At 38.7% G+C, this 1,153,433-nt stretch overlaps 4 protein-coding genes and 5 long non-coding RNA genes across 19 annotated transcripts in view; 5 read left to right on the top strand and 4 right to left on the bottom strand.

The window, feature by feature from the left end:
- Window positions 1-111,985, bottom strand: part of rptor (regulatory associated protein of MTOR, complex 1) — a 292,822-nt gene extending 180,837 nt beyond the window's left edge. For 6 of the 7 annotated variants that reach the window (XM_067459440.1, XM_067459442.1, XM_067459443.1 and 3 more), the window contains exons 1-5: window positions 111,563-111,985; window positions 67,698-67,872; window positions 45,682-45,784; window positions 45,010-45,092; window positions 29-187 (exon numbers count right to left, since the gene is read on the bottom strand). In XM_067459440.1, coding sequence (XP_067315541.1) covers window positions 29-187; window positions 45,010-45,092; window positions 45,682-45,784; window positions 67,698-67,865 — 513 coding nt within the window. In that variant the 5' untranslated portion in view covers window positions 67,866-67,872; window positions 111,563-111,985. Of the gene's footprint in view, window positions 1-28; window positions 188-43,731; window positions 43,841-45,009; window positions 45,093-45,681; window positions 45,785-67,697; window positions 67,873-111,562 lie in introns of those variants that run through there. The other variant, XM_067459446.1, reaches the window with a different exon arrangement.
- Window positions 111,986-156,268: 44,283 nt separating this feature from the next.
- LOC137094174 (uncharacterized) lies at window positions 156,269-158,646 on the top strand. Of its 2 annotated transcripts, XR_010908614.1 has the most exons (5): window positions 156,269-156,314; window positions 156,984-157,086; window positions 157,210-157,290; window positions 157,397-157,448; window positions 158,392-158,646. It is a non-coding gene; the product is annotated as an uncharacterized lncRNA (long non-coding RNA). The 2 variants fall into 2 exon arrangements; XR_010908613.1 differs by lacking the exon at window positions 156,269-156,314 and having other exon boundaries at window positions 156,575-157,086.
- A 56,331-nt stretch (window positions 158,647-214,977) lies between these two features.
- On the top strand, window positions 214,978-219,217 carry LOC137094157 (neuronal pentraxin-1-like). The gene is made up of 5 exons (XM_067459486.1): window positions 214,978-215,488; window positions 215,808-216,015; window positions 216,645-216,889; window positions 217,063-217,242; window positions 218,082-219,217. Exons 1-5 carry the CDS (start codon window positions 215,072-215,074, stop codon window positions 218,301-218,303), a joined length of 1,272 nt encoding a protein of 423 aa, XP_067315587.1. The 5' UTR covers window positions 214,978-215,071; the 3' UTR covers window positions 218,304-219,217.
- Window positions 219,218-224,470: 5,253 nt separating this feature from the next.
- Window positions 224,471-227,893, top strand: LOC137094172 (uncharacterized). Of its 3 annotated transcripts, none has more exons than XR_010908612.1 (4): window positions 224,471-224,781; window positions 224,944-225,053; window positions 226,757-226,826; window positions 227,785-227,893. It is a non-coding gene; the product is annotated as an uncharacterized lncRNA (long non-coding RNA). The 3 variants fall into 3 exon arrangements; XR_010908610.1 differs by having other exon boundaries at window positions 224,944-225,069; XR_010908611.1 differs by having other exon boundaries at window positions 224,471-224,787; window positions 224,944-225,069.
- Window positions 227,894-230,603: 2,710 nt separating this feature from the next.
- LOC137094175 (uncharacterized) lies at window positions 230,604-232,104 on the bottom strand. Its single transcript, XR_010908615.1, has 3 exons — window positions 231,911-232,104; window positions 231,461-231,520; window positions 230,604-231,100 (listed from the first exon to the last, which is right to left on the bottom strand). It is a non-coding gene; the product is annotated as an uncharacterized lncRNA (long non-coding RNA).
- A 27,020-nt stretch (window positions 232,105-259,124) lies between these two features.
- Window positions 259,125-540,298, bottom strand: LOC137094161 (endonuclease V-like). Its single transcript, XM_067459490.1, has 8 exons — window positions 540,125-540,298; window positions 486,991-487,162; window positions 371,302-371,436; window positions 367,422-367,461; window positions 366,434-366,546; window positions 321,833-321,901; window positions 295,858-295,986; window positions 259,125-259,397 (listed from the first exon to the last, which is right to left on the bottom strand). Exons 1-8 carry the CDS (start codon window positions 540,163-540,165, stop codon window positions 259,155-259,157), a joined length of 942 nt encoding a protein of 313 aa, XP_067315591.1. The 5' UTR covers window positions 540,166-540,298; the 3' UTR covers window positions 259,125-259,154.
- Window positions 540,299-544,304: 4,006 nt separating this feature from the next.
- On the bottom strand, window positions 544,305-789,083 carry si:dkey-237i9.1 (SEC14-like protein 1). 2 transcript variants are annotated; one of them, XM_067459467.1, is made up of 17 exons: window positions 788,779-789,083; window positions 788,050-788,139; window positions 762,200-762,349; window positions 750,577-750,708; window positions 709,146-709,274; window positions 706,793-707,039; window positions 706,440-706,549; window positions 676,159-676,348; window positions 669,888-669,976; window positions 657,816-657,886; window positions 657,247-657,418; window positions 621,035-621,169; window positions 618,421-618,555; window positions 617,970-618,221; window positions 578,597-578,775; window positions 567,681-567,707; window positions 544,305-547,123 (listed from the first exon to the last, which is right to left on the bottom strand). In XM_067459467.1, the coding sequence occupies exons 2-17, from the start codon at window positions 788,110-788,112 to the stop codon at window positions 547,018-547,020; spliced, it is 2,187 nt and encodes a 728-aa protein (XP_067315568.1). In that variant the 5' UTR covers window positions 788,113-788,139; window positions 788,779-789,083; the 3' UTR covers window positions 544,305-547,017. The 2 variants fall into 2 exon arrangements, with proteins under 2 accessions (XP_067315568.1, XP_067315569.1); XM_067459468.1 differs by lacking the exon at window positions 567,681-567,707 and having other exon boundaries at window positions 788,779-789,081.
- On the top strand, window positions 553,555-554,616 carry LOC137093553 (uncharacterized). The gene is made up of 4 exons (XR_010908493.1): window positions 553,555-553,654; window positions 554,089-554,181; window positions 554,256-554,371; window positions 554,507-554,616. It is a non-coding gene; the product is annotated as an uncharacterized lncRNA (long non-coding RNA).
- Window positions 789,084-798,652: 9,569 nt separating the features above from the next.
- LOC137094169 (uncharacterized) lies at window positions 798,653-802,111 on the top strand. Its single transcript, XR_010908606.1, has 5 exons — window positions 798,653-799,386; window positions 799,873-799,907; window positions 800,245-800,418; window positions 800,556-800,648; window positions 800,868-802,111. It is a non-coding gene; the product is annotated as an uncharacterized lncRNA (long non-coding RNA).
- Window positions 802,112-1,153,433: the final 351,322 nt, after the last annotated feature.

The raw sequence follows: 1,153,433 nt of genomic DNA, 5'->3' as shown, positions 1-1,153,433 counted from the left end.
TCAACTTTTCCTGATACTGTTGTCTTACCTTGTTGAAGACCCAAATCTCTCCATTGACGGTGGGTCTGGGCACCCCATGGCCATTATAGTGAAAGAGAACACGCTCCTCTTTAGCATTTCTCCGTAATGAAGTGCACAACTTCTTCACCTCATCAACTGTAGGGTCCAAACTCTGCTTATAGCGGGCCTGGAAAAGAGAGGATATTAGATGACATGTCATGTCACGTCATGTTGTAAGCGCTGCTTCAAAATGCCAAAAGAAGAAACAGGAGCAAGAGACAAAAAATAGAGAGTATGTGTATATATATACATACATACATACATACATATATAGCCTGGCATGGTCATACTGAATTATAGTCAGAATATGAGTCTGAAACTGTTCCATTGGGCTGTGATTATGGGGCGTGTTTCAACCAAACCAGGAAAGACCTCAATTGGACAGACCTACAACCAATCAGAGCAACGAAGCGACGCATAACGTTAGTTGTCAAATGTCAACAGAGCTCAACTGCACTGTGTTGCCAAGTCCGCGCTTTTTTCCGCAGGGTGGTTTTTATGTCCACGGGTTGTTTTCTATGTCCGCGGGTTAAAGCGACTATTATGTGTCCCCCATATATATATACATTAGGGCTGGGCAAGTTAACGCGTTATTATCGAGTTAACACATTAATTAATTAACGCCGAAAATTATTTCATCGTGCATTAACGTAGTTATTTATTATTATATTGAAAGGCCGTTGCTCACTGCCTCTGAATACACATACAGACAAACCATTGGTCACGGGAGAATACAGGGCTGTCTGTAGCCTAAGCCAAGGCTTGACAGCTTTGTCTGGGACAAATAAAATATAAAAATAACCAGAAACACGAGAATGATTCCGATTTTTTTGTTGTTTTTATTATACTCAATGTAAACAGCGATTGAGTATCTTGGCCTCTGGTATGTTAACAAGTTGCGCTGAGGCTCGCACTGCCTGTCTGTTTGTGGGAGACATTCATAGAGAAATCAAAACAATTGAGAAGCAATATAAACTCACAGAAGAAACATACTGAGTTTTATGTAGTTGTTGATATTTATGATTTATGATATTGTAACAAGTCGACTTTGCAATCGTGAATTGTGTAGCATGAATGGTGTAGCCTAGTTCAATAAACAAGTAGCTTAATTAATATTAAGTTACCTAAATTTTAGATCCAAACAACCTTTTTTGTTCCATTTCACCCATGACTTCACAGATGAAAAGAGTTTCAAAAGAAAGCAACACTCAGCGCAGTGTTTTGTTACTAAATGATTCAGCGTTTTGAATGAATCATTTGAATAAACGACTCAATGACTCACTTATGAAGACGATCACTTGCTGCCCCCTATTGGCGGTTATGTTTAAAAGTATGATCGCATGTTTTATTTAGAACATCAATCTTATAACATTATTTATTGCAGCTGTATTTTTTGCAGTTTAAATTATTTAATTTGATTGGTAACAGCCTATAGTGTTTTTACTATTATATCTGAATTTATTAATCAAATGTAAGAATTTAACATGAAAGATGATGCATAGATTTAATAAGATTTTAAAAAATGGCCTTTATAAAATTAAATAACGCCCTGGGGTGAATTTCACAAGTATGCAGCTATAAGTAGGCCTATGTAAAAGCTGACAGAACACTGATGAGAATATTACTACAGAATCAATATATGTATACCACCAATTTAATTTAATTTGATTAAATTAATGTTTAAGTTGATATTTACAAGAAATATTGTAACTGTTACTAACTTTTAACTGCTGTAAAAAGCACCTTATTTGTTTAAAGTGTTTGCAAACCATGTTATTGCACTGTTGTTCATTTAGCAGCACTTTTGTGTTTATTATTGAATTTTGCGCATACTGTGATTGATCGCGATTAATCACAGAAAATCATGCGAATAATCGTGATTAAACATTTTAATCGTTGCCCAGCACTAATATATCACTATTTTATATCATTCCTTATTATGCTTTCTTTTCTAATTTTGCCCCAAATCAATTCTTTAATATGACATTTACACTTTACTGGCCTAGTTTTATAATTATGTAATAAAACAATGGAAATCTGATAGGAGGCAAGAAAAATATCTGTAATAATGCAGCGTGAAACACGCCTTTCACTGTCCTCTCTAACAGGTGTAAGTATGTGTATGTGTATGGTATTACATAACTCTTGACTGAGTGAGAGGATGGTGTTTGGGAGAGTGTGAAGAAACTGTGGTTAGAGCTGTTTGTAATAGCCTAATGTCCCTGACATACACTACAGGTCAGTGGAATTGTATGTGTGTAGATTTTGCTTACATTGCGAGGACCAAATGGAAGGACAAGAACAGCAATTTGTGAAAATCACATATATTGTTGGAACCAGCAAGAAAAACAGTCCTACAATAATGTCCTAAAAAAAATATAAAAAGATCTGTGTATGGGCTAGGTAAGAATAGGTTAGGGCAGGGGTTGGGAACCTGTCTTTTGACCAAAGAGCTTATTTTATTTTTGGTTAATGATTTGTCCAAAAGAACAACAGCAAAAAAAATAATATAAAATTATTATTCATTTTTTTTTTTTTAATTTCAACAGTAGTAATTATTAGGTCCATAACTAAAAACAAACAAATATGCAGCAAACAATAAATAAATTATATGGAATGAACTGTGCAGGGCTTTCACTGTGAGGTTGAGTTATAAATCCTCTTTGTGTGTGTGAACACGCATAGTGCTTACATCTACTGTGTTTATGTGAATACTCGGCTTGTGATTTTGATATATTTATATTTCTCTGTTTATTTTGCATTTAGGCGTGCAACCGAAGACAAAGGCTATTATGCTTATCTGTATTGCGTTTTGTCAGTAATTCAGTTGTCTTTCAGGACATACTGTGCTTTTATTATTTATTTTTGACAACTGAAATCTGCGAGGATTATCATAAATATGACATTTATCACAACAGTCTCGGTGGCAAAAGCGAAAGTACCAGCAGATTAAATGTTTCGAAATATCTCTTTGCACAGGACGTAACTGCAATTCCTCAACTGGCCACTAGGAATAGAAGGGAGCAGAATCTCATTGAGCCCTATGTTAAAATGGCCAACTTTACAACAGAAAAAAAAAACATGTTTATAGCCTGGTACAAATTGTGGTTGGTCTATACAGCACATTATGCCCTTCATGACAACTGTGAGGGGGTGAATTTTCTATATAACTTATTTGTTTTACATTATATATAGCCTTAAATTTCTGCATAATTAAGAGAGTGGCCACTTTGATAGGAGGATAGCCATTTATCCGCTGTCTGTTAGTCATCCAGTCACCTCAGCTCCACTCATGTCCTCCGAGATGGCAACGGCCAGTTTGTCTCAACTTTACGCTTCACAATTGCTCTTCAGAATCCTATGGGTGACGTCACAGATCATACAGATCTTTGAATCTCATTCAGCAAAATTGACTTTTTTTCATGTCATTTCATTCATTTCCGCAGAATATGATTAAAATATCACGTCGAATTTCCCAACACATCTAGTACTTATGCAAACGATGATCACATTTGAAAAAAAAATTAATAAAAAAATAAGCTAATAAACTTTAAGAAATGATTAATGAATTGCTCAGCTGGGTCTTCAGGCTATGCAGTCTGTTTAGTTAACCTCACCTCTGAATCAGAGATGTTCTTTCTTTTGTCAATTCACATTTAATCACATCTGTTCCCTGGAAAGATTAGTACACCTCTCCTGTCTTCAGGTTTGAGTCGTTAATTCTGTCATCAGTGTCTGATCTGGTCCGTTGCAACCCTATAAGCAAAGCATGCAGTCCCGAAAACAGAATTGATTAGTTCACCTCTCGAGTCTTCGGGGTTCCAGTCAGTCGTTCTCACAGCCCAATACGCAAAGGATCCTGTACAGGACCGATGGCCTGTAGCGAATGCACGGTCAACACAAAATGAACAAATTACTCTGAGACAACTTGTTGTTCCCGAGTCATATTTAAAGGTCCCATTCTTCGCGATTCCATTTTCCAAACTTTAGTTAGTGTGTAATGTTGCTGTTAGAGCATAAATAATGCCTGTAAAGTTATAAAGCTCAAAGTTCAAGGCCAAGCGAGACATTTTATTTAACAGAAGTTCCCTTTCAAAGCCTACAGCGAACGGCCGGTTTGGACTACAGCAGGAAGTGCAGGGATGTAATGACGTCACTAGAACCATTTGTTGATTAACCCTCCGCTCACAAGAACATGCAAAATAGGGGGCGTGGTCTTGTAGCTCTCCCACGTGGAGAAGAGCGCGCATTAAGCGCTTAAATCTCCCCGTTATGGTAAGAGGCGGGACCTTTCCGGGCAAAGTGCGCTAAGCTGCTGTCCAATCACAACACGGGAAGCGCTGGCCCAATCAGAATCGTTACGTGTTACTGAAGGAGGGACTTCATAGAACAAGGAAATCATCAGGCCATTTTTAGGACAGAGGAAACAGCGCTGTACAGATAAGTAAATTGTGTGAAAAATACAGTTTTTTTTACACGCGAAACGAACTCATGTTCTCAAAGTAGGGTTTATATATTTACTTATAATCTAGTTTATTTTATTTGTTTTTTACTAAAGAGAATAAAAATACTTCCTCTTTACTTAAGATTTATCAGTTTTTATATAACAAAATATTTTAAATAAAACCATTACAATTTATTTGGGTAGTTATTTGTATGTGGTTGTTGTGTACAAGAAATGCTATAAAAGTGAGTTGATATACACTATTTGAGCTGCGCTGTCGATGTGGTAGGTGTGTTCATCAAACGTAAATATTTAAAATTTTATAAGTTGCCATTATCCCTTTTTCACTGGCGCGAGGGGATTTGCCCAGGCATATGCAGTATCTTCCTCGGCACTTCAACGTGTGAACGTGTTTAAAAATACAGATAGGTAGGTAATAATTCTTTGCACAAATGCCCTTAGTTATATTTTTATATTGCACAAATTCAATTTCGGGATCATATGCAATCGAAACAGTAGCAATTTCAAGACAATAGTTCAATAGTTGTGCAGGCAAATAAGGGAAAGTAAGATGCAGGACTCTGGAATCAGTGATCATGTTAGTATACTTTTGCATTACTAATTCAGATGCAAAGTTTAAATTTTATAGATGTATGCTTAGTAGACTGTCTGTTTTTAGAGATTTTATCCACTTTTTTAATGCTGTATAGTCGATTATTGACAGATTTGTGGTTGAAAAAACTTCTAACCCATAAATAAGTTGCATTTAACACTGATTTTTAACCTTATTCTAACATGCATTTTCCTGGTCTTTAGATACCCAAGCGCTTTTGTTACATGGGGTCTTCAAGCTTCACACCCAGGTAAGAAACACTTAAAATAGATACACGGCTATAACTCATCACACGGCTAAAGAATACAGTGCAGTATGCAGTAAGTCAACAGTATCTTTTTCGTTCTATCTTTTTTTGTCTCCACCAATAGAGTCGTGATGAAACCGAGGTACATATTGAGCTTGGCAGTTTTAGCCCACTGAAAATGTACATGTGCCATCAACCCGACACAATTTGTATGATCATAGAAGGACAGCCCGTGGTCAGAGGTGTGCCAAACCTGTCGAAAGCATGCTGCCTTCTGTTTGGACTTACCTATGCCCTTGACCTTAAGTATCCCTAAAAACTGATATATACATTTGAGATATATCAGAGGCTCTTTGTGGGACTGATACTTAATCTGGACTTTGGACTGTGTTCTTTTTTCTCATTACCTCATGAGGTATATACTCAATAGCGTAGTGTATGTGTAATTTAATGGCTTACATTTACCTTTATCTAAACATTGCAGATTGGGCAGTTTGGATATTTTACTTTACTCTTCAGAACAGGTTAAAAATACACATATACAGTGTTTGTTTTATATTATTGTCTACATGTGCAGCCACATTTATTGGCTGTTTTGTAGTCACTGTTAAAAGTGACACTGGTTGACATTAAATAAATATTATTGTCTTCAGTCTATCTTCCCATCTTTATTTTCAATTGAATGTGTAATTGTTATTTTATAAAAAGTCGGATTATGTAAAGTTAATCACTGTAGTGCTTAGAATACTTTTAGATGTATTTTCTGAGATTATATAGGGCTCAATTAAAATGTTTATTCACATGTGATTAGGTTAATTTTACTAAGAAAATACATTCCATAAAACCTAATTAAAACGAGTACAGGTTACTTGTAACAACCCACAAACAAGTTACCTGTACCAAGAAAAGTAGGTTTATCTAACTGATTAATACTAGTTTTATTGGTTAACTCAACTTGATTTTGTTGCGTTTGCATTAAGTAATGTCACAGTGTTTATTATACTTAAAAAATGCTGCAAGTTGACTCAACTTAAAACATCCAATGCAGCCACTTGCCTCACTTTTTATGAGTTATATATAGGTAGTACTTTTTACAGTGTGTAAACATAATCAAAGCTTCTAAAACACGCGAAGAACGGAACCTTTAAGATTAGTTCAAAAAGAATGATTGTTCATGAATGACGCATCACTAACGCATAACTTTGTCGTCAACAGAACTCAACTGCACGCACACTGGAAGAAGTATCAAAGATCAAAGACAATCAATACGGATCAAATGCTCTGAGGTAAAAAGTAAAAGATGGATACCCAACACGTACATAACAGAAGACACTCAGCATTACTAGGCTGAGCTGAGTAAAGGGACCTGATTGGACCTTACCCTCCTGCAACATCCCTTAAATACTCAGACCAAAACAGAAACTTCTTTCAAATGTGAACATGAGTTCACAATGCGAATTTACATTAGTCAAGTCCTGTAGACCTGTAATTTACACCTTATTGAGGACAGGAGGTAATATGCAAGAAAGACCAATTGACAGAGGACACCCACAACAAGCAGCAAAATCTCTCTAAACTCTTAAAACATTTGTTACCTTTTAGTTTATTTTTGTGGGATGAGATCTTTGTACCAGTCGCACTGAAACATTTCAAATTATTCCAAACATGTATTATACTGTATAGTATTTGTTCTCAATAACCCATACGGATTTTGGGTGAATTTCAACATGTGGAGAGGAGAGATGAGGGTGAGGGTGATTCAATGTAAATGAAGGTGATTACCTTTGTGTGGAAGAGCCTCAGGTGAGTATGTCACTTTCACAAGAGAGAGTTCAAATTTGAATTTCCTGAAACATTTTCTCGGGAGAAGTTGTTTCTTAGTCCAGACGTTCTGGCATCTTACAGGCATCCAAAATATTTTCGATTATTCTGACATTTTTTTCAACATTGTAGAAGTGCAGCAGTACAAGTGTGGGAAGCGAGCAGTAACTGCCTAGTATCCATCTTAGTATCCATCTATTGAAACTCCGCTGGCTGTGTTTCATGAAAACATGGCTGAATGAAACCATTCTCGACAGCATGTTACATCTGCCAGATTGCCAGCTGTTCAGAGTGAATCACAATGCAGAATCAATGGGGGGAACCACATGGTGAGATTCCTACCCTGATTTTATCCCTCTTATTTAAATGCTTTGTTTTAAGTGGTGTCTGCTGTGAGTCTTCAAATGTAAACACCCACTGCTGTGAGAAAAAACACCTTTGCATATGAAACAGCTAAAGGTTTCATGTCCAACTCAAAAACTTTACTATTACAGCTCAAGGCTAATTAATAATGAAAGTGATAATTATAGGATTATATTTAGATCTATTAGGGCTGGGCGATATGGCCCCCCAAAAAAATCCCCGAATTTTTTCACTAAAAATTTCGATTTACGATTTAAAACGATTTTTTCCCCCTCCTACTTAAAATCAATCTGCAGATGACAAAGAAATTGTTCAAAACAAGTTTTAACTTTATTTTGTTTAGGTAAAATTAAATATTTGCGGCTTGGTAGAAGTGCCTACCTGAGGTGCAAAACTTTCAGCATGTGAATAACCCCCGACTATTCCACAGTATAAATGGGCACCATTTATTTATCTTTTGCAATATACAGTATACATATCAAAGGTTTATGAATTGATATGCAGATAAAATTAACTTTTATTAACAACAGTAATGTGCAAAAAAAGTATAGGGAAAATTTAAATGTTATGCTCTTATTAAATATAGATTAGCATTGTTTTTCAATAGTCTCACACTGAACTGATCGCCAGCTTCAGTGATTATTAAAGGAGCTCTTTACTGTAATTTAGTCACAATTTGAAGAAAAGTTTAGTTTTTCCTGAGACTGTGACTTCGTACTTTTCTCCATACATTAGGGAGTGGACATCGCTAATAAATCAATAAGTGCTCTTCTGCTGGTTATAGTGGTGGGCATTTCATATCTTTTTTTAAATAAAAATGCTACAAAATGGATTACACATTTTAAAAAAATAAACTAAAAAAAAACATTCCACTATTTCTTTCACAAGACCCCCTTTAAACTTTTAGTTTTACAAACCATCACATTAAAAATAACATCACAATCGGATATTTAGAGCTTTAAAGTGCTGGAAATAAGTGTGAAGCTCTTGAAAATCATTGGAAAGTGCTTGAATTTTGATCTCAAAAGGTTGTACGAATCCTGGGATAAATAAAGACAACAACAACATTAAATCCATGTGGTTTTACAGTAAATCATGGTGAATGTTGGTGATTTGTGACTGAAACCCCTGACCTTCGCTCAGCTCTGTTTGATCTGATATCTGTGGTTTATAACAGAATTGTGCGCCGACCGCTTCCACTAGATCACAGTAGCAATGGTGTGTTGATTTAAACGGTCTCTCACTGGATCACCAGCGCTGTGTATCGTGTCTGTCACGAGATTGGCCCGTGTGTGAGCTCGTGCTGCGTTCGTGTCAGCGCAGCTTTAAATGAGTATAGCGCCTAGCGCGGTTCCGTTCAGACTTCAAACACACTTTGCAGCGGGTATTGTTAACTGTTCTGTGAAAAACTGAACCAATTACGAATGACACTGTATGTTGACGCTATCCTTGTTGTTTGTGTGTACCTCTGTGGCAAACGCGCGCGGGGAGTGCTGAGCCATTACGGGAGCCCAGAGGGGAGCGTCGGCGGATTTTAAAGAGAAAACCGATTTTCATTCACAAAAATCGTCGTAAACTAAAAACTCGAATTAATCCATAAAATCGATTTATCGCCCAGCCCTAAGATCTATGTCATTATTTATATTTAGTGGCATGAAAGGTTGCAGTGATGACCATCATAGCCGATTGCAGATATGTTGCGCGCATAAATACAACACTCATCATTACAACGATTTCTACACACTAAAGAATGCTTTCATCATAACTAACAGTGCAAACAAAATGTATATACGATATTTGTTGATTATAATGATAGTTCTGGAGAGTTCAGAACTGATAAACTTGTGCAGCTCCAGGCAGCAATTGTAAAAGAAGTGTTCTTTGATGGCTTTATAAAATTTAAACAGTTTAAATGACATATTGTTTTCATCCTACACTCTTAAAAATAAAGGTACCAGGAAGAACCAAAAATGGGGTTTCACAGTGATGCCATAGAATAACCATTTGTGGTTCCCCAAAGAACCATTTTTTTCCAATGCAGATCAAATAATAATTGAAAAAGTCACCCGTTCAATCACAAAAACACAAACCGTTCTCATGAACAATTCGATAGTAACGTTACACAAGCATGACAGTCCAGTTAACGACATATTACGATTATGACCGATTAAGGATTATATGGATCATGAAAAGAGAAAATAAACATATATCAGGAGTATAGTATCGGACACATTTTGTGAGCTGACGCTTGAAACAAACAGTGAGGAGATTTAGATGGTCCACACGGTGTGGAAATGAACAGGTCTTTATCATCACTGTAGTAAGCGACAATACGATCACAAATGGACAAACAATCAAACATGACACACAAGCATATTCAAGCAAAAGCCAGCATTATTAGCTCTCGGCTAATGTCTGTTATGTGCATTGTGTGTTTTGAATAATGACATACACAGAGCGCTTTTCTCATCATCAATAGTAGACATGCCCCTTGCCGGCTGATTTTGTAAAACAGTTTTGAAACATTTATCCCACCTTTAAAGGGATAGTTCACCCAAAAATGGAAATTCTGTCCTCATTTACTCACCCTCAAGTTGTTTTAAACCTGTATCTGTTTCTTTGTTCTGCTGAACAGAAAATATGATATTTTGAAGAATGTTTGTAAACAAGCAGATAGAGCAACCATCGACTACCATAGTAGGGGGAAAAAATACTACAACAGACAATGGTTGCTCTGTCTGCTTTGTTACAAACATTCTTCAAAATATAATTTGTGCTCAGCAGAACAAAGAAACTTGAGGGGTTAGTAAATGATAACAGAATTTTTCATTTTTGGGTGAACTATCCCTTTAATGTCAAGTCCATAGTGTAAAAAGTCTGTTTGCAAAGCCTGCGTTGAAATTGTGACTGATTTACCAAAGAATCCACAGCAAAATATACTGAATACAAATAAACAAAAAACCCTGGGGCCTTATCCTGGCATCGCAATATTGATGCTAAATATTGCAATATTGCAGCTCTATTAATAGTAATCAACTATTACCATTAATAGAGTGAACAAAAAAATTGAATAAAAAAAAACATCACCGTTAAAATATTTTGTCAAATTCGATTATGAATTACACTGTAAATATGAGTGTAGTACTAGTCAGAGCAACAACCACAAAAAAAAAGATGTAGCCACTCCATTTCAATTGTGTAAATGTTCAAAGATCACTGTGGGTTAAAATGCACCAATCAAATCACTCTCATTAAAGCACTTAAGCGGGATTGTGAGCATGATGCCACTCCACAAGGCGTGTAATTGGCCAAACAGTTAGTTCAAGTGTGTGAGAGTGAGTCAGAAGCAGGTTTGAACCAGATGAGGGTCTCGATTGAGAGACACGTCACCTCTTGTCCTCCTGTCCAAATCTGTGAGGAGTCACACTTCCTCACACATGCACAGGCAAGAGCTGTATCTTTGGAAGCTAAATAATGTGTCTGTGACTAAGTGGCATTATTATGCAACTGGATGGAGTCAAAGCAATCAGTGTGTGTGCGGTGATGAGAGGCAGATAAATGAAAGTGATTCACAAAACGAGAGAGAGAGAGAGAGAGAGAGAGAGAGAGAGAGAGAGAGAGAGAGAGAGAGAGAGAGAGAGAGAGAGAGAGAGAGAGAGAGAGAGAGAGAGAGAGAGAGAATGAGAGAGAGAATGAGAGAGAGAGAGAGAGAATGAGAGAGAATGAGAGAGAGAGAGAGAGAGAGAGAATGAGAGAGAGAGAGAGAGAATGAGAGAGAGAATGAGAGAGAGAGAGAGAGAGAATGAGAGAGAGAGAGAGAGAGAGAGAGAGAGAGAGAGAGAGAGAGAGAGAGAGAGAGAGAGAGAGAGAGAGAGAGAGAGAGAGAGAGAGAGAGAGAGAGAGAGAGAGAGAGAGAGAGAGAGAGAGCTTATCAGATGATTGTGTAACACCACAGCAGGACGGATGCTCAACTGAAGAGGATGTGATATGAACATGAGCTTTCTACAACAGGAAGAGATTTTAAATATGAAAACTCAGAGATGTGAACTGCAAATTCACTGTGCATAGGCGCACATCCTATAAAGAACAATTCTAGTAAAGGTAATAACATTTTTTTTATTTTTTTTAAGTGTCACTTCTCTTGGTAATTTTGAAAGCTTACTGGTTATTAAAAAACGCCATACATTTTTATTTACTTTCAACATATTTTCAAAACATTTTAGGGGTCAAGAGAAGCACTTCCAATGAAATCTGCAGGGCTGAATTAGGCTTATACCCGCTGAACATTGAGATCCAGTAGAGATGTGTTCAATTCTGACCTCAATCAGTCTGATTTGCCAAAGCCCTTGTCACTGAGACCTCACCATAGTTCATGCTCTAAACACATACGTTCTTCAACTAGTTTATGAAATTCAATTCCTGACTGACTACAGCTACAAAGCTAAAACCATTATTAAAGAAATTGATTAAAATAAAATAAAAAACGTGATGAATCAATAAAATTATGAATAAAAAATATATTTGTGCGCTAAAATAAACTCCAATTTTAGTTAACCATAAACAAACTACTAAATTGGTAAAACTCATAGATTTTGTTACCATTCACATGCATTATACAACTGTCAGACTGCAAAATATTCGTTTGTGTTCTACTGAAGAAATAGTCACCTATATCTTGGATGCCCCAAGGGTAAGCAGATAAACATACATTTTTCATTTTTTGGGTGATCTATCCTTTTAAGAAACCATGATCTACAAATAGAGGTGAAGACGTAAACAAACATGGACAGAGAGAGCAGAGAATCAGAATGAATCATGTCCTAATCATAATGCAAGAGAAACATTTCTTCCCATATTTGAAGCACTGTTTCTATAATTTTATCAGAACTTAGTGATACTGACAAAATGCCCTTTATAACTGAAGAGAATGATTGAACAGCTGCACTAACTGCTATTTATTTTTATTTTTTTTCTAGATGGATTTTATTTATGCATTCATTTGTTATGCTATACAATATCTATGTTTTTCTTATTATTATTATTATTATTATTATTATTATTATTATTATTATTATTATTATTATTATTATTATTATTACTTATAAAACTAGTTTGAAACTGAAAAGTGAAATTGAAAAAAATGTAAACTAATTAATACAAAATTTATACAACAGAGATTTACTATAGAATGTGTGTTCATGTGTATGTCTTTTTACAATGGCTCAAAATTTTACGTTAGGAACTGTGTTTAAATCATTTTGGACAATATATTTATATTCAATACTATTAATCCTAAGATTAATAATGTGATGTACAGCAGTATTATATTGAGCACACACAAGAAGATGTGCCCATCAACACAAACCTTCAAAAACACTTGCTGTAAGATGCCACTTGACAATTAGAAGAACAGCTCTGCTTCAGCAGAAAAAAGAACAAGAAAAAAAAAAAAAACAGTTACAATTGCATCTCCTCTTTGTGCTGCCACCACCACTCTTGCATAGAGATGGCAACCCACTACATGTTTCTATTGATATCGGCAGGTTGAAGTCTATAAACAGCTAAGAACCAATGATTATCTGTATGGTCACATCAATATCTCCGTAAATCTATGAATATATTCTGCAGTTTTTGTGTTATTTGGATCTGTGTGTGGGTGTTTGTGTGTGGGTGTTTGTGTGTGGGTGTTTGTGTGTGGGTGTTTGTGTGTGTGTTTGTGTGTGTGTTTGTGTGTTTGTGTGTTTGTGTGTTTGTGTGTTTGTGTGTTTGTGTGTGTGTTTGTGTGTTTGTGTGTTTTTGTGTGTTTGTGTGTTTTTGTGTTTGTGTGTTTTTGTGTTTGTGTGTTTTTGTGTGTGTGTGTGTGTGTGTGTGTGTGTGTGTGTGTGTGTGTGTGTGTGTGTGTGTGTGTGTGTGTGTGTGTGTGTGTGTGTGTGTGTGTGTGTCATCTGAATATACTGTTAAGTATATTTTTGTATGTAACTGTATTCAAATAATTTTTAAATCGGTTGTATTTGTATTATTAAAATAAGAAGAGTGTATGTAAGAAATGCATTTCAAATAATAAGAAATCATGTTAATTTAAAATACTTATATAACTGACAACAGTAGTCTAATAAACAGGAGTCTAATAAAAGTTAAGCAGAAAATATGGTAGCTTATAAAGGCTGCACTATGTTAACTGCACTTGTCTCAGACTAATGTTATTGTTAACCCCACCACCCCCGTCTAGGATTGGAGAAGATCTGCATATTTAATGAGCTTAGGCTCCCCTCTCAGTTCACTTAACCTCTTAAGATATAGGACAATTTTTGAGAATTTGGCCTACCCAAATTGAAAAGCTTCCCATATATACACACAGTGGTCCAAGTTTAAAATCTTGGTGTAATTTTAGAGGAAACCCTTTGATGTTACAGCAGACACTGCTTAAAGTGATAAACATGTAAGTATATGTTGTCTAAGCTCAAATACCCCCCCCCCCCCCAAACACACACATACATCTCCTGAGCAGCCTGAGTCATCTTCAAAGGCATGTCGTTGAGAGCACACAATGCAGCTAATATTTACTGTGTGTATATAACTGTATATTATGTGATCCCCATATGGTTTAATTAGGAAACTCTCAAATTCATCTCTTTTGACAAATGATCTTCCCTATATTCCCTCAGCACTGCAATGTGTGTGAAAAATATATGTAAAATAATGAGTTGATAAGAAAGGTGTGCATCACTAGAGGCGTGCGTGTTTGGGTAATAATGCTGTTAAAACTGCTTGTTTGGTGACACACAGTGTAATGTGTGATTTGTGTTTGGGTTATGTGTGCTTGTAGCCATTTAGAGAGCAAGTTAATAGACAAGTATTGTGTTCTGGACTAAAACACTGGCACATCGCAATCCCAAAAGACCTGGGCAGGTTATGAGTCTTTAGAAACATTGTGACAGTGAACAAACTTGAAAAAAGTGGCGTATTCAACTGTGCCCCCTTAAAGCTATGAATAATGACTCGAAAAAAGAGTTTATTAAAATGTTAAGTGGCTGAAAGACTATTTGAAATCAGAACTATAACGGAAATTCTTCAAAATTCTACAAGGAAAAGTGTAAATAAAAAGGATGATGTATGGAGCCATCATGGAACCAACATTTTATGCTGTTTAGATGTGCAGTACATTACAAAAGAACATACAAAATTTATTCACACAAAGTTCGGATTGGTTGGACTAGTTTTATTGCATTGCACAGCATTTTGGCTTTAAGTGTAGACAGAAAAATAGCTTGATGCTGGAATCTTATCATGTTTTCTCCATTCTGGCCCTGAATGAGTTTGGTTCCTTGCCACCATTGCCTTTGGCTTTTGGCTTGCTCATTTGGGGACACCTAAATTTCAACTATATTACCGATCTGCCTGCATTGGTACTATATGATAATTGAAATTGGCTGGATAACATTGCAGTTTTCACCAGAACGGCCGTACAGCAAAATTGTGTTGCATTATCTTCCTGTTAACACTGCGAAGCTGCTTTAAAACAATTGGACTTGTAAAAAGAGCTATATAAATAAAGGTGATTTGATTTGATGTTGCACCTGCTTAGGACACTGGCTTGCTCAGTTGGGGACACTAAATATTGAACTATATTACTGATCTGCCAGCATTGACACTATATGATAATTGAAATAAGCTGGATGATATCACTGTTGTTCTATTGCATTATTTTCCTGTTTAAAACTACACTGTAATGATACAATCTGCATTGTAGAAAGCACTATAGAAATAAAGGTGACTTGACAACAAGTGCGACAGTGAACCCATTATTTATTGGAACGACGAAAAAACTGCTTGTGTATTGATATTAAAACGGTCCTGCTGTCCTGTTCAAGCAAAGCTTAATGCAAAGTTCATTCAGAGTGCTCTGCAGGATTGCTCACTCTGCTTTCAAATGTTATCATCCTTAGTGACCAATGCTCTAACACTGAAAGAAAACAAAGTCTGGGTCGGTTCAAAGAATGAACAACATGCAAAAGAAATGAAGGATACAGCTTAAAGGAACCAAGCCCAGTGCATGTTGACTTTTTGACACAATAATATAAAAGGGTTAGTTAACCAAAAACAAACATAACAAAAAAAACAGGTTATTCCAAACCCGTAAGACTTTCATTTATCTTCGTAACACAAATTAAGATATTTCAGATAAAATCTGAGAGCTTTCTGTCCCTCCATTGACAGCTATGCAACTGAAAAGTTTACAATTGAAAAAGTTCATAAAAAGATTGTAAAACTAATCCATATGAATAGAGCAGTTTAGTCCAAAATTTTCTGAAGAGACATGACCATATATATGATGTGAAGTCAAGTCACCTTTATTTATATTGCGCTTTTTACAATGCCAATTCCTTTAAAGCAGCTTTACAGTGTTAACAGGAAAATAATGTAACAGTAATGTTTTCTTGCTAATTTCAAGTGTCATAGAGCAAAAATGCGGGCAGATCAGTAATTAAGGGGGGGGGGGGACACTCAGTTTCAGTCAATCTCTTGCGTTCATTTCTGCGTTCAAATCGGTTCAAATGCAGCGCTGCCGGAATGCTATGCGGACACGTTGAAGTCGCTTGACGCCACCCATAGGAATAAAGTGGAGCGCGGCGCGACAGAAGTGTTGCACGGACGAGTTGATCTGCACCATGAGAGCAGTGTTTATAGGCGTGGATTTGCTCTCTCGCCTTAGAGCAAATCCACGAGAGGATTTGCTCTCTCGCACCCTTCCGGGAGAAGAGCCCGTACAGCCCATACAAGGACATTCCGCTCTGTCGACGTCAAGCAAACCCATACTCGAAAAAAACCTCTCCAAAACTTGTGAGAAACCGGAAGGAGTATTTTTGACACAGAAATACTCCATCAAATGTCCAACATTAGTTTTTGAAACTTTGTCTATGTTTAGGATGGGAATCCAAGTCTTTAACAGTGTAAAAAGCTCAGTATGCATGAAACAGCATTTCACCCCCACTTTAAGTTGATATAGTTATTTTAGTTTAGTAATTCAATTTGTTTGGATATTTAGTTGAAAATGTAGTGTTCCCAACTGAGAAGACCAAGCCAAAAGTGACAGTGGCAAGGAACCAAAACTCCATCAGGTGGCATAATGAAAAAAAAAGAAAGAAAAAAAAACAAGGCCCAGTTGAGGTGCCTCTGGCCAATTAACAAACCGTGTAGGATTATTTTTCTGGCAACCTTAAGCCTAGTTCAGACTGCACGATTTCACGATCGCACGTGCGTCAGACTGGAGTTCTCGCGTGAGACTTGGAATTGTTATTAAAAATTATAAACTGCACAAACTTTGCTTCAAATTGTATGTGCGGTGATTTGCAGAGAAAAAGAAAAAAGATTATGGCGGAAATAATTGTTGGAGAGACAGGGGGAGCAAGGATTGTGTTCTGCAAAGGGAGTTTGAGATAAATAAATAATTTTGTAATGTGCTACTGCTGCGGCTGGATGTGCAAATGTTTAGGCTTTGTTTCAGTTTGATAAAATTGTAAATATATCTATTAAAATATGGATAATCTGCTCTATAACTCCTCCCTGAATCTCCGCTGACCTGTATCTCACTCTTTCATTGGCTATCGGTCATTGCCGATGTCATTTTCAGTCAGAACTCATTGCACACAGCAGGAGTTTCAATCACCGACAGTTCCGACTCGTCGGTGATTCTCTCTGATCACATCTTTGATCCTTCACACTGCATGATTGTCACTCGCGTGGACATGCACCAATTTGCCTACGATTTCAGGCATTTTGTCGCCGATTTCACAAAACCTGTCGGCGAGTCAAAATCTGGGCAAAAATCGGGCAGTGTGAACTAGGCTTTACAGGTCAGAAGTCATTTTAGATCTAAATATTGGAAAGATCAGAGGCATCACACAGGACGGGTTTATTGAGAATGTCGTGTCGAATAAACAATTATTAAATAGGAATATTGGAAAGATCAGTCATCACGCAGGAGACAGGTTTATTGAGGATGCCGTGTATAGGGATATTCGAAAGACATGAGTCATCATTCCAGTTTAGTGAGGATGCCGTGTCGGTGAAGTAATTTCAAGGTGGAGTCTAATGACACAGTCTCTGCAGACACTTCAGGGATGCATTGGTCATGTCTGGACACAGGCCCACCTGATGAACACCATGATGAACAGACTCCAGTCAGACTCTGGACACTAAGTATTTGTGTCAAGTTATCATAAGCTATTCATTTTAAAAATGCATACAATACTTACCTTACTTAATGTTATAAATTTATTTTTTTAAGTGTTACCATTTCATATAAATCCAAACAGCCATGCTTTTTATAGAACACATTTTACGATTATCTAATTAAAATAATCCAACATATTGCATGCATGTCTGATTTGTTTATATTTCTGTCGGCTGCATGATAATACAGTTTGCTTTCTAACATCACTAGTTGTTACATTGTTTTAACTGCTCGAGGTACTGCTAGAATCAAATAATTAATCAATATCCTTCCTCCTTATTATGATGAATTATAATTATTCTTTTCCAATTATGTTGTTACTAATTCAATAGGACCAATGAATGTTGTTTCTTCCTTAATGTTTTCTAAAGTTTGTATTTGGTCTCTGAGTGGTGACTAAGGGTCTGCCATAGGGATGTGTGATGTATCACACACCCTTAACCTGACAGGAGTGCAGTACCAGTGCTTGCTCACTTAGATGGCTTCCAGAGATGAAATATGGATAGGTCTTTCATGATTTTATTCCTTTCATATTTCCTTTTACTGAAACACTAAAGAATTGTATGAATATTGCCTGTAATATTGTCTGTACATCTCTGTGTATCTGTGTATGTGCACAATATTACGTGTTACAGATCAGTAACTTTGAGGTGGATTAAGGGCATCCTAAGAGATGGGTGGACTTCTTGTTCTGGACAAGCTGGCGCTTACTCCAGACCCAGATGGTCACTACATGGCTAATTCTGAGGTAAAAGCATCGACAAATGATGTATTGACACATGACTCTGATTAACTGACAATGTGTGGAAATTTAGCATGACTGTCTATTTTCTCTTAGCCAATCAGAATCATTCAACTTGCAGTAATGACTTGACTAGACCTTGAAAAGTAAATTTTTCTTTAGTTAATTGCACTTTTGACTCTTGGTCTTCATTTTTCATTGCTGGTCTTGCTTCCTAAACTGTTATCCCCTAAAATTGTTGTTTTTGAAGCGCTGATCATTGTAGTCAATCACAGACATATTTGATGAGTGTGTGAGCACAATGGGCAATCAGAGGTGTTCTCAACAATCATGTTGGGCAACGTGACCATCGAGAGTGGGATTTCTCTAAGAGAGAGACGCTCGTATTCTCTTTTTCTTCTCCCTCGCAGCTACGACACATGCTGTGCCTGTGGGCTTCTGCAAATCAATGTGTACAAATCGATGTGTAGTTAGTAAAAAAAAAAACTGTAAACTCCTTTGCTCTGATAAAGGGATGGTTCTCCCAGGTTTTAGAGTCTTTGCATAACTTCATCCATCTGTACTGACCTGGTTCTTCTAACCACTTACCACTCTTGTCATGTATGTTTTGTTTATGTATGTTTGATGTCTGTTTAACCTTGTCCGTGATTTAGTTATTAAAGTTTGTGCATGAATGGGTGAATGTCAGGCAATATGTAAATCGCTTTGGATGGTCATAGGTCTATTGAAAGCGCTATATAAATGCAGTCCATTTACCATATATACACTCTAAAAAATGCTGGGTTAAAAACAACCCAAGTTGGGTTGAAAATGCACCGACCCAACAATTGAGTTGTTTTAACCCAATGGTTGAGTTGTTTTAACCCAGTGGTTGAGTTGTTTTAACCCAGTGGTTGGGTTAAATGTTGCTTAAGACAACCCAATTGCTGGGTAAGAACAACTCAACCATTGGGTTAAAACAACCCAATTGTTGGGTCGGTGCATTTTCAACCCAACTTGGGTTGTTTTTAACCCAGCATTTTTTAGAGTGTATGTTTGGTTTTGACTCCCTGCTGCAAACAATTTGACACTTAATTGATCGATCTTGTTATGCGCTCTAAGAGCTTATGTAAATACAAAGGAAGAATATTTGTTTTCTGTGTCCATGAAAAATATCATGTTCTTAAAATTAATTAATGAATATAACGTTAACAGGATTAACTGATTAATTGACTGTAATGTTAATGTAGCCACATCAAGTTAATATATTTACCTGATTAAAGATTCATAATTAATCATAATGAGTTTTGAATAATTACTAATTTGCTACTTATTGGTGATTTTATTACACGGAATGTAAACTGCCAGCCACCATAGACACACGTCTCAAAAAAGCTTTGAATAATCTTACTACTTAGACTAAATGTGATATGGTGATTTAAATTATGTTTGCTCTTGCACTATAAGGAGTGCCGCATTAAATTATGTTCGCACTTCCACTTTGAGGAGTGTCATTCCAGCAATGGGTGGGCTTCAGATTATCAGTGCAATCAATCAGTGCTAATCACAAGAAAGTGTGTCAAAATGACTATTCCCAAACTATAAATGGTTAGTTCCGCACGCCAAATCACATTTTAATGTCCGATTCTACAGTATGCGTCATTGTTAATCTGTTCATCATATAAAGCCAATGTCTCTCTTCAGCAGACTTGGATTTGGATTAGACCCCTCTTTATTGACCATTATTTATCATTACAATGCTTATGCCATTTTTTTTAATCTTTTAAGTTTGAGAGGAATGGACTTTAAATGTATGTACAGAAAACTCTTTTTTGTTTGAAAAATATCTTCATTTGTGTTAAATAACATTTTTAAAAAAGTTTAAATAATTGTATAAATTAAATAAAAATTGTATAGGTTTGAAATGATATGAGGGTGAGTACATGATGACATTATTGAGTGAATTATACCTTATAAATACAGTAAGCTGAGCTTTGGATAAAACTAACTATATCGCAAATAATATAGTTTACATCAATGATATATAACGTTTCATTTTTATACCGAGATATCTCGATATACAATGTATCGTTATATCCCTAATGAAAGGGAAAACATTTGGATTTCCCCATCATCCTGTAATTACCACAAGGACCCGTCATTAACAATCTGTCCCCACGAACTGCGTGAAAAGTTTTGGTCAGCTAAGTCTTTTCTAGTTGACTAACGATTGGTCAACTATTAGGGGGCAGCCTAAGAAAGTAGTGAAAGGTTTCACAACCTTTACAACACAGTGCTAAAGGAAATTATATGAATTAAAGTATGACTTAATTCTCTGAAGGGAACTGCCTTGAGAATGTTTTGATGGCATTTAACAGAACATAACAGAGATTATGGGAATACCATTTGACATGTATGACACTTCATCCTGTCCCTACTCTTTGGAACTTCAGTGCCCAAATCCTCTCCATATACATTTATCAGATCTGGTCCTTGTCAGTGATATAACATTGTAATTCATCTCCGGCATTTACTTAATAACTAAATGTGTTACCGGTATATGTTTCACCTTATTGACTTTAAACGTGTAACTTTTGCTGGTCCCTTCTCTTAGATCCTTTAAGGATGCTTGTTTTGGCAGAGATTCAAGCACTGCCGCTCCAGAGAGGAGAGAGGGGAGGAAATGAGGAGTGACAGCCTGTTGAGTTGGCAGCATAACACGTTACAGGGCCAAAACAACAACTAAACACCTGCTGTTTCTCTACAGCCCAAAGTGAAACAAGAAGAAACAAGTATGACCACAGCTAATTAACTATAACTCTATAGATTTTATACACATTGCAGCTTTTTGTAAGTGTATTCAAACACAAAGAAACAGTCGTAAAACGATTCCTCAACATTTTAAAGCCACAATGTACAACCCGTTTCCTGAAAAGTTGTGACTTTTTTAAATTGTAACCAATTGTATCCACTAAATGAGCTTATTTCAAATTTGAGGCCTGCTACAGGTCACATAAAAGTTGGGATAGGGGAATGTGTAGCATCATCTCTTCTTTTTTAAAACAGTTTGGAGAGTCTGGGCCAGATTATTATTTTCTGGAGTGTTGGTGTTTGAATTTAGTCCCATTCTTGCCTGACATAGGTTTCCAGCTACTTAAGAGTTTTTGGGTCATCTTTGACGTTTCTTTTTCAATTATGCACTAAATGTTCTCTATAGGTAGCCTGATAAGCCAGACCCACATCAAGATGTTTGGTCTGGAAACTCACCATTGACAGGGCTCAATCCGAGGGGCGGGATAAACGGTGGTCTTTCAAACTCCCTCTGCACAGCGTGCACGCAACTGGATAGCGCTACAACCAACCAGAGCAACGAAGGTGAAGCAGAACTCGTTGAAAGTTTAAATTTTTGCCGTATTCGGTCGGCAAAACTCAGAACACATCTTCCCTTCTTAAGAATAACTTCAGTGCCGTTCTTTGTTCTTTTCTCAGAGAAAAGCTTAACTCCAAGTCTTCCAGAGTCGCGGTCAAAGCTGATTCGTTAGACCGCCGTTCGCCAGTTTCTGTGTTTACTAAAAGCACGCAAGCGCAACTCTGCCATTATTATGTTAAGCCTCGCCCACCGACTCTATACACGATGTGACTGGCCCGACCAGAGTTTGGCGTTTACAGCTCAGAAGTGTATTGAGAGTTGCTAGACGACACTCGTGGCAAATTAGATTTGCTGCCTCTAGGGTGTGTCTAGATTTCTAGGCTACTCTATAGGTGAAAGATCAAGCCAATTTAGCACCCGGACTATTCTACGATGAAGCCATGCTGTTGTTATAGCTGCAGTATGTGGTTTTGCATGTTTCTGCAGGTTACAAATGTAAGGTAAGACCAACTGCATGTTTTTTTATTTTTTCATTTTTTTATTTTATTTTATTTTTTTATTTTTTGTGTGTGTTTATTAGTACATTGTATAGCTAGTTTAATTTACGGGTTGAACGACTTCAGATTTTTTTTCTGAATTTCGAGTCGTTATTTATGTAATAAAGTCGAGTAGATATCAACTAGCCGCTGATGACGTCATTAATTACCAAATAACTCTGAACCTTGGGCTGAGACTAAAATGCAGGTTCTCTTATGCATAAGACACAGCTATGGCATATGACACAGAACTGCCAAAAGGGTTATTGCTCCTACACGGGTGTAGCTTATGGGAGAATAGGTGAAGATAAAATGAAAAGAAGAGGTGCACAGCGGGCTATATTTAACTGCTGGTCAGAGAGGGATACAAAAAATAAAGTACTGAGAATGAATGAGGTATGAGAAAATTGTGTAATAGCCAAGTACACACCAGACACCACATATATTTTAGCTAGCTAATCCATTGCATGTCCTACACAACAGCTTTATTGTGAGTTATTTTGTCTTTGGGCTGTTATATTTCTCAGAGATTCCTGCTAGTTCTGAATCAGATACAGATAAAGTAGTCTTAAATATTATATTTATAGTAAAAGAGTGATTGTGTGTGAATTAATTCTACCTGGCAGTGTCTCTCTACTAATAGTGAAGCTGTGAGTTTTAGTTACTAAGAAATATATACTATAACTTTTTCTGACTGCTTGCGCATGCGGTGTAAAGCCGACGTTGTACGACACTGGCACATCCTCCAACTCCGACCACCTTCCTTATCTCTCCCACCTGCCATTTCTACACATGACATGACCTGCAGCACTCCACTTTTACTGTCTTTTACTTATTTTGCTGTATGTCCCCACACACACACACACCTCTTATTTTGCGCAAAAAGGACACCCACTGTCTGAGGTAACACGAGCCGGGGCTCATGTTATGCGTTAAACCGTGCGACCGTTGTCTCGGTTCGGAGCGTGCGTGTCGCACGATTTGACACATGCACAATGTAACCTCATGCCCCTGCCCGTGATTTTTTTGAACAAATAAATCACTTTCTGGAGAGTTTTGTGCAAAGAAATGGAGAAATTGAGTCTTACATGATATGTGAAAAACTGCAAGGTTAAGAGCATATAATTTGCAAGTTTGCATTGTTGTAGTATCAACAGGTAGCATATTAGGACATCTAGTATTTCCATTAGGCTACTGTTAATCAGTCATCACTTGATTACACATTGGTTTGCCTTATGTTATAGTGACCCATACAATGTGCCAAACATAATATGCCACACGAAGAGACAGTGCAGCATATGACCGTAGCAACAAGTGAGAAGATTTGAATTATATTTAACACTTATAAGACAGGAGTATACTTTCGTTATACAAATATATATATATATATATATATATATATATATATATATATATATATATATATATATATATATATATATATATATATATATATATATATATATATATTTTTTTTTTTTTTTTTTTTTTTTTTTTTTTTTTGCATTACTTGCACTAGCTATATCACACATCCACCTTTGTAACTAACATTTATGTTGAATTGTTTTCCTTGATTCGTGTTTATTTTATTGCAGAAGTAAAATGATAACATCAGCATACAAAAAATACACAATACAAAAAAAATTATAAAAGAAAGATGCAAATGAACTAAACTGCTTTAAATTTTGCAGGTAAAGTATAGATATGCCTAAAAGCAGCATTCAAGTAAGAAATTGAATAATCCCATAAAAAAATAAAGCTGCATATTCTTCACTGTATGACTCCATTTTTTTAATTTATTATTTTATTAGGCTAGTAATGCAGATGTTTACATTCACTTAAGACAAAAACCACCTGTTTATGTGAAACTCGTGTGTTTTTGACTCTTTAAAATAAATGCAATAAGACGCTAAAGATTCCGTTTATTTCACGCGCTGTGACAGCTGGCTTCTGCATGCGCTTTAGGCCCTCGTTATCGCGTCTCAGTTTGGAGACGTTTGAAATTGCAATAAACAAGTGTATGTTCTAAGTGTAATCTAACAAAATTTAATATTATGTTGCATTTTACATAGTTCTGAATTTGATTTTTTTAATGTTGAAAATAGAACATTTGAAATTGAACATCTGAAATGTTTTTATGTCGAAATTGTATAGACATGAATTTTCAAAAAGCAGATATTTTGTTCTAAATTAATATACTGGAAAAATTCAGTTTTTGAAAAAAACAGATTCAAGATTTCAGATTATGGCTTGTACGGCCCCTCATATACATACATACATACATACATACATATACACACACAGTGTTGAGCAGTAGCGTCGCTACAAGTAGTAATGCTTCTAGCTTAACTACATTTTTCAGTAGCGTGATGGTAGTGCCGCTGTTTTCTTAATCAAATAGCTTTTCAGTAGCGAAGCTCTTTTGTTGATCAAGTAGCGCGGTGGTGTCCACACAAGTTAATGTTACATTTTCCCAAGCATTTCTGAAGATCAAGCTCAAATTGTAGTTGCAATTGTTTCCGAGTGCTCAATTCGCTGTTGTACGCGCATCGTCCGCGTGGTGACACAAGAGAAACCGTCTTTTCAGTGCAAAGTTTGAAAATAAACTAGTCATTGAATAAACACATCTTGTTAAAAGCATCCGGGTCCAGCCTGGCCACTTCTTAATATTAATGCATCTTGGTTCCATGGGGATGGATGGATGGATGGATGGATGGATGGATGGATGGATGGATGGATGGATGGATGGATGGATGGATGGATGGATGGATGGATGGATGGATGGATGGATGGATGGATGGATGGATGGATGGATGGATGGATGGATGGATGGATGGATGGATGGATGGATGGATGGATGGATGACTCACTCACTCACTCACTCACTCACTCACTCACACACTCACTCACTCACACACTCACTCACACACTCACTCACTCACACACTCACTCACTCACACACTCACACACTCACACACTCACACACTCACACACTCACACACTCACTCACACACTCACTCACTCACTCACACACTCACACACTCACACACACACACACACACACACACACACACACACACTACATGTTTTGTTTTTTGCCATGTTGGTACTGTTTGAAGCAGGTCTTAATTATTTTGCTACTGTACTTTCGGAGTTGACCTCAGAGGCTTGCAGTTGTGCATAAATCTACTATTCGGCCACCCTTAACCAATGCTCACAAGCAGAAACGGTTGCATTGGGCCCAGACATACATGAAGACTCATTTTTAAGTCTTGTTTACTGATGAGTGTCGTGCAACCCTGGATGGTCCAGATGGATGGAGTAGTGGATGGCCACTATGTCCCAACAATGCTGCGACATCAACAAGGAGGTGGTGGAGTCATATTTTGAGCCGGAATCATGGGAAGAGAGCTGGTAGGCCCCTTTTGGGTCCCGGAAGGTGTAAAAATGACCTCTGCAAAGTATGTAGAGTGTCTGACCACTTTCTTCCATGGTACAAAAAGGAGAACTGTGCCTTCCATAGCAAAATCATTTTCATGTATGACAATGCACCATCTCATGCTGCAAAGAATACTTATGTGCCATTGGCTGCCACACTGTAAAAAATTATATGTTCAATAAGTTATGACAACATATGATATTACATTGTTTTAACTCATCAATATAAGTTAAGAAATGTTAAACTTGTTTTTATTAGTTATACAATATGTAACTCATTTATAAAAGTCAGTTTAACATAATTTAAGTTGAAATAACTTAAACATCCAAGTCGATTGTACTGCAAAAGTTCAAAATTTGCCTTTTTTTTTTTTTTTTACAGTGTATGGGCATAAAAGATGAGAAACTCATGGTGTGGCCACCATCTTTCCCTGACCTCAACCCTATTGAGAACCTTTGGAGCATCCTCAAGCAAAAGATCTATGAGGGTGGGAGGCAGTTTGCCACAAAAAAAAGCAGCTCTGGGAGGCTATTCTGACATCTTGCAAACCAATTCAAGCAGAAACTCTCCAAAAACTCACAAGTTCAATGGATGCAAGAATATGATAAGATGTAACTTGCCCTGTTAGGATGTTTTTTTAGCTATTGATTTCATATATATATATATATATATATATATATATATATATATATATATATATATATATATATATATATGAAATATATATATATATGAAATATATATATATATTGAAAATATATATATATATATGAAATTATATATATATATATATATATATATATATATATATATATATATATATATATATATATATATATATATATATATATATATATATATATATATATATATATATATATATATAAAATCTCAGCGTCAGATGCAGCTGTAACCAAAACGTTTTATTTGTGTAGCCTATATTTAGCAAAACTTTTTTTTAGTTCCTTGCATTAATCTAAACTAAACAAAAAAAGTATAAAAGGGACATTTGATCTTCTCTTTATTCCATTACAAATAGGAAATGATCAGATGGTGCTCCGTTTGACTTTTCTGACATCCTTTACTCTTCCCTGATGATGACCTCTGGCCTACTTTATGTAAGATCTGAATTTCTGCGGTTTGAATTTTAGAATATTGAATTTGATGTTCTGAATTTCTTCTTCATCTGAAATCTTGAATCTGTATTTTCAACAACTGAATTTTTCCAGTCTATTAATTCAGAACAAAATATCTGCTGTTTGAAAATACATGTCTATACGATTTCGACATAAAAACATTTCAGATGTGTTCAATTTCAAATGTTCTTTATTCAACAGTTAAAAATTCAAATTCAGAACTATGTAAAATGCAACATAATATTAAATTTTGATTACACTTGTCAATAATTCAGGTTTATACCATTCAAATTCAGATCATTTTGTCATATTTCTAGCTCCATAAGGAAGCCGCATTTAGATTAAAACTGTTTGCTGGGTACATCACGTAGTGTATGCATGCACTAGGTATGTGTGAGGGATATACTCGATGTCAGATCGCAACATCGTTAAAACAACAATTAAGATATTATCACAGACGATATATACACATCACACACGAATTAGTAGTTAATGTGTTCATGTATGTAAGAAAGACAAAAAAATCACGTGCACACAAAAAATTTAAAGTCGTGATTTGGGGGTCCCCTGGCCTGGGCCCATGTGCATGACATACAATTATGCTATAATAATGCTCTCGTATCATTAGACAAAAGGAGGATCCAGAAATTATTCTTTAGACAAACTCACAGCAAGATAAAAAGCATGTTAAAATCATTGAGCTATTGTTATCTATGTTATCTATAGTTATCTAATTTTGTTATTGTTAACATTACTGTGTTGCCTAATTAAGTTAAGTTGCCTAATTTCATACTACTAGTAAAACGTTGTGAAAGTGTTGTGAATATATTAATATTAATACTGTCCAGCTCTTATATGAACAGGGAAGGACAAAGTTGTCGCCTTTGGCTTGGCTTGCTCAGTTGGGGACACTAAAAATATGATTAAAGTTATTCAACTTATTATACAAATAAAATGTATGAATTAGGTCTTATTTAATTCTGTAAACTATAATACTGATCTGCCAACATTGTCGCTATATGATAAATTAAAATAAGCTGATAACATCACTGTTTTCTCCATTACGACTGTACAGCCAAATCTAATTTTGTCGCAATATTATCCTGTTTGACACTGTGAAGCTGCTTTGACACAATCGTGATTGTAAAAGAGCTATATAAATAAAGTTGATTGATTGATTGATTGATTGATTGATTGATTGATTGATTGATTGATTGATTGATTGACAAAGGTAATCTAATTTAAAAATATTAAAAAATCTGTCAAACCCATTGGCATACATATTGTATGTGTGGCACTAAACAAGTTGACCGCAAACCCATAAGAGGTAACAAATTAAAAAAATAAAAATAGCAGCATTTTTTTTATTTTATTTTTTCTCTCATGTGTATACAGTGTGGAATGAGAACTTCTTTAAACTGAACTGTCACAGACTCTGCTGAAAACTGCAAACACAGATAAAGCCATCATTCATGAAGACAGCTTTGAGAGCGTTTTGCTTCTGAAGGAGCAACTAACAGAAAGGAAGAGTGCAAAACAGGGAAATGTATGAGGGAGCAACATCAAATATTGAAGAGTAGCACATTAGTTGAATGAGTGGAGAGCATACAGCTTACTGCACATTTTACACTATACTTATGGTCCTTACATTGTTAAAGCTAGTCTATATATACACATACTGGTGTAAACATAGAAATATATCAGTACAACATGCATCACAACTTGGGCTGCACGATTAATCGAAATAGAACCGCAATCATGATTTGGCTTGTGTGCATTATGGAAGCTCAAATGCTGCGATTTTAAATAAATAAATAAATAAATGCCCAGTGTGTTAGCGAAGAACGCCTCTGTGATCAGGAGTAAACGCTGCTCTGTCTGAAAGACTGCAAATGAGTCGCTTATAACGTGCGTTTGAAAAAGCAACAATATTTTCAAGAAGTCAAAGAAGTCAAATATCTCCACATACTAGTGAAGCGTTCATAAACCTGTTCAACAAAATACGTTTAATAACATGTTTTACCTCACTTCATATAGTCAGTCGAGTGTTTGTGAGCTGATGTGGCTTCTCATCACAGAACGAGGCAGATGATGCATTATTTTATAGTTTTCTATATTGTGATGAAGTCTGTGTCAATCAGCACTGCATTATAATATACTTTATTATTACGAAAATACCCTTAACAGCTTGAAGAACTCAAATACACCATATTTTGCTGCAGTCGTGTTTATTGTCGCCATGTTTAATCAAAGCGTTTCTATCTTCTGTTTACAACGTGTTAGCTTAACATCAGGGATTTCCTGATAACTAACGGCATTACTGTAAATGTAGCTTTTCCGCTCAGTATAAATTCAAAACTTTTGGGTAATAAATAATAAGAAAATAATACATAATACATTTTTAAACTTAAAAAAATGTAAAAAATTATACATTTATAGGACAATCCATGTTTTTCTTCAATGTAGAGGGGTTTTTTTTTCACCACAGTGGATGTACAAGAAGTTCATATTTCATAGAAATTGATATCACAGATAAACAACACAATTTTTATAATAATATTTTATTACAATAACTCCTTAGATTTTTACAATAACTCCTTAGGCTTAGACCTTTCTATTTGTATTTAGTCATAGGCTGTCTGCATATTAATAGGTAAACCCAGCAGTTTTTTTTTTTTTTGTAAAATAAGTTTTCTGTAAAATATTTCAAAAATAATTATAATAATTAATAATAATAATAATTAGTATTAGTATTTTGTTGTTATATTTTTTCTATTCTTTATTTGTAATTATTAAAATTTTATTGTAATGGTAATATTTGTATTTGTAAAAATATTTTTAGCAGTAATAATAATCATAATTATTATTATTAGTCATAATAATATATAAACACAAAATGTTATATACACATACTTTTCATTTGTAAAAAAAAAAAAAACAATCACATTTTAAATCGCAATCGCAATTTTACCCAGAATAATTGCAATTATATATTTTTCCCAAATCGTGCAGCACTAATCACAACTGTGTTATCATTTTCCAATAACTGTTTTCGCAGTCCATACTACCTTTCAAAAATCCATTTAAAATCCATTTACTTATTTTCTTAATTTCTTTGATAGCAATCTTTCATTTGAAAGCCATGTTTCTAGCATCTGTAAAACTACATTCTACCATCTTCAAAATATATCTAAATTACAGCACATGCTTTCAATACAAAATGCTTAACAGTTAGTTTATGACGTCAAGGCTAGATTATTGTAATGCTCTCCTGGGTGGTTGCCCTGCGTGCTTAATGAACAAACTACAGCTGGTCCCAAAAGCAGCTTGAGTTCACTGTAAAAAAATGTGCTGTAAAATAACGGTAATCTACTGGCAGCTGTGGTTGCCAGCAATGTACTGTTAATTTACAGCCCTCTGTTTATATACAGCTCTCATTTTTTACAGTATGTTACCATAATAATACCATGAAAGGTAACTTTTCATTTGGAAAACTGATCACTTCAAACAGTTCTCATTTTAAAACTAGCATTTATATTGTGTTTGTTCTGTAAACTTGTTTAATTTGAGTCATGTCACACGTGTAAGGTGTAGTTGTGAAATAATTTAGAAACATTACTTTAACTTCAATCTTTGTAGTTCATTGTGAGCAATAATACACATGTATGTGATATTACTCAACAAACGGCTCATAACTGCATCAGCAAACACAGTCACTGCCATAAAATAAAGCATTAGGCAGCATATCATCAGTGTTTCTCTACCCATCTTGGACTGAAGCACAGGCTCTACTCTTCAGCACAATGGTAACCCACAAAACTAATTAAAGGTAGGGTAGATAGGAATGATCTAAACACTTTTGTCCAAATTTGTTTAAACTTTCTTTATATGGCAATACATAATAAAAATGTAAGTATTTTGAAAAAGAGAGTATAAAAATCAAGTGACTCCAGACTTTTTAATCTGCAATAAACGCTGCTCATTATTTTCGTTCGGGACAAAACAAATGATTGGCTTAGGCGACTGTCACTCTCTCTCGCTACCATGGCAACCACTGCTTTCGCTACAGGTTCTGCCCACACGTGCGCACCCATAGGAAGAGCAAAAGCATTCATAACGCACGGTGCCGGGTTTTGCAGTCAGTGAAGGCAAACAATGCAAAAAAAGAAAGACAGTAGGCCTACATGTACAGGCAATGCACAAAAAGTCTTTGGATAAACAAAGAAATTAAACGTGAGTAAATATCAGTATGGCTTTCCAACGATGTCGAGAACTAAGGGACCTCAAGGGGCTGAAAAATGACTCATTGCTGGCTGTATTTCTGTTGGACAGGTAATCTTTCATTTTGATTATAAATTTTTTCGGTTTATGTTTTCATGAAGCATGTATCACTAGCACATGTAGCTGCTAGGGATGCACGATATTATCGGCACGACATCGGTATCGGCCGATAAACGCTTAAAATATACAAATCGGCATCGGCCGATATGAAAACATTATGCCGATATGCCTTGCCGATATGATAACGTGTTGATATGCGCCTGCAATAACTCACGTGTGCAAGGAGTGCTACAGCAATAAGACCATGTCAGCACTGCGGTCATTCTTCAAGTGAAAACAAGAAAATACATTGCATGTACAGTGATTTATATTGACTGTTTTTAAATGCTGCCTTGAATTTCGGAATGCACGTACAGAAGGACGTGAACGTCAGCAGCAGATTTGCCACGTTTTCACAACAAAACTAGTCCAAAACAAGCCCAATCGCGTCTCCCCACTCTCTAGCGCGTGCGGCAGCCTCCACAGCAGCAGAAGCTCCTCCAGGTCCTAGTGCCCGCTCACCAGACCGCTATATATTTATACATGTAGTGGGGGCGCTGTTGTTACAGTAATACAATGAAAAGTAGAATACACAAATAAATTGAAGTTACTTCTTGTTCTGAATAAACAAATCAGTAATGATGTCATAAATCACAAGCATGACACTTGTAAATTAAATACTTTAATATACAGTGTATTAATCTGTAATAAAATTTTACGAAATGGATGATGAAAAATAATCCAAGGAGCTCTACAATAATTGTAGAATTAAAAGACAGCATCAACGGATGTCATGCCACCCCCACTTCATGTGCACAAACGTTAAATCCAAAAATACAATATTTAGGTTACAGCTGCATCTGGGGTGAAAAATTACTGACTTTATTATTGTTATTTTCAGAGCTTTTAATATACTCTTATCATAAAAATAACTTTATTAACATTTATTTATCTTCAACAAGAGTCCTTTTAGTAAGGATACCTCAGAAATCTGAAACCAGAATGAAAAAAAATAGTTTTTGCTCAAAATGGTGTTGTTTCCAAACAAAGGGAAAAAATAAACATATATCGGCATCGGTATCGGCATCGGCCAAAATGAGCTGAAAAATATCGGCAAAAATCCAATATCGTGCATCCCTAGTAGCTGCCTAATATAGCATAACATTACTTAGCATAAAGTTACAATGTTATACACTTAGCCATTAGTAGAGATGATAAATACTCAATATGTTTAGCTCAAGTTGATGACTGTCGTGTTGAACTTCGCAAAATTTAACTTTAGATAACAAAATGCATGTGTAAAAGATAGTAAACCGCATCCAGGAACTTTTTTTTTAGAACTAAGTTAGCTTTAGCTACTAATAATCAACAATGCTTTCATCATGGAAACGCTTAAATGCAAAACACAGTATATGTTATGAATCTTATACGAAATTCATCTTCATGACAGTATAACTGATGTTATTGGGGGAAAAAAATGCTACCCGTTTTTTCTTTCTGTCAGACGACTACAGAAGCTCTTATTGAGTATTAACAGATCTTTAGATGTTGATGATTAATTGAAAATATTTGGTCACCATTATGGTGATCAGTATTTGGTTCAGTTGGGCTCTTGACCCTTGACTTTGTAACTAGTTTTTCTTTGTCTGCTATAACCTTGTGTTTTTTAAACACATTGTAGCGGGAGGGGGAAAAAAGCCAAGAAAAAAAATAGATCAAAAGTTATTGGTTGTTTTGCTTATGACAATCATAATGGGATGCTTAGTTTGTTAAATCTCATCCAGTGTCTCTTCCCTAAACAAACCCATATACAAATTTACCCTTATTTTATGTTACCAAACCAGGACACATCTGAAAATATTAAGCAGTGATTATGAATCAGTTACAAAGGATTTTTAAACTCATGATTTGCAAAAAATAGTTTGTACTCTGGTATCATTTAGACTCACAAAGACATGAAGAATCAGCATATGAATCTCAAAAATGGTGACAATCAACAAACAAGATGAACAGGTCGACTCTGAACATCGCAAAACACTACTGAAAGTCAACACAAAAACAACACCTTTATTTTACCTTTAAAATAAAAGTAAATAGTAAGAATTAAAGAAAATAACCAGGCTATTCAGCAGCATAATTTATTCATGCCACAATGCAAGCTGGTAGTCACGGACGATTTTTGAACAATGCCGGTACCCAGCACGCATTGCAGAATGAAGCTTTTGAGTGTCACCATTTTTGAGATTCAATAATAAAAATGAAGCATCATCTATATCACTATAGATAAAACAAGTAAATCATTAGTGAATCGTGATTAGTAAACTAGACCATTAATAATTAGTCAACATAATCTGTTGCTAAATAAGCTTTGCTTGCTATAACAAAGGGATTACAAACACACCACTACAGAAGCAAGAGAAAAACTAATGTTACTGCGTCAAGGTTCAAGAGCCCAACTAAAGCAAACACTGATCACCATTATGGTAACATCAGAAGAAACAGTTAAGCAACATCTGTTAATTCTCAATAAGAGCTTCTGTAGTCGTCTGATAGAAATAAAGTCAGTTCGGTTAGTAATGTGTGAAGCTGGTAATGCTATTTGTGGAGTTGTTTATTCCTCATCTGCTGAGATCTTCAGAGATTAAATGTCTTTTATCTTCAGTTGATGAAATATTTTATTTATTTTTTCTCTTTCCTTCAGTGATGATAGCAGGTGTTCATCAGTGTCTGAATTTACTCACTTCTTTTCGCTCACTCTGTCAAGTGGTCTTTATCAGTAAACTAGTGTAGAGAGGGAATAGTGAATAAGGGCATGTCGACTTTGAGCGCTGTTAATTCACAGTATATTCCTGTTGGCTATTTTCTCAAAAATGACAGATATTACCCAGAATACATTGTTTTCTACAGTATATTACTGTTTTAATGGAAAACAGCATGTTACTGTCAAAATTTGGCCTTTTTTTATTTTTATTTTTTTACAGCATTTGTTTACAGTGTAGAACCAGGAAGTATGACCATATTAACCCAGTTCTGTCTATAACATTGCACTGGCTCCCTATTAAACATCACATACATATTAAAATCTTACAAAGCACTACATGGCTTAGCTCCCCAGTACTTGAGCAAGCTCTTCATCATACTGGCACCCCGACTGAGCCGGGTTTCGCCCAAGGTTTATTCTCCGTTCTGGCCCTGAGGGAGTTTTGGTTCCTTGCCACCATCACCTTTGGCTTTTGTCTTGCTCAGTTGGGGACACTAAAATTAAAACCGTATTACTGATCTGCCTGCATTGACACTACATGATAATTGAAATTAGCTGAAGGACATCACTGTTTTCTCCAGAGCGGCTATACAGCCAAATCAAATTATGTTGCATTATTTTACTGTTAACACTGTGAAGCTGCTTTGAAACAGTTGTCATTGTATAAATCTATACTCTCTAAAATCAAAAATTAAAAAAAAAAAAAATTAAATCTAAAAGCAAAATTCACTCTATAAGGGTGACTTAACATGACTTAAGGCTTGAATTTGGTCTGTTCCTCAAAATTGTACAGATTCCAAAGATTTGGATTACAGCGCACAAGTAAAATTACTTTTTTGAATTTATGTCTCTATCGTGCATTTCACGGTTATACTGTCAGTCACAGCAGACTACACTACAAAACATATTCTGCCTTCCACGGCAAACAAAATACCACATGATAAATAAATGGTTAAACAAATGCAGAAATTACATTCATTTTAAGGTTTTAAAGTGTAGAAAATTGTGTAATCCTAAACGAGTTTGCAGCAAAAGTCACTTAGAACTGACTGAAATGTTATCAATAATGATAACATTATGAGATAAAATGATGAGATGTTCATTATACATTAAGTGCACATATTTCTACCTGTTAATAAAATGAACAAGAAGAGCAGTGATCACACCTTCCCAGCTCATGAATATGATAATTCTTTCTTGCAGCTCTAAGACTGCCAGAGTCTAGAAGCCCCTGCAGCAAACCCTGCCTCATATACACAACTGCTTTCTGGCTCACAGAGCCCTGGATCCAGCCACCTCTTTGACACCTTAAAGCTCTGCACCTTGCTAAGAGCATTTACCAACGGTGGGAGAGGGTCAAACACAGCATCCTGTTGGAGTAAATGGAATAAATGTAAGCAGATGTCCTGAACAGCTGCAAACCTGAGCCCCTGCTGCAGCTCGCTGCTAAAACCTTTGCTCAGAGGCTGTACTGGACTGATCAAAATATTTGTAAAATAAGTGATATAAAACAACACTTTGCTTCTGAAGTCAGTGTGGATTAGCTCTCATGTGAGGATTTATAGTTTAGGCCAGAGCCACCTGGACAGGGAAATTTAATTATTTTTTTTCATTTTACACAAAGTTGCTCTGTGGTGGCTGCTGTACACCCGTAGTACTATAACTGTGCCTAAATATGCAGCTCTTACCCATCTCATCTCTAGTATCAGTGAATCTTATGTTGCAATGCAACGTGGTAATACAAAGTTTTTTGTTTTTTTTCATTCATTGAATTTTAGTGTTGCATGGTACTAGAAACATATAATACCCTACTCTAAAATATGGTACTATTCCTCATTTTATTGGTATTGATACTTTAAGAATGATAGTGTTTGAAAAAGAGCTAGACGAGCTGTGTGAGAGTTTCTTTGATGTGCAACACACTATGCAGTGCTCTGTTTCTGTTCCTGCTGCAACATTGGGTGTGCCAAAATTTTCATTCCTATAATATGCACTGTTAAAGGTCACAGTGGGGCCACTACTGCCCAACTCTCTTTGATTAAATAGTAATTTCTGTTGGTGTATGGAAACTGGGATTGGGTGTTACTTGTCAAAACCATGCCACACAAATTCTTTATCAGCACTACCCAGCAAACTCAGAGCAGGTGTGTTTACTCACTGATTGATCTCAGTCACACTACATCATAAACTTTGCTGCTAGATCCAGTAAGAAGTGTTTGAATTTGTTACAGAATTCTGTAACTAGCTTAAAGGGTTAGCTCACCCAAAATGTTTTATTATGTCATTAATTACTCACCCTCATACCATTCAAACACGTAAGCCTTTTATTCTTCTTCAAATTTGTTCATCTTACAAATTAAGATATTTTTGATGAAATCCAAGAGCTTTCTGACCCCACATGGACCACTTTGAAGGCCCTGACAGATAGTAAAGACATAGTTAAAATAGTAATTTCTAGGCCTTGAAACTGATAATAACATTGCAGTCTATAGGTGATCAGAAAGCTCTCCAATATCATCAAAAATATCATAATTTGTGCTCTGAAGATGGTTTGTGCCCAAGACAAAGGTTTTGAATGAGTATTATAGATGAGTGTTATATATTTCTATGAGATTGTTACAAGTCGCTGGAAACAACCTAAACTTCCCTCCATGAACCAGATAATTATGTGTTAAAGCATCTACGTTCACAAACCACAGTTAATTTTAACAGAAAAGCAAGCATACTGTATACAAATGATTTAGAATGTCAGCCAATACAAAAAATAAATAACAACTGCCTTACCTAATGCAGCAAAATCCTGTTTCCACACCCTTTGCTATATAGCTATCACTGTGTCAGTCATTGCAATTTTTAGAGTGAACCCTGCATTTATATGTGTATAGGCCTATGTTGAAGCGTATACATGGCCACTTGGCCATGGAAAACCAAAAATTATTTAAATTTTGGTTATATTAATTATTATATATCTACTAGACAATGTGCAGTGTGCTCCCTTTATAATCAATAAAAAGCTGTCAGACATTGTGATATCACAAAGTTCCATTATAATCAATGAAGCTGACTACACAATGTATCTCATTTAAATAATATCTATACTTGCTAGAAAGGATTTGCGAGCACGCAGAACACAGCACTGGACACAATCCTGAGTGGTGAATTTTGACTTAAACACTCAACACTGTTATTGGGCATTGCATTCAATAAATCAATAAACATGTCTGTGACTAGCAACATTACTCACCGCTGCAAAAACACATTGTAAATGGAATAATTTCAATGGCACGGGGATTAAAGGTCCTGGTCTTCGTGATCCCATCTTTCAAACTTTATTTAGTGTGAAATGTGGCTGTTGGAGCATAAATAATACCTGTAAAATTATAAAGCTCAAAGTTCAATGCCAAGCGAGATATTTTATTTAACAGAAGTTCCCTTTCAAAGCCTAAAGCGATCGGCCAGGTTTGGACTACACCCCTGCACTTCCTTGCTTGAATGACATCACTAGAACCGTTTGTTGACTAACCCTTCGCCCACAAGTACATGCAAAATAGGGGGCGTGGTCTTGTTGCTCTCTCACGTGGAGAAGAGCGCGCATTCAGTGCTTGCATCTCCCAGTTATGGTCAACTAAAGACCAATCCGTGCAGCTTGTTTATTTCTTCAACAGTTCTGTGCAACAGAATACTAGTCCTCCACTGCTGTAATTGGACAGATTCAAAGTGTTTATTAAAAATAAACTTTCTCTCATCAAACAACCAGACTAATGAATGCTTTGGCCTAGAATGGATTTGACAACCTGAATGACAGAAATATTCATGTAGAATGGATTTGACAACCTGAATGACAGAAATATTCATGTAGGCTAATAATAATAAAAATAATTAATTATTATTATTATTATTATTATTATTATTTAAATTATAACCATGCAGCCGTCTACTACAGTATCACATCAGACAGAGCATTGTAGTGTCACTGAGGGAAAATTACACTCATTCACTGCTATAGGAGGAGAAGAATTGGCTAAACTTGTTAAATCATCAAAATCAACATGTATCCTTTATCCTATACCGAGTAAACTATTAAACGAGATGCTTCCAGAGGTCATAGATCCTCTTCTTAATATCATTAATTCATCCTTGACATTAGGATATGTACTTAAAACTTAAGTTGGCTATAATTAAACTACTTCTAAAAAACGCTACTTGATCCTACAGAATTAGTCAATTACAGGCCAATCTCAAATCTACTCTTTCTGTCAGAAATACTAGAAAAGGCTGTCTCTTTACAATTATGTTCCTTTTTAAAATGTATTGGTATCTGTGAGAATTTCCAGTCAGGATTTAGACCATATCATAGTACTGAGACTGCTCCCAACAAGAGTTACAAATGATTTACTATTATCATCTGATCGTGGTTGTATCTCTCTATTAGCCAGCAGCCATATCACCCTGTAGCCCAAGACTAGTTTCCCACTGAAGCTAAGCAGGGCTGAGCCTGGTGAGTACCTGGATGGTAGCTGCTAGTAAAGGTTTAAGTGAGGCCAGCAGGGGGTGCTCACCCTGTGGTCTGTGTGGGTCCTAACACCCCAGTATAGTGATGGGGACTTCCATATTTTGGATGAGACGTTAAACTGAGGTCCCGTCTCTCTGTGGTCGTTAAAAATCCCAGGGTGTCCTTCAATAAAGAGTAGGGGTGTAACCCCTAGATCCTGGCCAAATTTGCCCATTGGCCTCTGTCCATCATGGCCTCCTAATAATCCCCATATAATGGCCTAATCACTCTGTCTCCTCTCCAATCAGCTGGTGTGTGGTGAGCGTTCTGGCACAATATGGCTGCCGTCGCATCATCCAGGTGGATGCTGCACATTGGTGGTGGCTGAGGAGATTCCCCCCTTCTCTATGTAAAGCGCTTTGGATGTCTAGAAAAGCGCTATATAAATGTAATGAATTATTATTATTATTATTAGTGTTATTCGATCTTAGCGCTGCATTCGATACTATCGACCACAACATTCCTTTAAATAGACTCGAAAATTATGTTGGCATTAGTGGAATTGCATTTGCATGGTTAAACCATACTTATCTGACAATTAATAATTTGAAGCAGGAAATGAAGAGATGTCACACCGATCACAAGTTCAGTATGGAGTACTGCAAGGCTCAGTGTTAGGACTGTTGCTTTTCACTCTGTATATGCTACGTGTCGAAATGGTACTTTTATGGTATCGAACAAAAAACTCAGATACTATGAGTATTGAACAATTATTTATCTTCCGGTGCCAAATTTCAGTTCCAAAAGCCAAGCGGCATACTTGCATGTAAGGACCTAAAGCACCGATAATTGGCTGTCCACCACCATGTGACGGGGAGGATTTCTGAAGATACTCGCAGTCACACAACACAAGTCTAGTTGTTTTTATCAAGTGTTCTACTGTGTCGTTTTACAATGCCAAAGAGGTCTAAAGCGTGGCTACAGTTTATAAAAGTGAATGCCTAGTCTATAAGTGAGACAAGAGTATTGCAACCAAAGGCGACGGAGTACTCACACTAGGCACTCTGAACTGTGCCCAAGCGTGTTTGAATCCCAAAGCCCGGTTCGTTTGACAAGAGTGAGTGCTCCGTTCCGTGCCCTGGCACAGTTTGTTTGGCCGGCCCTGGCCAGCTTGGAAGAGATTGGGCCAGCTTGGGCCAGAGCATGGTTCAGTTGGGCTCCAGCGCGGTTTGAATGCAATCTGAGTGCTAACCGCGGCAGAGCACGGAACAGCTGTGCTCTACTGTCATCATTATGGCAGAAAACACCAAATTATTACTACTTGGATAAACTTTTCGATTAAATCAAGTATAGGTTTATAACGATCCTGGTTATCACCTTATTGATTAACATGAATTTTAGTTTGTGAGTAAAGCTGTAAATTCCTCCAATAAAGTCAGCTGCCTCTGTAATAATCTTCTAATACGTGCAGTGCAGTCAAGTAAAAATCGCTGCGCGGCATAAATGATAAATCTTATAGGCAATCTATTAGTGAAACCGCTTTTCTTCTGTTCTTTAAATCAAAATGAATGAATGTTGCAAGCGTGTGGCAAGTGATGTGTGAGTGCAGGCCAGTGAGGGAGAAGGGAGAGGGGACAATCGTGCTCAGGGAAATACTTGACAGATAAGTGTAATTTCTAGGGGTGACCCCGAATAGTCGAAGATTCGATGCATCGATATGCGGAGCCTGATTCGGCCACCGATGTCACGGTCGAATCTTCAGGGGTGTTATGAAACGAGGATCATACCATTTTGGCAATATGGGGGTGCTCAATATTTTAAAGACGCGTCGCGGCGCTGAGCTTAGCTGAGCACCGGTGTGCGACCCCTTTAAGGACGCTGAGCTTCGCACCGCGCCATTAGAACACGTTCAATGAGTGTACACACACTGGCGGCAGCATTCGGCGCCTGTCCGCGGCCACTCGGGAAGTTGTTTAAAATCCTGCCGCACCACAGAGCGCTTTTGTGCAGCTCATCTGTCAGTGAATTCAAAATTGAGCTCGCGTGTATGTGCGAGTCAGGTGTCGGTGTGAGTGAGATCCTGAGGCGCACGGGGCTGAGCTTCGCGTCCTTCACCCGCTTTAGGCACAATCGGCTTCGGAACGTGCATGTAAACGTACTCAAAGTGTTCTTTTCCTCTCTAGGCAAGTATTTCTTTAGGTTTATTTATCAAAATGTTCTTTTATATATTTGTATGATGTTCTGCATTTCGATCGCGGCTTTAACATGTTATGAGAAAACAGTTTATTAATGTTTATCCACCACATTAACTTTTAGGCTATTTAAACCTAAATAAGAAAGCCATTGTCAGTTCGTCTGTAAGTTGGCAGGCAGTTTTGGTCGCTTTATTAAAAGTTGTTGCTGTGTGCAATGTGTAAAGGAAAATAAAAATAGTTTTACCCTTCTGCTGACAGTGTCGTGCCCTTCCCAACCCATTCACACACACACATAGATGATTCGACTATCATTCGACCATAGAGATTCGACAATTCTGATTCGATTGTCGAAATCCTTAGTCAAGGACAGCCCTAGTAATTTCACTACTTAAACAGAATACATCCCCATAACATTGACTACCATGTTATGTATGTTAGCTTGTGCTGCTAGTCGGTTGAATATGGTATAGAAAAAAAGTATCGTTAGGAACCGGTATCGAAAGATTTTGAACAATACCCAGCCCTACTCAGCACTCTCCATCTCGAGCTCATAGCAGACTAGCGGTTGGAGGGGAGTGGTTAAGCATTTTCAAACCTAAGCCGTCAAACTGCCGTCATCTGAGAAGGAACTTCGTTTCCAAACTGTAAGTTACTTATCAGATTTCGATTAAAGATTACTGAAACAAACAAAAAAATCTGTGTATTAACTTGCACAGATTAATTGTTCACCCTAAGACCTATAATGTGCGCTAACAAAGTAAAAAGGGTAAATTTTGATTTCGAGGACTTTAATTTTAGTTTACTCAGGTTTGCTAGCTGCTCTAACGAAAACATGAAGTCAACATATAAAGTTAATAAAGATAAAGTTAATAAGTTAAATTGTTGTTGTTGTTAAGTTAAAAGTAAATCTAGTGTTATTATTGCTGGTGCCCTGCCATGAACCCAGTGGCAGTGTTTCACAAAAACCTATAGGGTATGGCATGAGTCTATAATATCTAAACAAAATGTGGACAAACATCCACTAAAAGAACTTAACAACAGACTTAACAACAATACAAAAAAGATATGCAAATATTGAAACTAAATAAGCCTTTACTGTATCCTAGCCACATTAGAAAAAGTATCCTTTCCATGTTAATCATAAGTTTTGTTGTACTAACCAGCCACAACAGTGATTCATAACGATTTTATTTTATAAACAGTTTTTTTTATTTATTTCTGCAGCATTGTGGCTGGAACATCATAGGTAGGGCTGCACGTTTTCAAGTTTTTTATTAACCGTTATCCGAGGCCCTTAGCGGTTAATACTCGGTTAACCATAGTGTGCGTCAGGGTTATTTTTAGCGTATTAATTTGACGACCGCCATCTCCGTAGTGAACGCTCCTATAGAGAGAAATGCACATCATGGATTACATAATCAGAGAGTAGCCCATTTCTTTTCGTTTTAAATTGTTAAAAGACATTTCAAGCTTTCTTAAGATATATTTCATGTCTGCGAGGCGCTGAGTTTCATTAAATTAGGATGAGACGCGCTCCAGTTCACGAGCAATGCAAGTGGCCGCGAGGGCGCTTGCATGATTAGGGCATGTCGTAAAATATGCAGCCGAGAATGATTCACACAGACAGCGTTTGACTCGCGCGGCTGAGCCTCTCCCGGCAGAGAGTTCAAGCATCTGTGGACTCGTCCCTTCAGCTCTGACCATCTTGCTATCAGTCCGCGATTAGCTTTTTTGTTTTCTTCATTACAGTTAAAGTAACGTCGGCTTTTCTCTAGTCATTCACAAGTCTCTCACTTCAAACTTTCTTTCTTCTGATCCGTTATGCACAGCGCGCGCGGCTCGCGCTCTGCTTCTGCCCTAATGCGACTTATAGTCCAGTACGACTTATGTTATTTTCCTCTTCATGACGCATTTTTTGACTGATGCGACTCATACTCCGGAGCAACTTATAGCCTGAAAAATGCGGTAAGCACTGCATTGCAATACTTGCATTTTGCCCCGTCACTCTCATTTTTAAAGTGTTCCCACGCTTTCTTTGCCCGCTTCATTGCCCGCTTAGAAAGCTGGTCATGACTTCTTCTTGTGGATATTACAAATGTCTGGGAGCGATCTGGCGGTCTCTAGGGGTGCAAAAATATATTACAACTAAATTCAAAGCACGTCATTGTGCTTTGTGCATTGTGCATAATGCACTAGTGTTCATTCGGTTACACAATTTTTAACGGTTAATCGGTCAATCGGTTAACCATGGACACCCCTAATCATAGGCCTACAAATTATGAACATTGTAGATTATGTGCTTTATTTATTGTAAAAAGAATTTAAAGTGAGTTTGAAAAGCCTATCATTTTTGTGACCTTTTATAGACATCACCTTATACTGAAAGCAACAATGGATAGTTAATTCACCTCAGATCTTGAAAATAAATTAAACTAAACAATAATGTTCAAACTGTCGACTCAAGGTGGGCAAACAAGTGTATTTATGATTTTAAAAAATTATTTTGTTTTTTTTAAAGAACCCAATCTCGTGCCTAATCTTGTGAGCTAAGTGTCTCTTCACACCCCAAATGCATTGTGTAACCGGCAGGCAATTATCAGGGCATGGACAACAATCTGTAGTTAGTCCAGATGCATGGAAGTGCATCAGGTTTAGAGCGAAAGGTTCTCTTACAGACCTGTGTTTTGAGTGGTGTGTGTGTATTGTGGGAGAACCCCTAGCCAGGCATTCATAAGTCAAAGAAGCATGACGCAGGTGGCAGTTTAAGGCCCTTAGTTTAGATAATAAATATCTTATATCAGTTACATGAGACGAAAAAATTAGGCAAAAAATTAAAACCTTTGCCCGAGGCATGTTGGTACTGAACAAACAAGATCATTAACAAGCAAAAACCATGCTAGCTAGACCCCGTAATTTAACGTCACCAAAAATAGAAAACAATTTGAGACAGCGTACCCAGATAGCAAGCTGTAAACAAACCTGAGCAAGCACCTGAGAGAGTGGTAACTTCCCATCAGATCAGCTGAATGTAGTGGAGACATAACAGGGTATAGAGAGCTTACAGCAGCCCAATGGCGAATTTGCAAACAGCAAAGATTGCTAGTGACAACAGTCCAGAGATCAGTAGTGAGAAATTGAGTAATCCAAACAAAATGTCCGATAAAACTAATCAGAACAGAACTGTGGAAAGCACGCTAAAAAAAAAAAAAAAAAAAAAAAAAACAGTCCAGGGGCAAAGCGGGAGGACAGCATTCTCAACCCGGACACAGAAAAATACAAGGAGAGGCAACCTCGCATCTGCACCCAAATTAACCATCAGGCCACTTCTTTGGCACACCACTGGTTTTAATAAGCAAATCTGTGTCCCACTGGACAGCACAGATGCATTTACATTGTAAAAATGAAAGAACACAACATACACAGACCCACCATATTGGTTAATGAGTACTGCTGATACAAATATTAAGAATTAATTACAAATATGTCCAACTTTAAGCTAAATTCTACAATGGTCAGGGAAAATTTGATTTCTCAATGCATGACTTTAAATTGTGTTATTGGGTAAAATATTATTATTATGAATTATAGATTTTAAAAAAAAAACTTGCATAACTTTACACAAAATAAGAAATTATTAGAAATGTCTTTTATTGTGTTCCTTTAGTGTTTTATTGTCCATAAATTGGAAGTCAATGGAAACCAAACCTGTTTGGTTTCAGAATATATTCTTTGTTTTTCTTCAGAAAATATAAAGTCATATAGGTTAGGGAACGACAGGTTGTGTAAATGCTGACAGAATTTTCATTTTTGGATAAACTGTCACTTTTTTATCCCTATTTTGCTGTAACATCAGAGTTGCTGGACTGTGTATCAGCATGTAATTGTAACAGATCAGTTTGTATTGTAGTGTGGGTGTGGTTCATTATGCCAATGTGGCAGTTTTTCCACTCACCATTACTTACCATGTCCCACCAAAATGTGCAAATGATGATGCCATCAACAGATTAACATGTTAGTTCTTTAGTCACCCTCAAACAGCAGGGGTACAACCATATGTCCTAAATATTTACTGCTATATATTCTTCTCTGAATATGATGTACAAGTAGCAACATTAGATCCACTGTGATACAAATGTGCATACCAGACTATGGGTTGATTTTGCTTATTAATATTATTTATTTATTTTTTAACAGGACTAATTTCAGCTCTAGTGAGTGTGGTGTATATGATGTAACAGCAGGGTGGACAGCTCTTACCCTGGGCTGCCAATTCTCATACTGTTTCTGCAAGTTGGCCCCTATTGTCTCCAGAGCTTTCTGTGGACTCATGGACAGAGGGTCTAGAAAATAAAAAGAGAAAATACACATTACAGTATTACTATAAATTCAGACACTACAATATACTATCATATACACTAATGCACTAAAATGCAAGATCATATACATTTTATCTAAGGAATCTTCTAGAAGTACCCCAGAATAAAAACCTGGCTGAAACACAAGTGAAATACAGAAAATGTGAAAGCGCTTAAGCTGGAAGCTAAACCACAAACACAAAAAAGTCAATTCTGTATGGATTATGAAATGTATGTCTGCACTTCTCACACGTCATTACTACTCAAATACAAAATAGTGCTGTTGAATAAGTTTTCTCCAAGAAAAGTGTTTATTAAATTGGTTTATAGCTGAAATCATAGAGGAAAAGGACTAAAAACCAATGTTTTTTTAAATAAAACTGGCTTACATAGAAATCAAAGCCCACTGTGATGTAAACATTTATTCACTGCCTTACATTCAGCTTATTCAATTTTTCAGACATATGTACAAAGTAATGTCCTTCTTTATTACACACAGACAAGGGGTAATGGTGGAAGAGAGTTACAACTGAGGGGGAAACCATTGGATTGGTAGATGCATGGGGAAACTCACCTATCCAGCACTCTAGTCTGGCACAGGGTGAAGTCTTGACTACATCAGGAGGGTCCACACCAACATTGAGACATAAAACTAGCGCCACACTTACAGTTTTCATCTGTAGGAACAAATAAGGGGGGAAAGAAAACTGTAAAGTAATTGAAATTACTCTAAAACCTACTGAAATGAAAAAGGTAAAAGTCAAAATGGAGAGAAAAGAAAATCAGCATGCAATCAATAGTACAGCTGCAAATGCAAATTCTGTATTATATAATAGTAGCACTACCAGGTAGAATGAAGGCAAATTAATTTAGATTTAGAATGTGGTTGATATAATGGGGTTGATATAAGTGCAATAATTCCAAATGAATGCCCAAAAGAAAAATAAATAATTAAATTTCTCACCCTGACTGTGCTGCCGCTAGTTTGCCTATATACCTTATGCGCCAGAGAAACGTGCACACAGCCATATTTAGAATTTTGTCTGTGAACTTACTGTTTTTGCGATATCTCTGTATATTTCAGTGGCATCACTGTTGAAGAATAATTACCTGGTAAAGTGGATTAACTTATTTCAGAGTTAATGAAAGTTATCATTAGCATTTTAATGTTTAAAAGTAGATGTCTTAATGTCAGTAAACTGGGAAGATATTAAAACTGATCGCTGTGGAAATACAAAATGGTAGTCAAAAGACAATGGCCCTCATTTATCAAAAGTGCGTACACCAAATTTCCAGCGTACACCTTGCGTACACCCAAACCCACGGTGACTTTGAGATTTATCAATATGGACGTTGGCGTACGGCACGCTCAAATCCTACGCCAGCTCAGGAGGTGGTGTACGCACGTTTGAGTTAGTGCGAAAATGCGCAGAAAAACAATTCCTAACACCACAAAACGCACTGACAAGATATGCTATATGACCCACTGTTAAAAACCACAACAACAACATTTAGTGTTTATTTTTGTGTAACATGAACGTCAATGTTTAATTTGTGTGACTTTACCAAAGTGTTTGATCTGTAGGCATATGTATTCCTCCAGTCGCGAGCCTGTGCGCTTTATCTGACGTTTCAGGCCCGCGCCTGGCCCAGCAGCTGCGCACGGACTGGGACTAAAATAATTCAGACTGACAAAATAATAAAAATGGCCTTCTTCTTTTAAATAATAATAAAATCAATAAAAACGGCATTTTCTTCTAAATAACAAGCGTCATTAAGAATAATAATCATAATAATAAGAAGAAGAATCTTACAAATTGTCATGTAATTATTAATGTGAATGAATCTTACTCCACATCACATCATCATCACTATTGTACACCCCAATACATGTGCCGTGACACGAAATTAAATGCTAATTGTTTCAAAACGTGCTGTAAAATAATGCAGTGATGGTAATTTATCATCCAAACAGCTATTTAAACTGCTGGAGTGCGCTTCTCAACCCCCACACTAACAGTAGCTACTCGTAATTTGGGTCCATATTTTGTTTTTGTGAGCGCCTTTAATCCCACCCTTTAAACTCCCAAATAAAACAATTTCGTTTTTTTTTCCACTTCCCTGGTGATGGTCTCGATGGGCGCATCTCAATCATCTCAATAGTTCAGTAGTCAGAGCACTGATCAGGGAGTCAGCCCGTTGACTTATGTCCTAGTCAGTGCCCTGACTAGTGGACTAAAGAGATGATTGAGCGCACCCGATCTCCACGTCAGAGAAGTTTAGTTTCTTTGCCGTCTTCTGTTTGTCCATGGCGTAAAATGAGGGCGTGCGGGAGGCAGAGACTTGAATATATAGGGGCGTGTTATTCTAATGACGATCGTTTTCAGCCGCGGGATTTATCAAGGGCAAGTATTGCGTACACCTGAATTGCAGAGGTGCGCACAGTTTCATAAATCAGGCGGTGAGAGGAGTGTAAGCATAATCTTACGCCAACATATACACCCGTTTCTATGCAAGATTGATAAATGAGGGCCAATGAGAGCAGCGGTGAAAGGGGCGGGGCTACATAAGGTCCAGACTTGACCATAGCAAGTGTTATGTACTATAAGCAAACTGTCTTGTATACACGTACGAAATATAAAGAAAGCTCTACAAATTATATGTAACGTTTATAAGTGATAAATAGTTTACACTTCAGATCAGGGGATGCAGAAAGCTTTGAAAATTATTTATGCATGCATTTACACGTCATTTATAACAGGTGTTGAACACTGTAGTGTAAGTGATGACTGGTGAGGATTAGACCGCTGTCACATGGACACACATGGACACACAAGGACACACATGGAGTCTTTAAACACTGTGCACCTGATGTGAGCTTCAGTGGAAGATGAAACCGGTTCACAAAATAACCGGTAACTAAATTCCACACATAACCCAAGTCTGTGCTGATGAGTGAAATGATTTATCATAATCCACTGCAATCTCTTGACAGCAATTCATATATAAATGTTTATCCCATTGGGGATTTTTTTTTACTTTTCCTACTGTTTAGCACCCTGCATGTTTGTGCTTTTGAACACAGACCAGCTTACGATTTAAAGATACATCAATAAATTACATACTATAAATTACAAATAAATTACTAATGATTTGTTCATAATTTGTTCAAGATTAATCATTGTTTATTGAGACTATACTAAAACAATTCTGGCATATACTTTAATGATTTATAAGTGATGATAAATAATGTAGTCAAACTAAAATATATTCAGACAACTTCAACAATTCTCACATTATCACAGTTAGAGTTTTGTTATATTTTAGAAAATAATATGACAAGAACTCAGAGTTAAACTGTGTCAGAGAGCTGTACACAGTCTGCAGCATTCAAGTAAGAAATGTTTTCTTAAAAAAGCTACTAAAGTTCATTCAGTCAAGAGCAGCGAGTATTTTTTAGTTTTTCGTCTGTTCTTTGATTCGTATTACCAGTAGATATAGCAGTAGGTACTGTATATTACACTTCTCTCACTTTAATACACATATCTAATATACACACAGGATTTCTGTACTTCTTGCATACGTGCATATACATAACCAACTGTTTTAATGTGAACTTTTTGTGTTTCTGACATAACCTTGGGAACATTTGACAGTTTAATCGCAATAACACATGAAAGAGAACTGTCTAATTTAATAGCCTACTCACTGACGCACCGACATCCAGCTCACTGTGAGCATACGTCGGGTGTAAGTGTGCACAAGTTGAGTGATAAGGCTTTAAAAACGCATGCAGATGGTAATATTTCATAATGATGAAGAACTGCCATTTGAATTTTCAAATAGTTAATGTAACAAGTGGTGAAGAAATGACACCATATACCTTTCAAGATAAATGTCAATAGGGTAAAATGTCTGGTCTTCTCCAACACCACATATGCAAATACTCAAACATGGAAATAAACTTCCTGTATGGAGGGAGGTAATGATCTCCTGCGGTCAGGGAAAGATCAGTGAGTCATGGGGACACAGCAGGGACCCCACTGACCTGATCCACCACAGCGCAAAGAGCACAAACAGGAAAAAAAACAGATGCGTGTCTGTATATGTGCCACCTCGTGCAGTTGAACCACTAAAAACACTCCAAATAGAGAAGGAGGGGAAAAAAAAAACTATTTATATAGTGCTTATATAGTATAGAAGTGCATGGCCGTTATATATACATAGCCCTGCTATACTTTCTTGTCTGGAACAAAATTTTAGAAATTTTAAGAAATGTCTAATGAACTGGAAGGGCAAACGCTGGTAAATTAACGGCCAATGAATGTAGGTGCATATGTACCAATAGGCCAAGCACTTATTGTAATCTTTAGTGTTCTAATAATTAGGGGCCAAGCACTGAAGGTGTGAAAGAAATACGGTCAGAAATATGATTTCTGATCTGTAAAGTTGCCAGAATAATAATCATACATACACTGATGAACTAATTGTCTTACTTGTGCTTAGTTAAGAAGACATTATATTTTAAATCTGCAGAAATATATTTGAAAAACATTAAAAGTCCCATGGCATGGATTGTTTTATTATTTTATAATGTTTCCTGAGGTGTACTTATATTGTTAGTATGGTTTTTACATCAAAAAAATGTCAATTTAGAAATAAAGGGCATTTTTTCTATACTGATATTAACTCTCTGGCTGGAATGCTCTGTTTCAAGGGGCGTGTCTGCTGTGTCTCTTCAGTGGAAACACCCACTGTTGTGATTGGCTGACATCTTTGCATTTGAAATGAGATTACGTGCGGAGGGGGCGTGGTTTAGTCAGGCACGAGCAGCAGCAGCACTCACTGCCAGTCAAGAGAGAGAGACGGAGAGAGCTGGGGAAAGATTGCTGAGGAAGTGTTATTGTACCAAGTTTTTGAGAGCGCAAGATTATTTTGTTTGTATCTGAAAGCTCTGAATAAATACGAGTGAACTTTGCAACGTTATTTCTCTCGCAAAATGCTTTCACCACAGCTAACAGCAAGCACATGACATAAATACAGTAAGAGCTTCTGTTGAGCATAATGAGCAGCATCATTCAAACGACAGTTTGGGCAAATGTGCACTGCAGATAAATGTGTGATTGACAGATCCGAACATTATAAAGAGTGTTCTTTGATTGCTCTCTGTAGTTTAATAATTTAAATAACAGGTTTGTTTTATGCTACTAACAGAAATTGCGTGAAGTTGATCGTTTTAGTCACTGGCTTGATTTACTGATGCATCAAGACAGCCAGTGGCAGGACTGACAGTATTAAACGATTTAAAAAGAAAGTCTGTGTGAACTTGAATGATTAGCTACACATCAGAACTCACTGTATTTGTGCTTGAAGTTTAGCTGTTTTTAAACTAGGTATATAATGGTTGTTTTGAGTATATGTTATGTTTGACACATTTCAGGGTTTTGTACTGCAATATCCTGCCTTGTCAAACCTTAAATAAACCTAAACCTAAACTGAACCCAGATCAGGCATTAATGAACACTGTTACTCACTGTTTGCGGGGGTGCTGTAGTATCCATATGGTAAAGCCTGTGCTGCTGACATCGCAACTGATTCTCTGGGCGGGCAAAGCAGAGGAAGGGGAGGAAACCTTTCCTGTTATGACGTCATAACAGGAGAATTCAAGATCAACTCGTCTGAGCTCTCATTCTCTCAAAGGCAGAGAAAGACAGCTAGAACTCGGTTTACACCGATCAACATTTCTATCCACTTGGAGACAACATTCAGGCTAGGGGAACTCATATTAATGTTGAAAAACCTCATAAAATAACAATTTCATGCCATGGGACCTTTAAATGAATTGATATTTTTAAATCCAGTTATTATTTAGAATTGCAAATGTTGACTGGACTAAAAAACGCAAATCCAGTCAATATTTTAAGGCCAACACAATATTTTACTAAGGCAAATAGATTTTTGTTTGTTCTGTTGAAATGGGCTGTTAGAAACATTTGATAATAGCCTATATCAGAACAACATTTGTGAAATTAGATGTATTTTCAATGTTTTGTTTATGATGGTATCTGCATTATGATGAGAAGGTGGATCCTATAACACTTCTATACATATTACATATTTAATATAAATATATAAATCATGAACATATGTAGTTAATTGTTGCATTTAATCTGCCTAATTTTAATGAATACGTTCAAGAGCTCATTTGACTTTGTAGAAGGATCTGTATTGCTTGTTTGATTTCGCGGAAGGATCTGTATTGCTTGTTTGACTTCGCGGAAAGATCTGTATTGCTCGTTTGACTTTGCGGAAAGATGTGTATTGCTCGTTTGACTCTGCGGAAGGATTGTTACAGATCAAAGGACTTTGCGAGTTTCACCAGACACGTAGCATGACAGTAGCAATTTTGAGGGTGCATGTAGGAGCCATAGTTACTAGTTTATTTAATTTTTTATCAATTCGTTCATTTAAATATAATTTTGTTGTCGTATTATTGATTGTTTATTTCTTTGAGTGTGAGGTGAGATAAATATTTAAAAGGATATGCCAACCCAGACAAGAAGTGGGTGCTGGTGCAAGAGCACACAGTTTTTTGACCATGCGTGCACATGGAGAAAGCCTGAAAGCGGCCTTGGAGTTGTTTGTTTGTTTTATGCTACAATGCATCTTTATTTTTGAATTAATAAACTTCAGTTATCATTAAGAAACATCAACAAGCCTCTTTGGTTCTATTCAGGCTACTTTGCACGTGTCTGAAACACTGCATCATCGCCTCTCACAGTGGCCAAGAAACAAGGGACATAACTAGAAATTTAAAGCTTGTTTTGTCACAACAAAATTTCAAAAAACTTGCTTTGAAAATGGAATAGGTTTGTGAAGAAGAGGATTATCAGGATTATCCTTAAAATTGAACAGGAATGAAGATTTGGAATGTTTGAGACCACAAGGCATTAGAAGCAGCAAACAAAGGAAACTTTTCAAAGAGGTACGTGCTTGTGGAAAAAAATGTGCTGAGTTAAATTTGAATGTTATTGGAAATACTTTTTTAAGTTTGCTGAAAACTGTGGATGAAAGGATTAATTTGATGGAAGAGTTCAAAGGTCTTAATTAATGTGATTTTAAAGTGAAATCAAAGGAAATTTGAAAAGTGTGTCTTTGGAAAGGGGAGATTTGCTTGTTTAAGACAAAATGGATGAGTCTGATCTAGAACAATCACCAAGCTCAGATCAAAGAGACTTGAATGAGGTTGCTGTTCGTTTGAAAGCCTCCAGAGCAGGCAAGATTGCACACCTTACAAGACGAATGAATAGTGTTAACTCTTTGATGACTGATGCTGAATATCTTGAAGAAGTAAAGGGAAACATGATGAAGTTCAATGAGAGTTTTGTTTAATTCAAATCTCTTCGAGAATAATGTACAAGTGTTAAGTGAAGAGGATAAAGTTGAAGACCTGAAAACCTGGTATGAACCAAGAATAAACCAAGTTGATATGTTTGTTTCTACTGTTGAGAAGTGGATGTCTACTATTCAAGAACCTGACTCTCAAACTAGTACTCAAATTTATTTTGCTCTAAAAGTGACTGACTATAGCTAACTGATGAAGATACAACGTAAGTTGTTGCGTATGTGCATAGCAGTAGATCTGCAAGATCTAGCAGATCGGGCCGCTCTAGATTGAGCAGATCAAGTGTGTCAACATCAGCTTCAGCGCGCATCTGTGCAGAGGCAGAGAGCAGCTTTACGTGCCAAAGCCAATGCATTGCAAAAAAAAACATGCTATAGATAAAAAAGAAGGGGAACTTAGAAAAATGAAGGAGATGTGGGAAGTTCAAGCTGAAATTGAACAGTGAACAGCAAAAATTGAGTATCTCAAGAATGCTGAAAACTCTGAAATCAATGAAAATGCAGTCACAAAAGATGCAATAAATGTGTATTGTGATTAGGTGATGAATGAGACTCCATCCAGTGCAACAAGCACACAAGGTGCGTCAAAAAGAGTCTGCTGTTCATGCACAACTCTCACCAAGACATTCCAATCCTCAGAATAGCAAAGCAATTCATCAACCCACCTCTATGATTGCTGATTCAAAATCATCTGCACAAATCTCTCATACAGCTCAAACAAGAACACTACAACAAGACTCAATGGCATCTAATGTCACACAAGGGCCTGATCTTTCTACAGTTCTTCAAAGACAAAACAACTTGACTGACATGCTTGTGAAGCAACAATTTCTTTCCACCTTACCATGAGGAGAAATGCCAATCTTTAATGGAGATATCATGCAGTACAGGTCATTCCTTCATTCTTTTGAACATATCATTAAGAAAAAAACTGATGATAATGCAGACATGCTGCACTCTCAAATTCAGTACACTAGGGGGCTACCGGCTACCGAACACGTTACCAGAGCAGAGGTTACCAAAAGGCAAAGCAGCTATTGAAAGAACACTTTGATAATGCATATAGGATTTCATGTGCTTATATTGAGAAAGCACTCTCCTGGCCTTCAATAAAATCAGAAGATCCAAAAGCTTTACAGGTATTCACACTGTTTCTTAGAAGCTGCTGCAATGGTATGGAAGACTTGGAGTTCATGGAAGAATTAGACCAATATGAGGAGTATAGCCCTAAAGATCTCATACAAGCTCAGAGAGTGGTGACGCACGAAGGCATTTGAGTTACAAGAACAGATGAGGTAAAGATGGTAGATCATGTCAGTTTAATTGAAAAACAAGCTAACATTGTCTCCGACCCAATATTTGGGGATATCCAAGACTCAAGCCCAAGTAAAGCCCAAAATCTTAGTGAAGCCCAAATCCAAAGGCAGTTTTGCGACCAATGTGCATGTGAACTCATCACAGACCATTTCTAAAGATTCACAGCCATCATCATGTTGTCTCTTCTGTAACAATCGACATGAGTTGATGTCATGCTTGCAGTTTGGAAAGCATGTTAAAAGTTAAACTTCATAAGGCAGAATGGAATCAGTTTCGGGTGCCTAGCCAAAGAGGGACATGTGAGTAAACACTGCACAAAACAGCTTACCTGCACCTTTAGCAACAAACAGCATCCAAGTGTGTTACACATCACACCATTGACATCATCTAAACAAGTGAAGAAAACACCTGTGAGTAGCACACGGGTGTCACTTCAAGATGGTAAGCATAATAGAGTAAGAAACTCTCATTTGCACAGTGTTTATTTTCAATTGTACCAGTACAGGCTAAAAGTTCTAAAGTAAATTAAATACTCCACACATATGACTTTCTTGATCCTGGCAGGTCAGCAAGCTTCTGCACAGAGGATCTTAAGTGGAAACTCAACATTATTGGAATACAGACCAATATTCTTCTTCGAACAATGAGCCACGATAAGTCTGTCCCCTTGTATGTCGTCAGTGGGTTGGAAGTCTCTTCACTGGAAGAAAATAACTTTATTCCATTACCAGAAGTCTACACACAACAGAGCATGCCCGTTGACACCTGTAACATTCCCACAAGGGAAGAGCTGTCTAAATGGCCTTACCTGAGTCAGGTACAGTTTCCTAGGATTCCATCCAAGGTAGAGTTGTTGATAGGGAGCAATTCTCCCAAAGCCATTGAACCTTGGAAAGTCTTTAATAGCCAAGGGGATGGACCATATGCAGTTAAACACCCTGCTAGGATGGGTTATTAATGGTCCTCTACAATGCAAAGGCACAGCAAACAAGGGTAGCTGTGACACTGTTGTTGTTAACAGAATTTCGGTCTCAAACTTGAAAGAAATATTGATGCAACAATACAAACATGATTTTAATGAGCGGTCAAGAGAAGACCAGGCTGAAATGTCTGTTGAAGACAAAAGATTCATCAAGATTGCAGAAGAGTCAATCAAGTTGAAAGATGGATATTACACTCTTGATCTACCCTTCAGGAAATATGACAAAGCGCTGCCTAATAATTTTCAAGTGGCAGAACAGAGACTTAAAGGTTAAGAAAGAAAATTCAAAGGGAGTGAACAATTCAGAGCAGACTATACTGAAATTCTAACAGAAGTCATAAATAAGGGCTTTGCTGAAGTGGTGCTGCAACAAGAGCTAAAAAGATCAGATGGTAAATTGTGGTACATCCCACATCATGGTGTATACCATCTGCAAAAGCAGACCATAAGAGTACTCTTTGACTGTGGTGCTACCTTTCAAGGTAAATCCCTCAACTCAGAACTTCTTCAGGGTCCTGATTTGACCAGCACTTTTCAATTTCCTAACCAGATTTCACCAAGAGCCTGTAGCGGTAATGACAGATATCAAGGCCATGTTCTACCAGGTCAGTGTATCAAGATCAGATTTGACTTCCTGCGATTCCTCTGGTGGCTAGCTGATGTCGTCAGTATGCCTGCTGTGGAACATCGGATGCTGGTACATCTATTTGGAGCAGTCTCATCCCCCAGTTGTGCTCTAAGGCAAATAGCCAAAGATAACAAAAACTGTTTTTGAACTGAGGTCATAAGCACTGTTGAGAACAACTTCTATGTAGATAGTTGCTTGAAGTCACTAACAACAGAGCATGAAGCAGTAGAGCTGGTAAAAGACCTTACATCTCTCTCTGTCAAATAGGAGGATTCCATCTCACAAAGTGGGTGAGAAACAGTCGCACTGTTCTTGCACACATTCCAAAGGAAGACAGAACTCTGAATGTAAAGGCATTGGATCTCAACAGGGAAAAGCTTCCCACTGAAAGAGCTCTTGGATTATTGTGGTGCGTGAAGAAGAGAATGATGTGTTTAAGTTCAACATCACTGTAAAGTGCAGATCCCACACCCGAAGAAACTTACTATCAGTTGTGAGTTCGATATCCACTTGGATTTTTGAGTCCCTTTACTCTACCTGCCAAATTACTTCTCCATGACCTCTGTAGGAGTAAATGTGGTTGGGATGAGGAAATACCACAGGCTACAGTAGATAAAGAATCTTGATGAGATACAAGATTTCAGATTGGCACGTTGTGCAAAACCAACTGGGTTTGGAAGGTTGAAACAAGCAGAGCTGCATCATTTCTTCGATGCCAGTGAACAAGGTTACGGCATAGTGAGATATTTGAGACTGACCAATGAGATGTGCGCTGTAAATGTTTCATGAAGGGGAAAGCCAGAGTGGCCCCACTTAAGCAAGTCACAATTCCACGTCTAGAACTTATAGCCACAGTGCTAGCAGTCAGAGTGGACATCATGGTAAGGAAGGCATTGGAGCTAGATCTGAAAACCTCAACGTTTTGGACTGATAGTTAGTCAGTGCTGGAATATGTTGCAAATGAGAATGCAAGATTTCACACATTTGTAGCTAATAGGATCTCTCTTATTAGAGAAAACACAGAGGTAACACAGTGGAAATTAATCAGAACAAAGCAGAATACTACTGACATAGCATCAAGGGGGGTTAGTGCCAGCACATTGGTGAAGTGCAAAGAATGGATCCACGGACCAGACTTTCTATGGAAGAAAGAAGAGGAATGGCCTAAAGAGTCCATGGGTCCAATGTTTCTCTCTCTAGATGATCTTGAAGTTAAAAGGAACACCACTGTGTATAGTACTGTCATCAAAGGTGCCCTAGAATGATTTTAAACCATGTTAAATTGTTCTTTGATATCCACATAGAGGGTATGTGGCTTATTTAAGGGAAAGAATTGTCCAGATACGTTTTACAGGTCCATTTACAACCCTAAAAATTGTCCCTAGGATGTAATGTTCTGTTTTTGCCTTATTTGGAAGAGTCATGAATATTAATGTCGAGCTCTGCTCTGATTGGCTTATTTCAGCAGCTCACAGCAGTTCAGTAAAGCAGCTCGTGATTCCTGACCATCCTGGCAGAACACAGACCAACTAAATTAAACTTTAGGCAAAACATCTCAAATGGAGATTGATAAAATGCAGCTTACTTGTTTATTTTGTGTTTTCAGATCATTCGCACGAGAAAGAGCTCTCGTTCGTGCGGTTGCCAGATTTCAGTAATTAAATGCCACGAAAAGAGCTTTTCTGTGAAAAGAAACCTGTATACTCTCCGGTTTTTACCTAAACATGTCCAATCTAGCAACCATATGCACGCAAGCTCTCTCTTGCGCACGGATGATCTGAAAACACCAATAAACAAGTAAGCTCCATTTTATTAATCTCCATTTGAGATGTTCTGCTTAAAATGTGTCATTCAGCCTACATTTTAGACTTGTCTTTTTCCGTCAACGATATTGCATGTTTAATATAACGTTAGTCACAATGTAGGCTAACGTTACGCAGTGACTGTGATGTAGCCTAATCTGAAATACAAATAGGCAAAAATATCATAGAAAACACCATACTTCTGTTCTCAAAAATATAAATATATAACTTATGCTTTTACAAAATGAATAGCCTTGTCAAACGACTATCGTTTTATCTTATATGGTGGAAAAGCTGACGTTTGCTAGAAGGATCGAGTGAACGATCTAAGCAAAGTATCTACGGTTGCATTTTGTAATACAAAATAATATTACCCTTTATAAATAGACACACTATTTAGTTGTGTATGGTACTTGGTGTTTCCTATTGTTACTGTACTAGCATCTTGCGTTATCTAGAGTAGGGGTGCACCGATCTGACTTTTTCAGTCCCGATACTGATACGTATGCATGGTCTTTGTGTATCTGTCGATACCTGATACCGATCCGATACTATTGTTAAATTAATAATAAACTGTATACCTTTCACCTTATACCTTCCTTGAAGAGACTAAATGCACCAGACTTTACTAAATAAAGATAATAAGACAAAATAACAGATGTATGCAAAGTGTTGAATTCTTATTTATTTAAAAAACAATTGTGCATTCAAATCTAAAATAGAATGCAATCAAACTTCTTTAAATAAATCAAGTGTAGAAGTGGAAACAAAACAGTGTAATGGTCAAACATATAATAGTAATCTGACAGTTACCAAACATTGCAAACATGTAAAAAAAAATGTAATTCTTATAAATTTGTAGGGCTGAACTAGAATAATCGAATATTCGTTCGGTGAGGTGGCATTCGATTTTCAGTTGAGATTCAAATATTCGTTTTTTTTTTTTCAACACGTGACTTCCGTCGCGGACTTATTCTCACTCATGCTTGAAATAATAATAATAAATTTAAAAAAACACCGCAACATGCTTTCAATAAAAGCATCGCACATTTTAAAGATTTAAATTAACAAAAAGTCAGAATAAGACAAAATAAATCACTTATATAGAATAAAACTAATTGTAATAGATATTACATTTTGTGTCATTTTAAAAACAATTCATTTATTCTTATTCAACTGTTTATAAGCATGCTACCGTGTTCTTTATTTGTTACAGTTCATTGAAATCACTGTGTGTTACTAATTTAATTTCTGTTTTGGGATTCATTTGTTTTAAAGAAAGGTTCGTTATTAATACCTTATTAAAGTTCTTGCTCTCAACAGACTTTGTGTTTTGTATCACTTGTGCACTGTCCGTTTTCGGAGCATAAACCTGCCCGTGTAATGCGTACCGGAAACTGTTCTATTTAAAAGATTATTAAATGTTTATTAATATTTAAAGAATGTGTGCCACCTGATCATATTGCACCAAATGCAACACTGCACTCCACTGGGTCTGCCGCAACACATTTACGATGCCGAGGAGTGAAACGTGAAGTCGTGAAAGATGATACAAATGCAAACCGACACTATTATTATATATTTAGCCCCACCCACCGAAGCTTCGAATATTCGATATTGATTGCCACCTAAGCTTCGAAGCTCAAAAAATGGCATTCGAAACAGCCCTATAAATTTGTTATATAACAATTGTTCATTCAAATCTAAAACATAATTTAGGGCTCAACATTAAGCATGCTCATGTGCTTCTCCTTCGGATAAGTAAATCTGTCATTCACCTGTCAGAGCAAAAAATGTGCTTGTCCGGAAAAAAGTGGTGTGTGTGTGTGTGTGTGTGTGTGTGTGTGTGTGTGTGTGTGTGTGTGTGTGTGTGTGTGTGTGTGTGTGTGTGTGTGTGTGTGTGTGTGTGTGTGTGTGTGTGTGTGTGTGTGTGTGTGTGTGTTGTAAATATAACTTACTCTGAAGCAATATTTTCAGTGTTCAATCAGCTTTGACATATTTTAAATCTGACTTGTGTCCTTGGTAGTTCAAACTTGCCAAGTTCGACTTGGGAGAACGAACTCCAGAGGACGGGAGGAATCGTCATTAATCTCTATTGTGAATCGTCATCAGTCGCTGGTCAAGTACTGTTCCATTTCAAAGTTCACATCTAGCCAAGTACAGTTATAATCCCCAAATGCTTCCTTGATCCTCCCCTTTTATCGAGGATGCATCGAGAGGTGACTTGTGGACTTCAGACAGACCGGTATCCCAGAATGTATCTCGCACTGCACAGCAAGCACAAGAGCGGACGAGAAAACCCGCACAATTAAAAAATACTACAGTTAAGGTGTCACAAAATGTAGTTTTAAAGGACAACTCCGGTGAGAAATGAACCTATGTGTAATTAACAGATGGTTACAGACTAGATCGTTCTCTTAGTCAGTGGGACAATTCTGAAAAGGGCTTCCGTTAAGACTTTTGCGGACATGTTTTGGTACAAGCTGTCACCCTATTTTTTTTGTTAGAAGACATCCATAGGTAAGATATTCGGGTGGTTGTCAAGATGTTTTTTTTTTTTTTGGGACTTGTACAAGCAATTTCAGGCCAGTTTTTTGGTTTCCTGCTCAACTCGACATACCAACGGTAAATGTTGAATATCTTCACAACCACAAGGACCATATACATAAAAATGGTATTAAATAAAAGCTAACACACATGGGATGTCTGCTAAAGTAAGCAGATGAACATTTATTGTACAGTATAAGAGAAAACAGAACTAGAACATGAAAAAAACTATCTCCGCCTAAAGAGAACCAGTTTTCAAAGTGAATATCAGCTTGGAAACATAACATAGTATCCCAAAACCTCTATCAATCAGTACCCCTATCTATGGGAATGATTCAAGCCAAGTTTAAAGCTTGTAGGAAGAGACACAAGTTGCACAAGTTTTAATACTTTCATGTCTAAGCGGAAATGTAGAAGTGTAGATAGTGATCTATGGTGCTATTTGACTTCATTAATGTACAATGATGTAAAACAAATTATATTTAATTGACATATCACTGTAGTTATTAATTCCATCCTAAAAAAAACTGCTCTCTCACTTCTTTGGGGTTAGGGGTTAGTAACTAGTTAGTAGTAATAACTATGAAATAGTCAGGAGGCCAAAACTGATATTAAAACTTTGTCAGACACTTTTTGGTACAAGCATAGAACCTATCCAGTATTAATATTTAACCCCCTAACATGTGTTTTAGCCAGGTTGTCAGCTTAGATTTTTTTTTTTTTTTTTGTCCATTTTAACACTATAATCTTAAAAGTGGTAAAAGCGGATTTTCCCCTCCAAAGTGCTTCCAATGTGCAATATAATCAATTTATGTGCAAGCATGATAATTAAAATAAAATAATAAAATCAATAAATACCACAAGTGTAACACACCACAAAGGGGACTGTTGTGTCAGCACAGCTGTGATTTGGCATGAGGCAGCAGATCCCTAGGCTAATGGATCTGCTGGAAGGCTAATGAAAACAAACCAACATTTACCTTCTGGCGACAATATGTATCTTGTGTCTATTCTTTTGGCATTCACACGGGCACAGAGATCCACTTTTAAGATTATAGTGTTAAAATGGACGAAAAAAAAAAATTCTAAGCTGACAACCTGGCTAAAACACATGTTGGGCTTGGGGGGTTAGATATTAATACTGGATAGGTTGTATGCTTGTACCAAAAAGTGTCCAACAAATTTTTAATATAATATATAATAAAGAACTTTGTAAGTGTACAAACAGTTAAATAAGAAGATACTATATAAACACAGCACATTACGCGTTCACGGACAGGCGCCATCTTGGAAAACAGTCTCAACTTGTCGAGCCAAGAGCGCTGTTCTAAGTTATGAACTGTGAATTGGAATATCATGTGGTCCATTGTTTCCGGAAGAAAACACTGAATGCAACAGAGAAAAAAAAATAATAATAAATAAATAAAAATGTCCATGTTATTACATTTCACCAACTTAATTCCTATCGACCAGCTCACTTTCGAACAGTGCTCGTGGATCGATTCGTCGAGACTGTTTTCCAAGATGGCGCCTGTCCGTGAACGCATAATGCACTGTCTTTATAAAGTATCTACTTATTAAACTGTTTGTACACTTACAACATTCTCAATGCTTCGGTTTGCATGTAGGAACCCTCATTATGCTACCTTGTTAGTGTGAGGCTATTGTAGCCTTGTTAGTGGTATTAACTAGCGATTTCATTTCACTACCCTGTGCCTACCCTGTGCCCCATAGACAAGCGCTATAAGCTAATCTGTTTTTAGAGATAAAACTCTTTACATTCGATTTTCATGAAAACGCATCTCAGAGATCGATCTACTCAGTAACCATCTGTTAATTACCCCTAGGTTCCTTTCTCACTGGAGTTGTCCTTTAAGATTTTTTCAGGCGAGAATGCAGTTGTTTAAAGCAACACTGGGTAACTTTTGCTCTCGCGGTCCCCCTACAGTTGGGAAAAAATAATGTCCTCAACTACTGTCGTAAGCTGTCATCCTACAACAGGGGATGCCATCGCGTGCATTTGTTGACATGACAACCCTGATAGCCCTGAAATAATAATGCGCGGGTCGTCTCATAACCCGCGGACCCCGTATGTCTATTTAATGGTCGCGGGTGCGGGGCGGGTTGTAAAAATATATACAGTGGTGCGGGGCAGGCCAAATAACTTCATAAAAGCTGCCCAGCGGGGGTTGGTGCAGCACTAACAGACCCTGAACACTGCAGGAGGAGTTCACATGCAGGTGTTCTTCTGGCGTCGCGTGTGAAAAGTCTTCATCCCAGGTACAATCAGTGGCATATGTTTCAGCATGTCATATGAATATAATTTCATGGGTTTTATTTTTTCCAAACGCCAAATAATAGCGATGCTCACGTTTACAAGCCAGTGTCATTATAGTAGTCTATTGGTTACCATTTTACAGAATCTATACGATACTTCAATTCAATGTTTGAATGGTAGGTAATCACCATAACAATCATGACAGCATCGGTCGGGCATGCCGCCTCCTCCTTCAGCTCTTGCAACGAGCAAACGCTGGTCCAATGTTGATCCTCGTCCTGCCTTTAATCCGATGACTTTTTCGTTTCCTCTTATTGCTTTCCTCCAACAAAACCTTTTCTTTCTTATTTGTCTGTCCTGCTTCGGACATGACTATATAATCCAACAAACAAAGTTGGGCTTGCATGTCCGAATTTAGGGAAGTGTGGGTGTTGTTGGAAGTGACGTATATGCCGCAAAGCAGTCAAAAAAAAAGTTCTTTTTGTTCTCGGGTTACCAACCCGAAACCCGAAGTTTAAAAGTATGATTAAAAACTATACAGACCCCATCAAGCTATGGCAGACGTGTCATTTAACCTATTGTAAGTCGATGTATCATCACAACAGTCTTGAAAATATATTATGAAGGTTGAAAAGTTACCTGGTGCTGCTTTAAAGCTCAAATATGTGGTTTATTTATAAAGAGACCGCCTATTTGGCAATTTGATCTGGCGTTTTCGGAGTTGTGAGATCCAGTCGGTCCAGCGGGTGATCAGCGCTCGTTAACCTGCCGAGAGCAGCCTTTTCTCGGTTAGACCTTCTGACGTTTGCCGCTGGCTCTGATGTCTTTGGTGGTTAAACATGAAATATAATTTGTCTTGTTTAGATCTAACGAGCGATCTTTGGTCTCATTAATCTGTAATTTATTCCCTGACAGATCGTTTTGGCTGATGGCAGAGTGAAGTTTTATTTTTATTTGTTTAAGCTATTAACTTAACCGTTGTAGATAGCACTAACTTTTTTTTGACTGGATTGTTCGCTTTATTTCTTGTATAGCTTCTTGTACCATACCTTTTATTTATACTCTTATATCATTGATCACACATAAACTGACATTTAACAAAAAGAGACTGGGCTGTGTTTTGTCATATTTACATTGCCTACACTACATTTGTGTGGCTATATCATCATATTTTTTTAATGAAAATGAAAAGAGGCAGAGTGGTGTTTTATCATATATTTCGTTTTATTGTAGCCTAAAATATACATATAGCATATAGGCCTACACTTTCAGTGACTCAATGAAGAACTAGCAGATCAGCCTGACTTGTGTCCTTCCGTCCTCAGGAGTTCGTTCTCCAGTCGAACTTGACAAGTCTAAATTACATGGACGCAAGCCGTTCGCATACTTGGTATTGAAAAACGTATATTCTATGCTACAATAAAACAAAATAGGTCATAAAACACAAGCTGCCTCTTTTTTTCTTTTCATTAAAAAAAAAAAAAAGGTAATCATTTTAGGCTACAATGAAAACGTGTCATAAACCGCCACTCTTCCTTTTTCCATTAAAAAAACTTAAATATTTTAGGCTACATTAAAACGAAATATCCCATAAAATGCTGCCTCTTTTCTCCATAAAAAAATCTTATTATAGCCACACAAATGTGGTTCAGGCAACACATAACTTGATTATGCATGTATATTTATAACAAAACGAAATATAAAACACAACCCTGCCTCTTTTCTCATGTTTCTGATATCTGATGTTTAACCACACCAGAGTCAGCAGGAGACGTCAGAAGTTCTAGCCGTGAAAAGGCTGCTCTCGGCGGGTTAACGAGCGCAGAGCCACCCGCGGATCGATCTCACAAAACGGCAGATAAAATTGTCAAACATGCACTCTCTTTATAAATAAACCACATATTTAATCATTAAACAAGTATATTCTTGGCTGAAAAAGTCTTAAAACTACATTTGACACATGAACAGTAGTATTTTTAATTAAGCCGGGTTTCTCATCCGCTATTGACGCTTTGCTGGTCGGTACGAGATGCATTCTGGGATGTCTCCTCTCGATGCAGCCTTGATAAAAGGGGCGGATCAAGGACACATCCAGGGATTTTAACCGTAGCCTGCTTGGCTAGATGTGAACTTTGAATTGGAATAGTACTTGGGTAGCGACTGAAGATGTTGTCCATGAGAACACAAGTACAGACAAGTACACATATTGAGAAACGGCCATTGAGTCAATAATTCAAACAATTAATTTAAACGACTGATTCCTTTAAAAATATGAGCGGCGTTTTTTTGATTTCTCCTAAAGATGTGTGAGCGTCAACAGCGTGTTGTTAACGTCAGTTCATTACATATTAGCCTTTATCTATATCCACTATCAGTCACCACTTAATTAATCCTTTTATAGTTTTTTAGTTATAGTTGCTGGGCTGTTTTGTCCACTCCTTTAGTTTTGCTGAGCTGCATGAATTCAGCATGCACCTTAACATGGTGTTTCTGAATTAAATTGGCAGTAGCCTATTGCCGACAGACAAACTAGTTGCCGTGGTAGCACAAAAAAATCTCTACACATTGCTTCGAGCATGCCATACACATGAAGCTGCCGAATGACGTAGGTTCTGCTGCGACAAAAAAAAATCGGATACCTAATATCGGATCGGTGCACCCCTAATCTAGACAATGCTGTCTCTCTAAGAAACTTTCAATTTAATCAGAAATTGTTTAAACAGTCAATAAGTGGATAAATCGCTACTTACTGCCTGCAAGAACACTTTCTTTCTTGAAATGGGCCGAATAAACGAACAATCTTGAATTAAATTGTTGTGGTATCGAATTATAAACATCAACCATGACTGTTTGTTTTATCTGTGGGAAGGGTAAAAAAATCCTCAGGTCTCCTGAACAGCCTGGAACATGAAGTGTGTCCATGCGAGCAGCTTGTTTACCTGCAGTCCCGATGATTCGCTCCATTTCCGCCTGACAATGAACATATGTTTGAGACTCACAGTATGTGATGTCCATGTACTGAACTCTTATTATTTTGCCATGGCAAGGTTATTTAATTTTTTTAATTTTTTTAATTTTAAAAATGTATTTTTTTTTTACGTTTTACGTTTTATTTTTCCCCCAAATTCCGTTTTTTACGTTTTAATTTTTGCAAATTCCATTTTTTCTGTTTTATTTTTTTCAGATTCCTGCAAAATACTGTTATTTTGGTGAAAACAGGAGTGTGTTAATGTTAATATAATAGAACATAAAACAAAAAATAGGAATTACCTTAAATTTATTGGTAACAAACATCACATTTACTTTTTAGGACAAATACTGCATGATGCACCACACTTTAAGTACTTCAAATATTAAAGGTTATTAGCTTTAAACTTTCCAGTAAAATACAGTATATTAGTTTATATAAGTTAAAATTAAAGTGCTCCATTAGCTTTTTCTTTCAAGTATTTTTTTTTAAAAAGAACTAAAAAAAATCATAAGAATCATCTTTTACATACAGTACTATTAAGTAAAACATTTAAAGCTGAAAATTAACATGAAAAAATAACATTTCACCAGGAAATCATATAGTGAATTGTTCTGTGTGTTTAACAATAACCATTAGGCTATGATATCCAGAGCTGTGAAAAATGAAAATAAAATACAAGAAAACACAACATTGCCAGAAGTTTTTTTCCCCAACTTCAAAGGTCCCTTTAAAATATTAAAACTAGATGCTTATCTTAACTTTAAGGTTACTTGTATCATGTAAACTACCCATATACAGCATGTTATATGCATATGTGTTTGGAACAGAGGGGAAAACAGTCGCATTTGCAAGAGATATGCTCCCTATTGTGCCTATCATAAATACGAGAATGACGGGTCGAGCAGAAAACCAGAAAATCTGACAGAATGGACAATATTTGTCTGTATTTGCAATACATAAGCCGCGGTTCAGCTGCGCGCGACCAATGCTGCCTGTGTAAAGCACAACGAGCGCGTGGCTCCCACTCTCCATACACAAAGCTTCTGCGCTGTCTGCGCGTGCAGTGTGAACCCAGCGTTAGCGTCGAGTTTCTTAACTTTTCACTGACAAAAGCAGAGCCGTGGAGACCAACTTTGCCATATTTTCATTGCTTTGAAGGGGTAGCTGAAATGACGGGAGGGGTTGTGTCATGAAGATTTGCTATCCCCGGTCTGCATTTTCCTCAGACATACGTTCTCCTCCCACACAAAACAGAATTTCATTACAAATATGTAAAATTCCGGGAAAATCTGCGTTAACACTAGATTCCGCATTAATATGCAGATTCCGCGATTCAGTCCGCGATTCCGTGATCGCGGAAAATATAGGGCCCTAGATGTCAATTTACACAAATTCCCATGACCGATCGTTGTTTAAATTAATGACCAATGAATTGAGTAATCGTTAGTCTTAAAGGTGCACTATGCAACTTTCCGTCCACTAAAGGGCGCCTATTCAAAACAAAGTAGTTTGATGATGCCAAGTTTGGGCGCAGCATCTTGGGACATGTGGTCTTCACCTCACAGCCAGGGGAAAAAAGGACTCGGGCAGAAATCATGTTGATGGATGCGGTTATTAACGTTACTCTAGTATGAAGCAGGGCAGGGCCGAGTGTTTTGGAGCTGAGCATGGCTGCTGGAGTGATTGTTACACAAATACGCTGCGCGAGCACCGGGACTTTTATTATGATGGTACGGGACACAGTCGACAGGAGCCCACACTATTTCTGCTTTCCCGGTCATGAGTATATAAGGTAATGCAGGTCTGTTTATCGTATCAGATACATTTAAGTGTGTTTAAAATAATGTTATGAGGTTACTCTGTGCATTAGCTCGGCATCTGCTGTGAAACTTGTTGCACACTGCTAAGAGAAAAACGCCTTTTACCAAAAAAAAAAACGGAAACTGAGTGTAGGCTACTGAACATGGCTTGTCATCATTGCAATTCTCTTATTGTATACATTTTTTCATAGATGACACTTTTAAAAGCACTAATATAAACAATGTTCTATTCAATTCCTTTATTCTATCCTATTACTTTATATAGCCTTTCGATTTAAATATTACGTTGCTCATGCAATGCAAGTGGCAAAACATTTAAACATATGTTATAGTCAATGTTAAAATCACAAACATTACAAATAAAAAATAAATCTAGTCTTTTTTTATTATTATTTTACAAGGAATCTGTGTCCGCATGTAGTGTGAAAGCTGTAATCCGTTAACATGGATACGTAAAAAAAAATACACATCGCATATGCACTGCAAACAGAGTATGTGTGAAATGGGCTTCACTTGCATCATCTTGATAGCACAACGACTCTTTGCCTACTTCTGTCCAACTTCCAACTTTTCAGCTATTTTTGGTAGCTGGATATATATAATTTGTTGCGTCTAAATATGAATGAGAATACGGTTATTGATAAATCAAAGTGTTATTGTTGTTCTTATCATCATTTATGGGGGCTTAGGAACATTCTGGGGTAGATTCAGCCCCCCTAACAAAAGCCTAACGACGTCCCCGAGCACACATCCACACTGAAAGTAGATAATCAATGTTCAATAAAGCTGAATGGTCTGACATTCAAATGACTAAAGATGAATTGAAAAGACTCTCTCTCACCCTGTCTTTCATTCTCCAGCTCTGAGCCAAAGCTTTGGATCCCTCAATCTTCTCTGTGTGGCGTTTCTTCATGAAGGCCAGTGGAAGGTTCCAGTCAGTCATGTCCACCTCCTCCTCCTCCACCAGACCCACCACAGGGGAGTGAAGCAGCTCCGCATCCATTTTCATAAAGAATCTGGAAAAAGAAAATATGGAAAAAATACAATTATGACATTTTTAGGTCCAAAATATAGAAGAAAGACGTGGATTATTATTGAAATGGTTCAATTGAATGATTCTGAATTAACAATTAAGTATCAGAAGTAAAAGATAGGCTGGAACTCCACCAGACTATATCAATGTAACATTATTTAATGACAGTTCTCATTCTTATAAAATCAGATTCCAAGAACAGCTACATCAGGTCAAAACCCTACTCTCCAATCATAATTAATGAGAACCGAATTTGAGTGAAATTGAATTCATCAGGCTATCCATTGGTCTTAAAGGGTTAGTTCACCCCAAAAAAATAGATTCTGTCATTACTTACTAACCCTCATGTCGTTCATGTCCAAAGATGAACAAAGGTATCTAGTGATTTAAAAGCCCAGGCGGTGATACCGGTATTACCGATGTCACACATCGATTAACTGGTGGGAAAATTTCCTCACCTTCACATCCCTATGCTATACATTTTTAACACTTTCTCAGTCAATGGTAAATATTTTGCAGCAGAATTACCTGTTCATTACACAATGACGAGCGAATGAACAGGTTGCAAATTTGGTGCTGCAGAAAAAATTGCAACTGGTAAATCACTGCAGCCAGGGATGTCGCTAGTGGGGGGAAAGGTGGTTACAATTATAGGGCCCCTTTCACCCTACAGTAAATTCATTATTTGAATTATTTGTATCTGTGTTATTTGTGTTATTTTGGCAAGGTTGCCTGCTAAAATTCACACTCATGGTTCTTAATATCACATAATAGTTGCTTCAACCCACGGACATAGAAAACAACCCGCGGAAAAAAGGCGGACTTGGCAACACAGTGCAGTTGAGCTCTGTTGACATTTGACAATGCGTCGCTTCGTTGCTCCGATTGGTTGTAGGTCTATGCAATTGAGGTCTTTCCTGGTCCGGTTGAAATATGCCCCCTAATTACAGCCCAATGGAGCAGTTTCAGACTCATATTCTGACTAGAATTGAGTCTGACCACATCAGGCTAATATATCCCCCTACTTGTATTAATCATTATAGTATATTACAGCATCCACTTGTATGTTGGAGAGTTTAATGAAAACCACAAAAACATGCAATTTTGTTAAACAAGCTTTCCAAACATCTCCTCTCTTTCCCCTTCATAAACATTTTTTGCCCGATGGTTAATTATTTCCGCTTAATTAGCGACAAACAGCAGAGGGACCCAATAAAATCCCAAATTCCATCCCAGCTAGTGAACAGAACCAATCAGAGTGGAGGCTGCTCCAAAAACAGTTGAAGTTAGAAGTAAAGTTACAGTGGAAGGGAAATTGACAGAAAAAAAATCTGGGTACCAGTAATGTCATGAAAAAGAGAGGGAGGCCAGGAGAACTGCTTAGTATATCAAATGATTTTTAACAAGACAGGTTAGAGCACTGTATAGATGTCAATGTGATGGGATGCTGTGCTCTGACCATTTTGCTTTCTGATTTACTAAGACACTTAACAATAGCTGCCATCTCCACCCTCCTACTGTTATCACATAGGCCTGTCACTTTACGTTCGAAAATCATTTGCACAATCGATCGTACCAACCAACACAAGTTTTCGAAAACAAAAATAGCTAATCGATTTGAACCAAATGTACACTATTAATATTAAATGAATTAAACAAATAAAAAATTTAGATGTAACAACAAGCAAGCAGAAAAAGAAAAAAGAATTACAAAAGTGCAGCAGGCGTTGCGAAAGCTAAAAAGAAAATTCCCACTAGTTTTACACCTCTATAATTTAAAGGGATAGTTCATCTAAAAATGAAAATTTTATGTTTATCTGCTTACCCCCAGTGCAGTGCATCCAACATGTAGGTGTCTTTGTTTCTTCAGTAGAACACAAATGAAGATGCACACTCCGGGTATAGGAGCCAAAGCATGTATATTGACCTTACCGGAAGTGAAGCATATTAAGGCTCGTATACCCAGTGTATGCATATTGACCTTACCGGAAGTGAAGCGCGTGAAGGCTCGTATACCCAGATCGTGCATATTGACCTTACCGGAAGTGAAGCGTGTTCCAGGCTGTTGGATATAGCGTTGTATTTGAGGAAAAAAATTATATAAATATGGCTCAATTTCTCGCACAATCTGATTGTTTTGTGTCTTAAAGGGGCACTTCAGCACTGGGAAGATGAATCTGTATTTAAACTGTGTCATTAATGTAGTAGAAATGTGAAATTATTTTTGAATTTGGTGCTTTCTAGTCTGAGAAAAGACAGAAAATTATTATTTTCTATATACTATTATTTTATAATACTAAAATTATTAGTATGTTTGTCTCATGGGGATTAAAGACAACAATTCCCAGAATTCTTCTTTGCCCTACGAGGCCACTACCAAAGCCACCGCTACTGAATCACTGGATCACTTTGCCACCGCGTTCATTTTCATGAAATCAGTTTAGTTAAAGGATGGACACTACAATTAAAAACTGAATGTGTCTGTTCTATATAATGTGATTTAGCCGCTGGGGGAGTGTCATGGCACAAACACTGCAGGAATCAGAATACATTCATCGTGATGAATGAGCTCTTGTGATGAGAGCTGAGGTAAACACGCCCGCGTCCGCGCTCGCAGCAGTCATTCACAGCGCGTGTTCAGTCTTGCACATTTTTAGTTCATGCCTTTGGAAGCTTAAATTTCATAGGAATTAATTTGAGAAGTTGAAACACTCACTTTGCTCCGCACCGCTCCATTTACATGAATGCCCACGGCTGCCTGAGCTGAGTGCTGTGAGTGCGATCCCATCCCCCATGCGCGGGTTGAAAACATGCGGAAATAGCTCACTCTGCTGGCTGTAGTCTTTAGCCTCTGGCCCAAAATTCCTCTGATGACACAAACTGACGATATTTGCCCCAACGGAGGATTTTTTTTTCCATAAATAAAATGCAAAAATCTTGTCTCAGGGGGATATAAGGGGGGTTGGGAGGAGCACGATCATTCAAATATACTCCAGGGTTTCCACTGATACAAAGCTTAATGCTAATCGGTGAAGTAACCCTTTAGATATCAATGTGTCATAATAAGCCACAAGGCTCTTTGTGCATGTTGTCTAAGCATGTTTTTGTTTTTTTGCTCTCATAGAATTGTTACCCATTCACATGATTATATGACTCACACAGCAACGATTGGAATTAAAAATCTTCCTTTGAAAAAAAGCTTCGTTCAATACGAATACGTGTATCGTTACACCCCTAATATATATATAATACTGTATATATACACATACAGTAGGTGCCTCTATAGCCCCTTTCACACTGCACGTCGGACCCGCAATATTCCCGGAACATTGCCGGGTCGCCTTCTGTGTGAAAGCAACCACGTCCCGGGATTGATTACCGAATTCGACCCGGGTCGGGGACCTAGTAATATTGCGGGATTCGACCCGGGACAAGCGCTGTGTGAACAAAAGCCGAAACTAATGCCGCAACGGGTACGTAGTTATTGTGCGACTCCTAGAGCTTGTTTTTTTCAATAATACAACCCTGCAGTGCCAGAAGAGCTAGTCTGTGTTTTAAACGCAGAGAGTGTTCGTGTACAAAAGAAACTAAAATCAAACAAGCAGAAATGTGTGCAAACTGGACACAAGTCGAGACCACGGAGCTCCTTACTATCCACGCTGAAGCGGAGATCGCTCGCCATTATACGTCACATCCGGATGTCACGTGTCAACTCGACCCGGGACCGTTAAGCGTTGTGTGTGAAAGCGCACATATTACGGTATTTCGCTGGCAGTGTGAATGGGCCAAATTATCCGGGTCGCATTATCGTGTATTTGCCAGAATCGCAGTGTGAAAGGGGTTTATAACATTTTTAAAAAATACTGTTCCCCTTTTTGGTTAATAACACACAAACATGAACGTGAAAAATGTACTTTGAGACAATCACTTCTACTGCCACCTGCTGGATAAAATATAATTGTTGTTCTATAATTCTAATTTAGACTTTATAAAGTCACTATTATAACATTTAAAATCACATTTTGTCAGTTCATCAATTAATTTCACCTGCGCTCATTTTAATTATTTAATGTTTAAAGGCCTTCAAAGGCCCAAAAAGCGTTAAATGCTTGAATGTCTTAAATGCTTGAACCCTGATAAATGCTGAGCCCTATTGTTTTCTTTAGAGTTCTTTTTTTTTTTTTTTAGGGCCCAAGCCCTGAAAGGGCGCAGAGCCCTATTGTTCTTCTAAGGACAATTTAGCTTTTTCGACTATTCGGGCACGGGCACTTTCGGGGCCCTTATCATGCTCGAAAACTCTTGAAACTTTGCACACACATCGGAATCTGCGGCCATCAGGGCCGGACCAAAGCTGGTACCTGGGCGTGGCAGGGGGGCTCGACAGCGCCCCCGAAAGTGGGGTCTGAAAACATGGTCTATAAATCAAACACACTTGCACGTACATGTATGAAACTCGGTACACATATAGAGCTCATCGGACCGAACAACTTTCGTGCTCTAAGTTATGTGTCAGCCCAACAGGAAGTGAGCTATTATGGGTTGTTCGGAAAACGCATGCTCTGGAATTTGCGATACTCCTCCTGGACGATTCACCCGATCAGGACCAAACTCGGTCAGCATGAAGTCAAGACATTGAGGATGCTAAATTGCGAGCAACTTTTTGATATCTCAAACGGTTAGGCTGTGGTGAGGAGACAAATTTATGGCGAGAAAAGGGAAACAGGAAGTGTGTTATAACTTCTGCATTCATTAATTCATTTTGATTAAACTTCAGCTGTGTGTTCGTTGTAAGAGGCCGATCACATGGATATGACTTTTGTGAGTCAAAGTTATAGTGCCACCAACTGGCAGCAGGAAGTGTGTCACTTTCAAAATGCTTTGAAATCACCATCTTATTTTTACCCGATTTACTTCAAACTTCATCAGTATAATGTCAAAACATAGCAGATATAAAGCTGGTAAGCACTTCCTGATATTGTATATACTGTTGCCACGGCAACACATCAAACTATAACGTTCTTTTTTGCTCCTATTGAGACTCTTAAAATGCTTCAAATTAATTGAAACTCAACACACACATCAGACATGCTGTCCAGTAGATATGGGCAAAGACTTAAAAACGGGCATGGTGGAGGAGCTCAGTAGCGCCATCAATTGACAAAAGTAATGCAATCTTTTGTCTAAAGTGGGGGTGTTAGTTTTATCATCATTCACCAAACTCTGTATATATATTGTTCTCTTTGAGCCGAACAACTTTCTAATTTACAGTCATTAGCTCCGACGAACAGGAACTCAGATATTTAGGGCTTAAGGTGTGAGGACCTTATTGTAATTGCTCAAACCATCATTTTTCTTTTCCCAAATGAATTACATTTTTGAGGGCTTAAACACGCATGAAAACTCATGAAACTTTGCACACGCATCAGAAGTGGTGAAAACATAATTCTGATATGGGTTTCAGAATTAGGTGTGGCAAAATGGTTCAATAGCGCCACCTACAAAATTTAAATTAAGCGGCATTCGTTTCATGTATGAGTATGAAAATTCAGTAGACGCATTCAACAGCCCAATACCTACAAAAAAGACCCGAGGCGCCAAACCTGAAAAACCAACAGGAAGTGAGATATTTTGAATTTTCTTTGGTAAATTGGTGCAGTTTTTGCCATTGCCAGACGTTGTACTTTAACAAACTCCTCCTAGAGATTGAATCATATCAACATCGTATTTGCACAGTCTAATCTAAAGGCCTTTGTGGTGTTAAATTGGGAAGATCTTGAGTTTTCTCTGAAGGGTGTGTCCGTGGCGGCCTCACAAATCACAAACCTCAGGCATACAATGTCCGATCTGCCTCAAACTTCACATGTTTGACAAGAGTCCTGGCCTGAAGACATCTACATTCCAATATTCAGTCAAAGTTATAGCGCCACCAACTGGCAGCAGGATGTGTCACTTTTTTAATTTTTTTTTAATCACTGTCTTACTTTCACCCGATTTACTTCAAACTTCATCAGTATAATGTGAAAACATGACAGATATAGACATACGAATGGATTCCATTTATAGATCTCATCGGGCCAAACAACTTCCGCACTTATAGTCATAAGCTTCGCCCAACAGGAAGTGAGCTATAATGGGTTGTTCGGAAAATGCATGCTCTGGAATTTGCGATACTCCTCCTAGACGATTCACCCGATCAGCACCAAACTCGGTCAGCCTGAAGTCAAGACACTGAGGATGCTAAATTGCGAGCAACTTTTTGATATCTCAAACGGTTTGGCCGTGGCGAAGAGATGAATTTATGGCGAGAAAAGGGAAAAAGGGAGTGTGTTATAACTTTTGCATACATTAATTCATTAATGAAACAGCCCCTCCTAACTTTACTTTTATGAGTGTCTGCTGAGCTGTTAATAGAGGTGGAGGTGTTGCTGCTCTTTTAAAAGATTTCAATCATTGTAAGTAAGTAACATATGGTGACTATTTGTCTCTCGAATATCTGGGTATTGTGATCTTTTGATTGCTCCTGGCTGATTGATTGTTCCTGATCCATTGCTCCTGTCTACCTGCTGCTGCTGCCTGCCTCCGTATTTGTAGCTCTGTATAGCTGCATTTGAATCTCTATTTGATATATTTTCTGTTACCTATACTGCTAAATATAGCTTAATCATCACCATATATTATCTAATATAGCCTATCAAGTTAAATTTGACATCAATAGCTTTTAATCTAAATCACTACCACGTGTTAGCTTTTCGCTAGCCTGGTAGCTTTCAATGCTGGCACCCGGGTCTCCTGTTTTCTGAGTTCTTTAGACAACTGTGGTGAGTTGGATTATTAAATAGACTCAATTAAACAACTGTGGTAAGTTTTGGATTCATCAACAAATACGGTAAGCCATGTCTTCTCCTGTCATTGTCACTTGCACTGCATGCTACATGTTTAACATATCTATCTCCATTGGCGAACAGGGCTTCACATGTGATAAATGTAAGGAAATAGTCAGGCTGACGGAAAAGATTTCAGAATTAGAGACACGCATCCAGACTTTATGTGAGAGTAGTGAGAATGTAACAGCTTTAGATACTGCTTTGGATGCGACTAGTTTAGTGAACGCTCATTGTTTGGTTCCGGCTGAGCCCGCCAGCAGGGCTGGGTAACTGGGAGACGGCATAGTCGCGGATCTTAAAACCAATCTTCCGTTCTGATTTGAACATCGAACAGGTTCTCCCCACTCAGTGACGCACCCACTGATGATCCTGTTGAAACTGCCCTAGTTATGGGCGATTCTATTACACAGAACGTGAAAATAGAGACACCAGCCACCATAGTCACATGTTTACCGGGAGCCAGAGCGCCTGACATCAAAGCAAATTTAAAAGTGCTGGCTAAAGCTAATCGTAAATTCTCTAAGATTATTATTCACGTCGGCACAAATGATGTTCGACTTCGCCAGCCGGAGATCACCAAAATTAACATTAAAGAGGTGTGTAAACTCGCAAGTATGATGTCAAAGGCAGTCTGTTTCTCTGGTCCCCTCCCTGTTAAAAGGAGTGATGAAATAATTAGCAGATTATATCACTCAATGGCTGGTTGTCTAAGTGGTGTCAGCAAAATAAAATAGGGTTCATAGACAATTGGAAAAGTTTTTGGGGCAGACCTGACCTGTTGAAGATAGACGGCATTCATCCCCCTGGGCTGGTGCTGCTCTTCTCTCTAGTAATTTGGCACAGTCTTAGAGCTAAACCTTGACTCACTGGTGGCGCAGGTCAGGAAGCAGGCAAACTGGCTAAACCTATCCCAGCACAGAGAATCTTTCACGTAGATATTATCACATAGAGACTGTGTCTGTTCCACGAATTAGTAAATACAAAAAAAAACATCAAAACCATATAACAGTAAAAATGTAATTAATGTCCAGCAATATAATACAGATTAACAATTGATAAAGCTCGAGTTGCTGAATATTTGATCCCTTTCGCCAAAAAAGCTTATTGTTGTGCTGTGTTTGACAGAAACCTGGCTAAAACCTGACAACTACATTACTTTAAATGACCCCCCCCCAAGATTATTGTTTAAACACGAGCCACGTCTGAAAGGTAAAGGGGGAGGTGTTTCTGTAATTTATAATAATATCTTCAGTGTTACTCAGAAGTCTTAGCCTGGATGCCAGCCGAACTTAGCCCCGGCCACAACATTTTTAGGTCTGGCAGTTCAGTCTGGCCTCAATCCATAGAGGAGTAATTGTCTCCTAACAGAAACTGTTCGGACCAATGAAATCATCAGGGCGGCCTTTAGACGATGACGGACAGATGATCAACAGTAATGTAATCATGCACGTCATCAAAGGGGCTTGGATTATATTTGTTCGAATCCTAAACGGAGAGCTTGTTTGTATATGCATTCACCTTCACAATTTCCCTCAAAAATGATTATCATGTTGGGTAAGTACTCCTTGTATCATAAAATTATTTTATTTCTTTACAACACCGGCAAAGATCATTTATTCCAGCGCGTGCAGACAGGGTTGCCAAGATTTTACAACAAAATCAGCCAACTACTAGCACTAAACAATAGCTTCTCGGGTGGGGGTTCTCCGGAAAAATAAATGGTGTTTAGGGGGTAAAATGTGCGTCATTTTGGCAAGGTTGCCAGCTAAAATTCACACTCATGGGTCTTAATATAACATAATAGTCGCTTCAACCCGCAGACATAGAAAACAGCTGCGGAAAAAAATGCGGACTTGACAACACAGTGCAGTTGAGCTATGTTGACATTTGACAATGCTTCGCTTCGTTTCTCTGATTGGTTGTAGGTCTATCCAATTGAGGTCTTTCCTGGTTCGGTTAAAACACGCCCCATAATCACAGCCCAATGGAGCAGTTTCAGACTCATATTCTGACTAGAATTGAGTATGACCACGTCTGGCTACAGAAGTCTAGTTTCAAATATAATTCCTTTGAAATTTTGGTGCTTTATGTAAAGTTGTGTAGTGTAAATGATAAATCCCGTTTGACATTTGTGTTGGCTACTGTATACAGGCCACCAGGACACAATACAGACTTTATCAAAGAATTTGCTGGCTTTCTATCAGAGTTAGTTCTTGCTGCAGATAAAGTACTAATTGTTGGTGATTTTAATATCCATGCAGACAATGAAAAAGACGCATTGGGATTGGCATTTAGAGCAGTGGTTTTCAAACCCTGGGTCGCAACCCCCGGGTAATGGGTCGCCAGGACAATTAAGAAAAATGGAGTTAGCTTACATTAAAAATTTAAAAATATATATATTTTCATAAAATCATTCTATAGGCCTATATAAAAGTAATAAATACATGAAATATATATTGACTTAAATAATTAACAGATTAACAAACAAAAACAAAAAAGCAAAAGAAATGTGCGACAGTTGCTGTTGACTGGATCATTATCGTGAGGCGTGACGCTCCTTCAAACAAGCTCACGGAAAGGAAACCCAGAAGACAGAAAGCAAATCTTGTTTTCTTTAGGCTATTTTATAGCAAAATGTAAGTAAACACTTTTGCTATTTTAAATAATGTCCTTCTCTTATGTATAACTATTACAGATTTTATTTGTTTCCTCTGCTCTTAAGCACGGGCACCTCGATCACGCGCACACAACATGCGAACTGTGATGGCATTGCAAACTTGACATCGCAGCCAGTTCATTATCAAAATAAAATAGCCAACCTAATATATAAAAAGTTACACAGCTCAGTTTAAATAGCCAGTAGTAGCCAACACTTCGTGCCATTCAGCGTGAGCACTGTTCCTGAGGTGTTTCCAAGTAGAGACCCGCTCGCAACATGCATGTTTTGTCCCGCTCCTGGCCGCATACAAGTAAAATAGTTTTTTTTTTCTGTTGGGCGTGGCAGAATACGCGCAAAGTGCGCTCATTATTCCAAAAAAGCTCTCATCTCAGTTCAACGCGATCTCACAAAGCTCTGTTATCAATAAAAATGACTGCAAAATGAACCTTTTTTTATAATGTCTAAACTTTCTTTGTTATTATCAGAGGATTTGTCAGCATACAGAATTTAGCACTGCACAAAAACTCTTTTGAGCGGTGAGGGGATTTTTCTCTTTAATGCGTCTGTTTGGCCACTGCGTTCTAGAAATAAACATTTGTTGTATCGGCTTTGTTTAACCAATATATTGGTTACATTGCACAACGCGGCAAAAACGTGTTATACTCTGCCTCCACCTGTAATTTGTTTTTATTTTATTTTATAACATTTTATTTGTTTCTAGATGTTTTCTTTTTAGATTTTTTTATTTTGCTGTGGTCATGCAAACAGTTTTATTCTCCCGAAATCCGCACACACACGAGTAGCCTACCTTACCGCCCGCACTCAGCCATCAAATCAGTCTCGCGCCGCACTCTATATGCGTTGGGTTCCGTGAGTCCCGCACCGCACTCTATATGCGTTGGGTTCTGCGAGTCCCGCGCTGCACTCTATATGCGTTGGGTTCCGCGAGTCCCGCGCCACACTCTATATGCGTTGGGTTCCGCGAGTCCCGCGGGAGTGCAATTCTCAAGCACATTTTTGCGCATGTGAAGAGGATGATTTTTTTTCCATCAATATTGGGACGCGAGTTAAGTAGCCACAGCCTATAATAAATAATGGTTTAGCACCAATGTATCACCAATATGGAAACATTTGGACTCGAATGAGGGAGTTAGGCTGCGTGAGTCTAACGCTGGTTACTTTCAGTTCCTCATTAAATTATTTCGTTTTGACTTTATATAGTTATAGCCTTCTGTTCTGAATACCGTTACATTTGAAGGATTTGTTGTGGAGTGAGGGGAACTAAAATAACCTATGTTTGTAGTACAATATTTCGCTTTATTTAGCCTACTGGTATTATTCGGAATGCAATCAAATGCGACTTATACGTGACTTACCTGTTTTTCTCTCTCTTCTTAAAAGTCTTGTTGGTTAACAATTAACCAGTTAATTAACGTCCCATAGATATGCCTAGCTATCAAATTAGTGCAGAATCAACTTTGTGTTGCAAACGAGGATCAAAAGCAGTTGCGTGGAAAAGTGCTGAGCTGAATATTTGTGCCATCTAGTGGCTGAATGGAGAATACAGTCAAATGGCCCATTGTATACAAGTATTGTTATGCTTGGCTAGACTTATTTGAATGTAAATGGTTGTAGGCCTATATATGGGTCGCGACAACAACAACAACAAAAAAGAGGGTCGCTTTAAAAAAAGTTTGAAAATACGTACCGGGACCCACTCATCGCCTTAATCAAACTTTAAATCTAATAATGTCACATGGAATAAATGTTGATACCGTTAAAATTCAGCAGCAGAGCGATGACATCTCAGATCATTACCTAATATCGTGTATACTTGATTCAGCTAAGGTTGCAAAGCCATCCCCTCGCTTCAAATATGGCAGGACTATAACGACTGCGACTAAAGATTGCTTTGTACATAATCTTCCTCATCAGTTACATCTCCTCAGCATTACAGATAGCCAAGAGGAACTTGATGTTGCAAAAGAAACTATTGACTCTCTCTTTACCAGAACTTTAGACATAGTTGCTCCCCGGGGCTTAAAGAAGATTAAAGCAAATTAAAGCTGCGAGCAGCGATGACAGGCCCAAGCCGGTGGCACCACCACCCCGGTGGCTTCAGGCAAATTGTGCAAGACAGGCAATATGCATTTAAACAGGAGAGTATTTTAAAATCGCTCAAATATGCCACATTTACCGCAGCAGCTGGTGCCGCTATGACCACAAGCCACACCCATGATGTAATTTAAATATAGAATAATTATAATGTAATATGATAGGTAATTTTCAAATATGTGCAAAGTTATCTTTTGCAGCTCAAAATTTTGTAAGTCCAGAAGGCCAGTATTTAATTCATGGTCTTTTTATTTTATTAACACAATTATTAAACTAATTATATAAAACTATATTGTTAGTGCCCTACAAATGAAGTTGGATTCACCACATTAACTGCAGCAGATGGTGCTGCTATGACTACGAACCACAACAGTCACATCTATGAGATCAATTAAATTTAATTAATCAATTTCATGTCAGATGATGTCACATCAATTTCAAATGAGCGCAGAATACCGCCCGAATGGTCATATTGTATTATCCTAACACTTCTCTTGATGTGTTTTTGACCTACGTTAGCTATTTACAATCTTATGCAATTAAGCATGCTTTCATTTCAATATTTGTAGCATCCAATAAAACATTTTAATTACAAAATTACCAATTGGAGCCAAATCACAGAAACTGCAGCAATGATTTTAATATTAGTGTCAGGTAAGAGTAAGATGCGAATCTAAATTTTATGGAAGTTTATTATAAACTTTATTATAAAATTTACTTAGACTGACTGGGTAAACCCAGCGTGATCTGCCAGCGATTTGACTTCGCCCTGCAACAAAGTCTGAAAACCTGTACATTCATTTCTACTACTTCTGTTACACTTTTGCGGGAACAAATCACAGACTAACTTATTACCCTGGCACGCTATTGGCGAGTTTTGTAGTCTGTTTAGTTGACTATCCAATTGCATACAGTCATTCAAATAATGCTCAATGATCAATCTTAAATTGAGCTTGGTCTGGTGATACCCAGACAACTTATAAACTAGAAAATCATGTGAAATTTACTTTTTAAATCAATTAGATTTTTATCAGTAAATAATTAATTTTAAGACATGGGTCTTTTCAAAAACAGCAAATGACCTTCTGTAAAGCCCATGTATAGAAAACACACACACATACACACACACACACACACACACACACAATTTCAAGCATGCTAAGTCTCAAAAACACCCAAAAAGATAATTAAACTGACACTTTGCCATAGCAACAGTATATAAAATATCAGGAATCCATTTGTATGTCTATATCTGTCATGTTTTAACATTATACTGATGAAGTTTGAAGAAAATCGAGTGAAAGTAAGACAGTGATTCAAAAAAAATACAAAAAGTGACACACATCCTGCTGCCAGTTGGTGGCGCTATAACTTTGACTGAATATTGGAATTTAGATGTCTTCAGGCCAGGACTCTTGTCAAACATGTGAAGTTTGAGGCAGATCGGACATTGTATGCTAGAGGTACAACAAATTCCTGTGTCATGGCGAAACATCAACATTTGTGAGGCCGCCACGGACACACCCTTCAGGGAAAACTCAAGATCTTCCCAATTTAACTCCGCAAAGGCCTTTAGATTAGACTGTGCAAATACGATGTTGATATGATTCAATCTCTAGGAGGAGTTTGTTAAAGTACAACGTCTGGCAATGGCAAAAACTGCACCAATTTACCAAAGAAAATTCAAAATATCTCCTGTTGGTTCCTGTTGGTTTTTCAGATTTGGCGCCCTGGGTCTTTTTTGTAGGTATTGGGCTGTTGAATGCGTCTACCGAATTTTCATACTCATACATGAAACGTAGCGCGAATGACGCTTAATTAAAATTTTGTAGGTGGCGCTATCGAACCATTTTGCCACACCTAATTCTGAAACCCATATCAGATGTATGTTTTCACCACTTCTGATGCGTGTGCAAAGTTTCATGAGTTTTCATGCGTGTTTAGGCCATCAAAAATGTAATGTAGAAAAATGATGGTTTGAGCAATTACAATAAGGTCCTCACACCTTAAGCCCTAAATATCTGAGTTCCTGTTCGTCGGAGCTAATGACTGTAAATTAGAAAGTTGTTCGGCTAAAAGAGAACAATATATATACAGAGTTTGGTGACTGAAGATAAAACTAACACCCCCACTTTTGACAAAAGATTGCATTACTTTTGTCAAAAGATGGCGCTACTGAGCTCCTCCACCATGCCCGTTTTTAAGTCTTTGCCCATATCTACTGGACAGCATGTCTGATGTGTGTGTTGAGTTTCATGTAATTTGAAGCATTTTAAGAGTCTCAAAAGCAGCGAAAAAGAATGTTATAGTTTGATGTGTTGCCGTGGCAACAGTATATACAATATCAGGAAGTGCTTACCAGCTTTATATCTGCTATGTTTTGACATTATACTGATAAAGTTTGAAGTAAATCGGGTAAAAATAAGATGGTGATTTCAAAGCATTTTGAAAGTGACACACTTCCTGCTGCCAGTTGGTGGCACTATAACTTTGACTCACAAAAGTCATATCCATGTGATCGTCCTCTTACAACGAACACACGGCTGAAGTTTAATCAAAATTAATTAATGAATACAGAAGTTATAACACACTTCCTGTTTCTCTTTTCTCGCCATAAATTCGTCTCCTCACCACAGCCTAACCGTTTGAGATATCAAAAAGTTGCTTGCAATTTAGCATCCTCAATGTGTTGACTTCATGCTGACCGAGTTTGGTGCTGATTGGATGAATCGTCTAGGAGGAGTATCGCAAATTCCAGAGCATGCGTTTTCCGAACAACCCATAATAGCTCACTTCCTGTTGGGCTGACGCATAACTTAGAGCACGAAATTTGTTTGGCCCGATGAGCTCTATATGTGTACCGAGTTTCGTACATGTACGTGCAAGTGTGTTTGATTTATAGACCATGTTTTCAGACCCCACTTTAGGGGGCGCTGTCGCGCCCCCCTGCCACGCCCAGGTACCAGCTTTGGTCCGACCCTGATGGCCGCAGATTCCGATGTGTGTGCAAAGTTTCAAGAGTTTTCGAGCATGATAAGGGCCCCGAAAGTGCCCGAATAGTCGAAAAAGCTAAATTGTCCTTAGAAGAACAATAGGGCTCTGCGCCCTTTCAGGGCTTGGGCCCTAATAATCCAACGCCCTGGTACAATGACCACACTTGGGCCCTTAAAATAGTAGCTAGAAAAATGGAGCGCCGCTGGAAGAAAACAAAACTGGAGATTTTTTCACAATTTGTGAAAAGAGAGCATGATTGCATACAGAAAAGCCATAAAAACTGTTAGATCTGCTTTAGTGTTGTCAAAAGTACCGACCGCGATACCAAATCGGTACTGAAATGTTAAAAATGTGACGCTTCGAGCGCTGTTGAGCTGTAATCATAAACACCTCTGACTGGTCATTGTGCTCACGCGCTCATCGGATGTGCCTGTGATTGGCTACAATGATCGACTCACGGCAGCGGTTTGAAACAACACGGAAGTGTTTGAAAAGTGTTTTGAAAGCGGGAGCGGGAGCGGGAGCGTTTGAAAGCACAAGCAGGCGTCGACCAGCAGACCGGTAGGCTGATAGACACCGTGAAAAGCGTCATTGATGTATTTTTACAACATGTTTGTGAAGCGCTGATCAAAGTAGCCAATCATAGACCTATTTGATGAGCGCGTGAGCACAATGGCCAGTAAGAGGTGTTTACGATTCCGCTCAACAGCGCTCAAAGCGTCATATTTTTAACATTTCAGTACCGAATTGGTATCGCGGTCGGTACTTTTGACAACACTAATCTGCTTATTTCTCAACACTTTTAGAAGAAAGCAAACACAACCCTAGGTATTTATTCGATACAGTGGCTAAATTAACAAAAAATAAAGCTTCAACTTCTGACATTTGTAAACAACATAGCAGTGATGACTTTATGAACTTCTTTACTAGTAAGATTGATAACATTAGGAATAAAATTATAACTATGCAGCCGTCTACTACAGTATCACTTCAGACAGACATTGTAGTGTCACTGAGGAAAAATTACACTCATTCACTGCTATAGGAGGAGAAGAAATGGCTAAACTTGTTAAATCATCAAAATCAACACCATGTATGCTTGACCCTATACCAACTAGGCTATTAAAAGAGATACTTCCAGAGGTCATAGATCCTCTGCTTAATATTATTAATTCATCCTTGACATTAGGATATGTACTGAAAACCTTTAAAGGTCCCATGGCATGACATTTTTATTTTATGAGGTTTTTCAACATTAATAGTTCCCCTGGCCTGAATATTGTCCCAAAGTCGCTAGAAATTTTGATCAGTATAAAACGAGTTCAGGCTGTCTTTCTCTGCCTTTGAGAAACTGAGAGCTCAGATGAGCTGATTTTGAATTCTCCCGTTATGACATCATACCAGGAAAGGTTACCGCCCCTTCCTCTGCTTTGCCTGCCCAGAGAATTAGTAGAGAAAGGAGTCCGTTTTATCAGTGGATGTAAGCAGCACAGGCTTTACCATACGGATTCATGCCTGATCTGTGATCAATGAGTTCTGATGTGTAGCTAATCATTCAAGTTCACACAGACTTTCTTTCTAAATCGTTTAAAACTGTCAGTCCTGCAGCTGGCCATCTTGATGCATCAGTGAATCAAGTCGGTGACTAAAACCATCAACTTAACGTTGTTTCTGTTAGCAGCATGAGACAAATCTGTTATTTAAATGACTAAACTAGAGAGAGCATTCAAAGAACCCTTTATAATGTTCGGATTGGTTAATCACACGTTTGAATGACGCTGCTCATTATGCTCAACAGAAGCTCTTACTGTATTCATGTCGTGTTTGTTGTTAGCTGTGGTGAAAGCATTTTGTGAGAGAAATAACGTTTCTAAGTTCACTCGTGTTTATTCAGAGCTCTAAGATACAAACAAAATAAGCGCGCGCACTCAAAAACTCGGTAGAATAACACTTCCTCAGCAATCTTTCCCCAGCTCCGTTTCTCTCTGTCTCTCTTGACTGGCAGTGAGTGCTGCTGCTGCTCGTGCCTGACTAAACCATGCCCCCATCCGCATGTTATCTAATTTTAAATGCAAAGATGTCAGCCAATCACAACAGTGGGTGTTTTCACTGAAGACTCACAGCAGACACGCCTCTTGAAACTAATATCTAGACTAATATGAAAGGGCTAATATCAGTATAGAAAAAATGCCTTTTATTTCTAAATTATGACATTTATTTACGTAAAAACCATACTATCAATATAAGTACACCCCAGGAAACATTATAAAACAATAAAACAACCCATGCCATGGGACCTTTAAGTTGGCTATAATTAAACCACTTATTGAAAAGCTGCAACTTGATCCTAAAGAATTAGTCAATTACAGGCCAATCTCAAATCTATAGTTTCTATCAAAAATACTAGAAAAGGCTGTCTCCTCACAATTATGTTCCTTTTTAGAAAGAAATGGTATATGTGAGGATTTCCAGTCAGGATTTAGACCGTATCATAGTACTAACACTACTCTACTGAGAGTTACAAATTATTTACTCTTATCATCTGATCGTGGTAGTATCTCTCTATTAGTGTTACTCGATCTTAGCGCAGCATTCGATACTATCGATCACAATATTCTTTTGAATAGAATCGAAAATTATGTTGGCATTAGTGGAACTGCATTGGCATGGTTTAAATCGTACTTATCTAACCGTTATCAGTTTGTAGCAGTAAAATGTCACACCGATCACAAGTTCATTATGGAGTACCGCAAGGCTCAGTGTTAGGACCGCTGCTCTTCACCCTGTATATGCTTACCACTGGGAGATATCATTAGGAAGCATGGCGTTAGTTTTCTTTGTTATGCTGATGATACTCAGCTCTAGGGATGGCTCGATACCACAATTTCGGCTTCGGTACGGTACCACAATCTAATACCGAAGTACCGATATTAAATCGATACCACACGGTCTGATATTAGCATGGGTATATTGCACAATAATGAGTACAATTATGCAAGTTTTGAGTATATGGTTTGAGTTTATGAGTTTATGGTAAATGGACTGCATTTATATAGCGCTTTTATCCAAAGCGCTTTACATTTTTTTGCCTCACATTCACCCATTCATACACCGACGGCGATGTCAGCCATGTAAGGCGACATCCAGCTCATCGGGAGCAGCTGGGGTTAGGTGTCTTGCTCATGGACACTTCGACACTTGGTCAGGTGGAACCGGGGATCGAACCACCAACCTTCTGGTTTGTAGACAACCTACATGAACCACTGAGCCACTGCCGCCCCTTGTTTATAAAGTGGAAAATCACCAGAAATGTTTATTAGTAAATTAATTAGCAAAGCTTATCACATCAAATCCGTCGTTTGAAAACTTTCTTGTGAGAAATAATTGCAGCAAAAATCTCTCAAAATTAGCAAATTGCTTCTGGGTTCAAAAGAAATCGCACCTACACTAAAGCAATCTGCTTAATCCGATTCAACATTTCACGCTCGTCTCGGGATGGAGAACGGAAATCATTTGAACATGCAAGCAATTTTATAGCATTTCGTAATAACAGTTACAGGAGACATGAGCTCATAACAACAACACACACTCCTGTAACGTAGAGCTGGCACATTACAAATTAAATTTCCTAAAACAGTCAAATACACAGAATTATGTAAAAATGTCCATCTTTAGTGAGTATTCACATAAACAGTCGGTTGTGTCTAACGCGAATGTAAATAGTGCAATAGTACGCATGCAAATATTATGAGATCTAAATGTCATTGGTTGAAACGAAACCTGGTGATTTTGGGATATTCGATCTTATGTTAGGCTATGTATGTGCATTGATCAGTGTAAAAAGAAAATAAATGTCTAAATGAGATGGTTTGAATGATCCACTGACCTGTCGATCTCTTCAGAAGTCAGGATAGTGACAGATGCTTCTTGGCTAGGTTTGATGGTTCTTCATCAGTTTTAAAGGGGGGGTGAAATGCTGTTTCATGCATACTGATCTTTTTACACTGTTAAAGACTTGGAATCCCATACTAAACATAGACAAAGTTTCAAAAGTTAAGGTGGACGTTTGATGGGAGTATTTCTTTGTCAAAAATACTACTTCCGGTTAGTCATAAGTTTCGACAAGTTTTTTGAGATCATGCGTCCCCTTTGACGTTAACGGGGGCGGAATTTCCTTGTATGGGCCGTACGGACAATTCTACCGGAAGCGCGTGAGAGAGAGCGAGGGAGAGAGCGAAAGCAACAGGCTACGCCCATCAAAGCGCTGGCTTGTAGGATGCTAAACAGGTGATGTGCACATAACAATGTCACCAAAAAAGTACGTTTTTGGTTGCCAGACCAAGACAGTCCTGCACAGATTCCCCAAAACCCCGCGTTAAGGCAACAGTGGATGTAATTTGCTTTTCCGGATCAGCAACTGAGTTGCGCGAATGTTTATATCTGTTCGCTGCATTTCGGTGCCGACTGTTTCATAAACAAGGCCCAGCTCGACACAGGATTTTCCCGATCGCCTAATGCTGAAGGATGGAGCAGTCCCAACGTTAGAACCGCAGGCGGTGAGTGAGACTGCTTCAAATGTCTGTGTCTTTGCCTATGCTCATCAAGTAGCCCAAACATGATCACGTATAGTTAATTGATCAATGGAGCATGCGATGTGTAGTGCGTGTACATTTGTTTAGCTGGCCACTATATGTGTAACTTTCTGTTTGTGTATTGTAAAAGCACTCCAAACAACAATACACAAAGAGGGGGGAAATATGTTGAACTAAATAAGCGCGCTTCTTCATTCAAATGCGCTACTATTCCGTGTCTTTCTATGTAAACACTAACTAATCCTGCTGTGCAAAACCGGTCCGCTTACTGTCTACACAAACCACGCGTAAACACACAAACACACGTGCACAACTGCACTTCCCACATGTACACCTTCAAAGACAAAAATACGACGATATAATTCAAGTATAAATATGTAAATAACACAAGTCGCTAAGCATATTATATAGTTAGTGTATAACTTGTACCACATATAGACGTCCTGCTCTAGTCGTTTTTGCTGCTGCTCCTGTTCAACTGCAGCCTCTGGGTCTGATTCCGGATCATAGATGTATGGCTGTATCTGATTAAAAGCCATATTTTTATTTTGAATAAAGTTTTTTTCCCGCTGTTAGGGATGACGCACTCGACTCAACACAATAGCAGCGCGCTGCTGCACACGTCATTATTTAGCTCCGCTCACAAGACACGCCCCCACCCGCTCGGCTTTTTTCGGAAAGACTCGGAACAGCGCATCTTTCTTATATAATTATAAAAAAAATAAAGAGAGATATGCAGGATGCAATGCTACTCTATAGGTACTCAAGATTGACATGACACTGACTGAAACTGAGTGTTTCACCCCCCCTTTAAGCAAAGTAATTACAAATTCCACTTCTAATCCTCTCTTTATTAATTCGTTGTGGGATTCTTGAGTGAGATTCAACTGCTTTATCCATTTTGTTCGTCTATGTTGTTGTCATATTTGCTGGTTGTTTCGGGTCAGTTTGGGTAGCGTGCTGCCATCTAGCGGTGAACTTTGGAAAAGCAGCATATACCGAAATGTGCCAAATCATGATATCGTACCGTTTGAAATAAAATATATACCGGTATTTTTCCAGTACCGGTATACCACGCATCCCTACTCAGCTCTATATTTTCCTCCCGCCCTGATGAAACTTACCAATTCACAAGATTAACGGAATGCATAGCTGAAATAAAAAAAACTGGATGAATAGTAATTTCCTGCAACTGAATTTTTAATTATTGTACAGAAAAGCTCCACAAGTAGTAACCTAGAATACTGTCTAACACTTGATGACTGCTCTGTCAAGCCCTCATTGTCAGTCAGGAACCTGGGTTTGCTCTTTGATACCAATCTTTCATTTGAAAGCCACGTTTCTAGCATCTGTAAAACTGCATTTTACCATCTTAAAAATATATCTAAATTACGGCACATGCTTTCAATGCAAAATGCTGAACAGTTAGTACATGCGTTCATGAGCTCAAGGCTAAATTATTGTAATGCTTTACTGGGTGGTTGCCCTGCTCGCTTAATAAACAAACTCCAACTAGACCAAAACGCAGCAGCTCGAGTTCTTACTTGAACCAGGAAGTACGATCATATTAGTCCAGTTCTGTGAACACTGCACTGGCACCCTATTAAACATCGCATACATTTAAAAAATTTGCTTATTACTTACAAAGGACTAAATGGTTTAGCTCCCCAGTACTTAAGCGAGCTAACACATTATACTCCATCATGTCTATTGCGGTTTCAAAACTCTGGCCAGTTGATAATACCTAGAATATGTAAATCAACTGCTGGCAGTCGATCGTTTTCCTATTTAGCTCCTAAACTCTGGAACAGTCTTCCTAGCATTGTTCGGGAGGCAGACACACTCTGTCAGTTTAAATCAAGACTAAAATCGCATCTCTTTACTATGGCATAAACCTAGAATATTTTTTTTTTTACTTTCATTATTCAAATCAATTGACTAATTGTTAGGCTGCATTAACTAGGTCAGCTGGAACCGGGAACACTTCCCATAACACCTGATGTACTCGTTACATCATAAAGAGAGTGGCATCCACGCTAATGTTGGTCTCTCTGTTTGTCCCGAGGTTTACTGCAGTCGGCCAGATCCAGGACGTGTCCGAATTGGATGGTGGACCTGCGTCTGGACATGACCAGCTTATCCTGGAGTGTCTGCTGAGTCCGTGTCAATTGGTGTCTCCTCTGAATTTGCCTCACTGTAAAATCAGAGGAGACACCAATTGACACGGACTCAGCAGACACTCCAGGATAAGCTGGTCATGTCCAGACGCAGGTCATCCTCAATAAACCTGTTTCCGGAGCAATAACTCCGATCTTTGAAGTATTCATATTCTTGTGTAATCGACGCGCCATCTCTTGCGTGATACCCAAAATGTTGAATATTCCTATCTAATATGATTTATGACTTGCAGGGTTGGCAGAATAATAATTATACACTGTTTAATATTAGGCCAGAGGAGAACTGGCACCCCGACTGAGTCTGGTTTCTCCCAAGGTTTAATTTTCTCCATCATGCCCTGATGGAGTTATGGTTCCTTGCCACTGTCGCCTTTGGCTTGGCTTGCTCAGTTGGGGACACTAAAATTAAGATCTGAGTTATTCAACTAAATATACAAATTAAATTGATTAATTAGGTCATATTTAATTCTATAAACTAGCCAAATCAAACTTTGTTGCAATATTGTCCTGTTTAACACTGTGAAGCTGCTTTGAAACAATCGTCATTGTAAAAGCACTATATAAATAAAGTTGATTGATTGATTGATAAAAGGTGCTCCACGCATCCTGCTTATCATTATTTCCAGGCTTTACTGAGGACTTTACAGAACTGTTATCAACAATTTCATCAGAGTTTGACTGTTTTGCTATTGCTGGGAATTTTAACATTCAGACAATATTGAATCCAGTACAACAAAAGAGCTCATGACTGTTCTTAATACTTTTGACACAGCATGTACATAGACCCACACACAATCGTGGACACACTCTAGATTTACTTATCAGTAAGGGTCTAAACATTTCATCGATTGTTATTAAGGATGTGGCACTGTCTGATCATTTCTGTGTTTTCTTTGATATATCAATCTCTCCTGCCATTGAAGCTAGATCTGTCTCTGTCAAAAAGAGATGCTTAAATGAGAACACTAATGTGCTGTTTATGAAGGCTATATCGCTAACACCTATATCGCAAGCATATCTGCACTCTGTTGATTTTCTCCTTGTCTCTTTTAACTCAAAAATAAAGAGTTTAATTGATGATATTGCTCCACTGAAAGTCAGGAAAAAGAGTAACAAACAAAAATCACATATGTACATAATGAAAAGACTGCAGGAAATCTGAACGCATGTGGCGGAAGAAAACACTTGTAGTCCATAATAACATCTATAAAGACACCCTACATGCTTTCAATGTTGAACTAGGCAAAGCTAGACAGACCTTTTCTTAAATATTATAAACAGAAACAGAAACAACACACGCACTCTTTTTGTTACTGTCGAGAGACTAACAAACAAAAAAATCAAGTCAGGAATCTTGGAGTCAGACCTGCGTGTCAGTAGTCAAAAGACCATTAGACAGCTGCAGCTCATACAGAACGCTGCTGCCAGGATTCTGAGCAGAAACAGAAAGTATGACCATATCACACCAGTCCTCAGGTCTTTACACTGGCTTCCAGTTACATTTAGGATTACATTTAGGATTTTAAAGTTCTACTACTTGTTTATAAATCACTCAATGACCTAGGACCTCAATACATTGCAGATATGCTTACAAACACAACAGATCACTCAGATCATCAGGATCAAGTCAGTTAGAAATACCAAGAGTTCACTCAAACTGCTGAAAACTTAAAGACGTTTTATGTTTATTTTAGACCACTATTGTGGATCTGACCATTTTATTTTATTTTATTTTTATATTTTTTAATTATCTTTATAACTGTTTTAACCATCCTTGTGTTTAATTTTTAATTCGTACACATGGTATTCTTTTTTTCTCATGCATATGTTACCACTATTTTAATACATTTCTATGCAAAGCACTTTGAATTGCCATTGGGTATGAAATGTGCTTATATATGTATTATATATATATATATATATATATATATATATATATATATATATATATATATAGGCCAACAAATGACAAATTTGCCAGGATTCTGAGCAGAAACAGAAAGTATGACCATATCACACCAGTCCTCAGGTCTTTACACTGGCTTCCAGTTACATTTAGTTTAATGTAGTTACATTTAGTTTAGTTTAACTACATAGTTTAATGTAGTTACATTTAGTTTAGTTTAATGTTAATCCAGTTACATCCAGTAAAAATTAACCTTGACTCACTGGGGCCCAGGTCAGGAAGCAGACAAACTGGCTAAACCAACCGTCTGCTAGCTGTCTCACGTCACCAAAGTCAGCTAAATCCCAGCACATAGAGACTCTTTCACCTAGATATTATCACATAGAGACTGTGTCTGTTCCCCGAATTAGTAAATACAAAAAACCATCAAAACCATTCAACAGTAAAAATTTAATTGATGTCCAACAAATAAACAACAGATATAATACGGATGAACAATTGATAAAGCTTGGGTTGCTGAATATTCGATCCCTTTCGCCAAAAACGCTTGTTGTCAATGATATGATTATAGATCATAACTTAGATGTGCTGTGTTTGACAGAAACCTGGCTAAAACCTGATGATTACATTACTTTAAATGAGTGCACCCCCCGAGATTATTGTTACAAACATGAGCCACGTCTGAAAGGTAAAGGGGGAGGTGTGGCTGTAATTTATAATAATATTTTCAGTATTACTCAGAAGTCTAGTTTCAAATATAATTCCTTTGAAGTTTTGGTGCTTTATGTAACACTTTGTAGTGTAAATGATAAATCCCTTCTGACATTTGTGTTGGCTACTGTATACAGGCCACCAGGGCACAATACAGACTTTATCAAAGAATTTGCTGGTTTTGTATCGGAGTTAGTATTAGCTGTAGATAAAGTACTAATTGTTGGGGATTTTAATATCCACGTAGACAATGAAAAAGACGCATTGGGATTGGCATTTAGAGACATTCTAAACTCTATTGGAGTTAGACAACACGTATCGGGACCCACTCATCGCCTTAATCATACTTTAGATCTAATAATGTCACATGGAATAAATGTTGATACTGTTAAAATTCTGCAGCAGAGCGATGACATCTCAGATCATTACCTAATATCATGTATACTTAATTTACCTAAGGCTGCAAAGCCATCCCCTCGCTTCAAATATGGCAGGACGATAACCGCTGCAACTAAAGATTGCTTTGTACATAATCTTCCTCATCAGTTCCATCTCCTCAGCATTACAGATAGCCAAGAGGAACTTGATGCTGCAACAGAAACTATTGACTCTCTCTTTACTAGCACTTTAGATATAGTTGCTCCCCGGTGCTTAAAGAAGATTAAAGCAAATAATCCAACGCCGTGGTACAACGAGCACACTCAGGCCCTTAAAACAGCAGCCAGAAAAATGGAGCGCAGCTGGAAGAAAACAAAACTAGAGGTTTTTCGCAATTTGTGGAAAGAGAGCATGACTGCATACAGAAAGGCCATAAAACTGCTAGATCTGCTTATTTCTCATCTCTTTTAGAAGAAAACAAACACAACCCTAAGTATTTATTCGATACAGTGGCTAAATTATCAAAAAATAAAGCTTCAGCTTCTGATGTTTGTAAACAACACAGCAGTAATGACTTTATGAACTTCTTTACTAGTAAGATTGATAATATTAGGAATAAAATTATAACCATGCAGCCGTCTATTACAGTATCACTTCAGACAGAGCACTGCAGGGTCACTGAGGAAAAATTACACTCATTCACTGCTATAGGAGGAGAAGAACTGGCTAAACTTGTAAAATCATCAAAATCAACAACATGTATGCTTGACCCTATACCGACTAGGCTATTAAAAGAGATACTTCCAGAGGTCATAGATCCTCTGCTTAATATCATTAATTCATCTTTGACATTAGGATATGTACCGAAAACTTTTAAGTTGGCTATAATTAAACCACTTATTAAAAAAAACGCAACTTGATCCTAAAGAATTAGTCAATTACAGGCCAATCTCGAATCTACCGTTTCTATCAAAAATACTAGAAAAGGCAGTGTCTTCACAATTATGTTCTTTTTTAGAAAGAAATGGTATATGTGAGGATTTCCAGTCAGGATTTAGACCGTATCATAGTACTGAGACTGCTCTAATTAGAGTTACAAATGATTTACTCTTATCATCTGATCGTGGTTGTATCTCTCTATTAGTGTTACTCGATCTTAGCGCTGCATTCGATACTATCGATCACAATATTCTTCTGAATAGAATCGAAAATTATGTTGGCGTTAGTGGAACTGCTTTGGCATGGTTTAAATCGTACTTATCTGACCGTTATCAGTTTGTAGCAGTAAATGAAGAGATGTCACACCGATCACAAGTTCAGTATGGGGTACCGCAAGGCTCAGTGTTAGGACCGTTGCTTTTCACCCTGTATATGCTACCACTGGGAGATATCATTAGGAAACATGGCGTTAGTTTTCATTGTTATGCTGACGATACTCAGCTCTATATTTCCTCACGCCCTGATGAAACCTACCAATTCACAAGATTAACAGAATGCATAGCTGATATAAAAAATTGGATGAATAGTAATTTTCTGCAACTTAATTCAGATAAAACTGAATTTTTAATTATTGGACAGAAAAGCTCCACAAGTAGTAACCGAGAATACTGTCTAACACTTGATGACTGCTCTGTCAAGCCCTCGCCGTCAGTGAGGAACCTGGGTGTGCTCTTTGATACCAATCTTTCATTTGAAAGCCACGTTTCTAGCATCTGTAAAACCGCATTCTATCATCTTAAAAATATATCTAAATTACGGCACATGCTTTCAATGCAAAATGCTGAACAGTTAGTACATGCGTTCATGAGCTCAAGGCTAGATTATTGTAATGCTTTACTGGGTGGTTGCCCTGCTCGCTTAATAAACAAACTCCAGCTAGTCCAAAATGCAGCAGCTAGAGTTCTTACTAGAACCAGGAAGTATGATCATATTAGTCCAGTTCTGTCAAGACTGCACTGGCTCCCTATTAAACATCGCATACATTTTAAAATCTTGCTTATTACTTACAAAGCACTAAATAGTTTAGCTCCCCGGTACTTAAGCGAGCTCTTAACGCATTATACCCCATCACGTCGATTGCGGTCTCAAAACTCTGGCCAGTTGATAATACCTAGAATATCTAAATCAACTGCAGGCGGTCGATCATTTTCCTATTTAGCTCCTAAATTGTGGAATAGTCTTCCTAGCATTGTTCGGGAAGCAGACACACTCTGTCAGTTTAAATCTAGACTAAAAACACATCTCTTTACTTTGGCATACACATAGAACATTTTTTTTTCATTATTCAATTCAATTGACTGATTGTTAGGCTGCATTAACTAGGTCAGCCGGAACCGGGAACACTTCCCATAACACCTGATGTACTCGTTACATCATAAAAAGAGTGACATCTACGCTAATGTTAGTCTCTCTGTTAATCCCGAGGTTTATCCCGGATCTGGGCCCTGTCCGGATCGGATGGTGGACCTGCCTGGACATGACCAACGCATCCTGGAGTGTCTGCTGAGACGTGTCAAATGGTGTCTCCTCCGAATTTGCCTCACTGGCACGACATGCTCAAAACCCGTCTTCGGCGCAATAATTCCGATCTTTCATGTATTCATACTCTTGTGTAATTGACGCCCCATCCTAAATAAATCTGTCTCTTCCGTGATACCCTGAAAATTTTGAATAATCCGATCTAATATGATTTCCGACCTGTAAGGTTGCCAGATTAATTATCTTACACGGTGTGTTAATAGGCCAGAGGAGAACTGGCACCCCGACTGAGTCTGGTTTCTCCCAAGGTTTATTTTTCTCCATCATGCCCCGATGGAGTTTTGGTTCCTTGCCACTGTCGCCTTTGGCTTGGCTTGCTCAGTTGGGGACACTAAAAATATGATTAAAGTTATTCAACTTATTATACAAATAAAATATATGAATTAGGTCTTATTTAATTCTATAAACTATAATACTGATCTGCCAACATTGTCGCTATATGATAAATTAAAATAAGCTGATAACATCACTGTTTTCTCCAGTACGACTGTACAGCCAAATCTAATTTTGTCGCAATATTATCCTGTTTGAAACTGTGAAGCTGCTTTGACACAATCGTGATTGTAAAAGCGCTATATAAATAAAGTTGATTGATTGATTGATTGATTGATTGATTGACAAATTAGACATTCTTATAATAAACAATAAAAAATACAATCAATCATTTACACTTTCAAAATAACAGAAAACAAAAAAAAATGGTGTCTGCAAAAGTTTGGGCACCCTGCAGAGTTAATACCTTCTATTTCCTCTTTTGGCAAGTATCACGGCTTGTAAATGCTTTTTGCAGCTAGCCAAGAGTCTTTCAATTCTTGTTTGAGTTATCTACGCCCATTCTTTCTTACAAAAGTCTTCCAGTTCTTTAGGATTTCTGGACTGTCTGTCACACACTGCTCTTTTAAGGTCTAACCATAGATTTTCAATTATGTTGAGGTCAGAAGATTGTGAAGGCCATGGCAAAAACTTCAGTTTATGCCTCTTGATGTAAATCACAGTGGATTTTGAGGTCTGTTTAGGATCATTATCCTTTTGTAGAAGCCATCCTTTCTTCAGCTTCAGCTTCAGCTTTTTCACAGATGGGATCAAGTTAGTATCCAAAATTTGCCGACATTTTATTGTATCCATTTTTCTTCTACTCGTGAAATGTTCAATGTGCCACTGGCTGCAATACAACCCCAAAACATAATCGATCCACCCCCCATGCTTAACAGTTGGACAGAGGTTCTTTTAATGAAATTCTGTTCCAAACGTACCTTTGCTCATTCTGGCCAAAGAATTTTCCAAAACGTATCAGGCTTGTCTATATCAGGGTTTCTCCTACATTGAACATTTTTTGGCGGGCGCCAAAGCAAATTTGTATCCCGCCAAAGCCTTATTTGATGAGTTATTGTGATTTATAAATTGATGTAGAGTACTAATGCGCGTGACTCTCTGCTCTAACTAACACAACTAACTGTTAACGTGCGCCCTCGTTAACCGAGTGAAGGAGAACGAGCAGAGAGCCGCACGCTCTCTCTGTCTTCAAAACCATCACCGTTCTCTCTTTCTCACTCGTCCATATCAAAATCAACAGAACTGACAAAATGATAAAAGGTCTGAAGACTGAATCCGTGTGCCACGTGGCGCGTTCGCACAATATTTTCTCTGAATTACTGCTGGATATGAATTGTGCTCAAAAATCACACCTCTTTTAAAAGATGTTTTGCACACGCAGCTGACATGAACCATAATTTCAAATAAACGGGAAAATATCCTTATGAAGTGTTTTCTGTGATCAATCTTTTGCATTGTTTTAAGAGTCTAGGTTCACACATAACGTGTCCGCTTTTGTCCAATTCGCGAACTAATGACTCATTTGAACCGATTCATTTTAATGAACTGATCTGTCCAACACTGAACTCACGAATCGGTGTGTAATAATTTACTCAACACCTCTGAAATGAGAATTAAGTGTGTTTACCCCATTAAACAAGAGGGGTTAGTAAGAATTAGTCTTAATAATCCACAGTATTTTCATGTATTTATTTTGAGTATTTATATTGATAATGTGTAGTAAATTAGCTACCACAAAAAAAAATAGTTTAGACTGAAATAGGGTGAAAGCAGAACAACGCAAGTTAAATTGTTTATGGCAGAGAATTAGACTATTTGTTATTAAATTTTTAATGCTGCTTTTTAACAATTGTTGCCAAAATAATGAATCAGTAAACCATGCAAACTGTGTAAAAATGAGGAACTAAAGAAACAAACATCAAGACATCATACATAATGAGATATCAAAATTAGATGAGCAACAAAAAGCAAAAAAAAAAAAAAAGTTTGCATTTATTTTACATTTATTGTAAGTATTGGGCTCACAGATCACGCGGGTAGGTACTTTTACTGTTGGGGTGTGTGTGAGCGTGCATGCGTGTGTGGATAACTATGACCACCAGCCACCACGAAGACCATTTCTGACACAGGAAAAACCCTGCTATATGATCATTTGCAAACTTCAAACACTGATTTTTGTGTTGAGGACGTAGAAGAGGTTTTCTTCTGATGACTCTCCCATGAAGACCATATTTGTACAAGTATCTCTTTATAGTGGAATAGTGCACCACAACTCCAGTGTCTGCCAGATCTTTCTGGAGGGATCGTCCAGCCAAAAGTTGGTTTTGACTTGCTTTTCTCACAATCCTGCGTGCTGTTCTGTCTGATATTTTTCTTGGTCTTCCAGATCTTGCTGTAACTTCCACTGTTCCTGATGACTGCCATTTCTTAATTACATTCCGAACAGAGGATTCTGGCAACTGAAAAGGCTTTGCTATCTTTTTATAGCCATCTCCTGCTTTGTGAGCATCAACTATTTTCAGTTTTCTAGACAACTGCTTAGAAGAACCCATGGTGCTGATTGTTGGGGTGTCAGATGAGTCTGGGTTAGGGATGCGCGATATACCGGTACTGGAAAAATACCGGTATATATTTTATTTAAAACGGTACGATCTCATATTTTGGCACATTTCGGTATATGCTGCTTTTCCGAAGTTCACCGCTATATGGCAGCGCTCTACCCAAACTGACCCGAAACAACCGGCAAATGTGACAACAACATAGACGGACAAAATGGATAAAGCAGTTGAATCTCACTCAAGATGCCCAAAACGAATTAATAAAGAGAGGAGTAGAAGTGACATTTGTAATGACTTTGCTTATAAAACTGATGAAGAACCATCAAACCTAGCCAAGAAGCATCTGTCACTAGAGATCGACAGGTCAGTGAATCATTCAAACCATCTCATTTAGACATTTATTTTCTTTTAACACTGATCAACGCACACACATAGCCTAACATAAGATCGACTATCACAATCTCCAGCGTTCCTTTCAACCAATGACATTTAGATCTCATTATATTTGCACACGTACTATTGCACTATTTACATTCGCGTTAGACACAACCGCCTGTGTTTATGTGAATACTCACTAAAGACGGACATTTGTACATAATTCTGTGTATTTGACTGTTTAAGGAAACTTAATGTGTAACGTGCGAGCGTGACTAAGTGACAAGCGTGTGTGTGTGTGTGTGTGTCGTATGAGCTCATATCTCCTGTAACTGTTATTACGAAATGCTATAAAATCTCTTGCGTGTTCAAATGATTTCCGTTCTCCATCCCGAGACGAGCGTGAAATGTTGAATCGGATTAAGCAGATTGCTTTAGTGTAGTGCGATGTCTTTTGAAACCAGAAGCAATTTGCTAATTTTGAGAGATTTTTGCTGAAATTATTTCTCACAAGAAAGTTTTCAAATGACTGATTTGATGTGATAAGCTTTGCTGATTAATTTAGTAATAAACATTTGTGGTAATTTCCCAGTTTATAAACTCAAAACTTGCATAATGGTTCTCATTCGCGTGCAATATACCCGTGCTAATATCAGACCTTGTGGTATCGATTTAATATCGGTACTTCGGTATTAGATTGTGGTACCATACCGAAGCCAAAATTGTGGTATCGAGCCATCCCTAGTCTGGGTATTGAGAAACTTTTGAGACTGACATCACCTGGTCTATCCAGATGATCATTGAGAACAATCCATTACACACTCAGGTCTCAGCTTGCCAAAGGTGGCAGTACAAGGTATTAACTCTGCAGGGTGCCCAAACTTTTACAGACCCCATTTTTTGTTTTGGACTGCATTTATATAGCGCTTTTAACAGACCCTATGGCCATCCAAAGCGCTTTACATCTTGCCTCACATTCACCCATTCACTCTCTCATTCATACACCGACGGTGGTATCTGCCATGTAAGGCACCATCCAGCTCGTCGGGAGCAGTTGGGGTTAGGTGTCTTGCTCATGGAAACCTCGACACTTGGTCAGGTGGAACTGGGGATCGAACCACCAACCTTCAGGTTTGTAGACAATCTACATGAACCACTGGGAATGTGTACAAGTGTTTTTTAGGTAAAGTTTCAAGTTTAAGTAAGAGTTTTCAAGTCTTTTAAGTAAAATAAAGAAAGAGTATTGCAATAAAAACATTTTCTCCTTAACTTTTTCTGTTCCTGTCACCTAATAATAGAATAGCAAAAAACAAATCGAACTGAAAAACCGCGGTTAAAAACCAAGGTATGTATTGAACCATGGACTAACTGTAACTGTTGTTGCATCCCTAATATATGTGTGTGTGTGTGTGTGTGTGTGTGTGTGTGTGTGTGTGTGTGTGTGTGTGTGTGTGTGTGTGTGTGTGTGTGTATTTTAGGAATGAAAAGTGCGTTATAAATAAAATCTATTTTTATTATTATTATTATTATTATTATTATTATATATATTATAGTACAGGCCAAAAGTTTGGACACATTGCTATTTGTAATGTTTCTGAAAGAAGTTTCTTCCTTCTTCAAACTGGGCATGTTCCACGTGGTGATGGAGTTAAGTGTCTAATTAGTTTTGTCAAGTTTCACAAATGGCATAATTAGTGTCTTCTTCGCTCACAGCAAAAAAATCCCATGCCAACGACATGGTCGTCAACATCGCGAGTGTGTGACGTCAACATTGCAGCCGCGCTCGTGCTCACAGCCATGTAGGATCAGCTCAAAATCGGAGGCACATGAGACTGATCGGCTCACCGATCAGGGCCGTTCAGGCAGAAAATCTGCTAATTCCGATCCTTGGCCGATCAATCGGTGCATCTCTAATCCTGATATAACTTTGTTAATAAAATAAAAATTGAAAGAAATCTTCATAATCATTTTTAATATGGCAATACTGCCAAACAGATATTCTAACTATAAACAAAAAGCATAGTAACTCCAATTTTGGTTATAATGTAAAGTTAATGTATTTGCACAGCAGGATATTTAGTTTCCAAAAAAAGCATGTTAAGAATTGTTTTGGGAATCGAATCGTTACTCCCAGAATCGGAATCGGATCGGATCTTTAAGTGTCTTAAGATTCCCACCCCTAACTGTAACATTACATTTTTCCCAATTTAATTGTCACTGTTTGCAGAATGCACATTCGCAACCTATAAGGCGAAGATCCGTGTTGCATTTGTTGAAATGTATCCCTGAAGGTTTGATCATGGCAGATTTAGTCAAATAAATAGTACAAGTGGCTTGTAAAGAAACAAAGACTGGCTGTATGTGAGGCAGAATTCCGCTGTGGATATCGCTAAACTCCAGCACATATGTTTGTTTTCAGATCATCAGTGCTCTTTCCGCATTTAGAGGGAGCGTGCATAGAGTTGCCAGATTGCAGAGATTAAGTAAAACACCGGGAAGAAAGTATATCCTTTTAAGGGAAAGGCTCTGTTTGGGGGATTTAAGATTTTTGCATCTGGCAACCACAAGCATGACTACTAATGATGGCTCGATACCATTGCAATTTAACACAAATCCCAAGAGAAAAAAAACATGTTTTAAGTAGTGCTGGGCAACGTTTAATTTTTTTTTAATCACGATTAATCACAAATTAATGGCATATCTATCTCCGTTGGCGAACAGGGCTTCACATGTGATAAATGTAAGGAATTAATCAGGCTGACGGAGAAGATTTCAGATTTAGAGACACGCATCCAAGCTTTATGTGAGAGTAGTGAGAATGTAACAGCTTTAGATACTGCTTTGGATGCGACTAGCATAGTCGCGGATCAAAAAAACGCTCTTCCGTTCCGATTAGAACATCAAACAGGTTCTCCCCACTCAGTGACGCACCCACTGAGGATCCTGTTGAAAGTGCCCTAGTTATTGGCGATTCTATTACACGGAATGTGAAAATAGAGACACCAGCCACCATAGTCACATGTTTACCGGGAGCCAGAGCGCCTGACATCAAAGCAAATTTAAAAGTGCTGGCTAAAGCTAATCGTAAATTCTCTAAGATTATTATTCACGTTGGCACTAATGATGATCGACTTCGCCAGTCGGAGATCACCAAAATTAACATTAAAGAGGTGTGTAAACTCGCAAGTACGATGTCAAAAGCCGTATTTTTCTCTGGTCCTCTCCCTGCGAAAAGGAGTGATGAAATAGTTAGCAGATTAACATCACTCAATGGCTGGTTGTCTAAGTGGTGTCTGCAAAATAACATAGGTTTCATAGACAATTGGAAAAGTTTTTGGGGCAGACCTGACCTGTTGAAGATAGACGGCATTCATCCCTCCTGGGCTGGTGCTGCTCTTCTCTCTAGTAATTTGGCACATAGTCTTAGAGCTAAACCTTGACTCAATGGGGCCCAGGTCAGGAAGCAGACAAACTGGCTAAACCAACCGTCTGCTAGCTGTCTCACATCACCAAAGTCAGCTAAATCCCAGCACATAGAGACTCTTTCACCTAGATATTATCACATAGAGACTGTGTCTGTTCCCCGAATTAGTAAATACAAAAAACCATCAAAACCATTCAACAGTAAAAATTTAATTGATGTCCAACAAATAAACAACAGATAAAATACGGATGAACAATTGATAAAGCTTGGGTTGCTGAATATTCGATCCCTTTCGCCAAAAACGCTTGTTGTCAATGATATGATTATCGATCATAACTTAGATGTGCTGTGCTTGACAGAAACCTGGCTAAAACCTGACGATTACATTACTTTAAATGAGTGCACCCCCCGAGATTATTGTTACAAACATGAGCCACGTCTGAAAGGTAAAGGGGGAGGTATTGCTATAATTTATAATAATATTTTCAGTATTACTCAGAAGTCTAGTTTCAAATATAATTCCTTTGAAGTTTTGGTGCTTTATGTAACGCTCTGTAGCGTAAATAATAAATCCCGTCTGACATTTGTGTTGGCTACTGTATACAGGCCACCAGGGCACAATACAGACTTTATCAAAGAATTTGCTGGTTTTGTATCGGAGTTAGTATTAGCTGTAGATAAAGTACTAATTGTTGGGGATTTTAATATCCACATAGACAATGAAAAAGACGCATTGGGATTGGCATTTAGAGACATTCTAAACTCTATTGGAGTTAGACAACACGTATCGGGACCCACTCATCGCCTTAATCATACTTTAGATCTAATAATGTCACATGGAATTAGTGTTGGGCGATATGCCTAATTTTCCAATCGTCATATCGTCAGCCTGTGAGATCGCCGATACACGATCTTATCGCGTCGGGGCGGAGCATTCAGTGGCGTAACTTTGTTTTAAAAAGTGGGTGGGACAGTCACACGAAAATGCGTATAAATTGTGTGTGCAATCTCGTGGAATGTATACGTCCAAATGAGCTTTGGCTTACAAATGGTAGGCTACGCAGTTTTTTGTGTGCATATGATACACACTTTATGGCGTATTATTAGGGGATGCATTTAAACACAATATAGCGTTAGTGACCAGATTTTTCACGTGAATAAAGGCATAGATTTGCACACTTTAAATCCTCGTATTTTTTTCTCATTAAAACCGAATATCATCAGTGATTTACATCAAGAGCAGGGACAGTTTTTGTGCATTTTGTTTCGTGATTTTACCGGAACGAATAAAAAAATTAGATTAAAGTGCTCTGCACATGCACGAGCCACGAGAGAAATCTCCACCACAGAAAACAGCGGCAATTGCGCCAGATCGCCTCTTATTTAACAAACGAAATGATGCTCTTCTAGTTAACCAGATGTGTTGTGTTTGTATTATGTTCATCCGAGAAGCAATCCGTGTGCAACTGGTCCGCTGTTGCATACCACAAACAGCATTTATTCATTATTTTTTATTTAAAATCCAAAAGTTTTTACTGAACATGGCTCGTCAGAATTGCAATTCTCTTTGTTTACTCTTCTAAGTCAGGTTAACGTACTAGCCTACATAAACAGCATTTTATTCAATTAATTTATTCATATTTAGATTTAGCTCACACAAGTGGCAAAACATTTAAACATAGGTTAGGCCTATAGCCTAAATCACAAACATTTTGAATTAGAAACTTACAATAGGCTATTCAAAAACAGCCGACTCTCGTCTTTTCTTTCGTTTTTAAACCTTTTAAAGGAAATCCTGCAGTCTCGTTTCCTTGCTTAACTTGAGAAAAAAATCCATTTGTTGACTTTGAAACAAGAGTAGGCCTATATTTTAAATTATATGCATCTGTGGTTAAATTACTAGATTTTCGCGTCAGTACATGTTTATTTTAATGCGAACAATGTGCTGTTCTTTAATGCAGCAGCGCAGCGCAGCAAAGAATAGACTCGGTACGAAAACGATCCGTGCACTGCTGCAGATGCAACGCTCCTGGAACGGACTAACGGACAGCATTCGCGTGCAGTGTGAAAACGGTCATCCGTTAACATGGGTACGGAAAAAAATACGCGCCGCACGCACTGCAGACGGAGTATGTGTGAAACGGGCTCCATCGGAATGCGTGTTCAGTGCAGCGGGCAACATAACTCCCCACCGCAACCTTCTCAAACCTGAGAGAGTAAACCAGCTGGTTTTCTTTATACAAAACATTTTTGGGAATAGATACCTGAATTGCATAACAATAATTGTTGTCTTAATTGTTTGTGGCCTTGTGTTTGTTTTAGCAATAAGTTCATTCGAGTAGCTTAGGTGATTTAATTGTTTTGCCGATTTATTTGAGTTCTTTCATTGTGTTTTTTATTTATTAAAGCCTATTTCGTTATTTATTATTTTTAGGCTACCGTCAACCTGGTGTCGCAGCCTGTCTATTTTAATGGACTATTTATTTCTGTAGCCCATACAGCGGGCAAGGGCTAAAACACATTATTAGAAAATACATTGTCTGCTGACATTTAAGTATTTCATTGCACTTTAACAAGAAATCTTAGCTTAACGGCCAGTGCAATATTTTTTGTTCATTGTTGTTCAGTCGTTAAGTCATTTGAAATCAAGCTGCTTTTACTTTTTGACTGCTCTGTTCAAATGTATAGGCTATAGCCTATAATTATAATATAGCAATTTGTTATTGTATTATTATAAGTATAAAATAAATGTACATTTATGAAAAAAAATGCTTTAGCCTGATGATGATGATGATGATGATGCCGTTTTCGCCGTGGCTTATGTGAATTTGTGAATATATGGCTAGGTTGATCACCTTGCAATTAAATTCTGAAACTACGTAGTTTTTTAGTCTTTAAAAAAACATTTTTTCACTGAAGAGTAACTAATTTTTACATTTTAAAAGCGTGTGGTGTTGCACTCGCAGTAGGATATATGCGGCACATAGCCTAGCTGTGAGTGCAACACCACGCGCTTTGATGTTGATGTGAAAAGCAGAATAAGGACAATTAATGTAATGATGATGATAATAATAATAACTATTATCATAATATTTTCATTTAATAATGATTTTTATTTATTTATTATATTCATGGGGAGCGAGCCAAATATCGCCTTGAAATCGCCAACAGCTTCCGCTTTCGGCGATCTCTCTGCCTATCGTCGATACACGATACTATCGTCTATCGGCACAACCCTACATGGAATAAATGTTGATACTGTTAAAATTCTGCAGCAGAGCGATGACATCTCAGATCATTACCTAATATCATGTATACTTAATTTACCTAAGGCTGCAAAGCCATCCCCTCGCTTCAAATATGGCAGGACGATAACCGCTGCGACTAAAGATTGCTTTGTACATAATCTTCCTCATCAGTTCCATCTCCTCAGCATTACAGATAGCCAAGAGGAACTTGATGCTGCAACAGAACGCACTTGATGCTGCACTTGATGACTGCTCTGTCAAGTCCTCGTCGTCAGTGAGGAACCTGGGTGTGCTCTTTGATACCAATCTTTCATTTGAAAGCCACGTTTCTAGCATCTGTAAAACCGCATTCTATCATCTTAAAAATATATCTAAATTACGGCACATGCTTTCAATGCAAAATGCTGAACAGTTAGTACATGCGTTCATGAGCTCAAGGCTAGATTATTGTAATGCTCTACTGGGTGGTTGCCCTGCTCGCTTAATAAACAAACTCCAGCTAGTCCAAAATGCAGCAGCTCGAGTTCTTACTAGAACCAGGAAGTATGATCATATTAGTCCAGTTCTGTCAACACTGCACTGGCTCCCTATTAAACATCACATACATTTTAAAATCTTGCTTATTACTTACAAAGCACTAAATAGTTTAGCTCCCCGGTACTTAAGCGAGCTCTTAACACATTATACTCCATCTCCACCCCATCCATTATACTCGATTGCGGTCTCAAAACTCTGGCCAGTTGATCATACCTAGAATATCTAAATCAACTGCAGGTGGTCGATCATTTTCCTATTTAGCTCCTAAATTGTGGAATAGTCTTCCTAGCATTGTTCGGGAAGCAGACACACTCTGTCAGTTTAAATCTAGACTAAAAACACATCTCTTTACTATGGCATACACATAGAACATTTTTAACTTTCATTATTCAATTCAATTGACTGATTGTTAGGCTGCATTAACTAGGTCAGCCGGAACCGGGAACACTTCCCATAACACCTGATGTACTCGTTACATCATAAAAAGAGTGACATCTACGCTAATGTTAGTCTCTCTGTTTATCCCGAGGTTTATCCCGGATCTGGGCCCTGTCCGGATCGGATGGTGGACCTGCCTGGACATGACCAACACATCCTGGAGTGTCTGCTGAGCCGTGTCAAATGGTGTCTCCTCCGAATTTGCCTCACTTGCACGACATGCTCAAAACCCGTCTTCGGCGCAATAATTTCGATCTTTCATGTATTCATACTCTTGTGTAATCGACGCCCCATCATAAATAAATCTGTCTCTTCCGTGATACCCTGAAAATTTTGAATAATCCGATCTAATATGATTTCCGAACTGTAAGGTTGCCAGAATAATAATCTTACACGGTGTGTTAATAGGCCAGAGGAGAACTGGCACCCTGACTGAGTCTGGTTTCTCCCAAGGTTTATTTTTCTCCATCACGCCCCTGATGGAGTTTTGGTTCCTTGCCACTGTCGCCTTTGGCTTGGCTTGCTCAGTTGAGGACACTAAAAAAATATGATTAAATTTATTCAACTTATTATACAAATAAAATGTATGAATTAGGTCTTATTTAATTCTATAAACTATAATACTGATCTGCCAACATTGTCGCTATATGATAAATTAAAATAAGCTGATAACATCACTGTTTTCTCCAGTACGATTGTACAGCCAAATCTAATTTTGTCGCAATATTATCCTGTTTGACACTGTGAAGCTGCTTTGACACAATTGTGATTGTAAAAGCGCTATATAAATAAAGTTGATTGATTGATTGATTGAATCACATGATTTTTCTGTGATTAATCACGATTAATCGCAGTATGCACAAAATTCAATAATGAATACAAAAGTGCTGCTAAATGAACAAAAGTGCAATAACATATGGTTTGCAAACACTTTAAACAAATAAGGTGTTTTTACAGCAGTTAAAAGTTAGTAAGTTACAACATTTCTTGTAAATATAAACTTAAACATTAATTTAATCAAAATAAATTTAATTGTTGGTATATTGATTCTGTAATAATATTCTCATTAGTGTGAATTTAAATCATATTTGTGATATTCACCCCAGGGCGTAATTTTATAAAGGCCATTTTTTAAAATCTTATTAAATGTATGCATCATCTTTAATGTTAAATTCTTACATTTGATTAATAAATTTAGTTATAATAGTAAAAACACTATAGATTGTTACCAATCAAATTTAATAATTTAAACTGCAAAAAATACAGCTGCAATAAATAATGTTATTACACGGCTCTGTGAAATACTTGATTCTGATTGGTCAATCGCGCATTCCAGCGGTATGTTATTTCCAGATAACACCCGCTCATACGGGTACTACGAGTTATCTTGACCGGTACTACTTCTATGCTTAACGCTGGCGCCATCTTGTGGCTTAAACAGCCGTGGGTTACAATCAAGGGGGTAATCTAGCGCTCGGAAAGCGTTCCACCCCTAGGGGCTAACATTGCTAACCAAGCCATCACCTACTGTTAGCATCCCATTGACTCCCATTCCTTTTTGAGTCACTTTGACAGTGAATAACTTTACATCTGAGACGTTTAAAGACTCCATTTGTCCATTGTTTATTTCTAAAGAAACACGACAATGTATAAAAGGCTCCATTACCTTGTACAGTCTTGTTCAAAATAATAGCAGTACAATGTGACTAACCAGAATAATCAAGGTTTTTAGTATATTTTTTATTGCTACGTGGCAAACAAGTTACCAGTAGGTTCAGTAGATTGTCAGAAAACAAACAAGACCCAGCATTCATGATATGCACGCTCTTAAGGCTGTGCAATTGGGCAATTAGTTGAAAGGGGTGTGTTCAAAAAAATAGCAGTGTCTACCTTTGACTGTACAAACTCAAAACTATTTTGTACAAACTTTTTTTTCTGGGATTTAGCAATCCTGTGAATCACTAAACTAATATTTAGTTGTATGACCACAGTTTTTTAAAACTGCTTGACATCTGTGTGGCATGGAGTCAACCAACTTGTGGCACCTCTCAACTGTTATTCCACTCCATGATTCTTTAACAACATTCCACAATTCATTCACATTTCTTGGTTTTGCTTCAGAAACAGCATTTTTGATATCACCCCACAAGTTCTCAATTGGATTAAGGTCTGGAGATTGGGCTGGCCACTCCATAACATTAATTTTGTTGGTTTGGAACCAAGACTTTGCCCGTTTACTAGTGTGTTTTGGGTCATTGTCTTGTTGAAACAACCGTTTCAAGGGCATGTCCTCTTCAGCATAGGGCAACATGACCTCTTCAAGTATTTTAACATATGCAAACTGATCCATGATCCCTGGTATGCGATAAATAGGCCCAACACCATAGTAGGAGAAACATGCCCGTATCATGATGCTTGCACCTCCATGCTTCACTGTCTTCACTGTGTACTGTGGCTTGAATTCAGAGTTTGGGGGTCGTCTCACAAACTGCCTGTGGCCCTTGGACCCAAAAAGAAAAATTTTACTCTCATCAGTCCACAAAATGTTCCTCCATTTCTCTTTAGGCCAGTTGATGTGTTCTTTGGCAAATTGTAACCTCTTCTGCACATGCCTTTAACAGAGGGACTTTGCGGGGGATTCTTGAAAATAGATTAGCTTCACACAGACGTCTTCTAACTGTCACAGTACTTACAGGTAACTCCAAACTGTCTTTGATCATCCTGGAGGTGATCATTGGCTGAGCCTTTGCCATTCTGGTTATTCTTTTATCCATGTTGATGGTTGTCTTCCGTTTTCTTCCACGTCTCTCTGGTTTTGCTCTCCATTTTAAGGCATTGGAGATCATTTTAGCTGAACAGCCTATCATTTTTTGCACCTCTTTATAGGTTTTCCCCTCTCTAATCGACTTTTTAATCAAAGTACGCTGTTCTTCTGAACAATGTCTTGAACGACCCATTTTCCTCAGCTTTCAAATGCATGTTCAACAAGTGTTGGCTTCATCCTTAAATAGGGGCCACCTGATTCACACCTGTTTCTTCACAAAATTGATGACCTCAGTGATTGAATGCCACACTGCTATTTTTTTGAACACACCCCTTTCAACTAATTCAACTAATTGCCCAATTGCACAGCCTTAAGAGCGTGCATATCATGAATGCTGGGTCTCATTTGTTTTCTGAGAATCTACTGAACCTACTGGTAACTTGTTTGCCACGTAGCAATAAAAAAATATACGAAAAACCTTGATTATTCTGGTTAGTCACATTGTACTGCTATTATTTTGAACTAGGCATGTGCCGATATCAATTTTTCATGTTGCGATTAATTGATGAAGTTTTATCACGATATACGATATTATCACGATATTGAAATAAGTTGCAAAAAAAAAGTGTTGCCATAGCATAACAGCTTTAAGAACTATTTTTGTAAGAACAAAAATAACTGAATGTTTAAATACAATAATGCACCAAAAATATATACAGCCCAGGAAAAAAATCAAGAGACCCCTCATTGAGAAATCAATGTTATGTGGTCTCTTGATATTTTTCAGAGCTGTAAAAGTACAATTTTCAAACAGATTACAGGGCAAAAGAATTAGGCTATAAAGAACAACAGGTAGGCTTACAAATTACAATAATGTCTCATTATTTAATGCATTAACTAAGTTTGAGCAAAAGCTACATTTGGTACAGAAAGTATAATGTTTTTGTTAATGTTAGTTAAGAAATACTGATCATTGTTAGTTTTATCTTAGGTCCATTAACAAAGTTATTTTGATTGTAATGTTATTAAACAGTAACTAAGAAATTAACATTACTTAGAATGATTCATTCTTTATAAGTATTTTTCATTGTCAGTTTGGTAATAATGAATTAACATGTTAACTAATGAAGTTATGTCTTGGATTAACGTTAGCCTGGACTTTTTAAATATAACTCCGATTGTATTTGTCTTAAAGAATAATGTCATACACATATGATAACTTGAGGGTGAGTAAATCATAGGCTTGGTTTCATTTTTGGGTGAACTAACCCTTTCAGCATTCATTTTCAACATTTAGCAAGGGCATATGGCAAATCTTCAGCAATAGATAAAGGCTTAAAGCAGGTTGGAACTGTTTTTCTTCACGGAAGCTCTGCGTAAGAGCTAATCAAATATTTTATCTCAAGACAATATTTTGTGTCTAATAATTATTTTATTCAATCATACTTTTAAACATAACCGCCAATAGGGGGCAGCAAGTGATCGTCTTCATAAGTGAGTCATTGGGTCGTTTATTCAAATGATTCATTTAAAACACTGAATCATTTAGTTACAAAACACTGCGCAGAGTGTTGCTTTCCTCTGGAACTATTTTCGTCGGTGAAATCATGGGTGAAATAGAACTAAAAAGGTTGTTTGGATCTAAAATGTAAGCAACTTAATATTAATTAGGCTACTTGTTTATTGAATTAGGCTACACCATTCATGCTACACAATTCACGATTGCAAAGTCGACTTGTTTTATTAACAATATCATAAATCATAAATATCAACAACTACAAAAAAAACAAAAAAAACAGAGTTTTACCCCAGTATGTTTCTTCGTTGAGTTTATATTGCTGCTCGCTTGTTTTGATTTCTCCACGAATATCTCTCACAAAGAGACAGGCAGCGCGAGCCTCAACGCAACTTGTTAACGTACCAGAGGCAGAGATACACTCATCAATCGCTGTTTACATTGAATATATATATATTCTATAAGTGTTGTGTGAGTTTTTGCAGACTTGTGTTGTCAAACTAATGAAGATGTTTTCTAAATTTGCTGGTGTTTTTGTTCTATTTGCATGTGTTTTGTTTGGTTGAGCTCTCTCAGCTACCGTACAATATGGTCCTCACACCATCTGTGCTCAGGCCCTAAAGACTGAGCAAACCAGCCACTGAAACTTTGCATTACTAGCACTTCTTGTGTTTATTGACTGTTAAAGATGAATCATTTGTTTTATTCCTCATTTGTATTGGACAAAATCATCTTCTTTAATGAATTAATGCATAGTCATTTTTCTGGACTACTTAGTAACTGTGCCAACCTTTTTCTTAATTGAGATAACTTGCAAGGGACCAGGGAAACAACACTGAATTCAAAAACCTTAAAGAAGACTTTTTATTTAAAGGCACAAAAACTGACAGATCTGAAACTGAATTGAACTTAAACCTAACACACTGAGAGACCAGAAAGATTTTAAATAACAACAGAATTAAAGGAGTACTGCTGAATAAGGCTGTGTTGCAATACAACTGAGTTACCTACAAGGCAGCAATTAAATACATTTAGCATTTTATTCAAATTGTATGCTGTTTAACCAACTTTAACAGTTAATGCTACATCTAGGCAGATACCTAGGTTGAGACAACGTTAATCTATGATTGTCATTTGTCTAACCACTACAACTTAGCCTAAAACAGACAGTATAGCTACACTACAGCAGTGCATTTGGTAGTTAGGCTAATGCATGACACAATTCGTGCTTTGCAAAAATGTGCTGCTTCACACAGTAATCATACAAAAAGAAAACAACATGGTAATAATTTCAGCTTAAATATCATAATTAATGCTGTTAAATTTGTAAACAGCACAGAAAACATGGGATGTCCTGTAACGTTACATTAAAGCGGTTTAAAAAAAACGTTTCTTCAATGATGGAAGTAACGGATAATAAAGTAACGTTACAATGGTTGTTCTTATAGTAAGCTTTGACATTTCTGCATCATGGTGAATTATTTATGGTAAATTGGGTGGTTTTGTGAATAATAGGCTACTCTCACCTCTGGTCAGCAGAGTTCTCTAAAGCTCGAGCTGGAGATCCGCTGCGCCTACGGACGATGACACAAATCAGTCCCGTCAGCAGCTTAAACGGCAGTGTCCACAGCCTGTGGAGGATCTGAAAGCGCTGGATCAAGACGTTTTTGCAGGGGGATCTGTGCTGGCACTGCTTTTGGTTCTGGGTCAGGCGCAGCGGCCCATCATCATTCTCACACACACACACTGCGTGAGCCACGGCAGGCGCTCGATGCCTTAATCCTGCGGTCTCTTTCCGTGCACTTTCTGTTGTCCTCGATGATGGAGTAACACTGTGAAACTGTGGATAATTTTAACAAGACTTCCAGGTGAGATTGTTTCTCAACACTTGCGCAAGGGCGCCGCCATCTTGGGGTGGACCCAGAATGCACCACGCACATCGGGGGCGAGGCTACATCTGAGGACGTCAACGAACACGTCACCGCTCGTTATGAATGGTGGACCTCACCTAAAATATTTCAAAAAGTATTTTAATACTTTTAATTGCTAATGGCATCCTGGGCTTCCCCAGCTTTAATTTTTTTTTATAATAATGCAAAAAATTTCATAGCAATGCAGTTTCTTCATAATGTTTATAACAGACTATAGAAAATGTGTTCTTTGTGCATAAAGGCATAATACTAAATGAATGTCTGTTTGAGTACCGTTTACAACCAACAATTTAATTATTCTTAAATATTTATAATTAATTCGTGTACACTATTGTTCCCACAAAACATACTTGTGCTCAAAGGGAGAACAGAACAGGAAAACTTAAATTAAGTAAACAGAAAACAAGCAATTGTTTCAAGGCAACACATTCAGGCTTATTTGTTACATTTCACTAGAAATCACATTTATAAGCTAAAAGGATATTTACAAGGCTTTTCATATATCAGACTGTGCCCTTGTATCAGATTTGGGGAACAGTGAACAGGTGCAAAGTCTGTTCATTCCAAATGCTGCCTGGCTCAGCCCCTGTCCACACGAAGCCAGCGCTATCCCAATCCGATCTTTTTTTTTCCTCATTTCAAGAAATATCTGCGTCCACACGAGATTACAAAAACGGACTAAAAACGATGTAGTTTGCATGCCAGGCCAGTGTGTGGCGCTGTAATTCTGCCACAGAAATACACTAAAAACGGAAAAGAAGAGTTGTGGCTAGGCAGGGGCGGAGGTGAGGCAAAATCTCACAATAAAATAACAATAAATACATTTGCTACTTAACAGATGTGTGCCTACACCTACCCCAACCCAAAACATACCCTTACAGGTATGCAGATGCGTTAATTAAATGACGCGATATTGATGTGCGCATGCCCAGTGCCCGTAGTTGTATCCCTTACCTCTTTCACCGTGCTTGACGTAGTGTGATGACATCACCGTTTCAGAAAATATACGGATTCGCTGTACACACGAAGACGGAAGATGATCGTTTTCAGATTTATCCACTTTGGGACCCGGTTTCGAAAAATATCGGATGCATGCTTCTAAAACGCCGGATCCGTGTGGACGAAACGCTGATACGGTACAAAATGTATACGCATGCTAAACGCGTCTCCGTGTGGACGGGGCCTCAGTTTCAATTTCTTGAATTGTATGAGGTGGAGCAGTCCTCCTGGAAAAGGAGAAACAAAAAAAGTAACAGAACTAGCACTTCTCTGTTTTAACAATTTGCGTATTTTTACATTTTCCTTGTTTACCGGCACTTCTCACATGTTGCTGCCCACACCAAAACATGGAATCAGGCTATTAATTAATGATAGCCTATAAATCATGTGTTCTGAGCTTTTATAAGCTGTACGAACTGAACAGATCAATTATAAGACTGTGGTTTAATTTTGAGTGGTGCATGCACCAAAAAAAGAAAAAAGGGACCCACTTTATATTAGGTGGCCTTAACTACTATGTAATAACATTTTAATTAATCATTTGATACGATGGACTTATTGTGTACATACACGTTTTTACATTGTACTTAAACATTTTTTAAATACCTGCATGTAATTACATCTGTAATTAAGTTCTTGTAGTTACATTTATAAACTTCCCTTAGCCTCTACCCTTAAACTTACCCACCCCCCCCCAAAAAAAAAAAAACGTACCCACAAACCAAACCTGTCCCACCACTTTCCCACCTAGATATCAGCAAGTTTTTTGCAATACAATATGAACACAATAAGTACATTGTACTTATTTTTTAATGTAAGTACATAGTAGGTAAGGCCACCTATATAAAGTGGGGCTGAAAAAAGTTAACATTGGCCTTAGCAAAATGAGGAGCTAGGCTATATTTGGTCTTACCTTTAATTATATCCTTATTGTAACAAATGCTGTAGTTAAGCAACTGGGCCCGTCTTTATCAAACATCTTAGAATTACTCACAAGAACACTGCTAAGAATAGACTTACACTGTAAAAAAAAAATAAAAAAAAATTGTTGGTTTTTGTTGGTTTAACTTAAAAAAGTAAGTAACCTGGTTGCCTTAACATTTTGAGTTTATTGAAATTAAAAATTTGAGTTGATACAATGAAGGAAATATGTTTAATTAATAGAAACTCAAAATATTATATTATTTTATTATAATAGTATTATTATTGTATCTGAACCACATTAAACAATTTTAATTTCAATGAACTCAAAATTGTAAGGCAACCAGGTAACATTTTTTCTAAATAATTTTTTACAGTGTAAGAGTAAAAAAAAATCTTGGCTCAAAGTTAGTTATCAAGCATCTCAAAAGTAAAGTGTATGATTAAATCTTAAAGGTGCCCTAAAAAGAAAAATGGAATTAACCTTCACTCTAAAAACGCCCATTAATAAAATGTTGGAAGAGCAAAAACATATATGTTGAGCTAATTTTCTTACTTGTGGCTAGTTAAGAAGACATATTAAGTCTGCACAAATATATTTGAAAAACACTAAATTAATTGATATTTTCAAATCCAAGTAACTTTTAGAATGGCAAATGTTGACTGGACTAAAAAACGCAAATCTAGTCAATGTTTTATAAAAGTAGGCTATTAAGGCCAAAACAATATTTTACACACAATAGTTTACTACGGTAAATAGATATTTGTTTCTGCTGTTGAAATGGGCTGTAAGAAACATTTGTAGCCTATATCAGAACAACATTTGTAAAATTAGATGTAGGCCTATTTTCCATGTTTTTTTTATGATGGTATCTGCATTAAGATGGATCCTACAACACTTCTATTACATATTTAATATAAATATATAATTCATGAACATATGTAGCTAGTTTGTTGCATTTAATCTGCCTAATTTTAATGAATACATACAAGAGCTCGTCTGACTTCTCCAATATCATGCGGAAGGATCTGTATTGCTCGTTTGATTTCGCGGAAGGATCTGTATTCGCGGAAGGATTGTTACAGATCAAAGGACTTTGCGCAGTTCGCGGATTTCACCAGGAGACAGCAGCAGCAATTTTGAGGGTGCAGTTCACGCGTCAGGTAAATGGTAATGATTAAATTGCAGACAAATGTGTCGAACATACTTGTGTGGATATTTAGTTAGAAGTTAGAAGTGAAGTAAGTAAGTTAAAAGTAAATATATCCAAGGGAAATAGGGATTAGCTATTTAAGTGAGTAGTCTGTGTCAAGTTCACTAGTCATTCGTCAAAGAATTAATGCTCATATGAAACTAATGTCTTTCTAACATCTAATGCAGGGCTCTATTTAGGGTTACGTGGTTGTGTTGAACGTGATTTTTCGTGTTCCAACTTGTGAAATTGTCCCGTAAATTTAAAGATCCAATGGCATGGATTGTTTTATTATTTTATGTTTCCTGGGGTGTACTTATATTGTTAGTATGGTTTTTACATCCAAAAATGTCATATTTTAGAAATAAAAGGCATTTTTTCTATACTGATATTATCCCTCAGGCATGAATGCTCTGTTTCAAGGGGCGTGTCTTCTGTGAATCTTCAGTGAAAACACCCATTGTTGTGATTTGCTGACATCTTTGCATTTGAAATGAGATTACATGTAGAGGGGGCGTGGTTTAGTCAGGTGCGAGCAGGCAGCTGCAGCTGCCAGTCGAGAGTAGTAATGGGAAGTTCGGTTCTTTTCCGCGAACCGGTTCTTTCGGACAGTACGTTTCAATGATCCGGTTAAAAAAAACGGATCACCGGTTCTTTTACGTCTTTACCTAATGACGTCATTTCTATCCCATACGTAATGACGTCATTTATATACATTTATGATCCCGGATCATAAAGTATTTCTAATCAAAACTTAGTATAGTAATAATTATTATTGATATCATCATCATCTTGGATACATTTTTTCATTTATGTTTTGCAACAGCTGATGTTTTACACGGATTAAATAAACTTACATTGACATAAAATACTTACACAAATCCTCAGTTCATCCGTGCTCATGTTTTATCAGCATCAGCTGTCCCAGTCCAAGAGAAACTGTTCGGTTACGACGCTATCACGCATGCTCAGTATCTCAGCTCACCGGTTCTCATGTCCGAAAGATCGAACGTGTCCGATAGAAACGTTTCTTGATTCTTTACTGGTGATCCGAGAACTGTTGCCACCCGGTCAATCTGACTCGAGAAACGCTGTATCAGTGTGTGTGTGTGCTGAGCATAGGGTGCTGAGCTGCGAACTGCTGCAAGCTGAATAAGTCTGTATCAACCCTACTGTTTTGATTACATTTTAAAATGTGTATCGACTTAGAAATTAAATAAGAAAAAAAGCTGTTCCTGAAAATATCATGCATTATTGATAAAACAAATAAATGTTTAATTTGACCGTTTTACAATCCATTGTTTCCAAACTCAGTGTTGTACCTGAACGAGTTCATTGAACGATAGTTCATGAACTCGTTCATATTTTGGGCGAACGTGAACTGAACGTGCTGTATTACTGCCTGATGAACGTTACTGTGAACTCGTTCATTCTGGTGTCTGTGAACGGCACGCTCTCTCAGGTTAACTTCGTTCAATAGGGTGCCAGATTTCTATAGAGCCTTCCAGGCGAAATCCCGGCTAAAACACACCGTAAACGGGTCTTAATATGTAGCGGAAAGACACCCAATCTGGCAACACCAGCCACCAGTGTCGCACCGCCGTCCGCCGCATGCGTGACGCCTCATCAAAACAAACAAAAAAAGTTATGGAGGCGACAGCAGCATGTTGCAAGGAGTATGATCATTTAAAAGAATTTTATGACAAGGTCAGTGAGAATGGGAGAAATCTCACTTTTCTGTGCAAACTTTGCCAGCCGGCTTTCAAAAAGAAAATCCGCACTTCAGTTACATCCACAGCAAACCTGAAACGGCACATTGAACTGAAGCACCCAGCTAGCCTTTCAAGGTATGTGAAAGCAAATAAAAAATCAAAAGACAGTCAGGACTGTAGCCGCTCCGTTGTCATCTCCCAGCCGCAGCTGGACAACCTGGTGGTGCAGTATATTGTCGGAGATCTACAGCCTTTGAGTAAAGTCGATAACCCAGCTTTCATAAACTTAATTAAGGGGTTGCAGCCATCCAAAAAGGTGCCATCAAGTAAAAAAGTACAGACACTGTTAAACAAGAAATTTAAAGAAAACATATGTGAACTTAAGACTGAACTGTCTGAGATCGATACTGTGTGCACAACAGCAGATTGCTGGTTGGCTGTGAACAAGGCATTTATGGGCATCACTGTCCACTGGCTAAACAAAACTGATGTTTCTAAGAGATACTCTGCTGTACTGGCATGCCGACGGATTAAAGGAGCACATACACATGATGTGTTGGCAAAATTATTGTCAGATGTAAACAAAGAATTCAAAATCCACAATAAGGTTGCATGTACAGTAACAGATAATGCTTCAAATTTTGTCAAGGCGTTCAACTGTTTTGGGATGGATGTTGTTTCTATTGATACTGAAATGCCAGAGACAGTGGTCCACTTTGATGAAACTGAAAGTGAAGATGACAATGAACCAGAGTCTGCCTTTGCTGCCGTCAGTGAGAGCTCAGATGAAGATGACCAGATGGAGCCTGAGCCTCTCTCAGATCTGGATCATCCGTCTCTCCCCCCTCATATAAGGTGCATGGCTCACACCTTGAATCTAGTGGCCAAAGATACGGAAAAGGTAACTGAAAAACGTTACAAAACAATGTCGAGGGCTGTTTTTGCAAAAGCATCTGCTCTGTGGAACCTGGTTAAGCGAAGTACAAAGGCTTCTGATGCTGGGGAGAAAAAGCTTGGGATTGGCTTTGTTGTGCCAAATGACACAAGATGGAATTCAGTATTTCTTGCCATGGAGCGACTGTCTCGCATAGTAACACTAACTACCAAGGCAGAAATTAACGTGGCTGAGGTCCCCCCTCAAAATGATGTCACTCCCCTAGTACATGACGACCTGATTTTGCACACTGTGAGTGATGAGTTTGGCTTTCGCCGATTCTCTCCAGAGGAAGTCAACTTCATACATAAGTTTGTGGATGTGATGAGGCCTTTAACACTTGCACTAAACATCCTCCAAGCAGAGAAGAACATCTTTCTTGGCTACCTGGCTCCAACCATTGTGCAACTGCAATGTCATATGAATGACCTGTTGGATGAGAGCATGAAGCCCACTGCAGCAAAGGGTCTCATTACATGCCGACCCCTCATAAAGAGTATCTTGGAGTCACTGAGCACTAGGCTTGCAGGTCTTCTGGAGAAGAGGGACAACATACTCTTCGCTAGGCTGGTGCCAAGATTCAAGCTAGACTGGGTCCAAGATGAGGAGAAATGTATGCGGTACAGATTGATGCTGAAAAGAGAATTTCAAACCCTCAACTCTGATGACTCAGCTGCAAGAGACTCAGGTCCAGCCCAGTTCAGAGGTGAAAGTGACAAGTTAGATCCTGCTGCATCATTTGTCACGGTTCATCAATCCATTGTCTCACTCACTTTGTGTTGTGTGGTTGTGTTGGGGGCGTGGTTTCTGATTATTGCCTGAGCACTATCACCTGCTGCACTCATCACCGCTGCCTTTATACACGTGTCACTGACTGCACACATTGTCAGATCGTTGCAGGCTTCTGTGGTCCCTGGTGTGTGCTGTGCTTCTCCCGGGAGATCGCCTCTGTTCCGGATCCCAGGATTCCTTCGGTTCATCTGCCCACTGCTTCCCCTGCGTCACGAGCCCCTGACCAGCTCACCGCCTTCTCCGTCTTCTGGACCTGCCTGACTGTTCTGTACACTGCCTGCCCGTTCTGAGTTTCAGTGGTCTTCGGACTTTATGGACAACTGTTTGTAAATCGGCTGTACACTCGTTATTGCGGTGCGACGTGAGACTGAATGACTGCACTCGAACATGTCCACTATGGTGTCGGACAACATTACAAATGGCCGTCCCTTCATATAATGCCCTATTTCAGGGTATAGGGGTCGGTTTCAGATTCAGCCCCTGTCGTGGAGACTGAGCAACCCAACACCTCGATTGAGACAGCGCAGTCTCTCAAGTGTGTGTGCCCGCCCGCCGATCTGTTTGTGACTTGTGTAGGTGAGTTTGTGTGCACATGTATGTTTGAGTGTGTTTCAAGTACAATTACAAAGCAATTCATTGGTTTTGTTTAACTCTGAAACTATTTTCGAGTTGCGTTGTGGTAAAAATAGCTACGGGTAGCGCCAGCTGATTGAGTAGTGCAACCACGCTACGTCATCAACCTAGAACGCAAACAAAATGGCGCCGCCCATGGTCCAAATATAAAATCGATTTTTTTTAAATAATGTAGATCTTTCATGGGTTTTCTACTACATATTTCAGTAAGAGACATTGTTTATGTTATATTAAGCCATACAAGTCTCAACACCATGGGATCCCTTTAAACATTCACCGTATCAGGTCGGCAAAACTCAGAACACATCTTCCCTTTTTAAGAATGACTTCAGTGCCGTTCTTTGTCCTTTTCTCAGAAAAAAGCTTAACTCCAAGTCTTCCAGAGTCGCGGTCAGAGCTGATTCGAAAGACCGCCGTTTGCCAGTTTCTATGTCTACTAGAAGCACGCAAACGCAACTCGGCCGTCGTCATTATGGCCCCACCCACCGACTCTATACACGATGTGATTTGGCGCGGCAAGAGTTAGGGGAATACAGCTCAGATGGGTATTGAGAGTTGCTAGACGACACTTGCGGGCAGATTAAATTTGCTGCCGCTAGGGTGCGTCTAGATTTCTAGGCTAGGAAAAAACAGTATGGTAGTGAATAGTTGCTCTATCTGCTTTGTTACAAACATTCTTCCAAAAAAAATTTGTGTTCAGCAGAACAAAGAAAATCATACAGGACTGGAACAACATGAGGGTGAGTAAGTGATGACAGAATTTTAATGGTGAACTATCCCTTTACCATCTGAAACACTGACGAGAAGCAAGAATGCTCCACTGTATCTACTTTGACTGTGTGTGTAGTTTTCAAACTAAAGGTGCATTAAAGACATTAAAGAAAAGTTACAAGGGCTTTGGTCATTTTTTTATTTTAAAGAAATTTGAAATTAATTGTTATGAAAATGTATGTTTGTATGACAAATGTTATAAATGCAGATGATACAATGTGTTCTCATTTGTTTTTATCCTCACTATAACATTTTATTGCATAACTATTGCATTTTAGTTCCACTGCAATTTCTAGAAATGATTAAAACCATTTAAAAATGAAACCCCTAATTAAAACGTTTTCATTGAATTAATTATAAAAGAGGTTGAATAAACGTTGAAGTCAAGTTTGAGCCAACAAAAATTATTAATTCAGGTAACAATTTCTAGAACGAAATTGAGTGAACGTAAAAAATCTGTTGAACTAGTTACTAAATAATAATTAGTTGAAAGCACTTGAAATTTTTTACAGTGTTGTCATGGTGAAATAATAAGAGTTCAGTACATGGACATTGCATACTGTGAATCTCAAACATCATTGCCTCCTACTTCTTTTGTAAATCTCGTGAATCCAAAACACCACAGAAAAAAGTGCTTCTCAACATAAACCCAACTGTGACGCAAGCGTTGGGGATCCTTTATATGCACGCCCCCAACATTTGCATCTGTCCAAACATGTTCATTGTCAGGCGGAAATGACAGAGCGAATCATCAGGTAAACAAGGTGCTCGCATGGACACACTTCATCTTCCAGGCTGTGCAGGAGACTTTTCTACCCTACCCACAGATAAAAAATGTCAACAGTCATGGTTGATGTTTATAATCTGATACCACAACAATTTAATCCAAGATTGTTCGTTTGTTCGGCCCATTTCAAGCAAACTTCGCTCAGCATCTTAAACTCAAGAAAGTGGCAATTACAACTGTATTCCTGCAAGCAGTAAGTAGCGATTTATCCACTTATTGTTACGTTCGCTGGTGGAAAAGACACAGAGAATCCAGGTGCGAGAATTAAACAGTTTATTATACTCAAGTTCAGGAAGAACACAAACAGTTCGCTGTAAGACGCGAGACGAATACTCAGGAACACAATAGGATAGGCAGGCTGAAGATCAGGCATCAGCAGAGTTGGCAGGTGGATGGAGCACGCCGGGGTCTTACAGCAAACTGTTTGTGTTCTTCCTGAACTTGAGTATACAGTAATAAACTGTTTAATTCTCGCACCTGGATTCTCTGTGTCTTTTCCACCAGCGAACATAACAGAATAATCTGACCATCGTAATGGATCCAGTGAGAATGGCAGAGCTTCAGGAATATTTGACTGTCAGCAGTCAACGCATGGATCAGCAAGAGGGACAGGTCTCCGCTACTGCTCAGGCGGTTCAGGCTCTTGTGATGCAGGTGGCCGAGCTCTTTACCCAGATCCAACAGCTAAGATCGCCCGCTGCGCCCGCCACACCGTCTGTTCACCTCAACCCGAGTAACGGGTTTCATCAGCACGAGCCCAGAATTCCCACGCCAGAGAGATACTCGGGTGAGCCAGAGATGTGTCGATCTTTCTTGACAAGATGCTCTTTGTTTTTCTCACTCCAACCAGTAACATTTTCCACGGAAAGTTCCAGAGTGGCGTTAGTGCTTAACCTTCTGTCTGGACGTGCGGCTCGGTGGGGAGCAGCGGTGTGGGAAAACAAGGATCCATGCTGTTCCTCGTTCAAGGCACTCGAGGAGGAGATGAGACGGGTGTTTGACCGGGCAGTGGCGGGTTGCGAGGCGGCCCGGAAACTGTCCGATCTCCATCAAGGCAAGCATTCCGTCTCTGACTACATGATCCAGTTCCGCACCTTGGCTGCCGAGTGCCGCTGGAACGAGAAGGCGCAGTGGGACAGATTCCTGCATGGGCTGGCTGACCGCATCCAAAGAGAGATCTACGCGCTTGACCTTCCCAAGAACCTCAATGGATTAATGGAGTTGGCGCTACGGGTCGACTCCAGGCTGGAGCGACATGATCGCGGCCAAAGGCAACCTGAGACAAGGGATTTCATCGTGGGGGATGCGGACAGTCCACTCAACGATCCCGAGCCCATGCAGGTGGGTAGAGCTTGGCTCTCTCGGGAGGAGAGGGAGCGTCGTAGAGCAGAAGGATTATGCCTCTACTGTGGTGCGGCGGGGCATTTCCTCAATCGCTGCCCGTTTAAAGGATCAAGCCCGACAGGAAAGCGGGGGTTACTGTTGGGTAAAGCAGCACTGGGGAAATCATCGTCCGCCACTCTCCTTCCGGGTAGACTGCAATGGGCTACCGGATCCCAAGTCTGCGACACCCTGGTGGATTCCGGAGCGGAGGGTAATTTTATGGACTTTAAGTTTGCCAGTTACCTCCGCATCCCCACCACCACCCTCCACAAACCCATTGCTGTTCACGCACTCAATGGTCAGACACTTCCCACGATCACACACACCACGGACACCATCACTTTGACTGTTGCGGGCAATCACACAGAGACACTTAAGTTTTTTATCACTGATTCCCCCCTCAACCCCATCGTCCTTGGTCCCCCCTGGTTAATGAAGCACAATCCCAGAGTGGACTGGGGTCAAGGATCGATTTCCACTTGGAGTAGTCAGTGCTATGCCTCTTGTCTTGTGTCTGCTTGTTCATCTGTGTCTAGTTCTGTGTTTCAGGAGGAGACAGTGGATTTATCTAACGTGCCGGCGGAGTACCTTGACTTGAAGGAAGTGTTCTGTAAGTCCCGGGCTGCTTCTCTTCCTCCGCATCGTCCCTATGACTGTGCTATAGATCTTATACCAGGTACGTATCCGCCTAAGGGCAAGTTATACTCTCTTTCTAATCCTGAGAGGGAGGCCATGGAGAAATATATTTCTGATTCGTTGGCTTCCGGACTCATTCGTCATTCCTCGTCCCCAGCGGGGGCGGGGTTCTTTTTTGTGAGTAAGAAGGATGGATCTCTGCGACCTTGCATTGATTACCGAGGGTTGAACAACATCACGGTGAAGAATACCCTGCAAACAAGCCTGCACTGGTCCTTTAAGGGCCCACTTAGGGCTAGTCTAAGGGCCCCCAGGAGGCTGCCCATGCAGCGCCCCAGAGAATTTGCTCACTGGCAAAACGTTGGCCCCTTAGCGCTGGCCCTGCGCGGACAGCCCTCACTTAGCCCCCAGAAAGCCCTCACTAGGCCCGCACTATTAAACGCTGGTCCTGCGCGGGCAGCCCCCACTTAGCCCCACAGGAAGCCCTAACTAGGCCCACACAGAGCCTGCACTATATTATCTACAACAATAAAACTGTTTCACTATATATACTTATATTATACACCTGAAATGGTTGCATAAACCATATTACTAATGTCTGTTTTGTCAAAAATGTACAGTAGTCAAAGGGATTTCAAATCAATGGATTTATTAAATACAAAAATAGCTCATAAAATCATTAGAAAAGTTCAATTCATGTCAATACAGCAAATGTAACACTCTGACAGGGAACGTTATATACACAAATATAAAAATAATACAAATAAACAACAGCAAAATTATGACTTTGATCTCAGCTGAAAATGTGCTTTTCAAACTTGCCATGGACCCCCAAATATGAACACACTCATGTGAGGGACCCCCATCCTGAGAGTTAAGACATCTTTCTTTTACAACGTAACACCCCATTAATACACTAAAAATGTACTATTACTATTATATATCTAACATAAGTTTATATCAAGTTACGTTATTATTATTATTATGATTCTACTCATTATAAGAATATACTTTTAATTGCATAATTTATTTGTATATTTAAGTCCAATTTTTATTCATTTACATTCATCATTAATTTAATAGAATAATAATAAAAGTAATCATGTATTTTTATCTAATTTATTTATTCAATTTAATGTTTTTAATTAAATTTAATTAAACTTGCAGGTTTTTTAAGCTAATTTATTTATTAATTGTATTATTATTATTTTAATATTCAGATTTACTTTAGGTTTTCCACATATTTAATTTCATTTATTTATTTTATTTACAGTCAGTCATTTATGTATTTTATTATTTTAATATACACAGAGATTTTTTCACGTATATTTTGATCTCATTTATTTACAATCATTTATTTATTTAATTATTATTACTTTAAAATATATGTGGAAAAACCTGTGAATATTAAATAAAAATTAAATAAATGATTGTAAATAAATGAGATTAAAATATATGAAGAAAAACCTCTGTGAATATTAAAGTAATAATAATTAAATAAATGATTGTAAATAAATGAGATTAAAATATATGTGGAAAAACTCTGTGAATATTAATCTCATTTATTTACAATCATTAATTTATTTTATTATTACTTTAATATTCACAGGCTTTTCCGCATATATTTTATTCTCATTTATTTACTTTATTTGCAATCATTTTTTTATTTAAAGGTCCCTTTCTTCGCGATCCCATCTTTCAAACTTTAGTTAGTTTGTAATGTTGCTGTTGGAGCATAAATAATACCTGAAAAATTATAAAGCTCAAAGTTTAATGCCAAGCGAGATATTTTATTTTACAGAAGTTCCCTTTCAAAGCCTACAGCGAGCGGCCGGTTTGGACTACAGCAGGAAGTGCAGGGATGTAATGACATCACTAGAACCGTTTGCTGACTAACCCTCCGCTGGCCCAATTAGAACTCGTTACGTGTTTCTGAAGGAGGAACTTCATAGAAAAAGGAAATCATCAGGCCGGTTTTAGGACAGAGGAAACAGCGCTGTACAGATAAGTAAATTGTGTGAAAATTACTTTTTTACTTATTTTTTACATGCGAAACATGAACTCATGTTATATTGCACACTGTAAACATAATCAAAGCTTCAAATACACGCGAAGAACAGGACCTTTAAATCGTATTTTTTTAATGTCTTTTCTCTATACTTACAAGGGGGTACAAGAAATTAAAAAAATCCCTCATTTGAACAAAATAAGGAATTCTATGTATCTTTTTAGATTAGAAAATAATAAACTAAACTTTAATATTTGTGGAGTTTTTAATATTGTAATAATTTCAGTTACTCTCCAAATTAATGTAGAAACAATTTAAAGACAGCATATTTTAAATGTGTTGTAATGGCATCTTTTTATGAATGAAGGCCAGTATAACTGACACCAATGTCTCTATGAAACATTAATGACGTTACATTACAGTATAAATGAAAGCTTCCCAATTTCAACATTTATTAGGTTTAAAAAAAAAAAAATAATAATTAGTTGGCTTCCCTGTTAGACATATACAGAAATGTAATAGTTATCAAACAGCTTTCTTAACTGCATAAATAATACATTAAATAGATTAATCATCTTTTCTCTGTTCCCGTTATTTCTTTGTTCATCAGTGTCGCTGTCACTTTAAAATCGGCCACCGCCGAACATGATGCGGATCTAACGCGCATCTCATTTTTTCCACGTTCATTTAAGACGTTATTTAACTATTTTAAGAATCCTACTATGAGAATACTCAACAAAACTGACATTTTGACAGCATTCCATTCCCTGTGTTTCTGTTGTTTGTTCAAGAGCGACAGAGAACTCTGAGTGCACGAGACTGGCGCAACTAACTTAGGGATCTGATTGAGACGCAGACAGGACAGCGACATGATCTCCTCTGTCTTGTAGCGCGCGCGTGTGTGTGTGTGTGTGTGTGTGTGTGTGTCAGGACATCGACATAAAGGGCGTTCTTTTCTTTCGTGTGTGTGTGTGTGTGTGTGTGTGGTGTGTGTCAGGACATCGACATAAAGAGCGTTCTTTTCTTTCGTGTGTGTGTGTGTGTGTGTGTATGTATGTGTCAGGACACTTGACATACAGCGCGTTCTCTTCCGTCTTGTGCATGTGTGTCAGGACATCGACATATAGCTTAGATTGATAGAATGCTGTATTAGATATTTCTTCAAAAGCAAATCGTGGAGACATTTTAATAGTCCACAAACAAAAATCGTGATATATCCCAGCTTCGTATATTTCTAACTGTCTTTCTCCTCTGCACTTGCTAGGGCGCGTGCTCTGAGCACAGCCGTTATGATAAGTTATATAACAAACTTTTTCATCAGACTTGAGCAGTTTACTGTGGCAAACCGACGTATAACATACAGAATAGGGGAAACGAGTGAAAAGGAATAACCAATATTTAGCCTATTTATTTATACTAAATCGAGTTTAAGCTAAGCAACGTTAAACAAAACATAACTAATGATCTGGATTAACAAAAACATACTAAAATACAATCCCAGACGAACACACACTGTGGAAAATAGGCAATAACGTTACTGTTAAATACCAAATATAATACAATTTACAATTAAAACTCACCTCAGAGTCAGGAGAAATCCGTCAGATGAAGGCAGATCCAATTCGACCGTTGGCGCGTGAGTCACTCTCAGGTGCGCACTGCGCAGTGATATGATTCTTCCGCAAGAAATAGTTCCAAGCAAAATATGACGCAGAGCTCTGTACCGCCAATAACACTTTCATTTTGAGCTTCACAAATAAATTAAAAGCCTATGATTTTATTCATTATATGCAGGATTCGAAATTAACTAGGTTGATAGATTGTTTGTTTTATATTATTATATAGCCAGCCAAATTTTTACCACCAACTGGTACTGTTAATTTAAGGCCAAACATCGATATTCAGTAAAAAATAAAAGGCTTTTGAAAGTACGATTTGTTTTTTGAATTTTTAAGGGATCGCGTTGTTAAAAAAATGCAAATCATAGTGTTTTTTTTTAGATCTTATGTGCAGTAAAAAAAAAAAAAAAAAAAAAATCTACGTTTGGGCTGCCTACACAAAACCTGCATGGGACCAAGGGTACAAAAGTTGCTCTGGGTCCGAACGGGCTGGCACACACTGGGCCATCACAGGCTAAATGTGGGCAGCCCGCTAGAGTGGGCTGCTCACAGAGAGCGCGCGTTGAGCCCAAAGCTGTGGGCCTCGCCTGGGCAAGCCCGCAGTGGGCCTGTTTAGGTTTGGTGTGGGCTGGCCCTAGCCCACTCTGCCCACAAAAAGCCAGCAGAGGCCCCGCAGGGGCATGTTTGCAGGGTACCTATCCTTTGCCGTGTCTCCAGCTTTCAAGAGGTTGCAGGGAGTGTCCATCTTCACAAAATTGGACTTGCGCAATGCTTATCATTTGGTCCGCATAAGGGAGGGCGATGAGTGGAAAACGGCATTTAATACCCCCAGGGGTCACTTTGAATATTTAGTCATGCACTTTGGGCTTTCTAACTCCCCAGCCGTTTTCCAAGCACTGGTTAATTACGTGCTGAGAGACATAGTAGATCAGTTCATTTATGTCTACCTGGATGACATATTGATATTTTTCTCTTCTCTCCAGGAACATGTTCAGCACGTCAGGCTAGTGCTCCAGAGGTTGTTGGCGAATGGGCTTTTTGTCAAGGCGGAGAAATGTTCGTTTCATGCACAGTCGGTCCCTTTTCTGGGTTTCATCGTGTCGTCCGAGGGGGTGCGCATGGACCCCGATAAGATTAAGGCTGTGGTGGATTGGCCAACCCCAGATTCCCGTAAGGCCCTGCAGAGGTTTTCAGGTGGTCTGGTGTAGCCGAAGCTACATTTTCCAAACTTAAGAGCCGCTTCGTTTCGGCTCCCATTCTTGTGGCCCCTGATCCTTCACGTCAGTTTGTGGTGGAGGTGGACGCGTCAGAGGTGGGGGTAGGAGCGGTGCTGTCTCAGCGCTCTGCTTCGGACGATAAGATGCATCCTTGCGCGTTTTTTTTCTCATCGCTTATCGCCAGCCGAGAGTAACTACGACATTGGTAACAAGGAATTGTTGGCAGTCAAGCTTGCATTGGAGGAGTGGCGCCACTGTTTAGAAGGTTCGGGGGTTCCTTTTATCGTATGGACCGATCATAAGAATCTGGAGTACATCAGATCTGCCAAAAGACTTAACTTTAGGCAGGCTCGTGGGCACTTTTTTTCGGACGTTTTGACTTTTCTCTTTCGTATCGTCTGGGTTCTAAGAACATCAAACCCGATGCTTTATCACGCGTTTTTGATCGTTCCCGAACGCCCGTCTACTCCCGAGTGTATTTTTCTCAACACTCACATGGGAGATTGAGTCGAAGGTCAAGACGGCCTTAGAAGGGGTAATGCCTCCGCCCAGTTGTCCACCGAGTCGTTTGTTTGTGCCGGAGGGGTCCGGTCCGATGTTATTCGGTGGGGTCATTGTTCCAATGTAGCTTGTCACCCAGGGGTTAATAGAATTAGATTTCTAGTCAAGCAACGGTTCTGGTGGCCGGGGATGGCTCGCGATATTCAGGAATTTGTTTTGGCGTGCTCGGTGTGTGCTGTGGGTAAGACTTCCAATCGCTTTCCAGATGGATTACTCCAGCCGCTGTCTGTCCCTTCGAGACCCTGGTCCCATATCGCTCTAGATTTTATTATCGCCCTCCCACCCTCCCAGGGCAAGACGGTGATTTTAACCGTCGTGGACCGGTTTTCGAAAATGGTTCATTTCATTCCCTTGGCCAAATTACCTTCTGCCAAGGAGACAGCGGTGGCTGTCGTAGATCACGTCTTTCATTTACATGGCCTTCCGACAGACGTGGTTTCCGACAGGGGGCCCCAATTTGTGTCCAAATTTTGGCTGGAGTTTTGTAGACTACTGGGGGCCACTGTGAGTCTGTCTTCGGGTTTCCATCCCCAAAGCAATGGTCAGACCGAGCGCGCCAACCAGGATCTTGAGAGAGTGTTGCGATGTTTGGTCTCCAAGAACCCTTCCTCCTGGAGCCAAGAGATTTCTTGGGTTGAGTACGCACATAACTCGTTACCAGTGTCGGCCACGGGCCTATTTCCGTTTAAGTGTAGTTTAGGGTACCAGCCACCTATTTTTCCCTGTCTGGAATCCGAGGTTGCGGTCCCCTCCGCTCACGCATTTGTCCAGAGGGGTCGCCAGACCTGGAGTAGAGCCCGTGAGACTCTACTCCGGGTGGGAGAGCGCGCCAAGGCCCAAGCCGATCGCCACCGGTCTAAGCCTCCTGTCTACGGGGTCAAAAAGTGTGGCTTTCTACCAAGAACATTCCTTTGCGGTCCATGAGTAATAAATTAGCCCCCAAATTTATTGGCCCGTTTACAGTCACCAAGATCATTAGTCTGGTGACTGTCCGCCTAAAACTGCCTCCTGCGTACAGGAGGATACACCCCGCATTTCATGTTTCCAAATTAAAGCCCGTTTTTTATTCCCGTATTAACCCGCCTGTCCCGGTTCCCCCACCGCCGCGTCTCGTAGATGGGGAACCCACCTATTTGGTAAATCGGATACTGGACTCTAGACGGAGGGGACGCGGATTTCAGTACTTGGTGGACTGGGAAGGTTACGGTCCGGAGGAGAGAAGTTGGGTTCCTGCCAGGGACATACTGGATCACTCTCTCATCGATGATTACAATCGACAGGTAGGTTCTTCTGGGAGCGCCAAGAGGCGCTCCTAGAGGGAGGGGTACTGTCACGTTGGGTGAATGCATCGTCTCACCTTTTCTGTGTGTGTGGGTTTGTTGGAGGCATGGTTTCTGATTACTCTCACTCTGATCACGGACACCTGCTGCACTCATCACCGGGGCTATTTATATGAGGTTCTCACTCTCCCTTGCTGTTAGATTATTGCAGTTACAGTCAATAAGTGTCAACGTGACACTTATTGACTGTTTAAACAATTTCTGATTAAATTGAAAGTTTCTTAAAGAGACAACATTGTCTAGATAATGCAAGATGCTAGTAGGCCTACAGTAACAATAGGAAACACCAAGTACCATACAAAACTAAATGTGTTTAATGACAAAGGGTAATATTATTTTGTATTACAAAATACAACCGTAGATACTTTGCTTAGATCGTTTACTTGATCCTTCTAGCAAACGTCACCTTCTCCACTATATAAGTTAAAATGATAGTCATTTGACAAGGCTATTCATTTTGTAAATATAAGTTATATATTTATATTTTTGAGAACTGAAGTATGGTGTTTCCTATGATGTTTTTGCCTATTTGTATTTCAGATCTGTGCAGACAGTGCTACATCACAGTCACTGCGTAAAGTTAGCCTACATTGTGACTAACGTTATATTAAACATGCAATATCGTTGACGAAAAAAAGACAAGTCTAAAATGTAGGCTGAATGACACACTTTAAGCAGAATATCTCAAATGGAGATTGATAAAATGCAGCCTTCTTGTTTATTGGTGTTTTCAGATCATCTGCGCACGAGAGAAAGCTTGCGTGCATATTGCTGCCAGATTGGACATGTTTAGGTAAAAAAACGGATAGCATACAGGTTTTTTCTAATTACTGAAATCTGGCAACTGCACAAATGTGAGCTCTTTCTCGCGCTCGGATGATCTGAAAACACCAATAAACAAGTAAGCTGCATTTTATCAATCTCCATTTGAGATGTTTTGCTTAAAGTGTCATTTAGTCGGCCTGTGTTCTGTCAGGACTCACAAGCTGAACTGCTGTGAGCTGTGAGCTGTGGAAATAAGCCAATCAGAGCAGAGCTCAACATTAATATTCATGACCCTTCCAAATAAGGCAAAAACAGAGCATTACATCCTAGGGACAATTTATAGGGTTGTAAATGGACCTGTAAAACTGTATCTGGACAATTTTTGCCCTTAAATAAGCCACATATCCTCTATGTAGATATCAGAGAACAATTTAACAACAGAGAAAAATACTGATTTTTCAAATCATTCTAGGGCACCTTTAAGGGTGCTTTCACATCTCTAGTTCGTTTCATTTGGTCCGAACCAAGGGCAAACAATTATACATTGTTGCATTTTTCAGAATTTTTTGGTTCCTTTTCACACCACACTGATTGCTTTGGTCCGAACCAGTTGAAACGAACCAAAACGCAGGCACGTGACAACATCCACATCACTCATTGGCCATGGCGTATTTCCTAAACTGCTTTTCGATTGGTCAGAATTTACGTGTGGGAAAATTCCAACAGGAGAGGCAAAGCCAGCAAACTATAACCCTATGGAGAGATGACTGCGGGCTGCTTTTGTCCCTGGCCATAATCTACTACACTGTGTGTATTTACCACAGTATGCAAACAAAACATTTCTATAATGAAGCGCGGATGCGACATGAAAACACCGCTCTAATGCACTGCAGACGGCGAGCGCGCATCGCTCATCACTTTAAGAGGAGACGTGCATTAATTATTAACTCTTGACATGCTTCCATTTTCCGAAAATATTGCCAACGATCTATCAGGTAATAATATCATGCACACAATGTCAGCGCAGCCGACTACGGCAGCTGGTTCAGTCCAAAAATGATCAGTACTTTTGCAGTTGGTTCTGTTCGAGGTCGGATCACGTTCTCACCACAAACCAACCGCTCCAGAGTTCGTTTGTAATCGTACCGAGACCAGCTCTTCAAGGAAGTCTCGGTACGCTTGTTTGGTCCGCTTTTGGTGCGCACCCGAGTGCGATTGCTGCTTTCAGACCTGACCAAACGAACCGCACCAAAGAGGGAAACGAACTCTAGTACGATTCAACCGAACTAAATGAGGCAGGTGTGAAAGCACCCTAAGTGTCAGTCTTAGAGTCAATTCACGACACTTTGCTGTGCCACAAACAGTATTTTGGATGATCTCATAGGCATGAACCAATGGATGTCCATATTTAAGAATATTCTCAGATAAATTCACATTGAATGGTGAAATTCCTAAGAGGAGTTTACATTCATCACACATTTGACAATAAAGAGTTTTCAAGAGAATACATTATAATATACACTGTTACGTCCAGAGCCGTAAGGTTCTTTTGTTGGGCCAAACTCGGCTCTTATTGTTTCTCTTCCTGTCTCTCTCCCTGCGTCCCAATTCGCATTAATCTGAATGTGGAGGATTTGAACTGTGATGAAACTGACAATGATTGACAGGGCAGTTAAACGGTGACTGGATGCACGTAACTATGCGACAGAGTCCGTTAAAGATGTCGAAGTAGTATGTCCGGAAGCTTGCATACTTTTCTGCTACACACTCAAAAGTATATACTTTTTCTTTACAAAAAGAGTACATACTTTTAGACGTAGTATAAGTAGACAAATTGGGACGCAGCATCTGTCTCCCTGCAGAACCATTATCACCACCTGATGCTACTAATTGGAGATTTGCTATGATTGGATGATGGAAGAGATGAGAGCATATTTAAATGGCAGCTACCTACAGAACAGTGTTGGTGGTGGCCTGATGGTGTCTTATTGTTTACATCTATGATTGTGATTTCAAAGAGAAAAGTGACCCTTAATTTGAGTTGTCTAAGGTAACTACTGATAGCCTTATTATAGGATGTCTCTGTTTTCTTTTCCTTTGTTGGGGTTAGTAGGAAGGTGGGTGCCATTTTGTCTTGTATTCCCTCTTTTCTCCTGGTTATGTTAGATAGGGAGTTAGTTTAGCCTTCTGTATTTTTTTTTCTTCATTTTGTAACAGTTGGATGATTTTTAGGTAGGAGTTAGCTTTATGTTTGTTATTTTGGCCTTGCCCCTTTCTGAAGCTGATACTTTTTTTTTTTTTTTTTGCTTGTTTAATTATGTAAATTAATTTCTCTTATGTTACATCTGATTGGTTGTTGGGCTTAGTCATTCTGGGCCAGGAGATGAGGTTTCCTCTGCTGTTGCACATTCATTTACCACCAACCATATCTATTTCAGCTGCAATCCGCCCCTAGACCTATTGGGTTCGTAACAGAAATTGGGGGCTCGTCTGTGACTTGACCCTTGTAGATTACATAAGCGGAACAGGAAAGTGAAGTCTCATCCATTTGTTAGTTCCTTGTTAATTGTGTTTAGGTCTGTCAAGGAAATCTCAGGGCTCGTGTCCCTTGTTAATTGAAGCGTGTCTACTTCGTTGTATGACAACGGTTTGAGGTAAGTGCTTTCACTTTTTACATTTCACATTTATTTGCCTGGCTGTTTCACTTTTTGATGAGGGAGGAATAGTGCGAATATGAGATGGGATTTGATCTAACTTTGTTCACATTATGTCCTTCGTTAGAAATAAATAATCGTTGCAGAAAAAAGGATTTAATTGAGGAGGCTGTTGTTGGAACGGAGTCTGTGGTGAAGGCTGCAGTTTCGGGCTCTGATCTTAACATAGAGGCCACAAATCCTTGTTTTGAGCCATCGATAGCTCTTAAGTTAAAGAAGATAGACTGGCATTTGAAAAAAGAAGAATGTGAGGCTCAGCGTATCAAGTTGTGTACGATAAAAGTGGAGAAAGATCAGGATATTGAACTGCGCAAACTAGAGCTGGAAGCTAAAGTTGCACAAACCCACTCCATTGCCTTGTTCCAGGCCATCTTCTGCTTCATTTGTAAAAAAGCCAGGGGTGGATTCTGCTTGAAACTCAAGGTGTAACTCCTCTGATTCCCCGCTTGACTCTCCTTCTGATTTTGATGTGAGTAAATTTATTCGTTTAGTCATTTAAAGAAACCGAAGTTGACTCTTATTTTACTGCATTTGAGCATGTACCTGGCAAGCTAAAATGGCCTAAAGATATGTGGGCCTTACTTCTGCAAAGTAACTTTGTAGGGAAGGCGCAAGAGGTCTCTGCTGCATTACCAATCGAGTAAACACTCGATTATGATGTGGATAAGACCACAGTGCTTAGAGCATATGAATTAGTGCCAGAGGCGTATCGCCAACAATTTCGATCTCATGTGAAATCAGCCAGTCAGACATATGTGGAATTTGGAATTGGAAATACCACTGCTGTCTGGAGAAGCCCAGGCGGCTGCCCAACAACTGCTGGTGGCGAACCTCCTGGTCTATGAAGACCTGAAGAGGGCCATCATCCAGCGAGACCGGCCGGCCCTTCGCGAATGGCCCAGCAGCTCCGGTTCCTCCCTCTATCCACGTCCATTGTCCAACCCACTCCCCACCACTGGGGCGGAGGGTAGGCCTGGGCTGGCATGTTGGCGTTGCGGGGACCCGGATCATTTACATTTAATCATTTAGCAGACGCTTTTATCCAAAGCGACTTACAAAAAAGGGGATCATTTTGTGGACCGGTGTCCGATGATGGACATCGGAACAATGATCCGGGTTCCGGACGTCCCGCAGGCCACTCCCGATCAGGCAGGAGAGTACCAAATACCTGTGAGTATCAAGGGGGGTACATATCAGGCCTTGGTGGATTCAGGATGTAACCAAACCTCTATCCATCAAAGCCTGATGCAGCCGGGGCCATTGGATACAAGCTGCGTGGTTAAGGTGCGGTGTGTGCACGGGGATGTGGTGGAGTATCCGGTTGTCCCAATCACGATTCAGTTCAGGGGAGAAAAACAGTGTAGAGGTGGCGGTTAGTCCTCACCTCCGGCATCCGCTAATTCTAGGGACGAATTGGCCCGCATTTGCGGTTTTATTGGGGTCGTTATGTGCGGATGCCGCTTGGGGAAAAAAGACTAGGATAGGGACGGCGCGAGTGCAGCTTGGGGAGACTGAGACGGGACCACTGGAGACGGATCCAGAGGAACCAAACGGGATCGAGAGACTGATTCTCTCGGACCGTGATGACTTTCCTCTGGAGCAGTCACAGGATGAGACCCTCAAACATGCCTTCCAACAGGTCCGCTCTATCGACGGCCACCCCACTCTCCAACCCGCCTTGCCCGTCACCTATCCCTATTTCGCCATACTAAAAGACCGGTTGTATCGAGTGACCCAAGACACTCAGACAAAGGTAGATACAACCCAGTTATTAGTTCCTAAGAGCCGCCAGGAAATGCTTTCCGATGGCGGGCCACTTGGGACAGGCGGCCACACTGAATCGCCTCATGACCCGATTTTTTTGGCCAGGCATTCATGACAACGTGCGCAGGTGGTGCGCGTCTTGTCCGGAATGTCAGTTGGTAAACCCACTGGCCGCTCCAAAAGCGCCATTGCGCCCCCTCCCATTAATGCAGGCCCCCTTCGAAAGAGTTGGGATGGACCTCATCGGGCCATTAGAGCGATCCGCACGCGAACATTGTTTTTCGTTAGTCATCGTGGACTACGCAACACGATATCCAGAAGCAGTGCCTCTCCGCAACATTTCGGCGAAGAGTGTTGCGGACGCACTGTTTCGACTTATCTCCCGGGTGGGGGTTCCGAAAGAAATCCTCACTGACCAAGGCACGGCGTTTATGTCACGTACATTAGGCGAACTGTACAGGTTACAGAGCATTAAATCCATTCGAACAAGCGTCTATCACCCACAAACGGATGGCTTGGTCGAACGGTTTAATCGCACGCTTAAAACCATGTTCCGTAAGTTCGTACAGGAGGACGGCAAAAATTGGGACAAGTGGTTAGAACCCCTCTTATTCGCCGTGCAGGAGGTCCCGCAAGCCTCCACGGGGTTTTCCCCCTTTGAACTTCTCTACGGACGCCAGCCTCAGGGGGTGCTGGATGTCCTGCGAGAAACTTGGGAGGAGGGACCTTCTTTGGCGAAAAATAAAAATTCAATATGTGCTGGACTTGCGAACAAAACTCCACACACTGGGGCGGCTATCCAGGGAAAATTTGTTGCAAGCCCAGGACCGCCAGAGCCGGTCGTATAACAGGGGAGCTAAACTACGCAAATTCACACCGGGAGAGAAAGTGCTTGTATTACTCCCCACGTCGAGCTCAAAATTAATGTCTAAGTGGCAGGGGTCGTTTGAGGTCGCACGACAAGTCGGGGATCTCGATTATCAAGTGAAACGGTCTGATAGGAACGGGGCTCGTCAAATTTACCACCTCAATCTCCTAAAAAAAAGTAATGAGGTCGAATCAGTGTTGTTGGCAACGGTGATCGGGGGGGAGGATGATCTCGGGCCAGAGGCGAGCATCAAGGCACAATCAGTTGCGCTGGCCCCTGGTGGAGATCACCTCTCACCGTCCCAACTCGCTGATTTATCTAAGTTACAGGCTGAGTTTGCCGATGTGTTCTCGCCCCTACCGGGACGTCCCGACTTGATTCAGCACCATATTGAGACCGAGCTGGGCGTGGTAGTTCGCAGCCGGCCGTAACGATTACCTGAACACAAGAAAAAGGTGGTTCAGGAAGAATTAGGTGCAATGCTCGACATGGGAGTAATAGAGGAGTCCAACAGTGACTGGGCGAGCCCGATAGTTTTGGTTCCTAAAACCGACGGCTCAGTCCGGTTCTGCGTGGACTATCGCAAGGTGAATGCTGTGTCGAAATTCGACGCCTATCCAATGCCGCGGGTTGACGAGTTGCTTGATCGCCTGGGCACGGCTCGATTTTATTCGACATTGGACTTAACAAAGGGCTATTGGCAGATCCCCTTGTCTCCATTGTCCAAAGAAAAGACAGCTTTCACCACGCCGTTTGGATTGCACCAATTTGTCACGCTTCCATTCGGTTTGTTCGGGGCTCCCGCTAACTTTCAGCGTCTCATCGACAGGATTTTGCGTCCCCATGCTGCATATGCTGCTGCCTACTATGATATCGTGATTTACAGTCACGATTGGCAGCGGCATATGCAGCATGTCAGGGCGGTCCTGAGGTCGCTGAGGGGAGCGGGGCTCACGGCCAATCCGAAGAAGTGTGCAATTGGGCGGGTGGAAGTAAGGTATCTGGGCTTCCACTTGGGCCATGGGCAGGTGCGTCCCCAAATTGATAAGACTGCCGTGATTGCGACCTGTCCGAGACCCAAGACCAAAAAGGAGGTAAGGCAGTTCTTGGGGCTGGCGGGATATTATAGGCGGTTTATACCCAATTATTCGGACCTCACCAGCCCTCTGACTGACCTTAATAGAAAGGGGCTACCAGATACGGTCCAGTGGATGGAGCCGTGCCAGCAATCCTTCACCCGAGGCTGCTCTGTGTGGGGGGCCGCTTTTACACTCCCCTAACTTTTCTCTCCCTTTTTTGTTGCAGACTGACGCGTCGGACAGAGGGTTGGGCACAGTCCTGGCCCAGGAGGTGGAGGGGGGAGAGCGGCCGGTGCTGTACATTAGCCGCAAGCTCTGCAAGAGAGAGGCTAAGTACAGCACCATCGAAAAGGAATGCCTTGCCATCAGGTGGGCTGTTCTCACCCTCCGCTACTACCTCCTGGGGTGGGAGTTCACCCTCTGTTCGGACCACGCTCCTCTCCAATGGCTCCACGGCATGAAGGATACCAACACGCGGATACGGTTGGTATCTAGCTCTTTAGCCTTTGGGGGGGGTATGTGGCAAGGGGGGCTTGGTTCAGCGAGGTCTGCAGCGGGAGAGAGAGCCGCGGGACGAGCAGTAAGTGAGTGGGTTGGATGCAGATTGATAACACCTGTATCTTGCTCCAGTAATGGGCGTGGGGAGAGGATAAAACGCCTTTGGAATCGGAAGCAGGGCAGAGAGAGAGGGACTGCTGACGCGACACCCACATGGCCCTGAGTAAACCCGGAAACGGAAGTGAGACCGGAACCCGGAAGTGATCTGAGACTGAGAAAGATACACGCTGATGTGTACATTTGTTTTGAGTTTATTGAATAATAAAGAGAAAGCGTCAGCAGTCACGCCGACCCCTTGTCCTCTTCCTTCCTTACCTAAAGAACTTGTTACACACCCCACTATTACTTTATCTGGACAAACTCAGTATCATCAGAAAGATTAAAGACTGCAGCTTCGATATTTGAACACTGTTTATGATAAAACTGGGTTGCAGTGATATTAATTTCTTAATTTATGTCAGGAATGCATTATAATCAATCGGTTATGAACAATATTTTGAATAGATTATTACACGCACGTTCATTTTTTCTCATCTGCAGCAGCTCGTTTGTGTTCACACAGATCGCAAAGAACAGCTTTCAGTTTAGCTCTTAGTTCAAAAGTGTTCATTTTTGGAGAATTACTGATATATTACCACATGTTTGCTAAATATTTTGTTATACACCATTTATATTAATTTCTCACTGAATTATTTGATATAAAAGAGCTAAAGCATGCACAGAGCTCTCTCTGGATATCCTCTTAACAGTGATTTGTACTCGAGACTCGGACTCTGTCTTGAGACCATATTTTAATGGTCTCGGTCTCGTCATGGACTCGTGTCCATTTGGACTCGGAATTGACTCGTACTCGAACATGTTAGGACTCGTGTTAGGACTTATTTCTGAGTCCACTCGAGTCCCGTTCAAAATAGTGATGTTACGTTCGTGAATGAATCATTCTTTTTGAACGAATCTTTTAGGTGAACAAATCGTTCTCGTTCACGTAGTCTATTGACTCATGTTTCTCGTTCACTGAAATTCCTCCCTCCACCGCAGTGTGGCGCTATTAGCAGCGAGCGCACGCGCAGCTCTGTCGACTGTTTCATTCTGTCAAAGAATGACAAAACCTCAAGCCAATAGCGTTCGAGTATGAGATGTGACGGAGCATGTGATTTGTTGAATTCAGTGAACGAATACGCCATTTACTGACTGAGAGGCTTTGAGTCTGACTCTGAACGAGAAATGTCGTTCGTGAACAAATTGGTAGGCTACATGTCGTTCGTTCGTGAACGAAATGAACCGGTTGTTGAAGGATACTGATAGCGAACAGCTCGGCTTGTGTAGGTGGCATATTTGCAGCAAAGAAAGAAATGTACACTTTACCACTGTAATGAAAACAGTGTAATAATGCAGGTTGATGGTTAAATTATTACTACAGAGTAAAGTGTGTTTGTATTTTATTTTATGTTTGAACCGTTTTCTTCATTACGTTTGAGTCATGTCATGCACTTCTCTAAAAACTATAAAACAAATAAAAAATGTGACAGTGGCCTGTTTAAAAGATCTCGTGTGTTACGTCAGTAAACAGCATTCTGAGCTACTGAACGAACTTCGCTGCTTTGAGTCTGAATGAGAGAGAGATCTCATTCGTGAACGAACTGGTACTTCTCGTTCGTGAACGAAATGAACCAGCTCTGAACGAGAGAGAGAGAGAGATCTAGTTCGTGAACGAACTAGGCTACCTCGGTCATTTAGCATGCGTGTCAATTTCATTCAGCAATCAGCAGAAAGCGGATGCAAAGCACAGTTATAGACAAACCTCATGTTTATAACCCCATGTTTACCATAATCCCAGATATATGAATGTCTAAATGTCTGACCAAACAATTAAATGTTAATCATGCAAGAAAACATGCTTTGGTCATCTGAACCACTTATTTAAACTTATTTTATTTAATGAGTAGATTATGTACATTTTAATAAATCCAAATCAGTTTTTTTGTAAGTAAATACTTACGTTGACTTAAGACATTACACATAAAACACTCTCTTTCGTCACCTGCGGTCATATTTTTGTAATATTTAAAAAAAAAAAAAATGTTACTGAACGAATCAATGAACGAATCAGAACGAATCATTTTGGTGAACAAACTGAAAATGAACGACTCTCTTAAAAGAATCAAAATTTCCAACACTAGTTGAAAATATTAATGATTATTACTCTATGTTAATATTTCTACGTAATAATTGATGTTTGACACTTCCAATGATGTGTGGTTTTCTTAAGCGCAACTACACGTGACTCAGGGGCGTAGTTTATGGGGGGGATGTAACCAAATCCCATTCAAATCCCTCAGCAACCCCCCTAATATTTCAACATGAAAATCACAGTAGATCAAAATAAAAATATGTAGAATTCATTTGTTTGGAAACAATAATTTTGTTCCTAATCAAATATGAGTTTGTCATAATAAAAGGACAAAAAATACTCCCCCTCCATTGAACCGATTGGTAACGCTCAACCAATGAGTCGCACTTTCACCAAAACGCGAGTGGTGTTTGAATGGGAGAGCAAACGTTAGCGCCAAAAATGAAGACAAGCGCTTCACAGCGGACTATATTTAACTGCTGGTCAGAGAGGGATGCAAAAAATAAATAAAGCATATACTGAGAATGAGGTATGAGAATATTGCGTAATAGCTAGTACACATATATTTAGCTAGCTAATCCATTGCAATGTATTTAGCTATAACTATCAGTATAACAAGTTACCAAAGCAGCCGTCTGTTTTGCTATTTCATTTTTCAATAGTGTCTGTAATTGTCATTGACAAAAGTATTCACATCGGTTTTTGTTTTCTTCCTAAATTAATCTGACTTTTGAACGAATTGGATGAATGAACGATTTACGTGGCTCACTCATTTAAACACTGAATAGCTGCTGCCTACTGGCGGTTTCAATACTTAATTTCTTTCTTTTTATAATCTCTACTATGTTAGAATTTTATGAATGATTATACACAAATTTCAAAACGTTATGAGGTGTATAATCTCTTAACATGTTTTTATAACAGATTCGAGGAAAATATACCAGCAGGGTAGAAAAGTCAGCAGAGGGAGAGGAGGAGCAGGTGATCAGGTAAAGAAGAACAGCAGCTCTGTAAAGATAGATAGATAGATAGATAGATAGATAGATAGATAGATAGATAGATAGATAGATAGATAGATAGATAGATAGATAGATAGATAGATAGATAGATAGATAGATAGATAGATAGATAGATAGATAGATAGATAGATAGATCCATCCTAGCGCAATATATATATATATATATTCCTTTGATTGCACCGGCTCTCTCTGGTCTCGGTCTTGACTCGGACTCTACCCTTTTTGAACTCGGACTCGACCCTCTCTGAACTCGGACTCGAATGAGCTGGTCTCGACTACAACACTGCCTTTTAATGATGTGCATCAATTATCAGTCATCAGGTGTTCATTTGCTCACTGAGCTGCCAATAATATAACATGCTCAACAATGCCCTCCGCATGACGCGCTCCTCCTGTGTGGACACTTCTTCATTCTGGCTCTGTGAAGAACAAGCCTATTCTACATTTCTACGTGTGAAATAAGAAGCTAATAAACACACAATAACTATGGAATAAGGTTTTGTGTGATTTTTTTTTCCATGTGATTTCAGCTATTTTATATCAATAATGAATGTTTACATTATGACTGCTAACAGGTGTAGTGATTAGCTCCATATCAAGATTCGGGGCTTCGTCCCGTCTTTTAGTCTTTGTGTCGCTGTGTTCTTCAATCCGCAGCGGCGCCGAGTGACATGGTTTTCAAGCTATTGTTATCTAATTTTTTGGCCTTCAGAACATCTTAAAATACACATATGTAGATCATAGAAATCAACATTTTCTCGGGGGAGCATGCCCCCCAAACCCCCAACATCTGTGATCTCAGTGATAATAAACCAAAGCTACATTATTCGATTAATGCATGTACAATATGCCCATGAAATAAGAAAGTCATATTTACTTAATAAGTTGTAGTTTGGGGGGGGGGGGGGGGGGGGCAACATATGAATCTCGCCTAGGGTGCCAGAAAGGCTAGAAACGGCCCTGCTTCAAAGCCTGCGACGATGGAAGACTGGACCGTAAATCTGTAGCCGGTTAAATATTGCAAATATTAGTTAACAGTTTATTTCTTATGTTAAATGTAACGACAATATATTTTAAACATTTAGCCTATATATAGCCTACGTCCATGTTTTTTTAAAGTAGGCCTACTTATTTTTATTCAACTCATCATCTCAGATGCATTGTCTACTTTTTATGACATGCCAGCCGTCGACCGATTCAGCCCCGCAAACCTGCGGACAGTGGAAATATGCCCTGCTCATCCCAGAAGATGATGTCCGGCTCAGGCCTTACCAGAGTCTCTATTGTGCATTATTCCCCATCCCGGTCCAGCTCCAGCTTCTCCCGCTCAGCACAATGAAAGTGTAGAAAAGTGTTTTCTTCTGGTTTGGCTGATAATTAACATTTCTGTTGTTTCTGATGTTAAACTTAAGTTATTGGTCTATAAATAGGCTATAGTTGTAAAAAGCCTACTTTAGGTAGGGTAATGTATAGACCAATTTATTTTCATTTACACATTTTAAATTACATGACAAGAAAATACCAAAATATATAAATGTGTTTAATGTAGCTACAAATTATAACGTGCATTACGGAAATAAACAATGTAGGCTAGAACAACCACTTCTCTTTAATTAAGCCTACGTTTGAAGTTAATGAAAATTAACAATAGACAGTAGTTTCTTTGTTTAATTTACAAATAACTTGCATAAAAAATAATAATTAATTAATAATATAGCCTAGCCATTTAAATTGTTCTGTGTCGGCCACGCATTCAGCCTTTCGAGGATCGATCTTTCGTTGACCGTCGTCAGTGAACATTAATTCATACATATAAAAAAAACCTTATTTTAGCATCTAAGTCAGCAGTTTTCGTTTATTTGCATTTTTTCTTATAATTCTGAGTGACAGATGTCACATTTGATTTAGCCTATTTTTCTGTGATATTTGTTTTAGCTACGGTGTTGACAGGAGCCTAGGCTATGAGAAAAATAAATGATTGCACGGACAATTCCTATCCCCAGTGTCTCTCTTTCTGTAAGGGAAATTTAAAAGATAGATTCTGGAAACAAAATCTAAATTTAGCTGGATCAGTCGGGTCGGGAATAAAATAATTTATAGCGGGTGAGCACGGAGTGAATTTTAGGCGCGAGCGGAATGGTGCGGTGCGGAATAGCGGGAGCGGGACGAAAATACAGCCCCGCGCAGATTATATTTTGAAGGCTATTTAAAGAAAGTGTATTTAAAAAAGAAAGAAACAGCGGAAAGGGCAATAATGGACTGATTCCTCTTCTTGAGAGAATGGTTGAGAAATAAATAGCATTTAAAAATTGGGAAATTAAAGTTCATCTTGCTTGCTCAGGGCAGGGAACTGGGAACTGTGCAAATGCACTAAACGTTTTATTTACTTCAAGCGCTTGCGCTGTTGTGTTCAATAGTATCCAGGCTACACTTGAGTTACCGACAACTATACCGTCTTTAACTAGGAAATCTGATCGAGTGCCGAGGGAATGCAGACGGACCACCAGTGTGCTATGAATTCTGGGATAGGGAAGGCTGCGTAGTTGTGGGAAGGTTCCATCTGCTGTACCCTTCCTTTGCCTGAGAACGGAAGGGCGCATTTTGAAGTCGCTCATGAATTGCAGCAGCCCTCGTCGCACCGCTGTGACTCAATGGCACTTTAAATGTGGCCTTCAGAGGTGCAGCCTTCACTTTGGGACAGCCTTCGTAGTGCCGGTGCGACGTAATCGCACTTCAAATGCGGCCTTCAGAGGGTGCAGCTTTCACATTGGGACAGCCATCGTAGTGCCGCCATGATGTAATCGCACTTTAAATGCGGCCTTCGAAGTGCGCGCACTTCACTTTGGGACACAGCTATTGAGTGTCTGAAGACACCATGTGCAGATGTGCTTGATTAGGGTTGGGGCTGGACTCTGCAGCGCATTGGCCCTCCAGGGAAGGGCAAATCCATGATTTGAATAACGCTGCCGTAAATTTTCCAATATCTTCTGTAGCCACAATGACGGTGTCTGTTCATCTGGCAAACGGCCAGATGTCTTTCGCCTCTCGTGAGGTGCGTTATCAGATCATGTTAATACGATTGATCACCGAAATGGCACCATGATGTCTGAAAGACCACTCTTTGATCTCCCTTGGGAGATAACAAGCAGGCTCCATAGTGACTTTTATTGCCCCCAAATGGCCCTGCACGATATCTGACACCTCACAAACATCTAGACAACCACACCCACATAGAGTCCCACCAGTATCAGAGGAATGTATGATTAAAAGCCACCCCAAAAACGTATTAAATGTATGCTTTTCAGCTTGAAGTGTTTTTATATGTGTCTGAAATAATTAGGAGAATTATACGAATATAACTCAAGCTGTGTAGGCCAACAGACAGTGGAAAGCCTGTATTTGTGTATTCCCAGATCTCAGACTTATGATCCATGGTATCCTTGTAATCAGAAAAATGCGATCGTACCGAATCTTGTAAAATAATTTACAGAACATGCATTATTACAAAATTACCAGCGTTGTAAAGAAAAATGCATTAAGCATATCTTCCCCGGACAAGAACCAAAAGGAGGGACTAAGCCGAACAAAGAACTTTGTTTCGCGCCGAAAACCCTCTGATCTATTGTACCATCCAGGAAATGGGCGTCGCTCTACCTGATCTACAAATGCCAATGTGACCCTCACCCTTGCCCTTTTTTTACATCGCATCAAACGCTGCAGGGCCATCTGCCACCAACTTTCTAAGCCCCCGAGGGCATTCTTCAGAGAGGAGAATTCAGCACACTCCAAGAGACCCGCCGCTCCACACCGACCCCGGAAAGAACCGCCGGACACGCAGGACATTTGAACTCAGAATACACGCACACACGCGAGAAGCCAAAACCAAAGCAAGTATTCTTATTTCTAAAATCCAAACTGCTGTTAAAAGGTTGTGTTATTTCCCGTTTGGGACAAGTTAACTCTGTGAGGGCTCTGTGTAACGAACTGAAGTGAACGCTGTCTCTCTCTCTCTCTCTATTCATTCTTTTCGTTTATGTACCATATTCTTTTCATTTACTATCTATTTTTCTACTCTCTTTATGCATATTTAGTATGTACTTTCTGTGTGAGTTGTAGTGTTATTTTTAGTCTGTGTTTATTAAACTTCCAAAATACATTTTTGAATTGAATCTGTTACTCTTCCACATACACAAAGTCAATGAAACTTACGATCCTAACGTTACCTAAACTGCTTATGCTACTGTTTTAGTAAAGTAAACTGTACGAACATTTGAAATATTGATTTGTCCTGATCAGTAAAGTTAATGTTTCTTATGTGCTCGTAAAGCAGTAATCCCTTATTGAGAATTGATTTGAAAGTCTAAAAATAATTTGCAGGACAAACTTAGTAAGATAATTTCAAGCAATTCCGTAAAGGGTTACTTGTATTTAATTAAACATTTTTCCTTATCGGAAAATTTAAATACGTAATGAACGACTAGCAAATTATATTCATAAATTCATGAATATTGAATATTGAATCCCTTTTGAGTTAATTATTCCCCGAGACATTAAACTCATAGTCATTTTTATTACACTTCGATGGTCTTGGACTTTACACTGACGCCTACTTTGTTCAATAATCAAGCTTTGTTCACGTTTTGTTTTTTTCCTTTTCATCAATGCATTAATAATAATACACATCTACTAATACTTGAAGATTTTCAACACTTCTCAACTCAAGGCTCACGTAAGCTTGGTAACACAGACACAGTGAGTACTACCATCTTGCTAGTATTTTCAACTAAGGGCATTTTCACACCTGAAAGTCTGCCCCAACGTCCGAACCGAAGTTCATGTTTGATTTGATACATTTGGTAAGTGTTTTGGTTTCACATTGCAATCATGTGAGCTGCTAGGCTAGCTCACTAAAATATTTTACATGGATACTTGCGTCCAGTAAGTTATATTCATCTACCTGGGCTGCATTTTGACATTGATTGGCTTAACTAACCTGCGTCTGATGTCAGCGTGTTGTCATTCGGCGGATAACTTTGACGAGACTGAAAGAACAGACACATATTTGGTGCCACTAATGCACGTGGCACATTGCTTCCCCATTAAATTCTTATCGTTTAAATTAGAAGTGGACATTTAAGCTTCTATACAATTTCTCATGTTGTAAGCCTGCGGAATCTCGGTTCATTCATGAGACATATTAAGAGCAATGTAAAAATTAAACATTGACATAAACAGGAACTGCCTGTAAATGGTCTGAAAGTCACTTCGTTCTTGAACGAATCTTCTAGGTGATCGAATCACTCATTCGTGTGGTCTATTGTCTCATATAGTTCACCAAAAACAAATCCTCCCTCCACAAACAGCGTGGAGCTATAGGCAACGAGCGCATGCGCAGCCCCAGATGCTTTCATTCTGCCAAAGAATGACAAACCTCGAGCCAATAGTGTTCAAGCATGATATGTGACGGATCATGTGATTTGTTGAATCAATGAACAAATACGCCCTTTACTGACTGAGATGCTTTGAGTCTGACTCTGAACAGGAGTTCTTAGCAAACAAATTGAACAAACTGGTGCATGTTGTTCGTGAAATGAGTGACGTAAACGAAGTGAACCAGTTGTTGAACATACCGATAGCGAAAAGGTGGAGCTCTGCTCGTGTAGGTAGCATACTGCAGCAAAGAGCGAAATATACACCATACCATTGTAATGAAAACAGTGTAACAACACAGACTGATGGTTAAATGATTACCTCACACATTGAAGTGAGTCTGTCTTATTTTATTTTTATGTTTGAACAGTTTCTTCTTTTAAATTCAACGACCTCATTACGTTTTAGTCATGTCATGCTCTTCTCGAATGTCAGAAATCCGGACCAAACTGTAAAATGAATTTTAGAGAACCTGTTTTTAAATATAACATCAATACCTTACAGTAAGCTGCACTGTTTCAAGCCATTTCATATTCTGGGGAGAGAACGTATATCATGATTCTGTAAACCTCAAGGCCATGATTTCATTAAATAAATGTGAGCTTCACGTTTCAGAGGATTTTACAGCCTGCACACTACAATGCTTAAGAATGTTTAAGTTCAGAGCAGTGTGCAGTCAATGAATACCGTGCATTATAATGCTAGGCAAATTCTTATGATCAATGTGTAATGCTTTGACCCAGATAACTCTCGTTGAATCATGAAAATAAAGAGCATGAAGGTGAAAAGTCCGTATTTCACACGTTTAATGATAGGTACACGCACTGCCTCATGAGGGATTCACTCTTTCACAGCGTCTCAAATAAAAGTAATCAAATATTATCACAAGAAGGTAGAGCAAGACGTATCATCTACAGTTACTGCCATCACACTGAAGATACTGCTATTGTACATCATCAACACGTAGTGCATGTCATAATTCAAATGATCAATTTCTTAAAGGGGCCACTACACAATAATATGATGTACGCAAAAACATAGGTTTTGGCCATTCCAAATGACAGTCTTCACGTTTGGCCAATAGCTTTAAATGCGTCATTATATTTAAACCGCAAACACATGAGACGAGTCTCTGCATTAAAGACCCACACATGGCAATCAACGTGCAGCTATCCGATGCGGTAGGAAATTAAACTAAATGTGTAGGATTTTAACTTTGACAAATCTGACGACGATTGTCAGGGCAGTTAAATGGTGATAATGGAATACATGTAACTAAGCGACAGAGTTATTTAAAAAATGAAGAATGTCCAAAAGCTTGCGCACTTTTCTGCTACACACTTGAAAGGATGTAATTTTCTTCACAAAAAGATTACATACTTTTAGGTCGTAGTAAAAGTAGGCGAATTGGGACGCAGGCAGTATCTCCCTCATTTGGATCTGAAGGAGCATCCCGCAATAATCAAACAGACATTTCAAAATAAGAGTCCCAGTTGGATACACAATTTGTTTCTCCATTTGTTCATCTAACCTTTTCTCTTCTGTTTCAGAAGTGTCGTTCCTTCCGTTACGGGGATGCTGAATTTCTCTGGCTTAATTTCTCCCCTGCCGCAGCAGTGCTGTTCCCTCTGCTCCTGCAGGAGCTCAGCTTCTCTGACTAATTTCTCCACAGCCGCAGCAGTGCTGCTTCCTCTGCTCCCGCTGGAGCTCAGCCTTTCTAGCTAATTTCTCCACAGCCGCAACAGTACTGTTTCCTCTGCTCCCACTGGAGCTCAGCCTATCTGGCTAATTCCTCCACTGCCGCAGCAGTGCTGTTCTCTCTGCTCCCGCTGGAGCTCAGCCTCTCTGGCTAATTTCTCCACTGCCACAGCAGTGCTGTTCTCTCTGCTCCCGCTGGAGCTCAGCCTTTCTAGCTGATTTCTCCGCAGCAGTGCTGCTTCCTCTGCTCCCGCTGGAGCTCAGCCTTTCTAGCTAATTTCTCCACAGCCGCAGCAGTACTGTTTCTTCTGCTCCCGCTGGAGCTCAGCCTCTCTGGCTAATTCCTCCACTGCCGCAGCAATGCTGTTCTCTCTTCTCCCGCTGGAGCTCAGCCTCTCTGGCTAATTTCTCCACTGCCACAGCAGTGCTGTTCTCTCTGCTCCCGCTGGAGCTCAGCCTTTCTAGCTAATTTCTCCACAGCCGCAGCAGTGCTGTTTCCTCTGGAGCTCAGCCTCTCTGGCTAAATGCTCTTCCCTCCCAGAACCTTCCGATCCTACGCAACCACTTGGAAATATTCAAAGCATTCCACTTTCTCTTATGCTGTACATATTTTCCCCTTCTTTGAATCATCTCACTTAATTCCTATCTTAATACTGTAAAAGGCCTCCAAGTTGTTTCTATCAAAGGCTACTTGAGCAGTGTCCAATTTTTTCACAACTGATTTACCGCCCTCCCTCCCCAGAGAATTCACAAACCTTTCTCCTGATCAGAAGGTTTCAGCAATCACAGCCCATCCACTCTGACAGCAGATAACCCATAACACTACATATACTCACAAATGCATACATACCTTTCGTTACAGGCTATCAGCCCCTTTACACAGCCTATACACTCGATACGATGTCTATCTTAAGCCCTATTCGGACGGGATTAGATTAACATGGGAACATGGGGGTAAAGTCATTTTACCTCAGGACGTCTGTAATATTAATGGCCAATTCGCACGGGATAAGACATCTCAGTAAAACTAGCAGAAGTGGGAGGAGTAACTCCTTGACGTCATGTGCGTATGACGTTACCGTTATAACGTGAGCAAACACACAACCTGAGCGCCAGTCTGAACTCCGTCTCCAATATCTATGTGTGTTTTAATAAACAGTTAGGTCCAGTCTAACGATTCTGATTGGATTATGTTGGTAATAGACACTTTCCTAGAGCTAAAATGTGTTGTGCCTCTAAAAAGTGCTTTTGATCTTCTTTTTGCTTTAAATGATATGCGGAAAATACTGGACATTTTCCACAGATTTGTCCCACCACCTACAACGCAACCGAATGCTTCAAGCGCCTCCAAGGTCGCAAAATGCGCTTTTTTTTACTTTTAAACAGGAAATGACAGAATTTTACCATACATTTTTACAGCAGGTCTATTCGAACGAGATTAGTATTACTCGAGGTCATTTTTCCAGACCTTTTTACAGAAGGTAAAAGTCTCTGTAATCTTTACTAACATTAGCCCTATTCGGACGTGATTAGATTAACATGGGGACATGGGGGTAAAGTCATTTTACCTCAGGACGTCTGTAATATTAATGGCCAATTCGCACGGGATAAGACATCTCAGTAAAACTAGCAGAAGTGGGAGGAGTAACTCGCTTTACGCACCTCCTTGACATCATGTGAGTATGACGTTACCGTTATCACGTGAGCAAACACACAACCTGAGTGCCAGTCTGAACTCCGTCTCCTATATATGTGTGTTTTAATAAACAGTTAGGTCCAGTCTAACGATTCTGATTGGATTGTGTTGGTAATAGACACTTTCCTAGAGCTAAAATGTGTTGTGCCTCTGCTTTTTGCTTTTAATGATATGCGGAAAATACTGGACATTTTCCACAGATTTGTCCCACCACCTACAACGCAACCGAATGCTTCAAGCGCCCAAGGTCGCAAAATGCGCTTTTTTAAAACTTTTAAACAGGAAATGACAGAATTTTACCATACATTTTGACAGCAGGTCTATTCGAACGGGATTAGTATTACCCCAGGTCATTTTTCCAGACCTTTTTACAGAAGGTAAAAGTCTCTGTAATCTTTACTGACATTGTCCGTAATGATTACCGAGATGGACGGGACTAAAATCACCGAGAACCTCTGGTAATAATTACTTTACCCCCACGTCCCCATGTTAAACTAATCCAGTCCGAATAGGGCTATTGTCCGTAATGATTACCGAGATGGCACATTCGGACGGGATTAAAATCACAGAGAACCTCTGGTTATAATTACTTTACCCCCACGTCCCCACGTTAAAATAATCCAGTCCGAATAGGGCTATTGTCCGTAATGATTACCGAGATGGCACATTTGGATGGGACTAAAATCACCGAGAACCTCTGGTAATAATTACTTTACCCCCACGTCCCCATGTTAAACTAATCCAGTCCGAATAGGGCTTTAGCCTTTTTTCGGCTTCCCTAGATGCTCAGAAATCATGATCACCTCCAAATTCGACCATAAAGTCCACCCCACCATCTCAGACCTATCAGTATTCGATGATGAAACCATATCATAATTTAAAAAAAAAAAAAAATTCTCTATCTATTCTCTTTTTTCCCTCCAGCGAAGCTCAGCCTTTCAATACAGCGAGTTTGATCTCCTGTTGCATTCCGCAAGAGCTCTCCTGGATAATGGCTAATGCCCCTTTCTTTCCCCTCCTCCTTCGCCTGGCGAGGCCCACTCATCCGGCGCCTTAAGCTTGCTCTCCCGTCCGATGCTGTGAAACCCTCTAGGCCAGTACTCTTCCTTCTCTTTCTCTGACCGGTAAAGGATTCCCTTTCCGTTGCCTTGAGAATTGTTCTCCCATCGGATGCCGCGAGGGCCCTCTAGGTTGCTATCAATCTTTTTCTTTTTCCATCCAGCGAGGCTCGCTCGTCCGATACAGTGAGTCTTGATCTCATTTCGGACACCACAGACCTCTCCAGATCTATGCCTATCCCTTCTCTTTTCGCTGTCCAGCGAGGCTTACCCGATACCGTGAGCATTGATCTCCTTTCGGATGCTTGCAAGACCTCTCCTGGATGATCATTTAAGCTTTACCTTCCACCTGTCTGCCAGCGAAGCTTACCCATCAGATACAGCGAGTATTGACCTCCCATCAGATGTCGGCGAGAGCTTCCTGGCCGGGTGTTCAACATCTCCTTCACCGTACCGTTGGCCGATTAGGACCCACTCACCCACTCCTCTCTTCCAGGCAGAGGCTGGGTGGGCCCCCTCGGTCAGTCGTTTCTTTTAATTGCGTCGCCCCGTCTATCGGTCGGTAGGACTCACCCACCTGACATCACGGGTATTGATCTCCTCTCAGATGAGGGCTGAGCCTTCCCGATCGGCCGTTCCAAACAGTGCGCCCCCTGTCCACCAGCCGGGACGCTCCCGGCTGAGCTGGATGGACTAAATCATGTGCTCCCCTTTCTGTCGACCGGTAGGGTTTTTTCCATCTGATACAGTGAGCATTGGCCTCCCATCGGATGTTGAAAAAGGCCTTCCCAATCAGTCACCCTAAATTCTGACCACTCCATATTTACCAGCCAGTAGGGCCCGTCCCGCCAGGCGCTGTGAACTCCCGCCAGAGGCAACACGGGTCCTCCCGGCCAGTTAGTTCCAAACCACCCTGCTTCTCAGTTATAGGCTGTTAGGGTTTTTCCATCTGATACAGTGAGCATTGGCCTCCCATCGTATGTTGAAAGAGCCCTCCCGGCCAGGTGTTCTAAGACTGCTTCCAACTTTTCAGCCAGTAGGGCTTGTCCGCCGATGCCATGACCGGCTCCCATCAAAGGCAACACAGGCCCTCCTGGCCAGGTAACCAGGCAACCCACCATTTCTATGCGTATTTGGGGGGTCTCTGGTGGCTGTCCTTGTCTCTTTGCTTTTTGGGGGGATACTCTGGGTTCGGGCAAAATTTCCGAGCCCGGAGCCCTCCCCAGACAGCAGGCCAAATACGCATAATCTTTACTCTATTTAATTGATGTAAGTGTGAACTCGTGAATTGAAGTTTCATAAACTAATTTCGTGAGAAGCACGCGCAGACAATTAAATCTAACTAAACACAGGTGGAGCAGGCTCAGATAATTAAACCTAATTGAAACACAAGAGGAGTACTTTAAACTAATCAGGTAATCAATGATAGGAGGTGTATATAGACAGCCGATTTACCTTCCTGTCATTGACAGTTTCTCAGCATCCCACCACCACTCCTTCTCCGCACTTACTTAAATCAACTGCTATAAATATCAAAACAATCACAAACTGCAATCTAGTTCTAAACTATCTTTGTTACGGGGGGATACTCTGGGTTCGGGCAAAATTGCCGAGCCCGGAGCCCTCCCCGGACAGCACGCCAAATATGCATAATCTTTACTCTATTTAATACATGTAAGTGTGAACTTGTGAAAAATCTAATAATACACATCCATATTTGGATAAAAAAAGTTATTATTATATAATATTGCTCTCCTCATTTGTTAGTCTCTTTGGATAAAAGTGTCTTCTAAATGATTAAATGTAAATGTAAAAACAAGACTATTCTTATTTTTTAACTGTGTAATTTGATTCCCATAACACCTCCCTACACCTACACTTCCCATAACACCTGATGTACTCATTACATCATAAAAATAGTGGCATCTACGCTAATGTTAGTCTCTCTGTTTATCCCGAGGTTTATCCCGGATCCGGGCCGTGTCCGGATCGGATGGTGGACCTGCGCCTGGACATGACCAACGCATCCTGGAGTGTCTGCTGAGCCGTGTCAATTGGTGTTTCCTTCGAATTTGCCTCACTGGCACGTCATGCTCAAACCCGTCTCAGGCGCAAAATTCCGATCTTTCATGTATTCATTCACTTGTTTAATCGACGCACCATCCTAAATAAACCCGTATCTTCCGTGATACCCTGAAATTTTGAATATTCCGATCTAATATGATTTCTGACCTGTAAGGTTGTCAGAATAATAATCATACACGGTGTGTTAATAGGCCAGAGGAGAACTGGCACCCCGACTGAGTCTGGTTTCTCCCAAGGTTTATTTTTCTCCATCATGTCCTGATGGAGTTTTGGTTCCTTTGCCGCTGTTGCCTTTGGCTTGGCTTGCTCAGTAGGGGGACACTAAAATTATGATAAAAGTTATTTAATACGGATATGCCAACATTGTCGCTATATGATAAATTAAAATAAGCTGATAACATCACAGTTTTCTCCAGAACGACTGTACAGCCAAATCTAATTTTGTTGCAATATTATCCTGTTTAACACCGTGAAGCTGCTTTGACACAATCGTGATTGTAAAAGCGCTATATAAATAAAGTTAATTGATTGATATTAAAGGGATAGTACACCCAAATATGAAAATGTGATGTTTATCTGCTTACCCCCAGGGCATCCAAGATGTCAATCAATCAATCAAAAATATTATATATATATATATATATATATATATATATATATATATATATATATATATATATATATATATATAATTTTTTTTTTTTTTTGCACAGTTTTAGTAGCCTATATATTGATTTAACATAAATACCTTGTGTGTGTGTATATTCATTGCACCTATCTGTTCTGTTCAATATTACTTTCATATTGAAGTCCATGGTTATAATTATTCATAAGTATGTAGTGTCATAACTACATCTCTGACGTTTATAACAAACGAAACAGTTTGAAAATCGGTTGAAATTTGAGCACATTATGGTTATTTTAAAGTACATGCACCATTAAAACACACTGTTACGAGTGAGCGAGCTGCCTGTGACAAGATGGCCGCCAGTTGCAGACGGCGACCTCCATTGGCCAACAGCGCACACGAGACATCTAGCCTTTATTATGGAAATCTATGGAGACATGTATGCACAAACAAACGCAACAAACCAGCACAGACATCTTCTTCTTTTTTGTTTTTAACGGCGTTTGGCAACCAGCTTTTGGTGCATTATCGCCCCCTTCTGCTCCGGAGAGTGAATCAAACAATAGGTTTACAATCTAGTTTCCACATAAAAAAAAAAGAAAATAATTGTACAACTCACATTCATTCATTACCCAACACACTTTCCCGTCTCCCTGTTTTATCCTCATAACCTATGAAACAAACCAGTTTCCCTTAAGCAAGTTAACAATATTCGAACCTGTGCTCTGTCACCTATGTTCAACACTCCTTTTAATGTTAACTCCTGCCACCCTAAATCCCTCAAATTATTCCTCATTATCACACTCTGTACCTCATACTTCATCATATCCCCACTCCACCACCTCATCAATTGCTCCTTGTACTTTCCTGATTGCATGCTCTATGTGCTTCTGATTGCATGCTCCTTCACCTCAGCACAGACATGAGGGAAGGTAGCATAATATAAAGGGACCAGAGCACATGAGGAACAGGTGAGCACAATTAGTTAAAGGAGGGCTAGACCAGACTAAACAAGGGGGTGTGGTAACAGCAAACAAGGAGGCAGGACAAGAGGAACACATGACAACACAAAAGGTGTGTTCGACATCGGCTGCGGCTGGATGCATGCGATCGGCGAGAGTAGCCGAGTGCAGGCGGGGAGGAGCTGCAAACGGAGACGTGAAGTCGGACGCTTTCTACCTCCCGTGGTGACGCTTGCACTGCGTTTGAAAACTTTATCACAGTTGAAGTTAAATAAATGCAATATTTCTCAAATATACAGATGTTTCAAATGACATTTTCATTCAATATTTTATGTACTGTTTAATACAGCATCTATTTAGACAAGATTAATGTTCAACATAATACATACACTATCAATGAAGTGTTGTCAACGGTTTTTATCAGTTTTAGTTTGATAAACATGATGATATAACATCGCGGCTACATGAAAAGCAGTTTTACTGTTATAAATAAATGATTTGTGAGCATTAGCATAACGTAAGGTTTTAGAATAAACAGGAAACGCACGTGTTCGCTGTCATGCAGTGAATCGGCCAATCGTGGATCAGCTGTGTCGTCATCAGAGCTCTTGCATCCACCTGCAGTCCTCCTTGAGCTGCAGCGGCTGCATCAGCCGACTGCTCTCGAATCGCTCTCGCGGTACTTTGTTGACATACGTCACAGTCACGTGCTGTCGGCGCTGTGTCTCAAGTCGGACAACATTTCTAACCGGCATGCACTGCTTCAAGTCAGCCGCTGATCGGTCTGCGCATAGCTAGGTGAAGTCGAACAAGCCTAAAGAGAGACAGATCCAAGTGCTAAGACACAACACAAACATAGAAACATTAAACAAAGACAAAACAGACAGAGCTATGAGGGCAGAACCCTGACACAGTCCTCTTTGACACTATGAATCGTCAGATTCTTTTGTCCACACTCTCATCACTGGGCATCACAGGGACTGTGTGTTTTGGGTTTGAGTCCTATCTCACAGGAAGGTCTATCAAGATTGCCTGGAGAGGGGAGGTATCCAATGAACATCAACTGACCACGGGACTTTCTCAGAGCTCAGTGCTTGGACATCTCCTCTTCTCCGTTTAAACTACATCACTGGCACATGGCCTCTCATACAATTGCTATGCTGATGACACACAGCTCTACCTCTTATTTCAACCAGATGTAATGCGCTTTTGGCTGGACTTCCATTGTGTGTAATCAAAATGCTTCAAATGATTTAGAACACTGTGGCACGTCTTGTCTTCAACAAACCCATAAGGGCATATGTCACACCACTCTTCATCTCTCTGCATTGGTAACACTCGCTGCCTGAATCAAGTTCAAAGCTTTGACTCTTGCTTACGGATCCACCACAAGCTCAGCACCCACAAACTTCGACTCCCTCCTACGAGTCTAAACCCACCAGAAGCCTTCGCTCAACTAAGGAGCGGAGACTTGTGGTACCATCACAGAAAGGCATGAAATTCCTCTCCAGAACTTTTTCATTCACCTTTCCCAGTTGGTGGAATGATCTTCTGACCTCCATCCGCATTGGCAGGATCACTCACTTCATTCAAAAAACAGGTTCAAACTCATCTCTTCCATGAGCACTTAATCTTATCATCATAAAAAAATTAGATTCTTCCTCTATTTTTTTCTCTCTCCCATTCTAGCTTTCGCTACTCTGAGTAATATCCAAAACTTTGAATTTAAGGCACTTTTTGTGTTTCTCCGCCTCTTCATGACAGATCGCTGCCTGTACTCCTCAGTTGTAAGTCGCTTTGGATAAAAGCATCTGCTGTGTATAAAATATAAATCTTAACTGTGTGTTTTGGGTCGTTGTCCTGTTGGACAATTAAGTTTGCCCCTGTCTGAGGTCCAGATCTCTCTGGAGCAGGTTTTTATCAATGATGTCTCTGTACATTGCTGCATTCTTATTTCCCTTGATCCTGATAGCCTTCCAGTTCCTGCCACTGAAAAACATCCCCCCAACATAATGCTGCCACTACCATGTTTCACTGTTCACTATTGGTCAGGTGATGAGCAGTGCCTGATGCTTGCTATTCAGGCCAAAAAGTTCAATCTCTGTTTCATCAGACCAGAGAATTTTGTTTCTCATGGTCTGAGAGTCCTTCAGGTGCCTTTTGGCAAACTCCAGTTGGGCTGTTATGTCTGGTCACTCTACCATACAGGCCTGATTGGAGTGCTGCAGAGATGGTTGTTCTTCTGGAAGTTTCTCCTTTCTTCGTAGAGAAACACTGGAGCTCTGTCAGAGTGACCATCAGGTTCTTGCAACATTGATTTTTGACCACCCCCCTGGACTGAAACCAAGGCTGACAGATGACCATGCTTTCTGTTCTGCAGCAAAAGGTATGTTTAAGGTATAGAAAACTGTAGTGCTTTTCTTGGCAGATTATTGGTAAATATCTTTAAGCACAGATATTGATCAATAATATTTATTTACAATAAAGGGCAACTATGGCAAAAAGTGCATTCATCCATCATAAAAGTGCATCCGTCCATGGATGCTGGTTCTTATACACTAGAGATCAACAGTGTGAGAAAGAAAAAGATCAATGTAAATGTCTATGGTGATGCATTTTATGATGATAATGAACTTTTATAATGGATGGCTGCACTTTTATGATGATAGATGCACTTTTATGATAGATAGATGCACTTTTATGATGATAGATGCACTTTTATGATGGATAGATGCACTTTTATGATGATAGATGCACTTTTATGATGGATAGATGCACTTTTATGATGATAGATGCACTTTTATAATGGATGGCTGCACTTTTATGATGATAGATGCACTTTTATGATGGATAGATGCACTTTTATGATGATAGATGCACTTTTATGATGGATAGATGCACTTTTATGATGGTAGATGCACTTTTATGATGGATAGATGCACTTTTATAATGGATAGATGCACTAGCGTCTGTGTTTAAAACAAATGAAACATGTATACTTTAAGACTGTTTAAAGTATTTCTTCATCCTCAAACTATATTTTGCTCGTTGCCAGCACACCTACCATATGACTGAAAAACAGAAGAACAACTCCACAAACTGCAGACCAATACCCTTGAAAGTGTCACTATTATTGGAGGACCAATGCTTTTAGAATGGTTAAGTCATTCTTTCAGACTAAATATTTATGCAAAATGTAGGCTAATTATCACTAACTTTTGGTTAACGTTTGGATATGCCTTCATGTTTAAATGTATTGTTTTTGCTGTTTGTGTTTTTAGGAGAATTTCTATGATGCATCAGGTAAAGGGTACCTGGCTTGGTGTTTGAAGACTGTACAGACTAGAACCTGTCTGGAGATGGTAAGATTTAACATATAACATGAGAGAATCATGACCACAAACATCACATTTGTTGGTATTTGGCTAATAGAATTGAGTCAAACTAATTGTTTTCATGATTTGACAGGTAGATACAAAGTCAGGAAGAAGGGAACAAAAATCATTCCAGCAGATGACTAGTAAGTGAGATTTCTTAAGTGTTGAAATCCGATGGCTCAAAAAGGCCTTCATTGACACCAATGTCATTTCCTCTCTCAAGACCCATTAAGGCACTAAAGATGTCGTTACAGAGCCCATCTCACTACAGTGGCTCTACAATAATTTTCTGAGGCGACGAGAATAGTTTTTGTGCGTAAAAAAACGAAATAACGGCATGGCAGATTTCAAAACACCGCTTCATGAAGCCTCATGCATTTTGAATCATTGTCCCTCCATAGACAGTCCATGCAACTACCACTTTCAAGACACATAAAGGTATAAAGGTACATCATTAAAGTACTCCATGCAACTCCAGTGGTTTAACATACATTTTCATGAAACTATGCAAATGCTGTTTGCAAAAAAAAAAAAAAAAAAAAAAAAATATATATATATATATATATATATATATATATATATATATATATATATATATATATATATATATATATATATATATATATATATTATAAATGGAGTTTAGATTTTTTGCAAATAAAGCACTTGCTTCATAAAAATCAGGTTAAACCACTGGAGTCACATAGATCACTTATGGTTTCCTTTGTACCTTTCTAGGCTTTGGAAGTGGAGGCTGAATAGGCTGTAAATGAAATGACAGAAATTTCTAAGATATTATTAAAAATATCTTCATTAAGTGTTCTGAAGATGAAAAAAAGTCTTACGGGTTAAGAACAACATGAGGGTGAGTAATTAATAACAGAAGTAACATTTTTGAATGAAGTAAGCCTTTAATGTAATGTACATTTAAGTAATGTACTTGGAAATCAGTCAATTCTAACCAAAATAGTTTATTGTTTGAGTCACCAAAGTCCAAGATGATTTAACTTTTTGCACCATAAACTTGCTGTATTTATAAAATACAAATAGTATTAATTGTAATTGGTCTGGCATTGTGTTGTTTAGGGAACCAGGATTCCAGAGAGTTGGATCTACACAGCCTTTCCTGCTCTGCATATGAAACCACAACTGAACTGCACTGTTAGCAACTGGACACAACTGATCCACAGATATCCTGCGACTGTTTTTTCATCTGCTGAATGTTGTGTTGACTCAAGTACTGCTGTTCTGTTGCAAAGTTGAAGGTACTGAACCAACTTGACTGACACAGGACATATGCAGGACTTGAAGTATTACACACTTATAAGCAGCTTTAATAGCTTATGAAAGAAATGCACATATTATGCCTTCATCATTTATTTTAAAAGTTAACCTTCTGTGATGGAAATAGACTTGCTCGTAAATAAAGAACTAGTTTAAAACAACTTTTTGCATTCTTTATTTTTTTACTTTACAATGAACAGTGTGTGTGTGTGTGTGTGTATATGTATGCATGTATGTGTGTATATATATATATATATATATATATATATATATATATATATATATATATATATATATATATATATATATATATATACATACATGCATACATACACACACACACACACACACTCTGTTCATTGTTCATTATATAGATAGATAGATAGATAGATAGATAGATAGATAGATAGATAGATAGATAGATAGATAGATAGATAGATAGATAGATAGATAGATAGATAGATAGATAGATAGATAGATAGATAGATAGATAGTTGAGTAGATTGATTTCCATTTTTCTGAAGTGTTAGGTCAACACCAGAACAGTGTAGAATTTTAACTCTGCCAGTGTTTTCTACAAAGCTGCACTTAACTCTGTAACAGTGTTGTTGTTATCTGCATTGGTGTTAATATTTTACTCTATTAGAGTTTATTGTAACACTGAGTTGGGTGTTGTGAGAGGCAACACTTTTAAAAGTGTTGAATTAACACTTTGCGGGTGGTTCCCATATATACACTTTTAAAGTGTTAAAATTAACTCTATTGGTGTTGATTTACGGATTTCAAATTTACTGTGCACTTCTCTGATTTAGGCCCCTCTTCCCTGATCGCTCAGTTTGGCCAGGCAGCCAGCTCTAGGAAGAGTCCTGGTGGTTCCATTCTTCCATTTATGGATGATGGAGGCTAATGTGCTCATTGGGACCTTCAATGCAGCAAAACATTTTCTGTACCCTTCCCCAGATCTGTGCCTTGATACAATCCTATTGTAGCGCGGCCACGTAATAAGGGAATATTTATACTGCTGTATCTTATTATGAATATAAGATAGCTGTTTTGTATATGTATTTTCCCTCTTGTATATTGCCTGGGTTTTATACTCAAGCAAGACTTCTGTCGGGAGCTCCAGGGAATCCCCGTGACGTCATGGGGGCAGAAAGCTGATTGTCACATTCGATAAAAGAAGCCAGCTTACTGGTGTTCGAGAGAGGATGCTCTCTTTTCCTTGTGGATTATGCGATCGATCGCTCTACACTACCTTGTCATCATCTGTGACTGGTTATCTTTTTAAGGAAATACACTGACTGGATTATTTCACCTTTGGGAGCCTGAACAGGACAGTGCTGTAACCCACTACTTCGTGCTCCCAGACTTTTTACACTTTACTGGTAAGGCCGATTCAACACACACCCTTTTGGTGTAAGTTGACGTGTATGGTCGTCTGCCGGAAGTGTGTTATATAGCTATTTTTCTTACTAAAAATGCATGGTTGTGGGCAAGAGTATCTGGGTATAATGTGTAATCAGCTGTAAAAAATGAATAAACACTAGACCTACAACATGAGAACACTGAAATTAGATTTTCTTTTTTTTTCTCCTCTTGAAAATTAATCATCACACATGGTTTGAGAAAATCTCTGAGTCACAGCAATCTTGTGCAGAGAGGCTTTGATCTCAGAACAAAGGAGCAGTAACTGCTGTCAGGGAAAATTAAAGGATTGTTCTTTTGTTGTTGCTCCTATTATTGGTTCTAAAAACAAAAACAAAACAAATACATAATTTGCCGAAGTGATTTGAAATGTCATGAAACCTCTGTTTTAGCCTAGTCATTCACATCTCAGAGCTGGAAAAAGTCTCAAAAAATGGGCATGAAAGCTGTGGAAAAGTGGAAGAGTAGAGGGGAGACAAACAACAAATAACACAAAACACAGCACTGCAACACACTCATTATGCATTCATGAATATAAAAATATAATACTGGTAGTCGAGGGCATCTTGATGCATTTATAAAATCTAACCCTATATAATAAAACAAAATAAGTGAGAATCAGTGAAGAACGTTTTAAAGGTCTAATAATATTTTAATACATTTAAGGTCACTATAAATCTCTGAAAAAGCGTTACATGTCACATGGTGAGGATAGTTAAATTCATCACGCCATTCCACACAGAAAGCACTCTCATGCGTGCTTTGCATGTTTGTAAATAGAGGATATGCATGTATACACACCCACTAAGTGTGTGAATGTTTCTGCATGAATTCAACGAAAAACACACAAAACCAGACCCCATGCTAGATCGACCCCATGGACATTCCTGTGCCCCCCTCCAGACTGAGGAAGACACTTGATAATAGCTGTTAATTTTCTCATTCAAACCACTACCACCTGCTGCTTCTGCTACTTATTGCTCTTAGAGGGAAAAGCTGTCAATACTGCTAGTCAATACTGCTAATATCTGTTTTCACAATAATAGCATTTCATTAGCAAAAATGATTTGGCGAAAAAAATGAAATGATATGTGTTTGCACTTGTCAAATAATCACATTTCCAATGTGTTTTATCCTTGGTGAGTAATGCAGCCAATCACAGACATGTTATTTGATTTTTTGAATGCAATGGCCAATCAAAGATGTGGCGGGAACGTGAATATGGCGCAAACAACAAGAGCTTCGGTTCCCCCAGAGGGACTTTTTATTGCAGAGTGGACAGTGACAAAAAGGTCCAATGTGCAAATATGATGAGTGAAAAGTCCCGTTTTCTGTGCTCAGTGTGAAAAAGTGGCTTGAGACATCATAATGGTGGCTCAATCCATATCTGTGGGAAAGGAGAGACAGAGAAAGGATTAGTCTTTTCCTTCTTGGGGTGTCTCTCCTCCTGTGTTTGTAGCATGGCATCATTTAACAGGTGGTTCCTCATTTGCGGTTCCTCATTCTCAAGATGTGCATGACTGGGGTTGCCAGGGGTGACGCTGATACTGGCATGGACAGCTCCTCACACAGGTTTTAAAAATCCACTCACAGCTCGAGTTTTTGTCCAGTGCTGAGTTCTGCATGCGCACAAACCCTCTCTAACAAAGTGTAGACATTATGGTAATAAGAGATTTATTGTGTAGAGGAAAAACTATTTGCTCATTGGTTGCTTTTTCAAAGCTCAGGAGACATAGTTGTGATTCTCCCATGTTTCTTGATTAAGTATCAGCAATGTCTCAGATGTTTCTTCTAAAATCCATTAGGAGAAATAAGAGTAGACACAACTGAGACATGAGAAATATCTGAGACTTAATTGATATTCTTATTTAGCTCTTTAGTATCAGCAATGTCTCAGATGTTTCTCCTAAAATCCATTAGGAGACATTAGAGTATTTCAACAGGTCTTGATTAAATGCAATAAAAGATTAACTAGCATATAATAATTGATATAGTTTAGTATTGTTTTTGTTAATTACATCATCCTACTTTGTCATGTCCAGTCAACTTGTCAGCTAGGAAACTGGACTGTCAATTAAGTTACCATTATGTTTTTTTTTTTTTTTTTTTTTAAGTATTTTAATGGTTCCCTAATCTCCAAGTAAATATTTAGAAACTGAGTAGCTGTCAAATATATACCTCAGCATAATTTAATCAAGAAAATTATAAATCAAGTTTGGAAAAAAAAATATATACAGACCGGTTACTTCAGTACTTGAAATATGGGGTTTTAATTGAACAAACTGTGTATTTTCTAAATTAATAGGGTATTTTAATTGAAAAGGTTGGTAAATAGACACATATTCTTCCAGGAGTAATAATTTTTTTTAAATGTCTGCCATTTATTTAAAGGTAAAACTTATAGGTTTTGTCCGTAACATAGTTGACCCAATAATGAGTAAACTTCTTATTTTTAATACTAAATATCTGAAATCCATTATGCCTGAGCTTGGCAATGACTAAAAACAAAATATTTCAGGGATGATTTATCAGGGAAGATAATAATATGTTGTAAATAAATATATATTATTCCCAGAATTATTCAACCTCAGATGTCTTACATTTCATTTTAGGATAAACTTGTTACATTTTAAATTTGTACTAATATTGCAAATACTGAAACTATCATCCAAAAAGCGTTATGTGTTTCAGAATATCAAGGTTTATTCATTAAAATTCTTCAGTTCCCAGAAATTAATATAAAGTACTTATTCAAAACAAGGATTAGACAAGTATATGGTGTTTAGTCTAGATAAATTATTTCTTTATAACAAATGTAATATTATAGTGTACCAGTACTTCATGGTTGCTTCTTAACCTTTTTGTTCTTCATTTAACATAAAGTTTATCTTGTACAACCCATTTTCCATGCATGAAAACATAGGTTGTTTTATCCATTCCATTTGTGCTTGTTTGAAATGGCATGGATGAATCACATATAAGCTACCCAGAGGAGAAAAAAAAAGCTTTAACAATTCAAATGTTTCTGCGAGACATAAATGAGGATACATTAACATTAATTGGAGAATTTGCTTAAGTCTCCTGTTTCTCACACTTGTCTCCTGAGACAAAAACTCTAACATTCTCATATTTTAATCCTTTAAAGATTTAGAAGAGATCTCAGCAACATAACATACCGTGCTCAGATTTTTCTCCTAGCGAGAAACACACTGGCGCTCTCAAACCTGTCTTCTCTGAAGATTTATAAGAGAGCTCAACATCATCACATACTGTGCTCAGACTTTTTTTTCCCCTCAGCTAGAGACTCTGAAGCTCTCACATTTGTCTCTTCTAAAGTTTAGAAGAGATCTCAACAACACACTGTGCTCAGACTTTTCATAAACTAAAGACTTTGAACCCCTCACATTTATCTCCTCTATAGTTTTAGAAGAGACCTCAGTATATAAGGTTAATTGTTGATACAATAAGAAAGCTGTACAGTTTATGTGCATAGGGCACATCATTTGTTTGACAAGAGTGCCAGAGTCTTTTACTAAGGAGAATATTTTGAGCACAATGTATGATGTATCTGAGATCTTTTATGAAACTTTAGAGGTGACAAAAGTGAGAGTTCCAGAGTATCTAGCTGAGGAGAAAAGTCTGAGCACAGCCTGTGATACTGTTGAGATTACTTTTGAATCTTTAGAGGAGACAAATTTGAGCAATCCAGTCTCTCTAGCCAAGGAGACAAATCAGAGCACTGTATGTGATGTTGTTGAGATCTCTTCTGAAACTTTAGAGGAGACAAATATGCGCCATCCAGTCTCCCTAGCCAAGGAGACAAATCCGAGCACAGTGAGCGATGTTAAAGGGGTCATATAATGGTACATGCACTTTTACAAGCTGATCATATGGAAATGTGTGTTGGCAGTGCCTGTACACAACCGTCCTATAATGATAAAAATCCATCAAGTGTTTTTTTTTTTTTTTTTTTTAAATCTCCTTATATGTTTTCCCCTATCTCAAATCGAGCCGTTCGATGTGTGATGTCACACGATCGGACACCCCTCCCACGACTGTTGATTGACAAGCAGCGTTTCATCTCTGATCCGCCCTGAGTGAGCTCAAACTGTCGTCGTCACCATAGACATCATATAGGTTTCAAATCTATATGATGTCTATGGTTGTTACAGTCCGCCATTGTATAAGTAGAGTCGCTGGGTGATTTTAGTGTTCTGCACTGTCAGAAAAAAAGGTACATTTCTGTCACTGGGGCGGTACCCTAAGGTACAAAACCGAAACGGTACTAATATGTACCTTTAAGGTTCTACTATGTACCTTTAAGGTACTCATTTGCACTCTTAAAGTACTGATATGTACCTTTTAAGGTACTAATATGTACCTTTTAGAGGTGGGTAAGGTACAAAGATGTACCTTTTCACTTTTGTACCTTAGGGTACCGCCCCAGTGACAGCACTGTACCTTTTTTTCTGAGAGTGTTTTGGGTGTAATAATGAACACAGCAGTCATTCTGATGTTCCTAAATCCGAACATTTAATTCAGTTGCTCCTGAATAAAGATCTGTACCAGCTCTTCGTGTTTATGCTGCCCCCCCACAAGAAGTTAAAACACTTCACGATGAACTGCAGCTAAAGTTTACCAGGTAACGTTAAATTACGCCATGCTTTCTATGTATGATGTTCTCAATATAATTCATAATCTTACGTTTATAATGAACAACATGTTATGGTTATTGTGTTATTACAAATTGTGTATGCTGGTTTTAAAGTTAATGTGGATGTGGTAAGTTAACACTAAGCTTAATTATGTAGATGGTTTATAATGGTGTCTGTTACTGTCTAAAAATAAATTGCGTTGTAACAGTTATTACAATGCATAGATAACATTACGCATCACTGACAAACCGACATTAACAGAAAAAATGTTTTTATTAGCATTAGGTGTAACATCAATCTATCAATGAACTAACGTATACATCAGTAAACACATAGCATTCGTGCTAACATTACCCTGCCAGTACATAAAGATAGATCAAAGTGACATTACGTTAACCAACCATTCAGAAATATCCTGTTTAGCCTTAAATGTCGAATTTCGTTGGAGCTGTCGTCTTGTCCCCGGTCAAGAATATTCGGTATTCGGCTCAGAATGACACAGTTTCAGAGATCTCCTCAGAAGAGACTCATGTCACTATTCTTTAGCCTCTACTGTTGTCTAGGGCAACGACTCCATGCTGCCCCAAAGAACAGAGGGGCGGGTCATTTATCACCTAAAGCCATATGCACCGAAATGGCTTGGTGAAAACAGAGCTGTTTTTTTCCAGGTAAAATTAGTGTTTTCTTACAATACTAATGAGAATTTTTAATTAAAGTATATTAAAAGGTTTTCATTTAGACACTAAAGAATCATATTAACTTGTATAAAAAAGGAAATTATATGACACCTTTAAAACAGGCAGGTCCAAGGCACTCAGTCAGATGTAAATGAAGGATAAGGAAATAATTAAAAAGCCTTTATTAGCTATGGCTTAAGTAATTTTAAAACACAAGAGCCAACATGTTTTGACCAACAATGGTCTTCATCAGGGCAAAGCAACACAATGAATGAGAATGATACCAGCTTATCCCCACCCATAAACCAACAACATTTCAGTAGCCTAATAAGGCCTAATATTATTAATTAACCCAATTGCAAGGCAATCAGGTCTACAGGATTGGGGATAACAACGTAATGGGCAAAATAAAAAATAAAAAAATAAAACTCCCCTTTATTGTAGACTACCTGGAGGGAAAACAAAGCAAGTATCAAAAATTAGAAAGAAACAAAACCCAAAGACAGAATTTTTTTTCCAAACCTCTATCCAAAGGTCTCACATGCTCCAAAACCTCTATTTTTAGTAGGGAATCATAAATGCATATATAAAAAGTGTTGGATCAGGATTACTGGTACGAATAGCATACTTATGCTCCACCAATCGATCACGCAGGTGTCTTTTAGTACGACCTACATAAAAATCCTTACATGGGCAAGATAAGCGATAAATGACAAATGTGGTGTTACAATGAATTCATTTAGCTTGAATGTTTTGTTAGATTAAAAATCCACAAAGGTTTTCGAGGGGATGACAAAACTGCCGAATTATCTTACCATGATCAACTGTTTTCTATTCGCCAAGGCAAACGAGAGACAATGAGTTCCTATTCACTGCGTTTCGCACACTGGCCTGTATGAGCGGATGGAATGAATAAGACCTCATCACCGCCTTCCGCCACGGCCTCCTCGCTGAAATCAAGCAATTCATTGTGGTCTACGAGGATGTAATGGGCTTGGAAGCCCTCATCCAGAAAACCATCAACGGTTGTCTGCCTGTGGCCTCTCCTCACCCCCTGCCGATCCTCAGCCTGCTCAAACATCTGTCGCACCTCCAGCACCTGAACCCATGCAAATCGACTCATACCATCTAACCACCACCGAACGCCAACGCAGGATCTCACTACATCTGTGCCTGTATTGCGGGGGAGATGGACATGGCATGACGACCTGCCCCGTGTGACCTATTCGGCCAGCGGTGAGTACCATCCAGTTACCTCCTTTAACGGCAAACCTTACCAAGAAGCCAGTATTCGTTTGTAATTCCCACTCATCTGTTGCAGCACAAGCCCTCATCGACTCCGGGTCGGCGGGAAACTTCATCAGTCAGCAAACCCTCGAAAAGCTAACCGCCCTACGTCAACATTGTTCCGTCGACTTCTGAATCACCACCATTCAGGGAAAACCGCTGGGCCGAGGTCGTGTCCGCCATTTCTCCCCCACACTTACACTACGCGTTGGTCATCTGTATGAGGAAACCATCACATTCATGGTGCTGGAGGAGTCAACTGCGGACATCATCCTGCGAAGCCCCTGTTTCATCTTGCACCGGCCACATATCCACTGGTCCACCGGAGAGATCCTGCAATGGGGTGAGAACTGCTTTGATCGTTTTATTCATCATCCTCGCGGAAAAAGGTCCATTATCATCGTCAGTTCCTTCAACATTACCTGTCCAGTCCACCTCAGTAGAGCGTCCTGAAACTCAAGTCAACGTGGCCATCCCCCCAGATTACCGGGTGTTCCAGGATGCCTTCAGTAAGCGGTTGGCAACCAAACTACCACCCCATCGGCCATGGGACTGCGGCATCGACCTCCTGCCTGGGGCTACTCTACCCAAGGGCCGCGACTATCCTCTGTCCATCCAGGAACAGAAGGCCATAGAGGGGTACGTGCACGAAGCGCTACAACAAGGGTTCATCCGTCCATCGACCTCCCCTGCAGCTTCAAGCTTTTTCTTCATGGCCAAGAAGGACGGAGGCTTGCGGCCGTGTATCGACTACCGTTACCTTAATTCTCAAACTGTCAAGTTCAGTTATCCTCTTCCTCTGGTCCCATCTGTGCTGGAACAGCTCCGTGGGGCCACCATCTTTTTCAAGCTCGATATCAGAAGTGCCTACAACCTCATTCACATTCGCAAGGGAGACGAGTGGAAGACAGCCTTCACCACTCCCTCAGGTCACTATGAATATCGGGTGATGCCATATGGGCTGTCCAACTCACCCTCCGTCTTCCAAAATTACATGAATGAGGTATTTTGTGAATTCTTAAACAAGTTCGTCATCGTCTATATCAACGATATCCTCATCTATTCTAGCGACCTGAGGAAGCATGAGGAGCATGTCCGTCAAGTCCTGTAAAAGCTCAGAGACCATCACTTTTATCTCAAGTTCGAGAAGTGCGAGTTCCATGTCTCCACTGTCTAGTTTTTTGGGTACATCATAGACAACTACAGAGTCAAGATGGACCAGAGGAAGGTGGACACCATCACCCACTGGCATCAGCCCACTACCATCAAAGAGCTGCAGCGCTTCCTGGGATTCGCCAACTTCTACTGCCGCTTCATAAAGAATTACAGCCTGCTCAGCTCCTCACTCAACTCTTTACTCCAGAACCGGCCCAAGTCTCTGTCCTGGACTCCATCGGCCACGGAGGCCTTCCAGCTGAAGAACGCCTTCCAGTCCGCTACGATCCTGGTCCACCCCAATCCTCATCTTCCTTTTATCGCCGAAGTGGATGCCTCATCGACCGGGGTCAGAGTGGTTCTGTCTCAGCGGCAGGGGACACCCTGACGACTCCATCCATGCGCCTTCTTCTCCAAGAAGCTATCACTAACTCACCAACCATCAAAACCTTGAGTACCTTCGAGATGCCAAATTGCTGAATCATCGTCAGGCCCGCTGGGCCCTCTTCTTCACTAGATTCAATCTAAAGGTGACGTACCATCCAGGGAACCAGAACAACCGGGCGGATGCCTTTTCTCGTCTTCACCAAGCCGACCCTGAGCCAGAGCACCTTGAAACCATCCTCCCTCCACCCATGGTCGCCAGCCCTATCCAGTGGGCGCTTCACGAGCAGATCATCCAACAGGAGAATGCCCAACATCGCCCGCCTCGACCATCGCCTCGCCCCTTCTGGATTTGGCTCATTTTTCACCGGGCTCTGGTCCCTCTTCTGATCCCTGAGAGACCCTGGAGCCATCTGGGGATCAACTTCATGAGCGACCATCATCCCAAGTTTTCACCTGTATCCTAGTCGTTGTCGACCAATTTTCTAAATTCTGCAAACTCATCCCCTTCAAAGGCTTACCTACCGCGTTGGAAACCGCGGAGGCACTCTTCACCCAAGTCTTCCAACAAGTCTTCCTGGATCTCCAGGAACGATGTGCTGGACCCCAATCTCCTCACTCAGTTTCACCAAGACTACCCTGAGCGTCGCCGCCCGTCCCAGTCAGGAGCCGCCCGTGGAGGAGGGGGTACTGTCACGCCCTCACTATCATCGGTCACTGCCACGCCCACTCGTTCCCCATCATCATCATTCTAAACACCTGGGCACCATCACCAGTCACCACTATATAAACCCGGCTCACCATCACTCCCATTGTCTGGTCTCGCACCGAACCCATCTTTGACTACCTGTCCTGCCTAGAAACCTTCATCTGTATTCCGTCTTCATCTTCATCATCATCATCATCATCATCATCATCATCATCATCATCATCATCATCATCTTCGTCTTCACCTTTATCGTCTTCACCTTCATCGTCCTTCGTTTGAGTGTCACCATTCCATTAAGTATCACCTGTGTCTGAAACCTCTGTTAATAAACCTTGCACTTGCACTAATCCATCTGTGTCCTCGTCTGTGTCTGACATAAACAGTATGCAATGGTATATGGTATTTGAAGAAAATACCTAATATTCATATACGAATCACATAAAGTTCTTATACTGAATCACATGCTAGTCAAATTAAAGTCATATAGGATTTATTTACATTTTGTGTCATTTGTTTATATGCTTTTCATACAGATTTCATATTTTTTTAATAGGGAAATGGTGTGTTAGCTAATATAAACTAGTTTATATGTATAGCTGGTCATACATATAAACTACATATAATTATCATACATAATTTCAGTCAATATTACAACATACATTAACCATATATGATTTCAATCAATGACATACACAAATTTACAAACACTTTTATTTCAACACAAAATTAAACACTCAAATTATACTTGACATTGTGTATATTGGGGGAATAAAGGGGTAACTATCAGGAAATGTAACAAATTATTTATACTATATGTATTTTTTAATTAGGGGGTAATTATCTGTGTAGTTACGGGGTAAGTATGAATCTGCGGGCTGTAATTAAAGTGGCTCTTTTTCCCCTCTTGTATCATGTAATTACAGGGTAAGTACAATAAATATAATTTCACTTGGAAACATTTATTTAAAAAAATGAAAAATAAAAAATAAAAACGCTTTTAGAACAGATTGTCACAGACACGCCAGCGCACGCTTTCACCAGAGTACTAATCACGCACACCTGCAACCCATCATCACCACAATCACCAGGAGCACAAAAGGCACACGCACGCTCACTGTCAAGTCTCATTTGAGAAAGGTACTAACCTCTTCTGCTTACCTTAAGGACTCCCTCGATGTTACCTACCCGTCTCCAGTGTCTTCTACCCAGTCTCTAGCGATCTCCAGTGTCCAGCGTGTGTGTGTTGAGTGTTCTCCTTTGTTCTTCTCCTGCGAATCCTCCTACGATCTCCAAATGCACCCTGAGAATCACAGGCCAGAACCATCACCAGCATATCTGCACTCCGTCAAGTTATTATCTCTACTGGTTGCTCAATAAACCTGATAGCTCACCATCTTGTCTCCGTAGACCCTGTACCGTAACACAGATTTAGAACACATTTATTTCTCTTGCTTGGCTTCATCCTCCTCTTGTTCCTGTTCTTTTTCTTCCTTGCCACAGATGAATCTTAAGGAGGATCCCACATGTCTCTAGCTAGTATTCTGTAACTGTTACACTGAAAATACAGAAATGTCATGCCGTCCGAGATGTATACGACTTTATTTCCTCAGATGAACACAAAACTCACTTGGGTTTCTAAGCGTTAAGGCATCAAACAACACATACAGCAATAACTACAGTAATCCATACAATCCCAATGGATGAATCAATGTCTTCCGAAGTTAAACGATAAGTGTTTGTAAATAATAATAAAAAATGTCAAAAAAACATGGGACATTACATGGGCAACATGGGCAAGATTCAGTTCAATTCAGCATACTCACTTAAATAATTTCCTCCTAACATCCATCAATGGAAATAACGAAAATGAAGAAGTGGAACAAGAAAAGAAAAGAAAGAGAAAGGGACAAAACGTGCCTCTTTCTGTCAGGACGTTATCATTTGAAAAGAAAAGTTTATTTAAAAAAAAACGAATAAGTGTTATAAATCTGTTTTGAATTAAGTTGTTTTTCAAATAAATATTTATGAGTGATATCAGATCGTGTATGTGTTTTTATTCTATTTACCCTATAACTACATGAAACAAGAGGGGAACAAGAGCCACTTTAATTTACAGCCCGCACATTCATACTTACCCCGTAACTATACAGAGAATTACCCCTTAATTAAAAAATACTTACAGTATAATTACCCCTTAATGAAAAAATACTTACAGTATAAATAATTTGTTATTTTTACTGATAGTACCCCTTTATTCCCCAAATATTACATATTGTTCCCTTGTACCTACACATACTTACTTAATAGTTACACTATAATTACCGAAAGTAATGCTGTAAATTTACTTTAATTATGCAGTACTTTCCGGGCCATAATCTAAAGCATTACCAATATTTTTATAAAGACTTTCTGAAGAGAAGCTATTAATTTTTTATTAGAAAAATATCCATATTTTTGACTTTATAGACTAAAATATCTATCTTCTGGCAGTCAAACGTGCACTTCTACTTCCGCCAAAAGAGTGACCTCTGACCTGAAGCATGATGTATTGACGAATGTGGATATGCAGAGAATAGAGGAAAAAAAAACACTGGTCATGAATTTGAATTTAAAGAGGATTCGATATAAGAGAAGAGCTTGATTTTGTTGCCCAGAGAGACATCGAAGCTTACGCTACTTCTAAATCGCATCACTTAGGTCACTCTTTTGTCACAAGTTGTCTGCCATGAGCTGGTTATTTTAGTCAACAAAATTATAAATATAGAAATCTATATCAGTATCTATATCAATTACTATATTAACTGTTTATTAGTACTTATTTCACATAGTAATTATAGTACACATATTAAAGCTTTATTTGTTGTGCTCTGAAAATGAATGAATGTCTTATGGGTTTGGAACGACATGAGAGTCATTTTAAGAACTTACATTTTTGGGTGAACTAAACTTTAAAAAATACTGATGTTTTATTAACAAAATTTGGGGAGGAGATAATTAAACCTAATTAAACACAAGTGGAGCACGTCATACTAATCAACAATAAGAGGTGTGTAGATAGCAGATTTACCTTCTTTCGCTGACCATTTTCATTTTAGCATGCATGGCTTTTCCGGCTGGTCGCCTCGCCTGCCTACGCTGTATAGATCGCTCTAACAGCTCGAAGCAATTCTACAATGCTAAAAAAAAAATCCTTACAGAGTTCTAAGCCATTTCGGCCGCTTCCATCAGTATTCACGGTAAAACCAAATCTGCTTTTTCTGAATTTGATTGTGTTTGCTACGATTCACAATTGCAATTCTGTCTTCTAAAGTCTAATCATTGTTCTAAGTTATGTTAACAGCGGGGTTGTTTTAGAAAATAAATAAATAAATGAATCAAAAATGACGACAGAGTCATGCTCGGACAGTGTAAAAAGTGCACACTGCAGACTTGCAACAGGGGAAACTACAACAGAAATAGAAAATTATCTTAAATAATTTGTTACAGGCAAACATTAATCTTTCTTGCGATTGCCGCCTCTGCGTATTACAGACAGATACTTTTCACACACGACAATTGTGTTCATCATGGACCCCCACAAGGCTGCTGTGGTGATGAACTATTAATATAATTTTACTTGCTGGTAAAGCTAAATCACTAAAAGATGCCAATACAAAGCGCATTACGCCAAACGATCAGCCACTAGTTGGAACCAGCTGATAATGTGGGCCTCACATTTCAGATTCTGAGAGTTCTACGGGTTGCTCACCAATGCTTCAGTTCAGAGCAGTTCACAATAAATTGCATAAATTCATGCCAAAGCAAATTCTTATTAAAAATGACAATGTTTTCTTTATTGTGCTTAATATTGTATGTTGTATTATACGCTTCACACAGAGAGGCCGATTAGCTGGCCTGAATGGTTGCAGCCAAGTGAAGCAAACTCACATATCAGACCTTTCAAAGGGGGTTTATTATCACCGTAAATCCCTCACACTCATGGGGCAGTTAAACACTCCACAGCAAAGAGCAACAGAAATTTAGAACGCATCCATGCAACATTTACAGCTCGCTCTTCCGCCTTAAAGGAGCAGTACCTAATTTAGCGAGGTAAAGTATCCGCTTAGACTGCTTTAGGGACTGTCTGCAAATTCACAGTAAAGCATCAAAAGGCTTTTTACGTTCCAAAGTTTGTAGTACATTCCTACTGGCCAGACGTACTTACTACAGGTGAAATTAACTGGAGTAAAGCTGGCTTGACATGGTCATTCGATATCTGCAGATCTAGGGGCCATCTCTAAAGTTACATAAACAAAAACAAGGGGCAAGATGGCGCCGGTGTATGTGGCATGCCGTCTACCTGTTGCATTGTCTATCTATGTTTTAGTGTTTATGTCACCAAACGAGTCATTGATTGATGATTTAAAACTCCGGACTTGTTTTCTTGCGTGCGTCTGTTTTTTAACACACCTCGACTATCGTACAGTCTGACATTTATGACAATCTTAATCTTGCACTGCACTGATTATGTTTGTACAGCCTGACAAGGAACAATCGTGAATGACCATAATAAATCTGACAGTGTGCACCCGGGTTTAGTTTTGTTGCGGCCATGACATATAGTAACTTTTGGGAAGCGAGTGTGTTGTGGCCATGAGATCTTTTGAGGGGAACGACATCTTTTTGTTCGCGTCTATAACCTAAAAGTACGGAAGCCCTGAACGGCCATGGATAATATTTTTTTTCTGTCTTGTTATGTCGTGATTACAAGTTAATTATCTTGTGATCTCAAGATAACAAAAGTTGTTTTCTCGTGATCTAATTATCCTTTGATCAGATGCCCGTGAAAGTTGTGTTCCCTTTCGAGAGAGGTTCCTCGTATTACGTATGGGAAAAACTCCTTTTCTCGAGAATGTGAAGCAAAACTTTATTAATAAAGGTATCTATGTAAAGCGCAGTGAGCTGCATGCCCATAGCCCAGCGCAAGGAGCGCTCTGATTGGCCGGGCCGCGGTAACTGCAGGAACCTATGGTGAGGCGGCTGAGAGGAACGAACCAATGGGGGGCGTTCCAGAAGCCCGCCGAAAAAGGTGCTTATATTTGCATACAGGAGGCTATATAAGACCCTAATTCGCCATAGGTGTCAGATTTTATCTCCTTCAGCGACACCTTCGCTGACCTCCGGAATCAAGCAAACCGCCGTCGAAAAGGCAACCAGCGGAACATTCCTGCAGCCCTGAAGATGCCGGATTCCCTCCGAGTCTCCGCCTTCAGCCACCTGCGTTCCAGCTGCGCCATCCGGCGTTATATATCCTTTATACTGTGTCTATGTTGAGTGTTGTATGTGTTTGTGTGTGTGTTGCCGCTGCAACGCCACTTCTAGAGCTTACAGGCTTGTTCTATTCGAGGACTCTCTCGTTCCGCCGCGTCGTTTAGCGCCGCGGAAAGACGGATCTCTTCTCACTCTCCCTCTGCTCTCGTTCTGTCGCGCTGAATAGCGCCGCGGAAAGAGAGAATGTTAGAGGACATGAGCACACTCAAGCCGAAGCTCTCTTCACTCTGCCGCCGCCGCGGCTCTTCTTCCGCCGCTGCCACAGAGTTGTCCTCACTCTTCTCTCGTTCCGTCGTGCTACAGCCGCGGACAGAGAATACTAGAGTGAATAGGCGAACTCGAGCCGAAGCTCTCGTCACTATACCGTCGCGCTGAGGAGGCGCCGCGGACAGACGGAGTTTTTCCTCACTCTCCCTCTTCTCTAGTTCAGTCGCGCTGTCGCCGCGGGCAGAGAATACTAGAGTGAATAAACTAACTCGAGCCGAAGCTCTCGCCATGCTGAAGAAGCGCCGCGGACAGAGTTTTTCCTCACGCTTCCAATTCTCTCATTCAGTCGCGCTGTCGCCGCGGACAGAGAATACTAGAGTGAATAAACAAACTCGAGCCGAAGCTCTCGCTGTGCTATAAGCGCCGCGGACAGAGTTTTTCCTCACGCTTCCAATTCTCTCGTTCAGTTGCGCTGTCGCCGCGGACAGAGAATACTAGAGTGAATAAACAAACTCGAGCTGAAGCTCTCGCCGTGCTAGAAGCGCCGCGGACAGAGTTTTTCCTCACGCTTCCAATTCTCTCGTTCTGTCGCTCTATCGCCGCGGACAGAGAATACTAGAGTGAATAAACTAACTCGAGCCGAAGCTCTCGCCGTGCTAGAAGCGCCGCGGACAGAGTTTTTCCTCACGCTTCCAATTCTCTCGTTCTGTCGCTCTATCGCCGCGGACAGAGAATACTAGAGTGAATAAACTAACTCGAGCCGAAGCTCTCGCCGTGCTAGAAGCGCTGCGGACAGAGTTTTTCCTCACGCTTCCAATTCTCTCGTTCAGTCGCGCTGTCGCCGCGGACAGAGAATACTAGAGTGAATAAACAAACTCGAGCCGAAGCTCTCGCCGTGCTAGAAGCGCTGCGGACAGAGTTTATCCTCACGCTTCCTATTCTCTCGTTCAGTCACTATCGCCGCAGACAGAGAATACTAGAGTGAATAAACTAACTCGAGCTGAAGCTCTCGCCGTGCTCATTCTATTGCCGCCGTGCTGAAGCGCTGAGGACAGAGAATACTAGAGTAAGTTAGACGAGCGAGCTCGGGCTGTTGAGTATGTCAAGAACAATGTCGCTGCAGCGCGCGCTTACTCCCAAGGAAGTTGTAATGGCTGCCTTGTCATGATAGCGCGCGCCCCTTCCACAGCGCGTTGCTGACTAGAGCGCGACTTACGTCATAGCACGCGCTCACTGTCAGAGCATAAGGGCGTCGGAAAATGGCTGCCAAGCCAAGCCCTTTTTTCACTCTATCACTTCCAGTCCCCTTTATTCAGGCTGCTGGATAGGTTTTTACACTGTAGACAAAGTGTCCACTACACAGTGTGCACCCCTACATAAGCACTGTTAATTCAGCCTCACAAAATCACAAATAAATCCCGCCGCGGCCGGATTACACCATATAAAGTCAACTAGCCTTATTGCAGTCAACTAGCCTGTGGTCAAACACGCTTGTCTGCATGCGCGCTTTCAGTCTAGACTAGAGCATAACGGCATTGTGGAATGGCTCACATACCACCCGCACTTCCTTACATTCTCCCAGTTCCCTTAAGTTAAGTGACTGGAGATGAAATATTGCAGTCAACTAGCCTGTGTTAAACACGCTCGTCTGCAACCTGATGCTGTGTGCGTTTACCCCTGTGGATTTGCTCACTGGTTTGCACCGTGGGTATTCTACGTAGGTTGTGCGCCACTGCACATTGTTTACACTACACACAAAAGAGCTTTCTATGTAGGAAATGTGCCCACTTTACAGTCTGCACTCCTGCACCCAAGCACTTTTCACAAAGTTCACTCTCGCACACACAATATAAATGTGAGGCGCGCGCCCACTGCAAAGCCTGCACCGCTAAAACTAACACTATCCCCATAGTGTTACAAGCAGTGTTACAGCACAAGCAACCCGGCTAACAGGCCCCTATTACTAAGCGGCCAGCCCCCGAATCTAATTCAACCCCTGGCTTCACGAGCCCAGGCCTGGCAGGCCATTCCTGGTATATAATATTGGGTGTTGAACAGATAAAACGAGGTTCTCGCTACAGTTTTGCTCGCAGACCCCGCGATTCAAGCCATGGTCGAGCCCTCAGTAAGAAGCAGCGTCAGTCACGTGCTTCTCGCTGAGGCATTGAAACTGTTAAAGGAGAGAGAGGCGGAAACAGTACACCCGACGCTAGCGAGTCAGGTTTTTACTGTCGCTAATTCCTCATGCCGAAAATGGATGGCGGTCTCAGGCCCATTTTCCAGGCATCTGAACAAAGCACTTATGACACGCTCGTTTCAAGGTGCTGACGGTGAAACAAATCCTCGCGCACATTCGCCCCGGGGATTGGGTTTTTCTCAATAGATCTGAAAAATGCATACTTCACGTTACGATAACCCCCCACCCCCACTACAGGCCATTCTTAGATTCGCCTTCGAGGGGCAGGCTTATCAGTACAGTCATTGTCATAGACTCAAGACTCTACGAGCGTCTTACGGCATAAGAACCACCACGTCTTGATAACGTACATAGAATCGCTAGGGCAGCCGAGATCAGACTCTCTTCACTGCATGGCTAAGCATCTCCTTTTATGGGCAGAGCACAATCTGAGCTCCCTAAGGGCGGCTTACGTGCCAGGTATTCTGAATCAGGGTCCGGACATGTTATCCAGAGGACCCATGTCCCCAGGGGGATGGTCCCTTTACCCGCAAACAATTCAGCTCGCACAGCACACGCTGCCCAATATTTTTTCTGCAAATGCAGGGATGCCCTGGCCCATGTTGGCCCAGACTCCCTCTATATGCTCCCTCCGATCGCGATCCAGCTGCAAGCCTGTGCTTTTTAATAGCCCCACTTTGGAAGAACCGCACTTGGTTCTCCAAACTGTTTCAGCTGTCAGACACAGCCCCATGGCCTATTCCGCCAACAAAAGGGAAGATCTGGCATCCCAATCCCGAGCTGTGGGCCCTCCACGTATGGCCCATCAACGGTATCCGGGAACCTCTCTGACAAGTTATGAACACTATTTCGGAAGCTAGAGCCCCTGCTATCTGGCAGCTCTGCTTTGAAGTGGTCAGTGGTTTTCTAACCAGTGTGCTACGCGAAACATCGACGCACACTCATGCGAACTGGGGGAACTGCTCGCTTTCTCAAAGAGCTAATGGACGCGGGTCGTCCCCCCTCCAAACTCGGGGTGTGTGTCTCCACCATAGCAGCTAGCCACGCTCCGATCACGGCACATTCACTAGGGAAAAGTGATCTTATTGTGTGTTTTCTTAAAGGGGCCAGGAGATTCAGCCCGCCTTGCCCCTACCTCGGTCCCTATTTGGGACCTCGCCATGGTTTTGGAGGCCGTGAAGGGTTCCCCCTCCTAACCACGTCAGACCACGAGCTTGAAGCACATATCACTCAAAACCGTTTTACTGCTGGCTGTGGCCTCGGTTAAGCGAGTGGGTGGCTTACCTGCACTCTCCGTGAGCCCTTCCTGTCTTGAGTTTGGGTCCAGCAACTTCAAGGTTGTGCTCAAACCGAGGCATGGTTTTATGCTGAAAGTGCTATCAACCCCTTCAGTATGCAGGTCTTTTCACTGCTTAACCCGCGTCTCAAAAAGAATAAGACGCAAACCTATTCTGCCCAGTCATTGCATTGAGATTGTATCTAGAGCGCTCCGCCCCCTTCAGGCAGTCGGATCAGCTCTTCATTGCTTCGGTGGCCGCACTAAAGTTTGTGCTGTCATGAAACAGACTCTCACACTGGATAGTGGATGCAGTCCCACTAGCATATAGGTCTAGGACCTAACCTGTCCTACAGGCATTTAAGCCCACTCCTCTAGGCATGGCCTCATCTTGGGCTTGGTCGTGTGGCATTTCTTGGAAGATATCTGTGCGGCGGCAGGCTGGGCCTCTCCGTCCACTTTTATCAGATTCTACAAGTTGGAGGTTCCAGCTCTACAAGCAGGGCTTCTCTCCATCTAGGCTCTATCTTGACCCTGGCAAACAGATTTCCTTACGTTTTGGCCTGTACACATTAGTCCTTAAGCACTATTCATTCATCATAAGATCCGACTATGTCCGATCAGCTGTTCAAACGAACCGACTCTTCCGGTTCTTCATTCCCCTTATAAGCCGCCTGTGTCGGTGTCTCGGGGGTTTATTACATGTGCTTTGGGTATACTGGGTCAGTCAGCACACACGGCGCTTTACATTGTGTTCCCATACGTAATACGAGGAACCTCTCTCGAAAGGGAACGTACTCGGTTACTTTCGTAACCTCGGTTCCCTGAGAGAGAGGAACGAGTATTACGTTCCGTGCCGTGTTTATGCTTCTCAGGTATCGCTTCAGTCGATCTTAAAACCTGACAGCTATGGCGAATTAGGGTCTTATATAGCCTCCTGTATGCAAATATAAGCACCTTTTTCAGCGGGCTTCTGGAACGCCCCCCATTGGTTCGTTCCTCTCAGCCGCCTCACCATAGGTTCCTGCAGTTGCCGCGGCCCGGCCAATCAGAGCGCTCCTCGCGCTGGGCTATGGCCGTGCAGCTCACTGCGCTTTACATAGATACCTTTATTAATAAAGTTTTGCTTCACATTCTCGAGAAAAGGAGTTTTTCCCATACGTAATACTCGTTCCTCTCTCTCAGGGAACCGAGGTTACGAAAGTAACCGAGTACGTTCGTTGCTACAGCAACAGTAGACTCTGGGTGCAGTGCAGTATTTCAGAATGAAACTCGTGATCACGAGAAAACAACTTTTGTTATCTCGAGATCACGAGAAAATTATGTCGTTATCACGAGAAAACAACTTTTGTTATCTCGAGATCACGAGAAAATTATGTCGTTATCACGAGAAAACAACTTTTGTTATCTTGAGATCACAAGATAATTAACTCGTGATCCCGACATAACACAGAAAAAAAAATATTATCCATGGCCGTTCAGGGCTTCCGTATAAAAGGGATGTTTAACCCAAAAATGTATATTCTGTTATTTACTCGCCCTCATGCTGCTCTTCAGGATTTATTGTGTGTGTGTGTGTATGTATGTATGTATGTATGTATGTATGTATGTATGTATTTATATATATATATATATATATATATATATATATATATATATATATATATATATATATATATATATATATATATATATATATACATACATGTTTTTTGTGTGTGTGTGTGTGTGTGTGCAAGAAATAAATTAATAAATCAATAAAATCTAATCTTAACCTGGCTAGTGATGCATTACATTGATTAAAAAAGTGACAATAAATGACAGAATTGTATTTTTGGTTGAACTATCCCTTTAGTTTAACATTTATTTTAATCATAATTATGCAGACATAGCTTCCAGGTTGTATTGCTGTTAATATTATTTAAATGTAACTTTTTATTGCAGGTGCAGTCAGTTGAAACAATGCGAATCCCAGCAACACACTTCCAACACTGATTAGTGTCACAATTCTCCAGTGTGAGTGCCCGTGCTCACCACCAGGGGGCACTCCAATCCGGACTGTCATTCTATCATAAACTACATTACCCATTATCCTTTGCCCGGACTCATTATCACTCACTGTTTTCACCTGTGTCTCATTATCCTGTTTTCCGCCTGGTTATCTCTGTTATTTACTGCAATGTCTTGTTTTGTGTACACTGCATTTCTGAGCATTTTCCTCAGTTTCATGTCACTTGGTTTGTTGGATTTCTTGCCAGTTTCCCAGATTACCCGTTTGTCTGTCTCACCTGTCTTTTTTGCCTTTTTGGACTGTTTGCTTGTGAATGACCTTTTGCCTGTTTTTGACTATGATTGTGGATTACCCTCTTAATAAATACTGCATTTGGATCTCCTACCTTCTGTCTCAGAGCGGTTCTTTACAATTAGAGACTTTATTTACCTTGTGAAGTTGTTGTTTGTTATCTTTAGTAAGTTACTGTGATTCCCCCCTACCTTCTACTTTAACTCTCATTGCTAGTTAAGCATAATACACACTTGAAATTTGGTGTAAAATTAAGTCTAGACTCTTTGAATGTTATCTATATTAATATAAATGGTTTCTGAGTGACTGTAAACATTTGTCAAAAGTAAATTATTGAACACATTTTTGTTGTGTTGTATTTACCATGGAGTTAATAAGACTATTACATAATGCTCAAAGTTGCATGTGGGCCACATAAGGGCCGTTAGATTTTAACAAAACTCAACCATACTAAAAGGGCCACATACAATTGTATTGTTTGGTGGAATTATGGCACTGCTTTGGCTGAGCTGTGGTAAAGAAAAAGTGGGCCAGACCTTGGCCGGCAAACACAAACTAATCTGGGCCACATCTAAGCTGTTTATCTGGGCCAGATCTGGGCCAAAGGAAATTTGCTGACTGGGATGTCTTCGTGAGGGAATGGGTATCGCTGGAGAGAATCAATGGTGAGTCCGCTGGACACACACACTGGACTAGAAACACAGGGAGACTTGACAAGAGACGTTGGAGATCAATGCGGGAGTCCTGAGGTAAAACAGAGAGCATTAGTACCTTCTCTATAGACGAGACCAGACCGTGACTGAGAGTGTGTGTGTTCCCTTTCGAAAGGGAACTCGCGCTGCGTCAGCTGACGCTACGGGGAATGCCTTCAGCGTGACAGGTGTCTGAAATCGCTATCAAATCACAATCCTACTGACCGTCGGCAGCTGGTGATGTCATCACCGTGCGACCAGGAAGTATAAAAAGGCACCGTGCCAACATGACAACATCCTTTCGTCTTCAGGGACTGTTTTGTCTGGTTCGCTAGAAAGTCTTTCTAAAGTGAAATGAAGTGCACACGTAAATCCAAGGGAGCGTACAGGAAGTGCGCTGATCCGTGTCCCAGGTTTCTCACGCCTGGGGACACGCACACCCTTTGTGTGCTCTGCCTGGGGAAAGAGCACGCGCGGGAGGTTCTCGAGGGGGCTTCCTGCGCAAACTGCGAGCGTTTTTCCGACTGAGGACGCTCCGCTCTCGCTTGGCCTTCTTCTCGAGGGAAGAAGAGCCAGCATTTGGGAGGGGTCCCGCTCATGTAGGTAAACCATGCTGTAGGCTAGCCAGTCCCTGTCCTGAAGGGACTGCGCAGCAGAAACGGAGTCTCGTTGTGCTGTTGTGTCCGTTACCTCTGAATAAATACTTTGCACTTGCACTAATCCATCTGTGTCCTTGTCTGTGTATGACAGAAGACCAGACCAAATGCAGAACTCTTCGGACACAGGCGGGAACCGCACTGCAGACCACTTCACCGCGGTGGTTCACACTGTATGGTCCTCACTGGTTCACGACACTCCCTCAACTGCTACTCAAGTTAGCGTGTCATCACCTGCACCACCGGCAACCGTTACTTCATCAACAGCCTGCGTAAGTCCCATGGCCCGACCAGTGACCTACAGTGGCGCGGCGGAGAATTGCAGCGGGTTACTCTTGCAATGTTGCCTGTATATGGAAGCAAACTCCCATCTGTTTCACAGTGAGAGAGGCTGGGTGGCATTTATCATCTCATTACTTTCAGGCTGAGCCCTGCGGAATACCCCCGTCATCGACTCAGCCACTGCCTTCTGCACTCATCTAAGTGAAGTTTTATTAACTAATTTCGGGAGGAGCACTAACAGATAATTAAACAACGGAGCCGTCAGCTAATCAAACCTAATTAACAAGAGGAGCACGTCAGATAATTAAACCTAATTAAACACAGGTGGAGCATGGTAAGCTAATCAATCTGATCAACGATAGGAGGTGTACTTATACTACAGATTTACCTCCTCTCGTTGACCATTTTCATTTTGGCATGGATGGCTTCAGGCAGGTCGCCCCACCTGCACACTCACGCTGCTAGGCTAACTCCAAATGCACAAGAAACAAGAATTTTCCTAACAAAAGTTTAAGCTATTTATAAACTCAACTCATACCGCTTCATCAGCATTCATGGTAAAAGATTTCTGCTTTTCCCTACGAAACACAATTGGCATTTTGTCTTCTAACAATTCTAATCGATGAACAACTTCAATAATCAATGTCCTAAAAGCATGTTAATAACGTTGCATTTTTGGAACCACGACAACAGAGTCAACTGCAAAAGCAGCACTCGTTCATCAAAGAATGCACACTGCAGAGACTTGCAACATTAAACTACAACAGTTTCTGACTTAAGAAATAGAAAACGATCTTAAATAATGAATGTATTACTGGCACACCTCAAGCTTGCAATCGCTGTGTACTTTGCCTACATTACTTTTAATCCACGAGAATACGTACATCATGGACGCGCACGCGGTGACCGTGGCGATAAACAAATAATTATACTTCTGGGAAAGTGAATGTACAGATATTTTGAGGCTACATCACTCAGATAATGACAATGCTACAGCGTACATCACAAAAAAGACAAGCCACTAGTCGGAACCAGCTCTCCCTTGATTCAATGCGTCTCAACTTGACGCCCATATGAGCTCGGTCACACAGGGACACAGTGAGTACAACCTTCTTACAAGCATTTGCGACTCATGGCATTTCCACACCTTAAAGTCCGCACCGGGGTCTGAACTGAAGCTCATGTTTTGATTCATTTTTACATGTTGGGTTAGTTTTGTTTGCTTTCACATTGCAAATTGTGCGAGTGCACTAAAGAACTTACATGACATACTGCGTCCTGCTGTAGTGATGCTGTGTACGAACGATTCATTCATTGTATGAATCTTTAATCCGAATCTTTTGAACAACGAGTTTTCTCAGAGAGCGATTCGTTCATTTGTTTACCGAGCACGCGCATATGTTCTGTACAGGGAAGTACTAAACGTGCTGGAAAATGTAACATGTAACATTTTAATTAGATTCTGCTTAAATTAACGGGATCACTTAGAAAAGATTCGTCCATTTTGCTGAACAAGATTCAAAGATCCGTATCAGTAAAAAGGATCCGAACTTCCCATTACTATTGTAGTGTGCTGCTTCTTGACATTGATCGGCTCGTAAACGAACGTGCGTCTGACGTCAGCGCATTGTCACTCGGGCGAGTAACTCCCAAAAACTTAGCCAGCTGACTCTTTGCCTCACTGCCTTACGAGACATGGCTTGTAAAGCAGCGTTTTGTCAATGATTTTGGACAGACTTCTAAGGCAGTGTAACAGTTTAATGATCTGCAGCAAACAGAGAGAGCTTTTGTGAAAACTAAGCACATCTAATTACTTCACTAGTACTACATTTATAATGACACCAGAAGTGGAAATATTGGTGGTTGCGTGTAAAAGTAAATAAATAAATAAAAAAAATAAAAAAATAAAATAAAAAATAAATAAAATAAAAAATCTTTAGAAGTTGTAGCCATTCATACAAACAAAATTCACCTAAAGAAGGCTTTCTATAAGGCTTTTAACATTACATCAACATAAAAAGGAACCTCCTGTAAATGGTCAGATAATTCAAACCATACAGAACGCTTTCGCACAAGAAACGAACCTAACCTTCATTCAGTTTGATCTGGACAGAGACTTTGCAAACTGAAAGTCAGAATCCGGACGAAGCAAGACGAGCTGCATTTCATGAAATACAATCCAATTTGGAGCTCCTGTTTTCCTAAATATAACACAAATTTCTTACAGTAGGCTATATTGTATAGCATAATAATTATTATTTTAAGCCATCTTATATTTTGGGGAAAGAAAACGTATATCACGATTACGCAAACCTCAAAGGACATGATTTCATTAAATAAACGTGAGCTTCACATTCAGAATCTGTGCGTTCTACAGCCTTCACAACAACAACGCTTTATTTCAGAGCAGTTCACAATTATGATTAGTTCTCGTTTATGCCAAGTAAATGCATACAATGACAAGGCTTCTGTACTACGATTATATCGTAATTTGTTGCACACAATTGTGAGGGAGTATATGTTATTTCCTTCATACTAGTTAAAAGGAGCATTCTGCAATAATCAAGCAGTAATTTCAAAAGTCTCAGTTGGTTATACAAACATGTTTCTCCATTTGTCTGTTCAACCATTTTTTTTCTTCTGCCGCAGCAGTGCCGTTCCTTCAGTTCCCGCAGGAGCTGAGTTTCTCCGTCTAATTTTCTCCACAGCAGCAGCAGTGCTGTTCCCTCTGCTCCCACAGGAGCTGAGTTTCTCCAGCTAATTTTCTCCACAGCAGCAGCAGTGCCGTTCCCTCTGCTCCCACAGGAGCTCTGTTTCTCCGGCTAATTTTCTCCACAGCAGCAGCAGTGCTGCTCCCTCTGCTCACACGGAGCTCAGTTACTCTGGCTAAACTTTCTCCACTGCCGCAGCAGTGCCGTTCCCTCTACTCCCACAGGAGCTCAGTTTCTCTGGCTAATTTTCTTCACTGCCGCAGCAGTGCTGTTTCCTCTGCTCCCGCAGGAGCTCAGTTTCTCTGGCTAATTTCACCACTGCCGCAGCAGTGCTGTTTCCTCTGCTCCCGCAGGAGCTCAGTTTCTCTGACTAATTTTCTCCACAGCAGTGCTGTTTCCTCTGCTCCCGCAGGAGCTCAGTTTCTCTGACTAATTTTCTCCACTGCCGCAGCAGTGCTGTTTCCTCTGCTCCCGCAGGAGCTCAGTTTCTCTGGCTAATTTCACCACTGCCGCAGCAGTGCTGTTTCCTCTGCTCCCGCAGGAGCTCAGTTTCTCTGGCTAATTTTCTCCACTGCCGCAGCAGTGCTGTTTCCTCTGCTCCCGCAAGAGCTCAGTTTCTCTGACTAATTTTCTCCACTGCCACAGCAGTGCTGTTTCCTCTGCTCCCGCAGGAGCTCAGTTTCTCTGACTAATTTTCACCACTGCCACAGCAGTGCTGTTCCCTCTGCTCCCACAGGAGCTCAGTTTCTCTGGCTAATTTTCTCCCTTATCCATCTGGCGAGGCTCCCCTATTGGGAGCAATGAGTCTTAATCTCCCATCGGATGCCGTCAGAGCCTCTCAGTCACTATCCATCTTTTCTTTTCCGTCCGGTGAAGCTTCCCTTTCCGATTGCAGTGAGCATTGATCTCCCGTCGAATGCAGTGAAAGCTCTCCTGGCGGGTGTTTCCCCATCTCTTTCTCCGTACCGTCGGCCGATAGTACCCACTCATCTGATGCCAGGAATCTGCTCCTGGCGGAAGCTGGGTGGGCCCCCTCGGTCAGTCTTTCTTTTTAATTTCGACGCCCCATTTATCAATTTGGTAGGGCTCACTCATCTGACGCTGTGATTCTAATCTCCCGTCAGATGCGGCTTGAGCCCCCGATCGACGGTTTTCAAACTTCGCGCATGTCGAATCTCGTTGTGCGCTCTTTCTCCGACGGTAAGGTTTTTTCGTTTGTTGCAGTGAGCCGGGCCCCCCTCAGACATTGCAAGAGCTTTCCCGATTGGTCATCTTAATTTGAGGAAGCTCCTCATTTATCGGCCATTAGGGTTAGTTTCTCGTCTGTTGCAGTGAGCCCGGCCCCCCTCAGACGTTGCAAGAACCTTCCCGATCGGTCTTTCCAATTTGAGGATGCTCCTCATTTATTGGTCGGTGGGGTTTGTATCTCGTTGTGCGCTCTTTCTCCGGACGGTAAGGTTTTTTCGTTTGTTGCAGTGAGCCGGGCCCCCCTCAGACATTGCAAGAGCTTTCCCGATTGGTCATCTTAATTTGAGGAAGCTCCTCATTTATCGGCCATTAGGGTTAGTTTCTCGTCTGTTGCAGTGAGCCCGGCCCCCCTCAGACGTTGCAAGAACCTTCCCGATCGGTCTTTCCAATTTGAGGATGCTCCTCATTTATTGGTCGGTGGGGTTTGTATCTCGTTGTGCGCTCTTTCTCCGGACGGTAAGGTTTTTTCGTTTGTTGCAGTGAGCCGGGCCCCCCTCAGACATTGCAAGAGCTTTCCCGATTGGTCATCTTAATTTGAGGAAGCTCCTCATTTATCGGCCATTAGGGTTAGTTTCTCGTCTGTTGCAGTGAGCCCGGCCCCCCTCAGACGTTGCAAGAACCTTCCCGATCGGTCTTTCCAATTTGAGGATGCTCCTCATTTATTGGTCGGTGGGGGTTTGTTTCTCGTCTGTTGCAGTGAGCCGGGCCCCCCTCAGACATTGCAAGAGCCTTCCCGATCGGTCACTCTAATTTTAGGATGCTCCTCATTTATCGGCCGTTAGGGTTTGTTTCTCGTCTGTTGCAGTGAGCTCGGCCCCCCTCAGACGTTGCAAGAACCTCCCCGATCAGTCTGTCAAATTCAAGGTTGCTCCTCATTTATTGGCCGGCAGGGTTTTTCTCGTCTGTTGCAGTGAGCCAGGCCCCCCTCAGACGTTGCAAGAGCCTTCCTAATCGGTCCTTCTGATTTGAGGATGCTCCTCATTATCAGCTGGTACAGCTTGTTTCTCGTCTGTTGCAGTGAGCCTGGCCCCCCTCAGACGTTGCAAGAGCCTTTCCGATTGGTAATTTTATTCAAGACCGCTCCTAATTTAATCGGCCGGTAGGGTTTTTTCCCATCTGTTGCAGTGAGCCTGGCCCCCCTCAGACGCCGTAAGAAGCCTTCCCAATCTACCCTGCTGATTTTGAGGATGCTCCTCATTTATCAGCTGGAAGAGCTCATCTTACATCTGTTGCAGTGAGCCAGGCCCCCCTCAGACTTGGTAGAGAGCCTTCCCGATCGGTACGCCAAATTCTAGGCTGCTCCTCCTCTATCGTTCAGTAGGGTCTTCTTTTTCATCTGTTGCAGTGAGCCTGACCCCCCTCAGATGCTGTAAGAAGCCTTCCCAATCTGCCCCCCTGATTTTGAGGATGCTCCTCATTTATCAGCCGGAAGAGCTCGTCTTACGTCTGTTGCAGTGAGCCAGGCCCCCCTCAGACTCGATAAAGAGCCTTCCTGATCGGTACGCCAAATTCTAGGCCGCTCCTCATTTATCGTCTGGTAGGGTTTTTCTCGTCTGTTGCAGTGAGCCCGGCCCCCCTCAGATGTTGTAAGAGCCTTCCCATCGGCCTCTCTGATTTTGAGGATGTTCCTCATTTATCAGCCGGAAGAGCTCGCTTCTCGTCTGTTGCAGTGAGCCGGACCCCCCTCAGACGTTGCAAGGGGCCCTCCCGATCGGTAATTTTACAAAAATTCTCCTCATCCATCGTCCGGTAGGGTTCTTTCCCGTCTGTTGCAGTGAGCCTGGCCCCCCTCAGACGCGGCAAGAGCTTTCCCGATCGATCTTCCAACGCCCAGTTTCCTTTAGCCAGTAGAACCCGTCCGCCCGAAGCAGCGAGGCAACACGGGCTCTCCTGGTCTAGCAGCCAGGCCTCTCAAATTATCAGCCCACCAATTTTTCTGCGTATTTGGGGTTTTTTCTGGTGGCTGTCCTCCACTCCTTGCATTTTGGGGGATACTCTGGGTTCGGGCAAAAATCCGAGCCCGGAGCCCTCCCCTGGACAGCACGCCAAATACGCATAATCTTTACTCTATTTAATTTGATGTAAGTGGGAACTCGTGAAGTGAAGTTTTATTAACTAATTTCGGGAGGAGCACTAACAGATAATTAAACAACGGAGCCGTCAGCTAATCAAACCTAATTAACAAGAGGAGCACGTCAGATAATTAAACCTAATTAAACACAGGTGGAGCATGGTAAGCTAATCAATCTGATCAACGATAGGAGGTGTACTTATACTACAGATTTACCTCCTCTCGTTGACCATTTTCATTTTGGCATCCCTCCACCACCCCATCTCCTCACTTCAATTTAATAAACCCTCATTAGATGCTATCACAATCCATAAAACATTACAGTCTAGTTATAGAGTATCTTTACCACGGGGGGGGGGGGGGGGGGGTACTCTGGGTTCGGGCAAAAATCCGAGCCCGGAGCCCTCCCCTGGACAGCACGCCAAATACGCATAATCTTTACTCTATTTAATTTGATGTAAGTGGGAACTCGTGAAAATAGGTATTTGGTCAACAAACTGCCGAATTATCTGTCCATGATCAACTGTTTTCTATTCTCCAAGGCAAACGAGAGACAACAAGTTCCTATGCATTGCGTTTCCGCACGCTGGCCTGTATGAACCGATGGAATGAATCAGCCCTCGTCACCGACTTTCGCCACAGCCTCCTCACTGAAATCAAGCAACTCATTGTGGTCTACGAGGACGCCATTGGCTTGGAGGCCCTCATCCAGAAAACCATCTGCGTACCTCAACGGTTATCTGCTTGTGGCCTCTCCTTACCCGCTGCCGATCCTCTGCTTGCTCAAACATCTGTCACACCTCCAGCACCTGAAACCATGCTGATCGACTCATACCATCTCACCAACACTGAATGCCAATGCAGGATATCACAACATCTGTGCCTGTATTGTGGGGAAGATGGACATGGCATCACAACCTGCCCCGTGCGACCCACTCGGCCAGCGGTGAGTACCATCCAATTACCTCCTTTAACGGCAAACCTTACCAAGACGCCAGTATTCGTTTGTAATTCCCACTCATCTGTTGCAGCACAAGCCCTCATTGACTCCGGGGAGGCGGGAAACTTCATCAGTCAGCAAACCCTCGAAAAGCTAACCGCCCAACGTCAACATTGTCCTGTCGACCTCAGAATCACCACCATTCAGGGAAAACCGCTGGGCCGAGGTCATGTCTGCCATTTCTCCCCCACACTTACATTACGTGTTGGTCATCTGCATGAGAGAACCATCACGCTCATGGTGCTGGAGGAGTCAAACGCGGACATCATCCTGAGACGCCCCTGGTTAATATTACACCAGCCGCATATCCACTGGTCCACCGGAGAGATCCTGCAATGGGGTGAGAACTGCTTTGATCGTTGTATTCATCGTCCTCGCCGAAAAGGTCCATTATCATCAGTTCCTTTATCATTACCTGTCCAGTCCACCTCAGTAGAGAGTCCTGAAACTCGTCAATGTGGCCATCCACCCAGCTGACCGGGCATTCCAGGATGCCTTCAGTAAGCGGTTGGCTACCAAACTACCACCCCATCGGCCATGGGACTGGGCCCTCGACCTCCTGCCCGGGGCTACTCTACCCAAGGGTACCCCGTCTATCCTCTGTCCATCCTGGAACAGAAGGCCATGGAGGAGTACGTGAACGAAGCGCTACAACAAGGGTTCATCCGTCCATCGACCTCCCCTGCCGCTTCAAGCTTTTTCTTTGTGGCCAAGAAGGACAGGGGCTTGCGGCAGTGTATTGACTACTGTCACCTGAATTCTCAGACTGTCAAGTTTAGTTATCACCTTCCTCTGGTCCCATCCGGTCTAGAACAACTCTGTGAGGCCACCATCTTCTCCAAGCTCGATCTCAAAAGTGCCTACAAACCTCATTCGCAAAGGAGACAAGTGTAAGACAGCCTTCATCACTCCCTCAGGTCACTATGAATATCGGGTGATGCCGGATGAGCTGTCCAACTCAACCTGTCTTCCAAAATCACATGAATGAGGTATTGCGTGAATTCTTAAATGTTTGTCATTGTCTATATCGACAATATCTTCATCTATTCAAGGGAGCATGTCTGTCAAGTCCTGCAGAAGCTCCGAGACCATCACCTTTATCTCAAGCTTGAGAAGTGCGAGTTCCACGTCTCCACTGTCCAGTTTCTTGGGTACATCTTATGGACAACCATGGAGTAAAGATGGACCAGAGGAAGGTGGACACCATCACCCATTGGCCACAGCCCAACACCAATTAGAGCTGCAGCGCTTACTGGGATTCGCCAACTTCTACCGCCGCTTCATAAAGAATTACAGCCTGCTCAGCTCCTCACTCACCTCTCTGCTCCAAAACCGGCCCAAGTCTCTGTCCTGGACTCCATCGGCCACTCCATCGGCCTTCCACCAGCTGAAGAACGCTTTCCAGTCCGCTCAGATCCTGGTCAATCCCAATCCTCATCTTCCGTTTATCGTCAAAGTGGATGCCTCATCGACCGAGGTCGGATTGGTTCTGTCTCAGTGGCAGGGGACACCCTTACGACTCCATCCATGTGCCTTCTCCAAGAAGCTATCCCCGCCAGAGCAGAACTATGACATTGGCAACCGGGAGCTCCTGGTGATCAAGCTCGCCCTGGAGGAATGGAGACACTGGCTGGAGGGAGCAGAACATTTGAAGTCATCACCGACCATCTTAACCTTGAATACCTTCGTGACGCCAAGAGGCTGATTCATTGTCAGGCCTCTTCTTCACCAGATTTAATTTTAAGGTGATGTACTGGCCAGGGAACCAGAACAACCGGGCGGATGCCCTTTCTCGGCTCCACCAAGCCGACCCTGAGCCCCGAGCACCTTGAAACCATCCTGCTTCCAGCCATGGTTGTCAGCCCGATCCAGTGGGCGCTCCACAAACAGATTCAACAGGAGAACGCCCAGCAGCCTGCTCCGCTGGGAGGTCCAGAAGGGCACCTCTATGTCCCGCCTCGCCATCGCCTGCCCCTTCTGGACTTGGCTCATTCGTCACCGGGCTCTGGACACCCAGGCAGGAGAAGGACCCTCTCGCTCCTTCGCCACCATTACTGGTGGCCCGCCATGCCTTGGGACTTCTCCCGATTCGTCAAGGGATGTTCAGTCTGCGCCATTGCCAACACCCCTAGGAGACTCCCCGAGGGCAAGCTGGTCCCTCCTCCAATCCTCGAGTGTCCCTGGAGCCATCTGGGGATTGACTTCATGACTGACCTGCCATCATCCAAAGGATTCACCTGTATCCTCGTCGTTGTTGACCGATTTTCAAAATCCTGTAAACTCATCCCCTTCAAAGGTTTACCTACCGCATTGGAAACCATGGAAGCACTCTTCACCAAGCACTCTTGTTTCCGACCGAGGACCCCAATTCATCTCTAGAGTGTGGACCGCCTTCTTCCGTCTCCTAGGGGTATCCGTCAGCCTCTCATCAGGTTACGTTCCGCAGACCAATGGCCAGACTGAACGGAAGATCCAGGAGATCGGGAGATTCCTGAGGGTATACTGCCACCAGAATCAGGAGAGCTGGAGCCAGTATCTGCCCTGGGCCGAATATGCCCAGAATTCACTCTAGCAGTCCACCACAGGGTTCACTTCGTTCCAATGTGTCCTCGGCTACCAACCACCGCTCTTCCCCTGGACTGGTGAGCCCTCGGAGGTCCCAATGGTGGATTACTGGTTCCGTCAGAGCGAGAGGGTCTGGGAGTCAGTGTACGTGCAACTCCAGCAGGCTGTCCGGAGACATAAGCACCACGCTGATGCCAAACGCGAACCCACGCCGCGGTACCAGCCAGGCCAAAGGGTCTGGCTTTCCATGAGGGACGTCCGTCTCCGGCTGCCCTGCCATAAGCTGAGTCCCCGGTACAGCAAACTGTTCACGGTAGACAGGCAGCCGAACGAGGTCACCTTCACCTTCCTCCCACCTACAGAATATCACCTTCATTTCATGTTTCACTGCTCAAGCCCTTCACTGAACATGTCCCTTCTTCACCCACAGATCCTGGTGATGGTGCTGTACCCCCTCCTCTTACACCTACACATAAGCACTCCTCACCTTCACACTCACGGTCTGGTCTTGCACCGATCCCATCATCGACTACCTGTCCTTCCTAGAAGCCCTCACCTGTAACCATCTTCGTCTTCACCTCCTTCGTCTGAGTGTCAACATCCATCTAAGTATCACCTGTTTCCGTTACCTCTAAATAAATACTTTGCATTTGCACTAATCCATCTGTGTCTGACATATATAACATATTATCCATCTGTGTCTGACATATATACACACTTCTCAATAGAGAAAATAAAATACAGTTGATTCAAAATTAGTAATAGTCTATTTGAATTTGTGATGTTAGACTTGAATAGTCAATATATTTGTATATGTCTGATATGAACTGAGAATTATATAAAAAAAGAACTTGTTACTAAAAAGGTTGTAAACTAGTGTTCAATACGGTGACAGGTAACGAGACAAAAGAACGAATGACTCAAACTCGAAAGAGCTAATCTTTTCTGTTTTTGTTACTGACAGCATAGACTCCATGGGACTGACAGGAAGAATGAAAGACTCAAACCCGAGACTCAAAACAACTAATCTTTTCTTTTTCCGTAACTGACAGCATAGACTCTATGGGACTGACAGAAAGAACAAAAAACTCAAATCCAAAAGACTCGTAAGCAGGGGCGTAGTTTATGGGGGGGAGGTAACCCCCCCCCAATATTCAAGTCCATCAGTCCATACAACCCCCCCCCCCCCCCCCCAATATTTCAATATGAAAATCATAGTAGATCAAATGAAAAATATGTAGAATTAAAAAAAAATGAAACAATTGTGTTCCTAATCAAATGACTGTCATAAATCAGACAAAAATACTCCCCCTCCATTGAACCGATTGGTAACGCCCAACCAGCGAGTCGCACTTTCACCAAAACAACGCAAGTGGCGTTTGAATGGGAGAGACACGGTTAACGTTAGCGGCAAAAATGAAGAGAAGCGCTGCACAACGGACTATAATTGCTGGTCAGAGAGGGCTGCAAAAAAATTAAGCTTGTAGCCTACTGAGAATGAGGTATGAGAATATTGTGTATCTAACAACACATGACATCATATATTTCGCTAGCTCATCCATTTTAATGTATTTAGCTATAACTATCAGCAAAAGTTACCAAAACTGCTGTCTGTTTTTCTAGTTCATTTTTCAATAGTGTCTGTAATTATCACTGACAAAAGTATTCACATTGGTGTTTTTCTTCCTAAATCAATCTGACTTTTGAACTAATTGGATGAATGAACGATTTTAGTTGCTCACTTATTTAAACAGTGAATCGCTGCCCCCTACTGGCGGTTTTAATACTTAGCCTAATTTCTTTCTTCTTATAATCTCTACTATGTTAGAATTTTATGAGTGCTTAAACACAATTTTCATATGATTACGAGGTCTATAATCTCTTAACATGTTTTTATAACAGATTCAGGGTAAATATACCAGCAGGGTAGAAAAGTCAGCAGAGGAAGAGGAGCAGGTGATCAGGTAAAGAAAAACAGCAGCTTTGTAAAGTTAGGCTATATATATATATATATATATATATATATATATATATATATATATATATATATATATATATATACAGTCCCTGACAAAAGTCTTGTCGCTTGTGTACAAATTGACCTAAAGTGCCACTGAAATATATTTCTAATCAAGATTTTTTTTTTTTTACAAGAAATGGCTCATTTTAATCCCAACAGCTTTTGTGATAATGTTTCAGTAAAACTAAACTTTCAAAAAGTATTCTAATATTCACAGCTTGGTAAAGCCCATTGAGTCAATTTTTGCAAAGACATAAGTGTTGTCACCTTGTCATATATGAGCTTCACCTGTGACTAATTATGGATCAATTAGGTCTCAAGTGTGAATAAAAAGCCCAGTACGCTAGACCTTCACATCAACTGCAACTAGACCTCTGCAAACATGCCTAAGATTCACCCTGAGACTTAAGTTTTGATTATCAAGAGGCTGAAGACCAGATCCACTGCTGATGTGGCAGACACCTTCAATGTGTCTCAGCGTCAAGTACAGAGGATAAAAAAAAGATTTGAAGAGACTGGAGACGTTTTTGACAAGCCCAGGTCAGGCAGACCCCGCAAGACAACTGCTCGAGAGGACCGTTTGTTGGCTCGAAAATCCAAGGCCAGCCCATTTTCCACTGCAGCAGAGCTCCACGAGACCTGGTCACCTGAAGTCCCTGTGTCAACCAGAACAGTTTGTCGGATTCTGTCTCGAAATGGCCTCCATGGTCGAATCAGTGCCCAGAAGCCAGCACTAAACAATTGAAAAACCGTGTGGCATTTGCCAAGGCCCACAGCCTGCTAAAAGGATGGATGCTGGAAAAGTGGCAGAAGGTGGATTTTTCAGATGGATCTTCTGTTGAATTACACCACAGTCGCCGCAAATATTGCAGGAGACCTACTGGAGCCAGAATGGATCCGAGATTCACCCAGAAAACAGTGAAGTTTGGTGGCGGAAAATTCAGGGTCTGGGGTCACATCCAGTATGGTGGTGTGCGAGAGATCTGCAGGGTGGAAGGCAACATCAATAGTCTAAAATACCAAGAAATCTTAGCTACCTCTTATATTCCCAACCATAAAAGAGGCCAAATTCTGCAGCAGGACGGTGCTCCATCGCATACTTCCATCTCCACATCAAAGTTCCTCAAGGCGAAGAAGATCAAGATGCTCCAGGATTGGCCAGCCTAGTCACCAGACATGAACATCATTGAGCATGTGGGGTAGGATGAAAGAGGACGCATGGAAGACGAAACCAAAGAATATTGATGAACTCTGGGAGGCATGCAAGACTGCTTTCTTAGCTATTCCTGATGACTTCATCAATAAATTGTATGAATCCTTGCCAAACCGCATGGATGCAGTCCTTCAAGCTCATGGAAGTCATACAAGATATTAAATTTGAATCTCACAGCACCACAACTTAATTTGCTCTACATATTTTTGTATTTGCAGTAAATTTGTTCAATTTCTGTATAGGCAACAAATCTTTTGTCTTGCCAAAATTTGACCTTTCTGTCTTGATTAAATGATAAATATTTTTTCTGTGAACATTATTTATTTCAGTGCATTAAACATCATCTGGGGGGGGTTTAGCTTTTTATATGAGCTATTTCTAACACCAATTAATTAGTTAAAAGTCAGGTTAATATCAGGTATTTCTAGAAAATAGATAACCGACAAGACTTTTGTCAGGGACTGTATATATATATATATATATATATATATAGAGAGAGAGAGAGAGAGAGAGAGAGAGAGAGAGAGAGATAGAGAGAGAGAGAGAGAGAGAGATAGAGAGAGAGAGAGAGAGAGAGAGAGAGAGAGAAATTATCCAATAACAATACACATAAAAAAGATATATCTTTTTTATTATATATATATATATATATATATATATATATATATATATATATCTATATATATATATATATATATATATATATATATATATACACGCAGCACACCAACGTTCAACCCCCCAATGTTCGAACCAAATGTACGCCCTTGCTCATAAGAACTAATAATTTTTGTTTTTTGGACCTGTCACACGGTTTGGTCGGCCCAGCCCCAGATCTGATCAGAGCCAGACACAGACGAGTCGACAACTAATGTCTCGAGGGGTTCGAAGACATGAGAAGCAGAGAACAAACGTGATGAATATGAAGTTGCAAAAGAAAGAATGTCTCGGATCAGGAGGTGAGCTAACAGAGTTAGACTGCAATAGCCTGACCCAAACAACTAATCAATTAATTAAACATTTCAGTTTCTTATAATTTGGCTTTGGTTGCAGTACCCTATAGTTTATTTTTATTTAGTTTTACAAATGTAATCAACATTTTCATAAGTACTAGATGTGTTGGGCTATTTAACATGTAATTTTAATTATATTTTGCTGAAATGAACGAAATGACTCGAAAAAAGATTTGTTCATTTTGCTAAACGAGACTCAAAGATCCGAGTCAGTAAAATGATCCAAACTTCCCACTATTAGAACCATCGCGAAACTGTACTGGCGAATGTGCAGCACCGCACCTCAATATAACGTACGTGCATACAAGTGATGCAACAGCCAATGGCGAGTTTTCCCAATTTGTGCATGAATTATTTAAACCCTGTTACATATATTTAATTCATTGCTAAAAGTTAGCAAAAGTTAGCCCAACTACGACAACTTCCACTCTGAGAAGCCTGTTTATGGGATCAAATTCCCGCCAACTGAATTGCAGTAAAGCATTAAAAAAATAAGCGTGAATCAAATTTTTAAAAACACGTGAAAATATAACGCACAAAACTGAAAAATCAATGCAAAGTTACCCAGAATGACAAACAATGCGGTCATAGAAATACAAATAATAAGCGTGAGTCAAACATTAAAACAAGTTTAACATTATATTTAAAATGATCTGAATCGCACACAAAATCATGTTTTCTGTTCTTATTTTCATTTTTTGTATGTCTGTGCTTTTTTCTCCATTGTTCTTGTTTCCACATTCTGCGTTTGCGTTTCCAAATGTTGCAGTTCGAGTCTCATGTAAATCAGGGGTGGGTCTTAATACCACCATTGGTCCACTAGTTCTAGATTGACAGCTCATCCCGTAGCCAATCAATCGAAGAGGGAAGTTGACGTCACAGAGACCAGTGTTGCCAACTTAGCATCTTTGTCGCTGTATTTAGTGAGTATTCAGACCCCTCTAGCGACACATTTTCAAAAAAGTGACAAGCGACAAATCTAACAACTTTTTCTGGAGTTATTGGAGACTTTTGGAGACTCTCTAAAGTGAATGCACATATCGTTCTTACTTTTCTCAATGAGAAGCGGGTGCTGCCGTGGGCCCCACCCCCAAAGCACTCACAAGCAGCCCAGTCCACGCACAGCAGCCGCTCCCAGCAGCAGTCAGAGCAGAAGTTTATACTCCCCCTCCACGTCCAGACTGCAAATGAAACGCGCATGCTCGTGAACTTGGCAAGCCGCGGCTGGTGGATCCCGCCCTGGCTTACATTCAGCACGCGAAAATGTAAAATGTTCTTTGTCGAAAAAAATAATTAAATCACAGCACAAAAATAAATCACTGCATTTTATTTGACTCACACAACCTCAGTCACTCACAACTCTGGTCCACTGTGTGTACACCTCTCTGTGAATAAAGCTAAGCTTGCTAGCATATCATGTTGCAATCTAAACTGTATAGTCAGAAATACAGAAAGGAGTGAGAATCAAACCCTGAATTCCAGAACAACTGGAACTGTTAACTGTTGGTTAAAGCTGTTTATCAGCGATAATACAAGGGCATATTGTCTGTATTGTAAGGCTGATTTATATGCCCAAATTAGTGATATTAAAAAACACAAGGCAACTCAAAAACACACTCAAAAGGCAAAGCCTTATAGTTCCACCCAAAAAAAACCTGCCATGTATAATTAAATAAAAAAAATTACTCTACTAAAAAGGCTGAGGCCACCATTAGCTATTGCTGAACCATGCTGATATGTGATCATATTGGAGAAGCATGTAGAGCTGCTTTCTCAGACTCAGACCTGCCCATTTCAAAATGCACAGGCTAAAGTTCACAGAAATGATTATTGGTGTTCTAGCACCATACTTTTAAAAAGTTGGTCACAGATGTGGGTGATCAGTGTTTAGCCTCCTCCTCGATGAGCCCACGGATGTCAGTGTTTCTAAATACCTGGGGGTTGTGATAGTTACTTAAATGTGACACCAAGCAGACAATTGTCTCAACATTTCTGGGGCTTGTTGAATTGGAGGGAGGAGATGCCAGATCCATAGCCTGTGCTGTTGTGGGTTTCCTCGAGAAGTGTGGTCTTAAAAAAGAGAAACTCCTGGGGATAGGGACTGACAATGCCTCTGTTATGACGGGGATTAACAATGGGGTCCATAAAGTCCTGAAGGAGTATGGCCTCAAATATCTGGTTCTTATTCACTGTGTGTGCCACTCTCTGCAGCTTGCTGTAAGTCAAGCTTCCAATGACACCATCCCCCGTAGTGTAGAATAATAGTAATGAGACGTATAAATGGTTTTCAGTGTCTCAAAAGCGCAGGGAGGCCTACAAGGCCATATATGAGAATATTAACTGTGGGGAAAACCCTTTGCAGATAACCAAGGTGTGTGCCACACATTGGCTCTCTATTGAGCCTGCGGTTTTACACATTTTGGACCAGTGGGGGGAGCTTAGACTGCATTTCTCAGTCACCAAGTCCAGTGAACACTGCTACATCACTGAGGTTTTATATTCAATGTACAGTGATCCTCAAAACATTTTGTATAGGACTTTTTTGAAGTCAGTGCTGGGAGAGGTACAGTTGGCCATCAAGGCTTTTGAGGAAGAGCAAGTGGATCCTCTTAAGCTACTTGACAGCTTGGTAAGCCTGATCAAGTCAGTGAGCAGCAGGGTGATGTATCCTCTGGAAAATGTTGATGTGCTCAAAGGATCAATAGATGGATACATCAGTCCCAAACCATACCTTGGTTACCTTTTTGAGTCAAAGGCAGCTGAGTTCCATGTCGTGCCTGATGATTTAAGCAATGTTCGTAAGCGGTGTGTAGCCTTCGCTATCTCTCACACTAACGAGTTCAGGGTGAGACTGCCAGACAACATCGAAGCATTGCAGGACATGTCAGTTTTTAATATGGAGGAAACTTTAAAGCACAATAAGAGCCCTGGAGAAATAGAAAAAATAGCCAAGCTCATCGGCTACTCCCCTGAAGAGATAGACAAGATTGTCCATGTAATGGCGTGCCCTCATTTATTGTTTTAATATTGATGATTTTGGCATACAGCTCATGAAAAACCAAAAGTCCTATCTCAAAAAGTTAGCATATCATGAAAAGGTTATCTAAACGAGCTATTAACCTAATCATCTGAATCAACTAATTAACTCTAAACACCTGCAAAATATTCCTGAGGCTTTTAAAAACTCCCAGCCTGGTTCATTACTCAAAACTGCAATCATGGTTAAGACTGCCGACCTGACTGCTGTCCAGAAGGCCATCATTGACACCCTCAAGCGAGAGGGTAAGACACAGAAATAATTTTTTGAACGAAAAGGCTGTTCCCAGAGTGCTGTATCAAGGCACCTCAGTGGGAAGTCTGTGGGAAGGAAAAAGTGTGGCAAAAAAAACGCTGCACAACGAGAAGAGGTGACCGGACCCTGAGGAAGATTGTGGAGAAGGACCGATTCCAGACCTTTGGGGACCTGCGGAAGCAGTGGACTGAGTCTAGAGTAGAAACATCCAGAGCCACCGTGCACAGGTGTGGGCAGGAAATGGGCTACAGGTGCCGCATTCCCCAGGTCAAGCCACTTTTGGGCTACAGAGAAGCAGTACTGGACTGTTGCTCATTGGTCCAAAGTACTTTTTTCGGATGAAAGCAAATTTTGCATGTCATAAAGAAACTGAAGAGGTATGCCGCTATTGCGGCAGCATATACCTTGAGGGTGAAGGGAGACAGCCTTTCGCTCCAACCCATCTCGCAGGAAGGAAAGCACGACACTCATTGAACACCTTCGGGGGTCTTCCCGGCGGGAAGCGCACCACTCAACGAACAGGTTCCACTTCAGAGCATAGAGGCGCCTCGTAGAGGGGGCTCTAGCTGAAGCGATGGTATCTACGACAGCTTGTGGTTGTCCATCTAGAACCTCTGCGTCCTGTCCAGGGACCAGACATGAAGATTTCAGAGGTCTGGACGCGGGTGCCATAGAGTGCCCCGTCCCTGAGAAAGAAGGTCCTTCCTTAGGGGAATGGGCCAAGGAGGGGCTGTCGCGAGGAGTGTAAGTTCTGGGAACCAGGTCCGGTTGGGCCAATACGGCGCAACTAGCAAGACCTGCTCCTCGTCCTCCCTGACTTTGCACAGTGTCTGTGCCAGAAGGCTCACTGGGGGAAACGCATACTTGCGTAGGTCCCTGGGCCAGCTGTGCGCCAGTGCATCTGTGCCGAGGGTACCCCCAGTCAGGTAATAGTACCACTGGCAATGGGTCGAGTCCGGAGAGGCAAACAGATCTACCTGTGCGGCTCCGAACTGGTCACAAATCAGCTGGACCGCCTGGGGGTGGAGTCGCCACTCTCCCGGAGGTGTCCGCTGAAGTGAGAGCTCGTCGGCTGTCTGGTTCAGCGCACCAGGGACATGAATGGCCCAAAGCGACCTCAGCTGCTTCTGACTCCACAGGAGGAGGTGGCGGGCGAGTTGGAACAGACGACGGGAGCGTAGACCACCCTGACGGTTGATGTACGCAACGGTCGTGGTGCTGTCTGTACGGACCAGTACATGCTTGCCACGCAGCGGCCCCTTGAGGCAGCGGAGTGCCAAGTGTACTGCCAGTAACTCGAGGCAATTGATATGCCAATGCAATTGCGGCCCCGTCCACAGACCTGCAACTGCATGCCCGTTGTACGTGGCCCCCCAGCCGGTGGCCGAGGCATCCGTGAACAGCACAGCATGCCTGGACACTTGTTCTAGGGGCACCGGGGCCCAGAGAAACGAAGTGCTGGACCATGGGCGGAAGGTTTGGCGGCAGTAAGGAGTCACTGGACCCGGTACTGACCGCTCTGCCACGCCCACCTCGGGACTCGGCCATTGAGCCAGCGTTGAAGCGATCTCATATGAAGCAATCCGAGCGGCGTTACCGCGGCTGCAGATGCCATATGCCCCAGGAGCCTCTGAAAGAATTTCAGTGGGACCGCTCTTCTGCCCTTGAACATATTCAAGCAGTTCAACACCGACTGGACTCACTCCTCAGTGAGGCGCGCAGTCCGGTTGACCGAGTCCAACTCCATACCGAGATAAGAGATCCTCTGTGTAGGACAGAGTTTGCTCTTCTCTCGGTTGACCCGAAGGCCCAACCGGCTGAGGTGACTGAGCACCAGGTCCCTGTGTTCGCACAACTGGTCCTTCAACTGGGCTAGAATCAGCCAATCATCGAGGTAGTTGAGGATACGAACGCCGCGTTCTCTGAGCGGAACAAGGCTGCCTCCGCGACCTTCATAAAGACGCGGGGCGACAGGGACAGCCGGAAGGGCAGGACCTTGTACTGATATGTTTTCCCCTCGAACGCAAAACGTAGGTACGGTCTTTGTCGAGGGAGAATAGACACATGGAAGTACGCGTCCTTCAGGTCGATCGCTGCAACCCAAACGGGAGCTTGTGCAGGGCCCGGTTCAGGACACACAGGTCCAGGATTGGTTGTAACCCACCCCCTTTCTTGGGCACAATGAAGTAGGGGCTGTAGAACCCGTCTTCATATTGGCTTGAGGAACTGGCTCGATCGCGTCCTTCGCCAATAGGACCTCGATCTCTGACCTCAAGACATGAGCATCGCTGCTTCGCACGGAGGTGAAGAGGATGCCCCTGTACTTGGGCGACCGGCGTGCGAACTGAATCGCGTAGCCGAGTCTGATGGTACGGATGATCCAGCGGGACGGCCTGGGAAGACCTAGCCAGGCCCCCAGAGACCGTGCAAGCGGGACCAACGGCACCACAGACGTGCCCGGGGTGGGTCAGCAAAGCGGAGTGCTCTGGCCCGACCCGGGAGGCCCAGAGGCGGCCCGAAGTGTTGCCTGAACACTCCTGGTTTGGACAGAGGGTAGGTGAGAAGGCCCGGAAGCGTCCTCGAAGCCTACTCTGCTGCCCACTGCCCAAAGGCAGGGAGGTGGAGTACTCAGCCCCGACTCGGGAGGCCCGGGGCGGCCCGGAGCTTTGACTGTGTACTCCAGTGTGAGGCAGTGTGTGCGTGAGAAGGCCCGGAGGCGTCCTCAGAGCCCACTCTGCTGCCTGCTGCCTGCTGCCTGCTGCTCGGAGGCAGGGAGGTGAAGCACTCAGACCCGACTCGGGAGGCCCAAAGGCGGCCCGGAGTGTTGTCTGAGTATTCCAGGTTGGGGTAGAGTGCGGGTGAGAAGGCCCGAAGGTGGTCTCGGTGCCCACACTACTGCCCGCTGGCGAGGGGAGGGGAGGAAAGAAGCGTCAAGGCCCAGGGGCGTCGCACACTACCAACCTGACCCTCTTGGGGCCCAGAGAGAGAGGAAACTGCTCTTGAACATGTGGGTACCGCTGGACTCCGGAGAGCCAGTGGCAGAACTTTTAACCAGTCAGGGCCCCCTGGTCCTCCTCCGGGGGGGTGGGGGAGGGATGCGAACATCGTCTCCCCCGAGCAGCTCCTGTTCTCCCTAGCCGGCCTGTCTCAGGGCCGCTACCCTATGCACTTGCCTGCAGGTTAGTGGGCCCTGGACGGGTTGGGCGCCTCCCTCGAGGCGGACACAGGAGGGGATGCCCTCGGCGACAAGCCGGCAGAGGCACTGTGACCGACGACCGAGCAGCTGGTCGTTGGCACCCTGGTGCAACGCCTCTGTCTGCTGCTGGGCCACCAAGAACTGCTGGGCAAAGTTCTCGATGGCGTCGCCGAGGAGGCCAGCCCGACAGACATGCTTTTCTCACGCATATCTGCCAGTTTAGCCCCCTGTTCCTGGACCACTAGTGTGGACATCGCCTGACCCAGGGAGCGTGCAGTGATTTTCGTCAACCCTAGGGCGAGGTCCAACACCGCACGCAGTTCCTGCACAACCCCTGGGCTGGGACTACCCCCGTGGGTGCAGGACAGAGGGCAGTGAGAGAGGGAAAACAAAATTCAAAAAAAAAAAAATGTATGGCCCTTATGGCGCTCCATATTCCCCTCTCTCCGATGCAGCAATTGACATCTGTCCTCTGCCAGAAAATGAAACGCTAAGACCTTTTCTCTTTAGGATCAGCGATTCCATCTTCAACTACCAGCAGGCATGCGAGACAGTGAACGTGGCCATCAGAACGGCACACAGCGCTCAAGCATAGAGCGCTCAAGCCTCTATGAAGAAGGCAAGGCGAACAATGCCCTGACGTGGTCGTGTTCTCATGAGAGAATCCGTACCACCCATGAACAAAGTCTCAGCATGCTTTTGATGCGATAGAGAAGTGGGGGCCCGAAGGGATTTACCCGGCGGGGAATCCCCACTGTAATCCTCAGGCCACCAGCGCTTATCAGCCAAAGTAGCCCTTTTCCAGTAACACTAGAAATGAACTAGATCGGGGGATAGGCGAAGGGACTTGACCCCATCTGAGGTTTCATAGTCTCGACCGCGCATCTAGAGCGCCAGCTGACGCGCGCCGGTTGTTGTGACAACCACCGCTGTCAGCCGGCCGCTCGACAGCACACGGCGCGCTGAACACTCAAGCCCTTTATGAGAAGGGGGAGACAAACAACGCGCCGATGTGACCATGTTCTTTTTCGAGAACATGAATCACCCACGATCACAATCTCACATGCGGTCGTGGCCGTCAACGAGGACAGGAAACAGTTGCATACCAGGAATACACGGTTGAATGACATCTCGAAAAAGACGCAGGGTCAAACCGTGTTGCTCTTTTGTGAATGGAAAACTACTCTTTTAGCGTGCTGAAGCACTCAGGGAGATGACCGCGGCTACACACAGTTCGATCGTGCAAGCCTGTGTGAGCTCTCAGTGTGTGTATATGTACAACGCCCAGCGAACCAACAGCTCTTTTTGTTTGAATGGCAAACCGCCCACTGAACCAACAAGCTCTTTTAGTTTCACTTTCGTCGATCACTCGCTGATGCGCCGTATCACCTGCACTGGCAGTTTTCTCTCACAAGACTCGAAATTCACACTCTCCGTAGAAACAGCAATACAACTGTTCGGCTCCGAAGTAGAAAGCGCTGATCTACCATTCCACTTCCTGTTTTATACTCGCACTGCGGGGAGGAGTGTGGAATGCGTGGATCGCATGCCAAATTTCATTGGCTCGTTTTTAAACACTCGAAGTAGGATTGGTCTCTAAAGTCAGATCCAATTCGTCGGTTCAGTTCTGACGTACGTTGAACGTGACAGACTGAAAGGGAACTAACAAATTTCTTCTTGGTCTTTTGTTTGCAGATGCCTCATTGGAATTTAATGTGGCTGTTTATGCACTGACCTTAGATATCATTCATTAAACTACATTTATGAATTGAATCTGTCCTCCTTCTTCTTCCTGTCTGCACTAAACTGTGAAAATGTGTGAAGTGCCGTGTATTTCCATGTAGGCTATTTCCTATCTTGTTTGATTCTTGTTGTTTGCGGTTCATTACCATTTGTTTGTTTTTTGTTTGTTTTTTTACTTTTCACTGCCTCTTCTACTCAAGACCTTTTTTTTTTTAGGACAAATCAATTCGAGTAACCATTCAAATGTATTTTAAATATACATCGAGAAAAGTTCAGAGATGGTTTAACTATTTGTGCAGCACTGTTTTAAGCTTGAATATTAAGATGTAGAAACTTTATTTTAACTTTGTTTTGAGTCCTTGTGCCAGATCAAAATTAAAGAAAAGATGCACGTACGACTGTTGTTGCATTTATGTATTGATTAATTTGAATATGCTTAAATCCAATTTTATTTTCAATGCACTGACATTAGGTTAACAATAGTATTTTACTTTAAATAAAAGTACAGCAAATATATTTACATTTATGATCTAAATCAGTAGGCCACTTTTACCACCACTGTGTGTGTGTGTGTGTGTGTGTGTGTGTGTGTGTGTGTGTGTGTGTGTGTGTGTGTGTGTGTGTGTGTGTGTGTGTGTGAGAGAGAGAGAGAGAGAGAGAGAGAGAGAGAGAGAGAGAGAGAGAGAGAGAGTGAGAGAGAGAGAGAGAGAGAGCTGGCCCAGATCTGTTATGATACTGGACCAGAGCTGGAACAGATTTGGCCCACACTTGGGCCAAATCGCAATAAAGGAATCCGGAGCTGGCCCAGTGCTGGTCCGGATGAGTAAAAACGGATCTGTGCCGGTATTGGCCCGTTGTGCCAATGACACCGGCCCAGGTCTGATACACGGATCTGGCCCAGAACTTATGAATGGTGTGGGCCAAATCCGGGCCAGATGTTTTTTGCTGTCGGCTAGACCTTCTGACGTTTGCCGCTGGCTCTGATGTCTTTGGTGGTTAAACATGAAATATAATTTGTCTTTTTTAGATCTAACGAGCGATCTTTGGTCTCTCTCATTAATCTATAATTTATTCCCTGACAGATCGTTTTGGCTGATGGCAGAGTGAAGTTTTTTTTTTTTTTTTAGGCTATTAACTTAACCGTTGTAGATAGCACTAACTTTTTTTGACTGGATTGTTCGCTTTATTTCTTGTAGCTTCTTATACCATACCTTTTATTTATACTCTTATATCATTGATCACACACAAACTAACATTTAACAAAAAGAGACTGGGCTGTGTTTTATGTAATATTTCATTTTATTAGAGTGAAAATCATATGCACACTTGTCTGAACCACATATTATTATTATTATTATTATTATTATTATTATTATTATTATTATTATTATTATTATTATTATTATTATTGCTTTTAGCTGTGTTAATCACCATAGTAACTTAAGCTCCACAGCTAACCTGCTCTGGAGCAGGTTATGTTCTGGGTTAGAGATCTCAATCTGAAATTGGACCAATCAGCTGTGAGTAAAGTGACACACCTCTGATGCAATAAAGTCACTCCCCCTGTTTGTACTCCAAATTAAAGGTCACTGCATAGTAAATGGTTTTTAAAGACTAAAGCGTCTGGCTTTTAACAATGCTTATTTATAAAAAATAATAATTTTGAATAATTTATGTAATTATTATACCTTTAATTAATTACACATTTATCATTTTAGTTAATCAATCATTAATAGGCACTTTGTTAAAATTAATACATAAGTCATATAAATAACATCACCTGCATAAAGTCATATGGATAAGCTTTAAAATCAATAAATAAACCTAGCCTATTAAAAAAAAGAAGCTTGCTGAGCTTAAATGTTAAATTTTCTCTATATCAACTAAACTAACTTCATAACTTTTACTTGCATTGACGTATACTATTTTTTCTTAAAGTTGTCCTCTTTCATAGACAGCTTTTCTTCTTGCTGTGTATTTTTTATTTATTTGAATTCTTAATATTTTTCAATCATGCAATATTCTGCAGAGGAGAGAAATTAATCTCACTGATTGTCTCGCGAGAAGTTCATCTCAGTTCCACAGCAAGTGATTGGCTGTTCAGTACTAATGTCACATGTAAACTCCTGAACTCAGGATCAAAGCCTGAGTTGACAAAGAAAGTTGATGATTAGCATCATGGGACCAACAAAGCCTTAATACAATGGTTTGGTTTTGTCAACTCAAAACTAATCATTTAACCCTGAGTTTGTTAAACTACCATCATGGTACAGGCCCCTGTTTTCCTACTCATTGTTTGCATGTTTTGTTTGTCTTGAGCACATGGGCTTATTGACGAGTGCCAGGTGATCGCTATCTTGGTATTTCCCCCTCCCCTTCATTATCCTTAATTCCCGGTTGGGCTCTTTGTTCACCGGTTGCTGATTCTCCCTCGCTATTTTCCCCTATATTAGAGCCTCTTACTCTCAATCTTTTGTCAGACCGTTGTGCTATATGGCGCAACACTTTCGCTCGTGACAGACTCGCTCCTGGCCTGGCCTGCTTTCTCAGTCTCTCAGTGCTGTTTTATTTTATTTTTTACTATTTGCTCTCTCTTTCTCTTATCCGCCAGAACTTTTCTGCTTGCTAAGGCCCCTGGTGGTGCTCATTCCATTGAAGTTCGGAGGCTTCGCTCCAGTCGGGCCTTTGCACTCTCGCCACTCTCATCGGGGAACCCTCTCTCTGCGGCATCCCCGCTCTCTTCGGGGAATTCCCTTACTGCGCGCCCATTACATGCATCCGTGTACTCAGCGGGTCTTCGACCTTGCGTCACTGGTGACGCTTGGGACCTGCCATTGGTTAATGTTGCTCACCGGACCAGTGGACATTTGATTTAGACTAGGGGTGTCCATGATTAACCGATTAACCGTTAAAAATTGCGTAACCGAGTGAAACATTTTGCTCGGTTAAGTGGAGTCAATGACGTGCTTTGAATTTAGTTGTAATATATTTTTGCACCCCTAGAGACCGCCAGAGCGCGCCCAGACATTTGTAATATCCACAAGAAGAAGTCATGACCAGCTTTCTAAGCGGGCAATGAAGTGGGCAAAAAAAGCGTGGGAGCACTTTAAAATTGAGAGTGACGGGGCAAAATGCAAGTATTGCAATGCAGTGCTTACCGCATTTTTCAGGGTATAAGTCGCTCCGGAGTATGAGTCGCATCAGTCAAAAAATGCGTCATGAAGAGACATAAGTCATAAGTCGTAAGTAAAATAACATAAGTTGCACTGGACTGCGGATAAGTCACATTAGGGCAGAAGCAGAGCGGGAGCCGCGCGCCGAAACTCAGTGTACGCCTCACAGACATGAAATATATCTTAAGAAAGCTTGAAATGTCTTTTAACAATTTAAAACGAAAAGAAATAGGCTACTCTCTGATTATGTAATCCATGATGTGCATTTCTCTCAATAGGCACGTTCACTACGGAGATTACGGTCGTCAAAATAATAAACTAAAAATAATAACCCTGATGCACACTATGGTTAACCGAGTATTAACCGCTAAGGGCCTCGGTTAACGGTTAATGAACAACTAATTTGGACAGTTTACATACCTTTTGTGTTCATGCTATTTTTTTCTTCTTCCTGTGTCCGTCTTGAGCTTAATAAATTCTGCTACCTGCAACTGAATCCACACTTTTTCCTGACAATTTTTTTTTTAATGAAAATGAAGAGGCAGAGTGGTGTTTTATCATTCATTTCGTTTTATTGTAGCCTAAAATATACATATAGCATATAGGCCTACACTTTCAGTGACTCTATGAAGAACGCTGCTGTTAGCAGATCAGCCTGACTTGTCCTGTCATCCTCAGGAGTTCGTTCTCCAGTCGAACTTGACAAGTCTGAATTAAGGCTTCAACATACTCCGCAAGAACAGAGAAAAAAGTTCTCGCTCCCAGGGCTGCGAGAACAAAATGACGTCATTTTGTTCTTGCAGCCCCGGTTTGGGAGTTCTCGCAGCTTGTTCTCGACACATCGCCCGAGCAGAACTTTTTTCTTGCAGGTGTCCAAGAACTATTGTGTGATTGGTCATATATTTAAAAAGGGCGTGGTTAATACGGAGAAACGCAGATGATCAGCCATTTGCGTACTGGTATTGAGAAACGTATATTCTATGCTACAATAAAACGAAATATGTCATAAAACACAAGCTGCCTCTTTTTTTCTTTTCATAAAAAAAAAAAAAAAAACGTAATCATTTTAAGCTACGATAAAACGTGTCATAAACCTCCACTCTTCCTTTTTTCAATTAAAATAAAAACTTAAATATTATAGGCTACATTAAAACTAAATATCCCATTAAACGCTGGCTCTTTTCTCCATTAAAAAAAATCTTATTGACGCTTGCTTGCTGGTCGGTGCGAGAGCGTGAGGCATTCTGGGATACCAGTCTGTCTGAAGTACACAAGTCACCTCTCGATGTATCCTCGATAAAAGGGGAGGATCAAGGACACATCCAGGGATTTAAACCATAGGTATCCATAATAAAGGATGTCTTGTGTGCGCTGTTGGCCAATGGAGGTCGCCGTCCGCAACTGGCGGCCATTTTGTCACAAGCAGCTCGCTCACTTGTAACAGTGTGTCTTGTAACAAGTGCATGTACTTTTAACCCTTGTGTGGTGTTCATATTTTTGTTACTCAGCCAGTGTTCGTGGGTCTGGTGGACCCGCTGCATTTTTGGGTTTTTAATTCAACTCAATCTAAAATGTTATGTTAAAATACTCAACAGATATTTACTTCATCCCAGTTACAAGCAATATAAACAGCATATATGGTTAATATTTTCTCTTGACCTTTGTTAGATCACATATAAGAATTGCAACCTCGTGTGGGAACGGCAGGGGTAGAAACAAAATTCACTCTTGTAGCTACTCTCTCACACTTACACACAATCTCTCTCTCACACACCCATAACACACACACACACACACACACGCACGCACGCACGCACGCACGCACACACACACACACACACACACACACACACACACACACACACAGTGGTGGTAAAAGTGGCCTACTGATTTAGATCATAAATGTAAATATATTTGCTGTACTTTTATTTAAAGTAAAATACTATTGTTAACCTAACCCTAACCCTAACCCTAACCCCCCCCCCCCCCCCCCCCCCCACACACACACACACACACTTGGATATGTGGTGTATGGTTACTCTCCATAAGCATACTGGCTTTTCTAATGTACAAACTGTATAATATATCCCCCTACACTAACCCTACCCCTAAACCTACCCATCACAGAAAACCTTTATTTAGTATGTTTTAGTATGAGGACACAGATGTCGTCATAAACCATGTTTACGTTGTAATACCCATGTCATTATACACATTTGTGTCCTCATAAACCATATACAAGAACACACACAGACTAACAGCAGGCCCTGACAGGAGGAGGACAGAGTAAAGGTACGAAGGACCTACAATTTCCACACTTTTATTAGCCCTGGGAATTTTTCTTTCGATAAAAAATGAAAACGGATCCAACAGACCCGAACACCATACAAGGAATAACCATAACTTGCTCAAATTTCAACGGATTTTCAGACTGTTTCGTTTCTTATAAACATCAGAGATGTAGTTATGCCAGCCACTACATACTTATGAATAATTGTAACCATGGACTTCAATATGAAAGCAACATTGAACAGAACAGATAGGTGCACACACACAAGGTATTTATGTTAAATCAATGTATAGGCTACTAAAACTGTGCAAAAATATTATATATATATATATATATATATATATATATATATATACAGGGCTTGACATTAACTTTTTTGCTCACCAGCCACCTTGGCTAGTGGTTTTCCAAAGTTACTAGCCACTCAGCATTTTCACTGGCCACAATTTTGCGGTTTGGAAATTACATTTTATATGATTAAAGGTGACTTTGGCATGTTTAAATTACTTGATTTTGAGTCATTTTACTTGATTTTGAAGATTTAAAAACCCTTTCAAACTTTCGCATGCAGAGTGACCACCCAAATCATGACTACATTGTATATCATCTGGGATGTCTAGGTGGGCAAGGGCTAGACAATAACAGCAAATGGGACGTGTGCACATGTATTTAATTATTCAGGCACAAGGAGCAGGGTTGGGCAAGCTACTTGGAAAATGTAGTGAGCAAACATACCAGTTACTCTACATTAAATTAAGCTTCACTATACACTGAAGCTGGGGGTAGCTAGGAAATGTAGCAAGCTAAGCTACAGCAACTTGGCAAAAGTAGTTTACTACATCTAAGCTATTTTTTATTTATTTCATTTTATATTGAACCACCTTAATTTTAATCAATGCTATCTTTGTGATCAATATAATTCAAGAGAGACATGCATTCTTTTTCAGTTATTAAAAAATTGTCCGAAATCAATTTGGCAACAAAAACATGTGACCCATAAACATGTGTGTGTGTGTGTGTGTGTGTGTGTGTATCTCCATGGAAAAAAGTTTCATTCATCAAGAGGTGGCCATACTGGACCCCTATATAAGAGGTGTTTATTCAACAGACACAATAGATTCTTTTAAAACTTTGCACTGAAGACGATTTCTCTTTTGTCACCGCGCGGATGACGCACGTGCAACAGCGAACTGAGCGCTCGAAAACAAACGTCAACTAGATAGTGCGCGTATCCAGTGCGCGCGCCGAATCCGTCTTTCCGCGCTCACTGCCAAAGGAGTCCTTTGGAAGGCTCACACGCATATGTGCGCGTCTGCGCGAGGCAGAAAGGAACATGATATATGTGGAGTATATCAGCGACTTGGCAGTTGTGTTTACAATTTGAGCTTGATCTTCAGAAATGCTTGGGAAAGTGCAAACGAAAAATTTAGTAAAGCTAGTAGCGTCACTACTTGTAGCGACGCTATGCCCAACACTGGAGAACTGATTGCGCGTGTGACAGAGAGAGAGCACGCTTCTGTTGTGTGTCCTTCAGCGCTATTACGCCTATCCCGCCTTCACTTACTGCAAGTTATCGATAAAGAATTATAATAAAATTGTAATTTTGTGATACAACGGTCTTGGCATTTCATTTGGCTGTTGGCTGAAATTATATTCAACCCGCCAAAGTGGCTAGTGGGAGTGGCTGCCGTACCCGCAACAGCCGAAATCTACCCGCATTTGGCGGGTTGGCGGGTGTTAATGTCAAGCCCTGTATATATATATATATATATATATATATATATATATATATATATATATATATATATATATATATATTGCGGCTAGAATATTTTTTTTAATTTTTTTTTACACAAGCTGCACAATGAAGTCGTTTATCGAAACGAAAGGCTGCAATTTCAACGTGTTAAAGCATCCAAATTTGTAGCCATGTTAATAACGTTTGTAAGAAACCAAACCATTTGTAAATCCCTCAAGATTTCAGCGAGATAAGTTTTTATGTTTGTACATATCACTCATCATCAGGTTCCACAGAGCCCGACAGAAAGCTTGCCTGTGACAAGATGGCCGCCGGTGATGACGATAGTGACTCAGCCATAAGACATCTAGCCTTTATTATGGATATCTATGATTTAAACTGTACTTGGCTAGATATAAACTTTGAATTGCAACAGGACTCGACCAGCGACTGATGACATTTGAGATTGATGACGATTGATGACATTTGATGACAATTGAGATTGATGACGATTCCTCCTGTCCTCTGGAGTTCGTTCTCCCGAGTCGAACTTGGCAAGTTTAAACTACCAAGGACACAAGTCACAAGTTTGCATACTTGGTATTGAGAAACGGCCTTTGAATTGGAACAGTACTTGGGCAGCGACTGATGACGTTTCACAAGTCCAAGAGAACACAAGTACAGACAAGTACGCATATTGAGAAACGGCCTCAGTAAAGTCAACTTCCCTCTTAGATTAAATGGCTACGGGATGAGCTGTCAATCTAGAACTAGTGGACCAATGGACCCAATGGACACTAAGACCTGCCCCTGATTTACATGAAACTCGAACTGCAACATTTGGAAACGCAAGCACAGAATGTGGAAACAAGAACAAAGGAGAAAAAAGCACAGACATACAAAAAATGAAAATAAGTACATTTTAAGTACAAATACAAATGACAAACTATTTTCAACTACACACAATATCAATAAAATAGTTTCATGATTACACACAAGTTAGTTTTAAGCCTGCCAAATATCTTCAACTTCCAAATATCAAATATCCCTAAACTTATGCCTCAGCCCCCCTAAAAAATATGTGATTAACCTTTAAAACATATGAAACTGGCGGCAGGCTTCGGCTTCGTCCCGTTTTTTAGTCAGTCTCTCAAATCCGCAGCGGCTCTGAGCAGAGCGCAGCGCACGTCAGAAGTAGAGGTGTGTGTGTGTGTGTGTGTGTGTGTGTGTGTGTGTGTGTGTGTGTGTGTGTGTGTGTGTGTGTGTGTGTGTGTGTGTGTGTGTGTGTGTGTAAATCTGAGCGTCAGTGGTCTGTCACCGCTCGTCAATGTCAAAATATTTGATAAAACCAATCAAATCAGAGTAGGCGGGCTTTATGGTCACACAGAAACTGCTGAGGCTGAGCGCAAATTTTAGCAGCGCAACTCGACGTCAAGTAAGATAAATGTAAGCAGCTAAACTAAACATTCACGTTTGACAGCTGCTGCTTTAAGTCAGAGATGTTAATCAAAAGAAAAAAATATTTAGGCAAATGAATAAACTTGTGTCTAATTTTTAGACATTTTTAACTGGAAATATGTGATTCATAATGTAGGCCTAATTAACGAACAAGACATGAACAAAGCCATTTTCATCAGATTAGGCATAAGATTAATAATGAATGTGTATAATTGTAAATTAATATAATTCTATTTGTAACATTCAGTAAATAAAAAAACTCAGCTTTTTTCAGTCTGTATTGGGCATAAGATTAGGCTAATAGCCTAATGAATGTGTTCATATTGTGAATTTAATAAACTTAAAACTTTAATAAACAGTAAATGAACTTGTCTAATAGAAAAATATTAATGAAATCAGTATGTTAATATGTAAACCATATGTTTACTTTATTCACTGACGAAAACGGAAAAAACAGTCAAAGCTCAGCGTTATGAAGAGACAGGGCAAGATAAAAACAGAGAAAAAGAGAGATATGGAGATAAGAAAGACAAATAATCTACTACCCAGTGACATGGTTTTCAAGCTATTGTTATCTAATTTTTTGGCCTTCAGAACATCTTAAAATGCACATATGTAGATCATAGAAATCAAAATTTTCTCGGGGGACCATAACCCCCCTAACATTTGGGATCTCTGTGATTATAAACCTGCCTACATTATTGGGTTTAATTAATACATGTACAGTATGGCCATGCAGTAAGGTATTAATATTTGCTTTATAAATAATGATAAACAGTCAATATCTTAGGGGTATGCATGTTTGTAAGATATAGCCTAGTTAATAGCACAATTTAGACCCTAAACTAATAGTGTTACCATTTTTTCTACAGGCCTACCCTCACAGAGGGCTGAGCCCTAAAATGAAAATCCTAGAAACGCCCCTGATGGAGCCCATAGGGCCCATGTGGAACCGATGAAGAAAAATTCTGGGCCCCATTTGAGTTGCCCATGCCAAAGTGACAGCTCAAGTGGGATCAAAAACCCACATGAGGCCCACATGGAAATGTTGGCTGGATTATTAGTACTAATATATGCTTAGTGATGAAAAACATATTAAACTCATAAAACCATAAAAATAACATCTACAAAAGTGGCTTAGGCCACATGCCTATTGCCCTTATAGCCTAGGCTATATTATCCAATATTTAATATAGGCCTATTGCCAATAATAGTAACATTAATAATAAATATAATAATGCCATATAGGCTACAGCGTTAGTAACAGCAGATCAACTATCTAGGTTCACTACAAAGTCTTTAATATTCTTTATGTAATATTCATGTGCTTGAATCGAATTCAAATCAGTCAAGTGATTTGCGTTTTTATCGCATCAATAGAGTGGCAAAGGCGTCGAGCAAGTTCGTCAGCTCTGTGCGCGGGGACACCGTGACCGGTCCAGCTCTCGCGTTGTGGCTACTGATGCGCGCGCAGTATCATGTGCCGCCGTTTTATCGCTTGGCCTTTAGGTGTTTGTTTCCCATGCGCTCCACGGTGTTTAATATGTGGGGTCGCGGTGGGGTTTTTATCGATCGGCCAATCGGGGAAAATTCAGATGTCCCTGATGGACTGGTAATCTACTTTTTCTTCCCTCCACAGCCAGTCACGGCAACCTTTCTCTGGCACTGGTGTTTCCTCCCCACCTAGCCAAAATGTTAATCCGGACCTAACTGCACACACTAACCGGTAATAAGATTAGATTATTGTCATGACAGGAGACGTGTGTTTTCATTTTTGCTATGGAAGAATTGCTGTCCATGCGATGAGCGGGTAAGACCCAACCCTTGCACCGCAGAGCCACCACTCGGGCACTGGACCAACCCAATGGAAACAAGTAGACACAGCCTTAAGGTGGTACCCGTAAAGTGGGAAAATACACTAAAAATATCCTATGGTTAACGTTAAGGCGTTAATAAACCTAAATATTTATGCTGTTCCATTAGGTGATTAAGGATGCAAATAGGTGTTTTTTTTTAATGTTTTTTTTTATACATGTTATTCGTACAACTGTGCATTAAAAAAGGGCAACAAAATTAAGTAATTAGTGAATGCTCTTTAAACATGTGATCAGATGGTAAGAAACCATTCGTTTTTAGGATATAACTTAACTAAAATAGTACATTTCAGAAATATAAAAACATTGTATATTGGTCATAAACAATATCAGTATTCGTAAATAACAAGCGAGTAAAACGATATTAGTCATAACACATTATCAGTAGATTGCGAAATAAGTAAAACTACTTCTAAATGTAAGTACAGTTACTTCTTAAATCTAAATAGTCGTACAAACACATCTGATTTACCATCTCTCAGTTCCACCTTAAGAAATACGCTTGATATGATTGGAGGGTGCGAGCGCGCTGCAGCGGATCTGCGGTGCGCCTCTGCTGTCCTATATAAACCCACACGCGCTGCATAGATTCAGCGGACAGCTCCGTGGTGGTAAAACAACACGTTACTCACACTTCAAACACTGGCATTAAGGAAATTCGCAATGGAGAGAATCTCATGGACACTTTTTCTATTTTCTCTTACATATTTGGAGGGATCTTCGCAAGATTTCGGACAGACACAGTTTATCTGCACGTCTGTGCCAAAGGATATGGACCTGTGCGCAGCCACCATGCAGAACAGCGGACCAGCGGAGGATCTGAAGACTACAGTAATGCAGTTAAGAGAAACGGTCCTACAGCAGAAGGAAACTATCATGAATCAAAAGGAGACGATCAGGGAACTAACTTCCAAGTTGAGCCGCTGTGAGGGTCAGAGTGCTCTGGAGCCCGTGATTGGAGGTCGTAGAAAAGAACCTGGCAAAAACACGATGGGAGACGTATCCCGTGGGCCGTCCGATACTCTAACACATCTCGGACAGACGTTAGCCACCCTTAAACAGAGATTGGAAAACTTGGAGGTATGATGACGATTTGGACTTTTCCTCTGTGACTCCATAGGCTAGTGAAGGTTATTTCATAATTGTCATACCCCGCCGTTCTTTCAACACATGCACTCAATGCATGATAAATTACAACAAGTTAAAATATTTTAAGCCACATTAAGTAATCTTAATGGTGTCGAAATTCTTAAGTGGAGGTCGGCAGATTTAGTCAATGTGTCACTGGTTCACGGCAGGTTACGCTAAGCCTGAAATTGGCTTATAGTCTCATATAAGTTTCCGTTTGAAAGTACTCATTTGAATAAACACCAACAAAATATCTCCTGTTTTCCCGTAGCAGTACAGCAGGAACAACGGTTCTGTCCAGGCGAACAGCCTTAAAGATCTGCTTCAAAATAAGATAGATGATATGGAGAAGCAGGTGCTGTCCCGGGTCAATATTGTGGAGGAGAGCAAACCCGGGCAGAGGAACGACACGGATCAGCGCAATAAAGTGGAGTCAACTCTCACCTCCTTACACCAGAGAATTAACGACCTGGAGAAAGGTAAGATATCTCATTCCAACAGAAATTTTACTAATTTTTGATACAGATAATACATCTGAATGCTGCTACAATAATTATGTTTGCGAAGCATGGCTAGTAGTTATAGTAAACAATGTCTTGGCGGTGTAATATCGCCGATGCAGAGGCTGTTTGTGGAGGGTGAGCTGCATTACTTAGCACATTGAGCCAATAAACCGTGATATAGTCTAATATTATGACTTATAATTAGCCTTGGTCATTCTCAGAGGAAGAAGGTCTTCTCTGCAGAGCTGTGTAAAGTTTGCCATTCAAAGCATAGCCAGCTCAGTGCAGCATGCAAGAGTCAAAGCAGTGCCATTTCTCAAAATTTGTAATATTATTACCAGTTTCACAAATGTTACAAAAATAATAAAATGGTATATTGATTGATTGATTGATTGATTAAATGAGTTTGGTTGGGACCCTTAAGTAGTCGGCTTGATTTAAGTACAACCACTTAATTTACAGTGTATGGGGTTCAGTGTAAAATAACAATACACAGTATTTACAATAGTGCAATGAATAGCCCATTAATTACAGTAACTTAAGCATAAGGGGAATAGAAGAGAGCGAGATAATGATCTTAACAGTCATTACTTTTTACTCTGCAGATTCAAAAAGTAACAGGCCACTGGACAAGTTTCAAATAACATTCCCCTTAAGAACAAATTACATGTATGCCAAAGTGAAGAAAAGTCTACCAGAAATGTATGCCTTCTCTTTCTGCTTGTGGATAAAGTCCAACGCATCACCCGGGGTGGGAACACCCTTCTCCTATGCTGTTCCTGGACAAGCCAATGAGCTTGTTCTGATAGAATGGGGGAACAATCCAATGGAGATTCTCATAAATGATAAGGTACAGTTTCAGAACCAATACTGAAATTATATAATGCATGTTATTGATTGTTAGGTGCTGCATTAGAGATGTATCTCAATAGGTATCTCTGGGTTTGATTAGATGAATGCTGAAGTCTTTTAGCACTTGTAAACAGAAGAGCAATACAAGTAATCCACAGTGTATCTTTACAGGTTGCAAAATTACCTTTCATCATCAATGATGGTAAATGGCACCACATCTGCATAACATGGACGACTCGTGATGGAGTATGGGAAGCATTTCAGGATGGTGTTCTCCGTGGAACTGGAGAAAATCTTGCACCCTACCACCCAATCAAACCCAACGGTGTGCTGGTCTTAGGTCAGGAGCAGGTAAGACTCAAAAGTATGCCTATTAGGACTATATTAACACGACAGCGATGTACAAAAAATAGATGACAACTTTGTCAAACCGATCTCCATTCACATGGACCTGCATGCCAGGCCAACTTTGGCGATTTCACAGACATGTAATACGCAAATTCGTATTTTTTTTATTTACATGTAAACGGTAAAGGTATTTTTCACCTTGCACTTTGAAACACGTTTTTAAAAGCTTGCGTTTTCAGGACCCCAAAATGCTTCATCCTGTAAATTATTGGCCATAACACATACAAAGTTTTCAGTTTTCAGTTAAAAAATGGTTCCATATAAATTTACCCTGAGTCCAATTACAATGACCAGGAACACAGGACAACAGAAACAGAACAGAACCAAACAAGAAACAGAATATACACGTTACAGCCTGACAGGTTTGTTAAAAAATTAAATGTCTAAAATTTACCTATAAACATATTTTTGAGTTTTGAAACAAAAAGAAAAGAGTGAGTAGTAGCATTTGGTATTACCATGTACAAGCTTTGAGCGAGGCATTCTTCTGTCCATGAAACATTCACATGCGCGTGACGTCAACTTTTTTTTTTACAAATTCATATATTTGTTGTTTACATGGAGACGGTAAAGGTATCCTTTTCAGACCCGTTTTCAAAAGCTTGCATTTTCAGAATGGCCAAACCATATAAAAAGGTTTGTTAACTTGTAAGCATACCCTACATTTTTGTAGAAAATGTCAGCTATTATTAAAAAAAATATTTAACTATAGATCATGCTTACTTAGACTTAACAAATTTTGCAACCTGATATTGAATTTGGATGTTTGTTTTTTCTTGCAGGACACACTTGGTGGAGGTTTTGATGCAACCCAAGCTTTTGTAGGTGAACTGGCAAACTTCATTATATGGGATAGAAAATTGACAGCTGGCGAAATTTACAACCTGGCGACCTGCAACAACAGAGCACAAACTGGCAATGTGTTTTCTTGGTCAGAGAGTAATATCGATGTGTTTGGTGGAGCCACTAAATGGACTTTTGAGCCCTGCCGTCAGCTCAACTGAACTGAACTGGCCAGATCCATGTTTCTAGTTTTTGTCTTTCTTGTCCTCGGTTTGTAAAAAAAATTAAAAAAAATAAAAAAAATACCTTCTTGACAAATCGATTTAAAGGTAAGTATAAACCTCGGGTTTCTATGAATGCCTACATATTTCTGTGCAAAACTATAATATTTTTTGTCTTGATGAAACAGTTTCCTGTTGGTTGTCTTGAGATGTTGACACAGTTTGCTTATTTTTTCATTCATATATTTATTTGAATGGGCCAACAATTGACAACAGCAACTTTGCAGCATTTTGGGCAGTAAAGCACTCTGTTTTGTTTTTTCCTCCAATGAACACACTTTGCTGGTAACCCAATCATAAATTGTCTGCATTTTTTAATATTTGCCCATAACAGTACCCCATTCCCACCGGATCTTGCACTGTGATGGACTTGAAAATAGGATGGGAGAAAATTATTTATTTATTAATTTGGAAAAAGATGGATGGCACTTCCTGTATTTGATTCCAGTGATCTCACTGATGTTTCTGTAAGAATATTGTTTAGTTGCCAGCATGCTTACAGCCTTAGTGCCTTGAGCTGATGTATCAGTTCAGCACACACTTTTAGTTTGCTTACTCATTGTCCGCAATAACATTTTGCTTTTATTGATTAATTATTGTTTTTAAGAAATGTGTTCAACAGCATTTGTTAAGGCTGTAGTGTGTTTTGGATCTGGTGTGTTTTACTCTGTTTTAAGAATGTAATTCGTACAGTAACAGCATGACTTATCAAATGCTGCAACATCAATACTGACATTTGCTTCTATTGTTTTGGGTTGGGTTTTTTACTGTATTGATATATGCTAAAAGCATGGCACTACTGAAAGATGATAAAGATCTAATTTTTGTAATAAAATTGTGATATATAAATAGCATTTTACCTCTGCAGTCATTCTTAGTCAAATACTGTTTAGTAGAGGGTTACATAGATAAAGTATAAATCAATAGATAAACAGATATGTTTATCTATTGACAAACACATCCTGGAGTGTCTGTTGAGACCGTATCAATTAGTGTCTCTAAATTTACCTCACCGGCACATCCTCAATAAACCCGTCTCGACGACTTAAACATTTTCATATTCTTTTGTAATTGACGCGCCATCCTCATTGAAACTGTCTCTAGCGTGATACCCAGAAATTTTGAATATTCTGATCTAATATATATATATATAATGCTAATCCCAACACTGCACTTGCTCCCTATCAACCATCACACACATTTTAAAATCTTACTAATTACTTACAAAACACTAAATGCTTCAGCTCCCCATTACTTGAGCGAGCTCTTAACACATTATACTCCATCATGTCTATTGCGGTATCAAAACTGGCCAGTTGATAATACCTAGAATATCAAAATCAACTGCAGGCGGTCAATCTTTTTCCTATTTAACACCTGGAATAGTCTTCCTGGCATTGTTCGGGAAGCAGACACACTCTGTCAGTTTCAATCTAGACTAAAAACGCATCTCTTTACTATGGCATGCCCATAGAACATTTTTAACTTACATTATTCAAATCAATTGACTGATTGTTAGACTGCATTAACTAGGTCAGCCAGAACCGGAACACTTCCCATAACACCTGATGTACTCGTTACATCATAAAAATAATGGCATCTATGCTCATATTAGTTTCTCTGTTTATCCCGAGGTTTACTGCAGTCGGGCTGGATCCAGGCCGTGTCCGGATCAGATGGTGGACCTGTGCCTGGACATGATCAATGCATCCTGGAATGTCTGTTGAGACTGTGTCAATTGGTGTCTCCTCTGAATTTTCCTCACCGGTACGTCATCCTCAATAAACCCGTCTCCGGCGCGACAACTCCGATCTTTCAAAAATGTATATTTTTGTGTAATCGACACACCATCCTAAATAAACCTCTTGCGTGATACCCAAAAATTTCGATCTAATATGATTTCTGACTTGTAAGGTTGTCAGAATAATAATCATACACTGTTTGTTAATAGGCCAGAGGAGAACTGACCTCCGGACTGAGCCTGGTTTCTCCCAAGGTTTATTTTTCTCCATCATGTCCTGATGGGAGTTTTGGTTCCTTGCCACTTGTTGCCTTTGGTTGGCTTGCTCAGTTGGGGACACTAAAATGATGATCACAGTTATTCAACTAAATATACAAATACAATTAATTAATTAGTTCTTATTTAATTCTATAAACTATAATACTGATCTGCCAACATTGTCGATAAATTAAAATAAGCTGATAACATCACTGTTTTCTCTAGAACGGCTGTACAGCCAAATCAAATTTTGTTGCAATATTGTTCTGTTTGTGAAGCTGCTTTGTAACAATCATCATTGTAAAAGCACTATATAAAGAAAGTTGATTGATTGATTGATATGTCTAACTTGCATATACAGTCTTACCTAAATGAATTCAGACAGCTTCAACATTGTCTTACAATATCACAGTTTATTTGTTATAGTTTAGAAAATGGTAATAACAACTCAGAGCTAAACTTAGTCAGATTAACAAATTAATAAAGTCAGATAACTAATAAAAAGGTAATAAAATGGATTACAATCAACCAATCAGCTGTCAAGCTTTCTTAAGTACACAATAAGAAAGGTCAACCAAGTCTTACTTAAAGGTGCACTATGCAAATTTCCATCCACTGGAGGGCGCCAATTCAAAACAAATGTGTAGTTTGATGACGCAAAGAAGGGACATGTGGTCTTCACCTCACAGGCGGTGGAAAATAGGACTCGGGCAGAAATCACATTCATGCATGCGGCTATTAACGTTACTGTAGTGTGAAGCAGAGCAGGACCGAGTGTTGTGGAGCTGAGAATGGCCGCTGGAGCAACTGATACACAAATACCGGCCTCGCAAACACCGGGACTTTTATTATGACGGAACGGGACTCATTCACCGCGGGGCGCCTGCACTGATCCTCTCTTCCGGTTATGATTATGAGGTAATGCAGCTCTGTTTATGATATTAGATACATTTAAGTGTGTTGAAAATGATGTTATGACGTTACTCCATGTGTTCACTGGTTCACACTGAGTAAAGCGCTCCTGCCAAATAAAACCCGAAACCGAGGGAAGCGCAGATATGCCGCAATTGACAGGCAACTTCCTCAGACACTATGCTGAAACGTCCCAGTCCTTAGTTAAAATAACAATTTTCTCACAATTTACAAATAGTTGGAAACATTTGGGATATTGTAGGTACTCAACTGAACAACATATACTGGCCTAGTGGTTTTTGGATATTTTACTGCAAAAATACTACAGTGCACCTTTAATTTTGTTCAGTCTGTGGTGTAAAAGTTTGCATTATCAATTAAAGACGTAAACACTTAAGCCAAATATGGTCAGGTCAAGGTGTCTGAATAATCCTGGTCACAAATGTTTTATCAATTTTACTGGTTTGAAAAATATTTGGGTATAATATGTCACAGTTTACCTATAAACATATTTTTGAGTTTTGAAACAAAAAGAAAAGAGTGAGTAGTAGCCTCTTGTATTACCTTGTTACGATTGATAGATTTTGCTATCCTCACTTACATAAATGAACGTGTTCTGCACCTACTAGTAAAAAATTATATCTGGTGTCTGGATAATTTTTGGGTTGACTGTAAATGTGCTTGAATGTACCCTAAAATCCAACATTCTCTCATCATCTCAATCACTCTATGTTTGTGAAAAAGCGGCATGTTTCCTTGCATGTAACTTAATACAAACTTGTATTTAAAAGTTTACTGAAAAGTTATAAGAGGTAAAGTCTGAATAATATTGTGAGTGAAACAAATATTAGATTTACGTGTAGCGACTGGCATTTCAATGTTTAATGTATGTTGGGTTCACATTTGAATTTTGAAAAAAGCTGACAACACACATGGTTGGAGACAGGGACAGGGTTCATATTTTTACCAATACATTTCCATGACTTTTCCATGGCTTTAGACAAATATTCATAACCCAAGCTTCCATGAAACATCTGTGTATACATTTAAAATAAGAAAAATCCATGTTCAAATACCCATACCCATACCTCAAATACCCAGAGCGTGTATATTGACCTTACCGAAAGTGAAGGCTGTTGGATATAGCGTTGTGTTTGAGGTTAAAAATTATATAAATACGGCTTGATTTCTCACACAAACTGATTGTTTTGTGTCTTAAGATATCAATATGTCGTCATGAGCCACAGGGCTCTTTGTGCATGTTGTCTAAGCATGTTTTTTTTTTGTTGCTCTCATAGAATTTTTACCCATTCACATGATTATATATCCTACACACAGCAACGGTTGAGTTAAAAATCTTCATTTGTGTTCTACTGAAGAAACAAACACGCCTACATGTTGGATGCACTGGGGGTAAGCAGATAAACATTGCATTTTCATTTTTGGGTGAACTATCCCTTTAACACGCATCAATAGGAGGAAACCATGTTAAATAAGTGTCGAATAACACTGATAGTGTACGCACCCTGTGTACGCAGGTAATACGCAGAATGATGTGCTTGAAGCAGCATGGAGTCATATCGCGCACACGTGCAGAGGTAGCGCTTCCGCTTCACAACATTAAACCATAGACAGTGAAAGAAACACACAAAGGAAAGAGATATTGATGCTTACTGTAGGCTTAATATAGAATATCTATCCAATAGTTTGTTAAGCCTTTTCTGTAAACTATTTTAAGTATAATAACAGGAATATTAAATCATCATCGTGTTGACTGTCATAACGGAATGCCACAGCAGAGGGAGGAAGAGTTTACGTGAACTTGAATTTATCGACTTCAATATTCATCTGTACCTTACATTAAACTATGAAAAAGCTTACGATAACTGTGTGTAAAGGCTTGAACTTTCATGTACATATCCATGTTATTTCACAATGCCATCATTAATAACACATCATCATTGTTTCAAAGGACCATGTCACCACTTTAGTTGAGGGGCCACAAACATGATGAAGTCATGAGAAGCTAATGCTTAGTTAATGATGACTACTGTATTATAATGTCAACATAATTCATGTGCTATGTGCTGAGCCTGTGGCCAGTTTTGGGGTCTGACCATTTATGTCTGAATGTCCTCCTCCCGATAAATATAATAAGACATCATTTAAAGTAGCAGCCTGTCCTCCTCCGAAACACGACCATATAGGTCGTTTATGCATGCAGCGTATTACGACCTATAGTCACGTTTTAAAATGAAGCGCCCTCTAGCTGTCTGATTAATAATGACAGTCTCGTTTGTTGGGTGTGTCGTCATCAAATGAACTTTGACCGTCGTTGTCAATAAAAAAATGAGATGAGAGGAAGGAGTCACCCTGAACTTTGTAATCCAGGTGGGTTTTATTTTGTTCTTTTTAAATTATCATTCTGATTGTCTGCAATTCATGTGTAAGTGCAGTATGATGTTTACAAATCAGTTGCAAATGCCACCGAACGAACGCGATTTTACCATAGTAACGTTAACTGTTGCTCAATCCTGTTAGTAAAAGCCAGGTGACCACAAAGCTTACCATGTTTTTACCACAGCAACTGTGGTTTCACTGTGTACTATTTGAAAAGCATAACACAACTATTGTTTTACCTCAGTATCCATAGTTTTACTGTAACGTTAGTATTTGTAGTTAAAACATGGTACCATACTATGATTTTAACACAGTAACTGTTTTTACTGTGTACTATTTGTATTTAAGCACTATGACTACAACACTTACCATGGTTTCACTACAGTAAATGTAGTTGTACTGTGGTACGTGTAGCTAAAGCACAGTAACCATGGATCTTACCACGGTTTTTCCTCAGTAATCATAGTTTTGCTGTGGTGTTTGTAGTTAAACAGTAACCAAAACATATACCATCGTTTTTACCACAATAACCAGAGTTTTACTGTGGTATTTGTCATTAAAGCACTGTGACCACGACACTTACCATGCTTTTAAAGCAATAACCATAGTTTTTTTCTGTGGTAGCTGTAGTAAAAAAGCATAGTAACACAAAACCTTACCATAGTTTCACAACAATGACTACAACACTTGCCATGCCTTTAATGCTTTTTTGTTATTCAATATTTATGTTATTGTATTGTTATTGTTAATATTTTTCTGTCTTGCAGTTTCTTCAGATTACCTGCTCCTCCAACTCCATCTCCCACAACAACCTTAAATCCAACAGTTATTTTAAGAAGCCATTTCTTGCAAAAGCTCACTAACTGTCTGTCTGTCAGCTTTTTTTCTGAACTGTATTTTGTAAATCATCTACACATATCTTGGCATATTTTTGTTATTTTCATATTTTCTACACATTCTTGGCAAAACTGGTCAAAATAAGATTTTGAGTTATGTCAGAAAGCTGCTAGTATTAACAGGGAACTTGAACTCAAAGCTCCCAATGCTGATCTTGAAGAAGCTGCAATGGAGGATGAACAAGTCCTTTAAAGGTTCAGCCCTTCACAGGTAAAGGTGAATACATTTAGCTTTAACAGATTTGTTTTTAAGGAATGTATCTTTATTATGTTATGTGTTATTAACTTTCCTTAAAGTCCTTCCTCTTATATATATTGGTCACAGATAATTTTTAACACTGCCTCAACATGTATATATTTCTCTTTGTTTCAGCTGAAAAGGAAGTGATGTCAAGGGCTTGTTTAACCTGTCTTGTTCGTGGAGTGGGATGAATTTGGCAGTTTATGGAGAAGACGAAAAGAAAAGAAGAAAAAGCTGCAACGGTAAATATTTCCAGTGGTATGTCTGTTTTTGTCGTAACCCTTGATTGAACATCACTGCATTTACATTTCGCACAGCATTGGAGGTTTCTTAGGCCCTGTCCACATGAAGCCAGCGCTTTCCTAATCCGATCTTTTTTTCCCCTCGTTTCAAGAAATATCTGCGTCCACACAAGATGAAGAAAACGGACTAAAAACGATGTAGTTTGCATGCCAGGCCAGTGTGTGGCGCTGTAATTCTGCCACAGAAATACACTAATAACGGAGAAGAAGAGTTGTGGCTAGAGGGGGTATAGCAGTGGTCGGAGGTGAGGCAAAATCTCACAATAAAATAATAAATACATTTGCTACTTAACAGATGTGTTTTATTAATGCCTACACTTACCCCATTCCAAAACATACCCTTACAATAATGCAGATACGTTAATTAAATGACGCGATATTGATGTACGCGTGCCCAGTGCCCGTAGTTGTATCCCTTTAACTCTTCACCGTGCTGGACGTAGTGTGATGACATCACCGTTTCAGAAAATATACGGATTGGCTGTACACACGAAGACGGAAGATGATCGTTTTCAGATTTACCCACTTTGGGACCCGGTTTCGAAAAATATCGGATTCATGCTTCTAAAACGCCGGATCCGTGTGGACGAAATGCTGATACGGTACAAAATTTATACGTATACAGCTAAACGCGTCTCCGTGTGGACCGGGCCTTAAACTTTACATATCACACTGCTCCATCAGTAAGAACCTAATAAAGCACGGTTAGTCAAACTCGGTCCTGGGGGGCCACTGTCCTGCAGAGTTTAGCTCCAACCCTAATCAAACACACCTTCCTGTGATTTTCTAGTGATCCTGAATCTAGCTTGCTCAGGTGTGTTGGATCAGGGCTAGAGCTAAACTCTGCAGGACAGTGGTCCTCCAGGACAGAGTTTGAGGAACCCTGTAAAAAGTGTCATGTCGACGTAGTAGTAGTTCACACAGATTGTTTATATATGTAAATACGCACTACACCTTACGTCTTTTGCAATGTCTCGTGCATGACATAACATTATAAAAAGTCGGGGCTCAAGTTAAAATCAGTTCAACTTCTCATCTCGAGACTTTGCGGGTTATTTTTCCATTCCACTGCCCGTGACTCGCGTTTTTCAAAGCAAACACATTTTCTGTGTGAAAAAGGCCATGATTCATTGTCTCGCTATCACCAGATCAATCTCAATTTAAGATTGAACATTGGTCTGGGGAGTCTGCTTAGTATTTTCTACTGCACAAGAGGCATGATCAATGGGCCTAATTCAAATGACTTTGTTTGCAATTGATAGTCCATCAAACAATCAGACCACAAGAGGCGTGAGCAATAAGCATCAACCTATCGCTTCTCTATCCGTCATCGTGTTAAATCCACCAATAGCTCACCTGGTGGATAAGCCAGTCTGTGATTGGTTCCCCCACAAGTGAGTCACAGAAGCAGTAGAAATGAATGTGCAGGTTTCCAGTCTGAGCTGCAGGGTGAAATCAAATCGCTGGCAGATCGGGCTGGGTTTATCCAGTCTACATACTTCATACAACCGCAATAGGGATATTAGAAAATGTCTGCAATTTTAAGTGATAAAGCTTTATAAAGTCAGGATTCTGATTCATTGTCAATGTTTTTATTGTTTCTCATTTATTTTAATAAAATTATCTTTCATCCTGTCTTGCAGGTTTTCTCATGGATTGTTCATTCTCTATCAGCTCTCTGCATTATCAAACCCAATGGCCCCTTTGCTAACAGTACTCACTCACTCACTCACTCACTCACTCACTCACTCACTCACTCACTCACTCACTCACATACACACACACACACACACTCACTCACTCACTCACTCACTCACTCACTCACTCACTCACTCACTCACACACACACACACACACACACACGCTCATACACTCACTCACTCACTCACTCACTCACTCACTCACTCACTCACTCACTCACTCACTCACTCACACAAACACACACACACGCTCATACACTCACTCACTCACTCACACACACACACACTCAATCACACACATACTCATACACTCGCTCACTCGCTCACTCACACACACTCACTCGCTCACACACACTCGCTCACTCACACACACACACACTCGCTCGCTCACACACACACACACACGCTCACTCACACACTCACTCACACACTCGCTCATACACTCACTCACTCACACACTCGCTCATACAATCACTCACTCACACACTCGCTCATAGACTCACTCACTCACTCGCTCACACAAACACACACTCACTCACTCACACACTCGCTCTTACACTCACTCACACACTCGCTCATACACTCACTCACTTACACACTCGCTCATACACTCACACGCTCACTCACTCACTCATTCCCTCACTCGCTCATACACACACTTGCTCATACACTCACTCACACACTCGCTCATAGACTCACTCACTCACTCGCTCATACACACACTCGCTCACTCACTCACTCACTCACTCACTCACACACACACACACACACACACACACACACACACACACACACACACACACACACACACACACACACACACACACACACACACACACACACAAAAAAACACTTTCTGCCAACTTCTGCTTATAGCATCTCTACTTGTATTAATGTCTCCTCTACAGTGAACAGTCCCAAATTATAAGCAACTTTTGTTGTTTTTTCTTTTTTTCTTCTTTTCTTTATAGTGGCACAATCTGGAGAAGTACCTGGGTGACAGAGGATGCTGTGCTGGGCACTTATGTTTGTCTTTAAACAGTTTGACATATCAATAAACATTGTGAAATGACTACAAAATGTGTGCATTCATTGTTTTTTTTTTTTTTTTTTTTTCTTTTAACTTTTTTATTATTCATATAGTTAAACTAGTATTCTATAGTTAAACTAGTAGAGTTAAGAATGGCAAAAGGTTTTCAGGAAACACAGTGATTAAATGTATACTGTAAATACACTATAAATACACTGTAAATATTACATAAGCACTTTATTTAAATATTAGCTGCACTTATCTTAGGTCTTATCTTTAGATTAGTATTTTTTTTTGTAAAACAAAGGACATTTTTTTATTTTTATTTTAATGTTTATTTGTCATACAGTATACAACTGCAGAATGTTTGAAATTAAAAGTTGTGCATTAATTAATAGTTGGGTAATGTATACAATGGAAACCATTAGGCCCTTGCTTGGGGTGAATAAAATCACTATAATCAACAAATCTATTGCTGCATCAGGTCAACCCCCCAAATGCAATCTGTCATTTTAGTTGTATTATATTTAATGGGGACAAATACATGTTTAACTGATAATCTGTTAATTCATCACAAGCCCCTGAAAGAACCTGTCATAAAATACCATATATGGGCAAGGAAGTGTGACGCATCTCCTCAACTGAGTTGTTGTCATTGGCTTTGACTTTTTCCGGCACCGACAGGACTGTGGTTGGACAATCTTTTAACCCGTATTAAAAAAAGGTTAATGTTGCCAAGTACGTTTTGTTGTTATTATTACGCCAGTAATGCATTCAGTTAACAATGCGGTGTTGCTATGTTGTGAGAAATTACCTCTTTACCAAGATCCTAACCCTAACCCTAAGTGTAACTTCACTGAACTACAAACTAAGACGATGGCGTTCCATCGATATAGTGACAGAGGCTTATGGGTAATGCAGTTTAAAACGTGTAAGAAAGAGATTGGAAACATTACTATCTTTAATGAGCAAAGGGATATCTAATCATGTTCATTGTGTAAACCTCTATGAGATATTTGAGAGGCAGGCTGAATTTGGTATTTTACTTGAGCATTTAAAAAAAAAAACCTTTATATCACCTTTATATCAGAGATGATAGATAGATAGATAGATAGATAGATAGATAGATAGATAGATAGATAGATAGATAGATAGATAGATAGATAGATGGATGGATGGATGGATGGATGGATGGATAGATGGATGGATTTGAAAACGGTGACCAACATTATTTAGTTGTCATACAAATTTTCTTTTTGAATATATCATCAGACTTTGATGCTCTTCTAGGGGACTATACTTGGCCCCTGGGGATGGCAGGGCAGTAAAACACACACAGATGTATACTTATCATGGACATGTGTGAAGTGTCACATTTATATTGTCTTTTAAACGACTTTCAATCTTTAATTCAGTCATAGTTAACAACAGAACGAGAATATACCCCCAAAGTTATCAAATGCTCATATAGAACATGCTTCTCAATGTATTTAATTAGAACAAGAATACAGTGTTAACAATAAACGAATACATCTATTTAAACAACCAATACACATTGTGACACTTCATTGTACTATGTGCATGCTCATCTTGCTTGTATTACAGGGTCCATGTTCTTTCTCTGGTGCATCACCCTCGGTGTGTATGAAGTGTCTGTAACAATATAGCCGATACAATCTCTTCAAATGCATCTTTCAACCTTCCCTTCACTGTAATTTGTCATATTTACTGTATTCGACTCAGCATCTATATGCAGTGGTTACATTCTAGCAAATTATTGTCCTAAATGTCATTAATATGACTAAATGTTCATGTCTCAATTAAAACAATCATGGTCATTTTATGTATTATTTATTTTAAATTGTGTATTTAATAAACACCATGCTTAATACAGAATATCAAGCATATTTTATCCAAAACTTTACTTGACAATACAGCTAATGTTACATATAAAGACATGTAATTTAAGAGAAATAAAAATGGGTTATGTTAAAACCATATGATGTTTATTAGTTCACAAATGAAGCATTGTTCAAATTCATGCATTGTGAAATTACATCCAGTTTCCTTTTCATTATCAGAGCTATACTGGTTTTATTCCTCTTGCTTGGCTGTCCATATCTCTAAACAATTTGCAATTGTTATCCATCATTGTACAGAACAAATGTTGAACAAAAGACGTGACCAATTCAAATAAAATCCCTTTATTGTCACAATACCATGAACACAAGTGTACAGTTGATGAAATTATTTTGTGCAAACTCCGCAGCATGACAGTATGGATGACAAGTAAAGAACACATATACAGTATTAACAATGTACACATAAGGGACTCGATACAGGTAGAGAGAGAACAATATACGGTACAATATTATACTATACAGAGAGCACTAAATGAAAACAATAATAAACACAATAATTACAGTATAAATATACCACTGTCACCTTTTTCAACTAAATATTCAAATAAATTTTCAACTAAATTACTGATCTGCCTGCATTGTCACTATATGATAATTAGTTTTCTTCAGAGCGGCTGTATAACCAAATCAAATTCTGTAGCATAATTTTGTGTTAACACTGTGAAGCTGCTTTGAAACAATCAGCATTGTAAAAAGCGATATATAAATAAAGGTGACTTGACCATTGCAATGCAGCATGAATTAGTGCAAATATATTGTTAGGGTGCCGTATAATACTGAGTCAGAGTCCAGTCAGTGTAACTGATGGAGAGCAGTGCATATGAGGTGTGCTGTGTTACTGGTACGAGTTCAGTAGTCCGATTGCCTGTGAAAAGAACTCGTCTCGCAGTCTGCTGGTGCAGGTTCTGCAAGAACGTCTGCCTGATGGTGATGGTGAGAGCAGGCCATGGCTCGGGTGGCTGGAGTCTGATGATCCTCTGTGCTTTCCTCACAAACCACCTGGTGTAGCTGTCCTGGAGGGAGGGAAGCTCACCTCCAACAATGTTCTGTGCAGTTCGTAACACTCTCTGCAGAGCTTTGCAGTTGAGGGTGGTGCAGTTCCTGCCAGGATGCTTTCCACAGTGCATGTGTAACTGATTTTAGGGTTTTGGGGCTCACACTGAACTTCCTCAGCTATCTGAGGAAGAAAAGACACTGATGAGCCTTCTTTAGCACAGCATCAGTGTAGATGGGCCATGTGTGGTCACTGATCACTGGAGATATGAACACAGAGCTCAAATAGTTCCTCAGCTCTACTGATGCAGTGTAGCTTTTTCTCAACCAGGGGATGAAGACCTAACATAAAAAAAACATGTATTTAGGAGGTGGTAAATAAATAAACAATATATTGTATTATTTATACACATTTTATTATTTATATATATATATATATATATATATATATATATATATATATATATATATATATATATATATATATATATATATATATATATATATATATATATATATATAGGAGGTTGTTGGAGGTATGGGCAAAAATTATCCTTTCACAACTGTCTCTAACTGATGATTTAACTGATGACTTGGTGCCTACAGATTCCCCCGGTCAACAAAGACTACACCATATCTGGCCTCAAAGCCACTTCTCTTTAGTCTGGGCCATACAAACTGACCAACTGTGTAAAGACTGACCTGACCATTGTGTGTGTTCAATGCCAGGTAGCAGCTCCTCTACTTCTTGATATACTATTTCTGTACAAGTAGAAAATGAGAACATAATACAAGCAGTCATAACAAATCAGTAATCTATTGAAAACTCTTTAGTACATATGTACAAAATGCATATTTCTTTATCAACTGGCTTTATCCTCCTTCAAACAATCAGAGAAAATAATAAGTCAATAATAATTCTAGAAAAAAAAAGAGTTTTGGTGAATAACTTTGGTGACTGTGAATAACAGGTGTCTCACAATATTAAGTAATTTCCTGCCAAATTACAAAGATAATGGCACAGCTGATTTGCTCATTCTATAAAAAAGATTTATAAGTGAAAAATGATAACTGCTGACTTGAACAGTCCTTTGAGAGATCAACATCAAATGCTGTACTACATATAATTGCATTGCTTGAATACAGACATACCAATGGAAATGTGGACCTTTTCGTCATTCTGTCTTTTCTCTTCGGGCACAAGATGGCCATGTTCATTCTTCATCCCCAACAGGACTGGTTTGGATTGCTGTAAGCAGTTTAAAGGCCTTTTTACACCAAGGAACAAGTCCACACAGCAGCTATATAACATTTAATGACACAGAGGAACAATATCGTTGGAATCATTTAAAAATATTTTTCCAGCTGATGAAAAATAAAAACCTTGACAGCTAATTAGATCACTTAAAATGGCAGACAACATAACCACAGCACGTGCTTATAATAAACAGAAATGTATTGTCCGTTGGTGTTGATGTTAAAATAGTTATCATTATAGTTATTGGTCTTTGTGTGAACAAACTTAAATGATCTGATGTGTCATGTGACATGTTAAACTATTATTTCTAGACTCTTGCTTCTTTAACAGATGTGTTCAATAAAAAAAAAACATTGAGAAAAAAAGGCAGACTATGAGGTGTGTGCAGATATCATGTACTGTTGGAACGGAAGAAACATTTCCCATTTGTAAAGGTTAATATAGAATAAAATGGACTTAATAGAAAATGTCTGATATAAACTGTCTGACTACTTACAAGGGGCACAATCGGCACGAGACTTGAGACAATAGCCAATGACAGCAGCAGGAATAAAGCCATAGAATTTTGTACAAGTTTGCTTGTCCAATATCTTATGAATTTGCTGACTTGGTAAATTGTATGAAGTATGTAGACTGGATAAACCCAGCTCGATCTGCCAGCGATTTGATTTCACCCTGCAGCTCAGACTGGAAACCTGCACATTCATTTCTACTGCTTCTGTGACTCACTTGTGGGGGAACCAATCACAGACTGGCTTATCCACCAGGTGAGCTATTGGTGGATTTAACACGATGACGGATAGAGAAGCGATAGGTTGATGCTTATTGCTCACGCCTCTTGTGGTCTGATTGTTTGATGGACTATCAATTGCAAACAAAGTCATTTGAATTAGGCCCATTGATCATGCCTCTTGTGCAGTAGAAAATACTGAGCAGACTCCCCAGACCAATGTTCAATCTTAAATTGAGATTGATCTGGTGATAGCGAGACAATGAATCATGGCCTTTTTCACACAGAAAGCGTGTTTGCTTTGAAAAACGCGAGTCGCGGGCAGTGGAATGGGAAAATAACCCGCAAAGTCTCGAGATGAGAAGTTGAACTGATTTTAACTTGAGCCCCGACTTTTTATAATGTTATGTCATGCACGAGACATTGCAAAAGACGTAAGGTGTAGTGCGTATTTACATATATAAACAATTTGTGTGAACTACTACTACGTCGACATGACATCCCCATCTTACTGATGGAGCAGTGTGATATGTAAAGTTTAAGAAACCTCCAATGCTGTGCGAAATGTGAATGCAGTGATGTTCAATCAAGGGTTACGACAAAAACAGACATACCACTGGAAATATGTACCGTTGCAGCTTTTTTTCTTTTCTTCAGTCTTTTCCATAAACCGCCAAATTCATCCCACTCCACGAACAAGACAGGTTAAACAAGCCCTTGACATCACTTCCTTTTCAGCTGAAACAAAGAGAAATATATACATGTTGAGGCAGTGTTAAAAATTATCTGTGACCAATATATATAAGAGGAAGGACTTTAAGGAAAGTTAATAACACATAACATAATAAAGATACATTCCTTAAAAACAAATCTGTTAAAGCTAAATGTATTCACCTTTACCTGTGAAGGGCTGAACCTTTAAAGGACTTGTTCATCCTCCATTGCAGCTTCTTCAAGATCAGCATTGGGAGCTTTGAGTTCAAGTTCCCTGTTAATACTAGCAGCTTTCTGACATAACTGGTCAAAATAAGATTTTGAGTTTTAAAAATATGCCAAGATATGTGTAGATGAATTACAAAATACAGTTCAGAAAAAAGCTGAGAGACAGAGAAAGACAGACAGACAGAAAGATAGACAGACAGATAGTAAGTTAGCTTTTGCAAGAGATGGCTTCTTAAAATAACTGTTGGATTTAAGGTTGTTGTTGGAGATGGAGGAGCAGGTGATCTGAAGACACTGCAAGACAGAAAAATATTAAATTACAATAACATAAATATTGAATTAGAAAAAAACAAAACATTAAAGGCATGGCAAGTGTTGGGGTTATTGTGGTAGAACCATGGTATGCAGTGCTTTAACTACTAATAGAACACAGTAAAAGTACAGTTACTGAGGTAAAACCATGGTACGTGTCATGGTTACTGTGCTTTAACTACAAATACAAAAGTAAAACTATGCTTACTGTGGTGAAACCATGGAAAGTATTGTGTTTACCGTGCTTTAACAACAAAATACCACAGCAAAACTATGGTTACTGAGGTAAAACCATGAAATCGTTTTTTATTGAGCTTTAACAACAAATACCACAGTACAAATATGGGTACTACTACTGTGGTAACTTTAATAGATTAGCAAGTGTTGTGGTTATCGTGCTTTAACAACAGATACCACAGTAAAACTATGGTTACTGTGGTAAAAGCATTGTAAGTGTTGTGGTTACCTACTTTAACAACAAATACCACAGTAAAACTATGGTTACTGAGGTAAAAGCATTGTAAGTGTTGTGGTTACCTACTTTAACAACAAATACCACAGTAAAACTATGGTTACTGAGGTAAAAGCATTGTAAGTGTTGTGGTTACCTACTTTAACAACAAATACCACAGTAAAACTATGTTACTGTGGTAAAAACATTGTGACTGTTGTGGTTATCATGGTTTAACAACAGATACCACAGTAAAACTATGGTTACTGTGGTAAAAGCATTGTAAGTGTTGTGGTTACCATGCTTTAACAACAGATACCACAGTAAAACTATGGTTACTGAGGTAAAAGCATTGTAAGTGTTGTGGTTACCTACTTTAACAACAAATACCACAGTAAAACTATGTTACTGTGGTAAAAACATTGTGACTGTTGTGGTTATCATGGTTTAACAACAGATACCACAGTAAAACTATGGTTACTGTGGTAAAAGCATTGTAAGTGTTGTGGTTACCATGCTTTAACAACAGATACCACAGTAAAACTATGGTTACTGAGGTAAAAGCATTGTAAGTGTTGTGGTTACCTACTTTAACAACAAATACCACAGTAAAACTATGGTTACTGAGGTAAAAGCATTGTAAGTGTTGTGGTTACCATGCTTTAACAACAGATACCACAGTAAAACTATGGTTACTGTGGTAAAAGCATTGTAAGTGTTGTGGTTACCATGCTTTAACAACAGATACCACAGTAAAACTATGGTTACTGAGGTAAAAGCATTGTAAGTGTTGTGGTTACCTACTTTAACAACACATACCACAGTAAAACTATGTTACTGTGGTAAAAGCACTGTAAGTGTTGTGGATACCATGCTTTAACAACAGATACCACAGTAAAACTATGGTTCCCTTTCGAGAGAGGTTCCTCGTATTACGTATGGGAAAAACTCCTTTTCTCGAGAATGTGAAGCAAAACTTTTAATAAAGGTATCTATGTAAAGCGCAGTGAGCTGCACGGCCATAGCCCAGCGCGAGGAGCGCTCTGATTGGCCGGGCTGCGGCAACTGCAGGAACCTATGGTGAGGCGGCTGAGAGGAACGAACCAATGGGGGGCGTTCCAGAAGCCCGCCGAAAAAGGTGCTTATATTTGCATACAGGAGGCTATATAAGACCCTAATTCGCCATAGGTGTCAGATTTTATCTCCTTCAGCGATACCTTCGCTGGTCTCCGGAAGAAGCACCGCCGTTGAAAAGGCACCAGCGGAACCTGCAGCTGAGGACGACGGACTCCCTCTCCGCCTTCTCTGCCGTTCCAGCTACGCCATCCGGCGTTATATATCCTTTAAACTGTGTCTATGTTGAGTGTTATATGTGTTTGTGTGTGTGTTGCCGCTGCAACGCCACTTCTAGAGCTTACAGGCTTGTTCTACTCGAGGACTCTCGTTCCGCCGCGTCGTTAAGCGCCGCGGAAAGACGGAGCTCTTCTCACTCTCCCTCTGCTCTCGTCCCGTCGCGCTGAATAGCGCCGCGGAAAGAGAGAATGTTAGAGGACATGAGCACACTCAAGCCGAAGCTCTCTTCACTCTGCCGCCGCCGCGGCTCTTCTTCCGCCGCTGCCACAGAGTTGTTCTCACTCTTCTCTCATTCCGTCGCGCTACAGCCGCGGACAGAGAATACTAGAGTGAATAGGCGAACTCGAGCCGAAGCTCTCGTCACTATACCGTCGCGCTGAGGAGGCGCCGCGGACAGACGGAGTTTTTCCTCAGTCTTCCTCTTCTCTGGTTCAGTCGCGATATCGCCGCGGACAGAGAATACTAGAGTGAATAAACAAACTCGAGCCGAAGCTCTCGCCGTGCTAGAAGCGCCGCGGACAGAGTTTTACCTCACGCTTCCAATTCTCTCGTCCTGTCGCTCTATCGCCGCGGACAGAGAATACTAGAGTGAATAAACAAACTCGAGCCGAAGCTCTCGCCGTGCTAGAAGCGCCGCGGACAGAGTTTTACCTCACGCTTCCAATTCTCTCGTCCTGTCGCTCTATCGCCGCGGACGGAGAATACTAGAGTGAATAAACAAACTCGAGCCGAAGCTCTCGCCGTGCTAGAAGCGCCGCGGACAGAGTTTTACCTCACGCTTCCAATTCTCTCGTCCTGTCGCTCTATCGCCGCGGACAGAGAATACTAGAGTGAATAAACAAACTCGAGCCGAAGCTCTCGCCGTGCTAGAAGCGTCGCGGACAGAGTTTTACCTCACGCTTCCAATTCTCTCGTCCTGTCGCTCTATCGCCGCGGACAGAGAATACTAGAGTGAATAAACAAACTCGAGCCGAAGCTCTCGCCGTGCTAGAAGCGCCGCGGACAGAGTTTTACCTCACGCTTCCAATTCTCTCGTCCTGTCGCTCTATCGCCGCGGACGGAGAATACTAGAGTGAATAAACAAACTCGAGCCGAAGCTCTCGCCGTGCTAGAAGCGCCGCGGACAGAGTTTTACCTCACGCTTCCAATTCTCTCGTCCTGTCGCTCTATCGCCGCGGACAGAGAATACTAGAGTGAATAAACAAACTCGAGCCGAAGCTCTCGCCGTGCTAGAAGCGCCGCGGACAGAGTTTTACCTCACGCTTCCAATTCTCTCGTCCTGTCGCTCTATCGCCGCGGACAGAGAATACTAGAGTGAATAAACAAACTCGAGCCGAAGCTCTCGCCGTGCTAGAAGCGCCGCGGACAGAGTTTTACCTCACGCTTCCAATTCTCTCGTCCTGTCGCTCTATCGCCGCGGACAGAGAATACTAGAGTGAATTAACTAACTCGAGCCGAAGCTCTCGCCGTGCTAGAAGCGCCGCGGACAGAGTTTTACCTCACGCTTCCAATTCTCTCGTCCTGTCGCTCTATCGCCGCGGACAGAGAATACTAGAGTGAATAAACAAACTCGAGCCGAAGCTCTCGCCGTGCTCATTCTACCGCCGCCGTGCTGAAGCGCTGCGGACAGAGAATACTAGAGTAAGTTAGACGAGCGAGCTCGGGCTGTTGGGTATGTCAAGAACAATGTCGCTGCAGCGCGCGCTTACTGCCAAGGAAGTTGTAATGGCTGCCTTGTCATGATAGCGCGCGCCCCTTCCACAGCGCGTTGCTGACTAGAGCGCGGCTTACGTCATAGCACGCGCTCACTGTCAGAGCATAAGGGCGTCGGAAAATGGCTGCCAAGCTAAGCCCTTTTTTCACTCTATCACTTCCAGTCCCCTTTATTCAGGCGGCTGGAAAGGTTTTTACACTGTAGACAAAGTGTCCACTACACAGTGTGCACCCCTACATAAGCACTGTTAATTCAGCCTCACAAAATCACAAATAAATCCCGCCGCGGCCGGATTACACCATATAAAGTCAACTAGCCTTATTGCAGTCAACTAGCCTGTGGTCAAACACGCTTGTCTGCATGCGCGCTTTCAGTCTAGACTAGAGCATAACGGCATTGTGGAATGGCTCACATACCACCCGCACTTCCTTACATTCTCCCAGTTCCCTTAAGTTAAGTGACTGGAGATGAAATATTGCAGTCAACTAGCCTGTGTTAAACACGCTCGTCTGCACACTAATGCTGTGTGCGTTTACCCCTGTGGATTTGCTCACTGGTTTGCACCGTGGGTATTCTACGTAGGTTGTGCGCCACTGCACATTGTTTACACTACACACAAAAGAGCTTTCTATGTAGGAAATGTGCCCACTTTACAGTCTGCACTCCTGCACCCAAGCACTTTTCACAAAGTTCACTCTCGCACACACAATATAAATGTGAGGCGTGCGCCCACTGCAAAGCCTGCACCGCCAAAACTAACACTATCCCCACAGTGTTACAAGCAGTGTTACAGCACAAGCAACCCGGCTAACAGGCCCCTATTACTAAGCGGCCAGCCCCCGAATCTAATTCAACCCCTGGCTTTACGAGCCCAGGCCTGGCAGGCCATTCCTGGTATATAATATTGGGTGTTGAACATATAAAACGAGGTTCTCGCTACAGTTTTGCTCGCAGACCCCGCGATTCAAGCCGTGGTCGAGCCCTCTGTAAGAAGCAGTGTCAGTCACGTGCTTCTCGCTGAGGCATTGAGACTGTTAAAGGAGAGAGCGGCGAAAACAGTACACCCGACGCTAGCGAGTCAGGTTTTTACTGTCGCTAATTCCTCATGCCGAAAATGGGTGGCGGTCTCAGGCCCATTTTCCAGGCATCTGAACAAAGCACTTATGACACGCTCGTTTCAAGGTGCTGACGGTGAAACAAATCCTCGCGCACATTCGCCCCGGGGATTGGGTTTTCTCAATAGATCTGAAAAACGCATACTTCACGTTACGATAACCCCCCACCCCCACTACAGGCCATTCTTGAGATTCGCCTTCGAGGGGCAGGCTTATCAGTACAGTCATTGTCATAGACTCAAGACTTACGGCATAAGAACCACCACGTCTTGATAATGTACATAAAATCGCTAGGGCAGCCGAGATCAGACTCTGTTCACTGCATGGCTAAGCATCTCATTTTATGGGCAGAGCACAATCTGAGCTCCCTAAGGGCGGCTTACGTGCCAGGTATTCTGAATCAGGGTCTGGACATGTTATCCAGAGGACCCATGTCCCCAGGGGGATGGTCCCTTTACCCGCAAACAATTCAGCTCGCACAGCACACGCTGCCCAATATTTTTTCTGCAAACGCAGGGATGCCCTGGCCCATGTTGGCCCAGACTCCCTCTATATGTTCCCTCCGATCGCGATCCAGCTGCAGCCTGTGCTTTTTAATAGCCCCACTTTGGAAGAACCGCACATGGTTCTCCATACTGTTTCAGCTGTCAGACACAGCCCCATGCCTATTCTGCCAATGAAAGGGAAGGTCTGGCATCCCAATCCCGAGCTGTGGGCCCTCCACGTATGGCCCATCAACGGTATCCGGGAACCTCTCTGACAAGTTATGAACACTATTTCGGAAGCTAGAGCCCCTGCTATCTGGCAGCTCTGCTTTGAAGTGGTCAGTGGTTTTCTAACCAATGTGCCACGCGAAACATCGACGCACACTCATGCGAACTGGCGGAACCGCTCGCTTTCTCCAAGAGCTAATGGATGCGGGCCGTCCCCCCTCCATACTCGGGGTGTGTGTCTCCGCCATAGCAGCTAGCCACGCTCCGATCGCGGCACATTCACTAGGGAAAAGTGATCTTATTGTGTGTTTTCTTAAAGGGGCCAGGAGATTCAGCCCGCCTTGCCCCTACCTCGGTCCCTATTTGGGACCTCGCCATGGTTTTGGAGGCCGTGAAGGGTTCCCCCTCCTAACCACTTCAGAACACGAGCTTGAAGCACATATCACTCAAAACCGTTTTTCTGCTGGCTGTGGCCTCGGTTAACCGAGTGGGTGGCTTACCTGCACTCTCCATGAGCCCTTCCTGTCTTGAGTTTGGGTCCAGCAACTTCAAGGTTGTGCTCAAACCGAGGCATGGTTTTATGCTGAAAGTGCTATCAACCCCTTCAGTATGCAGGTCTTTGCACTGCTTAACCCGCGTCTCAGAGAGAATAAGACGCAAACCTATTCTGCCCAGTCAGAGCATTGAGATTGTATTTAGAGCGCTCCGCCCCCTTCAGGCAGTCGGATCAGCTCTTCATTGCTTCGGTGGCCGCACTAAAGTTTGTGCTGTCATGAAACAGTCTCTCATACTGGATAGTGGATGCAGTCCCACTAGCATATAGGTCCAGGACCTAACCTGTCCTACAGGCATTTAAGCCCACTCCTCTAGAGGCATGGCCTCATCTTGGGCTTGGTCGTGTGACATTTCTTTGGAAGATATCTGTGCGGCGGCAGGCTGGGCCTCTCCGTCCACTTTTATCAGATTCTACAAGTTGGAGGTTCCAGCTCTACAAGCAGGGCTTCTCTCCATCTAGGCTCTATCTTGACCCTGGCAAACAGATTGCCTTACATTTTGGCCTGTACACATTAGTCCTTAAGCACTATTCATTCATCATAAGATCCGACTATGTCCGATCAGCTGTTCAAACGAACCGACTCTTCCGGTTCTTCATTCCCCTTATAAGCCGCCTCTGTCGGTGTCTCGGGGGTTTATAACATGTGCTTTGGGTATACTGGGTCAGTCAGCACACACGGCGCTTTACATTGTGTTCCCATACGTAATACGAGGAACCTCTCTCGAAAGGGAACGTACTCGGTTACTTTCGTAACCTCGGTTCCCTGAGAGAGAGGAACGAGTATTACGTTCCGTGCCGTGTTTATGCTTCTCAGGTATCGCTTCAGTCGATCTTAAAACCTGACACCTATGGCGAATTAGGGTCTTATATAGCCTCCTGTATGCAAATATAAGCACCTTTTTCGGCGGGCTTCTGGAACGCCCCCCATTGGTTCGTTCCTCTCAGCCGCCTCACCATAGGTTCCTGCAGTTGCCGCAGCCCGGCCAATCAGAGCGCTCCTCGCGCTGGGCTATGGCCGTGCAGCTCACTGCGCTTTACATAGATACCTTTATTAAAAGTTTTGCTTCACATTCTCGAGAAAAGGAGTTTTTCCCATACGTAATACTCGTTCCTCTCTCTCAGGGAACCGAGGTTACGAAAGTAACCGAGTACGTTACTGTGGTAAAAGCATTGCAAGTGTTCTGGTTACCGTGCTTTACAAATACCACAGTAAAACTATGTTACTGTGGTAAAAACATTGCAAGTGTTCTGGTTACCGTGCTTTACAAATACCACAGTAAAACTATGTTACTGTGGTAAAAACATTGTGAGTGTTGTGGTTACCGTGCTTTACCTACAAATACCACAGTAAAACCATGGCTACTGTGGTAAAAGCATTGCAAGTGTTCTGGTTACCGACATGATCGATATGGTAAAAACATGGTAACATCGTGTGCACTTTTAACATGATCCCTTTCCCATCACTGGAGAATTTCAAATGAATATTACAATGAAAACTTACTATGCTTGCGTCCGTATTAATGATTTGAACGTCACCGTGCTTGAAAAATCGGACAAAATGTCCCATATTTAAACACGACACATGATTTCATTCATAAATACGTGACGATCGACTACTTTACGGGATGTATGGAACCCCTACCTGTACGTGTCTCGAAGTCATCTAAAATCCATATTTTTATAGGAATAAACAAACCACTTCGAATAGCTGCAAGAGTTTAACAAAAGAGCAAGTAAATAGAAAAGCCACAATGAATTGAGGCGAGAGTTTCTTAAAGTGACATATCTCCAGCTGCCGGTAGGGGCACTATTATAGGAAACGCTTGTATTGGTCGTATTTAAAGGTATGGATACACGACTTATATGGTCGTAGGTCCTTGTATGGGCCGTACGGGCTCTTCTCCCGGTAGGGTGCGCGCGCGCGTCACTAGAGGGAGAGAGAGGAAATGCACAGCCGTAAACACTCTCTCAGCTGCAGATCCAGTCGTCCGTGAACACTAATGTCGGTTATAGTCCGCGCCGCGCTCCACTTCATTCCTCCACTTTGACATTAAGCGACTTCAACACTTCAGCACAACATTCCGGGAAGGCAGCGCTGCATTTGAACCGATTTGAATGCAGAAATGCTTCAGTCGCATCGCTAAGTGGATCTCCACACTCCAAGAAGTGTGTTTTTGACGGAGCCGTCCCAGCGATAAAGGTTCGGTCCTGCTTTGGAAGCAGCCGGTAAGTAAAACTGCTTCAAATGTCTGTGCTGTTGCTTATCGTCGCGTATGTAAACATCAGTAAACGACACGATCGCGTGCTTCGTCATTCAAATGCACTAACGGACTTCATTGCTGTTCTATGTAACTTGTTACACTATTCTGACGTGCAAAACCGTTTTGCTTGCTACTAAGGTTTGGTCGCATACAATAGTCCATAAACCGAATCATGTCATGTTGACAGGCCTCTAAATACAGTACATACCACAGAGACGGACGTCCTGCTGTTGCTGTTTCTATTTCAGCCTCCGAATTAGATTCTGGATCATATCTATTAGCTGAGATAGCGATGGGTTTCTATTTTTTTACAGTCTATGGTTTCGCAACGCTTGAGGACGTCACCGCTTTGCGCATATGTCATTCTTTAGCTCCGCCCACACGATACGCCTCCAGGCGCTCGGTTTTTTCCGGAAAGACTCGGTACAGCCCATATTTCTTTTACAAATATAATAAAACGAAAGACTTTTCGGAGATATGAAGGATGCAATACTACTCTATAGGTACTCAAGATTGACATGAGATTGACTGAAACTGAGTGTTTCACCCCCCCTTTAACACTGAAAACATCAGGATCATGTGTAATAAACCATAATTCATCATGATGTACTCACCTTAGTTAATGTTTTAATTAAGGTGTTGTTCATCCATGACGTCATGAATGAAAGACTTTGAATTCCTGTTAGTTCCTGATGATTCATGAGACATTAATGCATGTAGTAATGCATAAGTCATGCATGAATTAATGCATGAATTCATGATAATTCCTGTACCGAGCCTGTTTGATTTAGTTTACCCATACATGTTAATTAATGCATTAATTACCAAACATGTACTAACAGGTACTAATGCTGCTGTATTTATGCACGAATCATTATGACTCATGTCTTAATTCAGGATAGCTCCTTATTTGTTCATGATCAGTTCATATCTTAACTAAACACGAGTTTATGTTGAATTAACTATTAATTCATGTATTAATACATGAATTAACTATTAATTCATGTATTAATACATGATTATTCATGTCCTGTTATTGTAAAATGTTACCATTACTTGTTTATTTTAAGAGAATTAGCTCAATCATGCAGTTTTATAGAGACACCATTGCTAGTTCCCAGGATGCTTTGCATGTGGCTGGAAATGGAGATTAATATTGAAATTAAGTGTTGTTTAATGTGTTTTTGAGTGAAGGGAAACATCTGTTAATGCTTAATGTTCATTTATGTTTGACATTTGAAAGAATTTATGTTATGTTGAAGTTTTGACCTTTACCATTGTGCAGAAGAGTAGAGCTTACCCAGATAGCATTGTGACATTGAGTCAATGTTGAAATTCTATCAGAATCATCATTTTGGTTGAGGTTGAAATTTCAATGCTAAGTAATATTGGATCAATGCTGAAAATTCAATGCTAAAAACATATTGGACGAATGTTGAAAATTCACTGCTAAATAATATTGGATCAATGTTGATAATACCATGCTTTTCAGTGTTGAAAAGACAAACACTGAATCAATGATGAGGCGTCTACGTATATTATGTCTATAGTTGTCCCCATAGATATCCATAATAAAGGCTAGTTGTCTCGTGTGCGCTGTTGGCCAATGGAGGTCGCCGTCCGCAACTGGCGGCCATCTTGTCACAGGCAGCTCGCTCACTCGTAACAGTGTGTTTTAATGCTGCATGTACTTTTAAATAACCATAACTTGCTAAAATTTCAACCGATTTTCAACTTGTATCGTTTGTTATAAACGTCAGAGATGTAGTTATAACACTACATACTTATGAATAATTATAACCATGGACTTCAATATGAAAGTAACATTGAACAGAACAGATAGGTGCAATGAATATACACACACACGGTAATAGCCTTTATAATGGATATGGATATATACACACTTTATAATAAGAAAATAAGAATATCACTATTATAATAAAATAATTTATATAAAAATAAAAATAAAAAAATCATGCAAACTAAGTTTATTTTAACTTCAAAAACTAAATTTACGATTTCCCCCTCTACATTGCACTGTGCCTTCTTCAGAGATCACTTTTCCCACCTAATTGTGCCTACCATCAAATGCCTTACCTCTTTAGAAAGCTGAGACCCTGTAGTTTCATAGGAAACGATATAAACGTTATAGCGGCTAGAATATTGTTTTTTTTTTTTTTATAAGCTGCACGATTAAGTCATTTATCTACACGAAAAGCTGTAATTTCAACTTCCAGATTTCAAAGCATCCAGATTTGAAGCCATGTTAATAATGTTTATAAGAAACCAAACCATTTGTAAATCCGTCAAGATTTCAGCAAGATAAAAGTATTTATGTTCGTACAGATCAATCACCTTACACCAGGTTCCACAGAGCCCGACAGAAAGCTTGCCTGTGACAAGATGGCTGCCAGTGATGACGATGGTGACTCCGCCGTAAGACATCTAGCCTTTATTATGGATATCTATGGTTGTCCCTACCTATCGAATGCGCCACAATCCAATCCAGTAGAGGTGGCGGTAATACACCTTCAGGACAACCACCAATCAGATCAAAGCAAGCGCAGCTGAACAGACTTCAATTGCGAAGAGAGGCCGGGCAAGATGGTGGACCGGGTGCACTTCATGTTTTGAGATCTCTAGGCTTGTCCCAGATTTTTGCAATTATTTTGCTATCCAAGCTACCATTTTTTTCATGTGGAAGGATAAATAAAAGGGAATAAAAAAAACAGAAAAAACCGAATGAAAATAACTTGCACCATGACGACGAAGAAAACTCTTGCTGTATCCCGATGCATTGACACAACCGATGACCATGATTACACCGAAAAGATGATAACAGACCCCAGCGAGAAAACTAAAAGAAAAGACCCTTTCTCGCCGTTGAAGAACACACCAACAGCTAAAAAGAAGGACTTGGGGACCGAAGGGAAAGAAGGTATGAACGCAGTCTTAGAAGCAATAAAGCAGCTATCATCAAAGGTAGATACATTAAGTACCCAGCTGCAGCATAACTCCAACATGTTGACTAGCATAGCCAAGGCAGTGGAGTTCAACGCGGCAGAAATTAAAGACTGCAAAACTCAGTTGCAATCTTCTGTTTGTGAAGTGTCGGCTTTGAAGAAGGACTACGCGGAGCTAATGGAACGCGTCTTAGACCTCGAGTATTACAAACACCGATGGAATCTCAGGATTAGAAGTCTCTAACTTTGTTAAAAGACTCTACTTTAATACTTTAATTTATTAAATTATTTTGTTTTGCTATACTTTTTATGCCAGCTTACCCTAGCATCCCCTCGCAGCACCCAGGGGTCCCTGTCCCCACTTTGAAAACCACTGCTATAAAGCATATGACTTCACTTTCTTGAGGGAAAGGGCTTTCTTATGACTTTTGAAGCAGTGAAAATATTCTTAATATTGCATACACTTAAACTGAAATATTATTATTATACATAATGTGAGGCTATACGGGATTTTCTGACATCTGTTTCATATTCTTCTCAGGTATGAAGAATACCTAGAGGTATTTGGGCTGGGGGGCCCAAAACAAGCCCAATATTATTATATTATTTATTATCATCAGAATAATTTATGATCAATAATTTATCAATAAATGAGCCTGCAACATATTCAATTGAAATCTCTTGGAGTTTAAAAAGCAAATACAGATGGGATTTTACAAAATTCTTCAAGTTGGAGATGGAAAAAGAGAAAAAGTGACGTGAAGGTCAATTATGGTAACTCCAGTCGGAGTTATTGCACACATAAAAGGAGCAGTGGTGAACATGCACACTAAAAACTGTAAAAAGGATAAGCCCTGCATCTCAATGTGCAATTTGCTCTAAATAGTATTGAACATGACTAGTCACATAGCTACTATTTAGGATTAATATGCACTTTTTTACAGTCTATGATTGGGAGTTGGTGCACAGGAAAACACTAAGGGAGCGCTGCAATATAGAGACATATTTATAATAAAATACATTCGAACAATACCTACTGTTATTTTTAGTAGCCTATACTTTATATATATATATATATATATATATATATATATATATATATATATATATATATATATATATATATATATATATATATATATATATATAATAGCATGTCATAATAAATAGCCTACATTATAAAAAATATTTTTATAATGTAAAGAAATGAAGTTGCTTGTCATATATTCCTGACAAGCAACCACATTTTTTCAAATAAGCCCAAAAAACGCGACCCGAATGTGGTTGCACGAAACGCGAAAATGTGGTTGCAACTTGAGATTTTTTACCGCGACTTGCCAAAAAAAGAAGCCCAAAGTCATGTGTTATACGCAGACTTGGTAGCTATGCCTTGCGTCCCAATTCGCATACTATCCATCCTAAAAGTATTTAGGATGGATAGTATGCGAATTTGAATTCTATTCAAAAATAGAATTAGTATGTCTCAAATCGTAGTATGTTGAAAAGAGTATTCCAAAGATTCCCGGATGGTTTACTTTTTCCTGTCCGAATACGAAGTATGGATCGATGGGCACTCTAACGGCTGATATTGCCCACAACCCATTGCGAGTTGGACGAGGATTCGATTAGAACCACAAATGCGTTAAAAAACTACAAACATGACGGATGTGTAAGTTCGACAGTTAAGTAGAGAAGTTTAGATAAAGGGGTTTGAGTGACCAACTATCAATATTGAACCTGACAAAAATATATTTATTCAGTGTTGTCCAGATGATATTTCAACTGCAGCAGCATTGTGACTTTTTTAATGACACGCTTGGCCATTAACTTTTAAATGCATCATTATATTTAAACTGCAAAAACATGAGGAGAGTCTCTCACCCACAAAGACCCACACATGGCAGATCAACGAGCGGCTACATTTCTCTCCAATACGGTAGGGGATTAAACTGAATGTGGAGGATTTGAACTGTGACGAATCTGACGATGACTGACAGGGCAGATAAACGGTGACGGGATGCACGTAACTAAGCGACAGAGTCCGTTAAAGATGGCGAAGTAGTATGTCCCGAAGCTTGCATACTTTTCTGCTACACACTCAAAAGTATATACCTTTTCTTCACAAAAAGAGTACATACTTTTAGGACGTAGTATAAGTAGGCGAATTGGGACACAGCAATGGATACTGTCGAATCAAACCAATGTGGGACTACAGTGATTGGATGTCGTGCAGACAGCGCGTGTGCTCTCTGCGTGCATACAGGTGCACATTTTTTTCACAGATGCAGATACACTGAGAGTGGCGCGGCCGTATAAAAAAAAAAGTGCCCCAGGTGTACATGGGAAGTAGCAAGTCTTCTCGAGTCATAAGGCTCAAGTCCAAGTGAAGTCACAAGTCATTGATGTTAAAGTCCAAGTCGAGTTGCAAGTCTTTGTACATTTTGTCGAGTCCAAAGTCATCAAATTCATGACTTGAGTCTGGCTCGAGTCCAAGTCACATGACTCGAGTCCACACCTCTGTTAACTTCAGTTTCAGTTTTAAATTTTTAAAATATAACATCACCTTTGGATTGTGATAAACAGAAACTACAAAATCTTATACACAAACTTGATGATATCTCCGTAAAGCTGAAGGGGCCTTTATTAGGTCCAGGGCAAAATGGATTGAGGAAGGGGAAAGAAGTACTACCTATTTCTGTCGACTAGAAAAAGAAGGCAAGAGAGACTTTCAATTAAAGCCTTGATGATCCAGGGTCAGGAAATTACAGATCAAGCTTTAATAACCAAGGAAGTTGTCTCCTCCTACAAAAACTTGTATTTCTCAACCTTTTCCTTGAATGATGCAAAATTCTTTTTTTAATCATATTAAAGATCTCATTCCCCATATAGATAATGATTTTGCAGTTTTGTGTGATGCTGATATTACTTCTGAAGAGTTAGATAAAGCAGTAGTTAGTTTGTCTTCAGACAAATCGCCAGGGTGTGACGGCCTTACTGCCAATTTTTATAAACACTTTTGGTTTTTACTGAAAAAACTATTTTTACTTATGTTAAAAGAAGCAACTGAGAATATGACTTTCCCTCACACTATGAAACAAGGTGAAATAACTTTAATTCCCAAACCTAATAAGGACCCCAACATTTTAGATAACTTTAGACCAATTACATGATTAAATATGGATATAAAATTGTAACCCTTATATATGCTAATAGATTAAAAACATTTTTACACAAAATATTAAGTGACTCCCAATCCGGTTTTATAAAAAGGAAATCCATACACAACAACATCCGTCTAGTGCAGGATCTTTTAGATTACAGACACCTATTAAAGGACGACGGCTTTATTCTATTCATTGACTTCTACAAGGCATTTGATTTAATTGAACACCCCTTTATTTTTGATTGTATAAAGTTGTTTGGTTTTGGAAATAAATTTAGGAATATTATAAAATCCCTTTATGATAATTCCACGTTCAGTTTCCTTATCAGGAGGTTCATCGCCTAGATTTCCCATCAATCGTGGCATAAAACAGGGTTGACCTATTTCCCCCTTTCTTTTTATTATAATCACAGAAATGCTTTCTATCTTTATTAAGAATTCAAACACAGCTCCATTAGATGTTTTTGACCAGCAGGTAATCATCAGTCAGTTCGCAGATGATACGACCATCTTTATGAAGCAGCTAGCAGAGGTCCCCAAAATATTACAAAAAATTCACATCTTCTCTAAAGCCTCTGGTTTGAAAATAAATTTGAACAAATGTGAACTCATGCCAATTCATCAGTGTCACTTAACTGATGCTTATAATATCCTTATAAAATCTCAAGTTAAATATTTAGGAATGTTTATCTCAAAGGATTCCTTTGAGAATGAAGATACGAATGTGTGGAAAGTTATGATAAATTTACTTGATAAATGTCAAGTTAAACTTAACTCTTGGTTCCCATTCAGTCGGTCACTCTCGACGCCACGTCGGAGTACCGACGAATAGGAATCTCGCTAGCGAGAGCCAGTCTACTTCGAGTGTAACTAAACGAGCCAATGCACATTGGCATGCAATGATTGCACCAGCTGCTCATGCCACGCAGCGCGGGTATAAATGAGGCACAGGTGCTTGCAACAAATTAGCCTTTTGCTTCGGAGCCGAGTGGTGAATGGATTGTCCTGAAATCACTCTCTACAAGCGTGTGTTAAAATAACGAGTCAATCTCTTTGGTGGATCTCTCTTCGTTTGGTGTTGGAGTGACAGCATTGCAGCGGGGTCGAATTCTCTCTTCTCTTTCTTTTTTGTTTTATTGAGCAAAAACAAAAGGCTGTTCTCACAGCTGGTTCGGTGCACTGTTTAGAGCGCTAAAAAGCCGGTTTTATGGCTTGTAAGAGATCGCCTTCTATGAGAAACAGAGTGCGCTCCACAGGCTGCACACATTCCCTGTCTGTGTGGCCGTGACTATCCCCTGTGTGCTTCGGCACCCCAGAGAGCATTTTTCCCTAAAAGAGCTACACAGATAGAGCTTGCGTATTTATAAAGATGACAATCTACCTGTGTGTTTCTGGCTGCGGTTGTTCCCTGTCATCACTGACGGCCACGAGCACTGTTTCACATGTCTGGGCAGCATGCTGAGACTGCGTTCGTGGGTGGTTCATGTTTTCAAATGAGAACATGACCACGTCGGCACGCCGGTAGTGACTCTTCTTTCTCTGGGAAGCTTGAGTCCCCTTTGTTGTTGGCCAGCCGCGGCTCAGGTTGAAAAACACAGCCGCGGGTCTGCGAGACACTCTGGCAGACCGTGGAGATCAGCGAGAGCTGCCGCCGGGGGAAACCCGGACGGTCTTCTCGCTTCTCTGTGTGTGGTGTGCCGTCGAGCGGCTAAGCTGCAGCGCGGGTTGTCACGGCAACCCAGCGCTCGCTCGCCGCACTATGTGCGCTCTCTCCTGGTCTATTTCCCTCTATTTCAGAGTCAACAGCCATGCTTTCCTGGGATCAACCCCAGATGTGCATGTAACACTTGTCAGTATGGAACTACTTTGTATATGGAATGCCAAAGGGGCCAGAACTGCATAAGTTTTTCCTCCCTCACTACCCTCCTCGGTGGGGTGGCTGTGCGCAGACCACCTCCGCCCTGCACTCTTAATGCATGAGGGTAGTTCTGAGTCGGGGTTGAGCTGCGCATGTTGACTAACCATGATCAGGTCATGGCGCAGGCCCTCGGCCAGACGATGTCCACCTCTGTGGTCCAGAAATGCCCCCTGGCTTGCCTTGTTGAGAGGTGAGTGGTCGTCAAAGTACGCTTCACAATGCTCCCATCTCACAAGGTAGCCATTTCGGCGACACTGTTGAGAACTGAGCCCAGCAGTTCTTAGCAGTTGGTAGCGGGCTGGGCAGCGCCTCAGTCTGCTTGTCGCCAAGGGCGTCGCCCCTGCAAAAAAAAAAAAAAAACCTTGGCACAGTCTGCTGTCTGTGTTCGCTGCAGGGAGATGACGCCACCTGTCTCTACTGCTATTTAAGCAGTCGGTGAAACATCACCTCCGAGACAGGTGACCTGGAGATGGGCAGGGCTGCTTTTCCCCGGAAGAGGGCCGGGTGGAGAAGGTTTGAGTCTAAATTCTGTTCTGCCGCTGGTCACAACCAGTGATACCCAAACTCTCAAATTTAAATAAGAGCGGTTCCTCTATCTCTGGGTCCTCAGGTGGCTTGGAGAGTTGTGGCCAGTCAAACGCTGGACCACACTCATCCTCCTCCTCTTTTGCCAGCAGGCAGCAGCGGATGACGAAGGGACGCACCACAGCCTCCTTGCGGACCCTCTGCCCTCCGTGGAATCAGGTATGTGTTGCACAGCTCACACCCCACTGTGGGCCGCCTCCACGAGACAGCCGCCCCAGGTCGGTGCCTGTATTCCACCTCGCTGCCCCACAGTGGGTATGCTGGTGGTCCTGATGAGCCCACTTGAGTCTAGAGCTCTCAGTCCGTCCCGTGGGTTCATTCGGGCCATCAGGCTCGGCTATGCGATTTAATTCGCCCGGCGTCCCCCCAGGTTTAGAGGGGTTCGCTTCACCTCGGTGAAAGCTGTAGACGCCCATGTCCTGTGTGCGGCGGTTGGAGTCCTACTGGTGAAGGACGCGATAGAGCCGGTCCCTCCAGCTGATATGAAGACAGGCTTCTACAGCCCGTCTTCATTGTACCCAAGAAAACCAGTGGGTTATGGCCAGTCTTGGACCTGCGAGTTCTGAATCGGAGCCTTCACAGGTTACCATTCAAGATGCTCACGCAGAAAGGCATTTTTAAATGCATCCGTCCCCAAGATTGGTTTGCAGCGATTGACCTGAAGGACGCGTACTTTCATGTCTCGATTCTCCCCCGACATAGGCCATTCCGGCGCTTTGTGTACGAGGGGCGAGCATATAGTACAAAGTCCTGCCCTTCGGGCTGGCCCTGTCCCCCCGTGTCTTTTTGAAAGTCGTAGAGGGGACCCTTGTGCCCATGAGAGAACAGGGCGTTCGCATTCTCAACTATCTTGCGACTGGCTCATACTAGCACAGTAGGCCCCGTGCAGAGGATCTTTTTTCTCGGTATGGAGTTGGATTTGGTCGAGCGGACAGTGCCCCTCACAGAGGAGCGTGTCCAGTTGATGCTGAACTGCCTGAACACGTTTCGAGGCAGGATGGCAGTTCCACTCAAGAAATTTCAGAGGCTCCTGGGGCATATGGTGGCAGTAACACCGTTCGGCCTGCTTCATATATACGTGGGGGAGAGGACGCTGGCGTTGTCTGTTCGCCGCTTCTCCACCCACAACAAATCATGTTAATGTACTATTAGATTTACATTTTATTTTATTTCCTTATGTTTGTGACTAGTCTAACAGTCAGAGCTACAATTGGGACTGTTGCTGATTGCTGGCAGCCACTGAGAGGTCGTTGTTCGTCGTTTCGCCATTTTCAACCGCTTCTCTAATGTTTACGTTTGAATTGCAGCAGTTGGTTTCTGGTTTGGAGGACATTTGATGTTTCTCGCCGCGGGTGCTCACTGGTGGTCTCCCTTGGGCTTGGGCTGCATGGTGGCTGAAGTTTGCACCGGGCTAGCGTCATCCGGGCTCTCGTCGTCGGCGTCCGGCATGATGTTGGGATGTTCTGCTTCTCGGCTGCGCCGCTATTCCGTCCTGCATTGCGACCGTGGAGCGGCTTGGACATCTGCGCCGGCCCCGGTGTGTCCACAGAAGTGCCCGGAGGAATGTTCTGCCTCCTGCATGGTGCTGCAGCGATCCCCATCGTTTGAATCATCATGAAGAAGACCCACCATCTGGTCTTCAGCTGTCGTGCCTCGGCGATGTCATCGGGACACTGCCGCTGGGAGAAATCTGAAACATGGAGTGGACCACAGTGTGCTGCGGAGCTAACAGAGACTTCCACCATCAGCTGTTTTCTGTCCACCATCAGCTCTGTTTCTGTTCACCATCAGCTCTGTTTCTGTTCACCATCAGATCTGTTTCTGTTCACCATCAGCTCTGTTTCTGTTCTGTTTTCTGTGTTGGTTGATTGTTTGTAGTATTCTATATTTTTACTTGTTATTCATTTTTTTTTGTTATCCCCCCCCCCTGTTGCACTTTGAGATTCTTCGGAATGAAAAGTGCATTATAAATAAAATCTATTATTATATGAGACTGCTTCAGCATTGGCTTCTCGGCCAAGTCCCGAGATGGGCGTGGCAACGCGGCACTCAATGAGTGAGGATCAACCAGCCTGCCGCCATACCTTCAGCCCGTGGTCGGACCCCTCGTTCCTGGGGCCGGAGTGCCTCTGGAAAAGGTGTCCAGGCATGCTGTGGTCTTCACAAATGCTTCGACCATGGGCTGGGGTGCCACGTAAAACGGGCATGCAGTGTCAGGGGTTGGACGGGCCCGCACCTGCATTGGCACATCAATTGCCTTGAGTTGCTAGCAATACATCATGCACCGAGCCACATCAAAGGTCGGTTACGGAGCAAAGATGTATTGGTCCGTACGGACAACACTGCGACCGTTGCGTACATCAACTGCCAAGGTGGTCTATGCTCCTGTCGCAACTCGCCCCCCATCTCCTCCTCTCTGGAGTCAGAAGTGTCTGAGGCGCTTCAGGCCATTCATGTTCCTGGTGGGCGCAACCGTGTGGCCGACAAGCGGTCATGAGCTGCGCTCCCGGGAGAGTGGCGACTCCACCAGTGGTTTAATTCGCTGACCGAGGGTACACTCGGCACGGATGCACTTGCGCACAGCTGGCTCTGGGCCTGCACAAATATGCTTTTTCCCCCAGTGAGCCTACTTGCACAGACAGGGTGGGGGAGCCTGACAAGGATGAGGAGCAGGCCCTGTTGGTGGCCCTGTATTGGCCCCACCGGACCTGGTTCCCAGAATTCATGCTCCTCACAACAGCCCCTCCTTGACTGATTCCTCTGAGGAACGATCTTCTAACTCAGAGATAGGGCACCCTCTGGCAACCGTGTCCAGACCTCTGGAAACTTCATGTCTGGTCCCTGGACGGGACGCGGAGGTTCTAGGTGACTTACCCCAGGAGGTAGTTAACACCATCACTTCGACTAGAGCACCGTCTACAAGACCTGGTTGTCAGGTTCCTTAGGGGGGCGAGACGGTTAAATCCTCCTCGACCTCCCTCCATACTCTCTTGGGATCTTGCTGGTGCTCTGAGCACTTCAGATTTTCCTATTTGAGCCCTTACAGTCAGCAGAGCTAAAGATTCTGTCCATGAAGACTTTGCTGTTGGCTGCATTGGCCTCCATCAAAAGGGTAGGGGACCTGCAGGCACTTCGGTCGACGAATCGTACCAGGAGTTCAGACGCCCACGTGGTACTGAGACCCCGGCCTGGCTACGTGCCCAAGGTTCCCACCACTCCCTTCAGGGATCAGGTGGTGAACCTGCAAGCGCTGCCCCTGGAGGAGGCAGACCCAGCCCTAGTTTTTGCTCTGTCCTGTCTGCTCTGTGGACCTACGTGGACAGAACTCAAAGCTTCACAACCTCAGATCAGCTCTTGTCTGTCACGGAGGCCAGCAGAAGGGGAAGGTTGTCTCCAAGCTGAGGATGGCCCACTGGATAGTGGATGCCAGCAACTTGGTTTACCAAACACAAGGTGTGCCCTGTCCGCTCAGGGTGCGAGCAACCTCTACTACAAGTGTTGCATCCTCCTGGGTGCTTGCACGTGGCACCTCGCTGTCAGACATCTGTAGAAACGTGGGGTGGGCGACACAACACTTTCGCTAGATTCTATAGCCTACCTGTGGAGCCGGTCTCCTCCTGTGTTCTCACCTCAAATGGGTAGAAGCACTGAGAGCCCCCGGCTCCTATCGGCTTGCTGCGCCTTGGCGCTTACATTCTTCAGAGATGAAACTCTGTCTCCTCCACCGCCCTCAGTGCCGGGCGTGGCGGAGCGTCCGGCATCAGGCCTCTTGCCGCTGAATCCTTGAGAACCGGTATTGGCTTGGGCCATGTGAGCGACCCTGTGGGGATCCCACATATTGTCCACGGTTGCTCCTCCCAGAAGCCAGTGTTTTCCCTTGGGAGAACCCTCCCTTATTGGGGATGTAGCCTCCTCACAGCGGCGGGCTAAGGCTCAGCTCTGTCTCCACATAACTCTTCTCGGTATGATGTGGTTCCGCAGCGGCCCCCCCATTGGGCAACGCTTCCCAGTGTTATCCAATAGTCACTGAGCGGGTCATGCAGAACAGCAGTGATGGACAGGGCACTGGAGGGGGGCACAGGCCATGGCGCTTTGGTAGGGATTCCTATTCGTCGGTACTCCGACGTGGCGTCGAGAGTGACCGACTGAATGGGAACGTCTCGGTTACATATGTAACCCTTGTTCCCTGAAGGAGGGAACGGAGATGCCACGTTCCGTCGCCATGTCCTCTGTACCCTGCTGGGGTGCCAATTCACCTACTCGGCTCCTCAGCAAAAGACTAATTTGTTGCAAGCACCTGTGCCTCATTTATACCCGCGCTGCGTGGCATGAGCAGCTGGTGCAATCATTGCATGCCAATGTGCATTGGCTCGTTTAGTTGCACTCGAAGTAGATTGGCTCTCGCTAGCGAGATTCCTATTCGTCGGTACTCCGACGTGGCGTCTCCGTTCCCTCCTTCAGGGAACGAGGGTTACATACGTAACCGAGATGTTATTGCGAGATATAAGCCTACTAGGTAGAATTTTTTTGACCAAGATGGAAAGCATTTCTAGATTAATCTATCCTAAATACACTATTGCTATTTCAAATAGTGCTATTGAAAAATCAATCAGGTTAACTTTGGTTACATTTGGAGAAAGAATTACATAAAAAGTGTAGAGATGATAAAAGAGGGAGGTTTACAAGCCATTGATTTTGATTCTATAAATGGGACCCTTAAAATTAATTGGCTGAAATCTTTTTTAAGCAACAATGATTTTTGGTTTCATATTCCCAGAGAATTGTTCAAGAAATTAGGAGGAATAGAATTTTTGTTAAGTTGTGGTTTCACCGTTCAACATCTCCCAATTAAACTGTCTAATTTTCACCAACAGGTTTTGCTATACTGGAAGATACTTTATAGCCATAACTTTACACCACACAACACACCACTGTGGAATAATATTACAGTTAGGAAGAAATCACTGTATGACAAGGACTGGATGGAGAAAGGTATTTGGTCAGTGTCCCATTTAATAGATAAAAATAGTGGTATTATATCTTATGAGAATTTTTGTACTAAATATAATTTAATTTGCAACCGGCCAGATTTGATTCTATTACTAAGGCTATCCCCAACTCTATTATTTTTCTACTTAAAGAAATTCTCTCTTATTCAATCCCTAGGGCCCCGAATTTTACATCTCTCTTAATTGAAGGTTGTGACTTTAGAACAAAATGATTAAAAATAGATTTAACAACATTTTTTCTATGCTTTAATTTCCTATAGAAATTCAATTGCAAAAAAATTCTCAAAACAAACCATTCCCATACTTAGAACTAAATATTTAAAATTTCCTTTACCCCCCAAAATAAAAGAAATTCATTTTAAAATTTTAAATGGGATATACCCATCCAAGAATACCTTCGACTTAGATTTGGTTTTGACTGTAATAATTGTTTATTTTGTGACGACATTGAAACCACAGATCATCTAGTTTTTCATTGTATTTTTGTGGAGGCTTTGTGGTTGGATGTTTATGACTGGCTTTTTCCAAAGGTATCTCACCTTGAAGATTTCACTGTAAAGGACATTATTTTTGGAATTGTAACGGACAATAACAAACACAACTTCCTAGTGAACAACATCATCATGCTGGGAAAATGTTATATACACAAATGCAAGTTCTTAAAGGTGAAACCAAGGTTTTACTCATTTCATAATGAGTTCAACTTGTATACAAAAGCCCTAAAAATTATGAAAAAGAAAAATGCAATCAATCTTTATTCCATTATAGAAGAATATGATCTACAAAAAAAGCCCCATTTATTTTATTTTAATTAATTAAATATTTTCTTTTAATTCTTATGGATGTATTTTATTTATTTTAAGCACCTGATCTGTATTTTCTATTACAAAATTTTTGTTATTGCCATGCTGTTTGTACATGATTTCTGTTCAAAAAAAAAAAAAAACTTCAATCACGAAAAAGAGACACAGGACAACAACCGTGTTTTTTAGAGGTAAGTAGGCCTACAGAAATATATTTATAAACCTCATCTCAATTTTAATTAAGTGTTTTTATCTATTTTTATGTTGTTTTACAACTTGTGTGCTTCTCGAGTCAGAGTGAACTGATGTTAATACTAGTCACGTGAACGCCCTTGTAGCTACACAACCAACGAGGATGATCTTAATACATTGAGTTTCAGTTTGTTTTTTACCAAAACGTATCTTATTTGTATTCATCTTTTTTTCTTAAAATTGGCATACACTGTGAATTGTGTCTGATTTTGATTCGATTTCTGACTCGTGCAACTCTTTTTTATTTATTTTTTTGTCGTGCGTTGTTTGTTGTGAGGTGTTCGTCTTCTTAATGAGATGATTTTAGTATTAAGATGATTAAGCTGTGCATGCAACGAGTTAAATGTGCATTTGTAGAAACCGTGCTGCGCATGCATTCATTGACTTGATTCTATTGAATTAATTTGGATTTTGAGACCATATAGGATTGGTTTACAAAGTCAATGAATGCATGCGCGGCGGGGATCCACAAACATATCTTACTCGTTGCATGCACAGATGAATCATTTTGAATCATCCCATATTCATCCAGTGTAGAAACGAGAGGCGATCGGAAGGTTAGATTAATTTCTGGCTTTTTCAGTAATTCTGTTCGCCACTCGTGAGTAGGGATGGGTACCGAAAACCGGTATTAAACGGGCCCCGGGGCTGAATTTTGAAAGACCGTTGTATCGATAAGCTTTGACGTTATCGGTTCTGCTGTCGGTACTTTTGAAAATACACGTGACGAGAGAGAGAGAGAGAGAGAGAGAGAGAGAGAGAGAGAGAGAGAGAGAGAGAGAGAGAGAGAGAGAGAGAGAGAGAGAGAGAGAGAGAGAGCTCCGCAAACGACAGCCGAGGACAGAACCAAACATTCAAACATAGCCTGGTTACACTTTAGATCTGTGATAGTCTGCTTTTATTTTAGATTTTGTCTTCCAAATATTATAATAATAATATTTATGTCTAGCCCAACTTGATTCCCTTTGCAGCAGTAGCCTACGTACGCTGTCATTTCTCCATAAAACTAAAACGTAATGACAGAATCAGCACGATCAGGGATTGTTGTAAAATACAGTCTAGCTACTGTTGGTAAATTATGGGACGCGTTTTATAATAAAAAGAGCGATTAAATGCACAAAAATGTGCGCAAGAGATTGTTCCCAAGTCGACGCGCGCGCTCTGAAACAGCCGCAACGAGACGAGCACATTACACTTTCGGTTTCACACTCGCGTCTAAACGATCAAATGTACTCAAATATCTATGTCAAAATGACCGGCTTGGAGAGTCTCTTAAACACAACACAGTTTGTGTCTAAAATGGACGTAGTTATTATGGATATAGTCGGGAGAAAGTGTAGTGCATCTGCCTATTATCAGTCGCCTATAGAGCTGCACATCTGTCTTAAAGAGGCAGCAGTGTAAATAAACATGCTGACGAATTACTGCGAATTACACAACCAAATGCAAAGAGAAAATCCCTCACAGCTCTTGCATGAATAACTTCAGCTTTAATAAGCATTAATTTGGCTATTTATGATGAACAGTGTTATTTTACATTTGATTAGTAGAATTCTTCCTGAAATGAAAGCACTGCATGTGTAGGCTGTGTATTTTTGTTAATTGTGTGTGTGTGTGTGTGTGTGTGTGTGTGTGTGTGTATGTGTATGTGTATGTATATATATATATAATCTCAAAAAGTACCGATAAGAATACCGTTAAAGTACCGGACCGATAAGCAGTATCGGTAAGAGTAGTAATACCGTTAAAACCTTAACGATACCCATCCCTACTCGTGAGAATATCTCACAGCTGAACTAGAATTGAGAACTGATTGACCTGTTAGCCCGATGAGGGGAAATACAATCAGTTCGTAGCTCTGCTTCAGCTGTGTGATATCATCACGAGAGCAGATCACAATTACATTGTTACAATTTCATCTTTAATGCAGCAAGAAAGAAAACGAAAAGTGTAGATCTTTAAGTTCTGTAGGCAGCTATATCAAACTGCAGAAATGTAGCAAACTGTTGTGCCTCCAGTTCCTGTTGTAAATGGAAAAAAATCTCTTCCAAACCACAATATCCTATACAGCTCCTCTTTTATTACTTAATTTAGCTGTTTGGTCATTAATTCACTTGTTTCATTTTCACACTTATTTATTTACTATAAAATACAATAGTATTATTAGATAAAACACCGGATATATTCACTTTGCTTTTTCATTCATTGTGTGTCTGCAGGTCCTTTATGTTATGTTCGCTGGTGGAAAAGAGACAGAGAATCCAAGTGTAAGAATAACTCAGTTTATTATACTCAAGTTCAGTAAGAACAAACAGTTCGCTGGAAGACGCAAGATGAATACTCAGGAACACAATAGGGTAGGCAGGCTGAAGATAAGGCACCAGCAGAGCGGGCAGGCAGAGATGGCACGCCGGGGTGTGACGCAGGGCTGAATGGGCTATCCGAATCAGCGGGAGACGGGACTCCGGAGCGACGAGTAGAACATCTAAGACGCACGGGAAACAGGACCACCACGCAGACAGGACCCAGACAAACTGCAAACTGCAAAGGAGAGTGAGAACCTCGTATAAATAGCCCCTGTGATGAGTGCAGCAGGTGTCCGTGATCAGAGTGAGAGTAATCAGAAACCATGCCTCCAACAAACCCACACACACAGAAAAGGTGAAACGATGCATTCACCCAGCGTGACACTTTAAAGTTTATACTAAAATGCATTAAATAGTTCTGAATTTAATGTTACCGTGTTTTAACTGGGATATCAAGATTTTGATAAAATTTCAAGTTTCACTTCATTTTGTAGTAGGCTATATTTTAATCACATTTCCACATTTTTACTAACTTCTTGTTGTTTTGGATGCCGTGAATGCTGATAAAAAGGAGGCATCAGAGTTTATATTTGCTGTGACGGTGCAAAACTGGCTTCATTACAACCTGAAAGGCTTGGGGACATTGCTCATGGTGGAAACCCCTGAGTTTGGAGTATTTCATTCTTTCTTCTACCTTCCTTCTAGAGGGTTAGGTACTGTCTCATTTCTGTATTTATTGGCAAGTTTACATTTGTATTTACTTCCATTTTGCAGATGAAAGTTGTCATGTTTTTCCAGGCTCTTTTCATTTGTGTTATAAATTCAGATGTTTTAAGTCAATGTGAGATTTCCTTTTGTAACTGTGGGGCATAAATAAATACATTTGCATGTAAACTGAAGGAGGCTGGTTTACTTTGAGTGACTTTTTGATGCAAAATCATATCGATTGCAGCCATACAAGGTTTCTGATTGAAAGGAATAAAATAAAGAGACAAATTAACTGGCATAGAATCCTGCTGTACATAAAGCAAGATTGATCTATTTTTCATTGTTGAAATAACATTATTTCACGGTGCAAAACTGATGAAAAATCAATGTTATATTTCAACATTGATTCAATGATATTTTAGTTGATGCATTAACATTGATTCAACGCTGATTCACTGTTTGACTGCTATCTGAGTATATTTCTGCCATTGTGGGTGTGTCTGGGGGTTTTAATCAGTGCTTGTGATTTTTATAATAAAGTCTATTTTATTGTATTGCTACTTGCGTCTCTTAATTCCTTGCCTTCAGTTGGTAAAACTTATCTGTGTGTCTTTTACTGTGAGTTATTTTCCCTGGCCTCCGACCAGGGTGGCATATATATATGTGACATATTGACATGAGTGGAAATTTACCATGACTGTGCATTGTCTCTGAGCCAATCAGAACCATCCACATTGCATTAATGACGTAGATAAGACCTTGAAAACGGTATAACTGTTGGGACAATTGTATGTACGATAGGGCAAGGCAACGAGACAGTGAGAGCGGGAGCGCAGCCTACGAACTCCTTGTGAGACTTGAAGCTGGCTTCTGCTTTTGAAACTGCAAACTATTCTTAAGTAAATTTTTATTTTAATTAATTGCAATCCTGAATCTTTGTCTTAATTTCTTCACTACTGGTCCTGGGTCATAAGCTGTTAACCCCTAACACTATGTTCAGGGAAAAAAGGACTACTGTCAAATAAAAATAAAGAAAATAAGAACTGATAATTTAAATACAAGCAACAGCACAAATCAATACTATTGCGCAGTGCCGTTTCTAGGCATAGGCAAACTAGGCGGTCGCCTAGGGCGCCAAAAGCTGGGGGGCGCCAGTGAGCCCCCGCCCCAACAAGATTTTTTAGTTATTTCATATATATTTTATTATTCATATTTCGTACTTTTGCTATTTCAAGGCATTATGATTAGTTGCGATTATTGGAGTTTAGTCGCCATGGTGATAGTGGCGCTGCTGTAATGAAATGAGATCATGTAGAGAGCGGCAGGGAACGTCGTCATCCGTGGCGTTGTAACGCTTGTGTCCGAGTGAAAAATGCGGATAGCTCACCTAATGTAACTGGAGTGGATGCAAACACGGAGGCGATTAACATCAAACAGATCGCACTTTATTCCCCGCTGAACTCTCATCACAAACTCCCTTTCCGTCCACAGCATTAATAAAACAAAATAACTGACTGTTAGCAAAAGAAAACAGAAAGCTCAAGACTCAGTGCGCACATACACAAAATGCAGACTTCGTTTGCAAGGAACGCGCGCAACTCTTAAAGCGGCCACACTATATTTCTACTCGTTACAGCGTGCTTTATTCCTGTTGTTGACCAAATACTGATGACCCTCATGAAACTGAAACTGAACCTTGTGTTAGGGGATGTGGCAAAGCGCTTTGAAGTGTCTAAAGGTGAAGTAAGTAAGGTGATTGCTCACTGGATTGATACATTGGGTGAGCAGCTTGAACCCATGGTTGCCTGGCTGCTAAGAAGTGTCATACGTGCTAACATGCCACCATCCTTTAAAAAGAACCACCCCAAGACCACTTGCATCATCGATTGTGCTGAAACGGCTATTCAGAGAGCACACATGACAATAAACAAATTGATTTGAGAAGAAATGAATTAATTTTTATTGATCCTATTCCATGACAAAGGGACAATTTCATTAAATCCTTAATGGATGATTTTTTATATATAATTAAATAAAAACAAAGTAAATACAGGGGAAAAAACCTCACAATATCACAAAAAGAAAAATACTGGAATAAAATATTAAATTACAAAAATTAATTAATAAAGAAAGAAATAAGTGACTGATATAAAAATAAATAAGAGTAAGTAAAAGAAAATAAATCAGTTTGATAAAAATAAATAAAAGCTAGAAAGGATTTCTCACAAATTTGTGACAACAGGGGACAAGGGGTTAAAAAAGGAATGGCTAATCACCCCAGTACACATAAGCAGGTCATGCTGATTTTACAACATCCATGTATCTGGTCACCGACAACTTTTGGCAATGTGGGTGAAATAGAAGGAGTGTAGCCTTGAGATATGTCCCTCAACAAAAGTTTGGTCATAGAACACGTTGAGCTGCAGACATTCAGTGTTACTCCAAATCACCAACAAGGCTTGCCGTAGCCCTGTGCACAGTGCATGCCCAGTTTTGGCCCATTGAAGTACAGATGGAATTCCCCTGTAGGCATGCGTTTGATCTCACTGCTTTTAGCAGCAAGTGCTTCAGTAAGGGACTGTTTTTTGACTAAGACAGGGTACTTGATCTCCAGTAGTGTGTCTCTGTTCATGACACCATCCGGACTCGCAGCAAGCTATGGCTCACTCGGGCAAACCACCAAACCTTTCAGATTGATGTCATGACCTTGGTCTTTCAGGTATTGCCTGGCGTGCTCTTCACCCTCTGCTCCTTGCCGGGTTGCTGCGTTACTGTAAAAGGTAGGATGGAGGTGTTCAGACAAGAATTTGTCTGGTTCTGTGGTAGCCTGAACTGGCACATTCTTGGCTGTGCTTGCTGTTATCCGTACACGTCGCATGTCATGCCACAGTTGTTCCATGCTCTGTTCTTTTGTGTGCTGCTCAATGTACATAAATTGGGTTGTGGTCATGTCAATGTATGTGGTGTAGAATGCCCTACATTTCACATTCAAGTTGTGTGTTTTGATCACCATGATGTAGGGGCAGTGGAGCTTTTGATGTCTCGGCAGACTGAGCAGGGAAGCTGGTGTTAAAAGTGAGCTGTATTAGTCCACTGCCAGGTGCAGTAAAAAGTGCTGCTATTGGTGTGGAGAGACAGTAATTTTGCCATTCTTCCAGTGTCTCATGGACTTTTACCTTGCGACTAGGTGTAGAAACTATGCTGGAGGAGGATGCCTGTGATGCTGGTTGGTATAGGTTATTTCTGCTGTGTCTTCGGAAAAACACATCTCTGATTTTTTGCTGCCCAGTATTGCTTTTTGTCCCGGCATTCCAGCAATTCTGCACATCAGTGCAAGCAAGCCCTGCCCTCCCTTGCCTCACAGCATTTTCTACCTGCAGACAAATAGAAACAAAATCAAACACTTTTTAAATAATGGTTTGAGCATCACAGCACAATTTACTTCTTTTAGAGAAAACATTTTGTAAATCAAGGGTATGATGAAGGTAGAGCGTTTTTGTTACTTTTCAAAACAATTAATGAGCTGGGCCTGCAGCCATTGACATCAGTGTTTAACCACTTTATGCCTGAGTTTATTTAGACTTATATAAAAAATCTGGAAAAATATGAAAAGAATAATAAAAGAAAATATCCGCTGCATTTCTTGGTTTTTAATTCAACATAATCAAACAATTTATGTTAAAAAACTCAACAGATGTTTGCTTCATCCCAAGTACAAGCAATATAAACAGTTTTTATGGTTAATATTTTAATATAACGGCAGAGGTAGTTCACACTCTCACACTCAGACACAGTCTCTCTCTCACATGCATATATATGCATAACAACACACACACACACACACACACACACACACACACACACACACACACACACACACACACACACACACACACACATTTGTATTACTCGTTGTGTTCTGTTATAGATTAACACATGGATAACGTTACATACAAACATCTTAATACAAGCATAAGATGGACTAGTACCTTCCAAAGCACAGCGTCTGCATGGCTACAGGAACGTCCGGGTCCGGCGATACAGGTACAGCCTGCAGTCTCCACATCTCCCGTCTTGGTAACCAAAACCCAGGCGTTATGCGCTGAATTGTTAACGGAGTGGCTTGGTTGGTTGGTTGGTTGGTTGGTCGCCCAAATTAAACTACCCATATCGTATAAGAGTACACAGCCCACTTTGTTTGAATGGAGGTACTGAAACACCTCAGAGCTTTTCAGGTTATTAATTGCATTCCCATCCACCGCCATGGAATCAATAAAATAAGAAAAGTTCTTGGATGTTGTTATGCTGGGCCATATCGACATGTTGTCCGCCCATGATGTTACCTTACTTGGATGCGGAATGGTCAAAACACCATTTTTAACAAGCTTTTCGGTCGAATGTTGCCATTCAAACGCCATTTTTACAACACTACTCAGCCTGCGACAGAATTTCTTGGGAGAAACAGGAAGTAAACCGGAAGTGCCCGGGAAACTCGTCTATAAAGCGCTATATAAATAAAGATGGCTTGACTACAGTTTCATGAAAAAGTATACTACAAATACTCTAGGAGGGTAAATTGTAATGTGCCTTTTTTCTTCAAGAATAACTGTTTAATTAGAAATCATCAGTGATAATAATTACAAAAACACTCTCTCCTCACCCCATCAGTTTGTCTAGTCCATGTCAGAGGTCAGGACATGGCAACGCAAGTATTCTCTTGAACGGATGTCCGCCTGTACAAAAACAGAAAGAGATTGAATAATGTGAACCCCATGGAATCTATTCCTGCAAAATGTAGAAGATTTCCACAAACTATAATTTCTACACTTCTGCACATCCCCAATAGTTCTTGGTTTCAAATTCCATAGACTTCTGCAGATTTACCCCAAAAATGAGTGCAAAAACTGTGGAAAGATTTTGGTCCTAATAATTTTTGTACTATTACACTGTAAACAAATAATCATGAGTCTAGTAATTTTCACAAAATAAACTGTGTATATGTTATTAATAAAATTGTGGTTCAGTGTTGTATAGAAAATCTTGAGAACATTTCACTAATAATCCCAAGACATTTTCGTTCTTCTTTTTTGTAATTAAAAAAAAAAAAAAATTAAGGAAATAAAAAAAAAAAAAGTATTAAGGCTTGAATTAAGGAACTGGTTAAGCTGTAAAAAATAAGTGAAATGTTAATTAATGAAAAATGAATGAAAAATGTATTTTAAGAGAATCAGCTCAATTATGTTGTTTTATTTAGAGACCCCATTGTTAGTTCCCAACATGCCTTGCATATGGCTGGAAATTGAGAGTCAATATTGTAATTAAGTGATATTTTATGTATATTTGAGTGAAAGGAAACATCTGTTAAAGGCACACTATGCAACTTTTCGTCCACTGGAGGGCACCTATTCTAAACGGCTTGCGAGTACCGGATTTTTATTATGACGGGGCGGGACACAGTCGCTGGGCGCCTGCACTTCCGCTTTTTCCGGTCAGGTAAAAACAGCTATTTTTATCATATCAGATACATTTAAGGGGCCAAGGGCTTCGGTCATCAGTCCACTATCTTCCCTGAACTGAAATTAAGTAGTGGGCTGTACTTTCCACACGATTGACATCAGGTTCAAGTACGCCAGGTTGGCTGGTGGTTATGTTGCCCGCATACCGCCTCCCATGGCCGAGACTGGTATTGCGATACCTGTCGGGCCGGGGCTAGTAATGCTACTGCTAATTAAGGTTGATATATCTGCAGCACTATAACTTGACATTTTTTAATGACATCATCGCCCTTATTTCTTCTCATTCTTTTGATGCGTGTAGGTCATATTTGGGATATTTTTACCTCAATTTTTACAGATGGCACATTTAATGTTTAATGTTCAGTTATGTTTGACATTTGAAAAAATGTATTTATGTTGAAGTTTTGACCATTACCATTGTGCAGAAGAGAAGAGCTTAAGGTTAGGTGGTGGATAACTGCATGTACTAATAATATAGCGCATGTTACTTTGTTCAATGAGGAATAACTTTGCTAATGGCATTACAGTTTGTTTCGGCTTGTGTTAGCAACATGTAGTGTATTAATTGTATAATGTAACTCAAAGTCAAATATAAACAGGCAATTTCCATTCACTCTAATTTATGCCTTTTTAATAGTGATGGGAAGTTCGGTTCTTTTTCGCGAACCGGTTCTTTCGGACAGTTCGTTTCAATGATCCGGTACAAAAAAAACAGATCACCGTTTTTTTTTTTTTACGTCTTTACGTAATGATGTCATTTCTATCATCCTGGCGGATGAAAATACATTCAAACACATTCATATAAAGTATTTGTAATCAAAACGTAGTATAGTGGATAACGTGACGCTTTCATGGGCCCAGACGCACATTAGCCAAGCTCCGCACTTGTAATCCTTAATTTCTTCTGTTTAACTTTCTTTCTTACATTTGGGGTAGTTTTTTTTAGTTTTTCTTTAGTTCATAGATGTCACACAGTCGGAAACTCACTTATCTTTCACCATCATCATATCCAATAAAGAAGAAAAATAAATCAGCAGCCGCGGCAGGCCGAGCGGACATGGAAGACAACATGGCAATCAATACAGTATAAAGCAATTTGAAGACATTCTGAAAACGGAACTAGCAGCAATGCGCACCGAATTCGCATCACACATGACAACAATCCAGAATATGTGCTCTAAAATTGACTTTTTAACCGGTGAACAAAGAGAGCAGAAAAGATTGGTCAATGATCACACTAGGCGTCTGGATGCCCTCGAGCAACTGATCTACAAGATCGCAGCAGAAGCAGTAATCTCCGGCTGCTAGGGTTACCTGAAGGGGCAGAGAAAGATGACCCAATTGGTTTTCTGAAGCGGTCACTGCCGACCTGGATTCCATCACTAGCGGGCAAAGATATCGAAATTGAACGTGCGCATCAAATTTATTCCAGAGCTTCAACTGATCACACCAAACCGCGAGTATTTATCTTCAAGCTGTTACGCTACAATGACAGGAATCTGATTCTGAATGAAGCTAGATGCCAAGGTTCCAATAAAGTCAAACGACGGTGCAATGCTGAGTTTCTTCTCCGAATTTTCTCCTGCGACGACAAAGAAGCGGAGCTCCTTCTCTATAATATGGAAGGAACTGAAAGAGGCAGATCTGCAGACCTTTCTTCAGTATCCAGCTACGCTGAAGGTTGACATGAAACACGGTGAGACTAAACTACTATACTTCCTGAACTCGATTACCGGATCTCATTCTCCGAGGATGGACGTTGCACAATAAGGGATTATTGATACTGAGTGATTTGACTCCTGACTTGATACTCCAAAACTAACTTGGCATGCGATGGTTGTCTGCTGCGGTCTCTTTTCCCTCTCTCTCTTGGAAGCTAGGAGACAAGATATCACTAAAATATAGGTTTCAATACATATGACGTAATTATTCATTACTATTTCAATTCATTACCGTTTCAAATTCAAATTCAAAGTTATTCTGTCCTCTTACACTAGGGCTAACAGCGGCGTACTAATGTTATACAGGCTGTCATGTTGCTGTCACTGATAATGACAGGGAACGTCGACAGACAGGGGTTTGTTCTTACTCCATTCTGTAACAGTTCTATAGGGTGGGTTTTCTTTAAGTTAAAGGGTTTTTTGGGGGGTGTGGGATGGGTTAAAGGTAGACTCGAGATAATTCACTTGCAGTGGTTTTACTTTTTCTCATTTGTGCAACTCTCATTTGTAGATACTATGACTAAGTTGAATATACTAAGTTGTAATGTAAATGGTTTAAATGGCCCCCATAAACGTACAAGTTTTTTAGATTTACTGTGTCAAAGAAAGGTGGACATTGCTTTAATCCAGGAATCTAATTTGCAGAAGGAGGATGTTCATTGATGCAACAATAAATATTATGAGGTGGTCTCTTTTACTGCGACGGAAAATAAAACTAAAGGTGTATTAATAATTGTTAGAAGAAATTTTAACATCTCCATTCTAGACAAAATTGGTGATATTGCTGGCAGAATAACTTGTATAAAAATGGTGGTTGAGAACAAGAAAATAACTTTTCTCTCAGTTTATGCACCATGTAGTCCAGATCCAACTTTTTTTCAGAATTATCCACCTGATCTAACAGACTTTGAGATAGTAATGGGTGCAGATATGAATGCTTTAATGTCCCATGACCTTGATAGGTCTGGTAACAATTTTTCTTATTCTCAGACTGCTTCTACTGAGCAACTTAAACAATGTATAGTCTTTTTTCATTAGTAGACGCGTGGCGGTTATTTAAACCTTCCCAAAAATCAAAAAAAAAAATTCTCAGCCAGATACAAATCGTATTCACAGACTGACTACATTTATGTTTCCTCTTCATTGACTTCAATGATACTTGAAGGCGACATTTCTCCCCTCTCTCTGTCAAACCATAGTAGCAATTTTTGAAGCTTTCAATTACCCAGAGACCTCTGCGAGGTTTCTATTAAAAGATGTATTATAAGATCTATTAAAATATGAGTTTTTTTGTGATCAATTCAGGTCTAAATTTTGTGAATTTATGGACATCAACAAAGGCTCAGTAGATGACCCACGAATACCGTGGGAGGCGACAAAGGGTTTTATAAGGAATTTCTCAATGTCATATGCTTCTTTTCGCACTCATGTAAAAAACTCACCGTAAGAAAATCTATGACTTAGAATCTGAACTCCGATCACTAGAACAGGCAAACCAACTCTTTTTTTTTTTTTCTGATATCCCTGCAGCCAAAATTGAAACTGTTAGGAAATAACTTAATTTATTATATAGATGGGTGGTTCTTCAACTACAGGCACTTTTGGCCTTGTGAACTTGAGGGGGAAAAAAGTGTTCAAATCAAAATTGTCGGTAACACTATACATTAAGCTTCCCTTTGTAAAGGGTTTATAGAGGTGTTTGTTAAATAACGAATAACTTATTTACAAATGCATTATCAATCATTTGGTAATTGGAATGGACTGCATTTATATAGCGTTTTTATCCAAAGCGCTTTACATTTTGCCTCACATTCACCCATTCATACACCGACGGCGATGTCAACCATGTAAGGCGCCATCCAGCTCGTCGGGAGCAGCTGGGGTTAGGTGTCTTGCTCATGGACACTTCGACACTTGGTCAGGTGGAACCGGGGATTGAACCACCAACCTTCTGGTTTGTAGACAACCTACATGAACCACTGAGCCACTGCCGCCCCAACATTTATAAGCAGTTATAACTGCATGAATTAAAGGACGACTTTCACGCAATGCCTGCCAAACAGTGATCCTTTTTTAACTAACATGTTATAAATGCTTAATAAATGTATTTATTAACACTTATTTAACTCAAAACAATATTCCTGATTTATTTAATGATGCAGCAAAATAGACTTTCATAGTAAGACTGGGGGGTGTTGTATGTGGTTCTCTCATTAATATCTCATATCTCACCACTTGTTAATATGATGTAATATTACAGAATATATATCTCATGCCTGCCTTTTTTTAATGAGTTACAAACATTAATAACCTATGAAAATGAACCTTAATGTAAAGTGAACACCTGTGAACCCTTTATTAATGAGTTACAAACATTAATAAACTGTGAAAGTGAACCTTAATGTAAAGTAATCACATGTGAACCATTTATTAATGAGTTACAAACATTAATAATCTGTGAAAGTGAACCGTAATGTAAAGTGATCACATGTGAACCATTTATTAATGAGTTATTAACATTGATAACCTGTGAAAGTGAACCTTAATGTAACACCTGTGAACCATTCATAACATGAATTGTTATGAACGCACACTTACTTTATTTCTGATTAAATTTTTTATTGTTGATGCATTGTATCAGTAAAGCATTGTTTCAGTATCGCGGTGGATGAAAGCACCGATATGACAGATGTTGCTCAGTTGTGTGTTTGGGTGAGGTTCCCAAAAGAAAAGACCTTCCGAGAAGAAATGTTGTGTTTGCTTCCAATTGTTGGCCAAACGAGAGGTGAGGACATTCTGAATGCACTTCTGACATTTTTTGATGAAAAAAATCTCAGTTGGTCAGGTCTAGCAAGTGTGTGCACAGATGGCGCCCCTAGCATGCGAGGAAAGGAGAAGGGGCTTGTTGGGCTTATGAAAAAAAGAGAAGAAATATCCAACTTTATCAGTTTCCACTGCATCATACACCAGGAGTCACTGGTATCAAAACTGAAAAATAATACATTTCAAAACGTGATGCAAACAGTTGTCCGTGTGGTTAACTTCATCGTCTCCAGAGCGCTGAACCACAGACAGTTCCGACAGTTCATTGAGGACTATGACACGGAGTATGGTGATTTACTGATGCACATTGAAGTGAGATGGTTGTCCCGTGGAAAAGTGCTTGAAAGGTTTCTGAGTCTCCGCCCTGAGATTTTTGCTTTCCTGGGCAGCAAAGGAAAAGGGGAGTCAGAGCTGGAAGACCCATGCTGGATCACACAGCTGGCCTTTCTGACTGGCATCACCTGTCACCTGAACACTCTCAACTTGCAGCTTCAAGGAAGAGATAAGCTTCCAAGCAACATGCTGAATGCAATCAGAGCATTTCAGAACAAAATAACTGTCCTTTATATACCTGACCGAGAATTTATTCACTTCCCCAAACTCAGAGCTGTCATCACAAATGACCCATCTCTGCAACAGCACTTCAGCCACAGAGGATTCGTGAATGTTTTGGAAGAGCTGAGGGGGGGAATTTGAATCCAGATTCAAGGATGTGAATGAGCACAAGGAGATTTTCAACTTTATTGAAAACCCCTTCCACATGGATGTCATCTCTCACTCCAACTATCATTCTGCTCTGCCCTACTCAGCGTGCTGCTGTAGAAAGTGAAATGGTAGAACTGCAGACAAAAGACATTCTCAAAGCTGAACTCGGAGCAGGTGTTGGTCACTTCTGGAGTTTGTTGTCTGAAGAAGATATTCCCACTTTGAAGCCACTTGTGCAAAAAGTTATGTCCTTCTTTGTGAGCACATACACTTGTGAGTCAACATTCTCAACCATGAATTTGATAAAGAGGAAACAGAGAAACCGCCTCACCAATGAACATCTTGCATGCCTCAAAAGGATTGCAATGACAAGCTACAAATACAACATGAAGAAAGTCAAGGAAATGCATGCATGCTTCCGCTCATCCCAGCATTAATGTAATCCTGCTTTTTTGGATGGCGGAAGTCTTCGGCTTCGTCCCGTCTTTTTTAGTCTACGTGCTCTTCAATCCGCAGCGGCACGGAGCAGAGCGCACGTGAGAAGCAGAGGTGTGTGTGTGTGTGTGTGTGTATGTGTGTGTGTGTGTGTGTGCATGTGTGTGTGTGTGTGTGTGTGTGTGTGTGTGTGTGTGTGTATCTGAGCCTCTGTAGCAGATATATTCACCTTTTGTAAAAATGAAAGTTAACACATCTGTCATTTATTTTTCTCTTATATTGTAGGCCTATCTTCAATTTTCTTTTTGCGGCCAAGTTTTATTTTCACAAACAAAGGTTTCTTAAGAAAATTTCGACTGTTATTGATTTCTTGGGCTATGTGAAGTACAATATTTAACCAAATCTCTAAGATTAATTGATAAAAGAAAATGTACTTATTTTTTGAAGAAATATGATGAGATCTTTCATATAACATGATTATTATTGTTGTTATTATTATTAATTATATTATTATTATTATTATTATTATTTTCTTTTTTAAATTATTATTATTATTATTATTATTATTATTATTATTATTATTATTATTATTATTATTATTATTATTTTCTCTCTCTTTTGTTACGTTCTTTCCATTTCTGTCCTATGACTGCGAAATGAGTTTACTTGTTTAATATGTACATTGTTGGAAATGTTATTTCTAAGAGATGTTTGCAATAAAAAAAAATCTGAGCCTCATTGGTCTGTCACCACTCGTCAATGTCAAAATATTTGATAAAACCAATCAAATCAGAATAGACGGGCTTTATGTTCACACAGAAACTGCTGAGGCTGAGCGCGAATATTAGCAGCGCAACTCGACGTCAAGTAAGATAAATGTAAGCAGCTAAACTTAACATTCATGTTCAGTTTGACAGCTGCTGCTTTAAGTCAGAAATGTTAAACAAAAGACAAAAATATTCAGGCAAATTAATAAATTAATAAACTTTTGTCTACTCTAATTTTACAATTTTTTATTGAAAATATGCCTATGTGAGTCATAATGTAGGCCTAATAAACGAACAAGAAATATTAACAAAGCCATTTTCATCAGAAAAGGCATTTTTAGTGCTATTGTTATCAAATTTTTTGGTCTTCAGAACATCTTAAAATGCACATATGTAGATCATAGAAATCTAAATTTTCTCGGGGGAGCATACCCCCCCAACCCCCCTAACATTTTGGATCTCTGTAATTATAAACATTATTGGATACAATTATTACATGTAAAGTATGAACATGCAGTAAGGAGGTAATATTTGCTTTTTTAAGTAATAAACAGCCAATATCATATGGGTATGCATGTTTGTAAGCTACTAGTTAATGGCGCAATTTGGACACTGTACTATGTTACCATTTTTTCCATAGGCTACCCTCACTGGGGGCTTAGCTTCCCTAAAACGAAAATCCTAGAAACGCCCCTGCTTTGCAATAAAAGTGGCTCTCCTTTTGATTTTGTGCTATCAGTGTGGCTCTCATGAAAAAAATAGTGAAGACCACTGTGTTACATGGTAACTAATAACACAGCAAATACACAATTAATATAAAAACTTGAAAAACATAGTCAGCAATGTCACCTCAGTTAGCTTACCCATCAAATCAATAACACCTAAAATTTCTCTACAGAGCATGATGGAACAATGTGATTTCTCATGAAAAGTGAGTTTATCTTTATTGGATGCTCACTAGCGCCAACTCTTGTTACACACCAGAACATGCATGCTTTAGTGATGCAAAAAAGAATACATTGCATATTAAACATATTTATGCATATTTTAAATGATATAAAAATAAGAATCTATAAGTACACCAGAAAACTAGAGAATTATTAGACTATATTTTATTATACTCTTTCATGCTCGCATCCATAGACGCGTTCTGGAGTTTAACAGGAGTTGGTGTTTTCATGAGTGAGGAAGACGAATGTTGTTCATACTGTTTGTGCTCTCAGGAGAAATTTTAATCTAACAAAGTGTTTAATTTGATTGGTAAGCTGACTGAGTTTTTCAAGTTTTCATGTTAATTGTGTATTCGCTGTGTTATCAGTTACAAGCCTGCAGCACCCCTCTGTCACGGTTCATCGATCCATCGTCTCATTCTCTTTGTGTTGTGGGCTTGGTTTCTGATTATTGTCTGAGCACCATCACCTGCTGCACTCATCACCGCTGCCTTCATATACGTGTCACTGACAATATTCATTGTCAGATCATTGTAGGCTTCTGTGGTCCTTGGTGTCGGCCTTGTTTCTCCTGGGAGATTGCCTCTGTTCTGGATTCCTGGATTCCTGACATTCATCTGCCCACTGCTTCCCTGCGTCACGAGCCCGCTGACCAGCTCACCGCCCGTTCACCGTCTCCTTGGACTGCCTGATCGCTCTGCACTTTTCCTGCCTCTGTTCTTGAGTATTCCCTGTGGTCTTCGGACTTTCTGTGAACATTGTGCAATTCTGTCGAATAAATAAGTTTATTGCATTTGCATCTCTCAGTTTCCTTCTAGTATCTGACAGAACAATCTGACCGTGAAATGGATCCAGCGAGAGTCGCAGAGCTGCAAGATTATCTCACAACCAGTAACAAGAGAATGGATCGCCAGGATGAACAGGTGACAGTGACCACCCAGGCGGTACAGGCTCTCGTGGCGCAGGTGTCCGAGCTCTCCAACCAGATACAACAGCTAAGACAACCCACTGTGCCAGCCCCACCGCTGGTTCCCCAAAACCCAGCGAACATCAGTGGCCAGCACGAGCCTCACATCCCCACGCCAGAACGCTATGCAGGCGAGCCTAATCTGTGTAGATCCTTTTTAACCAGATGCTCCCTGTTTTTCTCTTTACAGCCAATGACATTTGCCAAGGAGAATTCTAGAGTGGCACTGGTGCTAAATTTGCTGGCGGGCCGTGCTGCTCTGTAGGGAACGGCGGTTTGGGAAAACCAACATCCGTGCTGCTCCTCGTTCCGGGCACTCTCGGAGGAGATGAGACGGGTCTTCGACCGTGCCGTGGTGGGTCGCGAGGCGGCCCAGAGACTCACAGAGGTTTGCCAAGGCAATCGACCCGTCTCCGATTACATCATCCACTTTGACCGCAGAGTGCAAATGGAACAAGGAGGCGCAGGGGGTTCGTTTCCTGCATGGGCTGGCTGACCGTGTCCAACGGGAGATCTTCGCGCTGGAGTTGGCTGTGCGAGTGGATTCACGCCTAGAGTACCGTGACCACCGTTTTCAGACAAGGAGATCACCAGAATGCCGGGAGTTTCTGGTCGATGACACGGTCAGCCCACCCAACGATCACGAGCCCATGCAGGTGGGGAGAGCTTGGCTTTCCCAGGAGGAGAGAGAATGCCGGAGGACGGGAGGTCTATGTCTATATTGTGGCCGGCGGGGCATTTCCTCAACCAGTGTCCGTTAAAAGATTGAGCCTGACAGTAGAACGGGGGTTAATGTCGGGTGGAGCTGCGTTGGGGAAATCCTCGTCCGCGACTCTTCTTCCGGGAAGGATCTCATCACTGCCAGGCGTTGGTGGACTCCGGGGCAGAGGGTAGTTTTCTGGACCGTAGACTGGCTTCACAGCTCCAGATCCCCCTCACCCCCCTTCCCAACCCCATTGCTGTGCACGCCCTTAACGGACAGACTCTCCCCACCATCACTCACACCACTGACACTATCACACTGGTCATATCGGGCAACCACACTGAAACCATTACATTTTTCATCACGGACTCCCCTCTCATCCCCATTGTCCTCGGTCATCCCTGGTTATTGAAGCACAATTTGAATATTTGAATATTTGGTCATGCCCTTTGGGCTTTCCAAATCCCCCGCAGTCTTCCAAGCACTGGTCAATGACGTGTTGGGAGACATGGTCGATCAGATTCTGTATGTCTACCTGGATGACATATTGATTCTTTCTTCGTCTCTCCAGGAGCATGTCCGACATGTCAGACTAGTGCTTCAGAGGTTGCTAGAGAATGGGCTTTTTGTCAAGGCGGAGAAATGCGCATTTCATGCACAGTCTGTTTCTTTCCTGGGTTATATTGTCTCATCCGAGGGAATGCGCATGGATCCTGACAAAGTTATGGCTGTGATAGATTGGCCAAGTCCAGATTCCTGTAAGGCCCTACAGAGGTTTCTGGGATTCGCCAATTTCTATCAGCGTTTTATTCGCAATTTCAGCCAACTAGCTGCGCCTTTGACGGCGTTAACCTCTTCCAGAACTGTCTTCAGGTGGTCTGATGCAGCCGAGGAGGCATTTTCCAAACTCAAGAGCCGCTTGTTTCGGCTCCCATTCTGGCGACCCCTGATCCATCTAGACAGCTCGTGGTGGAGGTTGACGCGTCAGAGACGGGGGTAGGTGCAGTTCTTTCCCAGCGCTCTTCCTCAGATGACAAGATGCATCCGTGCACGTTTTTTTCTCATCGTTTATCCCCAGCTGAACGCAATTACGACATTGGTAACAGAGAATTGTTGGCAGTCAAACTTGCATTGGAAGAATGGCGCCATTGGTTAGAGGGGTCAGGGGTACCTTTCATCGTATGGACCGATCATAAGAATCTAGAGTACATCAGATCTGCTAAAAGACTCAACTCTAGGCAGGCTGGCCCTTTTTTTCGGACTTTTAAATTTTTCTCTATCGTACTGCCCGGGTTCCAAAAACATCAAACCCGATGCTTTGTTGCACGTTTTTGACTGCTCCGAACACCCAGCTACTCCTGAGTGTATTTTACCTGAGAGACTGGTGGTCTCCACATTCATATGGGAGGTCGAATCGAGGGTCAAGTCGGCCTTAGAAGGGGTAACGCCTCCGCCCGGTGGGCCACCGAGTCGGTTATTTGTGCCGGAGGGGGTTCGGTCCGACGTGATACGATGGGGACATTGTTGCAATGTAGCTTGTCATCCAGGGGTAAATAGAACTCAATTTTTGTTCAAGCAACGATTCTGGTGGCCGGTATGGCTTGCGACGTCCGGGAATTTGTTTTGGCTTGTTCAGTTTGTGTCATGGGTAAGACGTCTAATCGCCCTCCGGATGGGTTACTCCAACCGCTGTGTGTTCCTTCGAGACCCTGGTCCCACATCGCACTAGATTTCATCACCGCCCTTCCGCCCTCACAGGGCAAGACAGTTGTTTTAACCGTTGTGGACCGATTCTCGAAAATGGTTCATTTTATCCCCTTAGCTAAACTACCTTCGGCTAAGGAGACAGCGGTAGCTGTCGTTGACCACATCTTTTGTTTACATGGCCTTCCGATGGACGTGGTTTCCGACAGGGGGCCCCAATTTATTTCTTAATTTTGGAGTGAATTCTGTAGGTTACTGGGGGTAACGGTTAGCCTGTCTTCGGGGTTTCACCCCCAGAGTAATGGTCAGACTGAACGGGCCAACCAAGATCTTGAGAGAGGGTTGTGATGATTAGCCTCCTAAAATCCTTCGTCCTGGAGCCAGCAGATCTCTTAGATTGAGTACGCTCATAATTCGTTACCAGTGTCTGGTACGGGCCTCTCTCCGTTTGAGTGTAGCTTAGGGTACCAGCCACCACTTTTTCCCAGTCTGGACTCTGAAGTCGCGGTCCCCTCCGCCCACGTTTTCGTCCAGAGGTGTCGCCACACATGGAGTAGAGCCCGTGAGACTCTGTTCCAGGTGTGTGCGCGCACCAAGGCCCAAGCCGACTGCCACCGGTCTAAGCCTCCTGTCTACGTCGTGGGTCAAAAAGTGCACTGCAAAAAATGCTTTTCTTACTTCGTATTTTTGTCTTGTTTCTAGTCCAAACATCTGGAAATTCTTAAAACAAGAAGTATTTACTAGACAAGCAAAAGTAATTGTCTTGTTTTGGGGAAAATAACTCAAAATGAAGAGAGTTTTTGCTTAAAATAAGATAAATAATCTGCCAATGGGGTGAGAAAAATAATCTTCATTCAAACAGAAAACAAGATTATTTTTCTCACCCCATTGGCAGATTATTAATCTTATTTTAAGCAAAAACTTTTTTTTCCCAAAACAAGACAATAATTTTTACTTGACTAGTAAATGTTTCGTAATGTAAGAATTTTTAGATATTTTGACTAAAAACAAGACAAAAATACTAAGTAAGAAAAGCATTTTTTGCAGTGTGTGGCTTTCATCCAGAAACATTCCTCTCAGCTCCGTGAGTAATAAACTGCCTCCTAAATTTATAGGCCCGTTTCCTGTCACCAAGATCCTTAGTTCGGTGACAGTACGCCTCAAACGATCTCCTGCGTACGGGAGGATACACCCCGTGTTCCATGTTTCCAAATTAAAGCCTGTGTTTTATTCCCACATTAATCCGCCAGCCCCGGTTCCCCCTCCGCTGCATCTCGTAGATGGGGAACTATGATTAGTTACCATGTAACGTTACACAAATAACTGCTCTGGAGCTCCTTCAGATGGTTCTGTCACACGCAGGTAACATTACTGTAACTAAAGTGTGGATGATCAGATGTTTAGGTTACATTGGTCTTTATCATGATATCAAAATCATTATTGATTGTGTATTATATTATATATATATTATATATGTTAATATTCAAGTTTAAAGTTGTGTTAACTCAATAATAAAAGGTTCACTGGTGATAACTTTACATTAAGGTTCACTTTACAGGTTATTCATGTTTGTAACTCATTAATAAATGGTTCACTTGTGTTCACTTTACATTAAGGTTCACTTTCACAGGTTATTAATGTTTGTAACCCACTAGAAAATTCACGAGTTTGTGTGCCCATATAATCTTAGTGAAAGTGGTAAACAGATTTGGCTTGCTGTCTGCTATAGAGGGGCTCAGAGAGGATATTCTACCCGAGCTCCGATTGCCCCCCTATAACAGGCAAATTGAATGAATAAAATAATGAATGAATGAGTTATTTATATAGCGCTTTCATATGTACTACTGCACACCCAAAGCGCTTTACACTCGTGTCAGGGATCTCTCCTCAACCAACACCAATGTGGTATACAAAATTGTACAAAAGGGAGGAGCAGGGGAGGAGGAGGGATGCTTCAGGAACTAAAAAGGGGAAGAGGTAAGCTGCTGGTTTTATACCTTGGTATTAATTGAAAGATTAGATGGGCGTACTCCTCCCGAAATTACGTTTATTAACTTCACTTCACGAGTTTGTGTGCCCATATAATCTTAGTGAAAGTGGTAAACAGATTTGGCTTGCTGTCTGCTATAGAGGGGCTCGGAGAAATAGGTGAGGTGTTGCAGCAGCAGTCAGGCATTGAGCGGGACACTGCAGCAGCATAAAGCAAAGCACTGCAGCAACATTCTCGAATTGGCGGGGCACTGCAGCAGCAGTCTCAAAATGGCAGGGCACAGCAGCAGCATTCTCAAACTGGCGGTGCACTGCAGCAGCATCAAGCAAAGCACTGCAGCAGCAGTTTCAAAATGGTGGGGCACTGCAGCAGCAGAGTAAACACTGCAACAGCAGTCTCAAATTGGCAGGGCACTGCAGCATTCTCAAACTGGCGGGGCACTGCAGCAGCCTCCAGCATTCTCGAATCGGTGGGGCACTGCAGCAGCATTCTCAAACTGCCGGGGAACTGCAGCAGCCTCCAGCATTCTCAACTTGGCGGGGCACTGCAGCGGCAGTCTCAAAATGGTGGGGCAATGCAGCAGCATTGAGCAAAACACTGCAGCGGCAGTCTCAAGATGGCGGGGCACTGCAGTGGCAGTCTCAAAATGGCGGGGCACTGCAGCGGCAGTCTCAAGATGGCGGGGCACTGCAGCGGCAGTCTCAAGATGGCGGGCACTGCAGCGGCAGTCTCAAGATGGCGGGCACTGCAGCGGCAGTCTCAAGATGGCAGGGCACTGCGGCGGCAGTCTCAAAATGGCTTGGCACTGCTGCGGAAGTCTCAAAATGGCATGGCACTGCTGCGGCAGTCTCAAATTGGCAGGGCACTGTAGCAGCAGTCTCAAATTAGCGGGGCACTGCAGCGGCAGTATCAAGCAAAGCATGGCAATGGCAGTCACAAAATAACGAAGCACTGCAGTGGCAGTATCAAACTGAGAAGCACTTCAGCGGCTGCATCAAATTGGAGGAGCGCTACAGCGGCAATATTAAATTGTGGAGCACTGGGCACTGCAGCGGCAGTAACAAGCAAAGGATTGCAGTGGCAGTCACGAATTAACGAAGCACTGCAGTGTCAGCATGAAATAGGAGAAGCACTGCAGCATCAAATTGGCGGAGTACTGCAGTGGCAGCATCAAAAGGAGAAGCACGTCGCATAAAATTGGTGCAGCACTGCAGTGGCAGAATCAAATTGCGGAGCTCTGCAGCATCAAATTGCGAAGTGCAGCGGCTGCATCAAATGGCGGAGTACTGCAGTGGCAGCATCAAAAGGAGAAGCACGTCGCATAAAATTGGTGCAGCACTGCAGTGGCAGAATCAAATTGCGGAGCTCTGCAGCATCACATTGCGAAGTGCAGCGGCTGCATCAAATGGTGGAGCACTGCAGTGGCAGCATCAAATAGGAGGAGCACTGCAGAGGCAGCATTAAATAGGAGGAGCACTGCAGCTGCAGCATTAAATAGGAGGAGCACTGCAGTGGCAGTATTAAATAGGAGGTGCACTGCAGTGGCAGCATTAAACTGGAGGAGCACTGCAGCATCAAATTGGTGGAGCACAGCAGCAGCGTCAAATTGCGGAGCACTGCAGCGCTTGCTTCAAAATGGCGGAGCACTGCAGTGGCAGCATCAAATAGAAGGAGCACTGCAGCGGCAACATTAAAAAGGAGGAGCCCTGCAGTGGCAGCATCAAATAGGAGGAGAACTGCAGTGGCAGTATCAAATAGGAGGAGCACTGCAGCGGCAGCATCAAATAGGAGGAGATCTGCAGTGGCAGTATCAAATAGGAGGAGAACTGCAATGGCAGTGTCAAAATGGCGGAGCACTGCAGTGGCAGCATCAAATAGAAGGAGCACTGCAGCGGCAACATTAAAAAGGAGGAGCCCTGCAGTGGCAGCATCAAATAGGAGGAGAACTGCAGTGGCAGTATCAAATAGGAGGAGCACTGCAGCGGCAGCATCAAATAGGAGGAGATCTGCAGTGGCAGTATCAAATAGGAGGAGAACTGCAATGGCAGTGTCAAAATGGCGGAGCACTGCAGCGGCAGTATCAAAATGGCGGAGCACAGCATTAAATAGGAAGAGCACTGCAGCGACAGCATTAAATAGGAGGTGCACTGCATCAATCAATCAATCAATCAATAATTTATTTATATAGCGCCTTACAGCAGCCAAAAGGTGCACAAGGCGCTTTCCAGAACAAACATCAAACAACAACATAAAGACAAATACAAACAAACAAGAACAAGACTAAAAGTCAAAAGCTTGATTAAAAAAGTGTGTTTTCAGATGTGCTTTGAAAATACTCAGCACCGTGATGTTTCGAAGGTGCACAGGGAGTGCATTCCACAACTTAGGTCCTAGAACACTAAATGATCGGCCTCCAAACTTTTTATACCTGTATGTTGTGGTAACCAGAGAAATTTGATCAGAGGAACGGAGTGTCCTGGCTGGCTGATATATTTTTACTAGTTCAGTGAGGTATACTGGGGCCAATCCATGGATGGCCTTAAACACAAACAATAGGATTTTATACTCCACCCTAAACTGCACTGGGAGCCAGTGAAGCGAGCGGAGGACAGGGGTGATGTGTGACCGTTTAGATGTGTTAGAGAGAAGACGTGCGGCAGCGTTTTGTACCAGTTGAAGGCGACTGATAAGAGATGTATTTAGTCCAGTGTAGAGGGCATTACAGTAGTCGATCCTCGAGCTGATGAAGGCATGAATTGCTTTTTCAAGGTCGGCTCTGGACAAAAAATATTTGACCTTACTAAGAAGTCTTAGCTGGTAAAAACTCGCCTTCACTACTGCACCAATCTGTTTATCATACAGCATGTTTTTGTCCAAAATAACGCCCAGGTTACGTACAGACGGAGCAAACTGAGGTGTCGTAGGTCCAAAGGTAAAAGCACTGCTGGATGAATCCGGGCTGAACAGGATGTACTCAGTCTTTTCTTCATTTAAATGAAGGAAATTCTGGGAAAGCCACTGTTTGATGTCCTGAAGACAATTATAGAGAGGATCCAGTGCCGACCGATTACTCAGTATCACAGGAAGGTAGATCTGGAGGTCGTCGGCATAGAAATGAAAATGAACGTTGTGTCTGGAGATGAGTTGACCAAGTGGCAGAATGTAGAGAGAAAACAGAATAGGACCGAGAATGGAACCCTGTGGTACTCCAGATGACATAGGGGCAGCTGAGGAGGAAAAGTCATTGAGCATTACTGAAAAGGTTCTATTAGTGAGGTATGAGGTGAACCAATTCAGCACCACTTTCTGCAGACCAGCAACATGTTGAAGACGAGAAATGAGAATTGTATGATCCACAGTGTCAAATGCAGCGGTAAGGTCCAGTAAAACTAGAACCATAGAGTTTTTTCTATCAAGTGCTTCAAGAATGTCATTATGCACCCTCAGTAACGCAGATTCAGTACTATGTCTGGTCCTGAAACCAGATTGGAACGTATCCCCAATGCCGTGTAATTGCAGATGAGCCTGGAGCTGGGAGTAAACAAGCTTCTCCATCAACTTTGACAGAAATGAAAGGTGAGAAATAGGGCGGAAGTTTGATAGAATGGAGGGGTCAAGGTTGGGTTTCTTAAGCAACGGTCTAATGATGGCATGTTTGAGGACGGTAGGAACAATACCCAAAGTAAGACAGCTGTTTATGAAGGAGACAAGACAGGGACCAATGATGTCAACAGCCTCCTTCAGAATCCTTGCAGGAACAGTGTCTAAAGGGCAGGTGGTAGGTTTCAGTTCAAGGACAGCTTTTTTGAGCTCCCCAAGAGTAACTCCCTCAAAGCATCTCCCTCGGCATCGGCAGCATCAAATTGGTGGAGCACTGCAGCAGCATCGTTAAATTGCGGAGCACTGCAGCGGTTGCGTCAAAATGGCGGAGCACTGCAGTGACAGCATCAAATAGGAGGAGCACTGCAGCGGCAGCATTAAAAAGGAGGAGCCCTGCAATTGGCAGCATTAAACTGGAGGAGCACTATAGCGGCAGCATCAAATAGGAGGAGCGCGGCAGCGGCAAAATGACGGATCACTGCAGTGGCAGCATTAAATAGTAGGGGCACTGCAGTGGCAGCAATAAACTGGAGGAGCACTGCAGTGGAAGCATCAAATAAGAGGAGCACTGCAGTGGAAGCATCAAATAAGAGGAGCACTGCAGTGGCAGCATCAAAATGACGGAGCACTGCAGTGGCAGCATTAAATAATAAGGGCACTGCAGTGGCAGCATTAAACTGAAGGAGCACTGTAGTGGCAAGCGAAGCCCTGGAGCATCAAGCGAGGGACAGTGGCATTAAGTGAAGGACTACAACGGTGATATCTAGTAAAGCCAAGTACTGCAGCGGCAGTATCAAATTGGCAGAGCAGTGCAGCATCAAGCGAAGATGGCTTGTTTGATGAGGCTGAGGTCCGAACAGAGTAAAATCGAAAGGCCTCTGAGGACCACCAACCCAGAAGTTTTATTGATGGTGTGGCAGTCCTTTTTTGGCCTGCGGTGGTGTCTGCTCCATTGCGGAAGAAGTGAGGTGAATATAAGTAAGCCTAAATACCAGAGTGGGTGGGGATTTGCTGAAGCTTTTTAAATGAACTGCACTGCCTGGTGACAGGAAGGTTGTTCTCATCAGAAAACAGCGGGTCGAGATGTGAGGAGATCTGCACCTCCATGTGGCGAGGGAGAAGGAAAGATATTTATATTGCCTGATGGGTGTCAGGAGATTGAAGATAGGAATGAAAAGGCAGTTTTTTAAATTGATCCGTTCATTGCTTTTGATGAGGAAACGGATGGTGTTCTTGTTTAAAACTTAGAGATCATAGATGGTTGGATGGATAGTTGTAGATTAGAAATTGAAAGCAGCAGAGCTAGACTTTAATGGTACTAGATTGGGTGGACATCTCATATGACATCAAAAAATGAAAAAAAGAGGGAGAATTTGGGAAAACAAGTTGGTTGTAGGAATTGTTTGAAAGCTCTCCAAGTTGTCCAGTAGCATTGCAATGTTGGGGTTGGAACGGTGTCCACCTTCGGGCTAATGCTCTTAATATTTATGCCAAAATCTGGGAAATATAGAAATTAAGATAAAAACTCCACTCTTCTCCTGAAAAAGTCTGCTGGTTCCTCAGTGACTACTTTTATAGCGTCAAACAACTAACTAAGCTAAACTTATTTAAAACAAATACTTGAAATAAAATCATAGTGATAAAACTGCCTTAAAAGACAGAAAACATCTTGTAAAATATAAAGTGTAATTTGATTGTTTAGTTTAACTCCATATCCATTAGAATATTATCCATTAGAAACCACGGAGGGGCGGGGCTTATGAGCTATACAGGGACCAACCACCTGGGGCGATTGAGGTGCGGAGGCTTGGTAGAGACAGGTGATGGATCCATAGTAATGATGTAGTAGGAACTGTAAGAGCAATGCAGTTGAGAAGGAGGCAATGAACTGTAGAGGAAGCAGAAGCTGGATGGAATAAGGTTGGAGAATAGAAAGCTTGGGGAGCAACCCCATGCTTGGATCGGCTCCAATGGCGGCGGAGAAAGGAAAGAGAGGGAGGGGCATGACCAGCTGCGGAGGCAGCCTCACGCTTGGGTCTGCTCTGATAGTAGAGGCAAAAATTAGTGGGGGTGGGGTGGGGCAGGACCATTTGCAGAGGCAGCCTTACTCTTGGGTCTGCGCTGATAGCAGAGGAGAAATTATAGGGGGTGGGGGGGCAGGACCGTTTGCGGAGGCAGCCTCACGCTTGGGTCTGCACCTTGGGTCTGCGCCTATAGCAGAGAAGAAATTATAGGGGGGGCAGGACCGTTTGCGGAGGCAGCCTCACTCTTTGGGTCTGCACCTATAGCAGAGGAGAAATTAAGGGGGGGGGGAGAGGGCAGAAACGTTTGCGGAGGCAGCCTCACGCTTGGGTCTGTACCTATAGCAGAGGAGAAATTAGGGGGGGGGGGCAGGACCATTTGTGGAGGCAGCCTCACGCTTTGGGTCTGCACCTATAGCAGAGAAGAAATTAAGGGAGGGGGGGCAGGACCGCTTGCGGAGGCAGCCTCACGCTTTGGGCCTGCTCCAATAGCAGAGGAGAAATGTATTATACAGCTTTTCTCGATTTAACAGAGAATAAAAGCCAGAAAGCACAGAAATATTGGAAGCATGGAAAGAAGAACAGAAGAAGCTATACTTACCTGTGGGAGGGTGGAAGGTAACAGTCACTGTCGAAGAGGCCATGGAACTATTGCGAGCAGACGCGGAACTAATGTGCGGCCGCGATAGTGCCGGCCGAATTAAGGGGCGGACGTGAAAGCGTCGGCAGCTGCGGCTGCTGGCTGAAACTGAAACGGACTGTATAGATCGTGCAGTTGTTTGTGTTGATGTTTGCGTGTTGCTGCGAGAACGCTGAATGCGGCGTGAGAGTGAGAGTTTTTGGTGAAAACACACGAGCAGATCGTGAAGTTGCGCTTTTGAATTCCTCTGGGTGAAATGGAAAACCCGCACTGGATAACGCTTGCCTGAGCGCGTTGACGGACCATTTCTCAGCAGGAGGTACGAGGCTTAACGTTACTGCTGAAGAGGATGATGTTGATGATGATGAAGGCCTCGATGCATCACGATGAGGATCGACCGAGCCCTGTGATGATTCTAGATGGAAGAAGAGAGAGGTTTTCTTGAGCGAGGTGTTATGTGGAGCGGAGAGACCGGCGATCTGGAGATCAACAGGTGAAATGAGCAGCGCAGCCAGTCAAGCAGAGTTGGGCAGGCCAAATGCTTCAGGAACTAAAAAGGGGAAGAGGTAAGCTGCTGGTTTTATACCTTGGTATTAATTGAAAGATTAGATGGGCATACTCCTCCCGAAATTACGTTTATTAACTTCACATGGTTCACTTGTGTTCACTTCACATTAAGGTTTACTTTCACAGGTTATTAATGTTTGTAGCTCATTAATAAATGGTTCACATGTGATCACTTTACATTAAGGTTCACTTTCACAGGTTATTGTTTATAACTCATTAATAAATGGTTCACTTGTGTTCATTTTATATTAAGGTTTACTTTCACAGGTTATTAATGTTTGTAGCCCATTAATAAATGGTTCACATGTGATCACTACATTAAGGTTCACTTTCAAAAGTTATTAATGTTTGTAACTCATTAATAAATGTTTCACTTGTGTTCACTTTACATTAAGGTTTACTTTCAAAGGTTATTAATGTTTGTAGCTCATTAATAAATGGTTCACATGTGATCACTACATTAAGGTTCACTTTCACAGGTTATTAATGTGTGTAACTCATTAATAAATGGCTCACAGGTGTTCACTTTACATTAAGATTCACTTTCACAGGTTGTTATTGTTTTTAACTCATTAACCCTCTGGTGCTCTTCGTTTAGGGGTTGCATTGGTTGTCTTCAATTGTCTTCAATAATATTTTTTTTTCTTTTTAGTTTTGTATTTTGAGATGATTTGATGGTATTTATAATATTTATGCAATAATTATGTCTATTTTTGCCATTTAAAATTATTTAAAAAAATAATTTTAATTTTATTTACTTTTTGCAGTATTTTAGGTTAAAATAGAGAATACTTTACCTAATGTAAATTAGGTTTACATACCTAATATAAGTAAAGCCACCAAGTTTCATTCTGATGAAGATGTGATTTTTAATAATTCAAAATGTGGTTCATAGGTTCAGTTTTTCATGGGTGTGTGTGTATAAGTGTGCGTGTGTGAGTGGATGTGTCAATATCACACTCCTGATGTTTTGAATGAGTGTCATCCCTATACTGCTGTGTACTTTTTTCTGCATTGTGGCCGATTTGTAGATTGTACACACAAATATTCTGCAAATATTTGTGTTTTTGCAGCTTTCCCATTCATTTCCTATGGGGGTAATTTTTGACCGAAGAGCACAAGTGGAAGTATTTTTTTTATGACCACTTAGCCAGCCCCGAATCATGCCCTCATTTTTTGTGTGTGTGTTTACATACCTAATGCTAGAAAAGTCACCAAGTTTTATAATATTTAGAGGAAGCTGTGATTTTTAAAAATTCAAAATTTGGTTCATAGGTTCAATTTTTCATAGGTGTGTGTGTGTGTGTGTGTGTGTGTGTGTGTGTGTGTGTGTGTGTGTGTGTGTGTGTGTGTGAGCCTGTTTATGTGGTTTATGAGGACACAAATTTGTATAACTACATGGGTATTACACTGGTATTACACTATAAATGTGGTTTATGAGGACATATCAAATGTCCCCATAATTCAAATGGCCTTAAAAACATACTAAATGATGTTTTTTTGAGAAAGTAAAAATGCAGAATGTTTCCTGTGATGGGTAGGTTTAGGGGCAGGGGCAGTGTAAGGGGATAGAAAATACGGTTTGTACAGTATAAAACCTATTACGCCTATGGAGAGTCCCTGTAAACCACATAGACCAACATGTGTGTGTGTGTGTGTGTGTGTGTGTGTGTGTGTGAGTGGATCACTATCACACTTTTGATGTTTTAGAGTGTCACCCCTTTACTGCTGTGGACTTTTTTTCAGCAATGTGGCCGATTTGTAGATTGTACACACAAATATTCAGAGAATTTTTGTGTCTTTGCCGATTTCCCATTAATTTCCTATGGTCGGTCATTTATGACCGAAGACAATGAACGTTGCTTTTTTTTTTTTACGACCAATTAGCTTGCTCGAATCATGACCCCAATTTTTCTGTGTGTTTAAATACCTAATGCTAAAAAAGTCACCACGTTTCATATCATTCCGATGAAGCTGTGATTTTAAAAAATTTAAAACATAATTTTTTTCGGTCAGAAATGACCGAAGAGCACCTAAGGTATTTTATATTTTAGTCCCAGAGCATATGCTGTCTATGCACGCTGTACTGTCCATGTCCAGAAAGCTAATAAAAACATCATCAAAATCAAGAATCTCTTGAAGCATCGAAAATACATTTTGGTCCAAAAATAACAAAAACTATGCTTTTATATAGCATCAGTCTTCTGTTCCGTGTTTGTTTTCAAACCTTAAAAAAAGATTGAAATGGCTATGAATCAGTGAATCGATCAATGATTCGGATTGCCAATGTCACGTAATTTCAGCAGTTTGACACGTGATCCAAACTGCTGAAATCACGTGACATTGACATCTTTGTCATTAGTAAAATAAGTGCATTTGGTAACACTTTATTTTAAGGGTCCAGAGTAATGCATTAGTTAAGCATTAATTAACGATTAACTTGTTCACAATTAAGCATCAGTTAAGCACGAACACACACATAATTAATGATTAATTTAAAATTAATTATGCATTAGTTAAACTAGTAATTAATTATTTGTTTGTTCACAATTATGCACTAGTTAAGCATGGACACAATAGTAATTATTGATTAACTTAACATAATAGAAAGGGCATATTAGCCATTATTTACAACTTAATAAGCCATATATTATTTTTGTGTAGTGATGTAATTATATTTCTGTGCCATTCTGTTAAGTTAACTGAACAATAAGCTAGTATGTTTAATTACTTCTGATTTTGCCATTATAAATGGCTAAAATAGTGTAATAAAGCAAATTTGACCCCCTATTCTAAAGTGAAAGTTTTATCCTCCTCAATTATGGCACTTATTGAGTGATATTCAAGTTTACTAACCAGAATAAGCCAATAATTAAGCCTACCATCTGTCTCTCTCTCTCTCCCCTCCCCTTCTTCTCTCTCTCCCTCTCCATACAGGCCAGTACCGGCTCTGCGCACCAGGGGGAGTTTCCTGCCTAGGGGGGCGAGCCAGGGAAGACCAGGGGGTCTCCCAGACCAATTATGGGGTCCCCGAGCGCCGCCTAGATGGGCAGAGCGGGCCGACAGGGAGCCGTCCTCCCATCCTATAACCCCTCTCTCTCCATGCCAATTCCTTGACCCCCTTAGAGCCATTGGGGCGGCGGGGAAGTCTGGGCAAGCCTGTTGGCGGTGCAGGGATCCGGGTCATTTTGTAGATCGGTGTCCGGTCATGGAGGTGGGGACACTGATCCGGATCCCCGATACGCCACGGGCTGCCCCTGATCGAGCCGGGCTGTACCAGATACCAGTGAGTATCCAGGAAGGCACCTATCCGGCTTTGGTGGATTCAGGGTGTAACCAAACCTCAATTCATCAAAGCCTGATACAGCCGTTGGCATTGGATAAGAGCCGCTTGGTTAAGGTACAGTGTGTGCATGGGGATGTGGTAAATTACCCCTTAGTGACTGCTGTCATTCAATTTCGGGGACAAAATCATAGTGTAGAGGTGGCGGTTAGCCCACACCTCAGACATCCGCTGATTTTGGGAACAAATTGGCCAGCGTTTGGTAATTTATTGGGGTATCTATGTGCGGATGTCTCTTGGGAGAAAACACGGTGGGGAGAGAGGGCGGTTGTGCAGGTAGGAGAAACCACTGGGGACTGATGCAGAGGAAGCGAGTGTTGTGGAGAGGCTGAACCTCACTGAACGCAATGACTTTCCTCTGGAACAGTCCCAGGAGGAGTCATTAAAAAATGCTTTTGCTCAGGTCCGCTCGATCGACGGACAGTTTCTCTGCCCTGATCAATGATCAATGATGATTTCTTATCCTAATTTTGCCATAATAAAATATAGGTTGTATCGAGTGAGCCAAGACACTCAAACAAAGCAGGATACAACCCAGTTATTAGTTCCGAAAAGTTACTCATTGTAATCTGATGGCAGGGCATTTAGGGCAAGCAGCAACACTTAATCATCTAATGGTCCGGTTCTTTTGGCTGGGCATTCACGAGAATGTGCGCAGATGGTGTGCGGCTTGTCGTGAATGTCAGCTGGTAAACCCACCGGCCTCTTCAGAAGCGCCTGTGCGCCCTCTACTGCTTATGCAGGCCCCCTTCGAAAGAATTAGAATGGACCTCATTGGATCATTAGAGCGATCAGCCAGAGGGCATTGTTTTGCATTAGTCCTGGTGGATTATGCAACACGATACCCCAAAGCAATTGCCCTCCGCAGCATTTCGGCAAAAAGTGTTGCGGACGCATTGTTTCAGTTAATCTCCCGAGTGGGGATCCCGAAAGAGATCCTCACTGATCAGGGCACGGCGTTTATGTCACGTACATTATGCAAACTCTACGAATTGTTGGGCATTAAATCAATTCGCACCAGCGTCTACCACCCACAAACAGATGGCTTGGTGGAACGATTTAATCGCACTTTGAAAACAATGATTTGGAAGTTCGTACAAGAAGACGCCAAAAATTGGGATAAATGGTTGGAACCCCTCTTGTTTGCTGTACGTGAGGTCCCACAAGCCTCCACCGGGTTTTCCCCATTCGAGCTTGTCTACGATCGTCAACCCCGTGGGGTGTTAGACGTTCTGAGAGAAGCTTGGGAGGACGGACCTTCGCAAGGCACAAACGAAATTCAGTATGTCATGGACCTGAGAACAAAACTCCACACCTTGGGGCGGCTATCTATGGAGAATTTGTTACAGGCTCAGGACAAACAAAGCCGGCTTTACAACAGGGGAACTAAACTGCGCAAACTAAACTGCGGTGAGTGGAACTAAACTGCGGTGAGTGGAGAGGAGGATCGCAAAAAGTACATCTTTCACTCTGGGCCCAGGAGGAGATCACCTCTCGCGTTGCAGCTCAGTGACATAGCCCAGTTGCAAGAGGTTTTTTCAGATGTGTTCTCGCCCCTACCCGGTCGAACGAAGCTCATTCAGCACCATATCGAGACAGAGCCCGGGGTGGTAGACCGCAGTCGGCCGTATAGATTACCTGAACACAAAAAAAGTGGTCCAGGAAGAATTAGAGGCGATGCTAGATATAGGAGTAATAGAAGAATCCTATAGTGACTGGGCCAGCCCAATAGTTTTAGTCCCTAAATGGACGGCTCGGTCCGGTTCTGTGTGGATTATCGCAAGGTGAACACTGTGTCGAAATTCGACGCATATCCAATGCCAAGGGTTGACGAGTTACTCGATCGGCTGGGCACAGCTCGTTTTTATGCGACACTGGATTTAACAATGGGATATTGGCAGATCCCCTTAACGCCTTTATTCCAAGAGAAAACAGCCTTTACGATGCCGTTTGGATTGCACCAATTTGTTACGCTTCCATTCGGGTTGTTCGGAGCTCCGGCCACGTTTCAACACCTCATGGATAAAATTCTTCAGCCGCACACTGCATATGCCGCTACTTAGATGATATTATCATCTATAGCAATGACTGTCAGCGGCATATGGAGCATGTACGCGCCATCCTGAGGTTGCTGAGGGTGGCCGGGCTGACGGCCAACCCAAAGAAGTGTGCGATTGGGCACGTAGAGGTCAGGTATCTGGGCTTCCACTTGGGTCATGGACAGGTGCGTCCGCAAATTGACAAGACAGCAGCAGTTGCAACCTGCCCGAGACCCAAGACCAAAAAGGAGGTGAGGCAGTTCCTGGGGCTGGCGGGATATTATAGGAGATTTGTTCCTAATTATTCAGACCTCACCAGCCCGCTGACTGACCTCACTAAAAAGGGAGCACCAGATCCGGTCCAGTGGTCAGAGCGGGGCCAGCAGGCTTTTACCCAGGTGAAGGCTGCTCTATGTGGCGGGCCGCTGTTACAATCACCTGATTTTTCTCTCCCTTTTTTGTTACAGACGGACGCGTCGGACAGGGGGCTGGGCGCGGTCCTGACCCAGGAGAGGGAGGGGGAGGAGCGGCCGGTGCTGTACATCAGTCGCAAGCTCTCTAAGAGAGAGACGATGTACAGCACCATAGAAAAGGAGTGCTTGGCAATCCGGTGGGCTGTTCTTACCCTCCGTTACTATCTTTTGGGGAGGGAGTTTACCCTCTGTTCGGACCACGCCCCTCTGCAGTGGCTCAACCGCATGAAGGATACCAACGCGCGGATCACCCGTTAGTATCTAGCTTTACAGCCATTTAAATTCAAGGTGGTCTACAGGCCGGGTGCTCAGATGGCTGTGGCTGGCTTCCTTTCCAGAAATGGGGGGGGGGGGGTGCAGGCCGGATGGCTCCGGAGTCGGGCGGTGGGGTATGTGGCGAGGGGGGCGTGGTTTAGCGAAGTCTGTGACGGGAGAGAGACTCAGAGGATGAGCAATAAGTAAGTAGGTCAAGTACAAATGACGAACACCTGTTTCTTGTTGCAGTAATTGGCGTGGAAAGACAGGATAAAAGCCTGCAGGAAAGGAGGATCAGGAGAGAGAGAACCATTACGGCTCTGGGACTCGTGGACGCACAAGCAGAGAGGAACTGCCAAAAACCGACGATTCAACTTGAGAAGAGCCTGTTTATGATTTATGTTTAGGTGCGATGTGCACCCTGTTTTGTTGACCGAAAGAATAATAAAAAAGTTACTCACGAGTCCCAGACACGCCGACCCCTCGTCTTCTTCCTCACCTCACTCTGAACTGTGTTACAGTGTTCTTTTTAAAAGTACAAATTAATTAGATATTATTACAAAGTGCACGTATTAAAAGGGCACTAAAGTGTATTAATAAATATTGTCATGAAAGTATACTTTTTTAAAGTACAAATTAATTAGATATTATTACAAAGTGAATTAAAAAAAGTGTACTTAGGTGTGTTTGAAAATATTGTCATTAAAGTGTATTCTCTTTAAGTACGCTCAAAGTGGCACTTAATTTTAATTATATCATAATATCTGCAAGTGCACTTTTAAAAAAATATACTTTAAATGTTTTAAGTACACAAAAAAATACACTTTCAATACAATTAAGCACACTACTTTTTCACAAGGGGATGCATGGCGGTTATTTAACCCTTCCAAAAAATCATACATTTTTCTCAGCCAGACACAAATCGTATTCACGAAGCGACTACATTTTTGTTTCCTCTTCATTGACTTCAATGATACTTGAAGTTGACATTTCTCCCCTCTCTCTGTCAGACCATAGTAGCAATTTTTGAAGCTTTAAATTACCTGGAGACCTCCGCGAGCCCCCAGGTGGCATTTTAATACAAATTTATTAAAAGATGATCAGATCTAAATTTTGTGAATTTATTCACATCAACAAAGGCTCGGTAGATGACCGGTTTATAAGAAATTTATCAATTTCATATGCTTCTTTTATCCAGAAAATTCACCGTAACAAAATTTATGACTCACAATCTGAACTCTGATCACTAGACCAGGCAAACCAAGACTTTTTTTCTGATAGTACTGCAGCCAAAATTGAAACTGTTAGGAAAGAACATAATTTATTATATAGATACAAAGCGGAATTTCTTATTCAAAGATTCAAACAAGACTATTATTGGTAGTAGAACTAGCCATCTGTTGGCTTTAAGACTTCATAAAAATTTGCTAATATTACAGCAGTGAAATTAGCGAACAGTGAAGTTCTGACTGACCAGAAGTGACACTTTTCATGACGCTTTTCATTCCTTCTACTGTGAACTTTACAGCTCCTTCTCTAAATGTAAATCTACCTCTTATACTTCTTTTTTATCTACTCTTAATCTCCCACATCTGTCAGATTCAGGCTCTGAGTTTTTAGCTAGACCTATATTACTTGTCAAATTAGAATCATCGGTCAAATGAATGAGCAAAGGGAAATCCCCAGGCCTAGATGGCATACCAGTTGAGCTATATTTGACCTTCTGGTCCAGTTTGGGTCCACTTATGCTGGATATGATGATATTTAATTGATCAAGGATCCTTTCCACAAAATATGAACATAGTTATTATATATCTACTGTTAAAAAAGATACCAATCTCTCATTTCAAAGGCACGTTTATAGCATCTGTAAAACCGCATTCAACCATCTTAAAAATATATCTAAATTACGGCACATGCTTTCAATGCAAAATGCTTAACAGTTAGTACATGCGTTCATGAGCTCAAGGCTAGATTATTGTAATGCTCTACTGGGCGGTTGCCCTGCTCGCTTAATAAACAAACTCCAGCTAGTCCAAAATGCAGCAGCTCGAGTTCTTACTAGAACCAGGAAGTATGATCATATTAGTCCAGTTCTGTCAACACTGCACTGGCTCCCTATTAAACATCGTATATATTTTAAAATCTTGCTTATTACTTACAAAGCACTAAATGGTTAAGCTCCCCAGTACTTAAGCGAGCTCTTAACACATTATACTTCATCACGTCTATTGTGGTCTCAAAACTCTGGCCAGTTGATAATACCTAGAATATCTAAATCAACTGCAGGCGGTCGATCCTTTTCCTATTTAGGAAAAGGATTCCTATTTTCCAACTAATGTTAGTCTCTCTGTTTATCCCGAGGTTTATCCCGGATCCAGGCCGTGTCCGGATCGGATGGTGGACCTGTGCCTGGACATGACCAATGCATCCTGGAGTGTCTGCTGAGACTGTGTCAATTGGTGTCTCCTCTGAATATGCCTCACCGGCACGTCATGCTCAAAAAACCTGTCTCTGGCGCAATAATTCCGATCTTTCATGTATTCATACTCTTGTGTAATCAACGCACCATCCTAAATAAACCGTGATACCCTGAAATTTTGAATAATCTGATATGATTTCTGACCTGTAAGGTTGCCAGAATAATAATCATACACGGTGTGTTAATAGGCCAGAGGAGAACTGGCATCCCGACTGAGTCTGGTTTCTCCCAAGGTTTATTTTTCTCCATCATGCCCCGATGGAGTTTTGGTTTCTTGCCACTGTCGCCTTTGGCTTGCTCAGTTGGGGACAGTTGTTGAAAGTTTTTCAACTAGTTATACAGATAAAATTTATGAATTAGGTTTTAATTAATTCTATAAACTATAATACTGATATGCCAACATTGTCGCTATATGATAAATTAAAATAAGCTGATAACATCACTGTTTTCCCCAGAACGACTGTACAGCCAAATCTAATTTTGCTGCAATATTATCCTGTTTGACACTGTGAAGCTGCTTTGACACAATCGTGATTGTAAAAGCGCTATATAAATAAAGTTGATTGATTGATTGATTGATTGATTGATTGCATAGGTTCCACCAGTAGTGGGCACTCATACAATTTAAGCAATGATGCACATCCGAGGGAAAGAGACGGAGGGAAGTTAGCGACTGAAGGGCATAATAAAAATGAACTGGAACGCCGGCTCACATTGAAAATTAATGACTTCCTGATGCTATTTTGCTGTTCCATTAAACAGTTGCGCCACTGACCAGAAAAAACCTGGTCTAAAGTCAGTGGCGCGTTGCACGTTTTTCATTATGCTATTTTAAGGGCGCATGCTTGACCATAATGTATAGCGGGCACAACGCGCATACACTTTGCTCATGTAATCTACACAGATGCAACAGTTATTTTTGCAAATCATAAATTGTTACACTAAAAAAAATATTAACACATTGTGGTGTGCTACGAAGATGTGAAAAAATAGGCATAAATCTAGCTTACAAATTATTCAGGCTTAATGTAGTAATTAAGGATCAGACCTGTTTGCCCAATAGTGGCAAGACATATATGTATATAAGGACATCTAACAAATAAAACTGTTTAACCGACGCCTGTTTAACCGACGCTATTTTGGGTGGGTTTCTCCCATCCCCATAGGCTACAACACAACTTCTCTGTCTTTCACTCCCTTACGAAAGGAAAATATATTTACCAATATATTACTTGAAATATATTTTAATATATTGTACATATATGGAATAATATATTGATGGTATTATAATATATATTATATATTCATGTAATATATTGCAAACTATACAAATGATTGCCGCTTTCAATATATTGCAAAATATTGAAAGATATAAATATTAATTCCCACATATGTCAATATATTGCCTAATGTATTGCATTAAATTTTCCAATATACTGCAATATATTTTTGTTTTGTAAGGGCTGCTCTTACAAGAACGTGCGCCTGGTAAATACACCATAATAATAGCAATCCATAATGGAACTTGCGCACCTGCTTTTAAAGGGAATGTTGGATGCCGCTCTGATTGGTTTATTTACGTTACGCCCAAACCACACCTATGAATAATGAAGCTACTTCAGACCAACCCATTTTAGATTTGCGCCGGGCGCAAGAGCCATTTATCCCGCCGGGAAAATAGCAACAGTGCCGAGACCCGCCCACAAAGTTACTTGCGCTTTGACACTTGCGTTTCAGATCGTTAAACTAGGGCCCAATATGTTTTATTGTAGCCTAAAATATACATGCAAGAGTGAGAGCAAGCAGAGTGACATTATCAAGAACGTTGTTGTTCTGTTAGCAGAGTATTGGACTTGTGTCCTCCCATTCTCGGGATTTCGTTCTCCCGAGTCGAACTTGTCAATTCTGAAGTACCAAGTATGCAAGTCAGAAGTTTGCGTAATTGGTACTAAAAAACGTCCAATATCTCCTTTTTTGTAAATAGATATTTAAATAGTCAAAAAATAATTCTATTGATAAATCTAAAAATAATGATATTATAAAAGTATAGAAGTTTGATATATAAAAATAATAATGTTTTTACAGCTTACAATTATGTGACTGACCATGTTTGTAAGATCATGCATAAATAGCAATCCTAATGCTTGAGTTATAAATAAACAATGCAAATTTATTTTTACAGGCGCTCACATGAGAAACAATAACCACCCGAACAAGGATTTAGTATGAATTTTTTGTCATTAGTTTTGCTTAATGCTTGTAGAAGTGATATTAAGTGTGTGTTACCTGTCGTATTGGTTCCGGTACTCTGTAGCGGCAGCAGAAGTGTGTGAGTTTGACTGCTGTATCTAGAGTGATTCGATGACCCACAGAAACATACACAGGTTTGGTGCTGCTTTGAGAACTGCGGAGAGCCTAAAGGAACACAACAAAAATATCAATCCTAATATCTATTCTGAATTTACTTATTACAAAATAAAATAAAATAAAATAAAATATATAACGATTCTGATGACTTTGAATTTGATTCTGGACTTTGAATCAAAAAATATTTTTTAACAGATCTGTAGACTAGGACTGGCCAACCTGGGGTGCGTTTCCCAAAAGCATCGTTAGCCAACTATGGTCGCAAGTTCCGTCGTTACCAACGTAGTTCAACGATTCAGTGTTTCCTGAAACCATAGTTTTAACGAACATTCGCAAACTGCATCGCAAATTTGTGTCGTTGGAACGACAGCTCTCCACCTGTGGTTAGAGTCATAGTTCGTCGTTATTTTGCTGTGTCGACGTCATTGATTGTGCCGCACCTGGGCTGTGTTCTATTCAGAGTTATCGACCCTGTGCCCTATTCCTTTAGAAGATTTCACCATCCACTTTGAGTGGTTTAAAAGACTTAGGGCCCTATTTTGCACCCGCGAAAAACGCGCTTTTCCCTCCACAGAAGCACGTCGCTAAACTAGTGAATGAACTTGCGCTCCCTGGGCGGTTCAGCGCAAAAAAGGAGGCGTGTTCCGGCGCAAACAATCCCTGGTGCTATTTTGCTGTTCCATTAAACAGTTTCGCCACTGACCAGAAAAAACCTGGTCTAAAGTCAGTGGCGCGTTGCGCGTTGTTCATTATGCTATTTTAAGGGCGCATGCTTGACCATAATGTATAGCGTGCACAACGCACATACACTTTGCTCATGAAATCTACACAGATGCCCCATAACGAAACAAAAATATATTGCAGTATATTGGAAAATATCATATAATACATTAGGCAATATATTCACATATATGGGATTTAATATTTATATTCACCAATATATTGCAATATATGAAAGCGGCAATCATTTGTATATTTTGCAATATATTACAGGAATATATAATATGTATAATACCATCAATATATTATTCCATGTATTTACAATATATTATAATATATTTTGAAGTAATATATTGGTAAATATATTTTTCTTTGATAAGGGGCAACAGTTATTTTTGCAAACCATAAATTGTTACACTAAAAAAAATATTAACACATTGTGGTGTGCCACGAAGATGTGAAAAAATAGGCATACATCTACCTTACAAATTATTCAGGCTTATTGTAGTAATTAAGGATCAGACCTGTTTGCCCAATAGTGTCAAGACATATATGTATAAAAGGGCATCTGACAAATTGGTTTGTCTGTCAAGAACCAGGAAAAAAAATCGACTGAAAAACTGTTTAACCGACGCCTGTTTAACCGTCGCTATTTTGGGTGGGTTTCTCCCATCCCCATACATCACAACTTCTCTGTCTTTCACTCCCTTATGAAAGGAAAATATATTTACCAATATATTACTTGAAATATATTTTAATATATTGTACATATATGGAATAATATATTGATGGTATTATAAAATATATTATATATTCATGTAATATATTGCAAAATATACAAATGATTGCCACTTTCAATATATTGCAATATATTGAAAAATATAAAAATTAATTCCCATATATGTGAATATTTTGCCTAATGTATTGCATGAAAGTTTCTAATATACTGCAATATATTTTTGTTTCGTAAGGGCTACTCTTACAAGAACGTGCGCCTGGTAAGTAAATACGCCATAATAATAGCAATCCATAATGGAACTTGAGCACCTGCTTTTAAAGGGAATGTTGGATGCCGCTCTGATTGGTTTATTCACGTTACGCCCAAACCACACATATGAATAATGAAGCTACTTCAGACCAACCCATTTTAGATTTGCGCCGGGCACAAGAGCCATTTATCCCGCCGGGAAAATAGCAACAGCGCCGAGACCCGCCCACAAAGTTACTTGCGCTTCGCGCTTTGACACTTGCGTTTCAGAACGTTAAAATAGGGCCCTTAAAGTTCAATCCATCAAACTTCTCCATATGTTGAAGCTGAAGACACAAACAATCCTTTATTTCTTCCAGCAATCCTTTAAGAACTCGAAGAGACCGTATGTCTGTTTTAAGATGCAACTCTTCCGCTGTTATCCATTTATTGTCAATCTTTAAATGTCAAATTTTTGAAATGCCAGCATTAATCAGATTGTTAAGGAAAGTGCCTGAATTCAGTAGCTCAACAGACAAAAATCCATTAAAAAACAAAGGTTCTTCCAAAGTCCAAACGTTAACTCTTTCCACGGAAAAAATCTGCCATACTTGCATCGCTGAAGCATAGAAAGATGTAAGTCCATTAAGGTCGATTTACTTCACGTTCATTAAAAACAAGTGTCTGTCAAGACCCAAACGACCCACCCTCCTCAAGAGGGCACATGCCACTTCCATCCAATTCTGATCTTGGTGATAAAAGAGCCTTTGGACAGTCTTTAGACGAAAAGCCGCATACCTGGACTTCAAATCAATTAGGCCTTGTCCTCCCTCATGAACTGGAAGATATAACACTGCTTCTTTCACCCACTGCTTCTTTCACCCAAATACTCATGATCAACGCGATCAAAAGCCTTCTCTTGATCTAATGATAGAAGACCTAAATTAATCCCATTTAATTTACAATACTCCAGTAAATCTCTAACTAGAAAAATGTTATCATAAATAGTTCTATCTGGAATACAGTATGATTGGTCTTTATGAATAATATCCCCCAAAACACACTTCAGCCTGTTGACCAAAAGTTTTGCCAGAATTTTATAGTCTGTAGTGAGTATGGAAACTGGTCTCCAGTTCTTTATGAGACTTATGTCTCCTTTTTTAGGAATAAGAACAAGAACAGCCCTCTGACAGCTCCTGGGAAGATTTTGTTCCTCATAACATTTCTTGACAACCTCATGAAAGTCTTTGCCTATAATTCCCCACATGACTTTATAGAATTCCACCGGCAGGCCATCAATACCTGGTGCACGCCCGGGTTTCATCTGTTGTACCGCTTCAGTCAGTTCTTAAAAAGAAACAACACTGTCCAAGTCTGCACGTTGTTTTCCATTAATTGTAGTTAGTTGATCTAACAAGTCCGAAGAGCTCTGTGCATCACACTTCAGCTCTAAAAAGTTCTGTATAAAAGTCCACAGCAATTTTCCTCATCTTTTTTGGGTTGGATGTTTTAGACCCATCAGGAAATTTCAGACAATGCATTACACTCTGTTTTTGTGAAACTTTTTCAAGATTAAAAAAATATGCAGTTGGTGCATCCATATCCTGTACAGACAAAAAGCGTGACCTTATAAGTGCTCCCTTAGCTTGTACTTGTAGGAGAGAATTAAGAGTATTCTTTTTCTCACACAAATTCTCAGCCATCACAGTATCTGGTTGCAGCACCACCTCAGATGTAATCTGTGTTATTTATTTCTCTAATTCACTGATTCTTTTCTTAATCTTTGTTGTAGAGAAAGAAGAAAACTGTTGACAAAATATTCTAATTTGTGTTTTTCCCAACTCCCACCACTGAATTAGGTTTTCATATTCCCCTTTCTGAGAAACCCAAGACTCCCAAAAATATTTGAATCCTTCAATAAAATCTTTCTCCTCTAACAACCGGACATTCAATTTCCAGTAAGGACTCTCACACTGGGTTTGTGACAGAGTCAGATTACAAGAAACAAAGTGATGGTCTGAAAAACTACATAGTACAATGTTCACCGCTACAATCCTAATATTAGTCCTCTTGCAAACATAGATCCTATCCAACCTAGCTGCACTTATTCTCTCCTGTGAAATCTTTATCCAGGTGTATTGTTTAACTTTTAGATTCCTCTCTCGCCATACATCCAACAACTCATTTTGAATCAGAACATTTTTTAAAACAACAGATGACTCAAAATCTGGTTCGGTATTATTTCTACCCAGAGTAAAGTCAACTGTACAATTCCATTCCCTGCCTATTAATAGAAAGTCATCTGAAATTATATTTTCCAAATATTCACTCAGTTTTTTAAATAGAATTAATCTATCTGCACTTCTATTTGGGGCATAAATATTAACAAATATAAAGTTATAGCTATCTATCCTTGCCTTAACAACAAGAAGCCGCCCTTTTTCCAATTCTTCTTTTAATAATTTATCTACATTAAGGTAAGATGAAAAAAGTATGGCCACTCCAGCACTTAAATTTGTGCCATGACTTAAAGAATAACTGCCCTCCCAACACAATCCCCAGTCTACCTCATTACTCTCATCACTGTGAGTTTCTTGTAAAAACGTTACATGTGAGTCTTTAAGTTTAAGAAACTCGGTTAATAACCCTCTTTTTTCTCTATTCCTCACACCATTTACATTTAAAGAACTAACTCTTAAAGTTTGCATGCTAATACAGGGGAAAAGAAACAAGAATGAAAAAAGACAGAGAAGGAAATGGATAAGAGCAGCACCCATAGCCATGTGAACCTATTTATTCTTTTTCTTTCCTTTTAAACTTTTACGAACTACTGTAGCCATTTTTTTCAAACGAAATCTTTTTTGTTTTGATATAACATCACAACCAACACTTTTCTGAACACTCATTACTGACTTCAAGAATTTTCCTGCATCAGGAAAGGACTTCAAAACATTTACTTTCTGCCCTTTTGTCTGATCCAAAAATACATTAATCTCTTCTGCTGTGTACAAATCTCCAGACGATTGGCTCATCTCAAAATCCGAAACCTCTGACAGACTGTCACTATCACATCTAGATTCATCCACACACACATCATCAACACTCTCAACACACTGTACACCACTTCCAATAGCCTTTTCCATGTCATTATCATCACAGCATAACATGCTCAGTTCAGCTCCATCTGACACACCAAGCACTGACGGAATAGAAGAAGCACTCACCTCAGCTCTTGACTTTGACTCCTCATCTAACTCCGCCTGTCCTTCTGAATCCTGCATGTTCTCAAGGGAACGTGTGCATCCACTGTCCGTTGTACTTTTATCCTGAAACTCCTCACTTGTTGTCTCATTTTGCAATTTTTGTTTTTTATTTTCCGGTTGAACAAACTTTTCTCTTAAAAGCGTAGGCCTTTTTTCGATTTTATCACTAGTTATTTCGCGATCCGACTGATTTCGTGTTTCATTGTTTTCAGACTCGTCACTTTTCTCCTCATTTTGTTTTCTATGAGGACAAAATAATTTCTTGTGACCCAAGTCACCACATTCCAAACATTGCATACTTTCAGTTGTAGCGAAAATCATGAAGGAGCTCTCACCGTGTTGTATACGGAAAGATACTTCTAAATACTTGGTCGGTGCGTTTAAGAACATGAAAACCTGTTTTCGAAAAGACATTACGTGCTTCAGTGCTTCATTTTTGCAGCCAAGCGGAACTGTTTTAATTGAACTCGCGAATTTTCCAAAGCGACTCAGTTCCTTTGTGATCGCTTCGTTTGTTTTGAACGGGGGAGCGATTATGACGCACGTTGCAGGTGAGCGCAAAGGTGACACCTGCACAAAAGTTTCCGCTATTTCAATTCCACTCTCTACAAGCACGTTCATATAGCCATATAGCCATATAGCCATTTTTGCTGTCCCTATTAAATAATTCAATAAAACTACTCTCTTCCTTAAAACAAAACTATACTTCAACCCTCCAATAAAGACCTGATCATTAAAATCCCCTGTAAAACCATTAAACCAAATTTTTAGTAACTGAAAAAGATTATTTAATCTACCACATTTTAAAAACAGATGTTCTAAATCTTCTCCCTCACCACAAAACCTGCACTGCCCCCCCACCGCTGGATTCAGGTGTGCCACGTGTCTGTCCGTAGCTATGGCCCCGTGGATAATCCTCCACTGCAGATCAGCAGTACGCTTCTCTACAGGGGGTTTATACAGGGTCCTCCACCTGTCTCGCACAAGGAATTCTGGTCCCAACAAACCTGGCCATCTGGAGGCTTTCTGTCGCTTTAGTGACCGCTGATGCATCACTTTAACCGTAGAGTGATAGAGCGCCTTCTTTGAAACATTGTCCAAATACTCCAGTTGAGGTGTCCGAGAGTTCAGGATTGAATTGGCGACTTCACCCTCGTCCTCATCACTCATTAGCAGTGAAATGTCAATTCTTGGAAATTCTGGTTTGCCACTATGGTTATCCATTTGTCCTCTTGCCATGTTCTCTCCATACATGTTTTTTACCACCATGGAAATTTCTTCTATCAGCTTAGATGCAAGTCTCTGTGACTGTAGGCCTGTAATTCCTTGAATAACTCCCACCGCTTTCCATCCATCTTTATCCATGAGTTGACCCAGCTTTACAATCCCTTTCCCAATGAGACAGGTTTTGACAGTCACTGATGATAAAAGTCTTGTCTGGATCATATTGTTAAAAAATAAAGGTTCCTCCGGAGCCCATTGAGCAGAACTGCTCCAATCTCTGTCCATTTTAAAAACACTCCTCCACACATAAAACATTGTCTGATAAAAAGGTGTAATTCCAGAAAGATTCATTTCTTCCAACCTCATTAAAAACAGGTGTTTGTCCAGTCCGAGACCCCCTGCCCTCTGTAAAATGGCACACGCAGTGTGGGTCCACAACAACTCTTTGTGATACAAGAGTCTCTTTGCTGCTTGCAGTCTAAAAGCATTGATCCTGCTCTTGACATCCACCAGTCCATGTCCTCCCTCACAGACTGGCAAGTAGATCCCCGATGCCCGGATCCAATGCTCACCACTCCAGAAGAAGTTTACCAGCTTTCTTTGTATTTCACATATAACTTCTTCCGGTGGATCCAGGACTGCACACCTGTGCCACAGGACAGAAGCTGCCAGGTTGGTGGCAACCAGAACTCGACCTCTGTAGGACAACTGTGGTAATAGCCGTTCCCACTTAGACAACCGGCCAGACACCTTCTCCAGCAAACCCTCCCAGTTCTTCATCTGATACTGCGCACTACCAATAAAAACCCCTAAAACCTTTAACCCTTCTCTTCTCCACCTTAAGCCACCTGGAAGTGTTGGACATTCCGTCTCTTCCCACCTGCCTATAATATACCCCTCACTTTTCTCCCAGTTCACTTTGGCTGTAGATGCCTTTTCATATAAAATAATGTTTTTATTTAATCTTCTAATGTCTTCCTGCCTTGTAATAAAAACAGTGATGTCATCTGCATAAGCTGATAATACCAAATTCGCACTTTGACCCCCATTTTGAATCTCTACACCTTTTAGGCCTTTTTTCAGTCTGTGTAACAACGGTTCAATCATCAGACTGTATAACTGACCAGATAACGGACAGCCCTGTCGAATCCCTCGACCAATAGGAACGGGAGCGCTTAGACCCCCACCAGCCTTAACCATAATACATACATCAGAATATAACAACTTTACATATGATAACATAATTTCACCAAACCCAAAGTTTTTTAAAACATTGAAAAGATACCCATGATCGACCCTATCAAATGCCTTTTCCTGATCTAATGATAAAATACCCAGATTAATATTATTAAGATGGCCAAAATCAACTAAATCCCTTAACAGATATATATTATCTAAAATTGACCTCTCTGGGACACAGTACGTTTGCTCTTTCTCAATTAAAAACTGTAAACAATGTTTGATTCTGTTAGAAAGACATTTGGATAAAATCTTATAGTCCAAGCATAAAAGAGACACCGGTCTCCAGTTCTTCAGGCAGCATAAATCCCCTTTTTTTGGAAGCAAAGATAAAACTGCACGGCGACAGCTTACAGGTAGTGACTTTTCTTTAAAACAACTTAAAAATACTTCATGTAAATCCTCTCCTATAATAGTCCAAAACTGTTTATAAAACTCCACAGGCAGTCCATCTATTCCCGGAGAGCGTCCCGAGGACAGTTGCTGCATCGCCTCCGTTAGCTCCTCAAAACTGATCTCATTGTCCAGCCATTCCTTCTGTTCATCAGGTAACTTTGGCAAGTCTTGGAGTAATTCCGCAGCACTGTTAGAATCACAAGGTTCTTTGCTGTATAGCTTCCCATAAAAGTCAACTGCCATTCTTTTTATTTCCACTGGGTCAGTTGTTATGGATCCATCAGTACGTCGCAGGTGAAACATGTGTTTTTGTTGTACATTTTTCTTCTCTAAATTAAAAAAAATAGGAGGTGGGAGCATCCATGTCTTTGATGGAGCAGTATCTTGCTCTGATCAGTGCCCCCTTCGTCTGTTCCTGTAGAAAAGATCCAAGCTCCATTCTTTTCTTTTCCAGAAAGTCCTTCTGCACCGCTCCAGGATCATCCATAAGGCTTTTTTTCTAATTTCATAATGTCTTTCTCCAGTCCTTTTATTGTTGTTTTAATACGTGATGAAGAGTGCAGGGTATAGTTCTGACAAAAGACTCGTATTTGAGCTTTACCCACGTCCCACCACTGACTCAGACTCTCAAAAGAACTCTTCTTCACTCGCCATTCATCCCAAAACAATCTAAATCTTTCAGTAAACAAAACATCTTGTAAAAGTTTGGTGTTAAAATGCCAATAATAAGTTTTTTTTGACAGTTCTTTCAGATTTAAAACTAGACTAACCATATGATGGTCTGAAAAGCCATTGGGCGAATGAAAAACATTTGCTACTCTATTATTCCATGTTTTTGTAAGATAAAAACGGTCCAATCGAGCCCCACAAATCACATTATCAGTCACTTTAACCCATGTGTACTGCCTTTCCTTCTTATTCCTCATTCTCCATACATCCATCAAAAAAATTTTTCCCATTATTTTAGAAAGTACTAAGCTGGATTGGTGATGTGGTTCCACTCCATTCCTATCAACAGTAAAATCCGTTGTACAGTTCCAATCTCCCCCCAAAACAACACACACACCATCATTAATCGTCTTTAACGCTTCATTTAGTTTTATAAAAACCTTCACCCTTTCCGACCCGTTATTTGGGGCATAAACATTAACAAAAGCAAACAAAAAACCACAAAACTCTATCTTTGTTAATAAAATCCTCCCTTTCTCAATTTCCTCCACAGCTAAAATGTTAAAATTCATATTCTTTGAGAATAAAATAGCAACCCCAGCACTATTGCTTGAGCCATGACTTAAAACTAGCTTCCCCCCCCCACCACATACCCCACTCCACCTCATTATTAACGTCAGTGTGTGTTTCCTGTAGGAAAGCAACATTAATTTGTTTTATCTTTAAAAACTCTGAGACTACTGCTAATTTCTTCCTATCTCTACCCCCGTTTATATTTAAGGAGCCAACCTTCAGACACCCCATAGAGAAGAGAAAAAGAGAAAAAAGGGACAGAAACAGAAGAAACCATAGTGAAAAAGACACTCTTTGTAACTTATCCATTTTTTTAATTATTCGAAGCACTAGACCTGCCTTGACGTAACTTCGTTAAAATTTTCTTTAGACGAAATCTCTTTTTCTTGCTTAGCTCATCAAAGCTTACTGTTCTTTGCAACAAAGTGGCTGAAGCAATAAATTTATCCAAATCCGGGAAAAAATCACTGACTTCCACCACTTTCCCAAAAGTAACATCCAAAAATTCATTTATTTCTTGCAGTGTGTAGACATTTTCCACAACCTGGGAACCAACTTCAGAAACATCTGAAAGAGCATCATCGTTGTCATTACTCATTATAGAACCCTGTGATGTTTCTAATTGAGTCTCAATTCCATTTCCACCATCCTCAACAAACACCACTTCTCCACTTACTCCCGCCGTAACCTCATCTTCGTTTGTCATTACCATTTCCTCAGCAATAACTGTTTCTCCACTTAGTCCCGCCGTAACCTCACCTTCATCTGCCATCACCAAATCCTCACCAATCACTGTTTCTCCACTTCCTCCCGCCGTAACCTCACCTTCATCTGTCATCCCCCTTTCCTCAGTATTTCTGTTTTGGTCCACAGTAACAGTAGACCTCACCTTACCTACAACACCAGCAGCACCACCACCATCATCATCATCCTCATGCACCTCACTCTCCACCTGAGGCTGTTCTTCCCCTTCCTTTGATCCCTCACCTGCAGCATCAGCACCCTGCTGTGTATTCTCCCTGACCTGACTTTTGTGTGGACACACCACCCTTTTATGCCCAACGTCTCCACATTCAAAGCATTTCATGCTTCCACTACTCGCATACACCTGATAAGATTTCCCTTCATGCCACAGTCTAAAAGAAACATTCAAATCCGGTTTCGCTCAGAAACATAAAAACTTGTCGCCTGAATGACAATACATGCTTTAAAGCCGCATTTTTACAACCAAGTGAAACCATTTTGATCGGGCTAGCGAACTTCCCGTAGCTCGCCAGAGATCGTTCAATCTCGCTGTTTTTAATGAAAGGTGGGACATTTGAGATTGTAACTCTCGTCGTCGGTGTAACCAGCGGTGAAACGGTAATAAAAGCGCCACTTACCACAACACCGCTGCTTATCAGCCGACTGACCAAGACTTCCTCCTTCACAAAGATCACTACTGCCTTGCTCATACGGGAGGCCGAGCAGATGTTTTCGTACCCGATCTGCTCGCCCACTGCCAGTAAAACATCCTCCACCATGACGCCAGGTTCAACCATACACCTGACGCCATGACGGAGCGAGAGAGACGCCGCTCCACTCTCAGGGAGGGACGCCATCCCGACTCCGCCACACCTTACACCAACACTATAACTTACTTTTCCTAAAATAAATCAATAAACTAATCCGTTATAACTTCAAAGTAAAGAGAAAAGAAAAGGAAAAAATAAACCATTAGACGCACTCTCCCCGTGTTGACCCTCACGCGCACTCACACACTCCCAGCATGCAGAGAGAGAGAGAGAGAGAGAGAGAGAGAGAGAGAGAGAGAGAGAGAGAGAGAGAGAGAGAGAGAGAGAGAGAGAGAGAGAGAGAGAGTGTATGTATATCTGCATGTTAAAAAAAGTTTTTTTTTTAAATGTTTTTAAGTGTTCATTTAATACATATCGGCAAAGAAACCAAATATTTAACCGAAATTGTCACATTAAACAAATGGTTTAAACTGCAGTGGTGGCTGGATGCTGCACAGGTGACAGGACGTATGGGCGAAGAGGACATGTCTCCAGCAGCCAGCTATAACCAAAGCCATGACCCTCTTCAGCAACCTGCAAACTGCAGAAGTGGCCCATACAAAAGAGTCATGTGTACTTCTATCACCCACCCATTAGGCCACCACCTCCATACATTTCCAACAGCATAATAATGCAGTGTACCTAACAACTGAATTTAAAGCATTGTTTCTTCTTATTGCCCTCTGAAGATGTGAAGCCTGATGTTGAAGGGCCAGACTGGAGAGGGCCTAATGTTGGAGGCCTGGACTTTGAAGGCAAAGGCCTGGTTGATGCACATGAATCCATATCTCCAAGGATCCTTCCATTGCAGCAGACCCTAGGATGGCCAAAACTGTGTCTACCTCTGTAGGGACAGGAGGAACTGAACTGATACCCCATCAGTCTTGTTTGCTTCCCTCTTACGTGCCACAGCCCTCTGTTTTGTCACACTTGCAAAGTCCTTCCACTTATTCCTGACTTTGTCTGGGCTTTGTCCATATCCATAGCTAGCATTGTTTATTTTTTAAGTGATTTCTGGCCAGATTTTATTTTTTTCAGCATTTGTAATGCTATTTTTCAGCTTTGAAAATAGCTGGACTTTACTATATTCCACAACCTTCTCGAAAAGAACTGCAATTTTAAGCATTGAAAATTGGGGTTTTCGTGTCATTTTCATTAACACGTCAGAATGGCAAGAAGACAAAAATGGGAAAGATTGAGCAAAATAAGCAATCCACAACTGTACATCACAGTTTTTCAAAACCCCTCTTTTTTCAATTGTGGTTAAGTAGCCTATCAATATTACATAAGAAATAGTATTTATCTGAAATTGTGAAATTATTGACATTGGGGTCAGAAAAGAGCACATTTTTAACTCTGTGTGTGTATAATGTATTGCAGAACAAACAAATCATTCAATACAAGACTCCTACGTAACGTCATTTCAAAAGCGTAATTCGAGTCGAATTACTGTAGGTGGCGGTATGTGCTCATGTCTCCTGTCAGCCATTAGATCGAAGAAGAAGAAGAACGACGGCTCATACCAACGTAGTTTGAACTATGGATCTGTACCATGGTTTCGGGAAACAGTCGTGACTAGGTCGTTCGTTTTCACAAAGATGCATCGTACTATGGTGGTTAATCTGCGAGCTACGTCGTTGTACGGGAAACGCACCCCTGGTCTCACAGAATTCCGTGAAATGAACACGGACCCTTAACTCAAAAATCTGTGGTAGTTTCACGGAATTGCTGAATATTCCGTGATGGGTTCACGGAAATGATGCCTATGTAAGTCAATGACAGGCATTGACTGAAAATGAAGAGTGAAAAGATTGAAAAGTTTCATCCTTAACGAGAGGCTTTGAATTGACAATCTTGATGGTTCTGACGTGACTGTGCTGGTGATAGGCAGCTCTGATGTGACTGTACTGGTGGCAGGTGGCTCTGACATGACTACACAGATGAGCGTTGTAAGTTAAATAATTGAAAATATTTAAAGATATTTGATATTTGAAATTGAACAAAGACATTTTGTGTACTGGTTTCAACCCCCTCTCTCTTATCAGAAGGCCCATTTGAAATTCCTAAAGATGATGAGATTCTGAAGGCCTGTAGGACAAATGGGGCCACACCTGTAGAACAGTGCGGGAAGTTTGGTCTCATTGGTTAGTTTAAATGTCTCACATTAGAGTTTCAGTCAAATGGTCAAGGAATAGATAAAAGAAGATTGTTACTGTTGCTCTGTCTCTTTTATTCTCTTTTATTCTCCGTCTCTCTCTTATCTTGAGGGCCTTCTCTTTGGTCTCTTCTTCTCTTTGTCTTTTTGTCTCTCTCTCTGTCTCTCTCTTTCTCTCTCTCAGGTAACATTCTATACATGCTGGGTACGATTAATGGTGTACATTTTTATCATCTCATACATCTATTTTGTAACTATTTTAAGTGTAACCATAACCCGATTTTGTCATTAAATTATTTCAATTACAAATGATTTGCTAACTAGTTTTAATTTGATATTGATTTTAAAGTGTTACCTATTGTAGTATAAAGTCACCTTACAACAACGCTCTCCCACATATTTTGCTATAACTGTGCATATTTCCGTTGTTGGTATAATAGCAGTGGGTGGTTAAGACAAGAAATGTTTTCTACCAGCTTGCTAATAATTTTTCTTTAGTCTTTCGACAACCCGGCAGCCTGAACCACTGTAGGTGGTCCACCCTTATATGAGCACTGAGGTTGTTAGCAATGGAAATAGACAATTCATGCCATGCTCTGTGGGCATCAGCACTTCTCTCACGTAGCCCCCTACCAAAAATTGTTTAGGCGAAGAATCCCCATCTACCACTCCCACGGTGAATGGGGACTCACTTAAAACATAATCCATACGCATAAACCGTATGTGCCATAATGGCACATATGGACAAGTTCAACTGCTGGATCCATGATGATGAAGTCTTCTGTAATAATTTGGTGTTGTTAACAAAGCATTCAGCAGAAGGAGGGTCAAGCACATATCATCAGTCCAAATACACATACACTCAAGAGACATAAAGACTCAGGCAGCAATAAAAAAAACATAATAAACTGCTCAAAATGCCAACGGAGAATATAAACCAAAACAAACAAGACTTCATAAAGAATGCAGGGTAAACAGCATTCAAATAGAGAGGGTAATTACCTAAAAACAAGACACAGGTTAACTAATAATGAGCAGAGGATACTGGGAAATGAAGTCGGGATATATCTATGGGGAGACTACCTTCTAAACGAGACTACCATCTGCTGATACATAAGGGTACCGTAGCTGAAAGATGTTACAACAGTACATTACCGTAAGTGTTTTTCTATATCATTGTAAAGTAATTACTTTGATGACTTGATGTTGCATTAATGGAGAACAGCAGAATGTTTGCTGTCGAGGCTGAGAGGACATTAACATGAAAGTTAAAACAATGTGACAAAAATACATTCAAGTCTGACCCACATGTTTAATCTAATTGTTAGCATCTAGGGTTGTAACGACTTCCTTGATTAAATTTGAGTAGCTTGATTTAAAAAAATCCTTGAATGCATATGACCTGTGTTGAGTAACCGGAAAAATACTGGAAGTGACGCATTCCATGGACGAGAATCCATAAACCGTATTATTAGACACCTTTCTAAAGCTGCATAATATATTAACAGTGTTAGGGGTTGACAGTTTTGACCCATAGACCAGATATGCGAAAATGAAGACCAGGAGTCAGGATGTTCAATCATCGGAGATAATTTTACTGAAGAATAGTTTGTAGTTTCATCGGTAGAGTCAGCTTCAGAGTCTCTCAGGGCGGTGTCAGGCCAGACTCTACTTTACCTTACACAAAATTACCACACCAGTGATACCAATTTCAAGGGCATGACCATATCATTATGGACACGTGGAATATTACTTATTGGCATAAAGTCTAAAAAATGTGTCACGTGAGAATAGATAAGAGATGTTGTTGTTGTTAATCAGGATGTATACATAAGACAAACCCAAGATTGGGGTAGTGTTGACTTCAGGGGAGTCCTAGAAAGATGCCAAGAGGTCTAGGGTGTGAGAAAAGCGGTCCAATCCAGTCGGAAGACCCGCACAGAACATGTAAAACACTCAAGACTCTAGGGTACATTTCTCCTCCAAGGTTAGTGCGTTCTGTGAGTTTATCAACAGGACAAGATATCAACACCACATGACAAACGAATCTCCAGAAAGAAAAGTATGACTAATGTCATCTACCTCATTCTATAAAGAAATATAAAGACAAAAATGTACTTCTATCAATGGGAAAAAATACACTATATAAATGGGAAGAAATAACAATTGGGAGACTCAAATCCTCCCACCCCTTCCTGTCCTAATTTTCAGGACCCAGAGATAGAGGTCAGGCTATCTCGGTCAGACTGTCTTTGTCAGACCGTCTCTAGAAAAAAAAAATTAGAAACCATAAGGCAGACTCAGGGCCCTATCTTGCACCCAGCGGAATTGACTTTGTACACCGATGCATGTGTCATTCCTATTTTGCACCCGCGCAAAGCGTGCTTTTCCCTCCACAGAAGCACGTCACTAAACTAGTGAATGAACTTGCGCTCCCTGGGCGGTTCAGCGCAAAAAAGGAGGCGTGTTCCGGCACAAACAATCCCTGGAGCTATTTTGCTGTTCCATTAAACAGTTGCGCCACTGACCAGAAAAAACCTAGTCTTAAGTCAGTGGCGTGTTGCGCGTTGTTCATTATACTATTTTAAGGGCGCATGCTTGACCATAATGTATAGCGTGCACAACGCGCATACACTTTGCTCATGTAATCTTCACAGATGCAACAGTTATTTTTGCAAATCATAAATTGTTACACTAAAAAAATATTAACACATGAGATGACAGAAATCATTGTGGTGTGCCACGAAGATGTAAAAAAATAGGCATAAATCTAGTGCAATAGTGGCAAGACATATATGTATATAAGGACATCTGACAAATTGGTTTGTCCGTCAAGAACCAGGAAAAAAATATCGACTGAAAAACTGAAAAACTGTTTAACCGACGCCTGTTTAACCGACGCTATTTTGGGTGGGTATCTCCCATCCCCAAACAACACAACTTCTCTGTCTTTCACTGCTCTTACAAGAACATCAGTCTCCTCGGCTGTGAACCGCTCCTGGCATGCGCCTGGTAAATACGCCATAATAATAGCAATACATAATGGAACTTGCGCATCTGCTTTTAAAGGGAATGTTGGATGACGCTCTGATTGGTTTATTCACGGTACGCCCAAACCACACCTATGAATAATGAAGCTACTTCAGACCAACCCATTTTAGATTTGCGCCGGGCGCAAGAGCCATTTATCCCGCCGGGAAAATAGCAACAGCACCGAGACCCGCCCACAAAGTTACTTGCGGTTCGCGCTTTGACACTTGTGTTTCAGATCATTAAAATAGGGCCCATAAAGTCAAAATCATATTAAATAATAGTTAAATGTATTAATGATCAAATAAAATTGATTGTCAATAATTATTCATTTTGAAAGGATAATAACTGATTATTTAATTCATGAGGTTATTAAAAATCATTCAAAAGGATAAGATGCATATGATGAAGAGGCAAGGGTGTCGGCCCACTCCCCCCTTCAACAGCATTTAAAAAAAACATGCTGTAGATGTACAGCATAGATAATTCTATTAAGCGCTTTAATTATTTACATAATAGGAAATGCGTTGTTAAAATCATCCATGTGACTTCAGTGGTTCAACATTATGTAATGAAGCGATGAGAATATGCTTTGTGTGCAAAAACAAACATCGCTTCATTACATTAAGGTTGAACCACTGGAGTCAAATGGATGGTTTTAACAACACATTTCCTACCTTTAGGGCCTTTGAAGTGTTAACTGTTTGGTACCATAGTGAATGAACTGGGCTTAGTGGGCTAAGCTAAATGCTATCAGATCGTCACAGCGTGTCAGAGATTAAGTGCACGCACTCAGACGAGAGAGGTATGTATCAACTCGTTTTAGTTAAGGGAATAAGATAGTTTAATATGAAAAAGCGATGAAGTATCCCTTTAATTAAATAGCTGTCTATGGAGGGGTCAGAGAGCTCTCGTATTTCATCAGAAATATTTTAATTTGTGCTCTGAAGATGTAAGGTCTGACGGGTTTAGAACGACATGAGGGAAAGGAAACAATGACAGAATTAAAAATTTTGGGTGAACTAACCCTTTAAAATGATAGTTCACCCGAAAATGCAAATTTGATGTTTGTCTGCTGACCCCCAGTGCATCCAAGATGTAGGTGTGTTTGTTTTTTCAGTAGAACACAAATGAAGATTTTTAACTCCAACCGTTGCTCGTATAATGCATGTCAATTGGATGTTTTCTATGAGAGTAAAAAACACCGACATATGAATCCATATTAAACCCTGTGGCTCGTTGAGACACATTGATGACTTAAGAGACATCACAAAGAAACCATCGCTTTCTGCCAGAAACACAACAGTATTTGTGTAATAACAAGTTTGCCTTATATCAGATGAATCTCATTTAGTATTCCCAAAGCCATTACTTCCTCCGAGTAAGGTCAAAGTCCCGGCGCGATCATAGGATATTTACATAGATGCCTCATTCGACCGATCCGCACAGGCACAAACGGGTACTAATGAGGAATCTAATATATATAGTCGCGCCTGGACTTTGAACTTACTCGGCAGAAGTAATGGTGTTGGGAATACTAGATGAGATTCGTCTGATATGAGGTAAAAAAGGATATAAATACCTGTGGGTTTCTCGCAGAAACCAATCCTTTTGTGTCTTAAAACATCAATGTGTCGCCACGAGCCACAGGGTTTAATATGGATTTGTATGTATGTGTGTTTTTTACTGTCATAGAAATATACCCCATTGACATGCATTATACGAGCAACGGTTAGAGTTAAAAATCTTCGCTTGTGTTCTATTGAAGCAACAAAGACACTTACATCTCGGACACCCTGGGGTCAGCAGATAAACACAGTAGCAGTATTAACATTAAGTGACACACATCTGACGCACAGAAGTCAATGGCACGTCACTATGTGTATTGGCACATCAGGTCTTCGTTGGCATGCGCCAGTGGATAGTGTCATTGAAGTGAACAGTTGGAAATGGCTGTATATATATATTAATATATATATATATATTCAAATATATTAATCAGAATCATCATCTTGGTTGAGGTTGAAATTTCAATGCTAAGTAATATAGGACCAATGTTGAAAATTCAATGCTAAATAATATTGGATCAATGTTGATAATTCCATTAGCCTGACAAGTCAGACCCACATCAAGATGTTTGGTCTGGAAACTCACAATTGACAGCGCACAATCCGAGGGGCGGGATAAACGGTTGTCTTTCAAACTCTCTCTGCATGGCGTGCACGCATTTGGATAGCGCTACAACCAACCAGAGCATTGAAGGTGAAGCAGAACTTGTTGACGGATTAAACTTTCGCCGTATCCGGTCGGAAAAACTCAGAACACATCTTCCCTTCTTAAGAATGACTTCAGTGCCGTTCTTTGTTCTTTTATCAGAGAAATGCTTAACTCCATCGTCTCTTTCGATTTCTAGGCTATAATTCCATGCTTTTTAGTGTGAAAAGATGTTTGATGCTGATGTTAATTCTCTACTGGTGAGGCTTACGGTCAATCTATCTGTACATTTGGGTACATTTGCGTGAATGTGAGCACAATCATTATCCTAAAATACGACGAGTCTGCCAACGAGTTTGTGGATTAACAAAGAACTACCAAAAACTGATTTATAAAAAAATAATCAGTTTTAAATAAATAAAAACGTAGCCTATTATTATTTAAATCATGCAGAATTTACATGCATTTCATTATTTATCTAAAGAATACATGATAAATAAAGAATTTAGAATATGTGTCTATGGATAGAATATAGAGTGTGTATGGAGGTAGATCACTGTATGTGACAGATGTATTTTTTTTTCTATGTGTAATAAACAGTTGTGTTAGGTGTATTTTTTATCCTTTTTTAGTGATTCAACAGTGATGAAACTTCAGATGATGACTGGGTACCAGAGGCCTCTGGACAACAGAGAAAATGCCCCTGCCTAGCTGCAAAATCTTTAGCTGCCTCCAGAAGTACACGGTACACAGATTACAACAGTAATGTATACACTAAAACTCCCACACTGTCTCCAAGTTGCTCTGTCTGACCTGAATGTCCCTTTCTGTATTTTGTGCCACTGCATTCAATATGTAAAGTAATTGTATGTGAATATAATGTTATGAACAGCATCTTCTAATATAATTTCTGAAATTGTTTGAAACTTGACAGTCAACTCTGATAACATAATGACAGTAAGGTTCTCCTGACTTGAAAAGCACTGCCAAAATACGTTTTAAATAGTACATTTGTGTGGGGGTTTGTTTTGGGAAATTTTTATCACTGTGTGTTGAACAAAGGAACAGTTGTTTGTAGCTGTATACAATATATAAATACAACTTTTTATTTGCTAAATAATGTATGTCATTATTCTAAACCTTTAAATGAATTGAAGAGTACAAAGACTTTGGGAAATGTCTTATACATTACCAAGTGTCACTTTGGTGTTCTTTTGGAGCTCTTTAAATGACAAATTTATGAAGAAAGTGGTTCCTGTTCCTCTAACTCTTGAAAAATTCGGATAATGTTAATTTGTCTGAATGTTGGTAAAAACACTGTTTGAAGATGAATTGGTGTTAATATGTTAAAAACGTCTCAGTTATGTATGGTAACCCTCGTTCCCTGAAGGAGGGAACAGGAGGAAAATGATAGGGGCTCCCAGAAGTGATCAGTCCGACGAATTGGGATCACTTCTAGGAGCCTCTATCAGCTTCGAGATGTAGAGAACGGGCCAATGAATATTGGAGTGCATGTTTCGGATATCGCACCCCGCCACGCAGGGCGGGCATAAAGCGGAAGCAATCGAAACGCACTATTGTTTTTCACTGAGGAGCTGAACTAGTGACTCGGCCTACAGTGATGGTACAGCAATTGTGGCGTCAGGACGTACACCTCCGTTCCCTTATACGTAACCGAGACGTTCCCTTTCAGTCAGTCACGTTCGACGTACGTTGGACTGACCAACGAATTGGGATCCCTTTGGAAAACGCCACGGTTACTACCACTTCCAGCGCCCTGCTAGAGCCCCTCAGACCCTGTCTGTACCGGGTGGGGAAATTCATGCAGGGAAAGTCACGCTGCTGTTCTGCAAGACCCATTCAGCAGACTATTGGATAACGCTGGGAAAGCATGCCCGAGGGGCTGCTGCGGAAGCCACATCATGCCCAGAGGGAGTTACCATGTGGAGAATACATGAATGGACTGGCCGTGGGCAGTACAACATACGAAAGTCCCAGGGGTGGCCCCGGCTGTCTGCAGGCGGGGGAGCAACAACAAACTGCTCTGCCGAGGGAAAGACACAGGCTCACAGTAGGGAGCCGTACCATGGAAGAATACACATATGGGACCGCCGTGGGGGTCACAACATATGGAACCCAGCCTAACACAAGTTCCACAGATGCATACGAGTGTTAGACCTGGCATCAGACGATCCGCCACGTCTGAATGCTGTGGGTTGCGGAGGACTCAACAGGGTTCGCCAATCTGGGGGACTCGACTGGAGCATATAAGCGCATGTATCCGTTGCATGGTGAAGGGAGTGGTGCAGCAAGCCGACACTAGAACAGGCACTTCGGTGTTACCGACTATGGGAAGTGAGTACACGGGAAAATACCGGCTCTCTAGCCTGTGGTAGATCACCTAGAACCTCCGCGTCCCGTCCAGGGACCAGACATGGAGTTTCCAGAGGTCCGGACGCGGGTGCCAGAGGGTGCCCCGTCTCTGAGTCAGGAGGTCCTTCCTCAGAAAAATGGGCCAAGGAGGTGCTGTCGCGAGGAGCACTAGTTCCGAGAACCAAGTCCTGTTGGGCCAATACGGAGCTACCAACCGGACCTGCTCCTCGTCCTCCCTGACCTTGCACAGTGTCTGTGCAAAAAGGCTCACTGGGGGAAACAAATATTTGCGTAGGCCCCGGGGCCAGCTGTGTGCCAGGGCATCCGTGCCGAGGGTCCCCTCGGTCAGGGAATAAAACTACTGGCAATGGGCCGATTCCAGGACGGCAAACTGGTCTACCTGTGCGGTCCCGAAGTGGCTCCATATCAGCTGGACCACCTGGGGATGGATTCTCCACTCTCCCGGGAGCACTGGCTGTCATGAGAGCTCGTCGGCCGCACAATTGAGCAGGCCCAGAATGTGAGTGGCACGAAGCGACCTCAGATGCTTCTGACTCCATAGCAGGAGGTGGCAGGCGAGTTGTGACATACAACGGGAGAGTAAACCACCTTGATTGTTTATGTACGCAACAGCCGCAGTGCTGTCAGTACGGACCAGAACGTGCTTGCCCTGAAGCGGCGACTTGAAGCGGCCCAGGGCAATACGAACTGCTAACAACTCTAGGCAGTTGATGTGCCATTGCAGTTGAGGCCCCGTCCACAGACCTAAAACTCCAAGCCCGTTGTACTTGGCACCTCAACCGGTGGATGAGGCATCCGTGGAGACAATCGCATGCCTGGAAACCTGTTCTAGGGGGACCCCCGCCGGTAGAAATACAGGGTCCGACCACTGGCTGAAGGTTTGGCGGCTGTCCTGTGTTTGAACAAATTCAAGCAGTTCAACGCCGACTGAACTCGGTGAGGCACACTGTGAGGGCGACAGAATCCAGCTCCATCCCGAGAAAAGAGATCCTCTGCGTGGGGCAGAGTTTGCTCTTTTCCGAGTTGACCCAAAGCCCCAACTAGCTGAGGTGCCTGAGCACCATGTCCCTGTGTTCGCACAACTGCTCTCACGACTGGGCAAGTATAAGCCAGTCATCGAGGTAGTTGAGGATGCGAACACCACACTCTCTCATGGGTGCAATGGCCACCTACGTGACTTTCGTGAAGACACAGGGTGACAGGGACAGCCCGAAGGGTAGGACTTTGTACTGATACACTCGTCCGTCGAATGCAAAGCGTAGAAACGGTCTGTGTCAAGGGAGAATCGCGAAAGTATGCGTCCTTCAGGTCGATCGCTGCAAACCAATCTTGGGGATGGATGCACCTGAAGATGCGTTTCTGTGTTAGCATTCTAAATGGCAGCCTGTGAAGGGACCAGTTCAAGAATCGCAGATCCAAGATTGGCCGTAACCCGCCGCTTTTCTTGGGTACAATGAAGTACGGGCTGTAAAAGCCGGTCTTCATATCGGCTGGAGGGACCAGATCGATCGCATCCTTCAACAGTAGGACCTCCGCCTGAAGCACCGGGGCACCCCTGAAGCTCCGCCTGAAGCACCGGGGCGCCCTCCTTCGACACGGAGGTGAAGTAAATGCCCCTGAACTTGGGGGGACGCAGGGCGAACTGAATCGCATAGCCGAGTCTGATGGTGCGGATGAGCCAGCGGGACGGGCTGAGGAGATAGGCCCCCAGCGACCGAACCAGTTGGACCAATGGCACCAAAGACGTACCCACAGTGGGGCAGTTCAGCGGCATGCAGGGACCCGTCCGGCCGGGCGGCGTGGTGGTGCGGGCCCTGCTGGCGATTGGAGAGGCGCTTGAGAGTGACAAGGCATGGGAGCGTCGAACACCGCCAAGTGGGCTCTCTTGGAACCCAGAGATTTTGGAAACTGCTCTTTTTGTGAAGTTTTGGGTACCACTGGCGCTGGGGCCAGTGTCGAAAACAGATGTTAGACACACAAAAAATTCCCCCGGGTCTCCTCCGGGGGGAGGAAGTGATGCTGCTGCCACTTCCTGTAGAACAGACTCCTCCAGCTCTGTGTGACCCATCATCACAGTCTCTTATGACGGTGCTTGCCACCTGGCTTGGCAGCAGCCTGAGTGGGCTGGACGTCCTTCCCACGGCCGGCTCCACGCCTATGCCCGGGTGGCGGCTGCTGCTGGGCTGGGGCGGGAGCGGGGGTAGTGGCGGGCGGGCGTCCTCGGCGACAGGCAGGCGGAGGTGCTGCAACCAGCGGCGGGTGGATGTAGCAGCGGACCGCTGGGGCAGGATGTGCCAGATAGCCTTCGTGTGCTTCTGGGCGGCTGAGAACTGCTGGGCAAAGCTCTCAACCACGTTGCTGAACAACCCGGCCGATGAAAAAGAGGAGTCCAGGAACCAGGTCTTTTCGGTCTCCCTCATATCGGCCAGGTTGAGCCAGAGATGCCGCTCCTGGACCACCAAGGTGGACATCGCCTGGCCAATAGCACGGGTGGTGATTTTCGTCGCCCAAAGGGCGAGGTCTGTTGTTGTCCGGAGCTCCCGGAGGAGCTCTGGGCCAGGACTACCCTTGTGCATGTCCATGAGTGCCTAGGCCTGGTGCACCTGCAGGACGCAGCCTGGCCACAAGACCTGTAGGCCTTCGCGGTCAGACTGGAAGAGAACCTACAGGCCTTGGACAGGAGCTTCGGGTCCCCACGCCAGTTGTAAGCGGTCGCCAGACACAGTTGCATCGCGACGGCCCGCTCCACCGGCGGGAGACCTTCATACCCCCTGGCTTACCCACCGTCAAAGGTAGTGAGGAGGGAGGAGCCACCAGGTCACCCTTGGGTGCTAAACGGTGTTTTCCACGACCTAGTAAGCTCCTCATGAACCTCCGGGAAGAAAGGCACCGGGGCGGGATGCTGAGAACCAGCGCAACCCACCAAGAGAAACCAATCATCCAACCTAGAAGGTTCGGGACATGGTGGAGGGTTCCACTCAAGCCCGACCTTTTCGGTGGCCCGGAAATGCGTAGCCGTCAACTCAGGGTCCAACGCGACCATTGCCACTCTCCCAGAGGGAGGCAGTACAGCTGAATCTTCATCCCCCAAGAACTGAAACTCCCCCTTCGATGCAGCGATTGACATCTGTTCGTCCACAGATGCCCTAAAGGACACCATCGGACGCCCATGAGAGGGGCCGACGGAATCCTCCGGGAAGCACCACTGGTTGCGGCACTTGTGAGGGAATAGGATCCCGCGGAGGATCGCTCTGCGGGTTTGCCCTAAACGTAATCCTCAGGTCACCCCGCCCACCCTTCGAAGTAGGCCTATTCTGCTGGGCAGGAATAGACTTAAATCGAGCTATGGGTAGGGGGACTCCACCCTCCCGAAGGTAGGTGAGTCTCGACCTAAGCGCCGAGATAGTCATGTTCACGCAGTTGGAACATGAACTATCCACAAACGCCGCCTCAGCGTGCTCTAAGCCCAGACACGTGATACAGCATTTGTGACCGCCAGCGGGCGACAGGGAACGACCGCATCCAGAAATGCATGTGTGAAATGCCATCTTGAAAAAGACGCAACATCATCCGTGTAGCTCTTTTTGTGAGGAAATCTGCTCTTTTAGTGCTGAAGCACCCAGGGATCGACCGCGGCAGAAATACAGGTTTGTAGTGCAGGCTGTATTTTAGCTCACCAAAAGGAACATGCCCTCTGAACCAACTGTGTGTGTGTGTGTGTGTGTGTGTGTGTGTGTGTGTGTGTGTGTGTGTGTGTGTGTGTGTGTGTGTGTGTGTGTGTGTGTGTGTGTGTGTGTGTGTGTGTAGCAATTTGCTCAGTTTCTCTGTTTTGCAGTTAGAACAGCAGCTCTCTCAGCAGCAGTGAGATTGCGGTCACACTGTTTTGTACCGTCTTGCCAACACAAGAGCGACTTCCCCCGGCACACGCTTTCTCTCTCTCTCTCTCTCTCTCTCACTGTAGGTAGGCAGTCAGATGCTTCATCAACGCCGTTCGGCTCCGAAGTGAATGACAACAGTGCGTGGCGATCGCTTCCGCTTTATACCTGTGCCGCGGGGACGGGATGCGGTATGCAAAGCACGCACGCCAATGTTCATTGGCCCGTTTTCTATATCTCGAAGCTGATAGGGGCTCCCAGAAGTGATCCCAATTCGTTGGACCTTCCGACGTACGTCGAAGTGACCGACTGAAAGGGAACTGTGTACCTGTGTATGTGCGCAATATTCTATGTTACAGATCAGTATTGAGAATGGTGTACAATGAGCACCTTAAGAGATGGGTGAACTTGTTCTTCTGGGCAAGCTGGTGCCTGCTCCAGATCTGGAAGGTCACTACGGGCCTAATTCTGGGGTGAAAGCGTCAACAAGTGACACGTCTATGGAAACGTGCATCAGATTAACTGACATGAGTGGAAATTTACCATGACTGTGCATTGTCTCTGAGCCAATCAGAACCATCCACATTGCAGTAATGACGTGGATAAAACCTTGAAAAATTTATAACTGTTGGGACAATTGTATGTACGATAGGGCGAGGCAACGAGATGGTGAGAAACGAAGTGCAGCCTACGAACTCCTTATGAGACTTGAAGCTGGCTTCTGCTTTTAAAACTGCAAACTATCCTTAAGTAATTTTTCTTTTAATTAATTATAATTACATTGGCTACCAGCTAGGTCCCAGATTGATTTTTAAATTTTGCTTTTTGTTTTTAAAGCCCTGCATGGGCTTGCACTTTAGTACATTAGTGATCTTCTTGTTATGCACAATGCCTCAAGATCCCTACGCCCTTCTAATAAACTTCTTCTTTCTATTCCTTGATCTTCTTATAAAACTAAAGGTGACCGGGCTTTCTCTGTAGCGGCTCCTCAACTCTGGAACTGTCTTCCACTAAGTATTACAGGTCCTTCTCAAAAAATAAGCATATTGTGATAAAGTTCATTATTGTCCATAATGTAATGATAAAAATTAAACTTTCAAATATTTTAGATTCATTGCACACCAACTGAAATATTTCAGGTCTTTTATTGTTTTAATACTGATGATTTTGGCATACAGCTCATGAAAACCTCAAAAAAAATTAGCATATTTCATCCGACCAATAAAAGAAAAGTGTTTTTAATACAAAAAAAGTCAACCTTCAAATAATTATGTTCAGTTATGCACTCAATACTTGGTCAGGAATCCTTTTGCAGAAATGATTGCTTCAATGCGGCGTGGCATGGAGGCAATCAGCCTGTGACACTGCTGAGGTGTTATGGAGGCCCAGGATGTTTTAGATGTGCTATATAAATCAATAAACTAAACTAAACTAAACTAAACTAATTAAACTTCTTCACTATAAAATCAGAACCATACATTTAGGAGGGGGAGGTTGTATAGCTGTAGGTTGTATACAGCTATAGTCTATAGTTGTATAAAATAGGGATCATCTGAATTGTCATCCATTGTAGCTAACCTAGAATCAGTTTTATAATTCCTCTTTCCTTATTGCTTACTTACCTTGCCTAGAACTCTCCCTGAGGCTGTAGCCAGAGGAAAACTATCCCCACTCTTCTGTAGAGCATGGATCTGTGTGAGTGGTGAGAGAGAGAGAGAGAGAGAGAGAGAGAGAGAGAGAGAGAGAGAGAGAGAGAGAGAGAGAGAGAGAGAGAGAGAGAGAGAGAGAGAGAGAGAGAGAGAGAGAGAGAAAGAGAGAGAGAGAGAATTTTTTTATTTTTAACAAACTTTTATTACAAATACATTTCACAATATATTTAACTCACAATATCAATAAATATTAAGAGTAACCCCGACTCACAAAAAATGTGTAAAAACCAAATCACCTTCAACTACAGAGCATAAAGCCTCATTACAGCACAAAATACCTTCAAAAGTTATCAGATCATCTATATGCTTGTAATATGCAAAATCGATCAATATTCTTGCTTTCAACATATTTGAAAATATAACAACTATATTCTGCTCCAAGTTTTGGTCAACTTTCTTTTTCCTAGTTATATAAATAGCCATTTTTGCTTGGCCTAGCAGAAAATTCAACAATTGACAGACAAATCTTCTTTTCCAAACATATTTAAAACCCAAAATAAATAACACTGTAGAAAAAGTTTCACTAAACCTCTGAAAAATATTTTCTAAAGACAGAAAAAGAGGCTCTAATCTTGCACAATTTACAAATGCATGAAAAATAGTTTCCCTTTCAGTGCAAAAAGGACATAAATCATCAATTTCAGGATTTAAAATTGAAATAAAAGCATTGACGGCGACAGCGCCATGGAGAACAGTGGAGACACTGTAAATCACCTGTCTTTTTCGTCAACGGTGGTTTATAAAGTGCTCTCCACTCAGGTTTGTTATCCACATTCAATTTTAAAAAATCACGCCATGGAGTATCAGTTTTCTTATTTAACATTTTTTTTTGTTAAAAATAACAACACAATACTTATACAACATTTTCCCAGTACAAGAAAAAAAGTCTACAGACAAAGATTCAGCAATTTTTAAAAACACTCCAGAAACCTCTTCTAGGTTCACTGAAAGAAATAAACCCGGAAAAGAGTCTTCAGGATTTGGTTCACAGAGTCCATCACAATACTCCGTCAACAAAGTTCTTTCCGTTGTATTAAGAACCATCTGCCATTTCTCCAACAGCTGTGCAACTACACGGGTTGATCGAATTCCCAGATGTTGAGCCATTGCTTCTTTATTTTTAAAAACAGGTCCTGATACTTTCAATAATTGTCTCAAAGTGATGACTTTCCTGTTAATGAGTGTCTTGTTAAGTCCTGGGAAAAGTCCACTGGCAGACAAATCCAGACGTTCTCCACGAACTAGAGGCTCTTCTAACAGCCAATGAAGTGACTTTGGGCTCTCTGTTTCTTTAAAAACAAAAAGACTCCACACCTTAAAGAGGTTCTTATAAAAAACTGGTAGACCAGAAATGTTCAACTTCATTGGGTTCAGTAAAAAAAGTGTTTTGTCCAGTCCCAGATTTTCAAGACTTTGCAAAATCACATATGCAACAGAGCACCATTTAAATTCATCTGAACCAGCTAGTAATCTTTGTATAAATTGCAACCGAAACGTTGCTATTCTGCTGTGAAGATGTATTAGGCCATGCCCACCCTCATCCTTAGGCAAGAATAACACACTCAGTGGGACCCAATGCAATTTATCCCAGAAGAAGTCTACTAAAATGGCCTGGATTTTTACTAACAACTGTGAGGGTGGATGAATACATGCAACCCTATGCCATAGCGAAGAAGCAACTAAATTATTTATAATTAATATACGCCCTCTATATGACATCTTTGGGATTAACCATCTCAATTTATCCAGGCGACCTTTAACTTTTTCAATGACTCCTTCCCATTTTTTTGCATTGTAAAATCATCACCAAGATACACCCCTAAATATTTAAAACCTAATTTTCCCCAACCTAGGCCTTCAGGGAGATCTGGTTTCCCACCGGTCCACTTACCTAATAATAACGTTTCGCTTTTACTCCAGTTTATACTCGCTGAAGATAAACCTTTAAAAGTTTTAAGTAAACCTAACAAAACCTGTATGTCACTTTGCCTACTAATCATGACAATAATATCGTCGGCATAAGCTGACAATATAAAATTATTTTTACAGTTTGGAAAACATATACCATGAAGTTTGACTCTTATCTGTTGTAAAAGTGGCTCTATTGCCAAAGAATAGAGCATACAATGAGCAGCCCTGTCTTACACCTCTATAAGCTTTAAAAGGAGCACATAAACCACCGTTCACCTTCAGGATACTCTCAACGCCACTGTAAAGAACTTTAATACAATTTATAAAATTTTGACAAAACCCAAAAGCCTCTAAAACTCTCCACAAATAGCAATGTTCAATGCGGTCAAATGCTTTCTCCTGGTCTAATGAGATTAACCCACAATCCAAATTTAACATCTTGGAGACCTCTACAACATCACGAACCAAAGACACATTGTCAAATATTGACCTGCTAGGAACACAGTAGGTCTGGTCAGGATGAATGACCCCATCCATCACTCCTGCTAGCCTATTCGCCAGGGTTTTCGAAAGCAGTTTATAATCGCTACAGAGCAGTGATACAGGTCGCCAGCACTTTATGTCTGTAAGGTTGCCTTTCTTGGGCAGGAGGGTTAAAACTGCTCTACGGCAGCTCAGAGGCAGCTGGCCTTCAGCCAAGCTCTCATTCAACACCTCCAGTAGGTCCTCTCTCAGCTCTGACCAGAACGACTTGTAAAAGTCTACTGGCAGGCCGTCGATGCCCGGCGCCTTTCCAGACTCCATTCCTTGGAGGGCCTTGTACAGTTCACCCATATTCAAAGCACCAGAGATAACAGCATTGACTTCCTCAGACACCTGGGGTATGTCATTGAAAAATTCACTGTCACTCCTGTATTCCACCCCAAGTTCATTTTTATACAGGTTTTCATAAAACACAACTGCTCTCTTACGAATGTCTTCAGGGTCTGTCAATAATCCTCCAGACTCAGAACGCAGAGCATGGATGACTCTGCTCTGGCCGTTCTTCCTCTCCAAATTAAAAAAGAACCTGGATGGAGCATCCATCTGGTCCACACTCTGGAACCTGGACCTGACCAGAGCCCCCTGTGTTTTAATACCCAGCAAATCAGCCAATTGTGACCTTTTAGTTGACAAGGAATCCAAATAACCTTGGCCACCAGTTGACTCAACTAAATCTTGAAGTTTTAAAATGTCTTTCTGCAAGGTGTTCATACTCAATGTTGTCTCTCTAGTGACGTTTTGAGTATACTGCAAACAGAATTGTTTTATTTGGGCTTTCCCAAAATCCCACCACTGTCGTAGAGACTTAAAAGATCCCTTTGTGGTCTTAAAATCATTCCAAAACAGTTTAACCATGTTTTTAAAATACCTGTCATTTAACAAAGTAGTGTTTAACTGCCAGTAAACACTCCTTGGCTTAATGGAGTTTTAAAAAAAACAGAACACTGCAGCATACTGTGATCTGAAAAACTCAGTGGGGTAATTAAACATTTTCGTACAATGTTACAATGATGCTTGAACAAGTAGAACCTGTCCAATCTTGCCAACGAAATCACACTGTCTCGAACATGAGTCCAAGTATATTGTTTCTGTGTCTCATATAACTGCCTCCAAACATCACATAACTCATGCATTTTAACAATCTGGATTAACCGATTACGAGAGGGCAAGTGTGGTTCAATGTGATTTCTGTCTAAATTCGACAATGTACAATTAAAATCCCCAGCCAAGATTAAATATTCTTCTACACAGCATTTTTGTAGAACAGAAGACAAAGTATTTAAAAACAACATTCTTTCTATTGGTGCAGTTGGAATGTACACACAAATAAAAACAAAAATAAAATTCCCAAAATTGGTTCTTACTTTTAAAAGCCTCCCTTTAACTACTTCATCAATCTGATAAGAAGTCGGAGTTAAACTCTTAGCAAAAAGAATGGCAACCCCTCCACTAAGTGATGTGTTGTGGCTCAACACAGAGAACCCATCCCACTCCTCAGCCCAATCAGCAGCATTCCTTAAGTCACTATGCGTTTCCTGTAACATAACAACATCAATACTTTTTTGTTTAACCAACTCAAAAATTCCTGCTCCTGAAGCGCCTGTAGAACCATTCCATTGGAAAAAAGATCGATCGTCGGAGTGATGACGTCATCGACCGGAAGCTATAAAGCGTCCGTGAAAACAAACAGGAACTAGCTTCTGAGCCTTCAGCAAGCGATCTGTGTGAACCTGTCTGTCTATTTGGTGTTTTTGTCTGTCTATTTGAAGAATTTTCCCACCCTTTTTGTTAAATATCCCTATTTATTAACAAAATAAAGAGAAAAAAGAATAGATAGAGATTATGGCGAGTGAAGGCAGTTTTAAGAAGTGTGTTCATCCCTGCCCACGCTACATCACGGGTGGGGATACACACTCTCTTTGTGTTGCCTGCCTGGGAGCGCAGCATGCCCAGGCAGCCCTCGAGGGGGCTGCTTGTGAGCATTGCGAGAAGTTACCGCTGAGAACACTACGCTCCCGCCGGGCACTCTTTGAGGAGGGATGCAGTCGTGGGGATCACAATTGGATGTTGCAGAGGGGTTAGAGACGGGCGCTGCCTTATCTCTGCCCTCACCTGCACCATCCAGCGGCTCTTCTCGGGGCATGGAAGCACGCATGGCGGTTTCTTCCCCCCCGAGAGAGTCGCCAGTGCTTCAACTGTCCAGCTCTGAGGAGGTGGACGCTGAAAGCTTCGAGACTGAAGACTCGCCACTTCACTCCCCTGCTAGTGAGGAGCTCGTTGAGGTTCTGACGCGAGCAGTGGCCAGATTGAACATCGACTGGCCCACTGAAAGATCTGAGGCAGGAAGAAAGCGTTTCAGTAAATTAGACGAAAGATTCCTGCCGTCTCGCGCCTCAGAGCCTCAGCGACGGGGCCTGCCGTTCTTACTTGCACACCGAGGTGGCAAGATCATGGAGGAGACCGGCATCATATAGAGTTTTCAGCCCGCAGACTTCGGTCTACAGCAACATCGCCGGGCTGAAACAATATGGTTATGGGGCGATGCCAAAGGTAGAAGAGACGCTCGCGAGTCATCTCTCGCCTTCCTCGGCATCGTCCCTTAAGGCCCCGACTTTGCCCACCAGACCATTAAAAACCACGTCGGCATTGGTGGGCAAAGCGTACTCGGCAGCGGGTCAGGCCGCCGCATGCCTGCACACTATGGCTATCGTGCAGGCGTATCAGGCTGACCTGCTGAGGGACCTGGATAGTAGTGATGTTGTGGGGGGAGATATTATCACTGAGCTTAGAACATCGGCTGATTTAGCTCTCCGGGCCACCAAGGAGACGGCCAGATGTGTTGGCCGCACTATGGCACCACGGAGAGGCATCTTTGGCTCAACCCCACAGACATGAAGGAGAGGGAGAAGCTTTCTGCTTGACGCGCCGCTTTCTCCTGGTGGCCTCTTCGGTGACGCAGTCCATACTGTCACCGAGAGGTTCCAGGAGTCGAAAAAGCAAGCTGCGGCGCTGAAGCAGTTTCTCCCTCTCCGGGTCCAGGTCCCTGGGGCTGCTGCTGACACCAAGCAGCCCAAACCGAGTACGAGCTCCTCACACAGGGCTCAACAAAAGCAGAGCGTCGCCACCCGAACTCCCCCTCAGTGCGGGGACGAGGGGCGGCGCTCTCAGACGAGGCCTTCGAGGGGCAGGGCTGATCTGAGGACAGTCCTGATTGCCAAGAAGGCCTCGTCGAAGCGTTCCTGACGCCAGAAGCGTCAGGACGCTGAGGGTGGTTCCCCCCGTAGGGAAACGGTGTTTACCCCTGCCAACGGTACCCGTTTCCCTGCGGCACCCTCTAGGGGCTGTGCTGCCAACCCCGCCGCAATGCCGGGGCGCAGTCGGTCTCCGCGGGCCACCCGAGGGTGGTCCGCGCCCCCCTCGGGGGGCCCCCGAGCAGTCAAGTCAGTCGTTCCCTGCCGGTCTGCCGCTTCAGGGCACTGTGCTTGCTGCTCAAAGTACACCAGAGGCCAGCCTCGAGAGGCTGGTTCCCTTAGTAGATTTTCTAGACGAGTGGAAACGTCTATCAAACATATCTCGTTGGGTCCTGCAGATAATCGAAAGGGGGTACACCATTCAATTCAAAAGGCGGCCACCTCCTTTCAGCGGTGTCCTACCTACAGAGGTGGGCCCGGAGCAGGCTCTGGTAATGGCACAGGAAGTAGAGACACTCCTGCAAAAGGGGGCTATAGAAAGGGTTCCTCCTCCCGGCAGGGAGTCTGGGTTTTACAGCCGTTACTTCATCGTGCCAAAGAAGGATGGGGGCTTACGCCCGATATTAGATCTGCGTCTATTAAATCGCTCAGTGGCCAAGCTCAAGTTCAAGATGCTCACACTCAGACAGATTGTGTCGCAGATCAAACTGGAGGATTGGTTTGTCACCATAGACCTCAAAGATGCGTATTTTCATGTCTCCATCCTTCCACATCACAGGAAGTTCCTCAGGTTTGCCTTCGGGGGAGAGGCGTACCAATATTGAGTACTTCCTTTTGGTCTAGCACTGTCACCCCGCACATTCACCAAGTGTGTGGATGCAGCTCTGGCGCCGTTGCGTCTGCAGGGCATCCGCATACTGAATTATATCGACGACTGGCTGATTCTAGCGAATACAGAGCAGATGGCGGTTCAGCATCGAGATGCTGTTCTCGCGCACATGTCGAAGTTGGGGTTGAGGCTGAATGCCAAGAAGAGTGTGCTTTCTCCGGCTCAGAGAACCACTTTTCTAGGTGTGAACTGGGATTCGGTAATTATGCGGGCGCAATTATCGCCAACACGCATAGCATCGATCCAGAAAGAACAGAAGCTAGACCGGGCCGTTACTGTGAAACAGTTCCAGAAACTGTTAGGTCTCATTGCAGCAGCGTCCAACGTAATACCTCTTGGCCTACTGTACATGAGGCCACTGCAGTGGTGGCTCAAAACAAAGGGATTCTCCCCGAGGGGAAATCCGCTCCGCACGATCAAAGTCACATGGCGATGCCTACGTGCTCTGGTCATGTGAAAAAACCCTGTGGTTTCTATCTCAGGGTCCCGTGTTAGGGGCTCATGTTCGTCGCGTAACGCTAACGACAAATGCCTCTCTCACGGGCTGGGGGGCGACCATGGGTGGTCGCTCATCCCAGGGTCTATGGCAGGAACATCAGCGGCACTGGCACATAAATCGGCTAGAGATGCTCGCAGTGTTTCTTGCATTGAAACAGTTTCTGCCCGACCTCAGGGGCCACCATGTGTTAGTCAGGTCAGACAACACATCGGTGGTCGCCTATATAAATCATCAGGGGGGTCTGAGGTCCCGTCCGCTGGACAAATTGGCGCATCGGATCCTCCTGTGGGCCCAAGGGAAATTGCTGTCAATCAAGGCAGTATATATCCCGGGGGTCCTGAATCAGGAAGCAGACAGCCTGTCGAGGCATGGGCCGAGGCCCGGGGAGTGGAGACTCCACCCAGAGGTGGTGGAGCTCCTATGGAAGGTATATGGGAAGGCAGAGATAGATCTTTTTGCTTCGGCGGAGAATTCCCATTGCCCGCAGAGGTTTTCTCTGTCCCATCCAGACCCGCTAGGGTTGGATGCCATGGTACAGGAGTGGCAGAGGCTACCCCTGTACGCCTTCCCCCCGATTGTCTTGCTTCCAGGAGTTCTGGAGAGGGTACACCGGGACAGGGCCCAAGTACTTCTGGTGGCTCCGTACTGGCAGACCAGAGTATGGTTTTCGGACCTGGTATCTCTCCTGGAAGGCTCTCCGATGGAGATTCCGACCAGGAGGGATCTACTCTCTCAGGCGGGCGGGAGATTCCTGCACCCATGCCTGGAGATGTGGAAACTATGGGCTTGGCCTCTGAGGGGGCCAGGCTCATAGAGGAAGGTCTCTCGGCCGAGGTCGTTGAGACCATCCTTCACTCCAGAGCTCCGTCCACGAGGAAGCTGTACGCTTTGAAATGGAAACTTTTCTCAGCATGGTGCAGAGAACGCCAGTGGGACCCAGTTAACTGCCCGGTTGGTACAGTGCTGGAGTTTCTGCAGGCAAGGTTCTCGGCAGGGTTGACCCCCTCCACAATAAAGGTGTACGTTGTGGCCTTGGGTGCCTTCCACGTCCCTTTGGGTGGAGTGTCTTTGGGAAGGTACCCTTTGATTACACGTTTCCTCCGTGGTACTTTAAGGTTGAGGCCGGCTATGCACTCGAGGGTCCCAGCATGGAACTTGGCCATTGTCTTGAGGGGCTTGTCCGGGCCGCCGTTCGAACCCTTAGAGGAGGTTTCGGACAAGTTCCTCACCCTAAAAACTATCTTTCTTTTGGCCATTTCGTCTCTCAAGAGAATAGGAGATATTCAGTCCCTGTCAGTAGGGCCCTCATGTCTAGAGTTTGCGCCAGGGATGGTGAAGGCCTTTCTTCATCCCAGGCCGGGTTACGTCCCCAAGGTTCCTACGAGCCCACGGGGCCCCATTACTCTCCAAGCCTTCTGTCCTCCTCCGTTCACGACGTCAGACCAGGAAAGATTAAATCTGCTGTGCCCTGTTAGGGCATTAGATACATAAGTCCACAGAGCTGCCCTGTGGAGAAAGACCGATCAGTTATTCGTCTGTTTCGGAGCCCCTAAGAAAGGGGCTCCAGTATCGAACAAGAGATTGAGCAAGTGGGTGGTCGAGGCCATCTCACTTGCTTACGAGGCGGCCGGGCAGCCGTCTCCACTGGCTGTCCGGGGGCATTCTACCAGGGGTATGGCTGCTTCTAAAGCACTTTTGTCGGGGGCTTCCCTCCATGATATCTGCAATGCGGCCAGCTGGTCGTCTCTGCTAACCTTCGTCAGGTTCTACGAGTTAGATCTGGCATCTACTGTTGGGGCGCAGGTACTCTCGTAACCGTGTGTGCTTCGGCTTCACACATACGAGACACTTGGTCCTATGGCGATGTGGGTATAAGCGTTCTCACAGCGTTTCGACGCAGCTCGAGTTCCCCAAAAGGGAACGTCTCGGTTAGGTATGTAACCCTAGTTCCCTGAGGGAACGAGACGCTGCGTCGCTCTGCCATACTCCCGGCGTGTCCGTGATCACTTACTTCAGGCTTTATCAGAAGTTAGTTCCTGTTTGTTTTCACGGACGCTTTATAGCTTCCGGTCGATGACGTCATCACGCCGACGATCGATCTTTTTTCCGATGGAATGGTTCTACAGGCGCTTCACGACGCATTAACGCAGAGGCGTTCTCACAGCGTTTCGACGCAGCGTCTCGTTCCCTCAGGGAACTAGGGTTACATACGTAACCGAGACGTTTTCTTCTTTAATCTATATATTTCCTTGTTTGTAAACAAACGTTCCGACATAAAAAGCCTGGTTTTCTCAACAAACTGCTTTGTATCAGAAAAATAATCACTTACACTGACCCCTCTCCTGTTTTTTGTAGCTTTCAGAAAAAGTTTAATGTCCTCTGCTTCACAACCACGGCTAGAGAAGTCACTCTGAGAGAGACTGACGCTAGAATCAGAAGACTCGCTATCACTTTCACCATATAAATCCTCCACGTCAGCTTTCTTAGCTCTTACCATTTGAAACTTGTCAGATTTTTTCCTTTTTGATGGAACTTTGAAATCGCTCTGTTCTGTCTCCATTTCAATGCCATCACAAAACAAATCAGGCAGCAAAACATTAGGTGCGCTATCACTTATTTGCATGTTCAATTTGCAAGATGGAATGTTTGATGTATCAGCATCACCCGGTCTAGTTACTTCAACCACATTTTTGGGGTCATTTACCTGAATCACCGCACTCTCAGCCACAGGCGGATTCTCCACAGCCCTGTCCTCCGCCGCACCTGTCTCCGTCACAGGTAGAGCCGCGTTTGACGGACCAGGGACCGGTTCACTAACATTGTCATCTATGCCATCAGCCGCCGAACCATTGTCTGTATTCATACCAGGACACGCGCGAATTAAATGACCCACCTCGCCACATTTAAAACACTTCATCTTGTCCGTAGTAGCATAAATAACATAGTCAAACTCGTCAACTTTGAGATGCAGAGAAAGATCCAAATCCTCATCGTCCTTTAGGACCATATAAACAAATCGCCTGAATGAAACGACATGTTTTAGAAGTGGAGATCCACTACCAATTGGTATCATTTTTATAGGTGACACCAATTTTCAATAACGTGACAAAATTCGTACTAAAGTTTCGTCACTTATGAAGGGCGGAATATTGAACAACAGCACTTTTTTGGACGGCATAGAAAGTGGGAGAACATGCGTAAAAAGATTATCAATAACAATTCCGGTCTCAACTAACGCATTTGCCTTTTCAACCGAGCTAAGAAAGATGACAGTGGCACTGTTCATTCTGGAGGCTGACATGATATGTCCATGCCCAACAACCTCTCCTGCCGCCAGGCAGCAGTCCTCAACGCTCACCGCAGACGCAACTTTCACCCCATGGCGCCGCGTGAGTTTACTCAAACCGTGCATACGTGGGGCCGTCATGCTGCCCGCAAAAGTAAACGGTAGCACGCAGCCCAAACAACCAAATGAACCAACACTTTTAACAATAACCCAAAACAAGGAAGAAAAGCCAGAAAAAAAGAAAAAGTGAAAGATTCACTCACAAGCTCTGATTCACTCAAAATCGCTCCACTCACACTCAGTCACACGTCACACCAGAAGCGAGAGAGAGAGAGAGAGAGAGAGAGAGAGAGAGAGAGAGAGAGAGACTCTTTATTTAACATTTACTAAACCACTAAAATTTTATATATTCTATTCCTTCGAACACAATGCTACAGTATGCATATGCAAAAAAAATCTCAAAATCAAAGAAAATAAATAAATAAATAAATAATAAAATAAACATAAATAATATTTAGAAATTACCCATCGAACATCACCAGTTAAACACAATAGTCTCATCTTCACATATTGACAATAAAGCATCATTCACAGACCATTTAGATTCAAATTCAAGTAAATTCTTTGTCATTTGATAAAACTTGTGTTCTACTCTGATTCTCGATTCAAGCAAAGCAGTAAAAATTTGCAGTACACTCCTGGTTTTCCCATCAACAGCCATTCTACAGGTCTTCCAAACAGCTAATTTAGCTTGGCCAATTATAAAATTTGCCAGAGTACACTGTTGTTTGTGTGTCTTCAAGTACCTGCATCCATAAACAAAAAGCGTCTTGTCGAAACAAAACCCTAAATTTCCAAGTATTCTTTCCAATACAGTAAACAGTGGTACTAGCCTGGAACATTCTGCAAAAACATGAAACACAGTCTCTGGTTTGGTACAAAAATTACAAGATGGTAAAACAGTGGTATTGAACTTCGAAACAAACTTATTTGTAGGCAATGCACAATGCAATATTCTCCACTGCAAATCCCCTGAACGTTTTGGGAGGGGGCCTTTGTACATGAGCCTCCAAGAAGGAGCAAGATCATCAGAAACCATAAGATACTCTTTCCATTTTGTATCACACCTGTGATTAATTTCATCAAAATAATCAATCTTAACACATATATGATAAAACTCTCTTTTTCCAACTGCTTGAAAATCCAGCTCTTGTAGTCCCTTAAATTTCAACAACTTCCCTTCTTGGTCATCTTCTGTGCAGACCCTTGGAGACACAATTAACTTAGGAAAAGAACATTGCATCGAGTCACCAGTCAGGAAACAATTAAAAAAATGTAGGAAATGAGAAGGAAAAGAAGCTTGCAGGTGGTTTACAAAATGTTCCACCATTCTCACCGATCTAATTCCCACTTGTTCACAAATTTCAACAGCTGGTCTCCATTTTCTGGAAACATGATCAATCAAATGTGCAACTTTGGTCAAACCCCTCTCTATAAATGTTTTCAAAACAGAATGAGATGTACACACATTGGCCCTCATTTATCAAAAGTGCGTACACCAAATTTCCAGCGTACACCTTGCGTACACCCAAACCCACGGTGACTTTGAGATTTATCAATATGGACGTTGGCGTACGGCACGCTCAAATCCTAGGCCAGCTCAGGAGGTGGTGTACGCACGTTTGGAGTTAGTGGGAAAATGCGCAGAAAACAATTCCTAACACCACAAAACGCACTGACAAGATATGCTATATGACCCACTGTTAAAAACCACAACAACAACATTCAGTGTTTATTTTTGTGCAACATGAACGTCAATGTTTAATTTGTGTGACTTTACCAAAGCGTTTGATTTGTAGGCATATGTATTTCTCCAGTCGCGAGCCTGTGCGCTTTATCTGACGTTTCAGGCCCGCCTGGCCCGGCAGCTGCGCACGGACTGGGACTAAACTAATTCAGACTGACAAAATAATAAAAATGACCTTCTTCTTTTAAATGATAATAAAATCAATAAAAACTACATTCTTCTTCTGAATAACAAGCGTCGTTAAGAATAATAATCATAATAATAATAATAAGAATCTTACAAATTGTCATGTAATTATTAATGTGAATGAATGGTAGTACTCCACATCATCATCATCACTATTGTACACCCCAATACATGTGCCGTGATACGAAATTAAATGCTAATTGTTTCAAAACGTGCTGTAAAATAATGCATTGTGATGGTAATTTATCATCCAAACAGCTATTTAAACTGCTGGAGTGCGCTTCTCAACCTCCACATTATTAAGAGTACTCGTAATTTGGGTCCATGTTTTGTTTTTGTAGGTGCCTTTAATCCCACTCTTTAAACTCCCAAATAAAACAATTTCGTTTTTTTTTTTTTTCACTTCCCTGGTGATGGTCTCGATGGGTGCGTCTCAATCATCTCAATAGTTCAGTAGTCAGGGCACTGATCAGGGAGTCAGCCCATTGACTTATGTCCTAATCAGTGCCCTGACTAGTGGACTAGTGAGATGATTGAGCGCGCCCGATCTCCACGTCGGAGAAGTTTCGCTTCTTTGCCGTCTTCTGTTTGTCCATGACGTAAAATGAGGGCGTGGGAGAGGCGGAGACTTGAATATTTAGGGGCGTGTTATTCTAATGACGATCGGTTTCAGCCGCCGCATTTATCAAGGGCAAGTATTGCTTACACCTGGATTGCAGAGGTGCGCACAGTTTCATAAATCAGGCGGTGAGAGGAGTGTAAGCATAATCTTACGCCAACATATACACCAGAATCAACGCAAGATTGATAAATGAGGGCCATTGCCCCCAAGAAAGGGATTATAAAACAGTGGTTCATTCAGGCCAAAATGGTCATTTTCCAGTCTAAATTCCTTAAAAACAGCCCAGGAATTTAAAACTGAAACATAGAACTTTACATCAGATATAAAATTTCCATTAAACAATGACATCAAGAACAATTGCTTGTCAAGGTAAAAACCACCAAAAGTTCTAAGCAAAGCCAGGCCAAAAGACACCCATGGTGTAGTATGCTCCTTAACATATAGTAAGGTCTGAGCAACTTTTAGCCTCATAGCTTTAACTTTGGCTGCCAAATCAATTAACCCTTGACCTCCTTCATTAACTGGCAAGTAAAGAATAGTAGGGGGAAGCCAGTGATGACCATCCCAAAAAAAATCTACAAAAAGTTTCTGTAGACGTTGTAAAACAATCTTTGGTGGATTAAGTACATTTAACCGATGCCATAGCATAGATTCAGCCAAGTTATTAATAATAAGCACTCTACCCCTATATAACAATTGGGGGAGAATCCACCTCCACTTCTGTAGACGGCCAGACACTTTATCAAAAAGACCTTCCCAATTCTTTTCCATATATTGATCTTCCCCCAAAAAAACTCCAAGCACTTTAAATCCTTCCAAACTCCAAGAGCAATGCTGAGGGAGTACTGGAGGACCTCCGTTCTCCCATTTGCCCAATGAAAAGGATACGCTCTTTTGCCAATTTATTCTTGAGGAAGAAGCTCTCTGATAGACATCAAGAGAAGCTACCATTTTCTTAACATCTTCATCTGACCTTATTACCACAGTAACATCATCAGCGTATGCGCTTAGTTTAACTGTTACTAAATCTGTACTATAAGAACACACTGTCGAGATCCCACTTAACCGACGTCTCAGATCTGTCAAAAGTAGTTCAATAGCAATACCATATAAAATACCCGAGAGACCGCACCCTTGTCGTATACCTCTGCCAACTAAAAAGGGTCTCAAAAGGGTACCATTTATTTTTAATAAACTGTATACATCGGTGTACAATAGCTTAACATAAGAAATAAATGCTGGACCAAAACCAAAAGCATTAAGACATTTAAAAAGAAAGCCATGATCAATTTGATCGAAGGCTTTCTCCTGATCCAATGAAACAAAACCCACATCCAGTTTATACACCTTTGCAAAGGAGATCAAATCTCGAACCAGTAAAAGATTGTCAAAAATGGATCGGTTCGGAATACAGTAAGATTGGTCTCTGTGAATCACTGAAGATATACAAATTTTAAGTCTATTAGTTAGAGCTTTGGAAAATATTTTGTAGTCAACTCCGAGCAATGACACAGGGCGCCAGTTTTTGATGTCTCCCAAGTCACCCTTCTTAGGTAGTAAAGTTATCACGGCCCTCCGAAGGCTCACAGGCAATGTTCCTCTTTCTAGACACTCCAAAAAGACAGAAAACAAGTCCATTCCAATCACCGACCAAAACTGTTTGTAGAATTCCGCATTCAGTCCATCCAATCCTGGCACTTTGCCTGAAGAGAGTTCCTGAACAGCTACAGTCAGCTCATCAAAAGTCAAAGGTTGATCAAGTCTAGATTTCTCCTCTTTCGTGAGTTGAGGTAAATCCTGAAGAAGAAAGTCAGCCATTTCATCCTCACAGGGTTCGGCCTTATAAAGATCTTCATAAAAGGATAAAGCATGGGACATTATTTCACGCTCATCAGTCACTTCTCCTCCTCCTGGAAGCTTCAAATGACATAAAATCTTCTTATTTACAGGTTTTTTTTCCAGACTAAAAAAATAAGATGTTGGAGCATCCATGTTGTTAAAGGAGGTAAACCTTGCACGGATAAGTGTCTCTTGGGCTCTTTCTTCTAGAAGATTCCGCATCAGAAGTCTATTTTGCTTAAGGGTTTCAGCAGGGTCCGTTTGATCTTCAATGTAAAGGATATCTTGCTCAAGCTGTTTCATTGTACTTTCCAAAATGCTTTTATTATAGGCAATGTAACTCTGACAAAAGAGTTTAATTTGTGTTTTGCCAATATCCCACCATTGACTTAGGGACTTATATAGCTCTTTTCTCTCGCTCCAAGTCTCCCAAAAAAAGGTGAAAGAGTGCACAAAATTGTGATCTTGCAACAACTTACTATTAAATTTCCAAAGCGAGGGCTTAAATGTGCTCTGTGCAATAAAACTTCAACAGACATATAATGATGATCAGTAGGAAGTAGGAATAATACAACTATTAAAAAATTTACCCCTAGCACTTTTCTGCACATAAATTCTATCGAGTCTGGCTCCAGATATCATTTTAGAGTTTACTTTTAACCAAGTATATTGCTTAGTCTGAGGAAAAGCTTCTCTCCACACATTCACAAAACAGTGATAATTTATCAAATTTTTAAGTTCATCTGCTGACTGACTATGTGGTTCTTCATGGTTCCTATCTAAAGTGTGGTTTATAGTACAATTAAAATCTCCAGCCAGAACAACAATTCTATCATGCAAAACATCACTTAAAGCATTCTTCAGCTTTTTAAAAAAGGGAATTCGCTCTGAACCAATATTTGGAACATACACATTAAATAGTGAGAAATGAAGTCCATTAACTGTTACATCCACACGCAACATTCGACCAGGAACCAATTCAAAAACACTAACAGGTTGCTGCTTATATTCTGACGCCAAGAGAATCGCAACCCCTGCACTAACACTTGAACCATGACTTAGTATAGCCTGCCCCTTCCATTCACTCAGCCATTGTACTTGATTATTCGAGTCTGTATGAGTTTCTTGAAGAAAAACTATACTAGCCCTCTTTATAGTAACATAATTAAAAAGACTAAACCTTTTGACAGCATCACGACACCCATTGATATTTAAAGTACCAAGTCTCAAGGATGCCATGAAAAAAGGAAAAAAGTACCAAAACTGCATCCAAGCCATCTCACTTTTTGCCTTGCAAATGCAAAGTACTTCTTACATTAGAGAGAAGCTTCTTAAGGCAGTACCGTTTAGGTCTATCAAGCTCATCAAAGCTTGCCTTCCCATCCCGTCATTTTCATCATATATTTCCTCGTCATCTTTATCAAAGTCCTCCGTCTGTTTTAAGTCCATCGACTCTTGCAAAACGACAGGTCCTTGACTCTGATCAATCGATTCATCAGTAACGTTACTTATTTTAAAAACGCTTACTTCAGGTTGCGTTTGTTTTTCTTCCTCAGGTGAGTCAACCTCATGCGCGTCTTTTGCATGCACCTGCTCCGAACTCAACTCTGGGGGCGTGACTACTACGGGCATATCATTTGGGTCAGCCACTACCTCAACTATCTCTGTGGCACTATGGTTAGCCGGCTGGGATATTCCCTCGTGTGGCTCGTGTGAGCTACTCAGCGTGGCTTCCACTTCGGCCTGCTGAAGCTGTACTGGCGCAGCGTCCACAACATCAAAACCTCGCGCCCTACCCTCAGCCAAATCTCCGTTTGCGCCATTTCCATTGCGATTCGGGCAAGTCTGCCTAACGTGTCCACCCATATGAAAAAAAACCTATATGGTTCATATATAGCGACCATATATGTTCCTTACTTAAATCAGTCAGAATTGTCTTATATGTTTAATATAAGTCCCATATATGTCATACACAAAATCAGACCGTTTATGGCCCATTTCATACTAAAAAGCACACAGAAAACTTTTGGGTCATGTATGAATACTGCAAAAATCTTACATGAGTTTTACATGTAAACAGTATGCAATGGTATATGGTATTAGTAGAAAATACATGATATTCATATACAAATCATATAAAGTTCTTATAATGAATCATATGCTAGTCATATAGGGTTTATATATATTTTGTGTAATTTGTTTATATGCTTTTTATACAGATTTCATATTTTTTTAATAGGGAAATTGTGTGTTAGCTCTTCAAGTTTATATAATATACATATAAACTACATATAATAATCATACATGATTTCAGTCAATATTACAACATCTCTGCATATACTAACCATATATGATTTCAATCAATGACATACACACATTTGTGATGGAAACACTTTTATTTCAACACAAAATGAAATAATCAAATTATACTCCACATGAGTAATTTACAATTCCAACTTGATAGCAAACTGAACTTTGCTCAGGAAAAAACAAAACCCAAAAAACAACAACAAAATACATTGAATGCAGTGTCATGGCCATCAATCAAAGAGAATGAACGGATTAGTTCACCCCAAAATGAAAATTGACTGATAATTTACTCACCCCCATCTCATCCAAGATGTTGATGTCTTTATTTCTTCAGTGGAAAAGAAATTAAGTTTCTTGAAGAAAACATTCCAGGATTGTTCATCATATAATGCTTTTCAGTTGCAACCAAAATGTTGAAGGTCCAAATCAACGCCGTTTCAAAGTTCATAGCCTCTGCGTGATCCCAGATGAGGAATAGGGTCTTATCTAGTCAAACGATCAGTCATTTAAAAAAATGAATATACATTTCAACCTTAATTGTTCAACTTGCTCAGATCTGCGCGGTGCCAAGGATGACGTAATCACGTGTAAATGGTCACATAGACGTAGGCAGAAGTCCCGCCCTCGTGTTTACAAAGCGCTCATGTGAAGACTAATAAACGCCCTTTAGCAAAAACACTCAATTTTCAACTTCAAAATCATCCAATATCGTTGTTTTATCTTTTTTTTATTTGCTCGAGGGCATTTGTATTAGTCTTCACATGAGCTCTTTGTAAACACGGAGGTGGAACTGCATTGATTTGGACTTTCAGTATTTTGGTTGCAACTGAAAACCATTATATGATGAAAAATCCTGGAATATTTTCTTTAAAAAAAACTGAATTTCTTTTCAACTGAAGAAAGAAAGACATGAACATCTTGGATGACATGGGGGTGAGTAAATTATCAGGACATTTTAAAAAATCATTTAAAAAAGGCCTTCTGAAGAGAAGCTATACACTTTTTATTAGAAAAATATCCATATTTTTGACTTTAGACTAAAATATCTATCTTCCGGCAGTCAACCGTGCGTGTCTACTTACGCCAAAAGAGTGACCTCTGACCTGAAGCATGATGTATTGATGAATGCGGTTATGCAGAGAATAGAGGAAAACAAAACACTGGTCACGAATTTGAATTTAAAGAGGATTTGATAAAAGAGAAGCACTTGATTTTGTTGCCCAGAAAGACGTTGAAGCTTACGCTGCTCCTACATCGCATCACTCAGGTCACTCTCTGGTCGCAAGTCATCTGACATGAGCTGGATATTTTAGTCAATAAGGTTATAAATATGGATATCTATATCAGTATCTATATCAATTACTATATTAACTTATTTCACATAGTAATTATAGTACACATATTAAAGGTTTATTTGTTGTGTTCTGAAAATAAATGAACGTCTTGTTGGTTTGGAACGACATGAGGGTCATTTTAACAACATATATTTTTGGGTGAACTAAACGTTAAAAATTGACAAAGTTGAATAAATACTGTAATAATGTATTGCTCATTGGGGACACTAAAAATATGATTAAAGTTATTCAACTTATTATACAAATAAAATATATGAATTAGGTCTTATTTAATTCTATAAACTATAATACTGATCTGCCAACATTGTCGCTATATGATAAATTAAAATAAGCTGATAACATCACTGTTTTCTCCAGTACCACTGTACAGCCAAATCAAATTTTGTCGCAATATTACCCTGTTTGACACTGTGAAGCTGCTTTGACACAATCATGATTGTAAAAGCGCTATATAAATAAAGTTGATTGATTGATTGATTGATTGTTAGTTCATGTTAGTTAATACATTACAATAAAGTCTCATTTGTTAACATTAGTTCAAGTCTTACAACTCAGATTACATAAACTTCTTCAACACTTCACCTTCAGAACTGAACCAGTCCTCATGGGATGAAACAGTCTGTGGCTGAACCTGTTCTTCTTGCGTGGTCTTCAAATGTTTTCATGAAGATCTTTCTGTGGAAGAAAAAGAAAATCTTCTTGACCAGCCATTTACATACAGGAATATTAGAAACATGTTTCAATATAATGTTTTTTTCAGTATAACAATATATTTTTATACCGTTACTTACTTTCTATTACAAAATTGTAATATTGTACATCATTTAAATTCATATATGTTGCAGTTACATGAATGCAAATTATAGAAGTTTATATTTTAGCTATATGTTAACTACATTAGAGCAATTTGCAAACTCAAGTTCACTAAAACATTAACTCTTTTAAAGTGAATTGGCACAAAATAGACTATTAATGATGACAAAAGGAACATACAAACAAATCACATTACATTTATTCTAACTTTTATTCTAACATTTATTCTAACGGAGGACTCCAAATTACATAGTTAAACAACTAGAATATATATTTTTTTTTTTTACATTTGATCATTTAGCAGACGTTTTTATTCAAAGGGACTAACAAATGAGGAGACCAATCATATAGTTTAATAACTTTAATACAAATATAAGCATTTTTCACTTGTTTTTGCACATTAAATACTTGTAATTAAATTTTTGCACGTGCGCAGCATAATTAGGCTTAACGTTACCCGTACGTTACCTAACACTAAGGCTGTGGCACCGACATGATAACAGAAACAAACAATTTACAAATCTTTTAGCAAATCTTGCCATTAAATAAGTTAACATTTGCATTGAGAACGACATGACAAACAAATCTTACCTGGAGCTCGACACTTCGCGGTCCCGCTGGGAGGCAATCATATCCAAGGGGGTAATCTAGCACTCAGAAAGCGTTCCACCCCTAGGGGCTGCCATTGCTAACCAAGCCATCACCTGCTGTTAGCATCCCATTGACTCCCATTCATTTTTTAGTCACTTTGACAGTGAATAACTTTACATCTGAGGCGTTTAAAGACTCCATTTATCTACTGTTTATTTCTAAAGAAACACGACAATGCATAAAAGGCTCCATTACCTTGTATCTTACACTATCGCCCCGCAGAAGCTGTTTTTGTAAAAATAGGCTAACTATTGCATCATAACCAACGCGACTCTGTCGCACAGTTGAGAAATTACCGTATAGACCTGAGGAGACGCTCGCAGGCAATCTTTTACTGTCTATGAGACAGTCGGGGGGACGTGGAGACATAAAGTCTGATAAAGTCAAGGGAGAAGAATGGGGAGAAGCCCATGGTGAGCCAAAAGCAACGGGAGAAAATATTTAAACAACGGGATTCAGATTTCACTTTGCACAACTACTAGAAGACATACAGCTGTCCGACAGGAGGCTCACGTCACATCTACGTCGTCAAGCTCAGTCTGAGTCTGCGCAGTTCGCTCAGCCATCAGGAAGTGAGTGCTCCTATACTGACATCACTTAACGCCATAGAAGGCAATGGGATAGCTCGGTCCATTTCTTTTACTGTCTATGATCATATCACGGAGACAACAAGAACCCGCGATTGATTTCCGCCTGGCCGCGGCGCGTTGACGCATGCGCAGTTTGCGATGACAAAACTAAGGCTATTTTTGAGTGTTTAATTATTATTATTTTTTAAATATTGCTGATATTACTGTTAACAAATAGTTTGTATGGGTAGAACATTACGAAACAAATATATGGGAATATACTGCAATTATATGCAAAATAGCCTATATTAAAGGAAATATAAAGGAATAAAGGAAACTAAAGCCTTTTTTAATATAGCTACTGCAATGTATGCATATTGACTATATTTATAAAATATGGCTATATTTTAACACATACAATATTTAGTAATTAAGATATAAATAGTATTACATGTAATATCCATTAAGTTGTATCCTTTATTGTGTAGCCTTACTGTATATTGAATTTCCCATATTAATGTGAATGCATGTACACACACATATAAACACTTTTACAGAATGAGTTACAACAAATTTCTACTTCCCATCATGCTTTACTTCTGATTTAAAGGAGGTTAAATGTTAAAATTAATTGTTATTTAATGTGTTTTTGCTCAATTTAATAGAGGGAGATAGGTTGAAATAGTGGAGATAGTGAGGTTGACTTTTGGCCAAAAAACAATAAAACTGTTACTTTTATTAAAAATAATGTCGGTGCACTTTTCAGCAGTTATAGCTCTTTGCTAAATATTTAGGAACATGCCGGTGTGCTTGACTTGTGTTAAGCGTTAAGGGGTGGAAACAAATATATGGGAATATACTGCAATTATATGCAAAATAGCCTATATTAAAGGAAATATAAAGGAATAAAGGAAACTAAAGCCTTTTTTAATATAGCTACTGCAATGTATGCATATTGACTATATTTATAAAATATGGCTATATTTTAACACATACAATATTTAGTAATTAAGATATAAATAGTATTACATGTAATATCCATTAAGTTGTATCCTTTATTGTGTAGCCTTACTGTATATTGAATTTCCCATATTAATGTGAATGCATGTACACACACATATAAACACTTTTACAGAATGAGTTACAACAAATTTCTACTTCCCATCATGCTTTACTTCTGATTTAAAGGAGGTTAAATGTTAAAATTAATTGTTATTTAATGTGTTTTTGCTCAATTTAATAGAGGGAGATAGGTTGAAATAGTGGAGATAGTGAGGTTGACTTTTGGCCAAAAAACAATAAAACTGTTACTTTTATTAAAAATAATGTCGGTGCACTTTTCAGCAGTTATAGCTCTTTGCTAAATATTTAGGAACATGCCGGTGTGCTTGACTTGTGTTATTGTTAACTGTATGTGTGTATATATATATATATATATATAAAACCCTTTGTAATTGTTAACATTGTAATATAATAGCACTTTCTCAGTAACTGTAACGGACTACAGTTCCTTTTATTTTGTAATATATATATTATTTTGTTCAATATATTTTTGGGTATATCATCACATGCACGTCAAATAAAATGACATACATTATGACATATAAGTAAATATATTGTCACATATTTTTCTAATTGAAAGCAGCAATTCCTCATGTATTATTAAATATTGTAATATATTTATCCTGTATATTTTTAATATGCAGTTAAATAATTTAATATATTTATCATTCACATATATAAGGAAATATTTTCTTTGTGTTAGGGTTACCCATTTTTATTCGTTTTACTTGCTAATTAATTTACTAAAGTAAAATCTCACTGATTTGCAGGGGTTGTATTTAACACAATCCAGCATATATTTTTTTTACAGTGTAGGACATATATGATTGAAAATACATGAATATTGTACAATTTGTATATGTGGTTGTTGCAGCATATATGATCCTTATAGTTTTCTGTTGGAACATATAAGAATCACACATGTTTTTAGCAAGACTTTTCCATATGGACAAATTCGCTGCAAATAAAACATTTCATAGACTCAGAACTAATAAAAATAGTATAATCCTTGTTCTCAATGGTTAATTTCGCCGACAGGTTCAAAGGATCACTCTGTGAATTCAAAATCATGAAAACCTGTCGTCGAAAAGACATTACATGTTTTAGTTCGGGATTTTTGCATCCAAGCGTAATCATCTTAATGGGACTCACTAATTTAGCATATCGCTGCAATATTTCTTCTAGTTTCTCATTTTTCACAAATGGAGTTACGTTTGACAAGACAATCTTCTTTGATGGGCTCGATAGAGGCAACACGGGCACAAACATTTCATTGATCCTTAATCCGCTCTCACTGGCACTGGCTCAGGAAAATAACTATCGCCTTATTCATACGAGGGGCAGATCTGATATTAACTCCGCCGACTGCAGCACTCACGGCCACCAGGCAATCCTCTAATGACACTTTAATGAGTCTTTAACACACTTTATTTAAATTATTACAAAATCTGCAGAATAACAAATCACATCAAAAATGAGGTGCAAAAGACCAAAAAGTATTGTAACATGGTAGTAAAGATCAACATTTATTTTACAACTGTGCAAATAGATTTATTAAAACAATTTCTGCATTAAAAAAATTCTTAACCTCTTAAGCCCTGAGGGTATTTTTTGAGGTTTTTTTTCCTGAATGACATATACACCTTTAAAGACTCATAACTCAAACAATAGTGTTTTGTTCATTCAAGATGCTGATGGTGAAACAAATCCTTATGCACATTCGCTTGGAGGACTGGTTTTTTACAATCGACCTGAAAGATGCCTACTTTCACATTCAGATAGCCCCCCACCACAGGCCATTCTTGAGATTCGCCTTCGAGGGGCAGGCCTATCAGTACATAGTCCTGCAATTCGGGTTATCCCTGGCACCCCGCACTTTCACAAAGGCTTTAGCCCCACTCAGACTGAGAGGGATGCGTATACTCAACTACCTCAACGACTGGCTTGTAATAGCCCAGTAAGAGACACAGTTGTTAACCCAAAGATCCTGGCTCCTCAACCATCTAGACTGTTTAGGTCTCACAATCAATACCACCAAGAGCTCACTGTTCCGCACCCAAAGGGTTTCTTTTCTGGGTACAGTCAGACTCAAGACTCATGAGAGTGCGGTTTACGTCACAGCGCAAGCTCTCTGTCCGGAGTATGGCGGCGTTATTCAAAGCCAGGACTTTCAATCCCCTAAAGTGTTTTCAGAGGATAGTGGGCCTTATGGCCTCTGCATTTTGCGTAAAATGGACCTTTACGAAAACTCTCCTCCAGATTCACAGACACTTTGTATACCACAGATTCGTTAGTTAAACGTGTGTATATTAGTGAATTCCAAACATGCGTAAATAGGATGCGCGTGCACACTCATTAATAATTATCATAATCCCCGCCCATGAGTTACAACTGCAAATGACGTGACCAGGAATGCTGTGGACCCTTCTGGACTTCTTTCTCAGGTTTGGCTTCAGGATTTTGCATATATTTTGAAGAGACTAATTGGCCATATGACTAGCAATGAACATTAAATTATCGTGTGTCCACCAAAGCATGTTTTAGCCAGCTAAACACTCTGCTGAAAAGTGGGTGATTTACAAACACTATCCGCAAGTCCTTCCTGTCTCGAGTTCGGGCCTTACGACTCCAAGGTCGTCCTTAAGCCGAGACAAGGTTATATACCCAAAGTGCTCTCCACTCCTTTCAGAGCGCAAGTTATTTCACTGATGTCATTGCACAGGGGTACACAGGGAGAAAAAGACGAGAGTCTGCTCTGCACAGTCAGAGCAAATGAGAATATACCTGGAGCGCTCCACCCCGTTCAGGCAATCGGATCAGCTCTTCGTATGCTTCGGTGGCCGCACCAAAGGTTGTGCCGTCACAAAACAAAGACTGTCACACTGGATAGTAGACGCTATCTCACTTGCATATAACACTTTACAAGCAGGACTTTTCTCTATCTAGAGGCTCTATCACTGCCCTAGGTGATATTACTTAGAGTGTAACACAATATTACTCCCTATTGTGTTAAAATTCCTGCACAATTATTTCATAAGCACTGCATTAACATAAGGCCCGACTATGTCCGGTCAAGTATTCAGACGAACCGACTCTTCCGGTTCTAATTCATCCTTTAACCCTTTAAGCATCAGTTTTTCAGAGTTTTTCAGAGTTTTTTTTTCCCTAAAAGTCACCATAACACAGGAAAAATTAAGGGAAATTAGATGCCCAAAGCATTTCCTTGGTAGACTGCTGACAGCAGCATCAGCTCTCGGCTCACTCTGATCAATTGGTACTTCAACAGTTAACAGCATTACCATATCCACATAAAAAAATAAAAATAAAAAATAAAAACATGTAGAAGGGTGAAAGGGGAAGAGAAATGCCTGAGATAAAAGAGAAAATATATGTTCAGCAGAGGCAGCTGTTGCAGTTAGAACATTGGAGGGCACAATCCTTGCCCTGAATTAAAAATCAGCCCCTTTGAATTATACAATACGTAGTATAGGAAGGATAGTGTATGTCATACAAGATAAAAGAAGTCAACTCTGCTGTTGACAGTTCAGCATTAATTCGGATCCCTTCATACTTGGAACCGGTGGACCTAGTGAAGAATATCTTGAATCTGGTATTGCAGGCTAGCCTGTCAGAGCAGAAAAGGGTAAGACTTATGGATCCTGCACACTGTGCGATTTTTCAAAATCCTTTGCAAAATGTTGCTTGTCAGACTGTACGAACAAGATCCTATATGTAAGATATGTCACACTGTAAGATCTCAGCGGTCATTAATGTCAGACTGTACGTTAGTCAAGGCGTGCTAAAAATGGATGAACGCAAGAAAACTCATCCGGTGTTTTATATCATCAACGAATGATGCGTTAGGTGACAATGAGCTGCATTACACGCAGGACTGAAATGCTGACTACAAAAAAATCTTTAGCTCTCGTTTTGGTCATAGTTTGTCTTATGAGATATTTGACGATCGTCGTAAGAGAAGTCACACTACAGGACACTGCCAGAATTTTGTCTGTGGTAAAATTTGATAGCAGTGGTCATTAATCGGCTGCTGGTGAACATGTCAGACTAACAATCAAAGACGTCAGATTTTAGCCTAGGATCAGAGGAACCTTTTAGAAGTTGCAAAATTGGTCTCAGACGCACATATCATGGGCAAGATCGCACAGTGTGCACCCGGCTTTAGCGAAAATGTTGTGCTCATATCTAATATGTGTAAAATATACCCTGAACTTTCTCCTGCTATATACAAGCAACTCGACTAGACAGAAGAAGCAAGAGATTGCTTTATTCTGTAGACACCACTCACAGGATAGTCTTTATAATTTGTTTGACTATCCATAGTTTTTCTTTGCTTACATGTAGGATCATGTTTCACCTATTTAGTAGTATGTATACAGAATAACATTAGTATATTCTAGGGCTGAACGATATTCTGTTTTAACATCGACATCGCGATGTGCGCGTGTGCGATAGCCACATCGCCGGAACATGCGATGTGAAGGGTAGTAGTATTTTTATACGGTCTATAGTAGCCCATGGTGTATTAAGGAAGCACACAGTAAACACGAGTTTGTTGCTGGAGTGACACGCGCGCACGTTCCTCATGCCTGCACAGTGATTGGTTCGCTGTGCCGCTGCTCACAGCTCACGGCCAAACATTCACTGCAAAAATGCACACCGAAGAGGATCTGAAGAGGGAAAAAAAGGTTCGTACCAGAAATCATCTTTTTGGGAGTATTTCGCCTACATAAAGGAGGATGTTTTACAAAAAGAGGTACTTTGCGTGTCTTGTGGCCACAAAACAAGAAAACACCACCAATTTGTCTGATCACTTAAAACCAGGGATGTAGTGGAGGCTAAACGCACGTAAACACCTCCCAAAATTCAGAAAAAACGTTTACCCACCTCCAAAGTGCGTTTATCCACCTCTAAATAGAGTTTATCCACTTCTAAATAGCCTTCTAAATAGGTTGTCTTTCATATCGTGCTGCAACTGTCAGTGAGAGTAGTGCAGTATGGGTAAAATCTTTCCGTGGCAGGGGCAGCTGCCAATGATACCTGTCACTGCTTTACGTGCCTGACACTCAGCCTGACACTGTTTTACGTGCCTGGCACTAAATCTGTCGCTGTTTTACGTGCCTGGCACTGGATCAGCCAGTGTTTTACGTGCCTGACATCCGACCGGTCACCGCTAGTAGCAGCTGCCTCGCGACCTGTCAGCTTTATTCGCGTCTGTTATTCCACCGGTCCCGGTTAGATGGGCCTGTCACGCGATTCGTCAGCGTTATTCGCGTCTGTTACTCCATCGGTCACGGTTAGATGAGGCTGTCACGCGTTTCGTCAGCGTTATTCGCGCCGGTTAGATGAGCCTGTCACGCGCTTCGTCAGCGTTATTCGCGCCTGTCACTCCACCGGTCACGGTTAGATGAGCCTGTCACGCGTTCTGTCACCTCTATATGCTCCTGTCACGCGTTCTGTCACCTCTATATGCTCCTGTCACGCGTTCTGTCACCTCTATATGCTCCTGTCACGCATTCTGTCACTTCTATATGCTCCTGTCACGCGTTCTGTCACCTCTATATGCTCCTGTCACGCATTCTGTCACTTCTATATGCTCCTGTCACGCGTTCTGTCACCTCTATATGCTTCTGTCACGCGTTCTGTCACCTCTATATGTACCTGTCACGCGTTCTGTCACCTCTATGTGCTCCCGTCACGCGTTCTGTCACCTCTATATGTACCTGTCACGCGTTCTGTCACCTCTATATGCTCCTGTCACGCGTTCTGTCACCTCTATATGTACCTGTCACGCGTTCTGTCACCTCTATATGCTCCTGTCACGCGTTCTGTCACCTCTATATGCTCCTGTCACGCGTTCTGTCACCTCTGTATGTACCTGTCACGCGTTCTGTCACCTCTATATGCTCCTGTCACGCGTTCTGTCACCTCTGTATGTACCTGTCACGCATTCTGTCACCTCTATATGCTCCTGTCACGCGTTCTGTCACCTCTATATGCTCCTATCACGCGTTCTGTCACCTCTATATGCTCCTGTCACGCGTTCTGTCACCTCTATATGCACCTGTCACGCGTTCTGTCACCTCTATATGCTCCTATCACGCGTTCTGTCACCTCTATATGCTCCTGTCACGCGTTCTGTCACCTCTATATGCTCCTATCACGCGTTCTGTCACCTCTATATGCACCTGTCACGCGTTCTGTCACCTCTATATGCTCCTATCACGCGTTCTGTCACCTCTATATGCACCTGTCACGCGTTCTGTCACCTCTATATGCACCTGTCACGCGTTCTGTCACCTCTATATGCTCCTATCACGCGTTCTGTCACCTCTATATGCACCTGTCACGCGTTCTGTCACCTCTATATGCTCCTGTCACGCATTCTGTCACCTATATATGCTCCTCTCACGCGTTCTGTCACCTCTAGATGCTCCTGTCACGCGTTCTGTCACCTCTATATGCACCTGTCACGCGTTCTGTCACCTCTATATGCTCCTATCACGCGTTCTGTCACCTCTATATGCACCTGTCACGCGTTCTGTCACCTCTATATGCTCCTGTCACGCGTTCTGTCACCTCTATATGCTCCTGTCACGCGTTCTGTCACCTCTATATGCTCCTCTCACGCGTTCTGTCACCTCTATATGCTCCTGTCACGCGTTCTGTCACCTCTATATGATCCTGTCACGCGTTCTGTCACCTCTATATGATCCAGTCACGCGTTCTGTCACCTCTATATGCTCCTATCACGCGTTCTGTCACCTCTATATGCTCCTCTCACACATATGGGGGTGGTTTATATATTTACTTTGCTAACGAAGCAATACATCAAATACAAAATATGCATTTATCCACATTAGATAATTAATATAGGGAAGCGTGGGGAACCTAACGCTTTTCGACTTACAGTCATTTATTTAGTTTCAGTAAATCCACTTTGGGTTCATTTCACAGGTAGCCTATAATACAAGTATGTGGTTTTGTTTCATTAGGTGTAGCCTATGCTTTTTTCTTGACATACCCCAAAAGAATGGAAGTGAAATGTGACAACGTACCCCTAGGTAAGGTACATTGTAACACGTCCAAATAACAGCTTAAAATGTTATCATCAATCAAAAAATATACAAGACAAACTAAAATATTTTGTTAACAAAAAACACAATTTTTAACATTTTATAATAAAATAATGGCATTTTTACTCATTAAAAATACACATTTTTGAGTTTGACAACAAACACATTGCTATATACAGCACATCATAGTTAAAAACATAATGAATCTTTTTTAATAAATTGACTCTGAGTCTTTATTCACCCTTGTTTCTTGGCTCAAAAGAGTAAAAAATATATAGAATATAATATCTAGGGGCGTTTTTTTAACCGTGATTTTTATTTTATTTTAATTTTGGCATTGTTTTTTCTCTAAATAATATTGATATGGCAACTAGTAAACACAATAAGTTTCATCATCCTGTGGCCTATACCATGAAGCTGGTTTAGCTGGCTGGCCAGATATGTTTAAGCTTAGTTTGTGTGGGTTTTAGTTTTAAACCTGGGTTTTAGGTACATTAATGTGGTTTGGCTTTTAGCTGTGTTCATCTCCATAGTAACTTATGATCCATAGCTAACCTGCTCCAGGGCAACTTATGTTCTGGATAAGAGATCTCAACCTGAAATTGGACCAATCCGCTGTGAGTAAAGTGACACACCTCTGATGCAATAAAGCCACTCCCCTGTTTCTGCTCCAAATTAAAGGTCATTAGCAAATGGTTTTTAAAGACTAAAGCATCTGGCTTTTAACAATGCTTATTTATAATTATAATTATTATTATTATTATTTGTAGTAAGTTATATATAATTTAGGTAATTATTATACCCGTAATCAATTACACATTTATCATTTTAGTTAATCAATCATTAATAGGCAGTTTGTTAAAATTAATATAAATAGCCTATATAAAAGTAATGCAAATAAGCTTTAAAATAAATAAATAAAGCTATTTAAAAAAAAGATTTAATGAGTTTAAATGTTCAGTTCTCTCTCTATATAAACTAAAATAACTTCATAACTTTTACTTGCATTGACATATAATATTTTTTTCTTTACGTTGTCCTCTTTCCGCAGAAGAGAGAAATGAATCTCACTCAATCTGGTGAGAAGTGAATCTCTGTTCAACAGCATGTGATTGGCTGTTCACTACGAATGTCACATCATTGATCCACAGCATGTGATTGGCTGTTCCCTACGGATGTCACCCACTGATCCACAGCATGTGATTGGCTGTTCACTATGGATGTCACCCACTGATCCACAGCATGTGATTGGCTGTTCACTACGGATGTCACCCACTGATCCACAGCATGTGATTGGCTGTTCACTACGGATGTCACCCACTGATCCACAGCATGTGATTGGCTGTTCACTACGGATGTCACCCACTGATCCACAGCATGTGATTAGCTGTTCACTACAGATGTCACCCACTGATCCACAGCATGTGATTGGCCGTTCACTATGGATGTCACCCACTGATCCACAGCATGTGATAGGCTGTTCACTACCGATATCACATCACTGATCCACTGATCCACATTGGCTGTTGACTGCTGATGTCATAGCTAACAAAGCCTGAGTTGACAGAGAAAGCTGATGATCAGCATCATGGGACCAACAAAGCCTGAATAGATTGGTTTGGTTTTGTCAACTCAAAACTAATCCTGTAACCCTGAGTTTGTTAAACCACCATCATAGTACAGGCCCCTGGCATGTGTAGAAAGTGTTAAAACATACAACTAACCTCAACACTAGGTTTTGCTCCGCGCTCCCTATAGGCTCTCTTCCTTTGTCACACTAAATCGTATATGTGCATAGTTAAGAACATTTCGTTTTTTTAGCCTACCATTACATAAAGGTTGCATTTGCATGGTGGTAACTCAAATTTTATTTTTTTTGGCTTGGAATTTCGTTTGTTGTAAATATGAACTGAATTTAGAAATGCTTTTGAAATTAAAAACTGGAACGCTGACATGGAACAAGATTGGCAAAACAATGATCCACGAGTCCACGGCCTTTGTTGTGAATATACACAAATAAAAGTAGACAGTTTATAGTGTATAATAATGTCTTGCATTTTTCTGTATGGATAAAAATGACGGAGTAGGCTACTGTGAGTTGTTTCCGTTGTCATTAAGGGGAAAACGTGCCTGCGTTCATCGGGCAGAGGGTTAAAGATAGCCTAGGCCTACATTTATAATGCAAAAGCTTTACATTCAAGATCAATAAAAATGTAAAGCTTTTGCAAAATTATAAATGTGTATACTGTCACTTCATACATTTAATGCGTCCTGGTTGAATACGTTTTCCAAAAATGGGAAGTGTTTTTTACTTTCTATTCATTACATAATCCTAAATAAAAATGTAGGCTACTCAACTGTTTTCACCATTAATGATAATAATACATGTTTATTGAGCTCAAATCCTCATATCAAAGTGATTTGAGAAGGATCATGTGACACTGAAGACTAAAATGATGATAAATTCCGCTTTGATCACAGGAATAAATTATACTTTACTAGGCCTATACATTTACATAGAGAAAAAAAAAGTTATTTTAAATTGTAAAAATATTTCCCAATATTGTTTTTGCTGTATTTTGGATCAAATAAATGCACCCTCCTTTTAAAGCAGAAGAGACTTCTTACAAAAACTATCAAAATAGTAGGCTATAGCAGTGTTTCCCAACCTTTTTTCATTCATGGCACCCTTTGACAATTTTCAAAATGTTGTGGCACCCCCTGTAACATACGTTACACTAGGAGTGTAATGGTACAGATTGCTCACGGTTCGGTTTGTATCACGGTTTTATGTTCACGGTTTCGGTACGGTTCTGTATTTGCTATCTTCAGGGAAAAAAGGACTAATAAAAATAAAGAAAATAAGAACAAATAACTTAAATACAAGCAGCAGCACAAATAAATACTACTGAGCAAAGATACTAATAAAATAAACTATGCATTTTAGGTTTTCCAGGTAGGTCTAACATTAGTTTTTAGGTAGAGAAATTGAATAAATAATCAGATGTAAAATAACTGCATATTTAACTGTTTAAATTAAAGAGTAATCCTTATCAAACTTACAAAAGCTATCCAATCAAGAGCAGGGAGTGATGTCCTTATCGTTTGTTTGACAGACAGCAGTAAAGGCTACTGCCCCTTTAACACCTAATGCAAGGATAATTGTCGTCTTTCTCGACTGTATAATGTTCACCTAAGGCATACAGAATATGTCTGCTTGGATACTCATCAAGATGGACATGTTGACATACTTTTAGAGTTTGTCTGTTCAAGCACAAGACTTGAAAGAGAACACAATTTTTTGCGCGCTGTGAGACGTGTGCGCGCTTTCGAATGAGCGCACAGAGACAGAACTTCTCACAGTGCGCGCGAGTTCTCATTCGCAAATAACGCTGTCGGAAAGCGTGACAGGCACATCAAACCGTGACCGGAGGAGTGACAGGCGCTAATAACGCAGACGGAAAACGCGTGACAGGCACATCAAACCGTGGCCGGAGGAGTGACAGGCGCAAATAACGCGGACGGAAAGCGTGACAGGTGCATCTAACCGTGACCGGAGGAGTGACAGGCGTAAATAACGCGGACGGAATGCGTGACAGGCTCATCAAACCGTGACCGGAGGAGTGACAGGCGCAAATAACGCAGACGGAGCGCGTGACAGGTGCATCTAACTGTGACCGGCGTAAATAACGCGGACGGAATGCGTGACAGGCTCATCAAACCGTGACCGGAGGAGTGACAGGCGCAAATAACGCAGACGGAGCGCGTGACAGGTGCATCTAACTGTGACCGGAGGAGTGACAGGCGCAAATAAAGCGGACGGAAAACGCGTGACAGGCCCATCTAACCGGGACCGGAGGAGTGACAGGCGCAAATAATGCGGACGGATCGCGTGACAGGTGCATCTAACTGTGACCGGTGGAGTGACAGGCGCAAATAACGCGGACGGAAAGCGTGACAGGTGCATCTAACTGTGACCGGAGGAGTGACAGGCGAAAATAAAGCGGACGGAAAACGCGTGACAGGCCCATCTAACCGGGACCGGAGGAGTGACAGGCGCAAATAAAGCGGACGGAAAGTGCGTGACAGCCTCATCTAACCGTGACCGATGGAGTGACAGACGCGAATAACGCTGACGAAACGCGTGACAGCCTCATCTAACCGTGACCGATGGAGTGACAGACGCGAATAACGCTGACGAATCGCGTGACAGGCCCATCTAACCGGGACCGGTGGAATAACAGACGCGAATAAAGCTGACAGGTCGCGAGGCAGCTGCTACTAGCGGTGACCGGTCGGATGTCAGGCACGTAAAACACTGGCTGATCCAGTGCCAGGCACGTAAAACAGCGACAGATTTAGTGCCAGGCACGTAAAACAGTGTCAGGCTGAGTGTCAGGCACGTAAAGCAGTGACAGGTATCATTGGCAGCTGCCCCTGCCACGGAAAGATTTTACCCCCTCTCCAGTAGTGGAAAGTTCGGATCATTTTACTGACTCGGATCTTTGAGTCTCGTTCAGCAAAATGAACCAATCTTTTCTCTTCCGGTCTCTATGGGACTGACAGGAAGAACAAAAGACTCGGATCTCACCTGTCGATTCAGAATCAGAACGATCAGAACCCATATGTTGCGTAATGCGCACGTGCAGTCAAAACAAAGTGAACGCATCACTCTCTGAGACAACTCGGTAGTCCCGAGTCATATTAAAGATTCGTTCAAAATGAACGAATCATTCATGAACGACATGCAACCAAGATTCAAAAATGGATATCCAGAAATTTTCAAAATGACAATTATCCATTTGTAGTATATTTAATCAGCTTGTGACACTTTTCAATCACTTTTCAAGTGGACAAAGAGGCACTCTGGACATTGTTGTGATATTAATTAATCACAAGCAGCTGGTTTATAGAGAGCATGTCGAAACCCTGTAATAAAGCTGTAATGATGCAGTGTATTTTGTGTTCAAATAGAACATTTTTGGTTTTATTGTTTTTATAGTTTAGCAAAATCGTCTGTTAATGTCGGCAGCCATTAGGCTACACTTGTGGAAACTACAGTCCAACTTATATTGTCTTTCTTCTGTTGATTACAGAAACTGAGTTTTCTTTAAATTAAAATATTTGGCACCAAATTCATCCTTCTGTCGTTAATCTGCACCTGCCTTATTAGCAATTGGCAAAAACTGAAATTGACAACAATTTTGATAATCGATTAGTCGGCTTAAGTAATTTTTTAAGACAACAGTCAAATTCTTTGATTCCAGCTTGTTTAATGTGAATATCTTCTTGTGTGTTCTCTCATATGTGCTCATATTAGTCACCTCGTATTAGTATGAATTGCCGTGAGATCGGGCTGCATACACCGGTAGGCAGTGGCCCACCTTACCGTGACCACGATGCAGTCACCAAGAATTTATAGTTTACCCACCTCTTTTTTTACCACTACACCTCTGCTTAAAACGGCACCACAAAGATCTTTACGACGAATACAAAGCAGGGCTCGACATTAACGCTTGTCCGGGAAATGTGGGTGTTTTGAAGGGACAAGTGAAAGAGAATTTTACTTGACTGACGGACAACAGCCTGATTAAAACAAAAAATAACTAGCGAATCACCAAAATGCAAGAATGTTTGTGCATTAATTTAGTGTAAGTGGCGATCGATTGTGGATAATATATAATGAACTGATGATAATAAGCGCTGTTCAAGCTCATGCAGCCTCTCAAGGAGAAATCACAACACTAGAGCGTTTTCCTGAATACCATCACGACTAAAAATGACACTGATTTCATATGACAGTTCCATAAACAACTAATTAACATACACTTAGTCACTTACATTTTAGATGCAATATTTAGTGTTTTTGTTCTATTTCAGCAGTGAAAATCAGCCATAACAGACCGTAACACGTATCACTCACAGCAACAAGTGTGAACGATTCAGCGTTCGAATGAATCGTTTGAATGAACGACTCAGTGACTCACTCATTAAGACGGTCACCTGCTGCCACCTACTGGAGGTTTAGTTTCATGTTTACACATACTTTCCAACATTTATTTTTGTCACTTGTAATGAAGCTTGCTTATTAGTGAAATTATTAATATCACGGAATGGTAATTATTAACTTTAGCCTGGATTGATGGCTCTCAATATCGCAATATATATCGTTGGGGAAAAAAATATCGCAATGTAATTTTTTTTCCAATATCGTGCAGGCCTAGTATATTCACTAAATTTAGTTTATGAAGTACTGAATTATAGTTACTCAGACTGCCAGTGGTCAAAGAATGAGTTGAGGTTTGTTTTGTCCTGCTGTTCCCCGCCATTAAGGAGAGGACTTCTCATTGGTTTACAAGTTGATAAAAGTTTTTAAAAAATCCTTCAGGGCCTCCTGGATCCAGCAGCAAAAGAGAGGCCACAGAGATCTATCTAAGTCCATTCATACACATGTTTGGAGACCTTTTTATATAAATTTATATAAACTGCAACACATCCACTTCATCTTCATACAAAGCAGTTTATATTAATGGTTATTGACTGTTAACACAACAGTTCCCTTTCTTTCAGTCACTCCGACGTAACGTCAGTGACTGACGAATGGGGGTTTCGCTTAGAAGCCTATCATCTCCGAGACAGAAAGTGCCCAATGGCAGTGGGCATGCGAGATTTGCATGCGTAACTCCACCTACCTACGTGGGTATATAAAGAAGTAGCTGGCATAATCGCATTATGTTTTAATGCTTCGGAGCCAAGGGTTACATACCTTTCACTCCTATAAGCCTTCTGAGTTAAGTCAGTTCTTCGAGACGATCAGGATCTTCCAGTCGGTGTTGGTGTTCGGCACGTTCCAGCAGTCACATACTTCCTGCCTGCTGGTCAGACGATTGGTTTCCAGTTGGTGTGTGGTCGCTAAACACCAGGCTAAGCGGCGCTCCAGACGCGGACACCTCAGAGATGGGCAGTTCTTTCCAGGAGACGGCAGCAGGGCCGCTCCTTCCCCCGGTGGAGGGGGGGGGAAGATCTTTCGTTCCGCTACCGCTCCCCGGGGTGGCAGCACCCTATTGTGGTTAAAGAAAGAACTGACATACCCATCTCTGAGCACCCTGAGACCGGTGACGGCAGTGTGCGCCGACCCCGGGCCACGCCGCTCTCGTCCCTCTCTGTCGCCAGCCCCCTCTCAGAGCAGACCCCAGTGGAACGCGAGTCCTTCCCTGGTCTCCTCTGTCAGGGCGCAGCCGTTACCGCCGCCCCGACACCGGGCCGCTATGCCACCCGAGTCCGGGCCGGTAACGTTGCCTCGCTGCCCCACCGAGGGTACGCCGGTGCTCCGCATGACCCCATTGGTACACTCCCTGGGAGCATGGCTACAGCTGCCGGGACTGTCCCGCTGGGTCACACGGACCATCCGGCTCGGCTATGCGATTCAGTTCGCGCGAGCTCCTCCCCGCTTCCGGGGTTTTCGGTACACCATGGTGGGGTCCAATGCCCCAGTCATGCGTGCGGAGATCGAAAGAAATTCGGTGGGTTACGACCGATCCTGGACCTTCGCGTCCTGAACCGATCCCTGTACAGGCTTCCGTTCAGGATATTGACTGCGAAACGCCTTTTCGAATGCGTTCGTCCATGCGATTGGTTTGCAGCGATCGACCTGAAGGACGCGTACTTCCATGTGTCCATCCTTCCGCGACACAGACCGTTCCTACGGTTTGTGTTCGAAGGGCGGGCATATCAGTATGCCGTACTACCATTCGGGCTAGCTCTGTCCCCTCACGTCTTCTCGAAGATTGTCGAGGCAGCCCTTGCGCCACTCAGGCAACAAGGGGTTCGCATCCTGAACTATCTCGACGACTGGCTCATACTGGGCTACTCCCGGGACCGGATGTGCGAACACAGAGACCTGGTTCTCCACCACTTAGCTCGTCTGGGCCTTCGGGTCAACTGGGAGAAGAGCAAACTCTGCCCAGTGCAGAGGATCTCTTTTCTCGGTATGGAGATCGACTCGGTCGCCATGTGTGCGCAGCTTACCGGCGTGCGCGCGCAGTCACTGCTGACTTGCCTCCGTCAGATAGAGAGCAAGAGTGCGGTTCCACTGAAACTGTTTCAGAGGCTCCTGGGGCATATGGCATCCGCAGCCGCGGTGACGCCGCTCGGATTGCTTCATATGAGACCGCTTCAGCACTGGCTTCGCGATCGAGTCCCGAGATGGGCATGGCAATCTGGCACGCTCCGGGTCCCAGTGACTCGGGCCTGCAGACAGACACTCACCCAGTTGTCGAACCTCAGCTTTCTACGGGCAGGTGTGCTCTTAGAACGAGTTTCCCGGCATGTTGTTGTGTCAACAGATGCGTCAACCACGGGCTGGGGTGCCATGTGCAATGGACATGCAGCCGCCGGCTCTTGGTCGGAGAGCCAGAGCCACCTGCATATCAATTGCCTCGAGTTGCTGGCAGTACGGTTCGCCCTGCACCGCTTCCTAGCGTTGCTGAAGGGTCAACACGTTCTAGTCAGATCGGACAACAAGGCCGTAGTAGCGTACATCAACCACCAGGGCGGTCTACGCTCCCGCCGCATGTCTCAACTCGCCCGCCATCTCGTTCTATGGAGTCAGAAGCGCCTGAGGTCCCTTCGTGCTGTCCATATCCCAGGGATCCTGAACCGTGCAGCCGACAAGCTCTCACGGGTTCAGCCAATCCCTGGGGAGTGGAGACTCCATCTCCAGTCGGTCCAGCTGATCTGGGATCAGTTCGGGGACGCACAGGTAGATCTGTTTGCCTCCCACGACTCGTCCCATTGCAGCCTGTACTATTCCCTGACCGAGGGGACGCTCGGCACGGATGCACTGGCGCACAGCTGGCCGCAGGGCCTACACAAGTATGCGTTTCCCCCAGTGAGCCTTCTTGCACGTGTGTTGTGCAAGGTCAGGGAGGACAAGGAGCAGGTCATTTTGGTCGCCCCGTACTGGCACGGCCGGACCTGGTTCCCAGAACTAGTTCTCCTTGCGACAGCCCCTCCCTGGCCGATTCCTCTGAGACAGGATCTCCTCTCTCAGAGACGGGGCACCCTGTGGCACCCGCGTCCCGATCTTTGGAACCTCCACGTGTGGCTCCTGGACGGGACGCGGCAGGTTTGAGTACCCTACCACCTACGGTGGTGGCTACCATCACTTCCGCTCGGGCCGAGTCCACGAGACAGGCCTATGCGTTGAAGTGGAACCTCTTCGTCAATTGGTGCTCTTCTCGCCAAGAAGACCCCTGGAAATGCCCGATCAGATCTGTGCTCTCTTTCCTCCAAGAAGGGTTGGATTCGAAGGCTGTCTCCATCCACCCTGAAGGTTTATGTGGCAGACACTCGTGTCTGGCCAGGTGCCCCATGTGCATGGTTCCCCTCCGGCGACCCCCACATGTGTATTTCCACCGTAAGCCTCCCGGAGCGGGTGTATTCCCTTGGCAACCTTGCCACCCCTGGGGTTAAAAATCCACCTGCGGCTGGTACCCCAGTGATCTTCCGTATGCAGCCCCCCGGGGTCATATGTGTATTCTTAAGTCCTCCCTACGGGTAGGCATCTTGGCGCATATCTCCTCCTGGAATATGCCTCCCAGTGTACCTTGGTATTCCTGCGTTAAGTAGAGGCCTTTGACCGTCCTAACTTGCATCAGGGCTCTCACGCTTGCGCAGGGCACTAGAAGACAGCCGAGTGGCGTTATTTCATTGAGACCCCCATTCGTCAGTCACTGACGTTACGTTGGAGTGACTGAACGAAAGGGAACGTCTCGGCTACGTATGTAACCCTCTTTCCCTGAGGAGGGAACGGAGACGTAACGTCCCGTTGCCACATCCGCTGTACCGCTGGAACGGAGTTCAACTTGGCTCCTCATCAGGTAAAACATAATGCGATTATGCCAGCTACTTCCTTATATACCCACGTGGGTAGGCGGAGTTACGCATGCAAATCTCGCATGCCCATGGCATTGGCACTGCCATTGGGCTCTTTCTAGTCTCGGAGATGATAGGCTTCTAAGCGAAACCCCCATTTGTCAGTCACTGACGTTACGTCTCCGTTCCCTCCTCAGGGAACGAGGGTTACATACGTAACCGAGACGTTCACTGGACAGATCCATTAACAGATAGACAAATGCATGGATGATGACATAACCATTTCTTATCATGTTTGGTCGCTATCTTTTCTATACAATGCCTTTTACATTTTAAAAGAGGGTTGGTGGAGGATCACGTGTCTTTTCTCAGTCTTATTTTTTCGATAATCTTTTAACATACTTCAAATACTTCGACATCCATCTCATCATGAATTCTCCCCCAAACAAAGAAACATGAAAAAGGGAAAATGAACAGTCGCCTTTAAAGAAAAAAATCAAGGATTCTGCCATTTCCAAGGAAGAACTTGATGCAGCTATTGCTAATGACATAAAGTTAGCCCTCCAAGAAAAACGCGGTTTAGATATTTCCATAGCCTCCGCTGTCAGGGAAGCAATGGATTCCATTCTGGTCCCAGCACTACGTGACTTCTGAACCACCAAAGATTTTATCAACTCACTTCCGCGGAGGTCCACCTTTACCCCGTTTAAGGTATCAGTCTCGACTGTGCATCTAGACGGTACACAGCGCACGAAACATTCAAGCCCTCACGAGAAAGGTGAGACGAACAACACACCAATGTGACCACATTCTCCAGAGAGAGCATGGACCACCCACAAAACCAATCTCACATGTTTACAAGTGAGAGAGATCATGGCCCTCAAATGAGGACAGGAAACAACCGCAACCAGAAACACACGTTTTGAATGACATCTTGAAAAAGATCCAGGGTGAAACTGCTTTTTTGTTGCTTTTTTGACGAAAATGCTCTTTTAGTAGTGCTGAAGCACTCAGGGAGATAGCCATGGCTTACAGCAGTCCAATTGCAAGCCTGCGTGTGAGCACTCAAAGATCGGAAACACCCAGCCAACCAACACAGGAACAAGTGTATGTTGCAGCGGCCACTCGCTGACTCGGGCCGTCACACCAGCACCCAGGTAAGAGAGCGATCCTCCTCGAGGCTCGTCTAAACACCCTTTGTAGAAACAGCTTGATTAAGCAAACCATTCGGCTCTGAAAGAATCCAAAATAATCAAAGATATTTGATATTTTTCTTTGAACAAAGACATTTGTTTTACTGTGTTTCACCCCCCTCTCTCTTATCAGTGGGGCTGTTTGGGATTCCTAAAGACAAAGAGATGTTGAGGGCCTGTAGGCCAAATGGTGCCACACCTGTAGTACAGTGGGGGAAGTCTGGTCTGACTGGTCAGTTTGAATGTCTCAGGGTTTCAGTCACATGGTCAAGGGATGTATAAAAGAAGATTGCAACTGTTGCTCGAGGTCTTTTTCTCTGGGTCTTCTTCCTCTGACGCTGTCTTTTTCTCTGGCTGTCTCTTCTAGGGCCTTCTATGGCTCTTCTCTTTTCTCTCTCTTTCTATCTTTCGATCTCTCTCTATCTCTCCCTATCTCTCAGGTAACATTCTACACATGCTGGGTACGATTAATGGTATAAGTTTTATCATCTCATTCATTTATTTTGTAACTATTTTAAGTGTAACCATAACCGGATTTTGTCATTAAATTCTTTCAATTATAAATGATTTGCTAACTAGTTTTTGGTTTGGTATTGACTTTGAAGTGCTCCCTATTGCAATACAATATAGTCACATTAAAGCAACGCTCTCCCACATATTTTGCTATTGTAACTGCGCTTATTTCCGTCGTTGGTATAAGTTGCAGTGGGTGGTTATAGACAAGAAATGTACAGTTTTCTACCATCACGCTGATAACGTTTCTTTAGTCGTTCGGCAACCCTGCAGTCAGAACCACTGTAGGCGATCCACCCTTACAGATGGTGCCGAAAACCCGGGATCCCTTGCAGTGAATTTTCTGAAATTCATCAGAATGAGGACATTTTTCCACAATTGATCTTGTGTTTGGATTAAAGCTGGCCTTCTGACTAAGGATTGGGCAAGTCTGTTTTCATTGTTTATGAATTGCATGAAACAGAACTTCATCCAAGAAGAAGGTTTTAAACAGCTTCAATAGTCCCATTACTGTACAATACGAGAATATTCAGAATATCACCTCGGGATGGAAGGGAACATTTTTGATAAAAGTGAGATATTGTTTGCTATATGGAGCGAAAAAGTTGAGCCTACCTTGTCCAAACTTAAGAAAGAGGATATTGGAATCAACAGTTCAGATGATGAAATGCTTAGATGGTGGGACATAATTGGCAAACACAAAAAGAAATCAAAATATGGTGAAATAATTGAGGCTTTAAACTTCATAAGTTGTAAAAGGCTACATAATGTTGTGACACCATTTCTATTATCAAGTCTAGAGGCTAAATGTAAAGCAATTGATTCTAAAAATGCTGAAGCAGAAAAGTCTGAGGCAAAGATTCAATATCTTCAAGCACAGCTAGATAAATTACTAGCTGATCAGTTAGCCCTGACTGAGAAGTGTAAAAATCACAAGGAGACCATTGCAGATCTCAAGGCTAAGCTAATAGCTAAAAAGTCCATGCATCCCAAAATGCTTAACAGCGATGGGACTCAAACGCATGTTCAATCTAATGAATCTGAAACGTTTAGTTCAGAAAATGCATGTGCAACTCAAAGAAGTGTGCCTATTTCAGTTCTTAAGGTGATGCAGCACCGCAATAGCGCAGAGTCATGTACCAGTACGCTTCGTGTTCAAGCATTAGAGAGTCATAAAAATCCTCCAACTCCAGGAGAACATAGCAGACAAACCTATGGCAAAGAGAACAGGTTTTGCAGTTCCTGTCAGAAAATAGGCCATTCAGAGGTAAAATGCTGGTCACTGGGCCGAGGTCGACCTCCACCTTACTTTCAGAAAGATAGGAAATTCCTTTCTAAGGGCAAAGATTATCGCTCATTTGCAGGTAAAACTCTCAGTGAGTTAACTGCATTGTTCATGCAAGGCCTTCAACTATTAACCTCACTGGCTAGTGGGCTAGCAGCCTAACAGCAGTGAGTTTAATAGTTAAACATCTAAATTGCAATGATCCTGTTTGTATTTTCAAATTTGTAATTGTACCAACGCATTGTGCGCATTGAACACACATTATAGTTGTTTGTGTTAATAAATACACATAGACTGGTTAAGTTTATTCTTTAAAACACATGATTGCTTTACTGTAAGTGTTGTATGAAACACTTAGGATAAAGGTTGTAGATGCTATGCATTCTAGACCAGGTATCTTGTGAAAATTGGAATAACGTTAATACTTGAATTGTAAAGCAATTTCAAGTTTCATGTGTTTCTATGTTGAATTTGTTTGTCTCCTACGTGGAAAACTCTGCTATTTTTCATATAGCTGAAGTAAAACCATGTACAGGAGCATAGAATTGCCATTTTGGCTACAGTGTAATTTACAATTGCATTAACCATGAAAATGTTTTCATCACAGCAGGATTCAGTCACTCTGCACTTTATCATGCCCTCTAACTCAAACATTGGTGGGAGGAGATGTTGAGCCAACCACACCTCACTCACATTCTCAGCTGGCTGCCTGTTCAACAGGACCAAATTTACATCACAATTGTAAACCCTCCTCACCATGTTTGGGGCATGATTCACACATAGCCACAGCTAAATGCATTCGCATAGATTTGATCTTCACACACAAAGTCAAATCTATATCTGCCTCATAAAAAATTATTTACATCTAGACTGTATTATAACTGTGAATTTCTTCCAGTTATTGTTTGTTTTGTTTTTCTTTGATTTACTAATTCAGTTAGTTATTATTTGTCTCACCAAGTTAAATATCAAAATTTACGTTAGTATTTCTCATTCTTACCTAAGTGCAAACATTTATTTTATCATTGTATTGTAACAATGAATTTGATTTGAAACATTTCTGAAACGTATTTGATTATTTGTATTTCGTCCATTTGACTTGCAACAATGTTTTTGATTTTGAACTTATAATTTTGTCCACTTGATTTGGAACAATGTTTTTGGACATCCATTCAATTGAATCTCTGTATTTGGTTACACTGAATACTTTGTTGATACTCTTCAAGAAAGAAGGGTTTAAAACCAGCAATGATTGTTGTTTTGTTATAATGCAAGTTATTTTTAATGTTTCCAGAAACAATGTAAGAGCTTGTGAGATCTTCTTTTATTCTCAACCTTGACCACTTTATTAAGTATATCGATTTAATGGCTTATTGCCAGAGACCATTTGAATCTGACCACATCAAACTTCTGACCAATGACAAATGCCATGTATGCTTTTGCTCTTTGTGGTGCTATATGTTCTTTTAATCACAGGATCCCTGCTGGACAAGTTCACATCCTGTGTCCTCAGGAAGAGGGACAAGCGTTTGCTCTAACCTTCAATGACTGTTCTCTCGAGGTGTGAGGTATTCAATGGACGTTTTGCATATCAAAGAAGGATGCAACACCATTTGATGGAGCCTTCCCTTTGCAGGACTGCAATGAGAACAAAGACTGAACTGGCAAACTGCTTTTGAAACATTTCTGGACGACAAGTCTGAAGATGACATCTACACACAACTGGAAGAATGTCTTTGTGTTCTGTGTCACCTCTGGACACTTTATGAGCGTGGCCAAAGATGCCATGGGAGGACTGAAAGAATCCAAAATAATCAAAGATATTTGATATTTTTCTTTGAACAAAGACATTTGTTTTACTGTGTTTCACCCCCCTCTCTCTTATCAGTGGGGCTGTTTGGGATTCCTAAAGACAAAGAGATGTTGAGGGCCTGTAGGCCAAATGGTGCCACACCTGTAGTACAGTGGGGGAAGTCTGGTCTGACTGGTCAGTTTGAATGTCTCAGGGTTTCAGTCACATGGTCAAGGGATGTATAAAAGAAGATTGCAACTGTTGCTCGAGGTCTTTTTCTCTGGGTCTTCTTCCTCTGAGGTTCTCTCTTTTTCTCTGGGGGTCTCTTTCCTCTGACGCTGTCTTTTTCTCTGGCTGTCTCTTCTAGGGCCTTCTATGGCTCTTCTCTTTTCTCTCTCTTTCTATCTTTCGATCTCTCTCTATCTCTCCCTATCTCTCAGGTAACATTCTACACATGCTGGGTACGATTAATGGTATAAGTTTTATCATCTCATTCATTTATTTTGTAACTATTTTAAGTGTAACCATAACCGGATTTTGTCATTAAATTCTTTCAATTATAAATGATTTGCTAACTAGTTTTTGGTTTGGTATTGACTTTGAAGTGCTCCCTATTGCAATACAATATAGTCACATTAAAGCAACGCTCTCCCACATATTTTGCTATTGTAACTGCGCTTATTTCCATCGTTGGTATAAGTTGCAGTGGGTGGTTATAGACAAGAAATGTACAGTTTTCTACCATCACGCTGATAACGTTTCTTTAGTCGTTCGGCAACCCTGCAGTCAGAACCACTGTAGGCGATCCACCCTTACAGCTCCGAAGTAAAAAGTAATGATGCGGTATTGCACTTGTGATACCCGCGCTGCGGGGCGGTGCATGGAATGCATGAACTGCATGCCAATTACCATTGGCTCATTTTTAATCACTCAAAGTAGATTGGTCTCTGAAAACAGATCCCAATTCGTTGGTCAGTTCCGACATACGTCGAACGTGACCAACTGAAAGGGAACTACAGATAAGTGTGCTGGAGCAGGTGAACTCTTTACGACTGTGGACTTCCAGGAACCAACTTTTGCAACCCTTCTGTTACTATAAGCTTTCTTTTTGTCTCATGCACTGACACAAAAGGATTGCTTGTGCAGCCACGTTTCTCACACACAATTTGGAACTAAACTGTTTGGATAGTAGATGCATTGTTCCCTGGCATTCAGGTGTGATTCTGACCTGCAAATGGTGCTCCTCACTTCTCAGCACTCCCTCTACATGCAGAAGGTTCTTGGCAACACCCACACAGGGCAGATCTGACAGAACACCAAGATGACAGGCCAAACCAAACTCTAGGAAAATTACAAAAAGAAAGGGTGAGAGAGAGATAGAGAGGACTGGCTTTTAAAATTCAAACACGTTTTAAATGAGTGTACACACACTGGTGGTGGCATTTGCCGCCTTTCCGCAGTGACTCAGGAAGTTATTTTAATTCCTGCCACGCCGCAGAGCCCCATTTCAAGGTTTTATATAAAATTTATATTTCCCTCAGATCGTCAATGTACATACTGATTTCACCCTGTGCTACAAGATACACCCATCGTGCAGCTCTTCTGTCAGAAGTCAATTCAAAAATTGAGCTTGCACGTATATAATGTGCACGTCCATTGTGAGATACCTGAGACACAACACGGTACGACCCCCTTTAGGCATAATCAGCTTAAGAACGTACATTTAAACACACTCAAAGTGTTCTTTTCCTCTCTAGGCAGTTTTTTTTGTAGGTTTATTTATCAAAATGTTCTTGTATAAATATGTGTGTGATGTTCTGTATTTCCATCGCAGCTTTCAAATGTTATGAGAAAACTTTTTACAAATCCACCACATTACCTTTTATTTAAACCTAAATAAGAAAGTCATTGTCAGTTCGTCTGTCAGTTGGCAGGTAGTTTTGGTTGCTTTATTAAAATGTGTTGCTGTGTGTAAAGGATAATAAAAATAGTTTTACCCTGCTGACTAGTGTTGTGCCCCTCGCAACCCAATCACACACACATAGATGATTTGACTATCAGTCAACCATAGAAAGATTCGACAATTCTGATTCGAATGTGTAAATCCTTAGTCGGGGACACCCCTTGTAACAACTTTTGGTTTAAAATTCTTTAAAACAGACAAAACCATTAACTGTAATTTGAATAACTTATTGAGTCAGAAGAGTTTCACCTACCCCGATAGTGGAACAGTCCATTCCCGTCTACAAATAGAACCTGCATAGAAAAAAAAAATTCTGTCATTATTTTCCCACCCAAATGTTGTTTCATACTCATTACTGTATAGTACTACTACTCAGTAAGTTTGTATTACTCTTTTATTTAGTAGTTTCATCAGTTGAACAATCATGTTGTTAAACAACAGTACAATCAATTAGACCAGCGGTTCCCAAACTTTTTTACCTGCGCACCCCCTTCTATGTCCCGAACGGGTTTGTGCACCCCCAATACCCACTTAAAAAAACAAAAAAAACAAAAAAAAAGCTTTGTTTTATCGCCATATAAAGAGTTTAATCGTGGGCAAATAACCAGGGCTGCGTTTCCCAAAAGCATCGTAAGCCTAAGTTGATCGTAAAAACGATTGTACGAGTGATCTTAATATTAAGGTCTGTTTCCCAAAAGCATCGTAACTTAAGTAGCACTTGAAAATGATCATAGATCTACGAGTGCTCTGGAGTAATCGTAAAGCTCTAAGTGTATCGTAAGAAGAGAGAGTTATGAGGTCACCTACAGGACAATCGCCAGATTACACCTTTAACTTTATTCAAGTGCATTGTGATAATACTATATTTTTTTTGTTGTTGTTGTTATTGTTTTATGAGGGCAGGTATCAAACAAAAAAAGAAAAATACACATCTGAATTAAATGACAGAAAAAAAAGAAAAAAGAATAAAATAAGTAATGTAGAAAACATACTTCAAAAACTGGGAAAAATAGAAATAAACTTATATGACTTGCTGACGTGCACGAAGACCAGCCATGTATTGGACATTCCTCTGCAGTGCCCTCTTCCTTTTTGTCAGGCTTGCAAAATCCTGCCATTTCTTGCAGACCGCTTTATCCGATCTTTTAACTAATAATTTAACTTATAACTTTTAATTTGGTAGCAATGTCCTCCCAGATGTTTTGTTTCTCTTTGTTTGTACGATGCCCTTTAAATCTGTTGAAAATAATATCTTTTCCCGCTCCACCTCTAGAAGGATATTGATTTCGTCTTTTTGAAAGGTATCTTTTCTTTTTTTTTCTTTTTTTTCCAGCCATTTTGTCATTGATATAAGGTTATATATAACCTTATAAGGTTATATTTCAGTACTTCGCAAATGGACAGCGACTCTTAAGTAGCACTTGGAGCGCGTTCTCGCGCGTTCATGTTAAGTACTTTTTGGGAAACGCACGTGGAATTGCTGTGAGTGACCGTAACTTCGCTTGTAGAAAGTGCTCTTTATAGCTAAGATACATCGTTATTGGGAAACCCGGCCTAGAACATGAATGACAATAACAACATCAAAAAAGTTTCTATATAATGCAACAAAGCTATGCACAAGCTTCCACCTTTAAGAGGATGTGACAGACACAGTAACAGAAAGCTTGTTTATTTTCAGCTGCATAAAAGAAACATTGCAGCAATAGGCCACTAGGCCTATTCGATGACTGTGGAGCTAGCGTCATCATCATCATAACACAACGGTAAATTAGAACGACAGTACATTGAAATAAATTGTAATGAAGTTACAAACGAAGACGATCCACAACATTAAAGAGAATAAGGTCCGATATAGATAAAATAAATAAACACGAGGATCAATCTGAAACTTTTCAAGTGCAACACATTTGGAATGAATGAAACGAATTGGCACGCATAGAGATGTGACGTGTGGAAATTTTCCCACTGGTTAATCAACGTGTGTTTACACCGGTATCACCGACTGGGCTTTTAAATCACTAATTCTATCTAACATTAATATTACTAAGGTCTATTGTAAATTGACACTAAAAGTTTCACACAAATTTTCAGCACTGATCAAAATTCTGTCTAAAGCCCTATTCAGGCAGTAATTGTTTCTCATGCTGACATCCGTAAAAATAAATTTGCATGCCACCTCAGTAATAAAACTCATGGATTCAGATGGCGATTTATTATTTCTCACTCTCCTTTGCTGTCAGATTATTGCAGTTCATCTGGGTCCTGTCTGCGTGGTGTTCCTGTTTCCCGTGTGTCTTGGATGTTCTACTCGTCGCTCCAGAGTCCCTTCTCCCGCTGATTCGAATAGCCCATTCAGCCCTGCATCACACCCTGGCGTTCTGCTGGTGCCTGATCTTCAGCCTGCCTTTCCTATTGTGTTCTATTCTAGCCTGCCTATTCCTATTGCCGCGCCATCCTCAATAAACCCATCTCTTGCGTGATACCCAGAAATTTTGAATATTCCAATCTAATATGATTTCTGACCTGTAAGGTTGCCAGAATAATAATAAGCTTACACTGTTTGTTAATAGGCCAGAGGAGAACTGGCACCCTGACTGAGCCTGGTTTCTCCTAAGGTTTATTTTTCTCCATCATGCCCTGATAGAGTTTTGGTTCCTTGCCACTGTCACCTTTGGCTTGGCTTGCTCATTTGGGGACACTAAAATTATGATCCAAGTTATTCAAATAAATATACAAATAAAATTAATTAATTAGGTCTCATTTAATTCTATAAACTATAATGCTGATCTGCTAACATTGTCGCCATATGATCAATTAAAATAAGCTGATGACATCACTGTTTTCTCCAGAACGACTACAGCCAAATCAAATTTTGTTGTAATATTGTCATTTAACACTGTGAAGCTGCTTTGAAACAATTGTCACTGTAAAATCGCCATATAATAAAGTTGATTGATTGATTGAATGAATAATAATAAAATCATATTTAATTTAATAATATTAAATTAATCTTTATTGAATAATTTAAATCCGTTTTTTTTTTAAAAAGGAAGATGTAATTTTAAAAATTTGGAAATAAGTTAATGCTGCAAATTTAACCTATACAATGTTAATTACGGCCGTAATAACGGCTCATTTCAAATGTTTACATTTTGGTGTTTTTTATTTCTCTTTTGAGCTGTGATAAAAGCTTATTCTTGTAAATACTTTCCAGCATATAAGTAATAAAAGTGTAGGCTACATCTTTTAAATGCATCGAAATTACAGTGCTCCCCTTTGGTTAAAAATTATATTAACAGTTAATTTTGAAGCAATATTTTCTTGAAAACTCAGAGATGTGGATTCGGGCAGCAATCAAATCAAATCACCACACAACCCTGGTTTTTGTCAAAAAACAGTAGGCAATTTGGCCGGGGATTTTTATTTGGGTGGACTTTAGTTTCTCATGGGATTGTAAGGTATTTACATCATTTACTATTGTCAATAGTTAGTCGGTGATTTTATTGTCAGTGTTTTTCTCCCACCAACCGTGTAAAAATCCCCAGCCGAATTACCTACTGTTTTTAGACAAACACCATGGATTGTAGAGCACCATATCGTTGCGCTTTGCTGTATTTCGATGCATTTTAAAGCTCTAGCCTACACTTTTATTACTAAAATTCTGAAAAGTATTTTTAAAAATAATCTTTCATTGCCGCAAAAGAAGAAAAATACATAAACATTTAAAATGGGCCATTATTACGGCAGTAATTAATATTTAAACATTTAATTATCAGCATTATGTTTACCTTATTTAAATAAGAGGTTGTATTATCTTATTTCCACTCATTTCCGCATTTTTTAATTACATCCTATCTTCCTATTTTTTAAACAGGAATTTAAAAAATTTCCTCTGATTAAATAAAATATACCATTTTTCTTATTATTCCAAGCCAAAATTTTATTTACAGCAGACAATCATGCAGCTGACCACGTGAGCAGCGTTCCCAGGTTTTTATGATCACAAAACTCGCTCCAAGGTGGCATGGCATGCAAATGTATTTTCACAGATATCCACATAAGAAACAATTCCCATCCAAAAAGGGCTTATATCAGGTTTAAGCTGAGGCAAGAGACCTGATCATTACACTAACCTGTGGCATAAGATTTGGCTGTTCCTTCTTTAGTTTCTCCAGGGCCTGCAGCAGAGGTGGGGCTTCTCTGAAACCGAGGAAACCAGCCACATAGGGGGCATCAAGAGTCACCATCCTACAATCCTCATACAGAAGCTATGGGAAATATTCATAATATAATCACTTTTAAAATAGCTTGGGGGGTCCTCCAAAAAAGTGATTATTTATAATAGGCATTATTTACTTTTTTAGAACAGCTGCAACATAAAAGTAATTTGCATCATGCAGTCGATCATAGAAGTCGGGAGGAGTTTATCAATCACACTGAGCATCTGCACCTGTAACCCTGGTAGGAGGAAATTGTCATTCTAACTATTTAACCTGATTCTCTGTTTGTGTGTTTAACCATTAAACTCTGGGAAACTGTTCAGTGATCCAGTAATCTAATTCATCCAAAGAGTGCTAATGTAAGGCCAGGCTCATAAACCAGAGAGAATAGAGACTCACAGCGTGTTTTAATGATTTGTTCATTCCAGTGTTTGCTTTGCTTTAAAACACAAGCTCGGTTGTATTCTGCGATTTTGAAGAGTGCAGTTGTGGTGTCGAACAGTAATCGCGTGAGAATCTGTTGATGAACAGAGAATGTGTGCTCGCAATCTCACATAGCATTCATTCAGAACATTTGTGTTGTATCCACACACTCATGAATGATAATGTTTGATTTGTCATGTGTGAACGTTAGTGATGACCGTTTCGCAAACAAATCGTTCGTTTGAACTGGTTCTTTTTAATGAATCAGTTCACCAAATCGGAATGAACCGTTTCAAACAGTTATCTGTTATCTGTAGCGTCTCTAGTAAGCACTGATCAACACATTTCTAAAGTTATTCACTTTTTGACGTGTCTGACTCTCTCTCTCTCTCTCTCTCTCTCTCTCTCTCTCTCTCTCTCTCTCTCTCTCTCTCTCTCTCTCTCTCTCGAAATAAACCAACATCCCGAAGTTATTCAGTTAACAGTACACTGACTAAGAAAGAACTGATGATGATAATGAGCACAGAGGAAAAAAAAGGTGTTTGGGCGGAAAATGTGTTATTTTGGCAAGGTTGCCTGCTAAAATTCGCACTCATGGGTCTATATATCACATAATAGTCGCTTTAACAAGCGGACATAGAAAACAACCCGCGAAAAAAAAACGCAGACTTGGCAACACAGTACAGTTGAGCAACTTTGTTGCTCTGATTGGTTGTAGCTCTATCCAATTTGAGGTCTTTCCTGGTTCGGTTGAAACACGCCCCATAATCACAGCCTAATGGAGCAGATTCAGACTCATATTCTGACTAGAATTGAGTATGACCACATAAGGCTACATAACATGTCTAAAATTAAAACAATCTCGTTGTTGTTGCTCTGTACACATACTGTACTATACATTATTTTTTTTATTTTTTTTTTTTTTTTGGACAAACAAACTAAATTTAATGGATAGTTAAGTGCTATTCTTTATTGGTCAGGTGCAATTGGAAAAGATGTGTCTTAAGATGTTTTTTAAAAATGGCTACAGATTCGGCGAATTGACGAATTGAGATCGGCAGGTCATTCCACCAGGTAAGAAAGGTCCAGGAAAATGTCCGTGAGAGTGATTTCATGCCTCTTTGGTATGGAACCATGAGGCGTCGCTCACTCGCAGAACGCAAGCTTCTGGAGGGTGTGTAAGTCTGAACAAGCGAGTTTAGGTATATTGGTGCAGAGCCAGTGGTTGTTTTGTAGGCGAGAACCAGTGCCTTGAAATTGATGCGAGCAGCCATTGACAAACAGTGCAGTCTGATGAAGAGAGGCGTGACATTCTGTAAAGGTTCTTTAGTAATGTTTTTTTTCATGGGTGCTTAGGTGTGTACAAATTTATTATATAATAGAATTATATGGACTCCTTATATTTGGTTATTTGGTTTCCTTTTGGAGTCTCCAATGATCCTTGAAGCTTGCAGAAAATACAGTTTTTTTGTAATGTTTACTTTAGTTATAGCAAATTATGACAAAATTAATGTGTTTAATAAGATAAATGGCGACTATTTAATTTCACAATAAGCATGCAATTAATTGCACAAAACAGGTGCGATCCTGTATTCCTGTAGTGATCGCGTTTTCCGGAAAGTCACATTGCTGCTGCATTATGTCTCAACTATTATTTTTGATATAGTTACTGTTTACAAAATAGGATAAAAGTGTCACAGAGAAATCCAAACCTTGTTTAATTAATAATAAAATGAGCATCTCCATCAAAAATGTCTAATGTCCTCTTCCTACGGCATACTTCTCAAACACACAGACATACAAATCCCTATTAAACCCGTTTCCGTCAAAATCCTGGCGCGATCATATATATATGATTTTGGCCACAGCCGTAGCCGATTTTGGCCATGGATTTTGGCCACAGCCGAAATCTACCCGCATTTGGCGGGTGTTAATGTCAAGCCCTGTATGTATATATATAGACTATATAATGTCAAGCCCTGTATGTATATATATATATAGACAATCACAATAGATTGTTGACAACAATTGCAGGCTATACAGCAGGCTCTTGTCTGCCTGCTGTTGCTGCCTGCCTGCCTGCCTGCCTCAGCGTTTGTTGCTCTGTATAGCTGCGTTTGAATCTCTATTTGATATATTTTCTTTGTTATCTACACAGCTAAATATAACTTACTCATCACAACATAGTGCTTAATATAGCCTATCAAGTTAAATTTGACATCACTAGCTTTTAATCTAAATCACTACCACGCGTTAGCTTTTCGCTAGCCTGGTAGCTTTCCATCCCGGCATCCCGGTCTCCTGTTTTCTGAGTTCATTAGACAACTGTGGTGAGTTAGATTATTAAATAGACTCCATCAAACAACTGTGGTAAGTTTTGGATTGATCAACAAATACGGTAAGCCATGTCTTCTTCTCCTGTCATTGTCACTTGCACTGCATGCTACATGTTTAGCATATCTATCTCCGTTGGCGAACAGGGCTTCACATGTGATAAATGTAAGGAATTAATCAGGCTGACGGAAAAGATTTCAGAATTAGAGACACGCATCCAAGCTTTATGTGAGAGTAGTGAGGATGTAACAGCTTTAGATACTGCTTTGGATGCGACTAGCTTAGTGAACACTCATTGTTTGGTTCCGGCTGAGCCCGCCAGCAGGGCTGGGTGACGATGAGAAAGCATAGTCGCGGATCAAAAAAACACTCTTCCGTTACGATTAGAACATCAAAAAGGTTCTCCACACTCAGTGATGCACCCACTTAGGATCCTGTTGAAAGTGCCCAAGTTATTGGCGATTCTATTACACAGAACGTGAAAATAGAGACACCAGCCACCATAGTCACATGTTTACCGGGAGCCAGAGCGCCTGACATCAACGCAAATTTAAAAGTGCTGGCTAAAGCTAATCGTAGATTCTCTAAGATTATTATTCACATTGGCACTAATGATGTTCGACTTCACTAATCGGAGATCACCAAAATTAACAGCAGATTATCATCACTCAATGGCTGGTTGTCTAAGTGGTGTCTGCAAAATAACATAGGGTTCTTAGACAATTGGAAAAGTTTTTGGGGCAGACCTGACCTGTTGAAGATAGACGGCATTCATCCCTCCTGGGCCGGTGCTGCTCTTCCCTCTAGTAATTTGGCACAGTCTTAGAGCTAAACCTTGACTCACTGGGGCCCAGGTCAGGAAGCAGACAAACTGGCTAAACCTAGCTAGTCTGCTAGCTGTCTCACGTCACCAAAGTCAGCTAAATCCCAGCACATAGAGACTCTTTCACCTAGATATTATCACATAGAGACTGTCTGTTCCCCGAAAAAAATGTAATTGATTTCCAAAAAATAAACAACAGATATAATACAGATGGATAAAACTTGGGTTGCTGAATATTCGATCCCTTTCTCCAAAAACGCTTATTGTTAATGATATGATTATAGATCATAACTTAGATGTGCTGTGTTTGACAGAAACCTGGCTAAAAGCTGACGATTACATTACTTTAAATGCACCCCCCAAGATTATTGTTATAAACATGAGCCACGTCTGAAAGGCAAAGGAGGAGGTGTTGCTGTAATTTATAATAATATTTTCAGTATTACTCAGAAGTCTAGTTTCAAATATAATTCCTTTGAAGTTTTGGTGCTTTATGTAACATTGTGTAGTGTAAATGATAAATCCCATTTGACATTTGTGTTGGCTACTGTATACAGGCCACCAGGGCACAACACAGACTTTATCAAAGAATTTGCTGGTTTTGTATCAGAGTTAGTATTAGCTGTAGATAAAGTACTAATTGTTAGTGATTTTAATATCCATGTAGACAATGAAAAAGACGCATTGGGATTGGCATTTAGAGACATTCTAAACTAGAGTTAGACAACACATATCGGGTCCCACTCATCACCTTAATCATACTTTAGATTTAATAATGTCACATGGAATAAATGTTGATACTGTAAAAATTCTGCAGCAAAGCGATAACATCTCAGATCATTACCTAATATCATGTATACTTAATTTACCTAAGGCTGCAAAGCCATCCCCTCACTTCAAATATGACAGGACGATAACCGCTGCGACTAAAGATTGCTTTGTACATAATCTTTCTCATCAGCTCCATCTCCGCAGCATTACAGATAGCCAAAAGGAACTTGATGTTGCAACAGAAACTATTGACTCTCTCTTTACTAGCACTTTAGACATAGTTGCTCCCCGGCGCTTAACGAAGATTAAAGCAAATAATCCAACGCCGTGGTACAACGAGCACACTCGGGCCCTTAAAACAGCAGACAGAAAAATGGAGCGCATCTGGAAGAAAACAAAACTGGAGGATTTTTTGCAATTTGTGGAAAGAGAGCATGATTGCATATAGAAAGGCCATAAAAACTGCTTGATCTGCTTATTTCTCAACTCTTTTAGAAGAAAACAAACACAACCCTAGGTATTTATTCGATACAGTGGCTAAATTAACAAAAAATAAAGTTTCAACTTCTGACGTTTGTAAACAACAAAGCAGTGATGACTTTATGAACTTCTTTACTAGTAAGATTGATAATATTAGGAATAAAATTATAACCATGCAGCCGTCTACTACAGTATCACTTCAGACAGAGCATTGTAGTGTCACTGAGGAAAAATACACTCATTCACTGCTATAGGAGGAGAAGAATTGGCTAAACTTGTTAAATCATCAAAATCAACAACATGTATGCTTGACCCTATACCGACTAGGCTACTAACAGAGATGCTTCCAGAGGTCATAGATCCTCTGCTTATTATTATTAATTCATCCTTGACATTAGAATATGTCCAGAAAACTTTTAAGTTGGCTATATTAAACCACTTATTAAAAAAACGCAACTTGATCCTAAAGAATTAGTCAATTACAGGCCTATCTCGAATCTACCATTTCTAACAAAAATACTAGAAAAGGCTGTGTCTTCACAATTATGTTCCTTTTTAGAAAGAAATGGTATATATGAGGATTTCCAGTCAGGATTTAGACCGTATCATAGTACTGAGACTGCTCTAATTAGAGTTACAAATGATTTACTCTTATCATCTGATCGTGGTTGTATCTCTCTTTTAGTGTTACTCGATCTTAGCGCTGCATTCGATACTATCGATCACAATATTCTTCTGAATAGAATCGAAAATTATGTTGGCATTAGTGGCATTGGCATGGTTTAAATCGTACTTATCTGACCGTTATCAGTTTGTAGCAGTAAGTGAAGAGATGTCACACCGATCACAAGTTCAGTATGGAGTACCGCAAGGCTCAGTGTTAGGACCGCTGCTCTTCACCCTGTATATGCTACCACTGGGAGATATCATTAGGAAGCATGGCGTTAGTTTTCATTGTTATGCTGACGATACTCAGCTCTATATTTCCTCAAGCCCTGACGAAACTTACAGATTCACAAGATTAACGGAATGCATAGCTGATATAAAAAATTTGATGAATAGTGTAGCGACTCAGGCGAATCAAACACACAATCGCCAGTTACATTTAACAAATATGTTTTGAATGCTTTGTGCTTAGTAACAGACCTTCCCCCAACACAACAGAGAAAGATTCTCCGTTACCCGGGAAACCATCTGATAAGACGTTTTACGGCCCAAAAGAATTTGGCCACATGAAAAGTCCACAGTTAAAGACACAAAGCTTGTAAAACACACGCTTTTGCCTCAAATTATAGACAAACCATCTATAAATGAACATGCACCCCAGGACATTGTATGTAAACACATATAACTGTCTTGTAAAATGTTTCTTCTGTATGGTATTTTGCATCTTTTTGTCTTTGTCTTATCAACTTACTAGTTCAGGTAACCTCATATATGTCATGTCTCCTATCAAATTAATGCTCACTTCACGACTTACACTTCCATGTATGTCACTTATTCAGAGAATGCAGTGTGTGTTTGTTGCATTAATTAGAGTATGAATGGGCAGAGACCCATTGATTCAAGCTTGAAACAACGAGCCATAAAATCTCCAGAGGAATTTCCCGCTTGGAAATCCCAACAATCACATTGGTCAAGTCTAACCCAGGAGGGTGTGACTACTCCCAGACCTTATAAAGAGAGGTGCTTGGATGCCCTCCCTCTCTCTTCTCTCTCTGGCTGAACCAAACACATCATCGTGGCTGGCCCTTGAGCCAGGCCACCAATGCAGGCCCTCCAAGCAGGGAGAGCCTCCATACACAGAGCCATGTGCTGTGTGGGACCAGAAACCCGAGGCCCACACACGACTATTGGGCCAGCAGGCCCCAACACTTCATGTGGACCTTCTTCGACCATCAGAGACTCTGCAAGTTCACCATCGTTCCTTCACTCACCACGGAAGGAATCATGCGTGGTAAAACCCATCAGACCAAACCATCAAACTTTCTTCTGCGATTTCCACCTGGACGGTCTTCTACGGCTCAAGCCATATGCAAGTATCGTACGCAAAACAAATTGTGTAGTGAGTAAAACTGTAAACCCCTTTGTTCAGACAAAGGGGCTTGTAGTCACCGATGGTTTCTCTCAAGGTTTTAGACCCTTTAGACTTCATCCCTCTGTACTGACCCGGTTCTTCTAACCACTTTCACTTCAACTCTTGCTATGTATGTTTTGTGTATGTATGTGTGTCATGTCTCGTTCGTGATTTATAGATATTAAATTTTGTGCACAATATATGTTTGGTTCTGACTCCCTGCCTGCAAACAAATTGTCCCTTAAATGATCGAACTGGTTATGCGCTCTAAGCGCTTATATAAATACAAAGGAAGAATATTTTTTCTGTAGCCATAAAAAAATATCCTTTTCTTATGATTAATTATGAATATTTGAATCATTTAAATAGATTAACTTTATGTAGCTACATTAATATTGCAATCAATCAGTCAGTTCATTTGTGAACATTTAGTATTGATTATTACTTAATTCTAATGAGTTATGAATAATTATTAATATTTCCCTTAAGAGCTAATCCGCTACAATAGAAATTTCCTGCAACTTAATTCAGATAAAGCTGAATTTTTAATTATTGGACAGAAAAGCTCCACAAGTAGTAACCTAGAATACTGTCTAACAGTTGATGACTGCTCTGTCAAGCCCTCGTCGTCAGTGAGGAACCTGGGTGTACTCTTTGATACCAATCTTTCATTTGAAATCCACGTTTCTAGCAACTGTAAAATCGCATTCTACCATCTTAAAAATATATCTAAATTACGGCACATGCTTTCAATGCAAAATGCTGAACAGTTAGTACATGCGTTCATGAGCTCAAGGCTAGATTATTGTAATGCTCTACTGGGTGTTTGCCCTGCTCGCTTAATAAACAAACTCCATCTAGTCCAAAATGCAGCAGCTCGAGTTCTTACTAGAACCGGGAAGTATGATCCTATTAGTCCAGTTCTGTCAACACTGCACTGGCTCCCTATTAAACATCGCATACATTTTAAAATCTTGCTTATTACTTACAAAGCACTAAATGGTTTAGCTCCCCAGTACTTAAGCAACCTCTTAACACATTATACTCCATCACGTCTGTTGCGGTCTCAAAACTCTGGCCAGTTGATAATACCTAGAATATCTAAATCAACCGCAGGTGGTCGATCCTTTTCCTATTTAGCACCTAAACTCTGGAACAGTCTTCCTAGCATTGTTCGGGAAGCAGACACACTCTGTCAGTTTAAATCTAGACTAAAAACACATCTCTTTACTTTGGCATATACATAGAACATTTTTAACTTTCATTATTCAAATCAAGTGACTGATTGTTAGGCTGCATAAACTAGGTCAGCCGGAACCGGAAACACTTCCCATAACACCTGATGAACTCGATCTTTCAAATATTCATACTCTTGTGTAATCGACGCACCATCCTAAATAAACCCGTCTCTTCCATGATACCCTGAAATTTTGAATATTCCGATCTAACGATGATTTCTGTTACAGGTCAGAAATCAGGTTGCCAGAATAAAAATCTCTCATATCTCGGTCTCGACTCGGACTCGACCCTTTTTGAACTCGGTCTCGACTCGGACTCGACCGTCTCTGAACTCGGACTCAACTCGGACTCGACCCTCTATGAACTCGGACTCAACTTGGACTCGAGCCTCTCTGAAGTCGGACTCGACTCAGACTCGAATGAGCTGGTCTTGACTATAACACTGCCTGTAAGGTTGCCAGAATAATAATTATACGCTGTTTAATAATAGGCCAGAGGAGAACTGGTACCCCAACTGAGTCTGGTTTCTCCCAAGGTTTATTTTTCTCCATCATGCCCTGATAGAGTTTTGGTTCCTTGCCACTGTCGCCTTTGACTTGGCTTGCTCAGCTGGGGACACAAAAATTTCCAAATCAAACTAGCTAAATCAAATTTTGTTTAACACTGTCATGTTTAACACTGTGAAGCTGCTTTGAAACAATCTCCATTGTAAAAGTTGATTGATTGATGATTGATTGATTGCATTCTACCATCTTAAAAATATACCTAATTTACGGCACATGCTTTCAGTGACAAATTCTGAACAGTTCATGACATCAAGGCTAAAAGACTGTAATGCTCTACTGGGTGGTTTCCCTGCTTGCTTAATAACTAAACTGCAGCTGGTCCAAAATGCAGCAGCTCAAGTTCTTACTAGAACTAAGAAAAAAGACCATATTAGCCTGGTTCTATCAAAACTGCACTGGCTTCCTATTATACATTGCATACATTTTAAAATCTTGCGAATTACTTACAAAGAACTAAACGGTTTAGCTCCCCAGTACTTGAGCAAGCTCTTAACACATTATATTCCATCACGTCTATTGCGGTCTCAATTATGGCATTCACATAATTACATTCACATAGTTATCACAGTTGATAATACCTAGAATATTAAAATCAACTGCAGCAGGTCGATCCTTTTCCTATTTGGCAACTAAACTCTGGAACAGTCTTCCTAGCATTATTCAAGAAGCATACACACTATGTCAGTTTAAATCTTTATTATTATAAATATTATATTTATTTTTATAAAACACGGATGAATAGTAATTTCCTGCAACTTAATTCAGATGAAACAAACATTTTAATTATTGGACAGAAAAGCTCTACAAGTAGTGGAGCCACAAGTAGTGAAACCTTGAATATTGTCTAACACTTGATGGCTTGCGGGAAGATGGCGCCGATGTCTTTGGCATGCCGTCTGCAGACTGCCTTATTGCTATATCTTGTACCTGCCATGTTTTTATATATGTCTCATCTAGTTTTATATTGTAATGCTATATTGGTCTATGACCGTTCATCACTTTTAAACATTCGTAGCACGGTCGCCTGGCCTAACGTTAGGTGCGATGTTTGTGGATGTTTAGGTGCTTAGTTAACCCCATTGTCATACCTCTAATTTATCGTCCTCCTCAGCAAAATAAGGACTTTCTAAGTGAGCTTGCTGCTCTAATGGGGGATCTAGTTATCAAATATGACAAAATTTTACTGCTGGGTGATTTCAACATTCATGTTTGCTGTGCTTCGAAACCATTTTCAGCTGAATTTCTAAATATGATTGAGTCTTTCGACTTTATTCAGTGGGTTTCTGGTCCAACACATATCCATGGCCACACCCTTGATTTGATTTTAACCCATGGTTTCTCTATTTCAAATATAGAAATAAACAGTGCATCTTTCTCTGACCACATGCCTGTACTTTTTACTGTTCCTCTCACTGGACGCACACTTAAGAATCCATCGCTGGCACGTTTAACTCGTTGTCTTACCCAACGCTCTAGTGAAGTTTTTTCCACAGCCTATCACGATGTACGTAACTGCCTGGAATCTGTCTCTTCCCTCCATAACCTGGATGCTGATGCACATCTTAATCTTTTTAATTCCACCTGCGCAGATATCATGAATTATATTGCACCTTTGAGGTACAAAAACCACAAGCCTGCACCAGTGCCCTGGCACACTGACACTACACGTACCCTTAGACGGGCATGTAGACAGGCGGAGCGCCAATGGAAAAAGGACCGTCTGTAGGTTTCGTATGAAACCATGCAAAATGCCTATAAGGTGTTTCAGAAAGCTGCAAAGTCTGCAAAATGCAAACATTTTTCTGAACTTATTTCTAATAATTCCCATAAACCTCAAGTTCTCTTTGCTACTATCAACTCTGTTTTAAATCCCTCTGTGCATCCCATCTTAGAGCCCTCTACTGCTCTCTGCGACAATTTTGCAAAGTTATTTGTTGATAAGATCACAATTTTACGATCTCAATTGTCCAACTCAGTGTATACACATGATGTTCCATTATGTTCATCTATCTGGTCTGAGTTTGAGTTGATTGATCTGAACACATGTAATGAAATTGTTGGTCACTTAAAACCCACTATCTGTCCACAGGATGTTATTCCACCTTTTTTCCTTAGGCAAATTATGGACACAGTTGGACCGGGTCTGTTACTTTTAATTAACAAATGCCTGTCAACGGGTTCCTTCCCTAACAGTCTGAAAGTTGCTGTGGTGACGCCATATCTTAAAAAAACTAATCTCGATCCTTCCACTCTTTCTAACTATCGTCCTATTTCTAATCTACCTTTTATTTCAAAGATCCTGGAGCGAGTTGTACTGATTCAACTACAATCATACTTATCCGCAAATTCTCTCCATGAAACATTTCAATCTGGTTTTAAAGCTCTACACAGTACTGAATCTGCTCTTTTAAGAGTGTCAAGTGATATTTTCACTGAAACTGACTCTGGGAAATCAATGGCCTTAGTCTTACTAGATTTGAGTTCTGCATTTGACTTAGTTGACCATGAGGTCCTGTTGCGACGCCTGGAGACATCTTTGGGTTTTCGAGGCGTTGTCTTGCAGTGGTTCCGCTCTTATCTGAACAATAGATGTTTTAGTGTCCGTATTGGTCATCAATCCTCCACTAGTGTACCTCTGAACTGCGGAGTCCCACAGGGATCAATCCTCGGCCCCATATTGTTTATTCTGTATCTGTTACCGCTGGCTTCCATCTTTAATAAATATGATGTATCCTTCCATTTGTATGCTGACGATACTCAGATTTATTTTCCTTTAAAACATAATGATAAAAATGGTCTACAACCCTTGTTTGCCTGTTTAAGTGATCTTAAACTTTGGCTTTCAAGTAACTTTCTAAACCTAAACGAAAATAAAACCGAAATAATTATCTTTGGGCCTAAGGATAACTGTGTGTTTGATGCTGAGCGTGGTTCTCTCGCACCGTATGAAACCAAATGCGCAAGAAATCTGGGCTTTCTGTTTGACCACAACTTAAAATTTGAGAAGCAGATCAGTGCTGTTGTAAAGTCATGCTTTTTTCAGCTCCGCCAAATCTCTAAAGTGAAACCGTTTTTAACTAAGAGCAATCGTCAAATAGTGACTCACGCATTCGTAACATCACGACTAGACTACTGTAATTCACTTTATATTCACTTTGGTCTATCTCAGTCTTCTCTCTCTCGCCTATAATTAGTGCAAAATGCAGCAGCTAGACTCCTCACTGGGACACGGAAGTATGAGTCGATCACCCCTATTTTAATCAAACTTCATTGGCTACCTGTTAAATTCAGAATTGATTTTAAAAATTTTACTTTTTGTGTATAAAGCTCTTAACAATTTGGCCCCTCAATACCTGACTGATCTGCTCTGTCCATACACTCCTTCTCGTACTTTGAGATCCAGCGATCACTGTCTCCTCATTGTACCTAGATCCAGGCTTAAAAAACGAGGTGACCGTGCTTTTGCGACTGCAGGCCCAAAACTTTGGAACAGTCTGCCTCTCTATATCAGACTGGCTCTGTCAGTTTCCATCTTTAAATCTTCTTTAAAGACTTTTTTGTTTTCTCTTGCTTTTGATGCTCATTGCCTCTGATATGATTACTGCTTTTTATTTTTATTTTTGTTTTATTTTTTCAGTTGTTTCTTTTGTCCTGTACTGCTCTGCATTTTATTCTCTCCTATGTACAGCACTTTGGTCAGCCTTGGTTGTATTTAAATGTGCTTTACAAATAAATATTGTATTGTATTGTATTGCTCTGTCAAGCCCTCAGGAACCTGGGTGTGCTCTTTGATACCAATCTTTCATTTGAAAGTCATGTTTCTAGCATCTGTAAAACTGCATTCTACCATCTTAAAAATATATCTAAATTACGGCACATGCTTTCAAGGCAAAATGCTAACAAGTTAGTACATGCGTTCATGAGCTCAAGGCTAGATTACTGTAATGCTCTGCTGGGTGGTTGCCCTGCTCGCTTAATAAACAAACTCCAACTAGTGCAAAACGCAGCAGCTCGAGTTCTTACTAGATCCAGGAAGTATGATCATATTAGCCCAGTTCTGTCAACACTGCACTGGCTCCCTACTAAACATTGCATACATTTTAAAATCTTGCTTATTACTTACAAAACACTAAATGGTTTAGCTCCCCAGTACTTAAAAGGGGAATTCAGCGCTGGAAAGATGAACCTGTATTTAAACTGGGTCATTAATGTAGTAGAAATGTGAAATTATTTTTGAACTTGGTGCCTTCTAGACTGAGAAAAGACAGAATATGCATTTTTGTCTCATGGGGATGAAAGACTGCAATTCCCAGAATGCTTCGCTGCCCTGTGAGGCCATTCCCAAAGCCACCGCTACTGGATTACTGTGACTGAGTTTGAGTACAGACTCTACAAATAAATACTGAATTTGTCTGTTCAATATAATGATGGAGTCGCCATGTGAGTCTCATAGCACTGATCTCCCATCCCCCATGAGCGGGTTGAAAACGTGGAAATGGCTGCCTCTGCTGGCTGTAGTCTTTAGCCTTTGGCTAAACATTCCAAAGCTGATGCAAATATCATCAATTTGCGTCATGGGAGGAATTTTTTTAGAAATAAAAGGCATAAATCTCTTGTCTCAGGGGGATATGAGGGGGGAAAGCACAACAATTTGAATATACTCCAGGGTTTCTACTGATACAAAGTCATATGCTAATTGCTGAAGTAACCCTTTAAGCGAGCTCTTAACACATTATACTCCATCACGTCTATTGTGGTCTCAAAACTCTGGCCAGCGGATAATACCTAGAATATCTAAATCAACTACAGGCGGTCGATCCTTTTCCTATTTAGCACCTAAACTCTGGAATAGTCTTCCTAGCATTGTTTTGGGAAGCTGAAACACTCTGTCAGTTTAAATCTAGACTAAAAACGCATCTCTTTACTATTGCATACACGTAGAACATTGTATGAATATTAAAATTGAACATTAAAACTTTCATTATTCAAATAAATTGACTGATTGTTAGGCTGCATTAACTAGGCTAGCCGGACCTGGGAACACTTCCCCTGATGTACACCTGAAGTACTTGTTACACCATAAAAAGAGTGGCATCTACACTAATGTTAGTGTCTCCCTTTATCTCAAGGTTTACTGCAGTCGGCCGGATCCAGGTCGTGTCCGGATCGGATGGTGGACCTGCGTCTGGATATGACCAACACATCCTGGAGTGTCTGCTGAGCCGTGTCAATCAGTGTCTACTCTGAATTTGCCTCACCGGCACGTCCTCCTCAATAAACCAGTCTTCGACAAATAACTCCGATCTTTCAAGTATTCATACTCTTGTGTAATCGACGCGCCATCCTAAATAAACCCGTCTCTTGCGTGATACCCATAAATTTAGAATATTCCAATCTAATATGATTTCTGAGCTGTAAGGTTGACAGAATAATAATCATACACTGTTTGATAATAGGCCAGAGGAGAACTGGTACTCCAACTGAGCCTGGTTTCTCACAAGGTTTATTTTTCTCCATCATGCCCTGATTAGAGTGTTGGTTCCTTGCCACTGTCGCCTTTGGCTTGGCTTGCTCAGTTGGGGACACTAAAATTATGATCAAAGTTATTCAACTAAAAATACCAATAAAATGAATTAAATAGGTCTTATTTAATTCTATAAACTATAATACTGATCTGCCAACATTGTCACTATATGATAAATTAAAATAAGCTGCTAACATCACTGTTTTCTCCAAAACGACTGTACAGCCAAACAAAATTTTGTTGCAATATTGTCCTGTTTAACACTGTGAAGCTTCTTGTTTCTTTGAAACAATCATCATTGTAAAAGCGCTATATAAATAAAGTTGTTTGATTGATCCTTTGATTATTCCTATTTAATAAAAATCTATTAAATAAAATTGTTCAATCAACATGTTATCCTCAAAAAACCCATCTAAGGACTGATGCCTCCGATCTTTTGAATATTCAGATCTAATATAACTTCTGACCTGTAAGGTTGCCAGAATAATAATCATACACTGTATGTTAATTGGACAGAGGAGAACTAGCACCCCAACTGAGCATGGTTTCTCCCAAGATTTATTTTTCTCCATTATGCCACCTGAGTTTTGGTTCCTTGCTACTGTGGCTTTTGGCTTGGCTTGCTCAGTTGAGGACACTAAAGTTTAAATGAAATATCAAAAAAATGTAATTATTCAACTAAATTAACTATATCAGCTATATTACTGATCTGCCCACATTGTCGCTATATGACAATTTAAATGATCAAAATTACATCACCATTACATCACTTCTATTGCTCTCCCCTTTTTGTAAATCACTTTGGATAAAAGCGTCTGCTAAATGATTAAATTTAAATATAAATGTCTTAGATCAAAGTTGTTTAAATTAAGAAATATTTCCAAAGTTGATTATTTAAGTACTAAGTTTGTAGAATGCAATGCATATTGTAGACAAAAATTGAAGATTATTTATAAAACATGCTGATGATACAATAAAAAGATATAGTTAACATTAAATATAAAATTCATTGTGTGTTCCGATTATTCCTCTAGCAGTAAGTTACGTTAACTTAAGCAGCATGCAGCTCTTCATTTAGATCTCATGACTGATTTACACTAGCAGTGCAGTGACAATGACATTTAGATATTGTTGCAAAATTAAAATAAAAGATGGCACAGAGTATATCATTTATGTGTTAATGACCAGTTTTAAATTATTGTCAAGGTGAAATACATTTAAATTCTTGTCAAAACTGCATCTGTCCATTATTTAAATAACCTGCTCCTCAACACCACCAAAAAGAAGGAGCTCATTGTGGACTTCAGGAAAGAGTCAAGAGGCACACACACCACCATTAACATCAATGGAATGGCTGTTGAGCATGTCTCCAGTTTCAAGTTCCTGGGGATCCACATCTCAGTGGACATGTCCTGGACAACCAACATCTCCAGCCTGGTCAAGAAGGCTCACTAGCGCCTCTTCTTCCTGAGGACACTGAGGAAGAACCAGCTCTCCTCAGCTATCCTGGTGAACTTCTATCGCTGTGCAATATAAAGTATCCTGACCAACTGTATTACAGTATGATATGGGAGCTGCTCTACTGCAGAGCGCAAGGCACTGCAACGGGTGGTGAAAACTGCCCAACGCATCACAGGGACTTCACTACCTGTCTGCATGAATCAATCAATCAATCAATCAACTTTATTTATATAGCGCTTCTACAATGACGATTGTTTCAAAGCAGCTTCACAGTGTTAAACAGGACAATATTGCAACAAAATTTTAATTGGCTAGTTTGAGTTGGATAGTTTATAGAATTAAATAAGCTCACAGCATCCTTAAAGACTCCTCTCACCCTGCCTACAGACTGTTTACTCTCCTGCCCTCTGGCAGACGTTTCAGGTGCCTCCTGACCAGGACCAGCAGACTAAAAAACTTTTGTCTTTTTTTCCAAAAGATGTCTCTTTACTGAACTCTAACCCTCGTTGACCCAACTCCCCTCATACACAGCTAACTCTCTCCTCTCACATCTGTCTTTACTTCATTTGCACTATTGGAATGCTCATTTGCACACCAGACTGTTTAATACAGCAACATCTGTTTACATATGCATCTTGCACTACTCCAGCTTAACTTGAATATGCTCATTTGCACTATATCATCATATCATGTGGACAACAACCGGATATAGGTCGCATCTTAATGCCAAGTTTAAACACAGACTCAGTAAAACAAAAATGCCGTACAGCCATGTTTGCAAATGTCGACAATGGCAATTGCTAAGAATTTTACAGTTGAATATTGTTATGGGAAAATTAGAATCACTGATGAAGAATATTGAGGGACTTCCTGTTAGTGGCCAATGGCGTAAAGACGTGACTCTGGGGGCTCTTGCAGAAACTTTTTATAAAGACTATCAGGGTATTTTTTAACCGACGCGGTGTGTACATATTCCGGCACAGAGAATGCGACCTAATGCAGGGGCTACATCCCCGGCCCAGCGTGATCCTGTCGGACCGCCCCCTCATGACGGAGATGCCGTTAGTACCGACGACACCGTCACCGTTCCAAGTTTGGCTTTTGTTTGCTTTAAAGCCGAACTTCTTATTGCTCTCCGAGAAGAGATGGTAGGCATTTTCAAGTCTGAGTTACAGATAGCTATGACTTAACACTTATCCCAAATAAAGTCAGAATTGCAAAATGTGGAAACATGGTTGACGGCTAACCTAGCCGCTACAAAGTCTGAATTGGGGGATAAGGGGGATCGTGCTCATCGGTCCTTAAACCCTAAGCCCAAATCCGGCCACGTCCCATAATATCACGTTTACATTATTACGCCGATTGTGCCGACATCCTTCAACATGCCAGGACCCAGCAGCAGATCAAGATTGGGGACTCTACAATCTCTATCTTCTAGATGGAACCCGGATCACACAGCCCGGACAGCGAGAGCACGCACTGCCTTTAACGATGTTAGGAGGCAACTCAGGGACATTCCAGGTTTACGGTATGGACTGATATATCCTGCTGTCCTCCGGATCACAACGAGTGGAGGTGTTACAAAGGATTTCACATCCCTTGGAGAGGCTGCTGTTTTTATCAAAACCCTTAAATAGGTATAGCTGATTTTGAGTGCCATCTGCCTAAAAAATTACTTTAAACGTTCATGTAACATCAAAGCGAATCTGACTTTGAGACATAAGGAACAGTGGCACCAACATTTTATTGTCTTGATAAGCAAATATCTTTCTCAGGATCAATCTAGTTATATTGTTCTAGTTGAATGTACACCCTGTAATTTATGTTAGTTTTTTTTGCACTATTGTGCAGGAGCTCCTGTTGAGTTTGGAGAAGTATGAAGAGGACTGATAGGTCTAATACACAGAGTTTAGCTGTTCTGCTATTGACTCCTAGTGGAGTCTGCACCGGTATCCTATCATTTAGGGATGGGGTAATAGTAGGTGCGGGGGGAGGGGGGTTTAGGTTTATCTACTATTTCTGCCTTGTTCTTGTTCCCTCGTTTTTTTTGTTGTTGTTTTTTCTTCTTTCCTTTTCTTTCTTTTTTTCTCTCCTCTGTTTTGGAGGTCAAATTGTGGTTGCAATTCCGGTTGTGATATAAACTTGTAACGGATTCACAGAGGCAGGATTCAATTGCAAGTAACTAGTTTATTGACAGAAGTGTCACAGAAGCCAAAACTCAGAACACAGAAGAAGTCCGGATAAGACGGAGCAGTGAGAGAGACTCTGTTGGCGACACGGGCAGGCTGTGAGCAGCAGTGACTCGGGAGCGCGGTTGAGGTAATCCGGGAAGGGATCCAGCGTTTCACGGAAGGGGGAAACGACAACCAACACGGAGACACAAGGGGAAACATCCAACAACGCTCTGACAAAGACAAGAGAGAAACAGAGAGACTAAATAGGGTGAAGGTGATGAGTTGCAGCTGGTGCAGGTGATCAGCCACAGGTGCGTGATGAGCCAATCCCAGGCTCCGCCCTCACCTACATTCAACACGCACCCAAGAGTGAGACAGGGAATCCATGAACCGTGACAGTACCCCTCCCCCTAGGAGCGTCCCCTGACGCTCCCAGCCGACCTTACCTGTTGATTGTAATCATCAATAAGGGAGTGATCCAGAATGTCCCTAGCAGGAACCCAACTTCTCTCCTCCGGACCGTAACCTTCCCAGTCCACCAAGTACTGGAAACCGCGTCCCCTCCGTCTAGAATCCAGAATGCGATTAACCGAATAAGTTGGTTCCCCATCTACGAGTCGCGGCGGTGGGGGAACCGGGACTGGCGGATTAAGGTGGGAGTGAAAAACAGGTTTGATTTTGGATACATGGAAGGCGGGATGAATCCTCCTGTACGCCGGAGGGAGTTTGAGGCGGACTGTCACCGGACTAATGATCTTGGTGACAGTGAACGGGCCGATAAATTTGGGAGCAAGTTTATTAGATACGGAGCGGAGAGGAATGTTCTTGGTAGAAAGCCACACTTTTTGACCGACGACGTAAACGGGAGGCTTAGACCGGTGGCGATCGGCTTTAGCCTTGGTGCGCGCTCCCACCTGGAGCAGAGTCTCACGGGCTCTGGTCCATGTGCGATGACACCTCTGGATAAAGGCGTGAACAGAGGGGACCGCGACCTCGGAATCCAGACTAGGAAAAATAGGTGGCTGGTAACCTACACTACACTCAAATGGCGAAAGGCCCGTAGATGACACTGGTAACGAGTTATGAGCGTACTCAACCATAGAGAGTTGCTGGCTCCAGGATGAAGGATTCTTGGATACCAAACATCGCAACACTCTCTCCAGATCCTGATTGGCTCTCTCGGTCTGACCGTTGCTTTGGGGGTGATAACCCGAAGACAGACTAACCGTGGCTCCTAGTAATTTACAAAACTCCTGCCAAAATTTGGACACAAATTGGGAACCTCTGTCGGAGACCACGTCCATCGGGAGGCCATGTAACCGAAAGACGTGATCTACTACAGATACCGCTCTAGATAGTCTCCTTGGCTGAGGGTAATTTGGGCAAGGGAATGAAATGTGCTGCCTTCGAGAATCGGTCCACGACGGTCAAAACGACCGTCTTGCCCTGGGAGGGCGGGAGGGCGGTAACAAAATCTAGAGCGATGTGGGACCAGGGTCTCGAAGGAACAGACAGCGGCTGAAGTAACCCCTGGGGAGGTTGGTTAGATGTCTTACCAACCGCACAGACCGAGCAAGCCAAAACAAAACTGCGAACGTCGCGAGCCATAAGTGGCCACCAAAATCGTTGCTTTATTAAACTGCAAGTGCGGTTTACCCCTGGATGACAGGCAATGTTGGAGCAGTGACCCCATTTGAGGACCTCGGATCTTAACCCCTCCGGAACGAACAAACAACTCGGTGGGCCGCCGGGCGGGGGCGTTACCCCTTCTAAGGCCACTTTGACCTTCGATTCGATCTCCCATGTGAGTGTAGAGATAACTATCTTCTCTGGCAAAATACACTCGGGAGTAACCGGGCGTTCGGAAGCATCAAAAATACGAGATAAAGAGTCGGGTTTGATGTTTTTAGACCCGGGGCGGTACGAGAGAACAAAGTCAAAACGTCCGAAAAAAAGTGCCCACCGAGCCTGCCTGGAGTTGAGTCTTTTAGCAGATCTAATATATTCAAGGTTCTTATGATCCGTCCATACAATAAAAGGTACCCCCGACCCTTCAAGCCAATGACGCCACTCCTCCAACGCTAACTTGACGGCCAACAACTCTCTGTTACCAATGTCATAATTGCGTTCGGCAGGAGAAAGACGATGGGAGAAAAACGCGCACGGGTGCATCTTGTCATCTGAGGGAGAGCGCTGTGAGAGAACCGCTCCTACCCCCACCTCTGACGCGTCGACCTCTACCACGAACTGACGTGTGGGATCAGGGGCGACTAAGATGGGAGCCGAAACAAAGCGGCTTTTCAGTTTGGCGAATACAGCCTCGGCTGTATCGGACCACCTGAACGTCATTCGGGGAGAGGTCAAGGCAGTCAGAGGTGCGGCTAGTTGGCTGAAATTGCGAATAAAACGCCGATAGAAATTGGCGAACCCCAGAAACCTCTGTAGGGCCTTACGGGAATCTGGACTTGGCCAATCCATCACAGCCTTAACCTTGTCGGGATCCATGCGCATTCCCTCCGATGACACGATGTACCCTAAAAAAGGAACAGACTGTGCATGAAAAGCGCATTTCTCCGCCTTGACAAAAAGCCCATTCTCTAGCAACCTCTGAAGCACTCGTCTGACGTGTCGAACATGTTCCTGGAGAGACGAAGAAAAAATCAAAATGTCATCCAGGTAGACATATATGAATTGGTCGACCATGTCTCTCAACACATCATTGACGAGTGCCTGGAAAACCGCTGGGGAGTTGGAAAGGCCGAAAGGCATGACCAAGTATTCAAAATGCCCCCTGGGGGTATTAAATGCGGTTTTCCATTCATCCCCCTCCCTGATGCGAACCAAATGATAAGCGTTACGTAAGTCCAACTTGGAAGACGGATGCTCCCTGTAACCTCTCGAAAGCTGAAGACATCAACGGCAAAGGATAGGTATTCTTTACCGTGATGTTATTCAGCCCTCGGTAATCAATGCAAGGTCGCAGAGAACCATCCTTCTTCCCCACGAAGAAGAACCCCGCCCCCGCTGGAGAAGAGGAAGGGCGGATGAATTTGGAGGCTAGAGAATCAGAAATATATTTCTCCATGGCCTCCCTCTCTGGAATAGAAAGAGAGTATAGTTTGCCCTTAGGCGGAGACTTACCTGGGAGTAAATCTATAGCACAGTCATAGGGACGATGCGGAGGGAGAGAAGCAGCTCGGGACTTACTGAACACTTCCTTCAGGTCGAGGTACTCCGGAGGCACGTTAGACAGATTCACCGTCTCACTCTGAAAAACAGAACGAGAAACAGACGAACAAGCAGACACCAAACAAGACTCATAACATCTATCACTCCACGCAGACACAGAGTTTTGTCCCCAGTCAACCCTTGGATTGTGTAACTCCAGCCAAGGGTGACCGAGGACAACGGGAGCCAAAGGGGAGTCCAGGATGAAAAATGAAATGCGTTCTGTGTGGTTGCCGGAAGTGATCAGTGTAAGTGGTTCAGTGGTGAATGAAATGTCAGGGAGAACTTGTCCGTTGAGTGCGTTGACAGAAATGGTGTTCTTGAGTGCAATGGTGGGTATGTTAAGTTTGTGAGCAAGGGCAGAGTCAATGAAGTTACCTTCCGCTCCCGAGTCGAGGAGGGCGAGGCTGGAAAAATCCTGAGCTGCCCACAGCAATCTCACCGGGAGGAGAGTGGAGGATGAGGTCTTTTCCACGGAGATCCCGCCCGACAGTAGCCTTCCTTTTACCGCCGGGCGTGGTCTTTTACCGGGCAGGAGTCTAGCAGGTGTCCGTTCCCGCCGCAGTACAGGCAAAGACCACGGGATCTCCGTCTCGCCTTCTCCTCCCGGGAGAGCCGAGCTCGACCCACCTGCATGGGCTCCGGGTCGAAGGTGTAGCTGACCGCATCCGTAGCGCTGGCCTGAGGGCATTCGACACTCCCATGCTGAGGCTCCATCCTGGACCTCAGCCGACTCAGACGAGCGTCCACCCTCAAAGCAAGGTCAATGAGACCGTCAATCTTCTCCGGAAGGTCGATGGCGAATATCTCCTTCTGGATGCGGTCAGCCAGCCCATGCAGGAACATGTCCCACTGTGCCTCCTCGTTCCACTTGCACTCGGCGGCCAGGGTGCGGAACTCGATGGAATAATCCGAGACCGAGCGGTTACCTTGGCGGAGCTCTGCGAGTTGACGTGCCGCTTCTCTTCCGGTCACCGCTCGGTCAAACACCCTTCTCATCTCTGCCGCCAGCGTCTGGAACGAGGAGCAGCAAGGATGTTGGTTCTCCCACACCGCCGTTCCCCAAAGTGCGGCTCGTCCGGAGAGCAGGGTGAGGACGAATGCCACCTTGGATCTTCCCGTGTTGAAAGTCTGCGGTTGAAGAGCGAAAAACAAGGAACACTTGGTAAGGAAGGCTCTGCAATAATTGCTCTCACCGGCATAACTCTCGGGGGTAGGCAGACGTGGTTCCGGTTGCCGTGATGCAGATGGTGTGTGGGGAATCGGCGGTGGGTCGGGCACAGTGGGACCGACGAGTTGTTGCATCTGTTGGGTCAGCTCGGCCACCCGTGCCACCAAGGTGTGTACTGCCTGTCCTGTGGCAGTTAAGTTCGCCTCCTGCTGGTCCAGTCTCTCGTTGCTGCTGGTCAGTAGGGCGTTGATACTCGCTGAATCCATGGTTGGTCAGAGCGTTCTGTAACGGATTCACAGAGGCAGGATTCAATTGCAAGTAACTAGTTTATTGACAGAAGTGTCACAGAAGCCAAAACTCAGAACACAGAAGAAGTCCGGATAAGACGGAGCAGTGAGAGAGACTCTGTTGGCGACACGGGCAGGCTGTGAGCAGCAGTGACTCGGGAGCGCGGTTGAGGTAATCCGGGAAGGGATCCAGCGTTTCACGGAAGGGGGAAACGACAACCAACACGGAGACACAAGGGGAAACATCCAACAACGCTCTGACAAAGACAAGAGAGAAACAGAGAGACTAAATAGGGTGAAGGTGATGAGTTGCAGCTGGTGCAGGTGATCAGCCACAGGTGCGTGATGAGCCAATCCCAGGCTCCGCCCTCACCTACATTCAACACGCACCCAAGAGTGAGACAGGGAATCCATGAACCGTGACAAAACTAAACATGACAAGTGTTAAAGCTTTAAATACGAGATTTGTCAGTTGGAATATCAAGGGTCTAGGGAGTGCTGTCAAACACTCAAAGGTCTTCTCTCATTTAAAACGCTTAAAGCCTGATATTGTTTTTTTTTTTTTGCAGGAAACACACATGCGAAATAATGACCGGACACGGTTGAGATGTCCCTGGGTTGCAGAGGTATTCCATTCCAGCTTTAATTCTAAGGCCAGAGGGGTTGCCATTCTGATTAGCAAATCAGTTCCATTTACACAGACCAAAATCATTTCTGACAAGGACTGCAGGTATTTGATCATTTTAGGGACTATATACCATGTTACAGTTCTATTTATCAACGTATATGCACCAAATTTTGACAATCCTGTTTTATTTAATAATCTGTTTAAGAAACTACTATCATTAAATTATGTATTTATTATATTTGGCATGGACATGAATTGTGTTGTGAATTCTCAGCTAGACCGTTCTAAAGTCAGCTTGAATCAGTTATTCTCAGGCTAGAACTCTCTGTAGTTTTATGTCCAACAATGGCTACATTGACCCCTGTATGCCATTGTTGGACATAAAACTACAATACAATACTCCTTTTATTCACATGTGCACCAGATATTCTCCCATATTGATTATTTTTTTATTGATACCAGACTAATGCCCAAAGTGACAGATCATCCTATCATTATTTCAGACCACTCGCCTTTAACCTTGGACATTCAGTTCTCGTCTGAGATTATAATCTCATCGTTCTACTACACCCACTGGAGATTTAACATATCTCTTTTGTCTGATGTCAAATTCCATAAATTTTTCATAAGTACTATTGAGGATTTTACATCTCTCAACCAATCTGAATCGGAACCCATATCTAATAGCCTGACAAGCCAGCCCCACATCAAAATGTTTGGTCTGGAAACTCACCATTGACAGCTCAATACGAGGGGCGGGATAAACGGTTGTCTTTCAAACTCCCTCTGCATGGCGTGCACGCAATTGGATAGTGCTACATCCAACAAGAGCAACGAAGGTGAAGCAGAGCTCGTTGAAAGATTAAACTGTATCCGTTCGGCAAAACTCTGAACACATCTTCCCTTCTTAAGAATGACTTTGGTGCCGTTCTTTTCTTAGAGAAAAGCTTAACTCCAAGTCTTCCAGAAGCTCAGAAGTGTATTGAGAGTTGCTAAACGACACTCGCGGCAAATTAGATTTGCTGCCGCTAGGGTGCGTCTAGATTTCTAGGCTACATTTCTAAGACACTCCTCTGGGAATCTTTAAAGGCTTACTTACGGGATCAGATTATTTCATATTCTGCTCTGTCAGAAAAGATCTCGGAGTCAAATGCAAGGTCACAAAGTTTATTTAGAAGAGATAGCGATAGGGTCAGATAGAGTACTAAAGTCACAGTCCACAGCAGAGAGACCACCCGCGGCGTCCAACGCTGTAATCCACTCTGGTCGGTGACCGGAGAGAAATCCTCACACACAGATGACTGACGATACCATCCATGCACAACACAGAAGGCAGGACAAAGCCCGACAGGAAGAGAAGCTCACTGGAACCTGGAAAAGACTGGATCTCGCCTAAAAACAAAGCGCACCAGTCACCTCGGGAAAACAGGACAGAGTTCACTCGAGGACAAGTTCACGTACATCCACAGGCGAGTGAATACTGGCCTTGACAAGTATCCAGATGCCTGCGACATGATCAGAGGAAGACTGAAGAGAGACAGCGTAATGCCTTTGACTGGACTGGACAAACTGACAGAAACCAACCAAAGCAATGAGTGCGCAACGAGAGACAGAACAGCGTGCTATTAAAAGAGAACGGTTTATCTCGGGACGGAACCCAGCACCTCTCCTCCGGACCGTAACCCTCCCAGTCCACTAAATACTGAAAACCTCTGCCCCTGCGACGAGAATCTAGTAATCGCCTAACAGTATAGGCAGGAGCACCATCCGCTAGACGGGGGGTGGGGGGTCTTGGGGCAGAGACGGGGGAATTGTTCTGAGCAAAAATCACAGGTTTAACCCTGGATACATGAAAAACTGGGTGAACCCGACCAAGAATAGGAGGTAACTTAAGCTTAAACGCTACCGGACTAATGACCTTAAAAATACTGTATGGCCCAATGAAACGGGGAGCCAGCTTATGAGAAGGCTCACGGAGAGGCAAATCTTTGGTAGAAAGCCATACCTTTTGTCCACACATATAACGAGGTGGAGGTCGCCGGTGACGATCAGCCGCAGCTTTAGTTCGTCTGGAGCTTCGTAATAAAAGTGTTTTAGCTCTCCTCCAAGTGCGTCTGCACCTGCGCACGAAAGCTAAAGCAGACGGAACCGCTGCGCCGGGCTCCTGTGATGGGAAAATGCGAGGTTGATAACCGATGGATAATTCAAACGGGGACAAATTAGTAGATGCGACGGGAAGAGAATTATGAGAATACTCGACCCATGGGAGCTGTTGGCACCAAGAATTTGGATATTGTGATGACAGACAGCGAAGCGTTCGACCGAGATCCTGATTAGCCCGTTCGCATTGCCCATTGGTCTGCAGATGATAACCAGAAGACAAGCTGGCTGTAGCGCCGATCTGTCTACAAAACTCCTGCCAAAAACGAGAGATGAACTGAAGACCCCTATCTGACACTACATCAGTCGGTGTAACCGAAAGACATGACGTGTAACCGAAAGACGTGATTAAACAAAACCTGAGCCATCTCTTTGGCAGAAGGGAGTTTAGGCAGGGGAATAAAATGAACCACTTTGGAAAAACGATCCACCACAGTCAATACGACAGTGTTACCATTGGACGCCGGTAAACCAGTGACAAAATCAAGGGCTACATGAGACCAGGGGCAGGAGGGCACGGGCAAAGATTTTAGCAGACCAGAGGGAGGTTGATTAGATGCTTTATTACAAGCACAGACTGAACAGGCTAATACAAACTGTCTGACGTCCGTAGCCATGGAAGGCCACCAAAAACGTTGGCGGATGGCAGCCAACGTTCTCTGAATTCCCGGTTGGCCGACAAACTTGGATTCGTGACCCCACTGGATGACATCGGAACGTTAATGCTCAGGAACCCATAGACGACCCGCCGGACACCCCTCCGGAGCTTCCCCCTCTCGACCGGCCTCTCTCACCTGCTGTTCGACCCCCCACACAAGGCGCCGACCACCCTCCCCTCCGGGAGAATAGTTTCGGTCCACTCAGCCCCGGGACCCTCGAACAGACGGGACAGAGCGCCAGGTTTGATGTTTTTAGACCCTGGCCGGTACGAGAGTGTGAAGTTAAAACGATCGAAGAAGAGTGCCCAGCGAGCCTGTCTAGATGTTAACCTTCTGGCTGAACAGATATATTCCAAATTCTTATGATCCATCCAGAAAGGGCTCCGAGGTTCCCTCCAACCAGTGACGCCACTCACCCAGCGCGAGTCTAACCACCAGCAGCTCCCGATTGCCTATGTCATAATTTCGTTCCGCTGGGTTTAACCAATGAGAGAAAAAAGCGCACGGATGCACTCTCCCACCAACGGAAGATCGCTGAGATAAAACGGCGCCTACCCCGACATCCGATGCATCCACTTCCACTATAAATTGCTTAACTGAATCGGGAATAGAAAGAACAGGCGCAGAGATGAAACGGGACTTTAATTCATCAAAGGCTTCCTGAGCTTCCTTATTCCAACGATAAGACACTATAGAGGAAGTGAGAGCGGTAAGAGGTTTAGCGATCTGACCAAAATTTCTGATGAAACGCCGGTAAAAGTTGGCGAAACCCAGAAATCGCTGTAGCTCCTTACGCGTGTCGGGTACTGGCCATTCGGCGACCTCTTTAACTTTAGCAGGATCGGGACGAATCTCTCCCTCGGCTATACGAAACCCAGAAACGAAACTGACTCCTTGTGGAACTCGCACTTCTCCGCCTTAACAAAGAGCTGATTCTCTAACAGCCGTTGTAAAACCTGGCGAACATGCTGAGTGTGTATCTGCATGGAGGGAGAAAAGACGAGAATCTCATCGAGATACACAAAGACAAACTTGTTAATCATGTCACCCAGCACTTCATTGGCCATGGTTTGGAAGACAGCCGGTGCGTTACAAAGGCCCGAACGGAAGAACGCAGTATTCCCAGTGCCCTGATGGTGTATTAAAGGCTGTCTTCCACTCATCGCCCTCTTTAATACGTACCAAGTGATAAGCATTGCGCAGATCTAACTTGGTAAACACGTGCGCTCCCTGTACAACTCGAACGCTGACGACATTAAAGGCAAGGGGTATTTATTCTTAACAGCAATGTCATTCAGCCCTCTATAGTCAATGCACGGACGAAGAGACCTGTCTTTCTTTTTGACAAAAAAAAATCCAGCGCCAGCTGGAGACGAGGAGCGGCGAATGAGACCGGCACTTAGAAATCCGTTAATGTACTTGCCATAGCCTCTTTCTCTGGGTTAGAAAGGGAAAATATATGACCCCGAAGGATCCCCAACTTTGTACTTCTTATAGACCTATCTCTTTGATGAATGTAGATACCAAGGTTCTCGCGAAAGCTGTGGCACGTTGTCTAGAGAAGCTGCTTCCAACAAATAATCTCAAGAGCAGACAGGCTTCATAAAAGGATGTCAGCTTTTTTTTAATGTCTGTACTTTATTAAATGTTATCTATACAAAAGGAACCGCTGCCACTCCAGAAGTTGTAATCTCTGCTGATGCAGAAAAGGCATTCAACAGAGTGGAATGGAGTTACTTGTTTGCAGGTTTGATGAAATTTGGTTTTGGTAATATTTTTATATCATGGATACGCCTTCTCTATACATTACCTTCTATCAGTATCACAACTAATTACTTTCAATCTAGTTTTTTTTCCCTTTAAATCATGGCTGTAGACAAGGTTACCCTCTTTCTCCCCTTCTCTTTGCCCTTGCTATAGAACCTTTGTCCATTTATTTGAGATCCGTCCCCATTTTTAATGGCATTACGCGTTCCCTTGTCGAATTCAAACTTTCTTTATATGCTGATGGTCTGCTACTATATGTCACAAATCCTTTAGGGTCGTGCCTTGTTATTCTTTCTTTTTTTATATAGATTCGGTTCGTTTTCAGGATACAGGATCAATGTCTCGAAGAGCGAATGCTACCCGGTCAATGACCTAGCAATGCAGCTTTCTCAATCTGATATTCCCTTCAAACATTTCTCCCTTATTGACTGAGATTAAGGCCGATTTCCAAAGATGGGGGCCCCTACCTCTTTCCCTGATTGGTAGAATTAACGTGGTAAAAATGAATGTCCTCCCAAAACTACTGTTTCTTTTCCAGTGCATACCTATATTTTTATCTAAAAGTTTTTTCAAAAGCATTGATTCAACTATATCTAAATTTCTTTGGAATAGTAAGACACCTAGAGTTAGGCTAAAACTACTTCAGAATTGTAAATTTAATGGCGGCCTCTCTACCAAATTTAAAAGTGTTTTATTGGGCTACAAATATAAGTAAAACTTTATTTTAGCTAGAATTGGTCAACATACCTTGGTTTCAGCTGTAAACATAATCATGTCCTTCATCCTCTTTACTGGCGATACTGGCTGGCGTGGCCTCAGTCAACCCGGCTTTACTAGCATCCCAGTGGTCATTTCCACATTAAAGATATGGTTTCAGCCTACCACCTTCGCATCTTTGTAAAATCTTTATTTTCTAACTTTCCACAACTTCCTCCTGAGCAGACATGGGAAAGTCTTTTACGATTGAATTGTTCACAAAGCTCTTTAATTTCAAAAGTCAATGGTATTATCCAGTCCTATGATGATCATCTAACTACTAGGACGAAGGAGGCATGGGAGAAAGAATTTGGTTTGGCCTTTGAGGTTGACTGGTAGGACTGTGTTTTAAACGGAATTCACAAATTCTCAATCTGTGCCCGCTTGACCTTAATACAATTTGAAGTGGTGTTCAGATGTCACTATTCTAAAACCTGACTTTCACAAATTTTGCCTAATATAGTTGATGTCTGTGACAAATGCTGTGGTTCGCCCTGTAATCTTGCACAAAGTTATTTTGACACCATGTCTAAAGTGCTCCTTAAGACTATTGATATCTCTCCGCATATAGCCATTTTTGCTACTCCTCAAGAATACCCCCGCTTTTCATCAGTGCAGTTAGAGGTCCTGGCTATCACTTCCTTGATAGTGAGGCGCCATCTCCTTCTTAACTGGAAAGCAACAAATCGTCCAACACACTTTGGATCACTGATGTCATGTCATTTTTTCTAAAACTGGAAAAAATAAGATACTCCGAACAAGGGAATCTCGCCAAATTTTACAATAAGTGGCAACCATTTATGCAATTTTTCCAGACTAACTAGGCCTAACTCCAACACCCCCCCCCCTTATTATTTTTAATTATTAAAACAAAACTATTATTATTATTTTTTATTATTATTATTATTTTTTTATCTTCTTTTTATCATTTAAAAAAAGAAAAAAAGTTGTACGCAAGTATGTTTGTTATTGTTATCCAAGTGCTGTCATTGTTCTTTGTGTGCATACCAATAAATATATGAAACAGAAGAATATTGATTATTTAGAGTGTGTTTACATTCATACAGGAGCTAATATGTGTCTGCCATGCAGGACACTTCTGTGCTGTGTTTAACACTCTTACCATGTGTGGAAAACTACTGAGAGGGATTGTTTTGACAGTGGGGGTATAAGAGATTGTGACTTCTGTTATGTCTTCAGTTCACACTCAATGCAGTCACTGATGAAGTCTTTCTTGCAAGAAATCAACCTTTAGAATTATAATTGGCTAATGTTTGTCTCTTATTCAGTGAAGCGACGAAGTTAATTATTTTGACGTTACAATTTGGTGTCAGAAGTGGGATTCCTTGGATGTGCCGTCTGGACCCCGTGAGCGGACAGTGACTGATCATCCTAGACGTTAGAGTCACAGCCTTACCCCAACATGATTGAGGGAGAAGGGCTGACCGCTCAGGGGGGTCTGGAGGGTCCGAACACTTGAATCAGAGAAAACTATCCGAGGTGGCAACAGGACGCTTCTGGTAAGAGACACACAAAATTAAGGGGAATTTTCATGTGTTCAAATGAGAGTTTAATTTGAGAATTTTGGGTTAAGAGATTTGAGAAAACCTTTATGGTAACAGAGATAACCATAGTGGGAGTCTGTGATCATCGTGACTAAGATATTCTGGGAAAACTGAGAACGTGATCAAGAATTTTGGGAGAATTGAGGTTACGTGGGTGATTAAAATATTCTGGGAGAATTGAGACCACGCAAGTGGTTAAGAAATTTGGGAGAAATTGAAATCATGCCAGTGGTTAAGATATTTCTGGGAGGATTGAGACTACATTAGTTGGGGACAATTGATATCCAAGGAAGAGGGGTTAAAGGTGCCCTAGAATGAAAAATTGAATTAACCTTGCCATAGTGAAATAATAAGAGTTCAGTACATGGACATCACATACTGTGAGTCTCAAACACCATTGCCTCCTACTTCTTATGTAAATCTTGTTTGTGAAAAACACCACGGAAAAAAAAGTGCTTCTCAACATAAACCCAACCATGACGCAAGCATTGGGATCATTTATATGCATGCCCTCAACATTTGCATCTGTCCAAACATGTGCATTGTCAGGCGGAACTGACGAAGCCGAATCTACTGATGGTAAACAAGTCACTCGAAGATAGCAAAAATGGCAGCTTTCATGACACGTCATGTTTAGGCTGTCCAGGGGACTGTTGTCATATGTAAACAGTCATAGTTGAGGTTTATTATAATCAGATATCAAATACAAAAGTGATTTATCCACTTACTGACTAGCTGTTTAAACTATTTCTGATTAAATTGAAAGTTTCTAACAATAGGAAACACCAAGTACCATACAAAACTAAATGTGTGTCTAATGACAAAGGTTAATATTATTTTGTATAAAAAATATACAACTGTAGATACGTTGTTTGCAGATCGTTCACTCAATCCTTCTAGCAAACGCCACCTTTCCCACCATATAAGTTAAAATGACGGTCATTTGACAAGGCTATTCATTTTGTAAAAATATAAGTTATATATTTATATTTTTGAGAACTGAAGTAGGCCTATGATGTTTTTGCATGCTTGTTCAGAGTACGTCACTGCATAGCCTACATTGTGACTAACGTTATATAAACATGCAATATCGTTGACGAAAAAGTCTAAAATGTAGACTAAATTACACTTTAAGTGAACATTAAGAACATTGCAAATGTAGATTTCTTAAATGCAGCTTACTTGTTTATTGGTGTTTTTAGATCACCCGCATGCGAGAGAGAGCGAGAGCTTGCGTGCATATAGTTGCCAGATTGGACATGTTTGGGGTAAAACACCGGATGTGTTCTTTTCACAGAAAAGCTCTGTTTGGGGGATTTACATTACTGAAAAACAATAAACAAGTAGGCTACCTTTTATAAAATCTCCATTTGAGATGTTTTGCTTAAAGTGTCATTCAGTCGGTCTGTGTTCTGTCAGGACTCACGAGCCGCTTCACTCAACAGCTGAACTGCTGTGAGCTGCTGAAATAAGCCAATCAGAGCAGAGCTCAACATTAATATTCATGATTCTTCCAAATAAGGCAAAAACAGAGCATTACATCCTAGGGACAATATATAGGGTTGTAAATGGACCTGTAAACTATATCTGGACAATTTTTGCCCTTAAAGGGATAGTTCACTTTAAAATGAAAAATCTGTCATCCTTTACACAGCCTCAAGTTGTTTCAAACCTGTATGAATTTCTTTCTTCAGCTAAACACAAGGGAAGATTTTCTGAACAATGTCAGTAACCAAACAGTTAACTGGAGCCATTGACTTCCATAGTATTTTTTTTTTCCTACTATGGAAGTCAATGGCTCCAGTTAACTGTTTGGTTACTGACATCCTGACTACTTGAGGGTGAGTAAAGGATGACAGAATTTTCATTTTAAAGTGAACTATCCCTTTAAATAAGCCACATACCCTCTATGTAGATATCAGAGAAAACATTTACATATTTTTTCAAATCATTCTAGGGCACCTTTAAGACATCCGGGAGAAAATGAGATCACATAGAGGGCGCTTGAAAAGGGTCCCGACCCTTCTGTCCTGGGTGAAGGATCAGATCTGCACGAGACGTTCTACAGATTAAAAGCGTGCAGGTGAAAGATCACAGAGACAGACTGCCAATATGGGGAAATCTCAATAATGGGACATGTGTGTGAGAAATGTGAAATGTGCTATGTGAAGCAGGTACAGGGAAAGTGAAAGCGTTGTCTCGCCACACAGAAGCCACAGCTGTTTAAAGATCGGTGGTGAGTATGAACTTTGATTAAGCTATGGATAACATTGTGTTAACTAAATTAGAGCTAACAATTTGTGTGACATGATCAGTAACGTGATCAGTCCGGAAAAAGATTGAGACTAGAGAGAGCAAATGCTGTAAATAGCTCTGTTCTGAAGCCCACAATTTAAAGAAATAAGCAGAACTTATCAAGGAAATGGGCAGCAATGTTTTAATTCTTTTTAAGAAAAGTAAACAGCAACTTAACAGGCTACAAATAAATTGAGAACAAGAGAAATTCAAATTTCTAGATGTTAGTGCTTATACATGGATTTTAAAAATGGCTGGGGTGTGATTAAACCCCGGAGGAAAAATCCCAGTAACTGAGGGAATTGTATAATTGGATAACCAAATGTGATGTTTGTTTTGAAAAAGCAGATGCAAGATACAATTAAATGCAAGGCATTGTATGTTTTATTGGACCAGAGCTCTCTTCTCTGACTGTCCGAGCAATCACCACTTTAGGCACTGCCTTAAAGACCGGAAACCAGACTGAAAAGGTTCCTGAAGAACAGAGAGTGTTTTAATTGTGGTCAGTAGGGCCATTTTACACGTAATTGTGTACACGCACCCATAAGGTGTTGAAAATGTGGCAAATGAAGCCACCAGACTAAATTCTGTAAACGAAACCCAGCAAAGAGAAAGTAACAGAGATGAGATTTACACTGTCTAAGAAAATAATGAGATAACAATAAGTTTAATCAAATTAATTATTTTCGGAAGGAAGGAGCTGTGATAATTTTAATTTTAATCATAAGGTAAAATTAAAGATGATAAAACATGTTGTAAGGATATGATTTTGTAGAGAGTTTAAATAAAATAAATGTAAAAAAAGATAATAAATATGTTCTTGCTCTTCTCACTTTTGCAAGACTCTGATAATGCTTATTTGGAATACTAGTTGTTGTTGTAAGAAATAACTATAGGTTAATAATTGTTGTTATATAGAAATAACTATAGGTAGGTTAATATGTTGGAAACCAGAGAAGCTGAAGTTTGTCAAACTTTTGTGAAACTCTCTCTCTCTCTCTCTTTCTCTCTGTGTGTGAGTTGCATGCTGGGAGTGAGTGAACGGAGTTTGGCGTGGTTGAGAGTTGTTGTGTTGGAGTTTATTTATTTATTTCGTTATTTTCCCTTTCCTGAAGTGTGGTTTGTAAAGTGGTGAAACTTTTTGGGCTGACTTTGGTCAGCGAGTGGGGAAAATGGGGACAAATGTGGGCGATCTCTCGCAACTGACTATTAGACATGGGTGCAAATGTATGCCTGACGCGTCTGTGTCAGTAGAGGATTGCCTGGTGGCCGTGAGTGCTGCAGTCGGCGGAATTAATATCAGATCTGCCTCTCGTATGAATAAGGCGATAGTTATTTTCCTGAGCCAGTGCCAAATGGCAAACGATTTAATAGAGAGCGGATTAATGATCAATAAAATTTTTGTGCCCGTGTTGCCTCTATGGAGCCCATCAAAGAAGATTGTCTTGTCAAACGTACCTCCATTTGTGAAAAATGAGAAACTAGAAGAAATATTGCAGCGATATGGAAAATTAGTGAGTCCCATTAAGATGATTACGCTTGGATGCAAAAATCCCGAACTAAAACATGTAATGTCTTTTCGACGACAGGTTTTCATGATTTTGAATTCACAGAGTGATCCTTTGAACCTGTCGGCAAAATTAACCATTGAGAACAAGGATTATACTATTTTTCTTAGTTCTGAGTCTATGAAATGTTTTATTTGCAGCGAATTTGGACACGTTAGGCAGACTTGCCCGAATCGCAATGGAAATAATGGCGCAAACGGAGATTTGGCTGCGGGTAGGGCGCGAGGTTTTGATGTTGTGGACGCTGCGCCAGTACAGCTTCAGCAGGCCGAAGTGGAAGCCACGCCGAGTAGCTCACATGAGCCACATGAAGGAATATCCCAGCCGGCTAACCATAGTGCCGCGGAGATAGTTGAGGTAGCGGCTGACCCAAATGATATGCCCGTAGTAGTCACGCCGCCAGAGTTGAGTTCGGAGCAGGTGCATGCAAAAGACGCGCATGAAGTTGACTCACCTGAGGAAGAAAAACAAACGCAATCTGAAGTAAGCGATTTTAAAATAAGTAACGTTACTGATGAATCGATTGATCAGAGTCAAGGAGCTGTCGTTTCGCAAGAGTCGATGGACTTAAAACAAACGGAGGACTCCGATAAGGATGACGAGGAAATATATGATGAAAATGACGGGATGGACTGTGAGAACACTTCTGAAGGTAGGATTAAACTTTATTCCGTAGAACAGATTAATACCTTTCTTGATGGTACAAAAGGATCTCGTAAGCCCAGTATTGAGTTGCACTTTCCCGATTTAAAGTTATTCTTGATATCGTGTACTGTGGCTATGCGGAAGGCAAGCTTTGATGAGCTTGATAGACCTAAACGGTACCGCCTTAAGAAGCTTCTCTCTAATGTAAGAAGTACTTTGCATTTGCAAGGCAAAAAGTGAGATGGCTTGGATGCAGTTTTGGTATTTTTTTCCTTTTTTCATGGCATCCTTGAGACTTGGTACTTTAAATATCAATGGGTGTCGTGATGCTGTCAAAAGGTTTAGTCTTTTTAATTATGTTACTATAAAGAGGGCTAGTATAGTTTTTCTTCAAGAAACTCATACAGACTCGAATAATCAAGTACAATGGCTGAGTGAATGGAAGGGGCAGGCTATACTAAGTCATGGTTCACGTGTTAGTGCAGGGGTTGCGATTCTCTTGGCGTCAGAATATAAGCAGCAACCTGTTAGTGTTTTTGAATTGGTTCCTGGTCGAATGTTGCATGTGGATGTAACAGTTAATGGACTTCATTTCTCACTATTTAATGTGTATGTTCCAAATATTGGTTCAGAGCGAATTCCCTTTTTTAGAAAGCTGAAGAATGCTTTAAGTGATGTTTTGCATGATAGAATTGTTGTTCTGGCTGGAGATTTTAATTGTACTATAAACCACACTTTAGATAGGAACCATGAAGAACCACATAGTCAGTCAGCAGATGAACTTAAAAATTTGATAAATTATCACTGTTTTGTGGATGTGTGGAGAGAAGCTTTCCCTCAGACTAAGCAATATACTTGGTAAAAAGTAAACTCTAAAATGATATCTGGAGCCAGACTCGATAGAATTTATGTGCAGAAAAGTGCTAGGGGTAAATTTTTTAATAGTTGTATTATTCCTACTTCTTTATCTGATCATCATTATATGTTTGTTGAAGTTTCTATTGCACAGAGCACATTTAAGCCCTCACTTTGGAAATTTAATAGTAAGTTGTTGCAAGATCACAATTTTGTGCACTCTTTCACCTTTTTTTGGGAGACTTGGAGAGAGAGAAAAGAGCTATATAAGTCCCTAAGTCAATGGTGGGATATTGGCAAAACACAAATTAGACTCTTTTGTCAGAGTTACATTGCCTATAATAAAAGCATTTTGGAAAGTACAGTGAAACAGCTTGAGCAAGATATCCTTAACATTGAAGATCAAATGGACCCTGCTGAAACCCTTAAGCAAAATAGACTTCTGATGCGGAATCTTCTAGAAGAAAGAGCCCAAGAGACACTTATCCGTGCAAGGTTTACCTCCTTTAACAACATGGATGCTCCAACATCTTATTTTTTTAGTCTGGAAAAAAAACCTGTAAATAAGAAGATTTTATGTCATTTGAAGCTTCCAGGAGGAGGAGAAGTGACTGATGAGCGTGAAATAATGTCCCATGCTTTATCCTTTTATGAAGATCTTTATAAGGCCGAACCCTGTGAGGATGAAATGGCTGACTTTCTTCTTCAGGATTTACCTCAACTCACGAAAGAGGAGAAATCTAGACTTGATCAACCTTTGACTTTTGATGAGCTGACTGTAGCTGTTCAGGAACTCTCTTCAGGCAAAGTGCCAGGATTGGATGGACTGAATGCGGAATTCTACAAACAGTTTTGGTCGGTGATTGGAATGGACTTGTTTTCTGTCTTTTTGGAGTGTCTAGAAAGAGGAACATTGCCTGTGAGCCTTCGGAGGGCCGTGATAACTTTACTACCTAAGAAGGGTGACTTGGGAGACATCAAAAACTGGCGCCCTGTGTCATTGCTCGGAGTTGACTACAAAATATTTTCCAAAGCTCTAACTAATAGACTTAAAATTTGTATATCTTCAGTGATTCACGCAGACCAATCTTACTGTATTCCGAACCGATCCATTTTTGACAATCTTTTACTGGTTCGAGATTTAATCTCCTTTGCCAAGGTGTATAAACTGGACGTGGGTTTTGTTTCATTGGATCAGGAGAAAGCCTTCGATCGAATTGATCATGGCTTTCTTTTTAAATGTCTTAATGCTTTTGGTTTTGGTCCAGCATTTATTTCTTATGTTAAGCTGTTGTACACCGATGGCATTTTAATACATCACTCTTGAAAGATCCAAAATTTGACAGCTACTTCAAGAAAGAGTGGACATCCTTCCTTGAAATAAATGACTCTCTAAAGTCATCAGCATCACTTCTCTGGGAAACATGGAAAGTAGTATTACGGGGGAAAATTATATCATATTCAGTCCATAAAAAAAAGAAGGAAAAAGAAAAAGAAGTCCAACTAGAAGAAAAAATTAAAAAATTAGAAATTTTACATGCAAACAACCCATCAGAAACCATCCATAAAGAATTAAGAGAAAATAAATATTTGCTTAATGAAATAATAAACAAAAGAAACCAGTTTCTTATTCACAGACTTCGTCATGAGACTTTTCACCATGGCAACAAATCCGGTAAATATCTAGCCAGTCAAATCAAAAGAAATAAAGAAAAAACAGCTATAACCTCTATTAGAAACTCAGCAGGGAAGCTAACCAACTCACCAGTTGAGATAAACAAAATATTTGAAGAATACTACACACAATTATACTCATCGGATCTGGACCCAAACCAAGAAGACATAAACCAATTCCTTGATAACACCCTTCTACCAAAACTCAACCCGGAACAAATGAACTCTCTAGAATTACCAATCACTGAAAAAGAACTCCACTCTGCGCTCAATCACATGCAAAATAATAAAGCACCAGGACCGGATGGCTTCCCTGCTGAGTTCTACATTCATTTTTGGTCAACCTTATTCCCACTATTCAGTAGAACAATAACAGAAATAAAACAAAATGCTAAATTCCCATCCCACATGAACACAGGGCTTATATCACTCATCCCTAAACCTAACAAAGACCACACCCTCACATCTAACTACCGTCCTGTATCACTTATAAATGTTGACATAAAAATTATCAGCAAAGCATTATCCTACAGAATTGAAAAAATAATACCACATATCATCCATCCTGATCAGACCGGCTTTATAAAGGGTAGACACGCATCCAACAATACTCGCAGATTATACAATTTAATGCATTACTCATCAGTACAACAGAAAGATACTCTCATTGCCACCTTAGATGCAGAAAAAGCTTTTGATAGGGTCAACTGGAAATTTTTATTCACCACACTACAAAAAATTGGCTTTGGAGAGTCATTTATTAACTGGATCAAGATTTTATACACATCACCGTCTGCCACAGTCACAACCAATGGACTAACATCACAAAGCTTTGCACTGCACAGGGGGACGAGGCAAGGATGTCCACTCTCTCCATCTCTATTGACCTCACTCTACCATTTTTATTGAACCTCTAGCAGCAGCCATCCGCCAAAACCCATCAATCAAAGGCATTGAAACACCACAACAAACACATAAAATCTCACTTTATGCAGATGATATTCTACTATTTATACAAGAACCTCTAGTGTCTTCACAAGAAATAATTAAAACAATCCAGTCTTTTTCAAAAATCTCAGATTACGCAATAAATTGGAACAAATCATCCATCCTCCCTTTACATAAAACCAAATGGGACGTGGCACCCCACCAATCACCCATACCTATATGTCATGATCACATCACTTACTTAGGCATCAAGATTTCCTCCAGACTGTCAGAGTTGGTAACACTTAACTTCACACCACTACTAAAAAAAATAGAAGATGACTTGCTTCGATGGCTCAACCTTCCAATCTCCATAATTGGCAGAATAGCAGCAATTAAGATGACAATTTTACCAAAAATCAACTATCTATTCTCAATGATTCCAAGCCACCCCACACTCACCTGGTTTAAATCATTAGACTCCATTATCACTCGCTTTTACTGGAAAAATAAAACGCCAAGGATAAAACTCACCACACTACAAAAAAACAAGGCTCAAGGAGGACTAGAAGCACCAAATTTTTATTATTACTCGATAGCTAACCAACTGCAATACATATACAAATGGACCCACCCCACCCAATCCGATATTATATGGCTAGATATAGAACAATCACTCTGCAAAGAATTAAATATAGCTGACATACCATTCCTCACAAAAACAATCAAACAACACACATGTTTTAAGGCTGTAACTATAGCTTCCACTCTGACAGCCTGGTGGAAATTTCACCAAATCACAAATTCTGTACTAGCTCCATCTATCCGCACCCCATTGTGGAACAACCGTGACTTCATTAGCAATAAAAAAATACTGAACTTTCGCACATGGGCTGAAAAGGGTATCACTCATATTAACCATATTTTCAAATCCAACACATTAACAACATTTCCGCATTTGGCCCAGGAGTTTGGCATCAGGAGCAATGAATTTTTAAAATACCTGCAACTCAAATCTTCTGTTCTGGCAAAAATAAACATCCGAGCCACAAATTTAGAACTTCCACCAGCAATATCAGACTTGGTTAACATTTCATCTCCAAAGAAACTTCTCTCCAAAATATACAAAATCATTTCAAATCAATTTCAGACCATATACTTACCAACAATAAAATGGGAAAACGATCTCTCAATAGTTCCTGATGCCAACTTCTGGACCCAAATCTGTAAAAACATCTATTTCATGTCCAAAAATGCTAATCTTCAATTGATACAATACAAAACACTTCACAGAACACACTACACGGCCAATAGATTAGCTAAAATGGGTTTCACATCAGAAATTTGCACACATTGCAGTCAGAAATCTACAGATACATACATCCATGCAACCTGGCACTGCACTCCAATCAAACACTTCTGGGAAGAGGTCACACAGTCACTATCCACTATAGTGGGCTGCCACATCCCACTATCGCCCTCTCTTTGCTTGCTTGGGGACCTCACAATAATTACAGATAAAACTATAAACTTTAAAACTCTCCTCATAGCCCTAACCATTGCCAAGAAAACTATCCTCATGAACTGGAAAACTCGTAACAAAATACACATTAACCACTGGAAGAATCTTCTCACCGACTTTATTACAATGGAATACACATCTCTCCCCTATAATCCCTCATCTGAAAGCGACCTCTGCCATCCAACACTTTCTGACCTCTTACAACTCTGAATCCTCTCTCTCTCCGTAACTCCGTCTCCTCCGATCTCTTAATCAATCCACAGGCATTACTGCATAACTCCAATTATTGTCAATATTGTTTCATTGTTTCATTATTGTTATTGTTATGATTGCTATTATTTATTATTATTATTTTTATTATTGTTGTTGTTTCCATTGTTGTCTTTGCTTTCATCATTGTCGTCATCATCATCATCATCATCATCATCATCATCATCATCATCATCATCATCATCATCAACTATTATTATTGTTGATTTGGAATTTCAAACCTGGTTTTCATTGTCACCACTACTACTATAGTAAAATCGATTGATTATTTCTAATTTTCCCCCTAATCTTTTCATGTGTTTTTAATGCACCACAATGTAGAAGAGAAATGTGTGTATGTATGTATATTTAAATTGGAAAACCTCATAAACACTATGGCAGGTAGGACAGGCGAGAAATGGTTTCTCTAGGACAGCATCTCTGTCCTAAGTTGAGACACTCGCACAATGTCCCCCTTCTTTTAATGCACCTTAGACACTACACACAACATAAAAATAAAATAAAAAATAAAATAAAAAGTATAGGGACTGAAAAGATGTGGGGGGAGGATTATCTTATATTATTATTATACTATGTGAAACTTATTGACCCATTGAAAGTGGTGACAATGATAAATATTACATAGGAAAAAAAAAAAAAAAAGGGACACTGATTATTACAATGATGATGATGATGGTATGATGATGATAGGTGGTAGTGATAATATAATAAATAATAAATGTGTAATTTTGCTTTTGAATACACACCCACACCTACACTCACCCACACACACCTTATACATTAACACACTTGTATTTCACTTCTAGAATTATGTAATTACTCGATTGTCAATTACTGCACTATTGTGGTTTGTATGTCTGTATGTCAATAAAAAAAAAAAAAAAAAAAAAAAAAGCTGTTGTACACCGATGTATACAGTTTATTAAAAATAAATGGTACCCTTTTGAGACCCTTTTTAGTTGGCAGAGGTATACGACAAGGGTGCGGTCTCTCGGGTATTTTATATGGTATTGCTATTGAACCACTTTTGACAGATCTGAGACGTCGGTTAAGTGGGATCTCGACAGTGTGTTCTTATAGTACAGATTTGGTAACAGTTAAACTAAGCGCAAACGCTGATGATGTTACTGTGGTAATAAGGTCAGATGAAGATGTTAAGAAAATGGTAGCTTCTCTTGATGTCTATCAGAGAGCTTCTTCCTCAAGAATAAATTGGCAAAAGAGCGTATCCTTTTCATTGGGCAAATGGGAGAACGGAGGTCCTCCAGTACTCCCTCAGCATTGCTCTTGGAGTTTGGAAGGATTTAAAGTGCTTGGAGTTTTTTTGGGGGAAGATCAATATATGGAAAAGAATTGGGAAGGTCTTTTTGATAAAGTGTCTGGCCGTCTACAGAAGTGGAGGTGGATTCTCCCCCAATTGTCATATAGGGGTAGAGTGCTTATTATAAATAACTTGGCTGCATCTATGCTATGGCATCGGTTAAATGTACTTAATCCACCAAAGATTGTTTTACAACGGCTACAGAAACTTTTTGTAGATTTTTTTTGGGATGGTCATCACTGGCTTCCCCCTGCTATTCTTTACTTGCCAGTTAATGAAGGAGGTCAAGGGTTAATTGATTTGGCAGCCAAAGTTAAAGCTATGAGGCTAAAAGTTGCTCAGACCTTACTATATGTTAAGGAGCATACTACACCATGGGTGTCTTTTGGCCTGGCTTTGCTTAGAACTTTTGGTGGTTTTTCCCTTGACAAGCAATTGTTATTGATGTCATTGTTTAATGGAAATTTTATATCTGATGTAAAGTTCTATGTTTCAGTTTTAAATTCCTGGGCTGTTTTTAAGGAATTTAGACTGGAAAATGACCATTTTGGCCTGAATGAACCACTGTTTTATAATCCCTTTCTTGGGGGCAATGTGTGTACATCTCATTCTGTTTTGAAAACATTTATAGAGAGGGGTTTGACCAAAGTTGCACATTTGGTTGATCATGTTTCCAGAAAATGGAGACCAGCTGTTGAAATTTGTGAACAAGTGGGAATTAGATCGGTGAGAATGGTGGAACATTTTGTAAACCACCTGCAAGTTTCTTTTCCTTCTCATTTCCTACATTTTGTAAATTGTTTCCTGACTGGTGACTCGACGCAATGTTCTTTTCCTAAGTTAATTGGGTCTCCAAGGGTCTGTACAGAAGATGACCAAGAAGGGAAGTTGTTGAAATTTAAGGGACTACAAGAGCTGGATTTTCAAGCGGTTGGAAAAAGAGAGTTTTATCAGATATGTGTTAAGACTGATTATTTTGATGAAATTAATCACAGGTGTGATACAAAATGGAAAGAGTATCTTATGGTTTCTGATGATCTTGCTCCTTCTTGGAGGCTCATGTACAAAGGCCCCCTCCCAAAACGTTCGGGGGATTTGCAGTGGAGAATATTGCATTGTGCATTGCCTACAAATAAGTTTGTTTCGAAGTTCAATACCACTGTTTTACCATCTTGTAATTTTTGTACCAAACCAGAGACTGTGTTTCATGTTTTTGCAGAATGTTCCAGGTTGGTACCACTGTTTACTGTATTGGAAAGAATACTTGGAAATTTAGGGTTTTGTTTCGACAAGACGCTTTTTGTTTATGGATGCAGGTACTTGAAGACACACAAACAACAGTGTACTCTGGCAAATTTTATAATTGGCCAAGCTAAATTAGCTGTTTGGAAGACCTGTAGAATGGCTGTTGATGGGAAAACCAGGAGTGTACTGCAAATTTTTACTGCTTTGGTTGAATCGAGAATCAGAGTAGAAAACAAGTTTTATCAAATGACAAAGAATTTACTTGAATTTGAATCTAAATGGTGTGTGAATGATGCTTTATTGTCAATATGTGAAGGTGAGACTATTGTGTTTAACTGGTGATGTTCGATGGGCAATTTTAAATATTATTTATGTTTATTTTATTATTTATTTATTTATTTTGTTTGATTTTGAGATTTTTTTTTGTTTGTTTTTTTTTTTTTTTGCATATGCATACTGTAGCATTGTGTTTGAAGGAATAGAATATATAAAATTTTAGTGGTTTAGTAAATGTTAAATAAAGAGTTGTAAAAGTCAAAAAAAGTCTCTTTCTCTCTCTCTCTCTCTCTCTCTCTCTCTCTCTCTCTCTCTCTCTCTCTCTCTCTCTCTCTCTCTCTGTTGCATGCTGGCAACGCACGGCCTCAGATTTTTTTCTGGTTTAACCGTTTCCCCCTCCCTGTTTTTTTCTATTTCTCTTTTTTTTCTGGGCACTAAAAAAGAAAAGAAATTGTTAGGTCTCTTTGAAGTTTGAGGTTACAATGACGTCTACCCCGGAGAGGGGAGCCTCGCCTCTCTCTCTCTGGAATGGATTCAGGTATGTGCCAGAATTAGGCTCAACAATCGAAGATGTGTTACTAGCAGTTGCTGAAATAATTGGCCACGAAAATATAAACTCTGCCTCGAGGATGAATAAAGCGATTGTTGTATTCTTAAAAAATGAAAATTTAGTAAAGACGATGATTGAAAACGGAATTTGGGGTAACGAAACTTACATGCCTGTAACACCATTGTCTGCCCCGGCTACGAAAGTTACTATCTCAAATGTACCGCCGTTTATCTGCAACGATGTAATCGTAAAAGAGATATCTAGGTTTGGAAAAATTGAAAACAATTCCGCTCGGATGTAAGAACACAGCGTTAAAACATGTACTGTCCTTTAGAAGGCAAGTTTATATGTTTTTAACATCTCCTGACAAAACGCTTGATGTATCATGTCGCGTGTCTCATGGAGAGAGTTCTTACATGGTGTATGCAAGCACGGATAATTTACGTTGCTTTGAATGTGGAGACATGGGACACAAGCGGTTTAACTGTCCGCATAAACAATGCGTTGACGAAGATCAAGGCCTTCAGAGAGTTGTGGAAAATAATGTGGCGACGGAGAACGTTTTGCTGGCAGATGTGGTCAATGTGGAATCTGAGGTGGTGAACATTCAGAAAGAGATCAACACTGAGGTAAGACAAGCGGTTCATGTTGTAAATGACGATGAAAAGCCAAGTGGCAGTGGTATAAGTGCTGGAAGTGCTAAACAGAATAGCGATAGTCCGGTTTGTGGAATGATTTTGAATAAAAGGAATGTTGCGAGTAGCGATGATGAAATAGATGGAATGTCTGAAGTCACCGAGGGTAGCTTTAGAGATGATGAATCGTGCATTGATGGTGATATGGATAAGGACTATGAAGGAGACTTATATACTGTTGAACAGATTAATGTTTTCTTAGATGAAACAAAAGGAAAAAGTGTTGAACTTGCTGAGTTTTTTCCTGATCCGAATAAGTTTGTAGAATCAGTGAAACAAATGCGTAGAGAGTGTAGTATTGAAGTATTATCACAACAGAAGAGATTTAGGTTAAAGAAATATTTAACAGCAATAAGGAAAAACTCAAGGAATGTTCGGACTAGAGGTCGGAATAAGAGAGGTAAATTAGAATAGGAGCCACATGGGTGTCTGTATCCTTGACTTTTTTTTCATCTCTGGTTTTGTTTAATTTTTTTACCCTGGTTTCTTCTTATGGATATCCTAAGAGTAGGGTCTTTGAATGTGAATGGGGCTAGGGATGGAAATAAGATAGCTTTGTTGAAGGAACATATTGAACCTAAAGAAATTAATGTTATGTTTTTACAAGAAACACATAGTGACGAAAGAAATGAAACTGACTGGGGTTTGTGGTGGGATGGAGAATGTATTTTAAGTCATGGCACTAATGTAAGTGCAGGGGTGGCAATACTTTTTTCATCAAAGTTAAAGATCAATATTTTATCTAAACATGAAATAGAAAAAGGACGTCTCCTTGTTCTAAAAGTAGAGATAAAAAGTACAGTTTTTGTTTTTATTAATATTTATGCTTCTACAGTAGGAAGTAATAGAATTAATTTATTTCAGAAACTTAAGAATGTTATTTGTGATTGTGATCAGGATGATGTTTTAATTGTGGGAGGAGATTGGAACTGCACTATAGATTTTATTAGTGACATGAATGGAGAAGAGCCTCACCCTTTATCTGCCTTTTCTTTAAAAAATGTTATGATGCAATCGGAACTTGTTGATATTTGGAGAGAGAAAAACGAAGCAGTATACTTGGGTTAGAGTTACAGAGAATAAGATTAGTGCTGCGTGTTTAGACAGATTTTACGTGAAGAAAGAGATGTGTAATAGAGTTGTGAACACACAAATAATTCCAAATGTTATTTCGGATCATCATCTTGTTACTTTACATATATCATTGTCAAAAACAACTCCTCAGTTTTATTATTGGAGATTTAACACCAAACTCCTGTTAGATCATGATTTTTGTGAACATTTAAAAAATAATTGGAATATTTGGGTTACTCAGAAAAGTGATTTTGAAAATCTGCTTCAGTGGTGGGAAGTGGGAAAAGTTCAGATCAAACTTTTATGTCAGAATTTTTTGTTGCAAACACAATTCAAACATGGATTGGCTTTTTTGGAACAAGAAATTTGGGAAATTCAAAATAGTATGATAAATAAAAATAAAAAATGTTTCTGCTTTGCAAGAAAGATTAAATGTTAAAAAACAAGAATTAAGGGAAATGTTACAAGAGAGAGTAAAAGCAGCCTTAGTTAGATCACGTTTTGTATCAGTGCAAGATATGGATGCTCCAACAACCTTTTTCTTTAATTTGGAGAAAAAACATATTCATCCGAACTTTATGCATGGTCTTGTTAAACCAAATGGGACAATTACTTCAGATCCTCAAGAGATGAGAAGACTTGCAGTGGACTTTTATACAAATTTATATGCAAAAGAAGAGACTGTTATTTGCCCTTCAAGCGAACTTTTTTCGGATCTGCCAGTTTTGGATAAACAAGATGCACAAATTTTAGAATGTGATTTTTCCTTCGGAGAAGTGACTGAACCAGTTAATAAACTTGGTACAGGAAAAGCACCAGGTATTGATGGACTACCGGCAGAGTTTTATTTATTTTTTTGGAAAGAAATTGGTCAAGATTTTTTTAGTGTGTTAAAGGAAAGTTATAATTTGAAGAGACTCCCTAAAAGTTGTCAGCGGGCTGTTCTCTCTCTAATTCCAAAAAAAGGAGATCTGGGTATGCTAAAAAATTGGAGGCCTGTGTCTGTTCTTACCACTGATTATAAGATATTCTCTAAGTGTATTGTCAATAGACTTAAAAATGTGTTGGAGAAATTAATATTTGAGGATCAATCCTATTGTATACCTAAGAGATCTATTTATGACAATTTGTTTTTAAAGAGAGATATTTTAAAATATGCTAAGGTGTATAATGTTGATTTTGGTATTGTTTCCCTAGATCAAGAGAAGGCTTTTGATCGTGTAGATCATCAATACTTGTACCATGTTCTTAAGTGTTATGGTTTTGGAGAACATTTTTTGTCTTGGGTAAAAGTGTTGTATTATGATGCTACATGTTTGATAAAAGTCGGAGGTGGTTTGAGTGTTCCAGTAAAAATGGAAAAAGGCATTAGACAAGGATGCCCAATGTCTGGACAACTTTATAGTTTGGCAATCGAACCATTACTGTGTTTGATGCGGAAAAAAGGGTATAGTTATAACAGGAGCTTTAAGGAAAGAATCTATTATACTCTCTGCATATGCAGATGATATTTCTGTGATAATCCAAAATACAGAAGATGTCAAATATTTAGAAGAAAGTTTGGAAGTGTATGGAAAACTTTCTTCAGCCAAACTTAACTGGGGGAAAACAGAAGCCTTATGGTTTGGATCTAACAAAAACATTTCTTTGCCTAAACTCCCAAAAAATGTTCAATGGAATAAAACAGGCTTTAAATATTTAGGGGTATATATGGGCAGTGATGATTTTGAAAAGAAAAATTGGGAAGGGTTAGTGGAAAAAGTCCGTGCTAAGTTGTCTAAATTGAAATGGTTGCTACCCCAGTTGTCGTATAGGGGAAGAGTACTGATTTCCAACAATTTAATCGCCTCAACACTCTGGCATAAGTTTATGGTTCTTGATCCACCTTTCAATCTGATCAGAGAAATACAGAAAATGCTGGTGGATTTTTTTTTGTGGTCAGGACAGCATTGGCTAAAGCCTGCTATCCTTTTTTTGCCAGTGCATGAAGGTGGACAGGGACTTATTGATATAAAGTCCAGATTGGCAACTTTTCGGTTAATGGCTGTTCAACGCCTTCTTTATCATCAGCCTCATGTTTGGATGGATGTTGCATGTGCCCTTTTACGTAAAGCTGGAAGAATGGGACTGGATAAACAATTATTCACAATGGAATTAAAAGGAACTTTGCTTGGAGGACTTACACCTTTTTATATTGGTGTTTTAGAATTATGGCGGACTTTTACTCTCTCTAGGGAATGGAAGAGTCCTGATGTATGGATTTTTGAAGAACCTTTGTTTTTTAATGATCTTCTATCTACTGGTCTTTTGTTATCTGATTCTATCAGAGTTGCACTGACTTCGGCTGGAATATCTAAGTTAAGTGATCTCAGAAGAGGATGTGGATGGATAGAGGCAAGAGAACTGGCTGACAAAGTGGGGTTCAGATCTGTACGTACCACTCAACGAGTGATTGATGAACTAGAATCGGTACTCCCAAGATCAGTAAGAGACTTTATAAATGTTACCACCGTCAAGACATGTAAAGAGCCATATGTTTTCCCTGATTTCAAAATTGATTTAAAGACGATTGGGAGGAAGTTCCTGGAAATATATTGTCATTAAGAATTCCAGAAGTGGATTTTTTCAGAACTATACCAAGAAAGACCATGTACAGGATATGTGTGAAAAGTTGTAACTATAAAAGTTTAAAAGACTTGAAAGAAAGTAAATGGACTTTGGTGTTGGAGTCAGGCTCTTCCCCGAAAGGAAGCTGGCGGTCCCTGTACAAAAGACCCATTGAAAAACGAGTAGGAGGCCTTCAGTGGCGGATTGTACATGGGATATTAGCTACAAACAGACACATAGCATGGCTGGATCCTTTGATAGGGGAGGGCTGCCCTTTTTGTGGTGAATCTGAGACTATTTTCCATGTTTTTATGCAATGTTCTCGTTTAAAAAATATTTTGGAGCTTGTGAAATGTTGGAGTTTGAAGATGTTAGTTTTTTTTGGTCTCAATTTGTTCATTTTTGGTCCAAAATATTCTGTTGAAAAAAAGCATAAATTGATTATTTTAAATTTTTTGTATGGTATTACCAAATTAGCAATTTGGTGTACCAGGAAGAACAGAGTAGAAGCAAAGGGGGGTGAAATAGATCGGGTTATTATGGTTAATTGTTTTGTTAAAAAAAGATTAACGTTGGAATATGCTTTTTATAATCTAACAAACAATGTGATGTATTTTTATCATTTTTGGGGGGTGGAAGGGTTTTTATGTTAACCTGATGTTTTGGGGGGTTTTAAAGTAAATATCCTTTGAGGAGGGTTGTTGGTGAATGGTAAATGTTTTGGTGTTTGGATGTGGACATTTAAAATTTTGTGGAATGTTCTCGTTTTAATTTTTTTTAGTAATGTATAAATAAAAGACTTTCTAAAGTCAAAGTCTCTCTCTCTCTCTCTCTCTCTCTCTGTGCGCATGTGCGGGTGAGTGGGCGGAGCGAGTGTGAGTGAGCGTTTGGCTGCTGTGTGAGGTACGAGTGGGCTATATTTCTCTATCTTTTTTCTGTTTCTTTTGTTGTTGTTTGTTTTTGTTAGTTGTTTATAGTTCTTCTATTTTGTAGAGTTAATTTGTGAAATAGGGAAGTGAGTGGTGTGTCAGACGGGGTGTCGGCTCTCACGAGCATGGCCACCCCAGGCAGCGGGAGTTTCAATTCTCTGACAAGGCGTCATGGTGTAAAAATAGATTCAGTCGCTGGTGTGGAGGGATGCAGTTTAGCGGTGGGAGAAGCGGTCGGATACGACAACATTGTATTAGCGTCCCGTATGAATAGCGCTGTTGTTGTATTTGTGAAAACAGTGGATTTAGCAAATCAGTTAGTACAAAGCGGCGTAGTGATTAACGGTATCTTTACACAGGTGCTTCCTTTGTCTACACCTTCTAAAAAGGTGACGTTATCAAATGTGCCACCATTTATCCCAAATGAAGTGTTAATCGGAGTGCTTGCCCGTTATGGTAAAACAGTTTCACCTATAAAGATGATTCCGATTGGCACTAAGTCTCCTCTCTTGAAACATGTAGTGTCTTTCAGGCGCTATGTTTACATGATCCTGCAAGATAATATTGATGAACTGGATTTGTCCTTAAATTTTCGGCACGAGGATTTTAATTATGTAATTTTTGCCACTACAAATAACATGAAGTGCTTTAATTGTGGTGAAGTGGGGCATATGATCCGTGCGTGTCCAGGTAGACAGGATAAGTCAAATGAGAGACCGTTACAGGCTTTAGAGGATGGAAACATTGTAAATGTAAATCGGAATGTCGCTGGGATAGTCGCGGTTGATGAGGTGCCTGGACTGGTTTCGGCGCAGACAGCGGCGCCGGTGGCGGCTGTCGCAGTGACAGTGGCTGTAGAGCGGGCAGATCGCTCTGAGGAAGATGAAGGTATGGCGGTTACTGTGGGTGAAGATAATGAGGTGGAGAATAGAGACTGTATTGTGGACATTGTAGACAAACCGTCCGTTAATCTTGAAAGTGTGATGGAGACTGAGTTAGACGATTGTGCTTTTAAAACGCCATTGAAGTGAAGGTTAGAACAACGTCCTTCAGATCAGCCAGCAAAAAAAGGGTTGGGTTACGATTTAAGTCAAACGGACATAGAAAGTGAAAGTGATTTTTCGGAATGCAGTGTGGCGTGCAGTTTGCCGCTAAGTGGTTTTTCGAATAAGAACTATAGTTCAGATGACATTAAATCCTTTTTGAAGGTAACTAAGAATGCGAGAAAAGTTCGTATTGAAGAGCATTTTCCTGATGTGATGCAGTTCATTGATAAAGCAAGAGTATATAGGAGTGAAGGGTGTTTTAGCAATCAAGAAATATATTGTCTAAAGAAAATACTTGCCAAGCTTAATGCCCAACCAGAGTCCAATAGTTGCAATGAAAAATGAAAAGCACATGTATTTGGGTTTTGTGTTTGTTGAGTCTAATTTGCTTTTTTCTTTCCTCATTTATGGGAGAAATATGTATTGCTTCTCTGAACATGAATTGGGCGAGGGGAGCGAAAAAGCGGTTTCATCTTTTCGAAACAATTAGACAGAAAAAAATGCATGTTTTATTTGCTCAAGAGACTCATAGTGTTGAGATAAATGCGAGTGATTGGGCAAGAGAGTTTGATGGATTGTCTATTTTAAGTCATTTGAGTTCTACCAGTGGAGGTGTTGCTATTTTATTTTCTAAGAGTTTCATTCCTTGTTCATTTCAAGTGGAAGAGATTTTAAAGGGCAGACTGTTAAAAGTCAGAGCCCAGTTTGAGAGTAGTTTTTTTGTATTCATTTCTGTGTATGTTCCTACCAGAGCAATCGAAAGAATGTGTTTTTTAGATACTTTGAGTAATGTATTAGCAAATTGTAGCACAGAGGATGTTTTAATTTGGGGGGGGGGGGGGGGGGGGATTTTAATTGTACAGAACACTTAACAGACAGAAATCATGTTGAGCCTCACATGCCATCACGAAAGAGACTCATTGAATTGATGAATTCAAGTGAGATTGCTGATGTGTGGAAAAATTTCCATTTTATGCAAAGGCAGTATACTTGGATGCATGTTCAAGATAATTTGGTATCTCTAGCGAGGTTGGATAGGTTCTATGGATATAAACACCAACTTAATCTTTTTAGGGGATGTTCTATCATCCCAGTTGTTTTTTCTGACCATAGTCTAGTTAAATGTAATGTGACTGTAGGTTCAATTAAGCCAAAAAGTGCTTATTGGCACTTGAATAACAATCTGTTATGTGATCGTTCTTTTAAATATATTTTTAAAGAGTTTTGGATTGATTTTAGATCTAAAAAATCTTCCTTTCAGTCCGTACAACAGTGGTAGGACTTTGCAAAAACACAAGTTAGACAGCTGTGCCAACATTATACTTTTAATGCCACACGAGAAAGAAAAGATGCAATTGAAATGTTAGAGAGAGAATTAAAAGAATTGCAAGAACTTGCTGATGTCGCTGGAGATTTGACGGCTATCAAGAGTTTTAAAGAGAAAAATAATTTTTTTAATGACCTGTTAGATGTGACTGCACAAGGAGCTCTCGTCAGGTCGAGATTTCAGAACATAGAGTTGATGGACGCACCTTCTAAATTCTTCTTTAATTTAGAGAAGAAAAATGGGCAAAAAAGACTTATACACACTTTACGTTCTGAGACTGGAGATGTGTTGTCGGATCCTTTTGAAATCAGAAACAGGGCAGTTCATTTTTATGGAAAATTATATGAGAGTGAAGTAACACATGATGATATGCAGGATGAGAGTTTTTTTGAAAATTTGCCCCAAGTAGACGTTGAACTTAGTAAAGCTGTCACCTTAGAGGAATTAGAAAAGGCACTTCAAAGTATGGAAGGTGGTAAAGTACCTGGAATAGACGGGCTACCAGTCGAGTTCTATAAGACGTTTTGGACAGAAGTGAGCCCAGACTTATTGCATGTAATAAATGAAAGCTTGGTCAATGGACAACTACCTTTAAGTTGTAGAAGAAGTGTCCTTACATTATTGCCAAAGAAAGGTGACCTAAATGAGATAAAAAATTGGAGACCTGTGAGCTTGCTGTGTACGGATTATAAACTACTCTCCAAAGTTCTGGCTAGTAGATTGAGTGAAGTTATAAGTCAAATTATTCATCCCGATCAGACGTATTGTGTTCCAGGGAGACACATTTTTCATAATATTTCCTATATTAGGGATATTATAGATATAGGTAAAAACCTAAAACTGGACTTTGGCCTTGTGTCCATCGACCAAGAAAAAGCCTTCGACAGAGTGGAGCACGTGTATTTATGGAATGTTTTAACAGCTTTTGGTTTTAGCAATGATTTTATTTCCTTGATAAAAGTGTTGTACAATGATGTCGAAAGCATTTTAAAAAATTAATGGAAATTTGTGTGCCCCTTTCAAAGTTTTTAGAGGTATCAGACAAGGCTGCGCGTTGTCTGGAATGCTGTATACTTTGGCTATAGAGCCCCTCTTACATAAATTAAGAGCAAAAGTGTCTGGTTTACATGTCCCATGCTGTACGAATGTTTTTAAGTTATCGGCATATGCTGACGATGTCGTTATTTTAATTAATGGACAGAGAGATATAAATGTACTGTTGGAGATCCTGGAAAATTTCAAAAAAATATCTGCCACAAAAGTAAACTGGTCCAAGAGTGAAGCAATATTGGTTGGAAGCTGGGGCAATATGGAACCAAAACTTCCAGAAGGTTTATCCTGGACCAAGGAAGGCATACAATATTTGGGAGTGTTTTTAGGGGATGAAACTTTTATGAAAAAGAAGTTTGAAGGGATTGTGGAGAAGTTTAAAGGTGGCCTTAATAAATGGAAATTTTTGCCATATGGAAATTTTTGCATCAGTTGTCATATAAAGGTCGAATACTGATCATAAACAGTTTAGTTTCATCTGCTTTATGGCATCGATTTAATTGTGTGGATCCTCCACGAGATTTACTGCCAAGGTTACAATCTATTTTAGTAGATTTTTTTTGGGACAGGATGCATTGGGTGTTGAAAGCTGTTCTGTATTTACCCAAAGAAGAGGGAGGGCATGGGTTAATGCATATACAGAGCAGAATAGCAGCCTTTAGGCTTCAATTTGCTCAAAGACTGTTGACTGGACCAGTGGACTCAAGCTGGAAATATGCTGCTTGTATTATGTTGCGAGATTTCAGAGGACTGGATTTTAGAGATCTTTGTTTTGGTTGAATCCGCAAAAGTTGGACTTGTCTACGTTGCCCACTTTTTATCGAAACCTATTTAAAGTTTGGTCATTGTTTAAGGTGCAGAGACCCAGCTCTATCACCTCTCTGCATTGGTTGCTACAAGAACCTCTGGTTTATGGATCTCGTTTGGACCTATCGAAGGAAAAAGCACTCCCCGCTTTTTGTGATCTGCTTCTTAACGCTGGAGTATTAACGCTTGGACAATTATTTAAACTGGCTGGACTGGACTTTGAGAATGTTGATGCGGTCGCCAGACATTTGGGGTTAAATTCTAAACGCATAACGGCCAAACTACTTCAAAAATGGAAGTCAGCACTTACGTCAGAAGAAATCAAATTGCTGGAAGATTACACTGAAGGGTTAATTACTCCAGATTATGTTAGTACAAATGTTAGTACAAGAACTGTCACGTTTTGGAAAGGTAGTAAGTCCTATGAAAAAGATCGCTCTCGGTAGTAAATCAGGTTTGATTAAACATGTAGTGTCTTTCAGGAGATTTATTTATATGATTCTGAAGGATAATCGTTCTGAACTTAATCTGAATTTGAAATTCAGGATTGATGAATTTGATTACACCGTCTTTGTGTCTACAGATGTAATGAAGTGCTTTGCGTGCGGCAAAACTGGCCATTTAGTGCGTGCGTGTCCAGACAGTAACGGCACAAACACGCAGGGGGTCTCAGCTGAGAACGGTGTGCAAGTCGTGGGTGGAGGAACAGATAATGTTCTGGAACATTCTCAAACTGAACCTGGGCCATCCACTAGTGACTTATCTGATGTATTTCTTGATTTACAGACAGAAAAGGTAAATCAGACCATGTCTGGAAGTAATGGGCAGATTGAGGTAGCTGTCCCTGTCAGTGTTAGAGACGAGTCCAGGCCTGAGGAGGGTATGGATGTTTTACATGTCCCAGTAGTGTCGGACACACAGTCTCCTTCAGAGAGTGTTTGTCTAAGTAATAATTTGACGATGGATCTAGAGCCGGCCGTTTTTAAAACACCATTAAAGAGAAAAAAGAAGGACAAAGTTTCAGAATCAAAACAAGCTAGAAAAACAGAAAATGAAAAGGAGTCTGATATGGATGATATTGGCAATGACAGTGATTTTTCTGACTCTGGGGCGTCTAGTTCTTCTCAAAATGAATGGACATGTCAAGATTATGACACTGAGGAAATCAAGAAGTTTTTAAAACTGACAAAAAACCTGAGGGGTGTACAAGTAGCTGAATACTTCCCAGACATTAAACGCTTTGTAGAAAACAGTAGGACTTTCATGAGTGAGGGATGCTTTTCAAACAAAGAAGTGTATCGTTTGAAAAAAATTGCCACCAAACTTCAACAACAACTGAATGTTTTATGGCAGTAAACTGGCCAAAATTACTAGCCCTTATTGGCTGCTTTTTTCTTTATGGTTTATTTATTTTATTTTATTTTCATATGGGTGACATTCGCATAGCATCTCTAAATGTAAATGGAGCCAGAGATTGTATAAAACGTGCTGCTCTATATGAAACCATGAATCAGAAGAAAATTGATGTTTTATTTGTGCAGGAGACACACAGTGATATAACAAATTCAATTGAATGGACTAAAGAATTTAAAGGGCTCTCTTTTTAAGTCATAAAAGCTCACTTAGTGGAGGTGTTGCCATTTTATTTGCAAGTAGTTTTACTCCTTTTTCTTGTGATATGGAAGAGGTTGTAAAAGGTAGACTGCTAAAGATTCGAGCCCAGTTTGAGAACCATATCTTTGTTTTTATTTGTGTGTATACGCCAACTCTAGCAGCAGAACGAATGTTTTTTCTGGATACTCTGTGTGAAACATTGTTAAAATGTAAGTCTGAAGAACATTTATTTTTAGGTGGAGATTTTAATTGTGTTGAAAGTGATTTGGACAGAAATCATGTAGAACCACATTTACTTTCTCGTAAACGACTTATTCAAATGATTGGAACAAATGATTTATGTGATGTATGGAGGAGTTTAAATGGGAATCTAAAGCAGTACACATGGGCACATGCCCGTGATAACACATTGTCTTTGGCAAGACTGGATCGTTTCTATTGTTTTAAACATCAGCTAAGTATTTTTAAGAATTGTTTCATAACCCCAATTGGGTTTTCTGATCATAGTCTTGTTATATGTACAGTAACTTTAAACTCTGTAAAGCCAAAAAGTGCTTATTGGCATTTTAATACAAATTTACTAAGTGACGCACATTTTAAAGATACTTTTAATTTTTTTTGGGACAACTTTAAGAATGAAAAAGATCAGTTTCAGTCTTTACAAAAGTGGTGGGAGTTTGGTAAAGTACAAATAAAGCAATTATGTCAACAGTACACTTACAATGTCACAAAAGATATGATTAAATCTATAACAATTTTAGAAGATGAAATTTTGAATTTTCAAGAAGTGGCACAGTCAAGTGGAAATCAAACACATATTGAATCCCTTTTTTTTTTTTTAAATCTGTGTTGTCTGACATACAAAGAGTGAAAGCACAGGGTGCACTAGTTCGATCTCGTTTTAAAGATATAGACCAGATGGATATTCCATCAAAATTCTTCTTTAGTCTAGAAAAAAAAAAAACGGTCAAAAACGCTTTATTCATTCTTTATTTTCTGAGACCGGTTCTCTTGTATCAGATCCTACTGGAATTCGGAAAAGAGCAATCCGTTTTTATGAAGAGCTGTATAGTTGTGAGCACAAGGAAGAACAGGTTGTTGAGCAGGTTTTTTTTATGAAGGGCTACCAAAAGTCTCTGAAAACGCTAATGCAACACTCAAGAGAGCTATAGGCCTGAGTGAACTGCATGAAGCTCTCCAAAGTATGGAGAATGGCAAGGCTCCTGGGATAGATGGAATCCCAGTAGAGTTTTATAAAGCCTTTTGGCCTGTGTTAGGGGAGGATCTGCTAGCAGTTCTCAGTGACAGTCTAGTCGGAGGACTTCTGCCGCTGAGCTGTAGGAGAGCGGTCCTCACCCTTTTGCCAAAAAAAGGTGACGTGAGAGACATAAAAAACTGGCGACCTGTGTCCTTATTGTGCTGTGACTACAAAGTGCTATCAAAAGTGTTAGCTACTAGACTAGGAAGAGTTTTGGAGGAAGTAATTCACCCCGGTCAGTCGTACTGTGTACCCGGCAGATCAATCTTTGACAACATTCATTTAATAAGAGATTTGTTTAATGTTTCTAAATTAATGGGTGTAGATATGGGTTTGATCTCCTTAGATCAGGAGAAAGCGTTTGACCGCGTAGAACATGGCTATTTGTGGAAGACCTTAGATGCTTTTGGTTTTAATTCTGATTTTATAGGTTATGTTAAAACGCTATATAATGATATTGAAAGTGTACTGAAAATTAACGGTGGCTTATGTGCTCCTTTTAAAGTATGTCGTGGTGTGAGACAGGGGTGTTCCCTTTCGTTCAGTCACTCCGACGTAACGTCAGTGACTGACGAATGGGGGTTTCGCTTAGAAGCCTGTCATCTCCGAGACTAGAAAGCGCCCAATGGCAGTGCCAATGCCATGGGCATGCGAGATTTGCATGCGTAACTCCGCCTACCCACGTGGGTATATAAGGAAGTAGCTGGCATCATCGCATTATGTTTTAATGCTTCGGAGCCAAGGGTTACATACCTTTCACTCCTATAAGCCTTCTGAGTTAAGTCAGTTCTTCGAGACGATCAGGATCTTCCAGTCGGTGTTGGTGTTCGGCGCATTCCAGCGGTCACATACTTCCTGCCTGCTGGTCAGACGATTGGTTTCCAGTTGGTGTGTGGTCCCCTGGGCGCTTCGGCATCGACTGCGAGGTTAATCCTCTCACAAAAGAGCTCACACGTGGCATGTCCTTTTCAGGATGTCTCGCCCGTGTGCTTCTGGGTGTGGCCGGTCTCTGCACTCTTCTGATGGGCACTCGCACTGTCTGGCATGTTTGGGCTTTCAGCATGCTCAGGCGGCGCTTGTGGATGAGTCATGTTCTCACTGCGGGAACATGGCCATCTCCGTGTTGCGGTCGAGACTCAATGATCTCCGTGCGGCCGCCGGAGTGAGAGTCCCCTCCGTCACCCCCCGATCTGACGTGTCCGCGGCCTCGGTCTCATCCGGTCCGCGGGGCGTCTCTTCGGATGGTGGCCAGGGTGACCTGAGGGTGATGGTGTGGAACACAGCTCAGACGCTCATGCCTCGGCCCACACCCCCCTCTGTTGCACCGGTACCCGCGAGCGTTGTGATGGAGCCCGCGGCCTCGGTCTCAGCCGGTCCGCGGGTTTCGTTCGGCACTCCAGAGGAGGACGAGATGTCGGTGACCGCATCACAAGGTGGGCTAGAGTCCTCCGAGGATGATGATTCGGCTGTGCTGCCGCCTCCGGGCGTGCAAGCATTGTCCGAGTCGGACCCGGAGCTGACAGCCATGCTTGCCCGGGCGGCCGCGGCGCTCGGTCTGGAGTGGAACCCTCCACCCCGGCCGGAGCGTTCGCGGCTTGACGATTGGTTTTTGGGTGCACCACGTCAGGACAGCCGTCCTGCCGTGCCCCCAATTCCTTTCTTCCCGGAAGTGCATGAGGAGGTTGCGCACTCGTGGAGGGCCCCCGTGTCTTCTCGCGAGCGTTTGGAAACCTCTTCCGCCTTCTCCGCCCTCGATGGGGCGGCGGCTAGAGGGTACACTGGGGTCCCCCCGGTGGAGCGTTCTGTGGCGATGCAACTCTGTCCCCAGAGCGCCTCCTCCTGGCGTGGCAATCCTAAGCACCCCTCCAAGGCCTGTAGATTCACATCTTCCATGGTGTCGAAGACCTACAGAGCTGCGGGGCAGGCCGCCGCTTCTTTGCATGCCATGGCAACCCTCCAGGCCTACCAGGCCAAGTTGCTGTGCGACATGCACGAGGGTGGAGCCGACCCAGGGCTCAGAGATGAGCTGCGTGCCGCGACCAACCTCGCTCTCCGAGCGACGAACGTTACCGCATGCTCCCTGGGCCGGGTGATGTCCACATGTGTGGTCCAGGAGAGACATCTATGGCTCAACCTGGCCGATATGCGGGACGACGAGCGGACTCGTTTCCTCGACGCCCCCATATCCCAGGCTGGGCTATTCGGCGGTGCGGTCGAGAGCTTCGCCCAACAGTTCTCGGCCGCCAAGAAGCAGACTGAGGCTATTAAGCACATACTGCCCCGGCGGCCCGCTGCTGCACCCCAAGCGCCGCGGCACAGTCGCCTCAGCTGCCTCGCCGCCGAGGGCGGCCTCCTGCGGTCCCCCCCGCTCCCGCGCGGCCACAGCAGCAGCCTTCACTCGGGCCGCGCCGCGGAGCGCGCCGCAAGAAGCCGCCCCAGTCCGCGCCAGCCCCGCGGCCCGCTAAACGCCAGGCCAAGCGGTGCTCCTGACGCGGACAGCTCAGAGATGGGCAGTTCTTTCCAGGAGACGGCAGCAGGGCCGCTCCTTCCCCCGGTGGAGGGCCGGGGGAGAATCTTTCGTTCCGCTGCCGCCCCCTGGGGTGGCAGCACCCTAATGTGGTTAAAGAAAGAACTGACAAACCCATCTCTGAGCACCCAGAGACCGGTGACGGCAGTGTGCGCCGCCCCCGGCCCACGCCGCTCTCGTCCCTCTCTGTCGCCAGCCCCCTCTCAGAGCAGACCCCAGTGGAACGCGAGTCCTTCCCTGGTCTCCTCTGTCAGGGCGCAGCTGTTACCGCCGCCCCGACACCGGGCCGCTACGCCACCCGAGTCCGGGCCAGTAACGCTGCCTCGCTGCCCCACCGAGGGTACGCCGGTGCTCCGCATGACCCCGTTGGTACACTCCCTGGGAGCGTGGCTACAGCTGCCGGGACTGTCCCGCTGGGTCGCACGGACCATCCGGCTCGGCTACGCGATTCAGTTCGCGCGAGCTCCTCCCCGCTTCCGGGGTGTCCGGTACACCATGGTGGGGTCCAATGCCCCAGTCATGCGTGCGGAGATCGCGACCCTACTGGCGAAGGGTGCGGTCGAGCTCGTCCCTCCAGCCGAGATGAAGTCCGGCTTCTACAGCCCTTACTTCATTGTACCGAAGAAATCCGGTGGGTTACGACCGATCCTGGACCTTCGCGTCCTGAAATGATCCATGTACAGGCTTCCGTTCAGGATGTTGACTGCGAAAAGCCTTTTCGAATGCGTTCGTCCATGCGATTGGTTTGCAGCGATCAACCTGAAGGACGCGTACTTCCATGTGTCCATCCTTCCGCGACACAGACCGTCCTACGGTTTGCGTTCGAAGGGCGGGCATATCAGTATGCTGTACTACCATTCGGGCTAGCTCTGTCCCCTCGCGTCTTCACGAAGATTGTTGAGGCAGCCCTTGCGCCACTCAGGCAACAAGGGGTTCGCATCCTGAACTATCTCGACGACTGGCTCATACTGGGCCACTCTCAGGACCGGGTGTGCGAACACAGAGACCTGGTTCTCCACCACTTAGCTCGTTTGGGCCTTCGGGTCAACTGGGAGAAGAGCAAACTCTGCCCCGTGCAGAGGATCTCTTTTCTCGGTATGGAGATCGACTCGGTCGCCATGTGCGCGCAGCTTACCGGCTTGCGCGCGCAGTCGCTGCTGACTTGCCTCAGGCAGATAGAGAGCAAGAGTGCGGTTCCACTGAAACTGTTTCAGAGGCTCCTGGGGCATATGGCATCTGCAGCCGCGGTGACGCCGCTCGGATTGCTTCATATGAGACCGCTTCAGCACTGGCTTCGCGATCGAGTCCCGAGATGGGCATGGCTGTCTGGCACGCTCCGGGTCCCAGTGACTCAGGCCTGCAGACAGACACTCACCCAGTGGTCGAACCTCAGCTTTCTACGGGCAGGAGTGCCCTTAGAACGAGTTTCCCGGCATGTTGTTGTGTCAACAGATGCGTCCACCACGAGTTGGGGTGCCATGTGCAATGGACATGCAGCCGCCGGCTCTTGGTCGGAGAGCCAGAGTCGCCTGCATATCAATTGCCTCGAGTTGCTGGCAGTACGGTTCGCCCTGCACCGCTTCCGAGCGTTGCTGAAGGGTCAACACGTACTAGTCAGATCGGACAACACGGCCGTAGTAGCGTACATCAACCACCAGGGCGGTCTACGCTCCCGCCGCATGTCTCAACTCGCCCGCCATCTCATTTTATGGAGTCAGAAGCGCCTGAGGTCCCTTCGTGCTGTCCATATCCCGGGGATCCTGAACCGTGCAGCCGACGAGCTCTCACGGGTTCAGCCAATCCCTGGGGAGTGGAGACTCCATCTCCAGTCGGTCCAGCTGATTTGGGATCAGTTCGGGGACGCACAGGTAGATCTGTTTGCCTCCCACGACTCGTCCCACTGCAGCCTGTACTATTCCCTGACCGAGGGCACGCTCGGCACGGATGCACTGGTGCACAGCTGACCGCGGGGCCTACGCAAGTATGCGTTTCCCCCAGTGAGCCTTCTTGCACGTGTTCTATGCAAGGTCAGGGAGGACAAGGAGCAGGTCATTTTGGTCGCCCCGTACTGGCACGGCCGGTCCTGGTTCCCAGAACTAGTGCTCCTTGCGACAGCCCCTCCCTGGCCAATTCCTCTGAGACAAGACCTACTCTCTCAGAGACGGGGCACCCTGTGGCACCCGCGTCCCGATCTTTGGAACCTCCACGTGTGGCTCCTGGACAGGACACGGCAGGTTTGAGTACCCTACCACCTCCGGTGGTGGCTACCATCACTTCCGCTCGGGCCGAGTCCACGAGACAGGCCTATGCGTTGAAGTGGAACTTCTTCGTCAATTGGTGCTCTTCTCGCCAAGAAGACCCCTGGAAGTGCCCGATCGGGTCCGTGCTCTCTTTCCTCCAGGAAGGGTTGGATCGAAGGCTGTCTCCATCCACCCTGAAGGTTTATGTGGCCGCTATCGCCGCCTACCATGACCTCCTGGACGGGAAAACGGTAAGTAAGCACGACCTGGTCATCAGGTTCCTGAGGGGTGCGAGGAGACTACATCCTCCTCGTGCTCCTCTCATACCCTCTTGGGACCTCTCAGTAGTTCTAAGTGCTCTGCAGAGGGCCCCATTTGAGCCTTTGCAGTTAGTAGATGTTAAGTTCTTGACTATGAAGACAGCGCTCCTGACCGCACTGGCCTCCATCAAGAGGGTAGGGGACCTGCAGGCATTTTCGGTTGACGAAGCGTGCCTGGAATTCGGGCCGGCCGACTCTCACGTGATCCTGAGACCCCGGCCTGGATATGTGCCCAAGGTTCCCACCACTCCGTTCAGAGACCAGGTGGTGAACCTGCAAGCACTGCCTTTGGAGGAGGCAGACCCAGCCTTGGCATTGCTCTGTCCAGTACGCGCCCTTCGCGCTTACATAGACAGGACGCAGTGTTTCAGGACCTCAGACCAGCTCTTTGTCTGTTATGGTGGGAAGCTGAAAGGGAAGGCTCTCTCAAAGCAAAGGCTGTCTCACTGGATAGTGGACACCATTGTTTTGGCTTACCAGCAGCAGGGTAAGTCCCCTTGGGGTCATGGCCCATTCCACCCGGAGTGTGGCCTCCTCTTGGGCTTTAGCACATGGCGCTCCGCTGACAGACATCTGCAGAGCTGCAGGCTGGGCGACACCAAACACATTCGCCAGGTTTTATAACCTCCGAGTGGAGCCTGTATCCGACTATGTACTCGCCTCTACAAGTGGCCGGTAATGGATTGGCTCAGGTGTCTTTGCTTGCTCGCCATTCCACTCCACGGACTGGATACGTGCGATATTCTTCTCAGGTGAGTTCCCCGAGAGCCCTGAGCTCCTCCAGCACTGACGACGCCGACGCCAGTAAGTCTGCCCTTAGCAGACACTCGTGTCCGGCCAGGTGCCCCATGTGCATGGTTCCCCTCCGGCGACCCCCACATGTGTATTTCCACCGTAAGCCTCCCTGAGTGGGTGTATTCCCTTGGCAACCTTGCCACCCCTGTGGTTAAAAATCCACCTGCGGCTGGTACCCCAGTGATCTTGCGTATGCAGCCCCCCGGGGTCATACGTGTATTCCTAAGTCCGCCCTACGGGTAGGCATCTTGGCGCATATCTCCTCCTGGAATATGCCTCCCAGTGTACCTTGGTATTCCTGCGTTAAGTAGAGGCCTTTGACCGTCCTAACTTGCATCAGGGTTCTCACGCTTGCGCAGGGCACTGGAAGACAGCCGAGTGGCGTTATTGCATTGGGACCCCCATTCGTCAGTCACTGACGTTACGTCGGAGTGACTGAACGAAAGGGAACGTCTCGGTTACGTATGTAACCCTCGTTCCCTGAGGAGGGAACGGAGACGTAACGTCCCGTTGCCACATCCGCTGTACCGCTGGAACGGAGTTCAACTTGGCTCCTCAGCAGGTAAAACATAATGCGATGATGCCAGCTACTTCCTTATATACCCACGTGGGTAGGCGGAGTTACGCATGCAAATCTCGCATGCCCATGGCATTGGCACTGCCATTGGGCGCTTTCTAGTCTCGGAGATGACAGGCTTCTAAGCGAAACCCCCATTCGTCAGTCACTGACGTTACGTCTCCGTTCCCTCCTCAGGGAACGAGGGTTACATACGTAACCGAGACGTTCTTTATCAGGTATACTTTATACATTGTCAATAGAACCACTTTTAAATAATTTAAGAAGAGTTTTAGAAGGGGTATCCTTACAAGCCAGTCATTTTTGTTTATCAGCCTACGCGGACGACGTTATTATAATACTTAAAAAACAAAATGATGTGCATTTATTATCAAAGACATTGAGTGACTTCGAAATTATTTCTTCAGCAAGAATTAACCGGGGTAAAAGTGAAGCAGTGCTGGTTGGAAAATGGGAAAAAGAAATACCATTACTCCCAAATGGCTTAAGTTGGAAAAGAGAGGGTTTAAAATATTTGGGAGTGTTTTTAGGGGAAGAAACAACTGTTCAAAAAAACTGGGAAGGACTAATTGAAAAAGTTAAAAGTCGTCTCTTGAAGTGGAAATGGATTGTAAAAAGTCTATCATATAGAGGACGTACTTTGATTACTAATAACTTAGTAGCCTCTTTACTGTGGCATCGATTGGCTTGTATGGATCCGCCTGTTTGGTTAATTTCAAAAATTCAGTCTCTTTTAGTTGATTTTTTTTTGGGAAAAAATGCATTGGATTCCTCATAATGTCTTGTATTTGCCTAAAGAAGAAGGAGGGCAAGGGCTTATACATTTGCAAAGTCGGACTGCTGCTTTTAGATTGCATTTTATCCAACGTTTTATTGTTGGACCGGACAATTTATTTTGGAGGCCCTTGGCTTGTATGATTTTGAGGACTGCTGAAGGACTATGTTTGGACAAATCATTGTTCTTGTTGGATCCCGGAAAGTTAAATACATCCAGGATGCCAGACTTCTACAGAAATCTTTTTAAAATATGGAACCTTTTTGACGTGAAAAGAGATGACACTGAAATCTCTCTATTCTGATTTTTGAAAGAGCCTTTGATCTATGTCTCACGTTTGGACATTCTGGGCGAATGCGGAGCAATGACTGCAACATTTATTAAAGCCAAAATTGTAACATTTGAATGTTTAATGAAAGTGGCTGGACCAAGTTTTGTAAATGTCAATGATGTTGCTAATGGTTTAAATGTTAAATTGTGTCGAGTTGTTGCACAGGTACTTCAAAAATTACAGTCGTTTTTTACAACAGAGGAAAAAATCATGCTTCAAAGTTTTTGGAAAGGGGAGTTAATCCCAGATGAAAAAGACTCTTTTCCAAACTTGCTTCTTTCACCCAGGTTGGAGGAAACAATGGGGGGTTTTTTGGACATTGAAAAATTGACAGATATGGAGCTGTGTGAAAATAATGGTAAAAAATGGTATAAAGCTTGTGTAAAATCTTTTAATAAAAAGGGCTTACATGGAAGAGTTGATTCACCTTGGCGTGATGTTTTTAAAATGAGTAAAGATGTTAAACCAGAGTGGAGAGCACTTTATAAGCCACCGTTAGCCAAACGAGTTGGAGATTTACAGTGGCGAATTCTTCATGGTATTATTGCGGTTAATGCTTTTATTTCTGTTTTAAATCCAAATGTTAGCCAAGAGTGTCCTTTTTGTTTTGAAAGAGAGACTGTTTTTCACGCTTTTATGCAATGTTCAAGACTGAAGCCTCTGTTTTATGTTTTACAAAGTCTGTTAAATTGTTTTAATGAGGAATTTTCTGTACAAACTTTTATTTTGGGTTTTAAATATGTACAAAAAAGAAAGCAAGAATGTCAGGAGATTCATTTTATTTTAGGTCAAGCCAAAATGTCTATTTATGTCAGTAGAAGAGATAAAATTGAGCACAATAGAGAATGTAATGTGGAAAAGGTATTTGCCGCTTTGATTAAAGCAAGACTGTCAATTGATTTTCTTTTTTACAAAACTATGAATTCAGTAGCAGTGTTTGAAGAAATATGGTGCCATAGAGGTGCTTTATGTTCTGTTGTAGAAAATGAACTGCACTTTGCACTTTATATATAAAATAGATTTTTTAGGATGTTTGTGTAAAAAGATGTTTGTTGTTTTGATTTGATGTAAATAAAGATTTTTGAAAAATCGAAAAATCTCTCTCTCTCTCTCTCTCTCTCTCTCTCTCTCTCTCTCTCTCTCTCTCTCTCTCTCTCTCTCTCTCTCTCTCTCTCTCTCTCTCTCTCTCTCTCTCTCTCTCTCTCTCTCTCTCTCTCTCTCTCTCTCTCTCTCTCTCTCTCTCTCTCTCTCTCCTGCACGTCTCGTGCAGATCTGATCCTTCACCCAGGACAGAAGGGTCGGACCCTTTTCAAGCGCCCTCTATGTGATCTCAATTTCTCCCGGATGTCTTAAAGGTGCCCTAGAATGATTTGAGACAATATGTAAATGTTTTCTCTGATATCTACATAGAGGGTATGTGGCTTATTTAAAGGGATAGTTCACTTTAAAAGGAAAATTCTCTCTCTCTCTCTCTCTCTCTCTCTCTCTCTCTCTCTCTCTCTCTCTCTCTCTCTCTCTCTCTCTCTCTCTCTCTCTCGGTGCATGCTGGGAATTGGGTGGGGAACGCATGGGAGAGTGCTTAGGTGAGAGGTAATTTACAGAAAAGAACGTCACTGTTTTTTTTGTTTTTTTCTCTTTCTTTCTTTATCTTATTGTATTAAAAAAAAAAAAAAAAAAAAAAAAAAAAACGTGCAAGAGTTTTCTCGTGTTAGAGGCAGGGATGGCGTCTCACGCGAGTGTGCAGGCGTCAGCCCTGTCGCTTCGGCACGGGATTAGGTGTGTTACCCAAACAGGTGTACCGGTTGAGGACGTGCTACTGGATGTGGCAGAGCGCGTGGGGCATGACAATATAATTTCGGCGTCGCGAATAAATAGGGCCGTTGTAGTGTTTTTGAAGGAAGAAAATCTTGTCCATAGTTTGATCGAGAGCGGGATTTCGGTAAGTGGCACTTTTATTCCGGTTCAACCATTAGTTTCAATCACGACGAAGGTGGTTGTTTCTAATGTTCCAACGTTCATACCTGACGCTGATATTGAACGAGAGCTTTCTCGTTTTGGTAAACTCGCCAGTGGAATTAGAACGGTTCCACTCGGATGTAAACATGCCGCTTTAAAACATGTTATGTCGTTCAGGCAGCAGGTGTTCATGTTTTTAAATACACCAACGCTGAATATCTCATTTAGATGTGTTTTTGAGGGCAAATCGTATATGATGTACGCGAGCACAGGAGAGATGCGCTGCTTTGACTGTGGGGGTATTGGACATGTTCGGCTGTCTTGTCCTCATAGAGTTGAACCTGAGAATGAAGCAGGCCCTAGTAATATTTCAAGTGAGAGGAAGGAAAATGATGTGCAAAAGACAATCGAATCAAATGAAACCGCAATGGTGATTAATGAAGATAAGAATGTGGTTTCAACTGGGGAGGAAAATAATACAGAGGAAAGTCTTGATACTAAGACAAAACAGGAAAAAATGAAGAAAGTTGATGTCGGAACTGATGTTACTGTTGCTTCTGATGGGAGAAGCATTATGGTACAAGTGTCTGAGCAGGTTGAGGCTGTGGCGAGTCCAGAGGAAATAGGCCAGAAGAATGAAGATGCAAACGCTTTGAAAGGTGATGTTTTGGAAAGAGGAAGGATCGTATCTTTGACTAAGAAAGTGCAATCAGAAATTGTTGATGAGGAAATGGATGCTGATGATGATGATGGTGATGGTGATGTATTGTCTGATTTCTCAGACGTGTCAGATGGGATCTGAGCAGGTTTATTCACTGGATGAAATAAATAAATTCTTGGATGAAACGTTTGGAAAATCTGTTGATGTGCGTAATTATTTTTCTGATCTGAAGAGGTTTGAGACCTCTGTTCTTTATTGGCAGAGAAAGGTTGGAGAAGATAGACTCAGTCAAAGAAAGAGGTTTCGTTTAAAGAAGTTTCTTGTGAAACTGCGAAAGGGTAAAATCCCCACAAAACGTAAATTTAAATAATTGGATCAATGTTTTATAAATCACTCAGGGTGACTTTACTATACTCTTTATTTCTTTTTTTCTCTCTTTTCTATCGCTTTACATTTTCTATGGAGATGATAAGGGTAGCCTCTTTTAACATTAATGGGGGGAGAGACAGGAGCAAGAGAGCAATGGTGGCAGAATTAATCAACTTTAAGAATGTAAATGTTTCTTTTTTGCAAGAAACGCATACAGATTGTAACAATGAATTAGAATGGCGTAGATGGTGGGAGGGTGGGAGTGTTTTTAGTCATGGGTCAAATATGAGTACTGGGGTAGCTATTCTTTTTTTAAAAAATTTGAATATGAAAATTATATCAACTGAAGAAATAGAAAAGGGCAGAGTTTTAATGGTTACAGGAGAAGTTAATGAGTTAAAGTTTTCCTTTATAAATGTTTATGCTCCAAACAATGGATCAGATCGTGTGATATTATTTAGGAAGTTGCAGAGTGCATTAAGAAAATGTGAAAATAATTCTTGCATAATAATGGGCGGTGATTGGAATTGCACCACAAATTTTCTTTTAGATAGAAACAGGGAGGAATCCCATCCACTGTCAAGTAACGCTCTTCTTGATATTATTAAGGAGTTTGAGCTAATGGATGTGTGGAGGAATATGAATCCAACAATTAGACAATATACATGGGTTAAAATATTAGACTCTAATGTTACTGGAGCAAGACTAGATAGAATATATATAAGTAAAGCATCTATGAATAGAGTATCTAATGCAAACATTTTCCCTAATGGTTTTTCTGATCATCACATTGTGACCATGGATTTTAATATTATTGCTTCAGCACGCCCCAGGTTTTATTGGCATTTTAATACTAAACTGCTGCAGGATGGGTCTTTTTGTGAGAAATTCCGTGACTTTTGGAAAAGGTGGAAATTGAATAAAGGTAATTTTGAAAAAAAGATACAGTGGTGGGAGGTGGGGAAAACGCAGATTAAGATTTTTTGTCAGAATTTTTCCTATAACAATACTGTGTGTGTAAAAGAGAAAATTGAGCAGTTGGAGAAGGAAATAAAAGGTATAGAAAGTGCGATGGATGTAAATGTCCTTGGTTTGCCAAATGTTTTAAGGAATAAGAAACTTGAATTAATCTTAGAGGAAAGAGCAAAGGGTGCTCTAATTAGAGCCAGAATTTCTTCTATCAAGGACATTGACTCTCCCACTTCTTATTTTTTTAATCTGGAGCGGAAAGTAGCACAACAAAAGCGAATGTTTCATCTGCGCAAGGAAAATGGTACATTAACATCAAATCCAACAGAGATGAGGAAAATGGCAATGGATTTTTATGCTAATTTGTATGGACACATTGACTGTGACTCTGAGAATATGACACATTATTACAAGGACTACCAAAGTTGCAACCTGAGGACAAGAAAAATCTCGATATCATGATCAACTTTAATGAACTTTCAGATGCAGTCCAACAGCTTTCCACTGGACGTGCACCAGGAATAGATGGTTTACCTGCTGAATTTTATAAGACTTTCTGGAATGTTTTAGGTGAAGATTTGTATGAAGTTTGTTGTGAGTGTTTTGAAAAGGGTACATTACCAACTAGTTGTCAGAGAGCTGTGATCTCTCTTATACCAAAAAATGGAGATCTGGGTTTATTAAAAAATTGGAGACCTGTGTCTTTGATGTGCTCCGACTATAAAATATTGGCTAAAGTTTTAGCCAATAGGTTAAACAAATATTTACATATTGTAGTCAGGAAAGACCAAACAAACTGCATTCCGGGGCGCACAATCATGGACAATCTATTTTTAATAAGAGATGTTATGGATATGTCTCTTAATGAAAATATAGATGTGGGTTTTTTATCTATCGATCAGGAGAAAGCTTTTGACAGGGTGGGTCATGAGTACATTTTCAAGGTCTTGGAATCTTTTGGATTTGGGAATGTTTTTATTTCATGGATACGTTTGTTATATAATGGTGCTTCAATAATGCTCAAGTTGGGGACTGGTCTGACTTATCCAGTGCCTGTAGGAAGAGGTATTCGGCAGGGGTGTCCTCTCTCGGGGCAACTTTACAGTTTAGCAATTGAGCCCCTTTTATGTAAATTAAGGAATAATTTAAAGGGTTTTATGGTTCCAGGTGCCCCAAGGGTTTCAAGATACTTTTTGTCTGCTTATGCCGATGATGTAACTGTCTTTGTTACCAGCCAAAAATATGTAAATGTACTATGTGAGTGTTTAGATGTTTACGAGAAAGCGTCTTCGGCTAAAGTAAATTGGGAAAAAAGTAATGGTTTTATTGTTGGTCAGTGGGAGAATGGTGGGCCACCTCCACTTCCTGGGGGATTATTCTGGGGAAGAGAAGGTATAAAGATTCTTGGAGTATTTTTAGGAGTAGAAAGCTATAGGGCTAAGAACTGGGAGGGTTTGCTGGAGAAGGTGTCTGCTAAGTTGTCTAAATGGAAATGGCTATTGCCAGAGCTATCCTACAGGGGTAGAGTTTTGGTTACAAATAACCTGGCTGCTTCCATGTTATGGCACCGATTGAGCGTCTTAGAGCCACCAGAGGACCTTGTAAAAAGTATCCAGAGAAAGTTGGTGGATTTTTTTGGGACAGGGCAGCACTGGATTCCTGCGTCAGTTTTGTATCTTCCAACTCATGAGGGCGGACAAAGTCTGATTGACATCAGAAGCAGGATTTGCACCTTCCGATTACAAGCAGCGCAGAGACTATTATATGAAGAGGACGTGGAGTGGACTAATGTGGCATGCGCTCTGTTAAGGAGAACATCAAACCTGGGATATGACAGACAGCTGTTCTTACTGAAAGTGAAGGAACTGGATTTGAACCTTTTGACCTCTTTTTACCAATCCATGCTCAAAGTGTGGAATATGACTTTTATTGTGACCAGAGACATGTTGCGACCACAGGACTGGCTTTTGGGAGAACCATTGTTCCATAACTCTCTGATACAAACAAAAATGTTGTCTTCACGCAGTGTGAGGAACTGCCTGGTCAGAGCTGGATGCATAAAAATTGAACATCTAAGAGACGGTAACGAGTGGAGGACAGCAGTTTCGATCCAAATCAAGACAGGAATACGCTCTTTACGTCTGCTGGACCAGATGTTAATGGAAGTGCGTGCAGCGCTGCCTGGAGCATACAGAGAAGCATTAGGAATTCCTTTGGAAGAATGGGGCCACAGTTTTCCACCCATGCGAGTCTCTGCTGCACAGGAAATTCAGGATGAAGATACTTTTTTATCCTTTAAAACTCCTGAGTTAGGATCATTTCAAGACATTGGCAAAAAGGCTCTATTCGTTGTGTGTGTTAAAGTGTCTCATCAGACTGTTTTGAGAAGAGTCAAAACATGGAGGTGGCCAGAAGTGTTTGGGCCAGACTTTAGAGGATGCTGGAGATCGCTGTACAAGCCTCCTATAGAGAAACGGACAGCAGATTTACAGTGGAGACTCATCTATGGCATAATAGCAACAAACAGACACGTGGCGCACCTGAATCCGGAAGTAGGGAGGGAATGTCTCTTTTGTGGGATGGATGAAACGGTTGATCATTTGTTTATTCAGTGTGGCAGGTTAAGAGGTCTTTTTTATTTTTTAAAGGACTGTTTTGAAAGTATGGGTGAGGAATTTTCCTATCAAGTTTTTAACAGTGGTCCTAAGTATAAAGTCAGTGAACGAAATAAATTGGTTTTGTTAAATTACCTTTTAGGATCATCCAAAATGGCAATTTGGAGAACTATTTTGTTTTGATTTTTTTTTTGTATTTTTGTCTTCTTTTTATTATTATTTTATTTTATTCTCTGATGGTTTTGTAGTTCTTTGAATGATATTGGAATGAAATATGATAAAGGATAAAAATAAAGATGTGTAAACCTCTCTCTCTCTCTCTCTCTCTCTCTCTCTCTCTCTCTCTCTCTCTCTCTCTCTCACTCTCTCTCTCTCTCTCGCGTGCATGCTGGGAGTGTGTGGGCGGAGCGTAGTGAGTGTGGGTGAGAGTGGTAGCCGTCTGTGGCTGGTAAGAGTGAGTTCTCAAACTTTTTTTCTTTGTAAGTGTTTTGTTTGTGTTTGTTTGTTTTTTGTTGGTTAAACCTTGTGAGGATAGTCTGCTTCCCGCTTTTTGCTGGGAAGCATGACGACTCCAAACATAATGGGTTTTGAACATTTAACTCGGCGTCATGGAGTGAAAATAGATTCTAATGCCAACGTGGAAGATGTTTGTTTGGCCGTAGGGGACGTTGTGGGTCATGAAGCTATCGTGTCAGCTTCGCGAATGAACAATGCGCTTGTGCTTTTTTTTAGCACGATCGAGAAGGCCAATGAAATAGTACAACATGGTGTTGTAATCAAAGGTTCACTCACGCCGGTGTTTCCTCTGAGTACTCCAGCCAAGAAAATAATACTTTCAAACGTTCCTCCTTTTGTAAAAGATGAGATTATCGTGCAGGAATTGTCACGATATGGAAAGATTGTTTCCCCTATCAAAAAAATTCCGCTCGGGTGTAAATCGCCTTTGGTAAAACATCTCGTGTCTTTTAGGAGACAGGTGTTTATGATTTTAAAAAATGGCGAAGATGAACTTGAGCTGGTTTTTAAATTCAGAATAGATGGGTTTGATTATGCCGTTTTTGCATCATCTGATACGACGATCAAATGTTTTGGCTGTGGAAAGATCGGGCACCTCATTCGTAGCTGCCCTGATAAAGTTAACAAAAACACAGGGCAGGTTGACGCAGATAAAGCGGGGAGCGCTGTCGGTGAGACTAGCGCATCCGCGGCCGCTCCACTGGAGGTCGAAGCTAGCGCAGCTATACCGTTAGACGAGCCGCTCGCGGGAGCGAGTAATGCGGGGTCGCCGCCGGTGTCTGCTGCTGCTGCTGCTGCTGCGGTTGATGGAGGTGTGGTGGTTGAGTCCGAGTGTGTGGCGGCAGAGATCGCGTTGGGCTTGAGTAATGCGGTATCTGTACTTGAAGAACAAGACAGTGAAGTTATAACTGCAGACTTCAGATTGAATGACTGTGAACTGGACATGGAAGTTGAATCGACTTTTAAAACTCCTATTAAAAGGAAAAAAGGTCGAAATGATAAAAACAGTAAACAAGTAAAAAAATGTGGTAATGATCATAGTTCGGTTGATGATGATTCGGACTCTAGTGCTTCTGTTTGTTCAGAGTTTTCTGCTTTTTCTCAAACTAAAAATGTGACCCTTTTGTATAAAGCTGAAGATATTAGTGCTTTTCTTCAGGAAACGAAGGGGCTAAAAGGTGTACAGGTTGAGGATTATTTTCCTAACCGTGCTCAGTTTGTGAAGGACACCAGATATTTGATTAAAGGGGGGGTGAAACACTCAGTTTCAGTCAATCTCATGTCAATCTTGAGTACCTATAGAGTAGTATTGCATCCTTCATATCTGCGAAAAGTCTTTAGTTTTATCATATTTATAAAAGAAATATAGGCTGTACCGAGTCTTTCCGGAAAAAACCGAGCGCCTAGAGGCGTATCGTGTGGGCGGAGCTAAATAATGACAAGCGCACAAAGCGGTGACGTCCTCAAGCGTGGAGAAACCCATGTATGCTATCTCAGCTAATACAGATAATGATCCAGAATCAAATCTGAGGGAGAAATAAATTGAACAGGAGAAACGGCAACATCAGGACGTCCGTCTCTGTGGTATGTAAGTTACTGTATTTAGTGGCCTCTCCACATTTCTGTGTGTTTACTCGCAGTGTATGAGGACATGATTCGGTTTATGGACTATTGTATGCAACTAGACCTTAGAAGTAGCAAGCAAAACGGTTTTGCACGTCAGAATACTGTAACGTTATACAGAGAACAACAATGGAGTAACCGTTAGCGCATTTGAATGACGAAGCACGCGATCGTGTCGTTTACTGATGTTTACTCATGCGTCCGTAGCCAAAAGCAGAGACATTTGAAGCAGTTTAAGTTAACTCACCGGCTGTTTCCAAAGCAGCACCGAAGCTTTATCGCTGGGACTGCTCCGTCAAAAACACACTTCTTTGGTATGATTTGGTAAAGTACTGACAGCAGTGGCGTGTAAATCCATTTTGAGACGCAGCTGAAACGATGTTGTGAAGCTTCCCGTCATTTCTGCGTTCAAATCGGTTCAAATGCAGCGCTGCCTTCCCGGAATGCTGTGCTGAAGCGTTGAAGTCGCTCGACGTCACCCATAGGAATAAAGAGAAGCGCGGCGCCACATAAGTGTTCACGGACGACTGGATCTGCATCTGAGAGACTGTTTACAGCGTGCTTTAGTCACGCGCGCGCGCACCCTACCGGGAGAAGAGCCCGTACAGCCCATACAAGGACCTTCCGCTCTTATTAACGTCAAGTAGACCCATACTCGAAAAAAACTCGCCGAAACTTGTGAGAAACCGGAAGGAGTATTTTTGACACAGAAATACTCCATCAAACGTCCAACATTAGTTTTTGAAACTTTGTCTATGTTTAGGATGGGAATCCAAGTCTTTAAAAGTGTAAAAAGCTCAGTATGCATGAAACAGCATTTCACCCCCCCTTTAAAGAAGGGGTTTTTTCTGATCTTGAAGTGTATCGTTTAAGAAATTTTGTAAACAAGGTAAAAAAAAACAAATTTTTAGAGATGAGAAGAACGCTATGGTTTAATTTCCCGATGGTGTTTTTGATCTCAGCTCTTTTCCCTCTTAGCTTCTTGTTGAACTTTAATAATACAATGAGTGAGCTAAGAATGGGAACTTTAAATATAAATGGAGCTAGAGATGTTCGGAAAAGGATGATGATGTATGAGTTTATCAACCAGAAGTCTGTTGATATTATGTTCATACAGGAAACGCATAGCGATCAAAGAAATGAGGTGGACTGGAAAAGAGAGTGGGGAGGTCAACTTTTCCTTAGTCATAAATCCTCTATTAGTGGAGGCGTGGCAATTTTATTTTCTAAAAATGTGACTCCAGTTTCTTATGATTTTGAGGAAATTGAAAAAGGTCGTTTTTTAAAAGTTGTTGTTAAATTTGAAAAGATTGTTATGGTGTTTTTAAATATTTATGCTCCTAATAGTGGAGCAGAAAGAGTTTTGTTTTTAAATTTAATCAACACTACTCTGAAAAACCTGAATACAGATGAGTTCTTAGTTTTAGGTGGAGATTTTAATTGTACGGAGAACGATAAAGTAGATCGAAATCATTTGGAACCACATGTTGCATCTCAAAGGGTTCACTGTAAGGATAACTTATTGTCTTTGGCACGTCTTGATCACTTTTATACCTTCAAGCACCAGTATAATATTTTTAAATCTTGTAAGATTAATCCTGTCGATTTTCAGACCATAGTGCGGTTCTTTCCTCTGTATTAGTGAGAAATGTTAAGTCAAATAGTGCCTATTGGCATTTTAACACATCTTTGCTTGATGATAAAAATTTTAAAGATTATTTTATTTATTTTTGGGATATATAGCTCTCTACAACAGTGGTGGGATTGTGGGAAAATACAAATTAAAAGTTTTTGCCAGCAATACACTCTTAATGTTACAAGAGAAATAACACGATCATTAAATACGTTGGAGGCTGAGATAGTTGATCTCTACAGTTTGTCTGCATCTACAGGCAAAAAAGAATATATTGAAGCTCTGACAGTAAAGAAAACTTTATTGTCAAACTTGTTGGACATTAAGGCACAGGGAGCGTTAGTTCGCTCACGCTTCCAGAAAGTCACACAAATGGATGCACCTTCCAAATTTTTCTTCAGTATGGAGAAAAAAAAATAGTCAAAGCAGAATAATTCATTCTTTGTTTTCTGACACAGGACAGGAAGTGACTGAAACTTCAGAGATAAGAGAGGTTGCTGTGCAGTTTTATGAAAAATTATATACAGCTGATTTAACAAATGAACAAATGACTGTTAGTTTTTTTGAAGGTCTGCCAAAACTTGATGAAGAGAGCAACGAAAGTTTGAAATTACCTTTGACGGTACAAGAACTTTATACAGCAATGATAAGCATGGAGAATGGGAAATCTCCTGGAATTTATGGTTTACCCATTGAATTCTATAAAACTTTCTGGCCCATCATAGGTGCAGATCGTTTAACAGTGTTTGATGAAAGCCTGAGTAAAGGTTTTCTTCCTCTAAGTTGCAGAAGGGCAGTTATCACTCTATTGCCCAAAAAAGGTGATCTCCAGAATATAAAAAATTGGAGGCCTGTTTCTCTCTTGTGCTCGGAGTACAAAATCCTGTCTAAAACTTTGGCTACAAGACTAAGTAAAATAATTGGGAAGGTGATACAATACGATCAAACATATTGCATACCAAATAGATCAATTTTTGATAACATAACTCTAATCAGAGATGTAATAGAGGTTTCAAAACTTTTTGGAATTAATATTGGCCTTATATCTTTGGATCAAGAGAAGGCTTTTGATCGCGTTGAACACTTTTATTTGTGGCATACATTACAAGCCTTTGGTTTTAATTCAAATTTTACTGATATGATCAGAACAATGTACTGTGACATTGAGAGTGTGATCAAAATCAATGGTGGTCTGTGTACCCCTTTTAAAGTACAGAGAGGGGTCAGACAAGGTTGTGCCATGTCTGGGCTATTATATGTGCTGGCTATAGAACCCCTGCTTTTTATGTTATGAAGCAAGTTAAAGGGTTTGACATTGCCACTGTGTAACACTGCTTTTTACTTGTCTGCATATGCTGATGATGTTATTGTTTTTATAAATGACAGTGATGATGTTCGAATTTTACAACAAACTGTTAATGATTTTAAAGATATTTCATCAGCAAGTGAAGTTTTATTAACTAATTTCGGGAGGAGCACTAACAGATAATTAAACAACGGAGCCGTCAGCTAATCAAACCTAATTAACAAGGGGAGCACGTCAGATAATTAAACCTAATTAAACACAGGTGGAGCATGGTAAGCTAATCAATCTGATCAACGATAGGAGGTGTACTTATACTACAGATTTACCTCCTCTCGTTGACCATTTTCATTTTGGCATGGATGGCTTCAGGCAGGTCGCCCCACCTGCACACTCACGCTGCTAGGCTAACTCCAAATGCTCAAGAAACAAGTATTTTCCTAACAAAAGTTTAAGCTATTTATAAACTCAACTCATACCGCTTCATCAGCACTCAAGGTAAAAGATTTCTGCTTTTCCCTACGAAACACAATTGGCATTTTGTCTTCTAACAATTCTAATCGATGAACAACTTCAATAATCAATGTCCTAAAAGCATGTTAATAACGTTGCGTTTTTGGAACCACGACAACAGAGTCAACTGCGAAAGCAGCACTCGTTCATCAAAGAATGCACACTGCTGAGACTTGCAACATTAAACTACAACAGTTTCTGACTTAAGAAATAGAAAACGATCTTAAATAATGAATGAATGAGTATTGAATGAATGAATGTATTACTGGCACACCTCAAGCTTTCGATCGCTGTGTACTATGCCTACGTTACTTTTAATCCACGAGAATACGTTCATCATGCACGCGCACGCGGCGACCGTGGCGATGAACAAATAATTATACTTCTGGGAAAGTGAATGTACAGATATTTTGAGGCTACATCACTCAGATAATGACAATGCTACAGCGTGCATCACAAAAAAAAAAAAAAAAAAAAGACAAGCCACTAGTCGGAACCAGCTCTCCCTTGATCCAATACGTCTCAACTTGACTTCCAAATGAGCTCGGTCACACAGGGACACAGTGAGTACAACCTTCTTACAAGCATTTGCGACTCAGGGCATTTCCACACCTTAAAGTCCGCACTGGGGTCTGAACTGAAGCTCATGTTTTGATTCATTTTTACATGTTGGATTAGTTTTGTTTGCTTTCACATTGCAAATTGTGCGAGTGCACTAAAGAACTTACATGACGTGCGTCCTGCTGTAGTGATGTCGTTTACGAACGATTCGTTCATTTTGTATGAATCTTTAATCCGAATCTTTTGAACAACGAGTTTTCTCAGAGAGCGATTCGTTCATTTGTTTACCGAGCACGAGCATATGTTCTGTACAGGGAAGTACTAAACGTGCTGGAAAATGTAACATGTAACATTTTAATTAGATTCAGCTTAAATTAACGGGATCACTTTAGAAAAGATTCGTCCATTTTGCTGAACAAGATTCAAAGATCCGTATCAGTAAAAAGGATCCGAACTTCCCACTACTATTGCAGTGTGCTGCTTCTTGACATTGATTGGCTCGTAAACGAACGTGCGTCTGACGTCAGCGCATCGTCACTCGGGCGAGTAACTCCCAAAAACTTAGCCAGCTGACTCTTTGCCTCACTGCCTTACGAGACATGGCTTGTAAAGCGGCGTTTTGTCAATGATTTTGGACAGACTTCTAAGGCAGTGTAACAGTTTAATGATCTGCAGCAAACAGAGAGAGCTTTTGTGAAAACTAAGCACATCTAATTACTTCACTAGTACTACATTTATAATGACACCAGAAGTGGAAATATTGGTGGTTGCGTGTTTAAAAAAAAAAAAAAAAAAAAAAAACTAGAAATTCCTTTTGAAATATCTTTAGAAGTTGTAGCCATTCATACAAACAAAATTCACCTAAAGAAGGCTTTCTATAAGGCTTTTAACATTACATCAACATAAAAAGGAACTTCCCGTAAATGGTCAGATAATTCAAACCATACAGAACGCTTTCGCACAAGAAACAAACCTAATCTTCGTTCAGTTTGATCCGGACAGAGACTTTGCAAACTGAAAGTCAGAATCCGGACGAAGCAAGACGAGCTGCATTTCACGAAATACAATCCAATTTGGAGCTCCTGTTTTCCTAAATATAACACAAATTTCTTACAGTAGGCTATATTGTATAGCATAATAATTATTATTTTAAGCCATCTTATATTTTGGGGAAAGAAAACGTATATCACGATGACGCAAACCTCAAAGGCCATGATTTCATTAAATAAACGTGAGCTTCACATTCAGAATCTGTGCGTTCTACAGCCTTCACAACAACAACGCTCCATTTCAGAGCAGTTCACAATCATGATTAGTTCTCGTTTATGCCAAGTAAATGCATACAATGACAAGGTTTCTGTACTACGATTATATCGTAATTTGTGGCACACAATTGTGAGGGAGTATATGTTATTTCCTTCATACTAGTTAAAAGGAGCATTCTACAATAATCAAGCAGTAATTTCAAAAGTCTCAGTTGGTTATACAAACACGTTTCTCCATTTGTCTGTTCAACCATTTTTTCTTCTGCCGCAGCAGTGCCGTTCCTTCAGTTCCCGCAGGAGCTGAGTTTCTCCGGCTAATTTTCTCCACAGCAGCAGCAGTGCTGTTCCCTCTGCTCCCACAGGAGCCGAGTTTCTCCAGCTAATTTTCTCCACAGCAGCAGCAGTGCCGTTCCCTCTGCTCCCACAGGAGCTCTGTTTCTCCGGCTAATTTTCTCCACAGCAGCAGCAGTGTTGTTCCCTCTGCTCACACGGAGCTCAGTTACTCTGGCTAAACTTTCTCCACTGCCGCAGCAGTGCCGTTCCCTCTACTCCCACAGGAGCTCAGTTTCTCTGGCTAATTTTCTCCACTGCCGCAGCAGTGCTGTTTCCTCTGCTCCCGCAGGAGCTCAGTTTCTCTGGCTAATTTCACCACTGCCGCAGCAGTGCTGTTTCCTCTGCTCCCGCAGGAGCTCAGTTTCTCTGACTATTTTTCTCCACTGCCGCAGCAGCGCTGTTTCCTCTGCTCCCGCAGGAGCTCAGTTTCTCTGGCTAATTTCACCACTGCCGCAGCAGTGCCGTTTCCTCTGCTCCCGCAGGAGCTCAGTTTCTCTGACTAATTTTCACCACTGCCGCAGCAGTGCTGTTCCCTCTGCTCCCACAGGAGCTCAGTTTCTCTGGCTAATTTTCTCCACTGCCACAGCAGTGCTGTTTCCTCTGCTCCCGCAGGAGCTCAGTTTCTCTGGCTAATTTTCACCACTACCACAGCAGTGCTGTTCCCTCTGCTCTCACAGGAGCTCAGTTTCTCTGGCTAATTTTCTCCCTTATCCATCTGGCGAGGCTCCCCCATTGGAAGCAATGAGTCTTAATCTCCCATCGGATGTCGTCAGAGCCTCTCAGTCACTATCCATCTTTTCTTTTTCCGTCCGGTGAAGCTTCCCTTTCCGATTGCAGCGAGCATTGATCTCCCGTCGACTGCTGCGAAAGCTCTCCTGGCGTGCGTTTCCCCATCTCTTTCTCCGTACCGTCGGCCGATAGTACCCACTCATCTGATGCCAGGAATCTGCTCCTGGCGGAAGCTGGGTGGGCCCCCTCGGTCAGTCTTTCTTTTTAATTTCGACGCCCCATTTATCAATTTGGTAGGGCTCACTCATCTGACGCTGTGACTCTAATCTCCCGTCAGATGCGGCTTGAGCCCCCGATCGACGGTTTTTCAAACTTCGCGCATGTCGAATCCCGTTGTGCGCTCTTTCTCCGGACGGTAAGGTTTTTTCGTTTGTTGCAGTGAGCCGGGCCCCCCTCAGACATTGCAAGAGCTTTCCCGATTGGTCATCTTAATTTGAGGAAGCTCCTCATTTATCGGCCATTAGGGTTAGTTTCTCGTCTGTTGCAGTGAGCCCGGCCCCCCTCAGACGTTGCAAGAACCTTCCCGATCGGTCTTTCCAATTTGAGGATGCTCCTCATTTATTGGTCGGTGGGGGTTTGTTTCTCGTCTGTTGCAGTGAGCCGGGCCCCCCTCAGACATTGCAAGAGCTTTCCCGATTGGTCATCTTAATTTGAGGAAGCTCCTCATTTATCGGCCATTAGGGTTAGTTTCTCGTCTGTTGCAGTGAGCCCGGCCCCCCTCAGACGTTGCAAGAACCTTCCCGATCGGTCTTTCCAATTTGAGGATGCTCCTCATTTATTGGTCGGTGGGGTTTGTTTCTCGTCTGTTGCAGTGAGCCGGGCCCCCCTCAGACATTGCAAGAGCCTTCCCGATCGGTCACTCTAATTTGAGGATGCTCCTCATTTATCGGCCGTTAGGGTTTGTTTCTCGTCTGTTGCAGTGAGCTCGGCCCCCCTCAGACGTTGCAAGAACCTCCCCGATCAGTCTGTCAAATTCAAGGTTGCTCCTCATTTATTGGCCGGCAGGGTTTTTCTCGTCTGTTGCAGTGAGCCAGGCCCCCCTCAGACGTTGCAAGAGCCTTCCTAATCGGTCCTTCTGATTTGAGGATGCTCCTCATTATCAGCTGGTACAGCTTGTTTCTCGTCTGTTGCAGTGAGCCTGGCCCCCCTCAGACGTTGCAAGAGCCTTTCCGATCGGTAATTTTATTCAAGACCGCTCCTAATTTAATCGGCCGGTAGGGTTTTTTCCCATCTGTTGCAGTGAGCCTGGCCCCCCTCAGACGCCGTAAGAAGCCTTCCCAATCTACCCCGCTGATTTTGAGGATGCTCCTCATTTATCAGCCGGAAGAGCTCATCTTACATCTGTTGCAGTGAGCCAGGCCCCCCTCAGACTTGGTAGAGAGCCTTCCCGATCGGTACGCCAAATTCTAGGCTGCTCCTCCTCTATCGTTCAGTAGGGTCTTCTTTTTCATCTGTTGCAGTGAGCCTGACCCCCCTCAGATGCTGTAAGAAGCCTTCCCAATCTGCCCCCCTGATTTTGAGGATGCTCCTCATTTATCAGCCGGAAGAGCTCGTCTTACGTCTGTTGCAGTGAGCCAGGCCCCCCTCAGACTCGATAAAGAGCCTTCCCGATCGGTACGCCAAATTCTAGGCCGCTCCTCATTTATCGTCCGGTAGGGTTTTTCTCGTCTGTTGCAGTGAGCCCGGCCCCCCTCAGATGTTGTAAGAGCCTTCCCATCGGCCTCTCTGATTTTGAGGATGTTCCTCATTTATCAGCCGGAAGAGCTCGCTTCTCGTCTGTTGCAGTGAGCCGGACCCCCCTCAGACGTTGCAAAGGGCCCTCCCGATCGGTAATTTTACAAAAATTCTCCTCATCCATCGTCCGGTAGGGTTCTTTCCCGTCTGTTGCAGTGAGCCTGGCCCCCCTCAGACGCGGCAAGAGCTTTCCCGATCGATCTTCCAACGCCCAGTTTCCTTCAGCCAGTAGAACCCGTCCGCCCGAAGCAGCGAGGCAACACGGGCTCTCCTGGTCTAGCAGCCAGGCCTCTCAAATTATCAGCCCACCAATTTTTCTGCGTATTTGGGGGTTTTTCTGGTGGCTGTCCTCCACTCCTTGCATTTTGGGGGATACTCTGGGTTCGGGCAAAAATCCGAGCCCGGAGCCCTCCCCTGGACAGCACGCCAAATACGCATAATCTTTACTCTATTTAATTTGATGTAAGTGGGAACTCGTGAAGTGAAGTTTTATTAACTAATTTCGGGAGGAGCACTAACAGATAATTAAACAACGGAGCCGTCAGCTAATCAAACCTAATTAACAAGGGGAGCACGTCAGATAATTAAACCTAATTAAACACAGGTGGAGCATGGTAAGCTAATCAATCTGATCAACGATAGGAGGTGTACTTATACTACAGATTTACCTCCTCTCGTTGACCATTTTCATTTTGGCATCCCTCCACCACCCCATCTCCTCACTTCAATTTAATAAACCCTCATTAGATGCTATCACAATCCATAAAACATTACAGTCTAGTTATAGAGTATCTTTACCACAGGGGGGGGATACTCTGGGTTCGGGCAAAAATCCGAGCCCGGAGCCCTCCCCTGGACAGCACGCCAAATACGCATAATCTTTACTCTATTTAATTTGATGTAAGTGGGAACTCGTGAATTGTAAATTGGGGAAAAAGCGATGCTTTATTGCTTGGGAATTGGGAGGGAGGAAATCCCATTCTACCTGGAGGTTTAATATGGCGAAAAGATGGGTTAAAATACCTTGGTGTTTTCTTAGGCAATGACTCTTTCATACAGAAGAACTGGGAAGGGATGGCAGATAAAGTAACAGGACGTTTGAAAAAATGGAAATGGCTGCTTCCTCAATTGTCTTTTAAAGGACGCACACTTGTTATCAACAATCTTGCGGCTTCCTCCCTATGGCATAGACTTGCATGCGTTGACCCTCCTGTTGGTTTTTTATCTAAAATTCAAGCAGAAATGGTGGACTTCTTTTGGGACAATTTACATTGGATCCCTCAAAGTGTCTTGTTCCTTGCTAAAGAAGATGGAGGCCAAGGTTTAGTACATTTGACAAGTAGATGTGCTGCTTATCGTCTTCAGTTTCTGCAGAAGTTTCTGCTGGGATCTGAAAGACTGGTATGGAGACCAGTGGCTCAATGCATTTTACGCAGAATAAGTGGACTTGGCCTGGACACTGCTTTGTTTTTAATGGATTCCAAAAAACTTGATTTTAGAGGAGTTCCTGTGTTTTATCGAAGTCTCTTTAAAGTATGGAGTCTGTTTAAACATCAGTGGATGGAACCTTTAACGTCCCTATACTGGCTACTTGAAGAGCCTATTGTGTGTGGAGCACGGCTCGATGTATCTGGTGAAGAAATACCTGGTCTTAAAGATTTGCTGCACAGAAATGGATCTTTACAACTGAAACACATCATAAATAATGCAGGTCCTGATTTTAAAGATGTAGATGCAGTTTCAGCCTTTTTAAAGGTAAAATCTGCACGTTTTATTAAACGCTTTTTAGATAAACTGCAGGGGGCCTTGAATGTACAAGAAAGATCTTTACTTGAGGAGTATAATAAGAAATGTATATTTCCAGACTGTGAAGATTTTTTCCCAGATATAAGTATTGTACCTGATTTTATTTCATCAAATTACACAAATCCCTTGTTAAAGGAATTTGATGAGCAAATAGACTTTTTTGCAGCTAAAGGCAAAATATTGTACAGAAGTATTGTGAAGGTGATAAATATTAAGTGGTTAAAGAACAGAAGTGATACTGTATGGAGAGACATGTTAGAAATGACTGAAACAACAAAACCAGTGTGGAGGGTTCTTTACAAACCTCCCTTACCTAAAAGAGTTGGTGATCTTCAATGGAGGACACTCCATGGAGCTGTAGCGGTTAATTCTTTTGTGTCAATGTTGAACCCAAATGTAAGTGTGAATTGTCCTTTTTGCAATGAAAGGTTGACTGTGTTTCATTGTTTTGTGTTTTGTAAGAGACTTCCTGTTTTGTTTAACCTTTTAGAGCTTCTTTTTGAATCTTTTGAAGTATGTTTTACAAAGCAGGATTTTATTCTTGGTTGTAGGTATAGTATGAAGGAAAAAATGAAATGTCAATTGCTAAATTTTATTGTTGGTATTGCAAAATTAGCCATCTATATAACTAGGAGGAAAATAATTGAACAGAAAGGGGACAAAGAACTTTTACCAGTTTTTAAAAAAATGGTAAAATCCCGACTTGTAATTGAGTTTAACTTTTATAAATTAATGGGTGCGTTGAATGTTTTTGAAATTGAGTGGTGCTGTGAAAATGTGCTATGTGCATTAGTTGATAATGAAATTGCCATTTCAGACGTGTTGATGTAATTATTTATTTATTATTTTTTAATCTTATTTTTAATTGTATTTTCTTTATATATTTGATTTTGTGACTGGAGTTTGAGAATTTTGTAATAAATGGATTGCCAAATTCAAAAATTCTCTCTCTCTCTCTCTCTCTGTGTGTGTGTGTGTGCGCATGCGTTGAGTGAGCGTGGAGTGTGGATGGAGAGCGTGTGACGGCGGTGTGAGGTGTAAGTGTTTTGAAAACTCTTTTCTAACTTTTCTATCCCTTTTTTTTGGTTTTTGGTAGTGGTTTTGAGGTTTAGGGTTTTTTGGTGCGTGGGGTTTTTTGGGGGGTGGGGAGTTTTATACTCCTAGTCGGTGTGCTGGGAGAATGACAGCTCCGGGTGCGGAGAGTTTGGAGTTTTTAACGAGGCGCCATGGTGTGAAAATCGATGTTACTGCCAGTATAGAGGACTGTAGTTTGGCGGTGAGTGCAGTAGTTGGACATGAAAATGTTTTATCGGCGTCGCGAATGAACAACGCGATTGTTTTGTTTGTTAAGACGATCGAATTGGCGAACTTGTTAGTGGAAAGCGGTGTAGAGATTGGAGGCGTGTTTACTTCGGTGTTACCTCTTTCTACACCTTCGAAGAGAGTAACTTTATCTAATGTACTGCCGTTTATTAAAAACGAAGTTTTAGTTGGCATGCTCTCTTGGTATGGTAAACTGGTCTCTTCAATAAAGATGATTCCAATTGGAAGTAAGTCTTCTTTGTTGAAACATGTGGTTTCCTTTAGGCGTTATGTGTACATGGTTTTAAAAGATAACGTAGAGGAGCTTGATTTGACTCTGAATTTTCGTCATGAGGATTTCAATTATGTGATCTATGCTACAACTAACACTATGAAGTGCTTTGGTTGCGGTGAAAATGGACACCTTATCCGGGGTTGTCCAAAAAGAGAGGATAATGCAAATAAGACTGCATCTTTTGTTGCTTCAGAAAATGTAGTTGGAGTGCAGGATGTTATCATCACAACTGTCGAGGAGATGTCGGGTCCTAGTGGGGCGCCGGTTGGTTCAAGAATTGTGGAGAATAGTTCTGGTCTTCGGGAAAGAGAAATTGTTGAAAAGGATAGTATAGCAGCAGCTGGGGAAGAAGAGGCTAGTTTTTCTCAGATGATAGAACAAGCAGTGGAATCTGATGAATCGGAAGGTGGTAACAGCGAAGATGAGGTTATGGCAAATCCAGCAGATGAGAGTTCTGTGTTGGGAGAAGAAGAATGTTTTTTTAAAATCCCCCAAAAAAGGAAGTTGTTGCGATATCATGCTGATAAAAAAGCAAAAAGAATAGATGGTTTTCCAGTAAACCAGACTGACACAGAGAGCGAAAGTGACATTTCAGAATGTAGTGTCACTGCAAGCTTGCCCCAAAGTGGTTTCTCCAGTCGAACATATACCGTGGATGACATTAAGTCCTTTTTGAAAATGACAAAAAATGTAAAAAAGGTTAAAATAGAGGAGTATTTTCCAGACGTAGTACAGTTCATTGAAAAAGTTAAAATTTTCAGAGGTGAAAGCAATTTCACCAATCCAGAGGTGTACCGTCTTAAGAAGATTCTTACAAAGCTAAGTAGTCAGTCAGGTGGTTCCAGTGAAAACAGCCAGAATGGATAAGTTGGTGCATATTTTATGGCTTGGTTGCTTTTTTTGGTCTTTTCTTTTATCCATGATGGGGGAAATATGTCTTGCTTCCTTAAATGTTAATGGAGCGAGGGATTTTAAGAAGAGAGCACAAATATTTGAATTAATGAAACACAAAAAAATTGATTTGTTGTTTCTACAAGAGACTCACAGTGATGCATCAAATGCTGTAGAATGGGTTAGGGAATTTGATGGTTTGGTGATTTTAAGCCATTATACCTCTTTGAGTGGTGGAGTTGCTCTTTTGTTTTCTAAGAATTTTTCTCCATATTCTTATAATGTAGAGGAAATAATTAAAGGACGAATATTGAAGGTTAATGCTGTATTTGAAAATAGCTCTCTTGTTTTTGTATGTGTATATGCTCCAACTATGGCAATTGAAAGAATTATTTTTTTGAACACTCTGGATAATGTTTTAAAGGATTGTAACACTGATGATTTTTTAATTGTAGGTGGAGATTTTAATTGCACTGAAAATGCCATAGATAGAAACCATGTTGAACCACACATGCAATCAAGAAAGAGGTTAATTCAAATTATAAAGTCTCATAGTATTAATGACATATGGAGAAATTTCCATGGTACACAGAGACAGTACACTTGGGCTCATGCTCATGATAATCAGATATCGCTGGCAAGACTTGATAGATTTTATGCTTTTAAGCATCATTTAAGTATGTTCAGAGAATGTTTTTCTGATCATAATATGATAAAATGTGTTGTGGTAAAAAATCATGTGAAATATAAAAGTGCCTATTGGCATTTTAACAATAACTTATTGTGTAATTCTCTTTTTAGAGAAGTTTTTAAAGAGTTTTGGACAAACGCTAAAGCTATGAAATCCTCTTTTTTAACGTTGCAGCAGTGGTGGGATTTTGTAAAGGTACAAATGAAACAATTGTGCCAGCAATATACTCACAACGCCACAAAAGACATACACAATTCAATGAATTTGTTAGAGGAAGATTTAATGAAATTACAAGAGCTGGCGGAGTCCACAAAAGATGGCACTTATATGGAGCACATAAAAAAGAAAAAGAATTTACTAGCTGATATGCTAGGTTTGACAACACAAGGTGCAATAATTAGATCTCGCTTTCAAAGTGTAGAATTAATGGATGCTCCCTCAAAGTTCTTTTTTAGTTTAGAGAAAAAGAATGGTCAGAAAAAGTTTATTCATGCCTTGCGATCTGAAAAAGGTGTTTTGTTGACAAATCCTTTAGATATTAGAGAAAGAGCTATACAATTCTATAAGGATTTGTACAAAAGTGAACTCTCAGAAGAACAAGATGGTATTTTTGGTTTTTTGGAAAATTTACCTCAGATAACTAGAAATTCCAATGAGGAAATAAGCACAATTTTGAGTTTAGGTGAGCTTGAAAATGCCCTTAATAAAATGGAAAATGGAAGAGCACCAGGCATTGATGGCCTCTCGATTGAATTTTATAAATCTTTTTGGGGAGAAGTGGGTCCAGAATTGGTAAAGGTATTTAATGAGAGTCTGGTTAATGGACAACTGCCACAAAGCTGCCGAAGGGCAATTATTACTCTACTGCCAAAAAAAGGAGATTTAAATGATATAAAAAATTGGAGACCGGTTAGTTTATTATGTAATGATTATAAAATATTGTCTAAAGCCTTAGCAATTAGATTAGGTGAAGTTATTGGAACTATTGTTCATCCAGATCAGTCATATTGTGTGCCAGGAAGAAAAATCTTTGATAATGTCTCTTTTATTAGGGACATTTTAGATTGTGGAAAACTTTTTGAGTTAGAGTTTGGTTTGATATCGATTGATCAAGAGAAGGCTTTCGACAGAGTCGAACATATTTATTTATGGACTGTTTTAAAAGCTTTTGGTTTTAGTTCCGATTTTATTTCAATGATTAAAACAATGTACTGTGGCGTTGAGAGTTTATTAAAGATTAATGGTGACTTATGCTCTCCGTTTAGGGTTTATAGGGGTGTCAGGCAAGGCTGTGCACTGTCAGGCATGTTATATACCTTAGCCATAGAACCCCTGTTATATAAACTAAGAAATCATTTGTGTGGGTTATGTATGCCAAATTGTACCAATATTTTTAAGGTATCAGCTTACGCTGATGATGTTATTATCATAATCAATGAACCTAATGATGTCAATGTGATGATGAAGATTTTGGATGATTTTAAATCTCTTTCTTCAGCAAAAGTGAACTGGAAAAAAAGCGAAGCCATTTTGGTGGGAAAATGGCAAAAATGTCAACCGAGACTTCCTGATGGTCTAAAATGGACCAGAGATGGTTTTAAGTATTTAGGAGTCTTTTTAGGAAATGAAAATGTCATAATGAAGAATTTTGATGGCACTGTTGAAGCAGTCAAAGGGCGACTGGACAAGTGAAGGTTTTTACTCCCTAAAATGTCCTATAAAGGACGAATCTTGATTATTAATAATCTGGTAGCCTCTGCACTTTGGCACCGTTTAGCCTGTATAGATCCCCCAGTAGATGTGTTAATAAAAATTCAGTCTATTTTAATAGATTTTTTCTGGGACAGAATGCACTGGGTACCAAAAAGTGTGTTGTATTTATCAAAAGAAGAAGGAGGACTTGGCTTGATACACCTGCAGAGCAGAACGGCTGCGTTTCGCCTACAATATGTACAAAGACTTTTAAGGAGCTCTACAGAGTTAAGCTGGGTGGGTGCTGCCTGTGCAATCCTACGAAGTGTTGAAGACTTGGGATTAGACAAAGCTTTGTTCTGGTTGGACTCTCAGAGATTAAAACTATGCAACTCTCCAGTCTTTTACCGGAGTCTGTTTAGAGTCTGGTCCTTATTCAAGATAAAAAGGGAAGACAATGTTGCCTCCCTGTTTTGGTTACTTCAAGAACCATTGGTCCTTGGCTCACGTTTGGATTTATCGCACAACATGACTTTTTGTATTCCAGAAAGGACCTTGCGAAATGCCAAGTTGACAGTAGTTGGTCACTTACATCAAGTAGCGGGATCTGGCTTTAAGGAAGTGACTGCGATTGCTGAACATTTAGGACTCAAATCACACCGAATAGTGGCAAAAGCGCTTGAAAAATGGAGATCGACCCTTACGGGGGAAGAAACAGAACTGTTGGATCAGTACTCAATGGGGTCAATTAATCCTGATTGTAAAGACCCTTTTCCGATCTTGAGTATATCTCCTATTTTGGGAGAATACAACAGTATGCTTTTAGATTGTAAAGAAGTGATGATTGTGGGTTCAAATGTTTCATATGGTAAAGATTTATACAAGTGCTGTGTAAAAGCTTTTAATAAGAGAGATCAATGAAAAACCAGAGTGGAGAGCATTGTATAAGTCACCATTAGTCAAAAAAACTGGCGATTTACAGTGGCGAGTGCTACATGGTGCTATTGCAGTTAATGCGTTTGTCTCTTTGATTAATTCTGATGTTACAGAGGGATGTCCTTTTTGTTTGCAAAAAGAGACTATTTTTCATGCATTCATACACTGTGAGAGGTTAAAACCTTTATTTGATATTTTGGAGAGTTTTTTTGCCTCCTTTGATGTGGTTTTTTCAATGAAAGTGTTTATTTGTGGGTCTAAATATGTGAAAAAATATCGTCATAAGTCCCAATTGTTAAATTTCTTGTTGGGCCAAGCAAAATTGGCGATTTATACCACAAGAAAAGAAAAAATTGAGCAAAATGTTTGCAACAGTTTGAAAGCAATTTTCTTAAACTTAGTAAAATCTAGGATTTTAATTGATTATCACTATTATAGATTAATGCATGATGTTTCATCGTTTAAAGAAATTTGGTGTTTAAATAAGACTCTTTGTGATGTTGTTGAAGAGGAGTTGTACTTTTCTTTCTTTTAGGAAATAATGATTTTTATTGGTTTTAATGGTGTTGTTTGGTAGTGTGTGAGATGTAACTAGCTTTTGTGAATTGTAATAAAAGGGGTTTTGAAAATCAAATCAAATCTCTCTCTCTCTCTCTCTCGCTCTCTCTCTCTCTCTCTCTCTCTCTCTCTCTCTCTCTCTCTCTCTCTCTCGTGCGCATACGTGAGCTGACTGAGGCTGTGAGTGCGGAGAGCGCGTGGTGAGTGCTGAGTGTTGTTTGAGTGCAAGTGTTTTCTTTTCGTGGCTGCTGTGCCAACTAATATTTCACCCTCGTTTATTCTTTCTCTTTCTTCTTTTCTTTTTCTTTCCCTTTTCTCTCTTTGTTTTTTGCGGTTTGGTCGCTAATAATAGTTTTCTGGTGCGTTGATCCGGGCCGAGTGCTACCTTTAGGGAAGCATGGCGGTCCCGGAGTCACGAGTCTTGTTTACACTCACGCGGCGCCACGCAGTGAAAGTGGCGGCTGCAGTGAGTGTAGAGGACTGTTGTTTGGCTATAGGAGAAGTTGTGGGCCATGAGTGCATTCTGTCAGCCTCAAAAATGAATAACGCTAATGTTATATTTTTAAACAGTGTAGACAAAGCAAATGAACTAGTTGAGAGTGGGATTTTTATTGATGGTTTGTTTACACCTGTTCTTCCATTGTCAATGCCATCTAAAAAAGTGACATTGTCCAATGTGACCAGTTATTAAATCAATCTCTTTCCCGTTATGGAAAAGTGGTGTCGGCGATTAAAAGAATACCAATTGGAAGCGGATCTCTGTTGTTGAAGCACGTAGTTTCTTTTAGGCGATTAGCCTACATGATCGTGAAGGATGACGCTGAACTAGACCTTAAGCCTCGTTCACACCGCCAGCGATTTTGTCGCTGCATGTCGCCAGCGCCAGAGATTCATGTCGCTAGTGGGCGTTCCCACTACGGGTTCCCTTTAACGTCATTAGCAGGGAACACCCTCCTACATTATTGACATCATTTTGCCGCTTAAAACAAACATTTTGGAGGGAAATTACTTATTATAAATAAAATCGGTGCATTGAAACTGTCATTCTTATCAACAATGAACGAGGAACAACGCCTGCTTTTTGCCATTGCGGCTACATATCTGCGGCGAAAGCGCAAACGCCGGTCTGTCTGGGTTCACGTAACCATTCGGGCTCGGAGTCAGAACGGCGAGTACCACCGGCTGGTGCAGGAACTGCGTCTGGATGAAGTCCGGTTCCAGCAGTACTTCAGGCTGGACAAGACTCAGTTTGATGTGCTGCTGCGGAGAGTTGGCCCCTTGATTGCAAAGGAGAACACAAACTACCGCCGAGCCATTTCACCTGGTGAACGGCTGGCAATTTGTTTACGGTGAGTAATCTATTTACTAAGCTTTAAGAAATTAGGTTTAATTGTAACACCTACATATATTATATATTTATTAATGGGTGTGTATTATATGAATTATATCCAGATTAAATGTGATGTGTGTGTGTGTGTGTATAAATATATATATATATATATATATATATATATATATATATATATATATATATATATATATACACACACACACATATATATATATATATATATATATATATATATATACACACACACACATATATATATATATATATATATATATATATATATATACACACATATATATATATATATATATACACACACACATTGTGTCATCCAGATTAAATGTGATGTATATATATATATATATATATATATAAACATTTTTCTCTCTAGAGCGGTTTCTTCTATGTTTAATTCAGTTTTTTTTTTAAATAGCTCAACATGCTATACATATGAATTTCTCCTTTGACAATTGCGTATTTCAATTTTTTTACAGATTCCTTGCAACAGGGGACTCTTACCGCAGTATTGCCTTCAGCTACCGGGTTGGACACAGCACTGTGGCTGGTATTGTGGCAGAAGTGGCAAAGGCCATTTGGGACTCCCTGGTGGAGAAGTACATGCCTGTTCCAACCACAGAAGATTGGCGAGATATTGCAGCAGAGTTCCACCATCGCTGGAATTTTCCAAACTGTGTAGGATCTATTGATGGGAAGCATGTAGTGATCCAGGCTCCCAACAACTCTGGGTCACTATTCTACAACTACAAAGGGACATATTCTATTGTTCTTTTGGTAGTTGTAGATGCCAAATACTGCTTCCGCATCATAGATGTTGGCAGTTATGGAAAGACCAGTGATGGTGGGACTCTGGCCAATAGTCCTTTTGGGATTGCTCTTCGCCGTGTCACCCTTGGCTTACCAGAGGACACGCTGCTGCCAGGAGCAGAGCACCCAGCCTTTCGTCTTTGTGGCAGATGAAGCCTTCCCTCTCCGTAGAGACCTCATGAGACCCTTCCCAGGTACCACCCTTCCCAGTAGACACAGGGTGTTTAACTACAGGCTTTCGCGGGCAAGACTAACCGTGGAGAATGCGTTTGGCATACTCGCAGCGCAGTGGCGAATGTACCGTCGTGTCATTGGCATCAGTCCTTCCAATGCAGAAACCTGTGTAAAGGCCACCTGTGTTCTACACAACTTCTTGCGGAGGACAACGTGGACGGGTTCCTATGTTGGTGACGGAGAAGCCTCTGGACTGCAAGACATCAGCCAAGTAGGGAGCAACAATGCTGCACGGGAAGCAATGCGTGTGAGGGAGACACTGGTGAACTACTTCAGTGCTGAGGGTGCAGTTCCTTGGCAGCCACAGGCATAAATTATGCACAGAACCAAACCAAAGGCTCTTTTTAGAGCCACCCACATTTGAATAAAAGAGTAATTTTTTCCATGTGTCATTGTTTCAAATATGTGTTTATTGATCAAAACTGACCTTAAATGTTACTAGAGATGATACTGAAAATCAAACAGTTTTTTTTTTCTTGAGGCACAAGCTATAGGCTCAGCTCTCCTTAACCAAATATACATTAATTATTATATACATTATAATTATTAAATACTATGAACACACTGCACAAGATACAGCTGACAGGACCATGAGGGTCAATAAGCTTACTAACACCCCTCAAGGCCTTGTCAGCTGTACCCCGCTCTCCTCAAACATATGTACATTAATTATTTTGATTAACAATACTTCACAGTTCTTTTACAAGGAACAACAAAAGGTGTAAATACTATGAACACACTGCACAAGGTACAGCTGACAGGACCATGAGGGTCAATAAGCTTACTAACACCCCTCATGGCCTTGTCAGCTGTACCCCGCTCTCCTCAAACATATATACATTAATTATTTTGATTAACAATACTTCACAGTTGTTCTTTTAACAGGAACAACAAAAGGTGTAAATACTATGAACACACTGCACAAGGTACAGCTGACAGGACCATGAGGGTCAATAAGCTTACTAACACCCCTCATGGCCTTGTCAGCTGTACCCCGCTCTCCTCAAACATATATACATTAATTATTTTGATTAACAATACTTCACAGTTGTTCTTTTAACAGGAACAACAAAAGGTGTAAATACTATGAACACACTGCACAAGGTACAGCTGACAGGACCATGAGGGTCAATAAGCTTACTAACACCCCTCATGGCCTTGTCAGCTGTACCCTGCTCTCTTCCTCTTCCTGACTAAACTGGGCCTCATAAACTAATCTGTGTATGTCCAGTTTCAGCCTCTCTTTTCTTCCTGGTCTTAGCTGTTTAATTTGGGGCAACAAGCTTCGAATGAATAGTTCATCTGGGTCCTCTGACGGTACACATTGTGGTCTAGATGATGACTCTGCCCTATGTAATGCAGCCATAAGTTGTTTCTCAAATACTGTCATTGCACCCTTGTGTTTTTTCGAGCGCTCTCCTACTTGCCTCAATACGTTATCTGGTTGGCTGCTCGCTACGTGTGCCTGGCTAAATGCTGGGGCTGCCTGCTCTTGGTCTGTCTGGCTGAACACTGGACCATCCTGGCTGAACACCGGGCCTTCCTGGCTGACCACCGGACCTTCCTGGCTGACCACCGGACCATCCTGGCTGAACACCGGACCTTCCTGGCTGAACACCGGACCTTCCTGGCTGAACACCGGACCTTCCTGGCTAAACACCGGACCTTCCTGGCTAAACACCGGACCTTCCTGGCTGAACACTGGACCTTCCTGGATGCTCAGAACAGACTGGCCGACTTGCTTTGCCTTCGTTCGTGTGTCTCTCTGTTCAGTGGCCATCATGGGCTCTCTAACCCTTTCCAGCATGTTTCCACTGCTGGGTCTAGCCTCCATGAAAGGGTTGAGAAAGCCCATGATGGCACTGTACTTCCATGGTTTGTGAACCTCTGCTGCTGACCCACTTCTCTTTTGATCTTTTGTTTTATTAACATCCCTCCTATAAGCATCACGGAGGTTCTTCCACTTTTTTCTACACTCCTCCACTAAAAATACAAAACAAACATACACATCACACACACATAATCATTAAGTATAATGATAGCTGCATCATCTGTTTTTATATATATATATATATATATATATATATATATATATATATATATATATATATATATATATATATATATATATATATACATATAAATATATATACATATATATATATATACATATATATATATATATATATATATATATATATATATATATATATATATATATATATATATACTAAACTGCACTGCACACGTGTGGTTTTTTTTTTGTTTTGTTACATATGCATGTAATTGTACACACCCAATATTTGTAATAGTAATTATATTATAATTAAATAGTACCGTTTTTAATACTAGTGTTTTGCAGAACACTGCAAGTTATTAGAATACATACACACTGTACTGTAATAGACCATATTGCCAAAGTCAAAACTTACTTGATATCCCCACAATCCCAGACACGTTTTTCCATGCATCATTTTTTTTTAATGTGTCTCTGTATGTACACAGAGACATATCATAAAGTACGGGGAAATTGCTCACAGCTAAAATTAACTTCTCCTCCATTTTGACACGATGCCGCAGGAGCAGAACAGACTGATCACATGCACTCCACTGACTTCACTCCTATTGGTTGTCGCTCGCGATAATCGCTTCTCATTTGCATAAAGTTGAAATTTCTGAACTTTTGTCGCGCGTCTCGTGTCGCTTGACACGCCCACATTCTGTCGCCAACGGTCACTGTCGCTCGTGTCGCCGGATGTCGCCAGCGCTCCATTGAAATGAATGGGATCGTGTCGCTTTGTCGCTGCGTGTCGCTGGCAGTGTGAACGAGGCTTCACGTTCAAATTCCGGATCGATGATTTTGATTACGTTGTATTTGCAACAACAGGGAAGATGAAATGTTTCGGTTGCAATAAAGTGGGACATTTAGTATGTGATTGCCCTGATAAAAGAGAAACATCTGTAACAGAGCAAAATATAAATGATGCAAATGTTCCACTCGCGACACGTCAACCTATAGACAGCACAGACGCGATCGCGGCAGAGCGAGCTGAACCTGAGACGATTGCAACAGAGCTGCAAGAGGTAAATCAGGCCTCTTCCGCGATTACTGTAATAAAGTCGCCTAACAGAAAGGAAGATGATGCGGAGTCCATCGGGTCTTTTGATGACGGACGTTCTTTAAAGGATCAAATAGGACTCACTTGCCCGGACAGGGACACCTTAAATAAGGTGTCAGGTCTCCCAGCGCGAGGGGGAAAAACAGCCTCCGATCGAGCACAGAAGTGAGAACGATGGCATTGACAAAGAGATAGAACACGCTCTGTTTAAAGTACCGCTAAAACGGAGGAAAAGTGAGAATACTTGTGAGTCGGGACCTGTAAAGAAAACAAATGTAAATGTAGCTGATAGTGAGGACCAGGGTGAAACCGAGAGTGATTGTGAATCTGATTCTAGCCTTCCTTTTTCTCAGAGTGAATGTGTGAGTCGAAATGGAAGATATGGAAGATATAAGACTCTTTCTTAAAGCAACAAAAAATAGAAGAGGAGTACGAGTGAATGAATATTTTCCTGACCTTAAGCAGTTCATTGAAAAAACAAGGTGTCTGATGGCTGAAGGATGTTTTACTAATAAGGAAATTTACAGGTTAAAAAAAATATTGAGAAAACTCAATACTGCAGTTAGTAATGATGGTGATGAAAAAAGCTAATTTAATGATAATCAGTGGTTTGTTTTTTTCTGTTTTGTTTTTTATTCATTATGGGTGAAGTTAGTGTTGCTTCAGTGAATGTAAATGGAGCAAGAGATGTGAAAAAAGAGTAGCATTATATGAAATGTCTAAAGAGAAAAAAATAGATATTATTTTACTTCAAGAAACTCACAGTGATTTAAAGAACGCTGCAGATTGGGAAAGGGAATGGGATGGCATCTCTATTTTAAGTCATAACACTGCTGTTAGTGGCGGAGTCGCCATTTTATTTTCTAAAAACTTTAAACCAATTTCTTATGATGTTGAAGAGATTATAAAGGGCAGATTTTTAAAGGTTCGAGCTTTATTTGAAAATCATGTTTTTTTTTTTATTTGTGTTTATGTCCCTACCTCAGTAGTCAAAAGAATGCTGTTTTTAAATACCCTCAATTCAACCCTGCAAAATTGTAATAGTGAAGAGTTTTTGTTTCTGGGAGGTGATTTTAACTGTACAGAACAAAATATTGATAGAAATCACACGGAGCCCCATGATAATAATCTTACACGGTGTGTTAATAGGCCAGAGGAGAACTGGCACCCCGACTGAGTCTGGTTTCTCCCAAGGTTTATTTTTCTCCATCATGCCCCGATGGAGTTTTGGTTCCTTGCCACTGTCGCCTTTGGCTTGGCTTGCTCAGTTGGGGACACTAAAAATATGATTAAAGTTATTCAACTTACTATACAAATAAAATATATGAATTAGGTCTTATTTAATTCTATAAACTATAATACTGATCTGCCAACATTGTCGCTATATGATAAATTAAAATAAGCTGATAACATCACTGTTTTCTCCAGAACGACTGTACAGCCAAATCTAATTTTGTCGCAATATTACCCTGTTTGACACTGTGAAGCTGCTTTGACACAATCGTGATTGTAAAAGCGCTATATAAATAAAGTTGATTGATTGATTGATTGATGAGCCATCCCGTAAGAGACTCATTCAAGTCATTAAAACACATGAATTGTGTGATATATGGAGACATGTCAATGGTAGTCTAAGGCAATATACTTGGGCTCATACCCGTGGGAGGGTTTTTTCTTTAGCTAGGTTGGATAGATTTTATGGTTTTAAACATCAATGTGGTATTTTTAGAAAATGTTTGATTGTTCCTGTTAGTTTCTCTGACCATAGTATGGTGGTGTGTTCTTTTATTTTGAGATCTACAAGACCAAATAGTGCTTATTGGCATTTTAATAGTTCACTATTAAATGATAAACATTTTAAGGATACTTTTAAATATTTTGGGGGAAATTTTAGAGCCACAAAGAACTCTTACCAGTCTTTAAATCATTGGTGGGATTTTGGTAAAGTGCAAATTAATTGAAATACTTAAAGAGGACGAAGCAGTATTTAAAATGCCATCAGTGAAAAGGAAGTCGAATTCTTGTGAGACACCAAGTACATCGAAGAAAAAGGCACAAGATGAGTCTGTCAGTAAAAGTTCTGATGAGGTTTTGAACGCAAGTGATTTTTCTGGCTCAGAAAGTGAGCGAGAATGTTCGGATGTTCAAGCTGAGGAACAAGATTATAGTGGTTACAGTTTGGAAAGAATGAAAAACTTCCTGCAGCGTACTAAAGGAATGAGGAATGTTGAAGCTGTAGACTTTTTTCCTGATCTTTCTTTATTCATTGACTCAGCAAAAGTTTAATGAAGCAAAAAGGTGAAAGATGTTTGTCAAATCCTGAGGTCTATCGTTTAAAAAAGATTGTGCAAAAAGTGCGTCCCCAAACAATGCATAATGATATGTCACAGGAATAACGGAGTTAAATGGACCTGGCTTTTTTTGGTGCTTTTATCCCTCATAATGAGTAATTTTAAAATATCTTCCCTGAATGTAAATGGGGCGAGGGATGCAGGCAAAAGAGCGCAGGTTTATGAGTTAATGAAATTAAAGAATATAGACGTCATGTTTTTGCAAGAAACTCATAGCACAAAGGACAATTAAGTTGAGTGGATGAAGGAGTGGAAAGGAAGGATTGTGCTGAGCCATAAGACTTCTCTTAGTGCTGGAGTGGCTGTTCTTTTTTCAAAGACTTGTCTACCAATATCGTATGACATTTTAGAAATAATACAAGGTAGATTAATTAAGGTAACAGCAAAGTTTGAAAATGTTACTATGGAACTAATAAATGTTTATGCTCCTGTAAAATCAATGGAAAGAATGTTGTTCCTTGAAACTCTATGTGATAATTTAAAACAATGTAATATGGAAAGTTTTTTAGTATTGGGTGGTGACTTTAATTGTACAGGTAATGATTTAGATAGGAATCATATTGAGCCATATATGGCTTCAAGAAGTAAATTATTAAATATGATTAAAACCTGTCAGCTTTGTGATGTGTGGAGGAATTTTCATTGTAATGACAGGCAGTATACATGGGCACATGTGAAAAAAAAGTGTATTTCTTTAGCAAGATTAGATCGCTTTTATTGTTTTAAATATCAGAAACAATTTTTTAAGTCCTGTGAAATTTGTCCTGTTGGTTTCTCTGACCACTCAATGGTAGTCGCATGTGTTTTTATTAAATCTGTTAAAAATAAGAGTGCATACTGGCATTTTAATAGCGCTTTACTTGAAGACACTCATTTTTGTAAATGTTTTTCTGTTTTTTGGTTGGGGTGGAAATCTAAAAAGTCTTCCTTTATATCAATACAGCAATGGTGGGATATTGGGAAAGTGCAGATACAAAAATTTTGTAATCAGTACACTTTTAATGTAACTAGAGATATGGTTCAGTCTATAAGAAGTCTAGAGATGGATATCATAGAACTTCAGGCTTTAAATTTGACTTTTATAAAGCTTTTTGGCATCTGTTGGGAGAAGATCTACTGGCAGTTTTAAGTGAAAGTTTGGAGAAAGGAAAAATGCCACTGAGCTGCAGAAGAGCTGTTTTAACTTTGCTGCCCAAGAAAGGAGATCTCAAGGAGATAAAAAACTGGACGCCAGTTTCTTTATTATGCACTGATTATAAGATTTTATCAAAATCTTTGGCAAACAGACTGAAGAAGGTAATTGGACAAGCTATACACTCAGATCAATCTTATTGTGTGCCTAATAGATCAATAGTAGACAATATTTCCCTGATTCGAGATGTTTTAGAAATCTCTAGACTGTTTGGGAAAAAATGTGGCCTAATTTCCCTAGATCAAGAAAAGGCTTTTGACCGGGTGGATCATACCTTTTTATGGTATACGTTTGAAACCTTTGGTTTTCCACCTGTGTTCACTGCCTTGATTAAAGTGCTCTATGAAGACATCGAAAGTGTACTGAAAGTTAATGGTGGTTTGAGTAGCCCTTTTAAAATACAAAGGGGAATTAGACAGGGATGTGCCTTGTCAGGCATGCTTTACTCAATCGCAATTGAACCCATGCTAAATAAAATTAGGACTCTTTTAGATGGTTTTACATATGGGAGTTCTTTTCCACCTATAAAACTGTCTGCATATGCAGATGACGTTTTAGTTTTAACCAGTGGACAGAATGATATTGATAAGCTGGTTAATATTGTTAATAATTATGCAAATATTTCATCTTCAAAAGTTAACTGGGCTAAAATTTCAGCATATAGTGTTGGAAAATGGAATAAAGGAGAACTGGTTTTACCAGGTGAAATGGTGTGGTCACAGAGAGGCCTCAAATATCTTGGAGTTTTTCTGGGTGATGAAATAATAATGCAAAGAAACTGGGAAAATATTCTTGAAAATGTAGAAGGAAGATTGGGAAGGTGGAAATGGCTTTTACCCAAAATGTCATTTAGAGGGCGAGCTTTGATTATTAATTATATAGTAGCCTCCTCTTTATGGCACAGGTTAGCAGTTTTAGAACCCCCTGTAGGGGTTTTGGGAAAAATACAGGTCAAGTTGAATAATTTCTTTTGGGATCGATTACATTGGTTACCACAAAGTGTTCTTTATCTTCCAAAGGAAGAAGGTGGTCAAGGAGTTGTTGACCTGATAAGCAGGAAAGTAGCTTTTAGACTTCAGTTTGTTCAAAAGTTTTTATACAGTCCAAGTATATCATGGTTTGGACCAACATGTTGCCTTTTAAGTAAAGTTGGAGGGTGGAATTTAAAAAGAAATATCTTTTGGACAGATTGTCGTAGTTTTAATTTGAAGTTTATTTCTTCCTTTTATGAGAGTGTAAGAAAAGCATGGTGTACTATACAGGTTAAAAGATCATTGTCATATAAATCACTGTTTTGGTTTCTGGAAGAAGCGTTGGTTAATGGTGCTCGACTGGATTTATGTGGAAATACAAATTTATGGTTGTTGCAACTTTTAACAAAAGCCAAAATTGTTCAAATGAAAGACTTGATAGAAGTGGCTGGTATTGCGTTGGACAATGTTGATGCACTTGCACAGACTTGAAATAAAATCAACAAGGAGAGTCCATTTTATATTGAACTTCAGAGGAAATTTAATTGAAGAAGACTGGAATTTTTTATCAAGTAAGACACTTCCTGATAATACGGATCTTTTTCCTTGTATGGTGATCTCTAAAAGTGCAATAGAAAATGAAAATGTTTTTATGAACTCTGACGATTTGAGAGACATAAGTTTTGATACAATAGGAGGAAACAGTTTATACAAAGTTTGTGTAAAGGTGTTAAATAAAGAGAAATTGAAACGAATGGATACACCGTGGAAAGATCATTTAAGTGTTGATTGTGAAGTTAAACCTGTTTGGGCCTCTTGTTACAAACCACCATTGACTAAAAATGAGGGTGATCTTCAGTGGCGCATTTTACATGGAATTGTTGCTATAAATGCTTTTATTTCAGTGTTGAACCCAAGTGTGCAAGATCAATGTCCTTTTTGTGGTGAAAGAGAAACCATTTTTCATTGTTTTATGCATTGTGAGAGATTAAGACCTTTGTTTGTTTTGGAGATTTTATTCTCAAAAGGTAATGAAATGTTTACAATGATTGTGTTTATTTTTGGTTTTAAGGATTGTAAAGAAAAAAGGAAGAAAGGACGGTTGTTAAATTTCCTCTTAGGTCAAGCCAAAATGGCAGTTTATATTAGTAGGAAATATAAAATTGCTCATGGTAATAGTAAAAATATTGAATTGTTGTTTAAGGGGCTTATAAAAGCAAGGATAAAGCATGATTTTATCTTTTACTCGCACGTGAAAAAATTGGAACTTTTTGAAGAGGTTTGGAGTGTAGAAAGAATGTTGTGTTGGATTGAAAATGAAGCATTGCACTTTGTTGAAGAATTTGACTAATTTAAATATGCCTAAGATGTGAATTATGTATTTCTGTTTTTTATGTGATGATGTCTTTTGTATTTGATGAGGTTGTGTAGTAAATAAAAGTGTTGTTAAATCTCAATCTCTCTCTCTCTCTCTCTCTCTCTCTCTCTCTCTCTCTCTCTCTCTCTCTCTCTCTCTCTCTCTCTCTCTCTGCCTGGAAAACTACAAATTAAACTATCCAGATTTCATCAGCAAGTGTTATTAGCTTGGAAAATTGGTTACCACCACAATTTTTCTCCACACAAAATGCTTCTCTGGAACAATTGTCTAATTACCTCTAGAAATAAATCCTTATTTATACACAAATGGTTTGAAAAAAATATCTGCCTGGAAAACTACAAATTAAACTATCCAGATTCCATCAGCAAGTGTTATTAGCTTGGAAAATTGGTTACCACCACAATTTTTCTCCACACAAAATGCTTCTCTGGAACAATTGTCTAATTACCTCTAGAAATAAGTCCTTATTTATACACAAATGGTTTGAAAAAAATATATACTTTGTGATGGATTTGTTTGATGAAAATGGAAATGTTTTGTCTTATGAAGATTTTATGTTTACCTACAATTTCCCCATTCCATTTAAACAGTTTCAGCAAGTTGTGAAAGCTATTCCAAATGGGTTGAAACATTTAATGAAAAGTCACCTTACTTTTGGAAGTAACGAAAGGAAACTTCTCGAGTTAATAGTTGATGGTACCAAACTATTTTCTCATTCCTGTAATAACAAACATATCAGATTAATTTTTCAATCTAACCATAAAATCTCTCCTAGAGGGAAATTTTTTTGGAATGCACAAATCGCCGATATTAATTGGAAAGAGGCAAGGCTAAATCCGTATAAATTTTGTATGCTGAATAAGGTTAAAGAGGTAGGCCTACATTTTAAAATACTTCATAAAATCTACCCATGTAAAGTTTCATTATCAAAATTCATGGACATCGACAGCAAATGCTCTTTTTGTACTGTACACGAGGAAGACCTGGCTCATTTGTTTTACAACTGTGATTTATCTTTAAAATTTTGGTCTGATGTGAGCTCTTTTCTTTTTGCCCCAAGAAATGTGAATTATAAATTATCTCTAAAATACTTTATATGCTCTTTCTCAAACAAAAGCAAAATGATTGAACTTGTGGTGAACTTCTACATCTTGCATGGTAAATACTATATTCATAAACAAAAATTTGCCAAATGCATCCCTAAATGTAGTTTATTTTTAAAAGAGATGGAATCGCTGAACAAAGCTTAACAATTAATTAAAAACAAAAAGAATGACACTTTGTTAAACTTTATGGATGAATTCTTTATAATCTAATGTCCCCACTATGCTCAACAATTTATATGAATATTGAATTTGTCAGTAAGAAAAAGGAAGAAATACTTGTCTTTATTATTTTTATCATTTGTTTATTTTTAAATTTTTTATTAAATCTTTTACTTTTACTTTTTTTTTTAGTTTAGTTTTTTGTTTTTCATGTTAACCTTGTTGAAAACATGTGGCTACTGTCCTGCGAAACTTTTTTGTTGTATGTTGGATTCAATGTTGTAATTCATAAGTTCTCTTAATAATAATAAAAAAAAAAATGTCTCATGTCACTTAATGTTGCCATAGATATGTAACGTTATACGTATAGACATATCTGTGGCTGATACTGCAGTCTGCCACTGTCACTCTGTTTGCAAGCGTAACTGTGTTAGTATGGTTACCAGTATTTATACTGGCGGATTAATTTCGAACTGTATAGACGGTTTCATCGAACGCACGCGCGTTGCTACGGTTACGCGCCTGGCCCGAAGTTAACTTCCGGTCTGTGTCTGTTTATCGGTCTGGCTAATGGATAGTATGGCGCACTACTCAGTAGAAATACATTTTGACGTACTATTCTTGGTTAACATGATATAAATATTAAAAATCAAGCAGACAGCACATGACACAAGATTCCCAACATTAATCTTATATTATGAAACAAAGAAACATGTTATTCCGACGCATTGCATAATTGAAAGGCGAGTGCGCACACATTTATATAGACTACTGTACAGAAAATGGCATATGGTCCTTAAAGGGTTAGGTCACACAAACATGTTAATTCTGTCATTATTACTCACCCTTATGTTGTTCCAAACCCGTAAAACCTTCGTTCATTGTCGGAACACAATTTAAGATAGGCTACTTACGGGTTAGGGATCAAGTCCAGGGTTTCCGTTGTCCGGTAATTACTGGACATTGGCCGGGAAAAATATTAAATGTCCGACAAAATGAAATATTTTCGGTCAAATTGTCAGATTAAAACTGCCTCTTATCGATACCGTAAGCCTGCGACGTGATGCCCTTGCTGTCATGACAGCGCTCCGTGGCTATGGAGGATTGCAATTCTCCACAGCCTGCGAAGCAGAGTAGGCCTATGTGAGCGGAGTGGAGTGAGGAGTGGAGCGGCAAGATTTTGAATGGAGTGAGGAGCGATTTTTTTAAAAGTCGGAGCGTTGTGGTTTTTACTCGCTCCGAGAGAGCTCCACTACCGCTCCATCACGAGAACAATTTATGACAACAGGCCGGCACAGGCACAGCACTACATTTTTCGCCAGAACTAGAGCGTAGATCGGCTCAAAAAAATAAAGCCCAACCCTACCCGAGCCCATGCACCCAAGAGACCGGCCCTGCCCGTGTAACGAGAACGAGCCTGTAATGACTAATTAGCGGAGCAGAGCCGGTGTGATCAGCTCAATAATCCGCAGGCGCGCGCTCATGAACCCACCGGTAAAATGATGTTCGTTCAAATCCAGCTCAGACATGACATAAATCTGTAGCTTACTATACTTGTTGTAGCCATTAAACAATGTTTTTTTTCTTCATATTTATGTTTAAATATTGTTTTTAGATTTCATCTGATTAGGCTATAAGTGCAAAGATGCAAGTGGGTCAGAAATGATTTTGGTGGTTATATTTAGATTAAGTTTTGTTTTGTAAAAAGCCTTTCTTTCGTTTTGTACAAATAGTCTCTTAATTTTAATAAAGGTTTCTTCGGTTAATTGCATGTATTTAATAAATAAGAAATAAGTAGACTAGGTCGCGGAAGCCATCGCTTTCATTGCTCATGAACTGAAGCGCGTCTCAAATAAACTGAAACTCGGCTTGCCTCACAGACATGAGGAATAGCCTAATATGTGTAGAAACGAAAAGATTTAAATAAGCACATGGTGCAGTGTTCAGAACTCACATTAAACAACCAGCTGGATACAGATGATTACGGCGATGGGCATGAGCGGGATGTTAAAGTTTAAGGGATTGTTTTTTTTTTACCTTCTACTGAATATGATCGGGTGCAAGCACATTTTAAACAGGTAGCACTTATTCACACACGTAGTTTTGTGAATAAGTAATTTTGTCGTTTTCTCTAATGATTTCAAAAACATCTTGTAGTGCTTATCTGCTTACAGTTATCAGTATACTAACCGTTATATTCTATTATATGATTTTGTCATTTCACACGGTGGCCAATTTAAATGTTACCAACTAAATGAGACATACTGAGTTTATAATTAAATTTATTAATTGCGTTTAATTATTGCATCTAAACACAATAGTGTTGTGCCAAGATTTTTCACGTGAATAAAGGCAAATAGATTTGCACACTTTGCTTGATCACTGGTCTAGTCTGTTAAACTTGTCAGAAGTTCTCGTTTCTAATATGCCCTCGTAGCCTATTTTTTCTCTCATCAAAACCGAATACCATCAGTGGTTGTACATCAAGAGCAGGAACAGTTTTTGTGCATTTTGTTTCGCGATCTGACCGGAACAAACAGAAAGTCTCTGCAACGGCGTTAAGCGTTAGATTAAAGCGCTCGTCTGTGTGACTGCATGAGCTGCGAGAGAAATCTGCAGCACTGATAACAGCGGCAACGAGCGATCGCCTCTTATTTAACAAACGAATGAAATGATACTCTTCTAGTTAACCAGAGATGTTTTGTTTGTATTAGTTAGGTTAATCCGTGAAGCAAGATGTTTTAAAAAAGTGGTGGGGACATGTCCCACCTGTCCCACCCTTTTTTTCTAGCGGAAACTCTGGGATCAACGTGACGGTGAGTAATGAATGACAGGATTTTTAGTTTTGGGTGACCTACCCTTTAAGTGGGGCGTTTTCCCACACTATATTAAAGACATAAATGGGAGATTATTTATAATAAACATGCTGAAAAAATATATATACACATTAAGATAATGGTGCACAATTAAAATTAAAGATGCTAATGCATAAGAAAGATAAAGCATCCTCTGGTGTTATTGATGTCTACCGGAAGTTTGGGCCACAAAAGCACGCATGCGCAGTAGGGTTTGTTTATGTTGTTGCCGTTGAAACCGTCTATAGTAGGGAGGTTAAGCCCAAAAAATAGGCCTTTGACTTCAAGTCATGATGCAAAGGTCCCCTTTGGTATTGGAAGTACCTTAGGGTCATACAAATACATTTATCCTAAGACACAAGTGAGATCACACTTTTTATCAGAAATAAACAGGTTTTTTCAAAAAATGCCCGCCAATGTGCCGAAAATACTCTAAAGCTCATATCTTTGCTTCTGTTATCGCTATAATGACAAATTTGGTGTCAAAGTGTACATTTTTGGGGTCAGGGAATCCAATAAAATTGGTTTCAGGTTTAAAAAAAACTAAATATTGCCCCATACTATGAAAGCTGGGGGTAAAATGCACATTTCACATAAAAATGATGTCATCAGAGTGACTTTTTAATTATATTTTCCTTCAAAAACTTTAATTTAGTATTTAGGCAAGGCAGCCAGGGCCGTACCCAGGATTTTCTAAATACAGAGGTCCAAATATGAACTTTGGAGGGTTTGAAAAAAAAACATTTCCCTCCTTTACATATGCATTTTCTATTCTGAGCACAGTGGGCTACCTGCTCTTTCTGTCTCATCGCCATCATCATCTCTTTTTCTTTTTCCCCCAGTCTCCTTCTTTTGCCCTGTATCTTTTCTCTTATCAAAGCTGAGCTTTGTTTGAAGCAGTCTTTTCATTTTTGTCTGTTCGGTAAAAACAAAGTTGTAAATGTAAATTACTGAAGGCTTCCTAGAAAACCAGGTAAAGAAAACGTTATTAGTTTGCATCCCTGATTATTAAGCGCTCTCGCGGTGTTGTGATGTTAAACATCAGTCGTTGTTCGAAGCGCCGGTTGGTGCTTGTGGCATTTGTCCCAACTCTTCTCCACTGTGATTGGACATTGATGTTTACCCAAAGTTGAATTGTGGGCGCTAAACGCGTAAAAATGGACAAAACCTGCCAGCTGTTGGCGCTATTGAAAAATGCGGCGCATCCATTGGAAACAATTGAAAACATACGCCGGGCGAGGTGAGAACACCTGTTTGTACACGCCGCCTTAATAGGCTATTATTTTGCAACTTCTATTATGTAGCCTAGCCTACACCTCGGAGAATTAACTTACCGAGGTCCGGACCACGGGGACCTCAATGGTGGGTACGGCCCTGAGTGCAGCTACTTCTGTACATTACATTTGTCCTAAGTAGCATGAGATTTCGACCAGTCAGGAGTAGCTTATAGCAAATCAGTTCCAAATCCCATCTACACCTGGAGCTGTGACAGCTGTTAAAGGTCAGAGGTGACAGGTTAACACTTTGAGGTTCGAATGACTTTCTTATTAAATAGAAACATGTTTATAATGTTAGCTCACTAATAACTAGCTAGCTAGTAACTAGTTAGCTTCATTATAACTAGGTTGCTAGTAACTAGTTAGCTTCATCATAACTGTATTAATTTTTATTGAAGAAAGCACATAGCCTACTAGTCCAGGCGTTTTAGGAAAAAAGGGTGAACAATTTGCAACAGAATCAAACTCAACTGATTTTGTATCCTCAAAATGTCCTGAGTAAGAAAAAAAAAAGCCCAGAAGAGTCCCATTAGGGGAAATTTCTGAAAAAGACCCAAATATATCCTATTCATATGCCTATTCATTATTTTTCTCACATGAATAGGGTAAAACGTTTAAACTTTAGATATCACCATGAAAATTACTGAATTTATTACTTATATCAAGACAAACAAAAAAATGTATTACAAGGTGTTTTTTTTTTTTTTTTTTTTTTGTTAAAATGGACAAACGGTGTATAATCTAATTACAGATGTGGTAATTTGAATAAATACCACAACAGATCTAAACATTGGGTGCAGCGTTTTTAAAACATTCAGAGATTCAGTCAGTCATGGAGGGGGTCTTGAATCAGCCTGAAGGGGTTAATATTTGCTATAACAACTGCCTCGCTATACATTATCCGTTACTTGAGATTAATGACTTGAATTAAATAGCCTACATGGCTGTGTAATTCCTACAATAAACCATGTATCCATATCTTAAGACAGCTAACAAGTTATTTGCTGCTGCTTGCCGTGTTAGCTATCTAATGAAACTATTCTCTAATCCTAAACTTGACATGGTTTCACCAAAAATAGTTTTACAACAGCTCAACACACACCCAGATGTTCCCAATAAATTTTTGTTGATCACCAGGTATGTTTTATTAATGAATAATCAAATGTATCTCATCCGAAAGTTGACAGTTGAGTGGACCTTGAATTAATGACTGACTGAATCTCTGAATGTTTTAAAAACGCTGTACCCAATGTTTAGATCTGTTGGCAAATTAGTACATCTGTAGACAAGGCAAGGCAGTTTATTAGTAATCAAACTGACTGGAACTACCTGTGCATTAAACGGTTTTACTGCACACCTTCCAATCAGAATCGAGTATTAAAACAGACCATGGTGTATATATTGTCACGGGGTGAAGAATCACTCGACAAGAGGTATGTGAAAATCAAAGCCCCGGAGGGTGGTTTTATTGAGGAGGGTGAGGTGCCTGGTGAAAGTGTGCTGCTCCGGGTTCAGGTGGCCTGTGCTTCCGGTGTGCTCGTCGTGCTCTCCGCTTCTGGGGGAAGTGAAAGTGGGTGCCCAGACGTGCTCCAAAGTGGTTGGGCTGTCGGTCACTCGCTGCTTTCTGTGAAGAGATGAGAGAGAGATTAGCACAGCGTTGCATTTGCTTCAAGCGCCCCTTCTCAGTGCAACGTGTGCTCCTTAAGAGCATGCGGGCTGATGGGGAGCAGCTGTGACCGATCAGCCGGTGACGAGGACGTGCAGGTGTTCTCCGTTGGTTGCCAGGGCGACGCTGATTCCTCTGGGAGTGCTCGTCACATTCCCCCCCCCCCCTAAGCGTCGTTCTGGTCCTGTGAAGACATGTAGAGAGTAGGGGTGAAAGTCGGGGAGGGTGGGGAATGACCCCTGACAGACCTGCGTAAGCTGTCCAGATCCAGGAGAGGCCATCGGCGTTCGCGTTGGCGGCCCCGGCTCGATGGCGAACTTCAAAGTGGAAGTCCTGGAGTGCTAGGAACCAGCGAGTCACCCTGGCGTTGGTGTCCTTGGCCCGGGCCATCCACTGTAGGGGCGCGTGGTCGGTTACCAGGGTGAACTTGCGGCCTAGGAGGTAGTACCGGAGCTCCAGGACTGCCCACCTGATGGCCAGGGCTTCTTTCTCCACGGCGGCGTACTTCCTCTCGGCCGGGGACAGCTTCCTGCTGATGTAAATTATCGGATGCTCCTCACCTTCTTGAATTTGGGAGAGGACCGCTCCCAGTCCTGTGTCGGAGGCATCCGTCTGCAGCAGGAAGGGGCAGCTAAAATCCGGGGCGCGGAGAACCGGCGAGGACGTAAGTGCTGCTTTGACCTGGGAGAAGGCCTCTTCCGCCGACGGGGTCCAGCATACTTTCTCCGGCTGCCCCTTCCTGGTCAGGTCTGTCAGGGGGGCGGCTAAAGAGGAGAAGTTGGGGATAAAACATCGGTAATAACCCGCCAACCCCAAGAAGGCTCGTACCTGGGTCTTTGTCCGGGGTTTTGGGGCAGCGTGGATGGCCTCAACTTTCTTTTCTTGCGGCCGGATCAGTCCTCGTCCGACCTGGAAACCCAGGTACTTGGCCTCAGAGAGGGCTAGGTGGCATTTTCGGGGGTTGGCGGTAAGTCCAGCCCGCCGGAGCTCCGAGAGCACCCTCCGCAGACGATCCAGATGTTCGTCCCATGCCTCGGAGTGGACCACGACGTCATCTAGATAGGCCGCCGCGTAGGCCTGGTGGGGCCGCAGGAGGATGTCCATCATCCGCTGGAACGTTGCGGGGGCCCCGTGCAGGCCGAAGGGAAGGGTCCGGTACTGCCAATGGCCACTGGGGGTGGAAAAGGCGGTCTTCGGTTTGGCGGCCTCGGAGAGCGGTACCTGCCAATAACCCTTGGTGAGGTCCAGCGTGCTGATGTACCGGGCCCTCCCCAGGCGGTCCAGCAGTTCATCCACTCGAGGCATGGGGTACCCGTCGAATTCGGAGACTTCGTTCAGGCGGCGGAAGTCGTTACAAAAGCGGAGGGTGCCATCCGGTTTTGGGACCATCACGATGGGGCTGGACCACGGACTCCGGGATGGTTCTATTACCCCCAACTTTAGCATTTGTTGGACCTCTTCCTCAATAGCCTGCCGACGAGCCTCGGGGACTCGGTAGGGCCGTTGCCTAACGACGACCCCGGGGGCCGTCCGGATGTGGTGTTGAAGCACGTTGGTCTGCCCGGGCTGGGAGGAGAACACATCCTGGAACTGACTGACCAGGTGCTGCAGCTCCGTCTTCTGGGCAGCCGACAGGTGGGGGTTGACATCCACAACCACGGGCTCGGTGAGGCTTAGGGCAGCTACCTGGTCCCGGGTCCCCACCCATTTCTTCAGGAGGTTGATGTGGTAGAGTTGCTCTGCCTGCCGTCGTCCCGGCTGTCTCAGGCGGTATGTGACTGGCCCAATCCTCTCCACCACCGAGTAGGGTCCTTGCCAGGAGGCCAGAAATTTGCAGGCGGAGCTGGGGACCAGGACCATGACGCGGTCTCCCGGTTGGAACTCCCGTGGTTGTGCTGCCCGGTCGTAGAGACGTTGCTGCGCCTGTTGGGCCCTGGTGAGGTGTTCCCGGACTAACGGCATCACTCGGTCGATCCGTTCCCTCATTTGCCGGACATGTTCAACGATGGTCCGATGAGGGGCCGGCTGCTGCACCCACGCTTCCCGGGCCACGTCCAAGAGGCCCCGAGGTTGACGGCCAAACAGGAGTTTCGAAGGGGGTGAAGCCAGTTGAGGCCTGGGGCACTTCGCGGATCCCGAAAAGCACGTAGGGGATCATGAGGTCCCAATCCCGCTTGTCCTCTGCAGCCACGCGCCGGAGCATTTGCTTGAGGGTCTGGTTAAATCTCTCTACGAGCCCATCGGTTTGGGGATGGTAGACGGTGGTCCTCAACTGCTTCACCCGCAGCAGCCGGCAGAGGTTTGCCATTAGCCGGGACATGAAGGGGGTTCCCTGGTCAGTCAGGATTTCCGAAGGAAGGCCGACTCGGCTGGCCAGCAGAAACAGCTCCTGGGCGATGGACTTCGCGGTGGCCTTCCGTAGGGGAACTGCTTCTGGGTACCGGGTGGCATAGTCGACGATGACCAGGATGTGCTCGTGCCCTCGGGCAGACTTAGGCAACGGCCCCACGATGTCCATTCCAATCCGCTCGAAGGGCACCTCGATAATCGGCAGCGGGATGAGTGGGCTGGGGGGAGGAGTCCTGGGCGACGTGGCCTGACAGGTCGGGCAGGCTTGGCAAAACCGCTTTACTTCGGCGTCCAGGCCCGGCCAATGGAAGCGATCGCGGATGCGTTGAGCGGTATTGGCTGCCGCGAAGTGGCCTGCCATGGGGTGGGAATGGGCCAGTTCCAGGATTGTCTCGGTCTTGGCCCGAGGTACAACTAGTAATTTTTTCTCCTCCCCCCTTCGCTGGGCGACACAATACAGCAGGCCATTCTTGACAACAAAATGTGGGAGAGGGTGAGGCCGGGGGAGGACGTCTTCTCCATCTACTACTCGCACCTGGCCCCAACAGTGCTTGAGTCGGTCGTCCTCCCGCTGTTCCTTGGCGAAAGAGCCCCCTCCAGCAGCCTGTTGGTACACATCATAAAACAGATTAGTAGATTGGGAGGGGGTCTCACCTTCTCTCCCACTGTCGGAGACGAGCAAGGCGGGTTGGCGGCGGGGTCCAGACGGCCGCCTCGGTCTTCGACGATTCCCCTTTTGGCTGGCAGGCTGCGTAGAGGCAGACAGTAGCTTCTCGAAGCCGGGCCAGTCCCTTCCAAGCAGCACGGCCACCGGCAGGTCCTTCACCAGGCCTACTTCCACCGGCCAGGTCCCCTGGGGGGACGAAATGACCATCTCCCGGGCCGGTACTTGGCGAGTGTCTCCGTGCACACATGTGATCGGTAGGAAATTTTCCGGGCCGCTTCGACGGGCACACAGACGCGACTGCATGAGGGTGACCGCGCTGCCTGAGTCCAACAGCGCCCGGAGCCGCTTCCCATCAACCTTCACCTCTGCTTCGGGGGCTCCCGCCGGCACTCGTTGATGGAGGATGCAGCCTGCCAGCCAGGCTCGCGGAGGTGATGGTGTATCTGCACTTGGCATGGGCTCGTCTCGTGGCGGGGGAACCGTCGGCCTGCTGATTGGTCGCGCGGTGCCTTCGAGCGGGCGTCGCTCCTGGACCACCCTCCGGGGAAATGGCGGCAGGCGGTCCCCGGCCCCGCTGGAATGGACAGCATCCGCCAGCTCGATCGCGTCCACTAGTTCCTGGACGCCACGTGGGTTCCTCATGCCGACGGCTTGTCGTTGGGCGCGAGGCAGGGCGCGCAGGAGGCGATCGACGACCACCCGTTCCGCTACTTGCGCTGCGGTGGGACTTCCTTCTAACAGCCAGTGCTGAGCGATGCGGCTGAGTTCGGCAGCCTGGGCACGGGCTGGCACCCGGGGCTTGTATTCCCACTCATGGAACTGTTGGGCCGCGCACACCGGGGAGAGGCCCAGCCTCGCCAGGATCTCTCGCTTAACGGTGACATGACTGTCGGCGCTCGTCAGGGGGAGCGAAAAGTAAGTTCTCTGTGCTTCACCGGTGAGGAGGGGGGCCAGCGCGCGTGCCCACTCGCCCGCGGGCCATCCCTCTCGGTGGGCGGTGTTTTCGAAGACCTGGAGGAAGGCCTCTACGTCGTCATCAGCTGTCATCTTGGGTAACAGGCGGATGGCCTGCGCCCGAGGCTCTGGCAGCGGAGCCCGCTGTGCTGCAGTCGCCCGGATGGCGGCGAGTTCATCCTCCGTCCGACCCAGGCGAGTGGCGAGATGTTCAGCTATTTGCTGCTGGCGGATGCTTACTTCAGCGAGGCGTTGTAAGACGTCCTCCATCGCGGGGACGCGCGCGCCGCCTTCGGTGGTGCTGGTGAAATAAACAGAGAGAAAGAGGGGAATTTTTTTTTTTTTTTTTTTTGGTGTTGGAGCGGTGATCTCGTCGGTGATTCTTCACTGACTTGCCCGCATTCTCCACCACTGTCACGGGGTGAAGAATCACTCGACAAGAGGTATGTGAAAATCAAAGCCCCGGAGGGTGGTTTTATTGAGGAGGGTGAGGTGCCTGGTGAAAGTGTGCTGCTCCGGGTTCAGGTGGCCTGTGCTTCCGGTGTGCTCGTCGTGCTCTCCGCTTCTGGGGGAAGTGAAAGTGGGTGCCCAGACGTGCTCTAAAGTGGTTGGGCTGTCGGTCACTCGCTGCTTTCTGTGAAGAGATGATAGAGAGATTAGCACAGCGTTGCATTTACTTCAAGCGCCCCTTCTCAGTGCAACGTGTGCTCCTTAAGAGCATGCGGGCTGATGGGGAGCAGCTGTGACCGATCAGCCGGTGACGAGGACGTGCAGGTGTTCTCCGTTGGTTGCAAGGGCGACGCTGATTCCTCTGGGAGTGCTCGTCACAATATATATATATATATATATATATATATATATATATATATATATATATATATATATATATATATATATATATATATATACACATACATACACACACACACACACACACACACACACACACACACACACACACAGCATACAGCATGGGACTAACAGGAAGAACGAAAGACTCAAACTCGAGACTCAAAAGAACGAATCTTTTCTGCTTCCGTTACTGACAGCATAGACTCTATGGGACTAACAGGAAGAACGAAAGACTCAAACCCGAAAGACTCGTAAGAACTAATAATCATATGGAGATTCAAAGCTGATTCAGAGCCCATATGTTGCGTAATGCGCATGCGCGGTCAACACAAAATGAACGAATAACTCTCTGAGACAACTCGGTAGTCCAGAGTCATATTAAAGATTTGTTAAAAATGAACAAATCGTTCATGAACGACACATCACTACCCACTAGCTTTAAAAATCACCAGCTAATGAATGCATAAAAGCGACCAGTTGGATAACTAACTAAAGTCGATTTACTAGTTTTTAAATTATGATTGTATATGCCAATTATGAAATCTTAAATGTCTGTGTGAGTATGGAGCAAATGTACTTTCCCTACGGGGATAAATAAACTGACTAACTAACTAACTAATGCAAATAGATTACATTAAACATTTGGGTCGGACTTGCGTTTATTTTTGTTGCATTGTTTTAACAGCTTGAGACACTAATAGCGTCATCTCAGCCTCAACAGCAACAAACATAATGCTGTTATTTCTCTATTACTGCAGCATCTACTCAACAAATTAATTATTTTATAATGATATAACATGTACTGTACTCTAGTGTTGTGTATACATACCTTTTCGCTGTCTGTGATTTAAATGTGCATCTGATGTTTCAGCAGTCCTAGTGACTTGTGTGCTCTCCGCAGCATCATGTGTCAAAACAAATAAAAAACGAGGCACCAGTGATGATTTTCACTCCGCCTCTAGAGGCCGCTATCGTACTGTATAACGCCAGCAGACCCTTCTCAACGCTCTCATACTGTGTAAGGGCAGCACACTCTTCTCAGCCACTCCAGCAATGCACGCAACCCGGAAAAACTATCGGTGTGGATTTTTGCCGATAGCCGATTGTTCCACCAATCAACTATCGGCAGCTGATACCAGTAATAGGCGCAGTACTACGGGATACTGTGTGAGACTTAGTCAGAACAGCTCTCTAGTCTCATGGAAGACTAGAAAGCAGCCAACTGTTGCACCATCAACATGCGAAGCGGAGTATATGGCGCTGGCTTCAACCATACAAGAGTGTTTATACCTAGAGCATTTACTGGGAGGTATAGATAACTACAAATACACACAAACTGTAGTACATGAGGACAATCAGGGAACAATCGCTCTTGCCAAAAAAAAACGTAAACAGACGAAGATGCAAGCACATAGACATAAAGTATCATTTCATCAGGTCTACTGTGAATGAGGAAAGAGTGATGTATTGTTCTACTGATAACATGATTGCTGATGTAATGACCAAACCTGTAAATAAGTTGAAACTGATTAGGTTTGCAGGTGCTCTTTTCGGAGAAAAGAGCACCTGAAAGTTTCGTCTGACTTGTAAATAAGTTGAAACTGATTAGGTTTGCAGGTGCTCTTTTTGGAGATTGATATGTGTATGACAGAGGTCCACATTCATTCTACTTTTTGTTTTTGTCTGTATAGCAACCTGAGTACAAGTGGGGGTGTTAAAATATGTTCATTATGTCCTCAGTTGTATAAAATGTAATGTTATACTGTTCTCTGTTATGCATATGTGTATGCCACAAGGGGGCACTGAAAGTGTATGCTGAAAGAAAAGAAAAAAGACGCGTTTGCGTAATGAGGATATTTGTCCCAATTGATTTATGGTAGTCTCTGACTAAAAGCTGTCTGACCGTGAGACTGATGTGTCGTCAGCTAGAGAAAAATAAATATGCCGTGAACGGCTAAAGATGATCCATATCTCGTCTACATTTTCTTCAGAATCCAATGCTAACTGCAACAGTAATATGAAGTGACTTAACAGATAGCAAGCCTAGGGGGATGTTAGGATACACTGTATAGCCAATCATGGCTGTAATTGTTTGATATTGATATGTTTACCATGGGTTTTTCAATGTGTAGCAGGACTTGTGAGAAGACTAGTGAAATCAATTGTAATGCCTTAAATGGCTATGGTGACGGTACATGACGAATATAACAAATGGATGGACAACTTTTATGACATAATTAATGACTTAGGTGGTCCTAATGACGAGAAACCTAAGGAATATGTTTTCTTCTGACTTTAGTCTGGGTGGTATAAAAAGACTTAGATGACTATACTATGCTTGCTACAAAATAGAGACTATAACTAGGAAAAATAGCCAATGCATATTTTCTTACTTCTTTCACAAATTTAAGAGAGTGATCATTTATGTGGAAAATAAGAGATTAAGGGCCCTATCTTGCACCCAGCGCAATTGACTTTGTTCGCCGACGCATGTGTCATTCTTATTTTGCACCCGCGCAAACCGCGCTTTTCCCTCCACAGAAGCACGTCGCTAAACTTGTGAATGAACTTGCGCTCCCTGGGCGGTTCAGCGCAAAAAAGGAGCCGTGTTCCGGCGCAAACAATCCCTGGTGCTATTTTGCTGTTCCATTAAACAATTGCGCCACTGACCAAAAAAAACCTAGTCTAAAGTCAGAGGCGCGTTGCGCATTTTTCATTATGCTATTTCAAGGGCGCATGCTTGACCATAATATATAGCGAGCACAACGCGCATACACTTTGCTCATGTAATCTACACAGATCCAACAGTTATTTTTGCAAATCATAAATTGTTACACTAAAAAAATATTAACACATGAGATGACGGAAATCATTGTGGTGTGCCACGAAGATGTGAAAAAATAGGCATAAATCTAGCCCAATAGTGGCAAGACATATATGTATATAAGGACATCTGACAAATTGGTTTGTCCGTCAAGAACCAGGAAAAAAAAAATCGACTGTAAAACTGAAAAAACTGTTTAACCGACGCCTGTTTAACCGACGCTATTTTGGGTGGGTTTCTCCCATCCCCATACAACACAAGATCTGTCTTTCACTGCTCTTACAAGAACATCAGTCTCCTCGGCTGTGAATCGCTCCTGGCGTGCGCCTGTTAAATACGCCATAATAATAGCAATCCATAATGGAACTTGCGCACCTGCTTTTAAAGGGAATGTTGGATGACGCTCTGATTGGTTTATTCACGTTACGCCCTAACCACACCTATGAATAATGAAGCTACTTCAGACCAACCCATTTTAGATTTGCGCTGGGTGCAAAAGAGCCATTTATCCTGCCGGGAAAATAGCAAAAGCGCAGAGACCCGCCCACAAAGTTACTTGCGCTTCGCGCTTTAACACTTGCGTTTCAGATCGTTAAAATAGGGCCCTAAGGGTATAAGTGTGATAAGTGTGATGTGACTTGAATTTGCTTGTTTTCTTAACCATATTTTATTATTATCATAATTAATCTTCAGTTTTAACATTTTACTATTTAGGTTTGAATTAGTTTAACATTTAATCTTTATTCTTTAAGTTTTTAATGTATTTTGATCAATATAATCAGTTTTAGAAATTTTAAGCTTTAGTTTTAAGTTTTACTATGATATACATGTATTAATTTTCTTGTAAGATTATCAGGTTTGATAAAAAGGGGGAATTGTTATGGGAAAATTATAATCACTGATGAAGAATATTGATTATTTAAAGTGTGTTTACATTCATACAGGAGCTAATATGTGTCTCTGCCATGCAGGACACTTCTGCGCTGTGTTTAACACTCTTACCATGTGTGGAAAACTACTGAGAGGGATTGTTTTGACAGTGGGGGTATAAAAGATTAGGACTTCTGTTATGTCTTCAGTTCACACTCGATGCAGTCACTGATGACTGTGTTGAATGTGGCTCTTTCTTGCAAGAAATAAACCTTTATAATTATAATTGGCCAATGTTTGTCTCTTATTCAGTGAAGCAACAGAGTTAATTATTTTGCCGTTACAGATATATTACACAAGTGTATTGAAAATATGAACCTTCATATGAGGGTATGTAAGCACCACAAGATGAGCGCAGGCATTGATGTCACTGTCCTTAATAAATGACAGATCGACTCCTCCCACTCGCTCCAACCCACTGAAGTCTGGACTCCTCTGCCAATCCTCTGTGTCCTCTTCCTTCACACTCTCCCTAAGACGTGCCTGTTCACTAAACACACACACACACACACACACACAGATGCATATTCATTTATATATATACAGTCTTGTTCAAAATAATAGCAGTACAATGTGACTAACCAGAATAATCAAGGTTTTTAGTATATTTTTTATTGCTACGTGGCAAACAAGTTACCAGTAGGTTCAGTAGATTCTCAGAAAACAAATGAGACCCAGCATTCATGATATGCACGCTCTTAAGGCTGTGCAATTGAGCAATTAGTTGAAAGGGGTGTGTTCAAAAAAATAGCAGTGTCTACCTTTGACTGTACAAACTCAAAACTATTTTGTACAAACATTTTTTTTTTTTTTTTTCTGGGATTTAGCAATCCTGTGAATCACTAAACTAATATTTAGTTGTATGACCACAGTTTTTTAAAACTGCTTGACATCTGTGTGGCATGGAGTCAACCAACTTGTGGCACCTCTCAGCTGTTATTCCACTCCATGATTCTTTAACAACATTCCACAATTCATTCATATTTCTTGGTTTTGCTTCAGAAACAGCATTTTTGATATCACCCCACAAGTTCTCAATTGGATTAAGGTCTGGAGATTGGGCTGGCCACTCCATAACATTAATTTTGTTGGTTTGGAACCAAGACTTTGCCCGTTTACTAGTGTGTTTTGGGTCATTGTCTTGTTGAAACAACCGTTTCAAGGGCATGTCCTCTTCAGCATAGGGCAACATGACCTCTTCAAGTATTTTAACATATGCAAACTGATCCATGATCCCTGGTATGCGATAAATAGGCCTATCATTTTTTGCACCTCTTTATAGGTTTTCCCCTCTCTAATCAACTTTTTTTAATCAAAGTACGCTGTTCTTCTGAACAATGTCTTGAACGACCCATTTTCCTCAGCTTTCAAATGCATGTTCAACAAGTGTTGGCTTCATCCTTAAATAGGGGCCACCTGATTCACACCTGTTTCTTCACAAAATTGATGACCTCAGTGATTGAATGCCACTCTGCTATTTTTTTGAACACACCCCTTTCAACTAATTCAACTAATTGCCCAATTGCACAGCCTTAAGAGCGTGCATATCATGAATGCTGGGTCTCATTTGTTTTCTGACAATATACTGAACCTACTGGTAACTTGTTTGCCACGTAGCAATAAAAAAATATACGAAAAACCTTGATTATTCTGGTTAGTCACATTGTACTGCTATTATTTTGAACAAGACTGTATATATATATGTAAATGTTCATTAAAAAATTAACAAATAGAGTAAAATCACAGAAACTGCAGCGATGATTTTAATATTCGTGTCAGGTAAGAGTAAGATGCGTGTCTAAATTTTATGGAAGTTTATTATAAACTTTATTATTAAATTTACTTATAAACTAGACTGGGTAAGCCCAGCCTGATCTGCTAGTGATTTGATTTCGCCCTGCAATTTGATTTCGTCTGGAAACCTGTACATTCATTTCTACTGCTTCTGTTACACTTTTGAGGGAACCAATCACAGACTGGCTTATCCTCCTGTTGTGCTATTGGTAGGTTTAACACGATGACGGATAGAGAAGCATAGACATCATATAGGTCCATATGTGTAACAAGCTACGGTATTTTCTGGACTATAAGTCGCTCCGGAGTATAAGTCGCATCAGTCAAAAAATGCGTCATGACGCGGAAAAAAACATATATTAGTCGCACTGGACTATAAGTCGCATTAGGGAAGAGCTGGAGCCGCGCGCGCATGTGAGCACCCACTCGCGTGCACTCGCTCGTGCCCGCTTAACTGCATAACCCGAGCAGAAGAAAGACAGTTTGAAGTGAGTGAGAAACTTGTAAGAGACTGGCGAAAAACAGAGGTTACTTTAATTGTGATGAAGAAGAAAAAGAAATCTACTTGTGGACTGTAAGCAAGATGGCCAGAGCTGAAGGAACGAGTCCACAGATGCTTGAACTCTCTGCCGGGAGAGGCTCAGCCGCGCGAGACGAACCCTGTGTGAATCGTTCTCCGCTGCATATTTTACTACATGCTGTTTGTATTTTGCAGAATAAGATTTTCTTTATGGGGGCATTTTGTTTGTGTTCAGTCTTTCAAAGTTGTTGTCTATAAGTAAATATTAGGCTACAGGAGTAGCATAGAGCGCATTCTCGCGGCTATATGTTTATTCTTGTCAGTCAGTATGAATTAAATTTGATATATAAGTCGCACCTGACTATAAGTCGCAGGACCAGCCAAACTATGAAAAAAAGTGCGACTTATAGTCCGGAAAATACGGTAATTAAAATACATGTATAATTCACAATATGGAAAGTGGAAATAATAAAACATAGTTAAAGGACAACTCCGGTGAGAAATGAACCTAGGCGTAATTAATAGATGGTTACAGACTAGATCGTTCTCTGCGATGCGTTTTCATGGAAATCGAATGTAAAGAGTTTTATCTCTAAAAACAGATTAGCTTATAACACTAGTCTATGGGGCACCGGGTAGTGAAATTAAATCGCTAGTTAATACCACTAACAAGGCTAAAAATAGCCTCACACTAATACAGTAGCATAATGAGGGTCCCTACATGCAAACCGAAGCATTGAGAACTTTGTAAGTGTACAAACAGTTTAATAAGAAGATACTTTATAAACACAGCGCATTACGCGTTCACGGACAGGCACCATCTTGGAAAACTCCGAGGAATCGTCGAGCCACGAGCGCTGTTCTAAGTGATGAACTGTGACATGGAATATCATATGGTCTGTTGTTTCTGGAAGAAAACACTGAATGCAACAGAGAGAAAAAAAAATCAAATAAAAATGTCCATGTTATTACATTTCACAAACTTAATTCCTATCGACCAGCTCACTTAGAACAGCGCTCGTGGATCGATTAGTCGAGACTGTTTTTCAAGATGGCGCCTGTCCGTGAACGCGTAATGCCCTTGTTTATAAAGTATCTTCTTATTAAACTGTTTGTACACTTACAACATTCTCAATGCTTCGGTTTGCATGTAGGGAACCTCATTTTGCTACCGTGTTAGTGTGAGGATATTTTGAGCCTTGTTAGTGGTATTAACTAGCGATTTAATTTTACTACCCTGTGTCTACCCTGTGCCCCATAGACAAGCGCTATAAGCTAATCTGTTTTTAGAGACAAAACTCTTTACATTCGACTTTCATGAAAACACATCCCAGAGAATGATCTACTTGGTAACCATCTGTTAATTACCCCTAGATTCATTTCTCACCGGAGTTGTCCTTTAAGAGCAATCAAACATGCCAATAATGGGCTTATTCAAACATGCCAATAATGGGCTTATTCAAATCCTCTTTTATGTTTTGAGTTATTTTTATTTATTTATTTATTTATTTATTAAATTATCCCTTGACTATATTCTGGCCCGCCATCTAGTGGCATTTTTTTTTTGGCCCACGGCCAAATATACTTGGTGACCCCTGGCATACAATGTCTGATCTACCGCAAACTTCACGTGTTTGATAATAGTCTTGACCTGAAGACATCTACACTCACTTAAATGATTATTAGGAACACTTGTTCATTTTCTCATTAATGCAATTATCTAATCAACCAATCACATGGCAGTTGCTTCAATGCATTTAGGGGTGTGGTCTAGGGCTGTCAAAATTGCTCAAAAAGGACGTTTGAATATTCCCTCAAAAACAAACACGAATATTCGAACTATTCGAACATCTGGGCTTGCATTTTGTCAATGACGCGCATTACGTCAATAATAGGACAAATTATTACAGAGACATTAACTACTTGTATAGTTTGTCTATTTAAGTTTAAACATATTTGACAATGTATTATTTAAACAAAAACAAGTAGATTGTTATCATTATATTATTATTATTATTATTATTATTATATATAAATTAACTAATGGCCAAGACCACAGAGTGTGCGCGCGCTCTCTCGTCCTCACTGCGGATAACAGTTTAAATGAACAGTTTTGTGCAAGCAATTTAAGGTCGCGAGACCCAAATATAGCAGGCTTCATTCAGTAATTGAAACAAATATTATTAATATTAATCAAAGTTTTACAGCATATTGAGCGCTCCGATCTAGCTCTGCCATGGTAAATAATCACACCAGTGAAAGCAGTGCATTTATCCTTTATTCATGCAATATCTCTTCAGTCAGTACAGTAGCCTACACTTTAGTAATGCTTCTGTTTAATGTTAAATAAAATGAGGCGTGGTATGCTAACTTTATCTTACATAGCTTGCATATAACTTTATCTCGCGGTTCAACAATTTTACCTCCTACTGACCAAAATCCTTTTTAGATTATGGAGTTAAAATCTCTTTCTCTGCTGCGGTCGAGTTGGGCTCTGCACTTTCTGCCATCTTCACTGCAAGACGCAGTGACTCTATGACCTGTCCCTGAACCCCCATGTGCGCGCTCACTCGCAAAGCAGACAGCCACGCCTCTAACGCGGCGGGGGATTTTTCCCCGTTTTTTTTTATTTTTTTTATTCGAATATTGATTTTCACCTTCGAAATTCGTTTTTTAAAGACTATTCGAATATATATTCGAATTTAGAATATTCGTTGACAGCCCTAGTGAGGTCCTGGTCAAGACAATCTCCTGAACTCCAAACTGAATGTCAGAATGGGAAAGAAAGGTGATTTAAGCATGATTTTGAGCATGGCATGGTTGTTGGTGCCAGATGGGCCAGTCTAAGTATTTCACAATCTGCTCAGTTACTGGGATTTTAATGCACAACCATTTCTAGGGTTTACAAAGAAAGGTGTGAAAAGGGAAAAAAACATCCAGTATGTGGAAGTCCTGTGGGCGAAAATGGCTTGTTGATGCTAGAGGTCAGAGGAGAATGTGCAGACTAATTCAAGCTGATAGAAGAGCAACTTTGACTGAAATAACCACTCATTACAACCGTGGTATGCAGCAAAGCATTTGTGAAGCCACAACACACACAACCTTGAGGCGGATGGGCTACAACAGCAGAAGACCCCCACCGGGTACCACTCATCTCCACTACAAATAGGAAGAAGAGGCTGCAATTTGCACAAGCTCACCAAAATTGGACAGTTGAAGACTGGAAAAATGTTGCCTGATCTGATGAGTCTCGATTTCTGTTGAGACATTCAGGTAGAGTCTGAATTTGCCATAAACAGAATGAGAACATGGATCCATCATGCCTTGTTACCACTTTGCAGGCTGGTGGTGGTGTAATGGTGTGGGGGATGTTTTCTTGGCACACTTTAGGCCCCTTAGTGCCAATTAGGCATCGTTTAAATGCCTCGGCCTACCTGAGCATTGTTTCTGACCATGTCCATTCCTTTATGACCACCATGTACCCATCCTCTGATGGCTACTTCCAGCAGGATAATGCAATATGTCACAAAGCTCGAATCATTTCAAATTGGTTTCTTGAACATGACAATGAGTTCACTGTACTAAAATGGCCCCTACAGTCACCAGATCTTAAACCAATAGAGCATCTTTGGGATGTGGTGGAACAGGAGCTCCGTGCCCTGGATGTGCATCCCACAAATCTACATCAACTGCAAGGTGCTATCCTATCAATATGGGCCAACATTTCTTAAGAATGCTTTCAGCACCATGATGAATCAATGTCACAAAGAATTAAAGCTAGAGATGCTCCAATCAGCATTTTGGGGGCCGATCACTGATTACTGATCACCAAGATCATGATCTGCCGATTGCCAAGCACTGCTGATCACAGAATGGCAGGGTAATGGGAATCTTTTATCTATACTCTTGCAGAGTTTGCACCATTTGTAGAAATTAAACTAACTCTAAATTAACTGTATTGAGAGAAAAAAACTCTAGAAATAGGCTAGAGTCAAGATCTTGAAGAACCACCAAGTGTTTATTTATTTTTAAAAATGAGATAACAAGGCTACTGTAGGCCATCTTTCCAAAATAAAGCAGAGTAAAATAAAATGATTCCAAACAAAGGGGTTAGGCAGACGAACACACATCAGATCAGCTTAATGAGATGTAGCCTCTTAAAACACTGATTACATTTAATAAATGGCAGCTATATGTAAAACTTGTTACACCAAAACTGGCTACTGTCACAAAGGACAAAACTATGGCAAGGTTTTTTTTCTGTTAATATTATGAACATCTGTTAATATTATGAACATCTGATGTAGTTGAGGAACCAACTACATCAGATCCAAAAAAATAAAATAATGCAAGCTACTACATGCCAATGCCATCCTTCCTAAACAATAAGGGTGCTCAGATCATGATTTTTGGAGCCGATCGCTGATCACGGGAAGCAGTATCTGCCGATCTGATCACAGATACCGACATATTTGAAGCCTTCTTTTTATCATATAGAATTTTTAATAGGGAATTTTACAGACATTCATTCGGGGAATTGATTATTTCTGAAAATGGGGGAATTCCCCCCTTATAGACTCTTGTTATATTATCTCACCTAAAACTCACCTAAATAAGCAGGTAAGCACTACAAGATGTGTTTGAATGCATTAGAGAGAACAATTACGTGTGTGAATAAGTGCTACCTATTTAAAATGTGCTTTCACCCGATCATATTCAGCAAGGTACAAAAAAAATCCCTTAAGCTTTAACGTCCTGCTCAGGCCCATCGCCGTGATCCATCTGTATCAAGCTGGTTGTTTACCATGTAAGTTCTGAACACTGCACCATGCTTATTTAAATCTTTTCGTTTCTACACATATAAGGCTACATATTTCTCATGTCTGTGAGGCAAGCCTGCTGAGTTTCAGTTTATTTGAGACGTGCTCCAGTTCATGAGAACTGTTCATTGCTTCCGCGACCTCATAGTCTACTTATTTCCTTTTTATTTATTAAATACATGCAATTGGCTGAAGAAACCTTTATTAAAATTAAGAGACAATTTGTACAAAACGAAAGAAAGGCTTTTTCCAAAACAAAACTTAAAGGGTCATGAAACCCCCCTGCTGCAGCGGTGTTTTTTCACACCTTCGATTTGAAAAAGCTTGTTAAAAGGGGAGTGGTCGACTGTGAAAAGGTGGGATGGTATTGTGTGGAAAGAGGGAATGTTTGCATAAATAGGGGAGTGTCTGTCAGTAGGTGCTGAGCGGTTCTGAGACATGTTCTTGGTTCACGTTGGCATTGTTTACCACAGAGAGATTAAATGAGGGATGAGTACAGCGAATGAGAGAGCTATGAGTGGCGTGCAGCAGAGATCGCAAATCATTCAGCTCTTCAAAGTTCAAACCAGCATAATTCAGTGAGAAATGAAAATAAATGTTATTCTGCATGACGAAATATTTTGCAAACGTGATAAAACTATATTTGTCCAAATATGCACGCTGTTTGGCAAGATGAACAACGCGCCGACGTGATAAGAGACCGTGAACCACCCAACATGCGATGTGATAGAGATGTGTAATTCTAGATCGGGGTAAAAGCGAAGGGGTTTGAGGCAAGTCTCGACCGCGCATCTGAAGCAGAGCGACGCGCGCTGGGTTGCCGTGACGATCCGCGCTGTCTATCACTCGGCAGCTAAATCTATATTTGTCCAAATATGCAGCACACTGTTTCACTAAGAGCCCGAGCACATGCGGTTTAGTGCATGGCTGTGACGACAAATAAAACGGAGAGGACGTGGCTTTTGTTCATTGGCCTACAGATTACAGATTGGTTATTTTGCACTCCTGACATATATAGTCAACGCTTGCAGGTTCGGCGTGCGATTCCTCAGGTGAATTTTACTTTACCGAGCCTTTGTAGCAAAGGCTTCCACAGACGGCGCCGGTTACAGCTCACTCGGCACCCTTTACGTTACTTCGTATCAGCACAACGCCTAGCTTTCCTCCGTGACTTTTCCGCACGCTGCTTCCAAAACTTCCCCACCATATCTCTACAATAATGATGGAAGACGAGCCTGACAGAAGTGACTGTCTCATGCATATTAACTGAATTATCTTGTATGCATACTACAGCGCAGGGATTGGACTGAATGAGCTTTATGTCATGAATATATATCGAGAATCGCTCGGAGCGGTCGACGTCAGCATGTGCCCAGCTGGGTCAGGGTATATTCTGGCAAACCGTTTGCCAATCACGTCTAGCAATAGGCAAAGCAAACAGTTGTACACGCCGTATACGAACACGTGATGGATAACTCGGCAAGCAAATCATTCGTTTACTTTTTCCCAGCGCGATTATTGATGAAGGAATTAAGTATAAGAGAATGAAGCATCAAGAGGCGGGGTCAACAGTTAATAATTTCAAAGTTAAAGTTCGTAATTCAGCAATATATCATTATGCCACCTGAGCACGTGCAGATGTAGCAAAGTATTATTGAAAGTATTAATTAAAATAAATAAATAACATTGAAGAATATTCTGTTTACTCCATTTATGACCATTTTTAAATGCCCATACTTCATTTAAACTAAATAATTTTACTCCAGTAACCTAGAGGTTTTAATGAATATGTAGCTATCTATCTATAAAAATAGGATATTTTTTATGTACAACAGAGTGCAACATATATATAATATAATATAATATATACATAATATATTTTAAGCCTTTAAAGACAGGTCTGCTGTGGTATTTGCTCCTGCCCAAGCAATCAGTTTACATTACAACAGTAAAATATGCAGAAAATTAGAAATTCAATGCAACAAAATAGCTCTTTAGATCTGCTCTCTCCCTGAAGCAATGCAAATAACAATCGTAATGTTTATGTGCATAATATATATATGTGTGTGTGTGTGTGTGTGTGTCTTTTTGTCTTTCAAATACATTTTTTGTCAGTTGTATTGTGATTCACGTCGTAGCTGTTAGCCTGCTTCATGTCTTATAATGGTTTGTTATTATTTATTTTTTAATGAGTGGAAAAAACACTTCCAGAAACCAGCATTTTTGAAAAAGGAGGTGGGCACTAAGGCACTATGTAAGTATTATACATTTTGAAATAAAAGTATTAACATGCGACTTTGTCTTCTGTGCTAGTTCTCTTAGTTCTCTCACAAATTAAATCCAAAAACATTAGTTATTTTTATTGGTACTATTTTCACAAGTAAGGTGTACATTTTCAAAACTCTCTCAAAAATCCAAACTGATCACATTTGTTACACAGCTAGTCATTCTTTCAAAACCTGATCTTATGCTTACTTTCAGTTGCACATATTTTCAGTTCACATTATCATTGTTTCAAACACAAGATTATTGTAATAATAACATTTGGTTTAATCACCGAAACACAATGGTATGATCAATGTACATTTAACAATCAGCACATTCAACAGCATACAATGGAAGATACATGTTTCAAATCACCCTTGTTGCTGAATTATCTACAGTAACGCAGGCTACAGATGCCACATAAGAAAATGTGCTTACATTACCTAACTTATGCAACTGAATCCATAATATTTGTAATAGTATCTATTCAGTGTGTTATCAAAAGGTGTGATAAAGTTATGAAACAGCCATGAGGTCCTGGGCTATAGAACAGAGTTTGCTGCCAATAGAGTAAATGTTCTCACTGTGCCATATGACTGAATCTACTGTAGTTGAGCTTTATAAGTGTGAGTTACAGTAATGTGGCAGCCTCTACCATGGAAATCTGTTTACAGTATCACATAGCAAACATACTGTAATGTAAAATACTGTATCTGATTCCATCTGTCTTATCCATCCCTTATACTCTATTCTGCATGTTCACTCACACATACAGACTCATACCCACATGCCTGGTTCACTATCTCTCTGGGTATACATAGGCATGATTGTTTCTATGTATATTCTCTCCCCTTACACTAAACCTACCATCACACAAAACTTTCTGCATTTTTACAGAAAAAAAAAAAAGATTTCTGTATGATTTATAAGCTTGTTTCCTCATGGGGACCGAAGAATGTCCCCGCAAGGACAAGGATTTAGGATATTGCCGTCTTTATAGGGACATTTTGTCCCCATAATGTAGAGTTTACCAGGCCACACACACACTTTGAACATAGTGGTTGTAATCTGAAATAAATAGCTTAATCGAAATAATCGAATAATCGAAAATGTACACCTTGCTTGTGAAAATAGTACCAAAGCGAATAAAAAAAAAACTGTAATGTGTCCACATATCCCTTATTAACAAAAACCTATTCAACATAATACAATGTCATAGATTACTATTTTCCAGAGACACAACTTTGATAAATTAACTTCAAAACAGTTTCAAATGACTACATCTTACAAATGCAGATATTCAGATGAAATTACAAAATTAAAAAGAGCACCGCCATTCATAAAAGGTGCAGTGTGTACGTTTTAGCGGCATCTAGTGGTGAGGTTGTGAATTTCAACCGCCCTCCACTCACCCCTCCTTTTTGAAACACATATGCTGCTCTCCACTATTAGACACGCACTTGCGAACTTCCCTAAGCACTTCCCCTCGGGGGAATCCCCGCCGCCATTTTGAAGTGCGTTCCACTTCGTGAAGTGGACAAGGGAAGTTTATACGGACAGACCCTTGCTCCCTCGATTTTGACCGAGTGAGCGAGTCTACTTCATATGTACACTTCAGGCAGCTACATATACCACAATGCAACGCGATTGTGACGTCACTGCATATCAAGTTTAATTTACCCCACCACAGACAACACAATGATATTTTTAAAAAAATATTTTAAAAAGAATAAATCAAATCCATAATGGATTCCAAGTGATCAAGGGCTTAGGGCATTCCAGTTCAGTCCATTGCAAAGTTTCCGCCAGTAGTGGGTACTCATGCAACGTAAGCAATCTGAGTGAACGAGACGGAGGGAAGTTAGCAAGTAAAGGGCATAAAAAAACAAACTGGAACCATAGACTGTAAAAAAAATATGGATGTAGTGTCCGTGACGTCACCCATAGGATTCCGATAAGTCATTCTGAAGCGTAAAGTAGAGACGAACTGGGTGTCGCCATCATGGCAACGTGTCATCACAAGTCACGCTCGGTTAACAGAAAGTGGGCAAAGAGGCGGGATGTGGGCGGAGCTTAGGTGATGCAATGACTACGGCAGATAAATGGCTATCCACCTATCACTCAAAGTAACCACGCCCTTAATTATGAAGAACTTTAAAGGGTTAGTTAACCCAAAAATGTAATGTCTGTCATTAACTCCTCACCCTAATGTCGCTCCACACCCGTAAGACCTCTGTTCATCTTCACACACAGTTTAAGATATTTTATATTTAGTCTGAGAGCATATGCAACTGTATACACACTATACTGTCTACTGTACTGTACATGCGCGAGAGATCCACTTCCGGCGCTTTCCGCGCTTGCACAGACTAAAGCCAGAACGCGCGAATGTCACATCAGAAAACACGCACGCGTGCCCTCGGATCAGTCGGACGTAGTGGTGAACAAGAGGTAAAAACTATATAAATACTGTTAGTTTTCTCACACAAACCGCTGGTTTCGTATCTTAGGCCATCAGTGTGTACTTACGATGGGGGATTGTTTAATTTGGACTTCTCTGTGTATGCTCTTTGAGGTGGTGACCATAGACCTGCATTATGTGAGGCACAGACAAGAACGGTTTGACCTAAAATTATCAAAATCGAAACTACTGGGGAAACAAATACTGCTACATCTCGGATGCCCATGAGGTAAGCTGAAACATATCAAAATTTAATTTCAAAGTGAACGATCCCTTTAATTAGAATCTCTTGAATCATCGAAAATACATTTTGGTCCATTCATGATTCGGATCGCGTGTCAAACTGCCAAACTGCTGAAATCACGTGACATTGGCGATCCGAATCATGACTCAATTCGCTGATTCATGACCGTTTGAATCTTTATTTGAGGTTTGAAAACAAATGCGGAAGAGAAGCCAATGCTGAATAAAGTCGTAGTTTTTGTTATTTTTGGACCCAAATGTATTTTCGATGTTTCAAGAGACTCGAATTAACCCACTGATGTCTCATATGGACTACTTTGATGAGGTTTTTATTCCCTTTCTGGACATGGACAGTATAGTGTGCATACACTTGCATACGCTCTCTCTTAGATACGAGGTCTTACGGGTGTGGAACGACATTAGGGAGAGGAGTTAATGAAATACATTTCATTTTTGGGTGAACTAACCCTTTCGAGTTATAAAAAAAATCACCCCTCTCACAGTTGTCATTAAGGGCAAAATTAGCTGTATAGACCAAAACCATAATTTGTACCAAGCTGTAAACATGTTTTTTTTTTCTGCTGTAAAGTTTGGAATTTTAACATGGGGCTCAATGAGATTCTGCTCCTTCTGGAGTCTGCCTCAAGTGGCAAAAGAGACCACGGGAGGCTGCCGCTTGACTGGAACACAGCAATAGAGAAGCTACGGTGGCCAACACAGGACAAAGATGTCATCCCCTGAGACAGCAGAGTGACTAGCACTCTGTAGAGCAGTTTGTTCGTTTAGGGCTACTAGAAACATGGTGGCACAAAATGCCAACTTCACTGTTAGGGGATCTGTGAAGTACAGAAATGGCTCATTCTAAGTTAATAACTTAGTTATGTATATTATATTGTATTTCTGTCAATAAAGCCTCATAAACACTACACACTGTACCTTTAAATGATATGAGATTCTATGGCCAACTATGGTCAAAAGAAAAATGTGTGATGAGATAGATAGATAGATAGATAGATAGATAGATAGATAGATAGATAGATAGATAGATAGATAGATAGATAGATAGATAGATAGATAGATAGATAGATAGATAGATAGATAGATAGATAGATCAGGCCTAGTTTACACTTTACAGTGCTCATAAACACAGCCTAAATAATGCATTGAAAAAATGAGACATGAACATGCACATATGCACATCATGACATCACTACATATCTGTGATTTAAAATGATCTTATTTGGATACAGAAGTTAGACTGAAATAATGTTTATGGTTATTTCAAATAGCTGGACTAAAATAAAAAAAGAAATCAACAGGATTTAAAAATATATATATTATTAGTTAAATGTATGCATGTTTGCATTGCTTTTAAAAATGTATTTATTAATAATTAGGAGTTTTTCTATGCGGTATGATAACTAAATAAAGAAAAAGTGTTAATGTATATGAAAGTATGTAGGCTATATGAAGTGTATATGAAAAAGTTTCAATGAAATAACAAGAAAAACATGTAAACTGAATGTGTATTATTTGCCTCCAGCACAGTCAGGTAGTCTATTTATTTAGTTTATATATTTTTTATTTATATTAAGACATAACATCGACGATATGCCATTGGATGCTTTCGATATTTTGATGGAATATTCTAGTCATTGTTAAAGTAGAGGGCAGTTTATCTTTTACTCAAGTGTTAAATTTGGATTAAAACAAAATTCTATCATTTTGAGCTATTACACTAGTGTTGTAGTCAAGACCACCTAAACCGAGACCAAGACAAGACCAAGACTTTGAAGGGTCGAGACCAAGACAAGACCAAGACTTTGAAGGGCCGAGACCGAGTCAAGACCAAGACCAAGACAGGCCGAGACCGAGTCAAGACCAAGACCAGTGCATGTCCCAACACTTATGATAAAATGTGGAATATGCATATGATTGGCACTTCTCTCGTATGTGTGGGTGTGTAAGTGTACCATGAGAGAAGTTTTGATCAAATAATCAAAAGGCATTGCAGCTTCAGAATTAATATTTTTCTTCTATAAGCAAATAACACTTAACTTTTCGTCAATGGGAGGCACTGAAGACGACGTGTCCATATTGTTTACAGTCTATGGTGGACACAAACACCAAAATGACACTAACAGAGCTTTGTGTTTTGTTTTGTGAAAAGTGCTCAATCCCATTTTAAAACTCAAAGTTCCCTAAGAATGCTAATCTGGATGAGGTATTAATCTCAGACACAGTCCATTATGCCTTAATGAATGTGAATAACAGGAGGTGGAAGATGTATCATACAGATATGCATTATATGCTGCTTAAGCAAATTATTTTACGTATGTACATATTTTTCATTTACAAATTGAAAATGTTATTGTGCAGCTTTATTGTGCAACAACAAGGAAAAGAAACCCTGTACTTGCATTTTTTGATTAACTACAGTTTGATTTAACAAATATTTCACATGTGCAGGGTTTTGGGTCAAAAATGGTCTTTGGTGGTGGCTGACACACACACACACACACACACACACACACACACACACACCATTTTTTTTTTAAAAATGCAATGAAACAATCATTTTTTATTATCTTATGTTATATCTCATATTATGTATGATCTCTTATCTTGATGTTTCTTTTGTTCCAACAGGTTGAATTGTTTTGGTATATAATCATATCAATATTAGAAATAGCATTAACAGTTAACAAATAGCCACATTTTCTGCCATATACAATTTAATAAAATGATCCGCTAGCTAACAAACAGTTTTGTTCTGTTTTCACCTCACTCCAGTCTAAACTAAATGATTTTAGACTATTTATTTTACTACACATTCAACATACATAAGCTGAAATACTGTGGATAGTTAAAACTAATAAATCTTACTCTCCACTCTTGCTAAATTGGGTAAGCGCACTTGTGTTCTCATTTCTGAGGTGTTCTGAGTAAATGATTAAACTGATTCGTTCAGTTCATTGTTGAACAGATCAGTTCTTATTACCGTCGTTAAAATGATTCGGTTCAAATGAGTCATTTGGTCGTGAATCGGACATTAGCAGACCCGTTGTGTGTGAATCACGGCTGTCAGAACATCGCGGAAGGTTTGTCACACAGAAAACACTTCATAACTGGATAGAAATTGTTTCCTATTTATTTAATGTATGATTTATGTCAGCTGTTTAGCTGGTCAAACGTTTTTTGAGCGCAATTCACACCGAGCGGTACTTCAAAACAGTTGTCCGAACGCGCAACGTTCAACATGTATTCGGTTTTCTGAACTTTTGATTTAGCTTAATATGTGAAGTATCAGAGAGAGCTCATGTGCTTATTTTGAAGACAGAGAGAGTGCGCGCAGGGTGGAGTTCTCTGCTCTTTATATGCCTTCAGCTGTGGTCTTGACCGGTCTTGAGACAAAATCCCGAGTCATCTTCGCCCGAGACCGAGACGAGACCGAGTAAAAATGCGGTCGATACCGAGACGAGACCAAGACCTTTAAAAAGTGGTCTCGAGACCGGTCTCGAGACCAAGACCGATCTCGAGTACTACAACACTATATTACACGTTTATTTAAAACCTAATTTGCAGGAACTTTAACTTTGAAATTATTAACTGTTGACCCCGCCTCTTGATGCTTCATTCTCTTATACTTAATTCCTTCATCAATAATCGCGCTGGGAAAAAGTAAACGAATGATTTGCTTGCCGAGTTATCCATCACGTGTTCGTATACGGCGTGTACAACTGTTTGCTTTGCCTATTGCTAGACGTGATTGGCAAACGGTTTGCCAGAATATACCCTGACCCAGCTGCCCATACTTGGGCCGAAAAGGCCGTGCCGACGTCAGCATTTGTGACGTTGCTCCGACTAAACTTTTCAAACCGGAAGACAGAAATCGCTCTGAAAAATGCAAAAATAACTATTTTCACATATGCATACCATTAATGAGTACCCTTAGTGTTTTCAATGATGTGCAGCCTATACATATCTGTTTACATCTCAAAAAAAGTGTTTTGGGGTTTCATGACCCTTTAATATTAAACTAAATATAACCACCTAAATCATTTCTGACCCACTGGCATCTTTGCACTTAGGCCTATAGCTATATCATAATCAGATGAAATTTAAAAATAATATTATAATATTTAAACATAAATATGAAAAAAAAAAAAAAAACCGGCTACAACGTGGCTACAACAAGTATTTAATGGCTACAACAAGTATAGTAAGTCATGTCTGAGCTGGATTTGAACAAACATCTTTTTACCGGTGGGTTCATGAGTGCGCCTGCGGATCAATACAGGCTCGTTCTCTTCCGAACACCCACGTATTCAAAAACGGTCAGGTTTAAATCGGGTTTGGGCTCATAATTACAGTTAATGTGTCAGGCAGGGCCGGTCTCTCGGGTGCATGGGCTCGGGTAGGGATTTTTTGATGTAGTTATTATATGCCAGCCTGTTGGCATGCATTGTACTCGTGATGGAGTAGCAGTGGAGCACTCTCAGAGCGAGTGAAAACCACAACGCTCCGACTTTTAAAAAATCTGCTCCTCACTCCATTCAAAATCTCACCACTCTATTCCTCACTCCGCTGCCACTCCGCTCACATACTAACCCCCCCGGACGATATCATCGGCCATCGCTATTCACTACTATAGGAGGAGGAGAATTGGCTAAACATGTTAAATCATCAAAATCAACAACATGTATGTAGCGAATTAGCTCTTAAGGGAAATATTAATAATTATTCATAACTCATTATGATTAATTATGAATATTTGAATAATTTAATAGATTAGCTTTATATAGCTACATTAACATTGCAATCAATTAATCAGTTCGTTTGTGAACATTTAGTATTGATTATTACTTAATTCTAAGAAAAAGGTATTTTTCATGGCTACAGAAAAATATTCTCCCTTTGTATTTACATAAGCGCATAACCAGATCGATCATTTAAGGGACGATTTGTTTGCAGGCAGGAAGTCAGAACCAAACATATATTGTGCACAAAATTTAACATCTATAAATCATGAACGAGACATAAAACACATACATACACAAAACATACATAGCAAGAGCTGAAGTGAAAGTGGTTAGGAGAACCGGGTCAGTACAGATGGATGAAGTCTAAAGAGTCTAAAACCTTGAGAGAAACCATCGGTGACTACAAGCCCCTTTGTCTGAACAAAGGGGTTTACAGTTTTACTCGCTACACAGCAATTTGTTTTGCATACGATACTTGCATATGGCTTGAGCCGTAGAAGACCGTCCAGGTGGAAATCGCAGAAGAAAGTTCGATGGTTTGGTCTGATGGGTTTTACCACGCATGATTCCTTCCGTGGTGAGTGAAGGAATGACGGGGAACTTGCAGAGTCTCTGATGGTCGAAGAAGGTCCACGTGAAGTGCTGGGGCCTGTTGGCCCAATAGTCGTGTGTGGGCCTCGGGTTTCTGGTCCCCCACAGCACATGGCTCTGTGTATGGAGGCCCTCCCTGCTTCGAGGGCCTGCATTGGTGGCCTGGCTCAAGGGCCAGCCACGATGACGTGTTGGTTCAGCCAGAGAGAGAAGAGAGAGAGGGAGGGCATCCGAGCACTCCTCTTTTTAAGGTCTGGGAGTAGTCACGCCCTCCCGGGGTAGACATGACCAATGAGATTGTTGGGATTTCCAAGCGGGAAATTCCTCTGGAGATTTTATGGCTCTTTGTTTCAAGCTTGAATCAGTGGGTCTCTGCCCATTCATACTCTAATTAATGCAACAAACACACACTGCATTCTCTGAATAAGTGACATACATGGAAGTGTAAGTCGTGAAGTGAGCATTAATTTGATGTGAGACATGACATATATGAGGTTACCTGAACTAGTAAGTTGTTAAGACAAAGACAAAAAGATGCAAAATACCATACAGAAGAAACATTTTACAAGACAGTTATGTGTTTACATACAATGTCCTGGGGTGCATTTTCATTTATAGATGGTTTGTCTATAATTTGAGGCAAAAGCGTGTGTTTTCCAAGCTTTGTCTTTAAAGGGTAACTAAACCCCTGTTCACAGCCTAACTCCGCCCTCTCGCAATATTTGAAAAATGCTGCAAAAGTGGGCAGAGCCCAGCGGAGACAGAGGGGACGAGACGAGGGCGGGGCTGAGCGGGGGGGGGGGGGGGGGCGTGCACCTGAGACCCGTAGTGACAACTTGTTTGACAGTTGTCAGACTCGCAAAGATGGATAGTGACTGGAGTGAGGACAGTAGTTTTGCAACAGAGCAGTCATCTGAAGTGGACTGGAGGAGGGTGAAATGTCTGTAGACAGAGTTTGTAGGCTCAAACTGCTTTAACTCCCAATGCCGACAATGCTTTCATTCATTCATTCATTCATGCTAGCGAAAGCAGCAGCGCAAGAGAGAATAAGATCACTAACTAATCTATGAACACTGAACAGCCATATACTTATACTGAATGCCACTAAAAAAGCGCAGGACCAATAAGTTCAAACCTAATAGCCTATTACAACAGATTTCCTCATATTAAATATTCCTCATGCATTAAATAAAAGTTAGACTACATACGCCAGCAGTCTAGCACGTTACGGATTTGTTGTTCGTTACCACGGCAACCATTTGCGTGTCAGGGTTTGTCTGAAGTATGAAAATTATCTGTAGACATGACAGGCGGTAAAAATATCAGAAGAAAAGCTAAACATGTACTTACAACTGCATTATATATCTGTATTTTCTTAATTAGGATGTTGAAAGCAAGTGAAGAGAACTTCTAACAATGCTACACTAACAACTATGCTAATTAACTAACTAGGCTACATGAATTAATCTAAATAACTATACAAATGGCTGTGCTAACTAGATGATAATATAAGCTATCCTGATAATTTTCTATACTCGCAATTACAACTCCTGACTCGCTACAGAGGTTTTGAACTGAAACAGGATGCTTTTATACCAGGGGCGTGGTGAGCTCGCGCCAGGGGCGTTGTGAGTTCCCGCCAGGGGCGTGGTAGTGAGCCGTTGGAAGTACAAACCTACGTAACGAAGTACCATAACGTCCAATAGGAAAATTCAACTGCAGTAGCCACCGTTCAACCTTAAGAGGGCAGCACTAAGACGTTTTTACACCATATATTATAGAATTTAAACACTTTAAACCCAACTGTCAAAACATTTACTCGACTCAATGAACAATAATAATAAAGCTCCATTCTTGCAGATCATTAACTAAAAAAAGTTGTTCTAGGGTTTAGTTACCCTTTAACTCTGGACTTTTCATGTGGCCAAATTCTTTTGGGCCGTAAAACATCTTATCAGATGGTTTCCAGGGTAATGGAGAATCTTTCTCTGTTGTGTTGGGGGAAGGTCTGTTACTAAGCACAAAGCATTCAAAACATATTTGTTAAATGTAACTGGCGATTGTGTGTTTGATTCGCCTGAGTCGCTACATGTATGCTTGACCCTATACCGACTACGCTATTAAAAGAGATGCTTCCGGAGGTCATAGATCCTCTGCTTAATATCATTAATTCATCCTTGACATTAGGATATGTACCAAAAACTTTTAAGTTGGCTATAATTAAACCACTTATTAAAAAAACGCAACTTGATCCTAAAGAATTAGTCAATCTACCATTTCTATCAAAAATACTAGAAAAGGCTGTGTCTTCACAATTATGTTCCTTTTTAGAAAGAAATGGTATATGTGAGGATTTCCAGTCAGGATTTAGACTGTATCATAGTACTGAGACTGCTCTCATCAGAGTTACAAATGATTTACTCTTATCATCTGATCGTGGTTGTATCTTTCTATTAGTGTTACTCGATCTTAGCATTCAATACTATCGATCACAATATTCTTCTGAATAGAATCAAAAATTATGTTGGCATTAGTGGAACTGCATTGGCATGGTTTAAATCGTACTTATCTGACCGTTATCAGTTTGTAGCTGTAAATGAAGGGGTGTCACACCGATCACAAGTTCAGTATGGGGTACCACAAGGCTCAGTGTTAGGACCGTTGCTTTTCACCCTGTATATGCTACCACTGGGAGATATCATTAGGAAGCATGGCGTTAGTTTTCATTGTTATGCTGACGATACTCAGCTCTATATTTCCTCACGCCCTGACGAAACCTACCAATTCACAAGATTAACGGAATGCATAGCTGATATAAAAAATTGGATGAATAGTAAATTCCTGCAACTTAATTCAGATAAAACTGAATTTTTAATTATTGGACAGAAAAGTTCCACAAATAGTAACCGAAAATACTGTCTAACACTTGATAACTGCTCTGTCAAGCCCTCGTCGTCAGTGAGGAACCTGTGTGCTCTTTGATACCAATCTTTTATTTGAAAGCCATGTTTCTAGCATCTGTAAAACCGCATTCTATCATCTTAAAAATATATCTAAATTACGGCACATGCTTTCAATGCAAAATGCTGAACAGTTAGTACATGCGATCATGAGCTCAAGGCTAGACTATTGTAATGCTCTACTGGGTGGTTTCCCTGCTCGCTTAATAAACAAACTCCAGCTAGTCCAAAATGCAGCAGCTAGAGTTCTTACTAGAACCAGGAAGTATGATCATATTAGTCCAGTTCTGTCAACACTGCACTGGCTCCCTATTAAACATCGCACACATTTTAAAATCTTGCTTATTACTTACAAAGCACTAAATGGTTTAGCTCCCCGGTACTTAAGCAAGCTTTTAACACATTATACTCCATCACGTCTATTGCGGTCTCAAAACTCTGGCCAGTTGATAATACCTAGAATATCTAAATCAACTGCAGGTGGTCGATCCTTTTCCTATTTAGCACCTAAACACTGGAATAGTCTTCCTAGCATTGTTCGGGAAGCAGACACACTGTCAGTTTATATCTAGACTAAAAACACATCTCTTTACTATGGCATACACATAGAACATTTTTAACTTTCATTATTCAAATCAATTGACTGACTGTTAGGCTGCATTAACTAGGTCAGCCGGAACTGGGAACACTTCCCATAACACCTGATGTACTCGTTACATCATAAAAAGAGTGGCATCTACACTAATGTTAGTCTCTTTGTTTATCCCGAGGTTTATCCCGGATCTGGGCCCTGTCCGGATCGGATGGTGGACCTGCCTGGTCATGACCAACGCATCCTGGAGTGTCTGCTGAGCCGTGTCAAATGGTGTCTCCTCCGAATTTGCCTCACCGGCAAGACATGCACAAAACCCGTCTCCAGCGCAATAATTCCGATCTTTCAAGTATTCATACTCTTGTGTAATCGACGCCCCTTCCTAAATAAATCCGTCTCTTCCGTGATACCCTGAAATTTTGAATATTCCGATCTAATATGATTTCAGACCTGTAAGGTTGCCAGAATAATAATCGTACACAGTGTGTTAATAGGCCAGAGGAGAACTGGCACCCCGACTGAGTCTGGTTTCTCCCAAGGTTTATTTTTCTCCATCATGCCCTGATGGAGTTTTGGTTCCTTGCCACGGTCGCCTTTGGCTTGGCTTGCTCAGTTGGGGACACTAACATTATGATCAAAGTTATTCAACTAATTATACAAATAAAATTTCTGAATTAGGTTTTAATTAATTCTATAAACTATAATATGGATCTGCCAACATTGTCGCTATATGATAAATTAAAATAAGCTGATAACGTCACTGTTTTCTCCAGAACGACTGTACAGCCAGATCTAATTTTGTTGCAATATTATCCTGTTTGACACTGTGAAGCTGCTTTGACACAATCGTGATTGTAAAAGCGCTATATAAATAAAGTTGATTGATTGATTGATCGCGAAGTTTTACTGTAGACATTGTCAGCTGCCGATTTAGGTGACATCGCCCAACCCTATTTTCTGTCTTTTCTCAGTCTAGAAAGCACCAAATTCAAAAATAATTTCACATTTCTACTACATTAATGACCAGGTTTAAATACAGATTCATTCCCCCAGCGCTGAAGTACCCCTTTAAAAGCTTAAGCCTTTTCTTTGAAACCGGGGGTGTTTCTTAAACATAGGTTCTTAATTGGGCTTCATTAGAAGCACTTTTGACTTTAAAAGGGTGATGAATTCAACTTTTCCTTGTGCTTTTGATATATAAAAGGTCATGGTAATATAAGATTATCCTGTAAGTGTCAGAGCTAAAAATGTCCTTGTTAGTCAAAGAAAAGCTTTTATAGACACCAGGACCTGAAAACAATTGTGTTCGTATCTTGACGTCATCGACTGACGAAACACCGCCTCTACAGAATATTAGGTTAGTTAGTTTGATTTATTGTCACATATATTTTGCAATCCAGTGAAATGCTTGTGCCACAAGTTGCAAGGGGTAAAAAGGGAAATCTAAAAGCACAGAAGGTCTGAAAACACAATAGTAGGCAAAAAAAATTAAGAAGTGGGGAGAACCATACAAACTACATGACCTTTGTCATGACAGCCAAACACATACAATACACAGGTAAACCAGTCTGCATGCATCCAGTAAAAGACCAACATTTGTGCCTTGCGAAAATATCCGGCCCCCTTGAATTTTGTGACCTTTTGCCACATTTCAGGCTTCAAACATAATGATATGAAACTGTAATTTTTTGTGAAGAATCAACAACAAGTGGGACACAATCATGAAGTGGAACGAAATGTATTGGATATTTCAAACTTTTTTAACAAATCAAAAACTTAAAAATTGGGCGTGCAAAATTATTCGGCCCCTTTACTTTCAGTGCAGCAAACTCTCTCCAGAAGTTCAGTGAGGATCTCTGAATGATCCAATGTTGACCTAAATGACTAATGATGATAAATAGAATCCACCGGTGTGTAATCAAGTCTCCGTATAAATGCACCTGCACTGTGATAGTCTCAGAGGTCCGTTTAAAGCGCAGAGAGCATCATGAAGAACAAGGAACACAGGTAGGTCCGAGATACTGTTGTGGAGAAGTTTAAAGCTGGATTTGGATACAAAAAGATTTCCCAAGCTTTAAACATCCCAAGGAGCACTGTGCAAGCGATAATATTGAAATGGAAGGAGTAGAAGACCACTGCAAATCTACCAAGACCTGGCTGTCCCTCTAAACTTTCAGCTCATACAAGGAGAAGGTTGATCAGAGATGCAGCCAAGAGGCCCATGATCACTCTGGATGAACTGCAGAGATCTACAGCTGAGGTGGGAGACTGTCCAAAGGACAACAATCAGTCATATACTGCACAAATCTGGCCTTTCTGGAAGAGTGACAAGAAGAAAAAAGTGTTGTTTAAAGTTTGCCACAAGCCACCTGGGAGACACACCAAATGTGGAAGAAGGTGCTCAGGTCAGATGAAACCAAAATTGAACTTTTTGGCAACAATGCAAAATGTTATGTTTGGTGTAAAAGCAACACAGCTCATCACCCTGAACACACCATCTCCACTGTCAAACATGGTGGTGGCAGCATCATGGTTTGGGCCTGCTTTTCTTCAGCAGGGACAGGGAATATGGTTAAAATTGATGGGAAGGTGGATGGAGCCAAATACAGGACCATTCTGGAAGAAAACCTGATGGAGTCTGCAAAAGACCTGAGACTAGGACGGAGATTTGTCTTCCAACAAGAAAATCATCCAAAACATAAAGTAAAATCTACAATGGAATGGTTAAAAAATAAACATATTCAGGTGTTAGAATGGCCAAGTCAAAATCCAGACCTGAATCCAATTGAGAATCTGTGGAAAGAACTGAAAACTGCTGTTCACAAACACTCTCCATCCAACCTCACTGAGCTCGAGCTGTTCTACAAGGAGGAATGGGAAAAAATGTCAGTCTCTCGATGTGCAAAACTGATAGAGACATACCTCAAGCGACTTACAGCTGTAATCGCAGCAAAAGGTGGCGCTACAAAGTATTAACTTAAGGGGGCCATAAATAATTTTGCACGCCCAATTTTTCAGTTTTTGATTTGTTAAAAAAGTTTGAAATATCCAATAAGGAAATTCAACACCCAGCTACAGATTGAACTGCTCAGTCCCAGATCTCTGAGTTTTAGCACCAGTCTCGATGGTACCACTGTGTTAAACACAGAGCTAAAGTCTATGAACAGCATCCTAACATAGGTGTCTTTCTTTTCCAGATGGACTAAAGCAGTATGCACAGCAATTGAAATGGCATCATCCACTGACCTATTGTGTTTGTATGCAAATTGTAAGGGGTCCAAGGAAGGAGGGAGACAATAATTAATGTAGGCTACAACCAGTTTCTCAAAACACTTCATTACTGCTGACATCAGTGCAATGGGTCTGTAATCAGTTAAAGGGGGGGTGAAACACTCAGTTTCAGTCAGTGTCATGTCAATCTTGAGTACCTATAGAGTAGCATTGCATCCTGCATATCTCCGAAAAGTCTTTATTTTTTTATAATTATATAAGAAAGATGCGCTGTTCCGAGTCTTTCCGAAAAAAGCTGAGCGGGTGGGGGCGTGTCGTGTGAGCGGAGCTAAATAATGACGTGTGCACGCTGCTGCTATTGTGTTGAGTCGAGTGCGTCGTAAAGCTGTGTCATCCCTAACAGCGGGAAAAAAACTTTATTCAAAATAAAAATATGGCTTTTAATCAGATACAGCCATACATCTATGATCCGGAATCAGACCCAGAGGCTGCAGTTGAACAGGAGCAGCAGCAAAAACGACTAGAGCAGGACGTCTCTATGTGGTACAAGTTATACACTAACTATATAATATGCTTAGCGGCTTGTGTTATTTACATATTTATACTTGAATTATATCGTCGTATTTTTGTCTTTGAAGGTGTACATGTGGGAAGTGCAGTTGTGGACGTGTGTTTGTGTGTTTACGCGTGGTTTGTGTAGACAATTGTAACGTTATTAAGCGGACTGGTTTTGCACGGCAGGCTAAGTTAGTGTTTACATAGAAAGACACGGAATAGTAGCGCATTTGAATGAAGAAGCGCGCTTATTTAGTTCAACATATTTCCCCCCTCTTTGTGTATTGTTGTTTGGAGTGCTTTTACAATACACAAACATAAAGTTACACAAATAGTGGCCAGCTAAACAAATGTACACGCACTACACATCGCATGCTCCATTGATCAATTAACTATACGTGATCATGTTTGGGCTACTTGATGAGCATAGGCAAAAACACAGACATTTGAAGCAGTCTTACTCACCGCCTGCGGTTCTAACGTTGGGACCTTTATCGTTGGGACTGCTCCATCCTTCAGCATTAGGCGATCGGAAAATCCTGTGTCGAGCTGGGCCTTGTTTATGAAACAGTCGGCACCGAAATGCAGCGAACAGATATAAACATTCGCGCAACTCAGTTGCTGATCCGGAAAAGCAAATTATATCCACTGTTGCCTTAACGCGGGGTTTTTGGGGAATCTGTGCAGGACTGTCTTGGTCTGGCAACCAAAAACGCACTTTTTTGGTGACATTGTAATTGTGCACATCACCTGTGCAGCAGCCTACGAGCCAGCGCTTTGATGGGGGTAGCCTGTTACTTTCGCTCTCTCCCTCTCTCTCTCTCACGCTCTTCCGGTAGAATTGTCCTTAAGGCCCATACAAGGAAATTCCGCCCCCATTAACGTCAAAGGGGACGCATGATCGCAAAAAACTTGCCGAAACTTATGACTAACCGGAAGTAGTATTTTTGACAAAGAAATACTCCCATCAAACGTCCACCTTAACTTTTGAAACTTTGTCCATGTTTAGTATGGGAATCCAAGTCTTTAACAGTGTAAAAAGATCAGTATGCATGAAACAGCATTTCACCCCCCCTTTAAACAAGTAGCAATGGTTTTTTTCGGTATTGAAAAAACCATTGCTACTTGTTTAAAGAAATTTAAAAACACCACCATCATACGATGGTGGTGTTTTTAAATTTGGGCACATAGCATAGTTTTAAAGACAGATTAAATATATCTGTATAAACGTGTGACAACTGTGTAGCGCAAAACTTAAGGTAGCCTAGAGGGGATACCATGTGGGCCGGCGGCTTTGCGCGCGTTCTCTTTTAAAATCTTTGCTCACCTCGGCCACTGTGACTTGTAAGATGTCATCGTCCTCCGGAAGGATCACATCTTCCGCCGTTTTTACTTCAAAGCGAGCATAGAATGAATTTAGCTCCTCTGGAAATGAAGCGGGAGGATCTTTTAACATTGCTGGTGAAGAAGCTTTGTAATCCGTCAACTCCTATATACCTTTCCAAAGTGTGCGGGGATCACTGGCGCTAAAGACGCTGTCTAACTTGTTTCCATAATGCTTTTTAGCAGCTTTTATGGCTGATCTTAACCTGTATCTAAAGTTCTTGTACCTTTGTCGTTTTAATGAAATGCTGCAGACCTCTCCCTTAGGCACTGGCAAACATCGCTGTTCACACACGGCTTCTGATTTGGGAATGATGGCACAGTCCGACGGGGTATGCACACATCCATACAGTACTTTACATGGCCTGTCACATGGTCTGCGTACTCTTCTAAATCCGTAGCATTATCTTTAAACACTGACCAGTCCGTTAAATCAAAACATTCCTGAAGTTCGGACTCACGCTCGGCAGACCAACACTTGACCTCTCTCACGACTGGTTGCTCACGCTTTAACTTCGTTTTGTAGTAAATCGGCAGCAGGAGCACCGACAGGTGGTCAGATTTTCAAAAGTGTGGTCGTGGAACAGACCTATAAGCCAGTGGTTTTCAAACTTTTTTTAAAGCGACCCTCTTTCTTTTTTCTTTTTTTTAGTTGTCGCGACCCATATATAGGCCTACAACCATTTACATTCAAATAAGTCAAGCCAAGCATAAAAATACTTGTATACAATGGACCATTTGACTGTATTCTCCATTAAACCACTAGATGGCACAAATATTCAGCTCAGCACTTTTCTACACAACTGCTTTTGATCCTTGATGCGTTCGCAACGCAAAATTGATTCTGCACTAATATGATATATTAACTGTTAACCAACAAGACTTTTGAAAGAGAGAGAAAAACAGGTAAGTCACGTATAAGTCGCATTTGATTGCATTCATAATACCAGTAGGCTAAATAAAGCGAAATATTGTACTACAAACCGGTTATTTTAGTTCCCCTCACTCCACAACAAATCCTTCAAATTTAACGGTATTCAACTCTATAAAGTCAAAACTTAATTAATTTAATGAGGAACTGAAAGTAAACAGCGTTAGACTCACGCAGCCTAACTCCCTCATTCGAGTCCAAATGTTTCCATATTAGTGATAAATTTAGATGTTAAACCATTATTTATTATAGGCTTTGGCTACTTAACTCGCATCCCAATATTGATGGGAAAAAATCATCCTCTTCACATACGCAAAAATGTGCTTGAGAATTGCACTCCCGCGGGACTCGCGGAACCCAACGCATGTAGAGTGTGGCGCGGGACTAGATTTGATGGCTGAGTGCAGGCAGTACTTGTGTGTGTGCGGATTACGGGAGAATAAAACTATTTGCATGACTACAGCAAAATAAAAAAATCTAAAAAGAAAACATCTAGAAACAAACAAAATGGTATAAAATAAAATAAAAACAAATTACAGGCACGTAGGCTATAACACATTTTTGCCACGTAGTGCAATGTAACCAATATATTGAACAAAGCCGATACAACACATGTTTATTTCTAGAACGCAATGGCCAAACAGATTCATTTAAGAGAAAAATCCCCTCACCGCTCAAAAGAGTTTTTGTGCAGTGCTGAATTCTGTATGCTGACAAATCCTTTGATTATAACAAAGAAGGTTTAGACATTATTAAAAAAAAGATTCATTGTGCAGTCATTTTTATTGATAACAGAGCTTTGTGAGATCGCGTTGAACTGAGATGATAGCTTTTTTGGAATTACGAACGCACTTTGCGTGTATTCTGCCACGCCAAACCAAGCAGAAAAAAAAAAACTATTTATACTTGTATGCGGACAGGAGCGGGACAAAACTTGCATGTTGCGAGCGGGTCTCTGCTTGGAAACACCTCAGGAGCGGTGCTCATGCTGAATGGCACGAAGTGTTGGCTACTAGGCTACTGGCTATTTAAACTGAACTATGTAACTTTTTATATATTAGGTTGGCCATTTTATTTTGATAATGAACTGGCTGCGATGTCAAGTTTCCAATGCCAGCCATCACAGTTCGCATGTTGTGTGCGCATGATCGAGGCGCCAGTGCAAAAGAGCAGAGGAAACAAATAAAATCTGTAATAGTCATACATAAGAGAAGGACATTATTTAAAATAGCAAAAGTGTTTACTTACATTTTGCTATAAAATAGCCTAAAGAAAACAAGATTTGCTTTCTGTCTTCTGGGTTTTCGTTCCGTGAACTTGTTTGGAGGAGCACCGCACCTCACGATAATGAACAGTCAGCAGCAACTGTCACACATTTCTTTTCCTTTTTTTGTTCGTTAATCTGTTAATTATTTAAGTCATAATATATATTTCATGTATTTATTACTTTTATATAGGCCTATAGAATGATTTTATGAAAAAAAAAATATATATTTTTAAATTTTTAATGTAAGCTAACTCCATTTTTCTTAATTGTCCTGGCGACCCATTTTTTAAGTCTACCCAGGGTTTGAAAACCACTGCTATAAGCATCTCTTAGTGGTGTATAACAGTGGTCGAGAGTCCGATCACCCCTAGTGGGACAGGTGGCAAGTTGGTAATACCTGGGGAGGACCTTTTTCATATTGCAATGATTAAAATCACCCATTATGACGGGGAATGAATCCTGGTGCTGGTTCTCTAGTTTGAAGATGTATCTAACGCTTCTGCAGCAGGGGCATCTGGTGGAATATAAACAGCAGTGAGAAGCACAGATGGAAACTCATGGGGTAGATAGAACAGACGGCACTTGATTGTCAGATGTTCGAGCACTGGGGTAGTCAATTTTGAAACAACTTCCACGTTTGTACACCAGGAATTGTTTATGAAAAAACAAATGCCACCTCCTTTTGTTTAACCCGTGCTCTTATTGTCACGATCCAGCTGATACACAGAGAAGCCAGCAGGTTGTATGGCTCTGTCAGAGATGTTCAAACCCAGCCAGGTTTCAGTGAAACAGTATGTTTCAGTGAAACTGTATGCGACAGTGGAGCTCATCCAGCTTGTTGCCCATGGATTGCAAGTTCGCCAGCAGGATGGTAGGAATGGGAGGTTGGTTTGAACGCCGCCGCCATCTAACCAAAACTCCGGCTCGCCTTCCCCTTTTCCGCTGTTTAAATACCGCAGGCCCTCTGTATCCTAGTCCGTTTGTGGTTTTCCGTACAAAATCCACTGGCACCTCCTTTTGTTTAACCCGTGCTCTCATTGTCACGATCCAGCTGATACACAGAGAAGCCAGCAGGTTGTATGGCTCTGTCAGAGATGTTCGAACCTAGCCAGGTTTCAGTGAAACAGTATGCATTGCACTCTCGCAGATCCCTGCTTGAACCGATGGGACAGTGGAGCTCATCCAGCTTGTTCCCCATGGATTGCAGGTTCGCCAGCAGGATGGTAGGAATGGGAGGTTGGTTTGAACGCCGCCGCCATCTAACCAAAACGCCGGCTCGCCTTCCCCTTTTCCGCTGTTTAAATCCCGCAGGCCCTCTGTATCCTAGTCCGTTTGTGGTTTTCCAGACAAAATCCACTGGCAAGCCGGTTAAAACTATGTTATTAGTAACACGATTTCTAATGTCCAAGATCATTGTCATAGTCTGTCCCCTGTCCTTGTCTTCTCTTCCCCCCCTTGCTGGTTTCTTCTCCTCTCTTCTCATTTCCCTCCTCAGCTGTTCCCCATTAGCTGTGTCCTCGCTGATCCGTTGCACCTGCCCTCTCTCATTGTCCCACTTGCTATTTAACACTCCCTGTCGTCTTGCCAGTTGCCGGATTATTTTGGCTGAGTATGCTGCTGGTGGCTATCTACAACCCTCCTGTTTCCTGTCGTGTCCTGCCGTGTTACCGTACTGTCTACTATCTGGATCAGGTCAGCCCTATCACCTCACTGCTTTGTAACCTCTCTACCACTCTGTGTCCAGCCCTCCCGCAGTAGACGATCTCCCGGAGCTGTGCTCTGCGCAGTGCTGCTGCCTGGTGCATGGATACGAGGGGGTTAGATCCACTCGCTGGTCTCCCGGATTCACGGCCACTTTCCGCCCCCACCCTAATCACGAGAGAGAGACACTGTCCCGTTCGCTGGGGATCCTTCTCAAAGACTGTGCTGCTAACCTTTTGTTATATTACTGCTCTCTACCTGTGTTCCAGTTATAAGGTATCTGCGGTCCCGCAGCTACTTGATTTCTTGTTTGAAAAGACTTGTTTCAGCGCTCTCTCAATAAACTAACTCTCAGTGCATTTTGGATCCTATCTCTTCCTTATAACAGAATAATCCGGCCAATGATGGATCCAGCTAATGAGAGAACCATCCACACGGCGGTGGAACTGCAAGGTACAATTTTGGGAAGACATGAAGAGGAGCTTACAACAACTCGTTGCGTGGTCAAGACGCTGGCCGCTCAGCTTTCGGAAACTATCCACCCAGGTGCAGTCGCTCCAAAGAGGTCTTTCACCCTCCTCTCCAAGGTCACCTGTCGCACCAGAGCCGCGTGTAAATAATCCCCCATGCTATAGCGGAGAGCCCACTCAATGCCTTCCGTTCCTCACGCAATGCGAGGTGTTTTTTTCCCTCCAACCAGTCACCTATGCCCAGGAGCGAGCCCGAGTTGCCTATGTCATCTCTTTTCTTACAGGACGTGCCCACGACTGGGGGGAAGCGGCGTGGGAAGCCATGGCGGAGTTTACCCGGCATTTTGACACTTTCAAGGATGCGATGTTGCGGGTCTTTGACTGCTCGGCCCATGGTGAGGAGGCCTCCCGCTTACTTTCGTCACTCCGCCAGGGAGGGCGATCCGTGGTGGATTACTCCATAGAGTTCCGTACTCTCTCGACCACCTGTGGTTGGAACGAGACTGCCCTCGTGCCTCGCTTTCTGGAGGGGCTAAACGCTCAGGTCAAGGACGAGGTAATTGCCCGCGAGCTACCTACGGGTCTCGACCCACTCATCGACCTAGCTTTCCGAGTGGAGAAGAGGTTTGACCTGCATCGCCACGTTAGAGGCATTGAGTCCACCTCTTCCGCAGCTGCAGCGTCTTCCTCGCTCAGCGTCATTCCTGTGTCAGAGCCGATGCAGCTTGGCGGTCTGCGCATCTCGGCCAAGGAGAGGGAACGCCGCATTGTGAACCATCTCTGCATGTACTGTGGGGCGGCCAACCACCTTGTTTCGAGCTGTCCGGTAAAAGCCAACGCTTGCCAGTAGAAGAGGCGAGTGCGACTTCCTAAATCTCCTCGTCCACATCCTGCACCACCGTTTCTGTAACGCTGCACTGGGCTGATATCACTGTTTCTTGCAAGGCTTTAATAGACTCTGGAGCCGAGGAGAATTTCCTCAATGAAGCATGGGCTCGTAAACAAGGTATTCCTTTGAGGAGCCGTAGACAGGCTACACCCCTCTTTGCCTTAGATGGTAGCCCTCTACCCAGTGTTGATCTCCACTCTATCCCGTTAACCCTTACGGTTTCTGGTAACCATCATGAGACTCTTTCCTTCTCAGTCTTTCATTCCCCCTATGCCCCGGTAGTTCTAGGTCATCCCTGGCTAGCCAGACACAATCCCCACTTCGATTGGTCTAGTAATTGTATTCTTTCCTGGGGCTTGTCTTGTCATGTCAATTGTCTGTTATCCGCTAACCCTTCTGTGTCTTCTCTGTCTCTGTCTTTCAGGAGGAGCCAGCCGACTTAACTGGGGTGCCGGAGGAGTATCATGATTTGAGGGCGGTCTTCAATCGGTCCCGGGCCACTTCTCTTCCTCCCCACTGTCCCTATGATTGCGGTATTGATCTGTTACCCGGTACTACGCCCCCTCGTGGTCGTTTATATTCTCTAACCGGTCCTAAACGCAAGGCGCTAGAGAGTTACCTGTCCGAATCATTAGCCGCCAGGACTATTGTACCCTCCTCGTCGCCTGCGGGTGCGGGGTTTTTCTTTGTAAAGAAGAAAGACGGCTCTCTATGACCCTGTATCGATTACCGGGGGCTAAACCAGATCACCGTAAATAATCGTTACCCTGCATAACACGTATCATCTGATCCGCATTAAGGAAGGGGACGAGTGGAAGAACGCTTTCAACACCCCACTTGGGCACTTCGAGTATCGGGTCCTTCCATTCGGCCTTGACAACACACCTGCTGTGTTTCAAGCCTTAATCAACGACATCCTAAGAGACATGCTCAACATGTTCGTCTTCGTCTATCTAGATGATATTCTGATTTTCTCACCGTCTCTTCAGGTTCATGTTCAGCAGGTTCGCCGCGTTCTCCAGCACCTCCTGGAGAACCGGCTGTTCGTAAAAGTCGAAAAATGCACATTTCATGCCCACTCCGTCACCTTTCTTGGTTCTGTAATCTCGGCGGAGGGAATCAGTATGGATCCCAGTAAGGTACAAGCCGTCGCCGAGTGGCCCATTCCTGAGTCGCGAGTAGCGTTACAGTGTTTTTTGGGGTTCGCTAATTTTTATCGGCACTTTATACGCAACTTCAGTCAAGTAGCCGCGCCTCTCACCGCTCTTACGTCTGTCAAGTCGAGTTTTAGATGGACAGAGATGGCGCAGCGGGCTTTCGACCGATTAAAGCATTTATTTACTACCGCGCCTATCCTCGTGACTCCGGACGTGTCCAAACAGTTCATTGTCAAGGTTGATGCGTCTGAGGTGAGCATTGGGGGGCGTGCTCTCCCAGCACTCAGGCTCAGATGATAAGGTTCATACTTGCGCGTTTGTTTTCACACCGTCTCTCGGCTGCGGAACGTAATTACGATGTTGGGGACCGTGAACTCCTAGCCATCCGTTTGGCCTTAGGCCAGTGGAGACAATGGTTAGAGGGCTCAACCGTTCCGTTCGTAGTCTGGACTAACCATAGAAATCTGGAATACATTCGCTCGGCCAAGAGACTTAATGTGTGCCAGGCACGCTGGTCATTGTTTTTCGCTCGTTTCTACGTTCTACGTTTCTACGTTTTCTATGATCTCTTATCGACCCGGGTCCAGAAGCGTCAAGCCCGACGCCTTGTCTCGTCAATTTGACTCCTCCAACGTTATCTCCACGCCCCAGGAGATTATCCCTCCGGCGAGAGTAATTGGGGCCGCCGTCTGGGGTATTGAGAGACTCGTCAAGTCCCCCCCCCCCCTCAACGAGCGCCCCCTGGCGCTCCCGAGGGAGGGACCTGGCGGCCCCGAAGGAAATCATCAATGAGAGAGCGGTCAGGATGTCCCGGGAGGGAATCCAGCTCCTCTCCCCAGGACCGTAGCCCTCCCAATCCACTAGGAATTGATGCCCCCGACCGCGACGACGCATATCAAGAATCTTATGTACCGTGTAGACCGACGATCCCCCGGCCTGAATAGGGGGAATGGAAGTACGAGACGGGGCACGTACGACTGGCTTAATGCGGGATACGTGCGGGATACATGAAATACTCTGTCTCATGCGGTCGTGCCGTGTAACGTTCCCAGGAACCTCCTTTTTGTCCCCGCTACCACCCGCTCGGCAGTCTTTCAGTGGGCTCACTCTACCAAGTTAACTGCCCATCCCGGCGTTAGGGGCATGCTAGCTACAGTCCGTCAACGATTTTGGTGGCCCACTTTAGAACGGGATATACGTCGCTCCATTGCCTCGTGCGCGGTCTGGACTCAAACCAAGTCAGGTCACACCCCGCCTGCCGGTCTCCTTCGACCTCTTCCCATCCCGTCTCACATTGGGCTTGACTTTATTACCGGCCTACCCTCCTCGGCTGTTAAAACTGTAATCCTCACTGTGGTGGATCGTTTTTCCAAATTGGCACACTTTATACCACTTCCCAAACTCCCCTCCACTAAAGAGACCGCGCAAATACTGGTAACTCACGTCTTCAAGAATCACAGGCTTCCCTCTGACGTAGTTTCAGATGTAGGTGCAGTCTGGCGTTTCGGAATCCCTCTTCATGGGTCGAGCATTTTTCTTTGGGCTGAGTACGCTCACAATTCGCTTCCGTCCTCCGTCTGTCGCCGTTTCACTGTTGTCTAGGATACCAACCCCCCTGTTCTCCTCACAAGAGACCAAGTCCAATGTTCCCTCCGTTCAGGCTTTTATTAAACGCTGTGAAGGAACCTGGAGACGGGTGAGAGCCGCCCTGTGTCGGTCTAGGGTTCGCATGCTTCGAAACGCCAATAAGCGTCGTGTCAAGAGCCCTAGGTACGTGTGGCTTTCCACTAGAGATCTGCCCCTTCAGGCGCCCTCACGCAAATTAGCTCCCCGCTTTATTAACGCCATCAATCTAGTCACAGTTGCTGCAACTCCCCCCCAAGCTTCGGCGCATCCACCCGGCATTTCACGTATCCCGCATTAAGCCAGTCGTACGTGCCCCGTCTCGTACTTCCATTCCCCCTATTCAGGCCGGGGGATCGCCGGTCTACACGGTACGTAAGATTCTTGATATGCGTCGTCGCGGTCGGGGGCATCAATTCCTAGTGGATTGGGAGGGCTACGGTCCTGGGGAGAGGAGCTGGATTCCCTCCCGGGACATCCTGACCGCTCTCTCATTGATGATTTCCTTCGGGCCGCCAGGTCCCTCCCTCGGGAGCGCCAGGGGGCGCTCGTTGAGGGGGAGGGGGGGGGACTGTCATAGTCCGTCCCCTGTCTCTGTCCTTGTCTTCTCTTTTCACCCGTTGCTGGTTTCTCCTCCTCTCTTCTCGTTTCCCTCCTCAGCTGTTCCCCATTAGATGTGTCCTCGCTGATTTGTTGCACCTGCCCTCTCTCATTGTCCCACTTGCTATTTAACACTCCCTGTCGTCTTGCCAGTTGCGGGATTATTTTGGCTGAGTATGTCGCTGGTGGCTATCTACAACCCTCCTGTTTCCTGTCGTGTCCTGCCGTGTTACCGTACTGTCTACTATCTAGATCAGGTCAGCCCTATCACCTCACTGCTTTGTAACCTCTCTACCACTCTGTGTCCAGCCCTCCCGCAGTAGACGATCTCCCGGAGCTGTGCTCTGCGCAGTGCTGCCGCCTGGTGCGCGGATACGAGGGGGTTAGATCCGCTCGCTGGTCTCCCGGATTCACGACCACTTTCCGCCCCCACCCTAGTCACAAGAGAGAGACACTGTCCCGTTGGCTGGGGATCCTTCTCAAAGACTGTGCTGCTAACCTTTTGTTATATTACTGCTCTCTACCTGTGTTCCAGTTATAAGGTATCTGCGGTCCCGCAGCTACTTGATTTCTTGTTTGAAAAGACTTGTTTCAGCGCTCTCTCAATAAACTAACTCTCAGTGCATTTTGGATCCTATCTCTTCCTCATAACAATGATCAGTTGGTCATATACTAGTCTTTTGTACACACAAGACAATATCTGAAAGCAACAAAAATACACATACTATAGGGAGAGCAACTCGTAGCGTGTCGCCATGATACGGCGCCATCTTGGATCTTCAACTTCAACTCTTGTGTAATTCAAAGCACGTGTAATTCAGTAGCCATGCCCAACGACTCATCGGATCACGTAAACCAGCAGCAATCAACAAGCTAAAGAAGATAAAAAGATATTGTGGAAGAACACAGTCGCTGCATAAGCTTCCTTCAGATCCTAATATTAGGAATGTGTGAAAAACAAAAATTTTAATGAAGTTCCAGCTGACGTGGGGAAGACAGTGTTCACTTAATTTCACCGCGGGATCGTTTTTGAACAAAACTCACAATGCTATTCTTCTATATTTGATCTGACAAGAGGAATGCAAACACTTATGTGAGTAAAACGTGCTGTAATAGTATTGCATTGTTATAGATCGTTTTGCTTATGTGTCTGTGTCTAACACAGCATACCTTTAGCACGCTGTACTCAAGACATGTATGAGCCAGGGCTTACAAAGTACAACATCCCAGCTAGGGTTGCGTGTTTTCCTGATGGGCTACCCAAACGGAAGCCCGTCGGCAGGCCGGCAAGCTCTCTCCCTTGACATTTGAAGGGTGCGCTCCAGCACGTGTATGTAAGCGCACTAATATTGAACAATCATGCAGAATATGTATGTTGTGTGACAGGCAGCGGGGCGAGGGACCGCGAGAGCGGGCTGGTGATTAATGTTGACGAGTGCCAGCTGCGTGGCACACCGGTCTCGTCTCGCGGCCATGTGACGGGAGTATATAAGGAGGAGCAAGGGCTGCGGAAGATGAGAGAGGACCAGGCCTGGATTTTATGTTATGTTTTGCTTATGTGTTTGTGGGCAGTCGTCCGTGAGGGGCTGCCCAAGTTTTTATTTTGTGTGTTTGCGGGCAGTCGTCCGTGAGGGGCTGCCCGCGGTTTTACTTTCGTTTTGTTTATTTCTTTTGAATAAATGTTGTTGAACGTTCGCCGGTTCCCGCCTCCTTCCTTCCCATCTACGAACCGCGTTACAATGTAATACAAAAATAATAGTCCAATCAATTGAGGGTGGATGAGAAATAAATAATTGTGTTTGTTTGATAAAGACGTACTTGAATCAGTCAGGTTGCCGCTTTCAAAACAACCCCTCTGTGGCGGAGGGGGCGTGGTTTTTTGAGGTCTGTAGCGGGAGAGAAGGAGTGGAGCAGGGAGTAAGTAGGTCAAGTGCAGATGAATAACACCTGTGTCTGATTGCAGTAATTGGCATGGAGAGACAGCATAAAAAGCCACTGCGGGGAGAGATGAGAGAGAGAGAGAGAGAGAGAGAGAGAGAGAGAGAGAGAGATTGGACTGGGACTACGCGGCCACACACAGAGACAGAGAAGGATCAACAGAGAGATCCAGTGTGCCAGTTATCGAGTTTATGAGTTTGAGTCTGAGATAGGGAGTTATATGCCCTTGTGCGTGCGTGCGTGCGTGTTTACCATTGTGTGTGAGAAATAAAGAAACGCTAGTCCCAGTCACACCGACCCCGCCTTCTTCCTTCCCCACCACACACACGAACTGCGAACCCAATTCCACTGGTGCTGAAACCCGGGAGGGAAGAAGAGCGGCGCCGTTGTTATGGAGACCCCATCAAGAACGCCACTTGCGGACCTGGTACAATCGCTCGCCGGTCTTCATCAGGAAACCCACAAAGACCTGCGGGCCGTGAGGGAGGAGAAGAAACAAGAGGTTCGAGCCGCTCCTCCGGGCCCAGCATGAAGACCGCAAGCTGTTCCAGAGCTGGATGGACCGGGAGATTTGGGCCGCTCCCTCCCGCACCACCGACTCAGCGGCCGCCGTACCCCTCTCGAAGATGGGACCCCAGGACGACTCGGAGGCCTTCGAGGCTCTCTTCAAGCTCCGAGGATGGCCCAAGACGGACTGGCCAATGCGACTCCTGCCGCTGCTATCCGGAGAGGCCCAGGTAGCCGCTCACCAACTGCCAGTCCAGAATCTCCTGGTCTACGACGACCTGAGGTGCGCGATTCTCCAGTGGGTCGGCCGTACACCGGAACAACTTTGCCAGCAGTTCCGGACACAGGCCCTGGAAGAGTCCGGCCGGCCCTTTGTCTTCGCTCAACAGCTCCGGGACTCGTGCCGCAAGTGACTGATGGCCGACATCAGCGACGTCAAGGAAGTCATCACTCGAATGGTACTGGAGCACTTCGTTGCGCGACTTCCCCATAAGAGCACGCAGTGGGTCCAGTGCCACCGCTCGGCATCGCTAAACGAGGCCATCCAATTGGCGGAGGACCAGATGGTGGCATGCTGCAGGGTCGGCGAGCCCTTGCCAGTGGCATCTCTCTCTTCTCCTGCCCATTCCCCTCCTCTTCCTAGACCTGTTCCCCTTCCCAGGTCCCAAGGTGGGCTGCTGCCCAGGCAAGTGCCGCAGTGGAGGACGGGGGTCCCGGTCGAGGCTCCAGGAAGTTCCCAGACCGGCGCCCAGGGGAGGGGGAGTGACCACCGAACCGTTTCCCGCCTCCTCCCCCCAGGCTCTCTCTCCACGCCAAGTATCTGACCTATTTCCAGCCACTAGGGCAGGGGGGAAGTCTGGGCCGGATTGCTGGTGATGTGGGGACCTGGGACACTTCATTGATCTGTGTCCAGTGATGGAGGTGGGGACACTGATCCGGGTCACCGACGCGCCGCAAGCTGCCCCCGATCAAGCTGGCCTGTACCAGATACCAGTGAGTATCAAGGGGGGTACTTGTCAGGCTTTGGTGGATTCAGGTTGTAACCAGACCTCTATACATCGGATGACATCGGAATCGGCCGATAAACGCTTAAAATGTAAAAATCGGCATCAGTCGATATAAAAAAATTATGCCGATTTGCCTTGCCGATATGATAACGTGTTGATATGCGCCTGCAATAACTCACAGACCATGTCAGCACTGCAGTCATTCTTCAAGTAAAAACAAGCAAATACATTGCATGTAAAGTGATTTATATTGATTGTTTAGTTTTTAAATGCTGCCTTGCATTTCTGAATGCGCATACAGAAGGACGTGACCGTCAGCAGATTTTACACCTTTTCACAACAAAACTAGCCCAAAACAAGCCCAATCGCATCTCTCCACTCTCTAGCGTGTGCAGCAGCCTCCACAGCAGCAGCCTCCTCCAGGTCCTAGTGCCCGACTGTTAGACCGCTATATTTGTATACATGTAGTGTGAACGCTGTTGTTACAGTAAAAAGTAGAATACAATGAAACATGAAAAGTAGAATACAAATAAATTGAAGTTACTTCTTGTTCTGAATAAAGAAATCAGTAATGATGTAATAAATCACAAGCATGACACTTGTAAATTAAATACTTTTATATGCAGTGTATATTAATCTGTAATAAAATTTTAGGAAATGGATGATGAAAAATAATCCAAGGAGCTCTACAATAATTGTAGAATTGAAAGACAGCATCAACGGATGTCATGCCACCCCCACTTCACGTGCACAAACGTCAAATCCAAAAATTCAATATTTAGGTTACAGCTGGATCTGGGGTGAAAAATGACTGGCTTTATTATTGTTATTTTCAGGGCTTTTAATGTACTATAGTTATAGTAGGCTATAAATATTCATAAAATCATGTCTACTTTTGGGAATCCGATGCTGCCTGTCATTGACTTACATAGGCATCACTTCACTGAACCCTGAACCGCGATTCCGTGAAACTACCACAGATTTTTGAGTAAAGGGTCCGTGTTCATTTCACGGAAATCTGTGAGACCAGGTTGTATATTTACAGCTCTCTGCTTGCAGTATTTCAGTGACGCTTATTGTCAGGAAAATAAGTGAAACACACACAAAACACATTTTTACCAAATCACACGTCATTAATAGCGGTTCACTTCCACAATTTAGCACAATTGCATTCACATTAGCAGCGAACCATACAAGAGTTTACATGAACTGAACCCCAGACCACCTTTTTAAGCGGACTCGAGTTCAGAAGACAGCATTCCCATCATCCAAACGAACCAAACTCTGGGTGCGCACCAAAAGTGCTAGTGTGAAAGCACCCTAAGACACCCAATGAGATGACATCACCTAACTCCATCATAATGTGTGATCAACAAACTATGTACAAATATACACTATATACATGTCATACAAGACAGGCAGTTGTGAATAGGTTTACCAGCAACTGCACTTGGTAGGTCAATTATGCCATTTACCTGTAGCTTCACAACTTCTGCAAATTTAGACAAAACCACATCTTTGAAGGATGGAAGGCCTGGCCTATCTAAAGTCTGACATTTTTTAACTGGATTCCACCTGTTAGGATTTTTAGAGATTTTTTTCTTCACAAATAAGACCACAGAACAAGCACTGTTTTGAATACTCAAAGGCAGAAAGTTGAGAGCGAATGATTCGCTTTTCGGGTTGACTCTGACATGAGTCTGACTTGCGTTTGCTCTAGAGCGAGAAGTATATGAGCTGTAACAAGATTTGTGACAGAAGCTGATGAAGCACCGTCGGAAGCAGTAATGTTTGACAACGTCTCATGTATGGCTGTGTCTCCGAACTCCTCGCTCTTAATTAGCAAAGTAGTGATTCCTTTGGACCCAGATATTTTAAAGTCAACATCTGTGACACTGCAGGTGCAAACAGACACTTCTTTCCTAACATTTCGACCTGATCAAACCATATCTTTTGAAAGTACTTAACCCTAGAGTCGAATGGTTAAATAATCTTCCACAACAACTTGGAAAAAACAGCAATTACAATGAATATTGACTGTTTTTAATCCTTTCCTTATCAAACCGCAAGAAGTGTGAATTTAAAAAAACGAAGAATTACAAATTTTTAAATCATGGTTTTAAATACAAATTTTAGAACACCAGATTCACCCACAAAATGGATCTGACTAGAAATTCACAAAGTATTACACAAAACTATCATTATAACTCTGTCCACCTTTTATTTTAATGTGAAAACATTAGTAATGTCAACATTAGAATGTCAACATCAAATCCCTTGACTGACTTTTCTATGAATATTAAGGCGATATAATAAGGTGAATTTCGACTTTAATACTAGACTATGCTCCTTAACATACTTAATAATAATAATAATAATAATAATAATAGATTTTATTGATAATGCACTTTTCATTCAGAAGAATCTCAAAGTGCAACAAAGGGGGGAAAAAATAACAAAAAAAAATGAATAACAAGTAAAAATATAGAATACTACAAAACAATCAACCAACACAGAAAACAGAACAGAAACAGAGCTGATGGTGAACAGAAACAGAGCTGATGGTGAACAGAAACAGAGCTGATGGTGGAAGTCTCTGTTAGCTCCGTAGCACACTGTGGTCCACTCCATGTTTTAAATTTCTCCCAGCGGCAGTGTCCTGATGACCAGATGATGGGTCTTCATGACGATTCAAACGATGGGGATCGCCGCAACACCATGCAGGAGGCAGAACATTTTTCCGGGCACTTTTGTGGACACACCGGGGTCGGCGCAGAAGTCCAAGCCGCTCCACGGCTCCACGGCCGCAATGCAGGACGGAACAGCGGCGCAGCCGAGAAGCGGAACATCCCAACATCATGCCGGACGCCGATGACGATGGCCCGGATGACGCTAGCCCGGTGCAAACTTCAGCCACCATGCAGCTTAAGCCCAAGGGAGACCACCAGAGAGCAGTCGCGGCGAGAAACATCAAATGTCCTCCAAACCAGAACCAACCGCAGCAATTCAAACATAAACATTAGAGAAGCGGTCGAAAACGGCGAAACGACGAACAACGTCCTCTCAGTGGCTGCCAGCAATCAGCAACAGTCCCAATTGTAGCTCTGACTGTTAGACTAGTCACAAACATAAGGAACTAAAATAAAATCTAAATCTAATAGTACATTAACATGATTTGTGGGTGGAGAAGCGGCGAACAGACAACGCCAGCGTCCTCTCCCCCACGTTGCCTAGCAACGTTTTTCAACGTTACTTGTCACAAATATAACAACAGCTAGCTGTAACAGCTTATTTGTATAAAAACATGACTGGACCTCAAGAAATGTAAACAAATTTAGGTTATCAACATTCACATAAAAGACCAAGAGCTCTTGTGATTCTGAAATGTGAAATGATTGTGTTTACCATGAAAATAACCCAACATTGTTAAAGTAATAAAAATGTGTTTAAATTTATCCAAATGTATTATAGAATTAAGATTTTGAAGTCTGAAAGTGTCAGAAATGAAATCAGCATCCTCTAAAACCACTCACATATTGTAGAAATTGGCCATACAGTGCAAAATATGTGGTCAAAATGGACGATTAAGCTAATAATGCTAATTATGCGAATTGCTCAACATATGCAAATTAGCATCCGGCAGTTTCTGTATGGTCGAGACCCATACTTCACATTTCTGCAATAAAACTTTGGTGTACTGAACATTTCCGGGTTCATAATGGGGCTCTATGGGCTGGCTACTAGACTAAAAAGAAAAGCACAACGAAATGAAATCGTAATGCCTGCAATCTTTCATTAGGGTACGACCCACGTGACGACCTGACGTGACGTCAACTTCTTGAAATTGTCTTTTTATTTTTACCATTTATATATCCAAGCTGATGTGTAAAGATGTGTTTATATAGGCTTTTTAGGCTACATTGACACTGCAGGCACTAAATACAGATATATACCTAAAATAATACTCAACCATTTCCTGCTGTACTTCCCTGAATAAACCTTTAAATATGTTGTAGGCTATTTTAAGTCTTTCTTAGTGATTACCTGAAAAAGCTTGTATATCATGACTTTCTTTGTTTTCCATGACAAAAGGAGATAATGTTTCAAACTTTTAAACATCAGACTTACCTATTTTAACTGTACATCCATGCAGTGGGCTACTGTTAATTAATGTCTTTGTATTATTCCATATTATTTTATGTATATGTACGTTATATAATTTACATGTAATCGTTAGCTCTTTTTAAAAATTGTCAAACAGATTAATTTTATATTGTTTGTCATTGTTTTACAAGTAAGAGTTAAAAGTTATATGTTAACGAGTTTTAATTTGTAAAGCTTCAATGTATTGGGACCATGCTTTCATTAATTGCCCATTTACTTTTCATGGTAGTAACACAATGACCCCCTTCAGGGGTCGCCACAGCTAATCATCTGCCTCCATCTGTTCCTATCCTCTGTATCCTCTTCTCTCAGACCGACTACCTTCATGTCCTCCTTCACTACATCCATAAACCTCCTCTTTATCCATAAATATCTCATGTGCTGTCCCTCTGATGTATTCATTCCTGATCCTATCCACCCTTGTCACTCCCAAAGAGAACCTCAAGATCTTCAGCTCTGCTACCTCTAGCTCTTCCTCCTGTCTTTTCCTCAGTGCAACTGTCTGAGTAACACATTGAGTAAGGTTAAGATTATTCAATAAACACATTGTTTATTTTTACCATGATTTTGTCTCCTTCCTACTGATATTTCCTCTGCTGACTTCACTGACTAGTGGGCTGGTATCATAATGAGTTAACATAAGCTGTTGATGTTTTGTAATATAAAAATTTAAACTTATGCAGAGAGAGAGACAGATCATGTCAACTGAACACTGGACCTAACATGCATTTTTTTTTAAAGAACATGCATCATTTTAAAGTGATTTGCAGCTTATGGTTATAATGGATTATAGTCGTTTAAAATCCTTGTTAATGTACATAAAGACTTCATCCAGAAACAGTGCTAATAAGAGTATAGGCTAGATGCCAGATATATTATAAATAATTTTTAGTTTCTAGATAATATGTTGTTGTTTTTTCACAGTTCTCCAATGATTCTGAAAACAAAATTAAACAAAAGAACACATATAGGCCTAATTATTAGTCTATTAAAACTTGCATTCAATTAAATACATTTATATTTATTAAATTTATATATATATATAAATATATATATATATATATATATATATATATATATATATATATATATATATATATATATATATATATAAATTAATGTATGGATGAAGTCATCCTGAGTTTTTGAATGGATCTCTTTTATGAACTATACAATGAGCTGCATCAAGTCCGTTTTATCAGTCGCTGGCGACACCTAGTGGAATAATATTGTAGAATCTTTATTTAAAGCTTAAAGGTGCACTATGCAGCTTTTGTCCACTGGAGGGCGCCTATGCAAAACAAATGCGTAGTTTGATGACGCAAAGTGTGAGTGCAGCATCTTGGGAGATGTGGTCTTCTCATCACAGCCGGTGAAAAATAGGACTCGGGCAGAAATCACTTTCATGCATGCGGTTATTAACGTTACTGTAGTCTAAAGCAGAGCAGGACCGAGTGTTATGAACCTGAGCAAAGCTGCTGGAGCGATTGTTAAACAAATACCCGCCTTGCGAATACCGGGACTTTTATTATGACGGGACGGGACTCATTTGCCGGGCGCCTGCACAGATCCGCTTTTCCGGTTATGATTTTGAGGTAATGGAGCTCTGTTTATCATATTAGATACATTTAAGTGTGTTCAAAACGATGTTATGACGTTACTCCGTGCGTTCAGTTGTTCACACTGCTAAGAGTAAAGCGCTCCTGCCAAATAAAAGCCGAAACCGAGGGTAACGCAGATATGACGCAATTGACAGGCGACTCTCTCAAATGCAATGCTGCAACGTCCCTGTCCTTAGTTAAAATAGCAATTTTCTCACAATTTACAAATAGTTGGAAACATCTGGGATATTGTAGGTACTCAACTGAACAAAATATATAACACTGGCCTAGTGGTTTTTGGATATTTTACTGCAAAAATACTACATAGTTCACCTTTAACAGTAGTTCGGCTGCCGCAACATCAGTGTTTTTTTTTGTTTTTTTTCGGACCATAAACTTTTATTCCAATGCTTTCATTATATTTGATGTTTGCAAAACAGAAGTATAAATCGTATATTCAGTTTAAGAGCATTGAATTCAAAAGGTTTGTAACTGAACTGCGCGCAGTGTGCACATTTTGATGCTTAAATTATGTTCAATGACTGGGTCAAACGTGTTTGCAAATCAGCCTGAATCCACTTCAATTAATTTGGACTGCTCTCTCAGTAGCTACGTTTCCATAAGAGATTTGCACAAAACCTTTGTGATATTTAGGCTGCTAAATGTCGACAAAAAACTATTGAGAAGTAATTCCAAAAAGTATGTTGGTAAGTTTGTGTCCTAGCACCGCAGTAGCCATTATTTTTAATGGAAGAAGACATAGGCGTGTTATCCATGCATTAATTAAAATTCAAAGAACGAAATGTTTGAATTTGCATGGTGGAAACTCTGTTATCTGTTAACTGTTATTTTGGCTATATATATATATTTGCTGGATAATATGAATTTTTTCACAGCTCTCCCATGATTCTGAAAAAACTAAACTAAATAACATCAATACTGAGTTGTACTATAAATGATTCAATTAAAACATGTATTAATTTAAAATTATATATATATATATATATATATATATATATATATATATATATATATATATATATATATATATATATATATAATTTTAAATTATATATAAAAGTAAAGTATTAAGTTAAAATTATATATATATATATATATATATATATATATATATATATATATATATATATATATATATATATATAAAAAAATAATTTTAAATTAATACATGTTTTAATAGAATCATTTATAGTACAACTCAGTATTGATGTTATTTAGTTTAGTTTTTTCAGAATCATGGGAGAGCTGTGAAAAAATTCATATTATCCAGCAAATATATATATATTCACAGTTTATATATATACACAGTTTATCCATAGGTTTCATCAGTCACTGGCACCTGGTGGAATAATATTGTAATAGAATATTTATTTAAAGCTTAACATTACTTTCAAAAGTAATTTACTTATTTTAATCACGGCTGCCACAACATCAGTGTTTATATTTCCGACCACAAACTTTTTTTTTTTTTTTTTTTTTTACAATACTTGTTTGTATTTTGTATTCACCACTTGCAGTCTCTTGACCAACACAAAATTAATTTAGCTAACTTAAATAATATTTATAATTTGTAATATTTAATTTTAAGTTGTAATATTTAGTTTTAGAGTTTCGCCAAAGTTTGATTGACAGGCGATCTGACAGTTAACAGAATTATAAAAACGGGTGCACCTCCAAATCCCCCCATATGCCGTATTCCTCAAACTTTGGATAAAAGCGTCTGCAAAATGAATAGGCTACATGTGAATGTAAAAGAGAAAGGCGAGCAGTTCATTATTATTTAGCATATAATTTAACAAAGAATTAACATTTTAGAGCCAGGGATACTCTTTCAATACTCTTTCAATTCTGCCATGGTTTTTCTCACACTTCAACAATATATGGTATTCATGTGATGTAGAACAGTGGTTTTCAAACCCTGGGTCGGGAGACTTAAAAAAAATGGATCAGTCTATAGGGCTATATAAAAGGAATAAATACATTGAATATATTTGACTTAAACAAGTAACAGATTAATAAAAATAAGAAAGAAAGAAAGAAAGAAAGAAAGAAAGAAAGAAAGAAAGAAAGAAAGAAAGAAAGAAAGAAAGAAAGAAAGAAAGAAAGAAAAAACTTCTTACTAAATAGAAAGACCATGTTTTGCAGAGGTAAAGTGATGTAATGAATGAACAGTTTATCTAATTGCATTAGTAAAATACTAATGTTCGCTAATAAATTACAGTTTTACCTTAAACTTTATGTAAGCAGCTGTTCTGGGTTCTCCAGAGGCCACAGCCAGTGTGATTTTGTACACACACACACACACAATATATATATATATATATATATTGTATATATTATTGTATATATTATATATATATATATATATATATAAAATTTATTTATTTATTTTTAAATGCATGTAATATATTTTTTTATTAGCCTAATGTTTTTATTCTGCAGTTGTGCAGTTTTAAGGGGACATATGGCAATTTTTGAATATATTTGCTGATATTAGTAATGATATTTGTATACAGATTTATTTAAAATACCAACATTTTATGAAAAAAAATCACATTAAATATCTAAATTTCTCTGTTTAATTCATGGTGAAAACATGAATGTGCAGATTAGTGGAAGATTGCTGCCATCTACTGGAAAACAAGAGAATTTGAGAACTTGCTATTTGTGTTTAGGCTGTAATGTGGCATAGGTGCCTTTAAAAAATAATAATAATATCATGAATATAATGATGGGATAGAATGGATTGGACATCATATAAATCAACAACAATAAAAATTAATGCATTACAAAAATAAAACAGTACAAGTTTTTCCACAACTGCAATAACATGTAGTGCTAAACCTTGATACACGGGGCACCAAGTAAAATTTTGGCTAGGGCAGCAAATTGGTCAGGGCCAGCCATGGGCAGGACAGTTTGCATGATAAAATAGCCTTATAATACTAGAATGTGATGTGTGAGGCCCGGGGGTAGCTACATTAAAGGGGATCTATATTGATGAACAATTGTTGTTTATGTGGATATTTAAAAATAATATAAAAAAATCGTATATTAAGTTTAACAGCAATGGATTCAAGAAGTTTGATTCTGAAACCAAAACTAAGCTAAAGAATGCATATAGAACCCGAATACAAGTTTTAATAGACTCATAGAACCTTGAGTAAATTAGGCCTATATGCTTTCTTTAGTTTAGTTTTGTTTTCAGAATCATGGAAGAACTGTGAAAAAAAATCCATATTATCTAGAAACTAAAAATTATTTATAATATATCTGGCATCTAGCCTATACTATTATTAGCACGGTTTCTAATACTACAATATTCAATCTTACAGACTAGGATGAAGTCTTTATGTACATTAACAAGGATTTAAATCGATTATAATGCATTATAACCATAAGCTGCAAATTACTTTATGCCCCTATAATAATGATTATAAGATGAGAGACATGAGAGACAGTGAAAATGCATGTTAGATCCAGTGTTGAGATAATAAGATCTCTCTCTGCATGAGTTCAGAAAAGATTATTTTTTTTTTTTATATATATATATTCCAAATCAACAGCTTATGTTAACTCATTATGATACCAGCCTACGAGTCAGTGAAGTCAGCAGAGGAAATATCAGAAGAAAGGAGACAAAATCATGGTAAAAATAAACAATGTGTTTATTGAATAATCTTAACCTTACTCAATGTGTTACTCAGACAGTTGCACTGAGGAAAAGACAGGAGGAAGAGCTAGAGGTAGCAGAGCTGAAGATGATGAGGTTCTCTTTGGGAGTGACGAGGGTGGATTGGATCAGGAATAAGTACAACAACATGTGAGATGTTTTGGAGACAAAGTTAGAGGCCAGGTTGAGATGGTTTGGACATGTTTAGGGGGTGGAGAGTGAATATATTGGATATATATAGTGAATAATAATAATAATTATTTTGATTATTATTGGTAAAAGGATACTGAGGTTAGAGCTGCCAGGCAGGAGGTCAAGAGTAAGACCAAAGAGGAGGTTTATGGATGTAGTGAAGGAGGACAGGAAGGTTGTCGGTCTGAGAGAAGAGGATACAGAGGATAGGAATAGATGGAGGCAGATGATTCGCTGTGGCGACCCCTGAAGGGAACAGCCGAAAGGAAAAGAAGACTCAATGTGTTACTCAATGTGTTACTACCATGAAAAGTAAATGGACAATTAATGACAGCATGGTCCCATGACATTGAAGCTTTACAAATTAAAACTCGTTAACAAAATAACTTTTAACTCTTACTTGGAAAACAATAACAAACAATATCAAATTAATCTGTTTGACAATTTTTTAAAAGAGCTAACATGTAAATTATATAACGTAGGCCTACATATACATAAAATAATATGGAAAATACAAAGACATTAATTAACAGTAGCCCACTGCATGTGTACAGTTAAAATAGGTGAGTCTGGTGTTTAAAAGTTTGAAACATTAGCTCCTTTTGTCATGGAAAACGGAGAAAGATATACAAGCTTTTTCAGTTAATCTACCGAGCCGCTGGTTTATAACTATTGTTTTCTGGCGGCTCACCGTCGGCCCACGGTTTTTAATCAGTTGCTTAAGCTAACCAAAATGCCCATACACTATGGATAAAACAATGCAGACCTCTCAATAGCAGTTGCAAATTTATTTTTTATTAAATACATTTTCAGTGAACAGATTAAATAATACATTTATAAGATGATTTAATCCAACATGAACATTAAGTAAATTAGTAGCATTCAATTCAAGTTTATTTGTACACTTGTGAAAATTACCTGGTTTTACTGCAAAGGCTGTGGTTCATTTTCATAAGCTAACAAAATTAACCATAGTTTATTAATGATTTTGTAGTAAAACCATCACTACAAAATAACCATAGTGTCAAAACCAAGGTTACTATAGTTATGCTTACCATAATTTTACTCTGGAATTGCTACAATATTACTATAGTAGAACCAAGGTTTGAACAAAAGATAACATTGTTGCTACAGTTTTACCATATAAGTGTCCATATAACAATAGCAACCTAAGATAATATGCAAGTTTAAAGTTGTTCAGTTAAACAGACAAAATCATGCCATCCTTCCATATCTTTAGGGCAAGTTCTCAGATTTTTACTCTTTTTTAAATTACATGAGATATCTGTTTATTTATCAACAAAACTGTCATGCAAACCTTCCCTTTAAGACACATGCCCGGTTTCGGATAAATGTAAATTCTGTCATTAAAACCTCATGTCGTTTCAAACCCGTAAACCCTTCGTTCATCCTCAAATTAAGATTTCTGATCAAATCAGAGCTCTCGGACCCTCCATAGACAGAAATGTAATGAACACTTTCAAGGTCCAGAAAGGAAGTAAAGCCATATGGCATATTAAATAGTCCATATGACTCCAGTGTTTCAGCCTTAATGTTATAAAGCCAAAACAATACTTTAATGCACAAAAACAAACACAAATAATGACTTTATTCAACAATTTCAGTCTAGCCTGTGCGCCCTGAGTACCTTAAGTCTCTGGATGTTGTGGGGCTGTCTTGGCTGACGCGCCTCTGCAGCATCGCGTGGCAGTTGGGGACAGTGCCTATGGACTGACAGACCAGGGGTAGTCCCTCTTTTCAAGAAGGGGGACCAGAGAGTGTGTTCCAACTACAGGGGGATCACACTTCTCAGCCTCCCTGGGAAAGTCTATGCCAGGGTACTGGAGAGGAGAATTCGGCCGATAGTGGAACCTCGGATTCAGGAGGAGCAGTGTGGTTTTCATCCCGGTCGTGGAACACTGGACAAGCTCTATATCCTTCACAGGGTGCTGGAGGGTTCATCTGAGTTTGCCCAACCAGTTCACATGTGCTTTGTGGATTTGGAGAAGGCATCCGACTGTGTTCCTCGTGGCAACCTGTGGGGGGTGCTCTGGGAGTATGGGGTCCGGGGCACCTTGCTTAGGGCTGTACGGTCCCTTTACGACCGGAGCAGGAGCTTGGTTTCGCATTGCCGGCAGTAAGTCAAATTTGGTCCTGGTGCATGTTAGTCTCCAGCAGGGCTGCCCTTTGTCACCAGTTCTGTTCATAATTTTTATGGACAGAATATCTAAATGCAGCCAATGGCCGGAGAGTGTCCGGTTTGGGGACCACGCGATTTCGTCACTGTTCTTTGCAGATGATGTTGTCGTTTTGGCAACCTCAGACCAGGACCTTCAGCATGCACTAGGACGGTTTGCAGCCGAGTGTGAATCGGCTGGGATGAGAATCAGCACCTCCAAGTCCGAGGCCATGGTTCTCAGTCGGAAAAGGGTAGCTTGCTCACTTCAGGTTGGTGCAGAGTTCTTGCCTCAAGTGGAGGAGTTTAAGTATCTTGGGGTCTTGTTCACGAGTGAGGGAAGGATGGAATGGGAGATTGACAGATGGATCGGTGCAGCATCTGCAGTAATGTGGGCGATGTACCGATCTGTCATGGTGAAGAAGGAGCTGAGCCGTAAGGCGAAACTCTCGATTTACCGGTCAATCTACGTTCCTACTCTCACCTATGGTCATGAGCTGTGGGTCATGACCGAAAGGACAAGATCCCGGATACAGGCGGCTGAAATGAGCTTTCTCCGCAGCGTGGCCGGGCACTCCCTTAGAGATAGGGGGAGAAGCTCGGTCACTCGGGAGGAGATCAGAGTAGAGCCGTTGCTCCTTCACATGGAGAGGAGCCAGCTGAGGTGGCTCGGGCATCTATTTCGGATGCCTCCTGGACGCCTTCCCTGGGAGGTGTTCCGGGCACGTCCCACTGGGAGGAGGCCCCGGGGAAGACCCAGGACACGCTGGAAGGATTATGTCTCCCAGCTGGCTTGGGAATGCCTCGGGGTACCCCCGGAGGAGCTGGAGGAAGTGGCCAGAGAGAAGGAAGTCTGGGTTTCTCTGCTTAGACTGTTGCCCCCGCGACCCGGCCCAGGATAAGCGGAAGATGATGGATGGATGGATGGATGGATGGATGGAACACTATTTCTCATCATTAATGGTTTTATTGTATCTTTAGTAAAATAGATGCAGCCTTGGTGAACACAAGATAGAGCTCTTTCAAAAACATAAACTCTATTAAGCCGATACTTTTGAACATTAGAGTATGTTACTAGTCGTATTGGATATTTCCTTTGACAGAGATCCACTCTGCTGGGGTGCAGCATAACATCAGCATGGAAGAATCTAGGAACATAAGCAGCAAGCCAACAATATTTAGTATATAATGGCAGTTTATTGGAAGGAAAGAAGCTAAAGAAGAAGAGAAATGCAGAAAAGAGAAAGAAGAATATACAGAAAATAATTAATTAAGATGAGAGTTTATGTTATAGGTTTACTTGTTAATTTAATATGGCCCATATAGTGTCACTTACGTTTTAATTGTCAGCCTTCTTAAAATGTATAATTTTCCTAAAAAAAATATTATAAAAGCATGGTGATATTACGTAAAACATACTGTGAAATAAATGCATATGAAGTAATTTAATGAACTTCCTCAGTTCACCTGTTTCCTACCTGTCAGCAGCTTCCTTCAGAAATGTCGTAATCTTAGGAGCTTCAGCTGTTGTAGATGGGTTATTTTATCCCTCCTGAAATTACAGAACATTTTTACAATATTTGTTTAACAATTTGCAGCTAATTTTCACCCTCCGTGTAATTGACACTGATTAACAGTAACGTGTGTAACGTTATAGTTTTAGGTTTTTAAAAACATACCGTTGACAAATTACCAGTAAAAACCTTCACAAAACTATCAAAACCCTCTCACTTTCACATAAATATTTATTTATAAGCTCAAACTTTCATAAACAAGAGCTCAATCGATGGCGTTAGCCTAACTTACCTCTTATGAAAACGGTTGAGATGCTAACAGACTTTTTCCGAAGACACTAACGTTACACCATTTCTATAAAGTAATATTCAACAGAAGTGTTTCAGTAACATGTAAGAAATATGTCAGGAACAGTTGTGTGTATTATTTGTGTTATTTAGAGACTAAACTCACCTGAAAGTAGTGAAAACAAAAGCGACAGACGGGAGTTGTGCTGCTTGTCAGTTGTCGTGTCTCCGTTTCCATGGCGGCAGCTCCGCGCCGCTCCAGCTGACCTTTTGAATTTTGTTTTACAGTCTATGGTTTGAACTTTGAACCATGGTTTGAAAGCGGTTCAAATGTTTAACAAGCATGCGTCACGTACAGTCACGCATGATTTACATAAATAACCATCTACAATTAAAACATTACATAAATAAAAAACTCAGAATTTAAAATTAATTTTGTAGCTATACCCATTCATAGGTGCAAAAGCCACCCCAGCACCAGATAGTGAGACAAAGTGGCACTTTTATATTAGTTTTAAATTATATTAGTTTAACATTTTGTATTATTTTGTTTAGTGATACTCAACCCAATTATTTCGTTTGAAAGCTGATTGCATGTAGTATTTTTCCATAGAAAAGCTTTGCTTTGGTTATATGCCAAGCAATATTAAGATTTCAGATTATTTTCAACTGTAAAAATAAATTAAATAATGATATACATATAAAATAAATGTATAAAATAAAGGTGTCCTGTAAGTGACTGGCAATCGGCTTGCCACTGGTGTACCGACGGTGGCCCAGCCGCGGCAAACCGCTGGTGGCGTGCCGTCCAAAAAAACACTGGCAGATCGACGTAAAGATTGGTCGGCTTGCTGATGGTGTACCGACGGAGGTCCGACCGTGTCAAACCGCTGACATTGCGCCGCCCAAAAAACGCTGGTGGACAGCCAGGTCATTGTTAGCTTGGTTAATTTTGCTCGGAGTACGCGCCATATGTATGTTTAATTTTGGCGCGCTGTACGCGCCAAAGTGTGCATGTTACAAAGTCATATTAAAGACCTCGTCCGAACGCCATACCCCTCAGCACTTGGTGCCCTACGCGCAGCGCGTGATCCGCGCGTTGGTGGGAGATGGCAATGCCTGGGACATTGGGCTATGGGGTGCTTTTCACAAAATTATAGTGAATACTTTTCGAGTTCTAACTAGCGAGATTCTGAGTCATGGAGACATTTTTCATACTCAACGCAGATCATAACCGTTGAGATCGGTTGAGAAATGTCAACGTTATTGTGTTTTTCGCCTCCGTTTACTTGCACGTTTATAGAGGTCGGCGGTTTGGCGGACTAGTTGACGTAACGGTCCAAAAGCGAACAATGAGGAACGGTCCAAAACGACTAATGTGAGGCGTCTGTGTATTTATTATGCCAATGGGTTCTGGTTGTCACGATTTCCATTTCCATGTAGTGAGCCAAGCAATAATGTGAGAGTATAATGTTCGCTGTTATCGTTAAATCAAATCATTCAGTGACATAATCACGCAAGTAGGCTACAACACATTTATTCGTGATTTTCTAACCTTTTCAATTTCAACACCATCTCTCCTTCAAGAGCCATCATCCCGCATATGTATAGTGATGTCCGATGATCTAATGAATCGTTCTCTTGAGCTGTAAACAAAATTTAGTTCCGGGTTTATGACGCAAAACGCACAGCCGAAGTAGTACGTCAGACTCTTCTTTTCTTCTCAGTATCACTACCAACTGGACAGCTCCGTTATGTTATTTATTTATTTATTTTATTTTATTTTATTGGGGGGAGGGGGGAGGGCAGTTCATTATCAAACTAAAATAGCCAACCTAATATATAAGAAGTTACACAGTGATCACACATAAATGCGTATAAATAGTACGAGTGAGCAATGTCGTGGAATGTATACGCCAAAACAGATTTTGGCGTGCATATGATACGCTGTTTTTCGAGGGCATATAACTTTATGGCTTATATATGACACGCTCTCTTGGGTAGGTTTAGGGTAGTGGGGTGGGGGGTTCGTATGTACGCCATAAAGTGCATATCATATGCACGCGAAAAACAGCGTATGCACGACATTGCACACACTCGTACTATTTATACGCATTTTTTTGTGAGATCCGGCTGCAAATATTCAGTAATTGTCACTGCTCTGTGGTGTTTCCAAGTAGAGACCTGCGCGGGACGGATTTTATACCTTCTCCTAACCTTCTCCTTGTCTGCACAATGAATGTCTGCACAATGAATGTCTGCACAATGAATCTTCCATAATGTCAATACTTTCTTTGCTATAATCAGAGGATTTGCCAGCATACAGAATCAGCACTGCGCAAATAACTCCTGTGAGTGGATTCTATCTTAAATGCATCTGTTTGGCCATTGCGTTTTAGAAATAAACACATTGGTACACTGTAAAAAAAAAAGGCAAATTTTGAACTTTTGCAGTAGAATCGACTTGGATGTTTAAGTTATTTCAACTTAAATTATGTTAAACTGACTTTAAAAAGTGAGTTACATCTTGTATAACTAATAAAAACAAGTTTAGCATTGCTTAACTTATTTTGATGAGTTAAAACAATGTAAAAACATATGCTGTCATAACTTATTGAACATGTCATTTTTTACAGTGTATGCACAATGCAGCAAAAACGACTCTACCTCCTTGCACATGTAAATCGTTTTTTACTTAGTTTTAGTTGTTCTTGGTAGTTTTGTGCAATAGATGAATAGCAATTTATTTGTATCTAGATGTTTTATTTTTAGATATTTTTGTCTTGCGGGAGTCCCGCAAATATTCTCCCGCAATCCGCACACACAAGAGTAGTTTACCGCCCGCGCCCAATCAGCCATCAAATCTAGTCCTGTGGCCACTCTATCCGTTGGGTTACGCGAGTCCCGCTAGGGGTGCAGGTCTGCAGGTATTCTCAAGAATATTTTTGCACATGTGAAAAGGATGATTTAAAAAAAAAAATCAATAGGCCAATTGGAATGCGAGTGAAGAGCCTATATAAATAATGGTTTAGCATTCAAATAGCTATGGCGAATATGAAAACATTTGGACTAGAAAGAGTTAGGCTACGTGAGCATAACGCTGTTACTTTCAATTCCTCATTAAATTATTTAGTTTTGGATTTATAGTTAGGCTATAGCTAGCCAACTAAAATATTGTTTAATTCTTGATCTATCTGAGTACCTTTACATTTGAAGGATTGTTAAGTGAAAGTGAACTAAAATAACATTTAGCCTATGTTGTACTGGTTTTAGTTTTCTTTTTTATATATCATTAGGCTACTATACACTAATTTTACAACTAAATGAAAAGATATGGATTTTTGTATACATTTTTTTTAAAATTTGCATTAGGCTAAGCTACAGGACATCGTCATTCAAAACATGACCTGTGCGAAAGACCTGCGTCTCTGTCCCCAGCACATTTCAAACCAAACTGACGCCCATGGTTATTTTCTCCAAAATAGGTGGTTTAAAATGATTATTAACCTGTAATTATAACATAATGAAAATCCCTATCAAATTATCCATTTTCTATAGGCAAATGTTATTAGTATGGTGCCTCATTTTTAAACAGAATTTTACACCTCGCTCATATAGGCCTATAATTTGGAATAAGGACCTACTGTATAAACTTACATCTCTTTTCTTTCATAGTTGGTTTTAAAAAATGTATTATTTTGGTATCTCAACTTTTTAATCAAAATTGGTTCAATCTGTAAGTATTCTGAGTTCTTGGTAAAACAAGGAATTCCTGTTACTCCAAAAGAGTTTGCAATTATGTTTTCAATTTCTGGGAATATTTTGGTTCTTAAAGCAGCTCTTACAAAATGTATTTCTTTTAGTTTTCCAGTCTAAGTTTTATTATTCATTTACAATAATTAATCTGTTTTAGTTCAAGGCATACCAAGCAGTAGTATACTGCCAACGCTCATGCCACAATCTTGTGGGAGTTAGACTAATTTCTCCCGTTTCTCTGTTCACTTAAGTTCTTCAGTGTGGGACGCTAAAAGCCAATATAATTGTTTGTCCTTCAGTTAGATATTAATTTATCCTAACAGTTGCAAATACTGACAATATAGCTTGGTCTGACAACAGCAGCTGTTCAATTTTCTTTTCTTTATACCTTCCCAACAGCCTTGCACAGCAGCACACTCCCACTGGGGAAAACAAATATCTTATTCCACACAGTCCCCTCCAACCCTAACCCCTGCTCCTCTGCTGTGATTGGGACAACTCTTTTCCACGGCACACAAACTTGTCTAGTCATGTATTCCCACAAAAAAAACTTAGCTTATGTACAAAGTAATTTAAGTATGATTAGACACTTCTGTTAATTTTTCTATTATCTTACACATTATATACAGACAATATACACTTTTTATTTTGTCTCCTCCCTTGGACTCACTTCACTTTTTACAACACTATCCCTATCCTGACAGCCTAGGCACTTCTTGTCTGACTCAGTCAAACTTGGATCGCTTCCCAGACAAGTGCACCCTTACACACACAAACACACACACACACACACACACACACACACACACACACACACACACACACACACACACACACACACACACACACACCTGCTTCTCCTGCAGATGAGCACAAAGCACTTCTTGCATTCAAACGCACTTCTTGCGTTTATTCTACAACTACACACAGCACTTCTTGCATGTGTTGAATGCACTTCTTGCATTCGAACGCACTTCTTGCGTTTATTCTACAACTACACACAGCACTTCTTGCATGTGTTGAATGCACTTCTTGCATTCGAACGCACTACTTGCGTTTATTCTACTACTACACACAGCACTTCTTGCATGTGTTAATACGCAAGCGCTTTCCCTCAGACCTGGAAATTACTTCTTTTTTTTCAATTAATCATGTATTTCAAACATTTGTTTAGTAATAATTAATTATAGGTTCGTTTAGTAAGGCAATAGGTAGTTACCCAAGGCAGCAGCTCACAAGGGACCACACAAAACAAAATATAAGCAAAATTGCTTACCTTGTATTTCTTTGGCGTGTCTTTTGTTTTGTGAGGTCTCGTGCCAAGCCGCCACGGGCCCCAGCCCAGCCCAGCCCTTTCTGGCTCGCCAAATATGTTGTGGCAAATTTTAAGTTCTTAATTGTCTCTAGCTCTTTAAAGAAAATCTATCAGAGTCGAAGTTCCAGGTCTCAGAAGAAATAAACTTTATTGTTGGGACAACAAAGTGAGATGCAGCTCTCTTTCTTAGCTCACACTTTTATACAGTTTTAGCTCATGATTTCATAGCAGGTGCATTACTCCCCATACTTTTTGCCACATTTGCTCTATTCATAAACTTATCTAGTCTTCTTTGTAATGGTGGCCGACTGCCACTTGTTTTTCTTTCTCATCCAATAGGCATCATTCTATTCATCTTTTTTTTTGACAGTCACCTCATAGTTTTTTCCACAATTATATACAAACTTTGACACGTATCATATTAATCTGTGGACCATCCCCACCTTTCCAGTAACATGACAGTTTCCCAGCGCTTCTCACCAATTTTTCCCATACAATTAATGTAATATCTCTTGTTTCTCACGCCTTGGATGTTTTTTACGAGCGACAGACCTTGTTTTTTCTTGGTGCTCAGCCGAGGCCAGTTTATACTGCAGCTAAGGCCTAGTGAGGCTTACTAAGGCCTAGTGAAAATGAATTTCTTCTACACAAACACACACACACACCTCTTTAAATAAAGTTTAATAACTTTCAAAAAAAATTAAAAGGCGCTATATTTGTATATTAATTACATATTACATTTGTTCACATACAGAATGTTTTTATTTTATTTATTTTTTTACATGTTTTACATGTTTTTTGTCAGAGAAAAAAAACATATGTAACATCTCAGAATAAAGGAAAATACACTCAGAGGGAAAAAACAACAGACAGAAACATAACAGCCCTCAAACACAGATGAGACCACATAAAGAGGATATATTCAAACATAATCCAGGTTGGTGGATTACATAGAAAAGCGGAGATTCTGTAAACGTTTGAAATCCGGTTGATTTTTTTTCTAAACATTAAAAGCTCAACTAGCACAATGAGGATGCTGGTGTTTGTTCGCAGAATGTTGAGTGGGTGTGAATTTACTTCTCAAACACACTGCTTTGTTTAGTTGAAGCGAGGTGTATGAGAGAGAGAGAGAGAGAGAGAGAGAGAGAGAGAGAGAGAGAGAGAGAGAGAGAGAGAGAGAGAGAGAGAGAGAGAGAGAGAGAGAGAGAGAGAGAGAGAGAGAGAGAGAGAGAGAGATTTTTGGACACCAGTGGCCATTTTCTATTTACTGTGCAGATGCTTGCATATCACATTAGGGGTCTCATCTAGCTGACAGTCAGACACACAAATTAAATACTGCATTTGATGGCTGGAACAGGTAAGTGAAGGAGGGGAAAATAACCACACGTTCACACAGAAATCTCGTCACAGAAAATTACTACATAGTTACATTTGATAAAAGGGTCTTATGTCAATTTTTGCATTAAAGCATACATTTTTAAAACTGTACTTTAAATAGAATCTCTCACCTTTCCTCCCTTAAATACTAAGCATAAAACAATTGTACTAACCTGTGCATGGGTAAACACCATTAAATTCAAGAAAGCTAAGCCCTGAAACTTCTACCTGACTGGCAGCTTGTAGACAAATAAAGAGACTTTAAAGTACACATGGATCAGAATATGTTCTTCGTGGGTTTTTTTTTTTTTTAATTTCAAGAGGTGGTAGCTTGGCAGAAGTTTGCGTTTTTTTGTGACATGTTTTTTTCAACCATCAAACAAAAAGTATTACTCGTTCCGCCTTGTACTTCTTTTTTACACTTGCTGTTATTTTCAGAGAATACTTCCAGAACACTAATACATTATAAATATGATACCATATGATCAATGAAAATGAGCTAGAAGTGACATGTAAAAATTAGCTGTTGCTCAGTGTAACAATAATGTAACAATGTAACAATCTCCTTTTCATGATTGATTATCAGAAATGATAAGGCTGAGAAATGGAGGATAGGGAGAATCTTCATTGCAGGCTATGGCATGATTCAAGCAGTTAGGGCACGTCAAATTTGAACATGTACATCCACTGTCCTCAGGTAAACCTCAGTGGACACACATTTTCTCGAGAATGTAAGCAGGTGAAAAGTTTATTGTGCATGATGTCCCAGGTGTAAAAAGTCACCTGGATTACATAGACATTCTCTCAATTAAAACAAAATTATTGAGATTTATTAATGAATTATTCAAAATTATTTTGTTTAAAATTCTTATTTATATTTTAACCTGAACAGATAAATAAGTTTAGCCTTTAGTCATGCTTTTTTGGCTTGTGTAACTTCACTCCAAGTATTTATTTTGCCATTTCCAGTATTTTAGGAACCATAAAGCAAAAAGAGGCAAAATACAGGAAGAAAAACAAAAACAAAACAAAAACCCTTTCCTACACCTTCTGTAATACAGAACCATAAAACAACTGGATTCAAGACCCTTGTATGTAACAAGACATTCTTATTGAAGCAATGATATAATACACAAAATGTATACTGCCTCTCTTTAAGGAAAGCTGTCATTCAAAAATGTTTTGACCTATTAATATGAATGACTATTCCAAGCACTGATTGGCTGACTGCATAGGAACTGATCAGCAGCTAGTCTGAGGTTCGATATCAAGGTTTTCACCAAGTCAAAATTTAAGTCAACACACTAGTAGTGAGCACAAAAGCAGTACTGCGACTATTTCACTAAACACATGGCTGTGTTCAAACTGCAAGTCTAGCCACATACTAACAATGAGGAATCAAGCTTGTAGCACCTAAGAAGACTTAATCCAGTCTCCATAAACATTTTCCGATAAGTACAAATTCAAATAGTACAAATTCTTCTAAGTTATTGCAGAAGCTCACCTACTGACCTAAAACAATTAACAAAGAGGATGAGCTCCAAGTGATATGGCAGAAGTAAGTGCAATTGTGTGGGTATGTGCAGTATTTGAGACGTGTGTGGAGGGCATATGCACACATTAGTTGCGTAATTTCAGACTCTTTCTAATTTGAGAACATGTATTGCTTAGTTCAGAATGTGGTCCATGGGAAATGTAATAATGCATGATAAAGAGTGACTTCTTTTGGAGACACACAAAGCACAGACTATGAATTGACCTGCAACCCAGTTGAGCGCTATGGCAAAGCAGATTCAAGCCCTTTAAAAACAGTCACCAGAATCCTTTGTGATAAGGATATATTTTATACTCTTTTTAGGTGTGGAAGCATGCTTCAGATCCTTGACAGATCCAGTTATTGAGGGATACAGTAGGGATAGATGACAGGAATAGTATTGGGGTTGATTGAGAATCGAGTCCTGCACTTCTATAGCATTCTAGAGCCTTAATCTCTTTCCATTCTACCTGGAGATCATGGAGCTGGACATTGATTGATTGGAGGATGTGGTAGCGGCGCTGAGCTGAGAGAAACCACTGTGGCTAGATTCCAGACTGGTCATTGAGCCCCTGAGATTAAAACAGAGTAAAATAGCATGTGAGAAATGAATAAGACCAAATACTGTACATAAAATGATGTAAAAAATAAAATAAAATAAAAAAAAGGTTTCAAATGAAATATTTAGGTTCAATAATTTGATTAAAATAAATAAATAAATAAGCTACACCCCCCTCATTTGTTTTACCTGTTTAAATCCAGTCAAACATGCAGTTAAGGCAAGTAGCCAAACAAAGGCAAATAAGAGAAGTATTGACTTTCCTCGTATTTTACATGAGTGCCAAAAGCCTTCATAAAGTAAAAAGTTAAATGTACTTAAAATACAAGATTTCTCTCAAAATAAATACAGGACAAGTGACAAAACTGTAATTAATGCAAATATTTAAGTTATCAAAGCCCATGTGAGTTTAGAATATGCACACAAAAACAAAAGATTGATTTATGAAATTATTACACACCACAAGCCAAATGTGTTTTTCTGCTATTTTACCAGCCACTACTGAAAAGATTTCAAGGCTCAGTTATTGGGGGCTAATTAAGCTTTTTTTTTTTTCACTGATCGGTACCAGCCTTTTTTTTAAATGTCAGCTGTTACACAGTTGCCATGCAGTAAGTGGTGGTATGCACCTTCAAGTGGATTTGCAAACCACCATTGAAAAGAGGAAGATCAAATGTACGTCATGCGTGAAAATTAATAAGGTCTGTTCTAGCGAGTGGCACGCGTGCAAGCTCCTGTGTGTAGCATACTTGTAGTTATTTTGTATTTGCATCTGCCAATGCCATAATGTAATGGGTTGCATCTTACTTCACACTTGACTGACAGACATTCCGACAACACCAGCTTCATACTTTCTAACCTTCTCTATCCCCCTTTTTTTTTTTTTTTTAAAGATCAAGTGTGCCAAGACCAAGTCAAGACCAAGACCAATGGAAGTCCCCACACTAATGATAAAATGTGGAATACAGTATTGTTCAAAATAATAGCAGTACAATGTGACTAACCAGAATAATCAAGGTTTTTAGTATATTTTTTATTGCTACGTGGCAAACAAGTTACCAGTAGGTTCAGTAGATTGTCAGAAAACAAACAAGACCCAGCATTCATGATATGCACGCTCTTAAGGCTGTGCAATTGGGCAATTAGTTGAAAGGGGTGTGTTCAAAAAAATAGCAGTGTCTACCTTTGACTGTACAAACTCAAAACTATTTTGTACAAACATTTTTTTTTTCTGGGATTTAGCAATCCTGTGAATCACTAAACTAATATTTAGTTGTATGACCACAGTTTTTTAAAACTGCTTGACATCTGTGTGGCATGGAGTCAACCAACTTGTGGCACCTCTCAGCTGTTATTCCACTCCATGATTCTTTAACAACATTCCACAATTCATTCACATTTCTTGGTTTTGCTTCAGAAACAGCATTTTTGATATCACCCCACAAGTTCTCAATTGGATTAAGGTCTGGAGATTGGGCTGGCCACTCCATAACATTAATTTTGTTGGTTTGGAACCAAGACTTTGCCCGTTTACTAGTGTGTTTTGGGTCATTGTCTTGTTGAAACAACCATTTCAAGGGCATGTCCTCTTCAGCATAGGGCAACATGACCTCTTCAAGTATTTTAACATATGCAAACTGATCCATGATCCCTGGTATGCGATAAATAGGCCCAACACCATAGTAGGAGAAACATGCCCATATCATGATGCTTGCACCTCCATGCTTCACTGTGTACTGTGGCTTGAATTCAAAGTTTGGGGGTCGTCTCACAAACTGCCTGTGGCCCTTGGACCCAAAAATAACAATTTTACTCTCATCAGTCCACAAAATGTTCCTCCATTTCTCTTTAGGCCAGTTGATGTGTTCTTTGGCAAATTGTAACCTCTTCTGCACATACCTTTTTTTTTAACAGAGGGACTTTGCGGGGGATTCTTGAAAATAGATTAGCTTCACACAGACGTCTTCTAACTGTCACAGTACTTACAGGTAACTCCAGACTGTCTTTGATCATCCTGGAGGTGATCAATGGCTGAGCCTTTGCCATTCTGGTTATTCTTCTATCCATTTTGATGGTTGTCTTCCGTTTTCTTCCACGTCTCTCTGGTTTTGCTCTCCATTTTAAGGCATTGGAGATCATTTTAGCTGAACAGCCTATCATTTTTTGCACCTCTTTATAGGTTTTCCCCTCTCTAACCAACTTTTTAATCAAAGTACGCTGTTCTTCTGAACAATGTCTTGAACGACCCATTTTCCTCAGCTTTCAAATGCATGTTCAACAAGTGTTGGCTTCATCCTTAAATAGGGGCCACCTGATTCACACCTGTTTCTTCACAAAATTGATGACCTCAGTGATTGAATGCCACACTGCTATTTTTTTGAACACACCCCTTTCAACTAATTCAACTAATTGCCCAATTGCACAGCCTTAAGAGCGTGCCTATCATGAATGCTGGGTCTCATTTGTTTTCTGAGAATCTACTGAACCTACTGGTAACTTGTTTGCCACGTAGCAATAAAAAAATATACGAAAAACCTTGATTATTCTGGTTAGTCACATTGTACTGCTATTATTTTGAACAAGACTGTATGCATATGATTGGCACTTCTCTCATATGTATGGTTGTGTAAGTGTACCATGAGAGAAGTTTTGATCAAAAAATCTAAAGCTATGTGGGAATTAACCTTTTTCTTCTATAAGCAAATAACACAACTTTTCGTCAGTGGGAGGCATTGAAGACAACGTGTCCATATTTTTTACGGTCTATGGTGGACAGAAACAACAAACTGACACTGACAGAGGGCTTGTTTGTTTTGTGAAAAGCGCTCGTGCCCATTTTAAAGTTCTGTAAAAATGCTATAAATGAGGTATAGACAGTCCAATATATCTTAAATGAATATAGATAACAGGTGGAATATGTATCATACAGATATGCATTAATATGCTGCTTAAGCAAAATATTTTATATATGTACATATTTTTCAAAAATGCAATGAAACAGTAATTTTTGCTTATGTTATTTTGATATATTATGTATGATCTCTTATCTTGATGTTTCTTTTGTTCCTCATTTTTATATTATTTACAAATAATTGTTTTGGTATATAATCATATCAATATTAGAAATAGCATTAACAATCAACAAATAGCCAAATGTTCTGCCATATACAATTTAATTTGAATTAATTTAATTTAGCTATGAAAATTATCAGCTAGCTAACAAACAACTTTGTTCTGTTTTCCCCTCACTCCAGTCTAAACTAAATGATTTTAGACTATTTATTTTACTACAAATTGTCAACATAAGCTGAAATATTGTGGATAATTAAAACTAATTCTTACTCTCCACTCTTGCTAAATTGGGTAAACACTTCATAATTGGATAGAATTTGTTTTCCCATTTATTTAAAGTATGATTTATGTCAGCTATTTAGCTGGTCAGAGAATATCTGATGCAATAATTGAGGAAAAAGTTTTCAAAACAAATTTGCATCAAAACTATATAGACAATGTAAATCTTCATAATTTAATGAAAAAAAACTGTGCATGCCTACATTTTATTAAAATGCACTCCTGTCATTCACATGCTTCAGTGCAAAATACAACCCACCACAACAACTGAAATGTTGTCAATCTTCTGGAATGGAACTATGGAAATAGTAAAAATTGTGTGATTGTAATATAGGAATACCTACGCATATTTGTAATGACTGGTCCAGTTATTACTACTATTAATATACATATGTAGCAGACATATGACATGACATGATGAGAGCAAGTATTTTGAAATTATTCAGCATATCACATCTTTTCCCTGATTTTTTTGCTGCAACTGTTTTTCATTATATAGTGCCATGTAAGCAAAATCAATCTACACTCAGAAAAAAGGGTAGAGATGCATGGTTTTATTTATTTTTTTAAATCTTGCCATGTTGAGAAGTCAGACTTGGTGTGAACAAGTCTGACATTCTGTAACATTCAAACCACTGATTATTGAGATTATGGAAAAAACATGATTTAGAAGTTTTTAATACTATATTATTATAAATGTATCTTTTTTTTAATAGGGTCTCAGATAACAGACCATGTAAGAAAAAAAAACATGTATTCATTTCATAACTTAATTTTTATACATCAGACAACAGACAGATGCACTAAAAACCATGCTATTGTAATTTAATCCATCCAAACAGTGTAAAGTCTTCTGCACAACCCAAGCAGTACCAGTGACTAAACTGACATCAGACATGTAAGCTCTCTATTTAGAAATTCATTACATCAGTGTTTGCTATTGCTGTGATCTCATGTGAAATGCAATATTTCATAGAAAAAAAAGATTCATCAATTTAGAATTTTATGGTGACATTAAAGGGTTGTGCTTCTAGGTTGGGTAAGGGTTAGGCACTTAGTTGTAATGGTTAAGGTTAGGGTAATGGGCTAAGGATTGGATGATATCAATGGATGTCCTCACAAACACAGCCATACAAACAGGTAGGTGTGTGTGTGTGCACATGTATATAAGGCATGTAAATCAGGCCACATATATGTGTAAATAAATTAATGAAATGCATGAGAATAATTCCCTGTATGCAAAATATATATGTGATTATATAAAACGATTTTATGAGCACTGTAAAAAATCCAACTTGCAAATTGTTGACTCAGTTTCAGATTTTAAGTTGAGTGGACAAATTTTTGACCACAATGTTGAGTTTACTTATAAGGACGATTTCACTGCAAGTTTACTAATATGTCGTCCACTGAACACAAACAAGTAAGTTGAGAAAACGTAATGTTTTAATTTATTCATAACTTCCCGTCATCGCGCATGCGCAGAATGTCAGCGCTGTATCTTGCACGGGGTTTCCTCCTTCAACCACGCTTTGGAAGGGACTGGATTTCATCTGGTTGAGGTAAGTTTTCTTTAAGCTTTATGAATAATTTAAGCTACATATATGGCACACCTTGTTTGTTAAATGTTAAAAGACTAAACTCATACTAAAGCATGTGGTGATTAGTTATCTTGTTTGTTATCTGTTATGTTCGGTGATCCTGTTAGCAATCTGTTAACATTTGAAGGTATATATCAACATATACAGCTAGAGTATGGCTGGATGGACTATATTTTTAATGGAGACTATATAAAATGTAGGCCTATTTTGCTAGAGATTGTACACGTAGCACAGTAACGTCTATTTAAAGCTTCACTTTGTAATAAACTTTTTTTATGTTCAAAATTGACGAAATAGATACAATGAGCAAGTACTTTATGAATCCATTTTTTAAACCGTGTTTTTGCCTTATTTTGAATCATTACGCTACACCTATAATACATGTTTATTTTGGGACTATTTTAGCTCAGTCGGCGTCGATGCGGAGTAGCACAATACTTTCGGCGTGACTCGCCCTCATAGACATAAACAGAGAGAAGTAGCTCCGACTACAATGTTCTTCCGCAAGACGCATGCACACCGTTTTGTTTTGATTAACGCGCGCCAAAAGTTACAGCTTCAACGTTATTGACAACTTAGACAAGTGTGAGGAAACATGTTTGAACGAGAAAAGAATAAGAAGGACGTGCATGATGTTAAAAATGTTAAAGACAGCACGTAAGTGCTAATCTTTTGTGTTTATTGCAATTTGATAGTGAAACATATACCCAATTTTGTCAAAAAGCTCACAGTGGGTAGCATTACCTTAAACACAGTAGGTTATGTCTTAATTGAACATAAATAATTTAGTGAATCCAAGATGTTTTAGTAGGATGTATTCGATATGTGCTTTAGCTCTTAAAGTGAAAGCAATCTAAGTACCTGCCGTCTTGTGTATATATTGTTACTCAAATAACAAGACAACATCACTTAATGCTCTTTTGTATCTTTATAAATACATTTATATTTAATTAATACAGTGAAGACTATGCATTGGGTTGTAATATCTTTTTATTATTCCATTTCTGTAATGCTACATGATAAATTAACATACTGTAACTGCTTTTGCGTTTGTTTTTGTATTTGTCCTGTTTAGAAAAAAAAAAAAAAAAGCACCAACATCAAACATCAGTGATGCACTGACAAAAATCTGGCAGATGTGCAAAAAATGTGACCTTTTGAAAGATCAGGTGAGTTTATTATTTTTAGATCTAAATGAAGTGTACACTTAATTTTTACTGTTATAACAATGTTTTTTTTTTTTTTTTTCAGGGTCTGCGCTGAGTATTACAGGAGAGCACCTTTTCCCTTCATTGGATGAACACACATCTAGTTGTACAGAGAATGGAGATGAGATGAAGTTCTTACTAAACCAACTTGAACATCAGGTAATTGTTTAGCATGTGATATATGTTTGATTAAAGGTTGAATGGTGTCATCTCTCTGTCAAGCTAAGTCCCATGCCTCTCTTTGGATATAACTTGTTCCATAATTGTTTTTTCTGTCTTTTAGTCACATACACTCCATTGTACTTGCTCAAAGAAAGGCCACAACTTTCAGAGGGACCTTTGTTTATGAGAGAAAAGTTTGGAAACATCCTGAAGACTTGCCTGGTAAGATGATGTGTGTCATCATCAGCATATACACTCATGCCTGAAATACTTCATCAGTTCATCTGTTTATTAGGTCTATTTTGTCAAAAAGCTCACAGTGGGTAGCATTACCGTAAACACAGTAGGTTATGTCTTAAGTGAACATAAATCATTTAGTGAATCCAAGATTTTTTAGTAGGATGTATTAGATATGTGCCTTAGCTCTTAAGGGGACAGCAATCTATGTACCTGCTGTCTTGTTGTTACTCAAACAACAAGACAAAATCACTTAATGCTCTTTTGTATCTTTATAAATACATTTATATTTAATTAATACAGTGAAGACTATGCATTGGGTTGTTTTCACATTGTATTATTCTATTTCTGTAATGCTACGCGTTAAATTAACATACTGTAACTGCTTTTGTGTTTGTTTTTGTATTTGTCCTGTTTAGAAAAAAAGAAAAAAAGCAACAACATCAAACATCAGTGATGCACTGACAAAAATCTGGCAGATGTGCAAAAAATGTGACCTTTTGAAAGATCAGGTGAGTTTATTATTTTTAGATCTAAATGAAGTGTACACTTAATTTTTACTGTTATAACAAAGTTTTTTATTCAGGGTCTGTGCTGAGTATTACAGGAGAGCACCTTTTCCCTTCGTTGGATGAACACACATCTAGTTGTACAGAGAATGGAGATGAGATGAAGTTCTTACTAGACCAACATGAACATCAGGTAATTGTTTAGCATGTGATATATGTTTGATTAAAAGTTGAATGGTGTCATCGCTCTGTCAAGCTAAGTCCCATGCCTCTCTTTGGATATAACTTGGATATAACTTGTTCCATATTTGTTTTTTCTGTCTTTCAGTCACATACACTCTATTGTACTTGCTCAAAGAAAGGCCACAACTTTCAGAGGGACCTTTGTTTATGAGAGAAAATTTTGGAAACATCCTGAAGACTTGCCTGGTAAGATGATGTGTGTCATCATCAGCATATACACTCATGCCTGAAATACTTCACCTGTTCAGCTGTTTATCAGGTCCTTTTAGGTATACAAACTTATCATTTGCTCTCTGTCAGCCAAAAGGCAGAGTAAAGAGACGAAAGCAGGGTACAAAGTCATGGTAAAAAATACTAAATTGAAAAATCATATTTGAATCTTTCTCAGTGTTTAGTTTGATTTCATCTGAGAGCACAAATTCAACAAGTTGCTGTTGAATCAGCATTGTAATTACATCAATGCTGAAATGGCTTCTAACAGCACAGGTTCAGGTGTGGCAGTGTTTGGACTTGGGAAATATGTTTATCAGTTTTATCAGCTTAAAAGGTTAGTTCAACTAAAAATGAAAATTAGCCCATGGTTTGTTCACCCTGAAGTCATTCTAGGTGTATAGGACATTCTTCATATACGCAGAGTTAAATAAAAAATATCATGGCTCTTCAAAGCTTTATAATGGCATTGAATGGTGGTTTCTGTTTTGAAGTCCATAAAAGTGCATCTATCCATCATAAAAGTGTATCATTCATTCATTCATTCAAGCGAAGTAGCGTGTTTGTGTAAGAAAAATATCCATACTTAAAACTGTATAGACTAAAATATCTAGCTTCCAACGGTATGCAAGTCAACATGCGCTTGTGTGTGGGGCAGTTATATGATGGATAGAATAGCTGATGGATGGGTAGGTAAAAAATGCGCTTTTTAATATATAACTCTGATATAACTCTGACACAAAGAAAGTTATATACACCTAGGATGGCTTGAGGGTGATTAAATCATGGTCTAATTTTCATTTTTGTGAGGAACTAACCCTTTATAATCAGGGCCACCTTTACTTTTCAAATAAAGTCACATGAGCATGTTTAGGAACACACTGAACACACTGTGGTCCACTGGAAAATCCCTAATTTTATGCTTATTTCTATTGCAGGACATATAGCCAGGATAAAGGGAGAAGATGAGGATCTTAACCATCTTTGAAAATGTTGCCACCATCCACTCAAACCCAAATATAAGGTGCCTCTCTGTAGTACTAAGAGCAGATTGGACCAGGTAATGTGCAATACCTTTGCTGCAATTGTTACTAAATATTTTTTTCAAAAGTGTTTAATGTTCTTGACCCCCAGTGCTCAGCAAGAGTCTGGTCCTTAAAAAAATTGCTGCAGTCTTTATGGATAATCATAAGGTTGAGCATTTATTTATTTATTTATTTCAGTTTGTACTCTAATTTAGTGCATAATCTTTTTTTGTTTATAAATATTGAAGAGTGGAGTAGAAGTTCATCACCTTCTAATGTACCTATTGGAGACAGAAAATGCTGTTTTGCAGAATTGTCAATAAAAATTTTCTGTAATGATGGCAATGTATTTTGTATTGTGTTGTATTTTCAGTGTGGTTTGTTCTGGCTGCATTTGGATTCTTAATGTGGTGGGTACACAAGTATCTGGGTTAGATATTTGAAGAAAGTTGAACCAACTTACAAAAAGTACAACGTTGAGTTAACTTAAAAAAATAAAGCAACCAGCTGCAAAGCATTTTTGAGTTTACTGAACTCCAAGACCTCTGAAGTTGTGCTAACTTGTTTCTTTGAGTTGGACTGGTAAGTTGAAAAAGTTGAACCAACTTTTTGGTTTCAAAGTTGAACCAACTTACAAAAAGTACAAAGTTGAGTTAACTTAAAAAAATAAAGCAACCAGCTGCAAAGCATTTTTGAGTTTACTGAACTTCAAGACCTCTGAAGTTGGGCTAACTTGTTTCTTTGAGTTGGACTGGTAGTTAGATGGACTTACTGAGTAAAGTATAATTAACTTAATCAAATAAGTTTAGTGAACTTTCAAAAATGATTTGGCATAACTTCAACCACTGAAGTTGAGTAAACTCAAAAATGCTTTGCAGCTGGTTGCTTTATTTTTTTAAGTTAACTCAACTTTTTTTTTTTTACAGTGAGAGCCTCAACTCCATCAGGTTTTATGTCTGAAAAGCGGCCTTGTAGGCTTATGGAGGTGAAATATTTTTAAAATATCTTTCCATCTTCTCACTGGGTCAACAAACGTGCTGGCGGGTTTTGGTGTTTTTTTGTTGTCATACAGAAACAAATGATATTCATAATTTGAAACTGTAAAGGGTCTACCTTTATTTGTGTACACTCAAAATCATGACAAAACTTTGTGCTTTTGTAAAATAATGGGGGAAAAAACAGCACTTTCTGCCATCTCAATCTCTGTGAACTTTCTGAAATGCGTCAGAAAACTGAAACTCAGCAAATACTTGCCACGCAGACATGAGAGATGTCTTTAGAAAGCTAATTTCTAAAATAATTTATATTTGAAAACAAATATTCACTCTCTATGTAATCCATATGAAACTAACAAGAGGCACAATCTATAGCGTTTTAATATGACCACACTCACTGACAGCACAGCCTATCCATGCAAACCTGTATACTCCTCAATAAACAGCATCAAGCTTCAAATTCATCTGCTTTTCATTGAGTTTGTAATTATTTCCTCACAGTAAGTATTCTTTACACTTTATTATTGTAAAACAATACCCAAGGTGGCTTGAAAAACACTGAAAACCATATATTGTTACAGTTGTGTTTATTGTCTTCATTTTTAAGTCAAAGAAAATATGACTCTACTCGTTAGCTGGTTATTTATGGCATATTTTCTTTTTATTCAGCTACAGCGATAGCTCATAGCTGGATGATTTTGTCCATATTAGGAATTACCTGGAATACTCACAACCCTATTTTGAGTAAAAATGCCAAAACATTTAAAAGTAAAAACATGACATTCCATAAATTTCTCTCACATGTAGTGTACTGAAGTGTTGCTTTTTAATGATTTAAAGTTATAGGCCACCTGTATTTTTACCAAAAAATTTAAGTTTTCTGTAAAGTAAAATAATTATTACAAAATGACAATGCCCTGAATGTCTCTTTTGCATATTATCTATAGCACTGTATTATGTGTTGTTTTATTTGTAAATCTAACCATGTCTAACATTTTAAATTATTTTGTATAGTCAAATTATCCTTTCAATAGTTTAGTTATGTGAAGGTTTATTTCAGTTATATAGTTATTGGAGCTATCAAAAATTAGCGTTAACACATGCAATGGATTATTTCCAGTTTAACGCATACAAACATTTAACGTAACGCAATTAATGCAGCATCCATTTTTCTATCATCCATTGGTTAGCGTTACATTATATTATATACGATCACACTCTTATTCATGCAAATGCTTTTAAATTATTAAAGGGCGACAAGTCAAGAAAGAACGTGCTATCTGTGAATATCCTGACACACACGACACACTGAAAGTGCTAGCGATGGGCTATTTGGGGATGGCTAGGGAGGGGTCATTGCAAGGGCGTAGGTTTGGTCTCAGCTTTGGTGGGGACATCCCACCAGGGTTTGCCCAGAGTATATAGTCTATTATTTATTACTGAGTATGGAAATGCACCATAGTTTAGGAATGAATACGTTTATTAATTTATGAGGCTCTTCAGTCCAATCCAGTACAATAATAATAATAATAATAATAATAATAATAATAATAATAATAATAATAATAATAATAATAATAATAAAACAAAAACAAAAACCTCTTTTTGAAAAAGGTGCACTATGTAGTATTTTTGCAGTAAAATATCCTAAAGACACCAGGCCAGTGTTATATATTTTGTTCAGTTGAGTACTTGCAATATCCCAAATGTTTCCAACTATTTGTAAATTGTGAGAAAATTGCTGTTTTAACCAATGACCCGGGACGTTTGAGCATAGCGTTTGAGGGAGTTGCCTGTCAATTGCATCATAATTGCGTTACCCTCAGTTTCCGGTTCCATTTGCCAGAAGAACTTTTCTCTTAGCAGTGTAAACAAGTGTCACAGCAGCCGCTGAGCAAACGCACAGAGTAACGTCATAACAATTTTAAACACACTTAAGTGTATCTAATATAATAAACAATAAACTGTATTACCGGAAAAGCAGAAATAGTGCGTGTGCCCGGCGACTGTGTCCCGTCCCGTCATAATAAAAGTCCTGGTGTTCGCGAGGCGGATGTTTGTGTAACAATCGGTCCAGCGGCCGTGCTAAGCTCCACAACACTCGGTCCTGCTCTGCTTCATACTACAGTAACGTTAATAACCGCATCCATCAACATGATTTCTGCCCGAGTCTTATTTTCAACCGGCTGTGAGGTGAAGACCACATGTCCCAAGATGCTGCGCTCAAACTTGGCGTCATCAAACTACGCCTTTGTTTTGAATAGGTGACCTCTAGTGGACGGAAAGCTGCATAGTGCACCTTTAATTGCCAAATTCATAAATTATTTTCAAAACTGATTTGGAAAAAAACAACATGCACACAAAATGACTTATTTTCAATCTCTTATCACAATATTGAGCATGTCAAAGATTAGTAACAACTTTAGCTTTGATGCATTGTTAGTTTTTGTAAAGGATGAGATTTTTCTCCCTCATTTACTGTTCGTGGCTGTTTTTGCCCCATTGACTTCCATTATGACCACATTTTTTGATTGCAAAGTCACAATGCTATATACTCATGCATTCTTGATTGTTGATGGTTTTCCCTGCTGGGAAGAGGTAAAATGTCATTTTTACAGTTTATAACCAGGTGGCACCATTAACCCTTTAGATAGGCCTGTGCTAAAAATAAAAAATAAAAAGGTTAGTTTCTGGCTTTTGTATAATAGTATAATAACTGCATATAAATGTAAATCTGATGCTGCACAAAAACTAACAATGCATCAAAGCCAGTGTTGTTACTAATCTTTGACATGCCCAAGACTGTGATAAAATGTACAAAAAAATCCAGTCCACAATCACTTTTTATATTGGAAATAACATTTACATTTAATCATTTAGCAGACGCTTTTATCCAAAGCGACTTACAAAAAAGGGGAGAGTAATAGAAGCAAAGCAACGAAACAGACAAGGCCAACAACCTGTAAGAGCTGTAAGAAATCTCAATTAATTAGAACAGTACACAATTTTTTTTTTTTTTTTTTTAGACATCTACAACAAAAACTCACATACGCAAAATGCCAAACACTGGATTTTGATAGCTATGATAACAACCCATTAGGACTAATACTGTTGCCCCAGCTGTTGTCGTTAATGCAGATTCAGTGGCCCAATGGGTTGGTTTTGTATGGCATTCTAGCTAAACGCGCAGCAATAGCCATCTACAACAAAAACTCACGTACGCAAAATACAGAACACTGGATTTTGATAGTTATGATAACTATGTAACACACCCGCCTGAAGGCACAAATCCGGATGAGAGACGTAGATATGATCCAGGAGTGTGCGCTTTTTGGTCGTTGCTGTGGTGATCAGTAAGTGCTATTCTGTATTGGTCAAGTGCAATTGGAAAAGATGTGTCTTAAGATGTTTTTTTAAAAATGGCTACAGACTCGGCAGCACGAATTGAGATCGGCAGGTCATTCCACCAGGTGGGAACGGTCCAGGAAAATGTCCGTGAGAGCGATTTCATGCCTCTTTGGGATGGAACAACGAGGCGCCGCTCGCTCGCAGAACGCAAGCTTCTGGAGGGTGTGTAAGTCTGAACAAGTGAGTTTAGGTATATTGGTGCAGAGCCAGTGGTTGTTTTGTAGGCGAGAACTAGTGCCTTGAATTTGATGCGAGCAGCCATTGGCAACCAGTGCAGTTTGATGAAGAGAGGCGTAACATGCGCTCTCTTCGGCTCATTAAAGACCACTCTCGCCGCTGCATTCTGGATCAGCTGCAAGGGTTTGATAGTGCATGCTGGAAGCCCAGCCAGAAGAGCATTACAATAGTCCAGTCTGGAGAGAACAAGAGCTTGAACCAGGAGTTGTGCAGCCTGTTCTGATAGGAAGAGTCTGATCTTTCCAATGTTGTATAAAGCAAATCTGCAGGACAGGGCTGTAGCAGTAATGTGGTCAGTGAAGTTTAACTGGTCATCAATCACAACTCCAAGGTTTCTTGCTGTCCTTGATGGAGTTATCGTCGATGAACCAAGCTGAATGGAGAAATTTTGATGAAGTGCAGGGTTGGTTGAGAAAACAAGTAATTCTGTCTTTGCAAGATTGAGTTTAAGAAGATGCTCTTCCATCCAGTCAGAAATGTCTGTCAGACAGGCAGCGATACGAACACTGACTGTAGGATCATCTGGTTGAAATGTGAAGTAGAGTTGAGTGTCATCAGCATAGCATTGATAGGAGAAGCCGTGTTTCTGAATGACAGAACCTAATGATGACATGTAGATGGAGAAGAGAAGTGGTCCAAGGACTGAGCCCTGTGGAACCCCAGTAGCTAGATGATGTGACTTAGACACTTCACCTCTCCATGACACCCTGTAGGACCTACTGGAGAGCAGTTCCTGAGATCCCCGTCTTCTTAAGTGTTGACAGGAGGATCTGGTGGTTAACTGTGTCAAAAGCAGCAGACAGATCCAGCAGAATGAGCACTGAGGATTTGGAAGCTGCTTTTGCCAGTCTCAGTGCCTCAGTTACCAAGAGCAAGGCAGTCTCAGTCGAATGGCCGCTTTTGAAGCCGGATTGGTTGTTGTCTAGGAGGTTGTCCCGTTCAAGAAACATAGAGAGTTGATTGAACACAACTCGCTCAAGGGTCTTTGCAATGAAAGGCAGAAGTGAAACCGGTCGGTAGTTTTCTAAAAGTGCTGGATTCAGAGAGGGTTTCTTAAGCAGTGGGGTTACCCGAGCCTGCTTAAATGCTGTGGGAAAGGTTCCCATGTGAAGAGAAGTGTTGACAATGTGAGTGAGTGCAGGAGTGATTGAAGAAGAAATAGCCTGAAGGAGGTGAATGGGTATAGGATCAAGTGGACAGGTAGTAGGGTGATTGGAAAGGATGAGTTTAGAAATATCTGCCTCGGAGAGCGGAGAGAAGGATGGAAGCGTGTTCGTGTTAGTTGTTGAGATGTGCCTGTCAGTTTGTGATGAGGAGAACTGTTTGCTAATGAGAGCTGTTTTGTTTGTGAAAAATGATGCAAAGTCATCAGCTGTAAGAGTTGATGAAGGAGGGGGAGGAGGAGGACAAAGGAGAGAGGAGAATGTTTTAAAGAGTTTACGAGAGTCAGAGCAATTGTTGATTTTGTTGTGGTAGTATGTTGTTTTTGCAGTGGAGACATTTGTAGAGAAAGAAGAGAGAAGAGACTGATAAAAGGTAAGGTCAGTACAGTTTTTAGATTTCTGCCATTTCCTCTCTGCCGCCCTGAGTCCAGAGCGATGTTCACGGAGAACATCAGACAGCCAGGGGGCAGATGGGGTGGGGCGGGCTGGTCTGGATGAAAGGGGGCAAAAACTGTCTAAGGAGGATGTTAGAGTGGAGCAAAGAGTGTCAGTAGCACTGTTAGTGTCCAGTGCTGAGAACTGAGCAGGTGGAGGGAGTGAAGATGAAACCATAGTGGATAGGCGAGAGGGAGAGAGTGAGCGTAGATTATGCCGAAAGCTAATCTGTGTAGGAGTACGTGTTGTTTCAGGAGTCAGTATGAGGTTAAGAGTGATGAGAAAGTGGTCTGAGGTGTGTAATGGAGTAACTAAAGTGTTGTCCGTGGAGCAGTTGCGTGTGTAGACAAGGTCTAATTGGTTACCTGATCTGTGAGTAGCCGTAGTAGATACTAACTTAAGGTCAAATGAAGTCAGTAGAGTGCTGAAGTCTGCAGCTAGGTATTTATCAAGATGGATGTTGAAGTCACCAAGCAGAATCAGTGGAGTGCCATCCTCAGGGAAGCTAGAAAGTAACACATCCAACTCCTCCACAAAGTTACCGAGGTGACCTGGAGGACGATAGACCACTACCACATGGATTTTAACAGGGTGAGTAATAGTGATTGAGTGCGATTCAAATGAATTGGCCGGTAGAGACGGTAATGGATCAAATTTCCAATCATTTGAGATAAGCAAACCAGTACCCCCACCCCTCCCAATAGGCCGAGGAGTGTGTGAAAAAGTTAAATTGGTTGAGAGGGCTGCAGGAGTGGCAGTGTCCTCTGGTTTGATCCAGGTCTCAGTTAGGGCCATGAAGCTGAGCTGAGAATGAGTCCCAATAGATGAAATAAAGTCTGCTTTGTTTACAGCCGACTGGCAATTCCAGAGGCCAATTGGAATAGAGAGTAAAGAAGCAGAGGATGTTACGATATAGCGCAAATTATTAGGATTGCGGCATCTCGTGCGTACAGAACGTGATTTACGAGTGCTAGTAGTTATAGTTGAGATTTGAAAGCACATGGTGAATACAGATCAGAGAAAAGGCCAGATAGGAATTATAAAAGAACCGAACACAAATAATGAAAACGAAGATGATACTCAAGTGCCTTGCCGGGGTCCTTGCTCGGGCGGAGTTGCACAGGGAAGAGTTGAGGTCTTTACACTTGTTGGTCTTCACACAAGGAGGGCTTCACACTGCCGCTTCCGCTGCCGCGGACTATCACGCTATTTATACTCACCTGAGTATCGTTATTGAAAGCAGCTGGGAACGCCCCCAACAAACTCACTCCCAACGTGGCAATGACCAAACAAATGCTAACTCAACAAATGCTAACTCCCACACACACCGTGAGAATACACCAAAACTAATAATACACACCACTGCACTACACAGACACACTTATCCAACAACAAATGAACAAACAATCAAATGAGAAAAGTTACAAACACTTACAAAGTAGTTGTCTATCAGTCAATTAATTGCTCCTCTCAATAAATAAGTTATATTGTGTGTAAGTTTTGGTTTCCAAATCAGTTTTGAATCAGTTTTGGAAAATCATTTATGAACTTGGCAATTAAAGAGTGATGAGTGACAATCAAACAATGAATCAAACAACTAGGCATATGTAAACTTGCAACAGAACACATTTTATTGATTATTTTATTTCAGGGGTCTCCAACATGTTGCTCGCGAGCTACCACTAGCCAAGACGTAGGCTACTTTGCATCTAATCAGAGTAGAATTTTTTATTTATGAACAAATGTAAATGTAAAAATGCAAATGTAGAGTTGTCACAAGTACAGGTAGGCTACTTTAGTACCATGTTAGTAGTGTCAAAAAAAGAAAAAAAAGACGATACCAGCATTTCTGTTGCCGGTAGTAGCCTACCAACTCCCGAATATATTCGGTACACGCATCTTTCACGGTAATCCAAGCGCAGGGCTCCAAACTGTAGCCGAATATATACTAGTGTCTGTGAATATTAAACTGCAAATTACTATTTAAATATTACTCCTGCAAATTTTGCGTCTCTGTGTGAATAATGGGCGCAGATGCGAGGGCACGTCAGCGCGCGCCCCACACACACACACACACCGTGTCTCTCTGCCATGTGCCACTATGAGGACACACGAACGCATAAACTGTCACTTCATGAGAATTAAACGTTTCGTTTAAGAAAGCTGTCATATGAACACAGACACTCAAAGGTCTTCACGGCAACCCGTCAAAATAAAAGTTTAGTTTAACGTGAAGTTTAACATGGAGAAATTGACAGAATATATTAGGCAGCCTATACAGTAGATTTAACTACATCTCTATGTAATAATAATACGTCTCTACTAATAATAATAATTATGCCTAGATGGTTCCTTATTTTTCACTTGATATTTTATGTATAAACAATGATTACTTTTTAAACAGCCTTTAAATGTTTATATATGATTTACTTATATCGATGAATAATTATCATCATAAATAATAAATGTATTGCATTTAATTGATTTTTAAAAAATAGATAAATATAAATAAATAAATAAATAAATAAATAAATAAATAAATAAATAAATAAATAAATAAATAAATAAAAATATTTTGCTGTGGTACCAAAATTGGTACTTAGTACCGTAAAATGTTTATGGTATTGGTACCGACTACTGGAACTTCTACCATACTCTTTCAGGTGTAAAACAGTTTGGATAGTTGTTAATATGAAAATTATGATGCATCATTTAAGAGTTTTAAGTATTGTAGAACATGAGTAGCTCTTGGCGACTTTCATTTTTAAAAAGTAGCTCTCAAATGAAAAAAGATTGGAAACCCCTTTTTTATTAATTATTAAAGAACTCTTTAGGTTATTATATTGGTGCACTTTAAAGGGATGGCTCACCCAAAAATAAAAATTCTGTCAACATTTACTCTGCCTCATGATTGAGTTTATTTGTTCTGCTGAACACAAAAGAAGATATTTTGAAGAAAGTTTGTAACCAGGCTGCTTTGGGGGCTCCGTTTAAATTTCAAATTTTTGGGTGCACTGTCTCTTTAAGCAGTCATTCTGAACCATAGACCATAAAAAAATATGGACGACTCGACATCATCCGTTTTCCCCTTGCCAGATTTGAAGCTTTCAGGCAGCCTGCGCGGCGCTGACATCTTGGGACCGAGTCTGCGCAATAGCGATTTTGGGACCGGAGTTGCTCAGTAGAGAGCAGGAAGTACAGCAGGAACGGGGCGGGCATTTGATAGCTGCGATATCAAAAGCCCGCCCACACTCTCACAGATGCAGAACAATGAATTATGTTGGTGTGAAATAAACAGTTGTGGAAATGTAGAAATTAAAGCTAAAGCTCCAATCTGCCCCCAAAAATCCAGAAAAAAGTCTGTTAGTGCCTCAGTGACAACTTCACTCAGAGAAGACGTCGATCTCAGCTGTCAATCATGACGTCACACCCCCTGTTTTATAGCATCAAATAACTAACTAAAATTAAACTTATTTTAAAAACGAACACTTGAAATGAAATCATCGTGATGATAACTGCCTTCAATGACATAAACTAACTTTGGGGAAAAAATATTTAAGGTGTAATTTTATTGTTTAGTTTGCCTCGCGTCCATTAGAAAACACAGAGGGGCGACTATACTGGGACCGGTCACCGGGGGCGATCAAGGCGCGAAAGCTTCAGTATCTGAGAGGGAGACTGCAGGCTTGTTCTGAACCAGTTTACTGACAAAAAATGTTCTGAAATTCAAAAATTAAATTAAATACAATTTTCTTTATTATTTTACTATTATGACTATAGTGTTTTGCAATTATTTGTCCAATTTTATCTAAATATTTTTTAAATGTCAAACTTTATATGACAGGATTATTTATTATTAATATAGCCTATAGCTAAAAAATAAATGTATAACATTAATTAGGCTATAATCTATTAATTAACCGGTATAATGTCTAGAAAAATAAGTCTGCCAAGCTTTGTTATTGTATGGAATATTATAATATATTATCCATTAAAAAGAACAATAGGCCTACCTTTTATTAATTTCTAAAGAACTCTTTAGGTTATTATATTGGTGCACTTTAAAGGGATGGCTCACCCAAAAATAAAAATTCTGTCAACATTTACTCTGCCTCATGATTGAGTTTATTTGTTCTGCTGAACACAAAAGAAGATATTTTGAAGAAAGTTTGTAACCAGGCTGCTTTGGGGGCTCCGTTTAAATTTTAAATTTTTGGGTGCACTGTCTCTTTAAGCAGTCATTCTGAACCATAGACCGTAAAAAAATATGGACGACTCGACATCATCCGTTTTCCGCTTGCCAGATTTGAAGCTTTCAAGCAGCCTGCGCGGCGCTGGATATGTCTGTCATCGTATGCTGCTTTCAGTCAGTCTGGGACACAGAAATGCTTCTCTGCAAAGGTTGCAGTTTGTCTTAGGTTCATTGTAAATTACTGGACAGACCCACTGATACCTTTTTTTTCTATTCAGCCCTATATTTGGAAATCCTCTTGTGTTTAAACGGTGGATGCAAGCTTGACATGCAATGTTAACTTATGTATTCATAAAAAGAAACATCAAGAAGATTGTGTTTGATAAAATTACAAGAATAATGTTTGACAGGGAACACATCTCCTTAGCATAATCACCTGTGCCAGTCCCAAATATTAAACATGTTTAATAAAATCTTTGTGAGGATGACTGGCAACAGCTGGTTCTTAAATTCTAAGACTAGAATCTTTAGATACAGCACACTGCATGATTTTTCACACTGACTATAAACATAGACAACGCAACTCTTAGGTGATTCAGTGTGTTTAAAGCATGATCAGTCGTAACAACCAAATCTTGCAATTCATGCAAAACTGGCCCAACAGTCGTTAGGTGTCCCTGACTTAATTTACAGTTCATTGTCACAGTTTCAGAATGGAATTCACTGGGATAGAGACGGCAGAATGTGCATCCTGTTTGTTTTCTTTATTTTGCAAAAAAGCAACAACAACAAAAAAAAATTATTGTGTGTGTACACAAATAAAAGCAGACACTTAACACAGTAGACCGTTTCAAATTATGTTAACACTTAGAAAATTATTTTGAGTCTCTTTTGATAAAAACAGCAAAGGGGTAAAAGCTGTGATCACAGAGACTTTAACATTGGTTGTTTAAAATATAAAAACTTTGATAGACGTTTATGAATATAAAATACAATTCCAAATGTACTTTTTGTATAGTATATCTTGCATATCTCTGACCTTCAATTTATAGGTATGTTTTTTGAATTTGTTGTAATTTTAAACAATTTGACAGTTTTACATTGTGAGATGTACATTGCGGCATTAAATTAAACTGCATGTATCTTCTAAGTATAGAGCATGCATTTAAAATAATACTAAATAAATTATTTAAAAATGTAAGCAGTGAATGTATACAGATTCATTTCTTTTCTTTATTTAACAAAGAGGATTTTGTGTACAGGACATGTTGTATCCCTTATCTTAAGAATCAGTGAGCTACAATTTACTTTTGCCATGATAATGGACAATGCAGAAACATTTTGTCTAAATGCTGAACCTAGAGCCAAGAACATGCTAAAGTTTCACAAAAAAATGTTAACTTAGGCTTATTATATCATCATCAGCTGTTACGGCAACCTGCACACACTGAACAGAGAGTTAAGATGGTGAAATTTAAGCCAAGCTTGTTTGAGCAGACAGAATTAAAGCTTTGTTAGCATGATGATAATGCCAACAATCACAATCAATTAGCACAGCAGAGTTGCTAAGCTAACGGCAAACAAGTTCACTTACAAACTCTGCACATCGCAGCAGGCCGTTCTTTACAGGGAGAAACAGAAAGGAAGGTGGTCGTGTGCAGAAGGGAGAGAGGAAAAAATAAGAAGCAGCAGGCTTGGACACTGCTCATGACTATTTTGCTCTAATTTGACCTTAATATGGCAAACATTTTTTACTTAATATGGGAATAAGACAGACATAACCGAAACAAAAAATAATAGCCAGTTAAATTTTGTTTACTTTAAATAAAACAAACAAAAAAAAAAATGACTAGGACGTTATGAAATGATTAGGGACTAGGGATGCACAATATGATATATCGGCCACAATGTCAGTTTTTAACGTCATCGTTACTGGCCTGATAAGAAAATTTGGCTGATTTATTAAAGGGTTAGTCAGTGCTCAACTGTGTGACCATTTCACTCACATTCGCAACTAAAAATAGATGTGTGACCTGTACAATGTATTTTGGAGCATGTGTGAAAAAAAAACATTTTGATTGTTTACTTTACTTGTATTTCTTTACGAATGTTTTATATGTTGTATACAGTTGTAAGAGTGCATATGTTATCAACCTCATCTGAATATGAATGCATATCCTGCAATAATAAACCATATACATTTCAAAACAAGAGTCTCAATGTATTTTGTGCTTGTTTATTAAATAAAAGTGTGAAGCCCTCCTCGTGTGAAGACTGAGTGTTAAGACATCAACTCTTCCCTGTGCAACTCCTCCCGAGCAAGGACCCCGACAAGGCACTTGAGTATTGTTTTCCTTTTCATTATTTGTGTTCAGGTTTTTTATTTCTATTTGGCCTTTTCTCTGATCTGTATTTACCATGTGCTTTCAAATCTCTACTATTACTACTAGCACTCGCAAATCACGCTCTGTACTCGCGAGACGCCGCAATCCTAATAATTTGCGCAGTCCACCTAAATCCTCTGCTACTTTACTCTCTATTCCAATTGGTCTCTGGAATTGCCAGTCTGCCTTAAACAAAGCAGACTTTATTTCATCTATTGGGACTCATTCTCAGCTCATCCTCATTGCCCTAACTGAGACCTGGATCAAACCAGAGGATGCTGCCACTCCTGTAGCCCTATCAACTAATTTCATTTTTTCACACACCCCTCGACCCTCGGGAGAGGTGGGGGTACTGGTTTGCTTATCTTAAATGATTGGAAATTTGATCCCTTACCATCTCTATCGGCCAGTTCATTTGAATCACACTCAATCACTATTACTCACCCTGTTCAAATTCATGTTTTAGTGGTCTATCGTCCTCCAGGTCACCTCGGTAACTTTGATGGAGGGAGTTGGATATGTTACTTTCTAGCTTCCCTGAGGATGGCACTCCTCTGATTCTTCTTGGTGACTTCAACATTCATCTTGATAAACACCTAGCCACAGACTTCACCACTCTACTGACTTCATTCCACCTTAAGTTAGTATCTACTACGGCTACTCACAAATCAGGTAACCAATTAGACCTTGTCAACACACGCTACTGCTCCACGGACAACACTTTAGTTACTCCATTACACACCTCAGACCGCTTTCTCATCACTCTTAACTAGGGGTGGTCGATATAGCCTCAAAAATATATATCGATTTTTCAAGAATATTTGTGATAACAATATTTATGACGATATAGAAAAAAATATATGGAACAAAGTTTTGTTGGTGATATATTTATATTTATTTCAAAGTGTAAATCTATTATCATAAGGAAGTAGCTGTGGCACAAGTTATTAGTGTTTTCACTGGAAAATTTAAGTCAAACTATAACATAACATTTTAGTTTAGCAATAACTAAAGCAATGCCATGGTCTGTCTGAATATTAGATTCTGACTGGCTGGAAGGTGTGCAATAAAATCGTTTAATGCACTGATAGTTCCAAGTCAGAGTCATCGTTTTGTATTAATGTGCTGTTTACATTATGAAGCGCACGTGCGGATGCATCGCTGCAGATTCAGGAGCACAGAAACTCGTTATCAACGCCACCGCGCGACTTTAACCAAGAAAATAGCTAGACTACCGGATCGCTACATTATATTTCTCTGCAATAATGGGGTTACATTGATATTTTTAAATAATAAACGCACATCTTCATTGTTAGCGACGCTGAACAGACGCAGTCACGCATGTATGAATCTCTCTCTCTCTCTCTCTCTCTCTCTCTCTCTCTCTCTCTCTCTCTCTCTCTCTCTCTCTAATTACTTCAAATAAATACTATAATCCATTCATTTAAATTACTCATTACTCCATTCACTACTTTATCTCTGTGCCTGATCCAAGGGAGGAAGAATGCTGGATCTAACGAGCCGTAGCTGATGAAAATAACGGTCAATGTTAACCTTCCACTCAAATATTGCGCTGCAAACATCAATAACAGCTTCATGTTATGTTATGTCAGTTGTCAAGAGAGTTGACCTCTTGTAACCAAGTAGCTCCTTTTTAGGTACTAAATCGTCAGGAGGCTGACATGCTGCTCTTCGTGTATACTCTCAGACAGGTGTTGTTGTGCGCTAGGGAAAATAAATGCGCCATACGTCATCACGTTGCTATTGATATCGCGATATGCCACTTTTTTATCATGTAAAAATGTATACTGTATTATCGTGGATGGTATGATATGCCACACTCCTAATCTTAACCTCATACTGACTCCTGACACAACACACTCCTACACAGATTAGCTTTCGGCGTAATCTAAGCTCACTCTCTCCCTCTTGCCTATCCTCTATAGTTTCATCTTGACTCCCTCCACCTGCTCAGTTCTCAGCATTAGACACTAACAGTGCTACTGACACTCTTTGCTCCACTCTAACATCCTCCTTAGACAGTTTTTGCCCCCTTTCATCCAGACCAGCCCGCCCCACCCCATCTGCCCCCTGGCTGTCTGATGTTCTCCGTGAACATCGCTCTGGTCTCTGGGCGGCAGAGAGGAAATGGCGGAAATCTAAAAACTCTACTGACCTTACCTTGTATCAGTCTCCTCTCTCTTCTTTCTCTACAAATGTCTCCACTGCTAAAACAACATACTACCACAACAAAATCAACAATTGCTCTGACTCTCGCACACTCCTTAAAACATTCTCCTCTCTTCTTTGTCCTCCTCCTCCCCCTCCTTCATCAACTCTTACAGCTGATGACTTTGCATCCTTTTTCACAAACAAAACCTCTCTCATCAGCAACCAGTTCTCCACACCACAAACTGACACTCACATCTCAACAACTAACACAAACACACCTCCATCCTTCTCTCCACTCTCCGAAGCAGATATTTCTAAACTCATCCTTTCCAATCATCCTACTACCTGTCCACTTGATCCTATACCCACTCACCTTCTTCAGGCCATTTCTTCTTCAATCACTCCTACACTCACTCACATTGTCAACACTTCTCTTCACATGGGAATCTTTCCCACAGCATTTAAGCAGGCTCGGGTAACCCCACTGCTTAAGAAACCCTCTCTGAACCTCTTTCATTGCAAAGACACTTGAGCGAGTTGTGTTCAATCAACTCTCTATGTTTCTTGAACAGAACAACCTCCTGGACAACAACCAATCTGGTTTCAAAAGCGGCCACTCGACTGAGACTGCCCTACTCTCGGTCACTGAAGCTCTGACAATGGCAAAAGCAGCTTCCAAATTCTCAGTACTCATCTTGCTGGATCTGTCTGCTGCTTTTGACACAGTTAACCACCAGATCTACCTGTCAACACTTAAGAAGATGGGAATCTCAGGAACTGCTCTCCAGTGGTTCAGGTCTTACCTCTCGGGTAGGTCCTACAGGGTGTCATGGAGAGGTGAAGTGTCTAAGTCACATCATCTAGCTACTGGGGTTCCCCAGGGCTTAGTGCTACTTCTCTTCTCCATCTACATGTCGTTATTAGGCTCTGTCATTCAGAAACATGGCTTCTCCTATCATTGCTATGCTGATGACACTCAACTCTACTTCTCATTTCAACCAGATGATCCTAGCGACCAGCGATACTCAGTGTTCGTATCGCTGCCTGTCTGACAGACATTTCTGACTGGATGAAGAAGCATCACCTGCAACTTAATCTTGCAAAGACAGAATTACTTGTTCTCTCAACCAACCCAGCACTTCATCAAAATTTCTCCATTCAGCTCGGTTCATCAATCATAACTCCATCCAGGACAGCCAGGAACCTTGGAGTTATGATTGATGACCATTTAAACTTCACTGACCAAATTACTGCAACAGCCTGGTCCTGCAGATTTGCCTTATACAACATTAGAAAGGTTAGACCCTTCCTATCAGAACAGGCTGCACAACTCCTGGTCCAAGCTCTTGTTCTCTCCAGACTGGACTATTGTAATGCTCTTCTAGCTGGCCTTCCAGTATGCACTATCAAATACTTGCAACTAATCCAAAATGCAGCAGCGAGAGTGGTTTTTAACAAGCCGAAGAGAGATGTTATGCCTCTCTTCATCAGACTTGGTTGCCAGTGGCTGCTCGCATCAAATTCAAGGCACTGATTCTTGCCTACAAAGCAACCACTGGCTCTGCACCCATATACCTAGACTTGCATGTTCAGACTTACACACCCTCCAGAAGCTTGCGTTCTGCGAGTGAACGGTGCCTTGAGGTTCCATCCCAAAGGGGAATGAAATCACTCTCACGGACATTTGCCTGGACTTTACCCATCTGGTGGAATAACCTGCCGATCTCAATTCGTGCTGCTGAGTCTGTAGCCATTTTTAAAAAACATCTTAAGACACATCTTTTCCAATTGCACCTGACCAATAAAGACTAGCACTTAACTATCGAATAAAATTTTCTGTTTGTTAGTCTCAAAAAAAAAAAAAAAAAGTGTGTACTGTGCTTGATTAACTGACAATTCTTACAGCTCTTGCAGGTTGTTGGCCTTGTTTGTTCGTTGCTTCTATTGCTCTCCCCTTTTTGTAAGTTGCCTTGGATAAAAGCGTCTGCTAAATGACAATGTAATTTACATTTAATTTAATTTAATTTAATTTAATTTATTTTTCAATTTAATTTAAAGCTGCAGTCCATGAATTATTTTGGTTGAAAATGATCCAAAATAAATTTGAGCAAGTACACAACAAGCCAGTATTCAAAACTATTTCTTCACCTTAGCTCCATTCAGAATGGTAAGCTTATAATAATGTGTTATAATTTAAGGGGTTTCTGAAGGAAATTGAAGCATGTCTTTGCATCATTACCTCACATCTATATACAGTATATATAAACACATCCATATATATACACATACAAAAACCAAAACCTTTAACATTTTTCACATTATCACATTTATTCGATATAGCTTAGAAAATTGTAATAAAATATGACAGGAACTCAGTGTCTGAGGTTGTCAGAACAAATTCATCTTGATAATGTCAGATAACTTGGATAGAAAAATGTGTAATGGATTATAATCAACCAGTCAGCTATCAAATTTACAAGTACACAATTAGATAATACAATTTAGGTCAACCAACTATCAAGCAAGCAATGATTCATTTTGTTCATTTTGTTCAAGAAAAAAAACTTACACCAAACATGGTTAGATCAAAGTGTCTGAATTATGATTAGGACTGTCACATAACATTTTAAAGAGAAAACTATTGTAATAAAACCTGAATTATTTTGGTTTAATTGTTGTATTTTATTGAGTTGTTTTGTGAAGAGCGCATCCACAACAGGAGTTACACATTCTGACTTTATTTGTGCATTTTTATTACTTTGTAATGTATGTTGTAATATTGTAATAGTTGTAATAAAGTTCAATCAATCAATCAATCAATATTGTTTATGTCGAAGGTGTTCATGCCAGGTGTTCATTCAGCTCTTCAGATTCAGCACACAGAGCTCAAAGAGTAATTGCAAACAATGACATGCTGGCATTATTTAGGTATACTTTTATTTATTTGTAAGGTAATGGATATCTTTTTTTTTTTTCGGAAAAATAAATTTGGGCATAGGAGCGTTTAATCAATTTTAAAACTGACACTGGGTCAAACTAGGCTACTGTATTTTATATGTTTGATTTATGTTCACATGCTTAGGACATGGCTTTTAATGGTGAGCCTTTTGTTTTTGAAATTAGGCTCTCAACAATTGGGATTTGGATTTATTTAAAATTTGGATTTAGATTTATTGGCCAAAATATCAGGTATCAGCATTCACATATAAAAAAATGATCATATTGGTCACCATTTTCATATCGTTGTATCCCTAACTACAACAGGTATTGTTAACATGTTATCTCCACTGAATAAAGTTGTACGAACTATAAATGTCGTGTTTATTTGGAGTAACATGGTAGCAGAGGATGGTTAAAAGATGGCAGCTAGTTATAAAGTTCCGCCGAAGTTTGATGAAGCCAGGCCCTACGAGTGTTGGAAGAATGAAGTTAATATCTGGACGCGGGTTACCGATCTCGATAAAAAGAAGCAAGCCCTTGCTGTCGCCTTGGGGCTTGAAGGGAGAGCCCGTGAAACAGCGATGGAAATAGCTGCGGAAGATTTGGACAGTGATGACGGTATGGCAAAGTTGATTGCAAAGCTGGACGACGTGTTTCTTAAAGAGGAAAAAGATCGCGCGTATGAAGCCTATTCATATTTTGATGGCATAACGAAGAATAGTTCAGTTTCAATGGAGGACTACATTATTGACTTCGAACAGCGTTACAACCGGATAAAAAAGTATAGTATGACACTTCCTGATGCTGTACTGGCGTTTAAGCTGTTAGACACGGCCTGTCTCGACGATAAAAGCAGACAGCTAGCATTGATGGCCTGCACCGAGTTGACGTTTTCCTCCATGAAGTCTGCTCTAAAAAGGATTTTCAGAGGGAAATCGACAGGTTCGTTGAACGGAATACAAGTGAACCAGGACGTAGCGTTTTTCACAGAACAAAGACCACAAGGCAGGACAAGACGGAGCACAACTTTCCAAAGTGGACAACTAAAGCAGCCATTACCAGGGACTAATCCACTGGATAAGTTCGGTAAGAGATCCAGATGTGCTATTTGCCAGTGTACATTTCATTGGGCCAAAGACTGTCCCCACAAAAAAAACTGAACAAGTAAGAGTAACTGAAGATGCAAATGTAGAGGAATGTAACATTACATTGTTTACAAAGGCAGCCATCTCAGATGCAGAGATATTTATGACTGAATCATTGGGATCAGCGATTATTGACACTGCTTGTACGCGTACTGTGTGTGGGGAGAAATGGCTGGAAAGCTAAATTGATGACCTCACCCAAGATCAATTGAGCCAGTTGATGCAAACAGAAACTCCCAGTTGCAGACCATTTCGATTTGGAGATGGGAATTTGGTATATTCCACAAAAAATGTGAAACTGCCAGCTAAAATAGGACTGACGAAATGCCAAATTGAAACTGAAGTTGTCAAGGTGGACATTCCACTTCTGCCGAGTAAAACATCCCTGAAGAAGTCAGGGACCATTTTGGACATGGAAAAGGACAGCGCAGTGATGTTCAGGCAATCCATTCCTCTTGAATTTACTAGTTCTGGACATTACTGTGTTGATATCAGAGACAAAAATACTAAAAAAGGTCAAGCTGACCTAGTCCTAACAGAGACAGAAAATATGCCTGCAGATGAGAAACGCAAAGTGTCCTTCTGAAGCTCCACAAACAGTTTGGTCATGCCTCAGCAGACAGGCTACAGAGACTCATTCACAGTTCAGGAAATAACGACAAAGAATGCTTTACTATTTTACAACAAATAGTATCCGACTGTGAAATATGCCAAAAGTTCAAAAAGACGAAGCCAAAACCTGCCGTGGGGCTACCCTTAGCTTCAGAATATAATGAGACTGTGGCAGTGGATCTGCACGAGTTGGAGCCAGGGATGTGGTATCTTCATATTATCGACCACTTCACACGTTTCAGCGCTGGAAACATTGTTAAAACAAAGAAGTCATCTGAAATTGTCAACTCCTTAATTCACACTTGGATAAGTGTCCATGGCGCCCCCCAGAGGCTGTACAGTGACAATGGTGGAGAATTCAACAACGAAGAAATCAGAGACATGGCTGAAAACTTTAACATTGAGACAAAAACAACAGCAGGATACAGTCCCTGGAGCAACGGGCTACTTGAAAGACATCGTCAAACGCTCACTGAAATAATCCAGAAGGTCAAACGAGAAAATGGATGTGACTGGCATACTGCCCTTGACTGGGCCCTCATGGCCAAGAACAGTATGTTGAATGTTCATGGCTACAGTCCATATCAACTAGTGTTTGGACAGAATCCAAACCTTCCTTCTGTATTAGTTGACAAACTACCTGCTCTAGAAGGCACTACCATGAGTACTAGAGTTGGAGAACACTTTTCTGCGTTACATGCTTCTAGGAAAGCATTCACTGAAGCAGAGTCAACTGAGCGGATAAGAAGGGCGCTACGCAAACAGCTCAGGCCCACAGATGACATGTGTGTGACAGGAGACAAGGTATTTTACAAAAGAGTAGACTGTCCTGAGTGGAAGGGACCAGGGGTAGTTATTGGTCAAGATGGAGCTGTTGTATTTGTAAGACATGGGGGGACTCTAGTTAGAGTACATCAATCCAGGCTCTGCAAAATAAACACACATGATCAGGAATTATCGGATAAACAAACTGTGCAAGACAACAGTCAGACAGCAAGTGAAAAATTCAACTTAAACAATGGAGCAGAAAGCTCAGACGGTGAAGAAAACACAGACAGTGAACAGGAAAACATCAGCGACAATGAGGTGAATACAGGAGAAGTGGTTCATCCTAGTATGACACAAACTGAAACCGATCACAATGTTTGTGGTGACACCGTCTTTTCTGCTGGTGTAAAGTTAAAGACAGGACAGATTGTAACATTTATGAAACAGGATGGTAGTAGTCTACAGAGAGCCAAGGTTTTAGGCAGAGCAGGCAAAGCCTCAGGAAAATACAAAAACTGGTTTAATTTGCAACATATTGAACCTGATGGCAGTGATGGACAAAAGGAGCCAGTGGATTTGTCATGTGTTGATAATCTCAACATTGAATCAACTGATAGGGAGACTGATGTACTCATAACAAAAGACATTTCATTTGATGCAGCCAAACAGGAGGAAATTGGAGCAAAAACAATGTTTTTGTGGAAGTTGATGATGCAGGTCAAAAGTGTGTCTCTACCAGATGGGTCTGTAGTCTCAAAGAAACTCCCAATGGCATTGTGCCTAAAGCACCACTTGTAGCCAGAGGTTTTGAAGAGCTTAATATCCATGAGCTGCAGAAAGACTCCCCAACCTGTGCTTCCGACTCTCTGAAGCTATTATTAGCAGTAATCTGTCAAAATAAGTGGCATGTCCATTCTATGGACATCAAATCTGCTTTCTTACAAGGCCATCAGTTGTCCAGAGAACTCTACGTCCGACCTCCTCCTGAAGCTGGAAAGGAAGATATTCTGTGGAAACTAAACAAGTGTGTTTATGGTCTTGCAGATGCATCTCTATACTGGTACAACAAAGTAAAAGAAATCAAGTACAGGTGGAAGAATGTCTCAAGTAGATCCAGCAGTGTGTTATTGGTTGGACGAGCAGCGCAAGGTTACTGGAGTACTCGCATGTCATGTTGATGATTTTCTTTGGGCAGGCTCAGAAAATTTCTCAACAGATGTAATCCCTATACTAAAGTCTGCATTCCATGTTGGGCGTGAAGAACATGAAAATTTCTGCTATGTGGGAATGGACTTTGTCACTATTAACGATGTAGTTCATGTACATCAGCATATATACATTGAAAACCTAAAGCCTATTCGCCTGCAAGCAGCACGTGCTGTGCAGATAGATGCCTCTCTTAATGAGACCGAAAAAGAGCAGCTTAGGTCAAAAATAGGACAGATACTGTGGGTTGCAATACAAACCAGACCAGACATTATGTTTGATGCAAGCAGCTTAGCATCAAAAATAAAAGATGCTACAGTCCAGTCTATTCATGAGACAAATAAGGTCATTAGAAAGATTAAATCTGAAAAGGTGACTCAAGTTTCAGCATTTGGGAAACAATGATGCTCTGAACCTGATTGTTTTCAGTGATGCTTCCCTTGGAAATCTGCCTGATGGGGGAACATTGATTGGTCTCATGGGAGAAGGAGGGAAGTTTTCTCCTCTCTGTTGGCAATCTAAGAGAATTCGACGTGTGGTGAGGAGTACTCTGGCAGGGGAGACACTAGCCCTATCGGATGGAATAGATAATGCTGTTTTTCTGGCTACCCTCTTTTCTGAGCTCACAACTGGAAATGCTGAACTCAATACTCCTCCCTTGATCTGTGTTACGGACAATCACTCTCTGTTTGATGCTCTTAAGTCAACAAAACAGGTCACTGAGAAACGACTTCGACTGGATATAAACAGTATAAAAGAGCTCATACAGAATAAAAGAATAAAGAAGGTACTCTGGTCAGACACAAAAACTCAACTCGCTGATTGTCTTACCAAGAAGTCTGCTTTGTTGTTATCGAAAGCACTCAGTGAAGGACGGTGGTGCTATTGAAAGTGCTCTGCTAAGGACTGTGGATACTTAGCTTAAAAAGGGTTACATTCGAAAAGACTGAACACTTGCAGTTTTATGTGCAACAACTGTTTTATTTGTGGTAACTGTTGACTTTGTTATATATGGTTTATGTATCAAATTTTATTTTTTTTGTTTGTTTAAAGTATAGGGAGATTGTTAACATGTTATCTCCCCTCTACACTGTTCATTACAGTAAACGTGCTTCTACACTGTTGAATACGGCACGGTGTGCCGGTAGGTTGGCGCATGAGCAGTGTGTCGAATGTGCGTGCAGGTGACGGTGATGGAAGTTGTGTAAAACTTTGCCGTGCACTGAATAAAGTTGTACGAACTATAAACTTTGTGTTTATTTGGAGTAACAGGTATCACTTACCTGAAATCTTCTGAGCCTAGAACCTCAGTGTAGTACATAACTTTACACTTGTGGGAGGACACCTGCAGAGTAGCCAGAACATCGTCCACCCTAGGTAGGTTTGTGGTGGCGCATGCTGGCATAGAGTGGAACTTCCATTGCAAAATATAGAAACCTGGCCATCGAGTCACATGTGAACCCTAAAGGGTGTACAGAAAGGTTGAAAGGTTGAAAGCAAAAAAAGATGAAAAATCAACCATGAATCAATTTTTGCTTGACATAGAATTTACATAGGTCTTAAAAGTACAGAAGCAAATTCTGGTATGGTATGTGCCAAACTGGAAGATGATTGTATTAGGCTGTAGGCCAAGTCTGTTTCTCTCCTTTAGTTTTTGATTTGATAGATCTCCTCCAGGGAACTGGTTAATTTTTTTTATAACTGGTTATATTAATCGTTGTTGAGTACATTACTACTTGTTTCCAACATCAATTGTTGCACATAGGGTTGTAACGCTATGAGATTTTCACGGTATTATAATCGTCTCAGAAAATATCACGGTTTCACTGTATTAAAAAAATCTTTATTGGTTTGCTCTGTTTGTTATTATTATAATCATTAGCTTCAATGACCCATCAATTTTATTTTTTTATTTAACATATGGTTTATATCAAACTTTTTTATGAAAAAAAACTTTTCTGGGGGGAAAATACAAGAAATAAAAAAATCCCTCATTTGAACAAAATAAGGAATTATATTTATCTTTTCAGATTAGAAAATAATAATCGGTGCAGGCTCCGCCCTCAAATCATGCTCAAAACACCATTGCCTCCTACTTATGTAAATCTCGTGCATGAAAAACACCACAGAAAAATAAGTGCTTTTCAAAATAAACCCAACCGTGACGCAAGTGTTGGGGATCATCATGCACTTGCATGCCCCCAACATTTGCATCTGTCCAAACATGTTCTTTGTCAGGCGGAAGCTGAATCATTGAGACTGCAGGTAAAGACACTTGAGGATAGCAAAAATAGCAGCTCTAATAACACGTCATGTTTAGGCTGTGCAGGGGACTGTTGTCAACAGTCATGGTTGAGGTTTATTATAATCGGATACCACAACAAAACGTTCGTTTGTTCGGCCCATTTCAAGCAAGCTTCACTCAACGTCTTAAACTGAAGAAAGGATCAACTGTATTCTAGCAAGCAGTAAGTTTTATCCATTTATTGACTAGCTGTTTAAACAATTTCTGATTAAATTGAAAGTTTCTTAGAGACCGCATTGTCTAGATGACGCAAGATGCTAGTACAATAACAACAGGAAACTCCAAGTACCACACAAAATTAAATAGTGTGTCTAATGACAAAGATTAATATTATTTTGTATTAAAAAATACAACCGTAGATATGCTTACAGATCGTTCACTCGATCCTTCTAGCAAACGTCACCTTTTCCACCATTCAAGTTAAAACGACAGTCATTTGACATTACATTATGAATAACGTTATATAAACATACAATATCGTTGACGAAAAAAAGACAAGTCTAAATTGTAGACTAAATGACACTAAGTAGTCTAATAACTAATAACGTCTCAAATGGAGATTGCTTAAATGCAGCTTACTTGTTTATTGGTGTTTTCAGATCGTTTCAGAGAGCTCGCGTTGGTTAGTTGCCAGATTGGACATGTTTAGGTAAAACACTGGATGTGTTCTTTTCAGAGAAAAGCTGTTTGGGGGATTTAAATGACTGAAATGGCAACTGCACGAAAGAGAGCTCTTTCTCGCGTGCAGATTATCTGAAAACACCAATAAACAAGTAGGCTGCATTTTTATCAATCTCCATCTGAGATGTTTTGCTTAAAGTGTCATTCATTCAGTCTGTGTTCAGTCAGGATGGTCAGGACTCACGAGCCGCTTTGCTGAACAGCTGAACTGCTGAAATAAGCCAATCAGAGCAGAGCTCAACATTAATATTCATGACTCTTCCAAATAAGGTAAAAACAGAGCATTACATCCTATGGACAATTTAAAGGGTTGTAAATGGACCTGTAAAACTGTACCTGGACAATGTTTGCCCTTAAATAAGCCACATACCCTTTATGTAGATATCAGAGAACAATTTAACATATTGTTTCAAATCATTCTAGGGCACCTTTAATATAGTCAAATGATACATTCCTGAATTAATCAGTTGTTTGAATGTATCGGCTGAATTTAAATGACTCAACCATTAACAGTGAATTGCTTCCACCTGCTGGTGGTTTTTATTCAGGGTATCTGCAGGTTTCACCAAGTCAAATTTGAGACTTTTTAAGACCATTATAAATGAAATTAAAGGCCTATATCAAGCAATCAAAAAATAAACAAAATCCAACCAGGATTTCTCTCTCTCTCTCTAACACACACACACACACACACTCGTGCATACACACACACACACACACACACACACACGATTTGTGACTGACTTTGTGATGGTTACTTCCAGAAATTAGTGAAATATTTGCATGTATTTTTTCAGTTTTTTTATTCCTTTGTCTATAATTAGGATGCCACATTTACCATGTCATTATTATATGCCCTATAGTCACACATGGCAATAAACCAAACTAAATGTATTAATCTTGTTTGGTTTTACAAAAAAGGTGTGCTATCCAGTGGTGTGCTATGCTATCTAGCTTTATTAACATGATACGTGAAATTAGGGTGGAAAATATGACCAAAAACTAAACCACACCAATAAGCATTTGCTTAATGTAGGTAAAATTTCTAAAGTAATTAAGTAATCGAGTAAATGGTCAATTAAAAAAACAAAACAAATGACAATAGGACAAATAAATACAACATAAATATATTAACAGTCCTTTAAGGGGGGGGGGGGGGGGGGAATGGTGTTTCATGCATACTGAGCTTTTTACATTGTTAAAGACTTGGATGCCCATCCTTAACATAGACAAAGTTTCAAAAACTAAGTTGGATGTTTAATGGAGTATTTCTCTGTCAAAAATACTCATTCCGGTTTCTCACAAGTTTTGGAGAGTTTTTTTCAAGTATGGGTCCGCTTGACGTCGATAGAGTGGAATGTCCTTGTATGGGCCGTACGGCTCTTCTCCCGGAAGGGTGCGCGCGCGCGTGACTAGATACCGCCCATAAACACTGCTCTCAGGTGCAGCAGATCCACTCGTCTGTGCAACACTTCTGTCACGCCACGCTCCACTTTATTCCTATGGCTGACATCAAGCGACTTCAAAGCTTCAGCACAGCATTCCGGGAAGGCAGCGCTGCATTTGAACCGATTTGAACGCAGAAATGACGGGAAGCGTCACAACATACGCTTCGGTCGTGTCGCGAAGTGGATCTCCACGGTCACGGTTGTCATAGGACATCACGAAATCAACAGTTACCAAAGATGTGTGTTTTTGACGGAGCGATCCCAACGATAAAGGTTCACGGTCCTGCTTTGGAAACAGGCGGTGAGTAAAACTGCTTCAAATATCTATGTTGTTGGTTATCGTTACGTAAGTAAACATCAGTAAACATCAGTAAACAACACGATCGTGTATAACGTTAGTTAATTTATCAATGGAGCATGGGATCTATGGTGTGTGTTTAAATACATTTGTTTAGCTGACCAATATAGGTGTCAGTTTGTTTATTGTAAAACCACCCAAACAGAAACCTAGGGGAGGTTCTCACAAAGCGTGCTTTGTCATTCAAATGTGCTAACGGTTACTCCATTGTTGTTCTATGTATAACGTTACACTAGTCTGACGTGCAAAACCGCTTTGCTTGCTACTGCTAAGGTTTAGTCGCATACAATAGTCCAAAAACCGAATCATGTCCTCATAAACTGCGAGTAAACACACACATGTTGATAGACCACTAAATACATTACATACTACAGAACGGACATCCTGCTGTTGTTGCTTCTCCTGTTCAATTTATTTCAGCCTCCGAACTGATTCTGGATCATATCTGTATTAGTTGAATCTGATTGATAGCCATGGTTTATTTAGGGTAGCGTTTTCTTCTCCACGCTTGAGGACGTCACCTCTTTGTGTGCGCTCGTTATTCTTTAGCTCCGCCCACACGCCTCTAGGGGCTCGTTTTTTTTTTCAGTTTCAGTTTAAGTTTATTAGAGGATAACCCCTTGAGATGAAACATCTCGTTTTCGAGGGGGTCCTCAAAATAACATCAGACAATTACATTCTCACACATACAAAAACTCTTCCACACAAACAACCACCCCAATCCATCCCCCCTCTGACCACAAAATATTCATATAAACAGCATAAAGTAATTACAATTTCAAAAACAAAATATTACAGGAGAGAACCATATTTGAGAGCACCGTATTTGATTAAGTCACCAAGAACAAACAGAAAGATACATATAACCCAAGTATACAAAAAATAAAAAAAAAATAAATAAATAAATAAAATAAAATAAAAAAGTAATAAATTAAATTAGTAAAATTAATAATAATAATAAATAAATAAATAGACCATATATAATTAATCTCATATAGAGAAACATTTACAATGATCACATGATTGTAAATAAGCTAACAGAGCTGTCTTAAAGAGTGGAAAGGAAGAGATGGACCTTAAGGAACAGGGTAAGCTATTCCAATCAAAGGGAGCTTTGAATTTGAAAGCGCGTCTTCCAATTTCTTTTGATATATTTGGGACAGAAAAAAAAAGATGATCATGGTGTCTCAGGCCATAAGTTGACCTATATGGGATTAGATATTGCTTCAAGTAAAGAGGATAATTAAAAAAGATACATTTATAAATAAACGGAAACCAGTGTAGCTGTCGTCTGGCCTTAGGAGATAAAAAATTCAATTGTTGATACATAGAGCAATGATGGGTTAGGAACGGACATCTCAACACAAATCGACAGAGACTGTTATAGACAACATTTAAGGGTTTCAAACATGATTCTGTTGTACTCATATAAACAAAGTCAGCGTAATCAATAATAGGAAATAATAGCTGAGTTACCAGTCTTAATCTAATTAGTGGTGGAAAACAATTAATTGAACGATATAATAATCTTAAATTATAGTTTACTTTTCTCACAATAGAGTCAATATGAGGCCTGAAGGAGAGACTGGAATCAAGCCAAAGGCCCAAATATTTAAATTTCTCAACATGCTCCATAAGTAACCTATCTGAGAATTTAATTGATAGACTATTACATTGGTTATACCGGACAGAACGAGTGGAAAATAACATACTATATGATTTACTTTTGTTCAATATAAGTCCGTTATCCGAAAGCCACCTTTGAATAATATTAAAATCAAATTGCAGTGAGGATTGAATTAAATTAATATCACGTTTTGAAGAATAAATAACTGTGTCGTCAGCATACAAGAGAATTTGACTATCAACACAAATTTGAGGGAGGTCATTGATAAAAATTGAAAATAAAAGAGGGCCTAAACAAGAACCTTGAGGAACACCCTTATCCATTATCACGAACTGAGAGAAAGAATCATTAACAATTACACACTGACGTCTGTAATGAAGATATGAACTAAACCATAAAATGGACTGTTCGGAGAGACCAATATTATATAATTTGTCTAAGAGAATATAATGATCAACCAGATCAAACGCTTTGGTAAGATCTATAAAAATTGCTCCAGTGGACAAATTATTGTCCAAAGACGACGTAACATCATTAACAAATTTTGAAAGAGCAGTAGTAGTTGAAAAATTGGGCCTAAAACCTGATTGATTTGGAGAAAGAATAGAAAACTCATTAATGTATTTAAACAATCTCTTGAATATAATTTTTTCCAATATTTTCACTACAGTACTAATAATTGAGATTGGTCTGTAATTATTAGGATCAAGTGGATCACCACTTTTATATAAAGGTGTTACTCTTGCACACTTCCACATGACTGGGACTTTACAAGTAGATATAGATAAATTAAATAAATCACATAAAGGATATGCTAGAACATGAGAGGCAACCTTAATAAACTTTATCTCGAGATCATCTATACCAACTGCACTTCCAGATTTAATTTCAGAAATTGCCTGCTGCACCTCAATAGGAAGAATTGTAGTAAATGAGAAAGAGCTATTTACAACATTACTATTCACAGATTTGGAATAACAAAAGTCAGGTGGACGTAGATTACAAACAGAAGAGAAATGTTGATTAAAAGCATCCGCTACAGAGGTTGGATTACTAATAATATTATTATTTATTCTTAATTTTGCAGGGGAGCTCATATTAGATTTATTCAATAGATAATTAAGTTTTTTCCAAAAATGCTTCGGATTTGTAAGGTCATTTAATAATGAATTTTTATAGTAATCAGATTTGGCATTTCTTGTTTTAACAGTACAGACATTTCTTAATCGCTTGTACTCAGTCCAATCCACCAGATCTTTTGTTAAATGATATCTCACCCAAGCCTTGTCCCTTTGCTTGAAAAGAAATATTAAGTCACCAGTTATCCATGGTAGATGTCTACCCTTTACTTTAACTAAAGCCCATGGAGCATGATTATCTATAACTTTTAAAACTTCCGTATAAAAGAAATTCCAAGCATCATCAACATAGGGAATTAAGTCCATCCTGTTCCAGTTAATACATAATAAATCTTGAATAAATGCATCATTATTCATATTTTTTAATTGTCTTACCTTGATTATTTTAGGTGGTAAACGAGGTAACCTTATTTTCCAGGTACAAAAAATAACTGAGTGGTCACTAAAACAATCAGACAGAACACCTGAATCAACAATTCTATCTGGATGTGTGACCAAAATCCAGTCTAAGAGAGACCTGGAGTTCCCTTCCACTCTAGTGGGTTCACGTATTAATTGAGTCAGATTTAAGCTCTCAAACTGATTCCTCTCTTTCAAGGAGGATCTATCAAGCCAATTTCGATTGAAATCTCCGAGTACTATAATTTCATCAGAACAATTTAAAGAATTGATGGTACTAAGGATATTATTAGTTGATTCGGATAAAGAATTTGGGGGTCTATATATGTTTCCTATAATCAAACGTTTACTTTGATGAAAGCATATTCTGACAAAAAGACATTCAAAATGTACGGGGCTTTCATTTGCTATAATAAGTTCAGAAGATAAGTTTGCGGAAACATAAGTAGCAACTCCTCCACCACGACTACCTCTATCTGCTCTATATACATTATAGCCATCAAGACCTATTTCATCATCATGTACATTACTATTTAACCAAGTTTCAGATAGAGTAATGACAGCAGGCTTATTATATGAGAGCCATGCTCTAAGAAGATCAATTTTATGAGGTAGACTCCTAATAATAAGTGAATAACTAATAAACCTTTAACCATAGTCATTCAGAAAAAAAATAAGAGAGAGGGACATTAGATTGGATGGAAGAGCAACACACACACACACACACACACACACACACACACATCCACACACAGACAAGCACAAACTGCCAAGTCCAGAACATTTGAAATTGAAAAAATAAATAAACGTAAAGAGAAGCAGACTATCTGCTAATGTATACTAAATATTGTAGTGACATGATTTACATCTTCAGCTCCCAATATAAACAAAACAAAGGAAAGCCCCTTCTTGTAATATTAAAAAAATTAAGTAAATCACACCATACAACTAAGGAGCATATGCTTCAACTATTTATCAACCAGGGCTTAGTACACAAATAAGAACACAAATTGCTTAAAACAAAAGGAGAAATAGTGATATTGTTTCACAAGTTCAGTTCAAACAATTACAAAATCAAAGCCTTCAGAAAAAGTCTACACCATTTTGCAGCAAATTTTGCAGTTCCATCAAATCAAGTAAAGATAGTAAATCAGTTGGTAAGACAGTTAATGATTTACAGCGCTCTGTAAAAAACAGTTCGCTTCTGCTGGAGTTTTGAACAATTGAGGTTTCCCATTAAAGACAATCCTGAGAGTAGCCGGGTAAATCAGTGTGTATTCCAGTTTGCGTTGTTGGAGTTGTTTCTTTATGTCATCGAATTGACGTCGCTTACTAAGTAAAGCAGCGCTAAAGTCAGGAAATATATGAATACAATCCCCGTTGAACTCTAGATGTTTTTTCTCCCGGGCAAGTCGGAGGATTTTGTGCCTATCAAGGAGACTAAGACACTTCACCATAATCACCCTCGGCTTACCACCCTCAGCTTTTTTTCCGGAAAGACTCGGTACAGCCTATATTTCTTTTATAAATATAATAAAACTAAAGACTTTTCGGAGATATGAAGGATGCAATACTACTCTATAGGTACTCAAGATTGACATGAGATTGACCCCCCCCCCCCCCCTTTAAGTTTAGGTAGGACTGTTTTTTCCCCCTGTTGTTGTTTGTTTAACATTAAAACATACAGGAGCGTTTATAGGTTATGCTAAAAGGAACTGGAAGAGCTGGAGAGCTGTTAGTTGAAGAATAAAATCCATTTTAGTGTCTGTGGTACAATGTGAAAGAGACTAACAACAGAAAATTTGATTCTGATTGTCTGCCTTATAAGACGCATGTTTGTCTCATTTGTACTTATAATACAGAGAACCCTTGTCATGATATATTATGCCTATATTAGAAATAAACTAAACATGATACATTTTTACCTCAGTATGTTTCTTCTGTGAATTTCATAACGTTTGCGCTCATATTATTTTATCCAATGATAACAGTCCGGTGTCCGTCAGACTGGAAAAAAATTCCAGGTAATGTGACCCAAAATATTGAAGACCCATCGAATCTGAATTTAAGACATTTTAAGACTTTTTAAGGCCTTTTTTAAGGGAAAACCTTATTTAAGACTTTTTAAGGACCCGTTATTTTACATTTAAAGTATCTTTTCATGTTTTAAATAATTTTAAAATATCAGTATTCAACGTTTTGTTCAAAACATTATTTATGCATAACTGCAGGTTATTTGTTACCTCTAAGCTCATTAAACAGTCTGTGTAAATATCACTTCAAATGCAGCTTCTGTTTCTCCTCCACTGCGAAGCTGAATTTTGTTGATACTTATTTCATTTGATTGGTAACAGCTCTATTGTGTCTTATTATTATAATTGAATTTGATTAAATACATGAAATTAACACAAGATTATGAATGCATATAAATGCAAATGCAAAAAAAAAAAAAAAAAAAAAAGAATAAAGTCAGCAAGTCAGCTGATCACCAGCAACAAGGTACCAGCACAATAACACACTAAGCAAAATATTGTCTAATTATCGTTATCGAGAAAATTCCAGAAAATGTCGAGATATTTTTTGTTAATATCGCACACCCCAATGTGGATACCACAAGCTAATTATTTATTTAACTGTGTGTTTGGCTTTATTGTTGAAAAGAGTTTAGCAAGGGCATATTTGCATCTTAAAGATACACTGTGTAACTTTTTTAGTTTATTCTTAGCTAAAATCACTTAGTTCTTTCAAAAATATATGTGCTCATTAATGTATATTTACTTCTTTCAAGTAATAATGCATTCTCATAATTTTATAATATACCATTGAAAATACATAAGTGTTGAGGGTTCGGATGGAGGTCGCCATGTTGCCCCTCCATATTGAAAGTACATTTGCCAAAGAGGGACATACCCTTAAATTCAAGCTTCGCTTTTCGCGTTTTTACACTCGATGGCACTGTGTCGAATGTGAAGAGGAGGATTGCTTGAGGCTGCTTTATGATGATGGAGGATCATCACTCTTAAGCCCCTTTCACACTGCACGTCGGACCCGCAATATTCCCGGAACATTGCCGGGTCGCCTTCTGTGTAAAAGCAACCACGTCCCGGAATTGATTACCGAATTCGACCCCGGTCGGGGACCTAGTAACATTGCGGGATATGTATCAGAGTCGCCAAGGAAGCGGAAAAGAGAATTAAGACGGCAACGCGACAGGCAAATCAACAAGACAAAAGTTAATACTGGAGTGGCCTTTCCAAGATGGAAAGAGCTCAGGAGCAACGATTTTAAAAAGAACGCCGACGTTGCCTGCTTTCTTCTCGACAGGTAATATTAATTCAGCCTATTTGTGTATATTGGAAGTTTTATTGTTGCTTGGCTAATTATATCATGGTGTGCTGTGCATAACACTACGTCGAACGACGTCTAGGATAGTTTTCCTCGCGTCAATGATGAAAAAGTATTGTTTACCTTATAACATAAATCCGTGTTCTATGACGGATAACATGAGATTAATATTTTAATTGCAGTATAATTTGTTTACCTTACGCTAGTGGTGTTGTACAATATACAGAATAATGATAGCACTGATAAAAGTTACTTTACTAAGAGCTTGCATTCGTCTGGGAACCTGATAGCTGATGTTAGCAATGAACTGGTTATTATTCAGTTCTATTATTCATTTTACATAGATTAACTTGATCATAGATCATTTGGTAAATTAAATAACTGCAAATTATAATAGTTTTCAAAAATTACCTCATCACTTGAGTTGACGCAACACTCACCGAAGAGGTCGAACTGAAAGCCATGACTAAATCGGCCACCGTAGGAGTTGAAACGAAATCGAAATTGAGAGGAGCAGAAACAATTATTCACTGGATGGTCATATACCTTTTCACCACTAGATGGGAGAAAATATCACACAGTGTAGCTTTAAACATGCAAATATTTAAACCAGGGGTCGCCAAGTATATTTGGCCATGGGCCAAACTAAAAGTGCCACTTGATGGCGGGTCAGAATAGCCTGACGTGGTCATACAAAATATGAGTCTGAAACGGCTCCATTGGGCTGTTAATGTTGGGCATAATCATGGGGCGTGTTTCAACCGAACCAGGAAAGCCATCAATTGGATAGACCTACAACTAGAGCAACGAAGCGACGCACTGTCAAATGTCAACAGAGTTCAACTGCACTGTGTTGCCAAGTCCGGGTTTTTTTTTCTTCTGCGGATTGTTTTCTATGTTCGCAGGTTGAAGCGACTATTATGTGATATACAGACCCATGAGTGCGAATTTTAGCAGGCAATCTTGCCAAAATAACACATGTTACCCCCCAAACGCCATTTTTTCCCCGGAGAACCCCACGAGAAGCTATTGTTTAGGGCTAGTATTTGGCGGGTTTTGTTGTAAAAACTTGGCAACCCTGTCTGCACGCGCGCTGGAATACACGACCTTTGCCGGTGTTGTAAAACAATACAATTACTTAATGATACACAGAGTACTTACCTAACATGATCATCATTTCTGAGAGATCATTATTCTTCCTCTCCACTGGGTGTCTATGGCAGCCTTATGAACCGTAAGTAGGAAAATGATGAATTCTGGCATACTTGTAGTGATGCTCATGAAAAGTAATTGGACCAATTTTGGAGTCTCTACTACCAACTCCATAGCGCCACCACCAGTTCAAAAATTCAACATTGAAACTGATATAACTTTTGAACTTAGTACTTCTGATTCCCCTCCTTACCCTCATCATACTCAATATCTTACATTAAGGCTCCGCCCATTACAGTAACAGCCATTTTGAAAAGTATAGTATTCCGTTTTTTTGCTACTCCTCCTTCAAATTTTGTCCAATTTTGGCTCAGATGAACGTTGGAGTGAACCGCACAGAAATGACTAAACAGATTTTTGATATTTATCTCTGTTCAAAAGTTATCATGTCATGAACTTAACAAGGTCAACCCAAATTTGGTTCAGAGGCTGTATCTCAGCCAAACCTTGACCAATCGAAACGAAAATTGGTATGCTTCATCAGACCCATGACCCATTTTGCCCCCGGAGAACCCCACGAGAAGCTATTGTTTTTAGGGCTAGTAGTTGGCGGGTTTTGTTGTAAAAACTTGGCAACCCTGTCTGCACGCACGCTGGAATACACGACCTTTGCCGGTGTTGTAAAAAAATACAATTATTTAATGATACACAGAGTACTTACCCAACATGATCATCATTTCTGAGAGAAATTGTGAAGGTGAATGCATATACAAACAAGCTCTCCGTTTAGGATTCGAACAAATAAAATCCAAGCGCCTTTGATGACGTGCATGATTATGTTACTGTTTATCATCTGTCCATCATCGTCTAAAGCCCGCCCTGATCATTTCATTGGTCCGAACAGTTTCTGTTTTGAGATAATTACTCCTCTATGGATTGAGGCCAAACACAACTGCCAGACCTAAAAATTTTGTGGGCAGGGCTAAGTTTGGCTGGCATCCAGGCTAGGGCCAGAATATAGTCAAGGGATAATTAAATAAATAAATAAATAAATAAATAAATAAATAAATAAATAAATATAACTCAAAACATAAAAGAGGATTTGAATAAGCCCATTATTGGCATGTTTGAGTGCTCTTAACGAACTTGTGAATTATAAATGTATTTTAATTTGCTTGTTACACATGGAACCTATTGTGATACTTATTTGACGTCACGTAGCATAATTTTACGCTCAGAATTATTTCTTGGCATCCTCACGTAGTAAACTGCATTTTTTTGCAATCGTTTGCGTTTTGGGGGTAGGGTAAACGATTATTTACATCGAGTGCAGAGTGAGGTTAACATTTAAGATAGCACTATCAGAGAGTCTAAAGAGGAAAGTTAACAGCAAAAACAGGGCATACAAAGAAGAATGGGAAGGCATCTGTGCATGCATCCTACCTGGTTTTGTGAATGCAAAGCTGGTGCGTCTAATCTGCAACGAAATTGTCAAAAAGAATCAGACGGCACGACGAGACGAAGCATGGCATCTTTTTTGCTGGTTCTTGTCAATATTTTTTGATAAAAAGAAAGCTGAATTTGAGTTGTTATTGTTCACATGTTGGTGCCGACGCCACGCGATATAGGCAAACGTTTTAATGGTCCACTGTTCGTTTTATCATCAAACCAGACAATTCATGATGGCTCTTTTACAGGCGTGTCTAGCGATTCATTCCACAGACTCTTGCATGTTTTTCAGAACTTTTCAAATTGAAAGCTCTGAATTTATCCTAAAATAAAACATTGCTGCTAAAACGTTGCTGTATTTTTTTGAAGGCAAAATCCCTAAAGACAAAATTTATTAAATGTTGATATAAATTCGCACTGCCCGCTCTTCTGCACGGGAGTCTGATGCTCTAACGATGAGGCTAAATACTGCATAATTTTCCATTAGCCACTAGACGAAGTGAGCGTCTCTTGAAATAACAGGAGTTTACCTGAAAAGTTCTCATTAGCTCGCCTCCGTCACACTGACAGATATATTTCAGAACCAGCCACTATCAAAACAATCTACCAGATTTGGCAGATGCGGGCGCGGCGAGGGCCAGATATTAACGCTGGCGGGCCACTTTTGGCCCGCGGGCTGCCAGTTGCCGACCACTGATTTAAACACTTGTCATTTGTCTGAAGTTGGATTTTTTTTGTCGTCCAGAAGATAAAATAATAACACTTTACAATAAGATTCATTAGTTAACTACATTACTAACTAATAATGAACTGCACTTATAAAGCATTTGTTTATCTTTGTTAATGTTAATTTCAATGCATTATTAATATCTAATATATCATTAACATTGCACTGTGAACTAACATGAACAAACCATGAACAGCTGTATTTATATTAACTAACATTAACAAATATGAACAACTACAGTAACAAATGAACTGCTCATGGTTAGTTCAAGTTAGTTGATATATTAACTAATGTTAACTAATGTATCTTATTGTAAAGTGTTATCGATTAAAATTCAGATTTTCCCTTCCGTGTAGACTAGATTTATGAATTTATCTTATTTGAAGTGAAGCTTATGTACTACGACAGTGTTTCCCAAACATCTCCAGGAGTAAGTTACACCTTGTCCTGCCTATTTTAGACATGCTCCAATTACTACAACAAATAGTTATACACAAAGGTCTGTCCTAAGGCATTTATTAGTTTCTGACTGACGGGGGGAAAACAGTTCCCAAAAACAACTGTATCTCTGAACTCTCACACATTTAGACTATTACGTGTGCTCTCCTTTTGATAACTAAAGTAATGTAATATCGTTTAACTTCCATTGATCCTCCCCTGAAACTGTTTTGAGCCCCCCTAGTTAGATTATTAACAGCTAACTAGGGCTATTTAGTGAAAATTAACTTGGATGTGTTGATGATGTAAATTGTTGTGTGTTGCATCTTTACCAGCATTGGAGCAGTTCCAACATAGACACATGCCTGTGCATGGTAGCTGGTGCTTTCTACATGTCCAGTAGAAATCCCCCCCCAAAAAAAAAAAAAAAAAAAAAAAAAAAAAAAAAATCCAAAATACTGTTTATTTTAATACATGTCATGTTTGCTGTAATTAGGGACCAAGCCCCGAAGGGGCTGTAGCCCCTCTTGAAATTGTTAGTTTACTTTATTAGGGGCCAAGCCCTGAAGGGGCTGTAGCCCCTCTTGAAATTGTTGGTTTACTTTATTATTATTATTATTATTATTATTATTATTATTATTATTAGGGGCCAAGCCCCGATTGGCCCTATTGTATCTGTTAGTTTTCTTCTTATTATTATTATTCTTCCTCCCCACTGGGTGTCTATGGCAGCCTTATGAACCGTAAGTAGGAAAATGATTAATTTTGGCATACTTGTAGTGATGCTCATGAAAAGTAATTGGACCAATTTTGGAGTCTCTACAACCAACTCCATAGCGCCACCACCAGTTCAAAAATTCAACAATGAAACTGATATAACTTTTGAACTTAGTACTTCTGATTCCTTTCCTTACCCTCATCATACTCAATATCTTACATTAAGGCTCCGCCCATTACAGTAACAGCCATTTTGAAAAGTATAGTATTCCGTTTTTTTGCTACTCCTCCTTCAAATTTTGTCCAATTTTGGCTCAGATGAACGTTGGAGTGAACAGCACATAAATGACTAAACAGATTTTTGATATTCATCTCTGTTCAAAAGTTATGATGTCATGAACTTAACAAGGTCAACCCAAATTTGGTTCAGAGGCTGTATCTCAGCCAAACCTTGACCAATCGAAACGAAAATTGGTATGCTTCATCAGACCCATGACTTGAGGGGATATATGTTAGGATCGAATGAATCACGTGACTGCCATTTTGAATTTTGTCATAAAATGTGATATGTTTTATAATATTCTACATATTTGCACAAACTTTGGTACGCATGACCGACATTATGTCCTAAACGTACCTGAGAAGTTTCAAAACAGTGCCACCTAGTGTTCCAGAGATATATGTTTTTTTTGCAAAAATACTTATAACTTTTCAAAACATTATCTAAGTTCTATATAATAATTATGGCATTTTGTTCTCTGGCATATGCCGATTCCGACGATGTCTCATTTGTCATTTTCCAAACATGTGACTGTCCGCCACATTGAAACAAGTGAAAAACAGTTTTTTTCCCTACTCCTCCTTCAAAATCTGTCCAATTCTGTCCAAAATTGGCTCAGATGATCTTTGGACTGAGCCACACAGAAATGACTGAACAGATTGTTGATATTTGCTACCGTTCCTGAGAAATCAGTCTCTGAAGTTGACCTTGCCTGTGTTTTTGTCTTTATGCTAGTTAGCTTAGCATGCTAATTGGTTAGCATGCTATCCAGTTGCCATTCTTTCTAATGTGGCTCTTCAGCTATCAGGTTAACCATAAGCTATATTAGCTTAGCATGCTAATCTAGTTAAAATGCTAACTTATGATTTTGTCTCCTCACTCCCACACTGAAACCTCTCCTCTGCAGCTTGTTGAATGTGCCTGAGCGATTAGCTCAATGTGTTACGCCAACGACTCCGATGCATCGCGTCGTGGGTTCTCTACTCAGTGTGACACATGCCCAGACCGCAAGAGGTACTGTGGCAGGACGTGATGCAGAAGTTGCATCTGATCCAGGCATTGAGAATGATCTCATCTGAAGCTGATAAATATAGCGTGCAGTGCATTTAAATGCAAAATCTTATTTTTATGTTGATTATCAGTTGATCTAAGGAACTTCGGCAGGATTGTTAAAGAGTGCCTCCCCAGTGGCGCTACAGGATAAGCGACAGGCTCTGGACCCAGAGATACAGGGTTCGAATCCCGTGTAGGGCAATTTTATAAAATTTTGTGCAATGTGTTATTTCGATTCCTTTATTATCAAAGTAAGTGCTGTACTTATCTTTCTTCCTCTTGCATTAGAAATAAGTGCGTTTTTGTTAATTTTGTTCATCTGAACTTCTGTTCATTTTTAGTTCATCCAAACTATACTTCTGAACCTATCTGTTACTCAAGTACATTCTATTTCTGCCATTTTTTTTTCTTCTGGCTCTGCATTGCGCTACTGCCGCATCTTAGGCTTGGCCCCGCAATCGCTGCTTGCAGCTATATTTATAATTATTATTATTCCTCCCCACTAGGTTCCTATGGCAGCCCTATGAACCATAAGTAGGAAAATTATGAAAATTAGCACACTTGTAAAAATGCTCATTAAAAACAATTGGACCAAATTTGGAGTATTTGGGCCATAATTATTATTATTATAATTATAAATAATTATTATTATTAGGGGCCAAGCCCCAAAGGGGCTGTAGCCCCTCTTGAAATTGTTGGTTTACTTTATTAGGGGCCAAGCCCCCGAAGGGGCTGTAGCCCCTATTGGAATTGTTAGTATACTTTATTATTATTATTATTATTATTAGGGGCCAAGCCCCCGAAGGGGCTGTAGCCCCTCTTGGAATTGTTAGTATACTTTATTAGGGGCCAAGCCCCCGAAGGGGCTGTAGCCCCTCTTGGAATTGTTAGTATACTTTAATAGGGGCCAAGCCCCGAAGGGCTGTAGCCCCTATTGTAATTGTTAGTTTTCTTATTATTATTAGGGGCCAAGCCCCGAAGGGCTGTAGCCCCTATTGTAATTGTTAGTTTTCTTATTATTATTATTATTATTATTATTATTCTTCCTCCCCACTGGGTTCCTATGGCAGCCCTATGAACCATAAGTAGGAAAATGATGAAAATTAGCACACTTGTAAAGATGCTCATTAAAAATAATTGGACCAAATTTGGCGTCTCTACAACCAACTCCATAGCGCCACCACCAGTCCAAAAATTCAACATTGAAACTGTTATAACTTTTGAACCCTTTGTAGTAGGAAAATGAAACTTAGTACAATAGATTCCTCTCATTATGTTGATCTCAGTCTATCTCTTACATCAAGGCTCCACCCATTACAGTAACGGCCATTTTGAAAAGTACAGTGTTTAGTTTTTCCTCTACTCCTCCTTCAAAGTTTGTTTAATTTTGTTCAAATTTGAATGAAATGATCTTTGGATTGAGCCAAATAGAAATGACTAAACAGATTTTTTTTATTCATCTTTGTTCAAAAGTTATGATGTTATGAACTTAACAAGGTCGACCCAAATTTGGTTCAGAGGCTGTATCTCGGCCAAACTTTGATCAATCGAAATGAAAATTGGTATGCTTCATCAGACCCATGAACTGAGGGTCCATGCCAAAGTTGGGAACAGCGCCACCTAGGGGTCATGAGATATGAAAAAAGGCTATTTTTGTCCATAACTTCTGAACGCTTTGTCAGAAAATCATAATCCTGGTGTCTTTGGATTCCCCGTGTCATGCCGAATCTGGCGATACCGGATATGTCAGGATTGGATGAACCACGTGACCGCCATTTTGAATTTTGTCATAAACTGCTATATCTTTTGAAATATTGGACATATCTGCACAAAATCTCATTTGCTTGACCGATAGCATGTCCCAAACGTACCTGAGAAGTTTCAGAATAGCGCCACCTAGTGTTCCAGAGATATAAGATTTTTTGCTAAAACATTTATAACTTTTGAAACCTTTGTCCAAATTTGATGTAATTTATGTCATTTTGTTCCCTGGTTTATGCAGATTCCGCCAATGTCTCATTTGTCATTTTCCAAACATGTGACTGTCCACCATATTAAAACTAATGGAAAACAGTTTTTTCGCTACTCCTCCTTCAAAATCTGTCCAATTCTGTCCAAAATTGGCTCAGATGATCTTCAGACCGAGCCGCACAGAAATGACTGAACGGATTTTTGATATTCGCTACTGTTTCTGAGAAATCAGTCTCTGAAGTTGACCTTGTCTGTGTTTTTGTCTTTATGCTAGTTAGCTTAGCATGCTAATTGGTTAGCAGACCTCTGCAGGTTTGTAAAAGAGTGCCTCCCCAGTGGCGCAACAGGATAAGCGACAGACTTCGGACCCAGAGATATAGGATTCGAATCCCGTGGAGGGCAATTTTATAAAATTTTGTGCAATGTGTTATTTCGATTCCTTTATTATCAGAGTAAGTGTTGTACTTATCTTTCTTCCTCTTGGATTAGAAATAAGTGCGTGTTTGTTAATTTTGTTCATCTGAACTTCTGTTCATTTTTAGTTCATCCTAACTATACTTCTGAACCTATCTGTTACTCAAATACATTCTATTTCTGCCATTTTTTTTCCTTCTGGCTCTGCATTGCGCTACTGCCGCATCTTTGGCTTGGCCCCGCAATCGCTGCTTGCAGCTATATTTATTATTATTATTATTATTATTCCTCCCCACTGGGTTCCTATGGCAGCCCTATGAACCATAAGTAGGAAAATGATGAAAATTAGCACACTTGTAAAGATGCTCATTAAAAATAATTGGACCAAATTTGGAGTATCTACAACCAACTCCATAGCGCCACCACCAGTTCAAAAATACAACATTGAAACTCTTATAACTTTTGAACCCTTTGTAGTAGGAAAATGAAACTTAGTACAATAGAATCCTCTCATTATATTGATCTCAGTCTATGTCTTACATTAAGGCTCCGCCCATTACAGTAACGGCCATTTTGAAAAGTACAGTATTTAGTTTTTCCTCTACTCCTCCTTCAAAGTTTGTCCAATTTTGTTCAAATTTGAATGATATGATCTTTGGACTGATCCAAATAGAAATGACAAAACAGATTTTTTTTATTCATCTTTGTTCAAAAGTTATGATGTTATGAACTTAACAAGGTCGACCCAAATTTGGTTCAGAGGCTGTATCTCGGCCAAACTTTGATCAATCGAAATGAAAATTGGTATGCTTCATCAGACCCATGATCTGAGGGTCCATGCCAAAGTTGGGAACAGCGCCACCTAGGGGTCATGAGATATGAAAAAAGACTATTTTTGCCCATAACTTCTGAACGCTTTGTCAGAAAATCATAATCCTGGTGTCTTTGGATTCCCCGTGTCATGCCGAATCTGGCGATACCGGATATGTCAGGATTGGATGAACCACGTGACCGCCATTTTGAATTTTGTCATAAACTGCTATATCTTTTGAAATATTGGACATATCTGCACAAAATCTCGTATGCTTGACCGATAGCATGTCCCAAACGTACCTGAGAAGTTTCAGAATAGCGCCACCTAGTGTTCCAGAGATATAAGATTTTTTGCTAAAACATTTATAACTTTTGAAACCTTTGTCCAAATTTGATGCAATTTATGTCATTTTGTTCCCTGGTTTATGCAGATTCCGCCAATGTCTCATTTGTCATTTTCCAAACATGTGACTGTCCACCATATTAAAACTAATGGAAAACAGTTTTTTCGCTACTCCTCCTTCAAAATCTGTCCAATTCTGTCCAAAATTGGCTCAGATGATCTTCAGACCGAGCCGCACAGAAATGACTGAACGGATTTTTGATATTCGCTACCGTTTCTGAGAAATCAGTCTCTGAAGTTGACCTTGTCTGTGTTTTTGTCTTTATGCTAGTTAGCTTAGCATGCTAATTGGTTAGCAGACCTCTGCAGGTTTGTAAAAGAGTGCCTCCCCAGTGGCGCAACAGGATAAGCGACAGACTCCGGACCCAGAGATATAGGGTTCGAATCCCATGGAAGGGAATTTTATAAAATTTTGTGCAATGTGTTATTTCGATTCCTTTATTATCAGAGTAAGTGTTGTACTTATCTTTCTTCCTCTTGGATTAGAAATAAGTGCGTTTTTAATAATTTTGTTCATCTGAACTTCTGTTAATTTTTAGTTCATCCTAACTATACTTCTGAACCTATCTATTACTCAAGTACATTCTATTTCTGCCATTTTTTTTCCTTCTGGCTCTGCATTGCGCTACTGCCGCATCTTAGGCTTGGCCCCGCAATCGCTGCTTGCAGCTATATTTATTATTATTATTATTATTATTATTATTATTATTATTATTCCTCCCCACTGGGTTCCTATGGCAGCCCTATGAACCATAAGTAGGAAAATGATGAAAATTAGCACAATTGTAAAGATGCTCATTAAAAATAATTGGACCAAATTTGGAGTCTCTACAACCAACTCCATAGCGCCACCACCAGTTCAAAAATACAACATTGAAACTGCTATAACTTTTGAACCCTTTGTAGTAGGAAAATGAAACTTAGTACAATAGATTCCTCTCATTATGTTGCTCTCAGTCTATGTATTACATTAAGGCTCCGCCCATTACAGTAACGGCCATTTTGAAAAGTACAGTATTTAGTTTTTCCTCTACTCCTCCTTCAAAGTTTGTCCAATTTTGTTCAAATTTGAATGAAATGATCTTTGGACTGAGCCAAATAGAAATGACAAAACAGATTTTGTTTATTCATCTTTGTTCAAAAGTTATGATGTTATGAACTTAACAACGTCGACCCAAAATTGGTTCTGAGGCTGTATCTCGGCCAAACTTTGATCAATCAAAATGAAAATTGGTATGCTTCATCAGACCCATGATCTGAGGGTCCATGCCAAAGTTGGGAACAGCGCCACCTAGGGGTCATGAGATATGAAAAAAGGCTATTTTTGCCCATAACTTCTGAACGCATTGTCAGAAAATCATAATCCTGGTATCTTTGGATTCCCTGTGTCATGCCGAATCTGGCGATACCGGATATGTCAGGATTGGATGAACCACGTGACCGCCATTTTGAATTTTGTCATAAACTGCTATATCTTTTGAAATATTGGACATATCTGCACAAAATCTCGTATTCTTGACCGATAGCATGTCCCAAACGTACCTGAGAAGTTTCAGAATAGCGCCACCTAGTGTTCCAGAGATATAAGATTTTTTGCTAAAACATTTATAACTTTTGAAACCTTTGTCCAAATTTGATGTAATTTATGTCATTTTGTTCCCTGGTTTATGCAGATTCCGCCAATGTCTCATTTGTCATTTTCCAAACATGTGACTGTCCACCATATTGAAACTAATGAAAAACTGTTTTTTCACTACTCCTCCTTCAAAATCTGTCCAATTCTGTCCAAAATTGGCTCAGATGATCTTCAGACCGAGCCGCACAGAAATGACTGAACGGATTTTTGATATTCGCTACCGTTTCTGAGAAATCAGTCTCTGAAGTTGACCTTGTCTGTGTTTTTGTCTTTATGCTAGTTAGCTTAGCATGCTAATTGGTTAGCAGACCTCTGCAGGTTTGTAAAAGAGTGCCTCCCCAGTGGCGCAACAGGATAAGCGACAGACTCCGGACCCAGAGATATAGGGTTCGAATCCCGTGGAGGGCAATTTTATAAAATGTTGTGCAATGTGTTATTTCGATTCCTTTATTATCAGAGTAAGTGTTGTACTTATCTTTCTTCCTCTTGGATTAGAAATAAGTGCGTTTTTGTTAATTTTGTTCATCTGAACTTCTGTTAATTTTTAGTTCATCCTAACTATACTTCTGAACCTATCTATTACTCAAGTACATTCTATTTCTGCCATTTTTTTTCCTTCTGGCTCTGCATTGCGCTACTGCCGCATCTTAGGCTTGGCCCCGCAATCGCTGCTTGCAGCTATATTTAGGGGCCAAGCCCCGAAGGGCTGTAGCCCCTATTGTAATTGTTAGTTTTCTTATTATTATTATTATTATTATTATTATTCTTCCTCCCCACTGGGTTCCTATGGCAGCCCTATGAACCATAAATAGGAAAATGATGAAAATTAGCACACTTGTAAAGATGCTCATTAAAAATAATTGGACCAAATTTGGAGTCTCTACAACCAACTCCATAGCGCCACCACCAGTTCAAAAATACAACATTGAAACTCTTATAACTTTTGAACCCTTTGTAGTAGGAAAATGAAACTTAGTACAATAGAATCCTCTCATTATGTTGCCCGCAGTCTAAGTCTTACATTAAGGCCCCGCCCATTACAGTAACGGCCATTTTGAAAAGTACAGTATTTAGTTTTTCCTCTACTCCTCCTTCAAAGTTTGTCCAATTTTGTTCAAATTTGAATGAAATGATCTTTGGACTGATCCAAATAGAAATGACAAAACAGATTTTTTTTATTCATCTTTGTTCAAAAGTTATGATGTTATGAACTTAACAAAGTCGACCCAAATTTGGTTCTGAGGCTGTATCTCGGCCAAACTTTGATCAATCGAAATGAAAATTGGTATGCTTCATCAGACCCATGATCTGAGGGTCCATGCCAAAGTTGGGAACAGCGACACCTAGGGGTCTTGAGATATGAAAAAAGGCTATTTTTGCCCATAACTTCTGAACGCATTGTCAGAAAATCATAATCCTGGTGTCTTTGGATTCCCCGTGTCATGCCGAATCTGGCGATATCAGATATGTCAGGATTGGATGAACCACGTGACCGCCATTTTGAATTTTGTCATAAACTGCTATATCTTTTGAAATATTGGACATATCTGCACAAAATCTCGTATGCTTGACCGATAGCATGTCCCAAACGTACCTGAGAAGTTTCAGAATAGCGCCACCTAGTGTTCCAGAGATATAAGATTTTTTGCTAAAACATTTATAACTTTTGAAACCTTTGTCCAAATTTGATGTAATTTATGTCATTTTGTTCCCTGGTTTATGCAGATTCCGCCAATGTCTCATTTGTCATTTTCCAAACATGTGACTGTCCACCATATTGAAACTAATGAAAAACAGTTTTTTCACTACTCCTCCTTCAAAATCTGTCCAATTCTGTCCAAAATTGGCTCAGATGATCTTCAGACCGAGCCGCACAGAAATGACTGAACGGATTTTTGATATTTGCTTCCGTTTCTGAGAAATCAGTCTCTGAAGTTGACCTTGCCTGTGTTTTTGTCTTTATGCTAGTTAGCTTAGCATGCTAATTGGTTAACAGACCTCTGCAGGTTTGTAAAAGAGTGCCTCCCCAGTGGCGCAACAGGATAGGTGACAGACTCCGGACCCAGAGATATAGGGTTCGAATCCCGTGGAGGGCAATTTTATAAAATGTTGTGCAATGTGTTATTTCGATTCCTTTATTATCAGAGTAAGTGTTGTACTTATCTTTCTTCCTCTTGGATTAGAAATAAGTGCGTTTTTGTTAATTTTGTTCATCTGAACTTCTGTTAATTTTTAGTTCATCCTAACTATACTTCTGAACCTATCTATTACTCAAGTACATTCTATTTCTGCCATTTTTTTCCTTCTGGTTCTGCATTGCGCTACTGACGCATCTTTGGCTTGGCCCCGCAATCGCTGCTTGCAGCTATATTTATTATTATTATTCTTTTTCTTCCCACTGGGTTCCTATGGCAGCCCTATGAACCGTAAGTAGGAAAATGATGAAATTTGGCACACTTGTAGTGATGCTTATGAAAAGTAATTGGTCCAAATTTGGTGTCTCTACAACAAACTCTATAGCGCCACCACCAGTCCAAATATTCAACATTTAAACTGTTATAACTCTTAAACCCTTTGGAATAGAGAAATGAAACTTAGTACATCTGATTCCTCTCCTCACCCTGATCATATTCCATATCTTACATTAAGGCTCCGCCCCTTACAGTAACAGCCATTTTGAAAAGTACAGTATTCAGTTTTTTTGCTACTCCTCCTTCAAATTTTGTCCAATTTTGTTGAAACTTGGCAGAGCGAATCCTTGGACTGAGCCGCACAGAAATGACTGAACAGAATTTTGATATTCATCTCTGTTCAAAAGTTATGATGTCATGAACTTAACTAGGTCGACCCAAATTTGGTTCTGAGGCTGTATCTCGGCCAAACTTTGATCAATCGAAACGTAAATTGGTACGCTTCATCAAACCCATGATCTGAGGGTCCATGCCAAAGTTGGGAACAGCGCCACCTAGGGGTCATGAGATATGAAAAATGGCTATTTTTGCCCATAACTTCTGAACGCTTTGTCAGAAAAACATAATTTTTGTGTCTATGGATTCCCCGCGTCATGCCGAATCTGTGGATACCGGATATGTTAGGATCGAATGAACCACGTGACCGCCATTTTGAATTTTGTCATAAATTGCTATATCTTTTGAAATATTTGATATATCTGCAAAAAATTTGGTATGCGTGACCGTCAGCATGTCCCGAACGTACCTGAGAAGTTTCAGAATAGCGCCACCTAGTGTTCCCGAGATAAAGGAATTTTTGCTAAAACATTTATAACTTTTGAACGCTTTGTCTAAATTTGATATAATTTATTTCATTTTGTTCCCTGGCTTATGCAGATTCCGACGATGTCTCATTTGTCATATTCCAAACATGTTACTGTCCGCCATATTGAAACAAGTGAAAAACAGTTTTTTCGCTACTCCTCCTACAAATTTTGTCCAATTTTGTCCAAATTTGTCTCAGATGATCTTCGGACTGAGCCGCACAGAAATGACTGAACGGATTTTTGATATTCACTACCGTTCCTGAGATATTTGTCACTGAAGTTGACACTTCCTGTGTTTGTGTTTTTATGCTAGTTAGCTTAGCATGCCAATTGGTTATTTGCAAAATGTGCTTCTGTTCCATACATTGAGTCATTCTCAGATTGATCTAAACAGAACTTTTTAAATATTAAATGCTGTGCATTTATTTGAAAAAAATCTTCATTCTGAGTCGACTCTCATTAGAACTATGGAACTTCAGCAGGTGTTTGAACACAAGCCTGGCCGGTGGCGCAACGAGATGAGCGATGGACCCAGCGCCCGGAGGTTATGGGTTCGAGTCCCGTGGGGGACAGCCTTATAAAGGTGGCTCTGCGTTCGGCGAAAGCCCCTTCTGGGGCTTGGCCCCGTACAACTGCTTGCAGTTCTTGTTATTATTAGGGGCCAAGCCCTGAAAGGGCTGTAGCCCCTATTGCAATCGTTAGTTTACTTTATTAGGGGCCAAGCCCCGAAGGGCTGTAGCCCCTATTGTAATTGTTAGTTTTCTTATTATTATTATTATTATTATTATTATTATTCCTCCCCACTGGGTTCCTATGGCAGCCCTATGAACCATAAGTAGGAAAATGATGAAAATTAGCACACTTGTAAAGATGCTCATTAAAAATAATTGGACCAAATTTGGAGTCTCTACAACCAACTCCATAGCGCCACCACCAGTTCAAAAATACAACATTGAAACTGCTATAACTTTTGAACCCTTTGTAGTAGGAAAATGAAACTTAGTACAATAGATTCCTCTCATTATGTTGCTCTCAGTCTATGTATTACATTAAGGCTCCGCCCATTACAGTAACGGCCATTTTAAAAAGTACAGTATTTAGTTTTTCCTCTACTCCTCCTTCAAAGTTTGTCCAATTTTGTTCAAATTTGAATGAAATGATCTTTGGACTGAGCCAAATAGAAATGACAAAACAGATTTTTTTTATTCATCTTTGTTCAAAAGTTATGATGTTATGAACTTAACAACGTCGACCCAAATTTGGTTCTGAGGCTGTATCTCGGCCAAACTTTGATCAATCGAAATGAAAATTGGTATGCTTCATCAGACCCATGATCTGAGGGTCCATGCCAAAGTTGGGAACAGCGCCACCTAGGGGTCATGAGATATGAAAAAAGGCTATTTTTGCCCATAACTTCTGAACGCATTGTCAGAAAATCATAATCCTGGTGTCTTTGGATTCCCCGTGTCATGCCAAATCTGGCGATATCGGATATGTCAGGATTGGATGAACCATGTGACCGCCATTTTGAATTTTGTCATAAACTGCTATATCTTTTGAAATATTGGACATATCTGCACAAAATCTCGTATGCTTGACCGATAGCATGTCCCAAACGTACCTGAGAAGTTTCAGAATAGCGCCACCTAGTGTTCCAGAGATATAAGATTTTTTGCTAAAACATTTATAACTTTTGAAACCTTTGTCCAAATTTGATGTAATTTATGTCATTTTGTTCCCTGGTTTATGCAGATTCCGCCAATGTCTCATTTGTCATTTTCCAAACATGTGACTGTACACCATATTGAAACTAATGAAAAACAGTTTTTTCACTACTCCTCCTTCAAAATCTGTCCAATTCTGTCCAAAATTGGCTCAGATGATCTTCAGACCGAGCCGCACGGAAATGACTGAACGGATTTTTGATATTCGCTACTATTTCTGAGAAATCAGTCTCTGAAGTTGACCTTGTCTGTGTTTTTGTCTTTATGCTAGTTAGCTTAGCATGCAAATTGGTTACCAGACCTCTGCAGGTTTGTAAAAGAGTGCCTCCCCAGTGGCGCAACAGGATAAGCGACAGACTCCGGACCCAGAGATATAGGGTTCGAATCCCGTGGAGGGCAATTTTATAAAATGTTGTGCAATGTGTTATTTCGATTCCTTTATTATCAGAGTAAGTGTTGTACTTATCTTTCTTCCTCTTGGATTAGAAATAAGTGCGTTTTTGTTAATTTTGTTCATCTGAACTTCTGTTAATTTTTAGTTCATCCTAACTATACTTCTGAACCTATCTATTACTCAAGTACATTCTATTTCTGCCATTTTTTTTCCTTCTGGCTCTGCATTGCGCTACTGCCGCATCTTAGGCTTGGCCCCGCAATCGCTGCTTGCAGCTATATTTATTATTATTATTATTAGGGGCCAAGCCCGAAGGGCTGTAGCCCCTATTGTAATTGTTAGTTTTCTTATTATTAGGGGCCAAGCCCCGAAGGGCTGTAGCCCCTATTGTAATTGTTAGTTTTCTTATTATTATTATTATTATTATTATTCCTCCCCACTGGGTTCCTATGGCAGCCCTATGAACCATAAGTAGGAAAATGATGAAAATTAGCACACTTGTAAAGATGCTCATTAAAAATAATTGGACCAAATTTGGCGTCTCTACAACCAACTCCATAGCGCCACCACCAGTCCAAAAATTCAACATTGAAACTGTTATAACTTTTGAACCCTTTGTAGTAGGAAAATGAAACTTAGTACAATAGATTCCTCTCATTATGTTGATCTCAGTCTATCTCTTACATCAAGGCTCCACCCATTACAGTAACGGCCATTTTGAAAAGTACAGTGTTTAGTTTTTCCTCTACTCCTCCTTCAAAGTTTGTTTAATTTTGTTCAAATTTGAATGAAATGATCTTTGGATTGAGCCAAATAGAAATGACTAAACAGATTTTTTTTATTCATCTTTGTTCAAAAGTTATGATGTTATGAACTTAACAAGGTCGACCCAAATTTGGTTCAGAGGCTGTATCTCGGCCAAACTTTGATCAATCGAAATGAAAATTGGTATGCTTCATCAGACCCATGATCTGAGGGTCCATGCCAAAGTTGGGAACAGCGCCACCTAGGGGTCATGAGATATGAAAAAAGACTATTTTTGCCCATAACTTCTGAACGCTTTGTCAGAAAATCATAATCCTGGTGTCTTTGGATTCCCCGTGTCATGCCGAATCTGGCGATACCGGATATGTCAGGATTGGATGAACCACGTGACCGCCATTTTGAATTTTGTCATAAACTGCTATATCTTTTGAAATATTGGACATATCTGCACAAAATCTCGTATGCTTGACCGATAGCATGTCCCAAACGTACCTGAGAAGTTTCAGAATAGCGCCACCTAGTGTTCCAGAGATATAAGATTTTTTGCTAAAACATTTATAACTTTTGAAACCTTTGTCCAAATTTGATGCAATTTATGTCATTTTGTTCCCTGGTTTATGCAGATTCCGCCAATGTCTCATTTGTCATTTTCCAAACATGTGACTGTCCACCATATTGAAACTAATGAAAAACAGTTTTTTCACTACTCCTCCTTCAAAATCTGTCCAATTCTGTCCAAAATTGGCTCAGATGATCTTCAGACCGAGCCGCACAGAAATGACTGAACGGATTTTTGATATTCGCTACCGTTTCTGAGAAATCAGTCTCTGAAGTTGACCTTGTCTGTGTTTTTGTCTTTATGCTAGTTAGCTTAGCATGCTAATTGGTTAGCAGACCTCTGCAGGTTTGTAAAAGAGTGCCTCCCCAGTGGCGCAACAGGATAAGCGACAGACTCCGGACCCAGAGATATAGGGTTCGAATCCCGTGGAGGGCAATTTTATAAAATGTTGTGCAATGTGTTATTTCGATTCCTTTATTATCAGAGTAAGTGTTGTACTTATCTTTCTTCCTCTTGGATTAGAAATAAGTGCGTTTTTAATAATTTTGTTCATCTGAACTTCTGTTAATTTTTAGTTCATCCTAACTATACTTCTGAACCTATCTATTACTCAAGTACATTCTATTTCTGCCATTTTTTTTCCTTCTGGCTCTGCATTGCGCTACTGCCGCATCTTAGGCTTGGCCCCGCAATCGCTGCTTGCAGCTATATTTATTATTATTATTATTATTATTATTATTCTTCCTCCCCACTGGGTTCCTATGGCAGCCCTATGAACCATAAGTAGGAAAATGATGAAAATTAGCACACTTGTAAAGATGCTCATTAAAAATAATTGGACCAAATTTGGAGTTTCTACAACCAACTCCATAGCGCCGCCACCAGTTCAAAAATACAACATTGAAACTGCTATAACTTTTGAACCCTTTGTAGTAGGAAAATGAAACTTAGTACAATAGATTCCTCTCATTATTGTGATCTCAGTCTATGTCTTACATTAAGGCTCCGCCCATTACAGTAACGGCCATTTTGAAAAGTACAGTATTTAGTTTTTCCTCTACTCCTCCTTCAAAGTTTGTCCAATTTTGTTCAAATTTGAATGAAATGATCTTTGGACTGAGCCAAATAGAAATGACAAAACAGATTTTTTTTATTCATCTTTGTTCAAAAGTTATGATGTTATGAACTTAACAAGGTCGACCCAAATTTGGTTCTGAGGCTGTATCTCGGCCAAACTTTGACCAATCAAAACGAAAATTGGTACGCTTCATCAGACCCATGATCTGAGGGTCCATGCCAAAGTTGGGAACAGCGCCACCTAGGGGTCATGAGATATGAAAAAAGGCTATTTTTGCCCATAACTTCTGAACGCATTGTCAGAAAATCATAATCCTGGTGTCTTTGGATTCCCCGTGTCATGCCGAATCTGGCGATACCGGATATGTCAGGATTGGATGAACCACGTGACCACCATTTTGAATTCTGTCATAAATTGCTATATCTTTTGAAATATTGGACATATCTGCACAAAATTTGGTATGCGTGACCGATAGCATGTCCCAAACGTACCTGACAAGTTTCAGAATAGCGCCACCTAGTGTTCCAGAGATATAAGATTTTTTGCTAAAACATTTATAACTTTTGAAACCTTTGTCCAAATTTGATGTAATTTATGTCATTTTGTTCCCTGGTTTATGCAGATTCCGCCAATGTCTCATTTGTCATTTTCCAAACATGTGACTGTCCACCATATTAAAACTAATGGAAAACAGTTTTTTCGCTACTCCTCCTTCAAAATCTGTCCAATTCTGTCCAAAATTGGCTCAGATGATCTTCAGACCGAGCCGCACAGAAATGACTGAACGGATTTTTGATATTCGCTAGCGTTTCTGAGAAATCAGTCTCTGAAGTTGACCTTGCCTGTGTTTTTGTCTTTATGCTAGTTAGCTTAGCATGCTAATTGGTTAGCAGACCTCTGCAGGTTTGTAAAAGAGTGCCTCCCCAGTAGCGCAACAGGATAAGCGACAGACTCCGGACCCAGAGATATAGGATTCGAATCCCGTGGAGGGGAATTTTATAAAATTTTGTGCAATGTGTTATTTCGATTCCTTTATTATCAGAGTAAGTGTTGTACTTATCTTTCTTCCTCTTGGATTAGAAATAAGTGCGTGTTTGTTAATTTTGTTCATCTGAACTTCTGTTCATTTTTAGTTCATCCTGACTATACTTCTGAACCTATCTGTTACTCAAGTACATTCTATTTCTGCCATTTTTTTTCCTTCTGGCTCTGCATTGCGCTACTGCCGCATCTTTGGCTTGGCCCCGCAATCGCTGCTTGCAGCTATATTTATTATTATTATTATTATTATTACTATGGGAGTCAATGGCAGCCCTATGAACCGTAAGTAGGAAAATTATGAAATTTGGCATAGTCATAGATATGTTCATCAATAGTCAATATGCCAAATTTGGAGTCTCTAAGACCAACTCTATAGCGCCACCACCAGTCCAAAAATTCAACATTTAAACGTTTATAACTTTTGAACCCTTTGGAATAGAGAAATCAAACTTAGTTCACCTGATTCCTCTCATCATGCTGATCAAATTAAGCCTCTTACATTAAGGCTCCGCCCATTACAGTAATGGCCATTTTGAAAAGTACAGTAGTCAGTTTTTTCGCTACTCCTCCTTCAAAATTTGTCCAATTCTCACAAAATTTGGTAGACATAATATTTGGACAGAGCCGCACAGAAATGACTGAACAGATTTTTTTTATTCATCTTTGTTCAAAAGTTATGCTGTCGTAAACTTAACGAGGTCGACCCAAATTTGGTTAAGAGGCTGTATCTCGGCCAAACTTTGACCAATCAAAACGAAAATTGGTATGCTTCATCAGACCCATGATTTGAGGGTACGTGCCAAAGTTGGGAACAGCGCCACCTAGGGGTCGTGAGATATGAAAAAAGGCTATTTTTGCCCATAACTACCGAACGCTTTGTCGGAAAATCATATTATTGGTATCTATGGATTCCTCGTGACATGCCGAATCCGAGGATACCGGATATGTCAGGATCGGATGAACCACGTGACCGCCATTTTGAATTTTGTCATTAAATGTGATATCTTTTGAAATATTTGACATATCTGTACAAAATTTGGTATGCGTGACCGACGGCATGTCCCAGACGTACCTGAGAAGTTTCAGAACAGCGCCACCTAGCGTTCCAGAGATATAAGATTTTTTGCTAAAACGTTTATAACTTTTGAACACTTTGTCCAAATTTGATATAATTTATGTCATTTTGTTCCCTGGCTTATGCAGATTCCGACGATATATAATTTGTCGTTTTCCAAACGTGTAACTGTCCGCCATAATGAAACAAGGGAAAAACAGTTTTTTTGCTACTCCTCCTACAAATTTTGTCCAATTTTGTCCAAATTTGGCTCAGATGATGTTCGGACCGAGCCGCACAGAAATGACTGAACGGATTTTTGATATTCGCTACCGTTTCGGAGAAATCCGTCTCTGAATTTGACCTTGCCTGTGTTCGTGTCTTTATGCTAGTTAGCTTAGCATTCTAAATGGTTATTTGCAAAAAATGTTCTTCCGTTCCAGACATGAATTACTTCTGAGAATGATTTAAACCAACTTTTAAAAATATATAATGTTGTTCATTAAATCAAAAATTCTTCATTTTGAGTCGATTTCTAATTTGAACTATGGACATACGACATACCGACAAACACGTGTCTTCCCTGTGGCGCAGTGAGATGAACATCAGACACCGGATCGTGAGGTTATGGGTTCGAGCCCCGTGGGGCACAGCTTTATAAAGTTGTGTCATTTAGTGGCAAAAGCTGCGGTTCTGCCTTTAAAAACTCAAGCGTTTATAAAATTAAACAACCCATTGTATGAGTGGCATGCTGTTTAAAGCAACCGGCTAAAGCTTTGAAACTTGGTCTGCTTCAGCGGACCCATACTCTCAGGATCCATACCGATGTCGAGCCAGAATGGGTTCTGAGGCTGTATCTCAGCCAAACGTTGATCAATCGAAAGTAAACTTGGTCCGCTTCAGCGGACCCATACTTTCAGGATCCATGCCATGTTTGGGAACAGCACCAATTACAGGTCAAATCCAGTGTTTATTAAGCTTTAAACCTTGTGAACCGTATAATGAAATTCATGATGGAAAAAAAAAAAACATGCATCCAAAATATCCAAATAGCCCAAGACAAAAGCCGCAGGGGCTTGGCCCCTAAATAGCTGCTAGCAGCTATTATGGTCTAGTTATTATTATTATTCTTTTTCTTCCCACTGGGTTCCTATGGCAGCCCTATGAACCGTAAGTAGGAAAATTATGAAATTTGGCACACTTGTAGTGATGCTTATGAAAACTAATTGGACCAAATTTGGAGTCTCTACAACCAACTCGATAGCGCCACCACCAGTCCAAAAATGCAACATTTAAACTGTTATAACTTTTGAACCCTTTGGAATAGAGAAATAAAACTTAGTACACCTGATTCCTCTCCTCATGCGGATCACATTCATGATCTTACATTAAGGCTCCGCCCATTACAGTAACAGCCATTTTGAAAAGTACAGTATTCAGTTTTTTTGCTACTCCTCCTTCAAAGTTTGTCCGATTTTGTTCAAACTTGAATTAAATAATCTTTGGACTGAGTCGCATAGACATGACTAAACAGATTTTTTCTATTCGTCTTTGTTTAAAAGTTATGATGTCATGAACTTAATGAGGTCGACCCAAATTTGGTTCTGAGGCTGTATCTCGGCCAAACTTTGATCAATCAAAACGAAAATTGGTATGCTTCATCAGACCCATGATCTGAGGGTCCGTGCCAAAGTTGGGAACAGCGCCACCTAGGGGTCATGAGATATGAAAAAAGGCTATTTTTGCCCATAACTTCTAAACGCTTTGTCGGAAAATCATATAATTGGTATCTATGGATTCCCCGTGACATGCCAAATCCGGTGATACCGGATATGTTAGGATCGAATAAACCACGTGACCGCCATTTTGAATTTTGTCATAAAATGTGATATCTTTTGAAATATTTGACATATCTGCAGAAAATTTGGTATGCGTGACCGTCAGCATGTCCCAAACGTACCAGAGAAGTTTCAGAATAGCGCCACCTAGTGTTCCCGAGATATAGGAATTTTTGCTAAAACATTTATAACTTTTGAACGCTTTGTCCAAATTTGATATAATTTATTTCCTTTTGTTCCCTGGCTTATGCAGATTCCGACGATATATCATTTATCATTTTCCAAACATGTTACTGTCCGCCATATTGAAACAAGTGAAAAACAGTTTTTTCGCTACTCCTCCTACAAATGTTGTCCAATTTTGTCCAAATTTGGCTCAGATGATCTTCAGACTGAGCCGCACAGAAATGACTGAACGGATTTTTGATATTTGCTACCGTTCCTGAGATATTTGTCACTGAAGTTGACTCATCCTCTGTTTGTGTTTTTATGCTAGTTAGCTTAGCATGCCAATTGGTTATTTGCAAAATGTGCTTCTGTTCCAGACATTGAGTCATTCTGAGTTTGATCTAAACAGAACTTTTTAAACATTAAATGCTGTGCATTTATTTGAAAAAAATCTTAATTTTGAGTCGACTGTCATTAGAACTATGGAACTTCAGCAGGTGTTTGAACACAAGCCCGGCCGGTGGCGCAACGAGATGAGCGATGGACGCCGCACCCGGAGGTTATGGGTTCGAGTCCCGTGGGGGGCGGCCTTTTAAAGGTCGCTCTGCGTTCGGCGGAAGCCCCTTCTGGGGCTTGGCCCCGTACAACTGCTTGCAGTTCTTGTTATTATTATTATTATTTTTCCCGAATGGGAGTCAATGGCAGCCCTATGAACCGTATATAGGAAAATGATGAAATTTGGCACACTTGTAGTTATCTTCATCAATAATGCATATACCAAATTTGGAGTCTCTGAGACCAACTCCATAGCGCCACCACCAGTCCAAAAATTCAACATTTAAACTGTTATAACTTTTGAACCCTTTGGAATAGAGAAATGACACTTAGTACATCTGATTCCTCTCCTCACCCTCATCATATTCCATATCTTACATTAAGGCTCCGCCCCTTACAGTAACAGCCATTTTGAAAAGTACAGTATTCAGTTTTTTTGCTACTCCTTCAAATTTTGTCCAATTTTGATATTCATCTCTGTTCAAAAGTTATAATGTCATGAACTTAACAAGCTCGACCCAAAATTGGTTCTGAGGCTGTATCTCGGCCAAACTTTTATCAATCGAAACGAAAGTTGGTACGCTTCATCAGACCCATGATCTGAGGGTCCATGCCAAAGTTGGGAACAGCGCCACCTAGGGGTCATGAGATATGAAAAATGGCTATTTTTGCTCATAACGTCTGAACGCTTTGTCAGAAAATCATAATTTTGGTGTCTATGGATTCCCCGCGTCATGCCAAATCTGTGGATACCGGATATGTTAGGATCGAATGAACCACGTGACCGCCATTTTGAATTCTGTCATAAATTGCTATATCTTTTGAAATATTTGATATATCTGCACAAAATTTGGTATGCGTGACCGTCAGCATGTCCCAAACGTACCTGAGAAGTTTCAGAATAGCGCCACCTAGTGTTCCAGAAATATAAGATTTTTTGCTAAAACATTTATAACTTTTGAAACCTTTGTCCAAATTTGATGTAATTTATGTCATCTTGTTCCCTGGTTTATGCAGATTCCGGCGATGTCTCATTTGTCATTTTCCAAACATGTTACTGTCAGCCATATTGAAACAAGTAAAAAACAGTTTTTTCGCTACTCCTCCTACAAATTTTGTCCAATTTTGTCCAAATTTGGCTCAGACGATCTTCGGACTGAGCCGCGCAGAAATGACTGAACAGATTTTTGATATTCGCGACCGTTTCTGAGAAATCTGTCTCTGAAGTTGACCTTGCCTGTGCTCGTGTCTTTATGCTAGTTAGCTTAGCATTCTAAATGGTTATTTGCAAAAAAAAATCTTCCGTTCCAGACATTAATTACTTCTGAGAATGATATAAACCAAATTTTAAAAATATATAATGTTGTTCATTAAATCAAAAATTCTTCATTTTGAGTCGATTTTTAATTTGAACTATGGACATACGACATGCCAACGAACACGTGTCTTCCCTGTGGCGCAATTAGATGAGCCTCGGGCACCGGATCGTGAGGCTATGGGTTCGAGCCCCGCGGGGGACAGCTTTATAAAGTTGTGTCATTTAGTGGCAAAAGCTGCGGTTCTGCCTTTAAAAACTCAAGCGTTTATAAAATTAAACAACACATTGTACGAGTGGCATGCTGTTTAAAGCAACCGGCTAAAGCTTTGAAACTTGGTCCGCTTCAGCGGACCCATGCTCTCAGGATCCATACCAATGTTGAGCCAGAATGGGTTCTGAGGCTGTATCTCAACCAAACATTGATCAATCGAAAGTAAACTTGGTCCGCTTCAGCGGACCCATACTTTCAGGATCCATGCGAAGTTTGGGAACAGCACCAATTACAGGTCAAATCCAGTGTTTATTAAGCTTTAAACCTTGTGAACCGTATAATGAAATTCATGATGGAAAAAAAAACATGCATCCAAAATATCCAAATAGCCTAAAACAAAAGCCACAGGGGCTTGGCCCCTAAATAGCTGCTAGCAGCTATTATGGTCTAGTTATTATTCTTTTTCTTCCCACTGGGTTCCTATGGCAGCCTTATGAACCGTAAGTAGGAAAATGATGAAATTTGGCAAACTTGTAGTGATGCTCATGAAAAGTAATTGGACCAAATTTGGAGTCTCTAAGATCAACTCCATAGCGGCACCACCAGTCCAAAAATTCAACATTTAAACGGTTATAACTCTTGAACCCTTTGGAATAGAGAAATCAAACTTAGTACATCGGATTCCTCTCTTCATTCTCATCACATTCAACCTCTTACATTAAGGCTCCCCCTATTACAGTAACGGCCATTTTGAAAAGTACAGTATTCCGTTTTTTTGCTACTCCTCCTTCAAAGTTTGTCCAATTTTGTTCAAATTTGAATGAAATAATCTTTGGAGTGAGCCGCACAGACATGGCTGAACAGATTTTTTTTATTCTTCTTTGTTCAAAAGTTATGATGTCATGAACTCAATGAGGTTGACCCAAATTTGGTTCTGAGGCTGTATTTCGGCCAAACTTTGATCAATCGAAACAAAAATTGGTATGCTTCATCACACCCATGATCTGAGGGTCCATGACAAAGTTGGGAACAGCGCCACCCTATGCCCAGTGCCATGTCATGAGATATGAAAAAAGGCTATTTTTGCCCATAACTTCTGAACGCTTTGTCAGAATATCATATAATTGGTATCTAAGGATTCCGCATGAAATGCCGAATCCGGTGATATGTTAGGATCGGATGAATTTTGTCATAAAATGTGATATCTTTTGAAATATTTGACATATCTGCACAAAATTTGGTATGCGTGACCGTCAGCATGTCCCGAACGTACCTGAGAAGTTTCAGAATAGCGCCACCTATTGTTCCAGAGATATAGGAATTTTTGCTAAAACATTTATAACTTTTGAAAACGTTGTCCAAATTTGGTGTAATTTATGTCATCTTGTTCTTTGGCTTATGCAGATTACGACAATATATCATTTGTCATTTTCCAAAAATGTTTTTGTCCGCAATATTGAAACAAGTGAAAAACAGTTTTTTCGCTACTCCTCTTTCAAATTTTGTCAAATTTTGTCCAAAATTGGCTGAGATGATCGTTGGACTGAGCCGCACAGAAATGACTGAACTGATTTTTGATATTTGCTACCGTTCCTGAGATATTTGTTACTGAAGTTGACCCTTCCTGTGTTTGTTTTTATGCTAGTTAGCTTAGCATGCCAATTGGTTATTTGCAAAATGTGCTTCTGTTCCAGACATTGAGTCATTCTCAGATTGATCTAAACGAAACTTTTTAAATATTAAAAGCTGTGGATTTATTTGAAAAAAATCATTTTGAGTTGACTCTCATTAGAACTATGGAACTTCAGCAGGTGTTTGAACACAAGCCTGGACGGTGGCGCAACAAGATGAGCGATGGACGCCACGCCCGGAGGTTATGGGTTCGATCCCGTGGGGGGCGGCCTTTTAAAGGTTGCTCTGAGTTCGGCGAAAGCCCCTTCTGGGGCTTGTCCCCGTAAAACTGCTTGCAGTTCTTGTTTGTATTTGTATTTATATACCTTTACACCTTGAGTATTTTGCATCATATTTTAAAATATATTTTTATGTATTTTTGCCCATCCCTGAGTAACATTGGAATTTGTAGTATCGCTTGTTCTTACAGTATTAATCAGTTATTTTTTCCTGTTTCTAGGTTCTGTACCTGTGAATAGCAGCCTGATTTTGCTCGCTGAATGTAAAGGTAAATTTGGAGGAAGACTTTCTAAACATTTTCCTGGTTGGTAACTTTTAATCCAGTAATCTCACTGTTTAGATTTGGAAGAATACCATGTAATGTCTTTGTTTCAAATAAAACATTCCTAAAAAAAACTGACTTTTGTGTTCATATTTACACTATTCACTGTAATCTTATTTTGAATCTATGCTTTTGGCCCTTGTTAAATGCCCAGCTTTTCAATACACACTGTAAGCTACAAAGTGTTCATTATACACATTAAATTAAAAATCACAGCATGTATTGGTAGTAAGAGGTTTATTTAACATACATTTTTAAACTAACTACAATACACACATACATAGCCTTCATATTGTTGCATACCTGTCATTTGCGTCCCGGTTGTCAATATAAATAAATAAGGTGAAAAAAGCCCACCCACAGGTGATCAATAACGTTAGAAATCTTCTGACGGTAAGTGCACAATGTATAGTATAGCTTGTGTAGAAGTAGCCTATACACGATGTATCAGATTATTTATGAGATGCGCTCCAGTTCATGTGCAATGAAGGTGATCGCTCCTGTCACGATTATTGCCTTCAATAGTCTATTTGCTTTTTTATTTATTAAATATAGGCAATTGGTTGATGAAACATGGATTAAAATTAAGATAAAATTTACACAAAAGGAAATTTACTGGATAAAGTTCTTAGCTACTGGAAAATCTAAAGCGTCGCAACTTGTATCTCGCTACTGCCCAACACTGGCTGTATGGCAGTGCACTTGATATGAGACCTGGATGACTCGTGGTCTTTTATTACTTCTAATTCAAGGTTAGTTGTTCCTCTTACGAACAAATTGTTTGCATTTTCTGACGACAGGTATGTTTGACAGTAGCCACGTTTTCATTAGCCAACAGATTTGCACAAAAATGTATATTTTCCAAAGGTTGATAAACAATTCCGAAATTATGCTGTTTCCATTAACCGATGTTGAGACTAAAACTGATTTTTCCGAGCGTCGATCACAGGAAGCAGTATCTGCCGATCCGATACCAATCTATTTGAAGCCTTCTTTTTCTAATGGAGAATTATTTATAGGGAATTTTACAGACATGTAAAGTAGGTCTAACATTATTGAGGCACGAAATAGTAAAGAAATTTAATAAGGAATCAAATATAAATTAATATTGGTCTTCCCTGAATAAATTACATTAATCTTTACACTTAAGGCTGCAAAAGTTAAAAGCAGTGAGTGACATTAAGGTTAATCAAACAACACAAGACAAAGAGAAACTCAGAGACAGCAGCAGTTCATTGCTGTCACTTTAAGAGCGAATACACGCAGTTACACAAATGACTGCAAGCGGTTACATGCAGAGAGAGAGAGAGAGAGAGAGAGAGAGAGAGAGAGAGAGAGAGAGAGAGAGAGAGAGAGAGAGAGAGAGAGAGAGAGAGAGAGAGAGAGAGAGAGAGAGAGAGAGAGAGAGAGAGAGAGAGAGAGAGAGAGAGAGAGAGAGAGAGAGAGAGAGAGAGAGCGGTGATTCACTCGTGCTGTTTGTGAACTTACGTCTCACAGAAAGTTGTACCTCACCTTCAGCATTATAATTATTATACTGGCGCCAGAAAGAGAATGAGACGGTACCGCTGCATGTCATGCCCTCATTCTCACAGCAGGCGCGTGTCGTCAGCATGAGATTGGTTTATGAGATCAGCCTTTTTAGAGACCGCTGATCAAAAATCCCAACGCGATTATCGACCGATTGAGATGGGTTGTCGATCAATCGGAGCACCCCTATAGTAACCAATAAACATGTTTTACAACCCACCCGTCACTGTGGCTGGTATACACGGCAAAGTCACCCGCCACTTTGAAAAAATACCCGCCATTGGCTGGTGGCGTGGGCTAATTTCCCACCCTGGGTATCAACTATGCTGGTTGTCAAGGAGACGGGAGATTTGTTTACGTTTTGTGACGCTACAATTTAGTAGTCCTAAAAATTTGCTAAAAATATCTTCATCAAATGTGCACAAATCAACGTTGGAAACAATACTTACACTACTTATATGAATTTGTACACGCCATCTGTAAACCAATTACGTTCCTTGGCAGGGATCAGTGAAATTCACAATTTCAGGGTCCGGCCCACTGCCTATATGTAACATACCTGCACACTTTCTCCCTCTTTGCAGGTGAGTGGTGACTCCACCATGCTGTAGTCTTGTCCCAGCAGCCAGGATTTATCTATAAGCTGCACGTTGTTGCCTGCAGGAGAGGTGATGCCATGGGTAGCCAGCGGATCTTTCCTTGGAGGCTGTGGAGCTCGTTTAGAGTGGTAGATATTGAAGATCACATCACCTTTACATACATCAAAGTCCCAAGTGATGACTGAAGAGGCATCGATGATCTCAATCAGTAGCTTCAGGAATAGATATAAAAAAGGAAACTTTAAATGTGTAGCTTTATTGATGTTCAGTAGGTGGTACTCTGGTTTAAAATGTGATCAATGTTGTGTTTTCTCAGATTAAAATCCAGTTTTGTAAAAAATCTTAGATGAGATATTTTGCAAATGCACGAAACACAACCCAAATCATATATTGTTTTTAATGCAGTCTAACCTCATGTGGCGCTCCTTTAAAGATGCTCGCACTCTGGTAAATAGTCTCCGTCCACAGCCTGATTTCATCGTTCTCTAGTTCCTCTGCAGTTCTGTACAGGGACTTGGGCACCAAGCCACCCTCTGGCACTTCACACTGCACATATGACAGTGCCACCACTTTAGTTCAATAAGCTACTAAAACCATACTAAGGTGAGACAACACCCAAATATCCCAGTTTGAATATACAGTCCCCTCCAAAAGTATTGGAACAGTGAGGACTATTCCTTTATTTTTTTTCTGTAGACTGAAAACAGTTTGACATCCAAAAATTTATATGAGACAAAAGATCAATCTTTCAGCTTTTATTTCCAGGCATTTACATCTGGATCTGATACACAACTTAGAAGCAAGGGGGTAATCTAGCACTCGGAAACCCATTCCACCCATAGGGGCGGCCATTGCTAACCAAGCCATCACCTGCTGTTAGCATCCCATTGACTCCCATTCATTTTTGAGTCACTTAGACAGTGAATAAGTTTACATCAGAGGCGTTTAAAGACTCCATTTGTCCGTTGTTTATTTATAAAGAAACACAATGCATAAAAGGCTCTGTTACCTTGTATCTTACACTATCGCCCCGCAGAAGCTGTTTTTGTAAAAATAGGCTAACTATTGCGTGATAACCAACGCGACTCTGTCGCACAGTTGAGAAATTACCATATAGACCTGAGGAGACGCTCGCAGGCAATCTTTTACTGTCTATGAGACAGTCGGGGGGACGTGGAGACAAAGTCTGATAAAGTCAAGGGAGAAGAATGGAGAGAAGCCCATAGTGAGCCAAAAGCAACGGGAGAAAATATTAAAACAACGGGATTCAGATTTCACTTTCCACAACTACTAGAAGACCTACAGCTGTCCGAAAGGTTGTTCACGTCACATCTACGTCGTCAAGCTCAGTCTGAGCCTTGGCAGTTCGCTCAGCCATCAGGAAGTGAGTGCTCCTTTACTGACATCACTTAACGCCGTAGAAGTCAATGGGAAAGCTCTGTCCATTTCTTTTACTGTCTATGCTTAGAAGATATAACCTTTTGTTTGAACCCACCCATTTCTCATGTGACCAAAAGTATTGGAACATGTGACTGACAGGTGTGTTTTGTTGCCCTGGTGTGTCCTATTACATTGATTATTCAAACAATAAATAGCACTAAATGTCTGCACTCAGTTTCAGATTTGGGTTTTGCCTGTGCAGACTGCATTTATAGTAAGACGTGTAACCAACATGAAAACCAGAGAGCTGTCTATGGGTGAAAAACAAGCAATTGTGAAGCTGAGAGAAGATGGAAAATCAATCAGAGCCATTCCACAAACATTGACCATAGCAAGTACAACCATTTGGAATGTCCTGAAGAAGAAAGAAACCACTGGTGCACTAAGTAACAGACCTTGAATGGGTAGACCAAGAAAAACATCAGCTGTTGACGACAGAAACATAGTGAGAGCTGTAAAGAAAGACCCTAAAACAACTGTTAGTGACATCAGCAACAACCACAAGAGGGCAGGAGTGAAGGTATCACAGTCTACAGTCCGCAGAAGACTTCATGAACAAAAGTACAGAGGCTACACCAGAAGATGCAAACCTCTCATTAGCAAGAAGAATAAGAAGGCCAGGCTGGAATTTGCCAAAAACTACAGAGACAAGCCTCAAACATTCTGGGGCAAAGTTTTATGGACTGATGAGACAAAGATTAACCTCTACCAAAGTGATGGAAAGGCTAAAGTTTGGAGAAAAAAGGATCTGCTCATGACCCCAAACATACAAGCTCATCTGTGAAACACGGTGGAGGTAATGTCATGGCTTGGGCTTGCATGGCTTCTTCTGGGAGGGGCTCATTGATCTTCATTGATGATGTAACACATGATGGCAGCAGCAAAATGAACTCTGAAGTGTACAGAAAAATTTTGTCTGCCAATTTACAGAAAAATGCAACCAAACTGATCGTTCATCATGCAGCAAGATAATGACCCAAAACACAGTGCCAAAGCAACAAAGGAGTTCATCAGGGGCAAAAAGTGAAAGGTTTTAGACTGGCCAAGTCAATCTCCAGACTTAAACCCTATAGAGCATGCATTTTACCAGCTAAAAAAGAGACTGAAGGGAGTAACCCCCCAAAACAAACAACAACTGAAAGAGGCTGCAGTGGAAGCCTGGAAAAGCATTACAAAAGAAGAATGCAAAAGTTTGGTGAAGTCAATGGGTCATAGGCTTGATGCAGTTATTGCAAGCAAAGGATTTTCAACTAAATATTAAATCTTATTCACTTTAATCTATTTTAAATTAATCTGTTCCAATACTTTTGGTCACATGAGAAATGGGTGGGTTCAAACAAAAGGTTATATCTTCTAAGTTGTGTATCAGATCCAGATGTAAATGCCTGGAAATAAAAGCTGAAAGATTGATCTTTTGTCTCATATACATTTTTGGATGTCAAACCCAAATGTTTTCAGTCTACAGAAAAAATAAAGGAATAGTCCTCACTGTTCCAATACTTTTGGAGGGGATATGCATACAGATCTTCATGGCAGTGAATGATACATTCACTCTCAAAGCATAAGAAAAAAAAAAACTACATACCATACACTCTCCTCCAAGGAAGTCAGGGATGATCTCTTTATCAATGTAGTCCACAAGACCGCCAGGGCCCTGGTAGTCATTTCCCGCATAGATCAGAAACTTCTTTCGTGTATTCTCATCAATAAAAGGGCTCACCTGTAAAACACAGATGGGAGGAGGAAAGCACAGTTAAAGGTCCCATGGCATGGGTTGTTTTATTGTTTTATGTTTCCTGGGGTGTTTATATTGATAGTATGGTTTTTACATTAAAAAAAAAAATTATAATTTAGAAATAAAAGGCATTTTTTTCTATACTGATATTAGCCCTCTGTTTAGAATACTCTGTTTCAAGAGGCGTGTCTGCTGTGAGTCTTCAGTGAAAACACCCACTGCTGTGATTGGCTGACATCTTTGCATATAAAATTAGATAACGTGCAGATGGGGGCGTGGTTTAGTCAGGCATGAGCCATAGCAGCTGCTGCAGCGCTGCCAGTCGAGAGAGACGGAAACGGAGCTGGGCAAAGAGTGCTGAGGAAGTTTTATTCTACCAAGTTTTTGAGAGCGCGCGTTTATTTTGTTTGTATCTGAGAGCTCTGAATAAACACGAGTGAACTTTGCAACATTATTTCTCTCACAAAATGCTTTCACCACAGCTAACAGCAAACATGACATCGACATGAATACAGTAAGAGCTTCTGTTGAGCATAATGAGCAGCGTCATTCAAAAGTGTGATTGACCAATCCAAACATTATAAAGAGTGTTCTTTGAATGCTCTCTCTAGTTTAATCATTTAAAGGTGCACTATGTAGTATTTTTGCAGTAAAATATCCAAAAACCACTAGGTGTTATATATTTTGTTCAGTTGAGTACCTACAATATCCCAGATGTTTCCAACTATTTGTAAATTGTGAGAAAATTGCTATTTTAACTAAGGACAGGGACGTTTCAGCATTGCATTTGAGGGAGTCGCCTGTCAATTGTGTCATATCTGCGCTACCCTCGGTTTCGGCTTTTATTTGGCAGGAACGCTTTACTCTTAGCAGTGTGAACAAGTGAACGCACGGAGTAACCTCATAACATTGTTTTAAACACACTTAAATGTATCTAATATGATAAACAGAGCTGCATTACCTCAAAATCATAACCGGAAAAGCGGATCTGTGCAGGCGCCCGGCGACTGTGTCCCGTCCCGTCATAATAAAAGTCCCGGTATTCGCAAGGCGGGTATTTGTTTAACAATCGCTCCAGCAGCTGTGCTCAGGTCCACAACACTTGGTCCTGCTCTGCTTTAGACTACAGTAAGCTTTCTGCCCGAGTCCTATTTTCCACCGGCTGTGATGAGAAGACGACATCTCCCAAGATGCTGCGCTCACACTTTGCGTCATCAAACTACGCATTTGTTTTAAATAGGCGCCCTCCAGTGGACGGAAAGTTGCATAGTGCACCTTTAAATAACAGATTTGTTTCATGCTGCTAACAGAAACAACGTTAAGTTGATGGTTTTAGTCACTGACTTGATTCACTGATGCATCAAGACGGCCAGCTGCAGGACTGACAGTTTTAAACGATTTAGAAAGAAAGTCTGTGTGAACTTAAATGATTAGCTACACATCAGAACTCATTGATCCCAGATCAGGCATTAATGAACACTGTTACTCACTGTTTGTGGTGGTGCTGTTAAATCCTTATGGTAAAGCCTGTACTGCTGACATCAGTGATAAAACGGACTCCTTTCTCTACTAATTCTATGGGTGGGCAAAGCAGAGGAAGGGGTGGTAACCTTTCCTGGTATGACGTCATAACAGGAGAATTCTAGATCAGCTCATCTGAGCTCTCATTTTCTCAAAGGCAGAGAAAGACAGCCTGAAATCGTTTTATACTGATAAAAATTTCTAGCGACTTGGGACAATATTCAGGCCATGGGAACTCATATTAATGTTGAAAAACCTCATAAAATAAAATGTCATGCCATGGGACCTTTAAAGGGATAGTTCACACAAAAATAAAATTTTGAAAACTGGTTTATTTGCTTATCCCCAGGGCATCCAAGATGCACGTGTCTTTGTTTCTTCAGTAGAACACAAATTAAATCAGCACTAGGTAATTTTTGCTCTCGGGGTCCCCCTACAGTTGGGAAACATTATTGTCCTCTACTACTGTCATAAACTGTCATCCTACATCAGGGGATGCGCATGTGCATTTGTTGACATGACAACCTTGATAGCCTTGAACTAGTGATGCGCGGGTTGGGTTGGGGCGGATAAAGAAATTGTCACTTTATTTGCGGCGCGGGTTGGGGCGGGTCATTAAAAACAAAATTAAATTAAAAAAATCGGTGTACAGGGCCTTCTCAAAAAATTAGCATATTGTGATACAAATTAAACTTTCATATATTTTAGATTCATTGCACTCCAACTGAAATATTTCAGGTCTTTTATTGTTTTAAGACTGATGATTTTGGCATACAGCTCATGAAAACCCCAAATTAATCAAAAAATTTGCTTATCATGAAAAGGTTCTCTAAACGAGCTATTAACCTAATCATCTGAATCAAATAATTAACTCTAAACACCTGCAAAAGATTCCTGAGGCTTTTAAAAACTCCCAGCCTGGTTCATTACTCAAAACCGCAATCATGGGTAAGACTGCCGACCTGACTGCTGTCCAGAAGGCCATCATTGACACCCTCAAGCGAGAGGGTAAGACACAGAAAGAAATTTCTGAACAAATAGGCTGCTCCCAGAGTGCTTTATCAAGGCACCTCAGTGGGAAGTCTGTGGGAAGGAAAAAGCATGGCAAAAAACGCTGCACAACGAGAAGATGTGACCGGTCCCTGAGAAAGATTGTGGAGAAGGACCAATTCCAGACCTTGGGGGACCTGCGGAAGCAGTGGACTGAGTCTGGAGTAGAAACATCCAGAGCCATCGTGCACAGGCGTGTGCAGGAAATAGGCTACAGGTGCCGCATTCCCCAGGTCAAGCCACTTTTGGGCTACAGAGAAGTAGCACTGGACTGTTGCTCAGTGGTCCAAAGTACTTTTTTCGGATAAAAGCAAATTTTGCATGTCATTCGGTAATCAAGGTGCCAGAGTCTGGAGGAAGACTGGGGAGAAGGAAATGCCAAAATGCCTGAAGTCCAGTGTCAAGTACCCACAGTCAGTGATGGTCTGGGGTGCCATGTCAGCTGCTGGTGTTGTTCCACTGTGTTTTATCAAGGGCAGGGTCAATGCAGCTAGCTATCAGGAGATTTTGGAGCACTTCATGCTTCCATCTGCTGAAAAGCTTTATAGAGATGAAGATTTCGTTTTTCAGCATGACCTGGCACCTGTGCCAAAACCACTGGTAAATGGTTTACTGACCATGGTATTACTGTGCTCAATTGGCCTGCCAACTCTCCTGACCTGAACCCCATAGAGAATCTGTGGGATATTGTGAAAAGAAAGTTGAGAGACGCAAGACCCAACACTTTGGATGAGCTTAAGGCCGCTGTCGAAGCATCCTGGGCCTCCATAACACCTCAGCAGTGCCACAGGCTGATTGCCTCCATGCCACGCCGCATTGAAGCAGTCATGTCTGCAAAAGGATTCCCGACCAAGTATTGAGTGCATAACTGAACAATTATTTGAAGGTTGATTTTTTTTTGTATTAAAAACACTTTTCTTTTATTGGTCGGATGAAATAAGCAATTTTTTTTTTTTAGATTTTTGAGGTTTTCATGAGCTATATGCCAAAATCATCAGTATTAAAACAATAAAAGACCTGAAATATTTCAGTTGGTGTGCAATGAATCTAAAATATATGAAAGTTTAATTTTTATCATTACATTATGGAAAATAATGAACTTCATCACAATATGCTAATTTTTTGAGAAGGACCTGTATGTTGCATTCAATTCCCTATAGCCTATATTAAATATTTGGGAATATCTATTTCATATTTTATTTAGTGCTGGGCAATGATTAAAATGTTTAATTGCAATTAATCGTATGATTTTCTGGGATTAATCGCAGTATGCACAAAATTCAATAATGAATACAAAAGTGCTGCTAAATGAACAAAAGTGCAATAACATGGTTTGCAAACACTTTAAACAAATAAGGTGTTTTTACAGCAGTTAAAAGTTAGTAACAGTTACAATATTTCTTGTAAATATCAACTTAAACATTAATTTAATCAAATTAAATTAAATTGGTGGTAAACATATATTGATTCTGTAGTAATATTCTCATCAGTGCTGTGTCAGTTTTTACATAGGCCTACTTAAATCTGCATATTTGTGATATTCACCCCAGGGCGTTATTTAATTTTATAAAGGCCATTTTTTTAATCTTATTAAATGTATGCATCATCTTTCATGTTAAATTCTAACATTTGATTAATAAATTACGTTATAATAGTAAAGACACTATAGGCTGTTACCAATCAAATTAAATAATTTAAACTGCAAAAAATACAGCTGCAATAAATAAGGTTGATGTTCTAAATAAAACATGCAATCTGATTTTAAACATAACTGCCAATAGGGGGCAGCAAGTGATCATCTTCATAAGTGAGTCATTGAGTCATTTATTCAAATGATTCATTCAAAACGCTGAATCATTTAGTAACAAAACACCGCTGACTGTTGCTTTCTTTTGGAACTATTTTCGTCGGTGAAATCATAGGTGAAATGGAACAAAAAAAGGTTGTTTGGATCTAAAATGCAAGTAACTTAAAATTAATTAGGCTACTTATTTATTGAACTAGGCTACACCATTTATGCTTCACAATTCACGACTGCAAAGTCAACTTGTGTTATTAACAATATCATAAATCATAAATATCAACAACTACAAAAAACTCAGTTTTACCCCAGTGTTTCTTCTGTGAGTTTATATTGCTGTTATGAAATTAGCATATTTAATTCGACCAATAAAAGAAAAGTGTTTTTAATACAAAAAAAGTCAACCTTCAAATAATTATGTTCAGTTATGCAATCAATACTTGGTCGGGAATTTGCTGAAATTACTGCTTCAATGCGGCATGGCATGGAGGCAATCAGCCTATGGCACTGCTGAGGTGTTATGGAGGCAGAGGATGTTTCGATAGGGGCCTTAAGCTTTTAAAGGGGCATTTTGGCATTTCCTTCTCCCCAGTCTTCCTCCAGACTCTGGCACGTTGATTTCCAAATGACATGCAAAATTTGCTTTCATCCGAAAAAAGTACTTTGGACCACTGAGCAACAGTCTAGTGCTGCTTCTCTGTAGCCCAAAAGTGGCTTGACCTGGGGAATCCTGTAGCCCATTTCCTGCACACGCCTGTGCACGGTTGCTCTGGATGTTTCTACTCCAGACTCAGTCCACTGCTTCCGCAGGGCCCCCAAGGTCTGGAATTGGTCCTTCTCCACAATTTTTCTCAGGGTCCGGTCACCCCTCTTCTCGTAGTGCAGCGTTTTTTGCCACACTTTTTCCTTCCCACAGACTTCCCACTGAGGTGCCTTGATACAGCACTCTGGGAACAGCCTATTCGTTCAGAAATTTCTTTCTGTGTCCTTACCCTCTCGCTTGAGGGTGTCAATGATGGCCTTCTGGATAGCAGTCAGGTCGGCAGTCTTACCCATGATTGCAGTTTTGATTAATGAACCAGGCTGGGAGTTTTTAAAAACCTCAGGAATCTTTTGCAGGTGTTTAGAGTTAATTATTTGATTCAGATGATTAGGTTAATAGCTCGTTTAGAGAACCTTTTCATGATATGCAAATTTTTTTGAGATAGGAATTTTGGGTTTTCATGAGCTGTATGCCAAAATCATCAGTCTTAAAACAATAAAAGACCTGAAATATTTTAGTTGGTGTGCAATGAATCTAAAATATATGAAACTTTAATTTTTATCATTACATTATGGAAAATAATGAACTATCACAATATGCAATTTTTTTAGACGGACCTATACATTCATCAATCGCTGTTTACATTGAATATAATTTAAAAAAAAATCGGAATCATTCTCGCGTTTCTGGTTATTTTTATATTTTACTTGTCCCATTTGTCCCAGACAAAGAATGTCACGCCCTTGGCTTAGGCTACAGACAGCACTGTATTCCTGTGACCAATGGTTTGTCTGTATGTATATTCAGAGGCAGTGAGCAAAGGCCTTTCAATATAATAATAACTACGTTAATGTGCGATAAAATAATTGTCAGCGTTAATAAATAAATGCGTTATCGCGATAATAATGCATTTACTTGCCCAGCCCTAATTTTATTAGGCTCTTTGATAAGGTTACAATACGACGGCCGTAGCAACGTAACTTGCATTAGCAAGTATAGCCAAGCAGCTCCAGCCGCCAGCCAGCCGAGCGAGTCAAAGATAAATGAGTTTAGTGAGTGGGAGAACGATAATGAAGAAGTTGTCGAGAGAGACGAGGTTCGTGCTTTGTAAATGTTGAAAATGTTTATCAATATATTATATATAATATATTATTAAGAATATAATTACTGTTATTACTATGACCTGATTTATGGTTCATATTTGTTTACAGGGCAATGTTTCCAAGCACTTTCAGGCTTAAATAAAAGCTGTCTTCGTTTACATTACAATGCCTAGTATGTCTATTTAATGGTCGCGAGTGTGGAGCGGGTTGTTAAAATATATACAGTGGTGCGGGGCGGGCCAAATAATTTCATAAAAGCGGGACCCGCGGGTTGGAAAAAAAGCCGACCCGCGCATCACTAAGTTATCAGTTACCCTGAACACTGCAGGAGGAGTTCACATGCTGGTGTTCTGCTTGCGTTGCGTGTGAAATGTCTTCATCCCAGGTACAGTGGCATTTGTTTCAGCATGTCATTTGAATATAATTTCATGGGTTTAATTTTTTTTTAAACGCTAAATGATCGCGATGCTCACGTTTACAAGCCAGCGTCATTATAGTAGCCAAGTCTATTGGTCACCGTTTTACAGAATCTATATGATACTTCAATTCAATGTTTGAGTGGTAGGTAATAACTCAATAGTAACTCAATAGTAATCAACAATATCATAATATCAAGCTACCATAGATTATATTTACATTTAATCATTTAGCAGACGCTTTTATCCAAAGCGACTTACAAAAAAGGGGAGAGCAATAGAAGCAACGAAAAAAACAAGGCCAACAACCTGTAAGAGCTGTAAGAAGTCTCAGTTAATTAGCACAGTACACAGTTTTTTTTAGTTTGTTTTTTGGACAAACAAACAAAAATTAATGGATAGTTAAGTGCTATTCTTTATTGATCAGGTGCAATTGGAAGAGATGTGTCTTAAGAATCGGCAGCACGAATTGAGATCGGCAGGTCATTCCACCAGGTGGGAACGGTCCAGGAAAATGTCAGTTAAAGCGATTTCATGCCTCTAGATGAATCAGTAAATTTGAAAAATCGATTTGCATTAAAGCTTGAGGCAAGACAAATAAACAAATATCACAGACATCTTGGGTTTCCTAAAATATGATATGATTTTGTACGTTTTATGTATTTACTTGTGTTTACTGCAGGTGGTGGTGGAAGTGACGTATATGCCGTAAAGCAGTCGAATTTTAGCAGTAAAATTGTTCTTTTTGGGTCCAAGGGCCACAGGCAGTTTGTGAGACGACCCCCAAACTCTGAATTCAAGCCACAGTACACAGTGAAGACAGTGAAGCATGGAGGTGCAAGCATCATGATATGGGCATGTTTCTCCTACTATGGTGTTGGGCCTATTTATCGCATACCAAGTGTAGTGGACACCAGAATTCCAGGGCCCAGTTTATGGCCAGGCCCCTTTTTGCCCATAACAGTGGACAAAGGTTTGCTCAGTTTTGATTGGATCCTGTTGGACTAGCACAAACAAAATGTTCAACAGCATCAGATAAAGATGCTTGGACAACATCCAGACACCTCTTTGGGGGCAAGAAGAAGACCTCTAGTTCCAAGCCCAGGAAGGACAGGACTTCTCATTGGTCCACATGCAGTTTCTGCCCTTCACCCATCTAGAGATGGATCCCTAATGACCTGATTTGTGACGGCCATAAACATTCCTCAGGACTTCAGCAGTAGTGGGTGAAACAAAGAAAGACCAAAACTGATCCATCCAAATCCATTCACAACTATGTTTGGAAACCTTAAGACTGATGTAAACTACACATATCCATCTCATACTTATTCAGAGAAATAAGTATTTTCAGTGACAGCTATTTGTAATGCAACATCTTCCACAAATTCAGCTGTTAATGAACAAATGAATGAACACATGACAGTTCAATCTTTTTCCATCATGTTTGGTGTCTATTTGTTAAGTATATTGCCAAGGGTATTCTGATGGTGGTTTGGAAAGTGAGAAATGCATTGATGAACTTTAAAGACCATTTAAAGACTTCTAACTGTGTACAGTATGCAAATGAGTTCCACAGGGGAAAGAAGGGTGGGCCACAGTGTGCCCTCTCTGGTGCCAGCAGCCAATAGTAACACTGGAATGGAGAAGCGCCAAATTGCAATCTCCTCCTATTTGGAAAAGGATAAAGGTACCCTTTCAATAGACACTCCTTGTTCTGAGTCTGTCCCCTGAGGATTAGACTGTGACAGAGCAATCAGGTTCTGAGTCTCCTCCACGCGAGAGACAAACAGTTCACCAAGTTCTGAGTCTGTCCCCTGAGGATTAGACTGTAACAGAGCAACCAGGTTCTGAGTCTCCACATCCGAGAGACAAACAGTTCACCAAGTTCTGAGTCTGTCCGCCGAGGATTAGACTGTGACAGAGCAACCAAGTTCTGAGCCTCTGGTTTAACCAGAGAGACAACACAAGATCCGAGGATCTGAATCTCCAGCCTGTGAGGAAAGAGACATTAACCAACACTACGTTCAGAGTTTTAGTCCAGCGAGACGACTACAGCACGTCCCGAGTCTCCATGCTAAAGAGAACAGAGCAGATTGACCAACTTCTGAGTGTCTGGTCCAAAGAGGCAGAAGACACACAGAGACATTTGCAACAAGGTTAAGCTCAGGAGAGCAAACCTTCACTTCAAGGTTCCTTCATCTGCGTGTTCCAGATTAAGGACCTTCTGCACCTACTTCAGGGCCTCATCTGCGTGTTCCAGATTTTAGGACCCTTTGGTGCCCCAGGAGATCCGCATCCCACAGATCTTCGTGTTCAAGGCTGTTGAAACAGATTCCAGCTCCTTTCTTCACTGCACTGTCTCCCAGCAAAACCATTAGAAGAAGTCATCACCATCGGACTGCTTACTCAACCACGTGGAACGTAAATATCACTTAACCAAACCTCTCTCTAGAGACCTTGGCATTGTTGTATATTATCAATATATGATTTTCTAATTTACATTAGACGTAATATAACTGATGCTAGTTAATAACAAATAATCTTTCGTTTATTTGTTTAATGCATAATAAGGTTCTTCACCTTAGTTTCAGAGAAACAACAGTTTATCTTTCCATAAGATAACGTAACTCTTCTATAGCCACACTTAACTTACTCACATGTATTTTATGCATTTTACGCACTCTATTCCTTTATCATTCATTGTATTCATTTAGTAGTTGTGTTAATTGTTCTGTTTATCTTTTGTTAATAAAATCTATTTTATTACAATTGTGTCTTCCTTGTGCTGATAAAGCAGAAAAGGCTCTACAAGTTAGAAATCTCACCAATCTTTCAGATAAATCAGCTGACCAATTCTCCCCCCCTTTACATTCATTATAAATGACTGGGCAGCCTCCTGTGCGGAGTGTTCTCATACAGCCAAGGTAAAAGGCCTTGACTAGTGTCCCAAACAAACAGGGGGGAAGGTGGTCATCTGATGTACTCATAACCACACCTTAAGTGACGTGTGATCCAAATTCACAACGTCAGCGGTGACGTGAGTACCAATCACTCTCTTACTTAGTGTCCTTGGGTGGACAAAAGTAAAAATCACTACACAAGGATCATGGATCAGTTTGCATATGTTAAAATACTTGAAGAGGTCATGTTGCCCTATGCTGAAGAGGACATGCCCTTGAAACGGTTGTTTCAACAAGACAATGACCCAAAACACACTAGTAAACGGGCAAAGTCTTGGTTCCAAACCAACAAAATTAATGTTATGGAGTGGCCAGCCCAATCTCCAGACCTTAATCCAATTGAGAACTTGTGGGGTGATATCAAAAATGCTGTTTCAGAAGCAAAACCAAGAAATGTGAATGAATTGTGGAATGTTGTTAAAGAATCATGGAGTGGAATAACAGCTGAGAGGTGCCACAAGTTGGTTGACTCCATGCCACACAGATGTCAAGCAGTTTTAAAAAACTGTGGTCATACAACTAAATATTAGTTTAGTGATTCACAGGATTGCTAAATCCCAGAAGAAAAAAAAATGTTTGTACAAAATAGTTTTGAGTTTGTACAGTCAAAGGTAGACACTGCTATTTTTTTGAACACACCCCTTTCAACTAATTGCCCAATTGCACAGCCTTAAGAGCGTGCATATCATGAATGCTGGGTCTTGTTTGTTTTCTGACAATCTACTGAACCTACTGGTAACTTGTTTGCCACGTAGCAATAAAAAATATACTAAAAACCTTGATTATTCTGGTTAGTCACATTGTACTGCTATTATTTTGAACAAGACTGTATATATAGATGTAGATGAGATGTATCATAGTCATATGTATCGATATCGTTTGATAGTTTTATAGTAATGAAAATAAATTTGTTCAGTTAGACTACAGATGCTACAATTAAAAACTGAACTGAGCACAGATAGCAGGAATTTCATTTATCGCGACTGAGAAGCTGACAATACGGTGGAAGATTCAGTTTCAAAGCTAAATGTAAAAGCGCCCATTTAAGCAGACTTGTCATTGTACTGTTCTGTTATGTTTTTCATTAAGAATAGTATTGATATATTAATATTAAACAAACCATTTAAGAAATTTGCTCACAAATTGGTATTAATTATAAAGTGAAAGTACAGTGCCTTGCGAAAGTATTCGGTACCCTTTAACTTTGCGACCTTTTGCCACATTTCAGGCTTCAAACATGTAAAAGGCTTAAAGATATAAAACTGTAATTTTTAATAAAAAGTGGGACACAATCATGAAGTGGAATTAAATTTATTAGATATTTAAAACTTTTTTAACAAATCAAGAACTGAAAAATTGGGCGTGCAAAATTATTCGGCCCCTTTAATTTCAGTGCAGCAAACTCTCTCCAGAAGTTCAGTGAGGATCTCTGAATGATCCAATGGTGACCTACATGACTAATGATGATAAATAGAATCCACCTTTGTGTAATCAAGTCTCCGTATAAATGCACCTGCACTGTGATAGTCTCAGAGGTCCGTTTAAAGCGCAGAGAGCATCATGAAGAACAAGGAACACACCAGGCAGGTCCAAAATACTGTTGTGGAGAAGTTTAAAGCCGGGTTTGGATACAAAAAGATTTCCCAAGCATTAAACATCCCAAGGAGCACTGTGCAAGCGATAATATTGAAATGGAAGGAGTTTCAGACCACTGCAAATCTACCAAGACCTGGCCGTCCCTCTAAACTTTCAGCTCATACAAGGAGAAGACTGATCAGAGATGCAGCCAAGAGGCCCATGATAACTCTGGATGAACTGCAGAGATCTACAGCTGAGGTGGGAGACTCTGTCCATAGGACAACAATCAGTCGTAAACTGCACAAATCTGGCCTTTATGGAAGAGTGGCAAGAAGAAAGCCATTTCTTAACGATATCCATAAAAAGTGTTGTTTAAAGTTGGCCACAAGCAGTGATGGGAATAACGGCGTTATAGATAAACGGCGTTACTAACGGCGTTAACTTTTTCAGTAACGAGTAATCAAACAAATTACTGTTTCCCCCGTTACAACGCCGTTATCGTTACTGAGAATAAAATGCCGCGTTACTCACTGAAACGGTTTACATCCGATCAGACGCGCTCTGTCAGTGGACCTGCAGCTGTGTGTGTGTGTGTGTGTGTGTGTGTGTGTGTGTGTGTGTGTGTGTGTGTGTGTGTGTGTGTGTGTGTGTGTGTGTGTGTGTGTGTGTGTGTGTGAGACATAGCCTACATCATGCACGCGTGCATGCGACCAGCGATCAGGAGTCAAAGCGACATCATGTCCAATGACTTCAATGGTAGCTTTCACAAACTGGAAGTATAAGCATTACTGTTCCCTCGTTGAGGTGAAAGGTATTATGTTTATGTAACGTGCAACTTATGCCCAGGAAGAAAGAGTCTCTCCACGTCGGTGAACGCATAGATTAACGTGAGCTTCGCTACCGGATTAGACAGAGCCACGACATTAAAGCAACCAAAACTAGGTTTTTCTCGTGAGAAAGTGGGTAAGCCCGCCATACAAATAAAACTTAAGAGCACTTCTTGTTAAACTGTTTACTTTCGTGAGGAAGAAAATACTTCAAGCAGGCTACAGTCTATGTCTACCAGTTTTGTGACAGTTTTAGAATTTTAATGTGCACTACAAAGAGTCTATGTAAATTAGGCTAATATATTTATTATTATTATTATTTTCTATTTTTTGTATACTTTTCTTAAGGACCATCATTAATTATTAAGATTTATTTGATGGCCAGTTGGGGGTCTGTGCAATAAATATTACAGTTCTAAACAATCTATTTTGTTTTATTGTTCCACTATATTACTGATATTTACAATAATGTATTGAATTTGATTGTACAATGTTTTATAATAATAATTTATTCTATTTAGTAGGGGTGACCCATAATAGTCGAAGATTCGATGCATCGATATGCAGGACCGGATTCGATCACTGATCGAATCTTTGCGGGTGTTATGAAACGAGGATCATACCATTTTAGGCAATATGGGGGTGCTCAATATTAGTGTTATAGACATGTCGCGGCACTGAGCTTCACACCGGACGCGCCACACCTTTAAAATTCGAACACATACACCGATGGCGGCATTCGACACCTGTCCGCGGCGATTAAATGCATATTTCCCTCAAATCGTGAAAGTACATACTGATTTCACCCTGTGCTACAAGATACACTCATCGTGCAGCTCTACTGTCAGAAGTCAATTCAAAATTGAGCTTGCGTGCGGTGCGTATGTTCACGTCTGCCTGGTGTGAGATTACTGAGACACTGCGCTGAGCTTCAGTCCGGTGTGCGACCCCCTTTAGGCACAATCGGCTTAAGAACGTGCATATAAACGCACTCGAAGTGTTCTTTTCCTCTCTAGGCAGGATTTTTTTTTTGGTTTATTTATCAAAATGTTCTTTTATATATTTGTGTGATGTTCTGTGTTACGATCGCGGCTTTTAAATGTTATGAGAGAATGGTTAATTTACGAATGTGTAGTGTAGCCTAGTTTTGATCACTCTATTAAAAGTGGTGGCTGTGTGCCGTGTGTAAAGTAAAATAAAAATAGTCTTAGCCTCCTGCTGATTAGTGTCCTGCCCTTCCCAACCCGTTTATACCGTTTATTTTTTTCCGGTCTATGGTTTACACACGCATAGATGATTCGACTATCGGTCGACCATAGAGATTCTAAAATTCTAATTCGAATGTGTAAATCCTTAGTCGGGGATGGACACCCCTACTATTTAGTGTCCATTTCATTCATTTAACACTTAATATTGGGGCATCCCAGATATTTTACATATTTGAACATTTAAAAAAAGTTATAAACACTTGTCTGTTCTACTAATTTCAATTGACTTGTGAAAACTGGTTAAAAAAAATCAAAATTATATGACATAGCAACTTTTTTTCTTTTTTTTTACAGTAAAGCAAATAGTTACTTTCCCTGGTAACGAGTTACTTTTATTATAGAGTAATTCAGTTAATAACATTTTTGAACAAGTAGTGAGTAGGGCTGCACGATTTGGGGGAAATATATAATTGCAATTATTCTGGGTAAAAAGTCATTGTGTTTTTATATTAATGTGACTAATAATTATTATTATGATTATTATTACAGCTAAAAATATTTTTAAAAATAAGAAATATTACCATTACAATAACTCATAATTTTCACTTACAATTTTCATAATTACAAATAAAAAAGATTATGTCAGAATAAATATAACAATATAATACTAATTATTATTATTATTATTATTATTATTATTATTATTGTCATATTTTACAGAAAACTTATTTTATACAAAAAAAAAAACTGCTGGGTTACCTATTAATATGCAGACAGGCTATGACTAAAACACATTAGAAAGGTCTAAGCCTAAGGAGTTATTGTAATAAAATAAAATAAAAGATTTATATATATAGGCTATGTGTGTGTGTGTGTGTGTGTGTGTGTGTGTGTGTGTGTGTGTGTGTGTGTGTGTGTGTGTGTGTGTGTGTGTGTGTGTGTGTGTGTGTTGTTTATCTGTGATATCAATTTCTTACAGTCTATCTTTAATATGAAATATGAACCTCTTGTGCATCCACTGTGGGGGGAAAAAACTCCTGTACATTGAAGAAAAACATGGATTGTCCAATAAATTTATAATTTTTTAAGTTTATTAAGTTTCTTATTATTGATTACCCAAAAGTTTTTAATTCATACTTAAAGCCAGAGTGCGCCCTCGAGCGGAAAACGCCCCATTTGCCTCAGAGAAGTAATTGATGTTAGTTTTCAGGAAATCGATGATGTGAAGCTAACGCGGTGTAAACAGAAGATAGAGACGCTTTGATTAAACATGATGACGATAAACACGACTGCAGCAAAATATGGTGTATTTGAGTTCTTCAAGCCATCAAGGGTATTTTTATAATAAAGTGTATTATAATGCAGTGCTGATTGAGATAGAATGCTATAAAATAACGCATCATCTGCCTCACTCTGATGAGAAGCCACATCAGCTCACAAACACTCGACTAACGATATGAAGTGAGGTAAAACATGTCATTAAGCGTTGTCTTTTGTTGAATAGGTTTATGAATGCTTCACTAGTTTGTAGTTTGGCTCGTGTTGCTTTTTCAAACGCACGTTATAAGCGACTCAAACTCGCAGTCTTTCAGACGGAGCAGCGTTTACTCCTGATCACAGAGCTGCTCTTCGCTAACACACTGGGCATTTATTTATTTAATTAAAATCGCAGCCTTTGAGCTTTCATAATCGCAAACAAGCCAAATCGCGATTGTGGTTCGATTTAAATTAATCATGCAGCCCTAGTAGTGAGTAACTATAACTAATTACTTTTTTAAAGTAACATTCCCAACACTGGCCACAAGCCACCTGGGAGACACACCAAACATGTAGAGAAGGTGCTCTGGTCAGATGAAACCAAAATTGAACTTTTTGGCAACAATGCAAAACGTTATGTTTGGCGTAAAAGCATCACCCTGAACACACCATCCCCACTGTCAAACATGGTGGTGGCAGCATCATGGTTTGGGCCTGCTTTTCTTCAGCAGGGACAGGGAAGGTGGTTAAAATTGATGGGAAGATGGATGGAGCCAAATACAGGACCATTCTGGAAGAAAACCTGATGGAGTCTGCAAAAGACCTGAGACTGGGATGGAGATTTGTCTTCCAACAAGACAAAGATCCAAAACATAAAGCAAAATCTACAATGGAATGGTTCAAAAATAAACATATCCAGGTGTTAGAATGGCCAAGTCAAAGTCCAGACCTGAATCCAATCGAGAATCCGTGGAAAAAACTGAAAACTGCTGTTCACAAAAGCTCTCCATTTAACCTCACTGAGCTCGAGCTGTTCTGCAAGGAGGAATGGGCAAAAATTTCAGTCTCTTGATGTGCAAAACTGATAGAGACATACCCCAAGCGACTTACAGCTGCAATCGCAGCAAAAGGTGTCACTACAAACTATTAACTTAAGGGGGCCGAATAATTTTGCACACCCAATTTTTCAGTTTTTGATTTGTTAAAGAAGTTTGAAATATCCAATAAATTTCGTTCCACTTCATGATTGTGTCCCACTTGTTGTTGATTCTTCACAAAAAATTACAGTTTTATATCATTATGTTTGAAGCCTGAAATGTGGCAAAAGGTCGTAAAGTTCAAGGGGGCCGAATACTTTCGCAAGGCACTGTATCCGTGCGGGAATTCACAACGGTGCACATTATGAATGCAGTCTCCATTCTTTGTGAAAGATAAAGATAGAAATGAGCACAGGAAACAAAAACCTTGCAAAAATGATATACGAACCACTTAATCCTGGCCAAATCACAGAGAATCCGATTCGCACTGGACTATCATCATCACAGGACCTCGGTGTTCGGCGAAACATGGTAGGTAATTTGCGGGGGAATTTTTACTTTACAAATTACAGACATGGCCGATTCGCATGGGATTAAGATCACAGACATTCTCTGCAAATATTACAAATCACCACAGGTCCCCAGATAATACTAGTCCTATGCGAATGGGGCTTATGATAGTAAAAAAAATTAAAAATAAATAAAAACATGCACAAACTATAAATTAAACCCTGTGCATGTTCTTTTTACTCTCGTAGAATTACACCCCGTTGACATGTAAGAACCAAACTCGGTTCTTCATTTGTGTTCTACTGAAGAAACAAAGACACCTAAATCTTGGATGCCCTGGGGGTAAGCAGATAAACTTCAAATACATTTTTTTGGGTGAACTATCCCTTTAATGGATGCATAGTATGCTTCCTTTGGATTAACTCAGGCTATGAACAGTTTAAAATGGATGACTAATTTACTTTCTAAATAAGAGGCTAGGGATAACACAATATGATCAGCACGACATCGGAAATTTGGCCGATAAACACTTAAAATATACAAATCGATATAAAAAAATGCAGATATGCCTTGTTACTCAAAATAAACATGTCGTTTATAGTTCGTACAACTTTATTCAGTGCACGGCAAAGTTTTACACAACTTCCATCACATTCAACACACTGCTCATGCGCCAACCTACCGGCACACCGTGCCGTATTCAACAGTGTAGAAGCACGTTTACTGTAATGAACAGTGTAGAGGGGAGATAACATGTTAACAATCTCCCTATACTTTAAACAAAAAAATTATAATTTGATATATAAACCATATATAACAAAGTCAAAAGTTACCACAAACAAAATAGTTGTGGCACATAAAACTGCAAGTGTTCGGTCTTTTCGAATGTAACCCTTTTTAAGCTTAGTATCCACAGTCCTTAGCAGAACACTTTCAATAGCACCACCGTCCTTTACTGAGTGCTTTCAATAACAACAGAGCAGACACTCCCTTCTTGGTAAGACAATCAGCGAGTTGAGTTTTTGTGTCTGACCAGAGTTCCTTCTTTATTCCTTTATTCTGTATGAGCTCTTTTATACTGCTTAATTCCAGTCGAAGTTGTTTCTCAGTGACCTGTTTTGTTGACTTAAAGGGGTACTTCAGCGCTGGGAAGATGAATCTGTATTTAAACTGGGTCATCAATGCAGTAGAAATGTGAAATTATTTTTGAATTTGGTGTCTTCTAGACTGAGAAAAGACAGAAAATTGTATTTTTGTCCCATGGAGATAAAAGACTACAATTCCCAGAATGCTTCGTGAGGCGATTCCCAACCCTGTGAGGCCATTCCCAACGCCACCAACGTCATTACTGTGACTGAGTTAGAGAAGAGAAAAGACACTACAATTAAAAACTGAACGTGTCTGTTCAATATGATGAGTGAGTCACTGCGCGAGTATCACAGCACTGAGCACTAACTGCACGAGTGATGAGAGCTGAGGTAATCGCGACTACACTCGCGGCATACATTCACAACGCGAGTTCAGTGTGGCGCGTTTCAGTTCATGCCTTTGCAAGCTTAACTTTCATAGAAATGAATTTGAGAAGTTAAAAGACTTACATTGCTCACTATAGCTCCGTTTAAATGATCCTGTAGCTGCAAGCTGAGCTGTCCCTGCAAGCTGAGTGCAATCTCCCATCCCCCATGCGCAGATTCAAAACATGCGGAAATGGCTCCCTCTGCTGGCTGTTGTCTTTAGCCTCTGGGCAAGCATTCCTCCTATGATGCAAAAATCGTCAATTTGCATCATAGGAGGAATTTTTCCAGAAATAAAATGCATAAATCTCTCGTCTCAGGGAGATATGAGGGGGGAAAGCACAATAATTTGAATATACTCCAGGGTTTCTACTGATACAAAGCCATATGCTAATCGCTGAAGTAACCCTTTAAGAGCATCAAACAGAGAGGGATTGTCCGTAACACAGATCAAGGGAGGAGTATTGAGCTCAGCATTTCCAGTTGTGAGCTCAGAAAAGAGGGTAGCCAGAAAAACAGCATTATCTATTCCATTCGATAGGGCAAGTGTCTCCCCTGCCAGAGTACTCCTCACCACACGTCGAATTCTCTTAGATTGCCAACAGAGAGGAGAAAACTTCTCCCATGAGACCAATCAATGTTCCCCCTTGTGTACCCCCATCAGGGAGATTTCCAAGGGAAGCATCACTGAAAAACAATCAGGTTCAGAGCATCATTGTTTCCCAAATGCTGAAACTTGAGTCACCTTTTCAGATTTAATCTTTCTAATGACGTTATTTGTCTCATGAATAGACTGGACTGTGGCATCTTTTATGTTTGACGCTAAGCTGCTTGCATCAAACAATGTCTGGTCTGGTTTGTTTTGCAACCCACAATATCTGTCCTATTTTTGACCTAAGCTGCTCTTTTTCGGTCTCATTAAGAGAGGCATCTCTCTGCACAGCACGTGCTGCTTGCAGGCGAATAGGCTGTAGGTTTTCAGTGTATATGCTGATGTACATGAACTACATCGTTAATAGTGACAAAGTCCATAGCATCAGAGAGTCGGAAGCACAGGTTGGGGAGTCTTTCTGCAGCTCGTGGATATAAAGCTCTTCAAAACCTCTGGCTACAAGTTGTGCTTTAGCCACAACTATTGCCATTGGGAGTTTCTTTGAGACTACAGACCCATCTGGTAGAGACACACTTTTGACCTGCATCATCAACTTCCTCAAAAACATTGTTTTTGCTCCAATTCATAATTTCCTCCTGTTTGGCTGCATCAAATGAAATGTCTTTTGTTATGAGTACATCAGTCTCCCTATCAGTTGATTCAATATTGAGATTATCAACACATGACAAGTCCACTGGATCCTTTTGTCCATCAGGTTCAATATGTTGCAAATTAAACCAGTTTTTGTATTTTCCTGAGGCTTTGCCTGCTCTGCCCAAAACCTTGGCTCTCTGTAGACTACTACCATCCTGTTTCATAAATGTTACAATCTGCCCTGTCTTTAACTTTACACCAGCAGAAAAGACGGTGTTACCACAAGCATTGTGATCGGTTTCAGTTTGTGTCATACTAGGATGAACCACTTCTCCTGTATTCACCTCATTGTCGCTGATGTTTTCCTGTTCACTGTCTGTGTTTTCTTCACCATCTGAGCTTTCTGCTCCATTGTTTAAGTTGAATTTTTCACTTGCTGTCTCACTGTTGTCTTGTACAGTTTGTTTATCCGGTAATTCCTGATCATGTCTGTTTATTTTGCAGAGCCTGGATTGATGTACTCTAACTAGAGTCCCCCCATGTCTTACAAATACAACAGCTCCATCTTGACCAATAACTACCCCTGGTCCCTTCCACTCAGGACAGTCTACTCTTTTGTAAAATACCTTGTCTCCTGTCACATACATGTCATCTGTGGGCCTGAGCTGTTTGCGTAGCGCCCTTCTTATCCGCTCAGAAGACTCTGCTTCAGTGAATGCTTTCCTAGAAGCATGTAACGCAGAAATGTGTTCTCCAACTCTAGCACTCATGGTAGTGCCTTCTAGAGCAGGTAGTTTGTCAACTAATACAGAAGGAAGGTTTGGATTCTGTCCAAACACTAATTGATATGGACTGTAGCCATGAACATTCAACATACTGTTCTTGGCCATGAGGGCCCAGTTAAGGGCAGTATGCCAGTCACATCCATTTTCTCGTTTGACCTTCTGGATTATTTCAGTGAGCGTTTGACGATGTCTTTCAAATAGCCCGTTGCTCCAGGGACTGTATCCTGCTGTTGTTTTTTGTCTCAATGTTAAAGTTTTCAGCCATGTCTCTGATTTCTTCGTTGTTGAATTCTCCACCATTGTCACTGTACAGCCTCTGGGGGGCGCCATGGACACTTATCCAAGTGTGAATGAAGGAGTTGACAATTTCAGATGACTTCTTTGTTTTAACAATGTTTCCAGCACTGAAACGTGTGAAGTGGTCGATAATGTGAAGATACCACACACCTGGCTCCAACTCGTGCAGATCCACTGCCACAGTCTCATTATATTCTTAAGCTAAGGGTAGCCCCACGGCAGGTTTTGGCTTCGCCTTTTTGAACTTTTGGCATATTTCACAGTCGGATACTATTTGTTGTAAAATAGTAAAGCATTCTTTGTCGTTGTTTCCTGAACTGTGAATAAGTCTCTGTCGCCTGTCTGCCGACGCATGACCAAACTGTTTGTGGAGCTTCAGAAGGACTTTGCGTTTCTCATCTGGAGGCATATTTTCTGTCACTGTTAGGACTAGGTCAGCTTGACCTTTTTTAGTATCTTTGTCTCTGATATCAACACAGTAATGTCCAGAACTAGTAAATTCAAGAGGAATGGATTGCTTGAACATCACTGCGCTGTCCTTTTCCATGTCCAAAATGGTCCCTGCCTTCTTCAGGGATGTTTTACTCAGCAGAAGTGGAATGTCAACCTTGACAACTTCAGTTTCAATTTGGCATTTCGTCAGTCCTATTTTAGCTGGCAGTTTCACATTTTTTTGTGGAATTTACCAAATTCCCATCTCCAAATCGAAATGGTCTGCAACTGGGAGTTTCTGTTTGCATCAACTGGCTCAATGGATCTTGGGTGAGGTCTTCAATATAGCTTTCCAGCCATTTCTCCCCACACTTTAGTTGTCCACTTTGGAAAGTTGTTCTCCGTCTTGTCCTGCCTTTTGGTCTTTGTTCTGTGAAAAACGCTACGTCCTGGTTCACTTGTATTCCGTTCAACGAGCCTGTCGATTTCCCTCCGAAAATTCTTTTTAGAGCAGACTTCATGGAGGAGAACATCAACTCGTTGCAGGCCGTCAATGCTAGCTGTCTGCTTTTATCGTCGAGACAGGCTGTGTCTAACAGCTTAAACGCCAGTACAGCATCAGGAAGCGTCATACTATACTTTTTATCCTGTTGTAACGCTGTTCAAAGTCAAATATGTAGTCCTCCATTGAAACTGAACTATTTTTCGTTATGCCATAAAATTATGAATAGGCTTCATTCGCGCAATCTTTTTCCTCTTTAAGAAACACGTCGTCCAGCTTTGCAATGAACTTTGCCATACCGTCATCACTGTCCAAATCTTCCGCAGGTATTTCCATCGCTGTTTCACGGCCTCTCCCTTCAAGCCCCAAGACGACAGCAAGGGCTTGCTTCTTTTTATCGAGATTGGTAACCCGCATCCAGATATTAACTTCATTCTTCCAACACTCGTAGGGCCTGGCTTCATCAAACTTCGGCGGAACTTTATAATTAGCTGCCATCTTTTAACCATCCTCTGCTACCATGTTACTCAAAATAAACAACGTTTATAGTTCGTACAACTTTATTCAGTGCACGGCAAAGTTTTACACAACTTCCATCACCGTCACCTGCACGCAGATTCAACACACTGCTCATGCGCCAACCTACCGGCACATGTAGAAGATTTTTATTATTGAATTTAATGTAAAATAAGCTGTATATAAGACACTATTAGATATTGGCTGTTTGCTGAGGTTGTGTTTGCCCTGTATTAAGTTCGTGGGGACGTTGACAATGTGCTTGAAAATGACATATAGAAGATACATGATGGACGGAAAAAGATCTTGGAATGTTGTGACGTATGAGCTAGGAAACCAACTGGAAAACTAGCTGAAGGTTGTTACCATTCTGGGAAAGCAGCTATGTATATATGCTAGGTAAACCAAAGAACTGGAGTTGTCTCCTGCAGGGGAAACTCGGCTTTGTTAATTTGAATCAAATCTTTCTGAAATCAAATGATCTTTGGGAAATGATTTTTGCAAGAAGAAAATTTCCAACACACACCGTGCCGTATTCAACAGTGTAGAAGCACGTTCACCGTAATGAACAGTGTAGAGGGGAGATAACATGTTAACAGCCTTGCCGATATGATAACGTGTTGATATGATATGTGCCTGCAATAACTTACATGTGGAAGGAGGGCTATATCAAAAATATCATGTCAGCAGTGTGGTCAGTCTTGAAGTGAACTTGTATGTTAACAAGCAAAAACAAGCAAATACATTGCATGTAAAGTGATTTATCTTGACAGTTTTTAAATGCTGCCTTGAATTTGTGAATGCACGAACAGAAGAACATGACTGTCAACAGAGACTTCCCACTATAGCACGTGCAGGCATAGCAGCCTCAACAGCAGCAGAAGCCTCCTCCAAGTTCTAGTGCCGGCCGTTAGGATGTTATATATATGTAGTGGGACACTGTTGTTTAAGTAATACAATTAAAAAAAAGAATACACAAAAAACTTGGAGTTACTTTTTTTCTGAATAAATCATAGATCACAAGCATGACACTTGCAAATTAAACTTTTATATACAGTTTTTTAATCTGTAATACAATTTTATGAAGTGGATGATTAAAAGTATTCCTGAAGCGACTGATTTAGGAGCCCTAAAATAACTAGAATTTTTATTTATTTTTTACTTTAACAAGAATCATTTTAGTTAAGGAGACCTCAGATATCTGAAACCAGAATGAAAAAAAAAATTATTTGCTCAAAATGTTGTTGTTTCCAGACAAAGGGAAAAATAAATGAATATTAGTATCTGTCAAAATGAGTTGAAAAATATCGGCATATTGGATATCGGCAAAATCCAAAATCGTTCATCCCTATGAGAGGCTCTTACTTCAGGCAATTATTTTCATATAAGGACCGTATAAGAAGGACTGATAAGGCACATGGCTTAACAAAAAAATATGACATGCACGTCATGTTATAATTATATAGGATTTTTATATATTATATAGGATTGTCTGCTTGATTGTTCCTGATCGATTGCTCCTGTCTGCCTGCTGCTGCTGCCTGCCTGCCTCAGCGTTTGTTGCTCTGTATAGCTGCGTTTGAATCTCTATCTGATATATTTTCTTTGTTATCTACACTGCTAAATATAACTTACTCATCACCATATAGTGCTTCTTATCACATACATCACCTCGATGCACCCTGGACACATCATCAGTGATGTTACCTGGGGTCACGGAGTGTTTCGGGTCTTTCAAGCATCATACACTCTCACCCAGGCGACCCAGCCGGGGTTAATCAGGCCCCAGCTTGTGTCCAGGTAGCCCTACCCCATCCACAGCTCCGCCCATGTGACTCTACGGTCCACTGCATTCTCCCATCTTGTCCAGGCTCCCTGCTGCCGCATTCCAACCATCCTGCTGGCCCGCTCCTCCTCTACTAATGCACCAATGATCTCCTGTCCTTCCCCTGTGCCTTATTGTAGCGAGGTGTTGTGCCGCTACCCAGCCCAGCTCTTCCATGAGTCACTGCTACTATCAATGCCCTGTGCCGAAGCCATGACTCAGCTTCATCCACCGCCTCTACTGCCCTCCTTCAGGCTGCAGTCGAACACCTTTCCCAAGCTCTTCACTGGTTTCTCAGCGATTGATGGTATCTGGGTCTTGCCGAGTGTAAAGCTGAACTTGTTGGAAACCTTTCCTTTCTTCAACACCAGAGCTCTTGACTTTGCTGGCTTGAAGCACATGCGCGCCCAGGATGTCATCTCTTCCAAGCCCTTCAAGATCCACCTGCCCCCTGGGACATGTGGTGTTGTCACCGTCAGGTCATCCATAAAAGACCTAATGGGTGGCTGGCGAATACCCGACTTGGTGAGGGGACCTCTGGACTGGACCTCTGTAGACTTTACCAGCATATCCATGGCGAGTGCAAATAATATCACTGAAATTGTACATCCAGTGATAATTCCCTTCTCAAGCCTGTGCCAGTCTGATGTTGTAGACCCCGCAGAGACTCTGAGACTGAAACTGCCATAGTAGTCCAAAATGAGGTCTCTAAACTTGTCTGGGATGATGTGCTGGTGCAAGGCCTCCTCAACCAGTTTGTGGGGTATGGACCCATAGGCGTTCGTAAGGTCCAACCACAGCACCACCAGGTCTCCCTTATTCTCCCGGGCTTCCCTGATCAGCTGTGTGACCACGCCTGTGTGCTCCAGACACCCCGGCACTTTTGGGATTCCTCCTTTCTGGACCGAGGTGTCAATGTACGAGTTCCTCAGGAGGTAGTCGGTCAGCCGCCTAGCAACAATGCTGAAGAATATCTTGCCATCAACACTGAGCAGCGAGATGTTTCTGAACTGGTCGATGGTCTTTGACTCTTCTTCCTTTGGAATCCACACCCCTTCTGCAAACCGCCACTGCTGAGCAACCTTTCCCCTCCTCCATATGACCTTCAGTATCTTCCAGAGCCTGTGGAGTAGCTTCGGGCAGTTCTTATAAACCTTGTACGGCACTAGGTCCTGGGGCTGAACTTGCTCTGGCCGTTTTGATCACCACCTGGATCTCCTTCCAGCTGGGCTCCTTTCCGTCAAAGTCCAGAGTTGGTGCAGGTGGATCAATCAGGTACTGGCAGTGGCCCAGATCTTGCTCCCTGGAACTGTCACAGAAGGTGTCTCTGAGGTGACGATCAATCTCAAATTTGGAGCAGGTGAGCCGGCCACTCCGCTTCTTGCCAAGTAGCTGCTTTGTGAACGCAAAGGGATTCGCTATGAAGGCAGCCCGTTTCCTGGCCCTCAGTTTCCTCCTCCTCCTGTTCCACTCCGCTTTCCTCAGAGTCATTAGCTTCTTACGAAGGATGGCACGCAACTCTGCTAGAGGACCCCTCTCTTCCTCCCTCGCCTCCTTGAACCTCCTCCTCAGACTCTTCAGCTCTTGCCTAAGCTGGTGGATCTTGTGTGCCCTGTTGTTCATAGTGTAAGGGAGGTTCACTACTTTCTTCTCCTCCAGTCCAAATCTCTCAGCTGCTAGGCTGATGATGATGGTAGTCATTGTCAGGAGGCGTCGGTCAGCGTCACCCTTGACTCCTGCTTCCAAAATGGTATCAACGTCTTCGTCAAACTGGAGCCACTCCTTCTCCTTGTTCGCTTGGAGCCATTTTACCCGCTGATGTTTTGATGTTCTGCATGGGTTTGGGGCCTGTGTCACTGAGGTTTTGGGCGCTGTGGTTTGACTCCGGGCCTAGCTCCTCCTACGTCTCACCAGGGGTGTTCCCTGTGCGCTGTGATACAGGAACCATCCGCATCTCATCTTGGCCTGGTGGATTTTCAGGCCATGTGGGTTTTTGCACACTTTGCCGCAAAAGCATTGTGCACTCGTCGTCATGTTTCCGTCGCTGTGTGTTGGTATTCTTTGGTCTATCCGAGTGGGATCCTCATCCTCCCCCCCTCTCGGGGATCCCTGGGGGTATAACTCCATAGGTCGATCTGTAGCTTGTAAAAATGGGTTCTTCCTCACAGAAGATGCAGGTTGGGCTGCTAACCCTCCCTACCCCGTTGCCATCTCTCCGAGCTGTCCGCTGTCTCTCCAGCTGCCACCACACTGTTCTCGGTTGTCAATCAGTCTATTCCTGATCGTCACTGGTTGTTCCAGACAGTAGCTTATCACATTTAATATAGCCTAATATAGCCATTTATCACGTTTAAAGGTCCCATGGCATGAAATATTTATTTTATGAGGTTTTTCATTAATATGAGTTCCCCTAGCCTAAATGTTGTCCCCAAGTCGCTAGAAATTTTGATCAGTATAAAACGAGATCTGGCTGTCTTTCTCTGCCTTTGAGAAAATGAGAGCCCAGACGAGCTGATCTTGAATTCTCCTGTTATGACGTCATACCAGGAAAGGTTACCGCCCCTGCCCCTGCTTTGCCCACCCAGAAAATTAGTAAAGAAAGGAGTCAGTTTATCAGTGGATGTCAGCAGCACAGGCTTTACCATAAGGATTTAACAGCACCGCCAAAAACAGTGAGTAACAATGTTCATTAATGCCTGATCTGGGATCAGTGAGTTCTGATGTGTAGCTAATCATTCAAGTTCTTTTTTTTTAAACATTTGTTTATTGATTTTCCAGTGACATAAAATCAAAAGGTAACGGTTCGAGAGTCAAAACAGTGTCCAGAACAACTAACAAAAAATAAATAAGTTAAATAAATAAAATATATATTTATATATATTTAGATAAAATAGAAATTGAATAAAAAAATAAAATAAAATAAAAACTGACAATTAGTATACAATCAGGGTGGCTAGTCTGGTATAGCCGTAAAACTCAATCCCTCAACATGTGCAAAAAATGGACCCCAAGTTTTATTAAACTTTGCAAGAGAACCATGTATCGAGCACCTAACTTTCTCCAGCTTCACAAACTGAAGGATGTCTCTGATGCAAGACGAGTGAGAAGGCGGCGCAGGAGACTTCCACCTCAATAAAATCAAACGTCTAGCCAATAAGGAGATAAAGGCTACAAAGTCAGCTTTATATTTAGGAAGCTGCAAAGTAGGAGGTAAAACCCCAAACAAGGCGGTACATGCTGTTGGATCGAATTGTACCCCCAAACAAATAGAGATAGAGTTAAATATCTGTGTCCAAAAATTAAATAGTGAAGGGCAAGACCAGAACATATGGACATGGGTAGCTGGAGCCTGATGACATCTAATGCACGTGGGATCGACATCATGATAGATTTTGGAAAGCCTAACTCGAGTGAGATGGGTACGATGTAGAATTTTGCACTGGGTCAGACCATGTCTAGCGCAAATAGAGAGTGAACCCGACGCAAAATGGCATCCCACAGCTCCTCCGAGATCCCCTCCCCTAGATCATCCTCCCATTGGGTTTTAATTTTATGCTGCGGGGTTAGCTGCAAAGAATAAATAAGATTGTATAAAATTAAAATGGCACCCTTAATGGTCGGCAATGGGGTTAAAAAGGAATCAATTAGAGAAGCCTCTGGGAGATTTGGAAAATTGGGGCTAAGATTACAAATGAAACTACGAACTTGAAGATATCTAAAGAAATGCTGTCTAGGCAAATGGAATTCATCGGAGAGTTGTTGGAAGGATGCAAATATACCATCAATATACAAGTCCCTAAATGCCTTGATGGCATGGCCAACACATATAGTAATAAGTCATCAGCATAGAGGGAGACCTTCTGTTCAAGACCATATCTAGTTATTCCAGTGATATGTGGCTCTGAACGAAGCGCAATAGCCAGAGGTTCAATAGCAACAGCAAATAAGAGAGGACTTAGGGGACAGCCCTGACAAGTGGAGCGGTGCAAAGGGAAATAATCTGAATGGGTGTCATTAGATCTGATTGAAGCAACAGGGGATGAATAGAGTAACTTGATCCAAGAAGTGAACTCCTGGCCAAAACCAGATTTCTCCAAAGCGTAAAAAAGGTAGTTCCACTCCACTCTATCAAAAGCCTTCTCCGCGTCTAATGAGATTCCGGCTTCCGGCCCATTTGACGTAGAAGGATTATAAACCACATTAAGAAGTCGCCTAAGATTAAAGAATCCATGTCTGTTCTGGACAAAACCTGTCTGATCAGGAGAAATGATCAAGGGCAAAACTGATTCCAATCGTAGAGCTAATAATTTGGACAGAAGTTTTAAATCTACAGATAATAGACTAATTGGACGGTAACTTGAACAGGACAGAGGGTCCTCAACCTCTTTAGTAGAAAGAACATCGAACTCAGCCTGAAGAGAGAGACGATCTTTATATAAGTTAGGGGATGGGGAGGAAGCATAGATATTATCAAGATGGGAGATTCGTAATCTTAATTCTTTTAAATTTTTTCCCTTTGTTTGTTCTCATAGCTGCTGTAGGAGATAATTTCACCTCTAAAGTATGCTTTCAAAGTTTCCCACAAAAGGGAGGCTGAGATCCCTGGAGTTCTGTTGGTAGTAAGAAAAAAGTCAATTTGATTAGAAACAAACTTAACAAAATCCTCATTAGATAGCAAGCGCGAATTAAGACGCCATGGGAGGCATGTACGTTCGCGCTCCTGTATGACTAACTCCAGTGTGGTCGGAGCATGATCTGATATTAGAATAGTATCATAAGAGCAAGATTGGACAGAATGGAGAAAACGGTTGTCTAAGAGAAAATAATCAATACGAGAAAAGGAGTGATGTACATGAGAGAAAAAAAAAAAAATGTTTTACCAGACAGATTAAGAAAGCACCATGGATCAGAGACCGAGAACACCTTCATAAAAGATAAAATGGTCTTGGAAGACCTTGAGGGCACACCTGGTCTAGTAGAAGAACAATCTAATACAGGATTAAGCCAACAGTTAAAGTCACCCCCCATAATAAGTAGATGTGTGGACATGTCAGGTAATTTGGCAAACAATTGATGGAAAAAATTGTCATTCCAGTTTGGACCATACACATTAGCCAGAATCATCGAATTACTATATAGCTGTCCCGTTACAAACACAAACCTTCCATTGGGTCAGCTATTACATTAGAGCACACAAAAGGAACCGATTTGTGAATCAAAATTGCAACACCCCTAGATTTAACATTAAAACTGGAATGACATACTTGACTGACCCACCTCCCCTTTAATCTAGTGTGGCTGGAAGATTTTAAGTGAGTCTCTTGAAGGAAAACAATATGGGCACCTAATTGTTGAAGATGATGAAGAACTTTGCTACGTTTAATAGGCTGATTTAAACCATGAGCAGAAGCGTCTTCCCAAACAAGACGCGAGCAAAACCCGCAAACTACCAAAAGCATCTTAACACGCTCCGTTAACAGCACAAACCAGTACTGCTCGTGCAAATTTTATAATAAAGCATAGAATACGTATGTAAACAAACACAGTAGCAAAATATGAAAAGTGTTTCAGGTGACACAAACTTAAAGCAGGACAGTTTAACAACAGAAAACGGGTTCAATTAACCCCCCGGATTACCAAACAAACTGCCAGCCGCCTTCAAACTGTAGCTCCATAAGAAACACCAGACTTCAAGTTCGCCTTGACAAAGTCCATTGCAGTGGCTGGGTCATCAAAGGTGTGTGTAGCTCCACCGGGAAGAGTGATCTTTAAAGTCGCGGGAAACCTCAATCCAAACTTCACTCCCGGGCACGAATGTAACAGACGCTCAACATCCGTGAATGCAGCACGTTTCTTCGCGACTGACGAAGTGTAGTCAGGAAAGAGAAAAAGTCTTTTGCCTTGGTGAAGAAGAGGGGCTTCGCTGGCACGGCGTAAAATGTCATTCCTCACGTGGAAAAAGTGCCCACGAATCACAAAGGGTCGGGGTGGTTTGCCATCACTAGGCTTGGATCAGAGAGTGCGATGCGCACGATCGAGCAGAGGCAACTCCTCTAGACCGAGGGAGTCCCTCAGCAGCTGGGCAATAAATTTGGTTGGACGCACACCTTCGGCCCCCTCTGGCACCCCTACCAGCTGTATGTTGTTCCTCCTCGCTCTATCCTCCAAGTCCTCACATTTATCGGTCAGCAGTTTAACTTCGGCTTTCAGCGTGGAAACTGTTGAATCCAGTGAAGTTAGCAGATCACTGTGGTCAGTGCACGCGCGTTGCAACTCCGTGATAGCTTGATCATGGGAGCTAAGTTTTTGTTGCATCGGTTCAATTGGTTGCCTAAGCTCCTCTCTTACCGAAGAAATGTCCGCTCGAAGCTCGCAAGATAGCAAGTCTATTTTGCCACAAATGTCCACTTTCAACTGGTCTAACATAGCCCGGAGGTTGTCCAAATTGGGCGCACACTCGGGGTCCGTGACCACCTTCGGCGGCGATGCGGGCTCAGTCGAGGTAGAGGCCTTAGCACGTCCTGTGCGAACCGAGTTTCCACGTGCAGCTGCCATAGTCAGTCGAAATTCCCCCAAAACACACCGAAACTGACCAAGTACTTGTCACAGTTGTGCACCGGCCAAATTAGTGAAAAGAAACTGTGTTAGTAAAAGTAAAAATAATCACAAACTCGCGGAGCAAAAGGGCGACACGTCCTACATGCTCGGTGCCCCCTTCCCCCCCACCACCACCACCACCACCACCACCATTCAAGTTCAAACAGATTTTCTTTCTAAATTGTTTAAAACTGTCAGTCCTGCAGCTGGCCGTCTTGATGCATCAGTGAATCAAGCCAGTGACTAAAACCATCAACTTCACGTTGATTCTGTTAGCAGCACGCAACAAATCTGTTATTTAAATGATTAAACTACAGAGAGCATTCAAAGAACACTCTTTATAATGTGTAGATTGGTCAATCACACGTTTGAATGACGCTGCTCATTATGCTCAACAGAAGCTCTTACTGTCTCATGTCGATGTGGTGTTTGTTGTTAGCTGTGGTGAAAGCATTTTTTGAGAGAAATAACATTGCAAAGTTCACTCGTGTTTATTCAGAGCTCTCAGATATACAAAAAAAAAAAACCTGCGCTCTCAAAAACTCGGTACAATAACATTTCCTCAGCTATCTTTCCCCAGCTCAACTCTCTCTCTCTCTCTCTCTCTCTCTCTCTCTCTCTCTCTCTCTCTCTCTCTCTCGAGACTGCCAGCGCTGCAGCTGCTCCAGCTAAACCACGCCCCCTCCGCATGTAATCTCATTTCAAATGCAAAGATGTCAGCCAATCACAACAGTGGGTGTTTTCACTGAAGACTCACAGCAGACACGCCTCTTGAAACAGAGCATTCTAAACAGAGGGGTAATATCAGTATAGAAAAAATGCCTTTTATTTCTAAATTATGACATTTTTTGATGTAAAAAACATACTAACAATATAAGTACACCCCAAGACACATTATAAAACAATAAAGCTACCATGCCATGGGACCTTTAATATAGCCTATCAAGTTAAACTTGACATCACTATCTTTTAATACTCACTTGACATCACTATCTTTCACTATCTTTTGAGCTGGTCTCAGTGATTTTTTTTTTATTTGATTTTTTTATTATTATTTTGTATTATTATTATTATTATTATTATTATTATTATTATTATTATTATTTATGTTAGTCTTATTGTATATTGTTTTTTTTTCTTTCTTTCTTTTTTTCTGTGTATTATGTGTGTTGTTGTGTTGTGATTACGCATGTGGAAACAATTGCAAACAAATTTCCCCAAGGGGACAATAAAAGTCAAGTAAAGTAAGTAATCTAAATCACTACCACACGTTAGCTTTTCGCTAGACTGGTAGCTTTCCATCCCGGCTGAGTTTCCATTCTGAGTTCATTAGACAACTGTGGTGACTTGAATTATTAAATAGACTCCATCTAACAACTGTGGTAAGTTTTGGATTCATCAACAAATACGGTAAGCCATGTCTTCTTCTCCTGTCATTGTCACTTGCACTGCATGCTACATGTTTAGCATATCTATCTCCGTTGGCGAACAAGGCTTCACATGTGATAAATGTAAGGAATTAATCAGGCTGATGGAAAAGATTTCAGATTTAGAGACACGCATCCAAGCTTTATGTGAGAGTAGTGAGAATGTAACAGCTTTAGATACTGCTTTGGATGCGAATAGTTTAGCGAACACTCATTGTTTGGTTCCGGCTGAGCCCTCGCAGCAGGGCTGGGTGACAATGAGAAAGCATAGTCGCGGATCAAAAAAACACTCTTCCGTTCTGATTAGAACATCAAACAGGTTTTCCCCACTCAGTGATGCACCCACTGAGGATCCTGTTGAAAGTGCCCTAGTTATTGGCGATTCTATTACATGGAACGTGAAAATAGAGACACCAGCCACCATAATCACATGTTTACCAGGAGCCAGAGCGCCTGAAATCAAAGCAAATTTAAAAGTGCTGGCTAAAGCTAATCGTAAATTCTCTAAGATTATTATTCACGTTGACACTAATGATGTTCGACTTCGCCAGTCGGAGATCACCAAAATTAACATTTAAAAGGTGTGTAAACTCGCAAGTACGATGTCAAATGCAGTATTTTTCTCTGGTCCCCTCCCTGCTAAAAGGAGTGATGAAATAGTTAGCAGAACATCACTCAATGGCTGGTTGTCTAAGTGGTGTCTGCAAAATAACATAGGGTTCATAGACAATTAAAAAAGATTTTGGGGCAGACCTGACCTGTTGAAGATAGACGGCATTCATCCCTCCTGGGCTGGTGCTGCTCTTCTCTCTAGTAATTTGGCACATAGTCTTAGAGCTAAACCTCGACTCTCTGGGGCCCAGGTCAGGAAGCAGACAAACTGGCTAAACCAACCATCTGCTAGCTGTCTCACGTCCCCAAAGTCAGCTAAATCCCAGCACATAGAGACTCTTTCACCTAGATATTATCACATAGAGACTGTGTCTGTTCCCCGAATTAGTAAATACAAAACACCATCAAAACCATTCAACAGTAAAAATTTAATTGATTGTCCAACAAATAAACAACAGATATAATACGGATGAACAATTGATAAAGCTTGGGTTGCTGAATATTCGATCCCTTTCTCCAAAAACGCTTATTGTTAATGATATGATTATAGATCATAACTTAGATGTGATGTGTTTGACAGAAACCTGGCTAAAACCTGATGACTACATTACTTTAAATGAGTGCAGAATATTGTTATAAACATGAGCCGCGTCTGAAAGGTAAAGGGGGAGGTGTTGCTGTTATTTATAATAATATTTTCAGTATTACTCAGAAGTCTAGTTTCAAATATAATTCCTTTGAAGTTTTGGTGCTTTATGTAACATTGTGTAGTGTAAATGATAAATTCCATTTGACATTTGTGTTGGCTACTGTATACAGGCCACCAGGGCACAATAAAGACTTTATCAAAGAATTTGCTGGTTTTGTATCAGAGTTAGTATTAGCTGTAGATAAAGTACTAATTGTTGGTGATTTTAATATCCATGTAGACAATGAAAAATATGCATTGGGATTGGCATTTAAAGACATTCTAAACTCTATTGGAGTTAGACAACACATATCGGGACCCACTCATCGCCTTAACCATACTTTAGATCTAATAATGTCACATGGAATAAATGTTGATACTGTTAAAATTCTGCAGCAGAGCGATGACATCTCAGATCATTACTTAATATCATGTATACTTAATTTACCTAAGGCTGCAAAGCCATCCCCTCGCTTCAAATATGGCAGGACGATAACCGCTGCGACTAAAGATTGCTTTGTACATAATCTTCCTCATCAGTTCCATCTCCTCAGCATTTCAGATAGCCAAGAGGAACTTGATGTTGCAACAGAAACTATAGACTCTCTCTTTACTAGCACTTTAGACATAGTTGCTCCCCGGCGCTTAACGAAGATTAAAGCAAAAAATTCAACGCCGTGGTACAACGAGCACACTAGGGCCCTTAAAACAGCAGCCAGAAAAATGGAGCGCAGCTGGAAGAAAACAAAACTGGAGATTTTTCGCAATTTGTGGAAAGAGAGCATGATGGCATATAGAAAGGCCAAAAAAACTGCTAGATCTGCTTATTTCTCAACTCTTGAAGAAAACAAACACAACCTTAGGTATTTATTCGATACAGTGGCTAAATTAACAAAAAATAAAGCTTCAACTTCTGACGTTTGTAAACAACACAGCAGTAATGACTTTATGAACTTCTTTAATAGTAAGATTGATAATATTAGGAATAAAATTACAACCATGCAGCCGCCTACTACAGTATCACTTCAGACAGAGCATTGTCACTGAGGAAAAATTACACTCATTCAACTTGTTAAATCATCAAAATCAACAACATGTATGCTTGACCCTATACCGACTAGGCTACTAAAAGAGATGCTTCCAGAGGTCATAGATCCTCTGCTTATTATTATTAATTCATCCTTGACATTGGGATATGTACCGAAAACTTTTAAGTTGGCTATAATTAAACCATTTTTTTTAAAAATGCAACTTGATCCTAAAGAATTAGTTAATTACAGGCCAATCTTGAATCAACAGTTTCTATCAAAAATACTAGAAAAGGCAGTGTCTTCACAAGTATGTTCCTTTTTAGAAAGAAATGGTATATGTGAGGATTTCCAGTCAGGATTTAGACCGTATCATAGTACTGAGACTGCTCTAATTAGAGTTACAAATGATTTACTCTTATCATCTGATCGTGGTTGTATCTCTCTATTAGTGTTACTCGATCTTAGCGCTGCATTCGATACTATCGATCACAATATTCTTCTAAATAGAATCGAAAATTATGTTGGCATTAGTGGAACTGCATTGGCATGGTTTAAATCGTACTTATCTGACCATTATCAGTTTGTATCAGTAAATGAAGAGATGTCACACCGATCACAAGTTCAGTATGGAGTAACGCAAAGGCTCAGTGTTAGGACCGTTGCTTTTCCCTGTATATGCTCCCACTGGTAGATATCATTAGGAAGCATGGCATTAGTTTTCATTGTTATGCTGACGATACTCAGCTCTATATTTCTTCACGCCCTGACGAAACTTACCAACTCACAAGATTAACGGAATACATAGCTGATATAAAAAATTGGATAAATAGTAATTTCCAGCAACTTAATTCAGATAAAACTGAATTTTTAATTATTGGACGGAAAAGCTCCACAAGTAGTAACCTAGAATACTGTCTAACACTTGATGACTGCTCTGTCAAGCCCTCGTCGTCAGTGAGGAAACTGGGTGTGCTCTTTGATACCAATCTTTCATTTGAAAGCCACTTTTCTAGCATCTGTAAAACCGCATTCTACCATCTTAAAATATATATCTAAATTACGGCACATGCTTTCAATGCAAAATGCTGAACAGTTAGTACATGTGCTCATGAGCTCAAGGCTAGATTATTGTAACGCTCTACTGGGTGGTTGCCCTGCTCGCTTAATAAACAAACTCCAGCTAGTCTAAAATGCAGCAGCTCGAGTTCTTACTAGAACCAGGAAGTATGATCATATTAGTCCAGTTCTGTCAACACTGCACTGGCTCCCTATTAAACATTGCATACATTTTAAAATCTTGCTTATTACTTACAAAGCACTAAATGGTTTAGCTCCCCAGTACTTAAGCGAGCTCTTAACACATTATACTCCATCACGTCTATTGCGGTCTCAAAACTCTGGCCAGTTGTTAATACCTAGAATATCTAAATCAACTACAGGTGGTCGATCCTTTTCCTATTTAGCACCTAAACTCTGGAAGAGTCTTCCTAGCATTGTTCGGGAAGCAGACACACTCTGTCAGTTTAAATCTAGACTAAAAACACATCTCTTTACTATGGCATACACAGAACATTTTTAACTCTCATTATTGACTGATTGTTAGGTTGCATTAACTAGGTCAGCCGTAACCGGGAACACTTCCCACAACACCTGATGTACTCGTTACATCATAAAAAGAGTGGCATCTAATGTTGGTCTCTCTGTTTTTCCTGAGGTTTATCCCAGATCCGGGCCGTATCCGGATCGGATGGTGGAGCTGCGCCTGGACATGACCAACGCATCCTGGAGTGTCTGCTGAGACCGTGTCAATTGGTGTCTCCTCTGAATTTGCCTCACCGGCACATCATGCTCAAAAACCCGTCTCTGGCGCAATAATTCCGATCTTTCATGTATTCATACTATTGTTTAATTGACGCACCATCCTAAATAAACCTGTCTCTTCCGTGATATCCTGAAATTTTGAATAATCCGATCTAATATGATTTCTGACCTGTAAGGTTGCCAGAATAATAACCATACACGGTGTGTTAATAGGCCAGAGGAGAACTGGCACCCCGACTGAGTCTGGTTTCTCCCAAGGTTTATTTTTCTCCATCATGCCCTGATGGAGTTTTGGTTCCTTGCCACTGTCGCTTTTGACTTGGGTTGCTCAGTCGGAGACACTAAAATTATGATCAAAGTTATTCAACTAGTTATATAGATAAAATGTATGATTTAGGTTTTAATTAATTCTATAAACTATAATACGGATATGCCAACATTGTCGCTATATGATAAATTAAAATAAGCTGATAACATCACTGTTTTCTCCAGAACAGCCAAATCTAATTTTGATGCAATATTATCCTGTTTGACACTGTGAAGCTGCTTTGACACAATCGTGATTGTAAAAGCGCTATATAAATAAAGTTGATTGATTGATTGATTGATTGATTGATTGATTGATTGATTGATTGATTGATTGATTGATTGATTGATTGATTATAAGACCATTCCCATCTCTAGTTTTTAGGAGAGAAGAACAATGTAAAATCAAAAGCAAATAGTGGTGTCCCTCACCAGTGTCCACAAGACAGGAAAAACTCTGGGAGCTCTGAGGATGAGCAGACGTCCTAGAGTCTCAGGGTAATTGGCCTCCACTACCTCAATAATCCTCAGTAGTGCTTTGACTCCAGGGCGCCACAGATGCCTCATATTAAGCCCCTCAAGATCAACCAGACATGTCCAGCAACTACAGAATGAAAAAAAAAAGTGAATTACCACCTACCACCGAAAAATGACACTTAGCATTTAAGTTAACCAAACCATTTTTATTAGAAAAGACAACTGCAGGGCAGCTTCTGATTTTTTTTTATGTGCGTTTATAATAAAAGGTACATTTGTAGGTAAAGCATAGAATTGTTCGTAATTTTTATCCTAATTTTGACATTTGTTTGCTTGGTTGGTGTATTTGTGGATTTTGGTTAATTTGTTATTGTAATGTAGGCTGTAAGGACCTTTAAAAAAACTAAATAACTGAACATTATTTTCAAGCATTATAAACTTTTTATAAACATTAAACAGCACCATGGTATACTTTAATATAACTTTATGGTTATGGAAGGAAAATATGTCAGTACTGTCAGTACCTAATTGGCCGACCAAAGACTTTGGTGTTCTCCTCACAGCATCGCAGACCCTCTTCATTGATGGACAGCACCTAAACATTCACATATGTTGTTACACTTCATTTAAATCCATATGAAATTAATTAGTCATGGACGAAGTACACAAATCAAGTACTTGAGTAAAAGTAAAAATACCCTAATGAAATATAACTCCAGTATTAGGTATTCATTTTCATTTTTTTCTTGAGTAAAAGCACAGAAGTACTTAATTTTGATTATATACTTAAGTATTAAAATTAAAAAGTACTGACTGACGTATATATATTTATTTTGCAATTTTATGTACTACATCCGACTGCTGGGAAAGGGGCGGGATATAATGTACCGTAATAAAAAAAAAGATTATACAAACACTTAAATTAATGAAACATTTTCATTTACTACCAGAACTTGTCATACACTATAACTACTAATGACAATTACTGATGACTCAAGCGTAAAATATAATAATTTTATATTTTATATAATAATAATAAATATAACTGCAAGCAGCCGATATCAGGGCCAAGCGCAACAGAAGCAAACAAGGAAGCTAGCAGCAAACCAACTGCAAAATGAGTAGAGACATTTGGAAACAAAATGCCAAAAATGTTAAAACCCCACATTAATGCACTGAGTTGTATTTCATGTTTTGTTTAATTATAGTGCCACCAAGAGGCACAATCCTACCAAATTTTGATACTACAAACCCATAGATGTGTGTGTGTGTGTGTGTGTGTGTGTGTGTGTGTGTGTGTGTGTGTGTGTGTGTGTGTGTGTGTGTGTGTGTGTGTGTGTGTGTGTGTGTGTGTGTGTGTGTGTGTGTGTGTGTGTGTGTGTGTGTGTGTGTGTGTGTGTGTGTGTGTGTGTGAATTTTGGTGAAAATATCTAATTTCGTTTAGGAGTCATAGACATTTAACACATAAAAAAACATAAAATGACTGACACCTGACTTTGATTGAATTTTACTACCCCTTACTATTAATATTTTGACATTTGGTCATTCACACATTACTATCGATCTGTTTAATAGGGAAGATGCATGAGGATTAATTAGGGGCCAAGCCCAGAAGGGTCTGTAGCCCCTCTTGAAATTGTTTACTTTATTATTAGGGGCCAAGCACCGAAGGTGCGAAGGCAAATATTGAAACCGTTAGCGTTCCTATTATTAGGGGCCAAGCACCGAAGGTTGCGAAAAAAGTTTGAAAAAAGTTTGCCACACTCATAGAGGCCAGTCTGAGCTGTCACTATAGCAAATTTGGTGCCTCTAACTCAATCCCTCTAGCGCCACCACCTGTCCAAAATTTCACTCATGTTTATGCTTCTAACTTTTGACCCCTAAGAGCTAGAAACAAAATTCCTTGGCTCAAGCCGATTCGAGAGCACCCTATGATGTCATTTTCCGGTATGCAAATTTTCCCGATATTTTGAATTTTATGAAAAACCTATTTTTTTAACTCCTCCTAGGCCGTTGCTCCGATTTTCACGAAAATTGAAACAGATCATCCTCAGCCCATGCTGACAAAAAGTTATGGAATTCAAGTTGATTCGTCAAATTGTTTTCAATAAACGCACAAACAAATTTTACATAGCAGCTGCTAAAACACACTAGAGGGAGTGCAGAATTATTAGGCAAATGAGTATTTTGACCACATCATCCTCGTTATGCATGTTGTCTTACTCCAAGCTGTATAGGCTGGAAAGCCTACTACCAATTAAGCATATTAGGTGATGTGCATCTCTGTAATGAGAAGGGGTGTGGTCTAATGACATCAACACCCTATATCAGGTGTGCATAATTATTAGGCAACTTCCTTTCCTTTGGCAAAATGGGTCAAAAGAAGGTCTTGACAGGCTCAGAAAAGTCAAAAATAGTGAGATATATTGCAGAGGGATGCAGCAGTCTTAAAATTGCCAAGCTTTTGAAGCGTGATCATCAAACAATCAAGCGTTTCATTCAAAATAGTCAACAGGGTCGCAAGAAGCGTGTGGAAAAACCAAGGCGCAAAATAACTGCCCGTGAACTGAGAAAAGTCAAGCGTGCAGCTGCCAAAATGCCACTTGCCACCAGGTTGGCCATATTTCAGAGCTGTAACATCACTGGAGTGCCCAAAAGCACAAGGTGTGCAATACTCAGAGACATGGCCAAGGTAAGAAAGGCAGAAAGTCGACCACCACTGAACAAGACACACAAGCTGAAACGTCAAGACTGGGCCAAGAAATATCTGAAGACTGATTTTTCTAAGGTTTTATGGACTGATGAAATGAGAGTGAGTCTTGATGGGCCAGATGGATGGGCCCGTGGCTGGATTTAGTAAAGGGCAGAGAGCTCCAGTCCGACTCAGACGCCAGCATGGTGGAGGTTGAGTACTGGTTTGGGCTGGTATCATCAAAGATGAGCTTGTGGGGCCTTTTCGGGTTGAGGATGGAGTCAAGCTCAACTCCCAGTCCTACTGCCAGTTTCTGGAAGACACCTTCTTCAAGCAGTGGTACAGGAAGAAGTCTGCATCCTTCAAGAAAAAAAATGATTTTCATGCAGGACAATGCTCCATCACACGCGTCCAAGTACTCCACAGCGTGGCTGGCAAGAAAGGGTATAAAAGAAGAAAATCTAATGATATGGCCTCCTTGTTCACCTGATCTGAACCCCATTGAGAACCTGTGGTCCATAATCAAATGTGCCATTTACAAGCAGGAAAAACAGTACACCTCTCTGAACAGTGTCTGGGAGGCTGTGGTTTCTGCTGCACGCAATGTTGATGGTGAACAGATCAAAACACTGACAGAATCCATGGATGGCAGGCTTTTGAGTGTCCTTGCAAAGAAAGGTGGCTATATTGGTCACTGATTTGTTTTTGTTTGGTTTTTGAATGTCAGAAATGTATATTTGTGAATGTTGAGATGTTATATTGGTTTCACTGGTAAAAATAAATAATTGAAATGGGTATAAATTTGTTTTTTGTTAAGTTGCCTAATAATTATGCATAGTAATAGTCACCTGCACACACAGATATCCCCCTAAAATAGCTAAATCTAAAAACTAAAACTTCCAAAAATATTCAGCTTTGATATTAATGAGTTTTTTGTGTTCATTGAGAACATGGTTGTTGTTCAATAATAAAATTAATCCTCAAAAATACAACTTGCCTAATAATTCTGCACTCCCTGTAAAGGCTATATCTCCGCAACTCTTTATAGTATTCAAACCAAACTTGGTAAATGTCATCACAAGATAGGAAAAATGCCTATTTTGGATTATAACTTCTGAACCGTTTATCCAAAAATCAATTGGTCTCATTAGATTCAGGGTGTCATGCCGAGTCGACTGATATCCAATTTTACCATGTCGGCCATTTTGGATGTCGGCCATTTTGAATTATGTGCTAAAATGCTGTATTTTATGAACACATGAACAAATTGTTACGAAACTTGGTATGGGTCATCCTACGATGCCCTGAAGTAGCCTGAGAAGTTTCGAAACAGCGCCACCTAGTGGAGAATTCTTTTCTTCAAACGCTTATAACTTTGGGAGTGGTTGACATATTTTGATGGGAGTAACTTTTTCTGTCTCCTTAATCCTTGCCAAGTCCAAAGTTTCCAGACTTGCCAGGTTTCAGCATATAGTTTGCGCAGCGTTGTAATTTAGCGCTTAAAAGACATTTGCTGATATCTTCGAAACCGCTAGTCCGATCGAGACGAAACCAGCTTCAGAAGTTCAGAAACATAGGTTGATAGCTAAACGCTAATACCCAAATCTCAAAATCTTGATAGTAAGGGGTAGTAAAATCCAATCAAAGTCAGCTGTCAGTCAGTTTTTATATCTTTTTTCATATAAATGTATATAACTCCAAAACAAAATGAGATTTTTTTCACAAAACTCGATACACATATGTATAGGCTCACTATGAGGACACAAAAAAAATTGTTGGGATTGTGCCTCTTGGTGGCGCTATAATAAAACAAAACATGAAATTCCCATTGACTTCAATGCAGTATTATGGTATAAAATGCTAATGCTATATGTTACGAAGGCATTAGCGTATTGTTACAAAACTCGGTATGTGTCTTCCGCTCCATGCCACGAGGATACTCAAAAAGTTTCAAGGCAGTGCCCCCTTGTGGTCAAAAGTTGTAATAAAATGTACAAAAATGCTAATAACTTATGATTTAATTAGCCTATTGTAATGAGACTGATCATAATACATTCATTGGCTCATGCCGAGAACATGGATACCATTTTTGCCGTATTTTGCAAACATATTTGTCCTCCATCTTGTTATTTGTTAAAAACCTACTTTTTTAAACTCATCCTAGACCGTTTGTCTGATTTTCACCCAAATTGAACCGTATCGTCTTCAGACCATGCTGACAAATAGATATGGATTTCATGTTGATAGACAAAACAGTTGTCATATACCACAACAACAGAGTTGAGCCATGATGCAAAAATTACTCTTGAGGCTGTATCTCTGCAATGCTTTGACATTTTGACACCAAACTTTGCATGTGTCATTGTCACCTCAATCTGACTACACCCCATCAATTTCGTAACAGTGGTCGAAAGTGAGAAACCATTAAACCATTATTGACTGTATTTAAAATTTTACTGCTATTTTGCCTAAAATCAACTTAATAGGTCCTTAATGGCTCATGTTGGCCGTTGGTTTCAGACTTCTAGCCATGCTGGCATGTCTTGTCGTCTTTTTTGTGCTTGGCCCCCATAATGGCTGATTGTTAGGGGCCAAGGACCGAAGGCACATATTGAAATCGTTGGTGTTCCTATTATTATTATTATTATTATTATTATTATTATTATTATTATGCTTCTTCTTCTTCTTTTTCCGCTCTGGAAGTCTATGGCAGCCCATAGAACCGCTTGCAGGAAAGTTATGAAACTTAGTACATTTGATTCCCCACCTCACCCTCATCATATTCAATATCTTACATTAAGACTCCATCCATTACAGTAACGGCAATTTTGAAAAGTACAGTATTCAGTTTTTTTGCTACTCCTCCTTCAAAATGTGTCCAATTCTTACAAAACTTAGGAGAGATGATCTTTGGACTGACCCGCACAGAAATGACTGAACAGATTTTTTTTTATTCATCTTTGTTCAAAAGTTATGATGTCGTGAACTTAACAAGGTCGAAATTTGTTTCAGAGGCTGTAATCAAAACGAAAATGGGTATGCTTCATCGGACCCATGAGCTGAGGGTAGATGCCAAAGTTGGGAACAGCGCCACCTAGGGGTCATGAGATATGAAAAAAGGCTATTTTTGCCCATAACTTCTGAACGCTTTGTCCGAAATTCATATAATTGGTATCTATGGATTCCTTGTGACATGCCAAACCTATATTAGGATCGGATGAACCACGTGACCGCCATTTTGAATTTTGTCATAAAATGCAATATCTTGTGAAATATTTGACATATCTGCACAAAATTTGGTATGCGTGACCGACAGCATGTCCCGAACGTACCTGAGAAGTTTTAGAATAGCTCCACCTAGTGTTCCAGAGATATAAGATTTTTTTGCTAAAACGTTTATAACTTTTGAAAACTTTGTCCAAATTTGATGTCATTTATGTCATTTTGTTTTCTGGCTTATGCAGATTCCGAATATATATCATTCATATCATATATGTCATTTTCCAAACATGTTGAAACAAGTGAAAAACTGTTTTTTCGCTGCTACTCCTACAAATTTTGTCCAATATTGTCCAAAATTAGCTCAGATGATCTTCGGACTGAGCCGCACAGAAATAACTAAATTTATTTTTGATATTTGCTACCATTCCTGAGAAATTTGTCACTGAAGTTGACCCTGCCTGTGTTTGTGTTTTTATGCTAGTTAGCTTAGCATGCCAATTGGTTATTTGCAAAATGTCCTTCTGTTCCAGACATTTAGTCATTCTGAGATTGACTTAAACAGAACTTTATAAATATTAAATGCTGTGCATTTATTTGAAAAAAATCTTCATTTTGAGTTGACTCTCATTAGAATTATGGAACTTCAGCAGGTGTTTGAACACAAGCCTGGCCAGTAGCGTAACAAGATGAGCGACAGTCACTGCACCCAGAGGTTTTGGGTTCGAGTCCCGTGGGGGACGGCCTTTTAAAGGTTGCTCTGCATTCAGCGAAATCCCCATCTGGGGCTTGGCCCAGTAAAACTGCTTGCAGTTTTTGTTTACATTATTTTTACATTAAATCTCCACATTTAAGCATTTCATTCAATTGGCTTAAACAGCTCATCTTTTTATAGGTAAATTAGTTTACAAACTGACAGTCGTGAACTAAATCTGTTCCCTTTCGAGAGAGGTTCCTCGTATTACGTATGGGAAAAACTCCTTTTCTCGAGAATATGAAGCAAAACTTTAATAAAGGTATCCATGTAAAGCGCAGTGCCGCTGAACGGCCATAGCTCAGCGCGAGGAGCGCTCTGATTGGCCGGGCCACGGCAACTGCAGGAACCTATGGTGAGGCGGCTGAGAGGAACGAGCCAATGGGGTGCGTTCCCGAAGCCCGCCGAAAAAAGGTGCTTATATTTGCATACAGGAGGCTATATAAAGCCCTAATTTCGCCATAGGTGTCAGATTTGATCTCCTTCAGCGATACCTTCGCTGACCTCCGGAAGAAGCAACCGCCGTCGAAAAGGCACCAGCGGAACCTGCAGCTGAGGACGACGGACACCCTCTCCGCCTTCTCTGCCGTTCCAGCTACGCCATCCGGCGATCGTATCCTTTTACTCTCTTCTCCTAAAAGAGCGCGGGGCGTTGTTTCAAATGCCTCGCATTTCCTGCGGCTCTTGCAGAGCTCCTCTCCTTGGCGGCGACCGTCACGTCATCTGTGTGGCATGCCTTGGACGGGACCACGCGCAGCTCGCACTCTCTCAGGGCGACGCGCAGCAGATTGGACAAGTGGTGGAAAGTCGGCGCCTCTCTTCTCCTCAGAAGCCCGCGCCTTTCTTCCCTGAGGTGCACGACGAGCTTACGAAGTCGTGGAAGTCGCCCTACTCTGCTCGCGCTAGATCCGCCTTTTCCCCAGCGCTCTCCATTGTCGACGGCGCTAAGGAAAAAGGCTATGAATCTCTTCCCCCCCTCGAGGAGGCTGTCGCCGCGCACCTCTGCCCGCCCTCCTCCTCCAGAGGATGGCAGTCCAGGGCTCAGCATCCGTCCAAGCCCTGCCGCACCACTTCTGCTCTCGCTGGCCAGGCTTCCGCGGCCCTTCACACCATGGCTGTCCTTCAGGTGTTCCAGGCCAGACTTCTCCGCTCCTTGGACGAGTCTGTCCCCGACTCCGAGGTTTTGAAGAACCTTCGCAGCGCGACGGACTTGGCCCTTCGCGCCACTAAAGCCACTGCACAAGCCATCGGGAAAAATATGGCTAACCTGACGGTCTTAGAGAGGCACCTTTGGCTGAATTTGACCGAGATGAAGGACGCGGATAAAGCCTCCTTCTTGGACGCCCCCATCTCCACTACCGGTCTCTTCGGCCCGTCAGTCGTGGGTTTCGCGGAGCGTTTCACCGAAGCGCAAAAGGCTTCGCAGGCTATGAGGCATTTCCTGCCTAAGCGCTCCAGCTCGTCTTCAGGCCAGGGACGCTCTCGAGGTAGACCCCCGCCTTCTCAACCCGCTAAGCCGGCAGAGCCACCTTCCTGGCCTCGCTCCTCTTCGGGACCGCGCCAACGTTCCCGCTCCGCGAACCGCAGCAGTCGGCCTGAACGCCGGGGACCTCGACCCAGGCTTGTGTTGAACCCCGAGCCTCCGAAGCCGTCCTAGCCGCAGGGATAAAAAGGAGATGGTCAGGTCTCGCCTAGGCCGGACCCCCATCTCTCCCTCCCGGTCTCCCAGTTCCCTGAACCCAGGTGACTGCCGACCTCAGTTTAGCAGCCAACGAGCCCGTTGTCAAACGCACTCGCCTGCACACAAACGCCGTTATCACGGCGACCCAAATAAATCTCAAAAAGAGCTTTTTCTCTGTAGTAAATGTGCCCACACATCAGTCTGCACTCCTACATTCATTCACCCCTCCCACCCATGCTATAAATGTCCCGGCGCCCACTCCACAGTGCACGCCGCCACACATAAGCACTACCCCCTCTATGTCTCAAGCACAAAATGGCAGCGCTACCGAGTTCCCTCTAGTAGGCGACCCTTATCCGCGCCGGCTCCAGCCGCTATCGTGTCGGGCTCAGGCCTGGCAAGACATGCCCGGGGTATCAAATTGGGTTATGAACATAGTAAAAAGGGGCTACTCGCTACAGTTCGTTCGCAGGCCCCCGCGCTTTCGCGCCGTGGTCGAGACCTCGGTGAGAAGCAGCGTCAGTCACGTGCTTCGCACTGAGATTTTGAAACTGGTAGAGAAGGGAGCGGTGGAGCCCGTCCCCCCTTCCAAAAGCGAGTCGGGCTTCTACAGCCGATACTTTCTCGTTCCGAAGAAGGACGGAGGGCTCAGGCCCATCCTAGATCTAAGGCATTTGAACAAAGCTCTAATGACTCGCTCTTTCAAAATGCTAACGGTGAAACAGATCCTCGCGCACATTCGCCCTGGGGACTGGTTTTTCACGATAGATCTGAAAGATGCGTACTTTCACGTGCAGGTAGCCCCCCACCACAGGCCATTCTTGAGATTCGCCTTCGAGGGGCAGGCTTATCAGTACACGGTCCTGCCATTCGGCTTATCCCTGGCGCCCCGCACGTTTACGAAATGTATGGACGCGGCATTAGCCCCGCTCAGGCTGAAAGGGATGCGGGTGCTCAACTACCTCGACGACTGGCTAGTGATAGCCCAGTCTCGAGCAGAACTACTAACACACAGATCCTGGCTCCTCAACCATTTAGACTGTTTGGGTCTCAGGATCAATATCGCCAAGAGCTCGATGTCACCCACTCAAAAGATATCTTTTCTGGGCATTGTTCTAGACTCGAGACTCATGAACGCGCGGCTAACGACACAGCGCGCGCTATCCGTCCAGAACATGGCGACTTCATTCAAAGCCGGAACTCGCGTTCCCCTGAAACACTTTCAGAGAATGCTCGGCCTTATGGCCTCGGCATCGTCAGTGCTCAGGCTGGGACTGCTACACATGCGCCCCCTCCAGCGTTGGCTACGCGCCCGTGTCCCTCCTTATGCATGGAAATGGGGCCGTTTTCCCGTCAGAGTGAGCCACAGCGTTGTCAAAACTTTGGCTCCTTGGACGAGGACAGAGTGGTATCGGAGGGGCGTGCTTATGGGCATAAACCGTCTAGAGATGAAAGCGGTCGCCTTATCGCTGAGAGCTTTCCTTCCACATATAAAGAACCACCACGTCTTGGTTCGTTCAGACAACATGTCGGTGGTAGCGTACATAAATCGTCAGGGTGGCCTGAGATCATATTCCCTTCACCGCATGGCGAAGCATCTCCTTTTATGGGCAGAGCACAACCTGAGCTCCCTGAGGGCGGCTCACGTGCCAGGTATTCTGAATGTGGGTCCGGATATGTTATCCAGGAGAACCATTCACCCAATGGTTCACCCGCAAACGGTTCTCTTAATTTGGAACACCTTCGGCAGAGCGAAAGTGGATCTCTTCGCCTCAGAAGACAACACTCACTGCCCAATATTTTTCTCCAAACGCAGGGATGCCCTGGCCCATGTCTGGCCCAGCCTCCCGCTATATGCTTTCCCCCCGATCGCGATGCTACCACAAACCATCAAGAAAATCAGGGAGACAGCATCCGCGGTGCTTTTAATAGCCCCACTCTGGAGGAACCGAACGTGGTTCTCCGATCTGATCCAGCTGTCAGACACAGCCCCATGACCCGTTCCTATGAGGAAAGACCTCCTCACGCAGGCGAAGGAGGGGATCTGGCATCCCAGTCTCGAACTATGGGCCCTTCACGTATGGCCCATCAACTGGTATCGGGAAACCTCTCTGACAGAGTTATGAACACTATAGCGGGAGCTAGAGCCCCCTCGACTAGGCGGCTCTATACTCTGAAGTGGTCAGTGTTTTCTAACTGGTGTGCCGTCCGAAATATCGACGCACGCTCATGCGAAACAACAGAAGTGCTCGCTTTTCTCCAAGAGCTACTGGACGCGGGTCGTTCCCCCTCCACGCTCAAAGTTTATGTTGCCGCCATAGCAGCTAACCACGCTCAGGTCGCGGGACATTCACTAGGGAAAAGTGAGCTCATTGTACGTTTTCTTAAAGGGGCCAGGAGATTGAACCCCCCTCGCCCCCCCTCGCTTCCTATTTGGGACCTCGCGGTGGTTCTAGACGCTATGAAGGGTCCCCCCTTCGAGCCTCTCCAGACCGCGACCATAAAGCTTTTATCACTCAAAACCGCGTTTCTGCTGGCTCTGGCCTTGGTTAAACGTGTGAGTGACTTACACGCACTCTCAGTGAGTCCGTCCTGTCTCGAGTTCGGGCCCAACAACTCCAAAGTTGTTCTTAAACCGAGACATGGTTTTATACCCAAAGTGCTTTCTACCCCTTTTAGAGCACAGGTTATTACTCTGCTTCCTTTACCCGCATCTCAGGGTGAACAGGACGCGAATCTACTCTGCCCGGTCAGAGCTTTGAGACTGTATCTGGAGCGCTCCTCCCCCTTCAGGCAGTCGGACCAGCTGTTTGTCTGCTTCGGCGGCCGCACTAAAGGTTGTGCTGTCACGAAGCAAAGACTCTCACACTGGATAGTGGACGCGATCTCGCTGGCATATGAGTCTAAAAACCTGACTTGCCCTATAGGCGTTAAAGCCCACTCCACTAGAGGCATGGCCTCATCTTGGGCTTGGTCGTGTGGCATTTCTTTGGAAGATATCTGTGCGGCGGCAGGCTGGGCCTCTCCGTCCACTTTTATCAGATTCTATAAATTGGAGGTTCCAGCTCTACAAGCAGGGCTTCTCTCCATCTAGGCTCTATCTTGACCCTGGTAAACAGATTGCCTTTAGTTTTGGCCTGTACAACATCAGTCCTTAAGAACTTTTCATTTATCATAAGATCCGACTATGTCCGATCAGCCGTTCAAACGAACCGACTCTTCCGGTTCTTCATCCCCCCTTATGGCCGCCTCTTCGGTGTCTCGGGGGTTATTTACATGTGCTTTGGGCATACTGGGTCAGTCAGCACACACGGCGCTTTACATTGTGTTCCCATACGTAATACGAGGAACCTCTCTCGAAAGGAAACATACTCGGTTACTTTCGTAACCTCGGTTCCCTGAGAGAGAGGAACGAGTATTACGTTCCGTGCCGTGTTTATGCTTCTCAGGTATCGCTTCAGTCGATCTAAAAACCTGACACCTATGGCGAAATTAGGGCTTTATATAGCCTCCTGTATGCAAATATAAGCACCTTTTTTCGGCGGGCTTCGGGAACGCACCCCATTGGCTCGTTCCTCTCAGCCGCCTCACCATAGGTTCCTGCAGTTGCCGTGGCCCGGCCAATCAGAGCGCTCCTCGCGCTGAGCTATGGCCGTTCAGCGGCACTGCGCTTTACATGGATACCTTTATTAAAGTTTTGCTTCATATTCTCGAGAAAAGGAGTTTTTCCCATACGTAATACTCGTTCCTCTCTCTCAGGGAACCGAGGTTACGAAAGTAACCGAGTACGATTTCCATTTACAATAACAAATCTTACAATTCCGCATTATTAACTAAAACCAAGCTCTAAGGATCTCCCATCACACTTATAAATTCACTGAATTGTTAACTAGAGACTCGCTCTGACCGGATAATTTAAATCAGTGAGTTGACTTGAGAACAAATGCAACCAGATCAGTCCAATTCACAAATTAATCTGTAGTCTGTAGGATCTGCAAAAATGTTATAGGTTATTTGAAAAGAATCAGCTAATTTGCAAATCAGGGCAGGTGACGATTTCTTCAACTCAAAATAATGAGGAGCTTCAATTTGTGAAATGTAGTGGAGTAAAAAGTATGATATTATACTTTCGAATGTAGTAAAGTAAAATTTCCCAAAATAAAAATACTCTGATAAATTAGTTACTGTCCACCACTGAATGGAATACACCAGAATGCATGCTGAAAAATGTTGGCTATTGAATCTCTAACATGTCTAAGCAGGGATTCTTCTCCAAGTGCTCGAACCAGTCCTTTAGTGTCCATATGTCCTAGGCGTAGGATATACAGAGGCCGGCCGTCTATAGAAGGAAACAAAAGTGTTTAAGAATGTCCAAAGTACAAAACATCCTAAATTGCCATCATATAGTGCTAAACCACAGCAGACCATGCTAATCCTGCTGCAACATTTTACTGAAAGACCTCAAAAACTATAAACATGTACACACAAGTTCTGTCTTGCACTTCTTACAGGTATACACATTCTCTGTTAGCGTAGCTATATTGTAAACAGACAATTTGAGAAAAAGTTTTTTCTGTTAATCGATACAATTACAGTGCTTCACTGAAATTGCATGCTATTCAATAGTGTTTGTGTGTAGGTAGGGTAGGCAATTTTGGAGCTTTGAATTAGAGATGCACCAATGGATCGGCCAGGGATCGGAATTGGACGATTTTCTGCATGATCGGTGATTGGCCGATCAGTCACACGTGTCTCAGATTTTGAGCCGATCCATGTACATGCGGCTGTGAGCAAGAGCGTGGCCGCAACATTGACATCACAGCCACGCTTGCGATCACAGCCGCATACTTACATGTTATTGGCATGTAAGTTTTTTACTGTGAGCGAAGAAGACACTAATTATGTAATTTGTGAAACCTGACAAACCTAATTAGACACTTAACTGCATCAAAACATGGAACATGCCCAGTTTTAAGAAGGCAGTAAAGGCAAAACAGCTAAAGCTGGCCAGAGCTCAGAGCCAGCCACAGGTCAGCAGCCTCTCCTATCTTTCCTTGGTATTAGCAGCGAAAAGATTAAAAGCATTTACCAAGAAAATTCCGGAATTCATTTCACTGGATGACCAGCCGAACGCATAAAGTGTAACTTCATGAGAATTTGCTGTTTCATCTGAGAAAACTTGTCATATGAACACAGACACTCCAAGGTCATCACGGCAACCCATCAAAAGAAAATTTTGCTTTAATTTTTTTTTTAAATTAACAGAATATATTAGGATAGATTACCTTAGCTATGTCTCTATGTAATAAAAATATGTAATTAGCCTACTAATAATCTTTGTTTAAATAATAATTATGCCTAGATGGTTGATTATATATATATATATCTTTTTTTTTTTAATAAACAATCTTTACTTTTATGAAGCATACAGCCTTTACATGTTTATGTATTATTTACTTATAATGATTATCATCATAAATAATAAACTTCTCTTTTTTTTTTAAATGGTTAAATAATATATAAAACATTTAGCTGTGGTACTGAAATTGGTACAGAGTACCATAAAAATGTTATGGTATTGGTACTGACTACTGGAATTTTGGTACCGTGACATCCCTAGCTGGCAACATTTATTACTCGATTACTGAACTATTATTTGGAGGAGTATTGTTGTTCATTCATAGGATCTCTTTTAAAAAAAGACAAAAGGGTCAATTTATAATGTTTTGTTTCATAAAGCAATAAAGAATTTAAATTATTCTTTCCTGGCACAGAACACTTATTTTTTTGAGAGTTGTTTAAGTGAAAGAAGATCCCATTGTAATGTTTACTTATTTATTTTATAATAAAAATAAAATTTAGCTTTGAAGAAAAAGTGGATTTTTGTTTGTATATGCTGTCAATTATAGTTCTTAGAAAGAAAACCAGAATCAGCCAAAATCGGTATTGGCCGATCTCGCTAACAAAAAAATAAAAAATTGGGAATCGGCCAAGAAAATTGCAATCGGTGCATCTCTACTTTAAATGCATTAGATCTCACTCTCCCTTCAGAACGCTCTTCGAAGCCCCGCCTCTAAAACATAGAAATGCATTATTAGTCAGTATCAGAAAAAAAAAACCATGTGGTGAAATCACTCAGCCCAAGAGGGACAGATTGTTAATGGTTAAACCAAACTTTTATTTTGACGTGTTGATGTGAAGACCTTTGAGTTTTTTGTGCGTTTATGATATGACAATAGTTTTTCTCAAATTAAATGGTAAAATGCTCATCAAGTGACTCTCAGAGCGGCTCTGGAAAATGACATTCATGCCCTCATATGAGATTGCAGAGATGAAAACATGCAACAGTGACGATTCAGTGTGTGAGGTAAATTAAACCATGTGTCTGCGGCAATCATTCACACAGAGAGACACAGGATTTGTATTTAAATAGTCTTTTTGCGGTTTAATATTCACAGACACTAGTCTATATCACCAGATGCAATGTGATTTAATGTAAATCGGTACTCTGTAGTACTGACGTAATTCAGTCAGTGCCCTTAAAAGTACAGAGTTTGGTACCCAACTCTAACTAGAAGATGAGGAGCACTTACAGTACATAGCCATCTCTACTCGCTAATATATATGGAAAACAGTAAGTCGTCACAAAGTCTCATAAAAAGCAAAAACTTTTTTTCAAATTGTGACTAAATTTCACAGAAAGCAGTGGCACTCTTTTTATAATAACTGAAGCTGCTGTTGATCAGTTTAGTACGATACTATAGAAGAACAATGGTACATTTAAGAGTATAATATTTAAAATGCCCCTATAAAAAGTTTTGTTTTGCACATTACTGTATTAATACACATTAATACAATAATATGGTTTGCTCATTTTAATGAAAATTTTAAATGAAATTAGATTTTTTTTTTTTAATCACCCCCGTGCTACCAAATCAGGTGTTGGCGCCACCTCCTGTAGAAACTGGTGACAGCGGTGCTACTGCTCTAAAATTTCTTTGTGAAATGAGAAAACTCATTCTTACATCATAAATTAAACAGTATGTATTTAGCATGACCAAAGAATTGTGCATTTCTAAGCTTAACTGTATGCTTTGCTGTATGGAACAATCAGGCATGTCATTTACCGTATTTCCTCAAATAAAAGCCTGTAGTCAAATAAACGCCGGGCCTCTGATAGTGGCCGGGGGCGTGGTCAGCACGAACAAATAAAGGCCGGTCTCAAATAAAGGCCGGGGGAAAATTAGTGGATAATCTCCTAAATACCGTTAATTTAATGCGAAACCATCCTGATGCCACACGCCCCGATGCGAGTCATGCCAGTGCGACACACTAATCCTTATCTCTTCTATAATTAACCTAAAAACTTTACAGGGATTGCTTTGTAAATTAAATTGAGAATATAACAGCTGCATGTGCCATTTTAGATAGGCTACTGTAGTCTATGAGAGATGCGACATCTGTGAAAATACCGTGTCAGGCAGGCTACAAATATCGATCTTCACAATGCGTGCGCCTGAATCTGCTCCGTCAGTAGTCAGGGCACTGACTAACCGGTATGTCCCGATCAGTGCCCTGCCTACTGAACTAGGAAGCGGATTAAGACGCACCTAATATTAAGACGCACCTAATATTAACCTCTCGTCTCTTTTGTCTTAAGGGTGTCGCACCCAAGCCTCGAAGCTCAGCTCCGCGCAGCGCCACGTCTTACATTTATGCATTTTTAGCAGATGCTTTTATCCAAAGCGACTTAAAACTCAGGAGAACAGGAAGCGATTCATCAAGAAGAGGCAAAGAAACCAAAAAAGTGCCCCAAATACCAAGACTTGCATACCGCTCAGAGTAGCAAAAACCAGAAAAGGGAAGAAGAAAAGAGAAATAGAGGAGGATTTTTTTTTTATTTTATGTAAGATTAAGTGCTCATGGAAGAGATGAGTTTTTTCCCTGTCTTTTGAATGAAGCGAGTGATTCTGTCGTGCGTATGGAGGACGGAAGATCGTTCCACCAACCAGGAACAATGAAAGAAAAAGTTCTAGAGAGGGATTTCATGCCTCTCTGTGATGGTACCACAATCTTCTGGTGGGGGTGTAGACTTCTGGTGGGGGTGTAGACGCGTAGGAGTGAGTCGAAGTATGCGGGTGCTGAGCTTGTGGAAGATCCATAAGCAATGGTCAGAGCTTTGAATTTGATCCGGGCAGCGAGTGGTAGCCAATGCAGAGAGATGAATAGAGGTGTGACATGAGCCATTTTGGGCTCATTGAATGCAAGACGTGCCGCAGCATTCTGGATCATTTGCAGCGGTTTGATTGCACAAGATGAAAGTCCAGCCAGAAGCACATTGCAATAGTCAAGTCTAGAAATGACCAGGGCTTGGACAAGAAGCTGTGTTGCATGCTCCGTAAGGAACGGTCTGATTTTCCTGATGTTGTGCAATGCAAACCTACATGACCGAGCTGTCTTTGAGATGTGGTCTTTGAAGGACAGCTGGTCATCAAAGATTACTCCAAGATTTCTGACCGACAAGCAGCTCAGTCTTTGCTAGATCGAGCTGGAGGTGATGTTTTTTCATCCATGCCGAGATGTCCGCCAGACAGCTTGAGATTCGTGCAGCTACTGTGGGATCATCTGGTTGAAATGAGAGGTAGAGCTGTGTGTCATCAGCATAGCAATGATATGAGAGGCCATGTGCCTGAATGATGGGTCCCAATGATGTAGTGTAAATGGAGAAGAGGAGAGGTCCAAGCACTGAGCCCTGAGAAACCCCCGTGGTCAGTTGATGTGATTTGGATACCTCTCCTCTCCAGGCAACCTTAAAAGACGTACCTGTGAGATAGGACTCAAACCAGTGAAGCAGAGTCCCTGTGATGCCCAGTGATGAGAGGGTGGACAGAAGAATCTGATGATTCACAGTGTTTTAAAGGCAGCAGATAGATCAAGGAGGATGAGGACTGATGATTTGGATGCAGCTTTAGCCAGCCGCAGGGCTTCAGTAACTGACAATAATGCCGTCTCAGTTGAGTGGCCCTTTTTGAAACCTGAATGGTTTACGTCCAGTTGATTAGACTGTGAGATGAAAGATGAGACCTGGTTGAACAGCGCAACAGGCTGCCAATGACTCAAATCGAAACCAAACTATGACTCACTACCTGTGCTAAAAGCCATCAATTATTTGATAACGGCTGACAATTGCGTACAGCACGCTTCAAACTGCCCTGGTTAAAGTGCAATTGTAAATAGCTCACGGAATAAAGTTATGAATAGAAGAAATAAGTGCAAAATCGAAATGTATCTTCCTTCGGGTAATTAATACACTAAGCAATACAGCAAATACAGAGTTTTTCGGAAACACTTACTTGCGATTCGAGCTCCTTCGCTGACCGATGCGCTTCTCCTAATGACCAACTAACCGGCTCGGCTTTAAATATATATTCCGCACTTATAATTATCCCAAAGATTAACCAGCGCAACAGGCTGCCAATGACTCAAATCGAAACCAAACTATGACTCACTACCTGTGCTAAAAGCCACCAATTATTATTTGATAATGGCTGACAATTGCGTACAGCGCGCTTCAAACTGCCCTGGTTAAAGTGCAAATGTAAATAGCTCACGGAATAAAGTTATGAATAGAAGAAATAAGTGCAAAATCGAAATGTATCTTCCTTCTGGTAATTAATACACTAAGCAATACAGCAAATACAGAGTATTTTGGAAACACTTACTTGCGATTCGAGCTCCTTTGCTGAACGTTGCGCTTCTCCTAATGACCTAATTTAATTATTTGCTTAAACCTGGATCTTTATGTAAAATGGCTTATTTCTTACATTTCACCAAAAACCACACAACAAAGGAATCGTGTAAAACTCAGTAAACCTTGGCTTGATATTATTACTTGTAACATAAGAACAAAATATGCACTAAATTAACAATCTCGTAAATATTTCCTAATTTCACTCAACTTTAATGTCGTGATTTATTTATTTGCTTCAAACCTGGATCTTTATTTAAAATAGCTTATTTCTGCTTTTGTAGGTTCATTCAGTAAATATAAGCACCTAATTTGTATGTGGAAACTGGGGGGCGGTGTGATGAGACGTCATGCTCGGCTAGATTCGCTGAGATCCTCAGATGCGGAGCTGCGCGTGGAATTCCAAAAAATGCGTATTATGTTGTTGTATTGCGATATTTTTGCAAATGTTTCTTAAAAAAAATCAATGATATTTGTCCACTGGAACGATCACTTTAAATTGCATTAAAAAGCCATAAAGCAATTATATTTCAAACAGATGGAATTAGAAATACAGACCTGCCCCTAATAAGAGCCTGCTTCAAAATAAAAGCCGGTTCCCATCGGCAGGTCAGGTAAATAAAGGCCCCAGTCTTTATTTGAGGAATTACGGTAACCAGTACTACATCATTATTCATGTAAATGCAGCTAACTCATCCAGAAAGAATTTCTCAAGATCCTGAACCAAATTTCATGAACTATAAATTTTATAGCACATCACCATGTTCACTCACCCTTGTCGTGGTGGTGCCAGCCGCCAGTGTAGTAATCGTGCAACACCTGAGGAGAGCTCCATGTGTCCAGCAGGTAGTCCACCTGATGCTGCTTCCTCCATGTCAGACTCTGACAAAGGATCTCCCGTGCCTTATCTATGTTGAAATCCCGTGCACGCAGGAACCGTAGAATATGCTCATCTTTTGGAATCTGAGTGGAAAGAAGGACCAACAACTAAGCTAAAGTAGATAAGCTAAGTGGGTTTGTAGACTGCCACTGACTAAAGATGTTCACACTTGGCATGTTTGGTTCGAATAGGGATGCACCAATATGAAAATTTTGGCCGATACAGATATCTGATCTGATTAGATTGAATGATTACCAGTTTCACATTAAACCACGCTAAAATGTACTAACAGTTAGTAATATAGTTTAAAATGTAATTATCATTAAAACAGTGTTTGATTATTGTGAAGCTTCCACAAAGAAAAGTTTGCAGCAAGCAACTTTGAGCCAAAGACGAATGAACAAGCTTAGACAAGACTATGGTGACATTTAAGGGATAACAACATAGGAATATTCATTGTACATGTCTTTACCACATACTATTTAAGGGGACACATTGAATTGAGATTGATGTTTTAATTCTTACCTGTTTATAAATCCATTTTGTACAGTGTACAAAACAATATTCCACACAACATGATCACAAGTTATAGTAATAATTATACTAGCAGGGCTCATAAAATCGCCTGCCCGAAGTACCGGGGCTAATGTGTTTTCCAGTCGGGCTACCAAAATGTATCACCGCCCTGCCCGACGGGCTATCTTAAATTGTGAAAGAATTCCTTTTTTTGATGTGTGTTGTTGACACTCTTGTTGGCTTGATATCTGAAGGAAAAAATGTGATCGCAGAAGTTTTAATCCTGATGATTTGACCGCATAAAGGTTTTGCTGATCGCCTCCACACCGCACACGCAGAAGCTGCACAAACAGACATCAGAAACAGCGTGCGCTCGTTGTGCTTCACACAGGCAGCGTTCGTCGAACGCAGCCGAACTGCTGCTCGTATTGCAAATACAGACGAATATCGTACATTCTGTCACTTTTCAGGCGTTCTCCTCCAACCCCTGTCTGTCTCGTGCTTTGATTTATGATAGGCACTTAGGCAGATATATATCTGCTGCAAATACAACCATGTTCCCCTCACACATGCATATGACATGATGTATATAGGTAATTTACATGATAAAAGTAACCTTAAAGTTAAAACATGCCTCTAGTTTTAATAATTTAAATGCCTCTGTGTGCGGTGTAAATGTTCTAATCTGTTAACATTGGCGCCGGAAAAAAATAAACACTGCTTATGCCCTGCTAACGTGTGTGTGTGTGTGTGTGTGTGTGTGTGTGTGTGTGTGTGTGTGTGTGTGTGTGTGTGTGTGTGTGTGTAGGCGCGCAGGCGCACATGAGTGAATCGTGATGCGCGGTTCGATATCCACTATAAATAAATTAGAAATCCTTCATTATTGTGTTTGTTTAATTAAGACACAACTGTCTTCATGGTAAAATTCAACGAACGTGCATTACGTTTTTACTTTCATTTCAACTCTTCAGGGAAAACCAATCAAGGAAAACATAAGCCTAGAACAACTCCTAGTGGTCATTATAAAAACACACAAAGGAACCTACACAAAATACTGTTTAATAACTTTGGCAAATCTGTGAAAAACGGTGTAAATGACAGTAAGCTAATAAAGCATATCCAGTTTTAGCTTGGGATGAACATATTTAGTGTTGTGTGTTTGTGGGTTCGAGAAGCTGTGGTGATGGAAACAGTGACCATTTAAGATGGTGTTTATTAAGGAAATGTAATTTGGCCAAAAAACGTTTGCATGTGTTTATATATAATTTATTTTATAAATAAATATATAATTTCTCATAAAATTATTTTTTAATATTAAAAAAATGTTAAATATATACGTTCATGTGTGTATATTTATATACAGCCTACATAATAATTATACACAGTACACATACATACATATTATGTAAACATAAGATTAATCACTATTAATTTTTCCCCAGCACTAATATATATATATATATATATACTATATATAGTATATATGAGTTTATATTTTTGTTGCTGAATAAGAGAGATTGCACGCGCAGTGGGCAAAATTGTGAAAACAATTACCCTTTATTGTGTGTGCGTAAACATATTAAGAGGCGCATGGATTTACAACGATATTTCAGTTCTACTTATCCAAAAAAATAAAGGTCAGGATAGAAATTCTCTATCCAATTTTCCACATACATTTTATTTTAATTTTTATTCGGGCTGGTTAAATTATTTTCGGGCTACCAAAATCTCAAGGGTACCTGCACGAAGGGCTACCAGGGATTTTGAAATTTTGCGAGCCCTCATTTTGTGATGTAATTTTGACATCAATGCCCCTCTTTGAACTGTCACCTTATCATGGTGGAGGGGTTTGAGTACCTGAATGATCCTAGGAGCTATGTTGTCCGGGGCTTTATGCCCCTGGTAGGGCCTCCCAAGGCAAACAGGTCCTTGGTGACGGGTCAGACTAAGAGCAGTTCACAAGCCCCTTATGAGGACGTTAAAAACAAGGACCGAGACGTCGCCCGGCATGGCGCAGCCGGGGCCCCACCCTGGAGCCAGGCCCGGAGTTGGGGCTCATATGCGAGCGCCTGGTGGCCGGGCCTTCCCCCATGGGGCCCGGCCGGGCTCAGCCCGAAAGAGCGACGTGGGGCCGCCCTCCTGTGGGCTCACCATCTGCAGGAGGGATCATAAGGGGCCGGTGCATAGTGGATCAGGCGACAGTCGAAGGCGAGGCCCCCGACGACCCGATCTCTGGACACGGAAACTGGCTCTAGGGACGTGGAATGTCACCTCGTTGGCGGGGAAGGAGCCTGAGCTTGTGCGGGAGGTCGAGAGATACCGACTAGAAATAGTCGGGCTCACCTCCACGCACAGCTTGGGCTCTGGAACCACACTTCTCGAGAGAGGCTGGACTCTATACCATTCTGGAGTTGCCCATGGTGAGAGGCGGCTCAGTCGCCATGTTTTGGAGTTCACCCTGGTGAGCGAGAGGGTCGCTTCCCTGCGCCCTGTCGGGGATAGATCTCTTACTGTCATTTGTGCCTACGGGCCAAATGGCAGTGCAGAGTACCCGGCCCTCTTGGGGTCTCTGGGAGGGGTGCTAGAAAGTGCTCCGACTGGAGACTCCATCGTTCTACTGGGGGACTTCAACGCCCATGTGGGCAGTGACAGAGACACCTGGAGGGGCGTGATTGGGAGGAACGGCCCACCTGATCTGAACCCGAGTGGTGTTCTGTTATTGGACTTCTGTGCTAACCATGGCTTGTCCATAACGAACACCATGTTCCGTGCACATGGCACCAGGACACCCTAGGCCGAAGGTCGATGATCGACTTTGTGGTTGTCTTATCTGACCTCCGGCCGTATGTCTTGGACACTCGGGTGAAGAGAGGGGCGGAGCTGTCAACCGATCACTACCTGGTGGTGAGTTGGATCCGATGGCGGGGGAGGAAGCTGGACAGACTCGGCAGACCCAAACGTACCGTGAGGGTCTGTTTGGAACGTTTGGCTGAACCCCCTGTCAGAGAGATCTTCAACTCCCACCTCCGGCAGAGCTTCGACCAGATCCCGATGGAGTCTGGAGATATTGAGTCCGAATGGACCATGTTCTCCACCTCCATTGAGACGCGGCCGCTCAGAGCTGTGGCCGTAAGGTCTCCAGTGCCTGTCGAGGTGGTAATTCCCGAACCCGGTGGTGGACACCGGAAGTATGGAATGCCGTCAAGCTGAAGAAGGAGTCCTATTAGGCCTGGCTGGCTTGTGGGGCTCCTAAGGCAGTGGACAGGTACCGGCAGGCCAAGTGGACAGCAGCCCGGGTAGTTGTGGAGGCAAAAACTCGGGCCTGGGAGGAGTTCGGTGAGGCCATGGAGAAAGACTATCGGTTGGCCTCGAAGAGATTCTGGCAAACCGTTCGACGCCTCAGGAGGGGGAAGCAGTGCCCTACCAACACTATCTACAGTGGAGATGGGCAGCTGGGGGACTCGTCCATCACCCGGGCTGAAGTCATCGAGGTAGTTAATAAGCTCCTCGGTGGCAAGGCATTGGGGGTGGATGAGATTCGCCCTTAAGTCTCTGGATGTTGTGGGGCTGTCTTGGCTGACGCGCCTCTGCAGCATCGCGTGGCAGTTGGGGACAGTGCCTATGGACTGGCAGACCGGGGTGGTAGTCCCTCTTTTCATGAAGGGGGACCGGAGAGTGTGTTCCAACTACAGGGGGATCACACTTCTCAGCCTCCCTGGGAAAGTCTATGCCAGGGTACTGGAGAGGAGAATTCGGCCGATAGTTGAACCTCGGATTCAGGAGGAGCAGTGTGGTTTTCGTCCCGGTCGTGGAACGCTGGACCAGCTCTATATCCTTCAGAGGGTGCTGGAGGGTTCATGGGAGTTTGCCCAACCAGTCCACAAGTGCTTTGTGGATTTGGAGAAGGCATTCGACTGTGTTCCTCGTGGCACCTTGTGGGGGGTGCTCTGGGAGTATGGGGTCCGGGGCCCCTTGCTTAGGGCTGTACGATCCCTTTACGACCAGAGCAGGAGCTTGGTTCGCATTGCCGGCAGTAGGTCAAATTTGTTCCCGGTGCATGTTGGTCTCCGGCAGGGCTGCCCTTTGTCACCGGTTCTGTTCATAATTTTTATGGACAGAATTTCTAGAAGCAGCCAAGGGCCGGAGAGTGTCCGGTTTGGGGACCACGCAATTTCATCACTGCTCTTTGCAGATGATGTTGTCGTGTTGGCAACCTCTGACCGGGACCTTCAACATGCACTGGGACGGTTTGCAGCCGATTGTGAAGCGGCTGGGATGAGAATCAGCACCTCCAAGTCCGAGGCCATGGTCCTCAGTCGGAAAAGGGTAGCTTACTCACTTCAGTAAGCACTTGGTGGAGAGTTCTTGCCTCAAGTGGAGGAGTTTAAGTATCTTGGGGTCTTGTTCACGAGTGAGGGAAGGATGGAACGGGAGATTGACAGACGGATCGGTGCAGCATCTGCAGTAATGCGGGCGATGTACCGGTCTGTCATGGTGAAGAAGGAGCTGAGCCGTAAGGCGAAGCTCCCGATTTACCGGTCAATCTACGTTCCTACTCTCACCTATGGTCATGAGCTGTGGGTCATGACTGAAAGGACAAGATCCCGGATACAGGCGGCTGAAATGAGCTTTCTCCGCAGGGTGGCCGGGCACTCCCTTAGAGATAGGGTGAGAAGCTCGGTCACTCGGGAGGAGCTCAGAGTAGAGCCGCTGCTCCTTCACATCGAGAGGAGCCAGCTGAGGTGGCTCGGGCATCTATTTCGGATGCCTCCTGGACGCCTTCCCAGGGAGGTGTTCCGGGCACGTCCCACCGGGAGGAGGCCCCGGGGGAGACCCAGGACACGCTGGAGAGATTATGTCTCCAGGCTGGCCTGAGAACGCCTCGGGGTACCCCTGGAGGAGCTGGAGGAAGTGGCCAGAGAGAAGGAAGTTTGGGTGTCTCTGCTTAGACTGTTGCCCCCGCGACCCAGCCCCGGATAAGCGGAAGATGATGGATGGATGGATGGATGGATGGATGGATGGATGGATGGATGGATGGATGGATGGATGGATGGATGGAGTTACAAATGATTTACTCTTATCATCTGATCGTTGTTGTATCTCTCTATTAGTGTTGCTCGATCTTAGCGCTGCATTTGATACTATCGATCACAATATTCTTCTGAATAGAATCGAAAATTATGTTGGCATTAGTGGAACTGCTTTGGCAGTGTTTAAATCATACTTATCTGACCGTTATCAGTTTGTAGCAGTAAATGAAGAGATGTCACACCAATCACAAGTTCAGTATGGGGTACCGCAAGGCTCAGTGTTAGGACCGTTGCTTTTCACCCTGTATATGCTACCACTGGGAGATATCATTAGGAAGCATGGCGTTAGTTTTCATTGTTATGCTGACGATACTCAGCTCTATATTTCCTCACGCCCTGACGAAACCTACCAATTCACAAGATTAATGGAATGCATAGCTGATATAAAAAATTGGATGAATAGTAATTTCCTGCAACTTAATTCAGATAAAACTGAATTTTTAATTATTGGACAGAAAAGTTCCACAAGTAGTAACCGAGAATACTGTCTAACACTTGATGACTGCTCTGTCAAGCCCTCGTCGTCAGTGAGGAACCTGGGTGTGCTCTTTGATACCAATCTTTCATTTGAAAGCCACGTTTCTAGCATCTGTAAAACTGCATTCTATCATCTTAAAAATATATCTAAATTACGGCACATGATTTCAATGAAAAATGCTGAACAGTTAGTACATGCGTTCATGAGCTCAAGGCTAGATTATTGTAACGCTCTACTGGGTGGTTGCCCTGCTCGCTTAATAAACAAACTCCAGCTAGTCTAAAATGCAGCAGCTCGAGTTCTTACTAGAACCAGGAAGTATGATCATATTAGTCCAGTTCTGTCAACACTGCACTGGCTCCCTATTAAACATTGCATACATTTTAAAATCTTGCTTATTACTTACAAAGCACTAAATGGTTTAGCTCCCCAGTACTTAAGCGAGCTCTTAACACATTATACTCCATCACGTCTATTGCGGTCTCAAAACTCTGGCCAGTTGATAATACCTAGAATATCTAAATCAACTGCAGGTGGTCGATCCTTTTCCTATTTAGCACCTAAACTCTGGAAGAGTCTTCCTAGCATTGTTCGGGAAGCAGACACACTCTGTCAGTTTAAATCTAGACTAAAAACACATCTCTTTACTATGGCATACACATAGAAAATTTTTAACTTTCATTATTCAAATCAATTGACTGATTGTTAGGCTGCATTAACTAGGTCAGCCGGAATCGGGAACACTTCCCATAACATCTGATGTACTCGTTACATCATAAAAAGAGTGGCATCTACGCTAATGTTAGTCTCTCTGTTTATCCTGAGGTTTATCCCAGATCTGGGCCGTGTCCGGATTGGATGGTGGACCTGCGCCTGGACATGACCAATGCATTCTGGAGTGTCTGCTGAGACCGTGGCGATTGGTGTCACCTCTGAATTTGCCTCACCAGCACGTCATGCTCAAAAAACCTGTCTCCGGCGCAATAATTCCCATCTTTAATGTATTCATATTCTTGTGTAATCGACGCACCCTCCTAAATAAACCCGTCTCTTGCATGATACCCTGAAATTTTGAATATTCAGATCTAATATGACTTCTGAACTGTAAGGTTGCCAGAATAATAATCATACACGGTGTGTTAATAGGCCAGAGGAGAACTGGCACCCCGACTGAGTCTGGTTTCTCTCAAGGTTTATTTTTCTCCATCATGCCCTGATGGAGTTTTGGTTCCTTGCCACTGTCGCCTTTGGCTTGTCTTGCTCAGTTGGGGACACTAAAATTATGATCAAAGTTATTCAACTAATTATACAAATAAAATGTATGAATTAGGTTTTAATTAATTCTATAAACTATAATACAGATCTGCCAACATTGTCGCTATATATTTATCATATGACAAATTAGAATAAGCTGATAACATCACTGTTTTCTCTAGAACGACTGTACAGCCAAATCTAATTATGTAGCAATATTGTCCTGTTTGACACTGTGAGGCTGGTTTGACACAATCGTGATTGTAAAAGCGCTATATAAATAAAGTTGATTGATTGATTGGTTGAAGACTGCAGCCTAATAAGACTGAATAATATCCCTAATCTACAACTAAGCGAAGATGAAAAGGAAGAATGTATCGGACTGGCATCAGACGAGTTGGACCTTAAGATATCAGAGGCTATATCGATAGTAGTGATCGACCGATATATTGGATTCCCGATATTTAAGCATTTTCCCATAATCGGGTATCGGTTTTGTAATATCGGATTTCACGATAAATGGCGCCATCTTGTGGACGTCTTGAGAATTGCATACACACGCCATTAAAGGACGCTTTGCGTCTAAGGGAAGATGAGTCAACAATGGTGTTCAAAGGTAAAATAACCTACATCCCTTAATTAACAAGCTTTGTTTAACATAACAGTAATGCACAATTGAGATATGCGCAAATAAGATGTTATGAGATGATATCATGTAGTTTAAACTTGACGCTAAGTCTCAAAACTTGAACTCACTGATGGACTGAATAAAACAGCCATGAATAAGAGCATTTAGGAAATAAAAGTGTGAATTTATTTCTCTCTATTCTCTCGCCGTTCTCTCAGTTGTTGCTCCAGCATATAGGCTACCGTATGTAAACAAGACCAACTCGTTTAATACTCCTTAAATAATATTAACGTCTGCTATATAACATTTATATAATAAACATCTTATTAATTACAGCTCCGTGAAGATGAATTATTAGGTCAAGAATGAGAGCATGTTGGAAAGCACCAAACTACTTTCTCTCTCTGTGTTTATTCTCAGTCGCGTTCAGCCGTTCTTTCACCGAGTTGTTGCTCCAGCATATAGGCTAGCCACCGTAAACAAGACCGACTCGTTTAAAACTCCTTAAATTATATTAACGTCTGCTATATAACATTTATATAATAAACATCAAATTAATTACAGCTCCGGGAAAATGAATTATTTGGCCTATCTCCGCAAGACGCACAAGTAAAGCACAGAGATGAAAACAGCGCTTTGTCATCAGCATTTCAGAGACACAAACATTAAATTTGATACTGTACTAGATAAGATTGACTGTCAGAAAAATAAACAAACCAGCGAATACATCATAGCTATTACAATGTTTGCATATTCCAGAGAATTGAATACTCTTTAGTCTATTAAACACATAAAACTTTTAAAACTAGTTTAAAATGAATTATTTATGCTCATAATTATGGGGAGTTAATAAATAAACTCTCATTTATTTAGGATAATTAAAATCATTAGCCAGCGAGATAGCATATCCATCATGGCAAGGTCTGCTTTGTAACTGCGCAACCGCGGGTGCGGCCGCCAAAGCACACAAAGCTGTTCAGTTTGCCTGAAAGTAGCGGAACATTTTATGTATATTCTCAGCGCTCTGACATGACAGAGCAAATTAGCATCTTCCTCATCTGAAGATGATGAGAGTGCTGAAAGTGAAATGACCTGTGCTCTGAACGGAGTTGAGAGCACCGTATGTACATATCCATGTCTTGGTTTGAGGATGGCTTTAGAGTCATTTGGCCCAAATTCCAGACAAGAGGCGTTCACTGAGAGCTTGTGCAGGTCACCCACTCGCTTAACTGATGCAATCGCTAACACGAAAGCGGTCTTGAGTGATAGGAGCATTAAGCTCACCGAATGCAGAGGCTTGAATGTTGAGCCTTTCATAGCATCCAGGACCGTGGACAGGTCCCATATAAGGTGGGTGTAGCCTTTTAGCCCCTTTGAGGAAGCGCACAATAAGATTGCTCTTTTCCAGTGACAGTCCATTCATTTGAATGTGGTACGTTGCTATAGCAGCAACATAAACTTTGAGCATGGAGGGGGTATGACCCGTGTCCAGTAGCTCTTGTAAAAAAGTGAGAACTTCTGACACGTCACAATTATGTGGGGTCTGCTTTACACCAGTCCGAAAAGTCTAACCGTTTGCCTGAATAGAGCCGCCTGGTCGCGGGACCTCTAGCTTCAGAAATAGTGTTTAATACACTTCAAAAGAGGTTTTCATTTATCCGTTGATGGGCCAGACATGAAACGCCCATAGATCGGGATGTGGATGCCAGATCTGCTGTTTCGCCTGCATGAGGAAGTCTCTCCTCAGCAGAATTGGCCACGGGGCTGTATCTGACATCCGACTTAGCAGTGAAAACCATGGTTGATTTCTCAAGAGTGGGGATATTAAAAACAGCGCATTTGATCTCCCTAATCCTCTCTATGACCTGAGGTAACATTGAGATTGGGGGAAAAGCATAAAGAGGAAGGCACGTTCCTGATATTCGTGAATTCGTGGGCCAACGCGTCCTTGTGTTTGGAGAAATATATTAGGCACTGCAAGAGAGTTGTTTCCCGCCACCTGAGTGCAGGGGGCTGGGGAACATAGGGGAGTGATTTAGTGTAGGGGTACATGCTTTAATGCTGGCACACTGCCTACAGAGAAAATACCCTTTTTGTGATTCATATGGGTCGCCGTGAAAATGGCCTTTGCGTATAGACGAGCACATTTGTTCACGGGCTTGTTGGCTGTGTATGTAATAGGGATGCACGATATTATCGGCACGACATCGGAATCGGCCGATAAACGCTTAAAATATAAAAATCGGCATCGGTCGATATGAAAACATTATGCCGATATGCCTTGCCGATATGATAACGTGTTGATATGCGCCTCCAATAACTCACGTGTGCAAGGAGTGCTACAGATGAGACCATGTCAGCACTGCAGTCATTCTTCAAGTGAAAACAAGAAAATACATTGCATGTACAGTGATTTATATTGACTGTTTTTAAATGCTGCCTTGAATTTCTGAATGCACGTACAGAAGGACGTGACCGTCAGCAGCAGATTTGCCACGTTTTCACAACAAAACGAACCCAAAACCAGCCCAATCGCGTCTCCCCACTCTCTAGCGCGTGCGGCAGCCTCCACAGCAGCAGAAGCTCCTCCAGGTCCTAGTGCCCTCCAGCTAGACCGCTATATATTTATACATGTAGTGGGTGCGCTGTTGTTACACTAACTAATACAATGAAAAGTAGAATACACAAATAAATTGAAGTTACTTCTTGTTCAGAATAAACAAATCAGTAATGATGTCATAAATCACAAGCATGACACTTGTAAATTAAATACTTTTATATACAGTGTATTAATCTGTAATAAAATTTTATGAAATGGATGATGAAAAATAATCCAAGGAGCTCTACAATAATTGTAGAATTAAAAGACAGCATCAATGGATGTCATGCCACCCCCACTTCATGTGCACAAACGTTAAATCCAAAAATACAATATTAAGGTTACAGCTGGGGTGAAAAATTACTTATTTTATTATTGTTATTTTCAGAGCTTTTAATATACTCTTATCATAAAAAGAACTTTATTAAAATTTATTTATCTTCAACAAGAATCCTTTTATTAAGGAGACCTCAGAAATCTGAAACCAGAATGAAAAAAAATTGTTTTTGCTCAAAATGGTGTTGTTTCCAAACAAAGGGAAAAAATAAACATATATCGGCATCGGTATCGGCATCGGCCAAAATGAGCTGAAAAATATCGGCATATCGGATATCGGCAAAAATCCAATATCGTGCATCCCTAGTATGTAATGTGCCCAGCCACCTGGCTGAAGGGAGCTGAGGAATATATCAGAAGAGATGGAGGTGGTAAACCGGCCAAAGCGGGTATTATCCACCTTCTCTTTGTTCCTCTGGCTAGGACGGCTTTGGCGGGGGTTTCGACAGATTGCTGGGTCAGGGGCCTTGACGCTCCTGCGGTCTGCTGCGGCTCGTTGAATGGGAACACTGTCCAGGTTAGAAGTCGTGCAAGGCTGGGGGTCTGGTGGCACTGCCCTGGTCCAGCCTTAGCGTAATGGCTAGGGATGGGTACCGAAAACTGGTATTAAACGGACCCCGGGGGTGAATTTTGAAAGACAGCTGTATCGATAAGCTCGGACGTTATCGGTTCTGCTGTCGGTACTTTTGAAAATACACGTGGAGAGGGGGGGGGGGGCGCAAAAGACAGCCGAAGACAGAACTAAACATTCAAACATAGCTGGTTACACTTTAGATCTGTGATTTTATTTTAGATTTTGGCTTCCAAAGATTATAATAATAATATTTATGTCTAGCGCAACTTAATTCCCTTTGCAGCAACGGTGCCATTTCTCCCTAAAACTCAAACGTAGCCTAATGACAGAATCGGCACGATCAGTGATTGTTGTAAAATACAGTCTAGCTACTGTTGGTTGTGGGACGCGTTTAATAATAAAAAGAGCAATTAAAAGCACAAAAATGTCCGCAAGAGATTGTTCCCAAGTCGGCGCACGCTCTGAAACAGCCCGCAATGAGACGAGCAAATCACACTTTCGGTTTCACATTCACGTCTAAACGATCAAATGTACACAAACATCTATGTCAAAATGACCGGATGTTCTCTGGTCATTTTCTCTTAAACACAACACAGTTTGTGTCTAAAATGGACGTGTCTAAAATTGTTATTGTGTTATTGTGTCTAAAAGTTTCTCTTAAATTGTGTTATTGTGTTAAACGTAAATCTGTTATTGTGTTAAACGTGTTATTGTGTCTAAAATTTTCTCTTAAACACAATACAGTTTGTGTCTAAATTGGACGTAGTTATTATGTATATATAGTCGGGAGAAAATGTAGTGCATCTGCCTATTGTCAGTCGCCACATCTGTCTAAAAGAGGCAGCAGCGTAAATAAACATGCTGACGAATTACTGCGAATTAAACAACCAAATGCAAAGAGAAAATCACTCAGCTCTTGAATGAATAACTTCAGCTTTAATAAGCATTAATTTAGGCTATTTATGATAAAGTATGCAGTGTTATTTTACATTTGATTACTAGAATATATATATATATATATATATATATATATATATAATCAAAAAGTACCAATAAGAATACAGTTAAAGTACAGGACCGATAAGCAGTATCGATAAGAGTAGTAATACCGTTAAAATCTTAACGATACCCATCTCTTGTGATGGCTGGAATGCTTGGGCAGGAAATGCCGCATTGCCTGTGAGGCCTTCTGTGCCTTGGTGAAGCGTTCTCTGAACCCTACCACAGAGAGACCGAATAATCCTGAAGGCGGCACAGGCACGTCCAGGAAAGCGGTCTTGTCCAAGTCTTTCTTCTCAGCTAGGTTGAGCCACAGATGGCCAACACCATCAAGTTGGCCATGCATCTGCCAATCGCCTGAGCATTGGTCTTGGTTGCAAGGAACGAGACATTTGAAACGTCTCAGCTCTTTTAGTGAGTGTGTAGCAACGGCAAACACACGGATTGGTATAAAGGATATATGCTGGATGGCACAGCTGGAAAGCAGGCTGAAGGTGGAGTTTCCAACGTCCTCAGGCTGCAGAGTTCCTCTGGGTGCGCTCAGTGTATATTAGAAGGACCTGATTGGTCCTTCCCATCCAGCGGTCTCGCCACAGGTTCCTGCAGTTGCAGCAACACAGCCAATCAGAAAGCAGCTGTTTCCTGCTGAGAGCTGTGCAGTTGTTTCATGCTGAGAGCTGTGCAGCTGCACTGCATTTTACATGGTATTTTTAGGATAGAAAAATTTGCTTCAAAATCTTGAGGAAAGGAAATTCCCCTTGCGTTTAGCAAAACGCAGTAAGAGAGTACCGTATTTCCTCAAATAAAAGCCTGTAGTCAATTAAAAGCCGGGCCTCTGATAGTGGCTGGGGGCGTGGTCAGCACGAACAAATAAAGGCCTGTCTCAAATTAAGGAGGGGGAAAATGTGTGGATAATCTCCTCAATGGCTTTCATTTAATGTGCATTCAAGATCACTGAATGTACAGTAGGGTTTTGCCGTGACGACATCACTATGAAGCTCAACTATCCTGATTCCACGCGCCCCAATACGAGTCTTGCCAGTGTGACACACACTAATCCTCTTCTATAGTTAACCTAAAAGCTTTGCAGGGATTGCTCTGTACATTAAATTGAGAATATAATGGATGCATATATGCCATTTTAAATAGGCTACTGTAGTCTATGAGAGATGCGACATCTGTGAAAATACCGTGTCAGGCAGGCTACAAATATCAATCTTCACAATGCGTGCCCTGATCAGTGCCCTGACTAATGAACTAGGGAGATGATTAAGACTCAATATTAGCCTCGATCTAGTCTCTTTTATATGTCTTACCGGGGTCGAACACCGGACGCGAGGCTTAGCGCGCAATTTTTGAATTGATCAGAATTGACTTCTGACAGAAGAGCTGCACGATGGGTGTATCTTGTAACACAGGGTGAAGTCAGAATATACATTGACGATTTGAGGGAAATATAATATTCTATATAAGACCTTGATTTGGTGCTTTGTGGCGCAGCAGGATTTTGAACAAATTCCTGAGTCTCCGCGGACAGGCGCCGGATGCCGCCGCTGGTGTGTTAACACTCATTGAAAATAATGTGTTCGAATTTTAAAGACGTGGCGCGGCGCTGAGCTTCGTGTGCGACCCTCTTCTCCGCATTTAACTTAAAATACAGATAGGCAACTAAATAAACTATGTTGTTGAAGTATTGTAAAGTGGTGATATTAACTAGGCAACAGGAACGATCGTTTAAAAAACAATATGCAAAATCAAAATGTTATATCTCCGTAATGGATTGAGAAAAGTGCGTGCAAACTATTGGAAGCAAGGATGAGTAATTAGTTGGGTCAGAAAAATAACGAAATTATAGTTTTTAAGTATAAAAAAAATATGTAAAGAGACATAGGGTACTGTAGACTATTAAAAAAAGTGCTTAAAAGTGAACAACTATAGATCATATGACCACTTTACAATATTTCAACAACATAGTTTATTTTTTAGCCTATCTGTATTTTGGTCATTCTTTGGTGATTTGGTGATTTGGCCAATGTTCCAAATCACCAAATCCAGAGCACCAAATCAAGGTCTTATATAGAATATTATTTTTCCCTCAAATCATCAATGTACATACTGACTTCACCCTGTGTTAAAACTATAAATTTTGTTATTTTACTAACCCAAATAATTGGGAAAAAGCTTCCTCTTAAGAATAGCCTATATAGTTTTTTTAAAGTAGAAAATAATATTTATGTTAAGAGATATATTAAAATAAAAAGTGCTTAAAGCCTACACAACTATTCTTAAGGAAGCTTTTTTCCCTCAAGTGTGCAACCAAGCACGGAGTCATAGTTGGGTTAGAAAAATAACGAAATTATAGTTTTTTAAAGTAGAAAATAATATTTATGTAAAGAGATAAAAGTATGTATTTATGTAAAGAGAGAAAAAGTGCTTACAAGTCTACAAGTGGAAGGAAGCTTTTTCCCTCACGTGCAACAATAAAACACAGAGTGATCAGTTGGGTTAGAGGCTAAAATAAAACGTGCAACCGCAACCTATTTAGAAATTAGGAATCAACATGGTAACACTTTGCTGTAAGGGCACATGAATTATCATGAATTCATGCATTAATTCATGCATGACTTATGCATTACTACATGCATTAATATCTCATGAATCATCAGGAACTAACAGGAATTTACAGTCTTTCATTCATGACTTCATGGATGAACAACGCCTTAATTAAAACATTAACTAAGCTGAGAAAATCATCATACCATACATTATGGTTTATTACACATGATCATAATGTTTTCTATGTTTAAAAATTGGTCTAATTCATGCATGTAGGACTACTTTCGAAACCAGAATTTATGCATGTATGAATGTATTTATGTAATTTGTGTATATTTTACCTACTTTGATGTAATGTTGTCGTTGTAGTTTCAATGTAACATTTTAGAATGGTCCCCAGGAAGACTAGCTGATTGCATAGACTTTCAAGCAATGGGATCCATTAAAATAAACAATTAAATTAAATAAGACTACTTATGTTTTATTTTATTTATCGGGAGGAGCACATTCAGACAATTAACCTAATTAATTTGCTTTACTCTAGTTGTGTAATTTAAGTGTGAACTTGTGAATTATTAAAGGAATATTCAAAAATCAACGTTACCTTATGCACAGGCAAGACCAGTATATAAATTAATATGATTAACCAAAGATTTTTATTAATCATGATCTCTGATGTCTTCTTCATAGTAGCCTGCAGGTAAATGGTCAGAACCCAAAACGACCACAGGCTCAGCAGAACGCAGAATTCTGACATGAATTCTGTTGCTATTATAATACAGTAGGCATGTGCCGATATCAATTTTTCATGCTGCGATTAATTGATGAAGTTTTATCACGATATACGATATTATCACGATATTTAAATAAGTTGCAAAAAAAAAAAGTGTTGCCGTAGCATAACAGCTTTAAGAACTATTTTTGTAAGAACAAAAATAACTGAATGTTTAAATACAATAATGCACCAAAAATATATACAGCTCTGGAAAAAAAATTAAGAGACCCCTCATTGAGAAATCAATGTTAAGTGGTCTCTTGATTTTTTTCAGAGCTGTAAAAGTACAATTTTCAAACAGATTAAAGTGCGAAAGAATTAGGCTATAAAGAACAACAGGTAGGCTTACAAATTACAATAAGGTCTGATTATTTAATGCATTAACTCAGATTGAGCAACAGCTACATTTGGTACAGAAAGTATAATGTTTTTGTTAATGTTAGTTAAGAAATACTGATCATTGTTAGTTTTATCTTAGGTCCATTAAAAGTTATTTTGATTTTGATTTTAATGTTATTAAAAAGTAACTAAGAAATTAACATAGAATGATTAATTCTTTATAAGTATTTTTCATTGTCAGTTTGGTAATAATGAATTAACATGTTAACTAATGAAGTCGTATCTCAAAGTTATACTGAACAATAACAAATAATCAGAACAGTTCTAATTATTAGGGTTGTAGTCCAGATTAAAACATAAAATGTTTAAATTTGAAAATAAATAGCCTATTAAGTCTTTAACTATTAAGTATTTGGTGCTGTGATGAACAACATTGAGATTACAAAAACGAATGGCTGTTTTAAAAACTACACGCGTTCCCTTTCGAGAGAGGTTCCTCGTATTACGTATGGGAAAACTCCTTTTCTCGAGAATATGAAGCAAAACTTTAATAAAGGTATCCATGTAAAGCGCAGTGCCGCTGAACGGCCATAGCTCAGCGCGAGGAGCGCTCTGATTGGCCGGGCCACGGCAACTGCATGAACCTATGGTGAGGCGGCTGAGAGGAACGAGCCAATGGGGGGCGTTCCAGAAGCCCGCCGAAAAAAGGTGCTTATATTTGCATACAGGAGGCTATATAAAGCCCTGATTTCGCCATAGGTGTCAGATTTTATCTCCTTCAGCGATACCTTCGCTGACCTCCGGAAGAAGCAACCGCCGTCGAAAAGGCACCAGCGGAACCTGCAGCTGAGGACGACGGACTCCCTCTCCGCCTTCTCTGCCGTTCCAGCTACGCCATCCGGCGATCGTATCCTTTTAAACTCTCTTCTCCTAAAAGAGCGCGGGGCGTTGTTTCAAATGCCTCGCATTTCCTGCGGCTCTTGCAGAGCTCCTCTCCTTGGCGGCGACCGTCACGTCATCTGCGTGGCATGCCTTGGACGGGACCACGCGCAGCTCGCACTCTCTCAGGGCGGCTGCCCCGAGTGCGATGAGATGGCGCTGCAGACCCTTCGGGCTCGCCTCGCCACCTTCGACCAGGTCCCTTCTCCTGCCGCTGGGCCGCGCCGCAAGAAACGCCGCGACCAGAGGCTGCCGGAACGGTCTGGCGACTGCACGCCGGATGACTCCCCGCGTGCCTCGCCATCGCCGGTCACCTTCACCCAGGAGGAACAGCGTCCCTCTCATGCAGCGGCCTGTTCGGTTTCCTTCGGTGGCCCGTCGCCAGAGGATGATGAGGACAGCCTCTCCACAGCCGCTTCTGGTAGCGAGTGGTCAGCTTCTGTCTCGGAGCCCCCCGCTTCGACGCAGACCGCCACGAGCGCCAAATCTAACGTCGACGCGGAACTCATCCGCGTGCTCTCCAGGGCCGTGGAAGACCTCGGGCTCGAGTGGTCCCAGCCCGATGAGCCAACGCGCAGCAGATTGGACGAGTGGTTCCTGGAAAGCCGCCGCCTCTCTTCTCCTCAGAAGCCCGCGCCTTTCTTCCCTGAGGTACACGACGAGCTTACGAAGTCGTGGAAGTCGCCCTACTCTGCTCGCGCCAGATCCGCCTTTTCCCCAGCGCTCTCCGTTGTCGACGGCGCTAAGGAAAAAGGCTATGAGTCTCTTCCACCCCTCGAGGAGGCTGTCGCCGCGCACCTCTGCCCGCCCTCCTCCTCCAGAGGATGGCAGTCCAGGGCTCAGCACCCGTCCAAGCCCTGCCGCACCACTTCTGCTCTCGCTGGCCGGGCATATGCCTCCGCTGGCCAGGCTTCCGCGGCCCTTCACACCATGGCTGTCCTTCAGGTGTTCCAGGCCAGACTTCTCCGCTCCTTGGATGAGTCTGTCCCCGACTCCGATGTTTTGAAGGACCTCCGCAGCGCGACGGACTTGGCCCTTCGCGCCACTAAAGCCACTGCACAAGCCATCGGGAAAAATATGGCTAACCTGACGGTCTTAGAGAGGCACCTTTGGCTGAATTTGACCGAGATGAAGGACGCGGACAAAGCCTCCTTTTTGGACGCCCCCATCTCCACTACCGGTCTCTTCGGCCCGTCAGTCGTGGGTTTCGCGGAGCGTTTCACTGAAGCGCAGAAGGCTTCGCAGGCTATGAGGCATTTCCTGCCTAAGCGCTCCAGCTCGTCTTCAGGCCAGGGACGCTCTCGAGGTAGACCCCCGCCTTCTCAACCCGCTAAGCCGGCAGAGCCACCTTCCCGGCCTCGCTCCTCTTCTGGACCGCGCCAACGTTCCCGCTCCGCGAACCGCAGCAGTCGGCCTGAACGCCGGGGACCTCGACCCAGGATTGTGTTGAACCCCGAGCCTCCGAAGCCGTCCTAGCCGCAGGGATAAAAAGGAGATGGTCAGGTCTCGCCTCGGCCGGACCCCCATCTCTCCCTCCCGGTCTCCCAGTTCCCTGCACCCAGGTGACTGCCGACCTCAGTTTAGCAGCCAACGAGCCCGTTGTCAAACGCACTCGCCTGCACACAAACGCCGTTATCACGGCGACCCAAATAAATCTCAAAAAGAGCTTTTTCTCTGTAGTAAATGTGCCCACACATCAGTCTGCACTCCTACACTCATTCACCCCTCCCACCCATGCTATAAATGTCCCGGCGCCCACTCCACAGTGCACGCCGCCACACATAAGCACTACCCCCTCTATGTCTCAAGCACAACATGGCAGCGCTACCGAGTTCCCTCTAGTAGGCGACCCTTATCCGCGCCGGCTCCAGCCGCTATCGTGTCGGGCTCAGGCCTGGCAAGCCATGCCCGGGGTATCAAATTGGGTTATGAACATAGTAAAAAGGGGCTACTCGCTACAGTTCGTTCGCAGGCCCCCGCGCTTTCGCGCCGTGGTCGAGACCTCGGTGAGAAGCAGCGTCAGTCACGTGCTTCGCACCGAGATTTTGAAACTGGTAAAGAAGGGAGCGGTGGAGCCCGTTCCCCCTTCCAAAAGCGAGTCGGGCTTCTACAGCCGATACTTTCTCGTTCCGAAGAAGGACGGAGAGCTCAGGCCCATCCTAGATCTAAGGCATTTGAACAAAGCTCTAATGACTCGCTCGTTCAAAATGCTAACGGTGAAACAGATCCTCGCGCACATTCGCCCTGGGGACTGGTTTTTCACGATAGATCTGAAAGATGCGTACTTTCATGTGCAGGTAGCCCCCCACCACAGGCCATTCTTGAGATTCGCCTTCGAGGGGCAGGCTTATCAGTACACGGTCCTGCCATTCGGCTTATCCCTGGCGCCCCGCACGTTTACGAAATGTATGGACGCGGCATTAGCCCCGCTCAGGCTGAAAGGGATGCGGGTGCTCAACTACCTCGACGACTGGCTAGTGATAGCCCAGTCTCGAGCAGAACTACTAACACACAGATCCTGGCTCCTCAACCATTTAGACTGTTTGGGTCTCAGGATCAATATCGCCAAGAGCTCGATGTCACCCACTCAAAAGATATCTTTTCTGGGCATTGTTCTAGACTCGAGACTCATGAACGCGCGGCTGACGTCACAGCGCGCGCTATCCGTCCAGAACATGGCGACTTCATTCAAAGCCGGAACTCGCGTTCCCCTGAAACACTTTCAGAGAATGCTCGGCCTTATGGCCTCGGCATCGTCAGTGCTCAGGCTGGGACTGCTACACATGCGTCCCCTCCAGCGTTGGCTACGCGCCCGTGTCCCTCCTTATGCATGGAAATGGGGCCGTTTTCCCGTCAAAGTGAGCCACAGCGTTGTCAAAACTTTGGCTCCTTGGACGAGGACAGAGTGGTATCGGAGGGGCGTGCTTATGGGCACAGTCACGAAGTTGAATGTGGTCTCGACAGATGCCTCCACTCGGGGGTGGGGAGCCCTGCACGAGGGCAAGCCGATCTCTGGCCTGTGGGCAGAAACAGAAAAGCGGCTGCACATAAACTGTCTAGAGATGAAAGCGGTCGCCTTATCGCTGAGAGCTTTCCTTCCACATATAAAGAACCACCACGTCTTGGTTCGTTCAGACAACATGTCGGTGGTAGCGTACATAAACCGCCAGGGTGGCCTGAGATCATATTCCCTTCACCGCATGGCGAAGCATCTCCTTTTATGGGCAGAGCACAACCTGAGCTCCCTGAGGGCGGCTCACGTGCCAGGTATTCTGAATGTGGGTCCGGATATGTTATCCAGGAGAACTATTCCCCCAGGGGAATGGTCTCTTCACCCGCAAACGGTTCTCTTAATTTGGAACACCTTCGGCAGAGCGAAAGTGGATCTCTTCGCCTCAGAAGACAACACTCACTGCCCAATATTTTTCTCCAAACGCAGGGATGCCCTGGCCCATGTCTGGCCCAGTCTCCCGCTGTATGCTTTCCTCCCGATCGCGATGCTACCACAAACCATCAAGAAAATCAGGGAGACAGCATCCGCGGTGCTTTTAATAGCCCCGCTCTGGAGGAACCGAACGTGGTTCTCCGATCTGATCCAGCTGTCAGACACAGCCCCATGGCCCATTCCGCTGAGGAAAGACCTCCTCACGCAGGCGAAGGGGGGGATCTGGCATCCCAGTCCCGAACTATGGGCCCTCCACGTATGGCCCATCAACTGGTATCGGGAAACCTCTCTGACAGAGTTATGAACACTATAGCGGAAGCTAGAGCCCCCTCGACGAGGCGGCTCTATACTCTGAAGTGGTCAGTGTTTTCTAACTGGTGTGCCGTCCGAAATATCGACGCACGCTCATGCGAAATAACAGAAGTGCTCGCTTTTCTCCAAGAGCTACTGGACGCGGGTCGTTCCCCCTCCACGCTCAAAGTTTATGTCGCCGCCATAGCAGCTAACCACGCTCAGGTCGCGGGACATTCACTAGGGAAAAGTGAGCTCATTGTACGTTTTCTTAAAGGGGCCAGGAGATTGAACCCCCCTCGCCCCCCTTCGGTCCCTATTTGGGACCTCGCGGTGGTTCTAGACGCTATGAAGGGTCCCCCCTTCGAGCCTCTCCAGACCGCGACCATAAAGCTTTTATCATTCAAAACTGCGTTTCTGCTGGCTCTGGCCTCGGTTAAACGTGTGAGTGACTTACACGCACTCTCAGTGAGTCCGTCCTGTCTCGAGTTCGGGCCCAACAACTCCAAAGTTGTTCTTAAACCGAGACATGGTTTTATACCCAAAGTGCTTTCTACCCCTTTTAGAGCACAGGTTATTACTCTGCTTCCTTTACCCGTATCTCAGGGTGAACAGGACGCGAATCTACTCTGCCCGGTCAGAGGTTTGAGACTGTATCTGGAGCGCTCCTCCCCCTTCAGGCAGTCGGACCAGCTGTTTGTCTGCTTCGGCGGCCGCACTAAAGGTTGTGCTGTCACGAAGCAAAGACTCTCACACTGGATAGTGGACGCTATCTCGCTGGCATATGAGTCTAAAAACCTGACTTGCCCTATAGGCGTTAAAGCCCACTCCACTAGAGGCATGGCCTCATCTTGGGCTTGGTCGTGTGGCATTTCTTTGGAAGATATCTGTGCGGCGGCAGGCTGGGCCTCTCCGTCCACTTTTATCAGATTCTATAAATTGGAGGTTCCAGCTCTACAAGCAGGGCTTCTCTCCATTTAGGCTCTATCTTGACCCTGGTAAACAGATTGCCTTTAGTTTTGGCCTGTACACATCAGTCCTTAAGCACTTTTCATTTATCATAAGATCCGACTATGTCCGATCAGCCGTTCAAATGAACCGACTCTTCCGGTTCTTCATCCCCCCTTATAGCCGCCTCTTCGGTGTCTCGGGGGTTATTTACATGTGCTTTGGGTATACTGGGTCAGTCAGCACACACGGCGCTTTACATTGTGTTCCCATACGTAATACGAGGAACCTCTCTCGAAAGGGAACGTACTCGGTTACTTTCGTAACCTCGGTTCCCTGAGAGAGAGGAACGAGTATTACGTTCCGTGCCGTGTTTATGCTTCTCAGGTATCGCTTCAGTCGATCTAAAAACCTGACACCTATGGCGAAATCAGGGCTTTATATAGCCTCCTGTATGCAAATATAAGCACCTTTTTTCGGCGGGCTTCTGGAACGCCCCCCATTGGCTCGTTCCTCTCAGCCGCCTCACCATAGGTTCATGCAGTTGCCGTGGCCCGGCCAATCAGAGCGCTCCTCGCGCTGAGCTATGGCCGTTCAGCGGCACTGCGCTTTACATGGATACCTTTATTAAAGTTTTGCTTAATATTCTCGAGAAAAGGAGTTTTCCCATACGTAATACTCGTTCCTCTCTCTCAGGGAACCGAGGTTACGAAAGTAACCGAGTACGTTTTTTTGTTTGTTTGCTGGTTTCCGGGGTAACCGGCTTCATTCTGCAGTTCATCAGCGCCCTCTGCTGTCACTGAGTGGCACTTCAGCAGCGCGTCTCCTTCACCGGTTCAGTCATGTGCAAACGCACGTTGGGCTTGTTTACATCTGAGAGCGTCCATTTGACGCAGAATACAGCGGTGTTGAGCATTTATACGGTTGATGGGCAAAGTATTCTTGAGTGCATTTAAAAAAAATTATAAATTGTTAATAAATTATTATTTACGATATTTTAAAGTGCCCACGATAACAATATCGTGCATATTCATTATCGTGATAAATCGCATTATCGAAAATCGGCACATGTCTATAATACAGTAGTCATCATTAACTAATCATTAGCTTCTCATGACTTCATCATGTTTGTGGCCCCTCAATTAAAGTTGAGACATGGTCCTTTGAAACAATGATGATGTGTTATTAATGATAGCATTGTGAAATGACATGTATATGTACATGAAAGTTAAAGCCTTTACACACAGTTATGGTAAGCTTTTCCATAGTTTAATGTGAGGTACAGATGAATATTAAAGTTGATAAATTCAAGTTCACATAACCTCTCCCCCCCCCTCTGCTGCGGCGGCGCTTATTTACGCAATAGTTTGTTAGCCTTTTCTGTAAACTATTTTAAGTGTAAAAACAGGAATATTGAATAATCACTGTGTTGACTGTCATAAAAAATCAATGTTTTTTGTGAACACTGAAAACATCATGATCATGTGTAATAAACCATAATTCATCATAATGTACTCACCTTAGTTAATTTTTTAATTAAGGTGTTGTTCATCCATTAAGAAATAACCATGAATGAAAGACTTTGAATTCCTGTTAGTTCCTGATGATTCATGAGATATTAATGCATGTAGTAATGCATAAGTCATGCATGAATTAATGCATGAATTCATGATAATTCATGTAGTGTTGCCAGTTACTTTGAAAAAGTAATCTGATTACTGATTACTCCTTTAAAAAGTAACTTAGTTACTTTACAGATTACTTGATGTTACATTCAGCAGTTGCCGACAACACCACTGCCGCCTCAACATAGAAATGACAACCGTTTTTGGCAACACACTTTATTGGATGTGCATTTTTAACAGTTACGTCAACAATGTATCCTGACTAGAGCCAAGGCAAGGCAAGTTTATTTATATAGCACATACACAATGGCAATTCAAAGTGCTTTACATAGAAAGGAATTAAAATAGGGATAAAAATGCATAAGAAAAAGAATACAATGTAAAGAGAATTAAAAATAATAGAATGATGATAACCAAAGAAAATACCAAAGGTAAACTAAAACAGTTATAAAAATAATTTAAAAAATGATGCATAGATAAGGTGCAATTAGTCAGACGTACAATGGCACAGAACTCATTCAGTAAATGCACAGCTAAACAGATGTGTTTTGAGTCTAGATTTGAATGTGGCTACTGTTGGAGCACATCTGATCTGTTCAGGAAGCTGGTTCCAACTGCGGCTGGCATAATAGCTAAAGGCAGACTCTCCTTGCTTTGAGTGAACTCTTGGTATTTCTAACTGATTTGATCCTGCTGATCTTAGTGATCTGTTGGGTTTGTATTTAATCAGCATATCTGCAATGTATTGAGGTCCTAGGTCATTGAGTGATTTATAAACAAGTAGTAGTACTTTAAAATTGATCCTAGATGTAACTGGAAGCCAGTGTAAAGACCTGAGGACTGGTGTGATATGGTCATATTTTCTGGTTCTGCTCAGAATCCTGGCAGCAGCGTTCTGTATGAGCTGTAGCTGTCTAATTGTCTTTTTGGGAAGGCCGGCGAGAAGGCCATTACAATAGTCCACCCTACCGGTGATGAAAGCATGAACCAGTTGCTCTAAGTCTTGCCTGGAAACAAAGCATCTAATTCTTGCAATATTTTTCAGATGATAGAATGCTGATTTAGTTATTGCTTTAACATGACTACTGAAACTCAGGTCTGACTCCAAAATCACTCCAAGATTCCTGACTTGATTTTTTGTTATCAGACCTTTAGCCTCAAGATATGCGTTCACCTTGAGAATTTCATTTATGCCCTGCATTTATGCCCAAGCCTGACGGCCCCGACTTTTTTACACCCCTTTTTTTAGGCTTCTCTTTCGTTTTATATTTATTTTAATAATTAAAAGGAACAATGAGATGTGCTAGATGTGCATCTCTCTAGATGCTGCTAGAGTTATGGCCTTTTTACAACTGGTTCCTTCATTCATTTTCTCTGACCAGGTATCTATCTGATTGCGAAATAACCAGGAGTAGGCCTAAATGCCTTCCGAGAGTCTTTCGAGACGTATTTAATTCCGATCACTCAAACAAACCAATTCAGAAGGTGCATGAAAGCATTTCAGACGAAACCGGACAAATGTAAATGTATCTGGTTGTTTAAACCACGTGTAAATTTTACTCCTGGCAAATAATTAAAAAATAAATGTGTGAGAGCGTGTTATGTTGTAGTCAGATAGATATGATGGTGTTACTGCATCATCGCTACAAATGAGTAAAGCAAGCCAACGCAAATGGCCGTAAATGAAGCCTTAAAATAATTCACACAAAACACAATCATCTTCAATATAAATTAATGCAACTAAATGATCTTACCAGTGCTTAGGTCACTCTCTCATATTGCGATCTTTGAATTTGAAATGGGCTGCAGAATAAAATGCTAGAATCTTTTGCTTTGATGTGAACTCCGTTAAATGAGCGGTCTTTCGGATGAGACGTTCCGTCTTTCGGATGAGACCTTAAACCGAGGTCCCGACTCTCTGTGGTCGTTAAAAATCCCAGGATGTCCTTCGATAAAGAGTAGGGGTGTAACCCCGGCATTCTGACCAAATTTGCCCATTGGCCCCTGTCTATCATGGCCTCCTAATAATCCCCATATCCTGATTGGCTTCATCACTCTGTCTCCTCTCTACCAATCAGCTGGTGTGTGGTGAGCGTTCTGGTGCAATATGGCTGCCGTCGCATCATCCAGGTGGGTGCTGCACATTGGTGGTGGTTGAGGAGATTCCCTCCTTCTATATGTAAAGCACTTTGAGTGCCTAGAAAAGCGCTATATAAATGTAACAAATTATTAATTAATTATGAGCATATACCACGGGAATTGAAGATCGGATTTATATTAATTTTGCTGAAGTGTACGGTAGGCTATAAGACAACCTGCATGTTCTTTTTTTTTTTTTGTTTAGATTGTGTAGCCCGTTTCGTTTTTTTGAGCGTCATTGCGAGCAGTAGGCTAGCCTATCAGCCTGCCTCAGCTCTACAAAAATGCCTTTGTGGTGGTATAATAACTAGCCTACTTTGTTTTTGATGTCAAAGTAGTTATATTTCGTTTCGTTTCTTTATTAAGTTCATTTAGAAAAATGTTTAGAGCAATTTTTTGTTTGTTAAACTAAAGTTTTAATTTTTTTATGTGACGACCCGGTGAGTTAACCGCATGTTTAATCAATTTAGTCTCTCAAACCAACTCTTGAATTGTCTTGCCTATATAAACTTTAATTTAACAAACAAAAAATTGCTCTGAACATTTTTCTAAATTAGGTTAATAAAGGAACGAAACGAAATATAACTACTTTGATATTAAAAACAAAACTGAACTATTTTAATGGCTGCAACAATGTAAAAAAATAAAACAAAAAAATGAATAAAAAACACAGGCTCCAGCCGGACTCGGGCTGAGAATTTTGATAAGCTGTCGGTTTTTACTAAGGAAAATGACTAAAATAGTAACTCACAGTGACTTGGATAAGTAACTTTAATCTGATTACTGGTTTGGAAATAGTAACTCGTTAGATTACTCGTTACTGGAAAAAAGTAGTCAGATTAGAGTAACGCGTTACTGGCATCACTGTTCATGTACCCTTACCGCAATTTTACATTTTCTGACCCAATTCTGACCCAAATTGCTTTGTCGCCTTTCTGACAGTTGAGTTGTACCCTTTTTGAATCCATTCAGTCAATCTCTGTATCTGGTAGTAGCACTTTTAGCATAGCTTAGCATACATCATCAAATTATATTAGACCATCAGCATCAGTGCTCAAAAAAATGACCAAAGGCTTTCAATATTTGTCCTATTTAAAACTTGTCTTTTCTGTAGTTACATTGTGTACTAAGACCAACAAAAAATGAAAAGTTGCTATTTTTTCAGACGTTATGGCTAGGAACTATTTTCTCATTCCTGCAAAGGAACTTTGCGGCTGTCATGGGTGCAGCGGCGCAATGATATTACACAGCGCCTGAAAATAGGCAAAATTCCATCAACATAACCAGCGTAACAATCTATCTTTGCCTTGTAACCATGGAGATGTTTATGAGAGACGATTCAGAAGATATTTACTTTGGTGCAGTCCCCGAACTGTATCTATTTAAACCGGAATAAGACGAACTGAAGACGAGCATTTGAAATATGAAAGAGAAAGTGTGGCTAAACAGACTGGGACAGAAGGGACCAGGACAGCAGATTCAAACTGGTGAGTCAGAGAAGAGTCCAAAAAAAAAGGAACAATGGTCCGACATGGATTCAGTCTTCCGACCTTTTGATTTCGACTAACGTAATATGTAAATGAAATATGCTAAGACGGTGCTGCTTATGAAGACAGACATGCTCTTTCTCTTTGTCACTCAGTTAACATGCACCCTGTCATCTACACTTATAAATCGCAAAAAACTGAGCAAATAAGACTGTGACATGACAAACATTTTTTTAGTGGCTGCCAAATAATTTTCAATGCAGGAGACACGCTTCAAAGCTTCGGCAAAGAAAGTAACATCACTAAAGTAGTATTTTGTACCATAGAAACTGTGTAGATAGACAATACCGACAATTCCACATTCTATTTTAATTAAACTATACATTACCTCAACAGAACTCTACACCAAAACTACTTACGTTATATATTGTATAAATCAAATGGCCGCGCAAACCCCCACGCTTAGTGACTGCATTCACAGGTAGGCATGTGCCGGTATCAATTTTTCATGTTGCGATTAATTGCTTAAGCTTTAATGGAGCGTTTTAAAAGTCCAGTCTGAATGAAAATAGACCATATCAGAATAAAAATGCCCAAACCAAATGAAATTGTAATCGGTTTGAGAGGGGTGGGATAAACCTTTTCATAAACCGATCAAACGAAAAAATTCACCATGTAAACGACCTGACCCGATTACTTTTCAGTGTGCGTCGTTATGTGACGTAATATACAAGTGCACACCTTTGAAGATAATGTTGGAATAATGACAGACATGGCCTGGCTACACCCTCTCATCTTGACAGCGTTTGTCCAAGGCACTTTTTACTTCAACTGCGCCTGACAGAAGAATTTATTTTTCTGATATGATAATTACAGTTTACAACAAATAAATAGCTTTTATAAAAACATCCTGTAGGCCGTTGAGAGTTGCTATGGCAACCGGAAACTCATTCCAGCTGCTGGAGAGGACAGCGCTGACATTTCTGATGCGGCAGACAAACTGTCAGAACATGTCACAAAATGATTCTAGTCAGCGGCCTATGGTCAGCACATGTAAACCCCAGATCGGTTTATATAATGTCTCATGTAAACAGTTCCCTGAATCTTTCAGTCGGAATGACAAAAAAGTGTGCATTTAGGTGGTACTCGAGACTGGAAGAATAAATGCGTTTCCCAACCTTTTTTCATTTACATTTACATTTAATCATTTAGCAGATGCTTTTATCCAAAGCGACTTACAAAAAGGGGAGAGCAATAGAAGCAACGAAACAAACAAAGCCAACAACCTGCAAGGGCTGTGAGAATTCTCAGTTAATCGAGCACAGTACACTTTTTTTTTTGACAAACAAACAAAATTTTATTGGATTTAATTTTCAGTCAGGGCACCCTTTGAAAATTGTGAAAATTTTGAGGCACCTTCTCACATACGTTACGCTAGGGGTGCAACCGTACAGATTGCTCACGGTTCGGTTTGTATCACGGTTTTAGGTTTCAGTGCGGTTCTGTATTTACTATGTTCAGGGAAAAACGAACTACTGTCAAATAAAGAAAAAGAAAATAAGAACAATTAACTTAAATACAAGCAGCAGCACAAATAAATGACTTGAAAGAGAACTTAATATTTGCGCGTGCATGAGTTCTCACTCGCGTCTTCTCGCTCTACACCCGGGTGATGACGGCACAATGACTGGTCATATTCGGACATACGGCAACCCTTGCATACACCGAACAGTTTACAAACTAAAGAGAGACCATTTTGCCCACATTTTTCTTTTATTATCGCTGTTGTTGTAGTGTATCACTGAGAAGCTAGCACATGTAATCAAATAATCAATAACAAATAATCTGAACATTTCTTATCATTAGGGCATGTTGTAGTCCAGATTAAAATATATTAATGTTTACGTTTGAAAATAAATAGCCTATTAATTGTAAGTGTAAAGCATTTGGTGCTTTGATGAACAACACTGAGATTACAAAAAAGGAATGGCTGTTTTGAGCATTTAAAAATTTCACTAGCGTGGTTGCTTTTGTTTGTGGGGTTTCCGGGGTAACCGCTGCATTCTGCAGTTCCATCAGCACCCTCTGCACTTCGTTTTCCAAATAGTAATCTGGTCCCAAACGCTTTGAGCAAACACACAGTTTCTTGTTTCAATCTAACTGGGTTTTGATATCTATGGTTCAGATTAGTCAACAACTGATTCTTTTGTTACTTGATTTTCGTTGGTATTCTGTGAAACATGATGGTAGAATACATCTTCGACTCACTATTACAACTCTTTACAACACACAGAACCATGGCTAATTGCACAGTTAATCCACTACATAATTTGCAGGCTGCAACTCTGCATTACCTGCAACGACACAAACTTAGCGCTGGTCGCATTGAAAGTTACCTATCTGAGGACCACTTTCAGGCGCTGCGTAATATCGCGACGCTGCACCTATGGTACAACAACAAATTTCCATGATAACTATGCAGGAATCAGAAAATAGTTCCTATCTATATCGGTATAAAAACTACAGAATAGTCAAGTTTTAAATAGGAAAAATATTATCTTTGAAAAAAAAGTATTTTGTCATTTTTGACAGCGATGCTTATGGACTAATTTTAAAAATGTATGCTGAGCTATGCTAAAAGTGCTACTGCCAGATACAGAGATCGTTGAATGGATTCAAAAACGGTAAAACTCAACTGTTTAACTCTAAGGGACTTAATAACTAAAAAGTTATTTTAAAAGTTCTGTTCCTTTAACTCTGCAGGGTGCCCACATTTTTTAGACACCATTTTTTGGCAACTTTTTTGACATAATATCTAATCTGTAATTTGATGCCTTTTGGAGATTTTTCAATTTTTTCTTGGCACGTTAATACAAATTTTACCTGGAGTGCCCAAACTTTTGATTCCCACTGTATCAGCCAAATGTTCTTACCAGATTGATAACATTAAAAATGACAATTTATTGGCCAAGAACGATATCTTGGTAATATATTGTGCACCCCCTACTTCGGAATAAATCCCCCTATTACAGACATTACCTGCAGGTCAGGGGAAAAGTTTAAATGCACATTTGTTCACAGAGACTTCAATATCTATTAATCTATTACTGCTTGTAAAATCTGAAAACTTTAACTTTATCTATTTATATATTTCACCTTGCCCTTGTGCGTCTCCTGTAACCAGCAGCGTAGGCGAATGAGACAGCTCTCTTGAAGAGGTGTGAGGTCACCCAGGTAACGTTTGATGTAGTCTGCATCCAGTTTATCTAAAAATACAAATTGAAACCATTTGCATCCACTAAACCTTAAACAAAATTGCTGATAAGAAAAGTAAAGAAACAGTTAGACAAAGTGTGGTAGCTTTTTATAAACAGAAGCCTGTTTTCTTTGTTGTATAGATGCATTTTGTTTGTGGATTGTTAGAGGTAAAGTACAAAAGAGAAGCCAAGAATACAATGTTCTAATATCAAATACAAAAGGTCCAGAGTGGCAACGGTGTAAATACTAACCATCTGGACTAGCTACCAAGGTGTCGTTTAGGCTGCCAGGAGGACTGCTGCCATCTTTACACACTTGAGTCTCGTTCATGCTCTCAGGAGGGGCTTCAATGGTGATTGTGGGAGTGATAGGCAACACAGGGTGAACAACCGACACCATAGGTTTTGTGGGAGATGGTAGGCAAGGGTTCCATCGAGGTACATAGATGACCCCTTCTTCTTCCAGCTCCCCAAGATAGTATTCAATAATCTCCTTACCCTATAGAGAGATACATGTCGTTCACATCTGAGAAAGGCGACTACTATTATATAAGGCTACATTTTCTTTATAAAAACAAAATATTATGATGATATTTTTGAAAATGTCCTCACAAATATGCCAAAAACTGCAGTGTTTCCCACACATAGTCTAATTTGTTGCGGACCGCCACAGAATCAACACCAGCCACCACATATTGCTTCGTAATTCATTCATTTTTACGCTATTTAAAAGACTCACGCATATTCGTTCAGCTGAATTTCCTTAGTTCTCTCTCCGCCCTTTTGCGCGTCTCTTAGTCACTCACTCACTTACATACACTCGGTGCGTTGCATTCGACCGTAAATCTTAAACAAGTTTTATTGCATTTTGGCTCATTTAGTGTGACATAACTTTGCGACATGCCTTCATCACGCGGTAGAAGGCGAGGTCACAGCGCTCTCAATAGTTCTAAACAAACCAGCGCAGTGTCAAACTGTCAATCAATACATTTGAATACATGTTTCCCAACCGGGATCCCATGTAAAAGGTGCAGGGACGCACTTGCACCACGGTTCATCTCACATCTGATGATGCATCTTTAATATGGGTTGTAACTTGAGAATAATGCTTTATGTATGTTTCTGTCGATGGATGCACGTGCTGACTCCTCAGTGATACACTACAACAACAGCGATAATAAAAGAAAAACGTGGGCAAAAAGGTCTCTCTTTATAAACTACTCAATGCGTATGTCCGAATATGACCAGTTATTTTCTCCGTCATCACCCGCGTGTAGCCAGAAGACACGAATGAGAAGATCTGTCTATGTGCCCTCGTCCCAAAGCGCGCACTCGTCTCACAGCGCGCAAATATAGAGTTATCTTTCAAATCCTGTGCTTGAACGGACAAACTCACACAAGAAGTATGTCAAAATGTCATAGCTTACTTTGTATATGCCTTAAGTGAACTTTATACAGAAAATACGACGACTATCCTTGCATTAAGTCTTATGGTAGCCTTTACTGCTAACGTTTAATGTCAAACAAAAGATAAAGACATCACTCACTGCTCTTGATTGAATAGCTTTTGAAAGTTTAATAAGGATTATTTTTTTATTTAAACAGTTAAATATGCAGTTATTTTACATTTGATTACTTTATTCCATTTCTCTACCTAAAAGCTAATGTTAGACCTACCTGAAAAACCTGAAAAGCATTGTTTATTTTATTCTTATCTTTGCTCAATAGTATTTATTTGTGCTGCTGCTTGTATTTAAGTTATTTGTTCTTATTTTCACTTGACAGTAGTCCCTTTTCCCCTGAACATAGTAAATACCGAACTGTACTCAAACCGTGAACCTAAAACCGTGATACAAACTGAACCGTGAGCAATCTGTACCGTTATACCTTTAGCCTATCGTATGCAAGGGAGGGTGCCACAACATTTTAAAAAAAATCAAAGGGTGCCATGACTGAAAAAGGATGGGAAACACTAGAATAGACAACAGCTTCACTATACAGGTATTTGCAGCAATTTTTGGTAAACAGTACAGCATAGTGTGCATTGATTATTACATCAACTGCATTTACAGTGTCATTTTAAAATGGAGAGTGATTGAGAAGCAACATTGTAATGTTATGCTCTTGTATTTAGCCCTGGGATTTAGCCCTGAGATATAGGTTAAATTAGAGAAATACAAATGCAATGAGGCCAATTAGTCATTTTGTGGCCAGAAAAAATAATAATTTTCTTTTATAATGCCATTACCCACGAAGTGCCTTTATGTCTCTTAAATAAATAATAGTCAAGTTGCTTAAAGTATTGCAGATCATAACTCTGCACTACATTTGAATACATGTTAGACATGGTCAAAAACTAGATTTCTTTACATAAGAAATTTTAAAACGTTAATCTCACCCCCCTCACCTCCACCACCGCACATTGCTTTCGAATCTGTGGGAAACACTGAACTGATTTGTGAGAACATCGGATGTGGTCCTCATGTGAAATGCTCATAAATCGATAAAATGTGTGAGGGATTTAGCAAATCATCAACTATTGCCAACTAAAAAATAAAACTAACATGTATGTTTTTTGAAGGCAGTGTTGAGTGTGGCTTTACACCTTTTTGATGCTGCTGGCATACTGTTTCATAGCGATCTTCTCTACTGTACTCTCAAAACCAAAGAAAGATTTGATGTCCAGACTGGCAGATTGTTCAAAACACGTCCACTCTTCATTTTCTGGGTGAACCTAACATTGGAAAACAGACAAGCCAACTTGTTAAATTGCCAATAAAAACAATGATTAGATATTTTACACACAAAAAATGTTATGGTTAAACAAACTATGGCCATTCCGTTTGTAATTGTTTCCAGTTTAAATTACAAAATACCCACATGAAATCCAATTTGTGCAAGTTGTTTAAAGGTGCCCTAGAATGAAAAATGTAATTAACCTTGCCATAGTGAAATAATAAGAGTTCAGTACATGGAAATCGCATACTGTAAGTCTCAAACACCATTGCCTCCTACTTCTTATGTAAATCTCTTGAATCAAAAACACCAAAAATAATGGTGCATATATATGCACGCCACAACATTTGCATCTGTCCAAACATGTTCATTGTCAGGCGGAACTGACGTCACGGAGCCGAATCATTGAGACTGCAGGTACACTCGAGACAGTCATTTGACAAGGCTATTCATTTTGTAAAAATATAAGTTATATATTTATATTTTCGAGAACTGAAGTAGGCCTATGATGTTTTTGCATGCTTGTAAAAGTAAGAGTACATCACAGTCACTGCGTAGCCTATATTGTGACTAATGTTATATAAACATGCAATATCGTTGACGAAAAAAGACAAGTCTAAAATGTAGACTGAATGCTTACTTGTTTATTGGTGTTTTCAGATCATCCACGCGAGAGAGAGAGCTTGCGTGCATATGGTGGCCAGATTGGACATGTTTAGGTAAAACACTGGATGTGTTCTTTTCACAGAAAAGTTCTGTTTGGGGGATTTAAATAACTGAAATCTAACAAACGCACAAACACGAGCTCGTTCTCGCGCGAGAATGATCTGAAAACACCAATAAACAAGTAAGTCGCATTTTGTCAATCTCCATTTAAGATGTTTTGCTTAAAGTGTCATTCAGTCGGTCTGTGTTCTGTCAGGACGGTCAGGACTCACAAGCTGAACAGCTGAACTGCTGTGAGCTGCTGAAATAAGCTAATCAGACTCTTATCAGATTATATGAGTCCAATCAGAATATTCATGACTCTTCCAAATAAAGCAAAAACAGAGCATTTTATCCTAGGGACAATTTATAGGGTTGTTATGGACCTGTAAAACTGTATCTGGACAATTTTTGCCCTTAAATAAGCCACATACCCTCTATGTAGATGTCAGAGAACAATTTAACATATTGTTTCAATTTTTTTTAGGGCACCTTTAAAATCTGATTTAAACATGTGATAGAAAATCAAGCAGATTTTATTCAGATTTAGGAAGGATACGCGCATGTAATAACATCAATTTGTTAAATTGTCTAGTTAATTTTCACTCACTTTTCCCCCACAGTTTATAGACTGACTTTATTGACTAAATTGTAGATGAGAGTATTTTTGAACATAATTTTGAAGGCATATTTATGAATGTGTAAAATCAAACAATGGCAATGTTGCTTATGTTTAGGGTTGGGTATCATTTGAAATTTGATTCCCATTCTGCATATTGGTTCTTATTGATTCCTAGTTTTGATTCCGGTAAGGTAAAAACATTTAGTCAAACATTCATCTCAAACATACAGTGCTTAACATTATTAGACCACGCTATCATAAAGACAAAACAAATATTTGTTAAATATTTGTTTGTAAAAAACTTGTTTTTTGTATTGTCACTTATTAGGCAAAAAATGTGTATTGTCAATGTCGCTCCAATGTCGAACCAGGAGCGAACCGTTTGGATCATTACAGATACGACGTTATATGCTACAAATAACGAGTCAAGTAAGTAACGTATATCTTGATATAAGCTCTCTTGATTTTACATTTTCACCGTAACATGGTAGCTCTCTATTACAGTGTAACGTTAGTTATTTAGTTTAATCGCAGATAGGATAGACGCACTATGGACTCGGGAGGTGAATTAACGTTAATCATGTTTCCTATTATGTAACGTTATCTAAGATTGCATTATTATAATTTCTTAAATCGGAATGTGATCGCCGGTGTGGGCATGTTCAATGAATTTGCCTGGTGTAAATACAATATTTTAATCGAACTCCTACTTTTGACAGAAGACATTTAACGTTATATACATTTATTCCATATATTAACTTAACGTATAACAACAACCAGTAATGAAATAATGATTTTAATATGTTCTTTTCTTTTTGTATTTGGAGAGTAAGATGTTAAAGTACTATTTGTGTTTTTAATATTTTGTGCTTATTTTATTTTATTTTTTATTTTGTAGGATCAATACAGATGTGTTATTGGAGATCCAGTGCAAGCTGTGTGGAATCACAGAGCCATCTTGATGAGGTCAAGTTAATGTTAATTATGAATTTATGCCCAGCCATGACACAAGCTAAAACATTGCTATCAAGTCTTTAGCTTTAAAATGCTTTGCATCTTGTCCATTTGTAAGTAATACATTCCCACTTGTGCATTTACAGATCCCCTAATCATTATATATTTTACAGGCCACACAACCAAAGGAATGGAGCCGCAGCATTGCTGTGCCAGGCGTGGTAAATACAGGAACATCCTTAATGGAGATGGTGCGAGGTAAGCTGAAACTTGCAAGGCAAGATGAGGAAAAATGCAAGAATAATTTTCTCAATTTACATTGGTCTTGGGTTATTTATCTATATTTAAGTTATGTTTAATTCCCTGCAAAGTAGGAATAAAAACCATTATTATAATGTTCTCTATTTTTAAAGTCCAGTGTCAGTGAGGATGATGTGCTCAGTGGGATACGTGAAGGAACCTCTCCAATCATTCTACCCTGACGACTGAGGTAATTCATCACATAGGGGATGCAGTTGTGGTCAAAAGCTTACACACACCGTGCAGAATAAACAGCTTCATCAGGGCAGTACTAGATAAAAAAGAGACAACATGCTCATTTTTATGATCCCTCTTATGGCTATTTCTTTTTTTTCTTCTTTTTTTCATACAGATACTGCTGTGTGAATATAAACTGTACATCTATCGTTTTAATTTAATTGAGCCAATTATAATAATGGATAGATCTGTTTTATAAACAAGTTATTTCTTTGCGTTTTCTTTTTCTTTCCTCAAGGTATATATTTTTTTCTTTCCTGCCTCTTTGGAACATGTCCATTCACATCTACTGTGGAGAGATGGTGCACCAGTTTCCTACTGATGGAGAGCTTCTCGGACATTGACATAAACAGCACTTTCCAAACAACTTGAAAATAGTTGGTGACAAACAATTTTGTGTGCCTTTGGAGTTCTTCAGTTTTTTTTTCTTTTCTTTTTTTTTCTTTCACTAATGCTGGAACAAGATTTTAGAATAAACCTTTTGGTCCTAATTTTGGTGCTAGTAAAGGTTTAAGAGCTTATAAGTTCAGTAACACTTTACAATAAGATCTAATTTGTAAACGTTATTTAATGTATTGGCCAACATGATCTAACAGTGATTTCTTTTTATTTAATTTTTTACAGTGTTTATTAATAGTTGTTGACCTTGCTTAATAAATTATAGTTCAAAGCTAGTTAATTAAATTTATAGTCATTGTTCATGCAAGTTAACAGTGCATTAAATAATTAACATATACAACTTTTGATTTTAAAATTGCATTAATAATAGCGGTGTAACAGTACACAAAGCTGACAGTTCGGGGAGAGAACACTAAATATAAAAATGCTTTTTTTTTTTTATTGGTTTACTGAACAAATTGTAGCTGTCCTAAACTAAAGGTTTCTTAAAGAATTAAAAATATAATATAAAAAATATCTCTGCTAATTATGATTATTATTACCTTTATTTAACCAGGAGAAAAACTCACTGAGATTAAAATGTCCTGTCCTGGCCAAGATAGGCAGCTGTGTTTGCATGTACAGTTATACATAAAAAGTCACATAAAAAACATAAAACATACAACCAGTCAAAAACAATTACACACCATTAATTTACTCTCAAAATGATGTAGTAAAATTTTAAAATGACTAAATTTCACCAGATCTTTTAGCTTCAACTCAGTCTGGAGCAAATTCCAATCTGGCGATCACAAGATACACCAAAACACAACATCAATTCACAAAACACAACACTTTATTCATTCGCTGTAATCCAAATCGTTAGAATCCATATGTTTGCGAGAAACAAATCCAAATTGAGCCCGGTGATCTTCATCTCCATTAGCCTTCCATTAGTCTTCATCTCCTCTCAGTAGCGCGACGGTAAACATCAAATCTCGCGCTCGTTGTGAATTCAAATTTAAAAAACGCACCCTCATGAAGCGTTACGACATGATTTACGGCAGTGGCATCGAACGCTCATTGGCTCTCGCCTGCTTCGTCACAGATTTTGAAATGCCGTGTTTCAGTCGATTTGTATTTGAAATGGGAAACGCGCAACTTCACGGAGAGAAGCCGGATTAATATTTTCATTGATTAATAGCTAACATTCTGCTCTGTACCTCATACAAAACTATTAACGTTATATACCACCAGAGAGGACTGCGACTGCAGCACATCTTCATTTGAACTACTTTTGGTACCGCTTTTGACATTTTTGCAATAAATAAATTATTGTGATTACACTGGACTGTCTGTTATGCTTTGATTTATAACAGTACGTTGTTTTAATAAATGCTAATGGGTAGGTTTAGGGGTAAGTGTAGGATTAGTCGTTCAAAATATTTTTTTAATGCTATATTGTTATCAAAATGGTCATTTTCCAACGTTTTACCTTTTATTTTCTTTATATTCTGTATTAAATTGGTAGGTTTAGGTTTGGGGTAGTGTTAAGGGATCGTACATTAATCAATAAAATGGTCAAAGGGAAATTATATAGATATCTTTATGATATAACAAAAAAAAAAATGTTTTTACCAGTATAAAGTTTTGTATTCTTAAAAAAAAAGATTTCATGATGGATTCGTAAATATTTTACGTTTTTTAGCTGTAAAAATGTAATAATACTACGTTTAAATGTTGCAAATACGTCTATATTTAACATTTTAGCACTTCTCCAAACGTACTAAGACGTACGTTTAGTCTCTTTGAAAGTAACGTATTAATACCTACGTATTAACGATGAGACCAGGCTGGTTTAATCAAACGGCAAGGAATGCTGTATAGTGTAGACTATATAGGGAGGCCTTACTTGCACTCGCATTGTATGCAAACATGTAAACTTCTCATAAGACCGTTTTTGCATTAACTTATAAATCTAACTATAAAATGATGTTCCTACTCCAATTCGTTGTTGAAATATAATAATTTATACACAGTGGCTGTCATTTTCATGACAGATTTATTTAAACATTATATAAATTACTCCAATAAATTTAAATAATCAAGATATCACTAACAGGTTCAGTAGAATATGATGAATATATGGGCTAATATAATGCATATATTTAGTGAAAGAGTTCATCTCTCTAGTAAATTAACAGCCGTGTTTTATCAACGTCTTTCTGCTGTTGAAACACTGAACGATTACACGATGTGATACGTTTTAGTAAGTTGTAATGTATCCTTAACATACCTTCTGATGTTAATTCATGTTTATTCTTTGACTATGACAAGGTGATCACATTCACTCGTGCCGCAGTGCTGCTTGAACTGATGTGTCTTTACAGTGATGTCATGTCACATTAAAGAGCATCAAAATGGCATCACTTGAATTTCATGATAAAATTGACAGAATACATATGTTCTTATGGAAACTTGTATTGAAGTGTGTTCCACTCATTAAACAAGCCGTCTGTTAACTGTTAAAGATTGCATTCGTACCGCTCGGTACACACAAGCACTGTACCGGAAGTAGTGTACCGAACCGGTTCGGTATGAATTCATGTGCCGTTACACCCCTAATTAGTAAATGTTGAAATTAACATTAACTAAGATAAATAAATGTTTATATTATTATTCATTCTAAGTTGTTCATGTTAAATTAAGTAGTTAACTAATTAAACGTTACCCAAAGTTTTGAATCTTAGTGTTGTACATGAAACGATTCTTTTCTTTCCATTTGTTTGTATTTATTCATCTGTTGTGTGAGGTACTTTTCTGTGATGGGTAGATTTAGGTACCTTTGAATGAGGGAGAGATATAATAATGCATATAATTACATATAATTGCATATAATCCTCATTGTCCTCCAGACTCTTTCTAAATGAATTTGTGTTTGTGTAAATAGTTTTTTGGGTTTTTCTTGGGCATAAAAAAAAGGTTTTTTTTGTATATTTGTTTTACAGATTCTTTTGTCAATAAATGTAGATGATTTAAATTTGGATGTGTTTATTATACGAAATTGCAGCTGTATTATTTGAAAAATGTAATTATGAATGTATTTAATTATATTAGAGTGTACATGTAAATTACGTTAAGGTATGTTTTAGTTCACATTAATTGCTTGTTTTTAAGACAGTAGAATGGATTTTGAAAGTACATATAAAGTTGTATTTAAGTCCCACTTAAGTTGTTTCAAAAAAATCACTCTTAATGGCAACTTATTGCATTTTATTTCAAATTAATATGTGATAAATTTGAAATCAATTGCATATAATGTGTGTTAAGTGTGTCGAAAACATTGCATTTAATTCACACTAAATTAAAGTATGTTTTAGTTCACATTAATTGCTTGTCAGTACATTGAGCAGTGCACTTTAATTACAATTTTAATACACTAGAAGTGATTGTGAAAGTACATATAAAGTTGTATTTAAGTCCCACTTAAGTTGTTTCAAAAAAATCACTCTTAATTGCAACTTATTGTATTTTATTTGAACTTAATATGTGATAAATTTGAAATCAATTACATTTAATGTGTGTTAAGTACACCGAAAACATTGCATTTAATTCACACTTAAGTGTATATTTAGCTGACATTAAAGTATGTTTTAGTTCACATTAATTGCTTGTCAGTACATTGAGCAGTGCACTTTAATTACAATTTTAATACACTAGAAGTGATTATGAAAGTACATATAGTTGTATTTAAGTACCACTTAAGTTGTTCCAAAAAATCACCCTTAATTGCAACTTATTGTATTTTATTACAACTTAATATGTGATAAATTTGAAATCAATTACATATAATGTGTGTTAAGTACACCGAAAACATTGCATTTAATTCACACTTAAGTGTATACTTAGCTGACATTAAAGTATGTTTTAGTTCACATTAATTGCTTGTCAGTACATTGAGCAGTGCACTTTAATTACAATTTTAATACACTAGAAGCGATTATGAAAGTATATATAAAGTTGTATTTAAGTACCACTTAAGTTGTTCCAAAAAATCACTCTTAATTGCAACTTATTGTATTTTATTTCAACTTAATATGTGAAATTTGAAATCAATTACATATAATGTGTGTTAAGTACACCGAAAACATTGCATTTAATTCACAATTAAGTGTATTTAGTATAAGTATATTATCTGTGTAATAAGTACACTTTATAAAAGTACACTAAAGTGCACTTTTTTTCACAAGGGGATCCACATCATGTTCGGCGGTGGTCGATTTTAAAGATTTGGGTCGCCAAAGATTCAAAGATTTGGGTCGCCAATGTCACGTGATTTCAGCAGCGAACTGCTGAAACTGCTGAAATCACGTGACATTGGCGACCCGAATCTTTGATCGATTCACTGATTCATTAACCGTTTGAATCTTTTTGGAGGCACATGGAAGAGAAGACGATGCTGAAAAAAATCATAGTTTTTGATATTTTTGGACCAAAATGTATTTTCGATGCTTCAAGAGACTCTACTCAACCAACTGATGTCACATATGGACAACTTTGATGATGTTTTTATTAGCTTTCTGGACATGGACAGTGAAGTGGGCATTGACTGCATTATGCTCTGGGACTAAAATATAAAATATTTTAAACTGTGTTCCGATGATGAACGAAGGTCTTACGGGTATGGAACGACATTAGGGTGAGTCATTAATGACATCAATTTCATTTTTGGGTGAACTAACCCTTTAATGTATTATCTATGCAGTTAAGAAAGCTGTTTGATAACTATTACATTTCTGTATATGTCTAACAGGGAAGCTGGTAAGGTAACTATACATTTTTGTTTTAATTTCACTTAAATTAAGTAAAAAAAAAAAAAAAAAATGTTGAAATTGGGTAGCTTTAATTTATACTGCAATGTAATGTCATTAATGTTTCATAGAGACATTGGTGTCAGTGACACTGGCCTTCATTCATAAAAAGATGCCATTACAACACATTTAAAATATGCTGTCTTTAAATTGTTTCTACATTAATTTGGAGAGTAACTGAAATTACAATATCAAAATATTAAAAACTCCAAAAATATTAAAGGTTATTTTATTATTTTCTAATCTAAAAAGATAAATATAATTCCTTATTTTGTTCAAATGAGGTTTTTTTTTTAATTTCTTGTATTTCACCCGCCAAAAAGGTAGACTCTCTAAAACTAGAGTTTTATTATTTGTTAAATAATAAAAATGAATAAATCCGTTTTCATTTATTGATGGGTCATTGTAGCTGATGATTATAATAATAACAAAGAGCAAAACAAAGATTTTTTTAATACCGTGAAACCGTAATATTTTCTGAGACGATTATCATACCTTAAAAAACCTCATACACTGTAAAAAATTATTTAGAAAAAAAGTTACCTGGTTGCCTTAAAATTTTGAGTTCATTGAAATTAAAATTTTGAGTTAATACAATGAACATTTTTTGAGATTCGACAGCCTTTATTAAAATATTATTAAAAGATTTTGTAAGCATATTGGGTAATTATGTGTGTGTTATTTCTGATGATGCAGTGAAACATGCCAAATTGTGCTATTTTCATGATTTATTACATTTTTTATGTGGTTCAGATACAAAAATATTTTGAGTTTTTATTTATTAAACTAATTTCCTTCATTGTATCAACTCAAATTTTTAATTTCAATAAACTCAAAATTTCAAGGCAACCAGGTTACTCACTTTAAGTTAAACCAACAAAAACCACCACAAATTTTTACAGTGTACCGTTACAACCCTAAATAGGCACCTAAAATACAATTATCCATTGCAGTTTTCATCCATTTTATTTATTGGATATGGTATTATTGTGGATATTAAAAATGTTTTTTGTTATCAGTGTTAAATAGTCTTTAGAAATAAGTTGATTGATCTTTGAAAAGGTGTACCTGCATTATTATGCCATTACCATTATTTTAGATGAAAATGGTCTAAGAATGACAATATTATCGTTTATCGCAATAATTTCTTGGCCAATTTATCGTCCAACAAAATTTGTTATCGTGACAGGCCTAATCGAAAGCTTTCTGGATAAAAAATTAACAACTTGAAATCCATATTATTGTTCCTTAAATAAATACCCAATTTATGACAACTACAGAAGGCTTTAGGTATTAAGGTGTCAAACTTTAGTGGAATAATCGTAATAAATTATGATCACCTGATGGAAAGAACAACTGAAGCACTGCAAAAATGGTCAAATTTGCCATATCCATAATTGGACAAATTAACAGTTAAAAATGTATTCCGTTTCAAATGAACACATCAAAGAAAAAAGAACACGCAATGATGTGAATTGGTTACACGATTGGCATTAAGAGAGCCCATGGTGCTGATGCAACAGCAGAAATGAAGCCATTTCTCCGGTAATCCTTGTAAACAAAACACTTGCGCAACTAAACACAGCCATTCAGATTTCTGTATTAGCTTCAGTGCTCATCACATAACCAACTACTTAATACTTAAAATGGGTGGTTGAATGCGATTTCACCTTTTTAACTTTTGTTAGTGTGTAATGTTGCTGCTTGAGCATAAACTGTATCTGCAAATCCATCAGACATATTCCAATTATAACTTTCCCATTACATGACGATATTTGTCCCTTTAAATTAATGTCCAGGGGCATTTTTACCATTATAAAAGCAATGTTTTCTAATCTTATTAAATGTAGGCCTATGCATCATCTGTCAATTTCTTAAATTTAAATAGAAACGTTTTTTAAAAATGTTAATTAACAATACATTCAGTTAGAACAATTAAAATGCAATTGTAAGAACAATTACATTCCAACATTGATTGGAATGTTTCCAATCAAATGAGATGCGTATCAAAAGATCCTTCTTTGAACTGCAGAAGTGGCACAGAAGCTCTATCTGAAGTGGGATTTAGACCCATTTACAGAGTGTTTAATGCGGTAAATAATGTTGTGTGAATGTTTTACATGTAAGTTTTTGAATTTAGAAATATGTACAAATGAAACTTTAAAAGTTATATATCGTAAATAAAAAGTCCATGCAAAGTATAAATATGAAAATAAAACCACCTGTAGGTGGCGGCAAGTCTTAATGTGCGAGTCATTCAGTCCTTAGTTCAAAACACAGATTCATTTGAATCGAAACGCTTGGAGATGCGAATCAGTTCTGGTGTGGCTTTGATTTTCATGAAATAGACGTTGTGGCTAAAACGTTGTTACTTAATATTAACTTGTCTATTGGACTTTTGTACAAGATCAGTATCACATATGCAATCATGCCAATACTCGGAGCAATAGCAACCTTTGGCGCTAAATAAACGGGCAGTTCTGCATACGTCTTGCAGAAGAATATTGTAGCTGGATCTACTTCTCTCTGTTTGTGTCTAAGGTATGACGAGTCGCGCAGGTACTGTGCTAATCCGCAGCGGTAATATAAACACTTATTTCATGTGTACTATAGTGATTCAGGATAAGACAAAAACACGGTTTGGAAAAATCTTCATAATATACTCGCTTATTATTTACATTTAATAATTTTTAACAGCATGTGTGATAAAGATTAAACTCAAGAACTCAAGGGCTTTTTAAATGTATTCTTAATACATTATTTTTTGATGTAATTTTTACCCCAAGCATCCATTAATTTCTGAGCTTGTTTATGATAATCTAAATGTGGTATTTCCAGTTCATTTTGATTTGGCTATAAATCATCTGAGTGAGGCGTATGGTCAGTGCTAATGGCTGTGTCGTCACACCCGCTTCACCTTGTAAACAATCGTTGTTTGACGTTTAGTACGTACGTCCTGAGAAAGTGTAGTATTAGTTCCAGTAGTCTGTGCTAATACCATAAAAATTGTCAGGTACTCAGTACCAATTTTGGTACCACAGCAAAATGTTTTTTTGTTTTTTGTTTTTTTAACTATTTTTTTTTTTAATCATTAATTCAGCTTATTATTTATGATGATAATCATTATAAGTAAATAATACTTAAACATTTAAAGGCTATGCTGTTTAAAAGTAAACAATGTTTATAAATAAAAGATCAAGTGAAAAATAAGCAACCATCTAGGCATAACTATTAGTATAAGTAGTTAAGCAGTTAAATCTACTGTAGGCTGCAACAGTAGTCTAATATATTCTGTCAATGTCTTAACATTATAAAAAACAAACTTCTATTTTGACGGGTTGCCGCAAAGACCTGCTCATATGAGTTCTCTCAAATAAACCCGCAAATTCTCAGGAAGAGACAGCGAGTGTCTCGCGCGCACGTGCGCACCCTCGCATCTACGCCCATTATTCACTCAGAGACGCAGAATTTGCAGGAGTAATAATAGTATTCTGCAGTTTAATATTCATACACTAGTATTAGACTACAGTATGGAGCCCTGCGCTTGGATTTACATGGAAGCGACTGAACGCAGTTGTGGGTACCAAAAAAAAAAAAAAAAAAAAAAATATATATATATATATATATATATATATATATATATATATATATATATATATATATATATATATATATATATATATATATATATATATATATATATATATATATATATATATATATATATATATATAGGGGTGACCCCTAATAGTTAAAGATTTGATGCATCGATATGCAGGACCGGATTCGACCACTGATCTCATGGTCGAATCTTCACGGGTGTTCCCCTTTAGGCACAATCGGCTTAAGAACGTGCATATAAACACACTAAAAGTGTTCTTTTCCTCTCTAGGCAGGTATTTTTTTTAGGTTTATTTATCAAAATATCCTTTCATATATTTGTGTGATGTTCTGTGTTTCGATCGCGGCTTTTAAATGTTATGAAAGAACGGTTAATTTACGAATGTGTAGTGTAGCCTAGTTTTAATCACTTTATTAAAAGTGGTGGCTGTGTGCTGTGTGTAAAGTAAAATAAAAATAGTCTTAGCCATCCTGCTGACTAGTGTCCTGCCCTTCCCAACCCGTTTACGTATTACGAATACCCGATGGTATTCGGTTTTGATGAAAGTGGTGGCTGTGTGCTGTGTGTAAAGTAAAATAAAAATAGTCTTAGCCATCCTGCTGACTAGTGTCCTGCCCTTCCCAATCCGTTTACACCGTTTATTTTTTTCCGGTCTATGGTTTACACACACATAGGCCTAGATGATTCGACTATCGGTCGACCATAGAGAGATTCGAAAATTCTGATTCGAATGTGTAAATCCTTAGTCGGGGACACCCCTAATATATATATATCATATTAGGCAATATAGCCTATGAATATAGCCTACTAGTTGGTACTACAGAAATGGTATCGACGTGTTATAGACCCCTGCTCTAATCTAATATGAAATAATTTAACTTTTTTTTATTCTTTTATATTGTCACTTTCAAATTAACACAAATGCACGTGTATTAAATAGCAAAAATTAAAAAATTAAAATATAGATGCAGCTAACTAGTAAGTGGCGGTATGTAAGCTATTTTCAGACAAGTCGCGGGCGACTCGTGGTCCTTGTGGGCGACCTGGTGCCCGCGTGCGATCTAGGTGGTTGCTAGGGCGACAATTGTGTTGGGGGCTCGGGCGCCCTCTAGTGTCGCCCTTAGACACACTTCCCATTAATCCTAGAATTAGAACAAGCTAAATAAAATAATGTTATTAAATATGATCATCCTAGGGTGCCCCCTCAGCCACAGGTTTAATTACTTGTCAACCTGATTATTAGATTGAATTGATGGTGATTATTGTCGATTATTGGATGTTTCATTGCTGTCAATAAGCTATCACTAGCTAGTTAGTTTTCGTATTACAAACATACAGTGAGGAAAATAAGTATTTGAACTCCCTGCTATTTTCCAAGTTCTCCCACTGGGAAATCATGGAGGGGTCTGAAATTGTCATCCTAGGTGCATGTCCACTGTGAGAGAATAAACTAAAAATATATATCCAGAAATCACAATATATGATTTTTTAAAACTATTTATTTGTATGATACAGCTGCAAATAAGTATTTGAGCACCTGTCTATCAACTAGAATTCTGACCCGCAGAGACCTGTTAGTCTGCCTTTAAAATGTCCACCTCCACTCCATTTATTATTCTAAAATAGATGCACCTGTTTGACAGGGTATATGCAGGAATCCTGAAGTTAATTTCAATACCTTTTTAAGACTTTTTAAAGACCTTCTCAAAATATTTTAAGACCTCACCGCACTTCAAGTTTTAATCGGCAACAAATCTTTAATAAACAGTTGTAGTCGAATGTAGACTTAAAATCTCTATCGTAGGTCAATTTTGTATCGTTTATATTACATATCTGTTTCGCGACGTATGGAGGGCGACACATCACCTAACTGCGCATTTGGCAAAATACATGACGTCACCCGTAGACGGCGCTCGCCAGGGATGGAAATTAACTTTTTTCAAAGTCTACCACTCAAAGTTTTTACCAGCCACTGTTTTGTTTTTAACTGACAATGTGTAACTGCATGTGAAAATTAATACTACAAGCTCTACAATACTTCAGCAGTTTATTTAATCTCAAGTCTCAATGAAATACTGACATTTTTTCTTTCTCGCTTATACACACACAAAACATGAACTGATATACATGTCATTAAATGAGTAGGGCTCTGTGCGCTCTTTTTTTTACCTGGATGTGGCATTTGGATGATTCATTGTCTTTTATGGCTTCCAGTTTTATGGTTTTTAGTCCCAACAATGAAACTATCGTTCTGGCATCTTTGAAGCGTGTTGAGGACACACCGAGAAGAACATTGTCAGAATGGGATGCACCGAAATCAAAATTCTTGGCCGAAACCAAAAAAAGAAGAAACCAAAGCCGAAAACCGAAAAATAAAATTCAAACTAAAATGTTTAACTCGACCTCACTCATGTGTTCATTAAATAATAATGCACAGGCCTACTGGCCTGCAGAAAGGTACAGAAATTGAATAAAGTAATCACATGTAAAATATCTGCATATTTAACTGTTTAAATGAAAGATTAATCCTTATTAAACTTACAAAAGTTATTCAATCAAGAGCATTGTTTAATGTCAAACTAAATATAAGGACATCACTCAGGCAGCAGTAAAGGCTACTGCGCCTTTAAGACCTGAGGCAGGGATATGCTCGTCTTTCTCGACTGTGCATACTATACAGTCCTCTTAAGGCATATTCAGACTATGTCTGCTAGGATACTCATCAAGATGGACATGATGACATACTTCTGGTGTGAGTTTGTCCATTTAAGCGCAAGACTTGAAAGAGAACTCAATATTTGCGCTCTGTGAGACGAGCGCGCGCGAGTCTCACAGCGCGTCTTCACGCGAATGATGACGGAGAAAACGGCTGGTCATATGCGCACATACGGCAGCACTCGCATGCATTGAACAAAGTTTACAAAGAGTTGAAACAGCTCGGTAGGTGAAGCGAGCTTACCCGCCACAACTCAAAATCAGCCGAATTTGGCTGGTGGCGGTGCTAATTTCCATCCGTGGCGCGCGCTCCGAGCCGATCTCAGACTGAGCGCCCTGTTGTTTTTTAATACTTATGGGGATGAAAATAAATATATTCATAAATACTTTTTGGAGTCAAACTCTTTTGACAAAGCTTGAACAAAATACTTTCAAAATTTAAGACTTTATAAAGCCGTGATAAGACTTTTTAATACTTTATAAGGGTCTTAATTTTCCCAAAATTGATTTATGACCTTTTAAGACTTTTCAAGACCCCGCGGATACCCTGTTTGAGGTTGTTAGCTGCATAAAGACACCTGTCCACCCCATACAATCCGTAAGAATCCAACTACTAACATGGCCAAGACCAAAGAGCTGTCCAAAAACACTAGAGACAAAATTGGGCTACGGGGAAATTGCCAAGCAACTTGGTTAAAAAAGGTCCACTGTTGGAGCAATCATTAGAAAATGGAAGAAGCTAAACATGACTGTCAGTCTCCCTCGGACTGGGGTTCCATGCAAGATCTCACCTCGTGGTGTCACAATGATCCTTAGAAAGGTGAGAAATCAGCCCAGAACTACACAGGAGGAGCTGGTCAATGACCTGAAAAGAGCTGGGACCACCGTTTCCAAGGTTACTATTGGTAATACACTAAGACGTCATGGTTTGAAATCATGCATGCACATGTCCAGGCCCGTCTTAAGTTTGCCAATGACCATTTGGATGATCCAGAGGATTCATGGGAGAAAGTCAAGTAATATAACTTTTTGGTCATAATTTCACTAAATGTGTTTGGAGGAAGAAGAATGATGAGTACCATCCCAAGAACACCATCCCTACTGTGAAGCATGGGGGGTGGTAGCATCATGCTTTGGGGGTGTTTTTCTGCACATGGGACAGGGCGACTGCACTGTATTAAGGACAGGATGACCGGGCCATGTATTGCAAGATTTGGGGGAACAACCTCCTTCACTCAGTTAGAGCGTTGAAGATGGGCCGAGGCTGGGTCTTCCAACATGACAATGACCCGAAGCACACAGCCAGGATAACCAAAGAGCAGAGTTTACGCTAGAAAAAAATGGTGCCGGTCAAAGTGACCGGCAGAGGTTTCGTTTTCCGGACATTTGGATGATATGCCGGTCAAAAACTCCTGAAAGCAGTTTATGTAACTTTAAAAAAATGACATAATCAGGCCGTATATGCAACATGTTTATTAGCCTAACTTTCGAATAGACGGAAAAAAAACATGAACGTCCGATTGGCGTCAATCAGCCAATTTTTTTTAACTCATAGGTGTAATTTGCGGGTGGGACAGGTTGGACATGTCCCCACCACTTTTTTAAAACATCTTGCTTCACGGATTAACCTAACTAATACAAACAAAACATCTCTGGTTAACTAGAAGAGTATCATTTCATTCGTTTGTTAAATAAGAGGCGATCGCTCGTGGCCGCTGTTATCAGTGCTGCAGATTTCTCTCGCGGCTCATGCAGTCTTCACACAGACGAGCGCTTTAATCTAACGCTTAACGCCGTTGCAGAGACTTTATGTTTGTTCCGGTCAGATCGCGAAACAAAATGCACAAAAACTGTTCCTGCTCTTGATGTACAACCACTGATGGTATTCGGTTTTGATGAGAGAAAAAATAGGCTACAAGGGCATATTAGAAACGAGAACTTCTGACAAGTTTAACAGACTAGACCAGGGATTAAGCAAAGTGTGCAAATCTATTTGCCTTTATTCACGTGAAAAATCTTGGCACAACACTATTGTGTTTAGATGCAATAATTAAACGCAATTAATAAATTTAATTTAAACTCGGTATGTCTCATTTAGTTGGTAACATTTAAATTGGCCACCGTGTGAAATGACAAAATCATATAATAGAATATAACAGTATACTGATAACTGTAAGCAGGTAAGCACTACAAGATGTTTTTGAAATCATTAGAGAAAACGACAAAATTACGTGTGTGAATAAGTGCTACCTGTTTAAAATGTGCTTGCACCTGATCATATTCAGTAGAAGGTAAAAAAAACAATCCCTTAAACTTTAACATCCCGCTCATGCCCATCGCCGTGATCATCTGTATCCAGCTGGTTGTTTACTGTGAGTTCTGAACACTGCACCATGTGCTTATTTAAATCTTTTCGTTTCTACACATATTAGGCTACATATTCCTCATGTCTGTGAGGCAAGCCTGCCGAGTTTCAGTTTATTTGAGACACGCTTCAGTTCATGAGCAATGAAAGCGATGGCTTCCGCGACCTAGTCTACGTATTTATTTCTTATTTATTAAATACATGCAATTAACCGAAGAAACCTTTATTAAAATTTAGAGACAATTTGTACAAAACGAAAGAAAGGCTTTTTACAAAACAAAACTTAATATTAAACTAAATATAACCACCAAAATCATTTCTGACCCACTTGCATCTTTGCACTTATAGCCTATCATAATCAGATGAAATCTAAAAATAATATTATAAATGTCATGTCTGAGCTGGATTTGAACGAACATCATTTTACCGGTGGGTTCATGGAGCGCGCGGATTATTGAGCTGATCACACCGGCTCCGCTCCGCTCCGCTCATTAGTCATTACAGGCTCGTTCTCGATACATACACGGGCAGGGCCGGTCTCTCGGGTGCATGGGCTCGGGTAGGGTTGGGCTTTATTTTTTTGAGCCGATCTACGCTCTAGTTCTGGCGAAAAATGTAGTGCTGTGCCGGCCCGTTGTCATAAATTGTTCTCGTGATGGAGCAGTAGTGGAGCGCTCTAGGAGCGAGTAAAAACCACAACGCTCCGACTTTTTTTAAAAAAATCGCTCCTCACTCCATTCAAAATCTCGCCGCTCCACTCCTCACTCCGCTCCTACTCCACTCCGCTCACATAGGCCTACTCTGCTTCGCAGGCTGTGGAGAATTGCAATCCTCCATAGCCACGGAGCGCTGTCATGACAGCGAGGGCATCACGTCGCAGGCTTACCGTATCGATAAGAGGCAGTTTTAATCTGACAATTTGACCGAAAAGATTTCATTTCAAAGATTTTGTCGGACATTTAATTTTTTCCCCGGCCAATGTCCGGTAATTACCGGACAACGGAAACCCTGCCAAGGAGTGGCTCTGTAAGAAGCATATCAAGGTTCTGGTGTGGCCTAACCAGACTCCAGACCTAAACCCAGTAGAGAATATTTGGAGGGAGCTCAAACTCTTGTGTTTCTCAGCGACAGGCCAGAAACCTGAGTGATCTAGAGAATATCTGTGTGGAGGATGGGCAAAAATCCGTCCTGCAGTGTGTGCAAACCTGGTGAAAAACTACAGGAAACATTTGACCTCTGTAATTGCAAACAAAGGCTACTGTACCAAATATTGATTTAAATTGTCCAACAGTTTTACAGGTCCATTTATAACCCTAGAAATTGTCCCTAGGATATAATACTCTGTTTTTGCCTTATTTGGAAGGGTCATGAAAATTAAATGTTGAGCGCTGCTCTGATTGGCTTATTTCAGCCGTTCACATATGTTCCGTTGTTCAGCGAAGTGGCTCGTGAGTCCTGACAGAACACAGACTGACTGAATGACACTAAGCAGAACATCTCAAATGGAGATTGTAACAGCTTACTTGTTTATTGGTGTTTTCAGATCATCCGCATGTGCGAGAGAGAGAGAGAGCGTGCATATGGTTGCCAGATTGCACATGTTTAGGTAAAACACCGGATAGTATACGTGTTCTTTTTAGGGCTGAAACGATTCCTCGAGTAATAATAATAATAGACATGTGCCGATTTTCGATAATGCGATTTATCACGATAATGAATATGCACGATATTGTTATCTAATATCGTAAATAATAATTTATTACCAATTTATAATTTTTTTTATAATGCACTCAAGAATACTTTGCCCATCAACCGTATAAATGCTCAACACTGCTGTATTCTGCCAAAGGGACACGCGCTCAGATATAAACAAGCCCAACGTGCGTTTGCACATTACTGAACCGGAGAAGGAGACGCGCTGCTGAAGTGCCGCTCAGTGACAGCAGAGGGCGCTGATGAACTGCAGAATGCAGCCGGTTACCCCGGAAACCCCGTAAACAAACAAAAAAACTATTAAAACAGCCATTCGTTTTTGTAATCTCAATGTTGTTCATCACAGCCCCAAATACTTAATACTTAAAGACTTAGGCTATTTATTTTCAAATTTAAACATTTTTATGTTTTAATCTGGACTAAAACATACCCTAATAATTAGAACTGTTCTAATTATTTGTTATTGTTCAGTAAAACTTTGAGATACGACTTCATTAGTTAACATGTTAATTCATTATTACCAAACTGACAATGAAAAATACTTATAAAGAATTAATCATTCTATGTTAATTTCTTAGTTACTTTTTAATAACATTAAAATCAAAATCAAAATAACTTTTTTAATGGACCTAAGATAAAACTAACAATGATCAGTATTTCTTAACTAACATTACCAAAAACATTATACTTTCTGTACCAAATGTAGCTATTGCTCAATCTTAGTGAATGCATATAATCAACTAATGAGACCTTATTGTAATTTGTAAGACTACCTGTTGTTCTTTATAGCCTAATTCTTTTGCACTTTAATCTGTTTGAAAATTGTACTTTTACAGCCCTGAAAAAAATCAAGAGACCACATAACATTGATTTATCAAGAGGGATCTCTTAATTTTTTTTCCAGAGCTGTATATATTTTTGGTGCATTATTGTATTTAAACATTCAGTTTTGTTTGTTCTTACAAAAATAGTTCTTAAAGCTGTTATGCTATGGCAACACTTTTTTTTTTGCAACTTATTTCAATATTGTGATAATATCGTATATCGTGATAAAACTTCATCAATTAACCGCAACATGAAAAATTGATATCGGCACATGCCTAAATAATAATAATAATAATAATAATAATAATAATAATAATAATAATAATAATAATAATACGTTTTATTTATATAGCGCCTTTCCAGAACTCAAGGACACTTTACAATAAACAAACAACAATAAAGGCAATTGACACAAACAGCAGACAGAACAACAGTAGGCAATTGAGAGTGAAAGTACAATAACTGAGAAATTGGGTAGATGGGGCATCAGCAGCAGCAAAAATAAATAAATTTTAAGAACTATAACATTCAGAAAATAGGTGTGTTTTGAGCATGGATTTGAATTAGAGATAGTGTTAACAAAACGGAGTGATCGGGGGAGAGTTCCATATTTTAGGTGCAACGACACTGAATGATCTGCCCCCTATTGAAGCAAGGCGATGCCGAGGGACAACGAGAAGGTTGGAATTAAAAGAAGCAAGTGGAATTAAAGAGCAAGTAGGGGTGAAGAGGAGAAGCAAGTTACAGAGGTAGGGGGGAGCAAAGCCGTGCAGAGACTTAAAAGTGAGAAGGAGAATTTTTTATTTAGAACAGTAAGCCACAGGAAGCTAGTGAAGATCATGCAGAATTGGGGGAACATGAGCAGAACGTTTGGTGTGGGTGAGTAGTCTGGCAGCAGAGTTTAGAATATATTGTAATTTGGAAATGGAGCTAGCTGGTAGGCCAATGAAAAGTGCATTGCAGTAATCAAGACATGAGGTGACAAATGCACGGATGACAGTTTCAGCATTTGAGATACTGATAAAGGGACAGAGCGGAGCGATACAACGTAGATGAAAGAACACCAATTTAGTGATGGAATTAATGTGAGAGTGGAAAGATAGAGAGGAATCAAAAATTACACCAAGATTTTTAAATGTACTAAATGGTTTGATAAAAGAGCCAGTGATCTCACAGGTGAAGTTGGTAGGAATTTTATTAGTGAGTGATGAAGGTCCAGTGAAAATAATTTCAGTTTTGTCCATGTTAAGTTTTAGAAAATTTGAATGAAGCCAATCTTTTATTTCATGTACACAAGCAGAGATTTTGTCGGTTGTGAAAGATGAAGATGATGTACAGGTAGTATATAATTGAATTTTGTCAGCGTAAAAATGATAATTAAAACCATGACGGTGGAGAATCTGACCAAGAGGCATTATGTAGATTATAAATAATAATGGCCCAAGAACTGATCCCTGACCAACCCCTTGCTTCAGGGGACAGTGGGTGAGCGAAAATTCTGAATAGAAATACAGAACAGTCTGTAAGAGAGATAGGAGGAGAACCAGGAAAGAGCAGCACCAGAAATACCCACATCTGAAAGGCACAAAATGAGTAGTTGATGGGAGAAGGTATCGAAGGCAGAGCTAAGGTCGAGCAGCAAAAGCATAGCAAGAGAAGCAGAATCACCAGAGAGAAGCAGATCATTCAGTACCTTAACTAGTGCAGTTTCAGTACTATGCAAAGGGCGAAAACCAGATTGAAAAGGATCAAAGTAGACGTGCCGATTTTCGATAATGCGATTTATCACGATAATGAATATGCACGATATTGTTATCGTGGGCACTTTAAAATATCGTAAATAATAATTTATTAACAATTAATAATTTTTTTATAATGCACTCAAGAATACTTTGCCCATCAACCGTATAAATGCTCAACACCGCTGTATTCTGCGTCAAAGAGACACGTGCTCAGATGTAATATGAGAAGCATATGAACGGGTGAAGGAGACGCGCTGCTGAAGTGCCGCTCAGTGACAGCAGAGGGCGCTGATGAACGGCAGAATGCAGCGATTACCCCGGTAACCCCGCAAACAAACAAAACAAGTGTAGTTAGTTTTTAAAACAGCCATTCGTTTTTTTGTAATCTCAGGCTGCGTCCGAAATCGCGTACTTCCATACTATATAGTATGCGAAAAACAGTACGCGAGCTGAGTAGTATGTCCGAATTCATAGAATTCGAAAAACAGTATGCGAAAAGTACCCGGATGGCATACTACTTCCGGCGAGATTATGAAGTGTGCATATGATGGACACTTTACTAGGGACTTTAAGCAACAGCCACTGATGGAACGGCAACGGCGTTCTGGCGTTCTATTGCGCATGCGCGACTTTAACTGCTACTTCGTGACGTTCTACTGTAACCGTCTACTACGGGAGAACAGCTGATTTGCCGTAGTCATTAATACGTGACAGATTAGATAAGTAAATATAGTTATGTGGCATTTTAATTGTATCTGTTTATAATTTAATGCCAAAAGCAACCATTTCCTTGCTTTTTAAATTACATGTTTCTTTATATTTGGTCAAATTATGTTAAATGAACCCTTACGCCGTCTCTTTATTGTTGCTTAGTGATTTTTGCGTTCTTTGGCTATGGCACTTAAAAGTTTATTTCCGGTCGCTGTTGCCGTTCCATCAGTGGCTGTTGCCATGATGCCACGGGAGAGAGGAGCTGGCGTTATATTTGAAAATGGCGGAAAACGGAGATGCAGCTGTTTTCAAGTGTAAGTACTTTAGAAACAACTTTTTGTTTATTTGTGGTTAAATTGTATTTGTTTAACATCATATAAGTAAACGACTGTCTTGTTAGAAGTTTATATGATGTAAAGTAAGGATGTCCTTTTCCAGCCAATTCAGAAAAATTATAGTTTTATCATTATTAGTAGACTAATGTAAATCAGCTACCGATAGCACTGTTTTCACAAAACAAAGACGTTCGTTGTTTAGCAGTTTAATGAGATAATTATACAACTTCAGTAAATTAAAACGATGTATGTCTCCTTTACCAGTGTTGATATTATCAAAATGTTGTTGGTTACATAGCAAACTACTGTTAACAAGTTTAAATTACCTCAGCTTGTCCATGTAATGTTAGCATTAATAGACTGACCATGGCTCATCACATGTTAATCTATGTTGCTTTTGCAGGGGCTGATGAACACACCCACCCGTGTTTTAACCGAGAAGTGAGAGAAAGAAAAGATTCCTTCGGCTACTAGAAATAATTGCTAAACAATGATGTTAATAAAGAAATCAAATGATACAGTGTCTCTTTTCATTTGTTTGTAAATTCACCGTCATGCTGTTTAGCAAGTTATATTACAAAACACTTAATTCCTAGGGTTTTATAGTAGCTAGATTGTCAGTGGTAAAGTGCTAATATATGGCCTTGAGTATTTTTTTAAAGCGTTCTGTATGTGTTGCTGGTTTTTGAAACAAGCTAATTGCACTTGTATCTGAAAAATATGCTGTCTTACTCTGAATACGAGTGCTGCAATGTAGAGAAAAACACACTCCAGACACCATTAAAATGTATTAGCTTTATTTTTGTGTATTTAACTTTCAAATGGATACGTAGGATACAAAGCTTAAAATAAAATCACATAATTTTGCGTACAGAGCGTAACACCACCAAAAGGAAAGGTATTAAAATGTCTTTTATTATAGTGTCATCACGAGGAAAGAAGTTTAACTTAAGCAGCTTCGGTAAGTAACTTTCACAGGTTTCAAAAAGATCTAAAAGGACTTTGATACTAGCAATCTCATTTATAGGGCATCACTTTAAAATAGTTCAATAATGTTAAAGTTATATATTTCTTTTAAAGCGTGTACAAGATGAAGACTTTACGATCTCTGTAATTTTTTGATTTACACTTGAAGTAAATAATTTGTAAAACATGAAGCTCAAATATGTGATATGTAGCTATAATTTCAAATGTTTGGCACACAAATTCACACTCAGCCTTAGCCATTGTGCCAGTGGTTGGTGGGTGTCGCCTCTAGGGACCACTGTAGCTCCATTAATAGAGAGACGCACACACGTTTGTTTCTGAGGTAATATTTAAAAGCTAAATACATTATAATACTTGCATTATTTGAGAAATTTCGCACAAGCTCTCGACGTAGGCGTGACATGCGAGGAGCTGACCGACGCCTCCTCTGGATTGTGAGCTCGAACGATGTAAAAACGCAGATAAAAGCGAAGCAGATCTAAAAAAATCGCTCGCGAATGTGTGCAGTCGGTGGAATGGGTTCTTTAAATCTCCGCGCTGTCATGACGGCGTCTATCACGTGACAATTCCATCATGGCATGTAGTACGTCCGACTCCATTCATACTACCCGTATTCATACTATATAGAACGTACTTTTTTAACGGTCGCGAAGTACGTTCTAATTCAAATGTAGTACCTACTCACATAGTACGCGATTTCGGACGCACCCTCAATGTTGTTCATCACAGCACCAAATACTTAATACTTAAAGACTTAATAGGCTATTTATTTTCAAACTTAAACATTTTTATGTTTTAATCTGGACTACAACATGCCCTAATGATTAGAACTGTTCTAATTATTTGTTATTGTTCAGTAAAACTTTGAGACATACGACTTCATTAGTTAACATGTTAATTCATTATTGTCAAACTGACAATGAAAAATTCTTATAAAAATTAATTATTCTAAGTAATGTTAATTTCTTAGTTACTGTTTAATAACATTAAAATCAAAATCAAAATAACTTTTTTAATGGACCTAAGATAAAACTAACAATGATCAGTATTTCTTAACCAACATTACCAAAAACATTATACTTTCTGTACCAAATGTAGCTATTGCTCAATCTTAGTTAATGCATTAAATATTGAGACCTTATTGTAATTTGTTAGCCTACCTGTTGTTCTTTATAGCCTAATTCTTTTGCACTTTAATCTGTTTGAAAATTGTACTTTTACAGCTCTGAAAAAAAATCCGGAGACCACTTAACATTGATTTCTCATTGAGCTGTATATATTTTTGGTGCATTATTGTATTTAAACAAAAATGATATTGTAATACGGCATCTGTCATAACTGAATAACATTCAGTTATTTTTGTTATTACAATAATAGTTCTTAAAGCTGTTATGCTATGGCAACATTTTTTTTTTGCAACTTATTTCAATATCGTGATAATATTGTATATCGTGCTAAAACTTCAGCAACTAATCGCAACATGAAAAATTGATATCGGCACATGCCTAGATCAAAGAGGTTATTTTCAACTAGAAAAGACTGAAGCTGGGAGGCAACAGTACTTTGCAGTAATTTAGCTATGAAGGGGAGATTTGAAATGATAATTAGATAAAACTGAGGGATCAAGTTGGGTTTCTTGAGAACAGGGGTAACAGCTGCAGTTTTCAGTGACAGAGGAAATGAAGCAGAGGTAAGAGATGCGTTAATGAAGTGAGAGATAGGTGCAGAAATAACTGAATGGCAACGTTTCAGTAGAGTAGTAGGAGCAGGGTCAAGATGACAAGATGAAGGGTTGGATTTCAAGATTAACTCAGAGACAGAAGACAGAGTTGACAGAGAAAAAAGAGGCAGGGAATGACCAGGTTGATTAGGCAGATAACTGTTAGTGGCATTATTAAAGAGGCACTGGTTTACGGCATCTGTCTTTTCTAGCATGTGAGGCAAGAATGAAGTGCAAAGTTAGCATTTGTTTGGACATTGCCACGTTGTGAGTGAGCGTTTGTTGGGGGCGTGACCAGCGAGGTATTAAAAGCCTTGTGTGTTTCTAGCATTAGGCTAGAGGTGAAGCATCGATTGACTGATAGACAACTACTCTGTAAGTGTTTGTAACTTTTCTCATTTTCTCAAGTGTTTGTTCATTTGTTGTTGGATAAGTGTGTCTGTGTACAGGGAGTGCAGAATTATTAGGCAAATGAGTATTTTGACCACATCATCTTAGATATGCATGTTGTCTTACTCCAAGCTGTATAGGCTGGAAAGCCTACTACCAATTAAGCATATTAGGTGATGTGCATCTCTGTAATGAGAAGGGGTGTGGTCTAATGACATCAACACCCTATATCAGGTGTGCATAATTATTTGGCAACTTCCTTTCCTTTGGCAAAATGGGTCAAAAGAAGGACTTGACAGGCATAGAAAAGTCAAAAATAGTGAGATATATTGCAGAGGGATGCAGCAGTCTTAAAATAGCCAAGCTTCTGAAGCGTGATCATCGAACAAGCAAGCGTTTCATTCAAAATAGTCAACAGGGTCGCAAGAAGCGTGTGGAAAAACCAAGGCGCAAAATAACTGCCTGTGAACAGAGAAAAGTCAAGCGTGCAGCTGCCAAGATGCCACTTGCCACCAGTTTGGCCATATTTCAGAGCTGCAACATCACTGGAGTGCCCAAAAGCACAAGGTGTGCAATACTCAGAGACATGGCCAAGGTAAGAAAGGCAGAAAGTCGACCACCACTGAACAAGACACACAAGCTGAAACGTCAAGACTGGGCCAAGAAATATCTCAAGACTGATTTTTCTAAGGTTTTATGGACTGATGAAATGAGAGTGAGTCTTGATGGGCCAGATGGATGGGCCCGTGGCTGGATTGGTAAAGGGCAGAGAGCTCCAGTCCGACTCAGACGCCAGCAAGGTGGACGTGGAGTACTGGTTTGGGCTGGTATCATCAAAGATGAGCTTGTGGGGCCTTTTCGGGTTGAGGATGGAGTCAAGCTCAACTCCCAGTCCTACTGCCAGTTTCTGGAAGACACCTTCTTCAAGCAGTGGTACAGGAAGAAGTCTGCATCCTTCAAGAAAAACATGATTTTCATGCAGGACAATGCTCCATCACACGCGTCCAAGTACTCCAGAGCGTGGCTGGCAAGAAAGGGTATAAAAGAAGAAAATCTAATGATATGGCCTCTTTGTTCACCTGATCTGAACCCCATTGAGAACCTGTGGTCCATCATCAAATGTGCGATTTACAAGGAAGGAAAACAGTACACCTCTCTGAACAGTGTCTGGGAGGCTGTGGTTGCTGCTGCACGCAATGTTGATGGTGAACAGATCAAAACACTGACAGAATCCATGGATGGCAGGCTTTTGAGTGTCCTTGCAAAGAAAGGTGGCTATATTGGTCACTGATTTGTTTTTGTTTGGTTTTTGAATGTCAGAAATGTATATTTGTGAATGTTGAGATGTTATATTGGTTTCACTGGTAAAAATAAATAATTGAAATGGGTATAAATTTGTTTTTTGTTAAGTTGCCTAATAATTATGCACACACAGATATCCCCCTAAAATAGCTAAAACAAAACTAAAACTTCCAAAAACATTCAGCTTTGATATTAATGAGTTTGTGTTCATTGAGAACATGGTTGTTGTTCAATAATAAAATGAATCCTCAAAAATACAACTTGCCTAATAATTCTGCACTCCCTGTAGTGCAGTGGTGTGTATTATTAGTTTTGGTGTATTCTTGCGGTGTGTGTGTGTGTGGAGGAGTTAGCATTTGTTTGGTCATTGCCACGTTGTGGGTGATGGTTTGTTGTGGGTGATGGTTTGTTGCTGCTTTCAATAACGATACTCAGGTGAGTGTAAATAGCGTGATAGTCCGCCACAGCGGCAGTGTGAAGCCCTGCTTGTGTGAAGACAGACGAGTGTAAAGACTTCAACTCTTCCCTGTGCAACTCCTCCCGAGCAAGGACCCCGACAAGGCACTTGAGTATCATTTTCCTTTCTGGTTTTCTTATTTCTATCTGACCTTTTCTCTGATCTGTATTCACCATGTGCTTTCACATCTCAACTATTACTACTAGCACTCGTAAATCACGCTCTGTACGCGCGAGACGCTGCAATCCTAATAATTTGCGCAGTCTACAGAAATCCTCTGCTACTTTACTCTCTATTCCAATTGGTCTCTGGAATTACCAGTCTGCTGTAAACAAAGCAGACTTTATTTAATCTATTGGGACTCATTCTCAGCTCAGCCTCATGGCCCTAAATGAGACCTGGATCAAACCAGAGGACACTGCCACTCCTGCAGCACACTCAACCAATTAAACTTTTTCACAAACCCCTCAGCCTATTGGGAGGGGTTTGCTTATCTCAAATGATTGGAAATTTGATCCATTACCATCTCTATCGGCCAGTTCATGGTCATGGTTCAAGTCACACTCGATTAAATCACACTCAATCACTATTGCTCACCCTCTTAAAATCCATGTGGTAGTGGTCTATCGTTCTGTAACTTTGTGGATGAATTGGATGTGTTACTTTCTAGCTTCCCTGAGGATGGCACTCCTCTGATTCTGCTTGGTGACTTCAACATCCATCTTGATAAACACCTAGCCACAGACTTCACAGACTATTGTAATGCTCTTCTGGCTGGGCTTCCAGCATGCACTATCAAACCCTTGCAGCTGATCCAGAATGCAGCGGCGAGAGTGGTCTTTAATGAGAGAGCTCATTTTATGCCTCTCTTCATCAGACTGCACTGGTTGCCAATGGCTGCTCGCATCAAATTCAAGGCACTAGTTCTCGCCTACAAAAAAAACACTGGCTCTGCACCAATATACCTAAACTCGCTCGTTCAGACTTACACACCCTCCAGAAGCTTATGTTCTGCGAGTAAGCGACGCCTCGTGGTACTTCAGCGCTGAAGGTAAAGGGGTACTTCAGCGCTGGGAAGATGAACCTGTAGTCCCTGACAAAAGTCTTGTCGCTTGTGTACAAATTGACCTAAAGTGCCGCTGAAATATATTTCTAATCAAGATTTTTTTACAAGAAATGGCTCATTTTAATCCCACCAGCTTTTGTGATAATGTTTCAGTGAAAAACTAAACTTTCAAAAAGTATTCTAATATTCACAGCTTGGTAAAGCCCATTGAGTCAATTTTTGCAAAGACATAAGTGTTGTCATCTTATCATATGAGCTTCACCTGTGACTAATAATGGATCAATTAGGTCTCAAGTGTGTATAAAAAGAACCCCAGTACACTAGACCTTCACATCAACTGCAACTAGACCTCTGCAAACATGCCTAAGATTCACCCTGAGACTAAAGTTTTGATTATCAAGCGGCTGAAGACCAGATCCACTGCTGATGTGGCAGACAACTTCAATGTGTCTCAGCGTCAAGTACAGAGGATTAAAAAAAGATTTGAAGAGACTGGAGACGTTTTTGACAAGCCCAGGTCAGGCAGACCCCGCAAGACAACTGCTCGAGAGGACCGTTTGTTGGCTCGAAAATCCAAGGCCAGCCCATTTTCCACTGCAGCAGAGCTCAAAGAGACCTGGTCACCTGAAGTCCCTGTGTCAACCAGAACAGTTTGTCGGATTCTGTCTCGAAATGGCCTCCATGGTCGAATCAGTGCCCAGAAGCCAGCACTAAACAAAATACAATTGAAAAACCGTGTGGCATTTGCCAAGGCCCACAGCCTGCTAAAAGGATGGACGCAGGAAAAGTGGCAGAAGGTGGATTTTTCAGATGAATCTTCTGTTGAATTACACCACAGTCGCCGCAAATATTGCAGGAGACCTACTGGTGCCCGAATGGATCCGAGATTCACCCAGAAAACAGTGAAGTTTGGTGGCGGAAAAATCATGGTCTGGGGTTACATCCAGTATGGGGGTTTGCGAGAGATCTGAAGGGTGGAAGGCAACATCAATAGTCTAAAATACCAAGAAATCTTAGCTACCTCTTATATTCCCAACCATAAAAGAGGCCAAATTCTGCAGCAGGACGGTGCTCCATCGCATACTTCCATCTCCACATCAAAGTTCCTCAAGGCAAAGAAGATCAAGATGCTCCCGGATTGGCCAGCCCAGTCACCAGACATGAACATCATTGAGCATATGTGGGGTAGGATGAAAGAGGACGCATGGAAGACGAAACCAAAGAATATTGATGAACTCTGGGAGGCATGCAAGACTGCTTTCTTAGCTATTCCTGATGACTTCATCAATAAATTGTATGAATCCTTGCCAAACCGCATGGATGCAGTCCTTCAAGCTCATGGAAGTCATACAAGATATTAAACTTGGATCTCACAGCACCACAACTTAATTTGCTGACATATTTTTGTATTTGCAGTAAATTTGTTAAATTTCTGTATAGGCGACAAAACTTTTGTCTTGCCAAAATTTGACCTTTCTGTCTTGATTTAATGATAAATATTTTTTCTGTGAAAATTATTTATTTCAGTGCATTAATTGAAGTTTCACAAACTAATTTCGGGAGAAGCACGCGCAAACAATTAAATCTAATTAAACACAGGTGGAGCAGGCTCAGATAATTAACCCAATTGGAACACAAGAGGAGCACATTAAACTAATCAGTTAATCAATGATAGGAGGTGTATATAGACAGCCGATTTACCTTCCTGTCATTGACAGTTTCTCAGCATCCCACCACCACCCCTTCTCCGCACTTACTTAAATCAACTGCTATAAATATCAAAACAAATCACAAATTGCAATCTAGTTCTAAACTATCCATGTCGGGGGGGGGATACTCTGGGTTCGAGCAAATTTTCCGAGCCCGGAGCCCTCCCCGGACAGCACGCCAAATACGCATAATCTTTACTCTATTTAATTGATGTAAGTGTGAACTCGTGAAACATCATTTGGGAGCGTTTTAGCTTTTCATATGAGCTATTTCTAATGAATGAATTAAAAGTCAGGTTAATATCAGGTATTTCTAGAAAATAGATAAGCGACAAGACTTTTGTCAGGGACTGTATTTAAACTGGGTCATCAATGAAGTAGAAATGTGAAATTATTTTTGAATTTGGTGCCTTCTAGACTGAGAAAAGACGGAAAATGTATTTTTGTCTCATGGGGATGAAAGACTACAATTCCCAGAATGCTTCGCTGCCCAGTGAGGCCATTCCCAAAGCCACCTACTTGTTTACTATGACTGAGTTGAAGAAGACACTACAATTAAAAACTTAACGTGTCTGTTCAATATAATGAGTGAGTCACCGCATGAGTATCACAGCACTGAGCACTGACTGCAAGAGTGAGATTAATGAACTCTCATGATGAGAGCTGAGGTAATCGCGACTACACTTGCGGCATACATTCACAAAGTGAGTTCAGTCTGGTGCGTTTCAGTTCATGCCTTTGCAAGCTTAACTTTCATAGAAATTAATTTGGGAAGTTAAAGGGGGGGTGAAATGCTGTTTCATGCATACTGATCTTTTTACACTGTTAAAGACATGGAATCCCATACTAAACATGGACAAAGTTTCAAAAGTTAAGGTGGACGTTTGATGGGAGTATTTCTTTGTCAAAAATACTACTTCCGGTTAGTCATAAGTTTCGGCAAGTTTTTTGCGATCATGCGTCCCCTTTGACGTTAATGGGGGCAGAATTTCCTTGTATGGGCCGTACGGACAATTCTACCGGAAGAGCGTGAGAGAGAGAGAGAGAGCGAAAGTAACAGGCTACGCCCATCAAAGCGCTGGCTCGTAGGCTGCGCTGCACAGGTGATGTGCACAATTAACAATGACATCAAAAAGTGCGTTTTTGGTTGCCAGACCAAGACAGTCCAGCACAGATTCCCCAAAAACCCCGCGGTAAGGCAACAGTGGATGGAATTTGCTTTTCCGGATCAGCAACTGAGTTGCGCGAATGTTTATATCTGTTCGCTGCATTTCGGTGCCGACTGTTTCATAAACAAGGCCCAGCTTGACGCCGGATTTTCCAATCGCCTAATGCTGAATGATGGAGCAGTCCCAACGATAAAGGTCCGAACGTTAGAACCGCGGGCGGTGAGTTAGACTGCTTCAAATGTCTGTGTTTTTGCCTATGCTCATCAAGTAGCCCAAACATGATCACATATAGTTACTATATATATTACTATATATAGAAATTGATCAATGGAGCATGCGATGTGTAGTGCGTGTACATTTGTTTAGCTGGCCACTATATGTGTAACTTTATGTTTGTGTATTATAAAAGCACTCCAAACAACAATACACAAAGAGTGGGGAAATATGTTGAACTAAATAAGCGCGCTTCTTCATTCAAATGTGCTACTATTCCGTGTCTTTCTATGTAAACACTAACTTAGCCTGCCGTGCAAAACCAGTCCGCTTAATAACGTTACAATTGTCTACACAAACCACGCGTAAACACACACACACACGTGCACAACTGCACTTCTCACATGTACACCTTCAAAGACAAAAATACGACGATATAATTCAAGTATAAATATGTAAATAACACAAGTCGCTAAGTCGATACGCCCCCACCCGCTCGGCTTTTTTCGGAAAGACTCGGAACAGCGCATCTTTCTTATATAATTATTTAAAAAATAAAGACTTTTCGGAGATATGCAGGATGCAATGCTACTCTATAGGTACTCAAGATTGACATGACACTGACTGAAACTGAGTGTTTCACCCCCCCTTTAAAAGACTTACATTGCTCACCATAGCTCCGTTCAAATGAGTGCCTGTAGCTGCGACCTGAGCTCTCCCTGCCAGCTGAGTGTAATCTCCCATCCCCCATGCACGTGTTCAAAACATGCGGAAATGGCTCCCTCTGATGGCTGTAGTCTTTAGCCTTTGGGCAAACATTCCTCCTATGATGCAAATATAGTCAATTTGGAATTTCAATTCTGGAATTTTTCCAGAAATAAAATGCATAAATCTCTTGTCTCAATCATTTGAATATACTCCAGGGTTTCTACTGATACAAAGCCATATGCTAATCGCTGAAGTAACCATTTAAAAATAGAGTTCAACCATTCATTCCTAATATTAGGATCAGAAGGAAGCTTATGCAGCGACTGTGTTCTTCCACAACCAGGAATAGCGCAAAATCTTAATCTTCCTCTGCATATTTATTGTTGTTGACCAGCTTGCAAAAGCCCCCCATGAGTCGGTGGGTGGGGCTACTGAATTAGAGGCGCTGTAGATTCGGTGTTTCGTCACACACTGAAGTCAGTATAAAGCACAGGACCATTTGCTGAGCTTGGTGTCTATAAAAGCTTTTTTTTGACTAACAAGGAAGTTTTGATATTCTTATATTACCATGACCTTTTATATATCAAAAGCTCAAGGGAAAATTGATTCCACAATTCATCACCCCTTTAAGTATTGCTCTTTAATAAAGAAAAAGTACTTATCCGATTATTTGATTAATCAGTGAAAAAATTGGTAGAATACTTGATTACTAAATATAGCTACAGCGCTAGTTCTTTTCACAGAAAAGCTCTGATTGGGGGATTTAAATGATTGAAATCTGGCAAATGGAAGCACAACCACTCGAATCCTACTCTTTTCTAGGGCCCTATAAAATCCGTTTTATTTTTTCCCAAATTCCGTTTTATTTTTTCCCAAATTCCGTTTATTTCCGTTTAAATTTTTGCAAATTCCGTTTTTTCCGTTTTAATTTTTGCAGATTCCTTTTTTTCTGTTAAAATATTTGGCAATTCAGTTTGTTTTACCCTTTACTGTTATTTTGGTGAAAAAAGAGTGTGCTTTTAATGTTAATATAATAGAACATAAAACAAAAAATAGGAATGACCGTACATTTTTGAGGTAACAAACATCACATTTCCTTTTTAGGACAAATATGATGCAACATAACACTGCACTTCAAGTACTTCAAATAATAATGGTTATTAGCTTTAAACTTTCTGGTAAAATACATTATAGTAGTTTATGTCAGTTAAAATGAAAGTGCTCCATTAGCTTTTTCTTTCAAGTAAAAAAAATAAAGAACTAAAAAAAAAAAAATCATCAGAATCATCTTTTACATACAGTACTATTAAGTAAAACATTTAAAGCTGAAAATTAACATGAAAAAATAACACATTTCACCATGAAATCATGTAGTGAAATGTTCTGTGTGTTTAACAATCACCATTATGATATCCAGAGCTGTGAAAAATAAAAATACACGAAAACACAACACTGCTAGAAGTCCCCCAACTTCAAATACCCCTTTAAATTATTAAAACTAGATGCTTATCATAACTTTAAGGTTACTTTTATCATGTAAACTACCCATATACAGCATGTTAAATGCATATGTTTGGAACAGAGGGGAAAAAGGTCGCATATGCAGCAGATATGCATTGCTGCCTAATGTGCCCATTATAAATCAAAGCACGAGATGACAGGGGTCGAGCAGAACACCGGAAAATCTGACAGAATGGACAATATTTGTTTGTATTTGCAATACACGAGCCGCGGTTCCCGCTCTCCATACGCAAAGCGCTTCTGCGCCGCCTGCGCGTGCAGTGTGAAACCGCCGTTAGCGTCGAGTTTCTTAACTTTTTCGCTGCCGAAAGTAGAGCCGTGGAGACCAACTTCGCCATACTTTCATTGTTTTGAAGGGCGAGCTGAAATGACGGGCTGAAATGTGTCGCGAAGATTTGCTTCCCCCGGTCTGCACTTTCCTCAGACATGCGTTCTCCATCCACAAGACACAGAATTTCATTACAAATATGTAAAATTCCGGGGAAATCTGCATTAACACCAGATTCCGCGTTTATATGCAGATTCCGCGTTAATATGCCAATTCCGCGATTCCGTCTGCGATTCCGTGATCGCGGAAATTATAGGGCCCTACTTTTCCCCCAAACAAAACCAAAACCAGTGCTTTTTGTTCAAGTTTTTATTTTTTAAACTACATTTTAGACATTTAAGATTTGACTTTTTTTCGTCAACGATATTGCATGTTATATAAGGTTAGTCACAGTGTAGGCTATGCAGTGACTGATGTACTCTGACATACAAGCATGCAAAAACATCATACTTCAGTTCTCAAAATATAAAATTATAAAAATAAAAAAAATCACAAAATGAATAGAAATCCTTGTTAAATCATGTTAATGACACGTTAATCGTTTTAACTTATATGGTGGAGACGTTAGCTAGAAGGATTGAGGTGGTGACGTTAGCTAGAAGGATTAAGTATCTATGGTTGTATTTTGTAATACAAAATAATATTTCTCTTTCAAGTCTTGCGCTTGAACGGACAAATTCACACAAAAAGTATGTCAACATCGATCTTGATGAGTATCCAAGCAGACATAGTCTGTATATGCCATAAAGGTCCCGTTCTTCGCGTGTTTTCGAAGCTTTGATTCTGTTTACAGTGTGCAATATAACATGAGTTCATGGTTCACGTGTAAAAAAACACAGTTTTTTTTCACACAATTTACTTATCTGTACACCGCTGTTTCCTCTGTCCTAAACACGGCCTGATGATTTCCTTGTGCTATGAATCCTTCCTTCAGAAATACGTAATGAGTTCTGATTCTGCCAGCGCTTCCCGTGTTGTGATTGGACAGCAGCTTAGCGCACTTTGCCCGGAAAGGACCCGCCTCTTACCATAACGGGGAGATGCAAGCGCTGAATGTGCGCTCTTCTCCACGTGAGAGAGCAACAAGACTACACCCCCTATTTTGCATGTTCTTGTGGGTGGAGGGTTAGTCAACAAACTGTTCTAGTGACGTCATTCCTGAAGAAAATGCAGGGGTGTAGTCCAAAGCGGCCGTTCACTGTAGGCTTTGAAAGGGAACTTCTGTTAAATAAAATATCTCGCTTGGCATTAAACTTTGAGCTTTATAATTTTACAGTTTGAAAGAACTAACTAAAGCTTGAAAGATGGAATCGCGAAGAACGGGACCTTTAAGTGAACTGTATACAGTCGAGAAAGACAACGCATATCCCTGTATTAGGTCTTAAAGGGGCAGTAGATTTTACTGCTGTCTATTTAATGTCAAACAAAAGATAAAGACATCAATCACTGCTCTTGATTGAATAGCTTTTGTAAGTTTAATAAGGATTAATTTTTCATTTAAACAGTTAAATGTGCAGTTATTTTACATTTGATTAATTTATTCCATTTCTCTACCTAAAAACTAATGTTAGACCTACCTGAAAAATCTGAAAAACATTGTTTATTTTTTTTAGTATCTTTGCTTAATAGTATTTATTTGTGCTGCTGTTTGTATTTAAGTTATTTGTTCTTATTTTCTTTATTTTTATTTGACAGTAGTTCTTTCTTTCCCTGAGCATGGCAAATACAGAACCGTACTGAAACCGTGAAGCTAAAACCGTGATACAAACCGAACCGTGAGCAATCTGTACTGTTAAACCCATAGCGTAACATATGTATGGGGGTGCCACAAAATTAGAAAAGGGTGCCATGACTGAAAAAAGGTTGGGAAACACTGATTTAGTGAACGGCTGGGGCTCGAAGGCAGGAAAAACAATCCAAACAATCACGATTTTTAAACCTTTTTCATCATTAACGTTAATCAAAGCTATTATTCTAAATGTAGGCTGTCAAGAAGAAGGAAAGAGGGGCAGTGTCTCTTCAAAAAAACAGAAATTTATACATAATATTACAAAAATAAAATAACGTCTGAAAAAAATGGTCTGCCATTGTCTGTGATGTTTGTTTACTGTAATATTTACCAGTAAAGAGTAGGTTATTGCTACTTAATTAGTTGAATTCATAAAAACAACTTTTTGCTTTTTAATATTCAAATACACTACAAGGCTCGACATTAACGCTTGTCCACTTGTCCGGGACCAGAGGTTTTTTTGAAGGGACAAGTGAAAGAGAATTTTACTTGCCCGACGAACAAGAGCCTGATTAAAACAAAAAATAACTAGCGAATCACCAAAATGCAAGAATGATTGTGCATTAATTTAGTGTAAGTGGGGGACGATAGTGGTGATAATATATAATGAACGATAACAAGGTTGCGCTGTTGACGGTCGTGCAGCCTCTCGAGGAGAAATTACAACACTTGAGTGTTTAAGCTGTTTCCTGAATACCATCACAACTGAAAATGACACTGATTTCATACGACCATAAACAGTTAATTAACATTCACTTAACGTCACTTACATTTTAGATGCAATATTGAGTGTTTTGTTTCATTTTAGCAGCGAAAATTGTTTATTTGCACAAGAGTGTTACTAAACGATTCAGCGTTTGAATAAATCGTCTCAATGAACTCGCTCATTAAGACGGCCACCTGCTGCCACCTACTGGAGGTTTAGTTTCATGTTTAAAAAAATGTTATCTATTCAAAACTACAAATCTCTAAACATTATTTAACACAGATGTTATTTTTATAGACACTTTATAGACATAGTGCCTTACGCGTTCACGGACAGGCGCCATCTCGGAAAACAGTCTCGACTCATCGAGCGACGAGAGCTCTGCTAAGTGATGAACTATGACTTGGAATCTCATATGGTCCGTTGTTTCCGGAAGAAAACACTGAACACAACAGAGAAAATAAATAAATAAAAATAAAAATGTCCATGTTATTACATTTCACAAACTTAATTCCTATTGACCAGCTCACTTAGAACAAGCGCTCGTAGATCGATTCATCGAGACTGTTTTCCAAGATGGTGCCTGTCCGTGAACGCGTAAGGCACTGTGTTTACAACGTATCTTCTTATTAAACTGTTTGTACTCTTACAAAGTTCTCAATGCTTCGGTTTGCATGTAGGGACCCTCATTATGCTACCGTGTTAGTGTGAGGCTATTTTGAGCCTTGTTAGTGGTATTAACTAGCGATTTAATTTTACCACCCTGTGTCTACCCTGTGCCCCATAGACAAGCGTTATAAGCTAATCTGTTTTTAAAGATAAAACTCTTTACATTGGATTTTCAAGAAAACGCATCCCAGAGAACGATCTACTCGCTGACCATCTGTTAATTACCCCTAGGTTCATTTCTCACCCGGAGTTGTCCTTTAATGTCAAGCCCTGCACTAGTCTATATCACCAGATGCGTTGGTCTAGCAACAAGTGCAAGCCACTTCAGAAACACAGATAGTTGCGTGTTCTGAGTTAACATAATCAAGCGTAAAAATACGGAACATATCACGGGAAAATGCTAAAGCGGGAAGACCGCGGGAAAAGAGCTAAAATACGTGAGAAAGCCGGAAAAAAAGGGAGGGTTGACAGCTATGAGTCAATGACAGCTAGCTGGTGGTTGGAACCTTTTCTTAATGAATGCACCTGAAATTTATGCAATAAACATGTTTTTGACAAATATTTCAATTTGTTTGTGGTCTATATCATAGACCGTAAAAAAATATGGACGACTCGACATCATCCGTTTCCGCTAGGCAGATTTGAAGCTTTTAGGCAGCCTGCACGGCGCGAAATCTTGGGACCGAGTCTGCGCAGTATCGATTTCGGGACCGGAGTTGCGCAGTAGAGAGCAGGAAGTAGAGCAGGAAGTACAGCTGCGATATCAAAAGCCCGCCCACACTCTCGCAGATGCAGAACAATTAATTATGTTGGTGTGAAATAAACAGTTATGGAAATGTAGAAATTAAAGCTAAAGCTCAAATCCGCGAAAGCTTCAGTAAATGAGAGAAAGACTGCAGGCTTGGTCTATATAGCCTGCGATTAGCCTATGCGCCCGAAGGCATGTGACGCAGTTAGTGTTAGTTAGTTAGACCCAGTTAGTGACGTCACAATATGCTAATTTGTTTAAATTCATACCTATGTAATCACCATCACCAAAATTGTACTTTTTTCTTACATTAAAATGTAATATATATATATTATATATAAAATGTAATATATATAAAAAATAAATATATTTTTTTTACTGTTACTGCAAACCAAAATATTTTTAAGGATGGCCTAATCAGAAATTGTTTAGACAGTCAATAAGTAGATTTTATCATACTTACTGCTTGCAGGAATACAGTTAGAATTGCCCCTTTCTTCAGTTTTAGACGCTGAGCGAAGCTTGCTTGATATTGTCCCAGGTTAGAAAAACTGTCCGTGGTGAAATGGGTCGAGCAAATGAACGATTTTGAGTTAAATTATAATAATCATCAACCATGACAGTAGGGGTGACCCCGAACAGTCGAAGATTCGATCAATCGATATGCGGAGCCTGATTCGACCACTGATCATACCATTTTGGCAATATGGGGGTGCTCAATATTTTAAAGACGTGTCGCGGCGCTGAGCTGAGCTGAGCATCGGTGTGCGACCCCTTTAAGGGCGCTGAGCTTCGCACTGCGCCTTTAAAATTAGAACACGTTCAATGAGTGTACACACACCGGCGGCAGCATTCAGCGCCTGTCCGCGGCCACTCGGGAAGTTGTTTAAAATCCTGCTGCACCACAGAGTGCTTTCGTGCAGCTCATCTGTCAGTCAATTCAAAATTGAGCTCGTGCGTATATAATGTGCGTGTCAGGTGGCGGTGAGCGTGAGATCCTGAGGCGCGGGCTGAGCTTCGCGTACGTCTTCACCCGCTTTAGGCACAATCGGCTTCAAAACGTGCATGTAAACGCACTCAAAGTGTTCTTTTCCTCTCTAGGCAGTTTTTATTTATCAAAATGTTCTTTTATATATTTGTATGATGTTCTGTATTTCGATCGCGGCTTTAACATGTTATGAGAAAACGGTTTATTAATGTTTATCCACCACATTACCTTTTGGCCATTGTCAGTTCGTCTGTCAGTTGGCAGGCAGTTTTGGTCGCTTTATTAAAAGTTGTTGCTGTGTGCAGTGTGTAAAGGAAAAAAAAAAAAGTTTTACCCTTCTGCTCACTAGTGCCCCTCCCAAGTCCCAACCCATTCACACACACATAGATGATTCGACTATCAGTCGACCATAGAGAGATTCGACAATTCTTATTCGATTGTCTAAATCCTTAGTCGAGGACAGCCCTACATGACAGTTGACATTTTTTATCTGTGGGAAGGGCATGAAGTGTCCTCACGTCCCCCTCACAGCCTGGTACATGACATTTGTGTCCATGATCTGGCATTTTCCCTATCCTTGCGTGACGATTGTTTACCTGATGATTCGGCTGCGCAGTTCTGCCTGACATTGCACATTTACTGACATAAAATATAAATAATAAGTACAAGTACATATTAATGATCCCAGCGATTGTGTCACAGTTGGCTTTATGTCGAGTATCACCTGTTTTTCCATTCTGTTTTTCATGCACGAGATTTACATATGAAGGAGGAGTATGAAGGTAAATTGATGCCATATAGAATTGCAAGCGTAGGGTAAGATTTGTGAAAGAGTACATAAGATTGCAAGCCTAAATTAAATTTGCATGCACAAGATAAGTTTTGCAAAGGTGTAAATTGCCTTTCAAGTGTAAGAAAAAAATATTTGCAGCATTTTACTGTTTTCATAAGTGTAATTCATGTATTGTGAAACTGCAGCTTCATGTTAACGCAAAATAAATATGATCTGTATTCTTCTGACTTCCATTTTTCTGCACTTACCCTTTTGACACGTTTATTTCGCCAAAATATGGCCAAAAGCATTGCACGCCTGTGAACATCGATTTGCAAGCGGAAAAAACAGAGTCAGGAACTGCGAAATAGATTGAGCGTGTAAAACCAACCTTTGTGTAAAAAAATAAACTGTTGCAACTGTCTAAATGACTTTTCATTTCATTCAAATTCAGGATGAAAACATACGTCTAAAATGCACAGCTTATTTAGCAATCGTTATTTATTTATTTATTTATTTATTTATTTATTTATATGTATTTGTGCATTAAAAATAAAATGAAGATAAAGATGTGTTCTGGCGTCTGAGGTTTGAACCAACTTGGTTGAACCAATCAGATAAGAGTAAATCGAGCAGCTCATTTGATTGGCTCCAGCAGAAGGTGGACCCGCCTTCCTCCTCGCGCTTGATAAACTCAGTCAGTGACAGAATCGTGCCAAAACTGTAAGCGCAGCTTAAAGAAAGACGGAACTGTGCAATTCGGTTTATTTCGGGAGCCTTTTTGCCCTACGCACACAACAAGTCATTTAGACAGTTGCAACAGTTTATTTTTTTACACAAAGGTTGGTTTTACACGCTCAATCTATTTCGCAGTTCCTGACTCTTTTTTTTTTCTGCTTGCAAATCGATGTTCACAGGCGTGCAATGCTTTTGGCCGTAGTTTGGCGAAATAAACGTGTCAAAAGGGTAAGCGCAGATGGAAGTCAGAAGAATGGAAGTCAGAAGAATACAGATCATATTTATTTTGCGTTAACATGAAGCTGCAGTTTCACAATACATGAATTACACTTATGAAAACAGTAAAATGCTGCAAATATTTTTTTTCTTACACTTGAAAGGCAATTTACACCTTTTCAAAACTTATCTTGTGCATGCAAATTTAATTTAGGCTTGCAATCTTATGTACACTTTCACAAATCTTACCCTACGCTTGCAATTCTATTTAGCATCAATTTACCTTCATAGAGGAGGCAATGGTGTTTGAGACTCTCAGTATGTGATGTCCATGTACTGAACACTTATTATTTCACTATAGCAATGTTAATAAAATGTTTCATTCTAGGGCACCTTTAACGTTACACCAAACTTTTATTTTGACAGGTTGCCATGAAGACCTCTGAGTGTGTGTTCATATGTCCGTTTTCTCAAATGAAAAAGTAAATTCTTGGTTCATGCATTCGTGTCCTCATATAGTGACACTCGGCAGTTGGCAGAGGCTACAATGACAGTGAGCGTCACATGCGTGTTGGCACGTGTCCACGCATGGGCGCCTGTCATTCACAATGAGACGCAAAACATGCAAGAGTACTATTTAAAAATATTATTTTGCAGTTTAATATTCACATACAATAGTGTGTATATATATATATATATATATATATATATATATATATATATATATATATATATATATATATATATATATATATTCGGTTACAGTCTGGAGCCCTGCGCTTATATAAACACAGAAGCACAACCGCAAGTACAGGATAAACTCGGGAGTCGGTACTAGTGCAACTAAAGAAATGGTGGTATCGTCACATTTTTTTAATTTCAGTACCGACTTGGTACCGAAGTACCTGTATTTGTGACATCCCTAGTTCAATCATATTATGCAACCAAAATAAAGTTGCTGAACACCATCTTAACACCACCTTTGAGATGTGAGGGAGATTTTTCTCACCGAGTAACAGCAAAGTTCATGGATTATGACTCTGTTGGAGAAGGTTTCATTGTGGGATTCAATATGAAGAGTTCTTTCTCTATGGTTCAGGGAGTTCTTCTGCATGAAGTAGACATAGTCCACACCTGCAATCTACACACACACATGCACACAGACAGAGAGAGAGAATTTATCGTTACAGTAGAGTGAACATTTAATTATGTTTACTAGCATCTTCAGGGATGCAAAAACAGGTATGGTCAAAAAAGAGAGGTAATCGAAGCCCTCGCCCTGTGGCAAATATCCAGATACTTACTTTGCCACCAACCCCTGCCATTCCGGCCCACCCCTATAGGCACTAGGGGTGTGCCAAAAAAAAATCGATTCACAGAAGAATCTAGATTCTCATTTGCAACGATTCAGAATCGATCTGAAATGTCCAAGAATCGATTTAATAAATTAATAAAATCAGCTGGCTGTTCGTCTCCATTTTGTAACTAGCCTATACGCAACGTAGAGTCCTGCAACGGCATAAAAGTGGCAAATTGTGACATTTATAAAAATCATGGGAGGGGATGCAGGCGGATAATTAACTCTGTGCGGGCGGGTAGCAGCGCGGATGAAAAATATGTGCAATATTTCTGTGGCGAGGTGGACGAGCGAGAGAGCGAGCAAGACCAGGGCCAGGGTGATTGAATGACCCGATGTGAACGAGGTGATTGTGAATGAGCCTGCGAGCCACACAGAGTCCTCTGAGGAAGCTCGGAGGCATGATATAAGGATGAGATATTAATGATATTAATTCGAAATATTACCAAAAAAAAACTTAAACAAAACCCCAGATTCTTCCCAGACCACCGCATCAATCTCCTCCTGCCCAACGAGTGCTTTAGTGTGTCCGATATTGAACGCGCGATCAGTTTAACGTTGGGAATTTGTTGTTGTGTCGCCTCTCGCGCATCTAACAGACAGGAATGTGCTTGTTTGCTCGCACCAGTGAAAGTTGCCTAATTATTTATGACGTTTGTGTAACGTCATAAATAATTAGGCGCCTAATTAAATATGAATGTTTGCTAATTAATTCCAGTTATTTTTATCTTGAACTTTATATAAGCAACTGTTCTGGATGATCAGAATCTGTCAAAAATCATGTCAATTGTTTATAAACATATATCATTTTTTTAATAGCCTAATGCTTTTACTCAGTTGTGTAATTGTAAGGGGATATATGGCGTTTGTAAAATGTATTTTCTGAAATTAGTAATGATATTTATATACAGGTTTATCTAAAATAGCAAAAAAAAATAATACAATGCACACTAAATATAAACAATTCTTAAAAAGTTTAATTCATGGTGAAAACATGAGCATGCATAGTTTAATGGAGGATATACGTATACACACATTTTTGTATGTGTGAGTGTGCGTGCGTGCGTTCGTTTATATTACATTTTGGGGACCAAATGTCCCCATAAGGATAGTAATAGCTGAGCCGGTCCCCACTTTTCAAAATGATTATAAATCATACAGGATACTTTTTTTTTTTTTGAGAAAGTAAAAATGCAGAATGTTTCCTGTGATGGGCAGGTTTAGGGGCAGGGGTAGTGTGGGGGGAAAGAAAATACGGTTTGTACGGTATAAAAACCATTACGTCTATGGAGAGTCCCCACAAAGATAGTGAACCAGACGCGCGCGCGCGTGTGTGTGTGTGTGTGTTTGTTTATTTTTATTTTAAAAATTATAAAAACACAACCAACATATAAAAACCTTGATACAAGGGGCACCAAGTAAAATCTTGCCTAGGGCAGCAAATTGGTCAGGGCCTGACTCAGGCCCTGAGTAAAAGTAAAGTTGGTGAGAGCAGTATATGAAATTGTTGACAACGAGTCTTTAAAGGCAGAGCCTCTTTCATTAGCCCATTCATGACGCTGTTGATGTTGAGAGGTGCAAGATAAAAAATAAAGCATTTTAATTTGAATGATTTTAGCGTGTGATTTATCGCGGGCATGGGTCGGGTCACGGGCCAAATATTAACGGGTCTGGGCGGGTGCGGATTTAATTTTGATATGTTCAAAATCGAATCGTTTTGAATCGAAAATCGATTATGAATCGAATCGTGGCCTCAAAAATCGGAATCGAATTGAATCGTGAGATGGTAAAAGATTTCCACCCCTAATAGGCACATAGAGTAAAATGTAATTCTCGAAAATGTGTTGCAGTGGCAGATACCATAGACCAGTGGTCTTCGCTATTTTTTTCAGGAGAGCCACACTGGTAGGGCAAAATCAATACAAGAGCCACTTTTAGAAAAGTGTAAAAAGTTGCATCCAATAGCATATCTGCTTATCAATCTGTCATCCCTGAACATTACAATATGCAATTCAATAAATACAACAGGCAGATAGATAGTAGGGCTATGTATTGCCAAGAATCTGGCGATACAATACGTATCACGATACAGGGATTCAATGCGATATATTGCGATATTGTAAGAAGAAAACTTTTTTTTAGAAAGATTAATTTAAAAGAATAAAGAACACAACCATATGCATAAAACATGACAAGTATCTGTTTTACTTAATTAATAAAGTATCATTTATATCACTATTTTGTGCAAGTAAAGTGCCTGCAGGATTCTTTATGTGTACATGTTTTAAAGGTTCACAGTATAGCAGTTTTTCATTTCTAAACTATTTAGCAACAGAAAGTGCATAGTTCATTCATTCCATTAATGAATGACTCTTTGTTTTATTTTTAATACTGTAAAGCGGTTTTCTTTAACAAAGTCTATTGTAAAATGTGCCATTCACTAATCACTCTCATATGAGGATTTCATAATCAAGAAACATTTTTGATTATTATCAACGGCAGCGACATAAACAAACGCTACTGCGAATGCGCGCTTTTGTGGCGCAAACTTAACTTCCAGTAGACATCAATAACACCAGAGGATGCGCTATCTTTCTTATGCATTAGCATCTTTAATTTTAAAGGGGGGGTGAAACACTCAGTTTCAGTCAATCTCATGTCAATCTTGAGTACCTATAGAGTAGTATTGCATCCTTCATATCTCCGAAAAGTCTTTAGTTTTATCATATTTATAAAAGAAATATGGGCTGTACCGAGTCTTTCCGGAAAAAACCGAGCGCCTGGAGGCGTATCGTGTGGGCGGAGCTAAAGAATGACAAGCGCGCAAAGCGGTGACGTCCTCAAGCGTGGAGAAACCCATCTATCTCAGCTAATACAGATAATGATCCACAATCAAATCTGAGGCTGAAATAAATTGAACAGGAGAAACGGCAACATCAGGATGTCCGTCTCTGTGGTATGTACTGTATTTAGGGGCCTTTGTGTGCAGTTTATGAGGACATGATTCGGTTTATGGACTATTGTATGCGACTAGACCTTAGAGGTAGCAAGCAAAACGGTTTTGCACATCAGAGTCAGAATAGTGTAACGTTATACAGAACAACAATGGAGTAACCGTTAGCGCATTTGAATGACGAAGCACGCGATCTTATCGTTTACTGATGTTTACTCATGCGACGGTAGCCAATAGCAGAGACATTTGAAGTTGATTTACTCACCGGCATCTTCCAAAGCAGGACCGCTCTGTCAAAAACACACTTCTTTGGTATGATTTGGTGAAGTCCTGTGACAGCAGTGACCGTGGAAATTCACTTTGCGACGCGACTGAAGCGATGCCTTGAAGCTTCCCGTCATTTCTGCGTTCAAATCGGTTCAAATGCAGCGCTGCCTTCCCGGAATGCTGTGCTGAAGCGTTAAAGTCGCTCGACGTCACCCATAGGAATAAAGTGGAGCGCGGCGCGTCATAAGTGTTCACGGACGACTGGATCTGCACCTGAGAGACTGTTTACAGCGTGCATTTCCTCTCTCTCCCTCTAGTCACGCGCGCGCACCCTACCGGGAGAAGAGCCCATACGGCCCATACAAGGACCTTCCGCTCTATTTAACGTCAAGTAGACCCATACTCGAAAAAAACTCGCCGAAACTTGTGAGAAACCGGAAGGAGTATTTTTAACACAGAAATACTCCATCAAACGTCCAACATTAGTTTTTGAAACTTTGTCTATGTTTAAGATGGGAATCCAAGTCTTTAAAGGTGTAAAAAGCTCAGTATGCATGAAACAGCATTTCACCCCCCCTTTAATTGTGATCCATTATCTTAATTTATATATATTTTTTGTTGTTTCAGCATGTTTATTATAAAAAATCTCCCATTTCTGTCTTCAATATAGAGTGGGGAAACGCCGCACTTAAAGGGTAGGTCACCCAAAACTGAAAATCCTGTCATTAATTACTCACCGTCACGCTGATCCCAACCCGACAATGAACGAAGGTCTTACATGTTTGTGTGAACTAACCCTTTAAGGACCATGTAATGCCGTTTTCTGTACAGTAGCCTATATAAATGCGTACGCGCTCGCCTTTCAATTATGCAATGCGTCGGAATAACACGTTTCTTTGTTTCATAATATAAGATTAATGTTGAGAAACTTAAACTTGTAGATTAAGTACCCTATTGAGATTGATTGTATATGAATGAATTTAATCAGCTATCCAGATAGCGACCACTTGACGTGAACAAATGTAAACGTGTCCTGATAGACGTGAAGAGCCGATCTGCATGATAGGATCACGGCGATCACATGTGCAATGTGAAAACACAGCCAGAATAAGTTACCTCTACAGTAGATTAGTTCTGATAACAAGCAAATAAGTAACAAGTAAATCACATTAGACATACAGTCTAAATTACATTAGACGCCGATCTCATATGCAGCATATTAGACATTTAGTCAGCACAAGGCTTTCTGGTGAGTCTCACGCACTGTTTTTGCGCTGGTGTAATGTGCTCTCTGCTTGATTTTTAATATTTATATCATGTTAACCAAGAATAGTACGTCAAAAATGTATTTTTACTGGGTAGTGCGCCATACTATCCACTAGCCAGACCGATAAACAGACACAGACCGGAAGTTAACTTCGGGCCAGCCGCGTAACCGAAACAACGCGCATGCGTTCGATGAAACCGTCTATAGGCCTATATTTTATTTTTCAGGATTCTTTGATGAATAGAAAGTTCAATGGAAAGCAATTATTTGCATTTATTAAATAAATTATCATCCGTTGTAATATTAAAAATATCACTTTAATATCAATTTAATGCATGTATGATAAATAAAAGTAAGAATTTCTCTCTTTTTTTAATTTTACCACAAATGTTAGATTGGTATAGTTGTTTCCACAAAAATGAAGCAGCACCATGAGCACCAAAACTTTTAAACACTGATAATAATCATAAATGTTTGTTGCATCAAATACTCATGAGAATGATTAGTGACACTGAAGGCTGGAGTAATGATGATAACAGTTTTGATCAAGTAAATAAATTGCACTTTATTATATATTAAAGAGAACAGCTGATTTACATCAGAATAATATTTCACTGTATTACGTTTTTACTGCATTTTTTATTAAATAAATGCAGCATATTTATATATATATATATATATATATATATATATATATATATATATATATATATATATATATATATATATATATATATAGTTATTATTTTTATTTTTTATTTTTTTAGACTTAATGCACAAGTGTTTGAAGTGCATAAACCAATACAAAAATTGGCATAAAATATAGGAGAAAAATATTATAGATATTAGTGGTTATTGATCAGCAGTGTATTTGATATCTTACCGAATTAAAAGGAAGAGATGCGATAAATTATATCGGTCAAAAAAATGGTATTATGACATTTCTGTCCCCCTCACTTCTAAAAAGATGACTACGTCCCTGTTTGTTACTGAGAGGAAAATTTGTTATATTCTATCGTGGATAACGCCAGGATGTTAAGCGAGCACTCCGATTTAATATTTCCCGAGTACTGGATTTTAACTTGGCCTATTTTGCAAACAAAATGACTTGTCGATTTCCTTAGTGGCTTCTTTGTAGCTCAAGTCAAAATGAGTCCACACTTCAGCTCTGTTAACCGCGGGAGCAGAATAATTCTATCATCTTGTGAGGTTTGCTAATGCTAATGCACACACACACATAAGCATGTGCCGATATCAATTTTTCATGTTGCGATTAATTGTTGAAGCTTTTAAATCACGGTAAACGGTATTATCACAATATTGAAATAAGTTGCAAAAAAAGTGTTGTCATAGCATAACAGCTTTAAGAAATATTTTTGTAAAAACAAAAATAACTGAATGTTTAAATACAATAATACAATGCACCAAAAATATATACAGCTCTGGAAAAAATTAAGAGACCACTTAACATTGAGAAATCAATGTAAAGTGGTCTCTTAATTTTTTCAGCGCTGTAAAAGTACAATTTTCAAACAGATTAAAGTGCAAAAGAATTAGGAATTAGCTTTAAAGAACAACAGGTAACAAATTGCAATAAGGTATCATTAATAAATGCATTAACTAAGATTGAGCAATAGCTACATTTGTTACAGAAAGTATAATGTTTTTGGTAATGTTAGTTAAGAAATACTGATCATTGTTAGTTTTATCTTAGGTCCATTAAAAAAGTTCGTTTGATTTTGATTTTAATGTTATTAAACACTAAACAGTAACTAAGAAATTAACATTACTTAGAATAATTAATTCTTTATAAGTATTTTTCATCGTCAGTAATAATGAATTAACATAACTAATGAAGTCATCAAAGTCGAATGTCTCGAAGTTTTACTGAACAATAACAAATAAGCAAAAAAAATCTAATGATTCTGGCATATTGTAGTCCAGATTAAAACATAAAAATATTTACATTTGAAAATAAATAGCATATTAAGTCTTTAAGTATTAAGTATTTGGTGCTGAGCCTGTGATGAACAACACTGAGATTACAAAAACGAATGGCTGTTTTAAAAACTTCACTGGTCGCTTGTGGGGTTGTAACCGCTGCATTCAACAGTTCCAACTGCTGTCATTGAGCACGCACTTTATTCAGCGTGTCTCCTTCACTCGTTCATGTGCTTCTCATTTACATCTGAGCGTGTCACTTTGATGCAGAATACATCAGTGTTGAGCATTTATACAGTTGATGGGCAAAGTATTCTTGAGCGCATTATAATAATTGTTAATAAATTATTATTTACGATATTTTGAAGTGCCCACGATAACAATATTGTGCATATTAATTATCGTGACATATCGCATTACCTAAAATTGGCACGTCTACAGCATAGACCGTAAAAAAATATGGACGCAGTGTCCTTGACGTCGCCCATAGGATTCCGATAAGCTGTTCTGAAACTTAAAGTATGGCGAGCTGGGCATTGCCATCTTGCAAGTGAGTCATCGCATGTCACTGCTGGATAACAGAAAATGGACAAAAAAGCGGGATGTGGACGGAGCTTAGGCTACGCAATGACTATAGACGGCAGATAAATGGCTATCCACCTGTAACCACGCCCTTAATTATGCAGAACTTTAAGGCTTTATATAACGTAAACAAATGAGTTATAAAAAAAAAATCGCCCCCCTCACAGTTGTCAAGAAGGTCAAAATTAGCCTTTTAGTGCTGTCAATCGATTAAAAAATTAGATGTATCAATTTTTTTTGTGATTAATTGCGATTAATAACTATTAAAAACATGTGTTTATATGTTTTTAAAGGGGTCATATAATGCCATTTTTATACAAGTTAATATGATTATTTAGTGTCTAAATGAAAACTTTGTAATATACTTTAATTAAAATTCTCATTAATATTGTAAGAAAACACTAATTTTAGCTGGTGAAAAACAGCTCTGTTTTCACCAAGCCATTTTGGTGTATACAACTTTAAAGGGGGGGGGGGGGGGGGGTGAAATGCTGTTTCATGCATACTGAGCTTTTTACACTGTTAAAGACTTGGATTCCCATCCTAAACTTAGACAAAGTTTCAAAAACTAATGTTGGACGTTAGGGGTGTGCATTGGCACTTCCTTCACGATTTGAATCGATTCGATTACGATTCACCAGGTAACGATTCGATTCGATTCGATTCTACGATGCATTGTGATGCATCAAAATTCTACTGCACACAAAGCACATTTTTCATCAGTCATGAGGCAATACAAGCAGATATTAAACAACAGATTGTATTGGCTGCTATGTGTCTCCTGTATCTTTGACATAAAAGTTATTAAATAAAATAAAATGTAATTAAATAAAATGCAATTAGCCCTTAAATGCATGACTGTTTCACCAAACATTCTTACATATTCAGGTCGTTAGCGACCCAGATCTATATTTAACATGGATAGACCTCTACCTGTCGTGATAATATATAAAACTCCTGATTTTAGAGTAACAGCTACAGAAGAATAAAATAAAACCTATTTCGTTACCTTTTGGAGCTTGGAAGGATTCAGTTTGAGCAGATGTTTAATACCATCATCATCTGTCCTCGTCAGAGCTCGTTTACCAGTATATTCAGCATCTGCCTCATATTCGCGATCTCCAGCATATTCTCCAAACTAATTTTCAATGTCTTCAAAATCAATATTTTGATCACTGACAGCTTCTTGACCACATCCATCATCAAGAGACAGTGACACTAACATATGATTGTGTTTAGTACTTGCTCTCTAAAGTAAATCACTGAGCCATTTCAAGTTTTGCAGATTATAATTATTGTTTCATTTTCTGTCAGAGGTAACTATGAGTGAAACGTCACTTCATCATTGCGTATCAGACATTGCCACCTTGTGGAATAAAGGTGAATTGCGGCGTTTTTCGTCATTATAGATTCATTGATTATTGTGCAAAAAAAATATACGTACAATCCTAGACACCTCGGGTCGTTAGCGCGTTTTTAATAACCCGTCTATCGCGGTCATCTCCCTCCGCCTCAGCCATCTTCCTTGTTGTTGTTGTTATTCTCTCGGAACCGGAAGTATTTGAAACTTCACAACTTTATCGCCCGCCAGAAAATAAACAGTGACATAATCGATTATGGAACTTTGCCGCATCGATGCTGAATTGTTCATGCCCCGCATCGCGATGCATCGCCGAATCGATTATTGTTGACACCCCTATTGGACGTTTGATGGAGTATTTCTGTGTCAAAAATACTCCTTCCGGTTTCTCACAAGTTTTGGAGAGTTTTTTTCGAGTATGGCTCGGCTTGACGTTATTAGAGCGGAAGGTCCTTGTATGGGCCGTACGGGCTCTACTCCCGGTAGGGTGCACGCGCGTGTGACTAGAGCGAGAGAGGAAATGCACGCCCATAAACACTCCGAGCTGCGCTCCACTTTATTCCTATGGGTGACATCAAGCGTCTTCAACGCTTCAGCACAGCATTCCGGGAAGGCAGCGCTGCATTTGAACCGATTTGAACGCAGAAATGACGGGAAGCTTCACAACAACGCTTCAGTCGCGTCGCAAAGTGGATCTCCACCGTTCACTGCTGTCAGGACTTCAACAAATCATACCAAAGAAGTGTGTTTTTGACAAAGCGATAAAGGTTCGGTCCTGCTTTGGAAGCAGCTGGTGAGTAAAACTGCTTCAAATGTCTATGCTGTTGGTTATCGTCGCGTGAGTAAACATCAGTAAACGACACGATCGCGTGCTTCGTGATTCAAATGCGCTAACGGACTCCATTGTTGTTCTATGTATAACGTTACACTAGTCTGACGTGCAAAACCGTTTTGCTTGCTACTGCTAAGGTTTAGTCGCATACAATAGTCCATAAACCGAATCATGTCCTCATAAACTGCGAGTAAAGACACACAAATGTTGACACGCCACTAAATACAGAACATACCACAGAGACGGACGGTCCTGCTGTTGCTGTTTCTCCTGTTCAATTTTTTTCAGCCTCCGAATGATTCTGGATCATATATCTATTAGCTGAGATCGATAGCCATGGGCTTCTCCACGCTTGAGGACGTCACCGCTATGCGCGCTCGTCATTCTTTAGCTTCGCCCACACGATACGCCTCCAGGCGCTCGTTTTTTTCCGGAAAGACTCGGTACAGCCTATATTTCTTGGTGGCGCTGTTTTGGGTATTTAAAAATATAAATTATTTGTATTAGAGCAGGCACTTTGAGTTCTTAATGGGTTTTGTTATAGCCCTGCTTGTTTGCATTATGTAAATTGACTGGATGATCATTTCACCGTATTATTTAATGCCATGCGAGCCACAAATTAACCTGGGCGAGCCGTGCAATGAAACTGCCATAGACAGTAAAAGATACGCAGCAAGAAGAAACACCAGTGGTTCACGCTTGTGCGCATAATGCTGTTTTGGTGCGCGTGCACACTGTTCTGATATACATAGCTCCTATTTACTGTTTGGTGGAGGAAATCCAGAATTACTGTTAGTGAAATTATAATCAAACCTCCCCACCTCCTAAAAAACTAATCAGATCTGCACAATTCCGCAAGTCACCCAAACTGACTTGAAAAAAGCGGGTTTGCATCTTAAGTAACCCTGCATCTTCCATCACTTACGCTAAGCTTTAAATAAAGTCAAAGCAAAGCAATATCCAGAAATTAAGCAATGTATCCACACTAGGGATGGCTCGATACCACAATTTTGGCTTTGGTACGGTACTACAATCTAATACCGAAGTATCGATATTAAATCGATACCACACGGTCTGATATTAGCACGGGTATATTGCACGCGAATGAGTACAATTATGCAAGTTTTGAGTTTATAAAGTGGGAAATTACCACAAATGTTTATTAGTAAATTAATCAGCAAAGCTTATCACATCAAATCAGTCATTTGAAAACTTTCTTGTGAGAAATAATTTCAGCAAAAATCTCAAAATTAACCAATTGCTTCTGGTTTCAAAAGACATCGCACTACACTAAAGCAATCTGCATTATCCGATTCAACATTTCACGCTCATCTCGGGATGGATAACGAAAATCATTTGAACATGCAAGAATTTTTATAGCATTTCGTGATAACAGTTACAGGAGATATGAGCTCATAACAACAACACACACACACACACGCCTGTCTTTAGTCTTTAGTGAGTATTCACATAAACACAGTCGGTTGTGTCTAACGCGAATGTAAATAGTGCAATAGTACACATGCAAATATAATGAGATCTAAATGTCATCGGTTGAAACGAACGCTGGAGATTGTGATATTCGGTCTTATGTTAGGCTATGTGTGTGCGTTGATCAGTGTAAAAAGAAAATAAATGTCTAAATGAGATGGTTTGAATGATTCACTGACCTGTCGATCTCTTAAGAAGTCTTAAAGTCAGAATAGTGACAGATGCTTCTTGGCTAGGTTTGATGGTTCTTCATCAGTTTTATAAGCAAAGTCATTACAAATTTCACTTCTACTCCTCACTATTATTTCGTTTTGGGCATCTTGAGTGAGATTCAACTGCTTTATCTATTTTGTTGTCACATTTGCCAGTTGTTTCGGGTCAGTTTGGGCAGCGCGCTGCCATCTAGCGGTGAACTTCGGAACAGCAGCATATACCGAAATGTGCAAAATCATGATATCGTACCGTTTTAAATAAAATATATACCGGTATTTTTCCAGTACCGGTATACCGCGCATCCCTAATCCACACCAAAAAAAAATCAGAGGGGAAAGGAGAGCAAGGGAAGGGACATTTTCATTTTACCCGTTTTAGGAGTCGAGGTGCATCTACGTCCAGTTTACACCTTCTTTCAATCTTATGAATGGATCCATCTTCACTGTTTTCCTCATTGATCACATCACTGTCCACAAACATGGGGATCAGGTGACAGGTGGGAAACCTCCTCTCATATGCCTGAGGAAGAGAAAAGAGTTGATGAAAACCCATTAGGATTTCTGTATCTATGGAAGAAAACAGGTGCAGTGTGTGTGATTTTGCATGAGCACAGTCACTGAGGGCTACATGTTTTGGAAAAAATACATTAAACGGGTCATGAATTGAGAAATCAACTTTTAATTCAGCCTGATATATAAACGTTTAGTAAGATATAAGAATATCCTGTAAGTTTTGGAGCTGAAAACTTCCTTGTTAGTCAAAGAAAAGCTTTTATTGACACCAGACTCAGAATGTGCCAAGCTGTGACTTCAGAGTGTACGCCCGATTCTGTAGCCCCGCCCACCGATTATAGGTCTATGTGGAGCTAAACTGGATCAAACTTCCAAGTAACAAACATGCTGCATATGATTCATTCGGATTGCAATATTATGAATGCATGGATTAACTTTATTTTTATGGAATATCCAGCTCACATGGGCAAGACATTGCATGTTTGTTAATTCACTTCACCGTGGATTTGTATGTAAACAAGAGACTGGGTTTGCAGACAAAATAAGATTACATGAATGACTGAAGCAACACACTAATGTGAGTATAACTAGGGCACGATAATGGTTAAACTAATAATCACAATTATTTCGCTCAAAATTATAATCAAGATTATTAATCATGATTATTCTATAAAAAAGGTAATGTAGTTATGGCCATTTTGCATGTTCTTTACCAACTTACACTTCACCCAAAATGCCTGTAGGTGGCACACCGACTTCATTTAACCAATTATGATAACTTCGTTAGATGCTAAATCAATACAAAACACATGGTTTTGGTGAATGCTTGTAATCTGTATTCACATTAGATTTTTAAAGCAACACAATTTGTTTGCAAATGAGACAACCCAAAGATTCAGATTGCCCTGCAAATCTGTAAAGCAAAGAATGATGCTCGATATAAATAAATGTTCCTGACTATGGACATTCTAAAATGCTTAACATAAAAGTGCGTTAAGCCACTTTAAGCATTTAAGACAATGATATTAACCCCTTACCTGTCATTTAGTCATTTAGCAGACGCTTTTATCCAAAGCGACTTACAAAAAAGGGGAGAGCAATAGAAGCAACGAAACAAACAAGGCCAACAACCTGTAAGAGCTGTAAGAAGTCTCAGTTAATTAGCACAGTACACAATTTTTATTTTTTTATTTTTTTGGGGACAAACAAACAAAAATTAATGGATAGTTAAGTGCTATTCTTTATTGGTCAGGTGCAATTGGAAGAGATGTGTCTTAAGATGTTTTTTAAAAATGGCTACAGACTCGGCAGAACGAATTGAGATCGGCAGTTCATTCCACCAGGTGGGAACGGTCCAGGAAAATGTCCGTGAGAGTGATTTCATGCCTCTTTGGGATGGAACCACGAGGTGTCGCTCAAGCTTCTGGAGGGTGTGTAAGTCTGAGCAAGCGATTTTAGGTATATTGGTGCAGAGCCAGTGGTTGTTTTGTAGGCGAGAACTAGTGCCTTGTATTTGATGCGAGCAGCTATTGGCAACCAGTGCAGTCTGATGAAGAGAGGCGTAACATGAGATCTCTTTGGCTCATTAAAGACCACTCTCGCCGCTGCATTCTGGATCAGCTGCAAGGGTTTGATAGTGCATGCTGGAAGCCCAGCAAGAAGAGCATTACAATAGTCCAGTCTGGAGAGAACAAGAGCTTGAACCAGGAGTTGTGCAGCCTGTTCTGATAGGAAGGGTCTAATCTTTCTAATGTTGTATAAAGCAAATCTGCAGGACCGGGCTGTTGCAGTAATGTGGTCAGTGAAGTTGAATTGGTCATCAATCACAACTCCAAGGTTCCTGGCTGTCCTGGATGGAGTTATGGTTGATGAACCGAGCTGAATGGAGACATTTTGATGAAGTGCTGGGTTGGTTGAGAAAACAAGTAATTCTGTCTTTGCAAGATTGAGTTGAAGGTGATGCTCCTTCATCCAGTCAGAAATGTCTGTCAGACAGGCAGCGATACGAACACTGACTGTAGGATCATCTGGTTGAAATGAGAAGTAGAGTTGAGTGTCATCAGCATAGCAGTAATAATAATAATAATAATATATTTTATTTGTAAAGCCCTTTTCATAGTTAAAAACAATCCCAAAGTGCTACACATAAAAAAATAAAATAAAAAATAAATTAGCAAAAAGTAAAAAATGCTTGTTTAAAAAGAAAGGTTTTTAGTTCTTTCTTAAAAGAGTCTATGGCTTGAGGAGCCCTTAGGTTTTCTGGAAGGGAATTCCAAAGACGCGGTGCGGCTGAGCAGAAGGCTCGATCCCCCATAGTGCGGAGCTTAGTTGTGGATGGTTGAAGAAGGGCTTTATTTCCAGAACGGAGGTTGCGTGAAGAGTTTTGTGTTGCGACGAGTAGTTCCTTTAAGTAGGGGGGTTCGTTTCCGTGGATGCATTGATGGGTAAGTAAGATGATTTTATAATTAATCCTGTATGAAACAGGGAGCCAGTGGAGCGAGTGAAGGATGGGTGTGATATGGTCATATTTTCTTATCCTCATTAGGATCCTGGCAGCACTGTTCTGAATGTATTGTAATTTTTGTAGACTTTTGCCAGGAATCCCAAAAAAGAGAGCGTTGCTGTAGTCCAGCTTGGATGATATAAAAGCATGGACAAGTTTTTCAGCATCTGACAGACCAAGTGTGGGACGGAGTTTAGCAATGTTCCTGAGATGATAGAAGGAGATCTTACACAGATGTTGTATGTGGGCTTCAAATGTGAGTTGAGCATCAAATCTTACTCCCAGGTTAGTGACTGTCGATGAAATTGGAATGTTTTGACCAGAGAAGGTGATGTGCGTTATAGGTGATGACTGGACCTGGTGTGGTGTACCCACTAAAATAGCTTCTGTTTTGGAGCTATTTAGCTGTAGGAAGTTTGCCTTCATCCATGCCTCAATATCCTCAAGACAGGAGCTCAGAGATGACAGAGTGGCTGTAGATGAAGTGAGGTTGGTTTTTATATATAGCTGAGTGTCATCGGCATAGCAATGAAATGATATTCCATGCCTGTTGATTATGTGGCCAAGTTGAAGAGTATAAATGGTGAACAAAATCGGGCCGAGGACCGACCCTTGCAGGACACCACAAGTTACTGTATGCGTCTGAGACTTTACACCTCCCAAGGAAACATACTCTGTTCTTCCAGACAGGTATGACTGGAACCAGCTCAAAGCAGTGTCAGAGAGTCCGATAGAATGATGGAGACGCTGAAGGAGGATATTGTGATCAACCGTGTCAAAAGCAGCAGATAAATCCAGTAAAATGAGCAGCGATGGTGTGCCGGTATCAGCTGCCATCAGCAGGTCATTTGGGACCCTGATCAGGGCTGTTTCAGAACTATGAGCGGAACGGAAACCAGACTGAAATTTTTCAAAAAGGGAGTTTGAATTTAGATGATCCTGAAGATGGGCAGCAACAACTTTTTCTAGAACTTTGGACAAGAATGGAAGGTTGGAAATAGGCCTGTAGTTTGCAAGAACTTCAGGGTCTGAAGTGGGGTTTTTCAGAAGGGGTTTGATGACAGCAGTTTTAAGAGCAGATGGAACATGACCAGTATGTAGAGAATGGTTGATGACTTTGGTTATTAAGGGACTAAGAGAGCTGATGTGTGTTTTCACCAAAGCTGTGGGTAAAGGGTCCAGCATACAGGTGGAAGCTTTCATCCTGCTGATGATGTCCTCAACTTGTTGCTTAGAGATTTCAGGAAAACAACAGAGAGCCTGGAAGGTCCCAGGCTGTGGGTCGGCAGTAGGGACAGATAGAGCAGCAGTGCTGGAAAGGAGAGAGTGGATGGTCTCAACTTTTTTCCTAAAGAAGGTGATGAAGCTGTTGCATTTCTCTTCTGATGTGTCATTGTGTGAAGTAGTTTGTGGCTTGATGAGATGATTTATTGTGGAGAAAAGCTGCTTGGAGTTCCCCTGATTTTCACTAATGATGTTTGAGTAGAACTGTGTCCGTGCTTTTTTTAGTGACATTGAGTAGGCCTTCTGATGTTCTTGATAGGCTATTTTGTGAACAGTAAGTCCAGTTTTTGAAACACGTCGCTCAAGTACACGCCCTGCTGTTTTCATTTTCCGTAGTTCTGGAGTGAACCAAGGGGATGTACGAGAAAAAGTTACTATTCGTGTTTTTTCATGTGCATGGAGGTCCAAAATACTGCTCAAAGTGTTATTATAAAAGTCCACAGATTCATTTACAGATGTGAAATTTGCTGAAGGGATTTTCATGAGGTCCAAAGCCAAAGTATCTGGGTTGATATTTTTTATGTTTCTGAAATGGATTAGACGTTTTGGTTTGATGTAATGAGAAAAGTTCACCTCCACTGAGATGGCTTTGTGATCGGACACTCCAAAATCATATACCAGTAGATTTTCAATGGGGACAGAGTCAGTAATGACCAGGTCAAGTGTATGTCCTCTGTTGTGTGTTGGGACATCCACATGCTGTTTGAGATTCAGACCATCCAATAGCTGTAAAAAATCAGCTGCTGGGTGACAGGAGGGGCAGGGCTCTACATAACGCCCATTTTGGGCGCATTTACGCCTAAAAATTACTGCGTGCGACTGTGAAAAAATATTTAGGCGCACCGGTGCGAGTGACCCGATCGATTCTCATGAATGGATGTGTAATACAATCGGAATAAAAACTACAACACTGAGTGAATCAACACTGAGAAACTGTTAGGCTATGTTTCCTACTGAAATCAACTGCTTTTCATGCCTTCAGTCAGCAGAAGAAGTGCAAAAACGTGTGCGACGGACTAGACTTCAAACAACGATTGTTTACAAAGTGAAACTGGTGTGATGACGCAGCCATGCGCACTTTACCAGACGCCTCGCGCTGTTTATTTACAGCCAAATCAAAATTAACTGGAAATACCACATTTGGATTATCATAAACACGCTCAGAAATTAGCGGATGCTTGGGGCATAAATGCCATCAAACAATAATGTATTAATAATACATTTAAAAGGCCCTTGAGTTATTCTTTATCACACATGCTGTTTAAAAAAATACTAAATGTATATAATGAGCAAGTATATCATGAAGATTTTTTTCAAACCGGGTTTTTGTCTTATTCTGAATCACTGTACACACAAAATAAGTTATTCCCGCTGCGGATTAGCACAATATCTGCGTGACTTTTTTTACGGTCTATGGACTCACCACAAATAGAGAGAAGTAGATCCGGCTGCAATGTTCTTCCGCGAGACGCATGTGGTTCTGTTTATGAAGCGCCAGAGCGCCAAAAGATACTACTTGCTATATCTCCGAGTATTGGCATGATTGCATGTGTGATACTGATCTCGTACAAAAATCCAATAGACAAGTGGATATTAAGTAACAACGTTTTAGCCACAACACTGTCTATTTGTGAAAATCAAAGCCACACCAGAACTGATTCGCATCTCCAAGCGATTCGATTCAAATGAATCTTGTGTTTTGAACTATTGACTGAATGACTTGCCGCCACCTACTGGCGGTTTTTATTTTCATATTTATACTTTGCATGGACTTTTTTTTATTTAAAATATTAAACTTTTAAAGTGTAATTTGTACATATTTCTAAATTCAAAAAGTTATATGTAAAACATTCATACGACATTAACCCATGCATTAATGCATAGGTGTTTGATTGTATGAAGTCCAGTTCTGCTTTGTGTGTGTGTGTGTGTGTGTGTGTGTGTGTGTGTGTGTGTGTGTGTGTGTGTGTGTGTGTGTGTGTGTGTGTGTGTGTGTGTATTTGTGCTGTACTCTCAGAAGTTAATGATATGTCAGAATTATGTTGAATTTAAGAAATTGACAGATGATGCATACATTTAATAAGATTAGAAAACATTGCTCTTATAATGGTAAAAATGCCCTTGGACATTAAAGGACACATATCGTCCTGTAATGGGAAAGTTATAATTGGAATGTGTTTGAGGGATTAGAATGTGCTCCTAAATTTTTGACTGTGCTCCTAAAATTTTTTAATTAGGAGCACAAGTGCTCCTCAAGAAAAAAGTTAGCATAGAGCCCTGAGGGGGTGTCAACATGAATGTTCAAGTCTCCAAGTATAACAATGTTAGCAGATGTGGTACAGAATGAAGTGAGAAATTCATTTATCTCTGACATAAAAGCTGGATTTTGCTTAGGAGGCCGGTAAATAAGAAGAATAGTCACAGTGAGAGGTGGTTTGCCTCTGAAGGCAAGGCATTCAAAAGTAGACTGTTCAGGCAGAGACAACGGGGTGAGTTTTAAGTCACTGCGATGTAGCACTGCTAGGCCACCACCGCGACCCGAGTGGCGTGCTTTCTCCAAATATTGATAACCAGGAGGACATGCTTCATTTAATGCAAAATATCCTTCTGGCTGATGCCAGGTCTCAGTAAGACACATGATATCAATATTCCTGTCCAATATGTGGCTGTGTATAAGACAAGAATTATTTGTGAGAGACTGTGCGTTAAACAGTTCTATTTTGATATTTGATGGAGTAGTGTACTGTAGAGAACGAAGTAGACTGAAGTCCACTCCACGTTTTATGTTCCACTCCGTAGTGACGGGTCTTATGCAAGTAGACTTCCCAACGCTTTTTGTTCCAGGTAGAGAGGCATTCTGATGACGTAGATGCCGTGCGACAATGCGCTCGCTTGACCAAAGTGATGGAATAGAGTCACCGGACTGATAGAAAACAAACTTTCTACGGCAACTTCTATGGATGTAGCGGGGTCGGCTTTGAAGTTGAAGCTGTTTAATGGCTGGAATATGTATTGGACTGAAGTTATTCCTTAACTTAAGCAGTTGCGGGATGGAGTACCTTAGCGTCATGTCGCCCTAAAGAGAAGATCCGAAGATTATCCAGACAGTCGGCAAGTGGCTACTCGCTGGGGAGATGTTACTTTATCCAGCGAGGGCTAACTTGGCAGTGAAGTGTTGTCCGTTTAGACGCTGTTTATGCTGGTGTTGATGAGTGATATCAAGACCAGGGCCAGTAATAAAAACTTTAATGCAACGGCTCAGATACAGGCAGCACGAAAAAGATTGCCAGCAAACACAGGTATGATGCAAAAAATCCATACATCCATATAATCCGAAAAATAGCAGATAGTGACTTTGCAAATCCTTTGCTGTTTCCTATTTGGAAGCACTGAAGCAACCGCAACAATCCAAACAAAAACAGCAGAAGATGAACGATGAACAACGTCCTCTCAGCGGGCGCCAGCAATCAGCAATGGTCCCAACTGCAGCCCTGATCATTTGACTAGTCACAGCCACAAGAAAACAAAACAAAATCTAAATCTAAACAGTTAACTTGATTTGTGAGTGGAGAAGCGGCGAACAGACAACGCCAGCGTCCTCTCCCCCTCGTTGCTCAATAGGAGTGATAGGAGAAGCCGTGTTTCTGAATGACAGAGCCTAATGATGACATGTAGATGGAGAAGAGAAGTGGTCCAAGCACTGAGCCCTGGGGAACCCCAGTAGCTAGATAATGTACACTTCACCTCTCCATGACACCCTGTAGGACCTACCAGAGAGGTAAGACCAGAACCACTGGAGAGCAGTTCCTGAGATCCCCGTTTTCTTAAGTGTTGACAGGAGGATCTGGTGGTTAACTGTGTCAAAAGCAGCAGACAGATCCAGCAGGATGAGCACTGAGGATTTGGAAGCTGCTTTTGCCAGTCTCAGTGCCTCAGTTACCGCGAGCAAGGCAGTCTCAGTCGAATGGCCACTTTTGAAGCCGGATTGGTTGTTGTCCAGGTGGTTGTTTTGTTCAAGAAACACAGAGAGTTGATTGAACACAACTCCCTAAAGTGTCTTTGCAATGAAAGGCAGAAGGGATACCGGTCTGTAGTTTTCTAAAAGTGCTGGATTCAGGGAGGGTTTCTTAAGCAGTGGGGTTACCCGAGCCTGCTTAAATGCTGTGGGAAAGGTTCCTGTGTGAAGAGAAGTGTTGACAATGTGAGTGAGTGCAGGAGTGATTGAAGAAGAAATAGCCTGAAGGAGGTGAGTGGGTATAGGATCAAGTGGACAGGTAGTAGGGTGATTGGAAAGGATGAGTTTAGAAATATCTGCCTCGGAGAGCGGAGAGCGGAGAGAAGGATGGAAGCGTGTTCGTGTTAGTTGTTGAGATGTGCGTGTCAGTTTGTGGTAAAACACACTCAAACATGTGCACACAATCTCACCTACACAAGTCACAAACAGATCGGGCAGATGGGGTGGGGCAGGCTGGTCTGGATGAAAGGGGGCAAAAACTGTCTAAGGAGGATGTTAGAGTGGAGCAAAGAGTGTCAGTAGCACTGTTAGTGTCCAATGCTGAGAACTGAGCAGGTGGAGGGAGTGAAGAGGAAACCATAGTGGATAGGCGAGAGGGAGAGAGTGAGCGTAGATTACGCCGAAAGCTAATCTGTGTAGGAGTGCGTGTTGTATTAGGAGTCAGTAGAAGGAGTCAGTTAAGAGTGATGAGAAAGTGGTCTGAGGTGTGTAATGGAGTAACTAAAGTGGTGTCCGTGGAGCAGTTGCGTGTGTAGACGAGGTCTAAGGGTGCGTTCACACTTGTAGTTCGGTTCGTTTGGTTAGTTTGGTCCGGACCAAAAAACAAAAACAAACATAATAGTCCTGGTCCGCTTAGCGTTCACACGAGCATTTTTAACAGCGAACCTAAAGTTACCGAACCAAAGGCACAGGGAGACGCTCACAACCTGATTGGTCGGTTTATATGACGTATGAGCTCGTTTACCGAACATGCAAAACAATGCTGTGTGCGGATTACACGCGCGGGCATTTTATGCGTGTACATATGGCATTATTTTTTTACCAGAGAACTCATGAAGAGCTCATGAAATGTTCAAAACAACGCCGTGTGCTGGATTAAACGCGATCATTTTATGCGTGTACATGTGGCATTATTTTTACCCGCTGAGAACTCATGAAGAGCTCATAAAATGTTCAAAACATTCAAAACAGCAGCAGGATTTCCTCCGTTGTGCAGAAAAGAGTCGGGCGTCTCTTATGCAAAAGAGACGGCCGTTCTGTCGTCTGTAACTTACCTGCTAATAATGGGCAACACAGGAACTTTGATGAGAAGAGCCAGGTATGCTTTTTGTGTGTTTTTTCTAGCATTTTCGAAACATGCTCGTCAGACCAAATATTGATGAGGCTCTTCCTCGTTGCTCGTTTGCCCTCTAACGTTAAAGTTACTCATTTTGGATAACGTACACCGTTCTTTCCGCGTCGTCAAATCAGCTGCATTATGCGTGGGATCTTGTGACATTATACGTCCGGTTTTTGGTCCGTTTACATGTCTTTGGTCCGTGTTGCGTTCATATATCAATCGAACCGCACCAGAGTTCGTTTGGAAGCGGACCGAGACCCATCTTTTTAGCGGTCTCGGTCCGCTTGTTTGGTGCGCACCAGGGTTCGGATGGCAGCGTTCACATATGTTCAAATGAACCGCACTTACCGAGCAACCGCACCAGGGTTCGTTTTAATCGAACCAAACATGACAAGTGTGAACGCACCCTAATTGGTTACCTGATTTGTGAGTAGCCGTAGTAGATACTAACTTAAGGTCAAATGAAGTCAGTAGAGTGCTGAAGTCTGTGGCTAGGTGCTTATCCAGATGGATGTTGAAGTCACCAAGCAGAATCAGAGGAGTGCCATCCTCAGGGATGCTAGAAAGTAATACTTTCTATTGAGACTTATACAAAATCAACTGTTGAGGACAAACGATCTAACGTTACCCCACCCCTCCCAATAGGCTGAGGGGTGTGCGAAAATGTTAAATTGGTTGAGAGGGCTGCAGGAGTGGCAGTGTCCTCTGGTTTGATCCAGGTCTCAGTAAGGGCCATGAGGCTGAGCTGAGAATAAGTCCCAATAAATGAAATAAAGTCTGCTTTGTTTACAGCAGACTGGCAATTCCAGAGACCAATTGGAATAGAGAGTAAAGTAGCAGAGGATTTTTGTAGACATACCCAAATAAAAAGATCTGCAGCTCTTAAACCCCATGGTCTAAATTCATAAATCTGGTCTTAGTTTAAACTAGACACTTGATATATTGTTACACAAGAGTCATAATAACTCAAAATAGTATAGGAACAAAGTAAAACAAGGGGAAATATGCATGTAAGTGACTTTTTTTTGTTTTGTGAGATTTGTGAGAAAATTATGAGATTTTAATATAAATGGCCTGGAAATAACCTAAATATAAAGCTGAATGTCTGATCATTTTTGTTTCAAATTTGTGGATGATTCTCTCAAAAGTGTAGCTTCTGTAAGCTTTTATGTAATAAAATAAAATTTAAAAAAAAATTAAAAGCCTAGGCATCCTTTCAAAAAGGCCATTTATATCAGAATATTTGTAATTGTAAAGAGTAGTTTTTTATTCAAATAAATCTGCAATAAACTGCTAATTATAATGCATTTAGGCCATGTCCACCAAAGCGTTTTTTCACGCTGCTGGCTGGCATTTTCAATTATTTTCAATGAGATCGCCACGTTTTTAGAACACCTGGAGCGCAACGAGGCGCTGAGTATTTCATGCTCAGGTGCAGAGCGCTCAGCATTTTTAACTGGTCGCCGAGAGTTGAAGAATGTTTAACTTGGAGTAAAATGCAGCGCTCATCACTGTCACTTTTCACCCAGCCGTCCAATAATAGTGGAGGAGGGGCGGGACAAATACAACACAGACCAAATGTCCCATTACAACGACACCGACAAGCGGAGCAAACGAACGAACAAACAAAAAGTGAATGAGAAAATAATATTGCTAGTTTCTGAATATGCTTGTTTATACCAGATGACATCTCCAGATTACCACAACTTGAATTTAAAAAACAGTGCTTGGAGAAACATTTCATTGTCGATGGGGCTATCAGGCAAGCGGAAGACAGCTGATCGGGGGCGGGATCTGCAGTAGTGTAGTACGTCTGTAGTAATTTCAGGCAGGCTAGTGATGAGGATGTCAGTATAGTGGCTCTCCTTGAGTCTATGGTAACACCAGTTAAGGTAGTGTAGCATTATACGTGAACCTCAATGTTAAAGTGTTATAAGTGGTGCTATTTTTGTTTAAAGAATTATAGGATAGTCATGTAAAATGAATTGAATTGTTTGTTTTTGTTAAAGAAATGAATTACTATTATTATTAATAGTATACTATTAATACACCCAAAGACATCAGATGAGAACACACAGTCCCTGACACAATCTCAGGCCAACACCACACAGCCTGGATCTCTTGACTCCGCTGATGCACCACCACTTTGCACACCTGAACCTTCTCGCCATACCATTGCTCCAAAAAGAAGGGCTGAGCCTGATATGACTGAATATCAGCGCAGTGTCCTGAAAGCCATTACTAACAAGCCAGATAAAGAAGAGCATTATCTTTTAAGTTTAGCTGGGTCTTTGAGAAACCTTCCTCCAGGCAGTCGATCTGAGGTTAAGATCAAATTTCAACAGATTTTACATGAAGCAGAATTTAATAATCAGTAAAACACATGCATACAGACAGACACACACAGACATTCCTTTTGAAAAGAGACACAGCAAATTAATATATATGTAATAATTAACTTTATTTTGTATTTTTTTAATGACCATTTGCTTTATGAATCTGTATATTAAATGTTATCATTAAAATAATATTACAAGCATTCATCTTTCCCAGTCCTTTATTTTCCTCTTTTGATTTAGACCACCCTTTCAGTAGTATGTGTAGCTTATTAGTGAACGTAAATATACTCATTTTCTAAAGTTATGGGTGGCTCTTAAGAGCCTTTTTTAATACAATTGGCAGTGGTCCTGATGGTAGTGGGAGTCGTTATGAGGCATTAGATGACAGAATGCTGCCATTCAACTTCACCTGCAGGAGAGAAGAAGTAGGTGGTGTACCTTTCCCTAATTTCCAGTGCTTCCCTAGAGGCATTGTTGCTACCTACTCGCAGGATGGGCTGCATGGCAAGCTGTGGCTCTGATGGCAGGTGGGCACAACGTTCTTCCTCTTCATCAGCATCTTCATAGCGTAGGAAATTGTGAAGGATACAATTGGCCTTCACAATGGCTTCTGCCACTCTGTGGAAGTCTCCACTGGGCAGCAAGGATTCCAAATGTGCACTCCACCATCCTCCTTGCACGGGAAAGACGATAATTAAACACACGCTTTTCTCTGTCGAGGTGTTTTCCTGGGTAGGGTCGGAGAAGGGTCTTTAGAGGAAAAGCCTCATCACCCACAAACACATGTGGCACAGGCTGGAGGTCTACTGCTCCTGGTAAAGGTGCATCCTCTGGCAGTTCGAGGGTCCCCTGGTTGAGGGCCTTGCTTAAGTCGGAGGCACAGAGAGTCCCACCATCACTACTTTTGCCATATGCCCCCACATCCACCATCCTGAAAAGGTATTGAGCATCAACTACTGCTAGGAGGACGATGGAGAAGTTCCCCTTGTCATTGAAATACATGGACCCTGTTGATGATGGGGCCTGTATTGCAACATGCTTCCCATCAATCGCTCCCAGGCAGTTGGGGAAGTTCCACAACCTATGTCTTCAGCGATCCTCTTCCAGTGGTGTTGTTCAGGGAAGGGCATATATTCCTGGACCATGACTGACCATATTGCCTGACACACTTCTTTTACCACCCTTGCCACTGTGCAGTAACCCACCCTGTAGCTAAAAGCTATTGATCTGAATGAGTCCCCTGTTGACAGATACCTAAAATAAAGACAGAAAAGTTGAAAAGGGTCATTATTGCTAGAAATTTGATAAAACTTTTATTTATTTAAATTATACTTTCATTACGTAAAAATTCAATTAAATTCAAATTATTTTAATTTTATAAAATGATAAATGTGTAAAAAAAAAAATCACTGAATTATAAATACAAAAAAAAAGTAACTAAAGTAAAATAAGTAAAATAAGCAGTTATACCACATATGCAGTGATGGGTTTAACTAGCAAGATAAATATTTTAAGGCTTAATTATTTATTTTGACTGCTACTTTACTTCTAAATAGACACATAGGCCTATTTTCTTTTCTTTCTTTTTTTACTTGAAACTTCACTGCATTTTTTGGTTACAAAAGACTTTGAATATTCAGAGTAATAGTTTGGGACACTTCTCCCAAATAGCCTAACGTTACCTCAGACAAATGCAAAGACGTTCTTCCGAGCTGATGGCCTTCCGGTAGTTTGTGTCTCTCTTTGTAATGAAAGGTCCAATTTTCCAGAACAACACTTCAAACTGTGTCTTGCTCATCCGAAATTACTCCTTGAAACGGCTACCGTCCAGCTTCAGTTCCTGGACCAAACGATGGTACTCTCAGAGATATTTTCTCGCCTCCAAAATCTCATGAACCCACATAGACCGGCGAGTCCGTCCTCTGTTTCTACTTGGTTCAGCCATCCCTTCATCTAAAGCAAGGACCAGAGCATGTACGCTACACTGTAGGGCTGGGCGATATGACGATATTATCATATCGACGATGTCTCGCAAATATCTTGATATCGATAACAGTCAGTGTTATCAGACGATAATCGACATCATAAAAATGACGAATGATAAACTCACATGACATTGCGTTGCGAAATACATTATAAATAGTAGTTACCATACACTCACCTTTTAGTGTTTTTGATGCATAACTACAGTAGCCTATATGTGTTAAAGCAAAACATTGAATTATGGAGAAGACGTTGGTTGTGTTTTCATTATACACGTGCAAAGATAAGCACATTGGCTTGGCTAAATGTTTTAAAACGCTCTAAAAATATTATTGGCTATTAGGCTAAATTATAAATATAATACCCTATTAATAATACAAACATTAATCAAACATGGAAACCTGGAAGACACTTAAAATAGCCTACTAACTCTAAAAATAAAACGATAGAGAAACCTTTGGGGGGGGAAAATAGCTCAACGGAAAACAAAATAGCTCAACCTTAAACGGTTGAAAATGTGTATAAAAGCTAACCATAGTCCTGTATTTTAAATACTATAAAATAAAGGTGTTAGAATAAAATTATTATAATATAAAAAATGAAAGAAAAATATATTAAAGTGATGTAAAAATGTGCGTCAAACTAACAGCTCGTGCAGTGATAGAGCGCAGTATTCTGAACAGAAACGCATGAGCTACTCGCGTCAACACTGCACTTTGCTTAATTAATTTTTTTTTTTTTAATCGTTTCATTTAAAAGTGGACATTTTAAGCTTTCTATACGCATATTTCTCATGTCTGTGAGGCAAGTAGCCTACTGCGTTTCGGTTTATTTATGAGACACGCGCTCCAGTTCATAAGCAATAAAAGCGATCACTCCGGCGACTTCGACACGATTAATGTCTGCTATTTGCTTATTATTTATTAAACACAAGCAATTGGCCAAAGAAACCTTTATTAAAATTAAAGGGGGGGTGAAATGCTGTTTCATGCATACTGATCTTTTTACACTGTTAAAGACTTGGAATCCCATACTAAACATAGACAAAGTTTCAAAAGTTAAGGTGGACGTTTGATGGGAGTATTTCTTTGTCAAAAATACTACTTCCGGTTAGTCATAAGTTTCGGCAAGTTTTTTGAGATCATGCGTCCCCTTTGACGTTAATGGGGGCGGAATTTCCTTGTATGGGCCTTACGGACAATTCTACCGGAAGCGAGCGAGCGAGAGAGAGAGAGCGAGAGAGAGAGAGAGAGAGAGAGAGAGAGAGAGAGAGAGAGAGAGAGAGAGAGAGAGAGAGAGAGAGAGGGAGGGAGAGAGAGAGGGAGGGAGGGAGGGAGGGAGGGAGGGAGGGAGCGAAAGTAACAGGCTACGCCCATCAAAGCGCTGGCTTGTAGGATGCTGGACAGGTGATGTGCACATAATGTCACCAAAAAAGTGCGTTTTTGGTTGCCAGACCAAGACAGTCCTGCACAGATTCCCCAAAACCCCTGCGTTAAGGCAACAGTGGATGTAATTTGCTTTTCCGGATCAGCAACTGAGTTGCGCGAATGTTTATATCTGTTCGCTGCATTTCGGTGCCGACTGTTTCATAAACAAGGCCCAGCTTGACGCCGGATTTTCCTATCGCCTAATGCTGAAGGATGGAGCAGTCCCAACGTTAGAACCGCAGGCGGTGAGTGAGACTGCTTCAAATGTCTGTGTTTTTGCCTATGCTCGTAGCCCAAAAATGATCACGTATAGTTAATTGATCAATGGAGCATGCGATGTGTAGTGCGTGTACATTTGTTTAGCTGGCCACAATATGTGTAACTATGTTTGTGTATTGTAAAAGCACTCAACAATACACAAAGAGGGGGGAAATATGTTGAACTAAATAAGCGCGCTTCTTCATTCAAATGCGCTACTATTCCGTGTCTTTCTATGTAAACACTAACTTAACCTGTCTACACAAACCACGCGTAAACACTCAAACACACGTGCACAACTGCACTTCCCACATGTACACCTTCAAAGACAAAAATACGACGATATAATTCAAGTATAAATATGTAAATAACACAAGTCGCTAAGCATATTATATAGTTAGTGTATAAGTTAACTTGTACCACATAGAGACGTCCTGCTCTAGTCGTTTTTGCTGCTGCTCCTGTTCAATTGCAGCATCTGGGTCTGATTCCGGATCATAGATGTATGGCTGTATCTGATTAAAAGCCATATTTTTATTTTGAATAAAGTTTTTTTCCCGGTGTTAGGGATGCCACAGCTTTACGACGCACTCGACTCAACACAATAGCAGCGCGCTGCTGCACACGTCATTATTTAGCTCCGCTCACACGATACGCCCCCATACCACCCGCTCGGCTTTTTTCGGAAAGACTCGGAACAGCGCATCTTTCTTATATAATTATAAAAAAATAAAGACTTTTCGGAGATATGCAGGATGCAATGCTACTCTATAGGTACTCAGATTCAGATTATTTTATTTAATGCCATGTGAGCATTCAAAGCTATTTTCATGGCAAAAATTAAACTACAACAATACAAATATCATATGAATACAATAAAAAACAAAACAGCAAGTCATATTATACAAGATGTTTTAAATTAACATATGATAAAAAATCCAAAACCTTTTCAGGCATAATCTCATTACTATAGGTACTCAAGATTGACATGACACTGACTGAAACTGAGTGTTTCACCCCCCCTTTAAGATACAATTTAAACAAACGAAAGAATGCTTTCAACAAAACAAAACTTAATATTAAATAACTAATATTATAAAAGGAATATTCAAACATAATATGAAAAAAGAAAGAAGACAAACATTGTTTAAAGGGATCCCATGGTGTTGAGACTTGTATGGCTTAATATAACATAAATGATGTCTCTTACTGAATTATGTGGTAGAAAACCCATGAAAGATCTACGTTATTTAAAAAATCGATTTTATATTTGGACCATGGGCGGCGCCATTTTGTTTGCGTTCTAGGTTGATGACGTAGAGTGGTTGAACTCCTCAATCAGCTGGCGTTACCCGTAGCTATTTTTACCACAACGCAACTCGAAAATTGTTTCAGAGTTAAACAAAACAAATGAATTGCTTTGTAATTGTACTTAAAACACACTCAAACATACATGTGCACACAAACTCACCTACACAAGTCACAAACAGATCGGCGGGCGCGCACACAAACACCTCTGACAGACTGCTCTGTCTCAATCGCATGCATCATCACCAAAACATCCTGCCTCTCTTCCTCACGTTACTTTATCCCATCGTCCTACCTAGATATTTCCCTCTGCTGGTCACATTAGGCATTATAGTTAATCTACTATCAACAGTCTATCTAGGGAACAGGATGTGTTGAACAGGATATCAACACGGGAATAGATTGAGGGTTATGTATGCGCGCACGCACGTGTGTGTTCGCGCCGATCTGTTGGGGTGTGTGTGTGTGTTCGCGCCGATCTGTTGGGGTGTGTGTGTGTGTGTTCGCGCCGATCTGTTGGGGTGTGTGTGTGTGTGTTCGCGCCGATCTGTTGGGGTGTGTGTGAGTCTGTGTGAGAGAGAGAGTTTGTGTGCACATGTATGTTTGAGTGCGTGAAGTCGGACAGCTGTTTGTAAATCGGCTTTACACTCGTTATTGCGGTGGAACGTGAGACTGAATGACTGCACTCGAACATGTCCACTATGGTGTCGGACAACACTACAAATGTCCGTCCCTTCAAATAATGCCCTATTTAAGGGTATAGGGTCGATTTCAGATTCAGCCCCTGTCGTGGAGACTGAGCAACCCAACATCTCGATTGAGACAGAGCCTGTCGTGTGCGCGCCCGCCGATCTGTTTGTGACTTGTGTAGGTGAGTTTGTGTGCACATGTATGTTTGAGTGTGTTTTAAGTATAATTACAAAGGAATTCATTGGTTTTGTTTAACTCTGAAACAATTTTCGAGTTGCGTTGTGGTAAAAATAGCTACGGGTAATGCCAGCTGATTGAGGAGTTCAACCACTCTACGTCATCAACCTAGAACGCAAACAAAATGGCGCCGCCCATGGTCCAAATATAAAATCGATTTTTAAAATAACGTAGATCTTTCATGGGTTTTCTACCACATAATTCAGTAAGAGACATCATTTATGTTATATTAAGCCATACAAGTCTCAACACCAGGGGATCCCTTTAATGGCTACAACAAAGTGAGCTACAAATGTCTGAGCTGGATTTAATTATTTTACAGGTGAGCGGATCATGAGTGCGCGCCTGCGGATTATTGAGCTGAGTCAAGTCAAGTCATCTTTATTATTATATGGGCCATTCTACAGAATTGGTGCAAAGTCAGAGGTGGAAACATCTTGAAATTTTTTATTTTTTCCCCACAAATTTTGCATGTATGCAAATTGTATAATATGCAAGGTACACATTTATAGTAATTGTGCAGTTAATTCTCATAGTGTTTTTTCAGAAAATGCTGAAATATTTTCATTCTTCCCAAATTTGTCACTACCGAAACACAATAATATATCATTTATTAAGAAGGCTTATAATGACCTATTACGATTTTTTTGCATCTACCTACTAAAAATATTTTTTTTCTATTTTTAAAAAATATTTTTACAGGTTAAATCAATAATAATTTCAATTTTAATTATATTTAAAGTGTAATTTATTGGATTTGTTGAATTTTGAATCCAATCTTTTTATGTAGTTGGCATAAAGTTTATCATACTGATTCTAAACATAAGGATTCATTAGTTCACATATGCATTAAACCAAACACTGTCATAACATATTTGATAATTCAATATACGTTATTTTTGACAAAACATCCCACGTTTCGGTTGTGACTGCTCATTTTCGGTAGTGACAGTACTGTTTTGGTAGTGACCACAATACTTAAATTGTCATAGCTTATTCAGACTGTCAACATTTTATGTTAATACAAATAACTAACTAATTTTGCACATATGCAGTCAGCACATATAGCAGACACATCTGACAGTAAATATCTGATAAGATCACCTAGAGCTATTCTATACTTTGGGTCTTGAGGTGCAAGTGAGATGAGCACAGATTGTTCTACCTAAAAACGTCTTACAATGTAGATTGTTTCAGAATCACTGTTTTATTTTTAAAAAAATGTCCATTGCAATAGACATCAGAATTATTTAAGTGTACAAAATGGTCTCACTTAAAAATGACATAAAATGGATTCCATCTATAGCCTAAAATTACAGTAAATTAAGGAACAAATATAACCTCCATTCCAATATTTCATGTTAATTTTGAAGTGAGTGAGTGAGTGAGTGAGTGATTGAGTGTGAGATTGAGTGTGAGATTGAGTGAGTAAGTGTGTGTGTGTGTGTGTGTGTGTGTGTGTGTGTGTGTGTGTGTGTGTGTGTGTGTGTGTGTGTGTGTGTGTGTGTGAGTGAGTGAGTGATGTAATTCTCCCTGTCAAGTTAATTATATAAATTAACATTAATGACAACAACCTAACAACCCTTCGCTAGTATCATGGACTGCACCTTTAAGTAATTGTAATGTGATGAGGTTACAGAATTAAAACTTGCATACTAAACCACTACTAAAACATACTACAATACTAATGATTTGCATAACTGTACTAAAATGTAGTTTAATTCTCAAAATAAAGGATTATTTGTTCCCATTTGTCACTACCAAAACAATGATGTCACAACCGAAACTTCAAGATTTGTTTTGGTTGTGACTGTTTTGGTAGTGACAATTTTAGATAATTTGATTTGAGCCTAGTTCGAAGATGCTAATCAGCACACGGTTAGCAATTACTGGTCAGAACAGATATACACATATAAAACGAAATTTTATGGAATAACATCCAAAAAAGTGTTCTTAATCGCAGAAAAAATGTGTTTGGTAGTGACATTCCTTAAAGTTACACACAGATTTTCAGACTTTAAAACACAATTACATCAAAATGATGGGACAAATCTTTTCACCAAGTAGCATATGAGAGAGAGGGACACAGGAATATTTCCTGATCAAAAAATTAGGGGTGTGGTTAAAATCAGTCTCAGCCAGTGGACTAAAACATTCACTGTTTCGGTAGTGACATGAAAATAAGGGACACATTTTTTTACATACATTTTCATGATTTAAAAATAAAATATATATTTTTTTATACTTCATTTTTTTTAAACAATCAAAAAGATATGTTTAAAAACAAGAAAGAAAAAAATTACAAAAAATGTTTCAATATAATTTTCACAAGTTGAAATTTAGATGTTAGGGTTTGGGACAGCCACCTCCCAATTGAAAGTACCCTATAAAAGATGATTTTATATATATAAAGCTTAGTGATATTTGAAATATTATAGTGGGTTTCAATAGATAATTGAAGGATCTTAGTAAACATCTAAGATTTGAATAATTAAATGCTTTTAAAATGTGTTTTTTGGATGGAGGACAGCAGTTTGCACCAATTCTGTAGAATGGCCCATTTACAATGACGATTGTTTCAAAGCAGCTTCACAGTGTTAAACAGGACAATATTGCAGCAAAATTTGATTTGGTTGTACAGTCGTTCTGGGAAAACAGTGATGTTATCAGCTTATTTCATTAAAGGGTAACTAAACCCTAGAACAACTTTTTTTAGTTAATGATCTGCAAGAATGGAGCTTTATTATTATTGTTCATTGAGTCAAGTAAATGTTTTGACAGTTGGGTTTAAAGTGTTTAAATTCTATAATATATGGTGTAAAAACGTCTTAGTGCTGCCCTCTTAAGGTTAAACGGTGGCTATTGCGGTTGAATTTTCCTATTGGACGTTATGGTACTTCGTTACGTAGGTTTGTACTTCCAACGGCTCACTACCACGCCCCTGGCGGGAACTCACAACGCCCCTGGCGCAGCTCACCACGCCCCTGGTATAAAAGCATCCTGTTTCAGTTCAAAACCTCTGTAGCGAGTCAGGAGTTGTAATTGCGAGTATAGAAAATTATCAGGATAGCATATATTATCATCTAGTTAGCACAGCCATTTGTATAGTCATTTAGATTAATTCGTGTAGCCTAGTTAGTTAATTAGCATAGTTGTTAGTGTAGCATTGTTAGAAGTTCTCTTCACTTGCTTTCAACATCCTAATTAAGAAAATACAGATATATAATGCAGTTGTAAGTACATGTTTAGCTTTTCTTCTGATATTTTTGCCGCCTGTCATGTCTACAGATAATTTTCATACCTCAGACGCTTTCAGACAAACCCTGACACGCAAATGGTTGCCGTGGTAACAAACAACAAATCCGTAACGTGCTAGACTGCTGGCGTATGTAGTCTAACTTTTATTTAATGCATGAGGAATATTTAATATGAGGAAATCTGTTGTAATAGGCTATTAGGTTTGAACTTATTGGTCCTGCGCTTTTTTTAGTGGCATTCAGTATAAGGATATGGCTGTTCAGTGTTCATAGATTAGTTAGTGATCTCATTCTCTCTTGCGCTGCTGCTTCGCTAGCATGAATGAATGAATGAATGAAAGCATTGTCGCATCGGGAGTTAACGCAGTTTGAGCCTACAAACTCTGTGTCTACAGACATTTCACCCTCCTCCAGTCCACTTCAGGTGAAGGTGGTGGAGAAAAGTCCTCTAGTTTAGATGACTGCTCTGTTGCAAAACTACTGTCCTCACTCCAGTCACTATCCATCTTTGCGAGTCTGACAACTGTCAAACAAGTTGTCACTGCGGGTCTCAGGTGCACCCCCCCCCCCACCCCCCCCCCGCCCTCGTCTCGTCCCCTCTGTCTCTGCTGGGCTCTGCCCACTTTTGCAGCATTTTTCAAATATTGCCAGAGGGCGGAGTTACGCTGTGAACAGGGGTTTAGTTACCCTTTAATGTTAGTTTTAACATGAGTCACACCGGTCCTCTTCGCTCATTACAGGCTCGTTCTCATAATTACAGTTAATGCGTTGGGCCCGGCAAGGCTCGGACACAACGTGCACAGGCTCCGGTAGGGTCGGGCTTGATTTTTAGAGCACGATCTAAGCTCTAATTGACATTTAAGGTGTCATTGCTGCTCGACCTCATAACCGTCGTCTTTGAGAAGCGGCTGCAGAGCGGGGCTCAAACGAGGCCGCTACTGCTGGGTGGTGTAGGCCTATGTTGATATGGCTGCGGAGACTTTCTTTTCTTTTCTTTTTTGCACAGCCTGCAGATAGCCTCTGTTGGATCCGCTGGTTCACCATTTGCATTTGGTTTAAATCCATAATACTGCCAAATGGACATCTTTTCTTGGATATTAAGCCATTGTCCTCCATTTTATGCCTGGAAAATTTCGTGGGGCGTGCAGGGTAGTGGGCGGGATCAGTGCGAAGTAGATGATATTATCGGATATCGCAATATTTTTGAAGGCGATTATCACCCAGCCCTACTACACTGTGTCGACATTTTTGTCTGATAAATTATCTGCGAAATCAGTTACAAGTAACTGCCGCGGATAATCCGTATCATAGCAACGGAGCGTCTCAAAAAAAAAAAAAAAAAAAAGCTGCGCTTCCAAAACGCTCTCAAACGCTCACAGCGAGGCGTTTTCAGCTGAGCGCCTAGCATTTTCAGCCGGCTAAAAACGCTTTGGTGGACACACAGCCTTACAGTCCCTGAAAAACTAAAGCAACTATTTACAGAATTTACAAGTGTAAAAAACTCATTTAGTTGAGAAAAATAGTCTGTTATTGAGTCTGTGCTGTCTGTATGTGTGCGTTATATGTAGGGTTGGGCATCGTTTTGATTTGAACGATTCTGATTCCGATTCCGATTCCGGTTCTTTTCGATTCTCGATTCCGATTCTTTGAGGGGTGGAGTCAAAACATGTCACATCGATATTCAATGCTATTTTCAATACAACAGGGGAAAAACGCAGCATATGCTGTCAATTAGATATTTTTTATATAATTTTTTTTTGTCTGTCTTTTGAAAGTCTAGGCAATCAAACATTTCTTCTAAAGAGATCACTTTATATGATAAAGCTTTTAAGCTTTTTCTCATATATAAACATTGATCAATTACTATTAAAATTATCTCACAAATATTTGTTAACTCAATGTATTTTTTACAATGGGGTAATTGTGTTGTAATAGTTTACACATAGCACAAGTATGCTTGATTTCGAATGGTAAATTGAATAAACAAAGATACATATTACAAAAAATAGCACAAATAAATACAATAGAATAAAAGATATAAATTAAATAGACTGCTTTATTTTTTCAGGTAGGTCTAACATTCAGGTAAGAAACTGAATAAAAAACGCAAAGTGGCTAAATAAATTTAAAATAACATTGGATAATGTTTTTGCAAAAAATTAAATAGTTTCATATAAAACCATTAACGTTAGACAGTTGATCAGTCAAGAGCAGTGTGATTGTTTGTCTTTTTGTAGTTTGACTTTGAATAACAAATGACTGCGGTCCCTTTAAGAACTGCCGCACTCATTGATCCTGAACACTGTTCCTGTTACTCATTCTTCATTTCTTCCTGAATTGTTTAAGACTGTGTTTACATACTGTTCAAAATGTGCACTGAGAATTTGTTTGAGTGTATTTGACCAATAATAAGCTGGAAAAAGAAGCAAATATTTGCACTTGTATGTCAGGGGCGGCTTTATTAGGGTAGGCTGTGTGTGTGTGTGCGCTTCAGATGTGAGCTTGAAATCTGCGGGGATTCGTAGAATTATGTGCAATCCCGCGCGAAATTCAGACCAATCACACACACTAACATTAACACGCTGTCGTAAGGAAAAGTCCAGCAGAACGCGCATCCGTCGTGTTCAGAGGTTAACCGGCTGAATGAGAATATGCGGCTGCCTGTCAACTCGCTGTCGGTCAGAGAGGAGAGGAGAGGAGCTGGGATCGATTGTGTAGGCTGAGCAGGCTATCGTATCTTTTCAGATATTTCAGTATCTATATTTTTGACAACACTAGTTGCACTGTGCCGACCCAGGCTTGTAAAAGTGAAATAAATCCACACTTCAGAGCGCCGTTTACCGGGCTTCCATGACTAAAAGAACAAGCGGGCGCGCAAGCACCGGAAATCAGGTGGCCATGGAAACCAAAACTTGCGCGCTTGGAACCAAAGATCGGAACCAAAAATAAATTTTCTAAACGATTCCAATGGAATCGTTATTTTTTAAACAGTTCCAAGTTAGAACCGGTTCTCGATGCCCAACCCTAGTTATGTGCGCTAAAAATAGCAACTCATGCTGTATACTATTGGATACTATGGAGACTGTAAGCACGAGGTATTCATCAATGCTTACAGCATATCTTACAAACACTGCGCAAAATAATGTCTTTTGATTCCTTACTACATCCATCAGTCAAATATATGCTGGCTATGCATTGACTGGCTTATCCAACTTAAAACGCATGAGCGCATTTGACTGACAGCTTTAGCAGCCAGTAACACGCTCCCTTCCTATCATGTGTCATCAGAAAGCCTGTGATTGAAGGAGAGAGACCTGGGAGGGTTTAATATGAAAGGACCAGTCCAACGTAATGGGGAGATTGTAAGAATAATGATTATAGTCGCTATTTCATTGAAAAAGGACATGATTTATTACTCTAACTCAAAACGCTCATGCAAACAAACAGAGGATATTTTGTTTTTTTCCCTTATTTTTTTGGATTAAAAGTGGGATGCATTTTGAAGAGTGGACTGTTACCGACATGTATGCTGTTGTTTCATGGATTCCCGATCTGATCTGCACAATAGGAGATTAGTACCGTGTTTATTATCCTAATGTTTAAATGGCTAGCGCTTTAGCATTTCATTTAACCCTTTCCTCTCAGTTGTATTTATTGCAAAAACGAGTTCAGAACATGAATCTTGAGTGTTTTAGCTTTCAAGTGATGCATAGTTTGTGATAGTTGATTGAAGTTTGTATAAAACAAAAGTAATTAAAAGTAGAGACACGCCCACTTCCGTTAACCGCCCCGCCCATGATCCGGTGGGCGTTAACTGGTTAAATAAACTTTAAATAATGTTTTTTATAGTCCGAGTTTCTTACAGTTCATGACTATTTTATGTTATTAGAGAATGTTTGAAGATGTTAGAATTAAATAGAACTGTTGATACCGTAGCCTGCCTTCTGATTGGATATAATTTTGTTTCATTGTGCGCACGTTTGTCCTCACTGTGCGTTCACACCACCAGCGGCGAGAGCGGCAAGGTGGCCGGAAGTCATTCATTTTCAATGAGAGCCGGGCGGCGAGCTCCGGCGAGAGTGGCACGGCGCGTCTTGGACGTTTTGGGCGTCGAGGAGAGTTGAAATCAGCTCATCTTTATGGTAATGAGCTATGACGTGGTTCGGCGGCAACCAATTGGAATGTAGAAGTGCTCCGCTTGAAAGAAATCCAGAGAATACAGGCCTGTAAACTTTGGTTCCGACCGCATTAGTTCCCAAGCAAAATGTAAGAGAAGTTGATCATTGCTGTGCGGGTTTCCCTATAGTTTATGACGAGATCATTCATAGTGATGTGTAATTTGTTAAGAAGTCGTACAGGACTATTTTATAGGCGCTAGAACGCTCGTTTTTCAGCGGGTATGCAATTCATTCTTGCCTTCACATTTAAACGGTTAATTTATACCCTACTTGTGGTCAGTCTATTCATCAACATGCTTGTTTCATTTGCGGCCTCTTTAAATACAGTTTAAAAAAAGAAAAAACATTCGATCTACGTCAGAGCGGCAGCACAAGGAACATATCAAGAGTATGCAAGCTTGTTGTTTGGTCATCACAAGCTTCAGAAATGGTGACAAAATATATTTTAAAAAGTCTTTCTAAACAAATATTTAGTTTTTTTTATGAGCCCTAATATTCAAATACAATATTTTTTATTTCCATCCCTACAAGATACATAATAAATCTTTAAATCTGCAAATGGACTAATGCAAACCCTGCATAATAACCTCTGTAAAACAAAGCACCTTCATCTACAATCCACATTCAAAACAGACAGTAGCAAAGTTTATATGGACACTTTTTGTTTAATTGGGAATTAAACCATTCCAAATGATTAATCTAAACAATGTTTACATGAATGAACACTAAATAAATTGATTAAGTTGATGTGTTCCTCTATGTGACAAGCATCAAATCGGATTTTGTCTTTTTACATACATAATTTGATAGCTAAAGAATATATTACTATCATCATCACTGTTGTATGGTCTACAATAAAATGAACTGTTGTGTTAAAACTGACACTTACTGCCATGACCAGTTCAAAAGGGTGTTTGTACACCCTCACAGGGGACTGATACTTCTGCACCATGGTGGAGAGTACAACAGCGCTGACAATCTAAAAACAAAAGACAAAGCCAGGAAAGCGGTCAAACATTCCACCTTATGTAATTAGCCCAACAGATTTTGGAAGATTTCTCAAACCTAATAACGTTAATATAAGTAATATATAAACAAATCTGACTACAGATTACGCCTTAAACGTGAATACGTAATACAAGATTTGTCAAATCAGTTGTTATAACTTTTTAGGTATTGACCGGTGTCTCTAAATAAAAGTAAGGTTTGCTTACTTTTCTCCCCATTTAACGTTAAATGTTTTATATGCCGAACGTGTCTGATAACTGCAGCTAACGCAATTAGCCTGTTAGCACAAACAATAACGCCTGACAATAAACTCAAACGCAACATAATTACGTTACCCACAGATTATACTCAAACATTAAACTCCTCTCATCCCAATAACCTCTATACTTTAATGTATAGTAACCAAAATAAGGAACGTAACGTTGCATTAATAAACGGTTAACGTTATTATGAGAGACGGCCGACGTAGTGTTAGCAAACATTATTAGCCATTTTACCTACAGATGAACACAAAATTAGGTTCATGATGTTAACATTGTTTAACCAATATCTAATTTTAGACACATTTCTGTATGTGTATTTTGTAAATGTAACGTTACTTTATACTTACTAAATCAATATGAAGAAAACAGAACAGATAATTCGTAGCAGCAGATAATGCAGTAACTTATAGGCTATGTCTGAATGTAAATGTTGTTCTTCAGGTTCTAGATGCTAAGATTGGTGGGTTTGGATCTCCATGTTATGATCTCTCTGAATGAAATAAATCCGAAAAGTGACTCCGATCAAACGCGGTCTGGACTCAGAGCTCCACTGCTGCCGAATCTGCTGCTCCATTACAAACTGACTAAGTTAGCTGCAGCTGAGAACAGAAAAACACTTGCTCCTCCTCAACTCAGTATTTTTCCAATTCTGACCTTGTAGTTTTCGTCGCCACCGTGCGACTGCTTGACAAATAAACACCACAAGAATATATATATATATATTTATTTATTTATTTTTATTATTTTTTTATTAGAACACAATTCTTCACAAAACACAATTTACAAAATCTCTCGTTGGGAGACTAAAGTGCGGAACAGTTAAGTAGAACCAGAGCCATAGAAAAAGGTTTTTCAACGGCTCTGAGTAGAACAAAATATAATAATACAAAAATACAAATAAATACAAATAATATAAAATAAAATAAATTAAGCAAGGCATTACATTCCATTAAGGCATGTCAAAATTCTACACATACATGATAAATTGTTTCAGTCAATCATTTAAATATTCTTAAAATAAAGTTATATATGGAAGCTTAGCAAATTATAATGACAAATAATTTGAGACATCTTCACATAGAGAGTAAATGTTATCACTGGAATCTTTCAGAAGTTTCACAGAAGCAAAGTATTCCCTCAGTTCAATTTTAAACACCACTAAGGAAGGATTTTTGTTTTGCCATTTGCATATGGATATGGTATTTACACATAATTGTTATGATATTGTAAATTCTAAAGAGTTCTTTTGGAAGATTTTCATTACCAAAAAGATTTTCCTCTAACTTTATTTGTGTGATTCTCTTCATTTTTGTTTCCAGCCAAATCATGACATCTTGCCAGAATCTTTTTGTCACTCAACAAGAGAAAAACGTCTCAGGTTACGTATGTAACCATGGTTCCCTGAGAGGGAACGAGACGCTGCGTCGAAACGCTAGGGGAACGCCTCTGCGTGATGCGTCATGAAGCACTCGTGAAATCAGTCCAATAGCGGGGAGATACGTCATAGGCGGGTGAAGTCATCGACCAGGAAGCTATAAAGCATACCCGGACCAAAGAGTCACTAGCTTCTGAAAAAGCCGAACAAATCGATCACAGGCATGCCTGTGGCATAGTATGGCATAGAGACGCAGCGTCTCGTTCCCTCTCAGGGAACCATGGTTACATACGTAACCTGAGACGTTCTCTTTACCGAGGGAACTCGAGCTGCGTCGAAACACTAGGGGAACTTAATGCCCATGTCGCCAGAGTCCCAAATGTCTGTCTATGTGAAGTTTGCTCAACCCAGAAACACCCGGGACCCCGGGGTAGAGGCCACATCTAGATTGTAGAACCTCACAAACGTATGCAGAGAGGACCTGCTGCATCACACACCTCTGAAAGTGAAACTCCTGATATGAGAGCCATAGAGGCAGCCATACTCCTGGTGGTGTGAGCACGGACCCTCATTGGTGAAGGCTGTCCGGCCAACTCGTAAGCGAGTGAAATAGCCTCAACTATCCACTTACTAAGTGTCTGCTTCGAAGCCGGTTTTCCCTTACTCGGGGACCCAAAACACACAAACAGTTGTTTTGACTTTCGCCACAGGGCAGCTCTGTGGACATAGGCGTCTAGGGCCCTGACCGGACACAGCAGATTCAGCTTCTCTTGGTCTTGATCAAGAAAAGGAGGAGGACAGAAAGCCTTCAGCATTACTGGTCCCGGTACATTAGTCGGGACCTTAGGCACATACCCTTCCCTCGGGAAGATAAATGCTTTCACCATTCCAGGTGCAAACTCGAGGCAAGAGGGTGCTACTGATGGAGCCTGTAGGTCTCCTACTCTCTTTAGGGATGAAATAGCCAGAAGAAATACCGTTTTTAATGTAAGAAACTTTTCTGACACTTCTTCTAACGGCTCGAACGGGGATAACATAAGGCCTTCCAATACTATGGCTAGGTCCCAGGTAGGAACCCTCGAGCGTGCCGCAGGTCTGAGCCTCAAAGTACCACGAAGGAAACGCGTGACCCACGGGTGTTTCCCTACTCATGCATTGTCTAAAGGTGTGTGGTAGGCTGATATAGCCGCCACATACACCTTCAGAATCGAAGGGGATAACCCTGCAGAGATTTTTTCTTGTAAGAACTCAAGTACTGAACCAACCGGGCAGTTAACAGGGTCTAAAGCATGGCCTGTACACCAGGCGACGAAAACTCTCCATTTGAGGGCGTAAAGTCTCCTTGTGGATGGTGCTCTGGAGTGCAACATGGTTACTATTACCTCAGTAGATAGACCCCTATCTATGAGCTGGGCCCCCTCAGAGGCAATTTCCACAGCTCCGGACGGGGGTGCAGTACTGACCACCACCCCCCCCCCCACCCCCCACCCCCCTTGCGAGAGAAGGTCCCTCCTGATGATGGGAATTTCCCAGGGGGGACCCCCTAAGAGAGATTTGATTTTGGACAGCCTGACTCGGCCCGGTCAGAACGGGGCTATCAATAAGAGCTGGGCCCCGTCTCGGCGGACTCTTTCCAGCACTCCTGGGAGCAATGCCAGAGGGGGAAAGGCGTACAGACGCAGCCTCAGCCGTGAGGGAGAAGAATAACGGAGTCTCCATTCCCCCGGCACCACTCCCTGCCTCGACAGGGCCCAAATCAACATTCGATGCGCCAGCTTCCACAACTGGCGCGATCTTAGCCCCCCCTGGCGATTTATGTACGAGACCACCGCTGTGTTGTCCGACCGAACTAGCACATGACAGCCCCAAAGGTCTGGGAGAAAGTGCCTGAGTAACAAGAACACGGCCATCAGCTCCAGCTGGTTTATGTGCCAGGAGAGCTGATGGCCACTCCACAGACCCCGAGCCGACCGGCCACTCATGACCGCCCCCCAGCCAGTTAGGGAGGCATCCGTCGTTAGCGTTACGCGACGACAAGGAACCCCCAGAACTGGACCTTGGGACAGGAACCAAGGATCCTTCCACTTTACCAAGGCACGTAGGCAGCGCCGCGTGACCTTGATCAAGCGAAAGGGATTTCCCCTCGGGGAGAACCCCTTGGTCCTGAGCCACCACTGTAAGGGTCTCATGTACAGCAGGCCAAAAGGTATCACGTTGGACGCTGCTGCCATCAGCCCTAACACTCTCTGTAAGTGTCTTACAGTGAGTGACTGACCTAGCTTTATCTGGTTCACGGTATCCAGGATCTTTTTCATCCTGGGAGGAGATAGCCGAGCCGACATTGTTTTCGGGTCCCACACTACCCCCAGAAAAGTAATGCTCTGCTGAGGTGCCAACACACTTTTCTTTTCGTTCAACCTTAGCCCCAACACTCTCATGTGGGCAAGAACAGCATCTCGATGCTGAACCGCCAACTGTTTCGACTGCGCTTACACCAGCCAATCGTCGATGTAATTGAGTACGCGAATGCCCTGGAGTCGCAACAGAGCCAGAGCCGCATCCACGCACTTCGTGAAAGTGCGGGGCGATAAAGCTAGGCCGAATGGCAGCACTCGATATTAGTAAGCTTCTTCCCTGAAAGCAAACCTGAGGAACTGTCTGTGCTGCGGAAGGATGGAGATGTGGAAGTAAGCATCTTTTAGGTCTATCATGACACACCAGTCCTCTGACCTGATGTGACACACGATAAAACAGATCGTGTGTCACATCAGGTCCGAGGACTGGTCTGTCACATCAGGTCTATCGTGACACACCAGTCCTCGGACCTGATGTGACACACGATCTGTTTTATCGTGAGCATTTTGAATTTTAATTTCTTTACTGTTCTGTTTAGTCGACGCAGATCTAAAATAGGCCTTAACCCTCCATCCTTCTTTGGAACTATGAAGTACCGGCTGTAAAACCCTGACTCTCTGCAGTGGGGAGGGACCCGTTCTATAGCCTCTTTTCGCAGAAGAGTCTGTACCTCTCGTTCCATGACCAGAGCCTGCTCGGGGCTTATTACCATAGGAGTAACCCCGCTGAACACGGGCGGGTGTGACCCAAATTCTGTACCCTTTTTCTACTGTGAGCAGGACCCATTCTGAGACATTCGGCAGAAGTTTTCACGCTGCCAGAAAGTCTACTAAGGGTCTCTGGATATCCCCGGGCGATCAGCCCGGTGTCCTGTAACGGACACCCGGCAGGGAGCAACCAAACTGACCGCTGACTCGGGGGAGAGATAGCTTGCAAGCGTCTCTTCCACCCGAGGCATCACCGCATAACCATGGGTCTTCAACCCAGCGATATTTGAATATTCGCATGTAGCGGGGTTGAAGACCCTTAATGATGCTGGTTTCGACCAGGACCTCGACACCTCGGTGTGGAGGTCCGGGAAGAACGGCAAGCCCCGCTTTGGAGGCTGTGAATAAGATAGTAAAAATCGCTCGTCTAATCTGCTCTGTTGATGAGCTTCTTGACGCTCGACCGGCCAGTCTAAACTTAATCTGGACACGGCATGAGTCACAACCTCCAATAGCTCCTCATGAGCGTGTTTGTCTAGCGGCGGCATGTGATCATCATCATCAACACTAACAACATCCAGTTCCATCTGCGATCCCCAGGACATGAGCCTTCGCTGCGCCTCGGCAACAGCGGGACCCGAGCCCTGAGGACCGCGAGCCAAAGCACTCTCCTCGAAGAGTGCCCGGCATGATCATAATGTGCCCATTGGGAGTCTCTCACAATGCTCGCAGCCAGCCCCTCGAGAGCTGACTGGGCATGATCGAGCCCCAAACACATAACACACAAGTCGTGTGTATCCCCACCCCTGATGTAGCGTGGGCAGGGAGTGACACAACGCTTGAACTGACCGCTCGCCATAATATCTTTCTTTTCTTTCAGACAACACACACAATAAATGGACATACAATATTCACATAGAGCACTTTGTGAAGGCACAGAAGCTAGTGACTGTTTGGTCCGGGTATGCTTTATAGCTTCCTGGTCGATGACGTCACCCGCCTATGACGTATCTCCCCGCTATTGGACTGATTTCACGAGTGCTTCATGATGCATCACGCAGAGGCGTTCCCCTAGCGTTTCGACGCAGCTCGAGTTCCCTCAATAAAGGGAACAAATGTTCAATAGTTTAATCTTCCAGGAGGATGCTACACTCCTAGCAGAGTGAGCTCGCAACCCGAACGGGCAAGGCACGTCTTGGGACTGGTAAGCCAAGACTATAGCATCCACTATCCAGTGGGCTAACCTCTGCTTGGAGACAGCCTTTCCCTTCTGCTGGCCTCCGTAACAGATGAAGAGTTGCTCTGAGGTCCGAAAGCTTTGGGTCCGGTCAATGTATGCGTGAAGAGCGCGGACCGGACACAACAAAGCCAGGGCTGGGTCTGCCTCCTCCGAAGGCAGCGCTTGCAGGTTCACCACCTGGTCTCGGAAGGGAGTGGTAGGAACCTTGGGCACGTATCCGGGCCTGGGTCTCAGGACAACGTGAGAGTTACCAGGCCCAAACTCTAGGCACGATTTGCTGACCGAAAGTGCGTGCAGGTCCCCTACCCTCTTGATAGAGGCCAATGCAGTCAGGAGCACTGTCTTCATTGACAAGATTTTAAGCTCAATTGACTCCAAAGGCTCGAAGGGAGGGCTCTGAAGTGCTCTAAGCATTAGAGCTAGGTCCCAAGAGGGTATCGAGGATGGACGAGGAGGATTTAATCTCCTCGCACCTCTGAGGAACCTGACGATTAGGTCGTGCTTCCCTACGGACTTACCTTCAACTGCGTCGTGGTACACCGCTATTGCGGCGACGTACACTTTGAAGGTTGAGGGAGACAGCCTTCGCTCCAACCCGTCTTGCAGGAAGGAAAGCACGAGCAGTCCGGAGAGGCAAACAGGTCTACCTGTGCGGCTCCTAACTGGTCCCCATATTAGCTGGACCGCCTGGGGGTGAAGTCGCCACTCTCCCGAAGGTGCTGGCTGCCGAGAGAGCTCGTCGGCTGTCTGGTTGAGCGCACCAGGGACATGAATGGCCTGAAGCGACCTCAGCTGCTTCTGACTCCACAGGAGAAGGTGGCGGGCGAGTTGGAACATGCGACGGGAGCGTAGACCACCCTGACGGTTGATGTACGCAACGGGGCCACCATGCTGTCCGTACAGACCAGTACATGCTTGCCAGGTAGCAGCCCCTTGTGGCGGCGTAGTGCCAAGTGTACTGCTAGCAACTCGAGGCAATTGATATGCCAATGCAACTGCGGTTCCGTCCACAGACCCGCAACTGCATGCCCATTGTACGTGGCCCCCCAGCCCGTGGATGAGGCATCCGTGAACAGCACAGCATGCCTGGACACTTGTTCTAAGGGCACCCAGGCCCGGAGAAACATCGTGTCTGACCAAGGACTGAAAGTTTGACGGCAGAACGGAGTCACTGGGACCCGGTACTGGCCGCTCTGCCACGCCCACCTCGGGACTCGGCCATGAAGTCAGTGTTGAAGCGGTCTCATATGAAGCAATCCGAGCGGCATCACCGCGGGGCTGCAGATGCCATATGCCCCAGGAGCCTCTGAAAAAGTTTCAGTGGGACCGCTGTTCTGCCTTTGAACAAATTCAAGCAGTTCAACACCGACCTGACTCGCTCCTCCGTGAGGCGCGCAGTCTGGTTGACCGAATCCAGCTCCATACAGAGGTAAGAGATTCTCTGAGTAGGACTGCTCTTCTCTCGGTTGACCTGAAGGCCCAACAGGCTGAGGTGACTGAGCACCATGTCCCTGTGTTCGCACAACTGCTCCCGAGACTGGGCGAGAATGAGCCAGTCGTCGAGATAGAACGTGGCGTTCGCATTCTCAACTCGGAGTGGAACAATGGCTGCCTCCACGATCTTAGTAAAGACGCAAGGCGACAGGGACAGCCTGAACGGCAGGACCTTGTACTGTTATGCCCATACCTTGGACGCAAAACGTAGGAACGGTCTGTGTCGAGGAAAAATCGAGACATGAAGTACGCGCCCTTCAGGTCGATCGCTGCGAACCAATCCTGGGTACGGATGCATTGAAAAATGCGTTTCTGCGTAACATCCGGAACGGGAGCTTGAGCAGGGCCCGATTCAGGACGCGCAGGTCCAGGATTGGCCGTAGCCCACCCCCTTTCTTGGGCACGATGAAGTAGGGACTGTAGAACCCTGCCTTCATCTTGGCTGGAGGAACCGGCTCGATCGTGTCCTTCGCCAGTAGGACCTCGATCTCTGGACGCAAGACTCGAGCGTCGCTGCTTCGCACTGAGGTGAAGAGGATGCCCTTGTACTTGGGTGGCCGGCGAGCGAACTGAATCGCGTAGCCGAGTCTGATGGTACTGATGAGCCAACGGGACGGTCGAGGGAGCTGTAGCCACACTCCCAGGGACCGCCAGCGCGGGACCAACGGCACCACAGACATGCCTGGGGTGGGGCAGCACAATGGAGTGCTCTGGCTCAACTCGGGAGGCCCGGAGGCGGCCCGGAGTTTCACGCGAGTACTCCTGGTGCGGGCAGGGAGTGGGTGAGAAGGCCCGGAGGCGTCCTCGAGCTCACTCAACTGCTCTGAAAATGTGGGTACCGCTGGATTTCGGAGAGCCAGTGGCAGAACGTTAACCAGTAAGGGCCCCCTGGTCCTCCTCCGGGGGGGTGGGGGAGGGATACGAATATCACCTCCCCCAGAGCAGCTCCTGTTCTCCCCAGCCTGTCCGTCTCAGGGCCGCGTCCCCTTGCGCTTGCCTGCCGGTTAGCGGGGCCCTGGACGCGTTGGGCGCCTCCCTTGTGCCCGGCTCCCTGCTCCTCCAGTGGAGGCTGCTGCTCGACTCTAGCAGGGTGGAGGGGGACGCAGGAGGGGATGCCCTCGGCGACAAGCCGGCAGAGGCGCAGCGACCGACGACCGAGCAGCTGGTCGTCGGCACCCTGGCGCAACGCCTCCGTCTGCTTCTGGGCCACCAAGAACTGCTGGGCAAAGTTCTCGATGGCGTCGCCGAGGAGGCCAACCCGACAGACAGGCTTTTCTTACGCATATCTGCCAGGTTAGCCCCCTGTTCCTGGACCACTAGTGTGGACATCGCCTGACCCAGGGAGCGTGCAGTGATTTCGTCGCCCCTAGGGCTAGGTCCAACACCGCACGCAGTTCCTGCACAACCCCTGGGCTGGGACTGCCCTCGTGCGTGCAGGGCAGAGGGCAGTGAGAGTTTTTTTTTTTTTCATTTTTGAGCCTTATGGCACTCCATATTACCCTCTCTCTGATGCAGCAATTGACATCTGTCCTCTGCCAGAGCAAAAAAATGAAACGCTAAGACCCTTCTCTTCTAGGATCAGCGATTCCATCTCTCACTACAAGCAGGCATGTGAGACAGTGAACGTGGCCGTCAGAACGGCACACAGCGCACTGAACGCTCAAGCCTCAATGAAGAAGACAAGGCGAACAATGCCCTGACGTGGTCATGTTCTCATGAGAGAATCCGTATCACCCACGAACAGAGTCTCAGCATGCTTTTGATGCGATAGAGGAGTGGGGGCCCAAAGGGATCTACCCGGCGGGGAATTCCCACTGTAATCCTCAGGCCACCAGCGTTTATCAGCCAAAGTAGCCCTTTTCCAGTAACACCAGAAAATGAACTAGATCGGGGGACAGGCGAAGGGACTCGACCCCATCTGAGGTTTCATAGTCTCGGCCGCGCATCTAGAGCACCGACTGACGCGCGCCGGTTGCTGTGACAACCACCGCTGTCAGCCGGCCGCTCGACGGCACACGGCGCGCTGAACACTCAAGCCTTTTCCATTTTGGATTAATTTTGTTATATATTTTTTGGTCTGTCTCCGTTTTTCAAGGCTATAAAAATATGATGAGTTTTTTCCCTCTGTTCAATCCATTTGGCTTTTGATCTTAAAAAGGTGCCTTTTGCCTTCTCCAAGTATATATCATCTAATAAAGTGTGTGTAACTCTTGTATCTCTTCTACTGTTATGTTAGTTTTATCACACAATAGACTTATCTTTTATCTTATAACTATTTCCTTTTGTTTTCGTTTACGGTTGTCGGCTATTTTCTTTCCAGTTTCAATTTCTTGTTGCTTAACTCAAATTTAAACCATTCCCATTTACTTTTATCTGACATATCCATATCATTAGTTTTAAGACATATTATTCTAATCTGGTTACAGAATTCTTCATTCAGCAACAAAGTATTGTTAAATTTCCAAATATTGTTTGATTTATGTTTTTGTTTGACTATTGAGAGTGACAAGTAAATAAGACAATGGTCCATGAGAGGAGATGATTGAATATCACATTTTGGAGTAAGATTAGTAATATTTGGAGATGCAAGCCAATAATCTAACCTTGAGCATATGTTAACATCTGCTGGGCTGATCCATGTAAACTGTATTGTGTTAGGATTTGTCACTCTCCAATACTCTACCAAGTCACTAGATAAACAAAAATGATTTAGTGTATCATTATACTCCGGTTGTGATACTTAAGGAGGTTTTCTATCAAGCCAGGAATTAGGTGCTATGTTAAAATCACCTGTTATTATACCCGTATACATTAATCAAAATAATTTTAAAATCAAATACTGCCACCACCACCATTAAACAGTGACCTGCTACATCACTTTTATAATCAATAATTTTCCCTGTAAACCTAAAAAATAAAATCATCACTCCTGCAGAATGAGAGGATCCATGTGAATACAAAATATTGTCTCCGCATTGTTGCTTCCAGAATTTTTCATTGTCCTTGTTAGAATGTGTCTCTTGTAATAAATTAAGATTAGCTTTGACTTCCTTACAATATAAAAAAATGGCCTTGCGCTTAATGTTATTCTTTAAACCTCGAACATTTAAAGAACTAATATAAATAGACGCTCTTAAGTGCTCTTAAGACATGTGGTTTAAGGCAGGAATGAACAATCTTTCATATTACAATTTCAACTTTGACATTAACAATAACAGTCCCCTTAATCAAACTTTCTGAATCAAGGTAATGACACTCTTCTTAACCTGAGAAATGTGCATCCACTCTTTTTCCGTCTATAATAGCATACCCTTCCTTCAAGTAAGCTTTCTTCCCAGTACGTCTGGCCTCCTATACCGTTGGATACAACTTTCCCCGAGCTTCGCGATCTTCTTTTGACTAGTCCTGTCTAAAAAGTAAACATGCAGCTTCTTGCAGACTCTGGCCTCCCTCGATCTCCTCCAAATCTCGTCCCTCGTCGTCTGCATGCCGAACTGCATGATGATCGGTCGTGGTCTCACACTGTAAAATGCAACTGATGATCTTACTAATAATATTAAGTGAATATAACTTATTTTGAGTAAGTTTGTTGATCTTACTAAGGTTAACAGAGTAATGACAACTTTTTAGCACAGCAAGTTATTAAACTCAAAAGGTTCGATTAAACTCTAATTAACATAGTAAGTATATTGAACTTTTTCGAGTGGCTATGCACAGTTCTGTCCATAGGTGGAGTCGTTTCGCACCGTAATAACTTATTCTGATGGAAGAAGCACATGGAAAGGTGAGTCAGCGCTCGTTTGGCATGTTTTGTAATTGCTTATTTGCTTAATATACATTAATCAATAGTGTAATAAGCAGATTAAATGAGGTAGTGTTACACAGCTAAATTGGTTGTGATGTTAGTTTAATCAAACTTTTGGATTGTGTTGGATTGTGCTAATTGAAATGAACAGTCTAGCCATTGCTATTCACTAATTTTTTGGTGCCTGTTTTCAATCAAGGAATGGTTTTATATTTTATTATTTATTTTTATTGTGTACAATGTTGACTGAGGAAAACTGATTACTCCAATTTAGAGATTTATATTACAGTGTTTAGGTCTGTTTTACAGGCAACGTTATAATGTAAATATATTCATTGTAGAATAGGCCAACTTGAGATATTTTTTTAATGTTTAAACATGTTTAATAAGTATAAACATTACACAGTGACTTGCAAATAAATATATAAGGATTTTGTATGTTAATATTATTGTCTTCTTTTGCAGAGAATGTTTTGTGAAATGAGACATGCAATGGAAATGTAAGTATTGTTTTTTTCCTGTGAAAAATGAGCTCCTTTATTGAAGCATTATTGCTTAAAGCTTTAATTTTTCTTAGTTTTTTTATCAAAGAAACTACCACATTCAAGGTTCAGTATAGACAATGTTAAAATAGTCCATGAGACTGCAGTGGTTCAACCTTAATGTTATTAAGTGATGAGAACACTTTTGTGCAGAAAAACAAAACAAAAATATACTTTGTTCAACAAATTTGTCTCTCCCGTCTTTTAATCAATTCACACTAGTGGTGTTTTAGAGGTAAAAAATTATATAAATACTGTTGTGTTTCTCACACAAACTGATCGTTTTGTGTCTTAGGACATCAATGTGTCGTCATGAGCCGCAGAGTTCCCATTCACTCCCATTATTTGACTGACAGATGGCAGCGGTTGGAGTTAAAAATCTTAATTTGTGTTCTACTGAAGAAACAAAGTCACCTACATCTTGGATGCCCTGGGGGGAAGCAGATAAACATCAAATCTTCATTTTTGGGTGAACTATCCCTTTAAGTAATATATTAACAAATTAAATATTTCATTCTGTTACAACATTTCTTTTTTGAGCAAGGTCATCACTGAATTTTTTAAATAGATTTATTCAGGCTAATTTGATATCTTCCCCCCACATAGAGCGCTGACATCACTGCTAAGCGGACAACAGTTCTTTGTGACCTCTCTCTACTTCTTGGAGAAGAAACCTCTGACTTTTTTAAAACAATGTTGGCAAGTACCTTTCTTACTTTTCATTCTAAACTATAATCAACCCCACACATACATCACATATTGGCATTCAATTATTCTTCATTTAACTCTCATCTTGAAGCAGACATGCAAATGCTGCATTTGAGTTTTCCATTTTGTTGTATGTTCTGCCCTAATTGTACTATTCATTGTTTTTTCTAATTTTCATACAATACTTATATGTATTGTTTAATTTTGTAGGACTGTGATAGTGACATACCCCAAACTTCCATCGGGATTCTGAGCGTGATGACAGAAGACAGCCAGGGTTCACCTCAAGTACTGTGTTTGAAGGCTTCACACACAGCAATCATCCTAGAAGGAGCCATTGTGATGGATGATCTTGAAAACCTTCCCAATGCCATGTGCCTACTTTTTGGGCTAACATATGCGCTGAACTTGGAGTACCTTTCGCAGCTTTAGAACACCTCTGATTTTATTCAAAGAGTGTTTCTTTCTCTTGGACACAAATCCCTTTAACCAAAACTACAGTCACTTAAAAACATGCTGCTTCTGTAAGTGAAGGCTGTTTGAAGTTGTCTTAAAAGTTTAATTCACCCAAAATGTAAAATCTGTCATTAATTTGTTCACCCACATATCATTCCAAACCCACAACACTTTTTTTAGTCTTTGAAACACAAATACAAATATTTTTAATTAACCATTAGAAGTTTCTTGCCCTCCATTGAAAGTCTAGGTAACCAAAACTTTAAGAAGACAAAACAATGTAATTATGTGTTTTAAAACAAATCCTCTTTATCTGCTCAATTCAAATTGATTTATTTTTATGGTGCGTAAATTATATATTTTTCTGGATCTTTTAAGTTTTGGTTACCTGGATTTTCATTAAAGGGACAGAAACTAAATAAAAACATTCATTTGTGTTTCAAGGTCTAACAAAAGTGTAATGGGTCTGGAACTTGTGGGTGTTGGGTAAATTGTGACATAATTTACAGTTCTGAGTGTTAAAATTAGGTCTTGCATTAAACTAAAGTTGTTCATTTTAAAATGTCAGCTGTTCAGTCTCAGGCAAAAGATTGTCAAAACAGTCACGATTCCAAATTCAGTTAATTTTTTTTTGTTGCAGTTTTTTTTAGTATTAACAAGAATAACAATGTGTTTTTTGTGCCTTAACTTGTTAATGTTACAAGATTTTTTTTTTATTTATTTATTTTTAGAATTTGTGTCTCATAATGACATTGTGTTTTTTACACTGTAGTACCTGTTCAGTCTCAGGGAAAAGATTGTCAAAAAAGATTGTCACGATTCCAAATTCAGTAAAAAAAAAAAAAATGACTTGCACTTTGCACTTTTGTTTAGTATTAACAAGAATAACAGTGTTTTTTGTGCATTAACTTGTTAATGTTACAAGAATTTTTTTTTAGAATTTGTGTCTTATAATGGTGTTTTTTACACTGTAGTACCTTTAGACTATTGATAAGTAATAAATAAGTGTTGAATTGAGTTCAGTTGTTGCTTTTTGTCTTCACTTATTTTTTTAAGTTCAGCTTACTTGAGAATTTTAAGGCAATCGGTTTCCTGATATTTTCCTAGTAATGTGAGCACTAATAACAAGTTAACACAACTAAGAATTTTGAGTTAAGTATACTTCATTAAGAAGTTTTCTGTACAAATTTTGTTAAGTTTTGCCAACAAAAAAATAATACGCTACTTTACTTGAAAATTTTAAGGCAATCGGTTTCCTCACTTTTTCTAAGTAAAGTCAACTTGTTACATTTTACAGTGCATGTTGAAAGCGGGATCATCTTTCTTTCCCAGACTATGGACAGTATCAACCTTGTCTCGTAGTTTTTCCACTGACATCGGAATCACTCTTGTGAGAATACCGATCACCACTTCTCTAGTTTCCTCGTTTTCCTTCTCCGGTAGCCCGATCAATTTGAGATTCCATCGTCTTCCGTAACGCTCGATTTCCCGGCATCTTTCCTTCAACTCCTTGTTTTCTTTTGTCACCCTCTCCACTTGTGCTTTGAGTTGAATTATTTCATTTTTATTTTCTGTAACCTCTTTTTCATTTTTCTGTATGCGCCTATCAAAGCTTTCAAACTTTTTTTCGAACGCATCCAGTCTCTCCTCGAATCTTTATGACAGAGCTTGAATAGCATCATAAATGCTTTCCATGCTTACTTCTCTTGAATTATCTTTTTTCTTCAGTTTCTTTGGAAGTGGACTCTGTAACGGAGTGTGGTCGCTCAGAGTTTTTCCCGTCTGCATCTCTTCTTCAACACATTCGTCAAAACATGCCTCATGTATTCCGTCCATGCTGTAGTCATGTTCAATTATTCTAGCTTTGCCCTGAGTATTAGCCATTTTCTCCGAGTGTATTATTTTGTGCGCCTTTTCAAAGAAGTGTCACACAGTAGTATTTTCAGAGTGTTGACTACCTTACAATGACTTGAGGGGGGGACTGTTGTTCAAAAATAACTGTTTTAAATGTCAAAATCACTTTATCTGTCAGACCCTGCAACTTTTACATCTGCTCACTCCGCCATCTTCACTCCACCCCCCACCACAAGAATTTGAAAACCGAGAGAGACGGTATTAACATTAAAGTGTTAGTTCACCCTAAAGGATTCTGTAATATTTCAGTCCCCTAGATTTTTGAAAGTGGTGGTTCCCCAAAATGAAATGTTTAAAGCTTTTCACAATATGTTGGGATGTCCTTTATAATGAATACAAATAATTATTGCATTTAAATCATTTTTATCATTAAAAATATTCTTATTTCTGTCTTACAGCAATCATTTTGTCATGTCCCTGAGGTTCTTCGCTGAATTTGTACTTGGAAAGAATTAATAAAATGTGCACAGTGTCTATAATTTTTTGGCAATAATGCAAGTATTTATTTTTGTATTCTTTGCTTTTGAAAAAAAAGAAGAAAAAACAAGATGTTTGATTTAAAAAAAAAACTACTTATAAAGTTATGTCCCTCAGTCTGAACCATAGACAGTAAAAGAAATGGACAGAGCGTTCCCATTGACTTCAACGGTGGAAAAATGAGGCCAATCAGAGGCACTCACTTCCTGATGGCTGAGCAAACTATTCACGTTGTTTAAATATTTTCTCCCGTTGCTTTTGGCTCACTATCGGCTTCTCCCCATTCTTCTCCCTTGACTTTATCAGACTTTATGTTTCCACATCCTATGTTTATCATTCCAGGTAATTTCTCAACTGTGCGACAGAGTCGCGTTGGTTATGACGCAATCGTTAGCCTATTTTTACAAAAACAGCTTCTACGGGGCAAAGGTGTAAGATACAAGGTAATGGAGCCTTTTATGCATTGTTTTGTTTCTTTATAAATAAACAATGGACAAATGGAGTCTTTAAACGCCTCAGATGTAAAGTCATTCACTGTCAAAGTGACTCAAAAATGAATGGGAGTCAATTGGAAGCTAATAGCAGGTGATGGCTTGGTTAGCAATGGCCGCCCCTATGGGTGGAACGCTTTCCGAGTGCTAGATTACCCCCTTGGTCTGAATTTAACCCCGTTATGCCAACCAATCTCCAGCCATAATAATTTAGACTCCACCAATATGTGACATAATTTACAGGAATCTGCATCATTTAGCTCTCTTCAACAGCATGGTGCAGAAGAAGGTGAGTTATACCACACTTTTTATTCATTTTTGTAGGTGTATTATAGGAAGGGTACTTGTCAAGCTTAACAACTCAACCCCATCACATACAATTAAGATGGAAAATAATGACTTTTCAAAATTTGATTTTAATCTATAAAAATCTATGATATACTTATTTAATTAGCTGCCATTTGGCCCACTCTTCTACAACACATTAAGAGCAGTGGCCATTTTGAGCAAAAAAACTCAACCCCGTCACATATGTCATTATTTCGGGGTTGTAAACTTTGTGACAGGGTTGATTTATTCATTTAATTTATTCATGATTTAAATAAAATGTAAAAAAAATCTGAAAATATATTATTACCAAAATCCTATTTTTGTTATAGATCAAATATTTAATATAATGTTGCCTGTCTACTTAAACTTCAACAGGCATCCTAGTCAGAAATGGGACCCACATCAACAGCAGAGAGGCAAAGGCAGTTTCGTGCACGCAGAGAATAAATATGGATAAATATGGATTAGACCTGTTTTTTCTTTACATTTGTTCAGGTATTTTATGCAAATGTTCATAAAGTAACTATTTTAAAATGTTGGAATTGTTGAGTGCGTGCAAGAATCCTTTTTTATGTTGAGTTTTTGTGTTAACATGGCGTTTTCTTTTTTAATGACTGAATAATCACTGATTGTTACTTACACTCACCTAAAGGATTATTAGGAACACCTGTTCAATTTCTCATTAATGCAATTATCTAATCAACCAATCACATGGCAGTTGCTTCAATGCATTTAGGGGTGTGGTCCTGGTCAAGACAATCTCCTGAACTCCAAACTGAATGTCAGAATGGGAAAGAAAGGTGATTTAAGCAATTTTGAGTGTGGCATGGATGTTGGTGCCAGACGGGCCGGTCTAAGTATTTCATAATCTGCTCAGTTACTGGGATCATGCACAACCATTTCTAGGGTTTACAAAGAATGGTGTGAAAAGGGAAAAACATCCAGTATGCGGCAGTCATGTGGGCAAAAATGCCTTGTTGATGCTAGAGGTCAGAGGAGAATGGGCCGACTGATTCAAGCTGATAGAAGAGCAACTTTGACTGAAATAACCACTCATTACAACCGAGATATACAGCAAAGCATTTGTGAAGCCACAACACGCACAACCTTGAGGCGGATGGGCAACAACAGCAGAAGACCCCACCGAGTAGCACTCATCTCCATTACAAATAGGAAAAAGAGGCTACAATTTGCACAAGCTCACCAAAATTGAACAGTTGAACACTGGAAAAATGTTGCCTGGTCTGATGAGTCTCGATTTCTGTTGAGACATTCAGATCGTAGAGTCAGAATTTGGTGTAAACAGAATGAGAACATGGATCCATCATGCCTTGTTACCACTGTGCAGGCTAGTGGTGGTGGTGTAATGGTGTGGGGGATGTTTTCTTGGCAGACTTTAGGCCATTTAGTGCCAATTGGGCATTGTTTAAATGCCACAGCCTACCTAGCGTCCATTCCTTTACACTGTAAAAAATAAAAAGTTGAGTTAACTTAAAAAAATAAAGCAACCAGCTGCAAAGCATTTTTGAGTTTACTCAACTTCAGTGGTTGAAGCTTATGCCAAATCATCTTTGAAAGTTCACTAAACTTATTTGATTAAGTTAATTATACTTTACTCAGTAAGTTCATCTAACTACCAGTCCAACTCAAAGAAACAAGTAAGCACAACTACAGAGGTCTTGAAGTTCAGTAAACTCAAAAAAGCTTTGCAGCTGGTTGCTTTATTTTTTTTAAGTTAACTCAACTTTGTATTTTTTATAAGTTCATTCAACTTTCTCCAAATATCTAACCCAGATACTTGTATAGCCCTCACATTAAGAATCCAAATGCAGCAAGTACAAACCACACTGAAAATACAACACAATACAAAATACATTGCCATCATTACAGAAAATATTTATTGACAATTCTGCAAAACAGCATTTTCTGTCTCCAATAGGTACATTAGAAGGTGATGAACTTCTACTCCACTCTTCAATATTTATAAACAAAAAAAGATTATGCACTAAATTACAGTACAAATTGAAATAAATAAATGCTCAACCTTATGATTATCTATGAAGACTGCAGCATTTTTTTAGGACCAGACTTTTGCTGAGCACTGGGGGTCAAGAACATTAAACACTTTTGAAAAAAATATTTAGTAACAGCAAAGTTATTGCACATTACCTGGTCCAATCTGCTGTTAGTACTACAGAGAGGCACCTTATATTTGGGTTTGAGTGGATGGTGGCATCATTTTCAAAGATGGTTAAGATCCTCAGCTTCTCCCCTTATCCTGGCTCTTTGTCCCGCAATAGAAATAAGCATAAAATTAGGGATTTTCCAGTGGACCACAGTGTTCCTAAACATGTGCTCATGTAACTTTATTTGAAAAGTAAAGGTGGCCCTGATTATAAATGGTTAGTTCCCCCAAAAATGAAAATTAGACCATGATTTACTCACCCGTAAGCCATCCTAGGTTTATATGACATTCTTTGTGTCAGAGTTATATCAGAGTTATATATTAAAAAGCGCATTTTTACCTACCCATCCATCAGCTATTCTATCCATCATATAACTGCTCCACACACAAGTGCATGTCGACTTGCATACCGCTGAAAGCTAGATATTTTATTCTATAAAGTTTTAAATATGGATATTTTTCTTATTAGTTTATATGAACGATAGGGTAACACTTTATAATAACGTTCAGTTGTAAGTCATTTATAAGTGTTAATTATAGTTAATGATGAACTAATCATTTACAAAACATTCATAAATGATTATCAAGTGATATGCTAACATTTTATAAATGTTTAGTAAATTCTGTTACAAGTCATTTACAAGTGATTAGTAAATAATTAACTAATGATTTACGAAACATGACTACATGTTCATTAATGATTAATGAGTGATTTGTTAATTATTTTACATATATTTAGTAGATTAAGTTATAAGTAATTTAAAGTTTAATAGTTAATAATGAACTAATGATTTACAAAACATGACAATGCATTTCATAAATGTTATTAAATTGTTACTTTTTGTATATTTTGTAGATTCAGTTATACATTATTTAAAAGTTATTAGATAATGATAAACTAATCATTTACAAATCATGACTATACATTCATAAATTATTAAGTATAATATGCTAACAATTTGCAAATCTGTAAGTTATCTTTAAAAAATAGCATATCATAAAATAACCAAACAGATCCTTAGTAAATGGTTAAGTTACTAGTTAATATATTATTAATCACTGAAATGTCAGTGTACCATTATCTTAATAAACAATTGTTAATTGTGAACAAATGATGATCAAACCCTTAGTAGATAATGAATATATAATTTATTGATGCATCATTACATTTTTAAGCTGGTCTGTTAAAACCCACAAAATGCATTTATGCTAAAGCAAATTTTTTTAAAAGAATGATAAATTACTAGTTGTCAAATTAATAAACATTTTAGAATGACTTAAAGTCAGGGGATTGCAGTGCGTTAAGTTAAATCCTTTTACTCAGTGGTGCAGACTTGTGTTCTGTGATGGGTCTAACGTTAGTGATAATGTGAACTGGTTTACCCTCCAGAAGACAGCTGTCTATACCCTCACCAGTCAGCATTTACATTAAAGTACACACCTCAAAATGTTCATCACCTGTTAGGGATGATGTTGTAAACGCATGAATAAATAATTTACAAATCTTTATCACCCGTTACAAATGATCTGCACACGTATACAAGGCATTTACAATGCTTTTAGCGTCCCCTAATCTAAAGTGTAGACTATTCATTACTTGTAAATGTTTTACTCGTCATTTGTAGATATTTCTCACCCGTTGCAAATTCGTCCATTGATTGCTACAACAAATGTAACATTAAATGTGAAAATTAAATTCTGCTATTCCTCACCTGTTGCAATAGAAATGTGTAAATAGGTAATTCATCTAAATACTGAGAGCATTTAACTCCAATTCGTCACATAACCAATCCCTTCCCTAAACCTACCCGTTTGTGTTTTAAAAGGTGTGTTCGACATCAGCTGCGGCTGGATGCATGCGATCGGCGAGAGTAGCCGAGTGCAGGTGGGGAGGAGCTGCAAACGGAGACGTGAAGTCGGACACTTTCTGCTTCCCGTGGTGACGCTTGCACTGTGTTTGCAAACTTTATCACAGTCGAAGTTAAATAAATGCAATATTTCTCAAATACACAGATGTTTCAAATGACATTTTCATTCAAAACTTTATGTAACGTTACTGTTTAATAAAGCGTCTATTTGGACAAGATTAATGTTCAACATATAAACATACCTACACTATCAATGAAGTGTTGTCAACGGTTTTTATCAGTTTTAGTTTGATAAACATGATGATATAACATCGCGGCTGCATCAGCCGGCTGCTCTCGAATCGCTCTCGCGGTACTTTGTTGACATAGGTCACAGTCACTTGCTGTCGGCGCTGTCTCAAGTCGGACAACATTTCTAACCGGCATGCACTGCTTCAAGTCAGCCGCCGATCGGTCGGCGATCAGACCAAGGGGGTAATCTAGCGCTCGGAAAGCGTTCCACCCCTAGGGGCTGCCATTACCAAGCCATCACCTGCTGTTAGCATCCCATTGACTCCCATTCATTTTTGAGTCACTTTGACAGTGAATAACTTTACATCTGAGACGTTTAAAGACTCCATTTGTCCATTGTTTATTTCTAAAGAAACACGACAATGCATAACAGGCTCCATTACCTTGTATCTTACACTATCGCCCCGCAGAAGCTGTTTTTGTAAAAAATAGGCTAACTATTGCGTCATAACCAACGCGACTCTGTCGCACAGTTGAGAAATTACCGTATAGACCTGAGGAGATGCTCGCAGGCAATCTTTTACTGTCTATGAGACAGTCGGGGGGACGTGGAGACATAAAGTCCCACATGTCAAGGGAGAAGAATGGGGAGAAGCCCATAGTGAGCCAAAAGCAACGGGAGAAAATGTTTAAACAACGTGATTCAGATTTCACTTTCCACAACTACTAGAAGACCTACAGCTGTCAGACAGGAGGCTCACGTCACATCTACGTCCTCAAGCTCAGTCTGAGCCTGCGCAGTTCGCTCAGCCATCAGGAAGTGAGTGCCCCTAGGTTGACTTCATTATTTCGCCGTTGACGTCAATGGGGTCGCTGTGTCCATTTCTTTTACTGTCTATGGATCAGACGCCCTGTCACTACTCAATCCGTACCGGAACACGATTTGTTCTGCGCATGCGTGAAAACGTACTTTTGCTGCTACTTCCTGTCATCGCTAAATTTTTTTGCGACAACGGTGTAGCGACTCAGGCGAATCAAACACACAATCGCCAGTTACATTTAACAAATATGTCTTGAAAGTTGTGCTCACTAGCAGACCTTCCCCCAACACAACAGAGGGAGATTCTTCGTTACCCTGGAAACCATCTGATAAGATGTTTTATAGCCCCAAAAGAATTTGGCCACATGAAGCTTCAGACACAAAGAGTTTAAGACACAGAGCTTTTGCCTCAAATTATAGACAAACCATCTATAAATGAACATGCACCCCAGGACATTATATGTAAACACATAACTGTCTTGTAAAATGTTTATTCTGTATGGTATTTTGCATCTTTTTGTCTGTGTCTTAACAAAGTACTAGTTCACCTCATATATGTCATGTCTCCTATCAAATTAATGCTCACTTCACGACTTACACTTCCATGTATATCACTTATTCAGAAAATGCAGTGTGTGTTTGTTGCATTAATTATAGTATGAAGACTCAGAGACCCACTGAGTCAAACTTTCAGAACAAAGAGCTATAAATCTGCTGAGGAATTTCCCGCCGGGAAATCCGGGGGGGGGGCGCACTTAAGCCATGCCACCAATGCAGGCCCTCCAAGCAGGCCTCAGCCCTTCCAAAAATCTTCTCTTCTACAATCCGATCTTCAAGAACACGAAGCATCGCTAAAGCAAACAGCCGCTTCCCTCCCAACCTCGGAAAGGACCACCGAACACGCAGAAATACACACACACACAAGCGAGAAGCCAAAACGAAACCAAAAGGAATGCAAGTATTCTTCTTCTTATAAATTCAAACTGCTGTAAAGAGGGTGTGTTATGTCCCCGTTGGGATAAGTTAACTCCGTGAAGGTCGTATTTGAGGAACTGAAGGATAGCTGTTTCTTACCCTCCCCCACTCTCTTTGTCTCTCTCTCTCTCTTTTATCTCTCTCTAACTTCAGTCTATTCATTATTCTCTTTTATGTATTCTTTCGTTAATATCTATACTTCTACTCTCTTGATGCATATTTAGTATGTACTTTCTGTGTGAATTGTAGTGTTATTTTTAGTCTGTGTTTATTAAACCTTCAAAAGACATTTAATGAGTTGAATCTGTTATTCTGCCACATACACAAAGTCAATGAAACTTGCGATCTAAACGTTACCTAACTGCTTATGCTACTATGTTAGTAAAGTAAACTGTATGACCATTTGAAATATTGAACTTATCCTGATCAGTAAAGTTAATGTTTCTCATGCGCTCGTAAAGCAGTAATCCATTATTGAGAATTGATTTGAAAAGTCTATAACTAATTTGCAGGACAAACTTAGTAGGATAATTTCAAGCAATTTCATAAAGGGTTACTTGTATTTAATTAAACAATTTTCCCTATCGGAAAATTTTAATACGTAATGAACAACTGGCAAATCATATTCATAAATTCATGAAATATTGAATATTAAATCCCTTTTGAGTTAATTATTCCCCGAGACATTAAACTCATAAGTCGTTGTTGTTACAACGGTGTCTCTTTAAAAAAAAAAAATTATTATAATGTTTTTATTGAATACAAAAGCAAACAGCCACAGTTCAAAAAGGATTCAACAACAACAACAAAACAAATATAAACAATAGACCGAGGCAGCAAAATGAATAAAACAAACAAACAAATACATAATTAAATAATAAAAAAAGAAAACTATATATAAAAAAAGGAAACTATAAAAAAATGAAGTAGAAACATTTTTGTGCATGCGCAGAACAAATCGTGTTTCCGGTGTCATGACAAATCCTGTCCCCCTGTGAAATCTTGTCCGCAAGGACCCCCAGAGCGATTCTATTGGCTGAAAGAAATTTTAATAGGTAATCTGTTCAGAGCCTGATTACAGTACTTACACAATCACGTTTTGATTTTTGCTGTTTAAATTGTGTTAAAATAGTCTTTAATGTCTTACAAAGCATATGTTTCATATATTAGTAGTATATAACTGAAGCTATAAGTGCTTATACAAGTACATAATTCAGAACATGTTTTTGCTCCCATTATAGCAATCAATTAAATCTTTCAAATAAATGTTTTGCGTGCGTACTAAGTATGGCAATGAATTCATAGTTTATTAGTTTATTATTTAGTTATTTTTAAACAATTGATTGTCCAGAACCATGTATAACACATTATGATCAGGCATTTAAAACCGCTACCAGCGGACACGATTTCATGGGGGGACAGGATTTGTCATGACACCAGTACGGATCGAGTAGTGACACGCCCTGTCACTACTCAATCCTTACCGGAAACACGATTTGTTCTGCGCATGCGCGAAAATGTTTCTACTTCCGGTTTGACATGGCAAAGCAATTTACCAAGGGGGTAATCTAGCGCTCGGAAAGCGTTCCACCCCTAGGGGCTGCCATTGCTAAGCAAGCCATCACCTGCTGTTAGCATCCCATTGACTCCCATTCATTTTTGAGTCACTTTGACAGTGAATAACTTTACATCTGAGACGTTTAAAGACTCCATTTGTCCATTGTTTATTTCTAAAGAAACACGACAATGTATAAAAGGCTCCATTACCTTGTATCTTACACTATCACCCCGCAGAAGCTGTTTTTGTAAAAATAGGCTAACGATTGCGTCATAACCAACTGTCGCACAGTTGAGAAATTACCGTATAGACCTGAGGAGACGCTCGCAGGCAATCTTTTAGTGTCTATGAGACAGTCGGGGGGACGTGGAGACATAAAGTCTGATAAAGTCAAGGGGGAAGAATGGGGAGAAGCCCATAGTGAGCCAAAAGCAACGGGAGAAAATATTTAAATACGTGATTCAGCTTTCACTTTCCACATCTACTAGAAGACCTACAGCTGTCAGACAGGAGGCTCACGTCACATCTACATCCTCAAGCTCAGTCTGAGCCTGCGCAGTTCGCTCAGCCATCAGGAAGTGAGTGCTCCTATACTGACATCACTTAACGCCGTAGAAGTCAATGGGATCGCTCGGTCCATTTCTTTTACTGTCTATGCAATTTACGGCAGTTAGGAGGCTTCCGGCAAGATGGCGCTCTGAGCAGCAACATTTTCCAGAGCTCTTCAATCAATCCCTCAAAATAATTTCAAAAAGCAAGTTAAGTCTAATTTGTTTTCTTTAAAATAAATATAGGAGTTTCAGAATAAATATAAACATTTATTTCCGTTTGATGAACAATTGGGATCATAATTATACAAGCGACAAGCTTTTAAACATGAACAAACAAAGTGCCCCACCAGCTCGCCGGACAAACTACAAACCGGGAAAAAGAACAGAGCAGTGGAAGAAAAAGAGCCTCCGGATGATATCGCTACCAATACAAAAATACTGGAAGTTGTTAACAAGCTGGCGGACAGGTTTGTCATTCAAGAGAGAAGGATGGAAGACCTCTCCCGTAAAATGGAGGAAAATTCCAGCCTGATTGCCGTGATGAGAGAAGAGGTAACCGATTACAAAAACAAAACAGTGGAATTAGAACGGCAAGTCGGCAAACTGCATGACGAAATGAAGGCGCTGACTGAAAAATGTAAAGAGCAGGAAAGATACAAAAGGAGATGGAATTTACGTATCAAGGGCCTTAAGGAAAAGGAAAACGAAGATGTCAGGGCAACGGTGATTTATCTCCTTTCAAAAATCGCGCCGGGTGTGCCGTGGAACGTAGATGACATGGTGGACACGGTTCATCGTATCGGTAGGAAGGAGCAGAGTCGCACGAGACAGGTCATCATCCAGTTTGTTAAACGGGAGTGCAGAAATGAGATCTGGAAGCTTTCCAAAGAATGTGATGTGTGCAAGCAGGCTGGGGTTCGATTCGCAGAGAATCTAACCATGGAGGACAAGATGGCTCGGGAGCTGTTGTGGCCAAAGATTAAAGAGGCAAGAGATCAGAAGAAAAGGGCATATTTTCGAGAGCCTTTTGCGTTCATAGAAAATGTACAGATTTTCCCATAAGAAATATTCTGTGAGATTTATTAAAGTGGAAAAATGAGACACACAAGGTTATGCTTCGAGGGACCAATGTGACGTTACTTTCTTCACATATTTGGTGTGGTGCATTATTGTTAGCTTGTTCTAGCTAATTATAGTACTATTGCTTACCATGTTTACATTTTGTTCTAAGTTTTCTTTTATTTCGTTAAATTCCAGGGGGCTTAAAGACAGTATTAAGAGAAAAGCTATTTTTTTATTTTGTAAAAGGCAACAGGCACAGTGTATTTTTTTGCAAGAGACTCATTCCAATACAGAAGACTCAATTTTTTGGAGAAACCAATGGGGGGATACCATTTTATTTAGCCATGGAACTAATAGATCGGCTGGTGTTGCCATATGTCCGAACAACTTCCCTGGAAAAGTTGTTGAAGTTAAAAGAGATAAAGATGGACACTGGATTGCTGCAGTTTTGATTGTTGAAGGAACCCCACTGATTTTCCTGAATGTTTATGGTTACAATGGACAGTCAAGGAACAAAAAATTGCTAGAACAAATGTCAGAGATTATTAGTAAATTGAAAGCACTTTTCCCAACTGATAATATTTTGGTGGGTGGAGATTTTAATTGTGTCCCTGATGAATGGATGGATAGATTCCCAACAAAGTATGTTGATTATGAATATGTAACAGGATTAGGTGATTGACAGCAGTGCCCACCAATCAGCAATCAGTATTGTCCTATCTAAAGGCTGATTGGTTGTTACCTGGGATGCGTCACGTCCATTTTTCCCCTTTGTTGTGCTGTTTCGTCAATGTCTGGAGTGTAACTGAGTGCTGGTGTTTTGTCGTGCGGCTAGCTGAAATCTGAGTCCTTTGTGTCTGCCGAGTCTGTCTGTTCACCTCTCAGTGGGTATGACTGTGACAAACCTGTTCTTCTAACGTGGTTTAGTGTGTGTAAGATCTCAACGGATACTCCCTCTCGTTTTACGCTGTAATAGTGTGCTGTCGTCTCCGCGCTGTTAATGCGCTACTGTATCCGGTTGCGCAGACGAATCTTTTTTTATTTTTTATGTTTTTTTTTTATTTTTGTTTTTTTTATTTGCATATGAACAGTAACAAAACAGGCCAACATAATTTTAAATAGATTTCACAGACTGATTAGAGACAAATTGTAATGCATAAAGTTACAACAACACAAAATCAGAACATAAACAAATCAAAAAAATAAATAAATAATAATAAAATAAATAAAAACAGTAGGGGATTAATTCAAAATGGCAATAAAGTCATAATGATTAAACAAATCAAGTAATTTTCTGGCTTTACATGTTCTTATAATTTTTAAGGCATCAATATATAGGATTAGCTCTTTTCTAAATATATTGAACTGGGGTGCAGTTTTCAAAATTTTGCATTTGTGAATAAAAAATTTTACTATAAGAAATAAACAGTTAATAACAAAGACTGCATTTTTGTCCTCCAAATGTATACCAAATTTTATCATGTCCCAATGAATAGATGGAAGAGAGCATATGTTATTATTTATCCAATAAAGGATCTCATTCCAAAATGGGTTAACTAAATTACATTGAAAAAATAAATGTTCTACAGTTTCAATATCATTGTTACAAATTTGACAAGTATTTAATTCCACATTAAACCTCATTCTTAGAAATTCTTTGGCTGGATAAATATCATACATTATTTTAAAGTGTATTTCTTTATATTTGGGTGAAAGGGGAAAAACAAGATATTTACATCTGTATTCCTTTACCAATGTATTACTTAGATGTTGGAAAATGTAGTCTCTCCTAATACGACCAGGATAGTTTTCCTGCAAAAGACAGTTTCTTATAATCTTATTAGTACACTTCTTATCAACAAATTTGATTTGGTCTAAATTAAGTTCAACTATTCTCGGAATAAGTGTAGAATATGTTAAAAATCCTTTTAACATAATAACCAATGGTAAAGGGATACTTTTGATGACCTTTGTATAATCTCTCTTTTCACAATTAAAGTTAAATTTGATACAGAAATCATTATAATTCCAAAAACTACCATTTGTGTCCATCATGTGAAGCACTGACCAAATACCTTTTTGCCACCACTCTTCCATAAACAAAGATTTTCTCTGGGACAATATACAGCGGTTATTCCATAAGGATACATTGTGTGGACTGAAATTATGTTTAAACAACATCTTCCAATACAGGAGGACTTGTTTATGAAAAACGGATAGTTTCAGCGGAATCTTAGAAAGCTCAAAGTCGCACTGTAAAAAAAATGTAATACCTCCACATTTTTTAAAGAGACTGGACGGAATTGCAAACCAAAATGAATGCTCATTTTTGATAAAAGATTGAAGCCATTTAAGTTTAAGAACCCCGTTCATGATATCAAAATCAATAGCCTTTAAACCACCATCCTCGTATTCCTTTATTATATCATTTTTTCGAATATAGTGATACTTCTTTCTCCAGATGAAATCAAAATTCAATTTATTAATTGCTTTTATTTTCTTAGTAGAAATCGGCAATGAAGATCCTGGATAATTTAACCTTGAAAGACTTTCTATTTTTGTTAATAATATTCTACCGAATATTGTGATGTCCCTCTGTAACCAACAGTTTAGAGTAGATTTACATTTTTCAATATTTCTATCAATATTTAATCATTCTAATCTGTTTTCATCTTTAGAAATTATAGTTCCTAAATACTTCACCTCCTTTTTAATAGGAATATTATACAATGAGAGCAAGGGTGAGTCATGAATAGCCATCAGTTCACATTTTGATGTATTTAACTGTAATCCTGATGCATTAGCAAAATATTTTACCAAGTAAAGTGCTAGGGGGATCTGCAATTGGTTTTTTAGAAAAAGAGTTGTGTCATCAGCAAGTTGACTTATGATAAATTTGTGATCCAAAAAGTTAATACCCGAAATATTTTCATTTTTTAAAAGAATGGCTAATAATTCTGCAACCATAATAAACAACAGAGGTGAACTACCACAACCCTGCCTTATACCTCTGTTCACTTGAAATCTTGGGCATGTTCCTTTAGGAAGAGCTATGGAACTATTTATGTCATTATACAGCATTTTAATCATATTAATAAATTTAGGTCCAAAGCCAAAATGAAAAAGAGCCTGAAAAAGAAAAGGGTGTTCGACCATATCAAAGGCTTTAAAAAAGTCCAAAAATAAAATAAACCCATCTTCTTTAATTAGATTATTATATTCTAAGATGTCAAGCACCAAACGAATATTATTATGTATTGATCTGCCCTTAAGGAACCCAGATTGAGTCTCACTAATTATTTGTGGAAGTCCTACCTTTAGTCTAGCAGCTATCGCCCCAGTAAATATTTTATAATCAATATTGAGAAGTGTAATAGGCCGTAGATTTTCTAAAATTCTTTTATCCTTTCCAGGTTTTGGAATTAATATAATAAGACCCTGCTTCATTGTAGGCAGTAAATTATTATTTATAATACAATCTTGTAGTGCTTCTAAAAGTAAATGTTTTAAATCTTCCCAAAAGAACTTATAGAAGTCTGTCGTCAGACCATCTGGTCCAGGAGATTTGCCCGCTTTCATTCTTTTTAAAGCTAGATCTAATTCTTGGATTATCAAGTCCGAATCACATAAATCTTTAAATGAGTTCTCAATTGTAGGAATATGACCCTTCACTTTTTTAAAGAACTTATTAGCATTATCATTGGAATAAGATGATGTATATAAATTTGAATAAAATTGAAACACCTCATTTACGATAGTATTATTATCATAACATTCTTTCTGATTAATTAATAAACTGCTTATAACTTGCTTTTCTTGACGTCTTTTTTCAAGATTACAAAAATATGAGCTATTTTTCTCCCCCTCTTTCATCCATTTTGCCCTTGACCTCACATATGCACCCTTTGCCTTTCTTATAAACAGTTCATCCAGTAAAGAATGTAAACTAATAAGTTTGTCCTTATCTTCATCTGATAAAATAGATTTAGAGCAGCACTTATTGATCTCCTGAATTAGTTGAACTTCCTTCTCTTGTCTCTTTTTTTTAAGATTAATCCCATAGGTTATTGAATATTCTCTGAGTTTGTATTTTAAAAACTCCCATTTACTACCACTAGACATACATTTCTTACCAATATCTGTTATAATCTTCTTTATATATATTCCATAGTCTTCGTGATTTAATAGATCAGAATTAAATTTCCAGTACCCCTTTGAACTATGAGAGTTTTCCTTTGGTTTTAAAATTAAATCAATAAAACAATGATCAGTTAATGGTGCACTAGAGATGGTACATTTACACACATAATTAGAAACAGCCTCAGTGCACAGCCAGTAATCAATTCTTGATCTAGCGTTTGCATTGGGTTTAATCCAAGAAAACTGTGTAATGTTTGGGTTTTGTAGTCTCCAAATATCACTCAATTGATTTGAGAAGCAAAAATTTTGAATTATTTCATTGATTTGTGGGGCATTATATTTAGAGGGATGTCTGTCACGCCACTCATCTGGAGTCAAATTGAAATCTCCACCAATTAAAATAAACTCTGTGGGGTAAGTGGCTTTCAAATCATTAATAATATTAGTAACTTCAAAAAGCAGCTTTTTATTTTGGATGCGGCTATTATAACCATACACATTTATCAAAATGAAAAATATTTTTTCTAAATTTAGAACTATTGCTAGCCAATGACCATCATCATCCGCTTTGTGAAAGATGATTTTACCAGGACATTTCTGAAAACAAACAGCGACTCCAGCAGATCGGTTCGAGCCATGACTAAAAAACATGTCATCACCCCATTGATTGCGCCAGAAAAGAACATCCGAAGCTTCCGAATGTGTTTCTTGAAGAAAAAAAATATTCGATTTTTGGCTTTTGCAAAACAAAAAAATTCCTTTTCTCTTAACAGAGTCTTTCATACCCCTACAGTTTAACGACGCAAACGAAACATTAGTTAATAACGGAAACATAAGAACTTTTCACTGATATTGAACTTTACAAAAACTTGGTATCGCTAGACGAAACAGATAAGTAATGCAGAGTCCCTAATTATTTATCCTCCAACTCAATGTTCATTTGAAATCTCTGTTCAAACCCTTTAGTTTTCTGAGATACGCTTCCCATTTATGTATCCATAAGGGCCGCGAAATCCAGCCGACTTTCCTTCTTTCCTGGCTTGCTTTCGTTCTTTTCCACACCTCATCCCTCACTCCACTACGAGCAAAGAGAATGATTGTTTCTCTGGATCCGTTCACCTCTTTTCTTCCCACCCGATGCACCACATCCACCGCGTCACTCATGTTGGAAGCGAATTCAGGAGTAATTTTAACAAGAAGCTGGAGTACATCTTCCCTTATGTTTTCATCAGGCTTTTCTTTCATTCCTTTTATGCGAAGGCACCATCTTCTCTTATATCTTTCCTGGTCTAAGACACGACTTTTCAGATCACCGTTTTCTTTAGAGAGCTTGTCTACATGCTTTTCCAACATGTTCACTTTTTCTCTACACTCTTTCAGCTCTTCGGCCTGGATCTGCACTGCCTTTGCTACGCTGGTGATCATGGCGCTGTGCTGTTTTAGTTGCGCACTAAGATCTTCATGCTGCTCGTCAACTTTAACACTAAGTGCTTTGATCGCTTCAAGGATAGCAGTGTTAGGTACATCGGCGGATTGGTCAATTCCAGGTGACATTTTAGATTTTTTTCCCGCCTGAGATTTTATCGGGGTGGGTGGATCCGAGCTACCTCTCTCTCTCTTGCTTGAGACCTCGATGTCCATCGCGTAGTTGTGTATTTCCATCTGACTTTAAACCAGCGACAACAACAAGACTACGTGATTTACCTTGAGAGAATCAATGTCGGGTATATTGAACAGATAATTACAAGCAGTGAATGGAGTATAGAAGCATCAGTTATAAATTAACTCGGGACACATTAATGGAGCAGAAAAAGGTCGACTGCTCAGTCCGCCATCTTGCCCGGAACCCAGACGAATCTCAAACTATGCTAACTAAAGGGGGACTGCTTGTCTGATTTGTTGTATTGGTACCCTGCTTTTTGGTTTGTTTGGGAGACCTGGGTAGCTCTCTTCGTTTTTAGAAGAGGTCAACCAGTCCTCTGGTTTTCTTTGTTTTTGATTTTTTTCATTGTTTCTGATGCAGCTCAATGTGTGTATCTTGTTGAGTATTGCTATAATAATCCATTCCTGTGATCAACTCTTTGATAATAAGGTCATTGTTGCTCTTCCATGTTCTCCCTGCTTTTCTACCATTTTATGTGAGGAGCGGCTGCATTAGTTTTGATCCATATTTTTGTCTAAAGTTTATTTTCAATGTGTTTAATTCATTTTTTTTTTACTGCAGGAGCTGAGGTCCCATGGGTGGATGGTTCTTCCTTGTGGTGGTGGTTCTTCATCGTGTGCGGTGTACACCTTTGAGTGTTTGCTAGTGTGACTAGAGTGCACGGGTGTGTGTGCGTGGAAGTGTGCTCTTGTAGAACCACCATCTCCATTGATTCCCGCCATTGGGAGCCTCAGCCCTGCTGGTATTTGTTTTGTTTATATGTATATGATTATTATTTAAGCTGTTTCTTTATTTTTTTGTATTTTGTTTTCCTTTCTTTGAAGTGGGGACCTGCATGTTTTGTGCTTAAATTTTAAACTCTTTTTGTAATAAACAATTGTGGTATTTTTATACTTTACTCACGTCTCTTGCTTGCTTTTTATGAGGGAATCGAACTTGTGTGCTTTGTTACTTCATTATTAAGTGGTTTTAAGTATTTTCCTTGGGGTGGCGTAGTCGGATCTTCTTATTAGTTGACATAAATTTACACTGCTCCCGCCACAATCACAATCAAAATATTACTACTTTTTGTATTAATAATTCCCTAATAGATGTTTGGAGACATGTTAACCCCGAATTAAGACAATATTCATGGATTAGACCCAATGGGAGTTGTAAATCAAGAATAGATTTTTGGTTGATAACACAGGAACTCTTCAAATATGTTTCACAAGCTCAAATTTCTGCAGCTCCTATTACTGATCATTGTATAGTTACTGTGATGCTAATGCCTGATACAGGAATAATAGGGAGACAAAAATATTGGAAATTTAATGCAAATTTTCTAAACGATGAACAGTTTTGTAACATGATAAGAAGCATTTTATATTCAATCAGGACAAATGAAGAGATTGACTCATGTGGAAAGAAATGGGAATTTTTTAAATATAAAGTTAAAAACTACTCCATTGATTATGGTAAAATACTGTGTAAAAAGCAGAAAGAATTAGAGAGACAGCTTATAAAGGATATTAATGATTGTTGTAAAAAAGATTTGTCATTAGATACCAATAAGGAAGAAATTATTAGATTACAGTCTAATTAGATGATTTATAAAGGCACAAGGCGCATATATACGATCCAGAGCCAGATGGATTGAAGATGGTGAGAAAAACAGTTCATATTTCAGTAGATTAGAAAAAACAAGACAAGAAAGAAATGCACTTACTACTTTAAATATAAATAATAAAATTGTAACTGATCCAAAAGAAATAGAAAATGAAATATATACATTCTATCAAAACCTAAATTCATCATCCTTTTCCGAAGCAAACTCTGAAAATTTCTTCAAAAAAGTAGATCCTTTTATTCCTAAAATTGAACCAGATTTTAGAACGGCTTGTGACTCTGATTTAAAAATTGAAGAAATTGACACAGCTATAAAGAAAATGGCTTTGGGGAAGTCACCTGGTCAAGATGGACTTACAACCAACTTTTATCGTTTTTTCTGGTCTGATATAAGGGAAATGCTCTTTGGAGCGCTGAAGGAATGCTTAGAAAGTAATACTTTACTAACAACAATGAAACAAGCTATAATTGTGCTAATACCAAAACCAAAAAAGATAAAACTTTTATTGATAATTTAAGGCCAATAACGTTACTTAATGTTGACTACAAAATATTTACTAATGCTTTTGCTTGTAGGCTTAAAAGTGGTATAGGTAAAATTATTAGTGATACACAATCTGGATTTCTTCCAAATCGATTAATACACAATAACATTCGGCTTGTCTTAGACTTATTAGATTATTCACATTTGCTAGAGGATGATGGAATAATACTATTTCTAGACTTCTTTAAAGCTTTTGACAATCTTGAACATTGTTTTATCTTACAATCTTTGCAACATTTTGGCTTTGGGAGAAAATTTATTAATATAATTTCAATGTTATACAAACAAATTACTAGTGCTGTCTTACTTCAATCAGGTACTACAAAGAGATTTGATATTAATAGGGGAATTCGTCCGGGTGACCCAATTAGCCCACTTCTTTTCTTACTTGCTGTTGAGTTACTAGCATTGTATATTAAAAATAATGAAAGTATAAAACCTTTAAATATCTTGGGTAGATCCTTGCTAATTACACAACTAGCAGATGATACAACCTTATTTTTAAAGAACTGTGATCAAATACCTTATGCCTTAAAAGCTGCATCTTTTTTTCCTGAAGCTTCCGGGTTATATTTAAACTTGAAAAAATGTGAGATTTTGACTATTCATGACAGTACACAGACTGTAATTTATAATATTCCAGTCAAAAATAAGACCACATACTTGGGAATAACTATTACAAAAGATTTAAGGGACAGGGAAGAAAATAATATTCAAGTTGTTTTGCAAAAAAATAAAAGAATACTGAATAGGTGGTTACAAAGAAATATCTCAGTTTTCGGGAGAATTTTATTAACAAAGATGGAAGGGATATCAAGATTAATTTACCCAGCATATTCATTAGCAGTACCAGAAAGGTGCATTAAGGAAATAAACCGAATTCATTATGATTTTATTTGGAACAATAAGCAGCATATGATTCGCAAAAATGATATAGTAAAATTGGTAGAAGAAGGAGGGATGAATGTAATCGATTTTGGGGCAATGAATGGTATGATCAAGTCAAGATGGTAACAAACATTTGTTAAAAATGAAAAATCTTTATGGTTTAGTCTTCCTTTTCATCTTTTCCAAAAGGTAGGGGGTATCTCTTTCCTTTTACGATGTGATTTCGAACCTTTAAAACTACCTTTTAAGTTATCAGATTTTCATGTGCAGGTGTTACTATAATGGAAAATGCTGTACAAGCATAATTTTACGCCACATAAGACTATAATTTGGAATAACAGGTGTATTTTACATAAGAGGAAATCTTTATTTTATAAAGACTGGATGGAAAAAGGAGTTTGGGCTGTAATACATTTAATGGATGAATATGGTAATATGTTAAGTTATGAAAATCTTTAAAAAAGTTTAATTTGGACTGTTCATATAGACAATATTCTTTAGTTGTTAAAGCTATTCCTGTAGCATTGAGAAATCTAATTAAAGGTATATTGCAATACTCTTCTGTAATACCCACACTTTTGGATTTGTTTATAGATAAGTATCATTTCTTGGATAAAAAATGTAATAACAAGGTTTTGAGATCACTTATTACAAACAAATATTTTCCTCTTCCAGTTAAAAGAAAAAATCTTTCTCCAAGGTTTTCAAAATTTGACACTATCAAAGTTAGAACCAGATACTTGTCATTTCCTTTGTTACCTAAAATGAAAGTACATTTCAAAACAATTAATGATATTTATCCATGTAACGAATTTCTAAGAGTAAGGTTTAATTTGGATAGAAATGTCTGTACATTTTGTCAAAAAGATATTGAATCTCAGGAACATCTTTTTTACAATTGTACGTTTGTTAAGTCCTTTTGGGACCGATTGTATGACAAAAAAAGTAATACCTGCCTTTGATTATGATATTATCAAATTTGGTCTCTTTTTGGAAAACAAAGATATGGAATTTTTGTGTAATAACATGATGATTGTAGCCAAATTTTACATACACAAATGTAGATTTGTTAAAGTTTCTCCATGTTTTGAGGCTTTTAAAAATGACTTTAAAATGTTATTTAAATCCTTAAAACAACTTAAAATGAGAAGTGCCTTAAAGCTCTCTAAATTACTGGCAATATATATGGATTAGCATTCCTGACATCTAATTTACTCTTATAATTTTCCTTTCATGTTTTTTATTTTATTTTTTATTTTTTATTTTTTATGTTATGTTCTTATTATTTTGTTTACAATATGCTGCTTGGTTGTATTGTTAATGTCTATCATTGATAATTGATTGATTAATGCCAATTTGTCATTTGAAATGTTTCAATAAAAAATAAAAAATATTTTTTTTACGGCAGTTATTTGAATTACTACCACTCGATCCGTACCGCGATAGTTTGTTATTTATTGTATAACAATAAATCAATACAAAATAAACAATAAAGAACAATGAATATGTGGTTATACACAGAAAAAAAAAGATAAATTACAATTTACCACAAAAAAAACATAATATTCTATAATGCATTTTCAAGGTTTTTTTAATGTATTTTTTATTGGATGGGATTTTTTTGAAGAGTTGATAATAATTGTTAATTGTTATGTTTGTGTATTTGTCAGGAGATGGCGCTATAGTTCACATGTTGTTACCTATAAAAAGGGTATCGTAAGAATGGAAGAGTTGTTGCACCTGCTGTCAATCACGTAACCATCTGGCACAGTTGGTTTGTTTGTGCTTGTGGACTGAATAACACTTTGAGAATTGGGAACTTTCTTGTCCTCATGCTTACCTGGATTTAAACATAACATTAGTCATAAGCAAATACTTTGCAGTTAGGTTTGAAATTAAGGTAGGCATAGGCCTATCTTGCTTTGTCAATATAATATTTACCCATCATACAAATACAATTTAAGACATCATCCAGCTCTTTACTTTCCTTAGTGACAGAAATATTACACAGTTGGTGAAATACAAGTGCTAATCGTTTCCCATAAACCTTAATTGAATAATCAATAAAAGTGATGAAGTTCCTTTAAAACTGATTTGTACATTTAACATCTATCAAACCCTTGTAAAACTACTAGAGGGATATTCAAATGCAAACTACAAAATGCTTTATAAGATGTAACCAAAAAACAACAAATTAGCAGCGAGTCTTAAGCTTAAAGTAATAATAATAATAATAATAATAATAATAATAATAATAATAATAATAATAATAATACATTTTATTTATAATGCACTTTATATTAAACAAAATCTCAAGTAACAAGTCAATTAAAAGCTCTGCTAAAAAGGTGGGTTTTAAGACCACGCTTAAAAGCATCTATAGTCTGTGGAGTCCGCAGGTGGTCAGGGAGAGCATTCCACAGACTGGGGGCTGCAGAGCAGAAGGCACGATCTCCCATAGTACGGAGATTGGCTGTGGGAGTTTTAAGGCGATACAGCGAAACAGAGCGGAGGTTACGAGTGGCTGTTTGTGTGGTGAGGAGTTCCTTAAGATAGGAGGGAGCATCACCATGGATGCACTGGTGGGTAAGAAAAGAGATCTTGTACTCGATCCTGAACGACACAGGAAGCCAGTGGAGTGATTTTAGAATGGGGGTGATATGGTCGTATTTGCGCACCCTCATGAGGATCCTAGCAGCGCTGTTCTGAATACACTGCAGCCTCTGGAGATTTTTGCTAGGGATGCCAATAAGGAGCGCATTGCAGTAGTCCAGCCTGGAGGAGATAAAGGCGTGGACAAGCTTCTCCGCATCAGCCAGTGATAGAATGGGACGAAGTTTGGCAATGTTTCTGAGGTGGAAGAAGGAGGTCTTACACAGGTGTTTGATGTGCGCTTCAAAAGTAAGCTGTGATTCCATTCTGACCCCCAGATTGGTGAATGAAGTGAAAAGTGGAATGACCTGATCAGAGAAAGCAATGCTGGTGATAACGGACTTCTGGACCTGAAGTGGAGTGCCGACTAGGATAGCTTCAGTCTTGGAGCTGTTTAGCTGCAGAAAGTTTTGCTTTATCCATGCCTTTATCTCATCCAGGCAAGTGATCAAAGTGGATGGTTGTGAGGTCAGCAGAGGGAGATGAACTAGTATCATCAGCATAGCAGTGAAAATAAATCCCATGCCAGTTGATGAGACGGCCAAGGGGGAGCATGTAGAGTATGAACAGGGTGGGTCCGAGCACAGAGCCTTGAGGGACACCACAGGTGACATTGTGTGACAGGGATGTAGCTTCTCCTAACGCAACATATTCAGTTCTCCCAGTGAGATAAGAAGAAAAAAGTAGTTGTTTTGATGCTTTTATACCATATAGCCTAGTTAAATAAAATCTTTATAAGAGTCTCCACATTTACGAGACCTCACTTGGAAAATAAAAATGTAGACTATATATTCCAAGGTTATTATTATGTGGCACTAATTACATTGATTACAGTTTTTTTCAACTGCTTACACACAAAATTGTTACTTGTCACACAATTTTTAAAACCTGACACTCAAACACCAGAACCACACACTAAATATGCAAAACCATACACTAATTTTTGGCCTTTTACTCAGTTTTCAATTTCATTAAACACTTTTTGCAAAACACAACACACAATTTTCTATGCAACACACAAAAATCTGACAGGAAGTTTCTTGATTTCCTTTTATAAACACAACCAATCAAAATGCCACACCAATTCATCAGTGCCTCACACTAACTCCTCACATGTGCAAACACTTGTTGCTTTACTTAACAACAACCAATCATAACTTTAGTAGTGGCCTATAAATAGGCCAAAGGTCAAGTAATAGCTTTTGGACAATGGATGCAAATAATGCAGACAGAGTAAGAGGAGTTGGAGGGAGAGCCAGAGGACGAGTTCGACTAAGAGGAGTTGGAAGGGGAGGAAGAGGACGAGTCAGAAATGGAGGAGGACAAGGAACGAGAAGAGTGGTCTCAAATGAGATTAGGGCTACAGTAGTCGATTATGTGATAAACCATGGTTTAACAATGAGAGAGGCTGGACTGAGAGTCCAGCGTAATTTGAGTAGATTTACTGTGGCGGGTATAATTCGAACCTTTAGAAATTAGAACAGGTATGTAACAATAATGTAAAGTAATGTAATGTACACATGTTCTAATGTACACATAATAGCTTTTTTTTTTACCATAACAAACAGTAGGCCTATACTATAATAAATATATTTTACTGTAGTACCCTTGCATTCATTTACTACAGTGCATTGCATTGGTCACAGTTTGGTAAGGTTTTAAACTGTACAATAAAACAGTCAACTTTAAGACAATCTGACCATATTGTTAAATATTATATATATTGTTACAGTTTATGGCACACACTTATTGTTCCTGAATCTTTTACAGAGTGGAAAGGCAAAGGGTTCATGGTGGGCGGGGTCACATGTTCACTGAAGTGCAGGAGACTGCTATTGTGAATTTGGTTTTGGCCAATAATCAGGGGCGTAGCTATCTTTTCAGAAGTGAGGGGGACAGAAATGTCGTAATACCATTTTTTTTTTTGGACCAATATAATTTATCGCATCTCTTGCTTTTAATTGGGCAAGATATCAAATACAATGGTGAACAATAACCAATAATTAATATCTATAATATTATTCTCCTATTCTCCTATTTTTTATGTGCCAATTTTATGATAGGTTTATATACTACAAACACTTCTGCATTAAGACTCCATAGATTTTATGCAATGTAAAAAAAAAAAAATATATATATATATATATATATATATATATATATATATATATATATATATATATATATATATATATATATATATATATTCTGATGTAACTCATCTGTTCTCTATGTGAACAGTGTTAATTTTGACAGCAAATTCAGATTTAGTCTTAGTCTTAGTCTTTTGAATAACACACCATTTAGTTTTAGTCCCATTTTAGTCATCTGAAATCTTTTAGTCTTAGTCTAGTTTTAGTCGACTAAATATCATAAGAGTTTTAGTCTTAGTCTCACGGGTCGGTTTGTATAACGTTTTAGGTTCACGGTTTCATGTAAAATAACTACATATTTAACTGTTTAAATGAAAGATTAATCCTTATTAAACTTACACAAGCTATTCAATCAAGAGCAGTGAGTCCTCATATTTTCTTTGACATTAAAGGTTGCTGCCCCTTTAAGACCTAATACAGGGGTATGCGTCGTCTTTCTCGACTGTATAAAGTTCACTTAAGGCATATTCAGACTATGTCTGCTTGGATACTTAACAAGATGGACATGTTGACATACTTTTTGTATGAGTTTGTCCGTTCAGCGCAAGACTTGAAAGATAACTCAATATTTGCGCGCTGTGGGACGCGTGCGCGCTCTCGGATGACAGAACTTCACACAGCGCGTGCGCGCTCTCATTCGCGTCTTCTGGTGAATATACCCGGGTGAGGACGGCGAAATGACTGGACAAGCATTGAACACAGTTTACAAAGAGAAACCGTTTTGCCAGTTTTTCTTTTATTATCGCTGTTGTAGCCTATCACTGAGGAGCCAGCACGTGTATCCTTTGACAGAAACATACATAAAGCATTATTTTCAAGTTACAACCTATATTAAAGATGTGTCATCATCAGATGTGAGATGAACCGTGGTGCAAGTGCGTTTTACACGGCACCCCGGTTGGGAAACGCTGGTCTAATCAATACAGGTCAGACGTGGTTTTCTTTAGTTTCTATTTTATTCCAAGTTTAGCAGCTAGCGGGAACACGGTGGTTTATCTGATAAAATAAACTTGGCGTGCGTGCTTTGGCATGTATTTCTGGATGAGTCGTCTGTAACTGTCAAGTTGGTGGTGTTTTTGCCAGCGATTTTTGCTCCACACGGTTTACAGGCGTATGATTGTCCTTGTTGTCATATGAGAAATGTGACCAGATGTCAATTCTTCGTTTTCGTCCTGCCTCTGACATTTCTGTTCTGTCTTTTCTGTGTAACTGCTGCTGCGTTTGTTTAGCTGTTGCGCGTGCATTTACCGCGGCTTTTTTAAATGGCTCGGCTGCTTCTGCATAGATCAACCTACCCTCAAAGATTCGCTCTGATTGGATTTCTACCCAACACGGCCCACAAAAAGAGTACTTATGATTGGATCTCTTCTCCATTCGTCCCTCCCATATATTTTCGTCTCATTTTTATTCGTTGACTAAAGTGTCAGTTATATTTCGTCACGTTCTTCGTCATTATATCTGACTTTTTATTTAGTTTTTATTTAGTTTTCGTCCGTGAAAAAGGTTAGTTGACGAATATTTTTCGTCATAGTCTTCGTCAACGAAATTAACACTGTATGTGAATATATAGTAAAATGTAATTTATTCCTGTGATCAAAGCTGAATTTATCATCATTACTCCAGTCTTCAGTGATCCTTCACTAATCATTCCCAGATGAGGATCTGATGATCAACACACTGTCACGGTTCATCAATCCGTCGTCTCACTCACTGTGTGTTGTGTGGTTGTGTTGGGGGCGTGGTTTCTGATTATTGCCTGAGCACTATCACCTGCTGCACTCATCACCGCTCCCTTCATATACGTGGCACTGACTGCACACATTGTCAGATCGTTGCAGGCTCTGTGGTCCCTGGTGTGTGCTGTTCTCTCCCGGGAGATCGTCTCTGTTCCGGATTCCAGGATTCCCGCGGCACTTCTGCCCACTGCTTCTCCTGCGTCACGAGCCCCTGACCAGCTCACCGCCTTCACCGTTCTCTGGACCTGCCTGACTGTCCTGTATCCTGCCTGCCCGTTCTGAGTTTCAGTGGTCTTTGGACTTTATGTGCTTCGTGCAGTTCTGTCAATAAATGAGTTATCGCATTTGGATCTTTCAGTCTCTTTCTAGACCCTGACAGAACGATCTGACCACAAATGGATCCAGCGAGAGTTGCAGGACTGCAGGAGTATCTCGCTAACAGTAATCAGAGGATGGATCGCCAGGATGAACAGGGGACAGCTACCACCCAGGCGGTACAGGCTCTCGTGGCGCAGGTGTCCGAGCTCTCCAACCAGCTACAACAACTCAGACAACCCGCTGCGCCAGCCCCACCGCCGGTTCCCCAGAACCCAGTCAACATCGGCGGCCAGCACGAGCCCCGCATCCCTACGCCGGAACGCTACGCAGGCGAGCCTAATCTGCGTAGATCCTTTTTAACCAGATGCTCACTGTTTTTCTCATTACAGCCCATGACATTCGCCACGGAGAATTCCAGAGTGGCATTGGTTCTCAATCTGCTGGCGGGCCGTGCTGCGCTGTGGGGAACGGCGGTTTGGGAGAACCAACACACATGCTGCTCCTCGTTCCAAGCACTCTCGGAGGAGATGAGACGGGTCTTCGATCGCGCCATACTGGGCCGTGAGGCAGCCCAAAAGCTGACGGAGCTTCGCCAGGGCAATCGACCCGTCTCCGATTACATCATCGAGTTCCGGAGTGCAAATGGAACGAGGAGGCGCAGTGGGATCATTTCCTGCATGGGCTGGCTGACCGTGTCCAACGGGAGATCTTCACACTGGAACTACCCACTGATCTTAACGGACTCATGGAGTTGGCTGTGCGAGTGGATTCACGCCTAGAGTACCGTGACCAACGTTTTCAGACAAGGAGATTACCAGAGTACCGGGAGTTTCTGGCCAACGACACGGTCAGCCCACCCATCGATCACGAGCCCATGCAGGTGGGGAGAGCTCGGCTTTCCCGGGAGGAGAGAGAACGGCGGAAGACGGGAGGTTTGTGTCTTTATTGTGGCGCGGCGGGGCATTTCCTCAACCAGTGTCCGTTAAAAGAGCGAGCCCGACAGTAGAACGGGGGTTACTGTCGGGTGGAGCTGCGTTGGGGAAATCCTCGTCCACGACTCTCCTTCCGGGTAGGTTGCAGTGGGCCAATGGATCTCATCACTGCCAGGCGCTGGTGGACTCCGGGGCAGAGGGTAACTTTTTGGACCGCCACCTCGCTTCACAGCTCCAGATCCCTCTCACCCCCCTCCCCAACCCCATTGCTGTGCACGCCCTTAACGGACAGACTCTTCCCACCATCACACACACCACTGACACCCTCACTCTGGTCATATCGGGCAATCACACTGAGACTATCAAATTCTTCATCACGGACTCCCCCCTCATCCCCATTGTCCTCGGTCATCCCTGGTTGCTGAAACACAATCCCAGGGTTGACTGGGGACACAATTCAGTTATTGGTTGGAGTAATCAGTGCCATGCCTCTTGTCTTGTTTCTGCTCGTTCGTCTGTGTCTCGTTCTGTGTTTCAGGAGGAGACGGCGGATTTATCTAACGTGCCTGCGGAGTACCTCGACCTGAAGGAGGTGTTCAGTAAGTCCCGGGCTGCTTCTCTCCCTCCCCACCGTCCCTATGACTGTGCTATAGACTTACTGCCAGGCAAGTCTCCGCCCAAAGGCAAGTTATACTCTCTTTCTTTACCTGAGAGGGAGGCCATGGAGAAATATATTTCTGATTCTCTAGCTTCCGAGTTCATCCGCCCCTCTTCTTCTCCAGCGGGGGCGGGGTTCTTTTTCGTGAGTAAGAAGGATGGTTCTCTGCGACCTTGTATTGATTACCGGGGGTTGAACAACATCACGGTAAAGAAAACTTATCCTTTGCCGTTGATGTCTTCAGCCTTCGAGAGGTTACAGGGAGCATCCGTATTCACGAAATTGGACTTACGTAATGCTTATCATTTGGTGCGCATAAGAGAGGGGGATGAGTGGAAGACGGCGTTTAATACCCCTAGGAGCCATTTTTAATATTTGGTTATGCCCTTCGGGCTTTCCAACTCCCCCGCAGTCTTCCAGGCACTAGTCAATGACGTGTTGGGAGACATGGTCGATCAGTTTCTGTATGTCTACCTGGATGACATATTGATTTTTTCTTCGTCTCTCCAGGAACATGTCCGACACGTCAGACTAGTGCTTCAGAGGTTGCTAGAGAATGGGCTTTTTGTCAAGGCGGAGAAATGCGCGTTCCATGCACAGTCTGTTCCTTTCCTGGGTTATATCGTCTCATCCGAGGGAATGCGCATGGATCCTGACAAAGTTAAGGCTGTGATAGATTGGCCAAGTCCAGATTCTCGTAAGGCCCTGCAGAGGTTTCTGGGATTCGCCAATTTCTATCGGCGTTTTATTCGCAACTTCAGCCAACTAGCCACGCCTCTGACAGCGTTGACCTCCTCCAGAACTGTCTTCAGGTGGTCTGGTGCAGCCGAGGCTGCATTTTCCAAACCCAAGAGCCGCTTTGTTTCGGCTCCCATTCTGGTGACCCCTGATCCATCTAGACAGTTCGTGGTGGAGGTTGACGCATCAGAGACGGGGGTAGGTGCAGTTCTTTCCCAGCGCTCTTCCTCGGATGACAAGATGCACCCGTGCGCGTTTTTTTCTCATCGTTTATCCCCAGCCGAACGCAATTACGACATTGGTAACAGAGAATTGTTGGCAGTCAAACTTGCATTGGAAGAATGGCGTCATTGGTTAGAGGGGTCAGGGGTACCTTTTATCGTATGGACCGATCATAAGAATCTTGAGTACATCAGATCTGCTAAAAGACTCAACTCTAGGCAGGCTCGGTGGGCCCTTTTTTTCGGACGCTTCAATTTTTCTCTATCGTACCGCCCGGGTTCCAAAAACATCAAACCCGATGCTTTGTCGCGCGTTTTTGACCGCTCCAAACGCCCGTCTACTCCCGAGTGCATTTTACCTGAGAGACTGGTTGTCTCCACATTCATATGGGAGGTCGAGTCGAGGGTCAAGTCGGCCCTAGAAGGGGTAACGCCTCCGCCCGGCGGGCCACCGAGTCGGTTATTTGTGCCAGAGGGAGTTCGGTCCGACGTCATACGATGGGGTCATTGTTCCAATGTAGCTTGCCATCCAGGGGTAAATAGAACTAAATTTTTGGTCAAGCAACGATTCTGGTGGCCTCGCATGGCTCGCGACATCCGGGAGTTTGTTTTGGCCTGTTCAGTCTGCGCCATTGGTAAGACTTCTAATCGCCCTCCCGATGGGTTACTCCAACCACTGTCAGTTCCTTCGAGACCCTGGTCCCACATCGCACTAGATTTCATCACCGCCCTCCCGCCCTCACAGGGCAAGACGGTTGTTTTAACCGTCGTGGACCGGTTCTCGAAAATGGTTCATTTTATTCCTTTAGCCAAGTTACCTTCGGCCAAGGAGACAGCGGTAGCTGTCGTTGACCACGTCTTTCGTTTACATGGCCTTCCGATGGACGTGGTTTCCGACAGGGGGCCCCAATTTATTTCGAAATTTTGGCGCGAATTCTGTAAATTACTGGGGGCGACGGTTAGTCTGTCTTCAGGGTTTCACCCCCAGAGTAATGGTCAGACTGAGCGGGCCAACCAAGATCTTGAGAGAGGGTTGCGATGTTTAGCCTCCAAGAATCCTTCGTCCTGGAGCCAGCAAATCTCTTGGATTGAGTACGCCCATAATTCGTTACCAGTGTCGGGTACGGGCCTCTCGCCATTTGAGTGTAGCCTAGGGTACCAGCCACCACTCTTTCCCAGTCTGGAATCCGAAGTCGCGGTCCCCTCCGCCTACACATTCGTCCAGAGGTGTCGCCGCACATGGAGTAGAGCCCGCGAGACTCTGCTCCGGGTGCGTGCGCGCACCAAGGCCCAAGCCGATCGCCACCGGTCTAAGCCTCCCGTCTACGTCGTGGGTCAAAAAGTGTGGCTTTCATCCAGAAACATTCCTCTCCGCTCCGTGAGTAATAAACTGGCCCCCAAATTTATTGGCCCGTTTCCTGTCACCAAAATTCTTAGTCCGGTGACAGTACGCCTCAAACTACCTCCTGCGTACGGGAGGATACACCCCGTGTTTCATGTTTCCAAATTAAAGCCCGTGTTTTACTCCCACATTAATCCGCCAGCCCCGGTTCCTCCCCCGCCGCGTCTCGTAGATGGGGAACCAACCTATACGGTAAATCGTATCCTGGACTCGAGACGGAGGGGACGCGGATTCCAGTACTTGGTGGACTGGGAAGGTTACGGTCCGGAGGAGAGGAGTTGGGTTCCTGCTAGGGACATACTGGATCACTCCCTTATCGATGATTACAATCGACAGGTAGGTCCTCCTGGGAGCTCCAGGAGGCGCTCCTAGGGGGAGGGGTACTGTCACGGTTCATCAATCCGTCGTCTCACTCACTGTGTGTTGTGTGGTTGTGTTGGGGGCGTGGTTTCTGATTATTGCCTGAGCACTATCACCTGCTGCACTCATCACCGCTCCCTTCATATACGTGGCACTGACTGCACACATTGTCAGATCGTTGCAGGCTCTGTGGTCCCTGGTGTGTGCTGTTCTCTCCCGGGAGATCGTCTCTGTTCCGGATTCCAGGATTCCCGCGGCACTTCTGCCCACTGCTTCCCCTGCGTCACGAGCCCCTGACCAGCTCACCGCCTTCACCGTTCTCTGGACCTGCCTGACTGTCCTGTATCCTGCCTGCCCGTTCTGAGTTTCAGTGGTCTTCGGACTTTATGTGCTTCGTGCAGTTCTGTCAATAAATGAGTTATCGCATTTGGATCTTTCAGTCTCTTTCTAGACCCTGACACACACATTTAGGATTATTATCAGTTGTGCTGCTCATGGTGATGCTTAATTTTCTAAACATTTGTGGTAAAATTAAAAAAGAGAGAAATTAATACTTTTATTGATCAGACATGCATTAAATTGATCACAAGTGATATTTTTAATATTACAAATTAGATAATTTATTTAATAAATGCAAATAAATGCTGTCCATTGAACTTTCTATTCATTAAAGAATCCTGAAAAATAACATGTAGGCTATCATGGTTTCCACAACATTTTGGGAACTGTTTTCAACACAGATAATAATCATAAATGTTTCTTGATTATGAAATCCTCATATGAGAATGATTAGTGAAGGATCATGTGACACTGAAGACTGGAGTAATGATGATAAATTCCGCTTTGATCACAGGAATAAATTACTATATATTCACATAGGAAAAAAAGCGGTTTTAATTTGTAATAATGTTCAAAATATTACTGTTTTAACTATTTTCGATTACATAAATGCAGCCGTGGTGAGCAGAATACTAAACATTAAAAAAGCTGCATTATTCATATGATACTTTATTGTCAATAAATAGCCTACATTGAGATTAATTGAAAAACACACATAAAGCATATTGTCGCAATCGTCTGATTGTCGTCGTCACGTTTCATCACTCATAACGATTGTTTTCCTTCAGCTGCAGCTCCAGCTTGACAGGGTATTACGAATCCACTTTTGGACTTTCTGTGAGAGCGCCCTCCTCATATTAAGATTCGGAAAAAATTACAGGTCATGCATAGATAATTTTTTGTCTCTGAGTTTAAATCTTGATGTATTCACATTGGTTTCTATGTAAATACACTTGCCCCTGACCTCAAGAAGCGCGCTATCAACCGAGTTTGGAGAAGGCTGTCGTTAGCGTTCCTCTTACAGTTTTTCTCGATTGCTTAAACACTATAACCAGGCTTTTGAACTAAAATTTCAAAACCATAACGCCATTTATCAAAAAGCAAATCCATTTCACTAAACTATAAACACTATTCCCTGTTTTGACACATGAGTCAGATTTGTTAAACTGTCACTGCAAAACTCTACACACAAATCGCTTAATTTCTCATTGCCTAGACCATGTGGTCATTTAGAAAGCACTAGCATTCAATATTGTTCACTCAAGTCAGCATAATTTCAGCTCAATTAGCACACAATTACCCAGGTGAAAACACTAAGAGTCAAAATTTAACACACATCAATCAGAACTTTCAAGTTACATAAAAGTGCCAGAGTCAGTTCAATTGAGCTTTGGAACAATGGATCCACAAAGAAATGAAGGAAGAAGTCAAGGAGGGAGAGGAAGAGGACGTGGGTGGTGAAGGAGGAGGAAGAGGACATGGTGAAGGAGGAGGGAGAGGAAGAGGACGTGGTGAAGGAGGAGGAAGAGGACATGGTGAAGGAGGAGGGAGAGGAAGAGGACGTGGTGAAGGAGGAGGAAGAGGACATGGTGAAGGAGGAGGGAGAGGAAGAGGACGTGGTGAAGGAGGAGGAAGAGGACATGGTGAAGGAGGAGGGAGAGGAAGAGGATGTGGTGAAGGAGGAGGAGGAGGAGGAGGAGGAGGAGGAGGAGGAGGAGGAGGAGGAGGAGGAGGAAGAGGAGGAGGAGGAGGAGGAGGAGGAGGAGGAGGAGGAGGAGGAGGAGGAGGAGGAGGAAGACAAGCAGTCTCGGATGAAATTAGAGCCAGTTTAGTTGATCATACGAGAGAAGTGCCAATCAGATGCATATTTCACATTTTATCATAAGTGTGGGGACATGCACTGGTCTTGGTCTTGGTCTTGACTCGGTCTCGGCCTGTCTTGGTCTTGGTCTTGACTCGGTCTCGGCCCTTCAAAGTCTTGGTCTTGTCTTGGTCTCGGTTTAGGTGGTCTTGACTACAACACTAGTGGAAAGTGTATGATCGAGAACCTTATATGCTTGTTCACCTCGTCCAAGCCATGTGTCAGTAGATGCGTGCCAGGGGTGGATCAGGCATGCAAGAGGATTTTACCCCCGCTGCCAGGCTAGGGCTAATATAGCCTGTGATGTGGATGAGATTCTCTGGCCTGACCCAGACCAAAGACGGGAGGCTGAGGCGGAATACAATTTTTTTTTTTTTTTTTTTTGTACTGTGTAGTATGAATGAATGAATAAAAATGTGCCATTGTATCCATTGGTTGTGTCTTTTGTTCATCATGTGAAAAGGTTTGTGAGGAGGGGAACCACAAGTAACATAAATTACCAGTTTTGGAAATGTTGTTTTGAATTTATTGCACCAGTGTGTTAGACTATGTTATAGTGTGTGTGATTTTGAGGGCTTGTGTGTCTTGTCTGAGGGCACAGTTTGGTTTTTCAGCAAGAGTGAATGGTTTTTGTCAGGACTCCTGGGTGATCTGTGTGTGTGTATTCTTACCTGTTGGTGGTGGTTCTCCTTGATTCTCTAACTCCTCCCACTCATTTCAGTAATTGTTCACCTGTCGCGTCTCATCAGCCGTTCTCTTTGTATAGCACGCTGTTCTGTCTCTCGTTGCGCGCTCATTGCTTTGGTTGATTTCTGTCAGTTTGTCCAGTCCAGTCGGAGATTCACTTCGCTGTCCCTCTTCAGTCTTCCTCTGTTCCTGTCGCGGCATCTGGATACTTGTCAAGGCCAGTATTGCTCACCTGTGGAAGTACGTGATCTTGTCCTCGAGTGAACTCTGTCCTGTTTTCCCGAAGTGACTGGTGCGCTTTGTTTTTAGGCGAGATCCAGTCTTTTCCAGGTTCCAGTGAGCTCTCCTCTGTCGGGCTTTTCCTGCCTTCTGTGTGGTGCATGGATGGTATCATCGGTCATCTGTTGTGTGAGGATTTCTCTCCGGTCACCGACCAGAGTGGATTACGGCGTTGGACGCCGCGTGTGGTCTCTCATTTGTGGACTGTGACTTTAGTACTCTATCTGACCCTATCGCTATCACTTCTAAATAAACTTTGTGAACTTGCATTTGACTCCGGGATCTTTTCGGACAGAATGAGCGCGCCACCAATGGAGTCAGCAAGTTCGGAGGGTTCAGAGTCGGTGTACGCCGCACTTCAGCAGCAGGGAGCAGTCATTGAACAGCATGCATCTATGCTGAATGTAGCGGCCAGAGATTTCCGTGCCCTGTCGGAACAATTTACGGAGCTCAGTACACGGGTGGATCAGATGGTTTTCCCGATCGGTGACCGGGTTCCTCCCGTCCACTCTGTACCTGTTGAGACTGCACCTGCAGACCGAGAACCACACGCGGCGACGCCTCCGTCCTTCGACGGCGACCCGAACACCTGCCGGGCTTTTCTGCAGCAGTGTTCCCTTGTCTTCGCTCTTCAGCCACGGCGTTTCGCCGCTTCTACATCTAAGGTGGCATATGTGCTGACACTTCTTACTGGAAGGGCGAGACAGTGGGGAATGGCTGTATGGGGGGCCAAGGCTCCATGTACGGCTTCGTTTGAGGATCTCGAGACGGAGATGTTGAGTTTATTTGATCGGTCGCTTCGTGGGGACATGGCAGCAGCCGAGCTGGTAAGGCTGCTGCAACAGACCTCTTCCATCACAGATTATGCCATCGCGTTCAAGACGCTAGCCATCACCAGCGGCTGGAATGACGCCGCACTACGGGCTCAATTCCTCGAAGGTCTCAATCCTGCCATTCAGGATGAGGTTGCTGCACGGGATCCTCCAACATCTCTAGAGACGGCGATCGACCTGGCGTTGAGGATCGAGACCCGCCACCGTCAACGAGACATCTGCCGGTCGTTTCGTCATCTCGCCGTCTCTGAACCGGAGGAGCTCTCTTCATCCTCTCTCCAGACGGAGGAGCCCATGCAACTGGGCAAGCTTCGTCTTACCGCTACTGAAAGACATCGCCGTCTGTCCGGTGGTTTGTGCCTGTATTGCGGTAAGCCTGGGCATATCGCAGCTGCGTGTCCGGTAAAAGGTACTGCCCGCCGATGACTTCGGGAGTTTCGGTGGGCGTGTCATCTCTTAAGTCTCCCGTAAACTGCACCACACTACCCGTAACTGTTAACTATAAACGGTCTTATCATTCACAGGCGTTGCTGGATTCTGGTGCCGAGGCAAGTTTTCTAGATGCCGGCTTGGCCGAATCGTGGAACATTCCTGCTATTCCTCTGTCTTCTTCTCTCTCCGCTTGGACGTTAAAGGGACAACATATGGCTGTTATCACCCATCGCACACCGCCTGTGAGTTTGTTTGTTTCTGGCAATCATCGTGAGGAGATCGAATTTTATTTATTAGAACAGTCTCAATCGCCGGTCATTTTAGGACATGACTGGTTGACCAAACATAATCCTCACGTCGATTGGCAGAATGGTGTTGTGTTATCTTGGAAGTCTTCGTGTCATGTTTCATGTCTTGGTCCTGCTCCTTCTCCTGTTGTCTGTTCTACGTTTCAGGTTCCAGATGTTGATCTCTCAGGGGTCCCGGCGGAGTACTCAGATCTGTATCAGGTGTTCAGTAGGGCTCGGGCCACTTCCCTACCTCCTCACCGGTCGTATGATTGCGAAATCAAACTTTTCTCAGGCACTTCTCCGCCCAAGGGTCGTATATTTTCCCTTTCTAACCCAGAGAGAGAGGCTATGGATAAGTACATTAACGAATCTCTAAGTGCCGGTCTCATTCGCCGCTCCTCGTCTCCAGCTGGCGCTGGATTTTTTTTTGTCAAAAAGAAAGACGGGTCTCTTCGTCCGTGCATTGACTATAGAGGGCTGAATGACATTACTGTTAAGAATAAATACCCCTTGCCTTTAATGTCATCAGCGTTTGAGTTGTTACAGGGAGCGCACGTGTTTACCAAGTTAGATCTGCGCAACGCTTATCACTTGGTACGTATTAAAGAGGGCGATGAGTGGAAGACAGCCTTTAATACACCATCAGGGCACTGGGAATACTGCGTTCTTCCGTTCGGTCTTTGTAACGCACCGGCTGTCTTCCAAACCATGGTCAATGAAGTGCTGGGTGACATGATTAACAAGTTTGTCTTTGTGTATCTCGATGACATTCTCATCTTTTCTCCCTCTATGCAGATACACACTCAGCATGTTCGCCAGGTTTTACAACGGCTGTTAGAGAATCAGCTCTTTGTTAAGGCGGAGAAGTGCGAGTTCCACAAGGAGTCGGTTTCGTTTCTGGGTTACGTAATAGCCGAGGGAGAGATTCGTCCCGATCCCGCTAAAGTTAAAGCGGTTGCCGAATGGCCAGTACCCGACACGCGTAAGGAGCTTCAGCGATTTCTGGGTTTCGCCAACTTTTACCGGCGCTTCATCAGAAATTTTGGTCAGATCGCTAAACCTCTTACCGCTCTCACTTCCTCTAAAGTGTCTTATCGTTGGAATAAGGAAGCTCAGGAAGCCTTTGATGAACTAAAGTCCCGTTTCATCTCTGCGCCGGTTCTTTCTATTCCCGATTCGGTTAAGCAATTTATAGTGGAAGTGGATGCATCCGATGTCGGGGTAGGCGCCGTTTTATCTCAGCGATCTTCCGTTGACGGGAGAGTGCATCCGTGCGCTTTTTTCTCTCATCGGTTAAACCCAGCGGAACGAAATTACGACATAGGCAATCGGGAGCTGCTGGCGGTTAGACTCGCGCTGGGTGAGTGGCGTCACTGGTTGGAGGGAACCTCGGAACCCTTTCTGGTCTGGACGGATCATAAGAATTTGGAATATATCCGTTCAGCCAGAAGGTTAACATCTAGACAGGCTCGCTGGGCACTCTTCTTCGATCGTTTTAACTTCACACTCTCGTACCGGCCAGGTTCCAAGAACACCAAACCTGACGCTCTGTCCCGTCTGTTCGAGGGTCCCGGGGCTGAACGGACCGAAACCATTCTCCCGGAGGGGAGGGTGGTCGGTGCCCTTGTGTGGGGGGTCGAACAGCGGGTGAGAGAGGCCGGTCGAGAGGGGGAAGCGCCAGAGGGGTGTCCGGTGGGTCGTCTATGGGTTCCTGAGCGTTTACGTTCCGACGTCATCCGGTGGGGTCACGAATCCAAGTTTGTCGGCCATCCGGGAATTCGGAGAACGTTGGCTGCCATCCGCCAACGTTTTTGGTGGCCTTCCATGGCTACGGACGTCAGACAGTTCGTATTAGCCTGTTCAGTTTGTGCTTGCAATAAAGCATCTAATCAACCTCCCGCTGGTCTGCTAAAATCTTTGCCCGTGCCCTCCCGCCCCTGGTCTCATATAGCCCTTGATTTTGTCACTGGTTTACCGGCGTCCAATGGTAACACTGTCGTATTGACTGTGGTGGATCGTTTTTCCAAAGCGGTTCATTTTATTCCCCTGCCCAAACTCCCTTCTGCCAAAGAGATGGCCTGGTTTTGATTAATCACGTCTTTCGGTTACACGGTATTCCGACTGATGTTGTATCAGACAGGGGTCCTCAGTTCATCTCTCGTTTTTGGCAGGAGTTTTGTAGACAGATCGGCGCTACAGCCAGCTTGTCTTCTGGTTATCATCCGCAGACCAATGGGAAATGCGAACGGGCTAATCAGGATCTCGGTCGAACGCTTCGCTGTCTGTCGTCACAATATCCGAATTCTTGGTGCCAACAGCTCCCATGGGTCGATTATTCTCATAATTCTCTTCCCGTCGCATCTACTAATTTGTCCCCGTTTGAATTATCCATCGGTTATCAACCCCCTATTTTCCCATCACAGGAGCCCGACGCAGCGGTTCCGTCTGCTTTAGCTTTCGTGCGCAGGTGCAGACGCACTTGGAGGAGAGTTCTATTTACTTTTACTTTTATTACGAAGCTCCAGACGAACCAAAGCTGCGGCTGATCGTCACCGGCGACCTCCACCTCGTTATATGTGTGGACAAAAGGTATGGCTTTCTACTAAAGATTTGCCTCTCCGTGAGCCTTCTCGTAAGCTGGCTCCCCGTTTCATTGGGCCATACAGTATCTCTAAGGTCATTAGTCCGGTAGCGGTTAAGCTTAAGTTACCTCCTATTCTTGGTCGGGTTCACCCAGTTTTTCATGTATCCAGGGTTAAACCTGTGATTTTTGCTCAGAACAATCCCCCCGTCTCTGCCCCCAGACCCCCCGCCCCTCGTCTAGTGGATGGTGCTCCTGCCTATACTGTTAGGAGATTACTAGATTCTCGTCGCAGGGGCAGAGGTTTTCAGTATTTAGTGGACTGGGAGGGTTACGGTCCGGAGGAGAGGTGCTGGGTTCCGTCCCGAGATATACTGGATCCTGGTCTGATCGAGGACCTCCGTCGGCGACAGGGTGAGTCCCCTCCGTGCCCGTCCGGTGCCGGTCATGGGGGGGGGAGATACTGTCAGGACTCCTGGGTGATCTGGTTCTCCTTGATTCTCTAACTCCTCCCACTCATTTCAGTAATTGTTCACCTGTCAGGTCTCATCAGCCGTTCTCTTTGTATAGCACGCTGTTCTGTCTCTCGTTGCGCGCTCATTGCTTTGGTTGATTTCTGTCAGTTTGTCCAGTCCAGTCGGAGATTCACTTCGCTGTCCCTCTTCAGTCTTCCTCTGTTCCTGTCGCGGCATCTGGATACTTGTCAAGGCCAGTATTGCTCGCCTGTGGAAGTACGTGATCTTGTCCTCGAGTGAACTCTGTCCTGTTTTCCCGAAGTGACTGGTGCGCTTTGTTTTTAGGCGAGATCCAGTCTTTTCCAGGTTCCAGTGAGCTCTCCTCTGTCGGGCTTTTCCTGCCTTCTGTGTGGTGCATGGATGGTATCATCGGTCATCTGTTGTGTGAGGATTTCTCTCCGGTCACCGACCAGAGTGGATTACGGCGTTGGACGCCGCGTGTGGTCTCTCATTTGTGGACTGTGACTTTAGTACTCTATCTGACCCTATCGCTATCACTTCTAAATAAACTTTGTGAACTTGCATTTGACTCCGGGATCTTTTCTGACAGTTTTGATCTTAGAGCTTCATTTTGACCTGAAAATAGGTTGTTTGGGAAACTGGGTGAGACGTTATGGATTTGTGTTTATAGTTTTGAGAATATGAGGAATAGTTTCAAGAAATGTGTTTAAGCAATCGAGAAAAACTGTAACTTGTCCGCCCCCGCACAGGGTAACACCGGTTCGAATCCCGCTCGGAGCGGGTCGACTAGGATCGGTGAGACCCAGTAAAAGTGCGGAGGACGAAAATACATTTTATTAAAAGTGAGGGGGACACGTCCCCCGCGTCCCCCGCGTAATCTACGCCCATGCCAATAATGCTATTACAATCCGTGAATTACGCAACCATACCCTTAATGATGCCACAATTTTTGAGAACATAAATGCTGTGAGTGCCTCAACAATACACCGCGTCCTCCAGAAAAATCAAATGAGAATGAAACAGCTGTACAGGGTCCCTTTTGAAAGGAACTGTGACAGAGTCAAGAATCTTCGACATGACTTTGTGAATGTATGCATTTCTCCAATATATCAGACTTGCACCTACAAAACCAGGCTACTCGGTTGTGCATATACTGATCTACAGATTCATTTGTCTTTTACAGAGAGTTTTGGAGATGGATGCCCATGCCATTGTCCATGAATACATTTATGTGGATGAGGTGGGCTTTAATCTAAGTAAAACCAGAAGAAGGGGAAGGAATGTCATTGGACAAAGGGCCATTGTCAATGTCCCTGGACAATGTGGCGGAAACATTACAATGTGTGCTGCAATTTCACAAAATGGTGTCCTGCACCATCACGCCAAACTTGGCCCCTATAACACTGATCACATCATACAATTTCTGGAAACTATTCATGACATGCTTGTTCAGGGTCTGCAGAATGAAGACCAGGCAAGATTTGTCATCATCTGGGATAATGTCAGGTTTCATCATGCCCATCAGGTCCAAAACTGGTTTGCTATGCATCCCCATTTTTCTGTTGTCTACCTGCCTCCATATTCACCATTTCTAAATCCTATTGAGGAATTTTTCTCCACATGGCGCTGGAAAATGTACGATCGTCGTCCCTATGTTAACATGACACTTCTCCAGGCAATGGAGGAGGCATGTGGAGACATTGATGATGCCTCCATCCAAGGTTGGATATGCCATACAAGAAGGTTCTTTCCACGGTGTCTGGCAAGAGAGAATATAGCATGTGACGTGGATGAAGTATTGTGGCCGGACCCAGCCCGGAGGAGAGATGGAGCCTAGATACACCCAACCATCTCCACATGCAAGCACACACATTATGTTTGGTTTTACACTACATGCTACAACACTACATATTTTTGATGTATTTTTTTTTCTTTTCAAACTGTGTACACTAATACTACATTTACAACCACAAAGAGCAAAAAAAATAAAAACATAAATAAAAAGTTTGGTTTCAATTTTGCGTTTGTTTTTACTTTATATATTCAACAGCTCTCTCCCAATTACATTCATTCATGTACATGTGAGCTTTTAAAAGAAGAGCTTTAGGTTTTGAATAACAGTGTGTATATGACATAATCAAAAATATAACATTATGGTAAAGGTGTTTACAACGTAAGACAAATGTTTGCTTTTGAAATATGTTTGTGATATTTTGACTGTGTTGTTTCATTTTGAAAGAGATGTGAGGCATTTTGCATCTTGTGTGTGGAATTCTTGAATTTGTGTGTTAAGTTTTGAAAAAAAGAGGAAACCTTTGGAAAATGCGTGTAAGCAGTTCAAAAAAACTGTAAATAGTTTACACTTGCTTGACCCCATTTGGGAAATACAGAAGTTTTTGTTTGCATTCAATATTTCATTTTTTAAAGATATGTACTACTTCAGCATACTTGTCTACAATATAAAGAATACAAATGTCTGCATTTAAGAAACACACGGGACAATTTATTTATATCAAAAACATGTTTCCTGAGATGGATCCCCTTTACTCCTTTTGTGGAGTGGAAGAGTCTGTCCCTCACCTTTTTGGGATTGTTTTCATGTAGTTACTTTTTTTTTTTTTTTTTTTTTTTGAAGAAATTTAGTTTGTTTGTACATGTTTCTCTCTTAGACAATTTTTATTTGGAGTATAAGGATGTCCCATTTGTATTTTTTATAACCCTGACAAGAGTCTTAAAGACAAGTTTTTTCTTATAAATCTATTTATTTTTCTAGCTACGTTTTTTTTATACCCAACTGCAAAAAAAAATTGTCTGTTAAACCTTTCTTTATTATTTTTTGTAAAGATCTGAAATGCTATTTAGATACTGTCTTTTCTTCCAGCAATGCCAAAGCTTTAAAGTCCTCTACACGGTGCAAGAAGTATTTATACCTTTTTATAATGTAAAAAAAAAAAAAAAAAAAAAAAAAAAAAAGGCATTGGTATATTTTTCACTCTCTCACTCTCTTGAATCTCTTGAAATTAGGCTACTTTAAATTGCATGTCACCCCTGGCTCAATGTTGTTGTTGTTGTTGTTGTTTTGTTTTGCTTTTTTTTATAGTTTCCTTTTTTATATATAGTTTTCTTTTTTTATTATTTAATTATGGATTTGTTTGTTTGTTTTATTCATTTTGCTGCCTCGGTCTATTGTTTATATTTGTTTTGTTGTTGTTGTTGAATCCTTTTTGAACTGTGGCTGTTTGCTTTTGTATTTGTTCAATAAAAAATGTATAATAATATATATTTTTTTAAAGTGACACCGTTGTCGCAAAAAACTTTGGCGATGACAGGAAGTAGCGGCAAAAGTACGTTTTCGCGCATGCGCAGAAAATATCGTGTTTCCGGTACGGCTCGAGTAGTGACACGCCCCATAATGTGCTGGAGCGTGATCCAGCGTCGCCGCCATATTGGTTGGGTCTCTCCACTCAACGCTAGCATTCAAGTCAATGGAGAGCGAGCAATTATGCCCGTATTTTATGCAGCTTACAGTTGCAATAACGCAATATTGATACCAGATCGCATGGGATTACATTTCACAAGTAAGATTGAACAATAATTTAGGTTATTTTACAATTTATACATCATTATCATTTCATGCTTGTGTCATTTGTGGTGTCTGTAGGCCTATTTCACAAAGAAAGGCTGCAACACATCGCAAAATTAACTACCCTGGAGTTACAGAGTGCAAGCATACGCAAGAAGCTGTGCAAAACAGTTCTTTTTAAAGGATTTTAGCTCCCCAGTCCCAGTTGCAAGCCTGACAGGGTAATGTAAGATGCTGGAATGACCTGGAATTATAACGTTTACTTTAGGCCTTTAAAAAAATAATTCTGAGCTGGTACAGTATATATGGGAGCTTGTATGTGTTACATAAGGTGAGTGAGTGAGTGTGTGAGTGTGTGTGTGTGTGTGTGTGTGTGTGTGTGTGTGTGTGTGTGTGTGTGTGTGTGTGTGTGTGTGTGTGTGTGTGTGTGTGTGTGTGTGTGTGTGTGTGTGTGTGTGTGTGTGTGTGTGTGTGTGTGTGTGTGTGTGTGTGTGTGTGTGAGAGCGATAAATCTAAGTGAAAAATCAAACTTGTTTCTTTATTAAAATATAAAATTCATAAATTTATACATTTATCAATATGCCTGTGTGAGTGTGTGAGAGAAATAAATTCAAATGAACAATCAAACTGGTTTCTATATAAAAAATATATAATTCATTCATTTATACATTTATCAATATGTCATAGTCTACCATATGTCTTAGTTAAATCTCGTAATACAAAGTCTTTCTACATGAAAGCAGAATTTTTCAATGTGTGACAGCGTCCTGTATCATAACTAAGTCTCTGCAGTTTGTAACAAACCAAACCGTGTGAAAATCCGGTAAAAACTCGGGGAGTTATGATCATTGTAGTTAAGAATACATCTTCTTCAGTAGAAATAAATGCGGGAGGCATTGGGGACCCATCCAAGATGGCGCTGTGCTGATACGTCCGCTCCAATAGGCAGCGTAAGTCGATGGGGCGTCTACGTATATTATGTCTATGGCTTTGACAGAATTGGCTGTCGTGTGTCTCGTGACCAATTGCGTCATTACGTCAGCTTTCATTGTAAAATGCCATTGGCTCTCGTGTGTCATGTGACTGATTGCGTCCTGCTAAAGAGTCAGGACAGGAGTATTATTTGAATGATAAATAGGATAAATATGCGTTCATAAAGGGATCATTTCAATGATTAAAACATTAAGATCAACTCTGTTCGTATTTATTTATAATACGCCATAAAATGCGTGTCATATGCACGCGAAAAACAGCATGCCATAGACACGCCAAAATGAGTTTTGGCGTATACATTCCACGACATTGCACACTCGTACTATTTATATGCATTTTTGTGAGAATAGCCTGAGCTAATACTTTTATACTGTTTTTGGTCAGTTTTTGCAATAAAAAGTAGCCTATTTATATTTATAAAATCATGTCTACCTTTACAAATGCAAATAATTAAATGCGTATATTGATCTGATGCATTGGGTTATGCAACAATACATTATATGGGCTACTCATCATTTACTAATGGTTTGATCATCATTTGTTCATGATTAACAATTTATTGAGATAATAGTATATTGACATTTCGTTGATTAATAATATATTAACTAGTAACTTAACCATTTAGTAAGGATCTGTTTGATTATTTTATGAAGTTTTTTTTTTAAAGATATGCCTAACTTATGACAGATTTGTAAATCGTTGTAAATAATGTATAACTGAATCTACAAAACATACAAAAAAGTAACATTTATGAAATGCAGTGTCATGTTTTGTAAATCATTAGTTCATTATTAACTAATCATTTGTAAATCACATATACCTGAATCTACTAAATATAAGTAAAATAATTAACAAATCACTCATTAATCATTTATGAACACGTAGTCATGTTTCATAAATCATTAGTTAATTATTTACTAATCACTTGTAAATGACTTGTAATGGAATTTACAAAACATTTATAAAATGTTAGCATATCACTTGATAATCATTTATGAATGTTTTGTAAATGGTTAGTTCATCATTAACTAACCACTTATAAATGACTTACAACTGAACGTTATTATAAAGTGTTACCAAAAGTGTCATCCTTGACCTACTGATGAAAACAACAGAAAGTCAAAAGTCTGTAAAGAAGGTTCAAGTTAAAAGACTGTTTTGGCCACTAATGAGTTCAAAAGGTCATCCTTGAACCACTGCATCAGAATCTATTTATATGCATAGAAAGTTCAAGTTCATGGGATCCAGGGTCAGAATCTTTTTTTTGTTTTTTTGTTTTTTTGTCAAAAAATATCATCCTTGATCTACTGAAGAAAACAACAGAAAGTCATAAGTCTGTAAAGAAGGATCAAGTTTAAAGACTCATTGGCCAAAAATAAGTTCAAAGGGTCATCCTTGAAGAATTAATAAAACATCACAAGGAATCTATTTATATGCATAGAAAGTTCAAGTTCATGGGATCCAGGGTCAGAATCTTTTATTTGTCAAAAAATCTCATCCTTGACCTACTGACGAAAACAACAGAAAGTCATAAGTCTGTAAAGAAGGTTCAAGTTCAAAGACTGGTTTGGCCAAAAATTAGTTCAAAAGGTCATCCTTGAAGAACTAATACAAAATCAGAAGTAATCTATTTATATGCAGAGAAAGTTCAAGTTCATTGGATCCAGGGTCAGAATCTTTTTTTTTTCTTTTCTTTTTTGTCAAAAAATCTCATCCTTGATCTACTGAAAAAACAACAGAAAGACATAAGTCTGTAAAGAAGGTTCAAAGGGTCAAAATAAGTTCAAAGGGTCATCCTTGAAGAACTAATAAAACATCAGAAGGAGTCTATTTATATGAATAGATAGTTCAAGATTATGAAACTTAGGGTCAGAATTTTATTTATTTATTATGTTTTTGTAAAAAAAAAAAAAATCTTCCTTGACCAACTGATGAAACAACAGGTAGTCATAAAGTCTGTATAGAATGTTCAAGTTCAAAGCCTATTTGGACACAAATAAGTTCAAAAGGTCATACTTGAAGAACTAATAAAACATCAGAAGGAATCTATTTATATGCATAGAAAGTTCAAGTTCATGGGATCCAGGGTCAGAATCTTTTTTTTTTTTTTTTTGTCAAAAAATCTCATCCTTGATCTACTGAAGAAACAACAGAAAGACATAAGTCTGTGAAGAAGGTTCAAGTTCAAAGACTCTTTGGCCAAAAATAAGTTCAAAGGGTCATCCTTGAAGAACTAATAAAACATCAGAAGGAGTCTATTTATATGAAAAGATAGTTCAAGTTCATGGAACTTAGGGTCAGAATTTTTTTTTTTTTGTCAAAAAATGTCTTCCTCGACCAACTGATGAAACAACAGGTAGTCATAAAGTCTGTATAAAATGTTCAAGTTCAAAGACTATTTGGACACAAATAAGTTCAAAGGGTCAAAACATCAGAAGGAGTCTATATATATATATATATATATATATATATATATATATATAGTTCAAGTTCATGGAACTTAGGGTCAGAATTTTTTTTTGTTTGTCAAAAAATGTCTTTCTTGGCCAAATGATGAAACAACAGGTCTGTATAGAATGTTCAAGTTCAAAGACTATTTGGCCATAAATAAGTTCAAAAGGTTATCTTTGAACCACTGCATCAGAAGGAATCGTCTCAGGTTACGTATGTAACCATGGTTCCCTGAGAGGGAACGAGACGCTGCGTCGAAACGCTAGGGGACGCCTCTGCATACCATGTCATGAAGCACTTGTGTAATAGCGGGACGATACGTCACGGGCGGGTGACGTCATCGACAAGGAAGCTATAAAGCACACCTGGACCAAACGGTCACTAGCTTCTGGAAAAAGCCGAACAAGTCGATCACAGACATGCCGGGAGTATGGCATAGCGACGCAGCGTCTCGTTCCCTCTCAGGGAACCATGGTTACATACGTAACCTGAGACGTTCCCTATCTCGAGGGAACTTCGAGCTGCGTCGAAACGCTAGGGGACCTCAAGACCCACGCCGCCAGAGTCCCAAATGTCTGTGTGAATCAACCCAGAAACACCCGGGACCCCGGTGTAGAGGCTAAATCCTTATTGTAAAACCTCACAAATGCATGCGGAGAGGATCACCCAGCCACATCACATACCTCTGACAAAGAAACTCCCGAAATAAGAGCCATAGAGGCAGCCATACTCCTAGTGGAGTGGGCGCGGACCCTCATTGGTGAAGGATGTCCGGCCGACTCATAAGCGAGCGAAATAGCCTCGACTATCCACTTGCTAAGCGTCTGCTTTGAAGCCGGTTTTCCCTTGCTCGGGGACCCAAAACACGCAAACAACTGTTCTGAGTTTCACCACAGGGCAGCTCTGTGGATATATGCATCTAGGGCCCTGACCGGACATAGCAGATTTAGCTTCTCTTGGTCTTGACTAGTGAACGGAGGCGGACAGAAAGCCTGCAACATTACTGGTCCCGGCACATTAGTTGGGACCTTGGGAGCATATCCTTCCCTCGGGAAGAGAAATGCTTTTACCATTCCTGGTGCAAACTCCAGACAAGAGGGTGCCACTGCCTAAGTAGGCACCCTCGAGCGTGCCGCAGGTCTGAGCCTCAAAGTACCACGAAGGAAACGCATGACCCAAGGGTGTTTCCCCAATGATGCATTATCTAATGGAATATGATAAGCAGATATCGCCGACACATATACTTTCAGTGTCGACGGGGATAACCCTGCGGATAATTTTTCTTGTAGGAACTCAAGAACTGAACCGACCGGGCAGTTAACAGGGTCCAAAGCCTGGTGCGTACACCAGGCGACAAAAACTCTCCATTTCAGCGCGTAAAGTCTCCGTGTGGATGGTGCTCTGGAGTGCAACATGGTCTCTATCACCTCAGTAGATAGACCCGTGTTTATGAACAGGGCCCCCTCAGGGGCCAAGCCCACCGTTTCCACAGTTCCGGACGCGGGTGCAGTATTGACCCCCCGGCCTGTGAAAGAAGATCTCTCCTGACTGGGATTTCCCAGGGAGGACCTTCTAGGAGAGACATAATGTCGGCGAGCCATACTCGACCCGGCCAGAGCGGGGCTACCAATAAAAGCTGAACCCCGTCCCGGCGGACTCTCTCCAGCACTCCTAGGAGCAACGCCAGAGGGGGGAAGGCATACAGACGCAGCCTCGGCCACGTCTGTACCATTGCGTCCAGCCCCAGCGGGGCTGGATGCGTGAGGGAGAAATATGCTGGACAGTGTGTCGTCTCTCGAGACCAAACAGATCCACCTGGGCTCGCCCAAAAATGACCGCTCCCCAGTCAGTTAGGGAGGCATCCGTCGTTAGCGTTACGTTAGCGTTCCGGGCGGACAAGGAGATATGTGTTCGCCGGGGACCGCCGCGCCCTGAAGCACCAACGGTGGCAGGGTTGGCAGACCGCCCCATATATAATGTGTATGTATATATATATATATATATATATATATATATATATATATATATATATATATATATATATATATATATATATATATATATATATATATATATATATATATATATATACATACACATTATATTTCACATCTCAATATCAATATCCCCCAGCAGGTCTGCTTATGTTTGCAGGGCAACCGCCGTATACAAACCGGCGGCCACCTGATCATTTGCCGAGTATGCCCTACCCCCAAAGCCGACTTTTTTTTTTTTTTTTTTTTTTTTTTTTACCGGCTTGTTGTGGGCAGCTGTGGGGCTGTGTGACGATGCGGACTCGGGGGAGAGATAGCTCACAAGCGTCTCTTCCCCGCACGACATCGTCGACTCTGAATGATAGATGCAGACCCATAATCTATGCGATGCCTCGGCAAAGACGCGATCTGAGCCACTAGACTCAACCCCGTAATCTACACGCTGCCTCGGCAAGCGCGAGATCCGCATCGAGTCATAGAATCTATATTGTAGACCCGTGATCTACACGCTGCCTCGGCAAACGCGAGATCCGAGCCACTAGATTCAGCCCCTCGTAATCTCAAACATGCTGTCTGCTCGCCATTATATTGTTCTTTCTCTTTCTTATTTTATTTATTTATTTATTTATTTATTTTTTGGCGAACTTCTTGACACTCGGCCGGCCAGTCTAAACTTAACCTGGACACCGCGCGAGTTACACCAATAGCTCCTCTTTTTATGAGTGTGTGTGTCGTTTTCTTTTGGCAGATTTCATCATCAGCGCTAACAACATCCAGGTCCTCGGAGCTGGAGTGGTGCTGCGTTTGTGCCTCAGCGCGAGCGGAAGAAAACCGCAGAGCGTGCTTCCAACTCGCTAACTGAGGCATGAGATCCAGCGGGTAAAGGCAGAGATAGGGGATCACCCGTCTCTAACCCCACCACTAGATCCAACTGCGATCCCCAGAACGCGAGCCTTCGCTGCGCCTCGGCAACAGCGGGACCCGAGCCCTGAGGACCGCGAGCCAAAGCACTCTCCTCGAAGAGTGCCCGGCGTGATCTTAATATGCGCATTGGGAGTCTCTCGCAATGCTTGCAGCTGATCCCCTCGAGAGCTGACTGGGCATGCTCAAGCCCCAAACACATCACACATTAGGACGTGTCTATCCCCACCCGTGATGTAACGTGGGCAGGGAGGAACACAACGCCTATACTTGCCATATTTCTTTCTTTTTTTTTGAACACACACACAATAAATGGACATACAATTCACACAGAGCGCTTGTGAAGACACAGAAGCTAGTGACTGTTTGGTCCAGGTGTGCTTTATAGCTTCCTGGTCGATGACGTCACCTGCCCGTGACGTATCGTCCCGCTATTGGACTGATTACACAAGTGCTTCATGACATGGTACGCAGAGGCGTCCCCTAGCGTTTCGACGCAGCTCGAAGTTCCCTCGAGATAGGGAACTATTTATATGCAGAGAAAGTTCAAGTTCCTGGGATCCAGGGTCAGAATCTTTTCTTTTCTATTGTGTCAAAAACTCTCATCCTTGATCTACTGAAGAAATCAACAGAAAGTCATAAGTCTGTAAAGAAGGTTCAAGTTCAAAGACTGTTTTGGCCACAAATGAGTTCAAAAGGTCATCCTTGAACCACTGCATCAGAATCTAATTATATGCATAGAAAGTTCAAGGTCATGGGATCCAGGGTCAGAATCTTGTTTTTTTTTTTTTTTTGTCAAAAAATCACATCCTTGATCTACTGAAGAAACAACAGAAAGACATAAGTCTGTAAAGAAGGTTCAAGTTCAAAGACTTTTGGCCAAATATAAGTTCAAAGGGTCATCCTTGAATAACTAATAAAACATCAGAAGGAATCTATTTATATGTATAGAAATTTCAAGTTCATTTAATCTAGGGTCAGATTTTTTATTTTATTTTTTTAATTAAAAAATGTCTTCCTTGACCTACTGATGAAACAACAGGTAGACATAAAGTCTGCATAGAATGTTCAACTTCAAAGACTATTTGGCCACAAATAATTCAAAATGTCATCTTTGAACCACTGCATCAGAAGGAATCTATTTATATGCATAGAACTTTCAAGTTCATGGGATTCAGGGTCAGAATCTTTTTTTTTTTTTGGTCAAAAAATCTCATCATTGATCTACTGAAGAAAACAACAGAAAGTCATAAGTCTGTAAAAAAGGATCAAGTTCAAAGACCCATTGGCCAAAAATAAGTTCAAAGGGTCATCCTTGAAGAACTAATAAAACATCAGAAGGAATCTATTTATATGTATAGAAATTTCAAGTTCATTTAATCTAGGGTCAGATTTTTTATTTTATTTTTTTTGTCAAAAAATGTCTTCCTTTACCTATTGATGAAAAAACAGGTAGTCATTAAGTCTGTATAGAATGTTCAAGTTCAAAGACTATTTGGCCATAAAAAAGTTCAAAGGTTCATCCTTGAAGAACTAATAAATATCAGAAGAAATCTATATGTATAGAAATTTCAAGTTCATGGAATCTAGGGTCAGAATTGTTTTATTTAAAAAAAAATGTCTTCCTTTACCTACTGATGAAACAACAGGTAGTCATAAAGTCTATATAGAATGTTCAAGTTCACTATTTGGCCACAAATAAGTTCAAAAGGTCATTCTTAAAGAACTAATAAAACATCAGAAGGAATCTATTTATATGCATAGAAAGTTCAACTTCATGGGATCCAGGGTCAGAATCTTTTTTTTTTTTTTGTCAAAAAATCTTGTCCTTGATCTACTGAAGAAACAACAGAAAGACATAAGTCTGTAAAGAAGGTTCAAGTTCCAAGACTCTTTGGCCAAAAATAAGTTCAAAGGGTCATCCTTGAAGAACTAATCAAACATCAAAAGGAGTCTATTTATATGTATAGATAGTTCAAGTTCATGGAACTTAGGGTCCGCTTTTTTTTTCTTTTCTTTTTTTTGTAAAAAATGTCTTCCTTGACCTATTGATGAAACAACAGGTAGTCATAAAGTCTGTATAGAATGTTCAAGTTCAAAGAATATTTGGCCACAAATAAGTTCAAAAGGTCATCCTTGAACCACTGCATCAGAAGGAATGTATAAGCCATGAAATAAGCTCAAGTTCATGGAATCCAAGGGCAGAACATTATTTCAAAAAGTCATATTTGAACTTCTGGTGAAACATCTGAGAACATTTCAAATTAAAAGGCTCTTTGGCCAAAAAAATAAGTTTTAAAGTTCATCCTTGATTTATGACGAAACATCAGATTAAGATATTAGTATTTGTAATAATTTCAAGTTCATAGACTCTAGGGTCAGAATAAATAAATAAATAAATAAAAAGTAATATTTGACCTACTGATGACACATCTAAAAGTCATAATTCTGTATTTAAATTTTAAGTTCAAAGACTCTTTGGCAAAGAACATTCAAAAGGTCAATCTTGAACTACAGATGAAACATCAAAAGGAATCTATTATATTAGAAAGTTCAAGTTCAAAGACTCTTTGGCCAAAAATCATACAAGAACATCAGAAAAAGTATGTATAAAAAGTCAAATATGTTGGATTCTTTTTCCAGTGTTTAATAGGTCAAATATAGACTACACTCAGTTTTAAAAATAAGACGACGTCTATAAGTCTGTTAATACATTTAAAGTTCAAAAACGATTTGGCATAAACATATTAAAAAATTCATACTTGACCTACTGATGAAGCATCCAACGTTCATACACGGAAATAAATTCTGTATACATATTTAATGTTCAAAGTTTTTGTTAGCCTGTATTTCAAAATGTCATTCTTGAACTGCTGCTGAAATTTTAGAAGAAGTATGTGAGTCCCAACTGTAACTGCCTAAACATTAATACATTCAGATAATACATTAGCTAGAAAATGTTCCATATTTAACTATTGGATATATTTATTGAACTTTCTGGAATAGGAATTAGTCAGAATCCATATCAATGCACTTCAATTCTGTAGGTCAAATGTGGATTCCTGTTAAAGGCAATGCATATAATTAACGCGTTGTACAATGAAGAGATTAGGGCTTTTGCATTTCATCGCTATGCATTGCATACCAAAACAACTCGTGCACAGAAGAATTTTGCATGCATTGTATAAAAAACCCTTTGTGCATTGAAGAAATCAGAGCATTTGCATTGCACTGAAATAAGAACTCGTTGGGCATTGAATAAATAAGTACTTTTTCATTGCATTGCATGAAATAACTCGTTGTGTGCACTGAATATATTTTGCATTGCATTGCACAAAGAACTCGTTGCACAATGAATATATTAGCGCTTTTGCATCGCATAGAAAAACTTTCGTGCAAAGAAGCAATTAGTGCTTTTGCATTGCATTGCATACGAAAAAACTTGTGCATTGATGAGATAGTGCTTTTGCATTGCATTGCATAAAATAACTTGTTGCGCATTGAAGTTATTAGCGCTTTTGCATTGGATTGCATGTAAGAATTCAGGGTGTAATGAAAAGATTAGTGCTTTTGCTTTGCTTACGAAAAAACTTGTGCATTGAAGACTTGCATTCATGCACCCTTTGTGCATTGAAAAATGAGTGCTTTTGCATTGCATTGCATGCGAAAAAACTTGTGCACTGGAGATTAGTGCTTTTGCATTGCATTGCATCCAAAAACTTGCTGTGTATCGAAGAGATAGTGTTGCATGAAATAACTGGTTGTGCATTGAAGATAGCGCTTTTGCAGTGCATTGCATATAAGAATTCGCTGTGCAATTAAATATTAGTGCTTTTGCATTGCATACGAAAAAACTGTGCATCGAAGAGATCGTGCTTTTGCATTGCATAGAACTCGTCGTGCATTTAAGATATTAGCGCATTGCATTGCATACGAAAAAACTTGCGGCTTGAAGTCTTTTGCATGCATGCAATACAAAAAACTTTACATTGCATATAAGATGAGATAACAGTGCATCGAAGAGATTGTGCTTTTGCATTGAATAGAACTCGTCGTGCATTAGAGATTAGTTCGTTTGCAATGCATACGAAAAAAACTTAAAGAAATTAGTGCTTTTGCATTGCTAGAACTCGTTGCGCATCAAAGATATTAGCGTGTTTGCATTGCATTGCATATAAGAAACTCAGGGTGTAATGAAAAGTGCTTTTGCATTACATACGAAAAAACTCGTGCATTGAAGACTTGCATGCATGCATACAAAAACCCTTTGTGCATTGAACAAATGAGTGCTTTTGCATTGCATTGCATGCGAAAAAACTTGTGCACTGGGGAGATTAGTGCTTTGCATTGCATACGAAAAAAACTTGTGCACTGAAGAGATTAATGTTTTTGCATTATATGGCTTGCAAAAATTTGCTGTGCATCGAATAGATAGTGCTTTTGCATTGCATTCAGGGTGTAATGAAAAGATTAGTGCATTGCATACAAAAAAACTCATTGTACATTGAAGACTTGCATTCATGCACCCTTTGTGCATTGAAGATATTAGCGCTTTTGCATTGCATTGCATGCGAAAAAACTTGTGCACTGGGGAGATTAGTGCTTTTGCATTGCATTGAACTCATCATGCATTAGCGGTTTTTTATTCATGATATTAGCGCTTTTGCATTGCATTGCATACGAAAAAACTTGTGCAGTGGGATTGCATACGAAAAAACTTGTGCTTGCATACTTGTGCTTGCGTGGGATTGTATACGAAAAAACTTGTGCATTGCATACGAAAAAAACTTGTTTCAGACTTTTTGAAATAATGTTTTCCCCTTGGATTCCATGAACTTGAACTTTCTATACATATAAATAGATTCATTCGGATGCACTGGTTAAAGGATGACGTTTTAAACTTATTTGTGGCCAAATAGTCTTTGAACTTGAACTTTCTATATATACTAATATATTCCTTCTGATGTTTCATCCCAAGTTCAAATATGACTTTTGGAAAAATGTTCTGACCCTGGATTCCATGAACTTGAACTTTCTATACACTATAGATTACTTTTGATGCTTCATTGGTGCTTTAAGGATGACCTTTTGAACTTATTTTTCTGGCCAAATATTCTTTGAACTTGAACCTTCTATACAGACTTTATGACTCCTGTTGTTTTATCAGTAGTTCAAGGATGACATTTTTTGACAAAAAAAATATGACCCTGGATCCTATGAACTTGAACTTTCTATACATATAAATAGATTCCCCCTGATGGAATTATTACTTCAAGGATGACCTTTTGATCTTATTCTTGGCCAAATAGTCTTTGAACTTGAACTTTCTATATATATACTAATATATTCCTTCTGATGCTTCATCACAAGTTCAAATATGACTTTTTGAAATAATGTTCTCCCCTTGGATTCCATGAACTTGAACTTTCTATACATATAAATAGATTCCTTCTGATGCACTGGTTAAAGGAATGACCTTTTAAACTTATTTGTGGCCAAATAGTCTTTGAACTTGAACTTTCTATATATACTAATATATTCCTTCTGATGTTTCATTCCAAGTTCAAATATGACTTTTGGAAAAATGTTCTGACCCTGGATTCCATGAAATTGAACTTTCTATACATATAAATAGATTCCTTTTGATGCTTCATCAGTGCTTTAAGGATGACCTTTTGAACTTATTTGTGGCCAAATACTCTTTGAACTTGAACCTTCTATACAGACTTTATGACTCCTGTTGTTTTATCAGTAGTTCAAGGATGACATTTTTTGACAAAAAAAATATCTGACCCTGGATCCTATGAACTTGAACTTTCTATACATATTAATAGATTCCCTCTGATGGAATTAGTACTTCAAGGATGACGTTTGATATTATTCTTGGCCAAAGAGACTTTGAACTTGAACATTCTATATATACTAATATATTCCTTCTGATGTTTCATCAGAAGTTCAAATATGACTTTTTGAAATAATGTTCTTCCCCTGGATTCCATGAACTTGAACGTTCTGTACATATATATATAGATTCCTTCTGATGCACTGGTTAAAGGATGACCTTATAAACTTATTTGTGACCAAATAGTCTTTGAACTTGAACCTTCAATACAGACTTATGACTTTCTGTTGTTTTATCAGTAGATCAATGATGAGTTTTTGACCAAAAAAAAATGTCTGACCCTGGATCCTATTACTGGAACGTTCTATGCATACTAATAGATTTCTGCTGCTGTTTCATCTTTAGTTCAAGTATGACTTTTTGAATATATTTTTCGACAGAGTCTTTGAACTTTACGTTTAAATTCACACGTATAGGCTTTCAGATGTTTTATCAGATGTTCAAATATGACTTTTGAAAAAAAAAAATCTGCCCATGGATTCCATGAACTTGAACTTTCTATACATTTAAATAGATTCCTTCTGATGTTTTATTAGTTCTTTAAGGATGACCTTTTGAACTTATTTGTGGCCAAAATGTGTTTGAACTTGAATCTTCTATACAGACTTATGACTTTCAGTTTTTTCATCAGTAGAGCAAGGATGACATTTTTTGACAAAAAAAATAATACTTTCTGACTCAGGATCCCATGAACTTGAACTTTCTATGCATACATATAGATTCCTTCTTCTGTTTCATCTTTAGTTCAAGTATGGCTTTTTGAATATATTTTTGGACAAAGAGTCTTTGAACTTTAAATTTAAATTTACACGTATAGGCTTTCCGCTTTTTTTTTCAGAAGTTTAAATATGACTTTTTGAACATTTTTTTCTGCCCCTAGATTCCATGAACTTGAACTTTCTATATATACTAATATATTCCTTCTGATGTTTCATCCCAAGTTCAAATATGACTTTTGGAAAAATGTTCTGACCCTGGATTCCATGAAATTGAACTTCCTATACATATAAATAGATTCCTTCTGATGCTTCATCAGTGCTTTAAGGATGGCCTTTTGAACTTATTTGTGGCAAAATAGTCTTTGAACTTGAACCTTCTATACAAACTTTATGACTCCTGTTATTTTATCAGTAGTTCAAGGATGACATTTTTTGACCAAAAAAATTCCGACCCTGGATCCCATGAATTTGAACTTTCTATACATATAAATAGATTCCCTCTGATGGAACTAGTACTTCAAGGATGACTTTTGATCTTATTCTTGGCCAAAGAGACTTTGAACTTGAACATTCTATAAATACTAGTATATTCCTTCTGATGCTTCATCACAAGTTCAAATATGACCTTTTGAAAAAATGTTCTCCCCCTGGATTCCATGAACTAGAAATTTGTATGCATATACATAGATGCCTTCTGATGCACTAGTTCAAGGATGACCTTTTAAACTTATTTGTGGCCAAATAGTCTTTGAACTTGAACTTTCTATATATACTAATATATTCCTTCTAATGTTTCATCCCAAGTTCAAATATGCAAGTTCAAAGACTATTTGGCCACAAATAAGTTCAAAAGGTCATCTTTGAACAACTGCATCAGAAGGAATCTATTTATATGCATAGAATGTTCAAGTTCATGGGATCCAGGGTCAGAATCTTTTTTGTTTTGTTTTTTTGTCAAAAAATCTCATCCTTGATCTACTGAAGAAACAACAGAAAGACATAAGTCTGTAAAGAAGGTTCAAGTTCAACGACTCTTTGGCCAAAAATCAGTTAAAAGGGACATCCTTGAAGAACTAATAAAAGATCAGAATGAGTCTATTTATATGTATAGATAGTTTAAGCTCATGGAACTTTGTGTCAGAATTTTATTTATTTATTTATTTTTTTGTCAAAAAATGTCTTCCTTGACCTACTGATGAAACAACAGGTAGCCATAAAGTCTGTAAAGAATGTTCAAGTTCAAAGACTATTTGGCCACAAATAAGTTCAAAAGGTTATCTTTGAACCACTGCATGAGAAGGAATCTATTTATATGCAGAGAAAGTTCAAGTTCATGGGATTCAGGGTCAGAATCTTTTTTTTGTCAAAAAATCTCATCCTTGATCTACTGAAGAAAAAACAGGTAGTCATAAAGTCTGTATGAAATGTTCAACTTCAAAGACTATTTGGCCACAAATAAGTTCAAAAGGTCATCCTTGAAGAACTAATAAAGCATCACAAGGAATCTATTTATATCCATAGAAAGTTCAAGTTCATGGAATCTAGGGTCAGAATCTTTTTTTTTTTGTCAAAAATGTCTTCCTTTACCTACTGATGAAACAAAAGGTAGTCATAAAGTCTGTCTTGAATGTTCAAGTTCAAAGACTATTTGGCCACAAATAAGATCAAAAGGTCATCCTTGAAGAACTAATAAAATATCAGAAGGAATCTATTTATATGAATAGAAAGTTCAACTTCATGGGATCCAGGATCAGAATCTTTTTTTTTTTTTTTGTCAAAAAATCTCATCTTTGATTTACTGAAGAAAAAACAGAAAGACAGAAGTCTGTAAAGAGGGTTCAAGTTTAAAGACTCATTTGGCCACAAATAAGTTCAAAGGGTCCTCCTTGAAGAACTAATAAGACATCAGAAGGAATCTATTTATATGAATAGAAAGTTCAAGTTCATGGAATCTAGGGTCAGAATCTTTTTTTTTTTTTGTCAAAAAATGTCTTCCTTTACCTACTGATGAAACAACAGGTAGTCATAAAGTCTGTATAGAATGTTCAAGTTCAAAGACTATTTGGCCATAAATAAGTTCAAAAGGTCATCCTTGAAGAACTAATAAAACATCATAAGGAATCTATTTATATGAATAGAAAGTTAAACTTCATGGGATCCAGGATCAGAATCTTTTTTTTGTCAAAAAATCTCATCTTTGATTTACTGCAGAAAAAACAGAAAGACAGAAGTCTGTAAAGAAGGTTCAAGTTTAAAGACTCATTTGGCCACAAATAAGTTCAAAGGGTCATCCTTGAAGAACTAATAAGACATCAGAAGGAATCTATTTATATGAATCGAAAGTTCAAGTTCATGGAATCTAGGGTCAGAATCTTTTTATTTTTGTCAAAAAATGTCTTCCTTTACCTACTGATGAAACAACAGGTAGTCATAATGTCTGTTTAGAATGTTCAAGTTCAATGAATAGAAAGTTCAACTTCATGGGATCCAGGATCAGAATCTTTTTTTTTTCTTCAAAAAATCTCATCTTTGATCTACTGAAGAAAAAACTGAAAGACAGAAGTCTGTAAAGAAGGTCCAAGTTTAAAGACTCATTGGCCACAAATAAGTTCAAAGGGTCATCCTTGAAGAACTATTAAAACATCAGAAGGAGTCTATTTATATGAATAGAAAGTTCAAGTTCATGGAATCTAGGGTCAGAATCTTATTTTAATTTTTTGTAAAAAAAAAGATCTTCCTTGACCTACTGATGAAACAACAGGTAGTCATAAAGTCTGTATAGAATGTTCAAGTTCAAAGATTATTTGGCCACAAATAAGTTTAAAAGGTCATCCTTGAAGAACTAATAAGACATCAGAAGGAATCGATTTATATGAATAGAAAGTTCAACTTCATGGGATCCAGGATCAGAATCCTTTTTTTTTGTCAAAAAATCTCATCTTTGATTTACTGAAGAAAAAACAGAAAGACAGAAGTCTGTAAAGAAGGTTCAAGTTTAAAGACTCATTTGGCCACAAATAAGTTCAAAGGGTCATCCTTGAAGAACTAATAAGACATCAGAAGGAATCTATTTATATGAATAGAAAGTTCAAGTTCATGGAATCTAGGGTCAGAATCTTTTTATTGTTTTTGTCTAAAAATGTCTTCCTTTACCTACTGATGAAACAAGAGGTAGTCATAAAGTCTGTATAGAATGTTCAAGTTCAAAGACTATTTGGCCACAAATAAGTTCAAAAGGTCATCCTTGAAGAACTAATAAAACATCAGAAGGAATATATTTATATGAATAGAAAGTTCAAGTTCGTGGAATCTAGGGTCAGAATCTTATTTATTTTTGTCAAAAAATGTCTTCCTTTACTTACTGATGAAACAACAGGTAGTCATAAAGTCTGTATAGAATGTTGAAGTTCAAAGACTATTTGGCTTTAAATAAGTTCAAAAGGTCATCATTGAAGAACTAATAAAACATCAGAAGGAATCTGTTTATATGATTAGAAAGATCAACCTCATGGGATCCAGGATCAGAATCTTTTTTTTTTTTTTTTTTTTTTGGTCAAAGAATCTCATCTGTGATCTACTGAAGAAAAAACAGAAAGACAGAAGTCTGTAAAGAATGTCCAAGTTTAAAGACTCATTGGCCACAAATAAGTTCAAAGGGTCATCCTTGAAGAACTAATAAAACATCAGAAGGCATCTATTTATATGAATAGAAAGTTCAAGTTCATGGAATCTAGGGTCAGAATCTTATTTTATTTTTTTGTAAAAAAAGATCTTCCTTGACCTACTGATGAAACAACAGGTAGTCATAAAGTCTGTATAGAATGTTCAAGTTCAAAGACTCATTGGCCACAAATAAGTTCAAAGGGTCATCCTTGAAGAACTAATAAAACATCAGAAGGAATCTATTTATATGAATAGAAAGTTCAACTTCATGGGATCCAGGATCAGAATGTTTTTTTTTTTTTTTTGTCAAATTATCTCATCTTTGATTTACTGAAGAAAAAACAGAAAGACAGAAGTCTGTAAAGAAGGTTCAAGTTTAAAGACTCATTTGGCCACAAATAAGTTCAAAGGGTCATCCTTGAAGAACTAATAAGACATCAGAAGGAATCTATTTATATGAATAGAAAGTTCAAATTCATGGAATCTAGGGTCAGAATCTTTTTTTTTTTGTCAAAAAATGTCTTCCTTTACCTACTGATGAAACAACAGGTAGTCTAAAGTCTGTATAGAATGTTCAAGTTCAAAGACTATTTGGCCATAAATAAGTACAAAAGGTCATCATTGAAGAACTAATAAAACATCAGAAGGAATCTCTTTATATGAATAGAAAGTTCAACCTCATGGAATCCAGGGTCAGAATCTTTTTTTTTTGTCAAAAAATCTCATGTTTGATCTACTGAAGAAAAAACAGAAAGACAGAAGTCTGTAAAGAAGGTTCAAGTTCAAAGACTCTTGGGCCAAAAATAAGTTCAAAGGGTCATCCTTGAAGAACTAATAAAACATCAGAAGGAATCTATTTATATGAATAGAAAGTTCAAGTTCATGGAATCTAGGGTCAGAATCTTATTATTTTTATTGTCAAAAAATGTCTTCCTTTACCTACTGATGAAACAACAGGTAGTCATAAAGTCTGTATAGAATGTTCAAGTTCAAAGACTATTTGGCCATAAATAAGTACAAAAGGTCATCATTGAAGAACTAATAAAATATCAGAAGGAATCTGTTTATATGAATAGAAAGTTCAACCTCATGGGATCCAGGGTCAGAATCTTTTCTTTTTTTTTTTGTCAAAAAATCTCATGTTTGATCTACTGAAGAAAAAACAGAAAGACAGAAGTCTGTAAAGAAGGTTCAAGTTCAAAGACTCTTGGGCCAAAAATAAGTTCAAAGGGTCATCCTTGAAGAACTAATAAAACATCAGAAGGAATCTATTTATATGAATAGAAAGTTCAAGTTCATGGAATCTAGGGTCAGAATCTTTTTTTTTTTTTTTGTCAAAAAATGTCTTCCTTTACCTACTGATGAAACACCAGGTAGTCATGATGTCTGTATAGAATGTTCAAGTTCAAAGACTATTTGGCCATAAATAAGTTCAAAAGGTCATCCTTGAAGAACTAATAAGACATCAGAAGGAATCTATTTATATGAATAGAAAGTTCAAGTTCGTGGAATCTAGGGTCAGAATCTTTTTTTTGTCAAAAAATCTCATCTTTGATTTACTGAAGAAAAAACAGAAAGACAGAAGTCTGTAAAGAAGGTTCAAGTTTAAAGACTCATTTGGCCACAAATAAGTTCAAAGGGTCAGCCTTGAAGAACTAATAAGACATCAGAAGGAATATATTTATATGAATAGAAAGTTCAAGTTCATGGAATCTAGGGTCAGAATCTTTTTATTGAAGAAACAACAGAAAGACATACGTCTGTAAAGAAAGTTCAAGTTCAGATACTCTTTGGCCAGAAGAAAGTTTTTGTTGGCCTGTATTTCAAAATGTCATTCTTGAACTGCTGCTGAAATATCAGAAGAAGTCTGTGAGTCCCAACTGTAACTGTCTAAACATTCGTACATTCAGATAATACATTAGCCAGAACAAGTTCCATATTTAACTATTGGATATATATTTATTGAACCTTGGAATAGGAATTAGTCAGAATCCACATCAATTGCGTTGTACATTGAAGAGATTAGGGCTTTTGCATTTCATCGCTTTGCATTGCATACGAAAAAACTTGTGCACTGATGAATTTTGCATGCATTGTATAAAAAACCCTGCAAAAACCCTGCACCCATGCAAAAAGCATTAAAGAAATCAGAGCATTTGCATTGCACTGAAATAAGAACTCGTTGCACATTGAAGAAATAAGTACTTTTGCATTGCATTGCATGAAATAACTCGTTGTGCACTGAATATATTTTGCATTGGATTGCTCAAAGAACTCGTTGCGCAATGAATATATTAGCACTTTTGCATTGATTTGCATCGCATAGGGAAAATTTCGGGGCAATGACGAGATTAGTGTTTTGCATTGCTTACAAAAACTTGCTGTGCATCGATGAGATAGTGCTTTTGCATTGGATTGCACAAAGAACTCGTTGCGCAATTAATCTATTAGCGCTTTTGCATTGATTTGCTTTGCATAGGGAAAATTTCGTGCAATGACGCGATTAGTGCTTTTGCATTGCCTACGAAAAAACTCGTGCATTGAAGACTTCTGGATGCATGAATACAAAAACCCTTTGTGCAATGACAAAATGATTGCTTTTGGATTGCATTGCCTCCAAAAACTTGCTGTGCATCGAAGAGATAGTTCTTTTGCTTTGCATGAAATAACTTGTGCATTGAAGATAGCGCTTTTTGCATTGCTTTGCATTGAACTCGTCGTGCATTGAAGATATTAGCGCTTTTGCATTACATTGCATTGTATACGAAAAAACTTGTGCGGTGGACAATTAGTGCTTTTGCATTGCACACGAAAAAAACTTGTGCACTGAGGAGATTAATGCTTTTGCATTGCATTGCTTGCGAAAAAACTTGTGCACTGGAGATTATTGCTTTTGCATTGCATTGCATCCAAAAACTTGCTGTGTATCGAAGAGATAGTACTTTTGCATTGCTAGAACTCGTTATGCATTTATTGCATTGCATACGAAAAAACTTGTGCAATGAAGAGATTAGTGCTTTTGCATTGCTAGAACTCGTTATGCATTGAAGATATTAGCGCTTTTGCATTGCATTGCATACGAAAAAAATTGTGCACTGGGGAGAGTAGTGCTTTTGCATTGCATACGAAAAAACTTGCGGCTTGAAGACTTTTGCATGCATGCAATACATGCATTACATTGCATATAACATCTCACTGTGCATTAAGAGATTAGTTGGTTTGTATTGCATACGAAAAAATTTGTGCAATGAAGAGATTAGTGCTTTTGCATTGCTAGAACTCGTTATGCATTTAAGATATTAGTGCTTTTGCATTGCATTGTATATAAAAGAATTCAGGGTGTAATGAAAAGATTAGTGCTTTTGCATTACATACGAATAAACTTGTGCACTGAAGACTGCATGCATGCATACAAAAACTTTGTGCTTGAACAAATGAGTGCTTTTGCATTGCATTGCATGCGAAAGATCTTGTGCACTGGGGAGATTAGTGCTTTTGCATTGCATACGAAAAAACTTGCGGCTTGAAGACTTTTGCATGCATGCAATACAAAAAAACTTTACATTGAATTACATTGCATATAAGATCTCACTGTGCATTAAGAGATTAGTTCGGTTGCATTGCATACGAAAAAACTTGTGCAATGAAGAGATTTATGCTTTTGCATTACATAGCATGTAAAAACTTGCTGTGCATCGAAGAGATAGAGCTTTTGCTTTGCATTGCATAAAATAACTCGTTGCGCATTGAAGATATTAGCACTTTTGCATTGCATTGCATACGAAAACTTGCTGTGCATCGATGAGATAGTGCTTTTGCATTGCATTGCATAAAATAACTCGTTGCGCATTGAAGATATTAGCGCTTTTGCATTGCGTTGCATATAAGACTTCAGGGTGAATGAAAAGATTAGTGCTTTTGCATTACATTGAACTCGTCATGCATTGAAGATATACCACTTTTGCATTGCATTGCATAGACAAAAACTTGTGCACTGGGGAGAGTAGTACTTTTGCGTTGCATTGCATCCAAAAACTTGCTGTGTATCGAAGAGATAGTACTTTTGCATTGCTAGAACTCGTTATGCATTGAAGATATTAGTGCTTTTGCATGGCATTGCATACGAAAAAACTTGTGCACTGGGGAGATTAGTGCTTTTGCATTGCATTTATCTCGTCATGCATTGAAGATATTAGCGCTATTGCATTGCATTGCATACGAAAAAACTTGCGGCTTGAAGACTTTTGCATGCATGCAATATAAAAAACTTTACATGAATTACATTGCATATAAGATCTCACTGTGCATTAAAAGATTAGTTCGGTTGCATTGCATACGAAAAAACTTGTGCAATGAAGAGATTTATGCTTTTGCATTACATAGCATGTAAAAACTTGCTGTGCATCGAAGAGATAGTGCTTTTGCTTTGCTTTGCATTGCATAAAATAACTCGTTGCGCATTGAAGATATTAGCACTTTTGCATTGCATTGCATATAAGAATTTCAGGGTGTAAAAAAAGATTGTGCTTTTGCATTAATAGAAAAAACTTGTGCATTGAAGACTTGCATGCATGCATACAAAAACCCCTTTGTGCATTGAAGAAATGAGTGCTTTGGCATTGCTTGCATGCAAAAAAACTTGTGCACTGGGGAGATTAGTGCTTTTGTAATGCATTGAACTCGTCATGCATTGAGAAGATATTCGTGCTTTTGCATTGCATACGAAAAAACTCGTGCATTAAAGTCTTGTTTTCATGCATACAAAAACCCGTTGTGCATTGAAAAATGAGTGCTTTTGCATTGCATTGCAGTCGAAAAAACTTGTGCACTGGAGATTTTTGCTTTTGCATTGCATTGCACCCAAAAACTTGCTGTGTATCGAAGAGATAGTACTTTTTCATTGCGTTGAATGAAATAACTCGTTGTGCATTGAAGATAGCGCTTTTGCATTGCTTATATATAATTATTATATAAGAATTCGCTGTGCAACTAAAAATTAGTGCTTTTGCATTGCATACGAAAAAACTTTGCGTCGAAGAGATCGTGCTTTTGCGTTGCATAGAACTCGTGCATTAGAGATATTAGCGCTTTTGCATTGCATACGAAAAAACTTGTGCAATGAAGATGCCATGCTTTTGCATTGCTAGAACTCGTTATGCATTGAAGATATTAGCGCTTTTGCATTGCATACGAAAAAACTTGTGCAATAAGGAGATTAGTGTTTTGCATTGCATTGCTTACAAAAACTTGCTGTGCATCGATGAGATAGTGCTTTTGCATTGCATTGCATAAAATAACTCGTTATGCATTGAAGATATTAGCGCTTTTGCATTGCATACGAAAAACTTGTGCAATAAGGAGATTAGTGTTTTGCATTGCATTGCTTACAAAAACTTGCTGTGCATCGATGAGCTAGTGCTTTTGCATTGCATTGCATAAAATAACTCGTTGCGCATTGAAGATATTAGCGCTTTTGCATTGCGTTGCATATAAGACTTCAGGGTGTAATGAAAAGATTAGTGCTTTTGCATTACATATGAAAAAACTTGTGCATTGAAGACTTGCATTGCATACGAAAAAACTTGTGCATTGAAAAAAATAAAAGCTTTTGCAATGCATTGCATGCGAAAAAATTTGTGTGCTTTTGCACTACTGGGGAGATTAGTGCTTTTGCATTGCATTGAACTCGTCATGCATAGAAGATATTAGCACTTTTGCATAGCATTAAGAGCTTACTGTGCATTAAAGAGATAAGTGCACTGTTAGAGAGTTGTGCAATGAACATTTTTTGCATTGGATTGCACGTAAGAAATAGTTGCACAATGAATATATTAGCGCTTAAGCATTGCACAGAATTTGTGCATTGAAGGAATACATCTGAATGTTCGCTGCTCTTAAGGTTATTTATTGCAACTGCCACTTTAATTTTTCCTCCAGGCCAACGAAGTGTTTGAACTTTACATTTAAATTCACACATATAGGCTTTCAGATGTTTTATCAGAAGTTCAAATATGACTTTTTGAACATTTTTTTCTGCCCCTAGATTGCATGAACTTGAACTTTCTATACATATAAATTAGATTCCTTCTGATGTTTTATTACCTCATATTATGACCTCATATTTGGCCAAATAGACTTTGACATTGAACTTTCTATATATACTAATATATTCCTTCTGATGTTTCATCCTAAGTTCAAATATGACTTTTTGAAATAATGTTCTGACCCTGGATTCCATGAACTTGAACTTTCTATACATATAAATAGATTCCTTCTGATGCTTCATCAGTGCTCTAAGGATGACCTTTGAACTTATTTTTGGCCAAAGAGTGTTTGAACTTGAACCTTCTATACAGACTTTATGACTCCTGTTATTTTATCAGTAGTTCAAGGATGTCATTCTTTGACAAAAAAAATTCTGACCCTGGATCCTAAGAACTTGAACTTTCTATACATATAAATAGATTCCCTCTGATGGAATTAGTACTTCAAAGATGAATTTTGATCTCATTCTTGGCCAAAGAGTCTTTGAACTTGAACATTCTATATATACTAATATATTCCTTCTGATGCTTCATCACAAGTTCAAATATGACTTTTTGAAATAATGTTCTCCCCCTGGATTCCATGAACTTGAACTTTCTATACATATAAATTGATTCCTTCTGATGCACTGGTTTAAAGGATGACCTTTTAAACGTATTTGTGGCCAAAAAGCCTTTGAACTTGAACTTTCAATATATGCTAATATATTCCTTCTGATGTTTCATCCCAAGTTCAAATATGACTTTTGGAAAAATGTTCTGACCCTGGATTCCATGAACTTGAACTTTCTATACGTATAAATAGATTCCTTTTGATGCTTCATCAGTGCTTTAAGGATGACCTTTTGAACTTATTTCTGGCCAAATATTCTTTGAACTTGAACCTTCTATACAGACTTTATGACTCCTGTTGTTTTATCAGCAGTTCAAGGATGACATTTTTTGACAAAAAAATCTGACCCTGGATCCTATGAACTTGAACTTTCTATACATATAAATAGAATCCCTGTGATGGAATTAGTACTTCAAGGATGACCTTTTGATCTTATTCTTGGCCAAATATTCTTTGAACTTGAACCTTTTATACAGACTTTATGACTCCTGTTGTTTTATCAGTAGTTCAAGGATGACATTTTTTGACAAAAAAAAAAAAATCTGACCCTGGATCTATGAACTTGAACTTTCTATACATATAAATAGATTCCCTCTGATGGAATTAGTACTTCAAGGATGACCTTTTGATCTTATTCTTTGCCAAAGAGTCTTTGAACTTGTACATTCTATATATACTAATATATTCCTTCTGATGCTTCATCACAAGTTCAAATATGACTTTTTGAAATAATGTTCTCCCCCTGGATTCCATGAACTTGAACTTTCTATACATATATATATATATATATATAGTTCCCTTTCGGGGAACTCGAGCTGCGTCGAAACGCTGTGAGAACGCCTCTGCGTTAAAGCGTCGTGAAGCGCCTGTAGAACCATTCCATCGAAAAAAAGATCGATCGTCGGCGTGATGACGTCATCGACCGGAAGCTATAAAGCGTCCGTGAAAACAAACAGGAACTAGCTTCTGAGCCTTCAGCAAGCGATCTGTGTGAACCTGTCTGTCTATTTGGTGTTTTTGTCTGTCTATTGAAGAGTTTTTCCACCCTTTTTGTTAAATATTCATAGATATTAACAAAATAAAGAGAAAATAGAAAATAGATAGAGATTATGGCGAGCGAAGGCAGTTTTAGAAAGTGTGTTCATCCCTGCCCAAGTTACATCACGGGTGGGGATACACACTCTCTTTGTGTTGCCTGCCTGGGAGTGCAGCATGCCCAGGCAGCCCTCGAGGGGGCTGCCTGCGAGCATTGTGAGAAATTACCGCTAAGAACGCTGCGCTCCCGCCGGGCACTCTTTGAGGAGGGTGCCTCGGCTCGTGTTCCCCGCGGCTCTGGTCCCGCTGCCGCCGAGGCGGAGCGAAGGCTGCAGTCGTGGGGATCACAATTGGATGTTGCAGAGGGGTTAGAGACGGGCGCTGCCTTATCTCTGCCCTCACCTGCACCATCCAGCGGCTCTTCTCGGGGCATGGAAGCACGCATGGCGGTTTCTTCCCCCCCGAGAGAGTCGCTGGTGCTTCAACTGTCCAGCTCTGAGGAGGTGGACGTTGAAAGCATCGAGACTGAAGACTCACCACTTCAGTCCCCTGCATGCAAGGAGCTTGTTGAGGTTCTGATGCGAGCGGTGGCCAGGCTTAACATCGACTGGCCAACCGAGAGATATGAGGCAGGAAGAAAACGTACAAGCAAATTAGACGGGAGATTCCTGCCTTCTCGCGCCTCAGAGCCTCAGCGACGGGGCTTGCCGTTCTTTCACGACTTGCACACTGAGGTGGCAAGGTCGTGGAAGAGACCGGCGTCATATCGTGTTTTCAGCCCACAGACTTCGGTCTATAGTAACATCGCTGGGCTGAAACAGTATGGCTATGGGGCGATGCCAAAGGTTGAGGAGACACTCGCGAGCCATCTCTCACCTTCCTCGGCATCGTCCCTTAAAGCCCCGTCTTTGCCCACCAAACCTTTAAAAACGACGTCGGCGCTGGTGGGCAAAGGGTACTCGGCAGCGGGTCAGGCGGCTGCATGCCTGCACACGATGGCAATCGTGCAGGCTTACCAGGCTGACCAGCTGAGGGATCTGGACAGTAGTTATGTCGTGGGGGGAGATATTATCACCGAGTTGCGGTCGTCAGCTGATCTAGCTCTCCGGGCCACCAAGGAGACGGCCAGATGTGTGGGCCGCTCTATGGCAGCCCTGGTTGAACCCCACTGACATCAAAGAGAGGGAGAAAGCCTTTTTGCTTGATGAGCCGCTTTCTCCTGGAGGCCTCTTCAGTGACGCAGTCCATACTGTCACCGAGAGGTTCCAGGAGTCCAAAAAGCAAGCTGCAGCGCTCAAGCAGTTCCTCCCTCTCCGGGTCCAGGTCCCTGGGGCTGCTGCTGACATCAAGCAGCCCAAGCCGTGTACGAGCGCCTCGCACAGGGCAAAACAAAAACAGAGCGTCGCCACCCGAACTCCCCTTCAGCGCGGGGACGAGGGGCGGCGCTCTCAGACGAGGCCTTCGAGGGGCTGATCTGAGGACAGTCCTGATCGCCAAGAAGGCCTCGTCGAAGCGTTCCTGACGCCAGAAGAGTCAGGACGCTGAGGGTGGTTCCCCCCGTAGGGAAACGGTGTTTACCCCTGCCAACGGTACCCGTTTCCCTGCGGCACCCTCTGGGGGCCACGCTGCCAACCCCGCCGCAATGCCGGGGCGCAGTCGGTCTCCGCGGGCCACCCGAGGGTGGGCCGCGCCCCCCTCGGGGGGCCCCCGAGCAGTCAAGTCAGTCGTTCCCTGCCGGTCCGCCGCTTCAGGGCACTGTGCTTGTTGCTCAAAATACACCAGAGGCCAGCCTCGAGAGGCTGGTTCCCTTAGTAGATTTTCTAGACGAGTGGAAACGTCTATCAAATATATCTTGTTGGGTCCTGCAGATAATCGAAAGGGGGTACGCCATTCAATTCAAAAGTCGGCCACCTCCTTTCAGCGGCGTCCTACCTACAGAGGTGGGCCCGGAGCAGGCTCTGGTAATGGCACAGGAAGTACAGACACTCCTGCAAAAAGGGGCTATAGAGAGGGTCCCCCCTCCCAGCAGGGAGTCTGGGTTTTACAGCCGTTACTTCATCGTGCCGAAGAAGGATGGGGGCTTACGCCCGATATTAGATCTGCGTCTATTAAATCGCTCGGTGGCCAAGCTCAAGTTCAAGATGCTCACACTCAGACAGATTGTGTCGCAGATCAAACTGGAGGATTGGTTTGTAACCATAGACCTCAAAGATGCGTATTTTCATGTCTCCATCCTTCCACATCACAGGAAGTTCCTCAGGTTTGCCTTCGGGGGAGAGGCATACCAATATCGAGCACTTCCGTTCGGTCTAGCACTGTCACCCCGCACATTCACCAAGTGTGTGGATGCAGCTCTGCGTCTGCACCGTTGCGTCTGCAGGGCATCCGCATACTGAATTATATCGACGACTGGCTGATTCTAGCGAATACAGAGCAGATGGCGGTTCAGCATCGAGATGCTGTTCTCGCGCATATGTCGAAGTTGGGGTTGAGGCTGAACGCCAAGAAGAGTGTGCTTTCTCCGGCTCAGAGAACCACTTTTCTAGGCGTGAACTGGGATTCGGTAGTAATGCGGGCGCAATTATCGCCAACACGCATAGCATCGATCCTGGCAGCAGTCAAAGAACAGAAGCTAGGCCGGGCCGTCACTGTGAAACAGTTCCAGAAACTGTTAGGTCTCATGGCAGCAGCGTCTAACGTAATACCTCTTGGCCTACTGTACATGAGGCCACTGCAGTGGTGGCTCAAAACAAAGGGATTCTCCCCGAGGGGAAATCCGCTCCACACGATCACAGTCACGCGGCGATGCCTACGTGCTCTGGTCATGTGGAAAAACCCGGGGTTTCTATCTCAGGGTCCCGTGTTAGGGGCTCATGTTCGTCGCGTAACGCTAACGACAGATGCCTCTCTCACGGGCTGGGGGGCGACCATGAGTGGTCGCTCATCCCAGGGTCTATGGCAGGAACATCAGCGGCACTGGCACATAAATCGGCTAGAGATGCTCGCAGTGTTTCTTGCATTGAAACAGTTCCTGCCCGACCTCAGGGGCCACCATGTGCTGGTCAGGTCAGACAACACATCGGTGGTCGCCTATATAAATCACCAGGGGGTCTGAGGTCCCGTCCATTGGACAAATTGGCACATCGGATCCTCCTGTGGGCCCAAGGGAAATTGCTGTCAATCAGAGCAGTATATATCCCGGGGGTCCTGAATCAGGAAGCAGACAGCCTGTCGAGGCAGGGGCCGAGGCCCGGGGAATGGAGACTCCACCCAGAGGTGGTGGAGCTCCTATGGAAGGTATATGGGAAGGCAGAAATAAACCTATTTGCTTCGGCGGAGAATTCCCACTGCCCGCAGTGGTTTTCTCTGTCCCATCCAGCCCCGCTGGGGTTGGATGCCATGGTACAGGAGTGGCCGAGGCTACCTCTGTACGCCTTCCCCCCGATTGTCTTGCTTCCAGGAGTTCTGGAGAGGGTACGCCGGGACGGGGCCCAAGTACTTCTAGTGGCTCCGTACTGGCCGACCAGAGTGTGGTTTTCGGACCTGATATCTCTCCTGGAAGGCTCTCCGATGGAGATTCCGACCAGGAGGGATCTACTCTCTCAGGCGGGCGGGAGATTCCTGCACCCACGCCCGGAGATGTGGAAACTATGGGCCTGGCCTCTGAGGGGGCTAGGCTCATAGAGGAAGGTCTCTCGGCCGAGGTCGTAGAGACCATCCTCCACTCCAGAGCTCCATCCACGAGGAAGCTGTACGCTCTGAAATGGAAACTTTTCTCAGCATGGTGCAGAGAACGTCAGTGGGACCCAGTTAACTGCCCGGTTGGTACAGTGCTGGAGTTCCTGCAGGCAAGGTTCTCGGCAGGGTTGACCCCCTCCACAATAAAGGTGTACGTGGCGGCCTTGGGTGCCTTCCACGTCCCTTTGGGTGGAGTGTCTTTGGGAAGACACCCTCTGATTACACGCTTCCTCCGTGGTACTTTGAGGTTGAGGCCGGCTATGCACTCGAGGGTCCCAGGATGGGACTTGGCCATTGTCTTGAGGGGCTTGTCTGGACCGCCGTTTGAACCCTTAGAGGAGGTTTCGGACAAGTTCCTCACTCTAAAACCATCTTTCTTTTGGCCATATCGTCTCTCAAAAGAATAGGAGATATTCAGTCCCTGTCAGTAGGGCCCTCATGTTTAGAGTTTGCGCCGGGGATGGTGAAAGCCTTTCTACATCCCAGGCCGGGTTATGTCCCCAAGGTTCCTACGAGCCCACGGGGCCCCATTACTCTCCAAGCCTTCTGTCCTCCTCCATTCACGACGTCAGACCAGGAAAGATTGAATCTGCTGTGCCCTGTTAGGGCGTTGGATACATATGTCCACAGAGCTGCCCTGTGGAGAAAATCTGATCAGTTATTTGTCTGTTTCGGACCCCCTAAGAAGGGGGCCCCAGTATCCAAGCAGAGGATGAGCAAGTGGGTGGTCGAGGCCATCTCACTTGCTTACGAGGCGGCCGGGCAGCCGTTTCCACTGGCTGTCCGGGCGCATTCTACCAGGGGTATGGCTGCTTCGAAAGCACTTTTGTCGGGGGCTTCCCTCCATAATATTTGCAACGCGGCCGGTTGGTCGTCTCCGTTAACCTTCGTCAGGTTCTATGAACTAGACCTGGCATCTACTGTTGGGGCGCAGGTTCTCTCGTAACCGTGTGCGCTTCGTCTTCACACATACGAGACACTTGGTCCTATGGCGATGTGGGTATAAGCGTTCTCACAGCGTTTCGACGCAGCTCGAGTTCCCCGAAAGGGAACGTCTCGGTTACGTATGTAACCCTAGTTCCCTGAGGGTACGAGACGCTGCGTCGCTCTGCCATACTCCCGGCATGTCCGTGATCACTTACTTCAGGCTTTATCAGAAGTTAGTTCCTGTTTGTTTTCACGGACGCTTTATAGCTTCCGGTCGATGACGTCATCACACTGACGATCGATCTTTTTTCCGATGGAATGGTTCTACAGGCGCTTCACGACGCATTAACGCAGAGGCGTTCTCACAGCGTTTCGACGCAGCGTCTCGTTCCCTCAGGGAACTAGAGTTACATACGTAACCGAGACGATTCCTTCTGATGCACTGGTTAAAGGATGACCTTTTAAACTTATTTGTGGCCAAATAGTCTTTGAACTTGAACCTTCTATACAGACTTATGACTTTCTGTTGTTTTATCAGTAGATCAAGGATGAGTTTTTGACCAAAAAAAATGTCTGACCCTGGATCCTATAACTGGAACGTTCTATGCATACTAATAGATTTCTGCTGCGGTTTCATCTTTAGTTCAAGTATGACTTTTTGAATATATTTTTCGACAAAGAGTCTTTGAACTTTACATTTAAATTCACACGTATAGGCTTTCAGATGTTTTATCGGATGTTCAAATATGACTTTTGAAAAAAAAAAATCTGCCCATGGATTCCATGAACTTTAACTTTCTATACATTTAAATAGATTCCTTCTGATGTTTTATTAGTTCTTTAAGGATGACCGTTTGAACTTATTTGTGGCCAAAATGTCTTTGAACTTGAATCTTCTATAAAGACTTATGACTTTCAGTTTTTTCATCAGTAGAGCAAGGATGACATTTTTTGACAAAAAAAAAATACTTTCTGACTCAGGATCCCATGAACTTGAACTTTCTATGCATACATATAGATTCCTTCTTCTGTTTCATCTTTAGTTCAAGTATGGCTTTTTGAATATATTTTTGAACAAAGAGTCTTTGATCTTTAAATTTAAATTTACACGTATAGGCTTTCCGCTTTTTTTTCTTTCAGAAGTTCAAATATGACTTTTTGAAGAAAAAAATCTGCCCCTAGATTCCATGAACTTGAACTTTCTATATATAATAATATATTCCTTCTGATGTTTCATCCCAAGTTCAAATATGAAAAAATGTTCTGACCCTGGATTCCATGAACTGGAACTTTCTATACATATAAATAGATTCCTTCTGATGCTTCATCAGTGCTTTAAGGATGACCTTTTGAACTTATTTGTGGCCAAATAGTCTTTGAACTTGAACCTTCTATACAAACTTTATGACTCCTGTTATTTTATCAGTAGTTCAAGGATGACATTTTTGACCAAAAAATTCCGACCCTGGATCCTATGAACTTGAACTTTCTATACATATAAATAGATTCCCTCTGATGGAACTAGTACTTCAAGGATGACTTTTGATCTTATTCTTGGCCAAAGAGACTTTGAACTTGAACATTCTATATATACTAATATATACTTCTGATGCTTCATCAAAAGTTCAAATATGATTTTTTGAAATAATGTTCTCCCCCTGGATTCCATGAACTTGAACTTTGTATGCATATACATAGATTCCTTCTGATGCACTGTTTCAAGGATGACCTTTTAAACTTATTTGTGGCCAAATATTCTTTCAACTTGAACCTTCTATACAGACTTATGACTTTCTGTTGTTTTATCTGTAGTTCAAGGATTAGTTTCTAACAAAAAAGAAAAAAGTCTGACCCTGGATCCTATAACTGGAACATTCTATGCATACTAACAGATTTCTGCTGCAGTTTCATCTTTAGTTCAAGTAGGACTTTTTGAATGTTTTTTGGGGTAAAGAGTCTTTCAACTTTACATTTAAATTCAAACATATAGGCTTTTGGTTGTATTATCAGAAGTTCAAATATGACTTTTGAAAATAAAATTCTGCCCATAGATTCCATGAACTTGAACTTTCTATACATATAAATAGATTCCCTCTGATGGAACTAGTACTTCAAGGATGACTTTTGATCTTATTCTTTGACAAAAAGACTTTGAACTCGAACATTCTATATATACTAATATATTCCTTCTGATGCTTCATCACAAGTTCAAATATGACCTTTTGAAATTATGTTCTCCCCCTGGATTCCATGAACTTGAACTTTGTATGCATATACATAGATTCCTTCTGATGCACTGGTTCAAGGATGACCTTTTAAACTTATATATTCTAATATATTCCTTCTGATGTTTCATCTGAAGTTCAAATATGACTTTTGGAAAAATGTTCTGACCCTGGATTCCATGAACTGGAACTTTCTATACATATAAATAGATTCCTTCTGATGCTTCATCAGTGCTTTAAGGATGACCTTTTGAACTTCTTTTTGGCCAAATAGTCTTTGAACTTGAACCTTCTATACAAACTTTATGACTCCTGTTATTTTATCAGTAGTTCAAGGATGACATTTTTTGACCAAAAATCCCGACCCTGGATCCTATGAACTTGAACTTTCTATACATATAAATAGATTCCCTATAAGTTCAAAGAGACTTTGAACTTGAACATTCTATATATACTAATATATTCCTTCTGATGCTTCATCAAAAGTTCAAATATGACTTTTTGAAATAATGTTCTCCCCCTGGATTCCATGAACTTGAACTTTGTATGCATATAAATATATTCCTTCTGATGCACTGGTTCAAGGATGACCTTGTAAACTTATTTGTGGCCAAATAGTCTTTGAACTTGAACCTTCTATAGACCCTTTTACTGTTTGTATACAATGATGACGTAGCAACGTATGCGCGCGCATTTTGGCAACAAACAGTGGCGAGAATCAGCAGCATGTTAAGCTACGTGAGCGGATTAAGCAACACAAACCGAGAAAGTTATTTTTAAAAAGTTGACTTTATCAAATGGTATTCGGCTACCAGATCCGTGTACTATAGTGGAGTGGATAGAAGACGTTAGCAGATGGCCAGATATAACTTAGTGGTCGGATATATACGTATTTCGTTGAGAAACCGAGCGTGTACACCCGAGACAAGCATATAAATCACTGGATGCTTATGAATACGTTGTCTGTGGGCATGTAAGTTACAGAATGTCCAATACAATTTTCTACATTTATTCTTATTCTTCACACAGACATACATTTATCATTTTCCTTACATTTTATGTTATTGATTCGTGTCGACACTTCTGTTTAAAGTTTAATTTTGTAATGCTATAGTACTTTAATAGCAACTATGTTGCTTGCATACATTTCTCAGATGGTTATTTTGCAATTAAACTATTAATAAAATCATTACAAATGAAATTGATAAATACTGTGATTATTGATATGATAATCTGGGGGTGGGGTACATTATACACACCAGTGGCAGCCAATGTTGGGAGGTTTATTATAAATAATTAAGTTTCAAGTGCAGTAAATGTTTTACAAATGATTTTTTTTATGCGAGCATTTTTATGTCCTCGTTCCAATCAATGCATTTAATCGCCTGCGTACCGCCGGTTCTTCTGAAACGGCCGTGATCCTGTCAGAATTCTATAAAACTTAAGCCCATTGGTGGAATAGCGATTAGTGCAACCAAAAACGCAACAGCCAGATGCTGGGAATACATTTTGATGCTAGGAAACCGTTTTGATAAATTTTCGGAATTGCTCACACGTTAGAACCACTATGGAACAACACCACTTCCGTTGCCAAAATGCGCGCGCAACTCATTGATCACGTGGGCTGTAAAAGGGTCTATACAGACTTATGACTTTCTGTTGTTTTATCAGTAGTTCAAGGATTAGTTTTTGACAAAAAAAAAAAAAAAATGTCTGAGCTTGGATCCTATAACGTCTCGGTTACGTATGTAACCCTAGTTCCCTGAGGGAACGAGACGCTGCGTCGAAACGCTGTGAGAACGCCTCTGTTTAAATGCGTCGTGAAGCGCCTGTAGAACCATTCCATCGGAAAAAAGATCGATCGTCGGCGTGATGACGTCATCGACCGGAAGCTATAAAACGTCCGTGAAAACAAACAGGAACTAACTTCTGATAAAGCCTGAAGTAAGTGATCACGGACACGCCGGGAGTATGGCAAAGCGACGCAGCGTCTCGTTCCCTCAGGGAACTAGGGTTACATACGTAACCGAGACGTTCCCTTTCGGGGAACTCGAGCTGCGTCGAAACGCTGTGAGAACGCTTATACCCACATCGCCATAGGACCAAGTGTCTCGTATGTGTGAAGCCGAAGCGCACACGGTTACGAGAGTACCTGTGCCCCTACAGTAGATGCCAGGTCTAGTTCGTAGAACCTGACAAAGGTAGAAGGAGACGACCAACCGGCCGCGTTACAGATATCATGGAGGGAAGCCCCCGACAAAAGTGCTTTAGAAGCAGCCATACCCCTGGTTGAGTGCGCCCGGACAGCCAGTGGAGACGGCTGCCCGGTAGCTTCATAAGCAAGTGAGATGGCCTCGACCACCCACTTGCTCATCCTCTGCTTGGATACTGGGGCCCCCTTCTTAGGGGGTCCAAAGCAAACAAACAATTGTTCAGTTTTTCTCCACAGGGCAGCTCTGTGGACATAAGTATCCAGTGCCCTCACAGGACACAGCAGATTTAATCTTTCCTGGTCTGACGTCATAAATGGAGGAGGACAGAAGGCTTGTAGAGTGATGGGGCCCCGTGGGCTCGTAGGAACCTTGGGGACATAACCCGGCCTGGGATGCAGAAATGCTTTCACCATCCCTGGCGCAAACTCTAGACATGAGGGCTCTACCGACAGAGACTGAATATCTCCTATCCTTTTAAGAGATGATATGGCCAAAAGGAAGATGGTTTTTAGAGTGAGGAACTTATCCGAAACCTCCTCCAGAGGTTCGAACGGAGGTCCGGACAAGCCCCTCAAAACAATGGCCAAGTCCCATGCCGGGACCCTCGAGTGCATAACTGGCCTCAACCTTAATGTGCCACGAAGGAAGCGTGTAATTAGAGGGTGTCTTCCCAAAGACACTCCACTGCAAGGGACGTGGACAGCACCCAAGGCCGCCACGTACACCTTAAGTGTGGAGGGGGTCAACCCTGCAGAGAACCTCTCCTGCAGGAACTCCAGCACTGTACCAACCGGGCAGTTAACTGGATCCCACTGGCGTTCTCTGCACCATGCTGAGAAAAGTCTCCATTTCAAAGCGTACAGCTTCCTTGTGGACGGAGCTCTGGAGTGTAGGATGGTCTCTACGACCTCGGCCGAGAGACCCTCCTCTATGAGCCTAGCCCCCTCAGAGGCCAGGCCCACAGTTTCCACATCTCTGGGCGTGGGTGCAGGAATCTCCCGCCCGCCTGAGAGAGTAGATCCCTCCTGGTCGGAATCTCCATCGGAGAGCCTTCCAGGAGAGATATCAGGTCCGCAAACCATACTCGGGTCGGCCAGTTCGGAGCCACTAGAAGTACCTGGGCCCCGTCCCGGCGTACCCTCTCCAGAACTCCTGGAAGCAGAACAATCGGGGGGAAGGCGTACAGAGGCAGCCTCGGCCACTCCTGTACCATGGCATCCAGCCCCAGCGGGGCCGGATGGGTCAGAGAAAACCACTGCGGGCAGTGAGAATTCTCCGCCGAAGCGAACAGGTCTATCTCTGCCTTCCCATAAACCTTCCAAAGGAGCTCCACCACCTCTGGATGGAGTCTCCATTCCCCGGGCCTCGGCCCCTGTCTCGACAGGCTGTCTGCTTCCTGATTCAGGGCCCCCGGGATATATACTGCCCTGACTGACAGCAACTTCCCTTGGGCCCACAGGAGGATCCGATGTGCCAATTTGTCCAACGGACGAGACTTCAGACCCCCCTGGTGGTTTATGTAGGCCACCACGGACGTGTTGTCTGTTCTGACTAGTACATGGTGGCCCCTGAGGTCGGGCAGGAACTGTTTCAATGCAAGAAACACTGCGAGCATCTCTAGCCGATTTATGTGCCAGTGCCGCTGATGCTCCTGCCATAGACCCTGGGACGAGCGACCACTCATGGTCGCCCCCCAGCCCGTGAGAGAGGCGTCTGTCGTTAGCGTTACGCGACGAACAAGAGCCCCCAACACGGGACCCTGAGATAAAAACCCCGGGTTTTTCCACATGACCAGAGCACGTAGGCATCGCCGCGTGACTTTGATCGTGCGGAGCGGATTTCCCCTCGGGGAGAACCCTTTTGTCTTGAGCCACCACTGCAGTGGCCTCATGTACAGTAGGCCAAAAGGTATCACGTTGGACGCTGCTGCCATGAGACCTAACAGTTTCTGGAACTGTTTCACAGTGACCGCTCGGCCTAGCTTCTGTTCTTTGGCGGCTGCCAGGATCGATGCTATGCGTGTTGGCGATAATTGCGCCCGCATAATTACCGAGTCCCAGTTCACACCCAGAAAAGTGGTTCTCTGAGCCGGAGAAAGCACACTCTTCTTGGCGTTCAGCCTCAACCCCAGCTTCGACATATGGGCGAGAACAGCATCTCGATGCTGAACCGCCATCTGCTCTGTATTCGCTAGAATCAGCCAGTCGTCGATATAGTTCAATATGCGGATGCCCTGAAGACGCAGCGGCGCCAGAGCTGCATCCACACACTTGGTGAACGTGCGGGGTGACAGTGCTAGACCGAAGGGAAGTACACGATATTGGTATGCCTCTCCCCCGAAGGCAAACCTCAGGAACTTCCTGTGATGTGGAAGGATGGAGACATGAAAATACGCATCTTTGAGGTCTATGGTGACAAACCAATCCTCCGATTTGACCTGCGCTACAATCTGTCTGAGTGTAAGCATCTTGAATTTGAGCTTGGCCACCGAGCGATTCAATAGCCGCAGATCTAATATCGGGCGTAAGCCCCCATCCTTCTTCGGCACGATGAAGTAACGGCTGTAAAAGCCAGACTCCCTGCTGGGAGGGGGAACCCTCTCTATAGCCCCTTTTTGCAGGAGTGTCTCTACTTCCTGTGCCATTACCAGAGCCTGCTCCGGGCCCACCTCTGTAGGCAGGACACCGCAGAAAGGAGGTGGCCGACTTCCGAATTGAATGGCGTACCCCCTTTCTATTATCTGCAGGACCCAACGAGATATATTTGGTAGACGTTTCCACTCGTCTAGAAAATCTACTAAGGGAACCAGCCTCTCGAGGCTGGCCTCTGGTGTATTTTGAGCAACAAGCACAGTGCCCTGAAGCGGCGGACCGGCAGGGAACAACTGACTTGACTGCTCGGGGACCCCCCGAAGGGGGTGCGGACCACCCTCGGGTGGCCCGCGGAGACCGACTGCGCCCCGGCATTGCGGCAGGGTTGGCAGCGCGGCCCCCCGAGGGTGCCGTAGGGAAACGGGTACCGTAGGCAGGGGTAAGCACCGTTTCCCTACGGGGGGAACCACCCTCAGCGTCCTGACGCTTCTGGCGTCAGGAACGCTTCGACGAGGCCTTCTTGGCGATCAGGACTGTCCGCAGATCAGCCCTGCCCCTCGAAGGCCTCGTCTGAGAGCGCCGCCCCTCGTCCCCACGCTGAGGGGGAGCTCGGGCAGCGACGCTCTGTTTCTGCTGAGCCCTGTAGGAGGAGCTCGTACTCGGCTTGGGCTGCTTGGTGGTATCAGCAGCAGCCCCAGGGACCTGGACCCGGAGAGGGAGGAACTGCTTGAGCGCCGCAGCTTGCCTTTTCGACTCCTGGAACCTCTCGGTGACAGTGTGAACTGCGTCACCGAAGAGGCCTCCAGGAGAAAGCGGCGCATCAAGCAGAAAGGCTTTCTCCCTCTCCTTGATGTCTGTGGGGTTCAACCATAGATGCCTCTCCGTAGCCACCAATGCTGCCATGGAGCGGCCCACACATCTGGCCGTCTCCTTGGTGGCCCGGAGAGCTAGATCGGCTGACGATCTTAATTCAGCGATAATATCACCCCCCACAGCATCACTACCGTCCAAATCCCTTAGCAGGTCAGCCTGGTATGCCTGCACGATAGCCATCGTGTGCAGGCATGCAGCCGCTTGACCCGCCGCCGAGTACGCTTTACCCACCATCGCCGACGTTGTTTTTAGAGGTCTGGTGGGTAAAGTCGGGGCCTTCAGGGACGATGCCGAGGAAGGCGAGAGATGGCTCGCAAGCGTCTCTTCAACCTTTGGCATCGCCCCATAACCATACTGTCTCAGCCCGCAAATGTTGCTGTAGACCGAAGTCTGCGGGCTGAAGACACGATATGAAGCCGGTCTCTTCCACGATCTTGCCACCTCGGTGTGCAAATCGTGGAAGAACGGCAGGCCCCGTCGCTGAGGTTCTGAAGCGCGAGACGGCAGGAAGCGTTCGTCTAGCTTACTATGACGTTTTCTTCCTGCCTCAGATCTTTCAGTGGGCCAGTCGATGTTTAATCTGGCCACTGCTCGCGTCAAAACCTCAACTAGCTCCTCACTAGCAGGGGACTGAAGTGGCGAATCTTCAGTATCGATACTTTCAACGTCCACCTCCTCAGAGCTGGACAGATGAAGTACCGGCGGCTCTCTCGGGGGGGAAGAAACCGCCATGCGTGCTTCCATGCCCCGAGAAGAACCGCTGGATGGAGCAGGTGAGGGCAGAGATAAGGCAGCGCCCGTCTCTAACCCCTCTGCAACATCCAATTGTGATCCCCACGACTGCAGCCTCCGCTCCGCCTCGGCGGCAGCGGGACCAGAGCCGCGGGGAACACGAGCCGAGGCACCCTCCTCGAAGAGTGCCCGGCGGGAGCGCAGCGTTCTCAGTGGCATACGCTCACAGTGCTCGCAAGCAGCCCCCTCGAGGGCTGCCTGGGCATGCTGCGCTCCCAAGCATGCAACACAGAGAAGATGTGTGTCCCCGCCCGTGATGTAGCGTGGGCAGGGAGGAACACACTTTCTGAAATTGCTGCTTTCACTCGCCATTTCTATCTATTTATTTTCTCTTTTTTCTGTTAATATATGTAATATTTAACAAAAAGGGTGGAAAATCTCTGCTTTCTTGTATAATAGACAGACAAAAACACCAAATAGACAGACAGGTTCACACAGATCGCTTGCTGAAGGCTCAGAAGCTAGTTCCTGTTTGTTTTCACGGACGTTTTATAGCTTCCGGTCGATGACGTCATCACGCCGACGATCGATCTTTTTTCCGATGGAATGGTTCTACAGGCGCTTCACGACGCATTTAAACAGAGGCGTTCTCACAGCGTTTCGACGCAGCTCGAGTTCCCCGAAAGGGAACTGGAATGTTCTATACATATTTGCAGATTTCTGCTGTGGTTTCATATTTAGTTCAAGTATGACTTTTTGAATATATTTTTGGACAAAGAGTCTTTCAACTTTACATTTAAATTCAAACGTATAGGCTTTTGGATGTTTTATCAGAAGTTCAAATATGAATTTTGAAAATAAAATTCTGCCGCTAGATTCCATGAACTTGAACTTTCTATACATATAAATAGATTCCTTCTGATGTTGTATTAGTTCTTCAAGGATGAACTTTTGATCTTATTCTTGGCCAAAGAGTCTTTGAACTTTAACTTTCTATATATACTAATATATTCCTTCTGATGCTTCCTCACAAGTTCAAATATGACTTTTTGAAATAATGTTCTTCCCCTGGATTCCATGAACTTGAACTTTCTATACATATATATAGATTCCTTCTGATGCACTGGTTCAAGGATGACCTTTTAAACTTATTTGTGGCCAAATAGTCTTTGAACTTGAACTTTCTATATATAATAATATATTCCCTCTGATGTTTCATCCCAAGTTCAAATATATATAAATATAATAAGTTCAAAGACTATTTGGCCACAAATAAGTTCAAAAGGTCATCTTTGAACCACTGCATCAGAAGGAATATTTTTATATGCATAGAATGTTCAAGTTCATGGCATCCAGGGTCAGAATCTTTTTTGTTTTGTTTTTTTGTCAAAAAATCTCATCCTTGATCTACTGAAGAAACAACAGAAAGACATAAGTCTGTAAAGAAGGTTCAAGTTCAACGACTCTTTGGCCAAAAATAAGTTCAAAGGGACATCCTTGAAGAACTAATAAAAGATCAGAAGGAGTCTATTTATATGTATAGATAGTTCAAGCTCATGGAACTTTGTGTCAGAATTTTATTTTTTTATTTTTTATTTTGTCAAAAAATGTCTTCCTTGACCTACTGATGAAACAACAGGTAGTCATTAAGTCTGTATAGAATTTTCAAGTTCAAAGACTATTTGGCCACAAATAAGTTCAAAAGGTTATCTTTGAACCACTGCATCAGAAGGAATCTATTTATATGCAGAGAAAGTTCAAGTTCATGGGATTCAGGGTCAGAATCTTTTTTTTGGTCAAAAAATCTCATCCTTGATCTACTGAAGAAAAAACAGGTAGTCATAAAGTCTGTATAGAATGGTCAAGTTCAAAGACTATTTGGCCACAAATAAGTTCAAAAGGTCATCCTTGAAGAACTAATAAAACATCAGAAGGAATCTATTTATATGAATAGAAAGTTCAACTTCATGGGATCCAGGATCAGAATCTTTTTTTTTTTTTTTTTATCAAAAAATCTCATCTTTGATCTACTGAAGAAAAAACAGAAAGACAGAATTCTGTAAAGAAGGTCCAAGTTTAAAGGCTCATTGGCAACAAATAAGTTCAAAGGGTCATCCTTGAAGAACTAATAAAACATCAGAAGGATTCTACTTATATGAATAGAAAGTTCAAGTGCATGGAATCTAGGGTCAGAATCTTTTTTTTTTTTTGTCAAAAAATGTCTTCCTTTACCTACTGATGAAACAACAGGTAGTCATAAAGTCTGTAAAGAAGGTTCAAGTTTAAAGACTCATTTGGCCACAAATGAGTTCAAAAGGTCATCATTGAACCACTGCATCAGAATCTATTTATATGCATAGAAAGTTTAAGTTCTTCAGATCAAGGGTCAGAATCTTTTTTTTTTTCTTGTCAAAAAATCTCATCCTTGATCTACTGAAGAAACGATAGAAAGACATAAGTCTGTAAAGAAGGTTCAAGTTCAAAGACTCTTTGGCCAAAAATAAGTTCAAAAGTTCATGCTTGAAGAACTAATAAAATATCAGAAGGAATCTATTTACATGAATAGAGAGTTCAAGTTCATGGAATCTAGTGTCAGAATCTTATTTTATTTTTTTGTAAAAAAAAAAAAAAGATCTTCCTTGACCTACTGATGAAACAACAGGTAGTCATAAAGTCTGTAAAGAAGGTTCAAGTTTAAAGACTCATTTGGCCACAAAAAAGTTCAAAGGGTCATCCTTGAAGAACTAATAAGACATCAGAAGGAATCTATTTATATGAATAGAGAGTTCAAGTTAATGGAATATAGGGTCAGAATCTTTTTTTTTTTTTTGTCAAAAAATGTCTTCCTTTACCTACTGATGAAACAACAGGTAGTCATAAAGTCTGTTTAGAATGTTCAAGATCAAAGACTCTTTGGCCACAAATAAGTTCAAAAGGTCATCCTTGAAGAACTAATAAAACATCAGAAGGAATCTATTTATATGAATAGAAAGTTCAACTTCATGGGATCCAGGATCAGAATCTTTGTTTTTTTTGTCAAAAAATCTCATCTTTGATCTACTGAAGAAAAAACAGAAAGACAGAATTCTGTAAAGAAGGTCCAAGTTTAAAGACTCATTGGCCACAAATAAGTTCAAAGGGTCATCCTTGAAGAACTAATAAAACATCAGAAGGATTCTACTTATATGAATAGAAAGTTCAAGTGCATGGAATCTAGGGTCAGAATCTTTTTATTTTTTTTGTCAAAAAATGTCTTCCTTTACCTACTGATGAAACAACAGGTAGTCATAAAATCTGTATAGAATGTTCAAGTTTAAATACTATTTGGCCATAAATAAGTTCAAAAGGTCATCCTTGAAGAACTAATAAGACATGAGAAGGAATCTATTTATATGAATAGAAAGTTCAAGTTTGTGGAATCTAGGGTCAGGATCTTATTTATTTTTGTCAGAAAATGTCTTCCTTTACCTACTGATGAAACAACAGGTAGTCATAAAGTCTGTATAGAATGTTCAAGTTCAAAGACTCTTTGGCCAAAAATAAGTTCAAAAGGTCATCCTTGAAGAACTAATAAAATATCAGAAGGAATCTATTTATATGAATAGAGAGTTCAAGTTCATGGAATCTAGGGTCAGAATCTTGTTTTATTTTTTTGTAAAAAAAGATCTTCCTTGACCTACTGATGAAACAACAGGTAGTCATAAAGTCTGTATAGAATGTTCAAGTTCAAAGACTATTTGGCCACAAATAAGTTCAAATGGTCATCCTTGAAGAACTAATAAAACATAAGAAGGAATCTATTTATATGAATAGAAAGTTCAACTACATGGGATCCAGGATCAGAATCTTTTTTTTTTTTGTCAAAAAATCTCATCTTTGATTTACTGAAGAAAAAACAGAAAGACAGAAGTCTGTAAAGAAGGTTCAAGTTTAAAGACTCATTTGGCCACAAATAAGTTCAAAGGGTCATCCTTGAAGAACTAATAAGACATCAGAAGGAATCTATTTATATGAATAAAGAAGTCCAAGTTCATGGAATCTAGGGTCAGAATCTTTTTATTTATTTTTTTGTCAAAAAATGTCTTCCTTTACCTACTGATGAAACAACAGGTAGTCATAAAGTCTGTATAGAATGTTCAAGTTCAAAGACTATTTGGCCAAAAATAAGTTCAAAAGGTCATCCTTGAAGAACTAATAAAATATCAGAAGGAATCTATTTATATGAATAGAGAGCTCAAGTTCATGGAATCTAGGGTCAGAATCTTATTTTATTTTTTTGTAAAAAAAAAAGATCTTCCTTGACCTACTGATGAAACAACAGGTAGTCATAAAGTCTGTAAAGAAGGTTCAAGTTTAAAGACTCATTTGGCCCCAAATGAGTTCAAAATGTCATCCTTGAACCACTGCATCAGAATCTATTGATATGCATAGAAAGTTCAAGTTCTTCGGATCCAGGGTCAGAATCTTTTTTTTTTCTTGTCAAAAAATCTCATCCTTGATCTACTGAAGAAACAATAGAAAGACATAAGTCTGTAAAGAAGGTTCAAGTTCAAAGACTCTTTGGCCAAAAATAAGTTCAAAAGTTCATGCTTGAAGAACTAATAAAATATCAGAAGGAATCTATTTATATGAATAGAGAGTTCAAGTTCATGGAATCTAGGGTCAGAATCTTATTTTATTTTTTTGTAAAAAAAAAAAAAAAGATCTTCCTTGACCTACTGATGAAACAACAGGTAGTCATAAAGTCTGTAAAGAAGGTTCAAGTTTAAAGACTCTTTGGCCACAAATAAGTTCAAATGGTAACCCTTGAAGAACTAATAAAACATCAGAAGGAATCTATTTATATGAATAGAAAGTTCAACTTCATGGGATCCAGGATCAGAATCTTTTTTTTGTCAAAAATTCTCATCTTTGATTTACTGAAGAAAAAACAGAAAGACAGAAGTCTGTAAAGAAGGTTCAACTTTAAAGACTCATTTGGCCACAAATAAGTTCGAAGAGTCATCCTTGAAGAACTAATAAGACATCAGAAGGAATCTATTTATATGAATAAAGAAGTTCAAGTTCATGGAATCTAGGGTCAGAATCTTTTTTTTTTTTTTGTCAAAAAATGTCTTCCTTTACCTACTGATGAAACAACAGGTAGTCATAAAATCTGTATAGAATGTTCAAGTTCAAAGACTATTTGGCCATAAATAAGTTCAAAAGGTCATCCTTGAAGAACTAATAAAACATCAGAAGGAATCTATTTATATGAATAGAAAGTTCAAGTTCGTGGAATCTAGGGTCAGGATCTTATTTATTTTTGTCAAAAAATGTCTTCCTTTACCTACTGATGAAACAACAGGTAGTCATAAAGTCTGTATAGAATGGTCAAGTTTAAAGACTATTTGGCCACAAATAAGTTCAAAAGGTCATCCTTGAAGAACTAATAAAACATCTCAAGGAATCTATTTATATGAATAGAAAGTTCAAGTTCATGGAATCTAGGGTCAGAATCTTTTTATTTATTTTTTGTCAAAAAATGTCTTCCTTTACCTACTAATGAAACAACAGGTAGTCATAAAGTCTGTATAGAATGGTCAAGTTCAAAGACTATTTGGCCACAAATAAGTTCAAAAGGTCATCCTTGAAGAACTAATAAAACATCAGAAGGAATCTATTTATATGAATAGAAAGTTCAACTTCATGGGATCCAGGATCAGAATCTTTTTTTTTTTTTTTATCAAAAAATCTCATCTTTGATCTACTGAAGAAAAAACAGAAAGACAGAATTCTGTAAAGAAGGTTCAAGTTTAAAGACTCATTGGCAACAAATAAGTTCAAAGGGTCATCCTTGAAGAACTAATAAAACATCAGAAGGATTCTACTTATATGAATAGAAAGTTCAAGTGCATGGAATCTAGGGTCAGAATCTTTTTTTTTGTGTGTCAAAAAATGTCTTCCTTTACCTACTGATGAAACAACAGGTAGTCATAAAGTCTGTAAAGAAGGTTCAAGTTTAAAGACTCATTTGGCCACAAATGAGTTCAAAAGGTCATCATTGAACCACTGCATCAGAATCTATTTATATGCATAGAAAGTTTAAGTTCGTCAGATCCAGGGTCAGAATCTTTTTTTTTTTCTTGTCAAAAAATCTCATCCTTGATCTACTGAAGAAACAATAGAAAGACATAAGTCTGTAAAGAAGGTTCAAGTTCAAAGACTCTTTGGCCAAAAATAAGTTCAAAAGTTCATGCTTGAAGAACTAATAAAATATCAGAAGGAATCTATTTACATGAATAGAGAGTTCAAGTTCATGGAATCTAGTGTCAGAATCTTATTTTATTTTTTTGTAAAAAAAAAAAAAAGATCTTCCTTGACCTACTGATGAAACAACAGGTAGTCATAAAGTCTGTAAAGAAGGTTCAAGTTTAAAGACTCATTTGGCCACAAAAAAGTTCAAAGGGTCATCCTTGAAGAACTAATAAGACATCAGAAGGAATCTATTTATATGAATAGAGAGTTCAAGTTAATGGAATATAGGGTCAGAATCTTTTTTTTTTTTTTTGTCAAAAAATGTCTTCCTTTACCTACTGATGAAACAACAGGTAGTCATAAAGTCTGTTTAGAATGTTCAAGATCAAAGACTCTTTGGCCACAAATAAGTTCAAAAGGTCATCCTTGAAGAACTAATAAAACATCAGAAGGAATCTATTTATATGAATAGAAAGTTCAACTTCATGGGATCCAGGATCAGAATCTTTTTTTTTTTTCTCAAAAAATCACATCTTTGATCTACTGAAGAAAAAAACAGAAAGACAGAATTCTGTAAAGAAGGTCCAAGTTTAAAGACTCTTTGGCCACAAATAAGTTCTAAGGGTCATCCTTGAAGAAGTAATAAAACATCAGAAGGATTCTACTTATATGAATAGAAAGTTCAAGTGCATGGAATCTAGGGTCAGAATCTTTTTATTTTTTTTGTCAAAAAATGTCTTCCTTTACCTACTGATGAAACAACAGGTAGTCATAAAATCTGTATAGAATGTTCAAGTTTAAATACTATTTGGCCATAAATAAGTTCAAAAGGTCATCCTTGAAGAACGTCTCGGTTACGTATGTAACCCTCGTTCCCTGAAGGAGGGAACGGAGACGCCACGTCGGAGTACCGACGAATAGGAATCTCGCTAGCGAGAGCCAATCTACTTCGAGTGTAACTAAACGAGCCAATGCACATTGGCATGCAATGATTGCACCAGCTGCCCATGCCACGCAGAGCGGGTATAAATGAGGCACAGGTGCTTGCATTAAATTAGTCTTTTGCTGAGGAGCCGAGTAGGAGAAATGGCACCCCAGCAGGGTACAGAGGACATGGCGACGGGACGTGGCGTCTCCGTTCCCTCCTTCAGGGAACGAGGGTTACATACGTAACCGAGACGTTCCCATTCAGTCGGTCACTCTCGACGCCACGTCGGAGTACCGACGAATAGGAATCCCTACTAAAGCGCCATGGCCTGTGCCCCCCTCCAGTGCCCTGTGTGAGCCTCCTGACCTCTCTTACCTGACGAGACGGGGCTCACACAGAGAAGTCCATCACTGCTGTTCTGCATGACCCGCTCAGTGACTATTGGATAACACTGGGAAGCATGCCCTAATGGGGGGCCGCTGCGGAACCACATCATACCAAGGAGAGTTATGTGGACACAGAGCTGAGCCGTAGCCCGCCGCCGTGAGGGGGCCCCATCCCTAAAAGGAGGGCTCTCCCAAGGGAAAGACACGGGCTTCCGAGAGGAGCAACCATGGAAAAATATGTGGGATCCCAGCAGGGTCACTCACATGGCCCAAGCCAATACCGGTTCTCAAGGATTCAGCGGTAGGAGGCCTGATGCCGGACGCTCCGCCACGCCCGGCACCGAGGGCGGTGGAGGACTCACAGAGTTTGCTTCTGGAGAAGTAAGCGCCAAGGCGCAGCAAGCCGACAGGAGCCGGGCCTCTCAGTGCTTCTACCTGTTTGAGGTGAGAACACAGGAGGAAACCGGCTCCACACGTAAGCTATAGAACCTAACGAACGTGTTTGGGTGTCGCCCAGCCCGCAGCTCTACAGATGTCTGGCAGTGAGGCGCCACATGTCAGCGCCCAGGGGGATGCACCACATCTAGTAGAGTGTGCTCGTACCCTGAGTGGACAGGGCACACCTTGTGCTTGGTAAGCCAAGGTGATGGCATCCACTAAACAGTGGGCCATCCTCTGCTTGGAGACAGCCTTTCCCTTCTGCTGGCCTCCGTGACAGACCAAGAGCTGAACTGAGGTCCTGAAGCTTGAGTTCTGTCCATGTACCTAAGTGGATGGGACAGAGCAAAGCTAGGGCTGGGTCTGCCTCCTCCAGGGGCAGCGCTTGCAGGTTCACCACCTAGTCCCTGAAGGGAGTGGTGGGAACCTTGGGCACATAGCCAGGCCGGGGTCTCAGTACCACGTGGGCGTCACCCGGCCCGAACTCCAGGCACGAATCGTCGACCGAAAATGCCTGCAGGTCCCCTACCCTCTAGATGGAGGCCAATGCAGCCAACAGTAAAGTCTTCATGGACAGAATCTTAAGCTCTGCTGACTGCAAGGGCTCACATGGGGCATTCTGAAGTGCTCGGAGCACCAGAGCAAGATCCCAAGAGGGTATGGAGGGAGGTCGAGGAGGATTTAACCGTCTCGCCCCCTAAGGAACCTGACGACCAGGTCGTGCTTCCCCACCGACTTACCTCTACATGGCAGAAATAGCAGCAACGCAAACTGATGGTGGAGGGCGACAGCCTCCGCTCCAACCCCTGCTGCAGGAAGGAAAGCACTGACGCGATCGAACATCTTCGGGGGTCCTCCCGGCGGAGAGAACACCAATCGACGAACAGGTTCCACTTCAAGGCATAGGCCCGTCTCGTAGACGGTGCTCTAGCTGAAGTGATGGTGTTAACTACCTCTTGAGGTAAGTCACCTAGAACCTCCGCGTCCCGTCCAGGGACCAGACATGAAGTTTCCAGAGGTCTGGACGCGGGTGCCAGAGGGTGCCCCGTCTCTGAGTTAGAAGATCCTTCCTCAGAGGAATCGGCCAAGGAGGGGCTGTTGCGAGGAGCATGAGTTCTGGGAACCAAGTCCGGTGGGGCCAATACGGGGCCACCAACAGGACCTGCTCCTTGTCCTCCCTGACCTTGCACAGTGTCTGTGCAAGTAGGCTCACTGGGGGAAACGCATATTTGCGTAGACCCTGGGGCCAGCTGTGCGCAAGTGCATCCGTGCCGAGTGTGCCCTCGGTCAGCGAATAAAACCACTGGCAGTGGGACGTTTCAGGGGAGGCAACAGGTCGACCTGTGCCACCCCGAACTGAACCCAGATCAGCCGGACCACCTGGGGGTGGAGCCGCCATTCTCCCGGAAGCGCAGCTCGTGACAGCTCGTCGGCCGCCCGGTTGCGCACCCCAGGGACATGAATGGCCCGAAGCGACCTCAGACACTTCTGACTCCAGAGGAGGAGATGGCGGGCGAGTTGCGACATGCGACGTGAGCGTAGACCACCTTGACGGTTGATGTACGCAACGGTCGCTGTGTTGTCCGTATGGACCAGTACATCTTTGCCCCGTAACCGGCCCTTGAGGCGGCTCAGTGCACGATGTACTGCTAGCAACTCGAGGCAATTGATATGCCACTGCAGGTGCGGGCCCGTCCAAACCCCTGACACTGCATGCCCGTTGTACGTGGCACCCCAGCCCATGGACGAGGCATCCGTGAAGACCACAGCATGCCTGGATACCTGTTCCAACGGCACTCCGGCCCGAAGGAACCCGGGATCTGACCACGGGCTGAAGGTTTTGCGGCAGGACGGAGTGATGCTCACCCGATACGTGCCGCGTGTCCACGCCCATCTCGGGACTCGGCCGTGAAGCCAATGCTGAAGCGGTCTCATATGAAGCAGGCCGAGCGGTGTAACTGCCGCCGCAGCCGCCATATGCCCCAGGAGCCTCTGAAAATGTTTCAGTGGAACCGCCATCCTGCCCTGAAACGTGTTCAGGCAGTTCAGCATCGACTGGACGCGCTCCTTCGTGAGACGCGCAGTCCGCTTGACCGAATCCAACTCCATACCGAGAAAAGAGATCCTCTGCACGGGGGCGAGTTACTCTTTTCCCAGTTGACCTGAAGACCCAACTGGCTGAGGTGTCTGAGCACCAAGTCCCTGTGTTCGCACAACTGCTCCCGGGACTGTGCAAGGATGAGCCAGTCGTCGAGATAGTTTAGGATGCGAACGCCCTGTTCTCTCATGGGCACAAGGGCCCCCTCCGTGACCTTCGTAAAGACACGGGGGGAAGGGCCAGCCTGAAGGGTAGGACTTTATACTGATATGCTCGCCCCTCGAACGCAAAGCGCAGGAACGGCCTGTGTCGGGGGAGAAACGAGACATGAAAGTACGCGTCCTTCAGGTCGATCGCTGCAAACCAATCTTGGGGACGGATGCACTCGAAAATGCGTTTCTGCGTGAGCATCTTGAACGGTAGCTTGTGAAGGCTCTGATTCAGTACTCGCAGGTCCAAGATTGGCCGTAACCCACCGGTTTTCTTGGGTACAATGAAGTACGGGCTGTAGAAGCCTGTCCTCATATCGGCTGGAGGGACCGGCTCTATCGCATCCTTCGCCAGTAGGACTGCGATTTCCGCACGCAGGACACGGACGTCTGCAGCTTTCACCGAAGTGAAGCGGACGTCCGTGAACCTGGGAGGGGGAACGCCGGGCGAACTGAATCGCATAGCCGAGCCTGATGGCCTGAATGAGCCAGCGAGACGGACTGGGGAGCTCTAACCAGGCTCACAGAGACCGAACAAGCGGGAACATCAGGACCACCGGCGTACCCACCATGGGGCAGCGAGGTGGAATACAGGCACCGGCCTGGGGCGGCTGTCTCGTGGAGGTGGCCCGCAGTGAGGTGTGAATGTGCTGTGCAACACATACCTGATTCCACGGAGGGCAGAGGGTCCGCGAGGAGGCTGTGGTGCATCCCTGCGTCATCCGCTGCTGCCTGCTGGCGAAACAGGAGGAGGATGAGTGTGGTCCGGCGTTTGACCAGCCACAACTCTCCAAGCCCCCTGAGGACCCAGAGATAGAGGAACTACTTTTTTTTTTTTTTTTTTTGAGAGTTTGGGTACCACTGGTTGTGACCAGCGGCAGAACAGAATTTAGACTCAAAACATTCCCCGGCCCTCTTCCGGGGAAAAGCAGCCCCGCCCATCTCCAGGTCACCCGTCTCAGAGGTGATGTTTCACCGACCGCTTAAACAGCAGTAGAGACGGGTGGCGTCGTCCTCCTGCCGTGAACACAGTAGAGCAGACTGTGTCGAGGGTCCCTTTTTTTTTTTTTTTTTGCAGGGGCGACGTCTTTGGCGACAAGCAGACTGAGGGGCGGCCCATAAGGCGCTCTGAAGCTTGATTTCCTCAGCCCGCTACCGACTGCAAAGAACTGCTGGGCTCAGTTCTCAACAGTGTCGCCGAAATGGCCACCTTGTGAGATGGAAGCATCGTGAAGCGTACTTTGACGACCACTCGCATCTCAGCAAGGCAAGCCAGGGGGCGTTTCTGGACCACAGAGGTGGACATCGTCTGGCCGAGGGCCTGCGCCATGACCTGATCACGGTTAGTCAACGTGCGCAGCTCAACCCCGACTCAGAACTACCCTCGTGCATTAAGAGTGCAGGGCGGAGGTGGTCTGCGTACAGCCACCCCACCAAGGAGGGTAGTGAGGGAGGAAAAACTTATGCAGTGCTGGCCCCTCTGGAGTTCCATACTGCCAAGTTTTACATGCACATCTGGGATAGATCCCAGGAAAGCATGGCTATTGACTCTGAATCTGATTCAGCAAAGCACACACCATTACAGTGGGCTCAGCATCATCTTCATTCCCAGAGCACAACAGCCCTCTCTCCGATGTAGCGATTGACATCTGATCCTCAGCTGGAGCCCTGAATGAAATGCTAAGTTCCCCCCTAAGAAGGACCAGCAACTCCATCCAAAAGCTGCACAGCTTGCAGTGCGCTAGAGGGGGAGGGGCCCCAGGGGGTTGGATCCCCGAAGAAGCCCCACCCACCTCAGGTCACCCCAGCCATTACACCAAAGTAGACCTCTCCTGTGGCCACCAGGGAGGGCGCTACAACGGGAAATCGGCCCGGGGACAGCGCACATAGAGCGGCGAGCGAGCGCTGGGTTGCCGTGACAACGCGCGCTGCAGCTTAGCCGCTCGACGGCACACGACACGCAGAGAAGCGAGAGGTCCGCCCGGTTTTCCCCCGGCGGCAGCTCTCGCTGATCTCCACGGTCTCCGCAGTGTCGAGCAGACCCGCGGCTGTGCTTTTACACACGAGCCGCGGCTGGCCAACAACAAAGGGGACTCAAGCTTCCCGGAGAAAGAAGAGTCGCGACCGGCGTGCCGACGTGGTCATGTTCCCATTTGAAAACATGAACCACCCACGAACGCAGTCTCAGCATGCAGCCCAGACATGTGAAACAGTGCTCGTGGCCGTCAGTGAGGACAGGGAACAACCGCAACCAGAAACACACAGGTAAATTGTCATCTTTAAAAAGACGCAAGCTCTACCTGTGTAGCTCTTTTAGGGAAAATGCTCTCTGGGGTGCTGAAGCACACAGGGGATAGTCGCGGCGACACAGACAGGGAATTCGTGCAGCCTGTCATGCGCGCTCTCTTTCTCATAGAAGGCGATCTCTTACCAGCCGTGAAAACGGCCTTTCAGCGCTCTAAAACAGCGCACCAAACCAGCTGTGAGAACAGCCTTTGTTTTTGCTCAATAAAACAATCGAAAGTGAAAGAGAGAAATTCGACCCCGCTGCAATGCCGTCACTCCAACACCAAACGAGGAGAGATTCACCCGAAGAGCTTGACTCGTTATAATGTTAACACACGCTTGTAGAGAGTGATTTCAGGACGATCCATTCACCACTCGGCTCCGAAGCAAAAGGCTAATTTAATGCAAGCACCTGTGCCTCATATATACCCGCTCTGCGTGGCATGGGCAGCTGGTGCAATCATTGCATGCCAATGTGCATTGGCTCGTTTAGTTACACTCGAAGTAGATTGGCTCTCGCTAGCGAGATTCCTATTTGTCGGTACTCCGACGTGGCGTCGAGAGTGACCGACTGAATGGGAACTAATAAGACATGAGAAGGAATCTATTTATATGAATAGAAAGTTCAAGTTTGTGGAATCTAGGGTCAGGATCTTATTTATTTTTGTCAAAAAATGTCTTCCTTTACCTACTGATGAAACAACAGGTAGTCATAAAGTCTGTATAGAATGTTCAAGTTCAAAGACTCTTTGGCCAAAAATAAGTTCAAAAGGTCATCCTTGAAGAACTAATAAAATATCAGAAGGAATCTATTTATATGAATAGAGAGTTCAAGTTCATGGAATCTAGGGTCAGAATCTTGTTTTATTTTTTTGTAAAAAAAGATCTTCCTTGACCTACTGATGAAACAACAGGTAGTCATAAAGTCTGTATAGAATGTTCAAGTTCAAAGACTATTTGGCCACAAATAAGTTCAAATGGTCATCCTTGAAGAACTAATAAAACATAAGAAGGAATCTATTTATATGAATAGAAAGTTCAACTACATGGGATCCAGGATCAGAATCTTTTTTTTTTTTTTGTCAAAAAATCTCATCTTTGATTTACTGAAGAAAAAACAGAAAGACAGAAGTCTGTAAAGAAGGTTCAAGTTTAAAGACTCATTTGGCCACAAATAAGTTCAAAGGGTCATCCTTGAAGAACTAATAAGACATCAGAAGGAATCTATTTATATGAATAAAGAAGTCCAAGTTCATGGAATCTAGGGTCAGAATCTTTTTAATTTTTTTTGTCAAAAAATGTCTTCCTTTACCTACTGATGAAACAACAGGTAGTCATAAAGTCTGTATAGAATGTTCAAGTTCAAAGACTATTTGGCCAAAAATAAGTTCAAAAGGTCATCCTTGAAGAACTAATAAAATATCAGAAGGAATCTATTTATATGAATAGAGAGCTCAAGTTCATGGAATCTAGGGTCAGAATCTTATTTTATTTTTTTGTAAAAAAAAAGATCTTCCTTGACCTACTGATGAAACAACAGGTAGTCATAAAGTCTGTAAAGAAGGTTCAAGTTTAAAGACTCATTTGGCCCCAAATGAGTTCAAAATGTCATCCTTGAACCACTGCATCAGAATCTATTGATATGCATAGAAAGTTCAAGTTCTTCGGATCCAGGGTCAGAATCTTTTTTTTTTTCTTGTCAAAAAATCTCATCCTTGATCTACTGAAGAAACAATAGAAATACATAAGTCTGTAAAGAAGGTTCAAGTTCAAAGACTCTTTGGCCAAAAATAAGTTCAAAAGTTCATGCTTGAAGAACTAATAAAATATCAGAAGGAATCTATTTATATGAATAGAGAGTTCAAGTTCATGGAATCTAGGGTCAGAATCTTATTTTATTTTTTTGTAAAAAAAAAAAAAAGATCTTCCTTGACCTACTGATGAAACAACAGGTAGTCATAAAGTCTGTAAAGAAGGTTCAAGTTTAAAGACTCTTTGGCCACAAATAAGTTCAAATGGTAACCCTTGAAGAACTAATAAAACATCAGAAGGAATCTATTTATATGAATAGAAAGTTCAACTTCATGGGATCCAGGATCAGAATCTTTTTTTTGTCAAAAATTCTCATCTTTGATTTACTGAAGAAAAAACAGAAAGACAGAAGTCTGTAAAGAAGGTTCAACTTTAAAGACTCATTTGGCCACAAATAAGTTCGAAGAGTCATCCTTGAAGAACTAATAAGACATCAGAAGGAATCTATTTATATGAATAAAGAAGTTCAAGTTCATGGAATCTAGGGTCAGAATCTTTTTTTTTTTTTGTCAAAAAATGTCTTCCTTTACCTACTGATGAAACAACAGGTAGTCATAAAATCTGTATAGAATGTTCAAGTTCAAAGACTATTTGGCCATAAATAAGTTCAAAAGGTCATCCTTGAAGAACTAATAAAACATCAGAAGGAATCTATTTATATGAATAGAAAGTTCAAGTTCGTGGAATCTAGGGTCAGGATCTTATTTATTTTTGTCAAAAAATGTCTTCCTTTACCTACTGATGAAACAACAGGTAGTCAAAAAGTCTGTATAGAATGGTCAAGTTTAAAGACTATTTGGCCACAAATAAGTTCAAAAGGTCATCCTTGAAGAACTAATAAAACATCTCAAGGAATCTATTTATATGAATAGAAAGTTCAAGTTCATGGAATCTAGGGTCAGAATCTTTTTATGTATTTTTTGTCAAAAAATGTCTTCCTTTACCTACTAATGAAACAACAGGTAGTCATAAAGTCTGTATAGAATGGTCAAGTTCAAAGACTATTTGGCCACAAATAAGTTCAAAAGGTCATCCTTGAAGAACTAATAAAACATCAGAAGGAATCTATTTATATGAATAGAAAGTTCAACTTCATGGGATCCAGGATCAAAATCTTTTTTTTTTTTTTATCAAAAAATCTCATCTTTGATCTACTGAAGAAAAAACAGAAAGACAGAATTCTGTAAAGAAGGTCCAAGTTTAAAGACTCATTGGCAACAAATAAGTTCAAAGGGTCATCCTTGAAGAACTAATAAAACATCAGAAGGATTCTACTTATATGAATAGAAAGTTCAAGTGCATGGAATCTAGGGTCAGAATCTTTTTTTTGTGTGTCAAAAAATGTCTTCCTTTACCTACTGATGAAACAACAGGTAGTCATAAAGTCTGTAAAGAAGGTTCAAGTTTAAAGACTCATTTGGCCACAAATGAGTTCAAAAGGTCATCATTGAACCACTGCATCAGAATCTATTTATATGCATAGAAAGTTTAAGTTCTTCAGATCCAGGGTCAGAATCTTTTTTTTTCTTGTCAAAAAATCTCATCCTTGATCTACTGAAGAAACAATAGAAAGACATAAGTCTGTAAAGAAGGTTCAAGTTCAAAGACTCTTTGGCCAAAAATAAGTTCAAAAGTTCATGCTTGAAGAACTAATAAAATATCAGAAGGAATCTATTTACATGAATAGAGAGTTCAAGTTCATGGAATCTAGTGTCAGAATCTTATTTTATTTTTTTGTAAAAAAAAAAAGATCTTCCTTGACCTACTGATGAAACAACAGGTAGTCATAAAGTCTGTAAAGAAGGTTCAAGTTTAAAGACTCATTTGGCCACAAAAAAGTTCAAAGGGTCATCCTTGAAGAACTAATAAGACATCAGAAGGAATCTATTTATATGAATAGAGAGTTCAAGTTAATGGAATATAGGGTCAGAATCTTTTTATTTTTTTTGTCAAAAAATGTCTTCCTTTACCTACTGATGAAACAACAGGTAGTCATAAAGTCTGTTTAGAATGTTCAAGATCAAAGACTCTTTGGCCACAAATAAGTTCAAAAGGTCATCCTTGAAGAACTAATAAAACATCAGAAGGAATCTATTTATATGAATAGAAAGTTCAACTTCATGGGATCCAGGATCAGAATCTTTTTTTTTTTTTCTCAAAAAATCACATCTTTGATCTACTGAAGAAAAAAACAGAAAGACAGAATTCTGTAAAGAAGGTCCAAGTTTAAAGACTCTTTGGCCACAAATAAGTTCAAAGGGTCATCCTTGAAGAAGTAATAAAACATCAGAAGGATTCTACTTATATGAATAGAAAGTTCAAGTGCATGGAATCTAGGGTCAGATTTTTTTTTTTTTTTTGTCAAAAAATGTCTTCCTTTTCCTACTGATGAAACAACAGGTAGTCATAAAGTCTGTATAGAATGTTCAAGTTCAAAGACTCTTTGGCCAAAAATAAGTTCAAAAGGTCATCCTTGAAGAACTAATAAAACATCAGAAGGAATCTATTTATATGAATAGAAAGTTCAAGTTCATGGAATCTAGGGTCAGAATCTTTTTATTTTTTTTGTCAAAAATGTATTCCTTTAACTACTGATGAAACAACAGCTAGTCTTAAAGTCTGTATAGAATGTTCAAGTTCAAAGAATCTTTGGCCACAAATAAGTTCAAAAGGTCATCCTTGAAGAACTAATAAAACATCAGAAGGAATCTATTTCTATGAATAGAAAGTTCAACTTCATGGGATCCAGGATCAGAATCTTTTTTTCTTTTTTTTTGGTCAAAAAATCTCATCTTTGATCTACTGAAGAAAAAACAGAAAGACAGAAGTCTGTAAAGATTGTCCAAGTTTAAAGACTCATTGGCCACAAATAAGTTCAAAGGGTCATCCTTGAAGAACTAATAAGACATCAGAAGGAATCTATTTATATGAATAGAAAGTTCAAGTTCATGGAATCTAGGGTCAGAATCTTTTTATTTTTTTTGTCAAAAAATGTCTTCCTTTACCTACTGATGAAACAACAGGTAGTCATAAAGTCTGTATAGAATGTTCAAGTTCAAAGACTATTTGGCCATAAATAAGTTCAAAGGGTCATCCTTGAAGAACTAATAAAACATCAGAAGGAATATATTTATATGAATAGAAAGTTCAAGTTCCCTTTCAGTCGGTCACGTTCGACGTACGTCAGAACTGAACCGACGAATGGGATCTTACTTTAGAGACCAATCCTACTTCGAGCATCTAACAACGAGCCAATGAAATTTGGCATGCGATCACGCATTCCACGCTCCGCCCCGCAGCGCGGGTATAAAACAGGAAGTGGAATGATAGATCAGCGCTTTCTACTTCGGAGCCGAGCAGTGCTTACTGTTTCCTACGAAGAGTGTCTGACTACGAGTCAAAGAGTGTTGAGTGAGAGAGTCTGCCAGTGCGGGTGATACGGCGCGTCAGTGAGAGACCGTCTGATCAGTGATCAAGCGATCTAAAGGAGCTTGTTGGTTCGCTGAGCGTTTCCCATACAAACTGTTGGTTCGCTGAGCGTTTCCCATACAAACTGTTGGTTCGCTGGGCGTTACACACACACAAATACACATCACTGAGAGCTCACACAGGCTTGCAGAACGAACTGTGTGGAGCCGCGGTCATCTCCCTGAGTGCTTCAGCACACTAAAAGAGCAGCTTTCCATTCACAAAAGAGCAACACGGTTTGACCCTGCGTCTTTTTCAAGATGTCATTCAAACCGTGTATTCCTGGTATGCAACTGTTTCCTGTCCTCTTTGACGGCCACGAGCGCATGTGAGATTGCGATCGTGGGTGATTCATGTTCTGGTAAAAGAACATGGTCACGTCGGCGCGTTGTTCGTCTCCCCCTTCTCATAAAGGGCTCGAGTGTTCAGCGCGTCAGTCGGCGCTCTAGATGCGCGGTCGAGAATATGAAACCTCAGATGGGGTCGAGTCCCTTCGCCTATCCCCCGATCTAGTTCATTTCTAGTGTTACTGGAAAAGGGCTACTTTGGCTGATAAGCGCTGGTGGCCTGAGGATTACAGTGGGGATTCCCCGCCGGGTAAATCCCCTCGGGCCCCCACTCCTCTATCGCATCAAAAGCATGCAGAGACTCTGTTCGTGGGTGGTACGGATTCTCTCATGAGAACACGACCACGTCAGGGCATTGTTCGCCTTGCCTTCTTCATAGAGGCTTGAGCGCTCAGTGCGCTGTGTGCCGTTCTGACGGCCACGTTCACTGTCTCGCATGCCTGCTGGTAGTTGAAGGTGGAATCGCTGATCCTAAAGAGAAAAGGGCTTAGCGTTTCATTTTTGGCTCTGGCAGAGGACAGATGTCAATTGCTGCATCGGAGAGAGGGAAATATGGAGGGTCAAAAGGGCCAAAAATGAGACAAAAAAAAAAAAAAAAAGTATCATTGTTTTCCCTCTCTCACTGCCCTCTGCCCTGCACGCACGAGGGTAGTCCCAGCCCAGGGGTTGTGCAGGAACTGCGTGCGGTGTTGGACCTCGCCCTATGGGCGACGAAAATCACTGCACGCTCCCTGGGTCAGGCGATGTCCACACTAGTGGTCCAGGAATAGGGGGCTAACCTGGCAGATATGCGCAAGAAAAGCCTGTCTGTCGGGCTGGCCTCCTCGGCGGCACCATCGAGAACTTTGCCCAGCAGTTCTTGGTGGCCCAAGAGCAGACGGAGGCGTTGCACCAGGGTGCCGACGACCAGCTGCTCGGTCGTCGGTCGCAGCGCCTCTGCCGGCTCGTCACCGAGGGCATCCCCTCCTGCGTCCGCCTCCACCCTGCTAGAGCCGAGCAGCAGCCTCCACTGGAGGAGCAGGGTGCCGGACGCGAGGGACGCCCAACCCGTCCAGGGCCCGCTAACCGGCAGGCAAGCGCAAGGGGACGCGGCCCTGAGACGGGCCGGCTAGGGAGAACAGGAGCTGCTCGGGGGAGACGATGTTCGCATCCCTCCCCCACCCCCCCGGAGGAGGACCGGGGGGCCCTGACTGGTTTCGGTTCTGCCACTGGCTCTCCAGAGTCCAGCGGTACCCACATTTTAAGAGCAGTTTCCTCTCTCTCTGGGCCCCAAGAGGGTCAGGTTGGCAGTGTGCGACGCCCACGGGCCTTGTCACTCCTTTCCTACCCTCCCGTCGCCAGGGGGCAGTTGTGTGGGCCTCGAGGACGCCCCCGGGCCTTCTCACCCACACACTTCCTCTCTCGTGAGCCCTCAGTCAACACTCCAGGCCGCCCACGGGCCTCCCGGGTCGGGGCTGAGTGCTTCACTTCCCTGCCTCCGGGCAGTGGGCAGCAGAGTGGGCTCCGAGGACGCCTCCGGGCCTTCTCACCCACTCTCTGTCCAAACCAGGAGTGCTCAGGCAACACTTCGGGCCGCCTCCGGGCCTCCCGAGTCGGGCCAGAGTACTCCGCTTCGCTGCCCCACCCCGGGCACGTCTGTGGTGCGGTTTGTCCCGCTTGCACGGTCTCAGGGGGCCTGGCTAGGTCTCCCCGGGCCGTCTCGCTGGCTCATCCGTACCATCAGACTCGGCTACGCGATTCAGTTCGCGCACCGGCCGCCCAAGTACAGGGGCATCCTCTTCACCTCCGTGCGAAGCAGCGATGCTCAGGTCTTGAGGTCAGAGATCGAGGTCCTACTGGCGAAGGACGCGATCGAGCCGGTTCCTCCAGCCGATATGAAGACGGGGTTCTACAGCCCCTACTTCATTGTGCCCAAGAAGGGGGTGGGTTACGACCAATCCTGGACCTGCGAGTTCTGAATCGGGCCCTGCACAAGCTCCTGTTCAGGATGTTGATGCAGAAACGCATTTCCAATGCATCCGTCCCCAGGATTGGTTTGCAGCGATCGACCTGAAGGATGCGTACTTCCGTGTGTCTTTCTCCCTCAACACAGACCGTTCCTACGTTTGGCGTTCGAGGGGAAAGCATATCAGTACAAGGTCCTGCCCTTCGGGCTGTCCCTGTCGCCCCGCGTCTTTACGAAGGTCGCGGAGGCAGCCATTGTTCCGCTCAGAGAACGCGGTGTTCGGATTCTCAACTACCTCGATGATTGGCTGATCCTAGCCCAGTCGAAGGACCAGTTGTGCGAACACAGGGACTTGGTGCTCAGTCACCTCAGCCAGTTGGGCCTTCAGGTCAACCGAGAGAAGAGCAAACTCTGTCCTACACAGAGGATCTCTTATCTCGGTATGGAGCTGGACTCGGTCAACCGGACTGCGCGCCTCTCCGAGGACCAAGTCCAGTCGGTGTTGAACTGCTTGAATATGTTCAAGAGCAGGACAGCGGTCCCACTGAAATTCTTTCAGAGGCTCCTGGGGCATATGGCATCTGCAGCCGCGGTCACGCCGCTCGGATTGCTTCATATGAGACCGCTTCAACACTGGCTCAATGGCCGAGTCCCGAGGTGGGCGTGGCAGAGCGGTCAGTACCGGGTCCCAGTGACTCCTTACTACCGCCAAACCTTCAGCCCGTGGTCCAACACTTCGTTTCTCCGGGCCGGGGTGCCCCTAGAACAAGTGTCCAGGCATGCTGTGCTATTCACGGATGCCTCCGCCACCGGCTGGGGGGCCACGTACAACGGGCATGCAGTTGCTGGTCTGTGGAGGGGGCCGCAATTGCATTGGCATATCAATTGCCTCGAGTTACTGGCAGTACACTTGGCACTCCGCCTCCTCAAGGGGCCGCTGCGTGGCAAGCATGTACTGGTCCTTACGGACAGCAACACGGCCGTTGCGTACATCAACCGTCAGGGTGGTCTACGCTCCCGTCGTTTGCTCCAACTCGCCCGCCACCTCCTCCTGTGGAGTCAGAAGCAGCTGAGGTCGCTTCGGGCCATTCATGTCCCTGGTGTGCTGAACCAGACAGCCGACGAGCTCTCTCGTCAGCCGACACCTCCGGGAGAGTGGCGACTCCACCCCCAGGCGGTCCAGCTGATATGGGACCAGTTCGGAGCCGCACAGGTCGACCTGTTTGCCTCTCCGGACTCGACCCATTGCCAGTGGTACTATTCCCTGACCGGGGGTACCCTTGGCACAGATGCACTGGCGCACAGCTGGCCCCGGGACCTACGCGGACGAGGAGCAGGTCTTGTTAGTTGCGCCGTATTGGCCCAACCGGACCTGGTTCCCGGAACTCACACTCCTCGCGACAGCTCCTCCTTGGCCGATTCCCCTGAGGAAGGACCTTCTTTCTCAGGGACGGGGCACGCTATGGCACCCGCGTCCAGACCTCTGGAATCTTAATGTCTGGTCCCTGGACGGGACGCGAAGGTTCTAGATGGACTACCACAAGCTGTCGTAGATACCATCGCTTCAGCTAGAGCCCCCTCTACGAGGCGCCTCAATGCTCTGAAGTGGAACCTGTTCGTTGAGTGGTGCGCTTCCCGCCGGGAAGACGCCCGAAGGTGTTCGATCAGTGTCGAGCTTTCCTTCCTGCAAGATGGGTTGGAGAGAAGGCTGTCTCCCTCCACCCTGAAGGTATATGCTGCGGCAATAGCAGCGTACCATGATGTAGTAGAAGGTAAGTCCGTGGGGAAGCACGACCTAATCGTCAGGTTCCTCAGAGGTGCGAGGAGACTAAATCCTCCTCGTCCATCCTCGATACCTTCTTGGGACTTAGCTCTAGTGCTCAGAGCACTTCAGAGCCCTCCCTTCGAGCCTTTGGCGTCTTGTGAGCTTAAGATCTTGTCAATGAAGACAGTGCTCCTGACGGCATTGGCCTCGATCAAGAGGGTAGGGGACCTGCATGCACTTTCGGTCAACGAATCGTGCCTAGAGTTCGGGCCAGGTAACTCTCACGTTGTCCTGAGACCCCGGCCCGGATATGTGCCCAAGGTTCCTACCACTCCCTTCCGGGATCAGGTGGTGAACCTGCAAGCGCTGCCTTCGGAGGAGGCAGACCCAGCCCTGGCTTTGCTGTGTCCGGTCTGCGCCCTTCGCGCTTACGTTGACCGGACCCGAAGCCTTCGGACCTCAGAGCAACTCTTCGTCTGTTACGGAGGCCAGCAGAAGGGAAAGGCTGTCTCCAAGCAGAGGTTAGCCCACTGGATAGTGGATGCTATAGTCTTGGCCTACCAGTCCCAAGACGTGCCTTGCCCGTTCGGTGTAAGAGCACACTCCACTCGGAGCGTTGCTTCTTCCTGGGCGCTGGCTCAAGGCGCCTCGCTGACAGACATATGTAGAGCTGCGGGCTGGGCGACACCTAACACGTTTGCTAGATTCTATAGCTTACGTGTAGAGCCGGTATCTTCCCGCATCCTCGCCCCCAGTGGCCAGGAGCGTTAAGTGCCCGTTCTAAGTGTCGGCTTGCGAAACGCCACTCCCGCCCTCTGGGCCGGATACGTGCGTCTATTGTCTCCAGTTGTGTTCCCCGGGAAACCGGCTAACCCTGTCGAGCTCCTCCGTCACCCCTCCGGTGTCAGACGTTGCGGACCGTCTGACGCTAGGCCTGCACCCGTATGCTTGTGAAACGTGGCTGTAGGCTGGGTTCCATATGTAGCGGTTCCCTCACGGCAACCCCATATGTGTATTCTTCCACGGTACCAGCTACCCTTTGGGCTAGCCCCATGTCTTTCCCTTGACAGAGCCCGCTCTGTCGTCTCTGGGCGTGTTCTTTCCCCCCTTCAATCAGGCTGGAACCACCCCAGAGACTGCCATATGTTGCACTACCCTGCCAGGTTAGTCCTTATGTGTATTCTGCCACCTCTCCTTCCCTGAAGGACGTGGCCCCGCAGCGTACCCTCTCTCTCGAGGTAGGCACGCTTCCCAGCGTTATCCAATAGTCATTCTGAGTGGGTCTTGCAGAAACAGCAGTGACTGTACTCCCTGCTTGGAGCCCTGACTTCCGTACCATACTAGACGGTACAGTGTGCTCAAGCAGGACGCTGGAAGGGCCAGCATCCTGGCGTTTTCCATAGGGATCCCATTCGTCGGTTCAGTTCTGACGTACGTCGAACGTGACCGACTGAAAGGGAACGTCTCGGTTACGTATGTAACCCTCGTTCCCTGAAGGAGGGAACGGAGACGTACGTCCCGTCGCCAGATGCTGTGCTTCCGCTGGGAATCCGGTCACCTTTCGGCTCCTCAGCAGGAAAAGCGCTGATCTATCATTCCACTTCCTGTTTTATACCCGCGCTGCGGGGCGGAGCGTGGAATGCGTGATCGCATGCCAAATTTCATTGGCTCGTTGTTAGATGCTCGAAGTAGGATTGGTCTCTAAAGTAAGATCCCATTCGTCGGTTCAGTTCTGACGTACGTCTCCGTTCCCTCCTTCAGGGAACGAGGGTTACATACGTAACCGAGACGTTCATGGAATCTAGGGTCAGAATCTTATTTATTTTAGTCCAAAAATGTCTTCCTTTACTTACTGATGAAACAACAGGTAGTCATAAAGTCTGTATAGAATGTTCAAGTTCAAAGACTATTTGGCCATAAAAAAGTTCAAAAGGTCATCATTGAAGAACTAATAAAACATCAGAAGGAATCTGTTTATATGAATAGAAAGTTCAAGTTCATGGAATCTTTTTATTTATTTTTTGTCAAAAAATGTCTTCCTTTACCTACTGATGAAAGAACAGGTAGTCATAATGTTTGTATAGAATGTTCAAGTTCAAAGACTCTTTGGCCACAAATAAGTTCAAAAGGTCATCCTTGAAGAACTAATAAAACATCAGAAGGAATCTATTTATATGAAAAGAAAGTTCAACTTCATGGGATCCAGGATCAGAATCTTTTTTTTTTTTTTTGTCAAAAAATCTCATCTTTAATCTACTGAAGATAAAACAGAAAGACAGAAGTCTGTAAAGAAGGTCCAAGTTTAAAGACTCATTGGGCACAAATAATTTCAAAGGGTCATCCTTGAAGAACTAAAAAAACATCAGAAGGAATCTATTTATATGAATAGAAAGTTCAAGTTCATGGAATCTAGGGTCAGAATCTTTTTATTTTTTATTTTCAAAAAAATGTCTTCCTTTAACTACTGATGAAACAACAGCTAGTCTTAAAGTCTGTATAGAATGTTCAAGTTCAAAGACTCTTTGGCCACAAATAAGTTCAAAAGGTCATCCTTGAAGAACTAATAAAACATCAGAAGGAATCTATTTATATGAATAGAAAGTTCAACTTCATGGGATCCAGGATCAGAATCTTTTTTTTTTTTTTTGGTCAAAAAATCTCATCTTTGATCTACTGAAGAAAAAACAGAAAGACAGAAGTCTGTAAAGATTGTCCAAGTTTAAAGACTCATTGGCCACAAATAAGCTCAAAGGGTCATCCTTGAAAAACTAATAAGACATCAGAAGGAATCTATTTATATGAATAGAAAGTTCAAGTTCATGGAATCTAGGGTCAGAATCTTTTTTTTTTTTTTGTCAAAAAATGTCTTCCTTTACCTACTGATGAAACAACAGGTAGTCATAAAGTCTGTATAGAATGTTCAAGTTCAAAGACTATTTGGCCATAAATAAGTTCAAAGGGTCATCCTTGAAGAACTAATAAAACATCAGAAGGAATATATTTATATGAATAGAAAGTTCAAGTTCGTGGAATCTAGGGTCAGAATCTTATTTATTTTTGTCCAAAAATGTCTTCCTTTACTTACTGATGAAACAACAGGTAGTCATAAAGTCTGTATAGAATGTTCAAGTTCAAAGACTATTTGGCCATAAATAAGTTCAAAAGGTCATCATTGAAGAACTATTAAAACATCAGAAGGAATCTGTTTATATGAATAGAAAGTTCAAGTTCATGGAATCTTTTTATTTATTTTTTGTCAAAAAATGTCTTCCTTTACCTACTGATGAAAGAACAGGTAGTCATAATGTCTGTATAGAATGTTCAAGTTCAAAGACTCTTTGGCCACAAATAAGTTCAAAAGGTCATCCTTGAAGAACTAATAAAACATCAGAAGGAATCTATTTATATGAAAAGAAAGTTCAACTTCATGGGATCCAGGATCAGAATCTTTTTTTTTTTTTTTGTCAAAAAATCTTATCTTTAATCTACTGAAGATAAAACAGAAAGACAGAAGTCTGTAAAGTAGGTCCAAGTTTAAAGACTCATTGGCCACAAATAATTTCAAAGGGTCATCCTTGAAGAACTAAAAAAACATCAGAAGGAATCTATTTATATGAATAGAAAGTTCAAGTTCATGGAATCTAGGGTCAGAATCTTTTTATTTTTTATTTTCAAAAAAATGTCTTCCTTTAACTACTGATGAAACAACAGCTAGTCTTAAAGTCTGTATAGAATGTTCAAGTTCAAAGACTCTTTGGCCACAAATAAGTTCAAAAGGTCATCCTTGAAGAACTAATAAAACATCAGAAGGAATCTATTTATATGAATAGAAAGTTCAACTTCATGGGATCCAAAATAAGAATTTTTTTTTTTTTTTTTTGGTCAAAAAATCTCATCTTTGATCTACTGAAGAAAAAACAGAAAGACAGAAGTCTGTAAAGATTGTCCAAGTTTAAAGACTTATTGGCCACAAATAAGTTCAAAGGGTCATCCTTGAAGAACTAATAAGACATCAGAAGGAATCTATTTATATGAATAGAGAGTTCAAGTTCATGGAATCTAGGGTCAGAATCTTGTTTTATTTTTTTGTAAAAAAAGATCTTCCTTTACCTACTGATGAAACAACAGGTAGTCATAAAGTCAGTATAGAATGTTCAAGTTCAACGACTATTTGGCCATAAATAAGTTCAAAAGGTCATCATTGAAGAACTAATAAAACATCAGAAGGAATCTGTTTATATGAATAGAAAGTTCAAGTTCATGGAATCTTTTTTTTTTTTTTTTTTGTCAAAAAATGACTTCCTTTACCTACTGATGAAAGAACAGGTAGTCATAATGTCTGTATAGAATATTCAAGTTCAAAGACTCTTTGGCCACAAATAAGTTCAAAAGGTCATCCTTGAAGAACTAATAAAACATCAGAAGGAATCTATTTATATGAATAGAAAGTTCAAGTTCATGGAATCTAGGGCCAGAATCTTTTTTTTTTTTTTTTTTTGTACAAAAAATGTCTTCCTTTACCTACTGATGAAACAACAGGTAGTCATAAAGTCTGTATAGAATGTTCAAGTTCAAAGACTCTTTGGCCAAAAATAAGTTCAAATGGTAATCCTTGAAGAACTAATAAAACATAAGAAGGAATATATTTATATGAATAGAAAGTTCAACTTCATGGGATCCAGGATCAGAATCTTTTTTTTTTTTTTGTCAAAAAATCTCATCTTTGATTTACTGAAGAAAAAACAGAAAGACAGAAGTCTGTAAAGAAGGTTCAAGTTTAAAGACTCATTTGGCCACAAATAAGTTCAAAGGGTCATCCTTGAAGAACTAATAAGACATCAGAAGGAATCTATTTATATGAATAAAGAAGTTCAAGTTCATGGAATCTAGGGTCAGAATCTTTTTTTTTTTTTTTTGTCAAAAAAATGTCTTCCTTTACCTACTGATGAAACAACAGGTAGTCATAAAGTCTGTATAGAATGTTCAAGTTCAAAGACTCTTTGGCCAAAAATAAGTTCAAAAGGTCATCCTTGAAGAACTAATAAAATATCAAAAGGAATCTATTTATATGAATAGAGAGTTCAAGTTCATGGAATCTAGGTTCAGAATCTTGTTTTATTTTTTTGTAAAAAAAAAAGATCTTCCTTGACCTACTGATGAAACAACAGGTAGTCATAAAGTCTGTATAGAATGTTCAAGTTCAAAGACTATTTGGCCACAAATAAGTTCAAAAGGTCATCCTTGAAGAACTAATAAAACATAAGAAGGAATATTTTTATATGAATAGAAAGGTCAACTTCATGGGATCCAGGATCAGAATCTTTTTTTTTGTCAAAAAATCTCATCTTTGATTTACTGAAGAAAAAACAGAAAGACAGAAGTCTGTAAAGAAGGTTCAAGTTTAAAGACTCATTTGGCCACAAATAAGTTTAAAAGGTCATCCTTGAAGAACTAATAAAACATCAGAAGGAATCTATTTATATGAATAGAAAGTTCAACTTCATGGGATCCAGGATCAGAATCTTTTTTTTTTTTTTTTTTGTCAAAAAATCTCATCTTTGATCTACTGAAGAAAAATCAGAAAGACAGAAGTCTCTAAAGAAGGTTGAAGTTTAAAGACTCATTGGCCGCAAATAAGTTCAAAAGGTCATCCTTGAAGAACTAATAAAACATCACAAGGAATCTATTTATATCCATAGAAAGTTCAAGGTCATGGAATCTAGGGTCAGAGTCTTTTTTTTTTTGTCCAAAAATCTCATCCTCTATCTACTGAAGAAACAACAGAAAGACATAAGTCTGTAAAGAAGGTTCAAGTTTAAAGACTCTTTGGCCAAAAATAAGTTCAAAGAGTCATCATTGAAGATCTAATAAACGATCAGAATGAATCTATTTATATGTATTGATTATTCAAGTTCATGGAACTTAGGGTCGGATTTTTTTATTTATTTATTTTTGTCAAAAAATGTCTTCCTTGACCTACTGATGAAACAACAGGTAGTCATAAAGTCTGTATTGAATGTTCAGTTCAAAGACTATTTGGCCAAAAATAAGTTCAAAAGGTTGAACCACTGCATCAGAAGGAATCTATTTATATGGAGAGAAATTTCAAGTTCATGGGATCCAGAGTCAGAGTCTTTTTTTTTTTTTTGTCAAAAAATCTCATCCTTGATCTACTGAAGAAACAACAGAAAGACATAGGTCTGTAAAGAAAGTTCAAGTTCAGAGAATCTTTGGCCAGAAGAAAGTTTTTGTTGGCCTGTATTTCAAAATTTCATTCTTGAACTGCTGCGGAAATATCAGAAGAAGTCTGGGAGCCCCAACTGTAACTGTCTAAACATTCGTACATTCAGATAATACATTAGCCAGAACATGTTCCATATTTAACTATTGGATATATATTTATTGAACCTTCTTTGGAATAGGAATTAGTCAGAATCCACATCAATTGCGTTGTACATTGAAGAGATTAGGGCTTTTGCATTTCATCGCTTTGCATTGCATACGAAAAAAATTGTGCACTGAAGAATTTTGCATGCATTGTATAAAAAACCCTGCAAAAACCCTGCACCCATGCAAAAAGCATTGAAGAAATCAGAGCATTTGCATTGCACTGAAATAAGAACTCGTTGCACATTTAAGAAATAAGTACTTTTTCATTGCATTGCATGAAATAACTCGTTGTGGAATGAATATATTTTGCATTGCATTGCACAAATAACTCGTTGCGCAATGAATATATTAGCGCATTTGCATTGATTTGCATCGCATAGGGAAAATTTCGGGCAATGACGAGATTAGTGCTTTTGCATTGCATACGAAAAAGCTTGTGCAATGAGTAGATTAGTGTTTTGCATTGCATTGCTTACGAAAACTTGCTGTGCATCGATGAGATAATGTTTTTGCATTGCCTACGAAAAAACTCGTGCTTTGAAGACTTTTGGATGCATGAATATTCAAAAACCCTTTGTGCGTTGACAAAATGAGTGCTTTTGCATTGCATTGCCTCCAAAAACGTGCTGTACATCGAAGAGATAGTTCTTTTGCTTTGAATTGCATACGAAAAAACTTGCGGCTTAAAGTCTTTTGCATGTACAAAAAACTTTACATTGCATTACATTGCATATAAGATCTCACTGTGCATTAAAGAGATTAGTTCGTTTGCATTGCTAACGAAAAAACTTGTGCAATGAAGAGATAGTGCTTTTGCATTGCTAGAACTCGTTATGCATTTATTGCATTGCATACGAAAAAAACTTGTGCAATGAAGAGATTAGTGCTTTTGCATTGCTAGAACTCGTTATGCATTGAAGATATTAGCGCTTTTGCATTGCATTGCATACGAAAAAAAAAGTGCAATAAGGAGATTAGTGTTTTGCATTGCATTGCTTACAAAAACTTGCTGTGCATCGATGAGATAGTGCTTTTGCATTGCATTGCATAAAATAAATCGTTGCGCATTGAAAATATTAGCGCTTTTGCATTACATTGCATATAAAAGAATTCAGGGTGTAATGAAAAGATTAGTGCTTTTGCATTACATAGGAATAAACTTGTGCACTGCATGCATGCATACAAAAACTTTGTTTGTGCATTGAAAAAATGAGTGCTTTTGCATTGCAATGCATGCGTAAAAGCTTGTGCACTGGGGAGATTAGTGCTTTTGCATTGCCTTGCATGTGAAAAAAACATGTGCACTGGGTAGATTAGTGCTTTTGCATTGCATATAACTCATCATGCATTGAAGATATTAGCGCTTTTGCATTACATTGCATATAAAAGAATTCAGGGTGTAATGAAAAGATTAGTGCTTTTGCATTGCATACGAAAAAACTTGCGGCTTGAAGACTTTGGCATGCATGCAATAAAAAAACGTTACATTGCATTGCATTGCATATAAGAAATTTCTGTGCAATTAAATATTAGTGCTTTTGCATTGCATACGAAATATCTGTGCATCGAAGAGATCGTGCTTTTGCATTGCATAGAACTCGTGCATTTAAGATATTTTCGCTTTTGCATTGCATTGTATTGCATACAAAAAAAACTTGCGGCTTAAAGTCTTTTGCATGCATGCAATACAAAACACTTTACATTGCATTACATTGCATATAAGATCTCACTGTGCATTAAAGAGATTAGTTCGTTTGCATTGCTAACGAAAAAACTTGTGCAATGAAGAGATAGTGCTTTTTCATTGCTAGAACTCCTCATGCATTTATTGCATTGCATACGAAAAAACTTGTGCAATGAAGAGATTAGTGCTTTTCCATTGCTAGAACTCGTTGCGCATTGAAGATATTAGCGCTTTTGCATTATATTGCATATACAAGAATTCAGGGTGTAATGAAAAGATTAGTGCTTTGCATTACATAGGAATAAACTAGTGCACTGCATGCATGCATACAAAAACTTTTTTTGTTTTTGTTTGTGCATTGAAAAAATGAGTGCTTTTGCATTGCAATGCATGCGTAAAAGCTTGTGCACTGGGGAGATTAGTGCTTTTGCATTGCCTTGCATGTGAAAAAAACATGTGCACTGGGTAGATTAGTGCTTTTGCATTGCATATAACTCATCATGCATTGAAGATATTAGCGCTTTTGCATTGCATTGCATACGAAAAAACTTGTGCACTTGGGAGAGTAGTGCTTTTGCATTGCATACGAAAAAACTTGCGGCTTGAAGACTTTGGCATGCATGCAATACAAAAAACTTTACATTGCATTGCATTGCATATAAGAAATTGCTGTGCAATTAAATATTAGTGCTTTTGCATTGCATACGAAATATCTGTGCATCGAAGAGATCGTGCTTTTGCATTGCATAGAACTCGTGCATTTAAGATATTTTCGCTTTTGCATTGCATTGTATTGCATACGAAAAAACTTGCGGCTTAAAGTCTTTTGCATGCATGCAATACAAAAAACTTTACATTGCATTACATTGCATATAAGATCTCACTGTGCATTAAAGAGATTAGTTCGTTTGCATTGCTAACGAAAAAACTTGTGCAATGAAGAGATAGTGCTTTTTCATTGCTAGAACTCGTTATGCATTTATTGCATTGCATACGAAAAAACTTGTGCAATGAAGAGATTAGTGCTTTTCCATTGCTAGAACTCGTTGCGCATTGAAGATATTAGCGCTTTTGCATTGCATTGCATATAAAAGAATTCAGAAACTTGTGCACTGAAGACTGCACGCATGCATACAAAAACTTTGTGCATTGAAAAAATGAGTGCTTTTGCATTGCAATGCATGCAAAAAAGCTTGTGCACTGGGGAGATTAGTGCTTTTGCATTGCCTTGCATGTGAAAAAAACATGTGCACTGGGTAGATTAGTGCTTTTGCATTGCATATAACTCATCATGCATTGAAGATATTAGCGCTTTTGCATTGCATTGCATACGAAAAAACTTGTGCACTGGGGAGAGTAGTGCTTTTGCATTGCATACGAAAAAACTTGCGGCTTGAAGACTTTGGCATGCATGCAATACAAAAAACTTTACATTGCATTGCATTGCATATAAGAAATTGCTGAGCAATTAAATATTAGTGCTTTTGCATTGCATACGAAATATCTGTGCATCGAAGAGATCGTGTTTTGCATTGCATAGAACTCGTGCATTTAAGATATTTTCGCTTTTGCATTGCATTGTATTGCATACGAAAAAACTTGCGGCTTAAAGTCTTTTGCATGCATGCAATACAAAAAACTTTACATTGCATTACATTGCATATAAGATCTCACTGTGCATTAAAGAGATTAGTTCGTTTGCATTGCTAACGAAAAAACTTGTGCAATGAAGAGATAGTGCTTTTTCATTGCTAGAACTCCTTATGCATTTATTGCATTGCATACGAAAAAACTTGTGCAATGAAGAGATTAGTGCTTTTCCATTGCTAGAACTCGTTGCGCATTGAAGATATTAGCGCTTTTGCATTACATTGCATATAAAAGAATTCAGGGTGTAATGAAAAGATTAGTGCTTTTGCATTACATAGGAATAAACTTGTGCACTGCATGCATGCATACAAAAACTTTGTTTGTGCATTGAAAAAATGAATGCTTTTGCATTGCAATGCATGTGTAAAAGCTTGTGCACTGGGGAGATTAGTGCTTTTGCATTGCCTTGCATGTGAAAAAAACATGTGCACTGGGTAGATTAGTGCTTTTGCATTGCATATAACTCATCATGCATTGAAGATATTAGCGCTTTTGCATTGCAGTGCATACGAAAAAACTTGTGCACTTGGGAGAGTAGTGCTTTTGCATTGCATACGAAAAAACTTGCGGCTTGAAGACTTTGGCATGCATGCAATACAAAAAACTTTACATTGCATTGCATTGCATATAAGAAATTGCTGTGCAATTAAATATTAGTGCTTTTGCATTGCATACGAAATATCTGTGCATCGAAGAGATCGTGCTTTTGCATTGCATAGCACTCGTGCATTTAAGATATTTTCGCTTTTGCATTGCATTGTATTGCATACGAAAAAACTTGCGGCTTAAAGTCTTTTGCATGCATGCAATACAAAAAACTTTACATTGCATTACATTGCATATAAGATCTCACTGTGCATTAAAGAGATTAGTTCGTTTGCATTGCTAACGAAAAAACTTGTGCAATGAAGAGATAGTGCTTTTTCATTGCTATAACTCGTTATGCATTTATTGCATTGCATACGAAAAAACTTGTGCAATGAAGAGATTAGTGCTTTTCCATTGCTAGAACTCGTTGCGCATTGAAGATATTAGCGCTTTTGCATTGCATTGCATATAAAAGAATTCAGAAACTTGTGCACTGAAGACTGCACCCATGCATACAAAAACTTTGTGCATTGAAAAAATGAGTGCTTTTGCATTGCAATGCATGCAAAAAAGCTTGTGCACTGGGGAGTTAGTACTTTTGCATTGCCTTGCATGTGAAAAAACTTGTGCACTGGGGAGATTAGTGCTTTTGCATTGCATTTAACTCGTCATGCATTGAAGATATTAGCGCTTTTGCATTGCATTGCATACGAAAAAACGTGTGCACTGGGGAGAGTAGTTGCATTGTTGCATTGCATTGTTGCATTGCAGTAGTTTTTCGCATTGCATACGAAAAAACTTGCGGCTTGAAGACTTTGGCATGCATGCAATACAAAAAACTTTACATTGCATTACATTGCATATAAGATCTCACTGTGCATTAAGAGATTAGTTCGTTTGCATTGCATACGAAAAAACGTGTGCAATGAAGAGATTAGTGCTTTTGCATTTCATTCGAAAAAAAATGTGCAGGGGGAGATTAGTGCATTGCACACGACAAAACTTGTTTTACGAAAAAACTTGTTCTACGAAAAAAATAAGGAGATTTATGCTTTTGCATTACATAGCATGCAAAAACTTGCTGTGTATCGAAGAGATAGTGCTTTTGCTTTGCATAGAACTCGTCGTGCATTGAAGATATTAGCGCTTTTGCATTGCATACGAAAAAAACTTGCGGCTTGAAGTCTTTTGTATGCATGCAATAGAAAAAAACTTTACATTGCATATAAGATCTCACGGTGCATTAAAGAGATTAGTTCGTTTGGATTGCATACGAAAAAACTTGTGCAATGAAGATGCAATGCGTTTGCATTGCTAGAACTCATTATGCATTGAAGATATTAGCGCTTTTGCAATGCATTGCATGCGAAAAACTTGTGTGCTTTTGCACTACTGGGGAAATAAGGAGATTTATGCTTTTGCATTACATAGCATGCCAAAACTTGATGTGCATCGAAGAGATAGTGCTTTTGCTTTGCTTTGCATTGCATAAAATAACTCGTTGCGCATTGAAGATGTTAGCTCTTTTGCATTGCATTGCATATAAGAATTCAGGGAGTAAGAAAAGATTGTGCTTTTGCATTACATACGAAAAAGCTTGTGCATTGAAGACTTGCATGCATATGCATACAAAAACCCCTTTGTGCATTGAGAAATTAGTGCTTTGGCATTGCTTGCATGCGAAAAAACTTGTGCACTGGGGAGATTAGTGCTTTTGCAATGCATTGAACTCGTCAGATGTTTTTTTTTTTTTTTGTCAAAAAATTTCCTCCTTGAACTACTGATAAAAAGTTTTAGTGTAAAGTTAAATGCAAAAGATTAGTGCTTTTGCATTGCATTGAACTCGTCATGCATTTAAGATATACCACTTTTGCATTGCATACGAAAAAACTTGTGCAATGAAGAAATTAGTGCTTTTGCATTGCATTGGACTCGTCTTGCATTGAAGATTGCATCGATTTTGCAATGCATTGCATACGAAAAACCTTGTGTAGTGGGGAGATTAGTGCTTTGCACTGCATACAAAAATACTTGTGCACTGTGGAGATTAGTGCTTTTGCATTGCGTTGAACTCATCATGCATTGAAGATATAAGCGCTTTTGCAAATGCATTGCATACGAAAAACCTTGCGTAGTGGGGAGATTAGTGCTTTTGCATTGCATACGAAAAAAACATGTGCAGGGGGAGATTAGTGCTTTTGCATTGCATACAAACAAAACTTGTTTTATGAAACAACTTGTTCTACGAAAAAAAACTAAGGAGATTAAAGCTTTTGAATTAGCATTCAAAAACGAAGAGATAGTGCTTTTGCTTTGCATTGCATAAAATAACTCGTTGCGCATTCAAGATATTAGCACTTTTGCATTGCATTGCATATAAGTATTCAGGGTGTAATGAAAAGATTAGTGGTTTTGCATTGCATACGAAAAAACTTGTGCATTGAAAACTTGCATGCATGTATACAAAAAATTTGCGCATTGAAAAAATGTGTGCTTTGCATTGCATTGCATACGAAAAACATTTCAATGCCCAGTTTTCCCTTGTGTTAACTATGCAAATGACAAATAAATGCCTCTTGACCTCTTGAAGATGGTTATCGCTTTTTTCGTATAATAATTCTCTGTGCAATGACGAGTTTAGTGCTTTTGCATTGCATTGCATTTAAGACTCTTTTACATTGAAGATCTCTTCAGTGGGTTTTCAATGCATTCAAAAGCTGGTTTTACAAGAACTCGTGCTGTATTAAAGAGATAAGTGCTTTTGAACTTAGATGACTTAGATAACTTAAATGATAAATGGAGGTTTCCCATCCAAGGAAAGAGACCCTGCTGAAGACCCTGCTGAACTTCCGAGATCAGACAAGAACGGGCGTGCCCAGAGAGGATTGCCATTAGAATCCTTAAACATTTTACAAACAGAATTTGATGTATTTGTTATGTATTTTTAAAAATGAATGTAGACAATTTTTGACCTATTAAACACAATTCTGGAAAAAAGGAATCCTAAATATTAAACTTTTTATATTTACAGACCTCAAAGTTCAAATATGACGTTTTGAACAAAGAAAAAAAATCTTACCATGGAATCAATGAGATCGACCAAACTATACAAATTAAAAGAATCATATACTGGTCAGTACTTCAGGGAAGACCTGTTGAATTTATTTTTGGCTAACGAGAAGTGATTGAATTTTACATTTAAATTCACACATATAGGCTTTCAGATGTTTTATCAGAAGTTCAAATATGACTTTTTGAACATTTTTTTCTCCCCCTAGATTGCATGAACTTGAATACATATAAATAGATTCCTTCTGATGTTTTATTAGTTCTTCAAGGATGAACTTTTGTTCTTATTCTTGGCCAAATATTCTTTAAACTTGAACCTCCTATACAGACTTTATGACTCCTGTTGTTTTATCAGTAGTTCAAGGAGGACATTTTTTGACAAAAAAAAAATCTGACCCTGGATCCTATGAACTTGAACTTTCTATACATATAAATGATTCCATCTGATGGAATTAGTACTTCAAGGATGACCTTTTGATATTATTCTTGGCCAAAGAGCCTTTGAACTTGAACCTTCTATACAAACTTTATGACTCCTGTTGTTTATCAGTAGTTCAAGGATGACATTTTTTGACAAAAAAAAAAAATCTGACCCTGGATCCTATGAACTTGAACTTTCTATACATATAAATAGATTCCCTCTGATGGAATAAGTACTTCAAGGATGACCTTTTGATCTTATTCTTGGCCAAAGAGTCTTTGAACTTGAACATTCTAATATATACTAATATATTCCTTCTGATGCTTCATCACAAGTTCAAATATGACTTTTTGAAATAATGTTCTCCCCCTGGATTCCATGAACTTGAACTTTGTATGCTTATACATAGATTCCTTCTGATGCACTGGTTCAAGGATGACCTTTTAAACTTATTTGTGGCCAAATAGTCTTTGAACTTGAACTTTCTATATATACTAATATATTCCTTCTGATGTTTCATTCCAAATTCAAATATGACTTTTGGACAAATGTTCTGACCCTGGATTCCATGAACTTGAACTTTCTATACATATAAATAGATTCCTTCTGATGCTTCATCAGTGCTCTAAGGATGACCTTTGAACTTATTTTTGGCCAAAGAGTGTTTGAACTTGAATCTTCTATACAGACTTTATGACTCCTGTTATTTTATCAGTAGTTCAAGGATGTCATTCTTTGACAGAAAAAAATCTGACCCTGGATCCTAAGAACTTGAACTTTCTATACATATAAATAGATTCCCTCTGATGGAATTAGTACTTCAAAGATGAATTTTGATCTCATTCTTGGCCAAAGAGTCTTTGAACTTGAACATTCTATATATACTAATATATTCCTTCTGATGCTTCATCACAAGTTCAAATATGACTTTTTGAAATAATGTTCTCCCCCTGGATTCCATGAACTTGAACTTTCTATATATATAAATTGATTCCTTCTGATGCACTGGTTAAAGGATGACTTTTAAACGTATTTTGTGGCCAAATAGCCTTTGAACTTGAACTTTCAATATATACTAATGTATTCCTTCTGATGTTTCATCCCAAGTTCAAATATGACTTTTGGAAAAATATTCTGACCCTGGATTCCATGAACTTGAACTTTCTATACATATAAATAGATTCCTTTTGATGCTTCATCAGTGCTTTAAGGATGACCTTTTGAAATTATTTCTGGCCAAATATTCTTTGAACTTGAACCTTCTATACAGACTTTTTGACTCCTGTTGTTTTATCAGTAGTTCAAGGATGACATTTTTTGACAAAAAAAAAAAATCTGACCCTGGATCCTATGAACTTGAACTTTCTATACTCATAAATAGATTACCTCTGATGGAATTAGTACTTCAAGGATGACCTTTTGATCTTATTCTTGGCCAAATATCCTTTGAACTTGAACCTACTATACAGAATTTATGACTCCTGTTGTTTTATCAGCAATTCAAGGATGACATTTTTTGACAAAAAAAAATCTGACCCTGGATCCTATGAACTTGAACTTTCTATACATATAAATAGAATCCCTGTGATGGAATTAGTACTTCAAGTATGACCTTTTGATCTTATTCTTGTTCAAATATTCTTTGAACTTGAACCTTCTATACAGACTTTATGACTCCTGTTGTTTTATCAGTAGTTCAAGGATGACATTTTTTGACAAAAAAAAAAAAATCTGACCCTGGATCCTATGAACTTGAACTTTCTATACTCATAAATAGATTACCTCTGATGGAATTAGTACTTCAAGGATGACCTTTTGATCTTATTCTTGACCAAAGAGTCTTTGAACTTGACCATTCTACATATACTAATATATTCCTTCTGATGTTTCATCCCAATTTCAAATATGACTTTTTGAAATAATGTTCTTCCCCTGGATTCCATGAACTTGAACTTTCTATACATATATATAGATTCCTTCTGATGCACTGGTTCAAGGATGACCTTTTAAATTTATTTGTGGCCAAATAGTCTTTGAACTTGAACTTTCTATATATACTAATATATTCCTTCTGATGTTTCATCCCAAGTTCAAATTTGACTTTTGGAAAAATGTTCTGCCATGAACTTGAACTTTCTATACATAAAAATTCCATGAACTTGACCTTCCTATACATATAAATAGATTCCTTTTGATGATTCATCGGTGCTTTAAGGATGACCTTTTGAACTTATTTGTGGCCAAATAATCTTTGAACTTGAACCTTCTACACAGACTTTATGACTCCTGTTGTTTTATCAGTAGATCAAGGATGACATTTTTTGACAAAAAAAAAAATCTGACCCTGGATGCTATGAACTTGAACTTTCTATACATGTAAATAGAATCCCTCTGATGGAATTAGTACTTCAAGGATGACATTTTGATCTTATTCTTGGCCAAAGAGTCTTTGAACTTGAACATTCTATATATAATAATATATTCCTTCTGATGCTTCATCACAAGTTCAAATATGACTTTTTGAAATAATTTTCTTCCCCTGGATTCCATGAACTTGAACTTTCTTTACATATATATAGATAGATTCCTTCTTATGGACTGTTTCAAGGATGAACTTGTAAACTTATTTGTGGCCAAATAGTCTTTGAACTTGAACCTTCTATACAGACATATGACTTTCTGTTGTTTTATCAGTAGTTCAAGGATTAATTTTTGACACAAAAAAAAATGTCTGACCCTGGATCCTATAACTGGAACGTTCTATCCATACTGACAGATTTCTGCTGCGGTTTCATCTTTAGTTCAAGTATGACTTTTGAATATATTTTTGGACAAAGAGTCTTTCAACTTTACATTTAAATTCAAACGTATAGGCTTTTTGGATTTTTTATCAGAAGTTCAAATATGAATTTTGAAAATAAAATTCTGCCCCTAGATTCCATGAACTTGAACTTTCTATACATATAAATAGATTCCCTCTGATGGAATTAGTACTTCAAGGATGACCTTTTGATCTTATTCTTGGCCAAAGAGTCTTAGAACTTGAACATTCTATATATACTAATATATTCCTTCTGATGCTTCATCACAAGTTCAAATATGACTTTTTGAAATAATGTTCTCCCCCTGGATTCCATGAACTTGAACTTTGTATGCATATACATAGATTCCTTCTGATGCACTGGTTAAAGGATGACCTTTTAAACGTATTTTGTGGCCAAATATCCTTTGAACTTGAACTTTCAATATATACTAATGTATTCCTTCTGATGTTTCATCCCAAGTTCAAATATGACTTTTGGAAAAATATTCTGACCCTGGATTCCATGAACTTGAACTTTCTATACATATAAATAGATTCCTTTTGATGCTACATCAGTGCTTTAAGGATGAACTTTTGAAATTATTTCTGGCCAAATATTCTTTGAACTTGAACCTTCTATACAGAATTTATGACTCCTGTTGTTTCATCAGCAGTTCAAGGATGACATTTTTTGACAAAAAAAAATCTGACCCTGGATCCTATGAACTTGAACTTTCTATACATATAAATAGAATCCCTGTGATGGATTTAGTACTTCAAGGATGACCTTTTGATCTTATTCTTGGCCAAATATTCTTTGAACTTGAACCTTCTATACAGACTTTATGACTCCTGTTGTTTTATCAGCAGTTCAAGGATGACATTTTTTGACAAAAAAAATCTGACCCTGGATCCTATGAAATTGAACTTTCTATACATATAAATAGAATCCCTGTGATGGAATTAGTACTTCAAGTATGACCTTTTGATCTTATTCTTGTTCAAATATTCTTTGAACTTGAACCTTATATACAGACTTTATGACTCCTGTTGTTTTATCAGTAGTTCAAGGATGACATTTTTTGACAAAAAAAAAAAAATCTGACCCTGGATCCTATGAACTTGAACTTTCTATACTCATAAATAGATTACCTCTGATGGAATTAGTTCTTCAAGGATGTCCTTTTGATCTTATTCTTGACCAAAGAGTCTTTGAACTTGACCATTCTATATATACTAATATATTCCTTCTGATGTTTCATCCCAAGTTCAAATATGACTTTTTGAAATAATGTTCTTCCCCTGGATTCCATGAACTTGAACTTTCTATACATATATATAGATTCCTTCTGATGCACTGGTTCAACGATGACCTTTTAAACTTATTTGTGGCCAAAAAGTCTTTGAACTTGAACTTTCTATATATACTAATATATTCCTTCTGTTTCATCCCAAGTTCAAATATGACTTTTGAAAAAATGTTCTGCCATGAACTTGAACTTTCTATACATAAAAATTCCATGAACTTGACCTTCCTATACATATAAATAGATTCCTTTTGATGATTCATCAGTGCTTTAAGGATGACCTTTTGAACTTATTTGTGGCCAAATAATCTTTGAACTTGAACCTTCTATACAGACTTTATGACTCCTGTTGTTTTATCAGTAGTTCAAGGATGACATTTTTTGACAAAAAAATTCTGACCCTGGATGCTATGAACTTGAACTTTCTATACATGTAAATAGAATCCCTCTGATGGAATTAGTACTTCAAGGATGACATTTTGATCTTATTCTTGACCAAAGAGTCTTTGAACTTGACCATTCTATATGTAATAATATATTCCTTCTGATGCTTCATCACAAGTTCAAATATGACTTTTTGAAATAATGTTCTTCCCCTGGATTCCATGAACTTGAACTTTCTTTACATATATATAGATAGATTCCTTCTTATGGACTGTTTCAAGGATGAACTTGTAAACTTATTTGTGGCCAAATAGTCTTTGAACTTGAACCTTCTATACAGACATATGACTTTCTGTTGTTTTATCAGTAGTTCAAGGATTAATTTTTGACACAAAAAATGTCTGACCCTGGATCCTATAACTGGAACATTCTATCCATACTGACAGATTTCTGCTGCGGTTTCATCTTTAGTTCAAGTATGACTTTTTGAATATATTTTTGGACAAAGAGTCTTTCAACTTTACATTTCAATTCAAACGTATAGGCTCCGTATAGGCTCCAAACCGAAGTTCAAATATGACTTTTGGAAAAATATTCTGACCCTGGATTCCATGAACTGGAACTTTCTATACATATAATTAGATTCCTTCTGATGCTTCATCAGTGCTTTAAGGATGACCTTTTGAACTTCTTTTTGGCCAAATAGTCTTTGAAGTTGAACTTTCTATGCATATAAATAGACTCCTTCTGATGCACTGGTTCAAGTATGACCATTTAAACTTATTCGTGGCCAAATAGTCTTTGAACTTGAACCTTCTATACAGACTTATGACTTGCTGTTGTTTTATCAGTAGTTCAAGGATTAGTTTTTGACAACAACAAAAAAAATGTCTGACCCTAGATCCTATAACTGGAACGTTCTATGCATACTAGCAGATTTCTGCTGCGGTTTCATCTTTAGTTCAATTATGACTTTTTGAATATATTTTTGGACAAAGAGTCTTTCAACTTTACATTTCAATTCAAACGTATAGGCTTTTGGAGGTTTTTTCAGAAGTTCAAATATGAATTTTGAAAATAAAATTCTGCCCCTAGATTCCATGAACTTGAATTTCTATACATATAAATAGATTCCTTCTGATGTTTTATTAGTTCTTCAAGGATGAACTTTTGTTCTTATTCTTGGCCAAATAGTCTTTGAACTTGAACTTTCTATATATACTAATATATTCCTTCTGATGCTTCATCACAAGTTCAAATATGACTTTTTGAAATAATGTAGTTCCCTTGGATTCCATGAACTTGAACTTTCTATACATATAAATAGATTCCTTCTGATGTACTGGCTAAAGGATGACCTTTTAAACTTATTTGTGGCCAAATAGTCTTTGAACTTGAACTTTCTATATATACTAATATATTCCGTATGATGTTTCATTCCAAGTTCAAATATGACTTTTGGAAAAATGTTCTGACCCTGGATTCCATGAAATTGAACTTTCTATACATATAAATAGATTCCTTTTGATGCTTCATCAGTGCTTTAAGGATGACCTTTTGAACTTATTTGTGGCCAAATACTCTTTGAACTTGAACCTTCTATACAGACTTTATGACTCCTGTAGTTTTATCAGTAGTTCAAGAATGACATTTTTTGACAAAAAAAATCTGACACTGGATCCTACGAACTTGAACTTTCTATACATATAAATAGATTCCCTCTGATAGAATTAGTAATTTAAGGATGAACTTTTGATCTTATTCTTGGCCAAAGAGTCTTTGAACTTGAACATTCTATATATACTAAAATATTCCTTCTGATGCTTCCTCACAAGTTCAAATATGACTTTTTGAAATAATGTTCTTCCCCTGGATTCCATGAACTTGAACTTTCTATACATATATATAGATTCCTTCTGATGCACTGGTTCAAGGATGACCTTTTAAACTTATTTGTGGCCAAATAGTCTTTGAACTTGAACTTTCTATATATAATAATATATTCCCTCTGATGTTTCATCCCAAGTTCAAATATGCAAGTTCAAAGACTATTTGGCCACAAATAAGTTCAAAAGGTCATCTTTGAACCACTGCATCAGAAGGAATATATTTATATACATAGAATGTTCAAGTCCATGGGATCCAGGGTCAGAATCTTTTTTGTTTTGTTTTGTTGACAAAAAATCTCATCCTTGATCTACTGAAGAAACAAGAGAAAGACATAAGTCTGTAAAGAAGGTTCAAGTTCAACGACTGTTTGGCCAAAAATAAGTTCAAAGGGACATCCTTGAACCACTGCATGAGAAGGAATCTATTTATATGCAGAGAAAGTTCAAGTTCATGGGATTCAGGGTCATAATCTTTTTTTTGTCAAAAAATCTCATCCTTGATCTACTGAAGAAAAAACAGGTAGTCATAAAGTCTGTATAAAATGTTCAACTTCAAAGACTATTGGCCACAAATAAGTTCAAAAGGTCATCCTTGAAGAACTAATAAAGCATCACAAGGAATCTATTTATATCCATAGAAAGTTCAAGTTCATGGAATCTAGGGGCAGAATCTTTTTTTTTGTTGTCAAAAATGTCTTCCTTTACCTACTGATGAAACAACAGGTAGTCAGGTAGAATGTTGTCTATTTATATGCATAGAACGTTCAAGTTCATGGGATTTAGGGTCAGTACTGATGAAACAACAGGTAGTCATAAAGTCTGTATAGAATGTTCAAGTTCAAAGACTCTTTAACCATAAATAATTTCAAAAGGTCATCCTTGAAGAACTAATAAAACATCAGAAGGAATCTATTTATATGAATAGAGAGTTCAAGTTCATGGAATCTAGGGTCAGAATCTTATTTTATTTTTTTGTAAAAAAAAAAGATCTTCCTTGACCTACTGATGAAACAACAGGTAGTCATAAAGTCTGTATAGAATGGTCAAGTTCAAAGACTATTTGGCCACAAATAAGTTCAAAAGGTCATCCTTGAAGAACTAATAAAACATCAGAAGGAATCTATTTATATGAATAGAAAGTTCAACTTCATGGGATCCAGGATAAGAATATTTTTTTTTGTCAAAAAATCTCCTCTTTGATTTACTGAAGAAAAAACAGAAAGACAGAAGTCTGTAAAGAAGATTCAAGTTTAAAGACATCAGAAGGAATGTATTTATATGAATAAAGAAGTTCAAGTTCATGGAATCTAGGGTCAGAATCTTTTTATTTTTTTTGTCAAAAAATGTCTTCCTTTACCTACTGATGAAACAACAGGTAGTCATAAAGTCTGTATAGAATGTTCAAGTTCAAAGACTCTTTGGCCAAAAATAAGTTCAAAAGGTCATCCTTGAAGAACTAATAACATATCAGAAGGAATCTATTTATATGAATAGAAAGTTCAAATTCGTGGAATCTAGGGTCAGAATCTTATTTATTTTTGTCAAAAAATGTCTTCCTTTACCTACTGATGAACCACAGGTAGTCATAAAGTCTGTAAAGAAGGTTCAAGTTTAAAGACTCATTTAGCCACAAATGAGTTCAAAAGGTCATCCTTGAACCACTGCATCAGAGTCTATTTATATGCATAGAAAGGTCAAGTTCTTCGGATCCAGGGTCAGAATCTTTTTTTTTTTCTTGTCAAAAAATCTCATCCTTGATCTACTGAAGAAACAATAGAAAGACATAAGTCTGTAAAGAAGGTTCAAGTTCAAAGACTCTTTGGCCAAAAATAAGTTCAAAAGTTCATGCTTGAAGAACTAATAAAATATCAGAAGGAATCTATTTATATGAATAGAGAGTTCAAGTTCATGGAATCTAGGGTCAGAATCTTATTTTATTTTTTGTAAAAAAAAGATCTTCCTTGACCTACTGATGAAACAACAGGTAGTCATAAAGTCTGTATAGAATGTTCAAGTTCAAAGACTATTTGGCCATAAATAAGTTCAAAAGGTCATCCTTGAAGAACTAATAAAATATCAGAAGGAATCTATTTATATGAATAGAGAGTTCAAGTTCATGGAATCTAGGGTCAGAATCTTATTTTATTTTTTGTAAAAAAAAGATCTTTCTTGACCTACTGATGAAACAACAGGTAGTCATAAAGTCTGTAAAGAAGGTTCAAGTTTAAAGACTCATTTGGCCACAAATAAGTTCAAAGGGTCATCCTTGAAGAACTAATAAGACATCAGAAGGAATGTATTTATATGAATAGAGAGTTCAAGTTCATGGAATCTAGGGTCAGAATCTTGTTTTATTTTTTGTAAAAAAAAGATCTTCCTTGACCTACTGATGGAACAACAGGTAGTCATAAAGTCTGTATAGAAAGTTCAAGTTCAAAGACTATTTGGCCACAAATAAGTTCAAATGGTCATCCTTGAAGAACTAATAAAACATCAGAAGGAATCTATTTATATGAATAGAAAGTTCAACTTCATTGGATCCAGGATCAGAATCTTTTTTTTTTGTTGTCAAAAAATCTCATCTTTGATTTACTGAAGAATAAACAGAAAGACAGAAGTCTGTAAAGAAGGTTCAAGTTCAAAGACTCTTTGGCCAAAAATAAGTTCAAAAGGTCATCCTTGAAGAACTAATAAAATATCAGAAGGAATCTATTTATATGAATAGAGAGTTCAAGTTCATGGAATCTAGGGTCAGAATCTTTTTTTTTTTTTTTTTTTTTTGTCAAAAAATGTCTTCCTTGACCTACTGATGAACCACAGGTAGTCACAAAGTCTGTATAGAATGGTCAAGTTCAAAGACTATTTGGCCACAAATAAGTTCAAAAGGTCATCCTTGAAAAACTAATAAAACATCTGAAGGAATCTATTGATATGAATAGAAAGTTCAACTTCATGGGATCCAGGATCAGAATCTTTTTTTTTTTGTCAAAAAATCTCATCTTTGATTTACTGAAGAAAAAACAGAAAGACAGAAGTCTGTAAAGAAGGTTCAAGTTTAAAGACTCATTTGGCCACAAATAAGTTCAAAGGGTCATCCTTGAAGAACTAATAAGACATCAGAAGGAATCTATTTATATGAATAGAAAGTTCAAATTCGTGGAATCTAGGGTCAGAATCTTATTTATTTTTGTCAAAAAATGTCTTCCTTTACCTACTGATGAACCACAGGTTGTCATAAAGTCTGTAAAGAAGGTTCAAGTTTAAAGACTCATTTGGCCACAAATGAGTTCAAAAGGTCATCCTTGAACCACTGCATCAGAGTCTATTTATATGCATAGAAAGTTAAAGTTCTTCGGATCCAGGGTCAGAATCTTTTTTTTTTTTCTTGTCAAAAAATCTCATCCTTGATCTACTGAAGAAACAATAGAAAGACATAAGTCTGTAAAGAAGGTTCAAGTTCAAAGACTCTTTCGCCAAAAATAAGTTCAAAAGTTCATGCTTGAAGAACTAATAAAATATCAGAAGGAATCTATTTATATGAATAGAGAGTTCAAGTTCATGGAATCTAGGGTCAGAATCTTGTTTTATTTTTTTTGTAAAAAAGGATCTTCCTTGACCTACTGATGAAACAACAGGTAGTCATAAAGTCTGTATAGAATGTTCAAGTTCAAAGACTATTTGGCCACAAAAAAGTTCAAATGGTAATCCTTGAAGAACTAATAAAACATAAGAAGGAATCTATTTATATGAATAGAAAGTTCAACTTCATGGGATCCAGGATCAGAATCTTTTTTTTCTTTTGTCAAAAACTCTCATATTTGATTTACTGAAGAAAAAACAGAAAGACAGAAGTCTGTAAAGAAGGTTCAAGTTTAAAGACTCATTTGGCCACAAATAAGTTCAAAGGGTGATCCTTGAAGAACTAATAAAACATCAGAAGGAATCTATTTATATGAATAGAAAGTTCAAATTCGTGGAATCTAGGGTCAGAATCTTATTTATTTTTGTCAAAAAATGTCTTCCTTTACCTACTGATGAACCACAGGTAGTCATAAAGTCTGTAAAGAAGGTTCAAGTTTAAAGACTCATTTGGCCACAAATGAATTCAAAAGGTCATCCTTGAACCACTGCATCAGAGTCTGCAGAGATATGCATAGAAAGTTCAAGTTCTTCGGATCCAGGGTCAGAATCTTTTTTTTTTCTTGTCAAAAAATCTCATCCTTGATCTACTGAAGAAACAATAGAAAGACATAAGTCTGTAAAGAAGGTTCAAGTTCAAAGACTCTTTGGCCAAAAATAAGTTCAAAAGTTCATGCTTGAAGAACTAATAAAATATCAGAAGGAATCTATTTATATGAATAGAGAGTTCAAGTTCATGGAATCTAGGGTCAGAATCTTATTTTATTTTTTGTAAAAAAAAAGATCTTCCTTGACCTACTGATGAAACAACAGGTAGTCATAAAGTCTGTAAAGAAGGTTCAAGTTTAAAGACTCATTTGGCCACAAATAAGTTCAAAGGGTCATCCTTGAAGAACTAATAAGACATCAGAAGGAATGTATTTATATGAATAGAGAGCTCAAGTTCATGGAATCTAGGGTCAGAATCTTGTTTTATTTTTTGTAAAAAAAAGATCTTCCTTGACCTACTGATGAAACAACAGGTAGTCATAAAGTCTGTATAGAATGTTCAAGTTCAAAGACTTTGGCCACAAAAAAGTTCAAATGGTAATCCTTGAAGAACTAATAAAACATAAGAAGGAATCTATTTATATGAATAGAAAGTTCAACTTCATGGGATCCAGGATCAGAATCTTTTTTTTTTTTTTTTTGTAAAAAAAGATCTTCCTTGACCTACTGATGAAACAATAGGTAGTCACAATGTCTGTATAGAATGGTCAAGGTTCAAAGACTATTTGGCCACAAATAAGTTCAAAAGGTCATCCTTGAAAAACTAATAAAACATATGAAGGAATCTATTGATATGAATAGAAAGTTCAACTTCATGCGATCCAGGATCAGAATCTTTTTTTTTTTTTTGTCAAAAAATCTCATCTTTGATTTACTGAAGAAAAAAAAAAAAGACAGAAGTCTGTAAAGAAGGTTCAAGTTTAAAGACTCATTTGGCCACAAATAAGTTCAAAGGGTCATCCTTGAAGAACTAATAAGACATCAGAAGGAATCTATTTATATGAATAAAGAAGTTCAAGTTCATGGAATATAGGGTCAGAATCTTTTTATTTTTTTGTCAAAAAATGTCTTCCTTTACCTACTGATGAAACAACAGGTAGTCATAAAGTCTGTATAGAATGTTCAAGTTCAAAGACTATTTGGCCATAAATATGTTCAAAAGGTCATCCTTGAAGAACTAATAAAACATCTCAAGGAATCTATTTATATGAATAGAAAGTTCAAGTTCGTGGAATCTAGGGTCAGGATCTTATTTATTTTTGTCAAAAAATGTCTTCCTTTACCTACTGATGAAACAACAGGTAGTCATAAAGTCTGTATAGAATGTTCAAGTTTAAAGACTATTTGGCCACAAATAAGTTCAAAAGGTCATCCTTGAAGAACTAATAAAACATCTCAAGGAATCTATTTATATGAATAGAAAGTTCAAGTTCATGGAATCTAGGGTCAGAATCTTTTTATTTATTTTTTGTCAAAAAATGTCTTCCTTTACCTACTGATGAAACAACAGGTAGTCATAAAGTCTGTATAGAATGTTCAAGTTCAAAGACTATTTGGCCACAAATAAGTTCAAAGGGTGATCCTTGAAGAACTATTAAGACATCAGAAGGAATCTATTTATATGAATAAAGAAGTTCAAGTTCATGGAATCTAGGGTCAGAATATTTTTATTTTTTTTGTCAAAAAATGTCTTCCTTTACCTACTGATGAAACAACAGGTAGTCATAAAATCTGTATAGAATGTTCAAGTTCAAAGACTATTTGGCCATAAATAAGTTCAAAAGGTCATCCTTGAAGAACTAATAAAATATCAGAAGGAATCTATTTATATGAATAGAGAGTTCAAGTTCATGGAATCTAGGGTCAGAATCTTATTTTATTTTTTGTAAAAAAAAGATCTTTCTTGACCTACTGATGAAACAACAGGTAGTCATAAAGTCTGTAAAGAAGGTTCAAGTTTAAAGACTCATTTGGCCACAAATAAGTTCAAAGGGTCATCCTTGAAGAACTAATAAGACATCAGAAGGAATGTATTTATATGAATAGAGAGTTCAAGTTCATGGAATCTAGGGTCAGAATCTTGTTTTATTTTTTGTAAAAAAAAAAGATCTTCCTTGACCTACTGATGGAACAACAGGTAGTCATAAAGTCTGTATAGAAAGTTCAAGTTCAAAGACTATTTGGCCACAAATAAGTTCAAATGGTCATCCTTGAAGAACTAATAAAACATCAGAAGGAATCTATTTATATGAATAGAAAGTTCAACTTCATTGGATCCAGGATCAGAATCTTTTTTTTTGTTGTCAAAAAATCTCATCTTTGATTTACTGAAGAATAAACAGAAAGACAGAAGTCTGTAAAGAAGGTTCAAGTTCAAAGACTCTTTGGCCAAAAATAAGTTCAAAAGGTCATCCTTGAAGAACTAATAAAATATCAGAAGGAATCTATTTATATGAATAGAGAGTTCAAGTTCATGGAATCTAGGGTCAGAATCTTTTTTTTTTTTTTTTTTTTTGTCAAAAAATGTCTTCCTTGACCTACTGATGAACCACAGGTAGTCACAAAGTCTGTATAGAATGGTCAAGTTCAAAGACTATTTGGCCACAAATAAGTTCAAAAGGTCATCCTTGAAAAACTAATAAAACATCTGAAGGAATCTATTGATATGAATAGAAAGTTCAACTTCATGGGATCCAGGATCAGAATCTTTTTTTTTTTGTCAAAAAATCTCATCTTTGATTTACTGAAGAAAAAACAGAAAGACAGAAGTCTGTAAAGAAGGTTCAAGTTTAAAGACTCATTTGGCCACAAATAAGTTCAAAGGGTCATCCTTGAAGAACTAATAAGACATCAGAAGGAATCTATTTATATGAATAGAAAGTTCAAATTCGTGGAATCTAGGGTCAGAATCTTATTTATTTTTGTCAAAAAATGTCTTCCTTTACCTACTGATGAACCACAGGTTGTCATAAAGTCTGTAAAGAAGGTTCAAGTTTAAAGACTCATTTGGCCACAAATGAGTTCAAAAGGTCATCCTTGAACCACTGCATTAGAGTCTATTTATATGCATAGAAAGTTAAAGTTCTTCGGATCCAGGGTCAGAATCTTTTTTTTTTTTCTTGTCAAAAAATCTCATCCTTGATCTACTGAAGAAACAATAGAAAGACATAAGTCTGTAAAGAAGGTTCAAGTTCAAAGACTCTTTCGCCAAAAATAAGTTCAAAAGTTCATGCTTGAAGAACTAATAAAATATCAGAAGGAATCTATTTATATGAATAGAGAGTTCAAGTTCATGGAATCTAGGGTCAGAATCTTGTTTTATTTTTTTTGTAAAAAAGGATCTTCCTTGACCTACTGATGAAACAACAGGTAGTCATAAAGTCTGTATAGAATGTTCAAGTTCAAAGACTATTTGGCCACAAAAAAGTTCAAATGGTAATCCTTGAAGAACTAATAAAACATAAGAAGGAATCTATTTATATGAATAGAAAGTTCAACTTCATGGGATCCAGGATCAGAATCTTTTTTTTCTTTTGTCAAAAACTCTCATATTTGATTTACTGAAGAAAAAACAGAAAGACAGAAGTCTGTAAAGAAGGTTCAAGTTTAAAGACTCATTTGGCCACAAATAAGTTCAAAGGGTGATCCTTGAAGAACTAATAAAACATCAGAAGGAATCTATTTATATGAATAGAAAGTTCAAATTCGTGGAATCTAGGGTCAGAATCTTATTTATTTTTGTCAAAAAATGTCTTCCTTTACCTACTGATGAACCACAGGTAGTCATAAAGTCTGTAAAGAAGGTTCAAGTTTAAAGACTCATTTGGCCACAAATGAGTTCAAAAGGTCATCCTTGAACCACTGCATCAGAGTCTGCAGAGATATGCATAGAAAGTTCAAGTTCTTCGGATCCAGGGTCAGAATCTTTTTTTTTTCTTGTCAAAAAATCTCATCCTTGATCTACTGAAGAAACAATAGAAAGACATAAGTCTGTAAAGAAGGTTCAAGTTCAAAGACTCTTTGGCCAAAAATAAGTTCAAAAGTTCATGCTTGAAGAACTAATAAAATATCAGAAGGAATCTATTTATATGAATAGAGAGTTCAAGTTCATGGAATCTAGGGTCAGAATCTTATTTTATTTTTTGTAAAAAAAAAAGATCTTCCTTGACCTACTGATGAAACAACAGGTAGTCATAAAGTCTGTAAAGAAGGTTCAAGTTTAAAGACTCATTTGGCCACAAATAAGTTCAAAGGGTCATCCTTGAAGAACTAATAAGACATCAGAAGGAATGTATTTATATGAATAGAGAGCTCAAGTTCATGGAATCTAGGGTCAGAATCTTGTTTTATTTTTTGTAAAAAAAAGATCTTCCTTGACCTACTGATGAAACAACAGGTAGTCATAAAGTCTGTATAGAATGTTCAAGTTCAAAGACTTTGGCCACAAAAAAGTTCAAATGGTAATCCTTGAAGAACTAATAAAACATAAGAAGGAATCTATTTATATGAATAGAAAGTTCAACTTCATGGGATCCAGGATCAGAATCTTTTTTTTTTTTTTTGTAAAAAAAGATCTTCCTTGACCTACTGATGAAACAATAGGTAGTCACAATGTCTGTATAGAATGGTCAAGGTTCAAAGACTATTTGGCCACAAATAAGTTCAAAAGGTCATCCTTGAAAAACTAATAAAACATATGAAGGAATCTATTGATATGAATAGAAAGTTCAACTTCATGCGATCCAGGATCAGAATCTTTTTTTTTTTTTGTCAAAAAATCTCATCTTTGATTTACTGAAGAAAAAAAAAAAAGACAGAAGTCTGTAAAGAAGGTTCAAGTTTAAAGACTCATTTGGCCACAAATAAGTTCAAAGGGTCATCCTTGAAGAACTAATAAGACATCAGAAGGAATCTATTTATATGAATAAAGAAGTTCAAGTTCATGGAATATAGGGTCAGAATCTTTTTATTTTTTTGTCAAAAAATGTCTTCCTTTACCTACTGATGAAACAACAGGTAGTCATAAAGTCTGTATAGAATGTTCAAGTTCAAAGACTATTTGGCCATAAATATGTTCAAAAGGTCATCCTTGAAGAACTAATAAAACATCTCAAGGAATCTATTTATATGAATAGAAAGTTCAAGTTCGTGGAATCTAGGGTCAGGATCTTATTTATTTTTGTCAAAAAATGTCTTCCTTTACCTACTGATGAAACAACAGGTATTTTATAAAGTCTGTATAGAATGTTCAAGTTTAAAGACTATTTGGCCACAAATAAGTTCAAAAGGTCATCCTTGAAGAACTAATAAAACATCTCAAGGAATCTATTTATATGAATAGAAAGTTCAAGTTCATGGAATCTAGGGTCAGAATCTTTTTATTTATTTTTTGTCAAAAAATGTCTTCCTTTACCTACTGATGAAACAACAGGTAGTCATAAAGTCTGTATAGAATGTTCAAGTTCAAAGACTATTTGGCCACAAATAAGTTCAAAGGGTGATCCTTGAAGAACTATTAAGACATCAGAAGGAATCTATTTATATGAATAAAGAAGTTCAAGTTCATGGAATCTAGGGTCAGAATATTTTTATTTTTTTTGTCAAAAAATGTCTTCCTTTACCTACTGATGAAACAACAGGTAGTCATAAAATCTGTATAGAATGTTCAAGTTCAAAGACTATTTGGCCATAAATAAGTTCAAAAGGTCATCCTTGAAGAACTAATAAAATATCAGAAGGAATCTATTTATATGAATAGAGAGTTCAAGTTCATGGAATCTAGGGTCAGAATCTTATTTTATTTTTTGTAAAAAAAAGATCTTTCTTGACCTACTGATGAAACAACAGGTAGTCATAAAGTCTGTAAAGAAGGTTCAAGTTTAAAGACTCATTTGGCCACAAATAAGTTCAAAGGGTCATCCTTGAAGAACTAATAAGACATCAGAAGGAATGTATTTATATGAATAGAGAGTTCAAGTTCATGGAATCTAGGGTCAGAATCTTGTTTTATTTTTTGTAAAAAAAAAGATCTTCCTTGACCTACTGATGGAACAACAGGTAGTCATAAAGTCTGTATAGAAAGTTCAAGTTCAAAGACTATTTGGCCACAAATAAGTTCAAATGGTCATCCTTGAAGAACTAATAAAACATCAGAAGGAATCTATTTATATGAATAGAAAGTTCAACTTCATTGGATCCAGGATCAGAATCTTTTTTTTTGTTGTCAAAAAATCTCATCTTTGATTTACTGAAGAATAAACAGAAAGACAGAAGTCTGTAAAGAAGGTTCAAGTTCAAAGACTCTTTGGCCAAAAATAAGTTCAAAAGGTCATCCTTGAAGAACTAATAAAATATCAGAAGGAATCTATTTATATGAATAGAGAGTTCAAGTTCATGGAATCTAGGGTCAGAATCTTTTTTTTTTTTTTTTTTTTTGTCAAAAAATGTCTTCCTTGACCTACTGATGAACCACAGGTAGTCACAAAGTCTGTATAGAATGGTCAAGTTCAAAGACTATTTGGCCACAAATAAGTTCAAAAGGTCATCCTTGAAAAACTAATAAAACATCTGAAGGAATCTATTGATATGAATAGAAAGTTCAACTTCATGGGATCCAGGATCAGAATCTTTTTTTTTTTGTCAAAAAATCTCATCTTTGATTTACTGAAGAAAAAACAGAAAGACAGAAGTCTGTAAAGAAGGTTCAAGTTTAAAGACTCATTTGGCCACAAATAAGTTCAAAGGGTCATCCTTGAAGAACTAATAAGACATCAGAAGGAATCTATTTATATGAATAGAAAGTTCAAATTCGTGGAATCTAGGGTCAGAATCTTATTTATTTTTGTCAAAAAATGTCTTCCTTTACCTACTGATGAACCACAGGTTGTCATAAAGTCTGTAAAGAAGGTTCAAGTTTAAAGACTCATTTGGCCACAAATGAGTTCAAAAGGTCATCCTTGAACCACTGCATCAGAGTCTATTTATATGCATAGAAAGTTAAAGTTCTTCGGATCCAGGGTCAGAATCTTTTTTTTTTTTCTTGTCAAAAAATCTCATCCTTGATCTACTGAAGAAACAATAGAAAGACATAAGTCTGTAAAGAAGGTTCAAGTTCAAAGACTCTTTCGCCAAAAATAAGTTCAAAAGTTCATGCTTGAAGAACTAATAAAATATCAGAAGGAATCTATTTATATGAATAGAGAGTTCAAGTTCATGGAATCTAGGGTCAGAATCTTGTTTTATTTTTTTTGTAAAAAAGGATCTTCCTTGACCTACTGATGAAACAACAGGTAGTCATAAAGTCTGTATAGAATGTTCAAGTTCAAAGACTATTTGGCCACAAAAAAGTTCAAATGGTAATCCTTGAAGAACTAATAAAACATAAGAAGGAATCTATTTATATGAATAGAAAGTTCAACTTCATGGGATCCAGGATCAGAATCTTTTTTTTCTTTTGTCAAAAACTCTCATATTTGATTTACTGAAGAAAAAACAGAAAGACAGAAGTCTGTAAAGAAGGTTCAAGTTTAAAGACTCATTTGGCCACAAATAAGTTCAAAGGGTGATCCTTGAAGAACTAATAAAACATCAGAAGGAATCTATTTATATGAATAGAAAGTTCAAATTCGTGGAATCTAGGGTCAGAATCTTATTTATTTTTGTCAAAAAATGTCTTCCTTTACCTACTGATGAACCACAGGTAGTCATAAAGTCTGTAAAGAAGGTTCAAGTTTAAAGACTCATTTGGCCACAAATGAGTTCAAAAGGTCATCCTTGAACCACTGCATCAGAGTCTGCAGAGATATGCATAGAAAGTTCAAGTTCTTCGGATCCAGGGTCAGAATCTTTTTTTTTTCTTGTCAAAAAATCTCATCCTTGATCTACTGAAGAAACAATAGAAAGACATAAGTCTGTAAAGAAGGTTCAAGTTTAAAGACTCATTTGGCCACAAATAAGTTCAAAGGGTCATCCTTGAAGAACTAATAAGACATCAGAAGGAATCTATTTATATGAATAGAGAGCTCAAGTTCATGGAATCTAGGGTCAGAATCTTGTTTTATTTTTTGTAAAAAAAAGATCTTCCTTGACCTACTGATGAAACAACAGGTAGTCATAAAGTCTGTATAGAATGTTCAAGTTCAAAGACTTTGGCCACAAAAAAGTTCAAATGGTAATCCTTGAAGAACTAATAAAACATAAGAAGGAATCTATTTATATGAATAGAAAGTTCAACTTCATGGGATCCAGGATCAGAATCTTTTTTTTTTTTTTTTGTAAAAAAAGATCTTCCTTGACCTACTGATGAAACAATAGGTAGTCACAATGTCTGTATAGAATGGTCAAGGTTCAAAGACTATTTGGCCACAAATAAGTTCAAAAGGTCATCCTTGAAAAACTAATAAAACATATGAAGGAATCTATTGATATGAATAGAAAGTTCAACTTCATGCGATCCAGGATCAGAATCTTTTTTTTTTTTTTGTCAAAAAATCTCATCTTTGATTTACTGAAGAAAAAAAAAAAAGACAGAAGTCTGTAAAGAAGGTTCAAGTTTAAAGACTCATTTGGCCACAAATAAGTGCAAAGGGTCATCCTTGAAGAACTAATAAGACATCAGAAGGAATCTATTTATATGAATAAAGAAGTTCAAGTTCATGGAATATAGGGTCAGAATCTTTTTATTTTTTTGTCAAAAAATGTCTTCCTTTACCTACTGATGAAACAACAGGTAGTCATAAAGTCTGTATAGAATGTTCAAGTTCAAAGACTATTTGGCCATAAATATGTTCAAAAGGTCATCCTTGAAGAACTAATAAAACATCTCAAGGAATCTATTTATATGAATAGAAAGTTCAAGTTCGTGGAATCTAGGGTCAGGATCTTATTTATTTTTGTCAAAAAATGTCTTCCTTTACCTACTGATGAAACAACAGGTAGTCATAAAGTCTGTATAGAATGTTCAAGTTTAAAGACTATTTGGCCACAAATAAGTTCAAAAGGTCATCCTTGAAGAACTAATAAAACATCTCAAGGAATCTATTTATATGAATAGAAAGTTCAAGTTCATGGAATCTAGGGTCAGAATCTTTTTATTTATTTTTTGTCAAAAAATGTCTTCCTTTACCTACTGATGAAACAACAGGTAGTCATAAAGTCTGTATAGAATGTTCAAGTTCAAAGACTATTTGGCTAAAAATAAGTTCAAAAGGTCATCCTTGAAGAACTAATAAAATATCAGAAGGAATCTATTTATATGAATAGAAAGTTCAACTTCATGGGATCCAGGATCAGAATCTTTTTTTTTTTTTTGTAAAAAAAGATCTTCCTTGACCTACTGATGAAACAATAGGTAGTCACAATGTCTGTATAGAATGGTCAAGGTTCAAAGACTATTTGGCCACAAATAAGTTCAAAAGGTCATCCTTGAAAAACTAATAAAACATATGAAGGGATCTATTGATATGAATAGAAAGTTCAACTTCATGCGATCCAGGATCAGAATCTTTTTTTTTTTTGTCAAAAAATCTCATCTTTGATTTACTGAAGAAAAAAAAAAAAGACAGAAGTCTGTAAAGAAGGTTCAAGTTTAAAGACTCATTTGGCCACAAATAAGTTCAAAGGGTCATCCTTGAAGAACTAATAAGACATCAGAAGGAATCTATTTATATGAATAAAGAAGTTCAAGTTCATGGAATATAGGGTCAGAATCTTTTTATTTTTTTGTCAAAAAATGTCTTCCTTTACCTACTGATGAAACAACAGGTAGTCATAAAGTCTGTATAGAATGTTCAAGTTCAAAGACTATTTGGCCATAAATATGTTCAAAAGGTCATCCTTGAAGAACTAATAAAACATCTCAAGGAATCTATTTATATGAATAGAAAGTTCAAGTTCGTGGAATCTAGGGTCAGGATCTTATTTATTTTTGTCAAAAAATGTCTTCCTTTACCTACTGATGAAACAACAGGTAGTCATAAAGTCTGTATAGAATGTTCAAGTTTAAAGACTATTTGGCCACAAATAAGTTCAAAAGGTCATCCTTGAAGAACTAATAAAACATCTCAAGGAATCTATTTATATGAATAGAAAGTTCAAGTTCATGGAATCTAGGGTCAGAATCTTTTTATTTATTTTTTGTCAAAAAATGTCTTCCTTTACCTACTGATGAAACAACAGTTAGTCATAAATTCCATATAGAATGGTCAAGTTCAAAGACTATTTGGCCACAAATAAGTTCAAAAGGTCATCCTTGAAGAACTAATAAAATATCAGAAGGAATCTATTTATATGAATAGAAAGTACAACTTCATGGGATCCAGGATCAGAATCTTTTTTTTTGTCAAAAAATCTCATCTTTGATCTACTGAAGAAAAAACAGAAAGACAGAATTCTGTAAAGAAGGTCCAAGTTTAAAGACTCATTGGCAACAAATAAGTTCAAAGGGTCATCCTTGAAGAACTAATAAAACATCAGAAGGATTCTACTCATATGAATAGAAAGTTCAAGTGCATGCACTCTAGGGTCAGAATCTTTTTTTCTTTTTTTTGTCAAAAAATGTCTTCCTTTACCTACTGATGAAACAACAGGTAGTCATAAAGTCTGTATAGAATGTTCAAGTTCAAAGACTATTTGGCTAAAAATAAGTTCAAAAGGTCATCCTTGAAGAACTAATAAAATATCAGAAGGAATCTATTTATATGAATAGAGAGTTCAAGTTCATGGAATCTAGGGTCAGAATCTTGTTTTATTTTTTTGGAAAAAAAGATCTTCCTTGACCTACTGATGAAACAACAGGTAGTCATAAAGTCTGTATAGAATGTTCAAGTACAAAGACTATTTGGCCACAAATAAGTTCAAAAGGTCATCCATGAAGAACTAATAAAACATCAGAAGGAATCTATTTATATGAATAGAAAGTTCAACTTCATGGGATCCAGGATCAGAATCTGTTTTTTTTTTTGTTGTCAAAAAATCTCATCTTTGATTTACTGAAGAAAAAACAGAAAGACAGAAGTCTGTAAAGAAGGTTCAAGTTTAAAGATTCATTTGGCCACAAATAAGTTCAAAGGTCATCCTCGAAGAACTAATAAAACATCAGAAGGATTCTACTTATATGAATAGAAAGTTCAACTTCATGGGATCCAGGGTCAGAATCTTTTTTTTTTTTTTGTCAAAAAATGTCATCCTTTACCTACTGATGAAACAACAGGTAGTCAAAAAGTCTGTATAGAATGTTCAAGTTCAAAGACTCTTTGGCCAAAAATAAGTTCAAAAGGTCATCCTTGAAGAACTAATAAAACATCAGAAGGAATCTATTTATATGAATAAAGAAGTTCAAGTTCATGGAATCTAGGGTCAGAATCTTTTTTTTTTTGTCAAAAAATGTCTTCCTTTACCTACTGATGAACCACAGGTAGTCATAAAGTCTGTAAAGAAGGTTCAAGTTTAAAGACTCATTTGGCCACAAATGAGTTCAAAAGGTCATCCTTGAACCACTGCAACAGAATCTATTTATATGCATAGAAAGTTCAAGTTCTTCGGATCCAGGGTCAGAATCTTTTTTTTTCTTGTCAAAAAATCTCATCCTTGATCTACTGAAGAAACAATAGAAACACATAAGTCTGTAAAGAAGGTTCAAGTTCAAAGACTCTTTGGCCAAAAATAAGTTCAAAAGTTCATGCTTGAAGAACTAATAAAATATCAGAAGGAATCTATTTATATGAATAGAGAGTTCAAGTTCATGGAATCTAGGGTCAGAATCTTGTTTTATTTTTTGTAAAAAAAAAAAAAAAAATCTTCCTTGACCTACTTTTGAAACAACAGGTAGTCATAAAGGGTGTAAAGAAGGTTCAAGTTTAAAGACTCATTTGGCCACAAATAAGTTCAAAGGGTCATCCTTGAAGAACTAATAAGATATCAGAAGGAATGTATTTATATGAATAGAGAGTTCAAGTTCATGGAATCTAGGGTCAGAATCTTGTTTTATTTTTTTGTAAAAAAAAGATCTTCCTTGACCTACTGATGAAACAACAGGTAGTCATAAAGTCTGTATAGAATGTTCAAGTTCAAAGACTATTTGGCCACAAATAAGTTCAAAGGGTGATCCTTGAAGAACTATTAAGACATCAGAAGGAATCTATTTAAATGAATAAAGAAGTTCAAGTTCATGGAATCTAGGGTCAGAATCTTTTTATTTTTTTTGTCAAAAAATGTCTTCCTTTACCTACTGATGAAACAACAGGTAGTCATAAAATCTGTATAGAATGTTCAAGTTCAAAGACTATATGGCCATAAATAAGTTCAAAAGGTCATCCTTGAAGAACTAATAAAATATCAGAAGGAATCTATTTATATGAATAGAGAGTTCAAGTTCATGGAATCTAGGGTCAGAATCTTATTTTATTTTTTGTAAAAAAAAGATCTTCCTTGACCTACTGATGGAACAACAGGTAGTCATAAAGTCTGTATAGAAAGTTCAAGTTCAAAGACTATTTGGCCACAAATAAGTTCAAATGGTCATCCTTGAAGAACTAATAAAACATCAGAAGGAATCTATTTATATGAATAGAAAGTTCAACTTCATTGGATCCAGGATCAGAATCTTTTTTTTTGTTGTCAAAAAATCTCATCTTTGATTTACTGAAGAATAAACAGAAAGACAGAAGTCTGTAAAGAAGGTTCAAGTTCAAAGACTCTTTGGCCAAAAATAAGTTCAAAAGGTCATCCTTGAAGAACTAATAAAATATCAGAAGGAATCTATTTATATGAATAGAGAGTTCAAGTTCATGGAATCTAGGGTCAGAATCTTTTTTTTTTTTTTTTTTTTTTTGTCAAAAAATGTCTTCCTTGACCTACTGATGAAACAACAGGTAGTCACAAAGTCTGTATAGAATGGTCAAGTTCAAAGACTATTTGGCCACAAATAAGTTCAAAAGGTCATCCTTGAAAAACTAATAAAACATCTGAAGGAATCTATTGATATGAATAGAAAGTTCAACTTCATGGGAACCAGGATCCGAATCTTTTTTTTTTTGTCAAAAAATCTCATCTTTGATTTACTGAAGAAAAAACAGAAAGACAGAAGTCTGTAAAGAAGGTTCAAGTTTAAAGACTCATTTGGCCACAAATAAGTTCAAAGGGTCATCCTTGAAGAACTAATAAGACATCACAAGGAATCTATTTATATCCATAGAAAGTTTAAGTTCATGGAATCTAGGGTCAGAATCTTATTTTATTTTTTTTGTAAAAAAAAAAAGATCTTCCTTGACCTACTGATGAAACAACAGGTAGTCATAAAGTCTGTAAAAAAGGTTCAAGTTTAAAGACTCATTTGGCCACAAATAAGTTCAAAGGGTCATCCTTGAAGAACTAATAAGACATCAGAAGGAATATATTTATATGAATAGAGAGTTCAAGTTCATGGAATCTAGGGTCAGAATCTTGTTTTATTTTTTTTGTAAAAAAAGATCTTCCTTGACCTACTGATGAAACAACAGGTAGTCATAAAGTCTGTATGGAATGTTCAAGTTCAAAGACTCTTTGGCCAAAAATAAGTTCAAAAGGTCATCCTTGAAGAACTAATAAAATATCAGAAGGAATCTATTTATATGAATAGAAAGTTCAACTTCATGGGATCCAGGATCAGAATCTGTTTTTTTTTTTGTTGTCAAAAAATCTCATCTTTGATTTACTGAAGAAAAAACAGAAAGACAGAAGTCTGTAAAGAAGGTTCAAGTTTAAAGATTCATTTGGCCACAAATAAGTTCAAAGGGTAATCCTTGAAGAGCTAATAAGACATCAGAAGGAATGTATTTATATGAATAAAGAAGTTCAAGTTCATGGAATCTAGGGTCAGAATCTTTTTATTTTTTTTGTCAAAAAATGTCTTCCTTTACCTACTGATGAAACAACAGGTAGTCACAAAGTCTGTATAGAATAGTCAAGGTTCAAAGACTATTTGGCCACAAATAAGTTCAAAAGGTCATCCTTGAAGAACTAATAAAACATATGAAGGAATCTATTGATATGAATAGAGAGTTCAACTTCATGGGATCCAGGATCAGAATCTTTTTTTTTTTTTTTTTGTAAAAAAAGATCTTCCTTGACCTACTGATGAAACAACAGGTAGTCACAAAGTCTTTATAGAATGGTCAAGGTTCAAAGACTATTTGGCCACAAATAAGTTCAAAAGGTCATCCTTGAAAAACTAATAAAACATATGAAGGAATCTATTGATATGAATAGAAAGTTCAACTTCATGCGATCCAGGATCAGAATCTTTTTTTTTTGTCAAAAAATCTCATCTTTGATTTACTGAAGAAAAAACAGAAAGACAGAAGTCTGTAAAGAAGGTTCAAGTTTAAAGACTCATTTGGCCACAAATAAGTTCAAAGGGTCATCCTTGAAGAACTAATAAGACATCAGAAGGATTTATATTTATATGAATAGAAAGTTCAAGTGCATGGAATCTAGGGTCAGAATCTTTTTTTTTTTTTTTTGTAAAAAAATGTCTTCCTTGACCTACTGATGAAACAATAGGTAGTCACAAAGTCTTTATAGAATGGTCAAGTTCAAAGACTATTTGGCCACAAATAAGTTCAAAAGGTCATCCTTGAAAAACTAATAAAACATCTGAAGGAATCTATTGATATGAATAGAAAGTTCAACTTCATGGGATCCAGAATCAGAATCTTTTTTTTTTGTCAAAAAATCTCATCTTTGATTTACTGAAGAAAAAACAGAAAGACAGAAGTCTGTAAAGAAGGTTCAAGTTTAAAGACTCATTTGGCCACAAATAAGTTCAAAGGGTCATCCTTGAAGAACTAATAAGACATCAGAAGGATTTATATTTATATGAATAGAAAGTTCAAGTGCATGGAATCTAGGGTCAGAATCTTTTTTTTTTTTTTTTGTAAAAAAATGTCTTCCTTGACCTACTGATGAAACAATAGGTAGTCACAAAGTCTGTATAGAATGGTCAAGTTCAAAGACTATTTGGCCACAAATAAGTTCAAAAGGTCATCCTTGAAAAACTAATAAAACATCTGAAGGAATCTATTGATATGAATAGAAAGTTCAACTTCATGGGATCCAGGATCAGAATCTTTTTTTTTTTGTCAAAAAATCTCATCTTTGATTTACTGAAGAAAAAACAGAAAGACAGAAGTCTGTAAAGAAGGTTCAAGTTTAAAGACTCATTTGGCCACAAATAAGTTCAAAGGGTCATCCTTGAAGAACTAATAAGAGATCACAAGGAATCTATTTATATCCATAGAAAGTTCAAGTTCATGGAATCTAGGGTCAGAGTCTTTTTTTTTTTTGTCCAAAAATCTCATCCTCTATCTACTGAAGAAACAACAGAAAGACATAAGTCTGTAAAGAAGGTTCAAGTTCAAAGACTCTTTGGCCAAAAATAAGTTCAAAGAGTCATCATTGAAGATCTAATAAACGATCAGAAGGAATCTATTTATATGTATTGATTATGCAAGTTCATGGAACTTAGGGTTAGATTTTTTTATTTTTATTTTTGTCAAAAAATGTCTTCCTTGACCTACTGATGAAACAATAGGTAGTCATAAAGTCTGTATAGAATGTTCAGTTCAAAGACTATTTGGCCAAAAGTAAGTTCAAAATGTTGAACCACTGCATCAGAAGGAATCTATTTATATGGAGAGAAATTTCAAGTTCATGGGATCCAGAGTCAGAGTCTTTTTTTTTTTGTCAAAAAATCTCATCCTTGATCTACTGAAGAAACAACAGAAAGACATACGTCTGTAAAGAAAGTTCAAGTTCAGAGAATCAGAAGGAATCTATTTATATGGAGAGAAATTTCAAGTTAATGGGATCCAGAGTCAGAGTCTTTTTTTTTTTGTCAAAAAATCATATCCTTGATCTACTGAAGAAACAACAGAAAGACATACGTCTGTAAAGAAAGTTCAAGTTCAGAGAATCTTTGGCCAGAAGAAAGTTTTTGTTGGCCTATATTTCAAAATTTCATTCTTGAACTGCTGCTGAAATATCAGAAGAAGTCTGGGAGTCCCAACTGTAACTGTCTCGTACATTCGTACATTCAGATAATACATTAGCCAGAACATGTTCCATATTTAACTATTGGATATATATTTATTGAACCTTCTTTGGAATAGGAATTAGTCAGAATCCACATCAATTGCGTTGTACATTGAAGAGATTAGGGCTTTTGCATTTCATCGCTTTGTATTGCATACGAAAAAAACTTGTGCACTGAAGAATTTTGCATTGTATAAAAAACCCTGCAAAAACCCTGCACCCATGCAAAAAGCATTGAAGAAATCAGAGCATTTGCATTGCCCTGAAATAAGAACTCGTTGCACATTTAAGAAATAAGTACTTTTTCATTGCATTGCATGAAATAAGTCGTTGTGGAATGAATATATTAGCGCATTTGCATTGATTTGCATCGCATAGGGAAAATTTCGGGCAATGACGTGATTAGTGCTTTTGCATTGCATTGCATACGAAAAAGCTTGTGCAATGAGTAGATTAGTGTTTTTGCATTCCTTACAAAAACTTGCTGTGCATCGGATGAGATAATGATTTTGCATTGCCTACGAAAAAACTCGTGGATTGAAGACTTTTAGATGCATGAATATACAAAAACCCTTTGTGCGTTGACAAAATGAGTGCTTTTGCATTGCATTGCCTCCAATAACTTGCTGTACATCGAAGAGATAGTTCTTTTGCTTTGAATTGCATACGAAAAAACTTGCGGCTAAAGTCTTTTGCATGTACAAAAAAACTTTACATTGCATTACATTGCATATAAGATCTCACTGTGCATTAAAGAGATTAGTTCGTTTGCATTGCTAACGAAAAAACTTGTGCAATGAAGAGATAGTGCTTTTGCATTGCTAGAACTCGTTATGCATTGAAGATATTAGCGCTTTTGCATTGCATTGAATACGAAAAAATTTTTGCAATAAGGAGTTTAGTGTTTTGCATTGCATTGGTTACAAATACTTGCTGTGCATCGATGAGATTGCATTGCATAAAATAACTCGTTGCGCATTGAAGATATTAGCGCTTTTGCATTGCATTGCATATAAAAGAATTCAGGGTGTAATGAAAAGATTAGTGCTTTTGCATTACATACGAATAAACTTGTGCACTGAAGACTGCATGCATGCATACAAAAACTTTGTTTGTGCATTGAAAAAATGAGTGCTTTTGCATTGCATTGCATTGCATTGCCTCCAATAACTTGCTGTACATCGAAGAGATAGTTCTTTTGCTTTGAATTGCATACGAAAAAACTTGCGGCTTAAAGTATTTTGCATGTACAAAAAAACTTTACATTGCATTACATTGCATATAAGATCTCACTGTGCATTAAAGAGATTAGTTCGTTTGCATTGCTAACGAAAAAACTTGTGCAATGAAGAGATAGTGCTTTTGCATTGCTAGAACTCGTTATGCATTTTTGCAATGCATACGAAAAAACTTGTGCAATGAAGAGATTAGTGCTTTTGCATTGCTAGAACTCGTTATGCATTGAAGATATTAGCGCTTTTGCATTGCATTGCATACGAAAAAAAATTTGCAATAAGGAGTTTAGTGTTTTGCATTGCATTGGTTACAAAAACTTGCTGTGCATCAAAGAGATTGCATTGCATAAAATAACTCGTTGCGCATTGAAGATATTAGCGCTTTTGCATTGCATTGCATATAAAAGAATTCAGGGTGTAATGAAAAGATTAGTGCTTTTGCATTACATACGAATAAACTTGTGCACTGAAGACTGCATGCATGCATACAAAAACTTTGTTTGTGCATTGAAAAAATGAGTGCTTTTGCATTGCATTGCATTGCCTTCAATAACTTGCTGTACATCGAAGAGATAGTTCTTTTGCTTTGCATTGCATACGAAAAAACTTGCGGCTTAAAGTATTTTGCATGTACAAAAAAACTTTACATTGCATTACATTGCATATAAGATCTCACTGTGCATTAAAGAGATTAGTTCGTTTGCATTGCTAACGAAAAAACTTGTGCAATGAAGAGATAGTGCTTTTGCATTGCTAGAACTCGTTATGCATTTTTGCAATGCATACGAAAAAACTTGTGCAATGAAGAGATTAGTGCTTTTGCATTGCTAGAACTCGTTATGCATTGAAGATATTAGCGCTTTTGCATTGCATTGAATACGAAAAAATTTTTGCAATAAGGAGTTTAGTGTTTTGCATTGCATTGGTTACAAATACTTGCTGTGCATCGATGAGATTGCATTGCATAAAATAACTCGTTGCGCATTGAAGATATTAGCGCTTTTGCATTGCATTGCATATAAAAGAATTCAGGGTGTAATGAAAAGATTAGTGCTTTTGCATTACATACGAATAAACTTGTGCACTGAAGACTGCATGCATGCATACAAAAACTTTGTTTGTGCATTGAAAAAATGAGTGCTTTTGCATTGCATTGCATTGCATTGCCTCCAATAACTTGCTGTACATCGAAGAGATAGTTCTTTTGCTTTGAATTGCATACGAAAAAACTTGCGGCTTAAAGTATTTTGCATGTACAAAAAAACTTTACATTGCATTACATTGCATATAAGATCTCACTGTGCATTAAAGAGATTAGTTCGTTTGCATTGCTAACGAAAAAACTTGTGCAATGAAGAGATAGTGCTTTTGCATTGCTAGAACTCGTTATGCATTTTTGCAATGCATACGAAAAAACTTGTGCAATGAAGAGATTAGTGCTTTTGCATTGCTAGAACTCGTTATGCATTGAAGATATTAGCGCTTTTGCATTGCATTGCATATAAAAGATTTCAGGGTGTAATGAAAAGATTAGTGCTTTTGCATTACATACGAATAAACTTGTGCACTGAAGACTGCATGCATGCATACAAAAACTTTGTTTGTGCATTGAAAAAATGAGTGCTTTTGCATTGCAATGCATGCGAAAAAGCTTGTGCACTGGGGAGAGTAGTGCTTTTGCATTGCCTTGCATGTGAAAAAACTTGTGCACTGGGTAGATTAGTGCTTTTGCATTGCATTTAACTCGTCATGCATTGAAGATATTAGCGCTTTTGCATTGCATTGCATACGAAAAAACTTGTGCACTGGGGAGAGTAGTGCTTTTGCATTGCATACGAAAAAACTTGCGGCTTGAAGACTTTGGCATGCATGCAATACATAAAACTTTACATTGCATTGCATTGCATATAAGAATTTGCTGTGCAATTAAATATTAGTGCTTTTGCATTGCATACCAAAAATCTGTGCATCGAAGAGATCGTGCTTTTGCATTGCATAGAACTCGTGCATTTAAGATATTTTCGCTTTTGCATTGCATTGTATTGCATACGAAAAAACTTGCGGCTTAAAGTTTTTTGCATGCATGCAATACAAAAAACTTTACAATGCATTTACATTGCATATAAGATCTCACTGTGCATTAAAGAGATTAGTTCGTTTGCATTGCTAACGAAAAAAGTTTAAGCAAAGAAGAGATTAGTGCTTTTGCATTGCTAGAACTCGTTGCGCATTGAAGATATTAGCGCTTTTGCATTGCATTGCATATAAAAGAATTCAGGGTGTAATGAAAAGATTAGTGCTTTTGCATTACATACGAATAAACTTGTGCACTGAAGACTGCATGCATGCATACAAAAACTTTGTGCATTGAAAAAATGAGTGCTTTTGCATTGCAATGCATGCGAAAAAGCTTGTGCACTGGGGAGATTAGTGATTTTGCATTGCATTTAACTCGTCATGCATTGAAGATATTAGCGCTTTTGCAGTGCATTGCATACGAAATAACTTGTGCACTGGGGAGAGTAGTGCTTTTGCATTGCATACGAAAAAACTTGCGGCTTGAAGACTTTGGCATGCATGCAATACAAAAAACTTTACATTGCATTGCATTGCATATAAGATCTCACTGTGCATTAAGAGATTAGTTCGTTTGCATTGCTAACGAAAAAACTTGTGCAATGAAGAAATTAGTGCTTTTGCATTGCATTGGACTCGTCTTGCATTGAAGATATTAGCGCTTTTCGTACATTGCATACGAAAAACCTTGTGTCACTACACAAGGTTTTTCGTATGCAATGTACGAAAAGCGCTAATATCTTCAATGCAAGACGAATGCAAGGGAGATTAGTGCTTTGCACTGCATACAAAAATACTTGTGCACTGTGGAGATTAGTGCTTTTGCATTGCATTGAACTCATCATGCATTGAAGATATAAGCGCTTTTGCAATGCATTGCATACGAAAAACCTTGCGTAGTGGGGAGATTAGTGCGTTTGCATTGCATACGAAGAAAACATGTGCAGGGGGAGATTAGTGCTTTTGCATTGCATACGAACAAAACTTGTTTTATGAAAAAACTTGTTCTACGAAAAAAAACTAAGGAGATTAAAGCTTTTGAATTAGCATGCAAAAACGAAGAGATAGTGCTTTTGCTTTGCATTGCATAAAATAACTCGTTGCGCATTCAAGATATTAGCACTTTTGCATTGCATATAAGTATTCAGAGTGTAATGAAAAGATTAGTGGTTTTGCATTGAACTCATCATGCATTGAAGATATAAGCGCTTTTGCAATGCATTGCATACGAAAAACCTTGCGTAGTGGGGAGATTAGTGCGTTTGCATTGCATACGAAGAAAACATGTGCAGGGGGAGATTAGTGCTTTTGCATTGCATACGAACAAAACTTGTTTTATGAAAAAACTTGTTCTACGAAAAAAAACTAAGGAGATTAAAGCTTTTGAATTAGCATGCAAAAACGAAGAGATAGTGCTTTTGCTTTGCTTTGCATTGCATAAAATAACTCTCTGCGCATTCAAGCTATTAGCAATTTTGCATTGCATATAAGTATTCAGAGTGTAATGAAAAGATTAGTGGTTTTGCATTGCATACGAAAAAACTTGTGCATTGAAGACTTGCATGCATATATACAAAAAAATTGTGCATTGAAAAAATTAGTGCTTTGCATTGCATTGCATACGAAAAAAGATTTCAATGCCCAGTTTTCCCTTGTGTTAACTATGCAAATGACAAATAAATGCCTCTTGACCTCTTGAAGATGGTTATCGCTTTTTTCATATAATAATTCTCTGTGCAATGACGAGTTTAGTGCTTTTGCATTGCATTGCATTTAAGACTCTTTTACATTGAAGATCTCTTCAGTGGGTTTTCAATGCATCCAAAAGCTGGTTTTACAAGAACTCGTGCTGTATTAAATAGATAAGTGCTTTTGAACTTAGATGACTTAGATAACTTAAATGATAAATGGAGGTTTCCCATCCAAGGAAAGAGACCCTGCGGAAGACCCTGCTGAACTTCCGAGATCAGACAAGAACGGGCGTGCCCAGAGAGGATTGCCATAAGAATCCTTAAAAATTTTACAAACAGAATTTGATGTATTTGTTATGTATTTTTAGAAATGAATGTAGACAATTTTTGACCTATTAAACACAATTCTGGAAAAAGGAATCCTAAATATTAAACTTTTTATATTTACAGACCTCAAAGTTCAAATATGACGTTTTGAACAAAGAAAAAAAAATCTTACCATGGAATCAATGAGCTCGACCAATCTATACAAATTAAAAGAATCATATACTGGTTAGTACTTCAAGGAAGACCTGTTGAATTTATTTTTGGCCAACGAAGTGATTGAATTTTACATTTAAATTCACACATATAGGCTTTCAGATGTTTTATCAGAAGTTCAAATATGACTTTTTGAACATTTTTTTCTCCCCCTAGATTGCATGAACTTGAATACATATAAATAGATTCCTTCTGATATTTTATTAGTTCTTCAAGGATGAACTTTCGTTCTTATTCTTGGCCAAATATTCTTTAAACTTGAACCTCCTATACAGACTTTATGACTCCTGTTGTTTATCAGTAGTTCAAGGACGACATTTTTTGACAAAAAAAAAATCTGACCCTGGATCCTATGAACTTGAACTTTCTATACATATAAATAGATTCCCTCTGATGGAATTAGTACTTCAAGGATGACCTTTTGATCTTATTCTTGGCCAAAGAGTCTTTGAACTTGAACATTCTATATATACTAATATATTCCTTCTGATGTTTCATCACAAGTTCAAATATGACTTTTTGAAATAATGTTCTCCCCCTGGATTCCATGAACTTGAACTTTGTATGCATATACATAGATTCCTTCTGATGCACTGGTTCAAGGATGACCTTTTAAACTTATTTGTGGCCAAATAGTCTTTGAACTTGAACTTTCTATATATACTAATATATTCCTTCTGATGTTTCATTCCAAATTCAAATATGACTTTTGGAAAAATGTTCTGACCCTGGATTCCATGAACTTGAACTTTCTATACATATAAATAGATTCCTTCTGATGCTTCATCAGTGCTCTAAGGATGACCTTTGAACTTATTTTTGGCCAAAGAGTGTTTGAACTTGAATCTTCTATACAGACTTTATGACTCCTGTTATTTTATCAGTAGTTCAAGGATGTCATTCTTTGACAGAAAAAAATCTGACCCTGGATCCCAAGAACTTGAACTTTCTATACATATAAATAGATTCCCTCTGATGTAATTAGTACTTCAAAGATGAATTTTGATCTCATTCTTGGCCAAAGAGTCTTTGAACTTGAACATTCTATATATACTAATATATTCCTTCTGATGCTTCATCACAAGTTCAAATATGACTTTTTGAAATAATGTTCTCCCCCTGGATTCCATGAACTTGAACTTTCTATATATATAAATTGATTCCTTCTGATGCACTGGTTAAAGGATGACTTTTAAACGTATTTTGTGGCCAAATAGCCTTTGAACTTGAACTTTCAATATATACTAATGTATTCCTTCTGATGTTTCATCCCAAGTTCAAATATGACTTTTGGAAAAATATTCTGACCCTGGATTCCATGAACTTTAACTTTCTATACATATAAATAGATTCCTTTTGATGCTACATCAGTGCTTTAAGGATGACCTTTTGAAATTATTTCTGGCCAAATATTCTTTGAACTTGAACCTTCTATACAGACTTTATGACTCCTGTTGTTTCATCAGCAGTTCAAGGATGACATTTTTTGACAAAAAAAAATCTGACCCTGGATCCTATGAACTTGAACTTTCTATACATATAAATAGAATCCCTGTGATGGAATTAGTACTTCAAGGATGACCTTTTGATCTTATTCTTGGCCAAATATTCTTTGAACTTGAACCTTCTATACAGACTTTATGACTCCTGTTGTTTTATCAGTAGTTCAAGGATGACATTTTTTGACAAAAAAAAAAAAAAATCTGACCCTGGATCCTATGAACTTGAACTTTCTATACTCATAAATAGATTACCTCTGATGGAATTAGTTCTTCAAGGATGTCCTTTTGATTTTATTCTTGACCAAAGAGTCTTTGAACTTGACCATTCTATATATACTAATATATTCCTTCTGATGTTTCATCCCAAGTTCAAATATGACTTTTTGAAATAATGTTCTTCCCCTGGATTCCATGAACTTGAACTTTCTATACATATATATATAGATTCCTTCTGATGCACTGGTTCAAGGATGACCTTTTAAACTTATTTGTGGCCAAATAGTCTTTGAACTTGAACTTTCTATACATGTAAATAGATTCCGGTTCAAGTATGACCATTTAAACTTATTTGTGGCCAAAAAGTCTTTGAACTTGAACCTTCTATACAGACTTATGACTTGCTGTTGTTTTATCAGTAGTTCAAGGATTAGTTTTTGACAACAACAAAAAAAATGTCTGACCCTAGATCCTATAACTGGAACGTTCTATGCATACTAGCAGATTTCTGCTGCGGTTTCATCTTTAGTTCAAGTATGACTTTTTGAATATATTTTTGGACAAAGAGTCTTTCAACTTTACATTTAAATTCAAACGTATAGGCTTTTGGAGGTTTTTTCAGAAGTTCAAATATGAATTTTGAAAATAAAATTCTGCCCCTAGATTCCATGAACTTGAATTTCTATACATATAAATAGATTCCTTCGGATGTTTTATTAGTTCTTCAAGGATGAACTTTTGTTCTAATTCTTGGCCAAATAGTCTTTGAACTTGAACTTTCTATATATACTAATATATTCCTTCTGATGCTTCATCACAAGTTCAAATATGACTTTTTGAAATAATGTAGTTTCCTTGGATTCCATGAACTTGAACTTTCTATACATATAAATAGATTCCTTCTGATGCACTGGCTAAAGGATGAGTTTTAAACTTATTTGTGGCCAAATAGTCTTTGAACTTGAACTTTCTATATATAATAATATATTCCGTCTGATGTTTCATTCCAAGTTCAAATATGACTTTTGGAAAAATGTTCTAACCCTGGATTCCATGAAATTGAACTTTCTATACATATAAATAGATTCCTTTTGATGCTTCATCAGTGCTTTAAGGATGACCTTTTGAACTTATTTGTGGCCAAATACTCTTTGAACTTGAACCTTCTATACAGACTTTATGACTCCTGTAGTTTTATCAGTAGTTCAAGGATGACATTTTTTGACATAAAAAATCTGACCCTGGATCCTATGAACTTGAACTTTCTATACATATAAATAGATTCCCTCTGATGGAATTAGTAATTTAAGGATGAACTTTTGATCTTATTCTTGGCCAAAGAGTCTTTGAACTTGAACATTCTATATATACTAAAATATTCCTTCTGATGCTTCCTCACAAGTTCAAATATGACTTTTTGAAATAATGTTCGTCCCCTGGATTCCATGAACTTGAACTTTCTATACATATATATAGATTCCTTCTGATGCACTGGTTCAAGGATGACCTTTTAAACTTATTTGTGGCCAAATATCTCATCCTTGATCTACTGAAGAAAAAACAGGTAGTCATAAAGTCTGTATAAAATGTTCAACTTCAAAGACTATTTGGCCACAAATAAGTTCAAAAGGTCATCCTTGAAGAACTAATAAAGCATCACAAGGAATTTATTTATATGAATAGAAAGTTCAAGTTCATGGAATCTTGGGTCAGATTCTTTTTATTTATTTTTTGTCAAAAAATGTCTTCCATTACCTACTGATGAAACAACAGGTAGTCATAAAGTCTTTATAGAATGGTCAAGTTCAAAGACTATTTGGCCACAAATAAGTTCAAAAGGTCATCCTTGAAGAACTAATAAAACATCAGAAGGAATCTATTTATATGAATAGAAAGTTCAACTTCATGGGATCCAGGATAAGAATTTTTTTTTTTTGTCAAAAAATCTCCTCTTTGATTTACTGAAGAAAAAACAGAAAGACAGAAGTCTGTAAAGAAGATTCAAGTTTAAAGACTCATTAGGCCACAAATAAGTTCAAAGGGTCATCCTTGAAGAACTAATAAGACATCAGAAGGAATCTATTTATATGAATAAAGAAGTTCAAGTTCATGGAATATCGGGTCAGAATCTTTTTATTTTTTTTTGTCAAAAAATGTCTTCCTTTACCTACTGATGAAACAACAGGTAGTCATAAAGTCTGTATAGAATGGTCAAGTTTAAAGACTATTTGGCCACAAATAAGTTCAAAAGGTCATCCTTGAAGAACTATAAAACATCTCAAGGAATTTATTTATATGAATAGAAAGTTCAAGTTCATGGAATCTTGGGTCAGATTCTTTTTATTTATTTTTTGTCAAAAAATGTCTTCCATTACCTACTGATGAAACAACAGGTAGTCATAAAGTCTGTATAGAATGGTCAAGTTCAAAGACTATTTGGCCACAAATAAGTTCAAAAGGTCATCCTTGAAGAACTAATAAAACATCAGAAGGAATCTATTTATATGAATAGAAAGTTCAACTTCATGGGATCCAGGATAAGATTTTTTTTTTTTTGTCAAAAAATCTCCTCTTTGATTTACTGAAGAAAAAACAGAAAGACAGAAGTCTGTAAAGAAGATTCAAGTTTAAAGACTCATTAGGCCACAAATAAGTTCAAAGGGTCATCCTTGAAGAACTAATAAGACATCAGAAGGAATCTATTTATATGAATAAAGAAGTTCAAGTTCATGGAATATCGGGTCAGAATCTTTTTTTTTTTTTTTTTGTCAAAAAATGTCTTCCTTTACCTACTGATGAAACAACAGGTAGTCATAAAGTCTGTATAGAATGTTCAAGTTCAAAGACTATTTGGCAATAAATATGTTCAAAAGGTCATCCTTGAAGAACTAATAAAACATCAGAAGGAATCTATTTATATGAATAGAAATTTCAAGTTCGTGGAATCTAGGGTCAGAATCTTATTTATTTTTGTCAAAAAATGTCTTCCTTTACCTACTTATGAAACAACAGGTAGTCATAAAGTCTGTATAGAATGGTCAAGTTTAAAGACTATTTGGCCACAAATAAGTTCAAAAGGTCATCCTTGAAGAACTAATAAGACATCAGAAGGAATCTATTTATATGAATAAAGAAGTTCAAGATCATGGAATCTAGGGTCAGAATCTTTTTTTTTTTGTCAAAAAATGTCTTCCTTTACCTACTGATGAAACAACAGGTGGTCTAATGTCTGTATAGAATGTTCAAGTTCAAAGACTCTTTGGCCACAAATAAGTTCAAAAGGTCATCCTTGAAGAACTAATAAAACATCAGAAGGAATCTATTTATATGAATAGAAAGTTCAACTTCATGGGATCCAGGATCAGAATTTTTTTTTTTTTTTTTTGTCAAAAAATCTCATCTTTGATCTACTAAAGAAAAAACAGAAAGACAGAATTCTGTAAAGAAGGTCAAAGTTTAAAGACTCATTGGCCACAAATAAGTTCAAAGGGTCATCCTCGAAGAACTAATAAAACATCAGAAGGATTTCTATTTATATGAATAGAAAGTTCAAGTGCATGGAATCTAGGGTCAGAATCTTTTTTTTTTTTTTTTTTTTTTTTGTCAAAAAATGTCTTCCTTGACCTACTGATGAAACAACAGGTAGTCAGGTAGAATGTTGTCTATTTATATGCATAGAACGTTCAAGTTCATGGGATTTAGGGTCAGTACTGATGAAACAACAGGTAGTCATAAAGTCTGTAAAGAATGTTCAAGTTCAAAGACTATTTGGCCATAAATAAGTTCAAAAGGTCATCATTGAAGAACTAATAAAACATCAGAAGGAATCTGTTTATATGAATAGAAAGTTCAACTTCATGGGATCCAGGGTCAGAATCTTTTTTTTTGTCAAAAAATCTCATGTTCTACTGATCTACTGAAGAAAAAACAGAAAGACAGAAGTCTGTAAAGAAGGTTTAAGTTCAAAGACTCTTGGGCCAAAAATAAGTTCAAAGGGTCATCCTTGAAGAACTAATAAAACATCAGAAGGAATCTATTTATATGAATAGAAAGTTCAAGTTCATGGAATCTTTTTATTTTATTTTTGTCAAAAAATGTCTTCCTTTACCTACTGATGAAAGAACAGGTAGTCATAATGTCTGTATAGAATGTTCAAGTTCAAAGACTCTTTGGCCACAAATAAGTTCAAAAGGTCATCCTTGAAGAACTAATAAAACATCAGAAGGAATCTATTTATATGAATAGAAAGTTCAACTTCATGGGATCCAGGATCAGAATTTTTTTTTTTTTTTTGTCAAAAAATCTCATCTTTGATCTACTGAAGAAAAAACAGAAAGACAGAAGTCTGTAAAGAAGGTCCAAGTTTAAAGACTCATTAGCCACAAATAAGTTCAAAGGGTCATCCTTGAAGAACTAATAAGACATCAGAAGGAATCTATTTATATGAATAGAAAGTTCAAGTTAATGGAATCTTTTTTTTTTTTTTTTCGTCAAAAATGTCTTCCTTTACCTACTGATGAAACAACAGGTAGTCATAAAGTCTGTATAGAATGTTCAAGTTCAAAGACTCTTTAACCATAAATAATTTCAAAAGGTCATCCTTGAAGAACTAATAAAACATCAGAAGGAATCTATTTATATGAATAGAAAGTTCAAGTTCATGGAATCTAGGGTCACAATCTTATTTTTTTTTTGTCACAAAATGTCTTCCTTTACCTACTGATGAACCACAGGTAGTCATAAAGTCTTTATAGAAAGTTCAAGTTCAAAGACTATTTGGCCACAAATAAGTTCAAAAGGTCATCCTTGAAGAACTAATAAAATATCAGAAGGAATCTATTTATATGAATAGAGAGTTCAAGTTCATGGAATCTAGGGTCAGAATCTTATTTTATTTTTTTGTAAAAAAAAAGATCTTCCTTGACCTACTGATGAAACAACAGGTAGTCATAAAGTCTGTATAGAATGGTCAAGTTCAAAGACTATTTGGCCACAAATAAGTTCAAAAGGTCATCCTTGAAGAACTAATAAAACATCAGAAGGAATCTATTTATATGAATAGAAAGTTCAACTTCATGGGATCCAGGATAAGAATATTTTTTTTTGTCAAAAAATCTCCTCTTTGATTACTGAAGAAAAAACAGAAAGACAGAAGTCTGTAAAGAAGATTCAAGTTTAAAGACTCATTTGGCCACAAATAAGTTCAAAGGGTCATCCTTGAAGAACTAATAAGACATCAGAAGGAATCTATATATATGAATAAAGAAGTTCAAGTTCATGGAATATAGGGTCGGAATCTTTTTATTTTTTTGTCAAAAAATGTCTTCCTTTACCTACTGATGAAACAACAGGGAGTCATAAAGTCGTAAAGAAGGTTCAAGTTTAAGGACTCATTTGGCCACAAATAAGTTCAAAGGGTCATCCTTGAAGAACTAATAAGACATCAGAAGGAATATATTTATATGAATAGAGAGTTCAAGTTCATGGAATCTAGGGTCAGAATCTTGTTTTATTTTTTTTGTAAAAAAAGATCTTCCTTGACCTACTGATGAAACAACAGGTAGTCATAAAGTCTGTATAGAATGTTCAAGTTCAAAGACTCTTTGGCCAAAAATAAGTTCAAAAGGTCATCCTTGAAGAACTAATAACATATCAGAAGGAATCTATTTATATGAATAGAAAGTTCAAATTCGTGGAATCTAGGGTCAGAATCTTATTTATTTTTGTCAAAAAATGTCTTCCTTTACCTACTGATGAACCACAGGTAGTCATAAAGTCTGTAAAGAAGGTTCAAGTTTAAAGACTCATTTAGCCACAAATGAGTTCAAAAGGTCATCCTTGAACCACTGCATCAGAGTCTATTTATATGCATAGAAAGGTCAAGTTCTTCGGATCCAGGGTCAGAATCTTTTTTTTTTCTTGTCAAAAAATCTCATCCTTGATCTACTGAAGAAACAATAAAAAGACATAAGTCTGTATGGAATGTTCAAGTTCAAAGACTCTTTGGCCAAAAATAAGTTCAAAAGGTCATCCTTGAAGAACTAATAAAATATCAGAAGGAATCTATTTATATGAATAGAAAGTTCAACTTCATGGGATCCAAGTTCAGAATCTGTTTTTTTTTTTTGTTGTCAAAAAATCTCATCTTTGATTTACTGAAGAAAAAACAGAAAGACAGAAGTCTGTAAAGAAGGTTCAAGTTTAAAGATTCATTTGGCCACAAATAAGTTCAAAGGGTAATCCTTGAAGAACTAATAAGACATCAGAAGGAATGTATTTATATGAATAAAGAAGTTCAAGTTCATGGAATCTATTGTCAGAATCTTTTTATTTTTTTTGTCAAAAAATGTCTTCCTTTACCTACTGATGAAACAACAGGTAGTCATAAAGTCTGTATAGAATGTTCAAGTTCAAAGACTCTTTGGCCAAAAATAAGTTCAAAAGGTCATCCTTGAAGAACTAATAACATATCAGAAGGAATCTATTTATATGAATAGAAAGTTTAAATTCGTGGAATCTAGGGTCAGAATCTTATTTATTTTTGTCAAAAAATGTCTTCCTTTACCTACTGATGAACCACAGGTAGTCATAAAGTCTGTAAAGAAGGTTCAAGTTTAAAGACTCATTTAGCCACAAATGAGTTCAAAAGGTCATCCTTGAACCACTGCATCAGAGTCTATTTATATGCATAGAAAGGTCAAGTTCTTCGGATCCAGGGTCAGAATCTTTTTTTTTTTCTTGTCAAAAAATCTCATCCTTGATCTTCTGAAGAAACAATAGAAAGACATAAGTCTGTAAAGAAGGTTCAAGTTCAAAGACTCTTTGGCCAAAAATAAGTTCAAAAGTTCATGCTTGAAGAACTAATAAAATATCAGAAGGAATCTATTTATATGAATAGAGAGTTCAAGTTCATGGAATCTAGGGTCAGAATCTTATTTTATTTTTTGTAAAAAAAAAGATCTTCCTTGACCTACTGATGAAACAACAGGTAGTCATAAAGTCTGTATAGAATGTTCAAGTTCAAAGACTTTGGCCACAAAAAAGTTCAAATGGTAATCCTTGAAGAACTAATAAAACATAAGAAGGAATCTATTTATATGAATAGAAAGTTCAACTTCGTGGGATCCAGGATCAGAATCTTTTTTTTTTTGTCAAAAAATCTCATCTTTGATTTACTGAAGAAAAAACAGAAAGCAGAAGTCTGTAAAGAAGGTTCAAGTTTAAAAGATTCATTTGGCCACAAATAAGTTCAAAGGGTAATCCTTGAAGAACTAATAAGACATCAGAAGAAATGTATTTATATGAATAAAGAAGTTCAAGTTCATGGAATCTAGGGTCAGAATCTTTTTATTTTTTTTGTCAAAAAATGTCTTCCTTTACCTACTGATGAAACAACAGGTAGACATAAAGTCTGTATGGAATGTTCAAGTTCAAAGACTCTTTGGCCAAAAATAAGTTCAAAAGGTCATCCTTGAAGAACTAACAAAATATCAGAAGGAATCTATTTATATGAATAGAAAGTTCAACTTCATGGGATCCAGGATCAGAATCTTTTTTTTTTTTTTTTTTTGTAAAAAAAGATCTTCCTTGACCTACTGATGAAACAACAGGTAGTCACAAAGTCTGTATAGAATGGTCAAGGTTCAAAGACTATTTGGCCACAAATAAGTTCAAAAGGTCATCCTTGAAAAACTAATAAAACATATGAAGGAATCTATTGATATGAATAGAAAGTTCAACTTCATGCGATCCAGGATCAGAATCTTTTTTTTTTGTCAAAAAATCTCATCTTTGATTTACTGAAGAAAAAAAAAAAAGACAGAAGTCTGTAAAGAAGGTTCAAGTTTAAAGACTCATTTGGCCACAAATAAGTTCAAAGGGTCATCCTTGAAGAACTAATAAGACATCAGAAGGAATCTATTTATATGAATAAAGAAGTTCAAGTTCATGGAATATAGGGTCGGAATCTTTTTATTTTTTTGTCAAAAAATGTCTTCCTTTACCTACTGATGAAACAACAGGTAGTCATAAAGTCTGTATAGAATGTTCAAATGTTCAAAGACTATTTGGCCATAAATATGTTCAAAAGGTCATCCTTGAAGAACTAATAAAACATCAGAAGGAATCTATTTATATGAATAGAAATTTCAAGTTCGTGGAATCTAGGGTCAGGATCTTATTTATTTTTGTCAAAAAATGTCTTCCTTTACCTACTGATGAAACAACATTTAGTCATAAAGTCTGTATAGAATGGTTAAGTTTAAAGACTATTTGGCCACAAATAAGTTCAAAAGGTCATCCTTGAAGAACTAATAAAACATCTCAAGGAATCTATTTATATGAATAGAAAGTTCAAGTTCATGGAATCTAGGGTCAGAATCTTTTTATTTATTTTTTGTCAAAAAATGTCTTCCTTTACCTACTGATGAAACAACAGGTAGTCATAAATTCCATATAGAATGGTCAAGTTCAAAGACTATTTGGCCACAAATAAGTTCAAAAGGTCATCCTTGAAGAACTAATAAAATATCAGAAGGAATCTATTTATATGAATAGAAAGTACAACTTCATGGGATCCAGGATCAGAATCTTTTTTTTTTGTCAAAAAATCTCATCTTTGATCTACTGAAGAAAAAACAGAAAGACAGAAGTCTGTAAAGAAGGTTCAAGTTTAAAGACTCATTTGGCCACAAATAAGTTCAAAGGGTGATCCTTGAAGAACTAATAAAACATCAGAAGGAATCTATTTATATGAATAGAAAGTTCAAATTCGTGGAATCTAGGGTCAGAATCTTATTTATTTTTGTCAAAAAATGTCTTCCTTTACCTACTGATGAACCACAGGTTGTCATAAAGTCTGTAAAGAAGGTTCAAGTTTAAAGACTCATTTGGCCACAAATGAGTTCAAAAGGTCATCCTTGAACCACTGCATCAGAGTCTATTTATATGCATAGAAAGTTCAAGTTCTTCGGATCCAGGGTCAGAATCTTTTTTTTTTCTTGTCAAAAAATCTCATCCTTGATCTACTGAAGAAACAATAGAAAGACATAAGTCTGTAAAGAAGGTTCAAGTTCAAAGACTCTTTGGCCAAAAATAAGTTCAAAAGTTCATGCTTGAAGAACTAATAAAATATCAGAAGGAATCTATTTATATGAATAGAGAGTTCAAGTTCATGGAATCTAGGGTCAGAATCTTGTTTTATTTTTTTTGTAAAAAAGGATCTTCCTTGACCTACTGATGAAACAACAGGTAGTCATAAAGTCTGTATAGAATGTTCAAGTTCAAAGACTATTTGGCCACAAAAAAGTTCAAATGGTAATCCTTGAAGAACTAATAAAACATAAGAAGGAATCTATTTATATGAATAGAAAGTTCAACTTCATGGGATCCAGGATCAGAATCTTTTTTTTCTTTTGTCAAAAACTCTCATATTTGATTTACTGAAGAAAAAACAGAAAGACAGAAGTCTGTAAAGAAGGTTCAAGTTTAAAGACTCATTTGGCCACAAATAAGTTCAAAGGGTGATCCTTGAAGAACTAATAAAACATCAGAAGGAATCTATTTATATGAATAGAAAGTTCAAATTCGTGGAATCTGGGCTCAGAATCTTATTTATTTTTGTCAAAAAATGTCTTCCTTTACCTACTGATGAACCACAGGTAGTCATAAAGTCTGTAAAGAAGGTTCAAGTTTAAAGACTCATTTGGCCACAAATGAGTTCAAAAGGTCATCCTTAAACCACTGCATCAGAGTCTGCAGAGATATGCATAGAAAGTTCAAGTTCTTCGGATCCAGGGTCAGAATCTTTTTTTTTTCTTGTCAAAAAATCTCATCCTTGATCTACTGAAGAAACAATAGAAAGACATAAGTCTGTAAAGAAGGTTCAAGTTCAAAGACTCTTTGGCCAAAAATAAGTTCAAAAGTTCATGCTTGAAGAACTAATAAAATATCAGAAGGAATCTATTTATATGAATAGAGAGTTCAAGTTCATGGAATCTAGGGTCAGAATCTTATTTTATTTTTTGTAAAAAAAAAAGATCTTCCTTGACCTACTGATGAAACAACAGGTAGTCATAAAGTCTGTAAAGAAGGTTCAAGTTTAAAGACTCATTTGGCCACAAATAAGTTCAAAGGGTCATCCTTGAAGAACTAATAAGACATCAGAAGGAATGTATTTATATGAATAGAGAGCTCAAGTTCATGGAATCTAGGGTCAGAATCTTGTTTTATTTTTTGTAAAAAAAAGATCTTCCTTGACCTACTGATGAAACAACAGGTAGTCATAAAGTCTGTATAGAATGTTCAAGTTCAAAGACTTTGGCCACAAAAAAGTTCAAATGGTAATCCTTGAAGAACTAATAAAACATAAGAAGGAATCTATTTATATGAATAGAAAGTTCAACTTCGTGGGATCCAGGATCAGAATCTTTTTTTTTTTGTCAAAAAATCTCATCTTTGATTTACTGAAGAAAAAACAGAAAGCAGAAGTCTGTAAAGAAGGTTCAAGTTTAAAAGATTCATTTGGCCACAAATAAGTTCAAAGGGTAATCCTTGAAGAACTAATAAGACATCAGAAGAAATGTATTTATATGAATAAAGAAGTTCAAGTTCATGGAATCTAGGGTCAGAATCTTTTTATTTTTTTTGTCAAAAAATGTCTTCCTTTACCTACTGATGAAACAACAGGTAGACATAAAGTCTGTATGGAATGTTCAAGTTCAAAGACTCTTTGGCCAAAAATAAGTTCAAAAGGTCATCCTTGAAGAACTAACAAAATATCAGAAGGAATCTATTTATATGAATAGAAAGTTCAACTTCATGGGATCCAGGATCAGAATCTTTTTTTTTTTTTTTTTTTGTAAAAAAAGATCTTCCTTGACCTACTGATGAAACAACAGGTAGTCACAAAGTCTGTATAGAATGGTCAAGGTTCAAAGACTATTTGGCCACAAATAAGTTCAAAAGGTCATCCTTGAAAAACTAATAAAACATATGAAGGAATCTATTTATATGAATAGAGAGTTCAAGTTCATGGAATCTAGGGTCAGAATCTTATTTTATTTTTTGTAAAAAAAAAAGATCTTCCTTGACCTACTGATGAAACAACAGGTAGTCATAAAGTCTGTAAAGAAGGTTCAAGTTTAAAGACTCATTTGGCCACAAATAAGTTCAAAGGGTCATCCTTGAAGAACTAATAAGACATCAGAAGGAATGTATTTATATGAATAGAGAGCTCAAGTTCATGGAATCTAGGGTCAGAATCTTGTTTTATTTTTTGTAAAAAAAAGATCTTCCTTGACCTACTGATGAAACAACAGGTAGTCATAAAGTCTGTATAGAATGTTCAAGTTCAAAGACTTTGGCCACAAAAAAGTTCAAATGGTAATCCTTGAAGAACTAATAAAACATAAGAAGGAATCTATTTATATGAATAGAAAGTTCAACTTCGTGGGATCCAGGATCAGAATCTTTTTTTTTTTGTCAAAAAATCTCATCTTTGATTTACTGAAGAAAAAACAGAAAGCAGAAGTCTGTAAAGAAGGTTCAAGTTTAAAAGATTCATTTGGCCACAAATAAGTTCAAAGGGTAATCCTTGAAGAACTAATAAGACATCAGAAGAAATGTATTTATATGAATAAAGAAGTTCAAGTTCATGGAATCTAGGGTCAGAATCTTTTTATTTTTTTTGTCAAAAAATGTCTTCCTTTACCTACTGATGAAACAACAGGTAGACATAAAGTCTGTATGGAATGTTCAAGTTCAAAGACTCTTTGGCCAAAAATAAGTTCAAAAGGTCATCCTTGAAGAACTAACAAAATATCAGAAGGAATCTATTTATATGAATAGAAAGTTCAACTTCATGGGATCCAGGATCAGAATCTTTTTTTTTTTTTTTTTTTGTAAAAAAAGATCTTCCTTGACCTACTGATGAAACAACAGGTAGTCACAAAGTCTGTATAGAATGGTCAAGGTTCAAAGACTATTTGGCCACAAATAAGTTCAAAAGGTCATCCTTGAAAAACTAATAAAACATATGAAGGAATCTATTGATATGAATAGAAAGTTCAACTTCATGCGATCCAGGATCAGAATCTTTTTTTTTTGTCAAAAAATCTCATCTTTGATTTACTGAAGAAAAAAAAAAAAGACAGAAGTCTGTAAAGAAGGTTCAAGTTTAAAGACTCATTTGGCCACAAATAAGTTCAAAGGGTCATCCTTGAAGAACTAATAAGACATCAGAAGGAATCTATTTATATGAATAAAGAAGTTCAAGTTCATGGAATATAGGGTCGGAATCTTTTTATTTTTTTGTCAAAAAATGTCTTCCTTTACCTACTGATGAAACAACAGGTAGTCATAAAGTCTGTATAGAATGTTCAAGTTCAAAGACTATTTGGCCATAAATATGTTCAAAAGGTCATCCTTGAAGAACTAATAAAACATCAGAAGGAATCTATTTATATGAATAGAAATTTCAAGTTCGTGGAATCTAGGGTCAGGATCTTATTTATTTTTTGTCAAAAAATGTCTTCCTTTACCTACTGATGAAACAACAGGTAGTCATAAAGTCTGTATAGAATGGTTAAGTTTAAAGACTATTTGGCCACAAATAAGTTCAAAAGGTCATCCTTGAAGAACTAATAAAACATCTCAAGGAATCTATTTATATGAATAGAAAGTTCAAGTTCATGGAATCTAGGGTCAGAATCTTTTTATTTATTTTTTGTCAAAAAATGTCTTCCTTTACCTACTGATGAAACAACAGGTAGTCATAAATTCCATATAGAATGGTCAAGTTCAAAGACTATTTGGCCACAAATAAGTTCAAAAGGTCATCCTTGAAGAACTAATAAAATATCAGAAGGAATCTATTTATATGAATAGAAAGTACAACTTCATGGGATCCAGGATCAGAATCTTTTTTTTTTGTCAAAAAATCTCATCTTTGATCTACTGAAGAAAAAACAGAAAGACAGAATTCTGTAAAGAAGGTCCAAGTTTAAAGACTCATTGGCAACAAATAAGTTCAAAGGGTCATCCTTGAAGAACTAATAAAACATCAGAAGGATTCTACTTATATGATTAGAAAGTTCAAGTGCATGCACTGTAGGGTCAGAATTTTTTTTTTTTTTTTTTGTCAAAAAATGTCTTCCTTTACCTACTGATGAAACAACAGGTAGTCATAAAGTCTGTATAGAATGTTCAAGTTCAAAGACTATTTGGCTAAAAATAAGTTCAAAAGGTCATCCTTGAAGAACTAATAAAATATCAGAAGGAATCTATTTATATGAATAGAGAGTTCAAGTTCATGGAATCTAGGGTCAGAATCTTGTTTTATTTTTTTGGAAAAAAAGATCTTCCTTGACCTAATGATGAAACAACAGGTAGTCATAAAGTCTGTATAGAATGTTCAAGTTCAAAGACTATTTGGCCACAAATAAGTTCAAAAGGTCATCCATGAAGAACTAATAAAACATCAGAAGGAATCTATTTATATGAATAGAAAGTTCAACTTCATGGGATCCAGGATCAGAATCTTTTTTTTTTGTCAAAAAATCTCATCTTTGATCTACTGAAGAAAAAACAGAAAGACAAAATTCTGTAAAGAAGGTCCAAGTTTAAAGACTCATTGGCCACAAATAAGTTCAAAGGGTCATCCTTGAAGAACTAATAAAACATCAGAAGGATTCTACTTATATGATTAGAAAGTTCAAGTGCATGGAATGTAGGGTCAGAATCAGGGACGTGCACAGGGGGGTTGCTCAGGTTGCCCGGGCAACTGCCCATATGCCCTTTTCGACTCACGTTGCCCTTCCGAGGTGGAAAAAAATAAAATAAAAAAATCGTACAATGGATGCAGAATTTCACGTAGGCCTAGATACAAAAAAATAAATAAATAAATAAATAAAATAAAAAAATCGCAAAGCCTCATTCACTTCCATATTCGGGTACCCGTCCGAAAGTGAAAGTCAAGCAATTGCTTGGGGCCCCGAGCTGGCCTGGGGCCTCAAGACAACGACAGGTTAAGAATAAAATGCAACGACAAACTGCTTGAGAGCCCCTTTCATAGTCAATGCAGTAAAGTGCAATGACACTGTTATCGGAATCCCCCTCAAGGGGGCCCTCTCAGTCGTCGCTGACAGCAGCCACCCATCCACGCGATCTCTGCTGCCGGCAAATACAAAACCTCCTCATGAAGTGGAATTATGCTTTAGGAATCCAGAAAAGAAAAAAGAGAAAAAACAAGATAGTGGTAAGTGATAAATTACACTATATAAAATAACTCTATTTGTACAAAAATGGTGTAATTTTGCAGCAGGTAGGCTAGCAAAAATATGTTTATGTTAGCTTACGTTACCTGTCTGATGGCAAATGCTGCTTGTAACGAACAGTAAGTGCAACTTTTTTTCCAAACGGACGGAATATGGTTACATTGTAATATGTTTTTTAACGGGATAAGGAAGATCCCGAATAAGTTCAAAAGGTCATCCTTGAAGAACTAATAAAACATCAGAAGGAATCTATTTATATGAATAAAGAAGTTCAAGTTCATGGAATCTAGGGTCAGAATCTTTTTTTTTTTTGTCAAAAAATGTCTTCCTTTACCTACTGATGAACCACAGGTAGTCATAAAGTCTGTAAAGAAGGTTCAAGTTTAAAGACTCATTTGGCCACAAATGAGTTCAAAAGGTCATCCTTGAACCACTGCAACAGAATCTATTTATATGCATAGAAAGTTCAAGTTCTTCGGATCCAGGGTCAGAATCTTTTTTTTTCTTGTCAAAAAATCTCATCCTTGATCTACTGAAGAAACAATAGAAAGACATAAGTCTGTAAAGAAGGTTCAAGTTCAAAGACTCTTTGGCCAAAAATAAGTTCAAAAGTTCATGCTTGAAGAACTAATAAAATATCAGAAGGATTCTATTTATATGAATAGAGAGTTCAAGTTCATGGAATCTAGGGTCAGAATCTTGTTTTATTTTTTGTAAAAAAAAAAGATCTTCCTTGACCTACTTTTGAAACAACAGGTAGTCATAAAGTCTGTAAAGAAGGTTCAAGTTTAAAGACTCATTTGGCCACAAATAAGTTCAAAGGGTCATCCTTGAAGAACTAATAAGACATCAGAAGGAATGTATTTATATGAATAGAGAGTTCAAGTTCATGGAATCTAGGGTCAGAATCTTGTTTTATTTTTTTGTAAAAAAAAGATCTTCCTTGACCTACTGATGAAACAACAGGTAGTCATAAAGTCTGTATAGAATGTTCAAGTTCAAAGACTATTTGGCCACAAATAAGTTCAAAGGGTGATCCTTGAAGAACTATTAAGACATCAGAAGGAATCTATTTATATGAATAAAGAAGTTCAAGTTCATGGAATCTAGGGTCAGAATCTTTTTATTTTTTTTGTCAAAAAATGTCTTCCTTTACCTACTGATGAAACAACAGGTAGTCATAAAGTCTGTATAGAATGTTCAAGTTCAAAGACTATTTGGCCAAAAATAAGTTCAAAAGGTCATCCTTGAAGAACTAATAAAATATCAGAAGGAATCTATTTATATGAATAGAGAGTTCAAGTTCATGGAATCTAGGGTCAGAATCTTATTTTATTTTTTGTAAAAAAAAGATCTTCCTTGACCTACTGATGAAACAACAGGTAGTCATAAAGTCTGTAAAGAAGGTTCAAGTTTAAAGACTCATTTGGCCACAAATAAGTTCAAAGGGTCATCCTTGAAGAACTAATAAGACATCAGAAGGAATGTATTTATATGAATAGAGAGTTCAAGTTCATGGAATCTAGGGTCAGAATCTTGTTTTATTTTTTGTAAAAAAAAGATCTTCCTTGACCTACTGATGGAACAACAGGTAGTCATAAAGTCTGTATAGAAAGTTCAAGTTCAAAGACTATTTGGCCACAAATAAGTTCAAATGGTCATCCTTGAAGAACTAATAAAACATCAGAAGGAATCTATTTATATGAATAGAAAGTTCAACTTCATTGGATCCAGGATCAGAATCTTTTTTTTTGTTGTCAAAAAATCTCATCTTTGATTTACTGAAGAATAAACAGAAAGACAGAAGTCTGTAAAGAAGGTTCAAGTTCAAAGACTCTTTGGCCAAAAATAAGTTCAAAAGGTCATCCTTGAAGAACTAATAAAATATCAGAAGGAATCTATTTATATGAATAGAGAGTTCAAGTTCATGGAATCTAGGGTCAGAATCTTTTTTTTTTTTTTTTTTTTTTGTCAAAAAATGTCTTCCTTGACCTACTGATGAAACAACAGGTAGTCACAAAGTCTGTATAGAATGGTCAAGTTCAAAGACTATTTGGCCACAAATAAGTTCAAAAGGTCATCCTTGAAAAACTAATAAAACATCTGAAGGAATCTATTGATATGAATAGAAAGTTCAACTTCATGGGATCCAGGATCAGAATCTTTTTTTTTTTTGTCAAAAAATCTCATCTTTGATTTACTGAAGAAAAAACAGAAAGACAGAAGTCTGTAAAGAAGGTTCAAGTTTAAAGACTCATTTGGCCACAAATAAGTTCAAAGGGTCATCCTTGAAGAACTAATAAGACATCAGAAGGAATATATTTATATGAATAGAGAGTTCAAGTTCATGGAATCTAGGGTCAGAATCTTGTTTTATTTTTTTTGTAAAAAAAGATCTTCCTTGACCTACTGATGAAACAACAGGTAGTCATAAAGTCTGTATGGAATGTTCAAGTTCAAAGACTCTTTGGCCAAAAATAAGTTCAAAAGGTCATCCTTAAAGACCTAATAAAATATCAGAAGGAATCTATTTATATGAATAGAAAGTTCAACTTCATGGGATCCAGGATCATAATCTGTTTTTTTTTTTGTTGTCAAAAAATCTCATCTTTGATTTACTGAAGAAAAAACAGAAAGACAGAAGTCTGTAAAGAAGGTTCAAGTTTAAAGATTCATTTGGCCACAAATAAGTTCAAAGTGTCATCCTTGAAGAACTAATAAGACATCAGAAGGAATCTATTTATATGAATAGAAAGTTCAACTTCATGGGATCCAGGATCAGAATCTTTTTTTTTTTTGTCAAAAAATCTCATCTTTGATCTACTGAAGAAAAAACAGAAAGACAGAATTCTGTAAAGAAGGTCCAAGTTTAAAGACTCATTGGCAACAAATAAGTTCAAAGGGTCATCCTTGAAGAACTAATAAAACATCAGAAGGATTCTACTTATATGAATAGAAAGTTCAAGTGCATGGAATCTAGGGTCAGAATCTTTTTTTTTTTTTTTTGTCAAAAAATGTCATCCTTTACCTACTGATGAAACAACAGGTAGTCAAAAAGTCTGTATAGAATGTTCAAGTTCAAAGACTCTTTGGCCAAAAATAAGTTCAAAAGGTCATCCTTGAAGAACTAATAAAACATCAGAAGGAATCTATTTATATGAATAAAGAAGTTCAAGTTCATGGAATCTAGGGTCAGAATCTTTTTTTTTTTGTCAAAAAATGTCTTCCTTTACCTACTGATGAACCACAGGTAGTCATAAAGTCTGTAAAGAAGGTTCAAGTTTAAAGACTCATTTGGCCACAAATGAGTTCAAAAGGTCATCCTTGAACCACTGCAACAGAATCTATTTATATGCATAGAAAGTTCAAGTTCTTCGGATCCAGGGTCAGAATCTTTTTTTTTCTTGTCAAAAAATCTCATCCTTGATCTACTGAAGAAACAATAGAAACACATAAGTCTGTAAAGAAGGTTCAAGTTCAAAGACTCTTTGGCCAAAAATAAGTTCAAAAGTTCATGCTTGAAGAACTAATAAAATATCAGAAGGAATCTATTTATATGAATAGAGAGTTCAAGTTCATGGAATCTAGGGTCAGAATCTTGTTTTATTTTTTTGTAAAAAAGGATCTTCCTTGACCTACTGATGAAACAACAGGTAGTCATAAAGTCTGTATAGAATGTTCAAGTTCAAAGACTATTTGGCCACAAAAAAGTTCAAATGGTAATCCTTGAAGAACTAATAAAACATCAGAAGGAATCTATTTATATGAATAGAAAGTTCAACTTCATGGGATCCAGGATCAGAATCTTTTTTTTCTTTTGTCAAAAACTCTCATCTTTGATTTACTGAAGAAAAAACAGAAAGACAGAAGTCTGTAAAGAAGGTTCAAGTTTAAAGACTCATTTGGCCACAAATAAGTTCAAAGGGTGATCCTTGAAGAACTAATAAAACATCAGAAGGAATCTATTTATATGAATAGAAAGTTCAAATTCGTGGAATCTAGGGTCAGAATCTTATTTATTTTTGTCAAAAAATGTCTTCCTTTACCTACTGATGAACCACAGGTTGTCATAAAGTCTGTAAAGAAGGTTCAAGTTTAAAGACTCATTTGGCCACAAATGAGTTCAAAAGGTCATCCTTGAACCACTGCATCAGAGTCTATTTATATGCATAGAAAGTTCAAGTTCTTCGGATCCAGGGTCAGAATCTTTTTTTTTTCTTGTCAAAAAATCTCATCCTTGATCTACTGAAGAAACAATAGAAAGACATAAGTCTGTAAAGAAGGTTCAAGTTCAAAGACTCTTTGGCCAAAAATAAGTTCAAAAGTTCATGCTTGAAGAACTAATAAAATATCAGAAGGAATCTATTTATATGAATAGAGAGTTCAAGTTCATGGAATCTAGGGTCAGAATCTTGTTTTATTTTTTTTGTAAAAAAGGATCTTCCTTGACCTACTGATGAAACAACAGGTAGTCATAAAGTCTGTATAGAATGTTCAAGTTCAAAGACTATTTGGCCACAAAAAAGTTCAAATTGTAATCCTTGAAGAACTAATAAAACATAAGAAGGAATCTATTTATATGAATAGAAAGTTCAACTTCATGGGATCCAGGATCAGAATCTTTTTTTTCTTTTGTCAAAAACTCTCATATTTGATTTACTGAAGAAAAAACAGAAAGACAGAAGTCTGTAAAGAAGGTTCAAGTTTAAAGACTCATTTGGCCACAAATAAGTTCAAAGGGTGATCCTTGAAGAACTAATAAAACATCAGAAGGAATCTATTTATATGAATAGAAAGTTCAAATTCGTGGAATCTGGGGTCAGAATCTTATTTATTTTTGTCAAAAAATGTCTTCCTTTACCTACTGATGAACCACAGGTAGTCATAAAGTCTGTAAAGAAGGTTCAAGTTTAAAGACTCATTTGGCCACAAATGAGTTCAAAAGGTCATCCTTAAACCACTGCATCAGAGTCTGCAGAGATATGCATAGAAAGTTCAAGTTCTTCGGATCCAGGGTCAGAATCTTTTTTTTTTCTTGTCAAAAAATCTCATCCTTGATCTACTGAAGAAACAATAGAAAGACATAAGTCTGTAAAGAAGGTTCAAGTTCAAAGACTCTTTGGCCAAAAATAAGTTCAAAAGTTCATGCTTGAAGAACTAATAAAATATCAGAAGGAATCTATTTATATGAATAGAGAGTTCAAGTTCATGGAATCTAGGGTCAGAATCTTATTTTATTTTTTGTAAAAAAAAAAGATCTTCCTTGACCTACTGATGAAACAACAGGTAGTCATAAAGTCTGTAAAGAAGGTTCAAGTTTAAAGACTCATTTGGCCACAAATAAGTTCAAAGGGTCATCCTTGAAGAACTAATAAGACATCAGAAGGAATGTATTTATATGAATAGAGAGCTCAAGTTCATGGAATCTAGGGTCAGAATCTTGTTTTATTTTTTGTAAAAAAAAGATCTTCCTTGACCTACTGATGAAACAACAGGTAGTCATAAAGTCTGTATAGAATGTTCAAGTTCAAAGACTTTGGCCACAAAAAAGTTCAAATGGTAATCCTTGAAGAACTAATAAAACATAAGAAGGAATCTATTTATATGAATAGAAAGTTCAACTTCATGGGATCCAGGATCAGAATCTGTTTTTTTTTTTTGTCAAAAAATCTCATCTTTGATTTACTGAAGAAAAAACAGAAAGACAGAAGTCTGTAAAGAAGGTTCAAGTTTAAAGATTCATTTGGCCACAAATAAGTTCAAAGGGTAATCCTTGAAGAACTAATAAGACATCAGAAGGAATGTATTTATATGAATAAAGAAGTTCAAGTTCATGGAATCTAGGGTCAGAATCTTTTTATTTTTTTTGTCAAAAAATGTCTTCCTTTACCTACTGATGAAACAACAGGTAGACATAAAGTCTGTATGGAATGTTCAAGTTCAAAGACTCTTTGGCCAAAAATAAGTTCAAAAGGTCATCCTTGAAGAACTAACAAAATATCAGAAGGAATCTATTTATATGAATAGAAAGTTCAACTTCATGGGATCCAGGATCAGAATCTTTTTTTTTTTTTTTTTTTGTAAAAAAAGATCTTCCTTGACCTACTGATGAAACAACAGGTAGTCACAAAGTCTGTATAGAATGGTCAAGGTTCAAAGACTATTTGGCCACAAATAAGTTCAAAAGGTCATCCTTGAAAAACTAATAAAACATATGAAGGAATCTATTGATATGAATAGAAAGTTCAACTTCATGCGATCCAGGATCAGAATCTTTTTTTTTTGTCAAAAAATCTCATCTTTGATTTACTGAAGAAAAAAAAAAAAAGACAGAAGTCTGTAAAGAAGGTTCAAGTTTAAAGACTCATTTGGCCACAAATAAGTTCAAAGGGTCATCCTTGAAGAACTAATAAGACATCAGAAGGAATCTATTTATATGAATAAAGAAGTTCAAGTTCATGGAATATAGGGTCGGAATCTTTTTATTTTTTTGTCAAAAAATGTCTTCCTTTACCTACTGATGAAACAACAGGTAGTCATAAAGTCTGTATAGAATGTTCAAGTTCAAAGACTATTTGGCCATAAATATGTTCAAAAGGTCATCCTTGAAGAACTAATAAAACATCAGAAGGAATCTATTTATATGAATAGAAATTTCAAGTTCGTGGAATCTAGGGTCAGGATCTTATTTATTTTTGTCAAAAAATGTCTTCCTTTACCTACTGATGAAACAACAGGTAGTCATAAAGTCTGTATAGAATGGTTAAGTTTAAAGACTATTTGGCCACAAATAAGTTCAAAAGGTCATCCTTGAAGAACTAATAAAACATCTCAAGGAATCTATTTATATGAATAGAAAGTTCAAGTTCATGGAATCTAGGGTCAGAATCTTTTTATTTATTTTTTGTCAAAAAATGTCTTCCTTTACCTACTGATGAAACAACAGGTAGTCATAAATTCCATATAGAATGGTCAAGTTCAAAGACTATTTGGCCACAAATAAGTTCAAAAGGTCATCCTTGAAGAACTAATAAAATATCAGAAGGAATCTATTTATATGAATAGAAAGTACAACTTCATGGGATCCAGGATCAGAATCTTTTTTTTTTGTCAAAAAATCTCATCTTTGATCTACTGAAGAAAAAACAGAAAGACAGAATTCTGTAAAGAAGGTCCAAGTTTAAAGACTCATTGGCAACAAATAAGTTCAAAGGGTCATCCTTGAAGAACTAATAAAACATCAGAAGGATTCTACTCATATGAATAGAAAGTTCAAGTGCATGCACTGTAGGGTCAGAATTTTTTTTTTTTTTTTTTGTCAAAAAATGTCTTCCTTTACCTACTGATGAAACAACAGGTAGTCATAAAGTCTGTATAGAATGTTCAAGTTCAAAGACTATTTGGCTAAAAATAAGTTCAAAAGGTCATCCTTGAAGAACTAATAAAATATCAGAAGGAATCTATTTATATGAATAGAGAGTTCAAGTTCATGGAATCTAGGGTCAGAATCTTGTTTTATTTTTTTGGAAAAAAAGATCTTCCTTGACCTAATGATGAAACAACAGGTAGTCATAAAGTCTGTATAGAATGTTCAAGTTCAAAGACTATTTGGCCACAAATAAGTTCAAAAGGTCATCCATGAAGAACTAATAAAACATCAGAAGGAATCTATTTATATGAATAGAAAGTTCAACTTCATGGGATCCAGGATCAGAATCTTTTTTTTTTTGTCAAAAAATCTCATCTTTGATCTACTGAAGAAAAAACAGAAAGACAAAATTCTGTAAAGAAGGTCCAAGTTTAAAGACTCATTGGCCACAAATAAGTTCAAAGGGTCATCCTTGAAGAACTAATAAAACATCAGAAGGATTCTACTTATATGATTAGAAAGTTCAAGTGCATGGAATGTAGGGTCAGAATTTTTTTTTTTTTTGTCAAAAAATGTCATCCTTTACCTACTGATGAAACAACAGGTAGTCAAAAAGTCTGTATAGAATGTTCAAGTTCAAAGACTCTTTGGCCAAAAATAAGTTCAAAAGGTCATCCTTGAAGAACTAATAAAACATCAGAAGGAATCTATTTATATGAATAAAGAAGTTCAAGTTCATGGAATCTAGGGTCAGAATCTTTTTTTTTTTGTCAAAAAATGTCTTCCTTTACCTACTGATGAACCACAGGTAGTCATAAAGTCTGTAAAGAAGGTTCAAGTTTAAAGACTCATTTGGCCACAAATGAGTTCAAAAGGTCATCCTTGAACCACTGCAACAGAATCTATTTATATGCATAGAAAGTTCAAGTTCTTCGGATCCAGGGTCAGAATCTTTTTTTTTCTTGTCAAAAAATCTCATCCTTGATCTACTGAAGAAACAATAGAAAGACATAAGTCTGTAAAGAAGGTTCAAGTTCAAAGACTCTTTGGCCAAAAATAAGTTCAAAAGTTCATGCTTGAAGAACTAATAAAATATCAGAAGGATTCTATTTATATGAATAGAGAGTTCAAGTTCATGGAATCTAGGGTCAGAATCTTGTTTTATTTTTTGTAAAAAAAAAAGATCTTCCTTGACCTACTTTTGAAACAACAGGTAGTCATAAAGTCTGTAAAGAAGGTTCAAGTTTAAAGACTCATTTGGCCACAAATAAGTTCAAAGGGTCATCCTTGAAGAACTAATAAGACATCAGAAGGAATGTATTTATATGAATAGAGAGTTCAAGTTCATGGAATCTAGGGTCAGAATCTTGTTTTATTTTTTTGTAAAAAAAAGATCTTCCTTGACCTACTGATGAAACAACAGGTAGTCATAAAGTCTGTATAGAATGTTCAAGTTCAAAGACTATTTGGCCACAAATAAGTTCAAAGGGTGATCCTTGAAGAACTATTAAGACATCAGAAGGAATCTATTTATATGAATAAAGAAGTTCAAGTTCATGGAATCTAGGGTCAGAATCTTTTTATTTTTTTTGTCAAAAAATGTCTTCCTTTACCTACTGATGAAACAACAGGTAGTCATAAAGTCTGTAAAGAAGGTTCAAGTTTAAAGACTCATTTGGCCACAAATAAGTTCAAAGGGTCATCCTTGAAGAACTAATAAGACATCAGAAGGAATGTATTTATATGAATAGAGAGTTCAAGTTCATGGAATCTAGGGTCAGAATCTTGTTTTATTTTTTGTAAAAAAAAGATCTTCCTTGACCTACTGATGGAACAACAGGTAGTCATAAAGTCTGTATAGAAAGTTCAAGTTCAAAGACTATTTGGCCACAAATAAGTTCAAATGGTCATCCTTGAAGAACTAATAAAACATCAGAAGGAATCTATTTATATGAATAGAAAGTTCAACTTCATTGGATCCAGGATCAGAATCTTTTTTTTTGTTGTCAAAAAATCTCATCTTTGATTTACTGAAGAATAAACAGAAAGACAGAAGTCTGTAAAGAAGGTTCAAGTTCAAAGACTCTTTGGCCAAAAATAAGTTCAAAAGGTCATCCTTGAAGAACTAATAAAATATCAGAAGGAATCTATTTATATGAATAGAGAGTTCAAGTTCATGGAATCTAGGGTCAGAATCTTTTTTTTTTTTTTTTGTCAAAAAATGTCTTCCTTGACCTACTGATGAAACAACAGGTAGTCACAAAGTCTGTATAGAATGGTCAAGTTCAAAGACTATTTGGCCACAAATAAGTTCAAAAGGTCATCCTTGAAAAACTAATAAAACATCTGAAGGAATCTATTGATATGAATAGAAAGTTCAACTTCATGGGATCCAGGATCAGAATCTTTTTTTTTTTTGTCAAAAAATCTCATCTTTGATTTACTGAAGAAAAAACAGAAAGACAGAAGTCTGTAAAGAGGGTTCAAGTTTAAAGACTCATTTGGCCACAAATAAGTTCAAAGGGTCATCCTTGAAGAACTAATAAGACATCAGAAGGAATATATTTATATGAATAGAGAGTTCAAGTTCATGGAATCTAGGGTCAGAATCTTGTTTTATTTTTTTTGTAAAAAAAGATCTTCCTTGACCTACTGATGAAACAACAGGTAGTCATAAAGTCTGTATGGAATGTTCAAGTTCAAAGACTCTTTGGCCAAAAATAAGTTCAAAAGGTCATCCTTAAAGACCTAATAAAATATCAGAAGGAATCTATTTATATGAATAGAAAGTTCAACTTCATGGGATCCAGGATCATAATCTGTTTTTTTTTTTTGTTGTCAAAAAATCTCATCTTTGATTTACTGAAGAAAAAACAGAAAGACAGAAGTCTGTAAAGAAGGTTCAAGTTTAAAGATTCATTTGGCCACAAATAAGTTCAAAGGGTCATCCTTGAAGAACTAATAAGACATCAGAAGGAATCTATTTATATGAATAGAAAGTTCAACTTCATGGGATCCAGGATCAGAATCTTTTTTTTTTTTGTCAAAAAATCTCATCTTTGATCTACTGAAGAAAAAACAGAAAGACAGAATTCTGTAAAGAAGGTCCAAGTTTAAAGACTCATTGGCCACAAATAAGTTCAAAGGGTCATCCTTGAAGAACTAATAAAACATCAGAAGGATTCTACTTATATGAATAGAAAGTTCAAGTGCATGGAATCTAGGTTCAGAATCGTTTTTTTTTTTTTTTGTCAAAAAATGTCATCCTTTACCTACTGATGAAACAACAGGTAGTCAAAAAGTCTGTATAGAATGTTCAAGTTCAAAGACTCTTTGGCCAAAAATAAGTTCAAAAGGTCATCCTTGAAGAACTAATAAAACATCAGAAGGAATCTATTTATATGAATAAAGAAGTTCAAGTTCATGGAATCTAGGGTCAGAATCTTTTTTTTTTGTCAAAAAATGTCTTCCTTTACCTACTGATGAACCACAGGTAGTCATAAAGTCTGTAAAGAAGGTTCAAGTTTAAAGACTCATTTGGCCACAAATGAGTTCAAAAGGTCATCCTTGAACCACTGCAACAGAATCTATTTATATGCATAGAAAGTTCAAGTTCTTCGGATCCAGGGTCAGAATCTTTTTTTTTCTTGTCAAAAAATCTCATCCTTGATCTACTGAAGAAACAATAGAAACACATAAGTCTGTAAAGAAGGTTCAAGTTCAAAGACTCTTTGGCCAAAAATAAGTTCAAAAGTTCATGCTTGAAGAACTAATAAAATATCAGAAGGAATCTATTTATATGAATAGAGAGTTCAAGTTCATGGAATCTAGGGTCAGAATCTTGTTTTATTTTTTTGTAAAAAAGGATCTTCCTTGACCTACTGATGAAACAACAGGTAGTCATAAAGTCTGTATAGAATGTTCAAGTTCAAAGACTATTTGGCCACAAAAAAGTTCAAATGGTAATCCTTGAAGAACTAATAAAACATCAGAAGGAATCTATTTATATGAATAGAAAGTTCAACTTCATGGGATCCAGGATCAGAATCTTTTTTTTCTTTTGTCAAAAACTCTCATCTTTGATTTACTGAAGAAAAAACAGAAAGACAGAAGTCTGTAAAGAAGGTTCAAGTTTAAAGACTCATTTGGCCACAAATAAGTTCAAAGGGTGATCCTTGAAGAACTAATAAAACATCAGAAGGAATCTATTTATATGAATAGAAAGTTCAAATTCGTGGAATCTAGGGTCAGAATCTTATTTATTTTTGTCAAAAAATGTCTTCCTTTACCTACTGATGAACCACAGGTTGTCATAAAGTCTGTAAAGAAGGTTCAAGTTTAAAGACTCATTTGGCCACAAATGAGTTCAAAAGGTCATCCTTGAACCACTGCATCAGAGTCTATTTATATGCATAGAAAGTTCAAGTTCTTCGGATCCAGGGTCAGAATCTTTTTTTTTTCTTGTCAAAAAATCTCATCCTTGATCTACTGAAGAAACAATAGAAAGACATAAGTCTGTAAAGAAGGTTCAAGTTCAAAGACTCTTTGGCCAAAAATAAGTTCAAAAGTTCATGCTTGAAGAACTAATAAAATATCAGAAGGAATCTATTTATATGAATAGAGAGTTCAAGTTCATGGAATCTAGGGTCAGAATCTTGTTTTATTTTTTTTGTAAAAAAGGATCTTCCTTGACCTACTGATGAAACAACAGGTAGTCATAAAGTCTGTATAGAATGTTCAAGTTCAAAGACTATTTGGCCACAAAAAAGTTCAAATTGTAATCCTTGAAGAACTAATAAAACATAAGAAGGAATCTATTTATATGAATAGAAAGTTCAACTTCATGGGATCCAGGATCAGAATCTTTTTTTTCTTTTGTCAAAAACTCTCATATTTGATTTACTGAAGAAAAAACAGAAAGACAGAAGTCTGTAAAGAAGGTTCAAGTTTAAAGACTCATTTGGCCACAAATAAGTTCAAAGGGTGATCCTTGAAGAACTAATAAAACATCAGAAGGAATCTATTTATATGAATAGAAAGTTCAAATTCGTGGAATCTGGGCTCAGAATCTTATTTATTTTTGTCAAAAAATGTCTTCCTTTACCTACTGATGAACCACAGGTAGTCATAAAGTCTGTAAAGAAGGTTCAAGTTTAAAGACTCATTTGGCCACAAATGAGTTCAAAAGGTCATCCTTAAACCACTGCATCAGAGTCTGCAGAGATATGCATAGAAAGTTCAAGTTCTTCGGATCCAGGGTCAGAATCTTTTTTTTTTCTTGTCAAAAAATCTCATCCTTGATCTACTGAAGAAACAATAGAAAGACATAAGTCTGTAAAGAAGGTTCAAGTTCAAAGACTCTTTGGCCAAAAATAAGTTCAAAAGTTCATGCTTGAAGAACTAATAAAATATCAGAAGGAATCTATTTATATGAATAGAGAGTTCAAGTTCATGGAATCTAGCGTCAGAATCTTATTTTATTTTTTGTAAAAAAAAAAGATCTTCCTTGACCTACTGATGAAACAACAGGTAGTCATAAAGTCTGTAAAGAAGGTTCAAGTTTAAAGACTCATTTGGCCACAAATAAGTTCAAAGGGTCATCCTTGAAGAACTAATAAGACATCAGAAGGAATGTATTTATATGAATAGAGAGCTCAAGTTCATGGAATCTAGGGTCAGAATCTTGTTTTATTTTTTGTAAAAAAAAGATCTTCCTTGACCTACTGATGAAACAACAGGTAGTCATAAAGTCTGTATAGAATGTTCAAGTTCAAAGACTTTGGCCACAAAAAAGTTCAAATGGTAATCCTTGAAGAACTAATAAAACATAAGAAGGAATCTATTTATATGAATAGAAAGTTCAACTTCATGGGATCCAGGATCAGAATCTGTTTTTTTTTTTTGTCAAAAAATCTCATCTTTGATTTACTGAAGAAAAAACAGAAAGACAGAAGTCTGTAAAGAAGGTTCAAGTTTAAAGATTCATTTGGCCACAAATAAGTTCAAAGGGTAATCCTTGAAGAACTAATAAGACATCAGAAGGAATGTATTTATATGAATAAAGAAGTTCAAGTTCATGGAATCTAGGGTCAGAATCTTTTTATTTTTTTTGTCAAAAAATGTCTTCCTTTACCTACTGATGAAACAACAGGTAGACATAAAGTCTGTATGGAATGTTCAAGTTCAAAGACTCTTTGGCCAAAAATAAGTTCAAAAGGTCATCCTTGAAGAACTAACAAAATATCAGAAGGAATCTATTTATATGAATAGAAAGTTCAACTTCATGGGATCCAGGATCAGAATCTTTTTTTTTTTTTTTTTTTGTAAAAAAAGATCTTCCTTGACCTACTGATGAAACAACAGGTAGTCACAAAGTCTGTATAGAATGGTCAAGGTTCAAAGACTATTTGGCCACAAATAAGTTCAAAAGGTCATCCTTGAAAAACTAATAAAACATATGAAGGAATCTATTGATATGAATAGAAAGTTCAACTTCATGCGATCCAGGATCAGAATCTTTTTTTTTTGTCAAAAAATCTCATCTTTGATTTACTGAAGAAAAAAAAAAAAGACAGAAGTCTGTAAAGAAGGTTCAAGTTTAAAGACTCATTTGGCCACAAATAAGTTCAAAGGGTCATCCTTGAAGAACTAATAAGACATCAGAAGGAATCTATTTATATGAATAAAGAAGTTCAAGTTCATGGAATATAGGGTCGGAATCTTTTTATTTTTTTGTCAAAAAATGTCTTCCTTTACCTACTGATGAAACAACAGGTAGTCATAAAGTCTGTATAGAATGTTCAAGTTCAAAGACTATTTGGCCATAAATATGTTCAAAAGGTCATCCTTGAAGAACTAATAAAACATCAGAAGGAATCTATTTATATGAATAGAAATTTCAAGTTCGTGGAATCTAGGGTCAGGATCTTATTTATTTTTGTCAAAAAATGTCTTCCTTTACCTACTGATGAAACAACAGGTAGTCATAAAGTCTGTATAGAATGGTTAAGTTTAAAGACTATTTGGCCACAAATAAGTTCAAAAGGTCATCCTTGAAGAACTAATAAAACATCTCAAGGAATCTATTTATATGAATAGAAAGTTCAAGTTCATGGAATCTAGGGTCAGAATCTTTTTATTTATTTTTTGTCAAAAAATGTCTTCCTTTACCTACTGATGAAACAACAGGTAGTCATAAATTCCATATAGAATGGTCAAGTTCAAAGACTATTTGGCCACAAATAAGTTCAAAAGGTCATCCTTGAAGAACTAATAAAATATCAGAAGGAATCTATTTATATGAATAGAAAGTACAACTTCATGGGATCCAGGATCAGAATCTTTTTTTTTTGTCAAAAAATCTCATCTTTGATCTACTGAAGAAAAAACAGAAAGACAGAATTCTGTAAAGAAGGTCCAAGTTTAAAGACTCATTGGCAACAAATAAGTTCAAAGGGTCATCCTTGAAGAACTAATAAAACATCAGAAGGATTCTACTCATATGAATAGAAAGTTCAAGTGCATGCACTGTAGGGTCAGAATTTTTTTTTTTTTTTTTTGTCAAAAAATGTCTTCCTTTACCTACTGATGAAACAACAGGTAGTCATAAAGTCTGTATAGAATGTTCAAGTTCAAAGACTATTTGGCTAAAAATAAGTTCAAAAGGTCATCCTTGAAGAACTAATAAAATATCAGAAGGAATCTATTTATATGAATAGAGAGTTCAAGTTCATGGAATCTAGGGTCAGAATCTTGTTTTATTTTTTTGGAAAAAAAGATCTTCCTTGACCTAATGATGAAACAACAGGTAGTCATAAAGTCTGTATAGAATGTTCAAGTTCAAAGACTATTTGGCCACAAATAAGTTCAAAAGGTCATCCATGAAGAACTAATAAAACATCAGAAGGAATCTATTTATATGAATAGAAAGTTCAACTTCATGGGATCCAGGATCAGAATCTTTTTTTTTTTGTCAAAAAATCTCATCTTTGATCTACTGAAGAAAAAACAGAAAGACAAAATTCTGTAAAGAAGGTCCAAGTTTAAAGACTCATTGGCCACAAATAAGTTCAAAGGGTCATCCTTGAAGAACTAATAAAACATCAGAAGGATTCTACTTATATGATTAGAAAGTTCAAGTGCATGGAATGTAGGGTCAGAATTTTTTTTTTTTTGTCAAAAAATGTCATCCTTTACCTACTGATGAAACAACAGGTAGTCAAAAAGTCTGTATAGAATGTTCAAGTTCAAAGACTCTTTGGCCAAAAATAAGTTCAAAAGGTCATCCTTGAAGAACTAATAAAACATCAGAAGGAATCTATTTATATGAATAAAGAAGTTCAAGTTCATGGAATCTAGGGTCAGAATCTTTTTTTTTTTGTCAAAAAATGTCTTCCTTTACCTACTGATGAACCACAGGTAGTCATAAAGTCTGTAAAGAAGGTTCAAGTTTAAAGACTCATTTGGCCACAAATGAGTTCAAAAGGTCATCCTTGAACCACTGCAACAGAATCTATTTATATGCATAGAAAGTTCAAGTTCTTCGGATCCAGGGTCAGAATCTTTTTTTTTCTTGTCAAAAAATCTCATCCTTGATCTACTGAAGAAACAATAGAAAGACATAAGTCTGTAAAGAAGGTTCAAGTTCAAAGACTCTTTGGCCAAAAATAAGTTCAAAAGTTCATGCTTGAAGAACTAATAAAATATCAGAAGGATTCTATTTATATGAATAGAGAGTTCAAGTTCATGGAATCTAGGGTCAGAATCTTGTTTTATTTTTTGTAAAAAAAAAAGATCTTCCTTGACCTACTTTTGAAACAACAGGTAGTCATAAAGTCTGTAAAGAAGGTTCAAGTTTAAAGACTCATTTGGCCACAAATAAGTTCAAAGGGTCATCCTTGAAGAACTAATAAGACATCAGAAGGAATGTATTTATATGAATAGAGAGTTCAAGTTCATGGAATCTAGGGTCAGAATCTTGTTTTATTTTTTTGTAAAAAAAAGATCTTCCTTGACCTACTGATGAAACAACAGGTAGTCATAAAGTCTGTATAGAATGTTCAAGTTCAAAGACTATTTGGCCACAAATAAGTTCAAAGGGTGATCCTTGAAGAACTATTAAGACATCAGAAGGAATCTATTTATATGAATAAAGAAGTTCAAGTTCATGGAATCTAGGGTCAGAATCTTTTTATTTTTTTTGTCAAAAAATGTCTTCCTTTACCTACTGATGAAACAACAGGTAGTCATAAAGTCTGTAAAGAAGGTTCAAGTTTAAAGACTCATTTGGCCACAAATAAGTTCAAAGGGTCATCCTTGAAGAACTAATAAGACATCAGAAGGAATGTATTTATATGAATAGAGAGTTCAAGTTCATGGAATCTAGGGTCAGAATCTTGTTTTATTTTTTGTAAAAAAAAGATCTTCCTTGACCTACTGATGGAACAACAGGTAGTCATAAAGTCTGTATAGAAAGTTCAAGTTCAAAGACTATTTGGCCACAAATAAGTTCAAATGGTCATCCTTGAAGAACTAATAAAACATCAGAAGGAATCTATTTATATGAATAGAAAGTTCAACTTCATTGGATCCAGGATCAGAATCTTTTTTTTTGTTGTCAAAAAATCTCATCTTTGATTTACTGAAGAATAAACAGAAAGACAGAAGTCTGTAAAGAAGGTTCAAGTTCAAAGACTCTTTGGCCAAAAATAAGTTCAAAAGGTCATCCTTGAAGAACTAATAAAATATCAGAAGGAATCTATTTATATGAATAGAGAGTTCAAGTTCATGGAATCTAGGGTCAGAATCTTTTTTTTTTTTTTTGTCAAAAAATGTCTTCCTTGACCTACTGATGAAACAACAGGTAGTCACAAAGTCTGTATAGAATGGTCAAGTTCAAAGACTATTTGGCCACAAATAAGTTCAAAAGGTCATCCTTGAAAAACTAATAAAACATCTGAAGGAATCTATTGATATGAATAGAAAGTTCAACTTCATGGGATCCAGGATCAGAATCTTTTTTTTTTTTGTCAAAAAATCTCATCTTTGATTTACTGAAGAAAAAACAGAAAGACAGAAGTCTGTAAAGAGGGTTCAAGTTTAAAGACTCATTTGGCCACAAATAAGTTCAAAGGGTCATCCTTGAAGAACTAATAAGACATCAGAAGGAATATATTTATATGAATAGAGAGTTCAAGTTCATGGAATCTAGGGTCAGAATCTTGTTTTATTTTTTTTGTAAAAAAAGATCTTCCTTGACCTACTGATGAAACAACAGGTAGTCATAAAGTCTGTATGGAATGTTCAAGTTCAAAGACTCTTTGGCCAAAAATAAGTTCAAAAGGTCATCCTTAAAGACCTAATAAAATATCAGAAGGAATCTATTTATATGAATAGAAAGTTCAACTTCATGGGATCCAGGATCATAATCTGTTTTTTTTTTTTGTTGTCAAAAAATCTCATCTTTGATTTACTGAAGAAAAAACAGAAAGACAGAAGTCTGTAAAGAAGGTTCAAGTTTAAAGATTCATTTGGCCACAAATAAGTTCAAAGGGTCATCCTTGAAGAACTAATAAGACATCAGAAGGAATCTATTTATATGAATAGAAAGTTCAACTTCATGGGATCCAGGATCAGAATCTTTTTTTTTTTTGTCAAAAAATCTCATCTTTGATCTACTGAAGAAAAAACAGAAAGACAGAATTCTGTAAAGAAGGTCCAAGTTTAAAGACTCATTGGCCACAAATAAGTTCAAAGGGTCATCCTTGAAGAACTAATAAAACATCAGAAGGATTCTACTTATATGAATAGAAAGTTCAAGTGCATGGAATCTAGGTTCAGAATCGTTTTTTTTTTTTTTTGTCAAAAAATGTCATCCTTTACCTACTGATGAAACAACAGGTAGTCAAAAAGTCTGTATAGAATGTTCAAGTTCAAAGACTCTTTGGCCAAAAATAAGTTCAAAAGGTCATCCTTGAAGAACTAATAAAACATCAGAAGGAATCTATTTATATGAATAAAGAAGTTCAAGTTCATGGAATCTAGGGTCAGAATCTTTTTTTTTTGTCAAAAAATGTCTTCCTTTACCTACTGATGAACCACAGGTAGTCATAAAGTCTGTAAAGAAGGTTCAAGTTTAAAGACTCATTTGGCCACAAATGAGTTCAAAAGGTCATCCTTGAACCACTGCAACAGAATCTATTTATATGCATAGAAAGTTCAAGTTCTTCGGATCCAGGGTCAGAATCTTTTTTTTTCTTGTCAAAAAATCTCATCCTTGATCTACTGAAGAAACAATAGAAACACATAAGTCTGTAAAGAAGGTTCAAGTTCAAAGACTCTTTGGCCAAAAATAAGTTCAAAAGTTCATGCTTGAAGAACTAATAAAATATCAGAAGGAATCTATTTATATGAATAGAGAGTTCAAGTTCATGGAATCTAGGGTCAGAATCTTGTTTTATTTTTTTGTAAAAAAGGATCTTCCTTGACCTACTGATGAAACAACAGGTAGTCATAAAGTCTGTATAGAATGTTCAAGTTCAAAGACTATTTGGCCACAAAAAAGTTCAAATGGTAATCCTTGAAGAACTAATAAAACATCAGAAGGAATCTATTTATATGAATAGAAAGTTCAACTTCATGGGATCCAGGATCAGAATCTTTTTTTTCTTTTGTCAAAAACTCTCATCTTTGATTTACTGAAGAAAAAACAGAAAGACAGAAGTCTGTAAAGAAGGTTCAAGTTTAAAGACTCATTTGGCCACAAATAAGTTCAAAGGGTGATCCTTGAAGAACTAATAAAACATCAGAAGGAATCTATTTATATGAATAGAAAGTTCAAATTCGTGGAATCTAGGGTCAGAATCTTATTTATTTTTGTCAAAAAATGTCTTCCTTTACCTACTGATGAACCACAGGTTGTCATAAAGTCTGTAAAGAAGGTTCAAGTTTAAAGACTCATTTGGCCACAAATGAGTTCAAAAGGTCATCCTTGAACCACTGCATCAGAGTCTATTTATATGCATAGAAAGTTCAAGTTCTTCGGATCCAGGGTCAGAATCTTTTTTTTTTCTTGTCAAAAAATCTCATCCTTGATCTACTGAAGAAACAATAGAAAGACATAAGTCTGTAAAGAAGGTTCAAGTTCAAAGACTCTTTGGCCAAAAATAAGTTCAAAAGTTCATGCTTGAAGAACTAATAAAATATCAGAAGGAATCTATTTATATGAATAGAGAGTTCAAGTTCATGGAATCTAGGGTCAGAATCTTGTTTTATTTTTTTTGTAAAAAAGGATCTTCCTTGACCTACTGATGAAACAACAGGTAGTCATAAAGTCTGTATAGAATGTTCAAGTTCAAAGACTATTTGGCCACAAAAAAGTTCAAATTGTAATCCTTGAAGAACTAATAAAACATAAGAAGGAATCTATTTATATGAATAGAAAGTTCAACTTCATGGGATCCAGGATCAGAATCTTTTTTTTCTTTTGTCAAAAACTCTCATATTTGATTTACTGAAGAAAAAACAGAAAGACAGAAGTCTGTAAAGAAGGTTCAAGTTTAAAGACTCATTTGGCCACAAATAAGTTCAAAGGGTGATCCTTGAAGAACTAATAAAACATCAGAAGGAATCTATTTATATGAATAGAAAGTTCAAATTCGTGGAATCTGGGCTCAGAATCTTATTTATTTTTGTCAAAAAATGTCTTCCTTTACCTACTGATGAACCACAGGTAGTCATAAAGTCTGTAAAGAAGGTTCAAGTTTAAAGACTCATTTGGCCACAAATGAGTTCAAAAGGTCATCCTTAAACCACTGCATCAGAGTCTGCAGAGATATGCATAGAAAGTTCAAGTTCTTCGGATCCAGGGTCAGAATCTTTTTTTTTTCTTGTCAAAAAATCTCATCCTTGATCTACTGAAGAAACAATAGAAAGACATAAGTCTGTAAAGAAGGTTCAAGTTCAAAGACTCTTTGGCCAAAAATAAGTTCAAAAGTTCATGCTTGAAGAACTAATAAAATATCAGAAGGAATCTATTTATATGAATAGAGAGTTCAAGTTCATGGAATCTAGGGTCAGAATCTTATTTTATTTTTTGTAAAAAAAAAAGATCTTCCTTGACCTACTGATGAAACAACAGGTAGTCATAAAGTCTGTAAAGAAGGTTCAAGTTTAAAGACTCATTTGGCCACAAATAAGTTCAAAGGGTCATCCTTGAAGAACTAATAAGACATCAGAAGGAATGTATTTATATGAATAGAGAGCTCAAGTTCATGGAATCTAGGGTCAGAATCTTGTTTTATTTTTTGTAAAAAAAAGATCTTCCTTGACCTACTGATGAAACAACAGGTAGTCATAAAGTCTGTATAGAATGTTCAAGTTCAAAGACTTTGGCCACAAAAAAGTTCAAATGGTAATCCTTGAAGAACTAATAAAACATAAGAAGGAATCTATTTATATGAATAGAAAGTTCAACTTCATGGGATCCAGGATCAGAATCTGTTTTTTTTTTTGTCAAAAAATCTCATCTTTGATTTACTGAAGAAAAAACAGAAAGACAGAAGTCTGTAAAGAAGGTTCAAGTTTAAAGATTCATTTGGCCACAAATAAGTTCAAAGGGTAATCCTTGAAGAACTAATAAGACATCAGAAGGAATGTATTTATATGAATAAAGAAGTTCAAGTTCATGGAATCTAGGGTCAGAATCTTTTTATTTTTTTTGTCAAAAAATGTCTTCCTTTACCTACTGATGAAACAACAGGTAGTCATAAAGTATGTATGGAATGTTCAAGTTCAAAGACTCTTTGGCCAAAAATAAGTTCAAAAGGTCATCCTTGAAGAACTAATAAAATATCAGAAGGAATCTATTTATATGAATAGAAAGTTCAACTTCATGGGATCCAGGATCAGAATCTTTTTTTTTTTTTTTTTGTAAAAAAAGATCTTCCTTGACCTACTGATGAAACAATAGGTAGTCACAAAGTCTGTATAGAATGGTCAAGGTTCAAAGACTATTTGGCCACAAATAACTTCAAAAGGTCATCCTTGAAAAACTAATAAAACATATGAAGGAATCTATTGATATGAATAGAAAGTTCAACTTTATGCGATCCAGGATCAGAATCTTTTTTTTTTTTGTCAAAAAATCTCATCTTTGATTTACTGAAGAAGAAAAAAAAAGACAGAAGTCTGTAAAGAAGGTTCAAGTTTAAAGACTCATTTGGCCACAAATAAGTTCAAAGGGTCATCCTTGAAGAACTAATAAGACATCAGAAGGAATCTATTTATGTGAATAAAGAAGTTCAAGTTCATGGAATATAGGGTCAGAATCTTTTTATTTTTTTGTCAAAAAATGTCTTCCTTTACCTACTGATGAAACAACAGGTAGTCATAAAGTCTGTATAGAATGTTCAAGTTCAAAGACTATTTGGCCATAAATATGTTCAAAAGGTCATCCTTGAAGAACTAATAAAACATCTCAAGGAATCTATTTATATGAATAGAAAGTTCAAGTTCATGGAATCTAGCGTCAGAATCTTTTTATTTATTTTTTGTCAAAAAATGTCTTCCTTTACCTACTGATGAAACAACAGGTAGTCATAAATTCCATATAGAATGGTCAAGTTCAAAGACTATTTGGCCACAAATAAGTTCAAAAGGTCATCCTTGAAGAACTAATAAAATATCAGAAGGAATCTATTTATATGAATAGAAAGTACAACTTCATGGGATCCAGGATCAGAATCTTTTTTTTTTTGTCAAAAAATCTCATCTTTGATCTACTGAAGAAAAAACAGAAAGACAGAATTCTGTAAAGAAGGTCCAAGTTTAAAGACTCATTGGCAACAAATAAGTTCAAAGGGTCATCCTTGAAGAACTAATAAAACATCAGAAGGATTCTACTCATATGAATAGAAAGTTCAAGTGCATGCACTCTAGGGTCAGAATCTTTTTTTCTTTTTTTTGTCAAAAAATGTCTTCCTTTACCTACTGATGAAACAACAGGTATTCATAAAGTCTGTATAGAATGTTCAAGTTCAAAGACTATTTGGCTAAAAATAAGTTCAAAAGGTCATCCTTGAAGAACTAATAAAATATCAGAAGGAATCTATTTATATGAATAGAGAGTTCAAGTTCATGGAATCTAGGGTCAGAATCTTGTTTTATTTTTTTGGAAAAAAAGATCTTCCTTGACCTACTGATGAAACAACAGGTAGTCATAAAGTCTGTATAGAATGCTCAAGTACAAAGACTATTTGGCCACAAATAAGTTCAAAAGGTCATCCATGAAGAACTAATAAAACATCAGAAGGAATCTATTTATATGAATAGAAAGTTCAACTTCATGGGATCCAGGATCAGAATCTTTTTTTTTTTGTCAAAAAATCTCATCTTTGATCTACTGAAGAAAAAACAGAAAGACATAATTCTGTAAAGAAGGTCCAAGTTTAAAGACTCATTGGCCAAAAATAAGTTCAAAAGTTCATGCTTGAAGAACTAATAAAATATCAGAAGGAATCTATTTATATGAATAGAGAGTTCAAGTTCATGGAATCTAGGGTCAGAATCTTGTTTTATTTTTTGTAAAAAAAAAAAAGATCTTCCTTTACCTACTTTTGAAACAACAGGTAGTCATAAAGTCTGTAAAGAAGGTTCAAGTTTAAAGACTCATTTGGCCACAAATAAGTTCAAAGGGTCATCCTTGAAGAACTAATAAGACATCAGAAGGAATGTATTTATATGAATAGAGAGTTCAAGTTCATGGAATCTAGGGTCAGAATCTTGTTTTATTTTTTTGTAAAAAAAAGATCTTCCTTGACCTACTGATGAAACAACAGGTAGTCATAAAGTCTGTATAGAATGTTCAAGTTCAAAGACTATTTGGCCACAAATAAGTTCAAAGGGTGATCCTTGAAGAACTATTAAGACATCAGAAGGAATCTATTTATATGAATAAAGAAGTTCAAGTTCATGGAATCAAGGGTCAGAATATTTTTATTTTTTTTGTCAAAAAATGTCTTCCTTTACCTACTGATGAAACAACAGGTAGTCATAAAATCTGTATAGAATGTTCAAGTTCAAAGACTATTTGGCCATAAATAAGTTCAAAAGGTCATCCTTGAAGAACTAATAAAATATCAGAAGGAATCTGTTTATATGAATAGAGAGTTCAAGTTCATGGAATCTAGGGTCAGAATCTTATTTTATTTTTTGTAAAAAAAAGATCTTCTTTGACCTACTGAAGAAACAACAGGTAGTCATAAAGTCTGTAAAGAAGGTTCAAGTTTAAAGACTCATTTGGCCACAAATAAGTTCAAAGGGTCATCCTTGAAGAACTAATAAGACATCAGAAGGAATGTATTTATATGAATAGAGAGTTCAAGTTCATGGAATCTAGGGTCAGAATCTTGTTTTATTTTTTGTAAAAAAAAGATCTTCCTTGACCTACTGATGGAACAACAGGTAGTCATAAAGTCTGTATAGAAAGTTCAAGTTCAAAGACTATTTGGCCACAAATAAGTTCAAATGGTCATCCTTGAAGAACTAATAAAACATCAGAAGGAATCTATTTATATGAATAGAAAGTTCAACTTCATTGGATCCAGGATCAGAATCTTTTTTTTTGTTGTCAAAAAATCTCATCTTTGATTTACTGAAGAATAAACAGAAAGACAGAAGTCTGTAAAGAAGGTTCAAGTTCAAAGACTCTTTGGCCAAAAATAAGTTCAAAAGGTCATCCTTGAAGAACTAATAAAATATCAGAAGGAATCTATTTATATGAATAGAGAGTTCAAGTTCATGGAATCTAGGGTCAGAATCTTTTTTTTTTTTTTTGTCAAAAAATGTCTTCCTTGACCTACTGATGAAACAACAGGTAGTCACAAAGTCTGTATAGAATGGTCAAGTTCAAAGACTATTTGGCCACAAATAAGTTCAAAAGGTCATCCTTGAAAAACTAATAAAACATCTGAAGGAATCTATTGATATGAATAGAAAGTTCAACTTCATGCGATCCAGGATCAGAATCTTTTTTTTTTTTGTCAAAAAATCTCATCTTTGATTTACTGAAGAAAAAACAGAAAGACAGAAGTCTGTAAAGAAGGTTCAAGTTTAAAGACTCATTTGGCCACAAATAAGTTCAAAGGGTCATCCTTGAAGAACTAATAAGACATCAGAAGGAATATATTTATATGAATAGAGAGTTCAAGTTCATGGAATCTAGGGTCAGAATCTTGTTTTATTTTTTTTGTAAAAAGAGATCTTCCTTGACCTACTGATGAAACAACAGGTAGTCATAAAGTCTGTATGGAATGTTCAAGTTCAAAGACTCTTTGGCCAAAAATAAGTTCAAAAGGTCATCCTTAAAGACCTAATAAAATATCAGAAGGAATCTATTTATATGAATAGAAAGTTCAACTTCATGGGATCCAGGATCATAATCTGTGTTTTTTTTTTTGTCAAAAAATCTCATCTTTGATTTACAGAAGAAAAAACAGAAAGACAGAAGTCTGTAAAGAAGGTTCAAGTTTAAAGATTCATTTGGCCACAAATAAGTTCAAAGGGTCATCCTTGAAGAACTAATAAGACATCAGAAGGAATCTATTTATATGAATAGAAAGTTCAACTTCATGGGATCCAGGATCAGAATCTTTTTTTTTTTTTTGTCAAAAAATCTCATCTTTGATCTACTGAAGAAAAAACAGAAAGACAGAATTCTGTAAAGAAGGTCCAAGTTTAAAGACTCATTGGCCACAAATAAGTTCAAAGGGTCATCCTTGAAGAACTAATAAAACATCAGAAGGATTCTACTTATATGAATAGAAAGTTCAAGTTCTTCGGATCCAGGGTCAGAATCTTTTTTTCTTTTGTCAAAAACTCTCATCTTTGATTTACTGAAGAAAAAACAGAAAGACAGAAGTCTGTAAAGAAGGTTCAAGTTTAAAGACTCATTTGGCCACAAATAAGTTCAAAGGGTGATCCTTGAAGAACTAATAAAACATCAGAAGGAATCTATTTATATGAATAGAAAGTTCAAATTCGTGGAATCTAGGGTCAGAATCTTATTTATTTTTGTCAAAAAATGTCTTCCTTTACCTACTGATGAACCACAGGTTGTCATAAAGTCTGTAAAGAAGGTTCAAGTTTAAAGACTCATTTGGCCACAAATGAGTTCAAAAGGTCATCCTTGAACCACTGCATCAGAGTCTATTTATATGCATAGAAAGTTCAAGTTCTTCGGATCCAGGGTCAGAATCTTTTTTTTTCTTGTCAAAAAATCTCATCCTTGATCTACTGAAGAAACAATAGAAAGACATAAGTCTGTAAAGAAGGTTCAAGTTCAAAGACTCTTTGGCCAAAAATAAGTTCAAAAGTTCATGCTTGAAGAACTAATAAAATATCAGAAGGAATCTATTTATATGAATAGAGAGTTCAAGTTCATGGAATCTAGGGTCAGAATCTTGTTTTATTTTTTTTGTAAAAAAGGATCTTCCTTGACCTACTGATGAAACAACAGGTAGTCATAAAGTCTGTATAGAATGTTCAAGTTCAAAGACTATTTGGCCACAAAAAAGTTCAAATGGTAATCCTTGAAGAACTAATAAAACATAAGAAGGAATCTATTTATATGAATAGAAAGTTCAACTTCATGGGATCCAGGATCAGAATCTGTTTTTTTTTTTTTTTGTCAAAAAATGTCTTCCTTTACCTACTGATGAAACAACAGGTAGTCATAAAGTCTGTATAGAATGTTCAAGTTCAAAGACTTTTTGGCCATAAATATGTTCAAAAGGTCATCCTTGAAGAACTAATAAAACATCTCAAGGAATCTATTTATATGAATAGAAAGTTCAAGTTCGTGGAATCTAGGGTCAGGATCTTATTTATTTTTGTCAAAAAATGTCTTCCTTTACCTACTGATGAAACAACAGGTAGTCATAAAGTCTGTATAGAATGTTCAAGTTTAAAGACTATTTGGCCACAAATAAGTTCAAAAGGTCATCCTTGAAGAACTAATAAAACATCTCAAGGAATCTATTTATATGAATAGAAAGTTCAAGTTCATGGAATCTAGGGTCAGAATCTTTTTATTTATTTTTTGTCAAAAAATGTCTTCCTTTACCTACTGATGAAACAACAGGTAGTCATAAATTCCATATAGAATGGTCAAGTTCAAAGACTATTTGGCCACAAATAAGTTCAAAAGGTCATCCTTGAAGAACTAATAAAATATCAGAAGGAATTTATTTATATGAATAGAAAGTACAACTTCATGGGATCCAGGATCAGAATCTTTTTTTTTTGTCAAAAAATCTCATCTTTGATCTACTGAAGAAAAAACAGAAAGACAGAATTCTGTAAAGAAGGTCCAAGTTTAAAGACTCATTGGCAACAAATAAGTTCAAAGGGTCATCCTTGAAGAACTAATAAAACATCAGAAGGATTCTACTCATATGAATAGAAAGTTCAAGTGCATGCTATCTAGGGTCAGAATCTTTTTTTCTTTTTTTTGTCAAAAAATGTCTTCCTTTACCTACTGATGAAACAACAGGTAGTCATAAAGTCTGTATAGAATGTTCAAGTTCAAAGACTATTTGGCTAAAAATAAGTTCAAAAGGTCATCCTTGAAGAACTAATAAAATATCAGAAGGAATCTATTTATATGAATAGAGAGTTCAAGTTCATGGAATCTAGGGTCAGAATCTTGTTTTATTTTTTTGGAAAAAAAGATCTTCCTTGACCTACTGATAAAACAACAGGTAGTCATAAAGTCTGTATAGAATGTTCAAGTACAAAGACTATTTGGCCATAAATAAGTTCAAAAGGTCATCCATGAAGAACTAATAAAACATCAGAAGGAATCTATTTATATGAATAGAAAGTTCAACTTCATGGGATCCAGGATCAGAATCTGTTTTTTTTTTTGTTGTCAAAAAATCTCATCTTTGATTTACTGAAGAAAAAACAGAAAGACAGAAGTCTGTAAAGAAGGTTCAAGTTTAAAGATTCATTTGGCCACAAATAAGTTCAAAGGTCATCCTCGAAGAACTAATAAAACATCAGAAGGATTCTACTTATATGAATAGAAAGTTCAACTTCATGGAATCCAGGGTCAGAATCTTTTTTTTTTTTTTTTTTGTCAAAAAATGTCATCCTTTACCTACTGATGAAACAACAGGTAGTCAAAAAGTCTGTATAGAATGTTCAAGTTCAAAGACTCTTTGGCCAAAAATAAGTTCAAAAGGTCATCCTTGAAGAACTAATAAAACATCAGAAGGAATCTATTTATATGAATAAAGAAGTTCAAGTTCATGGAATCTAGGGTCAGAATCTTTTTTTTTTTTGTCAAAAAATGTCTTCCTTTACCTACTGATGAACCACAGGTAGTCATAAAGTCTGTAAAGAAGGTTCAAGTTTAAAGACTCATTTGGCCACAAATGAGTTCAAAAGGTCATCCTTGAACCACTGCAACAGAATCTATTTATATGCATAGAAAGTTCAAGTTCTTCGGATCCAGGGTCAGAATCTTTTTTTTTCTTGTCAAAAAATCTCATCCTTGATCTACTGAAGAAACAATAGAAAGACATAAGTCTGTAAAGAAGGTTCAAGTTCAAAGACTCTTTGGCCAAAAATAAGTTCAAAAGTTCATGCTTGAAGAACTAATAAAATATCAGAAGGAATCTATTTATATGAATAGAGAGTTCAAGTTCATGGAATCTAGGGTCAGAATCTTGTTTTATTTTTTGTAAAAAAAAAAAAGATCTTCCTTTACCTACTTTTGAAACAACAGGTAGTCATAAAGTCTGTAAAGAAGGTTCAAGTTTAAAGACTCATTTGGCCACAAATAAGTTCAAAGGGTCATCCTTGAAGAACTAATAAGACATCAGAAGGAATGTATTTATATGAATAGAGAGTTCAAGTTCATGGAATCTAGGGTCAGAATCTTGTTTTATTTTTTTGTAAAAAAAAGATCTTCCTTGACCTACTGATGAAACAACAGGTAGTCATAAAGTCTGTATAGAATGTTCAAGTTCAAAGACTATTTGGCCACAAATAAGTTCAAAGGGTGATCCTTGAAGAACTATTAAGACATCAGAAGGAATCTATTTATATGAATAAAGAAGTTCAAGTTCATGGAATCTAGGGTCAGAATCTTTTTATTTTTTTTGTCAAAAAATGTCTTCCTTTACCTACTGATGAAACAACAGGTAGTCATAAAATCTGTATAGAATGTTCAAGTTCAAAGACTATTTGGCCATAAATAAGTTCAAAAGGTCATCCTTGAAGAACTAATAAAATATCAGAAGGAATCTATTTATATGAATAGAGAGTTCAAGTTCATGGAATCTAGGGTCAGAATCTTATTTTATTTTTTGTAAAAAAAAGATCTTCCTTGACCTACTGATGGAACAACAGGTAGTCATAAAGTCTGTATAGAAAGTTCAAGTTCAAAGACTATTTGGCCACAAATAAGTTCAAATGGTCATCCTTGAAGAACTAATAAAACATCAGAAGGAATCTATTTATATGAATAGAAAGTTCAACTTCATTGGATCCAGGATCAGAATCTTTTTTTTTGTTGTCAAAAAATCTCATCTTTGATTTACTGAAGAATAAACAGAAAGACAGAAGTCTGTAAAGAAGGTTCAAGTTCAAAGACTCTTTGGCCACAAATAAGTTCAAAAGGTCATCCTTGAAAAACTAATAAAACATCTGAAGGAATCTATTGATATGAATAGAAAGTTCAACTTCATGGAATCTAGGGTCAGAATCTTTTTTTTTTTTTTTTTTTTGTCAAAAAATGTCTTCCTTGACCTACTGATGAAACAACAGGTAGTCACAAAGTCTGTATAGAATGGTCAAGTTCAAAGACTATTTGGCCACAAATAAGTTCAAAAGGTCATCCTTGAAAAACTAATAAAACATCTGAAGGAATCTATTGATATGAATAGAAAGTTCAACTTCATGGGATCCAGGATCAGAATCTTTTTTTTTTTTGTCAAAAAATCTCATCTTTGATTTACTGAAGAAAAAACAGAAAGACAGAAGTCTGTAAAGAAGGTTCAAGTTTAAAGACTCATTTGGCCACAAATAAGTTCAAAGGGTCATCCTTGAAGAACTAAAAAGACATCACAAGGAATCTATTTATATCCATAGAAAGTTCAAGTTCATGGAATCTAGGGTCAGAATCTTATTTTATTTTTTTGTAAAAAAAAAGATCTTCCTTGACCTACTGATGAAACAACAGGTAGTCATAAAGTCTGTAAAGAAGGTTCAAGTTTAAAGACTCATTTGGCCACAAATAAGTTCAAAGGGTCATCCTTGAAGAACTAATAAGACATCAGAAGGAATATATTTATATGAATAGAGAGTTCAAGTTCATGGAATCTAGGGTCAGAATCTTGTTTTATTTTTTTTGTAAAAAAAGATCTTCCTTGACCTACTGATGAAACAACAGGTAGTCATAAAGTCTGTATGGAATGTTCAAGTTCAAAGACTCTTTGGCCAAAAATAAGTTCAAAAGGTCATCCTTGAAGAACTAATAAAATATCAGAAGGAATCTATTTATATGAATAGAAAGTTCAACTTCATGGGATCCAGGATCAGAATCTGTTTTTTTTTTTTTTGTCAAAAAATCTCATCTTTGATTTACTGAAGAAAAAACAGAAAGACAGAAGTCTGTAAAGAAGGTTCAAGTTTAAAGATTCATTTGGCCACAAATAAGTTCAAAGGGTAATCCTTGAAGAGCTAATAAGACATCAGAAGGAATGTATTTATATGAATAAAGAAGTTCAAGTTCATGGAATCTAGGGTCAGAATCTTTTTATTTTTTTTGTCAAAAAATGTCTTCCTTTACCTACTGATGAAACAACAGGTAGTCACAAAGTCTGTATAGAATGGTCAAGGTTCAAAGACTATTTGGCCACAAATAAGTTCAAAAGGTCATCCTTGAAAAACTAATAAAACATATGAAGGAATCTATTGATATGAATAGAGAGTTCAACTTCATGGGATCCAGGATCAGAATCTTTTTTTTTTTTTTTTTGTAAAAAAAGATCTTCCTTGACCTACTGATGAAACAACAGGTAGTCACAAAGTCTTTATAGAATGGTCAAGGTTCAAAGACTATTTGGCCACAAATAAGTTCAAAAGGTCATCCTTGAAAAACTAATAAAACATATGAAGGAATCTATTGATATGAATAGAAAGTTCAACTTCATGCGATCCAGGATCAGAATCTTTTTTTTTTGTCAAAAAATCTCATCTTTGATTTACTGAAGAAAAAACAGAAAGACAGAAGTCTGTAAAGAAGGTTCAAGTTTAAAGACTCATTTGGCCACAAATAAGTTCAAAGGGTCATCCTTGAAGAACTAATAAGACATCAGAAGGATTTATATTTATATGAATAGAAAGTTCAAGTGCATGGAATCTAGGGTCAGAATCTTTTTTTTTTTTTTTTGTAAAAAAATGTCTTCCTTGACCTACTGATGAAACAATAGGTAGTCACAAAGTCTGTATAGAATGGTCAAGTTCAAAGACTATTTGGCCACAAATAAGTTCAAAAGGTCATCCTTGAAAAACTAATAAAACATCTGAAGGAATCTATTGATATGAATAGAAAGTTCAACTTCATGGGATCCAGGATCAGAATCTTTTTTTTTTGTCAAAAAATCTCATCTTTGATTTACTGAAGAAAAAACAGAAAGACAGAAGTCTGTAAAGAAGGTTCAAGTTTAAAGACTCATTTGGCCACAAATAAGTTCAAAGGGTCATCCTTGAAGAACTAATAAGACATCACAAGGAATCTATTTATATCCATAGAAAGTTCAAGTTCATGGAATCTAGGGTCAGAGTCTTTTTTTTTTTTGTCCAAAAATCTCATCCTCTATCTACTGAAGAAACAACAGAAAGACATAAGTCTGTAAAGAAGGTTCAAGTTCAAAGACTCTTTGGCCAAAAATAAGTTCAAAGAGTCATCATTGAAGATCTAATAAACGATCAGAAGGAATCTATTTATATGTATTGATTATGCAAGTTCATGGAACTTAGGGTTAGATTTTTTTATTTTATTTTTTGTCAAAAAATGTCTTCCTTGACCTACTGATGAAACAATAGGTAGTCATAAAGTCTGTATAGAATGTTCAGTTCAAAGACTATTTGGCCAAAAGTAAGTTCAAAATGTTGAACCACTTTATCAGAAGGAATCTATTTATATGGAGAGAAATTTCAAGTTCATGGGATCCAGAGTCAGAGTCTTTTTTTTTTTGTCAAAAAATCTCATCCTTGATCTACTGAAGAAACAACAGAAAGACATACGTCTGTAAAGAAAGTTCAAGTTCAGAGAATCAGAAGGAATCTATTTACATGGAGAGAAATTTCAAGTTAATGGGATCCAGAGTCAGTGTCTTTTTTTTTTTGTCAAAAAATCTCATCCTTGATCTACTGAAGAAACAACAGAAAGACATACGTCTGTAAAGAAAGTTCAAGTTCAGAGAATCTTTGGCCAGAAGAAAGTTTTTGTTGGCCTATATTTCAAAATTTCATTCTTGAACTGCTGCTGAAATATCAGAAGAAGTCTGGGAGTCCCAACTGTAACTGTCTCGTACATTCAGATAATACATTAGCCAGAACATGTTCCATATTTAACTATTGGATATATATTTATTGAACCTTCTTTGGAATAGGAATTAGTCAGAATCCACATCAATTGCGTTGTACATTGAAGAGATTAGGGCTTTTGCATTTCATCGCTTTGTATTGCATACGAAAAAAACTTGTGCACTGAAGAATTTTGCATTGTATAAAAAACCCTGCAAAAACCCTGCACCCATGCAAAAAGCATTGAAGAAATCAGAGCATTTGCATTGCACTGAAATAAGAACTCGTTGCACATTTAAGAAATAAGTACTTTTTCATTGCATTGCATGAAATAAGTCGTTGTGGAATGAATATATTAGCGCATTTGCATTGATTTGCATCGCATAGGCAAAATTTCGGGCAATGACGTGATTAGTGCTTTTGCATTGCATTGCATACGAAAAAGCTTGTGCAATGAGTAGATTAGTGTTTTTGCATTCCTTACAAAAACTTGCTGTGCATCAGATGAGATAATGATTTTGCATTGCCTACGAAAAAACTCGTGGATTGAAGACTTTTAGATGCATGAATATACAAAAACCCTTTGTGCGTTGACAAAATGAGTGCTTTTGCATTGCATTGCCTCCAATAACTTGCTGTACATCGAAGAGATAGTTCTTTTGCTTTGAATTGCATACGAAAAAACTTGCGGCTAAAGTCTTTTGCATGTACAAAAAAACTTTACATTGCATTACATTGCATATAAGATCTCACTGTGCATTAAAGAGATTAGTTCGTCTGCATTGCTAACGAAAAAACTTGTGCAATGAAGAGATTGTGCTTTTGCATTGCTAGAACTCGTTATGCATTTTGACAATGCATACGAAAAAACTTGTGCAATGAAGAGATTAGTGCTTTTGCATTGCTAGAACTCGTTATGCATTGAAGATATTAGCGCTTTTGCATTGCATTGCATACGAAAAAAATTTGCAATAAGGAGTTTAGTGTTTTGCATTGGATTGGTTACAAAAACTTGCTGTGCATCGATGAGATTGCATTGCATAAAATAACTCGTTGCGCATTGAAGATATTAGCGCTTTTGCATTGCATTGCATATAAAAGAATTCAGGGTGTAATGAAAAGATTAGTGCTTTTGCATTACATACGAATAAACTTGTGCACTGAAGACTGCATGCATGCATACAAAAACTTTGTTTGTGCATTGAAAAAATGAGTGCTTTTGCATTGCATTGCATTGCATTGCCTCCAATAACTTGCTGTACATCGAAGAGATAGTTCTTTTGCTTTGAATTGCATACGAAAAAACTTGCGGCTAAAGTCTTTTGCATGTACAAAAAAACTTTACATTGCATTACATTGCATATAAGATCTCACTGTGCATTAAAGAGATTAGTTCGTTTGCATTGCTAACGAAAAAACTTGTGCAATGAAGAGATTGTGCTTTTGCATTGCTAGAACTCGTTATGCATTTTTGCAATGCATACGAAAAAACTTGTGCAATGAAGAGATTAGTGCTTTTGCATTGCTAGAACTCGTTATGCATTGAAGATATTAGCGCTTTTGCATTGCATTGCATACGAAAAAAATTTGCAATAAGGAGTTTAGTGTTTTGCATTGGATTGGTTACAAAAACTTGCTGTGCATCGATGAGATTGCATTGCATAAAATAACTCGTTGCGCATTGAAGATATTAGCACTTTTGCATTGCATTGCATATAAAAGAATTCAGGGTGTAATGAAAAGATTTGTGCTTTTGCATTACATACGAATAAACTTGTGCACTGAAGACTGCATGCATGCATACAAAAACTTTGTTTGTGCATTGAAAAAATGAGTGCTTTTGCATTGCATTGCATTGCATTGCCTCCAATAACTTGCTGTACATCGAAGAGATAGTTCTTTTGCTTTGAATTGCATACGAAAAAACTTGCGGCTTAAAGTATTTTGCATGTACAAAAAAACTTTACATTGCATTACATTGCATATAAGATCTCACTGTGCATTAAAGAGATTAGTTCGTTTGCATTGCTAGCGAAAAAACTTGTGCAATGAAGAGATAGTGCTTTTGCATTGCTAGAACTCGTTATGCATTTTTGCAATGCATACGAAAAAACTTGTGCAATGAAGAGATTAGTGCTTTTGCATTGCTAGAACTCGTTATGCATTGAAGATATTAGCGCTTTTGCATTGCATTGCATACGAAAAAAAATTTGCAATAAGGAGTTAAGTGTTTTGCATTGCATTGGTTACAAAAACTTGCTGTGCATCAAAGAGATTGCATTGCATAAAATAACTCGTTGCGCATTGAAGATATTAGCGCTTTTGCATTGCATTGCATATAAAAGAATTCAGGGTGTAATGAAAAGATTAGTGCTTTTGCATTACATACGAATAAACTTGTGCACTGAAGACTGCATGCATGCATACAAAAACTTTGTTTGTGCATTGAAAAAATGAGTGCTTTTGCATTGCATTGCATTGCATTGCCTCCAATAACTTGCTGTACATCGAAGAGATAGTTCTTTTGCTTTGAATTGCATACGAAAAAACTTGCGGCTTAAAGTATTTTGCATGTACAAAAAAACTTTACATTGCATTACATTGCATATAAGATCTCACTGTGCATTAAAGAGATTAGTTCGTTTGCATTGCTAGCGAAAAAACTTGTGCAATGAAGAGATAGTGCTTTTGCATTGCTAGAACTCGTTATGCATTTTTGCAATGCATACGAAAAAACTTGTGCAATGAAGAGATTAGTGCTTTTGCATTGCTAGAACTCGTTATGCATTGAAGATATTAGCGCTTTTGCATTGCATTGCATACGAAAAAAAATTTGCAATAAGGAGTTTAGTGTTTTGCATTGCATTGGTTACAAAAACTTGCTGTGCATCAAAGAGATTGCATTGCATAAAATAACTCGTTGCGCATTGAAGATATTAGCGCTTTTGCATTGCATTGCATATAAAAGAATTCAGGGTGTAATGAAAAGATTTGTGCTTTTGCATTACATACGAATAAACTTGTGCACTGAAGACTGCATGCATGCATACAAAAACTTTGTTTGTGCATTGAAAAAATGAGTGCTTTTGCATTGCATTGCATTGCCTCCAATAACTTGCTGTACATCGAAGAGATAGTTCTTTTGCTTTGAATTGCATACGAAAAAACTTGCGGCTTAAAGTATTTTGCATGTACAAAAAAACTTTACATTGCATTACATTGCATATAAGATCTCACTGTGCATTAAAGAGATTAGTTCGTTTGCATTGCTAGCGAAAAAACTTGTGCAATGAAGAGATAGTGCTTTTACATTGCTAGAACTCGTTATGCATTTTTGCAATGCATACGAAAAAACTCGTGCAATGAAGAGATTAGTGCTTTTGCATTGCTAGAACTCGTTATGCATTGAAGATATTAGCGCTTTTGCATTGCATTGCATATAAAAGATTTCAGGGTGTAATGAAAAGATTAGTGCTTTTGCATTACATACGAATAAACTTGTGCACTGAAGACTGCATGCATGCATACAAAAACTTTGTTTGTGCATTGAAAAAATGAGTGGTTTTGCATTGCAATGCATGCGAAAAAGCTTGTGCACTGGGGAGAGTAGTGCTTTTGCATTGCCTTGCATGTGAAAAAACTTGTGCACTGGGTAGATTAGTGCTTTTGCATTGCATTTAACTCGTCATGCATTGAAGATATTAGCGCTTGTGCATTAAAGAGATTAGTTCGTTTGCATTGCTAACGAAAAAACTTGTGCAATGAAGAGATAGTGCTTTTGCATTGCTAGAACTCGTTATGCATTTTTGCAATGCATACGAAAAAACTTGTGCAATGAAGAGATTAGTGCTTTTGCATTGCTAGAACTCGTTATGCATTGAAGATATTAGCGCTTTTGCATTGCATACGAAAAAACTTGCGGCTTGAAGACTTTGGCATGCATGCAATACATAAAACTTTACATTGCATTGCATTGCATATAAGAATTTGCTGTGCAATTAAATATTAGTGCTTTTGCATTGCATACCAAAAATCTGTGCATCGAAGAGATCGTGCTTTTGCATTGCATAGAACTCGTGCATTTAAGATATTTTCGCTTTTGCATTGCATTGTATTGCATACGAAAAAACTTGCGCCTTAAAGTTTTTTGCATGCATGCAATACAAAAAACTTTACAATGCATTACATTGCATATAAGATCTCACTGTGCATTAAAGAGATTAGTTCGTTTGCATTGCTAACGAAAAAAGTTAAGCAAAGAAGAGATTAGTGCTTTTGCATTGCTAGAACTCGTTGCGCATTGAAGATATTAGCGCTTTTGCATTGCATTGCATATAAAAGAATTCAGGGTGTAATGAAAAGATTAGTGCTTTTGCATTACATACGAATAAACTTGTGCACTGAAGACTGCATGCATGCATACAAAAACTTTGTGCATTGAAAAAATGAGTGCTTTTGCATTGCAATGCATGCGAAAAAGCTTGTGCACTGGGGAGATTAGTGATTTTGCATTGCATTTAACTCGTCATGCATTGAAGATATTAGCGCTTTTGCAATTGCATTGCATACGAAAAAACTTGTGCACTGGGGAGAGTAGTGCTTTTGCATTGCATACGAAAAAAATTGCGGCTTGAAGACTTTGGCATGCATGCAATACAAAAAACTTTACATTGCATTACATTGCATATAAGATCTCACTGTGCATTAAGAGATTAGTTCGTTTGCATTGCTAACGAAAAAACTTGTGCAATGAAGAAATTAGTGCTTTTGCATTGCATTGGACTCGTCTTGCATTGAAGATATTAGCGCTTTTCGTACATTGCATACGAAAAACCTTGTGTAGTGGGGAGATTAGTGCTTTGCACTGCATACAAAAATACTTGTGCACTGTGGAGATTAGTGCTTTTGCATTGCATTGAACTCATCATGCATTGAAGATATAAGCGCTTTTGCAATGCATTGCATACGAAAAACCTTGCGTAGTGGGGAGATTAGTGCGTTTGCATTGCATACAAAGAAAACATGTGCAGGGGGAGATTAGTGCTTTTGCATTGCATACGAACAAAACTTGTTTTATGAAAAAACTTGTTCTACGAAAAAAAACTAAGGAGATTAAAGCTTTTGAATTAGCATGCAAAAACGAAGAGATAGTGCTTTTGCTTTGCATTGCATAAAATAACTCGTTGCCCATTCAAGATATTAGCACTTTTGCATTGCATATAAGTATTCAGAGTGTAATGAAAAGATTAGTGGTTTTGCATTGCATACGAAAAAACTTGTGCATTGAAGACTTGCATGCATATATACAAAAAAATTGTGCATTGAAAAAATTAGTGCTTTGCATTGCATTGCATACGAAAAAAGATTTCAATGCCCAGTTTTCCCTTGTGTTAACTATGCAAATGACAAATAAATGCCTCTTGACCTCTTGAAGATGGTTATCGCTTTTTTCATATAATAATTCTCTGTGCAATGACGAGTTTAGTGCTTTTGCATTGCATTGCATTTAAGACTCTTTTACATTGAAGATCTCTTCAGTGGGTTTTCAATGCATCCAAAAGCTGGTTTTACAAGAACTCGTGCTGTATTAAATAGATAAGTGCTTTTGAACTTAGATGACTTAGATAACTTAAATGATAAATGGAGGTTTCCCATCCAAGGAAAGAGACCCTGCGGAAGACCCTGCTGAACTTCCGAGATCAGACAAGAACGGGCGTGCCCAGAGAGGATTGCCATAAGAATCCTTAAAAATTTTACAAACAGAATTTGATGTATTTGTTATGTATTATTAAAAATGAATGTAGACAGTTTTTGACCTATTAAACACAATTCTGGAAAAAGGAATCCTAAATATTAAACTTTTTATATTTACAGACCTCAAAGTTCAAATATGACGTTTTGAACAAAGAAAAAAAAATCTTACCATGGAATCAATGAGCTCGACCAATCTATACAAATTAAAAGAATCATATACTGGTTAGTACTTCAAGGAAGACCTGTTGAATTTATTTTTGGCCAACGAAGTGATTGAATTTTACATTTAAATTCACACATATAGGCTTTCAGATGTTTTATCAGAAGTTCAAATATGACTTTTTGAATATTTTTTCTCCCCCTAGATTGCATGAACTTGAATACATAAAAATAGATTCCTTCTGATATTTTATTAGTTCTTCAAGGATGAACTTTCGTTCTTATTCTTGGCCAAATATTCTTTAAACTTGAACCTCCTATACAGACTTTATGACTCCTGTTGTTTATCAGTAGTTCAAGGACGACATTTTTTTGACAAAAAAAAAAAAAATCTGACCCTGGATCCTATGAACTTGAACTTTCTATACATATAAATAGATTCCCTCTGATGGAATTAGTACTTCAAGGATGACCTTTTGATCTTATTCTTGGCCAAAGAGTCTTTGAACTTGAACATTCTATATATACTAATATATTCCTTCTGATGTTTCATCACAAGTTCAAATATGACTTTTTGAAATAATGTTCTCCCCCTGGATCCTATGAACTTGAACTTTGTATGCATATACATAGATTCCTTCTGATGCACTGGTTCAAGGATGACCTTTTAAACTTATTTGTGGCCAAATAGTCTTTGAACTTGAACTTTCTATATATACTAATATATTCCTTCTGATGTTTCATTCCAAATTCAAATATGACTTTTGGAAAAATGTTCTGACCCTGGATTCCATGAACTTGAACATTCTATACATATAAATAGATTCCTTCTGATGCTTCATCAGTGCTCTAAGGATGACCTTTGAACTTATTTTTGGCCAAAGAGTGTTTGAACTTGAATCTTCTATACAGACTTTATGACTCCTGTTATTTTATCAGTAGTTCAAGGATGTCATTCTTTGACAGAAAAAAATCTGACCCTGGATCCCAAGAACTTGAACTTTCTATACATATAAATAGATTCCCTCTGATGTAATTAGTACTTCAAAGATGAATTTTGATCTCATTCTTGGCCAAAGAGTCTTTGAACTTGAACATTCTATATATACTAATATATTCCTTCTGATGCTTCATCACAAGTTCAAATATGACTTTTTGAAATAATGTTCTCCCCCTGGATTCCATGAACTTGAACTTTCTATATATATAAATTGATTCCTTCTGATGCACTGGTTAAAGGATGACTTTTAAACGTATTTTGTGGCCAATAGCCTTTGAACTTGAACTTTCAATATATACTAATGTATTCCTTCTGATGTTTCATCCCAAGTTCAAATATGACTTTTGGAAAAATATTCTGACCCTGGATTCCATGAACTTGAACTTTCTATACATATAAATAGATTCCTTTTGATGCTACATCAGTGCTTTAAGGATGACCTTTTGAAATTATTTCTGGCCAAATATTCTTTGAACTTGAACCTTCTATACAGACTTTATGACTCCTGTTGTTTCATCAGCAGTTCAAGGATGACATTTTTTGACAAAAAAAAATCTGACCCTGGATCCTATGAACTTGAACTTTCTATACATATAAATAGAATCCCTGTGATGGAATTAGTACTTCAAGGATGACCTTTTGATCTTATTCTTGGCCAAATATTCTTTGAACTTGAACCTTCTATACAGACTTTATGACTCCTGTTGTTTTATCAGTAGTTCAAGGATGACATTTTTTGACAAAAAAAAAAAAAAATCTGACCCTGGATCCTATGAACTTGAACTTTCTATACTCATAAATAGATTACCTCTGATGGAATTAGTTCTTCAAGGATGTCCTTTTGATCTTATTCTTGACCAAAGAGTCTTTGAACTTGACCATTCTATATATACTAATATATTCCTTCTGATGTTTCATCCCAAGTTCAAATATGACTTTTTGAAATAATGTTCTTCCCCTGGATTCCATGAACTTGAACTTTCTATACATATATATATAGATTCCTTCTGATGCACTGGTTCAAGGATGACCTTTTAAACTTATTTGTGGCCAAATAGTCTTTGAACTTGAACTTTCTATACATGTAAATAGATTCCTTCTGATGCACTGGTTCAAGTATGACCATTTAAACTTATTTGTGGCCAAAAAGTCTTTGAACTTGAACCTTCTATACAGACTTATGACTTGCTGTTGTTTTATCAGTAGTTCAAGGATTAGTTTTTGACAACAACAAAAAAAATGTCTGACCCTAGATCCTATAACTGGAACGTTCTATGCATACTAGCACATTTCTGCTGCGGTTTCATCTTTAGTTCAAGTATGACTTTTTGAATATATTTTTGGACAAAGAGTCTTTCAACTTTACATTTAAATTCAAACGTATAGGCTTTTGGAGGTTTTTTCAGAAGTTCAAATATGAATTTTGAAAATAAAATTCTGCCCCTAGATTCCATGAACTTGAATTTCTATACATATAAATAGATTCCTTCGGATGTTTTATTAGTTCTTCAAGGATGAACTTTTGTTCTAATTCTTGGCCAAATAGTCTTTGAACTTGAACTTTCTATATATACTAATATATTCCTTCTGATGCTTCATCACAAGTTCAAATATGACTTTTTGAAATAATGTAGATTCCCTTGGATTCCATGAACTTGAACTTTCTATACATATAAATAGATTCCTTCTGATGCACTGGCTAAAGGATGAGTTTTAAACTTATTTGTGGCCAAATAGTCTTTGAACTTGAACTTTCTATATATAATAATATATTCCGTCTGATGTTTCATTCCAAGTTCAAATATGACTTTTGGAAAAATGTTCTAACCCTGGATTCCATGAAATTGAACTTTCTATACATATAAATAGATTCCTTTTGATGCTTCATCAGTGCTTTAAGGATGACCTTTTGAACTTATTTGTGGCCAAATACTCTTTGAACTTGAACCTTCTATACAGACTTTATGACTCCTGTAGTTTTATCAGTAGTTCAAGGATGACATTTTTTGACATAAAAAATCTGACCCTGGATCCTATGAACTTGAACTTTCTATACATATAAATAGATTCCCTCTGATGGAATTAGTAATTTAAGGATGAACTTTTGATCTTATTCTTGGCCAAAGAGTCTTTGAACTTGAACATTCTATATATACTAAAATATTCCTTCTGATGCTTCCTCACAAGTTCAAATATGACTTTTTGAAATAATGTTCGTCCCCTGGATTCCATGAACTTGAACTTTCTATACATATATATAGATTCCTTCTGATGCACTGGTTCAAGGATGACCTTTTAAACTTATTTGTGGCCAAATAGTCTTTGAACTTGAACTTTCTATATATAATAATATATTCCCTCTGATGTTTCATCCCAAGTTCAAATATGCAAGTTCAAAGACTATTTGTCCACAAATAAGTTCAAAAGGTCATCTTTGAACCACTGCATCAGAAGGAATATTTTTATATACATAGAATGTTCAAGTTCATGGGATCCAGGGTCAGAATCTTTTTTGTTTTGTTTTTTTGTCAAAAAATCTCATCCTTGATCTACTGAAGAAACAAGAGAAAGACATAAGTCTGTAAAGAAGGTTCAAGTTCAACGACTGTTTGGCCAAAAATAAGTTCAAAGGGACATCCTTGAACCACTGCATGAGAAGGAATCTGTTTATATGCAGAGAAAGTTCAAGTTCATGGGATTCAGGGTCATAATCTTTTTTTTGTCAAAAAATCTCATCCTTGATCTACTGAAGAAAAAACAGGTAGTCATAAAGTCTGTATAAAATGTTCAACTTCAAAGACTATTTGGCCACAAATAAGTTCAAAAGGTCATCCTTGAAGAACTAATAAAGCATCACAAGGAATCTATTTATATCCATAGAAAGTTCAAGTTCATGGAATCTAGGGTCAGAATCTTATTTTATTTTTTTGTAAAAAAAAGATCTTCCTTGACCTACTGATGAAACAACAGGTAGTCATAAAGTCTGTATAGAATGGTCAAGTTTAAAGACTATTTGGCCACAAATAAGTTCAAAAGGTCATCCTTGAAGAACTATAAAACATCTCAAGGAATTTATTTATATGAATAGAAAGTTCAAGTTCATGGAATCTTGGGTCAGATTCTTTTTATTTATTTTTTGTAAAAAAATGTCTTCCATTACCTACTGATGAAACAACAGGTAGTCAAAAAGTCTGTATAGAATGGTCAAGTTCAAAGACTATTTGGCCACAAATAAGTTCAAAAGGTCATCCTTGAAGAACTAATAAAACATCAGAAGGAATCTATTTATATGAATAGAAAGTTCAACTTCATGGGATCCAGGATAAGAATTTATTTTTTTTTTTGTCAAAAAATCTCCTCTTTGATTTACTGAAGAAAAAACAGAAAGACAGAAGTCTGTAAAGAAGATTCAAGTTTATAGACTCATTAGGCCACAAATAAGTTCAAAGGGTCATCCTTGAAGAACTAATAAGACATCAGAAGGAATCTATTTATATGAATAAAGAAGTTCAAGTTCATGGAATATCGGGTCAGAATCTTTTTATTTTTTTTTGTCAAAAAATGTCTTCCTTTACCTACTGATGAAACAACAGGTAGTGATAAAGTCTTTATAGAATGGTCAAGTTTAAAGACTATTTGGCCACAAATAAGTTCAAAAGGTCATCCTTGAAGAACTATAAAACATCTCAAGGAATTTATTTATATGAATAGAAAGTTCAAGTTCATGGAATCTTGGGTCAGATTCTTTTTATTTATTTTTTGTCAAAAAATGTCTTCCATTACCTACTGATGAAACAACAGGTAGTCATAAAGTCTGTATAGAATGGTCAAGTTCAAAGACTATTTGGCCACAAATAAGTTCAAAAGGTCATCCTTGAAGAACTAATAAAACATCAGAAGGAATCTATTGATATGAATAGAAAGTTCAACTTCATGGGATCCAGGATAAGAATTTTTTTTTTTTTTTTGTCAAAAAATCTCCTCTTTGATTTACTGAAGAAAAAACAGAAAGACAGAAGTCTGTAAAGAAGATTCAAGTTTAAAGACTCATTAGGCCACAAATAAGTTCAAAGGGTCATCCTTGAAGAACTAATAAGACATCAGAAGGAATCTATTTATATGAATAAAGAAGTTCAAGTTCATGGAATATCGGGTCAGAATCTTTTTATTTTTTTTTTGTCAAAAAATGTCTTCCTTTACCTACTGATGAAACAACAGGTAGTCATAAAGTCTGTATAGAATGTTCAAGTTCAAAGACTATTTGGCAATAAATATGTTCAAAAGGTCATCCTTGAAGAACTAATAAAACATCAGAAGGAATCTATTTATATGAATAGAAATTTCAAGTTCGTGGAATCTAGGGTCAGGATCTTATTTATTTTTGTCAAAAAATGTCTTCCTTTACCTACTTATGAAACAACAGGTAGTCATAAAGTCTGTATAGAATGGTCAAGTTTAAAGACTATTTGGCCACAAATAAGTTCAAAAGGTCATCCTTGAAGAACTAATAAGACATCAGAAGGAATCTATTTATATGAATAAAGAAGTTCAAGATCATGGAATCTAGGGTCAGAATCTTTTTTTTTTTTTGTCAAAAAATGTCTTCCTTTACCTACTGATGAAACAACAGGTGGTCTAATGTCTGTATAGAATGTTCAAGTTCAAAGACTCTTTGGCCACAAATAAGTTCAAAAGGTCATCCTTGAAGAACTAATAAAACATCAGAAGGAATCTATTTATATGAATAGAAAGTTCAACTTCATGGGATCCAGGATCAGAATTTTTTTTTTTTTTTTGTCAAAAAATCTCATCTTTGATCTACTGAAGAAAAAACAGAAAGACAGAATTCTGTAAAGAAGGTCAAAGTTTAAAGACTCATTGGCCACAAATAAGTTCAAAGGGTCATCCTCGAAGAACTAATAAAACATCAGAAGGATTTCTATTTATATGAATAGAAAGTTCAAGTGCATGGAATCTAGGGTCAGAATCTTTTTTTTTTTTTTTTGTCAAAAAATGTCTTCCTTGACCTACTGATGAAACAACAGGTAGTCACAAAGTCTGTATAGAATGGTCAAGTTCAAAGACTATTTGGCCACAAATAAGTTCAAAAGGTCATCCTTGAAGAACTAATAAAACATCAGAAGGAATCTATTGATATGAATAGAAAGTTCAACTTCATGGGATCCAGGATAAGAATTTTTTTTTTTTTTGTCAAAAAATCTCCTCTTTGATTTACTGAAGAAAAAACAGAAAGACAGAAGTCTGTAAAGAAGATTCAAGTTTAAAGACTCATTAGGCCACAAATAAGTTCAAAGGGTCATCCTTGAAGAACTAATAAGACATCAGAAGGAATCTATTTATATGAATAAAGAAGTTCAAGTTCATGGAATATCGGGTCAGAATCTTTTTAAATTTTTTTTGTCAAAAAATGTCTTCCTTTACCTACTGATGAAACAACAGGTAGTCATAAAGTCTGTATAGAATGTTCAAGTTCAAAGACTATTTGGCAATAAATATGTTCAAAAGGTCATCCTTGAAGAACTAATAAAACATCAGAAGGAATCTATTTATATGAATAGAAATTTCAAGTTCGTGGAATCTAGGGTCAGGATCTTATTTATTTTTGTCAAAAAATGTCTTCCTTTACCTACTTATGAAACAACAGGTAGTCATAAAGTCTGTATAGAATGGTCAAGTTTAAAGACTATTTGGCCACAAATAAGTTCAAAAGGTCATCCTTGAAGAACTAATAAGACATCAGAAGGAATCTATTTATATGAATAAAGAAGTTCAAGATCATGGAATCTAGGGTCAGAATCTTTTTTTTTTTTTGTCAAAAAATGTCTTCCTTTACCTACTGATGAAACAACAGGTGGTCTAATGTCTGTATAGAATGTTCAAGTTCAAAGACTCTTTGGCCACAAATAAGTTCAAAAGGTCATCCTTGAAGAACTAATAAAACATCAGAAGGAATCTATTTATATGAATAGAAAGTTCAACTTCATGGGATCCAGGATCAGAATTTTTTTTTGTCAAAAAATCTCATCTTTGATCTACTGAAGAAAAAACAGAAAGACAGAATTCTGTAAAGAAGGTCAAAGTTTAAAGACTCATTGGCCACAAATAAGTTCAAAGGGTCATCCTCGAAGAACTAATAAAACATCAGAAGGATTTCTATTTATATGAATAGAAAGTTCAAGTGCATGGAATCTAGGGTCAGAGTCTTTTTTTTTTTTTTTTTGTCAAAAAATGTCTTCCTTGACCTACTGATGAAACAACAGGTAGTCACAAAGTCTGTATAGAATGGTCAAGTTCAAAGACTCTTTGGCCACAAATAAGTTCAAAAGGTCATCCTTGAAGAACTAATAAAACATCAGAAGGAATCTATTTATATGAATAGAAAGTTCAACTTCATGGGATCCAGGATCAGAATCTTTTTTTGTTTTGTCAAAAAATCTCATCTTTGATTTACTGAAGAAAAAACAGAAAGACAGAAGTCTGTAAAGAAGGTTCAAGTTTAAAGACTCATTTGGCCACAAATAAGTTCAAAGGGTCATCCTTGAAGAACTAATAAGACATCAGAAGGAATCTGTTTATATGAATAAAGAAGTTCAAGATCATGGAATCTAGGGTCAGAATCTTTTTTTTTTTTTTGTCAAAAAATGTCTTCCTTTACCTACTGATGAAACAACAGGTGGTCATAATGTCTGTATAGAATGTTCAAGTTCAAAGACTCTTTGGCCACAAATAAGTTCAAAAGGTCATCCTTGAAGAACTAATAAAACATCAGAAGGAATCTATTTATATGAATAGAAAGTTCAACTTCATGGGATCCAGGATCAGATTCTTTTTTTTTTTTGTCAAAAAATCTCATCTTTGATCTACTGAAGAAAAAACAGAAAGACAGAATTCTGTAAAGAAGGTCCAAGTTTAAAGACTCATTTGGCCACAAATAAGTTCAAAGGGTTATCCTTGAAGAACTAATAAGACATCAGAAGGAATGTATTTATATGAATAAAGAAGTTCAAGTTCATGGAATCTAGGGTCAGAATCTTTTTATTTTTTTGTCAAAAAATGTCTTCCTTTACCTACTGATGAAACAACAGGTAGTCATAAAGTCTGTATGGAATGTTCAAGTTCAAAGACTCTTTGGCCAAAAATAAGTTCAAAAGGTCATCCTTGAAGAACTAATAAAATATCAGAAGGAATCTATTTATATGAATAGAAAGTTCAACTTCATGGGATCCAGGATCAGAATCTTTTTTTTTTTTTTTTTTGTAAAAAAAGATCTTCCTTGACCTACTGAGGAAACAACAGGTAGTCACAAAGTCTGTATAGAATGGTCAAGTTCAAAGACTATTTGGCCACAAAAAAGTCCAAAAGGTCATCCTTGAAAAACGAATAAAACATCTGAAGGAATCTATTGATATGAATAGAAAGTTCAACTTCATGGGATCCAGGATCAGAATCTTTTTTTTTTTGTCAAAAAATCTCATCTTTGATTTACTGAAGAAAAAACAGAAAGACAGAATTCTGTAAAGAAGGTTCAAGTTTAAAGACTCATTTGGCCACAAATAAGTTCAAAGGGTCATCCTTGAAGAACTAATAAGACATCAGAAGGAATCTATTTATATGAATAAAGAAGTTCAAGTTCATGGAATCTAGGGTCAGAATCTTTTTTTTTTTGTTGTCAAAAAATGTCTTCCTTTACCTACTGATGAAACAACAGGTGGTCATAATATCTGTATAGAATGTTCAAGTTCAAAGACTCTTTGGCCACAAATAAGTTCAAAAGGTCATCCTTGAAGACCTAATAAAACATCAGAAGGAATCTATTTATATGAATAGAAAGTTCAACTTCATGGGATCCAGGTTTAGAATCTTTTTTTTTTTTTGTCAAAAAATCTCATCTTTGATCTACTGAAGAAAAAACAGAAAGACAGAATTCTGTAAAGAAGGTCCAAGTTTAAAGACTCATTGGCCACAAATAAGTTCAAAGGGTCATCCTCGAAGAACTAATAAAACATCAGAAGGATTTCTATTTATATGAATAGAAAGTTCAAGTGCATGGAATCTAGGGTCAGAATCTATATTTTTTTTTTTTTTTGTCAAAAAATGTCTTCCTTGACCTACTGATGAAACAACAGGTAGTCACAAAGTCTGTATAGAATGGTCAAGTTCAAAGACTATTTGGCCACAAATAAGTTCAAAAGGTCATCCTTGAAAAAACTAATAAAACATCTGAAGGAATCTATTGATATGAATAGAAAGTTCAACTTCATGGGATCCAGGATCAGAATCTTTTTTTGTTTTGTCAAAAAATCTCATCTTTGATTTACTGAAGAAAAAACAGAAAGACAGAAGTCTGTAAAGAAGGTTCAAGTTTAAAGACTCATTTGGCCACAAATAAGTTCAAAGGGTCATCCTTGAAGAACTAATAAGACATCAGAAGGAATCTGTTTATAGGAATAAAGAAGTTCAAGATCATGGAATCTAGGGTCAGAATCTTTTTTTTTTTTTGTCAAAAAATGTCTTCCTTTACCTACTGATGAAACAACAGGTGGTCATAATGTCTGTATAGAATGTTCAAGTTCAAAGACTCTTTGGCCACAAATAAGTTCAAAAGGTCATCCTTGAAGAACTAATAAAACATCAGAAGGAATCTATTTATATGAATAGAAAGTTCAACTTCATGGGATCCAGGATCAGAATCTTTTTTTTTTTTTGTCAAAAAATCTCATCTTTGATCTACTGAAGAAAAAACAGAAAGACAGAATTCTGTAAAGAAGGTCCAAGTTTAAAGACTCATTGGCCACAAATAAGTTCAAAGGGTCATCCTCGAAGAACTAATAAAACATCAGAAGGATTTCTATTTATATGAATAGAAAGTTCAAGTGCATGGAATCTAGGATCAGAATCTTTTTTTTTTTTTTTTTTGTCAAAAAATGTCTTCCTTGACCTACTGATGAAACAACAGGTAGTCACAAAGTCTGTATAGAATGGTCAAGTTCAAAGACTATTTGGCCACAAATAAGTTCAAAAGGTCATCCTTGAAAAACTAATAAAACATCTGAAGGAATCTATTGATATGAATAGAAAGTTCATCTTCATGGGATCCAGGATCAGAATCTGTTTTTTTTTTTGTCAAAAAATCTCATCTTTGATTTACTGAAGAAAAAACAGAAAGACAGAAGTCTGTAAAGAAGGTACAATTTTAAAGACTCATTTGGCCACAAATAAGTTCAAAGGGTTATCCTTGAAGAACTAATAAGACATCAGAAGGAATGTATTTATATGAATAAAGAAGTTCAAGTTCATGGAATCTAGGGTCAGAATCTTTTTATTTTTTTGTCAAAAAATGTCTTCCTTTACCTACTGATGAAACAACAGGTAGTCATAAAGTCTGTATGGAATGTTCAAGTTCAAAGACTCTTTGGCCAAAAATAAGTTCAAAAGGTCATCCTTGAAGAACTAATAAAATATCAGAAGGAATCTATTTATATGAATAGAAAGTTCAACTTCATGGGATCCAGGATCAGAATCTTTTTTTTTTTTTTTTTTGGAAAAAAAGATCTTCCTTGACCTACTGATGAAACAACAGGTAGTCACAAAGTCTGTATAGAATGGTCAAGTTCAAAGACTATTTGGCCACAAAAAAGTTCAAAAGGTCATTGTAACAATGTTCGATGTAAGGAGGAAGGAAGAGGACACGGGGGTCGGCTGGACGGTTGATGCTTGTCTCTTTATTATAACTCAAAACTTCAACAACACACACTGCGGTGTGGATTCTCATAAACAACGATCTCTCGATCACTTCCGGGTCGGCACTTCCGGCTTCCGGTTACTCAGTCTCTGTGAGGGGGGGTTTGGCATCAACCGTCCGGGCTCTCTCTCTTCCCGATCTCCGGTTCCACTGATGTTTTATCCCCTCTCCGCGCTCATTACTAGAACAAGAGACAGGTGTTATTAATCTGCTTCCAACCCACTCACTTACCGCTTGTCCCGCGGCTCTCTCTCCCGCTGCAGACCTCGCTGAACCACGCCCCCCTTGCCACAGTCATTCTTAAAAAACGAATAAAACATCTGAAGGAATCTATTGATATGAATAGAAAGTTCAACTTCATGGGATCCAGGATCAGAATCTGTTTTTTTTTTTTTGTCAAAAAATCTCATCTTTGATTTACTGAAGAAAAAACAGAAAGACAGAAGCCTGTAAAGAAGGTTCAAGTTTAAAGACTCATTTGGCCACAAATAAGTTCAAAGGGTTATCTTTGAAGAACTAATAAGACATCAGAAGGAATGTATTTATATGAATAAAGAAGTTCAAGTTCATGGAATCTAGGGTCAGAATCTTTTTATTTTTTTGTCAAAAAATGTCTTCCTTTACCTACTGATGAAACAACAGGTAGTCATAAAGTCTGTATGGAATGTTCAAGTTCAAAGACTCTTTGGCCAAAAATAAGTTCAAAAGGTCATCCTTGAAGAACTATTAAATATCAGAAGGAATCTATTTATATGAATAGAAAGTTCATATCATGGGATCCAGGATCAGAATCTTTTTTTTTTTTTTTTGTAAAAAAAGATCTTCCTTGACCTACTGATGAAACAACAGGTAGTCACAAAGTCTGTATAGAATGGTCAAGTTCAAAGACTATTTGGCCACAAAAAAGTTCAAAAGGTCATCCTTAAAAAACGAATAAAACATCTGAAGGAATCTATTGATATGAATAGAAAGTTCAACTTCATGGGATTCAGGATCAGAATCTGTTTTTTTTTTTTTTTGTCAAAAAATCTCATCTTTGATTTACTGAAGAAAAAACAGAAAGACAGAAGCCTGTAAAGAAGGTTCAAGTTTAAAGACTCATTTGGCCACAAATAAGTTCAAAGGGTTATCCTTGAAGAACTAATAAGACATCAGAAGGAATGTATTTATATGAATAAAGAAGTTTAAGTTCATGGAATCTAGGGTCAGAATCTTTTTATTTTTTTGTCAAAAAATGTCTTCCTTTACCTACTGATGAAACAACAGGTATTCATAAAGTCTGTATGGAATGTTCAAGTTCAAAGACTCTTTGGCCAAAAATAAGTTCAAAGGGTCATCCTTGAAGAACTAATAAGACATCAGAAGGAATGTATTTATATGAATAGAGAGCTCAAGTTCATGGAATCTAGGGTCAGAATCTTGTTTTATTTTTTGTAAAAAAAAGATCTTCCTTGACCTACTGATGAAACAACAGGTAGTCATAAAGTCTGTATAGAATGTTCAAGTTCAAAGACTTTGGCCACAAAAAAGTTCAAATGGTAATCCTTGAAGAACTAATAAAACATAAGAAGGAATCTATTTATATGAATAGAAAGTTCAACTTCATGGGATCCAGGATCAGAATCTGTTTTTTTTTTTGTCAAAAAATCTCATCTTTGATTTACTGAAGAAAAAACAGAAAGACAGAAGTCTGTAAAGAAGGTTCAAGTTTAAAGATTCATTTGGCCACAAATAAGTTCAAAGGGTAATCCTTGAAGAACTAATAAGACATCAGAAGGAATGTATTTATATGAATAAAGAAGTTCAAGTTCATGGAATCTAGGGTCAGAATCTTTTTATTTTTTTTGTCAAAAAATGTCTTCCTTTACCTACTGATGAAACAACAGGTAGTCATAAAGTCTGTATGGAATGTTCAAGTTCAAAGACTCTTTGGCCAAAAATAAGTTCAAAAGGTCATCCTTGAAGAACTAATAAAATATCAGAAGGAATCTATTTATATGAATAGAAAGTTCAACTTCATGGGATCCAGGATCAGAATCTTTTTTTTTTTTTTTGTAAAAAAAGATCTTCCTTGACCTACTGATGAAACAATAGGTAGTCACAAAGTCTGTATAGAATGGTCAAGGTTCAAAGACTATTTGGCCACAAATAAGTTCAAAAGGTCATCCTTGAAAAACTAATAAAACATATGAAGGAATCTATTGATATGAATAGAAAGTTCAACTTCATGCGATCCAGGATCAGAATCTTTTTTTTTTTTGTCAAAAAATCTCATCTTTGATTTACTGAAGAAAAAAAAAAAGACAGAAGTCTGTAAAGAAGGTTCAAGTTTAAAGACTCATTTGGCCACAAATAAGTTCAAAGGGTTATCTTTGAAGAACTAATAAGACATCAGAAGGAATGTATTTATATGAATAAAGAAGTTCAAGTTCATGGAATCTAGGGTCAGAATCTTTTTATTTTTTTGTCAAAAAATGTCTTCCTTTACCTACTGATGAAACAACAGGTAGTCATAAAGTCTGTATGGAATGTTCAAGTTCAAAGACTCTTTGGCCAAAAATAAGTTCAAAAGGTCATCCTTGAAGAACTATTAAATATCAGAAGGAATCTATTTATATGAATAGAAAGTTCATATCATGGGATCCAGGATCAGAATCTTTTTTTTTTTTTTTTGTAAAAAAAGATCTTCCTTGACCTACTGATGAAACAACAGGTAGTCACAAAGTCTGTATAGAATGGTCAAGTTCAAAGACTATTTGGCCACAAAAAAGTTCAAAAGGTCATCCTTAAAAAACGAATAAAACATCTGAAGGAATCTATTGATATGAATAGAAAGTTCAACTTCATGGGATTCAGGATCAGAATCTGTTTTTTTTTTTTTTTTGTCAAAAAATCTCATCTTTGATTTACTGAAGAAAAAACAGAAAGACAGAAGCCTGTAAAGAAGGTTCAAGTTTAAAGACTCATTTGGCCACAAATAAGTTCAAAGGGTTATCCTTGAAGAACTAATAAGACATCAGAAGGAATGTATTTATATGAATAAAGAAGTTTAAGTTCATGGAATCTAGGGTCAGAATCTTTTTATTTTTTTGTCAAAAAATGTCTTCCTTTACCTACTGATGAAACAACAGGTATTCATAAAGTCTGTATGGAATGTTCAAGTTCAAAGACTCTTTGGCCAAAAATAAGTTCAAAGGGTCATCCTTGAAGAACTAATAAGACATCAGAAGGAATGTATTTATATGAATAGAGAGCTCAAGTTCATGGAATCTAGGGTCAGAATCTTGTTTTATTTTTTGTAAAAAAAAGATCTTCCTTGACCTACTGATGAAACAACAGGTAGTCATAAAGTCTGTATAGAATGTTCAAGTTCAAAGACTTTGGCCACAAAAAAGTTCAAATGGTAATCCTTGAAGAACTAATAAAACATAAGAAGGAATCTATTTATATGAATAGAAAGTTCAACTTCATGGGATCCAGGATCAGAATCTGTTTTTTTTTTTGTCAAAAAATCTCATCTTTGATTTACTGAAGAAAAAACAGAAAGACAGAAGTCTGTAAAGAAGGTTCAAGTTTAAAGATTCATTTGGCCACAAATAAGTTCAAAGGGTAATCCTTGAAGAACTAATAAGACATCAGAAGGAATGTATTTATATGAATAAAGAAGTTCAAGTTCATGGAATCTAGGGTCAGAATCTTTTTATTTTTTTTGTCAAAAAATGTCTTCCTTTACCTACTGATGAAACAACAGGTAGTCATAAAGTCTGTATGGAATGTTCAAGTTCAAAGACTCTTTGGCCAAAAATAAGTTCAAAAGGTCATCCTTGAAGAACTAATAAAATATCAGAAGGAATCTATTTATATGAATAGAAAGTTCAACTTCATGGGATCCAGGATCAGAATCTTTTTTTTTTTTTTTGTAAAAAAAGATCTTCCTTGACCTACTGATGAAACAATAGGTAGTCACAAAGTCTGTATAGAATGGTCAAGGTTCAAAGACTATTTGGCCACAAATAAGTTCAAAAGGTCATCCTTGAAAAACTAATAAAACATATGAAGGAATCTATTGATATGAATAGAAAGTTCAACTTCATGCGATCCAGGATCAGAATCTTTTTTTTTTTTGTCAAAAAATCTCATCTTTGATTTACTGAAGAAAAAAAAAAAGACAGAAGTCTGTAAAGAAGGTTCAAGTTTAAAGACTCATTTGGCCACAAATAAGTTCAAAGGGTCATCCTTGAAGAACTAATAAGACATCAGAAGGAATCTATTTATATGAATAAAGAAGTTCAAGTTCATGGAATATAGGGTCAGAATCTTATTTATTTTTGTCAAAAAATGTCTTCCTTTACCTACTGATGAAACAACAGGTAGTCATAAAGTCTGTATAGAATGTTCAAGTTCAAAGACTATTTGGCCATAAAAATGTTCAAAAGGTCATCCTTGAAGAACTAATAAAACATCTCAAGGAATCTATTTATATGAATAGAAAGTTCAAGTTCGTGGAATCTAGGGTCAGGATCTTATTTATTTTTGTCAAAAAATGTCTTCCTTTACCTACTGATGAAACAACAGTTAGTCATAAAGTCTGTATAGAATGTTCAAGTTTAAAGACTATTTGGCCACAAATAAGTTCAAAAGGTCATCCTTGAAGAACTAATAAAACATCTCAAGGAATCTATTTATATGAATAGAAAGTTCAAGTTCATGGAATCTAGGGTCAGAATCTTTTTATTTATTTTTTGTCAAAAAATGTCTTCCTTTACCTACTGATGAAACAACAGGTAGTCATAAATTCGGTATAGAATGGTCAAGTTCAAAGACTATTTGGCCACAAATAAGTTCAAAAGGTCATCCTTGAAGAACTAATAAAATATCAGAAGGAATCTATTTATATGAATAGAAAGTACAACTTAATGGGATCCAGGATCAGAATCTTTTTTTTTTTGTCAAAAAATCTCATCTTTGATCTACTGAAGAAAAAACAGAAAGACAGAATTCTGTAAAGAAGGTCCAAGTTTAAAGACTCATTGGCAACAAATAAGTTCAAAGGGTCATCCTTGAAGAACTAATAAAACATCAGAAGGATTCTACTCATATGAATAGAAAGTTCAAGTGCATGCACTCTAGGGTCAGAATCTTTTTTTTTTTTTTTTTGTCAAAAAATGTCTTCCTTTACCTACTTATGAAACAACAGGTAGTCATAAAGTCTGTATGGAATGTTCAAGTTCAAAGACTCTTTGGCCAAAAATAAGTTCAAAAGGTCATCCTTGAAGAACTAATAAAACATCAGAAGGAATCTATTTATATGAATAGAAAGTTCAAATTCGTGGAATCTAGGGTCAGAATCTTATTTATTTTTGTCAAAAAATGTCTTCCTTTACCTACTGATGAACCACAGGTAGTCATAAAGTCTGTAAAGAAGGTTCAAGTTTAAAGACTCATTTGGCCACAAATGAGTTCAAAAGGTCATCCTTGAAGCACTGCATCAGAGTCTATTTATATGCATAGAAAGTTCAAGTTCTTCGGATCCAGGGTCAGAATCTTTTTTTTTTTCTTGTCAAAAAATCTCATCCTTGATCTACTGAAGAAACAATAGAAAGACATAAGTCTGTAAAGAAGGTTCAAGTTTAAAGACTCATTTAGCCACAAATAAGTTCAAAGGGTGATCCTTGAAGAACTAATAAAACATCAGAAGGAATCTATTTATATGAATAGAGAGTTCAAATTCGTGGAATCTAGGGTCAGAATCTTATTTATTTTTGTCAAAAAATCTCTTCCTTTACCTACTGATGAACCACAGGTAGTCATAAAGTCTGTAAAGAAGGTTCAAGTTTAAAGACTCATTTGGCCACAAATGAGCTCAAAAGGTCATCCTTGAACCACTGCATCAGAGTCTATTTATATGCATAGAAAGTTCAAGTTCTTCGGATCCAGGGTCAGAATCTTTTTTTTTTCTTGTCAAAAAATCTCATCCTTGATCTACTGAAGAAACAATAGAAAGACATAAGTCTGTAAAGAAGGTTCAAGTTCAAAGACTCTTTGGCCAAAAATAAGTTCAAAAGTTCATGCTTGAAGAACTAATAAAATATCAGAAGGAATCTATTTATATGAATAGAGAGTTCAAGTTCATGGAATCTAGGGTCAGAATCTTTTTTTTTCTTGTCAAAAAATCTCATCCTTGATCTACTGAAGAAACAATAGAAAGACATAAGTCTGTAAAGAAGGTTCAAGTTCAAAGACTCTTTGGCCAAAAATAAGTTCAAAAGTTCATGCTTGAAGAACTAATAAAATATCAGAAGGAATCTATTTATATGAATAGAGAGTTCAAGTTCATGGAATCTAGGGTCAGAATCTTGTTTTATTTTTTGTAAAAAAAAAAAAGATCTTCCTTGACCTACTTTTGAAACAACAGGTAGTCATAAAGTCTGTAAAGAAGGTTCAAGTTTAAAGACTCATTTGGCCACAAATAAGTTCAAAGGGTCATCCTTGAAGAACTAATAAGACATCAGAAGGAATGTATTTATATGAATAGAGAGTTCAAGTTCATGGAATCTAGGGTCAGAATCTTGTTTTATTTTTTTGTAAAAAAAAGATCTTCCTTGACCTACTGATGAAACAACAGGTAGTCATAAAGTCTGTATAGAATGTTCAAGTTCAAAGACTATTTGGCCACAAATAAGTTCAAATGGTCATCCTTGAAGAACTAATAAAACATCAGAAGGAATCTATTTATATGAATAGAAAGTTCAACTTCATTGGATCCAGGATCAGAATCTTTTTTTTTTTTTGTCAAAAAATCTCATCTTTGATTTACTGAAGAATAAACAGAAAGACAGAAGTCTGTAAAGAAGGTTCAAGTTCAAACACTCTTTGGCCAAAAATAAGTTCAAAAGGTCATCCTTGAAGAACTAATAAAACATCAGAAGGAATCTATTTATATGAATAAAGAAGTTCAAGTTCATGGAAACTAGGGTCAGAATCTTTTTTTTTTTGTCAAAAAATGTCTTCCTTTACCTACTGATGAACCACAGGTAGTCATAAAGTCTGTAAAGAAGGTTCAAGTTTAAAGACTCATTTGGCCACAAATGAGTTCAAAAGGTCATCCTTGAACCACTGCAACAGAATCTATTTATATGCATAGAAAGTTCAAGTTCTTCGGATCCAGGGTCAGAATCTTTTTTTTTCTTGTCAAAAAATCTCATCCTTGATCTACTGAAGAAACAACAGGTAGTCATAAAGTCTGTAAAGAAGGTTCAAGTTTAAAGACTCATTTGGCCACAAATAAGTTCAAAGGGTCATCCTTGAAGAACTAATAAGACATCAGAAGGAATGTATTTATATGAATAGAGAGTTCAAGTTCATGGAATCTAGGGTCAGAATCTTGTTTTATTTTTTTGTAAAAAAAAGATCTTCCTTGACCTACTGATGAAACAACAGGTAGTCATAAAGTCTGTATAGAATGTTCAAGTTCAAAGACTATTTGGCCACAAATAAGTTCAAAGGGTGATCCTTGAAGAACTATTAAGACATCAGAAGGAATTTATTTATATGAATAAAGAAGTTCAAGTTCATGGAATCTAGGGTCAGAATCTTTTTATTTTTTTTTGTCAAAAAATGTCTTCCTTTACCTACTGATGAAACAATAGGTAGTCATAAAATCTGTATAGAATGTTCAAGTTCAAAGACTATTTGGCCATAAATAAGTTCAAAAGGTCATCCTTGAAGAACTAATAAAATATCAGAAGGAATCTATTTATATGAATAGAGAGTTCAAGTTCATGGAATCTAGGGTCAGAATCTTATTTTATTTTTTGTAAAAAAAATGTCTTCCTTTACCTACTGATGAACCACAGGTAGTCATAAAGTCTGTAAAGAAGGTTCAAGTTTAAAGACTCATTTGGCCACAAATGAGTTCAAAAGGTCATCCTTGAACCACTGCAACAGAATCTATTTATATGCATAGAAAGTTCAAGTTCTTCGGATCCAGGGTCAGAATCTTTTTTTTTCTTGTCAAAAAATCTCATCCTTGATCTACTGAAAAAACAATAGAAAGACATAAGTCTGTAAAGAAGGTTCAAGTTCAAAGACTCTTTGGCCAAAAATAAGTTCAAAAGTTCATGCTTGAAGAACTAATAAAATATCAGAAGGAATCTATTTATATGAATAGAGAGTTCAAGTTCATGGAATCTAGGGTCAGAATCTTGTTTTATTTTTTGTAAAAAAAAAAAAAGATCTTCCTTGACCTACTTTTGAAACAACAGGTAGTCATAAAGTCTGTAAAGAAGGTTCAAGTTTAAAGACTCATTTGGCCACAAATAAGTTCAAAGGGTCATCCTTGAAGAACTAATAAGACATCAGAAGGAATGTATTTATATGAATAGAGAGTTCAAGTTCATGGAATCTAGGGTCAGAATCTTGTTTTATTTTTTTGTAAAAAAAAGATCTTCCTTGACCTACTGATGAAACAACAGGTAGTCATAAAGTCTGTATAGAATGTTCAAGTTCAAAGACTATTTGGCCACAAATAAGTTCAAAGGGTGATCCTTGAAGAACTATTAAGACATCAGAAGGAATCTATTTATATGAATAAAGAAGTTCAAGTTCATGGAATCTAGGGTCAGAATCTTTTTATTTTTTTTGTCAAAAAATGTCTTCCTTTACCTACTGATGAAACAACAGGTAGTCATAAAATCTGTATAGAATGTTCAAGTTCAAAGACTATTTGGCCATAAATAAGTTCAAAAGGTCATCCTTGAAGAACTAATAAAATATCAGAAGGAATCTATTTATATGAATAGAGAGTTCAAGTTCATGGAATCTAGGGTCAGAATCTTATTTTATTTTTTGTAAAAAAAATGTCTTCCTTTACCTACTGATGAACCACAGGTAGTCATAAAGTCTGTAAAGAAGGTTCAAGTTTAAAGACTCATTTGGCCACAAATAAGTTCAAAGGGTCATCCTTGAAGAACTAATAAGACATCAGAAGGAATGTATTTATATGAATAGAGAGTTCAAGTTCATGGAATCTAGGGTCAGAATCTTGTTTTATTTTTTTGTAAAAAAAAGATCTTCCTTGACCTACTGATGAAACAACAGGTAGTCATAAAGTCTGTATAGAATGTTCAAGTTCAAAGACTATTTGGCCACAAATAAGTTCAAAGGGTGATCCTTGAAGAACTATTAAGACATCAGAAGGAATTTATTTATATGAATAAAGAAGTTCAAGTTCATGGAATCTAGGGTCAGAATCTTTTTATTTTTTTTTGTCAAAAAATGTCTTCCTTTACCTACTGATGAAACAATAGGTAGTCATAAAATCTGTATAGAATGTTCAAGTTCAAAGACTATTTGGCCATAAATAAGTTCAAAAGGTCATCCTTGAAGAACTAATAAAATATCAGAAGGAATCTATTTATATGAATAGAGAGTTCAAGTTCATGGAATCTAGGGTCAGAATCTTATTTTATTTTTTGTAAAAAAAATGTCTTCCTTTACCTACTGATGAACCACAGGTAGTCATAAAGTCTGTAAAGAAGGTTCAAGTTTAAAGACTCATTTGGCCACAAATGAGTTCAAAAGGTCATCCTTGAACCACTGCAACAGAATCTATTTATATGCATAGAAAGTTCAAGTTCTTCGGATCCAGGGTCAGAATCTTTTTTTTTCTTGTCAAAAAATCTCATCCTTGATCTACTGAAGAAACAATAGAAAGACATAAGTCTGTAAAGAAGGTTCAAGTTCAAAGACTCTTTGGCCAAAAATAAGTTCAAAAGTTCATGCTTGAAGAACTAATAAAATATCAGAAGGAATCTATTTATATGAATAGAGAGTTCAAGTTCATGGAATCTAGGGTCAGAATCTTGTTTTATTTTTTGTAAAAAAAAAAAGATCTTCCTTGACCTACTTTTGAAACAACAGGTAGTCATAAAGTCTGTAAAGAAGGTTCAAGTTTAAAGACTCATTTGGCCACAAATAAGTTCAAAGGGTCATCCTTGAAGAACTAATAAGACATCAGAAGGAATGTATTTATATGAATAGAGAGTTCAAGTTCATGGAATCTAGGGTCAGAATCTTGTTTTATTTTTTTGTAAAAAAAAGATCTTCCTTGACCTACTGATGAAACAACAGGTAGTCATAAAGTCTGTATAGAATGTTCAAGTTCAAAGACTATTTGGCCACAAATAAGTTCAAAGGGTGATCCTTGAAGAACTATTAAGACATCAGAAGGAATCTATTTATATGAATAAAGAAGTTCAAGTTCATGGAATCTAGGGTCAGAATCTTTTTATTTTTTTTGTCAAAAAATGTCTTCCTTTACCTACTGATGAAACAACAGGTAGTCATAAAATCTGTATAGAATGTTCAAGTTCAAAGACTATTTGGCCATAAATAAGTTCAAAAGGTCATCCTTGAAGAACTAATAAAATATCAGAAGGAATCTATTTATATGAATAGAGAGTTCAAGTTCATGGAATCTAGGGTCAGAATCTTATTTTATTTTTTGTAAAAAAAATGTCTTCCTTTACCTACTGATGAACCACAGGTAGTCATAAAGTCTGTAAAGAAGGTTCAAGTTTAAAGACTCATTTGGCCACAAATGAGTTCAAAAGGTCATCCTTGAACCACTGCATCAGAGTCTATTTATATGCATAGAAAGTTCAAGTTCTTCGGATCCAGGGTCAGAATCTTTTTTTTTTTCTTGTCAAAAAATCTCATCCTTGATCTACTGAAGAAACAATAGAAAGACATAAGTCTGTAAAGAAGGTTCAAGTTCAAAGACTCTTTGGCCAAAAATAAGTTCAAAAGTTCATGCTTGAAGAACTAATAAAATATCAGAAGGAATCTATTTATATGAATAGAGAGTTCAAGTTCATGGAATCTAGGGTCAGAATCTTTTTTTTTCTTGTCAAAAAATCTCATCCTTGATCTACTGAAGAAACAATAGAAAGACATAAGTCTGTAAAGAAGGTTCAAGTTCAAAGACTCTTTGGCCAAAAATAAGTTCAAAAGTTCATGCTTGAAGAACTAATAAAATATCAGAAGGAATCTATTTATATGAATAGAGAGTTCAAGTTCATGAAATCTAGGGTCAGAATCTTGTTTTATTTTTTGTAAAAAAAAAAGATCTTCCTTGACCTACTGATGGAACAACAGGTAGTCATAAAGTCTGTATAGAAAGTTCAAGTTCAAAGACTGTTTGGCCAAAAATAAGTTCAAAAGGTCATCCTTGAAGAACTAATAAAATATCAGAAGGAATCTATTTATATGAATAGAGAGTTCAAGTTCATGGAATCTAGGGTCAGAATCTTTTTTTTTTTTTTTTTTTTTGTCAAAAAATGTCTTCCTTGACCTACTGATGAAACAACAGGTAGTCACAAAGTCTGTATAGAATGGTCAAGTTCAAAGACTATTTGGCCACAAATAAGTTCAAAAGGTCATCCTTGAAAAACTAATAAAACATCTGAAGGAATCTATTGATATGAATAGAAAGTTCAACTTCATGGGATCCAGGATCAGAATCTTTTTTTTTTGTCAAAAAAATCTCATCTTTGATTTACTGAAGAAAAAACAGAAAGACAGAAGTCTGTAAAGAAGGTTCAAGTTTAAAGACTCATTTGGCCACAAATAAGTTCAAAGGGTCATCCTTGAAGAACTAATAAGACATCACAAGGAATCTATTTATATCCATAGAAAGTTCAAGTTCATGGAATCTAGGGTCAGAATCTTATTTTATTTTTGTGTAAAAAAAAAGATCTTCCTTGACCTACTGATGAAACAACAGGTAGTCATAAAGTCTGTAAAGAAGGTTCAAGTTTAAAGACTCATTTGGCCACAAATAAGTTCAAAGGGTCATCCTTGAAGAACTAATAAGACATCAGAAGGAATATATTTATATGAATAGAGAGTTCAAGTTCATGGAATCTAGGGTCAGAATCTTGTTTTATTTTTTTTGTAAAAAAAGATCTTCCTTGACCTACTGATGAAACAACAGGTAGTCATAAAGTCTGTATGGAATGTTCAAGTTCAAAGACTCTTTGGCCAAAAATAAGTTCAAAAGGTCATCCTTGAAGAACTAATAAAATATCAGAAGGAATCTATTTATATGAATAGAAAGTTCAACTTCATGGGATCCAGGATCAGAATCTGTTTTTTTTTTTTTTTTGTCAAAAAATCTCATCTTTGATTTACTGAAGAAAAAACAGAAAGACAGAAGTCTGTAAAGAAGGTTCAAGTTTAAAGATTCATTTGGCCACAAATAAGTTCAAAGGGTAATCCTTGAAGAGCTAATAAGACATCAGAAGGAATGTATTTATATGAATAAAGAAGTTCAAGTTCATGGAATCTAGGGTCAGAATCTTTTTATTTTTTTTGTCAAAAAATGTCTTCCTTTACCTACTGATGAAACAACAGGTAGTCACAAAGTCTGTATAGAATGGTCAAGGTTCAAAGACTATTTGGCCACAAATAAGTTCAAAAGGTCATCCTTGAAAAACTAATAAAACATATGAAGGAATCTATTGATATGAATAGAGAGTTCAACTTCATGGGATCCAGGATCAGAATCTTTTTTTTTTTTTTTTGTAAAAAAAAGATCTTCCTTGACCTACTGATGAAACAACAGGTAGTCACAAAGTCTGTATAGAATGGTCAAGGTTCAAAGACTATTTGGCCACAAATAAGTTCAAAAGGTCATCCTTGAAAAACTAATAAAACATATGAAGGAATCTATTGATATGAATAGAAAGTTCAACTTCATGCGATCCAGGATCAGAATCTTTTTTTTTTTGTCAAAAAATCTCATCTTTGATTTACTGAAGAAAAAACAGAAAGACAGAATTCTGTAAAGAAGGTCCAAGTTTAAAGACTCATTGGCAACAAATAAGTTCAAAGGGTCATCCTTGAAGAACTAATAAAACATCAGAAGGATTCTACTCATATGAATAGAAAGTTCAAGTGCATGCACTCTAGGGTCAGAATCTTTTTTTCTTTTTTTTGTCAAAAAATGTCCCTTTACCTACTGATGAAACAACAGGTAGTCATAAAGTCTGTATAGAATGTTCAAGTTCAAAGACTATTTGGCTAAAAATAAGTTCAAAAGGTCATCCTTGAAGAACTAATAAAATATCAGAAGGAATCTATTTATATGAATAGAGAGTTCAAGTTCATGGAATCTAGGGTCAGAATCTTGTTTTATTTTTTTGGAAAAAAAGATCTTCCTTGACCTACTGATGAAACAACAGGTAGTCATAAAGTCTGTATAGAATGTTCAAGTACAAAGACTATTTGGCCACAAATAAGTTCAAAAGGTCATCCATGAAGAACTAATAAAACATCAGAAGGAATCTATTTATATGAATAGAAAGTTCAACTTCATGGGATCCAGGATCAGAATCTGTTTTTTTTTTTGTTGTCAAAAAATCTCATCTTTGATTTACTGAAGAAAAAACAGAAAGACAGAAGTCTGTAAAGAAGGTTCAAGTTTAAAGATTCATTTGGCCACAAATAAGTTCAAAGGTCATCCTCGAAGAACTAATAAAACATCAGAAGGATTCTACTTATATGAATAGAAAGTTCAACTTCATGGGATCCAGGGTCAGAATCTTTTTTTTTTTTTTTTGTCAAAAAATGTCATCCTTTACCTACTGATGAAACAACAGGTAGTCAAAAAGTCTGTATAGAATGTTCAAGTTCAAAGACTCTTTGGCCAAAAATAAGTTCAAAAGGTCATCCTTGAAGAACTAATAAAACATCAGAAGGAATCTATTTATATGAATAAAGAAGTTCAAGTTCATGGAAACTAGGGTCAGAATCTTTTTTTTTTTTGTCAAAAAATGTCTTCCTTTACCTACTGATGAACCACAGGTAGTCATAAAGTCTGTAAAGAAGGTTCAAGTTTAAAGACTCATTTGGCCACAAATGAGTTCAAAAGGTCATCCTTGAACCACTGCAACAGAATCTATTTATATGCATAGAAAGTTCAAGTTCTTCGGATCCAGGGTCAGAATCTTTTTTTTTCTTGTCAAAAAATCTCATCCTTGATCTACTGAAGAAACAACAGGTAGTCATAAAGTCTGTAAAGAAGGTTCAAGTTTAAAGACTCATTTGGCCACAAATAAGTTCAAAGGGTCATCCTTGAAGAACTAATAAGACATCAGAAGGAATGTATTTATATGAATAGAGAGTTCAAGTTCATGGAATCTAGGGTCAGAATCTTGTTTTATTTTTTTGTAAAAAAAAGATCTTCCTTGACCTACTGATGAAACAACAGGTAGTCATAAAGTCTGTATAGAATGTTCAAGTTCAAAGACTATTTGGCCACAAATAAGTTCAAAGGGTGATCCTTGAAGAACTATTAAGACATCAGAAGGAATTTATTTATATGAATAAAGAAGTTCAAGTTCATGGAATCTAGGGTCAGAATCTTTTTATTTTTTTTTGTCAAAAAATGTCTTCCTTTACCTACTGATGAAACAATAGGTAGTCATAAAATCTGTATAGAATGTTCAAGTTCAAAGACTATTTGGCCATAAATAAGTTCAAAAGGTCATCCTTGAAGAACTAATAAAATATCAGAAGGAATCTATTTATATGAATAGAGAGTTCAAGTTCATGGAATCTAGGGTCAGAATCTTATTTTATTTTTTGTAAAAAAAATGTCTTCCTTTACCTACTGATGAACCACAGGTAGTCATAAAGTCTGTAAAGAAGGTTCAAGTTTAAAGACTCATTTGGCCACAAATGAGTTCAAAAGGTCATCCTTGAACCACTGCAACAGAATCTATTTATATGCATAGAAAGTTCAAGTTCTTCGGATCCAGGGTCAGAATCTTTTTTTTTCTTGTCAAAAAATCTCATCCTTGATCTACTGAAGAAACAATAGAAAGACATAAGTCTGTAAAGAAGGTTCAAGTTCAAAGACTCTTTGGCCAAAAATAAGTTCAAAAGTTCATGCTTGAAGAACTAATAAAATATCAGAAGGAATCTATTTATATGAATAGAGAGTTCAAGTTCATGGAATCTAGGGTCAGAATCTTGTTTTATTTTTTGTAAAAAAAAAAAAGATCTTCCTTGACCTACTTTTGAAACAACAGGTAGTCATAAAGTCTGTAAAGAAGGTTTAAGTTTAAAGACTCATTTGGCCACAAATAAGTTCAAAGGGTCATCCTTGAAGAACTAATAAGACATCAGAAGGAATGTATTTATATGAATAGAGAGTTCAAGTTCATGGAATCTAGGGTCAGAATCTTGTTTTATTTTTTAGTAAAAAAAAGATCTTCCTTGACCTACTGATGAAACAACAGGTAGTCATAAAGTCTGTATAGAATGTTCAAGTTCAAAGACTATTTGGCCACAAATAAGTTCAAAGGGTGATCCTTGAAGAACTATTAAGACATCAGAAGGAATCTATTTATATGAATAAAGAAGTTCAAGTTCATGGAATCTAGGGTCAGAATCTTTTTATTTTTTTTGTCAAAAAATGTCTTCCTTTACCTACTGATGAAACAACAGGTAGTCATAAAATCTGTATAGAATGTTCAAGTTCAAAGACTATTTGGCCATAAATAAGTTCAAAAGGTCATCCTTGAAGAACTAATAAAATATCAGAAGGAATCTATTTATATGAATAGAGAGTTCAAGTTCATGGAATCTAGGGTCAGAATCTTATTTTATTTTTTGTAAAAAAAATGTCTTCCTTTACCTACTGATGAACCACAGGTAGTCATAAAGTCTGTAAAGAAGGTTCAAGTTTAAAGACTCATTTGGCCACAAATAAGTTCAAAGGGTCATCCTTGAAGAACTAATAAGACATCAGAAGGAATGTATTTATATGAATAGAGAGTTCAAGTTCATGGAATCTAGGGTCAGAATCTTGTTTTATTTTTTTGTAAAAAAAAGATCTTCCTTGACCTACTGATGAAACAACAGGTAGTCATAAAGTCTGTATAGAATGTTCAAGTTCAAAGACTATTTGGCCACAAATAAGTTCAAAGGGTGATCCTTGAAGAACTATTAAGACATCAGAAGGAATTTATTTATATGAATAAAGAAGTTCAAGTTCATGGAATCTAGGGTCAGAATCTTTTTTTTTTTTTTTGTCAAAAAATGTCTTCCTTTACCTACTGATGAAACAATAGGTAGTCATAAAATCTGTATAGAATGTTCAAGTTCAAAGACTATTTGGCCATAAATAAGTTCAAAAGGTCATCCTTGAAGAACTAATAAAATATCAGAAGGAATCTATTTATATGAATAGAGAGTTCAAGTTCATGGAATCTAGGGTCAGAATCTTATTTTATTTTTTGTAAAAAAAATGTCTTCCTTTACCTACTGATGAACCACAGGTAGTCATAAAGTCTGTAAAGAAGGTTCAAGTTTAAAGACTCATTTGGCCACAAATGAGTTCAAAAGGTCATCCTTGAACCACTGCAACAGAATCTATTTATATGCATAGAAAGTTCAAGTTCTTCGGATCCAGGGTCAGAATCTTTTTTTTTCTTGTCAAAAAATCTCATCCTTGATCTACTGAAGAAATAATAGAAAGACATAAGTCTGTAAAGAAGGTTCAAGTTCAAAGACTCTTTGGCCAAAAATAAGTTCAAAAGTTCATGCTTGAAGAACTAATAAAATATCAGAAGGAATCTATTTATATGAATAGAGAGTTCAAGTTCATGGAATCTAGGGTCAGAATCTTGTTTTATTTTTTGTAAAAAAAAAAAAGATCTTCCTTGACCTACTTTTGAAACAACAGGTAGTCATAAAGTCTGTAAAGAAGGTTCAAGTTTAAAGACTCATTTGGCCACAAATAAGTTCAAAGGGTCATCCTTGAAGAACTAATAAGACATCAGAAGGAATGTATTTATATGAATAGAGAGTTCAAGTTCATGGAATCTAGGGTCAGAATCTTGTTTTATTTTTTTGTAAAAAAAAGATCTTCCTTGACCTACTGATGAAACAACAGGTAGTCATAAAGTCTGTATAGAATGTTCAAGTTCAAAGACTATTTGGCCACAAATAAGTTCAAAGGGTGATCCTTGAAGAACTATTAAGACATCAGAAGGAATCTATTTATATGAATAAAGAAGTTCAAGTTCATGGAATCTAGGGTCAGAATCTTTTTATTTTTTTTGTCAAAAAATGTCTTCCTTTACCTACTGATGAAACAACAGGTAGTCATAAAATCTGTATAGAATGTTCAAGTTCAAAGACTATTTGGCCATAAATAAGTTCAAAAGGTCATCCTTGAAGAACTAATAAAATATCAGAAGGAATCTATTTATATGAATAGAGAGTTCAAGTTCATGGAATCTAGGGTCAGAATCTTATTTTATTTTTTGTAAAAAAAATGTCTTCCTTTACCTACTGATGAACCACAGGTAGTCATAAAGTCTGTAAAGAAGGTTCAAGTTTAAAGACTCATTTGGCCACAAATGAGTTCAAAAGGTCATCCTTGAACCACTGCAACAGAATCTATTTATATGCATAGAAAGTTCAAGTTCTTCGGATCCAGGGTCAGAATCTTTTTTTTTCTTGTCAAAAAATCTCATCCTTGATCTACTGAAGAAACAATAGAAAGACATAAGTCTGTAAAGAAGGTTCAAGTTCAAAGACTCTTTGGCCAAAAATAAGTTCAAAAGTTCATGCTTGAAGAACTAATAAAATATCAGAAGGAATCTATTTATATGAATAGAGAGTTCAAGTTCATGGAATCTAGGGTCAGAATCTTGTTTTATTTTTTGTATAAAAAAAAGATCTTCCTTGACCTACTTTTGAAACAACAGGTAGTCATAAAGTCTGTAAAGAAGGTTCAAGTTTAAAGACTCATTTGGCCACAAATAAGTTCAAAGGGTCATCCTTGAAGAACTAATAAGACATCAGAAGGAATGTATTTATATGAATAGAGAGTTCAAGTTCATGGAATCTAGGGTCAGAATCTTGTTTTATTTTTTTGTAAAAAAAAGATCTTCCTTGACCTACTGATGAAACAACAGGTAGTCATAAAGTCTGTATAGAATGTTCAAGTTCAAAGACTATTTGGCCACAAATAAGTTCAAAGGGTGATCCTTGAAGAACTATTAAGACATCAGAAGGAATCTATTTATATGAATAAAGAAGTTCAAGTTCATGGAATCTAGGGTCAGGATCTTTTTATTTTTTTTGTCAAAAAATGTCTTCCTTTACCTACTGATGAAACAACAGGTAGTCATAAAATCTGTATAGAATGTTCAAGTTCAAAGACTATTTGGCCATAAATAAGTTCAAAAGGTCATCCTTGAAGAACGAATAAAATATCAGAAGGAATCTATTTATATGAATAGAGAGTTCAAGTTCATGGAATCTAGGGTCAGAATCTTATTTTATTTTTAGTAAAAAAAAAGATCTTCCTTGACCTACTGATGGAACAACAGGTAGTCATAAAGTCTGTATAGAAAGTTCAAGTTCAAAGACTCTTTGGCCAAAAATAAGTTCAAAAGGTCATCCTTGAAGAACTAATAAAATATCAGATGGAATCTATTTATATGAATAGAGAGTTCAAGTTCATGGAATCTAGGGTCAGAATCTTTTTTTTTTTTTTTTTTTTTTCAAAAAATGTCTTCCTTGACCTACTGATGAAACAACAGGTAGTCACAAAGTCTGTATAGAATGGTCAAGTTCAAAGACTATTTGGCCACAAATAAGTTCAAAAGGTCATCCTTGAAAAACTAATAATTCATCACAAGGAATCTATTTATAGCCATAGAAAGTTCAAGTTCATGGAATCTAGGGTCAGAATCTTATTTTATTTTTTTGTAAAAAAAAAGATCTTCCTTGACCTACTGATGAAACAACAGGTAGTCATAAAGTCTGTAAAGAAGGTTCAAGTTTAAAGACTCATTTGGCCACAAATAAGTTCAAAGGGTCATCCTTGAAGAACTAATAAGACATCAGAAGGAATATATTTATATGAATAGAGAGTTCAAGTTCATGGAATCTAGGGTCAGAATCTTGTTTTATTTTTTTTGTAAAAAAAGATCTTCCTTGACCTACTGATGAAACAACAGGTAGTCATAAAGTCTGTATGGAATGTTCAAGTTCAAAGACTCTTTGGCCAAAAATAAGTTCAAAAGGTCATCCTTGAAGAACTAATAAAATATCAGAAGGAATCTATTTATATGAATAGAGAGTTCAAGTTCATGGAATCTAGGGTCAGAATCTTTTTTTTTTTTTTTTTTTTTTTTGTCAAAAAATGTCTTCCTTGACCTACTGATGAAACAACAGGTAGTCACAAAGTCTGTATAGAATGGTCAAGTTCAAAGACTATTTGGCCACAAATAAGTTCAAAAGGTCATCCTTGAAAAACTAATAAAACATATGAAGGAATCTATTGATATGAATAGAGAGTTCAACTTCATGGGATCCAGGATCAGAATCTTTTTTTTTTTTTTTTTGTAAAAAAAGATCTTCCTTGACCTACTGATGAAACAACAGGTAGTCACAAAGTCTGTATAGAATGGTCAAGGTTCAAAGACTATTTGGCCACAAATAAGTTCAAAAGGTCATCGTTGAAAAACTAATAAAACATATGAAGGAATCTATTGATATGAATAGAAAGTTCAACTTCATGCGATCCAGGATCAGAATCTTTTTTTTTTGTCAAAAAATCTCATCTTTGATTTACTGAAGAAAAAACAGAAAGACAGAAGTCTGTAAAGAAGGTTCAAGTTTAAAGACTCATTTGGCCACAAATAAGTTCAAAGGGTCATCCTTGAAGAACTAATAAGACATCAGAAGGATTTATATTTATATGAATAGAAAGTTCAAGTGCATGGAATCTAGGGTCAGAATCTTTTTTTTTTTTATTTATAAAAAAATGTCTTCCTTGACCTACTGATGAAACAATAGGTAGTCACAAAGTCTGTATAGAATGGTCAAGTTCAAAGACTATTTGGCCACAAATAAGTTCAAAAGGTCATCCTTGAAAAACTAATAAAACATCTGAAGGAATCTATTGATATGAATAGAAAGTTCAACTTCATGGGATCCAGGATCAGAATCTTTTTTTTTTTTGTGTCAAAAAATCTCATCTTTGATTTACTGAAGAAAAAACAGAAAGACAGAAGTCTGTAAAGAAGGTTCAAGTTTAAAGACTCATTTGGCCACAAATAAGTTCAAAGGGTCATCCTTGAAGAACTAATAAGACATCACAAGGAATCTATTTATATCCATAGAAAGTTCAAGTTCATGGAATCTAGGGTCAGAGTCTTTTTTTTTTTTGTCCAAAAATCTCATCCTCTATCTACTGAAGAAACAACAGAAAGACATAAGTCTGTAAAGAAGGTTCAAGTTTAAAGACTCTTTGGCCAAAAATAAGTTCAAAGAGTCATCATTGAAGATCTAATAAACGATCAGAAGGAATCTATTTATATGTATTGATTATGCAAGTTCATGGAACTTAGGGTTAGATTTTTTTATTTATTTTTTTGTCAAAAAATGTCTTCCTTGACCTACTGATGAAACAATAGGTAGTCTTAAAGTCTGTATAGAATGTTCAGTTCAAAGACTATTTCGCCAAAAGTAAGTTCAAAAGGTTGAACCACTGCATCAGAAGGAATCTATTTATATGGAGAGAAATTTCAAGTTCATGGGATCCAGAGTCAGAGTCTTTTTTTTTTGTCAAAAAATCTCATCCTTGATCTACTGAAGAAACAACAGAAAGACATACGTCTGTAAAGAAAGTTCAAGTTCAGAGAATCAGAAGGAATCTATTTATATGGAGAGAAATTTCAAGTTAATGGGATCCAGAGTCAGAGTCTTTTTTTTTTTTGTCAAAAAATCTCATCCTTGATCTACTGAAGAAACAACAGAAAGACATACGTCTGTAAAGAAAGTTCAAGTTCAGAGAATCTTTGGCAAGAAGAAAGTTTTTGTTGGCCTATATTTCAAAATTTCATTCTTGAACTGCTGCTGAAATATCAGAAGAAGTCTGGGAGTCCCAACTGTAACTGTCTCGTACATTCGTACATTCAGATAATACATTAGCCAGAACATGTTCCATATTTAACTATTGGATATATAATTATTGAACCTTCTTTGGAATAGGAATTAGTCAGAATCCACATCAATTGCGTTGTACATTGAAGAGATTAGGGCTTTTGCATTTCATCGCTTTGCATTGCATACGAAAAAAACTTGGGCACTGAAGAATTTTGCATTGTATAAAAAACCCTGCAAAAACCCTGCACCCATGCAAAAAGCATTGAAGAAATCAGAGCATTTGCATTGCACTGAAATAAGAACTCGTTGCACATTTAAGAAATAAGTACTTTTTCATTGCATTGCATGAAATAAGTCGTTGTGGAATGAATATGTTAGCGCATTTGCATTGATTTGCATCGCATAGGGAAAATTTCGGGCAATGACGTGATTAGTGCTTTTGCATTGCATTGCATACGAAAAAGCTTGTGCAATGAGTAGATTAGTGTTGTTGCATTCCTTACAAAAACTTGCTGTGCATCGGATGAGATAATGATTTTGCATTGCCTACGAAAAAACTCGTGCATTGAAGACTTTTAGATGCATGAATATACAAAAACCCTTTGTGCGTTGACAAAATGAGTGCTTTTGCATTGCATTGCCTCCAATAACTTGCTGTACATCGAAGAGATAGTTCTTTTGCTTTGAATTGCATACGAAAAAACTTGCGGCTAAAGTCTTTTGCATGTACAAAAAAACTTTACATTGCATTACATTGCATATAAGATCTCACTGTGCATTAAAGAGATTAGTTCGTTTGCATTGCTAACGAAAAAACTTGTGCAATGAAGAGATTGTGCTTTTGCATTGCTAGAACTCGTTATGCATTTTTGCAATGCATACGAAAAAACTTGTGCAATGAAGAGATTAGTGCTTTTGCATTGCTAGAACTCGTTATGCATTGAAGATATTAGCGCTTTTGCATTGCATTGCATACGAAAAAAAATTTGCTATAAGGAGTTTAGTGTTTTGCATTGCATTGGTTACAAAAACTTGCTGTGCATCGATGAGATTGCATTGCATAAAATAACTCGTTGCGCATTGAAGATATTAGCGCTTTTGCATTGCATTGCATATAAAAGAATTCAGGGTGTAATGAAAAGATTAGTGCTTTTGCATTACATACGAATAAACTTGTGCACTGAAGACTGCATGCATGCATACAAAAACTTTGTTTGTGCATTGAAAAAATGAGTGCTTTTGCATTGCATTGCATTGCATTGCCTCCAATAACTTGCTGTACATCGAAGAGATAGTTCTTTTGCTTTGAATTGCATACGAAAAAACTTGCGGCTTAAAGTATTTTGCATGTACAAAAAAACTTTACATTGCATTACATTGCATATAAGATCTCACTGTGCATTAAAGAGATTAGTTCGTTTGCATTGCTAACGAAAAAACTTGTGCAATGAAGAGACAGTGCTTTTGCATTGCTAGAACTCGTTATGCATTTTTGCAATGCATACGAAAAAACTTGTGCAATGAAGAGATTAGTGCTTTTGCATTGCTAGAACTCGTTATGCATTGAAGATATTAGCGCTTTTGCATTGCATTGCATACGAAAAAAAAATTGCAATAAGGAGTTTAGTGTTTTGCATTGCATTGGTTACAAAAACTTGCTGTGCATCAAAGAGATTGCATTGCATAAAATAACTCGTTGCGCATTGAAGATATTAGCGCTTTTGCATTGCATTGCATATAAAAGAATTCAGGGTGTAATGAAAAGATTAGTGCTTTTGCATTACATACGAATAAACTTGTGCACTGAAGACTGCATGCATGCATACAAAAACTTTGTTTGTGCATTGAAAAAATGAGTGCTTTTGCATTGCATTGCATTGCCTCCAATAACTTGCTGTACATCGAAGAGATAGTTCTTTTGCTTTGAATTGCATACGAAAAAACTTGCGGCTTAAAGTATTTTGCATGTACAAAAAAACTTTACATTGCATTACATTGCATATAAGATCTCACTGTTCATTAAAGAGATTAGTTCGTTTGCATTGCTAGCGAAAAAACTTGTGCAATGAAGAGATAGTGCTTTTGCATTGCTAGAACTCGTTATGCATTTTTGCAATGCATACGAAAAAACTTGTGCAATGAAGAGATTAGTGCTTTTGCATTGCTAGAACTCGTTATGCATTGAAGATATTAGCGCTTTTGCATTGCATTGCATATAAAAGATTTCAGGGTGTAATGAAAAGATTAGTGCTTTTGCATTACATACGAATAAACTTGTGCACTGAAGACTGCATGCATGCATACAAAAACTTTGTTTGTGCATTGAAAAAATGAGTGCTTTTGCATTGCAATGCATGCGAAAAAGCTTGTGCACTGGGGAGAGTAGTGCTTTTGCATTGCCTTGCATGTGAAAAAACTTGTGCACTGGGTAGATTAGTGCTTTTGCATTGCATTTAACTCGTCATGCATTGAAGATATTAGCGCTTTTGCATTGCATTGCATACGAAAAAACTTGTGCACTGGGGAGAGTAGTGCTTTTGCATTGCATACGAAAAAACTTGCGGCTTGAAGACTTTGGCATGCATGCAATTCATAAAACTTTACATTGCATTGCATTGCATATAAGAATTTGCTGTGCAATTAAATATTAGTGCTTTTGCATTGCATACCAAAAATCTGTGCATCGAAGAGATCGTGCTTTTGCATTGCATAGAACTCGTGCATTTAAGATATTTTCGCTTTTGCATTGCATTGTATTGCATACGAAAAAACTTGCGGCTTAAAGTTTTTTGCATGCATGCAATACAAAAAACTTTACAATGCATTACATTGCATATAAGATCTCACTGTGCATTAAAGAGATTAGTTCGTTTGCATTGCTAACGAAAAAAGTTAAGCAAAGAAGAGATTAGTGCTTTTGCATTGCTAGAACTCGTTGCGCATTGAAGATATTAGCGCTTTTGCATTGCATTGCATATAAAAGAATTCAGGGTGTAATGAAAAGATTAGTGCTTTTGCATTACATACGAATAAACTTGTGCACTGAAGACTGCATGCATGCATACAAAAACTTTGTGCATTGAAAAAATGAGTGCTTTTGCATTGCAATGCATGCGAAAAAGCTTGTGCACTGGGGAGATTAGTGATTTTGCATTGCATTTAACTCGTCATGCATTGAAGATATTAGCGCTTTTGCATTGCATTGCATACGAAAAAACTTGTGCACTGGGGAGAGTAGTGCTTTTGCATTGCATACGAAAAAACTTGCGGCTTGAAGACTTTGGCATGCATGCAATACAAAAAACTTTACATTGCATTACATTGCATATAAGATCTCACTGTGCATTAAGAGATTAGTTCGTTTGCATTGCTAACGAAAAAAACTTGTGCAATGAAGAAATTAGTGCTTTTGCATTGCATTGGACTCGTCTTGCATTGAAGATATTAGCGCTTTTCGTACATTGCATACGAAAAACTGCACTGGGGAGAGTAGTGCTTTTGCATTGCATACGAAAAAACTTGCGGCTTGAAGACTTTGGCATGCATGCAATTCATAAAACTTTACATTGCATTGCATTGCATATAAGAATTTGCTGTGCAATTAAATATTAGTGCTTTTGCATTGCATACCAAAAATCTGTGCATCGAAGAGATCGTGCTTTTGCATTGCATAGAACTCGTGCATTTAAGATATTTTCGCTTTTGCATTGCATTGTATTGCATACGAAAAAACTTGCGGCTTAAAGTTTTTTGCATGCATGCAATACAAAAAACTTTACAATGCATTACATTGCATATAAGATCTCACTGTGCATTAAAGAGATTAGTTCGTTTGCATTGCTAACGAAAAAAGTTAAGCAAAGAAGAGATTAGTGCTTTTGCATTGCTAGAACTCGTTGCGCATTGAAGATATTAGCGCTTTTGCATTGCATTGCATATAAAAGAATTCAGGGTGTAATGAAAAGATTAGTGCTTTTGCATTACATACGAATAAACTTGTGCACTGAAGACTGCATGCATGCATACAAAAACTTTGTGCATTGAAAAAATGAGTGCTTTTGCATTGCAATGCATGCGAAAAAGCTTGTGCACTGGGGAGATTAGTGATTTTGCATTGCATTTAACTCGTCATGCATTGAAGATATTAGCGCTTTTGCATTGCATTGCATACGAAAAAACTTGTGCACTGGGGAGAGTAGTGCTTTTGCATTGCATACGAAAAAACTTGCGGCTTGAAGACTTTGGCATGCATGCAATACAAAAAACTTTACATTGCATTACATTGCATATAAGATCTCACTGTGCATTAAGAGATTAGTTCGTTTGCATTGCTAACGAAAAAAACTTGTGCAATGAAGAAATTAGTGCTTTTGCATTGCATTGGACTCGTCTTGCATTGAAGATATTAGCGCTTTTCGTACATTGCATACGAAAAACCTTGTGTAGTGGGGAGATTAGTGCTTTGCACTGCATACAAAAATACTTGTGCACTGTGGAGATTAGTGCTTTTGCATTGCATTGAACTCATCATGCATTGAAGATATAAGCGCTTTTGCAATGCATTGCATACGAAAAACCTTGCGTAGTGGGGAGATTAGTGCGTTTGCATTGCATACGAAGAAAACATGTGCAGGGGGAGATTAGTGCTTTTGCATTGCATACGAACAAAACTTGTTTTATGAAAAAACTTGTTCTACGAAAAAAAACTAAGGAGATTAAAGCTTTTGAATTAGCATGCAAAAACGAAGAGATAGTGCTTTTGCTTTGCATTGCATAAAATAACTCGTTGCGCATTCAAGATATTAGCACTTTTGCATTGCATATAAGTATTCAGAGTGTAATGAAAAGATTAGTGGTTTTGCATTGCATACGAAAAAACTTGTGCATTGAAGACTTGCATGCATGTATACAAAAAGTTTGTGCATTGAAAACATTAGTGCTTTGCATTGCATTGCATACGAAAAAAGATTTCAATGCCCAGTTTTCCCTTGTGTTAACTATGCAAATGACAAATAAATGCCTCTTGACCTCTTGAAGATGGTTATCGCTTTTTTCATATAATAATTCTCTGTGCAATGACGAGTTTAGTGCTTTTGCATTGCATTGCATTTAAGACTCTTTTACATTGAAGATCTCTTCAGTGGGTTTTCAATGCATCCAAAAGCTGGTTTTACAAGAACTCGTGCTGTATTAAATAGATAAGTGCTTTTGAACTTAGATGACTTAGATAACTTAAATGATAAATGGAGGTTTCCCATCCAAGGAAAGAGACCCTGCGGAAGACCCTGCTGAACTTCCGAGATCAGACAAGAACGGGCGTGCCCAGAGAGGATTGCCATAAGAATCCTTAAAAATTTTACAAACAGAATTTGATGTATTTGTTATGTATTTTTAGAAATGAATGTAGACAATTTTTGACCTATTAAACACAATTCTGGAAAAAGGAATCCTAAATATTAAACTTTTTATATTTACAGACCTCAAAGTTCAAATATGACGTTTTGAACAAAGAAAAAAAAATCTTACCATGGAATCAATGAGCTCGACCAATCTATACAAATTAAAAGAATCATATACTGGTTAGTACTTCAAGGAAGACCTGTTGAATTTATTTTTGGCCAACGAAGTGATTGAATTTTACATTTAAATTCACACATATAGGCTTTCAGATGTTTTATCAGAAGTTCAAATATGACTTTTTGAACATTTTTTTCTCCCCCTAGATTGCATGAACTTGAATACATATAAATAGATTCCTTCTGATATTTTATTAGTTCTTCAAGGATGAACTTTCGTTCTTATTCTTGGCCAAATATTCTTTAAACTTGAACCTCCTATACAGACTTTATGACTCCTGTTGTTTATCAGTAGTTCAAGGACGACATTCTTTGACAGAAAAAAATCTGACCCTGGATCCCAAGAACTTGAACTTTCTATACATATAAATAGATTCCCTCTGATGTAATTAGTACTTCAAAGATGAATTTTGATCTCATTCTTGGCCAAAGAGTCTTTGAACTTGAACATTCTATATATACTAATATATTCCTTCTGATGCTTCATCACAAGTTCAAATATGACTTTTTGAAATAATGTTCTCCCCCTGGATTCCATGAACTTGAACTTTCTATATATATAAATTAATTCCTTCTGATGCACTGGTTAAAGGATGACTTTTAAACGTATTTTGTGGCCAAATAGCCTTTGAACTTGAACTTTCAATATATACTAATGTATTCCTTCTGATGTTTCATCCCAAGTTCAAATATGACTTTTGGAAAAATATTCTGACCCTGGATTCCATGAACTTGAACTTTCTATACATATAAATAGATTCCTTTTGATGCTACATCAGTGCTTTAAGGATGACCTTTTGATCTTATTCTTGGCCAAATATTCTTTGAACTTGAACCTTCTATACAGACTTTATGACTCCTGTTGTTTTATCAGTAGTTCAAGGATGACATTTTTTGACAAAAAAAAAAAAAAATCTGACCCTGGATCCTATGAACTTGAACTTTCTATACTCATAAATAGATTACCTCTGATGGAATTAGTTCTTCAAGGATGTCCTTTTGATCTTATTCTTGACCAAAGAGTCTTTGAACTTGACCATTCTATATATACTAATATATTCCTTCTGATGTTTCATCCCAAGTTCAAATATGATTTTTGAAATAATGTTCGTCCCCTGGATTCCATGAACTTGAACTTTCTATACATGTAAATAGATTCCTTCTGATGCACTGGTTCAAGTATGACCATTTAAACTTATTTGTGGCCAAAATGTCTTTGAACTTGAACCTTCTATACAGACTTATGACTTGCTGTTGTTTTATCAGTAGTTCAAGGATTAGTTTTTGACAACAACAAAAAAAATGTCTGACCCTAGATCCTATAACTGGAACGTTCTATGCATACTAGCAGATTTCTGCTGCGGTTTCATCTTTAGTTCAAGTATGACTTTTTGAATATATTTTTGGACAAAGAGTCTTTCAACTTTACATTTAAATTCAAACGTATAGGCTTTTGGAGGTTTTTTCAGAAGTTCAAATATGAATTTTGAAAATAAAATTCTGCCCCTAGATTCCATGAACTTGAATTTCTATACATATAAATAGATTCCTTCGGATGTTTTATTAGTTCTTCAAGGATGAACTTTTGTTCTAATTCTTGGCCAAATAGTCTTTGAACTTGAACTTTCTATATATACTAATATATTCCTTCTGATGCTTCATCACAAGTTCAAATATGACTTTTTGAAATAATGTAGTTCCCTTGGATTCCATGAACTTGAACTTTCTATACATATAAAAATAGATTCCTTCTGATGCACTGGCTAAAGGATGACCTTTTGAACTTATTTGTGGCCAAATACTCTTTGAACTTGAACCTTCTATACAGACTTTATGACTCCTGTAGTTTTATCAGTAGTTCAAGGATGACATTTTTTGACATAAAAAATCTGACCCTGGATCCTATGAACTTGAACTTTCTATACATATAAATAGATTCCCTCTGATGGAATTAGTAATTTAAGGATGAACTTTTGATCTTATTCTTGGCCAAAGAGTCTTTGAACTTGAACATTCTATATATACTAAAATATTCCTTCTGATGCTTCCTCACAAGTTCAAATATGACTTTTTGAAATAATGTTCGTCCCCTGGATTCCATGAACTTGAACTTTCTATACATATATATAGATTCCTTCTGATGCACTGGTTCAAGGATGACCTTTTAAACTTATTTGTGGCCAAATAGTCTTTGAACTTGAACTTTCTATATATAATAATATATTCCCTCTGATGTTTCATCCCAAGTTCAAATATGCAAGTTCAAAGACTATTTGGCCACAAATAAGTTCAAAAGGTCATCTTTGAACCACTGCATCAGAAGGAATATATTTATATACATAGAATGTTCAAGTTCATGGGATCCAGGGTCAGAATCTTTTTTGTTTTGTTTTTTTGTCAAAAAATCTCATCCTTGATCTACTGAAGAAACAAGAGAAAGACATAAGTCTGTAAAGAAGGTTCAAGTTCAACGACTGTTTGGCCAAAAATAAGTTCAAAGGGACATCCTTGAACCACTGCATGAGAAGGAATCTGTTTATATGCAGAGAAAGTTCAAGTTCATGGGATTCAGGGTCATAATCTTTTTTTTGTCAAAAAATCTCATCCTTGATCTACTGAAGAAAAAACAGGTAGTCATAAAGTCTGTATAAAATGTTCAACTTCAAAGACTATTTGGCCACAAATAAGTTCAAAAGGTCATCCTTGAAGAACTAATAAAGCATCACAAGGAATCTATTTATATCCATAGAAAGTTCAAGTTCATGGAATCTAGGGTCAGAATCTTATTTTATTTTTTTGTAAAAAAAAGGTCTTCCTTGACCTACTGATGAAACAACAGGTAGTCATAAAGTCTGTATAGAATGGTCAAGTTTAAAGACTATTTGGCCACAAATAAGTTCAAAAGGTCATCCTTGAAGAACTATAAAACATCTCAAGGAATTTATTTATATGAATAGAAAGTTCAAGTTCATGGAATCTTGGGTCAGATTCTTTTTATTTATTTTTTGTCAAAAAATGTCTTCCATTACCTACTGATGAAACAACAGGTAGTCATAAAGTCTGTATAGAATGGTCAAGTTCAAAGACTATTTGGCCACAAATAAGTTCAAAAGGTCATCCTTGAAGAACTAATAAAACATCAGAAAGAATCTATTTATATGAATAGAAAGTTCAACTTCATGGGATCCAGGATAAGAATTTTTTTTTTTTTTGTCAAAAAATCTCCTCTTTGATTTACTGAAGAAAAAACAGAAAGACAGAAGTCTGTAAAGAAGATTCAAGTTTAAAGACTCATTAGGCCACAAATAAGTTCAAAGGGTCATCCTTGAAGAACTAATAAGACATCAGAAGGAATCTATTTATATGAATAAAGAAGTTCAAGTTCATGGAATATCGGGTCAGAATCTTTTTTTTTTTTTTTGTCAAAAAATGTCTTCCTTTACCTACTGATGAAACAACAGGTAGTCATAAAGTCTGTATAGAATGTTCAAGTTCAAAGACTATTTGGCAATAAATATGTTCAAAAGGTCATCCTTGAAGAACTAATAAAACATCAGAAGGAATCTATTTATATGAATAGAAATTTCAAGTTCGTGGAATCTAGGGTCAGGATCTTATTTATTTTTGTCAAAAAATGTCTTCCTTTACCTACTTATGAAACAACAGGTAGTCATAAAGTCTGTATAGAATGGTCAAGTTTAAAGACTATTTGGCCACAAATAAGTTCAAAAGGTCATCCTTGAAGAACTAATAAGACATCAGAAGGAATCTATTTATATGAATAAAGAAGTTCAAGATCATGGAATCTAGGGTCAGAATCTTTTTTTTTTTTTGTCAAAAAATGTCTTCCTTTACCTACTGATGAAACAACAGGTGGTCTAATGTCTGTATAGAATGTTCAAGTTCAAAGACTCTTTGGCCACAAATAAGTTCAAAAGGTCATCCTTGAAGAACTAATAAAACATCAGAAGGAATCTATTTATATGAATAGAAAGTTCAACTTCATGGGATCCAGGATCAGAATTTTTTTTTTTTTTGTCAAAAAATGTCATCTTTGATCTACTGAAGAAAAAACAGAAAGACAGAATTCTGTAAAGAAGGTCAAAGTTTAAAGACTCATTGGCCACAAATAAGTTCAAAGGGTCATCCTCGACGAACTAATAAAACATCAGAAGGATTTCTATTTATATGAATATAAAGTTCAAGTGCATGGAATCTAGGGTCAGAATCTTTTTTTTTTTTTTTTTTGTCAAAAAATGTCTTCCTTGACCTACTGATGAAACAACAGGTAGTCACAAAGTCTGTATAGAATGGTCAAGTTCAAAGACTATTTAGCCACAAATAAGTTCAAAAGGTCATCCTTGAAAAACTAATAAAACATCTGAAGGAATCTATTGATATGAATAGAAAGTTCAACTTCATGGGATCCAGGATCAGAATCTTTTTTTTTTTTTTTGTCAAAAAATCTCATCTTTGATCTAGTGAAGAAAAAACAGAAAGACAGAATTCTGTAAAGAAGGTCCAAGTTTAAAGACTCATTGGCCACAAATAAGTTCAAAGGGTCATCCTCGAAGAACTAATAAAACATCAGAAGGATTTCTATTTATATGAATAGAAAGTTCAAGTGCATGGAATCTAGGGTCAGAGTCTTTTTTTTTTTTTTTGTCAAAAAATGTCTTCCTTGACCTACTGATGAAACAACAGGTAGTCACAAAGTCTGTATAGAATGGTCAAGTTCAAAGACCATTTGGCCACAAATAAGTTCAAAAGGTCATCCTTGAAGAACTAATAAAACATCTGAAGGAATCTATTGATATGAATAGAAAGTTCAACTTCATGGGATCCAGGATCAGAATCTGTTTTTTTTTTTTTGTCAAAAAATCTCATCTTTGATTTACTGAAGAAAAAACAGAAAGACAGAAGCCTGTAAAGAAGGTTCAAGTTTAAAGACTCATTTGGCCACAAATAAGTTCAAAGGGTTATCCTTGAAGAACTAATAAGACATCAGAAGGAATGTATTTATATGAATAAAGAAGTTCAAGTTCATGGAATCTAGGGTCAGAATCTTTTTATTTTTTTGTCAAAAAATGTCTTCCTTTACCTACTGATGAAACAACAGGTAGTCATAAAGTCTGTATGGAATGTTCAAGTTCAAAGACTCTTTGGCCAAAAATAAGTTCAAAAGGTCATCCTTGAAGAACTAATAAAATATCAGAAGGAATCTATTTATATGAATAGAAAGTTCAACTTCATGGGATCCAGGATCAGAATCTTTTTTTTTTTTTTTTTTGTAAAAAAAGATCTTCCTTGACCTACTGATGAAACAACAGGTAGTCACAAAGTCTGTATAGAATGGTCAAGTTCAAAGACTATTTGGCCACAAAAAAGTTCAAAAGGTCATCCTTGAAAAACGAATAAAACATCTGAAGGAATCTATTGATATGAATAGAAAGTTCAACTTTTTAGGATCCAGGATCAGAATCTTTTTTTTTTTTTGTCAAAAAATCTCATCTTTGATTTACTAAAGAAAAAACAGAAAGACAGAAGTCTGTAAAGAAGGTTCAAGTTTAAAGACTCATTTGGCCACAAATAAGTTCAAAGGGTCATCCTTGAAGAACTAATAAGACATCAGAAGGAATCTATTTATATGAATAAAGAAGTTCAAGTTCATGGAATCTAGGGTCAGAATCTTTTTTTTTTTGTTGTCAAAAAATGTCTTCCTTTACCTACTGATGAAACAACAGGTGGTCATAATATCTGTATAGAATGTTCAAGTTCAAAGACTCTTTGGCCACAAATAAGTTCAAAAGGTCATCCTTGAAGACCTAATAAAACATCAGAAGGAATCTATTTATATGAATAGAGAGCTCAAGTTCATGGAATCTAGGGTCAGAATCTTGTTTTATTTTTTGTAAAAAAAAGATCTTCCTTGACCTACTGATGAAACAACAGGTAGTCATAAAGTCTGTATAGAATGTTCAAGTTCAAAGACTTTGGCCACAAAAAAGTTCAAATGGTAATCCTTGAAGAACTAATAAAACATCTCAAGGAATCTATTTATATGAATAGAAAGTTCAAGTTCATGGAATCTAGGGTCAGAATCTTTTTATTTATTTTTTGTCAAAAAATGTCTTCCTTTACCTACTGATGAAACAACAGGTAGTCATAAATTCCGTATAGAATGGTCAAGTTCAAAGACTATTTGGCCACAAATAAGTTCAAAAGGTCATCCTTGAAGAACTAATAAAATATCAGAAGGAATCTATTTATATGAATAGAAAGTACAACTTAATGGGATCCAGGATCAGAATCTTTTTTTTTTGTCAAAAAATCTCATCTTTGATCTACTGAAGAAAAAACAGAAAGACAGAATTCTGTAAAGAAGGTCCAAGTTTAAAGACTCATTGGCAACAAATAAGTTCAAAGGGTCATCCTTGAAGAACTAATAAAACATCAGAAGGATTCTACTCATATGAATAGAAAGTTCAAGTGCATGCACTCTAGGGTCAGAATCTTTTTTTTTTTTTTTTTGTCAAAAAATGTCTTCCTTTACCTACTGATGAAACAACAGGTAGTCATAAAGTCTGTATAGAATGTTCAAGTTCAAAGACTATTTGGCCAAAAATAAGTTCAAAGGGTCATCCTTGAAGAACTAATAAAATATCAGAAGGAATCTATTTATATGAATAGAGAGTTCAAGTTCATGGAATCTAGGGTCAGAATCTTGTTTTATTTTTTTGGAAAAAAAGATCTTCCTTGACCTACTTATGAAACAACAGGTAGTCATAAAGTCTGTATAGAATGTTCAAGTACAAAGACTATTTGGCCACAAATAAGTTCAAAAGGTCATCCATGAAGAACTAATAAAACATCAGAAGGAATCTATTTATATGAATAGAAAGTTCAACTTCATGGGATCCAGGATCAGAATCTTTTTTTTTTTTTGTCAAAAAATCTCATCTGTGATCTACTGAAGAAAAAACAGAAAGACAGAATTCTGTAAAGAAGGTCCAAGTTTAAAGACTCAATTGGCCACAAATAAGTTCAAAGGGTCATCCTTGAAGAACTAATAAAACATCAGAAGGATTCTACTTATATGAATAGAAAGTTCAAGTGCATGGAATCTAGGGTCAGAATCTTTTTTTTTTTTTTTGTCAAAAAATGTCATCCTTTACCTACTGATGAAACAACAGGTAGTCAAAAAGTCTGTACAGAATGTTCAAGTTCAAAGACTCTTTGGCCAAAAATAAGTTCAAAAGGTCATCCTTGAAGAACTAATAAAACATCAGAAGGAATCTATGTATATGAATAAAGAAGTTCAAGTTCATGGAATCTAGGGTCAGAATCTTTTTTTTTTTGTCAAAAAATGTCTTCCTTTACCTACTGATGAACCACAGGTAGTCATAAAGTCTGTAAAGAAGGTTCAAGTTTAAAGACTCATTTGGCCACAAGTGAGTTCAAAAGGTCATCCTTGAACCACTGCAACAGAATCTATTTATATGCATAGAAAGTTCAAGTTCTTCGGATCCAGGGTCAGAATCTTTTTTTTTCTTGTCAAAAAATCTCATCCTTGATCTACTGAAGAAACAATAGAAAGACATAAGTCTGTAAAGAAGGTTCAAGTTCAAAGACTCTTTGGCCAAAAATAAGTTCAAAAGTTCATGCTTGAAGAACTAATAAAATATCAGAAGGAATCTATTTATATGAATAGAGAGTTCAAGTTCATGGAATCTAGGGTCAGAATCTTGTTTTATTTTTTGTAAAAAAAAGATCTTCCTTGATCTACTTTTGAAACAACAGGTAGTCATAAAGTCTGTAAAGAAGGTTCAAGTTTAAAGACTCATTTGGCCACAAATAAGTTCAAAGGGTCATCCTTGAAGAACTAATAAGACATCAGAAGGAATGTATTTATATGAATAGAGAGTTCAAGTTCATGGAATCTAGGGTCAGAATCTTGTTTTATTTTTTTGTAAAAAAAAGATCTTCCTTGACCTACTGATGAAACAACAGGTAGTCATAAAGTCTGTATAGAATGTTCAAGTTCAAAGACTATTTGGCCACAAATAAGTTCAAATGGTCATAATTGAAGAACTAATAAAACATCAGAAGGAATCTATTTATATGAATAGAAAGTTCAACTTCATTGGATCCAGGATCAGAATCTTTTTTTTTTTTTTGTCAAAAAATCTCATCTTTGATTTACTGAAGAATAAACAGAAAGACAGAAGTCTGTAAAGAAGGTTCAAGTTCAAACACTCTTTGGCCAAAAATAAGTTCAAAAGGTCATCCTTGAAGAACTAATAAAACATCAGAAGGAATCTATTTATATGAATAGAGAGTTCAAGTTCATGGAATCTAGGGTCAGAATCTTATTTTATTTTTTTGTAAAAAAAAAAAGATCTTCCTTGACCTACTGATGAAACAACAGGTAGTCATAAAGTCTGTAAAGAAGGTTCAAGTTTAAAGACTCATTTGGCCACAAAAAAGTTCAAAGGGTCATCCTTGAAGAACTAATAAGATATCAGAAGGAATCTATTTATATGAATAGAGAGTTCAAGTTCATGGAATCTAGGGTCAGAATCTTGTTTTATTTTTTTGTAAAAAAGGATCTTCCTTGACCTACTGATGAAACAACAGGTAGTCATAAAGTCTGTATAGAATGTTCAAGTTCAAAGACTATTTGGCCACAAAAAAGTTCAAATGGTAATCCTTGAAGAACTAATAAAACATAAGAAGGAATCTATTTATATGAATAGAAAGTTCAACTTCATGGGATCCAGGATCAGAATCTTTTTTTTCTTTTGTCAAAAACTCTCATCTTTGATTTACTGAAGAAAAAACAGAAAGACAGAAGTCTGTAAAGAAGGTTCAAGTTTAAAGACTCATTTGGCCACAAATAAGTTCAAAGGGTGATCCTTGAAGAACTAATAAGACATCAGAAGGAATCTAATTATATGAATAAAGAAGTTCAAGTTCATGGAATCTAGGGTCAGAATCTTTTTATTTTTTTTGTCAAAAAATGTCTTCCTTTACCTACTGATGAAACAACAGGTAGTCATAAAATCTGTATAGAATGTTCAAGTTCAAAGACTATTTGGCCATAAATAAGTTCAAAAGGTCATCCTTGAAGAACTAATAAAACATCAGAAGGAATCTATTTATATGAATAGAAAGTTCAAATTCGTGGAATCTAGGGTCAGAATCTTATTTATTTTTGTCAAAAAATGTCTTCCTTTACCTACTGATGAACCACAGGTAGTCATAAAGTCTGTAAAGAAGGTTCAAGTTTAAAGACTCATTTGGCCACAAATGAGTTCAAAAGGTCATCCTTGAAGCACTGCATCAGAGTCTATTTATATGCATAGAAAGTTCAAGTTCTTCGGATCCAGGGTCAGAATCTTTTTTTTTTTCTTGTCAAAAAATCTCATCCTTGATCTACTGAAGAAACAATAGAAAGACATAAGTCTGTAAAGAAGGTTCAAGTTTAAAGACTCATTTGGCCACAAATAAGTTCAAAGGGTGATCCTTGAAGAACTAATAAAACATCAGAAGGAATCTATTTATATGAATAGAGAGTTCAAATTCGTGGAATCTAGGGTCAGAATCTTATTTATTTTTGTCAAAAAATCTCTTCCTTTACCTACTGATGAACCACAGGTAGTCATAAAGTCTGTAAAGAAGGTTCAAGTTTAAAGACTCATTTGGCCACAAATGAGTTCAAAAGGTCATCCTTGAACCACTGCATCAGAGTCTATTTATATGCATAGAAAGTTCAAGTTCTTCGGATCCAGGGTCAGAATCTTTTTTTTTTCTTGTCAAAAAATCTCATCCTTGATCTACTGAAGAAACAATAGAAAGACATAAGTCTGTAAAGAAGGTTCAAGTTCAAAGACTCTTTGGCCAAAAATAAGTTCAAAAGTTCATGCTTGAAGAACTAATAAAATATCAGAAGGAATCTATTTATATGAATAGAGAGTTCAAGTTCATGGAATCTAGGGTCAGAATCTTTTTTTTTCTTGTCAAAAAATCTCATCCTTGATCTACTGAAGAAACAATAGAAAGACATAAGTCTGTAAAGAAGGTTCAAGTTCAAAGACTCTTTGGCCAAAAATAAGTTCAAAAGTTCATGCTTGAAGAACTAATAAAATATCAGAAGGAATCTATTTATATGAATAGAGAGTTCAAGTTCATGGAATCTAGGGTCAGAATCTTGTTTTATTTTTTGTAAAAAAAAAAAGATCTTCCTTGACCTACTTTTGAAACAACAGGTAGTCATAAAGTCTGTAAAGAAGGTTCAAGTTTAAAGACTCATTTGGCCACAAATAAGTTCAAAGGGTCATCCTTGAAGAACTAATAAGACATCAGAAGGAATGTATTTATATGAATAGAGAGTTCAAGTTCATGGAATCTAGGGTCAGAATCTTGTTTTATTTTTTTGTAAAAAAAAGATCTTCCTTGACCTACTGATGAAACAACAGGTAGTCATAAAATCTGTATAGAATGTTCAAGTTCAAAGACTATTTGGCCACAAATAAGTTCAAATGGTCATCCTTGAAGAACTAATAAAACATCAGAAGGAATCTATTTATATGAATAGAAAGTTCAACTTCATTGGATCCAGGATCAGAATCTTTTTTTTTTTTTGTCAAAAAATCTCATCTTTGATTTACTGAAGAATAAACAGAAAGACAGAAGTCTGTAAAGAAGGTTCAAGTTCAAACACTCTTTGGCCAAAAATAAGTTCAAAAGGTCATCCTTGAAGAACTAATAAAACATCAGAAGGAATCTATTTATATGAATAGAGAGTTCAAGTTCATGGAATCTAGGGTCAGAATCTTATTTCATTTTTTTGTAAAAAAAAAAAAGATCTTCCTTGACCTACTAATGAAACAACAGGTAGTCATAAAGTCTGTAAAGAAGGTTCAAGTTTAAAGACTCATTTGGCCACAAAAAAGTTCAAAGGGTCATCCTTGAAGAACTAATAAGATATCAGAAGGAATCTATTTATATGAATAGAGAGTTCAAGTTCATGGAATCTAGGGTCAGAATCTTGTTTTATTTTTTGTAAAAAAAAGATCTTCCTTGACCTACTGATGAAACAACAGGTAGTCATAAAGTCTGTATAGAATGTTCAAGTTCAAAGACTATTTGGCCACAAAAAAGTTCAAATGGTAATCCTTGAAGAACTAATAAAACATAAGAAGGAATCTATTTATATGAATAGAAAGTACAACTTCATGGGATCCAGGATCAGAATCTTTTTTTTCTTTTGTCAAAAACTCTCATCTTTGATTTACTGAAGAAAAAACAGAAAGACAGAAGTCTGTAAAGAAGGTTCAAGTTTAAAGACTCATTTGGCCACAAAAAAGTTCAAAGGGTCATCCTTGAAGAACTAATAAGATATCAGAAGGAATCTATTTATATGAATAGAGAGTTCAAGTTCATGGAATCTAGGGTCAGAATCTTGTTTTATTTTTTCGTAAAAAAGGATCTTCCTTGACCTACTGATGAAACAACAGGTAGTCATAAAGTCTGTATAGAATGTTCAAGTTCAAAGACTATTTGGCCACAAAAAAGTTCAAATGGTAATCCTTGAAGAACTAATAAAACATAAGAAGGAATCTATTTATATGAATAGAAAGTTCAACTTCATGGGATCCAGGATCAGAATTTTTTTTTCTTTTGTCAAAAACTCTCATCTTTGATTTACTGAAGAAAAAACAGAAAGACAGAAGCCTGTAAAGAAGGTTCAAGTTTAAAGACTCATTTGGCCACAAATAAGTTCAAAGGGTTATCCTTGAAGAACTAATAAGACATCAGAAGGAATGTATTTATATGAATAAAGAAGTTCAAGTTCATGGAATCTAGGGTCAGAATCTTTTTATTTTTTTGTCAAAAAATGTCTTCCTTTACCTACTGATGAAACAACAGGTAGTCATAAAGTCTGTATGGAATGTTCAAGTTCAAAGACTCTTTGGCCAAAAATAAGTTCAAAGGGTCATCCTTGAAGAACTAATAAGACATCAGAAGGAATGTATTTATATGAATAGAGAGCTCAAGTTCATGGAATCTAGGGTCAGAATCTTGTTTTATTTTTTGTAAAAAAAAGATCTTCCTTGACCTACTGATGAAACAACAGGTAGTCATAAAGTCTGTATAGAATGTTCAAGTTCAAAGACTTTGGCCACAAAAAAGTTCAAATGGTAATCCTTGAAGAACTAATAAAACATAAGAAGGAATCTATTTATATGAATAGAAAGTTCAACTTCATGGGATCCAGGATCAGAATCTGTTTTTTTTTTGTCAAAAAATCTCATCTTTGATTTACTGAAGAAAAAACAGAAAGACAGAAGTCTGTAAAGAAGGTTCAAGTTTAAAGATTCATTTGGCCACAAATAAGTTCAAAGGGTAATCCTTGAAGAACTAATAAGACATCAGAAGGAATGTATTTATATGAATAAAGAAGTTCAAGTTCATGGAATCTAGGGTCAGAATCTTTTTATTTTTTTTGTCAAAAAATGTCTTCCTTTACCTACTGATGAAACAACAGGTAGTCATAAAGTCTGTATAGAATGTTCAAGTTCAAAGACTATTTGGCCAAAAATAAGTTCAAAAGGTCATCCTTGAAGAACTAATAAAATATCAGAAGGAATCTATTTATATGAATAGAGAGTTCAAGTTCATGGAATCTAGGGTCAGAATCTTGTTTTATTTTTTTGGAAAAAAAGATCTTCCTTTACCTACTGATGAAACAACAGGTAGTCATAAAGTCTGTATGGAATGTTCAAGTTCAAAGACTCTTTGGCCAAAAATAAGTTCAAAAGGTCATCCTTGAAGAACTAATAAAATATCAGAAGGAATCTATTTATATGAATAGAAAGTTCAACTTCATGGGATCCAGGATCAGAATCTTTTTTTTTTTTTTTGTAAAAAAAGATCTTCCTTGACCTACTGATGAAACAATAGGTAGTCACAAAGACTGTATAGAATGGTCAAGGTTCAAAGACTATTTGGCCACAAATAAGTTCAAAAGGTCATCCTTGAAAAACTAATAAAACATATGAAGGAATCTATTGATATGAATAGAAAGTTCAACTTCATGCGATCCAGGATCAGAATCTTTTTTTTTTTTTGTCAAAAAATCTCATCTTTGATTTACTGAAGAAAAAAAAAAGACAGAAGTCTGTAAAGAAGGTTCAAGTTTAAAGACTCATTTGGCCACAAATAAGTTCAAAGGGTCATCCTTGAAGAACTAATAAGACATCAGAAGGAATCTATTTATATGAATAAAGAAGTTCAAGTTCATGGAATATAGGGTCAGAATCTTATTTATTTTTGTCAAAAAATGTCTTCCTTTACCTACTGATGAAACAACAGGTAGTCATAAAGTCTGTATAGAATGTTCAAGTTCAAAGACTATTTGGCCATAAATATGTTCAAAAGGTCATCCTTGAAGAACTAATAAAACATCTCAAGGAATCTATTTATATGAATAGAAAGTTCAAGTTCGTGGAATCTAGGGTCAGGATCTTATTTATTTTTGTCAAAAAATGTCTTCCTTTACCTACTGATGAAACGACAGTTAGTCATAAAGTCTGTATAGAATGTTCAAGTTTAAAGACTATTTGGCCACAAATAAGTTCAAAAGGTCATCCTTGAAGAACTAATAAAACATCTCAAGGAATCTATTTATATGAATAGAAAGTTCAAGTTCATGGAATCTAGGGTCAGAATCTTTTTATTTATTTTTTGTCAAAAAATGTCTTCCTTTACCTACTGATGAAACAACAGGTAGTCATAAATTCCGTATAGAATGGTCAAGTTCAAAGACTATTTGGCCACAAATAAGTTCAAAAGGTCATCCTTGAAGAACTAATAAAATATCAGAAGGAATCTATTTATATGAATAGAAAGTACAACTTAATGGGATCCAGGATCAGAATCTTTTTTTTTTGTCAAAAAATCTCATCTTTGATCTACTGAAGAAAAAACAGAAAGACAGAATTCTGTAAAGAAGGTCCAAGTTTAAAGACTCATTGGCAACAAATAAGTTCAAAGGGTCATCCTTGAAGAACTAATAAAACATCAGAAGGAGTCTACTCATATGAATAGAAAGTTCAAGTGCATGCACTCTAGGGTCAGAATCTTTTTTTTTTTTTTTGTCAAAAAATGTCTTCCTTTACCTACTGATGAAACAACAGGTAGTCATAAAGTCTGTATAGAATGTTCAAGTTCAAAGACTATTTGGCCAAAAATAAGTTCAAAAGGTCATCCTTGAAGAACTAATAAAATATCAGAAGGAATCTATTTATATGAATAGAGAGTTCAAGTTCATGGAATCTAGGGTCAGAATCTTGTTTTATTTTTTTGGAAAAAAAGATCTTCCTTGACCTACTGATGAAACAACAGGTAGTCATAAAGTCTGTATAGAATGTTCAAGTACAAAGACTATTTGGCCAAAAATAAGTTCAAAAGGTCATCCTTGAAGAACTAATAAAATATCAGAAGGAATCTATTTATATGAATAGAAAGTTCAACTTCATGGGATCCAGGATCAGAATCTTTTTTTTTTTTTTTGTAAAAAAAGATCTTCCTTGACCTACTGATGAAACAATAGGTAGTCACAAAGACTGTATAGAATGGTCAAGGTTCAAAGACTATTTGGCCACAAATAAGTTCAAAAGGTCATCCTTGAAAAACTAATAAAACATATGAAGGAATCTATTGATATGAATAGAAAGTTCAACTTCATGCGATCCAGGATCAGAATCTTTTTTTTTTTTTGTCAAAAAATCTCATCTTTGATTTACTGAAGAAAAAAAAAAAGACAGAAGTCTGTAAAGAAGGTTCAAGTTTAAAGACTCATTTGGCCACAAATAAGTTCAAAGGGTCATCCTTGAAGAACTAATAAGACATCAGAAGGAATCTATTTATATGAATAAAGAAGTTCAAGTTCATGGAATATAGGGTCAGAATCTTATTTATTTTTGTCAAAAAATGTCTTCCTTTACCTACTGATGAAACAACAGGTAGTCATAAAGTCTGTATAGAATGTTCAAGTTCAAAGACTATTTGGCCATAAATATGTTCAAAAGGTCATCCTTGAAGAACTAATAAAACATCTCAAGGAATCTATTTATATGAATAGAAAGTTCAAGTTCGTGGAATCTAGGGTCAGGATCTTATTTATTTTTGTCAAAAAATGTCTTCCTTTACCTACTGATGAAACGACAGTAAGTCATAAAGTCTGTATAGAATGTTCAAGTTTAAAGACTATTTGGCCACAAATAAGTTCAAAAGGTCATCCTTGAAGAACTAATAAAACATCTCAAGGAATCTATTTATATGAATAGAAAGTTCAAGTTCATGGAATCTAGGGTCAGAATCTTTTTATTTATTTTTTGTCAAAAAATGTCTTCCTTTACCTACTGATGAAACAACAGGTAGTCATAAATTCCGTATAGAATGGTCAAGTTCAAAGACTATTTGGCCACAAATAAGTTCAAAAGGTCATCCTTGAAGAACTAATAAAATATCAGAAGGAATCTATTTATATGAATAGAAAGTACAACTTAATGGGATCCAGGATCAGAATCTTTTTTTTTTGTCAAAAAATCTCATCTTTGATCTACTGAAGAAAAAACAGAAAGACAGAATTCTGTAAAGAAGGTCCAAGTTTAAAGACTCATTGGCAACAAATAAGTTCAAAGGGTCATCCTTGAAGAACTAATAAAACATCAGAAGGAGTCTACTCATATGAATAGAAAGTTCAAGTGCATGCACTCTAGGGTCAGAATCTTTTTTTTTTTTTTGTCAAAAAATGTCTTCCTTTACCTACTGATGAAACAACAGGTAGTCATAAAGTCTGTATAGAATGTTCAAGTTCAAAGACTATTTGGCCAAAAATAAGTTCAAAGGGTCATCCTTGAAGAACTAATAAAATATCAGAAGGAATCTATTTATATGAATAGAGAGTTCAAGTTCATGGAATCTAGGGTCAGAATCTTGTTTTATTTTTTTGGAAAAAAAGATCTTCCTTGACCTACTGATGAAACAACAGGTAGTCATAAAGTCTGTATAGAATGTTCAAGTACAAAGACTATTTGGCCACAAATAAGTTCAAAAGGTCATCCATGAAGAACTAATAAAACATCAGAAGGAATCTATTTATATGAATAGAAAGTTCAACTTCATGGGATCCAGGATCAGAATCTTTTTTTTTTTTTTGTCAAAAAATCTCATCTTTGATCTACTGAAGAAAAAACAGAAAGACAGAATTCTGTAAAGAAGGTCCAAGTTTAAAGACTCATTGGCCACAAATAAGTTCAAAGGGTCATCCTTGAAGAACTAATAAAACATCAGAAGGATTCTACTTATATGAATAGAAAGTTCAAGTGCATGGAATCTAGGGTCAGAATCTTTTTTTTTTTTGTCAAAAAATGTCATCCTTTACCTACTGATGAAACAACAGGTAGTCAAAAAGTCTGTACAGAATGTTCAAGTTCAAAGACTCTTTGGCCAAAAATAAGTTCAAAAGGTCATCCTTGAAGAACTAATAAAACATCAGAAGGAATCTATGTATATGAATAAAGAAGTTCAAGTTCATGGAATCTAGGGTCAGAATCTTTTTTTTTTTGTCAAAAAATGTCTTCCTTTACCTACTGATGAACCACAGGTAGTCATAAAGTCTGTAAAGAAGGTTCAAGTTTAAAGACTCATTTGGCCACAAGTGAGTTCAAAAGGTCATCCTTGAACCACTGCAACAGAATCTATTTATATGCATAGAAAGTTCAAGTTCTTCGGATCCAGGGTCAGAATCTTTTTTTTTCTTGTCAAAAAATCTCATCCTTGATCTACTGAAGAAACAATAGAAAGACATAAGTCTGTAAAGAAGGTTCAAGTTCAAAGACTCTTTGGCCAAAAATAAGTTCAAAAGTTCATGCTTGAAGAACTAATAAAATATCAGAAGGAATCTATTTATATGAATAGAGAGTTCAAGTTCATGGAATCTAGGGTCAGAATCTTATTTTATTTTTTTGTAAAAAAAAAAAAGATCTTCCTTGACCTACTGATGAAACAACAGGTAGTCATAAAGTCTGTAAAGAAGGTTCAAGTTTAAAGACTCATTTGGCCACAAAAAAGTTCAAAGGGTCATCCTTGAAGAACTAATAAGATATCAGAAGGAATCTATTTATATGAATAGAGAGTTCAAGTTCATGGAATCTAGGGTCAGAATCTTATTTTATTTTTTTGTAAAAAAGGATCTTCCTTGACCTACTGATGAAACAACAGGTAGTCATAAAGTCTGTATAGAATGTTCAAGTTCAAAGACTATTTGGCCACAAAAAAGTTCAAATGGTAATCCTTGAAGAACTAATAAAACATAAGAAGGAATCTATTTATATGAATAGAAAGTTCAACTTCATGGGATCCAGGATCAGAATCTTTTTTTTCTTTTGTCAAAAACTCTCATCTTTGATTTACTGAAGTAAAAACAGAAAGACAGAAGTCTGTAAAGAAGGTTCAAGTTTAAAGACTCATTTGGCCACAAATAAGTTCAAAGGGTGATCCTTGAAGAACTAATAAGACATCAGAAGGAATCTAATTATATGAATAAAGAAGTTCAAGTTCATGGAATCTAGGGTCAGAATCTTTTTATTTTTTTTGTCAAAAAATGTCTTCCTTTACCTACTGATGAAACAACAGGTAGTCATAAAATCTGTATAGAATGTTCAAGTTCAAAGACTATTTGGCCATAAATAAGTTCAAAAGGTCATCCTTGAAGAACTAATAAAACATCAGAAGGAATCAGTTTATATGAATAGAAAGTTCAAATTCGTGGAATCTAGGGTCAGAATCTTATTTATTTTTGTCAAAAAATGTCTTCCTTTACCTACTGATGAACCACAGGTAGTCATAAAGTCTGTAAAGAAGGTTCAAGTTTAAAGACTCATTTGGCCACAAATGAGTTCAAAAGGTCATCCTTGAAGCACTGCATCAGAGTCTATTTATATGCATAGAAAGTTCAAGTTCTTCGGATCCAGGGTCAGAATCTTTTTTTTTTTCTTGTCAAAAAATCTCATCCTTGATCTACTGAAGAAACAATAGAAAGACATAAGTCTGTAAAGAAGGTTCAAGTTTAAAGACTCATTTGGCCACAAATAAGTTCAAAGGGTGATCCTTGAAGAACTAATAAAACATCAGAAGGAATCTATTTATATGAATAGAGAGTTCAAATTCGTGGAATCTAGGGTCAGAATCTTATTTATTTTTGTCAAAAAATCTCTTCCTTTACCTACTGATGAACCACAGGTAGTCATAAAGTCTGTAAAGAAGGTTCAAGTTTAAAGACTCATTTGGCCACAAATGAGTTCAAAAGGTCATCCTTGAACCACTGCATCAGAGTCTATTTATATGCATAGAAAGTTCAAGTTCTTCGGATCCAGGGTCAGAATCTTTTTTTTTTTTCTTGTCAAAAAATCTCATCCTTGATCTACTGAAGAAACAATAGAAAGACATAAGTCTGTAAAGAAGGTTCAAGTTCAAAGACTCTTTGGCCAAAAATAAGTTCAAAAGTTCATGCTTGAAGAACTAATAAAATATCAGAAGGAATCTATTTATATGAATAGAGAGTTCAAGTTCATGGAATCTAGGGTCAGAATCTTTTTTTTTTTTTTTTTTTTTTGTCAAAAAATGTCTTCCTTGACCTACTGATGAAACAACAGGTAGTCACAAAGTCTGTATAGAATGGTCAAGTTCAAAGACTATTTGGCCACAAATAAGTTCAAAAGGTCATCCTTGAAAAACTAATAAAACATCTGAAGGAATCTATTGATATGAATAGAAAGTTCAACTTCATGGGATCCAGGATCAGAATCTTTTTTTTTTGTCAAAAAAATCTCATCTTTGATTTACTGAAGAAAAAACAGAAAGACAGAAGTCTGTAAAGAAGGTTCAAGTTTAAAGACTCATTTGGCCACAAATAAGTTCAAAGGGTCATCCTTGAAGAACTAATAAGACATCACAAGGAATCTATTTATATCCATAGAAAGTTCAAGTTCATGGAATCTAGGGTCAGAATCTTATTTTATTTTTTTGTAAAAAAAAAAGATCTTCCTTGACCTACTGATGAAACAACAGGTAGTCATAAAGTCTGTAAAGAAGGTTCAAGTTTAAAGACTCATTTGGCCACAAATAAGTTCAAAGGGTCATCCTTGAAGAACTAATAAGACATCAGAAGGAATATATTTATATGAATAGAGAGTTCAAGTTCATGGAATCTAGGGTCAGAATCTTGTTTTATTTTTTTTGTAAAAAAAGATCTTCCTTGACCTACTGATGAAACAACTGGTAGTCATAAAGTCTGTATGGAATGTTCAAGTTCAAAGACTCTTTGGCCAAAAATAAGTTCAAAAGGTCATCCTTGAAGAACTAATAAAATATCAGAAGGAATCTATTTATATGAATAGAAAGTTCAACTTCATGGGATCCAGGATCAGAATCTGTTTTTTTTTTTTTGTCAAAAAATCTCATCTTTGATTTACTGAAGAAAAAACAGAAAGACAGAAGTCTGTAAAGAAGGTTCAAGTTTAAAGATTCATTTGGCCACAAATAAGTTCAAAGGGTAATCCTTGAAGAGCTAATAAGACATCAGAAGGAATGTATTTATATGAATAAAGAAGTTCAAGTTCATGGAATCTAGGGTCAGAATCTTTTTATTTTTTTTGTCAAAAAATGTCTTCCTTTACCTACTGATGAAACAACAGGTAGTCACATAGTCTGTATAGAATGGTCAAGGTTCAAAGACTATTTGGCCACAAATAAGTTCAAAAGGTCATCCTTGAAAAACTAATAAAACATATGAAGGAATCTATTGATATGAATAGAGAGTTCAACTTCATGGGATCCAGGATCAGAATCTTTTTTTTTTTTTTTTGTAAAAAAAAGATCTTCCTTGACCTACTGATGAAACAACAGGTAGTCACAAAGTCTGTATAGAATGGTCAAGGTTCAAAGACTATTTGGCCACAAATAAGTTCAAAAGGTCATCCTTGAAAAACTAATAAAACATATGAAGGAATCTATTGATATGAATAGAAAGTTCAACTTCATGCGATCCAGGATCAGAATCTTTTTTTTTTGTCAAAAAATCTCATCTTTGATTTACTGAAGAAAAAACAGAAAGACAGAATTCTGTAAAGAAGGTCCAAGTTTAAAGACTCATTGGCAACAAATAAGTTCAAAGGGTCATCCTTGAAGAACTAATAAAACATCAGAAGGATTCTACTCATATGAATAGAAAGTTCAAGTGCATGCACTCTAGGGTCAGAATCTTTTTTTCTTTTTTTTGTCAAAAAATGTCCCTTTACCTACTGATGAAACAACAGGTAGTCATAAAGTCTGTATAGAATGTTCAAGTTCAAAGACTATTTGGCTAAAAATAAGTTCAAAAGGTCATCCTTGAAGAACTAATAAAATATCAGAAGGAATCTATTTATATGAATAGAGAGTTCAAGTTCATGGAATCTAGGGTCAGAATCTTGTTTTATTTTTTTGGAAAAAAAGATCTTCCTTGACCTACTGATGAAACAACAGGTAGTCATAAAGTCTGTATAGAATGTTCAAGTACAAAGACTATTTGGCCACAAATAAGTTCAAAAGGTCATCCATGAAGAACTAATAAAACATCAGAAGGAATCTATTTATATGAATAGAAAGTTCAACTTCATGGGATCCAGGATCAGAATCTGTTTTTTTTTTTTGTTGTCAAAAAATCTCATCTTTGATTTACTGAAGAAAAAACAGAAAGACAGAAGTCTGTAAAGAAGGTTCAAGTTTAAAGATTCATTTGGCCACAAATAAGTTCAAAGGTCATCCTCGAAGAACTAATAAAACATCAGAAGGATTCTACTTATATGAATAGAAAGTTCAACTTCATGGGATCCAGGGTCAGAATCTTTTTTTTTTTTTTTTGTCAAAAAATGTCATCCTTTACCTACTGATGAAACAACAGGTAGTCAAAAAGTCTGTATAGAATGTTCAAGTTCAAAGACTCTTTGGCCAAAAATAAGTTCAAAAGGTCATCCTTGAAGAACTAATAAAACATCAGAAGGAATCTATTTATATGAATAAAGAAGTTCAAGTTCATGGAAACTAGGGTCAGAATCTTTTTTTTTTTTGTCAAAAAATGTCTTCCTTTACCTACTGATGAACCACAGGTAGTCATAAAGTCTGTAAAGAAGGTTCAAGTTTAAAGACTCATTTGGCCACAAATGAGTTCAAAAGGTCATCCTTGAACCACTGCAACAGAATCTATTTATATGCATAGAAAGTTCAAGTTCTTCGGATCCAGGGTCAGAATCTTTTTTTTTCTTGTCAAAAAATCTCATCCTTGATCTACTGAAGAAACAATAGAAAGACATAAGTCTGTAAAGAAGGTTCAAGTTCAAAGACTCTTTGGCCAAAAATAAGTTCAAAAGTTCATGCTTGAAGAACTAATAAAATATCAGAAGGAATCTATTTATATGAATAGAGAGTTCAAGTTCATGGAATCTAGGGTCAGAATCTTGTTTTATTTTTTGTAAAAAAAAAAGATCTTCCTTGACCTACTTTTGAAACAACAGGTAGTCATAAAGTCTGTAAAGAAGGTTCAAGTTTAAAGACTCATTTGGCCACAAATAAGTTCAAAGGGTCATCCTTGAAGAACTAATAAGACATCAGAAGGAATGTATTTATATGAATAGAGAGTTCAAGTTCATGGAATCTAGGGTCAGAATCTTGTTTTATTTTTTTGTAAAAAAAAGATCTTCCTTGACCTACTGATGAAACAACAGGTAGTCATAAAGTCTGTATAGAATGTTCAAGTTCAAAGACTATTTGGCCACAAATAAGTTCAAAGGGTGATCCTTGAAGAACTATTAAGACATCAGAAGGAATTTATTTATATGAATAAAGAAGTTCAAGTTCATGGAATCTAGGGTCAGAATCTTTTTATTTTTTTTTTGTCAAAAAATGTCTTCCTTTACCTACTGATGAAACAATAGGTAGTCATAAAATCTGTACAGAATGTTCAAGTTCAAAGACTATTTGGCCATAAATAAGTTCAAAAGGTCATCCTTGAAGAACTAATAAAATATCAGAAGGAATCTATTTATATGAATAGAGAGTTCAAGTTCATGGAATCTAGGGTCAGAATCTTATTTTATTTTTTGTAAAAAAAATGTCTTCCTTTACCTACTGATGAACCACAGGTAGTCATAAAGTCTGTAAAGAAGGTTCAAGTTTAAAGACTCATTTGGCCACAAATGAGTTCAAAAGGTCATCCTTGAACCACTGCAACAGAATCTATTTATATGCATAGAAAGTTCAAGTTCTTCGGATCCAGGGTCAGAATCTTTTTTTTTCTTGTCAAAAAATCTCATCCTTGATCTACTGAAGAAACAATAGAAAGACATAAGTCTGTAAAGAAGGTTCAAGTTCAAAGACTCTTTGGCCAAAAATAAGTTCAAAAGTTCATGCTTGAAGAACTAATAAAATATCAGAAGGAATCTATTTATATGAATAGAGAGTTCAAGTTCATGGAATCTAGGGTCAGAATCTTGTTTTATTTTTTGTAAAAAAAAAAAAGATCTTCCTTGACCTACTTTTGAAACAACAGGTAGTCATAAAGTCTGTAAAGAAGGTTCAAGTTTAAAGACTCATTTGGCCACAAATAAGTTCAAAGGGTCATCCTTGAAGAACTAATAAGACATCAGAAGGAATGTATTTATATGAATAGAGAGTTCAAGTTCATGGAATCTAGGGTCAGAATCTTGTTTTATTTTTTTGTAAAAAAAAGATCTTCGTTGACCTACTGATGAAACAACAGGTAGTCCTAAAGTCTGTATAGAATGTTCAAGTTCAAAGACTATTTGGCCACAAATAAGTTCAAAGGGTGATCCTTGAAGAACTATTAAGACATCAGAAGGAATCTATTTATATGAATAAAGAAGTTCAAGTTCATGGAATCTAGGGTCAGAATCTTTTTATTTTTTTTGTCAAAAAATGTCTTCCTTTACCTACTGATGAAACAACAGGTAGTCATAAAATCTGTATAGAATGTTCAAGTTCAAAGACTATTTGGCCATAAATAAGTTCAAAAGGTCATCCTTGAAGAACTAATAAAATATCAGAAGGAATCTATTTATATGAATAGAGAGTTCAAGTTCATGGAATCTAGGGTCAGAATCTTATTTTATTTTTTGTAAAAAAAAATGTCTTCCTTTACCTACTGATGAACCACAGGTAGTCATAAAGTCTGTAAAGAAGGTTCAAGTTTAAAGACTCATTTGGCAAAAAATGAGTTCAAAAGGTCATCCTTGAACCACTGCAACAGAATCTATTTATATGCATAGAAAGTTCAAGTTCTTCGGATCCAGGGTCAGAATCTTTTTTTTTTCTTGTCAAAAAATCTCATCCTTGATCTACTGAAGAAACAATAGAAAGACATAAGTCTGTAAAGAAGGTTCAAGTTCAAAGACTCTTTGGCCAAAAATAAGTTCAAAAGTTCATGCTTGAAGAACTAATAAAATATCAGAAGGAATCTATTTATATGAATAGAGAGTTCAAGTTCATGGAATCTAGGGTCAGAATCTTGTTTTATTTTTTGTAAAAAAAAAAGATCTTCCTTGACCTACTTTTGAAACAACAGGTAGTCATAAAGTCTGTAAAGAAGGTTCAAGTTTAAAGACTCATTTGGCCACAAATAAGTTCAAAGGGTCATCCTTGAAGAACTAATAAGACATCAGAAGGAATGTATTTATATGAATAGAGAGTTCAAGTTCATGGAATCTAGGGTCAGAATCTTGTTTTATTTTTTTGTAAAAAAAAGATCTTCCTTGACCTACTGATGAAACAACAGGTAGTCATAAAGTCTGTATAGAATGTTCAAGTTCAAAGACTATTTGGCCACAAATAAGTTCAAAGGGTGATCCTTGAAGAACTGTTAAGACATCAGAAGGAATCTATTTATATGAATAAAGAAGTTCAAGTTCATGGAATCTAGGGTCAGAATCTTTTTATTTTTTTTGTCAAAAAATGTCTTCCTTTACCTACTGATGAAACAACAGGTAGTCATAAAATCTGTATAGAATGTTCAAGTTCAAAGACTATTTGGCCATAAATAAGTTCAAAAGGTCATCCTTGAAGAACTAATAAAATATCAGAAGGAATCTATTTATATGAATAGAGAGTTCAAGTTCATGGAATCTAGGGTCAGAATCTTATTTTATTTTTAGTAAAAAAAAAGATCTTCCTTGACCTACTGATGGAACAACAGGTAGTCATAAAGTCTGTATAGAAAGTTCAAGTTCAAAGACTCTTTGGCCAAAAATAAGTTCAAAAGGTCATCCTTGAAGAACTAATAAAATATCAGATGGAATCTATTTATATGAATAGAGAGTTCAAGTTCATGGAATCTAGGGTCAGAATCTTTTTTTTTTTTTTTTTTTTTTTCAAAAAATGTCTTCCTTGACCTACTGATGAAACAACAGGTAGTCACAAAGTCTGTATAGAATGGTCAAGTTCAAAGACTATTTGGCCACAAATAAGTTCAAAAGGTCATCGTTGAAAAACTAATAAAACATATGAAGGAATCTATTGATATGAATAGAAAGTTCAACTTCATGCGATCCAGGATCAGAATCTTTTTTTTTTGTCAAAAAATCTCATCTTTGATTTACTGAAGTAAAAACAGAAAGACAGAAGTCTGTAAAGAAGGTTCAAGTTTAAAGACTCATTTGGCCACAAATAAGTTCAAAGGGTCATCCTTGAAGAACTAATAAGACATCAGAAGGATTTATATTTATATGAATAGAAAGTTCAAGTGCATGGAATCTAGGGTCAGAATCTTTTTTTTTTTTTTTTATAAAAAAAGTCTTCCTTGACCTACTGATGAAACAATAGGTAGTCACAAAGTCTGTATAGAATGGTCAAGTTCAAAGACTATTTGGCCACAAATAAGTTCAAAAGGTCATCCTTGAAAAACTAATAAAACATCTGAAGGAATCTATTGATATGAATAGAAAGTTCAACTTCATGGGATCCAGGATCAGAATCTTTTTTTTTTTTTGTCAAAAAATCTCATCTTTGATTTACTGAAGAAAAAACAGAAAGACAGAAGTCTGTAAAGAAGGTTCAAGTTTAAAGACTCATTTGGCCACAAATAAGTTCAAAGGGTCATCCTTGAAGAACTAATAAGACATCACAAGGAATCTATTTATAGCCATAGAAAGTTCAAGTTCATGGAATCTAGGGTCAGAATCTTATTTTATTTTTTTGTAAAAAAAAAGATCTTCCTTGACCTACTGATGAAACAACAGGTAGTCATAAAGTCTGTAAAGAAGGTTCAAGTTTAAAGACTCATTTGGCCACAAATAAGTTCAAAGGGTCATCCTTGAAGAACTAATAAGACATCAGAAGGAATCTATTTATATGAATAGAGAGTTCAAGTTCATGGAATCTAGGGTCAGAATCTTATTTTATTTTTTTGTAAAAAAAAAGATCTTCCTTGACCTACTGATGAAACAACAGGTAGTCATAAAGTCTGTAAAGAAGGTTCAAGTTTAAAGACTCATTTGGCCACAAATAAGTTCAAAGGGTCATCCTTGAAGAACTAATAAGACATCAGAAGGAATCTATTTATATGAATAGAGAGTTCAAGTTCATGGAATCTAGGGTCAGAATCTTGTTTTATTTTTTTTGTAAAAAAAGATCTTCCTTGACCTACTGATGAAACAACAGGTAGTCATAAAGTCTGTATGGAATGTTCAAGTTCAAAGACTCTTTGGCCAAAAATAAGTTCAAAAGGTCATCCTTGAAGAACTAATAAAATATCAGAAGGAATCTATTTATATGAATAGGTAGTTCAACTTCATGGGATCCAGGATCAGAATCTGTTTTTTTTTTTGTTGTCAAAAAATCTCATCTTTGATTTACTGAAGAAAAAACAGAAAGACAGAAGTCTGTAAAGAAGGTTCAAGTTTAAAGATTCATTTGGCCACAAATAAGTTCAAAGGGTAATCCTTGAAAAGCTAATAAGACATCAGAATCAATGTATTTATGTGAATAAAGAAGTTCAAGTTCATGGAATCTAGGGTCAGAATCTTTTTATTTTTTTTGTCAAAAAATGTCTTCCTTTACCTACTGATGAAACAACAGGTAGTCACAAAGTCTGTATAGAATGGTCAAGGTTCAAAGACTATTTGGCCACAAATAAGTTCAAAAGGTCATCCTTGAAAAACTAATAAAACATATGAAGGAATCTATTGATATGAATAGAGAGTTCAACTTCATGGGATCCAGGATCAGAATCTTTTTTTTTTTTTTTTTTGTAAAAAAAGATCTTCCTTGACCTACTGATGAAACAACAGGTAGTCACAAAGTCTGTATAGAATGGTCAAGGTTCAAAGACTATTTGGCCACAAATAAGTTCAAAAGGTCATCGTTGAAAAACTAATAAAACATATGAAGGAATCTATTGATATGAATAGAAAGTTCAACTTCATGCGATCCAGGATCAGAATCTTTTTTTTTTGTCAAAAAATCTCATCTTTGATTTACTGAAGTAAAAACAGAAAGACAGAAGTCTGTAAAGAAGGTTCAAGTTTAAAGACTCATTTGGCCACAAATAAGTTCAAAGGGTCATCCTTGAAGAACTAATAAGACATCAGAAGGATTTATATTTATATGAATAGAAAGTTCAAGTGCATGGAATCTAGGGTCAGAATCTTTTTTTTTTATTTTTATAAAAAAATGTCTTCCTTGACCTACTGATGAAACAACAGGTAGTCATAAAGTCTGTATAGAATGGTCAAGTTCAAAGACTATTTGGCCACAAATAAGTTCAAAGGGTGATCCTTGAAGAACTATTAAGACATCAGAAGGAATCTATTTATATGAATAAAGAAGTTCAAGTTCATGGAATCTAGGGTCAGAATCTTTTTATTTTTTTTGTCAAAAAATGTCTTCCTTTACCTACTGATGAAACAACAGGTAGTCATAAAATCTGTATAGAATGTTCAAGTTCAAAGACTATTTGGCCATAAATAAGTTCAAAAGGTCATCCTTGAAGAACTAATAAAATATCAGAAGGAATCTATTTATATGAATAGAGAGTTCAAGTTCATGGAATCTAGGGTCAGAATCTTATTTTATTTTTAGTAAAAAAAAAGATCTTCCTTGACCTACTGATGGAACAACAGGTAGTCATAAAGTCTGTATAGAAAGTTCAAGTTCAAAGACTCTTTGGCCAAAAATAAGTTCAAAAGGTCATCCTTGAAGAACTAATAAAATATCAGATGGAATCTATTTATATGAATAGAGAGTTCAAGTTCATGGAATCTAGGGTCAGAATCTTTTTTTTTTTTTTTTTTTTTTTTCAAAAAATGTCTTCCTTGACCTACTGATGAAACAACAGGTAGTCACAAAGTCTGTATAGAATGGTCAAGTTCAAAGACTATTTGGCCACAAATAAGTTCAAAAGGTCATCCTTGAAAAACTAATAAAACATCTGAAGGAATCTATTGATATGAATAGAAAGTTCAACTTCATGGGATCCAGGATGAGAATCTTTTTTTTTTGTCAAAAAATCTCATCTTTGATTTACTGAAGAAAAAACAGAAAGACAGAAGTCTGTAAAGAAGGTTCAAGTTTAAAGACTCATTTGGCCACAAATAAGTTCAAAGGGTCATCCTTGAAGAACTAATAAGACATCAGAAGGAATCTATTTATATGAATAGAGAGTTCAAGTTCATGGAATCTAGGGTCAGAATCTTGTTTTATTTTTTTTGTAAAAAAAGATCTTCCTTGACCTACTGATGAAACAACAGGTAGTCATAAAGTCTGTATGGAATGTTCAAGTTCAAAGACTCTTTGGCCAAAAATAAGTTCAAAAGGTCATCCTGGAAGAACTAATAAAATATCAGAAGGAATCTATTTATATGAATAGAAAGTTCAACTTCATGGGATCCAGGATCAGAATCTGTTTTTTTTTTTGTTGTCAAAAAATCTCATCTTTGATTTACTGAAGAAAAAACAGAAAGACAGAAGTCTGTAAAGAAGGTTCAAGTTTAAAGATTCATTTGGCCACAAATAAGTTCAAAGGGTAATCCTTGAAAAGCTAATAAGACATCAGAAGGAATGTATTTATGTGAATAAAGAAGTTCAAGTTCATGGAATCTAGGGTCAGAATCTTTTTATTTTTTTTGTCAAAAAATGTCTTCCTTTACCTACTGATGAAACAACAGGTAGTCACAAAGTCTGTATAGAATGGTCAAGGTTCAAAGACTATTTGGCCACAAATAAGTTCAAAAGGTCATCCTTGAAAAACTAATAAAACATATGAAGGAATCTATTGATATGAATAGAGAGTTCAACTTCATGGGATCCAGGATCAGAATCTTTTTTTTTTTTTTTTTGTAAAAAAAGATCTTCCTTGACCTACTGATGAAACAACAGGTAGTCACAAAGTCTGTATAGAATGGTCAAGGTTCAAAGACTATTTGGCCACAAATAAGTTCAAAAGGTCATCGTTGAAAAACTAATAAAACATATGAAGGAATCTATTGATATGAATAGAAAGTTCAACTTCATGCGATCCAGGATCAGAATCTTTTTTTTTTGTCAAAAAATCTCATCTTTGATTTACTGTAGTAAAAACAGAAAGACAGAAGTCTGTAAAGAAGGTTCAAGTTTAAAGACTCATTTGGCCACAAATAAGTTCAAAGGGTCATCCTTGAAGAACTAATAAGACATCAGAAGGATTTATATTTATATGAATAGAAAGTTCAAGTGCATGGAATCTAGGGTCAGAATCTTTTTTTTTTTTTTTATAAAAAAAGTCTTCCTTGACCTACTGATGAAACAATAGGTAGTCACAAAGTCTGTATAGAATGGTCAAGTTCAAAGACTATTTGGCCACAAATAAGTTCAAAAGGTCATCCTTGAAAAACTAATAAAACATCTGAAGGAATCTATTGATATGAATAGAAAGTTCAACTTCATGGGATCCAGGATCAGAATCTTTTTTTTTTTTTTGTCAAAAAATCTCATCTTTGATTTACTGAAGAAAAAACAGAAAGACAGAAGTCTGTAAAGAAGGTTCAAGTTTAAAGACTCATTTGGCCACAAATAAGTTCAAAGGGTCATCCTTGAAGAACTAATAAGACATCACAAGGAATCTATTTATATCCATAGAAAGTTCAAGTTCATGGAATCTAGGGTCAGAGTCTTTTTTTTTTTTGTCCAAAAATCTCATCCTCTATCTACTGAAGAAACAACAGAAAGACATAAGTCTGTAAAGAAGGTTCAAGTTCAAAGACTCTTTGGCCAAAAATAAGTTCAAAGAGTCATCATTGAAGATCTAATAAACGATCAGAAGGAATCTATTTATATGTATTGATTATGCAAGTTCATGGAACTTAGGGTTAGATTTTTTTATTTATTTTTTTGTCAAAAAATGTCTTCCTTGACCTACTGATGAAACAATAGGTAGTCTTAAAGTCTGTATAGAATGTTCAGTTCAAAGACTATTTCGCCAAAAGTAAGTTCAAAAGGTTGAACCACTGCATCAGAAGGAATCTATTTATATGGAGAGAAATTTCAAGTTCATGGGATCCAGAGTCAGAGTCTTTTTTTTTTGTCAAAAAATCTCATCCTTGATCTACTGAAGAAACAACAGAAAGACATACGTCTGTAATGAAAGTTCAAGTTCAGAGAATCAGAAGGAATCTATTTATATGGAGAGAAATTTCAAGTTAATGGGATCCAGAGTCAGAGTCTATTTTTTTTTGTCAAAAAATCTCATCCTTGATCTACTGAAGAAACAACAGAAAGACATACGTCTGTAAAGAAAGTTCAAGTTCAGAGAATCTTTGGCAAGAAGAAAGTTTTTGTTGGCCTATATTTCAAAATTTCATTCTTGAACTGCTGCTGAAATATCAGAAGAAGTCTGGGAGTCCCAACTGTAACTGTCTCGTACATTCGTACATTCAGATAATACATTAGCCAGAACATGTTCCATATTTAACTATTGGATATATATTTATTGAACCTTCTTTGGAATAGGAATTAGTCAGAATCCACATCAATTGCGTTGTACATTGAAGAGATTAGGGCTTTTGCATTTCATCGCTTTGCATTGCATACGAAAAAAACTTGGGCACTGAAGAATTTTGCATTGTATAAAAAACCCTGCAAAAACCCTGCACCCATGCAAAAAGCATTGAAGAAATCAGAGCATTTGCATTGCACTGAAATAAGAACTCGTTGCACATTTAAGAAATAAGTACTTTTTCATTGCATTGCATGAAATAAGTCGTTGTGGAATGAATATATTAGCGCATTTGCATTTATTTGCATCGCATAGGGAAAATTTCGGGCAATGACGTGATTAGTGCTTTTGCATTGCATTGCATACGAAAAAGCTTGTGCAATGAGTAGATTAGTGTTTTTGCATTCCTTACAAAAACTTGCTGTGCATCGGATGAGATAATGATTTTGCATTGCCTACGAAAAAACTCGTGCATTGAAGACTTTTAGATGCATGAATATACAAAAACCCTTTGTGCGTTGACAAAATGAGTGCTTTTGCATTGCATTGCCTCCAATAACTTGCTGTACATCGAAGAGATAGTTCTTTTGCTTTGAATTGCATACGAAAAAACTTGCGGCTAAAGTCTTTTGCATGTACAAAAAAACTTTACATTGCATTACATTGCATATAAGATCTCACTGTGCATTAAAGAGATTAGTTCGTTTGCATTGCTAACGAAAAAACTTGTGCAATGAAGAGATTGTGCTTTTGCATTGCTAGAACTCGTTATGCATTTTTGCAATGCATACGAAAAAACTTGTGCAATGAAGAGATTAGTGCTTTTGCATTGCTAGAACTCGTTATGCATTGAAGATATTAGCGCTTTTGCATTGCATTGCATACGAAAAAAAATTTGCTATAAGGAGTTTAGTGTTTTGCATTGCATTGGTTACAAAAACTTGCTGTGCATCGATGAGATTGCATTGCATAAAATAACTCGTTGCGCATTGAAGATATTAGCGCTTTTGCATTGCATTGCATATAAAAGAATTCAGGGTGTAATGAAAAGATTAGTGCTTTTGCATTACATACGAATAAACTTGTGCACTGAAGACTGCATGCATGCATACAAAAACTTTGTTTGTGCATTGAAAAAATGAGTGCTTTTGCATTGCATTGCATTGCATTGCCTCCAATAACTTGCTGTACATCGAAGAGATAGTTCTTTTGCTTTGAATTGCATACGAAAAAACTTGCGGCTTAAAGTATTTTGCATGTACAAAAAAACTTTACATTGCATTACATTGCATATAAGATCTCACTGTGCATTAAAGAGATTAGTTCGTTTGCATTGCTAACGAAAAAACTTGTGCAATGAAGAGACAGTGCTTTTGCATTGCTAGAACTCGTTATGCATTTTTGCAATGCATACGAAAAAACTTGTGCAATGAAGAGATTAGTGCTTTTGCATTGCTAGAACTCGTTATGCATTGAAGATATTGGCGCTTTTGCATTGCATTGCATATAAAAGATTTCAGGGTGTAATGAAAAGATTAGTGCTTTTGCATTACATACGAATAAACTTGTGCACTGAAGACTGCATGCATGCATACAAAAACTTTGTTTGTGCATTGAAAAAATGAGTGCTTTTGCATTGCAATGCATGCGAAAAAGCTTGTGCACTGGGGAGAGTAGTGCTTTTGCATTGCCTTGCATGTGAAAAAACTTGTGCACTGGGTAGATTAGTGCTTTTGCATTGCATTTAACTCGTCATGCATTGAAGATGTTAGCGCTTTTGCATTGCATTGCATCCGAAAAAACTTGTGCACTGGGGAGAGTAGTGCTTTTGCATTGCATACGAAAAAACTTGCGGCTTGAAGACTTTGGCATGCATGCAATACATAAAACTTTACATTGCATTGCATTGCATATAAGAATTTGCTGTGCAATTAAATATTAGTGCTTTTGCATTGCATACCAAAAATCTGTGCATCGAAGAGATCGTGCTTTTGCATTGCATAGAACTCGTGCATTTAAGATATTTTCGCTTTTGCATTGCATTGTATTGCATACGAAAAAACTTGCGGCTTAAAGTTTTTTGCATGCATGCAATACAAAAAACTTTACAATGCATTACATTGCATATAAGATCTCACTGTGCATTAAAGAGATTAGTTCGTTTGCATTGCTAACGAAAAAAGTTAAGCAAAGAAGAAATTAGTGCTTTTGCATTGCTAGAACTCGTTGCGCATTGAAGATATTAGCGCTTTTGCATTGCATTGCATATAAAAGAATTCAGGGTGTAATGAAAAGATTAGTGCTTTTGCATTACATACGAATAAACTTGTGCACTGAAGACTGCATGCATGCATACAAAAACTTTGTGCATTGAAAAAATGAGTGCTTTTGCATTGCAATGCATGCGAAAAAGCTTGTGCACTGGGGAGATTAGTGATTTTGCATTGCATTTAACTCGTCATGCATTGAAGATATTAGCGCTTTTGCATTGCATTGCATACGAAAAAACTTGTGCACTGGGGAGAGTAGTGCTTTTGCATTGCATACGAAAAAACTTGCGGCTTGAAGACTTTGGCATGCATGCAATACAAAAAACTTTACATTGCATTACATTGCATACAAGATCTCACTGTGCATTAAGAGATTAGTTCGTTTGCATTGCTAACGAAAAAACTTGTGCAAATAAGAAATTAGTGCTTTTGCATTGCATTGGACTCGTCTTGCATTGAAGATATTAGTGCTTTTCGTACATTGCATACGAAAAACCTTGTGTAGTGGGGAGATTAGTGCTTTGCACTGCATACAAAAATACTTGTGCACTGTGGAGATTAGTGCTTTTGCATTGCATTGAACTCATCATGCATTGAAGATATAAGCGCTTTTGCAATGCATTGCATACGAAAAACCTTGCGTAGTGGGGAGATTAGTGCGTTTGCATTGCATACGAAGAAAACATGTGCAGGGGGAGATTAGTGCTTTTGCATTGCATACGAACAAAACTTGTTTTATGAAAAAACTTGTTCTACGAAAAAAAACTAAGGAGATTAAAGCTTTTGAATTAGCATGCAAAAACGAAGAGATAGTGCTTTTGCTTTGCATTGCATAAAATAACTCGTTGCGCATTCAAGATATTAGCACTTTTGCATTGCATATAAGTATTCAGAGTGTAATGAAAAGATTAGTGGTTTTGCATTGCATACGAAAAAACTTGTGCATTGAAGACTTGCATGCATGTATACAAAAAAATTGTGCATTGAAAAAATTAGTGCTTTGCATTGCATTGCATACGAAAAAACATTTCAATGCCCAGTTTTCCCTTGTGTTAACTATGCAAATGACAAATAAATGCCTCTTGACCTCTTGAAGATGGTTATCGCTTTTTTCATATAATAATTTTCTGTGCAATGACGAGTTTAGTGCTTTTGCATTGCATTGCATTTAAGACTCTTTTACATTGAAGATCTCTTCAGTGGGTTTTCAATGCATTCAAAAGCTGGTTTTACAAGAACTCGTGCTGTATTAAATAGATAAGTGCTTTTGAACTTAGATGACTTAGATAACTTAAATGATAAATGGAGGTTTCCCATCCAAGGAAAGAGACCCTGCTGAAGACCCTGCTGAACTTCCGAGATCAGACAAGAACGGGCGTGCCCAGAGAGGATTGCCATAAGAATCCTTAAAAATTTTACAAACAGAATTTGATGTATTTGTTATGTATTTTTAAAAATGAATGTAGACAATTTTTGACCTATTAAACACAATTCTGGAAAAAAGGAATCCTAAATATTAAACTTTTTATATTTACAGACCTCAAAGTTCAAATATGACGTTTTGAACAAAGAAAAAAAATCTTACCATGGAATCAATGAGATCGACCAATCTATACAAATTAAAAGAATCATATACTGGTCAGTACTTCAAGGAAGACCTGTTGAATTTATTTTTGGCCAACGAAGTGATTGAATTTTACATTTAAATTCACACATATAGGCTTTCAGATGTTTTATCAGAAGTTCAAATATGACTTTTTGAACATTTTTTTCTCCCCCTAGATTGCATGAACTTGAATACATATAAATAGATTCCTTCTGATGTTTTATTAGTTCTTCAAGGATGAACTTTTGTTCTTATTCTTGGCCAAATATTCTTTAAACTTGAACCTCCTATACAGACTTTATGACTCCTGTTGTTTTATCAGTAGTTCAAGAAAGACATTTTTTGACAAAAAAAAAATCTGACCCTGGATCCTATGAACTTGAACTTTCTATACATATAAATGATTCCATCTGATGGAATTAGTACTTCAAGGATGACCTTTTGATTTTATTCTTGGCCAAAGAGCCTTTGAACTTGAACCTTCTATACAAACTTTATGACTCCTGTTGTTTATCAGTAGTTCAAGGATGACATTTTTTGACAAAAAAAAAAAAATCTGACCCTGGATCCTATGAACTTGAACTTTCTATACATATAAATAGATTCCCTCTGATGGAATTAGTACTTCGAAGATGAATTTTGATCTCATTCTTGGCCAAAGAGTCTTTGAACTTGAACATTCTATATATACTAATATATTCCTTCTGATGCTTCATCACAAGTTCAAATATGACTTTTTGAAATAATGTTCTCCCCCTGGATTCCATGAACTTGAACTTTCTATATATATAAATTGATTCCTTCTGATGCACTGGTTAAAGGATGACTTTTAAACTTATTTTGTGGCCAAATAGCCTTTGAACTTGAACTTTCAATATATACTAATGTATTCCTTCTGATGTTTCATCCCAAGTTCAAATATGACTTTTGGAAAAATATTCTGACCCTGGATTCCATGAACTTGAACTTTCTATACATATAAATAGATTCCTTTTGATGCTTCATCAGTGCTTTAAGGATGACCTTTTGAAATTATTTCTGGCCAAAGATTCTTTGAACTTGAACCTTCTATACAGACTTTAGACTCCTGTTGTTTTATCAGTAGTTCAAGGATGACATTTTTTGACAAAAAAAAAAAAATCTGACCCTGGATCCTATGAACTTGAACTTTCTATACTCATAAATAGATTACCTCTGATGGAATTAGTACTTCAAGGATGAGCTTTTGATCTTATTCTTGTTCAAATATTCTTTGAACTTGAACCTTCTATACAGACTTTATGACTCCTGTTGTTTTATCAGTAGTTCAAGGATTAATTTTTGACACAAAAAAAAAAATGTCTGACCCTGGATCCTATAACTGGAACGTTCTATCCATACTGACAGATTTCTGTTGCGGTTTCATCTTTAGTTCAAGTATGACTTTTTGAATATATTTTTGGACAAAGAGTCTTTCAACTTTACATTTAAATTCAAACGTATAGGCTTTTTGGATTTTTTATCAGAAGTTCAAATTTGAATTTTGAAAATAAAATTCTGCCCCTAGATTCCATGAACTTGAACTTTCTATACATATAAATAGATTCCCTCTGATGGAATTAGTACTTCAAGGATGACCTTTTGATCTTATTCTTGGCCAAAGAGTCTTTGAACTTGAACATTCTATATATACTAATATATTCCTTCTGATGCTTCATCACAAGTTCAAATATAACTTTTTGAAATAATGTTCTCCCCCTGGATTCCATGAACTTGAACTTTGTATGCATATACATAGATTCATTCTGGATGACCTTTTAAACTTATTTGTGGCCAAATAGTCTTTGAACTTGAACTTTCTATATATACTAATATATTCCTTCTGATGTTTCATTCCAAATTCAAATAAGACTTTTGGAAAAATGTTCTGACCCTGGATTCCATGAACTTGAACTTTCTATACATATAAATAGATTCCTTCTGATGCTTCATCAGTGCTCTAAGGATGACCTTTGAACTTATTTTTGGCCAAAGAGTGTTTGAACTTGAACCTTCTATACAGACTTTATGACTCCTGTTATTTTATCAGTAGTTCAAGGTTGTCATTCTTTGACAAAAAAAAATTCTGACCCTGGATCCTAAGAACTTGAACTTTCTATACATATAAATAGATTCCCTCTGATGGAATTAGTACTTCAAAGATGAATTTTGATCTCGTTCTTGGCCAAAGAGTCTTTGAACTTGAACATTCTATATATACTAATATATTTCTTCTGATGCTTCATCACAAGTTCAAATATGACTTTTTGAAATAATGTTCTTCCCCTGGATTCCATGAACTTGAACTTTCTTTACATATATATAGATAGATTCCTTCTTATGGACTATTTAAAGGATGAACTTGTAAACTTATTTGTGGCCAAATAGTCTTTGAACTTAAACCTTCTATACAGACATATGACTTTCTGTTGTTTTATCAGTAGTTCAAGGATTAATTTTTGACACAAAAAAAAATGTCTGGCCCTGGATCCTATAACTGGAACATTCTATCCATACTGACAGATTTCTGCTGTGGTTTCATCTTTAGTTCAAGTATGACTTTTTGAATATATTTTTGGACAAAGAGTCTTTCAACTTTACATTTAAATTCAAACGTATAGGCTTTTGGTTGTTTTATCAGAAGTTCAAATATGAATTTTGAAAATAAAATTCTGCCCCTAGATTCCATGAACATGAAGTTTCTATACATATAAATTGATTCCTTCTGATGCACTGGTTAAAGGATGACCTTTTAAACTTTTTTGTGGCCAAATAGTCTTTGAACTTGAACCTTCTATACAGACTTATGACTTTCTGTTGTTTTATAAGTAGATCAAGGATGAGTTTTTGACCAAAAAAAAAAATGTCTGACCCTGGATCCTATAACTGGAACGTTCTATGCATACTAATAGATTTCTGCTGCGGTTTCATCTTTAGTTGAAGTATGACTTTTTGAATATATTTTTCGACAAAGAGTCTTTGAACTTTACATTTAAATTCACACGTATAGGCTTTCAGATGTTTTATCGGATATTCAAATATGACTTTTGAAAAAAAAAAAAACTCTGCCCATGGATTCCATGAACTTGAACTTTCTATACATTTAAATAGATTCCTTCTGATGTTTTATTAGTTCTTTAAGGATGACCTTTTGACCTTATTTGTGGCCACAATGTCTTTGAACTTGAATCTTCTATAAAGACTTATGACTTTCAGTTTTTTCATCAGTAGAGCAAGGATGACATTTTTTGACAAAAAAAATAATACTTTCTGACTCAGGATCCCATGAACTTGAACTTTCTATGCATACATATATATTCCTTCTTCTGCTTCATCTTTAGTTCAAGTATGGCTTTTTGAATATATTTTTGGACAAAGAGTCTTTGAACTTTAAATTTAAATGTACACGTATAGGCTTTCCGCTTTTTTTTCTTTCAGAAGTTCAAATATGACTTTTTGAAAAAAAAAATCTGCCCCTAGATTCCATGAACTTGAACTTTCTATATATACTAATATATTCCTTCTGATGTTTCATTCCAAGTTCAAATATGACTTTTGGAAAAATGTTCTGACCCTGGATTCCATGAAATTGAACTTTCTATACATATATATATAGATTCCTTCTGATGCACTGGTTCAAGGATGACCTTTTAAACTTATTTGTGGCCAAATAGTCTTTGAACTTGAACTTTCTATATATACTAATATATTCCTTCTGATGTTTCATCCGAAGTTCAAATATGACTTTTAGAAAAATGTTCTGACCCTGGATTCCATGAACTGGAACTTTCTATACATATAATTAGATTCCTTCTGATGCTTCATCAGTGCTTTAAGGATGACCTTTTGAACTTCTTTTTGGCCAAATAGTCTTTGAACTTGAACTTTCTATGCATATAAATAGACTCCTTCTGATGCACTGGTTCAAAGTATGACCATTTAAACTTATTCGTGGCCAAATAGTCTTTGAACTTGAACCTTCTATACAGACTTATGACTTGCTGTTGTTTTATCAGTAGTTCAAGGATTAATTTTTGACAACAACAAAAAAAATGTCTGACCCTAGATCCTATAACTGGAACGTTCTATGCATACTAGCAGATTTCTGCTGCGGTTTCATCTTTAGTTCAATTATGACTTTTTGAATATATTTTTGGACAAAGAGTCTTTCAACTTTACATTTCAATTCAAACATATAGGCTTTTGGAGGTTTTTTCAGAAGTTCAAATATGAATTTTGAAAATAAAATTCTGCCCCTAGATTCCATGAACTTGAATTTCTATACATATAAATAGATTCCTTCTGATGTTTTATTAGTTCTTCATGGATGAACTTTTGTTCTTATTCTTGGCCAAATAGTCTTTGAACTTGAACTTTCTATATATACTAATATATTCCTTCTGATGTTTTATTAGTTCTTTAAGGATGACCTTTTGAACTTATTTTTGGCCACAATGTCTTTGAACTTGAATCTTCTATAAAGACTTATGACTTTCAGTTTTTTCATCAGTAGAGCAAGGATGACATTTTTTGACAAAAAAAAAAATACTTTCTGACTCAGGATCCCATGAACTTGAACTTTCTATGCATACATATATATTCCTTCTTCTGCTTCATCTTTAGTTCAAGTATGGCTTTTTGAATATATTTTTGGACAAAGAGTCTTTGAACTTTAAATTTAAATGTACACGTATAGGCTTTCCGCTTTTTTTTCTTTCAGAAGTTCAAATATGACTTTTTGAACATTTTTTTCTGCCCCTAGATTCCATGAACTTGAACTTTCTATATATACTAATATATTCCTTCTGATGTTTCATTCCAAGTTCAAATATGACTTTTGGAAAAATGTTCTGACCCTGGATTCCATGAAATTGAACTTTCTATACATATATATAGATTCCTTCTGATGCACTGGTTCAAGGATGACCTTTTAAACTTATTTGTGGCCAAATAGTCTTTGAACTTGAACTTTCTATATATACTAATATATTCCTTCTGATGTTTCATCCGAAGTTCAAATATGACTTTTGGAAAAATGTTCTGACCCTGGATTCCATGAACTGGAACTTTCTATACATATAATTAGATTCCTTCTGATGCTTCATCAGTGCTTTAAGGATGACCTTTTGAACTTCTTTTTGGCCAAATAGTCTTTGAACTTGAACTTTCTATGCATATAAATAGACTCCTTCTGATGCACTGGTTCAAAGTATGACCATTTAAACTTATTCGTGGCCAAATAGTCTTTGAACTTGAACCTTCTATACAGACTTATGACTTGCTGTTGTTTTATCAGTAGTTCAAGGATTAGTTTTTGACAACAACAAAAAAAAGTCTGACCCTAGATCCTATAACTGGAACGTTCTATGCATACTAGCAGATTTCTGCTGCGGTTTCATCTTTAGTTCAATTTTGACTTTTTGAATATATTTTTGGACAAAGAGTCTTTCAACTTTACATTTCAATTCAAACGTATAGGCTTTTGGAGGTTTTTTCAGAAGTTCAAATATGAATTTTGAAAATAAAATTCTGCCCCTAGATTCCATGAACTTGAATTTCTATACATATAAATAGATTCCTTCTGATGTTTTATTAGTTCTTCAAGGATGAACTTTTGTTCTTATTCTTGGCCAAATAGTCTTTGAACTTGAACTTTCTATATATACTAATATATTCCTTCTGATGCTTCATCACAAGTTCAAATATGACTTTTTGAAATAATGTAGTTCCCTTGGATTCCATGAACTTGAACTTTCTATACATATAAATAGATTCCTTCTGATGCACTGGCTAATGGATGACCTTTTAAACTTATTTGTGGCCAAATAGTCTTTGAACTTGAACTTTCTATATATACTAATATATTCCGTCTGATGTTTCATTCCAAGTTCAAATATGACTTTTGGAAAAATGTTCTGACCCTGGATTCCATGAAATTGAACTTTCTATACATATAAATAGATTCCTTTTGATGCTTCATCAGTGCTTTAAGGATGACCTTTTGAACTTATTTGTGGCCAAATACTCTTTGAACTTGAACCTTCTATACAGACTTTATGACTCCTGTAGTTTTATCAGTAGTTCAAGGATGACATTTTTTGACAAAAAAAATCTGACCCTGGATCCTATGAACTTGAACTTTCTATACATATAAATAGATTCCCTCTGATGGAATTAGTAATTTAAGGATGAACTTTTGATCTTATTCTTGGCCAAAGAGTCTTTGAACTTGAACATTCTATATATACTAAAATATTCCTTCTGATGCTTCCTCACAAGTTCAAATATGACTTTTTGAAATAATGTTCTTCCCCTGGATTCCATGAACTTGAACTTTCTATACATATATATAGATTCCTTCTGATGCACTGGTTCAAGGATGACCTTTTAAACTTATTTGTGGCCAAATAGTCTTTGAACTTGAACTTTCTATATATAATAATATATTCCCTCTGATGTTTCATCCCAAGTTCATATATGCAAGTTCAAAGACTATTTGGCCACAAATAAGTTCAAAAGGTCATCTTTGAACCACTGCATCAGAAGGAATATATTTATATACATAGAATGTTCAAGTCCATGGGATCCAGGGTCAGAATCTTTTTTGTTTTGTTTTGTTGTCAAAAAATCTCATCCTTGATCTACTGAAGAAACAAGAGAAAGACATAAGTCTGTAAAGAAGGTTCAAGTTCAACGACTGTTTGGCCAAAAATAAGTTCAAAGGGACATCCTTGAACCACTGCATGAGAAGGAATCTATTTATATGCAGAGAAAGTTCAAGTTCATGGGATTCAGGGTCATAATCTTTTTTTTGTCAAAAAATCTCATCCTTGATCTACTGAAGAAAAAACAGGTAGTCATAAAGTCTGTATAAAATGTTCAACTTCAAAGACTATTGGCCACAAATAAGTTCAAAAGGTCATCCTTGAAGAACTAATAAAGCATCACAAGGAATCTATTTATATCCAATAGAAAGTTCAAGTTCATGGAATCTAGGGTCAGAATCTTTTTTTTTGTTGTCAAAAATGTCTTCCTTTACCTACTGATGAAACAACAGGTAGTCAGGTAGAATGTTGTCTATTTATATGCATAGAACGTTCAAGTTCATGGGATTTAGGGTCAGTACTGATGAAACAACAGGTAGTCATAAAGTCTGTATAGAATGTTCAAGTTCAAAGACTATTTGGCCATAAATAAGTTCAAAAGGTCATCATTGAAGAACTAATAAAACATCAGAAGGAATCTGTTTATATGAATAGAAAGTTCAACTTCATGGGATCCAGGGTCAGAATCTTTTTTTTTGTCAAAAAATCTCATGTTTTACTGATCTACTGAAGAAAAAACAGAAAGACAGAAGTCTGTAAAGAAGGTTCAAGTTCAAAGACTCTTGGGCCAAAAATAAGTTCAAAGGGTCATCCTTGAAGAACTAATAAAACATCAGAAGGAATCTATTTATATGAATAGAAAGTTGAAGTTCATGGAATCTTTTTATTTTATTTTTGTCAAAAAATGTCTTCCTTTACCTACTGATGAAAGAACAGGTAGTCATAATGTCTGTATAGAATGTTCAAGTTCAAAGACTCTTTGGCCACAAATAAGTTCAAAAGGTCATCCTTGAAGAACTAATAAAACATCAGAAGGAATCTATTTATATGAATAGAAAGTTCAACTTCATGGGATCCAGGATCAGAATCTTTTTTTTTTTTTTTTGTCAAAAAATCTCATCTTTGATCTACTGAAGAAAAACAGGAAAGACAGAAGTCTGTAAAGAAGTTCCAAGTTTAAAGACTCATTAGCCACAAATAAGTTCAAAGGGTCATCCTTGAAGAACTAATAAGACATCAGAAGGAATCTATTTATATGAATAGAAAGTTCAAGTTCATGGAATCTTTTTTTTTTGTTGTCAAAAATGTCTTCCTTTACCTACTGATGAAACAACAGGTAGTCATAAAGTCTGTATAGAATGTTCAAGTTCAAAGACTCTTTAACCATAAATAAGTTCAAAAGGTCATCCTTGAAGAACTAATAAAACATCAGAAGGAATCTATTTATATGAATAGAAAGTTCAAGTTCATGGAATCTAGGGTCACAATCTTTTTTTTTTTTTTTTGTCACAAAATGTCTTCCTTTACCTACTGGTGACCCACAGGTAGTCATAAAGTCTTTATAGAAAGTTCAAGTTCAAAGACTATTTGGCCACAAATATGTTCAAAAGGTCATCCTTGAAGAACTAATAAAATATCAGAAGGAATCTATTTATATGAATAGAGAGTTCAAGTTCATGGAATCTAGGGTCAGAATCTTATTTTATTTTTTTGTAAAAAAAAGATCTTCCTTGACCTACTGATGAAACAACAGGTGGTCATAAAGTCTGTATAGAATGGTCAAGTTCAAAGACTATTTGGCCACAAATAAGTTCAAAAGGTCATCCTTGAAGAACTAATAAAACATCAGAAGGAATCTATTTATATGAATAGAAAGTTCAACTTCATGGGATCCAGGATAAGAATTTTTTTTTTTTTTTTTGTCAAAAAATCTCCTCTTTGATTTACTGAAGAAAAAACAGAAAGACAGAAGTCTGTAAAGAAGATTCAAGTTTAAAGACTCATTTGGCCACAAATAAGTTCAAAGGGTCATCCTTGAAGAACTAATAAGACATCAGAAGGAATCCATTTATATGAATAAAGAAGTTCAAGTTCATGGAATATAGGGTCAGAATCTTTTTATTTTTTTTGTCAAAAAATGTCTTCCTTTACCTACTGATGAAACAACAGGTAGTCATAAAGTCTGTATAGAATGTTCAAATTCAAAGACTATTTGGCCATAAATATGTTCAAAAGGTCATCCTTGAAGAACTAATAAAACATCAGAAGGAATCTATTTATATGAATAGAAATTTCAAGTTTGTGGAATCTAGGGTCAGGATCTTATTTATTTTTGTCAAAAAATGTCTTCCTTTACCTACTGATGAAACAACAGGTAGTCATAAAGTCTGTATAGAATGGTCAAGTTTAAAGACTATTTGGCCACAAATAAGTTCAAAAGGTCATCCTTGAAGAACTAATAAAACATCTCAAGGAATCTATTTATATGAATAGAAAGTTCAAGTTCATGGAATCTAGGGTCAGAATCTTTTTATTTATTTTTTGTCAAAAAATGTCTTCCTTTACCTACTGATGAAACAACAGGTAGTCATATATTCTGTATAGAATGGTCAAGTTCAAAGACTATTTGGCCACAAATAAGTTCAAAAGGTCATCCTTGAAGAACTAATAAAATATCAGAAGGAATCTATTTATATGAATAGAAAGTTCAACTTCATGGGATCCAGGATCAGAATCTTTTTTTTTTGTCAAAAAATCTCATCTTTGATCTACTGAAGAAAAAACAGAAAACAGAATTCTGTAAAGAAGGTCCAAGTTTAAAGACTCATTGGCAACAAATAAGTTCAAAGGGTCATCCTTAAAGAACTAATCAAACATCAGAAGGATTCTACTCATATGAATAGAAAGTTCAAGTGCATGCACTCTAGGGTCAGAATCTTTTTTGGTTTTTTTTGTCAAAAAATCTCATCTTTGATCTACTCAAGAAAAAACAGAAAGACAGAATTCTGTATAGAATGTTCAAGTTCAAAGACTCTTTGGCCAAAAACAAGTTCAAAAGGTCATCCTTGAAGAACTAATAAAATATCAGAAGGAATCTATTTATATGAATAAAGAGTTCAAGTTCATGGAATCTAGGCGCAGAATCTTGTTTTATTTTTTTTGGAAAAAAAGATCTTCCTTGACCTACTGATGAAACAAAAGGTAGTCATAAAGTCTGTATAGAATGTTCAAGTTCAAAGACTATTTGGCCACAAATAAGTTCAAATGGTCATCCTTGAAGAACTAATAAAATATCAGAAGGAATCTATTTATATGAATAGAAAGTTCAAATTCATGGGATCCAGGATCAGAATCTTTTTTTTTTTTTGTCAAAAAATCTCATCTTTGATCTACTGAAGAAAAAACAGAAAGACAGAATTCTGTAAAGAAGGTCCAAGTTTAAAGACTCATTGGCAACAAATAAGTTCAAAGGGTCATCCTTGAAGAACTAATCAAACATCAGAAGGATTCCACTCATATGAATAGAAAGTTCAAGTGCATGCACTCTAGGGTCAGAATCTTTTTTTTTTTTTTTGTCAAAAAATGTCTTCCTTTACCTACTGATGAAACAACAGATAGTCATAAAGTCTGTATAGAATGTTCAAGTTCAAAGACTATTTGGCCAAAAATAAGTTCAAAAGGTCATCCTTGAGGAAACTAATAAAATATCAGAAGGAATCTATTTATATGAAAAGAGAGTTCAAGTTCATGGAATCTAGGGTCAGAATCTTGTTTTATTTTTTTGGAAAAAAAGATCTTCCTTGACCTACTGATGAAACAACAGGTAGTCATAAAGTCTGTATAGAATGTTCAAGTTCAAAGACTATTTGGCCACAAATAAGTTCAAAAGGTCATCCATGAAGAACTAATAAAACATCAGAAGGAATCTATTTATATGAATAGAAAGTTCAACTTCATGGGATCCAGGATCAGAATCTTTTTTTTTTTTGTCAAAAAATCTCATCTTTGATCTACTGAAGAAAAAACAGAAAGACAGAATTCTGTAAAGAAGGTCCAAGTTTAAAGACTCATTGGCCACAAATAAGTTCAAAGGGTCATCCTTGAAGAACTAATAAAACATCAGAAGGATTCTATTTATATGAATAGAAAGTTCAAGTGCATGGAATCTAGGGTCAGAATTTTTTTTTTTTTTTTTTCAAAAAATGTCTTCCTTTACCTACTGATGAAACAACAGGTAGTCATAAAGTCTGTATAGAATGTTCAAGTTCAAAAGACTCTTTGGCCAAAAATAAGTTCAAAAGGTCATCCTTGAAGAACTAATAAAATATCAGAAGGAATCTATTTATATGAATAGAGAGTTCAAGTTCATGGAATCTAGGGTCAGAATCTTGTTTTATTTTTTTTGGAAAAAAAGATCTTCCTTGACCTACTGATGAAACAACAGGTAGTCATAAAGTCTGCATAGAATGTTCAAGTTCAAAGACTATTTGGCCACAAATAAGTTCAAATGGTCATCCTTGAAGAACTAATAAAACATCAGAAGGAATCTATTTATATGAATAGAAAGTTCAACTTCATGGGATCCAGGATAAAAACCTTTTTTTTTTTTTTTTGTCAAAAAATCTCATCTTTGATCTACTGAAGAAAAAACAGAAAGACAGAAGTCTGTAAAGAAGTTCCAAGTTTAAAGACTCATTAGCCACAAATAATTTCAAAGGGTCATCCTTGAAGAGCTAATAAGACATCAGAAGGAATCTATTTATATGAATAGAAAGCTCAAGTTCATGGAATCTAGGGTCAGAATCTTTTTATTTACTTTTTGTCAAAAAATGTCTTCCTTTACCTACTGATGAAACAACAGGTAGTCATAATGTCTGTATAGAATGTTCAAGTTCAAAGACTCTTTGGCCACAAATAAGTTCAAAAGGTCATCCTTGAAGAACTAATAAAACATCAGAAGGAATCTATTTATATGAATAGAAAGTTCAACTTCATGGGATCCAGGATCAGAATCTTTTTTTTTTTTCAAAAAAAACTCATCTTTGATCTACTGAAGAAAAAACAGAAAGACAGAATTCTGTAAAGAAGGTCCAAGTTTAAAGGCTCATTGGCCACAAATAAGTTCAAAGGGTCATCCTTGAAGAACTAATAAAACATCAGAAGGATTCTACTTATATGACTAGAAAGTTCAAGTGCATGGAATCTAGGGTCAGAATCTTTTTTTTTTTTTTGTAAAAAAAGATCTTCCTTGACCTACTGATGAAACAACAGGTAGTCATAAAGTCTGTATAGAAGGTTCAAGTTTAAAGACTCATTTGGCCACAAATGAGTTCAAAAGATCATCCTTGAACCACTGCATCAGAATCTATTTATATGCATAGAAAGTTCAAGTTCTTTGGATCCAGGGTCAGAATCTTTTTTTTTCTTGTCAAAAAATCTCATCCTTGATCTACTGAAGAAACAATAGAAAGACATAAGTCTGTAAAGAAGGTTCAAGTTCAAAGACTCTTTGGCCAAAAATAAGTTCAAAAGTTCATGCTTGAAGAACTAATAAAATATCAGAAGGAATCTATTTATATGAATAGAGAGTTCAAGTTCATGGAATCTAGGGTTAGAATCTTATTTTATTTTTTGGTAAAAAAAGATCTTTCTTGACCTACTTTTGAAACATTAGGTAGTCATAAAGTCTGTAAAGAAGGTTCAAGTTTAAAGACTCATTTGGCCACAAATAAGTTCAAAGGGTCATCCTTGAAGAACTAATTAGACATTAGAAGGAATGTATTTATATGAATAGAGAGTTCAAGTTCATGGAATCTAGGGTCAGAATCTTGTTTTATTTTTTTGTAAAAAAAAGATCTTCCTTGACCTACTGATGAAACAACAGGTAGTCATAAAGTCTGTATAGAATGTTCAAGTTCAAAGACTATTTGGCCACAAATAAGTTCAAATGGTCATCCTTGAAGAACTAATAAAACATCAGAAGGAATCTATTTATATGAATAGAAAGTTCAACTTCATTTGGATCCAGGATCAGAATCTTTTTTTTTTTTGTCAAAAAATCTCATCTTTGATTTACTGAAGAATAAACAGAAAGAAAGAAGTCTGTAAAGAAGGTTCAAGTTCAAAGACTCTTTGGCCAAAAATAAGTTCAAAAGGTCATCCTTGAAGAACTAATAAAATATCAGAAGGAATCTATTTATATGAATAGAGAGTTCAAGTTCATGGAATCTAGGGTCAGAATCTTATTTTATTTTTTTGTAAAAAAAAAAGATCTTCCTTGACCTACTGATGAAACAACAGGTAGTCATAAAGTCTGCATAGAATGTTCAAGTTCAAAGACTATTTGGCCACAAAAAAGTTCAAATGGTAATCCTTGAAGAACCAATAAAACATAAGATGGAATCTATTTATATGGATAGAAAGTTCAATTTCATGGGATCCAGGATCAGAATCTTTTTTTTTTTTTGTCAAAAAATCTCATCTTTGATTTACTGAAGAAAAAACAGAAAGACAGAAGTCTGTAAAGAAGGTTCAAGTTTAAAGACTCATTTGGCCACAAATAAGTTCAAAGGGTGATCCTTGAAGAACTAATAAGACATCAGAAGGAATCTATTTATATGAATAAAGAAGTTCAAGTTCATGGAATCTAGGGTCAGAATCTTTTTATTTTTTTTGTCAAAAAATGTCTTCCTTTACCTACTGATGAAACAACAGGTAGTCATAAAATCTGTGTAGAATGTTCAAGTTCAAAGACTCTTTGGCCAAAAATAAGTTCAAAAGTTCATGCTTGAAGAACTAATAAAACATCAGAAGGAATCTATTTATATGAATAGAGAGTTCAAGTTCATGGAATCTAGGGTTAGAATCTTATTTTATTTTTTGGTAAAAAAAGATCTTTCTTGACCTACTTTTGAAACATTAGGTAGTCATAAAGTCTGTAAAGAAGGTTCAAGTTTAAAGACTCATTTGGCCACAAATAAGTTCAAAGGGTCATCCTTGAAGAACTAATTAGACATTAGAAGGAATGTATTTATATGAATAGAGAGTTCAAGTTCATGGAATCTAGGGTCAGAATCTTGTTTTATTTTTTTGTAAAAAAAAGATCTTCCTTGACCTACTGATGAAACAAAAGGTAGTCATAAAGTCTGTATAGAATGTTCAAGTTCAAAGACTATTTGGCCACAAATAAGTTCAAATGGTCATCCTTGAAGAACTAATAAAATATCTGAAGGAATCTATTTATATGAATAGAAAGTTCAAATTCATGGGATCCAGGATCAGAATCTTTTTTTTTTTTTGTCAAAAAATCTCATCTTTGATCTACTGAAGAAAAAACAGAAAGACAGAATTCTGTAAAGAAGGTCCAAGTTTAAAGACTCATTGGCAACAAATAAGTTCAAAGGGTCATCCTTGAAGAACTAATCAAACATCAGAAGGAATCCACTCATATGAATAGAAAGTTCAAGTGCATGCACTCTAGGGTCAGAATCTTTTTTTTTTTTTTTGTCAAAAAATGTCTTCCTTTACCTACTGATGAAACAACAGGTAGTCATAAAGTCTGTATAGAATGTTCAAGTTCAAAGACTATTTGGCCAAAAATAAGTTCAAAAGGTCATCCTTGAGGAAACTAATAAAATATCAGAAGGAATCTATTTATATGAAAAGAGAGTTCAAGTTCATGGAATCTAGGGTCAGAATCTTGTTTTATTTTTTTGGAAAAAAAGATCTTCCTTGACCTACTGATGAAACAACAGGTAGTCATAAAGTCTGTATAGAATGTTCAAGTTCAAAGACTATTTGGCCACAAATAAGTTCAAAAGGTCATCCATGAAGAACTAATAAAACATCAGAAGGAATCTATTTATATGAATAGAAAGTTCAACTTCATGGGATCCAGGATCAGAATCTTTTTTTTTTTTGTCAAAAAATCTCATCTTTGATCTACTGAAGAAAAAACAGAAAGACAGAATTCTGTAAAGAAGGTCCAAGTTTAAAGACTCATTGGCCACAAATAAGTTCAAAGGGTCATCCTTGAAGAACTAATAAAACATCAGAAGGATTCTATTTATATGAATAGAAAGTTCAAGTGCATGGAATCTAGGGTCAGAATTTTTTTTTTTTTTTTTTCAAAAAATGTCTTCCTTTACCTACTGATGAAACAACAGGTAGTCATAAAGTCTGTATAGAATGTTCAAGTTCAAAAGACTCTTTGGCCAAAAATAAGTTCAAAAGGTCATCCTTGAAGAACTAATAAAATATCAGAAGGAATCTATTTATATGAATAGAGAGTTCAAGTTCATGGAATCTAGGGTCAGAATCTTGTTTTATTTTTTTTGGAAAAAAAGATCTTCCTTGACCTACTGATGAAACAACAGGTAGTCATAAAGTCTGCATAGAATGTTCAAGTTCAAAGACTATTTGGCCACAAATAAGTTCAAATGGTCATCCTTGAAGAACTAATAAAACATCAGAAGGAATCTATTTATATGAATAGAAAGTTCAACTTCATGGGATCCAGGATAAAAACCTTTTTTTTTTTTTTGTCAAAAAATCTCATCTTTGATCTACTGAAGAAAAAACAGAAAGACAGAAGTCTGTAAAGAAGTTCCAAGTTTAAAGACTCATTAGCCACAAATAATTTCAAAGGGTCATCCTTGAAGAGCTAATAAGACATCAGAAGGAATCTATTTATATGAATAGAAAGCTCAAGTTCATGGAATCTAGGGTCAGAATCTTTTTATTTACTTTTTGTCAAAAAATGTCTTCCTTTACCTACTGATGAAACAACAGGTAGTCATAATGTCTGTATAGAATGTTCAAGTTCAAAGACTCTTTGGCCACAAATAAGTTCAAAAGGTCATCCTTGAAGAACTAATAAAACATCAGAAGGAATCTATTTATATGAATAGAAAGTTCAACTTCATGGGATCCAGGATCAGAATCTTTTTTTTTTGTCAAAAAAATCTCATCTTTGATCTACTGAAGAAAAAACAGAAAGACAGAATTCTGTAAAGAAGGTCCAAGTTTAAAGACTCATTGGCCACAAATAAGTTCAAAGGGTCATCCTTGAAGAACTAATAAAACATCAGAAGGATTCTACTTATATGACTAGAAAGTTCAAGTGCATGGAATCTAGGGTCAGAATCTTTTTTTTTTTTTTGTAAAAAAAGATCTTCCTTGACCTACTGATGAAACAACAGGTAGTCATAAAGTCTGTATAGAAGGTTCAAGTTTAAAGACTCATTTGGCCACAAATGAGTTCAAAAGATCATCCTTGAACCACTGCATCAGAATCTATTTATATGCATAGAAAGTTCAAGTTCTTTGGATCCAGGGTCAGAATCTTTTTTTTTCTTGTCAAAAAATCTCATCCTTGATCTACTGAAGAAACAATAGAAAGACATAAGTCTGTAAAGAAGGTTCAAGTTCAAAGACTCTTTGGCCAAAAATAAGTTCAAAAGTTCATGCTTGAAGAACTAATAAAATATCAGAAGGAATCTATTTATATGAATAGAGAGTTCAAGTTCATGGAATCTAGGGTTAGAATCTTATTTTATTTTTTGGTAAAAAAAGATCTTTCTTGACCTACTTTTGAAACATTAGGTAGTCATAAAGTCTGTAAAGAAGGTTCAAGTTTAAAGACTCATTTGGCCACAAATAAGTTCAAAGGGTCATCCTTGAAGAACTAATTAGACATTAGAAGGAATGTATTTATATGAATAGAGAGTTCAAGTTCATGGAATCTAGGGTCAGAATCTTGTTTTATTTTTTTGTAAAAAAAAGATCTTCCTTGACCTACTGATGAAACAACAGGTAGTCATAAAGTCTGTATAGAATGTTCAAGTTCAAAGACTATTTGGCCACAAATAAGTTCAAATGGTCATCCTTGAAGAACTAATAAAACATCAGAAGGAATCTATTTATATGAATAGAAAGTTCAACTTCATTTGGATCCAGGATCAGAATCTTTTTTTTTTTTTGTCAAAAAATCTCATCTTTGATTTACTGAAGAAAAAACAGAAAGACAGAAGTCTGTAAAGAAGGTTCAAGTTTAAAGACTCATTTGGCCACAAATAAGTTCAAAGGGTGATCCTTGAAGAACTAATAAGACATCAGAAGGAATCTATTTATATGAATAAAGAAGTTCAAGTTCATGGAATCTAGGGTCAGAATCTTTTTATTTTTTTTGTCAAAAAATGTCTTCCTTTACCTACTGATGAAACAACAGGTAGTCATAAAATCTGTGTAGAATGTTCAAGTTCAAAGACTCTTTGGCCAAAAATAAGTTCAAAAGTTCATGCTTGAAGAACTAATAAAACATCAGAAGGAATCTATTTATATGAATAGAGAGTTCAAGTTCATGGAATCTAGGGTTAGAATCTTATTTTATTTTTTGGTAAAAAAAGATCTTTCTTGACCTTCTTTTGAAACATTAGGTAGTCATAAAGTCTGTAAAGAAGGTTCAAGTTTAAAGACTCATTTGGCCACAAATAAGTTCAAAGGGTCATCCTTGAAGAACTAATTAGACATTAGAAGGAATGTATTTATATGAATAGAGAGTTCAAGTTCATGGAATCTAGGGTCAGAATCTTGTTTTATTTTTTTGTAAAAAAAAGATCTTCCTTGACCTACTGATGAAACAAAAGGTAGTCATAAAGTCTGTATAGAATGTTCAAGTTCAAAGACTATTTGGCCACAAATAAGTTCAAATGGTCATCCTTGAAGAACTAATAAAATATCTGAAGGAATCTATTTATATGAATAGAAAGTTCAAATTCATGGGATCCAGGATCAGAATCTTTTTTTTTTTTTGTCAAAAAATCTCATCTTTGATCTACTGAAGAAAAAACAGAAAGACAGAATTCTGTAAAGAAGGTCCAAGTTTAAAGACTCATTGGCAACAAATAAGTTCAAAGGGTCATCCTTGAAGAACTAATCAAACATCAGAAGGAATCCACTCATATGAATAGAAAGTTCAAGTGCATGCACTCTAGGGTCAGAATCTTTTTTTTTTTTTTTGTCAAAAAATGTCTTCCTTTACCTACTGATGAAACAACAGGTAGTCATAAAGTCTGTATAAAATGTTCAAGTTCAAAGACTATTTGGCCAAAAATAAGTTCAAAAGGTCATCCTTGAGGAAACTAATAAAATATCAGAAGGAATCTATTTATATGAAAAGAGAGTTCAAGTTCATGGAATCTAGGGTCAGAATCTTGTTTTATTTTTTTGGAAAAAAAGATCTTCCTTGACCTACTGATGAAACAACAGGTAGTCATAAAGTCTGTATAGAATGTTCAAGTTCAAAGACTATTTGGCCACAAATAAGTTCAAAAGGTCATCCATGAAGAACTAATAAAACATCAGAAGGAATCTATTTATATGAATAGAAAGTTCAACTTCATGGGATCCAGGATCAGAATCTTTTTTTTTTTTGTCAAAAAATCTCATCTTTGATCTACTGAAGAAAAAACAGAAAGACAGAATTCTGTAAAGAAGGTCCAAGTTTAAAGACTCATTGGCCACAAATAAGTTCAAAGGGTCATCCTTGAAGAACTAATAAAACATCAGAAGGATTCTATTTATATGAATAGAAAGTTCAAGTGCATGGAATCTAGGGTCAGAATCTTTTTTTTTTTTTTTTCAAAAAATGTCTTCCTTTACCTACTGATGAAACAACAGGTAGTCATAAAGTCTGTATAGAATGTTCAAGTTCAAAAGACTCTTTGGCCAAAAATAAGTTCAAAAGGTCATCCTTGAAGAACTAATAAAATATCAGAAGGAATCTATTTATATGAATAGAGAGTTCAAGTTCATGGAATCTAGGGTCAGAATCTTGTTTTATTTTTTTTGGAAAAAAAGATCTTCCTTGACCTACTGATGAAACAACAGGTAGTCATAAAGTCTGCATAGAATGTTCAAGTTCAAAGACTATTTGGCCACAAATAAGTTCAAATGGTCATCCTTGAAGAACTAATAAAACATCAGAAGGAATCTATTTATATGAATAGAAAGTTCAACTTCATGGGATCCAGGATCAGAATCTTTTTTTTTTTTTTTGTCAAAAAATCTCATCTTTGATCTACTGAAGAAAAAACAGAAAGACAGAAGTCTGTAAAGAAGTTCCAAGTTTAAAGACTCATTAGCCACAAATAATTTCAAAGGGTCATCCTTGAAGAGCTAATAAGACATCAGAAGGAATCTATTTATATGAATAGAAAGCTCAAGTTCATGGAAACTAGGGTCAGAATCTTTTTATTTACTTTTTGTCAAAAAATGTCTTCCTTTACCTACTGATGAAACAACAGGTAGTCATAATGTCTGTATAGAATGTTCAAGTTCAAAGACTCTTTGGCCACAAATAAGTTCAAAAGGTCATCCTTGAAGAACTAATAAAACATCAGAAGGAATCTATTTATATGAATAGAAAGTTCAACTTCATGGGATCCAGGATCAGAATCTTTTTTTTTTTGTCAAAAAAATCTCATCTTTGATCTACTGAAGAAAAAACAGAAAGACAGAATTCTGTAAAGAAGGTCCAAGTTTAAAGACTCATTGGCCACAAATAAGTTCAAAGGGTCATCCTTGAAGAACTAATAAAACATCAGAAGGATTCTACTTATATGACTAGAAAGTTCAAGTGCATGGAATCTAGGGTCAGAATCTTTTTTTTTTTTTGTAAAAAAAGATCTTCCTTGACCTACTGATGAAACAACAGGTAGTCATAAAGTCTGTATAGAAGGTTCAAGTTTAAAGACTCATTTGGCCACAAATGAGTTCAAAAGGTCATCCTTGAACCACTGCATCAGAATCTATTTATATGCATAGAAAGTTCAAGTTCTTTGGATCCAGGGTCAGAATCTTTTTTTTTCTTGTCAAAAAATCTCATCCTTGATCTACTGAAGAAACAATAGAAAGACATAAGTCTGTAAAGAAGGTTCAAGTTCAAAGACTCTTTGGCCAAAAATAAGTTCAAAAGTTCATGCTTGAAGAACTAATAAAATATCAGAAGGAATCTATTTATATGAATAGAGAGTTCAAGTTCATGGAATCTAGGGTTAGAATCTTATTTTATTTTTTGGTAAAAAAAGATCTTTCTTGACCTACTTTTGAAACATTAGGTAGTCATAAAGTCTGTAAAGAAGGTTCAAGTTTAAAGACTCATTTGGCCACAAATAAGTTCAAAGGGTCATCCTTGAAGAACTAATTAGACATTAGAAGGAATGTATTTATATGAATAGAGAGTTCAAGTTCATGGAATCTAGGGTCAGAATCTTGTTTTATTTTTTTGTAAAAAAAAGATCTTCCTTGACCTACTGATGAAACAACAGGTAGTCATAAAGTCTGTATAGAATGTTCAAGTTCAAAGACTATTTGGCCACAAATAAGTTCAAATGGTCATCCTTGAAGAACTAATAAAACATCAGAAGGAATCTATTTATATGAATAGAAAGTTCAACTTCATTTGGATCCAGGATCAGAATCTTTTTTTTTTGTCAAAAAATCTCATCTTTGATTTACTGAAGAATAAACAGAAAGACAGAAGTCTGTAAAGAAGGTTCAAGTTCAAAGACTCTTTGGCCAAAAATAAGTTCAAAAGTTCATGCTTGAAGAACTAATAAAATATCAGAAGGAATCTATTTATATGAATAGAGAGTTCAAGTTCATGGAATCTAGGGTTAGAATCTTATTTTATTTTTTGGTAAAAAAATATCTTTCTTGACCTACTTTTGAAACATTAGGTAGTCATAAAGTCTGTAAAGAAGGTTCAAGTTTAAAGACTCATTTGGCCACAAATAAGTTCAAAGGGTCATCCTTGAAGAACTAATTAGACATTAGAAGGAATGTATTTATATGAATAGAGAGTTCAAGTTCATGGAATCTAGGGTCAGAATCTTGTTTTATTTTTTTGTAAAAAAAAGATCTTCCTTGACCTACTGATGAAACAACAGGTAGTCATAAAGTCTGTATAGAATGTTCAAGTTCAAAGACTATTTGGCCACAAATAAGTTCAAATGGTCATCCTTAAAGAACTAATAAAACATCAGAAGGAATCTATTTATATGAATAGAAAGTTCAACTTCATTTGGATCCAGGATCAGAATCTTTTTTTTTTGTCAAAAAATCTCATCTTTGATTTACTGAAGAATAAACAGAAAGACAGAAGTCTGTAAAGAAGGTTCAAGTTCAAAGACTCTTTGGCCAAAAATAAGTTCAAAAGGTCATCCTTGAAGAACTAATAAAATATCAAAAGGAATCTATTTATATGAATAGAGAGTTCAAGTTCATGGAATCTAGGGTCAGAATCTTATTTTATTTTTTTGTAAAAAAAAAAGATCTTCCTTGACCTACTGATGAAACAACAGGTAGTCATAAAGTCTGTATAGAATGTTCAAGTTCAAAGACTATTTGGCCACAAAAAAGTTCAAATGGTAATCCTTGAAGAACCAATAAAACATAAGAAGGAATCTATTTATATGAATAGAAAGTTCAACTTCATGGGATCCAGGATCAGAATATTTTTTTTTTTTTGTCAAAAAATCTCATCTTTGATTTACTGAAGAAAAAACAGAAAGACAGAAGTCTGTAAAGAAGGTTCAAGTTTAAAGACTCATTTGGCCACAAATAAGTTCAAAGGGTGATCCTTGAAGAACTAATAAGACATCAGAAGGAATCTATTTATATGAATAAAGAAGTTCAAGTTCATGGAATCTAGGGTCAGAATCTTTTTATTTTTTTTGTCAAAAAATGTCTTCCTTTACCTACTGATGAAACAACAGGTAGTCATAAAATCTGTGTAGAATGTTCAAGTTCAAAGACTATTTGGCCATAAATAAGTTCAAAAGGTCATCCTTGAAGAACTAATAAAACATCAGAAGGAATCTATTTATATGAATAGAAAGTTCAAGTTCGTGGAATCTAGGGTCAGAATCTTATTTATTTTTGTCAAAAAATGTCTTCCTTTACCTACTGATGAACCACAGGTAGTCATAAAGTCTGTAAAGAAGGTTCAAGTTTAAAGACTCATTTGGCCACAAATGAGTTCAAAAGGTCATCCTTGAACCACTGCATCAGAATCTATATATATGCATAGAAAGTTCAAGTTCTTCGGATCCAGGGTCAGAATCTTTTTTTTTTCTTGTCAAAAAATCTCATCCTTGATCTACTGAAGAAACAATAGAAAGACATAAGTCTGTAAAGAAGGTTCAAGTTCAAAGACTCTTTGGCCAAAAATAAGTTCAAAAGTTCATGCTTGAAGAACTAATAAAATATCAGAAGGAATCTATTTATATGAATAGAGAGTTCAAGTTCATGGAATCTAGGGTCAGAATCTTATTTTATTTTTTGTAAAAAAAAGATCTTCCTTGACCTACTGATGAAACAACAGGTAGTCATAAAGTCTGTAAAGAAGGTTCAAGTTTAAAGACTCATTTGGCCACAAATAAGTTCAAAAGGTCATCTTTGAACCACTGCATCAGAAGGAATATATTTATATACATAGAATGTTCAAGTTCATGGGATCCAGGGTCAGAATCTTTTTTGTTTTGTTTTTTTGTCAAAAAATCTCATCCTTGATCTACTGAAGAAACAAGAGAAAGACATACGTCTGTAAAGAAGGTTCAAGTTCAACGACTGTTTGGCCAAAAATAAGTTCAAAGGGACATCCTTGAACCACTGCATGAGAAGGAATCTATTTATATGCAGAGAAAGTTCAAATTCATGGGATTCAGGGTCATAATCTTTTTTTTGTCAAAAAATCTCATCCTTGATCTACTGAAGAAAAAACAGGTAGTCATAAAGTCTGTATAAAATGTTCAACTTCAAAGACTATTTGGCCACAAATAAGTTCAAAAGGTCATCCTTGAAGAACTTTAAAACATCTCAAGGAATCTATTTATATGAATAGAAAGTTCAAGTTCATGGAAACTAGGGTCAGAATCTTTTTATTTATTTTTTGTCAAAAAAGGTCTTCCTTTACCTACTGATGAAACAACAGGTAGTCATAAAGTCTGTATAGAATGGTCAAGTTCAAAGACTATTTGGCCACAAATAAGTTCAAAAGGTCATCCTTGAAGAACTAATAAAACATCAGAAGGAATCTATTTATATGAATAGAAAGTTCAACTTCATGGGATCCAGGATAAGAATTTTTTTTTTTTGTCAAAAAATCTCCTCTTTGATTTACTGAAGAATAAACAGAAAGACAGAAGTCTGTAAAGAAGATTCAAGTTTAAAGACTCATTTGGCCACAAATAAGTTCAAAGGGTCATCCTTGAAGAACTAATAAGACATCAGAAGGAATCCATTTATATGAATAAAGAAGTTCAAGTTCATGGAATATAGGGTCAGAATCTTTTTATTTTTTTTGTCAAAAAATGTCTTCCTTTACCTACTGATGAAACAACAGGTAGTCATAAAGTCTGTATAGAATGTTCAAATTCAAAGACTATTTGGCCATAAATATGTTCAAAAGGTCATCCTTGAAGAACTAATAAAACATCAGAAGGAATCTATTTATATGAATAGAAATTTCAAGTTTGTGGAATCTAGGGTCAGGATCTTATTTATTTTTGTCAAAAAATGTCTTCCTTTACCTACTGATGAAACAACAGGTAGTCATAAAGTCTGTATAGAATGGTCAAGTTTAAAGACTATTTGGCCACAAATAAGTTCAAAAGGTCATCCTTGAAGAACTAATAAAACATCTCAAGGAATCTATTTATATGAATAGAAAGTTCAAGTTCATGGAATCTAGGGTCAGAATCTTTTTATTTATTTTTTGTCAAAAAATGTCTTCCTTTACCTACTGATGAAAGAACAGGTAGTCATAATGTCTGTATAGAATGTTCAAGTTCAAAGACTCTTTGGCCACAAATAAGTTCAAAAGGTCATCCTTGAAGAACTAATAAAACATCAGAAGGAATCTATTTATATTAATAGAAAGTTCAACTTCATGGGATCCAGGATCAGAATCTTTTTTTTTTTTTTTTGTCAAAAAATCTCATCTTTGATCTACTGAAGAAAAACAGGAAAGACAGAAGTCTGTAAAGAAGTTCCAAGTTTAAAGACTCATTAGCCACAAATAAGTTCAAAGGGTCATCCTTGAAGAACTAATAAGACATCAGAAGGAATCTATTTATATGAATAGAAAGTTCAAGTTCATGGAATCTTTTTTTTTTGTTGTCAAAAATGTCTGCCTTTACCTACTGATGAAACAACAGGTAGTCATAAAGTCTGTATAGAATGTTCAAGTTCAAAGACTCTTTAACCATAAATAAGTTCAAAAGGTCATCCTTGAAGAACTAATAAAACATCAGAAGGAATCTATTTATATGAATAGAAAGTTCAAGTTCATGGAATCTAGGGTCACAATCTTTTTTTTTTTTTTTTGTCACAAAATGTCTTCCTTTACCTACTGGTGACCCACAGGTAGTCATAAAGTCTTTATAGAAAGTTCAAGTTCAAAGACTATTTGGCCACAAATATGTTCAAAAGGTCATCCTTGAAGAACTAATAAAATATCTGAAGGAATCTATTTATATGAATAGAGAGTTCAAGTTCATGGAATCTAGGGTCAGAATCTTATTTTATTTTTTTGTAAAAAAAAGATCTTCCTTGACCTACTGATGAAACAACAGGTGGTCATAAAGTCTGTATAGAATGGTCAAGTTCAAAGACTATTTGGCCACAAATAAGTTCAAAAGGTCATCCTTGAAGAACTAATAAAACATCAGAAGGAATCTATTTATATGAATAGAAAGTTCAACTTCATGGGATCCAGGATAAGAATTTTTTTTTTTTTTTGTCAAAAAATCTCCTCTTTGATTTACTGAAGAAAAAACAGAAAGACAGAAGTCTGTAAAGAAGATTCAAGTTTAAAGACTCATTTGGCCACAAATAAGTTCAAAGGGTCATCCTTGAAGAACTAATAAGACATCAGAAGGAATCCATTTATATGAATAAAGAAGTTCAAGTTCATGGAATATAGGGTCAGAATCTTTTTATTTTTTTTGTCAAAAAATGTCTTCCTTTACCTACTGATGAAACAACAGGTAGTCATAAAGTCTGTATAGAATGTTCACATTCAAAGACTCTTTGGCCATAAATATGTTCAAAAGGTCATCCTTGAAGAACTAATAAAACATCAGAAGGAATCTATTTATATGAATAGAAATTTCAAGTTTGTGGAATCTAGGGTCAGGATCTTATTTATTTTTGTCAAAAAATGTCTTCCTTTACCTACTGATGAAACAACAGGTAGTCATAAAGTCTGTATAGAATGGTCAAGTTTAAAGACTATTTGGCCACAAATAAGTTCAAAAGGTCATCCTTGAAGAACTAATAAAACATCTCAAGGAATCTATTTATATGAATAGAAAGTTCAAGTTCATGGAATCTAGGGTCAGAATCTTTTTATTTATTTTTTGTCAAAAAATGTCTTCCTTTACCTACTGATGAAACAACAGGTAGTCATAAATTCTGTATAGAATGGTCAAGTTCAAAGACTATTTGGCCACAAATAAGTTCAAAAGGTCATCCTTGAAGAACTAATAAAATATCAGAAGGAATCTATTTATATGAATAGAAAGTTCAACTTCATGGGATCCAGGATCAGAATCTTTTTTTTTTGTCAAAAAATCTTATCTTTGATCTACTGAAGAAAAAAAAGAAAACAGATTTCTGTAAAGAAGGTCCAAGTTTAAAGACTCATTGGCAACAAATAAGTTCAAAGGGTCATCCTTGAAGAACTAATCAAACATCAGAAGGATTCTACTCATATGAATAGAAAGTTCAAGTGCATGCACTCTAGGGTCAGAATCTTTTTTGTTTTTTTTGTCAAAAAATCTCATCTTTGATCTACTGAAGAAAAAACAGAAAGACAGAATTCTGTAAAGAAGGTCCAAGTTTAAAGACTCCTTGGCCACAACAAATAAGTTCAAAGGGTCATCCTTGAAGAACTAATAAAACATCACAAGGAATCTATTTATATGAATAGAAAGTTCAAGTTCGTGGAATCTAGGGTCAGAATCTTATTTAATTTTGTCAAAAAATCTCATCCTCTATCTACTGAAGAAACAACAAAAAGACATAAGTCTGTAAAGAAGGTTCAAGTTCAAAGACTCTTTGGCCAAAAATAAGTTCAAAGAGTCATCATTGAAGATCTAATAAACGATCAGAAGGAATCTATTTATATGTATTGATTATTCAAGTTCATGGAACTTAGGGTCAGATTTTTTTTTTTTTTTTGTCAAAAAATGTCTTCCTTGACCTACTGATGAAACAACAGGTAGTCATAAAGTCTGTGTAGAATGTTCAGTTCAAATACTATTTGGCCAAAAATAAGTTCAAAAGGTGAACCACTGCATCAGAAGGAATCTATTTATATGGAGAGAATTTTCAAGTTCATGAGATCCAGAGTCGGAGTCTTTTTTTTTTGTCAAAAAATCTCATCCTTGATCTACTGAAGAAACAACAGAAAGACATAAGTCTGTAAAGAAAGTTCAAGTTCAGAGAATCTTTGGCCAGAAGAAAGTTTTTGTTGGCCTGTATTTCAAAATTTCATTCTTGAACTGCTGCTGAAATATCAGAAGAAGTCTGGGAGTCCCAACTTTAACTGTCTAAACATTCGTACATTCAGATAATACATTAGCCAGAACATGTTCCATTTTTAACTATTGGATATATATTTATTGAACCTTCTTTGGAATAGGAATTAGTCAGAATCCACATCAATTGCGTTGTACATTGAAGAGATTTAGGGCTTTTGCATTTCATCGCTTTGCATTGCATACGAAAAAAACTTGTGCACTGAAGAATTTTGCATGCATTGTATAAAAAAACCTGCAAAAACCCTGCACCCATGCAAAAAGCATTGAAGAAATCAGAGCATTTGCATTGCAATGAAATAAGAACTCGTTGCACATTTATGAAATAAGTACTTTTTCATTGCATTGCATGAAATAACTCGTTGTGCACTGAATATATTTTGTATTGCATTGCACAAAGAACTCGTTGCGCAATGAATATATTAGCGCTTTTGCATTGATTTGCATCGCATAGGGAAAATTCGGGCAATGACGAGATTAGTACTTTTGCATTGCATTGCATACGAAAAAGCTTGTGCAATGAGTAGATTAATGTTTTGTATTGCATTGCTTACAAAAACTTGCTGTGCATCGATGAGATAGTGCTTTTGCATTGCCTACGAAAAAACTCGTGCATTGAAGACTTTTGGATGCATGAATATACAAAAACCCTTTGTGCGTTGACAAAATGAGTGCTTTTGCATTGCATTGCCTCCAAAAACTTGCTGTACATCGAAGAGATAGTTCTTTTGCTTTGCATGAAATAACTTGTGCATTTAAGATAGCGCTTTTGCATTGCTTTGCATTGAACTCGTCGTGCATTGAAGATATTAGCACTTTTGCATTGAATTGCATACGAAAAAACTTGTGCAGTGGAAGATTAGTGCTTTTGCAATTGCACACGAAAAAAACTTGTACACTGAGGAGATTAATGCTTTTGCATTGCATTGCTTGCGAAAAACTTGTGCACTGGAGATTATTGCTTTTGCATTGCATTGCATCCAAAAAATTGGTGTGTATCGAAGAGACAGTACTTTTGCATTGCGTTGCATGAAATAACTCGTTGTGCATTGAGACAGCGCTTTTGCATTGCATTGTATTGCATACGAAAAAACTTGCGGCTTAAAGTCTTTTGCATGCATGCAATACAAAAAACTTTACATTGCATTACATAGCATATAAGACCTGACTGTGCATTAAAGAGATTATTTCGTTTGCATTGCTAACGAAAAAACTTGTGCAATGAAGAGATAGTGTTTTTGCATTGCTAGAACTCGTTATGCATTAATTGCATTGCATACGAAAAAACTTGTGCAATGAAGAGATTAGTGCTTTTGCATTGCTAGAACTCGTTATGCATTGAATATATTAGCGCTTTTGCATTGCATTGCATACGAAAAAAAATGTGCAATAAGGAGATTAGTGTTTTGCATTGCATTGCTTACAAAAACTTGCTGTGCATCGATGAGATAGTGCTTTTGCATTGCATAAAATAACTCGTTGCGCATTGAAAATATTAGCGCTTTTGCATTGCATATAAAAGAATTCAGGGTGTAATGAAAAGATTAGTGCTTTTGCATTACATACGAATAAACTTGTGCACTGAAGACTGCATGCATGCATACAAAAGCTTTGTTGGTGCATTGAAAAAATGAGTGCTTTTGCATTGCAATGCATGCGAAAAAGCTTGTGCACTGGGGAGATTAGTGCTTTTGCATTGCCTTGCATGTGAAAAAACTTGTGCACCGGGTAGATTAGTGCTTTTGCATTGCATTTAACTCGTCATGCATTGAAGATATTAGCGCTTTTGCATTGCATTGCATACGGAAAAACTTGTGCACTGGGGAGAGTAGTGCTTTTGCATTGCCTACGAAAAACTTGCGGCTTGAATTTGGCATGCATGCAATACTTTGGCATGCATGCAATACAACTTTGGCATGCATGCAATACAAAAAACTTTACATTGCATTGCATTGCATATAAGAATTGCTGTGCAATTAAATATTAGTGCTTTTGCATTGCATACGAAAAATCTTTGCATCGAAGAGATCGTGCTTTTGCATTGCATAGAACTCGTGCATTTAAGATATTTTCGCTTTTGCATTGCATTGTATTGCATACGAAAAAACTTGCGGCTTAAAGTCTTTTGCATGCATGCAATACAAAAAACTTTACATTGCATTACATTGCATATAAGATCTCACTGTGCATTAAAGAGATTAGTTCGTTTGCATTGCTAACGAAAAAACTTGTGCAATGAAGAGATAGTGCTTTTGCATTGCTAGAACTCGTTATGCATTGAAGATATTAGCGCTTTTGCATTGCATTGCATACGAAAAAAAATGTGCAATAAGGAGATTAAGTGTTTTGCATTGCATTGCTTACAAAAACTTGCTCTGCATCGATGAGATAGTGCTTTTGCATTGCATAAAATAACTCGTTGCGCATTGAAGATATTAGCGCTTTTGCATTGCATATAAAAGAATTCAGGGTGTAATGAAAAGATTAGTGCTTTTGCATTACCTACGAATAAACTTGTGCACTGAAGACTGCATGCATGCATACAAAAACTTTGTGCATTGAAAAAATGAGTGCTTTTGCATTGCAATGCATGCGAAAAAGCTTGTGCACTGGGGAGATTAGTGCTTTTGCATTGCATTTAACTCGTCATGCATTGAAGATATTAGCGCATTTGCATTGCATTGCATACGAAAAAACTTGTGCACTGGGGAGAGTAGTGCTTTTGCATTGCATTCGAAAAAACTTGCGGCTTGAAGACTTTGGCATGCATGCAATACAAAAAACTTTACATTGCATTGCATTGCATATAAGAATTTGCTGTGCAATTAAATATTAGTGCTTTTGCATTGCATACGAAAAATCTGTGCATCGAAGAGATCGTGCTTTTGCATTGCATAGAACTCGTGCATTTAAGATATTTTCGCTTTTGCATTGCATTGCATTGTATTGCATACGATAAAACTTGCGGCTTAAAGTCTTTTGCATGCATGCAATACAAAAAACTTTACATTGCATTACATTGCATATAAGATCTCACTGTGCATTAAAGAGATTAGTTCGTTTGCATTGCTAACGAAAAAACTTGTGCAATGCAGAGATTAGTTCTTTTGCATGCATACAAAAACTTTGTTTGTGCTTTGAAAAATGAGTGTTTTTGCATTGCAATGCATGCGAAAAAGCTTGTGCACTGGGAAAATTAGTGCTTTTGCATTGCTTTGCATGTGAAAAAACTTGTGCACTGGGTAGATTAGTGCTTTTGCATTGCATTTAACTCGTCATGCATTGAAGATATTATTGCTTTTGCATTGCATTGCATACGACAAACTTGTGCACTGGGGAGAGTAGTGCTTTTGCATTGCATACGAAAAAACTTGCGGCTTGAAGACTTTGGCATGCATGCAATACAAAAAAACTTTACATTGCATTGCATTGCATATACGAATTTGCTGTGCAATTAAAATTAGTGCTTTTGCATTGCATACGAAAAATCTGTGCATCGAAGAGATCGTGCTTTTGCATTGCATAGAACTCGTGCATTTAAGATATTTTCGCTTTTGAATTGCATTGTATTGCATACGAAAAAACTTGCGGCTTAAAGTCTTTTGCATGCATGCAATACAAAAAACTTTACATTGCATTACATTGCATATAAGATCTCATTGTGCATTAAAGAGATTAGTTCGTTTGCATTGCTAACGAAAAAACTTGTGCAATGAAGAGATAGTGCTTTTGCATTGCTAGAACTCGTTATGCATTTATTGCATTGCATACGAAAAAACTTGTGCAATGAAGAGATTAGTGCTTTTGCTTTGTTTTGCATTGCATAAAATTACTCGTTGCGCATTGATGTTAGCACTTTTGCATTGCATTGCATTAAGAATTCAGGGTGTAAGAAAAGATTGTGCTTTTGCATTACATACGAAAAAACTTGTGCATGCATACAAAAACCCCTTTGTGCATTGAAGAAATGAGTGCTTTGGCATTGCTTGCATGCGAAAAAACTTGTGCACTGGGGAGATTAGTGCTTTTGCAATGCATTGAACTCGTCATGCATTGGAGATATTCGTGCATTGCATTGCCTACTAAAAAACTTGTGCAGTGGAAGATAAGTGCTTTTGCATTGAACACGAAAAAGACTTGTGCACTGAGGAGATTAATTACATAGCATGCAAAAACTTGCTGTGCATCGAATAGATTGTGCTTTTGCATTGCATTGCATATGAGAATTCAGGGTGTAATGAAAAGATTAGTGCTTTTGCATTGCATACGAAAAAACTCGTGCATTAAAGTCTTGCTTTCGTGCATTCAAAAACCCTTTGTGCATTGAAAAATTAGTGCTTTTGCATTGCATTGCAGTCGAAAAAACTTGTGCACTGGAGATTATTGCTTTTACATTGCATTGCATCCAAAAACTTGCTGTGTATCGAAGAGATAGTACTTTTTCATTGCGTTGCATGAAATAACTCGTTGTGCATTGAAGATAGCGCTTTTCCATTGTATTGCTTATATATAATTATTATATAAGAATTCGCTGTGCAATTAAATATTAGTGCTTTTGCATTGCATATGAAAAAACTGTGCGTCAAAGAGATCGTGCTTTTGCGTTGCATAGACCTCGTCGTGCATTGAAGATATTAGCACTTGAAGTCACGGCTTGAAGTCTTTTGTATGCATGCAATAGAAAAAAACTTTACATTGCATATAAGATCTCACGGTGCATTAAAGAGATTAGTTCGTTTGCATTGCATACGATAAAACTTGTGCAATGAAGATGCAATGCTTTTGCATTGCTAGAACTCGTTATGCATTGAAGATATTAGCGCTTTTGCAATGCATTGCATGCGAAAAAACTTGTGCTTTTGCACTACTGGGGAGATTAGTGCTTTTGCATTGCATTGAACTCGTCATGCATTGAAGATATACCACTTTTGCATTGCATACGAAGAAACCTGTGCACTGGGGAGAGTAGTGATTTTGCATTGCATACGAAAAAACTTGCGGCTTGCATGCATGCATACAAAAAACTTTACATTGCATTACATTGCCTATAAGATCTAACTGTGCATTAAAGAGATTAGTTCGTTTGCATTGCATACGAAAAAACTTGTGCAATGAAGAAATTAGTGCTTTTGCATTGCATTGGACTCGTCTTGCAATGAAGATATTAGCGCTTTTGCAATGCATTGCATACGAAAAACCTTGTGTAGTGGGGAGATAAGTGCTTTGCACTGCATACAAAAATACTTGTGCACTGTGGAGATTAGTGCTTTTGCATTGCATTGAACTCATCATGCATTGAAGATATAAGCGCTTTTGCAATGCATTGCATATGAAAAACCTTGCGTAGTGGGGAGATTAGTGCTTTTGCATTGCATACGAACAAAACTTGTTTTATGAAAAAACTTGTTCTACAAAAAAAAAACTAAGGAGATTAAAGCTTTTGAATTAGCATGCAAAAACGAAGAGATAGTGCTTTTGCTTTGCATTGCATAAAATAACTCGTTGCGCATTCAAGATATTAGCACTTTTGCATTGCATATAAGTCTTCAGGGTGTAATGAAAAGATTAGTGGTTTTGCATTGCATACGAAAAAACTTGTGCATTGAAGACTTTGCATGCATGTATACCAAAAATTTGTGCATTGAAAAAATTAGTGCTTTGCATTGCATTGCATACGAAAAAAGATTTCAATGCCCAGTTTTCCCTTGTGTTAACTATGCAAATGACAAATAAATGCCTCTTGACCTCTTGAAGATGGTTATCGCTTATTTCATATAATGATTCTCTGTGCAATGACGAGTTTAGTGCTTTTGCATTGCATTGCATTTAAGACTCTTTTACATTGAAGATCTCTTCAGTGGGTTTTCAATGCATTCAAAAGCTGGTTTTACAAGAACTCGTGCTGTATTAAATAGATAAGTGCTTTTGAACTTAGATGACTTAGATAACTTAAATGATAAATGGAGGTTTCCCATCCAAGACCCTGCTGAAGACCCTGCTGAACTTCCGAGATCAGACAAGAACGGGCGTGCCCAGAGAGAATTGCCATAAGAATCCTTAAAAATTTTACAAACAGACTTTGATGTATTTGTAATGTATTTTTAAAAATGAATGTAGACAATTTTTGACCTTTTAAACACAATGCTGGAAAAAGGAATCCTAACTATTAAACTGTTTATATATACAGACCTCAAAGTTCAAATATGACGTTTTGAACAAAGAAAAAAAAAATCTTACCATGGAATCAATGAGCTCGACCAATCTATACAAATTAAAAGAATCATTTACTGGTCAGTACTTCAAGGAAGACCTGTTGAATTTATTTTTGGCCAACGAAGTGATTGAATTTTACATTTAAATTCACACATATAGGCTTTCAGATGTTTTATCAGAAGTTCAAATATGACTTTTTGAACATTTTTTTCTCCCCCTAGATTGCATGAACTTGAATACATATAAATAGATTCCTTCTGATCTTTTATTAGTTCTTCAAGGATGAACTTTTGACCTCATTCTTGGCCAAATAGACTTTGAAATTGAACTTTCTATATATACTAATATATTCCTTCTGATGTTTCATCCCAAGTTCAAATATGACTTTTGGAAAAATGTTCTGACCCTGGATTCCATGAACTTGAACTTTCTATACATATAAATAGATTCCTTCTAATGCTAAATAGATTCCTTCTGATTAAATAGAGTAGTTCTTCAAGGATGAACTTTGTTCTTATTCTTGGCCAAATATTCTTTAAACTTGAACCTCCTATACAGACTTTATGACTCCTGTTGTTTTATCAGTAGTTCAAGGATGACATTTTTTGACAAAAAAAAATCTGACCCTGGATCCTATGCACTTGAACTTTCTATACATATAAATAGAATCCCTGTGATGGAATTCGTACTTCAAGGATGACCTTTTGATCTTATTCTTGGCCAAAGAGTCTTTGAACTTGAACATTCTATAAATACTAATATATTCCTTCTGATGCTTCATCAAAAGTTCAAATATGACTTTTTGAAATAATGTTCTTCCCCTGGATTCCATGAACTTGAACTTTCTATACATATATATAGATTCCTTCTGATGCACTGGTTCAAGGATGACCTTTTAAACTTATTTGTGGCCAAATAGTCTTTGAACTTGAACTTTCTATATATACTAATATATTCCTTCTGATGTTTCATCCCAAGTTCAAATATGACTTTTGGAAAAATGTTCTGCCTCTGGATTCCATGAACTTGACCTTCCTATACATATAAATAGATTCCTTTTGATGCTTCATCAGTGCTTTAAGGATGACCTTTTGAACTTATTTGTGGCCAAATGTTCTTTGAACGTGAACCTTCTATACAGACTTTATAACTCCTGTTGTTTTATCAGTACTTCAAGGATGACATTTTTTGACAAAAAAAAATCTGACCCTGGATCCTATGAACTTGAACTTTCTATACATATAAATAGATTCCCTCTGATGTATTTAGTACTTCAAGGATGACCTTTTGATATTATTCTTGGCCAAAGAGTCTTTGAACTTGAACATTCTATGTCTACTAATATATTCCTTCTGATGCTTCAATCACAAGTTCAAATATGACTTTTTGAAATAATGTTCTTCCCCTGGATTCCATGAACTTGAACTTTCTTTACATATATATAGATAGATTCCTTCTTATGGACTGTTTCAAGGATGAACTTGTAAACTTATTTGTGGCCAAATAGTCTTTGAACTTGAACCTTCTATACAGACATATGACTTTCTGTTGTTTTATCAGTAGTTCAAGGATTAGTTTTTGACACAAAAAAAAAAGTCTGACCCGGGATCCTATAACTGGAACGTTCTATCCATTCTAACAGATTTCTGCATCGGTTTCATCTTTGGTTCAAGTATGACTTTTTGAATATATTTTTGAACAAAGAGTCAAAAATATATTTTTGAACAAAGAGTCAAAAATATTTCAACTTTACATTTAAATTAAAACGTATAGGCTTTTGGATGTTTTATCAGAAGTTCAAATATGAATTTTGAAAATAAAATTCTGCCCCTAGATTCCATGAACTTGAACTTTCTATACATATAAATAGATTCCTTCTGATGTTTTATTAGTTCTTCAAGGATGAACTTTTGCTCTTATTATTGGCCAAATATTATTTGAATTTGAACCTTCTATACAGACTTTATGACTCCTGTTGTTTTATCAGTAGTTCAAGGATGACATTTTTTGACAAAAAAAAAAAAAAATTCTGACCCTGGATCCTATGAACTTGAACTTTCTATACATATAAATAGATTCCCTCTGATGGAATTAGTACTTCAAGGATGACCTTTTGATATTATTCTTGGCCAAAGAGTCTTTGAACTTGAACATTCTATATACACTAATAAATTCCTTCTGATGCTTCATCACAAGTTCAAATATGACTTTTTGAAATAATGTTCTCCCCCTGGATTCCATGAACTTGAACTTTCTATACATATAAATAGATTCCTTTTGATACTTCATCAGTGCTTTAAGGATGACGTTTTGAACTTATTTGTGGCCAAATTTGAACTTGAACCTTCTATACAGACTTTATGACTCCTGTTGTTTTATCAGTAGTTCAAGGATGACATTTTTTGACAAAAAAAATCTGACCCTGGATCCTATGAACTTGAACTTTCTATACATATAAATAGATTCCCTCTGATGGAATTAGTACTTCAAGGATGACCTTTGATATTATTCTTGGCCAAAGAGTCTTTGAACTTGAACATTCTATATATACTAATATATTCCTTCTGATGTTTCATCACAAGTTCAAATATGACTTTTTGAAATATTGTTCTTCCCCTGGATTCCATGAACTTGAACATTCTATATATATATATATATATATATATATATATATATATATATATATATATATATATATATATATATATATATATATATATATATATATATATATATATATATATATATATATATATATATATATATATATATATATATATATATATATATATATATATATATATACATATATACATATATACATATATATACATATATATATATATATATATATATATATATATATATAGAACGTTATAGGATGACCTTTTGATCTTATTCTTGGCCAAATATTCTTATATATATATATAGATTCCTTCTGATGCACTGGTTAAAGGATGACCTTTTAAACTTATTTGTGGCCAAATAGTCTTTGAACTTGAACTTTCTATGTATACTAATATATTCCTTCTGATGTTTCATCCCAAGTTCAAATATGACTTTTGGAAAAAAGTTCTGCCTCTGGATTCCATGAACTTGACCTTCCTATACATATAAATAGATTCCTTTTGATGCTTCATCAGTGCTTTAAGGATGACCTTTTGAACTTATTTGTGGCCAAAATGTCTTTGAACTTGAATCTTCTATACAGACTTATGACTTTCAGTTTTTTCATCAGTAGAGCAAGGATGACATTTTTTGACAAAAAAAAAAAATACTTTCTGACTCAGGACCCCATGAACTTGAACTTTCTATGCATACATATAGATTCCTTCTTTTGTTTCATCTTTAGTTCAAGTATGGCTTTTTGAATATATTTTTGGACAAAGAGTCTTTGAACTTTAAATTTAAATTTACACGTATAGGCTTTCCGCTTTTTTTTCTTTCAGAAGTTCAAATATGACTTTTTGAACATTTTTTTCTGCCCCTAGATTCCATGCACTTGAACTTTCTATATATACTAATATATTCCTTCTGATGTTTCATTCCAAGTTCAAATATGACTTTTGGAAAAATCTTCTGACCCTGGACTCCATGAAATTGAACTTCCTATACATATAAATAGATTCCTTCTGATGCTTCATCAGTGCTTTAAGGATGGCCTTTTGAACTTATTTGTGGCCAAATAGTCTTTGAACTTGAACCTTCTATACAAACTTTATGACTCCTGTTATTTTATCAGTAGTTCAAAGATGACATTTTTGACCAAAAAAATTCTGACCCTGGATCCTATGAACTTGAACTTTCTATACATATAAATAGATTCCCTCTGATGGAACTAGTACTTAAAGGATGACTTTTGATCTTATTCTTGGCCAAAGAGACTTTGAACTTGAACATTCTATACAGACTTTATGACTCCTGTTGTCTTATCAGTAGTTAAAGGATGACATTTTTTGACAAAAAAAAAAAAAATCTGACCCTGGATCCTATGAACTTGAACTTTCTATACATATAAAAAGATTCCCTCTGATGGAATTAGTACTTCAAGGATGACCTTTTGATCTTATTCTTGGCCAAAGAGTCTTTGAACTTGAACATTCTATATATACTAATATATTCCTTCTGATGCTTCATCACAAGTTCAAATATGACTTTTTGAAATAATGTTCTTCCCCTGGATTCCATGAACTTGAACGTTTTATATATATATATATATATATATATATATATATATATATATATATATATATATATATATATATATATATATATATATATATATATATATATATATATATATATATATATATATATATATATATATATATATATATGTATATATTCCTTCTGATGCACTGGTTAAAGGATGACCTTTTAAACTTATTTGTGGCCAAATATTCTTTCAACTTGAACCTTCTATACAGACTTTCTGTTGTTTTATCTGTAGTTCAAGGATTAGTTTCTAACAAAAAAGATAAAAGTCTGACCCCGGATCCTATAACTGTAACGTTCTATGCAGTCTAACAGATTTCTGCTGCGGTTTCATCTTTAGTTCAAGTATGGCTTTTTGAATGTTTTTTTGGACAAAGAGTCTTTCAACTTTACATTTAAATTCAAACATATAGGCTTTTGGTTGTATTATCAGAAGTTCAAATATGACTTTTGAAAATAAAATTCTGCCCATAGATTCCATGAACTTGAACTTTCTATACATATAAATAGATTCCCTCTGATGGAACTAGTACTTCAAGGATGACTTTTGATCTTATTCTTGGCCAAAAAGACTTTGAACTCGAACATTCTATATATACTAATATATTCTTTCTGATGCTTCATCACAAGTTGAATCATAATGAATCATAAGTTCAAAGGGTCATCCTTGAAGAACTAATAAAACATCAGAAGGAATCTATTTATATGAATAGAAAGTTCAAGTTCATGGAATCTTTTTATTTTTTTTGTCAAAAAATGTCTTCCTTTACCTACTGATGAAAGAACAGGTAGTCATAATGTCTGTATAGAATGTTCAAGTTCAAAGACTCTTTTGTCACAAATATGTTCAAAAGGTCATCCTTGAAGAACTAATAAAACATCAGAAGGAATCTATTTATATGAATAGAAAGTTTAACTTCATGGGATCCAGGATCAGAATCTTTTTTTTTTTTTGTCAAAAAAATCTCATCTTTGATCTACTGAAGAAAAAACAGAAAGACAGAAGTCTGTAAAGAAGGTCCAAGTTTAAAGACTCATTGGCCACAAATAAGTTCAAAGGGTCATCCTTGAAGAACTAATAAGACATCAGAAGGAATCTATTTATATGAATAGAAAGATCAAGTTCATGGAATCTTTTTATTTATTTTTTTGTCAAATATGTCTTCCTTTACCTACTGATGAAACAACAGGTAGTAATAATGTCTGTATAGAATGTTCAAGTTCAAAGACTCTTTGGCCACAAATAAGTTCAAAAGGTCATCCTTGAAGAACTAATAAAACATCAGAAGGAATCTATTTACATGAATAGAAAGTTCAACTTCATGGGATCCAGGACCAGAATCTTTTTTTTTTTTGTTAAAAAATCTCATCTTTGATCTACTGAAGAAAAAACAGAAAGACAGAAGTCTGTAAAGAAGGTCCAAGTTTAAAGACTCATTGGCCACAAATAAGTTCAAAGGGTCATCCTTGAAGAACTAATAAGACATCAGAAGGAATCTATTTATATGAATAGAAAGTTCAAGTTCATGGAATCTAGGGTCAGAATCTTTTTTTTTTTTTTGTCAAAAAATGTCTTCCTTTACCTACTAATGAAACAACAGGTAGTCATAAAGTCTGTATAGAATGTTCAAGTTCAAAGACTATTTTGCCATAAATAAGTTCAAAAGGTCATCCTTGACGAACTAATAAAAAATCAGAAGGAATCTGATTATATGAATAGAAAGTTCAACTTCATGGGATCCAGGGTCAGATTCTTTTTTTATTTTTATTTTTCAAAAAATCTCATGTTTGATCTACTGAAGAAAAAACAGAAAGACAGAAGTCTGTAAAGAAGGTTCAAGTTCAAAGACTCTTGTGCCAAAAATAAGTTCAAAGGGTCATCCTTGAAGAACCAATAAAACATCAGAAGGAATCTATTTATATGAATAGAAAGTTCAAGTTCATGGAATCATTTTATTTTTTTTGTCAAAAAATGTCTTCCTTTACATACTGATGAAAGAACAGGTAGTCATAATGTCTGTATAGAATGTTCAAGTTCAAAGACTCTTTGGCCACAAATAAGTTCAAAAGTTCATCCTTGAAGAACTAATAAAACTTCAAAAGGAATCTATTTATATGAATAGAAAGTTCAACTTTATGGGATCCAGGATCAGAATCTTTTTTTTTTTTTTTTTTCAAAAAATCTCATCTTTGATCTACTGAAGAAAAAACAGAAAGACAGAGGTCTATAAAGAAGGTCCAAGTTTAAAGACTCATTGGCCACAAATAAGTTCAAAGGGTCATCCTTGAGGAACTAATAAAAATCAGAAGGAATCAATTTATATGAATAGAAAGTTCAAGTTCATGGAATCTAGGGTCAGAATCTTTTTTTTTGTTGTCAAAAAATGTCTTCCTTTACCTACTTTTGGTTACAGGTAGTCATAAAGTCTGCATAGAAAGTTCAAGTTCAAAGACTATTTGGCCACAAATAAGTTCAAAAGGTCATCCTTGAAGAACTAATAAAACAGCACAAGGAATCTATTTATATGAATAGAAAGTTCAAGTTCGTGGAATCTAGGGTCAGAATCTTATTTATTTTTGTCAAAAAATGTCTTCCTTTACTTACTGATGAAACACAAGGTAGTCATAAAGTCTGTATAGAATATTCAAGTTCAAAGACTATTTGGCCATAAATAAGTTCAAAAGGTCATCATTGAAGAACTAATAAAACATCAGAAGGAATATGTTTATATGAATAGAAAGTTCAACTTCATGGGATCCAGGGTCAGAATCTTTTTTTTTGTCAAAAAAACTCATGTTTGATCTACTGAAGAAAAAACAGAAAGACAGAAGTCTGTAAAGAAGGTTCAAGTTCAAAGACTCTTGGGCCAAAAATAAGTTCAAAGGGTCATCCTTTAAGAACCAATAAAACATCAGAGGGAATCTATTTATATGAATAGAAAGTTCAAGTTCATGGAATCTTTTCATTTATTTTTTTGTCAAAAAATGTCTTCCTTTACCTACTGATGAAAGAACAGGTAGTCATAATGTCTCTATAGAATGTTCAGTTCAAAGACTCTTTGGCCACAAATAAGTTCAAAAGGTCATCCTTGAAGAACTAATAAAACATCAGAAGGAATCTATTTATATGAATAGAAAGTTCAACTTCATGGGATCAAGGATCAGAATCTTTTTTTTTTTTTTTGTCAAAAAATCTCATCTTTGATCTACTGAAGAAAAAACAGAAAGACAGAAGTCTGTAAAGAAGGTCCAAGTTTAAAGACTCATTGGCCACAAATAAGTTCAAAGGGTCATCCTTGAAGAACTAATAAAACATCAGAAGGAATCTATTTATATGATTAGAAAGTTCAAGTTCATGGAATCTAGGGTCAGAATCTTTTCATTTTTTTTGTCAAAAAATGTCTTCCTTTACCTACTGATGAAACAACAGGTAGACTTAAAGTCTGTATAGAATGTTCAAGTTCAAATATTATTTGGCCACAAATAAGTTCAAAAGGTCATCCTTGAAGAACTAATAAAACATCAGAAGGAATCTCTTTATATGAATAGAAAGTTCAACTTCATGGGATCCAGGATCAGAATCTTTTTTTTTTTTGTCAAAAAATCTCATCTTTGATCTACTGAAGAAAAATCAGAAAGACAGAAGTCTGTAAAGAAGGTTCAAGTTCAAAGACTCTTGGGCCAAAAATAATTTCAAAGGGTCATCCTTGAAGAACTAATAAAACATCAGAAGGAATCTATTTATATGAATAGAAAGTTCATGTTCATGGAATCTTTTTATTTTTTTTGTCAAAAAATGTCTTCCTTTACCAACTGATGAAAGAACAGGTAGTCATAATGTCTGTATAGAATGTTCAAGTTCAAAGACTCTTTGGCCACAAATAAGTTCAAAAGGTCATCCTTGAAGAACTAATAAAACATCAAAAGGAATCTATTTATATGAATAGAAAGTTCAACTTCATGGGATCCAGGGTCAGAATCCTTTTTTTGTCAAAAAAACTCATGTTTGATCTACTTAAGAAAAAACAGGTAGTCATAATGTCTCTATAGAATGTTCAGTTCAAAGACTCTTTGGCCACAAATAAGTTCAAAAGGTCATCCTTGAAGAACTAATAAAACATCAGAAGGAATCTATTTATATGAATAGAAATTTCAACTTCATGGGATCCAGGATCAGAATCTTTTTTTTTTTTGTCAAAAAATCTCATCTTTGATCTACTGAAGAAAAAACAGAAAGACAGAAGTCTGTAAAGAAGGTCCAAGTTTAAAGACTCATTGGCCACAAATATGTTTAAAGGGTCATCCTTGAAGAACTAATAAAACATCAGAAGGAATCTATTTATATGAATAGAAAGTTAAAGTTCATGGAATCTAGGGTCAGAATCTTTTCATTTTTTTTTGTCAAAAAATGTCTTCCTTTACCTACTGATGAAACAACAGGTAGACTTAAAGTCTGTATAGAATGTTCAAGTTCAAATATTATTTGGCCACAAATAAGTTCAAAAGGTCATCCTTGAAGAACTAATAAAACATCAGAAGGAATCTCTTTATATGAATAGAAAGTTCAACTTCATGGGATCCAGGATCAGAATCTTTTTTTTTTTGTTAAAAAATCTCATCTTTGATCTACTGAAGAAAAATCAGAAAGACAGAAGTCTGTAAAGAAGGTTCAAGTTCAAAGACTCTTGGGCCAAAAATAAGTTCAAAGGGTCATCCTTGAGGAACTAATAAAACATCAGAAGGAATCTATTTATATGAATAGAAAGTTCAAGTTCATGGAATCTAGGGTCAGAATCTTTTTTTTTTTTTTTGTCAAAAAATGTCTTCCTTTACCTACTGATGAAACAACAGGTAAACTTAAAGTCTGTATAGAATGTTCAAGTTCAAAGACTATTTGGCCATAAATAAGTTCAAAAGGTCATCATTGAAGAACTAATAAAACATCAGAAGGAATCTGTTTATATGAATAGAAAGTTCAACTTCATGGGATCCAGGGTCAGAATCTTGTTTTTTTTTTTTTTGTCAAAAAATCTCATGTTTGATATACTGAAGAAAAAACAGAAAGACAGAAGTCTGTAAAAAAGGTTCAAGTTCAAAGACTCTTGGGCCAAAAATAAGTTCAAAGGGTCATCTTTGAAGAACTAATAAAACATCAGAAGGAATCTATTTATATGAATAGAAAGTTCAAGTTCATGGAATCTTTTTTTTTTTTGTCAAAAAATGTCTTCCTTAACCTACTGATTAAAGAACAGGTAGTCATAATGTCTGTATAGAATGTTCAAGTTCAAAGACTCTTTGTCCACAAATAAGTTCAAAAGGTCATCCTTGAAGAACTAATAAAACATCAGAAGGAATCTATTTATATGAATAGAAAGTTCAACTTCATGGGATCCAGGATCAGAATCTTTTTTTTTTTTTTTGTCAAAAAATCTCATCTTTGATCTACTGAAGAAAAAACAGAAAGACAGAAGTCTGTAAAGAAGGTCCAAGTTCAAAGACTATTTGGCCACAAATAAGTTCAAAAGGTCATCCTTGAAGAACTAATAAAACAGCACAAGGAATCTATTTATATGAATAGAAAGTTCAAGTTCGTGGAATCTAGGGTCAGAATCTTATTTATTTTTGTCAAAAAATGTCTTCCTTTACTTACTGATGAAACACAAGGTAGTCATAAAGTCTGTATAGAATATTCAAGTTCAAAGACTATTTGGCCATAAATAAGTTCAAAAGGTCATCATTGAAGAACTAATAAAACATCAGAAGGAATATGTTTATATGAATAGAAAGTTCAACTTCATGGGATCCAGGGTCAGAATCTTTTTTTTTGTCAAAAAAACTCATGTTTGATCTACTGAAGAAAAAACAGAAAGACAGAAGTCTGTAAAGAAGGTTCAAGTTCAAAGACTCTTGGGCCAAAAATAAGTTCAAAGGGTCATCCTTTAAGAACCAATAAAACATCAGAGGGAATCTATTTATATGAATAGAAAGTTCAAGTTCATGGAATCTTTTCATTTATTTTTTTGTCAAAAAATGTCTTCCTTTACCTACTGATGAAAGAACAGGTAGTCATAATGTCTCTATAGAATGTTCAGTTCAAAGACTCTTTGGCCACAAATAAGTTCAAAAGGTCATCCTTGAAGAACTAATAAAACATCAGAAGGAATCTATTTATATGAATAGAAAGTTCAACTTCATGGGATCAAGGATCAGAATCTTTTTTTTTTTTTTTGTCAAAAAATCTCATCTTTGATCTACTGAAGAAAAAACAGAAAGACAGAAGTCTGTAAAGAAGGTCCAAGTTTAAAGACTCATTGGCCACAAATAAGTTCAAAGGGTCATCCTTGAAGAACTAATAAAACATCAGAAGGAATCTATTTATATGATTAGAAAGTTCAAGTTCATGGAATCTAGGGTCAGAATCTTTTCATTTTTTTTGTCAAAAAATGTCTTCCTTTACCTACTGATGAAACAACAGGTAGACTTAAAGTCTGTATAGAATGTTCAAGTTCAAATATTATTTGGCCACAAATAAGTTCAAAAGGTCATCCTTGAAGAACTAATAAAACATCAGAAGGAATCTCTTTATATGAATAGAAAGTTCAACTTCATGGGATCCAGGATCAGAATCTTTTTTTTTTTTGTCAAAAAATCTCATCTTTGATCTACTGAAGAAAAATCAGAAAGACAGAAGTCTGTAAAGAAGGTTCAAGTTCAAAGACTCTTGGGCCAAAAATAATTTCAAAGGGTCATCCTTGAAGAACTAATAAAACATCAGAAGGAATCTATTTATATGAATAGAAAGTTCATGTTCATGGAATCTTTTTATTTTTTTTGTCAAAAAATGTCTTCCTTTACCAACTGATGAAAGAACAGGTAGTCATAATGTCTGTATAGAATGTTCAAGTTCAAAGACTCTTTGGCCACAAATAAGTTCAAAAGGTCATCCTTGAAGAACTAATAAAACATCAAAAGGAATCTATTTATATGAATAGAAAGTTCAACTTCATGGGATCCAGGGTCAGAATCCTTTTTTTGTCAAAAAAACTCATGTTTGATCTACTTAAGAAAAAACAGGTAGTCATAATGTCTCTATAGAATGTTCAGTTCAAAGACTCTTTGGCCACAAATAAGTTCAAAAGGTCATCCTTGAAGAACTAATAAAACATCAGAAGGAATCTATTTATATGAATAGAAATTTCAACTTCATGGGATCCAGGATCAGAATCTTTTTTTTTTTTGTCAAAAAATCTCATCTTTGATCTACTGAAGAAAAAACAGAAAGACAGAAGTCTGTAAAGAAGGTCCAAGTTTAAAGACTCATTGGCCACAAATATGTTTAAAGGGTCATCCTTGAAGAACTAATAAAACATCAGAAGGAATCTATTTATATGAATAGAAAGTTAAAGTTCATGGAATCTAGGGTCAGAATCTTTTCATTTTTTTTTGTCAAAAAATGTCTTCCTTTACCTACTGATGAAACAACAGGTAGACTTAAAGTCTGTATAGAATGTTCAAGTTCAAATATTATTTGGCCACAAATAAGTTCAAAAGGTCATCCTTGAAGAACTAATAAAACATCAGAAGGAATCTCTTTATATGAATAGAAAGTTCAACTTCATGGGATCCAGGATCAGAATCTTTTTTTTTTTGTTAAAAAATCTCATCTTTGATCTACTGAAGAAAAATCAGAAAGACAGAAGTCTGTAAAGAAGGTTCAAGTTCAAAGACTCTTGGGCCAAAAATAAGTTCAAAGGGTCATCCTTGAGGAACTAATAAAACATCAGAAGGAATCTATTTATATGAATAGAAAGTTCAAGTTCATGGAATCTAGGGTCAGAATCTTTTTTTTTTTTTTTGTCAAAAAATGTCTTCCTTTACCTACTGATGAAACAACAGGTAAACTTAAAGTCTGTATAGAATGTTCAAGTTCAAAGACTATTTGGCCATAAATAAGTTCAAAAGGTCATCATTGAAGAACTAATAAAACATCAGAAGGAATCTGTTTATATGAATAGAAAGTTCAACTTCATGGGATCCAGGGTCAGAATCTTGTTTTTTTTTTTTTTGTCAAAAAATCTCATGTTTGATATACTGAAGAAAAAACAGAAAGACAGAAGTCTGTAAAAAAGGTTCAAGTTCAAAGACTCTTGGGCCAAAAATAAGTTCAAAGGGTCATCTTTGAAGAACTAATAAAACATCAGAAGGAATCTATTTATATGAATAGAAAGTTCAAGTTCATGGAATCTTTTTTTTTTTTGTCAAAAAATGTCTTCCTTAACCTACTGATTAAAGAACAGGTAGTCATAATGTCTGTATAGAATGTTCAAGTTCAAAGACTCTTTGTCCACAAATAAGTTCAAAAGGTCATCCTTGAAGAACTAATAAAACATCAGAAGGAATCTATTTATATGAATAGAAAGTTCAACTTCATGGGATCCAGGATCAGAATCTTTTTTTTTTTTTTTGTCAAAAAATCTCATCTTTGATCTACTGAAGAAAAAACAGAAAGACAGAAGTCTGTAAAGAAGGTCCAAGTTTAAAGACTCATTGGCCACAAATAAGTTCAAAAGGTCATCCTTGAAGAACTAACAAAACAGCACAAGGAATCTATTTATATGAATAGAAAGTTCAAGTTCGTGGAATCTAGGGTCAGAATCTTATTTATTTTTGTCAAAAAATGTCTTCCTTTACTTATTGATGAAACAACAGGTAGTCATAAAGTCTGTATAAAATGTTCAAGTTCAAAGACTATTTGGCCATAAATAAGTTCAAAAGGTCATCATTGAAGAACTAATAAAACATCAGAAGGAATCTGTTTATATGAATAGAAAGTTCAACTTCATGGGATCCAGTGTCAGAATCTTTTTTTTTTTTTTTGTCAAAAAATCTCATGTTTGATCTACTGAAGAAAAAACAGAAAGACAGAAGTCTGTAAAGAAGGTTCAAGTTCAAAGACTCTTGGGCCAAAAATAAGTTCAAAGGGTCATCTTTGAAGAACTAATAAAACATCAGAAGGAATCTATTTTTATGAATAGAAAGTTCAAGTTCATGGAATCTTTTTTTTTTTTTTGTCAAAAAAATGTCTTCCTTAAGCTACTGATGAAAGAACAGGTAGTCATAAAGTCTGTATAGAATGTTCAAGTTCAAAGACTATTTGGCCATAAATAAGTTCAAAAGGTCATCATTGAAGAACTAATAAAACTTCAGAAGGAATCTGTTTATATGAATAGAAAGTTCAAGTTCATGGAATCTTTTTTTTTTTTTTTGTCAAAAAAATGTCTTCCTTAACCTACTGATGAAAGAACAGGTAGTCATAAAGTCTGTATAGAATGTTCAAGTTCAAAGACTATTTGGCCATAAATAAGTTCAAAAGGTCATCCTTGAAGAACTAATAAAACATCACAAGGAATCTATTTATATGAATAGAAAGTTTAAGTTCGTGGAATCTAGGGTCAGAATCTTTTTTATTTTTGTCAAAAAATGTCTTCCTTTACTTACTGATGAAACAACAGGTAGTCACAAAGTCTGTATAGAATGTTCAAGTTCAAAGACTATTTGGCCAAAAATAAGTTCAAAAGGTCATCATTGAAGAACTAATAAAATATCAGAAGGAATCTATTTATATGAATAGAGAGTTCAAGTTCATGGAATCTAGGGTCAGAATCTTATTTTATTTTTTTGTAAAAAAAAAAGATCTTCCTTGACCTTCTGATGAAACAACAGGTAGTCATAAAGTCTGTATAGAATGTTCAAGTTCAAAGACTATTTGGCCACAAAAAAGTTCAAATGGTAATCCTTGAAGAACCAATAAAACATAAGATGGAATCTATTTATATGAATAGAAAGTTCAATTTCATGGGATCCAGGATCAGAATCTTTTTTTTTTTTTGTCAAAAAATCTCATCTTTGATTTACTGAAGAAAAAACAGAAAGACAGAAGTCTGTAAAGAAGGTTCAAGTTTAAAGACTCATTTGGCCACAAATAAGTTCAAAGGGTGATCCTTGAAGAACTAATAAGACATCAGAAGGAATCTATTTATATGAATAAAGAAGTTCAAGTTCATGGAATCTAGGGTCAGAATCTTTTTATTTTTTTTGTCAAAAAAATGTCTTCCTTAAGCTACTGATGAAAGAACAGGTAGTCATAAAGTCTGTATAGAATGTTCAAGTTCAAAGACTATTTGGCCATAAATAAGTTCAAAAGGTCATCATTGAAGAACTAATAAAACTTCAGAAGGAATCTGTTTATATGAATAGAAAGTTCAAGTTCATGGAATCTTTTTTTTTTTTTTTTGTCAAAAAAATGTCTTCCTTTACCTACTGATGAAAGAACAGGTAGTCATAAAGTCTGTATAGAATGTTCAAGTTCAAAGACTATTTGGCCATAAATAAGTTCAAAAGGTCATCCTTGAAGAACTAATAAAACATCACAAGGAATCTATTTATATGAATAGAAAGTTTAAGTTCGTGGAATCTAGGGTCAGAATCTTTTTTATTTTTGTCAAAAAATGTCTTCCTTTACTTACTGATGAAACAACAGGTAGTCACAAAGTCTGTATAGAATGTTCAAGTTCAAAGACTCTTTGGCCAAAAATAAGTTCAAAAGGTCATCCTTGAAGAACTAATAAAATATCAGAAGGAATCTATTTATATGAATAGAGAGTTCAAGTTCATGGAATCTAGGGTCAGAATCTTATTTTATTTTTTTGTAAAAAAAAAAGATCTTCCTTGACCTTCTGATGAAACAACAGGTAGTCATAAAGTCTGTATAGAATGTTCAAGTTCAAAGACTATTTGGCCACAAAAAAGTTCAAATGGTAATCCTTGAAGAACCAATAAAACATAAGATGGAATCTATTTATATGAATAGAAAGTTCAATTTCATGGGATCCAGGATCAGAATCTTTTTTTTTTTTTTGTCAAAAAATCTCATCTTTGATTTACTGAAGAAAAAACAGAAAGACAGAAGTCTGTAAAGAAGGTTCAAGTTTAAAGACTCATTTGGCCACAAATAAGTTCAAAGGGTGATCCTTGAAGAACTAATAAGACATCAGAAGGAATCTATTTATATGAATAAAGAAGTTCAAGTTCATGGAATCTAGGGTCAGAATCTTTTTATTTTTTTTGTCAAAAAATGTCTTCCTTTACCTACTGATGAAACAACAGGTAGTCATAAAATCTGTGTAGAATGTTCAAGTTCAAAGACTCTTTGGCCAAAAATAAGTTCAAAAGTTCATGCTTGAAGAACTAATAAAACATCAGAAGGAATCTATTTATATGAATAGAGAGTTCAAGTTCATGGAATCTAGGGTTAGAATCTTATTTTATTTTTTGGTAAAAAAAGATCTTTCTTGACCTACTTTTGAAACATTAGGTAGTCATAAAGTCTGTAAAGAAGGTTCAAGTTTAAAGACTCATTTGGCCACAAATAAGTTCAAAGGGTCATCCTTGAAGAACTAATTAGACATTAGAAGGAATGTATTTATATGAATAGAGAGTTCAAGTTCATGGAATCTAGGGTCAGAATCTTGTTTTATTTTTTTGTAAAAAAAAGATCTTCCTTGACCTACTGATGAAACAAAAGGTAGTCATAAAGTCTGTATAGAATGTTCAAGTTCAAAGACTATTTGGCCACAAATAAGTTCAAATGGTCATCCTTGAAGAACTAATAAAATATCTGAAGGAATCTATTTATATGAATAGAAAGTTCAAATTCATGGGATCCAGGATCAGAATCTTTTTTTTTTTTTGTCAAAAAATCTCATCTTTGATCTACTGAAGAAAAAACAGAAAGACAGAATTCTGTAAAGAAGGTCCAAGTTTAAAGACTCATTGGCAACAAATAAGTTCAAAGGGTCATCCTTGAAGAACTAATCAAACATCAGAAGGAATCCACTCATATGAATAGAAAGTTCAAGTGCATGCACTCTAGGGTCAGAATCTTTTTTTTTTTTTTTGTCAAAAAATGTCTTCCTTTACCTACTGATGAAACAACAGGTAGTCATAAAGTCTGTATAGAATGTTCAAGTTCAAAGACTATTTGGCCAAAAATAAGTTCAAAAGGTCATCCTTGAGGAAACTAATAAAATATCAGAAGGAATCTATTTATATGAAAAGAGAGTTCAAGTTCATGGAATCTAGGGTCAGAATCTTGTTTTATTTTTTTGGAAAAAAAGATCTTCCTTGACCTACTGATGAAACAACAGGTAGTCATAAAGTCTGTATAGAATGTTCAAGTTCAAAGACTATTTGGCCACAAATAAGTTCAAAAGGTCATCCATGAAGAACTAATAAAACATCAGAAGGAATCTATTTATATGAATAGAAAGTTCAACTTCATGGGATCCAGGATCAGAATCTTTTTTTTTTTTGTCAAAAAATCTCATCTTTGATCTATTGAAGAAAAAACAGAAAGACAGAATTCTGTAAAGAAGGTCCAAGTTTAAAGACTCATTGGCCACAAATAAGTTCAAAGGGTCATCCTTGAAGAACTAATAAAACATCAGAAGGATTCTATTTATATGAATAGAAAGTTCAAGTGCATGGAATCTAGGGTCAGAATCTTTTTTTTTTTTTTTCAAAAAATGTCTTCCTTTACCTACTGATGAAACAACAGGTAGTCATAAAGTCTGTATAGAATGTTCAAGTTCAAAAGACTCTTTGGCCAAAAATAAGTTCAAAAGGTCATCCTTGAAGAACTAATAAAATATCAGAAGGAATCTATTTATATGAATAGAGAGTTCAAGTTCATGGAATCTAGGGTCAGAATCTTGTTTTATTTTTTTTGGAAAAAAAGATCTTCCTTGACCTACTGATGAAACAACAGGTAGTCATAAAGTCTGCATAGAATGTTCAAGTTCAAAGACTATTTGGCCACAAATAAGTTCAAATGGTCATCCTTGAAGAACTAATAAAACATCAGAAGGAATCTATTTATATGAATAGAAAGTTCAACTTCATGGGATCCAGGATCAGAATCTTTTTTTTTTTTTTTGTCAAAAAATCTCATCTTTGATCTACTGAAGAAAAAACAGAAAGACAGAAGTCTGTAAAGAAGTTCCAAGTTTAAAGACTCATTAGCCACAAATAATTTCAAAGGGTCATCCTTGAAGAGCTAATAAGACATCAGAAGGAATCTATTTATATGAATAGAAAGCTCAAGTTCATGGAAACTAGGGTCAGAATCTCTTTATTTACTTTTTGTCAAAAAATGTCTTCCTTTACCTACTGATGAAACAACAGGTAGTCATAATGTCTGTATAGAATGTTCAAGTTCAAAGACTCTTTGGCCACAAATAAGTTCAAAAGGTCATCCTTGAAGAACTAATAAAACATCAGAAGGAATCTATTTATATGAATAGAAAGTTCAACTTCATGGGATCCAGGATCAGAATCTTTTTTTTTTTGTCAAAAAAATCTCATCTTTGATCTACTGAAGAAAAAACAGAAAGACAGAATTCTGTAAAGAAGGTCCAAGTTTAAAGACTCATTGGCCACAAATAAGTTCAAAGGGTCATCCTTGAAGAACTAATAAAACATCAGAAGGATTCTACTTATATGACTAGAAAGTTCAAGTGCATGGAATCTAGGGTCAGAATCTTTTTTTTTTTTTTGTAAAAAAAGATCTTCCTTGACCTACTGATGAAACAACAGGTAGTCATAAAGTCTGTATAGAAGGTTCAAGTTTAAAGACTCATTTTGCCACAAATGAGTTCAAAAGGTCATCCTTGAACCACTGCATCAGAATCTATTTATATGCATAGAAAGTTCAAGTTCTTTGGATCCAGGGTCAGAATCTTTTTTTTTCTTGTCAAAAAATCTCATCCTTGATCTACTGAAGAAACAATAGAAAGACATAAGTCTGTAAAGAAGGTTCAAGTTCAAAGACTCTTTGGCCAAAAATAAGTTCAAAAGTTCATGCTTGAAGAACTAATAAAATATCAGAAGGAATCTATTTATATGAATAGAGAGTTCAAGTTCATGGAATCTAGGGTTAGAATCTTATTTTATTTTTTGGTAAAAAAAGATCTTTCTTGACCTACTTTTGAAACATTAGGTAGTCATAAAGTCTGTAAAGAAGGTTCAAGTTTAAAGACTCATTTGGCCACAAATAAGTTCAAAGGGTCATCCTTGAAGAACTAATTAGACATTAGAAGGAATGTATTTATATGAATAGAGAGTTCAAGTTCATGGAATCTAGGGTCAGAATCTTGTTTTATTTTTTTGTAAAAAAAAGATCTTCCTTGACCTACTGATGAAACAACAGGTAGTCATAAAGTCTGTATAGAATGTTCAAGTTCAAAGACTATTTGGCCACAAATAAGTTCAAATGGTCATCCTTGAAGAACTAATAAAACATCAGAAGGAATCTATTTATATGAATAGAAAGTTCAACTTCATTTGGATCCAGGATCAGAATCTTTTTTTTTTTGTCAAAAAATCTCATCTTTGATTTACTGAAGAATAAACAGAAAGACAGAAGTCTGTAAAGAAGGTTCAAGTTCAAAGACTCTTTGGCCAAAAATAAGTTCAAAAGGTCATCCTTGAAGAACTAATAAAATATCAGAAGGAATCTATTTATATGAATAGAGAGTTCAAGTTCATGGAATCTAGGGTCAGAATCTTATTTTATTTTTTTGTAAAAAAAAAAGATCTTCCTTGACCTACTGATGAAACAACAGGTAGTCATAAAGTCTGTATAGAATGTTCAAGTTCAAAGACTATTTGGCCACAAAAAAGTTCAAATGGTAATCCTTGAAGAACCAATAAAACATAAGAAGGAATCTATTTATATGAATAGAAAGTTCAATTTCATGGGATCCAGGATCAGAATCTTTTTTTTTTTTTTGTCAAAAAATCTCATCTTTGATTTACTGAAGAAAAAACAGAAAGACAGAAGTCTGTAAAGAAGGTTCAAGTTTAAAGACTCATTTGGCCACAAATAAGTTCAAAGGGTGATCCTTGAAGAACTAATAAGACATCAGAAGGAATCTATTTATATGAATAAAGAAGTTCAAGTTCATGGAATCTAGGGTCAGAATCTTTTTATTTTTTTTTGTCAAAAAATGTCTTCCTTTACCTACTGATGAAACAACAGGTAGTCATAAAATCTGTGTAGAATGTTCAAGTTCAAAGACTCTTTGGCCAAAAATAAGTTCAAAAGTTCATGCTTGAAGAACTAATAAAACATCAGAAGGAATCTATTTATATGAATAGAGAGTTCAAGTTCATGGAATCTAGGGTTAGAATCTTATTTTATTTTTTGGTAAAAAAAGATCTTTCTTGACCTACTTTTGAAACATTAGGTAGTCATAAAGTCTGTAAAGAAGGTTCAAGTTTAAAGACTCATTTGGCCACAAATAAGTTCAAAGGGTCATCCTTGAAGAACTAATTAGACATTAGAAGGAATGTATTTATATGAATAGAGAGTTCAAGTTCATGGAATCTAGGGTCACAATCTTGTTTTATTTTTTTGTAAAAAAAAAAGATCTTCCTTGACCTACTGATGAAACAACAGGTAGTCATAAAGTCTGTATAGAATGTTCAAGTTCAAAGACTATTTGGCCACAAATAAGTTCAAATGGTCATCCTTGAAGAACTAATAAAACATCAGAAGGAATCTATTTATATGAATAGAAAGTTCAACTTCATTTGGATCCAGGATCAGAATCTTTTTTTTTTGTCAAAAAATCTCATCTTTGATTTACTGAAGAATAAACAGAAAGACAGAAGTCTGTAAAGAAGGTTCAAGTTCAAAGACTCTTTGGCCAAAAATAAGTTCAAAAGGTCATCCTTGAAGAACTAATAAAATATCAGAAGGAATCTATTTATATGAATAGAGAGTTCAAGTTCATGGAATCTAGGGTCAGAATCTTATTTTATTTTTTTGTAAAAAAAAAAGATCTTCCTTGACCTACTGATGAAACAACAGGTAGTCATAAAGTCTGTATAGAATGTTCAAGTTCAAAGACTATTTGGCCACAAAAAAGTTCAAATGGTAATCCTTGAAGAACCAATAAAACATAAGAAGGAATCTATTTATATGAATAGAAAGTTCAACTTCATGGGATCCAGGATCAGAATATTTTTTTTTTTTTGTCAAAAAATCTCATCTTTGATTTACTGAAGAAAAAACAGAAAGACAGAAGTCTGTAAAGAAGGTTCAAGTTTAAAGACTCATTTGGCCACAAATAAGTTCAAAGGGTGATCCTTGAAGAACTAATAAGACATCAGAAGGAATCTATTTATATGAATAAAGAAGTTCAAGTTCATGGAATCTAGGGTCAGAATCTTTTTATTTTTTTTGTCAAAAAATGTCTTCCTTTACTTACTGATGAAACAACAGGTAGTCATAAAATCTGTGTAGAATGTTCAAGTTCAAAGACTATTTGGCCATAAATAAGTTCAAAAGGTCATCCTTGAAGAACTAATAAAACATCAGAAGGAATCTATTTATATGAATAGAAAGTTCAAGTTCGTGGAATCTAGGGTCAGAATCTTATTTATTTTTGTCAAAAAATGTCTTCCTTTACCTACTGATGAACCACAGGTAGTCATAAAGTCTGTAAAGAAGGTTCAAGTTTAAAGACTCATTTGGCCACAAATGAGTTCAAAAGGTCATCCTTGAACCACTGCATCAGAATCTATATATATGCATAGAAAGTTCAAGTTCTTCGGATCCAGGGTCAGAATCTTTTTTTTTTCTTGTCAAAAAATCTCATCCTTGATCTACTGAAGAAACAATAGAAAGACATAAGTCTGTAAAGAAGGTTCAAGTTCAAAGACTCTTTGGCCAAAAATAAGTTCAAAAGTTCATGCTTGAAGAACTAATAAAATATCAGAAGGAATCTATTTATATGAATAGAGAGTTCAAGTTCATGGAATCTAGGGTCAGAATCTTATTTTATTTTTTGTAAAAAAAAGATCTTCCTTGACCTACTGATGAAACAACAGGTAGTCATAAAGTCTGTAAAGAAGGTTCAAGTTTAAAGACTCATTTGGCCACAAATAAGTTCAAAAGGTCACCTTTGAACCACTGCATCAGAAGGAATATATTTATATACATAGAATGTTCAAGTTCATGGGATCCAGGGTCAGAATCTTTTTTGTTTTGTTTTTTTGTCAAAAAATCTCATCCTTGATCTACTGAAGAAACAAGAGAAAGACATACGTCTGTAAAGAAGGTTCAAGTTCAACGACTGTTTGGCCAAAAATAAGTTCAAAGGGACATCCTTGAACCACTGCATGAGAAGGAATCTATTTATATGCAGAGAAAGTTCAAATTCATGGGATTCAGGGTCATAATCTTTTTTTTGTCAAAAAATCTCATCCTTGATCTACTGAAGAAAAAACAGGTAGTCATAAAGTCTGTATAAAATGTTCAACTTCAAAGACTATTTGGCCACAAATAAGTTCAAAAGGTCATCCTTGAAGAACTATAAAACATCTCAAGGAATCTATTTATATGAATAGAAAGTTCAAGTTCATGGAAACTAGGGTCAGAATCTTTTTATTTATTTTTTGTCAAAAAAGGTCTTCCTTTACCTACTGATGAAACAACAGGTAGTCATAAAGTCTGTATAGAATGTTCAAGTTCAAAGACTATTTGGCCACAAATAAGTTCAAATGGTCATCCTTGAAGAACTAATAAAACATCAGAAGGAATCTATTTATATGAATAGAAAGTTCAACTTCATTTGGATCCAGGATCAGAATCTTTTTTTTTTTGTCAAAAAATCTCATCTTTGATTTACTGAAGAATAAACAGAAAGACAGAAGTCTGTAAAGAAGGTTCAAGTTCAAAGACTCTTTGGCCAAAAATAAGTTCAAAAGGTCATCCTTGAAGAACTAATAAAATATCAGAAGGAATCTATTTATATGAATAGAGAGTTCAAGTTCATGGAATCTAGGGTCAGAATCTTATTTTATTTTTTTGTAAAAAAAAAAGATCTTCCTTGACCTACTGATGAAACAACAGGTAGTCATAAAGTCTGTATAGAATGTTCAAGTTCAAAGACTATTTGGCCACAAAAAAGTTCAAATGGTAATCCTTGAAGAACCAATAAAACATAAGAAGGAATCTATTTATATGAATAGAAAGTTCAACTTCATGGGATCCAGGATCAGAATTTTTTTTTTTTTTGTCAAAAAATCTCATCTTTGATTTACTGAAGAAAAAACAGAAAGACAGAAGTCTGTAAAGAAGGTTCAAGTTTAAAGACTCATTTGGCCACAAATAAGTTCAAAGGGTGATCCTTGAAGAACTAATAAGACATCAGAAGGAATCTATTTATATGAATAAAGAAGTTCAAGTTCATGGAATCTTTTTATTTATTTTTTTGTCAAATATGTCTTCCTTTACCTACTGATGAAACAACAGGTAGTAATAATGTCTGTATAGAATGTTCAAGTTCAAAGACTCTTTGGCCACAAATAAGTTCAAAAGGTCATCCTTGAAGAACTAATAAAACATCAGAAGGAATCTATTTACATGAATAGAAAGTTCAACTTCATGGGATCCAGGACCAGAATCTTTTTTTTTTTTGTTAAAAAATCTCATCTTTGATCTACTGAAGAAAAAACAGAAAGACAGAAGTCTGTAAAGAAGGTCCAAGTTTAAAGACTCATTGGCCACAAATAAGTTCAAAGGGTCATCCTTGAAGAACTAATAAGACATCAGAAGGAATCTATTTATATGAATAGAAAGTTCAAGTTCATGGAATCTAGGGTCAGAATCTTTTTTTTTTTTTTGTCAAAAAATGTCTTCCTTTACCTACTAATGAAACAACAGGTAGTCATAAAGTCTGTATAGAATGTTCAAGTTCAAAGACTATTTTGCCATAAATAAGTTCAAAAGGTCATCCTTGACGAACTAATAAAAAATCAGAAGGAATCTGATTATATGAATAGAAAGTTCAACTTCATGGGATCCAGGGTCAGATTCTTTTTTTATTTTTATTTTTCAAAAAATCTCATGTTTGATCTACTGAAGAAAAAACAGAAAGACAGAAGTCTGTAAAGAAGGTTCAAGTTCAAAGACTCTTGTGCCAAAAATAAGTTCAAAGGGTCATCCTTGAAGAACCAATAAAACATCAGAAGGAATCTATTTATATGAATAGAAAGTTCAAGTTCATGGAATCATTTTATTTTTTTTGTCAAAAAATGTCTTCCTTTACATACTGATGAAAGAACAGGTAGTCATAATGTCTGTATAGAATGTTCAAGTTCAAAGACTCTTTGGCCACAAATAAGTTCAAAAGTTCATCCTTGAAGAACTAATAAAACTTCAAAAGGAATCTATTTATATGAATAGAAAGTTCAACTTTATGGGATCCAGGATCAGAATCTTTTTTTTTTTTTTTTTTCAAAAAATCTCATCTTTGATCTACTGAAGAAAAAACAGAAAGACAGAGGTCTATAAAGAAGGTCCAAGTTTAAAGACTCATTGGCCACAAATAAGTTCAAAGGGTCATCCTTGAGGAACTAATAAAAATCAGAAGGAATCAATTTATATGAATAGAAAGTTCAAGTTCATGGAATCTAGGGTCAGAATCTTTTTTTTTGTTGTCAAAAAATGTCTTCCTTTACCTACTTTTGGTTACAGGTAGTCATAAAGTCTGCATAGAAAGTTCAAGTTCAAAGACTATTTGGCCACAAATAAGTTCAAAAGGTCATCCTTGAAGAACTAATAAAACAGCACAAGGAATCTATTTATATGAATAGAAAGTTCAAGTTCGTGGAATCTAGGGTCAGAATCTTATTTATTTTTGTCAAAAAATGTCTTCCTTTACTTACTGATGAAACACAAGGTAGTCATAAAGTCTGTATAGAATATTCAAGTTCAAAGACTATTTGGCCATAAATAAGTTCAAAAGGTCATCATTGAAGAACTAATAAAACATCAGAAGGAATATGTTTATATGAATAGAAAGTTCAACTTCATGGGATCCAGGGTCAGAATCTTTTTTTTTGTCAAAAAAACTCATGTTTGATCTACTGAAGAAAAAACAGAAAGACAGAAGTCTGTAAAGAAGGTTCAAGTTCAAAGACTCTTGGGCCAAAAATAAGTTCAAAGGGTCATCCTTTAAGAACCAATAAAACATCAGAGGGAATCTATTTATATGAATAGAAAGTTCAAGTTCATGGAATCTTTTCATTTATTTTTTTGTCAAAAAATGTCTTCCTTTACCTACTGATGAAAGAACAGGTAGTCATAATGTCTCTATAGAATGTTCAGTTCAAAGACTCTTTGGCCACAAATAAGTTCAAAAGGTCATCCTTGAAGAACTAATAAAACATCAGAAGGAATCTATTTATATGAATAGAAAGTTCAACTTCATGGGATCAAGGATCAGAATCTTTTTTTTTTTTTTTGTCAAAAAATCTCATCTTTGATCTACTGAAGAAAAAACAGAAAGACAGAAGTCTGTAAAGAAGGTCCAAGTTTAAAGACTCATTGGCCACAAATAAGTTCAAAGGGTCATCCTTGAAGAACTAATAAAACATCAGAAGGAATCTATTTATATGATTAGAAAGTTCAAGTTCATGGAATCTAGGGTCAGAATCTTTTCATTTTTTTTGTCAAAAAATGTCTTCCTTTACCTACTGATGAAACAACAGGTAGACTTAAAGTCTGTATAGAATGTTCAAGTTCAAATATTATTTGGCCACAAATAAGTTCAAAAGGTCATCCTTGAAGAACTAATAAAACATCAGAAGGAATCTCTTTATATGAATAGAAAGTTCAACTTCATGGGATCCAGGATCAGAATCTTTTTTTTTTTTGTCAAAAAATCTCATCTTTGATCTACTGAAGAAAAATCAGAAAGACAGAAGTCTGTAAAGAAGGTTCAAGTTCAAAGACTCTTGGGCCAAAAATAATTTCAAAGGGTCATCCTTGAAGAACTAATAAAACATCAGAAGGAATCTATTTATATGAATAGAAAGTTCATGTTCATGGAATCTTTTTATTTTTTTTGTCAAAAAATGTCTTCCTTTACCAACTGATGAAAGAACAGGTAGTCATAATGTCTGTATAGAATGTTCAAGTTCAAAGACTCTTTGGCCACAAATAAGTTCAAAAGGTCATCCTTGAAGAACTAATAAAACATCAAAAGGAATCTATTTATATGAATAGAAAGTTCAACTTCATGGGATCCAGGGTCAGAATCCTTTTTTTGTCAAAAAAACTCATGTTTGATCTACTTAAGAAAAAACAGGTAGTCATAATGTCTCTATAGAATGTTCAGTTCAAAGACTCTTTGGCCACAAATAAGTTCAAAAGGTCATCCTTGAAGAACTAATAAAACATCAGAAGGAATCTATTTATATGAATAGAAATTTCAACTTCATGGGATCCAGGATCAGAATCTTTTTTTTTTTTGTCAAAAAATCTCATCTTTGATCTACTGAAGAAAAAACAGAAAGACAGAAGTCTGTAAAGAAGGTCCAAGTTTAAAGACTCATTGGCCACAAATATGTTTAAAGGGTCATCCTTGAAGAACTAATAAAACATCAGAAGGAATCTATTTATATGAATAGAAAGTTAAAGTTCATGGAATCTAGGGTCAGAATCTTTTCATTTTTTTTTGTCAAAAAATGTCTTCCTTTACCTACTGATGAAACAACAGGTAGACTTAAAGTCTGTATAGAATGTTCAAGTTCAAATATTATTTGGCCACAAATAAGTTCAAAAGGTCATCCTTGAAGAACTAATAAAACATCAGAAGGAATCTCTTTATATGAATAGAAAGTTCAACTTCATGGGATCCAGGATCAGAATCTTTTTTTTTTTGTTAAAAAATCTCATCTTTGATCTACTGAAGAAAAATCAGAAAGACAGAAGTCTGTAAAGAAGGTTCAAGTTCAAAGACTCTTGGGCCAAAAATAAGTTCAAAGGGTCATCCTTGAGGAACTAATAAAACATCAGAAGGAATCTATTTATATGAATAGAAAGTTCAAGTTCATGGAATCTAGGGTCAGAATCTTTTTTTTTTTTTTTGTCAAAAAATGTCTTCCTTTACCTACTGATGAAACAACAGGTAAACTTAAAGTCTGTATAGAATGTTCAAGTTCAAAGACTATTTGGCCATAAATAAGTTCAAAAGGTCATCATTGAAGAACTAATAAAACATCAGAAGGAATCTGTTTATATGAATAGAAAGTTCAACTTCATGGGATCCAGGGTCAGAATCTTGTTTTTTTTTTTTTTGTCAAAAAATCTCATGTTTGATATACTGAAGAAAAAACAGAAAGACAGAAGTCTGTAAAAAAGGTTCAAGTTCAAAGACTCTTGGGCCAAAAATAAGTTCAAAGGGTCATCTTTGAAGAACTAATAAAACATCAGAAGGAATCTATTTATATGAATAGAAAGTTCAAGTTCATGGAATCTTTTTTTTTTTTGTCAAAAAATGTCTTCCTTAACCTACTGATTAAAGAACAGGTAGTCATAATGTCTGTATAGAATGTTCAAGTTCAAAGACTCTTTGTCCACAAATAAGTTCAAAAGGTCATCCTTGAAGAACTAATAAAACATCAGAAGGAATCTATTTATATGAATAGAAAGTTCAACTTCATGGGATCCAGGATCAGAATCTTTTTTTTTTTTTTTGTCAAAAAATCTCATCTTTGATCTACTGAAGAAAAAACAGAAAGACAGAAGTCTGTAAAGAAGGTCCAAGTTCAAAGACTATTTGGCCACAAATAAGTTCAAAAGGTCATCCTTGAAGAACTAATAAAACAGCACAAGGAATCTATTTATATGAATAGAAAGTTCAAGTTCGTGGAATCTAGGGTCAGAATCTTATTTATTTTTGTCAAAAAATGTCTTCCTTTACTTACTGATGAAACACAAGGTAGTCATAAAGTCTGTATAGAATATTCAAGTTCAAAGACTATTTGGCCATAAATAAGTTCAAAAGGTCATCATTGAAGAACTAATAAAACATCAGAAGGAATATGTTTATATGAATAGAAAGTTCAACTTCATGGGATCCAGGGTCAGAATCTTTTTTTTTGTCAAAAAAACTCATGTTTGATCTACTGAAGAAAAAACAGAAAGACAGAAGTCTGTAAAGAAGGTTCAAGTTCAAAGACTCTTGGGCCAAAAATAAGTTCAAAGGGTCATCCTTTAAGAACCAATAAAACATCAGAGGGAATCTATTTATATGAATAGAAAGTTCAAGTTCATGGAATCTTTTCATTTATTTTTTTGTCAAAAAATGTCTTCCTTTACCTACTGATGAAAGAACAGGTAGTCATAATGTCTCTATAGAATGTTCAGTTCAAAGACTCTTTGGCCACAAATAAGTTCAAAAGGTCATCCTTGAAGAACTAATAAAACATCAGAAGGAATCTATTTATATGAATAGAAAGTTCAACTTCATGGGATCAAGGATCAGAATCTTTTTTTTTTTTTTTGTCAAAAAATCTCATCTTTGATCTACTGAAGAAAAAACAGAAAGACAGAAGTCTGTAAAGAAGGTCCAAGTTTAAAGACTCATTGGCCACAAATAAGTTCAAAGGGTCATCCTTGAAGAACTAATAAAACATCAGAAGGAATCTATTTATATGATTAGAAAGTTCAAGTTCATGGAATCTAGGGTCAGAATCTTTTCATTTTTTTTGTCAAAAAATGTCTTCCTTTACCTACTGATGAAACAACAGGTAGACTTAAAGTCTGTATAGAATGTTCAAGTTCAAATATTATTTGGCCACAAATAAGTTCAAAAGGTCATCCTTGAAGAACTAATAAAACATCAGAAGGAATCTCTTTATATGAATAGAAAGTTCAACTTCATGGGATCCAGGATCAGAATCTTTTTTTTTTTTGTCAAAAAATCTCATCTTTGATCTACTGAAGAAAAATCAGAAAGACAGAAGTCTGTAAAGAAGGTTCAAGTTCAAAGACTCTTGGGCCAAAAATAATTTCAAAGGGTCATCCTTGAAGAACTAATAAAACATCAGAAGGAATCTATTTATATGAATAGAAAGTTCATGTTCATGGAATCTTTTTATTTTTTTTGTCAAAAAATGTCTTCCTTTACCAACTGATGAAAGAACAGGTAGTCATAATGTCTGTATAGAATGTTCAAGTTCAAAGACTCTTTGGCCACAAATAAGTTCAAAAGGTCATCCTTGAAGAACTAATAAAACATCAAAAGGAATCTATTTATATGAATAGAAAGTTCAACTTCATGGGATCCAGGGTCAGAATCCTTTTTTTGTCAAAAAAACTCATGTTTGATCTACTTAAGAAAAAACAGGTAGTCATAATGTCTCTATAGAATGTTCAGTTCAAAGACTCTTTGGCCACAAATAAGTTCAAAAGGTCATCCTTGAAGAACTAATAAAACATCAGAAGGAATCTATTTATATGAATAGAAATTTCAACTTCATGGGATCCAGGATCAGAATCTTTTTTTTTTTTGTCAAAAAATCTCATCTTTGATCTACTGAAGAAAAAACAGAAAGACAGAAGTCTGTAAAGAAGGTCCAAGTTTAAAGACTCATTGGCCACAAATATGTTTAAAGGGTCATCCTTGAAGAACTAATAAAACATCAGAAGGAATCTATTTATATGAATAGAAAGTTAAAGTTCATGGAATCTAGGGTCAGAATCTTTTCATTTTTTTTTGTCAAAAAATGTCTTCCTTTACCTACTGATGAAACAACAGGTAGACTTAAAGTCTGTATAGAATGTTCAAGTTCAAATATTATTTGGCCACAAATAAGTTCAAAAGGTCATCCTTGAAGAACTAATAAAACATCAGAAGGAATCTCTTTATATGAATAGAAAGTTCAACTTCATGGGATCCAGGATCAGAATCTTTTTTTTTTTGTTAAAAAATCTCATCTTTGATCTACTGAAGAAAAATCAGAAAGACAGAAGTCTGTAAAGAAGGTTCAAGTTCAAAGACTCTTGGGCCAAAAATAAGTTCAAAGGGTCATCCTTGAGGAACTAATAAAACATCAGAAGGAATCTATTTATATGAATAGAAAGTTCAAGTTCATGGAATCTAGGGTCAGAATCTTTTTTTTTTTTTTTGTCAAAAAATGTCTTCCTTTACCTACTGATGAAACAACAGGTAAACTTAAAGTCTGTATAGAATGTTCAAGTTCAAAGACTATTTGGCCATAAATAAGTTCAAAAGGTCATCATTGAAGAACTAATAAAACATCAGAAGGAATCTGTTTATATGAATAGAAAGTTCAACTTCATGGGATCCAGGGTCAGAATCTTGTTTTTTTTTTTTTTGTCAAAAAATCTCATGTTTGATATACTGAAGAAAAAACAGAAAGACAGAAGTCTGTAAAAAAGGTTCAAGTTCAAAGACTCTTGGGCCAAAAATAAGTTCAAAGGGTCATCTTTGAAGAACTAATAAAACATCAGAAGGAATCTATTTATATGAATAGAAAGTTCAAGTTCATGGAATCTTTTTTTTTTTTGTCAAAAAATGTCTTCCTTAACCTACTGATTAAAGAACAGGTAGTCATAATGTCTGTATAGAATGTTCAAGTTCAAAGACTCTTTGTCCACAAATAAGTTCAAAAGGTCATCCTTGAAGAACTAATAAAACATCAGAAGGAATCTATTTATATGAATAGAAAGTTCAACTTCATGGGATCCAGGATCAGAATCTTTTTTTTTTTTTTTGTCAAAAAATCTCATCTTTGATCTACTGAAGAAAAAACAGAAAGACAGAAGTCTGTAAAGAAGGTCCAAGTTTAAAGACTCATTGGCCACAAATAAGTTCAAAAGGTCATCCTTGAAGAACTAACAAAACAGCACAAGGAATCTATTTATATGAATAGAAAGTTCAAGTTCGTGGAATCTAGGGTCAGAATCTTATTTATTTTTGTCAAAAAATGTCTTCCTTTACTTATTGATGAAACAACAGGTAGTCATAAAGTCTGTATAAAATGTTCAAGTTCAAAGACTATTTGGCCATAAATAAGTTCAAAAGGTCATCATTGAAGAACTAATAAAACATCAGAAGGAATCTGTTTATATGAATAGAAAGTTCAACTTCATGGGATCCAGTGTCAGAATCTTTTTTTTTTTTTTTGTCAAAAAATCTCATGTTTGATCTACTGAAGAAAAAACAGAAAGACAGAAGTCTGTAAAGAAGGTTCAAGTTCAAAGACTCTTGGGCCAAAAATAAGTTCAAAGGGTCATCTTTGAAGAACTAATAAAACATCAGAAGGAATCTATTTTTATGAATAGAAAGTTCAAGTTCATGGAATCTTTTTTTTTTTTTTGTCAAAAAAATGTCTTCCTTAAGCTACTGATGAAAGAACAGGTAGTCATAAAGTCTGTATAGAATGTTCAAGTTCAAAGACTATTTGGCCATAAATAAGTTCAAAAGGTCATCATTGAAGAACTAATAAAACTTCAGAAGGAATCTGTTTATATGAATAGAAAGTTCAAGTTCATGGAATCTTTTTTTTTTTTTTTGTCAAAAAAATGTCTTCCTTAACCTACTGATGAAAGAACAGGTAGTCATAAAGTCTGTATAGAATGTTCAAGTTCAAAGACTATTTGGCCATAAATAAGTTCAAAAGGTCATCCTTGAAGAACTAATAAAACATCACAAGGAATCTATTTATATGAATAGAAAGTTTAAGTTCGTGGAATCTAGGGTCAGAATCTTTTTTATTTTTGTCAAAAAATGTCTTCCTTTACTTACTGATGAAACAACAGGTAGTCACAAAGTCTGTATAGAATGTTCAAGTTCAAAGACTATTTGGCCAAAAATAAGTTCAAAAGGTCATCATTGAAGAACTAATAAAATATCAGAAGGAATCTATTTATATGAATAGAGAGTTCAAGTTCATGGAATCTAGGGTCAGAATCTTATTTTATTTTTTTGTAAAAAAAAAAGATCTTCCTTGACCTTCTGATGAAACAACAGGTAGTCATAAAGTCTGTATAGAATGTTCAAGTTCAAAGACTATTTGGCCACAAAAAAGTTCAAATGGTAATCCTTGAAGAACCAATAAAACATAAGATGGAATCTATTTATATGAATAGAAAGTTCAATTTCATGGGATCCAGGATCAGAATCTTTTTTTTTTTTTGTCAAAAAATCTCATCTTTGATTTACTGAAGAAAAAACAGAAAGACAGAAGTCTGTAAAGAAGGTTCAAGTTTAAAGACTCATTTGGCCACAAATAAGTTCAAAGGGTGATCCTTGAAGAACTAATAAGACATCAGAAGGAATCTATTTATATGAATAAAGAAGTTCAAGTTCATGGAATCTAGGGTCAGAATCTTTTTATTTTTTTTGTCAAAAAAATGTCTTCCTTAAGCTACTGATGAAAGAACAGGTAGTCATAAAGTCTGTATAGAATGTTCAAGTTCAAAGACTATTTGGCCATAAATAAGTTCAAAAGGTCATCATTGAAGAACTAATAAAACTTCAGAAGGAATCTGTTTATATGAATAGAAAGTTCAAGTTCATGGAATCTTTTTTTTTTTTTTTTGTCAAAAAAATGTCTTCCTTTACCTACTGATGAAAGAACAGGTAGTCATAAAGTCTGTATAGAATGTTCAAGTTCAAAGACTATTTGGCCATAAATAAGTTCAAAAGGTCATCCTTGAAGAACTAATAAAACATCACAAGGAATCTATTTATATGAATAGAAAGTTTAAGTTCGTGGAATCTAGGGTCAGAATCTTTTTTATTTTTGTCAAAAAATGTCTTCCTTTACTTACTGATGAAACAACAGGTAGTCACAAAGTCTGTATAGAATGTTCAAGTTCAAAGACTCTTTGGCCAAAAATAAGTTCAAAAGGTCATCCTTGAAGAACTAATAAAATATCAGAAGGAATCTATTTATATGAATAGAGAGTTCAAGTTCATGGAATCTAGGGTCAGAATCTTATTTTATTTTTTTGTAAAAAAAAAAGATCTTCCTTGACCTTCTGATGAAACAACAGGTAGTCATAAAGTCTGTATAGAATGTTCAAGTTCAAAGACTATTTGGCCACAAAAAAGTTCAAATGGTAATCCTTGAAGAACCAATAAAACATAAGATGGAATCTATTTATATGAATAGAAAGTTCAATTTCATGGGATCCAGGATCAGAATCTTTTTTTTTTTTTTGTCAAAAAATCTCATCTTTGATTTACTGAAGAAAAAACAGAAAGACAGAAGTCTGTAAAGAAGGTTCAAGTTTAAAGACTCATTTGGCCACAAATAAGTTCAAAGGGTGATCCTTGAAGAACTAATAAGACATCAGAAGGAATCTATTTATATGAATAAAGAAGTTCAAGTTCATGGAATCTAGGGTCAGAATCTTTTTATTTTTTTTGTCAAAAAATGTCTTCCTTTACCTACTGATGAAACAACAGGTAGTCATAAAATCTGTGTAGAATGTTCAAGTTCAAAGACTCTTTGGCCAAAAATAAGTTCAAAAGTTCATGCTTGAAGAACTAATAAAACATCAGAAGGAATCTATTTATATGAATAGAGAGTTCAAGTTCATGGAATCTAGGGTTAGAATCTTATTTTATTTTTTGGTAAAAAAAGATCTTTCTTGACCTACTTTTGAAACATTAGGTAGTCATAAAGTCTGTAAAGAAGGTTCAAGTTTAAAGACTCATTTGGCCACAAATAAGTTCAAAGGGTCATCCTTGAAGAACTAATTAGACATTAGAAGGAATGTATTTATATGAATAGAGAGTTCAAGTTCATGGAATCTAGGGTCAGAATCTTGTTTTATTTTTTTGTAAAAAAAAGATCTTCCTTGACCTACTGATGAAACAAAAGGTAGTCATAAAGTCTGTATAGAATGTTCAAGTTCAAAGACTATTTGGCCACAAATAAGTTCAAATGGTCATCCTTGAAGAACTAATAAAATATCTGAAGGAATCTATTTATATGAATAGAAAGTTCAAATTCATGGGATCCAGGATCAGAATCTTTTTTTTTTTTTGTCAAAAAATCTCATCTTTGATCTACTGAAGAAAAAACAGAAAGACAGAATTCTGTAAAGAAGGTCCAAGTTTAAAGACTCATTGGCAACAAATAAGTTCAAAGGGTCATCCTTGAAGAACTAATCAAACATCAGAAGGAATCCACTCATATGAATAGAAAGTTCAAGTGCATGCACTCTAGGGTCAGAATCTTTTTTTTTTTTTTTGTCAAAAAATGTCTTCCTTTACCTACTGATGAAACAACAGGTAGTCATAAAGTCTGTATAGAATGTTCAAGTTCAAAGACTATTTGGCCAAAAATAAGTTCAAAAGGTCATCCTTGAGGAAACTAATAAAATATCAGAAGGAATCTATTTATATGAAAAGAGAGTTCAAGTTCATGGAATCTAGGGTCAGAATCTTGTTTTATTTTTTTGGAAAAAAAGATCTTCCTTGACCTACTGATGAAACAACAGGTAGTCATAAAGTCTGTATAGAATGTTCAAGTTCAAAGACTATTTGGCCACAAATAAGTTCAAAAGGTCATCCATGAAGAACTAATAAAACATCAGAAGGAATCTATTTATATGAATAGAAAGTTCAACTTCATGGGATCCAGGATCAGAATCTTTTTTTTTTTTGTCAAAAAATCTCATCTTTGATCTATTGAAGAAAAAACAGAAAGACAGAATTCTGTAAAGAAGGTCCAAGTTTAAAGACTCATTGGCCACAAATAAGTTCAAAGGGTCATCCTTGAAGAACTAATAAAACATCAGAAGGATTCTATTTATATGAATAGAAAGTTCAAGTGCATGGAATCTAGGGTCAGAATCTTTTTTTTTTTTTTTTCAAAAAATGTCTTCCTTTACCTACTGATGAAACAACAGGTAGTCATAAAGTCTGTATAGAATGTTCAAGTTCAAAAGACTCTTTGGCCAAAAATAAGTTCAAAAGGTCATCCTTGAAGAACTAATAAAATATCAGAAGGAATCTATTTATATGAATAGAGAGTTCAAGTTCATGGAATCTAGGGTCAGAATCTTGTTTTATTTTTTTTGGAAAAAAAGATCTTCCTTGACCTACTGATGAAACAACAGGTAGTCATAAAGTCTGCATAGAATGTTCAAGTTCAAAGACTATTTGGCCACAAATAAGTTCAAATGGTCATCCTTGAAGAACTAATAAAACATCAGAAGGAATCTATTTATATGAATAGAAAGTTCAACTTCATGGGATCCAGGATCAGAATCTTTTTTTTTTTTTTTGTCAAAAAATCTCATCTTTGATCTACTGAAGAAAAAACAGAAAGACAGAAGTCTGTAAAGAAGTTCCAAGTTTAAAGACTCATTAGCCACAAATAATTTCAAAGGGTCATCCTTGAAGAGCTAATAAGACATCAGAAGGAATCTATTTATATGAATAGAAAGCTCAAGTTCATGGAAACTAGGGTCAGAATCTCTTTATTTACTTTTTGTCAAAAAATGTCTTCCTTTACCTACTGATGAAACAACAGGTAGTCATAATGTCTGTATAGAATGTTCAAGTTCAAAGACTCTTTGGCCACAAATAAGTTCAAAAGGTCATCCTTGAAGAACTAATAAAACATCAGAAGGAATCTATTTATATGAATAGAAAGTTCAACTTCATGGGATCCAGGATCAGAATCTTTTTTTTTTTGTCAAAAAAATCTCATCTTTGATCTACTGAAGAAAAAACAGAAAGACAGAATTCTGTAAAGAAGGTCCAAGTTTAAAGACTCATTGGCCACAAATAAGTTCAAAGGGTCATCCTTGAAGAACTAATAAAACATCAGAAGGATTCTACTTATATGACTAGAAAGTTCAAGTGCATGGAATCTAGGGTCAGAATCTTTTTTTTTTTTTTGTAAAAAAAGATCTTCCTTGACCTACTGATGAAACAACAGGTAGTCATAAAGTCTGTATAGAAGGTTCAAGTTTAAAGACTCATTTTGCCACAAATGAGTTCAAAAGGTCATCCTTGAACCACTGCATCAGAATCTATTTATATGCATAGAAAGTTCAAGTTCTTTGGATCCAGGGTCAGAATCTTTTTTTTTCTTGTCAAAAAATCTCATCCTTGATCTACTGAAGAAACAATAGAAAGACATAAGTCTGTAAAGAAGGTTCAAGTTCAAAGACTCTTTGGCCAAAAATAAGTTCAAAAGTTCATGCTTGAAGAACTAATAAAATATCAGAAGGAATCTATTTATATGAATAGAGAGTTCAAGTTCATGGAATCTAGGGTTAGAATCTTATTTTATTTTTTGGTAAAAAAAGATCTTTCTTGACCTACTTTTGAAACATTAGGTAGTCATAAAGTCTGTAAAGAAGGTTCAAGTTTAAAGACTCATTTGGCCACAAATAAGTTCAAAGGGTCATCCTTGAAGAACTAATTAGACATTAGAAGGAATGTATTTATATGAATAGAGAGTTCAAGTTCATGGAATCTAGGGTCAGAATCTTGTTTTATTTTTTTGTAAAAAAAAGATCTTCCTTGACCTACTGATGAAACAACAGGTAGTCATAAAGTCTGTATAGAATGTTCAAGTTCAAAGACTATTTGGCCACAAATAAGTTCAAATGGTCATCCTTGAAGAACTAATAAAACATCAGAAGGAATCTATTTATATGAATAGAAAGTTCAACTTCATTTGGATCCAGGATCAGAATCTTTTTTTTTTTGTCAAAAAATCTCATCTTTGATTTACTGAAGAATAAACAGAAAGACAGAAGTCTGTAAAGAAGGTTCAAGTTCAAAGACTCTTTGGCCAAAAATAAGTTCAAAAGGTCATCCTTGAAGAACTAATAAAATATCAGAAGGAATCTATTTATATGAATAGAGAGTTCAAGTTCATGGAATCTAGGGTCAGAATCTTATTTTATTTTTTTGTAAAAAAAAAAGATCTTCCTTGACCTACTGATGAAACAACAGGTAGTCATAAAGTCTGTATAGAATGTTCAAGTTCAAAGACTATTTGGCCACAAAAAAGTTCAAATGGTAATCCTTGAAGAACCAATAAAACATAAGAAGGAATCTATTTATATGAATAGAAAGTTCAATTTCATGGGATCCAGGATCAGAATCTTTTTTTTTTTTTGTCAAAAAATCTCATCTTTGATTTACTGAAGAAAAAACAGAAAGACAGAAGTCTGTAAAGAAGGTTCAAGTTTAAAGACTCATTTGGCCACAAATAAGTTCAAAGGGTGATCCTTGAAGAACTAATAAGACATCAGAAGGAATCTATTTATATGAATAAAGAAGTTCAAGTTCATGGAATCTAGGGTCAGAATCTTTTTATTTTTTTTTGTCAAAAAATGTCTTCCTTTACCTACTGATGAAACAACAGGTAGTCATAAAATCTGTGTAGAATGTTCAAGTTCAAAGACTCTTTGGCCAAAAATAAGTTCAAAAGTTCATGCTTGAAGAACTAATAAAACATCAGAAGGAATCTATTTATATGAATAGAGAGTTCAAGTTCATGGAATCTAGGGTTAGAATCTTATTTTATTTTTTGGTAAAAAAAGATCTTTCTTGACCTACTTTTGAAACATTAGGTAGTCATAAAGTCTGTAAAGAAGGTTCAAGTTTAAAGACTCATTTGGCCACAAATAAGTTCAAAGGGTCATCCTTGAAGAACTAATTAGACATTAGAAGGAATGTATTTATATGAATAGAGAGTTCAAGTTCATGGAATCTAGGGTCACAATCTTGTTTTATTTTTTTGTAAAAAAAAAAGATCTTCCTTGACCTACTGATGAAACAACAGGTAGTCATAAAGTCTGTATAGAATGTTCAAGTTCAAAGACTATTTGGCCACAAATAAGTTCAAATGGTCATCCTTGAAGAACTAATAAAACATCAGAAGGAATCTATTTATATGAATAGAAAGTTCAACTTCATTTGGATCCAGGATCAGAATCTTTTTTTTTTGTCAAAAAATCTCATCTTTGATTTACTGAAGAATAAACAGAAAGACAGAAGTCTGTAAAGAAGGTTCAAGTTCAAAGACTCTTTGGCCAAAAATAAGTTCAAAAGGTCATCCTTGAAGAACTAATAAAATATCAGAAGGAATCTATTTATATGAATAGAGAGTTCAAGTTCATGGAATCTAGGGTCAGAATCTTATTTTATTTTTTTGTAAAAAAAAAAGATCTTCCTTGACCTACTGATGAAACAACAGGTAGTCATAAAGTCTGTATAGAATGTTCAAGTTCAAAGACTATTTGGCCACAAAAAAGTTCAAATGGTAATCCTTGAAGAACCAATAAAACATAAGAAGGAATCTATTTATATGAATAGAAAGTTCAACTTCATGGGATCCAGGATCAGAATATTTTTTTTTTTTTGTCAAAAAATCTCATCTTTGATTTACTGAAGAAAAAACAGAAAGACAGAAGTCTGTAAAGAAGGTTCAAGTTTAAAGACTCATTTGGCCACAAATAAGTTCAAAGGGTGATCCTTGAAGAACTAATAAGACATCAGAAGGAATCTATTTATATGAATAAAGAAGTTCAAGTTCATGGAATCTAGGGTCAGAATCTTTTTATTTTTTTTGTCAAAAAATGTCTTCCTTTACTTACTGATGAAACAACAGGTAGTCATAAAATCTGTGTAGAATGTTCAAGTTCAAAGACTATTTGGCCATAAATAAGTTCAAAAGGTCATCCTTGAAGAACTAATAAAACATCAGAAGGAATCTATTTATATGAATAGAAAGTTCAAGTTCGTGGAATCTAGGGTCAGAATCTTATTTATTTTTGTCAAAAAATGTCTTCCTTTACCTACTGATGAACCACAGGTAGTCATAAAGTCTGTAAAGAAGGTTCAAGTTTAAAGACTCATTTGGCCACAAATGAGTTCAAAAGGTCATCCTTGAACCACTGCATCAGAATCTATATATATGCATAGAAAGTTCAAGTTCTTCGGATCCAGGGTCAGAATCTTTTTTTTTTCTTGTCAAAAAATCTCATCCTTGATCTACTGAAGAAACAATAGAAAGACATAAGTCTGTAAAGAAGGTTCAAGTTCAAAGACTCTTTGGCCAAAAATAAGTTCAAAAGTTCATGCTTGAAGAACTAATAAAATATCAGAAGGAATCTATTTATATGAATAGAGAGTTCAAGTTCATGGAATCTAGGGTCAGAATCTTATTTTATTTTTTGTAAAAAAAAGATCTTCCTTGACCTACTGATGAAACAACAGGTAGTCATAAAGTCTGTAAAGAAGGTTCAAGTTTAAAGACTCATTTGGCCACAAATAAGTTCAAAAGGTCACCTTTGAACCACTGCATCAGAAGGAATATATTTATATACATAGAATGTTCAAGTTCATGGGATCCAGGGTCAGAATCTTTTTTGTTTTGTTTTTTTGTCAAAAAATCTCATCCTTGATCTACTGAAGAAACAAGAGAAAGACATACGTCTGTAAAGAAGGTTCAAGTTCAACGACTGTTTGGCCAAAAATAAGTTCAAAGGGACATCCTTGAACCACTGCATGAGAAGGAATCTATTTATATGCAGAGAAAGTTCAAATTCATGGGATTCAGGGTCATAATCTTTTTTTTGTCAAAAAATCTCATCCTTGATCTACTGAAGAAAAAACAGGTAGTCATAAAGTCTGTATAAAATGTTCAACTTCAAAGACTATTTGGCCACAAATAAGTTCAAAAGGTCATCCTTGAAGAACTATAAAACATCTCAAGGAATCTATTTATATGAATAGAAAGTTCAAGTTCATGGAAACTAGGGTCAGAATCTTTTTATTTATTTTTTGTCAAAAAAGGTCTTCCTTTACCTACTGATGAAACAACAGGTAGTCATAAAGTCTGTATAGAATGTTCAAGTTCAAAGACTATTTGGCCACAAATAAGTTCAAATGGTCATCCTTGAAGAACTAATAAAACATCAGAAGGAATCTATTTATATGAATAGAAAGTTCAACTTCATTTGGATCCAGGATCAGAATCTTTTTTTTTTTGTCAAAAAATCTCATCTTTGATTTACTGAAGAATAAACAGAAAGACAGAAGTCTGTAAAGAAGGTTCAAGTTCAAAGACTCTTTGGCCAAAAATAAGTTCAAAAGGTCATCCTTGAAGAACTAATAAAATATCAGAAGGAATCTATTTATATGAATAGAGAGTTCAAGTTCATGGAATCTAGGGTCAGAATCTTATTTTATTTTTTTGTAAAAAAAAAAGATCTTCCTTGACCTACTGATGAAACAACAGGTAGTCATAAAGTCTGTATAGAATGTTCAAGTTCAAAGACTATTTGGCCACAAAAAAGTTCAAATGGTAATCCTTGAAGAACCAATAAAACATAAGAAGGAATCTATTTATATGAATAGAAAGTTCAACTTCATGGGATCCAGGATCAGAATTTTTTTTTTTTTTGTCAAAAAATCTCATCTTTGATTTACTGAAGAAAAAACAGAAAGACAGAAGTCTGTAAAGAAGGTTCAAGTTTAAAGACTCATTTGGCCACAAATAAGTTCAAAGGGTGATCCTTGAAGAACTAATAAGACATCAGAAGGAATCTATTTATATGAATAAAGAAGTTCAAGTTCATGGAATCTAGGGTCAGAATCTTTTTATTTTTTTTGTCAAAAAATGTCTTCCTTTACCTACTGATGAAACAACAGGTAGTCATAAAATCTGTGTAGAATGTTCAAGTTCAAAGACTATTTGGCCATAAATAAGTTCAAAAGGTCATCCTTGAAGAACTAATAAAACATCAGAAGGAATCTATTTATATGAATAGAAAGTTCAAGTTCGTGGAATCTAGGGTCAGAATCTTATTTATTTTTGTCAAAAAATGTCTTCCTTTACCTACTGATGAACCACAGGTAGTCATAAAGTCTGTAAAGAAGGTTCAAGTTTAAAGACTCATTTGGCCACAAATGAGTTCAAAAGGTCATCCTTGAACCACTGCATCAGAATCTATATATATGCATAGAAAGTTCAAGTTCTTCGGATCCAGGGTCAGAATCTTTTTTTTTTCTTGTCAAAAAATCTCATCCTTGATCTACTGAAGAAACAATAGAAAGACATAAGTCTGTAAAGAAGGTTCAAGTTCAAAGACTCTTTGGCCAAAAATAAGTTCAAAAGTTCATGCTTGAAGAACTAATAAAATATCAGAAGGAATCTATTTATATGAATAGAGAGTTCAAGTTCATGGAATCTAGGGTCAGAATCTTATTTTATTTTTTGTAAAAAAAAGATCTTCCTTGACCTACTGATGAAACAACAGGTAGTCATAAAGTCTGTAAAGAAGGTTCAAGTTTAAAGACTCATTTGGCCACAAATAAGTTCAAAAGGTCATCTTTGAACCACTGCATCAGAAGGAATATATTTATATACATAGAATGTTCAAGTTCATGGGATCCAGGGTCAGAATCTTTTTTGTTTTGTTTTTTTGTCAAAAAATCTCATCCTTGATCTACTGAAGAAACAAGAGAAAGACATACGTCTGTAAAGAAGGTTCAAGTTCAACGACTGTTTGGCCAAAAATAAGTTCAAAGGGACATCCTTGAACCACTGCATGAGAAGGAATCTATTTATATGCAGAGAAAGTTCAAATTCATGGGATTCAGGGTCATAATCTTTTTTTTGTCAAAAAATCTCATCCTTGATCTACTGAAGAAAAAACAGGTAGTCATAAAGTCTGTATAAAATGTTCAACTTCAAAGACTATTTGGCCACAAATAAGTTCAAAAGGTCATCCTTGAAGAACTATAAAACATCTCAAGGAATCTATTTATATGAATAGAAAGTTCAAGTTCATGGAAACTAGGGTCAGAATCTTTTTATTTATTTTTTGTCAAAAAAGGTCTTCCTTTACCTACTGATGAAACAACAGGTAGTCATAAAGTCTGTATAGAATGGTCAAGTTCAAAGATTATTTGGCCACAAATAAGTTCAAAAGGTCATCCTTGAAGAACTAATAAAACATCAGAAGGAATCTATTTATATGAATAGAAAGTTCAACTTCATGGGATCCAGGATAAGAATTTTTTTTTTTTTGTCAAAAAATCTCCTCTTTGATTTACTGAAGAATAAACAGAAAGACAGAAGTCTGTAAAGAAGATTCAAGTTTAAAGACTCATTTGGCCACAAATAAGTTCAAAGGGTCATCCTTGAAGAACTAATAAGACATCAGAAGGAATCCATTTATATGAATAAAGAAGTTCAAGTTCATGGAATATAGGGTCAGAATCTTTTTATTTTTTTTGTCAAAAAATGTCTTCCTTTACCTACTGATGAAACAACAGGTAGTCATAAAGTCTGTATAGAATGTTAAAATTCAAAGACTATTTGGCCATAAATATGTTCAAAAGGTCATCCTTGAAGAACTAATAAAACATCAGAAGGAATCTATTTATATGAATAGAAATTTCAAGTTTGTGGAATCTAGGGTCAGGATCTTATTTATTTTTGTCAAAAAATGTCTTCCTTTACCTACTGTTGAAACAACAGGTAGTCATAAAGTCTGTATAGAATGGTCAAGTTTAAAGACTATTTGGCCACAAATAAGTTCAAAAGGTCATCCTTGAAGAACTAATAAAACATCTCAAGGAATCTATTTATATGAATAGAAAGTTCAAGTTCATGGAATCTAGGGTCAGAATCTTTTTATTTATTTTTTGTCAAAAAATGTCTTCCTTAACCTACTGATGAAAGAACAGGTAGTCATAATGTCTGTATAGAATGTTCAAGTTCAAAGACTCTTTGGCCACAAATAAGTTCAAAAGGTCATCCTTGAAGAACTAATAAAACATCAGAAGGAATCTATTTATATGAATAGAAAGTTCAACTTCATGGGATCCAGGATCAGAATCTTTTTTTTTTTTTTTGTCAAAAAATCTCATCTTTGATCTACTGAAGAAAAACAGGAAAGACAGAAGTCTGTAAAGAAGTTCCAAGTTTAAAGACTCATTAGCCACAAATAAGTTCAAAGGGTCATCCTTGAAGAACTAATAAGACATCAGAAGGAATCTATTTATATGAATAGAAAGTTCAAGTTCATGGAATCTTTTTTTTTTGTTGTCAAAAATGTCTTCCTTTACCTACTGATGAAACAACAGGTAGTCATAAAGTCTGTATAGAATGTTCAAGTTCAAAGACTCTTTAACCATAAATAAGTTCAAAAGGTCATCCTTGAAGAACTAATAAAACATCAGAAGGAATCTATTTATATGAATAGAAAGTTCAAGTTCATGGAATCTAGGGTCACAATCTTTTTTTTTTTTTTTTGTCACAAAATGTCTTCCTTTACCTACTGGTGACCCACAGGTAGTCATAAAGTCTTTATAGAAAGTTCAAGTTCAAAGACTATTTGGCCACAAATATGTTCAAAAGGTCATCCTTGAAGAACTAATAAAATATCTGAAGGAATCTATTTATATGAATAGAGAGTTCAAGTTCATGGAATCTAGGGTCAGAATCTTATTTTATTTTTTTGTAAAAAAAAGATCTTCCTTGACCTACTGATGAAACAACAGGTGGTCATAAAGTCTGTATAGAATGGTCAAGTTCAAAGACTATTTGGCCACAAATAAGTTCAAAAGGTCATCCTTGAAGAACTAATAAAACATCAGAAGGAATCTATTTATATGAATAGAAAGTTCAACTTCATGGGATCCAGGATAAGAATTTTTTTTTTTTTGTCAAAAAATCTCCTCTTTGATTTACTGAAGAAAAAACAGAAAGACAGAAGTCTGTAAAGAAGATTCAAGTTTAAAGACTCATTTGGCCACAAATAAGTTCAAAGGGTCATCCTTGAAGAACTAATAAGACATCAGAAGGAATCCATTTATATGAATAAAGAAGTTCAAGTTCATGGAATATAGGGTCAGAATCTTTTTTTTTTTTTTTTTTTAAAATGTCTTCCTTTACCTACTGATGAAACAACAGGTAGTCATAAAGTCTGTATAGAATGTTCAAATTCAAAGACTATTTGGCCATAAATATGTTCAAAAGGTCATCCTTGAAGAACTAATAAAACATCAGAAGGAATCTATTTATATGAATAGAAATTTCAAGTTTGTGGAATCTAGGGTCAGGATCTTATTTATTTTTGTCAAAAAATGTCTTCCTTTACCTACTGATGAAACAACAGGTAGTCATAAAGTCTGTATAGAATGGTCAAGTTTAAAGACTATTTGGCCACAAATAAGTTCAAAGAGTCATCATTGAAGATCTAATAAACGATCAGAAGGAATCTATTTATATGTATTGATTATTCAAGTTCATGGAACTTAGGGTCAGATTTTTTTTTTTTTTTTTGTCAAAAAATGTCTTCCTTGACCTACTGATGAAACAACAGGTAGTCATAAAGTCTGTGTAGAATGTTCAGTTCAAATACTATTTGGCCAAAAATAAGTTCAAAAGGTGAACCACTGCATCAGAAGGAATCTATTTATATGGAGAGAAATTTCAAGTTCATGAGATCCAGAGTCGGAGTCTTTTTTTTTTGTCAAAAAATCTCATCCTTGATCTACTGAAGAAACAACAGAAAGACATAAGTCTGTAAAGAAAGTTCAAGTTCAGAGAATCTTTGGCCAGAAGAAAGTTTTTGTTGGCCTGTATTTCAAAATTTCATTCTTGAACTGCTGCTGAAATATCAGAAGAAGTCTGGGAGTCCCAACTTTAACTGTCTAAACATTCGTACATTCAGATAATACATTAGCCAGAACATGTTCCATTTTTAACTATTGGATATATATTTATTGAACCTTCTTTGGAATAGGAATTAGTCAGAATCCACATCAATTGCGTTGTACATTGAAGAGATTTAGGGCTTTTGCATTTCATCGCTTTGCATTGCATACGAAAAAAACTTGTGCACTGAAGAATTTTGCATGCATTGTATAAAAAAACCTGCAAAAACCCTGCACCCATGCAAAAAGCATTGAAGAAATCAGAGCATTTGCATTGCAATGAAATAAGAACTCGTTGCACATTTATGAAATAAGTACTTTTTCATTGCATTGCATGAAATAACTCGTTGTGCACTGAATATATTTTGTATTGCATTGCACAAAGAACTCGTTGCGCAATGAATATATTAGCGCTTTTGCATTGATTTGCATCGCATAGGGAAAATTCGGGCAATGACGAGATTAGTACTTTTGCATTGCATTGCATACGAAAAAGCTTGTGCAATGAGTAGATTAATGTTTTGTATTGCATTGCTTACAAAAACTTGCTGTGCATCGATGAGATAGTGCTTTTGCATTGCCTACGAAAAAACTCGTGCATTGAAGACTTTTGGATGCATGAATATACAAAAACCCTTTGTGCGTTGACAAAATGAGTGCTTTTGCATTGCATTGCCTCCAAAAACTTGCTGTACATCGAAGAGATAGTTCTTTTGCTTTGCATGAAATAACTTGTGCATTTAAGATAGCGCTTTTGCATTGCTTTGCATTGAACTCGTCGTGCATTGAAGATATTAGCACTTTTGCATTGAATTGCATACGAAAAAACTTGTGCAGTGGAAGATTAGTGCTTTTGCAATTGCACACGAAAAAAACTTGTACACTGAGGAGATTAATGCTTTTGCATTGCATTGCTTGCGAAAAACTTGTGCACTGGAGATTATTGCTTTTGCATTGCATTGCATCCAAAAAATTGGTGTGTATCGAAGAGACAGTACTTTTGCATTGCGTTGCATGAAATAACTCGTTGTGCATTGAGACAGCGCTTTTGCATTGCATTGTATTGCATACGAAAAAACTTGCGGCTTAAAGTCTTTTGCATGCATGCAATACAAAAAACTTTACATTGCATTACATAGCATATAAGACCTGACTGTGCATTAAAGAGATTATTTCGTTTGCATTGCTAACGAAAAAACTTGTGCAATGAAGAGATAGTGTTTTTGCATTGCTAGAACTCGTTATGCATTAATTGCATTGCATACGAAAAAACTTGTGCAATGAAGAGATTAGTGCTTTTGCATTGCTAGAACTCGTTATGCATTGAATATATTAGCGCTTTTGCATTGCATTGCATACGAAAAAAAATGTGCAATAAGGAGATTAGTGTTTTGCATTGCATTGCTTACAAAAACTTGCTGTGCATCGATGAGATAGTGCTTTTGCATTGCATAAAATAACTCGTTGCGCATTGAAAATATTAGCGCTTTTGCATTGCATATAAAAGAATTCAGGGTGTAATGAAAAGATTAGTGCTTTTGCATTACA

This window comes from Pseudorasbora parva, chromosome 12 (assembly GCF_024679245.1).
Source record: "Pseudorasbora parva isolate DD20220531a chromosome 12, ASM2467924v1, whole genome shotgun sequence".
Lineage (NCBI taxonomy): Eukaryota > Metazoa > Chordata > Actinopteri > Cypriniformes > Gobionidae > Pseudorasbora > Pseudorasbora parva.
This window is presented reverse-complemented; position numbering and strand designations above follow the sequence as displayed.

Coding starts and splice junctions, on each gene's coding strand:
- si:dkey-237i9.1 (XM_067459467.1), bottom strand. CDS start 788,112: ATGGTGCAGAAGTATCAGTCCCCTGTGAGGGTGTACAAACACCCTTTT. Junction 657,887..669,887: donor AAGAATCCCTGCTTAGACAT/GTTAGAGATTCA, acceptor GTGAATGTTTAG/GTGCTGTCCATCAATGAAGA. Junction 547,124..567,680: donor TGCTGCGATGTGCAGAGTTT/GTAAGTGAACTT, acceptor TTTTAATCTCAG/GGGCTCAATGACCAGTCTGG.
- LOC137094157 (XM_067459486.1), top strand. CDS start 215,072: ATGGAGAGAATCTCATGGACACTTTTTCTATTTTCTCTTACATATTTG. Junction 216,890..217,062: donor AGATTCTCATAAATGATAAG/GTACAGTTTCAG, acceptor GTATCTTTACAG/GTTGCAAAATTACCTTTCAT. Junction 217,243..218,081: donor TGGTCTTAGGTCAGGAGCAG/GTAAGACTCAAA, acceptor TTTTTCTTGCAG/GACACACTTGGTGGAGGTTT.
- LOC137094161 (XM_067459490.1), bottom strand. CDS start 540,165: ATGATGGCTCTTGAAGGAGAGATGGTGTTGAAATTGAAAAG. Junction 487,163..540,124: donor ATGGTGTTGAAATTGAAAAG/GTTAGAAAATCA, acceptor GTGTGTGTTTAG/TGAACAGGCACGTCTTAGGG. Junction 259,398..295,857: donor TACCGGAACCAATACGACAG/GTAACACACACT, acceptor TCTCCTTTGCAG/TTTGCAGTTTGTCTGGGTCC.